Source organism: Lampetra planeri, chromosome 11 (genome assembly GCF_965212315.1).
Source record: "Lampetra planeri chromosome 11, kcLamPlan1.2.h2, whole genome shotgun sequence".
Lineage (NCBI taxonomy): Eukaryota > Metazoa > Chordata > Hyperoartia > Petromyzontiformes > Petromyzontidae > Lampetra > Lampetra planeri.
In genome coordinates this window covers 3,841,365-4,844,872 of record NC_136117.1, presented here as the reverse complement: position 1 = coordinate 4,844,872, position 1,003,508 = coordinate 3,841,365, and the positions used below count along the sequence as shown (strand labels likewise).

General features: G+C 45.9%; 2 protein-coding genes across 4 annotated transcripts; both read right to left on the bottom strand.

Moving 5' to 3' along the window:
• Positions 1 to 128,271: 128,271 nt before the first annotated feature.
• On the bottom strand, positions 128,272 to 135,908 carry LOC144721222 (appetite-regulating hormone-like). Its single transcript, XM_078598661.1, has 5 exons — positions 135,788 to 135,908; positions 134,345 to 134,474; positions 132,184 to 132,270; positions 129,978 to 130,086; positions 128,272 to 128,518 (listed from the first exon to the last, which is right to left on the bottom strand). The coding sequence occupies exons 2-5, from the start codon at positions 134,453 to 134,455 to the stop codon at positions 128,511 to 128,513; spliced, it is 315 nt and encodes a 104-aa protein (XP_078454787.1). The 5' UTR covers positions 134,456 to 134,474; positions 135,788 to 135,908; the 3' UTR covers positions 128,272 to 128,510.
• A 15,705-nt stretch (positions 135,909 to 151,613) lies between these two features.
• LOC144721221 (dynein axonemal heavy chain 3-like) lies at positions 151,614 to 966,421 on the bottom strand. Of its 3 annotated transcripts, XM_078598660.1 has the most exons (81): positions 966,341 to 966,421; positions 922,984 to 923,076; positions 861,554 to 861,645; positions 806,724 to 806,803; positions 805,658 to 805,790; positions 774,634 to 774,787; positions 771,842 to 772,079; positions 759,336 to 759,480; positions 702,877 to 703,015; positions 698,939 to 699,046; positions 695,678 to 695,808; positions 689,960 to 690,158; positions 678,873 to 679,076; positions 648,922 to 649,104; positions 640,652 to 640,770; positions 636,152 to 636,359; positions 615,421 to 615,624; positions 598,842 to 598,972; positions 585,870 to 586,065; positions 561,673 to 561,867; positions 559,019 to 559,207; positions 553,672 to 553,902; positions 523,723 to 523,821; positions 517,732 to 517,871; positions 501,371 to 501,529; positions 496,005 to 496,233; positions 467,139 to 467,291; positions 459,689 to 459,830; positions 451,881 to 452,079; positions 450,754 to 450,862; positions 447,080 to 447,199; positions 437,234 to 437,404; positions 420,811 to 420,948; positions 419,834 to 419,977; positions 415,679 to 415,843; positions 398,709 to 398,931; positions 395,665 to 395,795; positions 385,092 to 385,192; positions 378,460 to 378,574; positions 370,997 to 371,130; positions 359,201 to 359,440; positions 341,162 to 341,363; positions 318,961 to 319,199; positions 317,361 to 317,510; positions 314,757 to 314,976; positions 309,839 to 309,952; positions 306,910 to 307,059; positions 295,653 to 295,835; positions 292,657 to 292,795; positions 283,285 to 283,475; positions 277,618 to 277,713; positions 274,534 to 274,725; positions 266,503 to 266,636; positions 265,061 to 265,223; positions 253,599 to 253,781; positions 235,308 to 235,466; positions 232,046 to 232,153; positions 229,482 to 229,646; positions 225,764 to 225,948; positions 222,596 to 222,767; positions 214,423 to 214,556; positions 213,020 to 213,191; positions 209,751 to 209,954; positions 206,008 to 206,138; positions 200,167 to 200,359; positions 198,420 to 198,598; positions 194,903 to 195,161; positions 188,700 to 188,825; positions 185,902 to 186,079; positions 183,710 to 183,786; positions 178,599 to 178,892; positions 173,749 to 173,886; positions 168,654 to 168,917; positions 166,967 to 167,059; positions 165,359 to 165,457; positions 162,607 to 162,789; positions 160,423 to 160,515; positions 156,814 to 156,987; positions 155,635 to 155,745; positions 155,109 to 155,169; positions 151,614 to 153,736 (listed from the first exon to the last, which is right to left on the bottom strand). In XM_078598660.1, exons 2-81 carry the CDS (start codon positions 923,068 to 923,070, stop codon positions 153,591 to 153,593), a joined length of 12,732 nt encoding a protein of 4,243 aa, XP_078454786.1. In that variant the 5' UTR covers positions 923,071 to 923,076; positions 966,341 to 966,421; the 3' UTR covers positions 151,614 to 153,590. The 3 variants fall into 3 exon arrangements, with proteins under 3 accessions (XP_078454786.1, XP_078454784.1, XP_078454785.1); XM_078598658.1 differs by lacking the exons at positions 615,421 to 615,624; positions 636,152 to 636,359; positions 640,652 to 640,770; ... (12 more) ...; positions 922,984 to 923,076; positions 966,341 to 966,421 and adding an exon at positions 607,525 to 607,723; XM_078598659.1 differs by lacking the exons at positions 615,421 to 615,624; positions 636,152 to 636,359; positions 640,652 to 640,770; ... (12 more) ...; positions 922,984 to 923,076; positions 966,341 to 966,421 and adding an exon at positions 607,577 to 607,723.
• Between the last annotated feature and the right edge of the window lie 37,087 nt (positions 966,422 to 1,003,508).

Here is a 1,003,508-nt window from a genome sequence, read left to right as displayed (position 1 = left end):
AGTACGTTTGTAAAGTGACCCGTGTATTTGTTTATCTTTACAAAACAGCAACCAGCCGGTTGTTGATGTTATGGTTCACATTTGGGAGGTTCCGAGTTCAAATCCTGGCAATGGAACTGATTTCATCATCTCTCAAGGGGTCGATAAGATTAATGTAGAAATGAGGAATTTCCACAACTACCTCCTGGCACAGATGAATGCCACTCTACTGTCCAATTAAGCAAACACATTTTAAACTTGAAAAAAAACATTGTTTGATAATGGCTGACAATTATTGGTGAAAGAGGTGGCTTTCAAACTCCAGTCTCGTTTACCTCTCCACGGTCTATATTTCCATGTTTACCAATAAACATATGTAAAGTGCATATAGATATATTGAGTTTAAATGTGAACTGAGAATATTTTCTGAACTTCAGATGAGCGTTTGGGCTGTATAAATGACAGTATACTGATCCGAATACGGCTGGGATAAGAAATGAAAGCCTGTAGCGTTTAGCAAGTGTGCTCCATAAATCCAATAGAAATTGTCTTTCAAGTGAACAATAGGGGGTGCGTTTTTTGCGTGTGAACAACAAGACAGAGCTCTGCGAGATAGTGCCGGGCGGTAACTATTGATGTGAACACGCACAGATGTGTTTCAATGTGTCGCAGATGTTTCCTTTGTCCATCTCTGAGGACAAAATGTGGGCCGGTTGTAAATAGATCCAGGCATGCGACGAATTGTGGCTCCAGCACCCCGTGATTCCGTGTGTCTGCTCGCCGGTAAATGTTTAAAATGCATAATAACAATCGTCACCACGCCTCCTCATTCGGACACCATCACTTTCGATTGCCCATTGCTCCTCGAGCAGACGCGTTCTGTCCCGCACCGGACATGTACAGCCCGCTTGCCGGTCCGCTGCTGGATGAGGACCTGGTCACACCGTGCGCGCAAGTGAGGGTTGTTAGAATATACTTCACCACGCTGGTCAGTGGGGGTTGTTGAAGATAGGGTGGGGGGTGCAGAAGAGCAATGGATATAATTACACTGTCATCTACTGCCTACAACGCCCATGGCACCTGTTGTATGCGTACGATGGGCACCCAAACATTCATGACTCAGGCTCAACACTGCAATATTTTCCGAGGTCTGATGGGACCCAGCACATTCCACAGGAATTGGTCATAAGCGCGAAGCTATCTTACCATCACATATGATGTTATTTCATCACTGATCCTACACCTTCAATGAATCGGCAAAGGGCTCTAAATGATTACGACAGTTAAATTGCAACAGCATGTTCTAGGAAAGACAGCTCGTTTTTTTTTCTGAATCAAAAGTCAGCTGAAATTAGCATTGTGACATTTTCATCTCCATTGGTATCCCTGAACTGCTAGGGGAATTTACACATTTCTATGGCGGAGACCAGTATTTCTCTTGGATGGCCAATGATTAATTGAGTGCCACCCACCCAATACATTATCTTTATGCGTTTTTATATCGAGTACAGAACCACATTAACCATTGAGAAGTAGTGTATATCTATTTACATATACATCATACATATGCCGGAGGGCTGTCATTGTGAGTTAATCTAAAATATATGCTTTTCATGGTGAAATGCAGTAATCAAAGGATTAATTATGTTACCAATCATGGATACACTGGGCAAAGAGCATGAAGCACATCTGTTCATCTTTAAAGTCTGCCTACATACAGGGAGTAGTGACAATGTGTCTGCCCCCTCACTCCTGACTTTGTAAATTGGCCCTACGTGACTCAACCACCTAATCACATGGTCCTCTACTGTCCATTACTTTTTCGCATTTCCGGTTGATTTATTAGTTCACAGTGGTCAGAACGTAGTTGTTATGTTACACGAATGTGGCCCCACACTCTTGAGTTACCTGCATTGGGGATTGGGGATTCTAAATAAATCAATGATCACTTGATATTTTGTGGTTAGGGAGCTTGGGGATTAACCCATTTCAAAAAAATTGTGATTCAAATCCCACTTAAATAGTGGTATATTAAAAATGTCGATCTTATAACATTTTAAGAGTCTCAAGCAGTGGCGGCTCCTGCAAAATCTCTCAGGGGGGGCAAATGTCTGGATAATTGATAAGGATAAGGTCCACCCATGCAATGGATAAATTAACAGCTTAAGCATGTAAAGGCAACTTCACTTCTTTAATATTAATGAAAAATAAAGTGACTCTTACAATACATCTTGTTTGTTTCTATACTCACTATTATTACAATCCACTCAGTTTCTTTTATTAAAGATTCCACTAGGTGGCGACAAATAATTGTGTTGACTGAAACGTGCTTACGTATGATGACGTAAGCACGTTAGTGCGAGCCCTCCCGGAAGCCATAGAGAATGCATTGCAGCGCCCGCCCTTCGAAAAAAAACTTCTTTGAATGTAAGTCTATGGGACCACACGGGGCGATTGTCAGCCGGAGTGAAATCGCCCAAAAAGAGGCGGCACTCCACAGAACGTGACATGACGCTGATTGGACTATATCCAGAGGCACAGTAACGGCTAGCATAGCTCTGTGGTTGAATGAGATTGTTAATGTGATTGAAAAAGTCCCTTTCACACATTGGTGGTGCGTCGCCCAATCGCCCTAATGAAGAAACCGCCCCTGGTCTCAAGCACAACTCAAAATAATATTTTATTATATGGCAGCAATCTGAATTGATATGAATTGAATCCAAATACAGTATATCTATTTGCTTTCTTGTTAATGAATGTATCCACCTTTCGTCCTTAAAAACACAGTATGTGCTGAGAGATGCAACCTTTGTTTGTGCTTTTTCTTGTGCAGTAACACTCAATGATACAAGTGACACATTTAATATACTCTTTGATTATTTCGGTAAAGTCACGTAAGTAGAAAAAATATATAAATATATATCGCGACGTTTCGATCACAACACAAGCGGTCGTCCTCAGGCAGAAAAAAATAATCCAGGAGTGGAACTGCTGAACCAGCGAGAGAGCTGTTACAACAAGAGGCTATATATGTAGTGAAGGACAAGCAGGCGGGGTCTGAGCTGGAAAGGAATTCCATCCCCGGACGCAAGCACGTCAGTTGTGTTAATGGGGGAGATTAGGGAGAGAGAGATTAGGGATAGAGATTAGCATGAAATGAGCCTCCGTCGCCGCATGAGAGTATCATTCCCGCATATGAGCACAACAGCAGTGTTAATGGGAGATTAGCACTATGTTGATGGGAGAGATTAGGTAGAGACATTAAGGGGATTAGCAAGTTAATGTTATGTCTATGTGTAAAACAAGCTGCGGCGCTGCCAACTGCGCTGTGAGAGGCAAGCGTGTCCACGCAATAGAACCACCGCAACAGTGATCGCGCCAGTGAGACACACAGCCCATCACACAGCCGGAACCATCGATACATCGAGGCTAAGGGAGCAGAGGTGGCCATGTTATTGAGACCCCAGCCCGTTAATTCAGAGGCACCTAACAGGGCAATGCAACTCAGAGAGTCGGAGATAACAGCAAAACGGCAGGGAGGAATGGAAGCACCACAGCAAGTTACGACTTTGCTTGATTAATAACGTTCTTCCAATGATTGCTCAGCTTAGAGCCTTAGACCCATCTTCTCGGTTGAAATTATCTATGTGTTTATATATCTGGATGGATTCCAGGACAAATCTTTTATGGTAGCCCGAAGGTTTGCAGAGTACCTTGGTCTCGGAAAAAACAATATCGTGCGAGCCCACTGCGTTATAACAATGATCAGCCACGGCAGAGGTATTGGTTCTGCCGTGGTTCAAATCTACCTTGTGTTCGCGAACACGGTCCGAGACATGTCGTTTCGTTTCCCCAATGTAACTGCTGCCGCAGACACAACTTAGTTTGTAGATATCAGGGTATTGCATATCAGGGATGACATCCTTCACAGATGGGATCAAATCACGGATTTTATGTACTGTGTTGAATCGACATGTACTTTAAGAAATTTTTATTAACTTTAAAGAAAGAGCCTCAGTAGACTATAAAATTGGCGCATCACTGAGATGGCAGACTGGATAAGTGTCACGGTTTAATTCCAAATCCTACCTGTGTCTTGCAAGTCTGTGGGTGTGATGCAATCACTTCTGCGGAAATGAAAGTTTGAACACCTATTACTGTACATCAACAGCAAGTGTAGGCCATCGTGTCACAGGCCCAACTAAACATACTGAATTGCACAGTAATTATGGCGCAGTAATTATCATACGACGCTATGAACCTGGCAACTGAAATGTTTTTTTCTTACTGGCTATGGCTAACATCAATGGTGAGTGATATCTGAACTAGAACTGAGCCCGCTCCCTTTCCAAACTGCATTGACCATCGTGGTAAAATATGGTCAAACGACTCCATGAATGAAACTGTATGCAACAGTAGAATCACAAACGACTGTAAGGTATTATTATCTTCTTCAATTACAAGAAAAGCTGCAGAATCTCTCTTATTTGTTAAGTGGATTCAAAGGGCCCTGCCCTTGTCTAGAATAAATCCCTTTTGGCACAAATACCAGAAAGAAATAATTTGCATGTGTATTACAAGTTAACAAATTATATTAACTCGCAAGCGTATTTGATAAGCGCACGTGCAGCCATATGAGCGAGATGACCTATCCTCCATCTGCAAACTCCATATGGCACATCCCAAAGCGCAAGGAATGCACCAAATCACCATCGTCATTTTAAATTTGCGGCGAGCCTTTCACACAACCCCGCGTCGAGAGAGCATTGGCCAAGGCTCCAAGGCGCACGCAAGCTGTTGGTGGTGGTGGGTAGGGGAGGGGTGGTGTTTTTCGGCGTTTAATTCGGTGATTGAATCAATGGACAGCTCAAGCTAACGGCCGACAGGGGGAAGGCAGGGTCTCTAACTGGATGCTGTCGCCGATCACGAATTGTTTCGTTCGTTTAGAAACCCCAAAATAATCAAGGACACGAGCTCGTGCTCGGCTACAGGCTGTGTCTACGGGACCCTGGAGGCCCTTGTTAAGTAATGAAAGAGTGCAGACTTCAAAAACACATAGGGATCATCTATAGTAAAATGGATCAGAATACTATATGTCCGTGACATTTTTATCTTATTTTTTCATAGAATATTTTTTTTTATACAGGTAAATTTCCCCATAAACGTGCTGCGTCATAACAACTGTGCAAATTGTCAAAGTCATAGGTACCTAAGTCTGATTGAGTATTATACAAATGCTTGTTTCTATTGACTGTCCTAAAACAGTGGTGGAAATGTTCCACTTTTATGGCAGGGGTCAAGTCTGTTGATAGGAAAGCTGTTGTTGACATTTCACAAAGTCGTAACTCATTTTATGGACTCAAGGGGGATGGATGATGGACTCGGCCGACCCCCACCCAGAATGATCTCACAGTTTCCCGATGTGAGTCGGGAACTCTGATAAAGGGCCGCCAGTGCTTCGTGGAAACGCACACAACACGCAATTCTAGCCTGAGCATAAATTGAGCTTGAAAAAAAAAAGTTGGTTGGTTTTGTGGTCATTCCAAAATTATGGCCAAACGTAATGATGATGATGATGTTGCGATTGAGAATGACTAAAAAAAGACTAAAGTATTAACGAAAAAACATGATTTTGTGATATCCAAAACATTGCAATATGTATGTATGTTTTTTTTTTACAATCACAATTTATTGTTGGCCATAAATGGGGTCAGTGCCTGCCCAGTGCTTGAGAGACCCACGACCCAAGCGACACAACCATCTGGTGGCTCAGCAGTGGGGTGTTCAAATCCTGGTTGGGGGTTGACTCAGCCCATCATTCCTCCAGGGTCGTTAAAACGAAGTGGAGAAATTCATGGATACACTCGCCCCTGCCATAACAATAGAGAATTTCCACCACTGGCCCAGGGCTGTAAACAGATGAACACTACTCTTTGGTTCTTTCGGTAAAGTCACGTAGGTATAAAATAAAATAAATTTAATCACGACGTTTCGGGCGCAACACAAGAATCCGTCATCAGGTGGAACAACCACAGCAAGAAACAATTGCTGAAGTGACTTTACCGAAAGAACCAAAGAGTATGGATCCCTGCAGTCACGAAACCTTCAAATCTAGATGAACACTGCCTCCATGCTGATCGAGCAGGTAATCACTCTGCCCTTAGAACTACACAACAGTTGGCGCGGAGAGCTGCTTGTTGGATACAGCACTTGTTACCACATTAAGTGGACACGCTCGTTGCATGCGCTGTACGTAACGCGAGCCATCCTGCCACAGCAGCGGGTGATGTCACATAAACTTGTGGACGAGATGGCCAGCTTCCCTCCATCATGCTCAGCGGTGACTCACACCTCCGCTTCGCCAGAGATTGATCTGCTGCGGGAATTTACAAAATCCCTATGCCAGATGTGTGCAATAATGGCAATGCGATTGCAACGTGACCCAGTCTGTGTGACGTTAGCTCTATTGGTAACACGTGATGTGTGGAACCCGCGAGCCCCATTGGTGGCTTGTTAAGACCATGGGAGGGTGAATACTGCCTGAAGGAATTGGGCTACGTAAAGTTCTAAGGTTCTGTGCTGGGGGTGCGTTCCATTGTTTTTTTTTATGGATGGTGCAGCTATCTTAGTGTTTGGGGCACTACTTTTCTTTTGTATAGGTTCGTCTCTATTTGACGGGTGTACTGCTTTATTTCAAAGCATCAAGAGTTCATTTGTTGGGAGTCACATTATTTGGGGAAGACACCACTTACTTCACGAATAGCAGTTTGACTTATTTTGTGAAATGTTTCTAGAGCCAAAATGATGAAAAAATAGGAATGTGGTTTCGCCTTTCTGCCAGAAAGGGTCAAATCTATTCTTATTTGCCAGAAAGAGTAAAAACTATTCTTATTTTTCATTATTTTGGATTCTGGTAAAAAGGTCCCATTTCTCGAGCCACTTGAAAAGGAAAGCTAAATCATTAATTTGAGTTGAACCCAGCAAGTTAGTGATCCGAACGAGTAAGGAAAGCTATCTGGGGGACCGACACATTTAACAGGGGACCATAACTCGCCATCCCGAGGTCACACAACAAATTACCCACTGCACATGCACTACCGTTCCTCAGTTCACCGACGCCGTTGCTAATCACACATTCACTTCAAGTGAATTCATTTGTCCGGCGTGATTTGCCTAACACGCCACGGCCATACATACGCAATTTGTCACTTACAGCGCGGGGTCTGGCAACACCACGAGGCGCATGCCTCTGTAGATAGTGCGGACAGAAGAACATGCTCGGCACGTTACATCAAAATGACCTAACTTAGGAAGCAGCTCATGCTGTTGTGCTGTCGGGTCTGCTAGCAGCCTATTCATGTGTGGCGGTCAGGGCTCAGAGATAATTGAAAAGGTTATCCGGGTGGAAACCAAACACTGTGTTGGCCACAGTGCTATATCATGGAAACTGCCTTCCTAAACAATGGCTCATATTCATTACTTTAAACAAATTAATAACCGATGTGCAAAGTTTGATAGTTCAGTCCTTGTTTACACTTTGATTCTAAAACTGCAGAGACGCTGCCACGGAGTAACAGTCGAGCACACTGGACTTGCAATCCCGAGGTGGCCGGTTCGGTCTGCTGGCGCCGCAGTTGTGACAATGGGGGGCGAGTTTCTTCAACACCACCCCTGCTTCGGTCCACACAGCAGTAGACGTGGTTGCACACCGCGGTTAGTCGATCGGCATGTCACCTGTGGTACTGTCCACCTCTCCTGGCTAGCGTAGATGAGTAGGCCCACGTACCATCACGAGGGGCTCTCTGCAGCTTGCTTATTGGAGGTGTTTCTGCTCGCAGTGGCGTGAGCAAGTAATGGCAGGCCTGCACCTTTGTAAATGTACCTCTGGGAGTGGTTGCATGTTTTCACGTTGTGTTTAAATGTGGGCCAATAAACTAACACCATCGTTCAGATGGTTTCTTTTAAAACAGTGATTGCATGATGTTATTCGTGTATATATGATTTTTTACAATGTAATATGAAAGATGACTATATGTGGGTAATGGAGCTCACCACTTACAATAATTGTTGAATTACTATAAATTATACGGTTGGCTACATACCGTGTGAAAGAAGTTCAACATACATATATACGTTAAAAAAAGACTTCATAAATGTATCAAATGAATGTACTTGGTTAAAAATAAATATATGACTTATAGTTGGATTGGCATCTCTAAATCATCTCAAGCGTCCTGTAAATCACGTGACTTCTGTGTGATTACCCCCCTCTCCACTCTGAATCTCTGCCCTGCGAAAACAAAAGCTGCTCCATTCACCTTACTTCTGATCGCTCCTCCCTTCCCTCATCTCCCTTTCTTCTCTCCCCTTTCGTCATCATCACCCTCTCATCCCCGATATCTTGGCCTCGTCATTCCTTCTCCCCCTGCTCCACCTCTTCATGCCCAGCACGTTTTTTCTCTTCTAGCTGCTCGTCTTGAGCCGTGCACTCTTTATCCATCTTGGAGACTTTTATAGCAGCCTCCCTAATCATCTTGCCCATTTGCTCCACTGACGTTACTCCTCTTCCCATGGTGTGCCACAGGTAAAGCGCGCGATATCGAAGTCACACTATGTGGGTGATGCATTCGTTGTCAATCCCATGGCGAAATGTTAACTACCTCGTCTGGTATACAGGAGGTCGTCAGTTTGATCTCGTCCCTGACGACTGCTGTATATTTGGAGTTTGCATGTCCTCTGCTTTTCCCCATCCACATTTAGAATCAACATGCGTTTAGAGTATTTGGCTGCTATAAATTGATAAGCCACTTCGTTCAGCTATTATTGATGGCCAGGTCACCTCTGAAAAATAGCTGTATAGCCCAGTGGGCTTTACCTGGTACAAAAAAATGTAGCTTAAAACTTAACCATTAGCTCAGGATGCATTAGACCAATGCCTCTGAATCATAATAACCCAACAGTTGTAAAGAAAGTACCTAATAAATACCCTACAAACCACATTAAATACTCTTACAAAATGCACTCATTACTGTTTTTTTTACTTTTGAAACTAATATCCTGTATGATTTTTTTTCCATAAACTCACGGCAGAGGTCGCAAAGGGGTTTTGATTCCTTACCCGTACCCGTACCCGGCCGCACCAGGGTCGCAAACGGGTACCCGTACCCGGCCGGGTACGGGTACGGGTACCCGTTTGCGACCCATGGTGTCGGGTAGGGTACGGGTATCGTGTACCCGGTTGCGACCTCTGACTCACGGTCTAAAACACCCAAGTGTAATAGCAGACACTGAGCAAGACCTCATTAAATCGTATCACTGTTCTAATGCTACTACCATGCATACAGTTCCCATCAGGTTCACTCATTGCGTGCTCCACCTATGGTGAGGACTCGGTCGACCAAACTTCCATCTACCACACATTGTTCAATAACTACACAGCTGATAGCAACGCTATCTATTACATCTTTGATTCGTGATGTCTGTTGCTGACCACTTGAAACTAAAAAACAATTATTTTACCAAGTATGGCCCTCTGAGGAATATAGATTTTTTTTTTCAGAAGCGACTTGGCCGCAAATTATATGTCAACAAAGTGGCTTATCCTGTGGAAATGTATACAAGCCAAATACTCTAAACGCACATTTCTAAATGTGGAGGAGAAAACCGGTGGATCTGGAGAAAAATCCACGCGACCACGGGAAGAACATGCAAACTCCAAAATAAACAGGTGCTAGGATCGAACCCACAACCTCCTGTAATCCAGGCGAGGTAGTTAACATCTCGCCACAGTGGCGCCCCAAAATTTAACGTGTTGGGCCTTTGGGTCTGTGCCCAGAAACGGTGTTAAAAAAAATAAACCGTCCTCATTATCACTTTTTACAAACAATGTTATATATATAAAATACACACATGCAGTAGTAGACTACTTTTTGGGCAATTATCCATATACAGAACAAATGGCAGACAGAAGAAGCAAAATTTCACGTTGCTATCTTGGTGCAAACACCATAGATTCGATTGAACTGTGATTCTGAAAGAGAAATTTGTGTAGGCAGCAGTTTCCCTTGAAGAGTAGCGAATTAGTTGCATAAGTAACCATGGACAGTGGCGTATCCAGGGATTATGAGAAAGGGACCTTTGCAATGCCGCCCTAGCAACGCGTAAAACCACTTTCCTGATAATGAGCAGAATAATTCATCTACAAGCGAAAATTATACCATGGGAAATAAAAATGTTGCGAGTTTAAATCCCGATCAGGGATCTACTCAGCCCATTGCCTCATTATGGGATCAATAACACGTTAAAAGACATTGCAAGTTGAATTCTTTTTGTAGAATTTAAGCTGTTAAAATACGATATAAAAGTTGCGTTAAATAAATACAAGCAATAGTCAGTGAAATATATATGCGTATGTGCGCATTAACACATGTGTATAAATGTATTATTATTCACAATTTAACAAAATGGTGTTAGGACAGGGTGGGGTTTGAGGCAGATGAATTTAAGCACGATAATAAACAGAATAGTTTATCTCGCTGCTGTAGAAATCGTAGAGGTCTGTCGTCATTCGTGTGACCAATCTATGTATGCAGCAACAACAATAAACTATTCGGATTTCCATTCTCTTTAACAATTCACGCAAAACAATAGCAGAAATAATAATAGGGTAACTAATTGAGTACAGATAAAAACATTGGTTCAGTGCCCTTCAACTCAAAGAGTTTTATATAAATAAATAACCAACATTTAACAATTGCCAGTTGGAACATTGATTTTTGATAAAGCAGGATGTAGCTGGGGTTCTGTTTTTTTTATTTACATGGATTTAATGGCTCAGGATATTTTTTTATTCCAGAGCTGCGTTGCCAGAAAGCTTCGTTGACTCTCTCTCCATGCCCCACACGCTCCATCAGGTCTCCTCTCAGGGAGCCGACCCACAAAAGGAGGCTTTGTACCGCTTTCCGTGACCAGAATGCACAAGCTAACCGGACAAAGGAAGGTTATGCAAGGCTAGCGTCCCTTTCTCCCACTTTGGCATCCATCAGCTGCCAGGACAACGTGCGAGGTGCTATCAAGACATGCCAGAGCAAGACCCAGAAGAACTCGGCTCGTGATAAACAGCGATCGCTTTTCCCTCCCACATAGACATGAAAATGCATTCGCTCCAGTGTGTGTGTACGACGTATTAAAGTATCGGAGCAAAAACAAAAGTTAAAATGTACATGGGCAATACAATAGAATACAAGTTGGCTTTATGTGGCGTCTAAATGCCACCGCATCTCAACACGCTGAACAAAACAGTAAACGGTCAAGATATAGATGCACCCCAATAAGCATTAGATGACAAACGTTGACAATTGAATGTGCCACAATTTTAGATTACTAGGCATCCCCCTTATTTAATGTTTGTAAACTGTTAACACTATACACTGCCCTGTTCTACTACTTTTTAAAATTAAACTTCCCTCTGTTGAAAGGGTAGTGAAAGTGTACACTTACCCATGAAGCAATAGAATGTTAATAGCATATATCATTCTTCAGAAGTAGGTCAACTCCCTTGCTAGGTTGAACTGCAACAAATATTGCAAATCAAAGTTTACGCGATCATATTTTTGTTCCAGTAACTTAACTTTCTCGTACAGTCAGTTTGAATTACAACGAGTTAAAACACTACCACATAGCAATGATTCAAGTATATGAGTTGTGCAGCAATATATAGGAATGTATTTACAGACAACGGATCTTTTTTTCATATGCCCTGAAAGCATAATTTTAAGCTTGTTACTATAATTCACCACTGTACTTTTTAAATCATAGTAATTGTAAAATAATGTGCAGACCTTTGTCAATCCACGATTGAATTACGGCCTCGTCATGCCGTCAATGTTGTTTGACTATACTTCACCACACTGGTCAGTGTCGGTTGATGAGGGCCAGAAACGATTCGGACGTCACCTGCCACTCACTGATGCAAGCCATATCCATAAATCTAACTCAGGTTGACGGGTACATCGGACTGTGTGCTAACCGCTCCACCATTTAAACATGTATATTAACCAGCTTTAATTGACTCTAATTTAAATTCAGTACCGTACATTTATCTCAGTACAGTGTTTGGAAAAAAACTCAAATTTAAAGTTATGTTGCCATTTGCAATATCTAGGAGTACCTTTTATAATAATAATAATAAGTGTTATATATACATCAGCTTTTCGATGAGCCTGAAATTTGTTCTCAGAGCCCAATTCTCAAAGCCGTTTCACCACCCTTTGCATATTACTGCACATAGTTTCAACTATGCCCGCATTGCAAAATGTTTCACGTGAACACTAGACATTCTATATGCAGTATACAATGATATACAGGGCTTTTGTCGATCTACGGATGGATAAAGGTGTCTCCACGACTCTATGTCAGTGGGGGTTTTTTTGACCATACTTCACCATGCTCGTCAGTGGGGGTCGGTGAAGGGGGGTGCCCAGGACTCGTTCAGTTATCACCGAGGGCTGATGCTAGCCATGGTTGGGAATCAAACTCTGGTCACCGGGTTCAAAATGCAGTTGGTGAACTGCTGCAGCATCATCAATCTTCCTGTATGTATGCGTGTTACACATACATTATCATTCAAGCAGCAGCAACATTCTTGAGAAGATCTTGTAAGTATGGCTTAAGTGTTTGTGTTAGCCAGCCAAACACTTTAATATATGAAATGTGGTTTGTGTCTAAATTATTCCAACTATTTGATTGAATTGTTGATGTTGGTACACCCTTTTAAACAATCATAATGCAGTCGTTATCTACAATATATTTTAACTTCACACACTTAGCGTTGTAAGAAATGCACGGTCTGGGATTTGCCATTGATTGGCCGTACTCCGAGCTTGGCCGTTCAAGCGATGTAAAAAGAAGAAAAAAAATCTTTGGATAGCTGTAAGGATTGTTTTCTTCTGTGCACGTTTTTCCAGATTAATGTCATGTGGAATGCAAGGATTGAAGAAATAAAAAAAACTCGGCAGGAAATAGTTTTTAAAATCCAACATGCCTTTTTGGAGGGGTGGAAAGTGGTAGAAGGATAGGGCGGTGTGGTGGTGGTGGCAGTGGTTGTGGTATAGTGGGGGGAGGGGTAGTGTGATGATGGCAGTGGTTGTGGCATAGTGGGGGAAGTGAGGGTGGAGTGGTTGTGGTATTGTGGGGGGGTAGTGTGGTGGGAATGGTTGTGGCAGTAGTGGCGGTTGTGGTAGCAGGGGTAGTGGCGGTGGGGGTGGGGTTAGGGAAGGTAGTGTGGACGGGTGCAGATATGCACCCAAGGGAGGCCTGGGATCAGCAGATACAGCAGAGGCTTTATGAGCAGGCAGTTTATCCACGGATTCCTTTCTTTTTTACCATTTTCCAACAGAAAATCTGGAAGCCTCACAACAAAGTGTGAAAGCAAACAGAACTGCAAAAACCTGAGGCACATTCGCATCCACGCGCTTGCTATTTTGATAATAAAAAAGCTGATATAAAAAATGCACTCCCCTCTTTGAAAAAATAAATGACTTTGGCTGGCAAATGTTGCTTTAAGAGTTGTAATACAATTGTTTTTACACCAGTAAAAACACCAGTAAAAACAATGCAAAAGTTAAAAAAGACAAAATGGTACAACTTAAGTATAGATGGAATACTGCGATCAGGACACGTACAGAAGTGAGACGGACCATAATCTGCACTATCTCAGGGTTGGGAGCACAAACATTGGTAAATCTTCACCAGCCGCAATACACTGATTTAGGGCTGATGGTGCTGCTGCTGCTGCTGATGATGGACTGCTTAGCAGTCAATCAATTCAATTTGAACCCGAATCGCTCATCCACCACTGATTGCTGGGGGGTTGGGATGGCAGCGCCGTGGTGGTTGGGGGTGGTGGGGAAGATGGGAATAATAAAGCGGCAAGAGATCCATGCTCCTAACCCTTCCCCCAGTGCGCTCTCCACCATCCCCACCGCCACCTCCCCAACAAAGCCACCCCACCCGACAATTGACGCTGCCCCCCCTCCAACTTCTAAACCATCCTTTAAAAACACAACAACAAAAATGCCCCCCCCCCACCCCTTTTGGCAAGAGGGCGCTCAGTGTGAGAAATAATGCTCTGGGCAACAGCTCCCAGATGGTGCGTCCCACCGACTCGTTGAATTTTATGGAGCGTGGGTTTTTTTTTGTTCGTCCGCTGCTGCCCATTCGTTTCGCCGTAACTTGTGCCGCTATCCTTCGAGACCACATTGCACACCCAGTCCGAACTTGCATGCACAGTGGTTTGTTTCCTTATTTGTCTTTTTTGTTTTGAACTTTTTAACATTCCGAGAGACAGCTACTGAAATTGTAATCAGACTCTTTATTCAGACTGGAGGAATCCGATGAGCTATCATGCTCCTTTTCACAGATGCCCAATCAGGGTGGGTCAGAAAGTTCCTGGCTGTCTGGGTTGTGGGAAAAAAAATCTTAATATGACATTCTGTCGCATTTTGGCAATAGCATTCGGCTCACAATAATTGCAGTGGACTCAGCCTTTCATACCGGCATTGATACAATTAGTACAATTTGTGGAATGATAACAGTGGTTGTCTTCTGTATAAACTAATCCCTGCCCTAGAAATATATTCCTCGTGTAAAATGGTCAAATTAAGAAGGTGATTGGGTGACTCGGGAGACTCATGATGGCTGTGTCAGTGCACTGAGCTTCCACCGCTGATATTCTGGGATCGAATGTGAGAAACTACCTGTGTGCTTAAGCCAGCTTTACCTAGTTTAGTAAGTTTGACGGCCTCGGTCCAGTCACCAAGGTCCACACAAATCTGGCAAGCCAATTGATTAAGGGAGCCTCTGCATTTGTTAGGGTATTCGACTGTAAAAAAATAATCAATGTGCACAGCAACACACAACCGCACACACAAACGGATGCACACATAAGGCATGGCAAATTACACCCACACGCTTGCATGCTAATGCCTACGGTCATAGCACTTGCCCTCAGAATCAGGTAAAATTGCTACTGAAATAAATGCATGTTTTATGCTCGTAAACTACTGCATGCATATCTGGGCATTGCTGTTGGTGAGCTGCACGGTTTTGCATGTATTGGTTTGGGGGTTTTTTTTATTGTTGTGTGAAAATATATCAAATGACCTTGGGTGGTCAAATGCAATACATTCAGGGCATAATAATAAGGAGCCTATTGGCTCGTTTGGAAATGAATCTTTCACTTATTTGGCCTATCCCAGCTCTGATGACTCAAATCTATATATAAAAAGAGCGAATTTGATTAACTGCACTTTGCAGTGAATTCAAATGTGCAGACCAGTGTTGACTAAGGGAGGGCCTTGTTGTTTAAGAGAGGCCTATTGAAGTGAATCTAACGTATTTCTGTGCTGTCATCTTCTGGGGCTGTTCTCTGATTGCAGACAAACGGAGTTCCATTCAGGAAATTATTTTCCTCATTACTAGATAGCACAATAGAGATAATATTGTGAATAAAATCCTAAAGTACACGGTGCTTCAATTTGCAACAATACCACAACAAATATGCCTCCGGGCTCTGGAGACCACATGGAGAATATTTCAGGCACGTGTTGACAATAATGGCGAACAAGTGGAGACTTTTTGACTTTTTTAAGCTATTAACATTACATTTGTTATCATTTTAACACGTGTGGGCTTTCGCGACCAATATTATTCATAATAAACGTTTTTGGGTTAGATCGCTCGATGATGCTGGATGTAATTACCAGCGAAACGTCGTACTCAAAAATTGTAAATGTTGTGGATTCACTCTTCAACACACCGGTGGGCTAAAGTAGTATGCTCAATACAGACCGTAGTTTGCTATACTTTTACTTATGTTAATATATCAACGGTATCTTCGTTTAAATTCTGCAGGCGGTGTTAATTTAGTTTAAAACCCTTTGTGACTCCACTGCACAATAATGCACTGCTAGATAAACTACCGCAGTACATGATGCTCCATAAAGGTAATAGGGTGCCACGGTGGCGGGATGTTAACTACTTTGCCTGCAGTGGCGGGTCGTGTATATTACACCTAGGCTCAGTTCAGTTTTCAGTTTTTCAGTTTCATTTATTAGGTATAACCCTGTGAGCCATGCAGCTCTTGACTCGGGTGCAACCACAATAAAACAAAAACATGAACAAGAAACATCTTAAAGTGACTACACGCAACAAAAAAATCCAGGAAAAAACAGCAAAGTATTCCAGAAAAAACACCGCATTTCAACGCTGTGTGCAAAAATCCCAGTGAGATGCAAGTCAAACAATAACAATCATAATACAATTTAGATTAAAGTTATCAGGCTAACTCTGTACTACAACAAACATGGCTAAACCAAAACGTTTTCAAAATCACCAAAATAAAGCTATAAAAACAATGTAACAGTGATCACAGGAACCGTGATTCAAATTTCACAATAAACAACATACATAACATGTACGACCAAACTTTGCAGCCATAGCTGGCTGCATGAGTCACTCCATAACAGCAGGTGCTATCCTCTCGCAATTAAACCACCTTCGAATAACCTCACCATGACACTAGGGCTATAGGCTATTGTCATTCGACGTAACCACCCCATATTTACAGTGATAATAACCTTTATCGAGTGGATTAAAGTGATTTAACACGAGGCTCAACACCTATGAGAGTTACAATACACTAATTGCAGAGGCATGAATACATGGTGACGGAAACCATCAAAGATGTACCACTATTACACAGTATGAAAGGATACTGCCTCACAAATAGACATCGCATAGCCCAAATCAATGTCATTAGCAAAGAAACAAGAACAAACTCAAAACAACCAGTCACATTTACTCATACGACCACTAAGCAAGCACAAATGCCGTAAAACACACCACAGAAAAAAATCACTACATCTAAAAATCTAAACGTCACGAAAGAAATTTTAAATAAATCTTAGATCATGCTACGTTCCGTGCTAGCTAATTTTTTTTACAGTTAGCTAACTGGCCCTCCGATCACGCCACGCGAAAAAATGCTAACGTAGGCGGCTAGGCCAGCTAGAAGGCTCCGGCGTGTCAAAGAATATGCCCAACATGGCAAACTCGAAATCTGATTGGTTAAAGAATATGAAAATCAACAACATCGTCCCCATTTGCTTCAACAGCAGAGGGGATTCACTCGACATTCTGAAGACCTCAGGGTAGATATTTCACCCGGAGAGGCGGAGACAGCACAGGTGGAAACTCTGATTGGATAAAAGCTCTAATTTATGAGCTGCACTGGAAGCAGCGCAACTGAGGGAGAGAGTAGCAAGAAAATTACGTTAATAGACTGATGGGAACGAACTTTGTAAAATACATATAGCATTAATGAAAATGTATACTAAATTATAAAATATAATTTTCTGATTCTGACAATCTCTATGCCAGAAAAGAAGGCCTTGTTGGCCCTGACTTGCCTGGTATACATGAGTCATGGGTTCGATCTCGACCCTGACGCCTGTATATTTGGAGTTTGCATGTTCTCCCTGTGGTCGAGTTAATTTTTCTCTGGGTCCTCTGGATTTTCCCTCCACATTTAGAATCAACGTGCATTTAGAGCATTTGACTGCCATAAATGTCCACACGATAAGCCACTTCGTTGAGTTCTCATTTGTGACCAGGTCCCCCCTGAAAAAGAGCTAAACAGCTCAGTGGGCCTTACCTGGTAAAGTAAAAAAAATAGTTTAGTTTAATCGTTTAATGTCACGTTTCCCTTCAGTGCTCGATGCATGGCACTGATCCATTGCAGTTTTACATTCACTTGAAGAACAAAGAGTTAAGAAAAGTTAAGTGTGCTGATTTACGTAGTACATTGTATCATCTTAAGAACCTGGGTGATTAAGTATTCGCTTCATTGCTCATTATTAGTTTTCATTCATAGCTTCTGTGCCAATTTGCTTTGTAACATAATCCTCAAACACAACAAAAGGCCTATTAACTTCATGTATTGCAGCACCCTCATTTATATGTGGTATATACTGTGTATATATATAGCACATAAAGTAATAATATATGATATACATAATAACATGTTATATGCCTTTGTCAATTCACTGCTGGATGAACACCTTGGCATGATTTTCAGTTATGGTTGTCGTTTGACCATACTTCACTGAACCGGTCCATGTGGGTTAGTGAAGGAAGGTGGTGATTGCAGACCAATTCAGGTCTCGCTATCGTTAGCCACGGCCAGAATTCGAACGAAGGTGGCCAGGTTCATGGTGCACCATTGCTCCACCCGCTATAGAGCGCGTTTGATAGTATTAACGCACGTCTGTGGAATTGTGCGCCTCTGTACTGCGTATGCAAACGTGAACAAACGGTGAACAACTTTGCGCTGGTTAACTTATCGACAGACCGTTCTCTGTAATGGTAATGTTGGAATTTGTATTTGCCGGCTCAAGGCCATATATCGAGATGAGAGCTACCTCAATGCTCGTTTAAAGCAGGAGGCCACGGATGATTTGTTGTATTTATTCGTCAAAATTTTTCGACAAAATAAAATCAGAACGCTGGGGTTAATTTTGACATAGAAAAATCTCTGGAAGATTTGTTTGGTTTTTTATCTACAATTTCATCTCAATTGTGCTATCAATTTGCTATCAGTCAATGAGGCCATTCATAACTTAATGAAACGTAACTGGAAGTGTAATTACTTTGAAATATATGGGGACATTACTCTGGTGAGCTTAGGCAGTGCAGGAGACTGTCTGTGTCGACTTTGTGCATCATTACATCATATGCATAGGTTTTCTTTGTTAACTTTGGTTTCCTCCCACACACAGACGTACCCAATCAGTAAGTGGTTATACATCCCAAGCAAGACTCTCCAGAAAAAAATCCATTGAGACTCACTGAGGCTTTCCAAGAAACATAAAGGGCATTATTATTACCCCGACAAAACTTTTTCAATGTTCTTGGTGAATGAAACGTGTCACATTTAGTATGGTAAAGAACACGTGCATATTCATCGTAACATATACATCATTTTTCAAAATTGCACCTCTGAAAACGACCGTATATATGAAGTGTCAGACAATGGCTGGAATGTAAGCAGACATCTCGAATGCAGCTGTAGAATGGGATGGCAGTGTTGGTGTTGTTAATTAAGCAGAGGAAGGAGAGCAGGAAATGCCTGAATGGTAACGAGACTCTACCACTCCACGAGAACGCAGGGAAATCCTGGTACAAATACCACATGTGATTTCGAAGCTGCAGCGAGGAGATCTACAAGACAACTCTGTGAGATATTCACGCGACGTGAAGGCAGCTCATAAGTCAGCAAGCCACTGATCAGTGCCGGATCCAAAGCAGGAGGGCCATGGGGTAGATGGCCCCCCTTTAAACCACAAAAAAATCGGATTTTAGGGGCGGTGAATTTGGCCATTGGTGCCGCGTTCACCACTTGTCACATAGAGTCTCACTTCAAATCCATTTGGCCACCCTGATTCATACGACAGGCGCATTAACCACAAAAAGTATGCCATCTGGTTCACATTGTACGTTTCAAGATTCCGTGATGTAATTCCAAAAGAGTAGGCCATTGTGTGCCGGCGTCAAAGTCCAAGGTAGATACATGATTCACAAATTTACTCAATTGCAATTACACACAGCGACATTGCCCCCTACTGGGAGGCTGATGCCCGACTGCGAGCCGTGTCCTTGGTCACCTTGTTCCCACAGGGACAGATGCCCAGTCAAAGGTTTTAGATGAGATTTGATGTAAGTTGGTTATCATATTGTAAGCATTCTCAGACACCCTGGAATAGCGGGATATCTATCAAAAGCAAACTCGATGGTGATGCTGCGTTGGCGGTGGTGCACAAGCATCATTAACAACAACAAACTCAATGCATTTTTGAATAAGAATTTGGCCTTAAAGGTAAAAAGTTTTACATTTCGGCTAATGGTCTTTCTTCTTCGCACATGTGTATGATGAATGTGTTCAGCTTTAATATATAAAACAAATCATTATCATCATTAATTCCGGCTCTGCAAGGCACAGTATTACTGTTTATACAGATTGTACAATATTTATCTTCTCGTGTGTGTGAGTATATATATCTGCATACACATGCCATTAGCCCCGTGTGGATAACAATACCACCATGCCAGTTAAGAAGGAAAGTTCGTTTTGTTTGAACAATTAACTCAATTGCATATGCTAATGAGTGTAATTTGATTCGTGTATGTTGGACCAATACCACGAAAAACGTTCTTTGTTATTATGGAATGGTGCCCTTTAAACATGGTACTACTAAGCACTGTCATTTTCAATAATTACCTGCTTTGCACAAAGCTATTATAAACAGTTTACTCATGGGTAGCTAATGCACAGAGAATATAAACACCGGATGTATATTTTTCATGAGGTTCAACATATTTTCAAAATGTCATATCAAATAATATTCAGACCTACACAGATACTTATTTTTATCCTCAGTCAACAAATAACATATGCACTTGCACCAATTAACTTATTCGAGGAATGGATTGGTGTATAGAGAATAGGGTGCAGTGGTGGCACAGTGGTTAGCACAGGGCCCGATGAACCCACATTCTTAAGTCCAATACCCAGCCACCAATCTTCATCTGTGATATTTAAACCGTTCCTGGGCTCTCCCTTTACCAACCTGCAATGACCAGGATGGTGAAGTTTGGTTAAATAACCTCCATGACTGACATCATCCTTCATCCAGTGGTGGATTTATAAAGCTTGTAAATAACTATGACATAGATATTCCATCACAAATGTGTTAGAACAATGCCTCACATAAGGATGTGGTTATTTAAAATATCAGTAAATTGTAACACTTATTGCAGTACACAAGTTATGACCTAGTCACCCAAAATGCACCAAACTTACAAGTTCTCGGAAGCTAAGTTGGTTTGAGCCTGGATAGAACTTGAATGGGCAACCACCATGCATATGTACGTGTAGTGACATCGCAGACACCACTCGGATGTGGGTGCAGTACCGGCCCTAGAGGGGCTCGGTGAGCGCTGATCGACAGCGCTGGAGGGCACCATGCTTGGCATGCAGTGCCGGCCCCTACAGGATAGGGTGTGGGAGTGCCGGCCATGGAAATGGGGTTATTAAGGGCCATGACACTCTGGTTGACCCCAGAGGACATGTGACCGGTTAAGTCTACACAGGGGCCCCAAGTGGGGGCTAGGGGTGGTCACATGTCAGGGTCGAGATCCTGCTCGAGGATTCGAGAAGTTGGTCGTGGCCAAGGGCGGAGCCAGCCACGCCGCAGAGGATATAAGCCGGGTTCCTCAGAGGGACCGGCGCTGTTGTTCATCCTGAAGAAACCTTCGTCTACGTCCTACCTTCTACGAGTCTCCAACACGTGCACCTGGACCCAAGCTGGGGTCAAGTCCGTTGTAGCTAGTTACCATGTAATTAGTGCAGTTAGCCTGGTGGTCACCACCATAGGTTGTTATTCTGTGAAGGGGCAGTTACCCCGTGTGTTGGTGTTAATAAATGTGTTGCCTCCAAAGAGTACGTCTGCGACTCAGTTGAACGGACTACATATGTATGTCTGTTGAACTTTCATTCGCAGCATACATACCCAACCATGCTAATCGGAGGTGCGGGGGAAGAACAAACTAAACACAAACATCGGTTCTGAAGAAATGCGTTTTTATTCTAAATACTTTCAAAGTGCGTAGCTCTAGTGGCTTCCCAATATGAGAAGGAAGAGCGTCAGCAGAAGCACAACTGAAAGCGCGCGATGCAGTCACCATTCTTTGATCGGTGGCCAGCCAAAAGCCGCTGCAAAGACAACCGGAGCTCGCGTGATGATGGTTCATCCTCCTTGACGGAATCAGCATGACAGGTTGTATAGGCTGCAAGCCAATGTTGTGGGCAACAGAAAGGCAGTGCAGCAAAAGCAATTGTTTCACTATACCATGCTCCAATATCTGTGCTTGTGAGTCAATCGCTGGCCAGGAATTAACCTTGCAACCTTCTCACTTAAGATGTTTCTTGTTCATGTTTTTGTTTTGTTGCGGTTGCACCCGAGTCAAGAGCCGCATGGATCACAGGGTTATACCTAATAAATGAGACTGAAAGCCCATGCACAGCTCCAGCCTCGCACCTCCGATTAGGACTGGTTGGCTACGTACGGTGCGAAAGAAGTTCAACATACATATACAGAAGCCAAGTAGATAACTGTGTAATTTAGCCCTCAAGCCATGCCAAGTTTTAAGCCAAGACAGTCCGTCTTGGCTGACAATAGTGGTGGAAAATGCGCCTGATAAATGTTGGCGAATCGCGGGGGGGCTGAGGCTCGTGAGAGATTCCACCGGCCCGGCTGGTGGCTGTCGTGGTCACCCCCTGGTAACAACAAGAGGCAGCAGCACAGCGACTCCCCAAAAACAATTGGGAGCTTCGGAGCAGATCAAACAGCCCACTCCAGCCCGCAAACCTGAAGTGCCGCGGTCCGTTCTGTGACCTCCTGTCAGCACGTTTTCACCACTCTACACAGCCTTTAGCGTGAAACGAATCCTGGCTCGGCACCACTTACTGGGGGAAAGACAGTTGTTGTTGTAGAGCGCGCGGTGCGTGTGACTCGTATGTGTGCGCGCGTATGTCTGTGTGCGTGCGTGTGTGCTGCAACATCCTGGCAGACTTTGTTTTATATGCGTGAGCTCCCACCAGGGAATTCGTTCCTCTAAAAAGTGTCCACATTCCTGCAGCTGTTGTACTTCGCAATTTACCCCTTTAAAACACTGCCCCTTTAAACTACCCCCGTGGCTTAACTCTTTCCTCGCCCCCCCCACCATCCTCTCCACCAGTAATAGCTCCACTGCTTAGGTTTATTCATATGTTTAATTTGCATTTCATGTGCGGAGTGGAATCCACTTGATTACCCACAGGGACCGAGGTCAATTAAAACCACGTGCATCTGTCGCTTAGAGTTTCGGCAACGATATTACGATTGCATTGAACTCAACAACGTTCGTCGCTAACGCTGCCTTAAAATGTAGACATATCAGGGACATTTCAGGCAATGAACCTTCTTAAGAGCACGTCATGTGCTCGGCAGAAGGGCCATTGTCAATTTGCCACCCTGTTTTTTTTCTTCCCATCGCCTCTTGCTCTCATCTTAAATTTTCACGCTTTTAACTTATTAACGTTTGTTTAATTTACGACCGTTGAATACCTCGTTTGTTAGCTGTGCAATATTCCTAAAGGGTTCCGAAGTCATTCTCTGCAATGTTGATGATGATTATGTCTTTGTTTTGCTGTTGCTGTGCTCACACACCACGAATCTCCCTTGCAAGATAGCCTGGCAAATGATCAAATGGGATCATCCGTGTAACAGATAAAACTAAATCAATGTTTTGCCTATCCAATTAGAATAACCATGTATATATCTTGCTTCAAACAACAAACAGCACTCAGCCTCGTGCATTATGGAAAACACATCAACAGTTCCTAAGAAACTGCATTGTGGTTGTCTAGTTTTTGGTCACCACCATGTAAATTTGAAATTTAAGCAGCAGTGAGACAGATACACCTGTTGACTGGTTTCATCCTGAGCAGGACTCATCAGTACAGTATAGTCAACATGTGGTCACTGCTGCACAGTCTACCTCTCCGCTTCTACAATATGCAGCCCATTTTCTGTCATGATGGGGTTTTCTTGTCATTACATTTGAGCTTGTTTGCTACATTTACAATTAAAGTATGCATTCAGTTTCATTTTTCATTTCAGTTTCATTTATTAGTCATGCGGCTCTTGACTCGGGTGCAACCGCAACAAACCAAAACATGAACAAGAAACATCTTAAAGTGACTACACGCAACAGAAAAATCCAGGAAAAAACAGCAAAGTCTTCCAGAAAAACAGCACCGTATATCAACGCTGTGTGCAAAAATTCCAGTGGGATGCAAGTCAAACAATACAACCATAAGACAATTTAGATTAATGTTATCAGGCTAACTCTGCACTACATAAAACAAACATGGCTAAACCAAAACGTTTTCAAAATCACCAAAATAAAGCTATAAAAACAATGTAACAACAGCGATCATAGGAACCGTGATTCAAATTTAACAATAAACGATATAGATAACACCGCGGGCACTGTTCATTCAAAGTGCTGCACTTACTGTATTGTGAAAGCCGAATCTATCATTGCAATTCTACTGGCCTTATCAGATGATTCACGATGCCTAGAGCTGTTTTGACCAACAACAAAAAATTAATTCTCCCGAGGAAAGAGGATTGTGGCAGATTTTCCTGGAGTCAGAGGGTGGTCTGCTATTTCACCCCTGATCTCTGACCCCGGCTGTGTGTGTGTATTGCGACTGGCAGACCGTTACCAATTCACTTTATAATATACTGCAGATCAGAATGTTTAACCACGATTAAAATGAGACCTCAACTCTTGCAATGTGTGACTCTGACGCGCACTTAATGTGCATGTAATGAGGCGGTGGCTTGATCGCCCAGCGATTAGTGTGCTCATCGCTGAGACATTTTACACGTGCTCGTTGCGTCCAATGAGTGGGAAATAGCTCAATGGGTGGAGCAGCAGGCGGATCAATGATGAGATGCGAGTTAATTTCCAGCCGTGGACAACTGAGCCCTGTCATCGTCACAATCATCTTTTCAGTAGTTGGTCAAATGAGCACCACGTGGCGAGACAGCATGACTGAATGGGTAGTCAACAGTGGCATTCTATGGAGAGATTAGTCCCAGTCATAGCTACAGATGAAGTGACATACGACGTCACTACTGTGTCGGGACCGTACGAGCGTAGAGACATATGAAGTCACTACTGTGTTGGCTCCAGGGGGGAGCTTTGGGGTCACGTGGTTGATGGCCCATACCTTCCTGAAGGATCGAGAAGTGGGGCGTGGCCTGGGGCGGAGCCAGCCACGCCACGGGAGTTATAGGCGGGGTATGAACAGAGAGCTGGGCTGTTCAACCCTGGGATGAAGATGCCATCAGCGGTCCTCGAATCTCCGATTGTCGTTCATGACCAGGCAACCCGTCACCTGCCCTGGTCACGCTGTGTCGTACTCCCCAAGTGTTAGTGAGATTAGGAACCGTGGTCACCACTCTGTATATAATATTCACGTGGGCTGTTCTGCGTTAATAAAGTGTTGCCTCAAAAGTTAAGTGTGTGCCTCAATTGAACCCACTATATTTGGTGCCAGAAGTGGTACAAGTTTCTCTAAATGTAGGCATTATTAGTGAGGCGATATGTCCTCAAGGGAGGGCTGCTGATGTTGCGAGCGTGGGAAACCACGGAAATGCGGTTCACGCGTACGGCCGCCATTTTGGGCAAGTGTGGGAAACCGCGGAGATGCGGTTCACGTGTGTGGCCGCCATTTTGTGCGAGCGCGGGAAACTGCGGAGATGCTGTTCGAGCGTGCGGCCGCCATTTTGTTAGAGCCCAAAAAAACGCAGAGATGCGGTTCGCGCGTGCGGCCGCCATTTTGTTAGAGCGCGGGAAACCACGGAGATGCGGTTCACGCATGTGGCCGCCATTTTGTGCGAGCGCGGGAAACCGCGGAGATGCGGTTCGAGCGTGTGGCCGCCATTTTGTTAGAGTGCGGGAAACCGCAGAGATGCGGTTCGCGCGTGCGGCTGCCATTTTGTTAGAGCGCGGGAAACCGCGGAGATGCGGTTCGCGCGTGCGGCTGCCATTTTGTTAGAGTGCGGGAAACCGCGGAGATGTGGTTCACGCATGTGGCCGCCATTTTGTGCGAGCGCGGGAAACGGGCGGAGATGCGGTTCGCGCGTGCGGCCGCCATTTTGTGCAAGCGCAGGAAACCGCGGAGATGCGGTTCGCGTGGGCAGCCGACATTTTTTTTGTGCAAGAGCAGGCGGAATTTCATGCCAAACTCTTTGCTTCACCTAAAATGCAGATACTGGGGCGACCTTGAAGCGTGACTTCTTTGCCCCGGTACATGGGTCGACCCTGAAGCATGACTTCCGACCCGGGATGTCAGAAGACGTCCAAAATGTAAATTGGGATGTGTGAGTAGGTGGGCGCTAGACAGTTCAGTCTTCGCCCTATCACCACCTGGTAGATGGGACGGTAGCAGGGGGGGCGTGGGACCCTGCCATCCATGTTGTGTGGATGGATGTGTGTGGATTCGGTTCGATCGCCGGGGTTAGTTGTGCATCCAATGCGTCGGAATCCATTAAAAAAATATCTCCCGCCGGGCGGAATCCCCTCATCGCCACTATCCAGGGGCCGGGTGGCTGTCGTGTCCAATGAGCTAAGGCGTGTGTTCGCGGAGTTGTGCCTCAGGAGGTTTTGGGTTTTTCTCATCACAGGATCCCAGTACCTGGCACCCTTCGAGTCGCCGATTGTACCGACCGGATGTGGACTTTGGGGGGGAGTGGAGCACCCGTCAGCCACTCCTGCTCCTCCTGTTGTTCGACTCCTGGGGAAGGGCCGTGCCCTTTGGGCCTTTTCAAGTTTCCCCCAAGACCTTCAGGGAGAGCGTGCTCCCCTCTTCTGGGGGCCCGACCACGCGAACTCGTTCAAAGACTGCCCGCTTTGCATGACTCTCACACACCTTGTTGATTGCCTACACCGTCGTTCAAACAGTCACACTCACATGTCTGTGCGTGCATGATTCTCACATGGGTAGGCTGTGCTGGGGGGTAAGCGGGTTAGCCAGTTTCATGTACATTTGTTGTTGTTAATTCCCCTTTTTCCATGCGTTCTCCCCTCCTTTCCCCCCTCTTGGAATGTGTATATATTTGATATGCTGTATTTATTATTGGCCGCTGGTTATTTATTGATGTTGCTTGTTGGGAGGCACACCTTTCAATTTTTCCACAGTTGCGTTACAGCCGGGATGGCTGTGTGTTAAACAGGGGGAGGGGGGTGATGTAGTGGCATACGACGTCACTACTGTGTCGGGACTGTATGAGCGTAGGAACGTATGACGTCACTACTGTGTTGGCTCGGTATGGGTGCCGTAGGCAGGTGTCACGGAGGTCATGTCAGGCCGTGACCCTCTGAGTGAACCCAACAGGGCATGTGACCGGACAAAGGGGGGCTAGGGGCCCCAGGGGGGAGCTTGGGAGTCACGTGGTTGGGGGCCCGGACCTTCCCGAAGGATTGAGAAGAGGGGCGTGGCCTGGGGCGGAGCCGGCCATGCCACGGGAGTTATAAGCGGGGTATGAACAGAGAGCTGGGCTGTTCAACCCTGGGATGAAGATGCCATCAGCGGTCCTCGAGTCTCCGATCGTCATTCGTGACCAGGCAACCCGTCACCTGCCCTGGTCATGCTGTGTAGTACTCCCCGAGTGTTAGTGAGATTAGGAACGGTGGTTACCACCCTGTATATAATATTCATGTTGGTTGTTATGCGTAAAGAAATAGTGTTGCCTCCAAGTTGAGTGTGCGGCTCAATTGAACCCACTACACGTAGAATGTCTGCCACTGGTTCAAATGCTTAATTGAACGTGAGATAATTTTGCTTTGACTACGATGGTTGTGGATGGTGGCAATATGTGAGTCGATTCGCAGATTGAGCAATGTGGCCCGCTTGGTTCACACCAGCAGGGTACTTTTACTCAGAGCCACTTCCTGAATAAGGAAACGTATGTTTACATTCAGAATCTTTAATAGTGTGTACGTGCCTTCTTAGCTGTATACACTAACAATGGCGATAGCAGGCAGTGCGTGTAGAGACTGCGTGCTATATACAGCAACGCCAAACACACAGACCACGCTTTTTTTTTTAAACACAGCTAAAATATTTTAGCAAACCACCGTTTCCAAGCAAATGTTTAGCCTGACAACACTGCACAAGCAGGTCATGAGGTCGGCACAATACTGACCAACGAACTGCCTTTTCCTCCATAGTTTTGACGGCTGACAGCCACGGGTTTCCATTTTTTTTGGTGAGATAACCTATCCAAAATTTACACTGCACTGTGGATTATGGATCGCTTAATGCGACATGAAATGTGTCACGTCAGCTCTGCATTCAAGCTGAAGGCCAGGATTTGAAATGCAAAATTCCAATAATGTGCTATGCTTTCTGAGCCTAAATAGTGTGAATATTTATTTAACCCAAAGAAACCACTTGGTTATTTTTTTTATTGTCCTTTCCCTCTGTGGAATTTCCATCATTAGCTCAGAACTGCCAACGCAGGCGACCATCTAGCTTTAACACCACACAAAAGTGTGTGCAGAAAGGAGCACTTTTTTCCGTGCTTTCCATGAATGTCACTTGATCACCACCATTGCATGTACAAAGCACTCTTGTCTTGTTTAGACCATCAGCTCAGAATAGATGAACGTGTGACAGTATTACTGTTCAGGCCAACATCTCAAAAAACGGTTGAATAATATGGCCGTCCCAACAGGCAGTCGTGAAACGGAAACAACTGTAGACCGGTGTTATCCACATGATGACTCATCAGTACAGTCATCTGTGTCCACTGCTGCCCTTTGGCCTCTGGGAGCCCATAGATTAAGGACTGTAACCTGTACACTATGGAGACTGCATTAGCATCGCCCAAAACTTATTTGAGTGTGCATACTGTTCGTTTATTAACTTCCTTTAACGGTGTTAAAACAAACACTTGAAATGTCTTAAAATTGTACACCTTCATGTTCTCAGGTTGGTTAAGACTTGGGCCTTTCGTGAGTGCGCTGCATCATAACACGCGGCAAACAGATGGACCATTTTATTTCTGCCCCACTCCGCTTTCATAATGAGGTCACTGTCATGGCCTGTAATGCGTGACATCAATAACCCCCAGTCAATACTCAATCTCTGAAGTAAGGAGACGGAGGCAGAGCAGTGCCCGAGGTGTATTTCAGTGTGGGTGGGGGGTGGCTAGGCAGGATTAGATGTGCGCTCACCCAGCGGTTACTTTCTCGAGTGCTCGGCGGTTTGGCTGGATTTATCTGGAATCAAAAATTCACTTTCCCCCTGAAAGTGGATTCAATGACACTTTAACGAAATCCCCGTGAACTGACTGGCTGGTCGGTCCAGGCCTGCGTTTAATGACTTTTGTCACGTGCCACCATCACGCACGGTGCAGATAAATGGATATTTTTTGTCACTTTTAAAATAACTAATTATGCGCTGCTTGTTAAAAATAAAACATCAACAATTATCTTTACAAAGTTAAAGTGTCTTCCAGCTCAATGAGCATGATTTGGTGTTTATTGCACTTGGAAATCGTGAGCCAGTGGGATAAATTCCCCATTCCTATATTGGTGCCAGTTTATCCACAAACTGTAACATTTTATTGACCATTTTTAGAATAATGGGCATTGTCAACATTGACGAGGATTTGAACTGAAAACGTACAGTGCCACCTGGACTATTGCTCGAATGCATATATTACCTGAAACATAATATTGATATTACAGAGCAAAATGCGTTTTTAGTTGCATACGGATGTAGTGACGTAAATGGTGTCACTATGGTGTTCGCTCCAGCTACTGTTACAGTCGTGCAACTGTGCGACTGGAGCCTCTCTCTAGCACCAGAGTAAGTACGGCATGTCAGCCAGCCCTCGGGGGCATAGTCCTGGTGATGGCCTGAGAGAGGGCAAGCGAGGACGTGGTAGCCTGAGTCGGGCACGTGATGCTCGGTCGAGGTCCTTCGGAAAAGGTCTCGAAGGGGGCGTGGCCGAAGGCGGAACGAGGCCACGCCCATGAGCATACAGGGGCAGTCCCAGGAGTGTTCTGGGGTCGTCGGTGGAATCAAGCCTGGGTCCCGCGTCTCGTCGTCTCCGGGTCTTCGTCTAGAGTTAACTCGCTACTCGCATAGTTAGCCACATCACCTACTTAAAACCCGAGTTACGCTCAGTGTTACCCGCTAAGGAAGTTGTTAAATAAAAGTGTTGCCTCCCAGTCCAGAGTGTGTGCCTCCGAGTTGACCACTACACGTACACTAACATCATCAGCTATTTGAATTAGGCGAATTATCAAACAACATCCATGGTCTATTAACTGCTGGATGAATGCCTCCCTAGTCCACCTCTCACGATCCTGCGATGTAACAACAATCCACCCAGCACCTGCACGTGAAGTGGTGTCATCACTCCATCTCCTCGGGAGACAAATTCTCAGAACCGTTCCATTCCTTCGCTGTCACACCATTATTATTCTTTACCATGGGATATTATTTCTTCTCAGGATTTGTCCTGTCCAAGCCCACATACTATTCTTAAAAGTAAAAAATGATGCCATTAACCTACGTGTGTTCTCGAATCCACGTGCTCCTCCTCCGCTCTATCAATACACTTCCAAGCGTGCATCTCTCCATGCTTCTTTTGCAAAACTTTTTATTGTTTTGGCTCGATATATTTTTATGAATGACCATGTCTCTGAAACACTTTTTTAATCTATCTATAAGCTATACATCTATCTTACTCTCATATTTTCCCTGACATCATCATCTCATCTATGCAGTAGCTGCTATGAAGAAGGGCCGTCACTCGAAACGTCACCTATTATATATTATTCCTTTTAAGGCAGTTTTGTTATTTGTGCTTGTGCACCACTGCCAACTCAATATCACCAGTTTGTTTTTATTCATATGAATTGTTGAGTGATATCCCTTCCTAAGTGTGGATTTTCTTGGGTCCCCCCCTAAACAATCCTCACCAAACATTCCGTGTTTACCACTTGGTTATTCAAAGGATCACTTCAACAAAGGGGGTGTCGATTTAAAATTCTGATAAAAAATTATTTTTCTTGTTCTCATATTGGATTCAACGCTGCGTGAGCGCTAGGAGAGGGGACGTGAGGCTAGGGGGGGAAGTGGGCGGGGCTGGAAGTGGGAGGCCGAGAAAGCTGGGGATACGGGGGAAATTAACTCAGAAAAAATTAACCCGTAAAAACAAAGTTTTTCACTATAAATCCTTTATATGCGTGGCGGCTAGAGTCCTCTCGTCCTCTGGCTTGAGATGGCTGCCACCTATGGGTCAGATGATTGCCTGCCACCATTAAGCAATTGGTAATTAAATATAATGAATTTTTTCCTAAAAAGTGTAAAACTTTGGAAAAAAAATGTCACGAAAATAAATTGTCACGCACAACGAGGCTGTGTGCAAAATGTCAGCTCGATTGGATCACGGGAAGTGGGTTAAAAAACGACCGAAAGATTTGCACGGTCGTAAGCGCGCAAGCAAGTGAACTTAATATAAAGGATTTAAAAATAGACTAGTACCCGGCAGATATGATAGACATAACCATAAAGCAGTTACGGTTTTATCTGGTTAATAACATCTTTCCAATGATTGCTCAATTTGTATCCATCTTCTCGGTTGAAGTTATGTCTATGTTTATATATCTGGATGGCTTCATGAAGAAACCTTTGATAGTAGCCTGAAGGTTTGCAGAGTACCTTGGTCTCGGAAAAAAACAATATCACGCAAGCCCACAGCGTTATAACAATGGTCAGCAACGGCAGAGGTATTGGTTCTGCCGTGTTTCAGATCTGCCTTGTGTTCGCGGACACGGTCCGAGACATGTCGCTTCGTTTTCCCAATATAACTGCTACTGCAGGTACAACTCAAGTTTTTTTCTTGCTGTGGTTTTCCCACCTGATGATGATTGCTTGTGTTGCAATCGAAACGTCGTGATTTATTTTATTAAAATGTATTTCTACCTATGTGACTTTACTGAAAGAACCAAAGAGTATGGATTCCTGCAGTCACGAAAGCTTCAAATCAAGATTATTGTTTTTATTCATTATTTTTATTTAATATTTTTTATTTTATTTTTGTTTTTTGTTTTCTATTTACGTGACTTTACCGAAAGAACCAGCAATATACAAAACAGACCCGTTCCCTAGAATGTGGGAGCCAGAAAAACAAACACAGTACTGTATTTGCAAACACATAAGTAATATTTTTAAAAACTTTTTCAAAACACACTTTAATGAAATGTACCGTACTAGTAATGGAAGAACTCCACGACTCCAGGAAGTGGCCCGAAGCTTTCCATAACGTAAGGGACCGTGGTCAATTACAGCCAACGTCAGTTTACCGTGGACAATTAGACCCAAGACGAAACATAACATATAAAAAATAATGTTTAAAAATATATCTTTTTTATGATAGAATATAGTATTGTCATCAGCATGACATAAGTATACCAAGTTTGCAGTCGATACCACATTGTAAAGTGGGTTAAAATTGAGTTACAAGATTGGAGAATACAACGACAACAACAACAGAGTGAGTTAAATAAAAGCGTGTAAAAACACAACCGATTGTACATAGAGCCCACAATTGTTTAGATTGAGAGGTGAGTACAGTCTTGATGTTTGCTAACCAATGTCACCATGTTGCATTTGTACCGATCGCATCTCTCCGGTAGTCTTTGTCACTTCTGTGTTGTTATGTGTGCACGATCACATCTTTCGCGTTTCTCGTACTGCCTCCTCTTTTGTGCAGTCTCTTTCCACTGTCTTGACTTTATTGCATTTTTCTCTTTTTTGGACCGTCACTTATTTTGCACTGTCTACACAACTCTTTATTTGTTGTCCCACTTTGTCCATCTTGTCCTGTCTCCATCACATTGCCCACCTCGCACCGTTGTGTCAGTCTGTGTTATGAGTGTATCATCAACATATATTGATCATATGTCCAGTTTGTGATTGGCGCGACATCTCAGACCGTGCAAAATTCCGTGAATGACTGCCCAATCAGATCATTCAACGGCGATCTGAAACAAATCGACGCAGCTACTCTTGAAGCAGTCGATATGGATTTCAAATCTCGACATCAATCTGTAATGTTGCAATCCCCAAAAATGCCATACGAAAGAAGAAGAGTAAACATATATTTGGAATACAATTTCCGTGTAAATTTTATTGTAAAGAAATAAATTGTTGGCTAAAATATATAATGTATGTGTAGAGGAGTAAAATGGGGACGTGACGTCAGGTGTGCCGTTCAGTGCGATGACGTCACGTCTCCTAGGGTACTTAAGGGATACCCCGTGACGTAAGCGGGGTCACTGTGGGAACGGGTAAATTAACAGGGTGAAGAGGGAACCAGGGGTAGAGAGAGGGATCGAATAGGGAGTCTGGGGAGAAGCCGGTGGTAGTCGTAGAGGTGCTTCTCTCTCCGGTCGGTGGAGTCGGCAGAGTCCACGATTCGACACGAGAGAGAGAGACCGGAGCTAGCCGGCAGGGACCTTGACTCAGAGTAGGACCCCTAGCCCCTGGGAGTTGTGTACCCTGTGTAATATTGATAAGCTTTAATAAACCCTGGCGGAAGCCCTTCACTTACCTCCGTCTACGAGTACATCCGTCGGAACTTCTCTACATATGTGTAGTGATTGTAGCATCACTACTGTGTACACACGCACATGTGTGACGTCACTATGCCGGGAGCGTCATTACCACGTGGGTCTACACACCCACATGACGTCATCCCGGCTGGAGGCGGGAATGACATCAGGGCCGGTTCTGGACTCGGGAGGCCACGGGAGTGGTGTGAGGTCGTGGCATGCTCTGTGATCCCGGCTGGACTCGTGACCGGATCCCAGTGGGGGGCACGTGGACAGCAGGGGGGGGGCTTCGAGAGGGTTCTCGAAGGGAGGCATGTCCGGGGTGGGGCCCGGGCACGCCGAAGCCCGTATAAGCAGCCACCTCACGAGAAGATGCATCGTGAAGACGCCAAGAAGAGTCAAGCCTCCAGTCAGCGGACCTGCCAGTAGTCCACCTGGCTAGGTCACGCTAGAGGAGCTGAGAGTTAGAGAAGTGTGTGTTAGCTAGAGTAGGTCGGTGGTCACCACCCTATGTGTAATGTACAGTGTTATAATACTTACTGTTCTAATAAATGAGTGTTGCCTCCCAAGAAGTGTGTGTGCCTAAATTGAGCCCATTACATATGTATAATTTGTATAAAAAAATCGACTTTAATGAATGCATCGATGCATGCTTAAGGCCCTACAAAACGCCCTGATGCAGGACAGTCCTAAGAACACGATGTTAACACTCAAGCTTTCCTCGATACAGGATTAATATTATTATTGCTATGATATGACCACTATATATGCCAAATTACTAAAATATAAACTATAGAAAATCAGAGGACCCACAGCTACAACCAAACGTTAGATGCAGTCTTCGTTAAAAAAACATCTGGAATAGTTTTTATTAAAATGTATATTGATGTGGTTATATAACCAACGTTAAAGCAAGCTTGCAAGTGAGGTGATGAATCGCAATGAACTGGCAGGCTACAATGCATATATGCCTGTACGTTCAATGGCAATTATAAATCAGGACCATCTACTGCAAAGTATGAGCCACTGACAAGTGTTACTCCTGTAGATAACTGCGTTATTATCATGGCCTTAATTATAAACGTATTTTGTTATTTCAAGCTTTCGTGACTGCAGGGATTCATATTCTTGGTTCTTTGGGTAAAGTCATGTAGAAGGGAAACAAAATAATAAAAATTTAAAACAATTACATTCTCACAACGTTTCGACTGCAACACAAGCAATCATCATCAGGTGTGAAATCCACAGCAAGAAAATTTGGGGGAAAAACACCACTTTTTTCACATTTTCTTGCTGTGGATTTCACACCTGATGATGAATGCTTGTGTTGCAGTCGAAACGTCGTGAGAATGTTTTTCTTTTATTGTTTCCCTTATACGTGACTTTACCGAAAGAACCAATAATATAAACTTATTCACAACTGTTTGAACATTATGAATCGATGATAAGGTTAGCGTTGCCTAGTCGTTGCCTCTTCTATGTCGAGGCTTAATTCTTGGCGTGTCCAATCGCAAAACAACAACTTGCATTTGGATGGAAAATGAATCATGCGGAGCAATCAACACTCTTTCTATTGCCCTCTTCATTCATTAATTCGTTGCATCATGCCTCGTGCATTAATGCGCCTACTTATCGACATGTTCTGGGGCGTGTTTATTCACATGGCACGTTGTTTGTTTCCTTTTTAATAAGGCGGGGGTCGCACTTATTCAATAATTCACGAACGTTTGTTTAATTTGCTCAGAGCACCGCATTCGCAGCTGCGGCATCGATCCTGCTTTGGCTCAGAACGCTGTTTAGTCGCAGGGCCATTGATCGCCACTCTGCGGATCAGTCATCACCGGGTAAGACACATGGTGTTGTTGGCTACAAACAGGGGGGAGAGGAATTCTATTGCCGAAGGAGACACGGCTATCGTGGGCAGCAGTGTTTAGTCTGAACGCAGCACGTCAAAGCTCTCTCTCCCCCCCCCCCCCCTTAACATGTAGGCTACTTTGTGAATGTTGGCAAATCTCAAGTTCATGTGCGCATTTGCGTTCGTTTAACCGGGCTCAGCTGCCGGCAATGACAGGTTGAAGTGAAGCGAGTTAGGCCTGCGCTCGTGTCAAGTCAGTGGCATTTGCAGTTGTTATCAAACGTTTCATGAAGGAAGTCTATCTTCATCTGTCCACAGCTTTCTTTTCAATCATAAGAACTACAACTTAGAGATACTATAGAGGTTAAATAAAAGTTAAAAAGCATCAACATAATATTTTTAAACGCTGGATGGAAATTTATTCCAATGCTGCTATATTGGAATTATCAACAGTGTTAAAGCTTGATTTTCTTAGTCTTGGGAAATTTGATTAAATAATTAGAATCCTAAACACAGTATATGTTAAAGTTTGGTGTTGGGAAGCCCATTGAAATCCATGGCTCAAACACACTGGAAGTGAACGTATTTTCATTTCCCACAATTAATTTAAAAGTATTACTCTTTTTAATCATACACATCCAATATTTTATATCACATAGTATTTGTCAAGGACGTTGGAGTATATAGACAATGTAAAACAATGATTGGACAAATTGTGGTAATTAGATTTTCTCGGAGAAACATGGTTATTATAAACTGCTGCACACTGCTGTCAACAATATCGAGCTAGTTGGCATAGTGGTGAAATTACAAGGCTCCCATTTGGAAGGTTGTGAGTTTGATTTCTGGTCATGGACCATCAGCTCAGCCCTTCATCCCTCCAGGGTTGCCAAAACCAAGACAACAGAGTTTGTCCTATCATTAGGTTCACCCTTCTCATAGCAATGTGGAAAATACACTCTTGGCTCAGGGATATAAACAATGATTGTTCTGCTCCATTCCCGTTTCAATGTGAAACCATTATGATTGAATATGTATCACTCGTTTTTCAACGGTACACAATAAACCTTCAACTATAAAAAGTGGTCATATTCCTTGTATTTGTTAAAGAGCCATCAGCAGTCATGCAAATAAATTAGGTTTGCCTCGACTAGTAATAACAAAACATCTGTGCATAGATAATCAAACTACTTGCTGTACTGTCTCGCTAAAGGTATTATATTTCCCTGAAGGTGAGTGCTGCACACACAATTCACACCATTTCGGCATGGTCTATTAACACCACCTCCTACTCACTTTGTTTCCAGTGTACAACCAACACATTTTAGCTACGAAACTCAAAACCAAGTGAAATCCAAAGTGATCGGTAATTTCATAAGCCGATGTGTTAGTGTTTGGCGAATTGGATAATAAATAAATTGGAAAAAAGTCCAACGTCTGTTCGCTCATATGACACTGCACAAGAGGTCATATTAATCTGGAAAACATTTTCAATTTAGTAGCGCGTACGGATTTCATGAATTGGACTCATTGTTCGATCAATAACTCAAATAACTGATGGGCGGGGCTTGGTGACATTATCGGCATCAGCAGTATCACACTGGGCGTGGGTTGTCGGTGGTTTCACGCCTTCAGAAGGCAGGATGTGGGGGTGGCCACTACTTAAAAAATGTAGACAGAGTATTTGACCGCATAAAAAGCAGTTAATTACATTTGTGTTGTTGTTTCATGGACTTAATTGACCAATCGTCCCAGCCCGACGAGTTAAACATTGCACTGAAAATATAACTCTAAACAAAGTCGATAATTTCATTTGTTCAATTAACTACCCAAAATGTGTTGCATAACAACTAAAACCTGCTGAACTTACTTCAGGAGTACAACAAAATTAATGAATTAATGAATGGTTGGAGTCTTGCACCACTCAGGCTTTCGGAGACAGTTTTGACTGCACAGATGCCCTGTGCATGTCCAATCCTGCCGTCAGCACATTGCTTCCTTTATGCCGTTCGATTTTTTGGCTTCACAACAATAACAATTTGTCTATTTCAGTGCTGGCTAGAGTCCCAGCCGAAGCAAGCAGGCATCCAGGCACAACCAGTAGCGTTCTCTCCCCACCTAACTCTTTTCCTCGCATGGCAGGTTTAGTGCCCCCCTTACAAAAAACGCACGAGCAGCACTGACATTTGGCAGTGGAAAAGTAAAGCGACAACATAATAGGAGTGATATTGGTCAAAACATTCTTTCCACAATATTTGCTGCACGTGGAACACAGCCATATGTATCTACCGGTTTGTTTGTCTGGTTTTTGTGAGCTCAATAAATAAATCAGGTCCATGTAGCCTGCGTGGCGTTTTCTCAAAATGTATCATTCAGCTGGATGTAATGATTTACCACTGACCTTTCAATTGCGGAACGTCGCCTATTATATATGTTTCCTGTTAAGCAAGTCTTATTGATGAATGCGTTGGGGTTTTTGGACGTTATAATGTGTGCTTCCACTTCACGAGAATAATCGAGCTTGTATAAACATAATCTTGGAGCATGTTTTGATACATAAAGAGACCAAAGTTATAGAAATAAAAATAACTAGTTGGCATAAACGTAACGGACTGTTTTCCCACAATCACCCTCGACGAACAAACACTCAACGGCCCACGAGCTTCCTGTGTCAGCAACACAAAGGGATTTGGGTTCATCTTTAAGCCATGACTGCACCACTGCTTTCACAGCCTTGTCATTGTCGCTAGGCCTAACACTTTGAAAGGGCCCGCAAGCGATATTTATTTATCACTGCAAGCATCTTAGATGCACTAATTGGGTACGAGAGGGGAGTAATTTTAACCCTGACAACACTTTTCTAAATCTGTAAATTACGAGAAACCCCCATTAAAACAGAATCATTGTGTGGGCCGGAAAACCATTAGTTTCAAATAACACGAAAATATGTGTAAAAAGCACGAAGCATCTGTGCATATGAAATAACCATCAGCATTTCTGAGGAAGTGCATTGTAGTCCTTTTGTCTTGGATCACCATCATAAAACGATACCGGCTGATGAGTCCTAATGATGAAGAAACCGGTCCACAGCCTGTCACATTTTCTCAAGTGTATCGTGATGGTGGCCTCAGACAAGATGTCCACAATGCACTTCTCTTCGGTAAATGACAATGGTTATTTTCCATATGCACGTAGGCCGTGTGATTTTACACGCTTTTGCATGTTGTTTGAAACATTGTTTCTAATATTAATATGCTCTTACTTTTATTGTTGCAAGAGGCCCCTGCACACCTATCATTATGACTGCTATGTTTTGCTGAATTGCTCTTTGCCGATTGTCCAAAATCAACCTCTCACAATGAATAATGTTGGCTGGAGTTGAATTGTATATTAACATGCCACTTCTGCCATCATCACCATCAGCATGGCTTTCAGTAGTCCAGTTTTTTTCCCCAAACACATAAATACAACGATTATTTGTTCATGCTTTGAGCATTCGTAACAAGTTACGAGTATTGAAGCCAACAGCGAGTCTGCATGTATGTACGTTGAACTTCTTTCGCACCATACGTAGTCAACCGTGCTAATTGGAGGTGCGGGGGAAGGACAAATAGGGTAATTATTGTAAAGTTTTAACTCGGGTCCTCTCATTCATAACCTATCGCTCGATTAAGTGAGAACGAGGGACTTGGCACCTAACATTGAGTAGTGTTTTTGTCAGGGCTGACTGAGCAATGGCCTTACATAAAGTATGTCCTGAGTTAAAATCCCAGTTGGGGTTCAACTCCGTTTATCATCCATCGGGGATCAAGAAAGTCGTTGTTGTTTTTTTTGGAAGTCAGCCGTGGCCGTTCTGCGGAGGGACTGGCCCCCTCCAGTGCCTCAAGGCAATCAACAGAGGCCAACACTGCCCATTGCTCTTGTGAGCAGGGAAAGGCTTACACTTTGGGGCCAACATAACCACACATCAGCCAAGCATAGCACAGAGGGACACGTAGATGGATGGACGGACAATTTATTTATTGTTGCTTGTACGTAGGTTTTCATAATTGAAAGAAGAAAAAAACTAAATACTATTGAGGAGGCTGAGTGGCATTCAAGTTGCGGTGCTGAGGGCCTGGGTTAAAATCTGGGTTTTAGCTGCTTGTGGTTAAACTGGGCTGCCATGTTGATGGTCTCAGCAATGAAATGCATAATGAAAATTACATCACCTTATTTGGCTATATCCCCACAAAAAAACGTAGTTGAATGTCAGACAATAAACAATTAACAAAATAAATGAACACATTCATTCATTCATAACTACTGTGATCTTAAAAAAAAAATATGCGACAATTTCGGTAGTAACCCATAAATAAAGAAGGGCCATTGTCGCGAACGTCGCCTATTTGTAGGTGCATTATTTTTTTAAAGCTACAGTGTTACTGACCAGTGTGTTGAGTTATTTTGGTAATTATTGCATGTGCACTCCTGCCAATGCAGCAGCATCGCCAAAGAATGTGCGCAATAAATAATGTTTAGCTGAGCATTCAAACGTGTGCCACCATCTGTTGACTGTGCCATGTTATTCTGTACTTAACCCTGTGTCGGAGTTTTGCATACCACTGTCACTGGAATAATCTGCAATACAAAATAAAATAAAAATTAATCCATTTACCTGTGGGGTTATCTGCAGGTATGAGACAATCCATACCTTGCATCATAACTCCAATTATCTGGCATTCTTTAGCAGATGAGTGTAGAATGGACAGACCTGTTCTCCACCTGAGGACGGATACTTGCATTGTGGCCAAAACGTCGTGAGAATAATTTTATTATGTTTTATTTATTTATTTTTATTTTATTATTTCCATTCTACGTGACTTTACCGAAAGAACCAAGAAGATGAATCCCTGCAGTCACGAAAGCTTTAAATCGAAATTTACAGATAAGTGTAATTCAGTGGAAAAGTGCATCTAATTATATGCGATTATCTGTGATTTTGCCACAGATAAGTAGAGTACATTCGTGGATAACCCTGCAGATAATATGATCCACAATGTGTCCCACTATTAGGGTGGAAAAGAAAAATTCTGCAACTTCAGAAGTAGTTTTGTAACCTTAATACTTAACAAGGTGATAATCTGAAAGCTTCAACGTTCCAAATTGAGATTCCTTCATCTTATGGTATGATGATGACAACACAATTGTAATATAATTGGTGTCTTGCCTCACGGCAGATGTGGAGCGTACGTTCACAGGAAGTTCCTGTTTTTTATGCTAATTTTGGTCACGTGACCAGGAAGTGACGATTTTAGATTTTCAGTGAACCACGCGGGCTTCTGCCATCTTACTGATAATTCAAGATGGCGGCACGCATCGCATCTCAGTGAGACCACATCCGCACTTGTCCATTGTGGGAGCTTAAGAAGCATTGTCTGTAAGTTGATTATATTCCTATAATATTGGCAATGCTGTTGTAATGTTGGAATGACCGTTATAGTGATGTAAATGCCTTTATGGTGCCGTTAAGTTGTTGTAGTAAATACGAGGCCTAGTTAGTAACGAAGCCTGCGACTTTCCTTATTGTGGATGTTACTTGTGATTTAGTATGTTGCGATCCTGAGAGTAAAGATGACGAAGCATCTCATCCACAGTTTAGTGTTATGTGTAATGCTGTACATTTGGGGTGCAGTGGGATGAATACATGATATGCCTGTATGCAACGCACTGGCTTGTGCTCTTATCTAGCTGTTCAGTGGTAATGTAAGGGCCTGGTCCGTCCAGGATCTATTGTTATCTAAGACAATGTTCTGATGCTGTGGTGTTCATTGTGTTGGTGTTTCCGGATTATAACAGATGCTGTATCTGTGTTTTCTCACCAGTTTTACCTTCTTACAATCAATAAATGACGATTGGAGTTGGACGTTCATCCTGGCTCCGAGGGTTTATTGAACGCAAGGTTATCTACTCGACTAGCGGTGCAACGCAGTGCACAGCGAGGCCGAGATAATTGGGGATTCTTATTTTACTTCATAATTTTGACTGACCTACATACTTTGTAAGTGGTACAACAGTTGACTTGGTATTAACGTGTAAAATCCCGAACAACATTTCATGTGTAGGGGTGTTACGTGGGGGGGGGGGGGGGAAACGGGCAGTTACACTGGGGTGTCTACATCCACGTCCGCAAACGGTTACAGCCCCGCCCCTCGAGGGCATGTTGGTATATAAGGCGGAGAGCCAGGGAGCTCGAGGCAGTCGTTGGGTACAGGTCAAGATGAAGAACCAGTGAAGACTGAAGGCCAGCTAGCTAGATCTGGAACTCCCCTGACTCGCTGTCCTTGTAAGGGCCAGGCAGGGCAAGCCAGTGGTGCGACCTCAGAGCAGCGAGGTCCGATGTCCTTGTAAGGGCCGGACTCGTGTGGCTGAGGGTCGGAACCTGCGCCGAAGCTGGGCCAGGTTAGCTAGCCTACATTTGAGGAAGGTCTAGGATAGAGGGAAGTAAGGAGTTAACGTGGAGCGTTAACTGGGGAACACTTCCCCTGAATAGACCGGGTGAAGAGGCCGATACCTCTTCGAGTGTTAGAGTCGTTACTCTGCTGTATTGAAGTTATCTGTAATAAATGTGTTGCCTCCATCAACTTCTCCTGCGTCACATAAGCCCATTACACATGTAATGATGTTAAAGTGGATGCACATGCATGCACCTGTCGAGCATCGTGAGTGGAAACTAAGGGCATCAATGGGTTTTCTTTCGTTATTTTTGACAAGACCTAAACGTAATTTCAAGTCAACCATCCGGTCTGACTTGAAAATAATGATCGGATTCGAAAAAATATCCCAAATGCTTCTTTAACCATTTAGATTTTTGCTCATTAGCAGTGATTGAAATTAAAATGTGGAAATGTTGATGTGTAACACGCCGTTCCCCCTCTGTGGAAACAATCATTGTACAAGAATAGGAACCATTCCAAAATGTGCCAGTATGACATAACGTCGTATACTGGCAGATTTACACCACTGCTCATTAATATATACCCACCGCCATCCATCCCAGAAGAATTCCCTCATCAAAACTCTACACCATAGAGCTCGTATTTCCAACCATCATCACCTAGCTAGCGAACTGGAGCACGTACATCAAGCCCTCAAGATGAATGGATATTCAGACTACATAATCCGTAAAGCTATCACCCCAACCATTTGGAAAGAACCATCTGAGGATCCAATCAAAACCATCACCTTGCCATACATAGCAGGGGTTACCAAAAATATTTCTAAAATCATGAGCAAACACAAGATCCAGGTTCGATTCAACACAATACATACAATTCATGATCTAATCCCATCTGTGAAGGATGTGATCTCTGACATGCAATACCCCGGTATCTAGAAAATAAGCTGTGTCTGCGGCAGTAGTTATATTGGGGAAACTAAGCGACATGTCTCGGACCGTGTTCGTGACCATAAGGCAGATCTGAAACACCCCCCGAGTGACGCCACTGCTTCCAACTCTTAGCGTCTCCGATTACGTCACTTCACGTGTATGCAAATACGATGGTCAAAATATGTATTTAAAGAGGTAAAACAGGTGAGTACTTATTTTTTTTAAATGTATACCGAATTTATATAACAAAAGTAATGGAGTAGTTTATAAATAGGGGATACGTATATTATAAACAACATTGTATGAACTTTTCAAAATATGTGACCTCCACCATAAGCACTTTCCCTCCTTGCTCTGACGTTTCCTCTGTGACAGAAAACGCCTTATTCCCAGTCGGCGTGCGACGTTGAGCCAACGTTAGCACGTGGTTGGATTCACATGTTCAGGTGTCATATCTTCTCCAAAGTCTGAGCAACTTTCCCCATGCTATCCATATTTCTAGCTCCTGCCGACTGAATTGAACAGAAATTCCATAGTTGGATAGGTTGAGACACTTGGAGGTTTGGACTAGTATCTGTCAGGATAACATTATAGACATAATCAACGAGTGTAGATTGTGATCCAAAAGGGCAAGTTAGTGACACAGGCACTGGAGTGGCAACCAAAATTTAGCAACCAAGTGGAAGATCCTAAAGCACGATGGTTATGAGACGGTAAGATCAGACCTCGGAGGTTTACTGGAATGGCAAAATCTAGCAGAAGGAAGGAAAAAATGGCCAGATCTATTGGCATTTGCGAAGTTGTTCATTGTGACTTATAGATCCTGACATCTTTAATCGAGACTAAACATCCAGGCTTTTCCCAGCACGGCAATATAATTTTACTATGACTTTCTTTGTTTAGTTTGGCTCCAACGTGTATTTATGTCACTATACCCATTCGTCACTTTTTCTACTTTTTAGTCTGTTTGTTCCTTACCTCACTTAATGATGCATTACCAAATCATTACCGCAGCATTTATAATATTTTGCATTTCTACCCGATATGTTATGATAGTTTATTGTATAATAAGGTTTAACACATTTTGACGCTGTGACATATTTTGAGTTAAATCAAATGTTAAGGAAATTGGATGTGAAATTATGGTCAAAGCTTGTAATGTGTGGTCTGTGCATTTTTTTGAAATATCAGTATTTCCTGATATGGTTTCAAAGGAAAGACCTTGCCAGGTTATTTTCTGTCAGTCTAGTGTTCAAGGTTAAATGTATTTCCCTGCTAAATAATAAATTGAGTGATGCTCATCTCTCTTGTTGTCTCCGAGCCAGTGTGGGAATTTAAACTTTTATGGCTAAGGCCGATCTATAATAGGACAACCACTGTCTAAACATTCCTGCATAAAAAAAACATCCTGATGACAGCTGGAAGGAAAATAAAGAAAAACTCCAGCTGGTAAATAATGTGCTTTCTATATAATAGCTGCAGATTGTAAGTTTCACAAAGATATACGCAGGGAAGCAAGATTCACTTTAAAAGTGCAAGTGAAACCAAATGTGCACATTGATAATTTTTTGCCCGAGTGCATTGTGCATAGGAATGAATTTTGGAGCATTTGGTAGGCAGTAATTCCACTTTTCATCCTGTCATTAGAAGCATCATTTATATGGAATATAAACACTGTTAAAAAGTAAAAAATTAGTGAATCAAGGTTTATTGAACAGGAAACATATGGCAGAATCGAAATAAGAAAAGTCATCAACCAGACTAAAAGATGTATACTGGATATATATGCATGTATATATGTGGAAGGGTATTGCTGGAGTGATTAACGCAAAGAACAATAATCCAAACGAGCTGGGCTTAATCCCTGGCCATGCACACCAGGGGAGATGGAGATAGCAATGGTGCTGGATCCAGTACCCTCTTTTTGTGTACTGAGCTGAGACCGATAACACTTTTGTAGACAATCCCATTTCGTGTCGATGAGGAACACAATAGCTAAAAGGAATATTGTCTTCATGTTATACAACAGAGTTCTTATATATTATTTTAGCCACGATCCTCTAAGGTAACACATAATGAGTTTACATACAAATATTGCTTTTGTGCATTGAACCGGGGCCCTATCGTTGAGGTGGAATGCCCGCGTCAAGGACGTGGTAACCCACCGCAATCATCTTAACAAGCCCCATTCTGCTGAGGAGAAAAAGATTTGAAACCGGTCCAGACTTAGCTTGCTCAGTTGATTTCTGCTGCACAATACTGATCTGGAAAGCCAACAGGTCGATGGATTTAAACAATTTGTGTATGAATAGACAACCCGGCGACAGCACTTTATCAGTATTGATAAAGATTCACTTGTGATTTCGGCAATTGTGCATAATTACAGTGACTATATTAATGTATTTTTATTCAACGGCCGTGTACAGGAATGTGTCGGTGCTGCTTACTCGCAGGCATCTTGGCAGAGGCGCCTAAGCTCTGCTTTCTGTTCTACAATGCGCTGTCCAATCATAACATTTTACTCAGCATTAACGCAGGCGACGACTTGCACTGCCACTCATTGTCGGTGGCTATTCGCAATGCGAATCGCACAGGCGATGAGCTCAAGCATAACCCGCACGAAACCACGAAGGCACACGTGCGCACACGTTTACGCTCAGTGTTTAACCTAACAATGGTGAAAGGAAGCAAGCACAATAAAAGAGATTTGGGGCAAAAACTATCATGAATGCAATTCTGAAATTGCTTCAAACATTGTGTGCCCAATTAGTGTTAAAGTAGTTGTTTTGCAATATTAAATGTACATTTTCAGTTGACAAAATATATTGATGGAAAAATAAAGATAATATTTTTTGACCGGAGGCCCTTGGTCAAAATTACTCGTGAATTTGTTTAAAGATCTGAAATACATTATATGTTCTGGCAATTTAAGCATTACAGTAATTGTATATGGCAGCGACCCGTGTATTTTTGTACAGTATGTGTTGCCTATGCCGGCGTAGCCAAAACAGTTATGTTGTAGGGGAGACAAAACCATCTTTTCAATTGAAATCTTTCCCAGAAAAACATTACTTATTCTTCTGGACTCTTTCAGGGGAAGAGTCCTGCTTTCCGCGTTTTGCCAATTCCTTAATAAGCATTTTGCTTGCTGGAGGACACCAAATTACCTTGGAAAAACCCATTCATAATAGGGGTTACAAGGTAAAGGCGCAGCCTTGCAATGTCTTGCTCACTCCACTGGTTGGGGCGAACACTCAAAGTCTGGACAAATATCACAAACCCACTTGCTGTGCTGCCAACTCATGATCAGCTCATAGGCCTGGCAGGTTGGACACCTCAAGCTCATGATAATCTCTTCAGGAACCACCAACCCTATCTCTCAAGTGCTAGATTAGGAGCAGGCACCCCGGGAAATGGGGCTCTTACTTAGCTCGCATCCCTACAAAGGGAATACACGAAGCACCGTTAGGTAAAAGATGAAGTGGTTGTCCTGTGGAAAGTGTGGCAACTGTCATACAAATGTGTAATTTCCACCACTGGGCCGGGTTATGCAACAAAAATTATTACTACCTTCAGGATGAATAATATACTGTTTTTAGTTATCATTGAATTAAGCAGAATGCAAGCTGGTAAGATAATTTTAAGTGTTTTTGTGAAAGTAAAATTTTTTGTAAATTTTGCAATTTTTTAAGTATGATACATTCAAAATCATCATCATATCATATGCCACGATAAATTCACTGCTGGATGATGCTCTCCCCAAGTTCCCACCATCAGAAGATGTCTTACGCCGTAATATATTGCCGTCATTACTGCAGACTCCATGTGTAAGGATAATTTATTGTAGAATAGGATTTAATGCGTTTCGGTGCCGTGACTGATTTTGGGATTAAATCGAGTTTGGTATGAAAGCAACGGGGCTCATGCTCGTAAGGAGCAAGAGCCAGTTTAGCCAAAGTCTGGCACACTTTAAGTGTGCTATGAAAATTAAGCATATGAACAAACCAGCTGCTGCTGCACAGATCGTGGAAACATGACCCCTTATTCCCACTGCCTCATGCTACACATCCACAACCGGAGCTGTGCTTTCACGCCGAAATTGTGCGGAGAACACAAGGAACGTGCTCTTGTCCTCTCCTTCACATTCCTTCTACCCCCCTTCTCTCTGTACTCCCGCTGGTAACCTGTCTACTGTACAACTCCAGCGGGGACACGTTCACTTGTTTCTTGTCATTATGTTTGTTCACCCAAGAAAGCCTCACCGTGTCTCCAGATTATTTCAGGAGTGGCCCGACAAGTTTTCACAGTAGGGAACGATGTTGCATTGTGTAATCCCAACTGAGTAATTTGCTGGTCAATTTGTTCAGCCTTGGAATACTTGCGGCCGTCTGGAATGCTCTTCCTTCCGATATTAGGACGCCACTGGAGCTATACACTTTCATTCTAGATTGAAAACTCACTTCGTTGAAACTGCTTTTTCGTGTTTAGTTTGTTGTCTTTCCCCACACACCTCCAATCAGAGTGGTCTGCTACGTACAAAAGAAGTTCAACATACATACATGGTTGGTCTGTATCAATGACATTGTATGGGTTTTATTTTATGTACTAGAAATTCGAACTCCTTCTCGTCGCTTCGCCCGTCGCCCCCACTGATGTCTTCTTCCCCCGCCTTAATGTATGCAGATACTACTGACTATTGTATTTAGGGTATGTCGGCATTTATGCCTATAAAAAGACATTTCTTTTTTGGGGGGGGAGGGGGAGTCGACAATTGCTGTAAACCTGTTGGCTTTTAAAATAAATGGGAGGAAACTAGAGAGCCCGGGTAAATCAATGAAGAACGGGGGAAGAAAATCTCCACACAGAAAGGTACCCAAGTCGTGATTTAAACTCGAGTGCTTGTTGTGCCGCCCTGCCACGCCACTGAACAGGAGTATAGATGGGGCATGTACGCTTAATAACTGACACCGTTGGCATGTTTAGCCAAATGTTATGGCAGATTTAATCACGCTTTGTTCTATTCTGCTCTGAATACTTGCACCTTTGTGTGACTCGAGCTCTTTCAGTGAGAGCTGCAATGGCTGTGTTGTTTTTTACAGCCCTTTGTTAATCCACTGCTGGATGAAGGTCTTCCCCAGACAGTGCAGTATTGGTCATGTGCATTCTTGAATCATGCTTCAGCAGATTGGTCAGGTGGCTTGGTGCAGGGAGGGGGGCGAGGACCAGGATGAGTTCAGACATCACCCACCATTAAAGTCAGCAGTGGTTGGGACTCAATCCCACCGCGTGGTATTCACTGTGCAGTCACTCTCCAGCCTGTGCTATTTGTAAGGAACACCGAGAGGTGGTCCCCACTTATTCTAAAATAGCAGCCAGAACGGCCGGAGGAGGAGTGGACAGGTGCTTGGAGACAGGAGGCCAGCTCGGGGGAACATCTGTCAAAACTACTTGACATCGGTGAAAAATAGTTTTATTGCTCATCGGTTTCCTCCAGTATTAATACATATTCCGATTTTGAACACGCCGACAGCACGCAAAGCCGGGAGCCCCGATTGGCCGCTCGGACAGCCACTTCATCTACGACCAATTATAATTACAGCTTATATAGGGCCTTTCATAAAATGTCAAGGCGCTTCACACCAATGGCAATGGGGGAGGGGTAGGTTGGGTAAGAAGTGGCTCTGAGTTAAAATAGAAAAATGCCTTCTGAAAGATAAATGTCTTTAAGGTGGCACTTGAAGATCCCAACCGCACTGGACTCGCTTGTGTCTTTGTGCAAGTTTTTAGCCCATAGCTTATGAACGACAGTGGTTTAATGGTCCAGTGAGGTGAGTTCGGTTGCATGTGGTGATATCACAGCCGCTTTCAGGGTCGGTACAAGTGGCCAAGCATCAGCGCTGTTCTACAATAGCTCCAATAAGAATGTCCCCAGCCTATGGCTCGTAAGTCAAATACCTCTTTTCCACTGTAGAACCGAGCCGTGCCGACTTAACCTGGCCAAACCTCCCCCCCCCAAAAAAAAAAACTGACCTGAAAATCAAACTTGAAAATGTACCATTGACTTCCTGAATAAAGCTTTCAAGTTGCTCAACTGGTGGTATCAGTGACCAGTGCCCCTGATGCCGACACACCTCACCATTGCGTACTTCCACCAAACACCACCATTGCTGGAGAGTCGACGTCTGCTCTTTAAGGTTTCCTGTTAAAGTATTGCAGCGTCTGGTTTATGTTTTCTCCTTGGTTACCGACCTCAGTGCCACTCCAATTCCTGTGTGGGTAACCGACCCTCCTCCATCCTGCACACTCTTCCCACTCATTAAAACATCCTCCTCTTTATTACATCTCTGTAGAAGTTCCAGATGCGTGGTTGTACTTTTTGGGTGTTTATTGAACAGATCAAGCAATGCACGGGTGGAGAGTCGCCTTGCAAATGCCTCGATCCCCTGTCACACTTTTATTTAACCACTTTCTGACTTTCCCTTCAACTTTCCCGGTCAATCACCTGCCAACCGGAGTGGAAGATGGCAGCCTTCACACGCCCCACTCTGATAAGTGAGAGATCACGATGTATGCTATCAACACAGCAACCAAACATCTATCATGGATCTCCCGGTCTCTCAAATGATCCCTAATGAAAAAGCAGCAATTCGGTCTAGACGTGGCAGCTGCTGTGACCAAGTTTTGACGCTTGCCAAGCACATCTAGGCTGGAATCGACAAGGAATCCAAAACCGGCGCAGCCTTTGTGGATTTGTCATCGGCCTACGACACCATCTGGATTAAGGGCTTGATGTTGAAGCTCGCAAGGACCATTCCCTGCTTCGACAAATTACGCCTGATATGGATGATGCTGAGCAATAGGCGACTGTGAGACTATATGGACGACAAATTCAGCTCACCCCGGTTCCTCATTAAATCTATTGCCGCAAGGTTCAGTACTCGCGTGAATGCTCTTCAATGTCCACACCAGTGACATGCCACCAACTGGTCACGCAAATTTTCTTATGCAGATGACCTTGTCCTGGCATTGCAAACAGTTATTTTCAACGACATTGAATGCACTGTGAACCAAGACCTAAACACCATGGGGGAATATTTCCTGAAATGAAGGCTTAAGCCAAATCCCCACAAGACAACAGTCACTGCATTTAATATGCATAATCGGAGCGCCAAGCACACTATGACTGTGACTTTCTGCAGCAACACTGTGCTCTGCCCCACGGCAGATATGGGGGTCTGTTTACACAGGAACGGCGTGATATGATGGTGTTCAATTTGGTCACGTGACCAGGAAGTTACAAGCTAAGGGTCTCAAAGCCACGAGGCAAGGCAGGGGTGTCAGCCATTACAAAGACTACAAAATGGAGGCACAATTAGCATCTCAGTGAAGGCGGGTGCATCTGTTCATTGTGGGACTTTAAGAAGCATTGTCTGTAAGTTCGTTTATGTTCTTATAATACTGGGAATGCTGTTATAATGTTAAGATTGCCGTTATAATGCTGTAAATGCCTTTATAATGCTGTTAAATTGTTAAGATAAATATGAGGCCTAGTTAACAACGAAGTCTGCCACTTGCATTATTGTGAATGTTATTTGTAGTTGGATAAGTCAAGCCAGACTTGTGCTCATGTAACTTTAATGCATTCTTGAGAGCAAGGATGAATAAGTATCTCATCCACAGTTCAGTGTTATGTGCAGCACTGTACATTTGGGCTGCAGTATGGTGATCACACAAAGTGGCCTTATTTAACACAGTAGCTTATTATCTTGTTGTATAGCTATTCAGTGCTAATATAAAGTGCCTAGTCCATTCAGGACATATTATTGAGATTCATGTTATCCAAGACAATGTTATGATGCTGCAGTGTTCATTGATTTTATTGATATTGCAAGTATTAACAGATGCTGTATTTTGTGCTGTGTTTTTCCATCAGATTTACCTCGTTCTATTCATTAAATACGTTGGAATCAGATATTCACCCTGGCTCTGAAGGTTTATTGAATGCGAGGTTAACTACTCGGATAGTGGTGCAACGCAGCGCACAGTGAGGCTGAGACACTGTGCTTCACCATCCCACTCCAACCTGAGTGAATCTAGACCATATGCTAGCCTTCCATGACCACGTGAAAAAGGTCGCCGCCAAGACCAAAACAAGGGTCAATCTGGTCCAGAAACCGGCAAGCACAAGCTGGGGAGCATTAGCACCCTCAGTGCTACGGACATCACGATGGCCCCCATGTACTCTGTAGCCGGGTAGTGTGCACCCGTATGGGCCAGAAGTAGTCACTCAACTTGTTTATGCTCAACTAAACACTGCCATGCGGTGTATCACTCGGATCCTCAAGTTGTCCCAAACACCCTGGCTGCCCCTGCTGTCACAGGTACACATGCCCTGATAGCCATGAAATGGTCACCATGCACGTGGCCTGTAATACAGCACTGCGAAGGCAGCAGTGAGGGTTGGTGGATCGCCACAGATTGCGTGAAACTTCATTACCGTAGAAGTCAAGGGGCCTTACCCTGGTTCACTAGGAGAATGCCATAGAGCAATGTGTGGACTATTCTCCATCTGTCTCATTTGTATGGGATAGAGTGTGGCTCCCTTGCATGTGTAGTGTCAGCGGAATGGGAGATAAGGTTTTTCAGGAGCACCTTCTTTATTAACGCCTTCACAGGTTTACAGGTTCGTCCTTGCACTCTTACTTGTCATCTAGCCTAGCCTTAACACAACCCTGACCATAACACCGATGGCGCCGACCGAGATAGCCAACAACTATCTGGCTGTGCAATATCTAGCGAAGACAGCGGCAACGAAGGCGTCGAAGATGACAGCAACGACTAGACGAGTCCACTCCCAGAACCGGCAGCCTCGAGCTCCCGCTCTCAGCTGCTTTTATGCTACCCAGCGCGGCCTAGCTCTGCTCTGGCCGTGCCACCCTTCTCGAACCCACTAGCAGGTTCCAGGGGCATCCAGATGGCGTCTTCCATTACCCTTGCCCCAGTTCCTCCACCCTGCTGACACACCCGTGTATATGCTCACCGGCGTGCGTACTGTTCATCTACCGCAGTTGCCATTGCTGGACAACAGTCAGCGTTATTTCCAGGCAAGGTGCATTTTGAGGCTATACGAAGTGTCAAAGGGTCACTGGCAAGTCACTGGTCGTGTCTGTTACTCACATATGCAGATCAAAACGCTGGTGTGCTCAAAAACATGTCAAAGACAAATGAGTTACACGCGTGGTTCAAGACACGTGGCTAATTTACACTGCCGAGCCCCGATTGGCTTCACAGCTGCCTGATCACATCGAATAAAGTAGGTAGCGTTTATCATGAACAGACCCCCCGGCAATGTCACAACCCCACAGCACAGACCAGCAGCACACAGCCCTGCAGCACAGACCAGCAACACACAGCCCTGTGGCACAGACCAGCAACACACAGCAACACACAGCCCTGCAGCACACAGACCAAAATCACAGCAGCACACAACCCTGCTACCCAACAGCACTCGCATGGTGCAGGCGCAGAAGCTCAAGCAGGAGCGCTCCAGCAGCATCATCGGCTCCAGCAGCTACAGCAGCATCTCCAGGGGAAGCAGCAGCTCCAGAAACACCAATAGCTCCAATAAGAGGCACAGCAACTTCGGGAGAAGGAGCAGCTGCAGCAGGAGCATCTGGAGCAACTGGAGCAGAATGAGCTCAAGGAGCTTGAGGAAAACGGGGTTCTCATCTTTCCCAAGCACCAATCCCAGACCAATTTGTAGTCCACCACGGTCCTAACAGATCGGTGCGGTATCACGTGAGGACGTTAATCACAATCTCATAAGAGTGATAGCTCCACACAGATAGATTTAGGGACTCCATTGTTGTAGCGCCATCTCCTGGACACCTCAAAGACATCTATTGGTTTCCTTCCACCGCACCTCCGATTAGCGCGGATAGCTACATAGGGTGTGAAAGAAGTTCAACAAACCATAACTTATGGCCACCACTCAGTGCTCAACTGGACACAAAGCATGCATTTGCTTTGTTTTGCAGGACAATTATTTGCACGCACCATCCTGCAGGAATCCTGTCCTGCACGCATGTCCACGGTGCTTGTACCAGGCAAGGTGCGTTTTAAGGCTGGCAGGTCACTGGTCGTATCTGTGAGCTCACAAGTGCAGATAAAAACGCAGGTGTGCTCACGAACATGTCGAATACAAATACAAACACGCGTGGTTCAAGACACGTGGCCCATGTAAACATTAAGCTGCCGAGCACCCATTGGCTTCAGTCGCCACTGGTGCCAAGTGGATCGAAGTCTCCAAATTAGTTTTTTTTTCCAGCACTGGTCGGTCAGCATCACCCCACCACCACTGCCACCACTACCGCCACCACTACCATCACCCCCACTGGCACTGCCACCACCACCACTGTGACCTCCACCACTACACCCATTGTAACCCCCATGGCTACCATCCCCGCTGCCGGAAGATCTCCCTCAGTCACCACTCGTTAGAAACGTTTCACTCACAGGCATTGGCCAGAACCCAACGACCCCGTTCAGCGAGGGTGAGGTGCGGCTGCCCATCTACTTGCTGCAATTCAACCCTTTGGACTTTTGCGTGCGCATCTGCTATCTGGACGACACCTGCAGCCTGTGATTGCTGCTGTACACCGACTGCAAAGCTTCTCCACTGTCTTCTTGGTTCTTTCGGTAAAGTCACGTAAAAGGGAAGTAATAAAATAATAAAAATACAACATAACAAAATAATTCTCACGACGTTTCGGCTACAACGCAAGCAGCCGTCTTCAGGTGAAGAATGAAACACTGCCAAGCTTGGAGCGTATATATAAGCTGGGTTGGAGGTGGAAGAAGAGCGCCTTGACAAAATAATTTGCATATCAAGAGGAATTTAGCATATTTATGGGAAATGCGTAGGAGGTGGGCGGGGGGTTTCAAAGTCATATTATGCCCATGCAATATGCAGGATTAGCAGCATCAAAGGGAGGGGGTAGGGGGTTGCATTAACAAAGGGAGGGAATATTAATAGTATGTAGAAGCAACGAAACATGTCAATGGGAAAGCGGTGGCAGGAGACCCACAGCGGAACAAATAATGCATTCCCTGTGGAGAACACAAGATACAAGTTAATGCCAGTGAGTGGACTGCGGTCTGAAAGTCACCGTAAACGTGAACAACAATCAGTTAAGATCCGAAATGGTTTATTACGTCCTTCCAATGATTGCTGAGCCAGAATCCATCTTCTCGGTTGAAATTGTCTCTGTGTTTGTATATGTGGATCGCCTCATGAACGAATCTCTCATGGTAGCCAGATGGCTTGCAAAGAACCTCTGTCTTGGAGAAGTCAATGTCATGTGAGCCCACTGAATTGTAACAGTGATCTGCCACGGCTGAGGTGTTTGTCCTACCGTGTTTGAGGTCTGCTTTATGTTCATGGATGCGGTCCGAGACATGTCGTTTGGTTTCTCCAATGTAACTGCTACCACAGAGGCAACTTAGTTTGTAGACGCCAGGGTACTGTATGTCTGGAACCACGTCTTTTACAGACGGGACCAGATCACGGATTTTATGTACAGTGTTGAATCGGACCTGGATCTTGTGTTTAATCAGGATTTTGGAGATCTTTTTTGTGACCCCAGCAATGTAGGGTAAGGTGATGGTTTTGAAATTCTCCTCAACAGGATCCTTCTTGGTGGTTGGAGTGATGGCTTTGCGGATTGTGTAGTCGGAGTAACCATTAGCCTTAAGAGCTTGGCGTACGTGTTTGAGTTCACTGGCAATGTGTTCCTGATCGGAGATGCATTGGGCTCTATGGTATAGAGTTTTGATGAGGGAGTTCTTCTGGGATGGATGGTGGTGGGAATCCGGTTTTAGGTAAGCATCCGTATTGGAGGCTTTCCTGTAGACAGAATAGCTCATTGAACCATCAGGTCTCCTTTTAATTAGGACTTCTCCACTGCTTTTAACTTTCGGCGCTGCAGCCGGAGTGCACACGGCGGGGTCCCTGGACCATGCGCTACGCCGACGTCACACGCAACGAACGAGACGAAATGCGTGCAGTTCACATAGGCGATGCTGCGTCCTGACGAATGAATGACTGAATGAATATGCACCACCCCTAGGTCCTGCTTGGCCCCGAGCTGGATTCAGATATCTTGTGAGGCAAGCGTATCGCCGTTCGGTAACAGTACAATTCGACAAACAGCCAGCGGAAACCCATAACCGGATGTGCCATTGGGAAAAGAGCAATGAGGACCTTGGAACCACCTCAGCCAGGGCCTGGCTCACATAAAAATGCCAGTTTAACACATAGTAGGCTTTCGCGACCAATATTATACAAAATTAAGTATTATTTTTCTGGTCTGATCACGTAAATATAAATGTCTCGTTAAACCCACCATCACCCAGAACATACAATTAGTAAGGTTTGTCACGTAAATAAAATGTGTCAATTAGTTACTACTTCAGCACACCGGTGTGTTGGAGAGTAAACCCACAACATTTACAATTCGCTGGTGATGTCAACCAACCTCATCAGGCGATTATCCAGAATTGTGAAGAAGGCTTTCTGTTTCGGTCTTAAATGGGGTAAAGGTGATATCATTAAAAGAAACTTTAATACAAATACAAATGCCATGGACATTAGGTGGTGGACAATCCCACTTGAAACTGTCCTTGTGTCCCCTCAGTCACAGCCTCGAGAAGGGTCACAGGAGGTCTGAGTGGGAATCGCAGAGCACATTCCCCTACCCCTTCCCTGAGGGAAAAATGCCCTCCCTCCCCAGTGATTAAGCAGCGGGGAAGTAACAGGAAGCAGCACTGGCCAGAGCCATCCGCTCGGTAATCAGACAGAGCGAGCTCCCTTCGCCCAGGGCACAGTGCCTTGCAACAGGGGTTTGGTGGGGTTGGAGGGACATGTGGTGGTAGCACTTATATAGTGGGGGCAGTTCATCACTCTTTGTCTTTCTCTGCGTCTGTGGCTTTTGATGTCTTTGTCTCATTGTTATTATTGACAATATTTTACGTGCCAGTATATTCATCTATTTGTTTGCCTCTGTCTGGCTGTTCTTTCTCCGCCTGGCTTAGATTTTTGTATTTATTTTTTCTATCTGCCCGTCTATGCTGGCCTATGCTTAAGAATGCGTTTTCCGTCTATGTGCTGCTGCGTGTTTCGTCTACTTCTCCGCGTCTGTCATTGTGTCTATGTTGTTATATTCCTCTGCATTTGTCTCGGTATTCTTTCCCGTCCCCTAACTCGCCAGCACAACACAAGCCTGGGCCATTCCGGAATAGAACTGCAAAAAGCGGCTGCCACCAACGCACGCTGTGCACACCTGCCCCCAAACATTTCGCCGAGCCAACAAAAGTCTCCGAGCACAGCTCCCGAAACCTCCAGCGGGGCCGTGTGCCCAGCGGTGCGAAGTTCAGGGCAGTTGACCCTCGCTGGACACGGCAAAATTGCATGGCCAGAGCTGTCTGTTCTGTATCATGGGACCTTTCTGCCAGTATCAAAGTTTGAAAGAATAAGAATAGGTTTGACCATTTCTGGCAATGAAACAGGTGTTAAGATATTCAAACACCAAACAGATACCTTTAGCAAGGCATCAAGTCTGCATTAACCAGACTTGATGGTAAACATGCAAACCAAACACGCTCTGATAATATATATGCATTGTCTTTGAAACTGTTTGGTCCACACCATGTTCACCACAAGTACTGTGTGTGGTTAGGGGCCGTCCATAAATGACGTCACGCACCTGGGGGGGGGGGCGGGGATCAGACATTTGTGACGATGTGTGACGAGGGGGGAGGGTTTGAGAAATGTGACTTCACATCAAAATGCGCAACTTTAAATAAATATAGACAACACGTTCTACTTAATTAAAGACTTTTTAATAAATATTTTCTCCTACAATATCAGAGTGCAGCGCCACATTAAATACGCACTACAATGACAATAGTTTAAAGCGATTTGAAGCATGTTTTCTTTTTTTGGGGGGGGGGCAGAGCTTTGTGACGTCATATTTGAGGGGGGGTCTGACTTTTTGTGACGCTGTGTGACGACGGGGGGGGGGGGGAGTCAAAAATCGTCCAAAATCGCGTGACGTCATTTATGTACGACCCCTTAATGCAGTACTTGATTCCTTGCAAAAGGTTTCTCTGATATTGCACTGTGTTTGAGTTGTACGCCTTCTGGTGTCATCTGGTCCAACACAAATGGGGACTAGGCTCTAAAGAAAGCCGTCTCGGGTGTAGACCAATCAACTTCAAGGACAGTGCATATTATTATCATTATCAGAGTTGCTTCTTTTTGTTTGCTTTTTTGACTACTTGTGTTGTGGTTAATGCAAACATGATGCCTTGAATAAAGGTGTCAGTTTTGTACCAGTTTAAAAGGGTAAAAACCTCCTATTTATATTTGGTCTTTGAACATCTTAACACCTCCTGTTTTATTGCCAGAAAGGCTAAACTCTACTATTGTTATTTTCAAACTCTCTTTTCTACCCCGAGAGGCCTTTCTCCTTTCTCGTCCTCCTCCACATCTGGCATTCGGGCTATGGGATGAGGAAGGAGGCCCCAAGGCACTGCGGAATGCCGCACATCACGGTGCAACTATGAGGGAAATGTTTTCAACGCCACTGGAGCAGGCAACGCATCGCTACCAAGACGATCAACAAACGCTCGGGTGCTTTGTTTGTTGTTTTACTTGGAGGCGGCCTTCAAAATGTGCAGCGCTGGGGAGAGTGTAAGGCATCGCCGTAATAAGTTTACCAAAGGCCTATACAAGACCAGCAATCATATATTTGTGAAAGTAAAAGGGGCAAAGGGGTTCTTGTTCATGTCACTGCTGGCAGAAGGGCCTCCACCAAAGGCAGATCGAGAGAGACCCTCACCAGAGTTTTTTGGTCTACTCTTCCAAGCTGACCAGACCTATTTTAAAGCATTTGGAGTAACCACACTTCACGCCATTATACGCGACCTGCCGGTCGACTATTGACTGTGGTGTGATCATTTAGACTGCTGGGTGTACAGACGCGGGGGAATTTAAGAAACTTGCCCGATTATTTTAATTAGGATGCTGAGAGATCGAACCGGCAAGTCAAAACGTGCTGCTCATTATACTATCACAGCATTATCAACCCCATATAATTGCCTCGTTTTCTGTGGTGTTGTCAGATCTCTTGTGTGGCATGGGGAAATGTTAATGTTTTATTTTAAAGAATCATGAATTAATGGTAAAAAATTGAAAAGTGTAATTATTCATGTCAACAGTTTGCTTTAATATTCTTTGGTTCTTTCGGTATACCGAAAGAACCAAAGAACATGAATTCATGCAGTCACGAAAGTTTTAAGTTTGCTTTAATACGAGTGTAGTGTCGTCTGTGCGTTCGGGTGGCGTGTGCCGCACACACAGTCAGCTGGAGACGAGCTGATCGCAGGAGGCACCGCTCTGCCCTTTTATTGTTGTTGCCGAGCTCATGCCACCACTCGGGCCCCCTCTCTCTCACGATCACGCTGCCGTACGACCTGGCCAAGACACGACCCTGCCCGCGTTGCACTGACGGCGTCGACCGGGACAGCGAACTACTGTCCGGCCGCGCAATGATCGGGGCGAAGGTGACAGCGATGAGGGCGGCGACGATGACAGCGACGACGAGATGGGTCCAATCCCAGAACCGGCAGCCCGAAGCTCTCGCTCTCCGCTGCTAATATTCCCCTCGGCGTGGCTTGGCTCTGCCCTTGCCGCGCCTCCCTTCTCGTACCATCTAGAGCAGGGGTCCTCAAACTACGGCCCGCGGGCCACATGCGGCCCACCGAGGACATTTATCCGGCCCATGGTCACTAATTGGGCTGCGCTTGTGAGCACTGATTGGGCTGCGCTTGTGAGCACTAATTGGGCTGCGCTGGTGAGCACTAATTGGGCTACGCTGGTGAGCACTGATTGGGCTGCGCTGGTGAGCACTCATTGGGCTGCAGTGGTGGGCACTGATTGAGCTGCGGCGGTGGGCACTCATTGGGCTGCGCTGGTGAATGGTTCAATGGGCCAATTGACTGGATTTGCCCCCCAGGCCTAAGGCTGCCAGCCCTCCCCTGGCTGCGCTTGACTGGCTCTCCTTCCCTCAGCTCCCTCACTTGCCCCTCGGCTCCACTCCCAGTGATATTCCTGTGTGCTGGGGATGTAGATCCCCAGCACACGCACCGCTGAGTAAATGATAGAGGGGTAATAACAGAGTGATCTCTGATCTCTGGAGGGGCTGCCTGCTGTTTTCCCGTGCTGGTCAGTGACAGACAGCCGAGGAGTAGGAACCCCAATTTAAATGACAGTAAGTGCATTTATATTCTGATTGCTATTCAGTTGTATGAGGTTATATGTTGTATGTTGTGTAAGCCCCGGTTCATACTGTTGCGATCTCTGAGCAGTGCGAGTTCAGCCATATGCTTGTATGGCTGATCTTGCATTAGATTCGGAAGAAAAAAGGCACATGTGCCTTCTTTTTTCCTGCAGTGGAATCGGATCGCATGGGTCTTCTCCCCCATGCGATCAGATTCCTATGCGAGTTCGCAGATCGCACTGCGATCTGTGAACAAAACTGCAGGTGTAATTAACTTTTTAATGGCACCCGCACCAGTGTGAGCCTGGGGTAAAAGCGGAGTTCCCCCAATCAGACTGCATTGATGGGCTGTGCAGTCTGTGTCTCTGTGTGGGCAAAGTTATTGCTGGTATATTGTTTTTGTAGCGCTGTATATATATTGGAATTTTACTAATAGCAATTTTGACTTCCTAGGAAACAATGATGTCAAGAAAGAGAAAAATTGACTCGGAGTGTAGGATATTCAAAGAACAGTGGACTTATGATTACTTTTTCATGCAGTACAAAGAAAGAGCTGTGTGTCTGATATGCCAGAATATAGTGTCTGTGTTCAAAGAATACAATTTACGTCGACACTATGAAACTCAACATAAAGATAAATATGATTGTTTGGTCGGAGAAGTGAGAAAAGATAAAATATTAAAACTGAAAAATACATTAACAACTCAGCAAAATACTTTTGTGAAGCAGAAGCAGCTAAATATTTCATCACTCCGAGCAGGTTTTCAAGTTGCCAAGCTAATAGCGTGCACTGGCAGACCATTCGTGGAGGGACAATTTGTTAAAGAATGCCTTCTTTCTGTTGCCAAAGAGATGTGTCCAGAGAAGGCCGATGTATTTAGTACAGTGAGTCTTTCAGGACCTACAATTACACGGAGGATTGAAGAAATGGGAGACAATTTGCATCAGCATTTTCAAAACTCCACAATAAAACTTTCCTATTTTTCCTTGGCACTCGACGAAAGCAATGATGTTCGTGATTCTGCACAACTTCTAATTTTTATTCGTGGGACGAATGACTATTTCGAAGTCACAGAAGAGCTTGCTGCACTGCAAAGCATCAAAGAAACAACTACAGGAGAGGATATCTATGAAAAGGTTTGCCAAACTGTGAATGGTTTGGAGCTGAACTGGGCTAAACTAGCCAGTGTGACAACTGATGGTGATCCTAGCATGGTGGGGTCTAAGAAAGGAGTAATTGCTCGCATTAACCAAGAGATGGACAAACATAACCATTCTCATCCAATAGCCATACACTGCCTCATCCACCAACAAGCGCTGTGTAGTAAATCACTGAAGTGGGACTCTGTTAACTTCATTAGAGCTCATGCACTCAACCACAATTTCAGGAATTTCTGTCTGAGCTAAATGTTGACTATGAAGATGTTCTGTACCACACAGAACTCCGTTGGCTGAGTCGAGGGAGAGTTTTGAAACGTTTCTATGACTTACTTCCACAGATTACAGCTTTTATGCTTTCAAAAAACAAAGAAGTACCAGAGCTCAATGATGCAGAATGGAAATGGCACCTTGCCTTTCTGACAGATGTAACAGAGCTACTCAACAGTTTCAATGTGCAACTTCAAGGAAAGGGGAAGCTCATCTGTGATATGCAATCACATGTCAAAGCATTTGAAGTAAAATTAGGCCTCCTCATCAAACAAGTGAAGGAGGAAAACTTCTGCCATCTCCCCACAACTCAAAATCTGTTAGCAGAAAAACCATTGGTTGCATTCCCAAACAAAACATGTGTGGATTCACTGGAAAAATTGCAAAAGGAGTTCCAATTTAGATTTAAAGAGCTTCAGGACATACAGCTTTTCCGTAACCCATTTTCTATTGACATTGAAAATGTGGATACAATTTACCAAATGGAACTGGCTGAACTGCAGAATTGTGACTCTCTGAAAGACGCATTCAAGTCAAGCAGCCTTCATAATTTCTATGCATATCTCCCCTCTGAGACATATCCTCATCTCAGGAACCATGCACTCAAAATGGCAACCATCTTTGGCCTGCACTTATGTCTGTGAACAGACTTTTTCCAGAATGAAACATTTGAAATCTACAACCAGATCTAGACTAACGGATGCACACTTGCATCACTTGTTACGACTAGCAGTGACAAATATGGAACCGGACATTGACCATCTTATTAGCCAAAAGCAGGCCCATAGTTCCCATTGAAATACTGGCAAGTTTGTTGATTTAACTTTACTTGCTCTTCATTTTAAATATTGTATTTGTTCCCGTTTTGTTTCTTCACTTCAAAATAAGATATATGCAGTGTGCATAGGAATTTGTTCATAGTTTTTTTAACTATAGTCCGGCCCTCCAACGGTCTGAGGGACAGTGAACTGGCCCCCTGCTTAAAAAGTTTGAGGACCCCTGATCTAGAGGGTTCCAGGGGCTTCCACACGAGGTCTACCGTGACCCTTGCCCCAGTTCCTCCGCCCTGCCGGCACACCCGCATATATGCTCAGCAGCATGTGCGCTAAGTGCCCACCTGCAGTTGCTGCTGCTGTTCAACAGTCAGCGCTGTGTCACTACACGAGGACAACCACAGACAATGCATATATATATAACACGTAATATAGCGCTGTATTATTTTTAGGTAATTCAACCTAATATGTTAATGTGTATAATTAATAATGAAATACTGCCAACAACACAGAGTGATAATATAATGTGTGGGGAAGGGGAATCAGAATCGGTTATGTACTTGCACTGGAGGAACAGGATGAGCTACGAACCTCTTTTTCACAGTGGTGCTGTCGTGGTTTGTGCACTCTGCTAAGAACACGGCGGCCTGAATTTAATCTTCGGTCATGGCCAAGGGTGCGACGGCAACCAAAATAATAAGAGCAGACATTTTTGTTAGCAAATTGGTAAGAAAAAAAACCTACAGCTGCATTGCATGCAAATACGAGACTATTCGGAATAAATAACTTCATGAAGCAGTCCTGAAAGAGCTGCATGCGCCTCCAGAGCTGCAGGTTGCCAACTCTTGTCCATGTCTAACATTTACTGACTTATAATTTCTACTATGCTTGTTTACTCAGTAGAGTCTCACCGAGTTTTGGGACTCTTTTTCAGGAGGGTCCTGCCAACTTTTCACAGTAGGGGGGCGATGATTGCTACGGTCAAATCCCTATAGAGTAATTTGCGTGATATTTTTTTCAAATTTAAGACATCTGGACCATGATGCAGGCACATAACGGCCTATCCCATGTGAATGACATCACGGGATCGTTAACGTTCACTGTGAAGTAGAGAGCACATAGTCTTATTAAGGTTAATACACCAACACAATATAACCAGGGCAGCCGCTGGATTCGAACTTATGCAATAAGCAGGCAAATACGCAACCGCTAGCCCATGTCACCACCTCTAATATTAGTATCATGTAGATCACTGTTCTTCACTAATTTTCAGCGGCTGGGCCACTTTCGCCGATAAGACATCATCAGTGTGAGGGCCGCCACACATTTGAAACCATTGGGTTTGACAGCAAAATGATGGGGGGGGGGGTGTTTTCACATGTTGTGTATCATCCGGGGCCGTACTAAAGGCCACTAGGGGCCAGTGGCCTGCAGGCCTTGCAATGAAGAACACTGATGTAGATATATTTCATTTATTTCAGCAGGAAGTGACCAATACGCTTGAAGGCTCTCTTTCATGGGTATCCTGCGATGGTAAAATGTAATAAAGTCCAGGTCTTAGTTATCTCAACCAGTCCTAGACCCCACGTTATTCACTGCACACTCCCTTGAATGATAATGAATGGTAGTTGGGAATGCCTCATGAGTGACATGCCATGGGGAGGCCTTCATCCAGCAGTTAACTGACAAACGGCTTTAAATTGAATTAACTGATCATATTTTTTCTTATCAAGTAATAAGATTACATTCATTTGAACCAACCAAATTTGGTAGCTGTATCACATTCTTACTTCCCAGACCCTGGATAATTTGTAATCATAAAACTGTATAATTTTCACATGACACAGTAGAAATGTGTAGCATGGACTGTGAGTGAGTTGTTATTTGGGCAACAGAAAAGTGGTGCTGTTGCAACATTGATCCCAGAGGAGTTTTAAAAATGTAATTTATCCAAGCTGTACACATTCAAGTATAATTTTATAATTAAAGGACTGTTTTGGCAGTAGTGTGCGTGCAACATGTTTTGAAAGCCTCAACACTGCCATTAATACTGCTTTGTAACAGATCAAATATTCAGTCAGCTAACATTTTAGGCATTGGCCTCTATTTCATATATACAAAATTAGGTAGGGGTTGGTGCCAATGAGTTTGGTCCGATTCACGCAGTGTGCTCTCTGTAGCCCTGAAAGTGGAATTTGGCGTGGGGTGTACAGGTGGCATCGAGCCAGAGAAACATTGCAGTGGCAATGGTAGAATGTGCATTGAGTGGTGTGTAAGTGGAATACAAAAAACAGGGAGTCACTGTCTGCCTTCACAAAGACGTGAAGGCCTGCTCATGTCACTACAGGAAAAACCCCATTCAGCGGGTATTTAGCCTACTATTACATTCTGGCCAGATGTAATAGCAAGAGGTGGGAGTACTCACACTTTACCCCACCTCATGCGAATTGCCAATATGTAATGCGGGCGTAAACGGCCTCGCGGATATGACGTAACAGGGGGGAGGAGTTGGGTCACGTGGGGAGAAGGGAGAGCTCTTAAGGGCAGGAACCGGAAGAGACGGGGGAGAGTGTAAGAATAAAAACGGGAGGAGGCCACGCAGGGCAGGAGGTGGAAAGTGGCGTGATCGCCACAGGACAGGACTCGGCACCGTTGGCCAGCGGTGTCCGGGCACGGGGGAGACGGAGAACAGCGGTGGGGCTGCAGAGAGAGCAGCCGAGGGGCTGCAGATCGAGGGCGGAGAGGCTGAGAGAAAAGCCAGCAGCGGAGCTGCATCGGGATCCAGCAGCAAGGCTACGTGAGCGACGGCAGCAGGAGGGCTGTCGAGCGGGAGGTGGAGGAGATTCTGAGCGAGGCGCCGTGCGGGCAAAGTTGTACAAACTCAAATAAAGGACAACGTAGACAGACACAGTGAAAGAGTCCTTTATTACACTGGTGTCAGAAGTGAAACGGCATGTCAAAACAGCTCAGAAGAAAGAATATCCCCGCACCATCGTCTGCTACATTTTCCGACGACGACGACCTTCCTCAGGCAGTGGACCTGCCTGCAATGGAGGAGGAAATCCGAGCGGGAATGAGTGGTGGTCCGGGAGTGCAAGATGTCGCCGCGTCGGTGGATCCGCCTGCGCCGGAGGACGCTGACCAACGATGGAGACAGATGGCGGCCCAGTTGGAGACCTTGAAGACCGTATTGGCGCAACTGTGTGACCTCGTCACGCCGGCGACGGCGTCGGGGAGGCCCGGGGGTGATCGGCAGGCCGCGGCCTTGCCTGCGCTGCCAGCACCCTCTGCCACGCGGCGCAAAGACGCCATCTTGGGCGTGGCAGGGGAAGAACCACGGGAAGCCGCCATCTTGCGCCCTCCGCGGTGGGAGGCCGCCATCTTTGACACGTTGCGGTGCGACGCCATCTTGAATATGCCACGCGACACGTCGTCTGCCGTGGACGGCGGAGCGAGGAGTCGCAGCCATCACTTGACAACTGTTAAGGAATTCTCGATTGGAGGCGATTTGAGTGCATTCGCCTGCAGATTTTTAGCGGCTGTGCGCTCCGCCAGGTGGACTGACGCAGAGGCCCTGGAAGTTCTGCCAACTCTTCTCAACGACGAGTCGGTCCGATTTTTCCGTTCCATTAAGGCCGAGAAAAAGAAGACACTGAGAGGAGTTTTTGACGAGATGGCGGATGCGTACGAGCCACCGGATGATGCTCACCGGCGATTCGTTCAATGCCAGCGGGCACCCGAAGAGTCGCCGGTGGCATACAGGGGTGCTGTCTTGGAATTAGCCATGGCCGCATACCCTGAGACGGAGCCTGACCTACTGAAACCCCTGATTTTGGGCAAGATGCTTGAGCTGTCGAGAGATTTGGGGATCCCTATGCCGGTGTGTGGCCATGAGAAGCTGACGTCCCGGGCGGCCGCAAAGTGTCTGGATGCCCAGTTTAATCTGCGCCGCTGGAAGCAAGTGACAGCGTGGACGGGGGGGCCCATCGTCGAAGGAGGTGCCGTGAGTTTGGATCCCAAGAAGGCGGTGTACGTTCCTGACGGGGGAGGCCTGCAGGAGCTGACAGCCGCCTCTGCGCAGTGGCCGGGCCGCGGTGGACCGGGGCCGCGATCTGCGCCGCCGATGCGGGAGCGTCGGGATGGGGGGAGTGCGGTGCGTCATAATGACGTCGAGTGCTTCCGCTGCGGTCGCAAGGGCCATTACGCCAGGGACTGCTGGGCCCGTATCCCGGGACCGCCCCAGCAGGAGGCCTCGACAGCAGACGTGCCACGGAAGGACCCTCCTGGACAGGCAAGTTGGTGCGCACCAGACACCCGGCAAGGCTTGGCACCTCATTCATCACCATTGGCACGTGATCCGGGTGTTGTTAACAACAGGAGGTCACCGACTGGGCCATGTCACTCGGTAACGCAGTGGCGTAAATTGGCACGGCGGGTTGTCGCGGCCGCTACTGGTTCGTCCACTGTGCCGGGTTCTATACAGGGGGTTGACGTGCGCATTTTAGTGGATTCCGGTGCGTCCGCGACTATTATATCTGATGTCATTTTCCATCTGTTGGGCATCCCACCGGAGGCTGTGCGCCCGGTTTACGATTCTTGCGTTGCAGCGAACGGGGGAAGTATGGGCATTGTGGGCCAGTTGGACGCCAATATATCTATCGGGGGGGTGTCGGCCTCGGGAATTGTGTTAATTGCGAGGTCCCTTGCGGTTCCGTGTTTGTTGGGAACTGATTTTCTGGCCAAAATGCCCATTCTGATAAGAGTTAATCAAAATTGTATCGAATTACCGGAGGGTCGAAAAATTACATTTTTGCCGTCGCCCTGGGGGCGACCCGCTCCGGTCTGCCAGGTGCAGGCGCTGTCCGAGGTATCTGTTGACATTCCACCTGGCTCACAGATGCTTATCCCTTTGCGATATCGGAAACCGGTGCCTGGTCGGGAGGGAGCAACTGGGGTTTTCTTATCGCCGTCCGCTACCATAACGGGCGGATCGGCGCTGGTCGGGGCGCAAACTATTACCCGGCCGGACCAGCAGCCATTTTTGCAGGTGCTTAATGGGAGTACGGAAAATGTTTGCGTGCCGGCCGGAACGGTCGTGGCCCATGCCACTACGGCGTTTACGGCCCAGGACTATCTGGGCCGCCGGGATATGGTTGCCGGTGTTTCGGGCCCTGTGGCCCCAGATGATCGCTGGATCACCGAATTGTGCGGGGAAAATTCTTCCCTGTCCGGGGAACAGCGTTCCGCGCTTCGCACGCTATTGTTGACTTATTCCGATGTGTTTAGCTCCGACGATTTGGACTTGGGACGCACCTCCCTGCTTTCCCATCATATTGACACAGGGGATGCTGCTCCCATTCGGTTGAACTCGCATCGGATGAGCCCGGCGGAGCGAGACCATGTTCGAGGAGCAGTGGATGATATGTGGGCTGCGGACATAATATCTCTGTCTAACAGCCCATGGGGCGCGCCTGTAGTCTTGGTTAAAAAGAAAGACGGGAAATTGCGATTTTGCGTCGATTTTCGCAAATTGAACAAAGTGTCCGTGGCGGATGCGTACCCCCTGCCGCGTATGGATGATTCCCTCGATGCTTTGTCGGGGGCAAAGTTCTTTTCGACACTGGATCTTTCTTCGGATATTCTGGCAGCTTCCCCTCGATGAGTCCTCGCGGGAAAAGACTGCTTTCCGTACGCCGCAGGGTTTATTTCAATTTAATTGTCTTCTGATGGGGTTGAATGCTGCCCCTGCCACATTTCAGAAGTTGATGGAACTGGTATTAACGGGGTTGCAGTGGGAGACATGTCTGATATATTTAGACGATATTATCGTCTTCAGCCGCACATTTGATGAACATTTACTGAGATTGGAGGCGGTGTTCGCCAGGATGCGCTCCGCCAATCTGAAATTTAAACCTAAGAAATGTCACCTACTGCAACGGTCCGTGCGCTATTTGGGACATATAGTCAGTACTGACGGGGTTGCCACGGATCCGGAAAAGACAGCGTGTGTCCGTGACTGGCCAACCCCGGCCACGGTGGGGGATGTGCGTCGCTTTTTGGGGTTTGCCTTATATTATCGTAGGTTCGTTCCCAATTTCGCAACGATCGCGAGACCTCTGCACCTCCTTACGGGTAAAGGACGGAAATTCGATTGGGGACCGCCGGAGGAGGCGGCGTTTAAAGGCCTGCGCGATCGGTTGGCTACGGCACCGACGTTGGACTATCCCGATTTTTATCACCCCTTCATTCTGGACACGGACGCGAGTGACACGGGCATTGGGGCCGTGCTGTCACAGTCCAATGGCGGTGTGGAACGCGTGGTGGCGTACGGTAGCCGGGTTCTGTCCCCCGCCGAAACCCGCTACTGCGTCACTCGCCGGAACTTTTGGCTATTGTCTATTTTCTCCGCCAATTTCGACCGTATCTCTACGGCCGTTCGTTTATTGTGCGCACGGATCATGTGGCTTTGCAATATGCCCTGAAGGTAGACCAACCATCTGGGCAGCTGGCACGATGGTTGGACACACTGTAGGAGTTTTCCTTCCAAATTCAACATCGGAAGGGGGTGCGTCACACGAATGCGGACGCGCTCTCTAGGTTGCCGCAGCGATCCCCTTGCGCGTGCGCGTCGGGGACGCATAGGTGTACGCCGATCCAGCAGCCCCCTCGGCCTATTGCGTCGGCGGTCGAGGTGCCTGAGGCTCCATTGTGGCCGGGACCGGCCGATGGGATTTTGAACCTTCCACGGGCTGTATGGATTCGTGAACAAATGCTGGACGACTCGTTGGGGACCCTGCGGAGTCGGGCTGCGAAGTGGGGGGGGGGGACTAGTTTCCGGAGGGACGCCGGGGACCGCTCTCCGCGACGGACTGCTGATGTGGAGGGAGGGGTTACAGGAACGCTGGCGTCTTGTTGTACCGGCGTCATTACGGTACGAATTGATTAGGACTCTGCATTGCGACACGCTGTTACACCTGGGGGTGCAGAAGACCTTATTGACGTTGCAGCGAGATTACTTTTGGCACGGCATGACGACGGATGTCGTCGGGCACGTTCGCGCGTGTCCCGAATGTGCTCGGCGGAAGCCGCTTAAACACCCATATGTGCCGCCAATACAGTCTATTCAAGTGTCTCGAGTTAACGAGTTGGTGGCGTTGGATATTTTGGGACCCTTCCCGCCATCCGCTAAGGGCAATAAATACTTGCTAGTTGGGGTGGAGTACCTCTCCCGCTGGCCGATGGCCTGGCCCTTGCCCGACCAGTAGGCGGCGTCCATTACGGACGCCTTTCTATTCGGAGGTGTGCGCGGCTCTGGGAACTAAAAATATCCGGACATCTCCCTACCACCCGCAGACGGATGGCATGGTTGAACGGCTAAATCGGACTCTGTCCGCCATGCTGTGTCACACGGTTAATGAAAAGCAAGCGGACTGGGATTTGCATATCCCTGGGGTACTCTCGGCATACCGGATGACGCCTCATGCGTCCACAGGATATTCTCCGTTTTTTCTCATGTACGGTCGCGAAAACGTGCCGCCGATGGATGTGCAGTTGGGAACAGGAGTGAGGGGACCTACTAAACCTCTCCCTGATTACATTCAGGACGCCGTTCGCCGCGTCGCTGAGGCGCGGGAGGGGGCCCGCATGGCTACGGCGAAAACCCAGGCCCGGAACGAACGGTGCGCTCGACGCTCGAAGGGGAAGTGCCCCTGGAAGGTGGGGGACATGGCCTGGCTGCATTGCCTGCAGGTGTGGGCAGGGACCTCCCCTAAATTACATAAACCATGGCAAGGGCCTGTTAGGCTCATCGAGGTTCCCAACCCGCAGTCCGCACACGTTCGGTTCGGATCTCGGCGCTGGTACGTCCATACATCTCGCTTAAAACCATACGTGGCCCCTCGAACGGATGCGTCATTTCCTGATGTTGCCTTGCCGGTGTCTGTTGCTGCCGACGCACCCTTGCCTGTGCCTGTTGACCCTGCAAGAGCGCCTGTCGTGCCTTTTACAGACAAACCAGCCGTGACACTGCAGGAGACAGGGGACTCTGCTCTGGGTGGGCCTACCACGGCTGCGGGGACACCTGGCCCCGCCGCCCTTCCAACCCCACCACAGACACGATTGCAGGACACCTCGGACTCTGGTCCTTCGGGGAAACGGGACCTTGGCGTTGGCGGGCCTCCAATAGCGACAGGCGGTTTTGATCCTGTCGCTCCTAAAACCCCGTCGCGTTCTCGGTCTGCAGGGGGGCCGCCGCTCGTCCGGGACGGGCCGGCGACCCGCACGCGGTCCAAGTCCCTTACTTTTTGTTGATTAATGTTGTTCTCGTTCTTGTTGTTATTGTTATATTAGTTCCATTCTCCGTTGTCCGTTCATGTCTGATGGTTGGTGGTCGCTCGCATTACTTGTTTGTTTCAGCCGAGGACGGCTGGAATTTTCTCCACGGGGGAGGGTGGTGTAATGCGGGCGTAAACGGCCTCGCGGATATGACGTAACAGGGGGGAGGAGTTGGGTCACGTGGGGAGAAGGGAGAGCTCTTAAGGGCGGGAACCGGAAGAGACGGGGGAAAGTGTAAGAATAAAGACGGGAGGAGGCCACGCAGGGCAGGAGGTGGAAAGTGGCGTGATCGCCACAGGACGGGACTCGGCACCGTTGGCCAGCGGTGTCCGGGCACGGGGGAGACGGAGAGCAGCGGTGGGGCTGCAGAGAGAGCAGCCGAGGGGCTGCAGATCGAGGGCGGAGAGGCTGAGAGAAAAGCCAGCAGCGGAGCTGCATCGGGAGCCAGCAGCAAGGCTATGTGAGCGACGGCAGCAAGAGGGCTGCCGAGCGGGAGGTGGAGGAGACTCTGAGTGAGGCGCCGTGCGGGCAAAGTTGTACGAACCCAAATAAAGGACAACGGAGACAGACACAGTGAAAGAGTCCTTTATTACAAATATACAAATTTTGATGTACTCTTTTATACTGCTGCGTGGACCGATCCTGAGGGGTGGGGAGTGTTAATAAATGTGCCCATTGCTTCACCGTCACGCGAGGAGATCGAAACGAACCAGCCAGTTCAGTGCAGTGCGCTAATCGTGACACCACTCAGAATCCACACTTAATAATTGGACAGTAAAAGGTGAAAACCGGTCAATTTATTTGTGGGCCTTTTGAACTAATGTTTTCCAAAAGCATATGTTCAAGCAGGCAAACTTCAGACCGGTTTTCACCTCTCTCCGAGTCCAGTGCCAGATTAAGCTTGTAACGGGCCTGTAGCATATGTTATACGGGGGCTCTAAATAAACAACCACGTAAATATTAAAACAAAATTTTAACTTGCATCGTAAAGTAATTGTATTTTTTCATTTGCTATACAGCCAGATAATACGATAAATCGCTAACCTTAAACATCCAGTCGTTCATAAAAGTTGAAGGCAGTATAGTACTATAGTAATAGAGCAATTGCAGAATCACGGAACCAGAAATGATAGCTTCCAAGCATTTAGCGTGGGGCCCTTGAAAGTGTGGGGCCCGTAGCATATGTAGCTACTTTTGCTACTAGGATAATCCGGCACTGTCTTTGTCTCATCAGCAGTGTGACCTGTTAAACAAATTCTACTGGGTTGCCTGATGTTACAGGCAAGAGCACATCAATATGTTCGGTATAAAACCATATTTAGCTACTACTGCCATAAAATGTAATGAACGCGATGCATTTTTAGAAGAACAAGTCATTTTGGCGATGGAAATTGGTGGAAACTGCTATTCGTTAATGTACAAATTAAACTCATGACCTTTTGTGTGCTTTACATTCCAAACATTAATATATTTTGCAATCAATATCATTAACTTTGGATTCGATGTAACTAATGGCAGATCAAGTTCTGTGTTTAGGCATATCCAGCATACTTGGCGGTTCAGTTTCAATTTAGGGCCATTTCATTGTTAATTACCTTTGGTTGTACTCAGTGTTTTTCAGTCCAAGATATGTATGGTCAGATCATTGAAATCTCATGTCGCACGGCCAAGCCAAGCAGAGTGTTATGACTGGGGATGGAATAGATGCTGTGGTGGGGCTGGGCTGCCTTGAACCGCAGTGAGGGATATGTGGGAGTGGGATGTTTGGAGGAGATTTTTGCGATTTCCAGCTAATTTAAAATCTGGCATTGTTGCAATAGGGAAGAGTGAAACCAAAAGCCTCTCTGCTGGCTGCTTTCCCAGATAGGAATTTAATCTGGGCCACTATACAACGCCACCAGCGCCACTGTGATTTTGATTAACAAATCGTGCCAGGGAGCCGCTGTCTGCCACCAAAGGAGACAATGGTCTTCAGCAGGCGACATGTTAACTGAAGGCCGTAGCTATGGAGTCAACATTTGGCGGGACCTAATATTCCAGAAAAAATGTTAATTTGAAAACTCATTTTCTGCCTAAAATATTACAAAATTCCCTAACACATGGGATGGACTTTTTATTTATTTTTTACAATAATGTCTAATAGTGTATTGTATTACATTGCTGTGTTTTTTCTTTTTTACCTTTTCTTGTTTCATTGTATGTAATGGTAGAGATTAGGGATGAATAAAGTACAACCATAACCAGAATCATATAAACAGAAATCTATGCATTGTTATATGAAGACAAGTCCAGATATTGTGCCCAATGTTTAGCAAATGATTGTTTTATTTACATATTTACAGGTAAACTTGGGTGGGCAGCAAGGGCGTTTGCTCTGCTCTGCTCTCCTATTCTCTCATCTCCTCTCCAGACAATGACAAGTGTTTTGACTTGCCATTCTTCAAGCAAAGGATCCAAAGGCTTTTTTGCGCTTATCGTTGACACCGATAAAATACTTGAATATTCCTTCAAGGTTCAGTCTGTCCAGTTTCTCCTGGTGCACGTGACACATGGCCACATGATTCAGCCTTGTTTGACTCATCGAAGATCTAAGCCATGTCTTAAGCCTCCTCAGGGCACTAAAACTCCTCTCAGCCTCTAAAGAGGAGGCAGGGACGACCAGCAGAAGCCTTACTAAAGCTTCCACATGACTGAAGAGACCTATCTCTGACACCATTTCCCTAATAATACTAGCAACATCTGAGCTCGTTTGATGTGCAATTAGCCCCAAACATGGCCAGCGGAACCAGCAGTAGTCTTTAATTCAATTCAGGAAACTCGTCTACCACCTTGTCCATGTCTCCGCATAGCAGCACATTCTCAAGCTGCTACAGCTTGTGGAATACAGCTTGATCAAACCTCTCTATGAATTGAGTATTTACTGTGTCCAAGGCGTTGTATAATTGGGCTCTGTACAAAGACTGGGCCATCCGGATGGAAATGGGCTGCAGCCTGACCGGTGTGACGCTTTCTAGGTTTGCGGATATGAGGCATCTGCATAGGTTGGAGGTCCAACTTTGTTGCCATATCAGTTGCTTTTGCATACAAGATATCAAAGTGCTCCTCCATTCACTTGTCCTGCCTTAGTTGAAGTGACAGATGAGCTGCATGATTTTCGATTTAAAGCTTTCGTAACTGCAGGGATTCATATTCTCGGTTCTTTCGGTAAAGTCACGTAGAAGGGAAATAAATCATAATTCTACGTGACTTTACCGAAAGAACCAAGAATATGAGTTGCATGATGCCATTTCTTCAAGGGCTGTCAGCACTGACTTATACTGGATGAGAAGTGAGCAGATGGCAGGGGTGCGAACAGTCCACCTGGTGGGACAGAGAGGTGTCAACGAGGTGAAACCATGCTGTGATTTTGCGATTTCCTGGAAAATCACCTTGAACTTGCCAGTCTGATTAAAGAAACCCCCCATTCATTTACCAGACCCATTGATTATCTTACTAGTGGAGAGGCTACACAGGCAGCCTGCGTAATTAAGTTCATCCAGTGTGGACCACAGTGACAATACATAGCCAGCGGTTGTTCTTTCCTTAAAATGGCTTGCACCCCCTTCAATCGTCCAGCCATATTTGCAGCACCGTTATAGGTTTGTCCTCAAAGTTGGGACGGAGGAAGGCCTAGACGCAACATCACATCACATGCCATCTTGGCTATATTTTGCCCTGTCGCTGATGACACCTCGTAAAGTCCCAGGAATCCTTCCTTTGGTTTTAGATCTGCATCAACAAAGTGCAAACATATTGACTCCTGCTCAACTCCTGATATATCCTGGGTGCCATCAATCACAAGTGCGAACTGGACCACTGGCATTGATGTTATTTCTGACACAATTTATTTGATGATTGTATTGCCCACCAGCTTCAAAATTTCGTTTTGCGAAATTTACATGAACGTTAGTTGAATATGCCCATGAGTGCCATTGTTGGTCGCTGGGTGAATGTGTGGATAATTAAATCTCCAAGTGACTTACTGAGCGATGATAGCTAACGTTAGTGATGGTTGATTGATTATCAATCGCAAATGAGCCCGTTTTTACCAAAAACGTTTGTTTCCACTTGAAAGTGATATAGCCTACGTAACACTCATATTACATTCTAGTTTTCGACTTTTTAATACATTTGAAAGTAATGAAATGGAGAGACAGGACAGTGTTTGACGTTGATTGTACCTAACCACAGCAGTTGAGCAACGGCCTCTGCTGGGGTACGGCAACACCACTTGGACAAACCACCACACGCAGAACTGCAGTACACCGTAATACTAGAACTGGTAGTAATAATAATGGCAATTTGTTACGTTTAGTTATGATTACATTTGCTAATGATGATTTCGGATGGCGGTGCGTGGTTGCTTGTTGTAGCATAGCAATTATTAAAAAAAAATTATATCAATATATTGGGGGGGGGGGGGCATTTTGAGCATATTTGAATATTGGGGGGGACACATCTATGTTTACTAACACATATCCAGACAGCTGCAATGTGGTATTGATCCCCTCATACAATCAGTAGGTCGTGAGTTCAAATCCCCGTTGGACATTGGTATAACTAAAACCACCTTGTAAGTTTTCAGTAGCCTTACTACTGTCTCTCTCTGTTCACTCATATGCTAATTCGAGCGGCAGAGTAGAGGCGCACACTTTGACTTGAATAAAAAATAAACATGTCCAATCAACAACTATGGACCAGAACCCAGTGAATCAACGTCAGCATTCAAATTGTGCATCAGCGCTTGCAGGCCCGATACAACTGCCACAGAACGAGTGTCTATTTAACTACAAGGCCGTAATTATAATATATATTGGGGGGGACACATCCCCCATGTGTCCCCCCCAATATTCAAATATGCTCAAAATGCCCCCCCCCCCCCAATATATTGATATAAAACTTTTTTTTTTTATAATTGCTATGCTATGGGGGATGTGGCTTCCTGGGCAATCACAAGTTCTAAAACTATGTGGAGCTGGTTGAGACTGGTGAAGAACTACGGCACAATGGGCTGTAGGATGTCCCTCAAAGTCTACATCCTTGATGCTCATCTTGATAAATTCACGGAGAACATGGGAGCGTAACTCGGAGCAAGGCGAGCGCTTCCACCAAGATGTACTGGACTATGAACGCCGCTACCAAGGACAGTAAAGCGATACAATGATGGGAGACTACATTTAGGGGCTGATTCGTGAAAGTGATTTACAGTATAATTGTAAACCTCGAAAAATTACTCACTTCTAAAACTTTTGTAGTAATTTTTTTTTCCGTTTAAATACATGTTAATTTTGATTCATGTTTTTTTCTGAATTTATGTGAACGAAAAGACACAAATACGCGCCTTTTGTCATTGAAAAGAAGTACATTTCTAAATATCACTGTCCTGGTCACAAAAGCAAAGTTTGTGGGGAATAATATCCATTTTAATACTTTTTAGGCATAAGCAATTATGAAATAACACTTATTAACCAGGAACAAAAATTGTGTTACATAGTGTAATCAGTACTGCAATTATAAATCAGTAAAGGTGCCCATTTAGTGAAGGGCTGCACCCCCCAAGTGTTTGTACACACAATGTGTGTTCACACACGCCGCATGGTCACATGGTATGCATGCTGATCACTTGTAAATCCTCGCTTGCTCTTCAAACGGCGTAACCTATCGTTAGGGCAGCCTCAAATCTAGACGTCCGCAAGCATCCCAGACATCTCATCAACAAGCACCACCAGGGGGGTAAAGCCACGCTGCTCTCATGGTCATCACACTGGACTTAACAAACCACAGGCCGATCGATGGTTTGATCTCTTGGCACAACAGTTTGAAACAATGGACAAGTGTTTCAATCTCCCTGCTTCTGGGGGGGGGGGGGGCTCTCGAGAGCTTCCTCGAGTGGAGGCTCTTCCACCAGCAGTGGCCGGAAAAAACATTTAATGGCTGTACCTTTAACTTATTTACTGTAACGTTCAAGTCAACATTGGCCATCCTATGCAGAGACCGGCCCCTGCCAAGAGAATGTGTCATCTCCAACAATGACGACTCAAGGCGACCAAAGACGATTGCCATCACCCAACAGTCTCTTGTGCAGCAATAAACCACTGAATGTATGTTTTGTTTTAAATATAATAACTCGCAGCCAGCCAGCAAAACTGTGAATCTTATACGTATCGGTGTATCGCCCCTCTCCGTTCCTCTTTGTCTCTTCCTCCTCTATCTCCACACTCAATCTCCATCATCCTCTAGAGCGCGAATCTATCCCCTTCCTTTAATCTCCCCCCCTCACCTCCCTCCGCTATCTTCCTCCACCTCCCTTCTCTCTCTCCTTTATGCATTTGCTTGGGATCCACGGCTGGGGTGGGTGGGGGGTGACGTCATGGCCCACGCACGAAGCAGGCTCAACGCTGCAGGATGCGGGTGACGTCATCACGCAGATGTGCGCGGTGACGTCACAACCGCGCACATGCACTTGGGGGCGTAACAGCCAGGCAGATAGGAATCCAACCAGGTATCCCGCCAGAAAAGATGGTTTTTTTTTTAATCTGATAAAGCATAACGTATTTATCCAGAAAACTTAATTGAGTCTCAAGACTGAAATCAATAATGGTCCTGCTCGTATTTTATTTAAGTTTGCTTAAAATAATGACGTGTGCTGATGGAAACCCGCGCAGTAAGAGACATCCCAGGCCTGTGCACGTGTCAGTCAAATTATACACTGATAATTTACCAGCCTAAAGAGATGTAAAGATGCAGATTTCTTTAGTCTGAACATGTAAATAAAGAAGAGAACAACAAACGGCCATCATCAATGGACTTTTAACAGACCCGTAAAGTATTAACTATTTTACGCTTTTTATTTTATATATAATAAGACCCACTGAGCTCTCTAGCTCTTTGTCAGAAACGACCTGGCCACACACGATAGCTCAACCAAGTGGCTTATCACGTGGAAAGTTATATCAGCCAAATACTTTTCAAGCATGTTTATAAATGTGGAGGGTAAAAACCGGCCACGGGGATACACGCAAACTCAAAATATACATAATTCATGATAATGGTTTTTGGGTTAGATCACGTTATTTATAAATGTGTCGTAACCCTCCACCACCCGACACGGCCAAACAGTAAAAAATGTGTCTCGTTTATAAAGGACAAATAATTCACTCTTCAACACACCGGTGGGCTAAAGTAGTGAATTATTTGTCCTTTGTAAACGTGACACATGTTTTACTGTTTGGTCGTGTCGGGTGGTGGAGGGTTATGACACATTTATAAATAATGCGATCTAACCCAAAAAACATTATTATGAATAATATTGGTCGCAAAAGCCTACGTGTTAAACTCAAAATATACAGCAGGCGTCAGGATCGGGATCGAACCCACGACCTCCTGTATACCAGGCGAGGTAGTTAACATCTCCTAGCCACCGTGATGGCCACACAAAGAGGTAAATGACAGCATAAAGGAGGCGTGAGAGAACATGGTAAGGTCTACAGGAAGCGATCGCCGTGACCACAGAAAGGAGTGAATGAGGTTTGTCCAGCCTCATCACCCATCGCTTGTGTGACTACTGACCCACTTGCTGTACCACTTCATGCAGCTAATGAGATGCAGATGGTAAATACACTGCGTGCATACTCCACTCAGTGTGACCCAGCACTGCCTCCGTGGCCTTGCATGGCGGGGCGTAAGCCACGACATCTTTGGCTTTCAAATATGAAATCTAATCAGCTGTATTTGCTTACATAAGCGCCCTATTTTATCCTTTTGTTTATAAGGCGTGATATGCACAACAATGCCGATACCACCGAAAATCGTAGGATAGGGAATTAAATCCTGAGGGTTTACGTGGTCAGCAAAGATAGGACAAAATGCTCTTTACGAGTTTATTTATTTCTGCCTTAGATATTTCTGGACGAGGGCCAAAACAATATATTATTTCTGTTTTTATTTACGGCGCAGATATGGATACGCCGCACGTGCACACCGCTCCACGGAGTCACGGGGTGCAAGGGACAGGCATAACTCAGAGGGCGAACAAAACATTCCCCGAGTGTAAACTCATAAAGCATCAGCTTCAACTGCAGCTCTCACGGCCCTTGAACGCCGCATTCACGTGCAGACCGCACCGTGCGCATGTTGTGCTTATTTCTGCTGGTGAACCATTACAATTGAACTACGGTGGTCGCTGTAATTAAGCCTCCCTCCCCCCCGAATCCCCCGCATCAAGTTGTGGGTGAGCATTTAAATAATTAATTTCAAGAGGATCTTCATCTATCGCGCGCTTTCTGCGGCCGTCTGGAACGCTCTTCCGATTAAAGAAAGCCACTGGCGCTATGCACTTTTAATTAATCTATATTGAAAACTCACTTCTTCAGAACTACTTTTTGTTTTTAGTTTGCGGTCCTTTCCCTGCACGTCCGATTGGTACAGTAGGCTACGTATGGTGTGAAAGAAGTTCAACATATATACGTGGTGCAATGGTTTGCACACAAGACTTGTAACTTTTATATTTTGATTGAAAACGCATTTCTTTACAACAGCTTTTTGTGTTTAGTTTGCTGTCCTTCACCCGCACCTACGATGAGCATGGTTGGCTACGTAGAGTACGAAAGAAGTTCAACATGTGTAATAAACCCACTCCGGACGATATCGTATCTCTTGTCTTGTCTTTATTCGTTCTTCATTTACACAGCTCTCTCACACTGCTGGATTCCGTTTTCCCGTTACTCCCGTTACCCCGCAGCAGGCGGCTCCACCAAAATGGCGGCCACAGGCGCCGCAGTGGCGATCGCACCCAAGATGGCGGGTTCGCTCCACGCGGCGGGCGTAATGGCGGCCGTCTCCTCCGAGACCCCCCGAAGGAGGCCCTGGTCGTCCGCACTCGGCATCGCATCCTGAGGCCGTCCCGGGGCTGCAGACGACGCGACCAACGTGACGAGGCTCAGCAGCACCGCACGGAGAGATTCAATCTGCTCCACCACCCGCCGCCAACCTTCGTTCGCAGCCGGAGTCGCATCCGCGCCGGCATCTCCGCGCAGCGCGGCGCCCGGCGCAGCAGCGGTCGCCGCAAGCGGAGCCGTCGCCCCCTGATGCAGCAAGCTCTGGTCGAGGGAGTCGTCGTCATCCGAAGGTGGGTCCGGTGGGTTCTTTTTCTTGAGGTGCCTGGACATCGTTGTTTTTGGCCCAAGCGGTCTCAAATGTCACTTCTGACACCAGTGTAATAAACCCACTCCGAACGATATCGTATCTCTTGTCTTGTCTTTATTCGTTCTTCATTTACACAGCTCTCTCACACTGCTGGGTTCCTTTTTCCCGTTACTCCCGTTACTCGAGCGTGGCGTTCGCTCGCTTTCCTCGCTCCCTCACACCGCTGGCTAACGGCGTTCGGGAGACAGCCTCCGGCCTGCCACGTGGCCGCTGGCGTGCTGGAGGCGCAGACGTGGTCTCTCCTCGAACTTCTCCACAATGACCACGAGCTGTCTCTCTCCACCCCTTATATCACCTGGCTCACGTGATGCCAGGCAGCCAATCATAAGCCTCACCCCTGGAACCTTCTAGATGTTGCTATACAGCCCCAGGGCTACGCCCCTGGCTCGACGTCCCATTGGCTGCGGGCTGAGGCCGGCAGAGCCTATCACCATTGCCCAGTTACCCCCGAGTGCATCCTCATATTACACATGTATACATAGCATACATACAATCCAGAAGTCACTGGTTCGATTCGATCTCCCGGTGTGGCAGTTGAACGTTGCAACAACGGTGGAAGTTTCTTAAAACTCTCCACCTCTATCCACCCACGCTACATTTAGTCGATCGGCAGGTCAAGCGCTCTGTTAAGAATTAAACACAATGGGGAAAACAAATAATCCGGGAAGTGTTGTAACACTCATGCTGGAACATCAAGCTAAGCTCTGCTGAGATCGTTATAGCTCTTTCTTAAGTAGTTTACCTATGATTGACGCAGGTTAACACGTTTGTAGGGGTCTTACGGAGGAGATATGTGTAGAGGTGATATGTATGGGATCGTATGAGAAACTAGCACAGTGGGCGGGGCTTCGTGAGCACACGGGAGGGTGCTCGCAACGACGTCCGCACAGGGCCCACCCCAGCGGGGAGGGGTTCAAGATATAAGGGGATGAGCCGGAGGGCTCGGGGCAGAATGTGTTGGTAACTCTTGAAGATTGAAGACTGCCTAGTGAGAGCCCTGGTCTCCCCTGAGACGCCGCCCTTGTAAGGGCCGCGCAGGACCGAGCCAGTGGCGGGGCCCCGTGAATCAGAGCTAGGACTCTGGGACTCTGGGTGCCGTAGCCCGACTCACCAGTGTCGGGCCAGACAGCCTCCCCTAGCCCAGAGATTGGAGGATTAAGAGGCAGGTCAGGGTAGATAGCCGTGTGTTCCCAGCTATCCGGGTGAGGGGGCCGTTACCCCCTCCAGTATTACGTGTCCCCTGTGCTTATTGCAAATAAACGTCAGTGTGCCTCAACCCCGGGTGTCGATCTGTATTCGACGGTACTACATCTGGCGTCAGAAGTAAAAACAACAACGAACATGGACACGCGCCGAACAGCTCGGGCCGGGGTGCAGGAGGCGGAGGACACCGCGGGAAGTGCGGTACCAGAGACGGCTGATGGGGGCAACGAGCAGCCGGGACCGAATGCACCATTACCGGGGCATCGGGAGGAAGGGGAGTCGCTGTCCGACGGACTTCGGCTGGCGCACGCGAGATTGGCGGAGCTGCTGTACGCTGCTGCCGCCACACTCGAGACCATCACTCGGCTGGGGGCTGCTGGACCACCGCGGGGCGAGGACGGCCGACGGCCGTTGCGCCTTCCCGCCATTTCTACCGACGGCACTTTTGAAAGTCCCGCCATCGCCGCTGCAGCTGCCGAGGGCGTGGCCAACCTCAGCCTGGGGTCCGACATCGGCTCCGCTGGGGCTGCCGCGTCACCACCTTCGGACGGAGCGTCACTACCTGCGCGACAGGCGATTACATCTGTCGTTCGGGCTGACGCTCAGCCGAGTTGCGGCGACAGCAAAGTGCGGGCCTCCACGGCGGTCGCTGCGCTACACCAAAGGCTGCCCCCGCTGAAGGAGTTTGTGGCTGAGGACGGCAACTGGGGGGGATTCCAGCGGCGCTTCCTCGCGCATCAAGAGATGGCGGGGTGGTCAGACGCCGAAGCCCTCTGCGCGCTACCGGCGCTTCTTGACGGCGATGCCCTCGCCGCTCTTACGTCCGCACCGAGGGACAAGCGCTCTACTCTTCAGATGGCGCTGCAATTGCTGGCTGGGGTCTACGGACCTTCGGCGGAGTGTAGGCAGCGATTCTACGATCGCCAGCGGGGTGCGAAGGAGTCGCCCCTCGCCTACCGTACGAGCCTTCTGGCGCTCGCAAAGACGGCCTTCCCTCGTATGGATGACCAAGGCGTCGACGCCATGGTCACCGAGAAGATCCTTCTGCTGGCGGACGACCTGGACGTCGCTATCGTCGCGCAGGAGGACGCAGAGATGGGTTCCCTCCAAGCGGCGCGGCTCCTCCACGCCAACCTCCTGTCGCAGCGAAGGAAGGCCAGCAGGGCAGCGGCCGGGCGTACGGTGGCTGCCATCACCCCACCGACGGAGGAGGTCTACGCCGCTGACTTCCGACAGCAGCAGCGGATGGGAGTACGGGCGGACCGGGATGGGTCGGCCCGCTCCGACCGCACGTCTTCACCACCTGCGCTCCCGCGCTGCTATAACTGCGGCATCCGGGGCCACGTCGCCTCGGGGTGCCGCTCCCCTCGACAGCGCGGGACGACGCCTCGCCGGGACGCCGGCCCTCCTCCTCCTCCCAAGCTCCACCGACATGACCCGGCGAGTCGCGGCACCCCACATGTTTGGCCGAAGCACACACCCGTTACACATGTACACACCGCAACGAACGGGGGGCCAACATTGCACACCGTGGGGCCAACACGAACCACTATGGGGACCCAAATCGAACCCGCCCAGTGGTCCGTGTTGGCCCATCGCGTTCTGGCTGCGCCGTCGGGGTCGTCGGCCGTAGTAGGGTATATTGACGGGGTCGAAGTGCTTATCCTTGTCGATACAGGAGCATCGGCGACCATCATTTCGGAACTAATATACAACATTCTCCCTGTCCAAAGTCGTCCCTTGCTACCGGTTCATGTCCCATTCTACGCTGCTAACGGGGGCTCATTGGGTATCATGGGTCAGATTCGCGCGCAAATTTCCATCGGTGATATTAAATTGTCTGGCCCTATTTTCGTTTCCTCCTCGCTGGCGGTTCCGTGCCTGCTGGGGACGGATTTCTTGGGCAAAATGCCGATTCGGATTATGATTGATCAGGGTTGCATTGAGCTCCCGTCGGGACGGCGGATGGCGTTTTTGCCCTCCCCTACTACGGATCGGTCGGCGTTCGCGACGGTACCCGCGTTTGTAGTTCAAACGGTTCGCGTGCCGCCGGGGGCACAAATGTTGGTGCCCCTAAAGCTTCGTAGACCATTCACTAAGGGTGTTGGGGACCAGGGTATTCTGCTGGGGCCGTCTAGGGCTGGGGTTAGCGGGCCGCATTTGATTCCCGCTCAGACCATCGTAAGGGGGGACGGGGACCCCTTCATCGCGGTCCTCAATGTGGGGTCGCAGGCCGTGGCAATTCCCCAAGGGACCGTGCTTGCTCACGCAACGCCGGTGCCCTGTGAGGAGTCTGTCGCAAATCACGTGCGCGCTGCCACTCTGCCGACTCCACATTCGGACACCGATGAAGGGTGGCTTGAGGCGCTTTGTGCGGGTTCGACGGACCTGTCGGATGCAGAGCGTCAAAAACTTCGGACACTATTGCGCGAATTTGCCGATGTGTTTAGTCAAAACAAATTCGATCTGGGCTGCACCCATTTGCTGCGTCACCATATTGATACTGGTGACAGCGCGCCCATACGCCAAAATCCCTTTCGGCTGAGTCCCGCCGAGAAGGACCATGTCAAATCGGCTGTTGATGACATGTTAGCCGCCGATATCATTTCCCCCTCTACCAGCCCGTGGGGAGCACCGATCGTTCTGGTAAAGAAACAGGATGGATCGTTGCGGTTTTGCGTCGATTTTCGCCGCCTCAACAAAATTTCCGTTGCTGACGCATACCCGCTTCCCCGTATTGATGAATCGCTCGACGCCTTGGCGGGGGCGCGATTCTTCTCCACATTGGATTTGCTTTCGGGATTCTGGCAGCTTCCTCTGGACAATGAATCTAAGCGAAAAACTGCATTCCGTACACCACATGGTCTCTTCCAATTTAACCGGTTGCCGATGGGATTACACTCGGCGCCGGCGACTTTCCAGCGATTGATGGAATTGGTTTTGGCTGGATTGCAGTGGGATTCGTGTTTAATCTATTTGGACGACGTTATCGTCTTTAGCAGAACATTTGACGAGCATCTCCAGAGGTTGCGGGCCGTTTTCCTCAAAATGCGGGCTGCTAATTTGAAATTTAAACCTCAAAAGTGTCATTTGTTGCGCGAATCGGTACGTTATTTGGGGCACATCGTAGGACGCTCGGGTATTGCTACCGATCCCGCCAAAACGCAGTGCGTCAGCTCCTGGCCGACTCCCACCTCGGTGGGAGAGGTCAGGAGCTTTGTTGGTTTCGCGTCATACTACCGACGCTTTGTCGCGGACTTTGCCACCATTGCTAAGCCCTTGCACGCTTTGACGTCAAAGGGGGTCTGCTTCCATTGGGGACAGGAGGAGGAGGCTGCGTTCCGCTCACTTCGGGACGCTCTGGTTAATGCCCCTCCCCTGGTTTATCCCGATTTTTCGAAACCCTTTGTGCTCGATACCGACGCGAGCAACACAGGTATTGGGGGCGTGCTGTCCCAGGTGGTCGAGGGCATGGAACGGGTGGTCGCGTACGGTAGCCGAGTGTTGTCTCCAGCGGAGCAACGATATTGTGTCACGCGTCGGGAACTGCTGGCAATTGTCTACTTCATCCAGCAGTACCGGCCATATCTGTACGGACAGTGTTTCACCGTCCGTACAGACCATGCGGCGCTACAGTACGCCCTGCGAGTCCAACAACCATCGGGACAATTGTCTCGATGGCTGGAGGTTCTCCAGGATTTTGATTTTGAGACCACGTACCGTAAGGGCGTTCGCCACACCAACGCGGACGCCCTGTCACGCATGCCGACCACCCCCGAATGCGCATGCCTCCTGGGGTCGGGTCGGTGCAGGCATCCTGCTGAATTGCCTGTTCCGGTCTTGGCGGCTGCTGACGATGCAGCAGCAGTGACAAATTCCATCGCACACCAGGGTTCTGATTCCCTGTTGGGGTTGCCTGCTACGGAATGGGGTCGGTTGCAAATGGAAGATACTTCCCTCCTTGCGTTGCGCCGCCGCGTCAGGGACCGGGGGCGGGGGAGGGGTGATGCCGACGCATGGGAAATGCTCGGTGGCTTGTTAATGCATTGGGACGGCAAATCCCATCGACACCGGCTGGTGGTCCCTTCGGGGTTACGGGGTAGGGTGGTGTGGGCCGCTCACGAGCGCCTCCTCCACCTGGGCACCCAAAAGACCTTGGCCTTGCTCCAACTTGATTTCTTTTGGCCGGGCATGACAAGGGATGTTGGAGATCTATTAGGATCGTGCCCTAGGTGTGCGCAGCGCAAACCACCAGCGAAGGAGTCGAACCCGCCCCTGCAATCTATCAGGGTTTCCCGGGTGAACGAACTCGTCGCGCTGGACATTCTAGGACCGTTCCCCGCCACCCCCAGGGGAAATAGGTACTTGCTAACCGGTGTTGAATACTTCACGCGCTGGCCTATGGCCTGGCCCCTGGCCAACCAGTCGGCAGCAGCCATCGTGGAGGCCTTTGTCCAGGGATATGTCCTTGACAAAGGTGCTCCCGAGCGGCTGCTGACCGACCAGGGTAGAAATTTTTCAGGCAAATTGCTCAAACAGGTCTGTGAGATCCTTGGCACTAAAAAGATTCGCACCTCTCCATATCACCCACAAACCGACGGGATGGTCGAGCGGTTGCATCGTACCATCACGTCGATGTTGTCGCAGCACGTTTCTGACTCACAGACAGATTGGGATTTGAAAATTCAGGGGGTCCTGTCAGCATACCGGTTGGCCCCCCATGCTGCGACGGGATTTTCCCCCTTTTTCCTTATGTATGGCCGCGAACCGGAGCCACCTGTTCAGGCCCAACTGCAGATCCCGGCGCCGCAGGGAAAAACTCAATTGGCCGAACATGTTAAATTCAACCTGGAAAAATTAACGGAGGCACGGGATGCTGCCATGCAGAATTCTGCCAGGCGGCAGAGGGCTAATGAGCGCCTCAGAATGGGTCGCGCGCATGTGATACAGTGGAAGCCGGGGGACAGGGCATGGTTGCACTGTCCCCAGGTACCGCTCGCGTCGTCCTCTAAACTGCTGCGACCGTGGCGGGGTCCCGTCGAGGTGGTTGAGGTCCTGAGACCTCAGTGCGTGCGCATTCAATGGGGGAGGCGCCGGTGGTTTGTACACCCCTCCAGGCTAAAACCCTTCGTTGCGGTGCGAGATCCCACTACACACGCGCGTGGCCAAACATGTGGGGGGGCGTCCGACTCAGAGGGGTCTTCTCCGTTGCTCTCGCCTAACGTGCTGCCGGCTGTCCCACCCCCAGGTGCACCGGGAGTGACGGGCTCACGCCCGACGACCCCCGCAGGTGATGCTGAGGGTCTTGCGACGTCAGCAACAGACTCGCTCGGTGATGAACACCTGCCGGCCGACGACCTGCCGGCCGACGACCTGCCGGCCGGGCCTGTCCCGTGTGACGGGCCTGCGGCGAGGACGCGCGCAAAAATGCGCAAACTCTTATGAAAAAAAAAGAAGAATAAATTTTTTTTTCATTTTTTTTGCATCTTTTGTGGGTTCTCTTTCCGGTGTACATTCGCATGTTGTGCTCATGGTGTGGGGCGTCCGTGCTGTATTCCCGGCACGTGCCACGTTGCGTTGTACGATTGTTGGGCGTGCTGTGTGTGTGTGTTGTGTGTGTTCTGTGTGTTCTGTGTGTTCTGTGGGTGCTGGGGGGGTTCCAGGAAGAGAAGCACATGTATATACGCTCGTCCTACGGATTTCGTATTTATTCGGGGGGGGTTTGTCGGGTTACTTTTCCTTCCTGTTGTTCGTCTCGTTGCGTTATTGTTAAAGAAAAAAAAAAATAATGAGGCACACGCTGGGGCGGATGGAGATGGTTTAAACTTTTATTGTCAATGTTGCAGCCGGGACGGCTGCGAGCTGTACAGGGGGGGGTGATGTAGGGGTCTTACGGAGGAGATATGTGTAGAGGTGATATGTATGGGATCGTATGAGAAACTAGCACAGTGGGCGGGGCTTCGTGAGCACACGGGAGGGTGCTCGCAACGACGTCCGCACAGGGCCCACCCCAGCGGGGAGGGGTTCAAGATATAAGGGGATGAGCCGGAGGGCTCGGGGCAGAATGTGTTGGTAACTCTTGAAGATTGAAGACTGCCTAGTGAGAGCCCTGGTCTCCCCTGAGACGCCGCCCTTGTAAGGGCCGCGCAGGACCGAGCCAGTGGCGGGGCCCCGTGAATCAGAGCTAGGACTCTGGGACTCCGGGTGCCGTAGCCCGACTCACCAGTGTCGGGCCAGACAGCCTCCCCTAGCCCAGAGATTGGAGGATTAAGAGGCAGGTCAGGGTAGATAGCCGTGTGTTCCCAGCTATCCGGGTGAGGGGGCCGTTACCCCCTCCAGTATTACGTGTCTCCTGTGCTTATTGTAAATAAACGTCAGTGTGCCTCAACCCCGGGTGTCGATCTGTATTCGACGGTACTACACGTGTAAGCGAACGTGGCATATCTCACATCAGAGGGATAGAATGTATGATGATATTGCATTACTCATATGCAGGCAAACCATACTTTGCAAAGCACAATCTTATTTTGGGTGAAGCGAGACCTGTATTGGATTGGTGTCAGCTTTCAGGAGAGATTCCTAGCTTGATGTGAGCATATGTTGCCTAAAGCACTTCCAGAAGCAAGTTTCATCACATCATGCCTCGCTACATCTTGGGATTTAATTGGAGAAATAAATCCAATCTCTTAAACGCTCAGCCGAGCGACTTCTGTATGCCATGTCATGGAAATGTAATCTCTCGCCTCTGTTAGTATCCTCCGCTACCGAAATGCACGCCGTAGACAATTACCCAGTGCTCCTGTCAACTGGGAAATGAGCTGGGTCATTATTTGTTTTATACTAAAAAACTGCGTGCATCATCACAATACACATGGTGCATCGAGTTGCATTCAAGAGCGCCTTCATAATTAGCTGTGTGTTGTGTTGTGCAAATAAGGGAGAGAGAGAGCAGATTGGAAATCGTCACTCAACTCCCGTGAACCCAAAGTCTCGTTAGTGCCGAATCAGATCACGGTGGTGAGATGTTAACTACCTCGCCTGGTATACAGGAGGTCGTGGGCTCGATCGCGACCCTGATTACGCCTGTATACTTGGAGTTCGCATGTTCCCCTCGTGGTCATGTGGATTTTTTCTCCGGGTCCTCGGGCTTTCCCCTCCAGAGTTAGACACGTTCTTAGAGCATTTGGCTTCTATAAATGTACACATGATAAGCCACGTTGTTGAGCGAACATTTGTGGCTAGGACACATCTGAAAATCAGGCTATTGAATATAGCTAAGTGGGCGTTACTTGGTAAATATAAATAGTTTAGTTTTAATCGTTTAAAGTTGAAAACTCTGACATGACATTGAGCCATCCTACACATACCAGCCATCACAGACTTTTTGTCTTGGTTTAAATAAAATAATGTATAAATCAGCTCTTGAAGATGTCTGCAGCAGTGCGAGGCAATGTCTTGGGAGTGGCCAACTCCGAAAACCCACACTTTGACTACAAGCAGCTGCAGAATCTTACACTTGGTTAAAATGTAAAGAATAATTGACTAATTGATCGCCTCTACTCATTGATCGATTGATGAGTAGTAATGTTTCCTGTTTTAGGTCCAGATGGGCGTAGGACAAGTTTAATGATGCGTCTTTCGTGGAAGACCGTAATAATATAGAAACTCGTGGGCCTAATTTAAGAGTAGGTGAAAGCCCTGTACGTTTTAATAAAGCTTTCATCAAAAGAGATTAATAGTGAGAATACAATGGGCCCTTTTTTAAAAGCAAAGAAAAATCCAATTGAGACACAATGTTCCCTTAAAAAAAAGGAACTTGTTTATAGCTGCGGCAACCTTTTTTTATTTAGTCACAGACCACATCCGATTAAGTTAAGTAGTTCTAGTGTATACCGGCTTTTGTAAAGGGGAACGGGAGGGAATAGAACAACGTGGGGAGCACCTGGCCACATCTGATTTAATGAACAGCCACAGACTTGGTAATGAACAGCTGAAAGTCTTTGCGCACACATCGAGGACAAACCCTCTCAGTGCTCTTTGCTGAAAAGGACCATTATGTAATGCCCAATAATTACATAAAATTAAAGGGGGTAGGAAATGTGTAACAAAATTACAAGGCACTGCAACATCGTAAAAATTCACTAACTTGAAATGTTGCTTCAATTGTTATTCGACGTAGACGCAGCAGAATGCACCGTAGTGATTTTGAAACACGCGCCAATAGCCAAACTGGTTTGTTCTGTTTTGTTATAGATGCTTTTCTTTGAACGTTGAGTGAGCGGGAGGCAGAATATAATTACTCTGTGTGCCCACGTCCTTTCTCAAAGACGTCTGCGATCGTGGTTTTTTTATTTAGCTGGCTCTGGTCCATAATATTACTCGAGAACTTTGCATCAGATTCTGCCAATTGCATAATTTTGTTCAAATTCTTTACATAACTTAATGTGCTGCTTTCTCTGGCTTCTTGCATCTCAAATTATCCCAGTCAAAACATAACGTTCAATCTTGATTTGAAGCTTTCATTACTGCAGGAATCCATACTCTTGGGTTCTTTCGGTAAAGTCACGTAGGTAGAAAAATCAAATAAAACAAAAAATAATATATCATGACGTTTCGATCGCAACACAAGCGGTGGTCCTCAGGCGGAAATAAATAATCCAGCAGTGGTCAGCCGCTTGTGTTGCGATCGAAACGTCGTGATATATAATTTTTTGTTTCATTTGATTTTTCTACCTACGTGACTTTACCGAAAGAACCAAAGAGTACATAACGTTCAGTCTCTTGTCTTCTCAGTGCATGCCTCTCCATCATTATCTTTACACATTGCCTTTCTGCGGCTGCTTTCGGTGACACGTTTATGTTACTCATCATGTCCGTCCTTTCGTGTTGCTTCTAGTTGCTTCTGTATGGTCTTTGTCATTGTCAAACTTTCACATCCTCATCGGAGAGCACAGACCTGCTTTGGGAACTGTAGAATTTGTATTCTTGTTGTCGATAATTGTTTTTCAATAAAGGTTCCATTTTCTCAAATTGAATTATGAGAACACATAGATTTGTCCCACATGCACATTGTAACGTTAAATTCAGCGGCTGTTGTGTGCAATATAAATATTTGTAAGCCACGCACAATCATTGCATTAATATATAATCTGTATTTTAGGCAAATTATAGTGAAAGAGTTTAAGTTTCTCTAAGCTTGGGGCATCATCTCTTCGGCAGTCAATAAAATGAGAATTACTCCTACAGAAAAACTTAGCCTCATCTTTAAGAATATGCAATGTTTACTACGCTCCAGGTCTGCCAATGATAATACGCATGCTCCATACTCATTTCAGCGGAGGGGTGGGCACATTTAAGTGTTTGCTTTATTATTCAGCACTTTGCAACTGTATGTATGCTGTACTTCTTTCGCACCGTACATAGCCAACCGTGCTAATCGGATGTGTGTCTTTAACTCCATATATATTTCACTTGTGCCAACTGTATAACGTCATAAGACAACGTAATTTTTCATTCGGAACACTAAAGTGTGCCAACACAACATTACTTATGCAGTTCCTTCAAAAACGTCTTTATTCACAGTCGGCTGTAGGGGCACACATTTTTGAAGCCCAAATATTATTCCAATTGTACTATTGGTGTCATGCCACGAGACTAAGGATCCATTCAGATCTCCCACAGAGCCGTGCCTCACTCCACATCAAAGAACGGTCCAAAGAAAGTAATACCAAAGACCTTTTGAGATTTATTCCGGTGACCGCTTATCCATTGTCGACAGGGCTTAGACCATCAACTCGCTACACTTGTTAACCTGATATAATTACACGCAGCTGCCTGGATTCAAACCCAGAAGTTGACAGGTGCTCTGACTTACGATCCACCCAGCCACCTCTTATTAAACCAAAACATTATATTTTCAAGAGATGAAATAAGCAAACGTAAGTAAATAAGCGAATGTAATGATTTAATGTGTGCACTTGGTATTGGTTACCTGGCAGAGGGCATGGTTTAATCTTGGGTGGCAGAAACCCGGATCTGAAGGCGGGATCTCTGCAGTCTTGGCTCAATACCGTGAAATGGTATTTACCCCTGGAGCCATCTGGGCATCTTTACAAATGTATCTTTAATATTTTATTCTGCGTCTCCCCTCCCATTGTATTCTGGGTTTCCCATGCAACATACTATTTTGTTGTAATGATGGGCTCTCAGTAAATGTCAAAATTTAATTAGCTGAACAGTGTAGTAATAAGGTGGATGCTTTATTTGCTCATTAAGGGTGGGATTAGTTAATTAGTTGACTGCAGATAAGTTTAAAAGACAGGTTTGCTCGGAAGAGGTTAGATGATGCCACAGCGCACTAATACAATGTCAGAACACTGAAATGGGACCCACTGGGTTCCTGGGTTCCAAACTGGATTGAAATAAAATGTTCTCGTGTAGCTAGCTGGTGGTCTTGGCTCAGTCACCAATGACTGCAGCAACAAACCACACTCAATGTAACAGCCCCTGGCTTGTCACATTGCACTGTATTATGGAATGTTGATGCCATTGAACGCATGGGACTCGCCCAAATCACTATTGCCTTTCTGCGGCTGTCCATATTCCACTCTGTTGCACTCTTGTACGAGTGGTCGCGTAAGGGACCAGCCACGTTTCTAAGACATGAGCAGGGAGTAAGTGAGAGCAACAGAATTGGTTTACATATTGCCGATCGGAATCAGGCGGATAGGTGTGAGATTGGACTATATCGCTTCTGTGGTATGTTTTCTATTTATTTTAAGTATTTCCGAACAAGGTTTTGCAGTCAACATTGTTTGCAGGGCATCTGGTGGGAACAAGGCCCATTTAACCCTTTCCCGTTCCGATGCCGTACGTGTGTGTGTGTACATAATCAAATTTCTTCCGATTCCTTTCCAATGATATATCAAGGCTTCCACAAGGCCACGCGGGAGGGTGTGTGGCAGTTTGACGCCAGCTATCATAGAGTGCGGTCGTGTTGCTACAGTTCACTGCGTTGAGCACAATGTCTTTAAAAACAACGGCGCTATGACTCTCTAAATAAAATTTATGCTGAACCGCTTGCGCGTTCCGAGATTCAGCGGGGAATTGGATCCATCCTGCAACTTGCAGTCGTCTTGGAATGGGAAAGGCTTACGTGACTTGAAGTAGTTCTCTGATACTTCCATCACCATTCTCGGACATGAGGCGATGCATTACTTTATGCAGACGTTTCCATTGGAGACTTTTTCATTGCATGACATCGATGGAATGAACATAATACAAAAGGCTTTTTTTTATGCACAGGTTTATCTTTGGGATTTCCTCAGAGTTGTTGAATGGAGAGGATATTAGGTGAAGTATTTGTTTTTATTGCTGCTCAAAACCAGTATGCTGAAAGTTAAACTGCATATAGAGGTTGGAGATTTAGGCTATGGGCTTTGCACAGATTTTCAAAAAAGCTACTTTGAGTGCACGCCTCCTCACTTGTCAGTGTGAATGACACCTACCAGAATTACATTTGTATTCTTTTCATACAGTTGAAACTATTACTAAAGCACGGTGTAGGCTTATCATTTGAGTGCAATAATGCGCTAAGTGCTGCGTAAATGGTACTTGTATGTAGAGATTGGTCGTTTTCATAAGCAAGTGGAATGTTACACCACTGGCAAATGAGATATGCACTGTCAAATGCTCACTTGGTCAGACGGGCCGTTTGACTTCATGACCTCTTGTTATTCAGAATACACACATGCATTGAAACATTCTCATTAAATAAACCTGTTTTCCAAAAGGATCTGTTCCATATATTTTATAATGCTTAATTATCCCACATCGCGTGTGATTCATGGAGGCAACTTAATAGTTGAGAATATATTCAATATTCATCAAGTCCATCATTGTAGCACCCGGCTATATGAGCGATTATAAAATAAAAACACAACCCGCTTCGCCGCATTTTTTGTAAAGTCGTTCACATAATTCATGGCGCCGCGTTTAAAATGTTCGCCGTATATCTCTGGCACGCAGCAGAACCGAAAAAAAAACCAGCAGGGGCTTTAAAAACAATAGTTTGAACATACGTATCACGGTTTCGGGCTGTGTAATTTAATATAGCCTCCCTTTAAAAGCGACGTGCAATGCATTTAGATGAGGGAATACAGAGCACAGAGGCGTCTGACAACAGGGCTTTTGCTCATAATTTGGTTCCTCGTGTCTCTCAGTGGTGGCTGTAAGAGGGCTGTATGGGAAGTAATGCACTTCACTCGCAATGGCCTTGGACCTATGTTGTCCTATGAATGCCACGGAGACTGACAGATTTACGTGTTTCACTCATCGCTTCAGCCTTCGATTGCCCCACCTTCAGAAAACAAAAATGACCCGACAGTTTCACGCCCAAAATGGAAGTAACGACAGTTGTAAAAAATGAATCCACTAAAATAATTACGCTACCAAATTAAACAAAAAAGGCTACCAGGCGAGGTCAATGAACGGAGACGACATTAATGTGTTGAGGTGGGGGTCCATCCGAGAGCAATGGAAATGGGCAGTTAAGGCATGCGCTGATTATCGTTTAAAAGGTTTTCTTCCGGGAGTAGCGGGAGGAGGAAGAAAAATCACCCATTGATTTTTTGGGGGGTTTTGTTCGCTAATGTAGGGAGGGGTCTGTGAGGGGGGGGGGGCACCGGGCCCAATCCCTGCTCAAATACCAATGCCTCTTAACCCTCACGTTTGCGTGTAATGGCTCCCTACATTAACGAGGCCCTCTGGGGTGGGGCGGTGGCGCAGTGGCGAGCACACTGCGACATAAACTAAACTAAGCAATTTTTATGTTACCAGGTAAGGCCCACTGAGCTATGTAGCTCTTTTTCAGAAGCGACCTGGACAAAAATGATAGCTCAACCAAGTGTTCCGCTTATCGCGTGAAAATGTATAGCAGTCGAATACTCTAAACGCATGTTAATTCTAAATGTGGAGAGAAAAACCGGAGGACCCGGTGAAAAATCCACGCGACCACGGGGAGAACACGCAAACTCCAAATATACAACAAGCGTCAGGGTCGGGATCAAACCCACGACCTCTTGCATACCAGGCGAGGGAGTTAACATCTCACCACAGCGGCGCCATATTAATCTGGCGACCTTGGGTTGGCTTTCCAGCCATGTCTAGCATGAGTAGGCGATATGTGAACTGATCCTGACCCCCAGCGCCCCCCCCCCAACCTTCTAAACCATCACAAACCCACAACAACCAGCGTGGTGAAGTTTGGTCACACAACTCCAATGATCGACACACCGTAGGGAGGCCTTAACTTAACTAACAGTGCATCGACAAAGGCTATACATGACTGAATTGTTATCTTTGCTGCACCATTGCCTGCCATGTGGCACTGATAAGTGCTTTACTCTAATGTAGATCTGTGGAAAAGAGCTTCATAGCTCATCGGATTCCTCCAGTCTAAATCAAGATTCTGATCCGATTCTGATTTTATGTCGTGAGTTCAAATCCTGGTCTGGGAAAGTTATGGACATAGTAAATCCCTTCAACTTTTTTTCCCACTGGACTGCATAGGTAAGTATATCATGAAGACTTTGAGTAATTTAAGCTTGTAACGCGTTGCCGCATAGTATTTGCTCGCTCTATTAGAGCGAGCACAACATACCGAGGCAAGAGGAACGAAGGCAGCCGCGGGGTGAGCTGGTGCCAACAATTACCCAAGCTCTGCCGTGCTCGACATATCAAGGTGTCATCGGCCAATGAGCGAGTGTTTACATGCGGAAGCAAACCAGACCACCCGGAGAAAACCCACGCGTGCGAGGGGGAAACTCACTATCCCACACGAACGACACAGGTGGAGTGCACATTTTTTGCTGTACTGCCGTCTCCTGGCAAGTCAGGGTATGGCTCATTGACGTCCACGTGAAGGGAGTTTCATAACGATGTTGTGATCCACCAACCCTTGCCTCCACAGTGATGGATTGCAGGCATTTGCCACCACCGCCTGGCTAAGCAGCATTAAGAGATGGTGGTCAATTGAAACACAACATGCAGGTCAGTATTACAGCAACATGGGTCATGTGCCCCCGTCTCTCTCTCTCTCATCTGCATTCATAAGCCAACCTTAAATCCAGACTAAAGTAGACAGGAACTCAACGTTCCTTTCTGCTTCATATGTAACCTCTGCACATCTATCCAATGCATCAATAACTATCCCTGCATGACAACCATTGTCATTATGACGGGTTATTATAATGTTAGAGAGGGCACTGAAAAAAGGAAAAACCTGGATACAGAGGCATCCCTTTTATTGTGAGCACTGGAATATGTTTAAAATACAAATGTAATTATTATTCTTATCACTGCCCTTTGCCTGCAGTTACTGGGTTTAAAGCACAATGCAGACCATTTATAGCATAGAGGACATCACATGATACAAGCCTCTTCTCAAGGGGGGCATTAAACCCACTGCCCTCTCCCCTTGTGAACATTACAAATCCCAGTGTGCTCTGGTGACACCACTATGTGTCAAAGACACGTCAGATGTACGAGTTTTCTTACAAATGTAGACACGGGTGTGGCCTTTCAGCCCATAATAAACCCAGATATTGATGTTTGTTAACGCCATTCCTGAAAAGCAAGTGCTGTAGCAGCCATGAACATGTCGATATTAAACTCTCCCATGTGTTTTCATGTTGGACCGCGTGTTGTTGGTGAATGGCAACCCATGGCCAGTTTGTATATTACTTGCCACTGATATTAGCCATGTACTGGAATCGAACTCAGGTAGCCAGGTTATAGAGAAGTGTACAACACGTGCTCTTAACCGGTCAGTGTTCTTACCTCTTGGTTTCATTGTTTGCTGTTTTGAGACCCATACTCGGCTCACAATGCTACGTCGTCGTTAAATTGCAGAACTAAGTGAGCCATCTGGTGTACTTTGTATAGACATGAAAGATCCCATTGTGATGTTGTTCAAATGAAACAGTAGGTCATTGTGTGTCAGTGTCCTGAGAAGACGAACTCTGATAATTACCTGTAATTACTGAGAATACCAGGTTCTGCTTCAAAGAAGACTTCTATGGTGACTTTGGAGGTTAGATGACCTTCATGCCGAGCTGGGAAAAAGTTACACAGCCTAAACAGCCTCAACGCAAGATTTAGCATGATGGCGGTGATGGCTGGTAACTGGGTGATGATGGTGATGAACGTGGTGGTGATAACGGCGATGATGGTTGATGATTGTGATGTCACATTTTTTGCCTCAACTATGTGCCATGTTACAAGGACAGCGTTTACAGTCCCGATTTTAAAAATGTCTCCAAATGAGATCGTAAACGTGATAATAACCGTCCCTTTACAAATGATAGTCGTCAGGTCTCCTTAAAATCAAACAAAAATAAATGAATTAGATATTCTTTGCTAATTTTCACCTGGCAGCCCTTTGATTGGTGGAAACCCAACCACCGTCGGGTTGGATGTCCACCACTTACATCATCATTGGCTGCTGACATTTGGGCTACGCCCATTTCAAACCCTTATAAACAGTTTCCCTTGGAAGCTAACCCCCCTTTTCCTGAAGACGACTGCTTGTGTTGCGATTGAAACGTCGTAGTTTTTATTTTTTATTTTCTTTGAACCTATCTATGTGCCTTTACCGAAAGACCCAAATAATATGAATTCCTGCAGTCGCGAAAGCTTTAAGTCAAAATGAATTACTCATACTTGCGAAAACAATATTACATTATATACTTTTTTTAAATATCTAAGAAAAAGTATACAATTGTTGAGTAAATCACTCATACATGTTTATTTCAAATTAAACACTCCTATGATCTCATAGCCATCCCCAGTGATATTCACCAAAATTGCTATTCATAAATCATCAGCCATAATAAATCCACTGCTGGTTGGAGGCCTCCCCAAGCCACCACCATTTATTAAGATCCAGCGATATAAATAATGCACCCAGCACGTGCACACTAACCGATTACATTGATCCATCTCTTCGGTGGATCCCCTCTCAGACGCATTCCATCCCCATGCTCGCCTCTGGCGTGACCAGCCTGAGTTTGATTCCCAGATCCGTCATCTCACAAAAAACTGGCTTTGCCCGATCGTAAATTAGTCTTTTTATATAGATGTATACATAAAAAATCCATACCGCTCAGAGTTTTCAACATCGTGAGCTTAGCCGTTTCATATTAAGGAGCAACAGAAGTCACATTTCATTTCTCACGGTATGGGAATGACATGCTCATTACATTCAAATAAAATACGACCCAGAGTTGGAAAAAACGCCGGGATCCAGAAACTTCGAATCGTATGATGCCACGGCTTTTACGGAAATGAAAATCACTCAAGGACTTGTTTGCGTTTTCAAAATTTAACAGAAATTTTGCCAAATTGCTTTTTGGCCTTTGCTGTGTCTGCTCTCGTTGGACTTGCTCGTAGCTCATAAGGGCACATTTCTATGATTTAATTTAATCAATGGAAGCCTTCCCGTACACTGGCACCATACCACCTATCCATCAAGTTTAATTGCCTCCCTCTATTTTCCACCTGCTGCGAGCCTCGCCATTAAGTGAGCTAAGGCCTCATGACTTATTTTTCTGTTTACTGTCTGCGTATGGGGAGTGAGTGCGCCTCCCCATATTTAGAACCGATTCGAGTTATTTTTCTCGACAGTCGTGTAGCTGTACCGCATGTCTTTCATCCCCACATGGCGAAACATTGCATTGTGACGACGCTATTTTATAAAGTGGCAACGTAAATTGTTACTGTAGTTTTATCACTTCACCCGGTGGGCTTGATATGTAGTTTGTTGTTTTTGTTTGAACCAAACAGGCGCACCTCACAGTGTCAAGAGAATTACCCCACAAATCGACGCCTCAGAACTATTAAGTGACTTTAAGAGTCCTATCTATTCACACCAGGCCATGATATGCTCATGAACGCAAATAGTGACGGTGTTTGTAACATTTTAATCAAATCAAAGTTAAACACCACATTTAATATTATGAGGTTTTCATCTGTGCAGTGTTTCGGTAACAGACTGAGACCATCCAACTCCTTACATATTGAGAACCTAGTTTAATAACGAATGGCTGACCAGATTCCACAGTGACGAGATGTTAACTACCGTACCTGGAATGCAGGAGGTCGTGGGTTCGATCCCGACCCCGACGCCTGTTGTATATTTGGAGTTTGCATGTTCTCTCTCCCCGTTGTCCTGTGGAATTTCTCTGGGTCCTTCAGTTTTTCCCATCCACATTTAGAATTAACATCATGCGTTTAGAGCATTTGGCTGCAAAATATTTCCACACGATAAGCCACTTCGTCGAGCTATCATTTGTGGCCAGGTCGCTTCTGAAAAAGAGCTACGTAGCTCAGTGCCTTACCTCGTGAAATTGAATTTTTTTATAATTTGTAAATCAGATTCGAACCCAGGTCTCAGTGTTGGCTGCTCGGTGTTCTGACCGACGAGCCACCCGGCCACCTCGTACATCCTCTTCTTTAGATAGACGTTTCCCCGTCTGGGTGGTGTTGCGGCAGATCGCTCACTCACAAGCGGAAAGTTGCAAGTTAAAATACCTGCTTGGGATCAAAACCATGCGTTCCTTTTTTCGAGAATTCCATCGATGCTGTCCTATGAATAGAATGCAGCCTGCTATAGTAATTTGGAACACTTACCACGGACTCCGGACTCCCAACAGAGATGTGTGCCACTGCACTCTCACTTTCACATTAATAATATCTCATCTTAAACAGAAATGTATAAATGTATAGTAACAGTATCCACTTGTATTCAGTAATTTCCATGAGAAGTTCAATGTTATCCACTATGTATTTACCATTACTTATTACCTTTTTTGCATAAATGCACAGAAAATGAGTAATGTGTAGGATTGGCACTCACCTGGGAAACTGTTAAGGAGTGATGTTCTTGTGACAATGCATCAGTGTGTTATCAAAGCGTTACATTTGCTGTCAAATGCATATGGAAGACTATGTAACATCAATCATATGGTCATGTATTGCAGTGTATGTCAAGGGCCAATGTTACCGATTTTTTTTCCCTCCAAACTGCTCAAAATTACTGCAATAGATCACATTAAAGGTCTGTGCTGAGCTGAGGATGTCAAATTATCCAAGTGAACAACTGCAACTCATATGGCAAGATTAATTTATAAATCACTGTATAGTACAGTATTTACTATTTAATACATGTTTAAGTGATTTCAATTAATACCTACATTTACAATGTGCAGTATATTTTGTCTAAGTTAATATAGTTTACGTAGTAGTAGTAGTTGTCGCTTAGCCATCAATTTGGCCGTATACAATGTTCCTCCAGGTGTTGTGATCCATCGCTCCGGGACAGACCTTGCAGACCAGGCATGATCTCCACATCATCGCAAACGTGGATATCCCTACCCCGTAGCCCAGAGTGACCTTAACCGAGGCTTATGCACAAGCTTCCATCATTCCCGGAATGCTGTTGATGCAAGATATCCAAAGTGACAACCACCTAGACCAGCGGGCTACTTGAGTTACACAACGCATGGGTGTAGGGCACATGTCACTACCTTCCACCACGTATACTGGTCCAACTTGGGATCCAGCATATACCCTCCACCCAGGCTGCCCTCAACTAAATAAACATCAAGAGGTCACACGATGGTCACTCCCATTGATGCCACCACCCTTCACCGTTGCTTCCTCCTGCCGGATGCCACACAACTGTTGTGGGCAGGTCGACACTCGACCTCTGAATCCTGCCATTCCAGTGACCCACCATGTCGGCTTGAGGTTTGCCCCCTCGGTCGCCGACCTGCAGGAGTGCCAACTCCACTCCCCTCCCATGGGCCCTGCCGGTAGCCTGCGCTCCTCCATCCTCGCTCGCGTCTCCCACCAGCACGCACACGGGAGCCGTATCCGTCACAGGGAGATCTAGGAAAAGAAATGGCTCTTCGACGTCTGCTAAGCGTTCCGCTGTGAGCCTGCAGCAACCCACGCTCGCACACCGTGGCAGTCCCCGCCACCCACCGTCCGATGCTCCGGAGGGCAAGAGCGGATACGACTACGGCAGCACGGGAGAGAGAGAGAGAGCAACTTCGCTCTACGATGAAAACAAAAAGGGGGGGGGGGGGGACATTCATTAAGCGGATCTCTCATCCGTGACAGAGTGACCATCACCCCCCCCTGTGAGCACGTGATCTCGGCTGCCGCACACGTGGCTCCCACTGCCTTGGGGAGTCGCCAAGTTTTGAAGTTGGTGCCCAATGTAAACACAATAAGAAATAAAGGGGGGGGGGGGTGGTTGGGAGGGGGTTAGATCGCGTAAATATAAATGTGTCGTTAAACCACAACCACCCGACACGGACAATTAGTAAGGTTTGTCACGTGAACAAAACGCGCCAGTTAACGACTGCAGCACATTGGTGTGATGGCGAGTGAACCCACAACATTTATAATTGAGCAAGACGTTTTGCTGTTGATTATAACCAGTATCATTAGGCAATTTGTCAGGATTCATTTTACGCGATATAACACAACAATGGTTGGGTGGCCACCACCACGCTCCACCGCCTTCGTCTCCCCAGTGGCGATGTTTACACCGCGCTAGGTACTCATTTGAGGCTGAGTCGACCTAGGGGAGGCTCAAGAGCGGTTCAGATAATCGTCGCTGATGTTGGCCGTGAGCAGAAATCGAACTCGGGTCGCTGGGCTCGGAATCTTGTGCGCTAACCGCTACACTACCGCTCATACACAGATCCTAACGACAAATATCCCTCCTGTGGAGCCTGAACAGGGGCCGTCCCATAAATGACGTCACGCACCTGTGGGGGGGGGGTCAGACATTTGTGACGATGTGTGACAAGGGGGGGGGGGGGGTGAGAAATGTGACGTCAGATCAAAATGCGCAACTTTCAATAAATATAGAATTGTTATAACAACACTCCTACAACATCAAAGTGCAGCGCCACATTAAATACGCACTATAATGACAATAGTTTAAAGCGATTTGAAGTACAGTATTTTTATTTAAAGCTTTCGTGACTGCAGGGATTCATATTCTTGGTTCTTTCGATAAAGTCACGTAGGAGGGAAATAATAAAATAATAAAAATATAACAAATTTTATTATTTCCCTTCTACGTGACTTTACCGAAAGAACCAATAAAACGATTTGAAGCATGTTTTATATTCAAAAATGGAAATATGGTTTGGGGGGAGGGGTGGCAGAGCTTTGGGACGTCATATTTGAGGAGGGGGTCTGACTTTTTGTGACGCCGTGTGACGAGGGGGGGGGGGGGTCAAAAATCGTCCAAAATCGCGTGACGTCATTTATGGACGGCCCCACAGACTGTTGGGGCAAGTGCTGTTCGCGAGCACCTACGTAGGTCGCCACAGTAAATGACGGGGTGGTATGGCCAGGTACATGCATGGCTGCGTTTGTTTCCCCAAATCTGTTGCCTACACACTGCGTGAAGTACTGAATTAAGGCTGAGTTGACCTAAGAGAAGCCAAGAACCGGTTTCAGATATATTTCACTGATGTTAGCCATGGCTGGGAATCGAATTGGGGTCGCCTGGGTTCATAGTGCATTGCACACACACGCAAACAAAAATAGGTAAATCTTGTAAATACAATCGCGACTCTGAATACACACCCCCATGTAACCCTCCACCCACTTGCAAATTCGAATCCACATGCATATCTGCAGACTGGCATCTTGCAGGCTTATGCACATCCTTACAAATGTCCACCCACGTTTCCCACCCCAACGACGAGGTCTGGGTTCTGTACAACTGTACAAGCATACTAGCAGAAGTACCCGGCGTTGCCCGGGTGAAAAATATATTTCTTAATAACCTTACATATATACACAGATGGGCTGCTACCCCTTCCTCCTCGGCCGCTGTGCAGTAATATGTACGGCCTATAGTGTGGTGGGGTGTCGAGGCCTAGTACCGTGCAGAGCCTCCGGCCTCGCCTAAATTGCCCACCCGGCTGAGGCTGGGTACTGGGGCCGTTACCCCCCCCCCCCCCCGCGCTACAATAATACTGTCTAATCGCTATAATTTTATTATCTACCGACCCTATAATAGTAATTGCACACATTGGGGTGGGGGGGGAGTGAAGAGGACGTGAAACTTTGATGAATTTACCTTAGAGTCGCGTGTTAATGCGTGCGCATATTTTTAACGGGAATTAAAAATGGCGTCCACCCCGCAGCGAATGCGTCGCCACCCGTTGCCAGGGGCAACCACCGAGGAAAACCAAACGGACCAATCGTGTCTCGCAAATCCCTCACATTTCGTCCAATGAAACTGCGTATGGTCCGGCGACACACAGACAGACAGACAGACACACACACAGACAGACAGACAGATTTGCGATTTTATATATTACAAGCATATTGTAATGGTGGGGGAATTTCAGAATGATGATTATGACAATCTTCTTGATCTACACCTTGCTTCATAAATAAATACAGGCCTGTTTGCCTTCCCAATTTTTGAATTAAAAAAGTTTTTTTTTCTAAAAGTCAACCCGCACATGATTATATGTATTAGGTTATTGTGACTAATTGGTATGTTTGTCCCTCCTCGGTCGCCGACCTGATCTCCCTGTGACGGATATGGCTCCCATGTGCGTGCTGTGACAGTTTCACCTGAAGACGGAAGCTTGTGTTGCCTCCGAAAAGTTGTAATTTTTTTTAATTAATTAAAAAAAAAATGTACCTACGTGACTTTACCGAAAGAACTAAGAGTATGTTTGTCTGCCTCAAGCAGATGGAGCGTGATCCTCGCACAGTGTGCTTCAGACAAGGGTGGCACAGTCGGGTTTTTTAAAATTCTTTATATTAAGTTCACTTGCTTGCTTGCACGCTTACGACCGTGCTAATCTTTCGGTCGTTTTTTAACCCACTTCCCGTGATCCAATCGAGCTGACATTTTGCACACAGACTCGTTGTGCGTGACAATTTATTTTCGTAAACATTTTTTTTCCATAACTATACACTTTTTAGGATACATTTTTTTATATTTAATTACCAATTGCTTAATGGTGGCAGGCAATCATCTGACCCATAGGTGGCAGCCATCTCAAGCCAGAGGACGAGAGGACTCTAGCCGCCACGCATATAAAGGATTTATAGTGAAAAACTTTGTTTTTACGGGTTAATTTTTTACAATCGGGTTTAATTGTCTTTATATATTAAACCCGATCATCTGAGATTGGGAGAAATCCGGTTTAATTGGTTCTAATTGCAGAACCGCACTTCTCAACGATGGGCTTCATCCATTCCAAGCTAAGGAACTCACTGGCGCCCACGATTGTGGAGAAGCTCGTGTTCATCAAGACCAACCTTGCCCGCATTCTACGACTACCCCGTGCCCGACGGCCCCGAGTACGATAGCAGCACAGATGAAGAAACAGCCTAAGCCTATCAGAGTTTCGTATTCATTAAACCAGGGTTTAATTCCCCGAAATCGGGTTTAATTGTATTAAAGAAAAAACCCGATGCCTGCCGCTGGAAAAATCGGGTTTTTTCCACCCATTGCTTCAGACGCTCGCGTTTGTATTTATTCCGAAGGTTGCTGCTGAGAATAGCTCAGCTCGGGAGAAGGAGTGTGTCCTGGGAATCACTGATGTCTCACTAACACAAACACAACACGTGAGGTGGCAGGCACAAAGCACAAGTCAGAGGACCACCAGCATCTTAAAAATAGGTTGAAGTTATATTCTCTGGGTCTTTCGGTAAAGTCACATAGATACGTTTAAGTTAATACAAATTAAATAAACAAAAACTACGACGTTTCGATCACAATACAAGCGATCGCCATCACTTGTGTTGTGAACGAAACGTCGTAGTTTTTGTTTATTTTATTTGTATTCATTTGAACCTTATCTACGTCACTATACCGAAAACCAAAAGAATATGAATTCCTGCAGACACGAAAGCTTTAAGTCAAGATTTAGGTAGATATTATTTATTAGTGTGTGGGCTTCGTGCAATCTGTGCTTCGGGTTGGCGACACGGCCCGGTTTGCGGTTCAAATGCGGTAGGTCGACCCGGTTATGACCCTGCTGGAAAATTAATCACAAGACACACGCCGTCTGCTTGAGGGTGGACGCTAAATATCTCGCGATCTAATACGAAAAAGTAGGCCATTGTGTGTCAGCCTCATGGTCCAAATTTGTGAATGAAAAGAAAAGACGTAGCAATATCACGCCCTGCTGCGAAACTACTGCTGGCCGTGTCTGTGAAACATTGCGCCCTGGTGATAGCCTTGCGCTATAAAAATGGCGCAAATACCAAAACGTACGAAATAATGTACTAAATATTATCCTTATTAGTATTACACTGGCGCTTAGGCCAGTAAGATGGTTGGGTCTAGGGGTTTGGCGGCTGGGGAGTGAGTAGGTTGCTGAGCTATTCAAAAGTGTGGTGGTTTTCTAATACAGTTTGTTTTGTGAACTTCAAGCCATCATCGCATGGCTTTCATAGACCACAGTCATCTGCTGCGAGAGCAATCAGCCCGATACGTTTTCATCTACAAAATATCTTCAATTGTAGCCCCAATGTATTATCAGTAAAGTAATATCGTGAGACAAAAACATGTTCTCATGGAAATATAACATGCAGAGTAGAGACTCGAGTCACATCACAGCAAGGTACCGCCTCCCAAAGATGATAATACACAGCTGGAGCCAGTTGAACATTCCTCTTTCATTTCACTGGACAGCATGATACCAGGCTCTAAAATGATGTTTTTTTTCCTTACTAAGAAACCGTTATTTTGTATATAATCTTTTTTTACAATAAGAACTGGGGGTTATTCCGAGTAAATGAAACATTTTTCAGCTTCCACGAATGGGCCTTTCTAAGGCACGAGGTTAACAGGTGATGCTCTGCTGATGAGGTATGTAAAGTTGAAATCGGTCCAGACTGTTTATGCTTAAATAAATGCTGCTGGAAAACAATGACCCAGAATGTCAATACTGTTGTTGAATGGGATTAAACGTTATTTTATAAATTTCCATTGTGAAACACACTCCAGCCCATTATGTTTTAAATTTCACCTGAAAACCACTACAACAACATTTGGCACCATTTTGCACAATTTAATATCATTATTTTTTTTGTGTGTGCCGTTATCAGTGACGGAGCGGCCTGAGACTGTAAGCTTGTTCCACTTGGGGAACCTGGTTTATTATCAAGTGGCTGCCCACTTGAATTCAAGATCTCGGCCAGCAGTGTTGGCTTAGTGTTTATGACAAGGACATTGAAAATCCACTGGGCCACAAGGACACCTCTGCATAAGCCACTGTTATGAATGCTATGCAAGATAAGTCCTCATTCACACTACACCTATTTAACTCCATTCCATTTCCCTTTGACATAAACTCAAATTTCATTTAATATGTAGGCTTTTATAACCAATATTATGATTCATAGTTAGATTATTTTGGGCTAGAACGTGTAGGCATCGTATCATTAGCAGAGCCAATAAAATCAAGTTGTCACGTGGGCAAACATGCCAATCGATTTGGTTTTCCAGCAAACCGTAATGTTTGCTGGAAAACGAGACAAAATTTGCACAATTCCACGAGAGCTGAGCTTTGGTTCATACCTGCCGATGCTGAATGTTAAACTCCAGCAAAGCGTAAACTCGTCACGGTAGTCGGCGATGTGACCAACTAAATATCGGAGGTGACCAACAGCATACCCCAATGACAAACACGCTGTCCCATGGGTGCCACAGTGTGCGAGATATTAAATACCTCGCATGGTATGCAAGAGGTTGTGGGTTCGATGCCGACCCCGACGCCTGTTTGCATGTCTCTAGAGTATTTGGCTCCTATAGCCAATTGGTTTGGCTATGATTTGTGGCCAGGTCGCTTCTGATAAAGAGCTATATAGCTCAGTGGGGCTTACCTGGTAAAATATTTACAAAATGTTGCAAGTTCTAAGAGTTTATGTTTCTAAAAATAGTACATGGAATTGATGCATGGATCCTTCATACAGCTCCGCCGCAGTCCGCAATTGGCTTATGATGCATGGGATCTGTTAATGGAAAGGGTGAACAAGCTGCCCCCGAGCTCACTTTCACACCCAACTCTCATTTCCAGCAAGGCTGAGTGGATGCATTTATCACCAACAGCGGGACAGGCTCATCTCTACGAGATCCCACCCACGGTGCTTGAATGGCCGCGCAAAGCTGTGCAAGGGTGCACTGGAAAACATAATCGTTTACCAGGATGGGTCTCTCACCATCAATTGTGTCTGCCTATCTGATAATCCTGCAGAAGCGGGTAAGTGGACCCCTCATGCACGAATGCTGAACAGACCCGGAGCAGCCTGTACTCGCCGATGAAGCTGGTTGAATCTTTGAAACAGCCCTTCAGCCCTCTGTGGTCAGCGACATTAGTGCCACCGCGGGGAAGTCAGTGGTGGTTGTCCAATATTGGTCCTGCCGTAAGAATGTGGAATTTCCAGCAACTGACTCAAGATCAACCAATGAGGATGAGCATTGCCCACAACGTATGCAAACATGGCGACAGCCTTTAGAGCTTGACTATACTGTACTATATTATTCTACTTTTACTTGTAGGGTTTATATACTTATAAATAAGTATAAATAATTATATACTTAGAAATAAGTATAAATAAGTATATACTCTTACTTATCCGCACCTCCGATTAGCATGGTTGGCTACGTACGGTGCGAAAGAAGTTCAACATGCATACATATCGCACCTCTACTCCTGCCGTACACGCTATTCCCAGTGACCCCAACAACTACAGACGCCATCGTATTACGTTCTGCTTCTCTCACCATTTTCTTCTCTCAAGAGCCGAGTGAAACTGAATGCAATTCACACATTACAGTGCGAGACAACCGCAGTGACTTTTATTTTCCCGTTGCAACGTTCATTTTCTGCTCGTATACCCCGGGGGCTTTCAAGCAGAATTCCCGAGTGGTTTGGGTCAACAGCCTTGCACGGCCCCTATATCAACCCACACGGCCCCTATATCAACCCCCCCCCCCCAGCTGTGTTGCACAGGCTCATCTTGAGGTGCATCACACTCGGCTCCCGCCACTATTTTGATCCTGCGATCTGCTTAAGAGCAGTGGCGAGTGGCTTCGGGTGAATACGCGCCGGTGGATTAATTGAACATCTGCAATGAGCTGACAGTGGCTTTGTAATCAGCGCATGAGTCCCGAAAACGCGCACAGAGAAACAGAAACCCACACAGACAACCATTGATTGTACTTACGATTAGTATGGTTGGCTAAGGTACGGTGTGAAAAAAGCTGAACATACATACACATACTCACACAGACCCACAGATTCACACATGCATCCAGAGACTCGCATTGAACCTCACATAGAGACCCACACGTACAAACAAAGATCCAAAGAAATAAGCAGACATGCCTGTCTCCCGCAGATTCACACAGAGATCCAGAGACTCACATAGAGACCCGCAGTCTCACATAGATATCCATAAACTGAACCTACGATTAGCGCGGTAGGATAAAGAAATTCAACATACATACGCACAAAGAGACCCACGGACTCACGCAGTCATCCAGAGCCTCACGTGGAGCCCCACCGAGGAACTGGAATGCGCTTGCAGTGGCTTTATAATCGGCGCTTTCTTCAGCAGGCAGTTGCACAAAGCCCACGCGCCTTCCCAGGATAACCGGTCCGGTGGATCTCAGCTCCGGTGCAGCATCACCACCACACCGCTGCATTTGTGTTTCAGTTAATGATCAATTAGTCCACTCGTATGTATCACCCGAGAAGGAAACCACCTGTGGTGGACATGAGCCAGTCGCCACCACTGGGGTATGCCAGACAAACGCTTATGAAGGGTAAATTACTTCTTCACATACTCTTTGGTTCTTTTGGTAAAGTCACGTAGGTAGAAATAAAATAAAAAAAAACCTACGTGACTTTAGGGAAAGAACCAAAGAGTATGGATTCCTGCCGTCACGAAAGCTTCAAATCAGGATTGACTTCTTCTCGTTACTGCTCTGCCGATGCTTGTCTGTATTTTTCGGCGGCAAATGCCCCTTGGATGAAACCGTTTGTTTAGCATTTATTTTCTCAAGTTTAAATACATAAATAGATTATACTATATCTTTAAATCAAGTGGGCAGTCACTTGATAGCAAACCAGGTTCCCAAATGTAACAAGCTTACAGTCTCAGCCCGGCCTGTTACTGATAACGGCACATGAACAGGGCATACTATTCCAGTGTTATGTATCAACCATTTTCAAATAACAACATTTTCTGCAATTAGGAACACATCAGTGTAACGAATCTGGTATGATTGTGAGTTAACTTAATTCACAATCAAAGTGTTACGAGTTCAAATCAAGGTCGATAAAAATAAGGACTGCTTTGTGCATAATGTCCTTTATAATGAGAATACTGTTATACCTGCCAAGCCACAGTGAGTCTCAAAACTCTTTTTAAATAGGGTCCCACATTGGGATGTTGACCAGGTCTGCCAATATTAGAGTTTGGCACCGCAGTATGTGGGAAGGTAAACACTGCTTGTCATGTGGAGATATTGGTCCATGCCTCCGAAATTAGGAATTTCCACCACTGGCTTGGAGCCTCTTATGGAAATGAGCACCACACAATCACAAAGACAAATATCCCTCTGTATAGCCGCCCTTAACAGACTGTAGGGGCAAGTGCTATTAGCGAGCACCTATGAAGGCCGGTACGGTACAAGAGGGGGTGGGTGGCCAGCACCACGTCCGATGGCGATGTTTACATACCACACCAAGTACCCAGGACCGCTTCAGATAATCGTCCCTGGTGTTGGTGGCCGTGAGCAGGAATCGAACTCGGGTTGTCGGGTTGGAAGCGCGGCGCGATATCTGCTACACAATTAACACACATTCTCACCGACATGGCCATGATGTTTCGTCACAAATAACTGAACATACAGTACAGGGTGGTCCAGATGAATTGTGACCCCAACTTAATTGACCACTTAACTTTTCGATTTAAAGCTTTCGTGACTGCAGGGATTCATCTTCTTGGTTCTTTCGGTAAAGTCACGTAGAAGGGAAGTAATAAAATAATAAAAATAAAACATAATAAAACAATTCTCACGACGTTTCGGCCACAACGCAAGCAGCCGTCCTCAGGCGAAGAATGAGAACATTATCAAGCTAGGAGCTTATGTAGGTGTAGCGAGGAGGAGCGCCTTAACAAAAGAATGTGCATATGAAGAGGAATTTAGCATACCAATGGGCAATGAGTAGGAGGTGGGCGGAGGGGTTTCAAAGTCCCATTATGCCCATGCATTATGCAGGATAAACAGCACCACGGGGGGGCGCAAGGAACAACGTTAATAAAGGAAAGGAATGTTAATGATATGTAGCTGCATTTACCCAACAACCACGTAGAAAACCAAAGTAAAAACTACATAAAAACTAAAATATAAACTGATACTTACTATACTCTACAATAAGCTGAGTTGCTAACAACAAATAATAACTTGCAATAACTTACAATTCTACGTCGTAGGTACCAGATCACGGATTTTATGTACTGTGTTCAAGACCATCACCTTACCCTACATTGCTGGGGTCACAAAAAAGATCTCCAAAATCCTGATTAAACACAAGATCCAGGTCCGATTCAACACAGTACATAAAATCCGTGATCTGGTACCGTCTGTAAAAGATGTGATTCCAGACATACAGTACCCTGGCGTCTACAAACTAAGTTGCCTCTGTGGTAGCAGCTACATTGGGGAAACCAAACGACACGTCTCAGACCGCATTCGTGAACATAAAGCTGATCTAAAACACGGTAGGACAAACACCTCAGCCGTGGCAGACCACTGTTACAACTCAGTGGGCTCACATGACATTGACTTCTCCAAGACGGAGGTTCTCTGCAAGCCATCTGGCTATCATGAGAGATTCGTTCATGAGGCGATCCACATATACAAACACAGAGACAATTTTAACCGAGAAGATGGATTCAGGCTTAGCAATCATTGGAAGGACGTAATAAACCATTTCGATACACATTAGGGTGAGTTGAATAATACATAGTGTTATATTAAAATGTATAAAGTATAGGGTGGTTTACAGCAATACAGTATATAATTTAATGTTGGGTTTATCTATGGCAGTATATAGTACTGTATATGCTAAGAGAATAAAGTTTAGATGGAAGTATATTATATACTTCTTACGACGTAGAATTGTAAGTTATTATTTGTTGTTAGCAACTCAGCTTATTGTAGAGTATAGTAAGTATCAGTTTATATTTTAGTTTTTATGTAGTTTTTACTTTGGTTTTCTACGTGGTTGTTGGGTAAATGCAGCTACATATCATTAACATTCCTTTCCTTTATTAACGTTGTTCCTTGCGCCCCCCCGTGGTGCTGTTTATCCTGCATAATGCATGGGCATAATGGGACTTTGAAACCCCTCCGCCCACCTCCTACTCATTGCCCATTGGTATGCTAAATTCCTCTTCATATGCACATTCTTTTGTTAAGGCGCTCCTCCTCGCTACACCTACATAAGCTCCTAGCTTGATAATGTTCTCATTCTTCGCCTGAGGACGGCTGCTTGCGTTGTGGCCGAAACGTCGTGAGAATTGTTTTATTATGTTTTATTTTTATTATTTTATTACTTCCCTTCTACGTGACTTTACCGAAAGAACCAAGAAGATGACCACTTAACATTTTTTTTATTTTTGCATTAATTTCTGTTTAAAATAAAACTTTCTTTTAAAAACTTAAAGTTTTAGAGAATGCAATAGGGGGGGGGGGGGGAGACATCTGGACCACCCTGTCCAACGTCGTATATAATCAAGATCGCTGGGAACTGAGGTATAGGTGCATATGAAAAAAGATGGGATTTGTGAACATCTGTAGAAAATAACAGTTACAGCACTCTGCACAAATACGTTACTGGATAATAAAAAAGCACATACTGTTTGAAATATGGGAAACATGCTTTACTATACTTTGGAGTAAGGGAATGTGCATGACATTCAGGATAAACTATATATAAAATATATATTACCAGGTAAGGGCCACTGAGCTATATAGCTCTTTTTAAGAAGTGACTTGGCCACAAATGAATGCTCAACAAAGTGGCTTATTGTAATGGAAATTTATAGCAGTGGAGGAAAAACCCGAAGGACCCGGAGAAAAAGCCACACAAACTCCAAATATACAGCAGATTGAACCCACGACCTCCCTGCATACCAGGCGAGGTAGTTAACATATCGCCACCGTGGCACCCCATTCCTGCGTGTGAAAAGGTCAGATTTGTGAACGGCTATATTAAAAATGAAAGCTACACCGTGCGCAAATACTGCACGGTGGATATGCGATGGATAGATACTGTACTGCACTTGTAAAACAGATTAATCTCATATTCTTGGTTCTTTCGGTAAAGTCACGTAGAAGGGACATTTTATTATTTCCCTTGAATCCCTGCAGTCACGAAAGCTTCAAATCGAAAAGATTAATCTCAGTTAATTAATCCAGGAGAAGCGCGTTGCAAATAAAGCAGCTGAAACGCCGATGAACGCTTTCAGCCATCAGACGAATGGCTCGGATAGCACGCAGCCCGCTGCCCCGCTAATCCTAAGGCATTCCTTAATTTGAGAGGGAACGTACAGAATGTTCTGGCACGCAGGGCGGTGGTGGGTGGGTGGAGAGAGCCAAAGACCGATGCTGCTGCTGTAAGCCCCGAAGGGAGACCCACGCTGACATAATGCAATATGTCGCGCGACACGCGATACGGGGCTGTTATTGTGGTCACTATCCACGCAACAACTGTCACGTCTGAAAATGTGCGCTACGTCAAACAATTTATTGGAGGGATTTTTGTCGCCGATGTAATGCAAACGCTTCGATTAGGAGTCATTTCTCGCCAGTCGGTTTTAATAAAGCGAGGTTATTTATTTTTTGTAATTATCGTGATGGAGAAATGTTCCTTATCAGTGTTTAATTTCAAATAACAATGCTGTTTACGACAAACTGGTGCACGCTGTGGTAGATCAGAGCCTACTGCAAGAGAGGGGCATGGCATACTGATGAGCTCCTATAAGGGTGAAATGTCGTTATTGTATCCCATGCTGTGGACCGCTTAATGCCTTTATTTAATACATTTTAAGCTGAGAGACTGCAACAATTGCCAGTGAAGCGTACCATTTAAACACGTGCGTCTATACATTTTACTGAAGCAGTAAAATTATGAAAATTACTTCTCACTCTGCCACATTTGGCTGCTATAAATAACTTCTAACTCGACCAACCATGATAATCGCGCCTGTGGGCGCTGTGTCGTCCTGCTCGTTCACGCTGGCCAGACATCTTGAAGTGGTTTGGAGTACCCACACTCTACCCCACCACATACGACCAACCCACCGACTGTGGTGTAACCATTTATGCTGCTCGGTGGAAAGGGGCGAGCGGATTGGAGAACCTTGCACCATTATTTCGACTGCCGTGCCGAGAGAGCGAACGGTAACCTCTGGATTGTGTGCTGACCATTATACCACAGCAGCATCCCTTCACCTACTACTTTTGGTTTGATGTTTTTATTGGGATATTTTTTAGTATGGATATATCGGGGTTTTTTTCCAATTCATTTATTCCACACTCTTTTCTTTACAAATGTATTTGTATAAACAGTATTTCAGGAAAAAAAAATCACATTTGCATAGAAAGTTTTAGTTATTTATTTACATGTGTAAGTGTTCATATTTTTTAGTTCTTTCGGTAAAGTCATGTAGAATGGAAATAATAAAATAATAACAATATAAAAACAAGAATTTTTTTTTTTACTTAAGCATCCAGTAGTTACATTCAGCCTCTATTTCTAGAAGGTCTTCTTTGAAGTATTTAGCCAATTCTTTGATACATTTTTGTTCCTTCATGTTGTTGTTTGTGTATTTCCATAGTGGTGTATATAGCTCGTAAATAAAATATTGCATTAAATATATACAATAAGTATGATATTCATAAACGCATAAATGCCATGTAATGTAGCAAAAACGAGTCCAAACATTCTAAAAAGCTAACTGAGAGTATTAAACGCCAAAAATGTTTAACTAATAAATGAACGTGTAAGAAATGAACCCTGGACTGGAAAAAAATTACAATACTTTACAGCGGGATGGCATGTTGCTGATGGGGGGATGGGGGAGCAGGGCGGGTAGGTGTGGGTGGCATGAACAGTTCAGATCACAATAGAGATCACCCTGATTAGGAATCAAATTCACGTCGCTGGATCCCTCGCGCCTCCGATTAGCACGGTTGGCTACGTACGGTTCAAAAGAAGTTCAACATAAGCACATACCTTCACGGGGCAGTGTGTGGTAACCACTGCGCCATTGCTCTGCTCAGAAAACTTAAGCGAGGACCGAACAGAATGAATCACTTAATATGCAAATTGCGCAGCACGAGACTCCGAAAAAAATGGTTGTCAATTATGAAATGCACTCCCCATTTAAAGATTTCTGTCGTGAAGGAACAGCTAAGAACAAACACCAGTTTTCTAACCAGCTGCTAATTGACACAGAGCGTGCAGGGAAAAAAAGTCAAGGCACGTAATGCCACCCAAATATGCATGTCATAATTCATAGCAGCGTGTGCTGGGGCCCTGGCGGTATCAAAGAGCACAACAAAGTATCAGATGACGGTTGTGTGGAGTGCTGCATTAACAGCTGATGGGGAAATCTGTGTGCAGGAAGCTTTATTAGGAGGCAATCGGCTGATCATAAGCTGGAGACCATTCCAGGAATGTATTGAGCATTTGTGCATTACAGGGATTTTGGAATGAGCAGTTAGCGATGCTTGGCTGGACAGGAGTCCCAAAGGCATAGGACAGGGATGGCCAAATTCCCTGACCCCACGAGCCACATACCAAACCCGTAATATGACCAAGAGCCACAATACACACATATGTCATTGGGCCGAAAAATAATTAATAAAGCATATATACATTTTCATAGAAGTAACCAAAAGATCTGTTGCATGTTAGAATGACTGGAAAGGTGATGTGGTGGAGGCGTTGCTGTTGCACTGCGGGGACACTGTGACGCTGTCTCGGATGGATGGCGGAGCCTCCAGAGTGCGTCTTGTTTGATGATCTCAGGGCAAGTGCTTCGTGAAATTTCGTTAACGCGGGAAATTCGATTTCGTTCTTCGAAAAGTGTCCGTAATTTGTCAATTGTGTAAACCCGACATTTTTGAAAAAAACCGGACGTTCGTAAATCGAGGAATGCATCTATGTGAAACTTCCTTTGTGCCGTACGTAGCCAACCGTGCTAATCGTAAGTTACAAATCAGCTGCATCTCTATTGAGCCGCACTGGAACTGTTCAGGATCCACAAGGGGCTCGTGGCCGTCTAGCGAGATCCTTTATCCATGGGATGCATGAACATGACAACAGCATCGGGACTGATTTTAAGCATGTCAGAATCAGAAAGTCTTCACTTCTTCGACTTAAGAGTTTCATACAGTGTGTTAAAACTACAGGCTATAAACACACGGCTCACAGTCTTCATATGGAATCTATCAAGAATGTTTTTTTTATCCAAACAGAATTACAAAGCATACTAAGAAGGTATTGGTGGCCAATCATAGTGCGACCCTGGCATTGCGTGACCGCATAGAGCCAACAAGTCAGTTAACTGATTTATTGACAGACCAGTGATGTTTATATGTAAATCCAGTGTCTAGCCTCGGATCCTGTGGAATATTTTTTTATATATATATTTAAAGCATGATGTTTGAAATTCACCTCATGCAAAAGCATTGTAAAGGCTGCATACAAGGAAAATGTATTATTTAATAATCGCTATGATGTATCGTTTTCATCATTATAATAAAGATATAAAATATTGACCCAGTTTTAATCAATGGGCTTGATTCCTGTGATTCTTGTAATTATCTTGACCATCATTTTGCCAAGTTTTGACAGCTATTTGTGCAGACAAATGAACCGATTCCACAATTTGAAATTTACGTTCAACCAATTCCATGCAAAAACACACCCAATCTGTCACTGCTCATGCCACTAACCCGATGATACGAGCATTGATATATGTTATCCTCTTCTAGAGGACATCCCAAATTACAATATTCTGAAACAGTTTGAAATTCAATGCATTATTCATGATCATACCTAAGTTTATAATACTATACGTTACCCGTGATTAAAACATGCACTCGTGCTTTATGACCCATCATCCTGGCATGTTAACCTGTGCCCATGCCATTTAACGAAATACTGGCCTAAAATTCACCGACACAGAACTGAGTTCTATCTAAATGTGCTTTTACCAATAATGTTCTACAGTAGAGGTTTTTGGGGGTTTATAAATCGCGTAAATATAAATATGTCGTTAAACCCACCATCACCCGACACAGCCAATTAGTAAGGTTTGTCACGTAAACAAAACATGCTAATTAGTTACTAGTTCAGCACACCGGTGTGTTCGGGGGGTAAACCCACAACATGTACAATTCGAGTACGACGACACCACATATTTAGTTCGTATTCAACAATGCTTTAAGCATTGACCAGGGCCCCAACGTTGAGATGGAGTGCTCTTGCCAACAACATTTGGTAATCCGGCGGTATGTTTGACAAACATGACTCTGCTGATGAGTTTCAGAACGTTCAAACTGGTCCAAAGTTGCTCGCTTAAATGCTACTGGACAATACGGGTCCGGAAAGGCAATGGGTGGATGGAATAAATGTTTTAATGTGGAGATGCAGAAAAAAGTTCTGCTTATATATTATTTTACCCATATGCTCTACAGCAACGCATAACGTTGTATATTATTGCTCCCCATAGTTTAGAGGGTGTGCTGTTGTCAACAACATTCAGGTAACACAGGAGCATTTGTTTAAGAATTCCTAATTTTGCTGATGACACTCAGAAGGTGAAAGTCCAGACCTTCACTTACTGAAACAAATGTTACTGGATAACATTGGTCTGGAAAAGCCCAAATAGCCCGATGGACCGAAGCATATTTATTTATTTAAATGCAGCCGCACTCTCTACGATATTCCGTCTGCCTTGTTCAACCCTGCCACCCCACTCCCACACCACTCCCCCATCACTCCCCCCTTCCACCTCCACCCCCCACTGTTTGCATTTGATCAATGAGTCGTGACAGTGTGAAGGGGGCTCACACAAAAGCTGCCCCCCAACGCCATCTCAATTTTCAAAAAGGCCTCCCGCTAATGGCAACAATTATGCTTGTATCATGAACAATAAAGCACGCTTTGTCAGACATGTCAAATCGGTAATGGCAACTATTAGTGCATGATTACCATATACCCCTACCGCATGCAATGATTGTTTGCAAAGGTTAAACCAATCATGGATTTGGTAGATCTCAGCCAAACCGTCTGTCATGGATGTATTTGAAAATACTTGTTGCCAATTACTCTTTGGTTCTTTCGGTAAAGTCACGTAGAAAGAAATATAATAAAATGAAAATAGAATACGATGTTTCGATTGTAACACAAGCAACCATCATCATGCACAAATGAATGAAAAAACATAGTAAACTTGGAAATATAATGCAATACAACACAGAGAGTCAGCCAACAAAACAGTCAACGTTGGCTGACTCTGTGTTGTATGGCATTATATTTCCAAGTTTACTATGTTTGTTTTCTCATTCATTTGTACCTGATGATGGTTGCTTGTGTTGCAATCGAAACGTCGTATTCTATTATTATTTCATTAAATTTATTTCTACGTGACTTTACCAAAAGAACCAAAGAGTAATTCCTGCAGTCACGAAAGCTTCGAATCTAGTTTGTTGCCAATTGTTTATATTGAACTCTACTCCCGTCACAGTGTAACTTTGGCTTTTGGCCATAATGGAGGGCTTATTGGTCTATAAATTTTAATATTTTGAATCGCACTCTCATTGGTGTCGACGTGGCAGATCAACTCAAGTGTTGTGTTGTATAATTGGCTATGGTGGTGATGATGGTGATGACATGAGTGTTATAGAGTGACCATTACGGGGTTTATGTTCATGCTATTATGCGTTATGAATCACATTGCATTCTGGCCTATGGGATATATAAGTCCATGTTCTGAAAAATTATGACGAACTGCAGAATTATCAATAATGGCCAAGCACCCAAACACGAATGGCCATTGCACCCTTCTGGGACATGCACAACCATTACGGTTTTAAGAACATCCAAATACTAAACTGTACATGTTACGCAATCATCAAGCACTTGAGCAAACCATAGCTTGGCGAGTTAGACACTATTGGTAAAATACTGATAAATACTGATTTCTCTGCGGCTGGAAACTGGTACCAAATGACTATTAATCTCAGCATACAGCTGCTCTCTTGGGAAGTGTTGAATCGCCAGTTACCCATAAGCCCTGGCTTAATTGCACCATCAAGGCTAATGTCCTTGGTATTCCCCAGGTAGAAAACATTAATCGCATGACTGGGTCATGCCATGAAACCATAGCCATGATGGATCATATTCTGCTAAAAGTAATAAACAGTCGGGAAACATTATAACATTTAGCAGATCAACAAGGGGTGGGGACGTGCACATACGCAATGCAGTAGTGTGTCGGCTCAAAGGCGAGAGTTGCTGGGCTGTTTGCTGACAATGGGCCTTGTGCCTGCATGCGAGGGTAATGTGGAATGGCAGCCCATGCGTTCATTGGACACGTGGCTCAGGAACCTCTCCAAGCAAGCAGTATCGATCATTCCCATGAAGAGGTTTGTTTGATTTGGCTTGTGGGATGTGTAAAAAAATTATGCATTTGTATTATTTTATGTGAAGGGAACGATATGTTAAGTAGGTGTATTTGCCTGGAAAATTATTTTGTTATGTTCTCCACAATGATGATCATGATAATTTGTGTTATGCCTATACACGCACAGACGTAAATATGCAATTCAGTGCAGCAGTTAAGGGGTAGCGATGGATCAATTCCTGGAAGTGGAACCAGTTAACATATCAACTGCCATGGCCAAGAATCAAACTAAGGTTAATGGATTCACATCACCGTTTGTGAACCATCGCTCTGCCCGGAAAACAATGAGGAAAACATAATTGAGATTGAATATACGGTCATTAGGTGCCTGAAATACAATGGACGTCTTACGGATATACTGATCCCGGTCATAGGAACGGGGAATTTCAATCATTGGTGCAGTGTTCCCAATGGAGCTGAGCATTGCCCCATTGCTAGTTTGAGCAAGAGAGACGCTGGCTAGACTTGAAATACAAACCTAATCCAAGCACTTAGCATAACATTAACCCTAACTACAGATAGTTTACACTTAAGCCGAATTACGAATGCATTTGCACAGCATGTTATTTTTTTCAAGTCTTTCAAATGCACTTATTTTAAAACGTAAATGGCTGTAATTGCATGTTTAATTCCACCACGTTACATAAAGTACTGTACTTATTTTACATCATAAGTAATTATGAGAAAATAAAACTACATTTTCAGCTTAAGATAAGAGTGTAAACAGAACACAAGTACATTGGAGTATATCTCATGACGTTCTCTTTAAACTTGAGACTTGTCTTGTTTAGATGTAAAATTATCAGTTTTTTTTATCAGAACTGTATGGCCATTGGTACATTGAATAATATAACTGGCCTTATAATTGACATATATAGTATGACATTGTGTAACTTTGTCCAAGACTTGGCATTGTATTTTCTGACCAAGCTTGACCACAGGCGAGACTCAAAAAGTTGAATCTTGTCTCGACTTTACATATTTTAAGATATACACAGTACTGCTGATAACATATTGCTAGAATGGCCTTTAATTGACTGCGATGAGTGATGTATTCCATTGCATGTTATATGTGTAGTGTTTGTGTAGTGTTTTTATTTCACGTGGACAACTTCTTTTTCTCCTGTTACTTTTTATGGAACAGAACTCCTAGCGTTCAACACCACGTGACTCCGTCGTGATTTTCCACTTACGCTGTTCGCCTGCGTCGCTCTCTCTCACTCTCCTAGCCTCTCCACTGCTAGCCTGTTCTCTCTCACTCTCCTAGCCTCTCCACTGCTAGCCTGTTCTCTCTCTCTCACTCTCCTAGCCTCTCCACTGCTAGCCTGTTCTCTCTCTCTCACTCTCCTAGCCTCTCCACTGCTAGCCTGTTCTCTCTCACTCTCCTAGCCTCTCCACTGCTAGCCTGTTCTCTCTCTCTCACTCTCCTAGCCTCTCCACTGCTAGCCTGCTCTCTCTCTAACTCTCCTAGCCTCTCCACTGCTAGCCTGTTCTCTCTCTCACTCTCCTAGCCTCTCCACTGCTAGCCTGCTCTCTCTCTAACTCTCCTAGCCTCTCCACTGCTAGCCTGCTCTCTCTCTCACTCTACTAGCCTCTCCACTGCTAGCCTGTTCTCTCTCTCACTCTCCTAGCCTCTCCACTGCTAGCCTGTTCTCTCTCTAACTCTCCTAGCCTCTCCACTGCTAGCCTGTTCTCTCTCACTCACTCTCCTAGCCTCTCTACTGCTAGCCTGTTCTCTCACTCACTCTCACTCTCCTAGCCTCTCCACGACGCTCCGCTCGCTCAGCTACTGGCCTACCACTACACACACAGCTAGGTTCCCACCGTACACTCACACATATGATTCCGCTAGCCTCTCTACTGCTAGCCTCTCAACCTCGCCATTGCCTCCAGTTGGGGTTCAGCCATCACCGCTGGAGAGGGCGAGGTGTGACGAGCGGGGCTGGCACTTCTCTCGTCTCTCCTCTTGCCATCACTCCGACCAACTCAACTCTCTCTCTCCCACGCTCCCGTATATATCCCCCTCCTCATTAACTCCTCATTAATTAAGCTGGCGACCTCCCGTCGCCGCACGCCCCGTGGCTTCCGCCGCTATCGCCTCGATCTCCCGCCAACATGGCGCCTGTTCCGCGCCTGCATTTGCAGCCAGCCAATCACCGCTATGCATCTTGATTGGCCGCCTACAGTTGCAGCCAGCCAATCACCGTGATGCATCTTGATTGGCCGCCTACAGTTGCAGCCAGCCAATCACCGCTATGCATCTTGATTGGCCGCCTACAGTTGCAGCCAGCCAATCACCGCTATGCATCTTGATTGGCCGCCTACAGTTGCAGCCAGCCAATCACCGTGATGCATCTTGCACACCGTTTGCAAACCCCCCTGCGCGTTACCCCACTAAATATGGAAGGCTAAACAAAAAAATGTTTTTAGTTTCTTTCTATTAAATACAATTGTCTACATTTAGGTTTCTAACCAATTATAAATTAGCAGAATGAGTATATTCTTTGGTTTTACGGTAAAGTCACGTAGATAGAAAATAAAAAATAAAATAAAGAATAAAATTAAAATAAAAGCAAAAAACCCACGACATTTCGATCGCAACACAAGCGGTCTTCATCAGGTGGAGAGAAAAGAGGGTGCACACCTCAAAATGCAACTGCTTATAAGGGCTTCCAAAGTTGTGAGTGGGTGGAGGACTCGAGTTGCGAGGCAGCAGCAAAGAAAAGCTGCGTGGCGTAAACAGCAGAGGTGGGACAAAGTCATTGTTATGCAAGTCCAAGTCGAGTCGCAAGTCATCAAATTCATGACTCGAGTCTGACTCGAGTCCAAGTCACATGACTCGAGTCCACATCTCATAGGTGGGACAAAGTCATTGTTATGCAAGTCCAAGTCGAGTCGCAAGTCATCAAATTCATGACTCGAGTCTGACTCGAGTCCAAGTCACATGACTCGAGTCCACATCTCATAGGTGGGACAAAGTCATTGTTATGCAAGTCCAAGTCGAGTCGCAAGTCATCAAATTCATGACTCGAGTCTGACTCGAGTCCAAGTCACATGACTCGAGTCCACATCTCATAGGTGGGACAAAGTCATTGTTATGCAAGTCCAAGTCGAGTCGCAAGTCATCAAATTCATGACTCGAGTCTGACTCGAGTCCAAGTCACATGACTCGAGTCCACATCTCATAGGTGGGACAAAGTCATTGTTATGCAAGTCGAGTCGCAAGTCATCAAATTCATGACTCGAGTCTGACTCGAGTCCAAGTCACATGACTCGAGTCCACATCTCATAGGTGGGACAAAGTCATTGTTATGCAAGTCCAAGTCGAGTCGCAAGTCATCAAATTCATGACTCGAGTCTGACTCGAGTCCAAGTCACATGACTCGAGTCCACACCTCTGGTAAACAGCATGGGCAGGGCAGCCAGTGCTAATGTCGGAGTAAAGCGCGATATAGAGGTGGAGCTGAAGGCGAGGGGCGCAGTCCAAGTGTGTGAGACAATGGGGAGAGAGAGGGGGTAGAGATAGGGGGAGAGAGGGAGAGTATCTACGTGACTTTACCGAAAGAACCAAAGAATATGAATTCCTGCGGTCACGAAGGTTTTAAGCCACAATGAGTATATTTCAGCAAAGCTTTGTCGACCTAATTGTCAAGGATATATATTGTCAGGTATGGGATATATTTTTGAAACTCCGCCTATGCTTGGAGGTGTACGGTGTGTCATCGATGCAATTTGGCCAAGATTGATCTTGCCCATTGCATGTAACACTCACATAAATAACTGGGTGTGCAGTTATGTAACTTTATTAGCCACTTTCCAATCTTTCTGAATCAAAACAAATTTGTTTACATTGACCGCTCGGGTGGAATTTTAGACTGCTTTCTCTTCCGTACGACCCAACAACCAAATATAACGTCGTGACATCATTGAAATTATTATAAGGGGCCGTCCATAAATGACGTCACGTTCCTAGGGGGGGACGGGGGTCAGACATTTGTGACAATGTGTGACGAGGGGGGGGGGGGTGAGAAATGTGACGTCAAAATGCGCAACTTTATATAAATATAGACAACACGTTCTACTTAATTAAATAGACTTTTTAATAAATGTTTTCTCCTACAACATCAGAGTGCAGCGGTACATTAAATACACACTACAATGACAATAGTTTAAAGCGATTTGAAGCATGTTTCATTTGGGGGGGGGGGCAGAGCTTTGTGACGTCATATTTGATGGGGGGTCTGACTTTTTGTGACGCCGTGTGACGATGGGGGCGGGGTAAAAAATCGTCCAAAATCGCGTGACGTCATTTATGGACGGCCCCTAACGTCATTACACAACTTGATCTTTTTCTGAATGGCGGCTGATGTCGATGTAGAGCAAAAAAACTACAATTTCACATTCAGGTGGTCAAGCCAGATAACTGCGTCAGGAGGAGTGGAGTGTATCGCCGTGATGTCTCCTTCGTATTTGTGGATCGGGAATTGCGTCGTTATATATTGCACGGTCTGTTCTAGATGGCCACAGTCGCACAGTGCTGGAGAGTTATTAATTGTCCATTTGTGCATCAGGTATCCGCATCTGCCATGGTTTGTGCAGTGGATGCGGTTTTAGGGTGGACCATGAGCTTCGTGGAAGATCAAACAAACCCAGGGATCATCCGATACGTTGGGTTTTTCACAAGGTACTTGTTTGTGACATAAATTGATAACATCACGTTATTATGTACACCTCTAACCAGAGTCCATATAAAAAAGATGAACCGTGGTCCAAAAGAAAGAATATTCTCAGAGTGTGCCAGTAAATACAAATCTTAAGAACCTTGCTTCATGCCAGGGGTGACCAACGCAAAGACCAACTGAGTTTATTCTTGATATTATTATTATAACAGCAGTCAACCAATCTTGCCTCCTGCCTCGAATCGAGAAATGTACAATAATTTTCAAACAAATGTAATACGAGCAAGGACAGGGTCACGTGAGTGTGGGCGGAGTCAGGGTCACGTGCGGAGGAGGAGGAGTCAGGGTCACGTGAGGGGGAGGATATATGGGGAGAACCGGAAGGGGATCGGGAGTGGAGACAGAATAGAGAAGGGAGAGGCCACGCGGAGTGCTGGCGAGGAGTGGCGCGATTGCCACGAGGCAGGAGTCACGGCACCGTCGGCCAGCGGTGTTCGTGGAGCAGCGGGGGTGTCTGCAGAGTGTGCGGGAGCACACGGAGCAGCAAGGGGCTGCGGAGTGTGCGGAGCACACGAGCAGCGGTGTGGCTGCAGAGAGAGAGAGCGGGAGCGGAGGACTCAGACGACGTGCGGAGGCACGAGGCGGAGAAGGTGCGGGTCGGAGCGGAGACATCGCGGGGTGCGAGCAACAACCCAATAAAGGACACGGAGAACAACATCGGCTGAGAGTCCTTTATTACACAAATACTGTTGTTTATAAACAAGCTAAGCATGCCCTTCCTGGCATGCAAGAACAGTATTCAAAATACATCAAAATATTAAGAAGTACATTTTATCGGCTCATAAGTCAACAGACAATTGTGCATTGTTGCGTGATTGGCCATGCAGTGGGCTCCCAAGGCATTTCCTGCTCTGGATCTTCCAGCAATTGTGTGTGTGCGCGTGATATCCACTATCTGTCTGTAAAAATGCGTGGACGGTTATGGGCAGGACAATGAACTTTCATCCCTGGGGTGCACTCAGTTGTAAAGGATGTGTGGTCTTGTGTGTTGGATTTGAGATCCAGTGGAATTATGCTGAACTAATTGTATTATTATAAGTCCCGTCGCCCGAGTTCTACATTTAAATCCTGGTTATGTACATCAGGAGTGACAATCAGCATCTGCAATTGTCACGAGCCATCTGCAACATCAACTTGGGCTGTGCATGTTGCAGACGAGTGGGCATGTTGTTGGCAACATCAATGACTCATGTGCGGGCATTAATAGGTGCTTGCTAATAGCACTTGGCCCACACAACTCATAAACGAGCCGTGGGATATCTGCGCGCGCGTGTGTGGAACGGTGGTGCAGTGGTGTAGCGCGCTGCGCTACGAATTCCAGCTCACGACCAACACCAGTGACAAATATCCGAACCGGTCCTGGGACTCCCCTCAAATGAGTACCTGGTGCGGTGTGTAAATATCGCCACTAAGGAGACAAAAGGCGGTCGGGCGTGGTGCTGGCCACCCACCCCCTCATGTACCCTTCCCGGCCTTTATAGGTGCTCGCTAACACCACTTGCCCCAACAGTCTGTTCAAGGCTATACGGGAGATCTTCGCCTCGTACGTAACACGGTCCTTATGCAATGTACAGCTGCGACAGGACTTGTTGAATTTCCTGCGCGTTGCTGTTAATTTGACAGAACATGATCTTTTATAATGAATAAAAAAAAACTTTGCAGGACACATGTCCCTTCACATGCATGGGAAATTCTAATTCGTGCGTCAGACACATTTATAGTGGTGGTGGGGGTGGGTTCCACATAAATGCATGCAAATTAAATCACATGCAGTGCACACATCTGTTGTGAATTGGTGTCGTTGAGAGGCTGTTAGATGGAAAGTGGAGAGGCTACGTGGGCTGCTGCGTGAGAGCGGTTGTGTTCATGCAGAATTTGGTGGGATGGTCTGGTGCTGCTGCTGCGACAAAATGTGCTTTGTTGTTCTAAAATTCTCCCACATTAAGCACGGCCCGTTTAACTTATTTCGGTGTCCATGTATTTACGTTTCTTCCCGTTGGCTGACGCTTGCAAAAGTTTATAGATTAACAAACTTCCAGCAGAGTAATACTATAAGTCTAGGAGCGGTCTCTCGTGTGCTCTGCTGTACTCAAACCATTTCAGCAATCAATTTAATTTAACGCAAGCCATTTTAGGTGTTTACGTTCAGTTTTATAAACGCACTCCACACCTTCTCTCTCTCTCTCCGCCTTTATATTTAATACATCCCGGGCTTCCTTCAATAATTCCAATAATGCTGAACAACGTGAGGTGTCTGGTGGAGGGACAGAACTGGAAACCCAAAGTAATTTGATGAAATGGGAAGAACATAGATTTTAATATAGACAGTTGGTATTACTGCGATTTATATTTGGTCCCTTAAGCTATGCGATGGATAAATGAAAGATGTTTTTTGGTGATGCTGCATTGCCAGAGGTGCACGCTAGCGTAACAAAAAAACTGAACGCCATTCGTCCATAACAGTTTGGCCTTAACAGGAAACATCTATAATATGTGACGTTTTAGGCAATGGTGCTTCTTCATAGCACAGACAATTGTCCATGAATAAGAGTCATTAGGCGATGTGTTTTTCCTTTTAAGGCAACTGTCTTGTTGACAAATGTGTCGTCGTGTTGATAATTTAAAGAGTCGGTTTGGGTGTGGTGATAGGACCGGTACTTTCACTGCTGACTGCTCCATTGTTTTAGATTTTTTTCTCACGGTTTAAAACATTCCTCATTATTTGTAGCTTGGGAAATCAGCCTTTTCTGATTTGCAGTGTTGTGATTTGAATTCAGACAAAGTGTTTTTCTTGCGAAGTAATTACATTTTAAACGCGTGTAAACTGTTTCGCTGTAAAATGAACGTACAATTACTGTACTTGGGAAATTACAGAATGACTCAAGAGCAGCTTTTTCTTTCGCATGTGAAGCCTTTCCGAAACACATACAGGCTGAAGTTTATTTTAATAGTTATCATAATATGTGGCCTGGTGTGGTGAATTGTGAAATACAATACTCGTCATGGGTGTACATATGATCCTCGTTAACTTTAGGAGAATATTATTGTACGTGTAATTCCCTTTTTTCCCATTCTAAAGTTGGACTATAATTACAATACTCAATTTCTGGGTGTGATTGTGTATGCCTCGGTCCAGCGACTTGGACGTGGGGTTTATGGATCACATAGAGACATGGTCATTATGGCGCTCTGAGATCAGTTATTTAAGTTTACCTTACAAATGTAAATTATTATGTTTGTGCGGGACATCCTCCCGCAGGGCAATTAGCTGTCTCTAAGAGGCAGTGTAGTAAGTAGGATATGGTTAGATCCAGAATCGGAATATTTATACTGGAGGAATCCGATGAGCTATCAAGCTTTAGTTCACAGATGTCCAGTAGGGGTGGGTCACAACGTTACAACATCAACAAAATACAAAACACGATAGGAGTGCAATGTATAGGGAAGGTAAGCAAATCACTAAAATATACAAATAAAACCAAACTTTCTATTTTCTCAGGGAAATCCCACTGCGCTATTATCTTATTTTTCAGAAACAACCTGGCCACAAATAATAGGTCAACGAAGTAGCGTAACATTTGGAAATGTATAGCAGATAAACAATGTAAATAATCGAAAGGCACTTTCTAAATGTGGAGTATTATTTTTTTCACTTCAATTTCCACTTGTGGGCCACTTCGAAGCACTACGGTTGTCTCCCACACTTCCTCAAAAAGGAAACTGACAAATATCCGAGGCAAGACCCTCATGGAGACCTCTGTCAGTCTCTTCTGGGCAAACAACCTCAACATGATGCCTACTGCATTGGCTCATGCTGTACGGCATCAAATGTATCAGACATCCCAGGCACAACTTCAAATTGAGTTCCTTTGTTGAAAAGTAATCACGACACTAGATTACAAGTCCTCTTATCTGCAACCCTAATAACCGTGACAGCTGTAGGGTGCGGGGAAAATTCATATTATCCACCTCTCACTTCTTCTTACAATAGGTGATTATCCAGGGATATTACCGGCACAATGCACTTCAGGTAAATACATAATTTACTCCTGTTTATCCGCACAATTTTCACATGTAAAAGGAGTCGCATTGAAAATTCACCAGATTCACAATTATTTCACCAGATTCACAAGTGGAGTAGATTCGTGGATTATATTGCGGAAAATATGATCTGCAAAGTCTCGCACATATTACTGTGGATGAATTATACTATTATTGTTGCTACAATGATTCTAGAAACAATTCATGTATTTGCCGAGCTATTTCAATGTAAAGCTACAGTACCGTACAGTACTTGTAATTACAAATCATTTAAGTGTTCATAAGGATAACTTTTCTTCCAGTTATTTGGTGATGCTGCATTGGCAGTGGTGAAGAAGCACAATTAATAAAACTCAGTGTATGAATCAATTGCGCTGTGGCCCTGAAAAAAAAACATTGTAGGTGACATTTTCGGCATTGGCCCTATTTCATAGTACATAGGATGGCCCATTGGCTGAAACGTTGCCATATATATTTTCCTTTTTAAGCCAGTGTGATTAACGAATGTGCATCTTTTATTAATGTTCTATCTAGTATATAACGGCGCAGTTGATTAACGCCTATGCTATTTCTACACCTTGCAAGAACAGAAACACTTTTAAAATTGTCCCACAAAATTCCTCCTCCCATTTTGCAAATATCAATGGCAAAATACAACGCAGTCCCAATACAATGCCATTTTATCCAGGATTGTATAGAATTGTTAGCAAATCCTGCCACACAGTGGCGATATTTTGCAATTGCATATCACCCGACGTGGTTAAAACAATGGAGTTCGCCACAACTCATTCTACGGCCCCGCTTGCGATTTGTGGTTGCAAACAAGAACACCTAGAGAAAGAACCACACATACACCAGAGATGATGCTCACACTTCCGCTGTGTTCGCCTGCTGAATCCACTGACTGCCAGAATACAGTGACGTGCGGTGAGGTCAATGGCTGGGGAGGCACTGGCTCGTGTCAGAGCCAGATTCACACACTGAGGGGGGCGTGGCCTCACTGAGGGGGGCGTGTTAGACACGTCCCCCTCGGTGAGGCAGATGTAATAGCTGCCTCCCCTGGTGCTTTTTCATTGCAGTTTCATGACGAAACCAGCGAGCCTAAATATCTTTATACACATACGTGGAATAAGTTACCTGGAGTATGGAAGGCGAGGACATGAAATGAAGGGGTCTACAAACATTACATTGGTGACATACTGAGATAGTAACAGGCACGCGCTTATTGCCCGCACTCCATCCAGTTACTGAGGGGTTGCGCAATCAGAGGGGAGGCTGAGCTCGTCGCTGCCTCACATCTCGTCTCTTCCTGTATTTGCAGCAGAGCTCCCCAATTTGGCGATTTTGACTATAAAAATTATTGGAATCGTACAGAAGTTACTCCAATTTTCATTGGAGTATGACAGGTGAGGCTCTGCCTCCCCTGCCTCTCCTGACTGCACGTCCCTGCCAGAATACCCATGTACATCAAGCTTTAATCCTAACTCACTTGCATTCGTGTATGTTGAATTTATTTCACACCGTACATAGGCAACCGTGCTAATCGTAGGTGCGGGGGAAGGACAACAATCTAAACAAAAAAACTGTTCTAAGGAAATGAGTTTTCAATTTTGTTTTAAAAGTGCGTAGCTCCAGTGGCTTCTTAATATCGGAAGGAAGAGCATTCCAGACGGCCGCAGAAGCGCATCTGAAGGCGCGCCACGCAGTGACTGTCTTTGTTCGATGACTAGCGAGCTCGCTAAAAGTCGTTGCTATGAGGATGACCGGCGATTGGCATGACGGTTTATGCTCCGAAGCACACTGACCTTATACCTAGCCAGGCGTTTTTCTAGTTAAGGCACGTTCTTAATTTGAATAAGATTTAATCTTCCAAGGGTGTGATTTTATAAAAATCCAAACAGTTTAATGGTCTGCAAGCATTGACTTCTCTTTTTTTAAACCAGGTACATAACTCTTGTTCGCGGGAGCTGACACACTTCTATTATCTATGGCCATATTCCTATTATCCACATCTGTTTTTTTTTCTCCAAAATGTTATGTGGAGTATAGTCACGGTTTAATTTCATGGATATAATCCGCAATATTGTACCCTCAGATTACTGTGGCTATGCATTTCCCTGTCAAGTGTGTTTAATCACAGTTCTATCCAAAATTGGGGTCACATCTGTGACATACATTTCCCTGATGTTAATTTAATGAGGGAGAAATGTGAATTAAATTCTCAGATATAGTGGTTTCCATATTAGCGGAGATACCTAACACCAATTTGAAGAAAACTGTGAATTATGTTCTGCCTTTTTAGTAATGCCCGTAGGCTGACATCCATTTGTATCCATTTCGTGTGTGGACGTATGCATATATGTACTGCCTATCTCTACGCTACCCTTTGGTGGGCACTTCAGCAATTGTTTATTGCTGTGGTTGTTTTCACCTGATGACGGGCACTTGTGTTGCGCCCGAAACGTCGTGATTTAATTTATTTTGTACCTACGTGACTTTACCGAAAGAACCAAAGAGTATGGATTCCTGCAGTCACGAAAATTTAAAATCTATCTCAACGCTTTCATAGTACACACTGGTTTGTCGACTTCCATCCACACACCATACAGTGGTCGCAGATAACAGAATGGCAGCCATATGAGAGAACACGCCTGCAAAGAATATTTCTAGGAGATGGAGTGATGAATTCGGCTCATGTGCAGGAGCCGTATGGTTTGGTGCATCGCAAGATCGTGTGATGTGGTGATGACTTGGCAAGATCTTCATCCAGCAGTGACTAGATCATGGCTGATGATGATGGTGATACGTTCAGAGCCACACAGTCTTTATAGGCATGCATTCTTTATTTATACAGAGTTATATTCAAATACGTACATGCTCATTGCTGTGCTCTCAAATAATTACAATGCGATTCTCATGACCTGATTGGTAACACAAATCAACGAATTACATCCTCAAAAAAGGTAACTCCATGACTTATTTAAGTTACTTTGAAGGTTATTTATACCGCTTGCATTCTCAAGCCCGACCTTTCATTCTCCATTCTGTGGTCATCTCTTCGAATCACTTTTCTGTAAAGAAAAAAAAATGGCATTACATATTTTTCGAACTTGGGGTAAAAAAATAAACAAAACTAAACGTTTATGTATTTTTGAGTGAACGAACATCTCCATTGTGTCAACTGGCCAGACAATATCACACACTTCAGTGCCACCGTTACACTGTTTACATCACTAGAAACGTGGGGACTTGTGCCAGGGACACTCAATTCACATTGAGAAGGAACTCGTTCATATTGTGGTCGGAGGTCAACACATCATTATCTCTCCATGTTTAATAAAAAACAAAAGTACCACTTTGTGAGAAGTGGTACTTTTGTTGTGGAGGGAATTGCGCATGTCCTCACCATTCAGGATTTATACAACAGGTTCAGAGATGATTACAGCCACATGCTCATTTTAGAGGAACGCGTTGACTCCGTTATAAATGAGTACTTGAGTCCCAGGAAAGAAACTAAAGATCGATGGATTTACATCATTTTGGTTGAACTATTGAGAGGTACTTCGTACTGCTTCTCAGGAAGAGAGGCAGGACCAGGCCCACTCTAAGCTACCAATAGTGTGCGGCGCACTCAACGTCCGCTGGAAGGAGCACCTCAATCGTGAAGAAATCTATGAAGGCAGCTTGCAGACTGAACGTCTCTATAACAAGAGGCTTATGGAGACACGAGACTACCGGTGATGTCGTGGTAAGCGAGAAAGATGCGACTACAAACTAAACTATTTTTATTTTACCAGGTAAGGCCCACTGAGCTGTATAGCTCTTTTTCAGAAGTGACCTGGACACAAATGATAGCTCAACAAAACATGTGGGAATTTAAACGCATGTTTATAAATCTGGAGCAAAAAACCGAGGGACCCAGAGAAAAATCCACGTGACTACGGGGAAAACATGCAAACTCCAAATATACAGCAGGCGTCAAAATCGGGATCTAACCAACGACCTCCTGTATACCAAGCGAGGTAGTTAACATCTCGCCAGCGTGGTGCCCCAACAGGAGGAGACCACACCACAGCAGAGGAAACAAGGCAATAGCAGCTCATCCTTACACAGATGCTGCAGCATGCCAATTGTGTGACTGATTGGAGTCCATTATTATTTGCGTATGATTTAACGTGGAATTTGTTGTAGCCGATATTATGTTTCATAGTTTATTTGTTGGGTTAGGCCATGTAATGATCTGATCATAGTTGTATTAAGACTCTCCACTACCTGAAAAGGCCACACATATTAGATAGTAATCAGTTGATACTATTCCTATTTAATAACTAAATTTGACTGAGAATTACTTTTCAACTTACTGGCGAGCCGAGACAAAAACGGGCGCGTTGGACGGTCGTGACACGTGACAATGTCATTTGTTTGGCTGTGTCAGGTGGTGGAGGGCCTTAACAACGCAAATTTGGTCAGATCATTTCATGGCCTAACACAAAGTATATCAACTATCAATCGTTGCCATGCAATACTTACCTATCAAGTCCACATTCAGCAGCTCCTTGAACATTTCATTGAGGATGGCCCCATACTTGCGATATTCGTCAAAGCTCATGGCGATGCCCACCTCCAGAGGAGCCATGATCTGCAACAGCACGCGCAGGAAATGTTTACGTGAAGGTGAACCCAACACCATCTGCAACATTCCGTATGTACGTTGAACTTCTTTCGCACCGTAGGTAGCCAAACGTGCTAACAGGTGCGGGGGAAGGACAACAAACTAAACACAAAAAAGCAGTTCTTAAAAAAATAATTATCATGAGGAACTGCCTGTTGTCTATACCAGACGAGACGACTGCGTCAACAAAATTATAGGATTGAGCTTAACACACAAGTTGGACCTAACCATAACATTAACAAAGAACTACAGTATAGGAAATAAAACTGTTTAATTTTTAAAATGCATAATCCGAATTCAACTCCGTAATATAACCTCAGTTACAGTATTTTAATCATATTCAGGAACATGGCATGTAATATTTTAACTAGTTTTCTAATATCACTATGCTATAGTACTAACATTTCAATCATTCACTACCATTATTACGAGCAATCGTAATTCCATGTAGAATTACAACAGCAGTACGATATATAGCTTAACCTTCATGTCTCATGGTATTAGAAGCATTCCTCGTGATGCCAATCTCCAGAATGCAATCAATAATGTTCAATTCTAAGTTAGAGCATGAACACAATATTCTACTGGATTTGTATTACATTTTACGATGGAAGAAAGATATTACTCTAAATAAAATGCAAATTGAGCACCCTTTAAAATACACAGTGTTCCCTAAAGATATCACCTATCACTACATAATTACAATTAGAGCCAGCCAGAAAAAAAAAACTCTACGCACAAATTTGGTGATGTGTACATTCATCATGCGGGCTTAATCCTTTTAAACTGAACAGTGTCATGGCGTTGGTGACAGACATAATATCGATTTGTGAGTGCCAGATGTTTGTCGGCATCTCTGGAGAGATCGTTTCAAATGCTCATGTTATGTGCTGTTGAAGATCGCTCAAGATTAAAAAATATATATTTTAAATATTTTGCAAACACTTTATCTGGCGAATCACATGCAACACACAGTGCTGGAGTGCCAATAACGAATACCACCTGCCATAATTACCGCCGAATGTGTGGAGTTATATTTTTTCTTGCCACGATTAAAAAAAAGGTTTGCGACAAGCGATGGGGCACAGATTGCATTGTGGACAAGTGGGTAGGTTCACTGTTATGAGCCAAAAATAAGAATAGGGTTTACCCTCTCTGGAAATAAAAGGTGTTAAGATGTTCAAACACCAAAATAGAAACATTTTGCAAGGCATCAAGCCTGCATTAACCACACGCTATTGTGGCAAAACATGCAAACGCACATGCTCTGATTATATAATAGAAAAGGCATTGTCTTTGAAACTGATTGACCTACACCAGAGACAGCCTTCTTTATCGCCTTATCTCACCACCAGTGTTAGACCAGAGGACGCCAAAAGGCGAACAGCACAAAGGCAACGCAAGTATCAGTGAACACTTATATCTCGGGTCGAGCAGTTATATCTAAGGGACCTTTTTTGGCAGTATCAAAAATGATGAAGATAAGAATGGGTTTTCATACCTGTCAACCACTTATCAGTGCCTACCTTATTACAGACCAATTCAGACCTTATTGGTCACCCCGTGCCCCTTATAAATCGGAACATTCATCCTACAAAGTCAAATCACAAGGGAGAAACACCAACAAATAGATGCAAAAAAGTATCCGCATTGAAACGGCTGTACGCCGTATGGACCTGAAAGCTCAATTTCCCTGTACAAGAATACGGGTAAACCGCATGGGTTGACAGGTATGGAATTTGCACTATACATCAGTGTTCTTCATTACAAGGCCCGCCGGTCACTGGTGGCCTCTAGTGCGCCTCTCTGACAATAAACAAAATGTGGAAAACACCACCCCATCATCATCATCGTCGTTGTGCTGCTGTCACAAACCCAACAATGGTTTCAATTGTGTGGTGGCCCTCACACTGATGATGTCTTATCGGCGAAAGTGTACCCCCCCCCCCCCCCTCTGAAAATCCGTGAAGAACTCTGCTATTACAGTATGTAGTGAAATAGAAAACGGTGGCGAGAGAGAGACAAGAGGGGGGACCCGGTTGTTATAGAGCGGGACGATTTTACTTTGATTTGCTCCGTGTCGTCGTCAGTGTAGCGCTCCGCTCCCTCCGACCGGCGCTGAACGACTTCTGTGGGCGCCTTCTTGTCTTCCTGGATTTCATTCAAATGGCCAAATTCATGCACAAAAAAAAACAAAGATCTCCCCCCGGTATAGCGTCTGAACAGACTGTTGGGGCAAGCGCTGTTGAAGGCCGGCACGGCACACGAGGGGGTGGGTGGCCACCACATACCTGTCAACCCCTCATCAGTGCCTTACCTTATTACAGACCAATTCAGACCTTATTGGTCACCCCGTGGCCTTATAAATCTCAACGTCCATTCTACAAAGTCCCATCATAAGGGAAAAACACAAACAAATAGAATTTATTTTCGTTTGCGCGTATTGAAACGGTTGTACGCCGTATGGACCTGAAAACTCAATTTGCCTGTACAAGAATACGGGTAAACCATATGGGTTGACAGGTATGCCGCCTTTAGTGTATCATAAACCCTCCACCACCCTTCACAGCCAATTAATAAGACAGTGTCAGGTGAATCAAACGTTCCAAATGTATTACAGCTTCAGCAGCGCTGCGCTACCTCACAATATTTAACGGCATTTCGCTCGAGGTTGCAATCCAGCAACGTCAATTGTTTACAGGAGCTCCGGTCCCGAGGGAAATCGCCTCCTGATCCCGGGTCCTTAAGTAGATGTCGTGATGTCATCGGCACAATCAAGCACGTGGATTTACTTACCATAATCACCCAGGAATATCTGTCCTTAACGCTCGTGACGTCAGTCCACATCGACCAGCCCCCCTCATTAATATTCATGAGCAGGTGACGTCCTCCAAATGGACACCCCCCCCCATTCATAATAATTAGCGGCTGACGTCACTCCACATGGGGGGCTGATGCGCCTCCTCCCCCCTCCTAAGCGTCAACTTACAACCCTCACTACAAAGGCAGAACCCTGACGTCACGCGATCTCCGTAACGCTGTTGAGACATCGAAGTAAAAAGGACGTCATGATGAACAAGGGATTATAACCTTCAAATGAAATAGGTCTGTGTCACCACGCCCTTACAAACTGCACACGCATTAATGCAATGAATATCACGTCGCGGTCTGCTTTTCGCTTGTAAGTTTCAGATTTACTGAAATACACAAGGCCTTGGACGGGCAAAAGGCTTGTGATTTAATAATTACAGTTCAGAATCGGAATCTTTATTTACACTGGAGGAATCCGATAAGCGATAAAGCTCTTTCGCAAATGTCCAGTCGGGGAACGGGTCAGAACGTTACAATGACAAAACAATATTTTTTAAAACACGATAGGAGTGCAAAGTTTAGGAAAGGTAAACAAAGCACAAAAAAATAAAACTCTTTTTTACTGAGCGCTCAGCTTCTTTTTCAGAAGCGACCTGGCTATCACAAATGATAGCTCAACGAAGTGGGCTTATCATGTGGAAATGTATAGCAGGGAACTCGTCTAAATAATCTAAACGCATGTTGATTGTTAGTTGATGTGTAGTGATTGGCAGATAAGGTTAGTGTGATAAGGTGAAACCATTTAGCGATTGGGGACAATAGGCTATCCTTAATTATATTAAGGTGTATTGTGTTCTAATGAAGTTGGACTTAAACGTTTAGTTCATTAACGGTGTGGGGAATTAGCACTTTCAGGAATGGATAAACGTATATTATTGGTGTTTTAATTTGTTACATTATCATAATAAATAACTCACTATGTAACACAAATTTTGTCCCTGGATACTAAGTGTTATTTTTTTTTATTTTGCCTCAAAAGTACAGAAAATGGATATTATTCCCCACAAACTTTGCTTTTTGTGACCAGGACTTTATGTGAACGAATGACACAAATGCACACGTTTTCTCATTGAAAATAGGTACATTTCAAAATATCATTGTCCTGGTCACAAAAGCAAAGTTTGTGGGGAATAATGTCCATTTTCTGTACTTTTGAGGCATAACGAACTAGGAAATAACACTTACTACCCAGGAACAAACATTGCTTTTGTTCAGCAGCCACACGAAAGAAGAAGCTGCTGTCACTTCCACATAGCGATGGAGGGCCCAAAGGAGGGCTGAGAAAACACGAGGCCCTAATGCCTCTCCGTGGGTTCATCCGGCCCTGATCCGAAGGCAACAAAACGCGTTTTACATTCTTAAAGTCGTTGGGCAGGAAGCTGACGCCACCCTGCGCCAGTTGGCACGCACAGAGCAGCACGGCACTCAACAGCAGCACGCTGGCGATGCCTCGAGTCGGGAACATGGCGGTGGACGAACGCGGCCTGCCCAGGGCACACACAGCAACGGGCCCGGGTTATTCACGTGCAGCAGCTGCGACGGTGAAGATACAATTCTAGATTTGAAGCTTTCGTGACTGCAAGGATTCATATTCTTAGGTTTTTTCGGTAAAGTCACGTAGGTAAAAAATTAAAATGAATAAAAGTAAAATAAAATAAAAATCACGACGTTTCGGAGGCAACACAAGCTTCCGTCTTCAGGTGGAACCGTCACAGCATGATAGCTGTATCACAAGCACGATAGTTGTATCACTTGATACAGCTATCGTGCTGTGACGGTTCCACCTGAAGACGGAAGCTTGTGTTGCCTCCGAAACGTCGTGATTTTTATTTTATTTTTATTTTACTTTTATTAATTTTAAATTTTTACCTACGTGACTTTACCGAAAAAACCTAAGAAGGTGAAGATACAGGTCCTCACCACCTTTACCTGTTTAACTTATGTCACTGCTGGGCATAAGGGCACTCGGCTAGAGGATATGCAGTTAGCCTCCTGTACAATGATGGACAGATGCAGAAGTTCAACAAACATACATGTCCTGGCAGAGGTGGGAGTAACCACACATTCGGCCAAACGACTACTAAGTGTCGTGTGACCATTTCAAGACACGAGCCCCATTGTTTCGACTACCTTGCCAGGAAATCGAACCGGCCACCTCTGGATTTATAAGTCCAGTGTGCGACCCATTATACTGCGACAGACATTCCTATATTTAACATGCAGCATTAAATTGTACTAAACTTATTTTCAAAATCAAGACTCGTTGTATGGGAAGGTTACAAGTCTTAATTGAAATAAAATCCACAGATTGAATTTAACTCATGCTATAAACTATGATGGCGCTTTGGCAGGGTTATACATTTGAAATTCGACGCATAGTCGAGTTTATAACTTCAAGGTATCAAACAACTTGTTTTGAGTAATAAGAAACTGGGTGGCCCAAAACTATACGGCTTGAAAATCAAATCGTTTGACACTTAGGGTCAGATCAGCATTCAGTTCTAAACTGATTTATATATCGTGCCAAATACTTGAACATACATTCCCCATCATCAGTTCATCAATTCACATCCCATGGAGTTTGACACAAAAGCCGATAGGAAACAATTGAACCAGTTAGTTACGAGTTTCCCAGTAAACATGAAACTTTGGCCCAATGTTGGTCCAATGATTCCAACTAAATCCCAACGTTGGTTCAACGTTGCATGTTTACTGGGTTTAACATATGAAACATGACTATCCACAAATGATTAGTTTCAAGTGTTTAAAGTTTAGCACATATAGTATTCGTACTCACAGTGGTAATGGCGATGATGCTGTTGAAGCTCAACAAATCTTGCCGTTTCTCTGCGTAGTTCTGTGCATGGGTTATGCCCGGGTATATATAGAGCAACATCAGTGTTTACCTTTAAAAGGACGGCTCATTGAGCAATATTAGTTCAGACTTGAGACGGCATTTAATGGCACCATCATCACTAGCATGCCTGCATTGTATAGCTACACAAGTATTTTGACAGATTACATGCAGTTATTCTGTGCCAATGTGAACAATTGGCATCTGAAAGCCTTCAATGCTCAAGGCTATTTGCTTTTGTATCATGATGGCAATATGGCCCAATGGCGGTACAGTATTACTGTTCTTATAAAGCATATCAAGTATTCAAAATTGCAACCTTTGAAAGCTTTGATCAATTTATTTTTCATTATACATTCCGTTTCATCCTAAGCCAACGTCTTTCTGTCTATCACTATGGTATTCATAATCACTCTGGATTTTCTTCCTCTGGTAGAGAAGAAAATGACATTGGTTGGTATCATTAGTTTATTTTTTTATAAATACCAACATTTTTACATTTCATATAACAGTTATGCTGCTGCGTTGGCGGTGATGCACATTCGCAATTAATACAAACCCAACACAGTCGATAACACTGTGGCCTCAAAATAAACAAAATCAATGTATTTTTAATGTGCAGATTACACAGTTGCTGAGTTCACAGGAAATCATGCAATTAGGAACGTTCCCAAAAACAGTGAAAACGAAATTGAATCGTCAATCTTTTAAGTAGTGTGTCTCATTCATGGCCAAGCCGCCAAGCACCTTGATCCACTGTGGTGGATCTCAACGGGCTTCGTGAGCCGCCAGAAAGCTATAGCCAATAAGTAATATTAAAACATATATTTTTTTAAACACGCTTTAATGAAATGTACCGTACTAGTAATGGCAGAACTCCACGACTCCAGGAAGTGGCCCCGAGGCTTGCCATAACGTAAGGGGCCTTGGTGATTTACAGCCAATGTCAGTTGAGCGTGGACAATTAGACCCAAGCCGAAACATTACTTATACAAAAAATGGTTGAAAAATACTTTTTTTAGTTTTTATGATAGAATATAGTATTGTCATCAGTTCAACATACATGTAAGTATACCAAGTTTGCAGTCGATACCGCATTGGGAAGTGGGTTAAAATTGAGTTACAAGATTTGAGTATACGACAACAACAACAGAGAGAGTTAATAGAAAGCGTGTAAAAAAGATTGTTAAAACATATATATATTTTTTTATGATAGAATATGGTATTGTCATCAGTATGACATAAGTATACCGAGTTTGCAGTCGATACCGCATTGGGAAGTGGGTTAAAATTGAGTTACAAGATTTGAGAATACGACAACAACAACAGAGAGAGTTAATAGAAAGCGTGTCAAAAAAGATCGTTAAAAATTGGTTTTTTTTATGATAGAATGTGGTATTGTCATCAGAATGACATAAGTATACCAAGTTTGCAGTCGATACCGCATTGGGAAGTGGGTTAAAATTGAGTTATAAGATTTGAGGATACGACAACAACAGACAGAGTGAGTTAAATAAAAGCGTGTAATAATAAAAAATGACTCGGCTCATAATCCTGTAATGCACGATGGAGATACAGTACTTGAACAATCTATTGCTACGGCGTGTTTTTTTCCCATGGATGAATTGTTAGTCCGAGACTTTGATTTGCCATCATCCATAACGAAATTTGTCGTCTGCTTGTGTTAAGTGTGGTTTTTTTTCTGATTTGTCTTGAGATCAACGAAAACATTTTCTGATCTACCTGTAGATTGCAATCCACGTATTGGCCACCGGAGATGTAGAATTTGCAGTTGTTTTACCATGTCCACCATTCCAACCAAATTTAGTTTCACACACTCACTAATTGTAAATAATAAATTTGAAAGCTGTATTTTTAATGAATTAATAATGACAGTACTGTAACTACATGTATAGTATTTGCTCTAAATTATGGTATATATATAAATAATTCCTTCCTCTTATTCACAACTCTATAGCCTGCATATTCTGTTATCCACGGAAGCTATAGGCTCTGGCAAAACTCCTATTGTCGATTTGTCTTCGTGGATAAGAGGAGACCATCGGATAAAGTTTTATTAATTCCCCCATAAATAAGTGGCATAAATTCACCGATAACCCCTCCAACAATAGTACCCGTGATATTAGTCCCACACGTTACCCTGGATACGAGGAGTTATCATGTACAGTTTTTTGATAGTTAATATCACATTCATTATATATAAATGCTTGGTTTTTTTGCACATTTCTTTAAATTAGTTTGCTTATTTGCATAGTGCAGACGGTTAACGAGTTAGGCTAAATTGCAAGGAGCGATATAATATTATAAAGTCAGGCATTGGTTAAGGTGATACTTGTAAAGTACATTGAAAACCTTACAGATATCACTGTATTTCTGTTCTGTTTTACCTTGCGTTTTGTCATGTTTAACATCAACATGTTTATAATGCAATCTGAAAATTCTAGCCAATACAAACGAATCAACATGCTTGTTTCTGAGGACAGTGTCTCTGTGTTGGTGTCGTGTGAACACTGAGACCCTGGCACTAAGACACTGGTACTGAACCCCAAGGTAGCTGGCTCAAGTCAACATGGAGGCTAATTTGGGGATACAAAACCACCTCAAGGGTAACATTTAACATCAGGATAGTGACGCTAGTCACGTATGCCATTGTGTAAGCATATTTATTTCACTGTTTGGCCCGACTGTAACATTCCTAAGACATAGGAATGAACCATATGTGTTAAGGAGGGAGTGAAATATAACGTATTTGATTTAAAACAACTCAATTGTGAATGGAACCGTCTGAAAATAAACACAACTTTCTGAAATAAGAGGGATAGGACAAAAAAGAACATAACAATTTTATGCGCACAAATATTGAAGAATATGTGAAAAGTCCATATTGTGTATGTTTCATTGAGTAGTATTTGAAATATCGCCGCCTCTCAAAAGAACAAAAATCATTTACAGCCTAACACTTGGGTCTTAAATCCACAATGCTTTTAAACACTTTACAACAATCAGTGAGCAGGTGTATGAACACAGCGATCGATGCTTAGCAATGGTTCGAGCGTGTTGGGAGACAAACACAAGTGAAGGCACAAAGACAGACACCTGTCAAGCCATCTGCGCCCTGCTCCGTCAGAGTAAATAATAAGGCACGAGATCCTCGTTTTGCCATGGAACCAGACGCAATTACTGAGTTTCTTATCTTTGTTCAACAGAGCAACAGCATCCTGCAGTCCAACGTTGATATTAAGCTAAGTGGAAATCTCCTCCATTCTTTGCCCTTTAAGTGATTTTTCAAAAGCAACTTTAATTACCCTCGTAGCTTTTTGGCACAACGTAATAAAAAAGAGAAGTTCAAAAGCATACATTTTTTTATTGGCATTATATATGTTCACATTTACGGTACTGATCTGGTGCAGCATGAAACAATTGAGCAAATAATATGTCCATCTTTAAACTACAGTGAAACGTAAACATATGACAAACTGCATGCGAACGTTTCACATTATCCTCATTTAATTATAATGCAACTTAAAAAATGTCAAGGTTCACACCAGGCTACCAAGGCTGGCTGAGGCCATTATGTACGTGTGTTGAACTTATTTCGCACCGGACATAGCCAACCGTGCCAATCGGAGGTGCGGGGGAAGGACAATGAACCAAACACAGGAAGCAGTTCAAAAGAAATTAGTATTTAATCTAGATTTAAAAATGCATAGCTCCAGTGGCTTCCTAATATCGGAAGTGTGGCACATTAGGAATGGACCACTCTTTTAATTGTTTCCTCGTGCAGCAAGGGAGTAAAGTGTGGTTTTGTGAAAGTCCTGATGTGCTGTGCAGTAGATCAATGCGCGTGTGTACACCAGCATGTGATGACTGAGTTGGTCCTGTGGGTGGTTGACAGGGTTAGTGATTAACCGGACTTGTACACCAGTCACGTGGTTAATGGCGACTCGGTTGAGGATTGCTGTGTGACACACGTGTGCTTTTGCATTTTACAGATTTACCACAATTAATGAGTATTGTCCTCGATTTCGAGCACCTGCCCACGTCGTTCATTTCGAGGCTGCAACAGAAGGAACAGTTTCCCAGACGGCCACAGAAGCGCATCTGAAAGTGCGCGATGCAGGAAGAACATATTCCTGAATGACGGAGAGGTTGTTTGGAAGTTCATCTTTTTCGTGTGACCCCTTGCATGTTATGGTTGGCAGAGAATTTAGAGTCTGGAACGCTCTGCCAGAAGACCTTTGATCACATCCCATCTCACGAAATGTAAAAACAAAACATTTTAAAACACCGTTGTGTCGTGCAGCCTTCGGGACTCTTAGACTGAAAATTACCGTCGCATCCGGAATCGCCACATGCGTCATGACATCTCCGAAATATGGCGCTGTACAAATGTAATGGTGTTATTGGACGTCTCTGGGGAGTTCCCACATCTGTCCCATAGGGGGCAGTCAACGGGTTGAGCCAGTACCACGGAAGTAGGGCTCAAGGGGCAAACAGTCAACTGGCAGATCGGATCCTGGAGCGAATGGACCAACCCCCAGGTAGGGGGCTGTGGGGGGATGATGTCACCCTTCCAGAACCTGATGGAAGGTTCTGGAAGGGAGCCGTGGCTAGGGCGGAGCAAGCCTGGGAGCAGGATAAAAGGCCGGACCCCAAGAGGGTCCGGGCAGTGCTGCCAGCGAAGACTGAAGAACCAGTGGAAGACAGAAGGCCAGCTAGCCAGGACCCTGGGACTCATCTGACCCGCCGTCCTTATCAGGGCCGGGCAGAGTGAGCCAGTGGTACGACCCTGGAAGCCTTGAAGCCTGACGTCCTTATCAGGGCTGGGTCCGAGTGGCCAGTGGTTGAGACCTGCGCCTTGGCTGAGCCAGGTCAAGCTAGCCTCCCCTAGGGCAGTGTAGCTGGAGGACCCCGAGACCTTAGCCAGGAATAGGGCGAGTACAAGAGGGGCTATACCCTTCCAGGCAGCGGGTACAGGGGCCGTTATCCCTGTGTAGCTAAGGACTGTGTTGTGTGATGTTAAGTCCTTTGTAATAAATATTGCCTCCAATCAACCGTCTACCCCGTCTTAAAGAACTCACTACACAAATACATGTGCTTATTACAATGTGCACATTTAGCCACTATGCACTTTTAAATCTAGATTGAAAAGTAATTTCTTTAGAACTTATTTTTTGTCTTTAGTTTGTTGTCCTGCACCTCCGATTAGTGCGGTTGGTGACGTACGGTGCGAAACACGTTCGACATCCATACAAAATGTTGTATTATCCCCTACATATTCTGCCCATGTATTGCTGGATTACATTTGAGATAGATCTTCTCCACGTGGTCAATGATCTTGTCTTGTCCTGTAAGCGTGTCGAAGGGTTCGTTTGTAACCTTGTGAAGTACCGGTGAAGACGCTGGACACCCAGGTTGAGGCACACGTATATTTATTTCAGCTTGTCGGTACAGGACAACACTAGAGGGGGTAGCGGCCCCCTCACCCGGATAACTGGGGATACCCCCTAGCTAATCTCACCTATCCCCAAGTCCTCCTCTAACGGGCTAGGGGAGGCTAACTGGCCCGACACTGGTGAGTCGGGCTACGGTCTCCGGAGTCCCAGGGTCTAACCCTGGTTCACGGAACCACGCCTCTGGCTCGATCCTCTGCAGCCCTGACAAGGGCGGCGTCGAGGGGAGTCCAGGGCTCTAGCTAGAGGATCTTCACTCTTCCTCCTTCGTTCCCAGACTGAGCCCCGAGCTCTCTCTGTCCTCCCCCTTTATACCCCTCACCAGGATCCCAACCCCCCAGGCTGCCTGACGCGGACGTCGTTGCGGGCACCCCCCCCCCCCGTGTACTCCCGTAACTCCGCCCACTGTGTTTGTTACCCATTGGATCGTATGCACTTACAGCCCTCCCGTAACAGCCCTACATCACCCCCCCCATTACAGCTCGCAGCCGTCCCGGCTGCAACAATTCCAAATAAAGGAACATTTACCCCTCGACCCCGTGTGTGCCTCATTTTTTTTTCAACAAAATGCAAATTGAAGAACAACAACAAGAACAACAACCATACCCCCGAAAGGAATGTCCGACGCACCCCCCCCCCCCGCATAAATACGAAATCCGTAAAAGCACGTATATACAACTAGCCAGGAACTCCCCCCAGCACACACAGCACACCCACGACACACAACGCACCCACAACACACACACCGCGCCCACACAACACAACACACACAGTGTGCAAGGAGCACACCACCGACGCAGCATACAGTAACCATGACACGTGAAGGAAAATAAATAAAAAAAGTTTTTTTTTTTTTTTTCTTCTTTTTCTTCCTGCTGTATATTATAAGAGTCTGCGCATTTTAGCGCGCGTCCTTGCCGCAGGCCCGTCACACGGGGCAACCCCGGACGGCGGACCATCCGGTGGCGGCTGTCCCATTCGAGGTGAGGTCGCGATTGAAGTCGCGCGACTGTCGGCATCACCTGTGTGGGTTCCAGGGCGTGAGCCCGTCATTCCCGGTGCACCTGTGGGTGGGACAGCCGGCAACACATCAGGCGAGAGCAGCGACGGACCCTCCGAGTCGGTCGACCCCCCACATGCTTGGCCTCGCGTGCGTGGCGTGGGCCCCCGCACCGCAACAAACGGCTTCAGCCTAGAGGGGTGTACAAACCACCGGCGCCTCCCCCATTGGATTCGAACGCACTGAGGCCTCAAAACCTCAACAACCTCGACGGGGCCCCGCCACGGGCGTACGAGTTTAGAGGAGGTCGCGAGTGGTACCTGGGGACAGTGCAGCCATGCCCTGTCCCCCGGCTTCCACTGCAGCACGTGCGCGCGAGCCAGTCTGAGGCGCTCGTTCGCCTTCTGACGCCTGTCAGAATTTAGCCTCGCCGCATCCCGCGCCTCAGTCAGTTTGTCAAGGTTAAATTTAACGTGATCGTCCAATTTAGATTTGCCCAGCGGCACGGGGATCTGCAGCTGTGCCCGAACAGGTGGGTCGGGTTCGCGGCCATACATAAGAAAGAAAGGTGAAAACCCCGTCGCAGCATGGGGAGCCAATCTGTATGCCGCTAGAACCCCTTGAATTTGTAAGTCCCAATCAGCCTGTGAGTCCGAAACTTGCTGCGACAACATAGACGTGATGGTGCGATGCAGACGCTCGACCATCCCGTCCGTTTGCGGGTGATAGGGAGAGGTTCGAATTTTTTTCGTTCCTAGGAGATCACAGACTTGTTTTAGGAGTTTCCCCGAAAAATTTCTACCCTGGTCGGTCAACAACCGCTCCGGGGCACCTTTGTCCATGACATAACCTTGGACAAAGGCGTCGACGATGGCTGCTGCCGACTGATTCGCCAGGGGCCAGGCCATAGGCCAGCGCGTAAAATATTCGACCCCAGTAAGCAAATATTTATTTCCCCTGGAGGTGGCGGGGAATGGCCCCAGAATGTCCAGTGCGACCAGTTCATTTATTCTGGAGACCTGGATGGATTGCAAGGGCGGGTTCGACTCCCGTGCCGGTGGTTTGCGCTGCGCACACTGAGGGCATGCCGCCAACAGATCAGCGACATCCCTTGTCATACCCGGCCAAAAAAAATTCAGCTGGAGCAAGGCGAGTGTTTTCTGGGTACCTAGGTGGAGGAGGCGCTCATGAGCAGCCCACACCACCTTACCCCGTAGGCCAGAAGGGACCACCAGCCGGTGACGCTGGGATTTCCCGTCCCAATGCATAAGCAAGCCCGCATGGGTTTCCCATGCGTCGGCATGACCCGTCACACGCCCCCTCTCCCCGGCGCGACGACGCAACGCGAGGAGGGAGGCATCCTCCAACTGGAGGCGCCCCCATTCATCAACGGGCAATCCAAGCAGGGAATCTCTCCCCTGTTCGGCGATATCAATGGGGACTACCGTTTCATCGTCGGCGGCCGCCGCCAGGACCGGAACCATCATGTCCCCTACTGGCTTGCAACGCCCCGACCCCAGGAGGCATGCGCATTCGGAGGCGGTTGGCATCCGCGACAGAGCGTCAGCGTTGGTGTGGCGAACGCCCTTACGATAAGTGGTTTCAAAACTGAAATCCTGGAGGACCTCCAACCATCGGGACAATTGTCCCGATGGCTGTTGAACCTTCAGGGCGTACTGCAGTGCCGCATGATCTGTGCGGACGGTGAAATGCCGACCGTACAGATATGGGCGATACTGTTGGATGAAATAGACGATTGCCAACAGTTCCCTACGGGTGACACAATATCTTTGCTCCGTTGGAGACAACACCCGACTGCCGTACGCGACCACCCGTTCCACGCCGTCAACCACCTGGGAAAGCACGCCTCCAATACCTGTGTTGCTCGCGTCGGTGTCGAGCAAAAACGGCCTCGAAAAATCTGGGTAAATCAAGGGAGGAGCCTTCACCAGCGCGTCCCGAAGGGAGCAGAAAGCGGCTTCCTCATCCTGACCCCAGTGGAACCGGACCCCTTTAGATGTTAACGCGTGTAGGGGTTTTGCAATCGTTGCAAAATTAGCGACGAAGCGTCGGTAATATGATGCGAAGCCAATAAAACTCCTGACCTCTCCCACCGTGGTGGGAGTCGGCCAGGAGCTGACACACTGCGTTTTGGCGGGATCGGTAGCAATACCCGAGCGCCCTACGATGTGCCCCAGATAACGCACCGACTCGCGTAACAAATGGCATTTCTGGGGCTTAAATTTCAAATTAGCAGCCCGCATCTTTAGGAAAACCGCCCGCAACCTCTGGAGATGTTCGTCAAAAGTTTTACCAAAGACAATAACGTCATCCAAATAAATCAGGCACGACTCCCATTGCAATCCAGCCAAAACCAATTCCATCAATCGCTGGAAAGTTGCCGGCGCTGAGTGTAAGCCCATCGGCAACCGGTTGAATTGGAACAGGCCGTGCGGTGTACGGAAAGCAGTTTTAGGCTTAGAATCATCGTCCAGAGGAAGCTGCCAGAATCCCGAAAGTAAATCTAGTGTGGAGAAGAATCGCGCTCCCGCCAAGGCGTCCAGCGATTCGTCCATCCGTGGGAGCGGGTATGCGTCGGCAACCGAAATTTTATTAAGGCGCCGAAAATCCACGCAAAACCGCAACGAGCCGTCCTGTTTTTTAACCAGGACGATCGGCGCTCCCCAAGGGCTGGTGGAGGGAGAAATGATGTCGGCGGCTAACATGTCATCAACAGCCGATTTGACATGGTCCTTTTCGGCGGGACTTAACCGAAACGGATTTTGGCGAATTGGCGGGCTGTCACCCGTGTCAATATGGTGACGCAGCAGGTGAGTGCAACCCAAATCATATTTATCTCGACTGAAAACGTCGGAAAATTCCCTCAGTAGCGTTCTAAGCTGTTGGCGCTCTGAATTTGTCAGGTCCGTCGATCCCGCACAAAGCGCGTCGATCCACCCTTCATCGCTGTCTGAATGTGGGAGCATCCGGGAAGCAGTGCCAACGTGGTTCGCGACAGGTTCCTCGCAGGGCACTGGCGTCGCGTGAGCGAGCACCGTCCCTTGAGGAACCACCACCGTCTGCGATCCCACATTGAGGACCGCGATGAAAGGGTCCCCGTCCCCTCTTACGACGGTCTGGGCCGGAATCAAATGAGGCCCATTAACCCCGGCCCTAGACGGTCCCAGCAAAACACCCTGATCCCCTATGCCCTTAGCGAAGGGCTTACGAAGTTTCAGAGGCACTAGCATTTGAGCTCCCGGCGGCACACGAACAGTTTTAACGACGAACGCCGGTACCGTCGCGAACGCCGACCGAGCCGCCGCAGGGGATGGCAGGAACGCCATGCGCCGCCCCGATGGAAGCTCAATGCATCCTTGGTCGATCAAAATACGAATGGGCATTTTACCTAAGAAATCCGTCCCCAGCAGGCACGGAACCGCCAGCGAGGAGGAAACGAAAATCGGCCCCGACAATTTGATGTCCCCAATAGAAATTTGCGCTCGAATCTGTCCCATGATGCCGAGAGAGCCCCCGTTAGCGGCATAGAATGGGACGTTAACCGGCAGTAAAGGCCGGCTTTGTACGGGCAGAATATTGTAAATTAATTCCGAAATGATTGTCGCCGATGCCCCCGTATCGACCAAGATGCGTACTTCTACCCCGTCAATGTGTCCGACCACGGCCGACGACCCTGACGACGCGGCTACCACGCGATGGGCCAACACGGACCACTGTTTGGGCTCGATTTGAGTCCCCGCAGTGATCCGCGTTGGCCCCTCGCAACGCGACATCGGCCCCCCGTTTGTTGTGGTGCGAGAGCGTGCAACGGGTAGGTGCTTTGGCCAAACATGTGTGGTGCCGCGACTCGCCGGGTCATGTTGCTGGAGCTTGGGAGGAGGAGGCCCGGCGTCCCGTCGAGGCGTCGTCCCGCGCTGTCGAGGAGAGCGGCACCCCGAGGCGACGTGGCCCCGGACGCCGCAGTTGAAACACCGCGGGAGCCCCGGTGGAGACGACGGGCGGTTGAAACGGCTTGACCCGTCCCGGGCCGACCGTACTTCTTGCGCCTGTTGCCGTCGATGGTCGACGGCGAAGAGCTCCTCCGTCGGAAGGGTGGCTGCAGCCACCGCACGCCCTGCCGATGCCCTGCTGGCTTTCCGCCGCAGGGACAGAAGGTTGGCGTGAAGGAGGCGCGCCGCCTGAAGAGAGGTCATCTCGGCGTCCTCCTGTGCGACGACAGCGATGTCCAGGTCGTCTGCCAGGAGGAGTATTTTCTCCGTGACCATCGCGTCCACGCCATCGTCGTCCATACGGGGAAAAGCCGTCTTAGCCAGCGCTAGGAGGCTCGTCCTGTATGCCAGGGGCGACTCCTTCTCACCCCGCTTGCGCTCGTAGAACTGCTCTCTGCATTCCGCTGAAGGTCCATAGACCCCGGCCAGCAGTTGTAGTGCCTTCGGCAGAGTAGACCGCTTCTCTTTCGGCGCCGATGTGAGGGCGGCGAGCGCGTCTGCGTCGAGGAGCGCCGGCAGCGCGCAGAGGGCTTCATCGTCGGACCACCTTGCCATTTCTTGGTGGGCGATGAAGCGTCGCTGGAAGCCGCCCCAGTCGCCCTCTGCACCAACAAATTCTTTCAGCGGAGGCAGCCGTTGTTGCAGCGCAGCGTTCGCCTTGGAAGTCTGTAGGCTGCTATCCCCGGGACTCGGCTGTGCGTCGGCGCGAATGGCAGATGGAATCGCCTGTCGCGGATGTGATGACGCTCCCTCCGCTGGAGATGACGCAGCTGTCCCAGCGAGAGCGGTGTCGGACCCAAGGTTGAGCCCGGCCACGCCCTCCGCAGCTGCCGTAACGATGGCGGGAAATTCAAAGTTGGAGTCTTCAGAAATGGCGGGAAGGCGCTCAGGTCGACGACTCCCCTCGCCCCGTGGTGGACCACCAGCCCCCAGCCGCGTGATGTTTTCCAGCGTGGCGGCAGCGGCGTACAGTAGCTCCGCCAGTCTCTCGTGAGCCAGCCGTAGCGCGTCTGGCTGCGGCCCCTCTTCATGCCGGTGCCCCGGTAGGAACGCGTCGGCCCCCGGCTGCGCCATGTCTTGGTGAGCCGCCTCGGGCTCAACGACTTCAGCAGTGTCCTCCTCCGGTACTCTGGCTCGAGCTGTCTGACGTGTTTCCATGTCCGTAGTACTTCTGACACCAGATGAAGTACCGGTGAAGACGCTGGACACCCAGGTTGAGGCACACGTATATTTATTTCAGCTTGTCGGTACAGGACAACACTAGAGGGGGTAGCGGCCCCCTCACCCGGATAACTGGGGATACCCCCTAGCTAATCTCACCTATCCCCAAGTCCTCCTCTAACGGGCTAGGGGAGGCTAACTGGCCCGACACTGGTGAGTCGGGCTACGGTCTCCGGAGTCCCAGGGTCTAACCCTGGTTCACGGAACCACGCCTCTGGCTCGATCCTCTGCAGCCCTGACAAGGGCGGCGTCGAGGGGAGTCCAGGGCTCTAGCTAGAGGATCTTCACTCTTCCTCCTTCGTTCCCAGACTGAGCCCCGAGCTCTCTCTGTCCTCCCCCTTTATACCCCTCACCAGGATCCCAACCCCCCAGGCTGCCTGACGCGGACGTCGTTGCGGGCACCCCCCCCCCGTGTACTCCCGTAACTCCGCCCACTGTGTTTGTTACCCATTGGATCGTATGCACTTACAGCCCTCCCGTAACAGCCCTACACTTGTAAAGAGTTACACTTACGGTTGCTAGAACACACGCGTAAAAGTCTAACACAAACAGCACAATGAATGTTCTCATGAACTTGAATTGACGTGTCTTGAAATTGAGTCAAGTTACAAGAACTTGGGAAAAGGGACGACTATTGGAGTGACATCGCAGAAAGTGAAGGGTTTCAAGCTGCACCACCACCGGTGGTTGAACACAGTACGGATGAGACCAAACAGTCTGGCAGTCTGGTAGACTGACGCCTCATCACGGATAGAGCAATCAACGAGTGAAATTCACAGGGATAGGTGACTGCTTGACAGGGCAAATACTCATAGGAAGGCTGTTCCATTAGTGGCCGTCCATAAATGACGTCACGCGATTTTGGACGATTTTTGATCCCCCCCCCCCTCGTCACACGGCGTCACAAAAGTCAGACCCCCCCTCAAATATGACGTCACAAAGCTCTGCCCCCCCCAAAAATTAAACATGCTTCAAATCGTTTTAAACTATTGTCATTGTAATGCGTATTTAATGTGGCGCTGCACTCTGATGTTGTAGGAGAAAACATTTATTAAAAAGTCTATTTAATGAAGTAGAACGTGTTGTCTATATTTATTTAAAGTTGCGCATTTTCATGTGACGTCACATTTCTCAACCCCCCCCCCCCCCCACCTCGTTACACATCGTCACAAATGTCTGACCCCCCCAGGTGCGTGACGTCATTTATGGACGGCCCCTTAAGATGCAGAAGCCATGCAGAGCTGTCGTGAACCCTGAATCCACCAGCTGGAGAGGCTGTAGCACCCGAGGCCTAAAAGTATCGTTGGTTGCTACCAGGGAAAGGGCTGATATGGGAACAGAAGTCCCGAGTACGCCGCACAACGACATCCAGCGACGGTGTCACGTGACTGTTGGGGAATATTGGAGAACATCGATGCACCCATAGGCGGAGTTTGACTTCTATATTTGAGGCGGGTGGGGTGGGGGTGTTCGCTTTGTCCCTCACATTATGAATCGCAGGCGCATATAATCAATTAATTAATTTGTAATCTTTATTGTAAACTACTGAAAAAAATCAATAAGCGGCAGCCATGGCGTTACCAACGGGTCCAAGGGGCTCTTTGAGGGGCCTGGGCACCCGCCAACTCCACCCATGGATGCACCGCACCTAATGAACAATTGTAACAAGGTTGGGGGGTTCTCTAAGACCACCACCTGACACTCCGTGCCACATACGCACAGATGCCGAGGGCTCTTTACACGTTTTCGTGCGCGTTTCCTCCTTTTAACTTATGGATGCCTGGCCCGCATAGTGGTGTATGCTATGGGGATTTCTCGTAATTTACAGATGTGATTGATTGTTGGCATTTGCCTAGGTAAAGAGCCCCATAGTGTGGAAGTGGGGACTCCACGTGCACTTCGTCAAGAAATGTCGACGGTATTTGCGTCACGCATGAATGCCAATTGCGTTTTATATGTTTTTGTTTGGCTTGAAACCAATGAGGTTTCTGTTGCCAAATGCAAACATTTCCTGGCCATGCCATTTGTCTCCCTGCCATTTAATTTAAATTTCCTTCCTGACATCATGTTTCTGTCCCTCCCCCCACCACATCGCTTGGCCTAACCCCCACTTTGTCTGTCTTCTCTGCATCGTTCCTTCGCCATCTCTGTCCTGGGGCTTTGTCTGCAACTGGAGCCGTCCTAGAACCCCGTTGTTGCTGCCCTGGCTGCCTCTGAGACTCGTTGATAAAGGCTCTTGGCACTCATTCATTAGCCCTGGAACTCAGGAAGGGCTTTGGCCCACTGAGAATGTCCTGGGGCTCAGTGATAAATGGACTTTGCCCTCCGCGATTCCTCTTGAGACTCGATGAAGGGCCCTGGACCCGTTGGCAATGCCCTGGCTACCGCTGCTGTTGCCAGAGCTGAACCCTGCTTGCTTCATCCTCAGCTGTGTCAGTGTTTGCCCTCTTCCATGACTCCCTACCCGGTCAAAACCCACCACCCAGATTCTACCCTCATGTAGTTTGTGTATTTATTTAGTTTTGTAAAGAATTGTTGCCGGGCAGTTGTAGCGCACGCCTGTGAACCAGCCTCGTGAAGGCAAGGGTTGGTGGATCACACGCGCGTTGTGAAACCACCTTCCCGTGGGCGTTGAGGTGCTTCGCCAGAAGATGGTACAGCAAGCAGACCAATCTCCATCTGTTTCCTTCTGTAAGGGGATACAGTGTTGCTCCCTCGTCGTGCACATGGGTTTTCTCGCATGAGTGGCACAGATGCATAATTTAGGTTAAAAAAACACGACAGCTCTGCTACTATCTTGCGACACAGTAAGCCCAACATTGTTTGGTGCATGAGATTTTTTGGATATTGCATAAATGTGTCGTTAAACCCGCCACCACCTGACACAGGCAATTAGTAAGGTTTGTCACGTAAACAAAACAAGCCAATTCGTTACTAGTTCAGCACACCAGTGTTGGAGAGTGAACCCACAACATTGTTTGGTGGGTGGAGAAAACCCAGTCCAATCTAACACGTTTGAAAGCATAAATCCGACTTTCAGTGCCACAGTTGGAATGCCACATTCAATGGCTCCGAGGCGCTCGGTGTCCAACCCCACTGCGAGTGAGGCTACTCAGCCAGCAGTTGAGCCACAAGAGCACTGCAATGAATCAAAGGCAGCGGTGGACACAGCAGATGCAGTAATACAATTACCAAAGCACGTAGATACATGTTATACTGGTAGGAACGAAGTGGACCAGCCTACAATAGATTATATCGTCCGTCCGTCCGATGTCCGATTACGTGTAGCAACATCGCCCCCTACTGCAAACACTTGGCATGACCCTACAAAAACCTTGAGACTCTGTGAGGCTTTCCTGGCTAAACAAGTGTAACATTCCCTTATAATTCCCTCAGATAGCTTTTAATTAAAACATTTAAATTAATGAGGCTTTCCTGGCTAAACACGTGTAACCTTCCCTTATAATTCCCTGATAGCTTTTAATTAAAACTTTGAAATTAAAAAAAAAACTCACAGCGCCCTAAAGCCTACAGCTAGGCCTAAAGCCTAGAACTAGGCCTCAAAGTCTCCCTTCGTATCGTACCCCCGCGTGTGTGAAAGGGAGTTAATGTTTAACAATGTTACATTCCCTGATGTTTTAAAATATAAACATTTACATTTAAAGCTTTTACATTAATAATTATAACATTTAAATTATACATTAATAATTAAAACATTTAAATTAAAAATTAACTCACAGCACCCTAAAGCCTACAGCTAGGCCTAAAGCCTAGAACTAGGCCTCAAAATCTCCCTTCGGATCGTCCGATTAGGTGTAGCAACATCGCCCCCTACTGCAAACACTTGGCAGGACCCTACAAAAACATTTAGACTCAGTGGGGCTTTCCTGGCTAAACAAGTGTAATAATACATTATGTTTATATTCTTTGGTTATTCGTTCCTACCAGCCCACCCCGCAGGGTCCTGTTCTCAAGTCGGTGACCATTAGTTCTTGGACTGATGCAGTATTTCAGATTCTTTCTCTCTAGCTGGTGCATGGAATTATGGTCTTGACTCGAAAAAATTAGCAACAATTGTTTTTATTTCAAAGTGCTTGCTTTTCTTGATATCCTATTGACATGTAAACAAATGCTTTCATATACAGAACTCCTCTTACCCGCCATCCTGTTATACACAACTCCTGTTATCCGCAGCAGTTGTGGGGTCCTCAAAGAAAATCCCAAATTCTCCCAAGATCCTACATCTTCCTACTATCCAGGGGGTTATCTGAGAATGTTTTACCCCACAGATAAATTCGCAGATAACCCTGTGGATAATAGGGTCCACGATACCGGTCCCCCGTATCACCGCGGATAAGGGGAGTCCTCGCATACTGTACTATTTTGAAAGGGCACACGGTTACACGAGTGAAAACTGATTTAAAAAAATACATAATTTACCTGTACATTATTTGAATTCAAACATATATTGCGTTGGGGGGGGGGGACCCCCTCAGCAATATCTATGTCAACAACTATTTTAAAACACACTTAATCACATAATATACTTAAGAACTGGCATCGATATATTGCATGACTGCAATCACGGATGTTTAATTGTGCTGCAAAACTACGATTATTTTCTTGCCCCACATTAAAAAATGGATATGTAACGTAACTTTCAAAATGGAGAATGCCTTTCAGTCTGTCCAATTGTTGAATACATGGTTGTAATCTATAAAACTACACCTTGGGTAGATTATCAAGGCCAAAATAAAGTTTGGCCATTCCAGTGAGCAGTAACCTTTCTACCAGTGTATAGCTGGAGAATGGTGGCATATGCCTGTAATCCAGCACTGTGGAGGCAAGGATTGGTGGAACACGCAAATGTCAAACTACCTTCTTGTGGGCGTCGATGTGCGGACTCCACCTTGTTCCATTTGCATGGGATAGAGCGTTGTCCCCTCACACGTTTGGGTTTTCTCTGGGTGCTCTTGTTTCCTTCCACTTTGTAAACACATTTACTTGGCTGAAAATATCTTAATATATAGGGAACCGCAGAGCTTGGACAACTATTGGTGCCGGCTCAGCGCCTGGCTGCCTTCCCACTTATCGAGTGAGCAAACACTTTGCGTGTTACAAGTTGAGATTATTATCGTATAATAAAGGTTCCCCATTTAGCCTAATAGGGTGTAGGACCAAGTGAAGTTGGTGAGCACCTAGTAAGGCTGGTGTGACATACATCATCTCCCCAGAACAGATGTTAACATCAGATAATGGACTCATGTCAGGCTAAGTCTGTGTCGAGGAGGCCTAGGCAGTACACCTTCTCACATGTTCTGTATGACCAGGAATCGTAAAATAATGCCACGTACCATTCTCACATGCAAAGTAAACAAAGGGAGCGTAACTGTTTGTGAGATATCATCTGAGCGTTGGGACTCATTCACTTATCCTCACATCGTAGAATCGTATTAACATATGGCTTGTTGTTTAATTCAAATTCCTATTTTGTGAAGCTGGAAAGTTTCATGTCCACTGTTCAACGTGTGTTTACAGCCATGTATAATGATATGTGCATATGGGGAGAGGTAGTGTAGCGGTTAGCGCGCTGCGCATCGAACCCAGCAACCCGAGTTTGATTCCCGCTCATGGCCAACACCAATGATGACTATTTGAAACAGTGCCGGGCCTCCCCTAGGTCGACTCAGCCTCAAATGAGTGCCTGGTGCGGTGTGTAAATATCGCAACTCGGGAGACAAAGGCGGCCGGGCATGGTGCTGGCCACCCACTCCCTTGTGTGCTGTGCCGGCCTTCATAAGTGCTTGCTAACAGCACTTGCCCCCACAATCTGTTTAGGCTATACGTGGTATATTTGTCTATTTCTTTAAAGAGTGCACAAAGGTGTGTTATATCTTCTAAGGATAATGGGAAAATGTTTTATGTTCCAATATTGCTGAATGTTTGTATTGCTGTATTCGTGAAAAGGATGTCACACGTACAGCCGGAGGGCATTTTGTGTGCAGCAACGTCTTCTTTTGCGCGGCACTTGCGGGTGGGACTTAGTAGTCGAGCTGACAAAGGCATGCCACCCCACGGGTCACCCAGTGGTTGCTCGGCTGGTCGGTGGGAAACTTGACGGTGAGCACGTAGTTGGTGGAATGTCCCGTGGTGGAGACGATCCCTCGCCGCGCACTGGTCTTGTACACTGCCACAGGAACGTCACGCAAACGAGCAGCACGAGGCGAGACCCAGAGTTGGCTACCACGGGCATTGTACAGCATCTCCATCAATGCCTACAGCCTCTGAGGACTTTCCACCACCAGAATTATCCGAGATTCTATTATCCCATACTTTGCACTCCTACCGTGTTGTTGTATTGTTTGTTGTTGTGTATGAAACAGACATCTCTGAAAAATAGCTTTATAACTCATCGGATTGCTTCAGTATAAATACATATTCTGATTCTGATTTACCTAATATGTTTGCTTAAGACGTACATGATCCTGGTAATCGATGAAAGTTAGATGGGAATCAACCAGAAAGAGTACGTTATTTTTAGCTTGCAAATTAAGTCAAATATTAATTTTCTTATTCGCGATATTATTGATGGTTTGTCGAGCGTTCTTAAATCCGTGACGTATAATTCAATTGATTGCAGTCAGCAGTGCATCACGTAGCTCACAGATCCTGGTAGATGGGGGTCAACACTACCTCTGAACACGCTGCAATAAGGCTCTCACGTCAAACAAACATGGTTCGACATTTTATACCCCGTAGTTAATTGTGGATCTTGAATCGAGTGCAGCCATTTGTCAGCTGAACCGATATGACCAAATTTGTGACACTTGAGAAGCTAAACGCGGGTAGGCTGCCCTGCATTGCAGCAATGGTTCTCAAAGTGTTGTCAGCTCAGCACTGATGTGGGCATTAGTCCCCTGAGACACCACGCCATATTTCCTTGCAGTTTGTAGCAATCTTTTTGTATTGACTCCTTGCAATCCCTGTGTCGATAATACTTAATACACATTCCTTTATACAACTAAGAATGTGGAGGAGACCTTTGTGAATGTACTGCTGTATGAGGGCGTCCCATGCCATATCAGTCATGGCAATTTGACCGTACTTGACCATTATTAACGACATTTTTTTGTTTTCTAGGTAAGTCCCACTGAGCTATGTAGCTCTTTTTCAGAAGTGACCTGGCCACAAATGATAGCTCAACGAAGTGGCTTACCACGTGGAAATATATCTCAGCCAAATACTCTAAAAGCATGTTTCTATAAATGTGGAGGGTAAAACTGGACTACACCACGAGGACCACGAGGAGAAACATGCCAACTCCAAATATACAGCAGGCATCAGGGTCGGGATCGAACCCACGACCTCCTGTATATCAGGCAAGGTAGTTAATATCCTGCCACCGTGATGTGAGTAGGTGAAGGGGACTTGTTCAGATATTACCCGCGACTGATGTTAGCCATGGCTGGGAACTCACGGTGCCAGGTTCGTAGCCCAGTACGCTAACCACTGCACCACAACTACTCCCTGTGTTACGTGTGAACCACATGATATACAACCTGGGCATGCGTATGTTGACGTTTCTTCAGTTGTGGACTTCTCCACTGGCTTTAACCACATCTGAAATTATTTGTTAGGGAAGCATTCAAAATGCACACCTTGAAAAACACAAGAATTAGATTATAATTCATAACCATCTTGCTGCGAACGATACACCCCCTAACACTGAGGGCGACCCTCTGTCATGGCAACACTATCTCACATGTGATGCCTGTATACGTAAAAAATGTGTTAATTTTTACCACGTAAAAAGAACAATTAACAGTGATATTCCAGCCACTTTTATTTCAAAGACCTCTACGATTATCACGATTGGCTACGCCCGGTGCAAAAGAAGTTCAACACACATACATACACATACGTAAAAACATAAGCAAATGTATGTTAAATTGTAAACCTCCTAAAACCAAAACATATATTCACCTAACGTATAAATGCTCTAGCTACAATTTAAATAAAGGCCTGGTCCACACGTGGAAACACTTATCACAACACTGCTCTGTGCACGGCACAATGAAAGGATACCACTGGAAGGCTTTCGTATAAAATCTTTTGCAGGGACTCTCCAATGACTCTCTTCTCTCGGTCCCATCGCCCGCCTTCCATGAACAGACCTGTGATATAAACGCCAGCGTCCTAGAATGCATTTTTAAAGAGGGACAAAAAATATATATAATTAGTGCAAGAAAATATGTGGATGTTTCTAATCAATCTGTGGCAAGCCATTGTCACACTAACTACTGTGTCTGACGAACCACAGCTTGAAGTGGACAAATCTTTGAAAAAAAGAAGTCCTGAAGAATAAATGGAAAACATTGTCAAAGGGAATCAAAATAATTATGAGAACATATTTTGTTGAAAATGTAGTGCTGCTTTTGTCTTGAAAATGTTTTTATTTGTCGGAGATGTGTCTATTTTCAGAGTCAATGTGTCCAGTTTCATCCACACCCACAACCATGATCTAAGACTGCATGAAGGCCTCTTGAAGCCATCACCATCTCTCAAGGCCTGACAAGGCCAATGCATTTTGTTAAATAATAATTGTGATTACAGCACTTGGGACTGTGATGCTATACTGCTCTTTGTGTTCAGTTTGTCCATCTCCCGCACTCCGATGAGCGTGGTTGGCTACGTACGGTGTGAAAGAAATTCAAACTTACACACATACATAGGTACAAGTAAAGCAAGAATTGTCTCACCAGGCTACACTGTAAATGGCTGGCGGTGGCTACATTGACTAATTATATGCATGTGCCCGAGACCAAGTGGTACCGCGTGTTGTCCCGCACGACGTTCCAAAGGGACCGAGTTCCTGAGGAAGCTCGCAGCGCATGGAGCAGAACGTCGACAGCGGACAACACGCCGTACAGCCCGAAACGCTTACGAGAGCTATACAGTAAAACCTTGGATTGCGAGTAACTTGGTCTGCAAGTGTTTTGCAAGACGAGCAAATTTTTTAAAATAAATATTAATTTGATAAATGAGCGAGATCTTGCAATACGAGTAGTATGTGTATACGCTTTTTCTGCCGAGCGTCACGTGATCACAACTGATATACGAGTGCTTTGATATACAGTGCTTTGGATTACAAACACGTTTCCAGAACGAATTATGCTCGCAATCCAATGTTTTACTGTATGTTTGTCTGTGTGTGATCCAGGCGGATCTGCGATTCAAACGACCATCCACCAACGCATCACGTACAGGCCTCTCCGCCACGTGCTTCTCGTGCTCGGTGATGTGGTACTGGAAGCCCAGTTGGTCGATGGGAACTTTGTGCTTCCGCGCGAAGTTCTGGAGGGCGCCGGTGAGGAAGGACTGCGTAAAGAAGAAGCCGGAGATCCAGAAGACGGAAGGCGCACCCTTCTCTATCCAGTCCTGGGGCGGCAGACACCGAGTGGGTGAGAATGATAGCACGATCGCAGAATATAGCTTACTGTGGCCGAATAATACAGAAATTGCATTACCTCTGACTAACGTGACATCTGCAAATGTAAATGATTGATAATGAATTCTGCAAATCAATATTAATCAAGTAAGAGCTTATTGAGACAGAAAGCTTCTGTTTCAATGTAGATTTTAGAGAAATACCAAGGAAAATACATGAACATTGGTGTAACATACGATAACAGTGGTGCAAAACAATGTAAAAAAAACAAGCGTTAAAATCACAAAATAGTAGAATATCTTAACCAGGAAAGATCTATCTGCTCATGGATTAAGGTATTTTCAAGTCGTTGCCACCCCTCATCTTATCGATAAAAAATATTGCATATATTTACCACAAATTAGCTAATCTATCTCCACGGTGGACTTCTTCTTGGGTGTGTTCCCTCCTTTGGCTGTCATTCCATCATCAGATTAGTCCTGATTATTGGCCATTATCCCTTTGAGCCTTCCGTCCTGCTCATACCAACTTACTTTTTAAACAGTCAAGATGACATCACTAATTTGTATGTGTTCTCTGTTCCACATGTTCCTCTTTCTGCTTCTCAGTATAACGTTTAGCGTGCACATCGTCAAACTTGTAAGTATGTTGACCTTCTTTTGCACCGTACGTAGCCAACCGTGATAATCGGAGGTGCGGGGGAAGGACAACAAACTAAACACAAAAATCAGTTCTAAAGAAATACATTTTCAATCTAGATTTAAAAGTGCATAGCTCCAGTCGGCCGCAGAAGCACATCTGAAAGTGCGCAACGCGGTGACCATCATTGTTCCATAGCTAGCCAAAATCCACTGCTGCGAGGATGACCGGAGTTTGCGTGATGGTTTATGCTCCTTGACGAGATCAGTAAGGTAGTGTGTGAATCACAAATGAGGCTAACTTTTGTCTGGTACCATATTTTTGATGTGTGTTATATCAGGTACTATGCACTGATTGAACACTTTTTTCTTTCGGCACAACATTAATGTTATTTGTTTTATTACTGCATTCCAACTTGCTCTTGCTCACATCTTTATTTCATCCGTTTGATTCGGGTGCTCTTTCAATAACTGCCCTAGGTAGTAATACGCACTCCACTTTATTTTCCAGCGGTGTTCCCCCAGTAATTGTTTCCTTTTGTTCAGCAAACCTATTGCACTGATATTCTTGGTTCTTTCGGTAAAGTCATGTAGAAGGGAAATAATACAATTAAAATAGCTTGTTTTATTTATTTTATTTCCCTTCTACGTGACTTTACCGAAAGAACCAAGAATATGAATTCCTGCAGTCACGAAAGCTTTAAATCAAAATCTATTGCACTGACTTTTGTTTTGCCTTTAATCGTTAGCCCTATTTTCTTGTTATGTTCTGCAATCATTTCCTATAGTAAGTTAGCATTGGATATTGTAATGGCTATATCATCATCCAACATTGGATGGTTAATACTTTATACTTACAGCCTCGATGTTTATGTGTTTATTTCTCCAATCCACCTTGTGTACAAATTTCATCTCGCGCATAACTTTGGTGACGGCGTATTTCCTTGCCTAACTCTGCCCTCCTGATGCACGATTACACAGCGAACGCCAATGTACAACCCAATGTATGGGTTGGTAGGAGATGCAGTTCTTCATACATAGTATACCTTCGAACTCACCAAACCCACAAATATAAATGTAAAAAGTGCTAGGCCTATGACGAGGCTCGGTTACACCGCGTGGGCTGATGTTGGCACAAGATCCGAAACGTCTTCCCAGCTCCGCAGTCTATATCCGATACAAACTAATTACATGGTCGTCCGTCAAATAAAATACTGTTGTTGATACAGCCACAACCAATTTTAATAACAATATAGTGTATTCCTCCAGTAAATTATAACACTGTAGACTGAAGACATTTTAGGAGGCTCATACATTGGCTGTTTGGCCACCTACGAGGAGTGCTTTGCTAGTGGACGAAGAACAAAACAATCGTGAAGAAAATCCACAAATATGAGAGAATGACCCTAGAAAGTCTGGCATATGGGTCATGGTCCCATGCGCTGTGCTGCTGTCCCCTGGCCACCTCGCAGGCCAGCGGGTAAGGGAGTCTCATAACTGGATGTGGTCGACCAAACCCCGCCTCTATGCCTGGCACGTATCGCCATGCGCAGCTATTAACCATGATCCTGGACGATATTTTCAAGCGCAGATTTGTACACTTCCATTGATGCAACAGGCGTTATAATGGTTGTATCGTTCTGTATTTTACCAGGCCTCTAAGTTGGAAAACGAGCATTGTGTGAGTCTGGCCAGCAGGTGGCAGGAGACAAGCAGGAGATGGGAATAACAACATTGAGCGGTGTGGGCAGTGAAGGGTAAGGAACATTGTGGTGGTGGTGATGTGTGAATGTCAGCGTGGATTCTCACGCCCGTGGAATGTGTGTGAGAATGGATACTGCTGGAAGCTTGATTTTGTCTGCTTTAAAACGATTGTTACATTGTTTAATATTATCTCCCTTTTATCAAACATTCATTTGCAACACAGCAATTGTCTGAGAAGGAACCTCCACAACTGAGTGCAGGGCATCTCTGTCTAGCAAAGAAGTGCTTATTACTGTACATGCAAATAAACATTTTGCAGAATTAACTTTAACGAGGTTTCTGTATTCCTGAATGTTGGCAGACAATGTGATTTAAGGGTAGACAGTTTTCACAATCCACACAACACGCATAGCTCCTAACTTCGATAAGTCAACGAAATAATGTGCTAGGCCAAAGCAAGCTCCCATGAGCCTTGATCTTTAAAGGAATGAAAATTGGAGGTGTTCTGAATGGGGTGGAAAATAAAAACATGGACATGATCAACTGAAACTTCCCTATCCCAAATGTGCCTTCGTGTCTGAAGTAACGTTGAACATTACAATTAGCGTGCAATGTCAAATTTACCGCCACCGTTTGAATACAATGCGTGGTAAAGTAAGTTATATGGGACAGTATTCAAGGTTGATAGAACTCGATGACATGGCCATCGAGTGCTTGACTGATTTGTATCTCGACCTGAAACGGCTGACGCAAGAAGGAGAGCATGCATTGTCAAACAGACCACTCGGCAGACAGGCCAACGATAATATACAAGGAAAGCTCTTGCTGTTTCATACATTTGTTTAAACACAATTTACACGTATTGCAGGCTAATATAGAAAGCTGCTCGCTATTTTTTTGGGGGCAATAGTTGAGGAAGGCCACTTTAGAATGGAGTATTTTGAAGACTCTTGCTTTTGTTCTTCAATAAATAAGAATACATTATCTACAATCGCAATGTGTCGGATAATGCATTCCACCTTTTGCACCTGAGCAGTGGACAGCATTGAAAGTTTTAAGATGTGGGAGAGTGCAAGTTCTCACAGTGAAAAATTGCAGTCTTGCCAACAGGTCTGACACGTAGCTTCCCAGGGGTTTCAAAGACGGATAGGACTTGGCAGACCACATCGCAGGCACCTGCAGCAAAAAATAACACGGGAAAACAATGGGAATATTTATTTATGTTCTCACATCTTATACACTCAGGTGCACATGTCTTTCTTGGACTTTTATTGTTTCACAATTGAAAAACTCATCTGAAAAGTCTACACTGAGACTCAATATCGCTTCAGTTGATGAAAAAGATTCACTTTAATCTCTACCACGGCGTCGGATTTCGCCGTTGTGCTACGCAGCTCTCTGACGTGCCTCTGCGTGTTGTTCAGCACGGTGCCCGACGTTTCGCTCTACGTGCTGGGAGCTTCCTCAGGGACTTCAGGGTTGTCGGACATTATGCCGAACGACACACGGTACAACCCGCAATGCACATCAGAGAGCGTTCAATCGGTGATTGTAAATTACATACACAGTGCATGGATGCTCCAAATAGGGTTGCGTGCTTAATTGCACAAGAACCTTACAAATAAACTTTAGTTTGTCATTTACATTATGCGTTTTAGCAATTATAATCCAACTGTGCTGTCAGTAAAGCTGCGAGGAAATTGGTGGAAAACCCACCACCGCCGCAGTCGCTGCCCACCACTGACATTAACATTGGCTGCTGACATTTGGGCTACGCCCGTTTCAAAACTTTATAAGCAGTTGTCTTTAGAAGCTAACCCCCCTTTTCCTGATGACGACCGCTTGTGTCGCGATCGAAACGTTGTAGTTTTTTGATATTTTTGTTATTTATTTGAACCTATCTACGTGACTTTACCGAAAGACCCAAAGAAAATGAGAAAACGCCCTTCCAAATGTCAGAGCCAGCATCACTTCACGCTGCGGCAGAGCCTGGCAAGATAACACCACTTATGGAGGCACTGCTCCTTTGCACGTTGTACAGAGTTGTTTGTTTCGAACTGTTTATCCGGTTTATACGTGGGAGAAAAATCAGACGTAAATACATTGATACATAATATAGGTTTTTTTGGTTGAGATCGCGTAAATGTAAGTGTGTCGTTAAACCCGTCACCACCCGATACAGCCAATTAGTAAGGTTTGTCACGTAAACAGAATATGCCAATTGGTTACTAGTACAGCACACCGGTGTGTTAAAGAGAAAATCCACGACATTTACAATCTGAGCACGACGTTCCGCCAGTAATTACAACTAGCATCATCAGGCGGCAGCCAGATTAAATAAGTAAGATAAATACATTGACTTCCATTTTGTATCTGCAGATCAAAATCAATTATTATTTTTCACATTTGCGATGTGGACTTCCGAGACCTATCTTAACCAGTACCATTATTTTAAGTAAACATTTGGACCAGTTGTACCCTTCATGGTTAACATAAGTGTGGAAGGCCGTAGGCTGATAGAGTCAACCTTTTTTTGTGTAGAAATTATCAGCAGTCATTGTCTATCCACTGCTGGATGAAGGCCACCCCATGCCATTGCCATCCCTCGCAGTCCATCTCACTGGTCTCATCATTCCATGTCTCCAGTGGCTGTCCTCTTGGATGGAAATTGGTTTAATTATTTCATTACCTAGACTGCTGCATGGCAGCATAATGGATTTTTTGTGCTTTCATGAATGACCAATCCAAACACGTGAAAAGCTTGTTTAATCATGGTTTGGTAGCTCGGATACACACCCAGTATCTCAGCAGAGCCAATTCAAGGCTCTGACATGCAGATTATGACCCACTCAAACCTTCTGACACTTGAACACACCGTAGCCATTGGACATGTAAAATCCAATTCACCTCTGATCCAACACTACTTAGAATGGATAACCGGACAATATGTCTCATTCACATATCCATCTCTCCACATAAAAAAATTATTTCTTACATACCACACCTTTGATTAGCGAAGTCGGCTACGTACGGTGCGAAAGAAGTTCAACAAACATACAAAACATCAGCCGCACGACCTTCTGGAAGTGCTCAATATCAAGCAGCATTGTTTCAAGACAAGTAATCCTTTGGACCGCTCTTGCACAGTGTCTCATCAGCAGAGTCAGGGTTGCTTGAATCAATGCCGGCCCGTTGCCGATCTTACAGGCAGCGGCCTGCCATGGGGGTCCCAATACGACTCATAGAGTGGTGCAGATGCCCGCACACCTTTCCGAGGATGATGCTGCTGTAGATGTCCTCCAACTCGGCCGACATGAGGGCCTGGCCGCTGACGGCGCGCGTCACGTTGCGCAGGCTGCTGCGCACAGTGCCCGTGAGCCCGTTGAAGCGCACGAGCTCCTGCACCAGCACCGTGTGCATGGACTCACTGTAGCTGGTCGGGAACTTGCTCTGTGGTCATGTGAAGCGAGCGCGAGGACGGTAAACAAACACACCAGGAGACACCCAGTCATACGCTGAATCACAAAACATCACGTTGTAAAAAGATACACCCCTGCGGCCGCTTGCTTACGCCATGTGCTGGCTGAATGGCCTCCACTAGATGCAGTCCTAGAGAATCACCCCTCTGGAGGGTATTTGGTCTCTTCATCTACACTTGCCAGATGTCTTAGATAGGTCGGAGTACCATAATTTTGGCCCACCACACGTAGCCCGCCGATTGATTAACTGTCGTGCAACTCGTTTATACCGCTGGGTGGACAACGGCGGAGGGTTTTAACAAATTTGTACCAGTTTCAATTTGCCATGCCGGGAGATCGAACCGGTAACCTCTGGTTCGCAAGTCCCTCCAGTGGAGGCTCGTCTGCCATCAGTGGTGTGAGCAAGAAATTGCAGGGCTGCACCTAAACCTTTAAAATCTCACCAACAGCAATATAAATCAATCTGTATTATTTAAACCAGAGACAACTCATTATCAGGTTAAGCCTTAATGTCGTCATACTTAAATGAGCACAGAGCGGTGCGAATATCTTTTGGAAGTGCTGAGCCAGTGGTAGAAATTTCACATTCTCTATAGGGCAGCCATTGTTGACTTCCCACATCTAGCTGAGGCCTACCCACCAAATCGGACCTGAATGATCAACATTCTCATTTTAAAAATGTTTTTCTATATATATGGTGTTTTTATTGAGGTATGCACACAAGTCCGGCACCATATGCCAGGGATTCCTAGGGAGGGAGACAGAAACACCGCGAAGGGAAGAGGGGGGGGGGCTTTCCAGTGCTTGGCACAATCTCGTAATGGTGCCCCCCAACTAGAGGGGGTCCTCCGACCGGGGGTGAGGGGAGGCAGTTGAGGGGTAACAGTAAGGGAGGGGGTGAGAAGGGACACACTGCAAATCAAATAAGGTACGTGTGGCTATTTATGAGATGGGGGTCACAACCTATCCCTCCACATTTTAGACATCTTTATGCAAGAAGGCAACAGCTCATTGTGATCCGCATCACCGTGTCAAGGAAACATCTCAGGAATATTGCAAATAACAATGGGAAATGTCAAAAGGGAAAATACTAACACACATTAAAAACAGATAAAAATACATATACTTTAAAATACAATGGGACGGTGTTTTTGTTTTACACATCAACATTGGAAAACATTTACATAGAACTACGACGTTTCGATCACAATCAGGAGCCCCTCCTTTTTTCCTTCTGATGACGATTGCTTGTGTTGCGATCGAAACGTCGTAGTTTTTTGTAAAAATGTTGTTCTACGTGACTTTACAGAAAGACCCAAAGAAAATGAATTCCTGCAGTTACGAAAGCTTTAAGTCAAGATTTACATCAAGTTTTAAAACGTGTCAATTATAACAGTTCTTACAGAGGAGCAGCTATTCAATTTAACATTGATTTTGTAGGGAATTTAAAAAATGTATTTTGGTGATGACCGGAGTAAAATGCACTACTCTTGTGGATGATGTAATCGCGAGTGTTGCACTCTTTACGGAGGAACACACCATTTGGCAATTCTCTGTAGAAAACACCGGCGGCAACCAAAACATTTGCACCTCCGTCTCGAAGGAAACTGGCTCAGAGGAGAGCATGACAACTACGACAACTTTGTAATATACGACTCTGTAGAATGGAGGTGTGGTCTGTGGATTTTGGACAGAAGCCAAGTCACCATTGTCACAACATAAAACATTTTTTGGAGTATGCTATTGATAAACATGTGGACAAATGTTCCCGCGTAGGTTTTCGTGGTTGTGGTGTATAGCTCTCCGATGAGTTTTTTGGGTTGTACCGAGCGTGTTTTTCACCACGATTGACGACATTTCACTTCACGTGTCAGGAGCTTTGTTGAATTGATGATACATCACACCAAACAATACGGTAGCAAGTTGTTAACTGTCTCGCCTGCTATACAGGAGGTCGTGGGTTCAATCCCGACCCTGACACCTGTATATTTGGAGTTTTCATGTCTCTCTCTGCGTGTTCACTTGGATTTTTCTCTGGGTCCTCTGATTTTTCCCTCCACATAGAAGCATGCCTTTAGAGTATTTGGCTGCGATAAATTTCCACGTGACAAGCCACTTCGTTGAGCTATAATTTGTGGTCAGGTCGCTTCTGAAACAGAGCTATATAGCTCAGTGGGCCTTTCCTGGTAAAATAAAAAATAGTTTATAGTTTTAACACCACGGTACAACCCAGAAACACATCAGAAAGCATGCGGGCAAGTTACTCCACTGGCATGCACCCTCAATTCTTCGTTGGTGGCATTACGTTTGTTTCCCATATACAATATAATGCAACATTGGTTGTATTTCAAAGGCAGGAGTATGTATTAAACTACGCATGCTAACCGTTAAAATGTTTACCAGCTAGCTGTATGACACTATAACACAAGCCAAAAGAATCTACTGGAATGATTTCCAAGTTTTAACTGCACATGAAACGTGTACACATAAAGACAGTCTGTCTCAGTGCTGTTGTGATAATCGAAGTATGTTCAACGTACCTTGATTTCTTCAATGTCAAATTTGGGGGGTATGTTGGAGAGAATGTCTGTAGCAAGCTCCTGCACAAAGTCGGAAGATGACTTGCCACCACCTGATGTCTTCGTTATTGAATACAAATTTTATATAAATTAGTTAAAATAAGCCTTCAAAGTTAAACGTTTGAATTTATAAAATAGCCAAATTGAGACCCAGTTATGCATTGAGTTAAACAAACAAACGAATGACTCAAGGTCAATGTTCCAATTCAAACTCCGTCAGTTTTGGGTCCTCTCCAAAATCTTGGCCCAATATTAATTTGAGAAGTGCAAGAGCAATTTGATTTTACAGGAAATTAAATAAAAACATCAAAAATATTTTTAAATGTTCAGAATGTATTAACCCACAGATAAAACAAAATAGTAATCTCTAAGCAAGTTCATAACTACAGAAATATTTAATGTTAAATAATTGAAGCATTACACATTTTTAGGAATTTCAGAAACAAACATAAAAATATCTGAAGTGTTCAATATAGTACCATAATTTTTGCACAATGTGGAATTTTCTAATTGTCAAATTACTCAAATTTAGTAAACACAAAGCCCAATTCGTATTGCAACCATTCAAGATGCTGTATTTCAGGCTGGGACCTAAGACGTTATTTGTGGCATCATGCCAGTCTCGTACAAGCACTGGATTCCAGTCACTCTTCACAAATCATCAGTCATCATAACGGCCAAGATCAGGAGAACGCCATGTACAATGTCACCCGATGCCACTTCACATCGCCGCTGCTTCCTTCTCCATGCCAGATTCTTCCACATGATAAGCCACTAAATTTCCACGTGATAAGCCACTTCGTTGGGCTATCATTTGTGGCCAGGTCGCTCCTGAAAAAGAGCTGTATAGCTCAGTGGGCCTTACCTGGTAAAATAAAAAAAATAGTTTAGTTTAGTTTTGGTCACCGACCCCTGCGTACCACTCCAATTCCCACCTTTCTCCATCCTGGACACGAACCCTACCTGTTACCGAACCTTCCTGGTTAACTCGACAAAGTTATCCCATTGTGTTACAGTCTGAACTTTATGAGCTGACTACACTATTCAGCGATCGTTTGGGAATTGATGAGTGATATCTGGGACCGGTCCTGGGCCACACACCATGCCTTCCCGCCTTCAAGGTCAAACAACCTTCATGACTCACATTGAACAGGGAGACATTCATCTAGTAGGAGAGTTTAACAAGGGGATGTAAATGGGAATTACATATTTTATCACAATAGAAGCATAGCAACATCCTGCAAGTGCAGTACCAACTCTAAATATGAGTTATCTTAGTATTTCAGAAAGTCAAAAAGCTATGTTCCTGTGGACAGACTACCAAATACCATAGGATGTGGAAATCCAGTAACTGAGCTCACCAAAGATCTGTGGAGCCATAGAGAACTTTGAATTTGTTTTGGCATTGCTAGACCGTATTGCCGCAAAGTTTTCGATTTGACTTCCATGTCAATTTCTATGCCGAACGCTTCACAAAGGTGGACATATATACCCACAGTTGATCAAAAATACAAAATGCATGAAAAGTTCTGAAGATATATGTGTTTAGTTTAAACAAGGAAAGCTCACCTCTCGAGGCAGTGTTTGTAGAATGCCATCAAAGAGCCTCTGGGTCTCATTTTGCTCCTTGGTAATGCTGGCATTCTCGTGCAAACCAAACACCTGTGAAGAGCCACCGCAGGGTCATGAATACGTGGAATTATAAACCCGAGATGGGTGCTGTGATTCTTTGTAAACACAATCCACCCCAACGTGAGAATAACCATATATACAAAAAAAACAGGATGTGGTCGTAGGTGTTTCAAAACATTGGACATCTTTCATTTGCTATGTGTGAAACATTCACTTATGATGCTATAAACAGGAATACAACTGGTTTTTACACAGCACTGTGCTCTATTAGGTGTGATTTATTTCCATTACGTTATTGACGGGAGTCAGTTTACACATCACGTGGCATGGCGAGTACATATCCATAATGACGTCAGTACAAACTGATCCTTACCAACGCATGAATTCAACGTATTACCATGTGCAGCACTTGAAATACTAACAGACACCATGGCGCCTGCTGCAACCCAGTTTCTAACTCAAGTACCACCACACCCAAGGATGTAGTGTTAAGTGCGATTTAGTACAAAGTATTCATATTGTACTGTGCTTAGATACTATTTCTAAATCAAAAATTATTACTATTACTACAGGTGGGAGAGTGGTGGCGCAGTGATGCACTTGGCAAGCTGAGTCTGATTCCTGGCCATAGAGATGCTGTAATAATAAATAATGCATACATGTAGAGGTGACCGGTTCGATCTCCTGGTACGGCAGCTGAAACACTGGGAAAGTTTATTTCACCCCCTGCCTCTCTCCACCAATCAGTATAAATGGGTTCACCGCGGTTATTCGATCCGCCGGTTGCGTGTGGTCGGGTTCAATGTGGGTATTTCCACCACTTTCAAGGCGTTTGACCAAATACCCTCGAGTGGGCCTCTCTAGAGCTTCCTCTAGTTGAGGCCTTCCTGCCAGTAGTGGCGTAAGCACAACATAATTGCAGGGCTGCAAAAAATTGCACCTTTTTATATATTTTTTTATTATGGGCAGTCCCTCGACTTACGAACGGGTTCTGTTCCCGAGACTTGTTCGTAAGTCGGAACACAACAATGTACCGTATTTAAATGCCCTTACGGTCCGTGTTATAAAATGTTTGACGGTTCAACAAAAAAGGGAAGCACTGTCAAACTAACAAATGAGAAGAGACATATCAGAAATTCTGCGCCGGACCAAATCGTTCCGCGGTTCGGTTCACAAGAGCGAGTGCGCAAGTTTTCAAAGGACAAATTAATTGACTTCTTTAGCCCACCGGTGTGCTGAAGAGAGAATCAAGAACATTTTAAAATTTGAGTAGTACGACGTTTCGCTGATAATTATAATCAACTTCATCGGGCAAGAATGGTGAAGCGCTCCTGTTGCTAATTAGATAATTAGAGAATCCATTGAAATTGAGAGAAACAGAAATAATTTCAATCGCTACAGGCTTAGTGCGGCCTGGAAGCGTATTATCAAATACAATTACAATTCCTTATAAGGGAAACAAATACCAATGAATAACAATTGAATGATGGTTAAAAAATAAACATCTCACAGAAGCTCGTTCGTAAGTGCGGGATGTTCGTAAGTAGCTGCAGGTTAAGTATGAATGATTAGGTGCACGGCAGCAACGATTGCGATGCGTTTGGTGGCGAGGGCCCGCACGCACCTCTGGGTGGGCGTGCAGCGGCAGGCCCTTGATGTGCTCCAGGTGGCACTCGTAGGTGGCGCCAGCCGGCGGGGCGCCGTAGCGGCCCGTTGGGGAGAAGCGGTAGGCGTCGTCGCACACCGTGCGCTCGCAGTAGAAGTTGGCGAGCAGCGCCAGCAGCAGTCGCCGGTCGTGCTCGTCGGTGACGCGCCCGCCGTAGTTGCACTCGCCCGTCAAGTAAGCGAGCGCCTCCAGCGGCACCTCCTCGTACTCGTTGAGAAACATCTGATGTGTGACAACGATGCATTCATTTATTTGTTTAGGTTTTCTTTATTCACAATTTCGACGCGTGGTACATTCAGAGTATAAGCACGCGGTCCGACGTGACAGGTCGTGCCCGTCTTTATCTACGGAGGTCACTGGAGACGAGGAGGAATTTTAACAATTGTATGTATGAATGTTGAACTTCTTTCGCACCGTACGTAGCCGACCGTGCTAAGCAGAGGTGCGGGGGAAGGACAAAAAACTAAACACAAAAAGCAGTTCTAATGAGATGAGTTTTCTATCTAGAATTGAAAGTGTATAGCTCCAGTGGCTTCCTAATATTGGAAGGAAGAGCGTTTCAGATGGTCACAGAAGCACATCTAAAAGTGCGGAATACAGTGACCGTCTTTGTTTGATGGCTAGCCAAAAGCTGCTGCGAGGATGACCGGAGTTTGCGTGATGTGTATCCGTTTTAGACACAGGCGGGACAAATAACCTTACTCAAAATGTATTTCAATAAGAATGAGCAAATTACAGTATTCCAAGAAAGGTGGTATGGTGGTATTAATGACATATTTGGTTTACAGTGAAGGTCTGATTATAACTGTGATGGGATGGAATCTTACACAAGTGAGTCATACATGTACAGGCCTTTCTTCGTGTCAATCCATTGCTGGATGAGGGTGTCTCTGTGTTGGTTGTTGATGTGCAAACATCAGCAATGGGGAGAAAAAGACGACCGGGTGTGGTGTTGGCCACCCATCCTCTTGTGTGCCGTGTTGACCTTAATAGGTGCTTGCTAACAGCACTTGCCTAAATAATCTCTTAAAGGCTTTACGTGGCCTCAAAGTGCACCTGGCCTGGCACAGACGCGATGGTGATGCCAAAATCACTTGGTGGCGAATGACAGCTATTGGTTGTTGGGGTTATCGTCCTGGTCAGTGAAGACTGGTGAAGGTGGGGAACATGATGTGTGGAAGCCTGCCAGTGGAGTACTGTACAACAATGTGTTTTACTGCACTGCCCTCTGCTGCTCAACACGGGGTCCTACAGGCGCTTGCCAGACCCGTGTTAGGCATCTGGTGGGTCGCCCATCCAAACACCACAACTCGACTTCAAATCTGATTATATTCCGAGGTGTGATAAGAGAGGGTACATCTTGGTCTATCTGTTCATAGGCATGCATGTGCTATTTCGACTTAAAAGTTGAACTGTTGCCTAAATGCATTTATAAAAAATATATGTAGACAATTTCCATTACAATCCAGTTTTCAAGTAGGATACATACGTTGGAAGCCCATTAACGTAATTACCTTTTTATTACAGTATGATTTTTAAATCTTGATTTGACGCTTTCGTGACTGCAGGAATCCATACTCTTTGGTTCTTTCAGTAAAGTCACGTTGGTAGAAAAAAATATAATAGATCACGACGTTTCGATCGCAACACAAGCAATCGTCATCAGGTGGGACCACAGCAAGAAAAACTGCTGAAGTACAGTTGACTACTTCTACCTACGTGACTTTACCGAAAGAACCAAAGAGTATGCTTTTTTTAATTGAGATACGTCAATTTGTAACGTGGTGAGTTCCTGCGTGCCCTCTAGGTGGCAGCAACACATCGGCGAAGAAGAGCAAGCACAGCACTTGCCAGGTGTGGCGTGCTGCACGTGCCGCGACCGGGGTTAGAGGATCACGCAGATCCCATCGTGTGCTGTGAACACTTCTTATGCGAGGCGGCCGGCCAGCAGATTGCAGTGCAGCAGATGGGTTCGTGACGTGTCTTTGACGATTGTCAATGTCATCCTCGTATTCGTGGGACTATTCAGGATACTTTGATTCATCCCCTCTTTCCCAATGCAAATCAAGAAGACATCACCCTCGTATCCCATTGAGGCTTTCCCAGGTAAATCAAAGTAAACCTTTTTTTTGTATTACTCACATGGCCTTTGGATAGTGATCAACTATATCGGTGACTCTGGGACAGTTGTGGAAATTCCACATGCTCACGGCAATGGGCAGTCTAAGCATTGCACAATTGTTGACTTCCAAAGACATGTCTAATTTTAATTAACCCCCAGAGGGATAAACAGCATCTCCATCGAATTAAAAAAAAATCTAAACAGCCGCTGAGGCCTTCATCCACACCTTCAGTATATCATAATTCGTCAACTGTAATTCTCCACGGAGAGTATTCTTCACTCATTTTCAAAGGGGGGCCCTACTTTCGCCGATACGACATCAGTGCGAGGGCCACCACACATTTTTAACCATTGGGGTTTGACAGCACGATGATGGAGTGTTTTCACATGTTGCGTATTGTCAGGGGCCGCACGTCAGGGGCCGCACTAAAGGTCACCAGGGGCCGCCAGTCGCCCGCGGGCTTGCAATGAAGAACACTGCTCTATGGGTTCCCAAAATATCTGCACTTACAAACTTTACATGAACCGAATTCCAATGGCAGACGGACTCCCAGACCCTTCCTCTGGTGCCCAATACAGGCCCGCATCAAATACAAGACTGCCTTCACCATCATCGAGGTCCTCCACTGACTCGCCTGTCTCCCCCTCTCATCTCACTCTACTCCAGCAACAAAGGCCTTCTGTCAATGCCCCCAGTTAATGCGTGCACTGTGGGACCTTGCTCATTCTCCTCTGCTGCCCCGAAAGACTGGAACTCCCTTCTACTCGTTATTAATGCTGTTTTATTTTCTGTCTATGACTGACTATTCTCTTTCAATTTATATAAAACCCTCTTATATAGCATGCCCCAACTGTTTTGTAGTGTCTCAACACACCATGGCATTTAGCTTCTCAATACATTCCAACTTATATTGCATTGTATGTTGGGGTTGTGTCAACCTCTCACCAGCATTTGAATTCACAACCTCCCCAGTGGAATAAAGGACAAATGAAGAACAATTATAGCCAACCTGCCCACTCCCCTCATCCAACCTGTTTTACATGCGCTGTGAGTTTGTGACTTCACATGCTGTATTTGCTTTGTGTGACACATTTTTATCATAGGTTGACTTTTTCAGGATTGGATATATTTTGCATTTGAATATAAAGAGGTAGTGTCCGTAAAGGGCCATACCAGACTGAAGTGATGTTCACTTTAAAAAAGAAACACAACTTGAGAAATTCAGTTTGCATTTGCAAAGCAAGCACCTCCGCTCAGGCTTTGATATATTCGAATCACCACGTATACCGCGACAGTCCTGCACAATAACTTATCTACGAGCTGTGTGAGTTGATCAATGAGACGTGCATATTTTGATCTAAACGCGAATACACACGGACATTTCAGATCAGATGTTGCCAATTCACTAAGGAAGTGGTTAAATGCTGAGAGATCATAGGCAAGTTTTTTCATCTCATCAATAATTTAAGCATATGAAGATAATTGTTCCTTTAAAATTAGCCCTCAAAATTTCATGGAACGAAGGGAATGCTTATATGACATAAATGTGCTAATATTCTAAAAATGTATTATATTGTTAAAAATTTCTTAACTCCCTTCATGCCTCCACGCACTGTACTTTCTCTCAAACGTTTGCACGCCTTCTTGTACAAGAGACACGTTGTTTCAGAAATCATCTCCACAAGTTACTTACACTTCATAATATAGGTTTTTGGGTCAGATCGCGATATTTATAAATGTGTCGTAACCCTCCACCACCCGACACGGCTAAACAGTAAAAAATGTGTCACGTTTTCAAAGGACAAATTAATTGACTTCTTTAGCCCACCGGTGTGCTGAAGAGAGAATCAAGAACATTTTAAAATTTGAGTAGTACGACGTTTCGCTGATAATTATAATCAACTTCATCGGGCAAGAATGGTGAAGCGCTCCTGTTGCTAATTAGATAATTAGATAATCCATTGAAATTGAGAGAAACAGAAATAATTTCAATCGCTACAGGCTTAGTGCGGCCTGGAAGCGTATTATCAAATACAATTACAATTCCTTATAAGGGAAACATACCAATGAATAACAATTGAATGATTACCAATCTATATAATTACAATACCCTCCCTCCCCCTCCTTGCCTCGAATCACTGCACCAGATTGAATTGAATTAAATGATGACGTCACCATGATGCTGCTCTATTTAAGACCGGAAGCAACAGGAGAGCTTCACCATTCTTGCCCGATGAAGCTGATTGTAATTATCAGCGAAACGTCGGACTACTCAAATTTTAAGATGCTGTTAATTCTCTCTTCAGCACACCGGTGGGCTAAAGAAGTCAATTAATTTGTCCTTTGAAAAAGTGACACATTTTTTACTGTTTGGCCGTGTCGGGTGGTGGAGGGTTACGACACATTTAAAAATAACGCGATCTGACCCAAAAACCTATATTATGAATAATATTGGTCGCGAAAGCCTACGTGTTAAAGTTACTTACACTGCTGCTCAGGTTTTTTGCGGTTGTGCTGAATGGCTGGCGAATGTATTTCCCGATGGTACCGACGTTATGCCCCACAGGTTGTTAGCTTTTCTCAGTAAATTAACCGCCATCATATTAAAGTTCCATTCAGCTAGTGAAGCTCCCAGCACGTGCAGAGAAATGCCAGATATCTTGCCAAGCGTGAAAAAATAATAATAGGCTTTACCCCTTCTGGCAATAAAACAGGTGTTAAGATATTCAAACACCAAATAGAAACCCATTATAAGATTTTTTCATCATTGTGATACCGGCAAAAAGGTCCCATAGATATGTTGCCAAGCAAAATACGGTTCAACCCAAAACCGTTAACGTGACACTCCGTGAACCGTACCTCTGATTAGCACGGTTGGCTACGTATGGTGTGAAAGAAGTTCAACATACGTACGAACCCCTGCACATTACCTGAACCTGCCGTGCGCTGATACGCAAGTCTGACTCGTTGAACTCGTAGGAAACGTTCCAGCCCAGCGATCCGAACGTTCGACGTTCTTGTACCAGTGCGTGGAAGAAGCAGAGGCCGAACAGCAGCTTCTTCCAGGGCTACGAATGAAAACAACAGGGCACATTTACAAAACACATGCCTCTGATTCGCGCGGTTGGCTACGTACGGTGAGAAATAATTTCTACATACATACTGACAAATGCATGTCTCCGCAAAGACAGTCTACTGCGTAGCGCCCCAATTCATCTCCAAATTACTTCAACCAAAGTAAATACAATGACATTCGGTTTGCTGAGACAGTCTCTCACACTAATTATACGTGTGATAAATATCACTTTGCACAAAAAAGCCTTCAGAATTAAAGGCATGAAGCACACACTCTCCCTTAGGGCTTCTTCAAGCAAGGATCAAAACTTGGATGGTGATGACTGTAATAAAACAACCTTGCAAAAGCAAGGGCATGGGATGATATTCTAATTTTACATAATAGTGCAATGGCTGCCCGTTATACAATTCCTGGGCAGTGCTATTTCAACAAGCAAATAAAATGGCGATTATGTAGAAAGCGCTCAATAGTGTGATGCAGAAGCATCCAACAGCAGGATGTCCAGTATCGTTCGTACAGTCGTTATGTTTCATAATAATAATAGTTGCTATGATTCGTACAGTTGCTATCGTTTGTACAGTCTGATTAGCACGGTTGGCGACGTACGGTGTGAAAGAAATTCAAACGTACGTACATGCATGTTTGGAAAATTTTGCCATGAACAAACACCCGCACAAATGATATTCAAGTGAATGTTCTCAAACTGCTAAATCCCGGCCATCTCGCAAGCCAACGGCGTTTGGTTAGTTCTCAGAGCCCTTGAGGAAATATGACCAATCCCACCAATCCTGCCCCTACAACGCTGGCCTGTGGGTCTTCTTACTTGGTAAGATGAAAAATCTATATTTTCTTTCATATGTATATATTTTTTAAGTTATTTATTTACCTTTCCTATACTTTGCGCCCCTATCGTATTTTTGTATTGTTTGTTCTTGTAACGGTTTGACCCGCCTATGCTGGAAATCTGTGTAAAAGAGCTTCATAGCTCATCGCATTCCTCCGGTATAAATAAATACGCTGATTCTGATACGCCGCTGCCATGCCCAAGGCCTCGGGTGTGAGAGCGCAGAGCGTTAAGCAAACAACAGATTGCTCGGGCACATTCACATGGTCACTGTTGAGCACATACATAGCATGCGCCCACAATGGAACATTTGACATTTGATCTTGTTTATGGGATCAGCTGTGAGGCCACATGAATACAATTGAAAATATGTTCACCAATATATATGGCCAAAATATCATAAATTACACAAGATAGCACCAGCACTTTAAAACCTGGGGTGTGAGAATGCTGGAGGACACCGACCAACAATCGATTTTTCAGCTGTGGGAGTGGCGGTCGTAAGGAACCAGCACGCTCACATCGATGAACATGCTGAACATCCCGTGTCTGTCTGAATGCTAACCAACTCCGATTAGCACGGTTTGGCTACGTACGGTGCGAAAGAAGTTCAACCATAAATACATACATGTAACTCTGAGGCACGCATTCTGAACATTGTTTTCTGTTCCGTTCTTCCCCCACTTGAAAATGATAGTTTATAAAATATACAAATTGAATTGCATATAAACGGTTCACACAGAGGCCAATGCACACTGTGTCATCCGGAATAAACACAGCAGGTACATTTTATGGCCACATTTGGAACTTGACGTGACACACATCCCTCTTGAAGAGTTAGAATCAGGCTGCCACCAATCAGTCTCCTCCCGGGAGAGTAAATTGATTTTCTGTAATGTTTTGGTTTTCCGGTAAAATTATCTTATCCTCATTGTGCTTTCAGCATCAAGTCATAAGACGAAGGGTCCACTTGGAAGACACGCAGAACGGTGAAATCACCCTGTTTTAGAGAACGTTCCACAGATTAAGATATCATAAATCTACTTCTGAAATATATCCACACCAGAAAGTAGCATTTTCCCACCAAGAGTTTTAATTCCCAGAGGTGGAATTTAGCCAAATTAAGAACAACATAAAAAAATGTAGTACGTGTGTTTGTGTGCGGCCATTGTGGAGAACGGTAGTGCAGTGGTGTCCCGAGCATGATTCCCATTTACGACCAATAACAGTGGCGATTATTTGAACCGGTCCTGGGCCTCCCCTCGATCGACTCAGCCCTAAATTAGTGTAGAGGAGAGAAATACGCGGTGCGCACGGTTAAACGGGTGTAACTGAGGGCAAACAGGTGTGCGCGTTGCAACATGAGGTTTGCACCGACAAACCGGCAGTAATTAAGGGGAGAAGCGGGTGCAACCGAAGTCGAACAGGAGGGTACGCTGTGACCGTGGGTTGGCGTCTAGGAGACGTGAGATGGGGGGTGATGATAAAGGATTAATGGAGCAACAGGCGCCAAGCTGACGGTGGAAACACGTGAGGACTCGGAATGAGCAGGGGGATATAAGCGGGAGTGTGTGTGAGCGAGGGGTGGTTGTTGCCGGGAACCAAGAGTGAAGACATCTCGCCGCTGCCGCTCCAGCCGTCAACGGGACCTCAACCCTCACGCAGTCGCCGGGCGGGTGTTGGCTGAACCCCATGCCCGGGACAGACGGGTGAGCGGGTATGAGGGAGCGTAGATGAGGGCAGCGGTGAAGTTGCTGTGTGCAGAATTGGTGTGTGCGGATCGCTGAGTGCGGAGCTGCTGTGTGCAGAGTTGCTGAGTGCAGGATAAGTGAGGTGCAGAATAGATAAGAGCGGGGAGAAGTTGAGTGTATGTGACCGTACAGATAGTTATAGGAGTACCTACAACTGGCGCAAGAACAGGTGAAATAAAGTGTAAGCAGGTGACTTGTTACAACGTGTCGGTGTGAGTAATTTTTGAAGACACTACATTAGTACCTGGTGCGGTGTGTGAACATCAGCAATGGGGAGACAAAGTTGGCCGAGTGTGGTGTTGGCCACCCATCCTCTCGTATGCCGTGCTGGCCTTCATAGTCGCACGCTAATGGCACTTGCCCTCATAGTCTCTTGAAGGCTATTTGGTGGATATTTGTCTAAACTAAAAAGAATAAACTATTTTAATATTACCAGCTAAGGACCACTGAGCTATAGCTCTTTGAAAGAAACTACCTGGCCACAAAATGATATCCCAACGAAGTGGCTTATCACGTGGACATTTATCGCAACCAAATACTCTAAAACGCATGATTCTGAATGTGGAGGGACAAACTGGAGGACCCGTAGAAAAATCCACGCAACCACGAGGAGAGAGACATACAAACTCCAAATATACAGGCATCAGGGTCAGGATCGAACTCACGATCTCCTGTATACCAGGTGAGGTTAGTTAACATCTCGCCACCGCAGCATCCCTAATTCTTTGCGCAGCCATTGGTGACCAGGCTGTCTCGAGAACCCAGTTTTTGTTTATCACAGGCAGCTGACAGGACTCAAACTCAGGATCGCAGCGGCACCAGAGCTTAGTGCTCCAACATCGGTACCACTGCATGTTGCCAGCGCACCACCACAACAATTACATTCAGCATCTTCACACCCCTGGTCTGGCAACGTGACGAACCTGAGGGCACTCAACTCGATGCTGATTGTGCAAAGTAATTGCAAAGTGTACCTATGATCAAATGTGTAAGAGGCAGTGCCCATCTCTGTTGGTGGCCCAAAGTCAGTGGTGGGAATTCCCCATGGATATGGTGGAGATGAGGCTCCCCATAAAACAGCCAATCTTCATTGCCCACGAATGTTTACTTTGAACCAGATACGCAAGATTTTCCATGTGCACGTGTGAACAACAATTGTGTTTGTAAATCCAAGGTATGTAAATGTGGCAAACGACGAACACCTAATATGAGCATAGTGACTGCCATGGCAGCCGTGCACAGGCACAAACCAAAATACTCACCAAGATAATACTTTGAGGAAATAGGCCATGTTCTGAAGAAGGGCCCTAGAGGCGTCATGGTTTGTGCCTGTAGTAAAAACCATTTGATGAATCAGTCACTTGACCCTGAGTGTTTACCTATATTGACCCTATTTCGGAAAAGCCACGTAGATAAAAAAAATAATAAAAATAATAACACGACGTTTCGATCGCAACACAAGCAATCGTCTTCAGGTGACCTATTTTGGTACTCGTTGACTATAGGGAACAAATGAAAAGACCAAAACAGCAATTTTCAAAAATGGCAAACGAAAACACGTTGTGCTGCAGCAAAAACGCTGCATGGACCGCACTTTCCAGACTGCGGTTCCATCGCATGGAACGTTCGTTACACCGCACAACAAGAGCTCTACCACTTGAAGCGCGGCCTGACGACGCAATTAACATCCACACCGCAGTGAAAAGACACCGGGCATTGGAAACGCCTTCAGCACAATTTCGTAATTTGTAAACGACTCTTCACATTGCATCGTGTTGTTTTTTTGCTTTAGCCAGGCTTGCTTTGGAACACCACAGTGGCGAGATGTCAACTACCTCGCCTGGTATGCAGGAGGTCGTGGGTTCGATCCCGACCCTGACGCCTGTCAATTTGGAGTTTGCGTATTCTCCCTGTGGTCACGTGGATTTTCCTCTGGGTACTGCAGTTTTTCCCTCCACATTTAGAAACGTACATTTAGAGTATTTGGCTGCTATACATTTCCATGTAATAGGCGACTTTGTTGAGCGGTCATTTGTTTGCCATGTCGCTGCTGAAAAAAAGCTCAAAAGCTCAGTGGGTAAAATAAAAATGGTTTATAGTTAGAATTACCGTGGGCTTGTTGCATCCGTTGAAGAAGGCAGGATCGGAGATGGGGTCATTGAGGAAAGAGCGCAGGAGGTTGGCGCGGAGGCCTATGGGCGACTCGTTGATCATCTTCACGCCGTTCTCCAGCACGGAGACGGGGAAGCGCGTGCTCGGGTAGCTGGTGAGCCACAGCCGGAACTCGCTCTGGGTTCGGTCCGGATCCAGGAGCCGATCCTCGCAGATGCGCTCCAGCTCCGACAGCCAACTTACAGCCAGGTGGCAGTTTTGCAGGACCACCCAGGTGCCCTCGCTTGCTGCCTGCACACCACAAACCACAGCACACAGTGAGCTTCATTCGCAATTGATGAGAGAGTCATTAATTCTGCTCGTGCTTTCGGCAAGGTGTTTACGGTTTCATAACTTAAAAAATAATATTAACAATGCTGGTGGCCATTGAGTCATGCCAAGGAAATCGATAAACATCTGTCCAGAACTTACTCATGGTTCAACCCTGAGATTGCAATTCCTAATACCTTGCATAGAGCTGCCTGTATATATTTTAGTCCCCTCAGCTGGGCCAGACTAAAGGTAAGGTAATACCCTGCAATTACTTGCTCATGTACACCACCATCATAGTCAAAAGCCGTTATCAATCCACCGCACATCGTCATCATCCCTCACGCTTAAGAGTATTTGGCTACTATAAATTCCCACGTGATAAGCTACTTTGTTGTGCTCTCATTTCCGGCCAGGTTGCTTCTGAAAAAGAGTGATTTAGTTCAGTGGGCCTCACCTGATAAAATACCAAAAATAGTTCAGTAGTTTAGTCTTTCACTGTCTTGCGACACAATATTCCATCTCGCTGCTGCACAAGAGCTGAGCTCAGAGCTCCACCTCTGGTAGCCATCCTCTCAGGCATGCTCCCTCATTCGGCTCCACTTGAGGAACGTGAAATTTACAGCCTTGGTTCAGGACTGCCAATCGGGCATCGAACTGCGGCTACTCTCATTTGTTGAGCATGGAGGCACTTCCACTTGACCGGCGCTATGAGGGAAAAGGGTGGGCATTTGACCTGCTGAACAATTGCCTCATCCTTTCGATAGCCATCCCTTTTGGTCAAACCGATTGCGCAATCGTAACGAAGTACATTGACAGAGAAGCGCGGAGAAGTGCATGCTGGCCAGAAATGATATCCCAACGAAGTGGCTTATCACGTGGACATTTATCGCAACCAGATACTCTAAACGCATGTTTCTAAATGTGGAGGGACCAACTGGAGGACCCGGAGAAAAATCCAGGGACAGGAAGAAGAATACATGGATAGGGACAAATGCAAATTAGAGGCATCGTTGACTGTTCCTAAAAGAGAGTGGACTTGGGCAGGATGTGTTGCGAAAAGGGATGAGGGATGGCTGGCGTTCGAGACTAATGATTGAGTGGCAGCCAAACGAGAGAACACGCCTGAGAGGACGGCCACAGCAGAGATGGCACAATGAGATCAGCTATCGAGCAGGAGTTGAATCAATCGTTGCAATCCGGAAACCACGAGGCATGGTGATGACTCGCAAAGGCCTTTATCCAGCAATAGATAGAGCACAGATGATAACCTCTATGTTTAACCGTGGCGGTTCCTCTGCACTGTGAACTGTGCATGACTCCACAGGCAAAGTCTGTACATAATGGGCAAACGTGTGAAAGTCGTATCGCCTCGCGAGAGGCTAGAACTGGATCACAGTCCACAGTGGAGCAATTCCTCAACGGATGGTGTGGTTTCTTTTTCAGGGGGTTGATAATCTCCTGGTGCTTTGCAGGCTGGAGCAGCTAACAACATGGCTGCGTTGGCCAGGACTCACCTGCCAGCGCAATGACAACAACGACGATCATAATGATGTTGGTGAGGGAGATAATGTTGATGACAACATGAGTACCAGATTCGTGGGAAACAACAGAGGCCATTGGATGGCTTAGCAACCTTGATATAGACATTTAACGTTACTTCCTTCACCAACCCGTATTAAAGAATAATGTAAGTACCGATTATGATGATAATGAAGCTTATAAATGTGAACAACGGTTATGTTAATCAGTGATAATGGTCATTATTAATGAGAATAATGATCATGATGACTGATGATGATGGTGGTGATGGTAGCGGAGGCATGCCTCAGACCATAGAAATCCCTCTGTCTCACCCTTCACCCCTTATCCCAATCAAAAGCAGTCAATGATGTGAACAGAAACCTTTGCTTTTGTTGGGAAAAAAACCCCCAAAACTAAAATTGAAAGTGAGAAAGAAGAAGAATGCAGATGCAACAAACGGAATGCTTAAGCAAATACTCAGTAAACATGCTCTTTAAATGCCCTTCTACACGTCATAAGAATACAAATAGAGTTAAATGCGTGGAGGTTCGTGGATAATGTGATGAGGAAACAGGGCGGGCATATTTTTTGCTTTGCAAAGAGCAGCTTATCTGCTAAGAGCTATGCAAACGTATGAGTTTGCAGGTTCCTGCAGATGATTTAAATTTGCTATTTAATGGAATTTCAAATGAGATTCTGTGTCTCGGAAGGATTGTCATGCCAAAGTTGGAAATAAAAAGGCTGTGTCTTGTTGATGCTTTCCCATAGTCCGCTATAGGATCATTGGCTTATTCATTTTAGACAATGCAAGAGTTTGTCGTTGGCAAATGGTTGCCATTGATTGTCAAGCACGGCATCTGATTTTCTTATCGAACTGGCCAGTAATTATATTGTGCAGGCCACTTCAAAATTAGCTGTATCAAAACGTGTATCTATCCTACTAATTAAACAAAAACTGCAATAATTGTTGGTTCATCGATGCCCAAACGGAGGAGTCTTTAGCCACGAGAGATGCCTGGACTACAATCTCAACAACAACAACACTTGAATTGTGCCAATAGACGTACGGCTCAATGCCGGAGGATTCTGCTGCAGAAATGTGAACTCCACGCTTTAATATAGCCCCACATGGCCACTAGCGTTCCCATGGATGTTGCGATGGAAAAATCGGAGTGCCTGTGGTTTGTCATTACTACGACCGCAGATATTGAATTGGTATACACCAGGTGTAGTGTCTCCTTGGGTAAAGGACTCGAAGGATAAAGCTGGGTTGACATGGAAGCATATGGCGAAGTGATTTTTTTGGAATCACTTTGTTTTTAAACGCCAGAACCATTTCATTACGCTCAGACACAAACTACAATTATGGTGCATATCACATCTCATTAAATTTGCATCAAGTCCAGCGTATATATGACTGCAATGACAAAAATGGCAACGATTTAAAGTAACTCTTTACTTTATAATTACACTTTATCTAATTGCATCTCGTTTGCAATGAAAGCAATGTGCACTCGATTAAATAAAGCAGTGCTTGAATACATTCGCTGGCTGGTCGTGTGGATCTGTGGACGTGTAGCACTCATTGCAACGGTGGTGATGTGGCCTAGCGGCAGAGGTTCACAGTTCAACACCAACAATATCTGCTTCACGGTGGACGTGAGAGATCACGTGACGTCATTCATTTGCGACAGGCCATCACGTGCCAGCGTTACGGTCCAATTTTGAAAAGTTATCTGGAAAAATTACTTGGTTGGAATATATACATCGACTCATCGCCGCCTTCTGTGAACACTTGGCAGGACTCTTCTGAAATCACAAGAGTCTGCGAGCCTTTCCCAGATAAACAAGCGTAATAATATCATTAATTAGATAATATACGTAGGCTTCCACAACCAATATTATGATTCATTGTTGGGTTAAGTAGTCGTGTAAACGTGTGTGTTGTAAACCCCCATCATGATTCAAGGGACACTTGTATTAATTGGCTGTGTCGGGTGGAAGAGGGTTTATGACACTCATTTTAATTAACCAACCGAACCAAATAATTAATATGTAAATAAAAAATAACGAATTAATGCCCTCCACAACTCATCAGCTTCACCTGGGCATAGGAGGTGTGTATCAATTATACCCCCCACCTCACCTAACAACTCAATGAATCTTGGCTATTCAGGGCCACAATTTCGTTCAAGAATTGATTATGTTCTCAATAACATGGTGACCAAAGCGGTCACCGAGCTCTGGAGACATCACATTAACCCGTTACATTCAGCAGATATGAAGAGGAAATAACTATTTTTCCACGTGAGATTTGATGCATTGCCATGAGCATAAGAATCACTATTCATTGTGCAATCGATGCGTTTTCAAAGACTTTGATTATACCATAGGAGGATATTTTGTTTTAACAGGTAAGGCCCACTGAGCTATGTAGCTGTTTTTCAGAAGCGACCTGGCCACAAATGATAGCTCAACGAAGTGGCTTATCAAGTGTAAATTTATAGCAGCAAAATACTCTAAACGCGTGTTTCTAAATGTGGAGGGAAAAACCGGAGGACACGCAAAACTCCAAATACGTAGGCGTCAGGGTCAGGATAACACCCACAACCTCCTGAATACCAGGCGAGGGAGTTAACATCTCGCCACCGCGAGATATGGAGTGAAAGCTGAGCTAATGTTAACGCGCTTCAACATTCATCCGGTTAGGCTGAAGAAGCAAATCAATTCGCATATTTTCCCAAGACGTGACAACCTGGTTTGGATTGGCTTTATCTGGTGGTGGAGGGTTACAGTAAAAAAATAAACATTGACATTATACTTCCACGACATAACCCAAAATAAACTAATTATGGATCATATATGGAGCAATACAATAACTTAATGCAATGGATCTTACATCTCCGATTAGCACGGTTGGCTATGTACGATGCGAAAGAAGTTCAACATACAGTACATTCATACATGCAGGGGAGAGAGGGAGGAGCTTTGCATGTATCATTGCAGCGCCAACTGGGCATGCTGCCAACACGTTTGTTTGAATACTAAATCATGGGCAGATAGTGTATTGCACTTTAAAAAAATATTTTTTTTTTAAACTTTAAAATATTGTTTGTAAAGAACACACCAGAATAGAACAACATTATAATATAGCACGCGCATAATTTACCGTGATCACCGCGTTACAATACAAACGTCTGTATTGGTGCCATTGCTAGCAATGGCATTCAAAAACACAAAGGTAAAACAAAGGTTATGTAAGAATGTGTGCGTACCTTTTCAATCATACGAACTGCGATGGGTCCCTGGCCTTGGCCCAGAGATATCGTTTCGATTTTGGAGCCTCCCATACCTGCAAGGGCATGCAACTGGCAAGTGATCGATCATTTTAATAACGTCAAGTGTACAAACTATGGTTTGTTACTCCTTTTAGAATTCACATGCCTATTCGTATGCTCCTTCAATTAAAGATGTAAAATTAAATGTGTTATTTTGAATTATAGCCAAATGTAGGTCGGTGTGTGGGTCGGTCTGGTATGTAGGTGGGTGCGTGGGTTTGGTTAGTGGGCAGCCTATATCTTGAATGTGGAAAAAGCTATTTGAGAAAAAAAAACTGCCCCAAAGGGGAAGCTTTGTGAAAATACAAGTTTCAATATTTCTGCAAGTGTACACATGGCAAAGTCAGTAAAAAAACTGATCAACTAGCAATAAGTACACGTGGTATATGGGCACAAAAAAGCATGAATTAAAATGTCTTTTAATCTTCGTGCAGATTTCGTGCGTGGTTACAAATTAGCGGCATTGTATTCTAAAAAGACGAGTTTCTGACTTAAACATAAAATTATAGATAATAATAATAATCTGGTGGTCTATCAAGACAATACAATTCACCAGCAAGTCCTTATATATATATGTATATACGTGCGGGAAAAAAACTGCTATTATATAAAACCCAGCTGTGTTTAGTTGGTATTTAATATGGCAGGAGAAAACGCCTCTTTGCTTTCTAAAATGGCTTATGGCAAAGACAATTTCAGTATAATGTCCATCCAGCAGTATAAATGGGTTCACCATATTTTTGTTATGTTCGATCAGTAGGTCAAACGTCTGGTCAGTGTGGAAGAGTAGGCCAAATTACCCTCTCGAGAGACTCCTTGGAGCTCCCTCTGTTGGAAGGCCCTTCCGCCAGCAGTGACATGAGCAAGCAATTGCGGGCTGCACCTTTACCTTGCGTTAGTAGTTGCCGGTAAATATATATGAGATATCAAAAGCATTTCTGTAATATATTTTCAGGGTCTCTAACAGTATTGCACTACGTCTAACCCATGCTGTCAATAGCATCCTCAATTGTAGTTTAATGTATTCTCCCTACGCTTTGAAGCTCAGAACCCAGGTGGGAAGCACAGTTTGAGGCAGCAGAACAAAATTGTTTGAGCGAGGCAGGCATCGCGAGGAGGGTGGGGAGGCGGGGTCGTGTTACACCGCACACCGCCTCCCCTTCACACTCTTACATGCTGGCCTCACCACTACAGGTCCCGTCCATCGCACGAACATTACGGCGCACCCATAGTCTCCACAAGGTTGGTCATTATTTGTGCATTGCCCATTAAGGAAATAATAGTTAATTATGTTCAAGCCACACTAAGCTATAGGCTCATCTGTATTCAGGCACTGGTAAGAAAATCACTGCATGTGTGCAAACACCCCCTCAAACTGATGGGAATGGCTATTAACTGACAAAACTTTAGCAGGAAGATATTACCACAAATTCCTTTGCACAATGCTGCCACAGTGTAGTGATCAGCGCAATGGGCCTTTCAACCCACGGGTCGCCAGTTCAATTCCGTCTCCGTGAGGCAGTTGAAATAATGGAGCGAGTTTCTTGAACCCCTCCGCCGCCCCTGTCCACCCAGCGGTGTAACTGGGTATGCCAAAGGCGATCGGCGTGTAGACGGGCACGGTGTGGGAACTGCCACATCTTCCGCCTGACCAGTGTGGAGGGGCAGCCCAAGATGCCTTCTAGAAGGGCTCCATGGAGCTCCTTCTGGTGGTGGCCCTTCCGCCAGCAGTAGCGTTGGAAAGTAATCGCAGGGATGAAACTTGATAATTTTCCTCTATATTGCTTCGTATTTGGCATGTAAGAGGGCTAAAACTGCCCAGCAGCGGCGCTCCCTGGTGCCAAACTCCCACACCGGGGGGTACTGCCACATCTTCCACCAGGCCAGTGTGAAAGAGCAGCCCAAGATGCCTTCTAGAAAGGCTCCATGGAGCTGCATCTAGTGACGGCCATTCTGCCAGCAGTGGGGTTAGCAAGTTTATCGCAGGGCCTGCACCTTTTTCGTTTGCCTCTATATCGCTTTGAGTTTGCATGTAAGAGCGCTAAAACTGCTCAGCAGCGGCACTCCCACGGTCACAACTCCCACACCCCCCCCCCCCTCCATGTGCGTGCTGCGTGAGCGTGCGAGACCTCGCTCGTCGGCAAAGTGCATGAGCAGCGCCATCGGATCGGCGCCGGGTGACAGCACGAAGACGAGCGGGGTGACGTGGCTCGAGTCCCTGTAGCTGTGGGCCAGGTCGAAGGGCGGTGGCTCAATGTACCGCTCGCCCATCTCCTCAGCGATGTACTGCTGCACGGCCGGGATCACCTGCATGACACGCGTTTTTAACTTGACGTGCCGTTTGTTGTTGCTGCTGTTCTCTCTCTCTCTCAATTCTTATTCCAATTCTGCGATGGGTTTCGGGTCGAGAGACAAAGAGGTGCCCATTTGGAAATCTCGCAGCTTAGCAGTGCACCACCCTGTGTCGGAGACGAGAACACAACTCTGGAGGGTTGATGTCAGAAACACAGGGTGGTCCGGTTGTAGATACCTCACTGGATGCACCCGATGCACAAATGGAAACTTAAAAACTCTCCAGCAATGCGCGGCTGTCAGGGTCGTATTATCCAATAGGCCACAGGAGGCACTGTGCCTAGGGTCTACGAAAACTAAAAGGGGCCTACGAAAAAAAAAATGACCATGCATTTTGTTTCGTTTGTATGTATGATAAAAATATGTGACCAAGATATCATCTTGAATAAATATATTCATGTGGCTACTCGTTGCAAATTTCTTTGCAGCGGTAACAAGTCGTTGACTCGTTGCAAGTGAGGCATATTATACTTAAAATAACAGTCAGACAAATCGTTAAGCTTAAACGAAAGTAAAGCAACATGGCACTCTCAATGCAGTCATCCTGTCAGACCACTGAATTTGTTATCAACGAAAATGAACGGCATCCTTTTAAATCTGCGTCATCCGATATAATCATAGCAAGACATAGTTGAAGGAATGTTCGCTAATAGCTATTTTTAGGCTTACCTTGTTTTTTTTCCAATAACTTCGAATTAAATCTGCTTATCTTGCGGCACATGGCGCGCTCCCATCGAATTAGGGCGCAGACTGAATAATGAACGTGTCAGTAACGACATCTGTCCAGTGGCTGGACGAAGTAAGCGTGAAACAAGCGGAGTAACAGCGGCGGTAGTAGTAACACGGGGCAGCAGCAGTACCAACTGTCGAAAGTTATCACTGAAGGCCTACGAAACAGAAGTGCCTAGGGCCTACAAGAACCTTAATCCGGCCTTGGCGACTGTGGTCATCCAGAACAGGCCTTACAACATACACGAAGGTGACATCACAGCAATACAACTCTGCTACTCCTGACGCAGTTATCTAGCTTGACCACCTGAATGTGAAATTGTAGCTGTGGCTCTGCGGCTATATAAGAAAGATACAGGGGAAATTCTAAGAGAAAACTATATTTCATTTCAAAGTCTCCCACCAATCTCAACACAATTATTATATTTTTTCACACTCGATGGCCCCATCTGTAAAAGATGGGGCCATCGCTTGCACAATATTCCATCACTTTTTGGGGGGGAAAAATGAAGAGGGTTAAATGAAATGTGGGGCAGCTGTAAATGCATCACACTCTACGACTGAAGTCACTTCAATAGCTCTCTTTATTCGCACTGGGGGCTCATCTGGGAAGAATGTTCAATGTCAATCAGACCAACATTATGAATTCTCAGAGCTGGAACGATTCAAAAGTAATTTCTGAATCAATTTTAGTGTGAGGTGCTGAGTTATGCAGTAATTGGTGATCAGTCTGAGTTCTTGAATTTTCTGTAATTGAGAAGTTGGTTCAATCAAGGGTAGTGACTTGAATTTTAGTCCAGGCTGTCAGAGGAGTGTCTCCGTGCTCTAACAAAATAATTAGACCCCTGAGCCAGCAGTCCCTGAGGTGGGTGACATCAACATCAGGTGTACTTATCAGTTCGAAATAAATTAGTTTTTGCTCTAGAAGTAAAAGTGCATAGCTCCAGTGGCTTCCTAATATCGGAAAGCAAGAGCATTCCAGACGGCCGCAGACGCGCATCTAAAAGCGAGCAATGCAGCGGCCGTCTTTGTTTCGATGGCCAGCCAAAAGCCGCTGCGATGATGAAAGGGTCATGTCATTAACTCAGTAATATAATGTGCTTTGAAGAAGCGTAGTTGCCAGAAACATTACATATTATATACTTTTCCTCTTAAAGGCAGTGTTATTGACGAGTTTTTTTGTTTTGTGGTTATTTGCGCTTGTGCACCATTGCCAATGCAACATTACCAAGTAATGCTTGCTATATTTAGGCTAATTGAGCAACAATAACAAAAACAACTATGCAAACTAGACTAAAACATGATAAAAAAAATATTAATAAAAGGGTAAAATCGAGACAAATAAATATATTGAGTCTTGAATCACAGCACGACCCTTTAACTTTATCATTGAATGAATCGATGTTGCTGATGCCGGGGAAGGGTGCACGTGGTTACACCTCTGCACTTTGCCGTAAAGCTGTTACAACTAAACTATGAAACTATTTTAATTTTACCAGGTGAAGCCCACTGAGCTATACAGATATTTTTCAGAAGCGACCTGGCCACAAATGATCGTCCAATTAATTAGCCTATCACGTGGAAATTAATAGCAGCCAAATACTCTGAACTCATGTTTCTAAATGTGGAGGGAAAACCCGGAGGGCCTGGAAAAAAATCCACGTTATCCCAGGAAGAACATGCAAACTCCAAATATACAGGTGTCAGGATCGAACCCACAACCTCCTGTATACCAGGTGAGGTAGTTAACATCTAACCACCGTCACACCCCAACATTGCTCAACCACGATGATTGCTGTTGGCTGTGTGACTGCAGACAAATGTCCATTGCGTTTTATCACCATGCCTTGTCTGGTCGGATGCAGCGGAGGATGAGGAGCCGTTGGAAGCGAGTCAGACGCGAGCCCCAGGGCTCCGGTAGGTGGGCCTCATGGGGGGCAGGCGAGTTGGTAATGGCCTTCCACTCATCCAGCTGCACCGACAGAGGACGGGAAAGCACACCACACACACAAAGCAGCAGCAGTTGGAAATAGCCTTCCATTCATCCAGCTGCACCAGTAGAAGAAGCAATGCCTGCCACATGGGAAAATGATGGGCCCTTTGTGCCAGAATGTCATCATTGCTTCATCAGTTTTATATGTATATACTTGTATATAATTCACTGCCATTGGTACCTCATTTGCCAGTAAAAATAATATAATTGTTTTTTTACCCTTTAATCTGGCAACAAAACTGACACCTTTTTTTACGAGGAGTCATGTTTGCATAGACCACAATACCTGCAGTCATAATGCAAACAAAAAACATAACTCTGATAATGTATGCACTGTCCTTGAAGTTGATTGGTCCACACCCGAGACAGCTTTCCTTAGAGCCTAGTCTCACATGGGTTGGACCAGATGATGCCAAAAGGCGCACAACTCAAAGACAATGCACCATCAGAGTATGAGAGCTCGGGGTAAGCATTTACACCATTGGTACCTCATTTGCCAGTAAAAAAATATGATACAGTAATCCCTCACCACTTCGCGGTTCAAGTTTCGCGGCCTCAGTGCATCGCGGATTTTTCAAGAATATTCATCGAAAAATTAAAATTCTAAAATACCGCCATATCGGCAGCCGTATTGCGGAAAGCAGCGTTGTTGTTTCATCGTGATGCGCGAGAGAAACCGTTTCCCAGGATGCCAGACAAAGAGAGAAACTCTCTCAGAGGCTTTGTACATACTGTACCCACGGGCACTCAGACAAGGCACGTGATTGGTTCCCGGCGCGAGATCGACGAATGAGAGCACGAGTGGATGTACAGTATCCCGTGAGCTGATTGGCTGCGCATCATAATACGTATCGTATGAGAGAGAGAGACAGTGAATGTATATTAAGGTATTATAATTAAATAGATTTAAGTAAAATATATGTGAGTGAGTGAATGTATAATATTAAGGTTTTATAATTAAATAGATTTAAGTAAAATATATATATAAAGTATAAATATACATATTTTAAACTTTCTGGTACCCACACACACATATACGGAAATTCCTAGGGGGGCCAATCCTACTTCGCGGATTTTCACCTATCGCGAGGGGTTCCGGTCCCCATTAACCGCGATAAACGAGGGATCACTGTAATTGTTTTTTACCCTTTAATCTGGCAACAAAACTGACACCGTTTTTTACGACCAGATGATGCCAAAAGGCGCACAACTCAAAGACAATGCACCAACCCATGTGAGACTAGGCTCTAAGGCAGGGGTCGGCAACCTACGGCTCCGGAGCCGCATGCGGCTCTTTACGGGCTGCTTCTTGACAATATGTACGTGAGTACAGTATGTACTCAGATGCATTGCGGCTCTTGAAATACTGAATTTTGTACCGAATTGGAAAGAAATGGCTCTTCTTGTTATTTTGGTTTCCGACCCCTGCTCTAAGGAAAGCTGTCTCGGGTGTGGACCAATCAACTTCAAGGATAGTGCATACATTATCAGAGTTATGTTTTTGTTTGCATTATGACTGCAGGTATTGTGGTCTATGCAAACATGACTCCTCGTAAAAAAGATGTCAGTTTTGTTGCCAGATTAAAGGGTAAAAAAACAATTATCATATAATTCACTGGTTCGTAAATGCCAGCCTTGGCTATAGCATGTCTTCTGCCTCTTCAAACAACAAGCCCTCTGTCGAAGAAATAAATGTCAGCATTCAAGGTTGGGCAAAAATGTTCGTTTCAATGTAAAATGAATGTGCATTGGATGTGGTCGTTGATTGAAATGTATGCACATCTGAACAACAGGGTAAAAAGACTCTTGTTTTGGACAACTTTTAATAAATTATTGTATATGTTGAGCAATAGGCCTTAATCATGACCACCCGTATCAGGGACAGCTGATACGGGTGGTGATTAAAGTTTAAACTTTAATGAACAAATGATAGTTAATTAAACTTCAGTTACTTTACACCGTTAATTAAGGTTGAGTTAATGATATGTCCCTTATTGCTGCTCAACATTTGGGACCCACTGTTACATGTCCAATACACGTTTTTTAGTTAAGTAACACAATGTGCTCGCTAAACATTCTCTGAGAGTTGATCAGGCAACCATATACAAATATTGCATCAAGATTTATAGTTCTTATAAATAATTGTATTATTATTGATTGTTCACCCAGGAAAGCCTCGCCAAGTCTTAAGACACCTTGCTCAGGAGGATCCTGCCAAGTGTTCACAGTAGGGGGGCGATGCTACTGTGTGTAACCCGAATTGAGTAATTTTCAGGTGATTATTTAGCCTTGGGATATTAGCCAATTACCAGCAGCTAAACCCATAGGCCAGAAGCTACATAATCAGGTATAATACGTTGTAAAATGTTATTCATTGGCCCTGATAAATTACAAGACATTTTAATCATGAATGCATTACTTTAGAATAAACTGTGAATCTCATTGTTTGTTCCCCGGGATGTCGTGGTACCTACTTAAGGAGGCCTGATCAGCTGGCATGGTTCATCTAAATTCCTCAGTTCTTACTGTGAGGCCTAGATATTTCCCCCTGATGGTGTGCAGTGTATTTCCGAACAAAATGTCATGACTTTTGCTATATGTAGTTGTGAAGATTACTCTTCAACATGCCGGTGAGCTGAAACAATAATAATTGGCCCGTGAAAACGCATGTACGCCCGACAACTTAATTTGTTTTGGCTGTGTGCGATAGTGGAGGATTTCACAACATATATTTGGTCACATCATTACATGGATAAACCCAAAACACAATTATGAATCACCATTTACATTGGGTTTTTTTTAGCTATTGGGAGGAAATCTGAGACCCCAGAGGAAACCCATGCAGAGAACATATACACCCTAGATAGAGCGGCACCCCCAGTTGGAAATCGAACCCAGGCCCTTCTTGTCGTGAGGAACAAATGTTACCAATGTGCCACCCTGTCGCCCCAAATCACCTTCATGGTTACCATGTCCATGAATTACTATACACAGAAGCATGCACATGATACAATTATCTTGACTTTAGTCGGGGAAAGGCATTGTTAATTCAGAGTGGTCTTTGCAGCACATTGAAGCTAATGTATGCATGTTAGACATTATTTGACAGTACGTCGCCAACCTTGTTTCGATTGCTGTATACCACGTACATTTTGTGCATCAAGCAGGAGAACATAACTGCACGACTATTAAAACTAGCATGGAATCAAGTTAGTTCCATCTCAGACACTTTCATTAGTCGCAGCAGGTGAACACCTATACTACCGTAGGTTCCAGAGGCAGTACAAGATTGTCCATATACAGCATACACATCTCACGAGTGTCACACAATGTGTTGTGTAGGCACAGGAAGAAAGCCAGGTTACGCTAAATTATGCGTAGTTTTAACAACTTATATGCATTTCGATTTAAAGCTTTCGTGACTGCAGGGATTCATCTTCTTGGTTCTTTCGGTAAAGTCACGTAGAAGGGAAATAATAAAAAAATATATATATATATGCTATCAAGCCTGGTGGTGTTCATTCAGACGCTGTCTTTCCGACAGACCTGTTCTTTACCTGAGGACGGCTGCTTGCGTTGTGGCCGAAACGTCGTGAGAATTATTTTTATTATGTTTTATTTTTATTATTTTATTTTTATTATTTCCCTTCTATGTGACTTTACCGAAAGAACCAAGAAGATGAACTTATATGCAATGTAAGTAAAATATATATTTGTTGAAGTATATTGATGTTCAAACAAACATTGCAGCAGTGCTCATCTTCATTGGTGGGCCTGAGCCAGTGGTGGAAACTACATTACGATGGCAGGGCTCCCTACAAGTGACCACGACTTTGAACGGGAGTTGTTGGAGGGGGGGGGGGGGCTGTTAGGCATTGGGGGCTTGTGTTTGGACTTGAACACAGAGCAGACATCGGCAGTGCGGATAGCCAGGAAGACAGAACTCCAGATGGTGTGGGCAGCAGAAAAGACAAACGATTTAATATGTCTACGTCTGCCAATATACCCCATTCATATGTAAATTATAAAATATATGAAGCGTGCAATTAAGAGGCTGGGTAGCCTTGGCGTGCTCGTACTGAGGTGGTAAATTGCAATGGTTTAGATGTTTCAACGCCATCTACACCACCTTCAATGCTGCAGCGCAGTCTTTCCCAACTCCGGTCTCCAAGGAGCCCACAGTCCGCCTCTCTATAATTACCAATCTTTTCTATTCAGAGGTGAATTAAGCCACTGCGCACTGCATGCACGTGATGGTTGGTAATCAAGGGAAGCTGCAGAGTGGAGGAGGGTATGAGGATTGGAAGTAGAAATGCTGCTATATGGGGCATTATCTAAGCACTTTGTCTACATCCAGTGGGTGGCTAAGACCCTAAGGATAGATTTCAAGGCAAAAACCATCGTATATCATGTGATGTTTGAATTATTATTTTTTGGAAAGTTTGTGAAATTGCTACTTGGACAAACTTTGTATGGGGGGGGGGGGGGTTAAACATGCAGATGAGTGGATCGAGTAACCCCGCTGTTCAACTGTTTAATTCGAATCGATGTTATATTATGTATCACAATTGTACTTGATAAAATGTCCCAACTATAGCTATCTGGTCTCATTCGAATACAGTCAGTATAAAAGTATAACCTCTATATGCTATGCAGGCACTCCTAGACTTTATTTGGTGTACAATAAGTATTATATTCTAAAATCTAAAACAAACGTCGTGATTTTAAATGGACATAAATTGACTTTGTCATAAAAGTAACAAATATATTTTATGAAGTTCTGCGCTTGATCGGCTATCGTGAATGTTCAAATAAACCTGTGCCTCTGAGGCGAAAACGGAGTTCTAAAATAGAGTGAAAAGTTTTCATCTCATGTACCTTGACATCAATTACATTTAAAATATATTTTGTTTTGTCTTAGTTTAGTCCCCATTGAAAAACCATATTCCGATATATTTTACAAAATATTAACCCAGACATCTCACAGGCCTAAAAAAAATGTGAAACTCTTTTCACCGTGTCATATACTGTAATGTTAATAAGGTGGCCATTTTGATTATGGTTATCAGTTAATCTGTAATATTTCATTCTGTTCATGAACAGAAATGCACTCTGCTTATTAAAATGTGGAAAAGCATATACGAAATGCTCTTCATAGTTTTGCACCACCTGCTGGGAGCTTCTTCAGGAGCTTCTGGAGCGAAACGTTGGACATCACGCCAAACAAACAGCACGCACTACAGCCAAAAACCCATTAGAAGAGCTGTCGAGCATAAACCACGCAAAAAAACCGACCCGGTCAAACACGTATTTGTCTCGTGTGTACGCATGTTGAACTTCCTTCGCAACGTATGTGCTAATTGGAGGTTCGGTTAGGCCTCAGCAAGGTAAGGTAAAAGGCCAAAAGCAACGAGCCTACCTTTACCCTACCTTTTACCCTTACCCCATACAAATTACCTGATTACAGGGTAATTACTGGGGTACTACACATGAAAAAGGTTTATAACGGGTAAATGCTAGGTAGAGCGCTTTATCTATATATATAAAAAAGGGAAATTTGTGAATATGTGTGTCTGTTCGAAATGTTTAGCATACTTCCCGACATGCAACAAACTTGAAATTTGGCAGCGTTACACAGTGTGCCTGCTGACGTCACGCATCCCCCCCCACCCTCTGCGTAGGCCGTGTATTAATCCAAGACAAGAATCCAAATCTTGGGAGAAGCCGGGGTAGTAAAGCTGGTATAGAATACCCTCGATGATTCCAATTTTAAATGGAGGTCACGGACTGCGCCACGGAGCTTTTAGCGAGTGGCAAACAAAGTATTTACCGGGTAATACTTTCGCGCTACCTTTACCCTACCGGGTAATTCTTCTGCGCTACCTTTACCCTAACCTTTACCTAACCCCTTGGCATGTCGACACCTTTACCCTTTTACCCGGTAAAAAGGGTAAATTACCTTACCTTCCCAAGGCCTAGGTGCGGTCAATCATTCGCGATGCGAGGAAAAGTACAAAAGGCAGTGCATCTCCCTGCTGCCGCCATAGGAGCCTCACGTTGTCGCAGAAGTGTCCTGCAAGTCCGGAGAAGCCGGGGAGGTCAGAGCAGCGAGCCAGCTCTGCCCAGGAGCGGTTCTCGAGCCAGGCCGGCGCGGGGTTGGAGGAGGGACTGGGCAGCGCCACGCCGCCCGTCAGCAGGAAGCGCCAGTCGGCGTCGCTCACGCGGCCGCGGCTGCGGGCCAGCCCCACGCACAGCAGGAACGAGAAGAGCAGCTTGTCCTTCTCGAACAGTGAGCGGCACACGTTTGTGTAGATGCTGTCGGGGCCACACGCAGAGGCGCGCCACGCCACTCGGGTCATTTTACGCTTGTCCTGTGCCACGCGAGGTGGCATAACTTTACTGGTTCCAATGTATTTATGAGGCCAATAACAGTGAGTTAAGTGAGATCCATTTGACTTGAGTGGGTTATTGTATTAGCCGCATAGTTGTCGGTGCTAGTAACGTTATCTCCCTTAGCTGGTACCAATTTCTGCTATGGCTCATGGACTAACAGTGACATCTGAGTGTGCTAATGAAAATTGAGAATATGTAAATTTTGATCATTAAAGGCAGAGTGTTTTCAATAAATTTCACGTTAAAGACAACCACTTTTTTCTAATTAGTGAATGTGCAACACAACGGCCAAAAATTCTTTCAACAAAAGTCGTTCTAGTCTAAACTCGAGTTGATTTAAAAATCGAATTTCAATGCTTGACATTTGAAACGGAGGGGTAATGCAGTGGACTGCGACTGCACTACGAAACCAGTCCTGGCTGCCCCATTCACCAACACAAACTGACCAGTGTGGTGAAGTATGGTCAAACAACTGCTGTGATAGTTACGGCATGGGGAGGCCTTCATCTGACAGTGGATTGACAAAGGGCTGTATTTATTGGTATTATTACATACTTAAATATATTATATATGGTTGCTAAATTAAGTTGAATACATTTCAATTGATGTTTACAATTCGCTGCGTAAAAAAAATCATTATTTGTTTATCGCAGCCTCTGTAGCATAAACACCAATGAGTGTTAAAATGTCAATTATTTCTGAGTGTATTTTTGTAAAAAGTGTGAACAATTGCACGTTTGGCATTAATCATGTTGTGTATTATACATAAAATGCATTCATATATAAGCTTGTTCAAATATTGCTTCCAAAAATTAAGTGTTTAGTAACACTAAATTGGCATGCATCATTACAAAGAGCACCAAATGAAGACCAGTTCAACATTATTCATGAATCTCATAACATCAAGGACTAAATCTGCTCGGTAGAGAGCAGGCATACCCTGACCATATTGTGGCAACCGTTAATGAATCTGAAATGGTATATTTTCATTGTTGCATAAAAGATTACACAACTAAAAAAAACGTATTTCTATACTAAAATTTTAACTGACCCAATTAGCAGTGATGCCATTCTCAAGGCAATGTATTGCCAAATTAGGTGTGAAATAAGGGCGCATTACTTTTTAAAAAATCCCAAGAGCTTATTGATGCCGCTAAAATGAATGGTTCAATGCCAGGTGGCACGTTCTTAACTGGCTCGAGTCTTTGTAAACACACATGAGAAGCTCTGCAACGGTTGAGTTCAGGAATTGCTTATCGGGTGAAAGCAGGTGGCACCATCAACTGGTCTGTGGCGTCTCATTGAGCTGCACAGGAAGTGCAATTACCTCATGATTTTGGATTGATCCCACCGCATGAAACACAATCCTCTGCAACGACTTCATGCCAATGTTGCCCATAGAGCCATTATATTCACAAAACATGGCCTAAATAATCAGAGGCTATGGCATGTCGAAGTGCATTATCAGCAACTGCTATATCTCATTACTTTTTGAAGCCATTAGCTGATTCAATGTCTACTTGCGAAGATGTAGTGAGGAATACAAATCACGCATATGCACGAGGTTCTGCCAAGGTTTTTAACATTGGTTTTGTCTTTGGACATATATTAGGGATGCAGAAAGCCAACGGATAACTGCATGCAAAATGCCTTTGTGTTGGATTATGTCCTACAAGTTTGGGCAACCCCTCGGATTAATTTGGCCAGACTTCTTTTGCGCAAGTCCCAAATTTGCAACACGACGTTTTACTAAAAGTTAAATTTCTATTGGATCACCATCAAAAGCGTCATCATGGTCCCATGATTCAGGCAGACAGAGAAGGCCTATGCATTAACGCTTTCACCCTCAGTTGGAAAGAGTTAAACTTGTGGAAGGCACTCGACTCTTGAGCTTCCATTATCATTCATAACACACGCAGGCGATAAGGTTGAGCTCAATTATAATCCTAACATCTCCAGTTAATGAGAATTCCCCTGAACAGCCCCTCCCCACCCGGCTCACATTAAGGCCAAGTGTGGGAAGAGCTCAAACGCTGCAATTAGCTGAGAGAACAAAAATTAGACGTGAAAATCACCATAAAAAATATATATCCAACAAAGACAAATGGCCAATATTACCCAAGTGAGGGGATGGCAAACCAAGGTTGTCATTTGTTTGGTGATTTAAAATCGAAATGTTTCTTCTGAATGTGAAATCATAACCTATATCTACCGTAAGTGTAACACATATCTCCCAGCTCAAGCGGGAACTGGGCACAGTGTACAGTATAGCTATTTGACAGTCCTGAGACGGTGGTAAACATGTCATTTTCCCCCGGTGGAGGCCAGCATCTCCAGAGGATGGCCACTGTTGATCTCCCGCAAAGTGGCACTTATTTTACAGACTCTGGGGGCGGGGGGGACACCAATGAACTGAGTTGACTCCGGGCAGTAATTTAAACTCACAACCTTTCCGAATGCAAGTGGAGCTCAGCCTGAGAAGGACCATCGCAGACCACTGGGACCACACTTTGGGGAACCACTGCTTGGGAGCGATGAGCACGAAGGCAACAATCTGTGAAATCTCCAACGCTTTGGTGGCAATACACTTTCACCATGAATCCGTTAACCTATGTGTGGGGTTACATTAAATAACGTCAACAGCAGCTTAAACAGATTAACATTCTTATTTGTTTTGCCACTTTCTGATATATGTAGATATTTCTTTCTCATCAGGAGGAAATTGCTTTGCGTGAACACACGTTTATAATGTATCTGTAATTGTATTTTGATTTCACCGAATAATTTCACGGCTGGAACAAGATGTAGGTAGTGACAAACATTATATGCTAGACAAACTACATCACTTAATTATATCACAGCTAAATTAATAATTAATTATGCTTACAATTTTTTTTCATAGTTATTATAAGAATGATGCTAACTATTTTTTTAAAAATGAGATCTGCGTTTGAGCTGATATCTGGTGCACCCCTATAATTTTATGAATCTGGGCCCCCCCCCCCCCCCCGAGTTAATTAGAGCTCTCCAACTTTTGCTTAGTTTACTTATACCCAGTGCCACCAGTGCGCATCGTTCATATTCACGTGCAACTGGAAAACCGACACAGCAGAGGGTGCAAGCGCACACAGAGCTACGGGCAGAGCCCCCCGTGCCCTTGGCAACATCCCCGCCGCACACCTGTAAGTGAAGTGACTGTTGAGGGCCTCGGTGCGTTCGTGCAGGACACTGGAGGGCCGGCTGGAAGCGATGGACTGCACATACTGCCCGATGAACCATGCCAGCGAGTACTGGTACATGGGGTCCACATGCGCCAGGTTGGAGATGACGAAGAAAAGGACACTGGAGTGTGACGCCACCTGCCAAGGAGGACGAATTGTGGACAGGAAGACGACTTTTGGCGCTGCGGTGTGCGAGATGTTAACTGTCTCGCCTGGTATACAGGCGGTCGTGGGTTCGATCCCGACCCCGATGTCTGTATATTTGTTTGCATGTTCTCCCCGTGGTCGTATGGATTTTTCTCTGGGTCCTCCGGGTTTTCCCTCCGCATTCAGCAACATGCGTTTAAGAGTATTTGGCTGCTATAAATTACCACGTGATACGCCACTTTATTTGTGACCAAGTCACTTCTGAAAAATAGCTATACAGCTCAGTGGGCCTGATCTGGTAAAATAGTTTAGTTTAGTTTTAGGATGCGAGGCAAGAACATGAGCCACTCTCAAACACCAATACATATTGAAGGGACTGCGTTGCGAAATCAAGAGTGGTGGACAAGCACATTTAAAAATACCTTGATTAACACGACTTTTAAACAAAACGATATATTAGTGACAAATTAGGACAATGGTCTTTCTCACAGCAGATAGACAGACTATTTCGTAGCGACATATATGTAATGAATGGTTTGGTGGTGCTGCATTGGCAGTGGTACGCAATAACAATTAACATAAAAGCTCGATTATACAACAGGCACCCTGAAAAGTAAAAGTCCTCCTCCCCCAGCCTACGTTCAGAAATGAGTGGGCAGTGCTCAAATGCTACAATTAGCCAGGAAGAAAGCCAATACACACACACGAGCAACGTCATGATATTTAGAGGAATGGAAATACAATTAATATCCCCTGACACAACAGGTGCCCTCAAATGAAAAACCTGTTATATAATTACATAGTTTGTTTGCTTTGTAATATAAAAAAAACAATGATCATATCTCAATGATGCGTCTGAAATTCCCCTGTGTCTTCTAGGCACCGCATTGTTCAACGCATCCTCCAAATTTAAAGGGCCACTGCGCCGAACGTCTACTCGCTTTACATTATTTTGCAATATACCAAAAACACGTGCATTACGTTAACTCTTCAAGAGACGGTGGATGGCTCATGAAGGCATTCACCTGGCGGTCGATTAATTAGGGCCGATCGAGAAGGATTTTGTGAAGCAGCTCTCGAATATCAAACCTCTCGAAGAAGTTTTCTCCTAACTTCTCCAGCCCACCTTCTTCCACAGTCCAACCCAAAGTCCCGAAGAAGAACTTACGGTTACATTTTTATTTAAAGCTTTCGTGACTGCAGGGATTCATATTCTTGGTTCTTTCGGTAAAATCATGTAGAAGGGGAAAAAATTTTTTTTACAATAAAATTATCACGACGTTTCGACTGCAACACAATCAATCATCATCAGGTGTGAAATCCACAGGAAGAAACTTTGAAAAAAGTGGCGTTTTTTTCTTAACATAGATGGACTCGTCCATCTGACCAACTGCCAAATCGCTGTCCGTGGTGCTGACGTTAAGATAAAACCTGATGATGATTGCTTGTGTTGCAGTCGAAACGTCGTGAGAATTTAATTGTTTTATATAATTTTTATTTAATTATTTCCATTCTACGTGACTTTATCTAAAAAACCAAAAATATGAATAAGAACTTACAGGTTTGTATCCATTTCGGGTTTCATCGATCTGCTTCTCGGTGCGCACTGTGACCTCCTGCTTGTCAGCAATCTCGCTGGACAGCTGTCGGCTGGATGACAGGATCGCAATGGCCGTCTCGTCCTCCAGAATGTTGCCTTGTGACGTAGACAGCACCTCCAAGATCTGGTCTTCCAGCTCTTTCAGCTGTTTCCTGCAACATCCGTCCAACAGTACCAGGTTATTGATGGATTACTCCAGATACTGAGTCTGCATGAACCACTACACTCTCTCCATCAACGTACTTAGATTTTTGTGTTTAAGTTTGTTGTCTGTCCCCGCACCTCCGATTAACACAGGTGGCTACCTATGGAGCGAAAGAAGTTCAACATACATCAACAATATAATAGTTTCATTAAACTACAGTACCTTTAATACATTCCTTTAGATAAGGATGTAGAAATTGCAGGTGGACGCAGCACCAGCCTGAACATGGGCAAGTATGCCAGTAGGGGGCAATGTTGCTACGTGGTATTCATAGAATCACGGACTGTTGGAACGATCACGGAATAAATTTAAGACAGCGTAAAGAGACATAAAATAAAACACGCAAAGATTGGGCAGCGAGAGAGATCGGACGTTGAGATACTGGGACACTGGAAATAAGTAGCGGGAAAAACATCGAAGAGACTGAACATGAAGGAGAGAACAGAGAAGGAATATGGAGAGAAGTGAAAAGTAGAGAGAGGAAAAAAAAACATAAAAATGCAAGACCTGACAAATCATGAAAAAAGGGAGCGAATGAATGGAAGCTATTCCATGGAACAAAGTGAAACAAGCAAATGTAAAACTACAACATTAATGCTTGGGGATACTAACAGAGAGCCTGAGCACTCATGATAGATGTATAGCCATACCAATTCCTGCGTAAAGCCAACGAAAGTGAATTATGTGCCAACCTTTAAAGTGAGAACATGATCAGTATGTTTTTCTTTTTGTTATTCATTACATATTTTTCCACCGTATGTGGCATCAACAAAGTGAACAACCTAGCGAGGGCGAGATAAGTATTGAGCAAGCACTTCTCAGGGGCCGCCTGCATACCTCAATCACCACACCCATCACAAGCCTCATGCGCCAACCATTGCCACACCAGAAAAAGATGGTTTGATTTCTCATGTTGAAATTCACATTGAAACACACACTACTGCAGATTATGTTTGTGAAACATAGCACCTTTGTGATATTTGTGCTGTTGGAATAGCGTACATTTTTATTTTTTATTTTACCAGGTAAGGTCCACTGACCTATATAGATATTTTTCAGAAGTGACCAGGCCACAAATGATAGCTCAACGAAGCGGCTTATCATGTGGAAATGTATCGCAGCCAAATACTCTAAACGTGTGTTTATGAATGTGCAGGGAAAAACCGAACGACCCGGAGAAAAATCCACGCAACCACGGGGAGAACATGCAAACTCCAAAAATACAGCAGGCGTCAGGGTCAGGATATGAACACCGCAACCTTCTGTATACCAGGCGACGCAGTTATCATCTCCCCACCGTCAATTGTACTCTTATTATTAATTATATATTCATTTTTAGATGCGTTGTGGCTCATTGGCCGTTTTGTAGCGTTCAGATTTGTACAGCACAGCATCGTATGACATCTATTCGCCCTTGACATATAACGCTAAATAAATGCACAATACAGTTCCGCTTAGTAAAGCATCGTTTTTTTAAATAGAAAACGTATGAAAATTGTATTTTTTTACATTAAAGTTAAAATTGATTTAATTACGACATTTCCGATTCAGTTTTTGTCAATACAATAATTATTTTTCATCAGTTTCAATTCCAGTCCGCTGATCTTTTGGATAAAAGTAACAAATGTCGTACTTCAAGTTGTACGCGGAGCCTCTGGCACCACCATGGGCTTGTGGAATGTTTACCACTCGCTTCGGGGCTGGCAAAAGAGACGAGTTTTTGTCCCATCGAGTAGGAGCAGGAAAAGACTTTGAAGTTTCCTTCAAATGCCCAAATTTCAGGAGGTAAGATAAGCAGGAAAGGTGCAGCCCTGCAATTGTTCGCCCGTGCCACTACTGGTGGAAGAGCCGTAGGGAACCCCTCTCTAATGTATTTTCCATACTTTCCCACACTGGCCAGACGTGTTTTGAAGAGGTGGGAGTGCCCACGCTTTACCCAGCAACACGCGATCTGCCGATCGACCAGAGGTCGCAACCGGGTACCCGATACCCGTACCCTACCCGATACCCGGCTACCCGGCCGGGTACGGGTACCCGTTTGCGACCCTGGTGCGGCTGGGTACGGGTACGGGTAGGCCTTGAGTCACTGGTGAGTCACCGTTTGTCACTCATTTCGGGTAGGGTACGGGTCGCCGTTTGCGACCCTGGTGCGGCCGGGTACGGGTACGGGTAAGGAATCAAAACCCGTTTGCGACCTCTGCGATCGACTGGCTGTGGCGTTGCCCATTCACTCTGCTGGGGAGACAGCGGGGGGGGAGATTTAAGAAGCCCTCATCATTGTTTCAACTGCCGCGCCGTGGAGATCGAACAGGCGACCTCCAGATTGCAAGTCCAGTGTGCTCACCGTTACAACGATGTGGCAGCATGCTGAAGTTAAATATAAACACGTTAAAGTTGGAGATAATCAATAAATAAAATGCTCATTTGCGAATGTTATTTGCCTCTCATGGAAATTATATGCGAGCTGTGAATCGTTGGATGTAAGCCTTTTGTTCAACAATTGCCGGCGCATTTATTGAGCTGTTCTGTCAAACACGAAATAAAACTGATAATGGGGAAACACTGGCAAGGCTGCATTGGTGTGAAACAAATAAAGGCAATCCCCCACTCGCTGTCCACATTGATCTGGATTCTTTTGCTCAATTTGCACGTTCTGGTTAGCAATGAAACAGCTCTGTACAAAGTAACAAGGGAGGAAACTACTTAATATTCTAAATGAGAAAGTGGAATTGCTATACCCACAAAAGCCTTAATAAAATGACAAAAACCTGCTGAATTCAAAGAGAGAAGAGTGTCAGCACAGCCAACATTCGCGTAATCACAGAGACAGAGAATGGGGTTAGTGGGAGATGTCCTCTCAAAGGAATAGGAGACTTAACCCCAACCAGCAGAAATCAAATTAAGATCCCCCGTTGAGCCCCTTTCCAGACCCGACACTGTGTATCACAAAGCACGACTGATAATGCATCCAATAAAACATATTCCACCGCGTGTTGCTGTGTTGTCAAGCAACGGCTGGATTTTCCGCATACAAGAGAGGACTCGTGGAAACTGTAAGAGCTGTTTTTACTTTGGCAAAGCCTTAAAATTATAAGACGTGCTTTTAATCCTGTATTTTAAAGGTTAGTTTTATAATCCCGGTATATGTAATTTATTGGTGCTGCACAGGCACTTGCCACCATTATCGTATTCTCCCGGATAGTAAGACACGCAAAGTATCGACAAGGCTCGATTATTGCAACTCACTACTCTACGGGACGTCTGAAAAAAAAACATTACAAAACTGCAGCATGTAGAATAATTATCTGGCACGTGTTGTAACTGGTATTGCAAGATCTGACCATGTCCGCCCAGTGCTTGCTGAGTTGCATTCACTTCCGGTTGCCGAACGAAAATATTATAAGGTCACATTCATTACAAGTACTTGACACAAATGAACCACAATACCATGCTGATCTCGTCGAGGAGAATAAACCATCATGTGAACTCAGGTCATCCTCGCAGCAGCGGCTTTTTGGATAGACATCGAATAAAAATGGTCACCGCATCGTGCGCTTTCAAATGCGTTTCTGCAACAGTCTGGAATGCTCTTCCTTCCGATATTAGGAAGCCACTGGAGCTATGCACTTTTAAATAATCTAGATATAAAATTAATTTCTTTAGAACTTATTTTTGTGTTGAGTTTGTTTTCCTTCCCCCGCACCTCCGATTAGCATGGTTGGCTCCGTACGGTGCGAAAGAAGTTCAACATACATACATCGCTACTTCCCAACACCTGGACTAAATTCGCAACTACAGTACACGCTTCATACCCTTGTATACCACCTTCCCAGAACATCGCATCTTCCATATAAAACTTGTTTTCTTCCCAAAAACACTTATAGTGTGCATCTTATATTCCACATCGTCTCATAACCCGAAGAATATGATGCATAATTAGAAAGTATTTTGAAAATGCAGTTAAATGACAATGGTAAGTTAATGATAGTAATACAATGGCAATTCTAAAAACCAACAATACTTTTTAACAATTTTCACGTCCACACTCTGCCAATAGATAAGCACAAACACGGTAAATGTCCACATCATTGAATATAATCCATTCACATGTAAACCAAATCAAGTTAATTGCCATATTTGTTGAATGGGTAACAACAGAACAATTAAAAACTCATGGCCTGCCATGCATTAGGGAAAGACTTCACTATAATATTAGCCATGTGCTTGTGGGTAGCGTTGCACAATGGAAGCTCACCCAGCACATGAAGGATGGGAGGAGGGGGTGGGTGCTGATTAATTCCACAGAAAGCGATTGATGACACAGGAGCTCGTAGCTTAGAAGTTAACGTTGCTAATGGAAGGAAAATGTGACACAAGTTGTGAAAAATAGCGAACAGAAGCCTTTATCTATGGGAGTGCACGATGCACACCCCACGAGGGTTCTCCTCGGCCTCGATGTGGCTCTAATTCAAGTGCCCCGAGCAGTCACTTCAGGAGGAATAGTTTTCGCTCAAGTCAGCGGGTTTGCATCTGATTTAATTATATTTTGTACTAAGTCATTATGCCCTGTTGTGGCGCATTATGGGTAATAGCTGTAATAATAAAGACCTCTGTTTTGTTGTTGTTCATCTCCATATAACAAATACAATCTTGCGTTAGACGCATGACTGCAAATTACACAAAGTGGAAACCGGTGAAGGGTTTGTTTGATTAAACAAATGCTGCTGGAAAATATCGATCAGGAATGCAAATAGGCCGGTGAATATTTGTTTTTATCTGTACATGGAGATGTGAAAATGCAGAAATGTAGGATGAAGGTCTCCCGAAGCTCCCATCACCACAGCTGTCAACCCACACGGTTCACCACGTATTCTTGTCACAGGGAAATTTAGTTTTCAGGTCCATACGGCGTACAGCCGTTTCAATATGGGCAAACAAAATATATTTGTTTGTGTTTCTCCCTTGTGATGGAACTTTGTAGGATGAACGTTGATGTTTATAAGGGGCACGGGGTGACCAATAAGGTCTGAATTGGTCTGTAATAAAGTAGGCACTGATAAAGGGTTGACATGTATGCATCGCCCTCATGATTCTGCGATGTCAAAATCCACCAAGGACCTCCACACGAATTTATTTTATTACTCCATCTCCTCAATTGCATCCACTCAGAGACATTCCAATTATTGGTTTGTATGCATGTTATTGATTATATATTCTATGTGCAATGGGAACATGGACCCAAAACACAGGATGCTTTTATTGAGATAATTTCACTCGTTTACTCAGGATTTTCGCATGGGGGGGGGGGGGTGATGTTGAAATGCATAATCCCAACTGAGTAACTTGCAAGTAATTGTTCAGCTTTGGGGATGTTTGACCAACATCAGTTACATTGGTTTTTTTTGCTATGGGAAGACACCGTACAACCCGGAGGGAAACCCACGCAGAGACAGAGGGAGAACGCGCACACACAATCGATACAAACTGCACACAGAAAGGTTCCCGAGTCGCGAATCGAACCCACCCAAGGCTCTTCTTGCTGTGAGGTGCACGCGCCGCCCTGTTCACTGGCTGTGTGGCACCGGTGGACCTTACCGATTGTGGGCCCCTTCCAGGTAGAGTTGATTTTTGGCCTCTTCCAGCTCCGGCTTTTCCCTTGCTGCCACAATGCTGAGCAGCTGGTCCTCAAGCCCCCGGGGTGTGATCATGAAGTTCAGCAGGGTCACCTGCAGCACAGTTACAGGCTTTACAACACCGGGGGCATCTTGGGAGTGGCACAGGTCCACGGGTATACTCCACAGAGAATTATTAAGCCCTTCGAAGAATAAAAGCGATTGCGAATGCGTGCCCCAGTTACCGGGGTAATGTTGTGGTCACATAGACTGAAATAAAGAGATAATAGGTGGGTTTTTATACGAAGAAAATAAAAAAGTTCAACAACATTCTGTAAATAAATGGAAGGCTACTCTCCAAAGTTGCATTTGTTTGTAAAAAAATCTTATTAATTTATTTTTGCAGCTGCTTACAAATGGTTTGGCAATTTATTTTATTAAAATGCTCTGTTAAACAATTACGTACCATTTTATTTTGTTGGAATAATTTCAGTTTACTAATAATCTCTACAAACAAATCAAAAGGCAATTATAGTGTTAAATCGATAACTTCCAAGCACGACTTTAAAATCAGAAGATTCAGGGCACTCGTTAACATCAGCCCAGATCTATCCACTGCTGGATGGAGACCCTCCCCATGCTGGCATTATACTTTACCATCTTAATCCACCTCAGGAGATTGATCCTCCACATGAGCTAATTGCATAACTCTATCTCCACCCGTGGTCATCCTTTTTGGGACGTTCTTCATCTTGGCAGCAATTCCGTCACCAGTTTTGTCCATCTGTTGTCTTCCCAACATAGCGACATCCCGCTCATGGCCACCTTGCTTGCCTTAACATTCAATATGAGGCCTCTTAATTTGCATTCATTCTCTCATCCGCGCGTTCCACTTTCAGAGTAAGTCCTAGCGTGCACAGGACCGGTTCGGATATCACTCTCCACTGATGTTGGCTTTGGTGCTATATTGTACTCAGTCGGGTTAAAAATTCAAAGTGCTGTGCCCTGCGCCACTACTCCCTCCTACACGAGCATATCCCATGAACACATAAACACACAATATGAATGTGCTGTTCACACACTGCATATGATATGTATGTATGTTGAACTTCTTTCGCACCGTACGTAGCCAACCGTGCCAATCGGAGGTGCGGGAAACACACACACGCAATGTAAATACTGCACAGGTGAACTGTAAGAGTCTCCAATGTACGGAATGTAAATGTGTCATCCGTATACCACACAGACGCGCCAAATGCAGTTGGCACACTATGGCTTATATTTCAAACACACTCGTGCCACGCTGCTGCTTACACTATATCACACAACGCGGGTGTTATGTACGAAAATCCACATCTCCGATTAGCACGGTTGGCTACGTATGGTGCAAAAGAAGTTCAAAACACGTACACAAAAGCCGATGTGCATACAATTCATAAAATTATCATTCCAAGAATTTTCCACAGCTCAAAATAATTCCCCACAGCAATACAACGCCAGGAACATAAATAGCATGCACCTCGTAATAAAAAACACAGTTCCAGCCACCAATATATTATTTCCCCTGCCGCCCACGTTACGATAAACGGATCGGCAGACAACATTCCTTGTTTTCGTTGTCGGCAAGTAATGATTAATTTATTAAAAACTATTACGACAACATTGCCACGCAGGAGCTGCCTACTGCTGTGAAATGATGCTTGAGAATCTCGCGGGGCATTTTGTGGCGGGGGGCCCAATGCAGGCACGTCCACACATTTCGGGTGACACATTTGCTGGGAGCCACGTTCAGTGATCGTAGCCACTGGAGACGAAACACACCATCAGTGCTGTCTATTAACCGTACATTGGGGTTCAAGGGACAAGCCTCTTGCACACTGCCTCCCAGAGGCAGCCTCCTAATTGCTTGGCAAATTAAACCTTCCCATTTACTTTTCGTCTGCCTCGACTTTTCTTCAAACTCATTTATCAAATGTACGGGCGAGAAATAGGTGCACGGTGCGGCTGGCACGGAATGGCAATTTGGCTGATTAGAGGCGAGGAGTGGTTTGATTGCTTGACGATGGGGCTACGGGTAGACATTCATTTCCAATTACAGTACCGGGCAGTGTATCAAATTAGCCAACTTCAGGGTCCATTTAGGACAGTTGCATTTTAATGGCTTATGTGTGTATTCAAATTTTATTGCCTTTTTGGGCATTAGGGTGTTAACAAGCCATACATTCAGCATGTGCCTAACAACGATGCACTCCATTACTGTATTATTATAAAGGGATGATTAGGTGGCTTGGTAGCTGCCACTCCTTCGCTTTGGATGAAGGCATTTCTGGATTGAGTTGAAACCGGAGTCCCTTGATGGGCGCGATGCTCTTTATATGCAATTAGTTCTTGTTTTTCCATGTACTCACAAGGGGTCGCTCCTGCAAATGAGACTGTCCTTGTCTCTTGAGTTCTCGCCGGGTTCAACAAATAAACTGAACTCGACTTGGTAGTTTGCAAGCTCAATGTACAGCAGATGGTTGATATTGTAAATAAATTGTTTCCCTTATGTACTCTTTAGTGATACGTTGTATAAAAAATGTTTCCCGTCAAGGAGCATAAACCATCATGCAAACTCCGGTCATCATCGCAGCGTTTTTTTGATAATCATCGAACAAAGACCGTCACCGCATCGCGAGCGCTTTCAGGTGCACTTCTACGGGCGTCTGGAACACTCTTCCTTCCAATATTAGGAAGCCACTGGAGCTATGTACTTTTAAATCATCTAGATCGAAAACGAATTTCTTTAGAACTGCCTTTTGTGTTTAGTTTATTTTCCGTCCCCCGCACCTCCAATGGGCTATATACAGTGCGAAAGAAGTTCAACATACATACAGATACATAAGTCGGAGAAACGTTGCTACAAACGTTAAACACGTTGTAACTACTTGGGATGCCAAGTTCCTAGTCGTGCCAGTGGCTTATCTCAGTGTAGAAGCTTTCATGTACCCAATCAAATTACAACTTAACCAATTCCCAAGTCCTCTGCTGTGGAGAGTTGCTCCATGGCCAATCTGGCTGGAACCACTGTGGAGCGACACGAAAGGCCACACCATGCATTACCGCATAGGTTGTCATGGTTGTGCTGTGCAGAAATGAGCCATATATCCAAATCAAGTCTCTCTTTCGTAAAAAAGTAATTTTTAACTCAATGAGTCTTCGAGGGAGAAACAAGGCACAGAAATATTCTTGAGCTCTCCGATGTGTTTTTGGGTTGTACTGAGTGTTTCTTAGCATGATGTCCGACGTTTTGCTCCATGTGTTGGGTGCTTCGTCAGCAAAGCTACCCTGGACAACGTTGCAAATGCGGCGTTCCATCCGATGGATATTCCAGGTGAAATACATTTCTGAATAAATAAACACTCAATGAATACTGCGGTTGCAAGAAATGTTGTTTGTGTGCTGGAAGCTACTTCGGGAATATCCCAGGATGTGCAGCGAAACGTCGGACATCACAGAGAATTACGTGCGGTCATCATCACGATCCATGGGCAGCTGGCCCTGTACGTGTCCACTGCACATTTCGTCATTTGTTTCCACTTTCCTCTGTCTTGTGCCAAATATGCTCAAGCAGCACCACAACTTTCTGGCCCCAATCTCTAATGTCGTCGTCAAGTCATTCTCCGTTAGGTCTTCCGACGCGCGGTAGAATCCCAGAAAGGAGGAGGACGCGAAGAGGAATCCCACCTTGACGGAAACCTGTGGCAAGAAGTGCGGGTTGCGCAGGCGCGTGGTCATGTAGAGGCGGAAGTCGCCGCTGTACTGCACCACGGCGTCGCCCAGCCGCACGCACTCCACGCCGCCCTGCCGGAAGGTCTGCCGCAGCAGGATGGGGTCCAGCAGCGGGTCCAGCTCCTCGGGGACGTTCTCCAGGAGCACGGGGTAACCGAACTGGGGGGAGAAATGAGCCGCAGCGCGATCAGTTTCACGGAATCCGTGGCCACGGGATGACCGTTGTTATGCTGACCTCCAATTATCAATTCATAATAAATAGAACATTTTCAAATGCGCACGAATGTTTGCGGAATGGACACATGATTGTGTGATCGCGGAGCATAAGCTCGCGGTTCCTCGTAACCAGCAGGGAACCTGATAGAGTTGTCACCACTGGCTCAGAACCATCGATGGACATGAGCATCACCCCATTGCTGGAGCGGAGGGACACTTGAGATAGGTATGTTTAATTCCCCTTCACTGAATATTTGAATCGGCCGATATTTACATATGCATTCAATATGATCAGTTTACGATCAGTTTATCGTCAATATGCAAGTGTCCAGGAGGGGGTGATGGTGAGCTGCACGACACCAGTTACTTCAAACGCACAAGAGAACACGTTTCTGCCTAAGGTACCCTTGGCACAGTCAAAGTATTATTTCAGTAAACAAAACTGCAGTATGCTGCTGGGGTTTAATTGAATAGTCGCAGCTGTTATTACAACTTCAATTAATTAGTAAGACCAAACTTCCATTTGAGTAATTGATTGGTAGCGTAGACAATTAAATGATTTGGTGTAGAAAGTCTGAGAATGGAGACACTTTGACTTTGACTTGACTTTTTAAGAAAGTCAGTAATGTGATGTGCACCTTCATTATACGGCAGTTCAGAAATTGTATTGAAGTTAATTATCAGTTACAATGGACAAGTCTTAATTTAACGGTGCCATTCATTATCTCTAATTGGCAATATATTGTACAGAACGACTCACGGAGCCATGCTTTAGAATCAGGGCTTTTACTAATGGGCAAAATTAACACTCAGAAATAATTAAAATCAGAGGCATGTATTATAAAAGTGATTGTGACTACTGGCTGAAATAAACTTATTAAAAAAATTGTTTAAATAAATTATAAATTAAAACGCTTATTTAATACATAATGAATTTTGACATGATGACAATATTCTAATGCCTTTTTAATAACCGTAGAATTTAAATTAGTTTTATGCAAACTGCAGCTTGACAAGCACTGCTCGACATTCAAGATATTGAAGGTTTTTTTTTTGTTTGACTAAAACAGTTGGCAAACCAAACGCAATGTGTCACATATAAGTTCTGCACCACTGTCTAATTATTATAATCATATTGATAAATAAAAATAGACTTTCACATAACCGATACTACAGGGGTCAAGTATCCAGTGTGGGTGAGGAAATCAGAGGTGGTGGCTTACAGTGTTACCGTGGACCAACCCAATGTCAAAGTTAAGAGCCAGAGGTCATCAAGGTTTAAATTCATAGATGGCCTCACATGCTGCCCAGTTTGACCTCTGAGATTTGATCAAACGGTATTTCACCACGGTGCACAAACCACCACAACACAAAAAAGGGATAATTTATTTGTGGCTATTTATGGAATCTGGTCGGTGAAAGAGTCGCACAATAGCAAGTTCTTGGGTGATTAATGTCCCACTTTGTTACAGGTTGCACACTTTGGTCAACGCCCAGAGAAATAACTGTCCAGTTGTGGAAATTTGACCAAATGACTCATATCCTGTCACCTATATAACCGTGAATTGGCAGGCTGTAATTGTTTTCCTCATTGACTAATAAACAAAACCAACACCTCATGGCCGTACGGGAAAACTCAAGGCAACCAAAAAGAGTATGGTAATCATGTCCTTTTTGCAAATCAGATTGCTGAAGTCATCCTCTAGCTATCGCCCTATCAGGCCACTGAGCTTGCCCAGCAATGGGTAGAACAGAAAGCCACTGCTGCTGCAGAGAAGATACCACCTACTTTTGCCGATATTTGAGCTACACCAGCTCGTTTTTTATGGAAGTAATGACGCATTGATTGTCAATTAATATTGATTGTTTTGAAGCTCACAATGCATGCACACATTTGCAAATGCGAGAATCAATGTTTTCCAATTTGTACATGGCAAATGTAATGTTTCATATGACCTCTACAGCCACGAGAGGCTGCTATCTTCATCACAATGCAAAAAACTAAGGTAATTGATTCACAACCCTTAATTGAGACCTTAAATAGCAACGATTCACTCAACTGTGTGGGGAAAATCGCTACAGACCTCATCCTTGCTACTTTTAACTTTGATACACATACGTTTTCCTCTTCTTCTTGGTTCTTTCGGTAAAGTCACGTAGAAGGGAAATAATAAAATAAAAAAAATAAAACAATAAAATACAATTCTCACGACGTTTCGGCCACAACGCAAGCAGCCGCAAATAATGCAATATTCAACTTGTTAAACGACGTTATTTAGTTATGCTTCACGACTGCACCCCAATGGGCTACTTTTCGATTGTAAATGCGGGAATATTTACACAGTAAAGAACTCTTACTCGACAATTCAACAAATGTAAGAACTGTCCCAAAATGAAACAAATGGGGCAATGGGATGTTGTGGCATTGCTACACTAACGGTCCCGCGTGATGGTTAAGACCAGTGACTGTACCACTGCTACTTTGCCATTCAGCAGTGCCCTGATTATATTTAAAAGTCTATCAATAACAATTCAAGGCAATGCCCTCGGTCCCAATACATGTTACATTTTAAGGGAGAATGTGCAGCCCTGGCGAAAGGGACACTAGAGAGGCCCCTGCAGAGGATATTTGGCCAACTCCTTCATGCTGGCCGGAGATTTTAAAAGAGTTGAGAGTATTCACACTTGACCTCACCACGCTGCTGGGTGAAATGAGGCGGTGTGGGTGGGGATTTGAGAAACTTGCGCCGTTGTTTCAAAAGCTGCACCGGGAAATGTAATCCACCACCTCTGGACTTTAACTGCAATGTGCTAAGCATTAGGGACCACGGTCATTCGCGATACCCATCGTGGTTACGGCAACATCCCGGCACCACCAACGTTACCAATCGTGGTTACAGGAACAGCCCGGCACCAACCACGTTACCAACCGTGGTCACGGCAACATCCCGGCACCACCAACGTTACAAATCGTGATTATGGCCACAAATCGCATCGCCACCACGAACCTGCACGCAGTTGCTGAGCGTGCGGGCATAGTCGGAGTCGGCGAGCTTGCACACGTGCAGCTTGCTGGCCCTCTCCATGTTCTTGATCCACTTGTTGGCTTGGACCTGTGGGTCGATCATCAGTGGCCAGCGCTGCGCCGACGTAACGATGATCGCGTTCTCCACTGAAAATCTGGAGAAAAGAATTGTTAAGGCACTTGATCAGACATGGCTTCCTCGCATGCCCGTGAAATGACTTACAAAAAACTAAGAATACAAATGTGGCACGTTGCTCCGTTCATACGGCATACGAAAGAAGATGAAGACTGCACGTATTTTGTTCGTTCGGACAACCACGAAAGCACCAACGGCAATGTTAGCCAACCTTTGATTGTTTTTTGTTTTAAATCCCTATTCAGAAACTAAACCTGGACCATACGTAGAAGGATCTAAAACGTCAACGAATGTTGATAAAAAAAAAAGTAAGTGGATATTTGGTTGCTTTTCTACCTTGGATAGACAGAAACAATCGTTTAAATTAACTTTAATTAACCCCAGAATATACATCCTAATATCAGTATTTCAAAATGTAAATGTAACAGCTGAAGTAATTTTGTGGGCATATGTATAAAACCCTTTAGTCAATTTTAAAGCCTCACCTCTTATCCATTTTCCATTCTCTTGCTCTTCCCTCCCCTCGCCCCTCCACTTCTTCCCGTCCCTTCCTGACCTTTTCGTGACCCCTCAGTCTTGGTCACCCATTCCTCAGGCCTTGCACGCCCCTGCCATCTAAATCATTATTTTACGACACCGGTTTTTTTACTATGTTAAGTGCCTTGAGCAAAGGCCCTCTATAAATATAAAATCATATAAGATAATCCGCTGCTGGATGAGGGCCTTCCCACATCTCGTGTGGATCATGGGGGTTAATGACCACAATTTACCATGCTGTGTATTCTACTGAATTCTAAATGTTATTTTAAGTCTAATGGTACATGCAATAGCATACTCATTGGTTCTTTCACGCATGTAGAAATAAAATAAAAATAAAAGAAATCACGACGTTTCGAACGCAACACAAGCGCTCGTCCTCAGGTGAAAATGGCGTAAACCACACAGCGAGGGAACACACAGAGGGACATCGCACACAGAGCACACCGAGAACGGCAAACTGCACGGAGGCAAATACAGCAAGAATAAATATTGGGATATTTTATAAATGTTCATTTTGAAACGCGCTTGCATTTTAACTGTGTGCAATCCCGAAGGCAGCCATTCCCCTCCAAAACATCCACTTACAGCACTTCGGCAGAGCAAATTTATATCCTGACGCAGCATTGGGCAAACGCGACGTGTGAAGAAGGTTAAGGGTCAACGTATTTTTTTTTTCCGCCGGAGGAAGTTAATTGGTGCCACGAACTCACATGTCCCTGGGCAGGCCGTGCAGCTCCCACTCCATGATGCGCACGGGGTCACCCAGTGTGCCCGCCAGTGAGAAACCGTGGGAGACAGGGATGCTCTTCTCTCTGCACATGGCGTACCACTCACGCAGGATTTCCTGTTGGGATGATACAGGTGTTTTTTGCCGACGGCGTTGTCATCGCAACATCCGCTGGACGACATTTGTGAAACTACTGGCATCTTTGAAACTACTGGGTATCTGTGAAACTACGGGACATCTGTGAAACTACGGAACATCTGTGAAACTACTGGCATCTGTGAAACTACTGACTGTCTGTGAAACTACTGAGTGTCTGTGAAACTACTGGCATCTGTGAAACTACTGGCATTTGTGAAACTACTGGCATCTTTGAAACTACTGGGTATCTGTGAAACTACTGGGCATCCGTGAAAATACTGGGACATCTGTGAAACTACTGGGCATCTGTGAAAATACTGGCATCTGTGAAACTATGGGACATCTGTGAAACTAGAGGGCATCTGTGAAACTAGAGGGCATCAGTGAAACTACTCGGCATCTGTGAAACTACTGAATACCTCACCACGGTGATGAGATGTTCACCACCTTGCCTGCTTTGCAGGAGTTCGTGGGTTCGATCCCGACCCTGACAATCCCTGTATAATTGGAGTTTGCGTGTTTTCCCCGTGGTCCAACTGGGGGCGTGGATTTTTCCACATTTATAAACATGCGTTTAGAGTGTTTGACTGCTATAAATTTCCACGTGATATGCCACTTCGTTGAGCTATCATTTGTGGCTAGGTCGCTGGCAAAAAAGAAGTTTAGTTTATTAAACTACTGGACATTTGTGAAAAATATTTTTTTAGCTCATCCCATTCCTCCAGTGTAAATATTTTGATTCTGATAAATGTTTTTTATTCTGATTCCAATGGCAGTGAACGGCAGGGAATGTTATAACAGCTTACGATGCAGGCTGCAAAGTTAGGGCTCGGGGTAAACGTGGGCAGAACAAAGATCACGCACGACAGGGTCACTGAATACACGGAGGTGTTTGTTGGAGGGAGACAACTGGAAAACACAGCAGAGTGTGTGTGTACCTGGGATGGCTACTGAAGGTGGACCGAGTTCAAGAATATTAAACAAAGAGAAGGAGTGGTTTTGGAAAACTTAATTAAATCATGAAAAGCAACATACCAATGTTCCTACAAATACAGTTTTTAATGAGTGTCCTCCTATGGCATTAGGTTCAGAAGTATAGTCATGAACAAAAACGAAATGGAACAAAGGCACGTATGTTCGAGGGAACGTACGCAGTTTAAAAACACAATTCACACTCGGGCTTGGGCGGGACGCATCACTCGAAGGGAAGACGGCCGACGGTCAAGAAGAGCGGCAGAGTGGCGGCAAAGGAAGGGACGCGTCCGAGAGGACGTCCACCGTGGACATGGCGCGCTGTACACGACTCGTGTGCAGGTGCCGAGCGCACCGTTACATCACGCAAACTGTGAGGGATGGAAACGGCTTGGGGAAAGCATTGATCCAAAAGTGGATTATGGTTGACGATGGCGATGATGATACACCAGATGGACATGAGGTTAAACCAGATCTGCTGATGGGGTCACCTGAAAAGCACTGCTCAGGAAAGCCCGAGGAAGCCATCTCTACTTCCCATCGGTAATGACGGCTCAAGAACCCTAAGCGTGGAGTGTGGTGTTGCGAGGTGAAGGGGGGAGTGGGATTGGATGGGATGCAGAAATCTTGAGCCATACATACATAACACACACACAAAGACAAATATCCCCAATATAACCTTTCACAGAATGTTGGGGCAAGTCCGGCATGGCACAAGAAGGGGTGGGTGGCCAACACCATGCTCGGCCACCTTTGTCTCACCAATGCTGATGTTTACACACCACATTAGGTGCTAATTAAGGTTGAGCAAACTTAGGGGAGGCCCAGAATCAGTTGAGATATACTTAACCGATGTAGGACGTGAGCAGGAATTGGACTTGGGTTGCTGGGTTTGTTGTGCACTGCACTTACCACGACACTCCCGTTCACCATACATAAATAAACAGACAAATAAAAACAGACTTTTATGGCAAGTGTTGTTAGCGAGCACCTATGAAGGTCAAGACGACACACAAGGGGGTGGGTGGCCAGCACCATGCCGGGCCGCCTTTGTCTCCCGAGTGGCGATGTTTACGCATCGCACAAGATACTCAAATGAAGCTGAGTCAACCTAGATGAGGGCCCATGACGGGTTCAAATAATCGTTACTGGTGTTGGCCGTGAGCGGGAATGAAACTCAGGTCGCTGGGCGGGTTCATAGCGCAGCTCACTAACCGCTACACGACCACTCCTCAATAAATAGACATACACACATACAGACACACAGACACACATACACACACACATCTCTGACTCTTCCACCTCTATTTTACATTCGACACCCACATGCATGGACATGGGACACTCAATTATGCCCTCCGTCACCACTCATTGTCACCAGGCTTGCCCTAGAAGTGAAGGGCATGCTCACTAAGATGACGAGATTGAGAGGCGACGGCCGAGTAGTCAACAGTCATGTTCCTGACCCCCTACATCACACTCGGCGAGTCTCCAAACCACTACACACAAACGGCCTGCCGCAGAGAGACGGTGTCCCCGCTCTCCGTTGTTCTACTCCGTGAACCCGCGAACCCACAGTTGATGCGGTTGAATAATGACACCCCCTCTGGATTTGCAATCCAGAGGGGGTGCCGGTTCGATCTCCCGGCACGACGAGAGTTCAATCGATGGCACATGTTTCTTAAAGCCCTCGACCTCTATCCACCCAGCAGCGTAAACGTGTACGCTCGTTGCAGGGTAAAGTGTGGTTACTTCCAACTCTTCCAAGACGTCTGAACAGCGTGGAAGAGTAGACCAAAGACCCCCTAAGAATTCCCTCGAGCGGAGGCTCTTCCACCAGCAGTGGCGTGGTGACCAAGACATTGCAGGGCGTCCCCTTTGCCTGCACCTTACAAGGACTTCAACTTTCCTGACCCGAGACGCCCACAATTCTCCTCCATCTTTACGACCCGCTCCATCATCTCCGCCACCCCAACCCCCATCCTCGCCCCCGCATCTTCCTTTCAGAGCAGCAGCAGCGGCAGCGGCAGGACCGAGCTCCCCCGCACCTCACCCCTCACCCTGCACTCGCCTGATTCTGCCCAATACGACCTCTGCTTCAAGGACTCCCTCGTAGGGGGCTTTAACCGCTTCCCCCCTTGACCTTCCCCTTCCCCAAAGAATCGATAATTCTATGCAGGTGATACACCTCCACCCTACGTCGACGACTGCATCTCACCCGATTCGCACACCCAAACTCTTTCAATGCCTTCTTCTGCCATGCTGCACCCTCCCCCTCGGTCAAAAATGCACCAGGGCTCACCCGTATGACTGCTAACTATCGAAAAAAGGTGGTCACCGCATCACGCGCTTTCAGATGCGCTTCTGCGGCCGTCTGGAATGCTCTCCCTTCCGATATTAGGAAGCCACTGGAGCTACGCACGTTTAAATCTAGATGGAGAAACTAATTTCTTTAGAACTGCTTTTTGTGTTGTGTTTGTCGTCCTTTCACCGCACCTCCGATTATTGCGGTTGGCTACGTAGAGTGCGAAAGAAGTTAAACATTCATACATACACCCTCAATGTCTACCCCTGTACACCATTCCACCAAACACCACTCGTGCCCTGACTGCCGGCACCATAGCCCTCAGTGGACTGTCGCAGTGCCCCCTGATTCCTCTCTCATTTTAGTTGATTGTTGCTACACCTCAGATCCCTCCGTCAGCTTCCAATCTAACCCCAGTAGAGCTGCCGTAGCCGAGTGTTAAACTGATTGATGACTCAACCAACTATTGGTTTGATTCATGGATTAATAAACATAAGGACATTTTCTTCAAATTGTAATGAACAATCAACACATACAAGACTAAAACATGCATTTGTAGGCACAGTTATTTATTGTAAATGTGTGCAGGTAGTAATCAGAATGAATAATCTTCATTTAGACTGGATGAATCCAATGAGCTTTGAAACTCTTTTTTACAGATGTCCAATTGGTACTGTTAAGATAAATCTTCACAACTCACGTATACTTATGTAATTACTTTTTATTATTATTATTAATTATCTTCATCTATACTGTAATACTGCTGGTGACTATGTGTTGGTTCTTACTGGGTCAACTGTCCCGTTTGTCCAAGCTGTTCTTCCTCACTGCAATGTAAGCCTGTAACCCATGACTTACTTTGCATGTGATCAGACCACAAACTTGTTACATTCTGCCCCCGTTAAAGAACACCTTTGCACTTCTACGTGAAACTGGATTCGTGTTAGAAGATTTCATCCCCACCATTCCTATCGGCACCTCCAAATTTACTCCCTGACCAGCAAACACAAGTTTGCACCCATCCATTGCACCTCACCAAGTTACATAATCATAGCCCTCCACCCGTCCCCCATAATGCAATGCATGCCCCACATGCCCCCAAACAAATTCACAATCACACCTTTTTTTCACACACACACACCACTATTCGCCTCACCACACCACCTTGTTTAGTTTTTGGGTTTGTCGATTAAATTATGTAAAAAATGTTATTCATTTACCCCCCTCTATTTAAGACTGAAACAAGAGGATTTCCCCACAACTGTGGCTGTCGCCTGATGATGCTGGTTGTAATTACCGGCGAAATATCACGGTACTCGAATTCTAAATGTTGTGAGTTTACTCTCCATCATACAACCGGTGTGCTGAGCTAGTAATGCATTTGAATGTTTTGTTTAAGTGACAAACCTTACTACTTGGCTATTTCGGGTAATGGCAGGGTTTACGACACATTAAATATACGCGATCTAACCCAAAAACACTCTTATGGATTGTAATATTTTATTAGAAATTACCAGTAATAGTTGCTAATACCCATGTGTAATTTCATGCCACACAAGTGAAGGAAAACAAGGATTTGCAGTTGCATGATGGGGAAGGATAAGCTCACAACTGTGTACTTACATATGTGCCAATTTGCAAACAAGTGGTGAATTCCCAAAGCCACCCAATTACATCACAACACACCACCATGTAACACTATTGTAATGGGGATGTTAATGAATTGTCTGCGAGCATTAGCACCCAATACTTAAAGCTGAAAATAACACACAAACAAGTAAAATTAGGAAACCATGATAACAGTGAATTCTAATTTTTACGGTTACCCATATTCACCATAGTAATAATCTATTATTTTGTGCTTTTGCTCAGGTGTATGAAAATTTTATGAGAATGAAATCAGTGCTTTGCACCATATTTTGGCACATTTTACGTGTAACTGCACCTCGATTTGGTACATTCGTCCACACAATCCTTGGTTCTCGTGATGATTATTGATACTGCCACCCCCATATATGTACCCCCCTTCCATGAAGGAAAGTGCCCTTAATAAAGTCCTGCTCCATCATTGATCCAAACCCCACTAAACGTGTCCCTTCTTGCTAACCCCCTAGGGTCCTCCACATCATTGCCACTGTTAAAAGCCTCCATCTGCTCTGGAGCTGTCCATCTAAACCTCAAAATAGTTGCTGTCAACTTATCCTGAAAAATACATCACTGGTCCTAAAGACCCACGTTTGCAATTGTTCCTGGCAGCTTTGTATTTGGCAGATGAGAGTGACCGGCAGTGACACCATCTCGTAAGTGATCTCTCCTGATATGATCTATATATATATAACCTATCTGCCGTCTCATTCTCCTCAAACTCACTGCGGCCTTTGACACTGTCAGCCACTCAATCCCCCTCGTGTGCCTTCAAGACTGTGGAGGCATCCCCGGCGCCGCCGTAGCATGCTGATGCGCACATACAGGTGGGATGTGGTCTCCTTGGAGGTGCACTTGACAAAGTCACAATTCCAGATTGTGACTTTGTGAAGTGCCGTCAGTATTTTGTTGCTTCGCCACTAAACGTACGCACAGTGCCCACCTGCTCTATCTCAGCCAGTCATTGGGGGGCTATTAATTTATAATGAAGATTCGCTCATTGGAGCCAAGACGTGAAAATTATATATATATAGCACATATTTATCGTACGTGAGTGCGGCCATAAAAGTCTAGGGGGGGGGGGAGTACACCGTATTGGAGGGCATGTGCATAGGTATACAATTAATCCAATTAAAGTGTAGCAGAACCAATTATTCCAATTTAGAGCTCTTGCAAGCCACAACAAAACAAGGAGCAGTCAGCCCTCAAGAGTGCAGATGGCATTCATGCTGTGAAATGTCAGACAAGCCAATATACTGGGTCTGGCAAATTCCACTCTCATATATATGATGTAGTGAACAGTGGTATTCAAGGGCATATCGTTGTTGTTTATCTCATGTAAGAGCCATTGAAATTCATTATCCATCACATATTTTCAAGGGAAATATATAAAACTAAAGTTATAGCACACCATGTCTTATTTTATTTTTTACTATTTGGTGATGGGTGATGCAGTTTAAGTATTTGGCTAAGATAATAAGCGAGGTTTGGCAATAATAAACCTTTAGAGTTGTGCATTAAAGGACCAGGCTTGGTAACTTTTCTGAAATTATATCAAGAGCTCTGGTGCTAAGGTTTTTTAATAATTTTATGCAAAAATTGGCATGGTTTTTCCTCGAATATTGATAAGAAATTGCAGCTGCCATAAAACCTCTCATATCATTTTATGTTGGCTATTTTTCATTTGGGGTGAAGCAGTGGAGGAATGTTTAGCGCACAGCGCTGTAAACCCGACGTTGCTCATGTCAGTCAGGAGTGATATCTGAAATGGTCCTGTGTCTCCCTTTTACCAAACTGCACTAACCAGTGTGGTGAAGTATGGCCAAACAGGGTGACCGCTACGTCATGTCACTGCCCAGGTACCTAACAGGCCACGTTTTGCTATACAGTGGTACCCCAGAGATCAAACTTAATTCATTCCAGAAGGCCATCCGAACACCGATTTGTTCGAACACCGAATTAATTTTCCCCGTAAGAATTACTGTAAATGACATTAATTGGTTCCAGACACAAGAAATCTCTCATTATAAAGCATTTTTACACGAAGTTTACAGTAATTACATGCATTAAAGCATACAAAAAACATGAAACACAATAAATAAATGGAATAAATGAATAAATATATTGAATAAATGAAATAAATTAACATTGAACTTCACTTTACCTGTAGTAAGGAGAGTTGATGGCTTGAGTGGAAGGTGGTGAGGAGGAGGTGGTGGTGGTGTTATTGTTTGGAAGGGGAGTCCCCTTTGTCTGGGCAAGCGTCATGCACGCTGGCGATACGCGTCTCAGCCGTACAGGTTCTTTCAAGTCGCAATTGCCCGTTCGACCTCCGAATTTCGTTCGGTTTCCGGGGCAATTTTATTTCGGAAATATTGTTCGAACACCGATTTGTTCGAGTTCTGGTGTGTTCGATCTCCGAGGTTCTACTGTCATTCTCAGATATAATGGGATCTCTCTACAGCTTTCCACTGCAGGTCAATGGACTTACAATGTACATGGATCATACTGGTGGGAACCACCTGGTTCCACCAGCCCACAGGGGATTATTGTGTCTGTCTGTCGTGCATCCAAAAATGGGAGGGGTGGGGCTGGGTGGAGAGGGGAAAGTGGGGAGGGGCTGGGTGGGGAGGGAGGGGCTGGGTGGGGAGGAGAGGGTGGGGAGAGTGGGGCTGGGTGGGGAGGGGAGGGTGGGGAGGGGCTGGGTGGGGAGGGTGGGGAGGGGCTGGGTGTGTGGGGAGGATGGGGCTGGGTGGGGGGTGGGGCTGGTTGGGGAGGGTGGGGCTGGGTGGGGAGGGGAAGGAGGGGCTGGGTGGGGAAGGTGGGGCTGGGTGGGGGGTGGAAGGGGTGGGGCTGGGTGGGGAGGGGCTGGTCACCCCGTGGTGCCCTTATAAAACTCAACGTTTAACCTACTCACACCGGCTTGTGCCCGCCCTCACATTCGGGCATATTTATGGAATCCACCACGTCACCGTTGACCCTGACCATTGACCGAGCAACCCAACGTCACTACCAGCTCCTTCCGCAGGAATATGTTAAGAGAGGTATGCAGTGATGTCATGATGGCACTGTGCGCACAGTCTGAGATGCACAGTACCTGTCTGAACTCTGGAGTGAACGGCCCCAGATATGCCACGATCCCAGAGCTTAGGAGTACATCGCCGACAATGTTTTGGTAGGTGTTGTGCAGCACGGTTGCCAGCTCTGCCCAGCGTTCTTTCTCCCCACCCAGGCCACTCATCAGCTTCTCCGCACGCACCAGCTTCAACCTAACTCAGATGCACCCACATCACACAGAGCATCACCACACAATGCCACACCACACGATAAGCCATTAAACGTTTCAAGTTACGTAAATTACTGTGCTGAACAATACATATCAGTGTTGTGCAGCCCATGATCCCTGATTGGATTGAGACACTTTGGCAGAAGTTGGAGTGGACCTGCTCAGGCTGCTCTGAATGTCAGATGTGAATATAAGAGAGCAGTATCTATGGAACATCAGCTGATTCATCTCAGTTTTGTTTTTAGTTCCACCAAATAACATAGCCTTATTTGTTGCTACAAGTGTTTGGCATTTAGTTTAATTGTTCAACCATAGTGCTTTTCCTCCAAAAGAATAATAAGCATTATGCATTTTTGTACATAGCAGTGTTTTCATATTTGGGTAGCAAACATGTTATCCTTGTTTTATATGATTTTAACCAAAAAAAATGTAATTTCAAAATACATTTCAATAAAAAGCGAGCGTGAATATTTATGTTGCCCATTTTCCTTTACTATTTACAAAAAAACGAGTTTCTGCACAACAACAAAGAAAACAACCTCATCACTGATGATCTCCTACCCTTGCTTTGGTGAAACGTCTGGCGGACCTGATGGCAATGACATCACCGGGGTCGTACGCCAACCATTTACACTTGCCTCTCGATCTACCAGATGACGATTTATTTTTTATCTAAATATCCTTAAAAATGTAATCAGACCCGGGAAAACCTAACGCTGAGGGGAAATGAAAATCATCAGCATGTTATTAGAGACGAGTTCCATGAAATATGTAAAGAGCGCACAGACTGCCGTTGACAACATTCACGCCACACGATGCGGCTCAGCTGACAACTGCAGAAACATCGCCGTGGCGCCTCAACCCGAGGCGAAAATGGATACCTCGGCGCCCGTTGAAATATTTACGATTGTTTTAATTATGCATGGATTCATTTCCGGAAAGAATGTTGCTCAGTCAAAATAGCATCTGTTCAGCACGGAGAGAAAGCTCACACTTTTAGAAACAGTGGCAACTGGCAGCGCAAACACTGGCACAGCAACACTCAACAACACAAGTTGCAGATCCTTCATGTCTGCGGCCGTCAGACACATTTTTCCGAGAAAAAAATCGCGCGTTATAATTTTCACACAAATGAGCTCGGGGTGTGGTATGTAAGTACATTTTACATTCTTTCTGAGTATTTATATTTATCGCTTTGGTTTAATTTGACTGAGTTCTACTCATAGATGATTTTACCAACATTAGCAATACCTTGCATTTATATTGGGCCAGAATGTAATGAAACGCATAACGCTTTAAAACAACGCATGGATTTGCATACAATTTTGATTTACTGCGTTATAGTTCAGATGGAGTGCTCTCGATTATAACACCAAGTAACCCAGCAGCATTCGTTCGTCTAATGATCCTGACTTATGCTGATAAGACCCAGAAGGTTAAAACCAGTCCAGAGGTCACTTGCTTAAACAAACACTGTTGGATACTTCTAGATTTGAAGCTTTCGTGACTGCAATGATTCATATTCTCAGGTTTTTTCGGTAAAGTCACGTAGGTAAAAACCTACGTGACTTTACCGAAAAAACCTGTTGGATACTATTAGTCTGGAAAGCCAAGAGGCAGATGGACGATTTATATATATACATATATGTTGTATTTATATGTAGAGACATGGAATGGAGTTCTACATGTATATACAAATATAAAGACAAAGATACCATGTATAGCCTTGACACACTTTTTTCCGGTAGGTGCTGTTAAGCGAGCACCTACATAAACACACGTTACTAAATGTACTTTCAAATTGTACTCACAATGCTGCGGTCAGAATGTACGTATGCAACGAGCCATTGAGATCAATTTGTACGGTCCTGATACATGCTTGGAATCGTGTGCGTGTGTGTATTAATGTATACTTTTCAATTTGTATGTCATATGCATTTTCGTTCGTGTGACCGCTGCAACCACCAATGGTTCTGCAATCAAAGAATGAGACCTGCGCATGCTATAACGTAGGTGGACAATTCACAAGGAGAAAGGGCAAGTGTTCACTTGTTAATTTGTTCACCTGTTAATTTGTTCAACTAATAATTTGCAATCTCGGCACTGTTATTCTCTGAAAGAGGCACATTCCTGTCACCACTTCATGGGTTTCAATAATGCAATTCACAAATAAAAAAGTAGTAAAAGCAGGGGTGTGAATTACGTTTAATTTCATTATCGACAGATTTGCAATTAGTGCGTGCCACGTTTGTAGGCCACAACTGCTCAGTAGAATTTGGAATGGGTCAGTTGATTAATGTTGTTTGATTAAATTGTGTACGTTCCAATTCATATGCCTCAACCGCTTCCAAACGGAGACCCAGGTTGGAGCAGCAATGTAAAAGCTAATCAATAATATAAATATTGTGAATGTTGTAATCCAATTCATATTTGTTCTATTTACATTAAGCAAAGTCATTTTAAGTCAGAGAACTTGACTCAACATCCGACAATTGTGAGTTAAATTCCAGTTGGGGCTGACTCAATGAATTGTACTTTTAAGGTTAATAACAAAATGAGCACAATTTTTATTCCATATTTTGGAAAATTAAGAGTTATATAGGCTCATGCCATTGTAATGTGCCTATTTTCACCACTTTCTCGGGGCTGCCAAAAGAGATGAGGATGTTGACTTGAGTTTTGAAGAACGCGAATGTTCAACAGATTATATAAATTAAAAGTAATTTTTTTTTTGGATGTGCTCACAAGTCATAAGCTTTTAAAACCACTATAAAGCATGGCAACACAATTCACAACCATCATCATACTTGCCTGCTAAGGGAAAGTTACCAAAAAGTTACAAAAGCTGACATTGTGCTGAAAAGACCGTTCTTGCCAACGCCGCGAATTGAACTTCTAGGACGTGAAATCCCCCCCCCCCCCACCAATGCCGAAAGGTTCGTATGGGCGCGAGGCGGAGTGTGAAGTGGCACACCATACCGCGTGAGCTGGATGCTGTCCTCCAGCTGTTGTTTGTCGGCGAGGCGAAGTGCCAGGCGGTCCTGCAGGGCACCTAGCTTGGCGCTCACCTCGCGCAGCTCCTCCCGCTTCACCTCAAGCTGCTCCATCTGCAGCGCCAACTCCGCCTCTGCCTCCACCAGGCGCGCCCTCTTGGGTGCCACAATCTGCCGGGCGCAATGACCATCGAGCCAGTGAAGCGGCCTGGCATGGGTTCTCGCGTTGTTTGGCGTGGCCAGTAAGTGGTGCCGTGATGATTATTACGAGGCATTTGCACTCGCCGGACTTGCTCCAGTTTGCAATCGCTGACCCCCAGTCTTGTGTTTGGTGCTCGTATAGATGCCCACGTAGATTCTTTATTACATTAACGATAAGCTGAGCGAACTAAACTGAACTATTTTTCCTTTACCAGGTAAGGCCCACTGAGCTATATAGCTCTTTTTCAGAATGTATGGATGTATGTTGAACTTCTTTCGCACCGTACGTAGTTAACCATGCTAATCGGAGGGGCGTGGGAAGAACAACTAACGAAACACAAAACAAGCAGTTCAGAAGCGACCTGGCAACAAGTGAGAGCTCAACGAAGTGGCTTATATTGAAATGTATTCCAGCCAAATACTTTAAATGCGTGTTCCTAAATGTGGAGGGAAAATCCAGAGGACCCGGAGGAAAATCCACGTGAACACAGGGAGAACATTCAAACTCCAAATATACAGGCGTCAGGGTCGGGATCGACATCCTGTATAGCAGGCGATGTATTAAATATATCGCCACTGTGGCAAATATGTGGAAGCACCGTCCATAGAGAGTTTGGCTCACAATCTACACAGGGGGAGAGGGGGTTGATCATCTCTTTTATGGTCAATAGAATAAGTACTACTTTGTGAGAAGATAAGAGCAGGTTTTTTTTAACATTGTATTCCATTCGTAAGAAAATGCAGATTTTTTTCCTAGCGGATCAAAGGCACAAAAAGAGATCAATACTGCCCAATGCTAATTTAAAAAGGTTAATTAATTTACCCCAATATGACACGTGTTGTAAAACATAAGTATATTACCAATTTACATGGATTTCCTAAATCTGGAAAATCATCACATTTTAATCGCTGGATGCTTATAATGATATTAAACAAGGTTGAAAAAAAACTGCTCATATCTGGTCTTAAATTAATGGGTTAGGATGAACAAAAGTTGTGCAAACTTAGTAAATGGCCTGGTGGTACAATCATTTTACATCAAAATTAGACCACAGTTGATACCATCGGGCTATAAAAAATCCCAGTAACATATGAAGACGAGAGCGGAGGCGTAAATGTGTGCGTGTATGTAAGTGCACGTGCTCATACAAATGCAATGATGATTCTTTCTTGTTAAACTGTTGTGGCAAATTCTGCAAAATGGGTATTTATCTATTGAGGCTGGTAAAAGGCAAGTGACAGAGTGTATAACACGCACACACAGAGACGTCTGAAGGGGCCTCAGAGCCATTTGTTGGCTCAGGGCATCTATTATGCTAAATCAGCCCCAGACGGCACCAAATTCAAATGAGATGCTGTCAACGCTGGCCCCATTGTGGCTGTCCGTGATGGAGATGGCATTGCACGGCGAGGGAAGCCATGCACAGTGTGACCTTAACTCAACTCACAAGACCAAGGAAATATGATTAACCTACTGCACGTTCATGTTTCAAATATTTTCTTTGAAACGACTGATGATTTTACTCATTTGTAAATACATATTTGAAAGTTTAACACGTAGGCTTTCGCGACCAATATTATTCATATAAAAAAAAACATCTGCACAATCCTGGCAAATCACCTGATGAAGCTGGATGTAATTACCAACATACTCAAATTGTACAGGTTGTGGGTTTGCTCTCCAACACACCGGTGTGCTGAGGTAGTAACTAAGTAGCATGGTTGTTTTTTTAACATGACAAACCTTACTAATTGGATGTGTCGGGTGGTGGAGGGTTAATGACACATTCATATTTACGTGATCTCATGAAGAAAAAAAATTCAGAGGTATCTGAGAAAGCTGAGGGGGCTAATACTGCACCATGTCAGACCACTGCTTGGTTTGAATGCTGCCAGTAAACCTGCAATTAAACTAGATTCATAAACGTAGTGAGTTCATGCTCGTTAAGTAATTAAGAGTGGAGTGGTGCTCCTCTCCATTGGCAAACCACAGCCAGAGGTGGGAATTCTACATTCGTATGGCTGGGGCAGTTTCTCCAAAAAGACAACCAAATATTCAATGATGATGGGGAAATTTTGTAAAATATCAGATATAACAGGTAGAGATGCAGCCCTGCAATTGTTTTCTCGTGCCACTGTTAACGGAGGGGCCTCTGCAAGAGGGAGCTCTCGAGAGGATATTTGGCCTACTCTTCTACGCTTCCCAGACCCATACTTTAACCCCACCACATGTTACCTGTATGTTGAACATCTTTCACACTCTTAATTTTGGAGCTTTCGTGACTGCAGGAATTATTCTTTGTTTCTTTCGGTTAAGTCACGTCTAAAGATAAAATAATAAATTATGCTATTATTTTAATTTATTATTTTATCTTTAGACGTGACTTAACCGAAAGAAACAAAGAATGAATCTTTCACACTGTACATAGGCAACCGCGCTAATCGGAGGTGCGCGGGAAGAACAACAAACTATACGCAAAAATATTCTTGGTTCTTTCGGTAATGTCACATAGAAGGGAAATAATAAAATAAATAAAAATACTAAATTCTTCTATTTCTTATTTTATTGTGTTTTAGTTTTATTACTTTATTACTTCCCTTCTATGTGACTTTACGAAAGAACCAAGAAGATGAATCCCTGCAGTCACAAAAAGCTTTACAATAGAAATTTATACACAAAAAGTAGTTCGAAGAAATTTGTTTTCAATCTAGATTTAAAAGTGCACAGCTCCGGTAACTTACTAATATCGGAAGGAGGAGCGTTTCAGACGTCTGCAGAAGCGCATTTTAAAGAGTGTGATCCAGTGATCGTATTTGTTCGATGGCCAGCTTAACTGACGAGGTGTGACGTTACCCATGTACTGTATACTGCTGGACAGCCAGAGGCGAGGAATTCAAGAAACTTACACCATTGTTTCAATTTCTACTGCCGGGAGATCGAACCGGCGACCAATGGATTGCATGTCCAGCGAGCTGTACCTACATATGTGTATGTATTTATGTAGTGTAACGGTTAGCACGTTGCACTATGAACCTGGTGACCCGAGTTCGATTCCCAATCACGGCCTACACCAGTGATGAGATGATAATCTGAACTGGTCATGGGCCTCCCCTAGGTAGACTCAGCCTCAAATGAGTACCTCGTGCAGTGTGTAAACATCACCACTGGGGAAACAAAAGCAGTCGGGCATGGTGCTGGCCACCCAAACCCATCGTGTGCCGTGCCGGCCTTCATAGGTGCTCGCTAACAGCACTCGCCCCAACAGTTTGTTAATGTTATTCGGGGGATCGTTGTCGTCTTTATATTCATGTTGAACCTCTTTCACACCGTACGCAGCCAACCCTGCTAATCGGAGGTGCTTGACCCTTACACCGCTGTGGCAGTGTCCCTCCTACCCCCAGTGGGTGGCGAGGCGGTGGGGAGGGGGGGAGGCTTGCTCAGCCGCAGTCGAGCGACGGCTGCTCCGAGCGAGGGGCGGCTGGCACCCGCTCGGCTCGCTCACCTTGGCCACTTTGTCGTAGACCTCGGTGGCACGAACCCAGCTGCAGAGGCCCTCGCACGCCGAAGACACGTTACGGATCACGTTCGGCTGGAACTCGGGGTTGCCGATGTAGTCGCGGCGGACCTGCGCGATCACTTTCGGTGGGATGTTGTCCTTGTCGAACTCCTGCAAAGTTGGGAGGAAAAAAAATATAACCCAAGGAATATCATCCTGTTTATATTAAAAAAAACGAAGTAGAAAGGAATACTAAGCTTTTGGTTTTGCCGCCCGCTCCAATAATATCCAAATTGTGCTTTCAGAGTCATGGCACGAGACACAGCAGGACGCAGTGAATACCCTGTGGCACAGAATGGCCCCAGGATTTAAAATAACAAAACGAATTTTTGCTTCCATTGACCTCTCTATCCACACTCGGGGTGGGCACTTTTTGTACGTGCCCTGCAAAGACTGTTCATCGTATGTTGATCAAACAAAAAAATGCAATGCTTAGAACTTAAATATATCTAAATTAAGCTAAACAAAAACTAAATTCAATGTGTTTTTTTTGTTGAGTCAGTTATTGGTGATGGGGTGGAGACCATTTCACTTTCGAGCCTAGTTTAATCAAAGTAAAAAAAATTAAACGGTCTCAGGATGGCTTTTCGTGATGAAAAAAAAACTCACATTAATATAAAATGTTTATTCAGTCACTGAGATGAACTAGTTATTCACCTACTGGCCCTCTCTAGCCAATGCATTTATTTAATCATTTTATAATTGCAAAAGTTCCCACTTTACTGAGCCTCATCAGCAAAGTGTGGCTGAATAAGCAAATGCCACTGGGGGCACTGATGTGAGTGGTTTGAGATCTCTACAAAATGTGGAAGCCAGAATATTTCCTCAAAGCTAACGGTCAAGGCGCAGCCCTGCAATCACGTGCTCGCGCCAATGTTGGCAGAAGGGTATCCACAAGAGGGAGCTCTAGGGAACCTCCCTAGTGGCTATTTTGGCCTACTCTTGCATGCTAGCCAGACATCTGGGAAGAGGTGGGAGAACGGACACTTTTTAGAAACATGCATTTAGAGTATATGGCTGCTATGAATTGCCACATGATAAGCCACTTCGTTAAGCTATCATTTTTGGCCAGGTCGCTTCTGAAAAAGAGCTGTATAGCTCAATGGGCCTTAACTGGTAAAATTTAAATAGTTTCGTTTACTCCACCATGCACGAATCTGCCAATCGGCTGTGGTGTTCTCTATTTATACTTTCTGAGTGGATGGAGGTGTCAGGATTTAAGAAACATGCAGCATTGTTTTAATTGCTGTACCGGGAGACTGAAACGGCTGCCTCTAATTATTACGCCAAGGCAGTATCCTCAGCAATGGTAGGGCACAGTAAACGACAATAATGAGAATGAAGAACCATACTCTTTGGTTCTTTCGGTAAAGTCGCGTAGAAAACGAATGATAGATCACGACGTTTCGATCGCCACACAAGCGGTCGTCCTCAGGTGGGAAAAAGAAACAGGCGACTGAAACAAGTCCTTATTATCATATATACGGACCTGTTTCAGCAGCCTGTTTCGATCGAAACGTCGTGATCTATTATTATTTAGCTACGTGACTTTACCGAAAAAACCAAAGAGTATGGATTCCTGCAGTCACGAAAGCTTCAAATCAAGAATGAAGAACCAGTTTAATTCATGGCAAACCCAAAGGCTTCATTCAATTCGGTGAGATCCTTACAGAAAACATTGAGAATAACAAAGGCAGAGCCCGAAAGAAACCGAGAAGGACCCAATAAATCGAGGCACAGCAACATTTTGACAGTTGCACAAGCAAGCACGAGTCTTCTTATGCAGAAGAGGGGGTTTACCAAATGAGTTTGCAAAGCAGCACTAGGCTAATGTAGAGATGTCTTGTGACCTACATTTAATTATATAAAATGATTTTTTGTTGTTTAAGTTTTATTTAAAACAGAAATGAATATGCGAAGGAAAACACACGTGAGGGGTCAATTAATTGGGGGGTCACAAGACATCTGGACGACCCTGTACACCACTTACAGTAATAAAATCTGGGACAGATATTAGTTCCCCGCTATCATGAGTAAATAAAAACATTTTGGAGCTGATCCTTACACAAGACTTGAAGAGACCTGAACCGTAGGCGGCATCTGCCAATGAGGCACCCCAATCAATAGGGCTGAGTGAATTATTTACAACAGGTAAATAACAAACGACATCGCAACGGGCTGAGAGACAACTCAACATTTTTAATAGAAAAGCAACTGTGAGTCTCAAGGGTAATCCTTGAGACTTGACACGTATGGGGTATCATATATGGACACATTTGCATAATGACAGACAGAGAACAGGATTTTGTATCATTTTCCCTTCGCTTTCTTTTTCTTAAAATGCTCAGGATGACCTTGCCGGCTCGCATCACGGAGACTCTTGAGGGGCAGTTATCTACGGAGGACACACGGGTGCAGGTCTACATTGCACACATTTATCTTTGCTGCTGTCAAGCCCTGGGCAAAAACAGTTTCTGACAAATGAAGAGGATTTAATTACTGAGCGCTACCTTCAGGGATTCCAAAAACTTCATATCTCCCAGCATTTTCTTGGACGACGGCCAGTAATCGTCCACCATCTTGCCATTTGCATCAGTCTTCTTCTCCGGTTTTATACCCTGAAATAAATAGGCAAAGCGTAAATTAAACAGGTCAGTTCGATAAATAATATCAACGTCAAAAAGTTTGTGAAAAGCAATCTATTTCCCTCAAGGAAATCACGAAAATTGTTTTTAATTAAGATGGGATGATAAGGCATTGTACGGCAGAATCTTTTTTTTTCTTTCGGAAATGTTCAATTAAAGCGTTCTAATGGATGCCAAAACACGTTCAGGATGCTGCTGAGCAGGACATGGCGTAGGATGCTTCTCCGTGCACTCCAAATGTCACTCCTCAACAAGCACGTGCTTAAACAGAGTCTGTGAGTCGAATGTTGAAAGGAGTACACTTAAAATAGCAATTACTGCACTTTGGAATCTGGTCATGGGCATTAATTTGAACACCAAATCCTGACGTAGAAATACTACGAGGAAATTACAGCTTTAGCGCTGTGATTTGTATTTTAAATTTTCAGTTATTATTCGATAAAAAAAATTGAACTGTCAAAATATGCGGTATATATTAAATGTTACGTGAAAATAAGTAAAGTAATTATACTCAAAAGTACGTATTGATTCACCTGATTTCTGGTCACTAGACACAACCTCGAACAGGTTTTCCTAACCACTGGTCCCCGCAATTCACCACAGCACTGCAGGTCCAGGTTTATCAGTGCTATCTAAATACAAGTTAAGTGGAACACGCCTGCATATGTCTGACGATTGCTAATCACATCTGATGTGGAGAGTGCCGATTCAAAGTGGGGGCACTACCGAGATTAAATTCGACAAAGATAATGATCCCTCATAAAGCCTTAGCAGAGCATTATCGAGCACCAGAAAAGGTCTGCCAAGGCCTGCATGAAAGGGGTTTCTGTCGCTGGGCACACATACACACGATCTCTGTCTTATATGCGAGAACGAACTCTGTCACATGGGACACACACACACTGAAGATCTCTCCTTTGTTGAGGTGCCATGCCCTGGCTTTCCAAAAGAATGTGGTACAGTATATCTGGACTCCCCCTGTTCTGTCTGTGTAGTATGGTGCCAGCCTGAGAGGGCCACGGTACGCGATGCATTGTCATCGCGGCCACCCCGTAGGCGGGTATAGCACCAGCCCTAGCGAGGCTTGGTGTGCGCTGGGATAGCACGGGCACCGCGCACGGCGTGTAGTACAGGCCCCCACGAGGGGGAGCGGGAGAGTGTCAGCCCAGGGACAGGGTTTCCCCGGGCCAAGGCACTCTGGTTGACCCCGCAGACACGTGGTCTAGAGTGTCCACAGAAAAGGCCCCAGGTGGGGGGGCTAGGGGGTGAGCACGTGTCCGGGGGGAGCGCTCGAGAGGGATCGAGAGGGAGCTAGAAGGCTCCAGAAGGCGGAGGGCGGAGCAGCCCCGACCCGTAGGGGGATATAAGGCGTGTGCCTAAGAGGGACCGGGGTCGCTGCATCCTACAAGCTGAAGCTCCACGTCCATAAGCTGAAGCTCTACATCCTGCAAGACATCAACACGTGGCCGAGGCCCCGAGTGAGAGGGCCTAACCCTTCGTAGCTGTAACTCCCTCAGTATAGCGTAGTTAGCTGGGTGGTCACCACCCTAGGCTGTATCTGGTGAAGGGGCAGTTACCCCTTTGTGTTAACGGGTTGATGTTACAATAAAAGTGTTGCCTCTAAAGAACAACGTCTGCGACTCAGTTGGACTCACTACATCTGTATGGGATAGTCCTGCCACCTCGCACGCTTCGGTTTTCTCCAGGTGCTCCGGTTTTCTCCAGGTACTCCGGTTTCCTCCGACGTGCAAACACTCATTAATTGAAACTAGATTCGAATTGGCCATGGACACCTTCATACATAGAAGACTGCAGAGCTCGGGGACAAATTTGGCACCTGCTCACCGCCTGGCTACCTTTCCCACTTGTCCGTGTTTCCTTGCTCCTCTGGGTCGTTCTCTCTCCACGAGAGTGAGCGAATGCTGATCTGTGCATTTAAAGTTGATATTATTATAACTTTAAATCAACACGCTCTGCGCCACACGGGACGCAAACGTACACATATGCACTTAACGTCTCAATCTTAATTTGAATCAGCACTCTCGATGTCATTCAGGTGTGTTTAGCAATCTTCGGGTGCATGCAGCGTGTAACGACTTAATTTAAATTGGAACGGAGGAGATTGGTAAACATGAACAGACAGAGACCGCGGTGGGTCACATGGACTGAAATTTGAGAAACTCTGATGTAGAAAAGTTAAATTGAAGTTATGTTTCTACGTACATTATTCTTTTCTAAAGCGTTCGCAAAAAAGACCCACTTCTACACATAATGCACCAAAAATAACACATTACCTACGTGCGCGAATATATTACGTGCAATACATCAGAGAGACAAAACAACCCCAGTTTGTTTAACGGACAATCTGAGAAAGTGCTGCTAGCTAAGCATCTATTTCAAGCCAGGTGCTTATTAGCGAGGGCATTGCCAGCACCACATCAGACTGCAACCGGTCGGTGCTGACGTTTACATCTCCTACCAAGATACAGTACTCAATGTAAGGTGAGCCAACCAGGATGAGAGCTCGGCCAAGTCCAGACGGCAATTGCGAATGGTGATGTACATTGCTGATGATCATCCACTTGCCGAGGTAGGCTGTCCTGGAAATGTTGTGACTCTTCCCGCAACATCAAAAAATACAAGTGCCGGTTTCCTGTCAGCTGCATAACAATGCACCACTCAACACAATGCACTTACATGTAGTGCCATCCTCCTCTTGCGGCATGAGACATTAATGTCCCCGCGATAAATCCTGGTGTTTTTTTCACCACTTGGGCGCAACAGTGAGAGCAGTTTAACACGTAGGCTTTCACGACCAATATTATCCGTAATAAAGGTTTTTGGCTATAAATCGCACGATGAAGTGGATTGTAAACACCAGCAAAACGTCGTACTCAAATTGTAGATGTTGTGGGTTTACTCTCCAACACACCGGTGTGCTGAAATAGTAACGAATTCGCACGTTTCATTGACGTGCCAAACCTTACTAATTGGCTGTGTAGGGTGGTGGTGGGTTTAACGACACATTTATATTTACACGATCTAACCCCCAAAAAAACGCATTATGGACAGTGAGAACGACCGCGTGTCGTGGGGAGGAGGTGGTGGGTGGGGGTCAAAGGCCGACCTTCAGAACGCAGATTGCGGCGAGGGTGAGACGCACTCCGGATGGCGGGTTCTGCATGGTCTTCACGAGCGTGATGTCGCTCGACTTGAGCGTGTCGAGCGCGGCGATGGCGGCGTTGAGGGCGGGCGTCGCGATGCTCAGCTTCTCCAGGCACTCATCCTGCATCACGTGCCAGCAACGCAGCCAAGGTGTGTCAGCTATCTAGCTATCTAGCAACTCGCTATTTTTTTTTTATTTCACCCAGCTAAGGCCCGCTGAGTTTTAGAGCTCTTTTTCAGAAGCGTCCTGGCTATCGCACATGAAAAGAAACCACGGGATCGCAGGGAGAACATGCAAACTCCAAATATATAGGTGTCAGGGTTCGGTATCGAACCACTGACTTCCTCCTTGGCGCCACGTGAACAAAGTGTGGCCAGTGTGCCGCTAAGCCCATTTGAGCACAAACAATGATCATAAGACTAATGCCATTTAACACGCAGTAAGTAGGCTTGCGCGACCAATATTATTCATAATAAAGGTGTTTGGGTTAGATCGCGTAAGTATAAATGTGCCGTAACCCTCCACCACCCGACACAGCCAGTAAGGTTTGCCACATAAACAACGCGCCAATTACTTTACTACTTCAGCCATACCGTTGTGTTGGAGAGTAAATCCACAACGTTTACAATTTGAGTACGACGTTTCGCTGGTAATTACATCCACCATCATCGCCCTTTATTATGAATAATATTGGTCGCAAAACGTCGTACTCAAATTGTAAACGTTGTGGATTTACTCTCCAACATAACGGTATGGCTGAAGTAGTCACTAATTGGCGCGTTGTTTATGTGGCAAACCTTACTGGCTGTGTCGGGTGGTGGAGGGTTACGGCACATTTATACCTACGCAATCTAACCCAAAAACCTTTATTATGAATAAGACTCGTGAAATTTGCAACGCGCACAAGATTTCATGGATGTAAATGACCGTGACTCCAAAACCAAGTTAAAGATGCCTTTAAATGTGTAATGCGAGCAAGGATTGAGGGGAGGCGGAGTCTGGGTCACGTGGGGAGTGGGTGGAGTTAGGGTCACGTGGGAGAGAGGATTTAGGGAGAGAACCGGAAGGGGAAGGGGGAGTTGAGACGAAGTGAAACAGGAGGAGGCCACGCTGGGCAGGACGGATAGAGTGGCGCGGTCGCCACGCGGTGGGAGACGTCGACATTGTTAGCCATCGGTGTCAGACGCAGAGAGAGCTAGCGGCTGTGGGAGGCTAGCGGTATATGGGGCAGCAGTGAGCTAGAGAGCGGAGCAGCAGTGGGGCTGCCAGGCGGAGCAGCAGGGAGACTGCCTAACGGAGCAGCAGGGAGACTGCATATCGGAGCAGCAGGGAGACTGCATATCGGAGCAGCCGAGGGGCTGTGGAGAGGTCGTCGAGAGGGACGCGAGCCTGAGCGAGGACGCCGTGGTATCGAGATTCTACGAACCCAATAAAGGACAACGGAGATCGACATCTGCGAGAGAGTCCTTTATTACATTGGTGTCAGAAGTGAAACGGCATGTCAAAACAGCTCAGGAGGAAGACCGTCCCTGCACCATCTTCTGCAACATCTTCCGACGACGACCTCCCGCCAGCGGTGGCGCTACCGACGATGGAGGAGGAAAGCAGCGCGGGGACGAGCGGGGTTCCGGGCGTGCAGGACGTGGCCGCCTCGGTGGGCCCATCCGCGCGACTGGACGCTGAGGACGGATGGCGACAGGTGGCGGCGCAACTGGAGGCGCTGAAGACGGTGTTGGCGCAATTGTGCGTCCTGTGACGCCGGCGACGACTTCGGGGAGGCCCGGCGGGGAACAACGGGATGGGGCCTTGCTGTCGCCATCAGCCCTCTCGACCACGCGGCACGAAGACGCCATCTTGGGCGTGGCTGAGGAGGAACGGCGGGAAGCCGCCATCTTGCGCCCTCCGCCACGGGAAGTCGCCATCTTGCACACGTTGCGGAGTGACGCCATCTTGTCGCTGCCGCGCGTGTCACCATCGGAAAAGGACGGAGGAGCAAGAACCCGCAGCCGTCATTTAACAACGGTCAAAGAATTCTCCATCGGCGGCGATTGGAGCGCATTCGCCTGCCGGTTTCAAGTGGCCGTACGCTCCGCCAAATGGACGGACGCGGAGGCCCTGGAAGTCCTACCAACACTTCTCGACGACGAGTCCATCCGGTTCTTCCACTCCATCAAGGCCGACAAGAAGAAGACGCTACACGGTGTCTTCGAGGAAATGGCGGATGCGTACGAGCCTCCGGACGATGCCCATTGTAGATTTGTTCAGCGCCAACGGGCACCTGATGAATCGCCGGTGGCTTTCAGAGGCGCAGTTCTGGAACTGGCGATGGCGGCATACCCCGAGACGGAGCCCGATTTGTTGGAGCCCCTCGTGTTGGGCAAGATGCTCGAATTATCTAGAGACCTGGGGATCCCCATGCCGGTGTGCACCCATGATAAATTGACGTCCCGTGCTGTGGCGAAGTGCTTGGACGCTCAATTTAATCTCTGACGCTGGAAGCAGGTGTCAGCTTGGACGGGGGGCCCCATCGTTGAAGGCGGTGCTACGGGGTGGGATCCTACAAAGGCGGTCTACCTTCCTGACGACAAGGGTCCGCAGGAGTTGACGGCCGCCTCCGCCCAGTGGCCTGCTCGGGGGGGGGACGGGGCCGAGGTCCGGCCCGCCAGCGCGGGAGCGCCGGGACAGAGGGGGTGCCGCGCGCCGGAACGACGTGGAGTGTTTCCGCTGCGGCCGTAAGGGCCACTTCGCCAGGGACTGTTGGGCTCGCATCCCGGGACCGCCCCAGCAGGAGGCCTCGACCATGGACGTCGCGCGGAAAGACACACCAGGACAGGCAAGTCGGTGCGCACCAGACACCCGGCAAGGCCTGTCACCTCATGCATCACCATCGCCGCGCGGTCCGTGTGTCGTTAACAACAAGGTGCCTCCGATTGACCCGTGTCGCTCGCTGACGCAATGGCGCCGATTGGCACGGAGGGTAGTTGCGGCCGCTACGGGGTCGTCCACGGTACCGGGTTCTATTCAGGGGGTCGAGGTGCGGATTTTGGTGGACTCCGGTGCGTCCGCGACCATTATTTCGGATGTCATTTTCCATCTTTTGAGCATTCCGCCAGGGAGAGTGCGACCGGTTTAGGATTCATGCATAGCGGCGAACGGGGGAAGTATGGGCATTGTGGGCCAGGTGGATGCCAACATATCGATTGGGGGGGTGTCGGCTTCAGGGACCGTTTTGATCTCTAGGTCCCTCGCGGTGCCCTGTTTGTTGGGGACTGATTTCCTGGCAAAAATGCCCATTCAAATAAGGGTTGATCAAAACTGCATTGAATTACCAGGGGGGCGGAAAATTTTGTTCCTACCGTCGCCATGGGGCCGGCCTGCCCCTGTTTGCCAGGTGCAGGCGCTCTCCGAGGTATCTGTTGACATTCCACCTGTTTCGCAGATGCTTATCCCGTTGAGATATCGGAAGCCAGTACCTGGCGTTGAGGGAGCGGCGGGGGTTCTGTTATCGCCGTCCACGGCTATAACGGGCGGCTCGGCACTGGTTGGGGCACAAACGATTGTCCGGCCGGGCCAGCCCCCGTTCTTACAGGTGCTAAATGGGAGTGCAGAGAATGTCAGTGTCCCGGCCGGAACGGTTGTGGATCACGCCACGACCGCGTTCACGAGCCATGACAACCGGGTCCGCCGGGACATGGTAGGGGGGGTTTCGGAGCCTACGGGACAGGATGACCGTTGGGTTGCCGAGTTATGTGGGGAGAATTCATCCCTGACCGGAGAGCAACGGTCCGCGCTTCGCACGCTGTTGCTAAGTTATTCCGACGTGTTCAGCTCGGATGATTTTGACTTGGGACGCACCTCCCTGCTTTCCCACCATTGATACGGGGGATGCCGCTCCAATTCGGTTGAACTCGCATCGGTTGAGCCCGACGGAGCGGGATCAGGTTCGCGGTGCAGTGGAGGGCATGCTAGCCGCTGACATTATATCCCCGTCTAACAGTCCATGGGGCGCGCCGGTAGTCCTTGTGAAGAAGAAGGATGGGAAACTGCGATTTTGCGTCGATTTTCGGAAATTTAATAAGGTGTCCGTCGCAGACGCGTACCCCCTGCCGCGTATGGATGATTCCCTCGATGCCTTGTCTGGGGCGAAGTTTTTTTCAACGTTGGATCTCTCTTCGGGATTCTGGCAGCTTCCCCTCGACGAGTCCTCGAGGGAAAAGACGGCTTTCCGTACTCCGCAGGGACTGTTTCAGTTTAATTGCCTTCCGATGGGCTTGAATGCGGCCCCCGCCACTTTTCAGCGGTTGATGGAGCTGGTGTTAACGGGTCTGCAGTGGGAGACATGTTTGATTTATTTAGACGATGTCATTGTCTTTAGCCGCACATTTGACGAACATTTGCAGAGATTGGAGACGGTTTTTGCTAGGATGCGCTCCGCCAAATTAAAATTCAAACCGAAAAAGTGTCACCTACTGCAACGATCCGTGCGTTATTTGGGACACATAGTCAGTGCGGACGGGGTGGCCACGGACCTGGAGAAGACGGCGTGCGTCCGCAACTGGCCAACCCCGGCCTCGGTTGGGGACGTACGTTGCTTCCTGGGGTTCGCCTCATACTATCGCAGGTTCGTTCCGAACTTTGCTATGATCGCTAGGCCCTTGCACCTCCTTACGGGTAAAGGTCGGAGGTTCAGTTGGGGTCCGCCGGAGGAAACGGCGTTTCAGGGCCTACGCGATTGGTTGGCGACGGCGCCGACATTGGACTATCCGGATTTTGATCGACCTTTTATTCTGGATACGGACGCTAGTGACACTGGGATTGGGGCCGTTCTGTCACAGTCCAAGGGCGGCGTAGAACGCGTGGTAGCCTACGGTAGCCGTGTACTGTCCCCGGCAGAAACCCGCTACTGCGTTACTCGCCGCGAGCTATTGGCTATTGTCTATTTTCTCCGCCAATATCGGCCGTATCTTTACGGCTGGTCATTTATTGTGCGCACGGACCATGCGGCTCTGCAATATGCCCTGAGGGTTGACCAACCATCTGGCCAACTGGCACGATGGTTGGAGACCCTGCAGGAATTTTCCTTCGACATACAATATCGGAAGGGGTCGCGTCACGCGAATGCGGACGCACTCTCTAGATTACCACAGGGGTCCCCTTGCGCTTGCGCGTCGGGTACGAATAGGTGTACGCCGGTTCAGCTACCCCCTCGGCCTGTCGTGTCAGCTGTCGAGGTGCCTGGGGCTCCGGTGTGCCCAGGACCGGCCGATGGGGTTCTGAACCTGCCGCGCTCGGTATGGATTCGCGAACAATTGTTTGACGACTCGTTGGGGGCTTTACGGAGTCGGGCTGCGAAGGGAGCGGGGAGATTGCTGTCCGGTGGGACGCCGGGGGCCGCTCTCCGGGATAGTTTGCTCATGTGGAGGGAGGGATTGCATGACCGCTGGCGTCTGGTAGTACCGTCGTCGTTACGGTACGAATTGATTCGGACTCTGCACGGCGACACTTTGTTACATCTCGGGGTGCAGAAGACTTTGTTAACATTGCAGCGAGACTACTTCTGGCACGGCATGACGACTGATGTCGTCGGACACATTCGGGTGTGTCCCGAGTGTGCCCGGCGGAAGCCGCCTAAAAACCCTTACGTGCCGCCGGTGTAGTCTATACAAGTGTCTCGAATCAACGAGTTGGTGGCGCTGGATATTTTGGGACCCTTCCCGCCATCCGCTAGGGGTAATAAATATTTGCTGGTCGGGGTGGAATATCTTTCCCGCTGGCCGATGGCTTGGCCCTTACCCGACCAGTCGGTGGCGTCTATCACGGACGCCTTCCTATTTGGATATGTGATGGACAAAGGGGCGCCGGAGAGGCTACTCACGGATCAGGGGCGCAATTTTTCTTCCAAATTGTTGGCGGAAGTGTGCGCTGCTCTGGGAACCAAGAAGGTTCGTACGTCTCCTTACCACCCGCAGACGGATGGCATGGTGAAACGCCTTAATCGGACGCTGTCGACCATGCTATGTCACACGGTTGACGAGAAACAAGCTGATTGGGACTTGCATATACCTGGGGTACTCTCCGCGTATCGGATGACGCCTCATGCGTCCACTGGGTATTCTCCATTTTTTCTCATGTACGGCCGCGAGAATGTGCCGCCGGTGGAAGTACAGCTGGGTACGGGGGCGAAGGGTCCTGTTAAACCTCTCCCCGAATACATTCAGGACACTATTCGACGCGTCACCGAGGCACGGGAGGGGGCCCGGTTGGCTACTGCCAAGACTCAGGCGCGAAACGAGCGTTGCGCCCGGCGCTCGACCGGTACATGCCCCTGACGAGTGGGGGACATGGCATGGCTACACTGCCCGCAGGTGCGGCCGGGGACCTCCCCTAAGCTTCACAAACCATGGCAGGGGCCGGTTAAGCTTATTGAAGTCCCTAACCCGCAATCCGCACGGGTTCGGTTCGGATCGCGGCGCTGGTACGTTCATACTTCTAGGTTAAAGCCCTACGTGGCCCCGCGGACGGATGCGTCATCCCCTGATATTGCCTTGCCGGTGTCTGTTGCGCCCGACGCACCTCTGCCCTTGCCTGTTGACTCTGCAAGCGCGCCTGTCGTGCCTTCTACAGACGAACCAGCTGTGACGCAGGCGGATGTGGCGAATCCTGCTCTGGGTGGGCCTACCACGGCGACTGGGCCACTTGACCCCGCTGCCCCTCCAACCCCACCACAGACACGGTTGCCAGAGACCCCGGACTTGGGTCTCCCTGGGGAACGGGACCTTGGCGTTGACGGGCCTCCAACAGCGGCGGGCGGTTCTACTCCCGTCGATCTTAAAACCCCGTCGCGTTCTCGGTCTGTGGGGGGACCGCCGCCCGTTCGTGACGGGCCGGCGACCCGCACGCGTTCAAAATCCCTTTCCTTTTGTTGATTGTTATTGTTCTTGTTGTTCTTGTTATCGTTGGTATATTATCCGTTGCCCAGTGATGCCAGACGGTTCCAATATTGCTCGCATTATTTTATTCTATTTATTGCAGCCGGGGACGGCTGGGTTTTCATTAGGGGGGGGAGTCGTGTAATGCGAGCAAGGATTGAGGGGGGGCGGAGTCTGGGTCACCTGGGGAGTGGGTGGAGTTAGGGTCACGTGGGAGAGAGGATTTAGGGAGAGAACTGGAAGGGGGAGTTGAGACGAAGTGAAACAGGAGGAGGCCACGCTGGGCAGGACGGAGAGAGTGGTGCGGTCGCCACGCGGTGGGAGACGTCGACATTGTTAGCCATCGGTGTCAGACGCAGAGAGAGCTAGCGGCTGTGGGAGGCTAGCGGTATATGGGGCAGCAGTGAGCTAGAGAGCGGAGCAGCGGGGTGGCTGCCAGGCGGAGCAGCAGGGAGACTGCCTAACGGAGCAGCAGGGAGACTGCATATCGGAGCAGCCGAGGGGCTGTGGAGAGGTCGTCGAGAGGGACGCGAGCCTGAGCGAGGACGCCGTGGTATCGAGATTCTACGAACCCAATAAAGGACAACGGAGATCGACATCTGAGAGAGAGTCCTTTATTACAAATGCATCATAGATGTCGGTGTAGATTGAATGCTGCTGCTAATGTGCAGCGAGATCGTGGCTCCAAACGGCGGGGGACTGCCATGGAGAAAGGACAGCTGGTCGTGATCATGGTCCTTGGTTGTAGAGAAAAGAAGGTTGTGAGTCACGCTGTTTTTACTGTGAGCTGCAGTGCAGGGTGACGGACGCGAAGAGAAATACAGTGGACGAGCAAAAGTAGAGGTGGCGTATAGTGGCACAGGCAGGCAAGCTTGCGGCTGACCCCGCTGCTGCTGCTGGCAATGATTAGAAGCCAGTGGAGAGAGTGGAGGGAGATGCGAGAAAATATAGAATGTGACTGGGGATAAGGAAAAACGTGGCCGAGATGGTTTTGCAAACCGTTGGGAGTTTCTTGAGGTTACTCGATGAAGTTCAAATAGGGTTGCGGTAGTTGAGTGGAGATCCCACTATGCTGCCAGTGTAGGTGTTGGTGGTGATGAGTGTAAAGAACAGAGGTCCCACCCACAACGTTGAGGAGAGTCTTGTGGAGACAATATCAAATGCAATAGATGGTAGTTTTGTTTTGGTTACATTACATGGGCTTCATATGCTAACTCAAATGTAGCAAATGGACAAATACATATGACCATATTTTTTTATTGTAATACTAAGTGATAGGAAATTTGTATTTATACATTTTGGATTAAAATGTAACCACATCACTATATGCTCGACAGAACAGTGGGCATTTATATTTTTTACAGAGCGAACGAGTCAGCTATAGGCAGATGAAAAAGGGAAGGCCTTCAGCCTGAACATTAACGGGTGGCAGGGCATCGACAACACAGAAGGCAGAGGGAGGGAGTTTGCAGACTACAGGGGCTTAAAAACACATTCCTGCGGAGGGAGCTGGTAAGAACGTTGGGTTGCTCGGTCAATGGGCAGGATCAACGGCGGCGTGGTGTATTCCGCAAATATGCCCGACTGTGAGGGCGGGCACAAGCCGGCGTGAGTAGGTTAAACGTTGAGTTTTATAAAGGCACCACGGGGTGACCAGCCCCTCCCCACCCAGCCCCACCCCTCCCACCCCCCACCCAGCCCCTCCCCACCCTCCCCACCCAGCCCCTCCCCACCCTCCCCACCCAGCCCCACCCTCCCAAAACCAGCCCTTCCCCACTCTCCCCTCCCCACTCAGCCCCTCCCCAACCTCTCCTCTCCACCCAGCCCCACCACTCCCATTTTTGGATGCACGACGGACGGACACAATAATCCGCTGTGGGCTGGTGGAACCAGGTGGTTCCTCCCAGTAAAACAACACTTCGTATACCCAATTCATGCATGTTACATGAGCTTGAAGAATCGATAGCAATGAAATAACTGATATATCGCCACGCTCCGAATGAAAGTCGTGCAATTTAGATTGTGGTAATGTGCTGCATAATGTGCAGTGTTTGGTCACCATCAACCAGTGCAAATAACTGTCATGTTGGCTTTCCCTGGGTTGTCGTTATGGGCCATCCATTTAGTACGTTACGCATGGAGGGAGGAAGGGGGGTTAACCCAAATGCGTAGCTTGCGTATGAGGGCTCTACTGACAATGTGCGTACGCATAGGAAACGGGAGGGGGGGGGTGAAGCCTCGATAATAATTTGTCTACATTGGCCTTCAAATGAGTTAGTCTGGCGGTGGACTATCCGTTTGCTTAAACACGTTAATATTTTTTATCCTTGATCGTTTCTGCGTGGATTAAATATCGGCCGTTCTATAGGATTCGGGAGGGAGGGGGTGCGTCAAACGTACGTATGCAGGTGCGTACCTACTCAATGGATGGCCCCTTACTCTGTTTTCATAATTTCACAATTAAACGTCAACTCAAGTTCAAGTGTCTCCTTGACCAAACACGCAAGGGGATCATGGTCATCTCCAGTGGCAGCCCTAACCCAGTGGTCGAACTTCCACAGCCCTTTGGTGGACATAAGTGTGCCCATAGGGTGACTGCTTTTGACATCATTTGTATATAAACCTCAGATAAAATAATTAAATTTTCATGATGGATTGCACCAATGCGACTACGGGTTGTGTACTCTTACCAACAGCACCGAAAGCACCACTCTATGAGCATGATTGGCCACGTACGGGGCGAAAGAAGTTCAACATAGATACAGACGTGTTTATGGCGCATCTATAGTTTATATAACACTTAACTAATGAGTAGCGCCACTGTGGAGAATGCAAGTAACAAAATAGATCATCAGACGCCGCCTTTATACAGCTGTCTCTTCACGTAATAAATGTTAGTACATTTATAGCAAACCTTCTGGGAGTGCATAATTTGTGCAGCATTTGTTAAAAAAAAAGCACGTTCAGGTCTGGATTCAATGCACATTGCCTCATTAGCCCTGCTTGAATCAGACTTTCTTGAATCAATGCTGGTGAACTGCCAGATGCTACAGTATATTTATGCCGTTATACCTCATAGTACACAGTCATTATGCACTGCCATCGAGTATTATTGGTAAGGACATATAAAGGCAGGATTCCATTCTGTATCTCCCCATACAAATAAAGAAAACATGGGTTTTTTAGAAAACAAGCCTGACGCAGCTAATAAGAACTTAAAGGTCGACACTGCTCTATATATTTCTTGTTTAAACAAATGCTGATTTGAAGCTTTCGTGACTGCAGGATTCACCTGATGACGGACGCTTGTGTTGCGACCGAAACATCGTGTTTTCTTTAATTATTTTTTCTATCTACGTGACTTTACCGAAAGAACCAGAGAGTATAAACAAACGCTGATTAATAATATTGGTCTGGACGAAAACATACTATTTACTTTGAATGGATTCTGCGTATTATTAAATTGACATTTTGATGTTGCTTACAACTGAAATCCCGCACCAAGGGAATCGTCTCAGTGCCATTCACCAAGTTCTCTCACAGCTATTAACCCTCTAAACCACTCCAAAGTATGTCGTTGTATATATCACTGCAGCTTGATAATTTATTCATATCATGAGTATGATTGTTTATACCCAGGGAAGCCTTACTGAGTCTTTTAGACTCTGTTCCAGGAGGCTCCTCTCGAATACGTGTAACAGAGGTGACGTTGCCACGTGTGATCCCAAGTCAGTAATTTTAAGGTCAGCAGCTTTTCGGGCATTGGATGTTTGTAACGCAATATCGGCTGTCGGATGAAACGGGAGAGCCCGTAGGTCACCCATGCAGAACAGGGGGACAGAACCCACGACTCCACGAGAAAGTGGGGGATTAAACCTGGGCCCTTCTTGCTGTGAGGCACAAGTGTTAACCACTGCACCACCCTTGCCATGGCAATCCTAAGAACATTCATTGTTTGCGCGGCACGTCCAGGTCAAGTCTCGTTTACGAATACAACGAGCGAGCGAGCGAGCGATCGTGCATTTTTCAACGACGCCACGGATGATCGCGATCGCTCGACATGGATGCTATGTTGCAGCTCACTGTGTTGTGTGTAAAGTAACCGACACCACGTGAGGGAAAGGCAGAGTGGTCTCCCTGTGAGCTTCTAGAAGCAAGCAGCCAGGCTGTAGTCATGGGATAGACAACGTGGTGGATCAGTTCAGCCAAAGAGCCCGTTGCGTGCCCTTCCTTGTGTCTTTAAGTCAGTTTTTGTTTGAATTATTAATGACAAAGTGTTGAAGCAACTTCTTGGTTCTTTCGGTAAAGTCACGTAGAAGGGAAGTAATAAAATAATAAAAATAAAACATAATAAAACAATTCTCACGACGTTTCGGCCACAACGCAAGTAGCCGTCCTCAGGCGAAGAATGAGAACATTATCAAGCTAGGAGCTTATATAGGTGTTGCGAGGAGGAGCGCCTTAACAAAAGAATGTGCATATGAAGAGGAATTTAGCATACCAATGGACAATGCGTAGGAGGTGGGCGGAGGGGTTTCAAAGTCCCATTATGCCCATGCATTATGCAGGATCAACAGCACCACGGGGGGGCGCAAGGAACAGCGTTAATAAAGGAAAGGAATGTTAGTGATATGTAGCTGCATTTACCAAACAACCACGTAGAAAACCAAAGTAAAAACTACATAAAAAACTAAAATATAAACTGAAACTTACTATACTCTACAATAAGCTGAGTTACTAACAACAAATAATAAATTACAATTCTACGTCGTAAGAAGTATATAATATACTTCCATCTAAACTTTATTCTCTTAGCATATACAGTACTATATACTGCCATAGATAAACCCAACATAAAATTATATACTGTTGACGTTTAAAGTGGTTGCCGTTATCCTTGAATACACGGCCATTATTAAACGTGTTGTTTAATTAGCATGTGTTAATTGCAACGGCTATCATTGTTAATTATCGTTATTACCCATCACTCAATGGGATAAAGAGATAGCGCAGTGGTTCATGCACCGTTTTACGAACCTGGCGACCTGAGTTTTAATTCCGGACTCAATTAACAGCGTTAGCAAATTACATTTAAACCGGACCTTCCCCCCGATCCCCAGTTTCACCAACCTGTACTGATGAGTGCGGTGAAGTGATGTACAAACAAGCCCCAAACGTTCACAGCATGAGGATTTCTTCCAGCAGTGGTTTGAAAAAGGGCTGCGATTATTATATATCATTCCTTTAGAGCATAGCCAGCGTGTGACCCATTGCGATGGCATTCGCGTGAACTACTCTTGGCTGCCATACGCCGGGGTCTCGAGTGATTTTGTTTGATCCACGGATCACGAGGAGGAGCGATCAAAGTGGAGACACAGCGCCATTCACTTTGAGGGTCGCGGTCCCAATTCGAACGCCGACCGACAACTCAAGCGCCCAATTGTTATCATCGTCATTATTAATAATTATCACGGTTATTACGAATTCTTTTTGAAACCATCACCAATGCAGCATTCAATAATGTATCATGATTTCTACGACGCCTGTTCAAGGCTTACCTGCCATTGTTGTTTTTGTGCTGTCTCTAAACAAACAACACGTGGCTGTAGATACTCACGCGGCTCAAATCGCGTCCACTGCAGCAAAGATTGCCTTCTGTGTGCGTGTGTGTGTGGCGACACTCGTTCTCTGGCGATATAGATGCCTTGAGGATGGGTGCGCAAACACTGCCGGACAGCCGATTGCACACCATCATCACTTTTGAATTTAATATCACTGAGGTAATGTCCCTTGAAGGAACATTGCATAATCACAATATGATAAATCGTGGCTCTGGCAAGCATGGCGGAGGTGGAATCACAAGTGTGTAGCATGAAGGGTAGATTTGATATCATATTTCTGCATGTCAACTCGCGTTATTGAGCAATAATGCCAAACATGAAAATGATTCCAGCTGACAGATGCATGATGTAGGGCACACTTCATTCCACAGATCTCGGTAATGTATTAATGTGTATCCCGTGCTGTACATTGTCGTGCCTACCACTGTTCAACTCACTTCTCTTGGATCAATAAATGTGAAGCCAACTGGCAAGGCTGCACTTGATGGGTGGCTAGACAACAGCGACTGCCTTACGAACTTGTCCCCACTATAGGAATGTGGAATTTCCGCTCCTGACTCAGGACCACTAGCGGAGAAAAAAATGTAAATGATTGTCAGGTCATTGCAAAAGAGTCTTTTAAAATAATGTCTCGTATGTACACCAACAAAATCATAGCCCTTACCTTTCAAATGTATAGCACACAATGCGATACAATAACTACCAAGTAGGTTTCACAGTTCTGCTCCACGGCTCTCCGATGTGTTTTTGGGGTCGTGCCGCGCGTCCTTTGGCATGATGTCCAACGTTTCGCTCCAACTTTCTGGGAGCTTCTTCAGGAACTGAGCGGAGTGGCTCATGTTCTCCCCTCGACTGTAAAAAGTTGACTGCTACTCGTGGCGTTCAATGTAGGCAGCCAATGCTACACATTCGCCTTTGTCCACTTGTGCGTAGAAAGCTCATCGCTTGGGCGTATTCGATGGTACCAAGGGTGACAGAACACCCGGTAATACAAGCAGAAAATGCATCAGAGCGTGATACAAGAACCACACAAACAGCTACTCCACACTTTTAATGTGCGCGTGGAAGTCACAGCAGTCGTCTGACGATGGGCACGTGCCTCGAAACTGATCATAACTCTCCGACAGTGCTCGCAGCGTTGAGAGTTCTGCACGACGCGTCCTAAGTCGTCAAGTCGCAGGGCAATCTTTAACAAATTTCAGCAACGTTGATGTTTGTCATTTACAAAAGCATTTGTCACACAAAGCTGTTTCGCGGCGACAGAAAGTGCGTGACCATCTGTGACATACACAGAAAGCCCTCAACTGCGATGATATTATTCCATAGCAATGGGAGGTTGCTCTCTCTGCTCTGCTGTGCTCATTGTTTAGAACTCTCTGCTTCTGGCCATCCACACCCCCTTGTACCTCTCACCAAAGTTAAGTCCAGACTGGAGCCTGATTTCTCTGCATGTCACTGACCATTCAACCCAAAATTGTCTTCTCGCCTTGAATGTGGTTTGGCCTTCATTCCGTTGTGGTCCTACACCAGGGGTCTGCAACTTGCAGCTCTGGAGCAGCATGCTGCTCTTTAAGGAACTGCTCCGTGTCGTTATTTTATTAAGGACCACTGTCCTTAATAAATATTGAGTTTTTTCCCCACCGAATTCGAAAAAAATGTCCCTTCTTATTCTTAGGTTTTTTCGGTAAAGTCACGTAGGTAAAACATCAAAATAATTAAAAATAAAATAAAATAAAAATCACGACGTTTCGGAGGCAACACAAGTCTCCGTCATCAGATGGGACCGTCACAGTCAGATTAGCTGCATCAAGTGAGGCAATGATTCAAGATGTAATCCCTTAAAAGCAAGTTGAGGGGGGGAGGAGAGGGGGGGGGGGAGCTCATCAGAATGTGGTAGCCAATGAATGGAACGTATCGGGAGGGAGGGGGGCGGGGCTCAAAGACGGCACGGAGTGGCACGTACAACGCATCGGGAGGGGGAGGGGGGCGGGGCCAAAAGGATGGGCGACGGCGTGGACGCGGTTGAGCGCAAGCGACTACTGCTGCACACGCCAACGCATTGGACAGAGAGGGGGGAGGGGAGGCCTGATACACATGATAGAAAAGAACGAAAATGTCCATGTTTATACCAATGCTGGCTGAACAATGAAGAGAGTACTGTTAAACACTCGGTAAAGTAAAGAAAAATAGTGCCTGTCAGATAAGATGGTCCAAAAAAGTGTAATTAAGTATTTTTTGCGTGGTTGATAACATCTTTCCAATGATTACTAAGTTTGTACACATCATCACGGTTGAAATTATGTCTGTGTTTGTATATTTGTATGGCTTCGTGTACAAACCTTTGATGGTAGCCAGGAGGTTTGCAGAGAACCTTGGTCTCGGAAAAGACAATTTCATGAGAGCCCACCGAGTTGTAGCAATGAAGCCATACAAATATACAAACACAGACATAATTTTAACCGTGATGATGGGTACAAACTTAGTAATCATTGGAAAGATGTTATCAACCACGCAAAAAAGACTTAATTACACTTTTTTGGACCATCTTATCTGACAGGCACTATTTTACTTTACTTTACCGAGTGTTAACATCCCCAGTGTTTAACAGTACTCTCTTCATTGTTCAACCAGCATTGGTATAAACATGGACATTTTCGTTCTTTTCAATCATGTGTATCAGGCCTCCCCTCCCCCTCTCTGTCCAATGCGTTGGCGTGTGCAGCAGTAGTCGCTTGCGCTCAACTGCGTCCACGCCGTCGCCCATCCTTTTGGCCCCGCCCCCCTCCCCCTCCCGATGCGTTGTACGTGGCACTCCGTGCCGTCTTTGAGCCCCGCCCCCCTCCCTCCCGATACGTTCCATTCATTGGCTACCACATTCTGATGAGCTCCCCCCCCCTCTCCTCCCCCCTCAACTTGCTTTTAAGGGATTACATCTTGAATCATTGCCTCACTTGATGCAGCTAATCTGGCTGTGACGGTCCCACCTGATGACGGAGACTTGTGTTGCCTCCGAAACGTCGTGATTTTTATTTTATTTTAATTAATTTTGATGTTTTACCTACGTGACTTTACCGAAAAAACCTAAGAATATGAATCCTTGCAGTCACGAAAGCTTCAAATCTAGAATGTCCCTTCTTGTTATTTTGGTTGCCTATCCCCTGCCCTCGACCCTCCGCTGTTCACCGAGTCAAAAAACGCCACCCCCTTCCACACCGCGCCCACCTGCACAGCCCTGATAATGCAGCCCCCACCGCATTGCCTCTTCGTCGCACGGAGTGGAAATCAGGTGCAGATCGTTTTACAGTGCCGAGTTGAACTGCCAATCGCATTGTTACGAGCACGTTACTTTTCACGCACTGTTGTTCCAGTTTGAGTCACACCCGGTGCGGCCACCTGGATTCAAACCCGGGTGGTCGGCGGTGCGGGGTCAATGCTTTGACCTCTGAGCCACCAGAGCCGCCGTTCGGTCACCTCGATTGTAATAGAAGAGTTCCATTCACTCGCACGACCACGCTGTCCCAGGAATCCTAGAGCTGTAATATATTTGCAGCGCCTGTCGCATAGGAGCATAATTCACAGGTTAACCTTCAATGACCCTCGTATATTATCAATTTAAAAACGGCTACCATTTAAATTTGACAACGTGGGTTTCACACATCCAAGGGCGACGCTCTACAGACGAGTGCTGGCTAACGTGGTTGCTTAGCGAGTGACATCCCTGACGGCGGCATTCCCCGCAGCAACGAGCGAATTTATTGGCGCGATGCATTGCAGCGCTGGGGTAATTGGGATTACACCAGCAAAGGCGACAGCTACAGAGATGACAAATACAACAAATTGGTTACATATTCAAACCTGTAACAGCCTACGTGGAATTTAGGTAAAATGCATGACACTGCACACGTGTCTCGTGGAAAGGATTTTGTTGTCTCACACACATCCCTATTTATTTTAATGCAGAACATAACGCCTCACTACTCTGAATTGATTGTGTGCTTTGTGATAAAGGGTGTATAACCAGGCAGTTACACTGCATCAAAGAGTAGTGTACGGGGAAACACATGTAGTTTAGTAAAAACTTATTTAATGATCTAGCTGCAGTGAGTAAATAATTTAAGTTGTGGCTAAACACAGTAGATTGACAGTGGGCTGTAATAATGAACAGCACTTTGTCAATAAACTGTTGAGTGATGCAGTGTAACTGCCTGGCCATCAAGGTTGTTTGACCATACTTCACCATGCTAGCCAGTGCAGCTGGCTGAATGGGGAGCCCAGGACCACTTCATAACGTACTCGCCATGGCGATCACTGCTCTTCCACTCCGCCACCCCTTTTTCAAAGCCTCACCTCTTCTACATTTACAATTCCCTTCTCTCTTCCCTCCCCTTGCCCCTCCACTCCTTCCCTGCCCTTTCGTGACCCCCTAAGTGCCCTCTGTTAGCGGTCACTCGTTCCCCAGCCGTTGCACTGCCCCTGCCATCTAAATCGCTCAATTTTGTTTGCGCTTTTAAAACTATGCTAAAACGCCTTGAGCTAAGGCACTCTATGAATATAAAATTAGGTTTCTCACATTATAAAGGTGGTAAACGTACAGCCCTCCGAATTTCTTGCTCATGACACTGCTTGTTAAAGGGTCTCCATCAGAGGGAGCTCTAGAGGACCCCTCCGGAGGGTAATTTGGTCTACTCTTCTACGGTGGCCAGACATCTTGGAAAAATTGAGTTTACCCACGTGCGACTGTCGATCGACTAACTGCGGTTCATATATACTCCTGGGTGGAGAGATGACCCAGAATTCCATTGCCAGACATCTCAATGACATGAATTATTGTTTCCGTTGCCATGCAGGGAGATTGAACCAGCTAACCGTTACACCACAGCAGGATTCCATTTGCATTGTATGGCTTTCTAAAATGCAAATCGGATGCAGTAACAACATTCAGTCACTGTTCAATCCCCCAGTAAACTTTCAAAGATCATTGAAAAGGACTACCTGGCGGTGAGCCCCATTGAAAGGGCCTGTCACTAAAGGTAACATTTAAGATCGATTTGGTATGTGTGCATGGCTGACACTTTGTATGGACAGCTTGGTAAAGTTACGTATTCAGAGCAGAACGAACGATTTAAATATGTATTTCTTAATAACTATATGAAATCTAAATAACTAGCAATACTCGTGTCTCTTTTATCAACGAAATTTTAAAACGTGGAATTTAGGTTAGGTCTACTTCCCACAAGGTCATCTGTCCAAGTAAATTTTGGACTGATTTTTATTTTATTTTTTTCGAAGCTTTCATGACTGCAGGGATTCATATTCTTGGTTTTTTCCGTAAAGTCACGTAGAAGGGAAATAATAAAATAATAAAAATATAAAACAATAAAAAATTCTCACGACGTTTCGACTGCAACACAAGCAATCATCATCAGGTGTGAAATCCACAGCATACACACCTGATTTCACACCTGATGATGATTGCTTGTGTTGCAGTCGAAACGTCGTGAGAATTTTTTATTGTTTTATATTTTTATTATTTTATTATTTCCCTCCTACGTGACTTTACCGAAAGAACCAATAATATGAATCCCTGCAGTCACGAAAGCTTTAAGTAAAAAAATGAATGAAGCCTCAAATGTATGTATGGTGAACTCATTACGAAGCCAACTGTGCTTATCGGAGGTGCAGCCGAGTGTCATCGCCCTCACCTTGATGGCCTTAGCGGCCTGTGCTGCCGCATTGGCCGTGGCCTCCTCGGACTCTACGACCGCCTTGGCAGCTTCCACCTCCAGAGTCTCATCGGCAATGATGTTGACCAGCTCCTCCGTCTCCTTGCTCCTCTCAATCAACTGCGGTTCCAGCTCTGTGAGCTCCTGCTTCATCAGTGCGATCTGCAAATGCCCAGAGAAGTATTGAGTTAATACTAGAGCCGTGCGGTTACTGGAAGAAGAAAGAAGTCTAGGAAAAAAATGTATGACTGGTCCAGGCCTGCAATGAGATGGAGGCCACCGAGAAGAATATAAAATATTTTACTTGTGATAGTGCATTGGCAGTGTTGCATAAAAGCAGATGAGATTGGCCCTTCTTCTTTGGCATGAAGTAGGCTCATTGCCCAAAATGTTACTGATTACAAATATATAGGTTTCCTTTTGTGGCAGTGTTCTTGATGAAGGTGTTGAGGTTTTCAAGAGAACATTAGGTTGCTACATTTTAAAGGGATTAACTGGTTGGTACCCCATCAGTGCTTGTCTTACAATCAAATTCCCCATAAGAGAATGATTGAGCCCATCAAGCGATGGATGATGAATACAAAACAGTCCCTCTTAATGGGAAGTCAATAGCTGTTGTCCTCTGGGTAGACTGGTCACTGCCATAAGAATGTTGAATTGGCGTCACTTGCTCAGAACCACCAATAGAAATGAGCGATATCGAATGCTTGTTTGAGCAGAGACATTTTAGCGGTTTAGAGATCAGAAGATACCCAAGCAGAACCGAAGTGGTATGTATGATGTTGTGGTTGACGTTTCAATAGTCAACAATAAACAAGGTTATGCTTATGCACTAGAACATTAATGGTCCCGGGTTGCTATTTAATAAATAAAATGGACATTTATCCCAGTTACTCTGCATAAATCTCACTGCAGATCACTAAGACCTCTCTGCTGTCAAGAATGAATTCCACAAAGTTAATTTATAATGTAAATTATCCCCATGGGTTGTATATTATGATGAAATATGCGTGCAATGCAGTAGGTATATTTAGAGTATTTTGCAAGCAACTGCCAACAATGTGACTGACGAATGAAAAAAGTATTAAAATTAGATATTGTTTAAAAACAACGACAATGAAAAAAATAGCTTTCAGGCATGCAATGATGCCCTGTCCCTCGTGATATGATGAACTGCCATAATTTGACGTTGCTATTCAATTCAAGGATTGATCTATTTTTTTGTTCTTCGTGGTTAATGTAACACCTCGAATGACTGCGGGGGGCAGTTTCGTTGACCCACCACAGTACAAACAACGTATCATCATGAGCCATTGTCGATGTACTGCTGGATTGAGAGCCTCACTCCGCCATCGCTATCCCCCTCATTCCAGCGCTGCGACGATCCAATAAACCCGGGACTCCCACGGACAGATTTCATCGCTTCACCTTCACGGTGGTCCTCCTCTTGGAAATGTTTTCGAAAAGATAAGTTTATATATATTTTTTACCAGATAAGAACCACTGAGATATATACAGTAAAACCTTCGATTGCGAGCATAATTCGTTCTGGAAACATGCTTGTAATCCAAAGCACTCGTATATCAAAGAACTCGTATATCAGTTGTAATCACGTGACGCTCGGCAGACAAAGCGTATACGTACTACTCATATTGCAAGACCTCGCTCGTTTATCAAATTAATATTTATTTAAAAAATTTGCTCGTCTTGCAAAACACTCGCAGACCAAGTTACTCGCAATCCAAGGTTTTACTATAGCGGGGGATTTAACATCTCGCCACCGTGGCACCCCCATTCTTTTTCTGTCATTATGACACCAGTCTCGTCCCTCGGGTATCATCCCGTGATAGTGATGATTTCCATTGATTCCCTTATGTATGTGTATCTTCTTCTTCTATCTGAGTGTAATTCCAAGCATGCATATTTCCGTGATTTTTTGTGCACTTTTCATCCTCCAATAAACATATACCGATAAAAACGTAACACATTTCCACACGCACGTTAAAATGCATGTATCACGCATGTATGTATGTATGTTGAACTTCTTTCGCACCGCACACAGACAACAGCACTAATCGGAGGTGCGGGTAAGAAGAGATGCAAAGCAATGAATAGATGGATCATCACATGCCAGTAGCTATGTAATTTAGTGGGTTGAACTCCTTATTTAAGTAAAACCCTGAAATATGTAAAAAAAAGTGTCGTCACACACTACATGTCGATATGTATTTGACCCGAAAACTATCTAAATATTCAGCTCTTGGGGATTGGTGACATAGTGATTTGGGTGCCTCGTTCGATTCTGGGCCACAGCTGATATCAGTGACAAGCGATATCGGAATCCTTCCTGCCCTCCCCCATTTCACCGACCCGCATTGACCAGCATGGTGAAGTATGGTCCGAAACCTCTGTGATTGACATCGTGTGGAGTGGCCTTCAACCAATGGTGCAGTGAGAATGGCCGGAATTTGCACGTAGCTTTAGTTGCATATTTGTTTCATACGCAATTTAAAATTTAGTTTAACGGTGATGAAGACGACTGCATCATCCACTCAAACTATATTTTACCCAAATTTAATTTTCACTGCTGCAGCTTTATTTTACAGTTGCTCTGCCCCTTGCCATTGCACGAAGTATATTGTTCCACTCGTTAAGTAATTCATAACATTTCATTTCTACGTCAACAGGTAAGTCCATCATGCACTTTAGTTTTTTTATGTTGAAATTTTAATTTTGCATAAATTCTGCACCCCCATGACCAGCTCAGTGTTTTCCTCTTCAATGCATCGGTCTCAATGGTTATAAATAAGTAAGATGATTGCGATGGTCTTGCAACTCTTTGATGGTGGCAAGATCTGTCTTGAGACTTAAAACCACGTTCAGGGAAGACTAATTGTGCTTCGGTATATGTGAGAGCGGTTGGATTGTTTACACCAAGTTTAATGGTAATTGGCAAAGTCATCAGTGAAAATAAGTTCACTGATCAATAGCTAGAAGCAAGGCATTGATTCCTACTTCCGTGTTATTAACCCTGAAAGGATTATTCAGTTGTAAGCTCCATACAAGCTTGTCTAACACACAGCGGCAGGCCAGTAGAAATAATATTGTCCTAAAGATTTCGTGACTATGTCTAATTTCATAACTTAAGCAATTGTCTTTGTCTTTTCTTCTTCTTCTTCTTTTTTTATATATAAACTAGCATAAGTACCCGGCGTTGCCCGGGTGAAAAATATATTTCTTAATAACCTTACATATACACACACCCTCACCACTCACCCTCACCATTCACCCTGACCACTCTCCCTCACCACTCTCCCTCACCACTCATCCTCACCAATCACACCCTCACCAATCACCACTCACCACTCACCCTCAACACTCACCCTCACCACTCACCACTCACCCTCACCATTCACCCTCACCACTCTCCCTCACCACTCTCCCTCACCAATCACACCCTCACCACTCTCCCTCACCACTCTCCCTCACCACTCATCCTCACCAATCACACCCTCACCAATCACCACTCACCCTCAACACTCACCCTCACCACTCACCCTCACCAATCACACCCTCACCAATCACCACTCACCACTCACCCTCAACACTCACCCTCACCACTCACCCTCACCATTCACCCTCACCACTCTCCCTCACCACTCATCCTCACCAATCACGCCCTCACCACTCTCCCTCACCACTCTCCCTCACCACTCATCCTCACCAATCACACCCTCACCAATCACCACTCACCCTCAACACTCACCCTCACCACTCACCACTCACCCTCACCATTCACCCTGACCACTCTCCCTCACCACTCTCCCTCACCACTCATCCTCACCAATCACACCCTCACCAATCACCACTCACCCTCAACACTCACCCTCACCATTCACCCTCACCACTCTCCCTCACCACTCATCCTCACCAATGACACGCTCACCAATCAGCACTCATCACTCACCCTCAACACTCACCCTCACCACTCACCCTCACCATTCACCCTCACCACTCTCCCTCACAACTCATCCTCACCAATCACATCCTCACCACTCACCACTCACCCTCAACACTCACCCTCACCACTCACCCTCACCACTCACCCTCACCACTCAACCTCCCCTCACCACTCACTAATCACCACTCACAATCGCCACTCACAACCGCCCTCACCATTATATTTTTGCCCCAGTCAACGCCGGATATTTCCCATTCGTAGCAGTTTATATCAACTCTATAAGCAACTTATATTAAACAGGAAGCGCGATCCTAAAGTAATTTACAACCTTCGATTAGTCCTTTGTGCGATTCAAAGAATCGATTCCTGGCATGTTGGGGGTTTACATTTTGAATGATAGAGTTTAATTTTCATTGTTATTTTATTTTTTTATTTTTTCTGGAGTTTTTAATTACATTTTTGCCCCGGTCAACGCCGGATATTTCCCGTTCGTAGCAGTTTATATCGACTTTAAGCAACTTATAGTAAACGGGAATCGTCCGAATCTAAAGGAATCTACAACCTTCGATTCGTTTGCGCGATGCAGAGAATCGATTCTTGGCGCGTCGGCTTTAAAAGTAATTAAACAGTTGTTTTTTCATTGGTATGTAATGTTTGAAAGTTTTCATAAGATTTTAAATGTAATTTCCCCCCGGGCAACGCTGGGTATATCGAGTTTATACCACAAATGCGTGCGCATATTTTTAACGGGAATTAAAAATGGCGTCCACCCGGCAGCGAATGCGTCGCTACCCATTGCCAGGGGCAACCGCCGTCCAATGAAACTGCGTATATGGTCCGGCGACACACAGACACACACACAGACAGACAGACAGATTTGCGATTTTATATATATATCCGCACACTCGAGCTTGCGGGGGATTTGGCTCTCGGACGGTGGGCTATATGTAGAAAAAAAATTGACAGGCGGCACACCCTAAGCCCCGCGGTGGGAATAGGCTATTTCATTTTCCCATCCCTAAACTTTAAAGTAGTTTAATTAACACATTTGTGCCGTTTCTATTATTAATTATTTACTTCCATCGACCGTACCAACTGACGCAAATTGCGTGGGGGGGCGGACCCTGCCAAGGGGGACATTTCCTTTTACGCGTTTAACAGCCAATACATACACACATCACGCTGCGGATATTTCTTCATAGTGTAATGTCCTCTTCGCCCCCCCCCCCAACACGATGTGTCCAGTTTATACTACAGAAGACTCCCTAGCTAATAATATTTCACTTCTTACATACCATTATTCTTGCACGGGCGGGGGATGCTGGGGGGGGGGGGTAGCGGCCCAGCCCCTAGCCTGGCAATGTGCCAACTCCGCCGCCTCGCCAATGTAGGCTAGGAGGGCGGCTACGCATGGCACAAGGCCTCAACACGCCTATGGCAAGTACAAATTTCCAAGCTTCTTACACTAACAAATCAAGTCCAATATTTTCTATTATTAAACACATTAGTTGACAAACATTACAATAATTATGTTTGTGTGCACAAAACTCTCTATTTTTAGGTTGCTAAATTTTCCCTTTTTTTGCTGCGCTTTTATGACGCTGCGACGGTCTGTGATGTGGCCATGTACGCCCATGTGTATGTGTGTGTCAGTCCATATGTGTGATGTTTGTTAGTCCACATGTGTGTGTGTTAGTCCACATGTGTGTGTGTTAGTCCACATGTGTGTGTTAGTCCACATGTGTGTGTTAGTCCACATGTGTGTGTGTTAGTCCACATGTGTGTCAGTCCATATGTGTGTGTGTTAGTCCACATGTGTGTGTTAGTCCACATGTGTGTGTTAGTCCACATGTGTGTGTGTTAGTCCACATGTGTGTGTCAGTCCATATGTGTGTGTGTTAGTCCACATGTGTGTGTGTTAGTCCACATGTGTGTGTGTTAGTCCACATGTGTGTGTGTTAGTCCACATGTGTGTGTCAGTCCATATGTGTGTGTTAGTCCACATGTGTGTGTGTTAGTCCACATGTGTGTGTGTTAGTCCACATGTGTGTGTGTTAGTCCACATGTGTGTGTCAGTCCATATGTGTGTGTGTTAGTCCACATGTGTGTGTGTTAGTCCACATGTGTGTGTGTTAGTCCACATGTGTGTGTCAGTCCATATGTGTGTGTTAGTCCACATGTGTGTGTCAGTCCATGTGTGTGTGTTAGTCCAAATGTGTGTGTTAGTCCACATGTGTGTGTGTTAGTCCACATGTGTGTGTCAGTCCATATGTGTGTGTGTTAGTCCACATGTGTGTGTTAGTCCACATGTGTATGTAAGTCTATACATGTGTGTCACTCGATGTGTGTGTGTAAGCCAATGCGTTTGTGTGTGAGTCCATATGTGTGTGTTCATCCATGTCTGTGTATCTCAAGTAGATGTCTGTGTGTCACATGTGTATGTGTGTAGGGCTGTGTGTGTGTCAGTCTATCTATGTGTGTCTAAGTCCATGTGTGTGTGTGTCTTAGTCCATATGTGTGAGTAAGTACATATGTGTGTTTACGTCAATGTGTGTGTGAGTCCACGTATGTCTGTGTGTGAGTCGCTGTATATGTGTACGTCTATATATGTGTGTGTAACTCCATGTGTGTGTATCTCAAGTGGATGTCCATGTGTGTGTCAGTCCATATGTGTGTGTGTGTCTGAGTCCATGTGCGTGTTGGTTAATTGCTGTGTGTGCATGCCTCCATGTTAGTCAGTGTAAGTCCATTTCTTTGCGTGTCTGTAGGCCCATGTGTGCGTCTTAGTCCATGCGTGTGCTTTATTGACCTGCTCATGGCCTATGATACCATCAGTAGGCCTGGCCTCTGGGTTGTTCTTCGTGCTTTCCGAGTCCCTCACCCACTGCTCACCATCCTTAATGACCTTCATGATGGGGAGCGGCCCCGCGTCAAACTACGTGGCTGTGAGTCAGAGCCATTCCCTGTACACCTTGGGGTGCAACAGGGATGTCCTCTGGCTCCCACATTATTTTACATATATTTGGACCACGTAGTTCCTGAAGCCTTCAATGGCTGTACCCGAACAATTTCCATCTGCTACAGATACAATGGGAGGCTGATCGATGCCCGGGTGCGGTCAAGGGATGGCTCCCTATTGCTCAACCATGCTATGTATGCCGATGATTTGATAATTGCTGCTCACTCGGAGGAGGAGTTTGAGGTGCTGCTGCTGAACCTGGAGCTTCCCACCAAGAGGTGGGGCCTTACCATCAGCCCCACCAAAACTAAGCACCTGCCTGGGTATTTTCTACCATCGGACACTCCACCCCCACAACTCCCAATTGGTGATGGGGCAGTTGTGGAGACAGTGGAGAGTTTCCTATACCTTGCCAGTTTACTAATGACCGGCTCCGGTTTAACAGCAGAGGTCTCACTCCGAATCAGTCGAGCCACATTATCTTTTCATTGGCTGCGTAACGCTGTGTGGAAGCTACCTGGTCTATCACTCCGCACGAAGCTTCAGGTCTTCTCAGCCACGGTCATTCCCTCCCTTCTCTACGCTTGCGAAATTTGGACCCCCCTAATGCAACATCTTTGCCGGTTAGAAACATTTACGATGGCCTGCCTACGATCCATCCTGGATTTAACCAGGCTACATTGTGTGAGGAGCTCACAAATCCTTGAAAGATGTGGACAAAGTCCCATCGGTAACCTACGCCAGGCAAGGCTATGTTGCCTGAGTCATGTAGCCCGCATGGCCAGACACCGCATGCCTAGACATCTTTTGTTCGGCCTGGTCCAGGGGGCTGGAGAAGAGATGGAGTGATGTGGTACATGAGAATGTGGAGCTGAGTGGACTTGCCGATGACTGGCACCAGCCATGTCAAGATCGGCCACTGTGGAGGAGGCTCCTGAAGGACGCTACTGGTCAGTTGGCGGCAATCGCCCTCCAACAACAACGGAGGGCGGAGGAGCGACGCTCACAACAACGAGCGGAGCGCCGGGCGGCTAAAGCACAGCAAGTTGCCACAGTAGGGGCCACAGGTGGTGCATCAGCCAGTCGTCTCAGTCAGTTGACCTGTGCCATCTGGGTTTGCCCCGTGACCTCCTGCCAGCAGGCGTTCGACACTTCACGTGGCCTCAAGGTGCACATAGCCTGGCACAAGCGTTGTGGTGACGTCACCGCCACTTAGTGGCGAATGGCGGTTGTTGTTGTTCAGTCTATGTATGTGTGAGTGCATTTGTGTGTGTAACTCTATGTGTGTGTGTCAGTCCATTTGTGTGTGTAACTACATGTGTGTCTGCCTTTTTCGCCGGGCAACGCCGGGTACTTACCGCTAGTATACTATAAACATTTACAACACAAAAGGCTCATTTTGGCATTGTAAGTATTCTATTGGTAATTCAAAATAACACCGTAAGAATGTATGTAATTGTTACTTGTCATCCATAGTATATTAGGTGCCATAAACTGTTTACCTGTGGCACACCACGGGAAGGGGGGGGAGGGTAGAGTCAAGGATGTCATGAATGGGAAAAGGAAAATGAATGGGAATCTGAAGGGATGCCGGGAAGGAAGTCTCCAAGAGACACAAAGAGGGCACGGCTCAAGATGAGCAGCAGGAAGAAAGAAGGAGCACCGTCGGGCAGAAAGAGGAAGAGAGAGAGAAGGCCTTCAAGGAGCAGTGGGCGCTGGAGGAAGCCGTGTGCTCGGTGGCAGAAGATGGAGAGCTCTGCATGCAGATATGAGCTACCGTCGGAGGCCGTAGGACTGCGAGAAGGGCTGGGTGCAGATGCAGCACTTGTCGTAGTAATTTTGTTTTACAAATATTACATAGAAAACAGGGGGAACATAGACATGGAGTAGTTAGAGAGGGGGTAGAGAGAGAGGGGGGTAGAGAGAAGGGGTAGAGAGAGAGGGAAGGGGTAAGAAGGAGGAGAGCAGAGCGTTAAATATTTTGTGAAATCTTTCATTAAAAAAAGGGGGGGGGGGCACATAAAGTAAAGCATAAAAAAAACGAAATGATGAACAAAGCAAAGTGCAGACTACACCGAGCATCTTCTTGTTTCCTCTGATCGTAAAAAAAAGAGAGAAAAAGAATGACCGGGCCAAGATGTCGGGGACGAGAGGGTGGTGAGTATGAGAGGGGAGGGGAGAGGCAGAGAGAAAGAAGAAAGGAAGGAGCGGGGCAGGAGTGAGCTGCACGCGGGTGTCAGGGAGAGGGGGTGGGCTCAGAGTGAGGGTGGCCGCACAGAGGCCACGTGACTTGTGGAAGGCTTGAGCTGATGTAGATATAGAGATATAGAGATGAGAGATGAGAGGGGAGGGATTCGGAGTGGGGATGGAGACACATAAGTCACATGATTTTCCAGATCCTTCAGCTGATTTGGATATGTAGATCAATCCAGTACTGGCACTTTCTATATAAATGTCTAATTTAAACCCTTGTCTCAGAGCTTCCAACAGAGACGAGTACCACCCAGCCCTCATTTGAGTATATGGCACATGGAGTGATAGTGTGTTAGTGTTGAAACTAAGGCTTGTGGGTCGAGTGCAAATACTGTGGGTTAGTGGTGATGTTGTGGGTCAGTGAATGTTGAAGCTGAGGGTGAGTTTTGAGTCTGAGTGACAATTGAGGCTATGGGTTAGTGTCGAGCTTGTGAATAAGTGTTGAGGCTGTAGAACAGGGGCAAGCTGCCATTGGGCCCTCCCCGAGGCTGAACATCCATGGTTCGAAACATCTGTGGACTGGACATCCGTGAAAAAGAGCTTCACAGCTCATCGGATTGCTCCAGGATGAATAAAGACTCTGATATCTACAATATTCTGATTCTGAGACAGCGCTGAGGCTCGGATTATTGTTGACAGCGTGGATAGTTCTGAGGTCAAATTTCGATTTAAAGCTTTCGTGACTGCAGGGATTCATCTTCTTGGTTCTTTCGGTAAAGTCACGTAGAAGGGAAGTAATAACAAAATAAAAAAATAAAACATAATAAAATAATTCTCACGACGTTTCGGCCAGACTGGTCTTCACCTGAGGACGGCTGCTTGCGTTGTGGCCGAAACGTCGTGAGAATTACTTTATTATGTTTCATTATTTTATTATTTTATTACTTCCCTTCTACGTGACTTTACCGAAAGAACCAACAAGATGAGTTCTGAGGTCGTTGTTAGTGTTCAGGCTGCACAGGTAACTCATTGTGCAGCTGCGACGTGCAGCAATAGGGTACAACGAGCGATGGAGAGCATGGTATTTCCTATTGTCAGTGATAACACCATAGTAATGCAACACATGCAAGGCAATTGTAAACCAGTAATGATGCTGGGAGGCATTATGGCATGCTCATAAAAGTCATCTTTTAACTCCAGTCACTTCATTTGCTCATTAACGCAGCATTAAACTTATGTCCGACAGCCTGGGGCACAGAGCTGAGGTAGGTAGGCAGAAAATAAGAGCAATTTGCTTTCTTAATTGCTTATTTATGTCAACAAATAAAAACTACTCCCCACCTGCCAAACTCGTCTCCCCTCCAACCGCCACTGCCAAATCCACAGCGTGCAGTGAACCCAATGACCAGTGTAGAGACTAACATTACAAAGAAACACGTTGATTTAAAGCTTTCGTGACTGCAGGGATTCATATTCTTGGTTCTTTCGGTAAAGTCACGTAGAAGGGAAATAATAAAATAATAAAAATATAAAACAATAACAATTATCACGACGTTTCGACTGCAACACAAGCAATCATCATCAGGTGTGACATCCACAGCAATAATTTTTATTGTTAATATTATTTTATTATTTCCCTTCTACGTGACTTTACCGAAAGAAGCAAGAATATAAAGAAACACGTTTTACGTTGTTTATTGTGTTAAAGAAAAATGGTAGAGTTTTTAGATCTCAGCAAGTAATTGTTGTTGTTGTAACACCTCAACTGGGGCACTGATGCTCTTCCTTCCAATATGATGGAAGCCACTGGAGATATGCACTTTTAAATCATCCAAATTGAAAACTCATTTCTTGAGAACCGCTTTTTGTGTTCAGTTTGTTGTCCTTGCACCGCACCTCCGATTAGGACGGCTGGCTACGTACGGTGCAAAAGAAGTTCAATGTACACACATACCTACAGGTAACATGTGGTGGGGGTAAAGAATGGGTATTCCCACCTCTCATCCGAGGCGTCTGGCCAACGTGAACGAGTAGGCCAAATACCCTCTCGTGCAGCTCTCGAGAGCTCCCTCTCGCAGAGGCCCATCAATCAACAGTGGCACGAAGAAGCAATTGCAGGGCTGCACTTCTACCTGTTATCTCCGCTATTTTACAAAATTTCACCATCAACAGTCAGCATCTCCGATTCGCACGGTTGGCTACGTACGGTGCAAAGAAGTTCAACACGCATACGTACACCGTGAGCATCATTTGACTACGCAGGAGTACGACACCCAGGACATGGAGTAAAAAGTGGCGAAGGGGCGTGACGTTGGATGGAGCTCTGACCTGAGAGGCAGCAAAGTCGAGTTTCTCCAGCCCCACCACGTAGCGGTTCTTCTGCGTGAGCAGCTCCAGCCGCTTGCGTTCCAGAAGGCTCTTGAAGGTCTTGATGAGCTCCAGGTAGGAGGTCGGGGTGACGTACGTCCTGCGCTGGAGACTCTCGTAAAATCTGCATTCGGCAAAAAAAGTAACCTTGAGTCACCTTTATTATTAACGTCACAAAGTTTCCTGGTTCCGAAAGAGGGTTCTGTTTCGGGAAATTACCGCACGTATTATACACTACGATGCCGTGATATAAATGGTTACATTGGTATAATAATGATGCATCAGGTCTAACAGCAGATTTTCAATAATTATGTTAAATTTTGATTTAAAGCTTTCGTGACTGCAGGGATTCATATTCTTGGTTCTTTCGGTAAAGTTACGTAGAAGGGAAATAAAAATTAAAATATAAAACAATAAAATTCTCACGACGTTTCGACTGCAACACACCTGATGATGAATGCTTGTGTTGCAGTCGAAACGTCGTGAGAATTTGTATTGTTTTATGTTTTTATTATTTATTATTTCCCTTCTACGTGACTTTACCGAAAGAACCAAGAATAATTATTATGTTGTTACATAATGAACCACACCCCCCATACTCCTCCACCCCCCATCCCCCACGCTTGATATAATCCTCTTCCCCTCTGGCTATAAGTGTCTCATTAAAATTTTATAGAGTTTACATGCGCATCCTTTTCACCGTGCTGCATATGTTTCACTGTTGTGTACAGCATCTTGAAGTATGGTTGAATTTAGAAGATGTATACATCCAAATTGTTTGGCATTGTATCACTGGTCAATCAAAGCCTTTTTATCCCCTCTGTGGTTGATAAAATTAGTGCCGCTTTGTGGGTAGTCGTCAGCCATTATCACGTGCAAACCTGATCCGTTCATTGTAATAGGAAATTTCTACCGCTGGTCCAGGCTTTTTGGTGGATATTAGCACTGTCTCACACTGGTTCGAGTTTGCAGACACTGAATTGTTGGACTGTTAGAAAGTACACAGTGGTTTGCACTCAATGATAATATCTGCACTCAAAGATAATATCTACACCATCCCCTTCTGTACACGGTCTTTAGAGTCATCTTTAGAGCAAACAATCTGCCAAGAAATGTATTAAGTTAATGCTGGAATCAGACTTTAAAGGTCGAGCAAAATGTTTTTTTTGGGAATCAACAATGACCACTGGGAATCCCATCTGAGGTTCATTAGCAGTGTGGCTAGTAAACACAGCGTGCGTATTTGTCACTCACCTTCTTCAGATTTGTTCGTGTTCAATTTGCTGTACCTGGTAAAATTAGCGGTGCGCTTTTTTGCTTGGAATGGCTTCTTCCATGGGAAAAAAAATCCGTCCTAATTTTGCGCAGTGCAAGAGGAAAGCGCGGGGAGTAAATAGTCTCACCTCTTTGACAGGGCACGCACGCTTTGGTGAAAGTGCTTGCACATGACCACGGCCTCATCCCGCACCTCCTGGGACATCTCCACATCGTCGAGAAAATGATTGGCCACCTTCTCAAGAGCATCTTCTGGCCATGCCTGCGTGAGCAATGAGCAGAGGAGAGCGCGGCGTTTAAGTTCATTTATTAGGTATAGCCCTGTGAGCCATTCGGCTCTTGAATCAGGTGCAACCGCAACAAACAAAAAACATCTTAAAGTGAATATGTGACTAAGTGCAAACAGAAAATCCAAGAAAAGACAGCAAAATATTGCAGAAAAAAATCACCGTACACCAACGCTGTGTGCACAAATCCCAGTGGGATGCAAGTAAAACAACAACAACCACAAGACAACTTAGATTAAGGCCATCAGTCTAACTCTCTACTACAACAAACAAACATGGCTAAACCAATACACTTTTCGAAATCACCAAAATAAAGCCATGAAAGCAATAAAACAGTGATCATAGGAACTGTGACGGAATTTGAACTGCACACGAGCACCGCCAGACATTCGATCGTCACATTTGTTCACCGTTGTTATGCTAAGATTGAATAATGTCAATAACGCAGATGCTGAGTGGCGTTAATTGCTTTAGATGGCACAGTTTTTACAGATACATATTTAAATGCCGTTTCAGCAATTTGGCGTTTATTTGTCAAATTGTTTACCATGTAAACAGTTACATTTATTCAATCAAATGTTTAACTAATGCAAACAAATTATGATTAAACTGTAACACCTAAATATATGTAGACCTCCATGATTGTATGCACATGCTGATATAGACTTGTAAATTACTTTAATTTAATTGGAAAACTTTAATTTGAAAGTCCTCACAGAACCTAATTTTCAACTTTTAATTAAGGAGTACAGCTTTCACATAACTAGTATATGTGTGTGCGATGTTACGTGTGATAATGTTGTAATACATATATAATTAACGGTGCAGTCATTATTAATACGAATGCTGATTACAGTATCATATTATATTAGAAAAACTAATTCTGTCTCTAGTAGTAGGGTTTACCCTTTCAACTGGTACAAAAAACTGACACCTTTATTCAAGGCATCATGTTTGCAATAACCACAACTCAAGCAGTCAAAATGCAAACAAAAAGAAACAACTCTGATGATAGTAATGATATGCACTGTCCTTGAAGTTGATTGGTCCACACCCGAGACAGCTTTTCTTAGAGCCTAGTCTCCATTGGTGTTTTGGCGTCATCTGGTCCAACACCAATGGAGACTAGGCTCTAAGAAAAGCTGTCTCGGGTGTGGACCAATCAACTTCAAGGATAGTGCATATCATTACCGTCATCAGAGTTGTATATGAGCCAGGGTATTACAATTCATTGTAATGTTTTTTTTCTTCCGTTAATTGTTAAAACCATGATCGTGGAATAAAAGCCAGCAAAGATTTTTTTAAAAATTAATTGAGCATAATTTTTTATAACTGCCTGATTCTTCCAAAAATATGAACGAGTCAAAGGCAGCCAATTCTGTTGAAATTGATACGATTAGATTTTTTTAAAAGTGCTTTAAAAGTGTGATTGTAGAATTCTGCGTAAATTCAAGTGCTTTGTGTTTCAGCTGTTTCACTGTTTACCTTTCAATGCAAGTAAACATCACAATAATTACATTTGTTGTTGTGTTGTTATCAAGGTGATATTCATATCATTCTAACATAGGAAGCATTCACATGCAAGATTTCTAAAGCATCCGAATATGACCATATCTTAAGATACTTTATTCACAATTCGATTTAATTTCCAAAGCATTTAGAATTCATGAGTTTATCTTCCCAACAGTATCGTTGCATTTCAATGCTACATAAGAGTAAAGCAATTCCGAGTCTCTCATTCAAGGTCGTAATTATCCCCCCCAATATTCAAATATGCTCAAAATGTCCACCCCAATATATTGCTATAAAATAGATTTCTGTTTATATGATTGTGGTAATGGTTGTACTTTATTAATCCCTAATCTCTGCCATTACATACAATGAAACAATAAAAGGTAAACCAGAAAAAAACAGAGCAATGTAATACACTATTAGACATTATTGTAAAAACCAAAAAAAAATAGTCCATCCCATGTGTTAGTGAATTTTTAAATATCTTAGGCAGGAAATTCGTTTTCAAATTTAGATTTTTTTTTCTGGGGGTTGGGGGGGGGATCCCCAGACCCTCGGGAACATTTGGTCCCCCCCCAATGTTGACTCCATGGCTACGGCCTTGCTCTGATTAGCCTGAAGATACGTCCATAATAGTTTCTTCTAATGAAACGTCTAACTCCGAGATTTAATTCCTGCAACTGGAGAACAGGGCCCAGAATGTATATTATTGGACATGAATGTACTCTGTGTTGGGAGCAGCTGTGCAGCGTTTAGTGCAACAATGTTCTCAGTAAACAGATCCATGCATAAACCAATTAGACATTTTTTAAAAGATTACCGACACATTACTCAATTGGGATTACACACAGCAATCAACGTCCCTTACTGGCAGACGAATGCCAGTTTGCTGGGCAGGTGCTGAGTCACATTGTGCCCACAGGGATGGCTGCTACTGGGGGTGCCCTTTCAAATGTAACGAGCTGACAAGTACTCCTGAGATGCTCCGCCGTGAACGGCACTCTATCAGAAACAAATTTATATCTTTATTATATTAAAAACTGATTTATGATCAAAACATAGGTTGTTGTTGTTATCGATAACAGATATGAACCAACTTAAGGTGGACTATGTGTACATAGACATGCACATAATAAACAACATTAATAGTTCACAGCCTTATGCCAATCTACAGCTGGGTGAAGGGCTCCCCACGCCTTTATCTCTTGGGTGTTGAGCCATATTGATTGTTGTTCAGCCCAGTGTCAATTCACTGCTGAATGAAGGGCGCCCCACACCAGGAATTAAAACTCATGTCGCAAAATTCAGAGCGCGATGTGCAAACCACTGTGCCACCACTCCTCCCCAGTCCCCTCACTGTTAGTACTGAGCCAGCTCTGAGCTTGGTCCGAACGACGTTCAGCATTCCAATGAGGCTGAGAGTGAACCAAGCCGTGGCTGAGCTGCTTGCGCGTCTTTGGAAGCGAGCGAGCGGCTCACGGCTGAGTGGCGTCAAAGAGGCTGAACCGCGACTCAAAATACGGCCCTCCGAGTAACGCACGGTGTTAGCGTGCTTGGTCCAGACACGAAACTAAACTGTTTTATTTTGCCAGGAAAGGCCCACTGAGCGAAATAGCTCTTTTTCAAAAGCGACCTGGCCACAAATGATAGGTCAGCCAAGTGGCTTATCATGTGGAAATGTATAGCAGCCAAATATTCTAAACGCACGTTGATTCTAAATGTGGAGGGAAAAACGAGAGGACCAGGAGAAAAATCCACGCGACCACGGGGAGAACATGTAAACTCCAAATATACAGCAGGCGTCAGGATCGGGATCGAACCCACGCCCTCCTTCATACCGGGCGAGGCAGTTAACATCTCGCCACTGCGGCACCACTATCCATCCCATCGCATTGTAATTTTTAATCTCCCCACATTCGGTATAGCCCTTATAACAAGTTACATCCAAATGCCACCTCTCCTTACCCAACTCATTTGTAACGGTGGAGCGAGCGTGTATCGGGCAACAATTTCAGGTGTCACGTCTCGCTGCCGACCGAACCACATCCTGAACCCGACAACCAGCATCGTCTAATTTCGCGAGTCAATCAATTAACAGCTGTGCACAAATTGCTTTACCGCCATCTAATTTGCATGTGAATTGGTAGATTGGTATAAATGGACAACTTAGACCATATGAGGATAAGGGGGCCTGGAGTTTTGTAGCTGGAGATATAGACAGAATCCAATTAATTTCATTTGGACTGTTAAATAGCATGGCAGCAGTCAAAATTAAAGCTTCAAATGGTTTTATAATTAATCCTGGCTGCAGAATCAGCTCTAAGTACCTTTAAAATTCCAGGGGGGGGGTCTGAGTTAATTTTTTTTAAATGTAACTGCAATATCAAAATAGGCCATGTATCCAACCGTTTCGCCAGGTGTGACGATTTAATGTAATTGACAAGAGCCGTGCATTATTTTGTCTCTAAATTGATTGTTTAAAAAATACTAATTGCAAAGAAATATGTATATATAAAATCATGCAATTAAGTGAATTCAGCACACCTGGTCTTTCGTCAATGTCCGTATAGTGGGCAATTCCATGGCAGTGTGGGTGCATTCCAAGATTTATTGGAGAAATTTATAACGAACATAAATTAAGAAAAACATTAAACATCCCAGATTTTTAATGCAAATATTCATTGAAACAAGCGATGGGAAAACATGTATTACGGCGATATAACTTGAGAAAGAAAGCTGCACATTTGGACTCACGATACGAGGACAACAGTCAAATAACAGCGAGTTCACAAATAGACTAAAGATGTGTCGCAAAGCACATCAATTATTGAAGGCTGATCAGAAGCAGAATGGTCAAATTAACAGGTGAATGACTGCCGGATTTAACAGAGAGATTTCAAACAGTGCATGGGGACATGCTATGACATATACACCAGAAACTGGCCCAACTATGAAGCAAATTCAAGACTGGAAAATCTGTAAAGAAACATGGACAGATGCATGCTGGGAATTGCAATGAGAAATGAAAATAGAAACACATAGATTAGAAAAGAAATATAAATTTGAAGTATCCACGATTAATTATGAGTTTATTTTTTGTTAAACGTGTAGGTGCAATGCCGGTTTGAGACTATGCCCTCCGCAATCCGACAGAGCCAATGAAATCTGCTAATTTAATTGCTTTTTCAGCAAACCGGATGTTGAAAACCTAGCAGAATTGTTACAAATTGACTGTTGTGGAGATTAAGTGGTCATGGGCAGGTCATATCCAGAGAAGGGAATATGGCAATTGGACAAGACTAGTAATGGAATGGCAGTCAAAGGGGTGAGAGAAAAAAACTCCAAGATGACGATCAACACGGTAATGGAGATATGCGATCAGATTGCATGTATGAACGAGATGAAGCGATACATCGCAGGACAGTAAGGGATACTATATGTGAGGGGAGGCCTTCATCAAGTAGTATACAGATCGTAACTGATGATGTCGACCTTAATAGTTGCTCGCGAGGAATACTTATTTATATAGTCTATAAGGCTATATGGGAAACCTCTGGAAGCGTGTGTGGGTGGAGGTGTAATGAAATCATGAGTTCTGCGTGATTCCAAGCAGCAACACTCTTGTGCTGTGAGCAATGCCATTGCGGGGAAAGGTGAACATTAGTCGGCTAACTACCCTCATAGTACACTCACATCCACCACAGTCCACAGCGGTCTGGTCTGGTACGAGTGGCTGGTAACCCCTCAGGAAAATCAAAGTTAGAATGCGCCAGACGTTCTGAAGGGACAGGCAGTCATCAAATGCCATGGCAAAATCCCATTTGGCACAGCCAAGACACTGATACAGCTGCCTCAGAGAGCTCCCAGAAACGTCAGAATGGTTAGCGGAGAGGAGAGGCCACCATTCCTCTGTCGGGAGCTGAACCATATTGCCTGGATCTCTGTGCAGTTTGTGATGTATACTAGACCGATTCTGGATTCTGTCACCACGAGGGGTGGAGAGTCCCCTGATTGGAAGTGACTTTGCTTATGAATGCAAATTTTAATTGTTCCACCGGTAGAATCTATAGATAATAGAAAAACATATTGTTCATGAATTTGGACAATATTATCTGCATGCTCAAACAAGCATTGGGCAGTATCACCTCCACATTCCAGTGTTGAATTTTCACAAAGTGATACCTATTTTATTTACCCTGAAGAGATGATTGGCTGTGAAATTTGCCCTGCTGAGTTTTGAGATTTGTTTTTATTACCATGTTATCATAATATCACAATTGTTATATCAGTTATTCCATGCACAAAAGAGCATCTTTTGTAAACTAATTGTGGGAATTCCAAAGGCTTCCCTCAAACCACCATAATCATTGTGATGTTTAGTTTAAATATAGCATAACTTATGCAAATTACAACTTGATTTGAAGATTTCGAGACTGCAGGAATCTATACTCTCTGGTTCTTTCGGTAAAGCCACGTAGGTAGAAAAAATAATAAAAAGAACACGACGTTTCGGTCGCAACACAAGCGTCCGTCATCAGGTGAGGATGAAGACGGACACTTGTGTTGCGACCAAAATGTAGTGTTATTTTTATTATTTTTTCTACCTACGTAACTTGTGAAAATTACATCTCACAATCGCTAAGGAACCACAGACAAGCTGGAAGACAGCCAGGTGGTGATCAAGCGCCAAAAACTGCCCAAGCTCTGTGATCCTCTATATATGAAGATGTTATCAGCCAATTACTGCTTGTTCATGTTATCAGCCAAGACAAAACCCACACGTGTAAGGGAGCAACGCCATATCCCATACAGAAGGGACACATGGTATTAGTTGACACTATGCTGCACCGCCTTCTCCTGGCAAGTCAAGGTATGGCTCCTCAATGCCCAAAGGCATGGAGTTTCCCAACATTCGTGCGATTCACCAACCCTCGCTGCCTCCACAGTGCTGGATTACCGGCTATGTTCATAGGCACCGCCAACCGGCTTGATGACAATTCTTCATAAAACTTGCCACACTTAAGAACCTTGTTAAATTGTGGGAGCAAGGTCTACAGTTTATACTTAGCTTCAAATGAACAGCAATCACTCGGGCTGGATATAAAACAAAATATGATTTTCTAAAAATAATTACAGTGATGGTAATGATAATAAAGATGATGGAAGTGCTATGCCCACCATAATAGATGCTTGCAAACAGCACTCACCCACACAGTCTATGTTTAAAATCAAAACAGGTCATCAATATTTAACGTGAGCTGGCTAATATTGAAGCAATTGCTTTTTATAACAAGGGCCTGGCATTTGTTCATGGGCCAACGAATAGAGATGTCTCTACGTGGGTGTTCACAGCTGCCTGTGACCCCCTGGGAAAATTGACAAAGCCACCCGAGTGTGCTGCAGCACCTGGACGTTTCCCTCAGGTCAGCAGCGCTGGTGAAAATATTGGAGCATTTCATCTCACATGGTACAATTGGTCCCTGGGTACAGACCAGATGCCTGATTTGTCATCACTAGTTGAAGTGGGAAACGTTTTTTTAAAGATAAAAAAATAAAAATTAATTGGAAAGGTTATTACATTGCCTGTCTTTATTTGACTATGCATAGTATCACTGTGATGAAGAAGGGTAATTACGATTTAAAGCTTTCGTGACTGCAGGGATTCATCTTCTTGGTTCTTTCGGTAAAGTCACGTAGAAGGGAAATAATAAAATAATTATTTTATTATGCTTTTTAATTTTATTTTATTATTTCCCTTCTACGTGACTTTACCGAAAGAACCAAGAAGAAGGGTAATTACCTCAAACGTCATCAATAATATATTTATTTCCTTCCTATGGAAATGTTATTGACAAATGTGTTGTGTTTTGTTATGTGTACTTGTGCAACAGTGCCAACCCAGTATCACATATTTGTTATTTTGTTTTCTGCTATGAAATATTTCCCTGCTTAAGTGGTTCCAATTCAAAAATCGGACCAAATCCTGACGGGCAGGTGGAGACTGCCCAGAGCCTGATCAGGAGATGAGAAAACTGTTAAACAAAAAAACAATTTTTTATTTTACCAGGTAAGGCCCATTGAGCTATCTATCTTTTTTTCAGAAGCGACCTGGCCACAAATGATAGCCAAACGAAGTGGCTTATTACGTGGAAATTTATAGCAGCCGAATACTCTAAACGCACATTTCTAAATGTGGAGAGAAAAATCGGAGGACCCGGAGAAAAATCCACGCGACCACGGGGGGAGAGAGAGAGAGAACTTGCAAACTCCAAATATACAACAGGCGTCAGGGTAGGGATCGAACCCACGACATCCTGTATACCAGGTGAGGTAGCTAACATCTCGACATGAAGCTGGCACCTGGAACCAGTCGATGGTGCAGCAGCTGATGAGTGACGGGAAGCTGCGCAGACGGTCGCGGAACGCGTCCCCGATGGGGCTGAAGGCGAGCACCACGTGCAGGTTCTGCCGCACGCGTCGCACGAAGCTCGCGTAAGCCAGCAGCGGGGATCGCGCCTCCCGCGCGTTCTCGGCCTGCGCCAGCTGCTGCATCTGTGGGGCGGCGCCGGCGGCGGCGGGGCAAAGGGTTAAAAGCGAAAACCGAAATCAATGAATAAATCATTCCCCCTCATTTCGGTCGTTCTCAGCTCTGCTCGCGCGAGACGACACCACTACCACCATCACCGTCACCGCCTCCACGGTGCTGCTTTCCTATCCATGCTTGGGCCGTCTGACAGGCGCGCGCAACATATATTAGCCATGGTGACCGTAATGTGTGGCACCTGGTGCGGCATGCGAATTGAGATTGTGAACACGTTGAGTCTGATTTATGTACAAGTAGGTGGTGAGAACACGTTGGGAAACAATGCTTTTTTTTTCCAATGAGAAAAAGATACAGATGCTAAAAGAAATGCGGTACAATTAGGATGCATCTCTACAATATCACTTGGATTTATATTAATTTGAATGTAATGCATGTATTGACAATGCACGTAGCAGGGTCACTCTCGGGGAGAGGATCGTTATCTAGAGGAGGATTTAGGTGAAATATTTCACCCCTACAAATTGTAGCAAAAACGTGAGGATTTACAAAAGTAAATTAAAGGGGCAGCCATGAAATGTGTTGCTCACGCCCCTGCTCTAGGCAGGACCTCGATGAGGAGAAGCTCGAGAGAGGCCCTCCACTGGGTGATTTGGCCTCCACTTCCACGCTGCCCGGGATGACTTCAAAGAGATGAGGAGTACGCGAACTTTACCCCATCACGCGCGGCCTGCCGGTCGACTGACTGTGGTGTGCACCCAGTTTCACTACTGGCTACGTATGGTCGCAATGAAGTTCAACATAGATACATGGATTTAAAAGTGCATAGCTCCAGTGGCTTCCTAAAATCGAAGGAAGAGTGTTCCAGACGGCCACAGAAGCACATCTGAAAGCGCACGATGCAGTGACCTTCGTTCGATGGCCAATAGACGGTTGCTACATTTGTAAAAAAAAACTAAGATTTGGTGATGCCTCGTTGGCTGTGGCACACAAGCAAAAAAATGTTTGTCAATAACACGCCTTAAAATAAATAGATGTATATATATATGTACTCGGTGCAGTTTGGAGCAATGGCCCCATATAAAGAAGGGGCCCTTGCCTTGAACATCGCCAATTATATACGTTTCATTTTAAGGCTGTGTTATTGACACGTGTGTTGAAAAGCAAGATACGGATTTCCAGATAAAGTCGAAAACGCTTTTAGCTCCACATTAATACTCTTATGAATTCCTGCTGTCACATAAACTACAGTTGACCACCTAACAGAGTCGTTCGTTTAAACTGCAAAGCAGTCTATCCAGTGAGGATCCACTTCGTATCTTATGCAATGTAACACAAAATTTAATTGCCATTGCATTATGTCCAAGGAGTCTAAAGAAAGAACGTTAAACTGTACAAATCGACAAGAGTATATTTTAATCCCTTTCTTTTAAGGAACGCTGGCATAAATGCCAAAGACTTAGGTTCCTGGGGTTGCCTTATGAAAGGTCTCTTGAGCTTCAGGAATTTTTCACTCCATGCTAAAATCATATATTAAATGTTTTTCTCCCCTAACCAGGGTTTGAATGAATGTTAGGCAATGGCATTTCTATTGACGTGCACTTTGCTCTTTCATTTTGTTCGCGCACCACTCAATATCCTGTCCGACAAACGATCATCAAATTGTTGAATGCAAGGGACGGATGATTTCATTTAATTTAGAATAAAGATTTGAGCTCCTTCATCATGGAGGTTCATATACGATGATCCCATAGCGCTGTAGTTTTAGAGGGGAAAAAACAGGTAACTTTAGCATTTCCATGCCATTTAGGGGGGGTGGGGGGGGGTTACACTCATGGGATTTCAGAGATGAATTCCCAAACATCCATGTCGCTCGACATAAAAGGCCCCGAGATGTCACCGTGACACCAGAGCCAAGAACAATTCAAGCGATGCCAGGTTGTTGGCAGAAGCCCTTTATCTATAGTCTGGGGACTCGCCCATTGTTATTCATAGCGCAGTTCACAATCTTCATTTCCATTTGTATGTGTTGTTGCGAATTTGTACTTGAAATTCAAACTGTCCACTGAAATTACTAGGCTACCAGAAAAAAAAAAATCAGGACCTTTAATGTTTTTACAACCGGAATGTGGAACAAATTTCCGTGCTTTGTGGATCTGCATTTTAAGTACTTTGTTGGCAGACACCCGCCCAGGCGTTGTTGATACTGGCTGCATCCTCCGGAGGTTTTGCTATGATTATTATTACTTGGCTTCTTTGATGCTGCCACTTGTCAGTTTCAACCACGATTTCAATTTACAAATTCCTCGTGGATTCTTCGTGGATTTAGCCACGTAAATATGCACCAAGCACAGCGATTGGCAGGACCAGGTGCGCCACACTCGATATGCATCTCCCAGCTGTATTTCAGTTCAAATTTCAATTCAAATGCGACCGTTATTTTACCATTTTCATACATTTCAGTATCAGTTGTAATTTATATTTATTCTCTACCCCAATTTTAACTATTTATGGTTTCAAATATCGTACACTCTTACAATTTCAGTTCCTGCATGTTTCCGATAAATTAACCTGAAAAAATGGACTACTGTGTACATGTTCAATTGATGATTGGGTAGTGTTCATTGAGATGTGTCAGCAATCTCCTGCCTGCTGTACTGCCTCACACGGTACCATTCTGTCCTTGAAAATTGTGCTCGTACACAATCTCAGCGTGAGCCACCACACCAGCCCGAAAGATTCTTGATTCGTTTTCATTTCGTGTTTTGTCATTTTACATTTAAAGCGGTCAATGTTGTTGGAAAAAAATAAATCTCACTACTGTCTCGGTTCACGTGAGCTAAATTATGTGCAGCGCGGGAATTAAGTAGCGGGCCGGATGGTGACCGCACTCTGACGCTTACCTTTTCGATGATGTGTACCCTTTCATCACTTTCAAAGAGGTTGGGAATGTCGCCAGTGTTCAAGATCATGCCGACATCTTCCAAAAACGATTCATCCTGTTAAACAAACACGGCCTTTGACCTTTAATATAGCCGCATACAAAACACCCGTTCAAGTGTTGGTTCTGTTCAACCGCACGCTTGAAACAAAACTCGATAAGGGCAAATCGATAGTCTATATTCCATCTCGCCATGACACGTCCTCTTAGTCTTAGACGTGCTAAATGAAGGCAATCTGTCACGGCAACACCAGAGCAGCCGTCGCGACTGCAGTAATTAAGCTGGGCCACAGGGGAAAATAACACATTAACGGAGCCACAGGCAATCCCCACAGCCAATCTCATGCCATAATGACGATCATGCACTCTTGCTGCGCGGGTGTATATCACAGTTTACTTCCCAATAGCTTGTACTGCTGCCAACAGCAGCACAAATCACGAATGTCAAATCGAGGCGCGCTAACCGCTATATTTATTAGTTTATTATCTCATTCGCCGAGCATTATGACGGATCTTTATTAAACACTTATGCGTCATTAGAATGAATAAATGTGCACTCACAACAGCCCTTGCGATCTATGCAAACCCATAGCACAGGATGTACCAACTACTTTTTTTTGACCCGTGTTTGCTCTAACATGAATTATGCTGCTATTTTCATACTTTTAAAAAAACGTATAATCTGGCTTCGGTGAAAGCTGCTGGAAAGCCACCATGAATGCCCTCTCTGCTGCAGCTCAGTCAAGGTCAGAAGCAACTCAATGTCCTCTGGAGGAGAGTCTAAGGACGTAAGTCAAATTTACGGGAAATGCAATGTAAAGTAATTGCTGTCTGCACCAACGCGCATTGACCAGCGTAGTGAAGTATGGTCAAATAACCCTCACCACGACCCATGCCAGTTGGAGAGGCTCACGTCCAGTAGCGTATTTATGAAAAGAGGCGTACACGTAAAGTGGAACGGAATGCCAAACGTCAGACCAATAATAATTGGTGACAGAGGACAACTATTTAAAACGGTTTTAACAGTCTACAGTACAATGCCACGATTTTCAAACCCAATCGCGATCTGTGCATGAGCACAAGCATGACATTTAGCAAGACAATACATTTACAGATGCCAAGAAGCAAATGCACCCCTAATGACTTAACTGTGTTAAGCATATTTTAAGTTTGCATTATTAACTTAAAAATAGCAAAATAAAATGGTTACACTCCCATTAACGTAATTTGTTTTGGCCTTGGAGAAACAAACAATACACAAATGCATTATTTGTTTCTTTCGGTTAAGTCACGTCTAAAGATAAAATAAAAAAATAAATTAAATAATAAAATACGACGTTTCGATTGCAACACAAGCAATCATCATCAGGTATAATGAAATAGCGACATAAAATCTAACCAGAAAACTATAGACAGACATATTAGCAGACAGATATCACCAAGATACATAGAGAGAGCAACACAGGTAACAGAGAGAGGTGGTCGTCTCTGTGGGGTGGCCTTAAATAGACAGAGGAGGGCGGACGCAGAGAGAGGGAGGGGGGTTAGAGAAAAAATTAGCATATCAATGAGTGGACAACAAAACGTGGTGCTGCAAGTGCGATGACACGGCAAGCAAGCCTGAAAATCAGGAGAAGTACACACTAAAATTAAATAACCTAGTAAAATATCGAAATGTAATGTAATACAACACAGAGGGTCGGTCAACACACAATTAACGCATAGCCTGGTTGATTACGTATTTCAAAGATTGCTAAGTTAGAATTTAAGTGTGAACATTCCAAAGAGAGGACACAGGCAGAGAGAACAAGTAGTCAGAGAGAGAGAAAAAAGAAGATAAGTTTAAAACTTCCCCGCAGAAGTGGTTCAATCTTAATTTTAGAACTTTCGTGACTGCAGGAATTATGCATGCTATGTTCCAGTGCATCAGAAAAACATTGTCAAAAAATGTACGTGGGAGGAGATGACTGGGGGCGAATTCTGTGCTTGACGATGCACACGAGGCCAATTTAGTTCGGACTCAGAGACTCCACAAAAACCCCACGTCAAAAAAAGATGAGCAGCGTCTGTCCGTTGTTCAGATTATGGCAATTAGGGGTCTGGCAGTCGTTCAGAAGCTGCTACATTCTGAATATAATGATGGCCTTTACAATCGTATAACAATTGTTATATAAGACCAGGAAATAACCCATTCGTACAGAGTCACCTTCATAAGGATGACCAGGCTTGGGTACAAGGGAAAATGAAATATGGGTTGTGGCCAAAAGAGATATATCCATATAAAAATTAGACCTTAAATATCATTCGACAACTCCACAACATGCAATTCAAGATACAGTGAGGGAAAAAAGTATTTGATCCCCTGCTGATTTTGTACGTTTGCCCACTGACAAAGAAATGATCAGTCTATAATTTTAATGGTAGGTTTATTTGAACAGTGAGAGACAGAATAACAACAAAAAAATCCACTAAAACGCATGTCAAAAATGTTATAAATTGATTTGCATTTTAATGAAGGAAATAAGTATTTGACCCCTCTGCAAAACATGACTTAGTACTTGGTGGCAAAACCCTTGTTGGCAATCACAGAGGTCAGACGTTTCTTGTAGTTGGCCACCAGGTTTGCACACATCTCAGGAGGGATTTTGTCCCACTCCTCTTTGCAGATCTTCTCCAAGTCATTAAGGTTTCGAGGCTGACGTTTGGCAACTCGAACCTTCAGCTTCCTCCACAGATTTTCTATGGGATTAAGGGTTGGAGACTGGCTAGGCCACTCCAGGACCTTAATGTGCTTCTTCTTGAGCCACTCCATTGTTGCCTTGGCCGTGTGTTTCAATACCCTGGCTGAGGGAAGGAGGTTCTCACCCAAGATTTGACGGTACATGACCCCGTCCATCGTCCCGTTGATGCGGTGAAGTTGTCCCGTCCCCTTAGCAGAAAAACACCCCTAAAGAATAATGTTTCCACCTCCATGCTTGACGGTGGGGATGGTGTTCTTGGGGTCATAGGCAGCATTCCTCCTCCTCCAAACACGGCGAGTTGAGTTGATGCCAAAGAGCTCCATTTTGGTCTCATCTGACCACAACACTTTCACCAGTTGTCCACTGAATCATTCAGATGTTCATTGGCAAACTTCAGACGGGCATGTATATGTGCTTTCTTGAGCAGGGGGACCTTGCGGGCGCTGCAGGATTTTAGTCCTTCACGGCGTAGTGTGTTACCAACTGTTTTCTTAGTGACTATGGTCCCAGCTGCCTTGAGATCATTGACAAGATCCTCCCATGTAGTTCTGGGCTGATTCCTCACCGTTCTCATGATCATTGCAACTCCACAAGGTGAGATCTTGCATGGAACCCCAGGCCGAGGGAGATTGACAGTTATTTTGTGTTTCTTCCATTTGCAAATAATCGCACCAACTGTTGTCACCTTCTCACCAAGCTGCTTGGCGATGGTCTTGTAGCCCATTCCAGCCTTGTGTAGGTCTACAATCTTGTCCCTGATATCCTTGGAGAGCGTTTTGGTCTTGGCCATGGTGGAGAGTTTGGAATCTGATTGATTGCTTCTGTGAACAGGTGTCTTTTATACAGGTAACAAGCTGAGATTAGGAGCACTCCCTTTAAGAGTGTGCTCCTAATCTCAGCTCGTTACCTGTATAAAAGACACCTGGGAGCCAGAAATCTTTCTGATTGAGAGGGGGTCAAATACTTATTTCCCTCATTAAAATGCAAATCAATTTATAACTTTTTTGACATGCGTTTTTCTGGATTTCTTTGTTGTTATTCTGTCTCTCACTGTTCAAATAACCCTACCATTAAAATTATAGACTGATCGTTTCTTTGTCAGTGGGCAAACGTACAAAATCAGCAGGGGATCAAATACTTTTTTCCCTCACTGTATAAGCACAATACCAAGTATACATCTTAAAAGTAAATTAACAATACTTGGTTCATGTGTAAAAATTTGTGAGTTTTGTTCAAAAAGTACTTGCTTATATGTGTATTCATTTACGTAATTAAAGTCAATATCAAATACAAGATTGTCCAAATCATCTTCAACGCCTCTCTCGTCTTACTCTACTCTCCTGGCTCTCATGTCAAATCTTCCAGTCAATGCTGGCTCCATGGGACATCGCTATTCCTCCTCAGGTGCCCCTGTTGTATGTAACCATCTTCCCCCTGGGGTCATCCACACTGCAGACTCCCTCTCCAAAAGTTCAAATGCCGCCTGTGGTCCGTCCACTCTGTCACCACCTACGGCTACCCCCTAGCTTCGTACCACCTCCCCACTGTCCTGTGCCTCCACCACCGGTAGCTCCCCTACCACCATGCGCCCACAACTCTTGCTTGGCTCCCGAAACGTAGTCACATTTAAACGCTCGATACATCCAACGTGTGTTTTTATTTACATTATAAATTCAGGTGTAAATTATTCATCGACCTGCTTGGCCAGTGGACTTAATGGTTGTTGGATGGTGCAGCAGTCCTCATGAAAACCGCACGATATTTTCGCTTGGCGACCTGGGTGGATTCCTGTCTGTCTGGGGGCCACACTCCCAAGTGAGGCGTGCGTGGTGGTGATGTCACCATGTACATCTGCGCAATGACGTCACCCGCATCCCACAGCGTTGAGCCGGGTTCGTTCGTCGCGGTGACGTCACGTGTCCCCCTCCCACCCACACCCCCCATGTGCATCCTGCACTCATGGGTGGGATGTGCTGTCATGCTATCATACTACCGTACTATATCAGAACAAAGGAGGGAGGTGAGGGAGGGAGATAGAGAAGGCAGTGACAGACTGAGATGAGAGGGGCGGGGAGAAAGTGAAAGGGCATGAAACGCAGAATAGAGAGAGAGGAAAATGGAAAGGACAGAGAGGGAACGTGACGACCGGTAGGAGAGATGATTAGGGAGAGGCAAGGGAGACTGGGATGGAAAAAAAGAGGTGGGAATAAGGAGAGCGAAGGTGAGAAAGACAGGAAGTGCGATTAGGGGGGGGAGTGGGTGAGGTGAGTGAGAAATAGAGGTAAAGTGAGAAATCGAGATACATTGCGATATACAGAACAGAGAAGGTGGAGCAATACAGGGTTGTATATAAGATTTAAAATGTTTCTGTCTGGCGCTGGGAAGGATGGACAGACGTTCATGTCGAAAGATGTGCGTGCGGGTAGCTCGTGAAACATTTGATACGTTTCCTGATTAATGTTGTTTTACTTTCTTACGGCACATGGTATGTTCCAACAATAAACACACTGCCCAGCATTGTAAGCCATAGGCGTCCTTATTGAGTGGGCTTCTTGTTGGGCTTTTACAGGCTTAGCCATTATTTTCATTTCACTGTAAACAGTTTGAAACATTGGCATATGAATAGCCACCTATTGAGTCAATATTGAGCAAGAGACAAACCCTTCAAAACCTGTAGGATGGCAAGCCCGCCGGAGGCACTCATTCATTCCATAATTACGAGGGTGCATTACGCGGGCCTGCTAAACGTTCGCTGCTGTTCATCCTTTTCACATTCCCACTGTCTTCTGGGTCCTTGAAAGACGAAAAAAACGCTCACAAACCCCCCCCCCCCCAAATGGTAGATCTCAGAAACGTCGCTTCGCGGCCAGCCCTCGACACGACATCACCTTGATCTGGTGGTCGGCGAGCAATAAGACGGTGGGCACGCCCTCCTCTCCCGCCCGCCGCAGCAGCCTCTTGAGATCGTCGCGCCACTCGGTCACCGCGTACGACTTCTGGCTGGAGATCTGCGACAGCTCGAGCTCGGCGAGGAACGCCGCCAGCCTGGTGGCCGACTGCCGCCCGCTCCCGCCAATCCCTGCGGCGGTGGTGCATACGATGCGAGGAAAAAGACGGTAAAGCTCTTGCCGTTATACACAAAGTGCTTGCCACAAATGAACCGCAATACCTTGCTGAAACTCAGCAAGGATCATAAACCATCACGCGAAACTCCGGTCATCGTCGCAGCAGCGGCTTTTGGCTCGCCATCGAATAAAGGTGGTCACCGCGTCGCGCACTTTCAGATGCGCTTCTGCGGCCGTCTAGACCGCTCTTACTTTCAATATTAGGAAGCCACTTATGCACTTTTAAATCTAGTTTTCTTTAGAACTGCTTTTTGTGATTAGTTTGTTGTCCTTCCCCCCCACCTCCGATTAGCACGGTTGGCTACGTACATACCTAGAGGTGCAAACCTTGCAATTACTTGCTCTAATCACTGTAATTAGAGAACCCCACTGCGGTTAACATAATCAGTGGATGTGCAATGCAGGGTAAATCCTGTTTAGATTTTTAAAAAGCCAAAGGTGGAGCCGTGCAATCGCTTGCTCAGACTGCTGCTGGCAGAAGGGCCTCCACTCAAGGGAGCTCTTGAGGGGTCCATGGGTATTTTGGTGGAAGAGATGGAAGTGCTCACACTTTGCTCCAGCACACACGGCCTGCCAATCAACGTGCCATTCATCACGCTTGGCGGATGTATAAGAGGCGGGGGGAGTTAAGTAGCTTGCACATTGTTGCAACTGCCATGCAAAGAGATCAAACTGGGCGACCTCTGGAGTGCAATCCCAGTGTGCAATTCACTAGAGAATGGCAGCCTGCCTAAGTAATGCAGCTAAGGCCCCCATTGCAAAGATATAACACAGAAGCAGCCCCAACGCACTGTTTGTAACGGAAGGAGGCAGCATGAACAGAAGCAGATCATGTGCTTTGGACCATCATTTCACAGTCTGCCTTCGTGATTATCTGGAGGGATGGCGCCGCCAAAGTGCTCGAGATCACAAATGACGACGTCTCTCTCTCCACGGTTATTAAAATGAGTGCCACTTTGTCAGTGGCCTACAATGGCCATGCATGGGAAGGATGGTCCCCCGGTAATCAGAGTGCGCGTTTAATAGACCGGCTTGGGGGGGGGCACCGACAGAAATGAGCAATGCCCAAAACTTATACGAACAGAGGCACTTCTTTGTCACGTGCCGAGTTCACGTCTGCGCGACGATGATGGTTGACTGGGGCCTTTTTTGGTGTGCCCCCCTACCCCCCAGGCTGTGGAAATCACTTCCACTGGGATGCTCGCTCCGCCGACTCCCCCCCCCACCCACCGCCTCGCTTATTCAAATTGCACCTTAAGATGCAACTTATTTTTAAAGGCTTTTTTCTATTTCTTAAATGCTCTGTGTTTGCGGGTTGTGTGTCATTGGTGTAAGCCTGCACGTGTGTCTGTTTTGTGCAAGTGTTGCATCGGCCAGTCATCTCAGTCAGTCGACCCATGGCACCTGCTGTGTCTGTCTCATGACCTCCTGCCAGTGGGCATTCAACACTTCGCATGATCTTACCATTCACCTAGCCTGGCACAAGCACCGTGGTGATGTCACCGCCACTCAGTGGCGAATGGCGGTTGTTGTTGTTTTGTACAGTTCATTGTGACCTCTTGGTGAAAGGCACTTTAGAAGTGTAAATTGTGAAATTGTAATTATTATTAATATGGTGAGATGTTAAAGTAAAATTTACTGACAGTTATAAAATTAATCTAACGGTGTCCAAGACATCAACTACAGTATAACATCACATATCAGATGCTCACATATCCGCCCTGACCAACTAACTGATCATGGCCTGTGCAGTATCCCTGCACGGCGTAACTGTTAGTTTTTATACATATGTAGTGTAATAGCGCCGGCTGGTGGACAGCGGCGGCAACTGTGGTGGACAGACAGTACACACGCCGGTGAGCATGAGCACGGCTGTGTGTTGGCAGAGCGGAGGAAATAGGGCAAGGGTCACGGAGGAACCCATCTAGAGGCCCCTGGAACCTGCTAGTGGGTTCGAGAAGGGAGACACGGTCAGGGCAAAGCCAGGCCGCGCTGGTAAGATAAAAGGAGCCGAGATCGGGAGTTCGAGGCTGCCGGTTCGGGGAGTGGACTCGTCTCGTCGTTGTTGTCGTCTCGTCGCCATCGTCGCTGCCGTCTTCACTAGATGTTGCGCTGCTAGAAGTTGTTGACTATCTCAGTCGGCGCCGTCAGTGTTTGATGGTTAGTGTTGTCTACAGGCTAGGCTGAGTAACTGTGGAGAGTGTGAGGACGAGACCGTGGAAGTTGTGGTTAATAAACAAGGTGCCTCCTATAAACCTCCTCTCTGAATCACTGACACTACACATGTTCACATATCAGACCGGTTCACATATCCGCCTACGTACTGCAGCGTTTTTTTTTATTTGGCAGGCATGCACCTAGGCTACCTCTCTCAAGTTGCCCTTGGCACAAATCTAGAGCTCTAACAGAATTAGGGGGGGGGAAACACACACACACACTTTGAAGTTACATTAACGCGGACGTGTGAGTGACAACCACTGGCATGGCAGCAGTCGCAATGCCAACAGATCCTCTTTAACGGCCCGACATATTCATGCCAAACAGGCTGGCACCAAGACAGCCCAGGCGTTAGGGGTGGGATGACCCCCCCCTTCCTCCCCCCGCCCCACCCCAAAAGCCAATTCAATTCCTCGTCGCGATTCAGGCTGGTGATTCGATTCCATGATCGATCATTTATCAACACTGTGATGGACGACGGTGCCCTGTATGGGTAAGGGGCCGTCACGCGATTTTGGACGATTTTTGACCCCCCCCTCCCCCTTCATCACACGACGTCACAAAAGTCAGACCCCCCCCCCCCTAAAATATGACGTCACAAAGCTCTACCCCCCCCCCCAAAAAAAAACATGCTTCAAATCGCTTTAAACTATTGTCATTGTAGTGCGTATTTAATGTGGCGCTGCACTCTGATGTTGCAGGAGAAAACATTTATTAAAAAGTATATTTAATTAAGTAGAACGTGTTGTCTATATTCATTTAAAGTTGCGCATTTTCATATGACATCACATTTCATGGGTGATGCAACGTTTCACTAGGTACATAGCTGCTGTTGTTGGGTTTAATTTTTGTTTTTATCGCCCTGAGTGGTAAAATTACTTGGGAAGTCAATCCATTCATCTTCATTCAATACTGGATGGTTACTAATTTATGCCGTTTACATTTACCTCATAAACGATCGTCATATTTTTGTCTTCAGAATTTGAATATTCTTTATTAAGAAAACAAAACCCCCACAATCGATGATAACTTTCTTTGTATCTTGTATAGTAGTTGGTAACCAGACATCCTCTTTAGAACCTGGTTTAATAATCATCATCATCAGCCATGGTCAATTCACTGCTGGATGAATGTCCCCCCCCCACCCCCTAATATTGGCACCATATCTCATGATATGGTGCCATGATCCCGCGATCCACATAGCGCCTACACGTGAGCCGATTTCACAGCTCCATCTCCAGTTGAGATGGAGCTGTTTGCGCTCCCATGGTCTAACCGTGGGTGTCTTCAGCCCGGAATTAGAATGCTGGAGCTCTCTGTGGTTGTGCAAATGCAATTCCAAATGACATCGCTCAAAGACAAGCATAGTAACAATGTGGCACCTATTAAATTAATATATTTATATGCAAAGTTATTACACACTTTTTTAAAAATAGCAATACTTTAATGCATGAGCTAATTTAAGAACGATGTTATTTTAGAGACCGGAGCACAGGGTTAATGATTCCAGTTTATGGTGAGACTGTCCATGAAAGTGTTCCCTTGCAAGACTATAAATTAGTTTTTTATCAGACTCATGAATGTGAATGTAGGCAAATGCAATGTTATCCATTAACAATGCATTAACTATGCAAAAATAGAACTGCCTTTGGCTAATGGCCCACAATTGTGGGAAGTTTCATGTCAGCCGCAAGGGCCCACATTAATCTGGGCCTTCTCGTTAGCAAAAGTCTGCTTTTGGCAGGTCCTGTCTCGCGCTCAACTCCCCTCAACTTTCTCCCTCCCCCTGGTATTTTGAGTGCATGTATTATTAACATCATGGTCATTAAAACATGAAACAATTAAAACAGACAAATTTTCCAAGCAACTATGGAAAGGAGTACGCTAGCTGAAAGCCGCACAGATAGGTTTAGGATAAATTAACTCAACAATTTTTTTTATTTTACCAGGTAAGGCCCACTGAGCTATTTTGCTATTTTTCAGAAGTGAAAACAGGCGCTCAAGCCTCAGTGTCTACAACATCACCACCATACCGGATGCCAAGCTGCAGCATGTAACAAATTAGTTGGCACGTGTCGTGACAAGTAATGCAATTTCCGAAAATGTCCATCCAGTGCTTGCCGAGCTGTATTGACTTCCGGTTGCACATTAATTCTTATTTAGTATGTTTCCTCCAAATTTTTACCAAAAATGTACCGCCAGAACATATCAATTTACATCATTAAGTTAACGGTAAAATAGGTTTTCGATTTATGCTGTTTCACCTCACGTCCATTTTCCAGGGTCGGACCCGGGGGAAAAATATATTTCAAAACTTTTCTTAAAAACTTTACATATACATACACAAAATACTAAGCTATTGTGAAAGCCCGGCATGCCATTTGCCTGTCCATTTGTCCATCAACGAAATTATAAGAGGCTTGCAGAAGTCCAAAAAGTTATATAAAGTGGGGGGTAAATAGTTGATCTAAAAGATTTCCAAAAATTGTCGACAACCCCCCCCTCAAAAAAGTATTATTACCGCCGTGTAGGCATATATACCTACACACCCTACATACAATAGAGTAGTATATAGTGACTCTATAGTAGTATCTGACTCTACAGTAGTATCTTACTGATTATAGCAGTATCTATTGATTATATAGTAGTATCTGCTGACTCTATAGTAGTAATCTTAATTTTAGAACTTTCGTGACTGCAGGAATTATTATTTGTTTCTTTCGGTTAAGTCACGTCTAAAGATAAAATAATAAATTAAAATTAAATAATAGAATACGACGTTTCGATTGCAACACAAGCAATCATCATCATGTATAATGGAAATAGCGACATAAAATCTAACCAGAAAACTATAGACAGACATATTAGCAGACATATATCACCAAGATACATAGAGAGAGCAACACAGGTAACAGAGAGAGGTGGTCGTCTCTGTGGGGTGGCCTTAAATAGACAGAGGAGGGCGGACGCAGAGAGAGGGAGGGGGTTTAGAGAAAAAATTAGCATATCAATGAGTGGACAACAAAACGTGGTGCTGCTGACTCTATAGTAGTATCTACTGACTCTATAGTAGTATCTACTGACTGTAGTAGTACCTACTGACCCTAAAGTAGTATCTACCGACTCTATAGTAGCATCTACCGACTATATAGTAGCATATACTGACTCTATAGTAGTAACTACTGATAATAGGAGTATCCACTGACTATAGTAGTAACCACTAACTCTAAGTAGTATCTAATGACTATGTAGTAATATCCATTGACCGTAGTAGTATCTACTGACTCTACAGTAGTATCAACCAAATCTATACTAGTAAATACTGACTCTACAGTAGTATATAATGACTCTATAGTAGTATCTACTGAATCTATAGTCGTATCTATTGACTCTAAAGTGGATCAACTGACTATAGTATCTACTAACTCTATAGCAGTATCTGCAGACTCTATAGTAGTATATGCAGCCTCTATATCAGTATTTGCTGCTATAGAGGCTACTGATTATAGCAGTATCTACCAACTATTGTAGTAACTACTGACTCTACAGTAGTATCTACTGCATCTATAGTAGTATATATTTAGTTTATAATAGTATCTACTGACTATATTAGTAACTACAGACTCTACAGTAGTATCTACTGAATCTATAGTCCTATCTATTGACTATATAGTAGTATATACTGACTATAGTCGTAACTACTAACTCTATATCAGTATCTGCTGACTCTATAGTAGTATCTGCTCACTCTATAGCAGTATCTGCTTTCACAATAGCAGTATATACTGACTCTACAGTAGCATCTACCGACTCTGCAGTAGTATCTCCCGATTTTCGGTAAAGTCACATAGATAGAAAAATTAATAGATCACGACGTTTCGATCGCAACACAAGAAATCGTCTTCAGGTTAAAAAGAGGGGGAAATCTGCCGAGGCAGGCTGTTTATAAAGGTTTAGAGATGGGCGGGGCAGCTAATGTTAATGTGGGAGTGAGTAGGAAAGAGCGAGTAGGAGAGAGAAATTTGCTTTTAAATGTAAGCTCGGCGAGGGTCGAGCTCGGCTAGGGCCCGGAAATTTGAGAGTCGGCTAATATCGGCAGGTCGGAAGGGAACATCAAAGCAGTTAAAACTTTAACTGGTCGATCACGTCCTTCCAATGATTGCTTAATTTGTATCCATCCTCTCGGTTGAAGTTATGTCTGTGTTTATAAATCGGGATGGCTTCATGGACACATCTTTTATGGCATCCCGAAGGTTTGCAGAGTACCTTGGTCTCGGAAAAGACAATATCGTGTGAGCCCACCGCGTTCAAACAGTGCTCAGCCATGGCAGAGGTATTGGTTCTGCCGTGTTTCAAATCTGCCTTGTGTTTGCAAACACAGTCCGAGACATATCGTTTCGTTTCCCCAATGTAACTGCTACCACAGACACAACTTAGTTTGTAGACACCAGGGTATTGCATGTCAGGAATCACATCTTTCACAGATAGGATGAAATCACGGATTTAGTGTACTGTGTTGAATCGAACCTGGATCTTGTGTTTGTTCAAAATTTTAGAAATATTTTTGGTAACTCCTGCTATGTATGGCAAGGTGATGGTTTTGATTGGGTCCTCAGATGGTTCTCTCCCTATGGTTGGGGATACAGCTTTGCGGATTGTGCGATCCGAATATCCATTCATCTTGAGGGCTTGGCGTACATGCTCCAGTTCACTGGATAGGTGGTGCTGGTCGGAGATGCAACGTGCCCTATGTTGTCGTGTTTTGATGAGGGAATTCTTCTGGGCTGGATGGCGGTGGGAATCAGGCTTTAGATAGGAATCCATTTGGGTGGCTTTCCTGCAGACAGTGTCCCAACGAGCCATCAGGTCTCGTCTCAATCAAAACATCCAGGAATGGTAGCTTGCAATCATTTTCCATTTCCATTGTGAATTTGATGGATGGGTGTATGGAATTGATGTGGCCAGATGACAAACGTGTCATCTAAGTATCTCTTCCACAAGGAAAGACGTAGGGTGGATGTCTGGATGGCATCTGTCTCAAATTTCTCCAAGAAAACATTTGCTACCACTGGCAATAAGGGAGAACCCATTGGGGTACCCTAATTTTGTTTGTAGAATGTACTATTCCAGGTGAAGTAAGTGTTGGTAAGGCAATGCCTCATCAAGTTGGTACATCAGGATTCAGTCCCTGTTGGGCCAAGTCTTCAATGATTGAAATGGTGTCAGCTACCGGTACCTTGGTGAACAGCGAGACTACATCAAAACTGACAAGCAAATGATCTGGAGACAGTGAGTTGTCCTTGATTAGAGAAACCAAGTGAGCTGAGTTAAGTACAGCTGAGGTGGTCTTGCCCGTGAAAGGAATCAGGGTCTCAGACAGAAATCGGGCCAGTTTGTAGGTGGGTGAGTTAATGGTGGAGACGATAGGACGGAGCGGGATACCTTTTTATGGATTTTTGGAAGGCCATAAAATCTGGGTGGTCTAGCAGCCGAAGGTTTTAGAGAGAGCTGCTTGGTCGGTTCGATTAGAGAAGTCGAATTAGTGATGATATTGTTGGTTTTTGTAGCCAGGCGGTTGGTAGGATCTCTATTGATTTTGGTATAGCTGCCATCATTAAGAAGGTCCTTAATTTTGCTGTTGTAAGCGGTTTTATCCATGATGACAGTGGCATTGACCTTGTCTACCGACTCTACAGTAGTATGTATCGACTCTATAATAGTATCTAGTAAGTATAAAAAGTGCCATGGTGAGGCCTAGTCCCGTGGAAAGCCCCCGGCCTTTCCTAGATTGTCCAGCCGGCCGAGGTGGCACCTTTGCAACCTGGGGCTGGGCTGCTACCCCCCCCCCCCATCATCCCCCTGCCTGCTCTACAGTAGTATCTACCATGCTAGTATTAGCATGGTAGTAACTGCACACATTGGGGTGGGGGGGGGGAGAAGAGGACATCACACTGTGAAGAATTTACCTCAGCGTTGTGTATTTTTTTTTGCATTTTTAACGCAAATGAGAATTCCCCCCCCACTGATCGTGTGTGTACGTTGCTAGGGCAACCACCACCAATAAGCCGGCTTTCTCGCGCATGCGTACTTTAAACTTGACAGATGTGAAATACGAATAGCGTTTTTTCGTCCCAGGGCATATGGCGTGGTACCCGTGTACTTTTTTGATATGTAAACCCCACAGTTTGTTAATTAAAAAACGTCACAAGGTACTCGCGCAGACAGACAGACAGACGGACAGACAGACAAACACGCAGACAGTCCCGCAGACAGACACGCAGACAAAACATTTCTTTATAGGTAAGATTACTATTATTACTTGCAGGAACCCACATAACTTTTCTGGTGAAGGGATGGCGAATATTAACGTTTTATCATAACTCCCTTTCCTAGACCTCACCAATGCCGCGTGACTTCATAACCCGGCCCCTCTCCTCACCACCCCTGCGTCTGGTGACGTCACTTATTTTCGGTGTGTTGCAGGCAGACAAATGCATTACTTAATTCCCTCGTTATTCGCGAGGGATACGTTCCGGAGATGCTCGTGAATCGCAAATTTCGCGGATAATGATATTGTCCTACGAAACCATATCTTTCCAATAAATTACCTTAAATAATACATGAACTATAAAATGTTTGATATTGTCTCATCACTTTATCTCATCACATTCTGTGTCATCACTTCATCTCATCACGTTCTTGCATTAGTTTATCTCTCATCACTTTATCTCCCATCACTTTATCTGTCATCACTTTGTCTCATCACTTTCTCTTTCTCGATGCAGTCGTGTAAAGTTCCAGATGTGATTCGCGGATAGCCAAAATCATGGATATCAAATTCGTGAATAACGAGGGGATACTGTATTATATAGAGATCATTACATTCATGTCTGGATTGTGTAATGAGTGGACACTTGCCGACGAGGAGGGCATGACCGTTGGGCATGTTCAGAATGCGGCTGATGCGTGACACGTGCTCAATGGCGAACTGGAACAGCACCAGGTCCATCGGGGCCTTGCTGGCTGCGTTGTACTCCTGCAGACACTTCTCCACCACCTACAAAACACATTAAACGTGAATCGATAATGCCTCATATCGAGCAGCGAGGCTGCATGACCTTTGCATGACCTTTGCTAACGTGTGTGTGTGTGTGTGAGGGTATGGCGAGTGTTTCTGTATCATGAAGTTAGACTCAATTAAAACATATATAAATATATATCTGGGAATGAAAGATAACATTTCATTTTTTTCTTCTCATAAACTGATACTAAGTCGATTTGTAACGATGAAAAGAGCAACAATGATGTACAAATTATATGTTTGTTTTTACTAAAGGGCAGTACCACAAATTAGTAAACCTGGCAGTCAATATTACAACATTGTTGAAATAATATGGGTGTCAAGGTTTTATTTTTTCACGTGTATCGGATTCCCATTAATTGGAGAAGGCGTTAGCTTGAGGCTGTACCTTTCATAACAGGTCCAATGAAGTCATAACTAGCTCATTTTCGAATACATATCAATGTGCTACATTGATTAAGAACGCCCATAGGCCAGCAGTTATTCATAACCTTTCAATTATAAAAAAAAAAGTTGTTTTAATTATCCGCACACATAAACGAAAATCACAAAACATTTTACAAACACCAAAGAAAAACGACTTCTTCACGTGGATACACGCAGCAAATCGTTTCAGATAAAGTTGGCGTAAGGTGTGCTCATACTTATAATTGTAAACTTTTGTTTTCTTGTCAAGTATAGACACAACAGTGCAGTTAAAAAGTTAACTTAACGTTACATTGATATCATAATTTTCATGATCTAATTTCAAGGGCTTGTACTTTCCATTTCATTTACTTTCTCCCAGTTTTATTCGAATTCTAAATATAAATACAATTCATCGAGACCTTGAAACACAGTGAAAAGGGAAATAATGCAACGACAAAGTGTGTAGTTGCCATGCAGCCACACATTGTGTAGTTTAAAGAACATTTACTGCGAAGGGGAGATTATACAACATAACCACGAGGAAGATGAGACCCGATGTTTTCAGGTTCAAAGTAAATTCAAGGTTGATGACACAGCCTGTACGTGACGATACCTAATTTGCATTTCCGATTGCAGTCTACGATGCAAATAATAATTTACAGCACGGTGAACATGAATTGCTGGATGAATGCCTCCCCATGTAAGTGACGGTCGCGGGGGGTTGGTTGAGCACACTTCACGCTGCTCGTAATTGAGGCTCGATGAAGTGGGATTCTCAATTATCACTCACCACTTATGGGTAGCCGTAGCCAGGAATCAAACTCAGGTCACCAGGTTAATAGCACAGTGCGCTCAACTACTGCCCCTATGCTCACCATATTGACCATGTCCCCTGTGCGATTTTTTAAAATTATAATTAAATGATTATATCTGATGGATTACATCATCATAACATATACATGCTGTTCTGTAGGTAACTTTTATTCGGTGTGTACAGAAAAAACCCATGCCCGCCCAGCTTCAATATGGACCATACCAACTGAGCCTGAGTGCAAAGGGAGCAGCGTATGCAAGCATTGACAAACAACAACAAAAATAACGTGATTGTTTTGGCACGTTCATTTAATATAACGAAGTAATGTTATATTGATGGTTATGTATGCTCGCAGGCCTTTTACACAATATTATGTGTATTTCCTCACACGTACCTTTTAGGGAACCCAGAGCGTGACGGACAGCCACTTGAGAATTATATCGACGAATATGTACAGCCTATCCGTCATTACACTTTGTCCCTGGTTCCTTCCAGAATGCAATCGGGTTTAAAATTTCACTCCCACCACAGCGTTCTGGGTCGTTCAAGCCCATTTCCACCCCTGGCGTGCGCACAAGACATGGCAGGGCTGTACCTTTACATTTATCTTATTTCATTGAATGGCTTTTACCTTGGGACTTCACATCCACTGACCATATTTACCTACGTTGTGGGTGACCCTGCGCTTTTTGGCGGTGATGTGTGAGCCACCGGTGGACTTTATATCTACGCCACTATGCCACTGGTCCCGTTGAAAGCTGGCATTAGACTTTGACTAGAGGCAGGATTGTCTCATAGCTAAGCTAGCATTGTGTCCGGGCTACGAGTAGTGTTGTCCTGTGGCCAATTTGGTGTTGGGTTTGAGCTCATGGTAGTTGCAGTTGCACCACCTGGACACTGTATAACGATGCTACCGGTGCCATGGTTATGCTAGGGTTGGGCTAGGAACAATTGTTCCATGTTTAGTCTAGCATTGGGGATGGGCTAGGTTCAGTGTCATCCTTTGGCTAAGCTATCTTTGGGTTGGGCCAGGTCAAGTGTTGCCCTACGCCTATGCCTGGCGTTGTTGTGAGGGCTACACGCAGCGCCGCTCCATAGCTCAGCTCGTGTTGGGGAGGGGCTAGATTCGGTGTTTTCCTTGGCTAAGCCAGTGTTGTGGCCGAACCAGGGGCAGCATTACACCTCGACTGAGGACTATTATGGTGCCGTGACGGCACTCACTTAGACTAGTGGCGCCACGATGGCGCGATGTTAATTACCTCGCTTGGTATACAGGAGGTTAGAGGTTCCATCCGGCCTATTACACCTGTATATTTGGAGTTTACATGCTTTTCCGTGGTCGTGTGGAATTTCCTCCGGCTTCTCCGGTTTTCCCGTCTACATTTAAAAACATGCGTTGAGAATATTTGGCTGCTATAAATTTCCCCACGATGATAAGCCACGTCGTTGAGCTATCATTTGTGGCCAGGTTGTTTCTGAAAAGAGAGCTACATAGCTCAGCGGGCCTTACCTGGTAGGTAAAAAAGATAAATGGTTTAAAAATTGGTTAAGCAAAGCAGTGGATTTAAATGAAACGGACAAGAGTGGCCACACACGTGCCCGAGTGTGCACCTTCTTGAGTTGCTCCATGTCGGCGATCTCGTCGTAGTCGCGCTTGCGGCCGTCTACCGACTTGGCACCCATGAAGTCTCCGAAGAATAGGCCACGCATGTCGCTGTGTCCCAGCTCTCGGCCTCTCATCAGGTTTGCGAAGAGGCTGCTCATCTTCTCCTTGAACTGAGTCTGCACCACGTTCTGCGGGAACACGACCGACCAAACGCACAAGTTTTTCCAGTTGCGAACGTAGCGCGGTGCAACTCACGCGAGCTTGGGCTCGCGTGAGTTGAGCCCTGCGGCAGAGTTAGCCTGTGGGCAGGTCTCGCGCGGTGGGATAAAGTGTGGGTGCTCCCGCCTCTTCCAGGAAGTCTGGCCAGCGTGGAAGAGTAGGCCAAGCACTCCTACCGAGGGGGGCTGTGTAGAGTGCCCCTCAAGCGGAGGCCCTTCTTCTAGCAGTGGCGTGAGCGAGCAATTTGCAGGTGTGCATCTTTACCTAATTCAGCTTAGCTCGGCCAGTGATGGCTAAAATTTATCAGGGCTGAGAGCCGAGATGCAGGGAGCATGAAGAGCACGTCTTGTGCCGTGAGACAGAAGCCTAATCGAGTGACTGGAGAGGCGCTTCGCAGTGTCTGCTTAAGCAGCCCTCTCCCGATGATCGATTGAGCTCTGGGAGGACATTCTTTACTTTCCACCTTCGTTCTCATGGAGTGATTAGGACATCGGACATCGGGGAACAACTATTTTTTTTCTGCAGCACACACACAACGTAATAAAAACAGGGATGCGTCCGTGAATTAACAATTAACTTCGCAAAAAAATTAACAATCAGCTTCACAAAATATATATATTTTTTACGCTAACTGTAGCACGAGTGTAGTGTGAGACCATTTGGTTTGAACGAAAGCATAATCACGGTTTTACAATAAATTATATTTTCAGTAATGAAAGCATTAATAAAATTCAAGACACCTTCAGTAAAGACCGGATAGTGTCAGTCCGGATTAACGCAGTGCAGATGAATAGCACCTTACGTCGTCATTTAATCCAGACATAACTCGCACGCTGCGTGCTGTAAAATCGTGCAAAAGTTTAATATGCTTGCCGCGACCGCGGACGCAGCTTTCAATTTTTTAGCCGACTCGTGCAAAGCCACCTTCGTTCCCAGCGGTGGCGACAACGGCGCGCATGGCACGGCGCGGCACGACCCGGTGGCGCCCGGTTAGCAGCGCCACGGATTGCTCGGCTCCGTCAAGATCCCCCCCCCCCAGGAGCTGACAAAGTTAAAAAAATTCAACTCCTCTCCTTTCCTCGGCTCGACAGAAAAACGTTCCCCCTCCCCAAACTCGCAGCAAATTTGTGTTGTTGTCGTTCATGGCTTCGTTCCAAAACACCGTTGACTTCTCAAAAAATGTGGTATTTGCAGTTAATTTGTTTCACATACAATTGAGACGAGAGTGGGGGGGGGGTAAAGGTTATTTCTGGTCTGGGGACAGAGAGAGAGAGAAGCACACTTTAGAGATGTGCTGTGCGGAGACATATTGACCATCTGGAGTTGTTTAATGTCAAGAAGCACCTCTTTACCTTCGCGACCGCTAATCCTTAGGAAATCTGAAGTTGGAAAATGTGCCTGCGAGGTATAGAGTGGCGCTGATAACACCATCCTTGCTGTGCGCTCTCTCATAGGAATCTCATGATCGATCAATTACAATCGATTCTCACACTCTGCTGAACATGTAAAAAACAAATCTAGTAACAATAAACCTGTTACTAACTTGCAATCTGGTGGTTTGTGTGTGTGTGGTGGTTTGTGTGTGTGTCCAAGAGGCCGTACACCCGGGACGAGATGGATTGATGAGATCAGCTCTTGTGAGGGTGCTGAGTGGTTACTTTGTTTTTGTTTTGCATCACGGGATATGTGTGTGTGCACGTTGAACTTTTCTCGGACCGTATGTAGCCAACCGTGCCAATGGGAGGTGCGAGGGAAGGACAACAAACTAAACACAAGAAGCAGTGCTAAATAAATGAATTTTCAATCTGGATGATTTAAAAGCCCATAGCTCTAGTGGATTCCTGATATCGGGAGGAAGAGCATTCCAGACGGCCGCAGAAGCGCATATGGAGACGTTTGATGTGTTATTATAATAATAGGGTTTTTCTCCTTTTTTGTGGCAACAAAACTGAAATATTTTTACAATGATTTATGTCTGCTTTAACCACAATACTTGCAGTCAAAATGCAAACAAAAACACACTATGATAATATATGCATTTGTCCTTGAAACTGATTGGTCCACACCAGTTTTGTTGTCAAAAAAGGGGAAAAACCCTATTATTATATTATGGTACTGGCAAAGGAGGTCTAATGATGACACGTTAATAATCTTGACTTAAAGCTTTCATGACTTGCAGGAATTCATATTATTTGGGTCTTTCGGTAAAGTCACGTAGACAGAAAATAAAAAAATAAAAAAAATTATAACAATATCACGACGTTTCGATCGCAACACAAGAAATCGTCATCAGGTGAAAAATAGAGCGAGAGAGCTGCTGAGGCAATAAAAATATATTTTGATGACGATTGCTGTGTTGCGATCGAAACGTCGTAGTTTGTTGTTATGTTTTATTATTTTCTTTGAACCTATCTACGTGAATTCACCTAAAGACCCAAGAAAATGAATTCCTGAAGTCACGAAAGCTTTAAGTCAAGATTCCTGGCTTATTATATTAGTAAAATTCGGGGGTGGTGGGGTGCGTCAAGCATACGTACGCAGGTGGGGGGGGTGGTGTAAAAAGTCCGCGTGCGTACAGGGAGGGGGGAGGGGTCAAGTTTTGACAGATTTTTGCGTACCTACTAAATGGGTGGCCCCTGACTGTCTTTGTTCGTTGGCTCGTCAAATCAAAGTAAACACTAGATTTGAAGCTTTCGTGACTGCAAGGATTCATACTCTTAGTTTTTTCGGTAAAGTCACGTAGGTAAAAAATTTAAATTTAAATTAATAAAAAAATAATTAATAAAAATCTCCGTCATCAGGTGGGACCGTCACAGCCAGATTTGCTGTCTCAAGTGAGGCCCTCACTTTTACCTACGTGACTTTACCGAAAAAACTAAGAGTATAAAGTAAACACTCCTTTCTCAAAGATGGTGGCAGCTAGGGGAGACCTCCTTTCATCAGTGCACTGATCTAAGTTGATTATGATTATGAATACAATTATACATTCAATATAATTATAATAATTCGCTTTATAAGGCTCCCTCAAACAATGGATATCAGAGTGGCATGTGTGTAGAGGAGGAAAACTAGGGAGAATCAACTGGGGAAATAGACTCGTATGTATGTTGAACCTACATCATTAAACCTTTGCCAGTACCAAAATATAATAGGGTTTTCCCCCTTTTTTCTGGCAGAAATGGGGGGGGGGGGGTGGAAACCCTATTATTATATGTTGAACCTCTTTCACACCGAATGTAGCCAACCGTGCTAATCAGAGGTGTGGGCAAGAGACAAGATTCAAGACACAAGATTCAAGAGACAAGATTCAAGACACAAGATTCAAGAGACAAGATTCAAGACACAAGATTCAAGAGACAAGATTCAAGAGAGAAAAAGCAGAGGCTGTGTTAAACACGTGGTGGGGTCTAAACTCAGGACTTAGAAATATCCATAGACTGAGAGCTCCTCACCTCCAAGGAGCAGGGAATTCCAGATCCTGTGGTCTGTGCGGACAAAAGTCCAGTGGGTCGCCACAGGTTAGACACCCGGGGCTCAGTTACTCTGAGTAGGTAACGATCGGTAGATTTCAGAGATCTTATCGGAGTGTGCGGATGAATCAACTGCTGGATATAAGTTGGAACACAAACAATACAGCCACGTGAGCTGCTGCTATTTACCAAATTGACAAGAGATGGCGAACTGCCTGATCGAATCGAGACCCAGAATCGTAGCAATTCAATGAATGGCGAGGAGGGCAAACCGTCCCACTACTTAATTCATCACTACCCTTGTGCAAGTGAACTCTGTGTCCATCAGCCCTGAAAGAGCTCGAACTTCCAGAATTTCCCAATGTTAGCATCGCTGCTACCTCCCCTACCCCCTCACCCGCCCCCACACCCTCTGACAGCTGACAGCTCCCAGTGCAGTTGAAAATTAGCCTCACTGTGCTAGCTCCCATTTATTGTGTGTCATCGCAGTTACTCCAAAGGCCCTTGACCCATTTTCGCTTAACCCGACGCAAATTTGCAGGGGCAGTCCTCGACTTACGAACGGGTTGCGTCCTTTGAAACCTTTTCGTAAGTTGAACGATTCGCAGGTTGGAACGCAACAATGTGCTGTATTTAAATGCTGTTTTTGTAAAATGTGTTACAGTTCAACAAAAAAGGGATGCATTGTTAAACGCCTACTGTAATATATACAGTACATTCATCATAAACGTTTTTGGGTTAGATCGCGTTATTTATAAATGTGTCGCAACTCTCCATCACCCGACACAACCAATCAGTAAAAAAGTGTCACGTTGACAAAATACAAATAGTTCACTACTTTAGCCCACCGGTGTGTTGAAGAATGAATCCACAACATTTACAGCAAGGTGTTGAATGTAATTACCAGCGATGCCGTACTCAAATGGTAAATGTTGTGGGTTTACTCTCCAACACACCGGTGTGCTGAAGCAGTAACGAATTGGCGCATTTTGTTTACGTGACAAACCAAACTGATTGGCTGTGTCCAGTGGTGGTGGGTTAATGACACATTTATATTTATGCGATCTAACCCAAAATAACTTTTATTACGAATAAAATGTAACTGATTGCCAATCCCCAATTAGGTTGTGAACAAGCGTACTTATCGAACCGTCCCGCTGACTCCCACAGAGATGAACCACGTGGGTATCAATTGCACACGAGCTGGTAGTAATGATTTTATTAGTAACCTGAATGAAAAACGTGCATTACTGCTACAGGATTTTTGCACGCAAAAAATAACTACTCAGCATGTTTTGTGAAATGCACTAGAGTCCAACATAAGCAATAAAGCTGGAAAGTCTAATGACAATTTATGCTGAATTTCTATCCTTGACCAGGAAAGCTTTGGAAGTTTTACAACTTATATTTGAAGGTAATTTATCATTTGAATGCTTCACCAATTCCTCTCGCCAATATTGTTGTACAGGCAGAAACTGCAACGACCAGATGAAACCCTCGTGTAAGAGAAGATAGCAATGAACTGTGGCACAGGGAGGTCAGGAACGAATTGTTGTACACTTCTGCACTGCACGTGAGGCTCTCACGGACACGAGCTGAAGGTTTAACAACCCTGCCTAACCAGTGACTGGGACTCATGTTTGTGTTATAACTTGAATTTTACTAGCAATCAAACTTTTGGAAAACGTTGGCCAATGATCGATCCTAATCTATGGTAGAGACTAAACACAAAAACATCAACTGTTGACTTCCCACGAAGGGATGCAGGCTCACCAAGTAGAGCTGATTTAAATAACACCAAGTGATATGCTGAGTGCTCTTTAACGTGAAATTAAACTTATTCTCTTTAATAACTGAAATCATTTAAATATATGCGCACAACTTTATCTGTGATGAACGCTGCACTTTCCGTCGTTTTCATGCAGGGGGCGCTACAAACCTACGCGCCCCCTGCATGAACGACGGAGGCGCAGGAACAGACGTTCGATTACGTTGGAATCGATCTGCAGACGGCGGTCGTCTCACATGGCCAGCAGCTCTACATCGCCTTAGCTCGATCCCGCAATCCCAAACAGGTGAAAGTCCGCATCGAACCGAACCCCCAGCAAGGCCATATACTTAATGACGAGAGAAAATTCACACGAAATGTCCTTTTCAATGAAGTCTTCCAGATGTAAAATGATATAAGCTTTTAATGAAGAAATTAAATTATCTATTTAAAAACAATACAATTCAAGATGTATGATTATAAAACTTCAAAACGGAGCATCGGGTGCTTGCGTGAATGCGTCGTTTGTGTGCAATTTTTTTCGTGACTTTCCTGGCCGAAGGCCGTAAATGGTTGTGAGGGGAGCCATAGGCGCCCCCGAACAACTCCTAGTGTCTAATAGGCTAACAATCATACCGTCAATAGTTTGTATATATAAAATTGTCATTCCAACAAAATAATTGTCCTGTACGCAAAATGGTCTTAGAGGAGATCGCATTGTGCAATTCCTTACAGGGTGCGATTGCTGGCAGATGGCCACTCACGTATGATCGGCGGAGTGCGATGGCATTGTTGTATTACCTCTAAAAGACGGGGGTGGGGGGGGGTGTTGACTAGGGAAAAATAAAGCATCTACCAACATGTATATCGCACTCAGAGAGTTTTCAACAGGCCTCTGTTAATACCAGTGATATATCCGACTTTTGAAAGAGCATGGCAATTATCATGTATACTGACAGACTTCATAAATACTTACAAACAGCTAAGTTTTGTCAGATTTTTTTTGGCAAACTGATCAATCGATGCATGGTGTGATGACGAGCTCACTTGGCTTACGATCCAGAGATCACTGGTTTCAATCTGCCGGCACAGCAGTTCAAACGTAGGGCACATTTCTTAAATCGCATCGTCTCTGTCCACCCAGCAGTGTTCATGGGCACACCACAGTTAGTCGATAGTTCCAGTGTGGTGGGGTAAAGTGTGGGTAGTCCCACCTCTTCCAAACGATCTGGCCAGTATGGAAGAGTAGGCCAAAATACGTTCTAGAAAGGCGTCTTTAGAGCTCACTCCGTTGAAGCCCTTGCCGCCAGCAGTCGCATAAGGAAGGATTCCAAGGCCTCTCTTTTAGCTTGCATCAACACCTGAGCACCGTGTTTAATATCCAGTGGCTGGGACTCGGGATTCAATTTCAGGATGTCAAGTGGTGCTGATTACGTCACCTGACATGGGCATCAGTTGACCATGAGCTACACTTGTATATATCTCCGACATCTCTAATACACCCACATGCAAAGTGTTGATTAACACCTGCTGCAACGTTTTTGACAAATGATCGAAAAACTAGGGTAATTTATACATTTTTTTAAATCAATTCTGGATGAAGATCTCCCCAATAACTTGGTTGAGACTTTCATCCAGCAGTGGAAGGATCATGGTTGATTACTTACTTACTCCTCTCCGCTCCCTGTGGAGCATAAGGCCACAACAAGCCCACACCATGTGGGGCGGTCTTTAGCAGCTTTCTCTGCTTCACCCCAAGACAGGCCCACGGTCTTTAGCTGGTTTTGAATTTTGTTCTTGTTGCAGTTTCCATAACAATTCTGGGTTTTCCGGGGTGGGGTTGTTAGCCCCACGCCCAACCCTCAACCTGGAGGACCAGGGGTTGTCCACTTCGTCTGTCCTCTACCCGTTGACCAGTCCGGCATGGTTGGACCTGCTGGGAGCCGAAGGCTTCCGCTGGCTTTTGTCTCTGGGTCATGGAGGCACAACAAGCTTCCCTACCACGACAAGGCGACAACACACGAGAGATTGTGATGAATTCGTTCAAAAACAAACAAGACTTTTCTCCTGGTTGTGCTGAAACCACTTTACTTATTTTAACTTAGTTTTTAAATAGCACTTGAAGAAGAGAAAATGGGTGCGAATAGACCAATTTTCAAGTCATGATTCAATTGCGTGCTCAACCCAAAGGACTGACTGCAGCTCCAGTAGGGAGTATAGCAACTGACTCCACTACCCGCTCAGACTGGGTGACAAAATACCACCACACCAATTCGACACTCATCAGAATGTACTTACAATAATTGTTTTACTTGCAGTGTCAGTGAAAATAACTCTTTGCTTGAGCAGACATTTTGGGGCAGTTTATCAAAAAGGAATGCCCACTTGACTTCTCCCACGGTGGTAACTCAGGTTCTTTGATTCTGGAGGAACAGTGGGCTGAGTTGAACCATGGCCACGATTTAAATTTGCCATGACAAGCGGCCTCCTGTTTACGACGGTCACATTAACTTTTTGGCGCCGCGGTGGCGAGATGTTAACTACCTCGCCTGGTATACAGGCGGGTGTGCGTTCAATCTCGACCCTGATTCCGGTATATTAGAAACATGCATTTCGAGTATTTGACTGAAATACATTTCCGCGTGATAAGCCGTTTCGTTGAGCTCCCATTTGTAGCCAGGTCGCTTCTGAAAAAGAGCTAAGTAGCTCAGCGGGCCTCACCTGGTAATTTTTTTTAAAATAGTTTAACTTGATTTACAACGCATCTTCTGACATGACTCCGAACACATTTGAACAGAGTCAGCCTGGTCTCCGATGTCACTTGGCTTGGAGCTTTTGTTATTCTAAAGTGTTCTCGTGGATGTTTACCTCTTAAACCCTAGTGACGAATTGGCCACGTTCTGTTTACGTGACAACCCTTACTAGTTGGCTGTGTCGGGTGGTGGCGGGATTTATCGACACATTTATATATTTACGCGATCTAACCCCCAAAAAAACCTCGATTATAGACTCCTAAACCCTGTTAAAACATTGCTGATAAATGTAAAAAAACACATCGGCAAGTGATGTTTCTACTGTCTGTGGGAAACTTCGGGTCGATTTTTAACGAGGTTTCAAGAAACGCATTGTAACGTCGTAAAAAGCGGGGACTGCCTGTAATCCCATTCTTGCATGTGGCAATGTGTTCCGGAGCTGAATGCTACTGAGCAGTTGCGAGGCAAGCAATGGAACTTTAGACCCCCACCCACCCACCTACTGGGCCAGATACCTGTGCAGAGGGAAACACTCAACTAAACTTCAGCTTACAGTGGCCTCTGTTTAAAAAATAGATGTCAAAGTGTTTAAAACTATGAAGGAAGCATTAAAGCAACATAACAATATAAACTTCCCCTTGATAGCTACACTTTTAATACCTTGCTATAAAACTGGAAAAAACACAAACTCGTGCCGACACTATTACAACATATTGCTCTTAAAAAAGTATATTTCAGTAGTAATAATATTTCGACATTACAACATTGCTATGTACTCAAACATGGCCGTAAATAGAAGTTCACCTTGGTATCACAATGCTCGCAAAAAAAGTAAACACTCGACAGGATTTCAGTGTCAGTTATTGCTTTCCCCTGCCCCCCCCCCCAGAGCCCAATTTGCTTCCTTCACATTTTATAGAAACTTCCAGAGCATGAATAACACATTCCGTTGTTATGCTACTGACACAGCAATGTACTTCTGAAGATAATTACTTCTTCATCACCGTCATCAGATTTTGTTGTGTGTTATACTTCCGATAAAATATAGAAAGTCAAACTCCGACATAGATTTGAATGTGGTGACTATTCTTGTGCAAGCCTTTGCAAATGGGTTGAGACGATCAATTGGCTAAACACGAAAACCCTTGCGGACCAAGGAGACAGCATTAATTTTTAGCTTCCTTGCATCACAGCTTGAAACTAAAAAGCACTGCCTCTAAAGCCCTGACATGGTACATTAGCAGTGTTATACATTTACGAAATCCCAGCAGCACAATATGAAGTTGGATCCACTGCATTCTTAATTCATACACTCAATACGCAATCATCGTAGCCATTAACAGATGGATACTCCGCACTGCAAAATATCCCTCAGGGGTTAAAATGATGAGCGGGATTGGGGAAATGGGGAGTTAAGACAGTCAGAGACAAAAAAATGTTATAAACTCAAAACTAAACTATTTTATTTTATCAGCCAAGGCCCACTGAGCTATATAGCTCTTTTTAAAAAGATTCATTGGCTTATTTATCACTCAACAAAGTGGCTTATCACGTAGACATTTATAACAGCCAAATATTCTAAACGCATCCTTCTTAAACGTGGAGGGAAAAACCAAAGGACCTGGAGAAAAATCCATGCGACCACGGTGAGAACATGGAAACTCCAAATAAACAGGTGTCAGGGATGGAACCCACGACCCCCTGCATACCAGGCGAGGGAGATAACATCTCGCCGCCAGGAAACCCCAAAGATAAGTTGAAGAGAATGAGAAGTAGGATATGTGTTGAAGGAGTATGAAGGGGAAGGCTGGACTAAGATTGTTGAGGAAAGCACAGAGAGTACAAGGAAGTGTATGGTTGAACGTGAATTGAAGACTGTAATTAGAGAGTAGTGAATAATTTAAGTGGTTGGCTCCACCAAATGTTAGGTGGTACTCATCTTGATTGGTGGCCTCAAGCCAGGGGTGTAAATTCCCAAATGCCATGGCAAGGTCCATTCTCTTCATAGTGTAGAGGAGTAATGGATGACATGACGGCATGAGCGCCGTGAAGCTGGATGACGTCATGTCACGGGGATTGTAAGGGGGGTACTTAAGGGGGACCCCGTCACATGAGCGGGGTCGTTGTGGGAGCCGGGAGATGCTGAGGGTCTGACAAGGAGGTCTCTCCTGCGCATGACCGGACGGAGTTGGCTGAACCCCCTCGAGTAAGAGAGCCCAAGAGATAGCTGAGGCTAGGGACAGATCGAGCCTGAGGTCCCAGGGAAGAACCAAGTGTAGGGACACCTATCCCTGGTGTAATGTGTTACCCTTGTGTTAATAAAACGGCGTGAGCCCCTACATGAAGTTCTGTCTTCGCGTGCATCTTCACTGCACAACAATAGGACACCCATCGTTGACTTTCCACCAAGCGGTACTCATTTTATAAAGAGCAGACGGATGATGGGCATAATTTTATGGAGTTAGAACCTATGGCCTTCGTGGGACTGATCGACTGTGTAATGAATGGTGAATACATCTTACGCATTATAATTACAGGAGTAAGACTGATTACTACACGTGATTGTACATATCACTGGTTGCAGTGCTAAGATCACGCACTGGATTCATTGGCTTATTTGTCCAAGTACTGATGACTTGTATGAATTATGAGTGGTCTTATGAATTATATATATATATAAAAAACACCATGTTTCTAACTCAGTTTAAATGATACGATAACGTATTTTAGTCACGTGGCTAATGACTGCAACACTCAGGCCAGAGGCGATTTCCATCGCGGTTTACAAAGGCAATGGGCCACTGTCTATAACATACTCTATACGACCCCTTAAGCAAGCTCTGAGTTGCTATATCAAAGTGTTCACAGAAAGATCCACAACAGACCGATCGTGTTAAAGTGCCACCTTAATGTTTTATCAACAAACACATCATACAACTCATCTATAAGTGATATCATTGTATGCTCGTGATAATCTGAGGATTATACAAGGTTGGAATTAGGTGAGTTGTAAGAAGGGGACTCGAAGGAAGCCAAGACGAGAAGGTGGCACCTTAATGATGGAGAAGAAGAGCTGCTGGTCAGAGGCGTCAACCAGACGGTCAGAGAAGACGCGGTACACCTCGTGGACCCACAACCGCATCAATTTCCTGGCACCGTCGTCACCCAGAGGAACGCAAGAGGCTTTCACCAGCATCAGGCCCTGCAGCAACACACACACACAATCAATAACCAGTCACGAGCCAATGTTTTTTCCCAAGAGTCGACAAAGCCGAGGCCGTTCTTACCTCGTACACAGGTCGACATGAAGCTAATGTGTTTGGCAAACGTGTTACAAGTGAGCTGGCCTTTTCTCAAGTTGAGTAAATCCACTGTTTGGAGCATTATTCTTGAAAGTAACCATCTAAGAAACGCTTTAGAACCATAGCAATGTAACATAATTCTATATTTAGTATGTTGAGAACATTTTTTGTGTAATCTAATAGTTCGGTTGCCATTATGATTACATTCACCAAATACTCTTATATTATAATCATTTGTACTCTGGGTAAGAGCAGCAGTGCAGTGGTTCATTGCACTGTGTTCTGAACCGGGAAACCGCACGTTTGATTCCCAGCCACGGCGAACATCAGGGGCAAAGACTGGTTCTGGGTTCGCATCTTTCAGCATCCCACAATGATCGCCACGGTGAAGTATGGTCAAACAGCCTTCAGGACTGACACAGCATGGAGAAGCCTTCGAGCAATCTGAAAATCTGCATTGTGTGTGAGAGTGAATTATTTTTTCAGAAACACCGGCACGACTATAGAATTGTCGGCTCTGTCACGTGATCTGTATGCATCGCCTGTTCCTGTCCTCGTTTTAACCCGAGTTACTGGCGTGACCATCTTCCCAAGCGAATTGTTTATTTATTTTTTACTCCAAAAAGGAAAGAATCCATGAAAATGGAAAGGTGGCCAGATAGCTCAAGAGGTCAAAGCAAATTAGAATATTTATTTATACTGGAGGAATCCGATGAGCTATGAAGCTCTTTTTCACAGTTGTCAAGGATTTTACAGATCAGTTTAACAGGTGTAGGCTTTCGAGACCAATATTATTCATAATAAAGGTTTCTGGGTTAGGTCGCGTTATTTATAAATGTGTCGCAACCCTCCACCACCCAACACGGCCAATCAGTAAAAAATGTGTCACGTTGACAAAAGACAAATTGTTCACTACAACGGTGGGCTAAAGTAGTGTACTATTTGTCTTTTGCGACACATTTATAAATAACGCGATCTAACCCAAAACCTTTATTATGAATATTTTACAGACGTCCAGTACAATCGGGTCAGTGGTGCCAGCTGACTGTATAGCCAATTGATGATAACAGTCCGGTCACCAGACTGTACAAAAAAACACGTCATATTAAATTCGGATGTGCACTAGATACGATGTAATTCAAACGCTAAGAATTTAAAACCTCGGTTTGACTGTCACGACTCTGCAGCCGGGTGGGTGGGAAAGTGTTGTCTCCCCTTAGTACGTGGATTAGAGGTCACTTGATGAAATCTCAGAGGCAGCTCTGCAATGTCTACTTCAGTGAGCCATCTGCTAATATGGGGGGGTGGGGTGGGGGGTTCTATTGCTCTGCCAGTCCCGAATGGATTTATTGCATTACATAAAACACCACAAGCACAATCAGGATTCTATTGGAGAAAAGGACAACACACTAGAAGTAACGACTTGGTAACATGCCACGTCAAAGTAGTCTGATAAAGCAATGAAGCTAAAGTCATGAAATATGATTGGAGGTTGCCTGCCTTTGGTGGTATACTACATGCTGAATACAATATGCATTCTACTTCTGAGCATCGAATATTCAATGAACACCTTTGGTGTTTTTAATTCTTGCATTTACACCGCACTACATTCTTCTGTAGTCTTTATACATGAAACACTCTTTAGCACCGCTTTAGGGAAGGATTCACACTCGGGATTGGGATAAATATAACATTACCTCCTTTCACAAATGTAATGCCACATGCAAAATTAACACAGGACCAGATTTTACAAGTATGGTTATTCTACCGAGTGTAAATACTTCCTCTGGCTAAACTGGGCTTTGTATTGGTGAATTAAACATGCGCGTGTGGATTGCTTTTCTAGTGACACATGAAGCTACTGACGACATGTAAAAGTTAAATAATGACTTACAAAATACATATATAACATTTTAATTTCCAAAAAAATTGTATAGAAATTATGATAGCAGGATGGAGTACATTTGGTTAACTAAATTCTATAATGAAAAGGAGCAGACTGATGCACGGTTGGCTACGTGCGGTGCGAATGAAGCCGGCTTGGAATGGAGATGAGAGACTTGAGAGAGGAACACATGGATTTGGAAACAAGTGAAAATTTGAGTGATTCCTAAGTGGGCTCGAGAAGGACACATCATGATTATCCTTTGCCCATTGCGATGATGTACAGTTTTTTCTTCCGATTCCATTTCGATGACGTCCGTGTACGTCATCGGAACGAAATTGGAAGAAAAAAAAACTACCAAGGCTCCCACAAGGCCATGCAGGAGGGCATGTGGCACAGTTTGGTGCCAGCTATAATAAGAGTTCAGCGGCCGTGTCACTGCGGTTATCTGCGGTGAGTACAATGTATTTAAAAACAATGGTACTATGCCTATCTAAATAAAATGTATGCTAATCGCTTGCGCATTCCGAGATTCATGACGAACGGGACCCAGACGTCTCAGAACGGGAAAGGGTTAAGGATGATGCCCGTTGGAGGAGACTGGTGACTGAATAACAACTCAAGGATGGAGTACACCCAAGAGAATGACCACTGTGTGAGATGGAGTAATGAGATTAGCTAATGTGCAGTTGGATTGTGGTATTTAAGATTTGAGAGATGTTGATGCAGTGGTGGGGCGGGGGTTCTTTGTCCAGAAGTCGATAGATCGTGGCTGAAGGACTCCCTGCTCTCACCTGTACCACTCTGGCAAAGTCTCTGAGGCTGAATATGTAGTGAGACTTGGAGGGCGTAGGCAGGAAGCTTTGCACAGCTGCTGTGTACACTTCAGTGGTAGCCCAGACCAACACCTGCAAAACAAAAGTCTCAGCATCACGGACACGATACACTCAGCGATGCAATGTAGTACAATTTGTATGCATGCATCATTTCAAGCAGTGGTTCTCAAAGTGCGGTCCCTGGACCATCAGTGGTCCGCGATGGTCTTCCAGCTGGTGTCCGGTGGCTGTAATGCAAATTGATCTGTAATTAATGACAATGTTTATTATACCTTATGTTTCGGATATTAATTAATATTTAACTTATATATATATTTTTAAAGTTAGGTGAACTACTCTGATTAAACTACCCTGACCCTAGGATCTAAACGCCCCCCCCCCCCTAAAAAAACCCTTATAGCTGTGTAAAAAAAAATTAAGTGCCGGTAATATTAATCATTTTGTACTGCTGATATTTAGAGAGAACTGAATACGTTTTGTGACCAGGGGTGGGGGCTGGCCGGGTGGTCTGCGGAAATGTTTGAGTCGGCTGAGTGGTTCCGCGGGCCGAAACAGTTGTGATAAACATCGATTTGAAGGATACTGCCGTGCTGAAACAGTTATCACACTGGAAATTACTGTAGCGTATGCTGGAGCGGTCACACCTGATGACAGATGCTTGTGTTGCTTCCGAAACGTCGTGATTGAATTTAGTTGTTTATTTATATATTAATATTTTATTATTTTATTTTGTTTTCACCTAAGTGACTTTACCGAAAAAACCAAAGAGTATGGATCCTTGCAGTCATGAAAATTTAAAATCTAGAATGTCACACTGGACTTGGAATTCTAAGGTTGGTGGTTCAATCTCCCGGCGTGGCAGATAAAACAATGGTCAAGTTTCTCCAATCATCCCGTCTCTGTCCAACTCATCAGTATATATTGGTACATCACAGTTGGTTAATTGGCAGGGCGTGCGCAATGCGGTTAAGTATGGGTCCTCTGATCGCTTCCAAAAAAGCTAGCTAGTTCAGAAGAGTAGGCTAAAATACTGAACTCAACTTTTTACTTCACCAGGTAAGGCCCACTGAGTTATATACTGCAGCTCTTTTTCAGAAGCGACCTTACCACAAACGAGAGAGCTCAACGAAGCGGCTTATCAAGTGCAAATTTATAGCAGTCAAATACTCTAAACGCGTGTTTCTAAATGTGGAGGGAAACACCGGAGGAGCCGGAGACAAATCTACATGCTCACGGGGGAGAACATACTAACTCCAAAAATGCAGGCGAGGTAGGTAACATATCCTCGCCACTAGAAGGGCTCCCGAGAGCTTCCACGCGTACGAGTGGAGACCCTTCTGCCACCAGTGGCGTAACCAAGCAATCGCAAAAGCACCTGCATCTCACAACACTTGTACAGAAAAATAAACTATGCAAAAAATAAGGTCGATTATCTTTTTTTCAAATTTGCAAGCTGTTTTTTTTTGCAAAAAAGTACGATGCACCCTATAAAGGAATATCAAGTGAAAGCCACATCAATATTCCTAATTACTGTTAGTTTAAACACAAGAATTGATATACGTGCACATTCAAATATGTTCTTGCTGTTCATGTATTTTTAATGTTCTGCCATTAGTGTTGTACGGTGTGTGTGTGTTTCGTGTTTTAATCTGCTGCTCTCCACGTGTTTTATGTTAATGTTTTATTTTTATAGATGTATTCAATTTCTTATTTCATTGTCAGGTATACTTTAGATGTAAAACAAGTTCTAGCTTGGATGACATTTTAGTTGTGTTAAATGAAAAAAATATACTCAGAAATGTAGTGCACTGTGCTATTCCAGGCGTAGACAAAAGACGTCCTTTATTTGAATGAATTATTTTTTATCTCATCAGTAATTACCGGCCAAACGCATCACGGGAGTTGCAACACCGTTACAAATCTCTTTCAGTCCAACAATGCCAAATCAGCGCAGAGCACCGAAAGGACCACTCAGTGGCTTCTGGAATCACGCCACTGATCCCTTCCCAGCTGACGATATACGGGGTGCCACGGTGGTGACAAGTTAACCAATTGTAACTTGACTGGGATACAAGAGTTTGTGGACTCGATCCCGACCCTGGCTTGACGCCTGAATATTTGGAGTTTGCATGTTCTCCCCGCGGTCACGCGGATTTTTCTCTGGGTCCTGCGGTTTTTCCTTCCACATGCAGAAAGGTGGGTTTAGAGTATTTGACTGCTATACATTTCCACGCGATAAGCCACTTTGTTGAGATATCATTTGTGGCCAGGTCGCTTCTGAAAAATGGCTATAAAACTCAATGGGCCTTACCTGGTCAAATAAAATAGTTTAGTTTGGTGTTCCTTCATTCTCTGCTCACAGTGGTTTGCTAAGACGACAATCGCACATACAAAGACAACTAAAGACAACAAATAAAGAAATAAAACATTTTCTGCACTCGTATATATACACAAATGAAGAAATATCAGACAGTTAAACCAAATGATCATAATGCTAGGAATAGAAAATATTCGCAGTCAGTAGAAAAAAACTGAAGATAAAGGAAATTTAATGAAAATTCATCACGAAGGGAGGAAAGTGCTACTCTTGATTTTCGACACAGATATCAGAAATAATGACAGCGATAAGAAGTGTGTTCTCGAAGAGCGGTAAAAGGGACCAATGAGTGACCATTATTCCTGTGAAGATGAATCAGAGCTGAAGCATGAAGGCAGTGCTTTACGAAGCGAAGCAAAGAGGAGGGAGACGTTCGTGCAAATGAGGCCACGGAAGAAAGCAGGAGGGATTACGAGCGTGACATATTTTAAAGATGACAAGATTTTGCAGTTGATGGGTACACAGAACGGAAAGTCGGCGCGGAGAATAACAGTTGTAGTGTGATATCTTTAGTACGTTCGAGTGCCCATAACAAGTCTTCCCTATCACATGCAGTTTTCAGATTTTACATTTACAGAGACGAGAATAAAGTTGGCAGCGTCAAAATGAAACGCAATAAAGGCTTAAAAATGTTTTTATTATGCAACAAAGTAAAAGTTTTGAAGGAGCAAGAGATATTACAAAGGAGTGTTTGAAAAGCACGAGATGGGAAGCGGTGGGAAGTGATCTCAGGGTCAAATATTATATCAAGATTCTAGATTGTGGCTACATGAACACGGAGGAGGTTAGCGATCACAGTGATTACATATGAGCTCGAGTACTTGGAGTAAAGAGATCCCTTATCAAGTAGACTAACTTCACATAAGATAAGCGGAGTTAGAGTTCTCACATGGCTAAACAAATAAATGAAGAATCGTCGATAAGAAGAACAAATACAGTCACGACAAACAGACAAAAGAGTGACACAATGTTACGTTTTAAAAAGATAAATAATTTAAATAATTTACACTTAAAATACATCATCATCACGATCCATGGGCAGAGAGTCCGTAGGGTGTCCACTGGACATTTAAACATGTTTCCACTTTCCTCTGTCTTGTGCCAACATGCTCAAATAGTGCCACATCTCTCTTGCACCAATCGCTTATGTCGTCAAGCCAGTTAAAATTTCTATTTTGAAACACAAAGTCCTGTTCTGCAGCTTCACAGCCAAGCAGGCAGTGGCGTACAGCCACCAATTTGTGCCTATTGGGTGTCAACAGAGCAAGTGTGTGGAGCAATGGCTCAGAGGCCTCGCACACCGTGCCACGGAACCCGGTGACCTGAGCTGAAATCCTGAGCACTGAGTAAAGTCTGCGTTGGTTCTGGGCCACTGCAAGCACTCACCAACCCGCACTGACCAGCGGTAAGTGAAGCGCGGTCAAAGAAAAAAAAAAACCCTGGCGATTGATAACGCATGGGGAAGCCTTCAGTCAGCGGTGAATTGACCAAGTGCTGAAACGGATTGCCATCTCATCTGCATATAATTTTTACTGTTTGTCATACATTACTGCAACCACAGTCCAACAAGACACCTTGGTGGACTTCAAAGACTCCGACTATAGCCATGCAATCCACAAATAAGAAAAAATTATGCTAAAGAAAAATCTCAACTGACTGGAAATTAAACTCAGATTTATTATCTCGGGTCAGGCACTCTAAACACGTTGGTCTGAAACTGAAAATTTTAACTAACTCAACACATGCATGTGCCATGAAGAAGGACCATTGCCTGAAACTTCGCCTATTGTATATATTTCCTCTTAAGGCCACGGTGTTGTTATTGACGAATGTTTTGCATTTATGTTGTCCATTGTTGCTTGGGCACAACTGGCAATGCAGCAGCAGCAGTATCGCCAAATCATGAATCTCGTAAGTCCGGTACTAATTCTACTGCCATCGAACTGAAACTATCCAGTGATACATTTGGATAAATAAGGCTAGGTAAAAAACGAATTACTATTGTTATATGCAAATTTCACCTCTAGCCCCGCCCACTTACCCTTGAGCTGAGCCCATCTCAAGCCAATATAACTTCGTGTTTCAGCAGCTCTCCCGCTGTATTTTTTCCTGCCTCGGCAGCTCTCTCGCTATATTTTTTCACCTGATGACGATTGCTTGTGTTGCGATCAAATCGTCGTGATAATGTTATTATTTTTCTATCTATGTGGCTTTACCGAAAGACCCAAATAATATTTATATAAGACATGTCTTTATTAATTATATTTAGTGACTTGCTTACCATGCTTCTCTTTTCCATACTTCTATCGTTTTTGTGTATTGTTTGCTGCTGTTGTAACTTGCTAGACGTCTGTGAGCAAGAGCTTCATAGCTCATCGGATACCTCCAGTCTAATATCAAGATTCTTGAGTCTCAAAACGTTATCACGATGTTCATTTGACAACAGCGCGAGAGGCAGCGTAGGTGGCGTGGGTGGCGTGGGGGGGGGTGAACGCGTACGCGAGCAAAGCGCTTGAGCGACGTCTCGAAGCCCTGGCTGAAATGCCAGTCGGCGATCGGCTGAAAGATGCCCTTCACGGTGTCCTCGGAGAACGCGTCGATGGCGAGCACGTTGAAGTGGCGGAGCAGGCGCGGTGTGACCTCGTGGCGGCCGCCACCCACGGGGGCCATGGCAGCCACCACCGCCGTGTCCTGCAGATGCACCTCTCCACCTGTTTGCCTGCCACGCGATGGAGCAGCGGGTGGTTTGGGGGGGGGGAAGGAAAGCGCTGTTGAAATGTGACAAAGCGACACGCGCCAATTTTTTGAGATGCACGGACAGGCCACTTGCAGGAGCAAACATCTATCTTCCACGTGTTTTTTTGTTTCGTTCATTTGGGAGTGGCTTATTCAGCGAGTATTGTGTGACAATGTAATGCACCATTTTTTTGGGGCTAACCGCCAAACAAAGACGGTCACCGCATCGCGCGATTTCAGATGTGCTTCTGCGGCCATTCAGAACACTTTTTCTTCCGATATTAGGAAGCCATTGGAGCTATGCACTTTAAAATCATCGAGACTGAAAAATCATTTCTTTCTAACTGCTTTTTGCGTTTACCGTAGTTTATTGTCCTCCCCGCAACTCCAATTAGCACGGTTGACTACGTATGGTGCAAAATAAGTTCAACATACATACGAGGCGACGCGCGACACTTTTTAAGGTCCGTGGAAGGCCAATGCTCTTCCACGTGTTTGTCTTATTGTTCGTTTTGGTTGTGGGTTAGTCAGCGAGTAATGTGTGACAATGTAATGCACCGTTACATCCACCACGAGCATACTGAGCAATGCGTTGGCAACATTTGACACGAGAGCAGAGTTGTACACGCAAAGAGACAAAGGAACTTCACCTCGCTGTGCAGACTCTAGAGGTCTATCATTCTCAGGGATAGAGATCATCCACATAAAGTGCGGCACCAAATTCAATGCGATTTTTTAAGCATTCACTGGTGAATTTGGTTGAGACCATCGGCTTGCTACACTTCAGACCCCCCGTTTAATTACAGGCGGCTACCTGGTTTCGAACCCAGGTTCTCAATGGTACTGGCTCTGTACTCTGACATGTTATGGATGCACATTTAGAAACTGGAACACATTTCTTGAAGTATGTATTCATTTACTGTCCAGAAGAATTCTGATATCTCTTGGACTGGTCCTGCTTTATATGCTGTAAAGTGTTTGTGTGTATGCATGCATGTATGTATGATGGATGTCTGAATGGATATATATGAATTTCAGCACAAATGTCTGCGCGTGTTTATGCATGTGTGTGCATGAATGCCAATGCCTTAACATTTATCAAGTTGTTTTCATTACAATGCTGAGTGACAGCTGGACTGACAAGGGATCGGATGGTCAGGCAGATGGGCAGTTACATCGCAAAACAAGAACAGAACACAGTCTTGCTGCCAGGGAAATGAAAACACAATTCAGTTTGCACTGCACGAGTGTGTACACAAATATATCTAAATGTTGGATAGTCAGTCTGATAAGTGAGGCATCCTGTTGCATTAATACATCACTTTGCATTTTCCATGTCAGTCATGTTTGATTAAATGCATTTGCCAGGTCATAAAAAACAACAACCGCTGTACAACATTGAAAATTGTAAGGACAAGATTGCATTTTTTCTCCAGCAACATTCATATTCATGAAAATATACGAACTAAAACGCTTACATTTCTAGTACAAACTGGTGACAGCATTGTTATCTGCAGCCGTGATTTCGAACCTCATAGTTTAACACAAAGACTCAGACCTACCATTGTACGTCACTACCCCAACACAAACACACCCACGTACGTACACCACATGAACATATCCACGTCGAGAATTAACTTGAAGACGTACTTAAAGTATCAACTGATTCGTCAATCAATTGCTTCTTCAAAATGCTAACATATATATTCGAGCGAATGCAGACAAAATATATTTGTGCAAGGGAATGAGCGCACACATCAGTGCCGAGCCATTACAAGCAAAATAAATGGCAATTACCGTAGAATAACGCGCACTTAAGAGCAGAGGTGGCAGTACCATATCAAACCTGACATGCGCGCGTAGGCGTGCCACTCGGTGAACTCCGGCGCAAATGTGCACGATTGCTATGCAGACAACGCAACCGCAGGTCTCCAAGGACGTCAAAGTCAAGACGACAGTCTCCACGTGCAACAACAACAACAAAATATTTCAGCATGTGGAGCTTTCAACAACTCGCACGTTCGACGGCGGCCTGGGACGGAGCTGTCTGCCACTCTCAACTAAAGTAAACTATTTTTTATTCTACCAGGTAAGGTCCACTGAGCTTCAGAAGCGACCTGGCCACAAATGATAGTCCAACGAAGCGGCTTATCGTGTGGAAATTTATATCAGCCTAATACTCTAAACACACGTTGATTATAAATGTGGAGGCAAAGATCGGAAGACCCGGAGAAAAATCCACACGACCAATGGGAGAGACACGTGCAAACTCCAAATATACAACAGGCGTCAGAGTCGGTATCAAACCCACGACCTGTATACCAGGCGAGGTAAATAACATCTCACCACCGTGGGGCCCGTACTCACCTGTCGAACCAGTAGCCGTGGTCAATCCACTGCCTCAGCAGCTCGATGGGTGGCTGCGCTCCATACTGGCCCTTCGCAGGCATGTTCAGGTCGTCCACAAACACGATCATCTTCTTGCCCAGCAGGGGGCCGTAGATGTCTTTCTTGCGTCTTGGAACCGGCAAAGGCACAGTGACGAATGTCAAACATTTTCCAGGAACGTAACCCAGAGGTCGCAACCGGGTACCCGATACCCGGCTACCCGTACCCAGCCAGGTACGGGTACGGGTAGCCGTTTGCGACCCTGGTGCGGCCGGGTACGGGTACGGGTAGGCCGTGAGTCACTGGTGAGTAACCGTTTGTCACTCATTTCGGGTAGGGTACGGTAGGGAACGGGTACCCGTACCCGGCCGGGTACGGCCGGGTACGGGTAGGGGTAAGGAATCAAAACCCGTTTGCGACCTCTGACGTAACCGCCGCGTTCGGCAAAGGTTTGACCGCATACGAAAATTAAAGTATTCCCCGCATGAGCTGGACTATTTTTTCAAGTAAGATGCGGGTATGTCAGGCAAATTTAGCCGCCATAAATATCCTTCAGGAATATAGATAAATTGATCAATCTTGGCAGCCGGGTAGCTCAGGTTGCTAATGTGTGCATCAGAGCACCGAGCCTGCAATGATGAGATATTGGATTGAATTCGGGCAGCCACCTGTGTCGAGTGAGTTGAAGGTTTTGGCCTCAAATTCAGGGTATCTGTACCATCAAAAGAGCAAATGGAGCGGCAACCCTGTACTTTGGCAGAGCAGAGTCATTGGTGGAAATTCCACTTGTCTATGACCGGGGACGTTCGCCTTCCGCAAAAGTGGCCGTCGTTTTATTAATTCCAGAGGGATGATAGGCTGATTTCACCCTGACCAAGATTGAACTGTATCCTAGTTAAGTGCTCAAATCATATTGTCAGATACAACTGATGATAACAACTATCTTAAAAACCCAGTGCCAAACAGTGCTATGAACAAGGTTATATTTTTTTGCTAAATTATTTAACATTTTATAAATCTACTTCTAATTGTCATCTAAAAAAAATAGTGGGAGGGAAAGAGTTTAGATTTTGCTAGAACCGAATAAGATTAGCGGAGTAAATTAAATATGGTCAGTTTTTTGTGACCTCAGTCAAACGTTGTAGTTAAAACATAGCGCACTATCAATAACATTTCCGCTCTCCCATGGTGTACCGCGTGTTGTTCAACATGATGTCTGACGTTGCTTGCCACGTGCTTCTTTAACTTCGTAACTGAAGAAGGTCCCAACTAGTTGAGTACAAACGTCGGGCATCGTGCCGAAACACGTGGTACAACCCAGTAACGTGTCCACGAGAGCTAAACATCACAGGCATGAAAACCTATGCGGTAGTATAACACACAGAATCATGCTTTATTGGACTCTGAGCAATGAAAATTACTCCATTGCTTCAATTCTCCGCCTGTCAGTCAGGGACGGTACTTAAGTTAAGTGCCGTCGCTGACCGAATTTCTTATCGTGTAGACAAACAGGCGTTTGCCCGCGAACTCCGCCGACGGCTGTGGTGGTGGTGGCGGCGGCGCGTGCGTGCGTGCACACCTCTCCAGCTTAGCGAGGATGCTGTCCTGGGTGTGCACGGCGCTCGTGTGCGCCGAGAACGCCAGCTCGCAGGCCACGTGGCTCTCGCTGGGGAGGGCTCGCAGGAAGGCCCGCGTGCCCCACGTCTTGCCCGTGCCGGGCGGCCCCACCAGCAGCAGCGGCCGACCGCGGCGTGGGATCGTCTCGAGGAAGAAGCCCAATCGCGCCGTCTCAGCCGTGCCGACCAGCACCTCGCTTGGCTACAGGCAGCGGTGGAAGAGCAACGCGGGAACATGGACCAGTTAGCCACTTTTTCCGCCACTCAGATGATCAATCAATGGAAACCTGTGAAACTATAAACTATGTTAATTTTAACCATGTAACGCCCGCTGAGCTATGTAGCTCTTTTTCATCAGCGACCTGGCCACAAACGATAGCTCAACGAAGTAGCCTATCACGCGGAAATTTATAGCAGCCAAATACTCAAAACGCATTTTTATGTTATATGGGGAGGGAAAAACCGGAGAACCAGAAGAAAAATCCATGCGACCACAGGGAGAGACACATGCAAACTCCAAATATACAACAGGCGTCAAGGTCGGTATCAAACCCACGACCTGTATACCAAGCGAGGTCGTTAACATCTCGCAACTGCGGCACCCCTTATTTCTTCAAAGGTGCCTTTCTCAAACCAAAATTCCTGTATATACATACATATATTATGCTCCTCCTATAGAACTAAAAAAAAACATGGCATAATAATAATTACGTTAATCTAAAACAATGCTTTTCTTTTCCTAGGTATAGGGTGTTGGAGTAGTTATGATCACACCATCATGATGGTTGTTCCTTGGCGTGGCATTTCTTAGGAGGGTCGGAGAATTGAGTGGCGTTGTAGATTGTCGTCAGGGGTAGGTATGAGGAGAGGTCCATCGTCCATCAAATTATAGGGACAAAAGTAGTTTTGTATTTCACCCAAGAGAGCGGCGATTATTTGTTCACGCTCACCGCGAAAAGGAAGAGGGGATTTTCATTAGTGGCTCAAACCGCCAGTGGGAATGAGCACCCACGGACACTTTTTTGAACGAGGGGCCACATTTTTTGCACTTGGCTATTTTTTATGAACCCATTGGGAATTTAAGTATCGCTGGAAATTACCATCTGGAGCAAATGCAAATGATGCAGAGATTAAGGGTAAACAGATCAAAATTTATTACGTTCCGAACTTTTACATCGTAAAAAAAACCCATAATAGTCTGCCCTGGGTGAAGTTTTTACTCTTGGCACGGAATTATATATTACGTCTAAGGGTGAATTTATACAGAACTTTAATAAACTAACAATGACAACAATTATTACCATAATTGCCATCATCAATGTGCTGGACAAAGTGCAGAATTGCCCTCTGGCACAATGGGACAGAGGTATTCATTATTTCTCAGTACATAGGCTGCTAGCCCTGAAACACTGTTCCCTCGACTCTGCATTCTGTTGATGTAAGAACACATTTAGATGCTGGATAAACTATATGCAGCCACGTAGCAATGTGGATGGAGCCTGCGGCTCACAAATATTGATCAGGAGTTGACTAAGCTCATTATTTTGGGATCAATAAAATACATACAACTGTGTAAAACAATGTGCAATTTCCAAGAATGGCTGTTATAAATACAGAACAATTATAACTTAGGTTATTCCGAGTGCCACAACAGAAATGCATGCCACCACACTGATTTAGCAATCGTTGGCCTTGACACTTTTAATATCAATTATTTACCGACCTTACCAAAAGGAATGTGGGATATATACCACTGGCTCATGGCCCCCAACTGAGATGGGCACCTACCCAGCTCATTTGAGGTTAATTTACACTTCCCCCCCCGACGGAATGATTAGAAGTCAATGTAATATAATCAAGTTCACGTTTATTTGTTTAACCAGACGAGGGCTCAAGAGACCACGTTCCGTCTAATTTTCGAGAGTGACCCGCTTGAATAATTATTTTTTATGCCGTAATTAATGATTCACGCTTCAAAAGAAACTGCTATTTATCAAGAGAATTAAGTTTATTCAGAAGTTTGCTTCCCGAGTAAAGTTCATTGAGATACACAGCTCGTTTTAAAGGGCAAGTAGGCCGTCAGAAATATAACAACAAAGCAGATGTAACATTATACTGGTAGGAACCTCCTGGTTACACCAGCCCACAGGGGATTATTGTGTCCGTCCGTTGTGCATCCAAAAATGGGAGGGGTGGGGCTGGGTGGAGAGGGGAGGGTGGGGAGGGGCTGGGTGGGGAGGTGCTGGGTGGGGAGGGTGGGGAGGGGCTGGGTGGGGAGGGAGGGGCTGGGTGGGGGGTGGGAGGGGTGGGGCTGGGTGGGGAGGGGCTGGTCACCCCGTGGTGCCCTTATAAAACTCAACGTTTAACCTACTCACGCCGGCTTGTGCCCGCCCTCACAGTCGGCCATATTTGCGGAATACACCACGCCGCCGTTGACCCTGGCCATTGACCGAGCAACCCAACGTTCCTACCAGCTCCCTCCGCAGGAATGTGTTTGAATTGGAATTGCCCATCCCACCACACGCCGTGAGCCATTTTGAGGCAACAAATCAGACCACCTTGCCTCGGCAATTGAGGTATCAATGGCTTAAATGATTTCCCCCCTGATAAAAAAAGTGTAATCCTATCACTCTTTGGTTCTTTCGATAAAGTCACGTAGAATTAAAATAAATAAAATAATAATAGAAAACGACGTTTCGATTGCAACACAAGCAACCATCATCGGGTAAGAATGAATGAGAAAACCTAGTAAACTTAGAAATATAATGCAATACAACACAGAGAGTCGGCTAACACAACAGTCAACACCCTACCTGGTTGATTACGTTCTTCCAAAGATTGCTACATTTGAGAGACAAAACACAGACACGGAGACACATAGATATACACACAAACAGATAGAGACACACACAGAGACACACAACTCTCTCATTGTTCTCTATCCCAATCCCCCCCTCTCTCTCTGCCCCCCTCCCCTCTCTCTCTATTTAAGGCCTCGACACAGAGGCGTTGTCTCTCTGTTTGTCTATGCTGTGTCTCTCTCTCTGTGTGATGGTTGCTTGTGTTGCAATCTAAACGTCCTATTCTATTAGTATTTAATTTATTTTCATTCTACGTGACTTTACCGAAAGAACCAAAGAGTAATTCCTGCAGTCACGAAAGCTTCGAATCTAGTTTGTAATCCTATCATTTTGAGATTTAACCCCATTTCCATCACAGGCAGGATATTATTTCGTTGGAGAGGATTACAACATTCGACGTAAAACAATCGCGCTGTGCAGATCAAAGCGTGCGCCGAGTTTATGCGCCGAGATATTCTCGCACTGTCGCTATTTGTACAGGCGGGCAAATCTTCACGTATCATTGAGACCAAAAATGCACCGACTCGATAAAAAATACCTTTGTTTGACCCTCATAAAAAGTCACCATGCCCTCCATTGCCAAGAAAACAAACAAGCGAGGCTGCTGAATACTGCAGGCATAACTTTGCGCCAGCTATCTTTTTTTGTTTGTTTAATGGTCCAACCTCACTCTAGCAGACTTGTGGTATAAGTGACCTTGGTCTAATTGGCTGGCCGCGTGCCAAAAATATATCAGCAACCACATTTTACCACACTGCACTCTCATTTTTTTAAAAACAGCTTTCAGAAGCGTCATAACATAATAACAGTCAGGTAACCTGTAACTACCCTTCAAAATGACGCTGCAAAGATACACCTTCTCGGTGTGATGCCCTTTCAGATTTTAGGTCCCCAGCAGCTAACGACGTACAGTGAGGGAAAAAAGTATTTGATCCCCTGCTGATTTTGTACGTTTGCCCACTGACAAAGAAATTATCAGTCTATAATTTTAATGGTAGATTTATTTGAACAGTGAGAGACAGAATAACAACAACAAAATCCAGAAAAACGCATGTCAAAAAAGTTATAAATTGATTTGCATTTCAATGAGGGAATTAAGTATTTGACCCCTCTGCAAAACATGACTTAGTACTTGGTGGCAAAACCCTTGTTGGCAATCACAGAGGTCAGACGTTTCTTGTCGTTGGCCACCAGGTTTGCACACATCTCAGGAGGGATTTTGTCCCACTCCTCTTTGCAGATCTTCTCCAAGTCATTAAGGTTTCGAGGCTGACGTTTGGCAACTCGAACCTTCAGCTTCCTCCACAGATTTTCTATGGGATTAAGGTCTGGAGACTGGCTAGGCCACTCCAGGACCTTAATGTGCTTCTTCTTGAGCCACTCCATTGTTGCCTTGGCCGTGTGTTTTGGGTCATTGTCATGCTGGAATACCCATCCACGACCCATTTTCAATACCCTGGCTGAGGGAAGGAGGTTCTCACCCAAGATTTGACGGTACATGGTCCCGTCCATCGTCCCTTTGATGTACTAAGTCATGTTTTGCAGAGGGGTCAAATACTTATTTCCCTCATTAAAATGCAAATCAATTTATAACATTTTTGACATGCGTTTTTCTGGATTTTGTTGTTGTTATTCTGTCTCTCACTGTTCAAATAAACCTACCATTAAAATTATCAACTGATCATTTCGTTGTCAGTGGGCAAACGTACAAAATCAGCAGGGGATCAAATACTTTTTTCCCTCACTGTAGATTGGTTGCCTGCAAAAAAAAATTGTATTTCATTTTAAGATGGGTATGACATTTTAAAATTGTATTGAATTTGCAGAAATTCACGTGCACTCGGCTACAATCCTCGCATCCTATATTCCATTTCCAACCATTTGAAACATTATAATGTGTCCAAGACCTCCCCTAGATTGACTCAGCAACAACATGAGCACCTGACATGGTGTGTATACGTAAGTACTGGGGATACAAAGGTGCCAGGCAGGGCAGAGACCACATCAACCCAAAAGTCTCATTATTCCATTGGGTCGTCTGCTCTGAATCTCTTTCTCCGTGTCTTTCTATCCTGTGCCATTCTCTAGCCACATCAACAGTATTCACATCTCGAAACAATTTTTTTTTATAACCAGGTAATTCCCACTGAGCTACACAACTCTTTTTTTAGAAGCAATCTGGCCACAAATGATAGCTCAGCAAAGTGGCGTATCATGATGTGGAGATCAATAGCAGCCAAATACTCTAAACGCACGTTTCTAAATGTTGAGAGAAAAAAAGGAGCACCCGGAGAAAAAGCCACGCAACCAGGGGAAGAGAGAACATGCAAACTCCAACTAAACAGGCATCAGGGTTGGGATTGAATCCACGACCTCCTGCATATCCGGCGAGGTAGTTAACATCTCGTCCCACCATGTCCTTCCCTTTCACCCGTGGTATCCCTCTACTCCTTCTGCCCTGCACTGGATGCATCTCCATCGCCCTTCTACTGATCAGTTCAGTTAATTTATTAGGTATAGCCCTGTGAGCCATTCAGCTCTTGAATCGGGTGCAACCGCAACAAAAAAAAACATGAATAAGAAACATCTTAAAGTGACTACGCGCAACAGACAAATCCAGGAAAAAACTGCAAAGTCTTCCAGAAAAAGCACCGTATATCAATGCTGTGTGCAAATATCCCAGTGGGATGCAAGTCAAACAATAACAACCAAAAGGCAATTTAAAGTTATCAGTCTAACTCTGTACAACAACAAACAAATATGGCTAATCCAAAACGTTTGTACGACCAAACTTTGCAGCCATAGCTGGCAGCATGAGTCTCTCCATAACAGCAGGAGTATCAGTAGGAGTATCAACATTTTTCAATGCACCTTTAAAGATCGCATTTGTCTCTCCAAAACACACGCCCACTCCATCCTGTTCACATTCTCGAGAATATTAATAGGTGCTGGCATAGAGCACCACCTGTGTCTGTATAAGTTACTGGTAATGGAATTACACTTTTGGTGGCAGCCTGATTCATACATCAATGGTTCCCACCGTTCATATTCTAACATCTATAGGTCAGAGGAGCTGCTCTCTCGATATTCCCAACCATCATTAGCACCATTACAGCATTAAGATTCATAGGCTGTGGGAATGCCTTATCCGCTCAGCTAAAAATCAATTCTAATGGGTCGTTCAATGTCAATTTCAAAGTGCATATATTCATGGCATGAATTTCTGCCTTACTTGTTCCTGTAATTAAGTAGTTAAAGCCATATTTGTAATGTGTGAACGCATTTGATAAAGGCACTATTATTAAATGGTAAAAGTTGAGACAATGTTTGCAGATTCTTGCCCGACCCTCTGAAGCTGGTATGAAACGCCATGGAAAGCCCCCAGCAATTCCCCCCCAAAAATAACCAAGTGCACCTGCCCAGACGTTTCTAGAAGCATCAGTATCGAGTGTGAATAACTGAAGAATACAACTGCAACGGCGCAACGCAATGGAGATAATACAGGTAGGAACAACAGGTTCCACACTGCCCACCAGGGATTATTTGTCTGTCTGTCGTGCATAGCCACGCCCTAGATTTGTATTTCATAGAGCTTGCGCCGCGTGACACGGATCGCACGAATGCGCTGTCCAACCAAGTTCCTTCCTGCCCACTCCGAAGGAACGTGTTAATAAACAAAGTATGCAACGCATCCGGCATTATTCATTGAGACACGCCAGATGCTCGCTCTGCGAAAGGCGGGTTTCCGAGTGCAGCAAAACATCGTGCATTAGGACGACTTTAAAAAAGGGGGGGGGGATTGTGAATGTGGATGTTGAACTTCTTTCGCACTGTACGTAGCCAACCGTGGTAATCGGAGGTGCGGGGGTAAGACAACAAACTAAAGATAAAAAGCAGATGTGTGGGCGGTATGATGGGGGGGGGGGGGCAGTTTTGTGGACTGCTTTAGAACTACTGGACATCTGTTAAAAAGAGCTTCCTCCAGTCCAAATAAAGACCGTGACTCTGATTCTGACGACACGCATCATGAAGGGGTCCAAAAGGTCGACGGGATCCGTGCTGTACGCAAACCTGGAGCATGACCCTGTTTAAGGGGAAGGGGGGGGGACACACAAACACTGTGGAGGCGGTGGAGGAGGTACAACACCGTCAATGAATTGACTACTTCAGCAGGGGGAGCTCAGGCCCCTCCAGTCCACCCGATGCTACGAAGCGGGGCTGGATGTGAATGCCAAACCCCCCCCAGTACCCCTCCTCATAACTTCAACCGCTTGCATAACCCTGCTCATCCAAATGGGGGTCTGTAAGGTTATTTTTTTTCATAGCCGTTGTAAATGGGCATGAATATAAATAAGGTGAACAATCACCGCTGTCAAACTTTACAGCTACTCTGTCAAGCTGCTGCTGCTGGATGATGGTTCGTTGGTCACTCACCGCTGCCATTAGCCATGGCCGGAAATCGAACTCAGGTCGCAGTGTTCATAGAGCAGTGCGCTAACCACTGTGCCACCTCTCTACTCCTGCTGTATGGCACATACGATAGTTAAATGATGACGTCACCCTGCTGCTCTATTTAAGACCGGGAGCAAGTGGAGGGCTTCACCATTCTGGCGAATTGCCCGATGATGCTGGATGTAATTACCAGCGAAACGTACTAAAAAATTTGAAAATGTTGTGGATTCACTCTTCAACACACCGGTGGGCTAAAGTAGTGAAATATTTGTTCTTTGTCAACGTGACACTTTTTTACTGATTGGCCGTGTCGGGTGTTGGAGGGTTACGACACATTTATAAATAACGGGATCTAACCCAAAAACGTGTATTATGGACGATAGAGCTATTACCAAACAAACAGTTATGGCATTACATATCAATGACAAAATGCAGAAACGTTTAATTCATCAACTAATACATTAACCTTGAAGGCCCTTTAGTCGAAGGACTGAGTATTATTAAATTTCGTTGATGACACAAATGAGTTGTCTATTTATTTTCCTCATTCTTTGAAGACAGCAGACGATTACCATCAACGCTATTGTTGATGCTGCATTGACAGTGGTTCCACAAACACAGTTAACCAAAAACGCAACACATTCGTCAATAACACAATACCTTATATATTACAAATATATAAAAAATGGGAGGCGTTTTGTACACTGCCATGTACGCGCTATGAAAAAGAGCCATTTCCCGAAACGTCACCTATTATATATTATTTTCTTTTAAGGCCGCCGTGTTATTGACGAACGTGTTAAGTTTTATTCGTCTTCAAATCTTTATTTTTATCGTGATTGCACAGCACATTCTCGATACATGGACGTCGCGTGTGATTGGACGAGCCCACCAACAGTTAGACCCAAGGCCATGGTTTCATTCGTGTCGCGAGCCAAGGACAATCGAGAAGCCTTCCAATGCAGCACAAGCACACGCCAAAGTGAAGACGTCACTTTTACACATACGTATGGTAATTCTTTTTCCGGTGGTAACTTTCATATTATGAATTTGGGTCATGGCAGCACAAAGAGGATTGCTCTTACATATGACATAACAGGTTCTTAATAATCTATTTTTCAGCAGACAGCACATTGTAGTAATCCCACAGTGGTCTGAGTCGACAGGCAGATTCGAGTCCATTGTTGAGGGGAATTAATCAAAATCCTTAAAGGCAGTTTCTTGGCTAGACAGCCGAACAATAATGTTTCCAGCCATGCCAAATATAATATACATTCCAACTCAAAACACACCTCTTATATTAACCTAACATGTCAATTTTAAGAAAGTAATAATAATACCACCACCATATATAATGTGCCAAGAGAGAAACGCAATCAAAATAGAATATGACAAATTACACTGGTCAACAAAAAAATAATTTTTCTGGCCTGGACTTTTGCAGCTGTTTTAGACTAATTTCAGGGTGCTGATTCCAAATCTGATCTCAGATTTGCTCTATCACATCATTTTTATGCTATCGGCATACCCCATTTTCATTGATTTTACCCGAAATTAACTCTGTCACTTATGATTGCAAGTTGTTGCGAGTCAGTGACTGCTTTAGTGTTAAAATATGTTGCTGTATTTTTAGGATAGTGTGTTTATAATATCATTTTATGTAGATATCCACATTTATTTAATATTTTTCTTCTGCAGTTTTGATTGAAAATGCAATATTTGATATCTCAAAAACCTGATGTGATATACAAAAACTGATGCCAGATTTGGAATCAGCACCCCAAAATTACCTTAAAATCGTTGGAATACCTTATGCCAGAAAAAGTGTGTTGACCAGTGTTATTTAGTGACGCTGCCGCATTGGCAGTGATGCACGAGTACAATTAATCAAATACAAAAATGGCACACAATTTCCAAGAACACTGTGGTCACAAAAGAAAAGGCTTATAATGGGGGACGTTTCGAGCAATAGGCCCTCTTCAAAGCGCACAAATTAATCCCTATCATACATTGTTTCTTTTTTTAACGTGGTGTTATTGACGAAGGGGTTGAGGCTTTTTTTTTACATAATTTAATGTGGGTAAAGAGAAAAGTTTTCAATCAGTGCGATTTTAAAGACTGGAAACAGGGAAACTGGCAATGAAAAGAGCTGCAAAGCACACAAGCGACATGGAGAGATGCATGCTGAGTATTCCAATGAGAGACAGAAATAGGATCTCATGGGTCAGCCAACAGATGCGAGATACCGTATTGTATATATGTGTGTAGGCTGAGCTTCTTTTGCACCGTATGTAGCCAACCGTACTAATCGGAGGTGCGGGAGAAGGACCACAAACAAAACACAAAAATAAGTTCTAAAGAAATTACCGTGCAGAAAGTGAACAGGGCTTGGGCAGCACCAATCACAAAAAGGGATGAGAGCCGATGGACGAGACTGGTGATGGAGTGCCAGCCAGAAGAGGGGATTTGCCCGAGAGCACGACCACCAGAGAGATGGAGCGAAGAGAACTGCTCACGTGCAGGAGCGAGATGGATTGTAGCGCCATAGGACCGTGCGGTGTGGTGGTGACGTAGGGAGGTCTTTATCCAGCAGCGGATAAAATGTGGATTTTATTTGTTTGTGATTTGCTTATCCCTCCTACTGGACATCTGTGAAAAAGAGCTTCATAGCTCATCGGATTGCTCCAGCATAAACAAAGATTCAGTATGCTAAAGACGATGAGTCGTAAGATAAAAATGAGGTTCTTAAAAACACTAACAGATGGAATGGTACGTTAATTCTAAACGTCAAGTAATGAGTAATCCAGGATTGATAATTCCATTCCACATCGTACAAATGTCAGAAGTTCATCCAAACTTTGTCCATGTTGTGCCGTTGCCGATGCGTATGATCACTTCTCAGTCAGAGGTCAACTTCGCCCAGTATCCCTCCTGGTTAAAATTAAATGATTGGTAATAAAACAGTATTGAGAGACTGACTGCGAGAGGAATATGGAACTTTGATCACGAGCTAAGGGAGCGCCAGGAGAGATGAGCCCTATGCAAGGGATAGTTTAAAAATGGAGACTCACTATAATATATATAGTTTCTAACTCAATGTAATATTGATGTGTGCATAGCTCTCTCTACCCTATTGCTCTTTTATCAAGGTAATTTATATTTTCCTAGAATTGGAGATTGTTGTAGCTCTAGATGCTATACAGAGTAGTCATATTTTGTCCAATAAATCTAAATTTATAGTTTGTGTGTATTGGGATGTACAGTTTTTATCTGATGAGACCTAATAACATTGGTTCAGATTAGGCCTGAATCCACTTTTAAGGTGATCGGATCAATAAGACATTTCTGGGATTTAATTGCTCTGTGGGAAAACCAATCTCAATCCGCCAACCGTGATTCGATGAAATTATTAGATAACATTAGATGCCATACTCTATAATTTATATAACGACTAAACAGTAGGGCAGTTCCTCACCATTCTTTTGCGATTGTAAGGGTGGAGCAGAGGCGCAGTGTTTGCGGCACTGCGCTATGGTGCCGGTGACCTGAGTCTGATTCGTGAGTGATACCTGCAGCGATCCTGGGGCACCCCCTTCACCAACCTGTACGAAGCAGCGTGGCGAAGTATGGTCAAGCAACCCCCACAACCTCTGATCAGCACGGTTGGCTACGTACGGTGGGAAAAAAGGTCAACATACATACGACCAACACATCCAGAAGAGGAAGAAAAACGGGCTTTGGATTATAAAATATAAACCTTAGTTTCATGGGAAACAAATTGTTTGGCGATGGTGATGCACATCAACAGTGGTGAAACAAGCACATTTAACAACAACAAACTCAAAACACTCAATGAACAACAGTGCCTTAAAAGATAAAATAATAATCGGTGACGATTCGGGCAATAGGCCTTCTCTATTTGCTACGTTAATGAGTGTGTTGAGTTTTTTTAAAAGTTAGTTTGATAATCTAATTCAATATATTTCTTAATCACAAAATTGCATCAGATTTGACCAAAACCAAGAGTGGGAGCTTAGCGCATGAACGCAGTACAGTAAGCGTGTTTAACATTACTACATATTTCACCGAATGAAAAATGTCAGCGAGGAAAAACCGTCCAAGGCCACACACAACAAGTTGGTGGTGATGCTTCGCGCTCCTCACCGCCGGGTCGCGGCACGAAGTGATATGACACCTTGGTAAAGTCGACGATGAATGATTAAAGCCCTTTCACCACAAACCATTGTTGTGCCTAAATAATTCACATTGTTCATTTGCAGCAGCCACTTCCATACGAAGCAACATGCTGCATATTTCAGGAAGCTTTTTGTAGAATACGCTGTTACTGAAAGGATTTGGAGCCTGATTCATGTGTTGGTGAAGATCCACGTTTCCACTGATTTCCTTTCAATATCTGCTCCTCGGTCTGCCCATGAATTGTGCGCTGCTTCGTCTGCTGCGCGGATTCAAACGGTTCCAAATCTAAATGCATCGTGGCAGCATCAGGCCTGCACCGGCTTGAGGGAGCTGGATCCAGATGGCTCCAAGGTTTACAGCCACAGGTCAACGCTCGCTGCTGCTATCAGGCGTTTTAACGAATCACCCCCTGGTGATCTGTTGCATTGTGATCATTTGTGTTTGCACTTCGATTGAAGAATCAGTTCGTTTTTGGAGCAACTTGTTTGCGTCTCGTTCGAAGACTCACCTGCACAGATTTTTTTCAACCGATGTTATGATGAAGAATAATGATTGTACAACCATTTGTCAGTCCACTGCTGGATGAAGGCCTCCCAATAAGCGTATCAGTCATGGGGGATGTTTGACCATACTTCACCACTTCAAGGCATGCAAGTGAAAGGAGTGTGCAAGACTGGTTCAGATATCAAAGTGCAGTGTGCTAACCACTACGCCACTGCTCTACCCTTCGTTTGCATAAATCACAAATAATTGAATATCACATACATTACTCGCAATATGAATCACGAGCATAACGATTCATATTACAGCAGACGTGACGCCTGCTTCAGCAGTTTCCCTGCTGTGATTGTCTCGCCTGATGACGGTCACTTGTGTTGCGATCGAAACGTCGTGATCTATTATTCTCTACCTACGTGACTTTACCGAAAGAACCAAAGAGTATGGATTCCTGCAGTCACGAAAGCTTCAAATCCAGATTGAGTAAAGCATCATCGCAGGGCTATTGGTTACTAGCTGCACCTGATATTCCCATGCGCATGAATGGGTGCTCGAAGCCAGACACAAGTCTAACCAGGCTTCACATCACTGCATAGGCCCCCATGTATGTGGATGTCACGACTTTCCGAACTGTGGGCAGTTTGATGAACGTAAAATAAAATAAATAAAAAAGACACATTGGGAACTATGAGTGCTCGGGGACAATGTTTTCCTGAAAGTATAATTACAATGCTTGACATTTTTGAAAGTCATCTATAATTGTTATCCATAACCACAGAGTAGAGAGTAGTGTAAACAAAAATCAAATGACTACAGTTATGCTAAATGAACGGGGGGGGTCCTTAAAATGAGGTCTCTCTTTGAGATGGTAGAGTGGCTCGGAATGCTCAGGGCAGTGCACGAAGCCAGCTCTGCCTGGATCTAGGGTTCAAATCCTTAGGGGCCATCTATTGAGTACGTACGCAAAAATCTGTCAAAATTTGACCCCTCCCTGTACGCACGCGTAATTTCTACACCACCCCCCCCCCCCCATCTGCGTACGTACGCTTGATGCATCCCCCCCCCGAATCCTATAGAACTGCTGATATTTAATCCACGCAGAAACGATCAAGGAATAATAATATTAACGTGTTTAAGCAAACAGATAGTCCACCGCCGGACTATCTAACTCATTTGAAGGCCAATATGGACAAATTATTATCGAGGCTTCACCCCCCCCCCCCCCCCCAGTTTCCTATGCGTACGCACATTGTCAGTAGAGCCCCCATACACAAGCTACGCATTTGAGTTAACCCCCCTCCCCCCTCCATGTGTAACGTACTAAATGGATGGCCTCTACCGGTCATCCGAGGTGTGAACCACTGGCGTAAGGAACTTCAGCGACACCCACCCCGCTTCAACCCGTTACTGCTTGAAAAGACAAATGATGGAAGATTGCACTCGTGGTGTTTAATGCAACTGGTCAACGATTCTGAATGTACTGCCAGGTGACCGCCTTGGTAATAAAAAATAACGGCAAAGGCGCAGGATTTGCGATTTTTTGTGGGGGCTCAATAGAGCTCCCGCTCAAGGGTGACATTGGCCGACTCTTTCACACTGGCCAGACATCTTTGAAGAAGTGTAGTACCCACAATTTAACCCACCACACACGACCCGCATATCGACTAATAGACTTGTTTTTGCATTGTCGCATTTAAAATAGGGCACATTTTTTTATTCTCCTGAAAAAATAAAACTCAGTTAATTAAATGTTTCGCGATGTCCCAGCTACGAGGACCCTAAAAAAACGATTGATTGCTTGCAACCCCCCTTGACAACGGTGAGAAAGAGCACTCTGGCAACAACAATGCTGTTTTGTTTTTCTGATAGAGCGACCTATATGCTAGGGCATCTCCGAGTGCCTTGCATCGCAAACTCATCTCAACACATTTTAAAGGCAACCCCCAGGGGCAGCTCTCCCCATGTGCAAAACGTGACTTGGCACCTGGCCTGCAAATGGGCCGAGTCTTGAAGTAGGGGGCGTTGATTGCTCCGTGTAATCGCAAAATAAAACAAAACACAAAACTTTTTTTTATTCTACCAGGTAAGGCCTACTGAGCTATGCTCAAAACGCAGGTTGATTCTAAATGTGGAAGAAAAAAAAGGAGGACCAGGAGAAAAAAACATGCCGAAGAGCGAGGCCAATCATTTGTTAATCAGTTTGCATTGCTGTTCTTCATTGCTTATTCATGGTTATGTGCAATGAGAGTGGTTACATAAATAAAAAATGCCTCCAGAAATATTTAATGGCATGACACGATTACAAAAAAAAAATTTCACTGGAAGTCCTATGAATAAAAAATAGTTTCGTGAATTATTTACAATTTTGTACCATGTGCCTTGTTTCTTTTTCTGGCAGACTATATTTTGGAAAAGTACGGTAACTACCAATCTAGATTTGAAGCTTTCGTGACTGCAGGAATCCATACTCTTTGGATCTTTCGGTAAAGTAAAAAAAAATTCTTGCTGTGGTTTTCCCACCTGATGATGATTGCTTGTGTTGCAATCGAAAGGTCGTGAGAATTTCATTTTATACCTACGTTACTTTACCGAAAGAAACAAAGAGTACGGTAACTACTTTAAGCAAAACAGGTTTTTTGTAAATATTTTCTGCAAGACGTCACCCTTTGAATTTTTTCATATCAATCCGTTTTAATGTCGCTGAATTCCATCTTTAAAAGGGTTAATAATATAATTTGTTTATTTTGGATTAGATCATCGTGTAGGTATAATGTGAACAACAAAATTGACGAGAACCCTCCAACCACCGGACAGAGCCAAGCAAATGACGTGATCATGTCGTGGGAAAACATGGCCAATTGACTTGGTTTATTGGTGGTGGGGGGTTATAGTTAAAACATTCACATCATACCCACGCGATCCAACCAAAAAGATACGAATTATCACTATGTAATGCAATTTTTGTTCCTGGGAACTAAGTGTTACTTTTTTATTGCTTACGCCTAAAACGTATAGAACATGGATATTATTCCCCACAAACTTTGCTTTTGTGACCAGGACTTTATGTAAACGAAAGACACAAATGCACACGTTTTTTCATAAAAAATAGGTAAATTTCAAAATATCACTGTCCTGGTCAGAAAAGCAAAGTTTGTGGGGAATAATAGCAATTTTCTGTACTTTTGAGGCATAAGCAATTAGGAAACAACACTTACTACCCAGCAAGAAAACATGTTTTTTGTTACACAGTGTTATGAATCATTTACCAAAACGTTTTTGGTAAATCCTGTTTTTGTTCCCGCTAATCCTCAAGCACAATTTTGATGACGCTTTCACCAAGGCTATTCACGACAACTTTAGAAAAATGCCCTGTGCAATTTGGATTGGTGAAATAAAGGTGTGGACCGCCCTACTCAACAAGCTGCCACCGCGACTCTCACCAGGACAAGCGGATTGAGAAACGAACGAACAATTTGTAATGGAGTTACATTTTCTGACGACACAGTCACTGTAAGATCCAATAGAAATTAACTACACGAAATGATTGGTGAACTTAACAAATGGGGCCACAAAGTTGGGCTCAAGTTAAAAATTAACAAGAGTTCACGAATTGCAAATATCTGTGCGCTCTGGATGACCATACCCCCTCCCTACCCCCCATGTCGACGCAGATTATCCGAGTCCTGCTGTTTACCCTCTGTTCAATAACGTGTGATCTATCGGCTTTCAATTTCTCGACTGTCTTCTATTTGACTAATCTTTGACCGTTCAGTTATTTTATTTCCCTGCTTCTATTATGGGGGAAAAAAACAATCATAATCACTGCCTCCAGGCCACTTACTAAGATGAGCATTGTCCCTAAGCTTGTTTGAGCAGGGAAACTTGTTGACATTGTCTCTCTAAAACGTGGGGCATTTGACCTCTCCAAACGGTGCAATATCAGATGCCAAGGTCTCTGAATGTAACTTAGTGATCTGGCATTAGTCAGGCTGGGCTGTTGCAACATAAGGCTGACAATGTCCCTGTGTAAAGGACTAAGCAATTTACACAATCAGTCCGCATCACTGGTCACTCCACTGAAGACTGGCAGCCACTGTGGCATGAGGCAAAGGTCATTGTCATCCTCAATCCCATCTCACTGGCTACCAGCCAATATGGCTCCTCTACACAGATCACACGCTAATGAAGCATCACTTGCCGGCTCAGATCGCACCGATGGTTATAGAAAGTCAGCTTCAGACGTGGACAAAATTGAGCTGAAGAAATAGCTACGCTGACTGCACACACTTAGGCTGGCTTCCAGCACGCGCTCGGGTTTGGCATGGGGCTTGGAGATCTGTAGCCAGCCTACGATGCAGTCTAGAGACACAGCTTCTTAATGAATGCATCCAAAGTATTCCAATTCCATGTTATGATGCAGCCATTCATATCAATGATGAGTAACTTCAGAGTCAGAGTATTTCTTGGGAACAAGGCTAGAACGATCTTGATTTGAAGCTTTCGTGACTGCAGGAATCCATACTCTTTTATTCTTTCGGTAAAGTCACGTAGGTAGATAAAAAATTATAATAAATTACGACGTTTCGAACGCAACACAAGCGCCCGTCTTCAGGTGAACATCGCGATAGCCGCGATGTCCGCAGCGAGCAGTGATGTCTGCAGCGAGCAGCAACGAAGTCGTCGTTGCTGCTTGCTGCAGACGGGCGCTTGTGTTGTGTTCGAAACCTCGTGATTTATTTTGTTTTATTTTTACCTACGTGACTTTACCGAAAGAACCAAAGAGCAAGACTAGAGTGCCCCAAGAACCATGATGGGCTATTGAAAGGCTCCCGCAAGACCCCACGCTTGCCCCAAAATTATTCAATCTGTGACCAAGATAATAGTCTGTATACCACTCAATTTGTCTACAGAGATAATATTGCTCTCAGGACCGTATACAAGTTTCAAGCCTCAAAGAAAAAGACCACATCCTCATCAAAGGCATAATAGCAATGTAAGAATATTTAATACTTTGGTAACTCCATCCCAATTCAAGAGCGTGGCTACTGCATTCCACTTGAAACATGCGGCTAGCAAATTGCGAATCGAACGTGTCTTTTTGTGGCACCAAATTCCAAAATGGGCCGTACCCAAAATATCACGGAGAAACTCTGGACTGAAGTCCGACCTGTACGTATGCATGTTGAACTTCTTTCACACCGAACGTATCCAACTGTACTAATCGGAGGTGTGGGGAAGGACGACAATCTAAACATGAAAAGCAGTGCTACATGAATGTGTTTGCAATCTAGATTATAAAAAATTGAATAGCTGCAGTGGCTTCCTAATATCCGAAGGAAGAGCATTCCAGACGGCCGAAGAAGTACATCTGAAAGCAAGCGATGCGGTGAGATGCAATGAGAGCGTTTGACGAAAGTTTGCGACGAAACAAAGACCAGGACAAACCACATACGGAAATAAATTGGCTGCCCACCACTACCTTAGCCACAGTGTACCCTACAGCAGCACACTCCACTCCCACGGGGCTTGCAAGTTGTCACTCCAAACTAGACAGCGACTTGAACGCCACAGTGAGGATAGCCACCAGCACACTAACGTCAACCACTCCATCTTGGCCATCTTCACCTGTCAACCGTGCTAACCTGCGATTAGCACAGTTGGCTACGTACGGTGTTAAAGACGTTCAACATACATACATACATAAAAACATTCCTCCTACTAAGATCTGCAGACAGCAAAGAAGTTCCCGTGAGTGCAGCCGCATCCAAGCCAATCCACCGCCCAACATCACGCAAGTTGTTCCCGAGCACACCCACAGCCCTTGCAAATTCGAATATTTACGCTTTAGAGAAATGGTGATAAATTCGCTGCCACAACAATACGAATAGCAATGTTTAGTTTCATTTCGTGGCATCCATGCCAATTGCATCTCAAAATTGCTGATAAATTACATGAAAGCTGGAAGATAGCCAAGCAGTGAGCCAGCACCAACAATTCCCACAAGCTCTGCAGTCCTCTATTTTAACGAGTGTTTTATGTAAGTGGGAGGACATTAGAGCAGCTGGAGCAAACCCACGCACGTGAGGGGACAACCCTCTATTTCCATAGCAAAGAGGCCGGTGATGTTAGTCCGCATTTTGCTCTACTGGCACGCCAGGTGAAGGCACTTCAACGCCCACGGGAATGTTTCACGCCGTTTGTGTGCTCCACCAGCAGTGAACTGTGAAAAGGAATTGGCCAAATGTCGAAGGCAGAACCCTTCTGAAACAGATTCTGGAGACTCAGTGAAGACTTCCTTGGGTCAACGAATCTTGCGTTTGTATAGCATTCGGTCATCGTGAATAGCCTTTCATTATCAGAATGTGTACGCCTACATAAAGAAAACATCAATGTCAAATTAATGTTATGCATGTTTTTTTCCCCCCAACAAAATAACTGACATTGCTGGAGGCCCTTAAAACAAGATTAAAAAGCAATATGAAGACACTCATGATTATTCATTTCGTGCATCCCCCCCCCCTCCGTCTAACTGCAAACCCAGGCAGCAACAAATAACGTCACTTTGGCAAATGTGTTCCCGCTTGTTGATGGCTGCGTGCTCCCTGGGGCTTCTCTCCTGCCCACAGTTACTCACACAATTGCAGTGCACAAGTGAGCACAAGCCACGAGGAGGCCGTATACACAGTGGCAAGCATGAAAAAAGAGATTAGAAATATATGCAATAAATGCAACAACAAAAAAGCAATGCTTCTAAAAAGACAAATGCCCTTCATTAAAATCTTGATTATAAACCTTCGTCAATATAAGGCTACGACAGAAATGGCTTCCTGTAATGCTATTTATACCCCACTTGGACACAGCGGGAATAATTTACAATGGCTTTTTAACATTCCATGTGCCAGGTGCGGCTAATAGAGTTTGGTGTGGATGCACTGCGCACACACAGGGCCACTATGTTCAATTGCCTCTGCAAGCCACACCTGGTGTGCATACTGTGAGTAAGGCATCGCACATCACTCTGCTGGCCTTCATTGCATCGAGGAGATGATCCAACGTATGGGCAAGGCATTAATGGACAGCAAGTCATATTGTTTGCTTTCTCAGGCCACGATGTCCAGAATGGGAAATGTATCAAATTGGTAGATTTGTAAATCCCAAAATTTTGTTCCAGTTTTCATTCCTAATGATTATTCACGTGTCTTGTGGCTAGCGACTGCACTGACACGTGTTACATTCGGCAGTTGGGTGATGAACTCTGATAAATGCATATAAATACATAATATGCATATATATAACACAGCAAATATATGAAGGACATTGGGATATTGATCCAGCCAACATAATGCCTTCATTACTCTGCAACATGACTTCTAGAATTCAATTTCCATTGAAACCTGTGTAAAATATTCCTGCTGGTTCAACAGCTTAGACATTCAGTGCTGCTTGCACTGACTAACACTGGCACAGCGCAGGTGTTGGTGTACCTAGACCCACACATCTGTCTCACCCGTGATGATATGTTCGCACTGCACCCGGGTACTCATTTAAGGCCCAATGACCGATAGGATGTAAGATGGACAACAACAGGAACATTAAAAGTGTGTTGTTTGAAAAAATTGAAGGAACCAGAAAGAGAGGAAGACTTAACAGAGAATGGCTTGACAACGCAAGAAAATGGTGTCAGAAAGATTTGGCACTACTTTAGCATATTAGCACAAGACAGAGGAAAGTGGAAACCACTGACATGTAAAGTGGACACCTATGGGCCATATGCCCATGGATCATGATGATGATGACGTATAGGATGCCCAGTGGCCAATTGCATAAAACACTGCAAGTGCAAAATCTCCCTTAATTGACAGTTATTTAAATAGGAGGAATTTTGGAATTAAGTTGCTTTAATTCTGGACATTGTTTACATAACGCTGGCAAATGATATGTTGCATAGGTAGGGGTTGAACCCAGGTCACCAGGATTTGCAGTGCATGAACCGTACACATAGGCGTGCAGCACCGCATGTACAAAAGCTGTCAGCCTTATCCAGAGCACCAGCTCAGAAGAACTGAATGTGGCTGCCATTTTGTCGTCTCGACCACCAACACAAAGGGTTGAGAAAACGTGGCCTGTTGATGGTTTGGATAAAGCTGAGTGTGCTGCTGAATAAATTTGTTTCATGCCTGAATTCATTTTTCTGCCGTGATGGGTTTTCTCACCATTCACAGATTTGAATGAGCGCACGAACCACCAGACCACTGCTTCATACTACATCACTAGCAGGTGTCACACACACACACACACCCCACACACGCAAATGCACCACATACACACACCACACATGCACTACACACACACCACGCACACACATGCACTACACACACACCACGCACGCAAATGCACTACACACACACCACGCACGCACATGCACTACACACACCACACACGCACTACACACACACCACGCATCTTCACCTGTCAACCGTGCTAACCTGCGATTAGCAAGGTTGACTACGTACGGTGTGAAAGACGTTCAACATACATACATACATAAAAACATTCCTCCTACTAAGATCTGCAGACAGCAAAGAAGTTCCCATGAGTGCAGCCGCGTCCAAGCCAATCCACTTCGACCCGCCCAAGGAAAATCGACAAAATCTTCTGCACCACCGCCTAACATCACGCAAGTTGTTCCCGAGCACACTCAGAGCCCTTGCAAATTCGAACATTTACGCTTGAGATGGTGATCAATTCGCTGCCACAATAATACCAATAGCAATGTTGAGTTTCATTTTGTGGCATCCATGCCAATTGCATTTCAAAATTGCTGATCAATTACATGAAAGCTGGATAAAAGCCAAGCAGTGAGCCAGCACCAACAATTCCCACAAGCTCTGCAGTCCTCTATTTTACTGAGTGTTTTATGTAAGTGGGAGGACATTGGAGCAGCTGGAGCAAACCCACGCACGTGAGGGGACAACCCTCTATTTCCATAGCAAAGAGGCTGGTGATATTAGTCCGCATTTTGCTCTCCTGGCGTGCCAGGATACGGCACTTCAACGCCCACGGGAACGTTTCACCCCGTTTGTGCTCCACCAGCAGTGAACTGGAAAAAGGAATTGGCCAAATGTAGAACGCAGAACCACACACACACCACGCAGGCATGCACCACACACACTATACACGCACATGCTCCACACACACACACCAAACACGCACCACACACACACACCAAACACGCACCACACACACACACCAAACAAACATGCACCACACACGCACCACACACACACACCAGACACACACCACACACACACTCGCACCACACACACCACACACACACACACATGCACCACACACACCACACACACACACCACACACACGCACGCACCACACACACCACACACACACACATGCACCACACACACACACCACACACACACACCACACACACGCACGCACCACACACACCACACACACATGCACCACACACACCACACACCAGACACGCACAGAGACAGACATACCCTGCATAGTTGTATAGACTGCTGGGTTTCAAATGTTGTTCGTGTAAGAAACACATCCTGGCTCCATCTCATTGTGGTCTACCAACCTAACCTCCAAGTCGCTTCATTATAGGTGTACACCACCGCATCTGGTAATTGTTAATAATTGTTAGATTGTATTACGGTAATTTTACCGGTAAAAATGTTGTGGTTACCCGTAGCTGAAGCAGCGGTGGCACTGTTATTCCTCGTCACAGTACCGCCAGTGAAAGTTCAGACACAGACCTTATTGGTTTAAATATTTCATTACAGTCTTTTCTCCATCCACTGCTGGATGAAGGCCTTTGAACATTGTATGCTGGTCCGTGTGGGTTCGTTAAGTGGGTGGAGGGCATGACCGGTTACAGTGTTACTTCCTGCGAATGTTCGCCGTGGCTGGGAATCAAACTCAGGTTGTGGCTTTCAGTGTGAAGCGCCAGCAGCAGCGTGCTAACCACTCTGCTACCACGCTCCCACAAATGCGATATAAGGACTCCAACGCAACCCAATTGCACGCAGTAATCGGTGAAGTGCCTTGAGCTTTGCGACTCGGCTACACCACTCTGCCCCGTCGGCTTCACACCGGGGAGAACAAAGGGCTCGATTCGTGCCTCACCTCGAGCTGATCGTCCACGTGGAAGGGCAGCACCAGATCCTTCCACGGGCTCCACGCCCAGGAGGTGCCCTGCTGCTGCCGGTACACGAAGCCGAAGACGTTTGACGTCTTGGGCATGAGCAGCGCTCGCTGGAGCCTCAGTTGCGCTGGGCAGGGGTACCTCGGGTCCTGCTCGCAGAGCTTTCGGAAGAACTCGCTGAACCTGCAAAACGAACGTGTGGCTTTTTTATTTTGTTTCAAACTTCACGGTTTTATCTTTCGTATGTGTGTGTAAGCAAAGCTAAACGTCAATAAATCGTTCCATCCGTTTGCGGAAAAAAAGTTGCTTTGTCCTTTATTTTTCATAATAGAGGTGTTTGGGTTAGATTACGTAAATATAAACGTGTGCTTAAACCCGCCGCCACCCGACACAGCAAATTAGTAAGGTTTGTCACGTACACAAACACGTCAGCTCATTATTCGTAAAGCACAACGGTGTGTTGGAGAGTAAACCCACAAGATGTACAATTCCAGTACGACGTTATTACAAACAGCATTATCAGGCTCACAGCCAGAGTTGTGGAAAAATCCTCGTGTCTCGTTTCCATCGATACCACACTGCCCGGCGTTACAGGACATGCGTGTCCTTACATAGCTCATTGTTGCGATTTTATGGGTTTGGCTGAACTTTTAAAATTAACCAAGCGAGCGGTGGTGAGGAGGGTCAGTGAGTGGTTAACTTGTGGAACGGGTGTTGTATGCCCAGTATTTTGAACTTCTTTCGCACCGTACGTAGCCAACTATGCAATCGGAGGTGTGAACCATACGTAGCCAACCCTGCTAATCGGACAGTGTTGGCTGTACGTATGTAAGGTGAACTTATTTGCGCACCCTATGTAACCAACCGTGCGGGGAAAGGCCAACAAACTAAACACAAAAAGCTCTTGGCCCAGTGCATTGGTGGATAGGCGTTCGTCTTTGCTGGTGCTCAGTAAGATTTTCCTGGCCGTAATATTAACTCTATTGAGTGTTTTGGCACCTAGAATTACTTGAATGTCTACAGAGGTGGGGCAGGGGGGTGGAATGTGGGGGGTGGGGGAAAGAAGTGGCATTAATTATATTGAAGCGTTAAGTTATCTATATAACTGAACAGGACCGAAACGCGTGTTTGTACGTATTGAGTTGTGCCAGGCGGCAACTGGGGCAGTCTTGGGAGATATTTCTCTAAAACGTCGCCCCCATTTAGTTAGCAACGAACAAGATTGCACTGCTCAATTGAATCTGTACAATCCGTGCCGCGGTGACCACGGCAACTGAAAGTGATTTGTCGACAATAACCCCCCTGGACGAAATTGACCAACAATGCCACAATACATGGCACAAAAACGGACACATGCATTAATGTGCGCCTGTGGGTGAATGGCTGTGTGCATTGAGAGATGGCTGTGTGCATTGAGAGATAGCTGTGGCAGCACATGTATATGCATGATGCCACATATGAACCTTATGGCGGGACCCCGGGGTCCCGAATAAACGTAAGTCAAAATCGTAATTACTTTATTTATTTTGGGCGACTCCGTCCCACCGCACATATAAACGACGCGACCCACCTGGCGCGGATCATTCTGTTGTCATGTCATGTCCAAGCGAAGCAGCGAGGACGAATGTACAGAAGAGCTGAACAAGTGAATGCACTCCATGCTCAGGTATGGGCAGGATCATAAGTCTGATCCAAAGCTGCTCAAAATGCCTACACGACTTAAGCCCTTTATTTTTCATAACGATATGCATAACACAGTGAAACTGCTCTCTTTATTTCATTATTATTTGTGACCTACCAATGTCTGCAGCCAGGATCAATCGATGACATACCGCTCGTATCAATGCGGATAAGAGTAGCGGCGACCCACTACTCTGTAGAGTAACATTGGTATAAACGCTTGTTACAATATGAACAGCGCATTGAAAACGCATACTATTTTATGTACTGTTTATGTACTTTACAAAGTGTGTTCACAAATTCACACTGAGAAACATGATGATTTACAGAGGGGTGTACATTTTTTTTCGATAGTATATTTAAATAGAGATACTGCAGGTAAGTAGTTTTCAGTTTTAAAGGCTTAGTTTAAAAAGACAACACTTGCCACCATCCTTCAAACCCAATGGTGAAAAAAGCTAAGTTTTTGTTTATAATCTTGATTTGAAACTTTCGTGACTGCAGGAATCCATACTCTTTGGTTCTTTCGGTAAAGTCACGTAGGTATAAATAAATAAAACAAATCACGACGTTTCGAAAGCAAAACAAGCAAGATGAATGGGTACTCGGACCGCATTATTCGCAAAGCTGTTTCTCCAACCAAGGAGAAACAATCTCCTGAGAAGCCAATCAAAACCATCACTTTACCATACATAGCAGGTGTTACCAAAAATATTTCCAAAATCTTAAACAAACACAAGATCCAAGTCCGATTCAATACAGTACACAAAATCCGTGATCTAATCCCATCTGTAAAGATCATTCCTGACATGCAATACCCTGGAGTCTACAAACTGAGTTGTACCTGCGGTAGCAGTTGCATTGGGGAAACGAAACGACATGTCTCAGACCGTGTTTGCGAACACAAGGCAGATCTGAAACACGGCAGAACCAATACCTCTGCCGTAGCTGACCATTGTTATAACGCTGTGGGCTCGCGTGATATTGTTTTTCCGAGACCAAGGTACTCTGCAAACCTTCGGGCTACTATCAAAGGTTTGTTCATGAAGCCATACAGATATATAAACATAGACATTACTTCAACCGAGAAGATGGATACAAATTGAACAATCATTGGAAGGATGTTATTAACCAGGTAAAGCCTTAACTGGTTGTGGTTGTTTCCATCGTACCTACCAGTCTACTAGCACTTTTTTCTGTTTCCCCCCCCTCGTGTCCACACTCAGCTTCCCACTTCCAGCACCGCCCACTTCCCCCCCCCCCAGCCTCACGTCCTCTTCCCCTCGCGCTCACGCGGCCCTCCCCCTAACCCACACCCCCCCCTCTCTCTACCCCCTTGCTCCTCCCCCTTTTCTTACCTATATAACCTTTGGCCGCTCTCCACCGGATGAGGATTGATTGTGTTGCGATCCAAACATCGTGATTTGTTATATTTATTTTGTTTACAATGTAATGTTTTATGCGAGAGCCGGGGGCTTATGGGACCCCGGGGTCCCGCCATAAGGTTCATATGATGATGATAGTAATAAGGGTAAAGGTGCAGCCCTGAAATGTCTTGCTCACGCCACTGTTGGTGGAAGGGCTTCCACTCGAGGGAGCTCTAGTGTCCCTACGGAGAGTGCTTGGCCTATTCTTCCACGCTGATGCAAACGTCGTGGAAGAGCTTGGAGGAGCCACACTTTACCGCACCACCTGCGATCTGCTGGCGGTGTTACCAACTCATACTGCTGAGTGGACAGAGGAGGCAGGAGAATTTAACAAAGGTGATCCAACTGCTGCGCCAGGAGATCGAGTTAAACTAGCGACCTCTGGATTGCGAGTTCACTGCACTATTCACGACGGTACGGCAGCATCACCGATACCGGTGCTCAGTGGAAATCCAGAGGTTCTTGGTTCGACCTCCAGGCGTAGCAGTTGCAACAATGATGCAAGTATCTTAATGTCCCCCGCCTCTGTCCACCCAGCGGCATAAATGGGTGCACCATAGTCAGTCAGTCAGCAGGTCCGCGTGCGGTGTGATAAAGTGGGGACTCCCACCTCCAAGTTGGCTGGCCAGCGTGAAAGAAGAACCAAAACACCATTTAGAGTTGCGGCCTAGAGCTCCCCCCAGTGGAGGCCCTTCTGCCAGCAGTGGCGTAAGCAAGCAATTTAATATTTTCCATCAAAACACAATCTCACATAATAATCAAGCTCTGTGCAACAGAAACCTTACCCCCCCCACCCCATGCACTTTAATATAAACTGACGTTTTTTATATTTTCTATTTTTTTCCCCACAGCAGGATAACCTAATGGTGGTTACCGTGCTTGCCAGGGAAAGGCAATTGTTCAGTTCTTACACTTTTGCAACACGGTGCACAATGACTGGACAACAATACCCTCAAGCCTGGGCTCTTTGGAGCTCGCTCAAGTGATGGCCCTGCAGCTGCGTTCTTCATTGCAAGGCCTGCGGGCTACTGGCGGCCCCTGGTGACCTTTAGTGCGGTGCCTGAGATGTGCCCCCGACAACCAGCAGCGGCATGAGCAAAAAGGCGCTGGGCTGCACATCTCCCAGTGTTGGGCAGCAATGTACATTAAAAAGGGACACCATGCCTTGATCACACCTTCCACATGGTGCTCGACCTTGCAAGAGGAAAGCCGCATTTCTGACTGGTGACATTTTTTTACAAATTATTTCATAGATTTTGTTTCTGCCAACTGCCTATACCCAGCCCAGCTCTGCGCTAGCCCTGACCACCCTTCATATACGTTTTGCACAACGCAGACAATGGCCAAGATTAACATTTCTGCCGAGTTGGCCAATTTACGCTCCAAATTGGTAAAGAAAATATGGCAGATCGAGCCAGAGGAGTTAAAATCTTAATTAGCATCAACGTAGCCCATCAACTCATCAGCCCTACCTGGATCATTAAAATGATTTTCCTCTCATGAGGGAGTCGTGCTAATTGGTGTAAAGTCAACAGCAACTGTTATATGGAGAAACTTTGCTTATGAACAAGGGATTTCAATAGCTGGCTCATGTCTAATAATGGAAATGATCACCAACACATGCCAGATAAAATATGCAAAACTTTTGTCCTATCCATTATGAAAATTCTAATTTAAGATTGAAATGTGCTCCATAAATTACCTAATTTGTCCAAATTAGAATAACATAAAAATGAAATGCACAGCTTAAGGAATCATCATATCTTGCTTCTATACATGCATGGTTCTCAGTGTTGACATGTTCATTACTTGGCCTGGCATACAGGAGGTTGTGGGTTCGATCCCGACGCTGATGCATGTATATTTGGAGTTTGCATGTCTCTCTCCCCGTGATCATATGGATGTTCTACAGGTCCCCCGGTTTTTCCTTCCACATTTAGAAACATGCGTTTAGAGTATTTCTTTGCTACAAATTTTCACACGATAAGCCACTTCGTTGAGCTATTATTTGTGGCCAGGTCGCTTTTGAGAAAGAGCTATGGAGCTTAGTGGGCCTTACCTAGTAAAATAAAATAAAAAGTTTGTGAATAGTTGCTCAATATTCCATAGAACAGTCTGGAACGCTGTTCCCAGAATTGTTTTGGCAAGCCACATCCATCTCCCTTTATTTTGTTCTCATGACGCTGCGGTGGTGTGAAGGAGTATAGGGTACAGCAGTATAGCAGGATTATGGATAGGCGTATCTTGTAATCCAGTAGTAGTGCCTTATGCCAATACAATTCCTACTCCAAGCGAGCCTAGCAGTGTTCTTTAAAAATATCGAGTGCGAAACTTAAGCCTTCCGTGGGTTTGTACAACATATCCATTTGTGATAACAGGGAATTTGAAGACGTGCTGTTCCTACATCGGTATTATTATTATTTTGTAGGCTGTGTAACCTCCTACGCTTTAGCATATGGTTGTGCAGAGTGTTTTTATCAAGCCAATGATTAACGTCTTGAATTGAAGTCGCTCTTGCTCATACTCCATACCCTGCTTCCCCAGTATTTTTCCGTTCCACGTAACGTTTTGTTGTTGCTGCTGTAATCTTCATTTATCTCCATTACGTTTCATTACCCAAAGACATTGCTGAGGCCTTGTCGTGCGGACAGCTGATGTTGCCCCTGTGTCTGACAGGATATTAAATAAATCCAAAACAGGTTCAAGATGTCGTCGTTATCGTCGTCCCGCTACAGGGAATAGAAATATTGCAACTTTTATTCAACTCACTCTACGCAAAAATAATATATACGACCCGTGGATGATGAATAATGTATCATGATCTCATGTGACAACACTATTAACCCTGTTATTATCAATTAACGTGTACATAAATATGTACACAACATTAAGAGAGTTGCCTACCAGTGCTTAGGTTCTAATGCTCCCGGCACAATTGACATCTTTTTATGTTCGCTACTTCCTCTTTGTAAATACGTAAATCTCTGCACCACACCACTTCTGATAATTTGTTAAAATTCATGGAATGAGATAAGAATAAGTGGGCATTAACATAAAATATACATATTACATAGTGCATGTTATATATGCAGTATCCAGAGAGTAATGGACATTACGTGCAGTAGGGGCTGAGAGGTAAGTCGGAGTGAAACCGTGAATGCTTTGAGACAAATGCGTGTAGATAACACACGTGAATAGGAAGCCAACAGCGCCGCCGAATGAATCGTGAAGTCGCCAGCTGGCTTTAACCGGATAGAGTCGCCCAGCAGAGACGTTCTATGTAAACCATCGTTAAGGAACGAGGGAGTCTGCGGAAAAATGCGCTGCGCGTGTGATCCGCATGGCATAGCATTAGGCATCTCGGTTATGAACACGGTTGCTTTGTAGCCTCTGATCTAGTGATGTCACACGGGAATGTGGCTTGGATCTTATGACTCACGTGCATCTCGAGAGCTGGGTCAATAAGTTGATTAGAGGAATTCGTCTGCCCTGTGTGGCGGTGCAAGGCGATGCAGCACCAGCCTGCGGGTGATGTCAGTGAGTGGCATTTCCAAATGAAGCAATTCGACATATTTGTATCGCGGCACTCTTTAAAAAAAAACACAACGTGATCTGTTTTTTAAACATCCCCCGTGATGTTTACAAATTAATACACCAGCCACGGTATTTAACTATTTTTTTTACTATTTTATTCTACCAGGTAAGGCCCACCGACATATACAGCTCTTTTTCAGAAGCGACTTGGCCACATATGACAGCTCAACTAAGTGGCTTATCGTGTGCAAAATTTTCGCAGCCAAATAGTCTAAACGAATTATTCTAAATCGGGAGGGAATAACCGGAGGACCCGGAGAAAAATCCACGTCACCACGGGGAAAACATGCAAACTCCGAATACACAGGCATCAGGGTGGGCACTGAACACACGATCTCCTGTATACCAGGCGTGGGGAGTTCACATCTCGCCACCGCGGTGCCCAGAAAATCAGGGGAGGTCAGCGTCTCGCAACGGCACTGCCGCTCAGCCGTGCCATGGCAGATGCAGCGCGGCGGTCATGAGATTGCGCTTGCATCCGTGGACTAATCCCGGTGCAAGCGTCTCCCCTCCTGTTACTAATGCAGTGCACGTGACCATCGCAATGCTGTCCTGGGCCAGTCAAGAAAGGATTTTTACTTGAACACACAAAGCAATCGCCAAAGAGGCAACAGAGAGAGAGAGGGTGCACTGTGGTGTGAGTGAACGACGCGGCTCCGTGGGGCGCGTAGCTTTCACGCTCAAAAGTGAGACGAAAGAAGATCAACAATTACATACACAAGGGCATAGGCAACTGCTTAAAAATGCTTAAACTTAATATTTACCGCATTAACGATCGTTCTTACATCTGTGTGATTACTCACAAGGGTTTCGAAGTATGCGTGTTTATTTTCAACTAAACTGTGCATGCTCATTCAAGGAAAACTTTGCTTTACGCAGAGTATTACTTTGTAAAAAAACACTTCATCCCAACGATGCCTTAAATCGCTATAATTAATCATAATGACTCGCGGAGGCTGGGCTAAAATGGATGGAGTGCAACGCGTAACGCAGACTTTCAGCCGCTATCGACCTCTGGTCATGGCGTTCGTTTTAGGACCTTTAATTCAGCTACAGCCAAAACTGTTGCGACGCACATGGCTGCGACTGCCACGCGTGAATAAGCAGTGGCCAGGTGTGGTGGCGACACTCCCAATCCAGGCTGAAGACGATTGCTTGTGTTGCGATCGAAACGTCGTGATTTTGTTTTTATCTACGTGACTTTACCGAAAGACCCAAAGAGTGTAAGCTACATTGTTTAGCGATTATTTGTGGCCAGGTCGCTTCTGGAAAACACCTCTGTAGCTCAGTGGGCCTTATCTGGTAAAATAAAAATAGCTTAGTTTGAGTTTATTATCACATCACAGTCAACGAAAACTGTGCGGCCTGTTCAGTGCAAACAAGCTAACATGTATAGAACTCAGCGAGTCTCAGTAGGGATTTAATAACCTCTCTGTCCATTACCTCCTCATTTGTGGGACATCTCCAGGCACTCCATTTTTCTCTACATGCAAATAAATCTACTCGGGATGTAACTGGCCAAATATTCGAGGTCAGATGCCTTTGAAAAAGGATCCTCCTGCCGAGAGATTTTTTTGGGAGATCCCTGCTTCACCAAGCCAAGAGGCAGTGCTCGTGTGCATCGGCATCCCTGATTGGTTCATGACCATTGCATATGCCCATGGCAGGGTCTAATCTATAAGACGGTGTTCTTCATTGCAAGGCCCGTGGGCCACTGGCAGGCCCTGGTGACCTTCAGTGCGGCCCCTGATGTGTGGCCACCCAACCATACACAAATATGAAAACATCACCCATCATCGTCGTGCTCTCAAACCCCACTGGTTTCAAATGTGTGCCGGCCGTCAGACTGATGTTTTATCGGATTATTGCTATAGGGCAATTATAGAGCGAGGAAATACGTTATTGAGCTCATTGTATCTCCTGCATATGGTATAATCATGCCTGTCAACACTGGATGTAAAGTACAGTATTTATCTTATGTTGTAGTTAAACACAATCTCTCCAGCCGCAACATCAATATAGTTTAATGTTTCCTTCACAGCACATCGCCTTTATACCTGGACTGTGCCTACTGATGTACAGAAGACGTGAGGTAATGATGGTAGAACCCAATCCCCCCTCCGTGGACGGATGCGCCATTAGAAGCTCGCGCTGCTGGTCTGGCACGTTGGAGCGTAAGGCCGATAACGTCAATGTCCAGCGCTTAATAAAATGCGCTCGCCCATTCGCTCCTGCTAGAAATCACAAATGAAATCGGCGAGCATATATATGGGAGGCTCGCGTGCAGCTTTGGGAAAGTCAATTTACAAAATCAGTCCTTCCGCTGATAAGCAATCACACTGAATCCAATTGGACCGCACCACACTCTACAGTGTGAATATGCACGAGCGAAGGTGTGCAGGGGTATAAGTATGCTCAGTGCATGCTCTGCACATGCACAAGGACGAGCCCACGTATATATGTAGCCTTTAAAAGAGCATTGGGGCAGTTGAAGTTAGCGGGCACGGCACACTTGTCGCTGGGTGACCAGCACCTATGCACTGCACCAACGCTGATGCTTACAGCAAGGCCGTCGCCATGGAGTCTACAATAGGGAGGGTAAATCTTTCAGGGGGTATAGGGGGTGTGTGTGTCCCCCCCCCCCATGAAAAAAAAATCTAACTTTGCAAACTAATTTCCTGCCTAAAAAATAAAAAAAATTCACTAACACATGGGATGGACTTTTTATTATTTTTTCAATAATGTCTAATCGTGTATTGTATTACATTGCTCTGTTTTTTTTCTTTTTTACCTTTTCTTGTTTCATTGTATGTAATGGCTGAGATTAGGGATTAATAAAATACAACCATAACCACAATCATATAAACATAAATCTATGCATTGTTATATGAAGACAAGTCCAGATATTGTGGCCAAGGTTTAACAAATTGTTGTTTTTATTTATATAGCATAGCAAATTTTTTTTTTATATATATATTGTTTGTAGCAATATATTGGGGGAGATATTTTGAGCATATTTGAATATTGGGGGGGATGTGTCCCCCCCAATATATATTATAATTATGGCCTTGGCTTACAGGTACTCATTTGAAGCTGAGTCGACCTAGTGGAGGGCACAGGACTGGTGTAGATATTCGTCACTGATTTTGGCTGTGAGAGGAAATCAAAGTCGGGTCACATGGTTCGTAGCATTGACAGATTGTTGGGGCAAGTGGAGTTTGGCCAATTGCTGGCACAGGTTCGTGTGGCTGCCTTCCCACTTGTCTGTGGTTCCTTGCGCCTCCGTGCAGAAGATGTATTTTCAAGTTGAAATTATTATTACTATAATCATTCATAAACTTTGCCCTCCACCACCCGGTAATTTTGTACATTGCATGCAGTAAGTTTTTTGTCTTGGCCACAGGTCAAAGGTGGTGCATAGCTAATTATCAATTTCATTCATTCTAGATTTGAAGCTTTCGTGACTGCAAGGATTCATATTCTTAGGTTATTTCGGTAAAGTCACGTAGGTAAAACATTAAAATTAATAAAAGTAAAGTAAAAATCACGACGTTTCGGAGGCAAAACAAGCTTCCGTCTTCAAGTGGAACCGTCACAGCCACGACAGCTGTATCAAGTAAATAAGCTCACGACGTTTCGGAGGCAACACAAGCTTCCGTCTTCAGGTGGAACCGTCAAAGCCACGACAGCTGTATCAAGTAAATGAGCTTATTTACTTGATACAGCTGTCGTGGCTGTGACGGTTCCACCTGAAGACGGAAGCTTGTGTTGCCTCCGAAACGTCGTGATTTTTATTTTACTTTTATTAATTTACTTGATACAGCTGTCGTGGCTGTGACGGTTCCACCTGAAGATGGAAGCTTGTGTTGCCTCCGAAACGTCGTGATTTTTATTTTACTTTTATTAATGTTAATGTTTTACCTACGTGACTTTACCGAAAAAAACCTAAGAATATAATTTCATTCATCCTTGGTTATATCCAACCAAACTGAGCCTTTGATAAACTCTGCATGACAGAAATTGCCCAACTAAGCGCTGTGACTGACACATAAGAACTGGGTATTTGGTCGTGGGTGACTGAATATTCAAACCCCAGACCTCAGAAGCATTGGCTCGGTGCAGACCAATCTATGGCATTGATATCATCATGGCAATATCGGGGATATGCCATGGAAGATACCACAACAGCCAAAATAAACATCTCATCTCAATACAGGTGGTACGTCATGCCCTGCAAAGAGTGATTGACGACATGTAACTTAAACACGTTATCATATGTGTGTGTGTATATGTCTGCAGAACAGGGCTAGACAAAATAAGTTCAACACTACATCTTGCATTGTTTATGTTGAGATCTGAAGCTTACCATTCTTGAAAAGCTGATTTCATTTTTTTTAACTCAACACATTCTAAAAGTAGCTCGTTAACTGTGCCTATGAACCAATGCAACAGCAGCAACATCACCAAACAATCTGTTTGGTTCAATCCCAGGTGGGTCCCAGGATTGGACCCAGCAGTTGTGGTTGGTTGCTTCTGATATCAGAATGAGCTCCTTGTTCGTTGCTCCTGTGTTTTCATTTTTCAATTTTAACTCGAATGGATTTTAAAATACATGTATCATTGGATTAATTAATGCAATCTAAACATGCTTATAAATACAACTACAGAAGATCATCGGTTATTCGGGGGGGAGAGAGCACCGGATTTAAAAAAAAACGGCGGAAAATAACTTATCATCGATATTTAAAATAGCTGACTTTTGCAAATTCTTGCATGACATGATGTTTATCGGTGTTATATATTCTTTGTGTTTTAAATGTGTTTACTCTGTGAAATTGGCCAAAATAAACATACAAATAGACAAAAAAAATATCCTACTTTTAAAATGTCACTGTGTTTACTGTACCATATTTATCACTCCAATGTCGAAGACTCTGCATGGGTTGATGTATATAGTCCAGTATTTTCATTGTTTAATTTGTTGTATGTTGTGTATAATGTACCGCTTATAATATTTAATAACACTGAAATCAAGCGTAGCTACTTTTGTTTGTCACCCACACGGTGCTGATTGCCGGACTGATTACAACCTTTGGAGCGATTTTGCCACCAATCTCCTGCACCCATGACAATATACCACGCAACATTTAAATTACAAGTACAATGGATACACAGTTCAGAGTAGCCTGGGGAGAGCCTGACTTATTACGTCTACAGAAAATTAGATTTGAGAATTAAGGCAATGAACATAAATGGAAAAGTACTGTCTGTTTCACATTTTCCTAATGATAATAAAACGACCAATGGTGATGAACTACAGGAAACGGTCGATTTACTTAACAGAGAAGCCTGCAAAGTTGGGCTCAAATATATAAATTGACCAAACAGTGATATATCACATTTTGCTAAATACAAGTAAATTCATTGTTGGAAGGACACGACTGGAAAATATGGGGGAATATGGATTATTCATAATTATTTCCGCTTGGGTTAGATCATGTAGGTGTACTGTCAATAGCTCTGCATCACCAGAAAAGGCAAAACAAATCAAAGTTGTCACGTGGGAAAACGTGCCGATGATTTTGTCTGTAACTTCAAGCAAAAACGCCGTATAAAATTGTCAAATTTCAGCATGCTTTTCAACATTCCTCCGATTTGCTAATCAAAAGAAAATTCAACTAGCACATTAGTTAAGTGACAACTTGATTTGTTCGGCTTTGTCGAGTGGTCGAGGGGTTCTCGTTCCGGAAACTGACGTGGTGCCTGCACGACAAGCTGACTCGACAGAAACTAAATTATGAATCATAGGATGGCATCGGCCGTGAAAACTTACGAATGCCCAGGAAAATTTACTTGTTGTGGATATGGATACATTTTTTTTAACTAAGTGGTGATCACTAATTTGAAAATCTCTGGCTCTATCCTGATGATGTTGGTTGTAATTACTGGTGAAACTTCGTACTCGAATTGTAAATGTTGTGGGGTTACTCTCCAACACATCGGTGTACTGTACTAGTAACGAATTGGCATGTTTTGTTTACGTGATAACCTTACTAATTGGCCGTGTCAGATTGTGGCGGGTTTAACGACACATTTATATTTACGCGATCTAAACCAAAAACCTTCATTACAAATAAGTGGTGACCGAGAAGAGGTTGGAGTGCTCTTAGAAAAAGTACTTCATGATAAACATCAACATGCTCATTGTGTTCTTTGGGTCTTTCTGTAAAGTCACGTAGATAGGTTCAAAGAAAATAACAAAAAATAACAAAAACTACGACGGTTCGATCGCAACACAAGTGTTCATCATCAGGAAGAAAAAAGAGGGGGACAGCTGCTGAGGCAGACTGTTTTAAAAGTTTAAAATGGGTGTAGCCCAAGGGTCATGAAAGAAGTGAGCGGAGCTAGTGATGTTAATGGTAGAAATTAGCATGTTAATGTAGAGATTGGAGAGCAGCCTCCACGACGAGGGCGCGGAAGTGGCTATGTTAATGTGAGAGATTGGCATGTCAATGGGAGATCGCAGAGCAGCAACGTCGAGCTCGGCGAGCGAGGTGGCTGTGTTAGTGTGGGACATATGCTCATTGTGCCGAAAGAGTTTTCGATCGGTACATATTGCCTGCTTTAACATATGGACCAGAACCATTAACAATCACGGAGAAAATGTAACACAAATTTTAAGAATACAGTCACGGATAGATGAGTGCTGTAAATTGCATCGAGACAGAAAGAAGAACGCGTTGATCAGAGAACAAATGCAATACGTAGCCAACTGTGCTAATCAGAGGTGCAGCGGGGGGGAAGGACAAAAAAACTAAACACAAAAAACTTTTCTAAAGAAATTAAGATTTCAATATGGATTTAAAAGTACATAGCTCCAGTGGCTTCTTAATATCGGAAGCAAGAGAGTTCCAGACACCCACAGAAGCACATCTGAAAGTGCGCGATGCGGTGACTTTCTTTGTTCTATGGCTAGACAAAAGCCGCTGCTGCGAGGATGACCAGAGTTCGCGTGATGGTTTATGCTCCTTGACGAGATCAGCAAGGTAATGTGGTTCATTTGTGGTAAGCGCTTTGTGTGATACACGTATGGCTAGATGGGATAATAGCCTATGGACGAGACTGAAGATGGAATGGCAGCCAAAGTAGGAGACACACTGGGAGGACGACGACTGTGGAGGTGGAGAGATGAGATCTGCCCGTGTATAGCGGCGACAAGAACCATGGCACCGCAAGAACACCTCCGATTAGCACGGTTGGCTATGTACGATGGCGAACGAAGTCCCACATACATAAATACAGCATGACGAACGGCACTGGTGTGGGCATACCTTCAACCCTACCGTTAATATTTCATGGCTGATGATGATAATTACACACGCACACTCTATTATATCAGCGATAATGAAAATGTGAATAGGTCAGGTGAGCGCTTCGCTAAGCTGCCCTCGCTTTGAAATTCAATTGCCTCAGTGCGCTAGGTGTGCATTTTAAGTTGCGCTTGCACATGAGAAATGTCTACATTTACAGAAACCAACGATTAGTTACGTGTGAAGCCAAGAATTAAACACGGTGTCTCATAATTACTGCGTTGTAATAAATCACAGGTGGCCGCTAACAACCATATAACCGCTGCACCCAGCACAAGGACATTCATGCCCTCATAGAGAGACAAATATATCCCGTTCACCCACACGGATCGCTGAAGCAATTGCTGTTAACGAGCACACAAGGCGGTGATGTGGATAGGACCGTGCCTGCCTACCTTTGTTTCCATATTTCTGACGCTGACGTAACACACGCACACAAGTGAATTATCATGGGACCTTCTTTGCCAGTACCAAAATATGAGAATAGGTTTTCCACTTTTTTTCTGGCAACAAAACAGGTGTTGAGATGTTAAAACACCAAACTGAAACCTTTTACAAGAAATCATGTCTGCATTAACCACAACACTCGTAGTCAGAATGCAAAAAAACATACTCTGATAATATATGCATTGTCTTTGAAACTGATTGGTCCCATGTCTATTAGAAGAGTATGTGTTTTGTCTATTCTCACAAGATAATTAGTTGAGGGTGAGTTGTCCGCGGGGAGGACCAAGCCAGGTTCAGGCACTATATTGCCATTAAAATTGTTCACGCTAAGGACATGAATCGCAGACGTATGGATAGCAGGGAAGGTGAACCACAACAACACCACGTGACACATATGTCCCCTGGAGCCTTCAACAAACTGCTGGGGCAAGTGCTGTTGGCGAGCACCTATGAAGGCCATCACGGAGCATGATGCGGTGGGTGGCCAGCACCACACCCGGCCGCCTTTGTTCTCCCCCAGTTGCGATGTTTACACATCGCACCAGGTACTCATTTGAGGCTGAGTCGACCTAGGAGAGGCCCATGACAGTTTCAAATAATCATCACTGGTGTAGGCTGTGAGCAGGAATCGAACTCAGGTCGCCGGGTTCGTAGCGCAGCACGCTAACTGCTACACGCACAAACAAAAACACTAATCAACACATACAATACTACATGAATGTTAATACACAGCACCGCACATAAATACACACAAAACAATGCGCCACTGCACGCACAATTATGCACACACATAAGCCAAAACACACACAAAAATGCATACACAGTGCTGTGCTCACACACAACACCACAGACGTAGACGCTAATTGACACAATACCGCATACACCACCACTCGCAAAATCACAGAACACTGAACCCATGTGCACACCACACTGCGCGCACAAATAACACCGCCGCATATATAAAGACAATGATGCCCCATATAGCCTTAGCAGACTGTTGGGGCAAGTGCTGTTAGTGAGCATCTCCACATATATACAACAAAGAGAAAGATCCCACGTATAGCCTAAAGAGACTGTTGGGGCAAGTGCTGTTAGCGAGTAGCACCTATGAAGGCCGGCACGGCACACAAGGATGGGGGTGGCCAGCATCACGCTCGGCCGCCTTTGTCTCCATATGTTTACACACTACACCAGGTACTCATTTGAGGCTGAATTGACATAGGGGAGGCCCAGGACCGATCCAGATAATTGTCACTGGTGTTGGCCATGAGCGGGAATCAAACAAGGATTCCCGGGTTCATAGCGAAGCGTGCTAACCGCGACACCACCGCTCCCCACAGCACCACACATACACACACACATGAACGCCACAACATTAAAATAAACAGGATGGAAATAACTTTTTGGAAATGCAGTATTCCTTGCCTCAACACGATAGCGATCCACAAAATGTTTCTGTAACTTTTTTTTACATACTTGATATGTGTATTACGATGATAAATTCTCATCATGACTTATACAAAAGAGAAAGAGAAGGTTTCAAGCCATTAATAATATCCATTCACTAACTTCTGAAGTGGCTTCCTCTGAGGCCATAGACAACCCCATATTTAATTAAACACAGCAATAGTTTGGACTTTGTCATTGTAAGGGGAAAAAAAAATTCAAGGGCAAAGCAGTTTTCATTCGTTGCTATTCCAGTTAAAGGGTGTCTGATGCATGCACACCAACTATTATATTCCCTTTACAAACATTACAAAGCAATTTGGTTTAATATAGCGTCAAAAGTCTGGGCTATCTCTGGAACCCATACAGTCACGGACAAGCTACTGAATAACGAGACCGAGACAGCTGTAAAAATATAAACTCCTGAAAAAATAAAATAAAAACATGCTAAACTATTTATATGTAAAAACGGTGTAAAGTACTGCCAAGAAAATATCTCAACAGTTTTTGTGTATATGATTATTTCCTGGAATTATGCTTCAATCTGCCAAACCACAAGGTGAATTTTGTCAATTTTATTTATTTAACAAAATTCTATTTTTGTACGCGTGCACATGTGTCTGCGTGTGCGCGTGCATTTGCTGCTTGCAAACAGCACTCGCCCAATAGTCTGCTAAGGCTGTAGGGGGGATCTTTGTCTTTGTATGGTGGCGCAGTGCAGAGTGGGCTGTGCTACAAACCTGGTGACCTGGGTTTGATTCCCAGCGCTACTCGGTGGCAAATGGTGTCTGAACCTGTACTGGATTACCTCTAGGTCAACTTAGCCTTTAAAAAAATGTCTGGGACAGTGTGTAAAGAAACGGGAGGACAAAACACCCACACGTAGTGCTGGCCAATAGGTACTCACGGATAGCATTGCCCTAAAGGTGCATGGTGCATTACTAAACTAAAACGACGAAATATTTTTATTTGAATGTTACCAGGTAAGGCCCACTGAGCTATATAGCTCTTTATCAGAAGCAACCTGGCCACAAATGATAGCCCAATGAAGTGACTTATCACATGGAATTGTATAGCAGCCATATACTCTACGCGCATGTTTCTAAATATGGAGGGAAAAACCAGAGGACCTGTTGCAAAAACCACCGGACCACAGGGGGAGAGAGATCATGCAAACTCCAAATTTACAGGTGTCAGGGTCGGGATCAAACCATGAGGAGGGGGTAGAGCCAGAACCTTCTGTCTCCCCATTGTGGATGTTTACACACTTCACCAGGTACCGATTTAAGGCCACATCGACCCAGGGAAGGCCCAGGACAAGTTAAGATATCACCCACCAGCCAGTGATGTTAGATGATGGCTGGGTAAAACATTCAGGTCGATAGGATCGTAGCATAGTGCACTCACTAACGCGACCTGTTATGGTACCAGGTGGTTGATATTAATAACACTGGCATCCTGCTGTGGTACAACGATTGGCACACCGAACTTGCAATCCAGAGGTCTCACCTGTTTCATCTCTCGTTTCAGCAGTTGAAACAATGGGTACGTTTCTGAAATCCTCCCACTTCGATCCAGTATAAATGGACACGCCGCAGTTCATCGATCAGCAGGCGGTGTGCAGTGCGGTAAAGTGTGGGTATTCCCACCTCTTCCAAGAGGTCTGGCCAGAGTGTAAGTTTAGACCAAATACTCTTTGGTTCCTTCGGTAAAGTCACGTAGGTAGATAAAATAATAGATCACGACGTTTCGATCGCAACACAAGCAATCGTCTTCAGGTGAAAAAAAAGACGATCGCTTGTGTTGCGATCGAAACGTCGTGATCTATTATTATTATTTCTACCTACATGACTTTACCGAAAGAACCAAAGAGTATGGATCCCTGCAGTCACGAAAGCTTCAAATCAAGATTTAGACCAAATGTCCGCCGAGAGGTGATTTCTCAAGCTCCCTCTTAGTGGAGGCTCTTCCGCCAGCAGAGGCGTGAGAGCATGCAAGCGAAGAAGGGGCTGCCACTAATTGCGGAGCCACCGGCGCACCGCAGCCGGCGTCGCACCTCTCCTTGGAGGGCCGGTCCAGGACTCCGCCGACGGCCCACACCACGGCGAAGAGGAAGTGGGCGGTGAGGAGGGCGGTGCGCTGCTCGGCGAGACGAGCTGCCGCCGCCACCGCAGTTCCCCTCCGCCCCACCGGCATCCGGCTTCCCTTCATCGCACCTCCCTGCTCCTCCAATTCATCCTCTTCTTCTTCTTCCTCCTCCTCCTCTTCGCCTGTCCTGGACTCCCCATCCTGGAGCCTGTGTGACCGCCGATACAGGTGTCCGAGCACATCAAAGCGGGACAACGTCCATGCGACTGCCTCTGTATATGCAATTTGTACTTAAATGCTGACTAATTTATTTATTTTATTTTAGTGGTTTGCTTACCTTTCCTATACTTTGTGCTCCTATCGTGTTTTTGTCACTTTCTGACCCACCCCGACTGGACATTTGTGAAAGAGAGCTTCGCAGCTCATCGGATTTCTCCAGGATAAATAAAGATTCTGATTCTCTGTGGTGATTATCTGTAAGTCTAAGGATTCACACCCTCAAAATGGTGTGGTGCGATGCTCGTTGCATCTCGAGGGACTAGGTTGTGTGATGAGAAATTGTTTTGTTGTTATCACAATTGGAACAGCACTGGTCCAATGGCCCAATATGCCACATGGCCCGCACACATTTAGCAGTATTACAGGTAGGAACAGCAGGTTCCACACTGCCCACCAGGGATTGTTTGTCTGTCTGTCGTGCATATTTGTCTGTCGTGCACGAATGCGCTGTCCAAGTTCCTACCTGCCCACTCCGAAGGAACGTGTTGAATATACATCAGCAAAGAGTTTATGCATTTCTCAAATTGGGAAAAATTGTATGAACATGTAAAAATAACTAAGGATAGAAGGGGGAAGGCAGTGGTGGAGAGGGGAGGGGAGGGGGGAATTCCAAAATGGAGCAACACAAGGAAAAAAGCAAAGCTTCTTGTGGCCTGGAGTGTGATGGTTGAACGGGTGAGATGAGACCGTCTGGTTACATGGCTGGAGAAATCAACGAGTGACGCTCACGGCAACAGTAACCATGGAAGTTTCAAGTTCACTTTGTTTAACCAGATGAGAACTCATGAAAAAACCATAATAGTTTCATCTGAAAGAGTGACCTGGGGCATTTGTATACCAGTAGGGGGTGATGGTTGCCATACACTCTGCTGCTCTGATGTGGTGATCTGGCTTGACCACCTGAAAGTGAAATTGTAGTTGTTGCTCTGTATCCACATCATACGTACGAAATAATAATTGGTATGTATAGTCCCAATTGGGAAATATTCAGAAAATTTTCGAACTTGACAAACTTGGACCCTGACGCCAGCATACAATGGCCTAGGTTTGCAAAATGCATCACGGGATCTTTAACGTCCACTGTCAATGAAGCAAAATGGCGCGTAGTTTCATCATGGTTATGACACCCGCAGTGATAATTAGGGCGGCAACAACAAACGGTGAATGTGCTACCCAGTAGCAATAAAGCAGTGACAAGGAGGCGACTGACTGCCGGCGAGTGTTGGCGAGATGTGAACTCCCTCGCCTCGTATGCAGGAGGTCGTGGGTTCGATCCCGACCCTGATGCCTGTATATTTGGAGTTTGCGTGTTCTCCCGGTGGTCACGTGGATTTTTTCACCGGCTCCTCCAGTTTTTCCCTCCACATTTGGAATCAACATGCGTTTAGAGTATTTGGCTGCTATAAATTGTGGCCAGGTCACTTCTGAAAAGTGCTACATAGCTCAGTGAGCCTTACTTGGTAAAAAAAAATAAAAAACAGAGCGAATAACCAGAGTGATTCGGTGAGTGCTGGATCAATAACTTAATATCCACCACTGGCTCAGGACTGCCAATATAGATGAGCATCACTCAACGCTTGAGAGGGCATGGAGTCACGTTGGGATTTATGTTTTGTTTCTTCCTATGGTGTGATGCATATTCACATGTTTAGTCGGTGTGACTGCTCAAATAAGCATTCCATACAAAGGGGACTCGACGAAACTTGCAATCACTGGAGACGTCCTAAAACAGTGGTACCAACGTCAATGACCCCACATAGAAAATAGGCTGCGTTGACACATTTCCAAAAACATGCCACCTGTTCTAATAATAGCCCTGCGTTGGAGAGAGAAATCTCACCAGATTTAGTGAATGAGCAGTGATATATGTTATAAGCTCATGGTCTGGAGATGAGTCATCACCAGCCAAGTTTGGATAAAACCAGAGGAGGACAAAAGCCAAAAGATAAACAAAATAAGCAAGGGCTATTGGAGTTCATCGTGTGTGCCTGGTAGAAGTCAATAATGCTAATTCTTTAAAAACTTCAAATGGTCTGCACACTTTACAGCAATGTAACCAACAACTTCCCCAAACTACATTGTGACAATGAGGCAGGAGTATGGGGTGAGGGCATCGGTGCAAGGAGAGAGAATGTGCAGTTGCTATATCCCCATAGATGTAATGGGTGCGCAGCAAGTAATTACTAATAACATCCACATCAAAGTATTTCACTTATCAGACAAGCAATGGGGTTGTGCTCATCTCCATTAGGAGATCCTGAGCCAGTGGTAAAAAATGTTAGTCCCATAGCAGGGGCCAGTATAGCCATAAGCATCACCACAGTTGAAACTCCATGAAGTGGCACTAATTATTTTGTCTATTTGAACTCTCAACTTTCTTAGTCCTCTCTAGATCAATACGAATATCAATATAACCATCGACCCAAACCTACGCGAACATAACGAGTGACGATTTGGTAGTCCACTGAGGAGATACGAGCGGTAAAAACAGCTGGTGCGTAGACTCCACGTGGATTCAAATATCACGGGAGATTGGCGGTGGATTGGTGAGGTCTTCGTCCAGCAGTCGATTGACTTTGCCCGCGAACATTCATTGCAGCTGCCCAATGGTTCAGTGCCCCTCAACTGACTCTCCCTTTGTCCCCCCCTGCCTGTCTATGCCAAACCAACAAAACGTGACCGTTATCGGCATCGCTCACCCCGGGGCTCGACCACCGCTGTGGCCAGCCTGATGTGGAACCCGGACCGGCCTAAGATTCTATAAAATACCGAAAGAGTGTCTTTTTTTGTTTTGTTTCCTTGATGAAGGTGAATCAGTTTTCATGAATTAATCTCTGCCAAGCGTGTTTGCGGGGATTGCCACAAACTGAATTCAACACTCGGGCATTGCTGTGAGGAAAGGGGTTTAGAGTAGCAGTCGGTGGGTTGATGGTGGTCAATCGCAGAGATGAGGGAAGAATGGATGGACAAATAAACAGGTTAACAAATGAACAACACTCTTAGACTAAAATCTGCCTGTGACATTTCACCATTGAAATTCCCACCATAACAAAACGTTGTTACCACACAACTCATGAGCAGAAGGGCACCAAGGGGTGGATGCAGGATGGCTGCCTGCAACTCAGCATACCTTGAACTGGCACTGGCATTCTTTTTTGAGCTAACCAGCAATATACAATTCAACGTGGATTTTCATTTTTCCATCAAGAACCATTCTGAATATTTTACATAAAAAAATACCTTTACATGCTGTTAGACATTTATATTGGGGGTTTGTTATCACGGGGGGGCAGTTATTTGGGTCACTTACGACAAACATGGTGAAATATCCAACGGATGGATCTCGCATTTACCGTTCAGCTGCCAGACGAGTGCAGTGATGTACAACTCATGGAGGAATAACATGTGTGGAGAGTTTGTCATTCTGTCACCGGCGTATCGATTGCCGCCCTTCTGCCAGTGCCGCTATACCAGCACGTCTCCCAGTAGGAGCATCGTTTCAAAATTCGTAATTAGAAAGCTGTTTTTGGGCCAGCTCTCTTGCTCGGGGGATTAATGCCCATGTCGGGGTTATTGGTCTTGTAATGCCAGTGATATCCGCGGTTCAACCCGAAGGTGGGTGTGGGCAAAATATATATACGGACATTGCCTCGCCATATGGAAATCCTCTCTCATTCTCGATGTTTTATCGACCTCGGTGCAGTAATTCATCCTTGCGTACGCTGCTGCAAAATTTGTATGTTTACATAATTCTGGTCAAGTGAGCTGGAGAGAGTGTACAATAAAGCAACAGGCAAACAAGAGAAGTAGCCAATTCTGTTCAAGCCACGTGGACATTTGACTCAAATGAGCTGATACAAATCTTAGAACAGGGCAGCCAGTAGTTCAGGGAAGGTCTCTCACAACTTAGATAATTCTTAGTAGGCTGTGTTATACTGTGGCTACGTGAGTCATGACCATTCACAATTGACTCTATTTTACGTAAACTTCTGTTTTTTTTGCTTATTACGAAATCACACAGAATGCGCCCAATCTCACCGGATCTCGGAAGCCAAACAGCCTGTGTCGTGCATGGATGGGTGCCCAGTGTGCACAGGTTGTCCTAGGGCAGTGTCCTTTACTAATTTTCAGAGGAGGGGGGAGGGGGCACTTTCACCGACAAGACATCAGTGTGAGGACCGCCCAGAGGTCGCAACCGGGTACCCGTTTGCGACCCTGGTGCGGCCAGGTACGGGTAGGCCGTGAGTCACTGGTGAGTCACCGTTTGTCACTCATTTCCCAACGTCTTGTCTCTTCTCACAATTCAAGTTCCTAGAATCAACCCATCCGCGCCTGCAACATGGCTTCATGGCTTCATCACAGAGGTCGCAATCAGGTACCCGTACCCTACCCGATACCCGGCCGGGTACGGGTAGCCGGGTATCGGGTAGGATACGGGGACGGGTACCCGATTGCGACCCTGGTGCGGCCGGGTACGGGTACGGGTAAGGAGTCAAAACCCGTTTGCGATCTCTGGGACCGCCACAAATTTGAACTCACTGGGTTTGACGGCATGATGGGCTGCGTCAAGCGCCGCACTAAAGACCACAAGAGGCTGCCAGTAGCCCGCAGGCCCTGCAATGACGAACACCTCTCTAGGGGCTTGTGAGGCTACGTTCTGGGTAGTAGATGGCAGTGCAACTAAGGGGCCGTCCATAAATGACGTCACGCACCTAGTGGGGGGGGTGGCCAGACATTTGTGACGATGTGTGACGAGGGGGGGGGGGGTTTGAGACGTGTGACGTCACATCAAAATGCGGCAACTTTAAATAAATATAGACATTTTAATAAATGTTTTCTCCTACAACATCAGAGTGCAGCGCCACATTTAATACGCACTACAATGACAATAGTTTAAAGCGATTTGAAGCATGTTTTTTTTTTGGGGGGGGGGGGGGCAGAGCTTTGTGGCGTCATATTTGAGGGGGGGAGGTCTGACTTTTTGTGACGGTTGTGTGACGAAGGGGGGGGGGGTGTCAAAAATCGTCCAAAATCGCGTGACGTCATTTATGGACGGCCTCTAAGTACATTGTTGTGCTGTTCGTCTAAATTGTACAGTACTCCCACATCTACGCCCCCCACCCCCCACCTTCACAAACCCACCGTGAGCAACATTGGTGAAGTATAGACAAATAGCCCTCATTACCAGCGCGGGTGTGGGGAGGCCCTCATCCTGCAGTGGACTGATGGAAGAGCTAGAGTGGCATCTCATGAGAACCAATCACGTTTAAACATGCAGCCTGTGATGACATTTATAATTGTATTATAATACAGGTATTTACGAAAGGAATGCGTTCTTCAAAAAAAACACGAGTAAAATGAAAGTTCGTAAATAGAAATCGGTTTAGCTATTAATTTAATGAAAAACAAATTCGGGATGTGTTTCGGACAGCCATTCCAACTCTTAATTCCTAACCTAAAAATATACACCGACATCACTTTTCCCCAATACAAAAGTAATAATAAAGAACACGTCTTAAAACAATCGAATGATAATGAAATTAAAACGAAAATAATTCACCTTTCCAGGGAACTCGCCAAAAGATCTGCACATTGGGATGTAAGAAAGGCAATGTGCAGGCGTTACTGTGGGGATACCGTGACGCTGTCGCAGCGTCCCAGATGCTTCTTGTTTGATAATCTCACGGCGCGTGCCGTGTGAAATTTCGGTAACGCGGAAAATCGATTTCGTTAATCGAAAATGTGTGAATGTGTGTTGACGTGAAATTTCGTAAACCGAATGTTTCGTAGATCGAGGGATACCAGTCTAATAGCTGTCATCCATGGGCTCACATCGTGCACGTGACACGTGACTGCGGTGCGGGATCAAATGTTTTCAATCCCAAGGCTGATGACTCCCCCTCTTTGTAAAGGGCAATCTTGAAATGTTAAATTGTGCTTTCCAAACAGCTATTAATGCTCATAATTAGATTTGTAAGAGGTGCAGCCTGACATTTGCTCTTGCCATTTTGGCACTCCCAAGAAGCGTTGTAGTAAAGCACCCCAACAACACAGACAAAGATCCCCCGTGTAGCCTTAACAGACTGTTGGGGTAAGTGTTTTTAGAGAGCAGCTCCTATGAAGGCCGGCACGACACACAAGCAGGATTGGCTAGCACCAAACCCGGCTACGTTTGTCTCCCCAGTAGCGATGTTTACACACCCACCAGGTACTCGTTTAAGGCTGAATCGATGTAGGGAAGGCCCAGGAAGGGTTCAAATAAACGCCACTAATCGGTGGTGAGCAGCAGAGGCGTAGCTAGGATATTTTGCGCCCGGGGACGAACTATAAAATTGGCGCCCCCCCCCCCCCCCGTTTAATCACATTTTCCTATTACATCGAACAAGGAATAACAATTTACATTTTTATGAAACATTGTATTTAAAGAAGCACATTTATAGAAATTATATTACATGGCTCACTCAGTCACTGTCGTAGACTGGTTGACATAGTTTACAAAAAATATTTTTTCTTGATTTCACTGTCGCAAACTGGTCAATCACTTAATCAAAATCTGTTTTTTTCCAATGTTTCTCTTTCAACGCTAAGAAGAGCATGATCGCTGAGACGATCTTGTCCCATTGAAGCCGCAAATACGACAAAATAAGTTTCAATTTGCTGAACGACCGCTCACAGCTTGCAATTGAAACTGCTATTGTTAATAAAATTTGCAGTGAAATTCGCAAATTCGGAAATGTCGTCTCCATAAAACACAATAAAACCAAGAAGATCCAAAGGAGTTTCTGGTAGAACTTCATTCTGGTTACTGAGCAGCATTTTGCAATCTCCAATTTCTGTGAAAAGTTCGTGGCCATTGATGTCGGTGTCATAGAAATTTCCAAAATCTGTGCAATTTCGACGAATTGCATCGACATCTGTGTCGGATAGAAGAGTTTTGACGTCCAGCAGAAATCCAAATTTTGTGTTCAGGTCTTTTAGTCGTAAAAACCGTTAAGACATCACCTGTCGAAGTCGATAAAATACGCTCTTCATAACGCGCACAATTTCTTCTACTGATGAAAGTCCTGCATCTCTTGCCAGTTCTCCTGGCATCTTCTGACGTCGCCTAATTCTTCTGTCCACATCGATCCCCCAGGCTGTGCATCTTGTTTTGACGTTTTCTACAGCAACTTGGCTCAAATCATCACGAAGCTTGACAAATTCATGCTCCAAAGATTCAAGATCAGTTGCTGCTTCCTTGAAATTCATAGTAGGATCCTGTAAGCGCTTCTGAACACGATACATTTTTCCAAGAATCATATTCCAGAAATGTAATAAAACTATGAAGTTAAAATTTAATACGCATGCCTGTAACTGTTCTGCATCACTTCTGGTTTCAGGCGTCATAGTTACGTCCTCCGATAATTTGTCTAGCAGCCCTACTAGTTAATCCAGTCCTTCATAGATAGCTTTAAAAGATTCTGATCGTGCACTCCAGCGTGTTTCAGGCCGTCGTAGTTTCCGCCACCAAAAAACAGGCCAGTGACTAAGGCTGAAAGACTGCGCCTGTCTGTTGTTTGGGACGTTCTTCCATGTAAGTTCTTAATAGGCGCGCATACCAAAATGTAATTACATGACATGTAGGCTGTGTGTGGCGGGATATATAAACTTTTAGGTTGAGGTGTAGATTTGTGCAGTAGTTTCAGGATGCCGTGCCCGCCGCAATAAGTTATAATGTAACGTTGTAAGCCTCATTTTGGCGCCCCTTTACCTTGGCGCCCGGGGACATATGTACCCCCTGCCCCCCCCCCCCTAGCTACGCCTCTGGTGAGCAGGAATTGAACTCGGGTTGGTGGGTCCGTGGTGTAGCACACTAATTGCTACACGACCGCTCCCCATCAAAAAAGACACACACGTTTAGAGGGTTGCCAACGCTCAAGCATTGCATTTTTATTTATTTCTACTGGAGGAGTCCGATGAGCTATGAAGCTCTTTTTGACAGATGTGAGATCCACGCATCTGGGCGAGACTCTCACGCCCACTCAATGTGTCGTTTAGAATGAGCAGCTATCTGTAACACGTTGTGATCGATTGACTGGCTGGATCAATCAAGTTTTCGGGCAATCACATTGCTGCCGCCAAGGCAGCTGTTATCAAGGCAACACGACCTCCAGGCACGGGGCCTGCCCCTTCCCTCCCCTGGACATGCGTGGGCGAACACGTGACTCAGTTTAGAGTAGCTCAGCTCAGGGCCAATGAGATCAGAGCGACGTGAGGTCAGAAGCACGTGGAGCTCTTAAATTTGAAGTTTACATCTCAATCCTTCCATTTGTAAAAAAACACAAACTCGCATATTTCGCTTCCGTAACACATCTGGACTTGTTGAAGCTAAAATTGTAGAATACGACGTATCGATTGCAACACAAACAACCTAGAGAACTTTGAAATACAATGCAATACAACAGAGAGAGTCGGCTAACACAACAGTCAGCACCTTACCTGGTTGATTACGTTGTGTGTCTCTATGTAGTCTCTCTCTGCTTGTGTGTCTGTCTGTGTGTCTCCATGTCTGTGTTTTGTCTCTCTCTCAAATTTAGCAATCTTTGGAAGAACGTAATCAACCAGGTAGGGTGTTGACTTATGTTATCTGACTCTGTGCTGTATTGCATTACTGTACATTTCTAAGTTCACTAGGTGTGTTTTCTACCTGATGACGATTGCTTGTATTGCAATCGAAACGTCGTATTCTATTATTTAATTTATTTTCTTTCTACGTGACTTTGCCAAAAGAACCAAAGGGTGATTCCTGCAGTCACGAAAGCTTCAAATCAAGTCTAAAATGGTAATTATAATATTTTATAGATTGATATAGTGCCTTTAAAACAATTATAAAATTGTACATACGATCACCTTTTCTCCATCGCCCATTCTCTTCCCTCCCCTCGCCCCTCCACCCCTACATTTTCGTGATCGTCAAGTACCCCACTATCACTGTCAATCATTCGCTGTAGGACTGCCCCTGGCAACTACATCGTTCCATTCTGTCATCGTTGTGTAAGCGATGTCAAGCGCCTCGAGTGAAGGCGCTCGAAGATTATAAATCAGATTGCTTACGTACAGTATTATAAAATTGCTTAATCATCTATTTTCAAACGTCTGATTCCTAAAAATTGACAGGCAGATCTGTGTGTATGGGGTACATCTCCAAGTGCATGGCCAACGCAAACTTAACCACGGATCCAATGGGCTGGAACCACACGTTGTCCTCACCATTGCATTTGGTGAACCGCAGAGTAGAAAAATATACAATTTTGAAAATGTCACCTAATCTTCAGGGTCGAACACAGTGTAAACCTTTGCAATTTCCTACATTTCAACATTTAACTACGCACCCAATGGGATAGAAATCGCTGAATGGGGGATCAGCAAAAACAAAGATCCCCTGTGCATGTTAATAACCCACACAAAAACATTACTTGCAGTCTTATCGAAACAAAACCGAAATTGTGACATTGGCTTTCTCAGGCACCAATTCAAGGGGTGTATCCAACATATTCCCTCCGTGCTACAAAGAGAAATAAAGGGGTTTTGTTCCCTGCAGTGTGTCTCATTAGCATGCACACAGGGCTGCCCTGGTGAGCGTCAGAACTGTGAACTCTTGGTTGTTTAAAGGTGCACACTTTCTGAAGCCGAAACCGAGGATTCCAAGTTCAATCATTTCACCTTCGCCCTGCCGAGATGCATTAAAATTACAGCATCAATAAAAAAAACCCCGCTGTCCTCGGAGAGGATATTAAGCCTGTCATTACGGCCCCCTTTCCCTACACATGTGGAAATAACCCATCATTCTCTGTTCAAGATAAGCCATCGTGTTCCCGTGTTTGGCTACAATCTCCGCTGATGAAACAGCTCCTCGCGGGGGAACCGCCTGTATGCAGACCAATGGCATTGCCATGGATAAAATGTTTATTCAACGAATTGAAAAAAAAATATGCGTACACCGTTTAATCAATCATATGATATCTCAATTGTGCTAATGTGGTCTTGCCACGGGGTGAAGACACATCCTCATTTCAACTGCTTTACTCAGCTGAACTTTGCTTAATGTCGGGAAATGGTCCTGGAAGATGCCAGCAAAGAACAAGTTATCATTGAACTGAAGTGATCACGCACCCTGAACCAGATCCACACCGCCCATGCAAGATGCAGCCATCGGCAACTCAAGTTGGCCCGGTGGCTTGTGGGAAAACCGGGCCAGAGCGTAGTGGACCACATTGTGAACGTCGTGATCCTCGGTGATATTCAGCAGAGGTCCGTTCAGCCTCCCCCACCCCTCCACCTCGGCTGTGCTTTGGCCACTAGACCTGGACGTGGACTCATGAGTTGCTTTACATGAACAAGTCCCTTTTGTAAGCTCCCTGTAACCAAAACTGCACAGTGCTCCTTCATCCTCTGCAAATGATGATAGTCCGCACGCCAGTCACCAGGTATACATTGCAACCCTCAAGGGAGTAAAAACCACGTTTTTACTCGGCTTTGCTGTCCTTGAGAGCTCGCCAACTGCTCACATTTGAATCTAAGTTCTCCCAAGCTGCTGGCTTAGTGCTAACGTCGACTGATTGGTGGACTTTAGTTCACCAGGTGAGCACCCACTTGGGGTGTGTCTAGGTCAACAAGGTACACATTCATCAGCCACCCAATCACCTCGACTGAGGCATCGATTAACGTGTTAATTAATTAGCCTATTAAACATCAAGGCACGTTCACGGTAAATAAATTCTCACGTGTATACCAAGAGTGGTTGCAAAAAAAACACGTTTAATTCAATACCACGTATACTTTACAATGCAACAGAAATACAGTTTGCATATATATTTTTTTCAAACATCTAAATGCCACCACATCTAAGACACTGCGCAAAGAGTAAGACACGTGCGTCATCATATTTAAAAAAAACGAGGTAATTTCTAGTGAGGTGCGGCGGCGAGTGGTACGAGTGCACAAGACAGAGAGATAAAAACGTCTAGAGCACATTACATAGGCCAGAATGACGACACAGGGTGCTGAGATGCAGACATTGGCTGTAGGCAAGAGGAGAGTCTTAAGCTTGGGCTCGAAGAGGGTTAAGGCTCCAGCAGTGAAGGCAATCAGGTGAAGGGAGTTCCAGTCGGAAGCAGTAGCAGCAGAGGTTGACTGGGGGTTTTGAACAGGGGTCTCGGTTGCTTGATTGCTGAAGCAGAGGGTACGGGGAAGGGGAGCAGGGCAAGACGAGAGGCGAGAAGGAAGACAAAGAATTATACCACAGAGGATCGTGAATGCAGTGAGGTGGAAACCCCGGGTGCGGTTCCTGGACACCCACCTCCTCGTGTGCCGTGCCGGCCTTCGTAGGTGCTCGCTAAGAGCACTTGCCCCAACGGTCTGTTACAGGCTACACGGGGGATCTTTGTCTTTCGCACGCGAGTGCACATGTCGACTGTGACGATTAACGTGCAGTGTCCAAACTCACTTGAGGTCCTCCAGCAGGCACGAGTAGAGTGAGAGGAGGGAGGCCGTCACGTGCATGCAGGAGGTCTTCACCACGGCCCTGCACTGCTTCTCCCCGTACTCGAGGCATGCAGGCAGCAGCCACTCGAACAGCAGCTGACAAAAACACACCGCAGCCAATTTCTTCTCCAGCAGACACCCAACCACTGCTTCTGACACCCCCACCCCCAACTGGCTTATTGCCTTGCGCACAGAACAAAGGTGTAAATATGAAGCGTTTTAAAACCAGCGGGCTGCCCTACCATGAGCGGGCAAATGCTCTCGCAGGTTGTGAACACAAGACACCAGGATTCGTTTATATCCGACAGAGCGATATTTCACGAAGTAGTTTTTTGTTGTTGTTAACCCCCCCCCACTCCCCATGCCATCGGCTAAATGAGAGCATTCATGGCAGCACCTCAATAAGAAACCTGACAGATTAATTGTTTTTTTGAGAAGCCTGCAGAGAGGTCGTTTTTTCCCCTCTCTCGAAAGGCTCCAGCCCTCCATATCTCGTGCACTGGCTTGTACCAGGTCTTCACATTTACAAGTGCATGGAACAATTGCATCATACACCATTATTTTCTCCGAGTGTGTATATATATACACGAATACAAAGTGTCCCCCATGCCCAAAATAAGTATTCCGATAGTTCTCATTCTACTTCCTTGCCAGTGAAAATTTCTTATTCCTATGCTAGCGGGAGGTCAGTATATCTACAGAACACCGATTTTTTCACGCAGGAATGGATGATGTGCTGAGTCAGCCCCTGACCAGGTTTGAACCACTTTTCCCCAATGTCGTGTGGGCATATACGTGGTTTTGAAGGATGCTAAAAGCACAAACACGGTACTCTGTTTGAGTGTACGGTGATGTTCCCATTTCCCAGTGCACCGACGGTTGTATGAAATGAACCGCGCTTGGAAATTTTTACAGCAACAAAGTGGTCTCTTAGACTCGTCTCCTGCTCACTTGAGACTATCATCACTTTTTACAACATTTCTCAAAAAGTCGTACCCTCCACTAATGTGTGTGTGTAAGCATGAATGTTTAAGTACCCTGTGTAAATCAACTGCTGGATGATGGCCTTCTGAAAACCATGTCAGTGTTGGCAATGTGGATCTTTTGACCATAATTCACCACGCTTGGTCAGTTTGGGTAAGGGGAAGGGTTTGGTGGGGGAGCAGAATGATAGCAGATATCACTCAGCAACGTTAGCCATGGCTGGGAATCAAACTCAGGTCTGCTGGCTACTGACCAGTGCACCACTGGTCGCACTACCCATGTATATACACACACACAGAATGGGCAGGAGTATCATAGCTCATACACTGGGCTACAATTCTGGGATCTGACGAAATTTAGGAACATTGAAGGTGTTTTGTAACAGGCAACCACATTTTTTATTTATATTTCCAGGACAGCCACACTGAGTCGTAGGACTCTCTTTAGGGGGGTGGGGGTTCCTGCATTGGTTTACTTTTTACATTTTGAGACATTTTCAGCCAATTCATGATGAGCGTGTTTATACAAGTGGGATGAAACTGGAGAACCCGAACAAAAAACGCCGTCCGGCTCTCCTGACCGTATTCTTCCTTCTAACTGTGCAATATAATAGTTGCCTCGTGTTTCTGGGCAATAAAATCCCAGAAGTTTGTTTGCATAATATATATCGGACATATCACCAATTGGAAGTGCATTTGAAAACATTCTCAGATTTGCCATATTATTATTTTAGTATTTCTTTGAAAAAATTATATTACGTTGCATTTTTAAGCTACAATTTACTATTTTCATAACACGTGTAAATCTGCTAATTGTGCAATTTGCTTACTTTTAAGGCTACTCGCAAGACTGGTACCCTTTGCCAGTATTTTGATCCATAGGTGGTTTGATATTAAATCCTTCGGTCATCTTGACTGCAAACCTAGCTGGAATACACAATATTGCTGATATTGCTTGAAAAGTCTGCTTGTTCCAGGTCACAAATGTTCACGTTGCTTAATTACAGCGTTCATGTATTTGTTTACATGCATTACCAACGATAACCTTCAGCAATGCAATTTATTTTATTTGAACACTGCATTTTATTTTGCCAATTACATCCCAATTGTACAATCAGCAATTTGGTAGTTATCAGAGCATTTTTCATATCATCCAAAATTCTCACAAATGCACAAAACGCTCGCAAACTACATGTTATGTGGAGAACAATTGAGAAATATTACAATAAGCATTAAAATGTATTCCTTACCGTGACCCACATTTTAAAATAAATAAAATGTATTTAAGCTGGATGCTGGATTCAATGCCACGTTTTGATTAAAGGCCTCTCCCGCAAAATATGAACAGCAATATGGACACACAATGGTCTCCTCCTAAGAGGTCTATCAAGATGTCCTTCACATGCACCACACAGCATGCCTGCAATCTGGCTCACCACTATGGAACTGATGTTGGTGGACCGCAGATTTCACGTGCAGTGAAATTCCCAGCCTTGTTGTGCTGTGAGGTGGGCAGTAGGTTGCTGACACAGACAATGGGGGGGTGTGCAATGTTTGTGCCGATTTTGGCGAGTCTCCACTGCATAGGGTGGTGATGGCGACACGTCCCTGTAATCGAGCACTGCGGAGGTCAGGGTTGGTGGATCGCACACATAACCATAGTACCCCGGCACTCGCATAATGTCCGTGATGCAGTCATTTTTAGTCCGTTGATGGTCGGCGATGCGGCAATCGAGTCATCTCGACGAGCTATACACGATGTACTATTCAAAGTTGTATTTTTCGATAATGGACTTTTTTATGCTGTTTGGCGTTTCGACATCGCGGAGTAGCACTGATTTCAGATCGATTGGTACCCCAGTTGCGGAGTTAAATACACTCCTGGAAAAAATAGTGTCCCAGAAATAAAATATTTAATTGCCTCGGCCATTTTTTTATTATTTGGTACCGCCATAAGTATCAATTGTTGTGAAACTCTCTTCCCGTGGTGTGTATCACGGTATCATACCCTGGCTCGCCAGGAGATGGCAGTACAGCGTGTACCATGCCGGCCTTCATAGGTGCTCGCTAACAGAACTTGCTCCAACAGTGTGTTCATGCTATATGGGGGATCTTTGCTTCTGTCATCTCTCAAGTGAATCGTTCTGCAAAAAGGAGTCGAAAACATCTAGATCCAGGATCCTGCTGAATAGTATTCACTTTCATAGTCTCTACTGAACATTATGATTCATTACCAATGAATTCACATGACGTCCTTCCACCGTTGTTAAAACAAGTGCCATTTTGTGGGAATTCAACAACAGTTGTGCCATGGAGAAGACTGGTCCCTTCCATACGAATATGGAATTTACACCACTGCCAAGCCCCATGCTTGCTTGAGCTTGAATAAACAGATATTTAGAATTTGTATTACAGTGGCTCGCCAGAGTTTATCAGGCGCTGCAGAAAATATCCGACAGCTGTAGAAATTGCACTGCTGACCCCAAGTAAACTCCCTCTGCAAAAGTATGCAAAGCACTGGGATGGACGGCTGTGCTGTTGGACAGAGATTGCCCAACTGTGCGGAGGACTGAATCTCACTCCCCACCTATCCGTCGATTAAGCATGTCGGTGAACTGAGAGCAATTACTATTTATATTGGTGATGTTTATTTTATTCTTCCTTTACCCGAGTGGACCGAGACCGTCGGATGTGCTTACACGTTCTAATCAGATAAACTGTTGAGCCACACAGGACTCAGCCCGAAGTGCTCAGCAGCGCTGGCTCAGTTGCTGACAACACAGGAGAGCTACAATTAGTCTCCAGGGCCATCAGGCAATCTTCCCCCCACCCCTCCCGTAGCTGTTACATTTCTACCTTGCTGCCTTATCAGCGGCAAAGCCGGGATTTTCTAATGGGTAAAGTAGGTCGTGATCATTATTTCACTCCACCTCATTTTATTTTTGTTGCCTTCACTTATCCTTGACAAAAGCGATGCGGTCGAGGGATGTTGCGGTCAGTTCATGGCGGGGTCCTGGCAACAGTCGTGAGGTTTTAAAGCATCAGCACGAATATATGAGAGGGCCGTGAAATGTTTTCAAAAAACAATTAGCAAGTGTCCACGGCGTCACGTTTGTTTACGTTTCATGGCAGCAACGCCCAGACTTCATATACTTCTGGAAATGTAAAATAAACACAACGTAACGCTCAGGCTGTATATCGTAGTCTAATCTCGCATACTGGGGAGTGGCGCCACGGTGGTTGATGTTTGTACAGTTGGTTGACCTTCTTTCGCACCGTACGTAGCCAACCGTGCTAACCGGAGGTGCGGGGGAAAGACAACAAACTAAACACAAAAATCAGTTTCAAAGAAATGAGTTTTCTATCTAGATTATTTAAAAGTGCATAACTCCAGTGGCTTCCTAATATCGAATGGAAGAGCGTTCCAGACGGCCGCAGAAGCGCATCAGAAAGCGTGCAATGCAGCGACCATCGTTGTTTGGTGGTTGGCAGCCAAATGCTGTTGCGAGGATGACCGGAGTTTGTGTGATGGTTTACGCTCCTTGACGAGATCAGCAAGCTGTTGTGGTTCATTTGTGGCAAGCACGCACAACGTGCTGCACTATGAACTCGGCAACCTGAGTTCAGTGCCCAACATGGGTGGCAAGTAAGATCTGCACTGACCAGCGGCACTGACCAATGTGGTGAAGTATGGCCAAACAACGCCTACGACCGACGTGGTGCGGGAAGACCTTCATCTCAGCAATGGATTGAGCAAAGGCTGAAATTTATGGCAATCTAATCTCTAACAACTCCTCATAAATTACAAAAATGAATACAATTTAAGATAGAAAAACAAAAGGAGAAAACATGTAGTAATAAATGAAGCGAAAACGACACATTCCATATACGAACAACACTATCTAAATAACGTGGAATGCCAATGAAACGGTAAAAAAAGGATTGCGGTATTAAAAAAAAACTAATTATTTTCATTCCCAGTGCACGCCGCATTTGCTTGTAAAGCGTTTGAAAATAATTCGTAAATTACAGCCGATTTAAGCCGGGCATTCCTTGTTGCTGCTGCTGCTGCTGAAAGGAGCGGCTTTACAATTGCTCACGAGGGGTGGGCCTGAGCTGCGTGAGAGAACATCAATCCACCGCCGTTGCTGCAGAGTGTTAAGTGTTCGTAGTTTGCCGTTGCAAAGAATTCGCCAGGGCTGCGCAGTTGGCAGAGTTTGCAGGAAACTCCCCTCGTCCATTTAAGATGCCAATTAAAATCCCGGTCAGAGATGTACGCAGCACTCTATGAATCTCGGGGATATGGCAAAATGAGCAACAGCCTGATGAGTCTGTTGCAACTCGGTGGGAGGTCAACTGTCCTGAGAAGAGACGGATCAGTGCTATTCGAACATGTAATGTCCACCATTGGCTGAGTGAGAGTGGCTCAAGATTTCCAATTTAGATGAGAATCTCCCAATGCTTTGTAAATTGAGTGCTATTTAAAAGTCACACTGAGAGTGGTGTCTGGTCAAGCTTGCACAGGGTGCTGGAGGCACTCAGTCAGTGGTGTGTATTCCACGTTTTGATGCCAGGGGCCAAATCTATCATAACACCACCACTGTTTACTTCCCACACCTGGTTCATCATTTCATTAACTTGGAGGGACCATGTGACTGAATCAACCGTTCCCAGGGTTTCCATGCTCAAGCCCTCTGAATGTAATTTGGGCTCTACGTTTAAGTGCCACCTGTTTGTGTTATTGACAGTAATGATGACATTATCAGTCCCTATGTAATAATCCTCCAGGAGACGGCTTCGAAATCAGTCCTTTTATTCCCACTCCACAATACACTTTGCTCACTCACTCTCCGTTGCTGGCAGACAACGGAGAGAGGACAGACTACGCACTAAGTCCCCACCGCGCACGTGGCACCCCGAGCCCCCATCCGCGCGTGACCCTGCTCTTGTCAGTTTCAGTCTGCTCCCGATCGTTCTCCCTCACTCGCTCTTAATACCTTCGTCACGTGGTTCCCCCAGCCAATCGTTCATGGACAGCTTCGACCATTCTCGATGGTTCCCTGTCAATCCCGGGACCACGCCCCTCATCCGGCTCCCCATTAGCTGGGGCCCCGAATGGCTAGGCCAATCACTCCTGATGACCTGTTGTGATGACGCATGGGCCATGGTCCCTATCTCAACCCTTATTGGCTACAAGCAGGACCGGCAAGCCAATCCCCACGTGAACCCTCTATGGCTGTTATTACACCTACAACAGTCAATGTCTTGTTAAATTGAGCCAGCGACTAACATGAGAGTCTACTTCATCACAAAAATAAAATAAAAAAACATATAGGTCACTCAACTAAGAGGCCATCACGGCCAATTGTTTTCTGGTTGCGTTTGTTTAAAGCAGACGAATCGTGGATCGGTTTACATCTTTGAGATTATCATCAGCAAGAGAATTGGCCCGCCAAACGAATGCGTTTGGCTTGCCCGGTGTTGATAGGCAAGATCCATCCACAAACACTCACTCCGGGGACCATTAATGATAGTGCAGTTTGTTTTTAGCTGTTCAGCTAAGGTTGAACAGCTGAGGTTGAACATGTTGGCATCCAATATTGTCCACATTCTACAGGTAGTAAAAGACCTACACTGAGTCAGGTCTGTTGGTAGATTACTTGTGGGATGGTAATGTGCAGAGTAACCCCACCTCGTTTAACACTCATGTTCAGTGTGCAAGCAGAATATATTTGACGATGAAGGTTTACTTCTGAAATAAATACCATAAAAAATAAATTATTAGTTATTTTATCAGGTAAGGCCCCTAATTACAGATTTTTTTTGGGTTAGATCATGTAATATATAAATGTGGCATTAAACCCGCCACCACCCAACACAGCCAATTAGTAAAGTTTGTCATGTAAACAGAACATGCCAATTCGTTATTAGTACAGCACACCGGTGTGTTGGAGAGCAAAGCCACAACATTTACAATCTGAGTATGACGTTCCACCAGTAATTACAACTAGCTTCATTCATCAGGCGACAGCCAAATTTATGTTGGGTGGTGGCGGGTTTAACAACACATTTATATATTTACGCTATCTAACCCAAAACAAGCGGATATTGGTCGTGAAATCCTACGTGTTAATCAGGTCAGGCCCACTTGGGCTATATAGCTTTACCTACCAACAAATGATACCTCAATGAAGTGACTTATCGAGTGGAAATTGATAGCAGCCAAATGCTCTAAATACATGTTTCTAAATGTGGAGGGAAAAACTGGAGGACCCGGAGAATAATTCACGCGACCACGGGGAGAAAGAGAGAGACATGCAAACTCCAGATATACAGGCGGTAGGCTTGGGATCCAACTCACGCCCTCCTGTATACCAGGCGAGGTAGTTAACACCTCCCGTTTGGAGAGTGAGCCTTGGCGGCGTGAGCGACGACGACGTACTTTCACAGTGGCTCTGTGCTGCTGGCCCAGTGCCGCTGGGAGCTCAGTTCTGAGCCACGACTGCACGAGCGGCTGCCAGCCCAGATCTGTCGGCTCCATGTAGATCATTCCACACCTGTGGCAGAGAGACGGACGGACAGGCGGCAAGAGGTAGTGAGACAGCAGAACGCGTGGATAATCAGAGAAGTGTGACGCAGAGAGTGAGTGCGACGGATAACAATGAAGAGATCATGCAGATAGATGATGCATTCCATCCTAAACCACAACTCACAATGCATTCCATCCTAAACCAGATCCCCCAAAAGTAACACTGTAGCCACCTGACCTCCCACAATCTGTCTTAAGGTATTCACCTGAGTCATAAACCTCTCGGTGCCCACTCATTACATGTTCAGTCACATGATCTCCAAATTTGCCAAATTCCAAAAATTACCCGCAAATTACTCAATTGTATTTATAGATCAATCATCGCCGCCTACCAGCCGACTAATGCCTGTTTGCAGGCCAGGTGCTAAGTGACCTTGTATCCACATGGAGAGCTGCTCCTGGGGGTACTAAATTCAAATGCGTTGAGATGAGATGTGATGCTGTCAAGTGTTCTGAAATGCCCCGGAGTATAGGGCACAAAAAAACATTATTATTATTATTATTCATCATCTCCTTTATCATCCGTGCTCAACACATGCTTCAACCATCAGCATGTCCCATTGTGAACTTTTAAATTGCTCCGGGACCAACGCGGCAACAAGTAGAATACGATGACTTGTGATGTTGGCAGGCAAGGCAGAGCATGTAGACAGATGTTTGATCGGTCAGAAATGAACGGGCGGTTAAAACAACAATGTTTAACATCCAAGTGGCAATTGCGAACTAGACTACATTAGACTGCTCAATTCAAATTTAAGTTAAATTATTGGTGAGGAGTCATTTCAGCCCTTCATCCTTCCAGGGTCTATAGAATGAATACCACTTTGTGGGCGGTTGACTGTATTTGTCTTATGGAGAAAAGGGTCTCAGCCATAGGAATATGAAATTTCCATCACCAGCCTCGGACCACCAATGGTAATGAGCACTGCTGCAATGTGTGAGTGTGGAGGCAAACTTTGACTTTTGACATCGTCATTGATGAGATTCAGTGAAGTCACAACTGTTTCTAAGTTGCTTTATAAAGATTTGCTGTGTGGAAAAGTTAATCTGCATCATTAACCAGGGGCAAAAACATAATTTTCTTCAAGCAATTAAACATATAACAGTATTTATTGATATTTTATTATGTAATAAAGAGTGCGAGTGTGTTTTTCTCATTTTCGCAAATATCACCTGCATTATTTAATCCCCCAAATTAATTCCCATATTCTTAGAAGCTCCTCAATGCTGCTGCTCAAAGTGCCCCCCCCCACCCACCTCATGTGATGAACTAAACTCGGTTTAAATCCCTTCCGTGTGGTGGCCTCACAATCTCTGGAATAACCGAATGAAAACTTTTGGGATCAACACCTTACCATCCTTGTCCTACTCTAAATCAATGTTGGACCTCGGATTTCCTTTCAAGTCTGCGTACAATTCTCTGCTTTGCAGACTTTAAGCTATGTTTTTTCCCAATATTACCGACCTTGGTGCTGCTTTGTGTCCAGTAATTGCTCGCGTGAGATGTGTTCTACCAGCCTCGTTGTATTCTTTGTACTGGTTGTACCATGCTGATACACGACCTTGCCAATCGGAACTTGACGATGTGCAGTCGGTTTGGTATTGGTTTGTTCGTGGGGTTTGTTTGCCGTAACCAGGTGTTTATTGTATAACCACGTTCCCCATCGAATTGGTTTTACCCGTGCCAAAATAAACCAACGGTAACTTTATGTCATGTCAGTTTGACACGTAGACTTTCGCGACCAATATTATTCAAATAAAAGTTTTTTTTTTAGGTTAGATCGCGCAAGTATAAATGTGTCGTTAACCCACCACCAACCGACACAGCCAATTAGCAAGGTTTGTCACGTAAACAATGCCAATTAATAATTACCAGTTTAACACTTAGACTTTCGCGACCAATATTATTCATAATCAACGTTTTTGGGTTTAGATCACGTTATTGATAAATGTGTCGTAACCCTCCACCACCCGACACGTTAATGATGACGTCACCCTGCTGCTGCTCTATAAAAGACCGGGGACAGAGCAGAGCCTCACCATTCTGGCGAATTGCCCGATGATGCTGGATGCAATTACCAGCGAAACGTCGTACTCAAAAATTGTAAATGTTGTGGTTTCACGTTTCAACACACCGGTGGGCTAAAGCAGTGAACTATTTGTCTTTTGTCAACATGACACTTTTTTTACTGATTGGCCGTGTCGGGTGGTGGAGGGTTACGACACATTTATAAATAACGCGATCTAACCCAAAAACGTTGATTATAATAATTACCAGCAAAACGTCGTACTCAAATTGCAAATGTTGTTGATTTACTCTCCAACAAACCGTTAGGCTGAAGTAGTAACTAATTGGCACATTTTGTTTACGTGGTGGTGGGTTAACGGCACATTCTAACTATATTTATATGCATGGCTGCAATGATCATAAGAGTAAAGTATGTTCATACAAACTCCGTGACAGATAAATCATTGAGAGGCATCCAATATTAGATTGACACGGGGCTTCACATCACTGTTTTGCAAGTATTGTTAATGAGGAGTATGTACAGCCAGGGTAGCCCACTGTAAGCTGTTCATGAAAGTCTGACACATGTTGTTTTTGGGAATACCGTGTGTTTATTGAGTCTGGTCGTTAATGTCCATGATGAGATTAGGGAGTATGCTTTATACGACGTCCAAGCTGTTACAGCTGTTAAAATAACAAACCTTGACTCCGATATAAGCACACCAACTGAGAAAATCGACACTCCATGACGTTACATATCTACAATGATAACATTTGCACTTAACCTCAATTAAATTCGGTTTTGTCATTTTATTTTATTGTTGCAAGCAATCATGGGCCCGAATGGAAAAAAAACAACAACAAACTTTGTCAACAACTAAACATTATATAAACATATTGAATTGTTTCTTCATCCACCTGTAGCCGCCAGCCTGCACCCACAATGCACTTGGGGTACCACCAACAGCAGCAGGTAGGCAACGTGTGGCAAATCGGCACAGGCAATACTTAACTAAATAATGTATTTCGTTCAGCCTTAAGCAAAGTTAACACTGAACCCAAAACATACAGCGATACGTACTCGCAAAACCACGGATGTGTATGCCTCCATGCAACCACACACACAAAGATAACGATCCTCCCCCTGTCACCTGCACAGGCTGTTGGGGCAAGTTCTGTTAGCGAGCGCCTATGAAGGTTAGGCACGGCACACGAGGGCGTGTGTGACCAACACCACGCCCGGCCGCCTTTGTCTCCCTAGTGGTGATGCTTACACGTCACATCAGGTACTCATTTGAGGCTGAGTCGACCTCGCGGAGGCGCAGAATCGGTTCAGATATCGTCACTGGTGTTGGCCGTGAGCGGGAATCGAACCCGGGTCGCCATGTTCGTAGCGCAGCGCGCTAACCGCTACACACACAGAGATTGGACTCCTCTCCCAAAAGGGTAAATGAATGCTCATGGAAAGACAAGGAATGAGTAATGAGTTGGTGATGTATGAAACAACATAAGGCATGACGAGGAAGAGTAAAAACTATCATTCGGTGATAGCACAATTCATGGGTGATTTGTAAAGATATCAATTTTACGATTAAATGGTAGCGGTTTGACTGCTGTCATAATGGCATGACAAGATCCGGATATTGTAATGGGTCCTTATTGGAACTGAATACAAAGTTATACTCGCCATCAACGTAAGGAGGCTAGTGTTGGCATCATGTGGACAGAATGTTATTCAGCTTGAAATAACATATAGATAATCTAACGATCACTTGTCCTTTTCTGGGTCATAGTAGCCAACGAAGCAAATAAACCTGCACTGGTTTCAACTTATTTGAGTCTTATCATCTTGGTATAGCCTGAAATATCAGTGACAATGGCATACAGTACGTGAACAGAGTGTGTCAGAACATCGTATGGTTCAGCGGTCTTGTGCATGACCCTGGAAGACCTTAAGTATCCACAGCAAACAGTGCGCTTTGGTAATAAGTCTGAGAAATTAGCAGACAGCTATGGGAATAGAATCGTTAACCTTGTGAAAACTGGCTCGGTGGCAAGCGTGCTAATGACTAGGCTACCCAGCCGACTAATGCTGCTGCTTTATTGTTGCATTATCATTAAAATGATGAGCAAAAAAAGGGAGGCGTTGGTTATCAGCACACAGCATTCGTTATGGCAGCTACTATGAACAAAATGTGTAAATAAACCCGCAAAATTAGACAGTCGCGCTCAGCTAGGGCAAGGCGATTTGTCTGCTTAAGGGTACGAAAAAAATCCTAACACTTTGTAAGAAAAGGTTATTATACACCAGCGATTTAACCAAATATAGATAGCTCTAATTGCCTCCTGATCTTGTGTATAAACCAAGTGGAAGGAAGCTACTGTCCTATACATATTCAAGTTATACTTTGAAAAAAAAACATTTCTCACAAAGGAGAGTGGGGATTGCAGAACCCATCAACCAATCAAGTGTCACCACGCAGCCATGAATGTTGGTTAATGTTCCTTTAGATATGATAAACAAAAGCATGCCGATGTTTCCATCGTCAAGCATAGGCAATTTACCCAGGATGTTTATTTCTGCCCCTCTTTGTCAAGAATATGACCATATATTTACGTATCGTCAGCCAGGGTAAGCTCAACAGCTGTTTAGCCAGTTTGAACATGTGAGAATATAATCAGCACAATGAAGCAAATGTGTGTTCTTGATTGCCACGTGGGCTTGCTATCTGCAAACAGAATCGCATTCTGTGATGTGAGCTCTGCTATTACAGACCCCTAACAAGACGCATCATGAAAGCTAATTTTGAAAACAGGCTTTGTACATAGTAAAACAGTTAAATGCCCACTGGCACAACAACATGTAAATAGATAACAGTTGCACGGTCATGGATCAAGGGGTCCCAGGGTCATTAATTAGTTGACCGTTATTACAATCGAGGGTACTGCTGCATTGCCAAATTTCCCAATTCGTAAACCCTATGGCTGGACATTGCTGGGACATTCATTAAATGATTGTTATTTTTCTTCTTGGTTCTTTCGGTAAAGTCACGTAGAAGGAAAATAATAAAATAATAAAAGTAAAACATAATAAAATAATTCTTACGTCGTGAAAATAATTCCTACGTCGTGAGAATTATTTTATTATGTCGTGAGAATGATTTTATAATGTTTTATTTTTATTTTTTTATTATTTTCCTTCTACGTGACTTTACCGAAAGAACCAAGAAGATGAATCCCTGCAGTCACGAAAGCTTTAAATCGAGATTGTTATTTTGTCCTTCACCCACACCTCCGATTAGCACGGTTGGCAACGTACGGTGATAAAGAAGTTCAACGTACATACCTACTTATTTACTCAGAAAAGCCTCAAGTAATTCTCAATTGGGGTTTTTTTTTTCAGGAGGGTCCTGCTTAGGATGTTTGATCAATTCCTCACCGAGTGTTTTTTTTAGGATGTGACGAAAGCAGACGCCCTAGATTAAACGTACGTACGACAAGGAGAGCACAAGTACACGCAAGCAGATGTCAACGGCCTTCTTGCTGTACTGCTTTCCACAGGCTGTCTGTAGCCTTGCAGGTGATTGTCTCCGGCATACTGCATCAGCACGATCCACTAGGCCATGCTGCATGCAGCGTGTCACGAGCGCGCACCGCCACACCCGTGTCCCGAGTAAATGACAACTTGCTCTGTCTTATAATCAACGTTTTTGGGTTAGATCGCGTTACTTATAAATGTGTCGTAACCCTCCACCACCCGATACGGCCAATCAGCAAAAAAAATGTCACGTTGACAAAAGACAAAGTTCACTGCTTTAGCCCACCGGTGTGTTGAACCGTGAAACCACAACATTTACAACAACAAAAATTGAGTACGACGTTTCGCTGGTAATTGCATCCAGCATCATCAGACAATTCGCCAGAATGGTGAGGCTCTGCTCTTGCTCCCGGTCTTAAATAGAGCAGCAGCAGGGTGACGTCATCATTTAACTCATCAGGTGCAACGATTTGAGGCGGAGGGGGGGTTATTGTAATTATATACTAGATTGCTCTGTCTTGCACTCAACGCGTGCACACAAGTTGTGCATGGGTTTTCAACGGCCAAAACACACCACCTTGGCGAGTTTCTTAATGTTGATAATGGATACATTGGCACATTTTAGCAAAATAAATTGGGTGACAACATTTGGGCAACCTGTGAACTGGGTCCTTACGTGTTTTCTTTGAAAATTATTTCTGCCGTAGAGTTTTCGGGTTGTGTCATGCGTATCGTTCAGCACGATGTCCAAACGTTTCGCTCCCCTTGCTGGGAGCTTTTCCAAGGAGCTCCCTGCAAATGGAGGGAAACGCCAGACGTCGTCCCGCGTAATGCGTGACACAACCCGAAAAACGCACGGCAGAGCTGTACAGCACAATGGCCAAAAGCCAACGCAGTTACGTTGTGAAGTCGTGCAGGCTCACAGATGGGTGACCATACCTGCTGACAGTAGCTGGTGAGGCCTGCTCCAAGTCCAGCACCTCAAAGATCATGTTCTGGTGCGGTGTCATCTGTATGATCTCTCCACTCATCAAGCACAGCTAAATGGAAGAAACAAAAGGGGGGGGGGGGGGGTGTTTATTTATCACCATTGAACAAAGACGGTCACCGCATCGCGCGCTTTTAGGTGCATTTCTGCGGCCACTTCGAACGCTCTTCCTTCCGATACTAGGAAGCCACTGGAGTTATGCACTTTTAAATATATAGATTGAAAACGCATTTCTTTAGAACTGCATTTTGTTTTTAGTTTGGTGTCTTTCCACCGCACCGCCGATTAGCATGTTTGGCTACATACGATGCGAAAGAAGTTCAACATACGTCCATACATGTTAATTTTCATCATTCATGATCATGACTGGATAACGACAATTACTTATATACCCACAAAAACCTTTGTGAGCCTCCAGACCCCAACTTGCTGATGGAACAATATTCGTGAAAGTGAAGGGGTGTGCAATTCAACTGATTTTTTTTTTGCTGTCTTTAGAACATAAATTATTTCTTATTTATAACCTCTACATAAAGAAGCCTAAATGACTAATTTTACTTGGAAAATTTTCCTGCCATTTTGAGTAAAAAAATATCAACGAACACCGTTTGGTCTTTAATATCCACCGGCCAAGTCGTCATGCTATTGATATACTGGTCCCTGCCATGAGAACATGGACTTTCCACCTGTATTCAGAAACACCACTAGAGATGAGCGCAAGACCCATAGCTCATTTTAACAGGGAGGCGCTTTGATTCGAAATAACAATTTCATAAAAAAAATAACATGCTTTAATCACTGGCAGGCATGGAGAATCGTGACTGCCATTCTGAATTTCTCGAGGTCTATTTAACTGAAACGTTGAGATATTCCTTTCCTCTCAGTGATTAACTTGTTATTTTATGTATAAGTTCACTGAAGCAGCAATGTGATAATTACTTTGACTGAAAATAACTCAGAGCAGTCTGAGAACAACTGTTTAACAAGCTTCACAGCTTCTCCAATATGTTAAGCTCAGTGAACAGTTTTCCATTATTGTACGATATGCCATTACACGTTACAGATTTAAAAAAAAATCCTCTCCCAGACTTATCCAAATGAGGAAATCGAGTGTATCAATGCCAAGTAAATCATTCTGCTGGTCAAAGCAGACTTACGAAATATAATTAACTTGTAACCTAGCCAAAGCTTACCCATGGAATGCCAAAAGAAGGATTGGGGAATTGCTGATTTCTCTAATTACCACCTCATACTCGTGTGCTTCCTCATTATTGCCGATGGGACGTCAACATCACTGTGGGAATGACAACTTACAAGCACAGTTGGTAGATCTTATATGCAACGCTTCAAAACGCCAGGCAACAACAGGCCTTGCCTGAAGCTGTACAGCAAGTGTGTCTCTATGTGCAGAGGTTGAGTGCCCTTCCCTTGCATCTGTGAGTACATCTCCAGGCCACCTTCTGTTAACATCTCACCATGGTGGCGAGATGTTAACTACCTCGCCTGGTATGCAGGCGGTCACGGGTTCGATCCTGACCCAGATGCCTGTATATTTGGAAGTTGCATGTCTCTCTCTCCCCTTGGTTGCGTGGATTTTTCTCCGGGTTCTCTGTTTTTTTCCTCCACAATTAGAAATATACGTTTACAGTATTTGGCTGCAAAAAATTTCCACGTGAGAAGCCACTTCATTGAACTATCATTTGTGGCCAGGTCGCTTCTGAAAAAGAGCTGTATAGCTCAGCGGGCCTTACCTAGTGAAAAACATTGTTTAGTTTTTATCGTAAGCAAGGAGGAAACAAAAAACTAGCCGACAGCTAATTTGGCTATTTTGTAAAAGAAGCCTTGATATTCAGAAAGGGTTTTATATATAAAAAAAAAATCCATGCTTTTGTTGGAACTCATTGATGAAATTTGACAGTATTAGATTTCTGAATCTATTCTGGGCCCTCTTGGCCCTGCCACCTCTCCGAATCCTCAACAACTACACGAGGTGAGTATTCTTCTCAATTCTCAAGCCAGAATTTCTAAAACTGCTTTATAAGATGCTCATTAAAGTCAGATTATAATTCGTACAAGAGATCGTGAAGAAATCGGCCATCATCAAATCTTTCAAATGGCTTTAAAGTGAGCATCATTCCAAAGATTACCGTTGAAATCACTGAATTGTGCATGACAAAAAAAACACCTTTATGAGTTCACACCCGGTTAAATAAACTTGAGACGTGATATATGAAGGCAGACACAAACACTTTGCACATGAAATAAGTATCATTCACTCTTTGGTTCTTTCGGTAAAGCCACGTAGAAAGAAAATAAATTAAATAATAGAGTACGACATTTTGATTGCAACACAAGCAACCGTCATCAGGTAGAACTAAATTGGAGAGAGAGACAAAACACAGACTCTCCGTGTATTATTGCATATATTTTCTTTCTACGTGACTTTACCGAAAGAACCAAAGAGTAATTCCTGCAGTCACGAAAGCTTCAAATCAAGTATCATTCAGCTTGGTTTGAATGATCCTCATTTAATGCGCACTGCACTACGCACCTGGCGACCCGAGTTTGATTCCTGGCCATGGCTAACGTTGCTGGTGAGTGATATCTGAACCCGTCCAGGGACTCCACTTTACCAATCTGCACTGACTGACATTGTGAAGTATGGTCAAACAACGCCGACGACCAACACGGCACGGCAGGGAGGCCTTCATCCAGTGTTGCATTGACAGACGGCTGAGTTATGGTTTTACTCGCCGGGTTCTCAGCTGGCAATAAACAAACTATATATATTTTTAAAGGTCCAGTTTCCAAAACACCAGCAGATTATATATATATATACATTTGTTTCCCCGTGGCATCACAACACTGTTGACTCACGAGGTGAATTGTCTTGCATTATATTTATGCTAGGAAAACCTTTAGCAAAGGACACAAGAGTCACGTTACATTTACGAATGGCGAACAAATTATTCTGAGGCTTGCAGAAACAAACAGCAATCGCCAACGTGAATGAAACCGTGTTATATCTCTACTCCAGTCGATCCAGATGGAGGTTGTGGTGAAGATACATTTGGAGCTCCGCAATGGCTTGCTCGTGCCACTGCTGGCAGAAGGGCCTCCAACTGCATAGGAACTCTATAGAGGGGTAATTTGGGCTATCCGTCCATGCTGGCGAGATGACTTGGAAGAGCTACGGCTGTGTAGGTGCACAATGCTAAAGTAAGAAGCTTTTCCATTTCATGCAAGGGTTGACACGGGGATTTAAAGTCCCTCTGCTCTAAAGCTTATAATTGACAGTGTTTTACAATGTTTTAAATATGCATGCGTGCTGGGATTTGGCTAACTGGACGTATTGGCATGTTATATTCAATCAGTGGGAAGTGGTGGAGAAATGCCGTATAATCTGGGTTGCCCGGCGGGAATGGAGGGCTTGGTTAGGGGGTGGTGGGTAGTGGGGGCTCTGAGCTAGAGCGAGGCAGCTCTGGTTTATGGCTGTGTTGTTTATACAACATATATCCGATATATATCACTGCAAGAAGACAGAAGTCTGAACAACTTCCCTGCAACGTTAGTTAATTTAAAATGCTCTCTATTGACCGGTGGGGTGGGTGTGTGTGTGTGCGGCAGCAGTGAAGAAAGCAACGTCAGCCAGTGCTTCAGCAGGAGCGGCAACTTGTAGGCCGAGCGGGTCAATGTAAAAAAAAGAAGCAGGCATGTAATCTTGACAAACAGCACTTTGCCTACTCCAGAACCACTAAGTATTAACCAACACAATTGTCTTAAACCGTACCTCTCCAAACAAAGGCTCAGTTTGTTATGCAGTCTATTCTTAGTCTTAAGCCTCACCTTACCATATTAATAAAAAGTATGCGGCCCTTGCCCCACCACCTTCTCCAACCATTATATAAACGGAGTGGTAGCTCCTGCAATCTCTCATTTACTTGATACAGCTTTCGTGGCTGTGACGGTACCACCTGAAGACGGAAGCTTGTGTTGCCTCCGAAACGTCGTGATTTTTTTTATTTCATTTTATTTAACTTTTTAATGTTTTTTACCTACGTGACTTTACCGAAAAAACCTAAGAATATGTCTTAAACCGCACAGTATCATGCATGCATGTGCAAGGGACAGGTTTCGATTAATGGGGCATTGTTCGTATTATTATTTATTTGTATCCTTTATTTACAATGTGATCAAAAGGGGATAGGAAACCTGATGCGATGTCAGTCAGCCAATGGGTCAGTTGTGAGCGGTACATTACTTTAAGCACAATATTCTCCGACACTCTGAAATGTAAAATGCACTCTAAATTTGTGCCGAGTGTCAAAAAAGTTTTACAAATCTGGTCACACACACACACATTGACAAGATCATAATGATTAAAATAAACGAAACTATTTTAATTTTACCAGGTTTAGTCCACTGAACTAACTGTATTATAGCTCTTTGTCAAAAGTGACCTGGTCACAAATAATACTTCAACGAAATGGCTCGTCATGTGGAAAATAGATTGCAGCCAAAATACTCTGAACGCAATGTTGATCCTAAATACTGGGGGAAAGTGAGTAATATAATCAAGATAATGCGCCATTCGGTCGTGATGTTTGCTGTGTAGAGAGAAAATTACTATTTTATGGTACTGAAACTCACACTGGTTGTTTAAGCTGAAAAGTCAAATTTCAACAATTAAACTAAATGGCCACAACATGACTTCCATAAAGTGTGGATTCATCTCAGGCAATTGATCAGATTATAGTCAGTCATTATTCAGACTCCATTAAATTCGCCTCAACGGTTGTCAGCCCATACGCTACTGGCATGTCATTAACATCCACTGGTCAGGCATGCATTGGTGTCTTCAAAGTGGAAATTTGTTTCTCTAAAACTGCACATCGTTTGGAAGCTGCACATAAGCAGAATGAGCATACTCTGATTATGCACGCATGATCTGACTCGGAATTTTAAACGGAGCCAATAGGCTTACGTATTTCTATAACAAGTAAAGGCGCAGCCCTGCAATTGCCTGCTCGCGCCACTGCTGGCAGAAGGGCCTCCACTCAAGACGGCCCATGTGGGCAGTACTCGGTCTACCCGTCCACGCAGGCCAGACACCTCGGAGAGCTCAGAGTGCTCACACTTTACCCCACTGAAAGTGGCCTGCTGATCGATCAACTCTAATGTACCTAATTATATGGGTACACACATACATTAGATGTTAACAACCTCACCTGGTACACAGGAACGCGTGGGTTCGATCCCGACCCTGACGCCAGCTGCTGTATTTGGAGTTTGCGTGTCTCTCTCCCCGTGGTTGCGTGGATTTTTCTCCGGGCCCTCCGGTTTTTCCCTCCACATTCATAAACACGCGTTTAGAGTATTTCACTGATAAAAATTTCCACGTGATCAGCCACTTTGTTGAGCTATTCTTTGTGGCCAAGTCACTTCTGAAAAATAGCTACATAGCTCAGTGGTAAAATGAAAAAAAAAACTGTTTAGTTTAAAATAGTTTTAGTTTATATGGTCGGGTGGACAGAGATGGGTGAGATTTAATAAACGTGCCGATTAAAAATAACCCACCAGGATTTAACTTGTTTTAATTAAAAACGACGCGAATATGGGTTTAATCGTTTCACACAGCTGTGACGATGAACATGAGGACGACAAGCCGTGCTCAAGCACGGCAGTCATATCTCGTGAAGAATTGCCATCATCTTGGTAATATAAAATTGGGGAAATAAATGGCCACAATCATTAAAATAAAAATTCATCCTACTGAAGCAGTGCTTTTGAGGCCTGTTGTACCGAAGGGAGACTACTGTCATAGCGGTGAACCTATCTGGACTACCATCACGTCCATCGTTTACATTGGATGGGGAGGGAAAAAAACAACCTATCAGTAGACTGCCCCTCACAGAGGGTGGCTTGCTTACATTTGTTTGCAGCCCGGCAAGTTTAACCTCTCCCTAAAGTATTGATATTTATAGACCCCAGATGAACAGCGTTTCGGCATGGGTCAAACTGACTGCCACTGTAGAAGCTCTCCACTGTGAAAGCAAATAAATAAACAACTGCGGCTTGATGCATTTATCACAGCAATGCGCAATCAATCTCTTCCCCACATTTTGTACTTTTTTTTCCTTTCCCGCCTCCCCTGTTGCTTCTGTTGTTTAGTGGTTCCCACTGGGCGTGAAAATGTACACTGTTTATACTCCCACCACTCACGCACCTCCCGCGTCCCTCTCTCTGGCCTTATTAATCACAGCCCACAAATAAGAGCGATAAAAGCTCTGCCAGGATTGGGGTCAACCACATTAAAAGCAAATTAAATACGCTTACAATGTGTGCGTGCGTGCGAGTGTGGAAGTCTCATTCTCAATTACAATCGCAGTCACCAACCGCAGATATGTACATAAATAAATAAGCACAAATATGGTTGCAAATTAGCATACATATATATAAGAAAAGGGTATATCAAGCAAACAATTACCGTGAGCGTACAGCTGCAGCCAAAACTCTAATTCGTTATTCTCCAAGCATAGTCACATTAATTTCCCATGAATGCAGAGCCTTGGTTGACCCCACAGCTTACAGGACCCCGGTTTAAAATTTATATTTTTTTGTTATTGACAGCCTTTCCCCTTTGCAATCAAAGAAATAATTCACCATATCACTCACCGTCCGTACAGGCAAGTTATGATTACTAGATTTTACATCTAGTTATTAGTAAATGTTACACTTGGCATTTGCACTTGTTTGGCCAGATTCACAGTGGTGGTGTGATGCTCCCCTGATTTGTAAAACCACGGCGGATATTCCCACGTTCAACAAGGGAACAAATCGATGCGGCGATGTGTTCTGACCACTTCATCAGGACGGGAATGTGGCTTTTCGGGACGTATTCCCGTCCAGTCGCGTGTTGCTGCGGCAGAGTGCTCGGCTCATATTCACATTCACCTCGGGCAAGTCAACTGGTTTTTTTCTTTCTGATTGTCACCACGGGTATGTGAAATTTCCAACAACTAGCTTCCGAAACGACCAATTGAGATGATTATATCCAACGCTTCTTCGAAGAGCGAGGACACATTTATGGCGCAATTCACGTGATGATGAATGTTCCCAAGATGTTCAAACACCAAATAGAAACCTTTTGCAAGGAATCAAATCAGCACGAACCACACGCAGTACTTGTGGTGAACATGTAAACAAACATGGTCTGATAATATATGCATTGTCTTTGAAACTGATTGGCCTACACCAGAGACAGCCTTCTTTAGTTTCACAGACAACGCATCTATAATTATCAGATTATGTTTCTTTCCATGTTCGCCACAAGTATGTGTAGTTAATGCAGACTTGATTTCTCGCAAAAAGTTTCAATTTGGTGTTTGAAACAGTAAAAACCTCTATTATTTTTCGCACTTTGATACTGGCAAAAGAGGTCCCATGATATGAATGTTCCTCGAAATTTACATTTATTGGTGGAAAAAAAACATTTGTCCCCATTGTAAACAGTAAAAGGGCAAACTGGAAAAGCGATCTTTTTTTCAATTGTGAATCTTGTCTTTCTGATTGCTGCTTTAAAAGCCCCCAGCTGGTGTGGCAACCAGTGACTTTAATGGCTGGTGCCTACATCAGGGCTGCCGTTTGTATGGCCGTGAAGATCTTGCAAGCATTGCAGGTTTTTCTTCTTCTTCTAGCGATGACTCGCAACGTTTTATAGCATGTGACATTTTTGCCTCGGTTTTGGCATTAGTAGTATATAGTAGCACGTTACCTTGGACTGATCTTCCCAATTCACTCATAAAATGGACAACAAGCATATTATATCCGTGTGCATTTGTTGACTTGCAACATCGTGAAAAGCCCCCAGCATGAGAGGCCGATATTGGCAATATCCCGGGCGCACTGCTAATTGTTTGTGCAATTAAATGGTCATTTGCAATTACATTACATTGCAAGCCCAGCTACATCGACGCTAAACAATGAGAACTGTAATAGGCAAGTCATAAATGAGAATGTACCTTGATTAAATAGGTAGTGGGTATATAACTGTGAGAGTCAGCATGTAGTATAACACTGAGAATCCGAGTAAAACATAGCACATTCACATGGTGCAATCTTGCAGCTCAATCTAGCTCAATGTATATTTATTATCACTTTGCTTATGGGAGGCAGATGTGTTTACACAAACAGATTTGGTGAAAAGAAGATGCAACCCAAAAAAAAAACGTAACGTTTCGGTACGCAACTTGACTACATGTACTGGGTTGTCCAACGTAAGTTTGAAGCTATGCCACTGAAATAAAATAATTTCTATTCATGGTCAAGGATATGATCATAGCACTACAGTAATGTAACTGTGATATTACTCAAACATTTTGTGCATGTAAATGAACCGACATCACTGGAGCGAGCTGTGGCAATAGACTTGACCAAAGCATTCTTATCCAATTAACAATGATTCAAACTCGTATCAGACAGTCGGCGATATATAGCCTTGGAACGTATCTGTGAGATAAAAGCTACAGTGTTTCTTTGCGAGGCTGTTTCTTCGATTAGGTGCAGCTATTGATGAAAAGGGGGTGTTTAAAATCACAGACGTGAGAAGGTTGAGAAGAGCGACTGTGGGAAATTGCTCGCCAATTTTTGCTGAAATTGGCATGCAGCATTGTTCATTTACTAAACTATGAACTAAGCTATTTTTTATTTACCAGGTAAGGCCCACTGAGCTATGTAGCTCTTTTTCAGAAGCGACCTGGCCATAAATGATATCACGTGGAAATGTATCGCAGCCAAATACTCCAAAACGCACGTTGATTCTAAATGTGGAGGGAAAACCGGAGGACCCGGAGAAAAATCCACGCGACCACAGGAAAAGAGAACATGCAAACCCCAAATATACAGGAGGCGTCAGGGTTGGGATCGAACCAAGAACATCGTGTATACCAGGCGAGGTAGTTAACATCTTGCCAACGTGGTGCCCTTTGCCAGTAGTCGGAACTCCACATCCCTACAGGGTGGATCAGTCTGCCCAAGACAAACAACTGCTGTTGAACTCCCACAATAAGAAATTCAATGTATCACCTCTAGAAAGATAAGCCGAGCAAACGCAAGACTGGATTTGGGTTCAGGACCTTTGAGTTTAGTGTTATACCAGTGTTACCTGACCAGTATTAATATAAATGCAAGCATATGTAATGTACATATTCAACATACTGTATACGTTATTTTCAACACACGGACACGTATCGATAATAGTAATAATATGTTTTGTCTTTTGTAAATTCACTGCTGGAATTAGGACCTCCCTAGGATGAATCAGCCATGGGGTCAACAATTTTGATATTACTCTGAACTGACTTTAGCCACGTTCAGTAATCAAACTCAGGTCTTCGGGCCACAGCTGCCTCGCCGGTCCATCTTCAACAAAGCAGAGCCTAATAAAGCAGAAAATCCGCCAGGCACGGATTCGTAACCGTCAGAAAAAATAACACGATAAAGTCTTCAAAACGACGGCGAGCGTTTCCCCCCCCCTAAAAGCCCAATACAGACAGACCTCGCATATAGCGTGACTCGATAATACGCCGAGTTGCAACAACTCTTTGTCCTGGAGAAAATGATAATTTAAAAAAATGAATAAAATCGCTAACGAGCGAGACCGCACAGCGCCGAAACCGCCGTCATCTTTGTTTACATTCGCTCAGCCAATCACAGCGACGAACGCTCTGAGCCACCCACCCCAAACCCCTGAGATTCGATTATGACGATTCGTGGCCACGATTACGTAACAAAATAAAAAATATCACTTTACGTTTAGCCAGGTGAGAACTCACGAGATAGAGTCTCAGGCTCCACCGAAAAGAAACCTCACCACAGACATTTTGACGAAGGGCATTAGGAGTGCAGCAGCTCCTCTAACCTCATCGAGTACAATATAATGCACTCGTGAGGACAGTTGATAATACTTTGTGATCCATAATAAAGGTTTTTTTGGGTTATATTGCGTAAATATATAAATGTGTCGTTAAAACCCGCCACCGCCCTACACAGCCACCTAGTAAGGGTTGTCACGTAAACAGAACGTGGCCAATTCGTCACTAGTACAGCTAAAATTTGGATGATATTGGTCGCGAAAGCCTACGTGTTAAACATACTTAGTGATGTTAGTTTAATCCATTATTTTGTATTTATAACAATGTTTACAATCCATATTATTATTCGCACTTGCCCCAATTAAGCCCTCATTTATTGTTCATATGAAAATAAATAACACTGTCGGGAACGTATCCACGTATATGCAATGCTATAATGACCCCTTTTAATGCTGATTTGATTAGCACTCACGTCTCCTGGCAGGCATCTTGAGCGTTAAGCGAGGTCTGCCTGTATACGCGAGGGAAATGAAGTTGAAGAGGCACGCCTTGGGGATTTGTATGCACGGATTTGAGGCAGCAGAGCATGCGTGTGGTCAAGTTTAACTTGGCCCTGCTACGGAGTGCCGAATGAGTAAATGCAACAGTGCACCTTTTTGTTGTCGTCGAGGACCGTGTTCATGTTCTCGATCCACTCGGCATCGACGGGGCCGTCGAACACGCACCACTTCCTCTCGCCCGTCACGCTGCTCGCATGGGCCCGGAAAGCCGTGGCCAGAACGCCTGAGACACAGCGCCAACGGAAGGAAGCAGCAGCAGCAGCAGCAGAAGAATCACTTTAACAAGTAGCGATCTCAACAGGCCAACTCAATGTCCCTCAGCTGTCCCGATGCGTTTTCGGGTTGCACTCCACGTTGTTCAGCATGATGTCCGATTTTCTGTGCCGCGGTGGCGAGATGTTATATACCTTGCCTGGTGTGCAGGAGGTCGTGGGTTCGATCCCGACCCTGACGCCTGCATATTTGGAGTATGCATGTCTCTCTCCCCGCGGTCGTGTGGATGTTTTTATCAGGATCCTCCGGTTTTTCCCTCCACAATTAAAAACATGCGTTTAGAGTTTTTGGCTGTGAAATATTTTTCGACATAAGCCACATCGTCGAGCTATCATTTGTGGCCAGGTCGCTTCTCAAAAACAGCTATACATCTCAGTGAGCCTTACCTGGTAAAATATAAAAAGTTGAGTTTAAAGTTTAAACGTGCTACAAACAGTTCCCGATGAAGCATGCGGAGCGAACTGTCGGGCATCATGCCAAACAACACAGAGTATAACCTGAAAATACATTACAGAGCTGTACAGAGCCACAAGCAGCAATGTCCCTCATTACAATCGGGATGATGCCCCACGCAGATGCAATGGCACTTTGGACATCGTCTGGCAGTGGTGCAAATCGAGTCGCTGTCTCCAGTGGTCAGCACAATGCACACCTACCTCTCAACCCATACGGTTCACCCGTATTCTTGTTTCAATATGGGTAATTTTTTAAATATATTTTGGTCGATTTGTTTGTGTTTTTCCGTTGTGATGGGACTTTGCAGGATGAACGTTAAGATTTATCAGGGCACGGGGGTGACCAATAAGGTCTGAATTGGTCTGTAATAAGGTAGGGCACTGATAAGGGGTTAACAGGTATGACAATGGCTGCTGTGATATTCGTTTCCTGACACTGCACCCTATGGTAGGAATTTTGAATTTCCAGCACGAGCACACGACTGTCATTGGGGATAATCCCTTCCCAATGCTTGTTTGAGCAGATCAACACTTTGGCATTTTTTAAATTAAATAAGTGAGATTATAAAGTTATCCCTCAGCAAGCAGTGGAGATTTCACATTCCAATTGCTTGGGCCAATCTCCCCGCAAGATAACCACTGTTGAATTCCCACAGACGCAGTATAAATTTAACTGAACCCAGAGACACGATGGGCTTGGTCAACTTCTGATCAGGATCAAGTTTGATTTGTTGAAGGAAAACAAAAAAAGTTTAATCCATCAGCCTGTGCTTTACATATCAATTGAAATGAAACGTATGAGACTGTGTTGGCATTGGTGCACAAGCACAGACAGAATACAACAGACCAAGAATTGTAAATAACAAAGGCTTTACAAGGTAAAACATGAAGTGTAAATATTTTTTAAAAATCGCATATTCAGCTCTTGCTTTCAGCAATCGTTCTTGCTAAGAGAAGAGTATACGCCTTCATCCAAAACATTAGTTCAAAATTTTCGATATAAAAAGTAAAAAATTAGATTGTCGAGGTGATTTTGATGATTTCATAACGGAACGGATTTTATATTTCTGTTCAAACCATACCACTGGGTACTGCGGATATATTAATTGGCAGGAACTTGCCACATTTGGTCTCACAAATTATACTGGCAGGACTGCATAGCGAGTGGTCAAATTAAGGGATTTTATTTTTGCGGTATTGAACCCAACCCTGAGCCTTGTTGTGTTGCCAGGCTATAGATTAATTGTCATTGACACATAACCGACCAATACAGAGAAACACTTAATTGCTCAGAATTAATGCTGATGTATGTATGATTGCTAAGCCAAGTGAAAATAAAGGTTCAATATCATGGGGAGAAAAAAAAACTTCCCAAATCAATGTTGTTTTGTTTTGTTTATTTTTGTGCTTCTCAGTTCAATACCGCCAGCCTCTCACGAGACGTAATATGGCGACGTGCCAATGCAGCTAACACAACTTGGTTTATGGTAATTAAAAAATACTACTAAAAAAGATGAAAACCCTTACAAGGTATGTAAAAGCAAGATACAATGTACACTTATACACATGTTGAAGCACCTGCCAGTGTAACGATCCACAATTCAGTGTTGTTCTCTACAATGTTTGCACGTGTTTTTAATCATCTGACATATATGATGACATGTGCCTTCATCTACATTGTTCATCACGACAGCCTACCAGTCCTGTAAAAATAAAATATCGATAACCAGTGGTGGAAACGGGCCGACATACAACGGTACGCCACCCACGGCACTTCTCGCGACCACCGAACGTAGACACCGGCGCCGTCCAGAACCAGCCTCCTATTCCTCTTCCACGATGTCTCCGCAGAGGGGAAACGGCCGTTAGCACGGGCTGCAGGATGAATAGGTTTCATATCGGCCCTTCTACATTTCCATTTCCACCGCTGTATATGCCACCTGGCAGGGACGCACTGCTTGGTGGGGAAGTCAACAGAGGGTGGGAAGTCCTGTGGAGACTTCTCTGGTCCTTACCGTGGAAATGTGAATTTTTAACCGCTGGCTCAGGACCAACAACGCTGCGAGCTCTGTCCAGCGCTCAAAAGAGCATGGGAACACTTTGACTTTTAAAACATATATATACACAGGGTATGCATATGTATGTAACCTTATAGTTGCCGAGTATATAGACAGCATATACATTTCTGTTTGGATAAAGACTGTATAAATATGCACGAGCGCACACAGACGGTGTCTGAAAATCCATATGGATAGACTGCTATGGAAAACTGACCTTACCGTGCTAAATTAAATTAACCCGCTATAGGGCGTGGAAACCGGCCCATCATCTTGTAAGACAACTCAATGCCGCGCCTTGCTAATGGCATCTCGTTATTGGAACGATACCTCACTGCTTGGCACGCTCACCGTCCGTCCACTCGTGAGAGATGGGGTCGAAGCTGCCGTACAGCTGAGCCATGCTGAGGGCCTTGGGGTTAATGATGATGAAGTCCACGCGCCGCTCGCCCATGAGGCCTTGCCGCTCCAGTTCCCCAAGAGCTCCGGCCAAGGCCCTCAGGGCACTCGTCTTGCCTCCAAGAGGGCCTCCCACAAGCATGAAGCCATGGCGCACCAGCATCATCTCATAAACCTGTGTGCACAAGCGGCCAAACGCACACGCGCGCATGCATGCACGTGAGTAACAACAACAGCAAGAGCCGCCATTCGCCACTAAGCGGCGGTGACGTCACCATGGCGCCTGTGTCAGGCCAGGTGCACTTTGAGGCCACGTGAAGTGTCGAAGTTCTAGCTGACAGGAAGTCATGGGACAGACCCAGCAGGTGGTGCCATGGGTTGGCTGTGAGATGACTGGCAGATGCACCAGCTGTGCCCCTACTGTGCCAACTTTCTGCATTTTAGCCACCCGGCGCTCTGCTCGTTATGAGCATCGCGACTGCCTCCAACTGCCCAGTAGCTTCCTTCATGAGCCTCCTCCATAGAGGCCGATCTTGACACCGCTGATACTAGTCTTCAGCCAGTCCACTCAGCTACACATGCTCTTGTACCGCATCACTCAATCTCTTTTCCAGCCCATGTATGCCTATGACTCTCTTTTCTAGAACAAATATACATTATTTATCACAGTCTATATGATGTCAATGTCTACATAATGTGGTGTTTCTTTGGGCACTCCGGTTTCCACGGGTACTTCAATTGGCCAAACATCCCAGACATACGACCCTCTTGAAAATGAGTTAAGATTCTCAGTACGGCTTTCCTGAATTGCAATTCTAGGAATGAATTTCAGGCAGCGCTAGCACATGGCTAAATAACAGCTTGGCATAAAAAATACCAAGCCTCTAGCAGAGTGCAAGGTCGCGAATTAATGACGCGTTGAAGCTGTGTGCTAACACAAACCGTATCACCACATTCTTCCTAAATGCAAACACCACCCACCGCTGTACTTGTAGCGTTACAGACTGTTGGGACAAGTAGCGCCTGTGAAGAAGGCTGGCATCACACGCAAGTGGGCTCAGTACAGATCGCCCCACACTTGGATGCTGTTTGTCTTCTCAGTCCTGATTTTAATAACAACCACACTGGAGTTCTGTCGTTTTGGTTGAGCGAGTTTCAAGGAAACCCAGGCTAGGTGAAGGCTTTTTGATACCACTGTATACCGTGGTGATGACGGAGACTTGTGTTGCCTCCGAAACGTCGTGATTTTTGTTTTTATTTTATTTTATTTTCATTAATTTTGATGTTTTACCTACGTGACTTTACCGAAAAAACCTAAGAATATACCGTGGTGTGTTTATGTTTATATTAAATTGCTAATTTTTAAACAATATTTGGTGATAACTGCGTTGACAGTGATGCTCTAGCAAAAATAACAACAAAAACCTCAACATATTCGTTAATAACACTGCCTTATATTAAAAAAATATATAATAGACAACTTTTCAGGCAAATGGCCCTTCTCCATAATAGAGGTTGTTTAGGGTTAGATCGCGTAAATATATAAATATGTCTTGAACACCCGCCACCACCCGACACAGCCAACTAGCAAGGGTTGTCACGTAAACAGAACGTGGCCAATTCGTCACTAGCACAGCACACCGGTGTGTTGGAGAGCCAAGCCACAACATTTACAATCTGAGTACGACGTTTTGCCAGTAATTACAACTAGCTTTATCAGGCGACAGCCACATTTGTGGAGAAGTCCACCTGTTTCGTTCCTTATATAGAGGCGTAGATGTGGTGACCACACTTCTGTGCTCTTCCGTAAAGTGGGGTGGGGATTAATGAGCCAACGTACATTGTGCATGCGCATTATGCGAGCCCTTAGATCTTGTTCTTACTGTCCATTGTGTGTATTAAAATAGCCGTCCCAACGGTAATCCCTATTGAAGTATGGTGCCCTGTATACGCACGCATTTAAACAATGTCTTATTTGATGATTCGCTTCCACGCAGCACTAAGTCGGTAGCTATCCGAAAGGTTAAAATAATTTGTATTTCTTTAAATTTCGATAGATAATCTAACTAATCTTGGCCAGTAGTAGCTGGTTTTGCACAGAACTTCAACATTATCAAAATCAATTGAGTGTCCTTGTTCTGCTACTGCTGACAGTTGTATTTGGGAGTATTTAATATTTATCTGATGTTCTTTTAGTCTCGTGCTGATCATTCGTCCTGTTTGCCCAACATAACATTTTCCACAAGTAAAGTTAATCCTGTACACACCTTCTGTTGATAGCTTCGGTAATACATCTTTTGTACCAGATATTAATTTCTGTATTTTATGTACCGTGCTAATTTATCAGTTACTCCCGCAATGTATGGTATTTTGATAGTTCTAATTACTTGGGCAGTTTCAATGCTCGTGTTATTTGATTTGGTTTTGGCATTCAATGCCCCGTTGATTTGTGCACCATTCAGATAGGCGTCAGTATGCGTTTTCTTTTGGTAAACGCTGTGTTAGTTTACCATTTCGACCCCATCCGAGCAGAATATCCAGAAATGGTAGAGTTCTGTAAACTTCCACTTCCATGATGAACTGGATGGGTGGGTTTTGTGAGTTGAGATGATTTAGAAATTCGTCAAGTGTATCTTTGCCATGTGGCCAGACCACCAATGTGTCATCCACATATCTAAACCAAGCAGCTGGTTTTAGTGTGCTTGAAGCTATTGCTTTTGTTTGAAAATCTTCCATGTACAAATTCGCTATCACAGGCGACAAAGGAGCCCATTGCTGTTCCTTCCTTTTTCTTGTAGAAGCCACCTTTCCACAAGAAATAGGTGTTCTTTAGACAGTGTTCAGCTAGTCTTGGGATACCTTTGGCTAAACCTGTGTTCGTTACCAGTGTCGAGTAATTTAATTGAACAGAGAAGTCACATACAAACTTACGAGAATATCATTAGGATTAATATTTTTTATTATATTTACGAGATGTTGAGAGTGTTTGATGAACGAAGAGGTCCGACTACCGATGTAGGGCTGTATTTGTTTCATTACGTATTGTGCTAATTTGTATTGTACTAACTATGGGTCTTAATGGGACATCAGGTTTGTGAATTTTTGGTAGCCCACAAAGTCTTGGTGATTTTGATGCCCTTGGGAATGACTTGGCAATGATTGCCATTGTTTTACATTCCTTCTGCATAGCACATCACTATTAGGCATGAGCAAACTATTACGCATGCAGCATTACACATTTACAAATCTCACACGCATTATAATTTTCGCATGTAAAAAACAATGTTAATAATGCAACCGGTAAATAATATTCAGCCTTAACCACACACACACACACTGTAGAACCCATAAAAGTGCACGCAAAAAGAAGTTTCAGTGAGCGGTAATACCCAATTTACATAATTGACTGCGGAGGAGACACAATGGGAATGGCCAATTAGCATAATTGGCTTCATCGGAATACAATGGCAGGGGATTATAATGGCACAGAATAATTACGCCGCACATCCGGCGCCGAGGATTTCGCACTGGATATCTCGACGCGTGTGCCAGGTGATTACGCCGGTGCTTTTCACGCCTCAGAAGCGGCAGAGAAAATGAGGGCTGCCTCTGCCTCTGAGTTCCCCATGGAGGGAGGGAGGGAGGGGGCACAAGCACAATAGATGTGTTTCTTACCTCAATAGCAAAATATGAGGCAACGTTTCGGCCAATGGCCCTTCTGCATGGCACAACACTCTTAGGTATGAGTAACACTATTAGGCATGCGCCATTAAACTTTCACAAATCTCACGTGGATTACCATTTTTGCCTCTAACCGCATGGAAGAAACAATGTTAATAATGCAACCTGTAAATCGTCTTCACCAACACCATAGATAACACCGTAGCGTAACACCATAGATGTGTTGTTTTCCTCAATTTTAAGTGATATATTTTGCAAAAAATAATTCTCCCCATATATATGCCAATCGTGCTGTGAGCATTTTATTGTGAAAAAGACTCTTTGCGCAGAACATGATTGCCTCAACAAGACAATTGACTAACACCATGCCAAGCTTCACTCTCATTATAAGTATTTTAAAGTAACGATAATTGCCACTGCTATTTTGATCGGTGACATTTATTAAAACCTCCGCCTGTTAACCCAGCAGTGCAAATACAATTATAAAACTAAAACCATAAAAAAACATTTAAAAATATATAGATCTTTTTCAGAAGCGACCTGGTCACAAATGATAGCTGAAAAAAGTGGCTTATCACGTGGAATCTCATAGCAGCCAAATACTCTAAACGCGTGTAGATTTTAAATGTGGAGGAAAAAACAGGAGGACCCGATGAAAAATCCACACGACCACGGCGAGAGAGAACATGCAAACCCCAAATATACAGGGGTCAGGGTCGGGATCGAACCCACGTACTCCACAACCTGCTATACACCAGGCGTTGTAGTAACCATCTCGCCACCGTGTGCAAGGTACAGTGGACCAGCACGGTGCACATGGCGGGCTAAAGTGGTGGGTACTCCAACTGCATCCAACATATCAGCGTGAAAGAATAGTGGATATCCTTCCACGAGCGGTCGCGTGAGCAAACGATTGCAGCAGGGCGGCACCTCTCTCATTTACAAAAAAAAATTAACGATTTACAAAATCCCACTACAAGCCTCCTTTACTGGCCAGTGAATCTCAGTCATTTACACAGATGCTGAATGCCAAATTAACTCATAATCAAATGTATTGTGGTTTTCGTTTGGCATTTGTAACCAGCACGAGACCACACACTCACTGCACTCCACAAATTAGTTTAATGAAGGTGAACCCAGGACCTCATCAGTGTCTGCTCGGCACTGAACCTAGGATCAGTCTCCAAGATGATATTATTTATTCACCTCCATCTCCCCCCCCCCAGCGATTTGATTAATTGTTATAATTCATGGTTGTGATTCTAGTCAGCTTTCCATTATTTTTGTAATGTTTTAATGCTATGATTTTTATGTTTTTTCATATATATAACTTCTTGTCCAGTTTTGTTTCATATAACCACGGCAAGGGGAGTAGAGTCAAACATATAATGAACAAAGATGGCAGGAATTTGTTATTGGGAAAGCAACTTTCCCAATAATAAATACTGTAGCCGTGACAATAATAGTTCCTTTAATACCCAAGGGGGGCCACACCAAGTGTCAAATACATTTTAACACGAGTTAAGCTGAGCATGGGTTTGGGTCAGTTCTCTTGTTGAACATATTCATGTGAAAAGAAATGAGTGCATGGAGTAAACCAACACACGGGTGAGACTGAAAGCTCCTTCCTGTGACCGTGTAATCCATGCACGACCCATCAGCTTTATTTCAAGTTTAAGGGGTGGACACTTTATTCTGCCTCGATATTATAATGAACTGACTTCGTGCCGAACTAGGGATATATATGTCTGAAACGGTCCACTCATCAGGAAGATGACTATCAAATACAAAGTGGCATAATTGTTTTTATTGATCGGCAGGTACTTGACGCTCATTTGTTTCTCATACTCAAGACGAAGATGCGCTCACGATTATTAGTTGTTCGTATAAGACGGGATAAGCATGGCGGTTTAAATTCTGCTGGTGACCGTGAGGCCACGAACACACACGCTATCGCACAGCATTGTAAAGTCTTAACGAAGCCAATGAGAATCATCGACGGAAGCTATGCAACAACGTTATGTTGCTAAAACACGTCGATGAAAATACGGAATAGTAATTTCTAGCCAATGAAACTGTGTCGTAGCCAGCAGGCGGGTCATCATAGGCACTCGTAAATGCCAAGCGTCGCCACAGCGTGAGATGCAGCGGCGACGGCAGTAGCAGCACACAAGTGCCGTGAGTTAGCGCCAAGGCCTCGGTATTGACATTCGGCACAGATTTGAACACAAAAGGAGATATGGATTTGCGTCACATGGCGTTTGTGCTGTGTGCTACCGTGAGTGCAGTTGACACCCGGGGAAGTGTTTCTGTCCAATCGTCGCCGGTTATCAGCCAACAACAATTCGCAAAGTTTGAATCTGTAAAAACACTTCCCTGAACAAAAACTCACAAAAAACATGAAGCTGATATAAGACGAGGGAGCAGGGTTTGAGGTTTGTGGGTTTTTAATTCGTTCCATGAGACCAAGTTTTACTACATGGTGTGGGCACATTGTGTAAAATATATCAAATTTTAACTGCAACTTTTATTAAAACCTACTCACGTTTTTCTCATCTTCCACACCGCTGCAACTGCCAACAATGAAAATTCACCCAAGCACCACCATTCAACCACTAAATCACATGTACGATTGCTCATCAGTGGGACACTGAACATTCCTTATAAAAGAGGGGCGTTTTGAAGTCTCATTTAAAACTAGAAAGAATTTTATGGAATTTTGTTGTTGTAATGTACAATATCCAACGTATCCGTTTTACTCTGAAGCAGTAGTAATTGCTGTGAGCGTGTCGTGTTATGCAATCCCGATGTCTATTATTTTAAAGCTTAATGGGAACAGGTAAAACGGTGCGTATTTTTTTGTTTTACCACTTGCAGACCAATATTAAGTTGGTGTTTTATGAGACGTACATGAAACTGAATTGCTCACACATAGTACTGCAGTGCAATTTTGTTTTAGTAGCACAGCGGGAAAGGCAAGCTCATGCAATCCTTGCACAACACACAGAGGTAAGCTGAACTGTGAATGCCTCATTGTAATATCGCGAACTTAACTTTCTAAAAATAAACACCAATGTCGTGTATTTACCTAGCAACACGTCACCGAGTCTGATGACTATTGCCAGCAGGATCCTGTACTGCCATTTTTTTTTACTATGTATTTCCGTAGGTAATTCGTGTGTGCGAGGAAACTGGAGTGTCTGGGGAAAACCGTTCATATGTGAGGGGATAACACTTAAAAATCAGACAGGTCAGGAATGCACTTAATGCACTGCCAACTTCAGCAACCTTAATACCCATCAGGTCTCTCAAAGAACGATCAAATAGGCGTGGTTCACAAATGCTGCCGACAAAGTGCCAGCATACAACAGGCGTGCACCATCGCTCCTGGAAATGAAGGTCACGTGATACACACCACGGCAATGCTAGGGAAGACGTCGCTGGTAATAGTTGCCGAAACCTTTCCCGTTGCGAGACATGCATTAGTCCCAAATCTGAACAATTCTCACTGCTGCTTCTGCCACGGCGGGCATCTCGGATTGCAAAGTCTCATCGCATCAAGGGGCAGAGGTTACAAGACTACCAACGATTGAGTGCTTTTTCGACCGGGGTGTTTTTAAAAAATAATATTGCAACAAAACGCGAGCCCGGTACATTACGCCTAAGGACTTGAGTGTAGGGGTACAGAGAATCCGCAAATATTCCAGTTTGAAGCGACGGGACCACACATGGGGGGAATATAGGGCCCGATGCCCCGGTCAATGGGGACCCCGCTTAGGGGGTGGAGATGAAGTTAAATAACTCTGCTCTAGGCGCTGCAGTTAAAAAACTCTGCTCTAGACCAGGAGTCGGCAACCAAAATAACAAGGGCCAATTTTTTTCGATTTCTAAAAAACTCAATATTTCAAGGGCATATGAATACAAGACCGTCCTTAATAAATAATGTCACGAAGCAGTCCTTAAAGAGCCGCAGGTAGCCGTCCCCTGCTCCGGACCAATCGATGTTCATCAATCACACATTTTTAACAAACTTTTTTCTATTTGTTAGACAGAAAATCTGTCCCTATGCCATTGCCATACAAACGTTGCCATAGTCGCTCGTAGTAAGTGCGTTTACAGTGGCAACTACCAGAGGTGTGGACTCGAGTCATGTGACTTGGACTCGAGTCAGACTCGAGTCATGAATTTGATGACTTGCGACTCGACTTGGACTTGCATAACAATGACTTTGTCCCACCTATGAGATGTGGACTCGAGTCATGTGACTTGGACTCGAGTCAGACTCGAGTCATGAATTTGATGACTTGCGACTCGACTTGGACTTGCATAACAATGACTTTGTCCCACCTATGAGATGTGGACTCGAGTCATGTGACTTGGACTCGAGTCAGACTCGAGTCATGAATTTGATGACTTGCGACTCGACTTGGACTTGCATAACAATGACTTTGTCCCACCTATGAGATGTGGACTCGAGTCATGTGACTTGGACTCGAGTCAGACTCGAGTCATGAATTTGATGACTTGCGACTCGACTTGGACTTGCATAACAATGACTTTGTCCCACCTATGAGATGTGGACTCGAGTCATGTGACTTGGACTCGAGTCAGACTCGAGTCATGAATTTGATGACTTGCGACTCGACTTGGACTTGCATAACAATGACTTTGTCCCACCTATGAGATGTGGACTCGAGTCATGTGACTTGGACTCGAGTCAGACTCGAGTCATGAATTTGATGACTTGCGACTCGACTTGGACTTGCATAACAATGACTTTGTCCCACCTATGAGATGTGGACTCGAGTCATGTGACTTGGACTCGAGTCAGACTCGAGTCATGAATTTGATGACTTGCGACTCGACTTGGACTTGCATAACAATGACTTTGTCCCACCTATGAGATGTGGACTCGAGTCATGTGACTTGGACTCGAGTCAGACTCGAGTCATGAATTTGATGACTTGCGACTCGACTTGGACTTGCATAACAATGACTTTGACCAACCTATGAGATGTGGACTCGAATCATGTGACTTGGACTCGAGTCAGACTCGAGTCATGAATTTGATGACTTGCGACTCGACTTGGACTTGCATAACAATGACTTTGTCCCACCTATGAGATGTGGACTCGAGTCATGTGACTTGGACTCGAGTCAGACTCGAGTCATGAATTTGATGACTTGCGACTCGACTTGGACTTGCATAACAATGACTTTGTCCCACCTATGAGATGTGGACTCGAGTCATGTGACTTGGACTCGAGTCAGACTCGAGTCATGAATTTGATGACTTGCGACTCGACTTGGACTTGCATAACAATGACTTTGTCCCACCTATGAGATGTGGACTCGAGTCATGTGACTTGGACTCGAGTCAGACTCGAGTCATGAATTTGATGACTTGCGACTCGACTTGGACTTGCATAACAATGACTTTGTCCCACCTATGAGATGTGGACTCGAGTCATGTGACTTGGACTCGAGTCAGACTCGAGTCATGAATTTGATGACTTGCGACTCGACTTGGACTTGCATAACAATGACTTTGTCCCACCTATGAGATGTGGACTCGAGTCATGTGACTTGGACTCGAGTCAGACTCGAGTCATGAATTTGATGACTTGCGACTCGACTTGGACTTGCATAACAATGACTTTGTCCCACCTATGAGATGTGGACTCGAGTCATGTGACTTGGACTCGAGTCAGACTCGAGTCATGAATTTGATGACTTGCGACTCGACTTGGACTTGCATAACAATGACTTTGTCCCACCTATGAGATGTGGACTCGAGTCATGTGACTTGGACTCGAGTCAGACTCGAGTCATGAATTTGATGACTTGCGACTCGACTTGGACTTGCATAACAATGACTTTGACCAACCTATGAGATGTGGACTCGAATCATGTGACTTGGACTCGAGTCAGACTCGAGTCATGAATTTGATGACTTGCGACTCGACTTGGACTTGCATAACAATGACTTTGTCCCACCTATGAGATGTGGACTCGAGTCATGTGACTTGGACTCGAGTCAGACTCGAGTCATGAATTTGATGACTTGCGACTCGACTTGGACTTGCATAACAATGACTTTGTCCCACCTATGAGATGTGGACTCGAGTCATGTGACTTGGACTCGAGTCAGACTCGAGTCATGAATTTGATGACTTGCGACTCGACTTGGACTTGCATAACAATGACTTTGTCCCACCTATGAGATGTGGACTCGAGTCATGTGACTTGGACTCGAGTCAGACTCGAGTCATGAATTTGATGACTTGCGACTCGACTTGGACTTGCATAACAATGACTTTGACCAACCTATGAGATGTGGACTCGAATCATGTGACTTGGACTCGAGTCAGACTCGAGTCATGAATTTGATGACTTGCGACTCGACTTGGACTTGCATAACAATGACTTTGTCCCACCTATGAGATGTGGACTCGAGTCATGTGACTTGGACTCGAGTCAGACTCGAGTCATGAATTTGATGACTTGCGACTCGACTTGGACTTGCATAACAATGACTTTGTCCCACCTCTGGCAATTACCTACAACAATTATGCAACAATTGCCCACATTTCCATGGCCTTAAGAGGTGATCTTTAAGAAGTAATCATATAAATTAGCCATTTTACTGTATGTGCTGATGCCACATTGGCTTAAAAACAAGTGTCGATGTACAGTGCGCACAATCTAACATTTGTTGTTTTGCACATTGAGCTTCACACCAAGGTGAGAATAGACATTTTCATCACTCAATGGCCTATTATGTGCGCATTCTATAAAACCGTTATGCAATTACCTTGCTCAAGTGGTGCTGCAGATACAGTAACACCCCGGTTTACGTCGGGGATGCGTTCCTGGAATGTGCAACGACGAATATCGAAACAAAGCGATTCGCAGGGTACGTGGTGGAGACGAAGGCTGAGAGGCGACGGCCAGAGGTCGCAACCGGGTACCCGATACCCGTACCCTACCCGGCTGGGTACGGGTAGCCGTTTGCGACCCTGGTGCGGCCGGGTACGGATACGGATATGCCGTGAGTCACTGGTGAGTAACCGTTTGTCACTCATTTCGGGTAAGGTACGGGTAGGGAACGGGTACCCGTACCCGGCCGGGTACAGGTACCTGTTTACGACCCTGGTGCGGCCGGGTACTGGTACGGGTAAGGAATCAAAACCCGTTTGCGACCTCTGACGATGGCTAACAGGAAAGGACGGACGATGCCGTCAGTGACGTGAGCGTGGGCTGAGGCGACGCAAATTGGGTAGCGGTGTTCATAAGGTGACGACGAATCTGTGACATGACGTAAATCGGGGTATTACTGTACAGGGTGGTGCAGCTGTCTTGTGACCCCCATTTCATGCTATTAAACGTAATATTATTTAAAATAGCGGGGGGGGGGGGGGCTCACAAGACATGTGGACCACGTTGTACAATATTTATTTCAGAAGCTCAGCAGGTATTTTGGAGCTGACAAAAAATACTTGTACAGCTAGAATATACATCTCTCATTGCAATATCAACAACAAACTAATATATATTTTAATGTTGTTAATCCAGGATAGCTTCACTAATGGATCTTTTTCAGCATACTCAAAGAGTGGAGGCACGCTCAAGGTGGAATGGCTGTCACACCGGACTTGCAATCCAGAGCTCTCCAGTTTGATCTGCCAGAGCAGTAGTTGAACAACAATAACAGGGCAGATTTCTTAAATCACCTCACCTTTCTTGAGCCAGCAGTACAAATGTGTATGCCAAATTCAAGATGTCTGGCCATCCAAAATACCCTCTAGCGGGTCTCTCTAAGTGCTCCCTCTATGTATGTATACATGATGAACTTCTTTTTTACCATACGTAGCCAACCACGGTTAATCAGAGATGCCTCTAATGGAGGCCCTTCTGCCGGCAGTGGCACGAACAGGTAACTGCAAGTAGTTTAGACAAATTCACAACGAGAAATTTAATGCAGGAGGAAATCAGTGTGCCAAGAAAACATAACTCGAAAATGTAGGCAAATCTCTTGAGACGCATTTTATTGATCATGTCCCCGTGGTTCAAAAGAGCATATTGATAGGGAAGAAGACTATTAAAAAAATATATTTTACCAGGTAAGGCCCACTCAGCTATATAGCTCGTTTTCAGAAGTGACTTGGCCACAAATGATATCTCAACAAAGTGGCTTATCATGTGGACATTCATAGCAGCCAAATAAACGAATGTTTCTAAATGTGGAGGGGAAAACCGGAGGACCACGCGACCACGGGGAGAACATGCAAAATCGAAATGTACATGCGTTAGGGTCGGGATGGAACCCACCACCTCCTGCATACCAGGCAATGCAGTTAACATCTCGCCACCACAGCGTCTGATGTGGTGGCAAGATAGTAAAACACCTGAGCAATCCTTAAATACAGTACACGAGTGTGTTTAGGGACTGCACACATCGAATATGATAATGCTGCATATTGTAAGACAGCTTGCAGTATAGTTTATTGATACATAATTTTATAAATGCTGTCCTATTGCTGTAAGCAAAACTTACCAGCTCACTTGTTCAATTAATTGAATTCTGCATTTATAACGACAGTACGTAACCGCCAATAGACTGCTACAATGTCTCATTTGCAATAGACATGTGGTTGTGTGTGAATCAAATGAGAAGGAAAGTGAACAATCGTGTAAAGCTGAGGATGCAACTGTCCATCAATGTATTGGCTAATTAGGTAGGTAAATGAAATAAATGGGTAGCGACTTGTTGCCACTGGAATAAAAGGGACACGATGATGACACTTGAAAGCGACACTGCCGGTTACGGAACGCTGCACTTACCCAGCGGACAGGGCATTAACACTAGATTGGGCTGAAAACATATTGTTACAGTACCACCATGGCTGGAAGAGTCAGTGTGTAAGTGCTCATCTCCATTAGCTGCCCTGGACCGATCGGGCAATACCCCACTCCTAATGTGGAGACCACAATATATCTAACATTACCTATTACTGCACTCACAGTGCACAATATTTGTTGTAGACATTTGCTACACTGTGCCAATGGGCCCTATGGTGTTTGTGGATGGCTGTTTTCTGTAACAGCGAGGCAACGAATGGGGCGTTAGTATAACATGTAAACCAATGAGACTGATAAAGCCATGACTGGTTCAGGATTTGCCTACTTAAATTAATGCCGTTGAAAGTCACCAGTCCATAGACATTCAGTGTGGTTGTTGGACCTGGATAAAACTGTAATTATGTTTAGGTGAACACAATCATCTGTCTATGCATTTATTTAAATACAAAAATGAAAAATATTCGAGCAATTCTCAAATGGTCATGGTATTTTTCCAGCATACTTCACCAAGTTGGTCAGCGCGGGTTCATGAAAGGGGCAGGACAAGAATATAATTTACCGCTGATTTTAGCCGTGGTTGGGAATCGAACTCGGGTCAGCGAATTCGTAGCAAGCCATGCTAACCACTGTTCCCAATGGCTCCACCTACTAAATTAAAAGACATCTGTACCACTCTCCACAGGCACTCGCATAAGGGTGTATCTTCCATTTGTTTGTTAAGACAGTACTTGAAAATCTGTTTCCACTCTCACAGAATGGCTGCATCAGCTCCGTCTTTATTGACAAACTCACTGAGATAAAGACATGAAGTTCAACTCCAGCTCAAGTGCCCGTAATCCACCCACATCCTCTTCACTCCCATACGGATCTAATCTCAGAACTTAAAGTGGTTAATATAGTACAGCGCGTTGTTAATTCACATGCCAGTCAGTGTGGTTTGAGACGGTGGGGGGGGGGGGCAGCACCGGTTGAGGTATCGCTCCCCCACCGGTGGAATCGAGCTCAGGCGGGCCACATTGATAGTGCAGTGCGCTCACCACTGTGCCACCATGCCACCCCTCATAGCTTAAGCGGTTTTGAAATCATCAGATATCATTAAGCAGATACAGGCTAATTGGAAGAAACGTCGGGGTGGGAGTTTTTGGCACTGTGTTATTTATTTGAATGTGTTCTCTTTTTTTATTATATCATTCGTGACTGCTCCCGAGAACGCAGACTGGTCAGTGTAACCCTGATGTGAAATCACCATCTGTGCTTCCACTGTGTTGTTATGGTTCATGAAAACCAAATAGTGTCGGGAAGGGCAAACATAAAAGCGCGTTTACAATACCAAGAGGCCACGACGACTGCCAACACAGTCCCTTGAATTTGTATCTCCATTTTTGTCGGCATCTTCACTCAACTACTGTAGCTATTGACATAATACACAGCATCTGTTTCTGTAATGTACGAAATTAAGTTAAAACATGTTTCGCCAATCCCGGTCATCGGATGAAGGCCTCAATTCCCACGCCACGTTGTTCACGTTTTTTTTAATTCACCATACTTCACCATGATGATCAGTGCGAGTTGGTGAATGGGGGTGCGGTGGAAGGGCAAGCCCGGTTCTGATATCACTTGGGCACTGCATAGCCGTGGCCAGGAATCAAACTCGGGTTGCCAGGTTCATAGTGCAACACCTACGATTAGCACGTTTGGATACGTACAGTGCGAAAGAAGTTAAAAATAAATATATGCAGCACGCTAACCACTACGTCACCCATATCTTGTATATGCGTGGGAATATAAAGTATATGTCTGTCTTTGGAGAATTTTAACAAAACACAGAATGTGTTAAATGAACTGATCTAAGCTCTGATTCCTTCTTACCTTTATAATGCCATTCGAATAGAAACTAGCATTAGCAATAAGATGCTGTGCCAGAAGAATTTTATCAGCGGTGACATTTTAAAAACGTTATCTTTAGCATAATGGCAATAACAATCTGTCTGTATGTGGCCAGGGGGCTTGGGGTAGAGACAGGGTAAATTGCATTGCAAGCATTTAATATGTCACGGGATGGGCAATTGTGAGATCGCAGTACCTTTCCTGCCTAATAAGATAACGAAATGAGGTGGCTTCCTGTCGGAAAAAAGCGAACACACATCCCAGAGCACTGAGTCAGCACCGCAGAGAACGCAGCTCCAAATGCAAGATCCTACACTCGATTAAACTGGGTTCTCAAGAGCAGTGACTTCATGGCCGAAGCCTAGTCAGCAATGATCAAACATAGCAGCGTTTTAATAGGACTCTGCACTGAATTTGTTCGTTCCCAGCTTTCATAGACTGTTTTTTATCACAAAAAATACGCAGAGAACACATAATCTGTTCGTCTATCCAGTTAAAAGAGACACTTTTAGTGGTTAAGAAAAGATAAGCTTCGGTAGGGTATCTGGCGAAGACCCGTGTGTGATGCGACTTCTGGTAAATGTCCCAATCTGATGTGCATCTCCACAGAACGAAGGTGCGCCAGGAAGGGGGCAATGATTACCCCTGGTGTCGAGATGCACATAGCACAATGTGCTACAGTCGTCAATTAAATGTGACTACAAAAATATGAAAAGTGGAGCATGGTAATCAACACAGCGAGTGCTCATTATGTATGTTAACGTGTGTACAATATACAACATCTGTTTATAAATGTAATGCCTTTGTTGAATATTGTAGAAGAATAATTATCATTCTCTGTAACATCAATCTTACCCAGTGTATAATGGTTGTCTTTAGGACCTCAAACTTGTGGTAGTTGTTGCGTGTTATTTCAGTCTCAACTGAAAAGACTCAAGACACCAACTGCTCTGCAATGAACCCCTGCCACACCGCACCACGAGTCGATGCCAGCATGCAGGAATCAGGCTCACGCATGTGCGATGCGGCTGGCGTCATCACATGCATGTGCGCAGTGACGTCACCACCGCGTACGGCGCACTTGGCCGCTCGCCAAAGCAGGCAGACAGGAATCCAGGCAGGAGTCCAGAAAGAAAACATTTTTTATTTCTACTCTAGCGTGATGTTAACAACGCACCATACGATCGGATGCAGACGGCTGTGTATTTCTGTTATGCACATTGTACGATTTGGATTGACCAATACGCACTGACCAGTGTGGCTCAGCATGGGCTAAACGCGGCTCCAAGACCGACGGACACATTGTGGGGAGGAGACCTTTATCCAGTGATCGATTGAGAATTTCTGAAATGTATTTAATTTGTTTAATAAAATGTTTGGGAAAGATCATATCCGGTATGCAGTCAGTGGTGGACATTCCACATTTCCAAGGCAGAGTCCAAGCTTCTCAAGAGACAGTCACTTTAATTTCACATCCTTGAATTCTAAACTGATGATGCTTCCTTCGAGACAACCACGGCATCCTGCTAAGGAAGCACAGCGTGCTCCTTGCACAGAACCTGGTGACATGGCGGTGGTGACACTTGGAGCAGTGACATGGCCCAGCATCAGCGCATTTGTACGGCTTGTTGTATGGGTGAGCGGTTCGAGTTCGCAAGGCAGCGCTGGTTATTCCTGCGGGTCTATTAACCCTTTCCCATTCCGATGTCTGCAAAGTTGCAGGGTGAGTCCCGTTCACCGCTGAATCTTGGAAAGCGAATAGCCTTAATTTTATTTTGAGAGGCGCAGCGCCGCTGTTTTTAAAGAAATTGTACTGTACTCACCGCGGAGAACTGTAGCGACACGCACTCTATTATAACTGGTGTCAAACTGTGCCACATGCCCTGCCCCATGGCCTATTACTTCCGAATCCATTCAGATTCGATTCGATTCCGATGACGTACACGTTCGCAAAATCGGAACACATTCGGAAGAAAAAACGCTGACGCACACGTACACGTACGTCATCGGAACGAGAAAGGGTTAACTGTAAAAAGAAAGCGTGCCGCCTCTGTCGCGTGAAATATTACACGTAGTCATCTGACTATCAGTGCGCCGGTGTAGATTTTTAAAGATTTCCTGCAAATCACTCAATTGGGATTATAAGTAGCAACACCGACCCCCCCCCCACCATACGCAGACGCTACTGCAGACCGTGTCTATGCAACATAGTGCCTGCGCGACAGCCCTCCGTTGCGCTACGCGACTGGCGCAAATACCAAATGTACGAATGGTCTCATCGGCTACAAACAATCGTTATGCTCATGATATGTGCATTGCATAGTGCCAGGAGAATAACATGTTTGTAGGTACTTTGAACTTATTTCGCACTGTACGTAGCCAACCGTGCTCATCGGAGGCGAGAGCGATAGCGACTATACGAGCGATAGGGACTGTACGAACGATAGCAACAATACCAATTGTAGTAAATTACGATGGATCATTATCATTACTTGTATGATCTTGGTGATGAACCAGGGCGCAGGCTCCAGGCGCTGCTGAGCAATCACATCCCTGATGGCCACCTCCAGGTCCCCGTGGTCGGGGGTCGGGGGCTCCACCCCAGGGAAGAGGTCCGAGATGATGCTGTTGAAGAGCGCGATGTCGTGCGAGAGGAACTGCGAAGACAAGGGGAGGACACGATGGCAACGCTCTTTCCTTCACCTCCCCAGGTCCCCATGTGACTTGCGAGCATGGCTGGCAGCCGGCAATAAAAATGCCCAGGTCATGTATAATTGTCTTTTGAGTTGTGATCATACCTTGAGATAAGAACATAGAGGTCATGCTCTCTCTTAGAGGTCAGTACTAACAGCAGGGTTTTCACATCGATATACATGCACGTGGTGAGGCAATCGCCATCCAGCACTAATAAAGGCAGGAGGAGTTGTGCTCACAACAAGGAGCAGGGCACCGGGCTCAGTGGGGAGTACAGCTGATGCATCTGGCGCTCACGTCAATCAGTTAACGCAGCGTGACCTCCTGCCAGCAGCGAGCCTTCGACACTTCACATGGCCTCAAAGTGCCCCTGGCCCGGCACAAGGACGGCGCTGAAAGTCGTCAATGGAGAATGGCGGATGTCGTTTGTTGTTGTATTCAGACACGTCCGTGCACATTTGCACATGGGAAAGTTTTTTGTTATTGTTGTATAGGGGTTTGCGTGTGCAAACGTGCAAGTGTGTGTAAGTGCTGTTATGAAATTGCTACCTGTAATAACGTATAGTTAGGCGTATTACTTTAATCAAATATGTACGTATTAATAAAGGAGTAAACAGGGACATGTTCGCAGCATCGCAAGCAAAATAAAGAACTTCTAAAAATAACCCAACTTGTTTTAAGCTTCATCGCCAGGCTTCCTTCGTCTCATTACCCTGAGCTCTCACACCCAGCCTCGGCATTCACATTCCATTTACACACAAAACCGTCGCCAATTTGGGGCAATTTTATAGGTCTCTCTGTTTCTCCCGACCTAGGAATTACTCCGCAAAGGAGGTCAGGTCACGGGAAGCAATGCACTCACTGGAAACTGCACCAATCTCATTAGGTACGCGTGCACGTATCGGTAATCTGACCGACTGAAAATAATTTCAGATACCGCCTCAGAAAACCTCTTGGATACGATTTCAACGCTTCAATAACAGAAAATGATGGTTTTCTTTATTTTCTCTATACTTAGTTATAAGTATAGAACAAAACATTTGTCTTTTTAGATTCTAGTATTGTAGTATATAGAGTTATCATGATTTAATTTAACCCTCCACTCTGTGCCTAGTCACAGGATCAACTTCCATCACCAATGAGATGACGATGTCTCAATCCAGGGTGCCGCTGCACGTAAGTTTATCTCATCGCTCCACCTCCAACGGTGGTCATCCTCTCCTGTGTGAGCCCTTTTATTTGGCTGCCATTCCATCGCAAACCTTGCTCAATGAAAGACGGCTTCAGAAATACCCAGAAGTAATCTTCATCATGCACGTGCATGCATTAAAGTGTGAAGTATCAGCGTAGTGGTCAGTGCATCATGCTCCAAGGTCATTTCATGACCACACACACAATGAGCGGGAAGTGTTTTACGAACTTGGCCTGGGCATCTCCTAGGTTGACTTAGCCTGTAATGAGTACTTCGGGCAGTGTGTGGACATCAGCACTAGAGGACACAGGCAGTCAGAGTTATGTTGGTTACACCACCCTCTTAATAGCTGCTCACTAACAACACTGCCAGAGCACCTACCATGTGGTTTGCATCTACATCGTACGATATTCCCTCGTTCTTCGCGAGGAATACATTCCAAAGATGCTCGTGAAACTTTTTGTTATGAATTACCTTAAATAAATGCATAAATAAGCTATTAAATACATGGAAATTATCTCATCACTTTATTTCTCATAACTTTATCTGATCACGTGATCTCATCACTTTCTTTTTCTCCCTCTCCATTGCAGCAGTCGCGTGTAGAGCTCCAGATGGGAATTGCGGATAGCCAAAATCGCAGATAGCAAGTTCGTGAATAACGAGGAAATACTGTGCATGTAAATACTCTACCTGAATATGGTAAACTCACACTGTGTGGCTCCAGCAAGTCTCTCCCCCACCCCTCACTCCATGTAACTCCACTGACAGTTGTAGGATTGGGATTCAGTTCTGGCCACGGGAAGGTGCCAAAATCTTGTCTCTAGGATATTTTATTGGAACTGTTAGCACGTAGCCAGGCTTATCATCTTCCACCGCTATTAATCAGGCTGACAGGAGTGCCCTAACTGATGTCACTGTTCCTATTACTCACATTTCGCCATCCTCCAGGGTCTGCAGCTGAACAAAAGGATATCCTGGAGGAAATCTTAGATTTTTTTCCTTCATTCATATAGAAATACAAGTGTGCATAACTGTGACATTTAAATTGTTACACCGTATCACAAAATCAATTAAATGATTGATGCGCCCAAGCCAGCGCATGCAAATGAGAAATAGATCTCTTGCAGGTGATTATAAATAACTTTTAGTTTTTAATGCCACATTTTAAGCTGCGTTTGAGGACCACAATGCACTAACGAGAACAATGCAAATACGTAGAATCCCGTCAGCAGAGTTAAGTTGAATATTTTTTTAATGAACAAACATCAACCCTTAAATGCAAACAGGCATCTTCCTTTTTTATATTTTATGACACTGTATCCAGGCTCGAGGACACGCAATGGCAAGGGCTACACTTTCAAGGTTGTTGACAACTTTAAAACAGTGGTAGACATTCTACATTGCTATGGCAGGCTTTACATAGAACAAACTACTATTGTCTTCCTATCGTGCTACTGATTTGGTGGTATTCCGAGATATGATGGGTAGAATAAAACCCTGACAGGAATTTGAACTCGCAAGCATCCAATTGTGTGCCAATCACAGTCCCACCAAACCTGAAATTAATTTCCACGACACCCAAAGATGGTCCATTGCACCAGTGAGTGCCAGTTCTGTCAGCAGCAGACTCTCTTGGATTGTCATTTCAGTGCTGCTTGCCGAGGGTTTGTTGAAGGGCTCAGCTGGCTACTGGGTGTAAACGATTCACGGTCTAAGCCTTTCGATGGATTATCTACGGTACCATTTTTTGCCGGTATCAAAATTATGTGTGAAAAAAAATGTGCCATGGATATAACTACTCGACCCCCGAGTTATTATCAATGCCTTTGCGCTTTTTGCCGTTCTCTGATCTAACACCAGTGAGACAAGGCCACAATGGAGACCGTCTCCGATGTCGGCCAATCACTTTCATAGACAATGCAAACATTATCACAGCACGTTTGTTTGCATGTTTTACCACAAACTTGTGCAGCTAATGTATGTACTTGATGCAATAGGTGTCCATTTGGTGTTTGAATATCTTACCACCGGTATTATTGCCGGAAAAGGGTAAGGCCGATTCCTTGGACCATTGATGTGATGGATTGTCACGGTTCAGGTAAAGGATTAGATTAAAGAATTAATCGTTTTTAACATTGCTATGAATGGTGGCTGGAGAGATGATCCGAGTACATTATATGAAACACTTTAATTTATGTATTGCTCCACCCCTACTTGTTACCCACGTGTCGCTTAACAATGAACCCTAAATATGTTTACGTGCCTTTGTCTTCATGCCAGGTTAAGATCCTAAGATGCGAAAACAATGCTAGCATCTTTGTCAGACGTCAACAGTGAACAATTAAAACCTTAATAATGTCTTGTACGATTCTGCTATCCATCAGTAACTGCGAGTCTTACACATAAATGCCAGTGACGACACACGTCCCGATTCAGTTCTCCAAATAGACCCGGCAAGCGATCGTTAAGGCTGTGTTACAAAGCAAACAAGGGGCCGTAATATCGTTTGGTACATGAACAGAACGTGCACGGGGACTCTGAACGTTCTCCTCACGCTTTGTTTTTAGAAACACGATCAATAGTAAAGTGCATAGAGGAAACTCCGCATATAGAGCAACATCCCTGTTGTACTACGAATTTAAACATCGCACTCACAGCTTAATCAGGCGCTTTAAACCCTACAACCTGTCGCCATACATCACTGCGCGCCATACCCATGCGTATACCCATGCGAAACCGCCTCCGCGGGAATGCTCACCTTGGGCAGATTGACGTCTGTGATGGAGCGTAACACCAAGACCTCCTCGCTCTCCTCAGGGAACTTCAGCTTCAGGTTCCCGGCCGCCGTGAGAACGGACTTGACAGCTCGCATCCCGTAATCGTAGTGGTGCTGGGAGGACAGCTACCGCAGGGCAACGGAGGCCGCGGTGAGAGAGGCAGGTTATAGGAATCAACGTTATGTATATTCATAGACAAAGATCCCTCACGTAGCCTTAACAGACTGTTGGGGCAAGTGCTGTTAGCGAGCAGCACCTATGAAGGCCGGTATGGGACATGTCGGGGGGGGGGGTTGGGTGTTTATACACCACGCAAGGTACTCATTTGAGGCTGAGTAGAGCTAGGGGAGGCCCAGGATCGGTATAGATAATCGTCACTGGTGTTGGCCGTGAGCGGGAATCGAACTCGGGTTGCCGGGTTCATAGCGCAGCGCGCTAATCGCTACAATACCGTGTGTGTATATATATTTATATATCTATACATATGAGGGGCATCAACGGTTGAGAGCCATGTATCACATATTTCAGTATGGAGACCTCCATTTTGTGTCTTCACAAACACAAAAAAAAATGTTTTTGTGTATCATCCAATTGGCTTTCCGGACCGAAATGATCCAGTACCATTTGTTTAAGCAAGAAACACCTGTAACCAGTTTTGACCTTCTGGATCTCATGAGCAGTCAGGCTTGTAATACATGCTGCTGGGTTGCCAGATGTTATTGACAGTAGCTACTCCAACAGAACGACAGGGCCTTGTTCAACACAAAAACAATATTGCATACAGGGATAATCAAGCCCGCAGCTACTGATGTTGGGGACTAGTCAACCCTCATTGGATTTTGGATGAACTTCCTGTTACAGCACTGCACGTATGGATGGGTGGGGACAACCGAACTCCCATACAGATGAACAAATAAAGTACGCAACACACGAGCCAAATAGGCTGGTTTAATGTCACCTGTTCTGAGCACAGGCGGTAGGTGGCAACCACCTTGGCTGCAAGACTGCGCGCGTTGACAAAGCCCATGGAGAAGAGGGAGATCTCAGCGATGAGAGTGTAGTCTGGCACCATCATGGCCACCGTCCTAAAGAGAACCTGACAAACACCATGTTTCATTGCAGTGTTAGCGGTAAGACCTGCTTGTGCGCACGTTGGTAGCAATCGGTCATCTGTGGCGTGGTGACGTGCATCCTGTAGGTGAGCACTTGATGCAAGGCTGCCAGAGCCCGTAGATTTAATCATGCTGAGCTCCAAGGTGGCCAGCATTTTCGGCGCTACAGCAAATATAATTTTTTATTAGTTTGTGTCAATGATGGCTCACCCAACGGGGACCAGCATAGCATGGGCTGCTCGGCCAAAAAAGAGTCTGCCTTGTTCATTATAAGAAACATTCTCCGAAGACAAAAAAAAAGTTTTCCCTTTACTCACTGAAGAACTCTTGCACTGTGAAGTAGGAGTTTATTTAAATCTAAAACAAGTTAGGGAAGCGACCCAGTGAGTGATGTTCAGCTCTGCCTCATTAAATCCTTGCCAGTCACATTTAAAAGAAGAATGCACACGAAGGCAGCTGGTGGCCATGTAAATTATCCATCTGGAACTGCACAGCAAGATCGAGCGGCAATTAGATCAAAACAGGGACAAATGCTTGTGTCTTGGGTTCAGCAAATCATAATTTTACTGCATGTCAAAGTAAGTGTGCTCATCCTCAAACAAGCATTTGACTGCATCCATATCTGTTGCTGCGCCTAGCCCTACGACGGAAACTCCACATTCACACGGCAGAAGGCATTCTTTCCGTACGACAACCACTCATGACTACCCATAAAATATTGTTCAATCTCTTTCGGCACCTCCGATTAGCACGGCTGGCTACATGCGGCGCGAAAAGAAGTTCAACAAACATTGACCTCAAACGGACAGCTTGCATTTGAACTTGTAACCTCCCTATTGTGAGCTGAGGTGTCTCCCCACAGCACTGCCCATCTTCCACTATTTCCTCAGCTCAGATCTAACTATTGTGCCACAACTCTCGATACAAAAACAAACTAATGTTCCCATGAACATGACAATGGCAGAGCCCTTAACTAGATATTAATTTCAACCAAATACCCCCAAGACCAAAACTCCTGATTAAGACTCATTCCCACAACATTTTGGGACAAATTGGGTGATGTTGACACATCGCAGGATGAGTGGGAATATGTCAAAGGGCGAATGTTCAGTTAAAATTAAACTTTATAAAACACAGATTACCAAAATGCAAAAGAAGCATTGACAAATTAAATGCACTGCACGTAATGGGGACAATGTAGAGAAATGGTTTCATCAGGGTCAGTCACCGATTCTATTTAAGGTTATGGATCGCTCCTCATACGTCTTATCTGAGAAAATATATTGCATATACTCTGTGCTTAATTTATGGAGTAAATGCTTGCCATTTTGCACTCACATCCAACATCTGCAGTCAAAAGGCATACATTTCCTGCAATACTCTGATAAAACTAAAAACTTAAATTTTTTTATTTTACCAGGTTAGTCCCACTGAGCTATATGGCTATTTTTCAGAAACGACCTGCCCACGAATGACAGTCCAATGAAGTGGCCTATCATGTGGAAATTTATAGCAGGCAAAAAAATTTAATTTTTTTTTAATGTCGAGGGAAAAAGTGGAACACCTGGAGAAAAATCCACGCAACCACGGGGAGAGAGTGACACGCAAATTTCAAATACAGACATCTGGGTCGGGATCGAACCCACGACATCCTGTATACCAGACGAGGTTGTTAATATCTGATTGATGTGTGTACCCATATAATTAGGTACACTAGAGTTGATCGATCAACAGGCCACTTTCAGTGGGGTAAAGTGTGATAACTCTGAGCTCTCCGAGACGTCTGGCAAGTGTGGACGTGTCGACCGAGTACTGCCCACATGGGCCGTCTTGAGCGCCTTCTTGAGTGGAGGCCCTTCTGCCAGCAGTGGCGTCGGGCAAGCAATTGCAGGGCTGCACCTTTACCTGTTATATGTAAGAGTATTGGCTCCATTTAAAATTCCGAGTCAGACAATGCGTGCATAATCAGAGTATGCTCATTCTGCTTATGTGCATCTTCGAAACGATGTGCAGTTTTAGAGAAACACATTTCCACGTTGAAGACACCAATGCATGCCTGACCAGCGGATGTTAATCCTCCTGCATACCAGGCGACGCAGTTAACACCTAGCCACCACAGCGCCCCTGCCGTGGAGGAACGGTTGGCACACCACCGGGCTTGTAACCCAGAAGACGCCAGGTCGTTCTACTCTCTCGGCACGGCAGCTGAAACAATGTGCGAGTCTTTTGAATCCCTCTGTTTCCGTCTGCTCAGTCACATAAATGGGTGCCCCACAGTGAATGGACAGGTCATTTGTGGTCGAGTAAAGTGTGGGCACTCCCACCGATGCAATGTCTGCTTATACGAGTCGACTGAATCCCCTACAAAAGGGACAGCTTGAGCAAGCTCTGATGGAGGCCTTTCTGCCAGTAGTGGCATGTGCAAGAACTCGCACGGCTGCACTTTTACCTTTTTACTCCGTCTAAAGACTATGTTGTTGGGTTTGCCTGTCTAACAAACGGCTGCACACAATCAAATTCACGCGTGGCTCTGCAACTCGCCACGTTGTTTAAAAAGCTAATTGAAACTCGGTTGACTGTGCACACAACATGCGCTCCGATTGGATCGGGCTGCGAGGCCGTCAATGTAACTTGTGCTCTATCGTGCCTGAAATATGTTTATGCATTCGTCCGTTTGTCACGCGCAGTCAGCGAAGGGCCGTTGTGCCAAACGTGACCCCTTACGACGGCATTTGCGTGAACTGCTCTTGGCTGCCATACGCCGGCGTCTCGAGTGACTTTGTTTGATCCACGAATCACGAGGAAGGGCGACCAAAGGGGGATGGCGCCTTTCCCTTTGAGGGTCGCAGTCCAATTCGAACGTCGACCGACAACCCAAGTGCGCAATTCGCTGCAGGAGTTTTGCGCATCAAATGGGGTGACGTGTTCACAAAGTGACACAGCCATCTCCCTCGAACTGAGCTCCCTCGATCGCTCGGAGACCGGTCGCAGATGCAATGGTGACATTTCTGACGAAGTAAAAACCATCGGATGTATATGCATGATGACTAAAAAATGTTTGATAAATAAATACATTGGACTAAATCACGGGACCTCCTTTGCCAGTACCAAAATATGAGAATAGGTTTTCCCCTTTTTTCTGGCAATAAATCAGGTGTTAAGATGTTAAAACACCAAACTGAAACCTTTTACAAGGAATCATGTCTGCATTAACCACAATACTTGTGGTCAGAATGCAAACAAAAACATACTCTGATAATATATGCATTGTCTTTGAAACTGAATGGTCCAAAAAGTGTCCTCAGCTCTAACTCCGTTTGAGACTAGGCTCGAAAGAAAGCTGTCTCTGGTGTGGACCAATCAGTTTCAAAGGCAATGCACATATTATCAGAGTATGTTTTTTGTTTGCATTCTGACCACAAGTATTGCGATGCAAATGTAGGTAAAAAAGCAAAACAAACCGTTTGTAAAGGTCCAGATTCTGCAACTGCTTTCTCACGCCCCTGATAGCAAAAATGACCTCGCTGCCAGACGGAGTTTTAGAGCACCACTCGAAGCGAGTACAGTAAAACCTTGGATTGTGAGCATAATTCGTTCCGGAAACGTATTTGTAATCCAAAGCACTCGTATATCAGTTGTGATCACGTGACGCTCAGCAGACAAAGCGTATACACGTACTACTCGTATTGCAAGACCTCGCTCGTTTATCAAAATAATATTTATTTAAAAAATGTGCTCGTCTTGCAAAACACTCGCAGACCAAGTTACTCGCAATCCAAGGTTTTACTGTATTTAGCCTCCTCTTCCACGTCGGCCTTAAAATATTGGAAGCGGCGATTACCCGGACATTACTCCGACCCACCAAGAGTGACCTGCCCGCTGGCATGCGGTTGCACCCATTTGAGCTGCAGAGGCGTGTGGATTGAATAAACCTGCACACTTGTTTCAACTGCTGCACAAAGGAGATCAAATCAGCGGACCTCAGGCCTGCACGTCCAACGTGCTCACCGTCACGCCACAGCCAGTCAGTAATTTGCAAATATATTGCCATGCAACATTTAAATAATGCAGCAATGGTACATTTGAAGAATGTAGCATACACAGAAAAGTTGGCGCAATTTAAGTAACACAATGCATTGCACAGCATGACCCCGGTTTAACCTGTTGGCACAAAGCTGTTGTGGAAGCAGGTGCCATATCAGCAAGGCACACATAAGCCTTATTGTGCCCATTGGTCACATTATAACAACACAGATGTGGGTACACATGCTGGTCACGGTGCAATTATCTACTAAAACCAAACATGCCCCTTAATTTAATAAAACTTCACCTTGCTTTTTTTTAAAATCCTTTATATTAAGTTTGCTTGCTTGCTTGCGTGCTTGCTTGCTTGCGTGCTTGCTTGCTTGCTTACGACCGTGCAAATCTTTCGGTCGTTTTTTAACCCACTTCCCGTGATCCAATCGAGCTGACATTTTCCACACAGACTCGTTGTGCGAGACAATTAATGTTCGTGAAAAAAAATTCCCAAAATTTTACACTTTTAAGGCAAAAAATATATATTTTACATATATTCAAATAGAACTCATTCATGGCTTTGGATGAACGTCACAGTGTAAGAGCCCAGAGCGTAACCCCTCCACAGGCCGTGGCGGAGTAGCGCAGTTGGTAGCGCCCTCGCTTCCCATGCCAAAGGTCGCGGGATCGATCCCCGCGTCCTCCACAGGCGAATATATTTTTAAATCCTTTATATTAAGTTCGCTGCCACGCATATAAAGGATTTATAGTGAAAAACTTTGTTTTTACGGGTTATACTTATTACAGAATTCAAATGCCACGAAATATTACTTTTTGCGTGAAAGCAGCATTGAGATACACTTAGTGAATGTGATAAGTACACACTCCAGCACTAAAATCAGAATTAGGTTTTTTGGCAAAATAATTTGACATCTGCCCAACAGTTAAAGTTAAAATCAGAAATGCTGTATCTGATGTTTAACAAGGAAGGCACACAGGCAAGCATCAGCCCTTCTCCAGCTAGTCACGGTTCCCTATGTCTTGCCTTCATTTGGCTCCATTAGTCCTGGTCACCGTCACAGAAGACTACAAGAAAATAATTTGACGAGTCATAAATGTCAAGCCAACTGACAGTGGCCTACAGCATAAACATGCTTGCCTTCCACATCACATCCCCCCAGCCCCCCCCTCCCCCACCAGGAGTGCCGCGGTGGCGAGATGTTAACTCCCTCGCCTGGTATGCAGGAGGTCGTGGGTTCGATCCCAACCCTGAAGCCTGTATATTTGGAGTTTGCATGTCTCTCACCTCGTGGTCACATAGATTTTACTCTGGGTACTCCGATTTTCCCCTCCAAAATTGAGAATCAACATGCGTTTAAAATATTTAACTGCAATACATTTCCACATGATAAAGTCACTTTGTTGAGTTTTCATTTGTGGCCAGGTCGCTTCTGAAAAAGAGCTATAAAGCTCAGTGGGCTTTACCTGGTAAAATAAAAAAGCGAGCTTATAGTTTAATTAAGAACAAAGAGATACGAGTCGGATCTGTAACATGGGTTATTAAAAAAGGTAATTAGTTTCATCCAGTCATGTGCACAGATCACAATAACATTTTGAGAAAAAAAAACCATGCTGGCCATTACTGTCAGTTTTCTTAACATTTTTTTAAGATAACAGCATTGCTCTTAATGTGCTTACTTTCCTCTGGCACATTCACTTCATTGTCTTGGTGAATGTGAGGCATCACGTGGTCATAACCCACTGGGATAATTTCCCCTTACGTGTGTGTCAAGTGATTTACATTCTCATCATTTCAGGTATTTTATGAAAGTGTTTGAGCTAACAAGATCAAACTCAACATTCGCACTTCTGGTTGGTACCATATTGTATGATCATAATTGTGGAAAATGCAATCAAAACACAAACAGTTCTTATCTGTATGTATGTTGAACTTCTTTCACACCGTACATAGCCAACCGTGTTTATCGGAGGTACGTTATCGATAACGTATCTATAACGTACCTAAGCAGGCTGCACGTCTTATGCTGCCCAACACAATCTGACACTTCAGTAACGAGCAAATAAAGACTTTAAGTTGGCTTTCAAGTCGAGTGAAGTTTATTTTAGTTTTTACAAGGGGAGACGTCCAGAGACAAGGATAGTCTAAATTGCAGGAAAGACTTGGTGCACACTAAAGTATCAAAGAGAAAGTTATTAATGTCAGAGTGATGTTAACAGCGTACTCATTAAAGTAAAATTCACGTACTTTCGTATTCTTCATGAAACTTTTAAATCATTTGGGAGAGCCCAGGATGGCAGTTTCGGTGGATTGCTTACAAGAGGAAAGATATTTGTTTTGTAGTTCATTCCTTGAAGGTGGTTTTCTCGATACACAAATATCCAAGTGTCCCCATATGAAAATGAACATTTTGTAGTGTTCATCTCCATTGAAGACCCCCTGACCGATGGTGAAAATTCTAAATTCCTATGGCTGAGGACAGTCTCCTCAAAAGGCATTCACTGATGACTTCCAAAAAATGTATATTGGAAGGATGATGGATCTACTCCCATGGGAATTTGAAGTCCCAATCTTTCCTTTGTGCAGTATGCACATTGCCACCGCACTCACATTTCCAGGTGCTCTAAATATAAACAAAGAAGACACATCTTGCATATGCCCGCATTATATAATGCCTTCCAACATACATTCGTGATTTGAAGTATTCAACACATTTACTTAGCAGTATGAAAGCCAATGCTGTAGCTGCCAGGACAAAAGACTTTTTGTAATTTGCAAATATAAATTTTTGCTTTGTTGGATCTATAATTTTAGATCTCCCTTTAATCAATTCCCTAAAAGCAGCACAACTTTAAATGACACCTCAGTTCGCTTTGGATCATCTTTAGGAGAGTTATCGTGCCCCATCGATACAGACAGACAGACCGAGAGAGTTGATGCTCGAGGGCTTTCAATGGTCGTTAGAAAGTGCTAAGAGCCGAGTGAAAGCTTAACAAAGTGTTAATTGCAATCGCCGGCTGGAAGCCAGTCTATCATTTAACTCTCTCTTGACGGTGTAGAGTCTAAATTGCAAGAGCATTAACCTTTTACGGCACATAGTGCTCTGTTATAAGGCTGTGTTCACGATGAATGCGGTATTTGTGTGTTATTTTATTTGTGCTCCACTGCCAAAAAGTCCCAGAATAATTTGACCCAACAGTCCATCTGTGAGAAACTAAACAGCACAATAAATAGTACAGTATGCCAGTCGATCTCTTTTGTTGTTGTTGTTGTTAATATGACCCAGTATACGTCAACTGAGGCAAAGTCTATATGAGCAGAGAGCCCTGAGACGCAAGGAAAGAAAATGCAAGCTAATGAGCTAAATGAGGGCACAATTGTGCAAATAATAACACTAAATACATAAAGCAAAATGGCTTATATGGGGAAAATTCTACTCTTAAAGGATAATTGCGGTACTTCAATATTACATTCAAATAACCAAAAATAACTCGTTATTATTAAAATGCTTTTGTTGATAGGTGGGTTAGAGTCAGCATTACGGAGCCAGCAGGAGCAGGGATACCCTGTTTCTGAAGTTGCTCGTGCCTATACCAGGCTCGTCAGTGTTTCTAGGCTGATTGCCTTAACACCACCATGCAACATTATTTTCATTATAACTTATATTCACAATTATTATTAGGATTGCACAATCGGCCTGTTGCCCATGCGACGAATCAAATTTCCGTTGGGAACTATCATAGTGAGCAAATGCATTGTGTCGTGTCTAATAATAGCCCCCGGAAGATGACATCGTAGAAACCTCTGAATTCACTTTAATTTAGAATCTTAATATTTAGTTGTCCTGGATAAATCCGATATGCTATGAAGCTCTTTTTTACAGATGTCCAGTAGGGGCAGGTCATAAAGTTACAACAAACATTACAAAAAAAATGATGAGCAAAGGAAAAGTAAACAATTAACAAACAATAAAGAAATTAATCTACTAAAAATCGACAATGTTTTATATTTACCAGGCAAAGCCTACTGAGCTATATATTATCCACAATGGGTGGCCCACCTTTTTTTTATTTACACGTGTGTACTGAAACTGTGCAGTTCTCGAAGATGCAATACACCAACTTAAGTGAAAGTATGAAATTCAACAAAAACTCAAGCTTTGGTGGTGACTGTGCCAAGATGACCAGCTCGTGACGGGCGCGAACCCACTTCAATCGCACGTCGCTGCAAACACACAGAGCCAAGCGAGGATCCCAGCGGCGGTGTTGGCACTGTGCTCTTGCGGGCAGAATTAACTCGTGGAAGTCACCTCCAGGTACACTGATTGCCACTGATATTTGGTTGTGAGCAGTGTTATTGTTTTATTGTGTCATAAGAAACCATCCACATGGGTGTGGGTGATGGGGGGGGGTTCATTTAAGGAGATGCTGAGGTCACTAATAAATGACTGGTGGATTCTTTCTTCTTGCAGGGATAGTCTCGTTACATTCCAAGGACACGTGGAAATAAAGCATATCACGTCTACGTATGTTGAACTTCTAATAATGGGGAAGTGGATGTCATCGTTTAACGGTTAGCACACTGGACTTGCAATCCAGAGATCGCCGGGTTCAATGATTCCATCTCCCGGCACGGCAGTGGACCCGCCTCTGTTCACCGAACAGTGTAAATGGGTGCGCCAGAGCGAGTCGATCGGCAGCTCGTGGGGCAAGGTGTGGGTGCCCCCACCTCTGCCAAAAATGTCCATTCGACGTGCAGAAGGAGACCAAACACTCTTGCGTGTTCGCTCAGGCGGAGGGCCTTTTGCCAGCAGCGGTGTGAGCAAGCAAAATGCGGGCCACAAGCGTCCTTCTTCAGGTGGGGACAACTTAGCGAAAGCACACCGCTTAAGTGTGACACCACTTAAGAGTGTCTCTGAGACACTCTTAAGCGGTGTGCTTTCGCTAAGTTGTCGCTAGACACACTTAAGCGGTGTGCTTTCGCTAAGTTGTCCCCACCTGAAGAAGGATGCTTGTGTTGCACCCGAAACGTCGTGATTTAATGTATTAGATTTTTTTACCTACGTGACTTTACCGAAAAAAACAAAGAGTATGAATCCTTGCGGTCACGAAAAATTAGTCTAGAAGAAAAAAAAATGCGGGCCCTTACTTTTTACAATGGAGAAGCAATGAATGAACACAACTTGCTGAGGTAGGTAGATTCGTTTTTTTAGTGTCCCACATATAGTACAAACATGGAATTGCATATGAATCCTCATAGCTGTGAATGTGTTACGGAGAATAACTCTGTGCACTTCGCAGCCAAATGGCAACAACTATTCAATAGTGCAGCAGAGCTTTGCACTTCCCCTCTTGATGATACACCACGTGAAGAAGCTGGTATTTTTCTAAGGCTTCATGAAAAATATATATAATATAAACGCCCAGGGCGTAAGAGAACAAAACTATGTACTCCCCCCCCTACCCCCGCATGACACGTGCAGCAGTTAATGAGAACCAGTGGACCTACAATACACTGGCAAAGTAAACTATAAAAAAAACAATAACACACGCATATACTGTATGCGAGTGTACCACTACCCCGCGTTGCCTTTTTACAGAGAAACACAATCAAAGGTGTGCTTTTTACTCTCTTCCCCCAGGAGGGCTTGTTTCCCCTGGTTTATTTCGGTCCATAAAAATTGACTGAAAGTGGCATATACATCAATGCGAAAACCAATCCTCGACTGTTCTCCTCTGGGGCTGCATGCTGCTTATGATGGCCACCGGCACCACACACTGCTTGATTCAACGCAAGGGCAGCCAGCCCAGTGGCTACATCGCTGTCCAGGAGGCAAAATGAGAAGCGATACGGGGAGCTGCGAAGTGGTTAGATGTAATAAGGGCCAGCGGGTACGGTCGGTGACCAGAGAGACTAAAACCAGGGCTCCGTTGAAAGCCGATGAGCGAAACGAGGGTCGGGGTCATTTGTAGGTTACAAAAAGTGTAGCTATCAGTCAGGGTGAGTGGACACTCGTTATGGAATGGGTAAAGCTAACAATTGAGTTAGGGTTGGGGTGTATGGTTGGAGCTGGGTTGTACGGGAGAGCGAGATGGAGGTTAAGAAAATAAAGTTTAGACAAAGATGATGGGAGGTTCAAAAGGAGACGGAGAAATTCAACAATTTTGGAGGGGGCTGGGCAACGACAAATGTTCAAGGTCAAGAGGTCACGGCAGTTAATGAGACCGCACCTTGCCAACACTTCCTGCTGCCAAGTTCTGCAGCTGTTGCAGAGTCGACACCTGACCTCTGCGGTCTGTTCTTTTTTACAGTAACCAGCCATCGTGGCTTACGAGCTTTCCCTTGAACATCAACTTCTGAGAGCCACTCCCATGGCCTGGCCCCGTAACCTGCCCTCCTCCATCCTGCACACGTGCCCCGCCCATCACATACTCCTCTTCCTGATTACATATACAACGCTTGAAATGATGAAAATGGGGCAAACAGTCGGAGTGAAGGAGCGCAAAGGGAATGCACATGGGAACAAGATGATTATATAGGTTGAAACCACATCCTATTTTAATTTTACCGGGTAAGGTCACAGTGAGCTATGTAGTTTTTTGTCAGAAGCGACCTGGCCACAAATGATAGCTCAATGAAGTGGCTTATCACGTGGAAATTTATAGCAGCCAAATACTCTAAATGCGCATTGATTATAAATGTGGAGGGAAAAACTGGAGGCCCTGGAGAAAAATCCACGTGGCCACGGGGAGAACATGCAAACTTCAAATATGCAGACATCAGGGTCAAGATTGAACACACGACCTCCTGTATACCAGGCGAGGTTGTTAACATCCTGCCACCGTGGTGCCCATCAAACATAGAGCCTTTTATTGGGGATTCTATAATAGTGGTAACCACCCCAAAAGAGTTGGATGCATTGACCATAGACTAATGTATTTGTATGTTTACTAACTGTGATCATTTCTCAACGAGGTCAGTAATGTGAAAGGTAATCAATTCTAAAATATATTTTTTAAATTAAATATGCACACCTCTCTATGTAGAATCAATACGTTTCATTCTAGAAATTAAACATGAAATCTGTGCAGCATATACAGTATCTGAGAAAACCATCCTATATAACTTTTATTAAACTATACGGAGTAGATTATGCAACTGTCGTAGTTTTTGGAGACTCAAATTATGCACACACACGCACGCAAACCAATTCACATTGTTACCTACCGCTTGGACGCACGTGTGTACCTTACACCCCTGGCAGAAAATGACAAGCATGGTGACATGAAGCATTTCTGCCAAAGAAATGCTCGTGATGCATTTTTATCAGCAAGCCGTTTTGACGCGTGACACATCGCTTTGGCCAAAATTTAATTCCGCTTCGAAAAGCATCACAAGCTCACGAAATCACCCCAGCCCTCCCACATACGGCTGATTTTAGTGTGTGCGCGTGTGTGCTTTTCAAGCTTGTGTTTGTGCTGCTCCGCTCCGTAAGGATCCTTAGCAAAGCACATGAATCTGTGGCATTTCGATTTTCTCATCTCGTTTACGACTGAGGTTTCCAGTTTTTGTTGTTGTAGTTTGTTGAGTTGTCCATCCATGACTACCCCATAGGAATAGTACTTTAGTCGAAGGGCGATTACATATGCGTATACAAATCCAGCATGAGAGCCACGGTGGCTATGAGATGTTAACTACCTCGTCTGGTATCCAGGAGGTTGTGGGTTCGATCCCGACCCTGACGCCTGCTATATATTTGGAGTTTGCATGTTATTCCCAGTGGTTGAGGGGATTTTTCTCCAGGGCCTCTGGTTTCTCCCTCCATATGTAGAAGCATGAGTTTAGACTCATGGCTGTAGTAGGGAATCAGGCGACAATTCTGGCAGTCGCCTGATGATGCTAGTTGTAATTACTGGCGAAACATCATACTCGAATTATATATGTTGTGGGTTTACTCTCCAACACAACGGTGTGCTGTACTAGTAACGAATTGGGATGTTTCTTGACTTAAAGCTTTCGTGACTGCAGGAATTTATATTTGTTGGGTCTTTCGGTAAAGCCACATAGATATAACAAATAATAAAATAATAACAATATCACGACGTTTCGATTGCAACACAAGCAATCGTCATAAGGTGAAACATAGCAGCTTTCCCGCTATATATTTCACCTGATGACGATTGCTTGTGTTGCGATCGAAACGTCGTGATATTGTTATTATTTTTATTATTTGTTATGTCTATGTGGCTTCACCGAAAGACCCAACGAATATGAATTGGGATGTTTTTTTTACGTGAACAACCTTACTAATTGGCTGTGTCTGGTGGTGGCGGGTTTAACGACACATTTATATTTATATCATCTAACCCAAAAACTCTATCGTGGACAATATTGGTCGTGAAATACTACGTGTTATAAAGTAACGCGTTTTGTTTATCGTTCAAACGAGCAGGAACAACGAGGCTGACGTGCCCTTTGAGAGTGGAGGAGATGATGCTGGGAGACAGAAATTACTTTTGTGTAGGAAGTGCTCCTGCGCAAAGCCACGAAAATAAATAAAAGACAGAAGATTGCTTGCCCACACATCAAGATTCTCACACTGGCACATGCCTTAAAAATGAAATTCAACCTTCATTCCTTACTTTGACAACAACGGTAACACATCGTGATCTGATATACAGCACCGGATACCTTTGAGAGATGTGTGTTATCGAAAAATATGCTTTTGAACATTTTTACCAGCGACTTACTTGGCAGTGTGTCTGTTACGCAATGGCTACTATGAGGTCACTAAGCATAAGCCCATTAAAAAAGAAACTTGTCATAATAAAACATGTTTGTAAATTAAATTCTCATAAGACCCCACGGTGTTAAGTGCAGTCTCCAAACCTCATTAACGAACCACTATCTCTCTGGCCTTTCTGCGTGCTATGAAGAAATGCCATCAACCACAACATAGGAGCCGGGATGATAGCACTGAGGTAATAACATTGACTTTTATATACACTTCTTTCTGTTAAGGCCACAGTGTTATTGTTTGTTCGGCAAGAGAGAAATCATTCCAGGTGCATATGGCAACACGCGTAGAACACAGTGCGTGTGTGCCTTGTGTGTCTAAACTACGGTTTCCACAACGTGCCGATTCTACGATATTTCGTATAATGTACAATGCATGTCGTTCGTTTTTCAAGATATGATATCCTGATTATCTTTTCTAACTTTACTTTTCCTCCAAATTTTATTTCCTGACAAAACATAAATGCCATAACAAACTCAATAATTAAAGCTTAAAATAATGAGCTATTATCAATTCAATCAGTGCTTCGCGAAATAATTTTAAGAGTATTTTATAGCATGATGCTTAAATTACATAATCACTTGCATAGTTAATTTAATTGTGTAATTATGTTTGATTAACTGGCAGCATGCGTGTTATCGATTATAAAAAAATATTATCATTATTATGGCAGCCTTAACTCCAGAAGAACTCTAAAGTGTTTTTCTTTTAATATTCTTAATCAAAAGTACAAAAAAGCAGACCAACAATGCAATAAATGGGCAACTGATATGGCGGTTAATGGTCAAGTCTTGAAATTCGATTGGTAAACTGTACGAAGTAAAACGATACCGTGTCTACTTTAAACAATCACAGAGCAGTGCTCTTCCACATTGGCAGTCGCACAGCAGTCGTAGACATTCCACATTCCTTTGGTGAGGGCTCGTCCATCCAGAGGACAATCACAGTGTAAAATAAATAAAAAAGTGCAATGAAGTTCAGCATAATCAATGCAATGATGGCATGCCTTCAGACCTTAGATGTAACGAAGATCTGTGCTGTACTCTATATCATCTGTACCGTCGCAGATTGCCTAGGATATAAAGTCCAACAGCCCTCCTGCTGAATTAAATAAAATCTAAAAATCTAACATTCGATACAACAAAAGACAAATATCCCTCCGCATAGCCTTAACAGACTGTTGGGGCAAGCGCTGTTAGCGAGCACCTATGAAGGCCGGGACGGCACACAAGGGAATGGATGGCCATCACCACGCCCGGCCGCCTTTGCCTCCCGAGTGGCAATGTTTACACACTGCACTAGGTACTTATTTGAGGCTGCGTCAACATAGAGGAGGCCCAGAACCGCTTCAGATAATCATCGCCGGTGTTGGCCGTGAGCGGGAATCGAACTCACGTCCCCGGATTCGTAGCGCAGCGTAGCGCTAACCCATTGTACCACCGCTCCCCGTTCCAAAATTCCAGGGGATGCCCCTACAGTATTCCACCATCTGGTTTACGGTCTTCTTCTTGGTCAGTGACCTCTGGGTGTCACTCCGGTGGCTATCTCGGTAACCTGCCCTCCTTCCATCGTATATGCGTGTACCCTATTCATTGAAGTCTCCTATTCCTGAATACCTAAATAACATGTCACGACTACGTTCTCTTTTAAACACATCGAAATTGGTTTACCCTCTCCCACCATGATATTCTTAGCAATCTCCACATGTACATGTACTCAAAGCCAGAGATGCCTATTAACTAATGTCATTGCCTTGTTAAGCCATGGCAGATGCATGACACTGCATGCATTGAAACGCAATGGCTATGGATGTGATGGTTTCATATGATGCTTGTGGTGGATTGCAACTTAAAAAAAAATCTGCCCAGAATTGATTCCTCCCGTCATATCTGCTTGTCAAGCTTCACTCTTGACAGGCCAGTGGGAGTGTAAAAGGTGATTTACTATATATATAAAATGCTATACAGCATCCATATGGAACCAGAATTTTACAACAGTGGTTTTGTCTGTAATTGTTTATGATCTAATTTCCAGCTCATATGATTTTGTACCATGTGTTTATGATATTGCTATGTCCGTATCTTCTTCGTACTTTGTTATGTTTCGCAAGCTCCAAAGTTGCGCTTAACTCTGTCATAAATTGGAATGACTGTGCGTAGATCTCTTAGTTTTCTGTAGTTTAGGTCTGCATAGCATGTGCTAATCCACTTCGTTAACCTTCGTCACCATTGCAAAATGACTATGATGTCCCAATGGGTTTCTCATGCGGTGAAGTACAGTCTACGATGACGACTGCACTGGCCATGTGTGTGGTCTCTTCTTTGTGTGTGTAAAATATGGGTGGTCCAAACATATATTTTAAAGATGTACGTGGGGGACTTATTATGAAGCGCCTGTGTTAACGTATTACTCGTTCGACAAAATGCAACCGTGTTTATGCTAAGTCGTAGAGAACAAGCCATATGGGATCATAATGCGGTAAAAAACTGTTACTGACAAATATCCCCAGTTTAGCCGCACTCATTGTAAGGACGAAGTGCTGGAGGTGATTTCCCACTGGCATTGGCACGTAACTTGATGAGGTGGTAGTTGCCAGCCGCATGCCCAATCACTTTTGTTTTTTGTTCCCACAGTGTTGACAATGGCAAACACTTTTGGCCGAGCCAAGCTAATGAACAACTAAGCGGGGTTCGAATGGCAAATTTACAATGGGAGTTTATGGGATCGAAGCACACACAGTGTGTGCTAACCGTTTACAACACGTTTGCGCTCAAACACATCCACACCCCCGCCCCTATACAACCCGTAATCCCCGGGGGGGGGGGGGGGCGTCAATAAAATAAGGACTCAGTAGTTGCAGAGAGTCAATAATTTGCTATCCAATGGAGACACAACCAATTGTGATACAACCGTATAATTTCAACCAGCCCTAGGAGTCAGCCAATAGGGACGGGGCTTGAACAAGAAGTTGAATAGATTTAATTTGATTTGGAGGGATGCTCTTGTGGTGTAATGGGTTAGCACACTGGACTTGCAATCAAAAGTTGCCAGTTCCATACCATCTCTTGTTGTGGTAATTGAAACAATGGTGCAATTTTCTTGAATTCCGCCCACCGCCACCCGCCAATCTCTGTTGTCCGCCCAGCGGTATAAACGGCTACCATCGTGAAGCCGGTTGGCAGGTCACATTCGGTGGTCTGAGGTGTATACGTACTCCCACTTCGTACCATGACGTCTGGCGAGCGCTGTAGGGCAGCGTCAAAGACCCTCTAGAGGGCTACTCTCTACGGCTCCCCTCGAGTGGAGACCCTTCCGCCAGCAGTGGCGTGCGGCGAGCGATCCCGGGGCAGTGCGCTCACCTTTTACCCAAACGCGCAAAACAAAAAAACGCACAACGCAATCACCCAAAGCGTACTTCCGCGCGGAGCCACGATACCTTCAGGTTGTCCGGGAGCTCGGCGCGGCCGGCATAGCCGGGGTTCATCGTGATGAATATGGAGCAGGACGAGTCGAGCGCGATCTCCGTGCCCTCAAACACGAAGCTGTGCAGCCGCTCGGCCACCGCTCGCTGGATCGTCTGGATTTGCTGGGCGACCACGGACAGCACCTGCGCCGCGGCGCAAGCACAGAATCGGAATCAGAATATCTATTTATGCACAGGAGGAATCCGATGAGCTATGAAGCTCTTTTTTTTTACAGTTGTCAAGTAGGGGCAGGTGAGACCGTTACAACAACAAACAATGCAAACATATGACAGGAGTGCAACGTCTAGGAAAGGTAAACAAATAACTTGAAAATATACAAATACAATTTGAACTATTTTTTTTTATATTACTAGGTAGAGCCCACTGAGGTATTAACTTATTTTTCAAAAGCGACCTGGCGACCAGAAATGATAGCTCTACGAAGTGGCTTATCATCACGTGGAAATTTATCCCGGTAAAATAATGGGGCCGGGCCAAATATTTGACTAATTGGTGACAATGATGCTGCCACTGCTGAGGTGGCAGTAGTGCAAATGAACAAATAACAGGAAAAAAAAACTCAATACATTCGTCTATAACACTGCCTTAAAAATAAAACGATATATAGCAGGTGATGTCTCGGGCAATGGACCTTCCTCATGACCCTCCTCATCTCTGTGCTATGAGGGCCATTGCCAAAGATGTTGCCTATTTTATTTTTTTCGCTTTAATGTGGTGTTATTGATGAATGTGTTTGAGAGGTTTTTTTTCTCTCTGAATATTGTACTTGTCGGTACCATCTGCGATGGCGAATCTTGGGTTGTGCCAGCATCTATAAATTGGCAACGAAAGTTAACTGTTGCAATAAAATTAAATAATAAGCATCTTATCACATAATCCACTTTTATTAGCCATGTACACAAACTGGTATCATGAAATATGTATCACCTCTTAGTGGTATCAAATTCTGGCCTCGCCCATGGACTACAAAGCAGCACATCTGTGCTGCCTTAGGAGTATATACATGTACAGCCCTTTTGTCAATAAGGATTTAAGAATTTTGAATATATATAGGGAACTTAAAATGCCTTAGCAACCCAAAGCCCCTGAGATTACATTTCATCTCAACCATTCCTTTTGTGCCACACAGAGACAGCTGCCCCAGTGGCAGCTGTCTCTGTGTGGCACAAGCTGAACACTGCACCGGCCGGCATATGTTCAGCAGTCTACGAGTACGGGGTGATGCTGTGATGCAGCTATTCCAAGTGAAATAACTTGTGAGTAATTCATCAAATGTGGCAAATTTAGACCATGATGCTCAGCACACGTGGCCTACTATTTTTTCAATGCAGTGTCGGGTCATATAAGAACAGCATTTCTTAACTCTTGGTTCTTTCGGTAAAGTCACGTATAAAGAGAAAATAATAAATTAAATACTAGCATACGACGTTTCGATTGCAACACAAGCAATCATCATCAGGTATAAATGAAATAGAAACACAAATCTAGTATACTTAGAAATGTAATGTAATACAACAGAAAGTCGGATAACATAACAGTCAACACCCTACCTGTTGACTGTTATGTTATCCGACTCTCTGTTGTATTACATTTCTAAGTATACTAGATTTATTCTTTGGTTCTTTTCGGTTAAGTCACGTCTAAAAGTAAAATAAAATAATAAATAACATATTACGACGTTTCGATTGCAACACAAGCAATCATCATCAGGCATAAAAGAAACAGCAACAAAAAATCTAACTAGAAAACTCTAGACAGACATACAAGCAGACAGACATCACGACGGCACACAGAGAGAGGACACAAATCGGAAAACTATAGACAGACATACAAGCAGACAGACATCACAACGGCACACAGAGAGAGGACACAAATCGGCACAAAGAGAGGGGTCGTTTCTGTGACGGTCCTTAAATATAGAGGGGGGGCGGGGACGGAGAGAGGGAGGGGGCAGAGATAATTAGCACATCAATGAGTGTACGGCAACGTAGTGTACGGCAACGTACTGCTGTGGAACGGGCACGCAAGATTGAAAACTAGGAGGCACACGAAAATTAAATAACCTAGCAAAATATCGAAATGTGGTGTAATACAACACAGAGAATTATTTATTATTTTATTTTACTTTTAGACGTGACTTAACCGAAAAGAACCAAAGGATAATTCCTGCAGTCACGAAAGCTCCTAAATTAAGATTATACTAGATTTGTGTTTCTATTTCATTTATACCTGATGATGATTGCTTGTGTTGCAATCGAAACGTCGTATGCTAGTATTTAATTTATTATTTTCTCTTTATACGTGACTTTACCGAAAGAATCAAAGAGTAATTCCTGCAGTCACGAAAGCTCCAAATTAAGTTTATAGCATTTCTTAAATTCAATTCCTGACCTCCAAATGCCCGACGTGTATCCTGCTACCCAGTGACCTGTTCTTACCACCACCACGTGGTGCTGCTGCAAGGGTGTTCAATTCAGAATGCGATGGTCACAAAGCTGAAACCATGGCTGGAAGGAACATCAGTTCAGTATCCCTAAAGGGTTCATAAAATAAACACCAATTTGTGGAGAGGCGATAGTGGTCAACCATGGGAGTACTCGCCCGAAGAATGTGGAATTTCCACTCACTGATTTCTAATGGAGATGAGCGTTGCCTCAAGATTGTCATGCAGGCAAATGCTTTGTATATGCCTTTATTTTAAGAAGATGTAAATTGAACAGTGCTCGATAATGACATCTGCTGATTGGTGGCCTTGGGGGTGGACATGTTCAGCAGACTATCAACTGCACACCAGTCAAGTGCCACTCCCTCAGTCAGGGTGATTACATTGTGTTTCCTTGTATTGTGTGCTGGTGACCACACGCATAAAACACCTGCATATGGCCCCTTTCAAACTCATGCAATTCATCAAGAGCATTCAGCAAAGAAAACATTTAAAAATAAAAAAAAATCAGTCTGAATAAATTGATTTGAAACTGCCTGCAACAGATTGCTCCTATTACATTCCAGTTATTTTTGGATCCACTTTCCATTTTAGGCAGGCTTCCAGCACCACTAAAAATACTGACTTCAGAATTTAAATCATAATAATAATCTATTGCTCGTTGTCAATCAATTGCTGGATGAAGTTCCCTAAAGCCCTGTGAGTCTCGGGGGTTGTTTGACCATACTTGACCATGCTGGCCCATAACACAGCGTGATAACCGTATTCCCTTGACAAAGACGAAGGACAGTGAGTGTAGATTTCCCAAAAAGTGGTACTGAATTGATTTACATTGATGGGCTGATTCAATCCATGACCAGGGTTTTAACTCCCAACCTTATGGGCCACAAGGCAAACATAGATGTTACAATCCTGCTTCTCAGCAGTGAAATACTAAATTCACTTACGAAAATCAGGATATACACGAAATAACTATTTAATACATAGCTATCTAAATTCACACATTTATTCTGTACTAAAAGTGGCACAGCACTTATAATCTTTGTACATCTTTGTGGAAAGATGCAATCGGTATTGTTGATGCTAGAAAGAAGGTGTGTCAGACAGTAATAAGAACTCCCTCAAATACATTTCCTGCACGAAAGACTGTCTCTGACTGTCTGGAACCTTCCGCCCTGCTGCCAATGACACATCTCACCCCCCGCGGGGAAGCAAGTCCCTGTGCTTGAAAGCCACTGTTGTGACAATCGATGTTTAAATATATTGCACGTACGAAAACAGCGATGACAGTAAAACAACATGCATCATGGTGACACAATACACCTCTTTAAAATGTATCAAATGCTGGCTCTCATTGGGTATGGGTTAAGGGAGCATGGCAGAGGCCTTTGAGCCAAATCAATCAAACTCTTTATTTATATCCAGATGACAACCCGACGAGATGCAATATCTCTTTCACAAAGGAGACATGTAGGTCAAAAACAAGGCATTTAACATCATTGCGAAAGGATTTCTGACAGTAATAGATCTGCTACAAGACGAGCTCGTTGTTTTAAAGACCAACGCCCATCCACGCACATCTCCGGCGTCATCTCTCCCCCTTCATCTCCACCTCCAGTACCCACAGTCGCCTCTCTCTCTCTCTCTGCCCTGTGTGAATCACGGCTCAGTGGGAAGTGGCTCCTTTCCCTCTGCCGAAGCCTCCCTCCCTCAGACTGCCGGAATGGAATGTTCCATCCACGAATTTTAATCCGAACCGAAGACCAATCCTTCCGCCGTTGCCTATGGTTAATCCCTCATCAATATAACCCATTCCTATCCTATCACCCCACGCACATTTGGAGCAAACCCCAACGTATGCATCATATTCATGAAAGGTAAAAAAAAATCTATCGATATTTCAATATATTTACTTTCATTTTACTTGATACGATAGCTGTTTTTTTTTGCTGTACATGATGACAACAGTTGTTCGATGGAATGACTTGCATCCAAAATAGGAATGTGAAATTACAACGACTGGCCTAAAGCTATAAATAAGAGATGACCACTTCCCCGTGTATCATTCGAGCAGGAAATCACTTTGAATTTGATCGCAATATCGCACATATATAAATGGCGCTGACAAAATGATCATGAAGTATAAAATGGTTGTCCTATAGATTTATTCAATTCTAACCACGATACATTTTCACTCACCAAAATCCTCCAACAGATATGAATGCCTCACCAACATTTCTTTAAGCAAGGAGACATTTGGTTTGTTTGACGTATACATCTAAATTCTGTTTAATTATAAGTATAAACAGTAGTGCAAGCAAAACAAAAGCACTATAAAAAAAAACCCTACAAATAATACTGATGCAAATATTGCATATTATACCCTACCTTCTCCCAAGGCCAAGATGTCATCATGGCCTGTTCTTTCAGTCTCCCACCATCTCGCTTTTGGTTTCCCCAATGGTTGCCAAGCTCTGGGTGTGATTCCATTACATCTGTTGACAAGGTGCCTCCTGCACCCTACACACACGACCTCCTTATCCCGATCACGTCCATAGCACGTTTTTGCCATGCTCTTACATGAACGTCTTATTCGCTTATCCTATCCTTACACATATTCCCCCGCAAAGTTCGCACGTACCTGCATGCGTGGACCAGAAGTTTTTTTCTCGTTGCTTTGTCCAAGTCAAACTCTATGACACGTGCAGTAACATTGCCATTACTCCCTTCCTCAAATGGCCACATTTAAAACTACATTTCACATCTCTATGAAAATGTAAGATATGCAGAATATCAGACACCAACCCTTGCTAATGCAACCAGGCTTTTGATGTCCTTCTGACCTCTGATATAATGCACATTACTAAATCAAACTATGAAACTATAAACTTTGTATTTTGAGCTATATAGCTCTTTTTCAGAAGCGACCTGCCCACAAATGATAGCTCAACAAAGTGGCTTATCGCGTGGAAATGTAAATCGGCCAAATACCTTAAACGCATGTTTCTAAATGTGGAGGGAAAAACCGGAGGACCCGGAGAAAAATCCACGCGACCACGATGGAGAACATGCAAACTCCAAATATACAGCAGGCGTCAGGGTCGGGATTGAACTCACGACCTCCTGCATACCAGGCGAGGGAGTTAACATCTCACCTCCGTGGCACCCTTTGTGTACAGAAGTACACAACAACCTCTACTACCTCCATATTCTTCACTTCCTCTCGATATCTGTGATAAGGGTACAACGGGGGTGCCATTCCTCACCACTGCCATCAATTTCACTTTCGAGAAGCTCACATTAAGAATTGGCAATCGATAGCTGCCAACAGTTATCATTATCAAATAGGCATCACCCACACACTCCCAAGTTTCTCAGCTGAAGATTACTCACAGTGATGACCGTGTGTGTAGTATTATGTCGCTCTGTCCTATCCACGGTTTTAATGGCAACATAATCAAGCGCGAAACAATTACGTGGAAATATAAAACCATTCCAGACACTGGCTCTCACCTCAACCTATTTTCTTTAAAAAAAAACTGCAGAGTTGACACCTGACTGCCAAGGTCTGCTCTTACAGTCTCTCCCCACCATCTATATTAGATCTTCCCATTACTTGTTGATCCCTTGACTGCCCATTCCGATGCCTGCCTCAGTTAGAAACACCTCTGCCCCCGTACACCAACCTCAACCCATCACAACCACTTTTCTCCGATAGGATCTATACATTCGCACTTATCTCCCACGCTTTGCTCTGTACATCTGAGTGGCTTGCCGCAGCTGTACTACGAAGTGCCTTGTGTGCACTGTGTATAATTACACGTGGAAATCCTGCTCCGTTCCTTGGTTAATTTGTTTGGAGTCCACACACATGCAAGTGTGACTCAAACATTCACATGCACTTCCTTATTCCCCAGACCCCCCTCCGAGTAACACAGTTTCTAAATGTGTTATATAATCCATTAGGGGCCAATATGCCCAAAACATAATGGGCCTCATTCACGTGTTGGCACACACCAGCTATCCTATTAAGAAATTGACCACATCACACGAAACTGCCTTTCATGCATGGGTTCCAAAACTCTGTAGCTTAACATTCTTTTTTTCATAATCTGCCACATTATGCACATTAAGTCCTCGTTCACCTCCTTACTCCTTAACCCAACAAGAATTTCAAGGAATAGATGCAGGGGTCCTACTAATCCTTTTTGCAGAGACGTCAAATTAGTTTTCAGAAAGGTTACCTTGAGGTCAATATGTATGGCCCTCGGCCAAAGCCCTGGGAAAATCTAGCTCAGCTGTAAACTAGCGAGCACTGTACGTGCGAAGGGCCTGTTCTGTAAGCAAGGAGGCAATCGGGATTTTTTTATACTCATAAATCCAAAATCTGTTTATCATTATAAACATTCATGGGTCACTTTGTCATGAGCAGTTAATTCGTCGATTCGCCAGCATGATTGATCAGTGTTCTGTAAAAAAACAATAATAATAATATATATGAGTACTAACTTAGCTTCTGAATCAAACTGTGAATGATTGTATTTGCTGAAAGTAAAGGTATCGTTTTCAGTAGTTATTAATTTGAATCCTCGTATTCAATAGGCTCATCCTTGAATCAGCGTGCTTAATCCAGCTTTGTTCTCCTTTGCCTCGAATCCAATTGCACTCTTGGCACTGAGTTACGAGGCTAAGACTTGTTTCAATCAAAACACTCACAATGAATGGAGCATCACCCTGGGAAAGACCACGGGAAAATAAGAATGTAACTAATTCTGAAGGCACTTCAATAGGCTCCTGATCCACTCATCTCACGCATACATCAGGCGGTACGCGTTGTTTATGTCCTGCAGAGTTCCTAAGATGGAAATGAAACTGAACATTTTAATCCACAGAGGCAAAACTTTGCTGAAATAAGTGACAAAGCAATCACGAAAAAACATAGTTCATCTTAGGACAATCTAAAAAACGATAAATCAAAACTATTTTTTTCTTTAGCAGGTAAGACCCACTGAGCTCCATAACCCTTTCTCAGAAGCGACTTGACCACAAATGATAGCTCAACAAAGTAGTTCATCATGTGGAAATGTATAGCAGCCAAACACTCCAAAACTCATACTCATGTTTCTAAATGTGGAGGGGAAAACCGGAGGACCCAGAGAAAAATCGACGCGACCACAGGGAGAGACACATGCAAACTCCAAATATACAGGTGTCAGGGTTGGGATTGAACCCACGACCTCCTGTATAGCAGGCGAGACAGTTAACAACTTGCTACCGTATTGTTTGGTGTGTTGTATCATCAATTCAGCTCTGAACAAAGCTCCTGACACGTGAAGTGAAATGTCGTCAATCGTGGTGAAAAACACGCTCGGTACAACCCAAAAAACTCATCGGAGAGCTATACACCACAACCACAAAAACCTACGTGGCTGAGACTCGGTGCAACTTGGTGCAACTCGGTGCAACTTGGTACAACGCAGTACAACTTGGTGCAACTCGGTGCAACTTGGTGCAACTCGGTGCAACTTGGTACAACGCAGTACAACTCGGTACAACTGGGGACAACTTGGTACAACTTGGTGCAACACGGTGCAACGCAGTACACCAACGTGGTACAACGTTGTACAAAGTGGTACAACAACGTGGTACACCTGACACCCGGGTTTCATGATGGGCGGCTATCAAAGTGGCAAGGCAGTGCTTTGCGAGCTTCTCGGCAGCCACGTCGCTGCGCTTCACCGCAATTCAGATGAATCGCAACCGGCGCACGACAGCTCTCGCCAAAATTTGACACACACACGCAAAAAAGCAATTTTTCTCACGGAAAAAAAAAATGTATTGTGTTTTGATGACTCCAATATCACATGCGCGAATCAACTACATTGGCGCAAGCCGCAGACTCTGCAGCGACGATGACAGCACCTAAGATACAGAATAGGGGCCAGCGATGGCAGGTGTGGATTTTAAGTGATTTATGAGCAACAAATATATCCCTTAGCCAAGCAGTGTGCTTGCTCGAGTGTGAGCATGAGGGGAACTTCAAAACCATTTATCACAAAAACATTTAGCTATTTAATCAGTTTAGCGCAACACACACACACAAAAAAAACTGCTGACAATGCACGCGCAACTTCTTATTCACGCAAGGTAATGTGTTCGCCGTGAAATTATGGGAGCAAGTTTAAGTTTATTTCACCGCAGCAATTTCTTTTTACTGAAAAACACTAAACCCATTATTGCAGTGACAACATGCTTTACCGCTCGTTGAAACTCATTACACAAGGTGCGCGACCTTTCGAGCCAATTATTTACGTGCATATTTTTTTTTTGCGCTGAAAAATATTCAAAAAGTTTGTTATTTTTTGTTTTGTTAAGTAATTTCTCGGAGATGCGCATACAAACGCATCGTTCGGTAATGCCCAATTGGCAATAGTGCACAAGCACAATTAAAATAACAACACAACAAATTTACTACGATGAGCCAAGAATGTCTGTGTGTCCCGCACGTGACGTCACTCCACGTCGACCAGCCCCCCTCATTAATACTCATGAACAAGTGACGTCCTTCACATGGACCCCCCCCCCCCCTCATTAATAATAATTAGCGGCTGACATCTCTCCAAATGGGGGCCGAAGCGCCTCCTCCCCCCTCCTCGGCGTCAACTCACAACCCTCACGACAAAGGCAGAACCCTCATGTCACGCGATCTCCATAACGCTGTTGAGACATAGAAGTAAAAAGGACGTCATGATGAACAAGGGATTATAACCTTCAAATGAAATAAATCTGTGTCAGTGCGCCCTTACAAATTGCACACGAATGGATGCAATGAATGGAACACGTCGTGGTCTGCTTTCCGCTCACAAGTTTCAGATTTACTGAAGTACACCCGTCCTTGGACGGGCAAAAGGCTAGTGAATCTCTAATGCTGCTAGAAAATAACTAAATAAATAGACATAAAAGGGAATGTATCAGGATATCGCAGATTTATGTGCTATTAAAGAGAAGGGGCATTGTCTGAAACGTTGCCGGTTATATATTTCCGTCTTAAGGCCACAGTGTTATTGATGAATGAGTTGAATTTTTATTTATTTTACCTACTCAACCGCTTTCATCTCTGCCGCATTTATTCTGCAATCGCCGGCCGTTTATCGCCGCGTGCACGCGCGCCACCGATAGCTCGCGAAGCTCACTAATTAATATCACCCCGTCCGTTCATCTCCCCGCCCGTGAATGCATTCGTAGCGCCCTGACAATCGCCTTAGCAGCAAAGGACCTCCTCGCTGGGCGTGGGAGCGAGTAATCGGGGCCGGGTTAATGGGCCCTGCGGGGGGGGAGGGGGGGGTGCACGCACCTCCAGCTCGATGCGGTTGAACTCGTCGAAGCACGCCCACGCTCCGCACTGCGCCAGCCCCTTGAAGAACTTGCCCATGGCCCTGTAGTCCAGCCCGTCGGAGCAGTTGAACACGACGCACTGTGGGCAACGCACAAGAGCAGACCGCACACACGGGCCGCCAAGTCAGCGCGGAAAAACGGCGTGTAAAGGTGCAGCCCTGCAGTTGCTCGGTCTGACACCGCTGCTGGTGGGAAGGCTTCAACTAGACCAGCGCGTGCAGGCCCTTTCATCCACCACATGTGGCGCTATCGAAGGGGCATAACGTAGAACATACTGCTATCGCAGTAGCAAAGAATAATGTACTTCTCCCGCACTCTGCGAAAAACTTGGCCTGTTATAGGTTTGTCCACCCAAAACACTAGACGACGGTCTAAAGACCCTCATAGGAGAGCACTTTCCAACCTGTGATCCGCAGACCAATGGTACCCCGCAAAGACGTGGGAAGTGATCTGTGAAACTGTTGCAGATCACTCGGTTCACTGTCCATCCCTCCCAGTCAGCCAGCAAAACTTTAAATCTTTTGTGGAGCCCTGTCTCCCTCCACCTTTCTCTTGCCTTATCTGTGCTGTATATTGCAATGTATCTCAATGTCTCGCTTTGCAACGTTTTCTATTCATCAATTCTATCATCTGTTCCTGTCCGCTATTCCACCTCTCTCTCTATTCCTCGTCTCCCTTTACTGCATCTCACCCACTTCCCCTATCTCTCTCCATGTTTCTCTCTCTCACCTCTCATTCTCTTTATTCATACCTCTCCCCTTTCCATCTCAGTATATCTCGACGCTCTCTAATCCTCCCTCCCACTGCTGGTCACTTTCCCTCGATCTCCTCTTTCTGTTTTGCTCTCTCTTTCCTCAACATTTCATGGCTGTTCACTCTGTCTCCACCCCTATCCCCTCTATTCCGATTTGTCTCTCTCTACCTAATCTCCCTCCTCTCTCCCCTTGCCTCTCTGCCCTCTCTCCTCCATGACATCAGCGCGATTCATGAACCCGGCTGAACGCCGTGGGATGGCGGATGATTGTCATCGTGCGGTGTGCGCGGCAACGTCACCATGCACACACACACTTGGCCGTTCACCAGGCAGGCAGACAAGAATCCAGGCAGGAATCCAGCCAGAAAATAGCTTTCTTATATAGTATGAAATACCTTCGTTTTTACTGAATGATGGCCGACGATGAATGTTTGAAGATTGGTAACCACTGCTTGAGAGGGTATTTGACCTACTCTTCCATGCTCCCAGACGTCCTCAAAGAGGTGGGAGAACCCACACTTTATTTAACAACCCTCCAAATGACTGCACGTGAACCCCTTCACACTGCTGGGTGGGCCAGAGACGGGGCGAGGAGGTTAAGAAACCTGCAGCATTGTTTCAACTGCCCCACTGGGGGACTGAAATGAACCGACGACCCCTGGATTGTAAGCCCAGTGTGTTGTCAATTATACTACGTATGTTGATCTTCTTTCGCACCATACATAGCCAACCGTGCTAATCGGAGGTGCGGAGGAAGTACGACTAACTAAACACAAAAATCCGCTCTTCAAGAAATTAGTTTTTGATCAATATTTAAAAGTTCCAGTGGCTTAACCATTACACCACTGTGGCAGCATCCAGCATGGCAATTGGCAGGAGGACGCGATCAGAATGAATGTGGTTCAGGAGCACGACAATTAGCGTTGACATTAACGTAGCAGAGCTCATTGTGACTTTATCGAAAGACCCAAGAATATTAATTCCTGCAGTCACGAAAGCTTTAAGTCAAGATTTACGTTATTAAGCTGGGTGAGTGTGTCGCAACCCTCCACCACCCGACACGGCCAATCAGTAAAAAAGGTGTCACGTTGACAAAAGACAAATTGTTCACTACTTTAGCCAACCGGTGTGTTGAAGAGTGAATCCACAACATTAACAATTTTTGACCCCTTGGTTGCAGCGCTGCGATCTACCATGAACATGCTAATCTCTCTTTAACATGCGAATTTTAACCTGGCAGCCCTTTGATTGGTGGAAAACCAACCATTGGCTGCTGACATTTGGGCTACGCCCATTTCAAACCCTTATAAACAGTTTGCCTTGGAAGCTAACCCCCCTTTTCCTGAAGATGACCGCTCGTGTTGCGATCGAAACGTCGGAGTTTTTTATTTAATTTTTGGTTCTTTCTTTGAACCTATCTACGTGACTTTACTGAAAGTCCCAAGAATATGCATTGCTACAGTCTACATTATAGACTGCCAGTACACTCATGAAACTTAATAACCAGGCGACAGTCTACATTATAGACTGCCAGTACACTCCCTCCAATTAAGGACCAGGCTACAGTCCCCATTAGTGTTTTTTTGATGTTTATTATTTTTATTCGCTTTATTTTCATTATTACTTTTCTATTCAGCAGAGCTATGCTCCTGCTTAGAACCATGAAATGTGTATGACCCATGAACAAACAATTCTGAATAAACCCAAATTCACCATTTCTCAAAAGCTCCAAACAGTTGAGCCTGGTTCGTGGTTAGAATGGAGGAGTTTCAGGCTTAGTGCAGAAACGAAACCTCGAATATAACTATCAACTTTTTTTATTTTACCAGGTAAGGCCTACTGAGCAATGTAGCTCTGTTTCAGAAGCGACTTGGCCACAAATGATAGCCCAACGGAGTGGTTTGTCACGTGAAAATTGGCAGCTGAATACTCCAAACGCATGTTGATTCTAAATGTGGAGGGGAAAACTGAAGGACCCGGGGAAAAAAAATCCACACGACCACGGGGAGAGAAACACGCAAACTCGTTAGTTAACGCCTCTACTGTGCATCGCCTAATAAATAATTAGCCAGCATTAATAATGTCCCACACCTAACAAAGGCCAGCATCGATCCCACTTGACCAGGATACTGGAAACGATAATTGACGTAATAAAACTTTAAGTGAGATTCGCACATACACACAGTGTGCACACACGTGCAGTGCTATAATCATCGGCGCTTCATATGTCTCTGCTGTTCCCAAATTGTGGAATGGTCTCACATTCCACCCACGTCTCTTCATAGATCCAGAGCGATGCAAGCCATATCTTTTCCATCGAATCCGAGGTTTTATTTAAAATTTCAATCGCCCTGCCTGTGAATGTCCGAGATATTTGTCGCACATACCTGATTTGCAAAAAAAAAATGATTCACGAGCTCACAAAACCTTTATTATGCAGCACGGCAGTGCAAATACCTGAAGAATAAAGTGACTCTGTATACCCACGAACTCCTCCCGCTGCTGCCGACCCAGCAGCATGAATGGGTGCATCACAGATAGTCGATTTGCAGGTCGAGTGTGGTGGGGTAAAGTATGGGTACTCCCAGCTCTTTCAAGACGTCTTAGCAACGTAGAAGAGTAGATCAAAATGTGCAGCAGAGGGGCTCTTTAGAGCACGGTTGGTTACGTACAATGCGAAATAAGTTCCACATACACATACATATCCTCTTGTCAACAGTGGCTTGGGCTGCGGTCATCCTTGTAAAAGAGCTGTTTTAGCACCATGAGCTTTATTATTCCATTCATGCATTCACTTCTATGCGTTGAGATTCCTCGTCAGAGGGAATGGTCTCTATCGAATCAGGTGGGGCGGTGGCAAGGTGTGCGTAGCATCTTGCCTGCTTAGCCACGGCCTTAGCCAGATCCTTGCAGGTCTCTGTCTTGCCCGTTCCAGCTGGGCCTTCGGGCGCCCCTCCCAGGTTCAGCAGCAAGGCTCCCATGAGTGTCCTGCAAGCGTAGTCAAGCAGGCCACTCAACCCGCGCACGCACAGGCGCGGAGAATCACGATTTACTGAGCGTCGCACAAAGCCCTTCGTCCTTTGCCATCCGCTGTGCACATTCGTTAACCTGCGTCTGAATGAATTACGTACGAGTGGACGTATGTTGCGTGTGCATGTTGAACTTCTTTCACACCGTGCGTAGCACAACCGCGCTAATTGGAGGTGCGGGATGTAAACTGGAGTTGGCATCCGTGGGAAAGTAAAAAAAATTCGAGCTTCATTGGACTAAGATGAAAATTTTATGCAATGATCGCATTGTGAGTGGTATTTAAATTAATTGCTATGTTAGTGGTGGGTTGTGATAAAATGAATGAAGATGCTTGTGCTATTGTTCATGGCAGCATTGTCCATCATGGTCCTCACAGAAAAGTATATCGGCAGGTTTTATGATGGATCTGGCAGTATGGTGCTGTGGTTCGAGCGATTAAGCCACAATTGGACAGAAGCAAGTTGCAATCACAGTCAATGGTTAATTCCACGCATTATCCTTCTGGGATTGACAAAATAAGAACCACTTTGTGGAAAGTCAGCAGTAGAGAGATTAGCCCCCATCAAAGTAATGTGGAATTTCAACTGTTGCATAAAATAGCAATAGCATTACAATGGCAATTGTTGACTAAATGGTTACATAACATTTTTTATTGATGATAATGCTTACATTAGATGACTACAACAGCCGGTGTACCGGAAGCAGCGGTGAGTGTGCAATGTGACGACCGGGGTACTGGAAGCAGTTGTGAGTGTGCGATGTGACGACCGGCGTATCCGTAGCGGCGGTGAATGGACGGTGTGACGACCGGCATACTGGAAGCAGTGGTGCGTGTGCGATGTGACGACCGGCATACTGAAAGCAGTAGTGAGTGTGCGATGTGACGACCGGCGTATTGGTAGCGGCGGTGAATGGACGGTGTGACGACCGGTGTACCGGTATCAGTGGTGCGTGTGCGATGTGACGACCGGCGTACCGGTAGCAGCGGTCCGTGAGTGGGGTGATGACGAGGCGGCCCGTGTTGCCCAGGTACTCGTATCCGTAGGGCACGCCGGTGGTCACCATGCACACGCGCGTGCCCCCCACCTCCCAGTAATAGCGCAGCTGAGCGATCCACGGGAACTCGGCGGTGCTGCGCACACCAGCCTCGGCCAGCCTCGCCACCACGTCCCGGGCTGTTTCCCCGGGGCACAGATGCCGTCGTTGAGCGAGAAAAATACTCAGGCGCTGAACAATTCGATTCGGGATTTATCTACGTGGTATCGGCGTGCAGCTGCATATGACGGTGACGTTCGAAGGGCGGCACATGTGCGTCATGAAGAAGCACCGAAAACAGGGTGCAATGCTTCATACGTGTATATATATAATCATATTGAAGGGATATTGCAGAGATAGGCAACAGTTATAAATAAGCAGAAAAGATTAAGGTCATGAGCATAGACATCAATAGCGACAAGGAGTTGGCTGCACGGAGGGATGGGGGGAAAATATCTCCAGAACAGAACAGAGGCAGAAAAGGAACAAGCCCCCATTGAGTCGCAGATAAAGAGGGGGGGGGGCGATTTATTTATCATCGCTTATATAAAATATGATTCACTGTAATAAAGTGAATCATATTTTATATAATAAAAAATAAATAAAGGTCTCTGGGCCGATGTCACAATTTGTTTAAACAAAGAAAACCCTGGACAAATTGGTCAGTGGCCATGAACGTGGTGTTAATTCAATGGTAAAGGAGATGTATTACCTGGTAGTTTCTTTCATAATGTTGATTGATTGGACAGTATTGTAAATACCCTGGTAAGTCTCACTGATTATTCAAGACTCTGGGTTGAGTGGACGTCCAACTGGGATCGAAACTCGTCACGTTTGCAGTCTGGCACGGCTTTGCCAGATTTGGCCATGCAATGCAAGTCCTCGGCAAGTCTCAATGACCCTTCATTTCGCATTATCAGCACAATCCTCCTTGTGATGTTCTGACACATTTATCTTTTTGAGTCAGTTTGGCTCGAGAAAAACTCCACAAACACCAGAGGAAAATGCTCAAATGATACAAATATTGCGGCGAAGTGGAATTTCTGTACTGTCCGCCATGGGCCCACCTAGTTGCCTGGGCAACCACGTGGGTTTCCTCATGCACATCACGATTCCATGCTCTGCATGTTTCATCGAAGCCCTCTAAAGTCACTCGATAACAATTTGTGGAAAGCTGTCAAGTTTTAGATTTGAGCAACAGCGTAATGGCTAGTGCTTTAAAGAAAAATCTCTTCAAAATCAACTCAACAACAGATTGCACTATTTCGTAATTCGTCACAGAAACACCAGACACTGCCACCATTAGTCTCATATAATGTGGCTTCGTGGTGAGCACAATGAACACTGGAATATTCACCCCCTGCAAGTGAACAGTAATATCAATTTACGTCATATCAATTATTTAACACGGTGAAAGCCTGCTACTAAAATATCTAATTTTCAAGGCAGACCTGCACAACGTGTTACACGGGATAAGGCCCGTTATTAATGTTCACAATTTAGTTGGGGGTGATTTGCAAAACTAGGCGTTGGACTGTCACTTGCACACACATTATCTCATGATATTTCAAGTCCACTCTACAGCAAATTAATCGCTTTGTTAATTTCTCCCAGAAATTGTATCACCGTCATTATCAGTGGCCTATCCACTGTTGGATGAAGGCCACGTGCATCCCTTATAATTCTGTGATCCCTCACAGTCAAGTCGGAGATTTTTTTCGATTTAAAACTTTCGTGACTGCAGAGATTCATCTTATTGTTTTTTTCGGTAAAGTCACGTAGAATGGAAATAATAAAATAATAAAAATAAAACATAAAAAATAATTATCACGACGTTTCGGCCACAACGCAAGCAGCCGTCCTCAGGTGAAGAACAGGTCTGTCAGAAAGACAGCGTCTGAATGAACACCACCAGGCTTGGCAGCTTATATTTAAGCTGGGTTGGAGGGGGAAGAGCGCCTAGACAAAGGAATTTGCATTAGCTGCAGTAACTAGCTAATCGAGTCTCTCACCTTTCTGAAGAGATGCCGCGACTCTAAGGTAATACCAAACGCATTTACACTAACATCTGCTGCTGTAACTTCTTCTAATGCTAAACGAATTATACTTTAGTTGTTTACGTGGTGGTTTTAGTTACTGCAGCTAATGCAAATTCCTTTGTCAAGGCGCTCTTCCCCCTCCAACCCAGCTTAAATATAAGCTGCCAAGCCTGGTGGTCTCGACTTATTAAGGATTTCACTGCTTGGTAATTTCTCACAGAAATAACCAGAAACTGAGCCATTAGTCTGACATAAACCCGGATCAGTGGTGAACCCAATGAATCTCACTGCAAATGACCTGATCACACCGCTCCACCTGCAGTGGTCTTCCACTCTTCCCTCCGGAATGCTGGAAAGAGCCTCATTCATTGGCCATCATCCCTGACCAATCCCACTAACAAGTCAATGTGTGGTCTCTGATTTGCATTGTCCCTAATCCACGTTCTTCTCTGCATCTATCAGTGTAATTCTGAGCATGCATCTCTCCTCATGTCTGTTTGCGCACTATTTATTTTTTTCTATTTGCTTTTCAGTGTCCAGCTGAACTTGATAACAAAAAGCAACATATTCCGATAGAAGAGAGTGACAGAAGAGAGTGATCAGTGTATAGGACCAGCTATGACATATGGATCAGACATGCATCAGGAACGGAATTTCTTTATCAGGTGAAACCAAGCCCTGGGATGATTGAAATAAAAATAATCGACATCAATTCATCTCCCCGCATAAACATGTAAATATTCATGTTATCCATCAGTCAAAACTGTCGACTGATCTTTAAGATATTGTCAGCAGAGTCAGAATGTTAAAAATATGTTGCTTTGTTGCCAGATGCTATTAGTACGAGCACTCCATCTAAAGAATGGGTCCCTAGTCAACAATATGAATGTTACCTGTTTCCTTTTGAAGTGGCCGCAAATATGAAACAAAGACTGCATTGACCAAGTAGGATCCTTTATTTAAAATAAAAATGTCTTCAAACTTAGTTGGAGCAATGACATTTGTTCACAATATAGGAACATAATTACTGCCACTTGCCATAAGAACGAGGAATGTACAACACTGGCTCAAGAACAGGGACTAACACGGACTCACTATCGTTTGAGTGGTGACTTTTGACTTGTACTCTCATCGTTCCATTTAATAAAGGTAATCAATGCGTGTTATTTACAAATGCAACAATGCAAAAGATAGATTAAGCTATTGACAGATAGCAAGAGAGAGGTCATGGTGTCAACATACAATTCCAAACGTGGCTGAAGAAAAATCTCAAAATAATATATGTGAAGGTGACCGGGTGGCTTAGACATTTAGAGTTCCAAGGATGGCATCGCTGCGAACCTGGGTTTGAACCCAGGTGGAAATCCGTGATTAAACCAGGTTCTCAAGGGTTTGCAGTTGATGGTTTCAGCTCAATCACCAAAGAATGCACAAAAACCCACAATACAATTGGGTACTGCGCCTAATTTTTCTGAATTACATCTCCGTGAATACATAAATATTGGTGTGAGTCCATATGTGTGTGTAAGTCTATGTGTGTGTGTTTGAGTCGATGTGTGTGTGTAACTCCATGTGTGTGTGTCTAAAGTCGATGTTTGTCTGTGTGAGTCCATATGTGTGTGTGCGTGTAAGTCGTTGTGTTTCTATGTGTGTGGGTCGATGTCTGTGTGTAAGTCGATGTGTGTGTCTGTTTTTTTCGCCTGGGCAACGCCGGGTACTTACCGCTAGTAAATAAATATTGGTTTGACTACCATGTAATGTGCATTATTCTCTGTTGCTGAGAGAGTGGGAAAGTGCTGTAACCTACTATGTGCAGCGGAGGTCAGTTGAAGGAACCTCAAAGGCAGCTCTGCGATATTTGCTTCAGTGGATCCTTGTCTAACACGAAGGGTTGCCCTGCACCTGACAAGATCCGAACGGATGCTTCATCTCTTGAGCAAGTGCCGATCGCACAATCGGGGTAAAATTTAGGGAAAATAAATATATAACAGTTAACCTGGGCAGTGGAACTAACATGGACCCATTCAACAGAGTAAACACACTGCATATGTTATATGTGTAGTGGTGTAAAATTCGTCACTACGGCACGTAGCGCGAAGTGCTGTAAAACAAGGGAATATGGGTGCAAGAGGCTAGCACACCGTGAAGTACCATACAGTCGGTCACTAGGGGCGTGGTATCGGGTGCTCGCAGAGAGAGGGGCTGATGAGTCCTACCGACAGAGTAGGGAATAGCAGCCACTCCTCCAGCGCAGCGAGTCATTGCCACATCGGGTGAAGCACGTGATGGGTGGTTGGGGAAAGGTGACCGAGGGGACACGGAAAGTGTAGCCGGGAATCTTCTAGAGAGTTCCTAAAGGGGGCGTGGTTAAGGGCGGAGCCGGGCAGGTGGCACGTGCAAGGTCGTCTGGAACCTTCGGGAATGTTCCAGAGGGGGGCGTGGCTGAGGGTGGAGCCAGGCCATGGCGAGAGGGATAAAAGAGAAGCCCCGATTGCATATCGGGGCTGTCTGCAGGTGAAGTGGAACCCAAGTGCTACGCCTTTGTCTCCATCTCCGGCGTCGTGGGTCAGATATCACGTTGGCGGTTCTGACCCGGTTAGAGTTACCCAGTGTGCGCAAGAGATAGGCGTGTTATAGTCCCGCATGTAACGAGTGTAAGAGACAGGTGTATTGTAGTTCCGTGTGTAATGGTATTATGTAGTGTAGAATAAACGTTGTTGCCTCCTAAATAGTGGATCCGAAGTGACTCACTACTTTTGTATAATGCAGTTATTAACCAGAGTGCAGGTAGCTCACCAGCTGTAATCTTCTAAAATCAAGATAAATGCTGAAGCTGATGAATATTCATGTTATTTATACAAGTATATATACACAATTGGTGATAACCCATTGAGAATCATTCAGTGTATTCATGGAGCAGGTTGGCATAACGGATAAAGCACTTGATACACAACTGGAAGGTCACGAGTTCAAATCTGGGTCATGGATCAACAACCAATTATCTGTTTGGGGTTAATAAAACGAGTGCCACTTTGTTATGGAGACTTACTGGTCCCTGTCATAGGAATATGGAATTTCTGCCACAAACGAAGGTGAACACCAACACCACCACATGCATGAGCAGAAACACTTTGAAATGAACTTGACACATTTAGTTACCAATAAAACATATTTTCAGACCCTTGTCAATTAACTGCTGCATGAAGGCCTCCCCATTACATTTTCGTCACGGTGGTTGTTTGATCATACGTCACCATGCTGGTCAATATGAGTTGGTTAAGAAGAGAGCCCAGGACTGGTTAAAATATAACTCACAATGGTGTTAGCCATGCCCTGGTACTCAAACTCGGGCCATCAGATTCACAGTGCAGTGTGCTAACCACTGCTCCACTGCTCTGCCACCAATAACTGTTATTACATTTTAAGCTACACATTTTTGGGTAGTTCACTGATTTAAACATGACTTCTTTAATGACGTTGAATTGTTTTGTACTCAGTTGTGAAGAAAATAACACGCATGAAATAAATTTTTAACACGTGGGCTTTCGGAACTGATATTACGATTGAATAACTGATTTTTGGGTCAGGCCGCGTTAGTAAAATGTGTGTCGTTACACCCTCCTCCACCCGAGACAGCCAATGAATAACGTTGTTATGAGAACAAACGTGGCAATTAATGTCTGCTTTAGCACCACCGGTGTGCCTGCTGGGAGAGCAATCCACATTGAACGTTCCGCTACATTGATGACATCACACCAAAATCTTGACTTAAAGCTTTCGTGACTGCAGGAATTCACATTATTTTTCTTTGAATCTATCTACGTGACTTTACCGAAAGAATAATGCATCACACCGCCTATTCAAGGCCTAAGACTGGAGGACATTTTAAAATTTTCCGCATCTGCCCGATGATGACGCCGCTTGTAACTACCAGCGACAAGTCCGCACCCGATTGTGTGCCGAGGAGAAGTATTACATTGGCACGTGTGTTCACGTAACAGATGTATTCATTGTCTGTGTCGGGTGGAGGGGGGTTTGTGACACACAAATGTGTGTCACAAACCCCCCTCCACCCGACGCAATCCGACCCAAAAATGAATTATGAATGCAATTTCTTGCAGGGTGCATCCAAAATTGAGTGCAGCGGAGCCTTCTGGAAATGCGAGTGACCTCCCTTTACACATACGTCTTCACACATTTATTTATTCATTAATCATAAGCAAACAAACTGCTCCCAAAGAAATACGTGCCATTACTTGCTGAGCTCCGGTATCACACTGCATGAAGAAATGTGAGAGGTTGTTTTATCCACTTGCAATGATTGCAAAAATGTAAAGCAATATAGGCGTGGGGGGGGGGGAGTGGCAGTGTGACAACCACTGCACGATAAAAACTGACCACCTCAGTTCGATTCCCGGCCATGGCTAATGTCGGTTGTGAGTGATGCACTGACCAGTCCCGGGCCACACTTTTTGACCAAGCTGCATTGACCAGCGTGGTAAAGTATGGTCAAATAGCTCTACAAGACAACATGGCACAGGAAGGTATTCATACAGCAGTGGATTTGCAAAGTACTGTAAATACAAGCACTACAGCCTGACGAATCCACTGTTGACATAATTTAGTGACGGGGTCGAATTTATTTAAATTATTATTTTATATTTAATAACTAATTTAATGTTAAGTCAAAGTCATAATTTGTTTGTGACTAAACACGCATTGCTGACTTCCCTGCAATGTGGTACTCACTATATGAACCCTGAAGGGTGATAGGCTCAATAATATCCCCCATTGCAATTTGAACTAAAATCTTCTGACGAAGTGAAGAGCTCTAGCTACCATGCCACCTGGCCAGATTTTTTTTGTGAGACCTATTGAATAACTCCAAAAGCAGTCCCGTGCTGTATATCTACTGGGACCATTCTCAGACATCATGTGAGCTTGTACTGACTTGAGGGAGTTCCAGAACTAAGACCACCTCATTAACGACGCCAACAGCACAATCGAGATCAACATTGCCCTTACAATCCCTCGCAAAAAATAATATCCCTGCATAATATTATGATGGTGAACACAATTTAGAATTTGAGAACCGCTGAGCCAAACAAAAGACTCGGTGTAATGGTAAGCACACCAGAATTGCCATCTAGAGGTCACCGGTTCAGATGAAACGATGGTGCAAGTTTACGAAATTCCCCTGCCTCAGTCCACCCAGCTGTATAAATGGGTGCACCACAGACATGTCACGTGTGGCGGGGTAAAGTGTGGGGACTCCCACCTCTTCCAAGACGTCTGACCAGCGCGGAAGAGTAGGCCAAAATTACCTCCCTTGAGCCCTCTAGTGAAAGCCCTTCTGCTGGCGGTGTCGTTAGCAGGAAATTACTGGGCTGCACCATTACCCTTTTACACGGCCGTGCAGACTCAAACATGTATAGACTCAAGGCTGATTGTAAGTCGAACACACTAACTACGCGCACCATGCAGCGGGTATAACGTAATCTAGACGTGCACCGAATTAATGTAGCATGTATACTTATATCTTCCGCATATGGCACATTCAATACAATCGTCGACGCTAATTAAATCGAGGACCGAAAAAAGAAAACGTTCCCTTGCCGATGCGCGCGGCGTGGAATGGCGCACACTCGCAGCGCCCGGCTGCGCTCGCCGGGCCACCGGCGCAATGCGAGCGCGCGCGGCGAGGGATTACCGTGCACGTCGACGGTAATCAGAGCTCCCAGCGTGATGCGAGCCATCTTCGAGAGCTTCCCACGCACCATCCCCACCACCTCCTCGATTTGCTTGCCGCTCTGCTCCAGATAGGCGAGCAGGCCCCCGGGCCGCTCCATGGCCTGTGGGATGCACAAACGGGGACACCCCCGATGAGGCGCCATGGTGGCGAGATGTTAAATACCTCGCCACGTAGACAGGAGGGCCGCGGGTTCGATTGCGATCCCGACCATGACGCCTGTTGTATATTTGGAGTTTGCGTTTCTCTGGGTCCTCCGGTTTACCCCCTCATTTAAAAATCTAAACCAACGCACGTTTAGAGCATTTGGCTGCTATACATTTCCACACGATAAGCCACTTCGTTGAGCTATCATTTGTGGCCGGGTCGCTTCTGCATAATAACTACACAGCTCAGTGTGTTTTACCTGGTAAAAAAAAATGTTTAATAGTTTAGGCAAAGCTGCCCGGCCCAGCGGTGAGAACGCTTTATGGAATTAACGACGACTATGAGTACGGCGTGACTCACCTGTTACCTCGCAGCTGCACAGCATACCGGGAAACGTTTCGACAAGCGTGTTCTTTAAATGTATAATTATTATCATTATTACAATGTCGTATAAAAATATACGACCATCATATATTCAATGTGACTGTCCGCACCTAGCAAGTTTTATGGCCGTGGTGTAAGAGTCATTCTCTATAGATGTTCACAGTTTTGACCTTTCCACGGACACAGCAATGCATTCTTAATCTCACATTCATTCGCTTACTTCTAAAGTGCAGTGAAGCATCGTCCCATGTTTAAATCTGTTTGCGCTTTATTTCTGTCCTGTAACCGATCTGTGCATAGCTTGACTCCCGTACTCTACAGACGTTCACATATCCGTCCGGTGAGCACATCCACCAATACCGTAGACCCCATGCAAGTCGGATATTCGGCAATAATTCCGCCAGGTGGTGCAAGGTCTGGTGTCAGCGTTAAGCATCAATGACAAACGAGAAAACCCCAAAGGCTACAAGTTATCTATTTGATTCTGGGCCTCAGAGAGGACTCTAGATGACCAGCACGTGGTATTCAAACATGCCGTCACCCTGCGTGATCCACTAACCCTGCCTCAAAGTCACCGAAGTAAAGCGCCACCGCGCCCTTCAAAATATTTTGAATTCAACACACTTCGTCAGACTTTAATGATACAGCACAGTGGTTAATTAAAATTTTATTTCAATCATATGCCACACTGAATATTATATTACCATCATTACGATTGTCAAAACATGATAAAGGCATTTTGGGCTTGTTAAGGGTAATGAGAAAATATATGACGTTTGGGCCTTCGGTTGTTTGGGCGAGATTACATCAGTGCTCTAAGAGAAATGTATTGAATGTTCAATGAAAACCCAGGGCTGTAATTATTATGAGTGGAACATTATCCCAGGATGGAAACCCACAGCCTGCATGCCTCAGCCATGTTCGCACAAAAACCTCAGTACAATTTCATTTTTATTTATTTTTCCTCCCTTCTTATTAAAAAAACGTTCAGAGTGAGAACCATTGAAACCAACGCAGGCAACAGCCTGTGAGAATAAGACATCATACAAGATGCCCGAGGCTTAACTATTAGCATTAAACGTCACCAACATGTTTTCATTACGTTTCATTACAGCAATTTAGCCGATTCCGTGAGGCTGAAATTCATTGAACGTTTTGCACAACAGCGTTTGCAGCGAAGCGGCGTTGTTTTTCAAGAGCATCCGACGGTGTTTTTGTCGGCCTGTGACACAGACGCATACACTGTGGGTGAGCGCTGTGAATAGAGCACCCAGCTGACAATTAAAGAGGTTGTGAGTCAACTCAGCCAAAGTCCTGTGGGTGGAATATTTCCTGCCATAGCAATGTGGAATTTCAACCAATGGCTCTGTGATCTCAACGTTGATTTGCATTTTCCCCTCACAAATCTTGGGGCAAAGAAAAACTCTTTGTTTCTTTCAATGGGCGTTGAACTAAATTCCAAATGACATGACGCACATGAAAAGATTGGGAAAAATAAATATTCATATTCTGCAATCGCAAATTCAAATCCCACCCAGGCGTTAACCGGCTCCTTTCCCCCCCTGGGGTAGAAGCCATTTCTACCGTGTTTTGGACAGTGGCTGTACTGAGGAGAAAACGACTCCTGCCATAAAAAAGTGACATTTCCACCATTGGCTCTGGATGGCCAGCGGAGACGAGCACACGCAACTTGCTGCCAACGACGCATTCAGAGGCTCTGCAACACCCGTGATGACCATCGGGCATTAAGCGGCAGCACCGGGCCCCAAATGCTGAGCTTCTGGTGGCAGCTGGCTTGTTTGGCATCATCGAGGGTCGCCTGATTTGCGCCCAGCCGAAGATGGAGCAGCCACGTCATTCGGATTCTTGTACGAATGTACGTTAAACTGCTTTCGCAACGTACGTAGCCAACCGTGCTAATCGGTGCCGCCTCCCCTAACAAGTCCTATACTGCGAGCTAAGATCCGGTAACATCCAGCCAGGAAGCCAGATGACATGCTTCAAGGACTCCCGGAAACAGAAGCTACACATCTCAGACGAGACGTGCCCGATTCAAACCTCGAATGGCTGGCACCGCGCCATCAAAGCGGGCACGCGAGATGGTGGACAAAAAACTTGCACTGTGCATCTGGAGACGCACTGCTCAAGAACGAAAGCAGCTTTCATCCCAAGCGGTGAAATGGTGCAAGCGGCTACGACGCAGCAGCGTCGTATCTCCCATGCCAATCTGCGGAGCAGCACGGAGACCCAGCAGAGCAGCTGTATGTATGTAGAACTTATTTTACATCGTACGTAGCCAACGGTGCTAATGGGAGGTTTGGGGGAAGGACAACAAACTAAAGAAAAAAAGCAGTTCTAAAGAAATTAATTTCAATCTAGATGATTTAAAAGTGTATAGCTTCAATGGCTTCCTGATATCGGAAAGAAGAGCGTTCCAGATGGCCGTAGAAGCACATCTGACAGCGCGCGATGCGATGACCGTCTTTGTTCAATGGCTAGACAAAAGCCGCTTTGCATGATTACCAGAGTTTGCGTGATGATTTTTGCTCCTTGATGATTGTCAATGTCATCCTGGATTCCTGAGGGACAGCAGAGAGGAGTGCCACTCGATACTTGCTTCAGCTGCTGGACAGGTAGACAAGTTGCCTCTCTTGACAATGACCAGAGTTTATTTGCAAAGTTATCATTTAAAAAAATCACAAAAATTGCTGAATTGGTAAAGATGTGATTTTCTACATTGGGAATAGAAGGCCATTCAACTACACGCCTGCCCAATGTAACCGAGGCGCTCATCAGTGTAGGAATCTATGTTATGTCCTTGCCACGGCCTGGCTTCGCAAGTTCATCTCGCTAGAGGGTGACCTCCGACTCCTTAGGCAAACACGGCTGCAACGGCAATCGCTCAACAAAGGGCGCCCTGTTGTACCTCTCCCATCCACGAGCAATCTATAATCTCCAGCGTTTGTGCTGCTGGATAATCAGCCAGCATCACTTGCCTTGCTTGTGCTCTCACACTTGAATGGATTTGTTTTTCGACGCCGGTTGAAAAATGTACGTTACCGAGCAATACAACCCTTTTCAAATAAATGGCGATGACAGCACCAGTGCCGCCGCTGATTATAATGACAGCAACATCATCAAGCGCCGTAATGCTCAACAGAAATAAAAATGTGCTCCTTCGGGGAATCTCAGCTCACACGAGGAACGTTGCGAGCCGCAAAATCAAATTGCAGCAACGAAGCGGTGTGTGTCGTGAATGGCTACTGCCTTTCACATTTGGTTTACTAAGTCATGCACCGATGAAATGCTTTTATTTAATTACTTACTTATCCACATATGCTACACTGAGTCATAGGACTCTTTTTCAGGAGGGTCCTGCCTCATTGGCCAAATTAATGATGAGCGTATTTGTACAAGTGGGTGGGAAATGGAGCATGCGGAGAAAAACCCACGCATGCGAGGGGGCAACACTCTATCCCTGTACAGATGGAAGCAGATTGGGATCAGTCCACTTGCTGTACCGCCTTCTCCTGGCGAACCAGGGTATGGCACCTGTGTGTGTGTGATCCACCAACACTCGCTGTCTCCACAGTGCTGGACTACAGATCTCTGCCTCAGCATTGATAATTTTTTTTGTTTTGATTTGGAGCTTTCGTGACTGCAGGAATCCATACTCTTTGGTTCTTTCGGTAAAGTCACGTAGGTAGAAATAATTTAAAATTCAATAAAACAAATCACGACGTTTCGATCGCAACACAAGCAATTCTCATCAGGTGGGAACACCACAGCAAGAAAAAATAACCCATTTCAGCATTTTTTCTAGCTACGTGACTTTACCGAAATAACCAAATAGTACACATTTTGTTGTTTGTGGTTTTTGTTTTGGTGCCATTTCTTAATTTGTTTGTTCATTTTTTACTTTGCTTGGTAGCCGGATTTTCATTTGCTCGGTAATGGCTGTAAATGATGGGATTAAGTCCTCATATGTAATTAATGTATGGCGTTATAGGATGCTATTAGCATGAATGATGCTATATAAAATAAAATATAATAGCCACCACCTCTCAACGTGATGAGAATAAGACGCTCCTGGTTGAACATCAATCCCAAAATATCTACCGTTTAATGGCTTGAATGTCAGTTCATGTTGGCTCAGGGCTGAGAGCCAATTTAGCAAATTCGTATATCTATGGCAGTCTTAGCCTACGTGTGGGATCTCATCTGATTTATCTAAAGGTCATCTATCTATACATCTGGGTTGGAGCGCCGCCCTGTGAACAAGGCAATCCGAGTCCAATTCCTGGCCACGGCTGACATCAGTGGAACGTTATGTCTATACTGGTTCTGGGCTTCCCACAGTCACCAACCACCACACTGACCGGCATGGTGAGAGGAGCGGTCACACAACCCTCATACCCAACATGTGGTAAGGCCTTTCATTCAGCAGTGGGTTCAGACACTTGACTCAGACTTCATTAGCTCAGCTGGTAAGGACCCAGTGAGCCCAGCAGCTCTGTTACGAGGACCACAGCCCAAGACCGTTCGCTGTGGTGGCAGCTGAACGAGGGCAGCACCGGGTCCCAAATACGCTGAGGTTGTGGAGGCAGCTATTGCGGCCGGCATCATCGAGTGTCGCCTTGATGAGATGGTGAACAACAAAAAACTTTCACCGTTGCAGCTGGAGACGCGCTGCTCAAGAACAAAAGTGGCGTTCATCCCAAGAGGTGAAACGGGGGCGAGCGGCTACTACGTGGCTGCACGCAGGACAACGCAGAGTGGGAATGTGCAAGCCAACGAGAACAAAAACGACTGATTATGAGGATGAAACCCACGGATAAGCAAGAGTGCTTAAAAACAAATAGAAAAAACGGGTCAAAAATGCTGTCACGAACGTATGAAAATATTTTTTTATCGTGCATACAAAGGGCTGTTTACTGAGACTAAGGGCTTCAAATGATCACTATTTGTATTTATCTATATCTACATACAACGACCACTGGTGAGATCATATACTCTAGGAATTATGGGATAATGGGGGAAAGCTGAACCTCAACCAGGGTACGAACTCTTTCTTTCCAGGTGCGAGTCATTTGAAAAGTATTGTTCATGGAACCTCCCAAGCATTCACATTTAAGTACGGGTTACGATAAATTATCTATCATCAACATAAGCAAACACCAGCACTACGTCTACGCATCTATCTCTATATATTCTGTCCCTTGGCGAAATGCACTATTAATGTACAAAGTTTATAGTGCGTGAATAGATTTTAATAAAACTTCGAACAGGAATTATTTAAAAATATATATATAATAAAAAGCGATACATCGTAAAACGTACAACTAAATAATAAAAAAAATCGATTGGCTACATTTAAAAGAAACATTTTTTCCGCTTTTCAGACCGTGATTCGTTTTTATGGCGAGTCGATGCATTTGAAATAGCTGGCTCTGACTAGAGCAGGCCTCGCAACGTGAGAAGTCACGCAAACGGATGCTCACGAGGGCGGGGTCAATCACAACGAGACCGACGAATGAAATGCGAGAACGTCGCCGCTTGCGCGCTGCAGGTTAGGACGACCGCGATGAGATAATTTTCACGACCGTCTTCCCAAGCTTCACTGCTACTTCTCACGGTGAAGGGAGCCAGCCACCTCTTCTCTCCTCAGAATCAGAATATTTTATTCACACTGGAAAAATCCGATGAGCTATGCAGATCTTTTTCACCGATGTCCAGCAGTTAGGGACGGGTCAAAAAGTTAAAACAAACAAGGCAAAAAAACACAATCCGAGTGCAAAGTATAGGAAAGGAAAGAAAATCATTACAATAAATACGTAAAACAGATGAAGTGTACGAGTTAAAATTTCCTGAGTACACCAAATACCAAGCATGGGCAAGGCAGCAAAACAACGGCAAAAACAGTCCCAGACAAAAACCAAGACAACACCACAGAGTCCCTCAATAAAATTGCATATTAAAAATAAAATTGTATATTCTAGCCATGCGCTCTTCCCCATCCGTTGCCCTCAACCTTGCCCATGTCCTCTGCGATTGATCAGAAGCGTTTTTTTTTATATATATGAAGCTTAATTAGCCACAACAAATGCTCATTGGCAAAAAGTTGTCCACTTGCTGCCAAACATTCCCATTAATGAAGGGCGCACTGTACGTCATGTATCCAAGTAATTCAGTTTCATGCTCTGAGTCAATAATTATGCCTTTTATCAAGTTAATAAACCCAATTTTCACGTGTAACAAATAAATCGACGTTCTCCTCTCGACGTAAAACGATATTATTTTAAAGTCGAGCCGCCTATCCAGATCAATATCACCCGGCTAGATTTGTGTAAATGAGCAAAGGGTAAATAGCCTCGTTCTGATGACGCTACCCTGAAGGTTGGAACCAGTCTAATGTTGTCTGATTAAACAAATGCTGGTCGACCATATTAGACTGATGGACTAGAACATAATTACGTGAGGTGGACTGATAAACCGGTTAATGTATTTAATTACTCACAAAATATCCATGTCATGGGATTTTCGAAAGTGAAAGAAGATCCATCACGACGCAAATTTTTTTTTTTTTTACACAATCGTGAAAAGGGTCGACGCGTCTTTTGGGTTTGTATTGCGCCGTCGTTCACGCACGTCCGAAGTTTCGCCCCACGCACCGCGATGCTTCTTCAGTCACCGAGTTCGCGAAGCTCCCGGCGCGTGGAGCACGCCGTCAAGACGTCAGGCCGAACAGCACGCGGTACGACCCGACGACAATAACACCACCACCAGACAGCACGTGCAGCAAATTGCCACACAGTATTCCCACGCCGACTGCGTCAAACGCACGCACATTCCGCTTCTGCACACGCTGCCTCTGCTGTACCTTGGAGACATCGGAGGTCCAGTGGATGCAGCTTCCCGCCAACACCACCTGGCCGGGCCAGCTCAGCACCCACTGGGCTCGTGGGGACACGGGATACGCGGCCACTGCCTGGGCCATCACCTCCTGCAGCGAGGCCTTCATGGCCCGCTCCACCTGCATGCAGCACGAACCGCGGGGTCAGGAAAGCTCACGCACATTCATCCGTGCGTTATATTGGTCCCTGCATCGTATTAATCCGTGCGTCACATTTTGATCCGTGCATCACATGGTGATCCGTGCATCACTCTGGTCCGTGCGTCACATTGGTCCGTGCGTCGTTCATGCAAATTGCATCACACAATCGCTGAGGAAACAAAGGAAATCTGCAAGACAGCCTGGCGGTAAGCTGGAGCCACCAACAATTAATTGCCCATGCTCTGCAGTCCTCTATATATGAAGATGTTTTCAGACAATTATTGTTTTATGCATTACAAAAACATAATGAATGGGGCCGGATTACTCAAGGTAAAACTGATTACGGTAGCATGTTGGGAGTTGACTACTAGACTGTATTTTATTCATGAGTCTGGTAGTACAATGTAATAATAATTTACAGTGCCTCGCCATTCCACTCCTGGATGAGAGCCCATGCTGTGTCAGTCACGAGGGTCGTTTGACCACAGCTCACCACGTTGGTCAGTGCGGGTTTGGTGAAGTCTCGTGGTATATTTTGACATTTGTTTTCTTTTCATTGCAAAGTATGGAACGACAATAGGTTCATGGTAGTCTGTAAAAAAAATGTTTATCTGACAGCAAAATCTATAACCAAAGCAATCTGCTTCTGAATGCACCGATTGCGGTCTTGTTTTCCAGCAGCATTCATTTAATCAGACAACTCCTGGAGCGACTCTGACTTTGTGCGTCTCATCAGCAGAATGGGGCCCATTACATAAATACTACTGGGATGCCTGCTGCAAGAGGCTCTACAACGTAGATTGCCTCGGTCAATAGTGCTCAATCAAACAAGGCCAGGCGGTCTACACGTGAAGACGTGAGTTCCTGCAAAAGTTTTAAAGGCAACAAAAACATTGGAGGCATTGAAGAAATGTTCAGACATATTTAACATGCGTGAATTGTGTCTGTGAAGTGCATGCAAAACAGTTTTCAATCACAAATATCTCCATATGTTTATGCATACATGAATGCCACCAATGTCAGCCAATATGTTTCCCATGACAAATACTGCCAAGTCCACGTGAACTTATTCTCTTAAATGACAGAGATCTTGCACATACTAGAATGCTTAAATCAGTAAAAAATAGTTTTCATAGTTCCGTAAACATATTGTCAGTGCTATTTTGATCAATATTGCATAAATGGGGCTTGATCTAATCAAGCCTCATGTGCAACATGTTTGAGATTTGCAAAAGAATGCGGGAATGTGATGACAATGGAAGTGTTAAGCCAGTTGATTGTTTAAGGACAACGGGCTATGGGGAATGAATCACATATCAGAACATTTACATGTATGTGTGAGATGAGTTAATTTAATAATCATTGACAAATTTTGTGAAGAAAGAGTGCGGTCCTGTTGAATGTTAAAGTAATTTACAGGTCATAGATGTCCATTTGCCAATCAGCCAGATCAATGTGCAAAGCAATGTATTTTTGTCTCTACCCATGTGCAAATGTTGCCATGGCTGTCAACATATTTCGGTATTCTTAGATTTTTTCGGTAAAGTCACGTAGGTAAAAAATTTAAATTAAGAAAAGTAAAATATTATTATTTTACTTTTATTCATTAAAAAAAAAAATGTACCTACGTGACTTTACGGAAAAAACCTAAGAATATGAATCCTTGCTGTCACCGAAAGCTTCAAATCTAAAAACATATTTCGGTTTTATTCCTTGAATACCTTTACTTGCCTGTAAACCCTTAGAGTTAAAAAGACAGGTAGCTTGTTGTTCTTCTTATATGTAGCTGTGCAAGGGCCTTTCCATATTTGATCATATTATACATCTGCCATCTAGTGGTAATATCTGGAAGTTAAATATTTACTTTGAAAATGAAGCCATGCTCCCGTTGCTCATGCAATGTTCACTAACATTGTTGAGTTTGCAGGTTAACTAATTTAACTTACTGAAATATGTACCTTTCTGTGTGTGTATATACATATGAGCAATGTCCTGGACTCATTGCAATTGTATCCTTGTGTGCATGCAACACAAATGACACTCTTGGCAAGCAAATGCATTGCAGAAAATTTACACTTTATTTTACTTCACCTTAACATATTAAAGAGTGGATTAACTAAACCCAAAGTAATTTCATTCGGTAACTTTATATATATAAAAAAACACTCCCACCACTATACTCATTAATTTGCAGATTCCTTTTCTTCATCACATTCGAAAAGTGAAATAACTTTACGAGCGATTTAAATGAAAAGGGGCAAGTCAGCATTCCGCAATCAGCTACGGCAAGTCACACAGCTAGTTACACACTGCAGATGAGACTGAGCGATGGGAGAATATAAATATGAAAAAACTACGAAAGTACAAGTTTCCCTTCTGCAAATGAGTTCTAAACCTTTGGCAATTGCTATGTGCAGAAATCTTGGAATAAATGGCAATGCAAGTAATGGATAGAGCACAATTACGATGACGTGATAAATGAGATCGGTGCAATGAAGAGGTCTGAGTAGGAAGTTGTTCTTGCTAATGGTGAATTGAGCAAAAAAGGTTATTTTCTTTTCAAAAGTCAGTCACTCCTAAGAAAAAGAGCATTGCATGGTCCTTCTCTCTTTTAAAACTCCGAGCCAGTGTAGAAAAAAATAATTCACATTCCTACGACAGGGCCATCAGGACCAACAGCAAACTTATATATTTTTTTACAAACAAGACAAAAGCACTGAATTCGAACTGGCTTATTTATTGATAGGTATTGAAAACGCACGCGTGTGTGTGTATGCTATACTGGTGCCTTGCGCACATTACATTTTCACAAATCAATGCAGCGAAAAGGATTGTATTTCAAAAGCGCCGCACGTAGACTTTTGGGATGAGTGTGCAACCTCTGAGCACTTTTCACTTATTCATGGAATATCTTTATACGACCCAACCCCATTTAGCTGCAAACAGCTTTTTTTTTTACAAGGAGGCAGAGCGGGATTCAGCGACAATGAATTATGGCCGCTCGTTAATTTTTTTTTGCATCAACACGCAGTGGACTGGATCTTGTACCGAGTGATGCCCGATGTTTGCGAAGCGACTGAAACCGTGGGTCTAATGTTGCCTCCAAAATACAATGCGGCTTGCCGATGTGTGGCCCAGCGCAGGACTGGGGCAGACTGTGTCCTTCATTAGGATTCCATTCATTAGACTGGAATAGGCTGCCAATTTCTGATTTGAACAGGCTTCATTGACTATCCGATAAGTGTAATGGGTCAAGTTTCACATTATGAAGAAATGCACCATTAACACCATTATTACAATTCTAATCGTGAGTAAACACGGCTCCAAGTCCTGGCGGTCTCCCTTTGCATCGTTACCAGAACCTTCATTGCGTCACGATGATCCATGGCTGTGACCTTGCGTCAATTTAGACCACAGGGATGTCCCACCGACAGAAACAGATGAGAATTAGCGACACGAGTGACATTTAGAATTCCAGGTAATGTCTGTCGGCAGTAACACTCCTCAATGCAAGAGAGATAAGTCGAAGCATTAAGGGCGTTTGCCTCGGCCGGCAATGTGCAGCCGCACTGCCATTATTCGCAAAGCCCGAAGTTCCAGCGGTCCGACATCACTCGCAAACATAATAGAAGTTTTTTTGGGTTAGATCGCATAAATATGTAAATGTGTCGCTAAAACCCGCCACCACCCGACACAGCCAACTAGTAAGGGTTGTCACGTAAACCGAACATGCCAATTCGTCACTAGTACAGCACACCGGTGTGTTGGAGAGCCAAGCCACAACATTTACAATCGGAGTACGACGTTTCGCCAGTAATTACAACTGGCTTCATCAGGCGACAGCCAGATTCGTGGAGAAGTCCACGCGTTTCGTTCCTTATATAGAGGCGTAGATGTGGTGACCACACTTAAGCGCTCTTGCACAAAATGGGGGGGGGGGGGGATTACTGAGTTAAAATCACTCACAAAGCTGCCAATGTGGCTCCTTTGTTACAAGCTGGGAGAGGGGGGAACGCTCAAGTTTGGAATTTACTTCTGCGCCACTGTGCGCTCCAGCGTGCAGATGCGATGATTACCACCGTCGGCTACGTACGGCGAGAAAGAAGTTCAACGTACATACGATGCGATGCCCCCCCCACACACACACAACCCCACCCCCCGGGGCTCTGATGTTCTCTCCACAAAGATTACACAATCAGTTTTAACACAGCAGCTACTGATCTTCACCCTCATTATCTGTATCCGGTCATCTGGAAAATCTTCATCAGAGCCCCCCCCCCCCCATTGTCTTCACTTATTGCCCGTAATTCCTCTTGTGCGGGTCTCGGGATAGAGAATTTGCACCGTGTTCCATGGCTTTCACCCCTACGCGAGGTTACAGAAGCAATCACATAGGAATAAAAAGCCATAAAGCACAGATGCAATTGTATACCGCTGCAGGCATCCCGTGTCTGGCAGACGCCCGGAGAGTGGAGACGCTTCTCTCGATCAACTCCCGCGTTTCCCGCCACGATGTCTTTTAAACAATAAAGTACTCGCGGCTGGGACAAACGAGAACTGTCGTCTCACGAATACTGGCGCATCTCATCCCCTCACGCGTAAACTATTCGCAAATTCGATCGTTTGTGTTTTGTCAATGCAATGTAGTAGTTGTGCGTTTCGTCTTGTGAAGGGAAATGAAGTAACACGTAAAAATAACCGGCAAGCTCCCTTGCATTTGCGGCGAATGTAATATTTGTTTAACATCAAAAGTGTCTATAAAATACATTGTTAATGATGCGTTAAGCTTTTATCGGTTACATTCATGACATGTCTGCAGGTATGGATGGGTGCACATGCATATTCCATCATTGCACAATGAATATATGATGAACAAACCAAGAGTCATCTTTCTACAATGGTATCACAAAGCCACCTCTGCTCCTCCTACCGGCAGTAGTGATAATATATGGGGTTTGCCTGCACATAACTTCAATACTCCAAAGAATGCATGCAAGGGATGACGTCTTTCAAGCCATGATATGTTCATGCCTGTGGATGATAACAGTAGCTCATGTGTCAGTATGGGCTCTGGTTCGCCTCAAGGGCCTCTGAGGACAAGGCTGTCTGGTTTTCTACCAGGGCTGAGAGGAGCAGGGTACCGTGGCTACGTGGTGCACGCGCCTTCCGGCATGACAGCGCAACACGCGCTACAAACAGCACCGAGAAAGTTGCACGCGCGTTGTGGCATCTGCTTTGGGGCAGTGTTTAAGTCACTGGGCAACCAACACGGTGACCCGAGTGCGATTGCCAGCAGTGGATGGCTATCTTTGCTGGTGATTGAAATCAGAACCATCCTGGGCCTCCCCGATGCAGTCTGAGCCTCAAATGAGTACCGAGAGCTGTGTGGAATCATCAGAACTCGGGAGACAAATGTGTCCGGGCGTGGTGCCGACTGCACCGCACCTTCGTGCCCTGTGCCTTAATTGGTGCCGGCTAACGACGCTTGCCCCGATAATACAGGGTGTTTAAAAAACATGGACCCCATTTGAAATCGCTATATCTCTGCAACCACGAACCGCCCATGGATGAAACTCTTACCACTTGAAAGGGTGGGGCACAGAGTTTAAAATTATCAGCGCTAGATGCCTCTCCCAGCGCACAAACAGCCCCTAGCCTCAGTCATTCGGAAGATGGTGACCCCGCAACACAAGGCGCTTTGCGTTCTGCAGTTCAGCAAGACTGAATCCGTTATTGCGGTGCAGCGTGCGTTTCAATGGCGTTTTGGCATTGATCCGCCAATGTCAAAGAGAATTCGTCGTTGGTACCGACAATTTGAGGAAACAGGCTGTTTATGTAAGGGGAAGAGCACAGGGCAACCACGCACCTCTGAGGCGTTTGGGACGAATTCAACTATCGTCTCGATGTTGTCCATACAGCAGGTGGCGGGCACATAGAGCATTTATAAAATGGTTAGTAAAACTTGATAACTCATTAAACCGTTTGTAACGTTTTGTGTAATTGTAACATGTTGCCATCGTGAAATATACTGCTTTGAAATTGGGTCCATCTGTTTGAAACACCCTGTATGTCAAAGTGTCCAAAAGGTGGGGAGGGGGGGTGCTTATCTTTGTGTTGGAGCGAACACCACACAGTCTATGTGAGCGTTTCATATCACCACTCCCCAAACGGAGGAATATAACCGTGCCTCAGTAAACAACAAACTGGCATTCTTCATCTTTGTGCAAACCCGCTCGCGCTCGCCTTTTCTATATTATAAAACCAAAAGTCGTGTACAGCACACCAAATTCACTGAAACAAATAAGAAATATATATATTTGTTTGAGACAGACACAATAGGGCAAAAAAACATCAGATTAATGTACCTTTGATGATACTAACAGAAGGCAACTGGGATTTTAAAATATATTTTTGTTAAATTGTTCAATCATATATTTTACATCCAATGAAATGTGAATGTTTATAGTGTAAATACAACACCACAATCTTAGTACACTCTGGACATATATACACACACTCACACATATTTCGCACATATGCATACATATACAAATTATAGGCTGTCTGTCCATTCGTCCATCATTGCCTATAATCAGATCTTCGGAGTCAAACGTGCTCGCTGAAGAATACAGTCACATAAAGATGCAAATGAGAGGTTTGGTGCAGGGAGGTGAGGTCTCGGGTTGGGAAGCCATTACATTTCACGGCCAATGTCGAGTAATGTATAGAGCATATATAGTAAGTAAATACACATGAGCGGACACACACACACAACGTACCTGCATATATACATCAAACGATGCGATAGCATCCTGTTATACAGCACCGTGGCCTCGAAGAGCGTGCGCTGTGTGTGTTCGGAGCGTGAACTCAGGGCAGGTGCAGTCGCTGCGAAGAATAGCGCAAGGTGCATTTAGAATTCTCAGGGCTCAAGTGTCTCTATCAGAGGCTCAGGCGGCCAGGCTAAGGCACATGTGAGATTCTTAAAGGTCTCTATTCATGTCAACAACTCAGAGCCAGAATAAATCACCAGTATGATTCTTAGGGTCGAATGATAATGCCCATCATTCATTTACATTGGTTGGTATAAAGACTGTGGCATCCACCAATTCGAGATTGTTAATATTTTTTCCATTGTCTTTATGCCTTTATTTCTCAAATTCAATCTTTAGATGGGGTAAAAAAAAACATCTTCTATGGTCCCTGTGAATAACGTTGATAAAAGTGGAGCCTTCTCATCTGTCACCTCTTCTGCAGCGTTACTGCCTTCATCCAATATCACTGTACGTGGTTAGTATTGCTTCTGAATAGGATTTTTCAGAGGCCTTTGGATTACGAGAGCTTGAATACCTTCGAATGCGTTTTATTTTCGACAAAAAAGAGTATAAGCATAACGGTACCTGGCACACATTAGTTTGTATATGTTTTTTTCCAAAGCTGATCGTCTGTAGGTGAATGTGATTGATGGTGGAGAGAAACCGTGCTAAAATCTGGCTTGCCCGTGCGGTCGGTTGGCCTACAAATAATCGATAATTATCGTGTTCCCAATAAGATGCGTGGAACAATGCATATACATGCAAGAAGCGTTTTATTTTTTAATCATTTTTCAAGGAACTATTATCACATGTTTGGAATCTGAAAGGTATTGAGGCCGCTATTATACTTCCAAATGATGACATCCCTAGTTAGACCATCTGGTTCAGGGTGTTTCCTTGTTTTTCATTTTGTGAAGGACAGGGTTTAATGTATATCAAGCATGACAAACGAAACTTCCTCCTCTTCATCTAAAAAACGGTTAAATTCTTGGTATAAATATATCTGTATAGAATGACTAACCATCTAGTGCATGATAAAAAGAGGAACTTGGAGTAGATTAGGTAAAATATATGTAATACTGGCCTTCTATGTTGTGAGAGGAACCAGTGGTATTCAAATCTTTTTCCTCTTTTCGAGAACACATTTGTGGTTGTATGATTTTTCTGCATAATTTTTTCCGCAACCATTTGCAGACGTAAAATTGCCTAATCGGCACAGAAAAGCACATCAATTCAGCTCCCAAAGCAGCGATGGGCATCTTTTTGTTGTTGTAGAATATTCACAAACAGAACTATCGGGTAAAACGCCGTCCTACGGCGCTATCGAGATGACAAGACTTTCGCTGTGGCGATTCATCATGCACTGGGGTTTGCCGAAATCTGGCATGCCAAAAGTAACCAAATAAAATAAATAACATAAAACACACGTTGTTGGCTCTAGCCGAAGCATACTCCTATCCTTTATTAAGTGAAGGTTTTAAAAACAAGAAGGCGCGATGATGAAGTGGTAACCAATTACTGTAGTTTACGATGTCAGACATCACCTACAGATTAAATTTGTAAGGCTTATCATCAAACCAGAAAATAAAAGTATTGCACATTTTGTTGTTTCCTTTTAATTATTTTGTCAAAATGTTACATTTAAGTGCTTTCTTCGCAATTCTTCAAAGCTGGCTTATTGCTTCTTTGGGTCAGCTGTTGTACGTGGCCCTCTTGGCAGTAAGATCAATGGTGTTGCTACACCGACATCATCATCAACGCGGGCATCATCTCCGTGTCGTTAAATCCCACTGTAGCCATTTTTCCAAAGTTGGCAAAATATCTTGAAGCAAATTCCTCCACCGAAACAACACTAATTGAATGAATGTGGCGCATTTGGGATAAGAGTGTTACACTGTTGGCAAAACACACACTGCAAACGCAGACGGCACGAAAGAAAAAAAGAATACTGCGGCAAAAAAATTTGCTGCAAAACCTACGACTGTATACGACTCCAAAATTTAGACGTAGAATCATATGTTTTGCTTAAACTGACGCGAGATATAATTGAGGTGATACATTATATATTGCAAGGCGTGATATGAGATACTGCAGCTAATTATTGAATAGTTGATAGTTTGGTTGAAACAAACAAATTATGGAATCTTTGTAATATGCCACAACAGAAGAATACACAAAAGGCTCATATTTTAGAAAGTGCCCCATATTCAGAGCAGTGCTTGTATACGGTTGTCAATACAGTTCCTTTACTTAAACATTTTCTTTTGGTGCATGCGATTAGAACAGTCGGGATTTAGGCACTGGAACAAAGACAATTGTTCAATGTTATTTTCAAATATGGGATTTGAGAGACCTGAACAGAAAAGCTTTCTTTAAAATGTCATATATGATGCAGGCGTGATGAGGAAAGGGCATTGTCTGGAACGTCGCATATTATATAGTTTTCATTTTAAGGCCATATTTTAATGCATTTGTTGAGTTTTTTCATTCTATGTATATTGAAACATAGATTTAAAAAAATATTATCTATCTTTCAATATTAAACAAAAATCGGTTATTTTTATTTCGAAACATCAGAATGTAATATTGTTTTTTTTTTCCCAGGGTCTCATGCATTGTTTGGCAAATTCCCTTTAAAAGGTGCGTTTATCGTGCAGTAGAACACCCATGCAGATGCCAGGATAACCTTCAAAAGTCCACACCGATACCTCATTAAACCACTTTCTGAAGTGCCATCTCTGGACCACCTTTCAGCCGAACAGGTTACGAGAGTCTAACAGGACAAAACCTTGGCCTGTAAAAGCGCTGGATTTACAATCGGGGTGCCTCCAAAACGTGCCGCAGAGTGTCAAAAAAAAAGACTGGAGGAAACGCTGATGAAATATTTGTGGAGCGGCACTTCGTACGTGTCATTATTAAGATTGACTTTGCCCAACTAAATGGTTCACTGCACCACCTTGAGCTGAGATGGTCTTTTTTCTAAATTGCTCGGCGGCAAAAAAAATAAATGAGTGAAAGGTGCTGTCGCTGCTGCTGCTGCTGCACAGTTTGATGGCGTACGCACTGGGAGGTGCAATTACGTCAAAAAAAGCACCGTTGCTTTTATGCAAGAGGTGAACTTAGCAAAAATGTTGCACTCACAAAAACGTACGCGCGTTCGTGCATCTGCACACGTATAAGTAAGTCCAGCAATAATATATCACGCAATGTATATTGTGACTAAATACGTATTTATTCTAGATTTCATTACTATGTTGCGTAAAAATGTCACCAATATACTTACACATATACACCGTATCACATGCACATATTTTAAAAAAACGCAGCCATATACAACAAGACCATCCGTTTCATTTACGTGGGAAATTACATTTGGGAACCGGGCTTATATTCACATAATATGGCTTAACTCTTGCATACTAATTTCCAATCACATAAAAAAATACCATACCTCTCAAAGAATTCTTCAAGTGGCTAGCTTAACAATGTGCACAAACACATACAGCGATGAAAGAGATCAATTTTAGCCGCACGGATCGCCAAGGCTGTTAGCAGGGCGACTCTTAAGGATAGGGGTGTGTGGTTACACCAGTGTGGTGCTGGTGGTGGTGTGGTAGTCACCACGCAACATCTCACTGTTGTGGTTACACGAGTGTGGCGGTGGTGTGGTTGCACAACCACGCCACATCTCACTGCCGCCGACACATTTAAAGACACTTCACCAGGTGCGCATTTGATACTGAGACAATCTAGGTGAGGCCATGTTCAGACTCCTTGCTAATGTCGATGTGCATGCATGACTGGTAAATGCAACCCACGTAACTAGGATATCACAGGTATGATAAATCTATCTATCACAAGTGTGTCAATCGCTGCACCATCGCACACACACACACACAAGGCACGTGTTCACGTGCAGCTAAAAAAAGAAACACGGGTAAAAAGTAAATAACTCTTCTTACCTGGCATCATCAACTCTCCTCGTAGCTTGCGGCACGAGGGAAGAATATTTTTTGTTTCACTTATTATTCACACGTTAGCTTCCAAGTCAGAGTCACCTTGCTTCTTTTCACCTCTCCTGCTCCTCTAACCACCGCCGCCACCACCGCCACAACTGGGCAATTGCCAGCCGAAGTCACCCACGACCGACAAGGGGGGGGGAGAATGGTTGGGTTGGGGTGGCTGAGTGAGAGTGAGCCGCGGTTATTTTCAACCGCAGCCGAAAGCCGCTCGACAAAGAGAAGTGGGTGGCCGGCAGACGAAGGCAATCTTGCAGACGGGCGCTTTATAAGCCCGGCCCCACGCTCAGCAAACGCAGTGGCTGCCCAACTGGCTCGCTCGCAACTGTTATTCTTGCAGGCGCTCAGATCGAGAGAGGAGGGAGGGGAGGATGAGATGGGAGAATGGAGAGGAGAGAAGAGGGGGGGGGAGCAGGCAGTGAGAGAGAGTGAGAGAGAGGGAGCAGGAGAACACCGGCACACGGCGCCTGCCCGCTGAAAACCCAATTACTGTCCTCGAATAATGGGAGTAAACACAGGCAGGGAGCAGGGGGCTGCGAGGGGAGGGTGGGCAGCAGAGGAGGAGGAGGAGGGACAGACGGAGGGAAGGGAGGTTAGCAGAGATGGAGCAAGGGATGGGGAGGGCGGGTGAGAGTCGTGCAAGGGGGGATGTTGCATTGCTGGCAAACACTTGGATGCATTTTTTTCTCTGCGCTACCAACTCCAAGTACGTGTGGGTTGTGTGTGTGCGTGCTGCGCGCGTTTGTGAGAGCGCGCGTGTGTGTGTGTGGATTAGGAGGAGCGGTGGCGCAGCGGTCAGCGCGCTGCGTAACAAACCCTGCGGTAGGTAAATATCGCCACTGGGGAGACAAAGGCGACCGGGAGTGGTGCTCGCCACCCACCCCCTCGTGTGCCGTGCCGGCCTTCATAGGTGCTACTCGCTAACAGCACTTGCCCCAACAGTCTGTTAAGGCTACAACGGGGGGGGGGGGGGGATTGTTGTCTTTGTGTGGTTGTTTAACTTTCTGCGCTGTAAGCCCACTGACTCTGGTTCAATTCCCTGCCATTGACGATAATAATCGAGGGGGGGGGGAGGCAATTGGGCGTCTCGATCTACACACGAGGTTGCCTCAGCCTCGCGGTGGTGTGTAACTCAGCCTTTAGTGACTACACCTGCTGCAGTGCGTAAAAGTCACCAATGTGGAGGAGACAAAGGCTTGCTGGCTACTGCGCTGTCCACCCCACCAACCACCACCACCCCGCTAATGGCACTTCCACCTGCGGTCCTGAAGGCTGAATCGGAGATGCTCCAATGCATTTGCTGCCTGTAACATGCACGACGCGCGAGTGTGGCAACACAGTGATGGAGCTCGCTTACCTTTTCATCTGGGAGACGTGGATAATATTCACGGTAACGCACGGTGCTGGTGATGATTGCTATCTCAAACTGACCGGTTCCCTGCCAGCTTTGCCCAGCATAAACTTAGTACCTGGTGCAGTGCATGAGGTCGACAAATAAATCTTTGATGCGTTGCTGGCTACACCAATGCCTCCCTCCTCCATGCCAGTCTTAATACATTCTCGCTAATAGCAAATTGCCCAGAAGTATATATTGTCCAACGAATGGAGGGATCTTCACCTTTTTTAAATGTATGTTTGGGTAGGGGTTGGAATCGTGGTTCGTTCACAGCCTTACAATTCTGGTGACAGATATTTACATTCTTGAGGTGCAAATGAATTGATGTGTACACCTGGCAAGGGCCTCCCCTGGGTCTGCTCGGCCTAAAACAACGAGTACCCGAAGGACTGCCTGCGTTGCTGGCCATCCCATCCAATCACGTGCTGTGGCCGCCTTAGCCGGTGCAGACGAAGGTGGACTCACCCCAACAGTCTACGAAGTCCCATCAGGGCATCTTTGTCAGTGTGTCTATGTGTGATTGTGTATGTTTTTTTCACCCACAACAGATCCACAGATTCCCGGGTGTATCAAACTGTCGAACAAGTTGAACGCCTCTACAATCCAGGATTCTCTTCCGCCGACTTTTCTCAGCAAAAAAAAAAGCTCAGTCCAAAAAAAAACACATTAAACCCGCTCATTCTCACAATTCACTGCGATTCCATCGCTTACTCCTCAGCCCCACGATCGCGCTGCCCTCACCGCAGACCGGTAAAACACGCGGAACTTCTGCAATCTCGCGTGGAAAAAAAAAAGTTTTAAAATTAAACTGAAGATTGCTCTCTGTAAAAAAAAAACGTGCGTAAGTGACATGTGCCACGATTGTTTATCGACGACCGGCGGCGCGTATTTACTTTTCGTGCTCCAACCGCGAGTGCCGAGAGAGACGTGCGTCTGCGCTTCGCACGGAATTTCATCCAATTCGCAAGGTTCGGCCCGAAGACACGGCAAGAGCATTTGCATCGTGAGGGCACGGAGCTTAGTTTTTGCCGCAGTATGAAAAACCAAACGGAGGAGCGTAGTAATTGCGGAGCGAAAGTAATCCATACAAGCAAACACGATGTTCCAACAACAACAAAAGGAATAAACTATGCATGTCATCCATTGATTATATGCGAACTTTAACACGTATAAATTGTATTTCAGTCCGGTTCAAAGCCAATTATTTCACCAATTGTCGATGCCACTGGGATTCATAATCCATTTTTTGAGGGAATCCTAAAGTCAAAGAATTAACGTAGTTATATCTAGATAGTTTTAGAGATAATTTAAACATTTCACATTAAGACTGTGGCTATTTGTCATATTAACTGACTGCTCCCTGCCTTCCATGCCATGGGAATGTGGAATTTGTACATACGTAGCCAACCGCGCTAATCCGAGGTGCGAATTTCCTACTCGACATAGAAAACAACGCTGCCAATGCTCATTTAAACTTAGCGATATTGATTACATTTTTTTTTTACACAATGGCCTCCCAAATCCGAATGACGCCACAGATTCCTTAACAATCACCTCTCAGCAGATGGCATGCGTCGGCAAATCTCAACATAAATGATAGGCCAGCTGTAGCAATCGAAGCTGTTAACTCTGGCTTGCTGGTGAATGTGCCAACCACCGCGTTATTTGGCATAGGTTCTGCAGCCATGTACAGACATATATAATGGTTCACGTAAATGCATATTCTTCGCATAAATTATAAGGAAATCGCCACCGGCACACGGCCTATTCAAGAGAACAAATTCTGACACAACTCGTAACACAATCGCCTTTTAAAAATGCCATTTTCTTTTCATATTAACGTTCAGCAGAAGATGCCGCCTATTAAACAACAGTCAATAGAGCTTGTTCCCCCAGCCCCAATTGATTAAGCAGAACATGTGATAAATGTGTGGGAATCGCATGGCCGGTGGTATAACAAAGGTAATGCACACAGGCTGCGTGTATGCCTGGGCCTCCAGGGAAAGCTAAATGAGTTAGGCAGGGATGAAATATATATAAAATGGGGCGAAAAAAAATCAAAGCACCCGTAGAATGTCGATAGCTGTGGAGGCAAAGTGTGAGCAGAACCCTGCCTAAAAGAGGATTGTGTTGGCTGGAGAAATTGCTGACAGGATAGAAAAAAACACATCCAATGTCCTGAGTTTTGAGGCACAGGAATGCTAAGCCGGAGCGGCTGACTGGTTACGACACAGTAATTATGATATTATTGATTAAAAGGGAGTTAAGAAATGATTCTGGCACTGGCACTTGATGCAAGAGGAAAATTCCACAGCCTTGTATGTACCGCCCGGCTGCACCAGCATGCAGTGGGCCACATAAAGCGTGGAATCAATGTGTGCAGAAACGAAAGAAGTTTTAAACTTTTTCAGCTGCAATTTTCTGATTGCTGCGGGAAAATTTTCATATTTTATTTTAGCAGCCACTTTTTTTTTGACACGCAGGTTTCCTAACACGTGCGGATGGAAACAAATTGGACACGAGCGCGATCAAAGACAAACATCCCCCGGATAGCCGCTAACAGTCTGTTGGGGCAAAAGTGCTGTTAGGGAGCACCTATAAAAGCCGACATGGCTGGCCAGCTCCACGCGCGAGCGCCTTTGTCTCCCCAGTGGTGACGTTTGCACACCGCACCAGGAACTCATTTGAGGCCGAGTCAACCTAGGGGAGGCCCAGGATGAGTTAAGATAATCGGCACTGGTGTTGACCGCGAGCGGAAATCGAACTCGGGTCACCGGGTTCGTAGCGCAGCGCGCTAACCGCTACACCACCGTTCCCCTATGAGTGTGATCACACAAAAAAGACAAAGATCCCCTGTATAGCCGTAACAGACTGGAGGGGCAAGTGCTGTTCGCGAGCACACCAGGGGATGAGTGGCCAGCACCACACCCGACCGTCTTTGTCTTCCCACATGTGTGCTCCTTCTGCAGAGCGTTCAGACATGGACATAAGAGGGGGTTGATAGCCATTGGATGCCTTTTCCGTTTGCACAAAAAGAGGGCAGCACGTATGGATGTGGGTTCTACATACGAAACCCAACACTGGCTGGGTGTTCACGTGAGTGAGTGTGAACCATGCCAACAAAAGTGAGATCCGTTATTACCTTTTATTTATTTACTTATTTGCCAAGTAAACTTAGCGCTAAGTCAGACCGTGAATGCTGATTCTGTCTCTCTTGCGTAATTTTTTGTCATGTCGCTTAACAAGCGGCAGGCTTAAGGATCTGTGGCCGCGTGCGTAAAGTGCCTAGATTGAAATCCTCCCTTAATTTGCACCGATTTATAGAGGAAACTGAGGCGATGTGTCACTTAAGTTGCTTCATGTGACTGACCACTGAATCGGTTGCTTGTCTGAAAAAATAAACACTGCACATGCACCCAGTAGCAGTGCCTGCATTCTGTACGCGTGCACACAAACGTCCAGTGTGATTGCATGGGGACCGCATTAGCAGAGGTGTGGAAACACGGGCTGACTGCGTACCACCATCGTTACAGAACAATGCTGAGAAATTAATCTCTACAAAAGAAACATATAATGATCTTGGCAACGTTCCTACTTCAGAGCATTGGACGAAGGCGAGGACAGAATATTGCCACTTACAGTTGGGGGAGAGCGTTCGCAACGCGGTGCCTAAAATAGGGAATGTGACATTTAGAAATATTACAGACCAATGTGTGGGTGGGTATTGAGAAGCAAACAGACATGCCCATTCGTATAATCCAGCCTCTTCTCTCCTTTATCACATTTTGTACTCTCGGTTCCATCGACCGCTGCCTCCTCTATGTCACCCACGTCTTCTACGTGCAAACAATGAGCACCCCCCTTCCTCCTCCTCCTCCTCAGCTACGCTTTCTCTCCGAAACTCTCTGGCCACTCACTGTCGATTACGGATACCAGCCTGCCTCATTTACACGCCTCATCTCCGTGATCAGCTTAAAGCGCCGCGGACCATTTCTCGGGACATTTTCGTGCCAAGACACTCGCATCCCCGTGATTTGGAGAGAGTGGCGGGGCATCCGGTGCCGCCCGTTGCGCTGGTGCGGCACTTTCTCTCTCAAGAGAGAGCCGGCGGCAATTTCCAGAGGCGACCTCGGAAACAGCTGCGATGGCCTGAGGTCACCGCTAACGCTGACCATGAGGGATCTGACGTCACCCGCTGTGCTCATCCAATTAACCCATGTTACAGTATTCTAAAAGCAAATGGTAGAGGGCCACCTCTATCATTTATTTGCGAAAGGGCCTCCACAAAGAGGGAGCTCTAGAGAGCCCCCCTAAAGGGTATTTGGCCTACTCTTCCACCTGGTCAGGCATCTTAAGAAAATGTGGGTTTACCCACGCTTTACCCCACCACAAGCGACCTTCCGATGGACTAACTCCAGTCTAAATAAAGATTCTGATTCTGAACTGTGGTGTCCGTAACACTGCCGCATGAACAGAGGCGGTGGGACGGCATTTAACAAACTTGCCCGAGTGTCTCAACTGCCGCGCCGGGAGATCGAACCGGGGGTCTCGTTAACCGTTACACCGCAGCAGAATCCCCGCTCAAATAGATGGACGCTGCTGGAAAATATCGGTCCAGAACACCCATGGGCTCATTGACTAAAACAATGGATTTACTTTTTTTCGGGATAAAAAACCACCCCTTGCCTATGTATCTATTACCAGATGTACATATGACGGTTCAATTGCACGAGTGCGTTGTTGAGGCGCCTGTGTTATTGCTTTTGAAGGAGACCCTCAATGAGGTGGGAGTGTGGCACCGCCGGACTGCTGACAAGGAGGCTTGGGATAAGTATTAATTGATAGAGCACGGCTCGATAAATCAATGTCTATTGAGCGCGCACAGAGCCGATTTAAATTAGGAAAATGAATTCGCATAGCGCCAAAATAGGCAACCACATGGTCACTGCGCGAGGCACCATAAGTGATCTACGGTTTAACACGTAGGGCTTTCGCGACCAATATTATCCATAAGAGAGGTTTTTGGGTTAGAGCGGGTAAATATAAATGTGTGGTCAAACCCGCCACCACCCGACGCAGCCATTAGTAAGCTTTGTCACGTAAACAAAACGTGCCAATCCGTTGCTAGTTCAACACAACGGTGAGTTGGAGAGTAAACCCACAACATTTACAATTCGAGTACCACGTTTCATCAGTAATTACAACCGGCCTCATCAGCCGACAGCTGGGATTGTTGAGAAATCCTCTTGTTTAGGTCTTAAATAAGTGATCTACGTTCGTTATCTTTGTACGGTCACAGCATTTACACTGTTTCTAAACAGTCTGCCTAGCACAAACACTAGGTGTGCCATGATGTATCAATTAATCGATCAGAAGCGATTCGTATGCTCACAAGACACATGTGGGTAGTAGGAATTGAGTATTTCCGAACGGTATATGTTGCATGTAATTGGTTCACATAATCCCCTACAGCTAATAAAGGTGCTAAATTGGATTTAATATATTTTGTAGTCCGTGAGCCGGAGCAGAATTCAATACCGCTAGAGGTGGAAAATATGTAGTCATCCCAGTTTTTTGGTATGCACTGCCAATGAAGGTGAATTATGTGGTAACATTATTTTATATAAAACAAGGTTAGTGCATAATTTAACTTTTATTGGCAATTTAAAGATTATTGTGCAACTCAAGCTTTGCCATCTCAGGTGGTTACCGACAAAATGAATGATTTGGTCTTGGCCCAAGGATGAATTGATTAATGAAGAGATTAATAGCCGTGAATCGGTATATTTAATTCAATCGCGAGAGGCAAATCACTACGCTGGTAAAACAAATATCTTTGGCCTTTTCATGTTCTCCTGAAGCGGTGATTAATGGTGATTATGAGCACCTTAAAGCTGATGAGAGGTATTTTGAATTGAGGACAAGATTTGTCCACGTCTGAGGTTTTTTTTTGCTACTAGCAAACAGCAAATAAGAGACTCCGATGCCTATCGGCCAAACGGGTCTTAATAATAACAAAAAAAGTATACACACATACAAACTAAACATTCGTCACGAAACCTTATGAATCTGTATACATACTTCATATAACTTGTACAAAACTTTAAAACACCAATTACAAGTTGCACAAACCATATTCCTACAGCTGCATGTTCCTTTTTTGTCAATTTTGAACGCACAGATTTGCATTTGTGAGTCGTGTGCACAAAACCATCGGGGCCAAAAACAGAAATTGGAGCTTAAAATTATTCCACATGCAGCACTTTACGAAAACAGGGGAGTAAAGTAACTTGCTTGTAAAAGCGATCAAACTCAAAGTTCCGTTGTACACATTTTTATCCTAACACTCAAAAAAAAATGTATTATCATGACGACAACGTGGATTTGCTGCCTTTGCATAATGGTCGGCACCCTGGACTTGAAAACCAATTCGCATCTCCCGCCATGGGCAGTTGAAACAATGGAGCTGTCCACACAGAGGCACGTCATGGGTGCACCACGGTTCATCCACCGTCAGGTTGGATGTGGTGGGGTAAAAGCGTTGGGTAAATCTCACCACTTCCAAAAAGTGTGGTCATCCCTGAAGGAATAACCTAAAGACGTCACACGTGGGGCTCTCTGGAGCTCCCTCGAGTGGAGGCCCTTCAAACAGCAGTGGCGTGAGCAAAGCAATTGCAGGGCTGCGCCTTGACTATGAATCATTTGTTATGAGAATGAAAATAAATACCCTCCCAAGTTTTACGCTTTAAGAGCCATAGTCCACGAGCAGCAGCCCAAACCAAGGCAAAGTAACTGGTTCTTCGGATCAAGTGAAAGAACCCAGGGCTTGAAGTGTCAACTTAACACACGTGAGAGGACACCTCCTCACGGGGCCTGGGTTGCTGCCTCGTTATTTTTGTTCAAGGTAATCAGCCCGCCTGTGATTCCTCAAGCGGCATTAATTCACTATTGTTTTTGTTCACTCGGGACAAATAGTTTGGGTTTGATCTTGACAATCAGTGATGGGGACTCAATGACACGTGACTTATATTAGGTTTCAAGAGCTTATCCCTTGCACAGTGTGAGCTGCCAATTTAATGTTTTAATTGAAAATATAAAATAATTGTGTGTTTTGATATATATAATGCGCCGTCGGTCGCTTCTGATAGAAAAGCAAAGCTTCAAAGAATGGATTAATGTAATGAAACTGAAAAGCATGTTATTTAAAAAAGTATTATTTATTTTGACATAATTCAAATTAAAAGTATAAAAAACAAATAATACGTTTAATATGTAAACATATGAATGTTACGATATGTATTAGCAGCGAAATTATATATATGGGTCTACAGAATCCATAGCCTCCGTTTTACAAAATGTTCTCACAGATGTCCCTGTACTCAATGGGCAATCTGTGTATTCACCAATGTATTTTTAATTGAAGGACAAATTCCTTTGCTGCCTGAGCAAAGGAAATAAATTCTAAATCGCACTGGAAACCCCAGGCAAGTCGCAAACATTACACATTCCTGTGGAAATGACCAATGAAATGCGGATCATATAAATTCGCAATTTGATATTGATAGGTTGACCACAGTTGACTTCTTAAATGGGTGCACAATCACCTTAACCGGAAGAAAAACTCAAATTAAATAACATCGGTACCAAGGCTCCCACAAGGCCATGCGGGAGGGTGTGTAGCACAGTTTGGCGCCTGCTATCATAGAGTGCGGTCTTGTCGCTACAGTTCTCCGCGGTAAGCACAACATCTTTAAAAACCACAGCGCTATGCCTCTCTAAATAAAATTCACGCTAACCACTTGCGCGTTTTGGAATTCATCGGTGAACGGGACTCAGGCCCTGCAACTTGCTGTCATCTCTGAACGGGATAGGGTTAATTGGCAGCTGTGAACCGGTGGTGGAAATTCCACATTTCTATGGCAGAAGTGAGTTAACCAATAAAACAACCATTTTTGGATTCCCCCAAAGAGTGCTCGTCAACGTATCGACCCCGAAGGAAGACAAGCCGAGTCGACCAGTTCCAGGGAAGTGAACTCACAACTCCACAATTGTAAGTCAAGCACTCTAACCTCAACACATGAATCAATAACACCCCGTGTGGCCTCAAAACGAAATAGTGTATAATTGGTGATGTTTTGGGGAATGACCATTCTTCACGGCACAGAGAGAGAGGCCAGAGAGCTCGAGAGGTTGTGCACCACTGTCAATGCAGTATTTCCAAATAATGTGCTCTATCCTTAGTCTAACCAAGAACAAAAGGCACATTATTCGAATGTGGGTGTAATGATGATGAGGGTGTGGGGGTGAAGGTGTTAGGCTCACAGAATTCACAGACAAAAAGGAGCTCACATGCATCGCGCAGGATGATGCTTGGGTAGCGTTTACCTTGGTGTGGTTTCGGCAGGTGACGTCATCTGGCACTGTGGAAAGCCATTGCTGAACACTTGGAATCAGTAACACTGGAATTGGTCTTTCCACTGAAGAGTTGAGGTAAGCACTATAAACTTTCGAATAAAGTATATGAGGCGTGAGCACTCCATCTATTCCATCACGAGCTATTGATAGGGATGTTTTAATCGTTTACTTAATCTTGGCCGTGCATCTGCAGAGGTAGGCATGAGAAAAGCCCTCTCTCGATTCACACAAATAATGTTTTTTTTTTATTTTGCCTTTGCCGTAAACGCCGTGTCACGTAAAAATGGAACGTTGTCGAATATCACAGTGCACAGGAAGATCTAATTACTTTTGTCTTTTACGTCTCTTGTGAAAATACAGGGGAGAGGCAAGATAAAGAGGACCTCGTGTGTACCCGGGAGGATATTGGCCGAGTTAATTTTCATAAATTTCAGTGTGAGCAGGCCCCCTCGATGTGTCCAAAACCATCATCATATACGCGGATTGCAATCGGGTAACAACAGCGAAAGGGTTTCAGATTCAGTGAAAGGGTTAAAGCCACACAGTGAGTTAAAATGAATAATGCTATGGAAATGTAGCTTGCATTTGCGTTGAGAAATATGATACTACATTTGACATGACTCCCCTCCCACCCATTACTCTTTGGAGGAGTTTTTTTTTCCCCTCCATGAAAATGCAATACCACGCGCCGATGAAATATAAGACACCTCGCACCGCACAATTGACATTTACAAAAGAGTACAGCACGGTAAATCACAAGTCCAGGGAATACGCACATCTCAGTTTAATGCAAATTCTGACTTTAGGCCACCGGCGTACCTTTGGATGGACACTGCCATTGGTGTCTTGCCTGGATCCGATCCATACATTTACCCAGTCAAGTTAGGGCCGCGATCCCTTTTTGTCAATGATGCGCGCATATGAAAGTGCTTGATGGAAGAGACAACCCAAAAAAATTAATGAGGTGTCTTTACTGTAACATCACAGCAATATTGATCCAATAATTGATCAATATTTTCACGTGACGGTGTGCCGCATTACCAGGTGTGAAATTACTCTTTTGGTTCTTTCGGTAAAGTCGCGTAGGTATAAAATAAAATAAATTAAATCACGACGTTTCGGGCGCAACACAAGCGTCCGTCATCAGGTGGGATAATTCCCTTCCGTGCGCTGGGCGAGCTTAGATTGGCTCCCACCATGACACGCATGGAGGTGAGAAGCCTCGTGCATGGCTTAGAGTTCATGTGGAGGCTGCACCGATGCCTCACTGTGCAGCTGCGTGGCCAGTCATCATCACGATCCACGGGCAGATAGCCCTTAGTAGGTGTCCATTGCACCTTTCGTCATTGTTTCCACTCATGCTTGTGCCAATATGCTCAAGTAGTGCCACATCTTTCTGCCACCGATCTCCTGTGATGTCGTCGTAAAACCATTCTCTGTTCGGCCTTTCCTCTCTTTCTGGTTCCTTCCATTTTCCCGAGAAAACAGACTCGGCTCGTAGTAATACTAAAACGAGTCAGGCAGAGTGGTTTTCCCTCAGCTTAATTTGATGCTCCCACGCCGATACATGTGGCATCAGTGGCAATGCACAGGAGTACGCACCTGCAGCAATCATGAACCGAGTCCCATCACCGAGGGCCTCGAGAGCAGTATGCCTTGAAGCTGCATTGTCATGATATAACGTTTCATAAACGTCTCTTTAATAAAGCTCCACACGTGTGTCAGAGTCCCCTTGACACGCAGCCTAGGTAGTTTGCATGTACACAATAAGAGCTATTTGTTTTTGTTTTCCCTTTCAGACTGAGCATGTCTGCATTGAACAGCTCAACGGTGCAGTGGGAGAGGTTATTAACGCAGAGCTGGGCACGCCATTACCAGGACAAACCTCTCGCTGGGCTTTGGCTCACATTAGCACTCAGCACACCTGGCGCGTCAGAGCATTTAGTGCAGCCGAATAGAGAGAGAATAATGCAGTGGCCCAGGGGGGGAGGCGTCACGCGCCACTGCGGGCAGCCGTGCGGGCAGGCGGGAGGGTGTGATGGACCCATCTGCACGACTCCTGTTTACAGCTTCTTGTGGCTTTCGCACGGGTTAAGAGAGTGGGGACCTCAACGCCAGTGCCAACGTGCTTGCCAGGAGAAAGAATTGGGTTTTTCAAATAGGCAGAGATGTGCAGGGCAGACATCCGAGCACGTTGATATATAGCGCTACGTGGTGAGAGGGCCCGATTTCCGCGGTGTGCTCGTTACGGAGCCAATTTGCGCAGCGGTGATGGATTGATTCCCGCAGTCGCCCGGTAATTTTCCGAGGGCATTAGGTAAAGCGCATCTGCCGTGAAGTGGACCTTAAAGACCCAATGACGTCGTTCGTCAAGAGGCGATCACACTTGAAAGGCCAGTGAGATAGGTCAAACCACAAAATGTGACAGTCTGTGGCTAAACAAAATAAAAAAAGTTAGATTGATATTTTCCCAGCGTGCTTGCCTTGAGTTGTATTTGCAATACCATAAGGTGTCTCACGCAGCAGTTAAACAAGTGGTACTGTGTTAATGTACGTTTCATCATCAGATGTACGTGTTTACGTATGAAAGTAATGAGATGCGGTAAAGCGGTGGCGCACGGACTGCACGATTAGCCCAGCGACGGGCGTTAGATTCCCACGCCGGTCGCTGCGACAGCTGAGCTGGTGCTTGGAACCCTCTGCACCGAAGCACACTTAGCAGCGTGTTTGGCCTATCATAAATAATAATCATATACATTTGTAACGTGCCACACAATATCCGCTCGCTCTCGAAGAGAGAGAACGACTCAGAGGCGCGAGGAGGAACCACGGACGAGCACGAAGGCAGCAGCCGGGTGGTGAGCCGATGCCAAATTATCCCTCTCCCCAAGCTCTGTGGTCCTCTATATATTAAGGTGTTATCGGCCAATTAAATGAGTGGGAGGAGATCGGAAACATTCGGAGAAAACCCTGACATGCAAAGGGGACACAACTATCCCATGCAGATGAAACAAAGGGAGATCGGTCCACACTTTCTGTGCTGCCATCTCCTGGCTCGTCAGCATATGGCACCTCGATGCCCCTGAGAAAGGGAGTTCCAAAACACGTGTGACCCACCAACCTTTGCCTCCACAGTGCTAGATTACAGGCACACACGCACCACCACGCATGTTGGCCAGACATCTTATCAGAAATGAGAGTACCCACACTTTACCCCCACCACACGCAATCTCTGAATCGATGTAGCCCATTGAGACTACTGGGTGGACAGAGGCGGATGGCGGGGGGGGAGGTTTAAGAATAAACGTTTCCATTGTTATTGCTGCCACACCGGGAGATGGGGTTGAGCCGGCTACCTCTGGGTTGCAATTCCAGTGTGCTGACCATTAAACCATGGCAGCATCCCCATGTGTATTATACGGATGCATAAACCGGACAAAGGTGTCTTTCCGGAATAAATATGAGCCTTTTATATAGCACAAAGAGGTCCGGAGAGAATAATTTACTTGGATTAGAGTCCAAATAGGAATCTGAGTCATCACAATCACAAGCTTGGGTGATAATGGGAATCTATGTGCAGGGAACGAATGGCAGTTGAGAGAAGGCATACCTAGAGGGGCAATAGCTATGGGCTATGTTGTGCGGTCATGTTGTGGAGTGAGATCTAATTACACGTACGCGGGATCACGGGTGCTAGTGTTTTCGCACAACAGTGGAACTGACAATGGTTGATGTCAAGAACAATTGCATTGGGGCGGTATTCATCTCATCTCACGAAACGCCGTAAATTCTACATTCCTATGGCAGAGGACGAGTCTTTGTTGTCAAATACAAAATGTTGTTACCGTTGGCTCTTAAAAAGGGTAAAGGTGCAGCCCTGCAGTTGCTTGCTCATGCCACTGCTGGCGGAAGGGCCTCCATTAGAGGGAGGTCTAAAGATCCTCCTCGCAGAGGTGACATGGCCTAGTCACCCATGCTGGCCAGACATTATTAAAATAGGTTTATACCAGAAAAAATACTCATGAATTAATTGTTATTGCTTGCCATACTTTTGGACATTGGCAAGTAAAATAACCACCGGTGGAAATTCCACAGTCATATGGCAGATATCAGAATCTTAATTTAGACTGGAGGAATCCGATGAGCTATGAAGCTTTTTTCCATAGATGTCCAGTTTGTCCAGCACTACCCAAAAGACAACCACTATCGACCACCCAGACAATGGTAATCATATTATTATTAAACCTACCTGGGTGATGGGTTGAGTACATCCATGACTCGGATTGAAGTCACGACCTTGCGATCGGGAACAGAGCGGTCTGCCAAAGTACCGAAGTGGCCGGACTATGATACGATGCCATAATCAAACCCAAGATCATGCACACTCTCATTAACGTGTCGGCACCATGGGCTGTCTGTGGCCCCACGCTTGGCTTCCTAAGCGCACCAGGACTGCTGTGAACAAGGTGAACAGATTGTGACCCATTGTGCCTGGGAGCAATGGGTCTGAGTTCACCTGCTGCCCTCGCCAAGTCCCCTCACGCCCCTGACACCCCCAATCCACCCACACCCACCCACCCACCACCACCACAAGACTCACCGCGTCTGAGCGGCCTGATTTATTCCGACAGGAAATCAGAGGACTATAATGAGAGTGTTCACAAGCCATCCGTTAGAGAAGCCCTGCCGGAGGCCATTAAGGTGGCAACGGCAAGAGCCGGGGAAAGGCAATGCGCTGTTCAAAATGAAAAACCAAATGCGCGCATCGCCCATGTGTAGCCGCAGTTCTTATAATCTCACGGTTCGCCCATCAACCACTTTCGTCCGCACACCACGAAACAATGACTTGAGGAAGAAAAGAAAAACGATGGCTTGAAAAAGTTTTGTTTCGTGCAGATCCAATTTAAAACACGCGAAGCGTTTTGCTGTTGTTCCTATGACTGTTACTAACAACAACGTGACTTTGAAGGTTTTAAAGAATTATTCGCGGATCGAGCGTGGAGGAAATCAATGGCGACGCAGGATTTCCAGTGAAACACAAAGAGTTTCACGTACGTGTTTAAAAGTCGAGGAGCATGTTGCCAAACGTGCGAGGCCGCCGATGTTTGAGGACGGGCCGACGTAAAAACGTAGTGGCAGGACCAGATGAGGGTGGCCTGATTCTTTCTGAAGTGACCTCTAGGATGTGCGGAAATTACATTGGATGACATCTCTTTGCTGTTTTGCTCTCCTGGATAGGAAAATAATATAGAGAAACTTAATCAGTGGAGAGTCGAAGACGAACTCCTGCGCATGCTTAATAAACAGTCCCTTCTCCCGAGTGAAATAAGAATGAGGCTTACGCAGTGGAATCTGACATCAACGCACTGCCACTAAGCAGCTGGGAAATGTTCAAAAGGGTAACAATTCACACGTGTTTGCCCACCATTTTAATATATGTAACAATAATAATAGTCAATTCCAGCCAGTCTCAAGCCACCTATCCATAAAAACTATAAAAGAAAAAAACTATGATTTTTATTTTATTTTACCAGGTAAGGCCTCCTGAGTGATATAGTTTTCTTTTTTTAAGCGGCCAGGCCACAAATGGTAGCTCAACGAAGTGGCTAATCACGTGGCAATTTATAACAGCCAAATACTCTAAACGCATGCTTCTAAATGTGAAGGGAAAAAACTGGAGGACTCGGAGGTAAAATCCGCACGACCATGGGGGAGAACATGCGAACTCAAAATATACGCGCGTCAGGGACGGGATCAAACCCACGCGCTTCTGTATACCGAGCGAGGTAGTTGACATCTCGCTACCATGGCACCCCATGGATGGATGATGGCTTCCACACACCATGCCGGTCTTCGGAGTGTTTTTTTTACCATACTTCACCATGCTGGTCAGCGTGGGGTTGGTGAAGTGGAAGGGCACGGCCCGGTAATCAAACTATGAGTGCGCTCACCGCCCCACCTGTCGTCCTAACCCTGCCATCGTTTCAACCCTGCCATTTTAATGACACGATTTTAATAGCCTCCCACTGCTAAACAAGCTTGTTTTCTCTCTCCTGAATGCTTAGCTTGGCTATAAGACCTTTACCAAGCTGGGTCATATCAACAAAGTCACCGAGCTAAGAGGGGGGGGGGGGACACACACACATGCCTGTAAGCTCACGCTTCCATGGCAGAGTTGATGGCTCACACAGAGATCACCGTGTGCATTGTGCCTTGAGCAAGGCTACAATAGAAAAACAGCGAGAATGTTGCTGACCTGTGGGTAAAGATTTTAGAGAATTGACCTTTAGTATGTTTCTTTTCTTTCCTGGCACTCCAGTTTCCTCTTCCCCATTAAAAAAAAATTCAAGTGGAAGTCACAAACATCACTAACAGAACCCCCATTATTTAGGAGTCTTGAATTGAAGTGAGGATTTTCCTAGATTCTATATATATTTTTTACAAAACCTTTTTATTCCTTGACCCAACTGCTTCATGCAAACTGAGGGGTGATGGCTACACATTGAAATTTAGGTGAAATCCCAGTTGTGAGTTGCCTCGGCCAATCGGCTCTTTTGTTGGAACCCATCGTATTGACATTTAAAATGTGGACAACTTGCTTGGAGCCACAAAGGGCATTCATCACCTGCCAGTGCACGTTTTTTTTTTTTTACCAAGAAGCGCTTTCACTTCTTAAACGGCGAAAATGCTCGATGTTTATGATGATGAAGATGAAGATGCTGACGACAATGGCAATCATGATGATGACAAAGATGCCCACAACAGTGGCAATCATGATGATGATGAAAATTCCGACGACATCGGCAATCATGATGATGATGAAGATGTCCACAACAGTGGCAATCATGATGATGATGAAGATGCCCACAACATCGGCAATCATGATGATGATGAAGATGCCAACGGCAGTGGCAATCATGATGATGATGAAGATGCCGATAACGGCGGCAATCATGATGATGATAAAGATGCCGACAACATCGGCAATCATGATGATTATGAAGATGATGATGATGAAGATGCCAACGATAGTGGCAATCATGATGATGATGAAGATGCTGACAACGGCGGCAATCATGATGATGATTATTATAAAATGGCAATGGTGATGATAATGTTGTAGACGTTGAAGACAAAACATTTAATGATAATGCTGCGAATCACAAGTATGATGACGATTAAGTGATCTTAATGAAGTTGTTGATGATGACAATGATCGTGATGATGAGATAATGATTGTGATGATGCTGCTACTAGTTCGGATGATGATGATGAATATGATGATAATATATGAATGATGGTGGTGGCAGTAGTGGTGTTGATGATGTTGCAATAATTATGATTACGATGATAATGACAAATAAGATATGTTAGATGTAATGGTGGTAGCAGTGCTGTTGATGATGTATGTATGTTGAACTTCTTTCACACCGTACGTAGTCAACTGTGCCAATCAGAGGTATGGGGGAAGGACAACAAACTAAACACAAAGAGCAGTTAGAAATAAATTAGTTAAAAGTGCATAGCACCAGTGGCTTCCTAATATCGGAAGGAAGAGCATTCCAATCGGCCGCAGAAGTGCAACTGAAAGTGCGCGATGCGGTGACCGTCTTTGTTCGATGGATAGCCCGAAAGCCACTGCTGTGAGAATGACCGAGGTTTGCGTGATGGTTTATGCTTCTTGACGAGGCCGGCGAGGTATTGTGGTTTATTTGTGGCAAGCACTTTGTGTGTAATGGGCGCGACCGCAGCGGCGCTCATCGCCACGGATGACAGCCGCGCTTCTGCGGCCGTCTGGAACACTTTTCCTTCTGATGTTAGGAAGCCACTGGAGCTATGCACTTTCAATTCTAGATTTATGACTAATTTCTTTAGCACTCCTTTTTGTGTTTAGTTTGTTGTCCTTCCCCCGCGACTACGATAATTATCACTGTTGGCTACGTACGGCGCGAAGGAAGTTCAACGTACGTGCACACACACAAACAGTGGCAACGATAGTGGCGGCGGAGGAGGCCTGACGATGGCTCACCATGTGCCGCAGACATACCTGGAGGAGCCACTTCTCAACCAGACCCCGCGCATCCGCAGGGACGATCCTCTCCACCAGCGCCACCCTCTCGCCCTCGGCCGACTCCATGTGCGTGATCTCCTTGTCGGCGTTGAAGGTGAGACACGCGATGCCCTCGAAGCACTTCTTGAGGTGAGGCTGCACGCGCTGGGGCTCCCTCGTCTCCGAGAGGATCTCCAGCAGCTCGTCGTTGGACAGGAAAAAGAACCTTCGGAAACAAAGGGGCAGGGAGAAAACGATGAAGAGCAAAACCTCGCTCAGCGCAGCGGAGGAGAACAGCAGGGCTCGGTGGCACCTCCGTTTTACACGGCTGTCAACGTACGGTGCGAAAGAAGTTCAACATGCATAAATGCTTACGTACGTACGTACAGCAGAAAACCGGAGCGTAACTTTGTGCAACCGTCATAAACGTAGCCCAATAAACACCGAGTGAAGTGCAAGCAAATACGTTGCACGTGAAGAGCAATATAATGCCACGTACGTGTCTGTCAAACACGCAATGAGCAATTATGTTTATCAAAAGGATCCTGAAACGGCACATTTGCCGAATTAGTTTTTAACCAGCGTTTTACTTGCGGCAGGGAGGCAGAATACGAGGAGAAAATCCTCACAATGCTTGTGGGAATAAAACCCAAAGGTTCGCGTGGACACGTTGATAAACCCATTTGCTGTGCTGTTCTGCAATCTCCTGTCCCCCACTTGCAGCCCAGCAGCATTTGGGAGGATGACAAATAACCAGAAGGCGACCAAACTCTGGCCCCCAATGCGTCGGATCGCGGGCGTGTGGGGCAGGATGCCAGGCCAGCCTATTGCTTGTTGTAACAAAGTCGATAGGCCAAGATCAGAACTTCTCTTGCTGGCAGCAAAACGAAAGTGTGGGGAAAAAAACGTCGCCGTGTCTTTTGTAAAGGTCGATAACCAGGGACGATATGATTGCGGGTGATGTATTGCGTGCGATAACCGTCGCAGAGAAGCGGGTTTTTAATATTAGTTTTAAACTAAGCAGTGCGCCCACCCTCTTGCGTGTTCTGATAATGAACCGCGATGACTCGCGACAGCAAGGAAGGTCACCGTTTTCAGCCAACAAACCGAAAAAAGCGGTTTTGTCAAATCCATTATCACCCGGCAATCACAACAACAACGAGAGTCTGCAATTCAAAGATGTCATGTTGTGTAATGTTAATTTCATACACGGGCTCATAAGAGCAATATATTACGATTCACAATTCATTTTTTAGGGGTTAGATCGGCGTGTGGGTATGCCACGAGCGCTATGCAACCTCAACCGCCTGACACAACCAGACACAGTGACTTGCCACCTCGACGAATGTGCCAATTGGTTTTGTTAATCAGCAGACTGGTTTATTTTTTATTTCACCAGGTAAGGCCCACCGAGCTATGTCGGTATTTTCTGAACTGGCTGAAGGTCATCACCTAGGATGGGGTTAGCTCTTAAGGTAAAGCATAAGCATGTTCAGTTTCACATGACAATACAAAAACCAGCTGAGACTTTTTGATTAAAAAGAAGCTGGGGTGTATATTAGTATAAAGACAAAGATCATCTGTACAGCCTTAATAGACTGTTAGGGCAAGTACTGTTAGCGAGCACCTATGAAAGATGGTACGGCATGCGAGGGGGTGGGTGGCCGGCACCAGTGGCGATGTTTATACATCGCACCAGGTACTCATTTAAGGCTCAGTTGACCTAGGTGAGGCCCCAGGACCGGTTCAGATAATTACCACTAGTGCTCGCTGTGAGCAGGAATCGAACTCAGGTTGTTCGATTTCGTAGCGCAGCTCACTAACCGCTACACGACACCTTCAATCACTTGCATCGTTCAATCACCATCTGCATCTGCTAGCAATGCTGGCACGTGCCTGTAATCCCATAGACTAATCCATAGACCAACATTGGATGGCAGTGTCTCAATATGTTTCACTTTAATCACCAGTCGTGCTCTTTAAAATAAAAGGCACGATGTGAAGAAGAGTAGATTCCAACATCGTGCTCTTAACAGCAGCGATATTTTTCATTTTACAACGACGGGTAGAAGATGCCACCTTAAAATGTTTTAAGGCTCTGAGCATCTACACAATTTTTACTGGGTTCGCAAGGTATTGTGGGGATCTCCCATGATACCGTAGCCCAACTATTTTGACCTTTGTCATGTACAGGGTGATCCTTTTGTCGACACCTCCACTGATTTCTCACGACCTTCATATTTTCTTGTTCTCCTCAACAGCCGATCAAATGCTGTGAAAGCAAACGTTGCAACCCTTACGGAGGAGAAGATTTAATAAGTGCATTCAGATCGGTGGAAGACGTGCAGAGGCTTTGAAATGGAATGTAGTTTTATCTACACTTTGTCCCCATGTCTTAAGTAAGTATTATATTGGCTTGCAATATACACAGTAATCGCTCGGGCTCAGGCAGAGAGAACCCAGAAGCACGAGGCACCATCGACAAGCGGGAAAGGCAGCGAGGCGGTGAGCTGGCGCCAAATTCCACTGCAAGTTCCCGTGGTCCTCTACGTACTAAGGTGTTTTCGAACAAGTAATGAGCATTTACAGGAGGAAGGAGATCCACGCGTGCGAGGGGAGCACGTTAGGGTTTCTTTTTACACGATTTCGCTTTGTGTGCCCATTTTTCGGAACGCATCTACCACGCAACGCGAGGGAAACCTGTATACGTGAAACACATCGGCAAGTGTAAAGCAAAAACGCATCGGGCAGTGGGAAACAAAGGTTTATGGGCATAATACTGAGGCACATATGCCATGCTAGCCTCTGGAGATGCTCACTAACAGCTTCCCCACACTAATATGGGGGTTTATTTTGTTATCTGTGCGCCTGCGTGTGTGAAAATGCTGAACTATGAATTTTCAACTAAGTCAAGAACTGGAAAAAAACCCACAAAAAATCCAATCTACTGTGTAAACACGGAGCGTATGGGAATAGCATGTGCATAGTTAGCATAGTAGCTACCTTGCTATTTAATATATCGCTTTACAACCCTTCATTATGGTCACCAAAAGACTTTCTCAAACTCTGTTTCAGAGGCAAGGTTATATATTGAGCGAGAGAGAGAGCTCACACAGACTCCAGGCTTCAGAGACGAAACATAACGCGATGTTAATTTTCAAATTTCAGATATAATCCAGATATTTAACGACCACAATTATAATTGAATATTAGTTTGGCCAAATGCCCAGTATATTGTAACCAGCATTAAATTATGAAAAGTAAAATTAATTAAACTTTTTTTATTTTACCAGGCAAGGCCCACTGATCTATACAGCTCTTTTTCAGAAGCGACCTGGCCACGAATGATAGCTCAACGAAATGGCTTATCGCGTGGACATTTATAGCAGCCAAATACTCCAAACGTATGTTGCTTCCAAATGTGTACAGGCATCAGGGTCGGGATCGAACCCACAACCTCCGATAAACCAGGCGAGGTAGTTAGAATCTCGCCACCATGGCGCCCATAGGGGTACAATATGCAAATTGATGCGACTGGCCACATAAAGGAGACCCTTTAACATTTAGTTTGCAGGGGGCTTCAAGAACTGCTTTAGACATCCATACTCTTGTTATTAACCTTTAACTAGACCTACTGTTTAACAGCACATGACTTAATTGTACGAACTATATGGCCTGTAGAAACGCCATAGCTCGTGCCATTAGTTTAATTGAGAGGAAATTCTACAGTGTACTTAATCCTGAATGACCTTCACCCAGATGATTTTTATTTCCCTGCTGTAGACTTGAGCTTTTCTTCAATAGGCATTAAAGTGGTGCTAAATAAAATGCAACATTGCCACTGCTCTGTACATACGCAATTGACCACGCATGCGCACTGACTCATGTATTAACGAGTGAACTGTATGTGGCATTTTCAGATATAACTGTTGTGTGCAGCACCCTTGTAATGCCTTGCCATGCTACAGTGCAATACAAGTTGTCATTATTATTCGCATTATTATTATTGTTATTCAAGTCAAGTAATCAAATTGTCCCAATCCTCAAATTAGCATTAGTTGGTGCTATCTCCATATACGGCCGTGAGGTGGAAATAAACATTCTTACAGCAGAGGTGTATCTACCATCGAGACAACTACTGCCTTCCGAAACGAAATGGTACTGATCTTAAAGACCTTTGTGGGATGTATAGGCCAAACTGAACCTTAACTAGGAATTAAACTTGCAACAATCCAATTATAAGTTGATTGTTGTACTACAAGCACAGTCGTCCGAATAAACTGTGCTCTAAAAGCTAGTGACCTGCGTTCAATTCCTGGCCCCACGTTGAACATCAGTGGCTTGTGATATCCGAACCAGATTTGTCCCTCACACCCACTCCCTTCACGAAATCGCACTTGCTAGTGTGGTAAATTATCATGCAATGCCAACGACTGACAATGCGTGGGTAAGCCGTCAACCGCCGGCAGATTATAATAAAGGGCTGGAAAGTATTATTTATTTTGAGAAAAAATCATGACGATGTACACTACGAACAAACATTTATGTCAACAAGACAAAAGTCCTTCTCTGGGACAACGTTCTCCAGCGGCGTTTCTTTGAGGGAGGCAGGCGCTTGGACTGCTGTCAACCTTCAGAGTTTCGTCAAAACAATGCCACCAAGTCACCCTCAATGAATAAACGATTATCTTCATGAATCACGCTGTGCGTCGCCCCCATAGCACCGGGGTGCTGGAGGGGGCCGATCCCCCTTCACACGTCCCTATTCAAGGCCCTCCCTGCAAATTGTTAAAGTAAAATGGAACGTTTAACATCGGACGCCCCCGAAGGTTTTGTATGCCTTAATACAAGGTCATGCTGCAGGGCTGCTGTGTGCGCGTGCAAACATCAACATGCTTGAACACACTTCCACAATGGATAATGATTCACACAGCTTTGATATTGTTGTTGTGGCTACCAACAACAACAACAACAGCTGCAATTCGCCTCCAAGTGGCGGTGATGTCACCACTGCGCTTGTGCCAGACATTGTGGATACCTCAAAGACAAAGATACCCCGTATAGCCTGAACAGATTGTTGGGGCAAGTGCTGTTAGCGAGCACCTATCAAGGCTGGCACGGCACACGAGGGGGTGGGTGGCTAACACTACGCCCGGCCGCCTTTGTCTCCCCAGTGGAGATGTTTACACATCACACCAGTTACTAATTTGACGCTGAGTTGACTTAGAGGAGGCCCAGGACCGGTTCAGATAATCGTGGTGGCCGTGAGCAAGAATCAAACCCGGGTCTCCAGGTTCGTAGAGTAGCGCGCTAACCTCCCACTCAATACTGCGGATACCCACACACACAATATGCACACAAACCTGGGAAAGAAGAGTCGCTTGGTCTCTAGGTAGTGGTTGAGGCCCTTCTGTATGTCCTCCAGCAGAGACTCGGCCTCCCTCAGCTTGTCCAGAACCCCTTCCTGAGCCACCACAGCCATGACCCTCGTATCCGCCTTGGCAAGCCCCATGATGTTCTGCCTGTAGAATCGAGGATGGGAGGTCAGTGCGCCGTAGCCCTGTGGGCAATGTGCAGCACGGGCTGCAGCACAGTAGCTCGAAGGTTGCCAACACCATGCGCGGACGCCTTTGTCTGCCTAGTGGAGATGTTCACACAGGGCACAAGCCACGCCGCCGACGTGTTTATTATGCGTGGCCACAACAACAACCAAAAATCGTTCTTAATTTTGGAGCTTTCGTGACTGCAGGAATTATTCTTTGGTTCTTTCGGTTAAGTCACGTCTAAAGATAAAATAATAAATTAAAATAATAGCGACGTTTCGATTGCAACACAAGCAATCATCATCAGGCATAAAAGAAATAGCAACAAAAATCTAACTAGAAAACTATAGACAGACTGTCTGCTTGTTATTATACGTACCATATATTTCAGCTCTCGCGTAAGATGGGTTAGGTACGTTTACCGCGAGTAAAAAGACTGTTATACAGTGAGTCGTTGGTTACTCGATTAAGGCCGTCAACCCGATGCTCTTAAGAATTTAGTCAATTATTTATCGAAAAGGTCAGTGCACTTCCTTGTAAAATAATGAGTCTTGATCGTATCAACTGGTGATCTTGAGCCAAAGCTGTACACCCCATAGTTCCACAGTGTGGGAGAGGGCCCCCTCGATTGCATGGACACTGTTGACTTCCTATAATGAATGGTACCACATTTCATCATCTACGGACAGGTGACGGGCTTGAGTTGAACCGGTATCGATGAAGTGGTTAGCACTCTAACCATCGTGTGACACTACTCGGATCGTAGGTTAAACATGCTGCATATGAAACAAATTTAGCATAAAATTACGATATAATTATTAAGCCGTGTGTGTGTGTCAGACACACGTGTTCATTATTGCGCAGGTATAAAAATGCTAAAGTTGGAATGAGATGAAGGCTGGAGAGCGGAGTCACCTCGCAGGTTACACTGATAAAAGGCGGCATTATTTGGCCAGTGAAAGTGCTAATTACAGACAGCGCATGATGAATTTGTTTATTTCACTGGAACTTCTCCAAGATGAAGTCAATCCTGCCAAAGAAAATATCAAGGGGGGGAAGAAAAAAAAAGCAAGCACCACAGAGTCACCTTTCATCACTCTCCATTGAGAAAAGCATTGATTTTTTTAGAAAGAGAAAAATGACAACTTTAACAGAGCAGCGAATCAATGGGGGCAAGGGACATGGTCTATCCATCACGTAACCCGTGGGGTCACGAAAAAATAACCCTCGCTGGTAATTAAAAGGATAGTGCCAGCAGTGGTGCTGTGGTGCAGCGGAGGTGCTGTGGGTAGTAATGCAGTGCACGGGTCTGCAGCTGAGCCAGCCACCAGAGGCTGTCTGTACCTTGAACAGAACACAATGGGGCCTGCTTGATTGATGTATAACATTATCATGACTCCATTCTGTGTCTCCGAATATAAGCACACCAAGACGTTGCCCATTGCAGGGGTGGGTGGGGGGGTTATATTCTTTAAAATCGCCGCAATCGGCAAATCCACGACCTGCAAACTCAAAAGGCAAATGGGGAAAACGAGGGGTTTGGTTCGCGGTTCGTCATACGACAACCCTCCCCTCTCCTTTTGTTTTATGTTACCCTGCATTAACCCGAACATGAAACTGGAAGTATTTTTTTTACGTAAAATATAATTGATATTTTCTATCGTCTAAAATACAACTTGTGCAGTGAATGTATAGAATAAAAAAAACAATTATGTAGTGTACAGTTTTGTACTGTATACGTAAAAGCAAACCTGAAAATAGGTTAATTTCATATGAAGTGCAAATATGCAGTTTAAAACAGAACAAACTAAATATACTTTTACTCACAATGAATGATGATGGCGATGATGGTGCGTGTATTCTTCAGCAGCAGCATCATCGCAAGCAGTACAGTTAGAGCACGGTACTTCTTCTACGATGCGTACAGAAAACCTCACGAAATGTGAATAGCCGAGCCACAGGGGTACGATCGGCAAACTATACCTCAATAAATTCGGCGCGAATGGTCAAATCCACGCTGGAAAAACCTGCGATGGACGAAGTTTGAGTGTGCAAATGTTATTCGTCAACCGGCTTATTAGATCTCCAGACTAATATGATTCAGCAGCATTTGTTTAACAAAGCAAAGCATGGAGAGGTTTCAGCCTACCTCGGGCTCTTCAGCAGCGTCAAGTTAAACAAATGCTGCAGGGTTAGCAAATATTATTGGCAAGAGCACTCCATCTAAACGTTGGGGCCTTGTTCAACGAAAAAGCAATGAGTGGTATGATGGATGTAGTGGCTTTTGGCCATCAGTCTGATTGAATGGTGGCAGATTTTGGATAAAATCAGAACCATTCTGTTATTATTAAAGTTGAAATCGCGTGACACCAATTCCACTCAAACACGTGACTAATGTCTGCTGATATTCATTTCGATGCTGTTGGCTGGCCAATAGTGGACATAGTTGTGGCATATCCATCTTGAGGAAGAGCACCCCCCCCCGTGCTTTGAGGGACAGGGCTCTTGAGGAGTGCCGCACCATTTCACCCTGATTCAGGTGTGCAACTCGATGCCTCCAATCTGTGACTTTTTTTTGTGGAAAATCTTCGAAGACGTTTGGAACGAATTTTGGTAATGTAGCACCAATCAGGCAAGGGTTTGTGAATCATCATGCGACAGAGCCCCGTGAATACGTTGGGAGAACATCAGTCCCACCACATTGCAACGGTGGCCCAACGTTGGAATGTTTACTCGGAGGTTGTTCTGAGTTTATGAGCTTCATCATCATCATCAGCGTCAGCAACGGCGTAGAGGCAAGATTATTGTCACTATCATCTCTATTGTCAGTGTGCAATAATTGGTCATCAATGTTATCATTATACACTACATACACGTGCACGGATTAGGGCTCGTATAGTGAGTATTACACATTATGCTGTAATTGCTGCCCCAATCTAAATCTATTGCAAATTATATATGCACCCAAGTGATAGCCAGGGGATAGGCAAACAGAAACTAATGAACAGCAAATCAACGGCTTATCTACTCCTGAGGGATAGCTAATCAACAGGTCGTAAATGACAAAACAGCACAGGTACCACTGATTAAGAGACAGGCATCAAGAGCTGACCAACAGCTGATCAACAGTACAAAGGGAAGTCAAATAAAAGTTAATTAACATCTGAGAGACAACCTATTGAACTGCAGATAAAAAGACTGATCCTCAGCCAAGCAACAGCTAATCAGCCGCCAACCAGCTGCTAATCAACTCAAGTGACGTCCGACCTATGGCTGTACGACAGAATCACAATGTTTGTGCCTTGCACTATTGCTGGGAATACATACATGGGTGGGGGAATTTTTGTGTTGTTGCAATATCCATCACAACCACCAAACAACAGCCATTCGTTACTAAGTGGTGTTGACGTCAACATGGGCGATGTGCCAGGCAGGAGGTCACAGGACAGACCCAGGTGTCATGGGTTGACTGACTGGTGAAAAACAACCCTTACCTCCTCACATCACCACTAGCGTCGTCATCATCGTCATCATTAGCCATGATCCATCCACTGCTCAATCAAAAGCGTCTCAAGTCGTCATTATCCCTCACCTGTCTCCTGATGCAACAATTAATCTAGTTGTTACGCACTAAGCTGCTCGTCTCATTGCTCCATGTCAAAGATGGACGGACCCTTGGACTGTACTTGGGTTGCCACTCAGTCATTAGTCTCGATCGGTAGCCAGCACCCCTGAAAGTCGTGTGTCCTTTCCAAGCCCTATTATTTGTCTTAACAGTCATAATGAATTAGCTTGCTTGCATTTATTCGCTCAGCCGTCCGTTCTTCTTTGCTTGTAATTTGAAGCATGCACAACTCCAAGCTTCTCTGCAGAATGTTCAGATTTTTTCTCTCCAATTTTCTTTGCCAATATCCATGTTTCTCATCCATCTGCCAAGGGGTCGGTTTACACTGATACAAACAAACTGCCCCGATCAGGTGAATTAGTGTGGTGTATCTATGATCAAATTCAGCTTTCTGAAAGCAATCCAACCTGTTCTCACCTGTTCATTTATCTCATCATTATGATACCGATCTACCTTTAATAACTGCCCTAGACGTACATACTCTGATGCGTTTGCCAGTCGTATCCCTAACGATATTCTACAGGACAATCCACAGAAGGCCTTACAACTCGTTACGTAAAATAACGCAACCATTCACAAATACAACTGAATAAAATCCTGAGGGAATAAAACTGAATAAAGCTAAAAAGGATGAAACAAATCTTCATTTGATTAGCCAATTTGTTGTGCATACATTTTTGCTCACATTTATCATGAGCCCAACTTTGCGGCCTTCTTTATTAACCTAAATAAGGTTAGCCAATGCTCTCAAACTTCTCTCTATATATATAAAATTATAGAGAATATTTCTGGATGGCTCCATCATTTAATGGTTATCACGCCTGCCGACACTTCAATTCCACCCATCGCTATAAGCAATTTCTATTGGAAATTGCCAAAGCATGTCACCCAATCCAAGCACTAACCAACCTTGACCTTACCGATATGGTCATAGGCCAATGCGTTGTCACTTACAGCGCATGAGAAGACCACTGTGTGTGAGTGTCAGTGGTCAAGAGAAAAAAAAATCAAATCAAGCTGACAAGCCAGTGCGATAAAGGAGCCTCCCGTTATTTTTAGAGAAATCATGTCAGTGTCTGTTGCCAACCTTCTGCAAAAAAAAAAACTATAGATATGGGTTGTTGGTGATTTGCACGGTCATTTGCGTAGTGAATAGTTTTGGAGTTTTGGAAATGTCTTGAAAGCAAGTGTCTTCAGATAGAACGTACTGCTCAATGCAATAATAGTTCTCAGGCATACGTATTGGTAACTTATCGGCTCTCTTAAAAATTGTCACCTGAGAAATCCTGCCCGAGTCTTCAGGGCTATTTAGGGAGTCTCTACTTTGGAACGTTGGCTAAATCTTACAGGGCATTGCTGCGTGTGGGAGGCAATTGTAGTGCCTGGAGACAACCGCCGCATATATCAAAGAAGCAAAACATTTAAAAGCCTGACTTATTGGTCAGCAACCTACTTGCCACCCTGCCATGCAAAAATATGCTTGCTGTATTGCACCTGCCTGCACGTTGTTTGACGAGCATTCACACAACGCTTGGCACCCAAGTTTCCACAGTTTATAGATGTGCACGTAGGAAATAGAATGCGCTATATGCTCACGGGCATGATTGATCTTGAGGTTAATAGGACAGCAGTGGAGAAGCTTAAATTGTTGTCCCCTTTGAAGATCCCAGTAAGTAGTATGCAACAAGCAAACACTGTCCATCACCCTAATGTTTGGAGATTGCCATGTTATGGTAGGTCATAGAGAGTTGGAGTTTTAAAAATACAAAATAATTTGGAATGAATGCAAAGAAATTGGCTCGTCTGCAGTGTCGGATTAAGCTAGTGCGGGGCCTGTAGCATATGCTATAAAGGGAACCCTAAATAAATTAAAAACACGTAAATATTAAAACACAAATGTTTAACTTGCATTGGCTCTTCAGCCAGATAATATGACAAATCGCTGACCTCAAATACCAAGTCGTTCATAAAAGTTGAAGGCAGTATAGTACTATAGTAATAGAGCAAGTGCAGATTCACTGAACCGGAATTGACAGCTTGAAAGTATTTAGCGCGGGGCCCTTAAAAGTGCGTGGCCTGTATCATATGTGTAGTGGCATAACGCATGCAGTGTTTGCAATCAGCAGTTGCATTTATGTAAGGGGTTGCAGACAGAGGGGTCAGCTAAGGATAAGCAGGTGCAGGCGGGTGGCCTGGGTGACAGCAGACAGAAAGACGCCAGCAGTTAGGGAAAGGCAGTGATTGGCTGGCTGCAAATGCAAACGCGGAGGAGGCGCCACGGAGGCGAGAGATAGTGGCGATGAGGGGGAGAACACGTGCGTGAGGCATGGGGAGGACGCAGGCTTAATGAGGGCCATCTGGGGGCACTTAATGAGGAGGAGGATAAAAGAGGAACGTGAGAGGCAGAGGAGTTGAGTTGGTTGGAGTGAAGACAAGGGAGAATTCAAGAGAAATCCGGGACCCTGCTCTCCACACCTCGTCCTCTCCAGCGGCGTTGGCTGATCCCCCGCTGGAGGCAAGGGCGAGGTTGGAGGAGTGAGGTTAGACAGGCTAGCAGTAGAGAGGATAGCAGAGTGCAACATAGCAGGCTAGCGGAGCGAGAGGGAGCGAGTGGAGCGTAGCAGACGAGCAGGGCAAGCGGGAGAGTTGCGACAGAGTTACGTGGTGTTGAACGTGAGGGGTTCTGTACGAATAAAGTGACATAGGAGAAAAAGAAGTTGTCCGTGTGAAATAGCACCACTACATATGTAGCTACTTTTTCTACTAGGATAATCCGGCACTGCTCATCTGTGGGTGTTGGCTGGACTCCTGTATTGTGGGGATCATTGGTGATGGTATCGGCCTCGGAAGGCTTTCATTCAGCGGTGGATTGACCATGGCTGCTGATGATGACGTTGTCGACGAATCTGCAAGTGTCTGTGTGCTCTAATGAGCTGTAAAGTAGTGCCTAATTCCTTCAGTAATGATCAGACCTTACTGGAGATTTCAATTTTCTAAGACTGAAATGTAATTTAAAAAAAACTGCCTTTAACGATCTACGCATTCCTTGAAAGAAAAAAAAACTTCTAAACAACAGCTTACCGACATTTTAGCGCCATCTGCTCAATAGCCAAATGCACGTGTTCCACTTAGCACTGTCAATACAGGCTGCAGTGCATTCCAAGTATAAACACAAATGTACAGAAAATCAACGTGGCAGACTCAAGCTCAGAAAGTGATTTTCAAAGGGCGCTCACATTTGTTACTGATTTATCGGTCGCTGCAGCACCTGACACAGGTTTGAAAAGATAACACCGCCTAAGGTTTTATAGTCATGGCCAAAATGTGCAATTGTGTTTTTACTATTATTATTTACTATTATTATTTTATCAGGTAAGGCCCCTCTGAGCTGTATAGCTCTTTTTTAGAAGCAACCTGGCCACAAATGATAGCTCAATGGGGAGTGGCTTATCGCGTGGAAATTTATAGCAGCCAAATACTCCAAACGCACGTTGATTCTAAATGTGCAGGGAAAAAACGGAGGACCCAGAGAAAAATCCATGTGACCACTGGGCGAACATGCAAACTCCAAATATACAGGCATCAGGGTTGGGATTGAACCCACGACCGCCTGGATACCAGGCGAGGTTGTTAACACCTCGCCACCATGGCACAACCCACAATCAAGTGTTTCCATGATCAAACAGAGATTAGATGCTAATCTCTGTCAGCAGTTGTAAGCCAATGGGGCTAATTCAACATTCCTATGACAGAGATAACTCTTTGAATCGGTCCTATTATGCGTTGCTGTAGAGTATCATGGGTTAAAGCATATCCGTGCACAACTCCGTTATGTTGCTGCACATACAAACACAATTACATTTTGTAGTCAATCCACCTTTTCGTTTTCCAGACCAAGATTCCCCAGCAGCATTTGTTTAAGCGAGCCACCTCTGGATTGGTTTCCATCTTCTTGGTCTCGTAAGGAGGATCAGTCTTATTAATATCATGCTGCTGGTTTGCTGGATGCTACTGGCAAATGCTGGACTGCCTGGTCTCCAGAGCCAATATACTGATGGGATAACAACATGTTTGTATTGATATGTGGAGTTCTATTTACATATATGTTTTCAAGAATAAAACTACTGCTGAATTCTTGCGAATTGGTAGTCATTGCATTGACCTCATAACCTTCCGATCTGCCACAGCGCAACTTTAATTATGTGTACATTATTCTCTGCCCTATTGGAGAACGTCAACTCTTGGCTCGGCTATAATGAGCAGATGAATAAATGAATGAATCAATACTTTCAACACCGAGCATGCGGCTGGGATTGTTTGGCATTTGGCCGTGCCACCTGCCTGTCAACTTAATGTGACCACCGTGTAAACAAGCTACTGGTAGCTCAAACTGTGATGTTATATTGCAAGCTATAACGCTTTAAGAGCCGACCAACGCATGCAGGTCACACTATGAACCCAGATTATGAGAGGCATGGAGCCAAAGCTTCGCAGAATATGCAACAACAGCATCTGTCTACGCAGCAGATTAACTTGCCAGGAATGTGCATTACCTCCTTCAAATTAAAACAGATCACTACCTATTGCCAAGTGTGAATATGCTGTGGCACGCACATATATATAAGTAACACAACATAAAGGGTAGATCTACCAAGTATGCTATTTTATTTGGGTATTGTGATTACATTTTTTTACATTTAGACAAAAAAACGAATGATCGACATTAAAGGCATGTACTATGTGTGCAATAGCTGATGGAAATACAGAACACCAGAATGCCAGCAAATATTGTTTAGCCAACAAAAAAGCCATCGTAGAAGCCAATTATTTCGTGAGGTATTTGGATGATGGCGCATGCTGACAGTCACAGACCTTTGCAGTCAACACAAAGAATCGGGAGGTGGCATCTCACTTTCAGTATTCATGACACACTTGTTGAGTGACACTGCCTTTCAGGGAAACCACAGTGCGTGTTCTGGCATGGGCTGCTCCTTGTAAGCCGTCTCTGCTCAGACATATGCGAACGAAGCGCGTACATCCATCGCGCTCTCCCATCAGTGACAGGCGCACAATGATGTTACTTTACCGCCTCGCCCACCCAAACGGCACAGCCACCGCACATGCCGTAATAATTCATTGATTTACTATTTATGGTTGTGTGGCTGTCTTGAGCCATTACCAGTACGGATCACCCAGTGTTACATTAGAGAAATAGCCTTTGCAATTTATTAAACTGCACTGTCACCTACCACAGGTATGCCAGCCCAGCCATGATGAGAAATTGAAAAATATATATGTGGCAAGACTGAAATTGCAACAAAAATATCATTTTTAAAAATTACGATAATGTGTTTTCATTGCACATATATATATATATTTTACTTTTAAAAAAATGGGAATAACCTGTTTGCAGGTGATATTGCAGAAAAAATAGATCAAAATGTAAAACACTTTAACTATTTATTGCTTTTAGAGGCTCGTGGGAGATATGGTAGTAGCCAATCTCCTGAGCTGTCAGAGCTGTCAGACGGAGCGATAAGTCACACTTAAAAACATTGCAAATGTAGAGATGTAACCAGCGGCAGAGAAAAGGAATCATAGCCTGAATGCTCTCAGAACTGTACAGCTTTTATCAACAGTGGATTTACTGTAGTTGAAAGTGTGGGACATTTTCTCTGCTGAAAATGAGGCCATTCAAAGAAAGTTCCAACTCTGCAGAAGGGCGGTGTTGTCGATAGGGCACTCGAATCACAATCGGAACTCACAGTTGCAATTCAAATCCCAAATCTTTAAGCATCAATTCAGACCCATCAATGCAAAAGGGTCACGTAAAATGAGAAACGCTTTGCTGGAAGTCAGCGGCGCTTGCTGTATACACATACCGTCTCCCACTCCTGGAATGAAGACATTTCCACCAGTGGACTTGAGGCCACACGTGAGATGAGAACAACCTTAATGAGTGTGAACACTGGGATTTGTGACTGTGTTCACAGGCTGCTTGGTGAATGCAGCATGAATAACAGTGCCCTGAACACTACGCCGCCACTTTATATTGTACAGCACGCGAGCATCAGTGTTTTTTTTTAGCAAAGTCATCCCTTTTAATAAAGTCTACTTTATCAGATATTCTATAATAAGGGAGCTTCAAAATAAGCCTACACTTAGCAATATTTTTTTATCTCACTCTGGACAGTTTCGACCGCCCTTCATAAAGTCAAAGCCACATCAGCCGCCACTATCGGAGTCAATTCATCGTGAGACAAAGGGCCCCCATTGTTCCCGTGTCACAGCTTTTCCAGGCCTGTGCAGCTTCATGACCCTGCTTTGTGGTCCCCGTGCTCACAGTTTCATTTGCCCTGCGCTGTGCTCACGGCGCTCACAAATTCCAGCCGGGGCTCTACTCAACCCTTCATTCCTCTTGGGTCAATAATAATAATGATACTACTACGTGTACCACCTTTTTGTTCTTAATAATTCAATTGTGGTTGTCCTGTGGAGAAGATTGGCCCCCAGTGACTCATGGACACCGATGCCCTCACTCGTTTTGAGTGTGAAGGTGCTTTTATTTTTGATGACTACATGGACACTTCAACGTTATTTATCAGCGGAAGTCTGCTGCTTGGAAAGGATGGACAAACTAAGCGTAATGTGTCTCACAGTACGACAATAGTAGGCCGTAATCTAACGCCACGACTTGCAGTACAAGGTTTCGGGTTGATGCAGCGACAATCATATCAGTGTAAGCATGCATTATACGTTGATTCATTGCATTCGTATACCCAAGATCCACTTCATAGCTGTCCAACTTCAACATCAATTCCCTTACAAGTAATAAGGTTTTGTTTAGTGAACCGACTATGAATGTTTATTTTTGATATTTGTTGGAGCTTTGTTACTTTTGTGGATACGACCTGCATGTGTGTGTTATGTCATCACATACTCCACCCCCTAAATGTCCCATAATTGATGGGGCATATGTGGAGGGAGTAGGGTAGTTCCCCTACCTGGACTTTTGACGAGTTCCAGTTTGGCAGCAGAGGTCTCAACTCCGAATCAGTCAAGCAGCATTATATTTTCATCAGCTGCCTAACGCTCTGTGGAAGCTACCTGGCCCATCACTCAATGAGAGGTGGTGTCACCATTGTCCTCTGAGGAGGAGGCTCGTGAAGGATGGCACTGGAAAGTTGGAGGCTGTCGCCCTCCAACAACAACAGAGGGTGGAGAATCGTAGCTCAAAATGAGCAGAGCACCACGTGGCTACAATGCGGCAAGCTGGCACAGTGGGGAGCACAAGTAGCGCATCTGTCGCTCAACTGAGTTAACTCATACCACCTGCGTATTCTCTGTGATCTCCTACCAGAAACATAATATATATTTACACTGGAGGAATCCGATTAGCTATGAAGATCTTTTTTCACAGGTATCCAGTAGGAGCGTGTCGGTATGTTACAACAACAAATACTACTAAAACCGATAGGAGCGCAAAGTATAGGAAATGTGAGCGAGTCACAAAAAACAAGCATAAATAAAGAAATTGCTTGTGTCGGTACAAATTGCTAAAGTACATCCATTCCTGCGGATTTTTCAATGATAAATGCAAGCTCGGGCAAGGCAGCAAAAATTAAAAAATAATAAGAACAATTCTCAGACCACAGCAAGACAACACACAGCAGTCTCTCAATAAAATTGCACACCAAAATTGAACGGTCGATACGCAGGTAAGGATCAAGTCGAGCCTTCAACACTGCCCGTGGCCTCATGAGTGCATTTAGCCTGGCACAAGCGCTGCGGTGACGTAAAATGGTGACTTATTTTTATGTACGTTAATGTGAATGATGGTGCAGTGGTTAGCTCACCGCACTCTGAACCCGGCTGTGACCCGAGTTCAATTCTCCCTCAGAGGCAAATTTGGCGATAAATATCTGAACCTGTCCTGGGCTCTCCTAAGTCGACTCAGCCTTAAATGAGTAACTGATACGGTGTCTAAACATCAGGCATGGTGCTAGCCACGCCACACCCTCGTGTGCCGGAACTGGCCTTGACAGGTCCTTGCAAAGAGCAGTTTCCCCCAGAAGTCTGTTCGAGGCTACATGGGGGGATTTGTCTTTGTTTTGTGGATATGTTTGCTTAGGGATACCATTTTCATAAAAGATTGCTGTAATGTGAATCGCGAAATTTTCATGATAAATTCGTTATATCAACGGATGCCTCTTCATTTACAAAATGTGCTATTCGGGCTCATTCTAATGATATTACATGAATACATACATTGATGTAAACCCCATAATTTAGCCTAACAGACTGCCTGGGCAAACGCTCTTAAGACGGCACCTATAAAGGACCGCATGCCACATTTGTCTTCCCACTTCAGATAGCAATCTTCACTTGCATGAACAGAAATCCAGCCCAAACCCAAAGCGATTATAGCTCAGTGCACGAACCACAAAGGCACCCTCCATCACGAACACAAAGATCCCCCAAAATAGCCCTGGACATACTTTTGGTGCAAGCTCTGTGAAGCGAGCACCTATTAAGGTCGGCATGACACACGAGGGGGGGTGGGTGGGTGGCCAGCACCGTGCCCTCCAACCTTTGCCTCCCCAGTGCTGATGTTTATACGCCACGCCATATACTCATGCAAGACCAATTCAACCTCGGCTCATCATCAGTTGAGGTATTCATCGTTGGTGGTGGCTATGAGTGAGAACGGTTTTATAGCACAGCGTGCTAAACACTACACGATAACAGACAAAGATCACCCGTACGGCCTTAACACATTATTGGGGCAAGTGCTGTTTGCGAGCACCTGTGAAGGTTGGCATGGCACACGAGTGGGTGGGTGGCCAGCACCGTGTCCGGCCACCTTTGTCTCCTGAGTTGTGATGTTTACACACCGCACCAAATACTCTTTAGAGGCTCAGCCGATTGAGGGGAGTCCCAGGACCGTTTGAGAAAATCGTCACTGTTGTTGGCCATTAGCGGGAATCGAACTCGGGTCACCGAGTTTGTAGAGTAGCACACTAACCGTTCCACTACCACTCCCCGATGAGGAAGTGCACACACTCTCACACACGTATAAATATCCACGCATAAGCCCTGACATATACACACGCGATTATAAATACATATCTTCACAAACGTTTGAAGTATTTTCCCACGTAATGATATTACTCTTTACATTTAAATAATGCTATAAAAAGTTCACCTTTAATATGTAATGACGCATGTATTAATGCATTATTAGTATTTCAATAACTTGTTTAGATTATTATTCAACACTCAGGGCAGACTGTACCGGAACCTTTACGCTCGTCTGGTTCCGCTGGCATATCACTGGAGGTGATACATATTTTAAATGTTCTACAATTGTTATATAAATATATAACTACTTGTATAAATTAAACATGTTCATGGAATATAACTGCCATGAATTTGGTGTTGGGGGGGAGAAGTCAGATATCGCTGATTCATCATTATTCATGGGAATTGCCATGGAGCACCTGTTGAAGTTTTATAGATTTTAGCTTTTCCCCCCTTCCAAATTAGGTGGCCCTGCATTAACCTCCTCATTGGCATTCGAAATATGAACTACAAACAGATGGAGGCATGTGGCAGACGGTGACATGCCCAGCACACAGACAACAGGCAACTGTATAATAAGCAAGAAGCAGATGGATAGAGAGACAAACGTGGACACATTTGGTAAACCAACAGTTGGCTTCCCCAATGTCCAACCCCACAGACTCTGTCCGATAGCAAGAAGGGGGGTGGTGTGGCAGAGCAAGGGAAACATCCTGCGGAGCCCAGCCTCGCAGTTCTAGCTGAGAATGTGGCTCTGAGCAACAAAGTATTACTACTGCGGCTGTATGCAGTGACTTGCATGTCAACTGTCAACTTGTAACATAACTAGTTGGTCACCTTCATTTGTGCCATTCTTGAAAGCATTAGATTTTTTAACTGTAATATTCTGAAAGTTGCTGTAGTCTGCCTGTCTGTGCTCTATTACGTCATTGAGTTTGTAAATATAAAAATATAAATATTGCGGTCATATACTGTTAATGTCCCATTACTTATTTATATAAATCAAACATAAACGTTGCATCGTAATAACATGTGAGCCCGAATGGGTAACATCCAGCATATCTGGTGCCATTCTGGTGACAATGGCAACGTGTTAATACGGACAATACCCTTTATTTATTCAGGAAATCCTCAGGAATTGCTCGACCTGAATCGGCGTTTTCTGAGGTCTCATCCATTAGAGGGGGGTCCTTGCCTATAAACATCAATCAGTTAACCGGCATTGGTTCGAGCAAGTTCAAAATCCAAGTTTCAAGTTTATTTTATTTAACCAGGTGAGAAGAAGCAACTAGGACTTTGTCCTGGTTGGGTGACTTTTGACTAAGTTTGGAATTTGGCAAATTTGGCAAATGTGGACTGTTGACGTTGCATAGTTTTATCATGGCTAATACACCGGCAGTAATCATAGTAATAATGCTCATTTGTAACGCACACAATTTACCCTTGCCCGAAGAGAGCGACCCTCAGGTCGGCCACTGGATTCCAACCGTGAACATCTGCCACAGGTGGTGAACGCGTTACCACTCGGCCATGTCACTGCCCGAGCAAGCCTGACTCTGCTCATGGAACAATGAATGTCAAAACCCCGGTCCAGAGTTCGCTTGTGTTGAACCAATGCTGCACGTAAGATGCACTCCCAGAAAGCCGATGGGTTGCGTAAAAAAAAACACTTTTTGTTCTATGTGGTGAGACAAAATTATGGAGAGGAAGGGGGCATTATTTATTTGGCTAAAAAACATATCCACAATGATGTTTAATCATTACGTCATGGTGTCTGTTGTGTGTGGGAGGATGAGGAGGAAATCAGAGGCTTCTAAGAAAACAGGTCGCAAACCCCCCTGCTGTACTGCCATTTTCTGGCCACCTTAAAACCCAATATGTTGGGAGTTTGACAGCACCAGAATGAAATGTGCATTTCCCACAAAAAACACATCTCCAAAGTGTTGGATTACAGCCATGCATCACGTGGCGGTGGTGTTGGTGTATCACCAAGAGATGGGGTCACAATATCGGTGTGACACCCATCTGCTGGTTGATGAGGTGATACATTGAACGGACAGCGTGTAGAGTTCTGACTTGTCTGCAATTGGAGTGTGAGCTTCTCAGCTGTGCAGGTCGTTACAGGTTCTGTGATTACCAATCATAGGGAAAAAACAAGATTCGTAAGCCTCAGAGACTCATTCATTTGTAAAAAAAAACATACCTACTCGTATGAAGGTAAAAGTGCAGCCTTGCAATTGTACGATTAAGTAATTTCGGCTGACAAAAGGGACTTCACCCGAAGGAGCTCTTTAGAGCCTCACGGTATTCCGAAAAAGATAGATACACAAAGATATTCCTGATGTGATACCGAGAAGCATAGCTCTGCTCATATGATGCTGTAATTACGGTACTTCCTCGTTTTGACGAGGTAGATGCATTCCTGGAAAGTGCCGCGTTTAGCGAAAATGCGTTAAGGCGAGTAATTACTTGTATATACGTATATACATTCCAGGCCATAAATATATGACACATTGCAAATTTGAATTACACTTTGCACAATAACATCAGCCTTCATCGTCATCCCATGGTGGGACGACGATGAAGGCGTTGTGCACAAAGTGCTCCCGAACAGAAGAGCCGTGCTACAGCGAAAGACGCGCAAGCGTGAAGATGCGTTAAGTGAGGACGTTACTGCAAAGCACTCATCTCGGAACCGGAAGGAAGCGTATTCAGATTTTGATTGGTTGACTCGGCCCATAATCACCTCGAGGGCTGAAAAGAAGCATCACGTTGCAGGGAGCCAACAGTCACGTGTGGAAGGTCACGTGCGGTGAGACAGAGTGTGGGTACTCCCACCGCTGGAGGAGATCCGTGGCTCCCTCTAGTGGAGGGCCTTCTGCCAGCAGTAGCACAATCAAGAAATTGTAGGGCTACACCTTTACATTTTTAGATATACAGAGGCTACAAGAATGCTGCCTTGCAGATTTTAAGATGGTTTAAAAAGTTCAAAATAAAACAGACAATGATCTTAACAAGCTCGCACCTGGCTAGATAAATACATTGCTATAATGCATTGCAATTGGGCTGACTGCAGGCTCTAATGTTTATTACTATTATTATTCAAGAGCCCATACAGAACGTGAACATCGGAGAGGGACTGGCCAAAGGTGCCTGGGCACACTGCCGTAGGGGCAACGATAGGAGACAGAATATTTTTTTTAAGGGAGGTGGAGAAGAGGGGAGAAGGGAGGGGTGGGGGAGGGAGTGAGAGAGATTGTAACCAAAGATAACCAAAAATAAAATGAAGAACAGCGCCGAGTGAGTCTGTGGCTCTCATGTTTTAGTGGATTGATTCAGTGTCTCGGTGATACGGTGTGTCTGCATGTGTGTTGGACTTCTTTAGCACCGCATGTAGCCAACCGTGCGAATTGGAGGTGCGGGAGGAAGGACAGCAAGATACAGCGACGCTGTGAAGTTGCCACACGGGCCTTACCAGTTGGCGTCGACCGTCTCGAACATCTTGCCCTCGACGGGGATTTGACTGCGAATGTCGGCCGAGCCGAAGATGGGCTCCAGGTAGAGCCAGGCCGCCTGCACCCTCAGCCAGGACTCCAGGATGTCATTCAGCAGCCGCTGCACACACGGGAAACATTTAAAAAGGGGGCTTAATGCTCAGCTGTTTCACGGCCTACCCCCCATGCCTCCGGTTAACACGGTTGGCAATGTACGGCGCGAAATAAGTTCAACATACATGATTTATTATTGATATTTGGGTTCGGCCAAAAAACGTGGCCGAATTTTTCTCAAGTTAACTTCCATTACCTGACATAGCAAAAAAATATGTAAGTGTCACGTGTACAAGCATTTCATGCACCAATAATTATTGTTTCAGCTCACTGGTAAATTGAAAAGCGATTCTACAACCAAATTTAGAAAATAGATACAAGTGGTTGATAAATATTTGGGTTGTGAGAACTGTTCTTCAACTGACTGGTGAGCTGGAACTAAACAATTATCTGCCCACGACATGGTTATACACGGGGACAATTAAATGTCTTTAGCCGCGTTGGGTTAACATCACAGAATTTGGTCAGGTCACCACGTGGCCAAGAATCAATTATTAATTTCACGAGACTGCGAAGGCGGAGTAATAGGAGCACATTTTCACACACCGCTCATGATCCAATCTGTTCGAGTTAACAAGGTAGGAAATAAATATATAACTTACAGCCCTTTGTAAGTTACAAAGCAACTTGTGGTTAAAGGCATCCCCACACTTTCAGTCATGGGGCTTGTTTGAATATACTTCAATCTTGATTTGAAGCTTTCGTGACTGCAGGAATCCATACCTTTTGGTTTTTTCGGTGAAGTCACGTAGGTAGAAAAAATAATAGATCACGATGTTTCGATCGCAACACAAGCAACCGTCATCAGGCGGAACCGATACAGCAGGACAACTGCTGATTTAAATCACGTGACTTTACCGAAAGAACCAAGGAGTATGAATATACGTCACCATGCTGGTCACTGCAGGCTGGTGAATGTAGGGGCCCGATGAACGGTTTAGATACCACTCACCACCATAGCCAGTACAATGACTCTAATTGCTACCCCAAAAATAAACTGCTTTCACAAATATGTTTTTGACAATCCACAGTTAAGCATTTGCAAACTATCTGCAGTATGGTCTCAATTAATCAACATGGTTTAGTTAACATGCATTGGAAGTAATATCTTTTTACAAAATTCATAACTTCTAATTTCAATCCAACAGTTAATATGATTTAAGAAAAACAATTTTTGTAACTTATCTTTCAAAGAAATTCTACAATTTTATTCCTGATTAAAAATAAAAATGAACATTAATACCTAATTATAATGTTCTTTTAAAGCATTGTACATGACAGAAGCAAGAAGTCATCACTGCCAGTGCTGTTAATGTCTATATCTTTCCATTGCTTCCAAGATTCTGTAATCGTGGCCCAGTTTCACAACGTGACTTTTAAGGCTTGCTCTCACAGTACCACACACAGTATCTGCTGCAGGTCTTTACACCTAGTGGCAAGCCTCTGGGTTGCTATTCTCATGTCTGTCCCATGCACATGTGCCCCGACCATCACAACCTTGTTTTCCTGACGAGGGCTGACCTACATTGCTTTCCTGCAAAAATCTATTCTGAATTTCCAATTTGCTTATCGCATCTTAAAAATAAATTCGCAACACATTCCACAGAAGTCAACCGGTTAAATTTCTTGGTGCGGCATTTGAAAAAAACATGGAAATTTTCTTAAATACCCCCCCCCATCTCTAACCAACCAGAAGTACAAACGGGTACACAATAATTGATCGACAGGTCAGAGGTGGGAGGGAAAAGTGTGGGTATGTTGTGGAAGACCAAACCAAAAATATCCTCAAGAGGGGCTTTCTAGAGCTCTCTCTCTCTCTCAAAGGAGGTTCTTCTTCAGCAGTGATGTCAACAATTAAACGGAGGGCTGTACCTTTACCTTTCACCACGTCTATCTACAATTAAAGGGCAGAAGCTAGTTTACTTGATGCTTTGTTAAAGTTCAGGTCTCTCTCACCTCTTACTTTAACACATTTAAAATCAATGACGCTGTTAGGTAAAGCAATAACATATTAATATATGTATCTTGTTCCCAATGAATTAACGGGACCAATTGGGAAGTATCAGGGGGTGTAATAAGAAACAGCCGATGCACATTTGAGCAGGCCCTTGACGCTGTTGACCTGTCCCTGACCCCTCCACACATTACCGCAAAACACTTTTAATGAGCATTTTGCGAACCAGATGTGGCCATTGCTGGGGGTGGTATTGGTAACGCGGTCACGGTATTGAGCTACATGTTGGGAGCAAGCACTACCCTTCAGTCGAAATAATTCCACCGCGTGTGGCCATATGAACGTATGTACGTGTTTTGTTCGAACCGTGGTTGGCTGACATGAATGCAGAGGCCTACAACACAAAGCGACCACTAAAACGAGAGCATAGCAGACAAGAACTAACACATTTCTTGAATCGAGGAGGGTTAGAGGTACTGGGGAAGAGAGACGATGGGAGAGAATTCTATAATTGAGAAATTGGAATGGAGGTGGAAGACACATGGTATATCCCTGCCCTAGGGTGGATTAACACAGCGCTGATGAGAAGACAACAGCCAGTTGGACAGAACGAATCCCAGATACTGGTTGGCGGGCGTCGAGGCATTGATATACTGAAGAATGAATGGTAGTAGCATTACAGGAACACTGTGAGCGACTGAACGATAGTGACTGGAGGCAATCAGAGTCAGAAAATCAATCAACCAAACTGGTTTATGTTGAATCTTTCACTCAGTGCTCAAGTACAAGGAATTGGTAGGTAAGGGAAGGGAAAATCAAGCTTATTTGATGCCCTTTTCAGTCAGATTTGCAATGTAGCCATTTCTTGACAGGACAAAGATAAAATGGCCATGCCAGAAAAATGAATGGATTCACGATGGGCAGATGTAACATTTGTTAAATGTGATTGGAGGAACCCTTTGTAATGTATTCATGAAGAGTGACGATGTGGTTGGAATGCTCAACTCACAATCATGAGGTTGCAAGTTCAAACACAGGTCCAGCGTCGACTGACCTTACCATCCCTCTGTGGTCAAAACTAAGGAGAAACTCTCTCTAGGAAGTCATCAGTGGTCATCATTTGGAGGTGCTGTGGCCCTTGCCATAGGAATGTTGCATTTCCACAAATGGATCAGGGCTACCAACACAACTGAGCTACCACACAGGGTCTTGCTATGCCTTGGTCTTCAGATACTAGGCACATTTAAATTATTATGACTCTGAAATGCTTGACTTGTCACGTCCTGCTGTTTGTCGTTTCTCATACGTAATCCCCGGGGTCTCCAAAAAACAAAAAAACTAGCCACGCATTTGAAAGGCTCCGACCTGTTCTCGAGTTCAAGTCCTGGCTCCAAACTTAGCGCCTATCCGTCCCCCCCCCGGACATGAGTCATCCTCTCAACCCCACAATCACTTCATTTGCACCTGGACGCGTGTCACAATCCCTTCCATTGCTGTGCACCTCTCGCATCACCCCCCCCACCACTACCCTCGCTTGGAAATAACCTGAAAAGAAAAAAAAATCTCTCACCTTTTCTGCCTCCCAAAATACGATTGTCTCCAAAATTTGTACGCCATTTGTACGCGTTGATCAAGAGGGACTGATTATGGTGTTTAAATGAAGTTCACACCGATGGGTTTGTATTTGAGTAGCTTTTCGAAGATGTTGATCAAAGAAGGGATACGTTCGAAATCGGCCCTGTATGAAGAGTTTTCCATTCCTCATGCACTGGAGATTCCCACATGGAGAAGTTTAAAATGTGGGAGATGGGTTCAGCAATGAAGTTTCTACACAATGAAGGGCAAAGGAAAGGAGATCATCGGTGCTATCCGAGGATGATGTGTTTTGATGTAGTTAGCATGTCAGCGACATCCAAGGCACACATTGGTTTCAAATCAAATACTGTACAGGGGGTCTTGCGAGACTTGTAGTATTGATGTCAGAGGGGGGAGGTTTGGTCTGAAGGTTTTGCTCAAGATATGGCCTACAGAGACAGTGGGAGTTTAAACTATTTATGATGTGGGTCGCATCAGAGGATGTTCGGACACAGATTGGTGATTTGCATTTTAAGTCAGTCCATTTTCTCAGAAAGACCGCAGATATTTCCACATAGTATGCCTAGACCTGATCTATTTGTGAAGTCATCAGCACAGGCCGACCATTTCGCACTACAGTTGTATTCCATGCCTCTCATGAGAAGGATTAGCAGCCTACTGGCACACTTTTGGAGAAAATGGAGAATTACACTTTAGTTTGTTGGTGATTTGGTGTCACAGGCTCGGGCGCGTTGCAAGTGGAGATGCCGGTACAGTAACAGAACACGTATGTGTGTTGAATTTATATTGTATGTGATTGTGTACAACTGGCAATGAGTTCGAGAAATTGTTTTGCTCGAACTCATTGGCTTGTTATGATAATGTCTTCATGCTTTCGCTTGTTATGATAATGTCTTCATGCTTTCCCTTTCCCAGGAGTTCACCGCCCTCCAAGTCCACGTAATTCCCAGGTATGCTGATGAGATCAGAGTTATCATCAGAGTAGGCTCCTGGGAGCAGCTTGGTACGACAGACATCCACATTTTACTGGATATAACGCGATGGGGTGCCATCCATTCTGTGACGGAGTCGATCGGAGGCGGACTTTTCTGTCTGCTCCATCTCTCCCGTGGATGTTCATGGGAGAACCGAAGTATGAAAGCTACACGTGCCCAGGTGACATAGCTCTCAATACGTGTGATCATTATTTTATATGAAACGCTGCATGTTGCGAATATCACAAGGACACCCATCCATGCCCCCACCTCCCCTCTGCAAAGCTGCTGCTCGAGTTAATGTTTAATCTTTCCCTTATATCTCTCGGGTGAATATTGCAGCACCGTTGATACGAACGATCATCTCCCTTGCTCAAGACACCCTGCTCGAGCTTAAGCGATAACACCGGATTATATTTGCATTATCTTTGACGCCGGGATGCTCTGCGTCTTGTACGTGCAGCACAGGGGCCTTCGCTGACAGCTCGCGGGTCAATAGGTTATCTTTCGAAAGCACAGCAAGCGTCAATGACACGGCAGGGGCACAACGTCGTCTTCTTTTCACGGCTCACGGTCATGTGGAGAAGCTCTAATTTCACATTGAGGCGGTTGGTTGAACCCAATAAGTGAGTGGAAGATGGCAGCCTTCGGAAGATGGCGCCGCGGTGGCAGACATGTTAACTCTTCCGTCTGGTGTTCAGGAGGTCGTGGGCTCGATCCCGACCCTGACGTGGGTTTGATCACAACCCACAGAGCGGCACTTATTTTAATCAACCCTTGAGATATAATGGGCTGTAGTTGGAACACGTTCTCCTAGTGGAGTGCTCAGCCAAAACACGACCCGGAAAGTTTATTCTACTTCGGATTTATATAGCGCCATTTCCAGGGCGCTTTAAATAAATATTAAACACGTAAAAGTCCTGCAATTGCTTGCCCATGCCATTGCTGGCAGAAGGGCCTCCTCCATGCTGAGCAGATATCTTGAAAGTGGTGAAAGTACCCACACTTTGTCCCACCACTATCAACCTGCTGAGAAATTAACTGTAGGGGGTTTATGAAATGTGTCCATTATATCAACTGCCGTGTTTGGAGACATAGCATGCACGTGTGTGTGGATATATAATATAATTCACACATTATATATGTAAGCACTCCATTGACTTATAATTTTTTACTGCTGCTACAATTATAGAAAAACAGTGCTTCATAATTGCTACTTTTAAATTGAGCCAAGTCATTATCTCTGCCACACTACAGCTATTAGGCATGAATGGCACATCAAGGTTCCTTTTTTTATTTGAGAGAAGACGCATTTGAAAATGCGATGGCCTCACCAACTTGGCCTCCCAAGCAGCCAGTTCCTTCTCAAATGGAGCGATGAACGGGGATCCTTTGATTGTCGTCGTCTTCACCATGTGATCATCCAGCAACACCTGCAGAGAAGCACATGGAACAGAGCATTGTGAACAGGATCTTAACTCAAATGGCACAAACCCATCTTGATGTTCTTGTGTGTGTGCGATTGTGAGGAGAGCTTTAGCAAAGTGGTTATTGCATTGTGCTACAAACTCGACCACCTCAATTTGAATTCCACCCAGCATTAAATAACTACCCGGTGCAGTGTGTAAACATCAGCATTTGGTAGACAAAGTTGATGGGGAATGGTGATACCCACACCACCGCTTCCGTTTGCTGTGCTGGCCTTAATAGGTACTTGCTAAAATCACATTCTCCAACAATCTTTATCTATACATATCTGAGTGTGAGTATGGTTGTGCATGGTGATTGCCTATAATACACATCCTGTCATCAGGCTTCAATTTCAGTCCGTGTGCATAAGTAGCTATTGGTATCTGAAGCGTAAAGCCTTCTTTACACGAAACCAATTTTGCTGGGAGTCAACAGTTTGATTCTCAAGGCGAGTAAGCAACGCATGAGCATCGTAATCCAGACTTGTTTGTCACGCTCCATCGTTCGGAGCGACGTGCAAAACGACAACTATTAAGAAAATATACACCCGAATATATAACGACCGTCTCAATGACTATAGGAAAGCACAAACACATATAATACAATACTCGGTATGGAAATCGGTGGGCAATGCATTTAAATGCCATTACTCAAGAACAAACAAATTCCTTTTGAGACAGGCACCCCCTAAAAATGAGCCATGACTTCTGAACGGATCTATTCCGCATCAATAATTAAAACAAAAAAATATACTACGGTTGGTGTGCAGTATTCCCTCATTATTCGCGAGGGATACGTTCCGGAGATGCTAGCGAATAGCAAATTTCGCGGATAATGCGATTGGTCTGCAAAAACCTATATTTTTAGTTTTATGAATTACCTTAAACAAATACATCACTTTATTGCTCATCACTTTATCTCATCCCTTCTCTCTCTCGATGGAGTCGTGGAGAGTTCCAGATACGATTCGTGGACGACCAAAAATTGCGTGCAGCAAGTCCGTGAATAACGAGGGAATACCGTATCAGCGACGACGGGGCTGAGGCCGCGTGAAGGCTCGATGCATGGGGGAGCAGCTCTACACAGTGAAGGCAGTGCTCATATTTCATCTGTCAAACGTGTGGCTTGAACCCGGGCTCTCTGAAGTGCTGGCTCAGTGATTTGACGTCGGCCAGCACCCGAAGGCACAGTCCACACACTCGCGTGCGTGTTACTTTCTGCCGCTGTTGTATTTTCACTTTTTTTTTAAGGAACAACGACGAAAGCTCTCGGCCTAAGCGTAAATTAGGGACGGGCTAGCCTTGAACAAACAGTCTCCATTTAACAATTAAACATCCCCACAGTCTTGGATATCTGTCGGCCATAATTTTTGGAGGCTGAGTTGAGCTAATTATACAAATCCTTATGAAATGTGTGGAACTTCCAAGTTATAGAGCAAAACGCTTGCCAGTAGTTGTTCGTAGATAAAGTAAAGAGCTGAATGATTTATTTTGGCCATTACGTACTCATATAAAGATTGTCATGTGCTCATCTCTGTTGGTGAAATTCCACATTCATATGACAGGTCGTTCCCTTGCACAGCCAATATTGACTTTCCATGAAGTAAAACGCTTAGAGAGATCGTGGGCTGACATTTGTATTGACCACTTTCTTTTTGTGAGTCAAGCATTCTGCTATCGTGTCACCCAGTTAGACAATTTTAAACTCGTAGTTATGCACACACACACAAAAAACAAGGAGATAGCGTCGGGGGTGAGGTAAAGCGTGAGTCCTCCCACCTCCTCCGAGGTGTCTGGCCAGTGTGGCAGTGTAGGTCAAAGGCGTCGAGATTGCCTCTCCCTCGAGTTGAAGCACTTTCACCGGCAGTGATGTGGTTACACAGGTGATTGCAGGGCTGCTCCTTAAACCTTTTCATTTAGACAACATCAGATTTGTGTGCGTGCGTGTTATATAACTAGAGTGTTTAACTTAAGGCGTATTCCTCACTGCTCTTATTCTACTGTTCCTGTGTGTGTTATGGGAAAAAATCATGCCTCCCTGGCACCTCTTATTAGACCTGGCTATGACGTAAAAAGATCACCAAAATAAAATTCCGCTCTCTGCGGAGCAGCGTGATTTATCGTGAAGTGAATAATGGATTGTTGAAGCTCTCATGCAGCTAGAGCAGTTCCCAAACTGGTACAGCGTGCTCCAATGATGTTAACAATAGATGTTAAAAGGACAAACATCTTAACACGGTTAAATAATACAGAATATTGTGAGTTGAGTTTTCTAAACACAGTGACACACGGCCAACAAACGTTGGTCTAATGGAACCAGATACGTTAAATATGAGGTGGAATTGCACTTAATGGACAGACATGTCAGTTTGTTATATTTCAGTTTCTACTTTGTATGCTTTTAAACTTGCCCGAGCGGTGATGTTGCAGAACACCCGACTCGCAGTCAGAAGGTTGAGAGTTCAAATGCAGCCTATTGTCCCCAGGCTGGAACACGATAAGTGAACGGTGGTCACTCTGTGGGGTGCTTGCCATCGGAATGCCGAAGACTCAAAATATGAATTTACGTTATTGTGGAAAAATAACAAAATAAAATAAGAGCCGAACGACCTTCTGGGAGTGAATAATTGCAGCAGCAATGATTTAAAGGGAACAACAACTCGAGACCGGTTTTGACACGCAGTGTCTCTCTCACCAGCAGTCAGGCTTGCTTGAATCAACGCTGCTGAACCACCTAACGCACCTCCGATTATCACGGTTGGCTACGCAAAAAAAGTACAACATATATACACACACATATTATAGGCAAGGGCTCTCCTTACGTTGTATATAATCATTCGTACTTTGAATATTCCAATGTATATATTCAATACACTTTTATGCACATATTTATCTCTTGCTATTTTATTACATTGCAGGCTTAATGTATTCCTCTCGCGGTGGATTGGTCATGTCCCATTATGATGAAACATGATTTCTAGAATTTCTATGTTCAGTTACAATTGTATTATGAACGTTGTATATTTGAACATAGAGTGTATAATTATGGAGGTTTCCCTTGGTCACGTCAATAAATTGGGTCATTTAACCATACTTCACCACGCTGGTTCGTGCCGATTGGTGAAGTGGGGGACACCCAAGACCAGTTCAGCTATCACGAACTACTGATCAGTTTAACACGTAGGCTTTCGCGAATGGTGATGCCCTCACTTGGTGAAGTGAGGGCTTCACCATTCTGGCGAATTTCCCGATGATGCTGGATGTAATTACCAGTGAAACCTCGTACTCAAAAACTGTAAAAGTTGTGGATTCACTCTTCAACACACCGGTGTGCTACAGTAGTGAACTATTTGTCTTTTGTCAACGTGACACTTTTTTACTGATTGGCCGTGTCGAGTGGTGGAGGGTTACGACACATTTATAAATAACGCGATCTAACCCAAGAACGTTTATTATGAACGAACTACTGATGTTCACCGGCCACCGGGTTCACAGTGCAGTCTGCTAACCGCTGGACCGCTGCTTTCCCAATGCGAACTGTATTTCAGAGTTGTAGTACTTGCAGTCGCCCTTTGCTTGATAGCTACGAATTCAGGAATATTCAAGCATGAGAAGAGTTGCCTGCTCAAGTGAAGCTCTCTCTGCAGGCTTTGTGAGGCGTCTTCATCTGTGAGTGCATCAGTGAGTGAATGTGTGGAGAGGGTTGGCATAGTGGGTTTGAAACGTACTACGATCCCAGTGAGCTGAATGCAATTACCACCCATGCACATCGCCAGCGGCAAGCGGTACCTGAACCTGTTTTGGTCTTTTCTAGGATGACCCAGCTTGAAATGAGCACATGGTGCAGCATATAATTAGCACCGCCATGAGGACAAAGGCAGAGTGATGTTGAGCTGGCCACACTACTTTTTTTACGTGACATATCAGCCTTAATAGGAGCTCGCCAACAGCACTTGCCCGAGCGGTCCACAGATGGGATGAAGATATTTCGTATAGACGTGCATGCATTTACAATTGCATATTTGTCAGTGTGCACTCCTTGCATGGAACACTCAGCTCCTATATCAAGCCCTGGCCACGAAAATGTCAACTTGATAAACAAAACTGTCACTTCCAGGTCGGATCCAGAGGAGGTCTCGACCATGAAAACAGGGGAAGGAGGAATGACGCCTGAAAGATACCCCTCCCTTAAGAGGAATCGGAACCCTCAACAAGGTACATCTGCAGTCAGCCAGGACGCCAGCCTTTCCTGACAGCCCGTCAAGGAAAGCTGGGGGCAGCGGCTGTCTGAACCACTCTGCGCATGCAAAGCACACAAGGGGTGAAAGGCTTGTCTGTTCTCTGCTGAGAGTGCATCATTTGCACGAGCACTGTCTCTGTTAGGAAATACAAAGAAATATCACCGATGTGTCAAGGGTGCACGTATGTCTTGTGCGTGAAAATGTGTGTGTATGTGTGGAGCGATGGTGCAGTGGTTAGTGCATTTGTGCTACAAATTTGGCAGCCTGAGGTCAATTCTGAGTCACAGATATCACTCAATGATGATATCCTAAATTATCCTTGGGCTTCCTCTAGGTCAACTTAGCCACCGCACATGAGTGTCTGGTGCAGTGTGTAAACACAAGCAGTGTGAAGACAAAAGTGGTCAGGTGTGGTGCTGGCCACACCATCTTATCACGTGCTGTGTCGACTATGATGAGACCTTGTGACTCACAGCGCTTACCCAAGCAGTCTGCAGGGCTATATTGGGAATCGCTGTGTGTAGGTTATTTGTCAGTGTGTTTGTTTGAGATATGATGGAAAGGCTAGGAGACGTGTGTGTGTGTACGTCCGTGTGTTTGATGGGTTATGTGCATGTACATGTGCGTGCACATCGCAGCTGGGAAAAATGTCTCAAACGTCAACATCAAAAACGATCTTGGCTGTCACAATTTAATTTTCTTACCAACGATAGCAATTTATTTGCGGCGGTGCAAATGGACCGAAGTCAAAGTGTCTTCCTGCTCAAACGAGAATGGGAGCAATGATTATCACCAAGCGTGACCCTGAGCTGGTATCATGGATTCTATATTCCTATGGCAGGGGCCAATATTAATACAGGGCAACCACAGTTGTCTTCCCACAAAGCCGTTCTCATTATTCCCGTGAATATGAATGGCGAAGGGAACTTTTGGCTGGATTTAAACTTGTAACCCTCACATTGTGGGCTCAGGTTAAAAGCTTTGCTGACAAAAGCAACATGAACTGTGCGCGCAATTCCAGGTTACGGAACCAGGCAGCAATGGAGTGAACTGCAGAGGTCAGTAACTAAGAGGAAGGCCCAAAGGCAGACAATGGGATACTCGAAGACGGGATGTTGGAGGCCATGGTGTCGCCTGCATAAGTTGCGGAGTTTTTAGCAAGAAGGCAACAATGGCAAGACATCACCCATCAACGACCTGGACGCTGTGAATTAACACTCACGCCCACTTCTCTTGACAGATAAATTATCAAATGTGCTTTGTCAGCTTTTCCTTTCCTCCTATTAGATACATTGACATTAACAGGCGTGATTGGTGTTTAACGTTGCTTCGTTTCCTCATTAAAGAGTTTAAATGCCAGTTGCAGGTCTCTGGGAAATGGCGTTGTTTAGGATACATTAATCCCACTTTAACGTCATTATTTACACATTTAACGCTTGCAACTTGCTATTTGAAGGAATAAAACGACCTCAAAGTAAGAAATTCCATTTGAATTAAGGAGGTTTTTATAAATGCACATATTTCAAAAGTGGTGACTGCTTTTCAACAAAATGTATTGAAATGCTTCATAACATACACGGTCAACACATGAATATTCAAATACTACTTTATAGGTAGGCTTTCACGAACAATAGTATGCTTCATAATGCGTTTCCTTTGTGTTAGATCGCTGTGTAGGCAATACAATCAGGTTGTCACGTCGTGGGTAAAAGTGCTAATTGATTGGGTTTTTTTTTCTTCAGGACAAGCTGGAACGTAGAGAAGGAAAATGTTTATTTGCTTTCGATTGCCGAGGGTTTCTCGGGTGGTGGGAGGGTTACAATCAACAAAACAAAAATTGACATACCTCCACGACGATCTAACCCAAAATAAACTCAAGTTATGAATCAATCTTCAAATACAATATCTCAATAAAAAATGCAATTTCCTGGAATAATAACGACACAATGAGCGATCCGAACACAAGTCTGTGCAGCTATTCTATTTAAAAATTTATATATACTTCATGGATACAGACATACGCACCGCATTAACATTTGCACATACGTGCTTACACACATACATAGCATGGACATGCATACAAAATAAAAACATCGATGTAGTTTCAACTTCACGTAACATTGCCTTCCTCAAACAATTGGGATGATGCTCAAATGTGTTGGTGGCCCTGAGATAGCGGTGGAAATTCTACATTCCAATGGCAGGAGACGAACCATCCATAGGACAACAGCTGACGATATCCCAACATGTGGCACACACGTGCAATGTAAAATGCATTGTTTTCACGTCATCATTTTTTCATTCGAATTCTAAATCTGTTTTTTTGGAGTCAGAGTCAACAGGGTGACGATACGTCCTTCTCCAACTCAGACAGCCAGCAAAGTCCGACATCGTGTCAGGGCATGAAGACCGCAGCACAAGAGTAGTCCCTGGTACTTCTCTCACCCAATACTGGGCCGTGCCCCTTCATGATCTGTAAATGATGCTTCGCTGCAATTGCCAGACATTGCACGTATAACTGCAATTCTAGATTTGAAGCTTTCGTGACTGCAAGGATTCATACTCTTAGGTTTTTTTGGTAAAGTCACGAGGGTCACTTGATGCAGTAATTTTAGCTGTGACGGTCCCACATGATGACGGAGACTTCTGTTGCCTCCGAAACGTCGTGATTTATTATTTTATTTTATTTCTATTATTACTTTTAGTAATTTTGAAAATTGTTTTTTTACCTGCGTGACTTTACCGAAAAAACCTAAGAGTATAACTGCAATATTCACCATCTTTGGGTTGGGGCAGGCTACATTCGGTTTAATTTTTTTTTACTATTCTATTCTATTTAGGTTTTATATAGCTCCCTTTCCAGGGAACTTTACAGCTGTCTTGTACGCATATTTATTACTGACCATACTAACTATACATGCAAGACAATTGAATGTATTACTGATCATACTAAATACACATGCAAGACAATTGCATGTATTACTGATCATACTAAATACACATGCAAGACAATCGAATGTATAGCTGATCATACTAAATACACACGCAGGACAATTAAAATTCAAACACATTCAAGTCATAAGTCACAAACAGCGACAGTTAATGACAATTATGAAGCAAACCTAAAGAGTTGAACTCCCGGAATTACTAACGGGATTTTAAAAAAAGACGTCGACCTGGCATCTTCATCAGAGGATGGGCAACGATCGATGTCCGTATTTATTACGAGAACGCATTTATTACTGACCATACTCCGTGCAACGTGCAACGACACAATGCCCGATCCACAAATACAAAGGAGCCATCGCAGCGATAAACTCCGCTTGCTCCTGACGCGGTTGTCTGGCTTGACCACCTGAATGTGAAATTGCAGCTGTTGCTCTGCATCCACATCAGTCGTACGAAACAAGAAGAAGGCTAACCATATCGAGGCCTTCACATCTGTACGCTTGAGAACGTGGTCGAAGCGTGCGCGTGTGGCCGCCTGCTGAGACCGGGATCTCGGCGGCGTGGGTTTGGTGTGTCGAGACAGTCACCGAAATCCCCTGAGCCGCCCAGCCAACTCCATTGCATTTGTCTAAATATCACTTCATACGTAGTAACATCGAATGTCATTTATATGGTCAACAGGAGACTGTAACCCCCTGCAATAACCACATGCCCAGGGCTGGCAATTGATATTAACACCACTGAATGCTCATTTGAGCATGCAGACAGTGGCTGTTTGAGTGATAACGTCGCTTTTAGCAATTTCTGCGATGAGACGTGTATACATCACACCTTTTCACACAACCTATATGATGAATTTCCTATCCTGACATGAATGGAACTGAAATAAATGGAAGCAGAGCCACAAAAGTACTGTAAATAATAGTGTCCACAAGGCATACGGTTTCGAGCGCGGCAAACTGCAGGACAATTTGACCGTTTTAGGAGAGGGTATGCACGTTGAACTTCTTTCGCACCGTACGTAGCCAACCATGCTAATCGGAATGCCTGATCGATCGTGTCCATATGAAGCAGTCTGTAGATCAAGCCGCTCCAGGCTGGCCTTGATAACCACACAGCTGTGATACAACCTGCCCATGGGTTGTTGCCCTAAGGCGGCATCTGCCATCAAGTCAGGCGTTCTCAACGCCAATTGTACCACACCCTGCATGACTCCACGTGTGGATCAATTTTCTTTCTGGGCACAGAAGTGTCGCTGTTCTGAGCATGCGAACAATGGCCAAAGCACAATTGTGATTCCCAGAATTCGCAATGGCACTGCTCGCAAACATACAATGAATTTAGGCTCGTCGGAAGTTAGCCAAGATATATTACACTGATTGAGCCTTAATTACCTTGGTATACTTACATTGATTAATTGATTAATATCGATTCTTACACCCATGATAGATGCATCACACGTGTAAAGCATTGTTTGGTTTTGATATGGATACTTTGTATGAAACTGGTCTATGTGATCTCTGCAGCCACGACAGATTGTGGAATTCACCACAATGTAAAATAAAACTAAATGTTTCTTGAATAAAATCTTGACGACAAATCACGACAATTCATACAATTTGTGAGGGGTCTACACACCAAGTTAGTCTTAAGTCAAAGTGTTTTGTTCCTGAGCCAGTGTCGACATGTCCATATTCTGATGGCAGGTGGCAGTTTTTAAATAATACAACTACTGTATCTGTCAAAAAGTGGTCCCTGTGTTATCGATCCCAGAGGGATGATGATATGAATCCGAAAAGATATTCAACCTCACAACCCTTGAGAGTTGTCTCCAAGTCAGAACCCAACCTCCACGGGGAGCTATTTTCAGGATCCCACCATCAGGGTTTAGTGCCTCCCCCTTGGTTGCTGAACTCAGGGTGCCACTCTCATGCCTGTCTCGTTTAGCTGCCACCCTCCTCCAGACTCTGCACTTGGCATCACCCGCGGGAAACCTCTCTCTCCTATTTAATAAAGTTGCACCTTCAACACTCATGCACAATCACACTGGTGAGAGCCACGTATGTCCATCACAACCCATGGCTCATCGTAGTTTGAGCCACTGCACCTCGGTCTAAGGAGATCAATGCTTGATGAAGAATTTCAGACAAAAAAAACTGTCGGAATGCCATCATAGGCAGCGATGAAAATACGAGTGGTGAATCGGCAGTTTTTTTTATTCGTTATTTTTAAAACGGGACACATTAAACCTGCTGCGTTGTTATGAATAAATATAAAATAAATAAACATTCCCTTTCTATTGGAAATGTCAACTCGCACCGTGCATTATATAATTATTTTTGCTCGGTTTCATCTTCGTAGTCAACACGGAACGCTGAATTGAACGGCAGAGGAAGGGAAAGGGGGTAAGCCCTGAGTTTTTGAAATGAAGATTGCTCGACAGCCTATTGCAACAATTGCCCGGCGGTGAGCCTATTCCAGACAGCAGGGACATAGATTGAATGAGAGGGAGGAGAGAGAGAGAGAGGGGAGATGGGACGGCTGGAGCGGGGAAGAAGAATAGGGAGAGATGAGGGCGGTAATTGGAGGTGGATGGCATAGAATGTTGCAGAGAGCGAGCGCCACTGGAAAGCTAAAATGGTCTTTTATGACACAATGAGTAGGCATTCGTGCGCTTAATGTAGCCTCCAGACATTTTTCAGACAAGTTCAACAAATTCCGCATCACATCCTGCAGACTTTAAAACGGCGCATTGTGTTTGCACCCTTCGTGAAGCTGACGGGCCTCGAATACCGATGCTGCACCGAGATACCCAAAATTTTATTCCTGCGTTTTCTACACTACGCTAACGTGCATAATGCAACACTCGGAAACGTGTATCAATTCACACACGCATGCAAACGTATTGGATACAAACAGAAATTATCAAAAAGTCAATACTTTAAGTTTTATCGTAATTCATTGATGCTGGTGCTCCTAAATCAGTCATATAAATAATACCCTTTCCATAATAATTTATACCTATTTTACCCACCGCGGAGGGCAAAGGGGCTGTTAAACACTGACCAGGATTTGAACTCGCAACCTCCCAACTGCGAGTGCGGCATTCTCATAATCAGCAATTTGTATTAAGACTGCAGGAGGAATCCGATGAGATATGAAGCTCTTTGTCACGGATGTCCAGTAGGGTCAGGTCAACAAGTTACAATAACAAAAAATACAAAAACATATCTGGCCATTGATAGTGAATATTTGTTTATAATCAGAATAATGATGGGGCATTTTTTAATTATAATTTATCACCAGGATCAGTGTAGAAAATTACAAAGGATTAACTTGAAATTCCAATGTATAGGTTTTTTTAATTCGCATATAAGATGAGAGGCTGCCATGATTTGTTTTCATACGATTAAAGAAAATAACCCAACATGACATTTTCACTGCAACTATAACAGAACGGTTTAAATTTTTTTTACTTCAATTGTACGTCAATGAAAACAGTGCGTCGTCATTTAATGTGGATAATTAAATAAAGTAATTAAAATAAAAAAACAGCGTGTACCAGTTAAGCAAAACGCTCCTGGAAGCAAACACATGGGATTCAGTTGAGCAAATTGACAACTATTAATAACGTATTGGGTTTTTTATGACTTAGAAATCACGTTGTGCATCGTACAGACCCATGCTGCATATTTCTCCCTCCCTGCTCAGACGAGCAATGCTCGTGGAGTTAATCTCCATTGGTGGCCTTGAGCCAATGGTGCAAATGAAACTTTACTCAGGATGGGGGAATCAGTCTTTCCGGCTGACAAGCATTGTTGACGTAAACACAAACTACTACTATTATTGTTATTTGTTATTTATCTTTGTGCGTTTGTTTCCCCCCACCCCACCACCCCTCATCCCACAAAAAACGAGCACGCACACACGAATCGTGAACATCTAACGAAGCCCTCCAACCGCGGCTGAATAGCAGGTGCGTCAGACGTGAATGGGAGGTTCTGAATTGGTAATAAAAGCCAAGTGTCCTTATCAGGTGCAGCTCAATGCGCCGGGATTAATCAGCAATCAGCTGCACGTGAGGCGAAGCACAAAGCGTGTCAACACATCCTGTCAGCCGAACGCGTGGGGTTCAAGGGGCTAAACGCTTCACCCCCAATTCCCCCACCCTCCCCCACTGCAAGGCAGGAACGCAGGCGTGAAATTAAATCGTTGGGGGTACGTTGCTTTGAAACATTGTTTTTTTTCTCTCCCCTTCTCCTGCGAGCAGATTTTTGCTACATTTGACAGCCCATGGCACGCTGCGTTGTGACCTGTGCTTTTCATTACTTCTCTCGAAGCGTCCCAAATAAAATGAAATTCCAAGGTAGGAGGGCTGTTAGTGAGGTTAAACGCTTGGGCTAAGGCGACTCGAGAAAACGCCTCAGCTCCGTCCCTGCTTCTTGAAATCGTCTCGGACCGTATTAACAAACCTGGCTCTCGTTGTTTTCAATGTATAAAATAATGTTTTCCAAAGAGAATTGTCAATCATCCTGGGATTACGGACGATGGGTGCCCTACATCCAGCAGTGAGCATACTATAGCCGACGATGAGAGCGAATCGTTGTAATCACCGGTCCTGTGTGCCCCCCTTCACCAATCCACACTGACCACACTGGGCAGTGTGGATTGGTGAAACGCATGTGAAGGCCTTCATCCAGCAGTGGATTGACAAAGGGCTGTGAATTATTTTGTTTAACGGTAACCAGGTGGCAGGGTGGTTAGAGCCCTTGACTCGCTATTTAATTGTTGCGAGTTAAAATTCCATTTCGAGGGTTGACTCAACCTATCATCCCTCTGGGTTCAATGAAATAAATTTAAACCAAAATCAACGTTTTTTTATGTTACCAGGTAAGGCCCATTGAGCTATATAGCTATTTTTCAGAAGCGACCTGCCTACATGATGGTCTATCATGTGGAAATGTAAACACATGTTTCTAAATGTAGAGGTAAATACCAGAGGACTCAGCGAAAAATACACAGGGCCACGGGAAGAACATGTAAACTCCAAATATGCAAGCGTCAGGGTTGGGAACGAACCCATGACCTCCTGGTAGTTAACATCTCGCCACCATGGCTAAGTGAACCATGGTTGTCCTATGATTAGATCATTCCCTGACATAGGAACGCCTCATTTCCACGACCTGCTCAGGACTGACACAGAAATGAGCACTGCTAGTGAATGCTCAGGTGATGGAGACAATGCAACTTGACTTGAACTGGAGATTACAACGATCCTCTTCTCAATGGTCAAATTATCGGTGGCCATTTAAGTCAAGAATGTATTTCATTTGTCCTTTGTCATTTTGGTAAACCCAGGTCACTCGTGCAACCGATGTTTAGTTTTACGTAGCATCCTTCGTGCAAATTTCACCTCACAATCACTACGAATCACAGGACCAACTTGAAGGCAACCAGGCGGTGAGCCGGCGCCAACAATTACCCAATCTCTGAAGTCCTCGATATATTAAGATGTTGTAAGGCCAATTCACCTGGAGAAAGCCCACCCGTGTAAGGGCCGAATACTATATCCCATACCGAAGCTACAGAAGATATTAGTCCGCACTTTGCTGTACCGCCTTCTCCTGTCGAGCCAGGCTGTGGCTCCTCAACGCCCACAGGAGAGGAGTTTCACAACATGTGTGCGCTCCACAACCTTCACATCCACCGTTTTGGATTGCAGTCGTGCATAGCCACCACCGGCTGGCCAAGGGTTAGACTATCTTGGTCTCTTGAGTTCTCAGCTGATTAAACAAAATAGACGCGATACTTTAAACTTGATTCCTGTTTGAAATGTTGGGAAATGGTTACGCCTCTCGTGGTTGCGCAGGTCACGTGAACCCCATTACACATTGCTACATATATGACATCGATTCTTGCACGTGCAATTGCAATGCCTGTATCATAAGCTTTTCCATCATACCAATATTAATCGACAAATTAATGCAACATTCCACCCCTATTAATCGATATATTTACGCCTGCAAATTTAAGTTCTGTAAATCTATATGCAATCTAATGTTATTCAGAGGGGTGAAAAGCCAAATACAGCCATGTTGGTTGTTGAGCATTTACGTACTCGTAATCCAGCAACTAGAGTTGAGGATTCAGATACAATTTGAATAATAGCTTTCACATGCACGCACAACAATAAACTCCCACATTTTACCAAAAGGCATTCAATGTTTATTAAACACACAAAGCGTCTTGCTTTGATTATTATCTGTGCTATTCAAGCTCAGATATATCGTATGAAGGCATTCAAGTCGGCTCTGTCTTTGTTTTATAATGAAAGGCAGCAACTTAGCAGACAGAGAAACGTACCTGAGGCAGGTGTGATGTGTATATATATGGGTCAGTGGCTTAACATTAAGGAAGCAAGTAAAAATAAAAAATGTGAAATTTTTAGAGGGCAATAGAACGTGAGGAATTTTCAGGACAGGATAGGCTAATGAACCCAGACGCTGTAAAAACGAAGCTATACCAATCAGGAAGAGTTGTTTATAATGTGTGTGGGGGGGGGCAGGTGAGCGAGAGAGGCATCGGAACGGCAGCCAGCAGTCGGGGACCAAGAGGGCGACCTAAAAGCGAGATGGCAGAATGCTGTCCGAGGTTGGGTGTTTACTTTAAAAAGGGCTTTGGGATCTGGCAGAAGAAAGCGATGGCGAGGTGTGGCAGCAATAGAGGCACAATGACTGCGTTCACCTCGTGATCTTTTGAGGATCAAACTGGTGTGTGGAAGCTGGCTTAGTAGTGTGTGCACTCATTGCAATGCTAGACCTGGCTCCGTTGTTCATGCACTCATCCCTATACACGGCCCGTGCTAGGCCACTTGACCAAATACGTGTTTTTTTTCTATCAGGGAGAATAGATTCTAATACTGTTGGAATTGCTTAAAATGTACGTTAGTTTATCGGCGTTGAGAAAGCTTCTTCCCAGATCTACCGCTAAAACATGCTGTTTCACAGCAGCCCGCAATGTCTACTAGCAGCCTCCCTGAAAAACAAATTGTCAGTATAGGTGTTTTAAAAAAAGGAATTTTCAACTATAAACTGAAATTGACCAAATAGATGTAAAACGACCCCACGGTGTGCGATGTTGCCCACAGCACGATGTGCAAACGGGTTTCAGTGCATGCTGCTCGTGATATAACAGGGCGTGGTATAATGAAAAGATGTATTTAATAAGAAAAATATTAAACGACTTGACTAATGGCTGTGTTTAAAATAAACGGGTCGCTATACGTTTTCCGAAGCCAAATTAGAAACACTCACTAAATCAGAATCAGCCAAACATCCCAATGCATAACCCTCTTGAAAGAGTACTGAGAATCATTGACAATTTTCTTAGATAAAGAAAAACAAGACGATTATGAGGCTCGATTTGAGTACTCACGTTAAATCTGTTAAATGCTTTGTTAAAACTGGTTTTCATAAGTCACCGACAATCCCCAAACGTAGACGTTTGAACACGATTCCAGTGCCCCACCACCCCCGTGGCCACCCGTATCCATTTTGTCAGTCCCTGAGTAACCAAGCCTGGGGGATGGTGGGCCGGACCACTGACGATAACCACATTCGTGACGTAGCTACTAAAATCTAGGTTGTCCATGGTGGTCACTTGACACGCTCTGAGCACAGACATTAGAACTCGTACCAGCCCCTAGTTGGAGGCGCCGTGGTGGCGATATGTTTCTACCTCGCCTGGTATACAGGAGGTCGTGGGTTCAATCCCAACCCTGACACCTGTATATTTACAGTTTGCATGTTTTCCCCGTGGTTGCGTGGATTTCTCTTCAACGTCTTCCGATTTTTTCCTCCACATTTATAAACTTGTGTTTAAGAGTATTTAGCTGCTATACATTCTACATGATAAGCCACTTCGGCGAGCTATCCTTTGTGGCAAGGTCGCTTCAAATTCGGTTTGCACCCTCCTGTGTGCTTCTGACCCTTTTATTTATAGGCTTCCAGGATGCGTTCCCACACACCTGTGCAGCTTAGTTTTTTGCCGAAGAGCGTAAGAGGCTCAGAAAGGAGGACAATTTCCTGGTTCACGTGAAAATTTGCATCTTCGGTACGAAACAGGGCGAGCGTGAACAGACAACTCCCCACCCCGGCTTGCAGCCCGCCAACCTGACCCACTGCACCGTCTAGACTAGACCGTTGCAGTCTCATGGCCCGGGAGAACTTGGTATCTCCTTGCTTGGCCTCCTTTTCCTGATGCCAGCGATGCGGCCACGCTTCTGAGGCACCCGTATTTTCTCCTCTCTCAAGAAAACCCGCACCCGAGTTGTGTTGACCATGGCACCGGGGTGTTGAGCCTCCGTGATGGAGTGAGGTCGCATTTCTGGCCGTTCAACACAAATCCGTGGTCCTGGAGTGCTCGCACCACCTCTGTGACCGATTTTTCGAACGCAGTCAATGAGTCTGCCCATAACAATAGGTTGTCAAGGTAAGGATATAACATGGTTGCCTCTGGCCCTTCAGTGGAAAATTTCCCCTGCTCTTGGGCATCTGGCCTCCTATCGGCATCTGCCAATTGCATATTTGCCTGACCTGGGCCATGCTGTGACCCTTGGCACCACCATAACCAGAGTCCCCACTGTCCCTGTCCCACTGTCCCTAAAGGGGCGACGAGACTGCAGCCAGACAGAAGACTCTCTAGGCTATTTTTTATCGTTCTGCTTCATGGCAGGGGAGAAGGGCCACATAGGCCTTCAGGGACTGTTGGGCCCGAAGCCTTTTTTATCCAAGGCAGGTGTTTTTTCATGACTGAGGAAGCCATTGATTTGGTGCTCCAAAAAAACTGTGTTGAAGCCCGTATCAATGGCAAAGGACAAGCAAAGGTGTATATCCCCATAAGCGTTCATCAATTTGAGAGAGATGTCTCCTGGGCTTTCTGGATGTCTTCCTCTGCCTGAGCCCTGCCAGACTCCGAGGCATCCTCTCGAGGTTCCGCCTCAATGGGATCCCACTCACCCTGAACAAAGTCTGCCGAACTGGGTCATTCATTCAGAGCTTTGCGCTCCTCGTGTCTGCGTGTGAGGGCTGCCCTTCTGGCCCTGGCCTTCCTGATGGCCTCTGGCCACTGCAGGCGTCTCTGGCACGTCGTGTAGCGGTATCCGCGTGTGAAATGTTTATCACCCAGGTGAGGCAGAAGAGATTTTCCCACCAGCTCCGGTCCATATTTGTCTCTCCTGCGCTCCGGTGGTATGCCGTCTAGCTGGCGATGGCGTGCGGGGGCCCCGGTGGAGGCCAACGCGGGGCCGTTTCCCGGGTGCCTCACCCATCACCGCGGTGCTCAGGGACACAGACCCTATTACCACTGGGGGGGGAGGGCAACACCCCGGGGGTCTCCATCCAAGGATGCGGGTCCGGTGCTTGTGCCGGGGCCCTCCATCGGCAAGCCCCTCATTTCTCAGACTTGGGGACTGCGTGAAGCGCAAATGGTCCGGTCGGAACCGAGGACAACCTCATTTGCGCCGTCGCAGCCATGGCCTGTGGCCTTTTTCAGCCACCATGATGATGCACTCTTCTCAGTCTTTTAGCAGGCGGGGTACAGCACCCAACGCACCTCTCGACGCTGTGATAGCGACCATGGCAGTGGAATCATAAGGCCTGAAGATCGTGATGCTTAAGCTACGATTCACATTCCACACGCCCGAACCCACATGCCACCATTACCCACACGGTCGGTAATTATTAACGGATTTTCATTCGCGCCGTGCGGCCCGATTATCTGTATATATTTTTTTTAATGTGAGAAACGTGCCTGCTAAACTTAAATTATGCTATCCCTGGCATCCCACCGTCTTTACACACCCCCTTGTCGATTTTAACAGCTGGATTGATAACTACTCGCTGGCTATAGCCGCTATTTCGCTCAGCTCACAAAAAGGTTGCCGTCGCGCAGAGCACGGCAACTTTAGTGCCGAGGAAGATGGCCGCAGGGAGGGGGGGCCCGGGGGGGGGGAGCCCTATGCCTAAAAAGCACAGAAGATATCAAATTTATACAAACGCAAAATGTATGCATGAGCAAAGTTCCCTGAGTATTTGGCACTGGAATGGGATTCTGATGTCTATGTCCGGAGCGTGTCGGTGACCATTGTATGAATAATCACACCCGTGATTTTTTAAGGGTTTGATTGGAAAATTGGACGACACTAAAACACTCAAGCAAATTACTAAAGCAGCCTAAAGCTCTCCGATGCATTTGTTTTACGGGTTGTACCGTGTGTTGTTCGACGTTTTTTTGAATGGAGCTGCCCCCGAAACGTCGGACATCTTGCCGGACGACACGCGGTCCAACCCGAACCACGAAACTCGACGGCGGTGCTGAAACTGAAGCGACCTCTTGAGAATGTCTAGCGGGAGCCGGTGAAAGAGTCCCGCGAGGTGGCCTGCATTGCTGCTTGTTGCACACGGAGCTCTTAGCAGCTATAAATTATGATTTATTTATCACACATTTACGAGACATTTATGCTGAATTTAGCGACCGAGATGCATGTGTCTCATTTGCCGGGGATAAGCATGGCCCGCGGGGGCAGAGCCCACTCAATGAATTAGCCATGCAGAAACAATTTGACCAGGCCAGACATCCTGTTGACCTGCAGTGTGATTTAGCCAGAATGCTAATGTTAATATCCCATTAAATAAACACGCCGATTTGTTTAAGCATGCACTGAGAATCTGCCTAAGATACCAACCTTATTAAGAAATGTTTTCACCCGCCTCCCCCCCCCACCCCCATTATTAAAATAATATTTCTGCATAAACAAAGGAAAATAAGATTTACATTTTAATGTGAGGCTTCTGTGGACCGAGCGGTTATAATAACAAACGCACTGCAACGGGATACTGCCATGTATAATGGTTGGCACACAAAGGTTGCGCATTCGAACTCCCGGCACAGCAGTTGAAACAATGGGAAAGACCGATCAAATTCCACTGCCTCTGTCCACCCAGCAGTGGAAATGGCTACACCACAGTCAACTGGCCGGTCGCATGTGGTGGAATAAAGTGTGGATACCCCCCCTCCACCTCTACCAAGACATCTGATGAGCGTGAAAGAATAGGCGAAATAGGGGGGATATTTAGAGCTCCATCTAGTGGATGAACCTTCTGCAAGCAAGCGATTGAAGGGATATGCCTTAACCACCTTCACCGAACTAGCTTCAGCAGCTCTTGGTTGCCAACTCACCGCCGCGGTCCACAGCTGTGGTGAGATGCCTTGTACATCGGGGTGCGTCTCACTGGTTGAGGAATTAAAATCAACCTCAACACTGAAGCTGGTCATGATCACTATGTTATGGGTAGGCTTTTATCCAGCTGGGGAATGATGAAGGGCTACACATTAATATGTAATGTCCATTTAAAAATATTATAATAAAAAATTATAATGCGCATTCCACCCTAGGATCCCAATGCACAACACGCAGGTGTGCCAACAAGAAAAGACAAAACGTGGCTGAGGTTAGGGCCCAATGGCCTATCCTCACAACCATCACCCATTTCTAGATGACGCAGTTCAAAGACCATGTTAAGACAGGGCCAGGTGCCAGGGAATAGAGGCGGGAGACTGTATCCGATTGAGTTTACTCACTTTGAAACGGTCTCTCTCCCCCGCTCCACAAAACCAAAAGCATAAATATGGCTTCATTTAAAAAAAAGTCACAATAACTAAAATCACATTGAAGAAGAATTTCAGTTTTCATTATTAAATATGTGACCATATTGGTTACAGATAAAAACTGGCTGATATTTTGTCTTCACAGTCTGGATGCTGCATTTAAGAAACAATGTCAAAGCCACATCATCCAGGAGCCCAGACCAGATATTTCACTTGTCGGTGCCAACTACGGTGGCATAACTTTGCCGATTACACTTTCTTTAAGTGGCCAATAAAAATTTTACTTAAAACTTTCGTGACTGCAGGAATTCATATACTTTGGTTCTTTCGTTAAAGTCACGTAGATTTTTTTCCATCTATCTATCTACGTGACTTTACCGAAAGAACCAAAGAATATGCCAATAACAGTGAATTGTGTGATAACCGTTTTACATGGCTGTGTGTTTAAAAAAAAAGATTTCGCTGTACAAATACGTTGGTACTCCTAAAGGTTGTCTACCTTCGGTGAATATCAATGTCTGCTCTGGCCCGTGGACTAACGTCACCTCATTAAAGTCGAGGACGCAAGTCTAGCAGACTGATCGTTTTGTCTCATCAATGCTGCGTTCAAGCACTGCCACGATGCAGATCACGATATACTTTTCCAGGTGATTCTTCCCGTACCCTGCACCACTTTGGAATTCTCTCCCGCGGTGTATTTATTTAATAACCTTGCTCAATCCAAGACATGCATTAGCTCTGATCTAGTTCACCTTCGTGAGCGCTTTATGTTGCTGGTCATTTGGCATGTTGGTCATTTGGGCCTATGCTGATAAACTGTGAGTTTTATATTCTTTGGGTCTTTCGGTAAAGCCACGTAGATAGAAAAAAATATATCACGACGTTTCGATCACAACACAAGCAATCGTCATCAGGTGAAACAATAGCGAGAGAGCTGCCGAGGCAGAATGTTATAAAGGTTTGAGATGGGTGCAGCCCAAGGGTCATAAGCGAAGTGGGCGGGGCTAGTGAAGAAATGTGCATGTCAATGTAAGATCGGAGAGCTGAGCTACCTCCACGACGACGAAGCTGATTTTTTGTTTAAATGTGCTTAACAACATTAGTTCCATCTGCTTCAAAACGATGGGAAACTGATACAGTGACAGTGGTTGCCCCATTAGATGAACTGGACTTTGCCAAAGCAATGTAGAATTTCCACCACTGCATGCTGACAGCATGATTGGCTTGCCGACAGATCTCGTGAACCAGTCTCTCAATCTCACAAAAATAAAAAAAATCCCCATATTGCCTTAACAGACGTTTGGGGCAAATGCTGTTTGAAGGCTGGCACATCACACAAAACAGTGGGTGGCCAGCACAACACCCAACCGCCTTTGTCTCCCCAGTGGCGATGTTTGCACACCGCACCAGGTACTCATTTGAAGCTGAGTCGACCTAGGGAAGGCCCAGAACCAGTTAAGATAATCGTCACTGGTGTTTGCCATCGTGAGCTGGAATGCTACACACGCGCACACACAAAAATGTGTGTGAGAGTTGCTCCATCCCCGACCGAGCTGCCCAATTGTATCTATAAGTCAAAGGGGCTACTCAAAGACAGTGGTCATGATGATGATGATCTTAAAAATTATGTTAAACAAGACGATACAGATGAAAAGGTTATCAATGATTAAGATTATGATGCGCGTGATTATGACTTTCATGATGATGCTGCAGCTGCTGCTGATAATGATTCACCGACCTGCAGTCTGCCAACCCATGCCAATCTGGACCTCTTTGGCGAACCACCAACCCTTGTCTCCAAAACGCCGCAATGTGCGTGCACCAACGAAGCGAGCACACTCACACCAGGTACCCATTTACAGCTGAGTCGCCCTCGGGGAGGCTCAGAACAGGTGCCTTTAATGTTTGCCGTGTCCGGAAATCAAAGTCAGGTCACCAAGTTCGTGGTGCTGTGCTGCCTCCCTGGCCCCCTCACCCCCAACCGCCCTCCCCACCGCTACCCCAACCCCCCTTCCAGGTTCTGCATCTTACCCCCGTAGAGTTAGCCCATGAGGCTACACGGGGTGTGTGTGAATGTGCGGGGAGCGGCGGTGCAGCGGTTAGCGTTACGCTGAGCTCCGAACCCGGCAACCCGAGTTCGATTCCCACTCACGGCCAACACCGGTGACGATTATCTGAACCGGTCCTGGGCCTCCCCTAGGTCGGCTCAGCCTAAAATTAGTGCCTGTTGCGATGCGTAAACATCGCAGCTGGGGAGACAAAATGGATGGGCGTGGTGCTGGCCACTCACCCCCTCGTGTGCCGTACCGGCCTTAATTGGTGCTCGCGAACAGCACTTGCCCCAACAGTCTGTTCAAAGCTATAAAGGGGTATCTTTGTCTTTGGAGTGGTGGCACAGTTGTGAGTACACACAGCTACAAACCTGCTGACCTGGGTTCAAACCCAGGCCACACACAGCATCAGTGACATACATTACACATGGTGCTGGCACTCCCCCAGGTCAACTCGTCATTACCACAGACAAGCAGGAAAAGCAGACGGTGCCAAAGTGTCCCCGAAAGTTCTGCGGTCCTCAAAATATCAAGGTGTTATCGGCCACCCAGAGAAAACCCACGTGGTGCAAGTGGGCAACACGATATCCCATACAGATGGAACAGATGGAGTTCGCACTTTCTTGTTCCGCCTTCTCCTGCCAAGCCAGGGGTAAGGTTGAGCAATAAATGGAAAATGCAGAACCCGTTGTGACTACACCAACCATGTGTCTACCCCACTGTAATTGATGTACAAGCGGCACAGGGGGTTGTGGGTAAAATAAATTGTTTTAGTTGACCACAGAGCAAAACATCACAGCCAGTGCTGGGAAATAACATTGCTTAAGAGAAGCAAGTGAGACTGAGCATTACTCTGCAAATGAAAAAGCCATTTATTTAGTTACAAAAATACTTGCCTTGTTAAATGGTACGTTCTATATAAAGAATAACTGTGCCACGCTGATAATGCTTAGCGGTATTAATGAGCGAAATAAAGAAGCATCCTATGACATGCCGCGGTGGAACTCTAACGCTTGCGTGGAAAGGAGGCTCAAGGGGTTAGTGACAGGAGCAATTTTACAATCAGTGTCAACACGCAAATGGGGGGGGGGGGGGTGGACGTTCAATAGATTCGTCTATAACACCGTGGCCTTAAAATAAAAAAAATATATTTTTAATATTCTTGTTTTTTTCGGTAAAGTCACGTAAATAGAAAACCAAAAATAAAAAAAAATCTAAATAAAGTAAAAATAATAAAATATTTTTGTATTAACAACAAGGTCTTCATCTCTCCGCCTGATGAAGACCACTTGTGTTGCGTCGTGGGTATTTTGCTTCTTTTATTTTAAATCTTTTTTTTTTACGTGACTTTATTTTTTATCTATCTACGTGACTTTAACGAAAGAACCAAGAATATGAATTCCTGCAGTCACGAAATTTTTAAGTAAAAAAAACATTGTAATAGGCAACGTTTTGGCCAATGACCTACGTGAGAGGTGGCGTTTTGGAACATCACCTGCCGTAAAATTGGCGACGTTTCAACCGATTGTTCTCTCTTCACAGCACGTGGAAAAATGCACGTGCTGGGAAAAAAATGAATGTCAAGGGGGAGAGCGTTCTGCGTGGAGGGACGGTTAAACGTAACACACGGACTTAAAGTGCTCCGTAAACCAAAAATCACCCTTTCAATCAATTGCACTCATTCTGCTGGTATATCTCCGTATACGAGTGACCTTAATTAGCTTCAATTGTTCCTGTTGCCAAATTGCAGTCTCTATCCAGATTTTTCCGATGCAAAAGAGGTAGGTGTGTTTTCCCGTTTCTCTGAGAGCTCTTGCGTACATCTACACCGAGGTCATTGAGCTTACAGAAAAAAGTCATGGCCTGAATTGTCGAGTGAGTTTAAGTTGCGCAAAAAAAAAAACTACATTACCAGTATCGTCAATAATAACAACAACGAATACATTTCACTATTTTCCAGTTAAGCACCGCCGACCAAAACAATCACCAGCCCGCAAAGGGGTGTAAGATTTCAACGTGCCAACATAAATGTATACAAGCACTCGGCCTTTTGCGAGTTAAGCAAAAACTCATCAGCGGTCCCTGAGGAAATGTATGGTGGTCCTCTAGCCTGAGGTCACCATCAAAATACGTTTCAGCAAACGTGATCGACTGACAGCAGCAGCAACAGCGGTGATGCAGATAGACAGAGAGAACTGTGAACTGGCTTTGTTCTCAGTAGGACTCATCAGTAGACTTTAGTCACCAAAGGAGGCATTGGTGTGAGTCTGCTGATGCAAGTGCAGCGGGGTAAATGCATCGCAACGATTGAGGGTTGAGCCCAGAATTGATGCCACATATGTGTTCCCTTTCCCCTTTGAAGGTATTTGCAGTGTATCACCAATAGCATGTGATTTAGCCCACGTCCTCATCTTGAAACAGACACACACATACATATGAAACTACGTACATACACGCACACTCAAAATGAAACATACACCCACACAACAAAAGAGACAAACACAATACATTCCCCCATATAGCCTGCATAGTCTTCTGGGCCATGCACTAATAGCAAGCACCTATTAAAACGAACACAATTGCATAAGGAGGTGATGGGGCCACAGCCAAGCCAGGCTGTCATTGTCTCCTCAGCGCTGATGTCTACACAGTGCACCAAGTGTGGGAGCAGCATTCACTCTCCGGCAGCAACCCACAGGCTCCCTCCTGGCAAAGCGCCACCAAGTGACCTTCGGCAAAGCCCCCAAGTGAGCTCACCCTCCTAGGATGTCCCTCCTGGCTCCCTAACCCCCTGAGCAAGTTCCTCCCCATCTCCGAGTCTCGACAGCAGTGGCCAAACCGGTGCAGCCACGAGGCTGTGGCCACCCCCTTGGCCTCCTCCTCCTACACCCACGAGGTAAGAGGCCCTGATGGGCAGGGTCAACCAGGTGGACAGGGTCAACCAGGGAGAAGAGAGGGGCCACATGCCCTGTAACTCTGAACCTCCGTTGCTCGGGAGACCTGGGTGATCCTGATCAAGGCCACGACATTGTCCCCACATGTGCGGACAGACTGCACTACACCATCAAAAGAGGCATGGAAATCCCGGATTTCTGGCTTTATCCCAGGAGACCTACGTCTCCACATGCAGGGTGTCAAGTGCCAATGCAAAGGATGCAAAAGGTGACTCCGTGAAAATCACGGCACTATCAAAGAAGTCAAGGTCAGTGACCTTCACTTCACCAATAGGTGCACTGCGCAGACCACGATTTAATGCCCGACTGAGCACCCAGTCCATACGAGCGATGAAAAGGATAGGGGACATCACGCACCCCTGCCTCACCCCAGAATTCACTGGGACGAAGTCTGAGGTATAACCACCACCTGACAGCACTCTCGAGTCTCATGAATACAGTCCAGCCATCAGATCAATCATCTTTACTGGAATTCCAAAAAGTTGCAGGACCTCCAAAAGTTTGTCGAGATGCCCATAATCGAATGTCCTCTTCAGACCGAAATATAAGCTACAAGAAACTGCTGATGAAACTCCCTTCTGCAACTCAAGGAGTACTGTGTACAAAGGACTACGATTACTGAGAATGGAGTAACAGTGAGGTGGTTGTTGAAGCCCCACCGGTCACCCTTTTGTCTTCCCAGATAGTGGCCACAATGCCCTTTCTCCAAAGCAGGACGATAGCAGACGGCCGGGCAGCACGCACAGGGCGGTAAGAAATCAAATGATCACGTTATTATCCCCCACCTTCAGCAATTTGCCAGTAACGCCACACTTCGGCGGCTTTGCCGCTCTTCCATCTGCCCACCGCCAATTGAGTTTCCGTGATGGAAGGTGGGAACAATGATTGGCGGGTCAGCAGTCAGAAGCGGAACACCACGGGGGCGTCCAAGTGAGAAACAAGGGCAGCTGACATAAATAATTGCTCAAAGTAATCGGCGCAATGGGTGTGTGCCTGCAACTCATCAGGGTCAGAGAACGACTTAGCATCTGCAGCCTCACATGACTCTTTTCAATGGTGTGATGTGTCTCCTGAGAAACAAGAAGGTCTGGGATACCTTCTAAAAAGCAACAGGCAACCTCCAAGATGTCTCGCTTCAAACCTCTCCCGCATTTGATTAGGATTCTTCAGACCACAGGGCTTCTCAGTGAATGCTAGAAACCTCAATGGAGAATTATTTTGTTTTCAGCATCCAGCTTTTCATGACCCAGTCGAAGAGGATCAGAACTTGAAATGCTCTCGGAATTCAAAGTGACCACAAGACTTGGGGCAACAAGCCCGAGTTCTTCCTCCGATGGTCAGACATGTTTTCTGAGTACCGGACTACATAGCCTATCAGCTCCCTTAACAACACGTAAGATTTGCTAAGTACCTTGCCTGGTACAGAGGGGGTCGTGGGTTTGATTCTAACCCTCACACCTGCATATTTGGAGTTTGCACGTTCTCTGCATGGCCGCGTATATTTTTCTCTGGGTTCTCCGGTTTTTCCCTCCACGTCTACAAACAAGCATTGAGAGTATTTGGCTGCGATTAATTTTCCGCATGATAAGCAACTTTGTTAAACTATCATTTGTGGCCAGGTCGCTTCTGAAAAAGAGTGAATAGCTCAGTGGGCCTTACGTGGTAAAAAAAAAACGTAGTTTAGTTTACGTAAGTATTTCACTTGATATTAATAATGCCCATGTGTGTGGATCTATAATGTTCCCGTGTGTCAATCTTGGACACATATCCTAAAGAGAGAGTCCTTGCCGATAAAAGTTTGGCAGTTTACCAGAATTGATTCAAGCAAACCTGACTGTATTGAGGAGAGACTGTGTCGAAACCGGTCCAGAGTCTACTGCTGAAATTATGCACTCCCAGAAGGCCGTGTGGCTCATGGGTTGTGTAAGCAATAATTGTTTTATAATCTTCGTGGAGAGACGGATATCTGAAGGAGATGCATTTTCTTCTACCAATGCACAACATGCAAGATAGACTTGTCAGATGCTCAGGACTGGCTCAAACACAACTTGATACATGTTCCATTGCCAGGAATCAAATGCAAGATCATGGTACAATGTGCCAGTACACACATACAATTGCACAATAAAACAACAAACCCTACGTAGCCTTTAACAGAATGTTGGGGCAATTACTGTTCGCAAGCACCTACGAAGGCCGACCCGGCACACAATGGGGTGGGTGGCCAACACCACGCCCGACTGCTTTTGTCTCCCCCGGTGGTGACGTTTACACATCACACAAGCGATTCATTTGTGGCCGAGTCGACCGAGGGGAGGCCCAGCACTGGTTCAAATAATCTTCACTGGTGTTGGCCGTGAGCGGGATTCAAACTCGTGTCGCCGGGTTAGAAGTGCAGTGCGCTCACCGCTGCTGCACTACCGCTCCCCACCCACAAATGCACACCCACATGTACACATACATGGAATTATACACACACACAGGCAAGGAAAAACACTCCCTCACACACATGCAGGGTGAAAAGCATTAGCATTGTACAGTGCACCAAAGCGGCCTGGATTTATGGCAGAATCCTGTTAGTATGACAACTTACCCCTTTTGGAATTGTTACAGGAATGCCGGTCAAGGTTTCGGCAATTCAACGGGGCCTCAATTAATTCAATCAATCATTCAATCAATCGATCACTCATGTATATTTGGAAGCAGGTGACAACCCACATTACAGTCTCCCGCCTTCAGCGGAGAGCTGGGCGTGAGTTCATTCCCTTGAGCACAATTATTCCGCTGTCATGGGGAAAAACCTCTGCCGTGGCTCGGAAGGCAGACCCCATGTGGCCTCATCACATGCCCCACAACTCCGCCACCGTATATATACTGTACTGTGTCCCGTGGTGTTATTGTTATTGAGAATATTATGGCGATCACTCCTACATTCGTAAAACAATGATAGAAACACGGTTACTGTGGTTTGGTTCCGATTGCAATGGCTTGCCGTATGGATTTTCATGAGCATCGTGCGCGTTGTGCAGTATCCAGGAATTTTGCAACTTAAGTCGACCAAATTGGTTGCTCAAAGTCAACGAGCCCTCAGGGTAACCGTGCACATCCCACACACCCATGGAAGAAGCCTATCTCTCCATGGGGTTGACCACTGCGCTGACTTCCCACAATGTGGTACTCAATTCATTCACCCAGAGCCATGCTGGGGATGAGTCGACGCTGTAACCAGAATTTTAACTCGATTGTGAGCCAAGCACTTGAGCCACCCGGCCCATCTTGTGGAGAATAATTGATTACTAATTTAACTGCTTTACTCGAACACACGAAATGCTTGCCTGTGTGTTGCCTGCGTCGTTTTAAAAAGGATGCAATTTGCGCAGTAAGTGCGAAATTGTTGGTGGTACCTAGATCAGCCTCATTGTGGCAAAGAGTTCAGGAATATGCTGTTGCAGCACTTAAGCTGCAGAAACATTTAGCCGTATCAATTGCAGTAATATCTATAATAACACACGCCATTTCGGAACTATTACTGCGCTGAATAATGCTCAGAGCTTTGGATGTGCACTTTGAGGTTTAGAGTATTCCGCTGTGAAAGCTAAAGGCGTGCATCGTGCAGAGCTAGCATGTGGCATGTGCACAAAGGACACACACGGACTGACTAAGAAACATTCACTTTGTTGTCTGCATGCTTTTTAACATGTGTAAGTCTGTCTGTAAGTCTGTCTGTAAGCATGCATGCCTGTTAGTACAATTATGTACAGAGTCTAATAAAAACGACAAACTCAAAACCGTTAGATAATATGTGCGTACGTATGTTGAACAAAATGGAATAAAGTCTTTAAAATATATAGTCTGTATTTTTTGCGTAAAAATTTTTCTCAAATTTAAATTCACGCTTTGGGAATTTTGTGGAAAAGTCAAGGCATGCCTGTGGCCTGTGGGACCGTCATTGTGTGTATTCGAACAAGACGCAAATGTGTTGTAACAATAAAATCCGGCATTTCTGCGTTATGCAAAAAAGCCAGCGGCATTTCCTGAATAAGTGCATTCTAGTCCTCTTGTCTTAGATCGCCGTCAAAATTAATTTGAGCGAATGTGACGACTGACACAAGCAAGGGGACAGGAGGGCCACACTGCACTTCTGCAGGAAATACTCTGATGGCTTTTCACATATGCTCAACGGTTGTGTGTGTTTTTTAGCACGTGCTTGTGTATTGTTTGAAACTCATGTGTTGGTTTTTTTCCCGGCCTGCGACTATGATTCTGTTATGATGGGGTTTTCTCATAATTTACAGATTTTATTGATGTGTGTTTTGATCTGCACGTATGCATGTCTGTCTGTTTGCATGTATTTAAATGCCCCGGTGTTTGTAAGAACAGCAGCTACGAAATATGAGAAAGAACATGATGGCTCATCGGGTTTTGCAGCCTGAATCTAATGTCGATGTCTATTGTAATAGTGAAAGTTAAACAACTACAGATACAGTTACAGAGAATTCTCACGCACTGCACGTGCAATTCGACTATCCAAATACACACGTAGAATAAGGGTTCATCTAGAATGAGGGTTAACCTGTCGCCACCTCCGTGCATCTCCTCACATAACGTGGTGGACTTGACAGAGCACGAACGATAAACCTGAAATGGAATGATGGGTGTGTGTAGCACCTACGGGCAACCACGTTAGCCCCCCTTGGAAAACAACGAGAGGATTTATTTGCAGGGCGACTCCACTTATCTGTTATTAACCCCCCCCCACCGTGAATGTGTTGCAGTACGTGCACACAGAGGGCTCGTCCAGGTGCACCAATTACCCTCACAAAGAATAGGGCAAATTTTGCCGCACGACTCTGACTATCTGGAAATAAAAAATACTGACAATAGTGTTTTTTGCTGATCGATGAGAGAGGCCGTGGACAATCGGGGCCGTGGATAACAGGAGAGCAGATATACGAGGAGATGCACTGCAAACGCATTGTTGTTGCTCTGCATTGATATTTTTCATCAGTTGCAGCCTCGGAATATGCCCGCTATGTCCTTGTACTTTTCAATGCATCGCCGAAAAAATCTTCGAATGTTCTCAAAATAAGAGTAATCATCCGACTGTAGAGGCAAGGACATTGGCAAGCGGGAGTTGCATTTTGCCGCGTGTTGCAGTTTCAGCCCTTGCGGCCATTTTGGTCGGGTGCTGCGGTGGCAAGATGTTAACTACCCCGCCTGGTATACAGGAGGTGGTGGGTTCGATCCCGACCCTGACACTTGTATATTTTGGAGTTTGCATGCTCTCTCTCTCCGTAGTTATATGTAGTTTTCTCCGGGTCTTCCGGTTTTTCCTTCCACATTTATAATCAACGTGTGTTGAGAGTATTTGGCTGATATACATTTCCACGTGATAAGCCACTTCGTTGCGCCATCATTTGTGTCTAGGTCGCTTCTGAAAAAGAGCTATATAGCTCAGTGGGCCATACGGTGCAACATAGCGGCTTAAACCTGCGCTATAAGAATGTATGTACATTGAACTTCTTTCGCACCGTACGTAGCCAACCGTGCTAATTGTAAGCGTGGGGGAAGGACAACAAACTAAACACAAAAAAGCAGTTCTAAAGAAATTAGTTTTCGATCGAGATTTAAAAGTGCAGAGCTCCAGTGGCTTCCTATTATCAGAAGCAAGAGCATTCCAGACGGCGCAAGAAGTGCATCTGAAAGCGCGCAATTGTGGTGACAATCTTTGTTCAATGGCTAGCAAAAAGCCACTGCGGGGATGCCCGGAGTTTTTGCATGACGCTTTATGCTCCTCGACGAGATACAGCAACGTAAAACGGCGCAAAGAGCAAATGCATTAGTGGCTCAATTAGATTTTGGCAGAGCGGCCCTCCTCGGGAATTAGCGAGGAGATACGATGCTTGCGTGCAGCTTGCACTCCGTGTCACCGATGGCCACACGCTCCCTGACCTGTACGTCGTCGACGGAGGCGAGGATGGTGGTGCCCGTGTCCTTGTAGGGTACCAGGGTGAGGCGCACGGGCTCCCAGTCGCGGCCCATCTTGGCGAGGGCCTCCTCCAGCGTGTGCTCCTTCCTCGCCAGGTTGCTGACGGAGGCCAGGGCCTCCAGCTGCCGCTCCAGGCCCAGGGAGAGCACCTCCTGCAGGCAGGTTTCCTCGCGCGCCGGCAGAGGCACACCCGCCTGCACTCGTACACGTCGTCAGGCAGAGACAAAAAGACACGCGCTCACAATTGCGCCCTCAATGATTGAGGTGCCACGGTAGCGAAACGTTTACTACCTCGACCAGTATGCAGGAGGTCGTCGGTTCGATTTCGACCCTGAAGCCTGCTGTATATTTGGAGTTTGCATGTGTCTCTCCCCTCGGTCGCATGGATTTTTCTCTGGGTCCTCCGGTTTTTCCCTCCACATTTAGAAACAACGTGCGTTTTAGAGTATTTGGCTGCTACTATAAATATCCACATCATCAGCTACTTCGTTGAGCTATCATTTGTGGCCAGGTCGCTTCTGAAAAAGAGCTGTATAGCTTAGCCGGCCTTACCTGGTAAAATAAAATAATAGTTTAGTTTTAGAATCGCTCAGGCCACGCTCTCACTGGCGTTAAGTACGGCGTGAAAGAAGTTCAACATACACAGATACACTCCCGTTATTGATATGAAACAAAACAGATAACAAAAGTTCAACACATTCGTCTTGAATTTTAACACTGCCATCAAGAGGAAGCGTACATAACAGTGGCCCTTGTTCACAGGAGAGAAATCTGCGGTAAGAAGGACGGCTATCGGCTGAAACGTCACCTATTATACATCCTTCCTCTTCAGGGAAATGTAATTAACGAATTATATTGGCGTGGTTATTTTTTACACCTTTACGCCTCTGCTCAAACAAACTGTGCTCCCACACAAAATTGCGCTATCAAACATCTCTCTCTCCTTTTCACGCAACTGCTGAACTCCTTCGCCCTTCTTCATATTCACAAGTCCCCCATAACCTTTCTCAATTCAAGAAAATGTCTTCTTAACTGCCCTACTATCATTAGTGTTCTTAAGTTTGGCCATTTTGCATTTTTAGACTTTGGGGAAATTGTGTGATTAAAAAAAAATTGCAGTCCATTAAATACTACAAATTACAGCAATAAACGTGTGGCAGTACCGTTTGGACGTTCCACAGCCGAAATTAAAGCGATATTTTTTTCCATATTCTAAATGGAAAAAAACAAAGACGTGCAACACTATACAGTATTGTGCACAGTGGATCGCGCATGGTGCTACAAACCCAACCTCCTGAGATTCATTCGCGACCACGGCAAACATCAGTGGTGAGCGATAAATAAACTAGTCCTGGGCCTCCCCTACGTCGACTCCGCCTCAAATGAGTACTGAGTGTAGCGTGTAAAAATTTGGAGGAGACAAAAGGTGGCCAGTTTTGGGTACGAGCCACACTACCTCGTCGTGCGCCGTGCCCACCTTCTTTTGTAGGCGCTCGCTAACAGCAATGCCTCAACAGTCTCTTGAAGGCTACTCGGGAAGCCTCTCGTACGTGCATTTATTTGTGATTGTATTGGCACTGATGAAAACAAATCTCAATGACATGGTTGTCAAATCACTGTTGAGAAGAATTATATTTCATCTACATTGATTTCCTACGATCATTGGTTGTTTCTTAATATGTATATCTGTACCATTACAATGTCTGCAACGCGAAGGCCTACTGATATACATGTGGGCGCAAACAGCCGCTAATAATGAAATCGAATGGGATGCAGAGGAACAAATCACGAGCATTCATGCCTTTTAAGAAATTAAATATTTAAAAGTCTGCACTTAAACACGTGATAAAATGGAGAAAATAATTTGACAATTAAACACATAAGAGCTCACGTTTCCACACATACTATGATATTTGACACAGCTAAAACAAAATACTTTGATGGCAAATGTGTCTATGTGCTGCCTAATCTTTCAGCATATTAATTTTTTGGAAGTACAAAATAATTACCCAAGACTCAATTGATCAATCTAGGGCTACAATCAGTAGATAAAAGAAAGGCAGCATAAAAAGAGTCTGCAGGCAGTATTTATATTTGCCTTGTTATTTAAGCTAACATTAAAAAGGCATTATCTGTGAAATGTATTAGATTAACTGGAATATATTTCTCAAATTGTGAAAAAATGGTGGAGTGGCAGCCAGATAATAGAACGTATCTGAGGGGAACGTCAACCGAGGAGATGGAGTGATGAAATCGGCTCGTGCAGGTGCTGGGTGGATTATTACGTGCCAAAACAAGACGGCTTGGGGAAATCTTCATCCAGCAGTGGACTGATCATGGCCGATGATGATCATGATGATATAAATGCTATAGTCAAATAGCGTCCCAACTGAAATTAACATTGTGTGTTCTTCACGTCAATTGGTTAGCCTTTGCCAGTGGTAGGATTCCACTCTCTGATGACAAGGGGCAAGCCTCCCCGAAGCACAATCGCTGCTGACTTTGCACACACGTGGTGCCCCAATAACAATGTTGGAGTGAAAATGGCCTGAGCCAACCCAGGACCCCGAACTGAACTCACGACTCTCGATCATGAATCGAAAGCCCTGCGATAAACCACCGGCCCGGCTCAATACTTCAGGTGGCATTATCACTGCAAGTCCTTGTCGGCAGCGGGTGGCGTGCGCAATGAAATAATCCCCCGCAAATTACCGCCGGCTGTGGGAAGCGAACCGTGAGCCACATGCAAAAAGAAGCAACGAACGGCGCTGATCACTTGGCTGCCCAGACAAATGTATATTTTTCTATTCCACAGGCCGACACAGGGGCGAGTGCCTCGGTTCCACCGCTAATTTGAGTGCGCCCATCTGAGCCCCTCTGATAACGTACTGCAGTTTCATTACCAATAAACATGCCTGCCTCAGACAGAATTCTAAGCCCTGCATTTCATCCAATTCCCTCGTGGACTCACACGAGAGGAAGAGAAAAAACAGCAGCGTAATTTGCACGCAAACAAAAACCACAGAGGCTATCATGTGCCAACACCATGGGAAAATTTGCCAATGCATTTTTTTTTTACTTGAAGAGCTTGTAAATTGTAAGCAATATGCATACACCTTCATTGACATGACCTGTTTGTTTGTACTAAGTCCTAACACTAAATAAATATGTGGGCAAACAAATAATGAGTTTTACTGCTGTTGTGCGCATGGACACATCCTGTGACTTTCCCATGGGTAGGGAATCCTGCTATGGGATCATGTGAACTCATTACAGCGCAAACTAGGCTGTGCTGTAGTCGTAATAAAAGAAAACAAATTCTGTCCAGCGCTGTCGTAATCCTGTTAACAGGATTAGAAGCCTGCGTCATTATTCACATGAATAGCAACTCCTTGTCTGGGTGGTGCAGTTGGGAGAGTGGAAAGTTTACGAGTGCACATCTCCGGCGGAAGGCAACTCAGCCCATCATAATAACAGGGTTGATAAAATATGTGTTTAAAATCCTCCCGTGAAGAGACATCTCACCAACATGCCGGGCGGTGGTGGCTATGAACGCCTGTAATCCAGCACTGTGGAGGCAGCGAGGGTTCGTGGATCACACACTCGCTGTGATTGCACCTTTCCATGTGGTGGAATATACGGGCCCGCTAGGGCAGCAAAAATGTGGAATCCACCTGTTTCATCTGTGTGGGATTGTGTTTCCTCGCATGTATGGGTTTTTTCTCCAGGCGCTCCGGTTTCCTCCCACGGGTAAACACGCATTCATCCTTTCCCGTTCCGATGAAGTATGTGTACGTCATCAGTATGAACGTCATCGGAAAGGAACTGGAAGAAAAATTGGAAGAAAATAACTTTATCGGTACCGAGGCTTCCACAAGGCCATGTGGGAGGGCGTGTGGCACAGTTTGGCGCCAGCTATCATAGACTGCGGTTCTCTGCGGTGAGTACAATGTATTTAAAAACAACGGCGCTATGCCTCTGAATAAAATTAATGCTGAACTGCTCGCCGTCTTAGAACGGCAAAGAGGGTCGATAACACCTTTATAAATAGAGGAACTCAGAGCTTGGGCAATAGTTGGCACCAGTTCAATGGGTGGCTGCCTTCCCACTTGTCTGTGGTTCTTTGCACCCCTGACCGTTCATCTCTTTTTGAGAGTGAGCGTTATAGCATGCGAGTTACAAGTTATAAATAATAATATTATTAACGTGGGATTGTGAAATTTATACGACTGAGTGCCAGCACAGTGCATGAAAGGGTGGTGTGGCCAGCAACGTTTCTCTCCACGAGGTAATTTAATATCGGGTGAGTGCATATTCTTGGCCCTGAACATCGCCAGTGCCAACTGAAGCCTGCGCCTGGCCCGAGCCGGCTTTTGGTCGAAACAGCCGATTCTCGAGTGGAATCGTGACTCCAAATTGTGATGTTTTTATTTAATTACCAGGAGTGTCATTTATTACGAGTTACTGGCCCCTGTCATAGGAATGAGAAATCTCCATCGGTAGCTCATGGACACTGAAGGAGACGAGCACCGTCTAATGCTCATCTGATAAAACACATTGTCCTGCGGAGGGAGCTGGTAGGAACGTTGGGTTGCTTGGTCAATAGCCAGGGTCAACGGCGGCGTGGTGTATTCCGCAAATATGCCCGACTGTGAGGGCGGGCACAAGCCGGCGTGAGTAGGTTAAACGTTGAGTTTTATAAGGGCACCACGGGGTGACAAGCCCCTCCCCACCCAGCCCCACCCCTCTCTCCCACCCCCCACCCAGCCCCACCCTCCCCACCCAGCCCCTCCCGACCCTCCCCACCCCGCCCCTCCTACACCCTTCCCTACCCACCCAGCCCCACCCTCCCCACCCAGCCCCTCCCCATCCTCCCCTCCCCACCCAGCCCCTCCCTCCCCACCCAGCCCCTCCCTGCACGACGGACGGACGGATACAATAATCCCCTGTGGGCTGGTGTAACCAGGAGGTTCCTACCAGTAAAATGTTTTTATTATTACAGCAAAGTATAATAAAGAAGCATATCAATGTGGGTGATAGATACTGCAGCAATAACAAATTGGAGAAACTCAAAGAAGAAAGGTGACCAAGGCAAAATAGTTCCAAGTTGGGAGTAAAAAATTATCCATGAATAGGCACAAAATCTAGAGGGTGAATCCATTCTGCAAGCTGCTAGACAACGCATTTTTTTGTGATTAGAAAGCTTCACGCTGTTAAACATAATAGGTCCACAATCGCTCAGAACTCCATGCCTTGATTTAACGGTCGCGGCGATTGCGCTGCGTTGGCGCACGGCTCCGGGGCCCTTACCTTGACGCTCATCATCTCCCAGTGGCGCTGCTTGATGCCGGGCGTGCACAGGACGGTGATGAGGGGCATGTTGATCTTGAACTTCTCCAGCCTCGCCTTGATGGCGGTGGCCACTCGCATGGGGCCGTGCATCTCGGGGTGATTGAACACCTTCGTGAGCCTGTAACTCGTCTTCCACAGCGTCTGCACCTGCGACACGTGTGACACACGCGTGACACATGCGTGACGACACGTGTGCGACGACGCAGCACCGGGAGATCGATGTGGCCCGATGCTCGACGGTGAACTTTCGACATCTCCCCGGCTACTTGCTCTGCTCAACTAAGCTCGACAATAAACATGTAAAATGTTTCTGAACAATTTCCCCGCAGCATGAAAGATGCAAGTCAGTCGTTCATTAATTCAATAGATTCAATGTTGCGGGCGACTGTCACCTCGCTTGGCCAGGACAGAAATCAGTGGGTGGATCAGCGGGGCTGGGTCTTATGATAAATTCAAGAGGTGGCTGGGTGACTGGGTGGCTCAGGCTGCTAATACCGTGTCAGGGCGCTGAGCCAGTATCACTGAAATGATGGGTTAACCAAATGGGCAGCCAACGATAATAAAAATTCGTTGTCAAGTATTTTTGGTGAATGGTTTTCAGAGCAATCACCAACGACTGCACTCACAACAACTTACAAATTAGGTTTTTTCACATCAATCAGCCTAACCCCAGGTCTAAGAGTCAATATCCAGCGAAGGAAGGGCAATTGGCATGCAGTGAGTCATTTGTTTAAAAGCAAGGAAGAGCTCCATCTAGCGTCTGCGTGCTCCAAGGGATGCGGTTGAATTGCCCAGCGATTCGATGCATTGTGACGACTCGGGGTCAGAGTTCAAGTTAAGAATATATTACTTTTGTCTCGTGAGTTTTCTATCCCATTTGTGTTGCCTCTCCTTTTTCCCCGTCTTGTTTTCACACACTGCTCACTCCGTTATCCAAAATGTAACATGAGTACATAATTAGCATGTCATTTTCATGAACAGGAAATAATCTGTTCTTACACGCACAGTTCTATGTGTGTTTTGTGAGCGGAGTTATTTGAATCTAAGCGATGGGTCTACATCGGATGCCCCGAGCCAGTATTGGCAATCCGTGGTTTTATATTCACTTCAAACAAAAAGGTAACGGACAGGATTAATCACTGGAGAGATAATAGGCTAAGTCCACCCACGTTTGGCAAAATTAATTCTCGATTCTCCGATCATGTGCCCGCACATTCTGCAAGCGAGCCACAACACAGCCAGATTGCAGTACGAATAGTCAGCGTGAAAATTGCATACGCGTTAGAGCCACGGACAACGCTGATTCATCATTAAGGTTAGCTCATTAGCCTGCTTGCGTAGTTCATCACCAACGAAAGAGACTCCACTTAATGTAACACATTGCATTCGTAAAATATTGCTACGTTTAGATGCTTGTTAACAAGAAACACTTAGTGCAAAATGTTGATTCAGAATTAGAGCTATGAAATTGATGCCAGAACAGGGAAATATATTCACAATGCCACATTTAAATGGCACTTGTGGTTATGGGGAGAATATTACTATAATTGTTATTATAATTATAAATTGGAAATTATGGTGGTTATTTATTATACAATTTTATACAGAAAATCGTCGTGTGTTTATATACGGCTGCATACGGATAATGATATTAATGGGAATTGTCATAGTGAAGATGAATGGGATAACACATGGAAAATACAAACACTGAGCTGAATAATAATGATACTCTTTGCTTGATGATTTAAAACATTATTATACATTTGTAAGAGATTTAGTGGCAATTAGTCACATGTTTAAATAGTGATTGGAACAACTCAAAGAAGGTAAAACATTGGGAGTTGGCACATTATCAGAGGTGAAGACTTTCTGATGGGAGCTCCGGAAGGCCAAACAAGTAGAAACAAGGAAGGCAGTGCTCGACGATTTGAAGAACGGAGAGGATATACGACGATGAGGTGAAGAGGACAGCGCACGGGCGGACAGGCTGGGGCTAGCAGCCACCCTGAGGCAGAGGACTCTTCTGACCCCGTGCCCCCTGCTGGACATCTGTGAATCAAACATTGCTTCATAGCTCATCGGATTTTCTCCAGGATAAGTAAAGATGCTGAACTCAAAAAAGACCCAAAATGCAGGGAGCTATCTCCGGATGTTGATTGTGAGACTACAAAAGGAGGACTTGGCAGTGAGGAGACAGCCTGTCCATCAGATGCTGAATTATGGCAGAAGGCAGCGATGGGACACGGTGCAGTGGCGTTGGCGAGGACGTCGCTCATTAAATATTTTTTTGCAACCTAACTTGGGCCCGGTACAAAATGTCGATCGGAGAACGCGATTCCGTCGCGACAGGGCACCTAAGGGAAGGAAATTGGGCTCACTGCCCCAGCCTGGTGGGGACCACGTGCAGGAGGGCATGAAGATGTATATGGGGGGGGGAGGGAGGGAGAAAGGGGTAAGACAACTAACATACTGGGGGAAGGAATGGGACAGGGGGAGGGAGGAAGGGGAGGGGGGGGAACAGGTGTGGGGGGGGGGCTCCTTAATCGACCATCACGCCGCCCCCACCCCTGCTCCCCCCCCCCCGGCCGCCGTGGCGTGCGGGCCCGACTCACCTCGTCGGCCACCTGCTCGGCGTTGACGAGGTGGATGGGGCCGCCGAGGCAGCTGTCGGCGAGGCTCTGCAGGGCCACGGCGGCGCGCCACAGCCGCTCGTAGGGCTCCTTCGCCTGCTGCAGCTCCAGGATCTGCGGGTAGGAGCTCCCGGTGCCCGTGCCCAGCAGCTCCTCCTCGCGGTTGATCAGCGACTTCTGAACACCGCCCGAATGTAAAGCCACACATTACGTACGACACGCCCCACCACTCCGAATGCGAACGCGAGTAGCGCTCCGTTCTGTCTCCCCGCGTGAGAATAATGAGTGCGTTTAAGGCCACCGGCCTTTTGGCTTTCTAGACCAATGTTACCCAACCAAACTCTGGACCGATTTCGACCATCAGGCTCGTTAAAACAAATGCTGCGAGATGGGAATAAGAGGGTCTTCATCACAGTTGCTGCTGCGGAGCAATGCTTAGCACACTGGACATGCAATCCAGAGGTCGCTGGTTCGACCTTGTGGCACGGAAGTGGCTTATCACGTGGACATTTGTAGCAGCCAAAAACTCAAAATACATGCTTCTAAATGTTGAGGGAAAAACTGGAGGACACTGATAAAAATGCATGCGACCACAGGGAGAACATGCAAACTCCAAATATACAGGTGTCAGGGTCAAGATTGAACCCACGACCTCCTGTATACCAGGCAAGGTAGTTAACATTTCACCACCGTGGCGCCAAACTTGCCACTGGGAGGTTGTGAGCTTAAATTGCGGTCGGGGATAAACTCAGACAATCATCCCTCAAGGGTTGGTAAAATGAAGTACCTCCATTTGTAGGATGACAGAGGTCCAAACACATCGGATGACCTCTGGCATTTATAAACAAATTTATATTTCGCGTGACAAATACGTATATTCACGTCCATATGTAACGTCAGCGGCACGTGATATCTGAACTGGTTCCCGGACAACACCTCCTGACCAACCTGCTCTGACCAGCGTGGTGAAGTGTGGTCAGACAGTTTCCGTTACTAACAGTGTGGGCAGAGGCCTTCACCCACCAGCAGTGGAATGATCAAGGGCTGTACATTTATATTATTAATATCCATGATTAAAGTCAATAATGAATGTAAATTATTGCCTTAGTTTTGTGCTGACTTGTGTGTTTGCTTGCATGCGTTTATGACGTATTTGATATTGTTTATTTCAACACTGTATTGTTATGCTGTGGTGAATTCTGGTCCCCCATATTTGAGGCCCAATCTGCTTTAGCGAGCAATTTGAGTCTAAATGGTTTCTGGACAAATTCTAAACGACGTTCATTGACTCAGTTTTTGTTTGCCCATCAACACTGACCCCTCCCCTTACGGAAGGACAGCACGCAGAAAATACAGATGTGACCCTTTTAGCTCAGATGCGCTGTTGAGCTCAAGTATTGTGAGCAAAAAGCTGTAAACAAGGGCAAGGCAGCTTTGGGGGAGTGGACCTATCAGTACAAATGTAATAAAATACTCGGACGCTTCTCTCTGTCCTGTGTCCTTTATTTGGGTTCGATCTCTTTCCCTCACGGTACTCCCCTATATACTCTCCACCCTGCAGCCCCAGGCTGCTGTCGCTCCCGTAGCCCACACTCTGCAGCCCCAGGCTGCTGTCGCGCCGTGCAGACCCCTGCTGCCGATTCCTCCCTTGCAGACCCGCTGCTCTCTGCAGCCTCCTCGCTGCTCCTCCTGCCCCCGGGCCGGTCACCGTTGGCCGACGGTGCCGATCCTCCTGGCTTGGGTGTGTGGCGACCTCGCCACTCTCTCTCACCCTTCGCCCTGCGTGGCCTCTCACTTCTCCCAGTCCCCGATCACTCCCGACTGCTTCCAGTTACCCCCCTTATAGACCGTTACCCTCTCCCCCACGTGACGTAACTCCTCCCCCCATGACGCCACTTTCGGAAGGTCGTTTACGCCCGCATTACACAAATATGGTTACCTTCGTCTGACGATTGTTAATATTGATAGAGCATCACACATTCATATATGCCTGAATAAACAGTTAGGAGGCACAGACCAGATTTACATATCTGGTTCATTAAAATCCACGCCACTGCCTTGGCTGCCCGCAACTCTCCCACGTCGCCCCTCGGCACCTTTTGCTGTGAAACCTTCGCGTGACGGAGACGTGCTCTCTACCCCAGCAAAGACCTTCCCCTGCACTGAGACCTCATTAAAACCTACCGACAATCCATCTCAAGTCAAGGAAGCCATCCTGGACAAGCGCCAAAGCTCTCAATTCCAACTCGTCAGCCTTAAATGAGTGGTGGAAAACAAAACACGGGTGAGACTGCCACCAACCCGAAACAATAATCTTGAAATTTTGCTGGCTAACAGAACCCAACATTGGTATCTAGCTTCTGAACATAATCCCGCGATCTTGCACACGGATAGAAACGAATATCTTGAAGCCGTCGACCGGATTTGAAACTTGGGTATACGGAAAATCATGCGGATAAGAAGATATCATGTTGGTGACACGGAAATGGAATTGGAGGTTAATTTTCCAAACCACTGCTCCCGAGATAGTGTAAATCGTGAACACTGAAGGCACGAACGTTGACAGCATGCGATACTTTGCACCACCAATCATTTTTTTTGTACATACCCTACACGTACGTCTGGCGCGAGACGTCTCTGTGCAGGATGTTGACAGTCTTTGCTCGTGTTGATATCCAGAGGCATATTAGCACGGTAAGCGGAGCTATCACTGCCAGCGTGGTGACATGACATCACCATGCTGCGGCTAAGCCATGTCGTGTAGACTTTCAGCATCCCCGCGTCTGCGTCACACAGCAGTCCGCGCGTCTGCGTTACACAGAGGCGACGAACGCACTGGAGGTGACGCGGTGATGTGTGGCTAATTTTTTTTTCTCCTCCGACGAAAAAGCCGGGGACAGCACCTGCGTTGATTTCCTTATTGCTGAGACCGGCGCTGCGTGTGGGCGCAGGTTAAAGGAGGAGCTTGCGGGGCCAGCGCATCGCACCGCGCTGAGGCCACCGTATTGATCGGCGCGCGTGCGGGCCAATTCATCTCCACGCACGATCCAATGTAGCGAATGAATGGTCCGGTGAAAATAAGTCGGTAAGGTCTGTATGGGTTCAAATCAAGAAGCAATCAGCCCCTTCGGTCGGCGTGTATGGGAATAGCATACGTGTAATGCTTTCTGAGAGCATTAAAGGGGCTTTGTGTTGTAGAGGTGGCGGGCGGCTTTCAGTGTTGATGGATGTGGAGTGCGCCGAGCCGGTAGAGATACCTGGCTTTGAATGCGGGCAGCTACCTATTCAAAGAGTAAGCCAGGCTCTTAAGCGTAGAGAGCTTGACGATCTCAACCCGGCAGCCAATGTGTCAGATCAATGAGCCGTCACTGCTGTGATCTTGGGTTTCAATCAGGCTCAAGTGGTAAATGGAATCCACGCTCAAGCAACGTGGCGTGGTGCTTATCTCCTTTGGCAGCCCTGGATTAGTGTTAGCAACTCCACATTCCGACTGTGGAGTTGGTAGGATTGCACTCTCGCTATGTGACAAACACTGTTTATTTCTCATAAAATAGTAACGACTTTGTATCGTATGTGAAGGTGCGATGGCCTGCGTCCACCACCAACCCATTGGAGTTGCATTCTTCTAATTGTAGGTGAGTCAGGCAGTGTGCCAACGCACCACCTAGCTACACCCAGTAAAGCCATCCAGGGTTCCCAACTCAGAGGTAGAACCAAACCAGGAACTGTCATGGGAAGGTGAATATCTCACAACACCAGAAGAAGGGAGACCTGCATGCAAACGCATTCTATATTGAGTGGCGCAATGTTACACAACAAACTAAAACTTGGACAAGTGATGTCGCACAGATTTCCCCGGACAGCTGCCTCCAAAAAAAGACAATCCTGGGAAATCCAGGACAGGTGGCAACCCTAGCAACCACCTACAGGTGGTAACAGGTTCTCAAGCATAGCAAGGCGATGGTCTCAGTAGCCACCTGGAGGAGCACGAAATAACTGGTTACTTTCTTCATTTAGCTTCTCCCAGCTATGAAAACACATACATCTGATTCAGATAATTTCCTCAAAACTGTCGTGGGAAAAGTATGACTGCTTGAATAGGAGATCGAAATATTTCACTATTTTTTATTTTACCGGGTAAGGCTCACTGAGCGATGTAGCTCTTTTTCAGAAGCGACCTGGCCACAAATGATGGCCCAATGAAGTGGCTTATCATGTGGTAATTTATAGCAGCCAAATACTCTAATCACATGTTTCTAAATGTGGAGGGAAAAACCTAAGGACCTGGAGAAAAATCCACGCGATCATGGAGAGAACATGCAAACTCAAAATATACAGGGGTCAGGGTCGAGGTCGAACCTACAACCTCCTGTGTACCAGGCGAGGGAGTTAACATCTCGCCACCGCGGCACCCCAACTAATTTGGGAGATATCTGACGAGCAGTAAATCTTGACGTTTTTAGTCCAATCCCCAGTGAATTGCATCAAAAAACCATCGTGTAAATGTGGCGATGCACTAAATTCAGCCAATCTCTGCTCTGGGATCTCAAAAAAATCAGACAAGTGGAATGGGAAAAACGAATCTTTCACAAATCATGAAATCACGTACTGGCGCCGTGGCAGGAAACATGACTCGCAAGCGGAAACGTTGTGAGTTTCAAATGCCAACATTCCTCTGGGATCGATATGATGAGCATTACAGCGCTGGCAATCAACGGTGATTGTCTTGTGGGGAGACCACCCCCCTCGGGAGGAATGTGGACATTTGTAACAATCGGCTCAGGGCCACGGAGTGGAGATGAGCCCCGTCCCCATTTGAGAAAGGGAAACACTGTCCCTTCGAGTGTTGGATAACGGAGGCCTCCTGAAATGGCTCCAACCTCTGGTGAGTTTTTTGATGATGTGCAACTCGATGAAGTTCTGGCAAAACCTTCGTTTTCACGTCACCCCTGAGCAACGTTCAAAGCACAGTGATGATAAAAACAAATCTTCATACCTTGCAAGACAAGAATGGACAACAAAAGAGGAAAGAGATTAATGAAATCAGGGCATTAATTGGGCAAAACTACAACATCTACCCAGGAAAGCAAAACTGAAGCCCAATTCTGTTCTATCAGGAGAATCTCACTTTTGGTTCATGGTCAATTAATGTGTAATTAATTATTTACTTGTGGGAGGAAACTGGAGTGCTAAATTACAGATACAGACAGTTATTATTCGTATCGGCGGCACTGACAGATATTAATCCAGCCGTGGAACGAGCGTGACGATAAGCAAGGTCTCTGTTCAGAAAACGGTGGTCACGTGACGGTGACATCGTCACTGCAGCAGAATGGGGAAGAATTCTGAGTTGCATAGATAGTTTTGGCCAAGGTGTGATGTGTCACCACACCTCACCAACCAACACCTCCTTCCGCTAAATTCTGTGGTTGAAAATTCAGCATCTGACCTCTTTCTGGACCAGGGTGTTTTTCTTGGTTTCCCGAATTCCTAGGTGCTACTCCACACCTGCCCTCCCACGTCTCCAAAAACCCATCAACACCTCCTGTTGCTGACACTAATACAACACTTTCCAAAGTGTTAACTTTTTCCTCTGTCATCACATTCCGAGTTTCATCACATAAACCTGTACCCGAAAGCCCCGACGCTTCGTTGCATTTTTAAAGCCCGGCACTCTCATTCATAGAGACATTATCCCCCTTGCTTCAAACACATGTCTTTTAACGCTCCTGTTACGTAAGACCAAACTTAAAATCACTCCCCACAATTGGTCAGAAACTGAAAGGTGGTGTGATTACAAAACAGGAACGAATGGTTTCCAAGCACACGGTGACCCCGGCCACGTTTTGTTTCCAAATAGAACACGGCTCTCAGGGTAGAGATAGTGCTGTTATACCCCTGGGAATGTCACAAAGACTGGCAAAACACTTCCAGGCAATTCTAAGGTATTAATGAGCAGAGGGAGTCAATCGTGCCCTAACGTGCTGTGCGATCAACTCGACAGCTGACCCCACTCTCAATTATAAATAATCCGGATCACAGAGGAAGAACTAGTCAATCACTTTCCAATTCGCTCAAATCCTAGTTTAGAGAAACAAGGCGAGAGCTGTCGGAAAAGTGATTTGAGTGGTCGCTGATCACTGAATAATTTGATTGAATGATTTCACTGCGAGCCATGCGCTATCTCTCTCTCTCTCTGCGCTGTGTCCCTTCCCCCAAGACGTCAGCGATCGTGGCTTCCATTATTCTTGTCTGTGATATTCACTCTATCACTTTTGAACTGGATGCTCCTCCCAGTTGCATCCAATTGATTTAGTTTTCTCATTAGATGTCCAAGAACTCTCGAATGCCCTTCTCTAATTATTCTCGTTAATTTTACGTTATTGTTCCACGCTATTCATAATACATTTATGCTACTCATCCTGTCTGTCTATGAAGTGTTTAACATCCTTTAAAAAAAACACACATTTCTACGCGTTAATATTAGTTGTCTCTGTAGGGTCTTTGTAATTGTCTCGCCTTCACATCCATTCAGGCGAACAGACCTGCGTACGGAAGCCTGCAGTATTCAAATTTTCATTGTCATTAATCCATTATTCTTTTTCAATATAGATCCCATTTTCTGAAATAGAAATGTTGCCAGTGCCATTCCTCTGTTTAGCTCTGTGATGCACCTTCCATCGACTGGTCTCACGCTACCTAAATGGTTAAAACCCTCCGCCTGCTTAACTTTGGTGTCACTGTCTTCAGTCTCCTTTAATTTAACCATGAAGTCTGCGCATCCAAGAATGCAGTGACGAATCTCGACTGAGCACGACACGAATCTCCAATGGTGGCCCTGAGTCAGGTGAAGAGTCCACATTCCCATAGCAGTGGTTGGGGGTAGTGGTGACACACGACGCTATACATCCATCAACCCCAGAATGATTCCTCTAGCCACAGATAACACCAGAGGTGAGCAATATCTGAACTGGTTGTGGCACCTGTTTCTACATGAACCGATGGTTGAAGGATAGCCAAAAAGACCTCTATGACCCACATGGTGTGCAGAGGCCTCCGCGCATGTACACGTTTTAATACGTGACAAGGTGCATGTGGAACAAACAACCGTAGTTAATTGTGGTGTTTTCTCGTTGGGAATTCGTCATTAAATAAAGCAATGCCTTCTTCTTCATATTGACAAAGGCATACAATCAAAAACTAATTCAACAATGCAGATGACGGGATACAATATGGATATTGTGTATTCCATTGTTGCAAAATGCTTCTGGCCACGTTGGATATGTTCGTATAGTTCCACAAGAGATTCAATTTCAAGCAACCACATAAATCCGCAGACAGCCACGTATGTGCATCATAATATTTGTTTACGCAAAATTACACGCAAGAGCCGATCTGGCCTGGCACGCATTGTAGCAGATTGTCTGACCCGCAATTGCAAGCTTGCAAAGTTCAACTCCTAATTGGTGGGTTAGCTCAGCCCCAACCATCCCTCCTGCAAACTCAACTAAATTAATTTCACAGAGTGTGGGGGGATTCAAGATATGTTAAGATGTGTTAATTGTAACCTGCTGACCGGGCCCCCACCGGACATGTGTGAATTTGTTATTTATTTCATAGCTCTAAATATAAAGATTCTGAGTCTGCCTTGGTTTAACTAGAAGTGGTGCCAGCAGCTTTGTTTTAATCCACTGATGTCACTTAACCATATGCATCCCCATTCATTCATCAAAGGTTTATGTTCAGCAAACGATTCGTTTCATTCGCGAACATTTCTGGCGGTCATTCAGGTGGCGATGAAATTACGTAAATGTTGTGGCTTCACTTTCCAACAAATTGGCATATTCTGTTTACGTGACACACCTTACTAATTTACCGTGTTGGGTGGTGGCGGGTTTAACGACACATTTAAATATTTACGCAATCTAACCCAAAAAAAGCTGTAGTATGAAACGACGTTTTGTCAACATTCATCGATATCCGTTTTTTGTTGGTGTCCGCTGCCTTGCCAAATCGGGCACTTTCAAGAGGCTCTGCGCTATAATGGAGGCACAGCAGCTTTGTTTCGTCGGGAACCCCTCCGCTCCGCACCAAAAATCGCGGGATCGCGTTGTCCCGGCACAAAACGTGGGCTGTCGCACATAAGGCAGTTGGTTCAGTCAGTGCAGCCGAATAACAACAAACAAAACGGTTTCAGACTTTGGCAGAAACGTGCCGACTCTAGTGGAAGAGCAGCAAACAAAAGACGCTCGCAAAAAACTCCATTCGTAGTTCAGATTTTATGTAGACTGGCGCGTGAAGAATTAAGCCGATAAACATTGGCCGCTTGCTCCTGTTTACAGTTGGTTTGAACGTGTTTATTTGCGTACTCATGTAGCTGCCAGCAGCGCCGCCTCAAAATGAAATGTATGCTGTGCACTTTTGAAATATGTCAAAAGGTGCCCGTTATCAAGCACGACCAAATGGATGTAGTTAAATTGAAAAGTACTGTTGCGGTGACTGAACTGAATTAATCTCCGCTCCGTGCATTAAACGTCGGCAACGGCACAATTTTGGCACCGAGTCTCTGCCTTCCCTCGCTCCACGGGCAGAACGCTCCGAAAACAAACCCCGCCGAATGTTCAACTCACTGCTTGAACAACTCGACAATGGCATGCAAAGCTCACGTCCTCGCTCTTAACCCTTTCCCGTTCCGATGACGTGCGTGTACGTCATCAAAAATTTTACTGGAAGAAAAACTCAAATAATCAGGTCAGAAGATGTACCGAGGCTCCCACAAGGCCATGCGGGAGGGCGTGGCACAGTTTGGCGTTAGCTATAGAAGAGTGCAGTAATGTCACTGCAGCTGTCTGTGGTGAGTACAATGTATTTATAAACGACGTTACGCCTCTCTAAATAAAATAACGCTGAGTCGCTTGCATGCTCCGAGATTCAGAGGTGATCAGGACCCACCCTGCAACTTGCAGTCGTCTCGGAATGGGAAAGGGTTAACAAGCTGCCCCTGAAAACAACCAATTATTTACGGCTTTACTTATAGAATTTGTATTAATTTAAAACTGAGAATACCCGACAACAGTTACCGATAAGAAAACATACAATTTAGAAGGACGTCCAGCTGAAAATAAAATGACATTTAAAAGAAAAAATGTAATCACTAATGGCTTGAGATAGGGAACTTAGCCAAGGAAATGTTACGACCTCTATTCAACCAGGTGAATGACAATACATTGAATTATCTCTTTAGCAAGGAGACCAATGCTATAGCTATGTTTTTGTATTGTACAGCTTCGTTTCAGGCACAGTATTTACAAAATGTATACTTTCAAGCGCAGCATTTATAACACTTTGAATTTGTGGAATGACCCTGACCCCTAAATATTGACAGTTGATAACTGAGAAAATGGCAGAAGTGTCGCCTCTATGCAATCCTGGCTCATCAACAAGCGCTCACCGCCGGGCTTACTCAGCCAACTGATCATAATGACAGCCAACCTAGCAGGATTTATTTGATGGGCCACTTCATGCCGATTAGAATCAGAGAAGTTTAAACTGGTCCAGGATGTTGCTGGTGTGGATATAGGCTTGCTGGAAAATGTTTATCGATAACGTTGATTAATTGAGGGAATTAAGGCATGTTGCATTTCAATGATAAGGAAAATATATGCCTTCCCCATATATATATTTTTATACCCAGCACAAAACTGGGACAGCACGTAATGACTGAGGAAGCCTATTCTGTGGTTTTAGGGTGAACTCCCATGCTTAGTCTCAGTGAGATCTTGGTTTAGCATCTCAATGAAAGTGAGAGCTCCTGCAACACATTATCCTCTAGTTTTATACGTAGAATGCTCTCTGCCTAGAATACTTTGGCTCTCCTCATCATTCAACCACACAGACCAGGATCAACTTGGTTTATCCTGGGTAGTCACCTGTCTAAGCATCAACCAGCTAACACGACATCAGGCTTTCCAAAAATGTCCATTTCTGTGTCCCAAAAATTGAGAGGCTAAATTTGTTTTTATTAGGGGTTTAACCAGAGACCTACAATTGTCTATACCTGGAGGCTTTTGTACAGTGCACAATCCAAAACGCTAGAGTTCATGGATATGAACGTACATTGTGCAAGCAGTGTATTTATCATACAAGCCATAGCAATGCACTCATTTCAGTTGGTGTGCAATTCCTACCCTTCACATCAGTGCATGCAGTGGCTGTGTTTCTTTAGACCACAGTTTGTTGATGAGACTCTGTGACCTGGAAACAGGCCAACGCTGATTTGTTTAAACAATGCTTGGCTCTCAAAAGTGTGATTCTTGAAGGTCATTAGCTGATGTTTGAAATGTCGTTGATCCACTTTCACATGTTATGTAATATCCAAAGTGTCGGAGATGAATATGTGGCGGCGGCGACAAGAGGATCAAGCCAGCAACACCGAGATCCTGGGTTAGAATCCGAGTAGCCACCCAAAATGAAACCAGGTTCTCAAGCCTATTGAGTTGACAGTCTCAGCGAGGCCACTACGCAACCGCATTAAAGACAAGGGCATCACAATAGAACGCAGGTGATCTGGGTTAATGTGGGAGATACCTAGCCCAGATCCAGATATTCACGGGAGATTTTCAGGATTTCACTTCGTTATTCGAGATTTGGACCACGGACACACCCGAATAACTGGAGTTCTCACTCGTATAAGTTACCCGGAGATTTCACTTATCACGTGGACGTAATATCAATAGAAATAATCACAAATTATGGAAATTCGAAAAAACACAAATGTGCAGTAAAATAATTTAATGCGTGAACTAGAAATGAAAGAGTTGAAAGATGTATCAGATTAAGAGAGATAAGACAAAATGATAAAACAATTCACTCTCACCCCAGTTGGATTCCATATGGACTTCGTTGTAATAAACTTCTATGCCATTAATATGCAACCTCTACAACACTGCCTTTATCGTTTTTATCAAACATACGTCTATATAACTTATCATAGCCTCTCCCTCAGGATACACACAGATAACTCGAGTTTTCACTCTTATAACCACAGTTATCCAGGGGTTTTACCCCAGATAACTGCATTGGAGAAGTGGACAGATAACTGGAAGAGTGATCCTTGCCACGGTGATCCCAGATAACCCAATCCCTTAATAATCGTACCGGATAATACTGGTCAACACACTTTTTCTGGCATAAGGTATTCCAACGATTTTAAGGTACTGATTCGAAATCTGGCATCAGTTTTTGTCTATCACATCAGGTGTTTGAGATATCAAATATTGCATTTTCATTAAAAACTGCAGAAGAAAAATATTAAATAAATGTGGATATCTACATAAAATGATATTATAAACACACTATCCTAAAAATACAGCACCATATTTTAACACTAAAGCAGTCACTGACTCACCACAACTTGCAATCATAAGTGACAGAGTTAATTTCGGTAAAATCAATGAAAATGGGGTATGCCGATAGCATAAAAATGAGATGTGATAGAGCAAATCTAAGATCAGATTTGGAATCAGCACCCTAAAATTAGTCTGCAAAAGTCCAGGCCAGAAAAAAATGTTTTTTTTGTTGACCAGTGTAATCGGAGTTCAACTGTAGTCTCTTTACTTAATGTGGTTAAGTTGCAGCTCGGAGAATTACAAAAATATATCAGTTTTACTGCTATTCGATTACCATTTTCCCGTAGCAAAGCTCGTGGGAAGGTGCACCCTCTAGCGTGTGGATACAAGCAAGAAGGTCATTTGAAGGGATCTCATAAGTAGCTCTGTATTCATACTCTTTGGTTATTTCGGTAAAGTCACGTAGGTAGAAAAAAAATAGCTCTGTATTATTGTATTTTTTCCTCTGGTTATTGCAAGATATACGACTAAACAATTAGCGTCACGAGGTGACCCCAAGGGCACGATCAGAATGTCAATGAAGCAACAAAACAAAAGTGAGTGGGGCTATGCTCACCTCTGTTGGCAAACCTCAGCCAAGTGGCAACTTTACATTCCTATGTCCAAGGACCAATTGGTTTTCCAGATGGCAACCACTGCCATAAAGCGGTTCTCATTTCAGTGACCGCAAAGGAATGAGTTTGCTTGAATTGACCCTGAAGCCTAGGATTTTAAACTGCAAACCTACTGATGGTGAGCTGTGTGCTCTGACCCTCAGCACCACTCGTCCAGTTATCGGAGTCGATGTCAGAGCATTAACCGATAGTGGTTAATTATTTTAAAGGAAACAACCCTGACCATCAGGGAAAACCAGTGTTGCCTGTTCTACGTATGTTTAAACGGTTTAAGAAAATTCCCTAAACCTTAACTGATGGTTAAGCATTTACCAGCATGCATTCCATCTCCACAATCAGCTTAAAACACCTGTGTCTCACGCATATGGAGAATTTGTATTTAAATGGTGTAACATTGTATCATGCAGTGTGGAAATAACCACGCCATATATATGTAAATTATTCTGTTCTCATTACCTTAATGCCAAATGTTGCCTTAAGGCAGCATTGCGGTGAAAAAAAGAAACTTTGAACATTGCTAAAATTTCCATTTAGTTTTACTAATTTTTTTTTATCACTAGTAAGGTGACATTCACGTTGCGGTTCAATGTGTGTAACATGACTACGAATAAACAGAAAAAAAGTTGCACATTGGAGCCAAAGTCATAATAAAATAACGACTGATTTAGTGTTCACAATGTTTTTTTTTTATTATGCAGGAAGATTTGACGACTGTTGATCTCACACACAGTCGTGTACCAATATCTTGATACAATGTTTGCCTGCAGGGCCTAAAAAGCTATTTAGTTTCATACCATGGTGCTGACGAGTAACTGATGACAAGAAATAACAAGTAATGTGTTTTTCCAATAACATTTTATTTAAAACTACATTTTGTGTTTCGTTTGTTTCCCTTCCCCCGCACCTCCGATTAGCAAGGTTGCCTACGCATGGTGTGCGAAATACGTTAAAGATATATGCATATACAATACCATATCATGATTCACAATTGAGTTTTGGGTCAGGACACAGCCACATAAAGAATGTTATCACGTGAATTAAACGTGCACATTTATTTACGTATTACTGCTCCAGCACACTGGTGTGTTGGAGAGCAATCCACACACTTTTGACAATATTTAGCCTACGTGTTAATCCCACCATTGTCACTCAGTGTGAATGTGAGATTTCCGTGGAATTTCAGTCTGAATGTGGGATTTCAATGTGAATGTGGGATTTCAGTGTGAATGTGGGATTTCAATGTGAATGTGGGATTTCAATGTGAACGTGGGATTTCAATGTGAATGTGGAATTTCAGTGTGAATGTGGGATTTCAATGTGAATGTGGGATTTCAATGTGAATCTGGGATTTCAATGTGAATGTGGGATTTCAGTGTGAATGTGGGATTTCAATGTGAATGTGGGATTTCAATGTGAATGTGGGATTTCAATGTGAATGTGGGATTTCAATGTGAATCTGGGATTTCAGTGTGAATGTGGGATTTCAATGTGAATGTGGGATTTCAATGTGAATGTGGGATTTCAATGTGAATGTGGGATTTCAATGTGAATCTGGGATTTCAATGTGAATGTGGGATTTCAATGTGAATCTGGGATTTCAGTGTGAATGTGGGATTTCAATGTGAATGTGGATTTCAATGTGAATGTGGGATTTCAATGTGAATGTGGGATTTCAGTCTGCATATGGGATTTCAATGTGAATGTGGGATTTCAATGTGAATGTGGGATTTCAATGTGAATGTGGGATTTCAATGTGAATGTGGGATTTCAGTGTGGATGTGGGATTTCTGTGTGAATGTGGGATTTCAATGTGAATGTGGGATTTCAATGCGAATGTGGGATTTCAATGTGAATGTGGGATTTCAATGCGAATGTGGGATTTCAGTGTGAATGTGGGATTTCAATGCGAATGTGGGATTTCAATGTGAATGTGGGATTTCAATGTGAATGTGGGATTTCAATGTGAATGTGGGATTTCAATGTGAATGTGGGATTTCAATGTGAATGTGGGATTTCAATGTGAATGTGGGATTTCAGTGTGAATGTGGGATTTCAATGTGAATGTGGGATTTCAGTGTGAATGTGGGATTTCAATGTGAATGTGGGATTTCAGTGTGAATGTGGGATTTCAATGTGAATGTGGGATTTCAGTGTGAATGTGGGATTTCAATGTGAATGTGGGATTTCAGTGTGAATGTGGGATTTCAATGTGAATGTGGGATTTCAGTGTGAATGTGGGATTTCAATGTGAATGTGGGATTTCAGTGTGAATGTGGGATTTCAATGTGAATGTGGGATTTCAGTGTGAATGTGGGATTTCAGTGTGAATGTGGGATTTCAATGTGAATGTGGGATTTCAGTGTGAATGTGGGATTTCAATGTGAATGTGGGATTTCAGTGTGAATGTGGGATTTCAATGTGAATGTGGGATTTCAGTGTGAATGTGGGATTTCAATGTGAATGTGGGATTTCAATGTGAATGTGGGATTTCAATGTGAATGTGGGATTTCAATGTGAATGTGGGATTTCAGTGTGAATGTGGGATTTCAATGTGAATGTGGGATTTCAGTGTGAATGTGGGATTTCAATGTGAATGTGGGATTTCAGTGTGAATGTGGGATTTCAATGTGAATGTGGGATTTCAGTGTGAATGTGGGATTTCAATGTGAATGTGGGATTTCAATGTGAATGTGGGATTTCAGTGTGAATGTGGGATTTCAATGTGAATGTGGGATTTCAATGTGAATGTGGGATTTCAGTGTGAATGTGGGATTTCAATGTGAATGTGGGATTTCAGTGTGAATGTGGGATTTCAATGTGAATGTGGGATTTCTGTGTGAATGTGGGATTTGTGTGAATGCGGGATTTCAATGTGAATGTGGGATTTCCACCAATGGCTCAGAGCTGTGAACTAGAAATGAAGCTCAGCCCTTTCTTGTTTGAGCATGAAACCAGATTGACTCCCCTAGCCCCCCCCCCCCCTCTCATTGTGTAATCTGATTACTGTTGTGTTAGAATGTGCTGGTTGATTACTTTTTTGATAATCTCCTTACACAAAAAATACTCCGACATCAATCCAAAAGCAATTAACAAAGGGAATGATCGTGTCAGCCGCTTCGGTTAATGTGAGGGGCTGTAGCAGTCCCTGCATACAGATCAAGATACAAAGCCAGGCATTGTATTATGGATTGTGATATTAAAAAGTTAAGTCAACCTAATATTTCGTGTCCTAACTTCAAGAAAGTAGCGCCGTAATAAAAAAAGAAATATCAGATTATATTACTGTGGAAATTCCACATCACGGACTCTGTTCTAATGCACGTAAGAACCAGTGTAATCTGTAATCACAAATTAAATGCTTTTCAAACATTTTCAACAATGGGCATCAAACAGCAGCTAATTTAATACTTTTTTATTCCCACACTCGGGCTTCTCTTGCAGGAGGGTCCTATGAGACATCCTAACGATGTCTCATAGCGTCTACCGTTCAATTAGCAGGCACTGCGAGACATCGGAAGTGAAATTTCTTCGTAGATTTTCAAGGAATATTTTTGCACTAGGGGTTGTTCGGGAACACCTGCGGCACCCCTCACAACCATTCATGGACTTCGGCCAGGAAAGTCACGAACATTTTTTGCACACGAACGACACATTCACGCAAGCACCCGATGCTCCGTTTTGAATTGTATTATGTTTAAAATTAGATAATTTTATTTCCTCATTAAAAGCGTATATCATTTCACATCTGGAAGACTTAATTGAAAACGACATTTCGTGTGAATTTTCTCTCGTCGTTAAGTAGATGGCCTTGCTGGGGGTTCGGTTCGATGCGGACTTTCACCTGTTTGGGATTGCGGGATCGAGCTAAGGCGCCGTAGAGCTGCTGGCCGTGCGAGAAGACCGCCGTCTGCAGATCGATTACAACGTAATCGAACGTCTGTCCCTGCGCCTCCGTCGTTCATGCAGGGGGCGCGTAGGTTTGCAGCGCCCCCTGCATGAAAACGACGGAAAGTGCAGCGTTCATCACAGATAGATAAAGTTGTGCGCTTAAATAAGAGTATTTTTTGTTCATCAAGAAGCAGCCACGTAAAGCACTTTGGAAAAACAGAAAATAACACTTAACGGTTAAGAATACTGTAATATCATCTTTGTTTCTGGTCGAGACCCCTTAATGGTGTGTACTTTAAAGACAAAGACCCCATGTATAGCCTGAACAGACTGTTGGGGCAAGTGCTGTTAGCGAGCACCTATGAAGGCCAGCACAGCACACGAGGGCATGGGTGATCTGCACCACGCCTGGCCACCTTTGTCTCCCTAGTGGCAATGTATACACACTGCACCAGGTAATCATTTGAGGCCGAGTCGACCTAGGGGAGGTTTAGGACTGGTTCAGACAACCGCCACTGGTGTTGGCTGTGAGCGGCAATCGAACTTGGGTCCCTGGGTCCGTAGCGCAGTGCGCTAACTGCGACACCACCACTCCCCACTACTGTACACACCAGAATACAAGTAAAGTAATACAAAGGTAAAGGTACAGCCCTGCAATCGCACGCTCGTTCCTCCCGCTGATGGAAACAACTATACCAGAGGGAGCTCTAGACAGGCTGCACTTCCTTGCCGGCCAGACGTCTCAGAAGAGGTGGGAGTACCCACGCTTAACCCCACCACACGCGATTTGTCGATCGCCTAGATGTGGTGCACCCATTAACACTGCTGGGTGGACGGGGGGGGGGATTTAAGAAACTTGCACCGCGACTTAAACTGCCACACTAGGAGACTGAACCGGCAACCCATGCTTTGTAAGGCCCGTGTGATAATAATTACCCCAATGCAGCATTCAAGGAAATTAACATTAATAATTATAAATAGATACAACTCTTAAATGCTCCGAAATGTAAAGCACGGCCTACAAAGTACATTCTAACACCTGGAAATTGATAAATATTAAATGGGAATGAATGGTTATTTATTCAATGAGATTGACATTAAATTACATTTAGGTAGTGGCTAAGTGGTTTAAAGGTCAGAATGTTGAGCTAGCACCACTGAGAACCCGTGTAATGAGACCGGGTTAAAGAGTGTCGGTGAGCCGATCATGTCGGCTCGATCACCAATGGCTGCGCATTGCGCCCATCGAAGTTACTGTCATTTTTCATTTACAATGGGGAAATTCCAGCCGTGAGAGCTAAAAGTACGCATTTAACTGCCATGTGAAAGTCTCACAGGAAGAGTCTATGGAAAAGTGCGACCCATAGTGTATACATTTTTTTCGAGGATTTTTCCTCCTGTAAAAATCGACTTTCCGTGGCTTTTCTCTGACATACTGGCAGTGCTGCTCTGCGAGATTTCCAAATTGATAATTTGTCGCATGACACAACGGGTAAAAAAAATAAAAATATATATATGTTGAATTTAAAATTCCCATCACTCATATGCATAAAATGTACATACCATTTTAGTTCATCATGTGATTCTCTTGGCTTACCACGATTGGTCAAAAATCCAAAAGAGAGGTCGGTGGAGCAAAGAAGGACATTGTCTCCACCACCTGAAGAAGGAAGCAAGGAGTTGTTACACCCCACTGCCAACACTAGCTGGGATAAGCAAGGCTGAGGCTGCCATTTTCACTTCTAATATAGCTCATTCGTATGCGTCATGAAAAAGGCCCATCACACCGAAACGCCAGCCACAGTGTTCTTAATGAAAGCGTTGACTTGCTTTGTCCATTCGTACATGTGCGTCTTGGTGGGTATGCCACACGGACTCTTATCTAACTGTATTAAACAAAAAATAAGGCGAGGGGCAAAAATCAACGGGCGACCTTAATGACAAAAAGCCCGTATTCCAGATCGAGCATTCCAGATCGAGCATTCCCCCTCGAGCACGCGCTGCCACGCAGGCCGTGAGTGCGGTAAGCGACCCGATTTTTAAAGGCAGCCATGGGCGGCGTAGCGGTCAGCGTGTCTCTGGCGCCCGCGTTGAGCACGGCTTACTGCGGAGACCCTCGGCTCAACACCCAGAGGCGTGCGGAGAACGGCTAGCCCTGGAGGGCCGGCTTCCTGCCATACAAATGGATGCCAAGGGCGCTGCAATGCGATTTGCACGAGTCCGCTTGGTGTGCCTGTACGTTTCATTCGATCCAATTTTGAGAGCCAACTGCTTTTTGCGTTTGGTTGGTTGTCCTTCACCCACACCTCCGATGAGCACAGGAGGCGGTGCGAAAGGAATTCTACATCCATACATATAATCTTTTGCTGTGTAATTTTCCGGTTTTAAGTGCTCAATTGAAAACTAATTAGGTTTTTATTCTAGCTTTGATTAATAAATACAATGCTTTGAAGTTAGTGGAAATATCCAAGATCCAACAACATTTTTAAAAGACCTACAGAAAATTTTAAGAAAATACAGCTGAACATGTTGCTAATGAAATTAATGTCAGCCTTTGTTTATTTGTCAATCAATTATGTACTGATATATTTCATTATTTGGCACACTGTGGCTATTGTAAATTCTATAACTTCAAAATCGCAAGAAGGACGTCCACTGCGAAGAGGGAGTGATGAGATCAGTTGACGTGCAGCAGTGAAAGGGGTTGGAGATTGCAGGACTGTAATGGGATGGCAATTTTGTGGAGGTCTCTGATGAACTTCTTTCGCACCGTACGTAGCCAACCGTGGTCATCGGAGGTACGGTGGAAGGACAGAAAACTAAACACAAAAAGCATTGCTAAAGAAATTCGTTTTCAATCTAGAATCAAAATTGCATAACTCCAGTGGCTTCCTGATATCGGAAGGAAGAGCATTCCAGACGACCGCAGAAACGCAGCTGCAACTGCGCGATGCAGTGGCCATCTTTGTCCGATACCCAGCCAAAAGCCACTGTCAGGATGACCGGAGTTCTCGCGATGGTTTATGCTCCTTGACGTAATCAGCGAGATATTGTGGTTCATTTGTGGTAAGTACTTTCACATGTAATGAGTGTGACCTCACGATGTATTCGCTGCACGACCCTCACCTCCAATAGGAGGAAATTCCACATGCAAACGGTGAGGGTTCTTAAGGCTATGAGGAGAAATATCCTGAGCTGCCTATAGAGATCTTTTAGCGAAAACGCGCCGTTACCAGGCTCAGTGGGAGACTGAATGATTTGTATGCAGGGTTCCTGGTGTCAGCACGACGGCATAGTGTGGTTCTTAATTTGACAAATCAACGCCACAGTTGGGGAACGCACCGGCGTGGGTTGCGCGAGGAATGCTGAATCCTCTCACGGCAGCACAGCTCCGTTTGACATCGCAAGCCCAGTGCGTATCTCAGCGGTGCTTTTATGGGCCAGCACAGGTGTGAGGTATTAACGGCGGAGTCTACTGTTGAGAGTTAATAGGACGAGCGAGCTTACATACATCACCGTCTCCCCCTACACCCCCTCCCTCGCGCTAAAATCCCACTACTGGGCCCTTGCCGTTCCCTTCCCCGACTCCCCCCTCCCACTCCCGGCTCCTATAACTACAACCACCGCTGGAGCTCGCTGGCATTTATGAAAGAGTGAAACCATTTGTAATGCCGTGAATTGGTTTCCAAGCTATTAGCCCAAACCTTTATCTGGTATGAGCAGACCACACACACACACAAAGATCTCCCATTTTAGCCTTTCGACTGTCACGACAAATTCTGTTAGCTGGCATTTATTAAAGCTGGCTCTGTACAACATGAAAAATAGGTGAGTCCAACACCACAACCAGCCACCTTTATTCCTCCCCATGTTCCGAAGTCGACACACCACATCAGGCGCTCTACTAATGCTGATTTGACCTTGGAAGAGGACCAGGACAGATTGCGAGAACTGCTCGCCATTGATGTGTGACCCCAGGAATCAAACCCAATTTGCTGGGATCATAGCAAAGTGTGAGGACTGATACGCCCCCCCCCCTGCATTGTGCCCCCCCCCCTCCCCCGTTCCCTTCCATCCTCGCAACAGCGGCTTTTGGCTCGCCATCGAACAAAGACGGTCACCGCATCGCGCGCGTTCAGAATGCGCTTCTGCGGCCGTCTGGAACGCTCTTTCGTCCTATATTAGGAAGCCACTGGAGCTATGCCCTTTACAATCATCTTGATTGAAAATGTATTTCTTTACAAGTGCGTTTTGTGTTTAGTTTGTTGTCCTTCCCCCCGCACCTCCAATTTGTACGGTTCGTGACTATTTTAGCCAGTCTATTATGAGAACAGATGATGCTTTTTAGTTCGTAAGGATGTATTAACGTTGGCGTAAAGGAGTGGCGTTGCCAGGATCGTGTTTATGTCTGGCAGGCTCTGTTTACTTGTGGTTTATTTTGACCACGTTACTGCTCCATGTTGCTGTGAGTCGACATTGGGGTAGCACAGGATGGGTTCACAGACCAGGGATCCATACCTGCCTGGGTCACGGAGAATCACAGGGGAGTCCACGAATAATCACAGCAACATTTACCCAACGCATACATGCAAACTGATGTGAAAGAGCATGCGTTGATTATTGTTAATGGCTCACGGAGGCACGTTTAGGCGAAACAAAGTCAATAACGAACCGAATATATAATTCAATTTGAGACGACGCACACTTAAATATACACCGTGATAATGTGACTGTCCTCAAACGTTTATATTCAAATTAATTAAACAACCAACGAGCAAGAGGGCTAGGAACAACAAATGCTATTGCAGTATGCGTTTCCTCTCTCTATATATATTTAGAAATATACTGACGCCTGCCATGGGAATGTGGAATTTCAACCTGGGCCGCCGAAAGGAGATGAGCAATGCTCAATTGCTGATGTGTTCACCGAGATACTTTTGACTCATTTTATAAAAACGGTACATACATTGTGTATATACATACATTGCCAGCGTGCAAAAATGCACCAGCAGATATCTGCCGCAGCCATGCGTGTGTACAGTAAACCAAACCATGCGTTGGCATTCAAGTTAATCAGTAAACAGCCTTGAAGTCTGTTCAAAGCAACGCGCTCAGCATGCATGCTCTCTCGCCGCTTTCGTGTGCAAGAAAACAATTACTTATGTAATTGGGAATAACACAAGAAGGTACCTTTGGGATTCTCTGGGCTGAGTGTTAATGTGTCCAAAGGTCACGGGGACAAAGCCACCTTCAGGATTCTTCAGAGTTCAGTGTTCACGCTCAAGGCTCAGAGAACTGCATCGATATTCGTAACATTCTTGGGGTTCACTTAGATATGGTTGCCCATGACCGAAGTCACCTTGAATGCATGCGATATTGTCGGGTCGCAGGAAGATAAGGAGGGCTGAGCCTTGGTGAGCTATTGGGATAGGCGACCAGCAGTGCACACCAGTTGTGCAGACATGGGGCTGCGTGCTGCACGATGGCCAAGGGGTGGCAGTACAGCGATGTGCTCAGTCCGCAAGGAATCTTGAGACTCATTGAGGCTTCCCTTCGTAATTCATTGGGATTATTACGCAATTATTATTGTCAATGTCCGAGGCACACAGAGGCACGTTTAAGGTTCTCTGTGTCCATATCCAAAACTCACAGAGCCACACTGACCTTTGCATGATTCTCAGGCGTCATTATTCATGCCTCGGGACCACAGAGATATCCTGAGACACCTTTAGAATTATCAGCGTCCACAGTTAATGGCGGAGGCTCGGAGAGCCGGGCTTCTAAAAGCAGGAACTGTAGGTGAACGCTCGTAGAAACCAAATGTTAAATAAGGCACCGATCGGCCTTTTGTTTGCTTTCAGCTTTTGCCGTGCAGAAAACTCCCGGAGCGTTCCGCTTTGAACTCGAGCGCTTTTGAGCCCGCTTTGAAATTCACAGAGTGAGCCACCAAGCGAAAAGAACACGTGGGGTCAGTGCAGGCAGCGCTGGTAGAGTGACTTGCCACTGTGTCTACATCACCGTAGGCACAGGTGCTGGTAAATCCTGTGCCGTTACCAAGTTTTCAGAGTGTAATCAGACTATCATTATTCAGAGTGTAATCAGACTATCATTATTCAGAGTGTGCTATTTTTCCAGCCATAGGAATGCAGAATTACCATGAAGAGGGTGGGCTAATGCCCACCCTGGGCTGATGCCCACCCTCTTGTTAAACTTGAGCAGGGAGACACTTTTGTCTTGAAAAATGGATGCGATGAGGTCATCAATTTGTGTTACTTTGAAAATACCAAACACATGGTTATTGGGATTAAAAAAGGGGGGGGGGGAATTATTGTGTTGTTAGCTTCCGTTAATGTGAGAACAGAAGTAGGCAATTAATATACAGCGTCATACAAAGCCCGCAAGCATATTGCAGAGTGCTGTCATTTCCGAGGTAAAAAAAATGAACGCTAATTTAAATGCCGACAACATGAATCTGTCCGGCCAGGTGGCGCTGTGGTTTTGATTGCCCGGCCAAAAAGCCACGAAGCTTGCGAGTTCAAATCCCAGGCGGCGGATAAACTCACCCTCGCATCCCGGTGAGCTCATCGAAGTGAGCACCAAGTTGTGGGGGCGGTGGTCATCCCTTGGCCCCTGCAAACTGCTGGCATTGCTCATTTGGGCCGGACAGACCCCCAGGGGCTGGACAACATCGCCACTCCTCAAACCTAGCACGGCTAGCGATGGGAATACTCTCCCGTCGCATTTTTCTCCGCCGTTATATTTCGGCCACGTGAGCGGCGTCGTGCCAAGAGACGACATCCACTTCGACGGCAGTGCGTGAGAGTATTTTCCCATGGCACGGTAGCACAGCAAACACTCCTCAACGAATTGACGTTTTTTTTTTTAAATCACAATAGGTGGTAAATGTTCAATGTGCGTTCACAAAGGGTGTTCAGTGGAATAAAAGCCAAAGTGTGTGTTGTCCTCAAAGCAGAAATACACGCAGCTGTTTAGTTTTAATGTACGTCCTCCCAATTATAATAATCCCAAACACGCCGCTGGCATAATGTGATTACACAAACACACTCGCGTTTAGAAATTCTTATACTGAGCAGCAACATCAGTCAGAGGCCAGCCCAGGAAAATTACATCACCATTATACTTCTGATATCACTTAACTTCAGTTCATCTCTGTAACCACAATTGGGGCCACACAAAGAGCGATTGTCAATTGAGCCATTGGTAATTGGTTCTTTACCCTTCTATCTGGCAACAAAACTGACACCTTTTTACAAGGAGTCATGTTTGCATAGACCGCAATACCTGCAGTCATAATACAAACAAAAGAACATAACTCTGATAATGTGCACTGTCCTTGAAGTTGATTGGTCCACACCCGAGACAGCTTTCCTTAGAGCCTAGTCTCATATGGGTTGGACCAGATGACGCCAAAAGGCGCACAACTCAAAGACAATGCACCATCAGAGTATGAGAGCTCGGGGCAAGCATCTACACTATGGGAACCTCATTTGCCAGTAAAAATATGATAATTGTTTTTTTACCCTTCTTTTTACTGGCAAATGAGGTTCCCATAGTGAGCCATTGATGTTTGTTGGATTAATCAAACTCGGTGAGAAATACATGTAAATAATTTAATTTGCATTTAGTGGTGAGTGGGCTAATACGAACAGTTCACCGCACTCAATAACCTTGTTTAATCACGGGCAGCTGAGCCTGGATTTGAACCCAAGTCCTCAACAGTGAGAGGTACGACCCAGCAATTGCTTGCTCACGCCACTGCTCATGCCACTCCACTAGAGGGAGCTCTGGAGAACCCCAATAGAGGGTCTCTTCCCCACAGGCCAGATGTCTGCGAAGAGATGGGATGCAAGTACCCACACTTCACACCACCGCAGCTAACCTACCAGGCGAGGGGGGAGATAGAGATGGGCGGGGGGGTCGATTTAAGGAAAAACTTTCCCCGTTGTTTCAGCTGCCGAGGTTGACCCGGCGACCTCTGCATCGCAAGTTGCAGTGCGTTAACCGCCACTACGCCACAGCAGCAGCATCGCCGCAGCGTTGCCACCTTCGTAATTGCCGTGGTGCCCCCATCACACACAAGTCGTCGAAACTTGGTGCCCATTGTTTCGACTGCCGCGCTCTCGCGTACGCCAAGATTACTTTTGATCGCCGAGCGTGGCGTGGAGCGGTGGAGGAAGGGGGGTGGGAGGGGGGGGTTTGGGTTGGAGTGCGGTGCCGGTGGTGAGTGGGGGGGGAAGTGAGGACTCACCTCCTCCAGCAGCTCCCGGACCTGGCGCCCCACGTCGTCGAGCCGGGCGAGGTGCGCGGCGGCTTCGGCGACGCGGTCCCTGCGCGCGAAGTCCCGCACGGCGCTCGCCACGGCGGCGATTCGCCGCTCCAGCTCCGCTCGCCGCTGCGCCAGCCCCGACACCGCCGCATCGTGCTGCTTCTGCAGCCGCAGCTCGCTGAGCGGCACAGGGCGAGAGAAAGAGAGAGCGAGAGAGCGAGGGAGCGAGAGAGTGGGACGGGAGAGAGAGCGCGTGTGAGTTTGAGGGCGGGGGAAGGAGACCTGCCGGCAGCCGTTGCGCGATGGAAGAGGAGGTGGGAGGGATGGAGGGGGTGAGAGAAAAGAGGTGCGGGAGCTTGTGAGGATTTTTTTTTCTTTCTCGGAGACGCCTGTGGGAAGCACTGAATGGGATTCTAAAGCAGATGGGGTCATATACACGCCAGGGAGAAGCTGCAGCCTCAGGGGCTCAGGGATGAAAGTGGCTCCTGAATGATCTCAGGCGTGCGCGAAGAAATGCCATGGCGTTCGAGGCAGAGTGCTCTGCCTCGAACGCAAGCAGAAGGTTCCAAGAACAACTCCCGATTGCGATCAACTTAGTGGTCGATAAAAATTAGGTACCACCTTGTGGTAATTCAACGGTGGTTTCATTCAGCGTATATATTCCTGTGGCGCACGCCGTAGGAACGTGAGATTTCCACCGCCTCGCATCAGCACGGCTGGCTTGAGCAGGGAGCCACTCTTACTTTTGAACAGGTAACCTCGGGCAGGCTTCCTGCGGTCTGTCTTCAGAGAGAGGTGATACTCAGTAGTCTGCATCGCCTCTCGCAGTGGGTGAGGCAAAGGACAGCGAATGAACTATTCACACGGTAACTTAACGGTCACGGGTAAACACGATTGGCGATTGTCAGTCTCGCTCTCGCAGCCCCCCGGTGGCTGCAAGGGTTTGTCTGAGAGCGAAGGAGACAGACAGGGTCACAGAGGAGGGAGGCTGCTTCCGAAACACGGCCACTGGGACCGCGCAGGAAGATGTGGGTTATTTTTTCAACGCACGGCTAAATAATTAATCAGGGGGCACCGCACCAATTAGGGACGCGTATAACGGACCACGAGGATACGGTCTGTGGCGGCGTGAAATAAAAAAAATCACTGGAAGCGAAGGGTATTTATTAATTCCCACGCACGCATGATAACAGCAGATATCCCTTCGAGCCCAGAACTGCTTGTTCGCGAACGTAACGTTAGCTAGAGCCTATGAAGGGTGACACCCTGCAAGAGGCGGGTGCACCTCATTGTGCCACTCCACCATGCGGCACTCATAGCTCGTGAAGTCAACTTGGTCGGACAAGGTCAGAGACGCAAATGTCTAATGGTGTTGGTGGAAAGCAATTAAACGTGAGCCCTTTTATGGTCGTAGGTTAGCGTAACGACTGCCGTGTTAATGATGAACCCCACGCCAGACGTGGGAAATGTGTAAAATTACAATAGCTACGATGGTGTGATCAACAACGTCGAATGGATATTTTTATGATTACAAATACGCGTGTCTACAGATAAATACGTTCACCTCCATCGGAGGCCAGTCTCATAAAAAGACAACCACTCTTAACTTCGCACAAACTGGTACTTGTTGTGTGGACTCAGACACGATGATCGTCAGAGTCGAGTCTTTTAGGTTTGTCTAATAACATATTTGTTTTCGCTTGCAAATCCATCTGTGTAAGGTGTTTCCGCCCCCCCCACCCCCCCTCGCATATATAATGGTCGTTTTTAGTTTTTCTTCGGGTTTTTTTGTTCACGGTTTTATTCGGTTTTATTCGAGAAGGGTTTGTTACGGGTTGGGTCACATTACATGTGAAGCGCTGCGAGGCCTTGGCATGGATGGTGCTGTAGAAAAGCAATTTTTGGCCGCTAATTGTATTTATTATTTCACCTCGCATCTCTGAATGGCAGTGGTTGTCATACACAGAGACCATGGGAATTGATAGATTCCACGATTGGCTCAGGTACCACCTCTGCACCAAGATTTTACAGGAAAAAATGTGGAGAATAAACACCAACATCCCAAGTGACGATGCTCTTCTCTTAACCTCCGATTAGCACGGTTGACTACGTACGGTGCGAAAGAAGTTCGACATACGTACATAACCCGTAAGAATATATTTTGATACTGTCAAGAAAGTTCGCATGTTACACGTACATAACACTGGCCACATATTCGTGTTCGTTCAAATCAAAGCAATGCACTGCATTTTTTGGCATCAAAGTGTATCTCCGTTGTCGCCGCTTTTACTTTAGGATTTGGGGCCCGGCAAAGCGCTCGGCACACACGGCACGCCTACCTCCAAGCAAGCTGTGCTCGGAGTGCGCTAACCTTGTTGCTACACGGCGGCAGTGCAGCTACTGTAAAGCTAGGTAACTCCAGCACTCGCAAGGTCACTTCTTTGTTGCGGAAATTCCCGAACGCAAAGGGCATTGCCCGTAAGCTATCGGCATGCACGCGTGCATAGCTGCCTGGCCACCTCTGTTCCCCGAGTCCAGAGCAGTAGCCATGCGCAGCAGTGGTGAGGTGTCGGCCATGCGCAGGTGGTGCAGTGTAGGCCATGCGCAGTGGTGGTGCGGTGTCGGCCATGCGCAGGTGGTGCGGTGTCGGCCATGCGCAGGTGGTGCGGTGTCGGCCATGCGCAGGTGGTGCGGTGTCGGCCATGCGCAGGTGGTGCGGTGTCGGCCATGCGCAGGTGGTACGGTGTCGGCCATGCGCAGGTGGTGCAGTGTCGGCCATGAGCAGATGGTGCGCACGATCGACTGTTGTGCATCAATGGGGAAGCTGAACGTGATTTCCTGAGAACATATGGATACTTTTCAATGTTTCTGGTTCATCCATAAAAAGAAGAAAAATTCCAGGAGGGTCTTTTGTCGGTACGTATGGCCAATTCCATTTTTTTTTTACGTGGGAGAAAAATCAAGAGTTCCTGAAGAAAACCCATACTTGTGAGGGGATAGCACTCAAAAGTCTGCACGAATGGGTCATGAACCTATTTGCTGTACTGTCATTAGGAAGCCACTGGAGCTGTACGCGTTTAAGTCTATATTGAAAACTCGTTTCTCTAGAGCTGCTGTTCGTGTTTATTTCGTTGTCCATTCCCCGTACCTCTGTCCAGCAAGGTTGGCTACGTACGGTGCAAACGAAGTTCAGCAGACATTTGCAAACATTCCCAGTTTGAATGCCATTGTTACTTTACGTGGTGAGCATGGTCCCGTGGTGTCGATGGAGTGCTCTTGCCAATAGCATCTGGTAACCCAGCAGAATTAATTTAACAAACCTGACTCTGCCGATGAGACGTAAACGGTAAAAACCAGTCCAGAGTTTGCTTGCTTAGACAAAACACTGATGGATAAGGCTGATCTGGAAATCCAAGAGGCCAATGGACTAAAATATATTATTATTATTTATATGCGCAGACAGAATAGAGTTCCGCTTCATTATATATGCATTTTCAACTCCATCGGTTTGTTAATCCTGCAACACACGATGAAATCTGTGCGATCCACAAACCCTGCCGCCAAAGTGTGGGATTACAAATGCCGCGCCACCACGTCTGGCGTACAAGAGGAATGGGAATTGTGAATTCCCAACGACTTAGGGCCAGGATAATGCGGCAACGTGTATGGGAGCCTCCTCCCACCGAACACAGCCACAGGTCACGTGAATACAAACTTGCAGTGGCTGGGTGGCTCAGGGACTAATTCCTTTGTCAGACTCCTGAGCCAACAGCACTAAAATCTCTGGAATTCCAGACGGTTCCATGAGATAAAAAAAAAACACATTGGTGTGTGGCTTTTAATCGCTATGTTCAGTTTTCCAAAAGGCACTCCAACCATCTCCACAGGCGGCCGCTGTGGAGATGGAGCTATGAAGTCACCACGTTTGCAGGAGATTGATGAATTGTTGAAACATTGCGAGACAGTGAGAGATAGCGGTGGCTTGAAGAGACCTTCATTCAGCAGTTGATATATAATGGAAAATCTTGATTTGAAGCTTTCGTGACTGCAGGAATCCATCCTCTTTGGTTCTTTCGGTAAAGTCACGTAGGTATAAAAAAATAAAAAAATAAAAAATATATATCACGACGTTTCGATCGCAGAAAAAATGTGTGTAGCTTGGTGATCACATACTCGTGCCGTGTCTTCAGCTGCTGAACAACTTCGTTGGAAATAAATAACGTTTTGTGCGAAAGCGAGATTCTCAGTTGCCCTGCCGCCGTAGCACCGTTCGTGACTTCACTGAGATGTAACTTCCCGCTTGACTCACAAAAGATGTTTGGGTCAGGCCACAGAATCATCTGGCAAAATTTCTGCCATAGCACCCTCTGCTACCTCCTCCACTCTCCGACTAATTCAATTGGAATGCGTGCAAGCGCTTAATTTGATTATTACTATTGTTTCAGCTCACTGGTAAGCTTATCTTATCTGATACAAATTTATGTAGTGCCTTATTCCAAGGCGCTCTGCAACAATTATACAAATTGTACATACGATGATCGTGGTTGAAATAAAGAGTGGGGTTCTTATTAAAAGTGGTGGTGTAGCTATGGTTACCGTAAGGATGACAGGTCGGGTTGCTGAAGGAGATATTGGGGTTGGTGTCGCAACAGGGGTAGTGATAGGCGTTGTGATAGGGGTAGTGGTAGTGAAAGAGATAGGGGTAGTGAAAGAGGTTGGGGGTTGAGGTAGGGGTAGGGGTTAGGGTAGGGGTTGGGGTAGAGGTTGGGGTAGGCATAGTGATAGGGGTAGGGGTTGAGGTAGGGGTAGGGTAGGCCTGTTCGAATCTAGGGGGCCGGGGCAATGAGTAGCATCAGTAGGACGGGCTAGGGGAGAAGGGATGGGGGTTGTTTTAAGGAAAAAACAGAAGCAGGTCAGTGAGGACGACTGTTTCATGTGCAGTGGGAGTTGCTCCCAGTGAAGGGGAGGAAGAAGAGGACAGGAGAGCGAGAGAGCGAGCCTGGGCGCAGGGTGGGGGAGGCGCAGAGAGGGACGGTCGAGACTGGGAGCGTGGCGGACGGGATGGGGCAGAGCAGCGAGAGATGAGAGAAGCAAGCTGAAGAACAATTCTCACGACCTGAATTTAGCAATTAGGTCCGCAACATTTCCACTTGATATAACGCCAAGCGTCATCAGGAAAATCCAGGCGGTTGTAATAATCAAGTGGCATGGGTTACATTGGCAAGGTGCTCTTCATCGAGTTTGCGTTGTTTGGGTGGTGAAGCGTCTGAGTGGACATCGGGGACACGGTGCCGTCCTTCACTCGCTGCAGAATCAGAATGTTTCATCAGAGTGGAGGAATCCGATGAGCTATGAAGCTCTTTCCCACAGGTGTCCCAGGAGTTTAAATGCGATCACTGCGCCACACGGTGACACACAGCAGTCCGCACGGCCCCGACGCTCAAACCGCGGCCACGCTGGAGATTTTTCACGTCCGTTGTTAAGGCGGGAGCACTCCGCTACATCACGACGCACGGCGCACGACGGAGGTCACCCCTCGTCGCCCTACGCAGCCCAGTGGCGGAGACGGAAAATCTGAAAGCGTTGATTGGCGTCGGAGCGCCGTGAAGCCGGCAGCGAGAAATTGGGACGGTGAAACGAGATGTTTTGTAGAAGAAGAAATTGGCGTGCATCGGAATTGCACTGCGCTCGCTGCGCTCCAGCAGCTTCTTGCATTCACGTCCAATTGTGAATTGTTTCTCTCAAAATTCTTAAAAAAGTATGCTGTTAAAGAACCCTATTAACTCTTCCCCGTTAGATCTCCAAAAGCGCCGTTTGTTGCAGGCTGCTTCGCATTTTGGGCCTTTGGACCCTGTGCTTTGATCAAACGGCATTCATGTGGTGACGCAGTCACTTGAGCAGACTATGCATTGGAGCGCTGTCTGGTGGCCAGATGAGAGAGATTCACTGGACATACATAATAATAATAATGCAATGTATAAAGGTGAGTTTTTAAGTTTCTCTTGAAGGAGGCGATTGAGATGATGCTGCGAATGTGCAGAGGGATAGCGTTCCAGACTGTTGGGGCTGCCACCGAGAAGCAGCGCATAGACATGACCATCCTGGATCTTGGAGGTCGTGAGTCACGCTGCGCAGGCATCTGCCGTGTGCCCAGTCATTCAAGCCTCTCAAGCGCTGGCATTGTTCCCTGACAAGATTTTGCTCAGTTGTCACTAAGGGTATCCAGAGTGAACGCCTCTTTGCCAGGTGACTTGATTGGATTGGGCAAATGCGGTATGATTTGCGACAAAAGGACAAACAAAAAATGCGTGCAGGACTGACTCCGTAAGCGCTGCTTCCACATCGTGATCTTCACAACATCGTGAGGGATCGTGAACCCAAAGCGGGCAGTAATGAGTCACAAGCTGTGACCGCGGTTTCACGAAACAGCGCGACCCATGGATTTTTTTTGCCCGATGCAACGTGGTGGTTAATTGAAGAGAATGGAAGCCGAGCGTGGCTAAGAGTGTTTCTCCTTCTATTCGTAACACGAATGATCACACGCATTGGCTTCGAATGTTTAAGGCAGCTCATAGTGACAAATGCCTCGATTTCATCATGACACTATGTATAAAAATATGTCTAATATTTCCTTTTTTCACCGTAGAGGCATTTAAGTCCAGGGAGCCACTAGTGGAAATTCCACATTTCCATGACAGGGACCTGTTTCGACTATGCTGGAGGAATGACGAGCTGAGTTGAACTCGAACAGAAATACCAACTCGCAATCTGACACCAACCTACGAAATCTAAATACTGTCGTAATTATTGGGATAAATCATTAATTGCATTCAGTCTCTCTATCTTAGCATGAGATCAAGTGATCTCAGCCGCTATACTGTGTGCGTGTCATTGCGTGTTTGCTATGTATGCGTCAATTAACACCCTGGGCACCATTGCAAATGAGATATTCCACCACAAGGGATTTACCAGGTGAAATCGTGGTCGTTTCACACTCTTTCTGCGAGGCATTTTTTGGAAATGTTGAACCAAGACTTACATTGTTTGTCACGCCACCAATGCCGCACATCCCAAATGGCCGATGTGGATGTGAATTGAAGCAGGAAGCTGTGATCACATTCCTGGTGGAAGTGTTTCCAGGAGAGGGCTTGCTGTGTGCAGACACGCCTGCACGTGCGGCGGCATCACGAGGAAGCAGGCCAAGCATCTCGAGGAAGCCAAATGGGGGATTGATGATACGTGGGCTCAATTTGGTCAGGGAAATAATGGGGCTTTGTTAAGAATACTGATAGCGTTCTCAGAATTATCCCACCCCTGGAATGAGCCCAGTCATTCTGGGGTAGATTGTGGAAGACCAAGAATGGCCGTGACCCAAATAATTGTACAGATAACAACAAAAAACTCAACACATTCATCAATAACGCTGCATTAAAAGGGCAATGGCCCTCCTTGATGGCACGTGTGCTATGGAGGGACGAAAGTGGTGAGTTATATGTTTGCTTTGTATACTTATGCACCACTGCCAACGTCACTAAATAATTAGCCTGACAACTGCACGGACTGGAGGAAATCCTTCAGGTGACCAATGTGTTAACGGCGAGACACCATTGACGCACCGGAGACCGCCACCCACGCCGCACGGGCAACGTTATCTCAGCCGGAACACACCGCCGGTCGTGTGTTTGTGTTACGAGGGATTCTCAAGATGACGGCGAAGCGGCCCGACTGCAGGGCGCGATGATGGCGGTTGTAAACGTTCCACTTGGAAGGCATTTCCGCAATGACGTGAATTGCGCCGGGATCGCACGGAGAAGCCGGCAATAACGGTGAACTCGCCAGGCATGCGCCTCCCGTTAACGCGTTTTGAATTAAGAGGCTCTGATGAATCCGAGTTTCTTTTGGGACGTCCCTCAACGCAGGAATCCACAGAGGGCAGAACTCTTGACTCCCCAGATAGAATCTGCAACTTGCCATTATTCTAAATTAAGCATTGCCTCCCCCCCGTGTTTATTTACTCTTGCCTACGGCTCGTAATCTACAAAAAGGAGTACGTGGAAGGAGTTGGGTTAAGGGATGAGCAAAATAGGGAAAAAAAGAACCGGGCTCACCGATGCTGTCGTGAAAGCAAAAAAATGAAGTCGAGTGCAAATTGGCAGCAGACGACACGAAGAATAGCCGGCCATGAGACGAGAGGAGACCGAGAGGGGGGGACGAGACCGCAGCGGGAGACTGCCGCAGGGAGACGGCGTCGCGGAGTTCGGAGAGCGCTGCTGGCAAGGAGCCATGAAGGAAAGGGAGGAATGGGAGAGGCAGTGGGGGCGGGCGGGGGGGCATTTGACCAGCGGTGGGAAGTTGTAGGCTGACAAGAGCAACATAGCAGCAGTGGCGGCGGCAGCTTGCTGGAGAGTGAACCACAAATGAACCACAACGCCTCGCCGCTCTCATCAAGGAGCATAAACCAAACCGTTCGACCTCGCAGCGGCCTTTGGCGAACCGTCGAACAAAGGCGGTGGCCGCATCGCGCGCTCTCAGATGCGTTTCTGAGGCCGTCTGGAACGCTCTTCCTTCCGATGTTTAGGAAGCCACTGGAGCTATGCACTTTTAAATCATCTAGATTGAATACCTCATTTCTTTAGAGCTGCCTTTTGTATTCAGCTTGTTGTCCTTCCCCGCACCTCTAATTAGCATGGTTGACTACATATGGTGTGAAAAAAGTTCAACATACATACATATGATTCGATGTTTCAAATTCAGGGGCTAAACTGTTGTAAGAAATGCAGTCATTAGCATTGTAGTAAATGCTATAGTTTTGCACCTTTTTCAAATTACATCACAGTAACTGGAGCCAATTAGACCGTTATTACATAGCTACCTTCATGACTGCCACGGTTGATGTGTGTTGTGACTCTCACTGTCGCTATTCGCACTACTTCTGTGTATGTTTAGATACAGAGAGAGGAGTGGGGGGGGAGAAAATTTCACATGTTGTTTCTTGTGCATTTATCTGCAGCCTCTTTTACATCTCCTGTTAAAAATCAAAGTCAAGGGCATTTCCAAAGTCGCCGCGCGCGTCCCGATGCTCCGTTGGCGGCCAATGCTCCACTGCTACAAAATGCACATATATATCCTCATCGCGCATTCCCCACGAGGAGAATGCTAAAACAAAATGACGAATATTGCCCGCGCACGGCTAGCGAAGGCATATGAACCATGTAGCAGCAGAAACAACAAGGGCATGACAAAAGCAATCAATGTGGAATTAAGTGCAATAAAATGTACGCCAGATGAGATTTGCTTCACCTGATGTGGCCTCTTTCAACTCGTGCCTCTGTTTTGTTTCTGTGGGTGCACGACGCTGCGATGACATGTGGCTTCGTGTGGCGCAGCCACACTTCTCGAATTCACACAAAAAAACCTATTCATTGGCACTGTGACACTGCCTCGAAGATTAAAACGGACATGTGATATGGTTAGGCTTTGAGTCTGCGACCGATCTTTTAACATTAGACAAATTGTTTGGCGATGCTGCCACCGCTGCTGCAACATTGGTAACGGCGCAACAAGGACAGTTTACAAAAACCCAAATGCATTCGTCAATAACGTTGCCTTGAAAGAAAAAATATGGACCTCGTGAAAAAGAACCATTGCCTGAAACGTCTACTATTATATGTTTCTTATTCTATTATTCATTTGAAGGCGGTGTTTGTGACAGATGTTTAAAAAAAATCACATGATGCTAATTGGCCCACAAAATGAAGTGGATTTCTATTGTTAAGTTGAGTTGTTGAAACTTTTAAACATTAATGTTGCTGGCGAAGATATTTTAAATGAGGGTCGCTTGTCTGAAACTGCGGCAGGAGTTCTGCCGGAGTAAAGTTGCGTTTGTCTTTGCAGAATTGGTCAAAACATTTAATAAAGTACTTGACATTGCACCATGATTATTTGCAATGAAACCCTTTACTCGTGGTGCCACCACCATGAGAAGGGCAGGTATATGCCACGGTGGCAAGATGTTAAACACCTCTCCTGGTATACAGAAGGTTGTGGGTTCAATCCCGACCCTAACGATGCCTGTGTATTTGTAGTTTGCATGTCGGCCCTGTGGTCGCGTGGATTTTTCTCCAGGTCCTCCGGATGTTTCCCTCCACATTTAGAAACATGCAATATTTGACCGCTATAATTTCCGCATGATAAGCCACTTCGTTGAGCTATAATTTGTGGCCAGGTCGCTTCTGAAAAAGAGCTACGTATCTCAGTGGGCCTTACCTGGTAAAATAAAAAGTAAAAAAAAAATTGAGTCAAGGGAAAGGAGAAAGGAGCGGGAAAGAGAAGGGAGGCTGGGACGGAAGTCTCCACGACAGACAAAGAGGGCACGGCTCAAGATTAGCAACAGGAAGAAAGGGAGAGAAGGAATGACCGAGCCAAAATGTCGGGGATGAGAGGGTTGTGAGGGTGAGAGGGGAGAAAGAGAGAGGTGAAGGAGAGAGAAGGAGTGAGCTGCACGGAGCAGCGTCTGCTTTCACAGGGGGCGGCGGGGAGAGGGGAGGGGCTCAGAGTGGGGGTGGCCGCACAGAAGCCACGTGACTTGCGGGAGGCTTGAACTGATGTTGATATGTAGATGCACTTTGTTTATTTTGGACATAATATTTTGGCATTTCTTCTGCTCAAAACCTTGCAACTGCTCTTCCGATAGAATTGAGGCTATGCTCAAACAAGTAATATAGGCTTCGAATGGACACACACGCATATTATCTGCACGAAGGGAGCTTTACAAATTTGAATGACAGTTTAAGTGAAGGTTAGTTACACTTGCGGAAACGGTTTGTTGATACATCTATTATCCTTTGACCGTTAAGGGCACATAACCTCTAGTTAAAAAATGTCTCTCACTTTGTACTGTGCAGTCTAATGTTTAACTACACCGGGAGGTTTGTGCAGTGAGCCGTGGCTGCTGAGTTAAACCTCAAAGAGCAATGCCCCGTTGTTTACTCGCAGATTCTCAAAACTTTCCTGGCACTCCACTTTTAACTTGAAGCAATTGCGTGAACAACGTTAACGTGCAGTGCCATTAGCACTCGACAATGCAGCTAAACGTGACTGCTGAACTCATCAAATCCACAATGAAGCGGGAGGGGGGGTACCCCCATTGCATAATTAGCACATCCGATTAGCACGTACGGTGCGAAATAAGTTCAATGTTCAACAAACACTGCAGTTGAGCAGCGTTTCCATCCTGTGATCTGTGACTTATCATCCTCCGTATCACAGGCAATAGCATTAATGTGGTTTTGCCACTCCTCGTATCCAATGTGCATGCAGCTGAAGTTACAATCCCACACATGGCTTTTAACATAAATCGCAATCTTATTGCTAAAGGCGGGCCTGATTAAACTGACAACCCTGTGTGGTAAGGCTCAAGGTGCAGGGCTGCAGTTGCTTGCTCACCCCACTGCTGGCAGAAGCTCGAGAGAGCCCTCCAAACGGGTGTTTGGCCTCCTCTTCCACACTGGTCAGGCATCTTGAAGGTACCCACATTTTATTCCACCGCACGTGACCAAACCAATTGAGGGGGGTGTACTAATTCACACTGCCCGGTGAACGGAGGCGATGGGAGGGATTTTAGAAATATGCGCCATTGTTTCAACCGTCGCGCCAGTGAATATGGCCAGAAGTGGTGACCTCTGGATTGCAAGTCCGGTGTGCTGACCATCACACCGGCGCAGTGTCTCTTTGTCACTCAGTAATAACCCCACTGACGCAGCTACGCTTACGCGGGTCTCCCTCGTCCTATCAGTGATGCGGCTCAATGAGCCCTTACACATTTTAATGTCGAGGCAAAATAATCCTATTGATATCTTTAAAAAAAAAACAGAGTCGCTGGGATATGTCACGTTTAGAACTAATGGATTTAGCATAAAGATACAAATGACGTATGAAGCTGAGACGCATTAAAATAGATGTTGAAAGATTGACTTATATATGATCAAATGAAGCACATCATGGACACATTATTACATAAATTGAATTGAATATTAAGTGTGTAAAAACAAATGACAGCCAGGCACGTGAACGAGGAGGGGCAGCCGAGCGAGGCACCTGCAGCGGTGGCTGCTCTGGCTTTGTGCGTGGTTGCCGTGCGATCATTCCAGGCCGGCTGGCGCTGCGGAAGTTTGCCCACCTCGATCGGAAGCAACGAGTTGAACTCCCACTTAGGGGTCGCCCCTTATGGGGTGTTTAAATGAGTATCATTTTGTGGGATCTCAGCAGTGATTTTTTTTTTACTCAGGAGACTGGTTCCCAACAGAGGAAAGTGGCATTTTAACCACTATCTCAGGACCAAAAAAGGGTTGCAATTGAGAGAAAGAATGCGGCAGCAGAGAAGTGAAGGAGACAGATTTCAACCTAAGGTGGCTTAGGTTGGGAAAAGGGGATATTTATAAAGTGTTCGTTGCTAAAAGTGACGGGTGAAATAGTGGTGATAAACTTGTTCCCGGAGCCGACAAGGTGGATAGTGTGGCCACGGGAGTGAGTTGGGAGAGATCGACAGATTTCAAGAGTGACTTGGAAGTTGCTCGAGATGGAAATTAGACGCATTGCCAACCTGGATTTTGAAATGACCAGCAATGCTTGGTGGTGAGGATAGACACACGTCCGAGGTGAGATCTGAAAAGTAGGACGCGAAGAGCGGGTTTGGACGTGGTGGATGGCAGACGACAGAGAGTTCGAGGTTCGTGGGGGGCCGTGGGAGGCGAAGAGAGAGGGAATGCTCCACAGACGCGAGGAACACGTTGGGAATTTATGGTGGAGAATTTAAAAGTCAGATTAAGGGATGACAGCATATCCACGGCTTCCCTACAGCCAGGGGGGGGGGACTACTTTAGAGCTCACAGCGTGTGTGCCAAGTGTCATCGCTCGTAACATTCACGGAACACGCCGACAGACAACGCTTCTTACCTGTTGCGAATAATTGGCAGGATTCGCACGGGCCACGAGAAGGTATTCCCATTCAGGATGAGGTCCTCTTTTGACAGGTACGTGTAGTCCATCAAGAAAAGGAGGTTGTCAGCTGCGGTCTCTAACCTCTCCTGCCAAAAACATAAACCGGAGGAGCATTCAAAAGGCGTTGCTGTTCAGTGCGCACACCTCACGAGGAGGATTATATTAATAAATAATAGAGAGTGTAACGTTGCAGCTGCATGGCACGGAAATAATTCCGAGTTTTGTCACCGCACCATAGAGTGGCAAGAACACGTTTCAGCTTGGAGATTGAAACAAGCCCCTCGCTTGCTCATGAATTATTCACAGACGGCGCGGCCTGTCGTTGCGCCGTGCGCATTGCAGCGTCGGCGAAAACGGCAACAACATGACGGCAACGTCAATTTACACCTTTAAAGTTCCGAAGAGGGCAGCGATCACTCGCATTTTCATCGGTCGAGCAAACCGTTTCCATGCGAGCCGGAACCTACGCCGCTGTTGAGAACTTAGCGCAGCAGAACTGGTCCCGCTAAACAAGTTACCAAGGTTAAAGGCACGGATGGCCCAAGGGCCCCAACGGAGAGGCGTGGTGATCATTCGTGAATGCAACACAGGCTCCTGAGTGTCTAATCCCGGCTTCCTATCAAAAGTATTGTGATATTTACCAGCGCCTCATGAGTATTTCTTCATATTTTGTGTGCGCTACTTGGGGTGTTGATGATTGAGGCTCGTGGCGAGGACCTTGGATGAGGCATTGCAGTGCTTTGCAGTTATTGGTAGTGAGACAAGACAATGGGGTTTTTAAAAAATAACTCATCGGGGTGGAGTTTGCAAATGTATTTGCACATGCACATGCAGTGAGTGGAATGATTTGTGGATGTAGGTGGCAATGCACATAGAGCAGGGGTCATGTGAATGCAGTGCATTGGCGTGGAAGGTGTTTGATGAACTACGTGCATCAGTTTGGCAGAGCAGGGAGGTCAAGTCTAGCGTTCAGAGATGGGTGTCTGTGTGTAGGCCATAGAGCTGCACTCTCTAGCAAAGTGACAAAAATAAGTTTCTGACCTCTGAATTGAGGTGTATGCAGAAGATTCCAGGAATTCCACGGCAAGACAGAGTAAGCAAGCTGGACGTGTGGCGTGCAACATGGCAGGAAGAGTGGGTCGCGATCGGTGGGACGTGTGAGCAGTACGGAGGGGGGGCGTCCCCCGGGACCGGCATTGGAGTGGCACTCAGAGGTCGGTAGTCAAGGAGAAGACCTATGATCACGTGGTGGTGGTGGTGATGGTGAGACAGTAAGTGCAGACCCTTCTATCTATGTCAGCAGGTATCGACTTTACAGCAGCTGAGGGGACCTCACCCGAAGGAAGGAAGTGATGGCAAGGTGTCATGGGATCAACAGTATTGATCATGATGATGACGCCTATTTTGTTTATGATAACGGCCTGACATGTTCCCGTCGCGTCTCGCAGCACGGCCAGTTTTATTGGACTGCTCCGTGAAGCTGCGACGCTTCGTGTGCCCCAACCCACACACACTTTGCATTCTGCAGCAGTCGGAAGCTGGGCAGGGTTTGCTGATGGGGCTCTGAGCAAGAGTGAGATGGACCGTGTATCCCGTGTCATGGACTCTTTTTAAAATTCATTCTACGATGGGGGGGGGCATCTTGGCTTAAACAAATTAGCTTGCTTTGTGAGTGAGTAAAACCTATTTGAGTTGGGTATTCATATACTGGATATGTATTTGCTTACTATGTGTGTATGTTGAACTTAATTCTAGATTTGAAGTTTTCGTGACTGCAACTGTCCATACTCTTTGTTTTTTTTGGTAAAGTCACGTAGGTAAAAAATAAAATAAAAATAAATTAATCACGACGTTTCGGAGGCAACACAAGCTTCCGTCTTCAGGTGGCACCGTCACAGCAAAACTACTGTATCAAGTGATACAGTAGTAACAAGTGATACAGTAGTAAAATATAGTCAACAATTCTCAATTACAACATTGCCAATATTCATAGAAAAAAAATCACTTTGTGCCATCGTTTTTGGTAGAATGGTAGCCATTGGTTGTTGCAAGCCAAGGCAAGACATTCATATAAAATCTTGATTCTGACCTTTAAGATCTGGCTTGGATTATCACCACCCACTTGATTTTGTGACTTCCCGACTCACGATGTTCAACGTGCCAAAAGCCTCCATCCGCATTTTAACGTCTCTTCTTCGGACCACATGCAGGAAACTTATTTGGGAAAGACTTATTTTTAGTGCGGCTCCAGCACCGTGACCTTTGTGGAGTGCTCTTTGAGCGACTGACAGTCCTTTATTGTTCCAATCCCAACTTAACGGGTTTTTGTGAGCGGAGCTAAACGAATGATGTTAAGTCACGTGTGTATATGATTTTGACGTCACGTGTGGTTGCACGCGGCAATGTTTTTTACGGGGTTATTTTGTGACATTGGCTCAGGTCTTTCTACCAGTGCGGCTTGGTGCATTATACGTTTTATTGACTCCATCAGCTCTGTATGCATGACTGCGGCAGTAAATGCTTTGAGGCCCTGCGTTAAAAGTGGCGTGCGTGCGTGTTTGTGTGTGGAGAGAAACAATGAAGGCAGGTCTGTTACTGTGAACGGGTCTCTTGATGGTGGAGCCGTGCATTAAATCAAACTTATATCGAAACCAGACACTGGCCAATTTAAATTTCCGCGCATATTTTTTTTCAGGACCTAAAAAGATATATATATCACTTGGCAATTATTCCATTGACATCAGTTACAGATGATCAAAGCGTTGTTTCATCCGTGGAGCACAGCAGCGCCGCAACACCTGGCAGGGAACGCGTTCACGCGAGAGACACCACATGCCGCTGTTGCTTACGTCTAACGGTGTCGATTCAATGAGGATCCTCCTCCACCCGCACGCCGAGGAATTACTAGAGAGCAGTGCGTGACGCAAACACGTGGTCAGTCTCAGTGTCGTTTACACTTTAAGAATCTTGCATAGCCTCAGGACCACGATGACGGTGTGAAGTCCGAAGCAAACTGAGGAAATAACAACGGCTGTTTTATTTTTATTTTAAATGCCCGTCGAGGCCAAGTGTACTGAGAAGTGTGATGGGAGTTTGAAGGTTCAGTCATGAGTGGCAGTGTCAAAAGTGTGGATTTCAGGTGCACCATTATAGTGCCATCTCGTGACATGAGTGGGCTACAATCGCGTTAAGTCCGCAGAATTACGAGCACGATTGGCCACGTAGGATGCGAAGGAAGTTCAAATACATATGGTGATCCTATGAGCATACTTGTAGACGGAGGGATATCCGAGTGCACATCGGATACACCAACAACAACCGCCATTCGCGCTAGTGCCAGGCTATGTGCACGTTGAGGCCATGTGAAGTGTCGAACGCCTGCTGGCAGGAGGTCACGGGACAGACCCAGGTGCCACGGGTCGACTGACTGAGACGAGTAGCCGATGCACCACCTGTGCCCCCTACTGTGCCAACTTGCTGTGCTTTAGCCACCTGGCGCTCCGCTCGTTGTTGTGAGCGTCGCTCCTCTGCCCTCCGTTGTTGTTGGAGAGCGACTGCCTCCAACTGCCCAGTAGCGTCCTTCGCGAGCTTCCTCCAAAGAGGCCGATCTTGACACCGCTGGTACCAGTCATCGGCAAATCCACTCAGCTCCACATCCTCTTGTACCACATCACTCCACCATCCCTGCCACCCGTGTAGTGCTATGACTGCACCACACAGCTGCAGAGTGAGGTATCTAAGCAGCGTCAACATTGTCCGACAGCCCCAACACTAGCATAGAGTCTGAACACTATCCCACAGCCCCAACTCTGACCCACAGCATCAACACTGACCTACAGCCCCAACCAACACTAACCCACAGCATCAACACTGACCCACAGTCCAAACCAACACTAACCCACAGCCTCAACACTGACCCACAGTCCCATTCAACACTAACCCACAGCCTGAACACTGACCCACAGTCCAAACCAACACTAACCCACAGCCTGAACACTGACCTACAGTCCCAACCAACACTAACCCACAGCCTCAACACTGACCCACAGTCCCATCCAACACTAACCCACAGCCTGAACACTGATCCACAGTCCCAACCAACACTAACCCAAAGCCTCAAAACTGACCCACAGTCCCAACCAACACTAACCCACAGCATCAACACTGACCTACCGCCCCAACCAACACTAACCCACAGCATCAACACTGACCTACAACCCAAACCAAGACTAACCCATAGCCTGAACACTGTCCCCACAGTCCAAACCAACACTAACCCACAGCATCAACACTGACCCACAGTTCCAACCAACACTAACCCACAGCATCAACACTGACCTACAGTCCCAACCAACACTAACCCACAGCCTCAACCCTGACCCACAGTCCCAACCAACACTAACCCACAGCCTTAACACTGACCCACAGTCCCAACCAACACTAACCCACAGCATCAACACTGACCTACCGCCCCAACCAACACTAACCCACAGCATCAACACTGACCTACAACCCAAACCAAGACTAACCCATAGCCTGAACACTGTCCCCACAGTCCAAACCAACACTAACCCACAGCATCAACACTGACCCACAGTTCCAACCAACACTAACCCACAGCATCAACACTGACCTACAGTCCCAACCAACACTAACCCACAGCCTCAACCCTGACCCACAGTCCCAACCAACACTAACCCACAGCCTTAACACTGACCCACAGTCCCAACCAACACTAACCCACAGCATTAACACTGACCCACAGCCCCAACCAACCTTGACCTAACAGCCTCAACAATGACCTACAGCCCCAACACTGACCCACAGCCTCAACACTGGGCCACAGCCTCGAGTTTAACCCACAGCACCAGGTGGTGGCCCTTTGACCAATCACAGTGCACAACTCAAGTAATGGTGTCAAACCATGTAATGGGCCAGGTGTTTTGACAGAAGAAAACCGGCGGCTTTTGCAATTTATGGAATCACACAAGATGTATTGCCATGGATCAATATTTCTTTGATAACGTAATAAAAGTAACAACAGTTGACATCCAAGGTGCGTCTTCCTGTAGGAGGATTAACCATAGCTCATGTCCGACAATGTTACATGCTGCCTTGGGCTCACGACATGGTGGCGACAGTACAACAGGAACGCCGGGAATGCAGTAAAAATAAATAGTTCGTTCATTTAGATGACGGTGATAGTTTTCACTTTTTCTCACAGAGCAGACGTGTATGAAGGAAGCAATGAAACAATATGATAAAGGTTCACACGGTTCATATATAATTTGAGACAATCCTGAAACAATTCCCCCTATCTGAAGGTGGGGTTGGAAGAGGGGTCCCTGCACGTATTGAAATTAATATGGCACGCATTAATGTATGCTATGCTCTGTTTACTGTTTACTCAACAGCGATTTAAGCTGCTGTGTAATCATGGCTAAACGATCAGTATCATCGTATATTATTGTGGTGTCGCGGTGTATTTATTACATTACGTTGAGGAGGAGTGGAGGAGCAGTGGTGGCACAAAGGTTAACGCGCTGCGTTTATAGAGCCTAGTGCGCTGAGTTTGATTCGTGACCGTGGCTAACATTGCTGGCATCTTAACTGGTCCTGGACCCCCTCTTTACCAACCTGCACTGACCAGCGAGATGAAGTATGGCCTTCATCCAGCAGTGGATTAACAGGGTACGGTAGATTATCATTAAATTAAGAGGCTTGTTGAGAGCCTAACCATTCAGAGAGCCGCAGGAATTAGCGGATCAACAACTTTGATTGCTAAAACTCCCACAATCCATTGCGTGTGTGTTTACTGTGAAAATGTAAATGCCAGCCCTGAAATTGATTTCATGAGCCAGGTTTTAATTGTAAAACTGGGGACAAGAATGGCAGAGCATTAAAATGCATGAAGATTGAAACCTCGTTAATATATTGCATCAGCTTCCAAACAATATCAAAGGAAGATCAAAGGAAGAGGCCGCCATGACAAGGCGGCTTTATTCAATCTACGGGTTTTTTTTGTTTATGCAGTTTTACATGTATTCATAAAACATGGGTTTAAACCGAGAAAAATGTCACTAATCCTCACATGTAAGAGGTTTACTGCCTGTGCATACATACTTAGTTAGTAATCACAGTCAATACATATTTACCCATGGGGGATTGAGGAAAGTAGAAGGAAAAAAAAATCTGAAATTTAATTAAAAGATAATTCCATCACTTTTCGGTGTCCAGTGGCCCATGGGCTCAGAGCAATGAGCCAGGACCATTTAAATCCAGGATCATTGAAATCCAGAACCATTGAAATCCTGGACCATTGCAATCCAGGTTAATTGAAATCCAGGACCATTGCAATCCAAGACAATTTAAATCCAGGACAATTAAATCTAGGAACATAGAAATCCAGGACCATTGCAATCCAACACCATTGAAACCCAGGACCATTGAAATCCAAGACAATTGAAATCCACGATCATTCAAATATAGGATCATTGAAATCCAGAACCATTGAAATCCAGGACCATTCAAATATAGGACCATTACAATCCAGGTTCATTGAAATCAAGGACCATTGCAATCCAGGATCATTGAAATCCAAGACAATTGAAATCCTTGGTTGAAATCTGGGCAGCCACGCATTATTAAACCAGATTCTCAGCTGTATCAAGCTTACGAAAAACAAAACACATGAATGTTTACTTTTCAGAAATTAAGCAAATTCTATGACTTTGAACTGAATATCCATTTGACAGCAACGCCGTGCTGCTTTCAAGCATTTCATAAAGTGTTCTGAGACGCAGGGGCATTTAACTGCTAAATTAATGAAATTTATATTCTGTGAAGGTTGCACCATCGGGTGTTGTATAACAGGTCTATTGAGGGGGCAATGTGTTCTCGGGCTATTCTCTAACACGAGTGGATGCACTGCTCACTTGAGACAGAGCGAGTTCCAAGTAGAAATAGCTTCATCTCATGGCATGATGGCAAAAACACAACTGTAATAAAATTGAGGTATAAAAGGATCACAAAATTTAATTGACTCAATGATTTCAACTTGGCTTGTGTTAAAAATAATCCAAGTTTCCAGTTGATGCTATAATTAGCCAGAATGGGGAAGTTGGCTGAGCGGTCAACTCACACTTAGGCCTCTAAGTCAGCGGTGGTAATTCCACATTCCAATGGCAAAAGCAACTATTACAATAGGATAACGACTTCTGTCTTCCTACAAAGTGATAATTCGGTTATCAACGAGAGGAATATGATGGGTAGAGTTAACCGCTCCATGGGATTTCCAACTCACAAGTTGAACGTTCAATCGACAGTGCCGTCTGCCTGGATATCATATTTACACGTTAATATGAAATACGTTTCGAGCGTATGGATACAAAGTGTGGACGTTGACAGGCGATTTACCAGATCCACGTTTTGAATTGCACTATGCAACGGAAAGAACACATGGAATAGGGAACACATTCGAGCCAACTTATTGAATGACAGAGTAAGTGGGCTTGAGCAGGACACATCGTGGCAGGAAGGGGTGTTGGCGGATTGATGAGACTCATGACAGAATGGTAGCCAAAACGTGAGGAGATGCAGTGGCAAGATGAACTCAAGTGCAGAGTAGAACTAGATGGATTGTGGCATTGCGAGTCCATTAAGGATGGCCATAGCATGGAGCGGGCATTCATCCAACAGTGGATATATTGTGGCTGGATGATGAAGTTTAAAATATGAAAAGTGGAATAGGACAAATGTGTAGTGGATGTGCATCAATATAAAGGTCAGCACTGTGCCGCTACTGTGCTAGACTGGATCCATTTTGCAATTTCAACAAGGAATCATTTTGCATTTTAAATTGACATTTAATCAAGTGGGAATTATATCAATAATTAAAAAAATGAGATAAGAAATTCAATTTTTCTCGTGCCAACATTTTTGATTAACTGTAAATGTACGAATAATGAAAATCCAAAGTTAGATATATATTTTTTACCGTGGGTCGTACAGTTCTCTTTAACAGTAACCACACAGGGGAGTGTTTAAAAAGAAAGTGGAATTTGTTTCTTAATAGGTAAATGTAATAATGGTATCTTTAGCTACAGCCTCGCTATTCAAGGCGATATGCGGGTCTTTTTTAGTCATCAGAAGAAAAAAAGTCCTGTGAAGCACATAGATTAATTAACAGACAATTCAGTTATCGCATTTTTTATTTATGACAGTCTCTGAAGCGGCAATAAATTACATGTACACATACGCACGCACAGATAAATATGCGCGACATACTGAGTATGAATTCATAAGAAAATATGTTTGACCGAGCAAAGGTCAAACAGTTTTGAGAAAGTGATATTAAAAAGTGCACACAGGCTCGTACTTATTACTGTGCCTTATTTTAAAATAAAGTAATTTTCTACTCATTATCATACCCCAGCATTAAAGCACTTGTTACATTACTGCACAGGCTTAAAAACCCCATAATCAATGGCCTTCAGTGGTGCTTATCTCCATTGGCGAACCTGAGCCGGTGATGAAAATTGTAACGCTTTGATGGCAGAAGTTAGTTTCTCAATGGGACAAAACAATTCCGACTTCCCACCAAAGAAAGAAAAAAAGGTACTCTCCTTACAATAATCACCTTCGAGGAAATGGACTAAATCGACCCTCGTCTGGAATCTTAACTCACGGACCTTCCGAATGCCGGCGCAACGCAACAATGCTTCCACTCGCCATTAGCATTTCAAATAAGATGGACGCCAAGGCTGTTATTCCCTCTTTCCTCCCTTCATTCGACTGCGCAGTAAATCCTAAATGAGTCTCAAGAATCATTCTAAGTTAGAAGAACGTTGCTTGAAATGATTGGATAATTGCTTTCTTTTGTAGAACATTTTAGTTTTTACTCTTTGGTTCTTTCGGTAAAGTCACGTAGAAAGAAAATAAATTAAATAACAAAATACGACGTATTGATTGCAACACGCAATCGTCATCAGGTATAACTAAATTTGAGAGAGAGGTAAAACACAGACACGGATACACACAGACAGACACACAAGCAGAGAGAGACAACACAGAGACACAGAGAGAGAGACACAACATAGACACATAGATGACCCAGATGACACTAAAATGATACACAGATCAACAACCTTCTTGCTGTACTGCCTCTTGCAAGCGTATGTCTCACAAATGCTCCATATTTGTGAGACACGTTCTATTCGTAATTATGTTTTATTGTTTTTATTAATATCCGTAACGTTATCTACGCAATTTATTTCCTTAACTTGCTAGGCAGTACAGTATGTCCCATATCCACCCTAACCAATTAACCGCCAACACCCAGTGCAGTATTTGTGTACAGTGCAAATATAATTTTATATAAATGTTCACAAATCCCATCTTGTCACACAGTAATGTGTTTTAACCTATTTTTATTTTACCAGGTAAGGTCCACTGAGCTATACAGCTATTTCGATTTAAAGCTTTCGTGACTGCAGGGATTCATGTTCTTGGTTCTTTCGGTAAAGTCACGTAGAAGGGAAATAATAAAATAAAACATAATAAATAATTCTCACGACGTTTCGGTCACAACGCAAGCAGCCGTCCTCAGGTGAAGACCAGGTCTGTCGGGGAGACAGCGTCAGACTACGTGACTTTACCGAAAGAACCAAGAAGATATACGGCTATTTTTTAAGAAGCGACCTGGCTATCACAAATGATAGCTCAACGAAGTGGCTTGTCACGTGGAGATGTATAGCAGCCAAATACGCTTAACGCTCCTGCCGTGTCAACGTGGAACTTTCCTCGCGAGCTCAGGATCTCCGGCGGAGATTCAAGCCGCCCCGCACTCACTCGAGCGGGGAGACGCTTTGATGGAAATTTGATCAATCCCAATCATAAACGTTTCATGTATTAAATAGCCCAGATTGAAGCTAGCCACACGCCACAAATAACCGGCGCTGCAGTGATGTGGGAGGAAATATTGCCACATCTAGAGCTGCTGGTATCTAACCTTTAATGTGATCACCCCGGCATAATCTCAACATGCGGGTTTTTTGTTCAATAGTCCATCACAGAGAAAAATTAATTTTTCATGGCGAGAAAGGCCTTTGCACGCGCTATTGATCGACGGCACAATTTTATTGGCGCTGGCTGCCCCTATCCTGCTGCCTCCCCTGTTTCCACAACGAGGAGACACAAATTTGCCGATTCCCTTCTGTGGCCGTGGCAACTGTGGTGAGAAAAAAAAGTCGTGTCTCCAGCAGCGATGCAGGTGTGGAACAGGTGATTAATTGGGATGCTCGCTTGGCTCTGCTCAATAACCGGGAAATTCCCCTCTGGAAAACAAATCACACAAAGCCCCCGGACATTAATGGTATCGTGGATGTATCTCACTTCCTGTTTTATCTTGTCGCATATTTGTACCGCGTTTCATAAGCACCAAAATAAAGCCCGATCTGCAGATGCACAAGGTCACGTTGGCGTTACTCAACGTCATGGGTGTGAACTTCAACAAACCGCAGGTGACCAGTGCCCGAGTTTTGGATGAGGCTGATTAACTGGTTGCTATATACAGTAGTCAAATATATTAAAAGAACTGTGACATTTACCGCATTTTTTTCTGCGATCCCTCTGCTGGAATCGTTAGCTTTATTCGAGATGGTCCAGTTATTCGGCATGTAACAATTGATCTATTTTACCAATTAAAGTAAATTATTTCCCACGTGTTACGTGCATTGAAATGTGTGCGTGACAATGTATTATGTAACCCGAAAACCTTAATTATGAATAATATTGGTCGCGAAAGCATACGTGTTAAACTAGCATACCAATTCCGTAATGAAGTAACATACATGCTAATAGTGGCAATAAAACTGCAGTAAACAAGATCAATTCTATTTAGAAACAATGCAAATTAGGTGATGAAAACGAGACCATAAATAAGTAATCTACCCCCTGAATGTAACTGTCACTCTGTATTGTGGCAATTCATCGACGAGGTGGGGCATGAATCTCTAAATGCCTGCCAGTTTTGGTAACACTTCTAAAAAAAATCTTAGTTTGCTCTTGGCATCATTTCATGAGATGTATGTCCATTTTGGACGGCTTGAAAATTTCGCGATGAGAACAGCCCCAGTTGCGGAGACATAACTACTTTTGAAGGCCCTAAATAAGCACCTTATCGGCACACGCTGTCACACATTTGGAAACGGCTTTCATATAATGTTCTTTACTTGGTAAACATACTAAAATCTGGAAACTTCGAAGTTGCAATACCACAAATTGAGTTATTTATTTTTGTATTTTATCAGGTAAGGCCCACCGAGCTATCTAGCTCCTGTTTCAGAAGCGACCTGGCCACAAATTAGAGCTCAACAAAGCTGCTTATCACGTGGAAATTTAGAGCGGCCAAATACTCTAAATGCACGTTTCTAAATTTTGAGGGAAAAATCCAAGCAACCACGGGGAGAACACACAAACTCCATATAACCCATGACCTCCTGTATACCAGGCGAGGTAGTTACCATCTCGCTACCGTGGTGCCCCATTCAAGTTATTTAGTGTCACACGTCTCTAACCCAGTGCTTTGGAGCCAATGGTTGGTGGCTCACATAGATCTGTGATGCTACCAGCCCGTTGGACTGCAAGGTGGCCAAGAAATGGCATCACAGAATACAGATTTTTGATTCTGTGTGGCTCTTTCGATCGTATTATCTCTTGGATTTATTTGTAGGCATGGATTTTTTATGGGTCCTACAGTTACCTCACACATGTATAACACTCTTTAGAATGGAATTGGCCAAACAGCCTTTGCACAAAATTCTACTGCAGAAATGGGTCCCGTTGCTCAGCAAGGCTTTACTGGATAAATGTGACATGATTATTATTGATTTGTTGTTTTTGTGTGTGTGTAGTCATTGGTGACCAGTTCTAGACCACCAATTCCCTGCATTTGAAGAGCCTTGTTTAATCATGGATAGTTGCCTGGTTTGAACCCAGCATCTTGGTAAAGGTCCCCTTGGCTAACACCTCCCTGCTGAAGCGTTTTCATCCCGTGCTTCCACACCACTCCATCAGTGCGGTGCCTGCAATTCATCTGTTCAAAATCCCAGCGCACTAATCCCAGTCGCAGGTCAACAAAGCCCAACGTCCCCCGTGGGGATGATGAGCTCTACGGATTCACATCATGCGAATGTAAACAGCAGCCGTCCTTGCCACAGCAGTGTGGAATCTCCAACTCTGGAGCAGAGCTTGAACATCGCTTGTTTAAGCACGGCATTGCTGATTTTAAAACGATAGCAATGCAGTGAGAATTATAACGCACTGCAAAATCACAAACATCAAAATAAACATATTTTTCACTGTGTTCAATGATTCATGAGAGAAAAGGGAATGAGGAGAGAATGTAAAGGAGGCCGTCTGGGTCAAGCGATCACTTACATCCGTTTATTTTGAAGCTATTTATGGAGAAGACAATCTTTAACCTTAAAAAGTCCAGCAGGTGTTATTTTAAGACTTGCATTCACCTATTGACCTTACATAGCATTTGAAATATGTGGATTTGGAGGATTTAAATAGAATCGACAGAGACAGTTCAATTTAGATTGTCACGACGATATATTCACGAATGTTTGCTGGGATTCCAACTCATAACCTCCTGCATAAGGAGCCAGTGCTCAGTCATTGAACCATCCCTCCCACACAATCTCTGCACCCGTTCAAGCGCCGCTGAGTGTATAGAATGTGCGGTCAATACGCAAGGCTCGCGGGGTATGCGTTCGCACGTATTAAGCGGCCGCATTGGCATGCTGCCAGCGTGCCTGGATGGAAGAAGTCTCCAACCAATGCATACTGATGGGTGCGATATATATGGATTGGGGAAACAGGGTCACTGACTGAGAACCATGGCAAGATGCACGCGACGCATCTCTGTGATGAGACGCAACGATCAGAAGCGAACGCTAATGAAGGACCCCGTTCCGTTTGGCGAAGAGCAACAACGACAACAGCCAAAGTGAATCGCATTGTGTAGAATTAAGTACGAGAAGAAATCGCAGACGATGAACAAAATGAATGAGAAACACCGAGTTGAGAGCACGGCTGAGGGGCAGGAGGGTCAGGGAAACGTGTAGAAGAGACGACGCATCTCTACAAGTCGTGTCCAGATTATGAAGTAAAAGTACACAAGCACTTATCACAAGTCTGCAAGGTGTCCAGTATGTACGCATTTATGTTGAACTTCTTTTGCACCGCACTTAGGCCAACCGTGCTAATCGGAGTACAAAACGCATGCAGGGTATTGTAATATCGGCACCAGCCTTTTGTTTAGCATTTAATGAGTCTGTCAAAAGTATTGATTGTATGGATTGTACGAGCAGCATGCTCATCTGCACAGTGACTCACTCGGTTAATTAAAATTGGGAACTATCAGGCAGATCAACACGTGGTAATGGCCAGCTTGTGCAATAGTTATAGCAATTGACTGAAATTAAAATACATATCCCTGCCACGGTAAACACCCAACCCAACATCCCACCATGATAATAGATTTTTCCCCTTTTTTCTGGCAACAAAACAGGTGTAAAGATGTTAAAACACTGAACTGAAACATTTAACAAGGAATCATGTCTGCATTAACCACAATGCTCGTGGTCAGAATGCAAACAAAAAACATACTCTGATAATATATATATAAAAAAAGGTAAAACCTATTATCATATGTTGGTACTGGCCAAGGAGGTCCCATGATGTAGATGCTCACCCCGAGCTCTCATTTCTCTGATAGTGCGTTGTCTTTGGGCTGTACGCCCTTTAGCGTCCTCTGGTCTAACACCGTTTGAGACGAAAGAAAGCTGTCTCTGGTGTGGACCAATCAGTTTCAAGGACAATGCATATATTATCAGATTATGTTTTTTGTTTGCATTCTGACCACAAGCATTGTGGTTAATGCAGACATGATCCCTTGTAAAAGGTTTCAGTTTGGTGTGTTAACATCTTAACACCTGTTTGTTGCCAGAAAAAAAGGGAAAAACCTATCATCATATTTTGGTACTGGCAAAGGAGATCCCATGATGTACATCCCACCATGGTTAATAAAATCAGTACGACTTGGAGGGAAAATCAACAGTGGCTTTCTGACGGAAAAACTGGCTCTATCATGGGAGCAATATAAATAATGGTGTTAACATTTGAATGTTGTTACTCGCCAAACAGTGTTCTCCAACTCTCACACGAAGACAACGACCGAGATGAGCGAGGAACTGTCGACAAGCGGGAAGGCAGTCACACGGTGAGTCAGCTACAACAATTGCCCGAGCTCTGGTGGAGTCCACATTTTTTGCTGTACTGCCTTCTCCGGGCGAGCCAGGGCATGGCTCCTCCTCGGACGCCCCATGGGAAGGAAGTTTCGCAACACGTGTGTGCGATCCACCAACCCTCACTGCCTCCACAGTGCTGGATTATGGGCTGCTTGCGTAGCCACCGTTGCCTAAAATGTGGAAATTCTACCACTGTCTCAGGGTTGCCAACAGAGATGAGCACCATCTCGGTTTGGTGATAAAATGTCCACTCATTTTTGCCAATACAACCTTTTTTTTGAAGCCACAATTTATGTGAATAGTGGATTCTCTGGATGCTTGCTTAAGACCTGGAGATTTTGGGTTCAGGTAGTTTGCCCTGTTTATTTTTGTAAAATAATATTTAGGAGATTAAGATTTCACCGAATGTCAAATTTCAACGTTGGAAAGTTTTATACAATCATCATACACTAATTGGAATTTGAAAAATGTCTTCCGACTGAGCCCCGACTCAGGGACCATGAGCATTGCCCTTCAATTCGTGAACATATTTCATAGACACTCCACCGTATGCGGTGGTGATACACAGACACACTTAATAGAATGCAATCTCCGTTCCAAGAAAATACATTAGAAACACACACACACACACGTATGTATTAATATTTATGAAAATACGCCTGAAGTTACTAATGTGAGAGACACAGAGAATAACGGTAACGTACATACGAAATTAAACATGATGAACCATTATGGAATTAAATGTGATGAACCATTATGAATATGTGAAAATCTTTATCACCAATGTCTCACCCTGTACACGCTCTGCTGATACTTTACGCACAAACCACTGGAATCCACAACAATTTATGAGCATGGCTGGATTTACGCGGTAGGGGGGGAGCTTTTGGGACCACAGCCGGGGGGCTCGAATATTGAGGGCCCCCCAGAAATATATCTCCCGCTTCGTAACGGTTGAAACGCAATACTGTGGCACTATGATACATCCTACAGTTGAATTTGGTAATTAGGGCCATGGCATTACTCTTTGTGTTATATCCACGACTACCGGTTATGGGCCACAATTTAAGTCGTTTGTTAATTTTAATGGAGATGTAGCTCTGCAATTTGTACATCACGTTTAAAACTTTAGAGCTGAATAAAGCCAAAAGCCAACAGCAGAAGAGTGTTCGGCATAAACAAAACTCGAATGGCCCGAGGCCTTTAGCAGGCATCACCCAGCCCTGGCTAATACGTGTAATTGCTTGATGCGAATGGATAATATATGGTTTAACGTTTATTGATTACAGCTTAAATGAGCAATGTTGTCCGGTGGCAAACACCAATGTACAAAATATGAACGTATCACATTTAAAGTGGCAAAACTTATCACACGTCCAGATTATTACATTGGCTACCTATCAAACATAGGCATGTTTACAAACTATGCCTACTTGTCTCCGAGAGTCTGCACCAATCCACTCCATCGTCTCTTGCCTAGCAGTGCACAGTTTTCAGCCTCAACGGACCCCAATCGATGCTGTCTACAATCCACAGGCCACGCTGATCCTGCTGCTGCTACCCGCACAGCGCAAACCTTGTGCGGTCATACGGCCAACGTGGTTTCACCGGGGTCTCTGACCCGGACACCTGGAACCAGCTACCGTCGGCAGTTGTTTGGGATCCCATGCTCGAGTGTGAGCTCGTTTTGTGACAGACTTAAAATGGCGTTGTTTCAAAGAGCCTACTCTGTGTGATCAACGCGTGGCATTCGTGATGGACTGGACGAACACGTGTGCGCAATAACAAGCGTTCAGAATTATTCAAAATGTAAAATTAATTAACATGAATGTCGGTTGTAAAATCCTCCATTACCTCACGGGGAGACCTTGTTCCAATCATTGGCTGTTTGATATGCAACCACAAAGACACAGATCCCCCTATAGCATGAACAGACTTTTGGGGCAAATGCTGTTAGCGAGCACCTATGAAGATCGTCACGGAACCCAAGTGGGTGGGTGACCAGCACCACGTCCGGGTGCCTTTTTCTCCCTATTGGCGATGTTTACACATCGTAGCAGGTACTAATTTGAGGCTGAGTCGACCTTGCGGAGGACCAGGACCGGTTCAGATAATCGCCACTAGTGTTGGTCATTCGCAGCGGAGCGCGCTAACCGCTACCCCACCGCTCTCCAGCACCACACACACAGACACACGTGTACGCACACGTGCGCGCGTACCTTGAGATGCTGCAGCTCGCCCGTGTGCAGGCTGTCCACGTACTCCTGCAGCTGCACCAGGCCGTAGGTGCTCTCCGCCAGGCCTGTGGCACGCTCCACCACCGCCTCGTACCGTGCGCACACCTCGCGGTTGAACCTCTCCGAGGCGGAAGCCGCGTGGCCGCCGATGACCGTGGCCAGCTTCCGCGCGCGCTCCGTCAGCCACTGCGGAGGACACCAAGGGGCAGCGCCGGGCGGAGGCTAAGCACGATCGCTCTCCCGTGCCTTCACCTCACAAAACTAAATTTACAGTGATTTCCTACTCGAATGAGCATACAGCCCTGAGCCAGCGGTGACAATTCTACGTTGCTATGACTTCAGTAGGGCTGCAGTGATTCGCACACTGCACTCTCAGCCATTCCCAGTTCCAGCAAACATCAGAGGCGAATCAGCATCTTTACTGATCCTGGGCACTCCCCTCCAACAACTCACACTGATCAGCATGGTGAAGTATGGTCAAACGACCTTCACAAGTGATGCATCTTGTGAGGATCTTCGTCCAGAAGTGAAATGAAAAAAGGGCAGCATATTATTTATATACTTATTGTGTGTAACAGATGAAAATATTTTACCGTGATTGCCACTTTAATGTTGCTGTTTGGGGTGGCTGGGTGGCTCGGGGAGTTAATGTCCGTGTCAGATCACTGAATCCACGGTGATGAGATCTTGCGCTCAAATTTAGGCAGGTGCCTGTGATTAAACCACGTTCTCAAGTGTGGTGAGCTCACCGTCACAGTCTGTTTACCAATGAATCGACAAAACCCCATCAAATACATTTTTATTTTTCACTTAAATGGGACTTGCGCATGGCAAATATGTTCAAGAGCTAAATGCTAATGTCGAGGTCTGCTAGCCAAGAGAGGGCTTCAAACGAAAAGTTTGTGTAGTTTTGCTGTTCCTTCTCCATCGAAGGAATGCAGATTACAGTGGTTTAATATGTGGCCCATTGTTTAGGTTACATGCCCACAGTTGCACTGCTATAGCTTGTCATTAATTTTCCGTTCATAAAGGAGATGTGCGCATCGGCCTGCTGATGTTCTGATGTGATTGACGGTTACACCCGGTGTCTGTTTAAACAAAAACAGTGTATCAATTTTTTTTGTTGCTTGGTAGTAAGTGTTATTTCCTAATTGCTTATGCCTCAAAAGTAGAGAAAATGGCTATTATTTCCCACAAACTTTGCTTATGTGACCAGGAGAGTGATATTTTTCAATTGACCTATTTTCCAGAACATTTCAGATAGATTCAGTGCTGAGTAAAGAACATTCTAGAATATTCTTAGGTTTTTTTGGTAAAGTCACGTAGATAAAACATCAAAATTAATGAAAATAAAATAAAATAAAAACAAAAATCACGACGTTTCGGAGGCAACACAAGTCTCCGTCATCAGGTGGGACCGTCACAGCGAGATTAGCTGCATCAAGTGAGGCAATGATTCAAGATGTAATCCCTTAAAAGCGAGGGGGGAGGAGAGGGAGGGGGGAGCTCATCAGAATATGGTAGCCAATGAATGGAACGTATCGGGAGGGAGGGGGGGCGGGGCCAAAAGGGTGGGCGACGGCGTGGAAGCGATTGTGCGCAAGCGACAAACTACTGCACACGCCAACACAATGGACAGAGAGGGGGAGGGGAGGTCTGATACACATGATAGACAAAAGAACGAAAATGCCCATGTTTATACCAATGCTGGCTGAACAATGAAGAGAGTACTGTTAAAAAATAACTGGGGATGTTAACACTCGGTAAAGTAAAGTAAAATAGTGCCTGTCAGATAAGATGGTCCAAAAAATTGTAATTAAGTCTTTTTTGCGTGGTTGATAACATCTTTCCAATGATTACTAAGTTTGTACCCATCATCACGGTTGAAATTATGTCTGTGTTTGTATATTTGTATGGCTTCGTGTACAAACCTTTGATGGTAGCCGGGAGGTTTGCAGAGAACCTTGGTCTCGGAAAAGACAATTTCATGAGAGCCCACCGAGTTGTAGCAATGATCGGCAACGGCAGAAGAATCAGTTCTGCCGTGTTTCAGATCTGACTTGTGCTCGCGGACACGATCAGAAACATGACGTTTCGTTTCTCCAATGTAGCAATCACCACAAATGCAACTCAATTTGTAGACTCCAGGATACTGTAAGTCAGGAACGACATCCTTCACAGATGGAATCAGATCACGGATTTTATGCACTGTACTGAATCGGACTTGGATCTTATGTTTGTTTAGAATTTTGGAGATCTTTTTGGTCACGCCTGCTATGTATGGTAACGTGATGGTTTTGGTCGGAGTTTCATGTGGCTGTTTCTGTGTGGTGGGAGAGACAGCTTGGCGGATAGTACGGTCAGAGTATCCGTTCATCCTGAGGGCCCGATGTACATGTCTTAATTCACCGGTCAGGTGGTGTTTGTCAGAAATGCCATGGGCTCTGTGGTATAGCGTTTTGATGAGAGAATTCTTTTGAGATGGGTGGTGGTGGGAATCCGGTTTCAAGTAGGAATCTGTGTGGGTGGCTTTCCTGTAGACAGAATGTCCCAAGGATCCGTCAGGCCTCCTCTCAAACAGAATATCCAAGAATGGTAGTTTACCGTCTTTCTCCACTTCCATGGTGAATCTGATGGATGGGTGTCTAGAATTGATGTGGTCCAAGAAGTGGTTCAATGCTGGGAGGCCATGTGGCCAGATGACGAAAGTGTCATACACATACCTCTTCCACAGGGAAGGACGCAGGGTGGATGTCTGGATGGCGTCTGATTCAAACTTTTCCATGAACATGTTGGCTATAACTGGTGACAAAGGGGAGCCCATAGGGGTACCCTCATTCTGTTTGTAGAAGGTGCCATTCCAGGTAAAATAGGTGTTGGTGAGGCAATGCCTAACCAGCGCAGGTGCATCAGAATTCAATCCATGTTGGACTAAGTCCTCAATTATTGTTAGGGTGTCCGGTACTGGGACTTTGGTAAACAAAGATACTACATCAAAGCTGACGAGGATGTCATCAGGAGATAGTACCATGTCCTTAACCATAGAGACTAATTGGGTTGAGTTGAGTACTGCCGAAGAGGTCTTGCCTTTGTTCTGATGATTACGGCTGGGAGGTTATCGGAGACTTCAAAATGGTGGCATTCCTGATGGGTCTCCAAGGCGGTTTTAGAAAGTTTCCCTGCTATCTTTGCCTTTGGGACAGCAGGGACACCAAGGCGCACTACCACAGATGGGACTGGCCACAGCAGACCGAGTTCTCTGTGGGGCGGAACAACGTCAAGTGGGAGCCACTGGTGGACCCCCGGAAGGTGCTGATGCCACCACTGCACATCAAATTGGGCCTTATGAAACAATTTGTCAGAGCTGTAGATAAGGAGTCGGCCGCCTTCAAGTACCTTCAAGACTTCTTCCCTAAGCTGTCTGAGGCAAAGGTCAAAGCCGGTGTCTTCGTCGGACCACAGATAAAGAAGATCCTGGAGTTGAATGAATTCCCCAAGAAGCTCACTAGTAAGGAGAAAGCAGCTTGAACAGCTTTGTCGCAGTGGTTCGTGGCTTCCTGGGCAATCACAAGGTCGAAAACTATGTGGAGCTGGTTGAGACTCTGGTGAAGAACTACGGCACAATGAGCTGTAGGATGTCCCTCAAAGTCTATATCCATGATGCTCATCTTGATAAATTCAAGAAGAACATGGGAGCAAAGTCAAAGGAGCAAGGCGAGTGCTTCCACCAGGATATACTGGACTTTGAACGCCACTACCAAGGACAGTATAACGAGAACATGGGAGAATACATTTGGGAGCTGATTTACAGTATAATCGTAAATATCGAAAAACTACTCACTTCTAAATCTTTTATAGTCATTTTTGTATTACTTTAGTATAAATACATGTGAATTTTGATTCATATGCTTTTTTTTCTGACTTGATGTGAACAAAATGACACAAATTCGCCCGTTTTCTCATCAAAATATCACTGTCCTGGTCACAAAAGCAAAGTTTGTGGGGAATAATAGCCATTTTATATACTTTTTAGGCATAAGCAATTACGAAATAACACGTACGACCCAGGAACATAAATTGTGTTACGTAGTGTAATGAAATGCAAAAATGTACCAAGCTGGAATATTCAGTGAGGTGTTAATCACACATTGCAAGCATAAGCAACCTTCATAATGAGTCTCAAAACTCGGTGATGCTTATTATTTAAAATATTGCATAATGCGAGAGTTAGTTTTTTTCATTGAAGAGTCACCTTTCGGCATTAGCCATCGATCAAAAGTAGCATCCTGGGAATTAGTAAACACCAAATCTCTAGAGCGCTTAATACGCCATCTTACATATGAGTTTTATTCCCCTCAGGTGCATGTGTGGCGATGATTATCTGCTGATCGAGACATAAAGGCGAGGTTCTTACCAAAAACAATCTCGATGATAAGGAACATTTGACAAAAATGAAGCACCGGGCTATTTAACTCCTAAGATTCACATTAAGAGCTCGGATACTGATACAGGCAATTAACTTATAATTGATTTTATCATTTAAATTATTCATGTCAAGTAATAAATATCACAGTTCAGCCACTTAGTTATTTATAAAATAAATCAAAGCTTGATTTCATAGGCTTAATTATTTATGCCTGACTGCAAAGGCAAGAGTGTTAATATGATCGTACTTTCAATGCATTTATGGTTTTTTGTGTGGATGAGGCTTTCTTGCAATATCGGTAAAAGTCAAAGTGTGCTCAGCTGCTTTGGTTGCCCCGTCCATTATTTTCAAATTCCACAGTTCTATGACTGGACAACTGCCGTCTGCCCAAAAAGGTGCCATTCACTTTATTGCCTCTGCAGAGATGATGGACAGAATTGAAACGAGTGTGAGTAGAGCTTCCCAACTGCAGTGCCACGCCCAGTCTCATGGAAACAGATCATTTGGCGATGCTGCGTTTGCACCACAATTCACAACTTGCCATGAAGACAGGCCATTGGCCAAAACGTCGCCGGCTATATATTTTGCATTTGAAGGCCACAGCGTTATTGACGAATGTGTTGAGTTTCTTTTTTTCTTTTATTAATCAGTGTTATAGACGTAATCATAAGAACATCAGGAAGGTTACACAAACGAGATGTACGGGGGCATTTCGTCCATCTGGCTCGTTCGGTTGTGAGTAGTCGCTCGAATATTCTAGGATCTCATCGAGGAGTCTCTTGAAGAGTCCGAGCAGTGAGAAGCTGCCACCGCCACCACCAACGAGTTGCGTGGGCAGCTGGTTTGAGGCTCCGCCACCCTGCGCATGAAACACAACTGCCTTCCTCCTGGCCTCGCTCCACCGTGACCTCTACTTCTCTTCTTGTCCGTGTTGAGCTGGTTAGCAATCGTCATCCGGATCGACTTGGTTACTATTATTTATGATTTCACGGAACTGGATCCAGTCCCCACAGATTTTCTCTCTCGACTAATATATCAGTATTTTGAGCAAATGTATCATTGCCATCGATTGTTTCTCAGTGAATGGACATTTGCAATTCATGGTGCATAACTGACATGCATTTGTTGGTCGATAAGGCTACATATAAATTGGAACCCAGCACTTGTGGGATATTTTGTCTACTTTTTATGAAATTCAATGTAAAGCAGTCAGATTGATTGATGATGCAGAACTCAGTGAATCACTCCAGCCACCCACTCAGCAGTGACCAGTCGCTTGCTTATCACTATTCTATTGTTAAAACAACAGTTACTTAGAGCTTGCATGTTCTCCCCGTGGTCCCGTGGATATTTTTCTCCGGGTCCTCCAGTTTTTCCCTCCACATTTAGACACATGCGTTGAAATTATTTAGAACACATTCCTGCGGAGGGAGCTGGTAGGAACGTTGGGTTGCTCGGTCAATGGCCAGGGTCAACGGCGGCGTGGTGTATTCCGCAAATATGGGCGACTGTGAGGGCGGGCACAAGCCGGCGTGAGTAGTTTAAACGCTGAGTTTTATAAGGGCACCACGGGGTGACCATCCCCTCCCCACCCTCCCCACCCAGCCCCTCCTCACCCTCCCCTCCCCACCCAGCCCCACCCTCCCCACCCAGCCCCTCCCCACCCTCCCCTCCCCACCCAGCCCCTCCCTCCCCACCCAGCCCCTCCCTCCCCACCCAGCCCCTCCCTGCACGACGGACACAATAATCCCCTGTGGGCTGGTGTAACCAGGAGGTTCCTACCAGTATAATTTTGCTGCTATAAATGTTCAAATGACGGGCCCCTTTGTTGAGCTATCATTTGGGGCCAGGTCGCTTCTGAAAAATAAGTTAGTACCTCGTTGGGCTTTGCTTGGTAGCATTGGAATGGTTTAGTTTTATTTGTTTGTGTGATTTGTTTACCATTCTTGTACTTTGCACTGCTATCGTGTTTGTGTACTGTTTGTTGTTGTAATGTTCTTACTCGCCCCTTCTGGACATCTGTAAAAAAAAGCTGTATAGCTTATCAGATTCCTCCAATATAAACAAATATTCTAATTCTGATTCTACTGATTCCTCATGTTGTTCTAACAGGCTGGCTGCGTCGTCTCATCCACACTGCATTCAACCACCACATGATAAAAACTCAACCATGTATATTTGGATTTCTTTTTTTAACTATGTAAGGCCCACTGAGCTGTATGGCTCTTTCTTAATGTGGAGGGAAAAACCGGAGGACCTGGAGAAAAATCTACGTGACCACGGGGAGAGTATACAAAATCCATATATAGAGGCATCGTCAGGGTCGGGATCGAACCTATGATGCCCTGTACACCGGGCGAGGTAGTTAACATCTCGCCACCGTGCCACCAAAGCTGCAGGTCACAACTCTTCTCTTTCTGCTTCTTCCCTCGCACTGCTCCACTTTGTAATTCCCTCCCATCGTCTATTTTCCCAAATTCATATATCCGTGATTAATGCGATAAAGCCATTACATTTGAGCTATTACACCTGCAATAGTGCTGTTTGTTGCTGGCTGATTAGCATTTTGGGCATTTTAGCCTGTGCTCAGCAACCGTGATTTGAACATAATACTTGCTAAGTAATGAAAGTGGTTACCGCATGACGTGGAATCCCTGTTCCCCTCAAATGCTTCTCCATCCCTCCCCTTATCGCTACTCAACCAGGCCACTTGCATTGTGGCCCAATCGCACGGCTCACAAGCTGAAGGTAGCGAATTCAAACCCAGATCAGGAGTCGACTCAGCCCAGCATACCTCCACGGTCAATAAATGGTGAATCACTCTGATGAAACAACAATACCTGCCCTAAATAATGGTAAAATATTTTCAGCCAAAAAGTTGATTAACTCGGCTATGGCTGCGACCACATTGCTTCTGTACTGATCTCGAAATGCACACAAAAGTACGAACTCCACCGTTTAATATTCAGGTCTGTGTAAGTTATAACCTAAAGTATACCTATTTTACATGAACAAAGTAATGTATTCCACCAAAATCAATTACTTACTTGAATAAATCAATTTCAATTATCAAACATTAATATATTAATATCAAACAATGAATGTCCTCGATTATCCTTTCAAATATTTATACCAAGTTGCCCTTATCGAAAATTTAATTAGTTGCATCAAGAAATGAGAACTAATATTACTTACTCTATTATTTTTACAGTAATCCATCCACATGGCATTCTATTTGTAGTATTCAACTCCCAATCAGCAGGTTGTAAGTTCATACGCAAAGTGTGGGTTGATTCATCCCGTGATACCAGCATTATTAATTGAAACACATGCCCCTTTGCAGGAATCCACGCTATCATTCTGCTAAAGAAACCGGCCAATCCCATGCGAATGCTGAATATTTGCGACCGAGACTGTGCCACCATCAGTGGAGATGAGTGCCACTTGACGCTTGTTTGATCATGGAAACCCTTTGCTTTTATAGCCGGGCATTGGTGGCTATGCACGTGGACTGTCGTGCAGCACCGTGGCTAGGCTGCGCATGGCCTGTCGTGCAGCACTGCCGAGGAAGCAAGAGTTGGTGGATCTCACACACTGGTGTTCTCGTTGGGCGCTGAGGTGCCATATCCCGGCTCGCCAGGAGAAGGCAGTACAGCAGGTGGACTAATCACCCACATGTGTAGTGACATCGCAGGATGTCACTGTGTAATGCCGGCTCTAGAGAGGCACGGCACGCAGTGTATTGACATCGCGGACACCACTAGGATGTGGGTGCAGTACTGGCCCTAGAGGGGCTCGGTGAGCGCTGATCGATAGCGCTGGATGGCACCACGCTCGGCATGCCCCTACAGGATAGGGTGTGGGAGTGCCGGCCATGGAAATGGGGTTACTAAGGGCCGTGGCACTCTGATTGACCCCAAAGGACACGTGACCGGTTAAGTCTACACAGGGGCCCCAAGTGGGGGCTAGGGGTGGTCACATGTCAGGGTCGAGATCCTGCTCGAGGATTCTGGAAGGTGGTCGTGGCCAAGGGTGGAGCCGGCCACGCTGCAGAGGATATAAGCCGGGACCCCCAGAGGGACCGGCGCTGTTGTTCATCCTGAAGAAACCTTCGTCTACATTCTAAGTTCTACCGAGTCTCCAACACGTGGACCTGGACCCGAGATGTTGGTCCTGGTCCGTTGTAGCTCGTTACGTTGTGATTAGTGCAGTTAGCCTGGTGGTCACCACCATAGGTTGTTATTCTGTGAAGGGGCAGTTACCCCGTTTGTTGGTGTTAAATAAATGTGTTGCCTCCAAGAGTATGTCTGGGACTCATAAACACTAAAAAAATGGCTGACATCTTAAAATAAAAAGACAACGCCGGACCCATCCTGAAAATACTTTCTTGAATAAATAATTCATGAAAATGATGTTGCGATAATGATGCTGCCGTGATTGAATCGTTAGTACAATGGACTTGGTGTGCAGTGGTCGCTAGTTCAATTGTCTGGCGTGGCAATTTCAGCAATGGGAACGTTTCGTAACTCCCCCACCCTTCTGCACCCTGCAGTATATGGATACACCACGGATTAATCGATCAGTAAGGCTGTGTGTGGTGGGGTAAAGTGCGGGTTGTTCCCACATTGTCCAAGACATCTAGCCACTGTGGAAGAGTAGGCCAAAATGCCATCGAGAAGGGCTCTCTAGCCTTTCTGGCAATAGTTTGACTTTTATTTTGACATGATTTATAGACTGGGTCTTAACACAATAAATCCAATTACCTGCAGTTTTGACACCATATTAATCAGCAATTCGACTGATTTGAATATTGAAATTATTTAGGTCAAGAAAATATTATTTCAGGTTTGACATGGGAATTGGATGCTAGACTGAGGCCTTGTCTTTATAACTCACGTTTAAAATCTTGTGACAGCCTTCAATTACATTATTGGCTGTAACCTCGGAGTGTGGTAAACCATTTCATCACAAGTCAATACACAATCTGTGGCCTGGATGAATTTCCTCCATCCCTGAAATGACTCTCACTTCAGAAAGCTGTCATCTTAACAAATGAGAGCCCTGGATCTCATTGAGTTTATGATAAATTAATAAATACAAACAATATATAAGCACCTCCCTGCTCATATGAGCACAAAGCGGTCCTCACCTCCATCATGTATAATTTAGAGGTGAAAATGCCACATTCTTATGACAGGAGTCCAGTCTTACTGTATGACCTCATGTTGCTTTACAGCTGGTGGTACTCCTTTTCAAGGATCCATCGTTGAGTCTGAGCCAGTTTCGCCTACGTGTTAAACGGACTTAAAAGTAATGTGCGAAATAGCTTACTCTGTGTGATCAGTGCACATTTGTGATGGACCGGACTCATAAGAGTGTATAATAACAAATGTTCAGATTTATTGACTTACGATGTTGTGAACCCTGGGGTAAGTGATGAGTTGACCGCCATTCAGCACTTCAGCTCACCGCTTTAATATTTCAAATCGAACACTACCCAGCCTCATTGTGCGTACCTTTAAATCAAAACAATAATATTGCCAATTGTCCGAGAAAGCTGAACGAAGTTTCAAGACTCATTTTCAGGGAGGATTTTGCGTTGGGATCTTTTGCCAGTTCTTTAAAGAGTGTTTACGTCTTTTAAAGGAAACCGGAATACCCGGAGAGAAAGCCAAGTACATGTAGGAACGCCATTCCAAAAAACCCATACTGATAGGTCAGCAACCTGCATTCACCACCACAGATAACAAAATTATATTTTGTAAGTCATAGAATTAAATAAGTACTTATATCAATAACTCAATTACATTTTGATATGAACGAGGGACAGTTTTCTCCTTCACCTAGAATTGCACAACCTTTCATTGACGATGTTTCCTTCAACACTCTAATTATGAAAACCACAAGGCGATAATGCATGTTACCAATTCATCAGTTGGTAAAATCAATAGAGGATTGCATCCTAAATAACATCTGCTGAAAGATCATCTTCAGTACAATCTACTTACAAAACATATTAAGCCACATTTCACATATCAACATTTCTTCAGATACTATTCCTCACTAAAATAGCTATGAGTTGCTATTATCTATAAATTTATTTAATAAATAACAACATTCAGATCATCAATGAGTTAACTTTACAACCATTACTAAACGTACATGCCATTATTCGAACTTACGAAGAGTAGCAAGTTGGTGGTCTTAGCCATAGCTGGCAATGAATTTACAAAAAAGCCACGATATTTCACTTGCCAGCTTTTCCCTAAATTGAATCGGACGAGCTCTGGGCGACACGCCGAGGTTGCTTTTGCACAGCACGAGCATTGTCTCGACATGCGCCTCAAACTATTCCGTCGGACGAAAAATACCCCAGCACCACCCAATAGCGCGAGACGCGGGGTCCCAGTGGGCCCCTAAAACAGGAAAAGGACTGAAGACCCGACGGGGGAACAGCCCTGGTTTGTCTCTCCTGCCCCGTTGACAGTGACGACCGCTCTCAACCGCGCCCCCAACCACCATACGTGTTAGAAGGTGCGGGGATATTTCATCCATGAATGGAACGATCAGTTACTCCTCCCAAAAAGTGCGAATATGATGAGGTGCAAACCCTCGGGCGCACATCACTGATTACTCCCCAACACAACACGTGTACTCTGGTGGTACACGCAGACCCGACTCAGCTACCCTAGTACAACACGTGTACTCTGGTGGTACACGCAGACCCGACTCAGCTACCCTAGTACAACACGTGTACTCTGGTGGTACACGCAGACTCCACTCAGCTATCCTAGTACAACACGTGTACTCTGGTGGTACACGCAGACCCGACTCAGCTACCCTAGTACAACACGTGTACTCTGGTGGTACACGCAGACGCCGCTAAGCTACCCCAATACAACACGTGTACTCTGGTGGTACATGCAGACTCCACTCAGCTACCCCAACACAACACGCGTACTCTGGTGGTACACGCAGACGCCACTCAGCTACCCTAGTAAAACACACATACTCTGGTGGTACACGCAGACACCACTCAGCTACCCTAGTACAACACGTGTACTCTGGTGGTACACACAGACGCCACTCAGCTACCCTAGTAAAACACACATACTCTGGTGGTACACGCAGACACCACTCAGCTACCCTAGTACAACACGTGTACTCTGGTGGTACACGCAGACCCGACTCAGCTACCCTAGTACAACACGTGAACTCTGGTGGTATACGCAGACCCCACTCAGCTACCCTAGTACAACACGTGTACTCTGGTGGTATACGCAGACCCCACTCAGCTACCCTAGTACAACACGTGTACTCTGGTGGTACACGCAGACTCCACTCAGCTACCCCAATACAACACGCATACTCTGGTGGTACACACAGACCCGACTCAGCTACCCCAATACAACACGCATACTCTGGTGGTACACGCAGACGTCACTCAGCTACCCCAACACAACATGGTGGAACACGCAGACCCGACTCAGCTACACTAGTACAACACGTGTACTCTGGTGGTACACGCAGACGTCACTCAGCTACCCTAGTACAACACGTGTACTCTGGTGGTACACGCAAACGTCACTCAGCTACCCTAGTACAACACGTGTACTCTGGTGGTACACGCAGAGCCGACTCAGCTACCCTAGTACAACACGTGTACTCTGGTGGAACATGCAGACCCGACTCAGCTACCCTAGTACAACACGTGTACTCTGGTGGTACACGCAGACGTCACTCAGCTACCCTAGTAAAACACACATACTCTGGTGGTACACGCAGACACCACTCAGCTACCCTAGTACAACACGTGTACTCTGGTGGTACACGCAGACCCGACTCAGCTACCCTAGTACAACACGTGTACTCTGGTGGTACACGCAGAGCCGACTCAGCTACCCTAGTACAACACGTGTACTCTGGTGGAACATGCAGACCCGACTCAGCTACCCTAGTACAACACGCGTACTCTGGTGGTACACGCAGACGTCACTCAGCTACCCTAGTAAAACACACATACTCTGGTGGTACACGCAGACACCACTCAGCTACCCTAGTACAACACGTGTACTCTGGTGGTACACGCAGACCCGACTCAGCTACCCTAGTACAACACGTGTACTCTGGTGAAACACGCACTCTCCACTCAGCTACCACCCCGGATGCTGTGGAATGGCTGACAAAATTAAATAAGCAATTGTAGCCTCTTGCTTTTTTTTGTATAAATTGCCAAACGAAAGAAGAGGCGTCGTCCAGTGTTTGTAAAGACTGAATAAATAAGAGGGCCCTTGAAGTGACTCCAGCAACAATGTTGTGCCATCAGTGTCTGACACCACGTGGCGATATGATGCTCCGATAGCCGAACACATTTTAGGGACATTTCTGCAAAGTGTGCTTACGAGTCCGTGCAACTGACATACAATAGGCAGTTGAATGGCAATAATAGTTTGCATACAAAATAACAATATGTGTGTACCACTAATTTGCAGCGTAGATGTGAGCCACACACTTCACAAATGTGGTTTAAAAAAAGTCCCATAGCGAGCATCTTGTGGGGAGGCCTTCATCCACTGCTGGAATGAGAATGGTTGGATGTCTTTATATAATGTTAATTACAGTGTCATGAAAATCTAAAACTAAATTAAGACAATCATTCCCCCGGAATGACTTTAAATTGTTGCATTAGATGGTGCAGTAGGCATATAAGTCGGTTAACTATCCTACAATGCACTCTCGTATTTTTATTTATTTCACAAAGGTAATCGAACAATGTTCATTGCTCTATAACCTCGCGATGATCAGTCTGGTTGCAATGAAACCACATTCATCAATATGCAGTCGATTTAAGGTGTGTGGAATAGCTCTCAGAAGAGGTGCTCGCTTAAAGCACCAATCCCAATTGTGTATCTATGTCTCAGAAAGGACAAGGTACTGAGGTGAGCACCGGTCTCGTCTGTGTTGATTGTCAACACACTCTAAAAGGCATTTACTTTAGGCCGAGTCAACCTAAGGGAGTAGAATGGCCATGGTCAGATCCAAATTGCCACCGCTGTGCTTGGCCAGAAATCTGGGCTCTATGGGATTAGAGTGCAATCACTAACGGCCATGCACCACTGCCTGCACACAAACACAATGGCAAAGATCCCCCGCGTAGCCTTCATAGACTGTTGGGGCAAGTGCTGTTAGCGAACGCCTATGAAGGCCGGAACGGCACACAAGGGGGTGGGTGGTCAGCACAATACCCGGCCGCCTATGTCACCCCAGTGGCGATGATTTTAAACGCCGCACCAGGTACTCATTTTGGCTGAGTCGACCGAGGGGAGCCCCAGAACCGGTTCAGATAATCATCCCTGGTGTTGCCCGTAAGCGGGAATGGATCTCGGGTCACCAGGTTTATTGCACATAAAGACAAACACACACGCACGCACTCGTATATACCCGTACGCACACCAATACATTTATCTCCTGGATAAACACGCGACTCGGGATGTGTATTTTTTTTTTAAGTCAAATGAAAGGCAGTAGGCATTGGACACTGGCCCAGCTGGTGTCAGGGATCTGGCAACAGCTCCAACAATAAATAGGGATGAATCAGAAAGCTCCGCTGGCCATCCATGCTCGATGGCTACTCTAAGAAACATCGCTGCAATATTTAAACATAACAATACAACCACACTGGCTGGCCCAGGACAATTCTCCAGCCCGTCTCAGAATGTCTGACAAGCTGCCTTGATTTTCTGCACAAGTAAAACAAGGGAATGGATTGGCAGATGTGGGTTGAGGAGAGATGCAGTCAGGTTCATGGAGAGAGGCAGTCAGTACGCGAAACAGGAAGGACTTGAGTGATGGCTTTGAAGGACGATTCAAGAGCTGGAAGTGTGGATGGACATGGCTACAGAGTTCCAAACAGCAGGGGCGACGAGGGATAATGGGGGACCTCCCAATGCGTGGGGGTGCTAGCCGACCGGGAAACCGGTCAGGGGGTCTTGAATACTGGCGAGGACGGCTCGCGGGGAAGAGTAGAGCGAGATGACAGGGGAAGAGTCAAGTGGGAACAAAGCCACAAGGATCTTGAAGACGTTTCGAATCAATCCTGCAGTCGATCCAGGATTGAATTGAGAGCCAGGAGAGAAACCGAGAAGCAGTGGTGGAATGTTTAGGTAGTGCGGTGATTGGTGTCGAGTCTTTGTGGAGTTTCAACTGAATGGTAAAAAAAAACATTTTCTGAGATCAGTAGAGACAGTTCCTGGTGACCTAGACATTTTAACCAGGCCTGGACAAAAAATGTAATTTTGTTATAGTGTATTTAGAAACACATATATATACATATATATAGCATAATACTTATTATGCACTCACATTTTGCTATGCACAGCACACGTGCTGTGCATAGCAACATTTCTTACCCACCAAGTTGTATTCCCCTTTTTTGTCAAACAAATAACTTTTTTTAACGACGTAGCAAACCTATTTGCAGCTACGATTTGCTTGTGGATACCACAAAACATCATTACCTATGCAGATTGGTGCCACATTAATAGTGGGAAACCAGACAGTTTAGAAATGATTCTGGGAAGAGACATACACATACATTTTTTGAATTATTATGTTTTGGTGATGCTGCTGCTGTATTGGCAGTGGTTCACAAGCACAATTAGCAAAGAAACTTAACCACATTTGTAAATAACACTACGCAGCCTTGCTAGGAAAAAAATGATATATAATAGACGGTATTTTAGGCAATGGCCCATCTTTCCTAGCACATCAAATGTCGACGGTTAGAACAATGTGTGCTATGAGGAAAGGCCCTAGCCCGAACCCTCACCTATTAAAGATTGCTTTCCTGATTAGGCCACTTCAGTGTTATTGACGAACGCGTTGAGTATTTCTTTTTTACAAGTCAAAAATTATCACTTCGGCTTGTATCACATCGCAATTGGGCCCGGTGTGCGCTCGCTTTCGCCAAATCTGTCACGCGTTTTACGGCAATTGCCTCAATCTTTTTGGGAAATTAAACGGACCAAAGGATATACTGAAAATTGGGGTTTACAGCGAGTGCTCATTACCTAGCATCGAACTCCGCGGTGAGGGGATGTGTTTATATATGAAAGGACAATGACACAATATTTCATTATTTTAACAGCCCCCCCTTTAGAGGGCAATAAGTGAGGCCCTCTGTGCGAAGAGTGAACGCAATGGAAGCTGAATTGCCTCCCCTGCAGAGTGCACCCACTGCACTCTGGGAATTGGCACGGAAATAAACAATTGCGATGCACAAGTTAGCTGAGGTCACCCCACACACAAAGTATAAAACATTCAAGGCCTGCATCACACGTCCCCTCGTCTGCTAAGCATACGCCCGCAATGCTGATAAAAGCCACTGCTAACGAAGCAGCATGTCCTGGTTTGCACCGTAATCGCAGCGGCGTTGGACAAATATACCCGGATTTTCCTAGGGTCAAGGGTTACATCAAGATTGCCAGCACAGGGAACTGTATTGTTAACTCTATAGAGACCTTCGCAATATATATAAAGTCTGATCCAGCGAATTAGAAGAGTATCTGTTCGGCTGTCTACGCGATTTCCCAAGACATGCGTCTGTGTGTGTGCAAGCTTCTTTCTCCTCTTTTCCCCCCCCCCTGCTCCCACCAAAAGTGACTGAATATTGACAAACACGGGTGCATTAAAACCAATAATGGCTGTCAATAGGACAGCGGGATTTTCACCGCTGGCTCAGGGCTGCTGCTGCTGCCAACGACATCATCATGCGTGCACTCGCCTCAGCTGCGCGGCCGCCGCCGTCGTTAGCAGGGGAAACGGCGAGCGAGGTTTGGCCCCGGTGATTTTTTTTACTGAAAAACCTGTCGCAGAGACGAGCTGACACAGGGCCACGCGAGCGTTCGCGCTTGAATAAAGACGGAGAACTGGGGGGGGCGGGAGGGCTGGAAGGGCTGCATGCGAGCGAGGATGATTGGAGGAGCGTGAGCCATCTCAGACCTTGTCGCAAAAAAAAAAATCAATAACCACGTCAAGCGTGACCCTGTGGACATTGCAGAAGCCCTAAGGTTTTGTTGTGGTGCTGTGGCTTTCTCTTTTTTGGGGGGGTTGGAAAGAGGACGGCACTTTTTTTTCAAACATCCCATCCATATGGAAAAGTGTCTGTGCATGTGCTTGGTCTTTCTCTACCAGGTGTGTAGCGGTGGGGGGGGGGGCAGTGCAGCGGTTAGCGCGATGGGGTACAAACCCGGCATTGACCCGAGTTTGCGGCCAACGCCAGTGACGATTGTCTGATCCGGTCCTGGGTCTTGCCTAAGTCGACTCAGCCTCAAGTGAGTAGCTGGTGCGATGTGTAAACATCCTCACTGGGGAGACATTGGTTCAAGGCACTCAATAGAGATGATTGCCATCCATTGATCGTTTTGAGCTGGATGACCTTTTGACTTTGACTTAGGAGTCAGAGCCCGATTGCCACCCTCTCGTTTGTAGAGATGAATTCCAACATGTGGCAATTGCTCAAAAAACGTATTTCTTTTCTTAAATTGGACAAAATCCAAATACCAGCAGTAAATGGTATACTCGTAAGAATAACTGCAATCAATAAACTACTCTTACCCAAAAATGACCTTTCCATTTATATTCAAAAATAAGTCTAACCATTCACTGCTCAAAAGAAGCAATTGGGCAGCACTTGGTTCTGTTGGAGATCCTGAAGCAGTGGTGGAAAAAAATCCCTGGACATGAGCCGGTCCATCCATAGGAGAACCCATCCTTGCTCCTCGCAAATTGGTACCCATTTCATTGATTACGGATATACAATGGGGGGTTTGACCACAGCAATGCCCGACTTGAACTTTAAACGGGGTTGTTTGACCTCATTTGTATGTATGTTGAACTTCTTTGGTGCTGTATGTAGCCAACTGTCAGCATGGCCTGGTGAAATATGGAGCCCAGGGTAGCCAAGGCCTGGGATTGAACTCGGGTGGCTGGGTTCACAGCACAGTACACTAACCACTGCGCCACAATCTGTGCCTGTGTTGGGTGACAAAAGTCAACAAATCAATGTGTTTCCATGCTCAGAAACGTATGGGTCAATGCTCATCTCTATTGACTGGCCCAAATCAGTGGTGAAAATTTCCCACAAAGTGGTGCTCATTTGATTAGCCATGGAGGAATTATTGGCCAAGTCAACCCAATACCCCAAAGTTGAACTTGCATCCTTCCGTGCGTCGAATACTCCAATGATAGCACCACTCGATCCCGTCAAGGAGCATAAACCATCACGCAGACGCCTTGACACTGTTGACAGAGGCTAACAAATGCCCTTGGTAAGGGATAGTAATCAAGCATCTGCATATCCATGACACAGTAAAGTTGGGTAAGTGCAACGCAAGATACGTTGGTGATGACCTTGGAAAGATGAAGAAACAAAACCAATGAAGATGTTTTTAACAAAAAATTTAGCAGAAAATAGGCCCATGGTTTTATGACCTGGTCATTCTATTAAATATTACGGCATATAAATGAAACGGCCAATGCATCGCAGTGCGTAACGTCATTAAAAAAGGTTTATGTTCAGAGGTGGTAAGTGACAGAAGCAACACTTATGCTAAAAATAAAAGAAACATCTTGTTTCATGGCGGAGCGAAGGAGCGTTTACGTAAGCGGCTGTGTTCATATATATATGTAACTGTGCGTGTTGCACCGCTGCTATGGGTCACACGAAGTTCACAGCTTCTCGGGCTTTTTATAGACATCTGAGTTCGCTTTCGCCCCCTCCTCCCGCAAACCCCCCTTCAAATCCACCCTCCCGAGCGCAGAAGCGAATTGACTAAAAAGCTGATTCCGGGGAGCCAAGACGGCAAGAAATTCAGCGAGGATGAATGCGGTCGAAGGAGGGCAAGGGATGTGGATTTGGCTCCCTCTCTGGCCGCAACGTCACGTGTCGCGAGAGATTACGCAATGGCGGCCCCGAGCGCAGAGTGGTGGCCATGCAAGCTGGCCGGCGGTGGGTGGATGCATGGGGGAGGTGACGGGGTGGGGCCACGCGCCGTCGGGCTCGCGAGGAGGGGCAACGCGCCGCTGCCGCCACCGCCGCTGCCGCCACCGCCGCTGCTGCTGCACGAGCGCGGGCCGTGCGGACAGTGGGAGCGGGCGGGCGATGTGCTGCCGAAATACGGAGCGCGCGCGCGTATTGTGAATTGTGAATTCAGAGTTTGTAGGTGAATATTTGAGATGTTAGCTGCAATTGTCAAGTAAGGTTTGTTGCATTAATCGGATGACTTCGTCCAGAATCGGAAAGATGCGGATGAACGTTCTGGTCAGATGTTGACTCAGCCAATAATCCCTAGAAGACTGATAAAGTGAATACATTTTTGTGGGTAGTAGTTACCACCATTGGCACCGAGATGTTAACAGCGATGAAAAATAGCTTGAGCAAAGTGTGGGTTACACTGTTGCTGTTCGTCATCCACCACATCCCAACTGCGTTGTATGAGAGTCACGAATCGAGATGAAGAATTGTCCATGTGAAACTCGTACAGTCAATCACAAATTCACACGACGTCGGAGAAGAGGCAAGGGAAAATGAGACTGCGTCGTTTTCTTAGAGTCACTTCAATCAGCCTCTCTTATACAACACTTCATACGCAGTACAGGAGGTTGAAAATGTAAAAGATAATACTCATTTACAAATTGCAGCCTTCATAGCTATGAGTATCCGAATTAAGCAGGGAAAAGCCACAAGCAAAACATTATAAATCATTTGAGAGTGAAAATAAACTCGCAGTGTATCCTTTCAAGCGGTAGAAATTCCCCATTAGCATCGTCAGGAGCAGCCTGCCGACAGAACTGCTGCTGATCTCCGACCCATCAGCGAGCCAGGTGTGACTGCGGTTACCGAGTTTCACTCGCAATGAGGTCACAAATTCAAATCCAAGTCAGGGATTCACAGAACCCATTATCTCTTCTGTGTCGGTAATATATTTACACAATTGGCTTTATGTTTAAAAAATAAAAAAATGTGTGGGTGCATCTTATAAGACGTGTGTGTGTGTGACCAGATCTGCACTGCCCTATGAGCACAGCGACCCGAGTTCGATTCCCGCTCACGGCCAACACCAGTGACGAATATCTGAATCGGTCCTGGGCCTCCCCTAGGTCAACTCAACCTTATATGAGTACCTGGAGCAATGTGCAAGGACTGCCACTGGGCGACAAAGGTGGTCGGGAATGGTGCTGGCCACCTCATGCACCGTGCCAGTCTCCATCGGTCCTCGCTAACAGCACTCTCCCCGAAAGTCTGTGTAACTTTATTGACACCGGGTACATGCCTGGGGTGCGTCTTGATTTTCGGGGGTATTCTTATAAACCTAAGAATAAGTAGATCTTGAGCCAGAGGCCTCATCTATGCTCGAGTGGTTCATCTAAACCATTACTTGTTACTGACTGGCCACAGTAGTGGGAATAGCCTTCGTGACACAACGTGAATGACACCCGGACATCTCCCTGCTTAAACGGGAGTGGGGGAGGTCAGTAGTCGTCAGCGCTAGGCTCGTGGCTTTAAAAGACGCCTTTCCTGTGGTGGGTATTGTGCGAAGCAGAAGCCGCTGGCATACGAACGTATGCACGTGTAAAAAACAAACTATTAAGATTTTAATTTTACCAGATAAGGCCCGCTGAGCTATGCGACCACTGGGAAAGAGACACGCAAACTCCGAATATACAGGCGTCAGGGTCAGGATTGAACCCACGACCTCCTGTATACCAGATGAGGTAGTGAACATCTCGCCACCATGCCCCCTCCACCACGTGCATGCGTGGCGTCACCTCGGCACGTATCTACGAGTGCAGTCCTCGTCGGCGCGAGAGGGTTAGTCATCAGTTTAACATGTGGTAGGCTTTCACGACCAATATCATGCGTAAAAAAGTTTTTTTTTGGGTTAGATCACTTAAATATGAATGTGTCGTTAAATCCACCGTCACCCGGCACTGCCAATTAGTCAGGTTTGTCGCGTAAACAAAATGTGCCAATTCATTACTCCTTCAGCACACCCGTGTGTTGGAAAGTTAACCCGCAATATTTACATGCTGAGTACGACAATTCGCTGGTGATTGCAACCAGCCTCATCATGCGATTATCCAGAACTGTGATGAACCCCTCCTGTCTTCTCCTCAGGTGCGAAGACCAGAGGGGTGGAACTGGGGGGGGAGGGGGCGGTGTTCACGTGGGTCATGTATAACGTCGTCATGTACGGTGGGAGTCACCGCTCTCTACGAGCGTGGCACCTGGTTCAGCGCGGAGCAGTCGAGCAGGAAGAGGCGCAGGGGCACGGCGGTGGGCAGCGACGAGGCGGCACCTGCCAGCGCGCGCAGGCGCTCGATCTCGCGCGCTGACGCGCCCAAGTTGGGCGGCTCGCGGCTCATGAGGGCCTGAGCCCGGGCCTCCGCACCGCCGTTCAGCAGGTACGCGAAGCGGCCGTACACAGAGCGGTACCTGGCATGGGGCACGCCGACATCATCGTCGTTATTGCCGACCTCATCACCGTCGTCATCGTCGTCATCAGCGCCGTCATCATCATCATCATCGCCATTGACGTCACCATCATCGTCATCGTGGTCATCTCCATCGTCATCATCATTGTCGTCGTCATCCCGTCATTGTCATCGCCAATGTCGTCATTGCCATCATCATCTTTGTCGCCATCGTCATCATTGTCATCATCGCCGTCGTCATCGCCATCGTCGTCATAATTTTAAAAGGGGTTCGACTGACACATTGTTGACATCGCCACGATCAACATCATGACATCATCAATGATCAATCCCCTACTGGATGAAGGCCTCCCAAGCTGTCATCATTTCCCACAATCTTGTGATGTGACAATGCACCTGGCACCTGCACATGAGCTCATTTCATTGCTCCATCATCATCATCCTCCTCAAAATAACGGGCTGATTCATGTTGTGGTTGAAACGTGGTTATAATTTATGAACAGCATTAACATGGTACAACGTATATTTGTTTAACCAATGGTTTTGCACCAAACATTTTTTTTTAATTGTCTCTCTTATTATTATCACTACACTTGTTAACCCAGGAAAGCCTCACTGAGTCTCTGAGACTCTTTCTCGTGAGGGTACTGCCAAGTTTTCGCACAAGGGGGCGATGTTGCTGCTGTTTGTAATCCCAATTGAGTAATTTGCAGGTATTTATTTCTTTATCATTGGGCTATTTTGGTCAATAGCAGCGACACTGCTTGCTTATGTATTAACTACGGGAGGAATCCTGAGAATCCAGAGGAAAAAGATGCAGGCAGAAAGGTGCCCGAGTCGGGAATTGAACCCAGGTCCTCCTTGCTGCCGGGCACCCATGTCGTCTTAAGCAACATCCGAATTGTCTCCCCGCTCAAATGAATGTGGGGCAGTACTCTACCTATTTCACTAACTATTTTTATTTTACCAGATGAGGCTCACTGTGCTGCGTAGCTCTTTTTTAGAAGCAACCTGGCCATAAATGGCAGCTCAACGAAGTGGTTTATCACGTGGATATTTTAATATTATGGTGGGACCACGGGGTTCCGAATAAACGGGGTCCCGAATTAGCGGAAGTCAAATAAATTTCTCTATTTTTGGCGACTCCGTACCACCGTGCACATAAACGCCACGACCTACCAGAAATCAATCCTCTCGTTCTTCAACAAGAAAATTTGCTGAAGTCATTAACAAAACTTTTAAACTTTGATTAGCGCATCGTGTAGAGCTCGTCAAGAGGAATAAATTGCCGTATCGTTCGCCTTCAACAGACATAAAATGACGTCGCAACGCAGTTTATGCGAAAGCCGGGGGCTTATGGGACCCCCGGGGTCCCACCATGAGGTTCATTTATTGCAGCAAAATACTCTGAACGCGCGATGTTGATTCTAAATGTGGAGGGAAAAGCCGAAGGACCTGCAGAAAAATGCACGCGATCATGGAGAGAACATGCAAACTCCGAATATACACGTGTCAGCGTCAGGGTTAGGATCGACCCCACGACCTCATGTATACCAGGCGAGGTAGTTAGCATCTCGCCACTGGGGTGCCCCTCAACTGCATTACAAGTAATTGGCTTTAACATCACACTCTTTAAAATATATAAATCTAAAAATGTAGTTATTAAAAATTTCATTTCAATTAAATTCCAACCCAAGTTTGATGATCAACAGCAATAATAATTAAATTGTACAAATTCCAAACGTACCAAATTATGCGGTCCTTTTAAAGCAAACCTCGCAGTTCGACATATTTTGCCTAATTTATTGGAATTCATTTAAGAGTTGAATAATAATAATAATGTTATTAATCATGAGCATCAAACGAAAGCTTGTTACAAAAAATTTAATATTGACTCATGACAACAGTCAGGCACATGCTTTGCTTCCTCATCAGAGTAATGACTGAAGCCTGAGCACAAGGCCAAAGTTTCGTATCACCGAGCATCCAGCAACAGACATCGGCATTAAAGTTGCAATGGATAAGAGGTTACTACAATTGTTGATTTAAGCAAGGGTTATAACGCTTTGGGTTCAAAGAGACCGTGGAAGAGAATTTCAAAGTGGAGCAGTGTGAGGAGAAGACGCAGAAGGAAAAGAGTCGTGACCCGCAGCGCCGTGGTGAAACACGGCGCTGTGGAAGGGACGACGCGGTCAGGCCAGTAGACGGAATCCTCAACACGGGTGGGCAGCTAAATATGAAATAAGCTGCAGGCCAGTGAATGGCCAGGGGCTGCTAAAAGTATCTCTCTGTGGTTATGTACACAATCCGAAGTTTGGCTCGACTGTCAAAGGAAGAATTGCGGTAAAAAAAACATTCGGTTTCCATGCCCTGGATGCTGAGAGCACAGCTAAAGCGTATGGTAATCAGCATGCAAAGACAGAGTCTGATAAATGCTGTGCAAATAAATACACAGCCAAGGCTACGCATTGGCTCAGGGGGGAAATGTCCAAGCCATGATTATGGGATGGCACTTCTGAGACGCCGAGTTTCGAGCAAGAGTTTTGGACAGACATAAATTGGCATTACCTCCCCCCTGGGTAACAAAAATAAAAACAACCTCACAAAAAACTCTCATGTGAAGTGAGTTTGATGAGCACTGCTGAGTCAATATTAACGGCACAAGCCCTCACCCCTCACAAGCATCCCGTACAAAAGCGTGTGCTTCACTCAGTGGCAGCTAGCTTCAAGGATATACAAAGTGGCATCAGAAACTGAGTTAAAAACGCATTTGACTCAGTTTGCCTTACAAAGAACAGATGTTTACTGCATGTGGTGCTGAAGGGAATGTTGTTATGCCATTTTCCAGGATAAGTCATGGTTATTGTGTCGTTGGTATGGGATTCAAATTGCAATATATATGCACTTGCTAATTAATTGGCACTGACATAACAATTACGGGAAAATGGAAAAGTGAAAACGTAATCTCAAATATGTAAATATTTAATTTATTTTAAAATTGGAATTTAAAAAGGGCAGTGTGAGGAGCAGTGTAGAGCCTTGGGGTAAACGAGCAATGAAATTTCAGTCCAGCGTCTGTCCCGCATAATGGGTGACGAGCGTCTGTGTTTGGACCGGGAGGGCTCTCACCACTTTCGGGGACTGACACAGGATGATTTGCATCCGAGAGACTGCGGCTTACGACTTGGACACGTGTCATTACCTGTACACGTCGCTGTCACGATTAGAGAAATAAATAAGCGCATTGAAATTTCTGGGGAAATGCTAGAAGCTGGATTCTTCTTACCTCTGCTAAATGTAAATGAGCGCTCAACTAATGCCCAGTGCCTGTCACCATAGCAACAGGGCCTCTTAAATACTCATGCGGTGTGTTAAGTTTGTTAAGACGATGCACTCAGAGAGTGGTGTGATAATAATAATATACAGCACACAGTACTGTTATTTTAAATAAATACAAGAAGACAAAAAAGCGTATGGCCTTTGTATATCAATGCACGTGGAAGACATTACGCATTTTTAAGACAGGAAAAGGATAGCAATATAAAAAGTTAAGGAAAGATCACGTCAAAAAAGAAATTAATCAGGGAGATGGATGGGACACGTGTGCAAAATAATGGGGGCAGATCACTGGGACAGGCACTGCAGAGGCAACCAAAGTTCAGTGGCAAAGGGTTAGACCTGGTGCCAGACGGTGGTGATGATGAACCAGTAAGGGTGGTGCTTAGATTGTCTGGTGGCAATGAGCACCATCTACAGCATCTGGCTGAAGGAAGGAAGCAATGGGTAGGTATTATGGCGCTTGTTGAACTTCGCGAGATCGATTAACAATTCTACTGTAAAACTGCGAACGGAGGAGTCGGTGAGTAAAATCCCCTTAAATATGGCTCTCAATTGTGTGGTCTATAAACCTTTACACCTTTGGCAAATTCCGACTGCAAAAGCACCCACTACGCTGCCTGCATGTCAATCACACACTTGAGAATGTGTGCAAGAGAGTTGCTTAACTCCGCTCTCTCCAATAAACCAGGCGAAGAAGTTGGCCCTTTTGGAACTTGTGACCCCACCGTACCGGAGGCACGCGGTGCAACCCTAACGCTCTGGCGTGCCACCCAAACACCTCCTTCGAGATCGAGGAGCTTAAAGGCGGCAAAAATTAAAACCGGCGCCGTCAGCTCGCGATATTAAATTCCTGCTCGATCCATCTTGCAAACGTTGTTGCAACAAAGAGTGGCAACTGTGAATATTGATGAAAGCCCAGGAGGGGCGCTTTCATTCCGGGTTGCGGATTCTCACCGTGAGGGCCCGGGGCTGTTGTTTTCCAGAACAACTCGGATTCGTGCTTTGGCCCTGACGACAATTTCATCGTGAATCTGAACGGCGCCGATGAATTTCACCTCCTGCGCGTCCGTGGCCTGCGGGAGGAAACGAAGAAAGCGCATCCGTCTGGAAGTCTGCGAGCAATGACGGGAAGCAGATTTTACAGGACAGCAAATAACATCAAGTAGAGGTCGTCACCAAGAACGCATTTTATGCACATCGTGATAGGGTCCTGAAGGCAGCACAGAGACATTGAATGAACTTCCTGCATGGCTAGGAACATTGAAGCGTACATTGTAGCATACAACAACAGACAAACATCTAAATGTTTTCATGGGCCAGCGTGTTTACGGCCATGAGCTAGCAGTACAACATTCCTCATTCCCATGGTAGAAGTCAGTCGCCCGTCAGGACAACAGATGTCGCCTTCACAGAAAGTAGTTATGTATCAATTTCATCAATCCAGAATGGATGGTAGCTTGAGCTGTCAGCTGGCAGTGATTTGAACCCACAACCCTCTGAAAATGAGTCAAATGCTTTGGTAGATTCCCTGCTGTTGGGACTTTGAAGGTAGTGGTCATACAAAATAGCCAAATCCATGTACATGAACATAATTAGAGATTTCCTGCTCAAGAAAATAATAGCTAAGTTGTAAAATCAAATATCGATAAACACTAAATATGTAAGCATTTAAACTGTGTTCAGTGAATTCCCATCAATGGACATAGCGGGCCTCCCATCAACAACACAGCTGATCAGACCTTATCACTCTGTCTCCTCGAAACATAATTTGGGGAAAGTTGGGAAGCTCAGTCGCCAATCACAGTAGATGGCTCAAGTTCATCAAACTGCACACAGGAACTTTAACAACTCAGAACATGTTACTCGCCATTTTACTCAACTGCCACAGAATAGTAACAATGCTGGCTCCTTGCCCTACTGGACTGCATTAGTCAAAATATGTATGCATACTGGAGGAATCCGATGAGCTATGAAGCTATTTTCACAGATGTCCAGTAGTCCACCCAATCACCTATACCCTGCAATGATATTTAATATTTAACCAGGAAGGAAATATCTCTATGTTCAGACGGGCAACACTGTTAGTTAAACTGTCCATTTCACAACTGAACGGTTTTAAGTTTAACTCTTGGTCAGGAGACAACTCAGTCCATGATTTATCGAAGTGATTGTCAAAATTATTTCCTTTTTGTGGGGAAACCGACAGCGCATGTTCCCCGAATACACTCGCACCGCTGTAGGAATGTGGAATTTCTAGCATTGGTTCATGGGCAGGAGGAGAAAATGGTACCCATCCCACCCCCCTTGAAGAAATCGAAAGTTGAGTGATACCGTTTTTTTATACGGCCAATAAAAGTGAATTACATGGCCTGTAAAAGTGAATTAAAGTATTAAACCTTTGCAGTGGTTATCACATCAAAATATTACCAATGGTTATAGACCTTGTCAGAAATCACAACAGGTAGTACTGGCAAAATGAAACATAGTCTGGGGCCTAAATTGAGCCATCAATACAGATGAACACTACCCCACTGTCAATTCAGCAGGGCGACACTTTCGCTTGAAGTCTATTAAAAGAACAAAAGTGAATTGTGGATGGGCCCCAAATTATGGGTAAGTGTTATTTTTTACCACTTGCTCCAGTGCTGGCAATGGGGATGAGCATTGTACCGTGCTCACTGGACTATTGGGACACCTGTGTTTTCACATTTACTTTTTATAATCGCTTAAAGCTTCTTACATACTCCGCAATCTCCACAATCTCCATCCATCACTGGCGAAAATAAAAAATCAATACATTTATATTTACTATAAACTACTATTTTAATTTTATTTCACCAGGTATAAGGCCCACTGCGCTATATAGCTCTTTTTCAGAAGCGACCTGGTCACAAATGATCGCACAAAGAAGTGGCTCATCATGCGAAAATTTACGGCAGCCAAATAACCTAAACACTTGTTTCTAAATGTGAAGGGTAAAACCGGAAGGAAAATCCGCGCGACCACGAGAAGAAGATGCAAATTATAAATATACAGCAGGTATCAGGGTTGAGATCGAACCCACGAATTATTGCATACCAGGCGAGGTAGTTAACATCTCGCCATTCCTATTAATTTATGGATTTTGTGGGAACCCGTGGTGAGATGGACAGCCTTCACAACATAAACACAAGGGCAAAGCTAACATTTGCTGTACTGTTACAGCATTGCAATTAGCTTAATTAATCAATTACTGCCAGGAGGCCAATGATTGTGGACAGCTGTTCAAATTTGTGCTAATGGAGCACTAAACTAAACTCCGTAAATAACAAAAATAAATATTTATTTTATTCACGGAACACTTATCATGTTTGTCAGCTCTGCCTGAGCGGGGTTTATAAGCCACTCAGATAGAAACACGGAAAGACAAATAAACACGTAGATAGACAGACTAAGGTTTGTATTTTAACAGGCAAAAGCTTATCTCATCCTCAAGGAAGGCCTGATAGTATGTGAGACATTTCAACAAGAAGCACAAATTTTGTTTTCATCACACGAGTTGATGTTTTTTTTAAAAGACAAAACTAAAAATCAGTACAAACAGCAAATACGAGTGCTTAGCAATAACCGAATAACACAAACTTAGTCACATCAGCTCCTTTTGTCAACCCAAAATGTTGACCATCTTTTTAGCCGCGACAAACTGTGTTGATCTCCTTTGACAAGTTTGTAAATATCCATATTATCTGCACCATTCCTTTTGCTCAACAGAAAATTATAAAGTTTAGAGTTGGAGATTAAAAAAAACTATCTAATTCCATGTAACCAGAACACCTTACGGAAGGTTATATGAAAACGAGATTGGTTTGTTAACCTTAGACCTCCGTGTTATATAAGCGTGTATTGAAATGAACAACAAACTCAACACATTTGTCAATCACACTGTAGCCTTAAAATGAATAATTTAATACAGGCGAAGTTTTGGGCAATGGGCCTTCTTGTTCTGATGAATATGTTTAGGAATGTTGTCAATTCTGCTTGTGCACCACTGCCAAACGCAGCATCACCACAGATTGTTTAAGTGTGTATTCATGTTATGCACGTATGTCAAGCTTCCTAACGTCAGTGAGTACAACGCAAACTCTTCTGTCCAGTGCCTCAAAGCTTCAGGTCAATCAACAGATTTTGAATTCATATTGCTTAACTTCCATTATAGCTTACTTAACCATCCTGAAATTGGCTTCTCATCAGCATTGTATATTTTGTGTATGATTCTCAAATTAAATGTTTGTGGTGTTTCAGAAAAAAATTGCAATGAATTGTAAAAAAAAATTGCTTTGTGACTGCAAGATAATGAAGGAAGATGGCATTCATCTATGGCGTACGTGTCCATCGGATTAATCATTCGCAGCCACCACAGCCAGGTCGTGCTGGGGTTAAGGCGCTCGTATAAAATTTGCGTAGCCCGAGTAATAAAGAAAATCCCCACCAGCCCAGCTTCCCTCTGGCAGCAGATATAATATTAGTACCGCGTTTTGGGAAGTCAACAAATGACGGGAGCTGATGTCCTCTGCATGAGACTGACCTCTGCGAGAGGCTGACCTCTGGGAGGAAGGAATTCCCACCACCAACTGCGGCAAAGCTGCCGATAGAGATTAGCGCCACCGGATTGCTCATTTGAGCAAGCAGACACTTTGAAATGTTATCTTGATTTAAAGGAAAGCCGAGACATTTTTTTCCATCCCGATTCCAACGAGTCATATCGCCTCAGTGTTGCCGATTACACAAATGCTGCTGAGCATCTCTATGTCAGAGGCGGAAGCAGCCTAACCCCCCCCCCCCCGTTCCCCCCACCAAAATAATATATGACATGCAGCAATGCATAGCAAATGCCCAACTAAGCATGTGTGCGGCTGCTGCTGCTTCAGCAAATATTGCAATAAAAAACAAAAAGGAGACAAGGAGTTTGATAAACGTATGACAAGGAGATAACATTCATCAGCCTATAGGCCTTGCACGCTGCATTTGCGGTAATTGCGTGTGTAATATTTTGTTTTGTGCGTCACTGAGGAGAATTAAAGTCAACAGGTCCAAGTGTCCCGCACGCTGTTATCCTGCGGCCGTAGCGGACTTTCCACATTCCAGTGGGCAAGGCTGTTGAGGCTGCATGAAACGCCGCTCGTTTTGGCAAGCCTCATGTCATAGGCCAAGTCAACCTCAGAAAATGTGCCCATTTCTAGTAATTAAGATTGCTGTTATTTTAATTGTTAATAGTTGATTTATGCAAACAGTACATTCAAGTAGAAACAATACAATTATGTAACAAATTAACGTAAACAAATCACAGAATAGTAATGCCCTTTGAAATGCATCATGCCTCTTTGGCAGGATAGTCCTCCATTCAAATGTTTAGACACCCATGACAAAAGTAATTTCTCAAGCGAAATTAGTTATCGTCTCAGCCCAGTTCACAAATGACTGCATAAACAAAATAAAACAATTCATTTGTTTTTTAACTTCATTTATGCAGTCATTTGTCTTCAAAGAGGTGGTACTACCCACACTTTAGCTAAGTTCCACCTCTTGAGAATTAAACGAAATATCGATGTGATTACCAAGTGATGAACTTTTCTCTATAGCAGGGCATGTGGAAATGTGCATTCGCTAGGGTGTGGAAAGGTCACTAAAAGGAATATTTAAGTAGTTCTGTGAAATCTGCATCCACAGGCAATTCCTCGAACACGAAGAATACAATATTCGTTGAGAGTTCAGGATGAACGCCTCTTCCTGTAACATGCCACCGATATAGCACGTAGGCTTTCACGACCAATATAATTAATGACATAGTATTCTTAGGTTTTTTCCGGTAAAGTCACGTAGGTAAAACATTAAAATTAATGAAAGTAAAATAAAATACAAATCACGACGTTTCGGAGGCAACACAAGTCTCCGTCATCAGGTGGGACCGTCACAGCCAGATTTGCTGCATCAAGTGAGTAATTTTAATGTTTTACCTACGTGACTTTACCGAAAAAACCTAAGAATATGAATCCTTGCAGTCACGAAAGCTTCAAATCTAGAATTAATGACATAGTGTTTTTTGGTTAGAATGCATAAACTTAAATGTGTTGTAATTCCACCTCCGCCTGACACAGCCAATTAGTACGGTTTGTCATGTAAACAAAACCTGCCAATTTGTTACTATTTCAGCACATCGGTGTGTCAAAGATTAAACCCACAACATTTATAATATGAAAATCACCTGATGAAGCTGGTTGTAATCACCAGAGGAATGTCCTATTCAAATTGTAAATGTTGTGGGTTTGCTCTCAGGAGGCAGTGCTTTCCCATCGCCACCCCGAACCTACTGCAGAAATAAATGTTGTTCGCATAACGGTCGAAGCAATCATTTTTACTCTCATACCTGGAAATTTCCAACATTGTGTGCAAACAAATTATACTTTGGTTTGTGTTTTTTATTGCTGGGCATTAGTGACCAGGCTGGGACCTTTATCTCACGAACACATGATAACCTCGTAAAGTGAAGGGCCTCTGTCTGGACACAAAGCATACACACAGATAAACCATTATTTTTTTTGTACTAAATTTGGCCTCGCCCAGCTGGGAGGACCCTAATTGGAAAGCCCTGGGTGTGAACGCGAGGCTGGGCTGTGAAACTCCACGTGTGGTGTCCGGCGTTATTTGAACTCGCCAATCTCACGAAAAAACACCAAGTGGCTGCTGCATTCGCTGGCAATTTAATTTCAAGGTTGTAACAAATTTGATTATATTTAAGCTACATCTGAAGGGACATTTGAAGTGGAGCGCTCTGTGACTGCTGAAAACGAAAGCGCTGCGTGAACATTGGTGTGGCAAGTCCCATGCATAGCGGCCCACTCCTATACCCCGGCAACTTGCCGGTGGGAATGGTGGTCCGCAAAGAGATGAAGACTGCATAAAACACTCACCTGCTGTGCAAGAAAGTGCCTGTAAGATCTGTGTATGTATGTTGAACTTTTTAGCACCGTATGTATCCAACCATGCTAATCGGAGGTGCGGTAGGTATTTTGCTAACGAACTGCATTTTGCGTGCGGGAGTTTGAGTGTTATTATTTTTTTACACGTGAGTAAGTAAAACTTTATTTTGATGGTGTTTTAAACAATTTGGTTATCCAGCTGAGTGTAATGTGAGTAAAAACTGCATCGTACATTGCACTCCAGGGCATCAAGCACCTTTGGCGAAGGAGTGAAGACCAAGAGAAAGCAAAAGAAGCAGAGGAAGGCAGCAAAAGAGACAGCAACAGCGAGACAAATTCAGAGAGTTCAGAGGTCATGGCTGGATGAGAGCAGCTGGGCAAAGGCAGGGATGGAAGCAAACAGTGGAGTCCTTTGTTCAGTACAGGAAAGGTACTAAACTGCTATTCAACGTTTTTTTTTATTTTACCAGGCAAGGCCCACTGAGCTGTATAGTTCTTTTTTAAAAGCGACCTGGCCACAAATGAAAGCTCAAGAAAGTGGCCTAGCATGTGGAAATGTATTGCAGCCAAATACTCTAAACGCAAGTTTCTAAATGTGGAGGGAAAAACCGCGTGTTCGCGTGACCACGGGGAGAACATGCAAACTCCAAATATATAGCATGCGTCAGAATCGGGATCGAACTCACGACTTCCTGTATACCAGGCGAGGTAGTTAACATCTCGCCACAGGCTGACGACAACCATAAGAACAACGTTTTATTGGGAATGACCCTCGTGGAATATTTTTTTCCAGATTATTCCACTAGATGGCAGACGTATTATGTAATCAAAAATGATGGCAATACCCTTGCACAACTGCACATGAGAAGATTCATCTTATAATTATGATGATAATGGTGACAACAGCAGTATGATATTGCCGATGTACATAATGACAATAATGACGAATCTGATGATGCGCACGATGAATGTGATGGTGATGATGGCAATGATCACAGTGAGAATGCTCCTACAATTCTACTGCCACCGTGCAATGCTTAACACACTAGATTTGCAATCCAGAAGTTTCAAGTTAAAAGAATGGGAACATGCAATCAATTCACCTGTCTCTGTGCGCCCAGCAGTAACCCCACAGTTAGTCAATCGGCAGGTCACATGCGGTGGGCTAAAGTGTGGGTAGTACCACCTCTTTGAAGACACCTGGACAGCGTAGAGGAGTAGGCCAAAACATCCGCCAGAGGAGCTTACTAGAGCTCCCGCCAATCTGGGCTGTTCTTCCAACAGTAGCAATAAACAAGCAGTTACAGGGCTGCACCTTTGCATCTGCCGAATCTCTCGCTGAAGCAAGTGAAGGTGTGGGTGGCAGCACCTGAAGTGGGTGAAGGTGTGGGTGGCAGCACCTGATGCGGGTGAAGGTGTGGGTGGCAGCACCTGAAGTGGGTTAAGGTGTGGGTGGCAGCACCTGAAGTGGGTGAAGGTGTGGGTGGCAGCACCTGACGCGGGTGAAGGTGTGGGTGGCAGCACCTGAAGTGGGTGAAGGTGTGGGTGGCAGCACCTGAAGCGGGTGAAGGTGTGGGTGGCAGCACCTGAAGTGGGTGAAGGTGTGGGTGGCAGCACCTGAAGCGGGTGAAGGGGTGGGTGGCAGCACCTGAAGTGGGTGAAGGTGTGGGTGGCAGCACCTGAAGCGGGTGAAGGTGTGGGTGGCAGCACCTGAAGTGGGTGAAGGTGTGGGTGGCAGCACCTGAAGTGGGTGAAGGTGTGGGTGGCAGCACCTGAAGTGGGTGAAGGTGTGGGTGGCAGCACCTGAAGCGGGTGAAGGGGTGGGTGGCAGCACCTGAAGTGGGTGAAGGTGTGGGTGGCAGCACCTGAAGTGGGTGAAGGTGTGGGTGGCAGCACCTGAAGTGGGTGAAGGTGTGGGTGGCAGCACCTGAAGTGGGTGAAGGTGTGGGTGGCAGCAACTGAAGTGGGTGAAGGTGTGGGTGGCAGCACCTGAAGTGGGTGAAGGTGTGGGTGGCAGCACCTGAAGCGGGTGAAGGTGTGGGTGGCAGCACCTGAAGCGGGTGAAGGTGTGGGTGGCAGCACCTGAAGTGGGTGAAGGTGTGGTTGGCAGCACCTGAAGCGGGTGAAGGTGTGGGTGGCAGCACCTGAAGCGGGTGAAGGTGTGGGTGGCAGCACCTGAAGTGGGTGAAGGTGTGGGTGGCAGCACCTGAAGTGGGTGAAGGTGTGGGTGGCAGCACCTGAAGCGGGTGAAGGTGTGGGTGGCCTCACCTGGAAGAGCTGGTGCTCGAGACGCGGCATGGCCTGCACGCTCGTCACGACGTGCTCCACCAATCGCTCCAGGGTGGCCGCCACCTCGGCCAGCGACGGGCCGAACGTCACCCCCGGCATGGGGGGCCCCTCGCCAGCTGCAGAGCCCCCCAATGCCAACGGGCCCTCCGCTTCCACCGGCTCCTGCAGATTACGAAGGAGAGTAGGGGGGGGCGAACCGTGAGTTTTAACCCTTTCACTGCAAAATTTTCGTCTCTTTTGGAGATTCAACACAGAGTCCGGCTTGTGCGTCTTTCATCCGGCGAGCCACAGCGTCAATTGATGAAATCGACGGTCGGGTGAGAAGACAGATTCTCGGATTTTCGCGCGAGAGATGACGGCATGTGCAGCAGCCTGCGACGTGTTCCGGCCAGGTGGCGTGGCAGGCAGAACGCTCGGCTCACTGCCAAGGTTCACTTTAGGCCATCCTCCCTCCTCAACGGAAAAAACGAGTACCACTTTGAGAGAAGTCAACATTGGTCATCCTATGGAGAGACTGGCCCCTGCAGTAAGAATGCACAAGTCACTGCAGGCTCGGGATTGAGATGAGGAGATCAACAACATACCAAGATACTTTGAGCAGGCAAACACTTTTATTTTTTCTAATTAATATAACCCGAGAGCACACACATAGCCTAAACATGTATTATTATAAATTTATCTTATATACATACCAACTGACTTTGGCTGACCATTCTTAATATAAGTACCAAACAATTCTAAGTCTATATAAGGTTTTTTTTTCAAAAAAAGAAATTCACCTTTGAACCCAGAATTCATAGCCACTCCGACATCACAGGCCACATAGCAGTATATTGGGATTCATGAATTTGCACATGTTTTTGGGATTAGCGCGAAAATACCAGAAGTGTGCGTTTTCACAGGAAAAGGCAATTCTCATGGATCGCATATTAAGACTGCCGCTCGCTGCCAAAACACATCATGTACGATCTATTCCAGCGTGAGGTCATCCCTAAAGCGGCCAGGTGTAAACACGGCAGTAGTGGAAAACACATTTCCCAATGTCCTTGGCCTAATGGTTTCGAGATTTGGTGTTGGTTTCTCACCAACGCAATTACGATTTCGAATATTTTCATAGGGCGGCAAAACAAAATTGGAAGGCGCTGATTTGAAATTTTGAGCACAAAGAAACTTGGGAATAGAAAAGCATTTAAAATTAATGAAAATGATTATTGATTGGCACGTTTATTACTCGAGCAATTTATCTGTTTTTCACACTGGTGGATGCGGAGAAATGAGGCAGTGAGGAGGAGTGCGACTCTAATTCCTCATTTCATTAACCGCCAGTGTCCTTGTAAATAGCGGGAAAGGTCACGTCATAGAGCAGCTTAATGGAAAAATGATTCGGCGCATTCCCAAGCGCGTAGCGGGCGCCTCGCCTGCAGCGCGGCGAGTAAATCACTATTAATTGCGATATTACACGGGCCCTGGAACCTCCCAGCACACCGAGACACGCGGTCACGTGTGGAACCACTCACACACGCAGCCACACGAACACACACACACAAAGAACCCCCGTATAGCCTTATCAGACTATAGGGGGCAAGTGCCGTTCATGAGCACCTATGAAGGCCGGCACGGCACGCGAAGGGGTGGGTGGCCAGCACCACGCCCGGCCGCCTTTGTCTCCCCACTGGCGATGTTTACACATCGCACTAGGTACTCATTTGAGGCTGAGTCGATCTAGGGGAGGCCCAGGACCGGTTCAAATAATCATTACCGGTGTAGGCCGTGGGCAGGAATCGAACCCGTGTTGCCATGTTTGTAGCGCAGCGCGCGAACCGCTACACTACCGCTCCCAATACACACACACATACACACACACAAACGTGCAATATATGAGGCAGATGCCGTAGCCCATAGCTCTCTAGCCAGTCCATGAGCACAAACGAGGGCAATTTATTACTGTGTATAGGAATCGCAGATGTCTTCATTGCCCAGATGGTGAACTCTGCCCCAGTGTAATAAATAGTGAGCCGGACGTGATAGGCTCTGACAGATATGTGGTATTAACCCTTCATTGACTTCACACCCACAGGTCTCTTTAACGTGAAGAGATATGCCATGCACACGCCACTCACTGCCTGCTTTCTCAGCGAAGAGACTGCTGTGCCAAAACCGGGAATGCGGGAGTACTCCAAACGCAGGACTTGCACACCAGCTAATTACAGTTCAGCACAAGCCAGCCACACTCGCCGAGACATGAAACGCCACCGATGCGTTGTCTGTGTTCATTTGACAGTTGGCTGGCACAAGTTCAAATCCCAGTCAGGGGGGGATGAATTTGCTCCATCGTATCTCTTGGGTCAAAAAACAACAACAAAGTACGACCTTGGAGTAAATAGTAGTCGTTTGCAAATGGGTATACTGGCCCCTGCTGTAAAGCAAATTTCCAGGTCTGGGAAAAAAGTTACCCCCTTTTCCGTTGGGACATCTGAGCCAGGCCAGCATGATGGGGACCCTCATAAGTGCAGGAGTGGTTTTCTGCACCAAGCCCAAAACAAAGCATGATACGCAAAGACGCGTAATAATGACATATGTCGCTGATGTATCCAAGAGAGCCACACTGAGCCGTAGGTCTCTTTTTCATGAGGGTCCTGCATTCTCTTTTTTAATTTTAAGATGCTCAGACAATTAATGATAAGTGTGTATTATTCTCGTGGGAGGAGACCAGAGCACCCGAGGGAGCAAAGACTCTACTCCCATACAGATGGAAACTGATGTTGATTAGTCCACTTGCTGTCCTGCCTTCTCGTGGCGAGCCAGGGTATGACACCTCGACGCCCATGGGAAGGGAGTTTCAGAACATTTGTGTGATCCACCAACCCTCACCTCCACAGTGCTGGACTAAATACAAGCACAACCACCACCCAGGGGGGTCATAAAACATATGAATCTGGCGTGGGGCCAAGCAGGGCCAGGAAAGGGGCTAATCACGTGTTAATTTTGTGTTGATGTGAGTCAGTACACTGTGAGGACACAATGTCACCACATCATTTACGTACAATGTTGAACTAATCGGAGGTGTGGCAAAGCTTGGCTTCTGCAGTGGTTAAATTCAGCTGGCCACTCTTGAGCCGTGCCCGGCCGGCTTGGCACAACCCTGGCATGGCTTTGGTTGTGCAGTGGAAAAGAAGAGATTCAAGGTACATAAGCGTATCTCGGGATAGTTGAGTCACCTGCCGGCCAGGGGCCAGCGACGATGATGATGGCCTCCCTACAAGGGGCGTAACATTTTCCGCGCCTTTGTATTTCCATTCATCGTTGCCCTTCAGAGTTGTGATTCCAATCAAGAATGATTGTTGATCACTGTGGTGAATGCTGTGGCCACATATAATGTAAATATAGATGTAAAAACACTGATATTTTCTCACGTGATTCGATGCATGTCGTGTGAGCAATAATAATACATAGTTGATGAATTAATGCATCATAACACCCATACTTCCTACCATAATATTGTATTCAAAATGAGCTAATCAGGAACCTTCTAGCAGCGGCGAGCCGGTGAGTGAACGGCTTATGGGGCCTTGCCAACGATGTCCTGCTACATCAGTGGCACACAATTAAGCGCCAGGTACTAGCCCGGGTGAGCGTAGAGCCAATTATCATCACTTGCCTGCATAGTAGGACCCTCCAATTTGGACCGGAAAAGTGCGACGGTGCCAAACTCCCACGTGAACGATGCAACGGCGTTTCCCAATTCATCGTTGTGACATTAAAGCCTAATTACATTTGTCTACAACTGCCCATGCAAACTGGGTCGGGCCGGATATTTTTGAATTGCGTTTCTCAGAGCCGCAAGAACGCGGGGAGAGCGGCGAAGGCTGGGACAGGAGAAGTGGAGATGATGTCAATGTGTCGGAGCACTGAACTTTAACTCGGAAGGTTGTGAGTTCAAATCGCGGTCAGGGCTTCAGCCAGCATTTGGCTTCTAGCATTGATAACAATCCCTGGAGTCAACAGTCATTGTACCGTGGAGGCAATGGGCTCCCATCATAGGAACGTTGAATTTCCACGAATGACTCGGGGGTCATCGTCCGAGAAAATCGGTGCAAAATGTTCACTTGTGCGTGGAGCCGTTATGACCAAAATCTGAACAAAAAATTAATTTAGAAGAGTTTTCATTTCTTCATAATTCCTTTGTGAGATTTCCTAGCACGTGTAATGAATCTATGGTGTGTCATGAAGCCGAAAATCACGCGTAGATCAGAAATATAGGACAAGAAAAAGAAAAGTAACTTCACGAATGTATGCACTATGTTGGACTTCTTTCGCAATGACCACACTTCTAACGACTTTCCTGCCAAAAATGGTGTCACGTGGTGTCGAGTGACGTCATTTTTGTGAGTCATCAACAAATTTGAAAAGAAACATACACTCATTACTTTTGTTCCTTGTTGGCAAGGCACGGCACCTTGCAACTTTTTTGTGAAAGGCGCCTTATTAGTGCCCATTATTATTATTGTCTACCCTTAAAAACAAAAACAAAATTCCGAAAAATTATATAATTTTATAAATCTGAAACTCGATCTCGAGGGTGAATGGAGAAAACCCATGTCATGATCCTACTTCCTCTACTGCCTCCCCCACACAGCTCATCGCCCCTCCACGTGAGTGTCTCCCGACGATGCTGGATTACAAGCGACCACACGGCCACCACACACGGCCGCACGATGGGCAAGCGATGCCTGGTCGGGGAGAGGGCCGAGAAAACGGCTGATCGCACGGCACGGTCATCTCGGGGCGCTACGGTGGCGAGAAGTCATCTCCGTCGCCTGGTATGCAGGAGGTCGTGGGTTCGATCCCGACAATTACCCCTATATATTTGGAGTTTAGATGTCTCCCTCCCCGTGCTCGGTACGGATTTTTCTCTAGGTCCTTCGGGTTTTCCCTCTCCGCGTTTAGAAACATGCGTTTAGAGCATTTAGCCACAATAAATATTCCACGTGATAAGCGACGTCGCTGAGGTATCATTTGTGGTCAGGTCGCTTCTGAAAAAGAGGTTATCGCTCAGTGGGTTTTACCTGGTAAAATTAAAAAATAAAGGCAAAACGTGCCTCAGCACACAAAGCCCCAGCACCTATTGCGGATAACAGACAAGAAATACAATGGGGACATGAGGACTTTTGGTTGATGCGGCCATTGTCGGTGCAATGCAGTGGGCCAATGGAAGCCCCCACGTTGTGATTTCAGGGGGCAGCTTCTCCAGTGTGCCCCCCCTCCTTCACCTCCCAACCCCCACCCCCCACTATCCCCATCCCCCCTCCCCTACCAGCAGCCACCTGGTCCTATCACCAGAAGCAATTTACATACAAATTTCACGTCCCTCTCCGGATTCACACACTCATTTATTTATTTATCTTGTCCAATTTCATTATTTATTTGCCTCCCTGCTTATGCGCTTATTTATTTATTTCTTCACGCATCTAAGCATTTTATGTCAACTCGTCTCGTCGCGCCTACAAAATCCATAATCCATTTTGGAGCCACCCAGGGGTTGAGGAGATGGCTTAACCCGGGCCAGGATTGCTTACGAGCACGGGAAGAGATTGCAGCCTGTGAAAACTTGTGCCTGGCCGGGGGCCAACGGTTTTGACAAGTCACGAATTCTAATGCGCAATGGGGGGGGGGGGGTTTGCGGCGGAGATGGTAATGGTGGGTGGGTGGTGGGTGGGTTGGAGCGGCGGAGACCCACATTGGCCCGTTAATTGACTTCTTGAGAAACGATGCACATTTACAATGCAATCTGTCACGAGGCGCTAAACAAATTACCGCCGGCGGCCGGAGGAATTAGTCTGATAAAAATAATGGCTCATCATACTACAGGTAGACAAGCATCATTTTTGTTCCGGAGTTTTCAAGTTATGTCCTTGGGCCCAAGGGTGGTGAGTTTCATCTTCTGGTGTGTGTGTGTGAACGTGTGTGCGTTTGTGTGCGAGCGAGCATGCATGTGTGCGTGCGTGCGGGGTTGCACTGCAATCGTGGTGACTTGGGTGAGATTTTGAGCTTGTGTCTGTCGCCTGGGCATCATCTAGGTCAACTCAACCTCAATTGAGTAGCATGGTGAGGAACACACCACCTCCATCTTGTGTCTCTTGCCAGCCTTAATAGGTGCTCGCTGACAGCCCTTGCAGCCTTTTAGCATAAAAGGCCAAATGGGAGGTCTCTGCGGGCAAGGGCATGTTTACAGTACTTAAAGGTGTGCACGTCTGTGTGTGTGTACTTGTTATCTGTATCTGCTAAATAACGCGCAATTAAATATTATTGCGGCTTCATTGATGTCGCTTGCAAACAGACAGATAGAGGAGAGAAAACAAAAGCGGAGTTATTTTGTGTCCGTTACTCGGAGGAAAAGACGATCCGGTTTTGTGGACTGGAAATTTGAGGGATTGTTGTTGTTAGAGTGTGGACATGTTTTACTCTGTGACTCTTGAGGCCTGCCTCTCTTCATAGTTGACACTGTTTGATGTGACATCGACTACAACCGAAGGAAAGGACACTAACAAAAAATGTAGTGGTAATTTCTCCCCCTGCTCTTATCTTCACTTAATCTGCACAAGTATGAAAAATGTATATTTTTCAGTATGCATCTATTTTTTGTATTAACTGTGTAACATTGTAGATGGCTATTGATGAGGTAACTATTCATACACTTATTTAAACACTAGTAACCTAAAACATAAAAAATAGGGCCCCAGGGTGTGAAGTACGATCTTCAACTCTAACTATGTCTCTCTGCTATGAAGAAGGGGCATTCCCCGAAACATCACCTATTTTATTTTATTGACTTTAAAGCGACAGCATTATTGACAAATGTGTTGCGTGCTTTTGTGAATTGGGCTTATGAACCACTGCCAAGGTAGCAACATCTCTGAAATCATCTGTGGTTACAGAATTAGCTTCTCAAATGGAACTCACAATTTACAATCCTGGCTGGGAGACAATTTATCCAATGCCCATAGAGTGGATAAACTGAGTACCACATTGCAAGAACTCACCAGAAGTTGTCCTGTCCTATGGCAGGAGACAGAATCACCTGGCTCCTGGCATAGGATTGTGGAATGTCTGCTACTAATTCACCAGCGGTTAAGGTAGACACAATGTAGCAGTTACTCATTTTAAGTTAAGTTGACCTAGGGGAGGCTCAACCCAAGTTCACAGCCGACCAGTTCTCTGATATGTTTTCGTGCGGACTGCACAACAGTGTACACTCCCGTCTATTTTCCCAATGGTGTTGTGCACCGCCAGGAATCGAGCCCAGTCCATGATAATTTGAGTATAGCGCGCTCACTCACTCACTAATGTGCACAGACACCGGCACATGCACACACACAGACAAAGATCCCCCCTATAGCCTTAACAGACTGTTGTGGCAAGTGTTGTTAGTGAGAACCTATGAAGGCCAGAGCAGCACATGAGGGGGTGGGTGGCCAGCACCACACCTGGCCCCCTTCGTCTCCCCATTGCCGATGTTTTCACATCGCACCAGATACTCATTTGAGGCTGAGTCGACCTAGGGGAAGCCCAGGAATGGTTTAGATAATTGTCACTGGTGTTGGCTATGAGCGGGAATCGAATTTGGGCCGCCGGGTTCGTAGCGCAGCGCGCTTACCGCTACGCTTCTCCTCCCCATTAACACACAGACACGCGCACTCACACACACACACTCACACACTCACACTCACACACACGCACACACACACACACTCACACACACACACTCACACACACACACACGCACTCACACACACGCACTCACACACACACACACACGCACACACGCACACACGCACACGCACACACACACACGCACACACACACACTCACACACACACTCACACACACACTCACACACACTCACACACACACACACGCGCACTCACACACACACACACCTGCATCGTCTTTACTTCCTATGCTCATGTAATTAGATTGAAAGTCCCAGGGAAATGTATCATGATCATAATCTGGCACATCCGTAGAGTCTCCAATTATAATGTACGCATATAACTCAAATGGCAGTTCACTCCCCAATACTCTGAGGGTGAATTGCATTCATGCTGTGGTCAAAGCCACAGTACAATACATTAACCCATGTTATCATGGTTTTATTACCTCCCTCACACACACACATATATAGACAAAGATTCCCTGTTTAACCCTAGAGACCATAAGGGCAAGTGCTGTTGGTGAGTACCGACTAGGGAAGGCACGACGTTTGACGGGGGTGGAGTGATCAGCAGAATGACCTTTGTCTCACACACACACACCAAGCACTCAATTAAGGCTGAGTCAACCTCGTGTGAGCCAAAGCCAGGTTCAGAAACCTACTCTCAAAGTACACGGCAGATCGCAATAACTACTCCACCACAAACAAGGACAAAGATCCCCTGTGTAGGCCACACAGGCGGGGCAAGTGCTGCTAGTGAGCACCTACGGAGGCACGTCACACAATGGGAGCGGTGTGACCGGTTCCACGCCTGCCCGCCTTTGTCTTCCCAGTGCTGATGTTTAAGGCTGAGTTGACCTCGGCGGAGGCCCATGATCAGTTTAGCTAATCACCAGCGATGTTAGTCGTCGCCGGGAATCAAACTTGGCACACCGAGTTGATAGCGGAATGCCCTCACGACTAAATCCCCCTCCAATGCGGTTGGCTACGTACGGTGCGAAAGAAGTTCAACATACATACAAATAAAGACAAGGATCCCCAATATAGCCTTCGAAGACTGCTGAGACAAGTGCTGTTCTGGCCGAAACGGCACGGGAAGGGGTGGGTGGCCAGCACCACACCTGGCCACCTTTGTCTTCCCAGTGCTCTTGTTTACACAATGAGCTGGCTTTTCTCAGGCTGATTCGACCCAGGGGAGGTCCAGGACCAGTTTAGAAAATCGCGACTGATGTTGGCTGTGAGCGGCAATCGATCTCGGGTGGCCGGGTTCGTCGCACGGTGCGCTAACCACTGTGCCACGACACACACAAACGCAAGCAAAAACACACACACACGTTATACGTGCAAATAACATTTTTTGCTTGTCAAACCCAGGTGCAGTTTAATCAAATAAAGTAAACAACTCTGCTTTAAATGAGCGCTTCCCAAAAAATGTATTTAACGGCCTGTCTGGACAACAGTCAGGTTGCCACTCACACTTTGGCATTTCAATTACAAATACGCCGGCTTTTCAGCGCTGTCCCAGCGTATGCCACAACTTGCATTCGTCCCGAGCCCAAGTTCACGGTGACATTGCCATTCTGGCTCACAGAGAGTCCCATTTTCGCGCCGACGTGTGTCAGCGCGAATGCACATGCTTCGTGGCTATATTTTTTGTACGTGACATTATTGTCCGTGGTGGATGGATAACTCCGAATAACCAGACGACTGCTAAAACGTAGACAAAAACTATTTGGTAGAGGGAACATGACAGATGTGTGTTAATTACTTAAACATGAAACATTAAATCACAAACTAATTACAGTTAGATGCGACTTGAATGACATGCAATATATGATAATCTAATTATTCCTTGCTACGTACAAAGTGGATTACAACTCAATGAGCATGGGATGGCACGAATATCAAAATCTGAATAGTTATATATTCTGGAGGAATCCAATGAGCTGTAAAGTTTTCACAGATGTCCAGTAGGGGCAGGTCAGAACGTTACGACAACAAATAATACAAAAACACGATAGGAGTGTCAAAGTAGATGAAAAGTAAACAAATCACACAAAAATACGAATGAAACTAAACTCTTTTTAATTTTATCAGGTCAAGCTCACTGAGCTATGAGCTTATTTTAAGATGTGACCTGGCCACAAATGATAGCTCAACGAAGTGGCTTAACACGTGGAAACTTATGGCAGCCAAATAATCTAAATAAATGTTCCTAAATATGGAGGCAAAAACTAGAGGATGCTGAGAAAAATCTGCGCGACAACGGGTAGAACATGGTTTTCATCTCTAAACCACTGGCCTAAAGTCCACATTCCTACAGACGAGTCATATCTAGATGCTGTACAGCATGGCGACTGTCAAATGATGTGGTTCCTTCATTGACCCAGCCTGCTTGCCAGTCGAGCGCTCTAACCACTGCCGACCCCAGCTGGAGTGGATGGTGAACCACGGAGACGCATTGCTGGCTCGCCTACTTCCTTGAGAATGTTATCCCCCCTCATAGAGTTGGTGTGGGTTTTCTCCGTACATTCTAGTGTTCTCCTAACATGAAAACATATCCAAAAATAAGGCAAATGCAAACAATGTTTAGTGCTTTGAGTCTCCTAACCGAGTCTGTTTTCCTCGGTGAATGGTGATTGCTTCTCGCTTGGAATATACTTTGCGTGCTGTAACATCAACACTGAGTGCTTTGCTCATTGATTAAATCATCATCGTCATCACCGTTTATTATTTATATCGCACCGTTATGCAGTATAACTCAAGGTGCCAATTAATGAGGGATCGATGTCTGGTGAAGGTTGCACCAGTTGGTTTGAAGAGCGGCTGCCATGGAATTTTTTTGTCGCAAAATGATCATTATTATGATATCGTTTTCCCATGACTTTGTAATAATTTAATGCATCCTTTTTTGTATCGCACTTGTGCTGCTCTGCAGTACTTCTAATGTGGATATATGTTACGTATAAAGGTTCTTCAGTTGAAGTTTACTCAATGTAAGCCTGCAGTAACATGTTTGACTACAAAACTACAATCCGTGACGCTTATAAGGCACATGCTGCCTGTGGCACTCAAATACATTAAATTAATTATTTGCAGATCTTCCGACGGCTGCTGCTGCGTTGGTAGTGGTGCACCCGTACAATTAACAAAAAGCAAACTAAACACATTCGTCAATAACACTTTGGCCTTAAAAGAAAAATATACGCAATCGGCAACGTTCTGGGCAATCGCCCTTCTTCATGAAACATTAACATTTTAAGGCCACAGATTTTTTTGACGAGTGTGTGACAAAAAATGTACAAACTATATAATTAAATAAACTATTTGAATTTTGACATGATATAAATCACTGTGCCGCCAATTAGTCGAGAATACATTTTTACAAAGTGTTATTTTTCACAGGTAATAGATATTACCTGGAGATTTTTTAAGGAAATAAAATATTTCCGAAAAATGTCACAAGCAATGAAAATCGTAATGTGATGATATTTTGCGGAACGGACGATGCAATGATTGTGGCTATCGTGTAGTTTTGATAAACGTTGGTGTCACCAAATTGCGGTAATCCTCGCTGATGTCAACAATATCTGCCCCTTGGCAGTCTCGTTCCAGCCATCGTGATGCGGAATGTCCAACCTAAGCCTTAAGACTACCGGCAAAGATGAGTACTGCCCATTGCTCAACAGAGCATAGACACTGACACACACACAGACATGTTGTACAAAGGCATGCGTTGCCTTATGATATTGACCTATTGCTCTGCAGCCAGGGAATGCCTATACCTTAAAACGGTCAATAAAATAGACACATGTTTGGCTATGGGGGTACATATCTGAGGTTAAACGATCAAGTTTGGATGGATATAAATACTGATGCCCGCGATGTTGTTTAATGTCCCAATCGTTTGGGATGTCTGTGAAAAATATATACGGCCGTTTAACGCGCATTACACGAACAACCTCTGTGCGCACGGAGAAGCGCTGCTCTTGTGAGAGTAAATAATTTACGTCCCAACACAAAATGTCAAGCCCCCGTTCAAACGAGCAATGCAGTGGCACTCCTCTCCATTAGCAGCCCCGACGAAACAACTGTGGAAATTCCACATTCCCAAAGGCAGCGGCCATTCTACCCACCCCCCCCCCCCCATATGATGATGACAAGGTGAAGGTTAAATAGGTAAAGGTGCAGCCTTGCAATTGCTGGCTCGCGCCACCACTGGCAGAATGGCTCCCAAAAGAGGAAGTTTCAGAGGGCCCCGAGAGTCGGCGTTTGGCCTACTTTTCTCCACTGGCCAGTGGCATTTCATCCTCGCAGCAGCGGCTTTTGGTTCAACATCGAACAAAGACGGCCACTGCATCACGCACTTTCAGATGCACTTCTGCGGCCGTTTGGAAAGATCTTCTAAATATTAGGAAGACACTGGGGATATGCACTTTTTAGATTGAAAACTTTTTCAGAAGTTACCTGCCCACAAATGATAACCCAGTGAAGTAGCTTATCATGTGGACATTCATAGCAGCCAAACACTCTTAATGCATTTTCGATATAGCTATATAGCTCAGTGGGCCTTACTTGGTAAAAAAAAATAGTCATCGTAATTGGGATGCCTGGCCAGATTTTATTTTATATTAAGTAAATAAATAACAGAATTGCCACTTACTTTTAAGTTTGTGGCAAATAAGACCTCAGCCCCATTCCATCCACACTCCCAATTGCCTACGCGTGTGGCATCACGATGGTTATTGCAGTGCCTACAAGTATACGCATCAATTATGCAGCATTCCATTATCGCAAGAATTGCTTGGGGATGAACTGCAGCTCTTTCCTACACCTACAAATATGCTCTCCACAGTCGAGGTTACTGGAGCAAGCAAAGGCAAGCAGAGGCATGCCAAGGCCTTGAGAGACGGAACAAGACTTCTTGGGTCCCGTTGAGTTACACAGTGCCTCAGAAGACATGTTAGGACCAAAGCTACAGGAGCACATCACTTTGCAGTTCGAAACTAGCTTCAAGAGGCTCCGTTTCGAGCCATGGCAAGGGCACAGCAGGAGAAAGTCAAGGCCCTATCCTCTCCAATCAGAAAATAAGCGTTTTATGTGTTGATGTCTCCATGGCTCACAGTGAGTGAGGTGCAGTAACAACTCACAGCATATGAAGTGTCCATCTAAAATGTGTTGTTTTCACACATTTCAGCGTAACGGAAGGGAAAAAAATGCCATATATTTTCCCCACCTGCCAGCTCGAGTTATTTCATCAGTTTATAAACCTATGCTGGGCTGCAGTGTTCACATCACTCTTGCAGATGCGATTTTTTTTTCTCGCAGCAGCCTGACAGGACAGGCACGTAATTAAATCCTGAAACATCATTTGCCGACTCTACGGGGCTCCTGGCAGCGTCACTAAAAATCATTCTCATTTTAATCCACAAAATAAACCTGACACCCAATATCCTCGTCTCCTGAAACTGATTTTCGAGCCACTAAACATGTAAAGTGTGGCTGAGTGGCACTTGTGGCTGTGCGCTCAACTCACAAACAGAAAGGCTGCCAACTTCAGATCCTGGCTGGGAACGAACACTCGGCCAATCGTTCTTCTAAAGTCGACAAGATAAGTACCACCTTGTGGGATGTGGACGGTGGTCGTATTAAACTAAATTAAAACAATTTTTTGTATTATACCAGGTAAAGGCCCACCGAGCTATGTAGCTGTTTTTCAGAAGCGACCTGGCCACAAATGAATGCTCAACGAAGTGGCTTATCACGTGGACTGTTATAGCAACCAAGTACTCTAAACACATGTTTCTAAATGTGGAGGGAAAACGCGGAGGCCCCGGGGAGATAACATGCTAACTCCAAAGGTACAACAGCAATCACGGTCGGAATCGAGCCCACAACCTCCTGTATACCAGGCGAGGTAGTTAACATCTCGCCACGGTGGTATGCAGCCTGCCCCCCACCTCGACCCCCCACCCCCATCCAGTGCTGGATTAAGCTAGTGCGGGGCCTGTAGCATATGTTATAACGGGGTCCCAAATGATAAAAAACATAAATATTAAAACACGTAAATGTTTAACTTGCATAATATAGTAATTGTATTTTTTCATTTGCTATACAGCCAGTTAATACGACAAATCGCTAACCTTAAACACCCAGTCGTTCATAAAAGTTGAAGGCGGTATAGTACTATAATAATAGAATCACTGAACCGGAATTGATTGCTTGAAAGCATTTAGCGCGGGGCCCTTGAAAGTGCGGGGCCCGTAGCATGTGCAGCAACTTTTGCTACTAGGATAATCCGGCACTGCCCCCACCCACACTCCACCCACCCCCCTCTCGTGTAATGAGAATGTACCAGTGCAGGGCTGCCAAGAGAGATGAGCATTGCCCCCACTGCTCATTTGAGCAGCAAGAAACTTTGACTTTTGAAAGATGGAAAAGTTGCGACACGTTCCAATAGTTTAACGTCTCATTTTCACGCGAGAAATTTGGAAAGTTATATCTGCGCAAACCGCAATGGGTAATCGCTAGTTTGGCTGCTTTGAATTCCCATGTGAGCCAGTCACGACACCTTTGGACCTCATCCAGTGGCTTGGGAGAGGTGTTTTGCAAATTGCTTCGAGTGTTCTGCGTAAGGGAAGTACTCATGTGGGAAATTGTTGGAAACCGCTCCTACCCCTCCCACCCTCTCTCTCTCTCTGTAGAGCCAGGGCTTGTTTGACTTCACGCAAAAAATCCAACTTGTTTCCATTTGCTTATTATTGATTTATCTAAACCTGCTCGTCTCTGCCTGTTTACTTCTGCGGGTTGGTCTGCTTATTCCTGGCGGGTGAGCAGATGACTAATGGGGTCAGATCATTGACCCAAAAATGCAAAGATCCGTGGTGCAAAAACATTAGACTGTTAGAATGTGCACGACACTGCTTGGGCACGTGGAACACATATACTCCGGTGGGTGAGACACGACTTCCCTATGGAGGTAAGGAAATGTCAAAGTGAAGGCAGGCCTACTCTGGTTGTCATAAGTGAGGTAGGAAGAGGATGCACTTAAGCACTTTGCATTACAAAAGGGAACCAGTTACTAAATTGGCCCACATGGAAACGATAACAAGAGGCCTGTTGAGATCTGTTGAGGCAGTGACCTAATTAAGGAGGCCTCTGTATATGTAGAGGCCCTCTGAGGAATTAAGGCCTGCTGAGGCCTGCTGAGACACAGAAGCCTGTGGAGACCTGCAGAATGGTTCTGAGGCACAATTTATGACTCCGTCAAGCTGTGTGTTAGTCACACATGCCCACGTAAGGCATTCACCATTTTATTGCGCTGCGTACGGGCGGGCGCATAAAAAAGAAAGTGTAGGTTTTTAAAGCGTAAAGTTCAACAAAACAAGAGGAAATTGCTTAGAGGCTTTTTTACCGCACAGTTTATGGATGCTGTGGCTTCACATTTTATGTTTCTGACATTGCTAACCAAACTCTTGCGTGACCATGAGACTGGGGGGGGGGGGACAGAAGAAGGAAAGGCGAGGCAGTGAAAAAGTGCTTCAGATAAAATTCTCCTTTGCTCTCTGTGGATGTTTTGCCAGAAAATATCCCAATGACCCCCGTGGTTGACAGAATGACGGTCCGTATCTTTTTGGTAAATGCCCCCTGGATTCTGTGACTTCCAATGAATCATACCACAGCATAGCCAATGAACCATATGCAGAGACCCAGAGATAATTACACATGGGAAGAGCCAATTTGACACAAACATCAAATGTTCGTAAAGATCATCGGATAAATGTCGGACCGATAATACATGAGTCTTAACATTTGCATGTAGGATCTACAAAGAAAAGAAACCGATCATTAAGTCAGGGGGATGGTACCGCATTTGCCAGTATTTACGGCGCTGCCTGGAAAAATTATTGGATTGTGCCACCGATCTGTGCGATCTGTGAGGTGGCCAGGAAAGATTACAACAAATGTATAGAAACACTTTTTTTTTCTCCCCGCCCACACGAAACGCAATGGAAAAACCGCTTCTTTCGAAATTAATTCCCCCCAAAAAATCACAATTCAGGACTTATTTGAAAAATAATAAAATATATATGGAGAGATACAGTGGAAAACCACAAGTGCAGTCAATGTCATCTGTGCAGGCCCTGACAGGCCCATGTCCATATCTGTGTTGAGCCCAACTTTGCAGCCTTCTTTGTTAAGTTCTTGAATCATTTCCTAGAGCACAATGGGTACTGGGAGCTGCCGTAGTACAAGGGTCAGTGCACTGAACATGCATTCCAAATATATCGCTTTCGATTTCGTCTTAAGGAGGGGCAGTTTCAACAATGGTGCAGGTTTCTCAAATCCCTCTGCTTCCTGTCCATCCAGCAGTAATAAGTAATAGTGCTGTGGTAATGTGTGGGCATACCTATGCCTTTCAACGCATCTGTTCAACATGGAAGAGTAGACCAAATACCCTCGAGCGTTAGCTCCAGCGGAGGGTCCTTCTATCAGCAGTGGTGTATGTCAGCACCTTTGTTCGTTGGTTTGCTGCAATGATTGTCATCAGTAAACCGCATCCAAAGCTAAACGCTTTTACAAGCGAAACGCTTAAAAAAAAAAGCGAATGTATCTATTTACCTTCATTGCTGCAACCGAATTAATATCAACTCTTGAACACAGTAAGCGGGCCTTGGCAAGGACTCATCGCACGCAGAGATGACCGAGTGGCAGCCGCAAGGGGGAAAACGCAACGAGAGGATGCCCAGTGCACAGATGCAGCCAGGAGGCCAGCTCTCGTGTGCGGTAGAGCGCGATGGACTGTTGCATTGCAGCGAATGTGAGAGATGGCAATGCCTTCATCTATAGTTGATATTGATGATGATGATGATACACCCAAGTATAATCAGTGTTGTTGCAATGGAGGCCCTTTAACATTTTATCTCACCTGGTATACAGGAGGTTGTGGGTCCGATCCCGACCCTGACGCCTGTATATTTGGAGTCTGTATGTCGCTCTCCCCGTGGTAGCGTGGATTTTTCTCCGGGTCCTCCGGTTTCCCCCTCCACATTTAGAATCACACATTTAAAGTATTTGGCTGTTTACATTTCTAGGTGATACGCCACTTGGTTGAGCTATTATTTGTGGCCAGGTCACTTCTGAAAGAGAGCTATATGGCTCAGTGGGCCTCACCTGGTAAAATAAAAAAATTGTTTAGTTTTGAAATTTTTTTAATATTCTGGTTTCCTGTCAGCCTGGGTGACTGGTTCTCAGAGGTGAGTTGCATAACACCCCACACCTTCCAGCTCAAGCCAAATCCTATATATCAGCTTAACTTGATGACAGTAAAACGAGATGGATTATATGTTTAAAAAGGGAGATAAGTGTGGATGCAGTTATGTAAGTCCAGCCGGGTGGCACAGTAACAGCAGTGCTTGGCTCAGCCAGAAGAAGTACATGAGTTCAAATCCCGGTCAAGAGTCAACAAAACGAGTGTCACTTAGTGGGCAGCCTAGCGTGGTTTTCCCGTTGATCACCTTCCTCGGCCACAGCAATGAGGAATTTCTACCACTGCCTGAATCACACGTGAGCACCAACCAGTGCTCATTTGCATATCGAGGCCAAATGTTCACTATTTCTCATTATGTTGGGTCATCAGCCGTTGCATTTTTTGTTTCAATTTAGTGACGTGGAAATTTCCTGGCAGAAGTTAATTTCCGCAAGAAAGTCTCTGTGGTGGGCAGTGGGGTGTAGTTTCAGAGTTTTCGGATGTGGATGATGTTAAATGTGTCGGTGGCCTCCAACAAATTACATCAACCTTCCAATTAAACTCAAGTATTCTCAATGATGCCGATTTCATCACGAAAATCATCAGTATTGTCATCAACAAAGATTTAGTTTAAAAAATATATCAATTACATTTATTTAACCAGGAAAGCCTCACTTGAGGCTTGAGACTTTGTCTTCAGAAGGTAAAGTCCACTGAGCTATACAGCTCTTTTTCAGAAGTGACTTGGCCACAAATGATAGCTGAACGAAGTGGCTTATCACGTGGATATTTATAGCAGCCAAATACTCTAAACACACGTTTATAAATGTGGATGGAAAAACCGGAGGACCGAGAGAAAAATCCACGCGACCACGGGGAGAGAGAGACATGCAAACTCCAAATATACAGCAGGTATCAGGGTCGGGATTGAACCCACGCCTCCTGCATATCAGGCGAGGTCGTGAACACCTGTTTGGGGTGTGTGCAAATGCAGAGAAACTCCACAGGAAACCCACGCCGTCTCCCGGCCGTTATTCGCAGTACCTCTCTGGCCTCTCCATCGCTCCGCTATATAAAAGGGCCATTGCACAACATGTCACCAGTTACCCTTTACTTCCGTTGTAGGGCAATGTTATGGCCAAATACGTTGAGCTTTTGTCATATGACGCGATGGAACAGTGGCGTAGTGGTCAGCGCACTGCACTATGAACTTGGTGAACTAAGCTAGATTGCCATCCACGACTAACACGAGCGGAGAGTGCTATTTGAACCGGTTATGGGCACTCTCCAAACTACCAACCCACACTGACCAGCAGAGCCAAGTAAAATAAACACCCTAAAAAAATAACCGACAAGGAATGGAGATCCCTTCATCCAGCAATTAACTTAGAAACGGCTGTACGTAATTAAATATTGATACGAGGGGGGATAACGCTCCAACGTCTCGCACCTCCGATTAGCACGGTTGGCTACACATGATGAAAAATAAGTTCAACATACGTACGTACAGAAGTGGAATATGAACCAACTTTCTGTACTGCCAACTTTTGACAACCCTCCAGGGTTAAATATATGTGATCCTCAAACCCCGACCTCCGCCTCGACAGCCATGGACTTGAGGTGCACCCCCCCCCCCCACGCCGTGAGAGAGATCTAAAAGGAGACCTCTATTACGGACACAGACTATAAAATTACAAGGTCACTGTGCAGCTCTCTCACGCCTACTTTCCACGCCGCATTGGGACGCCGTGAAGCCAGGAAGGGTAATGTCACATTAAGAAGGGCAACGGCTGGAAGATGGCCCATTACACAGAGCCTGCTTCGGTTGCGCGCCAGAAAGCAGGCCGGATGGCATTGGGGATTTCACGCAGAGAGGAGGGGAGCGGCGTTGAGACAGCCGGCGCATTCGAAGGAGACGAGCGGCTGAGCGGCTGAGGGCTTTTGAAAGTCGATAGGCCTTTCGCAGACGTTTCTAAAGCCACCGAATCTGTGGCACGAGTGAGAATAATCATTGGTGCAGAAGTTCACATACTGGCCCAGATTCACGGTTACCTGGGTTCGGTTTCAGGTCGTGGACAACACTGGTGGCAAATGGCATCTGAGCTTTTGGCTGAGTATCCACTAGGGTCAATAAAAAAAAAACACAATGAGATCTTTGTGAGGTGTGTTAACATCATCGTGCAAAAGCCATGGGTGGTTCATCATGTTCTGTGCCAGCTTTAAAAGGTGCTTACTAATGGAACTGGCCAGATATTGTATGAAGACCAATGGGGTATATGGTTTTACGACGACATGCACATTGATACTAATCGATATGCGATATCAATTAAATGTGTCTCCATGCTCACGCAATCATGCGGTGCCTCTCACCTCAAATGGTGATCTTGAACAAGTGGTGGAAATTCCACATTCCCATGGCAGCAGGCAGTCTCCCTATGTGACAACCACTGACTTCTCAGCAGCAAGCGATGCAGCCTCATCCGGAAGTGCTCATTTCGTGAACCCAGAAGGGACATTGATGAGAATCTTATGATAATGAGCCCTGCTGTTTTAATATCCGAGCTGTGTACCCGGTTTTCTCAAGTAACACTGGATGCGTAATGAACACCAACATATCCAATGAGACTTGAAAAACATAAAATCCCAAGCAACAACAACCATGGCAATTCTACTAATTAATTATTTTCCTCAACCAGTGTCTCAAGCGTCCCGCCCACACCTTGTCACTAAGACCCGCTCCTGTGGGATTGTGGGATTTGTAGGAGCCCTTGAATGAGGTCCGATGAGGGAGCATGCAGGCTGGCACATGTGTCAGCATCTCGGCTAACACGTGTTAGTGGCTCAGCTGGTGAGCGTGCACGAGAGAGCGAGTGCTCAGTCAAGCTCACACCGTGAAGGAAGCCAGCGTCGGCATGGGAGGGCACGTGGAGCTACAGAGGAATTATATTGGATCGACTGCAGTGCTGGAGAAATGTTCCTATTTTAGATTGCCATGTTTATGAATCCATATTTTTTTTATTTGTTTTCTTCACCAATTTTACCACGATTGTGTTATCGGTGTCGTGTGACGAGATGAAGAAACCATTCGGAAGCTCGCAGGGTATTATAACATTGCATGTGAGAAGAGTGGATATCACAAAGCTACTCCTGAGATCCCTGTAATAAAACTCTGAGCTGCACATAAAGGGGCAGCATTTTTTTTCAACCCGCCCTGCTAAAAAGAGGAACGTATTTGTTGAATAATTCTCAAGAGCTGAAATTTGGCCAAATTAAATACAGAATTAACGTTATCATGATTGCGTATATGTGCGTTCATCGGTGACCGGCCTGGGACCATCAGCTTACTACGCTTGAGACTCTGGCTTTAACCACAAGCTGCAGCCTGGCTTTGAACCCAGAATCTCAGCAGCACCAGCCCAGTAGCCTGAGCTCTGAGCCAGAGGCAAACCTCAAGACGGAATCTTGAATCAAGTGCTTGGCCACAGCATCGGCCAGGACTGTTTGGGGCAAACTCAATCCAAATTCCATTCGGGGGGGTCGACAAAATGATTGCCACTTTGTGCAAAGTTAACATTAGGTGTCCAATGGAGAAACCTGCCTTGACCATAAGGCTGTGTAATTTCCTCCACTTGCAAATAAATCACCATTGGCGATGAACACTACGATGCTCTTCTGTGCGTGGAGTCACCTCGACCTAACTCCTTTGCATTACCCTGAATTGACAATAATATAATAAAGCTTTGGTTTGTAGCTTAGAGGGATAATGCTCACATGAGAGAACTGAGTCTCGTAACACTAAGAGACAGTGTTTTTAGTTGACTTACGTTTGAACTGACCTCATTTCTAGAATGTATTGTCGGACTTCTGTTGGGTTTACAGTGCAGGCACTGGTGACAGAACACAGAAAAAACCCGCACACACTCGACATTTGGCTTTGCATATGCGTTTGTTTTCATCCTAATGCTGGAGTTTTACCAGACACCAATAAATACATGCAAAGCGAACCACTCATCTGCAAGGGAAATGCAACTCACAGTGTCCCCCTGCTCAAATGAGCTGTGGGGTGGCACTCATCTCTGTGGGCAGCTCTGAGCCAATGGTGGAAATTAAAATGCACAGGCCTTGCGGTTGCGATAATGGTAACAATGCCAATTACTTACGCATCAAAGCCCCGCTGAGTCTCGGGACTCTACTTTATGAAGGTCTTGCAATGGGAGGTTTTCCCAGTTCCACTAATGAGTGTTTTTTGCTTCATATGGGAGGAACATGATGGTGACCAGGAGAACGCTCGCGCATACGAGGGGACGTCGCTCGCGGCTGCTATCTCTCAGTCACCTCACGTTCCCATGCCCACAACAACAGCCGAGCCCTCGCGGTCATCCCATATAACTAACCAGACTCGTGCCTGCTACATCTTCTGAGATCCAATGAAGTGGGGACCATTTAGGGTGATTTCAAAGCAGCGTCGTAATTTGGTCGTGAGTCCTGTTGACATGCCCACGGATATACCCCGGTGGCGTCTCTTCGAGGGTCAATCCGAAAGTTGGCGTGAAGCTCTGCTGAGGAAGGATGCCTTCGTATATAACTTCAAATCATGATTAAGCCTCCCTCAGTCTGCAAGGCTCTTATAGAATTAGGGGCCTGCTTGGGAGATCTGGCCATTCCCGTTGACAAAACGTGCAGAGAAACCTTGCTACGTACGAAGAAATCACAACGACATCTACAGGGGGGAGGTTTGAGATCTACTTGCTGTACTGCACTCTACAGCCACTTTCATTGCGCTTACATTGGGTCAATGGATCACATTCGATAGCCCCGTTCCTGTGCTATTCACGAATTGTCTCTCGCATGCTCTGCTTTGTTGTTGACAATAGGAACGGAGGGAGGGCCCTGTTGCGACGTGCATTGAAGAAGGTGATACATTCATAGATACTAAAGAACGTGTGTAAAGTTGCCGAGAAACAACATTTCAACATGTCTCGGACCAATCTCAATGCACTCGTTAAATATCTAACCACTCTCCTCTGATATATGGCACTCTCGCTTTCACTGTTAAGAAGAGGGTCATTAGACATGAGTGGGGTACATATAAATGGATCACATTGTTTTATAATAGGTGAGTCAAGTGAGATTAACACGTAGACTTTTATGAACAATATTATCCATCTTGATGTGAAGCTTTCGTGGCTGCAGGAATCCATACTCTTTGGTTCTTTCGGTAAAGTCACGTAGGTAGAAAAATAATAATAGATCACGACGTTTCCATCGCCACACAAGCGATCGTCTTCAGGTGGGAGAGAGAAACAGGCTGCTGAAACAAGTCCATTAATATTTTTTCTACCTACGTGACTTTACTGAAATAATATTATCAATAATAAAGGTGTTTTTCGGTGAGACCTCTTTCGGTCTTAAATAGAGTAAAGGTGAAGTCATCGCTGCGAGCCTATCAGGTGCGAAGACCGAAACTTCTTCAGAATTCTGGCTAATTGCCTGATGAAGCTGGTTGTTGTAATCACCAGCAGAACGTCACGGTACTCGAATTGTAAATGTCGTCGGTTTACTCGCCAACACACCGGTGCGCTGAAGTAGTAACTAAATGACACATTTTGTTTACGTGACAAACCTCACAGATTGGCTGTGTCGGGTGGTGGCGGGTTTAACGACAATTTTATATTCATGCGATCTTACCCCAAAACAAACATTACTATGGAAGTCAAGTAAGAGCGTCTCCACGCTCATATAAGCACATCAGACGTGTTCATCCCTATTCTGCAGCCCCAGCGCCATTTGTGAATTGTTTGTTTTCTCCATAGGATGATCACCGTTGACGTCCCACACAAAGCCGTACTGAATTCACCAACTCCCAAAGATAACAATAAACCCTATCCAGGATTTCGACTGACAACCGCGAGTCGTGCAGTCTGGCCAAACGTACATCCGGGCCAGATTTTAATAAGATAACAAAAAGTTGAAAGGAACAACTTTTGACGGCGAAGATGGCAGAGAGTAAATTTCAATTTCATTATCAAACAACACGAGAAAATCCATTCTATTGTTTATCACGAAACTTTTCTTCCAAAGAGATGCATGGCTGTGTGCCACTGTTAACAAAGCATTTCTTCACCTGCCTCTGACCAGACACCCGGACTCGGAGCCAGAAAGAAAAAAAGAATGACAGCGCCAGTTCTGGCTCATCCATTGCCTCCCAGTATTGGCCTCGACAGACCGACTGACTTGACGACAACGTCCCATTGTGGGCAAATGGGGGAACGGTCACGCGACTGACACTCTCAAACTCCCCGGACGCACGAGGCTGCTCTAGCGATGGAGTTGAGTGGCGGGAGACTGCATTTTAACCGCGGTAAAATTACGCCGCACAGCTCGGCGCACGACCGTCACACTCGGGGCACGGGCCGAGAGGAGCACCTTGCTTGGGACTCTCGCTCAGCACCACAGCCCAGTCAACTCCTTTTTTTGGACTGTACAGTCCTGTTCTCCTATCACGCAATTCCCTGAAGAACACCGCGTTATGGAAAAATCGCGTTATAATAAATAATGTGACATAGGGCAAAGCACGGCCGCGGATAACACGAGAGATGCGTTCGCAGGCTGAACAAAGACTGTGGCGCGTGGGTAACATCTAGAAGCATCCAGCAGCATCCCGCGTTGTACGCCGAGGCAGCCGTATGGCCGCTAATTCCTACTCGTGCGACGTAGCACCGTTCACTCAATCGAGTTATATCCAATTCGCGTCCGCGTTATAAAAAAATGCGTTTCCTGACACATCCATCGCGTTGAATCCGATTCGCGTCATGAAAACAACACGTGTGCTAGGAGAACTCACTGTGATTTGAATGCCTCTTACCGCACTTTGCCTTTTTCATGGCGAAGTCCGAGTGTTTGTTCCAGGAAGGAACTGTCAACGCGATTGACAATATGCAGTCACAGCTGCTGTCCCGAGACGTAACTGATCCAGATTCATAGGAATGTGGAATTTCCAACATTGGCTCAGCGCCACCAGTAGAGTTTCACACTACCCATTGCCACCCAACAACTTCTCTCTCTTCAGGTCAACAATTATAATTTAATTGAAAATGTATAATAAGCCTTATCAATTTAATTAAATTTGTATTTTGTAGCTCCCATATATTTGTATGAAAAAATGCGTGAGAGCTGGTTTGAAATACACTATGTAACACAATTTTTGTTCCTGGGTAGTAAGTGTTATTTCGTAATTGCTTATGCCTAAAAAGTATAGACAATGGGTATTATTCCCCACAAACTTTGCTTTTGTGACCAGCACAGTGATATTTAGAAATGTACCTATTTTCAATGAGAAAACAGGCTAATTTGTATCTTTTTGTTTACGTAAAGTCAGAAAAAACAACATATGAATAAAAATTAGCATGTATGTATACTAAAGTAATACAAAAATTACTACAAAAGATTTAGAAGTGAGTAGTTTTTCGAGATTTACAATTATACTGTAAATCACTTTCACGAATCAGCCCCCAAACGTAATCTCACATCAAGTTCTCGTTATTTTGTCCTTGGTAGCGGCGTTCAAAGTCCAGTATATCCTGGTGGAAGCGCTCACCTTGTTACTCCGAGTATGCTCCCATGTTCTCCTTGAATTTATCAAGATGAGCATCAAGGATATGGACTTTGAGGGACATCCTACAGCCCATTGTGCCGTAGTTGTTCACCAGAGTCTCAACCAGCTCCACATAGTTTTCGACCTTGTGATTGCCCAGGAAGCCACGAACCACTGCGACAAAGCTGTTCCAAGCCGCATCCTCCTTAATAGTGAGCTCCTTGGGTAATTCATTGCACTCCAGGATCTTCTTTATCTGTGGTCCGACGAAGACACCGGCTTTGACCTTTGCTTCAGACAGCTTAGGGAAAAAGTCTTGAAGGTACTTGAAGGCTGCCGACTCTTTATCTATAGCTCTGACAAATTGTTTCATAAGGCCCAATTTGATGTGCAGTGGTGGCATCAGCACCTTCCGGGGGTCCACCAGTGGCTCCCACTTGACGTTGTTCCTCCCCACAGAGAACTCGGTCCGCTGTGGCCAGTCTCGCATGTGGTAGTGTGCCTTGGTGTCCCTGCTGTCCCAAAGGTAAAGATAGCAGTGAAACTTGCTAAAACCGCCTTGGAAACCCATCAGGAATGCCACCATTTTGAAGTCTCCGATGACCTTCCAGCTGTACTCATCATACTTCAAGGCATCCAGCAAGGTCTTGATGCTGTTGTAATCATCTTTGAGGTACACCGAGCGAGCCACGGGAAGAGACGGGTACTTGTTACCATTATGGAGCAGCTCGGCTTTGAGGCTCCTGGATGAGTTGTCAATGAAGAGGCGCCACTCATTCTGATTAAAAGAGATTGCCTCGAACAGACTGGTCACATTGTGTCAGAAGCAGAGCCGATCTTGATGGGTGAAGAAACTGCAAAAAGGTTGGTGACGCTTCCTCTGATCTGCGACTTGCACACCTTCATCCAACAAATTCCACTGCTTGAGCCTTGACGTCAAAAGATCGGAATTGGACTTGATGAGACCAAGATCTCTGATCAAGTCGTTGAGGTGTTTTTAGTTGGGGTAGTATGGGTTTCCCTCCTCAGCTCCACCTCTGAAATTATCTTCTGGATCTACAACGTCTTCCTCGCTCTCTGACTTGCTGCAATCTTTTAAAGACGGCTGCTCTCTCTCCGGGGGAGTGGGTACGGGGAGCTTATGGCAGTGTGGCACCGGGGCGATGGATGAAGGAAGGTCCGGATACGTGATAGCAGGTGCATTCTTGCCAGTCCGACGTTTGGAAGGGTCCACCATACAGAAGTAGCAGTTGCTTGTATGGTCAGTGGGTTCCCGCCAAATTCTTTGGATAGCAAACTTCACGGCTCTCTTTTCCCCTCTGTACCATCCTACAAAAATGCATTTATTTCACCCATGACTAATGTTTCATCTTACCTATGAAAGTAATTTTTTGTCTGTCTGTCTGTCTGTCTCTCTGTCCTTCTGTGTACGCAACTTGCGACGGATTTAACTCACAAATTGTGGGGTTTACGTTTAAAAAAAAGTATCCTGATACCACGCGATAAGCCCTGTGGTGAGCCAGCGCTATTCGTATTTCACATCCGTCAACTTTAAAGTAGTTAAATTAACAATTTAGTCCTAATAATTATTATATTACTACGCTAAGAGCCCGCCAAAGCACGCATTTGCGCATGCGCGAAACATTGACCTGTGGTTGCAATGCACACACGCGATCAGTGGGGGGAGGGGGGAATTCTCATTCGCATTAAAAATGCAGAAAAAATACGTAACGCTGAGGTAAATTCTTCAAAGTGTGATGTCCTCTTCTCCCCCCCCCACACCAATGTGTGCAGGAACTACTATAGAGTCGGTAGATGCTACTACTATAGTCCTAGGTACTAATGTAGAGCGGGCGGTGGGATGGTGGGGGGTGTAGCAGCCCAGCCCCAGCCTGCCAAGGTGCCACCTCGGCCGCCTGGGCAATCTAGGCGAGGCCGGGGGCTCTGCACGGGGCTAGGCCTCACCACGGTACTCTGTTAAGTTAGTAGTTATCTGCTATAGAGTCGATAGAAACTATTATGGAGTCGCTATATACGACTATAGAGTAGATAGATACTATGGTAGAGTCGGGAGATACTACTGCAGAGTCGGTAGATGCTACTGTAGAGCCAGAAGACACTGCTATAGAATCTGCAGATACTACTATAGTCAGTAGACACTGCTATAGAGTTAGTAGTTACTACTATAGTCAGTGGATACTGCTATAGAGTTAATAGATACGACTATAGATTCAGTAGATACTACTATAGATGCAGTAGATACTACTGTAGAGTCAGTAGTTACTACGATAGTAGGTAGTTACTACTATAGAGTCGGTATATAATACTACAGTCTGTCGATACCACTATAGTCAGTATATACTGCTGCAAAGTCAGTAGATACTACTATAGAGACAGTAGATACTGCAATAGAGTCTGCAGATACTACTATAGAGTCAGCAGATACTACTATAGAGTTAGTAGTCACTACTATCGTCAGTGGATAATACTATAGAGTCAATAGAGACGACTATAGATTCAGGAGATACTACTATAGTCATTAGATACTACTGTAGAGTCAGTATTTCTACTATAGATTTGGTTGATACTACTATAGAGTTTGGCAGATACTACTATTGAGTCAGAAGATACGACTACAGTCAGCAGAAACCACTATGGTCAGTAAATGCTGCTACATTCAGGAGATAGTACTATTGAGTCAGTAGATACTAATTTTTAGTTAATAGATTCTACTACTGTCAGTAGATACTACTACGGTTAGTAAATACTACTACAGTCAGTAGACACTACTATAACGTCAGTAGATACTACTGAAGAGTTAGTAGTTACTACTATAGTCAGTGGATACTACTATCATCAGTAGTTACCACTATAGAGCCGGTAGATACTACTATAGAGTCAGTAGATACTACTACAGAGTCAGTAGATACTACTGTAGAGCCAGATTCTACTGTAGAATCAGACGCTACTATAGAGTCACGAGATACTACTCACTCTGTTGTATGTAGGGTGTGTAGGTACATTTGCCTACGTGGGGGTAAACATTTTCAGAAATCTTTTAGATCAACTATTTACCCCCCGCTTTTTATTACTTTTTGGACCTCTGCAAGCCTCTTATAATTTTGTTGATGGACAAATGGACAGACAAACGACATGCCAGGCTTTCACAATAGCTTAGTATTTGTGTATGTATATGTTATGTTTTTAAGACAAATTTTGAAATATATTTTTCCCCCGGTTACTTACCGCTGGTATATGATATATTTTTTCAATAACATTGAAAATTGTAAAATATTTTATAGTGAAAAAACGTTTACAATTACATTTTTAAATCACATTTTATAACATAAAATTCCGAGCAACAATTGTCCATCTTACCTTCCAGATTTTTTTAGCATTGCTCGCAGGTGAAATGAAGTGCCCAGGGTTTGTCTTGATCCCCGACAGGCATGCCGAAATATGCCTTGTAGGCCTCACACATCTTAGTAGATGCTTCTACAGAGTACTTTTTTCGCTCTTGTCTTGATGATTTGGCCACAGACATAGCAAAATGCATCTACCGGATGCTTGCAGCCTCTTGATTCCATCTCAGAAAAATGCAGATATATATCCACTTAGGCAGCTGGAACTAAACTGAACTGGTGGGCTTAAGGCCCCTGTATTTATATTACTATTTATATGACTGGAAAGTTCTAGAATGTTACTCCAAGTTTACTCAGCACTTAATCTATCTGGAATGTTCTGTAAAATAGGTACATTTCTAAATATCCTTTTCACAAAAGCAAAGTTTGTGGTGAATAACAGCCATTTTCTGTACTTTTGAGGCATAAGCAATTAGGAAATAACACTTACTACCCAGAAAAAAGAAATAAAGAAATAATTGTTACACAGTGATATTATTTTAATTAATCTTAACAGCTGTGTCAGTGTTAATAAAACAATGAACCTTAATTGTTATTTTTAACTGGTTTAGAAACATCAAATTCTAATGACATATTATAGATCATCATCAGACAAAAAAAATGTCCATCAGTTTTGCAAGAGGCACAAGAGTACTATAAAGTGGATGTTTACAAAACCTGTGGGCAACGTCGTCATTTGCCAGGCAGAGGACATTGTGTGACTTTTTGTGGCCCGACTTTTTCCTGCATGCCTCGGTGCACACCCACCAGTAACGTGGTGCTTTTGAGATGGGGTTGGTGGATCATTGTGAGATCACTGTCTCGTGAATCCCCCTCCCACCACTACCACCCCCCCCCCCCCAATAACTCCCACCCCCCATCATGCTCGGCTGAGAGGTGGCCAGGAGGTGACAATACACAGAGAGGCTCCGTGAGCACATGGTGTATCTGTGGAATGGTGAATGCCAAGCCCTCGTATGCGGGGGGTTTCTCTAAGGAATCGCTTGCTTTCTTTTACTTGCAAAACTGTTCATCATCAAATTGGCCAAACATCTCAATGTAGGGCCCTCCTGCAAAAAATAAAAGCTTTGAAACTCTATCGTTTTTTTTTCCTTCATCAATATAAAACGAGATTCATCTGGCATTAACAGGTCTAGAGTTAAATGACTGAAATGTACGTCATATAACTCATGTGATTGTAAAAGCACATCTCGACATATTCGGTTGCAAATTAAAATGTTTAACACCTCAATAAGTGCAAATGCAACTTTTTTCCGCAAACACTGCAAATCATTTTACTTATCTCCATTTATAGAGCGGAGAATGCTTTTTAATGTTCAATTTAAAAAGGTCACACGTTAAAAATGTTTTTACCATGATTTCATGCGGGCACAATTTCGTGATTTGGCATTTTCAAGCTCCTACATTTACAAGATGAAGTCTATTTGTTTAATCGAGTGTTTTGCAATGTAAAAATAAAAATAAATACCTTCCGTTCCGTTTTATGCGACTCATGGTCTGCACGGAGCCGAACACCATTTTTTAAAGTTCGATCATCAGCCCTGATGGTGACGATGTGGCCAAGCAGTAGAGCGCTTGCAGTTGAAGCTCAGAAGCCACCCTAATTATCACTAGGGGGTGCATTACATTTTAAAAAATCCTGGACCGTTGACTTCACGGTGGACATTAAAGATCCTGTGACGTTATTTGAAAGGAGTAGGCCAAGCGTGGCAGCATTACGCTTAAAATTTTACCAAAAAAAATACAATTATCTGCAAATGATTTAATGTGGTAAGGCTACATAGCAACATACAGCAACGAATACCATATATACTAAATTATCATTAAAAAAACATTATTATTTTTAGTCACGGTATTAACCTCACCTTACTCTGCAGGAAACGAGCGCGACAAATCGTTACTATAAGCTTGAGCAACGGCAGCAGTGGCCGTGACCGTGCGAGCGTTCCTCACCATGAACAGAATGATGGGCAGCGGCTTGGTGGGCAGGCCCAGATCGCCGCGCGGGTACTCCTCACCGTAGTCGTTGCCGGCCGACAGCTCCTCGAACACGGCCACGAGATCGCGGAGCGACTCGGTGACGATGGAGCGCAGCAGGTTGGACATGAGCGTCGCGACGCTGCCAAAGAGGTGGTCCATCCTCCTTGTCCTCAGCACCTGCGACGGCAAGACCGGCGGGGTCACCTCACCCGCATCGCGCTCGAGAAGGGTTTTGGACCCACGCGTCATTCGCCACGACGTCTGACGTTTCGCTCCGTGTTCCCCGGGAGCTTCGTCGGTAACGCCCGTCTGGAAGCAAGTTCGGTTCCCCGAGGAAGGAGAACGTTGGACATCACGTGGTGCAAGCCGCGCATTGCATCGGGGAGCCGTACGGCACGACGTCGAAACCTATGCAGCAGCAGCATCACTGCTGGACACTCGCCAGAAAGGACAGACTAAAAATACAAAACTGGCGACGAATAAAATAAAGTAGACACAACTCCTGTGCCCCCTAATTAAACAGTGCTGGCAGAGGCATTCAGATACATTTTAGACAGCCTTCAGAGATTACATCCCCCGACCTACCCCCCTTACCAAATAGCAAGTTACTAGGTCGAATACATCTTATGTGGGCTATGACACTGGAACAGGGCCTGCTTTGCAAATGGTGTCACAAGGGTTTTGGTGTCCTCATTACAGAAGGAATTGGTAAATCACCGGGGACATTATGCAGCAGAGAACTATAGATCTCCACGGACTGTGTTTGTATACGTGTATAGTTACGAGTGTATCTGGACAGAACGACCTGCAGCAGAGCACTCAACGCGCATGTAGAAGGTTTCGGAGTTACAAATCATGACCTAGATTCCAACGTAGCCCATCACCAACAAGGGTCAATAAAATAATCTCGTCTCTGCCACCTCCTGAACATTACAAGTAGGGTAAGAGTTCTAAGCCTTTCATGGCTGGATTCCATACAGAGCCCAAGGTTTTACAGCTGATGGGGCCATAATGTCAGTTGATAAAATCAATAACCAGGTGGGATGCCAAATTTCTTGCAGCTCTCGCATCGCGCGCGCGACCTACAATTATATGCGGCCAGGTAGCGCGAAGGCCAAATGCTCCAATTGACGAAAACAAGGTTGAAAATTCACTTAGCCCAGCCTACCCTCCCGTCTACATTAATAAAACGAGAGCCACTTTTGTGGGAAGTCAACAGTGGTCGTCCGACGAAGAAGAGACTTGGCCCCCGTGAAAAGGAAGATGAAATTTCCACCAGTGGCTCAGGGTCGCTAATGGAGATGAGTGCTGGCATCATTGCTCATGTGAGCAGGAGGACACTTTGACCCTTTGAGATGTCCTTGTAGCTTGTGCTGCAGACTCGTTCCGTGTGCCCTCAGCACTTCTATACTAATTGTCTTGCTGTGGATTTCACACCTGATGATGATTGCTTGTGTTGCAGTCGAAACGTCGTGAGAATTTTATTGTTTTATATTTATTATTATTTTATTATTTCCCTTCTACGTGACTTTACCGAAAGAACCAAGAATATGAATCCCTGCAGTCACGAAAGCTTTAAATCAAAATTTCACTTCTATACTATTACACATCATCATCATGACCACTGCTTGACGAAGCCAGCAACCCCAACTAATCGGGACTTTTCCTATTTGTGCCAAAATGTGCCAAGCATGCTTACCTCTCGGAGTGTCATGCAAACAGTCTACCGGTTTGAATAAACAAACACATATATAGCAATAATAATAATAAAACCCCACATGCATATTCATTAGCCCAGATAAATGATTTATTGTTCACAAAACAGATGGTAAAAAAAAAACCGATAGCAAATCCCGTCAGCTCCCACTGGCCACCGTGGGGGCTAAATTAAAACGGATGATAAGATATGTTTGTACATATTTCTCCATGCCGTAACCTTTGGCTATGGCATGACAAGCTATTTATCTTAGAAAATAATAATGGAAATAATGATTTTTCTTTAAGTGCAGTGCCGCCTGCGTTTATAGTCTGTGTAGATACCTGAGAGCATCGACGCAAGCCCACATCACCTGACTCAAATAAAGCCCCGCTTTTATACGTATTTTTATATTCATACAAAAATATATTGGTGCGTGCACAGCGCAATATCTACAAATCAAAACCGTAATTAGTTTCTGATGAAAGAAGCCTCACCGGGTCTTCAAATTATTTTTCAGGATGGTTCTGTATGGCTCTTTGGGTCGATGAATGTTTTTTGCATGCCCAAGGCAGCTGGCGTGCCAGGAGAAGGCTCATATATATATGAACGAAGAATTGCGTACCGACAAGTCAGCAAACCTCCTCGTGTTACTGTCTCCTATAGCCACGTTGCTGCCTCTGCAGGTGAGTGTATCACACACAATCACAGGTGAGTGTATCACACAATCGCTCGCTGCGTGAGCCACAAACACCACCTTCGAGTGGCAGCAACATGGACATTCACCTCATACATTGTAGGTTGCCCTCCCATTTGTATTCATGCTTCTGTCTACAAACCTGTCAACCCATACGGATCACCCCGTATTCTTGTACAGGGAAATTGAGTTCAGGTCAATACGGCATACAGCCGTTTCGATACGGGCAATTTGTAGTTTTTGTCTGTGTGTTTGTGTTTCTTCCTTTGTGATTGGACTTTGTAGGATGAACGTTGAGATGTATAAGGGTCTGAATTGGTCTGTAATAAGGTAGGCACTGATAACTGGTGAACAGGTATGTGTCTATTTCATCAGTACATCTGTCTCTCTACATATCCACGTGTCTGTCCATAGCGAGCAAGACCATGTGACTAGACACTCCCTTCATGTCACACACATGACCGACTCAAACGTACTCGGCTGTTGGGTGTCCAGAGCCAGTGAAAATTGTACATTCCTGTGGTATGGACCAGCTACTCCGTAAGACAACGACTGATGATTTCCCACAAAGGGGGTACTCATTTTTCCGACCGCAGAGACATTGTAATTATGAAGGGTGCAATCAACCGCACGATTGGGGATTCAAATTCATGATCTTACCAATTGTGAGACGAAAGCTATTGCACACTCAGCCATATGTATGCGAAGTGAACATGCTATAGATACACAGTAGTGATACACAACCTAGATCCTTGTCGTCAAATCCCTGCTGGGTCTAATCCGCCATGAGGGTTGTATCGCCATGAGGGTTGTATCGCCATGAGGGTTGTATCGCCATGAGGGTTGTATCGCCATGAGGGTTGTATCGCCATGAGGGTTGTATCGCCATGAGGGTTGTATCGCCATGAGGGTTGTATTGCCATGAGGGTTGTATCGCCATGAGGGTTGTATCACCATTAGGGTTGTATTGCCATGAGGGTTGTATCGCCATGAGGGTTGTATCACCATGAGGGTTGTATCGCCATGAGGGTTGTATCGCCATGAGGGTTGTATCACCATGAGGGTTGTATCGCCGTGCTTTAACACGCTGGTCAAGGGGAGCTCTAGGACTGCCTCAGATACCACTCGCCACTGATGTTAACCGTGGTCAGGGATTGAACTCGGGCTGCCACCACACTTCCGTAGATATATAGTGAAACCTCGAAGTATGTATGTTGAACTTCTTTCTCACTGTACAAGGCCAACCGTGCGAATCGGAGGTGTGGTGAAGAACAACTAAACACAATCTGGATGATTTAAAAGTGCATGGCTCCAGTGGCTTCCTAATATTGGAAGAGCATTCCAGACGGCCGCAGAAGCGCATCTGAAAGCACGCGATGTGGTAACCATCTTTGTTCGATGGTCAGCCAAAAGCCGCTGCTGCGAGGATGACCGCAGTTCGCGTGATGATGGTTGATGCTCCTTGACGCGATCAGCAAGGTATTGTGGTTCATAATAACGAGTAAGCTATGAATATTGGCTGATGCAAACCCCAGTAATTGGATCTCTTAATTGTTTGGCAATATCAAATACCATTTATAATGTACAAATCAATACTGCCAGTTATCACAAGTTATTTGTTTACATTTTCTTAAATTTTTGCAATATTTGTGAATTCCCCATGCTACTGATGGAACTACAATCAGCCTTCACTTCACTGTAATTGCAACAACTTGCAACAACAGAAATACGCTTCTCTCCAATACACACATTGCAATTTAAATACCTTTTTTAGATTCGCCTTGCTTGTAAAGTTTCTTATCTGTAATTCTAAGACATTAGGCAGTTTTGAGAAATGTGTGTTTTATTTAAACGGTTATTTGAATAACACAAACGCCCGTGAATACGAACTCAATTTCATTCCCCTCGGCAAGCAATGTAATGAGGTGTCGTTAAATGTACTACCCTTCGTGTATGCGTACCCGTTCATACGCGCATAGGTGTTGTGTGCGTGTGTGCGCGCGTGTGGCAGGGAGTGGTGGTGCAGTGCGGAGCGGGAGTGCAGCGGTTAGCACACTGCGCTGCGAAACCGGCAACCCGAGTTCGATTCCCGCTCATGGCCGACACCAGTGACAATTAATTATCTGAAACGGTCCTGGGCCTCCCCTAGGTCGGCTCGGCCTCAAATGGGTAGCTGGTGCGGTGTACACATCGCCACTGGGGAGACGAAGACGGCCGGGCGTGGTGATGGCCATGGGGCAATAATCATCTCCATAGATAGCAATGAGTCCGTGGTTTCAATTCCACATTGCTATGGCAGCAGCCAGCAGCCCGAGTGGCCATAGTAGGCCTGCTGCTTTGTTTCCACAAAAGTGGCATTTACTTGATTGATAAAGTGCTGAGTTGAAGCCTGACCCATGGCACCCAATTAGATATCATGTACAAATATATGCTTAAAAGAGCATATACATTTCCACAAGTCCATATATATTTACAAATTCATTAAACTGCCACTATTTTTTAACACACATCATTACACAAAACGCATATACAATCCGTGCAACTCATTACCAGCTTGTTTTATTTGCGCATTCGCTTTCCTCAAACGTTAATGGCTCCATCTCGACTCGATTCTAAAAACCAGCCAAGCAGACGTGTCAGTGATTTTCATTTCCGCACTGCCCGACGCAACTTGCTGCCCGCTGCAAAGTGGCCGAAACGTTTACCAGACTCCTCACGGCAATTAAACGAAGTACAAACAACAAAACTACTCTTCCCCACTGAGCGAACAGTTCCACAAGGCAAGGCATGGCTTCTCACCCAAGCTGTATGGGGCCACAAAACCACCATTTGACGTAAAGCAAAATACAAAACTAGACAGCACGGTTCTTGCCGAGCACCGCCGCGGTAGAATTCTCTCGGCGAGAGACGTAATGGAGATGGGGGGGAGAGCCCAAGGTGACTCGGCCACCGTGGCTATCGCGCGGTTGTGGAATATCACCACCGGTGGAATGTCTATAACGCGAGCCGAGCGGGCAGAGATCGAAATGTTTCCACGCAGAGCCCTCGCCACAGCACGCTGAGAGAGCCAACACTCGGATGGACGAGGAGCGACGCACAGGCGGCGGGGAGTCTTCACAAGTCAAAGCTGGGACGCGTGTGAACCCCAATTAAATGAGAAAACAAAAGTTGAAAGTCGCGTTGACTCTTGGGCGCGCCCCTATAGCGCCCTCTATTGACACCACAGCCACGCAAGGGGCTCTTTAACGTTCAGTGACATCAATAACGAGAGCGTAATACGGCTCATTTGGTGTTAGTGCCATCGTTGTAGCGCAAGGCTTAGACAAAAGTGCGATGTCTCACAGACGAGTACAGTCTGCCATTAGGCGGCGATGCTTTTTTTGCGGTTTCACCCGGGATATATTTGGAAAATGTGGACCATGACACCAGCATACGTGGCCTACTCTTACTCGAATAACGTCACGGGATCTTTAACATTCACTGATACACCCGCGGTGTTAACCGGGGTGGCAGCTGGGCTTTAACTGCCCCCACCCCCCCCAAATTCTCCGACGTGCACCGGCTACGTTACGATGCACGGTAGGAGAACGCTTCAAGTGAGTCAAGGAAGCCCAGTGCGCAGACGACAATTGGAACCTTGGAACTCCCTTTTTGAAGCTGCTATTGTTTTGAGAATATAATGAGCAGCACCCACTTGTTAGCTTTCGTTGAGCCTTGCTGTACTCCGTCGAGGCTTTTGCATGGCCATGCTGTCTGTGCATTGTATGTGCTGCTGGATTTTTGAGTGTAATTTGAACTTGTGATGACCTAAGATGCAAATAAACATCTGGCTTTTGAATGTAGGTAGGTACACGTGGAAGACGCTCAGAATATCGTCGTAGTTTGGGTAAGCCACTTGAATGTTCATAAAAATGACGGCAGAAAATAGTTGGGCTAATTGCTACATTAAAATGCAACACACAGGAAAACACTGCAAAACAAAAGCAATAACTATATAAGTATAAACTGTAGTAGCTAATATATCACGGTGATTTGTTTTAGAAAACACGTTTATTTTACGTGACATTTAGTTATTAAATGCTAAATTACAAGATGTGTATGAATCCATTCTACGTGCTAAAATATTCCATCTAATGAAAAGATAAAAAATGCAATGGTCACATCAATAATTGCCGATAAATTATTCAATCAGCAAAGTGAAACCTGAAGGAGACGGTGGGGAGGATAATTGCACCGAGAATGCAATTCGATTCCACGTGGCCGTGGCATCGTATGTAAAGTACTCACGCTTGAATTTCGTCTCCGCTTTAGGGGATGCGGCTGCGAAAAAACTCCTGATTGAAGTCTCCAATCTCATCGGTTCTCCTGTGGCCTGAGTAACTGATAACCGTGCTTTAAAAAAACGTGCACGCCATGGATGCATACAAATAAGCACGTCGCTTCCGCTGAAGGCGCCCTCTTTGCCGCCAACAAAAACAAACCTGGTGGGGTTTTTTTGTTCTAAAGGCAAAAGGTTGCAGATACTTCAAATGCTTGGCTCGCGACACCGCGGGTAAAGGGGCGTCCCTCCGCTCGAGAAGGAGATTGAGACAGAGTCCCTCTGGGGGCTGCATCGCACTTCTCTTCCACGCTGGCCAAACATTATGATAGAGGAAAGAATAGCCACACTTTACCCCACCACACGCAACCAGACCATCGACTGTGGTGCACCCATTTATAACTGCCGGGAGGGGTTTAAGCAAGTGTGCACCATTGTTTCAACCTGCTGTGCGAGGGGGCGGGGGGGGTGAATCGGTTGACCTCTGATTTGCAAGTCAAATAAAAGATTGTTGTTTTTTTTCACGGCAAAAAATGCACAGCGCGTTGTCTGCAAGCCAGTGTCTCCTTAGCTCAAATGAGTTTGGAGCAGTGCTTATCGGCTTTCAGCCAGGGGTTCCAATTTCATATTCACGTGGTAGAGGTTATTCGCTCCCGAGAACAACCAACGGTGGCTTCCCACAAGGTGGTACTTTTTTATCGATCCTGGAGGGATGATGTGAGTGGACCCTTCGGGGGGGGAGCGAGATCTGGACTCACAATCATCTGATTGTTAAGCCGAGTGCTCTTGGCAAAGCGCCAGATAACCCCTAAATACAGAACGCTCACAATGCCCGCGTGTATCCAAAACACACACAAAAAAGAAGGCGGGCATCAGTTTTCCGTTTTAATTAAAACGAGGCTTAATTGAGAATTCACATCCGTGATATCACATTTGGTCCGTCACGTTGTCTTCGGTGAGCGTGCAGAACTGATCTTGTAATAATGTCAGCGAATACTCCGCGCGATGTACACGCGCCGGGTACGCGCGCCGTCCTCCTTCCAGCCCCATGCCGGCAGGAGAGGCATCGCGTGCGGCAAATTGACGTTAAACGTCGCTCACCCTCACTCTGGTGAGGAGACTCTGGCGTCTCGACTGTGGTGCCGTAAGTGAGGACGCATCACGTGGCTCACGTGATGTGCTGCCCCTGCCGCTGCAATGGGCAGCATGGGGGCAGGCAGCCCTCAGACGCAAACCTCCAAGCGCTGCCATTCACAAGTCGGGGAAAGAGACCGTCCCAACTCTCCATGTTCCCTCCATAAGTTTAAGTCTTCAAAGGATATATTTTCCGTTCATTACTCAAATTGTCTCCTTGCTCTCGCGAGATACCGGTGGCCGGTATCCTATAAACGAGTGGCCCCGACGCAATGATGGGAATTCTATATTAGTACGGCGGGGGTCGGTTTATTTCTGATACATCCACTGTTGATTTCCCACAAAAGAGGCACAATTTCTATTGACCTTGGATTCATGATGGCTTAAGTGCCTCCTGATTAGCATAATCATCATCACTATCATCATGATCATCATCACCATCATCATCACCATCATCACTATCATCATCACTATCACCACTATCATCAGCATCAGAGTCACTGTCATCATCGTCATCATCACCATTTCGTGGTGGACAACACAAGCACCACCTGGTGAGGCTGCACCACTTCGTGCACGGGAAGTCAACGGTTCTTTACCTATGGGTGTACTGGTCCCCACCAAAATAAAGAAATTATTTAAAGGACTCGCTCTGGACTGCCAACTGATGGAATATTACCCCGATGCACAATTGGGCACTGCAAAAGGACCAATACCCGAAACGTCACCTGCTGTATTTTTTTACTGATGAAAGTGTTGAGTTTTTTTCGGGATAATTTGCCACTGTAAACGTTGACATTTTCACTTTCTGCAATTTAAATTGTCGAGAAGACATTGGCTAAAAGAGAGCAAAAATTCCACATCCACAATGAACAACATCTGCTCTCAGGGTGAACGGCTAAAGGCCAGCTGTTCTATATGTGTAACGTGAACAAGCAGTACTAAATACAGGAGACACTAAATCCTGCCCACCCACACTGGAAAAATAATTTAAAAATAAATATAAAAAAAACACTGGCTAGTTGTTTCGTCGATCTTTATTTAGAAAGTTATCAAACTTAAGAGCTCCATTCGCCGCACGGATTTGAGAGCATCGGAATAAATTCCAATTGATGTTAAATTTAAACGTTAGGTAGTAATCCATGTGTTTTTTTTTACCAAACGTGATTGATCGAGAGGCGCAGCTTATCTGTGCCCCTGTTCTCATCACCGCGCGCAAGCAGCGTCAGTCCTACATGTGGGCGACAGAGATTATTCAGCCCGCTTAATGATCAACATTCAAGGTCACGGCCAAAAAAGAGAATTGCGCCAATACCGTTCATGTCCGCCGAACCTTGCCAGTGTTTCCTTCCTTCTGCTAGATTCTGCAACTGTTGCACAGTCGATAACCAAACTCCAGGGTCTGCTCTTACAAAATCTTAACATCTTGGCCTTGTCCTCGAACACAGACCTTCAATGCCTGGCACGGTCACCTGCCCTCCTCCACCCTGCACGTGTCCCCACCCATCGAAACCTCTCTCTTCTTGATTACAATTAACACAATCAACACGTTTGTCAATAACACTGTGGCTTTAAAGTAAACGGTCTATAATGGGTGATTATTTTTGAAAAGCAGTTGATTGAATGCGTATGTATGTTGAACTGATTTCGCACCGTACGTAGCCGATCGTGCGAACCGAAGGTGTGGGGGAAAGACAATGAATAAGTAAACAAACACAAAAAGCAGTTCGAAAGAAATGAGTTTTAACTGAACTGTCCTTTTGTAAAAAATGCGAAGATTTTTAACGAGGCAAAAATAGCTCACAAGCAAGAAGCGTCTACCTTGAAATAAAACTGAAACTCCAAAGATGAGACCTATAAACGTAATACTTTTCTCATCTTTAAATTGCTGTGCCTCTCCACAATGTCATAAATATAGTTAAATCATTAATGCGCAAATCACAACTGGAATCGGTTTCAGAGGCTTTTACGCTAAAGCTTGGACTATTTTATCATCTCTAAGTGTAGCTTTACGTTTTACGTAGAGTTAAGGATTCATACATGCCGTAATTAAAATAAATATTTCAATATGTAAATGTGTTTGAGTCTAAGCGCCCTCAAATGTACATGAGCGTGGGTGGGCACTCATATTTGCTGGCAACCCTTGGTGAAACGTTGAAAAGATAAATTCATATGGCGAGTGTCAGTTTATACTTAAACATTATACATTTTAAAAATTCCATAATAAAAAAATATATTGAACTGTTTAATAATGATTAAAGGCAACTATATTAGCCTAACAGTCTATACATAATAATACATCACGATAATTACAACATTTCCATTTTTAATGATAGGCTAAATACTGTTAGTAGCCTCTGCCTGCATATTACAATTATATATTTGAATGCTATTTTATCATAGTCCTGTATTGATTTTGCACCCACAACACATTTTCTCCTCTATCTTCCTAATTGTTAATCCGGATTTTTTTTCATGAATGTGCTGAATCTCATCTGGTGTGCACACACACACATACACACACAAACACACAAAGGTCCCCCGTATAGCCTCAATATACTCTTCGGGCAAGTGCTGTTCGCGAGCATTTACGAAGGCCGGCAACGCACACGAGGGGGTAGTGTGGTCAGCATCATGCCTGGCCGCCTTTGTCTCCCCAGTCCTCGTACTTATATGCCACACCAGATACTCACTTAAGGCTGAGTCAACCTAGGGGAGGTCCAGGACCTGTTCAGATATTCCCTGCCATTGTTATCCATGAGTGGGAATCGAACTCGGGACGCCAGTTTCGCAGTGCAGTACACTCACCACCACGACGCCACATAGCATGTGAAGTGTGTTATATACACATGCGTACACATGCATACAAAAATAAAGATCACCCATATAGCCTTTAACAGACTGTTAGGGCAAGTGCTGTTAGCCACCTATTCATTTGAGGCGGAATAGTCCGAGGGGAGGCTCAGGATTGGCTCAGATAATCGTCAATGGTGTTGGCCGTGAGAGCGAATCGAACCCAGGTCGCCGGACTTCGCAGCGCAACGTTATCACTGCTACACCGCCGCGCCCCATGCACACACGTACAACGACAACCGCCATTCGCCACTAAGTGGCGGTGACGTCACCACGGCACTTGTGCCAGGCTACGTGCACTTTAAGAGCACGTACACACGCGTACGTACACACAGAGAGAGAGAGAGTGTGAGCGCGTTTACCTCGTCGTCCTGCGGCATCCAGGCCTCGACGGCATCGCGGGTGCGGCTCACGCTGTCGCGGCTCTCCACAAGCCACGAGCAGCGCAGGGCGTCCGCTCGGTCCCGGCTGCAGCGGCGCACGTGCTCCTCCAGCGCAGGCAACGTCAGCGGCATCGAGTTCCGCAGCGCGGGCACGTCCACCAGCCGGAACTCGGCGTACCTGGCAGAGGCAGCAACTTATCCATCAGCATTAGCAGCAACAGTAGCAGCAATACAATCACTAGCAGCAGCATCACCAGTAGCAGCAGCAACAGCAATGCAATCTTCTTCATCATCATCAGCAGCAATAATGCCATAAGAATCCTCATAATCAGAAGCAGCATCTATAGCAACATATTCATCACCAGCAACACAAATATCATCATAAATAGCAGCAACGTAATTTTCATCAGCAACATCATATGCAGCAGCAGATCAACAACATTATGATTATCAACAGTATCAGTATTTTTTTTATAATAATCAACAGCACCAGCGTAGTCCTTAACAGAAACAGCAGCAGCAGGAAACAACAAATCTCATGATGCCCTTCTTTTATTTCCTAGTTCAAGGTCAAGAGGTCATCATTACTAATGGCATTGATGCCACCACACCCGGCCTTTCGCCTCTTTCATTCTGCGCCGGGTCTCTTGGGCTGCTGCACAGGAGACACACAGACGCTCACGGCCACTCTTACAGCATCCCAACATCTGTTATTGGATCTTCCCCTTGATCGCCAACCCCTGGGTGTCACATCATTGACTGCCTCGGTAACCGACCCTCCTGCATCCTGCCCAGGGGCTCCACTCATCACAAACCTCCTCCGCCTCCTCCTGATGACGCCTTCACAATACTTTTTTCCACGCATTAATTTAAACATTTCGAGTTGCTCACTCCTTTTATACTTGTGCAGAAAACCTCGCAAATCTCTGCGGACACCTAAGCTGCTTCATTTACGTGCTCTGTTTAAATTCAGCTCTTGTAATGTACCTATGGAAAAAAATAACTGGCAAGAGGAACGAGCCATTTCAACCAATGCCTTAAGGGACTGACTGCAATGAGAAATTGCGCAATACTCTACCCAGCATAGGGTGATTTTTGATATTTGGAACAATGTGATTTTTTTATGGATTACGTTTAAAACTGCTGGAGTCATAAAACAGAACTAATAAGAGTCACTGTATCAAATAAATGTACAAATTTATTTATTAAACAAAAATTATTGTAATAATAACTCTACTTGGATCTGAGACCGAGTCAGACATGCGTATGCCATCATGGATTGGCCATAGACCTACAAAAAACAAATTCTACTCCCATCTTTGTTTAAAAACGGCCAAGGAAGCCAAATAATTCTTATTCTAAGGGGAGAGAATTCCACACATGTGGAGCCACACGAACGGAAGCAATGTGCAACATTGCTGGACAAGGCCATAGCCAAGGAGTCAACATTGGGGGGACCAAATCTTCCAGGGGGTCTGGGGGTCCCCCCTCAGAAAAAAAAAATCTAAATTTAAAAACGAATTCCCTGCCATTTCCTGCCTAAAATATAAAAAAAAAATTCACTAACACATGGGATGGACTTTTTATTTATTTTTGACAATAATGTCTAATAGTGTATTGTATTACATTGCTCTGTTTTTTTCTTTTTTACATTTTCTTGTTTCATTGTATGTAATGGCAGAGATTAGAGATTAATAAAGTACAACCATAACCACGATCATATAAACAGAAATCTATTTTATAGCAATATTTTGGGGGGGAAGGACATTTTGAGCATATTTAAATATTGGGGGGGATGTGTGTCCCCCCCCCCAATATGTGTCCCCCCCAATATATATTATAATTACGGCCTTGTTGCTGGATATCTGTTTGACGTTAGGAAGATATCAGTCTGTTGTCAGATATCTTAACAGACAACAGTAGTCGAAATGTAATTTTTTTTCAAAAGCATTCATTTACACAAATGAGAAATACGTGTTGTTCACCTTCATTGTGGCTCTGAACCAATGGTGAGAATTCCACATTCCTATGGCGGGGTCCGGTTTTTCAACAGGAAAACGATAGAGCACTCCTCGTTTTATTAACTTGGACGCCACTGTTGCGAGATGTTAACTACCTCGCCTGGTATACAGGAGGTCGTGGGATCGATCCCGACCCTGACACTTGCTGTATATTTGGAATTTGCATGTTCTCTCTCTCTCCCTGTGGTTGCATGGATTTCTCTCCGGGTCCTCTGGTTTTTCCCTCCACATTTCAAAATACGCGTTTACAGTATTTGGCTGCGATACATTTCCACACAATGAGCCACTTCGTTGATCATTTGGGGCCAGGTCACTTCTGAAAAAGAGCTATACAGCTCAGTGGGTATTACCTGGTAAAATAAAAATAAAAACCTCACAGGTACGACTGACCGTGTCGGCTCCACCTGGAGTCTGACCCAGTGGCTGCTCGTTGGTTTATCTTTCGCAAGGCCACCGGGCCAGATATACGGCAAGACTAGGGTTACCGTGATATCGGAAAACTACAATGCATCGTGCGATATTGTGTCATCTGTTTTTTGCTAAATATCATAGCAACGTGGTTATTGAATTTGATTTAACGTTCGTTAATTATTTTATTTCCTGGACAAAAATATTTACGCGACAAGAAATTAACTCAATAAATATATAGGTAAATAGATATTAATCAATTAAACCGATGCTTAAAAAAAACTGTTCTGAGTAAAATGCATTCGCCATCAATATTTCTTCAGCATTTTCTTGCTGTGGTTGTCCCACCTGATGAAGATCGCTTGTGTTGTGATCGAAACGTCGTGATTTGTTCTATTTTATTTTATTTCTACCTACGTGACTTCACCGAAAGAACCAAAGAGAATGGATTACTGCAGTCACGAAAGCTACAAATCATAATTGTTCTGAGTAACTATAAATGATAAGTAGTAATTTTTGTGTTCATGTAAGAATTGTCTGGTGTAGTCGATGGCATGGGCATTAAAAGCATCATGATTTGTAAAGCAATAATTGTAGAGATATGTGGCAGGCGTCGTATGTTGAGTGAACTACAGCGGAAGAACGTACAAGTGCTGTACGTCGTTTCTTGTACCGTAAGGGCGTCAATGCACAAAAACTACGCAAAGAGAAACGTGAAATACAACTGCGTGTCACGAGGAAAAAATATATTGTGATAACCGTCAAATCTTGTCATTTTAGATCGCATTGCATCGTAAAAAAAAACCATCGCAACAGCCTCACGAAAACCTACCAGCGGATTGCACAAGAGAGGGCGGCTGCATACGCCATCAATATTTCTGTTTTCTCCTTTAGTTTGATGGTTTTGCAACTGTCTGTTTTTTTTAACTCTTCCAGTAAAAAAACAATTATTGTTTATTTTACCAGGTAAGGCCCCACTGAGCAATGTAGCTTTTTTCCAGAAGCGACCTAGTCATGAATGATAGCTCAACGAAGTGGCTTATCACGTGTAAATTTATGGAAACAAAAAACTCTAAGAGTATGTTGATTCTAAACGTGGAGGGGAAAACCGGAGGACGCGCGTAAAAATCCACACGACCACGGAGAAAACATGCAAACTACAAATATACAAGCGTGTGGGTCGAGATCGAATCCACGACTTCCTGTATACCAGGCGAAGCAGATAACATCTCGTTTTTATGCAATGAACAGCAAAATATAAATTGTCCTCTTATGAAGTTGTACATGAAGTTTAAACATTTCTTTTCGAGTATTCTTCTTTGCCTGGTGACGTTCAACAGTTTTCAATATCTTTGCTCATTATTTAATGACATTTTTGTGAAAACGATATATGTTGCATTATTAATGTTATTTTAATACCACAATTTGCCATTTATGCTAAAGATATCGTGTTCATTTATTTGGAAGATTTTTTTCTAATATTATTTAATATTTAGTCCAATTGTTAAAACGCAAAAATGCAAGTATCTCCCTGCTCAAACAATGCGATGGGAGAGATATAATTTGGTGTAAATTCCACATTCCTATGGCAAAGGTCATTCTATCTATATGATGACCACCATTGACTTTCTCACAAAGTGGTACACACTTTATTGACTCATGAGGAATGTGCATTTGACACGAGCACAACATTTTTTTTTATTGCATTTCTAAAATAGATTTTCTCTGTCGCAAACAAAACAATCTGCGTTCACATTTAGCAAATGGGACACATCTCGCCAACCACCTCTCTCCTCGCCAAATGCAGACAGAATAATTGAAGTGCCTATTTATTCTGTCAAACATCCCAATGATTTCCTCCCACGCATCAAAGTAGACAGACAACTGCAAATAATAAGTGATCATCTCACTTTGCAGGCAGTAACTAAATAAAATGCGCCGCTTAATTTCTCTCGAATTATCACTGCTACCAGTGCTTATCTCTTATTTTACTTTAATCGCACCGAGTCGTTTTAAGTGCTATGATTTCGTTATTTTGAATGATGTTGCGTATTTTATTCAATTCTGATGTCTCGCACTGAAAATTAATTTCGCTTCTCGGATTAAGTCATTGATTGGCAAATGGGGTTGAGTAATTGATTTGTAAAGGGGCTTTGCATTCGACGTGCAACAGAAAAAAACACCGCCGACTAACTGCTTATTTGTGGCAATATATCTGTCGTTTTCTCTGATTTTTAAATGTCTTATTACTGTCCTGTCTTTCCATGTTTTGTATGAACCCCCCCCTCAGAAACAAGATGCATATCTCAGTGAGCCGTGCAGAATGTTGAATGAAGAAGTATTTCTGTCTATCATAGTCCATCTCTCTTTCGCTCCGTTCGGACTGGGTGACTGTGTTGAGGTCTGCGAGTTCAAAGTCCGCCGGGTGCTCAGCTCTGCCCATCGCCACACTTAATTCCACCTTGTGGGAAATCAAGAGCAATTGCCCCTTTGGATAGACTTGTTCCTTGCCATGAGAATACTGAAATTCCATAGCCGCCAACGGAAATCGCTGCCTCTATATTGCGTTTATAAACAGGGACACACTTGCAAGTTTGAATGTGAATAATATACACAATCTTCACGTCGTTATAAAAGCGAATTCATCTTCATCGTGTAACTTGTGTGCGGGGGGGGGGGGGGGCGGCGGCGGTGACGACTTGCCTGAGCACGAGTGTGTTCGGCTCTTGCAGCCGAGGTTCATGGTTCGAGCCCCGCGGCCGCCCTGGTTAATACCGCGGCCAAATTAATCACGATGCGCCGCCTTCTTTGCGGTGAACATTAAAGATCCCGTGACGTTACTCTAAAAAAAAAGACCACCATGTATGTGTGTGTGCCGGCACTGCGGTCCAAATTTAAAAAGTTAACCGCAAGTTATTTCATTTCGTAAAAAACACAAATCAACATTGGCCGCTACTACTTATCAGTGAAACGTATCGCCCTTGTAATATACCTGCACTATGAGAATGGGGCAAATAGCAAATGTACTCAAATAATATCATGCTCATTGTTGTTTTAGGCTGTAATTTTTCTTTTTACAGATATCTCCCTTGAAAGAGAACATTTCCATCCAAATGGCCTCTCACCTGCTTGAAATCGCGCATCGCCGATCCGCTTATCCGGCCGCACTCTGCGTCTAGGAGGCAGGCCCCAAAGTGTGGGGGGGGGGGGGGCACTCGGGCGAGACAGCTGGGGACGGTGGGGGGTGCAGGGCGTCGCGGGGACTCACCTGCGCTGGAAGTTGTCGAGGACGGCCGTCATGACGGGGTGCGTGGCGTAGAGGCGGCCGCTCAGCGTGTCGCGTGCCCGGCCCACGGCGTCGTGCCACGGGAAGCGCTCTCTGCCAGCCGAGTTGGACGGCTGGGAGCCCGGGAACAGCAACACAACGCGTGAAACTCTTCACGTGCGGTGCGTGAAACTCCTCACGTGCGTGCGTGCGCTTACGCATGCACAGACGCTAAGTCAGCCCCATAGCCTCGCCGGAGATGGAGGGGGATCACCCTCCATCCATCCCCCTCCCACGTCCCCCCACCCCACCACCCACCGAAGGGTCACTCAGTCTGCTCGGCGCAGAGGGTGACCACCGCGGAGAGGGCGAGTGTGGATCAGCCTCGTGCGCCGAAATCATTTTGTTACGATTGTTTGTGCTCCGCCCGCTGCTGCTGGGCGACATTGCTCGCATGCCCGTGAAGTGTATTTGAGAAATAAATTGCGATGAATGTTAATTGCCCGCATGGGCAGTTGTACAGGTGTGAATTGCATGTGTCTGTGTCATTCTGCACCCGTAAGTGTACACGTACATGTCGAATATTCAGATATAGAAGTCGCTGTTGAACAGTTTTGAGAACAATATATCAAAATTCTATATATATACAAAACATACTATCTTACGTTATCAAAATTGTCACCCTACCAATCACTCCGTCTATTTTGCCACAACTGGCCTTCGTATTCAGACAATGGGCGGGTGCAATTGTTGTTTTCTCATGATTTCGCGATCAGAACATATTCAACATCTCTCAAATAATATACCCGGTCAGCAATGCAACACACACACACGCATATGTATGTCAACACATATGAAATAATTTGTATGCATGCATCTGTGTTTTCATTCAATCGCCAGAAAAAAGCACTCAACAATGGCTTAATGGCCACTTTGAAATGTGTAAACAGAAAAAAAAAACACCACTCAGATTTGCCTGGGAATATTAAAAGACTCATTAACCACCTCCATCCCCCCTGTCGTATGAATATCTATTTGTTTATTCAATTGTGCATAGCGTCGAGCCGTGCTAAAATAAAAAAACATCCACTTCTACAGCGTAATTTAATTTGACACTGACGAGAAGTTTCATTTGTTTAGTTCTGTGGCGCAACAGTCGGAGCGCAGCAGCTGCAGCAAGGGAGCTTCAACTCAAAAGTCTGTTTCTTTTTTTGTTACCATCTCGGCGAACGTCAATCAAAAGCCCGCTTTTGGCAAATTAGTTTGAAAGTGCCGGCTGCAGCGAGCGGGGCGATCCGAGCCGGCAAAACTTGTCGTCGAGCTCTGTACAGCAAAGCAGCCGGCAGATTACGGCGCCCGCAAGGAAATGTTTTCCACGTACCGTAGGGGGAACGACTGCCTGTGAAGGAATGGGTGCATGGCTCGCGAATTAAATGAGAGAATGCAACCGACACGCTGTTAAATGCGGTTTTTTGCAATCTGCGGAACAACCGGCGATCGCCTTTCGTCGCTACAAACTTGCCGAGAGGAAAACACCGTTGCCGATTCGCGCTTTGCAAACCACTCGGTGTGTTTGTGTGGCTGTCGGTGGGCTTTATTCTGAAGGTGCCATTCAACTGCTAGCGAATGTTCGCCCAGGTTTTTATTTTATTTAAATACACAATCCAAATAAACGGCGGGTTATTGAAACGTACGACCTGGATTGTCACGACTAACGAAGTCCGTCCGCTACGAGCCGCGCATTTCATGATACCGTTACGGAGTGAACTCTCTCAAGGCGACGGACTGCCGCGCGGGGGGAGATGACCCCGCTCTCACGATGAACGCCACCGTTGTGCGCAGAGTGCGGAGGTGCTCACCAATAAAGCGTTTTGCCGTCACGTTTAATGAATGTGCCACCTCCCGGCATTGTGGAGGACGACGTTTCAATTTTCGTTGTGCGGCAAATTAAGTCGATGTTTTTTATTTTTCATCGGGTTGCGTTTGTATTTATTTTGTATAATAAATTATCCATGTAGATATATTTAGGTTTGTTTTTCCTTTTGGTAAATTTATGTTCTTGAGTGCCCATTGGGATGCATGACTGCTCTTGAAGGGTGTAGACACGAGTTATTTTCTGTAAACAGCAACGATAATTATTTTAATCTTGATTTAATTATTTTCATGAGGAATTGCCTAAACATCCCAAATAACATCACCTTGCCTCTTGTTAAAATAAAAAACAACTTTTCGAACATATCAACATCAAATTAATTTTGTGAAATAAATTTTGTTAAATTAATTTGCAAAATGTTGTTACGAGCAGATTTTAAATTGATTCGTTTTGCAACTGCAATCTAAACAAAATATTAACAACCTATACAATATAAATAATTATTGACGAAAATAAATTTCGGTTTTTTATTTTCATTACACAGCAGAAGGGAATTCATTGCAAATTCCCCCGCATAATTTACCGAATCACTACGGGTCGCATCTTTTTAGCCGAGAGGGGCCACTTAATACCGGCGCATGCGGGGCGATTGAGAACGCCATGGCCTGATATGGAAATGAAGGTGTTTTTTTTTCTTTCTGTATTGGACAATTTTATACAATAGTTTTTACAAAAACATATAATCTGCGCATGGAAGAACTCTCCATACTGGTTCTCAAACGAATCGTTCCGCGGCACGCATAAGTTCACTGCCACTCGGAGAATGTTTCAAACGCCGAGCGATTCTTGAACTGTTGAAACACGTGGAAGCCACCGAGAGCCGAGTGTGGTGAGAATGGTTTCTCTCTACATATCCCTTTTTGTAAGGAATTTCTTCATTTACCCTACAAATGTTTCCGTTTGTCCGAATTCGAAATAAACAAGCAACGTGATTTCAAAAACCATTTAAAATCTGAGAGTAAATCAATCTGCCTACCGCTCATACATTTGGTAACTACTCTTATTTGACGAAAAACAACGCACTGTGAACTGAGCATTTACACATTTGTTGCCTGCTGACGGTCAGGCCGTGGATATTGAGACCAGCCCTCTTTGTGACAAATTCGATCATTTTTCCACGTCACGCCACGGGCGCTTTGCGACCACCCCGTTCGCGCGCCGAGGGAGCCGGTAATTTGTAATGTGTCGTTAAAGCAATCAACGACGGACCGAGCGTTTAAATGTTTCGTACGTGGCTGCCGTCAAAGGTCAGGCCGTGGGTTTGTGTGGCCACCCCTCTTTGCGAGACACGTGCGCGGTAAGGGGGGGGGGTTAAGGAGAGCCGTGGTTACCTTTGGGGGCAGCGCCGCGAGTCCGAGGCGAGCCTGCTCGCGCCGGTCCAGCAGGACGTAGTCGAGGACGGCCTTCTTCATGGCGCGCTCGTACTCGTCGCACACCTCCTGCGCCGGCGCGCAAGAACGGGCGAGATGCAGTCACCCCGCCGCCGCCACAGCCACAGCCACTCCCGGGTGCGTGCCACGCAGCCAACACGATCAGATAATACAAAGATCCCCCGTGTAGCCTGAACAGACTGTTGGGGCAATTGCTGTTAGCGAGCAGTAACTATGAAGGGCGGCATGGCACACGAGGGGGTGGGTGGCCAGCACTGCACCCGGCCACCTTTGTCCCCCAAGTGACGATGTTCACTGAGTCGACATAGAGGAGGCGCAGGACCGGTTCAGATAAACGTCACCGGTGTTGGCTGTGAACGAGAATCGAACTGGGGTCGCCGGGTTCGTCGCGCAGTGCGCTAACCGCTACGCTCCCGCTCCCAGTTATATGTGCTGTAAGTTCGTGCGTGCATACATACACACCAATATATGTCACTAAACGTCAGCCTGTTCTGGAGTAATCTCAAGATGGAAAGGTTCTGGAAAGTTGACAAGGAATAAACGAAGCCCCCTCGTCGTGCCTCATGCACAACGAGGATGGCGCTAACACCAAACGTGCTTGTCCCATGGCTAGACTGACACCAACCAGAGGGATGTGGAATGTTCAACACAAGCCTAGGGCTTGAGGAGGCAGACACACTCCGTATAGACTTTCAAGACAAATCTCAACCATTCTATCCTGGTCGCGAGCACCCGTTGAACCTGGCAAGGCATTCAAGGGGGTGGTGCGTGCCTACCAGCGTGTGCCTCTTGAGGACTGCTATTAACCAATCCCATTTAACCCCTAGATGCCCTACGAGAGAGAGCTAAGGCAGTGTCAGATAACCACTTCCCAGCTATGCGTGTGGCTGAGAATTGCCCTGAGGTCGGCAGGATAAGACGGCAGTGCGCCCGCCACTGCGTGACCACTCGCCGCGCGCATGCGCACTCGCAAAAGTGTGCACGCGCACAGACATGCGCACATCCTAAGGCAAAGATCCCCTGTATAGCCTGCACAGGCTGTGGGGGCAAGTGCTGTTCGCGAGCACATATGAAGGCTGGCACAGAACACAAGAGGGTTAGGTGGCCGGTGCCATGCCTGGTTGCCTTTGTTTTCCTAGGTACTCATTTCAGGCTGAGTCGACCTAGATGAGGCCAAGAACTGTTTCAAATATTTGCTGATGATTTTTGCGGTAAAAAGGTATCAAACGCAGGTGGCCAAGTCATTAGCGCGCTGCGCTAACCGCTGCATAAGTTCCTGCACACTCGTACACAAGACTAAGACAAATATCCCCCTGAAAGCCTCAACTGACTTTTGGGGCAAGTGTTGTTAGCGAGCACCTATGAAGGCCAGCACGGTACACGAGGCGGTGGGTGCCCAGCACCACGCCCGGCCGCCTTTGTCTCCCTAGTGGCGGTGCTTACACAAGCACCAGGTACTTATTTGAGGCTGAGTTAATCTAGGAGAGTCCCAGGACCAGTTCAGATAATCGTCACTGGTGTTGGCCATGAGCGGGAATCGAACTCGGGTCGCCGGGTTCATAGCGCAGCTCGCTAACCGCTGCACTATCACCCCCACACTCGTTCATACACATGTGTGCACAAAGACACACGCACAATCACATGCACATGTGCACGCGAGCACAACCACATGCGTACACACACGCGCGCACACGTGTACACAAATATTAGCGTGCACGCACACACACCGCACATACACACGTGTGCACATATTCAAAGATCCCCCGTATAGCCTCAAACAGACTGTGGAGGCAAGTGCTGTTCGTGAGCACCTATTAAGGCGAGCACGGCACATGGAGCAGTGGGTGGCCAACATGCATACATACACGCACGCACATACACACACGAACGTGTATGTAGACACGTGCACACACACGAGACTGGCTGACTCTGAACACCAAATAGATGCCCTTTACAAGGAATCAAGAACTGCATTAATCAAACACAGTACTTGTGGTGAACATGCAAACGAACATGCTCTGATAATATTTGGCATTGTCTTTGAATCTGATTGGTCTACGCCAGGTCCTATGATATAGGACATGATTTGTGCAAAATGTCAGAAGAAATGCACGACAAAAGATTTTTTTAGTTTTTCAAAACTGCCGAGCCCAGCCTCAACAATTGCCTTCATTCAAGTCGGAGCGTCATTATTCTCGACAGTGAGATGGCACTGATCTGCGTTGGTGGATAAGAGCCAGGGGTGGAAATTCTACATTCCCATGGCAGGGGCGAGTCTGTGCGCTGAACCACCATTGTCAGAGTATCACACAAATGTTACTCGTCGTATCATCGCTCAAGGCTTGATGAGTTTGCATCGACTTCTGCTCCTGATACGGACTTGCAACCTTCCCAATTGTCACCGCAAAGCACCCGAGTTTCACTGGCATCGTTACGCTGCGTCGTGGATTTAATTTCCCTTTCACAAAATTCCACGTGGCTATTTTGATCCGAAAAATAATTAATAATTAAATAACTAATATTTTTTTTATAAATACTAACTAAATAAATAATACGACAATCGCGACGGAAGCACGTGCAACTCAGATAATGTGTTTGGGATTCAATAGACAGAAGACTCTTTGTGTAATTTGGAACCAAGGATTTGCTGAGCGAATGGGAATCAATTAGTATTCATGCCACTAATTAAATGGGCACGGGTTTAGAAATACATATATATAAAACGATTGCGAATATTTTTTGTCTCATTTTACTATATACATTCGTTCGCTTTATGTTTTAATGGAGACGGAACCTAATGATGTCTAATGAGAGAATTAAAGTGATATTAAGTGCATGCTATGCACACACGGTATAATAATAGTCTCATGTTGTACCAGGAGCATGCAAGACCACGTTGACTTTCATTTGTAACTCGCGCCAAATGCGTGCTCCGCTACATTTCATTCCGAATATCGCATGCCAACTATAACATGTAAAAAAAAATTGTTGATTAGAATTTTAATGATTATGTATATCATAAAACGTATACATGATGAATACTCTCTTTTTAATATACACACAAACATATGCACATATACACACAAACATTATGTCCTGTGTGCATATATATGTTACATTCACAAGAATAATATTGGTTTTACTTTATATAGTGTTGGGGGAATTTTTGTCAGCAAGCATCTAGATATGTTTAACTCTTGATTCTTGCACCTCACCTTTCATTTTAGGCCGAGTCCACCTAAGAGAGGTTCTGTCAGGTTCTTATATAATTTAACAAAACCTAGACACCGATGAATTTACATTGTCAGCACATATTCGTAGATGCGCAGGCACTTTCACAAATACTCAAATAATTAAAACTGCAGTTTTGTATTATCTTGGAGTGGAAAATCAACAATTTGTAATTTTAACCTAGCGTATGAATGTATGTCACACCTTGTGTGTGTTTTTTTGCGTGTTTTGAAGTTACAGCAATAACGTATTTTAAGAATACAGAGACATAACTGTGCTTTATGTACGTATGTTGAACTTCGTTCGCGCCGTACGTAGCCAACCGTGCGAGTCAAAGGTGCGGGAGAAAGACAACAAACAAAAGGCAGCTTCTGAAGGACTGGATATTTAGTCCCAGTTCACGGTACGACTTTCATTTCATGTCTCACGCGCACAACAAATCGACGGATGTCACACTCGCGATTTCATGGAAGGGGGGGGGGGTGAAACCCCAACAACTTTAAACAAATATCAACAGCACGCTTACACACACACATACACACTCTCACCGCAAGCACACCCACGTGCAAGCCAACACATCACCTGATAGCCGAGTGACAATTCCATCAGAGCTAACAATGGATTCAAACGGCCGCCACCTGCCTTACCTTTGTGAGGTCGTGCAGATTGTCCTTCCAGCAGAGCCTCAGTGGAACGGGAAGGAGGGACAGCGTGCCTTTCATCCACTCCGGGCACAGCGGGGACAGCATTTGCTGATCTATGGCCGTCTCGATCAAGCCATGATATCTGCAGGGACAGACACACGGCACCAGACATTGATCCTTCCCTTTCTGCCAAGTCGACGCTCTGTCTCCTATCTGTATCCCATCTCTCTCCCCGCCCTCTCTGTCTCTTTACTTCTTCCCCTCTCTCTCTCGCTCTCTCTCTCTCGCTCCGTGTCGTTGTTTTCATTTCGCGAGGCGCGTCTCGATCCAAGGACGCTCAATTATCTTTACGCTTTCGCTGCGCCCCCCTTCTTCCGTCGGTCCAGCGCCACGGGCGGAGCACGCCGCCTCTACGTCTCGCCGCGCGGGCTTAAGAAAGCCTCGCCGCTCCGTCGTGATACCGAAGGCTTTCATCTTTGGCCCAGGGGAGGGTGGCGGTGGGGGGCAGGGGAGGAGGAGCGATGGAGTGGGGGGGGCGGTAGGGGGAGGGAGGGCGAGAGAGAGGGGGGGCCAGGCAAGGGGCTAACAGCTCTTGGCACATCGCGGCTACTCGTTCCATCCACATCATGCCCACCGCTCAGGTGGTCGTCTGGGCCAACCCAAGTCATTAATACGTGTCAAAGCAATCCCAAATCTATATATATATAAAAATGGGAGGGGGGGTGAAAACCCAACAAAGTTCTCAGACTACTGCTATTGAAATGAAACTTAGGCGAGCAATGGTGTGGCAGTGGTATGCAAGCGCTGACTGAAACACATCCTCGCCAGCAATAGCTCACACTTCATTAACACTGCCTTACAACAGAAATACAGCAGGTTGCGAGTTCCTATTCCAGTCGGAGGACAACTTGAGCTCATTATCCCTCTCTGCGCTCACTGGAATAGGTTCCACTCCGTGAGAAATATTCACAGCTTGTCCTATGGAGAGAGAACAAAGAAAAACCTGTCCCTTGTCATGGAAATATGGAAATGCCACCACTGGTTTAGGGTAGGTAATGGAACGTGAGAGCTGTCGCATCGCTCGTCTGAGCAGAAAAAAAACACTTGGATTTGATCAAATATAATTCAGCAAGCCAAACATTTCAGACAATGCCACTCGCTCTTCTTCGTAATAAATAATCTTTTGTTTTGTAAGGCGGTGTGAGTGATGACAGAGGTGAGATTTTCCAGTCTACGCTTTCGTAGCTACGCCTGCATATAAATACTCGTGTATATTCCCTCACTTTATCGTATCTGCTTATTAATTCTGCACCCTCAGAGTATTATCGCTGCACGCATGCACGCCCAAATCGGCAACGCAAAATGAGGAGCTTTTGTTTCCGTATAAATTGCGACAGATAAGTGCGCACGCACGCACAAACACATAAAAGCTAAGATAAAGATCCCCCATTTATCTGAATAGACGCTTGGGGAAAGTGCTCTTAGTGAGCACCTATTAAGGCCGAGCTAAAGGCATTCTGGAGAGCAACTTGCTCAGCCGCCTTTGTCTCCGGCAACACATTTCTTCCCCGACGAGCTTGCCCCACGTGTTGGAAATATGCTGCAAAGCAATGACCACGACTTGCCCGCCTCGCAATGCCTCCGCACAAACGCAAATAAATTCGAACGCGAACGCTCGCACCCACGGCAGGGACTCCACGCGACCACTCGACGTAGAAAACAAGGACGCGTGTCCCACTCGAACTACGGTTACGCTGTTGGGGATTGCGTTGACCGTGAGCACCTACGAAGCCTCGAGAAAGCGAGCTGAGTGGGTGGGGGTTGGCGGGTCGCCGATGCGTCTGGCCAACGTTGGCAACGTGTCGCAGGTGCTCGTTAGTTTTGGGCTGCGTCGACGTAGGGTGCTAAAAACCGAGGAGGTGTTTCTCGTGCCCTTCATCGCTGTTGCGCATCACGAGGAATCGAAGCTGCGTCACAAAACCCGTCGCGTAAACTTAAGGACCTTGAACATTGCTGGCGAGCGCCTATTGAGGTCAACGCCTCCGATTAGTGCGGTTGGCTATGTACGATGCGAAAGAAGTTAGACATACAACATAAAGCATGGCAAGTACACTAGTAGTAGTAGGTCGTGTGGTAACACCACCTCCTCATGCGTTAGTCACTCCAGTACTGGCGGAATGTTTCCATCCAGTGCCAATGTTGACACGCACATGCACACACTTTTGCCAAGTACTTTTTGAAGGCTGAGTCGACCTAGCAGCATCCCAGGACATGTTTCAGACATCGCTTTGCCGCTTATGCGCACGGGGTACGATGGAAATGCGATGAAAGCAGACGCGCGCGTGATGTGCTCATAAACGCACAGGCACACAACGGGCACACATGGACACACCAAGGGCACACATGGACACACAACAAACAGGCACACACGGGCACACAGGGGCTCGCGTGGCGGAAGCAACGATAGTGAGCACTGTGTATAGGAGAGGGCAGCATACCAAACGGCAAGTGCTTGCGTTGCATTTCACGCGAGTTTACCGAGGGAGGGCCCAGGACAAGTTCACATACCAAGTAATGACCACCATATCCAATAGGGGAGTTTTTTTGCCAGTATCAAAATGATGCGGAAAAACGAAGAATAGCCTTTATCCTTACTGGCAATGAAGCCTATTCTCATGTTTTCATCACTTTGATACTGGCAAAACGGTCCCATAGATATAACTGCTCAACCCGAACTAGTAACGCTTTGATACTTGCATCGCCTTTGTACCATTCGCCTGTTGGCGTTCTCTGGCCTAACCCTGGTAGTGAGGCAAGGCCATAAAGAGGATGCCCTCTGGTGTAGGCCAATCAGTTTCAAAGGCAATGCCTATATATTATCAGACCATGTTTGTTCGCATGTTTAGCCGCATGCATGTGCAGTTAATGCAGGCTTGATGCCTTGCAATAGGTATATATTTGGCGTTTGAACGGTTTATTGCCAGAAAGGGTAAGACCTATTCCTCTCATCACCACCGGATGAGAATGGGGCGATCGCGCACTTTCTTACACACTTGTGCACCAGCAAGCACACGGAAGATTTGATTGACGAAAAAAGACGAAGGTGCCCCACATTAGCCAGTGCTGTTCGCGAGCACCGATGAAGGTTGGGACGACGGCACATTGGAGGGGATGGGTGGCCAACACCACGCCCGGCTGCCTTTGTCTCCGCAGCCCGGGGATGCTTACACATCAGTGAAAATCCAACTCGGGTCACCAGTTCAAAAGCCACCTCATGCGCAGGCATTCCCGAGAAAGAGCCCGAGATTGGGTGTATATGAAGTATAGTAAACTACGGCGGGAAACCACTTGACGGGTAGCACACTTTATTAACACTTGTCTTGCCACAATAACACGTGTGGTCACTATTTCTCACGCTACACGTTCCACTCGACACGTGTGGTCACTACAGCTCACGCTACACGTTCCACTCGACACGTGTGGTCACTACAGCTCACGCTACACGTTCCACTCGACACGTGTGGTCACTACAGCTCACGCTACACGTTCCCGCTACACGCTCACGGGCACTCCAGCCCCGTAGCATCCGTGGAACCTACAGACCCACCCCAGCTTGGGCGTGGGTCACGACCTCTGGGTCCCGCGGCCCGGCCCTCACACGGACGTCCGGCACCGGGTCCCAAGGTCCCGCCTCTGAGCCACACAGGGCCCCGGTCCCCACAAGGACAGCGGGACTAGGGGTCTCAGGGCCCTATCTCTTCCTCCTCCGTCTTCTTTCTTCACTGGTCACCAACTCCCCGCGCGCCTGCGCGTACCGCCTTATATAGCCTCCGCTCCCAGGAGACGGAGCCTATGCGGACCGCGACGTGAGCACCCACCTTAGTTGACCAATCACCACGCGCTGCCACACGATCCCTTCGCTGTCAGCGCGCGTCACCCACACACAGCCAATCACCACTTCATAACCCATGACCCCGCGCTGACCTATGATCCCTCACTGTCAGTGCGCGTGACCAACACACACAGCCAATCACCACGCGCTGCCACACGATCCTTACCGCCAGCGCGTATCACCACTACATATACATAATGAGGTTTCAAGTGCCATTCTCGATATGCAGACAAGTGTGCGACTGCAAGAGAATTAAAACTTTGCTGTCATGATCCAAAGGCACAGCAGACAGTCTGCATTAGGCTGAGAATGTCTTCTTCATACGGAACCGTGTTACGTTCAATATAGAGACAGGATTGGTATTCGAACAAAAGCCACTAATGCCACCACAACTTTCCATCCCACCCTTCCTCCTGTTAGATCGTGCAGATGTTAAAAAATTGCCATGCCAACTTACAAGGTCTGCTACTGCAGAACATCTCCATCTGGCGTTTGGTCTCCCCTTTGTCGCAATCTTCTGGATGGCACTCTCATCACCTGCCAGGGCACGCTACCCTCCTTGAAAACATTCTGAGTGCTTTCTGGCCACATACAAAATCTTAAGTCCAAGTGGCCCACCCTATCCTGACATCACATTACCAGAATGCTCCACGTACCTCGATATGAAGGACGCAGGCTTCTCCTCTAGGAGGTTTGTTAAACGTTCGCTCTGTACATATCTCATCCAAACGGATAGTGCAGCGGTTAGCATACGTTGAGGGTGCGAGTTCAAATCCGTGTTGACAAAATGAGTACGACTTTTTCGAATAGCAATTGGCCTACACACTCTGCCCTGACATTGCAATGTGGGCGTCACGGTGGCAAAAAGTTAATTCCCTTGCCTGGTATGCAGGAGGTCGTGGGTTTCATCCTGACCCTGACGCCTGCTGTATATTTGGAATTTGCGTGTCTCTCTCCCCGTAGTCACTTGGATTTTTCTCTGGGTCCCCCGGTTTTTCCCTCCACAATTAGCAGCATGCATTTAGTGTATTTGGTTGCTATATATTTCCACGTGATAATCCACTTCCTTTGAGCTATCATTTGTGGAGAGGTCGCTTCTGAAAAATAGCTACATAGCTCAGCACGGCGCGTCCAGAGCCCAGACGTAAAGCGCTGGTGTGGAATTCCTCATTCCTGCGCCGTGTTTGTGAAACATCACGAGCAGCTCCCCCCGGGGTAGAGTTTGCACTTCCAATTGGCCGCTGCAAGAGCGCTCGTGCTAAGGGTTAGGATTGGCGACGGACGCTGGGCTTATTGCCCCCATAGGAGGCCGATGGTGCGCGGGCGACGCTCATAATCCGAGCGCATCTCGTCCATTAATCCTGCGAGGATCCTTATCTCTGCCCGGCGCTCGCTCCGATACTTTTGAAGGTCAGGACGTAGGCAGCGCTCACGCCGTCAGATAAAGCGACGACAAGGGTTGCCAAGTCTCGAGCAAGGTCTGCGTTAACGCTTTCACGGACAGCGTTGTGCATGCGCGCGCGCGTGCGCGTTCGTCTTTGCGCGCGTGCGTCTGTGCATCGGGCGCGGGGAGCGATAGTGTGGCGATCGGTGCACTGCCCAAAAACCCCGGCAACCTGGGTTCGATTCGCGGCCGTGCGAAACATCGACAAGTGCCGTTTAAGCCCCTCCGACGTACGGCCCCCGAAAACACGCACCGCGGAGCTTTGCAGCGCAGCCGCGTAAACCGACGCTCCCTACTGTGTGCTCCTCCGAGGTGGACTCGGCCTTAAACCAGATTGTGTGTGGAGCATTCAAGAGGCGAATTGGCGGTGGGCCGCGGTGTAGGTGACACCCCACCTTAATAGGTGCTCACTAACGGCACTTTGTCCGGAACTGTATGGCTACACAGGGGACCGCTGTCTTTGTATACGTTCCAGCTGGGACGGTGCTGCCAATTAAAGCCATAATCACGATAGGAATGTTTGGAGCTCAATCCCTGGGAGAAGGTAAATGCGCCTAAGTCAGTAAAACAAGTCAAGCATTGTGGGCGGGCAGCAGGAGTTACCCCATAGAGATAGGGCCTGCCACATTCACGTGACATTTTCACGTACAGCTCAGGGTATTAAAGCAGAGATAACTGATTACCTAGTTCGTTTGAGAAAATATTACGAATTTGATCTTTTGACAAATATGTATAACCAGTATGTAATACCAAGTATTCCTTGACAACGTAAATGTGTCAGCATTAAACACCAATACATGTACAAATGTGCATACTCACCAGAAGGCTAACAATGTGTTAACGCGTCGCCTGTCAGGTCCACGTTGTTCTTTATCAAAGAATAAATACTGAGGTAGAGTCGGCCGTGAGAGAAAAAGAACATAGCTTTGCAGAGCCGTCCCTTTCGCCATGAAAGTTGTTTCTCAGTGAAATTGCGGATGAAAGGCTTTTGCCCTCCAGTGCTTTGTGCCAGATCACACATCGGCACCAGGTCAAGGCTGTTTGTGTCAATAGATTGCTCAAGAAAATAATAATATTTTCAGTGTGCGGAAATACATATGCGTGCATACAATAACTAAAGACTTGGCAAGCTTAGCGTAGTCGACTCCGAGGCAAGGGCAGGGAAAGTCACGTTGTAATAGCGATGGAGAGAAAAATAGCGGCTGTAAATTCCCACGTGATAAGCCACTTCGTAGAGCTATAGTTTGCGATGGCCAGGTAGCTCAGTGGGCCTTCTTGCCTGGTAAAATGAAATAAAAGAGTTTAAATAGTTACCGACGGTCACTGGCAAAGGGGCGCAACTTCAAATAAACGTGCACAACCGTGTAGATTTACAGCAGTGCATTTAACAACGACGACAAAACCAAGAGCTAATACAATCGCGCAGGTTAACCGTGGAGAAAAAAAGTGAAGTGAAAATACCGCGCGCGGAGCGATTTTCTCAGCCGCCGGCGGGAACACGACACAACGGGGTTGAGTTTTTTCGGGGCGCAGCACGGACGACCTTTGTTAAGAAGATGTATTTCAGCGTCGGCAATCGGTACGGTCTCTCACGCAAGCCGCTCTCGTGACTTATTCATCACGAGGAAGCCGGTGGCGGCGGCGGCTTGACGGAGGGATGGCCGGGAGCTGCGCCGCCTCTCTCGCCCGCGCCGCTCCGCTCGTGACATTTCTATAGCGGAGCCGGGCGACGTTTCCAGTCTTGACTGGCGTTTCTCATTAACCCCTTCGCATCGCGAGAACAGCCACTGGATGAGGAGGAGGATGGAGTCTCTCGCCAGACAGAGGCAGCAGCGGCCGTGGTTGAGGATGAGGAGGAGGATGCTGCTGAATGTGACCCCCATGGCCACGCGAGGCATTCTGCTGGAGACGCCAAAAGCCCAGGGTTTATTATCGGAGATTAAAATGTGACATTTACTTTGTGTCAGTAAAGGTGACCTTAATTATACACTTTTTTTGTTGCCTTTATAATGCAAATTTAATTAAGCAACAAAAACAATCCGCTCAGATGTTAAAGGGCCATATATGATTTGTGTGTGTGCGTGCGTGCACGCGCGAGCGCGTACATATACTGTCAAGAGTGTTGTCTCAGTGATTAGCACACTGCGCTGTGAACCCAGCGACCTACATTAGATTGTCGCCCATCGCTAACATCTGTGGCAAGGGATATCTGAAATGGTCCTGGGCCTCGCCTAGGTCGTCATTGCATCCTCATACGAGTACCTGGCGTGGTGTTTCAAAACATTAGCATTGGGGAGACAAAGGCAGCTGTGGTGCTGGCCACATCACCCCCAACATGCATGTGCTCTGCAGGCCTTGGTGATTACTCGCTAACTGCACTTGCCTCAACAGTCTATAAAGGCTGTACGGGAGATCTCTGAGTCTGTGTGTGTACAATATAAGTGATATCTGTGCGCGCTGCAGCAGGGTGCTCAACACACAATTACAAGATAGACGTCCTTCCATCATCCGTCTAAAGCCAATAAAATGGATAGCCGGTTTAATGGAAAGTAGGCAATGGTTGTTCAATGAAGAGAATTGGGGTCTGATTCGTGCAGAATTTGTTTTCACACTGTTGCAGAATTCCAGTCGCCGCTGGAAATTCTACAAGAGCGATTACGCCGAATTCACGTTGCAGTTTTGGCCCAATCAGTAGCTGGCGAGCGTCGCTCGGTGTCGGGGCGTGTTGTGCTGACATCAGCTCACTCGCCCCATCGACGGACCGAGCCGACCAATCAGGCTCCGTCTATCTCACACACAAACACGTGCTAATGTGTGTAAGGGTTGCTCCATCCTCCCCGATTATTATTCTGAATGTTTGTTAGTTTACCCAGGACAGCCTCACTAAGTCTCAAATCACTCTTTTTCAGGAGGGTCCTGCAACGTTTGAGGCTGCGTCGACGTAGGGGAGGCCCAGGTCCGGTTCAGATAACCATCACTGCTGTTGACCATGAGCGGGAACTGAACTGCTGTCTATATGTACACATTAATAATGTAAATTCATGATTATATTCCTAGACAGCAAAGGAAAAAATGAAGGAAGTGCTAAAGGATGTAAAAACTGCAAGTTTGGATAACAGCAATGCCTAGATCATTAGTCAACGTGCTTGCAGCCAACGGCTAAATGCCATGTTGCTAAAAAGAAGAATAGTAATTTACAGACTTTTATCAATCCACTGGGTATGAAGACCCCCCCCCCCATTCCGTGTCGGGTTGTTTGACCATACTTCATCAAGCTGGTCGGTACGGGTTGTGGAGGAGGTGCTCACGGCTGGTTCATATATCCCTGGCAACTCGACGCCTGACTTATATTAATAGCCTACAAAGCTGCATGAGGAATGGTTGCCTTCGCATGTGCGTACATGTGCATCTGTGACTAAATATGTGCACGTCCGAGGGGTATCGTGGCACAATGGATAGCGCTTTGCGTTAAGAACCCAGCGAATCGGGTTTTGATTCCTGCTCACGGACAACAAACAGTGGCGAGTGATATTGGCCTCGTAAGCCATGCCTCAAGCCCACCGTAACCCCGCCATTTTCTGGCCCCTCCGCAGTTACGCACTCAGAAGCGACGGAATGGGTGCACGTTCTTTGCACAATCGGCTGCACGCGAGTTTCATGAAGTGGATTGTATGCAGAGCTTCTTTCGCACCGTACGCAGCCAAACGAGCTAATCCGAGGTGTGGAGGAACGACAACAAACCACACAACTAATAGTAGTTCTAAGGATATTAGTTTTCAATCTATGAGTCCTTGTACGCTTTGGAAGCCAGCCGTCGCTATGCTAAAAATGTGAGGAATTGTGGAGAAATCAGCTACATGAGCTAGGTTCTCTCACCAGAGACAACTCACGTTGGATGACCAATGAAGATCAGTATTGGGAGGAACTTGTCCTTTTCTGATTAGAATTATGTTCACTCCTGTCAATCTACTGCTGGATGAGGGCCTCCCCACCCTGTGTCAGTCATGGGAGTTGTTTGACCAACACGACCTGCGATATCATTTGTAGCTGATGATGGCCGTGCCCCGAAATAAAAACTCAGGTTCATAGCGGAGTGTGATTATCACATCATGAAGTGATTATGACGGGCAGCTTAGATTTGAATCCTGGTAATGCACATCTCCAGAACCATTTTTTTAACCCACAGATATCACGGTCCTTGAATGGTCAACTCCCATTCTAATACCTCCATTTTCACAGAATTTGGATTCTAATAGTGTGAGCGTGCCATCTGGCGGTGATCCCTGGAATTACGGCGAGAATCTCACCTATTTGAAATGGAGAGATGCGGATCGCTATTAAAATGAATGGGGATTCTACGGATGCCTGCTGGATCGTTGAAGATATCCCCATTCACTTGAATGGAGTTTCAGGAATCGCCATTGAACTGCACGTGGCACTTATTTTACAGCCACAGGATCCCCCACGTAATTAAATGTCGATTCCTGAATTCCCATCACAATTCAGAGGATCGCCACCAGCTGGCAAAAGTATGACAATTCCCCACGTAAAATGCTGCCGATTCTATTCCTACAATGACCCTGTTAGTAAATAATATTTGATTTCAAGGAGCACATTGTTAGGAATTGTGCGAATCACTCAGCACTATTAATCACCGTATAGCACAACCATTACTGACTGCACAAAATTCCACTAATACTGTAGCTTCATCGACCAAAGAGCAATGGGTTTGTTTGTTTAGTTCACGCGTGAAACATCACTGCGAGTGCTACGCGTCGACAAAATTGAGCAGAGAAAATTACGATGGTTGCCCTCAACAAATGTTATCTACAAATGGTCCCCACCCTCTGTCCACCCAGGAGCGGCCGTTTATAGTTAGTCGGTGGGCAGGCCGCCGTAGCGGTGGGGCAAAGTGTGGGGTACGCCCACCTCGTCTTCGAAGATTGGTGGCCAGAGTGGAATAGCGGCGCAAACGATCCTCTGGCAGGGACTCTCTCTCTCTCGAGCTCGCTCTCGTGTGAGGCGCCTTCCACCAGCAGTGGCGTGAGCCAAGCAATTGTAGGGCTTCACCTTTACCACGTATGCTTAATATTGCAAATGGAATGGCCGGGATTGGGGGTGCACGCCAGTAGTCTTGCGCTGTCGAGTGGGGCTGGTGGAACATGCAATAGGTCTTTACATTTAGGTCTTTACATTTAGGTTGACTCTACACATCCACTTTGGATGCTCTGTGCTTCTCGTGTTGTTGCCGATTGTTACATTGCTGCGCATGCAGGCCTTCCTCTTGGACTTTGCCATTTTATTTATTTTTACAATGTGTGTCAGTTGTATTTTATTTTTCAACATTGCATCTAACGTATCCTCCCTTGTAACCCCTTGTCACGTGTCACCGTTGCTGCTTTTATGGGCAGCTTGCCCTTGAAAAAAAGGAGCTGTTTAGCTCAACGGACCTTGCCTGTCTCAACAGAGTCTGAGTCTGAGACTCACAACCTGCCAGACTATGAGGTTCCCAGTGAATGAATGGCATCACAGCAGGTGAGACACTGACCTATCACTGTGGATTTCCGAGTGGAATCTTTTGCCATGGGTTAGGGTTTTCTCGACTCGTGCTTTCTCACACATGCAGACAATAACCAAGCATCCAAAGCAGGACGCCACTGATTGAGACCAATTTAGTTTCCCTGGAACAAATAAATATCAATTGATGAATGCCAATACATTCAAAGTATGCATTTCTCTATTCTTCTTCATGAATTATTTTAGACTGAGACAGAAAAAGGAATGCATAGATTTTAGACAACATATGCAGGTTAAATACATTTAACAACATGTGTGGCATTGGGTGCACAAAAGCTCTCAGCCTTGTCCAGACCACCAGCTCAAAAGAGCTGAATGTGTGGCCGGGTTGACGTTGGCACCAACAACTCAAAGAGTTGAGAAAAATGCGGCCAACACCACACATTTCATAGTAATTCATAATAAAGGTTTTTGCGTTCGATCGCATAAATATAAATACGTCATAACCCTCCACCACCCGACACAGCCAGTAAGGTTTGTCACGTAAACAACACGCCAATTAGTGACTACTTCAGCCCACCGGTTTGTTGGAGAGTGCATCCACAACATTTACAATTTGACTACGACGACGTTTCGCTGGTGATTACATCCAGCATCGAGTGTAAATAATAATGGTCGCGAAAGCCTACGCGTTAAACAAACGCACGTTTGTCGTGTGGGTTCAAGGTGAAATTGAAACCGTTGTTAGCCAATGTAAGCAGGCTTGCACGGGAGACGCGGTGGTGAGAAGCGAAGCTGGCCGACGGTCAAGGAGAGTGACAGAGCGGCGGGCAAAGAATGGAACGCGTCCCGGAGAGTGTCCACCAAGGAGGTGGAGCGATAAAATGAGGCCTTGTGCAGGCGCTCGACAGATTGTCACATTGCAGAACAGCGAAGAGAAAACAACAGCTTCGCTAGGACTGCATCCAGCAGTGGGTTGGTCACGGCTGAAAATGACGATTAATAGGTCCGGCGAAGTGGCATAGTGCCTCGAGTAAATAGCTCACAACGAGCAGGACATTAGATGAATCACAATTGAGAGTCGATTTAACCATTTGTTTCTCTGTGACCGATAAAACATGTACCGTATGTGAGGTTTGAAAGCGATCATCTTATGTAAAGAGACTGGCCCCACCCATGAATGGACAAATTAATTCCCACCACTGGATCCAGGGTGGTTAGTGTTAAATTCGATTTTGCACATGCATCATCATCACCACCATTTCTATTCACACGACAGCATCGCTATTGCTCACACCTGACGATGTCAGTTGTAATCTCCAGCAAAACGTCGTACAAACATTGTCATATTTTTCTTGCATTTCAACGTTCCGGTTTTTTTTTGGCCGAGAAACTAAATGAATTGAGACATTTCCCCACGTGACAACTTGCTTTAAGTGGCTCTGTCGGGTGGTGGAGGGTCATACAAAAATAAACACACCGGCATCATACCCCCACGACGATCTAACCCAACAGAAACTAATCACGAATCGTGATATTGGCCGCGAAATCCTCGGATGTAAAATCCGGTTATCGTTCCGTCCGCCACGCAGGACGCCGCTTGCCGATGCGCGTCTGGGTTTGGTGATGGGACGCGCCGAGACGTTTGGGGGAGAAGGGTTAACCACGCCGCCGCCCCGTCAACAGCGCGAGGGGGCGGTGATGATGGATCCTCTTTTTCGCGCCGCAGGGTAAGGTGGAGGGGGGTGTAGCGGTGGAGACACAGCGGCACGCCGCTACCGATCGCCCTGCTCCTCCTCCTCTCCATCGCCCCGTCCGTCCACGATACCCCACGCCCACTGGCACGCCCGCGCGCACACCACCCAGCGCACACCATGCAACACCACCACCACCACTCTCACCGTAACCCCTCCCACTCAGCCTCACCACTCAAGACAGCAGCCCAAACGTCAGCCAACCTCCCCAACCTGCCCCCCCGCCGCCGCCGCCCGTGGTCCAGCCGCTCTCTCTCCCCTGCAGCTCGCCCTGGAGCCACAGCTGCCGATGGGCCTCGTTTTTCAAGCCCCCGCGCTCTGACCGTGATTTACAACCCAACTTCACGCAACCTTGAGCTGTTCTATAGCGCGCGCGCACACACACAACGTGCGCGCACGTGCGCGCGTGCACATAAACACCCCCCCCCACACACACGCACACCTTTTAGCCTCAAAGGCCGTTGTTAGCGTGTATACAGATATTCATTTGCACCTCGATATTCTCCGGATCCCTGCTATAAAGATGGCTTTGGTTTAGAAATTATCCGCATAAGGCACCACCGCTAGATTTGAAGGAACGACTAATCCATAATCGTATTTTACCCCGTATTCCTATGATCCTATTGTGCGGGTCTTCTTTGTGTGACGAACAAAAAAATCCGGCGATAAGAACGCCGAGTGACAAATTTAATTCGCGTTTCGGGACTGTTCCGACTGCAATTAAAGTGGCGTGGCAGAGCGAGGGGGGCGGTTGCACCGGCTGATGTTCGTTGCAATGCACTGGGATGGTCACTTGAGGCTGACTTGACCGAGAGGAAGCCCCAGGCCACGCTCAGACACCGGTGAAACGTTGTCCGCGATTAGGCAATAAAAATGCAGGTCGTTGGGAAACGCAGCGGCACACAGCAAGCCTCGGACGGGCACACAAGCAACCCCCCCCCACCACCCACCAACGAAAAGCCCACCGCAATGAATACACAAATGATTATTACATGCAAAATACAGGGAGATAGAGATGCCCCCGTCGAGTGCCAATCTCACACAACGGTAGTTTGGCCGTGGCTTTGAAAGAGGCGATGGGTGATGTCTGCTGCAGTGGTGGCTCTGATGGGATTACCGCCCCTGCTGCTCCCGGAGACATTGAAGAAGTTTTTTTTTATATATATACGGATTCAGCACAAAAGTGTGGCTTGGTAAAAGATATAGGTGTAGTACTAACCAAGCGGGTAAGCAGCAATGCGTAGTGGGTTGTGTACGTACGTACACAAAAACACACACACGCAGATTGCATAGTGGTTAGCACGCTGCGCTATGAATCCATTCCCGCTCACGGCCAACACCAGTGACGATTATCTAAATCGGTCCAAGGGCTCCCTTGGGTCGCCTGAGCCTCAAGTCAGTACCCGGTGCGGTGTGTAAACATCGCCATTGGGGAGACAAAGGTGGCCGGGCGTGGTGCTGGCCACCCCACCCCTTCGTGTGCCATGCCAGCCTTCATAGGTGCTTGCTAACGCCACTTGCCCCTACAGTATGTTAAGGCTGTAAGGGGGATCTTTGTCTTTGTTTTTGTAAGACGAGTAAGGTGGAGGTGAATCGTACAAGGCACCTTCAGGATTGTTTGTGCTCCAAACATCCAGGCTGACATCCAAATATTATTTGACGAGACCGTGCTAATGTCCAACGTGCAAACAGCCAGAATGACATCCACCAAATGATTCAAGTCCCTTGCTATTTCCCAGGGATTAGCCCGCCAGACTGGCTTCAGTTATATTCGTTTAAAAATGTTTCCCAATTATATTGCAATTATGCTAATTACATCATGTCAGGAGACGAAGTAGTCACTCAACACTCTTGCAGAGCAGCACACACCACCTGCAAGAGAATGGCCCGCAAAAGGTGGTATCACAGAACTTCTTCTGAGATCCCTTCCAGTATTTTTTTTGATCCACAAACTAGTGGGTGCACTTTTCCACGTGACCTGCGAAAAAAATTAAATTGTATCAGATGGTTCAGGGGTCAGATGACGAAACTGAAATGTGGCAATTCTGGATTTGAATTTGGGCAGCCGCGCATTATTAAATTGGGTTCTAGCGTGTAGCCGAGCTGATGGTCTAAGCTCAGTTAATAATGGCTACATACATGTTTGTTACATTTTTTCATAAAATCTTGAATTTCACTTAATTTTATGAAAAATTCCAGGTTTGAAAATAAAAAACAAGATTTCGGTTCCAATGTGCCTGAAGAACATCTCTTCAGTTGGACACATGGGAAAGTGTCACTGTCAATAGCGTGGATAAAACGTTTATTGAGATGTCTCCTGCCATGGGTCGGGAGATGTTAACTACCTCGCCTGGTATACAGGAGGTCGTGGGTTCGATCCAAACCCTGACGCCTGCTGCTGTATATTTGCAGTTTGCGTGTCTCTCTCCCCGTGGTCACGTGGATTTTTCTCCGGGTCCTGAGGTTTTTTCCTCCTCCACATTTCGAAACACACGTTTACAGTATTTGGCTGCTGTACATTTCCACACGATAAGCCACTTCGGTGAGCAATCATTTGTGGCCAGGTCGCTTCTGAAAAAGAGCTATATAGCTCAGTGGGGCTTACCTGGTAAAATAAACAACAGTCTAGTTTTAATTCTCCGAATGGATTATTCGTCTCATTACACGATGCTGAGAGCGCAATTAAAATAAGCAATAACGTCCGTATGGTATCAATATTAATGCCCAAGGCTCACGGTCAAGTTCAAGTTTATTTTTGTTTAACCAGGTGAGAATTCAAGAGACCAGGATGTCTCATTTGCAAGAGTGGCCTGGGGCATTCGCCTGCCAGTTGGGAGGCAATTATTGCTACGTACAATCCCAATTGAGTAATCTGTGGGGTAATTTGCTAATTTATACCCTGACGCCCGTACGTGATGCTGAATGACAACAGATCATCTTTAATGTCCGCTGTGAGTGAAGCAGATGGCACCGCAGTATTATTTCAGCTATGGCACCCGCAGTAATAGCCAGGGCAGCCGTTGGATTTGAACCGTGAACCTCTGTAACAACAAACCTCCAAACGTGCTACCGCTGGGCTTTGTCGCAGACAAAGGGACCTTTGAGGTGCTTATGGTTTGATGTTCTAAAGAGGGCCAGGTTTTTTTTTTGGAGAGCAGCGCAGGTGTGGGTAAGCAGCCAGTGTATACACATTAACTCAACAGGGGAAGTTGGGAAGAGGAGCCTTTCATAATGGGAAGAGAGTCTATTATTATTATTATCAGCCGTGCCGCGTGCATGCGAGTTGTGGCATGAAAAATGCACGCGTGGGTACGGAAAGCGCTTGGCGCTGTGAGATTCAAACTCGAGGCAGGAGTCTCAGGGGCCAGCAGCTTTCTACTTTTGACCCCTCCAGGGAGAAGAGCCCTACTATCACTCGCATACACACCGCACTGCTGTGCAAAGACAAAGATCCCTCGTATAGCCTCCAATAGGCTGTTGGGGCAAGTGCTGTTAGCGAACACTTATGAAGGCCGACACGGCACACGAGGGGGTTGGTGGACAGAACCACGCCCGGCCGCCTTTGTCTCTCTCGTGCCCATTTTTACTACACACCACGCGAGATATTTATTTGAGGCTGAGTCGGCAAAGGGGAGCTCGAAGACCGGTTTAGATGGTGTTGGCTGTGAGTGGGGAATCGAATTCGGGCCGCCGGGTTCGCATTGCAGCTCGCTAACCGCTGCGCCACCGCTCTCCACACACTGTTGTGCGCGCGCACACACACACGCAATGCATGCATGCATGCAGCATATTCACACACGTACAAATAAATTCATAAATACCGCATATTTACATACACACCCATAACGTGAAATTATGCATACAGAATATACACACATACGGCACTTTTAGACACAAACGAAACAGAATTATACATTCAACATGCGCTGAAGCGCGCGCACACACATGAATAAAGAAAATCCAAACACACGCACAAATACTTACAGCACATTTACACACATGCGAATACATTCAGCACATTTACACACCCAATTAATTTATACACAACAACAACAACCGCCATTCGCCACTAAGTGGCGGTGACGTCATCACGACGCTTGTGCCAGGCCATGTGCACCTTGAGGCCACGTGAAGTGTCGAACACTCGCTGGCAGGAGGTCACGGGGCAGACCCAGGTGCCACGGGTCGACTGACTGAGATGACCGAGATGACTGGCTGATGCACCACCTGTGCCCCCTACTGTGCCAACTTGCTGTGCTTTATCCACCTGGCGCTCCGCTCGTTTTTGTGAGCGTCGCTCCTCTGCCCTGTTATTGTTGGAGGGCGACTGCCTCCAACTGCCCAGTAGCAGCGTCCTTCACGAGCCTCCTCCACAGAGGCCGATCTTGACACTGCTGGTACCAGTCTTCTGCAAGTCCACTCAGCTCCACATCCTCCTGTACCACATCACTCCATCTCTTCTCTAGCCCATGCCGCGCCTATTGAGCCCCTTTGATCCGGCCGAACAAAAGCTGTTTGGGCATGCGGTGATTGGGCATGTGGGCTACATGGTCCAGCCAATGCAGCCTTGCCTGCCGGAGGAGCTCACCGATGGGACTTTGTCACACAGAAGCACACAAGTAAATCATACATAAAGCATATACACATTAAACACAATTATACACACAGCACACTTACACACACACACACACCACATTCACAACAACTGAGTGTTTTTGTACCAGGCCGGGTGCACTTTGAGGCCACGTGAAGTAACAGGAGGTCACGGGACAGGCCCAGGTGCCACGGGCTGACTAACTGGCAAATGCACCAACCGTGCCCCATACCACATTCAAACACAAAGATCCCCCGTATAGCCGTAACATACTTTTGGGGCAAGTGCTGTTAGCTAGCACCAATAAAATGCCGGCACGGCACACGAGGGGGCAGGTGGCCAGCACCACGCCTGACTGCCTTTGTCTCCCCAGTGACGATGTTTACACATCGCACCAGAGTCGACCTATGGGAGGCCCAAGACCGGATCGGATATTCGTCACCGGTGTTGGCCGTGAGCAGGAATCGAACTCGGGTGGGCTGGTTCGTAGCGCAGCGTAGCGCTAACCACTACACTACCGCTCCACACCACATTCACACACACAACATATAATCAGACGCCACATTTACACAAATTCTAAAGTGAATTTTCCCACACACGCGTACAATCACACGTCGTACAATCAATGGCACATACACTTTGATTGTGTGTATGATTGAGGGTATTTTGGCCTACTCTTCGACGCTGACCGCGGTTAAAGGTGCAGCCCTGCAATTGCTTGCTCGCACCACCGCTGGTAAAAGGGCCTCCACGGGAGGGGGTCTAACACCTTTTGAGACGAGGCTCCAAAGAAAGCTCTCTGGTGTGGGCCAATCAGTTTCAAGAACAATGCATATATTATCAGAGTATATTTTTGTTTGCATTCTGACCACAAGTATCGTGGTTAATGCAGACATGATTCCTTGTAAAAGGTTTTATAGTTTGGTGTTTTAACATCTTAACACCTGTTTTGTTGCCAGAAAAAAGGGGAAAACCTCTTCTCATGCTTTCACTCGTTCATCTGTTGATTCGGGGCCCTCTTTTTGTCCGTCCAGGGCCCCCTTCGCGTCGCACGACGCTGCCACGTAACCCCCGAGATGCGCCCCTTATCCCACCCCAAGCTTCTGCACTCTCAGGTGACGCGCGTGCCGACGATTGACGGCCAACGCATCACTGCGCGACCTTCAGACATGCCCCTGCGGCCGTCTGGAACGCTCTCCCTTCCGACATTTAGGAAAGCCGCTGGGAGCTACGCACTTTTAAAATCATCCGGATTGAAAACTCATTCCTTTCGAACGGCTTTGTGTGTTTGGTTTTGTTGTCCTTACACCCCCGATTAGCACAGGTGGCTACGTACGGTGTGAAAAGAAGTGCAACGTGCACAGATACAGCCCTGCGGAATGTCAAGGGCCCGGTGGCTTTGTCGGTGCTCTTTCTGCAACAGATGTGCACGAGTGTTGGGAGGCAGTCCGCAGAGGGCCCCCACCCACCACCACCCACCACCACCCATCCACAACCCACCCACCACCACCACCACCCACCCACGACCACCCACCAGCACTGGCTCATGTATCTATTGTATGCATGTTGAACTTCTTTCGCACCGTACGTAGCCAACCGTGCCAATAATACATCACGAGTCGCCTTGGCTTTCCAATCATCAATGAACCCACCTGCACGTATTCACCGGCTTGTACTTTGGTAGTTTTTTGCCCCCAAACTAAAGTGGGCCGACTCGCCGCCGACTCACAGCAATACCACATTTCTGCCGAGTATGAACGTTGAACGATGTCTTCAGGCACTGCCGTGCGACACAGGTGGACGCAACCCCCAGCCCGAGGGCAACCTCTCTTGCCCTCGCCTTCTCATATCCACCACCGTGACCCCGTCACCCCACTCCATTTCAGATGAGAAGACTTGCGCCATGTATCTCTCCACATGCATTTGCTCGGATAATGAGCTTTGCCCGCAAGTGGGACTGCGCGAGTGCATGCGTCTGATTGTGCGTGGGTGCGTCTGTTTATGCATTGTGGGTATGTGTGGATGTGATTGTGTGTATGTGATTGTGTGGATGTGTGTATGTGATTTGTGCGTGAATGAGTGTGTCTGTGTATGCATGTAAGTATGTGTGGATGTGATTGTGTGTAGCGGTTAGCGTGGTAGTGAAGCAGTTAGCGCACTACGCAACGAACCCAGTTACCTGAGTTCGATTCCCGCTCACGGCCAACACCAGTGACGATTATCTGAACGGGACCTGGGTCTCCTCTAGCTCGAATCAGCCTCAAATGAGTATCTGCTGCGGTGTGTAAATATCGCCACTAGGGAGACAAAGGCGGCCGAGCGTGGTGCTGGCCACCCACCCCCGCGTGTGCCGTGCCAGCCTTCACAGACGCTACTCGCTAACAGCACTTGCCCCAACAGTCTGTTGAGGCTATACGGCGGGATCTTTATTTTCATTCTATAAGAATGCGAGGTGTGGGTGTACACACGTGAGCGCATGCAAAGTCTGTGCACGCGAGTCAAGGGCGTGCAATGTCATCAGCTTTCCGGGAAGTCGCCAGCCGTTGTGGATGAACGTCTCCCATCAGGGTAACGTGGAATGTCCACCGCGAGGCGAAGGCGAGTGAATGGACGGCGACCGCCAAAACCAGGCTGAGTTGAGCGGTGAGGCCGAACGAAGGATGAACGCTCGCCATTCACGGCGCTTCGAATGCACCACTTGGGCAGAGCGCGACGTTGTCCGCGCGCGTGTGAGAACGCGGCCAACGTGAGCTCTGCCGACTCACGAGGTGTCCACACAGCGCAAGGCGTAGTTAAGCACTTTGCGCATCTTGCACGTGATTTGTGCATCGCGCAGACGTTCGATAAACTCTACAATAATTGCACACGCACACATAATTGTATCAAATGTCAAGTTGCATTTTTTTCTTTCAATAACAATTGTTTTTTTTTTTGTTAAACGCTGATATTTTAAAATTGCATTACCTCCCGAAATGTCACCACGTCGTCAAGAAATAACAACGAGTAATATTTTTTCTCCTTTCTTCCGGAAAACCCCCAATGGAATCTCAAACAGTAATGTTTTGAAGAGTCACGAATTCGAATGTTCGTTCATTCACGAACTTAGTATCTTTGACGCGTGCGCAGAGGATGTTCGGGACATCCTCATACACAAACACGACACAACCACGGGTTAAGGGTCAGGGGTTACGAGAGCACTGCCGTGCACGACGCGCAATCCGATTGAGTGGAGGACACTGATAGGTTTGGTGCGAGAAGGATTAACAAAGTGCGGGAAGCCTCGAGAAGGGGATTGGCGGAGAAGGAGGGAGAGGGGCTCGTAAAGGGAACGGAGCCTGGGGGCTTCAGACGGGTTGGTTTTTATGGCGAGTGGAAGTGTGGTGTGAGTTTGCCTTCAAAATAAAGATCCTTCTCAACCAGCCCAAGTCTCCTCTTCACATGCGAGAAAACCACAGCGCTTGGCGCAAACCGACAAACACGACGGCTTGGCACTCCGAAAAAATATTAAAATAGGCCAACTACCATCCTACTTGCTGTACAGCCATCTATTGACGTTCCTCTTCGTTTGAGAGTGTCTCACTCGGACGATAATTTATGCACAGTTCATCAACCCCAACGCATGCGGCACAATTACTTTACACGGCACACAGAGGATAAATTATTATTATTAAAAACCATTCAGTATTACTGTGTGGGTAGTGGCGTCTGTGCAGCTGCTCACCCCGAGCTCTCAATGTCCTGATTGTGGCATTGTCTTTGTGCTGTTCGCCTTTTGGCGTCCTCTGGTCTGACACTTTGAGGCGAGGCTCTGAAGAAAGCTGTCTCTGGTGCGGACCAATCAGTTTCAAAAACAATGCATCGTATACTACCAGAGCATGTGTTTTTGCACGTCCACCACAAGCATATGTGGTTAATGCAGGCAAGATTCCTTGCAAAAGGTTTCTGTGTGGTGTTTTAACATATTAATACCTGTTTTATTGCCAGAAATGGTAAAACCTATTCTTATATTGTACTGCGTGTTGGTCGTCATGATGTCCGATGTTTCACCGCACGTGCTGTGAGCTTATTCAGAAAGCAGCACGTGGGAGTGAAACGTCGGACATAGTGACAATCAACACGCGGTGTAAAATACATCAGAGAGCTGCAAACCCTGACTCCACAGGTGATCATCACTGGGTGGTGTTAATCTCCAATGATGGTCCTGAAGAACTGGTGGTAATTCAGCAGTCCTACGACTGGGACCAGTTTATCAAGAAGACAATCACCTCTGACTTGGCATAACATGGTGCTTCACATTAATTGCAGTACGAACACAATTCGTCCCTGAGACCCGTTCGTTAGCGCGGGTGTTCGTAAGTCAGATATTCGTAAGTCGGATATTCGTAAATCGGGTGTTCGTATGTATCTGGCCAGATGGTCGAGATTCTGGACAGGGGTCGGCTCAGCCCACCATGACTCTGGAGTCAATTAAATGAGCTTCACTTTATGGGAATTTAGCAGTGGTTGTCCTATGTAGAGAGTTACCTTTGTCATAACCATGTGGAATTTACTTCTATGTATGAAGGCTGCCACTGGAGATGAGCACTACCCAATATTAATTTGAACATGAACACACTTAAACTTATACATATACTCAATACTACACAAATAAAGCTGCATGGTCCTTTCTCAAGAAAATATACGTATTAAAAACATGTAACAGAGGTCATAATTCATACCAGTGGACCAAAAAATCTACATAGCATGAGTTGAAATCCCAGAACAGATGGGTTTGGAACCTACTTTTTCTACTGCTCCTCAAGGCGCCTTGTAACGTATCTGTTTATTGTCTCACGTTCTCACACAAAGACAAAGATCCCCCGTAGCGCCTGAACAGACTGTTGGGGCAAGCGCTGTTAGTGAGCACCTATAAAGGCCGGCACGGCACATGAGGGGGTTGGATGGCCAACACCACGCCCGGTGGCGATGTTTATACACCGCACCGGGTACTCATTTTGAGGCTGAGGCGACTATCTCTCACACACACACAGCCATCACGGCTCACCTGATGGCAACAACCACCAACTCCAAGTCAGTGGACTGCAAGCACACACCGCGTGTTGCCCAACGTTCACCCTGAGTGCATCACGCGAGTGATCGGGTGGTCGACGCTACACCCAGGCATGGGCAGCACGCGGATTGTTGATTTCATCTTCTCCCCACTGTAACCGTCCACCAGAGAGACCGAGCCCGACATTAGGAATGCAACACGGGCTGCAACCGCCGAGCTGTAAAACCATTAATGGGATTAACAGCTAAAAACCTCTGACATTTCGGCAGCCTATGCTTGGAAAATGTCTCGCATTCCTTCCCACACTGTCATGGGAAAGATCAAATAAACGGGCTCATAGGATGTGTTGGTAAGGCCGACAGTAGAATTGCACGGATGTGAAGAACTAATCGATGGAAAGGGTTAGCTCACCTCCCACCCACCCATCCACCCGCCAACCCCTCCCCCCATCCAGAGGTCCAGTGATGGTTTTCATCCTAAAGTTTGAATACAAAACGTCTGTTTGTGCTGCAGAAATGCCGGCCCTAAGTAGGGAAGTCGAAGAAAACGAGAAGTGGAGATTCGCGACTCACGGTCAGAAGGTCGCTAGTTTCAAATGGCAATTTTCGATCGACTCTGCCCATCATCCCTCTTCGATTATTAAAATGAGAACCAATTTGCGTGCAGTCAACAGTGATCATGGCATGGAGGGAATGAACCAGACCATGGGAATGTGGAATTTTCCACCACTGGCCCACGATTGTCAAAAGGGTCGTGTGCTGCCCCATCAGGGAGACTTTGGACTTTTTGGAATTAAACTTTATGAAGAGATCGAAGTTATGCACGGGGGGCTACGAGTGTGGTTCGGAGGACGAGACGAGGCGATGGTTATGGCGTGGCATACGGGAGAAACGTCGAGGGGTACAGATGCTGATCTGCACGTAGGACTGTGCGTGTGCGCGCGGTGGCGATCACACGCCAGCGACTAACGGTGGAGCTCTCACACTTCTCAGAGCTCACCCTTGAACGTGGCTGGCGGTTTTTGCACAATAATGAACATTCGTTGCACAATTGGATTTTTTTTTTAAAACGTATATATTTATTTTGTCTTTTCATGATTGCTCGCATGAGTTACTCTGAGCAAAGTTTCTCGTTTGTTGTGCAGGAACTCTCTCGAGCGTTCGGTCAGTGTCACTCAATACGTGTCAATATGCAAGCCGGTCGGTAGTTGCGAGTGCACCGAGTAGTTTACGCAATACAGAGCCATCAAATAAGCTATTTATGGCTTCACGGCATTGTGGGTAAGACCCACAATGACTCGTTAGCCCAATAACTCGTTAGCGAGATGTTAACTCCATCGCCTGTTATGCAGGAAATCGTGGGGTCGATACCGACCCTAATGCCTGCTGTATATTTAGAATCTGCGTGTCTCTCTCCCCGTGGTCGCGTGGATTATTTTTCCGGGTCCTTCACATTTAGAATCAACGTGCGTTTTTAGTAATTGGCTGCGATAAATTTCCACTTGATAAGCCAGCTCGTTGAGCTATCATTTGTGGCCAGGTCGCTTCTGAAAAAAAGCTATGTAACTCAATGGGCCTGAGCTGATAAAATAAAAATAAAATGCTCAGTTTAGTTTTAAATGACAATACCCTCTTCAACCACCACACCTCAGTTGAAAACATTTTCTCTTCCTGCATCTTCCCTCACACTGTTCCGCTTTTAAATACCCTCCCACGTTTTATTTTTCAAAGTTATTCTAACAACCCAACTCAATTCAAGTGACATTAACTCTTATCTAGGAGATCCCCTCAATAGAGATGCTCATTGTTGGAAGCTAGGCCTTTTGGTCCTGTGCCGAGCCACCAAGATTGACAAAAAAACATGCTGAGACTAAAGACATGCAAATTAAAATGCATAACTTGGCGGTGTGTTGAGAAAGGTTGACTCGCAATCAGAAGGTCGCTCGCTCAAATCACAGCTGGGCGACAACTTAGTCAGCATATCATCCTTCTGGGGTTCATAAAATAAATACCACTTTGCTGAGGTGGGCAATGGTAATGTAATGGGAATAGTGTACCTTTACGTGGAAATGCGCATTTCACCACCGTTTCGGGAGCCATCAATCAAAATCAGCACCGACCCATTGCGTGTTGGAGCAGAGAAACGCGTTGACATTTGATTTCTTTCCGCCATAGTTATTAAACACCCGACGACCTCGTGTGAATACCCAAATAAGCATGCAGATATGCTCATCTTCACCCTGTGGTGGAAAGTCCACATTATTATGGTGGGAACTGGCCTCTGTAAAGGTCCGCCACTATACTCTTTGATTTTTTTCGGTAAAGTCACGTAGGTAAAAAATTAAATTAATGAAAAAACAACTAAATTAAATCACGACGTTTCGGGCGCAACACAAGCGTCCTTCTTCAGGTGGGGACAACGTAGCGAAAGCACAACCGCTTCAGTGTGTCTCAGAGATGGCTGTGACGAGGAGTTATATAGTTGCGGGGGATGGAGGGAGGGGCCATGGTGAGTGTGGGGGCGGGGTGTGGGCTGGGAGGTAACGTTTTGAGCACCGGGGGTGCGCTGGGAGGCAACGACTGGAGCTGAAACTGAAGCTTTGTGATGTAGATGGCGGAAGTAGATGAGCAAGCTAGGATTAAGCCGCCTTTTGTTATGCTGCCGGGGGGGTAAATTAGAAATGCGCAGGCTAACAACGTATGGAGTTCAAAATGAAATGTTAAAAGCTAAAATACAACGTGTGGTAATAGTGACGGTAGTGTGTGAAGCTGGGGGTAACAGACTGGGAATATAGATATGTTTATGAAAATAAATCTAAACTGGCTGTCTATCAGTAAACTGCACGGTATTAATAGAATCAACTAGAGTTTCTGGGAAACGCGATGCAGATACTGTATAAGTAGGGGTCTTGTCAGTACGGGTCTTGTTGATACATCTCAAGCACATAAGAGGTCATCACAGCCAATGCCATCGATGCCACCACATGTTGCCCTATTTCCTTCTGTCAGATGCAGCAGCTGTTCCACAGTTGACAATCAGCATCCAAGGCATGCTCTTCCAGTATCCCACCATCTGGCTGCAGGCCTTCCCCCTGGTCTCTGACCTCTGAGTGCCACACCAATGTCTGACTCGAGTAACCTCGCTGACTCCTTTCTGCGCACATACCCCTACTCCTCAGCCACCGCAACCCACTCGATTTTGACTTTCAACATTGAACACACGATGAAGCCATGAAACGTCTTTCGATCTCAGCGTGCATCGTAATCAGCCATGACCTATACACTGCTGGATGAAGGGATGTCCAAACCAATAAATGTATCTCCTGCTCACAACTTGAGTGCATTGCTCCATCTGCTGGGTGAGCATAGACCTCTCCATGCTTCTTTGCACACTTTCCACCTTTTGATACATATTCTGTCTGTGATTCTGATACATGTATCATAGCAGGGTCGCTGGGAGGGGTACCTTATTTATTATTTAAAAAGTGCACACAGAGTTTAACGTCTCTGCACTTTGAATGCAGAGCGCTCGATTTCCATTGGCTAGCTGTCACACGCCGAGGTTGAGACGAGCTGAGCGTGCGCCCTGATTAGTGGAACACGAGGCGATTCCGTCTGATTGGCCGAGGGCATTCGAAAGGTCGAAAGCCCGCCAAAATTTGAAAGCGTAAATCCGGGTCGGTTGAAGGCCTGTTGAAGGGGAAACCAAAGGGGATTGACCGGAGAGGCGTAGCCGGTTACGAAAGGTCAAGAGCCACCCAAGAGAAGAAACAACGGAGCTGAGAAGCCGCGGCATGAGAAGCCGGGGCACCTTTTGAGACTAAGCTCCTACAAGTTTGCTTGCTCGCTGTGGACTGACAAAGCAGAAGCCCTTCTACTGCTTCACTCGTGTGGACTCCTTAAATAAAATCTTGATTAGAAGCTTTCGTGACTGCAGGAATCCATACTCTTTGGTTCTTTCTGTAAAGTTACGTAGGTAGAAATTTTTTATAGTAGATCACAACGTTTCGATCGCAACACAAGCGATCTAAACGTCGTGATCTGTTATTATTTTCCTTAAATATACATATATACTGATTTAAAACATAGTTTCTTTAGACACCCAGGTAACGTTGCTTTTTTATCATCATCATTCAGTTTTACCCAAAGCACTCTAACCTGCTCTCGTCCACAGTTTTATTTCATAATTTTATTCCCAGTCTGCATTCATTCGCTGCCCCTAGACATACTTGCTCTGATGTGTGTTTCAGCCGTCCCTCTTCAGCCATGATGGGGCTTTCCACCATTGACTAGATGCACACTATTAATCCAATCTGAAAGAGACTAATGTGTACCAAATGCCATTAGGCTTGACATTTGTTGACTACGTAAGGGCGTTTGACAGAGGGCAAACTGACGCAGTCATCCGAATGCTCAAAGGTGTTTGGCACACATCGCAATATGAATCAATCATTCTTATTATTCAAGCTCTCACACACACCACATATGGAACAGCTACACTGAGACTGCATGAAGGAAAGTAACAACGTAAATATCAGGCGTCAGGCAGGGACGCGCGCTGTCATCAAAGTTGGTCACGGCGATAAGATGACATTTGCAATAAAAATTGATTGGCGAAATAAAGGCAAAAACCTCCAATATACATCTGAACTCAAAGGCAGGAAGTTTACTTTGGAGAAACTTTGTTAAAATGCAGCTCTCACCGACCCACGAAGTGATAGAGGCAGTAACTTCAGCTCCACGCGTTTGTCAGCGTACGCCGTGGTTTTGTAACGGTTCGCGCAGTGGACTTGCGATCCAAACGTCCGCCGGTTTAATTCAAATTTTAAATTCCCTCCACCTCTGTCTACCCGACAGAATAATAACTGGGTGCCCCAGAGTTCGTCGTTCAGCAGGCCGCGTGTGGTGGTGGTGTAAAGAATGGGAACTCCCACATCTTCCAATGCGTCAGTTCAGCGTGGAAGAGTAGGCCATACATAATAGAGGTTTTTTTGGGGGCTAGATTGCGTAAATATATAAATGTGTCGTTAAAACCCGCCACCACCCGACACAGCCAACTAGTAAGGGTTGTCACGTAAACAGAACGTGCCAATTCGTCACTAGTACAGCACACCGGTGTGTTCGAGAGCCAAGCCACAACATTTACAATCTGAGTACGACGCTTCGCCAGTAATTACAACCAGCTTCATCAGACGACAGCCAGAAATCCAATTTTACGTATGATATTGGTCGCGAAAGCCTCCTACGTGTTAAAGAGTAGGCCAAATACCCACTTTAAAGGGGCTTCCTCTAGCGGAAGCCCTTACACCAGCAGTGGTGCGAGCAAGCACTTGCCGAGCTGCACGTTTTACCGCGGCAGCGAGATGTTAACTACCTCGCCTGGTGTACAGGAGGTCGTGGGTTCAATTCCCGACTGACGCGTGTAAATTTGGAGTTTGTATGTCTCTCCCTGTGGTCGCGTGGATTTTTCTCCGGGTCATCCGGGTTTTCTCTCTGCATGTAGAAACGTGCGCTTAGAGTTTTGGCTGCCATAAATTTCCACACGCTAAGCCACTTAGTTGGGCTATCATGTGTGGCCAGGTCGTTTTTGAAAAAGAACTATAGAGCTAAGTGGGCCTTACCTGCTAAAAAAAAACGTTTCATACAGTAGTTAGTTAACTTTTCATAGCATATATACATATATAGTCCACCATTGGAACCTAAATGCTTACCCCGAGCTCTCATACTCTGATGGTGCATTGTCTTTGAGTTGTGCGCCTTTTGGCGTCATCTGGTCCAACACCATGTGAGACTAGGCTCTAAGGAAAGCTGTCTCGGGTGTGGACCAATCAACTTCAAGGACAGTGCATACATTATCAGAGTTATGTTTTTTGTTTGCATTCCGACTGCAGGTATTGTGGTCAATGCAACCATGACTCCTTGTAAAAAAAGGTGTCAGTTTTGTTGCCAGATAAAAGGGTAAAAACTTATTATACATATATATAGTGTATACCAAACACACCCACTATATGTATGTGACTAATGGTAGTTGCATGTCCATGCTGGAATAAACTAAAAAAAGGTCAACACTTTGAGGCGTCCAGAGGCCAGAGGATAAGAACAGGATGTTGTGCACATGCTCAGAGAGCGAGATCGCGTACGGTTCTGCAGGCTTTCCCGGGTTGTCTTGCAGCCTAAATATTTCACATTAGCGCGCATTATTTGATGAAGGTGCCTCCGTCCAGCTGTTTTGTAGTCATGACAGAACAATACACGGTGTCACAGGGATGAGGGATGAGGACACACAAACAGAATAATACGCACGCGTGCACGCTGCATTAATCCATATTTGATCTGGTAGCACTCAATCAGGGCAGGGCGCTCGATTTGCAATCACAAGGCTGCAATCTTGGGCAGGGTTCAACTCAACCAATCATCCCTTCTTTGCGGTTGATAAAAGTCTGGACCACTTTGAGGCAAGTCAATTGTGATTGCGAGGCTATTCTTGCCATAGGCATGTGGAGTTTTTGCCATTTGCTTGGTGCCATCAGAAGTGGTGAGAACACACTGACTCTTTGAGGCGGTAAACATCACGGCTCCCCTCCGAGGCGTGTCTTCAGGGTTGTGCCACGTGTTGTGCTGCCAGCTTCTTCCGGTCCGGAGACGCGGTACAAACCAGAAAAAACACATCTGGCAGCTACACAGCACCACCACAACAACCTACGCAGGAAGGCAGAAGCGATATATATTGTTGCCATCTAAGAAGAAGAAGGAGTACAGAGAGAGAGAGGAAAGACTGCAGGTTGCTACTTGTATGGGAGGGACCGTGTATCTCTCCGTGTGCAGGATAGAGGAAGGTGGGTGACCAGAGACAGGTCAGGGGTCAGCAACCAACCTGAAGACCCAATTCTCTTTGACTCTCAATTATGCACGTGTGTGTACCGTGTGTGTGTGTACCATGTGTGTGTGCCATGTGTGTGTGTGTGTATGTACTGTACACACTAATACATCTGCATGGATGCGTGCATTCATGCATAAATGACTGCAAACTTTTTTTTCTCTCTCCCCCCAACTTTCAACCAAGAGGCAGCGGCCGTCTGCTGCCTTTGAGCAAAAAAAAAATCTGTCCACGACAAAAAAAAGAAAGGGGTTTTAACCATCTGCCGGGCAAAACGGCACACTGCTTTCAGGGCGCCGTCGGTTTAATATTTTTTTTTAAACCCATGCATTTCGCCATAGGCTGGAGACATCCATCTAGATCTGGGAGGTCACGCCATTTCATCTCGCCGCAGTTATATTTCAGCACAACAGCCTCCCCCACACCCTGCAGCCCGGCCCCTGCCCAGCCCCGCGCCCATCACCACCCTCCCTTCCCACCTGTCTCTCAGATGGAGTGCCCTCCACTCCTAATGGGACTCGTGCCCTTCTCAGTCCATTACAGAGTGGAATGCGCACCCACAGCACACACACACAGCACACAGAGGCCTGCTGCAAGCAGCCAACTACAGTATCAGCAAAAACATAGTTGCCTTGTAATCACACGGCACCAGCACGGGGCTTAGCTGTTATTGGGGAAGGGGATCGCAGTGGTGATTTTGTGAAATCATAGAGATATATTTTATTTTGGCTTCTTGCACGTGCCTAAGCGAAGTAAAAAAACGCCACACGCCAGAGCGTGATTACTTTCCAATTTTGATTCATGAACGCTTGCATGGGGCCAGCACGATGCCCATCAGTTCTGATACAAAGCACATCATCGCGCAGAAAGAAAAATGAAGACCGAGTGGCAGACACCGTTAATGAAATGTAGGGGTATTCAGGAGGAGGAGGAAAGAAGGAGAGCTAAAAAGAAAAGTAAATTATATATATAATCAAAAGTTGAGAAATAAAGATGACAGATGGGAATAAAACTGGAGAAGGTGTGATTTGAAAGTTGGGCAAAGAGAGGAATGCTGTGCGAGGAGGAAAGAGAAAGATGTGTATGTGCAGGAGCAATGAATCAGCTTGTGCGACAGCGCTGGCTGGTGGGGGGGGTGTGGTGGGGGGCGAGCGGAGAAGAGCGGCGGACACTGATGATGACAAATTGCCTGTAAACAGCAGCCGCTGTAGCTGCGCCGAATCATTAAGGTAATCAACATGGGCGGCACTCCGAGGTCTCGGCACCTCCATCACCGCTCAGGGCTGCGACAGCCAGTCACAGACCATTTACTCATCACCTGCCCATGCAGAACGGCGGCGGAGCGCGCGTGTACGCGCGCGCGCTGCGGCCACGGCAAAAAACTTTTTGGGAGAAGGGAAAGACCGGGGCCAGTGGGGTGGGGGAGGTGGGCCGGGTGAACGCGCGCGTCAACTTCGTGAAGTTAAAGTTCGGCGCCTCGTTGCCACGAGTCGCCGATTAATGTCACGTCGTGCATGTTTTTTTTTGCGCATTTGACGCTGGCCGAGGAACATTGATTTGACTGTAATTTGAGTTCCAAATTACCTTGCTGTGGTTTTTTTTGCGGTTTTCGGGAGAGTTTCAGCTTTTCAAAGTTTTGCTCGCAAATTTTGGTGGAATAGTATTTTGTTGGGTTTTTTTTCTTTAAGTTAGGAGCAGTTTTGATTTGGTGTCTTTAATAATACAACAACGATGATGAATTAAAGGCAATCGACTGCTGGATGAATGTTGGGGAAGGTGGGGAGAAGTCCGAGGCCCGGTCCAAATATCGCTTGCTACTGTGGTTCGCCGTGGACAGGAATTGAACTCAGGTCACCGGCTATAAGAGTATATTGCACTAACCGCTGCACCACCGCTCCATAACCGTGCTCTATTTATACTCTTTGGTTATTTGGGTAAAGTCACGCAGTATGGATTCCTGCAGTCACGAAAGTTTCAAATCAAGAGTGCTCTATTCGTGTTGGTGTACATTTTTATATTCGTCAGTTTCGGCGTAAAATTGTCAACTTTTTGCTTTCACAAATGACACAGACTGCTGGATCACATGGTATGTATATTGAACTTCTTTCGCGCCGTACCTAACCAACTGTGCCCATCGGAGGTGACGTATATTGGACGGTAATGTAGCCTCTCTGCCTCTCGTAAAGTTATGCTCTGGCTGCTAACACCACAGCAGGTCACTGAGCCCACACTCGTGATTACATGAGTTTGAATTCAAGTTTCAGCCGGCTGTCACTAATCTAGGTCCCTGAGCGTATAAAGTTTTTATGGTCTCAGTCCAATCAGCAATGCATTCACACAAACTAAAATAGCTCTTCACAATACACCATTTTTGTTTGACTTAATTTCCAGTACAGCTTCTCTGAGAAATGCAATTTTTATTTGATTCGTGTATTTTGTTTTATAACCCTCGGGTAATCTGCTTCTGGATGAATGCCTCCCCTATACCATGCCGGTCATGGGAATTGTTTGGCCATAGCTCAGCATGCTGGTTGGTGTGGGTGGGTGATGTGGCTTCGATTGTCAAGTGATAAATACCATTTCTGAGTATATACGGACGCTCCATCTAGGACTTCTGAGGAGGTTTTGTGATGTCATCTTCCTGAGCCTTTCTCTCTTGTGAAAGTTGCAAATGGGATTATTGGTCTCACCACTTGGGACTACGGGACAATGGACCCACCATTGAGAATTTTTTTAAAAGGCAGTTAAAGTTAAACAAAATTTCCAACTGTGGAATTATTATTCAGTTATAGACTCTGTTTTCGACAACACGAACCCCAATGTAGAAAAAAAAATAATGCCTCCTTCCCATAATTTGTCTCTCTACAACACATCGGCAGCACGGCCTTCCAGCAGAGCTTCTTATCGGCAGCACTGGTTCAATACAAGTAAACTCTGGACCGGTTTCGACATCCAGTGTCTCATCAGCAAAATTAGGCCCAATTGAACCAGGCCCAATGCTGGCTAACCCCCCCCCCCCCCCCCCCAATATCTATGGGCAAAGATCCTTTCTGTAAGAAATAAATCATAGTTCTAATGTACAAAAAACACTCGGTAATCTACTTACTCAATGGCGTTTAAAATAACACCGCGTTTCTTCCTTTGCTGCTTTGCAATGTAATGTCTCAGCTCATCGCGATTTTAATTCCTAGAGGCTCCACCTGGTCCTAGAACTCATCGTTAACAAAACAACATCAAACCCTTCCCTGGGAAACCACAGTCCTTGTATTAGTTTAGTATAAATACATGTTAATTTTGATTCATATGTTGTTTTTTTCTGACTTTATATGAACGAAAAAACACAAATTCGCCCATTTTCTTATTGAAAATAGGTACATTTCAAAATATCACTGTCCTGGTCACAAAAGCAAAGTTTGTGGGGAATAATAGCCATTTTCTATCATTTTTAGGCATAAGCAATTACGAAATAACACTTACTACCCAAGAACAAAAATTGTGTTACATAGTGTAATATGCGAGCCAAATATGAACCCTTTAATATTTATACTTAATTTTTTCCCAATGGGCAGTTAACATATACACTGGCTACCTGCCGCATATGTCTGAACACGTCCGATGATATTCATGCACTGATAAATTACATGTCTGGTGCCACCGGCGGAGTAAAAAAAAGCCCATGAAACATCTTACACTTTTACATTTTGACTGACAATTTTTCAGTTTTGTGTCATTCTGTTTTTTTCAAATGTTTCAGGCCGAGTTAAGGGAATAGTTATTTTTCAGCGCGCAGTCATTTCAATTTCGTTTTCCAGCGAACTTACACAACAGTGATCGATATTTCACGAAATAAGATGAGCCAAAACTGCAGCATTTTTTTGGTTTATATAGATTTGCAAACAAATAATTAAAAATATCACCTCCAGCAATCCAGACGAAAATATATTCTTTAATATTCACATTTCCATGTCGACAAATGTTATTTTTTATAAAAAAAATGTTTTTGATATGCACGCCTGTTAACAAAAAAAGACGGATAGCTCTGTGGCACAGAGAACAATCGGGAAACTGTGAACTCTCACGGGCTGCACTGGCGTTACTTGGTCGGCAAGTTGTCCGACGTTTTGCACCACAAGTGGGGAACTTTTTCAGCAACTGAATTCAGAACTGACGAAATCGTCCGGCAAGACCCTCAAGCGCCTCGAAGAGCTGTGAGCACAACCGCGAAAGCCTACGCAGTGCAATGTTGTGGGTTGAATGCCTGGATCTGAAGTTGATAAAGCCGACCCAGTCAGTGGCCTCGGGGTCAATGAAAAGAAATACCACTTCGTGGGAAGTCAGCAGTGGCATTGATCTGTGGTGAGAGCCGATCTTGGCAAGGAGAATGTGGAATTGCCTCCAATTGGCTCAGGGCCAACAATGGAAATGAGTACAAGCAAGAAAAATATCTGATTTGTTATTTGTATTCGGTTGATTGTTTTTATCTTCGCATACAAAAGCACAATGCTTATATTTTAACCAGGAAACAATAATTGAGTTCAAGGTAATTAAATTGAGAACTTTCGACGTGAATGCCTAATAGTTTATTAAGTGGCAACAACACAAATAAATCATCTCTGTAATTTTCAGTAAATAACATGCATCAACTTGAAAGTAAAGCAGAGCTGCATGTAAATAATGTCCCCGTGTGGTGCATCTTGGTTTATTTATATGTTGAATATTTCGTATTAGAAATTAAAGAAATTAAAAAAATTAACGGTTGTGTCTGCGCGGTATATGATATACGATCGCGTGCGTTCCATGCGGGGCGCGGTGGCGCAGTGGTTCACAAATTGCTCGCTCAAAGCAGTTTGGGGCACTGCTCATGGAAATTCATTTACAGGTACATTCATTCACAGGACCTTGGGCCCCCATGGTGGACATTCGATGTGCCTCTCCGATGCGTTTTAAGGTCGTACCGCATCTTGTTCGACATGATGTCCGACGTTTCGCTCCGCGTGCCGGGAACTTCTTGACAGTGAAAAGTCAAACGTTGTGTCGAATGCTATGCAGTATTTAACTCGAAACGCATCGAAGAAAGATGGTCACCACATCACACGCTTTCAGATACGCTTCTGCGGCCATCTGGAATGCTCTTCCTTCCGATATTGGGACACCCCTGGAGCTATGCACTGTTACATTTAGATTGAAAAGTAATTTCTTTAGAACCGATTTTTGTGTTCAGTTTGTTGTCCTTCCCCGCACCTCCGATTAGCACGGTTGTTTATGTATGGTGCGAAAGAAGTTCAATAGACATAACTACATACAGCAGAACTGAGAAACCCTACGCAGTAGTATTACTCAACATTCCTATCACGGGTAGGAGAATATCCATTGTTGACTTCAGACGGATGACAGGCTGAGTCAACCCCTGACTGGGATTCCAACTCAGATTGCTCAAATGTGAGATGTGCGCACTAACCACTGTCCACTCGGCTGGATCTGTATCGACAGTGATGCGTTATTTACCAGAAAAACACAATGTGTCTGTAACGGACATTATAATTGCATTACCCGCGACTCTCAGCCGGCAGAAGAATGTTCACCAGATTTCTCGGAACACAAGCAATCTCAATTTTCGCCCGTATTTTTCCAGCGAAGTGAAAACCGCTCTCTCATTTCTTATCATTTTTAGCAGAGAAGGAAAACTGTCTAAACAAGACCCTGGAACATAAATGAACTAAAATGAGCACCATCTCATGCTACATTATCCACACACAGAAAACGACGGGAAAAAAAACCTCAATACAAACCAAACATTAGCCTCCCTCTCATTTCACCAACATTGATTTACAGCTGAATGGAGAATTCTCTTAAATTCGGACGGTCTTGGTTTACAGAAGCACCGGTGTTGTATTACCTGCAAATTGTTGGCCTTCACACAAGCTGAGCCACAAACATCCATTATCTGTGCCCTCTCGGTCATTACGAATTCTGTTGGCACTCCTGGACAATGGAGTCCGACGGCCATGATAACTTCTACTAATTACGGAGACTGCCCAAAAACCATTTGAAAGTTTTAGGTTCAGCATTGCATGAGAGGCCCCCCCTAATGAAACCGTGTGCAGATATTCATTTCGGGTGAAGATTACTCGTCGGTGCTGCACACTTTTTCGTCGCAGGCCTGAGGACTTCCACTTTGTTCCCTGATGCAAGTCAAGTGTCTTCTCTGCTCAAAACAAGCAATTGGGCAAGTACCCACATCTCCACTGATGGCACTTCACATCGAAGTAATGGGCATTCCACGTTTTCAAACATTGGGCAAGTCTTCCCAGAGAATTATTACAACTGATTTCCCACAAAGCGGTTGTCATTATCTTTCTTCCAATTAGCAGAGTTTGACCACTGACTGTTATTTGATTGCGAGTCAAGTGCTCTCACCTCAGCGTCGTCTAGCCAGGTTCATCACTAAATACGTTTCAATGGCCAAATGATTGTATAATTATCGGTTGACCTGGTGGCGCTGTTGGGTAACCTTTGGTGAAACCATGCGATTTTTTTTCTCACATCGGGCCCCTTCAATTGCAACGCACTCGGGGCCATAATTGTCACGGGCTTTAACCAGCGCTCAGAAGCACTATTTGCCTTGCTCATCGAAAGACTAGTTCACGGAACAAGTCACTTCAGAATCAGAATCGGGATCTTTATTTAGACTGGAGGAGGAATCCGATGAGCTATGAAGCTCTTTATCACAGGGGGTGGGTCAGCAGCTGTCACGAGGAAGATATATTTTCTCACAGGTGATTAGTTAACCCTAGCATCGTCTGCAAGTCACTGTCAGCCAGGTTTGGCAAGCGTGAGTTTTCTCTACATTTATCCTCGATCTTCCATTCTTTTTGGCAAGTCTCCGGATTTTTACACTACGTCTAATTTTTCAAAATAACACGTGCAAAAAAACAGGTGTTTTATCCGTGTTTTACCAGTTAAAACACTGGTAAAACACCGATAAAATCACCGGTAAAACACCGATAAAAACACCAATAAAAACACTGGTAAAACACCAATAAAACACCGATAAAATCATCGGTAAAACACCGATAAAACACTGGTTTTAAACCTATAAAAACACCAGTAAAAACACTGGTAAACACCGATAATATTACTGGTAAAACACCAATAAAAGCACCGATACAAACACTGGTAAAATACCGATAAGACACCGATAAAACACCGATAAAAACACCGATAAAAACACTGGACAAAACACCGATAGATACACCGATAAAAACTCTGGTAAAACACCGATAGAAACACCGATAAAAACACTGATAAAACATCGATAAAAACATCGATAAAAACACTGGTAAAACACCAATAGAAACACCGATAAAAACACTGCTAAAATACCAATAAAAACACTGCTAAATACCAATAGAAACACCGATAAATACACTGCTAAAAATACCGATAAAAACACTGGTAAAATACCAATAAAACACCAGTAAAAACGCCGATAAACACAGGTAAAAACACAGGTAAAACACAGGTAAAACACCGATAAAACACAGGTAAAACACACAGGTAAAACACCAGTTAAACACTGGTAAAGCGAGTATAGCTGGGCAGTGGCGGCTATGCAAGTGGCCTCTGTCATCCAGCACTGTGGAGGCAGCGAGGGTTGGTGGGTCACACACATGCTGTTGAAATCCATTCCCATGGCCGTCGAGGTTGCCAAGAGAACGCGGTGCAGCAAAGTTGGACTCCACCCGCATGGGATCGAGTGTTTGACCCTTGTATGCGTGGCCAAACATCCCAAGAGAATGCCTCAGAGCTCGGGCAATTGTTGGTGCGGGTTCTGGCTACCTTCCTGCTTATCTGTAAGTTTCCTGTGCCTCTGAATCCATGGACACTGTGCGCATTACCAACCTGCAACTGTAATGCAGCTATATTAAATATGGTAACCCGAGTTTTTTTTTCATCATCTACTTTGACTCAACATCTCCTTTTTGCGTTAGCAATATCCCTTGTTGTATCACCAACCCTTGCCAGGTAAGCTTGACGTCAGGCCACAGACTTTTCAATCAGCCTCGTGAAATCACTTCCAACGCAGTCCCTTTGATTTTTCTCTTTTGCTTCGTGCCCTACGGGGTCGCCTGTACTAAAACGTGCTGACCGAACAGCTGCTGGGCCGAGATTGAGACGCATTGCTGTGAACATCGGACCGAGACAAGAGGGCGTCTCTTTGTGCCAACTCTGCCTCCGCGTCCATTTCTTTAGTGGGACATGAAAAAAAGCAATTTCTGTGGGGACGCGCAGAAATCTGTCATCGTCGTGTGAAGGGCGGCTGGATACCCCGGTGGTCAGCACGCCAGTGACTGAGCCTCTTGCTCCGGTTCAGCTCTCCTCGTAATTCCAGCGGGGGGCATTGTCAAAGTGCCGTGTCTGCTCGATGGGAGGTCATCCCTTCTTCACTGCTGCTCGCTCTCTTTGGGATTCCCTCCTCATCGGTGTCTCGGCTGCAAGTTCCCTCTCCTTTGTGCAGCCGTAGGGATTCCCTCTTCTCATTTCAGCCGCGACTGACTGCCCCTCTCCATGATGCGTCGTAGTCATAGCCCATGCTGCCATCTATTTTACCCTATGTATGTACGTACGTACGTTGAACTTCTTTCGCACCGTACGCAGCCAACCGTGTCAATCGGAGGTAATGTGTATTATAGCCGCCTACTCCTCACGCCCATCCTCTCCGCAACAATAACCGCAACCCCCTGCCACCCCCCCCCCGACCCCCTCAAAAATAAATCCCAGCTCTTAGCCTTGCTCCCGAGATGGACATGTCGGGCCCCATTTGCACGGCATCTTGAGATGCAGTTGCGCTCATCGGCTCTACGAGCCCAAATTGTTTTCGTAATAAAAAGGCGCAAACACTCGCCGCGACCGTCAATAACAACCGCTGTGAAAGTGTTGCGGAATAAATACGTGTGCCTCAACCCCGGCGTCCAAGAGTCCTCAACGTTATTACATCTGGTGTCAGAAGTAAAAATCTATGAACATGGACACGCGCCGGTCAGCTCGGGTCAGGATACCGGGGGCGGAGGACACCGCTGCAGTCGGAGAGCCCGGGACGGGTGAAGAGAGCACGGAGCAGTCGGGGCCAGATACGGCTACGCCGCAGCAACAGGAGGGTGGAGAGGTGTCGGCAGAGGGGCTGAGGCAGGCGCACGCCAAGCTGATGGAGCTGCTGCACGCCGCTGCCAGCATGCTGGACCACATCACTCAGCTGGGGGCTGCTGGACCGCCACGGGGCGACGAAAGCCGACGACCACAGCGCCTTCCCGCCATTTCGGCGGAACACCAATTTGAAAATCCCGCCATCACCGCAGCTGCAGTTGAGGGCGTGGCCGGCCTGAGCATCGCGTCCAACGGCGGGCATACAGTACCTGCCGCGTCATCGCCAACGGACGGGACGTCACCACGGGTGCGACCGGCGATGCCATCGGTCGTGCGCGCCGAAGCAGAGCCGGGTGAGGGGGACGAGGAAGGGCGACCTTCTGCGGCAGCCGCTGCGCTACATCAGCGACTGCCCCCACTCAAAAAATGTGTGGGCGAGGAAGGCGACTGGGGCGGCTTCCAGCGGCGCTTCCTCGCTCACCAGGAGATGGCGAAGTGGACGGACGCCGAGGCTCTCCGCGCGCTGCCAGCACTCCTCGACAGCGACGCCCTCGCCACTTTAACATCGGCACCGAAGGAGAGGCGCTCTACGCTGCAGACGGCGATACAGGTGCTGGCTGCAGTTTACGGTCCGCCGTCAGACTGTCGCCAACTCTTCTACGATCGCCAGCGGGGGGCAAAGGAGTCGCCTCTGGCGTACTGCACAAGCCTCCTGGCACTGGCAAAGGCGGCCTTTCCACGGATGGACAACGAAGGTGTCGACGCATGGTTACAGAGAAGATACTCCTGCTGGCGGACGACTTGGAGATCGTCATCGTCGCACAGGATGACGCGGAGATGTGCTCCCTCCAAGCAGCACGACTCCTCCACGCAAACCTGCTCGCGCAACGACGCAAGGCCAGCAAGGTGGCGAGCGGGCGTACCGTGGCCGCAGCCACCCTCCCGGCGGAGGAGATCTGCGCCATCGACCATCAACGGCGGCAGGGAGCGGGAGTACGGGCGGACCGGGGCGGCTCGAGCCATCCCGATCATCCGTCGTCGTCACCAGCGCTCCCGCGCTGCTACAACTGCGGCATCCGGGGCCATGTCGCCTCGGGGTGCCGCTCTCCTCGGCAGCGCGGGACGACACCTCGACGGGACGCCGGCCCTCTTCCCAAGCTCCATCATCATAACCCGGCGAGTCTCGGCACCTCACATGTTTGGCCCACGCACACACCCGCCACACACTTATACACCGCACCGATTGGGGGGCCAATATCGCGCACCATCGCACCAACACGCACCACTCTGGGTACTCAGATTGAACCCAGCCAGTGGTCCGTGTTGGCCCATCGTGTTGTAGCCGCGTCGTCGGGGTCGTCGGCCGTTGTGGGGCACATCGACGGGGTCGAGGTGCGCATCCTGGTCGATACGGGAGCATCGGCGACCATTATTTCGGAGTTAATTTACAATATTCTCCCTGCCCAGAGCCGTCCTTTGATGCCTGTTAACGTGCCATTCTTTGCTGCTAACGGGGGCTCACTTGGCATCATCGGACAGATTCGAGCCCTAATTTGTATCGGGGATATTAAATTGTCTGGGCCGATTTTTGTTTCCTCCTCGCTGGCGGTTCCGTGCCTGCTGGGGACGGACTTCCTGGCCAAAATGCCGATTAGGATATTAATCGACCAGGGATGCATTGAGCTCCCGTCGGGCCGACGCATGGCGTTTCTGCCATCCCCCGGTACGAGTCGGACGGCGTTCGCAACGGTGCCGGCGTTTGGAGATAGAACGGTGCGCGTTCCTCCGGGGGCACAAATGTTGGTTCCTTTGAAACTTCGGCGGCCCTTCGCTAAGGGCATTGGGGCCCAAGGGGTTCTGCTGGGGCCATCTAGGGCCGGGGTTAGTGGACCTCATTTACTTCCGGCCCAGACCATAGTAAGAGGGGACGGAGACCCCTTCATCGCGGTCCTCAATGTGGGCTCGCAGACGGTGGTGGTCCCGCAGGGGACCGTGCTTGCTCACGCGACGCCGGTACCCTGTGAGGAACCCGTCGCGAATCACGTGAGTGCTGTCCCTGCGCCGCGACCACATTCGGACTGCGATGAAGGGTGGCTCGAGGCGCTTTGTGCGGGATCGACGGACCTGTCAAATTCAGAGCGTCAACAGCTTAAAACGCTACTGCGGGAATTTTCCGACGTTTTCAGTCGGGACAAATACGATTTGGGTTGCACTCATCTGCTGCGTCACCATATTGATACGGGTGACAGCGCGCCAATACGCCAGAATCCGTTTCGGTTAAGTCCCGCCGAAAAGGACCATGTCAAATCGGCTATTGATGACATGTTAGCCGCCGACATCATTTCTCCTTCCACCAGCCCTTGGAGAGCGCCGATCGTCCTGGTTAAAAAGCAGGACGGCTCGTTGCGGTTTTGCGTTGATTTTCGGCGCCTTAACAAAATTTCGGTTGCCGACGCATACCCGCTCCCACGGATGGACGAATCGCTGGACGCCTTGGTGGGAGCGCGATTCTTCTCCACATTGGATTTACTTTCGGGATTCTGGCAGCTTCCTCTGGACGATGATTCAAAGCCTAAAACTGCTTTCCGTACACCGCACGGCCTGTTCCAATTCAACCGGTTGCCGATGGGACTCCACTCAGCGCCGGCAACTTTCCAGCGTTTGATGGAATTGGTTTTGGCTGGATTGCAATGGGATTCGTGCCTGATTTATTTGGATGACGTTATCGTCTTTAGTAAAACTTTTGACGAACATCTCCAGAGGTTGCGGGCGGTTTTCCTAAAGATGCGGGCTGCTAATTTGAAATTCAAACCCCAAAAATGTCATCTGTTACGCGATTCGGTGCGTTATTTGGGACACATTGTGGGGCGCTCAGGTATTGCTACCGATCCCGCCAAAACGCAGTGCGTCAGCTCCTGGCCGACTCCCACCTCGGTGGGAGAGGTCAGGAGTTTTATTGGCTTCGCGTCGTATTACCGACGTTTCGTCGCAGATTTTGCGACGATTGCGAAACCCCTACACGCTTTAACATCAAAAGGGGTTCGGTTCCACTGGGATCAGGAAGAGGAGGCTGCTTTCTGCTCCCTTCGGGACGCCCTGGTAAAAGCTCCTCCCTTGAGTTACCCCGATTTTTCTAAGCCTTTTTTGCTCGACACCGATGCGAGCAACACAGGTATTGGGGGCGTGCTTTCCCAGGTGGTTGACGGCGTGGAACGGGTGGTTGCATACGGCAGTCGGGTGTTGTCTCCGGCGGAGCAAAGATATTGTGTCACCCGTCGGGAACTGTTGGCAATTGTCTATTTCATCCAACAGTATCGCCCATATCTGTACGGTCGGCATTTCACCGTCCGCACAGATCATGCGGCACTGCAGTACGCCCTGCGAGTTCAACAGCCATCGGGACAATTGTCCCGATGGTTGGAGATCCTCCAGGATTTTGATTTTGAAACCACCTACCGTAAGGGCGTTCGCCACACAAATGCTGACGCTCTGTCGCGCATGCCAACCACCTCCGAATGTGCATGCCTCCTGGGGTCGGGACGTTGCAGGCCAGCAGGGGACATACCGGTTCCGGTCCTGGCGGCCGCCGGCCACGACGAAACATTGGTTCCAAATTCAATCGCACAACAGGGAAAAGATTCCCTGTTGGGGATGCCCGTAAATGAATGGGGGCGCCTCAAGATGGAGGATACCTCTCTCCTCGGGTTGCGTCGTCGCGTCGGCTGTGCTGGGCAGGGCAGGGGTGATGCCGACGCATGGGAATTGGTGCATGGTCTGCTGATGCACTGGGACGGAAAATCCCATCGACATCGGCTGGTGGTCCCTTCGGGGTTGCGGGGCAAGGCGGTGTGGGCCGCACATGAGCGCCTCCTACACCTGGGGACCCAAAAGACCCTCGCCTTACTCCAACTCGATTATTTTTGGCCAGGCATGATGAAGGATGTCGGGGATTTACTGGGGTCATGCCCTCGGTGCGCACAACGTAAACCGCCAGCACGTGTGTCTAACCCACCCTTGCAGTCAATCAAAGTGTCCAGAGTTAACGAACTCGTCGCGCTGGATATTTTGGGCCCATTCCCCGCCACACCCAGGGGCAATAGATATTTGTTAACTGGTGTGGAGTATTTTACACGCTGGCCTATGGCCTGGCCCCTTGCCAACCAGTCGGCAGCAGCCATCGTGGAGGCCTTTGTTCAGGGTTATGTCCTGGACAAAGGTGCTCCGGAGCGGCTGCTGACCGACCAGGGCAAAAATTTTTCCGGTAAATTGCTCAAAGAAGTCTGTGAGCTCCTGGGCACGAAGAAAATTCGTACTTCCCCGTATCACCCGCAGACTGACGGGATGGTCGAGCGTCTGCATCGGACCATCGCGTCAATGTTGTCACAGCAGGTGTCGGACTCACAGACCGATTGGGACTTGTAAATTCAAGGGGTATTGGCGGCGTACCGGATGGCCCCCCACGCAGCTACGGGATTTTCACCCTTCTACCTCATGTACGGCCGCGAACCTGACCCGCCTGTTCGTGCCCAGCTGCAGATCCCCGCGCCTCAGGGAAAAACTAAATTGGCTGACCATGTAAAATTTAATTTGGCCAAATTGACAGAGGCACGGGATGCTGCCATGCAAAACTCTGACCTCCGTCAGAAAGCGAATGAGCGGGTCAGACTGGGTCGGGCGCACATGCTGCAGTGGAAGCCGGGGGACAAGGCATGGCTGCACTGTCCCCAGGTGCCACTCACAACCTCCTCTAAGCTGGTGCGGCCGTGGCGGGGCCCTGTGGAGGTGGTCGAGGTTTTGCGACCGCAGTGCGTGCGCATCAAATGGGGGGAGCGGCGGTGGTTCGTCCACCCCTCTAGATTAAAACCCTTCGTTGCGGTACACATCCCCACTTCACACACGCGTGGCCAAACATGTGGGGGGTCGACCGACTCACTGGGTCCGTCTCCGTCGCGCTCACCTAATGCCTTGCCGGCTGTGCCACCTCCAGGTGCATCAGGAATGACGGGCTCACGCCCGATCACCCCTCCTGGGGATGCCAAGGGTCACGCGGCGTCGGATGAGGACTCACTCCGAGACGGACAGTTGCCACCTGACGGTCCACCACCCAGGGTTACCCCGTGTGAGGGGCCCGCTGCACGGACACACGCTAAAATGCGCAGACTGTTGTGAGGCCGGAAGATGTGTACATAGGTTGTGTTCATTGCGTGTTGTGTGTGTGGTGGGTTCCCTGCAAATTGTGAATAGACTGTTTTTACGGAATTCGTATTTAATCGGGGGGGTGCGTCGGGTTGTTTTCTCTTCTTGCTGTTGCGTTCTTGTTGTGTTGTTCTTGTTATTGTTGAAAAATAGTGAGGCACACGCGCGGTCAGGGGGTAAATGCGCTTTTATTGTCGTTTTTTTTGTATGTTGGCAGCCGGGACGGCTGCAAGCTATGCGAGGGGGGGTGATGTAGGGGTGTTAGAGAGAGAGCCGTTATGCATGGCAGCTTATGGGAAACAAACACAGTGGGCGGGGCTACGTGAGTGCACGGGGGGGGGTGCTCTCAACGACGTCCGCACCAGGCAGCCCGGGGCCCCACCCCTCAGCGGGGGTGGAGTATAAAGGGGGATGTGTCAGAGGGCTCGGGGCAGAATGTTAAAGCTAAACCAGTGAAGACCGAAGATCGTCTAGCTAGAGCCCTGGACTCCCCTGGGACGCCGCCCTTGTCAGGGCCGCGCAGGACCGAGCCAGCGGCGTGGTCCCGAGAACCAGAGCTAGTGCTCTGGGACTCCGGGTACCGTAGCCCGACTTACCAGTGTCGGGCCAGACAGTCTCCCCTAGCCCGTTAGTGGAGGACTAGGAGGTAGGTCAGAGATAGCTAGCAGTGTATTCCCAGCTAGCCGGGTGAGGGGGCCGATACCCCCTCCAGTGTTGTATGTCCGCGGTTGTGACAACTGTTGCGGAATAAATACGTGTGCCTCAACCCCGGCGTCCAAGAGTCCTCAACGTTATTACAAAAGCAAAGAATATATAAATATATAATATAGGTGACGTGTCGGGCAGTGGAGGGAGATCATGGCTCTGCTGTGAAGCCGAAGGGCCCATTGCCACAAACGTCACCGATCAGGCGCACTGTGTTTTACTTTTAGGGTTCACGTCCTTGACGAATGTGGTGTTTTGTTGTTGTTATTTATTCACCACCCGCCGACGCAGTGTCAGGAAACATGGTATAGTTACAAAGTGAACACCAAAGAGGTGTGACATCGTTCGTACATAGTGAGCCATTGTGTATCAATGTAATGGCACATTAATTGTAACAGTCTGTATTTAATTACAGTCCGTCAAATTCTGCAATCTCAGTGAGCTCTCGACTGATTAAATACAAGGCATCAGAATGCATTGTTTTGAGCGTCGATTGTATTAAGTGTCACAGCTCCTTAAGCTAAACCGTTTCCACCATAATGCCCGCTGTCGTGTTGATTGTTCGCATCGCTTCGACTCGACAAAAAAAATTCCGCGGGAAATATTTCTCAAACAACACCGGATTTGTTGCTTGATGAAATCAGGTCAGAGTGTTCCTTTTACTCAAAAGAGCGGGGCAGCACTGACATCTCGATCGGCTTCTGTGGACCTATCCGGCCTCTCTCTCTCTCTGTGCCGTGACCAAGGGAAGAAGCATAGCACGTCACCCCACTGTATACTTTTTATGATTATCGATAAATGCGTTGAGTATTTTTTTATCGCATTAATCTCCAACCCCGCAGCTCTCATCCAGTGTTGGAAACGCCACATGCCTATGCCGAGTGCCAGTCTACAAATACAAAGATCCCCCACATAGCCTGTGACAGACAGTTGGGGGAAGTGCTGTTAGCGAGCAGCACCTATGAAGGCCGGCACGGCACATGAGAGGGTGGGTGGCCAGCACCACGCTCATCCGCCTTTGTCTCCCCAGTGGTGATGTTTACACACTGCTCCCGGGTACTCATTTGAGGCTGGGTCCACCTAGGGGAGCCCTAAGACCAGTTCAGATAATCCTTACTGGTGTTGACGGTGAGCGGGAATCGAACTCGGCTCACCAGTTTTGTATCGCAGTGCGATAACCGCTACACCACCGCTCCCCACCAGTCTCCTCCCACCACCATTAACTTCCCACCGAAGCGAAGTGCGTTTTAGCGATCGCCGATGGGGACAGATTCTGTCCTTAATCCTAAACCAGGTTTAAAAAACACAATGTTCCAATTTTGAGTAAACAGCGGTGCCAGCTGGCCAGGCACGCAATACAAAGAGCGGTTTGATTTGTGTTGTCACTATACACGCACTAACGCCAAATTGCGAGTAAGGATAAGGTATATGGGAGCACTATATAACGTGATTGATCTCGCGCAGGCCACTGCATACTAGGCTGAGATAATACGTACGTGTATGTACGTTGAACTTCTTTTGCACCGTACGTAGCCAACTGCTGGTGTATGTATGTTGAACTTCTGCCGTACCGTACCTCGGGGAAGGACAACAAACTAAGCACAAACAGCAGTTCAAAAGAAATGCGTTTTCAATCTAGATTATTTAAAAGTGCATAGCTCCAGTGGCTTCATTATATCATAAGGAAGGCCATTCCAGACTTCCGCAGAAGCGCATCTGGAAGCGCGATGCAGTGACCGTTTTTATTCGATGCCCAGCCAAAAGCCACTGCCAGGATGACCGGAGTGCGCGTGATAGTTTATGTTCATTGACGAGATCAGCAAGGTGTTGTGGCAAGCACTTTGTGTGTAATGAGTGCGACCTTAATAACATCCTCGCGAAGGTGCACACGAGAACACGGTGCGATCGCAGGTCGTGACCCAAAACTCAGAAGCGAAATCTCAGCTGCGCTGGCTCAGTGCTCTTCACCGCAGCGCACGAGCCACGATCAGAGCTCCGAGCCGCCCGGCCAACTCCGATTGCGCCAACAACACGGCGGAGAGAAAGGTGAGACAAAGAGAATGCTGAATTGTGAAAGTTTGGGGAACACTTTGCCACGGATTCACTGTTCTTCAGAAAGTGTCGACGCAATGGGCAGCTTCGGCTCAGTGAAAGGCTGGAACAAAAGGGCACACGAGTGGGAGTTGGGGTGAAATTAGACATTGGATGCTCTGGACGTGACGACGGCGGCTGAGCGCGGCACAGACCCCTGCTGCTGCTGCTGCTGCCGCGAGTGCGAGTGCGAGCGCGGCGCTCAGCTCTACTCGTCTCTGTTAGACCAGGACGACGACAGACAAATAAAAGTGCCAAATACAGGAAGCGTGGCAGCGTCGACGTTTCAAGTCAACGGTGATGGTTGTCTCCCTGCTTAACGTCGCCTGCCTGTCTCTATCGGTAGCTTTTGAGACAGTGTGGGAAATTCCACGTACCTATGGACGGGACTCAATTTCCCCCAAAGACACAACCACTGATCTTCCACACAAACAGTATTAATTGTATTAGATCCAAAAGAATTATGGACTGAAGTGACACCTGGATGAGACTTGAACAAATAACATTCCAACTGTGCTCAAAATCAGTGTTAAATTCATCGTGTATTTATTTTAGTCTTCATGGCACATAAATGGGAAGGGACATTGCCTAAAACACCGCCTATTTTTCTTTTATTTTAAGGCCGCATCATCAAGCCCACGTGCGCAAATCTGCACACTTTTCCTGCCAGTCATTTCTTATTGTTGCATAGACGTGTCCTTCACAGACAGGCACACAAATACAAAGATCCCTAATTTCGCCTTTTACAGACTGTTGGGGCAAGTGCTGTTAGCAAGCACCTATGAAGGCTGGAATGGTACACGAGGGGGTGGGTGTTTGTACACCACTACCAACGCAGCAGCGGCAGCGGCATCACCGAATAGCTTTCAACAGATACGCGTATGGCCAATTGCCAATGTTGGTCCTTCTCAGCGCACTGCGGTCTCTAAAAGCGTCACTAAATAATGATGACAGCCTGCGTCTTCACGCAACTCGTTAATTCCGTCGCGCCGCGGCGGGTTGCGCTTCGGTTCGTCTCTGGGCGGCAGTCGTAGTCATCGTCACGCTCGACGATTTTTTGTTTAGTCCACACGGAGTTATCGTTGACTCACACTACAAAATAAAAAAAATTAAACGATTCACCGACGAAAATATTCATCACTAACAAACAAAAAAAAAGACTCAACTCTGCTCTCAATACAGTGCCACCCTATGGCATATGAGAAAGTTGACAGCTTAACGTGATGACAGATCTCACAAAGGGGCCATGCAAAATGGTAAACAAAATATTTTATACCTGCTTCACCGGAAAAGTTTGGTTTGGCACAAACACATTTGATGAAGCAGTTTAAAAGTCAGTTGCCTGTGCACAGCAGCAAAGACAGAGTCTGTTCAGGTCAGCTCTCTTTAAAACTCGTTCCGTCGGAGAGATTGAGTTGTGAGAGAACTGCATTAGGGTAAAGCTTGTTTATAAACTTCCTGACTCCCTGTGCCCCAAAGGTGCGTGTTTGGGATTGGCGTGTTTTGGAGTGCAGCTGGTGAATCTGCCAGTCACCGAGAAGTCTCTGGACTCCAAAACACCCGAGTCTGTGTGACCTGCTGCCAAAGGCCCCATGCCAATCCACATAACCTTAAAGTTCACCTAGCCTGGCACGAGTGCCTTGTTGAATTGTAAATGCTATTTTCTTTTGTTGCGTCTGAGTGTACGTGTATATTTCAAACGGTTTCCTCCAGATCCCACAGACACAGGTTCATCCACACGATAGATGGAAATCTATACCCAGCTATACGCTGAGTGAATATTAATCCCCCATTTATATTTACGCCTTAAAAAATTTCCAAGCGCACATTTTCTCAAAGCATCGCCGACCGATCAGTGTGAATCACGTTGGCGAGAGTGTATCCCCTTGCCCAGCTCCCCGACTAATATTTATTCTCTTCTCATTTTTCGTGCAATCTCAGTGCAAGCTGCTCCAAGTACCCGTTGCTCCAAGGGGAAACCAAGAAGGATAAACCTGGATATTGCGCTTACGTTAATTCCTGTTTTTGTTTGGTTACATTAAGCCCCTTCCTAACCCCCTCTTCCCTCTACTGGGGCTGGGCAGTGGGCCCAAGTGGCTCCAGACCGCACCAAGTTCGAGGGTAGATTGCGTTCGCACATTTGAACATTATGGCGGTACCCCGGAGTACCATAATACCCCGGCTCTCGCATAATGTACGTGATGCAGTCATTTCTAGTATGCTGATGGTCGGCGATGTGGCAATCGACTCGTCTCGACGAGCTGTATACGATGCACTCTTCAAAGTTGAATTTTTCGATAACGGATTTTTATGATGATGTTTGGCGTTTCGACATCGCGGAGTGGCACTGATTTCGGAATTGATTGGTACCCCAGTCGTGGAGTTAAGTACACCCCTGGAAAAAAATAGTGTCCCAGAAATATAATATTGAATTGCCTCAGTCATTTTGTATTATTTGGTACACCGGGGTACCGCCATAAGGATCATTTCTATCTCCCTCGATGATGTCCGTGTTTTTGGGTTCTTGAATAGATTTTTTTAAATCTAGATATTATTTTAATTTAGGAAATCATAAAATAACTTTGTAAGGCAGCCTGCATCGTTTAGGCACATGACTAATGAGGAAAGCGAGTCGTGTACGATGAGATTGCGAACAAAAAACTGAAGTTATTTCTCACAAACAACAACAATCCCAGCACGCATACGACGTTGGCGCAACAATCCATGTTTTCTGGGATGGTTATTGAGCTAGACTGGGATCAAAGCACATCGGATGGCCTTTGGGATCATGAAAAGAAACAAACGAATACGCCTTAAAGAGGAAGTTTTGCAATCCGTGTGTGCGCTGTCTGCTGTGACAAATGCATCAGAAATATGGGCACTGACAAAGAAAATAAAAAAGCAAGTCTGAAGAGTGCACAAAGAAGCATGGGAGAGGAACTGCTCGGAATTACAATGAGAAACAGCAACGCGAACGCACAGATCACAGAACAAACTCAAGTTGGGGCGCATCACGTTGACTTGAGAAAAGTAAGTGGGCTTGGGCAGGAGGGATACCACCACCACCATGATGGGTGATGGTCAGCGGTCGAGTGGAAGCCAAGGGAGTGAACACAACCGAGAGGGTTGCGGCGTTGCGGAGACGGAGCGGAGGAAGCAGCTCGTACGCATGAACCAGACGGCTCGTTGTCGACTCGGCATCGAATGAGTACCCGGTGCGGTGTGTAAACGTCGCCACGAGGGAGACAAAGGCGGCCGGGCGTGGTGCTGACCACCCACCCCCTCACGAGCTCGCTAACAGCACTTGTCCCTACAGTCTGTTCAGGCTTTGTTATATTTCAAAATCATGAAGCTACATGTCCCTGCAGCCCGCTAAGTCCTTGCTTTATTTTAAAAATCATTCAGATACGGTGACCACTTGGGGAGAGCCCTTTATTCAGCAGTAGATTGCTCGGCCAGTGGTGACGATGGTGGCGATGGCGATACTCCCCCTTGGTGGACAGCTCGTGAGTGAGCCGCTGTTGCCGTGTGGCCAGATGCGCGCGGTGGACGTCACGCCACGCTGGTGCATGCGGTGCTCACTTAACAGCGACTTGATGACAGCACCGGGTCCTTGACAGTCCATGGGTATGCACAAAAGACCTTTGTCGCATGCGTGTGTGTGTGTGCTTGTCTTTGTGAGCGGTAGTGTAGCGGGTTAGCGCGCTGCGTTACAAACCTAGAAAAGCCGGGTTCGCTTCCCGCTCGCTGCCAACATCAGTGACTCAGTCTCAAATGAGTACCTGGTGCGGTGTGTACACATCGCCACTAGGTAGACAAAGGTGATCGGGCGTGGTGCTGGCCACCCACCCCCTCGTGTACCATTCCAGCCTTCATAGGTGCTCGCTAACAGCACTTGCCCCAACAGTATGTTAAAGGCGAAATGGGGGATCTTTGTATTTGTGTGCCTATCTGTGAAGGACACGTCTATGCAACAACAAGAAATGACTGGCAGGAAAAGTGTGCAGATTTACGCACGTGGGCTTGAATCGTGGAATCGTAACTGCATGAATCGGCTTCAGGGCTAGGGTTAGGGCTCTAATAATTATTACAGACGGCTGCACAGCCACTGCTTTGCACCTTCAATGTCGCGGGGCACCCATGCAGACTCCGTGCCCTCCCTGTGAACACGTGGTGAGTCATTTGCTCGCTGCACAGCCCCGAGCAGCGGCAGAGCGTGGTTGGCACGAATCCTGGTGAAAGGAATTAAATGCTCCCCCGCGCTCCCGTACAATTTGTCACCAACTCTTCGCAGCACGGCACCTGGGCCTTCTTGCCCCGTGGGCATTCGTGCAGAGCACTGCCTGCACACTCGATGGTGCAGGTGGTGCAGTTGCACGGGTGTCTATGTACCGTGCGAACTTAAATACGCACATACATGCGGTCGCAACGACTGGCCCTGAACACAAAGGCTCCAAGGAATTACTGAGCCGATGAAATATGCACACTGTTGAAAATGAAGACTAAGCTCGATATTACTTGACAGATTTGTCACACTGTGACTTGTGGCATATTCCTCGTGTCCAAGCAACTCAGCGAAGATTGGTTGTGTCGGTAGGTTGTGTTGGTAGGGTGTGTTGGTAGGTTGTGTTGGTAGGTTGTGTTGGTAGGTTGTGTTGGTAGGTTGTGTTGGTAGGGTGTGTGCATAGGTCATGTACCAAGGTTCTGCACTCAAGTTGTGTACGTAGGAAGGTAGTAAATTGGATGAGGTCATTTTGTGAAACATCGGGAAATCAATGAGCATTGGCTCAAGCAAGCCCGATTGCTGATAAGACACTGCATGTCAAAACCAGCCAATAATTCGCTTGCATCGAACCAATGCTGATAGGAGGCACTCCCAGACGGCAGTGCAGGCCAATTGCTTCATTTATTTGGAGGTTATTTATTTGGTTATTAACATTCTCCACAACGACACATTTAACGATCGTATTTTTTATCGTGTAGAATTCCATAGTATCTCACTTGAACAAGCAGCAATGCTTAATTCCTTTACAGGTTCTGAATGTCAGTGATTGCAATTCCACGTCTCTATGGCAAGAGGCCAGTGTCTTCACGCCAAACAATCCCAGAGGGATCGTGGGCTGTGTTGATCCCCAAGCGGAATTTAAACTGACAACCTTTCCACTGTGAGTCAAGCACTCTGACCACGGGTCTACTTCTCTATGAATAAATATTTGATTCCCCAGCAAGGCTCACTGAATTGCAGTGCAAGATACTTGTGCACATTATTTCATGATTTTATTTTGATTATTTTACTTTGAGGAAGCCCCTGAGTGGCGGATATGAATGTCGGACCTGTTCCTTTATTCATAACTAGCCTGTTGCCCGTCCTAGGACGGAAGCTGTAATATTAAAGATGTACATTTACGTGTTCTTATGTGACTGTAAATCTTCGCAGGAATTGTTGCACGTAAATAAAATTTTCTCAACTTTTAAAATGAAATTAAGGACTTTGTAAGATTTCTCGGTATACGATATTTTGAAGACTTCACTGGATTTCACTGTAGCACTGTATTAATGGCAGTTATTCTTTCACAAAACTATATCATAAAACACGTCACTTCATGTCACTGTAGCACTGTATTTAACTGACCTTCAATTAGTTAAAAATCACTGCTCTGATACTTTATTTTCTTCTGCTTTCACTCGCTGGGGTTGAAATTAATTTGAATTTGATACAATATTTAGAAAATCACGGAGAAATGTATATATTATCATTTAAAAGCAAAAATTAGACTTACCTTTCGTTTCAAGTGCTGAATAAATACATAAAGACAGCAAAAGCACTTTATTGCTGCGTATAATTACTTATTTTATAATATTTCAATAAAGAAACGTCAAATTTAAAGCGAATTTGCATTAAAAAATGTTTCTCCGCTCGACCTGGGGGAGTGTAAAATTCCACCCGCTCATGATTATTTTATAATTAACAAGCAGGAAGTACCCGGCGTTGCCCGGGTCTTAAAATATTTCAAAACTACTCTTAAAAATGTAACAGCAGTGCGTAATGACTGTGGTGGTACCTGTTATGATGGCCGCAGTGCATATTGTGGTGGTACCTGCTTTCACTGCAGCAGTGCATACTGACTGTGATGGTACCTGCTATGATTACAGCAGTTCATACTGACTGTGGTGGCACCTGCTATCACTACAGTAGTACATGCTGACTATCAGGGGCGGTTTCTTCATTAGGGCGATTGGGCGACGCACCACCAATGTCATTCAACCACAGAGTCACGCTAGCCGTCACTGTCAGCCTCTGGATATAGTCCAATCAGCGTCATGTCACGTTCTGTGGAGTACCGCCTCTTTTTGGGCGATTTCACTGCGGCTGAGAATCGCCCCGAGTGGCCCCATAGACTTACATTCAAAGATGTTTTTTTTCGAACGGGGGCGCTGCAATGCATTCTCTATGGCTTCCGGGAGGGCATGCACTAACGTGCTTACGTCATCATACGTGCTAACGTCATCATACGTAAGCACGTTTCATCCAACAATATAATTTATCGCCACCTAGTGGAATCTTTAATAAAAAAAACTTGAGTGGTTTGTTTTAATAGTGAGTATATAAACAAACAAGATGTATTGTAAGAGTCACTTTATTTTTCATTAATATTAAAGAAGTGAAGTTGCCTTTACATGCTTAAGCTGTTAATTTATTCATTGCATGGGTGGACCTTATCCTTATCAATCATCCAGACATTTGCCCCCCCTGAGAGATTTTGCAGGAGCCGCCACTGCTGACTATATAGCAGTATTTATCGACTCTATAGCACAAAGTACTCACCTGACAGAGTGGCGTGGTGAGGTCTAGTCCCGTGCAGAGCCTTCGGCCTCGCCTAGATTTTCCAACCGGCCAAGGTGGCACCTTGGCAGGCTGGGGTGCTACCCGTGCCCCACCCCCCCCGTACGATGTCCCCGGCCGCTCTGCAGTAATATCTACGGCCTATAGTGGTCACATTGACCGACGGTATAGTAGTAATAACTGCACGCATCGTGGTGGGGGGGACATGAGACAGTGAAGAATTTACCTGAGCATTTAGTGTATTTTTATAGGATTTTTAACGCGACCCTCACTCCCACCGCCGAAGGCGTGCGACTTGGCATAGGCCATCCTCCCCACCAAAGGCACGTGAGTTGGTATGGTCGTGCACGCGTCATAAATAATTGAAAACGAAGGGCAAAAAAACGCTGTAAATCGCTAATTAAACTAATTTAAAGTTGACGGATGTGAAAAAGGAATAGCGCTTGCTCACGGCGGGGCTTACGACGTGGTACCTGGCTATTTTAATCCCCCTCACTCCCACCGGAGGTGTGCGACTTGGCATGGGCGCACCCCCCCCCCCCCACCAAAGGCGCGTAAGTTGGTATGGTCGTGCACGCGTCTAAAATAAATAACTAAGTAAATAGATACAAGCAAAGTACACAAAAATCGCAGTAAATCGCTAATTTAACTAATTAAAAGTTGACGAATGTGAAAAAGGATTAGCGCTTGATGACCGTGGGGCTTACGGCGTGGTGCCTGGCTATTTTTTTTTCGTAAACCCCACCATTGGAGAGCCAAGCGCGCGACCACACACAAACCCAGAAACCCACAATTTTTGACTTTTATATATATAGAAGAGAAGATAGATGACGGGGGGCAGGGGGGGGGTGCGGCATGTGGAGTGACGTCACGCGCGTTACACACATTTCTGGGCTATTATAGTAGTAATGATCAGTCGCTATTGCCAGTGATCAGTCTGATTTCCTAAGCAGCAACAACTTCCCATGATAACAACATGCACTTTAGTCACATGACGTACCTTTGAATGCCTGAAACAAAAAATACATTCTAGACACTGGACTTGTTTAATCCCCTGGCGTGACAGCTGAAGCAACGGTGCAAGCGTCTACAAATCACCACGCCTCTGTCCACGCAGCATGTTGCATGTGGCTATTCCCACCTCTTCTAAAACGTTTGACCCGTGTGGAAGAGCAGAACAAATTACTGCCTGGAGGGGCTCTAGAACGCTCTCTCTAATGAGGGCCCTTCCACCGACAGTCACGTGAGCAGGCAATTGCAACGCTTGCGTCTTCGCCTTTCCAAGTGCGCAAGGTGAGCGTGAAATGCGCAGTTGGGGCTGCCGCGTGCACGAGCAGCCGATGGCACCTCGTTGAGACGAGCATCAACGGTGGGTTCATTGAGCAAGGTGACTGAACTGATATAATTGCTATGCCGAGACAATGTGGGCATTGACCCAGCGGAGCGGAAGCGCGTTTTCCGCCTGTCGCAGAACTTTGTGGTTCGAGACCAGTGGCCGCACCTGGTTAATACTGCGTAAGTTATACTGGATCATAAACAAAAAAAGTTTTTCCTGGCTGCCGCTTGAGCAGGTGCACGTGTGCAGCGGTGATCTTATCTGCGCGATCTCAGGTCACCCGCATCCCACTGCGTTAAGCCGTGTTCGTGAATCGTGCTAACATCACGCCTGGCCCCTGGCCCCACTCACCCTCCACCCCGGATGTGTATCCCGAGTAAATGCGCGGGCAGTGCTCGTATTCACCAAGAAAACACGTAGTGTCTGTTTCACAGTGGACATTTCGTGATGTTGTGAAAAAATAGACAGTAACATAGCCCCCCCCCCCCGCCCCCCATATTGTGAAACTACCGCAGACGATACTCGTCTGTGAAACGTACCACCTTCGTGATTGCCCTGCGCTGTACAAATTCCGCGAATACCAAGTGTACTGATGACTTGAAGATTTGATTTGAATGTTTAATGCAGCAGTGTTACACTCTCATTAGACCGGTCCTTCTGGAACGCTACATTAATTTCAAAGTGGCTTCATCACGTGATGATAAAGCCACTGCCATCACATTCCAATTATTCAGTTAAACCTCTTACGATGCCATTCAGCCGGCGGTTCTGTTTGCAGAGCGCGTGACTCAAAATGATTAGTTCGAAAGTCAAATTCTGGTCATGGGGCCAATTCAACCCATCGTGCCTCACGGGTCCATGCAATGCATGCCGCTTTATAGGAGGTCAACAGTGGTTATTGTGGAGAAATTGGCTCAATGGGGAAGTGGGATTCCCGTCTCTGATCTCTAAGCCATGAGTGAGTACCACCTCATTCAATTAAAGGATTAAACTATTTTTTATTTTAGCAGGTAAGGCCCACTGATATATATATATATAGCTCTTTTCAGAAGCGACCTGGCCACAAATGACAGCTCAACGAAGTGGCTCATCACGTGGAAATGTATAGCAGCCAAATACTCAGATCACATATTTATTCTGAATGTGGAGGGAAAAAACAGGAGGACCTGGGGGAAAATACACGCGACCACGGAGAGAGAGAACACGCAAACGCCAAATATACACGCATGAGAGTCGGCATCGAACCCACAACCTGTATAACAGGCGTTGCCTGCCACGACGAGCAAAGGCCAATGCCGAATCTCCACTGCCACGCGCCAGGTTGCGTGTTTCCGCTGCAGAAGTCGCGCCGCGCCGACTGACGTCACACGCAATGACCAATACGATTAACCCCGCCTCTCTGGCCCTGCTCGGCCCCCACGAGCCATATTCAGATGTTCTGTGAGGGCGAGGGTTTGGTTCTGGCTCAGCTTGGAAAATCATCATCATCAACATCACAATCCATGGGGAGATAGCCCGTAGGTATCCACCTCACATTTCGTTATTTGTTGCACCTCTTTCTAGCAACAATCGCTTCAATCGTCAAGCCATTCTCTGTTAGGTCTTCCTCTCTTTTCGGTTCCTCCCATTTTTCCAAAACACATTTAATTTCCCTGTTGTCCACCCGACATACGTGTCCAAATAGTACCAGTTTCCTTGGCATCACTGCTTGCATCAGCTCTTCGTCTACGTGCAACCTCTTCCTTAGTTCTACAAATAGCCAGTGGAAACCCACCTGTACCGTGAAGGGATCTGCGCCAGCCTGACTCTTACACGTCACGCACCACGATCTGAAGATGAAGTTTGTGGCCATGGAAAGCCACTTGCTTCAGTTCTCATCATCGCCACGGGCGGGATGCATGCGTGCGGGGGGGGTGCGCTACCTGAAGGTGCACGTAGCCTGGCACAAGCACAGTGGCGGTGACGTCACCGCCACCCAGTGGTAAACGGCAGTCGTTGTTGTGGTTGTTGCCGTTGTACCTGCACAGGAGTGGGGAGGGCGGGGTGCTGGGCCGCGAGAGACCACGTGTGGAGAACGTCGACGGCGGGAAGGCAATGGAGAGGGCTGCCACCGTGGCCTGGTCGTGACGAGGGCCTCCGTGGTCCTCCTCTGCCTCCGCGCTGCCTGCACACGCAGATCGACGCGGTCTATCCGACGCGTCCCAGTTTTTGTCGTCCGCTCGCCCTTCCTCGACCCCGCTCAGAATTGCACCACGCAGGAGGTTACCCCCGAGAGCGCAGGGTTTCATCAGTCGCGGAACTCTGGTTGAGCTCCCGTGACAAACACTGATGCCATTCCAAGAAAACAGAGGGAATAAAAGGTAAATGTATAACAATAACCGTTGTTTTGTTTCAGTCGCTGGGATATACGACTATCAGTGACAATATACACACATCCCTATGTCTCAATAGGTTCCTGAACGCTCAACCTCACTGCTATACATGCAGTTCCAAATGGTAGGAAACTGAGCTTAGCTGTGCTTTTAGTAAAAAAAAGTGCACTTATAGCGTTGTAAGGAATAGTCATATAAAAACTCTAAACAAAACACCTTACAAAAGGAAAAAAAATTCTGGTGGAGAAGAACATTGCATCTAGTAATTCACTTACCATTGCATAACCAGTGCTATTATATGTCCTAGATTTAAAGGAATGTACGTGCATGAATAATACGTGTTTTAATAAAAAAAAAATGCTTTCAAAACTCAGGTGATGATGAGCATCCTCAGCCAAATTGACATAGTTCGGATTATTAGAATGTACGTGGAAATGCCCTCGACTCTAAGGGCCAAACTAAGGTAATGACATCGAGATGACGAAGATAAATGTCACAAACCATCGCTCTGACAACTGCCTATTCTGTCATTAGAATTACCGTTTCCTCTGGATTACAACGTACACCATCCCACCCCCTCTCTTGTATTTTAAGCAAAAGTTGTGGGCGCATATTAAAATATGGTAGACGTGTGTGTGTGACCAGATCTGCATTACATTATTCACACGGAGCAGAAATGTGGGATTTATATTAATATTATTCCTGTACACGCACTGACAAAAGGTGACACAAAAAGGTAACACTTACCAGAAGGTAACATTTACCAAAAGTTACATTTCCTATTAAATGTTTAACTAAATCACTTTTATATTTATTTTACCCGGTAAGGCCTACTGAGCTATATAGCTCATTTTCAGAAGCGATCTGGCATAAATGATAGCCCAACGAAGTGGCTTATCACGTGTAAATATATAGCAGCCAAATACTCTAAACGCATTTTTCTAAACGAAGCGGGAAAAACGGGAGGACCTGGAGAAAATTCCACGTATAATGGGGAGGGAGACATTCAAACTCCCAATATACAGTCGAGATGGAACCCACGACCTCCTCGATACCAGGTGAGGTAGTTCACATCTCGCCACCGTGGCCAGCCTACCTCGAATCTACCTCAAGTCTATTTTTCGTAAAGCTTACCCACACACACACACATCCGTGCCCGCTCTGTGCCACGACACTGCACACTTTGTTTTAACATGACCCCTCCCTCTCCCGTTCCCTTTTTTGGTTTTGTTACAATGCTGCTATTTCCGATGAATGTGGGATTGAATGGTGAAACAGAGAGGGGACAAAAAAAGATAAAGTACGCTTCGATAGACGAGGCAGTCCAAATCAGATTTGAATGCAGTCTCAGTGGTGGGAACAGGGCTGGGAAGAATGGCAGAAATTCTGGAAAAAAAACTAGCCCGCTTTTTTTTTGTTCTCTCTCTCTCTCTCAGCCCTTTATTAACGCACAACGATTGCCGCGGAAGCAAGTCAATGAAAGAGGCTGTTTTGTTGCAGACATGCGTTTGACGTGAGGTTATTAAATTACAATGGCTTTTCGGTAAACTATTTGCCTGCCCAACCGCCCTCCCCCCCTGGCAGGTTTTGTAGGCTTTTTGGAAAACATTAAACGTTATCTTATCGAATTTTCAAACGGAAGTGCCACCGGCAGCCGTGAAAGCAATCTTTTCAAATGTATTCATGTGCCATCATTTTTTATGCCACCCGATCTCGAAACAAATGTTTGATTTAGAAATTAATAACACATTTACTTTCTTTGTATGAACGGAAAAGTAAAAGTTACGTAATAATTTGCCAACAATATATATTTTTACTTTTTATTTTAAAAAAGCCAGGAATTTATTATTTTGGGCGCAGTCCAAATATGTTAATAATGTGTTCTCACTGGATTTAAATTTGAAGGTGGACGCAAAAAAAGTAATGGTCTGACATTGCTGACCTTTTAAGAGTAATAATCAAATTCATTGTGGGGAAAAAAAATTATCCTGGCATTTCTAACTGGTGTGTGAGATCATCTCGCTATTTTCACAGTTGCGAGAAAAGCGAACTTCCTAGCGACAATGAAGATATTCCTGCGATCTCACCATTCACAGGCAATTGTGTAACACGTGCGCTGCACGTGCCAGATCGCTATTTAACGAAGTGGTTTGAAAATGAAAAGTTCTTCCTCGGAAGACTGATGGCTCAAGTGCAGTGATCTCCAAGGGAACGCTGCATAAAAGTAGGAATGTTTTATCCAACTACGTCATTGCTTTCTACATCAGGTCCGGGTGACCTTTGATCACCCCGTGTACCGAACATATTTTTATTCCATAAATCCACAGAAAATCCAATGCATGACTCATAATTGGATGAAATTCCGACAGAGAGCATGTGTCCAAGGAGAATCACAGGCATTGCACGCAGAGGTTACGTTAATGTCAGAGACACATTGGTGCAACTTTAATAAAGGCAGATTATGTTGTCTGTCTGTGTTAAAACCAAATTAATGAAAAAATTACGTGCCACCTCTTTAGTTGAGAATGTATCATAATGTTGCTGAACTTTATGCGTACCCTTAGACGGTGGTGCTGCAGCGTAAGCATTTGACTCACATGTTGTGAGCCTAAGCCCCCGTGAGGGGTCCAACTCAGCCCATCATCCTCCTGGGATCAATGAGTTCTACTTTGTGGAAATCAATCATGGCTAGCCTGTAGAGAAACTGGCCCCACCATAGGGATGTGGAATTTCCATTCCCGAATCAAGGCCACCAATGGAGTTAGGGAAGACCTCACCCATATTTGTACTTCCACGTTTTATGTTTATTTATTTATTTTAGTGACTTACTTCACTTTTCTCTATCTCACTCTATCTCATTATTTGAAGGCCAATGTCGACAAATTATTATCGAGGCTTCACCCCGTCCCCACCCCCGTTTCCTATGCGTACGTACTTTGTCAGTAGACCCCCCATACGCAAGCGAACGCTTTTGGGTTAACCCCCCATCCATGTGTACGTACTAAATGGATAGCCCCTAATGTGATTGTGGGATCATCAGGATCACGGAATCAGGCGGGGAGATGGGGGAGCAGAGCCTTGATAGGCATTCAGGCTGGAAGCCAGGCCTTGTTCGACCTTAGCCAGCCCAGTGAAATCGCCATTGAAATGTATGGCCGAAGCCTAGGTAGTTATAATATTAATATTTCAAAGGTGTTTGGGGTCAATACCGGTCGGCTGGTATTTGGGTAGATTACAGCCAATCGGGATCAACCACATTTGCTATTGATACATATGGCTGAAGCCTAGTGCATGGAACTGAGCCAACTCCACACCGATTCCAGCGTGGTGTCCAGGTGAAGAAGGAGGTCTAAGCCGCCTGGCCAGGACAATGGATATGCCATTGAATTGAAATAAGGATTCTCTTCTGGGCGAATCCTAGGCTCTCAAAGTATCCCCATTGTCGTCAAAAGTAAATTCAGTGGTGGTGCATGCTTGTAATCTAGTACTGGGGAGGCGAGGGTTGGTGGATAATGCCAATTATTATGAAAATTCCTTCCTGTGGGCGTCAAGGGGCTATAGCTCGCCAAGAGAAGACGGTGCGGCAAATGTGGACTCCGCCTGTTCCATCTGCGTGTGATAAAGTTGTTGTCCCCTCGCAAGCGTGGGTTCTTTTTTAAATCCTTTATATTAAGTTCACTTGCTTGCTTGCTTTCGCGCTTACGACCGTGCAAATCTTTCGGTCGTTTTTTAACCCACTTACCGTGATCCAATCGAGCTGACATTTTGCACACAGACTCGTTGTGCGTGACAATTTATTTTCGTGAAATTTGTTTTCCAAAATTTTACACTTTTTAGGAATTTTTAAAAAATATTTAATTACCAATTGCTTAATGGTGGCAGGCAATCATCTGACCCATAGGTGGCAGCCATCTCAAGCCAGAGGACGAGAGGACTCTAGCCGCCACGCATATCAAGGATTTATAGTGAAAAACTTTGTTTTTACGGGTTAATTTTTTCTGGGTGCTCTGGTTTCCTGACCGAAAACACCTGAATGCAAAGAGGACTGCAGACATTGGGGGGCACTGGCTCACTGCCTGGCTGCCTTTCCCACTTGTCTGTGGCTCCTCCTCGCACCTCTGATTTGTTCTCTCTTCGACAGTTAGCGAATACAGTGGGCATTTCAAGCTAAAATTATTATGATACCTGGGGTCTCCATTGAAATGAATGGGATTCTATTGGATGGCTTTTTGCGTGGCATAATCAGTGGCGTCATGAGGTTGCCAGGGGCCCCGGTGGAGCCATAGGTAAATGGAAGCCCCTGTCCACCTCGTCCGGAGCCTGAGCCACTGCGGCTTCTAGACCCCGGTTCAGTGGCATAGCCTGCAGGACTACTCAATCGCTACGCCACGGGGGAGAATTCCTGTTCGAATTCCATTGAAGTGAACAGAGATTTTAACACGAAATTCGCAATTCCTGGAGGAATTGTTCAGGGTGGGATCGTGGTATTTAGATACAATCGCCTGCAGAAATTGTTGAAAAAGTGCTTTTTGCAGGAAAAACAAACCTTCACTCAGTCTTAAGATTATTTTGCAGGGAGGGCCTGCATTGGGGTACTTGGCCACATCCTTTTTAAAGGGGTTATTTCCTATGTGTGAAGAATCAGGAGAACCCAGAGAACATGCATGCCATACTAAGGGGATAACATTGAAAGGTCCACACAGACCAATCTCAAATCCGTTTGCTTTACTGCCATCTCCCGGCCACCTCACAGACCAGTGGAAGGGACTGCACACAATGCGACGATACAGCAACTATGTGTTCCAAAGTGCTAGATTATCGGCATGTGCCACCAAAGCTCAGTGGTGTGGATTAATGTAATCATATTACCAAAGGGAAGTACCCTGTAATTCCATACTATTAATCAATATTTATTGCGTTATCCTGCAATAACGATGTCATCAGGAAATCTGAGATGGTTATTCATTTCTCCGCTTATATTTATACCCAGTGGTCGAAATCGTCTGGTGTATGACGTTGGACTAGACTGACGCTCCGCAGAATACCAAAACTGCATTTGACGTGGGCTGCGAGATGAATAGGTTTCATTCAGGGAATTCTACATTTCAATTTCGACCACTGTTTATATATTTATTTCTCGGAGCTAATATTTGGCAAATATCTTCTGCAGTCGCTACTGAATAGTCCCGATGAGATCATATCTTCCGTTTTTTAACTCCTTTTTTCCAATATTGATGTCATTATTTTCTTCATGCAATCTCATCGTGGCCGTGCCATTTTTTATATGCGGAGTACAAAAACCTGCAGGAAATTATTGAAATATTTTAACATTGCCAACCACACTTGGCCTCCCCACAAGCCCCAAGGTCAAAATATCTCTGCCATTGTCAGCAACCTCGTTACCTCAAGGCCTTCTCTCCAGCTGACGCACCAGCCACCTGCTGTTCACTCCACCCTCCTGAAACGTCCGCTCAATAAAAATCAAAGTTGCTTACACAATCTGCGAACTTCTGCAGGAGGGCGCCATCGACATCCTCTGTCTTGCTCACACTTGGTGGCATATGCCCTCTGAGCTCTACCCACTATCTGCAAGCTCTCCACCTTGGCTATGACCTCTATGGAATTGTTGCCACCTCTAAAACACCTGACTTTAAATCGTCCACCGTAAGCACTCAAAATGTTGGCTCGTTTCAGTACCTTTACCCCTCACCTCCTACCGCCTCGGTGGCGAGATGTTAACTACCTCGCCTGGTATGCAGGAGGTCGTGAGTTAGATCCAAACCCTGATGCTTGCTATATATTTGGAGGGTGCATGCCTCTCTCCCCGTGGTCGTGTGGATTTTAATCCGATTCCTCTGCATTTTCCCCTCCTCATTTAGAAACAAGCGTTTAGATTGTTTGGTGCGTAGCAGCCCATCTACAATTTCCATCGTTCTTCTGGCCCAGTGCATTGCGGGTTGCCTCGATTGCAGGCTCACCAACACAATCATCCTACAGCCAAAACACCTCCCAAAAAGGGGGCGCAATGAATGAAGCAGCGTGCCCGGGCGGCGACGATAAAAGCCCGGGTAGTTTATCATGTACCGTGCACCAGAGTAAAAAACGTTACTTTTTTTAAAATCTTACTTCAGCCATAGCTTATATCTCCTCCTTGCCACTCACTAATGCTGGTGATTTCAACAGCCGCTTTGACGGTCCATCTACTACCATCTCAACTCGGCTTGTTAATCGATCATTGGTTAAACGGAGGAATCGATTCCAGTAGAATGTGAGTGGGAAGAGGGGGGCGAACCCACACTTTACCCAACCATACGCGACTTTGATGACACTGTGTAACGAAAAATGTTTTTTGGTCCTGGGTAGTAATTGTTATTTCCTAATTGCAAATGCCTTAAAAGTACAGAAAATAGCAATTGTTCCCCACAAACTTTGCTTTTGTGATCAGGATATTGATATTTTGAAATTGACCTATTTTCCAGAACATTGCAAATTATTCAGTGCTGAGTAAACTTGGAGTAACTTCTAGAACATTCTAGAACTTTCCAGTAATAAAAATAGTAGTATAAACACAGGGGCCTTAAGTCCATCAGTTCAGTTTAGTTCCAGCTGCCTAAGTGGATACATATCTGCATTTATCTGATATGGCATCAAGAGGCTGCAAGCATCCGGCAGACACATGCTGCTATGTCTGCGGCCAATTTATCAAGACAAGAGCGATAAAGTACTCTGTGGAAACATCTGCCAAGATGTGTGAGGCCTACAAGGCATATTTCGGCATGCCTGTCGGGGATCAAGACAAACAATAGGCACCTCATTTCACCTGCGACCAATGCAGAAAAAACTCTGGAAGATAAGATGGACAATTGTTTGCTCAGAATTTTATGATATGAAACGTGTTAACATTTTAACAATTGTAAAAGTGTTTTTTTATTTTAAAATGTTTTACCTTTTTCAATATTATTGAAAAAATATATCATATATGAAAAATGTTGCGAGAATCTCTTACACGTTAATCATTGGTGAAATAAATGTATTTTTGTAGGATGGTACAGAGGGGAAAATAGAGCCATGAAGTTCACTATCCCAAGAATTTAGCAGGAACCCACTGACCACTCAAGCAACTAACTTCTGAATGGTGGACCCTTCCAAACGTAAGACTGTCAAGAATGCACCTGCTATCACGTATCCGGACCTTCCTTCATCCATCGCCCCGGTGCCACACTGCCATGAGCTCCCCGTACCCACTCCTCCGGAGAGAGAGCAGCCATCTTTAGACGTGAGCAGCAAGTCAGAGAGCGAAGAAGATGTTGTAGATCCAGATGACAATTTCAGAGGTGGAGCTGAGGAGAGAAACCCATACTACCCCAACCATAAAGACCTCAACGACTTGATCAAAGATCTTTGTCTCACCAAGTCCATTGCCAAGCTTTTGACATCTAGGCTCAAGCAGTGGAACTTGTTGGATGAAAGTGTGCAAGTCGCAGATCAGAAGAAGTGTCACCAACCTTTTTGCAGCTTCTTCACCCGTCAAGATGGGCTCTGCTTCTGCCACAATGTGACCAATCTGTTCGAGGCAATCAGAATCGCCTGTAACCAGAATGAGTGGCGCCTCTTCATTGACAACTCATCCAGGAGCCTCAAAGCAGTGCTGCTCCATAATGGTAACCAGTACCCGTCTCTTTCCCTGGCTCACTCGGTGCACCTCAAAGAGGATTACCACAGCATCAAGACCTTGCTGGACACCTTGAAGTACGATGAGTACGGCTGGGAGGTCATCGGAGACTTCAAAATGGTGGCATTCCTGATGGGTCTCCAAGGCGGTTTTACCAAGTTTCCCTGCTATTTTTGCCTTTGGGACAGCAGGGACACCAATCCGCACTACCACAGGTGGGACTGGCCACAGCGGACCGAGTTCTCTGTGGGGAGGAACAACGTCAAGTGAGAGCCACTGGTGGATCCCCGGAAGGTGCTGATGCCACGATTGCACATCAAATTGGACCTTATGAAACAATTTGTTAGAGCTGTAGATAAGGAGTCGGCAGCCTTACAGTTCCTTCAAGACTTCTTCCCGAAGCTGTCTGAGGCTAGGTCAAAGCCACAAATAAAGAAGATCCTGGAGGGCAATGAATTCCCCAAGAAGCTCACTAGTAAGAAGAAAGCGGCTTGGAACAGCTTTGTCGCAGTGGTTTGTGGCTTCCTGGGCAATCACAAGGTCGAAAACTATGTGGAGCTGGTTGAGACTCTGGTGAAGAACTACGGCACAATGGGCTGTAGGATGTCCCTCAAAGTCCATATCCTTGATGCTCATCTTGATATATTCAAGGAGAACATAAGAGCGTACTCGGAGGAGCAAGGTGAGCACTTCCACCAGGATATACTGGACTTTGAACTCCGCGACCAAGGACAGTATAACGAGAACATGATGGGAGGCTATATTTGGGGTTGATTCGTGAAAGTTATTTACAGTATAATCGTAAATTTGGAAAAACTACTCACTTCTAAATCTTTTGTAGTTATTTTTGTATTACTTCAGTATACATACATGTTAATTTTGATTCATATGTTGTTTTTTCTGACTTTATGTGAATAGCAAGACACACATTTGCCCGTTTTCTCATTGAGAATAGGTCCATTTCAAAATATTACTGTCCTGGTGTACAAAATCAAAGTGTGTGGGGAATAATACCCATTTTCTATACGTTTTAGGCATAAGCAATTACGAAATAACACTTACTACCCAGGAACAAAAATTGTGTTACATAGAGTGATCAACCTAACTACGGTGTTACCCATTTATACTTCTGGACGAACAGAGGCATGCAGAATTTAAGAAACTTGCCCCCATCATTTTTCACTGCTGCACTGGGAGATCGTTTTGAGCCAGGGACCTCTGGATTGCAATTCCAATTTTCCTACCACGACACCATTGCGGCAGCTTCCTCCATTTCTCAATGAGAGAGGTAAACATTCGATGTTTATTCCCAGATATTGCTCCACGTGCATCAAACCGCAAACCTATTTCTTACCAGTCTTTTTTCGCGGTCACTATCCGTGTCCGCGGATCTCTCCCAGATAATCTCGTCTCCCACACTCGCTCCCATGGCCACACGGTCCCCCTCACCATCTCAACAGCGAGTCCATCACTCTCACCACCATTGCACCAGTCACTTAGCAATCACACAATTTCCTTCCCCCGGCCACCTCCTTCCAGGTCCCAAATATCCTCTTGTCCCACCAGACATCTGTCTCCTTCACTTCTCTGCAACTGCACTCTGTCGATCCCTGTTACGCGGTCACATTACACCCTTTCGTTGAGGACCAGAGTGCCACTGTGCCTACTGCTATGAATGATCTCGGCCTTCCAAAATACTCTCTTCAATTGGTCAATTTAAGGCCGAGTCAGCCTAGGAAACACTCAAAATGTGTTCAGATACAATGTGCCAATTCACGACTGGGAATCAATCCCAAGTTGTCAGGACCAAAGTTGTGAACCACTGTGCCACCAATCTCCGCACATACAACACGAATATCCTTAGGTTTTTCGGTAAAGTCACGTAGGTAAAAAATAAAAATTAATAAAAGTCAAATAAAAATAAAATAAAAAATCACGACGTTTCGGAGGCAACACAAGCCTCCGTCTTCAGGTGGAACCGTCACAGAACGATAGCTGTATCACTTGATATCACTTGATACAGCTATCGTGCTGTGACGGTTCCACCTGAAGACGGAGGCTTGTGTTGCCTCTGAAACGTCGTGATTTTTATTTTATTTTTTATTTTTTACTTTTATTAATTTTAGTTTTTTACCTACGTGACTTTACCGAAAAAACCTAAGAATATGAATCCTTGCAGTCACGAAAGCTTCAAATCTAAAAAAATACAACACAAAGTTAAAGACAAAGATCCCCCACAGTAGCCTTTAACAGGCTGTCGGGGTAAGTGCTGTTCGTGAGCACCTATTAAGACCCCCACTACACATGTATATCCACCTTTGTGTTTCCACTGCTGATGTTTACACACTGTACTAGGGACTTATTTAAGGCTGAGTCGACATAAGCTACCAATTCAGATATTCGTCACCGATGACGGCCGCGAGTGGGAATTCAACTTGGGTTCGTCGCACAGTGCCTAACTGCTACACTACCAAATATTCCTGCTGTAGCCTTAACAGACTCTTGAAGTAAAATATTATCAACGAACACCTATGAAAGCCAACACAGCACACAAGGGGGTGGGTGGCCAGCATCATGCCCGACCACCTTTCTCATCCCAGTGCTAATGATTACACACCACACCAGGTACTCATTGAGGGTGAGTTGACCTCAGGGATGCCCAGGACCGGTTCCGATATTCTTCACTGGTTTTGGCAGTGATCGCCAATCGAACTCGGATCGCCGGGTTCATAGCGGAGTCCACTAACCACGACACTACCACTCCCCACATATACAATGCACACACACAATCACACATGCATTGTGTAGGACAGGTCATAATGTTTTAGCAATCTTTTTTAGAATGAGACATTTTTCATTCTCAACCACCTAACAGTTGGCTCATTTTTCACGACAAAAAGTACATTACTATTAATGCTATAGGTCACTATTCTGAAGGTGAAAGTAATTAATGTGAGCATATATTTTATATATATACGATCCTCCCAGGGCCCAAATGGGCATAGTGTCGTGGTGTCCCCCGTTGGGAACCCAGAAACAGGAAAATATATTCCACATTCCTATGGTGGGATCGATTCTTGCCTTGGACATCCACCGTGGTGTCCAACAGTGGCTGTCCATAGCAGGAATCGATCCTGTCATAGCAATGTGGAATTTCCTTTTATTGCCCATAATACAGGTATTTTTTTGGTCAAATCGCGTAAATATAAATGCGTCGTTAAACCCGCCACCACCCGACACAGCCAATTAGTAAGGTTTGTCACGTAAACAGAACGTGCCAATTGGTTACCAGTGCAGCACACCCGTGCGTTGGAGAGCAAATCCACAACATTTACAATCTTCAGTACGACGTTTCCCCAGTAATTACAACTAGCAGCATCAGGCGGCAGCCAGATTTGTCGAGACATCCTCCTGTTTCGTTCCTGAGAGGGATAGATGTGATGACGTCACTTGTGCACCTCTCTTGGACGAAGTGGGGGGGGGGATTAATGAATGGATATGGGCTGCCCACAACATGACACCACGCTCGTTTGTGCCCGCTGTTGGGCGCCGTAGTGGTGAGATGTTAACTACCTCGCCTGATATCCAGGAGGTCGTGGGTTGCATCCCGACCCTGATGCCTGCTGTATATTTGGAGTTTGCATGTCTCACTCCCCGTGGTCGTGTAGATTTTTCTCCGGTCCCTCTTGTTTTCTCTCTTCAAATTTTGAAACATTAGTATTTAGCTGCTAGAAATTTCCACGTGATAAGCCACTTTGTTGAGCTGTCATTTGTGGCCAGGTTGCTTCTGAAAAAGAGCTACATAGCTCAGTGGGTCATACCTGGTAAAATTAAAAATACCTTAGTTTTAATTTAGTTTGTTGACTGCTGGCCAAGTCGCCCTTGAAAAAGAGCTGCAAATTTCAATTGGCTTTACTCTGGAAAACTTCAGATTTCCTGTAAAGTGATACTCGATGTGCTAATCTCAAAGTGATATTTAGCAGAAAGAACCGTTGACTGGGATTTAAACCTGCGAACTTCCGTGTGGAAGTTCAGCATCTTTAACAACAGTACCACCTGCCTCATCATAATGATATTATAATGACAGGCTATTAATTAGCATGCAGTCAAACAATTAAGAGTAAAAATAATAATTAAAAACAGGAGGTCTGCACTTCCTTGCTGCTGATGATGGAAGGTCCTCCACTGGAGGAGCCTCTAGAGAACCCCAGTTCGGGGATATTTTGGTCTACTCTTTCACGCTCATATTACCCCAGCACAATCAACGAACTGTCGTGCATGTCCACTGCAGCGTGCACAGAGGGATTTCAGAAACACACCCCCGTTGTTTCAACTGCCGCGCCACGAGATCGAATCGGCATGTCCACCCCGCTAACCAATTCCACCACGGCACCAATCCTCCAACGAAGGAATCTCGCTACACGCCGCGGAAAGCATCGGGGGAGTGCCGAGTCGCGGCTCTGCAGTCGCTCGCTCATCACCTTGCCGGGGGCGAGCACCATCGCTCGACGCAGCCAGCGGGAGTCCCGCGCGTCCCTGGGAGCGGCCGACGCTGTCGAGACGCGGGCTCTCCGGGGACGAGAGCGAGTGTCCGCGAGCGATAACCACGCCGCCGTCGCCGCCGCCGTCGCTGCCCCAAGCTCCCAAGAGAGAGCGCTTATCCAGCGCCGGCAGGCCAGGATGGTGAGCCTGCATCTGCCACGTGCCTCCGTCAAGCTGCTGGGAAAGAAGGCGGTGGCGTTTCAAAGTGAGCGGCGCCCTTGTTCGTGGGCTTGCGGAGCTCGTGCTACAACCCAATTGTGGATTCAACCAAAGTTCCTAAACGTGGTCGCACCTCAACGGTATGGTTTTCGCTCGCGAATGAGGTCATAATGTTCAGCGAGAGGAAGTTGGTCCAGCGAAGCCCATTTGATACGATGAAAATAAATTGAAGTTGTCGTGTTATAGAGGCTATGTACAATTTGGGTAGAATTATACCTCATGGTTGCTCCCATTTAATTTTATTTTTCTAGTGCGCAGAATATGGAATGGGCCGTAAGTGTTCTTCGCGGGAGTGTAATCTACATGCATATTTCTTACTCATTATCCACTCCAGGCAACCATCACAAATGAAAGAAGAGGAATTGGATGGATATCATAACCCTGCAAATGCCACATATTTTAGAGAGAAAAATTTCTGAATTCACTTTTTTTTCTATTTTTTTTCCCGCTTGCCCAAGAAAAAAAAATCAATATAACATTTTAAAAGGGATCAAATTATACTTTGTGAAACGGGTCAGCGCAGAACCCATTTAAGACAAAAAATCTCTGCTTGATGGTGCGGCTGGCTGATATAAAGCTTCATTAAACCTCAGTGGGTTTAGAGGCGTGGACCATACAGATGGAAAGGCGCTTTTAGCTGCCTCAACCCGTGCTGTGCGGCTATCCCTAACGTTATTCTTCGCATGATTTTGCAGCCTTTTTACAAGCGGCACACTGGCATTTCGAGGAGGAGTCCCACAGGAATGGGCCGCATGAACACAAAAAAAATATGAGGCTTCGCAAAGAAAGCAGATGATAGAAAGAGGCTGGGAAAACCCAGGGGGCTGTCTGTGCCACAGCACTGAGCCAGCGTCACTGAGATGCCGGGTTTGAATGTGGGCAGCGGCGATCTGTTCATTGAAACGGGTTCTCGGGTGCGTGAGCTGGGGGTTTCAGACCGGTCAACCCAAAGCGCCACGCACACAACAGTGTCCAAGTGTGTTACAATGCTCATACAGCCATGGGTGCAAGTAATCATCTCCGAAGCTGGTAGGGTCGAATTCCACATTCATATGGCAAAGCACCGTCGATCCATAGGACAATCCCTGTGTTAATTAACACAAAGTGGCACTTGAATTGAAAGCCTCAAATGGATGATAGACTGAGTTTATTTATGACTGAGATCTGAATATGATTAGCTGGTTTGAATGATCAGCAGTTTATCAAATGGGTGAAGGGTTAAAGATTGTACATAGTGTATTGTAAACCGCCTTAAAGTGGTCATTTTAATACCGTGTGCCATGTGCACGTCATCTGTAATCACGTGTTTTTACTGGGGAGTAATGACACAGCAATTAGCACACCCGTGCAATAAACCTGGCCACCTGAGTTCAGTTCCTGACAATGGCTATCATCGGTGGCTATCAATATCTTGAATTGGTCATGAGCTTTGCTTCTGCCACAACCACACTGACCAGACTGGTGAAGTATGGTCAAACGACGCCTATGAATGACACGGCGAAAGGAGGTAGTGGATTACACTGATCAACACACTTTTTCTGGCATAAGGCATTCCAACGGTTTTATAGTAATTTTGGGGTGCAAATTTTTGTCTATCACATCAGGTTTTTGAGATATCAAATATTGCATTTTCAATAAAAACTGCGGAAGAAAAATATTAAATAAATGTGGATATCTACATAAAATGATATTATAAACACACTATCCTAAAAAATACAGCACTATATTTTAACACTAAAGCAGTCACTGACTCGCAACAACTTGCAATCATAAGTGACAGAGTTAATTTCGGGTAAAATCAATGAAAATGGGGTATGCCGATAGCATAAATGAGATGTGATAGAGCAAATCTGAGATCAGATTTGGAATTAGCACCCTGAAATTAGTCTAAAACAGCTGCAAAAGTCCAGGCCAGAAAAAAATGTTTTTTTTTTATTGACCAGTGTTATAAGATAGGGCTGTAAGTTATCAATTATTGCTGTATCCCATGTGCTTGTTGCAGAGAAACATTTCCAATGAACGATTGCTGCCTGCTATGACACCTGGATCGGAAGCACGGACACTGGAAACAACAGTGGAGCAGAGACTCAAGTGCAAAGACTCGCAGAGAGATCCATGCTGAGAATGAGACTGAGAAGCAGAATGAGAAACGCATCAGTCAGAGTTCAAACACGCATCGATGTTGCACGAGGTTGCATTGCCAGAAGAGATGAAAGGTGGGACTGGTGGTAAAAAGGCGATTCTATTTTATACTCAAGATGGCAACATATTCACGAAATTTCAATGTTGTAGTCTGCCAGCCACGACGAAAGGGCGTCAGGAGAGAATGTGTAGTTTGTCTACTGCTCTGTTGAAGGCGCACAGGCCACAGTGGGTCCACCATACGGCCTAAGGTTTGGGTTGCATGGCCACAGTCTCACTAGGGCGTGCCGTCTATTTTCCATTCGTGAAGACATGCGCAAAGCGGCCTGCTGATGTCCCGATGCTGTTGACAGCGTGAAGCGGGACTTGCCTGCGGTCCGTGCCGCTGACCGCTCGCCGCTTGTGCCGCGTCCGCGTGGGGTCGCCCGACCCCGCGACCCCAGGCCCCACCCTCTCCGTCGGAGCGGAGGTCCGGCTCCCCCGAGGAGCCCTGCGTGGCCGCGTCGCTGGACCCCAGGGAGAGGCTGCCGAGGAAAAATTTGAAGGGGGAAATAACAATCCATGGGCAAAGAGATCGGTGTTGGGGTTAAATTAGGAAGACCGCCACCAACTGCTTCTTAATGTCCAATGCGTTTGAAGGACTTGTCATATTATTACGGGACATAAAAAAACATACCATGCATTCAATTAATTGAGTGAGATGAATATTACATGCATCGTACAGCAATGCATTGGTGTAATAAGTCTCCTTATTAATAGGCAACAGGGGGGGGGGGGGGAGCTCTGTTTGCTCATTTATGTTTTCCCATACTAAGCCGCTTTAGCATTTAAATCTAAATTAAAAAGAAAATCATGGCAAGGCAAGTCAAATGTCATGCACAAATGAGTGTGCATCAAAGCACGCCTCTCTAAATGGCCCTGATGCAGTGGGGGGGGGGGGGGGGGGGAAATCCACATTCCTATGGACTGGGACCAGCCTTTCCGTGGCAAAAACAACCGCTGCCTACGAAAGAGTGTTCCTCTCGTGTTGTGAACCACGAGGGATGGTGTAGCTTGGTCGACTCCCGGCGGGGATTTGAACTCGAGTCGGGTTGCTCTAATCACTCTGCCACCCATCAGGACAGCACAGAGCCTCACGGTGCGTACCTACAACGAGAACTCATCTGGCTGCCCACGTGTCCATCCATCTGTCGACGCAGCCGCACGCGACGGGGTATTATGACTGAGGCGCGCGAGTTGTGGCGACTCGCTTTTCCAAACCAGATCATTTCACCTTGGGATATGATGTCGTCGTACGCAGTCACCGGACCGTGTGGACGAGTATGGGGGATATAAAAATGTGTCGTTAAAACCCGCCACCACTCGACACAGCCAACTAGTAAGGGTTGTCACGTAAACAGAACGTGCCAATTCGTCATTAGTACAGCACACCGGTGTGTTAGAGAGCCAAGCAACAACATTTACAATTTGAGTACGATGTTTCGCCAGTAATTACAACTATATAAGGAACGAAACAGGTAGATTTCTCCACAAATCTGGCTGTCGCCTGACGAAGCTGGTTATAATTCCTGGCGAAACATCGTACTCAGATTGCAAATGTTGTGCCTTGGCTCTCCAACACACCGATGTGCTGTACTAGTGACGAATTGTCCACGTTCTGTTTACGTGACAACCCTTACTAGTTGGCTGTGTCGGGTGGTGGCGGGTTTTAACGACACATTTATATATTTACGCGATCTAACCCAAAATAACCTCCATTATGGATGATATTGGTCTGCGAAAGCCTGCTACGTGGTAAACTGAGTGTGGGGGAGTTTGCATTCACAGGAGGAAGTGCAAACGTGGACGTGGCCTCTGAGTGGCACAGTGAGGTCCTCGGGGTCGTGGGGCTGGACTGACCGTGAAATTTCAAGAGCATAATCTCGTCTCTATAATGAGGAAGAGTACAATCTTCACAGGACCAGCTGCCTCTAAATTTCAACTCTTTCTTTTCTGTGAGAAAAAAAAGACATTACACACACTGGGTGGCCCAAAAGTTAGGACACATAGGGTTCTTTCATTTATTTTAACAAATGTTAAAAACTGGCTTCCGTTAATATTAATGCATGTGTAATGCGGGCGTAAGCGACCTACCGGATGTGACGTCACGGGGGGTGGAGTCATGTGACGTGGGTGGAAGGTTCGGGTCCTTAAGCGGGTAAACCGGAAGGGGAAGTCAGTCGGGGTGTGAGCGGAAAAGAGTGAGGCCACGCGGGCGAGTGTGGAGAGGGGGGGGCGCCGACGGCCATCGGGGGCCAACCCCGAAGATAAGAGGAAGCTGCGGAGTGGTGTGCAGCTGCAGAGGAGACAGCCAGAAGGGCTGCGTGTTAGAGGCAGCGGTGTGGCTGCCAGGAGGAGCTGCGGAGAGAGAGAGAGAGAGGGCTGCATGTTAGAGGCAGCGGTGTGGCTGCCAGGAGGAGCTGCGGAGAGAGAGAGAGACAGCAAGAGGCTGTCAGAGCTGCGGAGGGAGAGGAGTTGCAGCGAGTACAGCCAAGGGGGGCTGTGTGAGAGAAACAGCAGCGGAGCTGCTGTTGTGGATCGGGCCGACATTGGAGTCAGCACCGTGGAGAAGCTACAGAGTAAAGACAGCCGTGTGGGTGTACAGCAAGACCCGAATAAAGGACACTGAGCCAGACATCGTGGTCCAGTCGTTTATTACACTGGTGTCGGAAGTGCAACGGCATGTCGAAACAAGTGAGGAAGAAAGTTAATCCGGCGCCTGCATCGGCTTCTTCGTCCGACGACGACGAACTCCCTCCAACCACGGATCCTGTTGGGGTGGTGGAGGAGAGCCCGGCTGAGGCGACCACGGGAACGGGAGTGGAGGATGTTGGCGCGGTGGCGGGTCCGTCGACATCATCAGACGCGGATCAACGATGGCAAGCGATGGCGGTACAACTGGAGGCACTTAAGGACGTCCTGGCGCATCTATGCCATCTCGTCGCGCCAGGGACGATGGATGATGCAAGTGGTGCTCCGCGGGCCGCCACGTTGCCTGTCCTGCCGCCGCCATTGCCCACGCGGCAAGAGGCCGCCATTTTGCGCGCTCCGTGGCGCCAAACCGCCATCTTGGCCACGCCGCGGGCCGACGCCATTTTGAATTTGCCATCACAACCACCACCATTGGAAGACGGCGGGAAGAGGAGTCGGAGTCGCCACCTTACAACGGTTAAAGAATTTTCCGTCGGTGGGGACTGGAGCGCGTTCGCCTGCCGCTTCTTGGCGGCGGTACGCACAGCAAGATGGACCGATGCGGAGGCTTTGGAGGTGTTGCCGACTCTCCTGGACGACGAATCTGTCCGATTCTTCCGTTCCATAACGACCGATAAGAAGGCAACTTTATGTGGTGTTTTTCAAGAAATGGCCGATGCTTATGAGCCACCAGATGATGCGCATCGGCGATTCGCTCAACGACAACGAGCACCAGAGGAGTCGCCCGTGGCGTTCAGGGGTGCGGTGCTGGAGCTGGCCATGGCAGCTTATCCTGAGACGCCACAGGACCTGCTCGAGCCTCTCATATTAGGGAAAATGTTGGAGCTGTCTCGGGATCTAGGGATCCCCATGCCTGTGTGTGGGCATGAGAAGCTAACTTCCCGGACGGCTGCTAAGTGTCTCGATGCGCAATTCAACCTCCGTCGCTGGAAACAAGTGACGGCGTGGACGGGGGGGCCCGTCAAAGAAGGGGATGCGCTGGGGTGGAACCCTGCGCAGGCTGTCTATGTTCCGGATGACCGGGGCCCTCAACAACTGACGGCCGCCTCCGCTCCATGGACGGGACGCGGCGGGCCGAGACCGCGCGCGGCGCTACCAGAACGGGGCCGTCAGGAGGCGAGGCCTGCGCTTCGGCGCAACGAGGCCGAATGTTTCCGCTGCGGGCGTAGGGGCCACTACGCCAGAGACTGCTGGGCCCGCTTCCCGGCTCCGCCGCAGCAGGAGGCCTCGGCACCGGTCAAGTCGGCTAAAGATCCTCCGAAACAGGCATGTCGGCACGCACCAGACACTCGGCAAGGCTTTACACCTCACCCATCACCGTCGTTGCGCCATCCTAACGTTGTGGTTAAAGCATGCCCTTCGACGGGGCCTTGTCGCTCGGTCACGCAATGGCGCAAGTTGGCACGGAGAGTCGTCGCGGCCGCTACGGGCTCGTCCACTGTACCGGGGTCTATACAAGGGGTAGACGTACGCATTTTGGTCGACTCCGGCGCGTCTGCGACTATTATTTCGGATGTCATTTTTCATCTGTTGGGCATCCCGCCGGGGGCTGTGCGTCCGGTTTATGGGTCGTGCGTCGCTGCCAACGGGGGTAGCATGGGTATCGTGGGTCAGGTGGATGCTAAGATATCTATTGGGGATGTGTCGGCCTCGGGTGTTGTGTTGATATCGAGATCTTTGGCGGTTCCTTGTTTGTTAGGCACCGATTTTTTGGCTAAGATGCCCATTTTGATCAAAATCAATGAGAATTGTATTGAACTGCCGGGGGGCCGTCAAATCTCGTTTCTGCCGTCGCCCTGGGGGCGACCTGCTTCGGCCGTACAAGTGCAGGCGCTGTCCGTCGCATCTGTGGACATCCCACCTGGTACACAGATGCTTATACCCTTGCGGTATCGGAAGCCCCTGCCTGATCGGCTAGGAGCAGTAGGGGTCTTGTTGTCACCGTCCGCCGCGATAACAACCGGGTTGGCGTTAGTGGGGGCACAGACCATCGTCCGGCCGGATCAATTACCGTTTTTACAGGTGCTTAATGCGGGGGGAGAAAACGTCCGTGTCCCGGCCGGTACGGTTGTGGCACATGCCACTACGGCGTTTGCGACCCATGATTGTCCACATAGCCGGGGAGTTGTTGCTGGGGTTTCCGAGCCAAGGAGTTCGGATGATCGTTGGGTTGCTCATTTATGTGACGAAAATTCTTCCCTGTCCATGGAGCAACGTGGTGCGCTGCGTAAATTGTTGTTGACATATTCCGATGTGTTCAGCTCCGATGATTTGGATTTGGGCCGCACTTCGTTGCTTTACCATCACATTGAGACGGGCGATGCTGCCCCTATTCGATTAAATTCGCATCGGATGAGTCCTGCGGAGCGAGAACACGTACGGGGGGCAGTGGAAGACATGTTGGCTGCGGACATTATATCGCCATCTAACAGCCCATGGGGCGCTCCAGTCGTCTTGGTTAAGAAGAAGGATGGCAAATTGCGATTTTGTGTTGATTTCCGCAAATTGAATAAGATATCGGTGGCAGATGCGTACCCCCTGCCGCGTATGGATGACTCCCTCGACGCATTGTCGGGGGCTAAGTTCTTTTCCACACTGGACCTCTCTTCGGGATTTTGGCAGCTTCCCCTTGACGAGTCCTCACGGGAGAAAACCCCATTCCGTACGCCGCAGGGGTTATTTCAATTCAACTGTCTCCCGATGGGATTGAATGCGGCTCCTGCTACATTTCAAAGATTGATGGAGCTCGTTTTGACGGGGTTGCAGTGGGAGACGTGTCTTATATATTTGGACGATATTATTGTCTTCAGCCGCACATTTGATGAACATTTGACGCGGCTGGAGACAGTGTTCACGAGGATGCGTTCTGCCAAATTGAAATTCAAACCAAAGAAATGTCACCTACTGCAACGGTCCGTCCGCTATTTGGGGCACATTGTGAGTGCCGAGGGAGTGTCCACGGATCCGGAAAAGACGGCGTGCGTCCGGGATTGGCCGACTCCGGCCACCGTGGGGGATGTTCGGCGGTTTTTGGGATTTGCCTCGTATTACCGAAGATTTGTGCCGGGTTTTGCGACGATTGCGAGGCCCTTGCATCTCCTTACGGGTAAAGGACGGAAGTTTGTTTGGGGACAGCCGGAGGAGGCGGCCTTTCGGAGTCTGCGTGATCTATTGGCCACGGCCCCAACATTGGATTATCCCGATTTCGATCACCCATTCATTCTTGATACGGACGCGAGTGACACAGGTATTGGGGCGGTGTTATCACAGTCTAAAGGGGGTGTAGAGCGTGTCGTGGCGTATGGTAGCCGAGTCTTGTCTCCTGCGGAAACCCGCTACTGTGTCACTCGCAGAGAACTATTGGCGGTTGTATTTTTCCTACGGCAATTTCGACCATACCTCTACGGTCGTTCTTTTATTGTGCATACGGATCATGCGGCCTTGCAATATGCCCTTAAAATTGACCAGCCATCCGGACAGTTGGCACGTTGGTTGGACATGCTACAGGAATTTTCCTTCCAAATTCAACATCGGAAGGGAGTGCGCCATGCGAACGCTGACGCACTTTCCAGATTACCGCGGCGCGCCCCTTGCAAATGTGAGTCGGGGACGCATAGGTGTTCGCCGATTCCAAACCCCCCTCAGCCGCTTACGTTGGCCGTCGAGAAGTCGGACACTCCGATGGAACCGGGACCGGCTGACGGGGTTTTGAATCTGCCGCGGTCTGTCTGGATCCGGGAACAGATGATGGATGAGTCATTGGTGTCCTTGCGGAAGCGGTCTGCTAGGGACAATGGGAGTCCGAGTACGGCTATGGGGCCGCAAACCGCTCTCCGAGATGGTCTGCTTATGTGGCGGGAGGGGTTCCAGGAACGTTGGCGCCTGGTGGTACCAACGTCCTTGCGATTCGAGTTGATTAGAACCCTCCATTGTGACACTCTCTTACATTTAGGGGTGCAGAAGACCTTGTTGACGTTGCAACGTCATTATTTTTGGCACGGCATGGCGACAGATATCGTAGGGCACGTGCGCGCGTGCCCTGCGTGTGCACGACGTAAGCCGCCGAAACATCCTTACGTGCCGCCTCTCCAGTCGATTCAGGTGTCTCGAGTCAATGAATTGGTGGCACTGGACATATTGGGACCTTTTCCACCATCGGCGAGGGGTAATAAATATTTGCTGGTAGGGGTTGAGTACCTCTCCCGTTGGCCGATGGCCTGGCCGTTGCCCGATCAGTCGGCCGCGGCCATTACCGACGCCTTTTTGTTTGGGTATATTATGGATAAGGGGGCGCCTGAGAGACTCCTCACGGACCAGGGCAGGAATTTCTCTTCTAAATTATTGGCGGAAGTGTGCGCGGGCCTTGGGACTAAGAAAGTACGGACATCCCCATACCATCCGCAGACGGATGGTATGGTTGAACGGCTGAACAGGACATTGTCTGCCATGCTTTGCCATACCGTGAGTGAACAACAATCAGATTGGGATCTGCACATCCCCGGGGTGCTTTCGGCGTACAGGATGACGCCTCATGCGGCTACAGGATATTCGCCGTTTTACCTTATGTATGGTCGGGAAAACGTGCCGCCGGTGGATGTGCAATTGGGAACTGGGGTGAAGGGACCTCGTAAACCACTTCCTGAATACATTCAGGACACGGTTCGCCGAGTCACGGAGGCGCGGGAGAATGCCCGCGTGGCTACGGCCAAAGCCCAGGCCCGGAACGAGCGATATGCGCGACGGTCTGAGGGGGAGTGCCCTTGGAAGGTTGGGGACCTAGCCTGGCTTCATTGTCCACAGGTACGTCCGGGGACCTCGCCGAAATTGCACAAACCCTGGCATGGTCCCGTACGCCTCATTGCGGTTCCCAACCCACAGTCAGCATGCGTCCAGATTGGGTCTCGTCGCTGGGTTGTGCATACGTCGCGCTTGAAACCATATGTTGCTCCCTTACATGATGCGTCATCCCCCAATGTTGCCTTGCCGGGGTCTGTTGCTGCTGACTCTTCCCTGCCTGCGTCCATTGATCTTGCTAGAGCGCCTGTCGTACCTGTTCCAGACAGGCCGGCCGTGACATTGCGGGGGACGAGGGGCCCTGCTCGGAGGACGCCTGCCAGGTCTGCGGGACCTTCGAGCCCTGCAGCCCTTCCGACCCAGCTGCGGGCACGGTCACAGGACAAGCCCAAGACTAACTCTTTAGGGACACGGGACGTCGGTGGACTTCCAGCTGCGACAGGGGGATTACCCCCTGTCATTCCTCGACTTTCATCGCGTTCCCGTTCTGCGAGTGGGCCGCCGACCGTCCGGGACGGGCCGGCGACCCGCACACGTTCCAAATCGCTTACGTTTCGTTGATTGTTGCTGTCTTGTTATTTTTTTTCTTACAGTTGTATTTATTGCATGCTTTTGTACGTTCGTTGATGTTAATTGCGTTGTTGTTGTTGTTCTTGCTGTTACATTGTATGCTTAGTGTCCTTTAGGGGGGGAAGCTCGGTTCGCCGCATTACGATTTGCTAGTGGTCAGCCGAGGTCGGCTGGGATTTTTCTACGGGGGAGGGTGGTGTAATGCGGGCGTAAGCGACCTTCCGGATGTGACGTCACGGGGGGTGGAGTCATGTGACGTGGGTGGAAGGTTCGGGTCCTTAAGCGGGTAAACCGGAAGGGGAAGTCAGTCGGGGTGTGAGCGGAAAAGAGTGAGGCCACGCGGGCGAGTGTGGAGAGGGGGGGGCGCCGACGGCCATCGGGGGCCAACCCCGAAGATAAGAGGAAGCTGCGGAGTGGTGTGCAGCTGCAGAGGAGACAGCCAGAAGGGCTGCGTGTTAGAGGCAGCGGTGTGGCTGCCAGGAGGAGCTGCGGAGAGAGAGAGAGAGAGGGCTGCATGTTAGAGGCAGCGGTGTGGCTGCCAGGAGGAGCTGCGGAGAGAGAGAGAGACAGCAAGAGGCTGTCAGAGCTGCGGAGGGAGAGGAGTTGCAGCGAGTACAGCCAAGGGGGGCTGTGTGAGAGAAACAGCAGCGGAGCTGCTGTTGTGGATCGGGCCGACATTGGAGTCAGCACCGTGGAGAAGCTACAGAGTAAAGACAGCCGTGTGGGTGTACAGCACGAACCGAATAAAGGACACTGAGCCAGACATCGTGGTCCAGTCGTTTATTACACATGCATGAAGTTTCCTTTTGAAAATACTAAGACTTTTTTTAAGTTTACAGCTGCAATATTTGAACATTTATGAATTCTGTTTTGTTCAAATTCACTCGGGATTCTTGGTCGAGTTTTTGTAAACGACGGATTTGGGGTGACCTCCACAAGAAGAAAACTGGAGATTAATATAGACGCAACATTCCCTTAATAAACAATACAAATTTGTGAATTCCAGTGTTAAAATAAATGAAATAACCCAATGTAACCTGACCTTTGGGCCACCATGTATATTTATTTTATCAAACTAATTATGATTTCTGAGGGCAATAGTAATCTTATTAAGTGGGGTATTGTTTGCAAATTAAGTTGTAACAACAGGCGTCGCCCCTGCTAATACACAGAGCGAAGAGCCAACCACTGGCATACTAAGCATTGCTGTTCAGTGTCATTTGTTGCAATTATCGTGATCTTCATTCGCTGCTATGTTCATGATTTATGAAGCTCCACTTATTTTCTATTTGCCTATGGCCAAATATCACTAAATACACCCACCGACCTTCAAATCTGATTGGGAATGCAAGGAATTGCAGGCTTGGGCTGCAAAGTGTTCAGGAGGTGGCAGTACAGCGATTTATTCTTGACTCTATCTGTGCGGAGCTTTGAGCGCAACACCACCTTCATGCGTAGGTTTTCTACAGGCCATACAGTTTTCTTCCCACGTGGATCCAATCTGGATTTCTGTGAAAAAAAGCTTCAAAGCTCATCGGATTTTTTCAGGATAAATATACACTTTGATTCTGATTCTCAATCCCTCACTAATAACAGGACTGGCAATACATGCCCATGCAGGAGCCTCCTGAGAAGAAACTTGCCACCCTCGCCGAGGTGAATAATTGCCACTGTGTATTTATTGTTACTGTAGTGACATCGGGGATGTCACTGCATGGTGCCGGCCCGGAAGGGCCGTGGCACGCGATGTTCCATCATCGCGTACACCCCGTGGTGGGAGTAGTACCAGCCCTAGCGGGGCTTGGTGAGCGCTGGGATAGCGCGGGCACCATGCGTGGCATGCATTAAGGTCTCTCACGAGGGGGAGCGGGAGAGTGTCAGCCCAGGTTGCCCCGGGCCAAGGCACTCTGGTTGACCCTGCAGATATGTGATCTCGAGTGTCCACAGAGAGGCCCCTAGGTGGGAGGACTAGGGGGTGATCACGTGTCCGGGGAGAGCTCTCGAGAGGGATCGAGGGGGAGCTAGAAGGCTCCAGAAGGTGGGCGGGGCCAGGGGCGGAGCAGCCCCGACCCGTAGGGGGATCTAAGGTGGGTCCCTGAGAGGAACCGGGGTTGCTACATTCTACAAGCTGAAGCTCCACGTCCACCAGCTGAAGCTCTATATCTCAAGCTGGAAGCTCTACATCCGAGGAGGCAAACACGTGGTCGTGGACCCGAGTGAGGGCCCGACCCTTCATAGCAGTAACTCCTCTGTATAGTGTAGTTAGCTGGGTGGTCACCACCCTAGGCTGTATCTGGTGAAGGGGCAGTTACCCCTTTGTGTTACGTGTTCCAAATAAATGTGTTGCCTCTAAAAGGAACAACGTCTGCGACTCAGTTGGACTCACTACTGATGTCGGAAATGGCCAACACGCTAGTAATTCAGCTAGCTGTAGACTATCCCTACGCGTCGCAAACCACGTACCTGGGCGTCGGACGGCGAGGACGAGGACCTCGTGCAGCATACAGCTCTAGTGGGTATGGGGGAGACGCTGCCAGTGGAGCAGGGCGCCATCCGGGAGGCGCACAATCGACTCGCGGAGCTCCTCCACATGGCGACTTCGCTCCTCGCGGAGTTTAGCCTCACGGTCTCGCCGGCGAACGAGGGAGCGGCGATGCCGCTCATGGATGGCGACTCCGCTGCCATTTCACAATGGGCAGGAAACTCGCGCATTTGGCCGCTATTTTATCAACGGCGCGGAGCGCTCAGCCCGCCAAAATTGAAGACGCACCGTCGGCGCCGAGGGACAGCCCGGCTCTCCAATGTTAGCCTCCCTTTGTTAAAAGACTACACGGTTACTAGTGGCGACTGGGTGGCCTTCAAGCGGCAGTTCCTCACGAACGCCGGCTTGGTGGGGTGGTTGGAGATGAAGGCGCTGCGGGCGCTACCTGTCACCCTTGATGACGACGCCCTTGCAGCGTTTCTCGCCATCCCGCCACCGGAGAGATCCACCCTCACACATGCCGTCGACCGGTTGGCGTCCATTTACGAGCCTCCGGCGGACATGCCACCACAAAGTCGCCAAGTGCGTCCGAGCCCAGCAACTTCTACATCGGGACAGGGCGCTGGTGACTTGTGCAGTGTCCCGCACGGAGCCGGGGTCACCGGATGGAGCGGAGCCCCTTGTGGCATACACGTCGACTCGGGGTGGTGGCGACTGGGGTAACTATAATTTCGGAACTGATTTTCAACATTTTGCCCCCTAGACCCTGTCGATGCGTCGTGTGTCGCAGCCTATGGCGGCTCATTGGGTATCGTCAGTCGGATAACGGCCGAGGTGCGCATTGCTGACGTTAGCTTGTCAGGACACATTTTTGTCTCCACGTCCCTGACTGTTCCGTGTTTACTTGGAACTGATTTCCTTGGTAGGATGCCATTGGAAATCTGCATTTACCGCGGCTGTTTGGAATTGCCATCCGGACGTCGTGTGGCATTTTTGCCTTCCCCTACCCGGTTGTGTGCAGCCAATGCTACGGTGCAGGTGTTTGTTCCCCTCCACTTGCAAAAGCTGCACAAATTGGGTGCTACAGGGAACAGAGTTGTAGCTCAGAAATTGGTGTCCGACGACCAGGAACCTTTTATTCAGGTTCTTAATTCTGGGTTGGACACCATGGTCATCCGGGAGGGTACGGTGTTGGCTCATGCGTCGCTGGCACGTCCGGAAGGGGGCGTTATCAGGGATGCGGGTGCTGAACCTTGCACACGACGATCCCGGGATGTGGATGAATCTTGTTTTATCCATCCCTCTCGCCTGGAACCGGTTATCGCGCCGCGCAAATTCATCTCATCTCCATATCGCTGGGGCCGAATGTCGAGTGCATCCGGTGACCCGGGGTGTGTGCCCACTGCAGTTGGTCCCGGGTGAAGCGATTCACACCTAACATCCCCTGAACGGCCGCGCATGCCGACTTCGCGGGCTTCGAGAGCGGTGGATCCGTCGACCTGGCCTACTGCTGTTCATGATGAGCCGGGTTCAGCGGAACAATTACGCATTCCCACCGGGTCCTCCAGGGTGAGCGAGCCCACCTCCCCTGGGGGCCCAGCATCACGCACTCGCTCAAAGACTCGTTTTTCGTGATTCCCTTGCACACACGCTCCCATGCCGTCAGTTGCTTGTCGCACCCGTTGTGTCGTGGCAGTCATTGGCTGATTATTGAGCTCACGTGCGTTGTTACACGGTGAAGGTGGGAGGTGTGGTGGTGGAGGGGATCCCGAGGTGTTACGCGTTATTTATTGTTGTTGGTTGTTGTTGTTATGGGTTTGTTGGTTCTCACCCTTCTCCCTGCGGGTTTTTTACATTTGTGGATAGTATAATTTTTGTACAGGTGGGTTGGGGTATTTATTGTTGTTCCTGTTAATTGTTGAGGCACACTGTTTTTTTCCTTGCATTTCACTTAAATTGTTCGTTGCAGGGGGAGTTGACAGCTGGGACAGCTGGATGTTACGAAGGGGGGGGTGATGTAGTGACATCAGGGATGTCACTGTATGGTGCCGGCCCAGAAGGGCCGTGGCGTGCGATGCATTGTCATCGAGTACACCCCGTGGAGGGTGTAGTACCAACAGCGGGGCTTGGTGACCGCTGGGATAGCGTGGGCACCACGCATAGCGTGCAGTGCGGTCTCCCACGAGGGGGAGTGGAAGAGTGTCAGCCCAAGGACAGGATTGCCCCGGGCCATGGCACTCTGGTTGACTCTGCAGACACGTGGTCTAGAGTGTCCACAGAGAGGCCCCCAAGTGGAGGGACTAGGGGTGATCACGTGTCCAAGGAGAGCTCTCGAGAGGGATCGAGGGGGAGCTAGAAGGCTCCAGAAGGCGGGCAGGGCTAGGGGCGGAGCGGCCCCGACCCGTGGGGGCATATAAGGCGGGTCCCTGAGAGGAACCGAGGTCGCTGCATTCCACAAGCTGAAGCTCCACTTCCACCAGCTGAAGCTCTACATCTCAAACTAGAAGCTCTATGTCCGAGGAGGCAAACACGTGGTCGCGGACCCGATTGAGGGACCGACCCTTCGTAGCTCCTCTGTATAGCGTAGTTATCTGGGTGGTCACCACCCTAGGCTGTATCTGGTGAAGGGGCAGTTACTCCTTTGTGTTACCCGTTACAAAAAATGTGTTGCCTCTAAAAGGAACAACGTCTGCGACTCAGTTGGACTCACTACATTACCATTCTACGTGTGAAGTGAATTTAAATTGTCCTACAATTTAGTGCTGAACAATATTCGTCTCCATTTGGTGGTCTTGAGGCAGAAGAAGTGGAAATGCCACATTATCCTGGTAAGCATCGGCCTTTGCACAGGACGAGCACTGGTTGACTTTCCCGCAATATGGTTCTCCATTGTGTTTTCTCCGGAAGGATGATGGGAGGATTGGACGCCTGACTTAGATTTGAAAACGCAACTTGCTCGCCCGATTAGCCCGGCAGTCTTGCCACTGCGCCATCCAGTTGGATTGCATATACATATATATCTCACGCGTCTATTTCATGTTATACATGTAATTTGGGTCGATAAAATTTGTATCGCTTTGTGGGACGTCTACAGTGGTCATCTTATGCAGCGATTCGCTTCAATACATGGGAATGTGAAATTATTGACAACATTACTGGACTCACATTTGAGATGTTACAAGTTCAGATCACGGAGTTTGTCATTGCCTCAGGCCATCATCCTTACGGGGTCAATAAAATAAGCAAACACTTTTGTCCAGTACCCACTGATGTGTCCTGCGGCGAGTCTGGACCCCACCGCACAAAAAAAGAATGTGCAATATCCGCCGCCAATACTCATTTGCGCGGAGATATATTTTGACTTCAATGCCTCTCACAACATTTCAAATAGCTGTCTGCAGGCAAAGCGAACGTTCATTGACTTTGGCAGAAACTCCTGGTGTGTTGATTGCTGCGGGATACCCAGTTGTGAGCGTGCATGGAATCTCTTTGGAAAATGGGGGGGAGGCGGGGGGATAGGCGGGACTGCAACAGCAATTAAGAGCGCCTCACGTAAACCGCAATTTATATAAACATGCAATTACGTTTAAAGCGCGAAGGAATCATCGGCACACTGCACACAGAGCGCACAATCGCCGCCACGTTCGCAAAAAAGCGCTCTCGGTCGCGCAAATCGACAATAACGCTTTATCGGGGCGCATTGTGAATAATTCCTTCAGCTGACACAGCTACCCCCGAGACACGAAGACGGCTGTAAATGCACAAAGCCCGCACTGCTGTGAAGTGTAAAAAAACGAATACAAATGCTTGGAACGGGAAAACTAAATCTATGAATATAGCAATGCTCAAAAACTTGCTCTTAATCAATACTGACTCTGGCCTGATTGTTCAATCAATGTTTCACGGTGTCATTTTTCGCAAACTGCAGTAAATGTGTGGATGTTTTCAATTTACCACCCACTAACACACACACATGCACGCAAGGGCGAAAGGGGCGTCTCAGCAGGCATTCTGTCGCGTGCCTGATTGTGACTTTTCCTAAATGAACGCACAACGCACAATCCTCACAGTCCTTGTTCCAGCAGCCTGAGGGTCCGAACACAGCCACGTTCCTCCATCAACCACTCTGTCGTAAAAAAAAACGTTTAGGAACTCGGCCTTTTTCGGTTCTTTGGCCCTCAGATTCGGAACGCTCTGCCTGAAGAACTACACATGACCGCTGCGATTCTCACAATTTAGAAATAAACTAATACCTCCGTATGTTCTACGGTATGCGAGGCAAACTGGAGAAGCAGTTTTTATTGGTATACATTTTACGGTACGGCGCCACTGAATCCCTTTGTTGGGTGTGCTGCGCCTTAAAAAAAAGCCTCAATAATAATAACAAAGAGGAATCTCGTTTCTCGCTATGCCCGGCGTCTAAGCTCGCACCCTGCTAGCGCACAACGAAAAAAAATTCTACTCTCCTGGATTCCTGTTAGAATGTGCTAATTATGAAAGCCAGTCACACAAAAGGTCGCAGGCAATTTCCCAGTGCTGATAAGACTAAGCAAGACTGACTTTCTATTACCGCAGTTGGCCAAGTGACTTCATCAATTATTCATTAAAGACGGCTTTTCATTTACCGACGTGAACTGCACAAAGCGGTCCGTCCCTGTTAATCGCTGTCATTATTTATTAGCGACTGGATCCATTAAACGAGGGACACTTAACAAAGTGAGAAGCCGCCTGTGATATATTGGGAGGCTTTTCATGGCTGCGCAACAGAGCTCAGCGCCTTTGATTCCCGCTTATTTTTTTTATATTTCCCCCCCTCTCTCCTCCTTCTGATTCGTTGTCTTCATTTACATTTTTTGTGCTGCGAGGGATTTATTTTTTTTGGCGTTGAAAGCAGACGTCCCGTTTGGCATGACGTGAAAAAAAAGAAAGGTAAAGTGCTACGTTACGGCAGAGCGGTGCCTTTATCATTCGCACATTATTCTGTGTGCGGCGTATTTATACGTGGTTTAATACGACGGAGCAGTCAAAAGAGCTTTTAAGAGTAGCATCTATCAAAGGAATGCGGAGGCGGACGCTATTACGTAATTTATTTTTCATCATTGTAACCCCTAACATCAAAGCACTTATTTTAATGTACGATTGTTACTTAGATATGACGGTGCAATGTGCATCTAGAATGAGGAGGCTGGGTGCTTCTGGGCGGTCATGGCAGAGTGCTGTAGCTGGTGACGCTGAGAGCGTTGGGTTCACCCCCTGGTCAAACAACGAGACAAATCGAGGTGCTCATGTGCAGAAAGTTGGATGGCGTGAGCTTGCATCATCGATGGCTGCCGCAAAACTCAATTGCACACAACAACAAAAATGAACCCGTCCATTAATGACACTCTGGCCTTAATCGACATAGCACAGCATTATTGACGGATGTGTTGAGTTTAGTTTGTTTAGTTATTTGTGCCTTGTGATCCATTTGGCAACTCAGCAAAATCAACCAATTCAGAAAAAAACTAAATGTCGTTTATTTCACATGACATGGCCAAGCCGAGCTCTCAGGGCTACAAAAAATGATTATCGATGTGAGCCTTGGAGTGCAGTTTGACAAAGTGTGGTTTCCATAATATTGTCCAACTAAAACAACAGTTTCCATCCAGAGCAAATCAAATAAATAAACATATTCACATACCTATCAACCTCTTATCAGTACCTACCTTAATACAGACCAATTGAGACCTTATTGGTCACCTCATTCCCTTATAAATCTCAACGCCTATCCTACAAAGTACCATCACAAGGGAGAAACACAAACAGACAGAATTTGTTTTGACCATATTGAAAACGCTGTACACCGTATGGACCTGAAAACTCAATTTCCCTGTATAAGAATATGGGTAAACCGTATGGGTTGACAGGTATCTATTCAAAATACATTCCACTAAAACTGTAATTAAACCACACCTCACCATTGCAGACAGATTCAGATGTATGTTGAGGCCATCGCTTCACGGTTTGTTGCCTGCTCAGCTTGGCAATTAGCCAGTGGAAAATCACCTGTACCGTGAGGGAACTGGGCCGGCTTGGCTCGGATGTGCCGGTGGAAAAGGGATATCAGTCACCTGCCCGGTTTCATTCTGTGCACAAGTCCCACCAACACCTTCCTACTCTCGTCAAGGAGCATAAATCACCAAGCGACCTCCGTTCATTCTCACAGCAGCGGCTTTTGGCTAGCCATCGAACAAAGATGGTCACCGCATCGCGCGCGTTCAGATGCGCTTCTGCGGACGTCTGGAACGCTCTTCCTTCCGATGTTAGGAAGCCACTGGAGCTATGCACTTTTAAATCATCTAGATTGAAAATAATTTCTTTATAACTGCTTTTTGTGTTTAGTTTGCTGCCCTTCCCCCATACCTCCAATTTCCATGGTTGGCTACATACGGTGCGAAAGAAGTTCTACATACATCGCAACCTCCTGTTCCTGACTACTTATTGTTGCACTTTGTTGCCACATTCAATTCTGAAATTCCAAACTGTTTAATTTTATACGTAGGCTCCCAGGAGCTTCATCACGATTAATAATACAATTTATTTTGGGTAATATCGTCATTTTACTTAACTAGAACCTTCTACCACACCGACATAGCCAATCAATTCATATTGTCACGTCGTTGGCAAATGTGCCAATTGATTTTGCTTTTTCAGAGAACCGGACTGTTGATGAGCAAGACACATTTTGGGTGGTGAAGGATAACTGTAGTTAAGTAATTGGCATTGAACCTACAAGTTTTAACCCTAAAATAAACCAATTATGCTCCTTACTATTTACCGTGATGTTGCCACAACTCTGACTTTACTTGGGGAGGTCAATCCCTGTCTCTCATCATCTGAATTATTGCAGACGAATTGCACAAAGTCCTTCCTGGACCAGTTCTACTCCACGCACCCTTTGTATTATGAGTGTAATTCATGCACGCCGATGGCACAATAGGGAAGCACAGGTGATGCATCTGCCAGTCATCTTGGTCTGAAACCCGTATCGACCTAAAGCAGGTGGTCGGCAAACCAAAATCACAAGCAGAGCCATTCTTTTCCAAATCGATCAACAAAAACTCTATATTTCAAGAGCAGCCATGCAATGTGAATACAATACGACAGAGATCCTTCATAAATAACGTCACTAAGCCAGTCCTGAAAGAGCCGCATGCGGCTCCGAAGTTGCAGGCTTCCCACCCCTGACCTAGAGTCTCCCGTGAGCTGCCGACGAACCTTTTGCAATCTACCTAGCTTGGCGCAGGGTGCCACATCTGCTGTGGCTTCTCTCAAAAGTGGTACTTAGTCTATCGACTTCAGAGGAATAACAGCCGACACATGTTCCACTGCCAATATTCTAACCGCCGTGCCATACACATTGTGTACACTGTGCCTGTAGGATTTGGACCCATAAATGCCTCGTGCCGTTTCTCAGACGAATTTCAAACAAGCCACACTAACGTGGTGAAGATAAAGGTGCAGCCCTGCAAGTGCTTGCTCATGCCACTGCTGACAGAAGGGGTCTCCACCAGTCGAGCGAACTCGAGAGAGCCCCTCCAGAGGGTGGTTTGGCATCCACTCTGGCCAGACAATCCCGTAGAGGCGCGAGTAACCACACTCTACCCCGCCATGTGGGACTTGCCGATCATCTAACTGTGCCCATGGGAATGGACTCGTGTGTGCGTATATATGTGTGCTGTTTCTTATATGTGTAGGGTAATAGCGCCGGCTGGTGGACAACGGCGGCAACTGTGGTGGACAGATAGTACACACGCCGGTGAGCGTGTGCATGGCTGTGTGTTGGCAGGGAAGAGGAACTACGGTAAGGGTCACGGAGGACCCCATCTGGAGGCCCCTGGAGCCTGATAGCGGGTTCAAGAAGGGAGGCGCGGTCAGGGCGGAGCCAGGCCGCGCTGGGAGCATAAAAGGAGCTGAGAGCGGGCGCTCGAGGCTGCCGGTCTTGGGAGTGGACTCGTCTCGTCGCCTTCGTCGCTAAACGTCTCTGCTAGATATTGTGCTGCAGGATAGTAGTTGGCTATCTCGGTCAGCGCTGTCAGTGTTAGACGGCTGGTGTTGTGTACAGGCTATGCTAAGCTACTGTGGAGAGTATGCGGATGAGACCGTGAAGTTGTTAATAAAGAAAGTGCCTCCTAGAAACTCTGTCTCTGAATCGTTGACACTACATATGCATAAAAGACAGGGCCAAATACAATAGTAGATTTGTGCCATTAACATGGTTAGAGATTAACCACTGCTAGAAATTATCTAATATCTCATGGTGGGAAGATGTTAACTACCTCGCCTAATATACAGGAGGTCGTGAGTTTGATCCCGACCCCTGATGCCTGCTGTATATTTGGAGTTTGTATGTCCCCACCGTGGTCGCGTGCATTTTTCTCCGGGCCCTCTGGTTTTCCCCTCCACATTTAGAAACATGTGCTTAGAACATTTGGCTGCTATAAATGTCCACGTGATTAGCCACTTCATTGAGCAATAATTTGTGGCCAGGTCAGTTCTGAAAAAAAATAGACCTCAGTGGACCTTACCAGGTAAAATAAAAATAATAAAACCCAAAAAAATGTTCCATAGCGAAAGTAGAGAGTTCTGCTCAGAGATAAAGAGCAGCGCAGGAAGACCCAGAGGAGGGTCGCTTGATCTTTTCCAAAACGACCGAGAGAAAGTGGGAATTCGCCGAGAGAACATCCCTCGTTTAGCCGGGGGTAGGGCGTTTAATCTTCGTTCAGTAAAATAATGAAGCCCTGCTCATTACGGTTAACGACAAGATTACAATATGGGAGGAAGGGTGAAGCTTGCCATGCAATGACTGTATTGCCCTCCTACAAACACTTATCATAATCCATCCTACAACGACTATGTAACACAATTTTGTTCCAGGGTAGTAAGTGTTATTTCGTAATTGCTTATGACTAAAAAGTATTTTAAAAATGGCTATTATTCCCCACAAACTTTGCTTTTGTGACCAGGACAGTGATATTTTGAAATTTACCTATTTTCAATGAGACAACAGGCAAATTTGTGTCTTTTTGTTTTCATAAAGTTAGAAAGAAAAAAAACATGAATCAAAATTCACATGTATTTATACTAAATTAATACAAAAATGACTACAAAATATTTAGAAGTGAGTAGTTTTTCGAGATTTACGATTATACTGTAAATCAGCCCCCAAATGTATTCTCCCATGTTCTAGTTATACTGTCCTTGGTAGTGGCGTTCAAAGTCCAGTATATATTGGTGGAAGCACTCGCCTTGCTCCTTTGACTTTGCTCCCATGTTCTTCTTGAATTTATCAAGATGAGCATCAGGGATATGGACTTTGAGGGAAATCCTACAGCCCATTGTGCCGTAGTTCTTCATCAGTCTCAACCAGCTCCACATAGTTTTCGACCTTGTGATTGCCCAGGAAGCCACGAACCACTGCGACAAAGCTGTTCCAAGCTGCTTTCTCCTTACTAGTGAGCTTCTTGGGGAATTCATTCAACTCCAGGATCTTCTTTATCTGTGGTCCGACGAAGACACCGGCTTTGAGCTTTGCCTTAGACAGCTTCGAGAATAAGTCTTGAAGGAACTTGAAGGCTGCCGACTCCTTATCTGCAGCTCTGACAAATTGTTTAATAAGGTCCAATTTGATGTGCAGTGGTGGCATCAGCACCTTCCAGGGGTCGACCAGTGGCTCCCACTTGACGTTGTTCCATCCTCACAGAGAACTCGGTCCGCTGTGGCCAGTCCCACCTGTGGTAGTGCGCCTTGGTGTCCCTGCTGTCCCAAAGGCAAAGATAGCAGGGAAACTTGGTGAAACCGCCTTGGAGACCCATCAGGAATGCCACCATTTTGAAGTATCTGACGACCTCCCAGCCGTACTCATCATACTTCAAGGCGTCCAGCAAGGTCTTGATTCTGTTGTAATCCTCTTTGAGGTGCACCGAGTGAGCCACGGGAAGAGACGGCTACTTCTTACCATTATGGAGCAGCACTGCTTTAAGGCTCCTCGATGAGCTGTCAATGAAGAGGCACTACTCATTCTGGTTACAGGCGATTCCGATTGCTTCGAACAGACTGATCACATTGTGGCAGAAGCAGAGCTCATCTTGATGGGTGAAGAAGCTGCCAAAAGGTTGGTGACGCTTCCTCTGATCTGCGACTTGCACACTTTTATCCAACAAGTTCCACTGCTTGAGTCTAGACGTCAAAAGCTTGGCATTGGACTTGGTGAGACTAAGATCTTTGATCAAGTCTTTGAAGTCTTTTTGGTTGGGATAATATGGGTTTCTTTTCTCAGCTCCACCGATGAAATTGTCACCTGGATCTACAACGTCTTCCTCGCTCTCTGACTTGCTGCTCTCTTCTAAAGATGGCTGCTCTCTCTCCGGAGGAGTGGGTACGGAGAACTCATGTCAGTGTGGCACCGGGGTGATGGATGAAGGAACGTCCGGATATGTGATAGCAGGTGCATTCTTGCCAGTCCGACGTTTGGAAGGGTCCACCATGCAGAAGTAGCAGTTGCTTAAGTGGTCAGTCGGTTCCTGCCAAATTCTTGGGATAGTGAACTTCATGGCTCTCTTTTCCCCTCTGTAACATCCTCCAAATATACATTTATTTCACCCATGACTAATGTGTAAGAGATTCTAGCAACATTTTTCATATATTATATATTTTTTCAATAATATTGAAAATGGAAAAACATTTAGAAATATAAAACTTTTACAATTGAATTTTTTTCAAACAAATTTTATGACGTAACATTCCGAGCAAAGAATTGTCCATTTTACCTTCCAGAGTTTTTTTTGCACTGCTCGCAGGTGAAATGAGGTGCCCAGGGTTTGTCTTGATCCCTGACAGGCATGCCGAAATATGCCTTGTAGGCCTCACACATCTTAGCAGATGCTTCCACAGACACAGACATAGCAAAATGCGTCTGCCAGATGCTTGCAGCCTCTTGATGCCATCTCAGAAAAATGCAGATATGTATCCACTTAGGCAGCTGGAACTAAACTGAACTAGTGGGCTTAATGCCCCTATATTTATACTACTATTTATATTACTGAAAAGTTCTAGAATGTTCTAGATGTTACTGTAATTTTACTCAGCAATGAATCTATCTGGGATTTTCTGTAAAAAAGATACATTTCTAAATATCAATGTCCTGGTTACAAAAGCAAAGTTTGTGGGGAATAATAGCCATTTCCTCTACTTTTGAGGCATAAGCAATTAGGAAATAACACTTACTACCCAGGATCAAAAAAAAAAATTTACACAGTGATAATAAAACAAAAAATAGTAAAAAGAATAATTATATAATGAAAGTAGAGAGTTCTGTTCAGAGATAAAGAGTGGCGCAGGCAGACCCAGAGGAGGGTCGCTTGATCTTTTCCAAAACGACCGAGAGAAAGTGGGAATTCGCCGCGAGAACATCCCTCGTTTAGCCGGGGGTGAGACGTTTAATCTTCGTTCAGTAAAATAATGAAGCCCTGCTCATTACGGTTAACGATAAGATTACAGCATGGGAAGAAGGGTGAAGCTTGCCATGCAATTACTGTATTGCCATTATACGAAGATATGTTACAAATATATTAATGGGGACACTCTCTTGCCAGTATCCAAGATGATGCAAAAATAATAGGTTTTACCCTTCTTGGCAATAAAACAGGGGGTGTTAAGATGTTCAAACTCCAAAAAGGAACATTTTTCAAGGCATCAAGTCTGCATGAACCACACGTACTTGTGGCAAAACATGCACACGCACATGCTCTCATGATATATAGGCATTGCCTTTGAAACTGATTGGCCTACACCAGAGACATCCTTCTTTATGGCCTTGTCTCATCACCAGTGTTCGACCAGAGAACACCAAAAGGCGAACAGTCCAAATACAATTCAAGTATTAGAACTTGACAATATAGAAATGTTTTCAGAGCGTGTTTGTTTCATGTTTTGCCACACGTACGTGTGGTTCATGCAGACCTGATGCCTTGAAAAAGGTTTCTGCTTGGTGTTTGGGCATCTTAACACCTTCTGTTATATTGCCAGAAAGGGTAAAACCTATTTGAATTTTTGCATGAAAAAATATATTCGTTTGTGTGTGTATTTGTATACTGTTTTGAATTTGTGTGGAGCGGCAGTGCAACAGTTAGCGCTACACTTCAACCCAGCGGCCCGAGTTCGATTCCCACTCACAGCCAACACCGGTGACAATAATCTGAACCGGTCCTGGGCCTCCCCTAGGTCAACTCGGCCTCAAATGAGTACCTGATCTGTAAATATCGCCACTGTGGAGACAAAGGCGACCGGGCATGGTGCTGGCCACCCACCCCCTCGTGTGCCATGCCGACCTTCATAGATGCTTGCTAACAGCACTTGCCCCAGCAGTCTGTTAAGGCTATATGGGGGAGCTTTGTCTTTATTGTATTGCCTTTGTAAATAGAACTGTATATATATACACCAAAGCATATATATATATTCTATTCTTGGGTAAGGTAATATGTTCAGGAGATAAATACCAAGGTCTGCCACTAAAGAGCGGTCTTATATAACACCGTCTAATCGAGTGTCGATATGTCATAATGATGCCCGGCCCTCTTTTAAAGTCCACTGCTGGATGACGGCCACCCCACACAATCCAGGTCGTGGGGGTTGTTTGACCCTTACCTCGCTTGTCAGCGCGGGTTGGTGAAGGCATAGACGTGGGAGCATAGAAGCACAGTACAACAACCAATGTTGGTTGATACACTGCCGTCTGCTGCGCTCAAGGTAGCACAGACCCACAGCCTCCCATGACAACCTGGCGTGCATGCTGGTCGCACATCCAATTTATGTCCAGGCTCAAACCTGCGTAGCTTCGAAGATCTGAATACGGTAGTCATCAGGGTAGGTGTGTACAATACCGACTCAAACACCCAGGTTCAAAAATACACTTAAATATATACACATGCACAAAGATATATGGATACCAAGATCCACAACAAAGGCTCCCAGTGTAGTCTCTCATCGACCATTGTGGCCAGTATGCATATCACAAGCACAAAGATTCCCTATATAGCCTTTACATACGTCTGGCGCAAGTGCTGTTAGCGAGCATCTATGAAGGCGGGCACAACACACGAAGGGGTTGGGTGGCCAGCACCACGCCTGACCGCCTTTGTCTTCCCAGGGGAGGCCTAGGACCAGTTAACATAATCGTCACTGACGTTGACTGTGTGCTTGAATCGAACTTGGGTGGGCCGGGTTCGTAGCGCAGTGCGCTAACCGCCACACCACCGGTCCCCAACCCACAATCACACGTGGATATATCATTACCGTAGTTCTGAGTCAGCAGTGGTGATGCCACAAGTTAATTTGATTTAAACATTGCATAGAGTAATTATTTTTGTTCTTGCTGAGATGGGGGAAAAATGCTCAACATTTTTGCCAGCTCGCCGTTCTCACAAACTTTAGTCTTTAAATTATTAGTTTTTTTGTTAATGCAATTAACATACAGTGCCTACTAGGGACACCAAATCAAAGTAATTTACCTGTGAATGTGTCAGATGAAATCAAACCTCGTATTCATCCAAGGTTTCAATATAATGTAGAACAAAGTATAATCCGCCGGTATAGCAACGCACATCTCCCAGTTGAAACGTAACGAAACCGCACGTTTCAATGTAAGAATTCCCCCTCAGTTCTGGTGTCAGTCACGACCAGCAAGCTTAGCCTCCGATGCCCCCCATCCAATATCTCCTGAAGGCTCCAAAACAAACACAATAATAGCCAGCACGGGAACACTCACGTCTCGAGTGGGGCTTTTCCATTGGCTACATTCAAATCGACCTGAGCGCGTCACATCTCCCCAGTAACAATGAGCACCTCCGATTAGCACGGTAGGCTATGTACCAGAGGTGTGGACTCGAGTCATGTGACTTGGACTCGAGTCAGACTCGAGTCATGAATTTGATGACTTGCGACTCGACTTGGACTTGCATAACAATGACTTTGTCCCACCTCTGCTATGTACGGTGCAGAAGAAGTTCAACATGCCTACGTACAATAATGGAGCGTTGGGCCAACGTTGGTCTAACAGTTCCAACCGCGTGCCAACGTTGATCCAACGTTGCGCGCTCACTGGGTTCGTCAGGTCTCAGAATCTAAGTAGGGATTGAGCCTGGATAGTTGTGTGGTGGGAGATTCGCTGCGAATACTCGATAGGCTAGGGCTATGAGGCGGCCGGCAGGTGGAGGTTCAGCAACGGAGTCTTGAATCGATCTGTGCAAAGCATTGAGCATTATCCTCCACGTGCGCGTGGGTTTCTCATCCAGGTATTCCAGCCTCCTCCCGCATGCCACTCAATAACGTTGCTTGCGTTGTGGCCGAAACGTCGTGAGAATTATTTTATTGTTTCATTTTTATTATTTTATTATTTCCATTCAACGTGACTTTACCGAAAGAACCAAGAAGATGACCACTTGGCACTGTTGTGCACGGCTGGGATTTGAAACCAGTTTGCTGAGATGGTAGCACAGCATGCAAACCAATGTGCCAATGCTCTCGGCACTGTCCGCCATAAACGATCCTCCATATAACCTTAACGGACTCGTGGGGCAAGTGCTGTTTGCGAGCAGCACCTATGAAGGCTGTCAAGGCACACGACGGGGTGGGTGGCCAGCACCACGCCCGGTCGCCTTTGTCTCCCCGGTGGCGATGCTTTTACACACTGCACGAGGTACTCATTTGAGGCTGAATCGACCTAGGGGAGGCCCAGGACCGGTACAGATAATTATCACTGGTGTCGGCCGTGAGCGGGAATCGAACTCGGGCGCGCTCACCGCTGCACCACCGCTCCCCACTCCATCACACGCACGCGCCGCACACACACACACACACACGTAAATATATATTGTCTCTTAGCATTGTACAGATAAATGTAATCCCAGAACAATGTGCACAAAATCGCGCGCAGCACACTTGGCTGGCAGGGCCATGATTAATGACACTGTTTACACTGGCTGCCTCCGTGGATTGATGCCGGTGTACCAATTCAATTCACCGAATTTAAACACCGGAGTACATTAAATGGACTCGGTCAGCGCTAGAAAAAACAGTTTTTTTGGTTAATTTCTTGGCTCACAATGAAACCGTTCTTTAAGTCGTAGAGGATGTCACTCACGGCGGAGTTATTTGGAGCAGCTTTTCTCCCTTTTAAATTATACACATCACGTGTGTAGTTGCTTTACCACGAAATATATCACGAGATATTTATTTTACACGCTTTATTTGTACGCCGCATGTATACCCATACAGGGTGATTTAAACATTTGGAGAAGGACATGCAACTTAACATGTTTTATATGTGTATATATAGTGACATTAGGTTTGTATCATTAGTCAAAGTGACTCCGTGCTCAAACTATTACGTAGGGCAGTGCTCACATCTCCATAAGCCCGGTTGAAATTCAGAAATAGAAGCAGGATATTTATTCGTACCGTAGGAATCTGATGAGCTATTAAACTCTTTTTCGCAGATGTTCAGTAGGGGCGGGTCAGAACGTTACAAAAACCAACAATACAAAAACACGATAGGAGTGCAAAGTATCGGGAAGGTACACAAATAACTAAAACATTTATGTAAATGATAGCTCAGTGCCAAGAAATAAAAACATTTGGTGATGCTGCTGTGTTGGCAGTGGTGCGGAGGCACAAACAACACCCACAGCTCACTTCCTTAAATAAAGTACAAACAATAATGGGAGTCATGTGAAGCAAAGTGAGAAAGACCATTGCCTGAGATGTCACCGATTATGTACATTGTCCCTAAAAGGATGATGGGCTGGCGAGATGTGAACTACCTCGCCCGGTATGCAGGGGCTCGTGGGTTCGATCCTGACACTCACGCCTGTATATTTGGAGTTTGCATGTCTCTCTCCCCGTGGTCGCTTGGATTCATCTCCGGATCCTCGGGTTTTCCCTCCACATTTAGAAACAGGCATTTAGATTATTTGGCTGATATACATTTCCACATGATGAGTCACTTCGTTGAGCTATCATTTGTGGCCAGGTCGCCTTACCTGGTAAAATAAAAAGAGTTTATAGTTTAACTGCAATTCCCAGTGTGAAAATTGAGAGTTAAGTGTCAGCTTGTGAGTAAAATTATACCCTGGCATGGGGTGTAATGTAAACAGTCCAAAGCAATTATTGCAAATAGCAGAATATCAGAACTAAAACGTGGACAATTTAGGGCTTTCTATATGCTATTTTTGCTGATAGCACAGCATGTAATTTCGATAACATTTGTAAAGTGTGTGTGTGTGTGGCCCTAAACCAATACAACAAACCCAAACTGAAGTGACACCATTTCAAAAAAGGTCATTTCCCAACATGGGACAGGCAAATATACGAAGCAAAATAGTTATAACTCTCGCCAAATTCTTTCCGCTTCAAGGAAAAATAATAATAATACCTTAATGAATACGAATGGCATCTAGGAACCCTACGGTTTGTCTGAACGAGCCGTATGGTTTCCTATAGTTTTTGTTTTTAAATTCATAGCCTCGCATTAGCGTGCCATTACATAGAGCGCTGCATGTGTAATTATACATGTGTAATTATATACGCCGCACAAAGTAAAATAATTAAATGCTACTTTCGTTTTCAATGAACAATAATGAATGAGAGAAACAGGCTTTTATTGAGATGGCTCGAGCATGAAATAATAAAAGCCACGTGAGTGAAACAAAGCACTGCAATGAAGAAAGAACCTCGGATTTATTTCACGTTCGTAATTGCCTCGGCAAATGGTGACACCCATCAACTTCCATAACAGAGGTTTTTTGGGTTAGATCGCGTAAATATATAATTGTGTCGTTAAAACCCGCCACCACCCGACACAGCCAACTCGTAAGGGTTGTCACGTAAGCAGAACGTGCAGGAAAAAAACGAACGTGTGAACCAATTCAGCAGTTTAAATGGATTACTACAACTCAAGGCGCATGCATGACATGGTGTGTGTGTGTGTGAGAGAGAATTTGCGACTTACAGATTGGGATAATCTTACTCGAATTTTTATGCAAATGATGCAAAACAAGACAGAATAATGAATAACACACAATTGGAAGAATAATTTCAAACAAAAATAATTTACAGTCCCTTGTCAACACACCACTGGATGAAGGCCTGTCCACACCGTACGGTCACGAGATTCATTCTAGATTTGAAGTTTTCGTGACTGCAAGGATCCATACTCTTTGGTTTTTTCGGTAAAGTCAAGTAGGTGAAAACTAAATTGAATTTTTTTTTAATGTAGTTGTTTTATTTTAATTTTGCTTTCACCTACGTGACTTTACCGAAAACAACCAAAGAGTATGGTCATGAGATTTGTTTGAACACACGTCACCATGCTGGTTAGATGCATGTTGGTGAATTCAAGGGAGACCAGGACTGGTCCAAGTATCACTCGCCACCAACGTGAGCCCGGGCCGGGGATCAAACCCAGGCGTTCTGGTTCACAACCAGCTCAAGTAAAAATCACGCTTGATGATTGTCGACAATTGATTGATTCGCAGGAGAAGGGTAAATCATTACCTGGCTACTAAACACGCTACTGTGTGTGTGTACACGTGTGTGTCCCGCACACAGCGAGTCGTGGAGTGTGCGTGTGTGTGTGCGCGGGGCACAGCTGAGAAAACAGACGGCCAGGTACCACAAGCCACCTCCATTTAGCTCAGCTCTGACAGGAGTTCTCCTTTGGTTAATCAAACTTAATAAAAAAAAAAGTGAGTTCACAGCAACTTGTGTTTCTTGGACCATCTGGGGAATGTGACACTGTGCGCGAATTTCCAAAAATACTCCACCGCCTTGGCATTTCCACGTGACAGCGTGTGTGCTCTGCATTGCAAGCTACGTGCCACCTGCTCCCAGCTTGTTTTAAAAACGAAAAAACTAGCAAAAGCGTCAAAGCGTCTTCCACCTCAAAGTGACATTGGGTGGCGTTCATTCCCACTGGTGTCAGGTTTGCCAGTGGTTAAAATTCCACATTCCTATGACGGAGGCCAGTCTCTCAAAAGCAGAATAACTGTTATTTGCCCACAAGGTGCTTATGTAAGCATGCTGCGTTGAACCAGCAGTCATTATTTAAAAAAAAAAGCGAGGGAGAAAAAAACGTGTATATGTACAGATTGTGTAATGCTATCAAACAATTAACTTGTAGTACAGACGCCGATAAGTAGCTGTTAAGGCGACATGATTTCAGATTTGGAAATTGTCCTTTTTGGCTCCGGTTTGGGTGTCCAATTTTGGGGGCAACGCTGATCAATTAAACCAGATTTTCAATCGGGCTAGAGCCTATTAGTAGCAGCACAACTGTACGCTAAAGTTCTCTTCATCTCGGATCGCTTTTAATCATGTGATCTTGACCCCATGTTACAGACAAGGCATAGCCAATGCATAAAGAAATCAGCCTTGGTAGTTATACAGCAAAAAAACAAAACAAAAAACAGGCAGTTTCCATTTGTGAGAATAAAAGAAATCACAGGGGGTGCCATTTCTCACGGAATTATCTCTCGCTGTGCAGTACATCAACATTCACTGCAGATTGTGCCATTTTAGTTGGAGATGACCGATCAGGCACCGGTTATCAAACGGTGGCAAGAAGGTCTTGCACACTCTGCATGGCCAATTTCAAACAGAGGCCAATGTCTGGAGCAAAATCATTTCGTGGCTTGAGTGATGATAGCCCCTTGTCGGAACACTTAGCCATGCTTTGAGTGCTTGACTCATGATCAGAAGGTTGTGAATTCAAATCCCGGTCGAGGGTTGACTCATCCTATAATAAAACGAATACCACTTTGCAGGAATTCCACAGCGGTTGTCCGACAGAGAGACTGGCCACTTCTGTCCGAATGGGAAATATTCACTCGTGGCACAGGGTCACTGATGGAGGTCAGCATCACGCATTTCCCATTTGACCATACAGTCCCTCTGACTCTGAGTTGTCCGTGCTCTCGACGCGCCTGCAGTTGAAGTGTACTCGGCGGGCTAGTGATCAGCTTGCTCACCAACGAATTACCAATTGTGCCATCTTCCGCAAAAAGAGACCGTCAGAGACTTGGCACATCATCATTTGCAAATATATAGGCCACGGTGTTCTGGTATCGTAGCCCCAATCCCAAATCCCCCCAAAACTCCCAACAAAACAACTCAAGTTTAACACGTAGGCTTTCGCGACCAATATCATCCGTAATGTAGGTGTTCTGTGTTAGATGGCGTAAATATAAATGTGCCGTTAAACCGGCCACCACCCGACAGAGCCAATTAATAAGGTTCGTCACGTAAATAGAACATGCCAATTAGTTACTAGTACAGCACACCGGTGTTTTGGAGAATAAATCCACAACATTTACAATCCGAGTACGACGTTTCGGCAGATGAAGCTAGTTGTAATTACTGGCGAAACGTCGTACTCAGATTGTAAAAGTTGTGGATTTGGTCTCCAACCCACGTGTGCTGTACTAGTAACTAATTGGCATATTCTATTTACGTGACAAACCTTACCAATTGGCTGCGTCGGGTGGTGGCAGGTTTAACAACACATTTATATTCACGCCATCTAACACAAACAACCTACATAATGGAAAATTACCCAAACCAAACCGAATTAACAACGACAATTAAGCAACCACACTACACATCCTAATGTATTATTACGAGAATAATTTCAACTCGTAATATGCACAGCATTCGCTCACTCTCACAGACAGAGAACAACTAAGAGGCGAGAGGAGGAACCGCAGACGAGTGGGAAGGCAGCCACGCAGTGAGCCGGCGCCAGCAATTTCCCAAGCTCTGGAGGTCCTCTGTTACATTTAGATGTTTTCAGACAATTTGAATGAGTGTCCATGCACGTGGGAGGAAACTGGGGCACTGAGAGGCAACCGCACAGACAGAACAGGTGGAGTCAACATTTTCTGCACCGCATTCTCCTGGCCAAGCCAGGGCATGGCTCCACTTCGATGCCCAAGGGAAGGGAGTTTGACAACATCTGCGTGTGATCCACCAACCCTCGCTACCTCCACAGTGCTGGACTACGGGCCACGTGCATAGCCACCAAGGTGACCAATGGCCTGTTTAATATCAGGAACAAAACAAATGCTAAAGATATTTGGCATAAATGTACCACTATTCAATGCCAATATGGCAACTTTCCACAGGTTTATAAAAATTCAGGGAACAGGAGCAATTAATGCAAATTACCTCTCACCGGGTAAAAGCAATGGCATCAATCACTCAAAAGTTATAATCACAGTGATGAAGCCATCATAGCCAATGCTGATGACAACACCATCGCCAGACATCACCGTCACTCTTCGTGTTGCTAGATCCTGCCGCTGTTGAAGTCAACACGCAACCGTCAGAGTCTTTCTCTCGCGGTATCCAATCACCTTTGCTGGAGGTCGTCCTTCTTGGTGTCCAACCTCTTGATGGCACTCCAATGCCTCACTGCACGAGCTGCCCCCCTCGAACATGCAAACAAGCCTCACTCACTGCAAACTCCTATTCCCGATTGCGTCGTACGCTTTACGCTACCCCATTTAATTCCGAACCGCATCTCACCGTGACATTTTCAGCATCCTCCGCGTGCACCTATAGAGCTTCTGGGGCCCAAAAAAACGCCTCCTATGTTTGTTCGTCAAGGTCGAGCTCTCTGACCCCACGAAGGAACATTCACACGAACGACCACCGCCTCGCCACGAAGAGCCGCCGTGGCGTGCGGCCGTGAGAAAGGAGATTGTACCTCGGGAGGGCCCCGGATCGCCGGCCGGTTCCGCGTGCTCGCTCGGACAGACCCGCGCCGCCCGGCGCCCTGCCACGGAGCGGCGGGCGCGAGCGCTCACCCGGCTCCCCGCTCCTCCTCAGCGCCGCCGGCTCTACGCGGTCGCACGCCGCGCAAACACGGCGCAGGGTCACCGGCCGAACCGAACGCAAAATTGAGAACGCGCCAACGGCTCGCTCCGCCGACGCCGCCGCCGAGCTGCCAGATGAGCCTGAAATGGTGCGGCTTCACACCTCGCTCGCTTCGGCAATGCGAGCGGAGCGGCAGTGCCGCGCGGGCGGGCGAGGGAGTGAGCGAGCGAACGAGCGAGCTCGGAAGCTCTCTCGCATCGCGGCCGGCCCGCCGTAAATATAAGCGGCCGCTCGATGGCTCGAGATCTCGGTCGTCAATCACCGCGTGGGCGCTCTGGCGAAGGAGCCGCTCTCTGCCGAAGCCCTCGTCGTCCATTTGCGGCCCAGCCTCGGCCAGGTCACTTGCCGATTAATTAATAGTGAGGTGCGCGGCGCGATGCCGCGCGCACTAAATCCACATGCAATTAGGGGCATGGCGGGGCCGCGCGGAGGCGCGTGCGTGCTAGTGTGTCCAAGTCTCCCTGGCGCAGCCACATTCTCTGTGTATTTAACCGATCTTCGCTCGCTTGCATAAAGGTCGATAAACAGTGACCTGTGTAGCAAGCTGTTGAATTACTGCATTTAATTTGCTGCAAACCTTGGGCTTGGGCTCAGAGTTATCATCATATAAATAGCAAAACGCAATGCATAATATTATGGAATGTAAGGTGCCGAAGTAACCCTTTATAGAGCACTATGAGTGGCATTAGGCTTCAGTAGACCGTTTTAAAAGCGACTGTCAGTTGCTTTAACAGACGTCAGATCTCGATTTAAAAAAAAATCCCTTGGGGTGGTTTTAACAGATCTCCATGACAGTGATCGGTGGTCATGTGAACGGAACTACTGAGAGCGAATGGTAACAGCCAGTTTAGAAAAGCATCGACTTTGGCGGTGCTAGCAGATGCTCTCTCACTCACCTGGTGTACTGAGCAGCTTGTAGATGCCATGCGTGGAGAGGTCGCGGGCAGTCGGGCTGTAGTTGTTGCCGATGGAGTCGCTGGAAGGATAAAAAAAAATACGCAAACTGAAAGAACGAAATTGTCTCCAAAAAGATTAAAAGTGATTTTTTTTGTCTCTATTGAATGCGATGCTTTATTTGCGCGCGACACTTTTTTTTTAGGCTTTCTTTTAAAGCCCTCCGTTTCAGACACCCTCTTGTGTTTGTTGATGGCCCTTGCCAATAACACGCGGCCAACAAGTGGCAATGGGCTGAGAGGCCGCACACAAACTGATGAGCATCAGTGAAGTCAAGTCCGGTGCAGGCTGTTGAGAGGAAAACGCTACTGGTGGGACAAAAAAACAACACAGCTCTCCAAATCCCCACGGTCAAAGGATTAAATGTGGTCTTTTACGGTGTCAAAAGCAGATGGCTTTTCTGTTTCATTTGTTTGATTTCATTGTCGTTAATTTATTTATTACTCACAACCCACTGAGGCAGAGCAACACTGTTTTGCACTTGTTTCTCTGAAGTGGCTGAGAGCGAGGAGCTGCTGCTGATAAAACAATGATCTTTAAAAGCCCGACAGCCATCAAATTGCGCGCGTTCTCTGGGAATGATTAGAAACCACGATTCGTTTGCTTTCCAATTGCTTCAGGAAAGGAGGTTCAGACGAGGCCCAAGGTTAATAACAACCCTGCGAGAAACGCACAATGAAAGAAACACGGCGTTTAAGTCCAACATACAAAACACGAGATGCACTCAAGAATATCTAAATGTATTGTTTCGGTCTTTCGGTAAAGTCACGTAGATAGAACGATAAAACAAAATATTGTTCTATCTACGTGAGTTTACCGAAAGACCCAAAGAATATGAATTCCTGCAGTCACGAAAGCTTAAAGTCAAGATCTAAATGTGTTTAGTTTGTTGTCCTTCCCCCCGAAACCTCCGATTAGCACGGTTGGCTACGCGCGGTGTGAAAGACGTTCAACATACAGACATACAAACCATGCCGCTTTAAACGAAGCACAAGTTAAGTAACATTTTTGTTTTACAATGAACATTAACGATAGATGTGAACGATGAAATCGATGTTCATGCTCCGTATTGAGGTACAACTCAACGTTGTCAACAGTTGTATGCAATTGACCTCTTACAGCTGCCCGTGTGAATCTCCAACCAAAACATCAAAACCGGGAGATGTCACGTTCAACGTTCGTCTCTATCGGTGACTTCGAGCGCAGTGAATGAAATTCCACATTCCTTATAACAGGGGTAGTCTATTCTTCAAGACAACAATATTCCCACAGAGATGATGTGGTGAGTTGACCAACCAAACCAGGGTTTGAACTCGTAACCTTCCACCTGCAAGTCGAGCGTTCTCACCACGGTGTCACGTGACCAAATAGACGATATATTATCGTTAAAAAATAACTAAAACTTGTTTTTCTTGCTTGGAAAACAAATTTATAAACAACAAATTGTCAAAAAAACTAATTCCCAGTGCAGTTGAGATTTTAAACTTAGAATTATTAATGCGCCGTTTGTTTGCTTGTCAATACAGTATTCCCAATTGCAGAATTGTTTATTTGTCTTTACGCTAAGTATTGTTGATGCGTGGTTTCTTTCCCCCTTTCAGCTTTCCAATTATTGTTGTTTTATTTATTTTGTTTATTTGATTCCCCGGTGCCAAATTGTATTTTTTTCCCCGTTTCAGAAAGCCCGTTGTTTTTGCCACCAAGCAGCGCAGATTTTTTTCCCCAGTTTCCTTTGCAAAAGAGAGGCTCCTCTGCCTAAATCCGCTCCAAACCAAGATCATAATTTAAAAAAAACAACGCACTTTGTATTTATTCATTAATTTAAGCGATTCAAGCAATTCTCATCGGGGCAGGATCGTACCGCGAGGAAAATCTGACGCATTTAAAGCACTTGCCTCGAATGATTGTGGCTGCCTCCTAGCTCTACCTGACCACAGCAAAAAGCTTTAGGGTCACTTTTGATGCAGGTCCTAACCGTTCTACCATTCGTCAACCTGCTGTTATAGTATGGACAGCTGTGCCATTAGGACTAATGCTGGCCTCAAAATCCGTCACCACTTCTTAAGTGTTTCCCTCTTTATCCACACGTGTCGGTCGGGCCCAGGGTACAGACTGTTACAGCCAGGGCTGAATTTTTTCATGGGATATTTTTCAGAGCTCAACCCTGGATAACTCTGGCTGGCTTGCAGCTCTGCTTGGAATTTCGACCGTCAACTGAGATGGACACGGCAACGTCCTTCGCTTTCATATTCATCCCACTTCAGTGAGTGGTTGCGGTGCCACCAGGAATGGATCTCTCACGGCAGGAGTTTGGTACGCGGGCGATCGTCTGACTAGGGTGGCCACGGTAACAATTTGGGCTCCTCCTCACGGCCCACTTGTGGAGCAATTGCTCAAGTTAAATCTGGCAGGTTGAACCCTGGCACTCCACTGCTCGGGAGTCAGTTACCAGGTTGCAAAATCGGTGACGTTTGCAGTCAACCAGGAGGTGCGCCATCAAGAGGCAGGGCTGTCATCGGTTTGTAGGGTTTGGAGTGTATGCCAGTAGGGGAAGCGGGATTTAATGTGTGCATCTGGGGGTTTTGAGGTCCTTTGTCAGCGGGAGTGCTTCGTTGGCTGACAGCCGGTGGTGCTCTTGGAGGAGAATGTGTTCCCTGCGGACGTGTGGAGGTTCAATGTGGGCTCGTACCATGAAGCCACTCAAGCTGTGTCGGTCCCACGCTCGTGACACACCACGTGCGTGATTGCACTACACGCCGTGGCCGGCGGTGGTGACTACGTGCACCTGTGGTCCAGTACAGTGGAGAAGAGCGTTGATGGGCCGTACTAAATGTTGCAAATCTCCCTTACTGTGCGTGGGTGTCGAGGAGAAGGCGGCACAGCAAGTGCGGACTAATCTCCATCTATCCCATATGCATGGGGTGGATGGTTGCTCCCTCGCTCGAGTGGTTATTCCACAGGTACTCCGGTTTCCTCCCACACGTATTAATTTGCTGAAAATAGTTTAATCTATGCGTGCGTGCTTGTTTAAAAGGCAACGTAGAAATTAAATAATTTCCACACTCAAAGGAACTTTGTGCAGAACTCATCGCCATTGGCGACCTTGAGCCAGCAGTGTTAACTCCACGTAACCATGCCGAGGACGTGTCTATCGTCAAGGAGCACAAAGTATCTACACGCAAACTCCGGTCATCCTCACAGCGGCTTCTGGCTAGCCATCGAACAAAGATGGTCACTGAATCGCGTGCTTACAGATGCGCCTTTGCGGCCGTCTGGAACACTCTTCCTTCCGATATTCAGAAGCAAATGGAGCTATGTACTGTTAAAATCTAGATTTAAAACTAATTTCTTTGGAACTGATTTTTGTGTTTAGTTTACTCTCCTTCCCCCCGTACCTCCAATTAGCACGGTTGGTGACAACTTAGCGCTCACGTAAAAATTATATTTTGCAGTGTACAGGTAGTCCCCGACTTACGATGGAGATGCGTTACGACGACCCCATCGTAAGTCGAAAATATCGTAAGTCGAAAATGGCCTAGCCTAACCAGGAGTCTTAAAGAATGGTGATAATTTAGCAAAACAAAGCAATTTACAGTACCGTACTGTATAAACTATATGCGTACAGTACATCCCGGCAGCGTCCCAACATACAGTATTGTACCTCGTACGCTGCTGCGTTTGCCTGCCGCGCAAAATTTAAAATATTTTACAATTTTTTCATATTTTCTATCGCCATCGTAAGATCGAAATATCGTAAGTCGGACCGTCGGGGACTACCTGGACAGTATTATGGGAATATTGACATCGGTGTGAACAAACAACCAACAGAAGATGTCTAAACGCAGGGAAATGTGACATCACGGTAACGTATTCATGGCTCTTTCGGTAAAGTCACGTATTGCAACACAAGCAATCATCATCACCTGATGATGATTGCTGCTTGTGTTGCAATCGAAACGTTGTGAGAATTGTATTGTTCAATTTTTATTATTTCATTACTTCCCTTCTACTTGACTTTACCGAAAGAACCAAGAATATGAATCCCTGCAGTTACGAAAGCTTTAAATCGAAATTTAATCACTGCAACAATTGCAACACCCTCAATGTCAGAGAATGGCTCGGAGGAGGCAGGAGGAGTCGCAGGCAAGCAGCGAGTGAGCCGGTTCCAAATACCCTCAAATTCTGCTGCCCTCGGTGTGTTAAGGCAGCGGAGGCCAACCGGCGTCTGCCAAGCCACGTGCGGCTCTTTAATCCACCCACACGCGGATCTATCGAAGGGGCATAATGTAGAACGTACTCCTATCACAGGAGCAAAGAATAATGAAGGTCTCCAGTGCTGTGCTGCAAACTCTCAATATATACACGCTTACGTAACGCTTGGCTCTTTGCAGAAATCACCGGAACTCTTTGGCTCTCGGGGTGATAGAGTTTGGACACACCTGATTTAAGGTGTTTTTTGGCAATTACTAAGCGATTCGTAATTTGTTTCTGCGGGGTTAGATCGTCGTGAAGGTATAATTAGATTTTTTTACTCGAACCCTCCACCACCCGACAGAGCCGATCGAATCAAGGTGTCACGTCTCGGGCAAACACTTGACCTGGTTTATTGTCGAGAAGCAGCACCACACCACGGCGCCGTCAGACGTTGTGCTGGAGATTCACGCCCACCACCGTCGTCGTCAGGTGTTATCAAGAGTACGGAGCGTGCGAGCTTGTAGCGATTTCGATGGAATCGCTGTAATTTGTGAGGAGGAAAAAAAAGCGGACTTGGGCAGGACGATCCGCTCGAAGGGAAGATGATTATCGATTGCCTAAGAAATCAATGACGGCAGTGTGGCGGAGCCAAGGAAAGGAACGTGTCCCTCCGAGGAGACGGAGCGGTGAAATTAGCTCGCGTGCCCGTGCTGGGTGCATTGCTGCACCGCGGGATGCCGACAGACGTTGGCGACTCAGGAAGGCCTTCGTCCAAGCGGGTGATTGAGCGCGGTTGATAATCACGACGATGATGATGATGACGAATTAGGATTTGAGAATGCTGCCACGTTCTGGAGATGGCGACGGCTGACTCAACATCAGACTCAGTACTGCGGACCAGCGATAACATGTTGTTTGCAAGCAGCTAACTTAAAACGACTGTCACTGGAAGGTTGATGTGTTTTGATTGCTCTGCGGTGATAGCGAGAATGCCCTTCCAACAAACTTGAAAATGATTGATACCGCTGTGACATGAAGAGAAGGCTTAAAGGCTCCCGTGTTTATACAGAAAGAAACTGCCACATGGTAAATTGCCAATTATCTGAATTTGACATCCCAGAGTAAATTGTGGTTTATAATACACGCGATGGACAATGATTATGATAATGACCTTTCTAATACTGAGAAAACAAAGACATAGAAGCGGTGGAGGTTTTCAGACATGAGGCTTTCACGACCCCCCTCGAGGAATACTCTCAAAGGCACCGAACGATCGTGCAAATCCACAGCTTCGCTTACACGAGCCTTTGACCTCGCGAATCCACTTCTTGTGATTTAAAAGCAAAAAAACATCATCTGGAATTTGAAACTGCCAGCTGAGCCGCTGAGAGGATTTCTCCTCGTGACAATCGAAAACTTGAGCGAGACAACGGTAAAGGCGCAGCCCTGCAGGTGTTTTATTTTTTGTGTCATGGCACTGCTGGCGGAAGGTCCTTTGCTATAATTAGCATGATGTCCGTGTGTACGCTGAGCTTCTTTCGCGCCGCGCGTGGTCAACCACGCTAATCGGAGGTGCGAGGTGGGAAAACAAACCGAACATGAAATCATTCCACCGTATGTTGATGAACTATTAATTACCGAACCAACAGTCGGTGCTGCATATTCTCAGAGTAACATGATCCATCATAACCTACATGAAGCTCCCTCTGGTCTTCGCTCCAAGTGATGAAATCACCTTTACTCCGTTTAAGACCGAAACAGGAGGACTTCTACACAATTCTGGCTATCGCCTGATGAAGCTGGTCGCTGTAATCACCAGCGGAACGTCATACTCGAATTGTAAATGGTGCGGGTTTAGTCTCCAACACGCAGCCGGTGTGCTGAAGTCGTAACTAATCGGTGCGTTTTGTTTCTCGTGACAAACCTCACTAATTGGCTGTATCTGGTGGTGGCAGGTTAAACGAAGTATTTATATTTTCTCTCGCGCCATCTTCAGCATTTTTTCTTGCTTTGGTTGTTCCACTTGATGAAGATTGCTTGTGTTCTGATCAAAACATCGTGATTTGTTTTATATAATTTCTACCTACTTGACTTTACCGAAAGAACCAAAGAGTATATTTACGTGATCTAAACAAAACAAAAAAACCTTTATCGCAAGAGAGAACCCCATTGTATTCGTCCACAATGGACGGGCTATTCTGTAAGAGGTGGGGGTACCCACACTTTACCCCACCGCACGTGACCTGCCGATCGACTACCCTGTGCTTCCCATTTTACGCCGACGAATGGACAAGAGGTGGTGGTGGTGGTGGAGGAGGGATTTAAGAAGCTCGCTCTGTTGCTTCGACTGCAGCGCCGGGAGATCGAATTGGCGGCCTCTGGATTTCGCTTCAAAATTCACGTTACACCATGGCGGCAGGGGAACAAGAGTGGAGCGTGAAGTAAAATCGATGGACACAGCTAAAGGGGTAGTAGCATGGTGGGCAGTCGTGTAGTCACGACCGTTGGACACAGGGCCAGCGGAATCGTTAGCACTTCATCAGGCGCTGCGACACTCCGAACCTGCAGGCTTGTGAGGTAGCCAGTAAACTTCTCGCCGCACAACTCGAAGGCTACTGGCCTACGGATACAAATGTTGAAAATTGCGTGGCTCTAAAATAAAAATAAAAAAGCCACGTAGAAAATGCTCAGTATGAGGACCTGGCCAAAAAATATTTTTCTCGTGAAAAAGTATCGAGATTCGAATAATCTTTCTCGGAGAAAGTAAAAAAGAGTCCAGGCGTGTTGATGCGTAAAGTAGCGTGAGATGGTGCACGCCCGGTGGCGGAGGCCAGGAGCGAGCTTTTAAGTCCGTATGGCGAGGTAGGTTCTCTCACTTTTTCCATATCTATCATGTCTTTACTCAAAGGCATTGGCGATCGTGGCCTTGTTCAAATTGCTGATGTACTTAATTCGCTGTCTTCCCCTGCTTCTTGTGGTGCCCAGAGTTGTCTTAGTCAAAACATTATCCTCAGTCTCTTGTTTTCTCATTTCATGTCAAAGAAATCTGACTAGCCTTTCTCTAATTATTCTTATGTATTTTATTTGTGGTACCTGCTGTCCGTGATGCATGTATATCACTCATCCTGGATGCCCATGAAACGTTTAATAACCTACAGTGCTCTCCAGAGCTCCCAATAGTGGAGGCCATTCCAACAGCAGTGCTGTGAACAAGCAATTGCAGCGCTGCGCCTTCACCACGTTTAATGGTGGGGTCCAGTCTCCACTTCGGGCTGATGATGTTAATTTCCCGCGCAGCGCGAGACATTTCATTGACCCACCTATAATTATGACGAGGGGCTGAGTTAACTCTCAACGTGAGAGTTTACATTTGCTGATTATAAACTGAGCACTTTTCCCAGGGTCATGTGGAGAGTTCATGGACGTGAAGGCAGCGTTGAGCACAGCTCTGAACAGTGCTGAGCCCTCTCTTGTTTCTGACATCAGCTCTGAGTAATATCTGCACTGGCCCTCACAACCACACTGACCAGCAGAGTCGCGTGCGGTCAAACAGGCCCCGTGAGAACATGGCAGCGGATCAATAAAGGGTTGTAAATTATTTCCATTGTCAACATCGTGCCTATTAAAGGAGGGAAACGGCGATGAATCGGGGGGCCAGCGCAACGGATCGCGCCTCCGCGTTTCAGCAGCGGGCGCAGCATCATCAGCACGAGCAGCGAAGTCGAGGAACCTCTTCTCCCCCGCTGCGGATTGACAATGACTGGCCCGGGCTGATGGATGTTTACGAAGAATGCAATTAGCGCCGACAAAGGACGCTTCGACCGGCGAACACACAACAAGGACTCCGCGTCCTTTTTGTGTGAGTGTGTGTATATCTGTAGGCGGTGGCCGTGGTGGTGGAGAAGAAGGAGGAGGTGGTGGTTGTGGGTGGGTGGGGGGAGAGAGGCGCTGTCACCCGCGTGGGAGACGGGAGGAGCTGCCGGCCACCACCGGGGCAGCGTTGTGAGCGCGGCGTGGACGACACAAAGAGGACGACACAAAGAGGACGACACAAAAAGGACGACACAAAAAAAAGAGCCACGGCGGTGGCGGTGGGGGGTGGGGGGAAAGGGCACCAGCTGCCCTCGCGCGAGGCGGCGGCTCTTCGTGCGGCTCGAGAGCGTGGCGACACGCGCCGCATCCCGCGTCCTCCGCCCGCCCGCCCGCCCGCCCGCGTTAACGCGCCCAAGCCGCCCCACGCCATCTGTATTCATGAGTGGAAGGTGCTGCCGAGCGAGGCGGAGCGCTAAAACCCGTGGGCATCGCAGACTCGGCGCCCCGTGGCGCTCTCCATCACCGGCGCGGCGCTCGCATTTCCCCGCCGCGCGCTTCGCTTTTCACTCACGGGCACGGGGCGCGGTCGGAAAGTATTGAGAATTTGGGTTTTTTATTTTTGGGGATCTCTTTTGTCGTCGTCGGGGGCTGGGTTTTGGCGTGCCGTTTTAGAGATCCGCGCCGAGTCGATGCGGTTCCACGCATTGGACGGCGCGTCCCGTGTCCAGGTGGCAAGTGGGGAAGACCCCCCACGTCCTAATAGCGGAAGGTGGCAACCCCCAGAGGTTGACCGCATGTGGATGTCTCACAAGTGACGAGTGCTGGGTTTAGTCCAAAGGGCTCCGTGTGTCGCTGAGTTGACCCCCGGCTGGGATTTTGAGCTCGCGACCTTGAGAACGTGAGCCGAGTGCCCTGCTAATGGCAGCATAGCCATGGTGTTGTACGTCAGCTTACTAAAAATGTCATGATGTTAAAATGAACACGTATAAGAATAGGTGTTACCCTTTCTGGCAATGACACATTATTGGCAAGGGAGGTCCCAAAAACACACGTGTAAAGGAAGTACGTCTTTAACCAATTATGCTGATTTTACATTTTTCCAGAGAAGGTTTTTAATTTAAGCCTCGCTGACAGTAACAGTTTGCAGAGTTACATTTTTTTTGGTTTACAGGTCTTCACGAAATGCATTGGCCAGGTCGCAATTGGGATACACTGACTCATCAATTAAAATTCGATCTCATGCTCACGATAAGTTGCCCTATGTCCTTATTTTAGGAATAGATCACTCTACCAAATTTCGGTTCCATTATTCAACTCAGTAGTTAGAAAGAAGAGGCCCACGTCTTGTCCCATGCGTGCTGCCGGACATTAATAAGCAGTCGATTGCAATTTTTAGTTGATTAATCCACTTAGGTGACTAATAATCTGCTCATTTATATTTAGTTTGTTGTCCTTTCCGCGCACCTCAGATTATTAGCACGGTTGGCTACGTACGGTGCGCGAAAGAAGTTCAACATACACATACATAATCGCAGCGCTACATAATGATGAAAACATTAGGCATCGACGGCTGTGTCAAAAGAATAATAATCTCGCAAATAAAATTGTGAGCACGGATCGTGGTGACAATTTACTGAATTGTGGATCGACAATCTCCTGTCCCGCATCTCATGGGATACGAGGAGCGTTTCGCCCTCACAAGGGTTTCACCAGCAGGCCATGCTCAGGTGTGGCCTGCTGTGAGTGTACATACATCGCACAATATTTATCAACGTAGGCGAAGATGCAGTGAGATTCATTTTGCAAGTGTAACATCTGAACGTAAATATTTCGGGGACAGTTTTCATCTCACGCAACTCACAGTTGTATATGTGACGTGAACTTTTTTTTAGAATAATTAATAAAAGTGTCTTTCTACTCTGAAGAAGCATTGTCACCCACTGGCCACGAGCCAGCAATAGAAATTCCACATTCCCAACGGCTTTGGCCATTCTCTGCACAGGATGACCACGACTTCTCACAACGTGGCATCACGGGGTGCATTGCGTGTCGAGCGCTCTGCCAACGGTCACATGACATCAATGTCACGGGCGAGTTAATCAACAGAAAATTATTGCTTTCTCAACATGTTCTAATTTGAAAAGAGAGGCAAATTAAAAACTGAGCGATTTTTGTGCGAGTTGCAACGGCCAGACTTCACGATCATTTTTCATTAAAATATAAATAAATATGTGTTTTTTTAAGCCGACTTTATAAACGCTGATTTAAAAAAAAACGAGATGAAGGCGGTAATGCAGTAAATCTCGGCATTAATGAATGTGCAGTCCCCCCCCCCCTGCTGTGGTGGGAGGATTGCATTCAATTACCCCGATGCAATTATCACGCACGCAGGTGAAGAAGACATCAACAAACCGAGGCCGCGCGAATAACACATCGCGTCTCGGCCGACGCTTAGCTTTGTGTACATCGCTGCCCCAATTACCTTGATGCTGGAAATTACGCACGTGCGCCAGGCTACGGATGAGCCGGGGCGAGGCGTTTACGCGGCGGCTACGTGGGTAGACGTTTCATCAGGAAGTCTGCGCGCATAATTTGCCATTCACGTGCTATTCTTTCCCTCCCCACCCATCCGCAAAGCGAACGGGGGGACTCAATAACGCGAGGCCAGCGCTCAACCCGTTCGCGCTGCCGCACGTGCACCTCCGCAGAACCCTTGGCTCATCCACCGCTCGATGCGGACGATGCTCACGCTGGCTATTCGAGCACACGACATACGCCGATTCGGTACGAACCGCTGACTTTGCCGCCACTGGCCCCACGCAGCGCTGCCCCCCGCGGTGCGCGACACTTGCTTTTCACTCTGGTGGTCACCAATCGAAGCACCGTGCAAGCTCCAACCTGCTTGGATTCTGGGGATCTAATGGGATCAGGCGCATTCGACGTCACTCGGTCTCAAGCCGGTCAAATCCGCCGCTGCGTCCCGCAGCCAAGGATATGATGTTTCTTTTCAACATATGTACCTATATCGGCTGTGTGTTACGGGCTAGCGAATTACAAAGTGAAACTTTCTTAATAATACGTTTAAAAAAGAGAAGACCAGATGCTCTCAGAAACGTCACTTTCAGGCGCACCACCATAGCGCCTTCAATTACTTTTGGGCCGTCACTGAGAGCGATGAGGCTGTGGGCTTTAGGCCCCGTGGACCTGCGTCCCATAGCATAGCGCCCTTATGGGGGGGGGGGGGGGCGAGCGGATATCACAGCCAGCCAACAGATGGAGTCATTTCACCCCAGTTCACATGGGGCAGCCACCCCCATCACCCCAGCAGCTACATCGAGATGCTGCTGCGTGGTGGCGGGGCCATCCCACGGTCGACCGTTAAGTCCGGAGCATGCGCGTGCGTGCGGGGGATTTCGAATCCGTTTAATGGTGGCACGACGGCGTTATCTCGCTGGTGGGGCCAGGAGCCGCGTGAATTCACGGGCGAATTGGCGAGTTTCGATTCACGTCGTTCATTAACCGCGTAGGGGGCGGGGGGGGGTTTGGGCGCTGTTGTGCTGGGCGGCTCTCCGGTATGTTCGGCACGGCGTCCAACGTTTTGCGTTCTTTGTGCCGGGAGCTTTTCAGGAACTTTCTTCAGGAAGAAGTTCCCAACCAGCACGTGGAGTGAGCGATTGAAAAAAAAAGAAACGCTCTCTTGTGAGGTGTTTCGATGATAAATCATCGCCTGTGACCATGACGAGGTTTTTAGACACTAGCCTGACAGATCAGACTCTGATGGGAGACTTTAGGTGATTGACAGGGTGACTATATGATGGGAATGCTTATTTGGTTGACAGGTCTCTGATGGAGTTTTGTTTTTTCGTACAACAGGCTGACAAAATGCTTTCTGCGGAATTTCAAATGGAATCAACCAATGTCATGCATTTCTTCCTTTAAATAACGCTTTTATGTTTAACACAATGCTTTAAAAATGCTAATACCAGTTGTGTTTATTGCTTTTAAACATTATTACCCTTGATAAGCGGCAGCGAGTGCCATGTGTGCAGCGTGTGAGTGGGGTGTGAATCGTGTGTGTGTGAATAGTGTGAATGATGTGAATTATGTGAACAGTGTGTGTGTGTGAATAGTGTGTGTGTGAATAGTGTGTGTGTGTGTGTGAATTATGTGAATGATGTGAATAGTGTGTGTGTGAATGATGTGAATGATGTGAATAGTGTGATTAGTCTGTGTGTGTGTGAGCACTTCATTAAGCTCAATAATGGGCTTCAAGTCAGCTCGAAGCGCAGCCTGTTTAAGTTTGCGAAAGCCTTACAATTGCATCTTTAATTTGCTGAAACTTTGTGTTTCTACCTTGCGGTGGGACTTGGCAGTAACGGGATGTCAACTGTGAAGGCCTGTCAGCCAAAAGGTTAAACGTTCATGTTCTTTTCGTCAAGGCAAGCATGTTTTTATATTTTTTTTTTATTTTACATACACACTGCAATTTATTTGATGTGTCGAAACGGCAGTTTGCTTTGATTACGCACTCACAAGTTCCGCAACACATCTTGTACGGCCCTGTCAAATACCTCTGATGTAGTTCTTGTCCATAGCATCCTCAAGTCCCACAACTGCGTAACTAACGAAATCATAAGGAATCAAGTACATATCTCACTGCAAGTGCCATAGCATTCCCTACGGCCTTTTGGACCAATGTGTTCCAAGATAATTTCATTAAATGGGAAACTATCTGGACTGGTTTTGACGCTCCGAGTCTTAAACTTGATTTGAAGCTTTCGTGACTGCAGGAATTACTCGTCGCTTATTTCGGTAAAGTCACGTAGAAAGAAAATAAATTATATAATAGAATACGACGTTTCGATTGCAACAAAAGCAACCTTCATCAGGTAGAACTAAATTTGAGAGAGAGACAAAACACAGACACGGAGACACACAGAGAGAGAGAGAGACACACAACATAGACACACAAACACAAGCAGAGAGAGACAACACAGAGACACAGAGAGAGACACACAACAGACACACAGACAGACACACAAGCAGAGAGAGACAACACAGAGACACACAGAGAGAGACACAAGCAGAGAGAGACAACACAGAGACACACAGAGAGAGACACACAAGATAGACACACAGAGACGCAATTTTCTTCTTACGTGACTTTACCGAAAGAACCAAAGAGTAATTTCTGCAATCACGAAAGCCTAAAATCAAGTTTGAACCACCTCTACGGGGAGGATGTAAGTTGTTTTATCTCTCTCTGTGTGTCTGAGGATGTAAGTCTGTGTGTCTCTGTGTGTCAAATTTCACACTTAACTTCTAATTTTAGCAATCTTTGGAGATCGTAATCAACCAGGCTATGCGTTAACTGTGTGTTAGCCGACTCTCTGTGTTGCATTACATTACATTTCCAAAAGATTTGCTAAATTTTGTTTTCTCAAACTATTTCTCTCTCTAAAATTTACCAGGCTCTCATAGGGCCATTCGGTCTTCTTTCCCTCGGTCGCTTCGGGGTGGATTCATTGACATGCTAATTTATCTGCTCCAGCAGCTGCCCCAGCAGACCAACCTCTCCCTCTCTCTGCCCCCCCCCCTCTCTCTATTTAAGGCCTCGACACAGAGGCATTGGGTCTCTGTGTGTGTATGTTGTGTGTCTCTCTCTGTGTGTTTGTGTTGTCTCTCTCTCTGCTTGTGTGTCTGTCTGTGTGTCTCTGTGTCTGTGTTTTGTCTCTCTCTCAAACGTAGTTCTACCTGATGACGGTTGCTTGTGTTGCAATCGAAACGTCGTATTCTATTATTTTATTTATTTTATTCTTACAAGAACCAAAGAGTAAGCTCTGAGTCTCATCAGCAGAAATAGGCCTGCTACACAACCGTTGCTGAATTTAACACGCGGAGGCTGATATAATGAGGTAGTTAACATCTCGCCACGGTGGCGAGATGTTAACTATGTCAACCTGTATACAGGAGGTCGTGGGTTCGATCCTGACCCTGATGCCTGTATATTTGGAGTTTGCATGTTCTCCCCGTGGTCACAAGGAGTTTTCTTCAGGTCCTCTGTTTATTCCCTCCACATTTAAAATCCACACGCGTTTAGAGTATTTAGCTGCTATACATTTGCACATGGTAAGCTACTTCGTTGAGCTATCGTTTAACTTCATCAATTGGTCGTGTTGGGTGGAGGAGGGTATACGACACACATCTTTACTCACGTGGTCTAACCCAGCAATCACTTGTGAATCGTAACTGTTGCGGAATTGCCAGTTGAATTAACACAAGGAATGACGGCACGTTGATTTCACGATGGGAGCCTATCAGCCAAACACTGTGACTTTGTGGAGGGTCACAAGTGACACAAAAATAATAAACACACAGGAATCCCCACGGGTTAAGACGTTTTACACAGATGACAACCACTGTGACGGGTAACACGTAGAGGTTTTCTATCGTCTTGTGGTCGTATTTTCTGACCATATTTCTTGTCACGTCGGATTAAGGTATTCTCGTTTATAAAGTTGGGAAGTACAGGGTCTCCCACACGTACGCCATGTCACCGGACTGCACGAAGAAAAACAAAAGTATTCAATTTGGTGTTTAACTTCGTTTGGTTTCATTCTGGCCCAGGAAATTAAACACTTCAGATTAAAATCCGGACGACAAACATTCTTTGCAGAGCATATGAAATGAAACCCTTGTGGTGCAGATATGAAATTCCTTTCGTATGTTTGTATGGTAAACTTCTTTCGCACCGTACGTAACCAACCATGCTCATCGTAGCTGCGGGGGAAGGACAACAAACCAAACACGAAAAGAAGTTCTCAAGAAATTAGTTTTAGTAGCGGCTTAGGGAATATTGTCTGCCACAAAGGTGGTGGCGCGCCTTTGCTCCCAGAGTTTCGAATGGACATGTGTTCATCTCGTGGCATGCCACTGATAGCACAACTCAAATATAATTAGAAAGGAAAGAACAAAACAATACCTTGGACGGCTTATGCCTTTTGTGTTTCTCAATGTTCTCATAAAAATAATATATTGACCACTGTTGACGTCCCACCAAGCGCCCTTCTGTGTATCAGCCCTGGAAGGATGAGAGGATGATTGGACCCTCTTCCTCAATGGAACCACCTCGTGCTGGCTTTAAATAGGCAAAAAAAATGTATTTGGTTTGCATGAAATCGATCAAATTCAACTGGGTAGGAATGTTCGTTTAAATTCATGGGCTCGATAAAATATGTGAACATTAGAAGTCAACAGGGGTCATCATGTGGAGCTACCCCCTGACATGGGAATGTGAAATTTCCAAAACTACTTTGATTGGTGCCATTACTCCATGCTCATTGGAGCCTGGAGCCATCGTCTTTGTCCATATACAATATACAAATGCGTATTTCTTTCCCTCTCAGCGTAATAAAAAAAAATCTCCGAATATATTTATTAAATCAATCTAAATTAATCTGCACACGTTTATGCATTCACGGGGCATGCACACGGCACAATTTTTCATTTTTCAAGCACCAATTACCGCGAATATCCGAGGCGCGATCACAATTCATCCTTGGCAAGGGCTTAAAAATTCAAGCCGGTCCGGCGGGCCGTGGGGGGAGCGGGGTGACAACGTAGCGAGCGCGAGACGGCCCGTTTACTCCGTCGCCAACCGAAGGGCAGCATTAGCCGGGCACCCGCGTCTTAAGCGCGTCGCACGAATCTTGGCATTTTAACCATTTAAAATACCTCTCAACTGTCACCGCCCAAAAGTGGTCGAGTTAATGGGGTTTTTTTGTCCCAGCGCTGAAACTTTTTTTTTTACAAAGTCGTCTGCCACGAAGAAATGAAATAAAAAGTTTGCAGTCATGCTCATTGAACCAGGGTTTTATATATATATTAAATCACGATTTTACCAACTGCTTTAGCATTGTGGCTCCTTGAAAACTTTTAACAATTGTGAAGTTCGTTTTTTGTGTAAAGACCACACAGCAGCCAGCATAGCTCCTCCAGCATCAATGTGCCCATTCTGTCAGGTATGCACGGTCTCAATCTCGATATTTCACTCGTGAACAACGCCAGCTGAACTGGTCACGTTAAAGTGCCTTCCTCAATTGAACAATGGAGCAATTCTCATCTCAAAATCAAACACTGCAAAGCCAGGAGCCAGTCCCTCCGTAGGACAATGACTGGTGACTTCCCACAAAATATTACTTATTTTACGAACCAACCCTGATCGGATTACGGACCGAACTAACCTCTGATCAGAATGTTGACTCACATGAAGCACTGTAAACACAGTGCCATCCGTCCAATAGGAGGTACGTGAGGGCAGATGTAAATTCCAGGAATGCTCGAGCATGTCGTTCATTTGAAGCCACAAGAGTCAGTACAATGCTCCTTTGCTCACACAGGAACACTTCACTATTTATAAATTCGAGTGCCTGGAGAAAACCCGGTATTAAAAAGATATGAAACACTGCACGTTTATAGACCACCTGTATCCCTATGGGGAAGTGTCTCGTGCACATCACAATCTTTGCGTGATCCACCAATGCCACTCGACAGCACTGCATTATGCGGCACGAAGCACATGGGGGTAAATGTCTCTTTTATTTTTGTTCGTAATTTCTTCTTGCATTTCACACAGAATATATCCCCTACCGACGCATTGCTACCCAGACATAAAGCAATACAATATTCCACTCAGGCATCCCTCCCGCTCCGATCCCCCCCTTCCCCCCCCATCTTCTGCACGGATTGCTTTGCACCATGAGACGACCTGCAGGTGACATCGGTAGCCTCCAGCAGAAATCCCTTGAAGAGTCTTCTCTAACACAAACCGCAGCACCGCACTCACTTCCGGTGTGCACATGAGCGAGTGCTTCAATCTGTGCCTAATGCGCCGAATAAAGCCCCACACGGCCTTGCCCGGTTGAACAAAATGCAAAACCAACTGTTTTATTGCATTCTGTGTGCAAGTCGGCGATGATCGAGCTGAGACAACAATGAGAATATCGGTTCTTTATTCGTCTTGATATCTGCCCCCCCCCCCAGTAAGCGCTGCGGTTGGAAGGCTCATAGGCTGAAGGTTACGAGTTCAAATTCTGGTCGGAAGATCCATCATCTCTTCATGGATGATGAAAATACCGCCGCTCTGTGGGTGATTGGGTGCTGGGAAGCATAATATAAAACATAAATATGGGATCAATGTATTCGCAAGAGAGGTAAAACTGAACTATTTTTTTTATTTGTCCAAGGAAGGCACACTGAGCTATATAGCTCTTTTTGAGAAGCGACCTGGCTACAAATGATAGCTCAACGACGTGGCTTATCGCATGGACATTTACGGCAGCCAAAAACTCTAAACGTGCGATGTTGATTCTAAAAAAATCCACGGAGAGAGAGAGACACACAAACTCACAAATAAACAGTTATTCTTTGAGCCATGTGAGATAGTATCCTCGATGGCCATGCGTAGTTGTCATAGAGCTCCTCTGAACTTGGTCAGTGGACAGTCATCAAGGACACGTGACATCGTTTGCACTGTGCCACAGACGTAGTGTGGGTTGTCACGACGACCCACCCCAACGGTGGAGGTTTGGCTGCACAGGCAGCTTGCCCTGTGGTGTCCAGAACCCGTTCAGCAAGGCCCGCTGACGGTGTGGCTATAATGTATTCATAAGACAGCTCGCAAAAGAACGAGAGGATAAGGATGGAATCGGAAGAGATATGCGCGACAGATATGGCTCAGGGTCGCCAGCGGTGATGAATATCGTGTCCGTGCTCATTTGAGAAAAGTCACGAAGAATGATTTTTGTTTGCCCAGAAACGCCTGAATAAGTCGCACTTTTACAGAATGGGTTTTTTTTTGGGGGGGGGGGGGTACGTGGAAATGTTTTGCCTTTAGGAGGAAAATTTATTGGCCAGAGAAAAATAATATTAACAAATAAGTCGACAATAATCACAGACAGGGCCAGGCAGCAATGTTCTGTACTGTCATCCAGTTCATTCCTCACGGCCCAATGGAAGTCACACAGTGCAAAATGAAATCTGCACGATCCACCAACCCTGCATCCAAAGCTTTGTTTAACAGGCATGTGTCACCATACCCAGCACAATGGGAAAGCTGCAACTCTGATTAGCATATGAGAACCTTGTAATATCTAACGTGGAAAACGCAGGATACAAATCCAGGATCCCAGTAGGACACGTGTAGCCCTCTGAGCCTCTGCCAGGCAAGTTTCCACAACCACTCGTAGTGGCACTCCAACGGTGCGATGGTCAGCACGGTGAGCTTGGAGCCCAGAGGTCACCAGTTTAATCTCATGGTGCGGCAGTTGGAACAACGGTGCAAATTGCTCAAATTCCCCCGCATATGTCCACTTAGCAGTATAAATAGGCACGTGGCAGTTAGTCGCATGCGGTGCGACAGAGTGTGGGTAGTTCCACGCCCTCCGACAAGTCTGGCCAGCATGGACGAGTCGGCTAGAACACTCTCGATGAAGGCTCTCTGGAGCTCTATCTAGAGGAAACCCATTCACCAGCAGCAGCATGAGTAAGTAATTGCAGGGCTGCACCTTTGCCATGGCAATGAATGTCACTCTTTTCACATTGATCAACCTGGAGTGCTGTGCTCACACGGCAGTAATCTGCAGACCCCTCCCTCTTTAGTCCATGCGGCAGGGTAGAAATCGGTACCACTTCCAAGTAGAAACTCTTTAGCAGTACCAATTTATTTATACGGCTGATAAGAATGAATTATTACTTGATAACCCCAACGCATTTAAAATGCTTATCACACAACGCACTATTATTGACCACGCTGAGACATTGCAGCCGCAAAGGCGATGCCACCACGTAAGGCGGTCCCGACAGGAGGCGCCAGGGTGACTAGGAGTTCGTATCTCCCTTGTCTGCTGTGGAGGAGGTCGTGGGTTAGATCCCGACCCTGACGCCTGCTGTATATTTGGAGTTTGTATGTTCTCCTCGTGGCCATGTGGAAGACAAATGCGTTCAGAGCATTTGGCTGCTAGAAATTTCCACGCGATAAGCCACTTCGGTAATACGGTGTGGTTTTTTTTGGAAGATTTGCTGGTTTATCCAGGATGTTTCTGTTGCGCGTCGTCGCTTTAAGATGTTCTCTGTTGCACCCGACTAAAGAGCCGCATGGCTCACAGAGCTATACCTAATAAATGAAACTTGAAACTTCGGTGAGCTATCATTTGTGACCAGCTCACTTCTGAAAAAGAACTATGTAGGTCAGCTGGCCAAACCTGGTAAAATAAAACGTATTTAAAAAAAATGTACATGTGAGATGGTCTGAGCTCCTGGACTACCTTTGTGGGGCACGAAGCCCGCTCTTGCACACCAGCCAGGATTACTGGAGGTGGCAGTAGCAACGCTGACCGTGTGCAGCACAGTAAATGGTCCACCGAACAGGTCAACACAATGGTTGTACCTTGCCTGTGGAATTTCGCGGTTCGGTCCGCATGAAGGCCCTCTTCACACGTGGCCCTTACAGCAAGAGCAATGTACGTTTCATTTACAAACACAGTCTATAGACTGTGTGTGTGTGCAGGCATTTATAGTGTGCTGCGCTACGGACCTGGCGACCCGAGATTGATTCGCTCTCAGGGCCAACACAGGTGACGATTACCAGAACCGGTCCTGTGCCTCCCTTAGGTCGACTCAGCATTAAATTAGGACGTGGTGCAGTGTGTAAACATCAGAACTGGTGATATAAATGCAGCTTGTCACGGTGCTGGCCATATAACCCATGACAACCTTAATTGGTGCTTGCTAACAGAACTATGTGAAAATCTATAGGTGGGAATTTTGTCTTTTTGGTACCCACATATAAACCGGGATCGGTGGTTTAGAAGTCAGAACATTTCACTGTACCCCGAGTAAACCAAGGTGCGATTCCCGGCCATGTGCAATACCAGTGGCAATTGCTATCTTAACCAAAACCGGACCTCCCCTCTGTCAACGGCAACTTAAAATTAATTACAATCCCATGTGCAATGTGATGCTCTTATGCCTAAAGTACTTTCAGTTGATAAATAGACATAATCGCCAATCACGTTCCGAAGATAATTGTTATTTTAACACCGATCACCCGCGCCAAACAAAACAACATATCCACGTGATGACCCCGTTAATTTGTTTGCATGCCATTATAGATGGCCATTTCATTAAACAGCACACAGCTTGTTTGTTAGGGAGGCCCCACTCGTGTTTATTGAATAACTTCATGCAGGGCAGAATCATTAATATGCGCACAGCTTGTGCGCAAAGTATTTGCCGCTCTTTGTTTTTGGGTAAATATTAATTATCCATAGCGGGTGGTTAATTTTGCAATTAATTCCAGCACCGGATGGCCTGGCCTTGCGCAGAGGGCTGTGGGGTATCTCTTTGTCCACAATTAAGTGATATGACCGCACCGGCAATTCATCACCGAGCAGAGCTACAGCAATCACTGTTCTCCAGCCGCACGGTCGCTGGTCACATTAGCTGCTCTGGCCCGGCTAGTCGGCCCCCCGTGGCCAAAGCATTTTGGGGGGGACGGGACGATCAGAAGGTCGTGAGTTCAAATCCCAGTTGGGGTCAACTCAGCTCATCATTCTTCTGGGGTTGATAAAATGAAGCAATACTTTGTGGGGAGTCACCGAGTGGTTGGTGTGGGTACTCACTCCCCCCTGGCTTAGGAATGCTCGTTTTGACAAGAAACAAACCGTGATTGGACCTGATTGCAATGCGCTTTTAATTTTGACAACGTACATCTTGATCAACTGCTTAATCACATGCGTAATATTTATTTTCAATAAAGGAGATTAGAAACAAAGATTCACCATCTAAATCCTCAAATGATGTTGATGCTAATAATGCTACGTCTTCCCCAGGGAAAGTCACAATGAGTCTCATCGCCCTTTCAAGAGGGTCCTAGTCTGGATTGTTTGTCCAATACATGTCTTGACAGTGGTGGGAATCTGAACTTGCCCAGAGAAAATCCATGCTCATGAGGGGACACTGCTCTGAAATGCTGCCTGTGTAGATTACCGTTGAGCCTTGCGGACAGCTGTCACACGATGAACAGTCTGCACCCAGTTCACCGACTACTCAAGTCAACTCTTAGGTATGGCAATATGTTCAGCAGCTGGAGGCCAATGTTGAGGTCTGCTAGCCTATTATGGAGTTCGTGTCGTGTTGCTGTTTCTCCTCCATTGAAGGAGCGCACGCTACAGTGGTTTACCAAGTTATTACATACATAGGATGACCCAAAAGTCAGGACACACGGGTTATTATGTTTACCTTAGCACTGAAATTCACGTATTTTAGATATTTATTATTTAAGTGAATATGTTATCTATTTTAATTATTAATATCCATGTTTATTATTCATTTTCAGATGACAATTAAAAATACCAAATGATATTGACCGAATTGGGACGAAATATAGTTAACAAACATTCAAATATTACACCATGAATATTTTTTTAAAGTCCTAAATTCATTTCTAAAGATAATTCATGAATGCGTCCATGATAATGGAAGTCAGTTTGAACATTTGTTAAAATCAATTAAATAACCCTATGTGATTTGTTAAAATAAATATAATTATATATGTACAGGCGGTCTCCTGTTTACAACGCTCTGGTTTAAGAAGATCCACATTTACGACATTTATATAATGCCACCAGAAACTTGATTGACGAAGCATCATGACTCCGAAAAACTTTGAACAGAGTCAATTTGGTTCCCGATGTGGATTGGCATCGAGCTTTGTTATTCTCAAGTCTTATTTTTGTGGGATTTGTTGTTGTTACATATTAAACCCTGTTAAGCGTGGCTGGTAAAAGGAGAAACATCACTTAGGGTTTGATTTACGATGATACAATTTACGGCGGGGCTTCCAGGAACGCATTGCCTCGCACAAGTGGGGACTGCCTGTAATTCGCAAACTAAGACTCCAAACCACAGGGTCACCGGCTTATAACGTCTCGCCAAACACCTCGGTGGCGAGGTGTTAACTCCCTCGCACGGAATGCACGAGGTCGTGGTTTTGATTCCGACCCCGCGTGTTCTCTCTCCCCGTGATCGTGTGAATTTTTCTCCCGGTCCTCCAGTTTTATCCTTCTACATTTAGAATCAAGGTGCGTTTAAGAGTTTTTGGCTGCTATGTATGTCCGCATGATAAGCTACTTCGTTGAGACCAGGTCGCTTCTGAAAAAGAGCTAGAGAGCTCAGTGTGCCTTACCTGGTAAAATATAAATAGTTTTTAGTTGTAATTCTTCTTCACAATGATCTTTTTTTTTTCAAGGTAATCTCTTGATATAACAGGACAAGATGTTGGCCTTTTTCCAAATGGAGGTTGCTGCCATGGGTGTAATGGTTCGCACACTGGAGTTGCATATACAAAAGCTCGCTGGTTCGATTCGAGCTCCCCAGCGTGGCCGTTAAAACAACAGTGAAAATTCCTTAAATCCACCGCCACTCCCCGCACCATCTCTGTCCACAGTTAGTTGACCAGCATATGATGTGTGGTGTGGTAATTTGTGGGTAGTCCAATTTCTTCCAAGACATTGGGCAAATGTAGAAGAGTAGGCCAAATACCCTGTCGAGCGGCTCTCTTGAGCTTCCTCTAATAGAGGTCCTCCTGCAAGCAGTGGCGTGAGAAAGCAATTAATTCAGTGCGTTTAAAAAAAAAATCAGAAAAAGCGAACATGCACTTCAAAAACGTGTCCCTATGGAACTGTCACAGAGAAGACAATGTACTATTCTGTTTAAAAGTACAGCGGACTCTGGGCTGCTTGTGGAAGATGAGGCAGAGCGTGTAATATATGGATTCTGTTTGGTGCGACGCTAAGCCTGGCCTGTCGGCGCGCCTTCACGTGAATACAAAAAAGAGAACACGACTGTGGGTCAATTGCTTTCCATTTCAGGCGGCGCGGCTCTGGGAGGCAAGCAGGTATGAACAGCACAAAGCCCATTTCCCCATCAATGTGACCTTGCCACCCTCCAGCCCACAGCACGTTAACTCTTGTAAAGGCACTCTCTCTCCCTGGCCTGCATCTGAAATGGAAAATTAATGGATGGGAATGTAAAATGCATTTTTGTTTTTACCCTTTTTTATTTTTTACAAAACCATAACAACATGTGCCTTAATTCTAGATTTGAAGCTTTCGTGACTGCAATGATTCATATTCTCAGGTTTTTTCGGTAAAGTCACGTAGGTAAAAACATTAAAATTAATGAAAGTAAAATAAAACAAAACAAAATCAAATTCACGACGTTTCGGAGGCAACACAAGTCTCCGTCATCAGGTGGGACCGTCACAGCCGAATTAGCTGCATCAAGATGTGACGGTCCCACCTGATGACGGAGACTTGTGTTGCCTCCGAAACGTCGTGAATTTTATTTTGTTTTGTTTTATTTTACTTTCATTAATTTTAATGTTTTTACCTACGTGACTTTACCGAAAAAACCTGAGAACATGTGCCTTATATGTTTAAGGAGTACCGCGTTGTGCCCGTCACATAGGCTGCGCTGTCATTGTCCTGTGCGCGTCTGCATCTCGATTTTGTTTTGCCAGCCGTGGCGGTGAATGCCGATAATGCAATGCCCTGGAGGCAGAGTTGGTGGATCGTGCAGATTGCATCTCCCTGCTGTGCGACTCCAAAATCCGTTGGCCTGCTGCGTGGGCAACAGACGACAATACACCAAGTGGATCTGTGACCCATCTATACGGACATTTTGAGTGTTTGCACTCATGTGTGGAAATATTACTCTGCATGGATATTCTCTTTTTCTCCTGCATGCATAACATATATCATATGAAGAAAATATTTTTTTCTGAATCGCTACATAAACCCAATGTCCTGAGTTCGATTCTCAGCCATGGCGAAGAACATCAGTGGTGAGCGATATCTAAACTAGCCCAAGGCCACCCACTTCACCAACCAGCAGAACAGGGTGAAGTATGGAAATGTGCCGTGTATTATAATAATATTAAATTTGTAAAGTGTTTAGATTTCTTTTAGATGGAGAAATGGGCTTTGCGATGTCCATTCCCGCTCGTTTAATCCTTTGAACCCCAATTATTGTTTCCCGTATTTATCCAATTTTTTTACCCGATAACAACAAACTACTTCGAGCCAGAGTGACGCCTTGACGTTTTTGTTAATCATATTACAGCAGTCGGAGTTGTCTCCGTGGTCAACATGCGGTGGGTGAGTGGTGCTCATTCAACTTTCTAGGCAGCTCCAAGCCAGTGGTCACAATTCCACATTCCCAGGATGAGGGCCTGTCTCTCCAATGGAGCATGCACTGCCGACTCCCGACAAAGCGGTACTATTTTTTTTACTGATTCCAGAGGGACGATGTTGAGCTGAGCTAACCCTACAAATTGGATAGAACTCATGGCCTTCTGATTGTGAGTCAAGCGCTCTACGCAATGTTTTTTTTTACATCTAAGAGATACAATCAGAGCAACCACCCCACATTTAGGAATGCTGATTTGGGTGGCTGGAGTGGCTGGTGTGAAGTCACAGCACTGATCCTTCACTACGTATTTGATAATCATATACGTGCAAGGCTTTTTATAGTGATTGTTTTGCCAGTGTTAATATTTAGCACTATTTTTACTTTAGTTTTGGTCATGGTGATGGATATGGGGGGGGGGGGTCTTTATCCGGCAGTGGATTGACCATGGCTGAAAATAATACATCTTGGTAATAAGAATGTCTTCCCACCTTTGTTGAATGTTTCTTTCAGATCGTGTTGTTTATTTTTCAGCAGCTGAGATATTTCTCCTCGGCAGGCTTTTCTACTCTACGGTATTTGCAGATCTCCCCTTCAACAGAGACTTCGCAAGTTCTCACGAGGTAACACATTCCGTGACTGTATGTATGCAGAGCCTTAATGAAGCCAGGTGATAGCGCATTGAACCGATACAAACAATCCACAGGGGGAGACGATATTTCGAAACGATCAGAGTGGCCTCGCAATAAGCGGTGAGCCCTGAGAGGCGCCGTCACAAAGTCACGTCCAAAAAAACTTTTATTGCATTGCCGTGTCCTCCTGTAATCACAATAACTTTGAGCAGTTGTTTGTGTCAAAGGCATTAGCCTAATTACAAGCATCACAAAGGCCGCCCTTTGGATCTTTCGCTAGATTGGGGAGTCAAATGACGCAAATCAATCAGGGGCATCGCAATCGCACTCATGCAGCGCCGGCGATGACTTTGAGCGGCCAGGTGGCCCTGGTGCTAACGGAGCCGCGCGACGTCCCCACACAGCACCAGTGCACTGCCCGGAGGACACTGCTGATGAGTGGCAACAGCGCAGTGACAGAGCGCACTGCTGATGAGTGGCAACAGTGCAGTGACAGAGGGCACTGCTGATGAGTAGCAACAGTGCAGTGACAGAGGGCACTGCTGATGAGTGGCAACAGCGCAGTGACAGAGGGCACTGCTGATGAGTGGCAACAGTGCAGTGACAGAGCGCACTGCTGATGAGTGGCAACAGCGCAGTGGCAGAGCGCACTGCTGATGAGTGGCAACAGCGCAGTGACAGAGGGCACTGCTGATGAGTAGCAACAGCGCAGTGACAGAGCGCACTGCTGATGAGTGGCAACAGTGCAGTGACAGAGGGCACTGCTGATGAGTAGCAACAGTGCAGTGACAGAGCGCACTGCTGATGAGTGGCAACAGCGCAGTGACAGAGGGCACTGCTGATGAGTAGCAACAGCACAGTGACAGAGGGCACTGCTGATGAGTGGCAACAGCGCAGTGACAGAGCGCACTGCTGATGAGTGGCAACAGTGCAGTGACAGAGGGCACTGCTGATGAGTGGCAACAGCGCAGTGACAGAGCACACTGCTGATGAGTGGCAACAGCGCAGTGACAGAGCACACTGCTGATGAGTGGCAACAGCGCAGTGACAGAGGGCACTGCTGATGAGTAGCAACAGCGCAGTGACAGAGCGCACTGCTGATGAGTGGCAACAGCGCAGTGATAGAGCACACTGCTGATGAGTGGCAACAGCGCAGTGACAGAGGGCACTGCTGATGAGTAGCAACAGCGCAGTGACAGAGCACACTGCTGATGAGTGGCAACAGCGCAGTGACAGAGGGCACTGCTGATGAGTGGCAACAGCGCAGTGACAGAGGGCACTGCTGATGAGTAGCAACAGCGCAGTGACAGAGCGCACTGCTGATGAGTGGCAACAGCGCAGTGACAGAGGGCACTGCTGATGAGTGGAAACAGCGCAGTGACAGAGGGCACTGCTGATGGGTGGCAACAGCGCAGTGACAGAGGGCACTGCTGATGGGGGGCAACAGTGCAGTGACAGAGGGCACTGCTGATGGGTGGCAACAGTGCAGTGACAGAGGGCACTGCTGATGGGTGGCAACAGGGCAGTGACAGAGGGCACTGCTGATGAGTCACAACAGCGCAGTGACAGAGGGCACTGCTGATGAGTGGCAACAGCGCAGTGACAGAGGGCACTGCTGATGGGTGGCAACAGCGCAGTGACAGAGGGCACTGCTGATGGGTGGCAACAGTGCAGTGACAGAGGGCACTGCTGATGGGGGGCAACAGTGCAGTGACAGAGGGCACTGCTGATGAGTCACAACAGCGCAGTGACAGAGGGCACTGCTGATGAGTGGCAACAGCGCAGTGACAGAGGGCACTGCTGATGGGTGGCAACAGCGCAGTGACAGAGGGCACTGCTGATGGGTGGCAACAGTGCAGTGACAGAGGGCACTGCTGATGAGTCACAACAGCGCAGTGACAGAGGGCACTGCTGATGAGTGGCAACAGCGCAGTGACAGAGGGCACTGCTGATGAGTCACAACAGCGCAGTGACAGAGCGCACTGCTGATGAGTGGCAACAGCGCAGTGACAGAGGGCACTGCTGATGAGTGACAACAGTGCAGTGACAGAGCGCACTGCTGATGAGTGGCAACAGCGCAGTGCAGAGCGCACTGCTGATGAGTGGCAACAGTGCAGTGACAGAGGGCACTGCTGATGAGTAGCAACAGCGCAGTGACAGAGCACACTGCTGATGAGTGGCAACAGCGCAGTGACAGAGGGCACTGCTGATGAGTGGCAACAGCGCAGTGACAGAGCGCACTGCTGATGAGTAGCAACAGCGCAGTGACAGAGCACACTGCTGATGAGTGGCAACAGCGCAGTGACAAGAGGGCACTGCTGATGAGTGGAAACAGCGCAGTGGCAGAGGGCACTGCTGATGAGTGGCAACAGCGCAGTGACAGAGGGCACTGCTGATAAGTCACAACAGCGCAGTGACAGAGCGCACTGCTGATGAGTGGCAACAGCGCAGTGACAGAGGGCACTGCTGATGAGTGACAACAGTGCAGTGACAGAGCGCACTGCTGATGAGTGGCAACAACGCAGTGACAGAGCGCACTGCTGATGAGTGGCAACAGTGCAGTGACAGAGGGCACTGCTGATGAGTAGCAACAGCGCAGTGACAGAGCACACTGCTGATGAGTGGCAACAGCGCAGTGACAGAGGGCACTGCTGATGAGTGGCAACAGCGCAGTGACAGAGCGCACTGCTGATGAGTAGCAACAGCGCAGTGACAGAGCGCACTGCTGATGAGTGGCAACAGCGCAGTGACAGAGGGCACTGCTGATGAGTGGAAACAGCGCAGTGGCAGAGGGCACTGCTGATGAGTGGCAACAGCGCAGTGACAGAGTGCACTGCTGATGAGTGGCAACAGCGCAGTGGCAGAGGGCACTGCTGATGAGTGGCAACAGCACAGTGACAGAGTGCACTGCTGATGAGTGGCAACAGCGCAGTGGCAGAGGGCACTGCTGATGAGTGGCAACAGCGCAGTGGCAGAGGGCACTGCTGATGAGTGGCAACAGCGCAGTGACAGAGCGCACTGCTGATGAGTGGCAACAGCGCAGTGACAGAGTGCACTGCTGATGAGTGGCAACAGCGCAGTGACAGAGTGCATTGCTGATGAGTGGCAACAGCGCAGTGACAGAGGGCACTGCTAATGAGTGGCAACAGCGCAGTGACAGAGGGCACTGCTGATGGGTGGCAACAGCGCAGTGACAGAGGGCACTGCTGATGGGTGGCAACAGTGCAGTGACAGAGGGCACTGCTGATGGGTGGCAACAGCGCAGTGACAGAGGGCACTGCTGATGAGTGGCAACAGTGCAGTGACAGAGGGCACTGCTGATGAGTCACAACAGCGCAGTGACAGAGGGCACTGCTGATGAGTGGCAACAGCGCAGTGACAGAGGGCACTGCTGATGAGTCACAACAGCGCAGTGACAAGAGCGCACTGCTGATGAGTGGCAACAGCGCAGTGACAGAGGGCACTGCTGATGAGTGGCAACAGCGCAGTGGCAGAGGGCACTGCTGATGAGTCACAACAGCGCAGTGACAGAGGGCACTGCTGATGAGTGGCAACAGCGCAGTGGCAGAGGGCCCTGCTGATGAGTGGCAACAGCGCAGTGACAGAGCGCACTGCTGATGAGTGGCAACAGCGCAGTGACAGAGGGCACTGCTGATGAGTCACAACAGCGCAGTGACAAAGCGCACTGCTGATGAGTGGCAACAGCGCAGTGACAGAGGGCACTGCTGATGAGTGGCAACAGCGCAGTGGCAGAGCGCACTGCTGATGAGTCACAACAGCGCAGTGACAGAGCGCACTGCTGATGAGTGCGCCACCATCCCTCCGAGGGGACGCTCAGCTGGATTTTCTCATCAGTGGTGAGATTTTGACAAAGCCAAGAGTCCCACCATGTCCGTCCACGTTGCCCCTTAGAGGTGAAGGACGTGAACCTCTTTGCAACAAATCTAACTGAATACAAAAAGGGAGTCTATGAGCCGAAGAATGGCTATCATGAACAGACAGGAAGTTGTTATTTAACGTATAACGAAGGGATGATTAAAATAAAGTCTGGATTGTACCTGGCATTCAAATACAAGAGCTCCTCCACGTGACGTTTTGTCCATCGTCCTGTGGGCCCTCCGAACCAACGTATTTCTGGGCAGCATTTGTTTAAGCATGCAAACTCTGGCCTGGTTTTGACCTTTGGGGTCTCATCAGCGGTCACATATATGCATCGTGTTTCTGTCGCATTGAAAATGCATAACAAATCTGATTCAACGAATCTATAATCTTCAAACAGATGTTGGTTGGTTAGTTAAAATATGCGCAGTGGCCCCATTCTCAACAGTGGCAGTAGCACAGGTTTAATGGCCTGAGAAGTGCCGGTGTCGTTTACTGTCACGCACCAGCATATTTCCCCTTTAATAGAGGTTTTTTGAGTTAGATCGCATAAATATATAAATGTGTCGTGAAAACCCACCACCACCCGACACGGCCAACTAGTAAGGGTTGTCACGTGAACAGAACGTGGCCGATTCGTCACTAAATGTGGCATGGCTCTCCAACACACCGATGTGCTGTACTAGTGTAGAGGTGTTACGTAACGGGGAGAAACGGGCAGTTACACTGGGGTGTCTACATCCACGTCCGCAAACGGTTACCACCCTGGGGGGCTGTGTGGGGGAGAGGCTGGGATCCCACATAGCCCCGCCCCCCTCGAGGGCATGTTGGTATATAAGGCGGAGAGCGAGAGAGCTCGAGGCAGTTGTCGGGTACAGGTCAAGATGAAGAACCAGTGAAGACTGAAGGCCAGCTAGCTAGACCTGGAACTTCGCTGACTCGCTGTCCTTGTAAGGGCCGAGCAGGGAAAGCCAGGGGTGCGACCTCAGACGAGCAAGGTCTGATGTCCTTGTGAGGGCCAGACTCGTGTGGCTGAGGGTCGGAAGCTGCGCCGAGCATTAGCTGGGGAACACTTCCTCTAATAGCCCGGGTGAATAGGCCGATACCTCTTCGAGTGTTAGAGTCGTTACTCTGCTGTATTTAATTTAATTGTAATAAATACGTGTTGCCTCCATCAACTTCTCCTGCGTCACATACGCCCGTTACACTAGTGACGAAATGGCCACGTTCTGTTTACGTGACAACCCTTACTAGTTGGCCGTGTCGGATGGTGGCGGGTTTTAACGACACATTTATATATTTACGCGATTTAACCCAAAACAACCTCTATATTGGTCGCGAAAGCCTACTACGTGTTCAACGTATTTCCCCCTGCTCAACGTGTCGCTAGAGGGGCGGTATCGGCCTGCGGCGAGTTGTGTACCCGAAAACGATCACACAACACGCACAACTTACAAGGAAGCACGTGTGTAAGCGGTGTGGATTCCTCACGCTCAGCGGTAGCCGTGTGTAGGAAATCCAGTCAAGAGCCAAGGCGTCTCGCCGCTCAAACAAAGCAAGGGGGGGGATGGGGGTCAGTGGCCGCTTCTGTTCGACGCACGGCGTCACGCTTACAACGCTCGACTCGCCACCAGAATTGCTGCAACGTTCTAATCGCAACTGTGAGGTCCACTCTAACCCTTCGAATCCTACGCGGGTCAATAAAACGGGTACCGCTGTGGGTCAGCGGGCCCGTTCCCCACCTTTCCATCCCCTGCTTTTCATCGCCGGTTTGGCTTACGTCGACGGTGTGTGTACGGACATTGCCCTTTGTGGGAAGTCAACGGTGGATGTTCTATGGAGAGGCCAGTTCCCACCATCAGCACCGCGAAATTCCCACCGAGGGCTCTATCCCACCATTGGCTATGAGCTCCGCTGCATTGCTCGCTTGAGCAGGGGTACGCCCTGACTTTTGAGAGATGCAACCCGCAAACGCAGACTTCTGGGGATATTTATGGCGTCTTAGCAGTCGCATGTGTAATGCGCTAGACACCCCGCGAACACAAATCATAAACCTGCGCCGGCTTAGGGACTCAGGCTGCCACGGGCACTGTTTTTGCCGTCCTACTTAAAAAACGAGACGGTATTGCTTCGCTCGCCTGACGGCAGCGGTATTGGCTTGAACTCTCGCCGAGATAAGTAACGGATAACTGCGCGGCAGCGGTGCACGCGACTCCTCTAAGCCAAACAAAGAACTCAATCGGAGAGAGCGGACGGGAGAGGGCACGGCCGGGAGAGAGAAACCGGCGGGATTATTTGCAAGGGCGCTGTACGGCGCAACCCAAGCCATTCATCCACGTCGGCGCAGGCTTCAAGGCATTAAGCGCAGGCAGCCAGCAGAATAACAACAGCAAGAAGGGGCGCCGCGGTGGCGAGATGTTAACTACCTCGCCTGGTATACAGGAAGTCGTGGTATCGATCCCGACCCTGACGGTGCCTGTATATTTGTAGTTTGTATGTCTCTCTCCCCGTGGTCGCATTGATTTTTCTCCGGGTCCTTCGGTATTTCCCTCCACATTTAGAATCAACGTGCTTTTAGAGTATATTGCTGCGATAAATTCCCAAGTGATAAGCCACTTTCGTTGAGCTATCATTTGTAGTCAGGTCGCTTCTGAAAAAGAGCTATGTAGCTCAGTGGGTCTTCGTTTAACACGTAGGCTTCCGCGACCAATATAATCCATAATAAGAGTTTTTTTGGGTTAGATCACGTAAATATAATTCGGGCTTTTGCCTGATGAGGCTGGTTGTAATTAGCAGCGAAACGTCGTACTGTTGTGTATTTACACCGGTGTGCTGAACAAGTAACTAATTGCCATGTTTTGTCTACGTGACAAACCTGATGAATTGGCTGTGTTCGGGTGGTGGCGAGTTTAACGACACATTTATATTTAGTCGATCGAACCAAAAAAAAACTCTATCAGTGGGCCTTACCTGGTAAAATAAAAAATCATATGTAGTGTAAAAAAAACAGGCAACGCCGTGCCAACGACGGCCACCTTCACACAACCAGGCCCCCGTCTATTTACCATTCGTGGGCCGTGATCCCGAAAATCACTCCGTGTAACCAATGCCCGCGCGCTTTATTTGAAATGTTGCGGTGGCTTTCACAAGCAAGTGGACAAGTCGACAAGCAGCCCGGACTGCCCGACCCCCGCCAGCCCTACTGGACTGTATGTGAAAAAAACGCTTCGTAGCTCATCGGATTTCTCCAGGATAAAATAAATATTCTGATTCTGCTTCGCTCAAAAGCAAAGGCTGGAACACCGCGGCGAATCTGTAAGCAAGGCGTGTCGCACAATGACAGGAATCATTTGTGTATCCAGGAACGCCACGCTGGGAGTCTCGGAACTCGGTTTTAATTGAAGGTTTCTGAACTGCAATGTTTGGTCAAATCGTTTTCATAATAAGTGTTTTGCAAGTGAGATCAAATTTAAGTTCCTGGGAAAAGGCCACACATTTGAGGATACCATACTCAAAGTCTGCACAGATGGGTCAAGAAACCGATTTCCTGAGCTGACCTCTCCTGAGAGACTCACGCTCAAGGTGATATTTGTGTGGTTCACCGTTTCATCTCTGCGATCTCCACTCGTTTTCCAACATGTGTTCATTTATCTGTGGCCAAAGTCGACTGATTGTCAGAGATCACATTTTGCGTGAGAAGTGACGAGACTTTACAATTCTGCCTCGTGACCTTGCCGCATTTAAAACTACATTTCTAAAACGTCCCCTCCTTTAGGGTAAACAACAAATGATTTCTCATTTGACTGAAATTATTCCTCATTTATCACTGAAATTATTTATAATTTCATTCTGTTGTGGGTTTAATCTCCGTTCTGGAGATCCGGAGCCAGTTCAATAAATTCCACTTTCCTTTTAACTTTTAACAACCTTAATTTAACAAACTGCATTCAAATAAATTGCACTTAAAGAGGGCATTAATTTCAACCAAAAGGGTAAACTGGAAATTGATCTCATGTCTGCATATTTTAACATTTAAAAGTGTATTGCTTATTATGGGTTTAAGATAGTTAATTATTGTAATCATCCCATGCCACGTGACTTTGTTGTTAAGGTAGCTTAGGCTTGTGTGTGGTGACGTGGACACGTTGTTTCGTGAGTAATATTTCATGACATCCACGTGAATACTTGTCAACGGGCCATCATTGGCTTTCGGGTTGAATACAAAGAATGAGCGGGTTGAGGGTTGGGGTTGAGGCGACATTAAGTAGGATAAAAATCTAAATAATAAGCTGGGGGGCATATGACACGAGCCAGCTTAACTTAATTGTTTGGAGGTGTCGTCGCTGAGGCGATAGGACGTGAGGCCAGATGCCTCAAGACATGCCTATAAACGAGGCCACATCACCCCAATACTCTGATCCCTCCACTGACTCCCAAGCCGGTCACGGATCAACTTCTAGATCGCCCCTGCCTCCATCTCACCCCACCCTCCGCCACTTAAATTCTTGCTCTACTCCCCTCCATGCACTCTCTGCTCCAGCAAACAGCGCCTTCTCTCAAGGTCCACAGTCAATCTCCGTTCAGTGTGAGGTCACTCCCCCTCTGCTGCCGGCTACATTCTGGAACTTTCTCCTCCCAGCCAACCGTCCGTACTACTGGCCTCCTGCCCCCGTTTAAGTCATCGCTCATTCTCATCTGCCGAAGGTCTTCTCCTCTGCCTATTCTGGACCAGAATGCATCTTTCGATTCGTGAGACGAACCAAAAACCAGAATCTTTACTGAACCCTGGAGAAATCCGATGAGCTACGCGGCTCTTTTTCACAGATGTCCAGGAGGGGCGGGTCAGAAAACGTACGACAACAAGCAAAACTAAATCAGTTTGCTTCCATTCTCCACGATGCCCCAGAGATGATACAGAAATCCCAATGAATGACTGGAATTACATCGCGAGACAGGCACACGCTTCACAGTACATACACAGGTTCAACACCTGATTTTGGCTTTCAGTGAAAGGCAAGTGGGCTTAGGTAGCACACGTCACCCAGAGGGATGGCCGCTGGTGGATGAACCCAATGAAAGAGTGAGAGCAAAACGAGGCAATGCAGAAATGGAGCTGTGAAACCCCTCATTTACGGTGCTCCGTGCATTATTACTATCGCAGGATCAGGAGAAGTGGGTTGCCCGCTTGAGGAGACCTTCATCCAGCAGTGGATTTATCATGGCTGCTGATGATAGCTGCAAATTGTCATTGTGATACCTATGACAGAGACGAGTTCATCAACTCCTGTTGAAGTTCTACCAAGCAGTGCACAGCCTCACTGGACGATGCTGGAATCCAGTGACTCCAGAGAGATGGCGACGACGATGATGAAGACCTAATGACGACCGTACGATGTGGAATCTGCTGCTTTAACTCATTGTATAAAACCACTGCCATGGCTGTCTGCCCTTGAATTCTCAACAACTCAGTGGACTTTGATCAACATAATGTCTTTCTTAGACGAATAACAACACCATCACATGGCTGTATGTCATCGCAGCTGTTTGTCTGAGTCGTTGGATGAACCAGTGTATGTTTTTTTTCTATAAACCATGAGTTTTAATTACAGTTTGGGGTTGATGAGAGCCATATTTGACACGTAGGCTCAAAGGTTTTTTAAAATTTAGATCACGTAAATATAAATGTGTTGTTAACCCACCATCACCCGACACAGCTAACCAGTAAGGTTTGCCAATTCTGCAAAATTGCCCAATATTGTGGATTTACTTTCCAACACACCGGTGGGCTAAATTAGTAACTAATTGGCGCGTTTTGTTTACGTAACAAACCTTACTGGTTGGCTGTGTCGGTGGTGAGAGGTTAACACATGAATACTTATGCGATCTAACCCCCAAAAAAACCTTTATTATGGAGAGCCATATTGTGAGAATAAACTGGTCTCTGCCATTGGCATGTGGAATTTCCACCACAGCTTTCAGGGCCACCAATGGAGATGGGTGTCTTTGAAGCATGAAGGAACTTAATTTTTGTTTATAACGTAGAGCATTGCTAGATATGCCCTGACCTTTGTGTGAGAGGCAGGCACAGTCAACGACAAAGTGATGATGATCATGACGATGACAAAAATAATTTCACAGATATAGCACTTGCATGGGCGTTCATCATATCAAAAGCGTCTGAACGTCTCCGTGGCGGGGTAGGCAATGCTGCAGGCTGATTAATGATCTCGCCGAGGGAGCTTAAGCCGCGCTGCTTCTCGAGGGGCGTCAAAAGAAGAAATCACCGCTACAATCCCATTGCATCTATCACCCGGCACAACCTATATGGGTAACAGAAACCCACCGCTGGTCTAAAAACCATTTCGCAATACATGCAGGAAATTTACAAGAGCTTCCCAGGGAGAGCATGAGATTCCAGCTTTTGTGATGAACACGTTTTTTGTGTGTGTGTGTCAGAAGCCAGGATGTTTTTTCTTCCACGCCGCTCTCTCTCTCTCTTTGTGTTGCCCGTGAGCCACTCAAGAGCTGTAGACTTTGATCCCTCCCAGCAGCAGTGCTGATGGATGTGTCCGTGCATGGGCCCTTAACCCAATCCTGCACACTGGAGCCAATATATGGCCACCTGAACGTAGGGCTCCATGCTTGGCATGTGGTTTCGTGAAGAGTGTTCTCATAAAAGGCAGTCACATTATGGATCTCAAAAAGAAATCGTACGCCGTGGACCACAAAATTACCATGACTCCCTGTGGGATTCAGTGGCCTCATAATGACACTTTCAGAACGATATGAAATCAATAGCGAGCGCAGGTGTATGCTTATCCATTACAGTTTCGTCCACGATCACGAAAGTGTTAATAGAATTTTGGCTTTTCATTCGCTGCGCATTATGACAGGGACATCTGGCTGAGGGGGCAGCCGCATAGCCCCACCACCTACACTCCCTCCCCACCCCCGCTTCCCACCAGCCCCCCCCACTTACATCGGCTGTTGTTCTCCTGGAACGACGTATCGACAAACTCCGTGAAAATGAATGGCATTGTTGTAAAGTTAAATCCTGCGAATCTGCAACGTAGATCATAAATGTGTTTGTTTGTTCAAAAGAGGGTCCACACTGCCTACTGTAATGGGGTCCCCTTGAGTTGTTAATAGGGAAATAAGGGTTGCCGAGTTTAACATCGTTGAGAGCCACTGGCTTTGGGCCCTCAAACAGTAAGAAGGCCCTCTGTCACATAGACACTTAATTCAATTGATAAATGTCTCACGAGCAGCCGAACTGGAAGCCTGCATTAAAGATACAATCGTTGCACTCAAACCCGTTTAAAACCCCGATTATAGTCCAACTGTACTCACGGGGTCGTGTCATGAGGTGAAGGTACGGCCGTGTAATGACTTGCTCGCGTCGTCAACATCAGCAGAAGGGCCTCCACGAGAGGGAGCTCTAGAAAGACAACCTTTTCGAGGGTAAAGTGGGTCTACTCTTCCTCGCTGGCCAGGACACCTTCGAAGGGGGGCAAGTGCCGAGCGACCAGAGGGCAGGGAAAGACACTCCGACGATTATTTCAACTTCCGCCGCCGGGATATGGAATTGAGGCTGCGACCACCGGATTGCAGGTCCAGCGCACTGACCTTTGCCTGACCGTTACCGGTGCAAAAGAAGTTCAACACAAATACATACATACACACATATTTTAACACCAGGGCAACATCCCTGATCAGATGAGCAGGGACATTTCTGTGACCTTCCTCCTCCTGCATTGCACCACCAAATATTTGAGGTACGAGCTGCCACGACTCGCTTCGTTCCCACCAAAAGGGCCCCACCAGCCCTGCCCTTGCCACGGCGCTGAATGTTAAGTCAAAAAATATTACCGTCACATGCAGAGCAGGTGAGAAAGTGCTGCACACTACTGTGTGGACCAGAGGTCGCTGGAAAGGATCTCAGGGGTAGCTCTGTGATATCTGCTTCCATGGGCCAATCTCAAACACGAAGGGTTGACCTGCTCTGCAAGAGATGCTGAATTGATACTTGGTCTCGTGGCACGATGCCAATATAACCATTGTGATACAATCGTGGGATGAATAGATTAATACACGTATGTATGTACGTTGAACGTCTTTCGCACCGTACGTAGCCAACCGTGCTAATCAGAGGTGCAGGGAAGGACAGCAAACTAAACACAAAAAGCATTTCTAAATAAATAGTTTTCAATCTATATATAGTATCAAATAAACATATCTAAAGGTAGCAACATGGCAATCACTGTCAAATGTGATATGAAATGTTAACGTACATCTATTTCAAGTGAAGTCAAACTGTCTCCCTGCTCAATTGAGCAGCATCTCTCGGGCTAGTCTCCACATGGGGCAACCACCACCACCACCACCGTGGCGTTCCAACAAAGCGATGCTCATTTTTTTTTATCAACCCATCAAAAAACGACAGGCTGAGTCAACCACGAACCAGATTTTTTATTTTTACTTTTCAGGCCGCAACGTTTGAAGAGAGTGAGTTGAGTGCCCACACCAGCAGCACCAAGCCAAGCCGGCCAGACAGATCGGTATGAGGTGGCTTTCAGCGCGCGGGCGATTTCGCGAAAATTCCACCTGTCCAGCGTCCCCCCCCCTTCGCCGCCGGTGTCTCCCGCGATACGCGCGCCTGCTACGACGTGACGGCAGTCACCGTGAAACCGAATGTGACCGGGCGGTTACCGCGACGCCCGGGTACATTTTCCCGAATGATATTCAAGGCGCTCGTTTTGTTGGGGCGGCGAAATTAAAACGCCAGGGCCAATTTGGGAGAACGCCGATGAAAAGTGTCCGCGGAAAAATTAAGGGGCGGTTTCAAGAGTGGAACTATTTAACACAAATCGACTGAGGGTGGCAAATTGGCGCGACACTTTTGGAACGTTTTATTGGGGAAGTGGGTGTTGGGGGGGGGGGGCTTTCCTTCTTGTCTCAGCGAAGAATATCACGGCCTGCTGACTGAGACGATGGTAAGAGGTCCAGGGATGTGTTGCGATACCTTGAAGGGTCCGCTTTTGGTGAAAGCCTCGGCAAGAAACTGTCTGCCGGTAGCAGGTGTGCCTCTGTGCGAGGGAACGAGCATTGCGACGCCTGTGAGGTCATCTTCCATTGGTGGCTCAGAGCCAGTGGTGGGAATTCACATTCCTATGGTCAGAGCTGGTCTGCGGGGATGACCACTATTGACTTATCTTCAGTTTAGTGCTTAGCAGATACCTATACTTACACACGGTAACCGTAAATAACGTCATGGTTGTAAGACTGTTGCTAGGTGAGCATTAAATACTTAGAGTGAGTCATTATTCCATGAGCTGTGGTCCGACTCCAAACCACGAGGTCCAAACCCTGAAAACGCCATCGGAGAGCCAAGCGACATTAGTAATGCTCTTCCCTATCGGCAAGGTGCTGTATCATCGTACGCGAGGGGGGGGGGCAGGCAGGCGACTCGCATTAAGGTGAGCTGTAGCAGCCAGGTGTGCTGTAGTAGTGCAGCAATTCGTCGGTGTTGTGGCAGCGTGTGTTGTGGCAGCTATGACAGCCGGTTGTGCTCTATCAAAGCATTGCCGTGGAAGACAGGTGTACATTAAACTAAAACTAAACGCGTTTCACTTGGTCAGGCTCAGAAGCGACCTCGCCACAAATGATCGCTCAACGAAGTGGCTCATCAATTTATATCAGTCAAATGCCACAAATACCATGAACACATGTCGATTCTCAATGTGGAGGGGAAAAACGGAGGACCCAGAGAAAAATCCACGTGACCACGGGGCGAACATGCAAACTCCAAATATAGGAGTACCCACACTTTACCCCACCACACATGACCTTGAACTGTTGTGTATACATCAACACTGAGGTGGCGGATGGAGGGGGGTGCTTAGGAAATATTCCGACTGTTCACCTTCTGGCGTTCTCCGGTCTATAGCACCGGTGAGACAAGGCCACAGAGGAGGCTGCCTCTGGTGTAGGCCAAGGACAATGTGGACATTATTCAAGGATATTTGTTTCCATGTTTTTGCCACGAGTGCGGGTGGTTAATGCAGACGTGATGCCTTGCAATAGAACGTATAATTGGTGTTGTAGCAACTTAACACCTCCTGTATTATTGCCAGAAAGGATAAAGCCCTCGATTTTCTTTGTCATCTTAAAGTACTGGCAAAAAAAATTTGTCTCGTAGATAATATTCCTATTGTCTCAACTACAGGAGCTCAAACTGGCGACGTCTGGTATGCAATGCCAGTTGGGCAATCAAGCTGATTATGCCATCCACATGACCATCAAGCTGATTGTGCCATCCACGTGACCATCAAGCTGATTGTGCCATCCACGTGACCATCAGGCTGATTGTGCCATCCACGTGACCATCAGGCTGATTGTGCCATCCACGTGACCATCAGGCTGATTGTGCCATCCACGTGACCATCAGGCTGATTGTGCCATCCACGTGACCATCAGACTGATTGTGCCATCCACGTGACCATCAGGCTGATTGTGCCATCCACGTGACCATCAGGCTGATTGTGCCATCCACGTGACCATCAGGCTGATTGTGCCATCCACGTGACCATCAGGCTGATTGTGCCATCCACGTGACCATCAGGCTGATTGTGCCATCCACGTGACCAGCAGGCTGATTGTGCCATTCACGTGACCATCAAGCTGATTGTGCCATTCACGTGACCATCAGGCTAATTATGCCATCCACGTGACCATCAGACAGCGGGTGACTCCCCACCCCCCACTGTTGCAGTACAAACAGCAGAGCGACATCTTCTCCACTGCCTGTCAATACCCCCAGTGATTCCATTTACCCTTCTTACACTCATATGATGAAAGTCTAACGTCAATTTAGGTTCTGCCCCTTGTACACATTAACTCACGAAAACCAACACGGCCTACAGCAGCAGTATATGCAGCACATAATGCGCTCCTTTATCCCCCCTTTACATCTTCCACTCTCATACTCTCCTGCCGTCGCTGTTTAACTCGACACCACTGCACGTATGAATAGGCCTCGGCAAGGAAAGGTAAAAGTTAAAAGGTAAAAACAACGAACCTACCTTTTACCCTACCTTTTACCCTTACCCCATACAAACTACCGGATTACAGGGTAATAACTAGGGAACTACACATCAACAAGGTTTATAACGGTAAATGCTAGGTAGAGCGCTCTATTAATATAGAATACTCTCGATGATTCCAATTTTACACGCTTTCTTTTAACTCACTCAGTCTGTTGTTGTCGTTGTCGTCGTCGTCGTATCCTCAAATCTTGCAACTAAATTTTTACCAGCTTCCTAATGTGGTATCGACTGCAAACTTCATATACTTATACCATACTGATGACAATACTATATTATATCATTAAACAAATATATATTTCTTAACATTATTTTTTATATGTTATGTTTCGGCTTGGGTCTAATTGTCCACGCTCAACTGACGTTGGCTGCAAATCACCACGGTCCCTTACGTTATGGCAAGCCTCGGGGCCATTTCCTGGAGTCGTGGAGTTCTGCCATTACTAGTACATTTAATAAAAGCGTGCTTTTAATAAAGTTTGTTTAAATATTACGTATTAAATGGAGGCCACGGACTGCGCCACGGAGCTTTTAGCGGTAAACAAGGCACCGTATTTACCAGGTAATACTTTGCGCTACCTTTACCCTACCGGGTAATTCTTCCGAGCTACCTTTACCCTACCCATTACCTTACCCCTTGGCATGTCGACACCTTTACCCTTTACCCTTTTACCCGGTAAGAAGGGTAAATTACCTTACCTTGCCGAGGCCTACGTATGAATATCACACTGCATATCATTGGACCTGCTAGGCGCTATATCCTAACACTTTGGAGGTGGTCGACTCAGCCCCATCATCCATCCGGGCTGGGGGTGTCAAAATGAAAATCACTTCACGTGCCGTTCGTGGCTGTTGTCGAAGCGATGTGGCTGTGACACCATTGACCCAAGGCCGACGGTGGAGTTGAGCCCTGCTCGTACAGCGTTACGCACAGTTAGTGCATCGTGAAAGCGCAGCCCTCGAATTCATTAAGCGCTGCTCACGGAAGGGTGCCTCTGCTAGAGGGAGCTCAAGAGAGGCCGTCTACAGGGTATTTGGTCTACTCTTCCACGCTGCCCATCGGCTGTGGTTTTACCCACTCCTGCTGCAGGGTGGACGGACGGGGGAGGGAATCGAGGAATGTGCTCGTCGCGACAAATCTGCTGCGCCGGGAGCATGAATCGAACGTGCGGCTCTGGACCGCAAGCCCAGTGTGCTGGCCGTTGGGGGCCATCCATTTAGTACGTTACGCATGGAGGGGGGAGGGGGGGTTAACCCAAATGCGTTCGCTTGTGTATGGGGGGCTCTACTGACAATGTGCGTACGCATAGGAAACGGGGGTGGGGGGGGGGGGGTGAAGCCTTGATAATAATTTGTCTACATTGGATAGTCCGGCGGAGGACTATCTCTTTGCTTAAACACGTTAATATTATAAATCATCGATCGTTTCTGCGTGGATTAAATATCGGCCGTTCTATAGGATTCGGGGGGGGGGGGGGGGTGCGTGAGGCGTACGTACGCAGGTGGGGTAGGGGGGGGTGTAAAAAGTCCGCGTGCGTACAGGGAGGGGGGGAGAGGTCAAGTTGACAGATTTTTGCGTCCCTACTCAATGGATGGCCCCTACGCCGCTGCACCTTCCCACTGCATAGGCACATCGATTCATACTCCCGGCGCGGTAGTTTTGTCGCAACGAGCACATTCCTCAAAGCGCTCCACCTTGCCGATCTCAAGGAGCATAAACCATCACCACGCGATGAACTCCGCTCATCCTCGCAGCAGCAGCAGCAGCGGCTTTTGTCTGGGCTGGCCATCGAACAAAGGCGGCGGTCACATCATCGCGAGCTTTCAGATGTGCTTCTGCGGCCGTCTGGAACGCTCTTCCGATATTAGGAAACCACTGGAGCTATGCACTTTTAAATCATCTAGATTGAAAACTAATTTCTTCAGAACTGCTTTTTTGTGTTTAGTTTCGTGGTCCTTCTGCCGCACCTCCGATGAGCATGGTTGCCTATGTGCGGTGTTTTTGCACTTTCAATATACAGACGCGAGTGGTCAGCGACAAACAGAACTGGCTCAGTTTGTAACAGATGAGCCGTTACGTGGTTTCTTGAATTCAGCACAGGTAATAACGGCTTGGGGGGGGTAAATATTCGATGAGGAGGGCAACGTTTGAAAGTGGAGCCACGCTAGGGGGTGGAGGAGGGGGGGGGGGGTGGAAGCGTCGTATGGCACCCGCGTACCACTGGGATTGTAGAGCGAGCGGCCGCAGAAAGGAACCGGGCCCTGAGCAGCAGGTACCGCTCTACCGAGGCGGAGGTCTCCATTCATGAGAGGGGGGCCCACGAGGAGAATGGTCCATTGTGAGCCGTGTGCGCACAAAGACAAATATCCCCCGTGTAGCCTTAGACAGTTGGGGCAAGTTCTGTTATCGAGCACCTATGAATGCCCGCACAGCACACGAGGGGGTGGGTGACCAACACCACCCCCGGCCGCCTTTCTCTCCCCAGTGGCGACGTTCACACATCGCACCAGGTACTCGGTTGAGGCTGAGTAGACCTAGGGGAGGCCCAGGACCTGTTCAGATAATCGTCGCCGGTGTTGGCCGTGAGCGGGAATCGAACCTGGATGGCCGGGTTTGTAGCGCAGCGTAGCGCTAACCGCTACACTACCGCTCCCCACGTGCATGCACGTGCGTGTGTGTATGTGCGTGCGTGCGTGTATGCGTCTCTCCCTCGTGCATCGTTGGCATTTGAAAATGGATCGAAATGAAACCCAAAGAGGCGGGGGGGGGGCAACCGGCGGTGGAGGCCAACGCCATTTAATAATGTTTCACTTATGAGCTTAAGGTCGCGAAACGGCCCACGGTCAAATAGCCCGTAATGCGTTTTTATCGCCGAATACAGAAACCGGTGGGAGGACGGGGGGGGGGGGGGGCTGCGCCTGCACAACAGCCCCGCTTGGAGGTAAGGCGCTGGGGTCACGGATGAACCTGAATTATTAAACCACGGCTTTGAGGAGATATTGATAATTTAATATGATATCGAGTTTTGTTAGATTGAAGGCGATCCTCCCCGAAGGGAAATGCTTCTCAGAGAAATAAATCGCCGTGGTTTTGTGGACACAAGGGTGTGTGTGTAACCCCAGGGTGGTCCCCAACACAAGCTGGATGCTCTGTTAATGAGATAAAATAATTGAGAAAACTAGTTTGGAAGAAAGCATGCATATTCATGAGCCATGCAGCCACTCTGTAACGAGTTTGTCCTCAGAAGTATTTAATTAGCAGTGTGGAAGATGATCGAGAGCCATTAGGGCACATTGAGATTGGACATTTTCAAATAGTCACTTATTTTATTGCTGTGGTTTGTGCCTCTTTTTAGGCAACTGTTGGATCAATGCATCCAGTTTCCCATTGGGTCGAGTCACCAATAGCAAACACAACGTTAACACGAAATCTTCATTCAATATTGGATCATCCTTCCAAGAGTTATCAAGACCCAGTGTTATAGACAGGCCGCCCGACACAGCGAATGCATTTAAGCTTTCGACCTCGGCTGGAAAGGGTCAACAATAATCTAAAGCCACACCCACGTGGCTTACAGGCACATTGCTACAGCGCCCTCTGGCGGTAGGGCCTATGCACGTACTTCTTTCGCGCCGTACCTAGCCAACCGTGCTGCTGTTGGGAAAATACTTCACGTCACCAGATCTTGGAAGCAAGGTAGGGTTGATCCTGGACGGCGCTCAAATGAGTGACCACCAACCACGGAATACTGGTGCAGGAGGAGGCGTTGTGGGCAGTCGCCCCCCCCCCAGTTTCATCCACTCGCACTGACCAGCGTGGTGAAGTATGGCCAAATATTTGTTCACGGCTAGTGAAGGCGGCGGAGAGACCCTCATTCAGCAGTGGATTGACGAAGCGGGTTGTACATGTACATTGGAGCCCCGTAACCATGGTTTACGCATCACGTGTGGTGCGTCGTGGGAGCTGCCTCGATGTCAGCCTGTGAACAACGAGAGGAGCTGAAAACCCTCATCACAGTATGGTCCTGCAGCCAGGAGTCGGCATTTCAGGGACTATGGTGTCTTTGGAGGCAAGGGTTGGTGGGATGCATCAATTGATAAAACTCCAACTCCCGCTCGGCTGCGGGTTGGCCAGGCAGTACGTCAAGGAGGTTACTGAACCCATCTGTGATGCCTCTTGAGTGTTGAGGGTTATCCCCCTCGTGTCGGTGGGCGTTCTCCAGGTACTCCAGTTTCCTCCCACATGCAAAGCACTCACCAACAAGCAATTGGCCATCGGGGCGCCACTGTGGTGAGATGTGAACTCCCTCGCCTGGTATGCAGGAGGTCGTGGGTTTGATCCCACCTGCTGTATATTTGGAGTTTGCATGTTCTCCCCGTTGTAGGGTGGATTTTTTCTCCGGGTCCATCCAGTTTTTCCCTCCACATTTAGAATCGACGTGCATTCAGAGAATTTGGCTGCTATAAATGTCCACGTGATAAGCCCACTTCGACTGTGGCCTCTGAAAAAGAGCTATATAGCTCAGTGGGTCCTGACTGGTGAAATAAAATAATAAACTCCAATGCAGGACTCTCGTCACAGAATTCTGTTGAGGTTTTTTTCTTATCCCCCGGGTAGGTATAGGACATCATTAACTGCCATTTGAGGTGAACTCCTCCTCGTTCTCTGTGGAGCATAAACCCGCGCCAAGCCCAGGCCACGCCGGATGGTCTTTAGTAGCGTTCTCTGCTTCACCCAAAGACAGGCCCATTTAACGTGATGACACGTGAATTAAAACGACGTGCAATCGCCGTTGTGTTGCACCTTCCTCCAAATCAAGCCCTTCTCTAGTTTGGCTTGGATGAGCCTCAGGTGTAAGCAGTGTCTTTCGCGGTGTATGGGGGTAAACGCCGCCTATGATGGGCACAATAGTGTGTGTATGGGGGGGGGCTTGCGCTTTAAACGCATTATTAAACGGTGTCCTTATTGGTTTGCGCGTTCGCTTACTTATTTATGCACCCGTTTAGTTATTTATTTCCAGTGGTGGGGTCTGTGCGAGTAGTTTGATGTATTACGGTTGTGATGAAAGAGGGCTTGTGAGTAAAATGGGGAGAGAAAAAAAATCAAAAGCCATTGCTTCGCGAAGATATTCTTTGTCTGACGTGAACCTGATTTCATTTGTGAGCAGAAGGACTTGTGTGTGCGCGCCCGTGTGTTCGTGGTGCTCGTTAACAGCACTTGCCCCAACAGTCTGTTAAGGCTAGACGGGGGATCTTTGTTGCGTGTGTGTGCGTGTTTACCGGGGAGGTAACGGTAGTGTGGTGGTTAGCGCTTCGCTGCGCTACGAACCCGGCGTCCCGAGTTCAATTCCCGCTCACTGCCAACAACGGTGACGATCATCTGAACCGGTCCTGGGCCTCCCTTAGGTCGACTCAGCCTCATAATGAGTACATGGTGCAGTGTGTAAACATCGCCATTGGGGAGACAAAGGCGGCCGGGCGTGGTGCTGATCACCCACCCCCCTCGTATGCCGTTCCAGCCGTCATAGGAGATAGCTAACAGCACTTGCCCCAAAAAATTCGTCAAGGCTATACGGGGGGGGGGGGGGGGGGATCTTTGTTTAGTGTGTCTGCGAAAAGTGTGAATAGTGTGAATAGTGTGGGCGCTAACCTGAAATTGGAACAGTCAAGTGAATCAGCCAAAATAAACTCTCTTTTATTATTAAAAAAATTTCACTCCAAGAACAAAAGTGGTGCAGTGAACGGGAGAGCTCTCGCAGAGACCGCGCCGAGACCCTGCGCCACTCTTAGTGACGCCTTGCGATACGCAGCGGGCCACACGGGCTGTCCAAAGGCCCAACGTGTTTGCCTGCGCCGTTACAAACCTGTCGAGATGTCTCCTGCTCACATGCACATGGGGCGGTGCTCATCTCCGTGCCGTGACCCTGAGCCGTTGGGTGGAAATTCCCCATTCTTATGGCAGGAGGTATTACCGTAGACCACGTCATTTGCTGAATTTCACAATGTGGTCATTATGTTATCATCTTCCGAGGAATGGTTGGTTTCGGTGATCCCAAACTCACATTTAAACTCAAAATCTTGCGATTTATGCCAAATCCCAGATATACCCAAATGATCGCATTTCTGCAGAATCTTGCATTCAGGGTGAGCTAGAACACCCAACTCTCTTTCACTGATCGCGAGTAGAGTCAGGAGGGTAACTTTTTAACGGTAAACTGTCTCTGATTATTGAATACACAAGTTTTAAAAAGTAACGTCAAAACATAGTCTCATACTTTGAAAAAGACGTAATGTAATACATCACGAGATATATTGTGTTCGCTTAACCTTGACAATAACAACACGATGTAATAATGATTTTGTAGCGTGGTCCATAAGAAATGGCTTCGTTTCTCTCCTCGAATTAACCCAATCCACTGACACAATCATTGATGTTAAATTCATTTGTTAAATAAACTGATCGTAAAATGTAATCAACCAGGGCATGCAAAGCAACAGTAATCTGAGTACACACTAAACACATCGTAAAAATACTGCAATCCTGGTTACCTGCCGTTGGTAAGCTGATTCCAGTAACGAGTTACTTGTAACACGTTAAATGCACACAGTCCTCTTAGCTTTGGTATTGTGTAACTCCTGGAGGCCACGGGAAGTCAAACAATGTTTGTCGGCTCCTAATATAGAATAATGCATCTGCCAAGAATTCCGCATATTTTTGGCTGCTGGTCATCTCGGAAGCCTGGATGTCCATTTGTTTTCATTCCGAAGCCCCTTTTGCCGCCACGCGCTTTGGCACCGGCACAGCGAGCACACTCGCAGACCGTCTGGCACCTCAAGCGTTAAGAGTCGTTACGTTTTTAGTTAAAGTGCAATTACAATTACAAATGACCTAAGTTAGAGGGAAAAGAAATTACAATGATGGTTTTCCAAAAAAAAAAAATGTAATTAAGCGGAACAGTCTCATGGCGAATTAAATTGTGAAAAGGCAACAATTATTCTGGATTCTCGAGTACGGCGACTGCACTCTTGCGCCGAAAACGATTCTGTTGTGTAAATGGATCTATTAGTATCGGCTAAAATCTTGCTACTTTGTTTTCCCATTTTGACAAGAGCCCGATACGTAGTGCGAGCAACACAACGAGAAAGGGGGGCGCATAAATTCCGTGGGCAGGAGCCCCCACCCCCAAAAACGCGGTGCTCACGGGCTGAAGGTGAGGCGGGGAAATGGGCTCGCTTAGCCCGCTATAGTGTAGGGACTACGAGCGGGAGCACGGACCTTTTTTGTTTTTAAAGGAGAAGGGAAGGCAAGGGAAGAGTGGAACAAAAGTACGTTATGTATGTACGGTTGAACTTCTTTCGCGCCGTACGTAGCCAACCGTGCTAATCGGGGTATGGACGGCAAAACAGCAAAAGCAGTATTAAAGAAACTAGTTTCTCAATCTAGATGATGATTTAAAAGTGCATAGCTCCAATGGCCTCCTAATATCGGAAGGAAGAGCGTTCCAGACGGCCACAGAAGCGCATCTGAAAGCGTGCGATGCGGTGACCGCCTTTGTTCGATGGCGAGCCGAACGCCACTGCTGCGAGGATGACCGGAATTCGTGTGTTGGTGGTTTATGGTCCTTGATGACAAAAGTGTGAGCAAGTGAAGCCAAAAAATAGGTGGGAGGCAGGGGGGAGACGGGCGCTTGTGTTTCGTTCGAAACGTCGTGATTTTTTTTTTTCTACCAACGTGACTTTACCGAGAGCACCAAAGAGTATGGACTCCTGCAGTCACGAAAGCTTCAAATCAAAATCAAGTTAACGTATTATGGACATGAATCCCAACACCTTTGCCTCGTGCTGCCATAATCTAACATGCAAGTGTCCTTCCATGTGATTGCTCATTCTCCGCTGCACTGTGCGCATTGTGGCGCTGTGGTTAGAGCGCTGGCCTCACAATCAGAAGATTACAAGTTAAATTCCTGATCAGCGGTTAATCACGTGCTCCATTCAACTATGCTAATCGGAGCCTGCTGGCTCAATGCAATGAGCACCACTTTGACTAGTTATCAACAGTTATTGCCCGATGGGATGAACTGCCTGTGGCATAGGAATGTGGAATTTCCACAGATGGCATAGGACCATCAATGCTGATGAGAACGGCCAGAAGCGTATTTGAGATGGAAGACACTTTCAAGTTTTCACTGATTCACAATTGTCATTTATTTAACCAGGAAGCCTCACTGAGTCAGAATCAGAATATTTAATTATACTGGAGCAATCCGATCAGCTATAAAGCTCTTTTTCGAAGATGTCCAGTGTCTCAAGACCTTGGCAGGAGAGTCCCCGACAATAGGACGTTTGGCCAAGTATTTTTACAATGAGTGATGTCAATGTTGAGTGGAATTTCAATTATCGTACCCAGAGAACGCCCACCACACATGAGGAGTAATAACAAAATCCACACACATGGCCTCATGAACCTCCTTGCTTCACTGCCCCTTGCGTGCCACGTCACAGGCTAAGCGTGCCGGAAGAGTCAGCAGCACACTATGAATTTTGTGTGTGTGTCCCTGTGTCCCCAGGCACAACAGTTCGTGTGCTGCGCAATAAACCCTGCAACCCGGCCAACACCGGTGACGATGATCTGAATCAGTTCTGGGCCTCCCCTAGGTCGACTCAGCCTCAAATGAGTACCTGGTACGATCTGTAAATATCGCCACTGTGGAGACAAAGGCGGCCGGGCGTGGTGCTGGCCACCCACCCCCTCGTGTGCCGTGCCGGCCTTCACAGGTGCTGCTTGCTAACAGCACTTGCCCCAACAGTCTGTTGAGGCTATATCGGGAACCCTTGTCTTTGTCCACAAGGCCGACGCGAATGCGCTGAATTACTGGCCCGTGCTGACATATGATGAGCTATTCATTTTTATTTTTCGCTAATTAATTTAATTGAGGGTGAAATATTATCATGCGCATCGCTCCCTCATAATTCCATTACCTTCACAAATGTGCCTATTTTTCAGTTTCTCGTGCAAGGAGACACTTTCTAATTGTGGTCATGGTTTACATAGAAACCTCTCTGTATCAAAACCTAATAACTACACGACCTACCACTACACACATCTGATATCAAACAATGGCATATAATGTTAATACAAAAGCAAATCACTCGCCCAGATTACAATTATAGCAAATTGAGCATACGTCTACAAACAAAGGATATTTTGCTGCCCTCATAATTGTAAGACAAGGGCACAGATGTGGTTTGAAAGTTGGAGTTATTCCACTCGAGAATGGTTCCTGGTGGTTCTAAACAACACTTTTTTTTATTTTACCAGGTAAAGCCCACGAAGCGAAACATATATTTTTCAGAAGCGACGTCGCCACCGATGACAGCTCAACGAAATGGCTTATCACATGGAAATTTATAGCAGCCAAATACTCTAAACGCGTGTTGATTCTAAATGTGGAGGTGGAAAACCCAGAGGACCCAGCGAAAATTCCACGTGACCACCAGGAGAAACTGAAAATACACAGCAGGCGTCAAGGTTGGGATCGAACCCACGACCTCCTCTATACCAGGCCAGGTAGTTAACATCTCCTAGCCACTGTGGTCCAAGGGTAGGTTATGGACAGTATCCCTAAATGTAAAAAAAAATAGGCTTTACCATTTCTAGCAATAAAACAGGAGGTGTTAAGATGTTCAAACACCAAATAGACACGCCAATTATAAGGCATCAAGCCTGCATTAACCACACGTACTTGTGGCAAAACATACAAACGCACGTGCTCTGATGATATATATGCATTGTCTTTGAAACTGTTTGGCCTACACCAGAGGCAGCCTTCTTCATGGCCCTGTCTCACTACCAGTTTCAGACCAGAGAACGCCAAAAGGCGGACAGCACATAGGCAAAGCAAGTATCAAAGTATGAATAGCTCGAGTCAAGCAGTTATATCTAAGGGACCTTTTTGCCAGGATACGTAAAGTTTGCTCCCCAATTCATCCCTGATAAGAGGGGTTCTACGGCACTAAAATGACATCACATCTACGCAACTGCTGGCTACTGACTTAGTACGGAGCCTATTTTCATACAGTACTGCGTATTTAAAGGTCCAATGTCACCTTGTTAAATGTATAAAAACACGCGGACTACACAAAATACAGTTTAACACGTAGGCTTTCGCGACCAATATCATCCATAATATAGGTTTTTTTGGGGGGGTTAGATCGCATAAATCCGCTGCCACCCAACACAGCCAACTAGTAAGGGTTGTCACATCATGATAGGAACATGCCAATTCGTTACGAGTACAGCACACCGGTGTGCTGGAGAGCCAAGCCACAACATTTACAACCTTACTAATTGGCTGTGTCGGGTGGTGGCGGGTTTAACGACACATTTATATATTTACGCGATCTAACCCTAAAAAACATGTATTATGGATAAGAAAAATACAACCACTTACATCCAAAAAATTTTTTTAGTTCATACAATTTAGCGTAAAAAAAAAAATCTCGTTTATATAACGTTTGTGTGTGTGCAGTCATTGGTGTCCTAGCTGCTGAGACCATAAACTCACTTCGTTTATGCGCGGTTAACCGCCCAGATTCGGGAACCCCAAATTCTCAGCGGAGGAGTTGGCTAAGAGCGAGCGATCACTTTGAGGCATCAACACCGCAAGCCACCCATCCATCTCACGGACCGCCACCACCACAGCCGCCACGTGATTTCATTCTCACCTGCTCACTTTGCAACCAGTGACTTGACTGATGAACGCCACAGTGAGCAGTACTCATTAATAAAATAAACGTTTGCGCCTGGAGTTTCGCGTTCATTGTTCCAGGTGTAAAACAAGTTAATGGATTGCCATATTCCACAAACTCACACGCTAACAAATTCAGCGGAGTCCAAAAACGATATTTTGTTTGCGTGCAAACGTTTTTTTTACTTACAACTGTAAGACCCACCCGTTCCAGATGCATAAATTTGGATAGGATGTATTGAAAAGTGTTCAGTAAAAACAACTATTCATTACCAGCAAAACAATGAAAAGATGAATTCTAGATTTGAAGCTTTCGTGACTGCAAGGAATCATATTCTTAGGTTTTTTCGGTAAAGTCACGTAGGTAAAACATCAAAATTAATGAAAATAAAAATAAAATAAAATTTTGATGTTTTACCTACGTGACTTTACCGAAAAAACCTAAGAAAAAGATGAATTATGGCACGGTCAAAATTATTTTTAGTAATTATTTTTTTGTTAGAAATTTGTTAATGTGGATAGTATTGGTTTTGTTAACTACATTATCGGGCGACTGCTGTGTTATCGTGTCGATTATATTCCAATAATCTGTAGAGACATTGTTCAGAAACAGGCTGATCTACTGTAAGTGAGAAGTGTTTATACAGCATTTACTTGCATCAGCTGTCGCTCATATGCAAACATCATACGTGTTACATAATAACAATTCTCATAATACATTGAATTTGTAGAGCATCGAAATACAATTGCATCCCAAGAAGCTTTACACAAGTAGAGACAAAACTGGGCTAGGATACGCAGGAAGGTGACACAGGAAGTGGACAGAGCTGGACATAAACACATTCCTGCGGAGGGAGCTGGTAGGAACGTTGGGTTGCTCGGTCAATGGCCAGGGTCAACGGCGGCGTGGTGTATTCCGCAAATATGCCCGACTGTGAGGGCGGGCACAAGCCGGCGTGTGTAGGTTAAACGTTGAGTTTTATAAGGGCACCACGGGGTGACCAGCCCCTCCCCACCCAGCACCACCCCTCCCACCCCCCACCCAGCCCCACCCTCCCCACCCAGCCCCTCCTCACCCAGCCCTGCCCCACCCACCCTCCCCACCCAGCCCCACCCTCCCCTCCCTACCCAGCCCCTCCCTCCCCACCCAGCCCCTCCCTGCACGACGGACGGACGGACACAATAATCCCCTGTGGGCTGGTGTAACCAGGAGGTTCCTACCAGTATGAGTAGACACGTGGACATAAGAAGGTGGCACAAGAATGTGACGTACGAAGTAGACACGACCAGCAGACGCAGGGGAGCAGGTGCGTCAACGTGGGCGGAGGGCGAGAGACGGAGAGAGCTCAACCCAGGGCCGATGAGGCCATGTCCAGCGTTGATGAGCCCACCACTGGAGCAGGCACGGGCCGTGGCTTCAGCTCATGCAGGCAGCGAGGCTCTAGCACGAGTTTTGTAATTGCAGGTGGCATGACCAGGCGATCAATAAATACAACTTAAAAGTAAACTAGTAAACTAAAGATATTTTTTTAACTAGTTGAAGCCCACTGAGTTATATTGCTCTTTTACACGCTTTTATTTAACTCACTCTGTCTGTTGTTGTCGTTGTTGTATCCTCAAATCTTGTAACTCAGGTTTTACCCACTTCCCAATGTGGTATCGACTGCAAACTTGGTACACTTATGTCATACTGATGACAATACCATATTCTATATAAAAAAAGTCGTTTTAAACATTCGTTGTATGTGTTATGTTTCAGCTTGGGTCTAATTGTCCACGCTCAACTAACGTTGGCTGTAAATCACCACGGCCCCTGACGTTATGGCAAGCCTCGGGGCCACTTTCTGGAGTCGTGGAGTTCTGCCATTACTCGTGTTGTTAAAAAAGTATTTTTAAATATTACTTATTTTAGAAGAGAATGATATGTCACGACTTCAGGGCCAACCCAGGGGTCATTTGAGCAGGGCGACACTTTGATGTTGCTGCTGTAAAGGGGCATAAAATGGCACCTTGCATTCTCAAGAGTAAACGAAACTAAAACTCAACTTGTTATTGTACCAGGTAAGACCCACTGAGCTATATAGCTCTATTTTATAAGCGACTTGGCCATAAATGATAGCTCAATGAAGTGGCTTATCAGAAATTGATAGCAGCCAAATACTCTAAACGCAAGTTTGTAAATATGGAGGGAAAACCCAGAGGACCCAGACAAAAATCCCCACGACCAGGGGGAGAACACTCAAACTCCAAATATACAGCAGTCGTCAGGGTCGGGATGGAACCCACGACCTCCTGTATACCAGGCCAGGTTAGTTCACATCTCATAGCCACCGTGATGTTGATGAGAGAGAAAGACGCAAACTCCAAATATACAGCAGTCGTCAGGGTCGGGATGGAACCCACGACCTCATGTATACCAGGCCAGGTTAGTTCACATCTCATAGCCACCGTGATGTTGATGAGAGAGAAAGACGCAAACTCCAAATATCCAGCAGTCGTCAGGGTCGGGATGGAACCCACGACCTCCTGTATACCAGGCCAGGTTAGTTCACATCTCATAGCCACCGTGATGTTGATGAGAGAGAAAGACGCAAACTCCAAATATACAGCAGTCGTCAGGGTCGGGATGGAACCCATGACCTGTATACCAGGCGAGGTTAGTTCACATCTCATAGCCACCGTGATGTTGATGAGAGAGAAAGACGCAAACTCCAAATATGATGAGTCCCATGGTCACCACAGAAACAGGAGTCACAGGCAAGTGCAGCCAAGTGCCAGAGGCACCGAGGCAACCAGGACAGTCAGGGGCAGCAGCGCGCAGGGAGCGGTGGTACAGCGGTTCACGCACTGCTGTACATCTCCGTAGCCTACGTGCATTTACTGGCCAAACTACATCGCTCATTGATATTCGTATCTGAAGCTGAAGCGGGCCTTCCCTAAGTCAACTCAGCAATAGATGTTGTGCTGTATAGTCAACATCAGCAAAAAGCAAAGAAAAGCCGTTCCCTTGCTAATAGCATTTCCCAGGCAAGCTCACTGTGAATGTTCCTCTTACATAAATGTGTGCTGAGGAGGAAATGTCGGTTAGTTCAATGGACAATGATCCGGTCGTACGGGCTTCAATCCCTGACCGTCCACAACACGCGTGGCAATCGACATCAAAAGTTGGCCTGAGCCTCTGTTAAGTCAACTAGGCGGCTTAATACAATATTAATGACCAATGACCTTTTATCCAAGGAAGCTTTGAGTCTCAAGAATGGCATTTCATTTTGCGCACAGAAGCAATTTTACTTTGCTCAGGCTGTGTTCGCCGCTGCGAGGTCGCGGTGGGTTTCTTTTTTAAATTCTGTTGCTCCCTGACCCCCTGTACCGTTCCCCTTCTGCTGTAATGTGCACCGATGCCTACTTCATCTGGAGGCGATATCGGGCACTTGAAATGAAGATTGATTTGAAACTATCCTTAAAAGGGTTCCGTGCATGGGGTAGTTTGGCCAATTATATTTATGTTAATTTGCACTTTAAAAATAACACCTCCTGCAGTGGCGGTCTACTTCAGTAACGGGGAGACAAAACGCCGCCTTGCGTGCACGGATTCTGGCCACACCATCCCTAAACAGCGAATCTGTTGTCTTGTATGTATGCTGAACTTCTTTCGCACCATACGTAGCCAACGACGCTAATCGTAGGTGCGTGAAATATGCCATGTTTGTGAGCGCACTGTGGCACAAATCTGGTCACGCACAACTCCATTTGCAACTTATATTTCACCCTGGCCTGCATCTCTCATAGGATGACTCGGTGGCTAGGAGATGTTAAATACCACGCCTGGTATGCAGGAGGTTGTGGTGTCGATGCCAACCCCGACGATGCCTGCTGCTGTATATTTGAAGTTTGCACGTTCTCCCCACGGTCGTGTGGATTTTTCTCCGGGTCACTCTGGTTTTTGCGCTCCACATTTACAAGCACGCATTTAGAGTGTTTCACGCGATAAGCCACTGTCGCAATGTCATTCGTCGTCAGGTCAGATATGAAAAAAAGCTATACAGCTCAGTTGGCCTTACCTGGTAAAATAAAAAAAGTTTTAGTTGAGTTTAAAAACACACACGCGGAGAGTGCGAGAGATGTAGAGTGAATGGGCACAGGTGACCTCGCTTACCTGACGCTGCGGAAGAACTGCTCCTCCTTGGAAGGAACGGCCAGGGTCCAGGACCCACGCTGCAGGATCCGGGGCCTCTCATGCCACTCGATCTGCGGCACAGCATCACACCTCTTTCTGACAGCACACCACCACACCCCTACTGTCATCACACCACCTCACCTCTTACTGACAGCACACCACCACACCCCTACTGTCATCACACCACCACACCCCCTACTGTCATCACACCACCACACCCCTACTGTCATCATACCACCACACCCCTACTGTCATCACACCACCACACCCCTACTGTCATCACACCACACCTCTTACTGTCATCACACCACCACACCCCTACTGTCATCACACCACCTCACCTCTTACTGACATCACACCACCACACCCCTACTGTCATCACACCACCTCACCCCCTACTGTCATTACACCACCAAACCCCCTACTGTCATCACACCACACCTCTTACTGACATCACACCACCACACCCCTACTGTCATCACACCACCACACCCTACTGTCATCACACCACCACACCCTACTGTCATCACACCACCACACCCCTACTGTCATCACACCACCTCACCCCCTACTGTCATCACACCACCAAACCCCCTACTGTCATCACACCACCCCTCTTACTGACATCACACCACCACACCCCTACTGTCATCACACCACCACACCCTACTGTCATCACACCACCACACCCTACTGTCATCACACCACCACACCCCTACTGACATCACACCACCACACCCCTACTGACATCACACCACCACACCCCTACTGTCATCACACCACCACACCCCTACTGTCATCACACCACCACACCCCTACTGACATCACACCACCACGCCCCTACTGACATCACACCATCACACCCTACTGACATCACACCACCACACCCCTACTGACATCACACCACCACACCCCTACTGTCATCACACCACTACACCCCTACTGTCATCACACCACCACACCCCTACTGTCATCACACCACCACACCCCTACTGTTATCACACCACCACACCCCAACTGACATCACACCATCACACCCCTACTGTCATCACACCACCACACCCCTACTGTCATCACACCACCACACCCCTACTGTCATCACACCACCACACCTCTTACTGACATCACACCACCACACCCCTACTGTCATCACACCACCTCACCCCCTACTGTCATCACACCACCAAACCCCCTACTGTCATCACACCACACCTCTTACTGACATCACACCACCACATCCCTACTGTCATCACACCACCACACCCTACTGTCATCACACCACCACACCCCTACTGACATCACACCACCACACCCCACTGACATCACACCACCACACCCCTACTGTCATCACACCACCACGCCCTACTGACAACACACCACCACACCCCTACTGACATCACACCACCACACCCCTACTGACATCACCCCACCACACCCCTACTGACATCACCCCACCACACCCCTACTGACATCACACCATCACACCCCTACTGACATCACACCACCACACCCCTACTGTCATCACACCACTACACCCCTACTGTCATCACACCACCACACCCCTACTGTCATCACACCACCACGCCCTACTGACAACACACCACCACACCCCTACTGACATCACACCACCACACCCCTACTGACATCACCCCACCACACCCCTACTGACATCACACCATCACACCCCTACTGACATCACACCACCACACCCCTACTGTCATCACACCACTACACCCCTACTGTCATCACACCACCACACCCCTACTGTCATCACACCACCACACCCCTACTGACATCACACCACCACACCCCTACTGTTATCACACCACCACACCCTACTGTCATCACACCACCACACCCCTACTGTCATCACACCACCACACCCCTACTGTCATCACACCACCACACCCCTACTGTCATCACACCACCACACCCCTACTGTCATCACACCACCACACCCCTACTGACATCACACCACCACACCCCTACTGTCATCACACCACCACACCCCTACTGTCATCACACCACCACACCCCTACTGTCATCACACCACCACACCCCTACTGTCATCACACCACTACACCCCTACTGTCATCACACCACCACACCCCTACTGACATCACACCATCACACCCCTACTGACATCACACCACCACACCCCTACTGTCATCACACCACTACACCCCTACTGTCATCACACCACCACACCCCTACTGTTATCACACCACCACACCCCTACTGTCATCACACCACCACACCCCTACTGTCATCACACCACCACACCCCTACTGACATCACACCACCACACCCCTACTGTCATCACACCACCACACCCCTACTGTCATCACACCACCACACCCCTACTGTCATCACACCACCACACCTCTTACTGTCATCACCCACCACACCCCTACATTCATCACACCACCACACCCCTACTGACATCACACCACCACACCCCTACTGTCATCACCCACCACACCCCTACTGACATCACACCACCACACCCCCTACTGACATCACACCACCACACCACTACTGTCATCACACCACCACACCCCCTACTGACAGTACAATACCCTGCCCGTCACTAACAGTACAACACGTCTGTTACTGACAACAGCACGATACACCTGTGGCTGGCAGCACAACACACCACGCGTAACCAACAGCAAATCACAGCAGCCGTTATCAACAGTTAAAGGTCAAAGGGCTTTCCTGCTCAAATGAGCATTGAGGCGGTTGGTCACACCTCCTGTTTACAGCCCTGAGCCAGTCGTGGAATGTCCACATTGCCATGGCGGGAGTGAGTCTCTTCATAGGACAACCGCTCTCGACTTCCCCACGGAGTGGTATGTCACTTTATTGACCCCGGAGGAATGATGGAATCAATCCCCCCCCCCAAAGCAGGATTTTTCAACGTACAACCATCCGATTGCCAGCCGCTTCGAGCACATCCCTCCCACTCTCCGCGATCTGCACTGGCTTCCAGTAAGCTTTCGCATCCAGCACAAATTAACCATTCCGGTCTCTAAAGCTCTGCATGGCCTTGGACCAATGCACCGGTGGGCCCGACTTATCTGCCATACGACTGGGCTTCATAATCTACCACGCTCTTCGGAGCGGGACCTACTGCCTCAGCCTCGGCTCCTTGAACTCGACGCTGGGTGGGAGTCGGGAGCGATCAAATCCGTTGCCCCAAGGATCTGGAACGCCTCGCCGGCGGTGATCCGGCACGCTGCGAACCTCGGCGTTGTTTGAGAGAGGGGGTTGCGAGACTCACTATTTTCTCACGGCCTTTACTTGAACGTTGTTTGTGCAATGTTTTGATACCCCCCCCCCCCCCTGAGTGGAGGTGATATGAAATTTAAAATAAATGTGGTTTACGGTTTTACGTAAACCACATTCGACCGCTGACCCCAACCCGGGGCCGAGTAACTACCAAGGGGCAACAACAACCAGAGGCCTACAGGGCACGGTGGGTGCCGAGGGGACAGCGCTGTCCAGTTTACAGACCTGCTGAACAGGGCTCCACGCCCTCAGTGCAAGGTACAAAGACGGCATTGAGCCTGCTTGATGGAACCTTGTTTGGGACGAATAAAGAAAAAAAAGACCAGCCGGACTGATGTATTTATTCGTGGGTTTCTTTTTTCTTCGACGTCGAACGATGGGACGTGTTTGGATCAGAGCAGCATGGGGATGAGCGATGTTTCACTCGTCAGGTTTTCTCCCAGTATCAAGCGAGCACAACAAGGCCAGACTTTAAGCACCCAAAGTAATAGTGAAAGCGGGAAATTTAATTTCGGTTTGGTAAACTCAACTGTAATAAAGTTATTATTATAAATATTACATTTTATTTGAATTACTGACATTTGCTATTTTTTGTTTTGTGTTATCTTAAAAATGCATGCATGTGTATTGAATTAATTTCACAGTCGATTTGTAGAGTAATACATTATCTCAGTATCCTGTAGCATTAATTATATTTAAAGTTACACATCAGTGTTTAGATTTTTATTTTTTTTTAAAGAATTTCCTAACTGCGTAGTCCAGTATTATTATTTTTTATTTATACGTTTTGCCTAGAGCTCTCCCCCCCCCTTCTAAAGGGTATTTGGCATGCTCTTGCACGTTGGCCAGATGCCTTGAATGACGTAGGAATACCCACACTTTACCCCACCACACAATGACTTGCCGATCAACGAACTACGGTTAGTCTAACCTATAACTTTGCATCTAATATTATTCAACAAGAATATGTTTTCCTGCTCTTCTGGACAGGCGTAAATGTGTAATCACGCTGGACTTGCCATATGCAGTGGTCACAGAATCGGTTTGTTCTCCCGGCGCGGCAGCTGCAGCAATGGAACGAGTTCATTAACTTCCCTCACCTTCCGTACACCCAGGAGTATAAATGGCTACACCAGAGTCCTCTGGCGGGCCAGCGTGCGGTAGGGTAAAGTGTTGGTATCCCCACTTCATCCGAGAAGTCTGGCCGACATGCCAGAGCAGGCCAAACACCCTTTAGAAGGGGCCCTCTAGAGCTCCCTTGAGGCCCTTCTGTCGGCAGTGGTGCGAGCGGGCAATTGCAGGGCTGCGCCTTTGCCGATACCATCGGATCAATAGCAATGGGGTAGTGCTTATCTCTTCAGATGGGGAAAGGCCATTGTCTCCGTGGGACAATTGTTGGGGACTTGACACGAAGCGGTGCTCGTGTCATCCACCCTGGAGGGACGAAGGTCTACTCCTTCTTCTTCCGTACGGCTCATGTGAATGCAGAGCAACAACTACAATTACACATTCAGATAACCGTGTCAGGAGCAGCGGAGTGTATCATTCGCTGCAATGTCCCCTTCGTATTTGTGGTTCGGGCATTGCGTCGCTATATGTCACACGGTCCGTTCTGGATGACGAGAGTCGCACACTGGAACGATGATCTGAGTCGACATTCAACCGGGATTTGAATTTGGAGCCTTCCGAATTGTCAGAAGAATGCTCTGTCACAGCAGCACCTGTCAAGATATCTCAACATTATGACATGTAAAGGTCAATACATGATTACACTGCCCTCATGTTGAGAAGTAGCCGGGCGGTAATGATATTAGAGCTCAAATCTCAGTCAATCGAGCCGAGTCAGCCCATCGTCTCTCTGGAGTTCATCAACATTCGTACCACTCTCTTAAAAGATAAAACGTGGTCGTGCTGTAGGATGGCCCCAGCCATAGAAATGTGGAAATTCCACCACTGGCTCAAGGGCCGTGGATGTGAGAACAACCCCCATGCTCACTTGAGTGGAGACACATCATTGACTGTTATGTTTGTTTGAGGCACAAAGGGGTTTTGGTGCTGTCCATGGCTCAACGTCTCGGGATGTCCTACCCACACAGAATTCCAGCAAAAGCAATTGGTAACATACTTCACTGGCGCCTCAAGGCTTCCGACCATCTGTGTCTCGGCAATGATCATTGTTGCACTGAAACTAATGACTAGATGTGTCATCCTGGCAAAGCAGACAGCTCACAAACTTCGGCCCTCGAAAAAAAGCACCAATTGGTATAATTAACAGGAAAAAAGTGGCCGAATTTTTGTAATGGGATAAAAACCCAATGACCATTAAACTCGCATGTGCGCACACACGTACATTTAGACGGAATAGCGTTCGTTTTTTTTCCATTCCATGAAAGGATTCTCTGTTTCGTTGTTAAAAAAAAAAACTGTGTATTTCCTTTGTTTCAAAGAATATACTTTCTGCCCTTTAAAAAGAGAAAAAACAAATGTTTCATGCAGCAGGCATTACCGGTCATATCGCTGACAGACACGAGGGAGGCGGTATCGAGGTCTTTTTTGTGCTTTGGCAACATTTTCTTTCACCGCTTGCAATGATCTTCATTTTGCCCCCCCCCCCCCGCTGCACCCCCCGACAAAAGCGGGGGGGGGGGGATTACGAACGGAGCAAACAAAGGAGCCCTTTGACCGTGAGCACAAAGGAAAATGCAAGACTCATTCCAAGCCTCGCATTAATCCGTCCGTACCGCCGAGACAAAAGGCTGCTTTACTCCAGCTCCGATCGCCGCTCTCGTGAAAAGGCCCGGGTCTCGGTAGCGATTTCGCCAGCGAAATATAAATACGACGGAGGCTCCTCGCTAAAACAAAAAGGGCGAGCGCTGAGACGTGAAAGCACCGAGGTTCATTTTTAACAGGGAAACCGCATTTAACATGCATCGATTATCTCCGTATATTTTCTAGGCGTTTAAAATGTATCTGGAAACATCGTGAAATGTGAAAGAGAAAAATCCATATTAAATCTGGAGCAAAAAAAAATCTGAAGCAACAAAAAATCAAAGGAAATATGGAGAACATCCATACTCACCAGACCTGGTACCCAGTGACTTCTGCATGCTTCCACAGCGCAAGAATCACTTGCAGGGGAAAGCAACTTTCTCGTGACAACCAATACGACTTGTGCTTTCAATCAGTGGCTGGAGCAGCGAGACGAAGACTTCCTCTGGGCGGGGATTACGTTGCTGGGACGTCGATGACAGACCACCACTCGCATCGCGCACCATGCGTAAAAAAATAACAACAGCTACCACCAAGGTCACTCGTTGCTTTCCAAGTATGGCCACTAACATTTTCATCATCTCTCGTAAATGAATACGGGTGGTGGGGGAGTGCATAGCATGCAAGAGCCGACCGTGCTAACGCCGCACCGGGCCCAGCCACGCGCTGAACGCCTCGGTTGGGTCAAAGGGTCACGAGGGAGGTCTTAAGTCGCAATTTGTTTTGCGAGTCCGCGTTATTAGACGCGCGACAACCACGGGCTTGGCAGAGGCGAACCCCCCCCGCCCCTCGCCCCCCGTGGGCTGTCAATGCTGCCCGCTGTGTGGTGACATTCACTTTAATGGAACGCAGTTTAATTACTATCATCAACTCGACCTAATCTGGGAATGATACGGTAAAGGTAATACAAAATTATCCGAACGCAAAATGTGAGGCGTCTTTGTGGCACGGGATCGCCGCACGGCTTCGTCTGTTGAATGGCAAAGCGAGCGCTGCGACGCACGGAGGCAGACTGGCGGGTTGGTGGGTCGCGCACAGATGGAGGAGCTGTTCCGCTCACGAGACGCTCGCAGCTGCAGGGCATCGAGGTGCTGCCTATGGGCGTTGTACATAAAGTTGGAGCGCTGTTTCTATATCAGTGATATTCCATAGGCCAAAAGCGACCAAAAGAGAATTTACTAGTGGTATTCCACGGGGGAATTGGCAAAAAGGCCTAAAAAAGGCCTTGAGACGAGGCGAGGCGTTTGCTGCACAAAGCTTCATCGTTTCGTCAAATCTGCGCCCTCCGATTAGCACGGTTGGCTACGTACGGTGCGATAGAAGTTCAACATACATACACACATACACATGCAAACCAACGTGACTCCCGTCTCAAACGAGCAAACAGTGTGGCGCTCCTCTCCACCGGAGAACTGCAGCCACTGGTAGAAACTCCACGTTCCCATGGCGAGGGTTAGTTTTCTCCATGTGATCTCCCCCACATAGTGGTGCTCATTTTGCGAACGGCCGAGTAGACCTTCTCGCGGGCTGAGGCAAACCTTCCGATTGTGCGCGATGCAAGTGCTGTCACCACAGTTCCACCCAGTCGAGTATGCCGTATATATTTAAACAGGCACCTGCATTTCTGAATCGACTAAACATCCCCAGAGTAGAAGCCTGCACTCTATAGAATAGTCACGATGCTCGAGGAGGTTTAATTTAATTACATTTCAAATGCAAAAGGGCAATACGCTCACAATAGCCACGCGCAGCAAACGGCAATCGAAGACAAAACGAAGAAAATCTAGAGAAAGGAAAACACAGGAGGATTTCGACTGCTGAGTAGAAACAGTTCCTCTGACATGTGCCACGGTTGTGCACATGCAGCCGCTGGCGCGTGTTGCCACAGCGCTGGGTAAGAGGCAGGTGGGAGGGGAGGACGACGACTTCGAGGCGAGGAATCACGCTGTTGAAATGCAGCGAGTGAGCTGGTGAGTGAGCGGGTGGGTGCACAGATGGGTGTGTGAGTGTACGGGTGGATGAGTGTATAGGTGTGAGCATGGGTGTGAGCATGGGTGTGAGTATGGGTCGACTCAGCCACAAATGAGTACCTGGTGCGGTGTATAAACATCGCTACTGGGGAGACAAAGGCGGTCGGGCGTGGTGCTGGCCTCCCACCCCCTCCTCGCGTACCGTTTCGGCCTTCATAGGCTCGCTAACAGCACTTGCCCCAACGGTATGTCCAGGCTATAGGGGTATCTTTATCTTTGTCTGTTTTTGAGTATGGGTGTGGGGGAGCGGTGGTTTTGTGGTTAGCGCACTGCACAACGAAAACGGCGACCCGAGTTCGATTCTCGCTTGCGGCAAACACAATTGTCTAAACCGGTCCTGGGCCTCCCCCACGTTGAGCACCGGTGCGGTGTGAAGGCATTAATGTATGTGAAACTTATTTCGCACCATACGTAATCGGAGGTGTGGGAGACAAAGGCGGTCGGGCGTGGTGCTGGTCACCCAGCCCCTCGTGTGCCGTGCCAGCCTTCATAGGAGGTCGCGAACAGCACTTGCTCCAACAGTCTGTTCAGGCGACACTGAGGTCTGCGTGTGTGTGCGAGCATGGGCTTCTGAGAGGAGATAGACTGATGCTCTACGGAAGGATGTGGAGCTGAGTGGACTTGCCGATGACCGGTGCCAGCGGTGTCTAGATCAGCCTCGGTGGAGGAGGCTCGTGAAGGACTCCGTGACTGGGCATTTGGAGGCCGTCGCCCTCCAGCAACAACGGAGGGCAGAGGAGCGACGCTCACAACAACGAGGGGAGCGCCGGGCAGCTAAAATCAGTGGGGGGCACAGGTGCTGCATTTACCTGTCATCTCAGTCAGCCAACACATGGCACCTGCTGGGTCTGTCCCGTGACCTCCTGCCACCAGCGAGCCTTCACGTGGCCTCAGGGTGCACCTGGCCTGGCACAGGCGCCGTGGCGGGTATTGGTGTACTCTATCGGTATGGGCTGCCGTGCTTACCAGACAGCACCTACGACTGCAGTATGTTAAAGGGCTACACTGGGGATCTTAGTCTTTGTGCGGGTGGGGCTGTACAGATGGGGGCCGCGTGTACACGTGAGCGAAGAGCTGTTGATAGCCCCCCCCCTTCTCCTCCCTCCACCCCGTGTGGGACCGCGAGAGTTGCCGCTGGACACACGCGGGCGCCGCTGTAGCGGCGCTGCCCCCTGAATCTCAATCAGGCGAGAGGGCCACCACGCAATTTACAACCAAACACACGGCTACCACGAGGCGTGGCTGGGGTGGGTCGTGGTGGTGGTGGTGGGGACGTCACCCTCGCTCGTGGCTGTGTGGTGGCGATGGTGGACCGTCGATTTCACGCGCTGGAAAACGGCGATCTGGAGAGATCGAACCGGGGGCCCCCGGTGGGTCCCGGTTCGATCCGATCTCCACGCGGCGGCGGTGGCTGTTGAAACGGCGGGTGGCGAGTTTCTTAGATCCACCACCTCCCGGTTCACGCCGCTCTCTGTCCACCCAGCGGTTCAAAGTTGGTTCGTCGTAGTCAGTCGATTGGGGCAGGTCGCGGTGTAGTGGGGTCAAGGTTTGAGTACCCAAGGCGTCTTGGCTGGCATGGGAGAGTCGGCCAAAAACAACCCTCTGGAGTGGAGCCTCCATTCACCAGCAGTGGCGCAAGCAAGCAATTGCAGGCCTGCACCTTTACCTTTTGAGTGTTTACCACATTTCGTACCTAACGATACAATCTCATCGATACTGGAATTGCTGGGTGGATTCCCTTAGAAAAGTTATAATTATCTAGTTACTGCTTACTTAAGGGTTTAAAAGCAAAATAGCATCCTCCTCATATATGTAGCCGGAACTTGGTATTTTTATACATCAGCCTCAATGATTGCCTTTGCAATTGCTATCCTATATTCATATTATCATATACTGGGTTACAAAAAATATTCATATTAACATACGCCAGGTTGAATTCACAACCTTTGTGTTATGGCTGTCACATCTTTAGCATGACCTGGGATGCTTCTCATCTCCACGCACGATCATTTCCCCTTCCGTTGTTTTTTGTTTGGAATCCTTTGAGTGTGTATTTTAATAAAAGCAGTCGTTAAAAGTAATCGACTGGTAGACGCTATGTAACAGTAATCTGATTACACACCCAGTGTAACCACATTACTGTTCCATGCCTTTGGTAATCTTATTGGAGTAATGTGCTACTTGGAACACAATACACCGGATATTAATCACAAAGCCAATTTCACGCCGGTTGTTAGTCACGCGCTCATTTCTTTTTGCTGGATCCAGCATTCTGATGAGCCCTAAAGAATGGAAAACACGTCAGTGTCTTTCATTCTGCGGCCTGAATACTGATGCCTCTCTCGAAGACCTGTCGGCCAAATACATTTTCAGGCAGGAAACATTCCCAGCTCATCGGTAAATATAGTACGTATAAGAAATCGAACTCCTCTATGGCGACAACAGACAATGCTATAAATGTATATCGTGATGGTTGATGCCTTTCAAAAGATAATTAAAAGCAAGCACTTATAGAAATATAACACAACATCGTCATTGGCGTCACTGTGCAGAATTTAAGGGACAATGTATATAGGCAGACCCATGTCTCCTTCACATATCTGTCGACTTAAAAAAACAGTAGTTTTTTCTTTTTTACACAACCCACTGGCCCCACACCCTTCTGGGAGTGCACAATTTCAGCAGCATTGCTGCAATGCCAGCAAAGAATCTGGACTTGTTGTTGAAAACAGTTCCCGAAGAAGCTCGCAGCACAATGAGCGAAACGTCGGCCATCGTGCCGAAACAACACGAGGCGCGATCTGAAAACGCATCGGAGCGCGACGGAGCCTTGAGAGAGGCCTGGAAGAATCCGGCGCGATTCGAATGGCACAAAGGCCACTGACAAGGCCAGCCCGTTTGTGTTTGGCCCACACGCGCCGCATTGTGAGTGAGTTGCCTGCGACGGGTCGGCCGGGCGGGACGCACTCCGTGCGTCGTCTCCGCGGTATTCTGCGTCCGTTCCCAAAGACACGCACGGCAGGATTCCAGGCCGCGTTCACAGGCGTCGCGTTACACGCGCGTTAAGCTTTGCCCGTCTGCAATCAATAGCGGCGCTCTCGCTATCGCGTTCCCTCATTATGCCCCCCCCCCCCCGCGCCCCCCACCCCCCCACCGTCTGCGCCGCGCGCGATACACGACCTCTCAGCGCTATCGTGATGCCAAAGAGGGCCCGGTGGTTGTCCACAAGAGCCCCACGTGTACCTGGCCCTGCCGATGTCACCAGCCTCATCATCTTGCATCCGCAACCTGCAGTGGCGGCACACGGCGCACGCAGGCCGAGGGCAACGCTTCGAGCCACAAGCGGTTCTCTCGGGGGCACGCCCAGATCATGAGAATCTACGGGTGAATCAAACGTCAGCTTATATTCAAATCGTGATAAAAGAAGACAAGCAAATTCACGTGGAATTTTTTTATTCATTTCGCTCACCTTAACGCTGACTCTTTCCTCTCATCTCACTAAATCTCTTTCTCTTATCTTACCACATATCTACGTCTCGTCCATAACTGTTCTGTCACATAACTGCGATTTTGTAAGTTGAAACGGGCCACGCAAATAAATTATTTCCATTTACAGCCCCCCGTGGGCTCGCACTACCACTCTGGCAGTCACTGCCGGCTCCCCAACACCTGCACGTGCCCCCCTCCTCGACCCCCCCCCCCGCTCCTTCTCTGTAAAGAACACTCTCTTCCATTTTGCAACAACAAAAAAGGCTTTAATTGTGTTACGAAAGACCTCTGGCAGACCTTTGAAAAAGTCAGTGCTGAAAGCCTGCACGCTCTGTGCAAAGAAGAAGAAGAGAAATGCCTCATTGTGTATATTAAAAAAATGCAGACTGGGCCTGAGCCAGAGCAAAATGCCCTCCATCCCCCAAGGTGGCACGTGCTGCTGTGCCAGTGCCGCTGAAGTGCCAAAGGGTAGCCGAGTGGGCCCACACTCTGTGGCTGTCAAGAGTCACGGTGGGAAACGCTCCCTCCTCGACCAACGGTCAGGCTCCCGCGCGCTGTTTGGCGTGACGTTAGACGTTCCGTCCCGCGTGCTGGGGAGATTCGCCTTCAGTTTCCCTCCGTGGGTTGAAACGTCGGACACCGTGTCGAAAAACTGCGTCGTACGACCCGGGTACGCGTCGGGAGAGCCATACACCACAACCGCGAAAGGCTACGCAGTAGAACCACCAGACTCCTTTGGTTTAAAAATGAAAATTATTAAAAGGCGATGTATGAAATGTTGAATGTCATATACACAAATACTCCTCTCCCTTCCCTCATCTTCTCCTCCCATAAAAATACCACGTTCACGATCGTTGCCCCTACGACGTGAGTGGGGCAGTGAGCCCAACCACCTTTCTTCTCCGCTGTCCCGTGGTCACCTGGCCTCGGGGTTGTTGTCCACGGAATATCTGTACCCCCCCACCCCCACCCACTTCTCCCCATCGCTTGTGCTTTGTACCGGGCACTTATATAACCGAACCTATGACTACTTCACATGTTGTGTACAATTACTTTTGCATCACTTCTCTCAAACTCGCCTGGATTTCTGCCCATTGATGGTGTGACCCCCATAGGGTTTGACACCAGGCCGTGGGCCCGGGGGTGGTGGTGATAGCAGAGAGAGGTTGGTTTAGTGCCGAGACCAGGAAGACTTTGGCAGTGGAAGAGACAGTGTGGTAAGGGCTGAGACCATGGTGGCAAGATATTAACTACCTCACCGGGTATACAGGAGGCCATGGGTTCGATCCTGACCCTGACGCCTGATGTATATTTAGAGTTTACATGTCTCTCCCTTTAAATGTCTCTCCCCGTGGTGGCGTGGATTTGTCTCCGGTACCTCCGGATTGTCCTCTACATTTAGAATAAACATGCGTTTAGAGTGTTCGGCTGCTATAAATATCCACACGATAAGCCACTTCGCTAAGCTATCATTAGCGGCCAGGTCGCTTTCAGAAAAAGAGCTCCTTAGCTCGGTTAGCCTTATCCGGTGACATTTTTTTGTTAACTAGTATATATTTTTTAATCTGAGCTCGTAGACTACCTTTGTGGGGCATGAAGCCCGCTCTTTCACACTGGCCAGGAGGACTGGAGGTAGCAGGGGGAACGCTGAACATCTGCAGCACAGGAAATGGTCCACCGATCAGGTCGACACAACAGTTTTACCTTGCCTATATATTAAAATATATATAGTTTAGATTTATTTTGCTGAACGGATGTGATAACCGAGGTGCCGAGGTGTGGGGTTGGAACTGTGCAATGTCTGGGCCAAACCCAGACTAGATCCAGTCCGGCACGGAGTAGTCACGGATAAAAGGCATGAAGACTTCATCTTGGGCCTGAGTCGATAGAGAAGAGACGGCTGCAGAGTCAGAGAGCTGCAAAGATGGGGTTGGACACACCCGGGTAGAGACTGAGATGGCATTTGGTCCTGACAAGAGCTTAGCACCGAAAAATTGTTCAACATTGTCAGGTGTTCATAAAATATAGTTACATCTCGTTGCAGTGTCGAGGCTTGGCATGCCAACACAACAAAGAACTGCCATTGAACTTCACGATCAAAGGTTCGGTTTGTGAATGTTGTGTTTGTTTGTTTGGGTAGCTGAAATATGCATTTAGCCACAGCCAAGTGCTGAAATAGACATGTTTATAGTTCTATCGAGACATCTGTGCACCCAGACGAATATGGAATTTTGACCGATGTGTTGAAACCACCCACACCACTATCAAACAGGCACTCTGGCATGCAGACGCCCACGTGCCTTTTTACAAACGACACTATAGATCATGTATAATACATATTGCACCTTTAAAAAAAATCACCTCCCTGCAATATTCACTTCAAATCATTCACTTGTCTCAATGTCGCCACACAAAAGGCATAAAGCACACAAAGGCTCATGGGGATCTAAAGCTAATTAAGCATTGGAGTCAGATCACAACCCCGTGAGGTCAAATAGCTGTTTACAAGCAGGATCGAGACCATAAGAGGCTTTGTGACCTTCGTGGCCTGCCCAAGATTTATGGGACAATGACGCAGGGAAAATACTAATTATCAAACGGGAACACAGCAACACGTTTAGAACGAGGGTTTCTATAACAAATAGACAAAAACCCGACCGAATTATCCACAATAATACCCAGCCACGTCGCACCACAGTTTGAGCACCTGGCTCTCCATTGCAAGGTTGTGATTTCAATTCGCGGTTGGGGGTTAACTCTGCCGTTCATTCCCCAAGGACAAATAAAACGATTACCACTTAGTAGGAAGTCAACTTGGTCACCATCGTCAGGGGAATGTGGAATTTCCACCACTGAGCTCAGGACTGCGAATAGAGGTAATCTCTGTTGCCGTTTCATTTTAAGTAGTGGGAGAGCGAGTTACTTTAACCAACAATGTATATTTGTTTGTATCATATCCATATGATGAGTGGATAAAGAAGATGATTCAAACTATGCCGAGATTTACTTTTTTTCATTTTTTCCTCATTGTAGGTACAACATTAATTCCTCTCCACTACACTCTATCTCTCAACACCCCTGGCTGCACTTTGCCCTGACCTGCCTTAATCACCAGACATTTTGCTGGCTGGACAGGTTACTTATTTGCCTGCCAAAACCAGCGTGGCAGGGCAGGCACGCACACAAAGCTTCATTTCAAAAGGCCGAAGGGGTCACCCGCAATTTCAGCCAACAAAACGGCGACAATTTGCAATGGCTCGGATCTGACCTGAGTCCGAGACAGGGCAGTGGCTGTGTGTTTTCACGAAAGGAGCTCTGATGATGTCAAAACCGCAATTAAACTCCTGCCACGTGCAGACGTACAGGACCCAGCCCGTCAATTTGGAGACTGTTGCGAGGACTTGACGGCGTTGGAAACCGAGAGCCGCTGGGCACATTCTGGCTCAGCGCGAGCACGCGCACGCCAGCGGGGTCCCCTGCGGATGACGACCGCGAGGCCATCGTAGCCAACGCGGTTGTTGCCCCCTTTTGTGGCAGAGGTTTCGTGGTTGGAATCCGGCAGGCCGCCCCCGGTTTTCGCCACGGACGTGTTTAACGGTGACGTGCGTGCCGGCTGCTTCACAGTGGGCGTCAGAGACTCCCATGATTTCTTTCGTCGCGGTCCAAATTCGCCGAACTTCAAAATATCCCTGCGAATTACTCAATTGGGATCGCACAACGCGACGTGACCTCTTACTGTGAATCTACTGCAGACTGTGCCTGGGAAAAACATAGCACCTTCGTGGTAGCCTCGTACTATCAATAGCGCAGCAGTGGCGAGATGTTATCCCCTCGCCTGGTATGCAAGAGGTCGTGGGTTCGATCCCGACCCTGACGCCTGTGTATTTGGGGTGTGCATGTCTCTCTCCCTGTGGTCATGTGGATTTTCCTCAAGGTCCTCCGGTTTTTCCCTCCACATTTGTAAACATGTGTTGAGAGTGTTTGGCTGCTATACATTTCCAAATGATAAGCCACTTGATTAAGCTATCATTTGTGGCCAGGTCGCTTCTGAAAAAGACCTATATAGCTCAGTGGGCCTTACCTGATCAAATTAAAATAATTTAATTGTTGCGTTTTTATCAAAAATGCTCAAATACCAAATCTACTAAACTATTATTATCATCATCATCATCGCTTTCTTCAGACAGACACCACGAATGGAACACAGTCGATACACAACATTCAAGATGTGACCTTGCAGCATCTGGCTTTGGTTTTGCCCGAGGTTACATAATATCAACTGACCTCCGTCATCCTGTACGTGTCAAAGCCAAAGCAATGTCCTCTCCTTGAGTACACCTGCAATGTTCTCCTGACACCTTACATTTCAAACTTCAAAATTGCTCACCCAATTATCTAAGCAACTTCTAACACCCTCTACAACTCAGAGGCCAGCATCTGATGTCGCATGACCCACCAGCACACGCTCACGTTACTATGTGCCCGGATGGTAAATGCAGTATAATCAAATATTTTGCTGATGTAAATTTCTCCATGATAAGCCACTTCGTTGAGCTATCATTTGTGGCCAGGACGCTTCTGAAAAGGAGCTACATAGCAAAATATCGAAAAAAAATAGTTCAGTTTGTAGTTTAGTAAACGAGCACTGCATCTATTTTTAGCACACGGCCAACTGCATACATTCCACATTCTCATGACAAGATCTCGTCTCTCACAAAAAACAATCATTGAATTCCAACACATGGTGCAGACTCTAACAGGCAGTGCATACATTGAGCATTGGCCATTATTATCACTGTCCAAAGTGGGACTTTGAATCCATCCTTATGTGTCAGCTTGTCAAACAAGTGAGAACGTGTCTAAAAATGTAACCCCCATGTCGGATGAGTACGGCCACAGCGAGCTGTTAAATCAGTTTACACGTGATTGGTTAATGCACACGAATAAATCAATCAATTTATCGACTTAAATTGATGTTTACCCTCGCGATATAAGCATTGACTAATGTGGTAAGAATCAATGTTTTACCATTCATGCAAATCGTAGGCAAATTCTAACTGAGGAAACACATTCGTGCAGATGTTGGTTTGTTGAGTTTGTGAGCCAGCTGAGTTTTACAACCGGGATTGAGCAAGGGGAAAGCACCACCACTTTTCAAATAATAGAAAACAGAATCAAAACATTTATTTACACTGGATGAATCTGATTAGCTATAAAGCTCTTTTTTCACACACGTCCAGTCGGGGCTCTTCAGAACGTTGGAACAACAAATAATACAAAAACACGACAGGAGTGCAAAGTTTAGTAAAGGTAAAATATATACAAATAAAACTAAACTATCATTATTTTACCAGGTAAAGCCCATTGAGCTGTTAGCTTCTTTTTCAGAAGCGACCTGGCCACACAAGATAGCTCAACGAAGTGGCTGATCACGTGTAAATTTATAGCAGCCAAATAATCTAAATTAAATATGGGAGCGCAAAAATGTGACCAAAAATAACTCTTGACTCGAACGAACCTATGAGCACGGTTGGCTACGTACGGTGTGAACGAACCGTGACAATTCGTCGAATCGCAGGGGTAAGGATGGAGAGGGGGGGGGACTTAGGTATGGGGGGGGGGTACAGTGAAACGTAGCTGCTATACGTCAAGTGTAACGAGTGAAACGATGTTTCTGAGGAGTCCCGTGTGATACACAAACCAATGTCAGTGTTCCCCGCAGCGATGATAAACACATTAAGGATTTCCTTAAAGTGCCGCTACTTTTAACTTTTTTTTTAATATGTTGGGACAGCTGAGTGCAAGCCAGGCTCCACAATAATTGTAAAATGCCACGATAATTCATCACGCGGCAACGTATCATCACCATCGATCGATAAATCATTCAGCGTTCCCTTATTCAACTAGTTGAGAGGCCATTTAGATTCATTATCTCTTCCGCAATGAGACTATCGCAGTCACCTTCATTAAATTGGAATGGTTATAAACTTTTTTGTCGTAATTTATTTAGCAGGCAGGCTTTTTTTCCGGCGGGCCTGCCGGCACTTGCCGTACGCAGACGAGGCAGAGAAATATGGAATTTCTACCATTGGCGCATGGTCACCAACGGAGGTGTTCGAGCGTGAAGACACTTTTCCTCGTGGTTTAAAAAGTATCCAGGTGACATTGAGGTTGAGTGATCGACTCTGAATGCCGTGCGTGCACATCCCGTTCGGCGTCAACTCCACTCACCATCACTCTTGGATCTATAAAATGGCCACCGCTTTGTGAGTAATCAATCGTCGTTGACGTCGGGAAAAAAACTAGTCCAATCAATGGGAATGTGGAATTTCAACCACTGTCTCGGGACCATCAATGTAAATAAACACTGGCAACACTCTGACTTGAGAGTTTAACCCTTTCCCATTCCGATGACCTACGTGTCCGTTTATCGGCACCGAGGCTCCCACAAGGCAATGCGGGAGGGGCATGTGGCACAGTTTGGTGGCAGCTATCATAGGGTGCGCTCGTGTAGATACAATGTCTTTAAAAACAACAGCGGTACGTCTCTCTAAATAACGTTAATGCTGAGTTGCTTGCGCGTCCGAGATTCAGCGGTGAACAGGACCCACACCCTGCAACTTGCAGCAAATGTCTCGCAACGGGAAAGGGTTAAAGTTGTGGGACTTGGGCTCAGACATCAGAATGCATTGGTCTACCGTACATCTTGTGGCACCCTGCGGTAATTCTCTGTAAAATGTTACTCTCGACACAATACACAGCAGCAGCAGCTCATTGGCAAGAGAAGCGTCCGCTTCGCTGCACACGTCCATTGTATGAGGGCTGACGAAAAGTCTGGATTTTCTTTTTATTGTTTAAACAGTTAAAAAATATCGTGATTGTGTGTTACCTGAAAAATATATGCAAACGATCTTCAGAGAGTCCAAAAAGAAAGCCGTGGAAAATGTTGCGAAATTCTCGAGAAACACTCGACAAAAACCCACTCACAAGACCCGGGGCTCCTGGTGCCTTCCACAATGTTTTCCACGTTAGATAACCACGTACAGAGAAAGCAATTTGCGAGTGACAATGGAGTGATGTGTGCCGTGCACGAGTGGCTTGAGTAGCAAAACAAAGGGGTTTTCCAGCAGGGGATTAAACCCTGGGAACATTTGATGGACCGAGTGCATTGAATTCTAAAGAGACCTTGTGTGTGTGTATGTGTATATAAATAAAAACTGTTTAAACGTTGGGAGGACATTGTATACTTTCAATGTCAGCCCATGGACGGATTCTATCATCTCTTGTAACAATGACAATTAAATCACCGTCAAATGCTCTCTTAACGTAATAATAATCATCATCATCATTACCAGCAGTGGACTTTATGGTTATTTTAAGCCTCATAATTTGCTGTCAAAATAACCAGTTAGCGCACTAATCATTGTGACGGTCATCGTAACAATCGTCGCAATAATTCACGGCGCTGTGATACCATCGTTATATTATATTACACCAAAGAATACGTTTGAGAATTATAACAGCCAGCAGTGTAAAAAATATATATTGTAATTCAGGAGCTCGTGTCATATTTGTGTGACCCATCACATTACAAGACCATAAGAGAGACAGATTATTATTAAATCTATAACAAAGCAATGGCTTTGGCTGTGGGAAGGGATTAAGTGGCTGCATTATTAAATCAATGCACACAAAAAGAACCCTGAAACTTAAATACAAGTCTCTTAATGCACCCTCCAATCCGCCAAGCAGGAACTTGAAAGAAAAGCGCCCCAGCCTATGAGAAACTCATTCCTCTGCCTCGTATCTCTCTTCCCATCAGCCCCGGCAATAACCCTCAAGGCTCCCACAGTTCTTCACAGCAGCCACTTTGGGTTTTTTTTTCAGCCAAGGAAATGTCAATGGCCTCTGTGTAATCAGCGGATAGCCCGTTGAGGTGCGCTATCGCTTTGGCATGGGAGACCTGGGTGCCCTTGCTGGCGGGAGGACGTCTTCTGCTAATCGGAGGCGCGGGTGGGGACAACAAACGAAACAGAAAAGCATTCCACTGTGTATGTTGATTAACTGTGAATAACCCAACCAATAACAGGTGCTGCACGTGAACAAGATCAACATTATCCATTTCAATGTATATGACCCCCCCCCCTGCCGCCGCCGACCTTCCCACCTGATTGGCTCGTAGTGATGACATCACCTTTACTCTATTCCAGACAAAAACAGGAAGGCTTCGTCATTATTCTGGCTAGTCGCCTGATGAAGTTGTTGTTGTAATCGCCAGCAAAACCTCGTTCTCAAATTTGAAAAATGTTGTGGGCTTACTCTTCAACACACTGGTGTGCTGAGAGGTGGTAACTAACTGGCGACAAAACCTATTAAATGGCTATGTCAGGTGGTGGTGCGTTTAACGACATTTATATTTACACGATTTAACCTGAAAAAACCTTTAAGAACGTTTGTATATCTGTCTGTATACTGCGGGCCGTGACACCGACACACAATAGCCAACTCTGTAAAATATGTCGTAGGGTTTTTAGCATTCATTTGACACCAGGTGAACGGGTTTCTTTTTTTTCCGGTGAATTCGCAGCAAAAATGCCCACAGCTGTCTGCAGTGCTGCGGCACAACGGTCAACCCACGATCGTGAGACTGAAAGTTCAAAATCTCGGGTGCCAGTTGAGCCGATTGTAATAGACCATCATAGCCCACGGCCACCACGTGTGATGTTCATCAAAGTCATACCATAACGTAGCACACGTAACATGTGATGAGCATGACCCGCGATGGGTCAATACAATTTTGCACCAACACCAATGAGTGAGAAGTCAACGGTTGTTGTCGTCTCCTGAGGCGAAATATTTGCCGAGGTGGGAAACGTGGAACTCGCACCGCTGTCTCGGAGGCCGCGAGTGGAGTTGAGCGGCTGCCCAGAACACTCGGTTGAGCTGGGAGAGACATTGTGGCTCGAGTACGCCTCTAAGAATTACGCATATTTACGTGCGCTTTGTTATATCACCGTGCAAACTGGCATCTGCTCAACGGCGAAAGACTCGGTTTCATCGCTGGAAAACCCCCCTGCCGGCAGATAAGCGACACATCCTGGTAGACGACAAATCCGGAATGAAACACCACTGGGGCCTGCCTCCCACGGCAGCTCATTCAATGTTTTTTTTTCTTCCAGCCAGCCTTGGCAATCTCTCCCGTGTCTCCGCATGAGCCTGAAAGCCCTCAGCTCTCCGCTGCCAGTGTCTACATCAGAGCCGACTCAATAACGAGTATCGCCTCAGACAGGCTGTCCTTTTTGTTTCTTTTGTACAGATAACTTTATGAGCGCGCTAAGAGCCATTGTCAAAGTCTTTGCACGTTAAGAGGCCAATTTCAGCGTTAATCTAATACCAGGATTTCAAAAATGTTAAACTCGGTTCCCCAATGGAATTAGGATGCACATTCGAATCCCTTTAAGCGTAGATTTAAACCTATGGTGTTAGGAGTACTGGCCCAGTAGCCTGACTCAGGTATTACCCCCATAATATCATCTCCGCCAGTTGTGACAAAGCTGGCGTCATGTCTCTCTCGATGCAAAATAAGCCTGTAGTGAGTCCAACTGAGTTGCAGACGTTATTCTTTAGAGGCAACACATTTATTTAACATCAACACGTTAACACAAAGGGGTAACTGCCCCTTTACCAGATACAGCCTAGGATGGTGTCCATCCAGCTAACTACACTATAATGAGGAGTTACTGCTACGAAGGGTCGGACCCTCACTCGGGTCCCCGACCACGTGTTGATGCTCGTAGGACGTGGAGCTTCCAGCTTGTCGAATACAGCGACCCCGGTCCCTCTCAGAGACCCACCTTGTATCCTCCCGAGTCGGGGCTGGCTCCACCCAGGCCCAGTCCGCCTTCTAGAGCATTCTAGCTCCCTCTAGATCCCTCTCGAGACCTCTCACCGGACACGTGATCACCCCCTAGCCCCCCCCCCCACCTGGGGGCCTCTCTGTGGACACTCTAGACCACGTGTCTGCAGGGTCAACCAGAGTGCCATGGCCCAGGGCAACCCTGTCCCTGAGCTGACACTCTCCCACTCCCCCTTGTGGGAGCCCGCACTACACGCTATGCGTGGTACCCGCGGAAACCCAGCGCTCGCCAAGCCCCGCTAGGACTGGTGCTACACCCGCCTACGGGGTGTACGCGATGGCGGTGCATCACGTGCTATAGTAAAGCCGGCATCACACAGCAACTCACCCAGTGCTGTCTGCGACGTAGGAACATCGCACGCCACGACCCTCCTGGGCCGGCACCATACAGTGACATCCCCGATGTCTCTACAAGTCTACCGAGATGGAATGGGTTGTTGTTGTTTGTTGTATTTTCCATAGGAGATCAATATTTCCAGTGAAATTTCAAACTTCAACAGCTTTGGCTCAGAGGTCTGAGATCCTGATTTTGAATGTGGGTGGCCACCCTTGATTAACCTCGGTTCTGGCAGATCCTCATTTGAAGGTCTCGGTCCAACCCTCAATGATTGTATACAAAAGAAATCCCAATATTATTACATTTAGATGTATACTTAATTTAGCTAAATCCAGCTCTGAGAATTATGAATATCAGTTTGACTGTCATGCGAAAACAACCTCATTGCGGAGCGTACGAGAAAGTGCTTTCACTACTGTGTGAAGAATAAAGACACGGGTGCACTGCTCTGAGAATCCATTACAGCATTCCCTCGTTATTCACGAAATTGCTATTTGCGATTTTGGCAATCCACGAATCGCATCTGGAACTCTACATGACTGCATAGAGAGAGAGAGAGAAAGAAAGCGATTAGATGAAATGATGAAAGAGAAAGTGATGGGATAAAGTAATGACACAAAGTGATGAGTTAAGATAAGCTCATTTTTAAACTATAATTTAATATTTTTATTTAAAGCTTTCGTGACTGCAGGGATTCATATTCTTGGTTCTTTCGGTAAAGTCACGTAGAATGGAAATAATAAAATTATATAAATAGAAAACAATAAAAATTCTCACGACGTTTCGACTGCAACACAAGCAATCACACCTGATGATGATTGCTTGTGTTGCAGTCGAAACGTCCTGAGAATTTTGAAATCCACCTGATGATGATTGCTTGTGTTGCAGTCGAAACGTCGTGAGAATTTTTATTGTTTTATATTAATATTATTTTATTATTTCCCTTCTACGTGACTTTACCAAAAGAACCAAGAATATTTCGATGTATTCTTTGCAGGGAATGGATTCTTTGCTCCGCTGCAAGTTTCCTAATTCTACTCTCCCATTGACATATTTCGTTGCTTCCTCTTAGTATCTTTCACACGACGGTCAATGGTACAGTGTATAATAACAAATAGTATAAAATGTATATGCTTAATACAATGTACAAAGTAATATATAGTATCGTAATTGTATAGTGAATATACAGCAGTGTGTTATACATTAGGGTGGGTAGAATAATACATAGTGTAATATTACAATGTATAAGGTTTAGGGTGGTTTATAGCAATACAGTATATAATTTAATGTTGGGTTTGTCTATGGCAGTATAAAGTACGGTGTAGACTCGTGTGATGTAAGATAATAAAGTTTAGATGGAAGCATATTATATTTTTTACGACGTAGAATTGTAATGTATTACTTACTGTTAGTAACTCAGCTTATTGTAGAGTGTATTTAGTATACTATTTAGTATACTGCAACTACATACTATTAACACTCCTTCCCTTTATTAATGCTACCCCTATCCCCTCCCTTTGATGCTGCTAATCCTGCATAATGCACGGGCATAAGTAGTACTAATCACATACCTGCATTTCTCATATCCCCTCCCTTTGATGCTGCTAATCCTGCATAATGCACGGGCATAAGTAGTACTAATCACATACCTGCATTTCCCATAAATATGCTAAATTCATCTTGATATGCAAATTCCTTTGTCAAGGCGCTCTTCCCCCTCCAACCCAGCTTAAATATACGCTGCCAAGCCTGGTGGTGTTCATTCAGATGCTGTCTTTCTGCCAGACCTGTTCTTCACCTGAGGACGGCTGCTTACGTTGTGGCCGAAACGTCGTGAGAATTTTTTTATTATGTTTTATTTTTAATATTTTATTATTTCCATTCTACGTGACTTTACCGAAAGAACCAAGAAGAAAAAAAACCAAGAATATAATTTAATACTTAAATATTTAATAATTTTACTTTATTATAACCTGTTTTGTTTGTTTGTGTTATCATGCCAATGCCCGTGTATTCAATGGCTTATTTATGTATTTACTTAGGGTAATTCGTTACAAATATAGATTTTCGTAGGCCAATATCACGCGCGAAATTTGCTTTTCACGAGCATCACCGGAACGTGAGGGATATATCGATCTCGTGACGCGTTACGAATAGAGGACTACACAACGGCCTACTGCGGCCTGCGTCCACCACGGAGATGGGACGGTGAGCTCAGCCCGTGTGCAGTTGCTGGGCAGGTTGTCGCAGTGTGCGCTCGTGCGAGAGGGGCCTTCATCCAGCAGTGGATTGATCATGGCTAATGATAATGATGACATTCGACAGTGACCTCTGTGGTAATGCACCGATTACACGCGTCTGCGTCCCGTGGGCACGCGTACACATCAAATCGGAGGCAGTGTTTCTCTTTCATAGCCCCATAGTTGTGCGATGCTCTTCCCACAGCGCTCAGAAGTGATGCCTCCCGGCTTATTCTATAAATAAGGCAAAATCATATTTATGAAGTTTTATGAAGTGTTATATCCAATGCTTGAGGCATTATCTATTTTTTTTTAGTTTGAAATCTAAGAGAATTGTCATTTTTATTTGACTCCCTTATTTTACTGTGTTCACACCATTTCGTTCATGATCTTTTACAAAACTGTAACGTTTAATTTAGTGTGCATCCTCCTCATCTGCAGCCCTATTATCTGCTCCTGCAAATCGATCCACGGAAAGTAAAATAATCCTCGCATAGCTCCATTCTCCTTTCAGCATTAGAACACAGGTCAGAGGTGTCATCCAGAAGTCCACGCTAAAATGCAGATGAAAGGATTTAAGCGGCAAACTCGTCGTATTCGCCACATTTAAATTCGTACAAGAGGAAGATCTTGAATCAAGCTGCTGCTGATCATGATGATGATGATGAGGATCATCGCCATGGAGCTACGGTCACAGCGATCGCTAAAGTCGTCATCTTCATCAGCGTGTCGCAGCGCAGATAAAGGAGTCATCCAGAAGGGGCAGTAGATTCATCATCGCACTTGTGTTCATGGATAATAGGAGTAAATCATACAAATACACACAGATAATACTGGTCTACTATTTTTTTAGATGTCGTCTGCTTCAGAGATTAAATGTGCTGTCTATTATGGATTTCGATGTGCTGAATTCCAATATGGCAATTAAAACAACTGATTGGCTACTGTTCCCAAGATATTTTAAGTTTTTACATTTTACATCTATGTATATTGTGTAGATAGTAGAGTTTTACTCATACAATGTAAACCTCGGTCTTTTCACGTGTTTCTGGTTGCTTTACATGATAACATGTCACCTGTCCTGTTCATGTAACACTTTAAAAATCAGTAAAAGGATTATATAAATAAAATGTATTATGAAACAAAAGGCAAAAAACTATTATGTATATACATAAGTAAATAGTTTAGTCCTTATTCAGTGTCTACTCGTAGCTTCTTGGCTTGTCTCTTGTATTCATTAAATGGAGCGTCTCTTGTCACTGTCCAGCAATAGTCTGCAATCATTGATTGGCTCCATTTGCCCTGAGAGCGTTTCTCCATTGTTGCAATGTCCTGGTGACATCGCTCGCCATGCTCGTTGCTCACTGCTCCGCAGTTTGGTGGGAAAATATCTAGATGAGAAAGTGCATTTTTTTTATCTTTAGTGACATGTTGCAACCAAGGCTTTTGTATGCCTTGAGGAGGTTTTCCACCAACTCCCTGTAGTTGTCTGCCTTGTTGTTTCCGAGAAAATGTGTTGCCACTAACTGGAAGGCTTTCCATGCCGTCTCTTCCTTGCCACGCAGTGCGCTGTCAAATTCATCATCTCGAAGAAGTTCACGAATCTGAGGACCAACAAAGACAACTTTCTTTATCTTAGCTTCACTTAACCATGGACATTTACCATGGACGTACTTGAAAGATGCTTGTGTTTTGTCCATGGCTTTGACAAAGTTCTTAATCAGACCCAGCTTGATGTGTAAGGGTGGTAACAAAATCTTCCTTGATTCAACAATTGGTGGATGCTGAACACTTTTCTTCCTAGGCTCCAATGACTGTCGGAGTGGCCAATCTATCTTGATGTAGTGGGGATCTCTCGCACGACTATCCCATTACGCAGAGAAAACAGCGGTACTTTGTGCATCCAGTCTGCAGACCAAGCAAGAGAGTAACAACCTTCAAATCGCCACAAAGCTGCCACTGATGTTGGTCATAGTTTGGGCACCTGAAAAGTTGTTTCATGTTGTCATAGGTTTCCTTCATATGAACTGCATGGCTAACTGGAATTGATGGCAAAACATTTCCATTATGCAGCAAAACAGCTTTAAGACTCATCTTCGATCAATCAATGAACAGTCTCCACTCATCTGGAGCATGAACGATGTTGAGGGCTGCCATCACACAATCGATGTTGTTGCAGGCTACAAGATCATCTTCCATGAAGAAGAATGGGACAAGATCCTTTTGACGGTCACGGAACATGGAAGCCCTAACATCACCTGCCAGGAGATGCCACTGCTGCAGTCTGGAGCCCAACAGCTCTGCCTTCCTCTTGGGTAGTTCCAAATCCCTGACAAGGTCTTTCAGTTCACCTTGTGTTATGAGGTGTGGTTCAGAGGAGGAGGATGGGAGATAATCTTGGTCATGTGACCATAATGATTCCGGACCAGAAGTTTCATCCTCTTCTTCGTCTGACTCAAGTGAGAATTATTCTAGTGCATCAGGAACGGGCAGTCCTTCTCCGTGGGGTGCTGGGCGTATATAGCTGATGGAACGTTTGGATAATGCAGTCCAATTTTTCTTCTTTGACACACCTTTCCCAACTGGAGGCACCATGCAGAAGTAACAATTTCTGATATGATTTGTTGGTTCTCTCCAAATCATTGGCACTGAAAAATGCATAGATTTCCTTTTCCTGTTCAACCACTGGTGAAGATTTGTTGCACAAGTGTTGCAGCATATTTGTGGGGCCCACATCTTTTCCTGGTCTCCAATTTTGCAGCCAAAATGAAGGTGATAGGCTTTCTTAACCATAGTGGTTATGTGGTGCAAAAGTCACTTTACCACAAACATAGTAGAAGTTTTGACTTAAAGCTTTCGTGGCTGCAGGAATTCATTTTATTTTTTCCTCCTGATGACGATCGCTTGTGTTGTGATTGAAACTTCGCAGTTTTTTGTTTATTTTATTTTGATCAATTTGAACCTATCTACGTGACTTTACCGAAAGACCCAAAGAATAGTAAAAGTTATCTGCTTTGTTCACACAAGTACAAGGCATCTCTGCTCACTTTGGCTGAACAGAAATGTGTCCGTTTGCAAAAGCAAACACTGACCTATAAGAGAGCACGATACTGTGTTATTTCTAGAGCTGATATAGGGCAATTTGTTCAGCAGAAGGATGTAAGCCTAGTTATGATTGCATCATCCATGACTTCTAGGAATAACATGATGAAATTCACATCATACATATGACGCAATACCAGTTTCAGATTGCATCATTCATTGTTTTGTTCAAAAAGCAAGTATTTTCCAAACCCAGTCATAGATTTATTCATAGATCCAGTCAAAATGTATTTTAGTCATTGTTTAAATTGAGATCCCTTCCCTTTATAACTCACTTATCCTCCGCCGTTCCCAAGTCAAGGGTCGTATATACTGACCCAGTAGCATAGCTTGAAAACTCGAGCCAATCAACAAATTGAAGCATTATTTTCATTCTCAGTGACCCAGAATTAGTTAAGTTGGACTACATTTATTTCGGAAGCATTTTGGCTGTAATCGGATCGGCCTCGACTGCCTTTCTCTTCATCACAGATAAGAGAGCATTTTAAATGTGATTACTCCTCATAATTATAAACACAAAGCATTTTTGCCCTTGTATTATCATGATGTCACTGGGTCTTAACACAGATCTGCAAAACCTGTTTTTTTTTAGGTGAGCACTGAGACCCATGTTGTTAATTTTTCATTGTTAAGATTATGATGGCGATGATAATGATGATGATGAATAATTAGGATATTTGTTTTGCACTTCGACCTTTCTCATTTGCGAGGACAAACTCTGCCGTTATGAAGAGAGCAAGTCGTATACCGAGACTGTGTGGTCTAGAGGTTATAGTTAGACATACCATCTAAAGGTTGTCACGCAAATGGCCTAGGGAGCCGCGCATGCTCCAATACGCAAGCGCCTCTGCAATCATCGACATATCCGTATAGAATCAGAACACTGGATTTATACTGGGGGGGGGGGGGGGGATCCGATGAGCGAAAAAGCTCTTTGCCACGTATGTCCAGTCGGGCCGGGTAAGAACGTTACATCAACAAACGGTACGCAAACACGATAGGAGTGTACATTATAGGAAAGGTAAAGAAATCACTTAAAAATATACAGATAACACTAAACTATTTGTTATCTTACCAGGTAAAGCCCACTGAAATGTTCGCTTCTTTTTCAGAAGTGACCTGGCCAAGAATGATTGCTTAACAAAGTGGCTTATCACGTCGAAATTTAAAGCCGCAAAAAATAATCTTAACAATATAAATGCATGTGCTGGGAAAAACTAGAGGACCTCGGAGAGAGAAAAAAAATCCATGTATAGAAATAGAGCTTTTAATAACCGTGCATAGATGCTCATGACAAAGTTGCCACGCGATGGTTGAAAAATGCAAAAACGGCACTTTTATCCCCACGGAAATCGACCGAGTGACCGGCTGCTGCTGCTGCTGACCCCTATAACCAACGGATGGACAGAAGTGATGATGAATATAGAAATCTGATGTGGCTGGGTGCCCTCGAGGGCTAATGCCCATGTCAAGGATGCTGATCCAATGCTGATGAGATTCCAGGGGGCCGGAATTTAGGACAGTCGCCCACAATTAAACCGCGTCCTTAGGAGCGGCGAGTTGATGGTGCCAGCCCGGTCACCAATTATAGCACGCAAAAAAACACAATTGCCTTGAATATGGTTTTCACTCCGCTTCGTATGTACCTGCTGTAACTGTGATGTGACAAAACAACCCTATACTTTGCACTCCTATCATGTTTTTGTATTGTTTGTTGTCGTGACGTTCTCACCCACCCCGACTGGACATGTGAAAAAAATTGCTTTATAGCTCATCGGATTCCTTCAAGATAAATAAATATTATGATTATGGCAATACACCAACTAGCGCTGGCCGAGAGGCGTGATCGATGTGATTTTGAGCGTCCTTCCGAGACGCCATCGTCCGGGAGCTGTACTACGAAATGATAAGATGCGCCGCTCACCACAGTGACAGCTCGAGAAAGATAATGTCTGAACGCCCAAAGGTAACGCAAGAGCGCAGTTGCAGTCAAAGTCAAAGTGATTTCCTGCTCAAATAAGCATAACCGAAGTGGTTCTCATTTCCCGTTTCCAGGCCCGCACCAGCGGTGGAAGTTCCATATTCCTACAACGGGGGCAAGGCTATCCACAGGAAACCGCCGATGACTTCCCCGCAATAGTGGTTACTTATTTGATTTACCCCCAGAGAGACGAAGGGTTGATTTGCAGTACAACTGTGGATAGTTTTTAACTAGTATATTATATACAGCATGCATAGCAATCTGTACGTCTTATAGTTGAAAAGCAACCTGCAAGTAAATCTGGTTGTCCCCCAGCGGGAGTTGAGCGTGCTGCTTGTACGCCATCGTGGTGAGAATTCCATCAGACAGCAGCTGGCCAGCACAGCACGCGCCGTCCACCTGGCCCGCATGGCTACTTATTTCATTTTATGCTTTTTTCTTTCTCCACGCTCATTAATTAAGGAAGAAATTACTTTTTGAGACAGGGTGAATTTGGCCACGACACTGACACACTGCAGCCCAGCACCCTTGAGTGAATATGTCGAGATGTATTAAAGGCGGTCCCGCAAAAGTAAGCTCGGGTGATTAGTGTGAAAATAACAATTGATTATTTTGGGCTGAAATAATCAATTATGCCCATTAATCGGTTATAGGGAGCGCTGAGAATTTTTCCATTAATTTTTATCAAGGTGAATTTTTTTTTTCAAAATCGAGCTCTAAGCGCTCTGAAAAGTTCAGAACGAGATGTCCTTTAGTTAAGCGAGAGAGGGTGAAATGAGATTCATGGACGTGGGAACATAAGGGACAGGGAGTGCTGCTTACCCGCCAGCAGCTCCTGGTTGGGGAGGGAACGAGCTGTGCGGACGATGTGCCATCCTAATTAATGGCCTTCACGAGACTACTTTTAGCCGCTCAACGTGGGCCCTGCTATCCCTACTTGCCCCTCCTCCCCCCCCACCCCCACAAATATTATTTTCACATGCGAGTCTAAATTTGAAAAAAAAGTCCAGCTCTGCAATTGCTTGCGTTTAGAGTATTTGCTGCTGTAAATTTCCATGTTATATAAGCCACTTCGTGGAGATATCATTGTTGGCCAGGTCACTTCTGAAAAAGAGCTACATAGTCCATGATAGAGTTTTTTTTTGGGTTAGATCGCGTAAATATATAAATGTGTTTTCTTGGTTCTTTCGGTAAAGTCACGTAGAAGGGAAGTAATAAAATAATAAAAATAAAACCTAATAAAATTATTCTCATGACGTTTCGGCCACAACGCAAGTATCCGTCCTCAGGTGAAAACCAGGTCTGTCGAGGCGACAGCGTCCCATTCAGACGCTAGCGTCCCATTCAGACGCTGTCGCCCCGAAAGAACCAAGAAGATGAATCCCTGCAGTCACGAAAGCTTTAAATCGAAATATAAATGTGTTGTTAAAACCCGCCACCACCCCACACAGCCAACTAGTAAGGGTTGTCACGTGAACAACACGTGGCCAATTCGTCACTAGTACAGCACACCGGTGTGTTGGAGAGTACGACGTTTCGCCAGTAATTAAAACTGGCTTCATCAGGCAACAGCCAGATTTGTGGAGAAGTCCGTCTGTTTCGTTCCTTTATATAGAGGCGTAGATGTGGTGACCACGTTTCTGCGCTCTTACGCAAAGTCGGGGGGGGGGATTAATGAGTCGATGTACATTATGTATTTGTATTATGCGAGCCCTTTGTGTGTATTAAAATAGCGTGGTCACCACATCTACACCTCCACAGCACGTGATCTGCCGATCGACTACGATGGTTGAACCAATTTTATAGCCATTACAACACCACGGCCACAAGGCTAAATAATGGGTCCTTATGAAATATTGACTGTACATTCCTGAGATACAAAGTAAACACATCAGACTCACAAAGCCAACCGATCAATCCATGTGAGCTAACAAACGGTTGCATATAAGTGCTCTACGAATCCAAACGGCATGTATATAAGGAGCCCCCCGTCACCTGCGATATCATCACCTCTTTCGGCGATAAGACCTTGCTACCTTATAAATACACATGCGGTGAAATTCCGCAGTAAACATCACATTTACGTACATATTAAGCGCAATTCAATTGTTTAAAAAAATACTGACAAAAAAATAAATGTCTATGTCTCAGATGCCTGCACTGCCAGCACCCTTGCTTACGTGCTGCCTGACAAAGGTTAAGTTTCCCTTGCCCGCTTACTAGGCCACAGTGGGAAGGAGCATGACAGGTGGTTTTGTAAATAAGAAATATCTCTACCCTCGCGCACGAAGTTCATTGCACGAGGACATCGCGCTGACCAACAACGCGGCACGACCAGGAAACCCGCCGGCGAGCTGTGCAAGCACAATCGCAGAAAACCCTGCGCAGTGGAGGTGGATTGCGACTGCCACCTGGGCCCCCCCACCCCAGATCGATGTCGCGCCGATGATGTTGCAACGTTCTCCGAGTGATCGTTTTCCCCGGGTCGCACCACAATTTCAGGCACGTGGGAGCATCTCAAGACGCAAACGTCCCTGCGTTTGTGGCAGGAGTTGTGGTTTTGGCGCTTTACAGCTGGGTGAGCTTTTTGCATCGACGTGCAACGTCCATGCGGGCTGTAGCAACTCGGATATAGCGTGCTGAGGTTAGGAACAAATGACGGGGCGCAATCATGTAAATGAGAAAGTTCGGTATTAAATTACAATCGCCGTGGTTGTCGACTCGCTCCGTAAAGCTGTTTGTTGTAATGAATTATTGCAGGAGTGCACAAGCAATTACCGAGAGAAAACTTAACAGCAATTTGTTTGCTCTGAAAAAGGGCCATTACCCGAAACGTCGCCGATTATATATATTTTTCTTTTAAGGTCACGTTGTAGACAAATGTGTTGAGTTTTTGCTGTTGCGTTGTACACGTGTGTGTGTGTGTGATTGGAATGGTGTCACATGGCAATGAGCATCCCATAAATAATCCCCGGATTCCAGCAAAAACAATGCCCAAATTGGCCCTATCAGGGTGTAGTTGGCATGAGGGAAACATTGTTGAAAATGTGTGTGTGTATGTGCGTGCATTGTAAGGTGTTAATAATCCCATGTAGAAAGCACCGTCCAGGTGGCTGGGTAATTGAGGGTTCAGCGTGCCTTCCGCTGGGCCAGTTTGATTGGAGTCAACAATTCGTTGCAGCCAAGAAATGTTCTGCCTGGGAATTATGCCGAAGAAGAAAAACCCAAACTTTTACAGTCCGCGATGAAATTAATGTTAGGAACAACCGCGCTACAATTTGCAGGAGTAAAAGGTTTGCACGAGTCCTCTAACACAAATTACAACCGATTAACATAGCCCACCACAAATATTGTTGAGAAACATGACTTGAATAAATAGATTTAAACGAACCAAAATTTTTTGATATTGCATCGACAGTGGTGTACCAGAACAAGTAAACAATATTAACACATTCGTCAATAACAAATATGCTTTGAAAAAGGGCTATTGCATGAAACATCTACTGCTATATATTTTGTCCACTTTAGGGCAGTATTATTGACGAATGTGAGAGTTGTTGTTAATGTATTGCCAACATAGCCAGGGGTACACAAATCTTCCTTTTAAAAATATATATCAATGGCTCTCCTCACCTGGTTAAATAAAATATTGATGACTGTTGCAGCTCAAACTAGACTTTCAGCAATATATATACTCATGGGAACAACATTTTGTCGACACAAGGGCAGAGAAATAGCCAAGAGGCTGGGCTGTGAATCTGATCACCAGTGAACCCGGAGGCGATTTAGTTTTTAAAGAAAAATTTGCTTCCTGGCTCAATGAACATTGGTTCGTACTTCCACTCCATGGGTGCCCTCTAAGCCTGTGGTGGAAATTCCACATTTTCCATAATGGAAGCCCACTCTCTTCTCAACAGGACAACAAATTGTCACTCCCACCACCACCATCACCGGTGGTGGTGGTGTGATCATGAGCTAAAGGCGACCCACGGACAGAGGATGTGAACCCACAAACTTTGCGAGCGTGAGCTGGGCACTCAGCTCTCACCACGATGTGGCCACCCGGTCAGATTGAGAGTAATTCGGTGACCTCTTAACCCAAAGCCGAGCACAAACAAACGGACGGACGGGATGGGACGAGGGTAAACAAACTGAGCCAAGGGCAGAAAAGGACTATCAAAAGTCTCGAGACGGCTGCTACAAGTGAAATAAGTAAATAAAAAAACTGAAGTGTATTTGACAAAACGGGGGGGGGGGGGGGGACAGAGAAAAAAGGTAAAAGTCATTTATCCCTGGAAGTGACAGTTTGAGTTATTTGTTATTGATCTTGCGGCTTTAGAGAAGCGGGCGCATGATGAGGGGGCCAGTGTGCGATGCTGATAGGGCATGCCCGTCACTAGGCTCTTGACGGCAACACAACTGGCCCAAAACAACCCCCCCACACACCCACCCCCCTCTAACTCCAGCCCCCCGCCCCGTACCACCTCCCGTTTGTATTTTAATCACGATGCTGCCGCCTCCTGACAGCGCCCGTCATTTGTGTTTCAAACCCCCGGCTTTTTATCTGCGGGCGGGCGGTTCGGTGGCGGCGATGGGGTGGAGGGGCGGCCTCCTTAATTATTCCATCCCACCGAAGGCTTCGGCTCCACCGTAATTATCCTTGATGCCGGTTCCGTCGCCTTAAATGTCAGCCCGCAAATGCGCATGCCACCCCCCCACTTCACCCCCCCCCCCCCCCAAAAAAATATTTCATTTAGTCGCGTAGTTGCCACACAAAATCATTACAATCAGCGGTGATGATAATTATCATCGGTACGGCGCTGTTTTTGTCTTCTTCTCTGTTTACCTGGGAAACCTCCTCGCCCAGACCTCTCTCGTTTGTCGAAGAGGACTCCCTGCTGTGGGATGTTCCCTGCGTGAGCTGTGGGCTTGCGAAGAGGGCTCGCCCGGAGACGAGCCCCTGTGCGGGAAGAGCACTTCACTACCGACGGGCAGATAACGCCGCTAGCCCCGCTGCCGCTCAGAAGGCGCGCATGCAGGTCCTGAACGCCGCCTAATATTCCACATTCCTGCGGCGGGGAACAATCGATCAACGTGACAACCACTGGCGATTGCTCCAACAACGTGGCACTGCCCAGATAATCTCGTCTGCCCCTTGTTACTCATACGCGTACATCATGCTGGTGTTTAACCCACGGAATGTGAGCACTGCACGCTGGTCGTAGACTTGCAACTTCGACGGTATAGGTGATGCACATGCATTAGCCGCCTCGGCTATCCTCACATTAACCCAGATTACGGACACACTCGTTGATCCAATTACATGCAGCAACCAGAGTATTAATTTTAGATTACAAACACCTATATTTGGTAATCTCATTCCAGTACTGCTTTACAACTTATATAATAAGAATAATCACCGTGCGTTACTCTGCAATAACGATGACATCGCGAGCCCCTCTGTATGCGGTACCAACAAGCAAGAGAGAGCCCCAGTCCCCTGTATAATGCGTTTCATTATCAGCACAATGATAATGGTGATCAGTGTACATATTTCGCCGGCGTTTATTCATGCCACCTCGCTGCAACCCCTGTGCGGTGTGTTCCACATAATCAGCTAATTATTGCCGGATTAAAGCCACGCGTCGGCACATTCTGCTCATTTACTCGAATCCATATCGGTGGCACAAGAGCGCACAGCACCGATGCACAGACACCACGGGGGGGGGGGGGGGGGGGTGTAAAGAAAGAAACGCAGGAGCGCATACACTCACTCTGTCACTCACAGAACGCAAACGAACAGACAAAGATCTCCCGTCTAGCCTTCGACTGACTGTTGGGGGCAAGTGCTGCTGTTAGCGAGCAGCACCTGTGAAGGCCGCCATCGGTGCGCACGGGGGTGGGTGGCCGGCACCACGTCCGACCGCCTTTGTCTCTCCCCCGTGGAAATGTTTAACACACCGCACCAGGTACTCATTTTGGGCCTAGTCGACCCAGGGGAGGCGCGCAGGAGCGGTTCTGATGTTCGTCACTGACGTGGGCCGTGAGCGGGAATCAAACTCGGGGACACCGGGTTCGTAGCGTAGCGTAGCGCTAACCGCTGCACCACCGCTCCCCGGGAGAGACAAAATAAATGCAGGAGCGCGCACACTCACTCTGTCGCTCACAGAACACAAGCAGACAAAGATCTCCCATGTGGCCTTTGACTGACTGTTGGGGCAAATGCCGTTAGCGAGCAGCACCTATGAAGGCCGTGCCGGCACTCGAGGGGGTGGTGTGGTCAACACCACGCACAGCCGTCTTTGCTTCCCCAGTGCTGATGTGGACACACCACGCCAGGAACCCGTTTAAGGCCGAGTCTACCAAGGGGAGGCCCAGGAACATTTCAGATATTCGTCACTTAATGTTGACCATAAGCGGGATTCGAATCCCGGTTCGCAAGGTTCGTAATGCATATCGCGCTAACCACAGTGCCACCGCTCCAAAGACAAAGACGCCGCTCCCCACACACAAACACACGGTGCGTAAGGGCACTGGAGGCAGAACTAAAGATCCCGTCTTGGACTTCAGATAACAAAATAAATAAGAATATTTAATATGTCCCTCCGCATAAAACATACATGAGTATTCTTTACACATCCCAACGGCCATACGACCTTCTGTAAATTATGTTTTTTATGAGCTTCAGTTTAATACTGTAAAAAGAAAACTCTGGACCGGATTCGATATTCAATGGCTCATCAGCAGAGTACGTCTTGTTCTAAACCAATGTGGCAAACGCCATAAGGGGCCGTCAATAAATGACGTCACGCGATTTTGGACGATTTTTGAACCCCCCCCCTAGTCACACGGCGTCACAAAAAGTCACCCCCCCCCCCTCAAATATGACGTCACAAAGCTCGTCGTGATTTAATTGATTTATTTTCGTTTATTATTATTATTTTATTTTTATGATTTTTTACCTACGTGACTTTACCGAAACAACCTAAGAGGATGAATCCTTGCAGTCACGAAAGCTTCAAATATAGAATGCTTCAAATCGCTTTAAACTATTGTCATTGTAGTGCGTATTTCTAGCAATAGTGGCAATGAACCAAATAAATAACTATTTTATTTTACCAGGTAAAGCCCACTGAGCTATATAGCCCTCTTTCAAAAGCGATCTGGCCACAAATGATAGCTCAACAAAGCGGCTTATCGTGTGCAAATGTCGAGCAGACAAATACTCTAAACGCGTGTTTCTTAATGTGGAGGGAAAAACCAGAGGACCTGGAGAAAAATCCAGCAGGCCACGGGGCGAACATGCAAACTCCAAATATACAGACGTCGGGGTTGGAATCGAACCCACGACCTCCTGTATTCCAGTAGTTAGCATCTCGCCACCATGGTCATGACGTTGATCACATCGCTGTATCAAGGTCAAAAAGCAAGCACGTCCGAGGTCAATTCAAAATGGGGATGGACACTCATTTAAATTTGCATTCCTAAGCAAGTGGTGGAAATTTCGAATTCCTATGGCAGGGATCAGTCCGCCCATAGGGCAATCGCTGGATCAGTTCCCACGAAGTTTTGCTCATTTTGTCGAGTCGGGAGGGACCGCGATTTAAACCCATGATCTTCCCAGGATCGTGAGAGACGTCCACCTCTTGGGGAGCCCTTCATCCAGCAGTGGATTGCCCATGGCTGATGATGATGATATGCGCATGGCTAGAAACTTAATTTGGAGCTCGAAACACATCACCACCAGTGATGGATTGCCCATGCTCATCTGCATAGAAACCCAAACATGAGCAATCAGCATCGGTGACGGATTCCCATGAGCCATTGTGCTTCTGCCACGATAGGTGCCCTGTGGATGAAGAACGACTTGCTTGTGAGATGTTATATTAAAGGAAAAATACGGGACTGTTGGCAGTGATGTACAAATGCAAAGATCCCCCGTATAGCCTTAACAGACTGTTGGGGCAAGTGCTGTTAGCGAGCACCTATGAAGGCCGGCACGGCAAACGAGGGGGTTGGGTGGGCAGCACCACGCCCGACCGCCCTTATCTCCCCAGAGGCGATGTTTACACACCGCACCAGGTACTCAATTGAGGCTGACCTAGAGGAGGCCCAGCATCGGTTCAGATAATCGTCACTGGTGTTAGCCGTGAGCGGGAATCGAACCCGGGTCGCAAGGTTCGTAGCGCAGCGCGCTAACCGCTACACTACCGCAGTGATGAACACACACACACATCTTTAAAAACAAACACCTCCACACTTAATTGCGACCTCTGCCAGAAATGTCTCAGACAACAGGACAATGCTAAAGCCAATAAACAAGCGCCAATTCAGTCTATTACATGGCATCGGTTTATAGGACATGCATACATACACAAAGATCCCCGTACAGCCTGTAACAGACTGTTGGGGCAAGTGTGCTTGCGTGTGCACACACACACAAATATTATCGCACACAAGGCGCGTGAGCTTCACTTCACCAATAACGACCGCATAATTGCGACCGCCCTAAACGCACTCGCATAATAGAGTTATCCGTGGCCAAACATTAGCTATGCACACGAGCGAAGAGCTCTTTCATTACCTTACTTCGCACACCTTCAGAAATGCTTCACACTGCACGCCTTCAATAACCAAATTGATTGCCTATTCCGTGGCTCACGGCAACTTGAGCATGCTCGCGCCGACGTGGGAAACGACGCATTGGGTGAAGCTGCTGCAAGTGAAACCCTTCAGTGGTAGCTGTGGGGGCGTAAACTGAGTTTTACCTCGCAAGGAAACCGCAGGCCAATACAACGAGACGGCTCTTAACAGCGCGGCGGCGTGTAAACGACGCATTGATTCATTGATTCAATTCATTCTCACGCTCGCAATACTCTGTGCGTTCCAATCGTGTCTGTAAAGTAATTGATTATTGTCGATTCGTGCACGCGCCGGCTCTGTGTGGTGTGTAATTGGTTCGCATGGCCCTTGGTGGGACACGAAAATTAGAAAAATTCTCAAGTCGAATTGCAACCTCCCCGAATTGTGATGATTATGGAGGTGTGAGAGTCAACAGAGGCACATCACTGTAGCGGGTCTACTTGTCCGACTCCTCTTGCGATTTGTGCCCTCCTTCGTGTGAGCTTAGCGTAAGATGTTCCTCATTTATAATTGTTTTGAGACTTTCAAATACAGTACGTTTCATTGAGGCCTTTGCTTGCGATAACTTTGGTGACTGCGTCGGTTCCTGAGTCAAATAACAGGCATAGAGATTCAACACGTGTAGGCTTTCGCGACCAATATTACTCATAATAAAGGTTTCTGGGTTAGATCGCGTTATTTATAAATGTGTCGCAACCCTCCACCACCCGACACGGCCAATCAGTAAAAAAGTGTCACGTTCACAAAAAACAAATAGTTAACTACTTTAGCCCACCCGTGTGTTGAAGAGTGAAACCACAACATTTACAGCATGATGTAATTACCAGCGAAACGTCGTACTCAAAAATTGTAAATGTTGTGGATTCACTCTTCAACACACCGGTGGGCTAAAGTAGTGAACTATTTGTCTTTTGTCAACGTGACACTTTTTTACTGATTGGCCGTGTCGGGTGGTGGAGGGTTGCGACACATTTATAAACAACGCGATCTAACCCAGAAACCTTTATTATGAAACGCATCATGGACTAATGGTATCTGATAATCGTATGTCTTTTCCAACATGTAATTGGCAGTACGACTGATGTGGTAAATGGTATAAAATACGATTATATCCAGCGAAAAGTTAGGCTTGCACACGTGATCCGTCGTCCGTTATTCAGTCCCCGATGATCTCGGCGAGAAATTAATTAATGTGCATTAAGAGGCTAATGGGTTTTCAACTCTTCCAATCACTCATGCCTACCTTTTTTGAATCGAAGAATGATTGAGGCACCTATGATCAAGGCATTTCATTGCCGCGTAAACATTTAGCATTCGATTCATAATCACTGCCACAACAGTGCTCGAGGTGATGCCGCTGCATTTATATTTTAAGGAAAACGCGCCGGAGAGACGGTCACGGGCACGGGACAATGAATTGCCACCATCGCACGGCAGGCTTGCAACTTACAAAACAAAGTTCTCATCAACGAAGCTTCACACTGCAGATTGTCGGCACAGTATGGGTACATAACCACGAGAACGGTGTGTTTATTTTGTGGTTGCGTCTTCTTTTAAGGCAACTGCTGTCGAACGCGGAGTGCCGTGATGCCTGCTGGGAACGATGCATCGGTTAAGGCCAAGGGGACTCCGTAGTTTTTATTTTAATGACAGCAGCCGATCCAAACTTCCCGCGTTTGCTGTGGGTCGATGTTTCTTTGAGAACAAGCAACCAGCGTGCAGATGTGTTCTTTGGGTTGTTTTCCTTTTTTAATAGAAAAAGCCACAAGGAACACAGCCCGCGTCTAGCCGGTGCCCACGTGTAAACGTGTTACTGCTGCAACCACATGCGGAGCAACATCGCATTTAAAAATCCAGTTTACTTTTCCAATCTGCGTGGGTGGTCCCTCGCTGGTCGGGGATCTGGCAAAAACGTGAACATCTCACAGTACGATCTCGGTGTGCCACCTGACCCGGCCGATCGATCTCAATGTGTAAAAAAAAAACGCGCACACATCAGAGGATTCTGAGCTGGTTCGGCATGGAAACGGAACACCTGTGCCACGAACAATTCCACAGGAGCGCCTTTGCACCCTTGCCAACCCTACTGGTTTAAGTGGGAGGCTGCCGATTTATAAACCTTTTTCCTCTTTAGAAGGTAGTCTCTACCCGCTTTGTTACTTTTTCTGGAGGGGGTGGGGGGAAATACGTTTTGAAAAAAATAAGTATCCGGTAAAATGGTTTGAAATTCGGCAGCTTATCGCACAAATAGGCATAGTTGGACAGTTGGTATTTTCTCATCCCTCCAGTACCGCTTTGCAGGAGGTCAATGGCGATTAGCCTGTGGAATGACTGGCCTGGCCATGGGAAGGTGGAATCCCTACCTCTGGCTCTGGGCCTTAACAGGGTGTACGAGAGTCACCACAGGACTGCCTTTTGCGGCAAAGTTCACCGACTGGCTGCATACGCGGACCGCACGCACCGAGAGCTCGACGCACACGCGCGCGAGCGTAATTCATTTATGCAAACAAATGAATACAACGTTAATGTGTTGTGTTGCTGTTGCCTGCAGCACTGGGATGTAGTGCATGTGTATCGCTTAGGATTGTCCCTCTTGGGCCCCTATTTTATCCGATTCTAATTTAATTTTACAGTTAAACTCGGTTTAATAATTTGCATGCGCCGCAGTGAACGTAATTGGACCTGAAAATGATATATTTCAGCGAGTGAGTAAACCGATGGCTCCGTATGTAGGCGATTTAATTTTTTCGCCCGCTCAGAAACTGGGGAAAACTCAATAAAGTATTTTAATGAATCCTGCAGCGATGGCGGCACAGATTGTCCAGGCAACGATGTGCATTGTACGAAAGCTCGCTCACACACACCCCCCTCCCCCTTTAATTAAATTCTGCTCCTTCTTTGATAACATTCGGCAGAACTGGAGGCAAAAGCCTTGGGTAATAAAACAAAGTGCGCAAAAAAGTTATTTACCGGCTTTGCTTTATGGTTCGTTAAGAATAATCACATTTCGGAATTCAATTTAACAATTCATGCAACTGAGCACCAAAGGTAGGTTGAAGCATAATGGAGCAAATCACCTCTCGGGGGACGGCGCATAACCTGCAGATGCAATGAATCTGGCTGAAATTAATCCAGCTGTGCTTGGCAAGTAATCACTTTGAAATTAGCCAAGGAATTATAAAGATGGGGTTCAAATGTACAATCAGCCTCCCATCCCACTTGGGTGGATTTAAATACACAGTTTACAGAAGAGACACTTTTGCCACTTGCTCAACATTCAGCTCTCTCCATGATCTAACCATTAACAGTCGCGCGCGGTGTTCCTTAAAAGGCAATTGTACATCCCGCAGATACTGAAGTTGTTCGATTATATCCTAATTGTACTTATCAAACCTGCGACCAAATCAGCCGGAAGGCGCCCGGTCCCGTTCGATCTCGGAAGCTCAGCAGGAGGTTTTGAGCCTGGATAGTGACGCGCAAACAGGAGCCACGTGGCAGGCAGCAGAGGATCAAAATGCGTGAACAGCCCCCACTGACAGAGCGTGGAGAAGTACGGCCAATTAACCGCCACACCGGCGTTGCCAAGCCCTCGTCCAGCGGTGTAGTGACAAACGGGCTCTAAACGTATAGTGCACGCCACGACTATTGAGTCACGAGGCGACGGAAACACGTTCATGGAACTCCTTCGGTCAGCGGGAGCGTCGCGCGATGTCAACAAGTGTCCCCAGAAGATGATACCACTGAGAATTGGTGCGGACTCACTTTCAGCAGGCCCATGTCACGCAACGATTTAACGGGTGGGTCACCGCGTGTGAGACATCAATGTATCTTAGATATGTTAGCCATCAGAGGTAAGCCGGGCAAGGATGAAAGAAAAGACCAAATCCAAGTGATGGTTTTGGAAATAGGCCATCGGTGACTGTGCTGAGACGAGCAATTCACAATTAAGAGCCTTGATTGATTAATCGCGGGTGACTGTCCAGATTTCAACCCAGGATGTCGGACGTGCTGCCAGAGGCATGCTTCCTTGCGAAACAACAAGCGCGTGGGTGCACGGGCGTTACACTCCTCGTGCGCACAGCCAGATCTGTGATGTTTATCGCTGCATCTTCGAGTCTCCTGAATAACATTCGTGTTACTGCATCATTAGTGCTGGCCGTAAATAAAGTAGCTGCAAAACAAGCTCGCAGCTGGGCTTTGAACATCAGTGCACATGGAGGAGGTTAGACATTTCACAGAAAGATAAGGATTTCGTGATGCGCGTGTATAATGGCGCTTGCTTAAATGCTTTAGTGATTCAAAGTGCCTGATATCATCACATTTAATGTCAACCATTCCAATGCCCCGGTACAACCCATTGAAGGAAGGGGAACCCCAATGGCAGCTGTCCTTGTGGTGGCGTAAGGGCAATAGTCTGCCGGTAGAGGGCGATGTTCCCATTCATCTCCGAGTAATTGATCAAAATTTGGCACAATTTACACCATAATTACAGCACACATGGCCAGCATGGCATCTTTAAAATCCACTATGTAGCAGATGGCGTGTATTCAAGGTAAATGAACATGCAGTATTAACCAGGGCAGCCAGTGACCTCGAACCACGAAACTCTGCAAACGTGCTAAAACACGGTCATTTCATCAGCCAGACGGTATGAAATAACGTGGACGGTCATTAAAGAACGTGGCAAAAAAGTGGAGTAGATGTAAGTCGGGAAGAGGAGTATGTGGTGGGCAGGACACATGCGCAGGAAGGCGGAGGGAAAGTTACTGACACATTTCAGTGGCACCCAGAGGTCAGTAACTAATGGGAAGACCTAAATCAAGATCGTCGGATATTATAAACCTTTGAGGTCTGGTGTTGGATGTGCAAATGCTGAAGGAATCAGCAAAGAGAAAGCAGTGAGGTACAAGTGCAGTGACTTCAGTGGTATTGGCCATGATGATATATTGATCTCTTTGATATTGATGTTGACCTCTATTCTAGAACTTAATAAGGCTTTGCAAACAACTCTCTTTGGTAGCTTTGAGTGATGCTATGATGTGCCAGTGTCAGACATACTCGGCTCGTTAAGGGAAATGTGTCACAGAGGCAGTCTCCTCTGGTTTATCCTGATGTACGTCAAGCCTTGGACAAAGGCTTCGAATAACTCTTCATGATGATTGATAAGACTGGAAAAAACTGTCACTTGCTTTGGACATTTTACAAGGGCTAATGCCGTATATTGCTATTGAAGATATTCATGGAAAGGGTGATTTTTTTTTGTAAAGTAATATTTTCGAGTATATTTGCATTGCAATTTATTTGATTCTCCGAGGCATTGATTTATGTTAATTTACAGTAGATAAAAGTCAAAGTGTCTACCTGTTCATACAAGCACGGAGCAGAGTTCCTCTCCATTCGCAGTCCGGAGCTGGCGGTGGATATTTCACATTCTTGTGGAATTGGTTGGTCTCTCCCTCAACACAATCACACCTGACTTCCCACAAAGTGGTATCAATCTTTATCAACCCCCAGTAAGACAATAAGAGTCGGAGACTGCACTTTACACCATGGGGCTTGATGAGATTGACATTTAATTGACATGATTTGGTCACCTTCAGTGGGTTTGGCTCAGCATAAATAAGAGACATTATGATGCATCGTGATGTCACAATGCCCTCGCTGAATGCCCCTTGCTTCTCCCGGAGTGTGCCACTGGCTGCTGGGTTGAGTGTGGAATGGCGCCCCAACTGTTTCTGCTGGCAGAATTGACGCCGACATTCGCTGCAAAAATGTAGCTCGTCGATAGGACGCGACGATTTTTTTAGACTTAAAACTTTCGTGACCGCAAGAATTCATATTCTTGATTCTCTCGGTGAAGTCACGTAGATAGAATTTTTTTTTTATTAATATTGTTTTTTTTTTGCTTTTATCATTTTCAACTTATTATTGATTTATTTCCTTTATTATTATTATTTTAGTTTGTAATTTAAGATTTATTTTATTATTTTATTTTAGATTGTTAATTTTTAGTTTTCTATCTACGTGACTTTACCGAAAGAACCAAGAATATGACGATTTTTTTCTCCGTGAAAATTTCGGCGGCAAGAGTTTCCATAAACATTGAAAAGCAAACCATTTGTGAATTTTGACCGAAATATTTATCATATCGCGGAAGCCAATTTACACAAATGCCACCAATTTTTAAACCAAGAGCAGGCAATGATTTTGAGATTGTGAAACAAATCTTATTCCACAATGCACAACCAGGTTATTCTATCTTTCACGAAACAAAAATTTAATTTCTAAAACATGAATATATAATGCTGTCAGCAGCCAACACATAATCAGTGCTTTCAGCTCCACACAGATGAAGGTTTGGACCTTCACATGTGAACAACAAAGAACAAGCACTTCTAAAGGCTCATGCCAATTTCTGAATAGTGAGCATCTCCCAAGAAAAGCCATGCAAATTGGATTAACAAAGAGAAATTAGGCTGTGGCAGTAACAGCGACCTCATTGAAGTCAACGTCCTTTGTTTAACGAGGTGAGAATCCACTGAGATACGTTGCCACTTTTTTTCCGAGAAACATTCGGGTCGCCATGGTTACAGCTTAAAATTAACATGTTTTTATAATCAAAGATAAACAGTCTCCCTGCTTAAAAGAGCGTGGCTGGTGCTCATCTCGTATTAACCAGGGGTGGATATTCCACATTTTTATTATGAGGCCCAGTTCCCTACATAGGACAAACCACAGTGATTTCCTACGGAGCGCGACACACTGCATTGACGGCAGGGAGGGGGGTATCCAAATGTGCAATACGAAGCAATGGCACTGGTACAGAATGGATTACTCCTGTGAGTGAAGTCCCAGGATCAGTCAAGTATTGATGTCCGCTTCACAGAAGACACTGGCGTATTGGTAATAACTCTACATGGGAATTACTGGATTACAGGGTGCCTACAAGAATTGAACCACTACCACTTTACAAATTGGCGGAGCGTGCCGACTGCTGGACTCAACATAAAAGCCGAAGCGGTTTCCGCTTCAAATGAGAGTGGGGCGGTGGTCATCTCCATCAATAGCCTGGAGCTAGTGGTGAAAAATCCACATTCGTATGGCCTAAGCGAGTCTGTGCCGAGACACATCCTCTGCTGAATGAGATGTGAACCCTTAACTGTCAGCTTGCGAGCTGTGCACGATAAACATCGCACCACTCGGCCAGATAATTCCTGTGCTGTTTCAGTTAACAATGTTCAGTTGTATTCATTTGGTAGGATGGACTTACAATTACAGAAGTTTCTGGCCAAATTCGATCTCCTGGCACGGCAGTTGAAATCTTTGGGGCAAGTTTCTTAACGTCCCCTGCCTCTATCCAACCAGCAGTACAAATGGGTGAAGCGCAGTCATATCGGCGCGTGTGTCAGGGTTTACGTGTGTGCGTGTACTCCCACCGCTTGAGGAGACGTCTGGACAGCTTGGTAGAGGAGGTGAGGACATTCCCTCTAGAGCCCCCTGTATCCCAGTCCCCTGTGTTGGCAGTGGCGTAAGCAAGCAGTTGAAAGGCCTCTCACATTACTTTTACCTTATTCCTTTTTAAAATATGTATATGATGTGAACTGGAAATGCGATTATCCGAATTTCAGAATGGATTAATTGCCACACGTCATATCTTCATAATAGACGCATGTCAGTTGTAAAAGTCACAGCTGCGCTCCTCCAAAGCCCATCCTGTGGTCCCCTCCGGGATTCAAAATTAATTTCTGACAGGTGGCCTCGCGAGGCTCAAGGGACCAATGCTGTGCCTCTATCGGAGCACTCGGCCGGCACCGCTGCTACCAATGTTGGGTCCACACGTGAATTATAATATAACAAGTTGGTGATATCAGTGGCCTCCCAAGTCTTATAGAAAATAAAAAAAGAACTGTTCCAAGAGTTTAGTTTTGCCCTTAACGATGCTAACATCGCCGGTCTCTCAATCCAGAAGTCACCGGATGGGTCTCCCTGGGTGGCACATGACACAACAACGATAATAGGCTTTACCCTTTCTGGAAATAACACAGGAGTTAAGATGTTGAAACAATAAACTTTTGTTTTCTTTACCAGGTAAGGCTGACTGAGCTAAAGAGCTCTTATTCAGAAGCGACCTGGCCGCAAACAATAGCTCAACAAAGTGGCTTATGTGAATATGTATAGCAGCCAAATACTCTAAACGCATGTTGATTCGAAATGTGTAGGGAAAAAAAAAGGAAGACCCGGAGAAAAATCCGCGCGACCACGGGGAGAACACGCAAACTCCAAATATACAGGCGTCAGGTTCAGTATCAAACCCACGACCTCCTGTATACCAGGCCAGGTAGTTAACATCTCGTCACCGAATAGATACCTTTTGCAAGGCATCAAGTTTGCATGTATTGTCTTTGAAACTTATTGACCAACACCAGAGACAGCCTTCTTAGTATTTCTGACACAAGCTTCTTAAATCGCACGCCCTGCCCCCTTCCACCAACCAGTACGAATGGATGCACCAAAGTTAAGTCAACCACTACTTTGCACGTGGTAAGGTAAAGTGGTGGGTAACTCCCACAACTTCCAAACATGTCTCACCGGTGTGGAAGAGTAGGCAAAAAAATATCTCCAATGCAGGACTCTAGGGCTCCCTCTAGTGCAGGCCCTTCCACCAGCAGTGAGAGGATACAGAAATTACAGGGCTGCACCCTCATCCTCTATAACCCGTATGTCTCTACACGCATTTCACTTTCTGTTGCAAGCAATTCAAAGATGTGCACATGAAGCAAACCCGCTCCCTCCTCTGCAGAGCTCATGAGAGAGAGAGAGAGTAGTTTTAATAATGCAGCAAGGCAGAACCTGCAGGGATATCGGGGCAAATATTTTTGTAGCGTCACTTCTGGCAATTGTAGAATGACGTTGCTCTCCTCCTTGATGGTGAGAGAACAACTTCTGTGTAAATAGCTTGTAATTATGGAATCATAAATTATATGATAAGTATGGGGCAATAATTACATGATAATTGTATGCCAATTGCAAAAACAATATGAAACATAATTATCTGTCATGCCTTGTGAAAGTTGCTACTTTGGTTAAAAACTGGGAAACGATTATGACAACTCTTGATTTGAAGCTTTCGTGAGTGCAGGAATTCATACTCTTTGGTTCTTTCAGTAAAGTCACGTGGGTATAAAATTAAATAAATCACGACGTTTCGGGCGCAACACAAGCGTCCATTGTCAGGTGGGAAAGCATGGTCTGCTGCTGAGGCAGACTTTTTCTATCTACGTGACTTTACCGAAAGAACCAAAAAGTATGATGATGACAAAGTTGTTGCTGCGGAAGACAAAGATGATGATGATGATGACGATGTCACGTATTTTCCAGGAAAGCCTCGCTGAGTCTCAAGACTCGTATTTCATTCATGAGAGCTCTGTGCGTGGGAAGAAACCAGATTTTCAGCATAAGGAAAGACACAGGCACATGACAGGACAACATCTAATGGTCTATCCTGACAGGTTCACAGACTGACCTCCTCCTGTGCCGTAATCTCCTTTAGAGCTCGCAGCCAGCTGGAGTATCACAAAATCTGCCTGCGCAAGCCACCAACACTCCGTAACACTTGCCTGCATAGCACAAGCAAACACAAAACAAATATCCCCCGCAACAATATTTAACAGACTGTTGGGGCAAGTGCCGTTAGCGAGCACCTCTGAAGGCCGGCAAGGCACACGAGGGTGTGGGTGGCCAACACCACGCCCGGCCACCTTTGTCTTCCCAATGCCGATGTTTACACACCACACCAGGTTTTAAGGATGGGATGACCTAGAGGAGGCCCAGGACCGATTCAGTGATCTGTCACCGATGTTGGCTGGGAGCGGGAATCGAACTAGAGTGCTAGGTTCGTAGAGCAGCTCGCCACTAAATAACAACTCCCGCGTGTAAACACACATAACCACTCCCCTGTATATAAATTAAACTATAAACTATTTTTTATTTGACCAGGTAAGGCCCACTGAGCTATAGAGCAATTTTTCAGTAGCGACCGGGCCACAAATGATAGCTTAACAAAGTGGCTTATCACGTGGAAATGCATAGTCGTCGAATACTCTAAGCGCGCGTTGTTTCTAAATGTAGAGGGGAAAAGCCGGAGGACCCGGAGAAAAATCCAGGTGGTCACGGGGAGAACATGAAGACTCCAAACATACAAGACGTCAGGGTTGGGATCGAACCCATGACCTCCTGTATACCAGGCGAGGCCGTTAACAATTTGCCACTGTGTCAAGATGTTTATAGACTACTATTTAAGTTGAGACTTTTCTCCCCTTCGATTCCTCCACCATCGGCTCTGTTTGAGACTCCCGAAGCTCCCCAGACACGACTCCCCTGTGACCAGACACACTCCCACCACACCAATTACCCCTTATGAACCTGGCCCTCACCAGACACACCGAACCACAGCACCACTGCATTCCATGACCACACCACACCGCCACACCGCATCACACCACTAAAGCACACCACGCACTACCCCCGTACACCACTGCACCACACCACTACCACTTGTGTACACTATCACGCCATTCCATTACACCACTGAACACGATACCACACAACTGCGTCACACCACTACGCTTCACTCTCACTTGCTCACTTATTTCTCACTCATTCCTTGCTCATTCACCCGCGCATCTCTCATTAAGTCACTCATAGCGCTCGTTCATTCCTTCAATCCATTCTTCTCATTCATTCTCACCCATTCCCTCATTGCTCCCTCACTCAATCCTCTCATTTCGCTCACTCGTTTACTTACTCATTCCGCTCGTTCTTTCACTCACTAAAACCTCTCGTGCTTTTTATTCACTCATTTATCCCCCATTTACTTACCGGTCTTTTCATGTCCACAAGTTTTGTTCTGGCTGACGACCAGCAAAACATTCGATTTTACAATGCACATAAGCACTTTAAGGTCTCGTTGTTGATTTTCACAGAATGTATAAGGACATTTTTATTATTTGAAAATATCTATTTTTGAGGTAAATCTCATCTCTAATTAAACGAAGTCATCTACTCATCCATGCTCATTCTTACCTCAATCACTCACATCTCTCTTTCTCAATCTCATCTCATGTACTAAATCCTTTCATTCTCATTCCTGTATTATGCTGAACTTCTTTTGCACCGTACGTAGCCAACCGTGCTAATCGGAGGTGTGGGGGTAGGACAACAAACTAAAGACAAAATGCAGTTGTTGCCTCATCAACTTTTACCTCTTATTCTTACCTCATTAAATCACTCAAATCCTCTCATTCATACCTGATACCCTCATTTATCTCATTCACTCTCATTCTTACCTCATTCATTGAATCAATCATTCCATCCAGCAACTCCCACCAAGCTTGCTGGTGCTCTCCTATGACTTCCTGGCCCAGTCGTTGCTAGGAGAGCCTGTCACTAGGCTGACAATTGGCCCCAGCAGTCAGCAGAGAAACATTTGATTTTGTAATGTGCATCAACATGTTAGTGTCGGAGAAATTTACAATTTTGTAGTAAGCATAAACTGCGTTGTTTTGTTTCACGCCCGCAACTCGGCAAGGAGAAGTCGTCCAAAAAGCACATCTGCAAACGACGGGGCTTTCGATCGATACTAAATTTGTAGACGTAGTTTGAAGAATATGGATTCCTATGAGGTGTGTTAAAAGTGGCACATACTCAGATACACAGAGACAACGGAAGAATGATATATATGCAGTTCTATAGATTGGGTCAAGTGCAGTTCGTAAGCACCGATGAAGGCCGGCACTGCACACCAGTGAGTGGTGCGGCCGGTACCACACGTGGCCATCTTTGTTCCGCACAGTGCTGCTATTCACACACACTGCATCAGCTGCTAATTTTAAGGCTGACACCACCTAGGAGATGCCCACCCAGGACTGCCGATCGACCAGTTGTTTTGATAAAATGCAGTGTGCTAGCCAATAATTCACGGCGGCATTCCAACTCGTATGATAGATCATGGGCTAAATAAACCGCACCTCCGATTAGCATGGTTGTAAACGTATGGTGCGAAAGAAGTTCAACATGCATACAAATATTGGACTGAGTTGGAATTTGCACTCGCAACCTTCTAATTATGAGTTGGGCCCTCTTAATCGAATGGCATGGTACGTCGGCCCAAAAACATTACAGATTGATGCAATGTCTTCACCTCATTTCGTATTCATCTATTTGTGGGCTCTGTGAATGATCTCCCTTGAAGTCCGATAGAAGGTGAAAACAATTGTAGCGTGCTCGCCAATTCCTCACAGCTGCATTCCAACTCGTATTACAGATCATGGGCTACGTGAACAATGGGCTGAGTTGACAATCGACTGGAGTTTGAACTCACAACCTTCTAATTTGTGAGTTCGGGGGCCCTCTTGCCACAGAGTCAATGGAAAAATCCAGGCGCATCTGCACAGGTGTGATAAGGCTCTCCGTTATCCGCCACCTGCTCTGCCGCATGCTATCCTTCTCCGCCGCCTTCGAACATCTGTTGGGAGATTTTAAGATACGGGGTTTAATACTGGGTACAAAAGAGGTTGTACCCTCAATAACATTAGGCTACCCTCCGACTCCCAAATGGAATTATTTAGGGACAAGTCGTTGTACAAGAGCGGAAATTGTAGATTGGCACACAAAGAAACGTTGTCTAATCTACATGTTCAGGCCCTCTGTTGCTATCGCGAGTGGAGAAATAAGGAGCTTTTGGCGCGGCGTTTTCAAGCGAGGAAAGTTCGAGCACAATGTGATTTGTAACATTTCACAAACGCTGCATTACAATGCGTCAAGCGACAGCGCAAAAGCGCATAAAATAAACCTGAGTGAAGCACAGGTCACGTGCTTAACATGCCTGGAGCTGAGCTTAAGCACACACCGTGCAAGGAGATGTGAGAAACTCATTCTCTCGCAAATGTGGATAAATGTATGCTCTACAGGCAATACCGTCTTTAGCCGCAATCCCGCCATATCTGATACAATTTGGCTTTGTGTTGTGTGAATATACAAGGCCAGCTATTACATATGCTGCATAATCGTGACACTGGTGTACCATCAACCACGTCGGAACATCGATGTGCGCATCTCCTTCGTGAATGTAAAGTTAGAGACACCGGCCACAGTGGTGCGACTGTGAACATGCAACCAAAACTGTGGATCATTTGGTAAAGCACTGGTAGTCTGCGCTCATTCAACGGAGGAATAGCAAAACTACACAAACTCTCTCCTGAAGCCCTCTCGTGATGAATAGCAGACCTCGACATTGACATATAGCTCCTGAACACATTGCCATGTGCAAGAACAGAATCGTGATAGGGTGGAACAAAAAGTGAGGAAATAACTAATTAGATATTGACCATATTATCTGGATTATAAGAAGCTCTGGAAAACGAAATATGCACCTACGAACATATGCCCTGTGCATATGGTGTCATACAAATCACACACACACACCGATCGGATTATGGGACACATCCACAACTCTCCAGATAATAAGACACGAAGAAGTGTGTCTCATGATCTGAAGAATAAGGTAATATAATAATCAATAACGTACTCCCCTTTGTGGATCCACTGCTGGAGAATGGACTCACAATGCCGTGTCAATCAGGGGGTTGTTTGACCATACTTTACCACACTGGCCATTGTGGGTTGATTAAACTAAATCGTTTTTTTTACCAGGTAAGGCCCACTGAGCTACATAGCTCTTTTTCAGAAGCGACCTGGCTATCACAAATGATAACTGAACGAAGTTGGTTTGTCGTGTGTAAATTGATAGCAGCCAAATGCTCTAAGGGCATGTTTCTAAATGTGGAGAGAAAAACTGGAGGACCCGGAGAAAAATCCACACGACCATGGGGAGAGACATGCAGACTCCAAACACACAGGTGTCAGGATCGAACCCACGACCTCCTGTATACAAGGCGAGGTAATTAACATATCCTAGCCACCACTGTAGGGTGGAAGTCCCAGGACCGTTTCATATTTAACTCGCGACTGATGTGAACCGCGGCTGGGAACGGAGCTCAGCTTACCAGATTCAAAGCATGGTTCACTCACCGCTGCACCACTGCCCGACCCAAGCAAATATTAGCCCACTAATAGATACACCATATGCTGCTGGGGCAAAGCACGTGCCTCCTCACAATCAGAAGGTTGCAAGTTCAAATGTAGGCTGAGGGTGAACTCGGCCCATCATCTGCCTGTGTTCCATAAATTGCTAATATGTTCAAAATGCTGTGTCAATGAGGAAGTGGCCGAACAGACAAAGCGAGGATCTTCTGCAAAAATGTGTTTATTTATGGCAGGCAGGTAAAAAGTACTTTTTGAAACGAAAATGTTATCAAGTGAAAAAAAAAAAACACGCGATGAAATTGTGATATGCCCAACAGTAAAGAAAGTGTGTTAAGTTTTTCTCTGACAACAAAAATGTTGGAATGGAATGACATGGTAAGTTGGACCAAAAAACATCACAGATTGATGACATTTCTTCACCGCATTTCTTATTTATGTTTTTGTGGGCTCTGCGAATGATCTCCCTTGTAGCCAGATAGAAGATGAAAACATTGCTTGCAAATCAGACAGGTCTAGTGTGAACGGATAAAACTTTCACTTTTTTAATATCCGCTTTTTGTAAAGTTTTCTGGATGGCTCCATCACACAGGAGTCACCTGACAACTCTCTCAAAGTGACACAAATCAAGACGTCTCCGTGCTTACGCAACCATAGGACTGGTGTTGGTGCTGGTATCCTCTGTCTGTCAATGATAATAATAATGATGATGCAAATTTGTAACGTGCACAGTTTTCACTTGCACGCGAAGACAGCGACCCTGAGGCGCTGGACTAACGGTAGAAATGACACATTCCTACGACGGGATCAAATCTCCGACGGGATGATCACTTGACATCCGAGACTTTCTGAAAGCGATGAGAAAACCCATCGCAACCGGGAGAATGCGTGTGGGCTGGACACAAACAGATTTGACTACAAGCCACGTAGGTGTGCTGCGCACACGCAGCAGGAAGATACGACTCCCATCCTGCCCTCAATCAATCGATGTTTGTTTGTTACGTGGAGAGTCCCACTTAGCCCGTCGCCCAGCATCGTTTGCAAGGGGGATCTGTGGTGCGTCAGCAGTTGAGCACAAGCTCAGCAACGTTGGAGTGATCCGTGCGGAGGAAGAGGCAACGTCGGAACAGAATGTGTGGCAGATTGCATGTAAAAAATTGTGCTTACAGAACCAAAAATAAACAATATTAACAAAATAAACGAGGACATATTGCACCGAAAACAGGCATATTGCGGCAAAACCTAGGACGAGGTAATGAATGGTCAGAGAGGAGACGTGCATGAGGTGAAGTGAAGTGTGTCACGTGACCACCACATTGCACGTGCAATGCCCTCAGCTGTGCCTAAGGCAGCAGCTCGACGGAGCTGGACCTGCGGCCGTTTCAGGCAATCGCTGTGGACTTACCGCAATGTGGTACTCATTGTATAGGCCATGAAGGGATGATGAGCTGAGCTGACATTGATCAGGGATACGAGCCCACAAATGTGCAAGCTTCAGGGTGCGTTTTCCTTTTCCAAAGCATCTTACAAAATATTGGCGTGCAACATGTTCCCGTAAAAACCTTGCTTCGTGTGAAGACTTCTCTCCAGAAGATCCTGCTAGGAACGCGAGATCACTTCATTTTTACATTTCCACATGCACGGTTTAGTAATGTACTACGTAGTACAATTTCAATTTACGAGGCATCTAAAATTACTGCATCCCTCGAGGCTGTACTCAAATGAAGACGTGCACGTTATGAGAGAAGTTCGGGAGAGCAGGTATTTGAGGGAAGAAGACGTCAACGATAACCAGCCATAGTTGCAACTCCTCACATAGCAAAAAAAGCCCTCAATCTCTGCATAGACAGGTCAGAAACGACTTGATGTACTATCCCCCTTCACACGGGCCCTGCCCAGCCAGGGCCTGTCTTCAACATTATTCTCCCCATCCCAGTGTGATTTGGGTTTCCACATCTGACGTAACAAAAAACTATGAAGAGGAATATCTCACAACACCGCAAGAGAACTACATGTAAATTGAAGTTCTTGTGAGGTATAGTGTTACCCAAATTGAAAACAATAAAAGTGGACTTTTAATATCCCCTCAGGGTTTGCGGATTTCCCAGGACAGGTACCTCAACAAGGGGACAATCTGGAAAAATCTTGTTAGGTGGCAAGCCCAAGTGTGGTCCATCAACCCGACCTGCAAGTCGCTGGACTACAGGGACAGCTTCACCACCACACACAGCCGAACTGCAGTGGCAAATAAAGTATTGTAATATTAAAAAAAAAATGTATTGACTGCTTTTGGCCAATCTTGCCAAAGGGACTGGAAACAGATTACAGGGCCTATCCAAATTGGAGTCTAGATCTGACTGCGGGCACACAGGAGCTTACAGGCTTAAAATAAGCCTCAGTTATTCACGTGAATGACAACTCTGAACGGCTTCCCAAAGCCCTTCAAAATGTCAATGAATCTGCCCTTGGGTTCTCAAGGAATCCCGCACCCGTTATGTTGAGAAAATGTACACCACTGCACTGTGAAACGTTCTTAAAGTGCCCATCCATCCAAGGAACTTTATCCAATGTAATTTAAAAAATGTAAAACCCATGAATGTATTTCAACCAAATTGCATTACCCTTTGACAAAGAATTTGTGATTTCCCCACATTTGAAGTTACATGCATTAGAATGTTATACACTGAAATAAATTTGCAGTTTTTTTACGACTACACTGAATTATGAAAATAAATTACAACGAAGCATACCAAATAAATGTTTTAAATCTCATATGGAAATATTGCATGACAATATATATTCCCAACTCTTTCAAATACAAATATCGATGTTGCACTGAAAGAATGCATGCACTGTGCTCTGCGCACCTCGTGTGTACAGTGCCAACGGCGAGATGTCAACTCCCTTGTCTGATATACAGGAGGTCGTGGGTTCGATTCCGATTCCGACTCTGACACCTGTATATTTGGAGTTTGCATGTTCTCCCCGTGGTCGTGTGGATTTTTTTCCGGGTGCCCCGGTTTTTCCCCTCCACATTTAGAATCAACATCACGCGTTTAGAGGATTTGGCTGCTATACATTTCCACGCGATAAACCACTTCGTTGAGCTATCATTTGTGGCCAGGTCGCTTCTGAATAAGAACTACATATCTCAGTGGGCCTTACCTGTTAAAATGAAAATTGTTTAATAGTTTGGTTTAGTGTGCTGTAGTTTTTATATAGCAGCTGTCACGTTCAAAAATTGTCGGATTATAAGCGTTGAGAAAATCTTATTTACTTTGTTTTATCAGCGGATAACACACTTGTCACAAACATATTTTATATTTTTATTATATCCACTACATTCAATTCCCAACCACAGATCAATGAGCTCCACTTAATCTACAAAGAGCAGAACCAGGTTTTAATTATTATCGAATGCTGGCTACGTACAATGTATTGGTTTCTACTAATACATTGTGAAATCCCAATCTGCATTGATCTGCAGCAGCTTCACTCCAAATTAAGTGGGATTGAAAGAAAAAATCTCTGCAGTTCATCTGTGCCTATATACAGGGTGGCCCAAAAGGTAAGGACACATTGGGTTATTTAATTTATTTCAACAATTACATTACATTTGATTGTTTATTGTTTTATTTATTATATGTTCATACCTGTCAACCCCTTACCAGTGCCTACCTTATTACAGACCAATTCAGACATTGTTGGTCACCCCGTGCCCCTTACAAACATCAACGTTCATCCTACAAAATCCCATCACAAGGGAGAAACACAAACAAATATTTTTAAAAAATTGCCCGTATTGAAACGGCTGTTATGCCGTATGGACCTAAAAACTCAATTTCCATGTTCAACAATACGGGTAAACCGTTTGGGTTGACAGATATGTATTTTATCTACACTCATTATTAATATCTCGCCTCAAATCTGTGGTTTACAAAGCACGACCTAGAACGCTGAGAGAATTGACACAACAACATGTAATTGAGGAATAATTCACAGACTTTACCGGTAATCTTAAACAAGTCAAGTCCTGACTTAACGCTTTCGTGACTGCAGGAATTCATATTCTTTGGGTCTTTGGGTAAAGTCACGTAGATAGGTTAAAAGAAAAGAACAAAAAACGACGTTTCGATCACAACACAAGCGGTCGTCATCGATCGAAACGTCGTAGTTTCTTGTTATTTTCTTCGAACCATCGACGTGACTTTACCGAAAGACCCAAAGAAAATAAAGTCCTAAATTAATTTCAATAGATAATTCAGGCGTGCATTCAATGTGTATGGAAGTCAGTTTGAACATTTATTAAAATATATGAAGTAACCCTTAAGTGATTTGTAAAAAAAATAAAAACCCCATTGCGTCCTGACGTTTGGGCCACCCTGTATATACATGTACAGCAAGGCCTCAGAGTGTGCGGCGGGGGTTAGGTTCCGTGTACCACCACCGTAAACGCGAATTCGCATAAGTTGGGGTTCGCCTATACGAGTGTAGATACAATGTAGATATACACTACTATATACTACTACTGTGTACGTTACTATATAGTACTACATTACTATATACTATTACATTACTATATATACTCAATACGACTACATTACTACATACATTACTATATACTACTATATTACGATACGAATGTATATAAAATGTGAGTCAATATGAAATAGAAATAAATGTACATACATGTTTAATAACTGCACAGTAAATGATTCACTAATCACCTGTATATCATAAATACGAAAGATTCCTGCTGGGTGGACTCATCAATAGAGTTACATAGCCCTCAAATCCATGTCCGCGTGATGGCGAAAGTACCGAGTCACACAAAGTGTGAGTGTAAATTGGGGTCGGTGGCGTATGAGCAGGTCCGCGTACTCTGAGCCCGTATACACACGTGCACACGTGTACAGAAAGACTCTTGACAATGCGGCACCGCGGCAGAATGCCAACCAGCGATCTAAAGGCGGTGACTTCAAATCCCATCAGGGGTTGACTCATCCCATTATCATTTCAGCGTTTGAGAATAAAAGTACGACTGCGTAGAAAGTAAATCGTGCCTGTCCAATTGTGAGAACGCGCCTTCACCATATAGGAATGTGGAAGTTTCCTTCACTCGTTCGGCACCAACACCAGAAAAGAGCACTCTGCACTGCACTCTTTAGAGCGGAAAGGCAATTTGACTTCGAAAGGAATATTTAAAAATAAATTCACCACTTAAAGATGTAAGCGTGTTGGTCTACGCTTTGTTGACATTACTATTATGCGTGTTATTATGGGGCTTGCAATGTACTGTGGTTGTTTCCGCATGATGTCGTGTGCGTATTATTTCTAATATATCTCGGAACGCGTAATTTGTCTAAAAAAATATTTAAGGCATCAAATACATTTGTTGCAGTAAGCCACTACAAATAATTAAAATGTGCAGGTTCATGTTCACACACAGTTCCAATATATGCTAGTCCTCATTAAAGAAAGGCCATCTCAATGACCAGCTTAGAATAACTTGTTTAAATATCATTACCGTAGCCATTCAACCACAGCATATTTTAAATATTTTCCCCCATATATTCAATTACTAAGTCTTCAACATTTTTCAATGTCGACATGCTGTTGCTAAAGCATGTTTACTTTTCATTAGAAATGTTGTTGGTTACCACAGGATAGTTTTCTGCACTTTTTAAAATTGGGTTATAACCATTATTAAGCGTAACATCTTAAGAGTTTTTTTTTTTTTGCGCTGACATTTGTTTTGTACTTTGCCTCTTTTCATTATCCAACGTCAAAGATACTTAAGCCTTTCTAGATTTGAAGCTTTCGTGACTGCAAGGATTCATACTCTTAGGTTTTTCGGTAAAGTCACGTAGGTAAAAAATAAATAATTAAAAATGATAGAACTAATAATATAAATACAATTATTTACCTTTACTTATTATTTTACTTCTATTATTATTTATATTATTTTATTATTATTTATTTTTTACCTACGTGACTTTACCGAAAAACCTAAGAGTATAATACTTAAGCCTCGTTTCGAGCACCACAGAGAACTGGGTCCTGCTCGCACAAGAGCATCCCAGTTCTGGCCCAGAGACGAACGCCATCCTCCCAGCGGCTTTTGGACTAGGTCATCGAACAAAGATGGCCACCGCATCGCGCACTTTCAGACGCGCTTCCGCGGCCGTCTGGAACGCTCTCCCTTCCGATATTAGAAGGCCACTGGAGCTATACGCTCGGTTAAATCTATATTGAAAACTCAATTCTTTAGAACTGCTTCTTGTGTTTAGTTTGTTGTCCTTCCTCCGCACCTCCGATTAGCACGGTTGGTTATATATGGTGCGAAAAAAGTTAAACATACATACAACATACATACACAGCAAGGCTCGGATTCTGTTATGCTCAATGAGCTCTACCACTCCCACTCTGTCCCCTATGCACCTCTTCATCCAACCCTCCACAGCCTTGGTCAGCTATTATAAGCATATTTCTTTACAAAATGTAATTTAGGCATGGATTAGGTGAGGATATTTTAAGCTAACATTTATATTTTTCATGAAATTTTCACCTCAGTTTTTTTTCTTACAGCTGGGAAGTTGAACTTAGGCGAGTGACGTGGCAGCACGAACATCCGGCTTCCACACTGAACCCGTGACATCACGATTGGTTCCGCAATTGTCCCAGGGCATGGTTAGTTTAGAGTATTTGGCTGCTGTAAATTTCCACACAATAAGCCACTTCGTTGGGCTATTATTTGTGGCCATGTTGCTTCTGAAAAATACCTGTTTAGCTCAGAATCGTAATCTTCATTTATACTGGAGGAATCCGATGGGCTATAAAGCTCTTATTCGCAAATGTCCAGTCGGGGTGGGTCAGAATGTTACAACAACAGACAATACAAAAACACGATAGGAGTGCAAAGTATAGGAATGGTAAACAAATCACCAGGCCTTGCCCGGTAAAATAAAAATAATTGCTTAGTTTAATAGTTTTGTGGTTGGTTGACCTCGGCAGAGCTACTATTGAAACCTAGACTCTTGGGTAATAATTATAATGATTTGCGTCCGTTAAGTCGGGGCACGTTACACGCGATAAGCGCCTTGCATCCCCTCTCATCCCTACCACTAGAAAGGGCACCCCCGGTGGCAGCTATCCCTGTGGGCGCAAGGTGATTTAGCACCGTGGCTGCTTTCAGGCAATAGTCTGGCAATAGAGGGTGCTGATCACTATGCCATACACACTTGCAGTGGAATTTTCTACTTTTAGCAAATGGCGATAGAACACAATGGCCTACTTGTTTCGAATGACATCACAGGATCTTTGATTTCTACTGCGAAGCAGGGGCCACCACGGTAGCGAGATGCTAACTACCTCGCCTGGTGCGCAGGAGGTCGTGGGTTCGATCCTCAACCCTGACGCCTGTATATTTGGAGTCTGCATGTTCTCCCCGTGGTTGCGTGAATTTTTCTCTGGGTCCTCCGGTTTTTCCCTTATTTAGAATCAACACGCATTTAGAGGTATTTGGTTGCTATACATTTCCATTTGATTGACACTTCGTTGAGCTATCATTTGTGACCAGGTCACTTCTGAAAACGAGCTGAGTGGGCCTGACCTGGTAAAATAAAAAAAAAATGTTCAGTTTTCATAGTTTTAGATCGTGAGTATTTTACTTTTAATAAACCCGCAGTAATAACCTGGGCGGTCTTCCGGATTTGAATCGTGGATCTTTGCAAACAGGCGGTGAACGCGCTACTGCTATTGGCCGATTCAAACACCGTGCCAACCCGGTTCCCAAGGGTTTTGTGGAAACGCGGCATGACAAGTGTGCCAATGGGATTCTAACTGGGAATATGAAAGCGAACAGACAACTCGTACCACTGTGCTCATTCGTGAGACGCGATGATGACAATTATGTTTTACCTCTTAAGATCCAGGCTCGCAGCTCTCAATCATCCCTGGAAACGCGCAACATTGAGCCATTGTTGGCTTGTGGTTGCAATGTGAGTCACCAGAACACTTTTTGAGCCTTCACATACCGTGCAAGATTCCACAATACAATACACATCGTGACTACCCACGCTGCAGTACAATTGCTCTTTCCCTCTTGAAGTTGCCAGGGATATGAGCAGCTTCTTGAATGTCCTTGTGGGTAAAATTATTACGGTTTCTATGATTATTTGGCTGTGCGGCTATGAGGAGAAGGCATCCGTAATAGAAATCCCACACGGATGTCTCCCACTTTACATACAGTAGTTGAAAATGCAGTCCCCCCAGAATATTCATCAAATTCCTCCTTTTTTTAAAGTGCACATTTGCATGTCAACTTCACACGTGTCGGATGGCCCAAGACGCAGCGCAAGTGCCCATCAAAGGCATCTTGTTGAATGCACGTGCACAAAGGTGGCTGGCAAGAAAGCCACGCAGTGCTCTCTAGGCCTCGTGTTGCCACGTTGAGCAGGATCACACAAAGTCAATACACACAATAGGTTAAACAGGATCATTGCGACCTAGCATTTAAAGTTAAATATAGAGCTGCTGCAAGAATCGATTACTGAAATAATTAATTAATGATTAAACTATTGCGTCGTTGCACTGATTAAATAGCAAACTATTTGCATATCGTTTTCAAATTAAGCGATTTCCACCAACAAAAGACAAAAACGTGTATTCTTAAAGAGGACTTATGACGTCGCCATCACTCGTCATCGCTACTTCACACTATGATGCACGCACCGCGTTTGTCAGGGTTTCAGAGGCCAGGCCCCGGACATCCATAATTTTTAAATACCTGCTGATTAACAGAATGTTTATAAGCAAAAAAAATTAAGTGAATATTTTTTTCTTACAATCAACGAATCGTATGTGGACTTGGGCAGGACCCGTTCCCCGAGAAGGGACGATGGCCCATGGTCTCAAGAATAATGGAGTGGCAGCCAAGCAGCGGAACGCGTCCGAGATGACAATCGCCAGTCGGCAGAGCAACGAAAGGAGCTCACGTCCAGGTGCTGGGTTGGATTATGACATCGCAGGGTCATAATGATAACAATAATAACAAAACTGGGTTTTCTACAGCGCAATTCACGCAAGGCCTCAAAGCGCTTTATGTGAACCTTAGGTTATGCGGACAGTCTGAGCCTTAAGACGCTTTTTAAAACGTGTAACAGACTCAGGTTCCGTGATGGAGCGAGTAAGGGAATTCCACAGTCGCGGAGCCTGGCTGCAAAGAGCTCCATCTCCCATATGACAAAGTGTGGTCTTTGGAAAAATCATGAGAGCAATATCAGAACATTTACGTTATCACAGTGGAATTTAAAAAAAATGTAAGCGAATCGGTGAGATGTTTAGGAGAGAGCTGGCACAGCCTGGGGAGGTGTTCATCCAGCAGTGGATTGACTACGATTGTTGTTGATGATGATGATTTGTTCCAGCACGAAATTAAATGGTTGGCTCACGTTGCCCAACTGCTCAAGTGAAGTAGCGACCGTGGACACAGCCGCCTCTCCGCCTTTACCTGCGGCAGGCCGAGAGGTGGAAGCTGCGTGGCCGCCTGTGGCCGAGACCCGTGTCTGTTTGGGCTGCACTTCTCCAGGCTCGACATCGGAGGCTGTGGGGGAGACACGGACACACAGCACACACGGACACACAGCACACACACCGCACACACACACACACGCCGGTGTCACTCAAATGCACACCACCAATTGGGAGCGGAGATTGGGGTTCGGAGCAATTGTCTTCCACGTCTAAAGCGTTTACAATTACCGAACTGAAACGGCTGTGGTTTTTCTCTGAAAGGCATTGCACAAGCTAACAATCGAAAGTCAAAAAGGCTGCAATGGATAATGGGCAAGTCTTTCCTCTTTTTTGGTGGTCCAGAGTCAGAGTTGGAAGGCTATAGGTGAAAGAAAATGTTAGTTGGCTCTTACATTAAAACAAAACATGTTTTTAGGAACGTCCACGGAGTTTTCCTCCTTCAAAAATGACAAGAAATCCCGAATCCTAATTCCGAGCATTGTTATTATTATTAGACCAGCAACAACATTTCAGAGGAAATGTTTAACAACTGTGCAGTTGTGGGGGGGGGGGGGAACAACGATGTCATTGCACAGCGCCCTCTACTCGACGATCCATGTCATTGCACGAGAGTGGAACAACGCGAGACCCAAACAACCCCCAGCTGCCTTCAACATTCCTCCTCGAAGACAACGGCGCAACCATCAACCGCATTGCGAACATCGACAGGCCAATGCGCACATCTGGCTCGTGAATATAACATTTAACGCGAGCCACGGTAGTCGTGCGACTGAAATTAAAACGAGAACGACTTTTTTTTTTATTTTACCAGATAAGGCCCACTGAGCAAAAAAAGTCTCTCTTTCAGAAGAGACCTGGCAACAAATGATAGCTCAACGAAGTGGCTTAATGTATAGCAGTATTATACTCTAAACGCGTGTTGATTATAATTGTGGAGGGAAAAACCGGAGGATGCAGGGAAAAATCTACGTAACCACGGGGGGGGGGGGGGGGTGGGGGGAGACATGCAAATACACAGCAGGCGTCAGGGTCGAACCCACGAACTCCTGCAGACCAGGCGAGGTAGCTAGCATCTCACCACTGTGGCGACTGCGGCCATGTAACCAAAACCTCTGCACTCCTTCAAAGGAGGAGGAATAGCAAAACTACACGAACTCTCAGCTGAAGCCCTCCCGCCATGACCAACAGACCTCAGCATTGCCATTTAGCTCCCGGACACTTTGTCATTTGCAAGGAGGGAACAGAATGTTGAAGTTTGCACTAAAGGTTCCCAGTAAATCACGGAGTCGCCCCCATGTTACGACTGTCGCTAAGACCCAATGAACCGCACCCACCCCACGCTCCTCCCAGAGGATGCTCTGCGTGTGTCCCCTGCGAAAGGGGCCCCTTTCTGACCTCATTCGCAACCTGCATTTGACGTTTTCTTGCCACGAATGAACCGCAACGTGTAAACCATCATCACGCGAACTCCGCTCATACTCGCAGCGGGGGCTTTTGGACAGCCATCGAACAAAGACGGTGGTCACCGCATCGCGCGCGCGTTCAGATGCGCTTCTGCGGCCGTCTGGAACGCTCTCCCTTCTGATATTAGGCAGGACCTTTAAATCATCTAGATTGAAAACTCATTTTTTTACTGCTTTTGTGTTTAGTTTGTTGTCCTTCCCACCGCACCTCCGATTAGCACGGTTGGCTACGCACGGTGCGAAAGAAGTTCAACATACAGTCCATACATTTACGCTTGTTAAAGAGTTGTGTGGTCGGAGCCCAGCGGCCACCCTGGTTAACACTGCGGGAGTAGGAACCAAACAAAGTGCACCCATCAGCTTCACAGGCCACGTGTGATGTCCATGTTTTCCAAGTTGGCAAATGTATTACAAATTTAATACATATTTAATAATGTAATTTTTTACAGCGAATTTTCAAAACAAAATGAATAAGCGGGCAACATTCATGTTTCCGTCTCTCCACGTAAACAAAAACGTTTTGTATTTTTACAAAACCTGACTGTACTGATGAGGCACTGAATGTCGAAACCCATCCAGTGTTTTCTTGTACTGCTGCTGATATGATGAACTACAAGAAGGCCTTTGAGCTGATGGGTTGTGTTAAACATTTTAAACTTGTGTATTCTGTGTGGAGAGAGGGATATAAATACTGTATATGAACGCGACAATGTCTGCTTGTCTATTTTGTTAATTGGGTAAAGTGGCATCGCAACATCGCCGCCTACTGAGCAAATCCTGCTATAACAATGTGAAACGTACGTGTACCGTAATTAACATCTTTCGCGCAGCGCGCGTGAGAATCACGTGTTTGTAGGTGCGTTGAACTTCTGTCGCGCCGTACGTAGCCACCCGTCCTAAATCGGAGGTGCGGGTAAGTTAGGCAAATGCGACGCTATTGAGACGCCCCCGTCTTTCTGGAGCACCCGCCAGCAGCCCATTGCAATACCTGGGTCCCAGGCGGTTATTTGTTCACGGTGCCATCCATTCGTCGTGTGCTACAGGCGAATGATTGGCTATCGTCCATAGACTTCAAGGACGCCTGCCTGAAGCTAATGCAGTGACCCAAATGGTACAAATAACACAACGAGTTAAGAAACAATACAGAAGCCACTGTGCAGATGTTTGGGGTTGCGCTGTACACAGCTCTCCGATGTGTTCTCAGGTTGTACCACGTGATGTCTGGCGGGAAGACTGACGTTTCGCTCCACGTGCTTTCAGTTCAGCTCCTAAAAAAGCTCTCCCAGCATGCGGAGCGAAACGTTGGACATTGTGCCAAACTACACGCGGCAAGACCCAAAAATACATCGGGCAGCCGAACAATACAAATGAGATGGTGATAGTGAGAATGCATTTAAAAAACAAAACAAATCACACCTCAACAGCGTGACAATTTATCACATTGTAAATTGTCACAGGCCTCCATAATACAGGTGTTTTGGGTTAGATCGCGTAAATATATAAATGTGTCGTGAAACCCGCCACCACCCGACACAGCCAATAAGTAAGGTTTGCCACGTAAACAGGACATGCCAATTCGTTTCTAGTACAGCACACCGGTGTGTTGGAGAGTACATCCACAACATTTACAATCTTGAATACGACGTTTCGCCAGATATAGCAACTAGCTTCCAACACACCGGTGTGCTGTACCAGTAACGAATTGGCATGTTCTGTTTACAAACCTTACTAATTGGCTGTGTCGGGTGGCGGCGGGTTTCACGACGCATTTATATTTACGCGATCTCACCCAAAAAAAACAACCTACATTTATGGATGATATTGGTCGCGAAAGCCTCCGACGTGTTAGACTGTCACATACCTCTTGACAACACATTGTTACGTTCCTTGATATTTAAGCAGCGAGCAAAGAGCGGCCGCGGCCCCGCCAAATTCGCGCGGACCACAGAACCCCGAGATCACATGGGGGGGGGGGACAGCCCGCGCGGATGGCACCGCAGAAACTATTTCCAGAGTCTTTTCAAAGACATCATCTGCTGGGATGCCCCCCCCCAACGCGAGGCGCAGCGCTCCGCTGTCTGTCGGCGTTCCAGAAGGGACGTGCCTCGACTCCCGACAGAAAAGTTGGGTGGGCAGAGGGGGCATAATTTTCGATGGAAACAAAATAAATAAACTGAGCCTGAGGAATTTTGTTGTTGTTGTTGTTGGCAGCAATGAGACCCAAGCTGAAGCATCATAACACCTTGGGAGTGCTGAAACTGCGTGACCCAAGGCGGAACAGAAATGCAGGGAAGACAGCGGAGACGAAATTAAGGGCTGCAATGCACGCGCCTCGAGTCTCGCCTCGATTTTGCCTTTTTGGGCTCGGGTCCTGTTTGGGTGAGAGGCGAGAGGCTCGCGTGAACAACCAGCTACTAAAATTATGACACAAATAAGAATGAGGTTTTAGCCTTTCTGGCAATAAAACAGAAGATGTTAAGATGTTCAAACACCAATAAGATACATTTTGCAGGGCATCAAATCTGCATTAACCATACATACTTGTGGTAAAACATGCAAACAAACACGGTCTGATAAAATATTACTTGATACAGCTATCGTGCTGTGACGGTTCCACCTGAAGACGGAAGTTTGTGTTGCCTCCGAAACGTCGTGATTTTTATTTTACTTTTATTAATTTTAGTTTAAAATTTTTACCTACGTGACTTTACCGAAAAAACCCAAGAATATGAATCCTTGCAGTCACGAAAGCTTCAAATCTAGAAATGATAAAATATGCATTGTCTTTGAAACTGATTGGCCTGCACGAGACAGCCTCTTTATGGCCTTCTCTCACCAGTGTTGGACCAGAGAATGCCAAAAGGCGTCCTGTGGTCTAACCCCTGTTTTATACTCTTAGGGTCTTTCCAGAAAGGCTAAAACTTATTCTTATTTTTCTGAATGTTTGATACGAGCAAAAAGGTACCATAGATATAACCAGCGACTAATGCTCGTACCAGGCCGATCGCTAACGCTCTCCAGGTTCTGCTCTTGCCAAACTGCAGATTCCTCTTCACGATGTAAAATGTCGTTTTGCTCTCAGCGCTTGCATTGGTTTGGGACTTAATTAGGGTAAGCGCGTACACGAGGGTGAGAGAGCCGAGTGTTGTACTCGGGCACAGGAAGCTCGCAAATCCTTTGCGTAATAATAACAAATAGACACGAATTGGGCTTTGTGTTCTCGCAGAGGAGAACTCAGGCAACCGCCATTCCAATTATTCCAGTTTAACTGCTCAGAGTCAATCACACGCGTAGCTCTGTATGATACACCGGTTTTCACAGCAATAGCGCATTTCCCAAATACGATGCATCAGTAGTGATTGAAGCCTTTCGTGAAACTAGGCGATAGTCCTATCAGACGTAATGTCAAGCAATCTGCGCGAACTAATGTATTGGGTGCAAGATGAACTGACAAGAATGTATAACATCCAACAAACAAGAAAGCGTGACATTAAATAAATAAAATGCCCCAATGCATATTGTAACTTTCGTCAGAAACTTATTTGTTTGACACCCGCTTAAAATAAACAAATAACGCACAGCTAGCCCACGCGACACATCAAAATCAATCTCGCCAGCCATTCTTGCCCATGTGCCTGCATTCAATCCAATCATACACGACTTGTTTCACACGCAGTAGGAGGCTTTGGCAAACCCACATCATCCATGATGCAGGTTTTTGGGGTTAGATCGTGTAAACAAATGTGTCGTTAAACCCGCCACCACCCGACACAGCCAATTAGTACTAGTAACGAATTAGCATGTTCTGTTTACGTGACAAATCTTACTAATTGGCTGTGTCGGGTGGTGGCATATTTAACGACACATTTATATATCCACGCGATCTAATCCAAAAAACCTGTTTCATGGACGACACACTACCTCCAACGATCCAGACAGATTAATATATGATATTGCATTTGTATGAAAACCCTCCAAAAATATTTATAGGGGATATTAAGAATCGCGACAGTGGTGGCCAAGTCCGAGGGAACGTCCACCCTAGGGAGATGGAGCCGTGAAATCATCTCGCGTGCAGACTCCATGCGGGGCAGCGACATCGCAGAGGCAGCAGCGGCTTGGGGAGGCCTTCATCCAGCAGTGCATTGAGCATGGCTGATGATGACGGCGAAGATGGAGAAATATCCCAACAAACCCCCATCATGGAAACTTCTCCGATGGGAAATCCGAACAAGGCATCAGTGAGAGACGCTTAGAGGTTTTGAAATTAAATATTGTTTTCCCTATAATTCCTTCATATTATTTTTCGTGGGTTGTCAATAAATGGACTATCCTAGAGATTACTATATAACACATTCCCATCAACATGAAAATGGTAATATAAATACCATGCGAATAAATTGCAAGGCAAGACGAACGGAATAAAGGTAATAGAGTATTCCACATATTGCTGTGTAAATAAACATTTAACCTGATTGGGGAAAAAAACATAACTACAGTAGTTATAGGGGTACAGAAACGCATTTAATGAAATGTCGGCGTTAACACATCAAGCCTTGACAGATGCTGGCTACACAGCCTCCGTGCTCCCCGTCGCTGAGCTTTGTCACATCTCTCTCCGTTTCTCATTCCTCGTGCCGCGCGCAGTCCACACCGCGATCAACTCGCGCTGCCGTGGCTACGTATGGGTACAAGACCCCCCCCTCCCCGAGAATCGTACCGTCCTTTAAAAAAAAAACATTATCGTGTGATTGATCGATTTTTTTTTATACATCGCATTTTTTCTTTAGAACTGCTTTTTGGCGTTGTTTGTTTACCCGCGCGCACCTCAAATTTAGCACGGTCGGCTACGTACGGTGCGAAATAAGTTCGACACACGTACGTACGTTTTTGCTGAGGAAATATTTTTGAAAGTAACAATAACTAAAGTTCACAATACTGATTGAAGTTCAAAAAAAAAAATTCCCGCAGTTTTACACGATTCAACTTGTGCTTTGTAAAAACAAAAAGTTTCCCGGAGTAATTGATGACAAGTCGGTTATTTGATGTCGTGGTGATGTGAGAGCGTGGCGCGTCTTAACCGTCACTTGTTTAAGATGTTGACGGCTCAAAGACTTGCGGCAGGCTTGCTGTCGAGTGAACTGCAGTTGAATATCTCGTAAGCGGTATTCATCCGTACATAAAGCACGGTGTATCGAAACACAAAACAAAAACAATAAAAGTGTGAAATGCTATTACAAAGTCAAGGGGTACTGTGATCGTGAACATCACAGATTGACTATCGTATCAAATCGTACCGTGGCACAAACCCCAACGACAGACAGCACACATCGTCGGCAAGTCTTTTAATAACCTGTGCACGTCGCGGACGGAGTCCCAGTCATTCAAATCATGTCTCTCCACAACAACAACAAGAAAACATTCGCCTGCATTCACAGTGAAAAGTCACGCAAAAAAAACAACAGGCGGTGTTTGTCTCGGCGCGCAGAAGCGACTTATGAGGCGAGGCGGCGTCTCCTCCATGAGGACTGGCCCCAGCGTACAGATCGGTGGCCCCCTGAAAGTGGCGATGAGCAAATGGGTGAGGCAGGTGAAGGGAGAAGGGGGATCTTTGTGGTACAGACACTGCCTGTGCTCCTGGGTGAGCCCAACTTTTAAACAGCAGGTGACCCTTCCCCACCCACAACCAAGATCAAATCTCAGATTAACATATCTGACATGCAATCCCGCATCCCTGGCACATCGGTGGAATACTCACAGGAGCGATGGTGACACACAAACATATTTTCTATTTCCGATTTTTATTTCACCACAGGTAAGGCACACTGAGCTGTATGTATCTCTTGTTCAAAAGCGACCTGGCCACAAATGATTGCTCAACGAAGTGGCTTATCGTGTGGAAATGTACAGCAGCCAAATACTCTAAATGCGTGTTTCTAAATGTGGAGGGGAAAAAACCCGAGGACCCGAAGAAAAATCCACGCGACTACGGGTGAGGGGGACATGCAAACTCCAAATATACAGCAGGCGTCAGGGTCGGGATCGAACCCACGACCTCCTGTATACCAGGCGAGGTAATTAACATCGCGACATGTTAACTAGAAAGGAAACCCACGCCTTCGACGGTGGGTGCATGTGGGAAAGTTGGGAGTTCAAACACAGCATATCAAGAAAGCATCGATGTAATCAGTAAAGGGAACAACAAAAATCTATTGCAATGGTCGTGCACGTGTTCGGGATAGAGGTTATTGAGACAGGCATGAGAGAGGCCACTCAAACGTCTGTTATCAAAGGCAAACCATCAGAGCCGGATGGTGGCGGTGATGAGACCGTGGGCGAGAGACCTTTCGAGGTGAGGTGTCGACTGCGCAACAGCTGCTGGGATCCTGGCAGGGGGAAGGGAGCGATGGCAAAGAGGCGTGGTCGCGTCAACAGCGTTTGGCCACGATGTCCCCCATGGTGCTAACGGGTGTATGTTTAGTCGCACAGCAAATCGTAACAAGAGCGCGGTAATTCCTGTAATGTCACCCATTTGACTCGTGCGTATCGTGCAAAACGGTCGGCATTTAAAAAAAATAACTTGGTGCAAGGCGCTGAATATTGCCGGAATATAATATGCCAGCAACATACGATAATCATGAATAATTATTCACAGCACTGTACTCATAATCCAAATACTGAAGCGTTCAGAATTCTATTTGCATGCTAATGCACTAAATGAAAGCTCTATCTATAAATATACAGTACCTGTGATTGCTGCAGCGGCCTTTGCAGATCAGCACCTTCGCGAGAGATTAATTGTAAAGCCGGTATATATTTTTTGTAATATCACATTAACTTCACGAGTTTCCGCTCCAACACACGCTGACTGGCCACCCAACATTAACCGGTGTTGTACCTTTGGACGAATGCTGTGTCCGATACACAAGAGCAACAAAAAAAAACACATTGCGCTGCGAACGCAAAGTGCAGTTGCTCCCACATCCCCTAAAAATGACCTCCATAAAAAAGGGGGAGACTTAAGAATACATTGGTGATAGATGTCGTGACAACATTGATCTCAGATCTCCACATCGATGAGAGATTCCCGTCAAGTGTGGTCAGATCTCAAGTCTGGTGACCGAGGGAAAGGCATCGAAGCAGATGGTGGAGCACCCTTGAGACGGACCTTGGAGGTCCTGTGCCTCCTGCACAGTGGCTGTGGAATCTAGCGGAGGGTCCAGAGCATTGGTGGCCTTAACGACCACGGCCACGGTGCCCATGTCGAGCTGGAGCGCTTAATGTGCAGCTGTGAGCAAAGAGTCTCCCCGGGTGGCATTTGCGGCAAAGCGAGTTGGCTCACGATTGGAAGTTGGCGAGTTCAAAGTTCATTTGGAGTTTCACTGAGCCCATCACCGTCATCATCATCGACGTCGTCGTCTTTGTCGGGGTCAACAAAATCAGTACCAGCCTCTGATCGGTTTATGTTATCAGACTGGGTGCTTCACAAACATGTTGACACTTCTGAGAATTTGCAACAATACCACGAGAAATGTGCCTCCGGGCTCTGGAGACCACCTGGGGAAGATTCCAGCCACGCGTTGACAATGAATGGCGAACAAGTGGAGACTCTTTGACTTTTTTAAGCTATTGACATACATTCGTTATCTCGCTACGTTCTTTTTTACATTAAAAACGGTAGTTGCATATAAGTGTTAACATTTTTTTGAAGCCCGCTCTATAACAAACTGACAATACGGGGATCATACCGTGTCGGAGCGCTGAGCCAACACCGGCGAGATACTGGCTTCGAATTCAGGCAGCCACCCGTGATTAGACTCGGTTCTCGAGTGGAGCAATTTGATGGTGTCAGCCTGAACACCAATGATTTAACTTTTTTTTTTTAAATGCACCGTTTTTTTTAACTCACATTGACCTATTTCATCTCGGGGAATCAAAGATGTTCAGTTTGATTGGTACAATAATCTTTGAGGAGAGTGCGAGAAGGTCTTGACCCTCGTGTGGTGAAAGAGGCGCATTGAAGAAAGACTCTGAAGTCGTTTATGCGACATCGTGTTCCCGGGCCGCTCCTCCCAACACAGGGAGGTGCACTGGCAGCGGTGGCAGTTCACATTTGGAAATTCCTTCATCTCACGACAAGACAGCGAAAGCACACATGGAATAGCATTCATGGAGAAGTTTGAACAAAAAAATATCGAAAAATTGTGTACCGTTTGTGAAATATCAATGATGGTTGCCCAATGGCTGAGGACTTTAAACAGTAATGAGTGCTTATTCTTGGTTCTTTTGGTAAAGTCACGTAGATAGAAAACAAAATCCAAATTAAAAGCAAAAAACCCACGACGTTTCGATCGCAACACAAGCGATCTTCTTCAAGAATATGAATTTCTGCAGTCACGAAAGTCTAAAAGTAATGAGTGCTGTTATACCACCACTCATTTGAGCGGGGAGAAAACGCTGTAACGTTTGACGTTTCCTTTTCACGAGTGACTGAGCAAATGATGTTTGAGTAACATTTGCTGCTTATAAGCGAGTGAACATCGTGAACGATTTAATCATTTCTTGATGTGATACTTTTCGTACAATATAATACATCAAAGTTTAATTTCTGAAAAAACCGTCACTCTTAAACTCTGACCCTAATGAAAGGAGTCTATAACTGTCAGGACCAAATGTCCTACTTTTAGCACTTAGTGAACTCTTTAACATAATTGCTTCAAAGCCTGGTAGTAAGGTATACGTTTATCTAGAACTCGGATAATTATCCAATGTGCTTCCATTAGTGTAGCGTGAATACCTCAAGTTTGTTGTTCCAATAAATACAAATATTCTTTGTATATTAAGCTTCTTGTGGTCAAAGTAAATATTTTAATTAAAAATTAAAATTTTAATGGAATGATATAAATGGTTAAGTAAAGCGGTTATTTTTGAATAGCTCAAAGTAAATTAACATTCCAAATGGCTCTTTGTGCATTTGGTCTTTAATATGTCTCATTAGTAGTGCATTAAATGAGACGAACCTGCCTGCATTGGTTTTTAATATCGGCGAGTCTCATCAGCAGGCTGTAGCCGTCTGAATCAATGCCAGGTGTCTCTGTGGTCAGAGCGCGCAGGGCTGGCCCCTTCCTCTGTTGAGCTCCGCGGATGATGATGGTGGTGGTGCTCTTATCTGTTGACGACTCAAAATGCCATTTGCTGGCAATTCCACATTCCCATGTAGAGGGCCAGTGTCCCCATGGGACAACCACTGTAAGCGAGTGAAAAATTTGTAATATATATACAAATTCACTAGTCTCTTACATATGTTTAAAATAAGTACTGTATAATCAGTGAGTGCTAATGTGGAGTTAATTCTTACCTCATTAAACGCGCGTGCAATTATCTACAGAAGACAGTGCTTGGGCGTGGGGGTGGAGAGCGAATGAATCAGTAAATAAGAACCGAATGGATCTCAAGCTATGGCCAATAGTGAGGAGGGGGTCATGCATGCCAGCTGATCCATAGGCCTCTGTGGGGGGCACCTTATCAGCATTCAAATTCGGTGCCCTCTCATTGAATAGACGAGGCTCGAAACAGGACTGCTGCTACTCTTGAGAGCGGCCACTCTAGACCCACAAGCGCAGGTGGCTGCGGCTCCGGCTCCGGCGCCAGAACCGCGGCGCAAGAATTCCGGAAAACTTCTTCGGGCCTCTTGAGCTTCGGCACAGCTCCACCACAGCCTCACCCACCTCGAACACAATCTGCCGCTCGGACTGACTGCAGCACGGCGCCATGGGGGCCCTGGCACTTACAGGAAACAGGGCCTCAAACATCACTGGGAGTGAAATGGGGGCTGACTTTACACGCAAACGGCCGTAGTTCAGCACAACGCGGTGGGATGAATGCCAGAATGCCGCACAAATTGGGCCCCGTGTTTTGATACCGATCGGGCTGCGTCCTCCTTTCATGGAGAAGTTTACAAAGACAATTTGTGAAACGTTATTGCTGCGAGTGAATTTATTTCTGTTACATCCCGGGAGCTGCCACGGTTTAATGGTCAGCACACTTCCGGCTTGCAATCCAGAGGTCGCTGGTTTCATTTATATCTTCCAGCATGGCAGTTGAAACAGTGGTGCCACGTATCTTAAATCCACCCCTGCCTCTGTCCACTCAGCAGAGTATAGAGGGGCGCCACGGTGGCGAGATGTTAACTACCTCGCCTGGTATACATGTAATGCGTTCAATCCTGACCCTGACGTCTGTTTTTCTGGAGTTTACACGTTCTCCCTCCGGTTTTTTCCTCCACATTTATAAACATGCATTTAGAGTATTTGGCTACTATAAATTTCCACGCGATAAGCCACTTCGTTGAGCTATCATTTGTGGCCAGGTCGCTTCTGAAAAAAAGATCTATACAGTTCAGTGGGCCTTACCTGGTAAAATAAAGTCGGTGTTAGTTGAAGTTTACCACAATTAGTCGATTATGGTGAGGTAAAATGTGGGTGCGCTACTTCTACCAAGACATCTGGTAAATATGGAAGAGTAGGCAAAATACCCTCTAGATGGCCTCTCCATAGCTCCCTATATTCAAGGCTCTTCTGCCAGCATTGGCGTGGGCAATAGGCACCCTACATCTGTTTAATGTATCTGCACCTTAATTTGTAATTGTACTTTTATCAGTCTATTAATGATCTGCACGAGCCAACTTGTGCTATGGGGAGTCTATTATTTTTTTGATTTATGCTCATGCAATATTTTCCATATTTCATGTGGACACGGTTTTTGCTCCAGTTTCTGCTTACTTCATTGCTGCACTTAATCATTATTCGTTTTGCTTTTGTCAGATTGGTGACCCAGGTCGCTCTTGCAAACGACCCTCTATCCTGGCCTCTTGAGTTCTCATCCGATTACACAGAATCAACTTGAACAACCTCGATGCGAGTCGCTATCTCATTGTACCGCAGTTATAGATTTGGCCTCATAGCTAGGGGTCATATCAACGTACAGTTGCGTGTAGCATAAATGCAACCAGCAGTATTATCACGTTTCTGCAGCAGAGACTAAAAAAAGAGCGAAGTGAAAGAGAGAAAAAAAAGATAGATTTAAGTGGGGTCAATATTTGCACAATTTCAAGAGCCATCTACATCAGCATTGCCTGCGATGTACACTGAGCGCTGTCGACCGCTTGCAGAATGCAGAAGGAGGGCGTCTTCAGAAGGTGCCGCGACCTGGGATAGAAGCCACGCCAACATCGCGCCACTCGTGGCCTCAGGGGGGGTTGGGGGGGATCAGGTTCCGAGCCGCAGGAAGGTGCACAAACAGAACGATGCGTCACCGTTGCGATGGATTCTGAAGCATTTCATTGGGAACCTCGCGAGACATCAAGAGCCGCAATGTGAAAGATTTTTTTTTCCGGGCTAAGACAAAACCGCCGAGTGGTTGCTCATCTCCGTTGGTGGCAGTGAGCCAGCAGTGGAAATTCCACGTTCCCATGGTGAGGGGGCGAGACTGACGTAAAAAAGAATCGACTGTTGAAATAACCAAAGTGGTATTGATTTTGTTGGCCCAGAAAGGCTGATGGGCTGGCCCTAATTTGTTGCACTCATTCATCTTGTACACAATTTAAGTGATTGACTATTAAATCGTGGCAGATTTGATTTAGCCACTTGTATCGAGGATTCTTACTGCTCAGTTCTCCTCATTTCCTCCCCAAGTCTCCCCGGCAAAAAGGGTAACTTTGGCTTCATGGGATTTTTCCCGGTTTAGAGATGAACAATTCATTCCTGGAGGTGGTGCCGTTGCGTGATGGGCTGCGCGCTCGGCTCGCGTTACGGAGTTTCACCTCCCAGAGCAGCGGTTGAAACAATGGGCAAGTTTCTTTAAGTCACCATCCTCGGGCACGCCCCACAGGTTCGTCGATCTGCAGGTCACGTGCTGCGGGGTAAAGTGTGGGTGTTCCCACTTCTTTCAAGATGCCCGTGACGAGCGTGAGGGATTTTTAGGGTCGCACTCAATACACAAATTGACCACAATGCCTCGCTCATCTCGTCAAGGAGCGTAAACCACCATCACGCGAACTCTGGTCATCCTCGTAGCAGCGGCCTTTTGGCTAATCATCGAACAAAGACGGTCACCGCATCACGCGCTCTCAGATGCGCTTATCTGGCCATCTGGAACGCTCTTTTCTCCGATATTAGGAAGCCACTGAATCGATGCACTTTTAAATCTAATTTGAAAACGAATTTCTTTCGAACAAATTTTCATGTTTAGTTTATTGTCCTTCCCCCGCACCTATGATTCATATGGTTGGCTACGTACGGTGCGAAAAGAGTTAAACATACATCTATCAATTAGGCCAGAAACCTTCTAGAGATGGCGTGATGAGCTCCCTCTCACGGAAGGCCTTCCTACAGCAGTGGTGTCGTTGAGTAATTGCATGGCTGCACCTTTATATTTGACGAGATAGTAGCAGTGTCTGCTATGGCCTCCACATATGAGCGTGTATTCGGAATCGTGGCCAACATCACGAGGTCATCAGGGCTACATTCTGTGGGACCACCACACCTCGACATCACTTCCTACTCTGTTACCAGACCCCTCGGCTGTTGCACATTCAACACCAGACCTAAATTCAACCCACCAGTATGCTGTAGGAGGTAAAGGGAATTCTAAATGGGAGACATCTAAAAGCCCAAGATTGTGAGATCCTTATTCGACTGGACATCTGTGAGAAGAGATTTATAGCTCTTCGGATTCCTCCAGTATGAATAAATATTCTGATTCTGTACGGGGTCCCCGAGTGCAGTACATTTATCAAAGGCGGATGAGTCCTCCAGGAGCCACTGGAATCCACAAACACTGGACGACAAGTGGCCACCGCTCAGGTTTCTACCAGCCACCAACCACCAAACCTCGAAATACACAACAACAATAACAACGAAAACACCTGCCATTCGCCACTAAGTGGCAGTGATGTCACCACAGGGCCTGTGCCAGGCCAGGTGCACTTTGAGGTCACGTGAAGTGTCGAAGACTCACTGACAGTCGATCACGGGACAGATCCAGCTGCCATGGGTTGGCTGACTGAGATGACTGGCAGATGCACCAGCTGTGCCCCCAAATGTTTCAATTTGCTGCATTTTTATCTGCCCAGTGCTCCGCTCATTGTTGTGAGCGTCGCTCCTCTGCCTTTCGTTGTTGTTGGAGGGCGACTGCCTCCATCTGCCCAGTCGCGTCCTTCACGAGCCTCTTACATACATAATACACAGCAAGCACCCACCCGCATGGACACGCAAACAAGACAAATATCCTACGAATAGCCTTGAATGGGCACCTGTCAAGGCAGGCACGGCACTTGGGGAGGAGGTGTGGTCAGAATCATGCCTAGCAGTCTTTGTCTCCCCAGTGCTGATGAAGGAGATCAAATTGAGGTCACCAGGCACAAACTCATCATTTAAGGATGAGTTTATCTAAAGGAGACAGACCGAAGGCCAGTTCAAGCATCGCTCGCCAGCGATGTGAGGCTTGGATTCAACTTGCCAGGTTCGTAGCGCCGCTCGATCACGGCCCTCTATTAACACAAACACAGAGTCTTGTTCCAGGGGCATAAAGATACAAACACGGGGTTTGTCTTATAACATGGAAACGAACAATCTCACGTCAGTGTGGTTGGAAAGGCTTGCGTGATTCACGTGACACTTTTTTTTGTTCACAACAGTTCCTTGCAAAAATCGCAAACTTGTGCTACTTCACGCTGGTTGCTTAACGCGTTTAATACAAAAATTATAATAAAAAATAAAGAAATAAGCACGCTTTATTGGAACTCCCTTCGGCTACTTCAAGAAGGCGGCACTGGCGGCAGAGCCCGCTCTCGATTAATATCGCCGCTCGCCGCTTCACATCCGTCTCCACAAGTTAGCAGCGCCATGCTCCAGGCACCGTTGTCATTAGCAAGCCCCACAAACCCCTCTCCCCACTCCTCGCTTCACAAACTCCCCCACAACCCCCACCACCCCTTGGGCACCCCCCCCCGCGCCTGCCTCCTGTCCCTCTCTATCCTGTCGTGAATCCGAACGAGGGGGACAGGTCGGCTTCATGGATAACAACGATACAAAAATATATAATATTAACGTTCGGAGAAGACGAGCAGAGAACTCCGCCTTGTCTTCGGTCCCCCTGGAGGACAGCTGAGCGCCAGGGGTTTGTGGAACGGCGAAACTTTGCTTCAAAGTCTTCTTCTGAAGGGGCAATTGCGTATCTGCAATAGCGACCAGACACCCTCCAATCTCTCAGCACGCAGTCCCGCCCAAATCGTAATTGTGACAACAGCTGCCTATCGTACCTAAGAACATTTCACATTTATATTATTTAACAGAACTTTGAACAAGAAACATCTGCCCAGAGCATCTGTAATGCCCCCGAAACTTCCCAGCTCTTCACATGTTGAACGTAGCTCATCACAAGCTGCGCATGCGGTCCGCATCGCAAAGTAGCAGTGTCCAGGGCAGACGTGGGGAGGGCCTGTGGTTCCCTGCAGTCGGGAGGCCACGCGAGATCACTCGTGTTGCCGAGAGAGCGAGAGTTCTCATTCGGCCACGCACATCGTAGGGTGTCGTGTCGGAGAGAGATTACGAGGGTGGGGGGGGGGGTGCAAGAGTCCGAGGCGTCGGTGACGGGTGGATGAGAATCTGGGATGAGACGATCCACCCCCAGCACTCGCCGGCCCTGTGGCAGTGGCCTGCGTCCTGTAGCCCGCACTCACGACACGACGTTCGAGTCAAAGCATCTCTGCTCCGCCGATGAGCATTGCCACAGGGCTTGTCGACGTTGGAGGCTCTAAACCACCGCGAGACATTCCACATTTCTATGCCAGGGATCGATACACCCACTGTTTTTACTACGTATAAAGTGGTACTTATTTTATCGAATCCCACCGCCCAAGTTCGAATGAACAGAATGCATCCGAGAGAACGTCCTCCGTGGAGATGGAACGATGAAATCAGCCCTGGTGGGTTGTTACATTGTAGGTACCGTGGACGATGGTGATGGCCCGTAGAGGCCTTCATCCAGCAGTGGATCCATCGTGGGTGATGATGATGCAGTTTAGAAAGGGCGAGTTGGTTATCCGACCAAGATTTAAACTCAGGGTATTCTCGTGTTGCTTCAACCGCTCCAGCCACAGATGCCAAGGACGTGGCTGGCATCAGCGATTATCAGATGGTGACTAACGCTGATAATTATTGTGTGCTTGTGATAGCAGCGGTGAAAGGTAAAGGTACAGCCCTAAAATGTCTTGCTCATCCCACTACTGGTGGGGGAAGAGCCTCCACTGGAGTGAGCACACGAGGATCCCTCTAGGCGGCATTTGGCCTACTCTTCCATGCTGGCGAGACGTCTCAGAATAAGTGGGAGCACCAGTACGTTACCCCACCACTGGACAATTATCCACGATAAAGAAGTTGAGAGCCAATGGCGTTGAGAAAATACCAATTGAATGTCATATTTCACAAATGTTTATAGATATTGGGCCATCTTTTATACAGTGACTGTCCCCTATTACGCATACAGTCCTTTGTCAAGCCACTCCTAGAAGAAAAACATCCCCCTACACCATATCTGTCATGGGGGCTGGTTGGCCATACTTCACCACGCTGGTTATTGTGGATTGCTGAGGTTGGTCGAAGACCAGTTTCAAATATCGCATGCTACTGCCGTTAGCCATGGTCAGTTATCAAACTCAAGTTGCCAGCTTGGGAGCAGACGAAGTTAACCACTGCCCCACGGCTGTACCTCATGTATAATCATGATGAATGTTTAATCAATGGTTCGGTGCCTAACATCGAGATGAACAATGCTAACTTTGACGTTTCGACCGAAATTCGTGGGTTAAAGGAGATTCATGGCCAAAAAACCAGAGCATTGCATTCCATTTTTTTCTCCACAAATATATGAAAACTGTGCTATTGCCACCGTATCACACAATGAAGAACATTCCATTCAGAACCCTCGCGGATCGCGGTGTATCACATCCTGTCTGGGAGCGGCACCTGGAAGATTATGTAGCAGAACGTATTTCCTGAAGTCACTTTCAAGGCCTCCTTGCACTTTAAAAGGCCCCCTATCAAACACTGATTTTAAAAGACACCTATATTCCTGTAAGGAGTGATATGTAAGACCTCACAGCTGGAACAGTCCAAAATAAGTGTACAAAAATTCCGTTTCATACTTTTTTGTGCAACGATTAGAGACCAGATTGAGAGTGTCAACTCACCATACTTCAGAACTTCGTCTAAATTCCACGCGGCTAAAGCTCGGATCCACACCCAGAATCTCAACATGACGGGCTCAGTGCACAGACATAAGCTATTAGCCATCTGAGCCACCGCACATTCCACAGTCTCCTATCTCTTGACGAGATGGCTTTACGAGGGTCAGACTCCCACCAGCGAAGCGTCGCGCATTCAACTTCCAAGTGCGGTGCCTCTATTCAATAAGCAGCCAGGGCAGACGGGGATAACACACACAAGGGATACGCATCACCCGGTACACGCCGCTCCCAGACTTTCCCACAAAAAACCAAAGACGGCCTCAAGATCCATTAAGTCGGCACTGGTGATCGCTCTCTCCAAACCATGCCGTACAAGGAGGTCTAGTGTTTGGCCTAACCCATGCGTCACCCAAACCCATCCATCCCCTTCAAGTGACAACCTCACAAGAAGACCAATTACCAAAGCCCTCCAGCGAGGTTTGCTTTGCTCGGAAACCTTCAAGGGTTGATTAAAAATAAGATACTGCATTCGCAGGACCACTTGCACACATTTTTGGCCCGTCTTGTTTATCGTTTTCATGTTGTTGTTTTTTTGTGCCGACAACACAATAAATTGTGGGATCGTTACAGCGCGGGTGTCATGTTTTGCACGATTGCTATGAATGTTTTGCCTCGTAGCACTTGCACAGGATGATATATGGGGGTTAAGAGCAGCGCGCATTTTAATTTAGACTTGGACGCATTAGTGAAGCATTTAATGCCATAAATATGCCACGTGTACATCACGTACAACAGAGGCATATTGTATTTTAATAGCCATGCCATATTTCACCGGCAGAAATATCAGCATGAGCGAACGGCGTTGTCAGCAACCTAACGGAATAAAAATACAGTTTTTTTTACATATGCACATTTATATATTCACTGTTTTAGCATCAATGTTGTCATCGGCTTTTGATGTGTAATCATACGCGACCGTCAGAAAGTTGGAAGTGAAATGTTCTCAGTTCATCATTCCTCTAGGTTTGAAGGTCATTGTGCTATTCAGAAATTTGCCTCAGACAGAGGAATGTGCAATTCATACAACTGGCTCAAGGCTACCAATAAAGGTGAAGACAACCCCATGCAAGTTATGTAATTATACACATCATCATACTATAATAGACGAGTGTGTGTGTTTGTCGTTACTCTGTCTGTCCGGACTTTTTTTTTAAAGCCTTTTTTCCCGGCGCATTAAATTTGTGAATTATTCACATTCAATCAAATATTGATGTTATGTAGTTCTAAATGTCAGTAAAAAATATATGTAAAAATTCGAGAAACACTACATGCGGTCTCCGGTTTACCATGATCAGATTTACGACCAACATTTTACGACGTTCATATAACTCCACCATGGATCGATTTATGAGGCATCTTCCGACATGACTCTGAACACATCTGAACAGTGATGTTTTTACCGCAAAACGTCGTAGAAAGTCAGCGAGTTTTTTTTTCTTCAAAAGGTCAAGTCACTTCAGCAGAAGCAGGAAGAGGACAAGCTAAGAAAACGTTACTTTTAACATTTGTAAAAATAGCTTTGTGTCAATTTTGGTAAAAATGTGATGTTCAGAGCTAGGAAATGAGAACCCACGGGGCCGGAAATCTTATATTATTTATAACCGTGTACATATTTTACATTCTACACACCAGAAACAGCTCAATGCAAATCCATAAATAATCAATAAAGATATATAAGGACAGAGCAGCTTAGATCGAACATGAAAGCAAATTCAGAATAGTGGACTGGATTAAGGATCAACATTCAAAAGCCAACTCAAAGGGCCTCCAAGCTCAAAGAATTGGGAGGCGCACAAATTAGTACTCGTTTTACTGACTTCTACCACCGCAGCCACCTGCTCTCAGAAAAGCACCCATCACACCTGATGGTAATATTGTGTCTGAGCCATACATTTATACGATTGACAAATGATGGGTAGCAGTCAAACTGTGGTTAGCACACTGCGGCATAAACCCGGAGACCCCGAGTTTAATTCCCAGACACGGCTAAATATCAGTGGCCAATGGGTACCTGAACCATTTCTGGACTGACCCCTTCAACAACCCACAGTGACCAGTGTGGTGAAGTATGGTAAAAACAATCCCCATGGGAAGGCCTTTATCCCACAGTGGATCGCCAAAGCCTGTAAATAATTATTATCATCAAGAAGAAAAGCTATGTACAGATTATGGGAAGACAATAATATTAAAAGAAAACCCAAGTCATCTTTTGATTTAAAGCTTTCGTGACTGCAGGGATTCATATTCTTGGTTCTTTCGGTAAAGTCACGTAGAAGGAAATAATAAAATACTAAAAATATAAAACAATAAAAAAAATTCTCACGACGTTTCGACTGCAACACAAATTTTTCAAAATCTCTTGCTGTGGATTTCACACCTGATGATGATTGCTTGTGTTGCAGTCGAAACGTCGTGAGAATTTTTTTTAAATTATTTTATTATTTCCCTTCTACGTGACTTTACCGAAAGAACCAATAATACAAAGTCATCTTATTAAATGTCATTGTGCCTGAACATTATTCAAATGGTACTTACTGCCACCACTTGGATGGATCAGAGACATGGAAACTCACAAGGAAATTGGTGGAAATTCATATAACTAGGCAAAGCAACTTGCAGAAATGCACACTGAGAGCAGGGCCGTTTGAACTGGAGAATACGCATTAACCCAAGATATCAGAGCCGCTCATAAGAAGAAAAAACAAGTGCACTTGTGCAAAAAGCATCACAAACCAATTAATAATAGCGACTAGTTCAAAACTATCGTTGTATCCTGTTCAATTACAAATGTAATTAGGGTATTCTGGAGTATAGCGACAAGCAATCATGGTATCTAATAGCAGAGCCGTGCTTTCGAAATGTGTTTGCTGTAGTGTGGACATTTGCATAATGCTTTATTATGTTTCATACATTGATGGTTGGAACACAAAAGCAGCGTGCATTTTTCTCAGCGTCTCATTGCACATTTACTGCAAGCCCTTTCTACGATCTGTACTTTCCCAAGGTCTTCGTTGTAAAATCTTTTTTTCCCCAGCAATTACAACCTATACCAGCTTATACCCAATTTTCCACTCCGCATTGTTTCTTGCGAGGCCACAATCGCTCTGTCCATCACTGAAATCTTTGTAATCACTCGAATCGTTTTTTGCCTTTGACATTGAAGAGAAAATTACATGGGCCCAAATGTTTGTTTACACGGCATTTGCCAACATTTCGCCATTTCGATTAAATCGGTCGTCAAGTCCGTGGGAAAAGCCACTGTGATATTATTAAATGTGACTCGAAAATTTGTTTCACGCATCCCAAAAAGGCAAAATGAACACGTGGCATGTCACTGGATGGTACCGGCCAGAGAGGGCCATGGCACGCGATGCACCGTCATCGCATACACCCTGTGAGCGGCAGGGACGTGCGGTCAGGAGAGGCAGAGCCTCACCTGTCATACTCAAATGAAAATAGCTGTTGCGAAAAGTAAAACAAATCTACATTAAGATTTTCCCACAGATCTGTGTTATAAATGTCATTTCTGTAGGATACCAATAATTTTTATAGTCAAAATCGCCAAATTTGCGGAGCTCCGCTGCAAATACAGGAAGAGACGAAAGGTGAGGCAGCGACGAACTCAGCCTCCCCTCTGATTGCGCAACCCCTCAGTAACTGGATGGAGCTCGGGCAATAAGCGCGTGCCTGTTACTATCTCAGTATGTCACCAACGTAATGTTTGTAGACCCCTTCATTTAATGTCCTCGCCTTCCATACTCCAGGTAACTTATTTCACGTATGTGTATAAATATATTTAGGCTCGCTGGTCTCGTCATGAAACTGCAATGAAAAAGCACCAGGGGAGGCAACTATCACATCTGCCTCACTGAGGGGGACGTGTCTAACACGCCCCCCTCAGTGAGGCCACGCCCCTCCGTATGGCCACGCCCCCTCCGTGTGGCCACGCCCCCCTCGGTGTGTGAATCTGGCTCTGACACAAGCCAGTGCCTCCCCAGCCATTGACCTCACCGCACGTCACTGGTGAGCGGGTGTTGTACCAACCCTAGCCGGGCTTGGTGAGCGCTGGGTAGTGCAGGCACCACACATAGCGTGTGGTGGGGGCTCCCACGAGGGGGAGCGGGCGAGTGTCAGCCCAAGGGCATGGTTGCCCCAGTCCATGGCACTCTGGTTGACCCCGCAGACACGTGATCTGGAGTGTCCATAGAGAGGCCCGCAGGTGGGGGGACTAGGGGGTGATCACGTGTCTGGGGGGAGCTCTCGAGAGGGATTGAGAGGGAGCTAGAATGCTCCAGAAGGCGGGCGGGGCCAAGGGCGCAACAACCCAGACCGTAGGGGGATATAAGGCGGGTCCTGGAGAGGGACCGGGGTCGCTGCAACCTACAAGCTGGAAGCTCAGCAAGACAGCCACGTGGTTGCAGACCCGAGTGAGGGCCCGACCCTTCATAGCAGTAACTCCTCTGTATAGGGTAGTTAGCTGGGTGATCACCATCCTAGGCTGTATCTGGTGAAGGGGCAGTTACCCCTTTGTGTTACGGTGTTGATGTTATAATAAAAGTGTTGCCTCTAAAAGGAACAACGTCTGCGACTCAGTTGGACTCACTACACATGGGCGGAACTGCTGTGTGCGGTGCAATAGGAGAGCGCTGCACGAGGAACCCATCGAGCCGGAGTTTGACTCCCGGTCAATGCTAACATAATAATACATAACAATAATGTAGTGTTTTATATAATGTCGTCATAATTCCTGCAAATTGCATCTCACAATCACTGAGGTACCACAGACAAACAGGAAGGCAACAGCCAGGCGGGTGAGGAGCCAGCGCTAAAAACAATTGCACAAGCTCAAACAATCCTGCATGAAAATGTGCTTTCAGCTAATTAATGAATCCGGAGCACCCGGAGGAATATCAAGCATGTGAGGGGGCAACACTCTATCCCATACATATGGAACAAATTATATTAGTCCGCATGTTGCTGCATCAGCTTATCCTAGCAGGCAAGGGTATCGCACCTCAACGCCCACAGAGAGTTTCATAACATTCGTGTGATCCACCAACCGCCACTTCCACGGGGCTGGATTACAGCCGAGCGGTGGTGGCAACGCACGTGGCCTGTCGTCCAGCACTGTGGAGGCAGCGAGGGTTTGGTGGGTCACCGCGCACATGTTGCGAAACTCCCTTCCCGTGGGCGTCGAGGCGCCACGCTCTAGCTCGCCAGAAGGCAGTACAGCAAGTGAACTAATCACCATCTGTTTCCATCTGTATGGGGAAAGAGGTGCTGGCACCTCAGGAGTGTGGTTTGTTTCCCCCCTGGGAAATCTGGTTCTCTCCCATACGTATAGAGAGAGACTCATCGTTAATTTACTGAAAAGATATAAAAATAAAAACTCAATGAGGACCATCTTGACAAAGAGTCCTACGATCTCGTGTGACTCTCCTGTATAAGTCAATTATACAGGCGTGTGCCACCAACCGCCCAACATCAGTGGTGAGTCATGTCTGATTCAATTCTCTCGACAAACCCTTCACCAACTCACAGAGACTAGCGTGGTGAAATATGCTCAACCAAAGCCAAAGATCCCCCATGTAGCCTTAACAGACTGTTGGGGCAAGTGCTGGCCACCCACCCCCTCGTGTGCCTTGCCGGCATTCATAGGCGCTCGCTAACAGCACTTGCCCCAACAGTCTATTAAGGCTATTCGGGGGGGATATTTATTTACGTGCATTTGTGAAAGTGTGGTGGAAATCCATCGTGGGTTATTTCATTTCGTATCGCGTGTGTGTCTAGGTCGTGCCAGCGAATCCAAATAGGTCTAATTTAATTTATTCCAATGTAAGCTAATGGTGTTTAGTTTCTGTAAACACGCAAAGTAAATTAAGCAAGTAATTAACATAAAGTTTGCCTCTTCTATTACAGTTGGCACCGGGTAATGAGGGAATATTATTTTTCCAATTGCCCTGGGACCTAACGTAAGTAGTGCATGCTATCAAACGCATCGAGACTCGTGCTCCCAACAATAAATTGCATTTCGAGCACATCATCATTTTTCTCCGGCTCGGGCTGGCTGAAGGGGCCCTTTTCCTTCACGACTATCACCAATGGGCCTGTGGCAACTACAGTCTGCGGCGCTGCTCACATAAATTGATGGAATGAGTCCGTGAAATATGCATGGGTAATCTACTCCAGTTTAACACGTAAGTTTTCGTGACCAATATTATCCATAGTAGAGGTTTTTGGATTACTATTCTTGGTTCTTTCAGTAAAGTCACGTAGATAGAAAACAAAAAAACAAAATACTGTAATACTATTAAAATTTAAAATCAATGTAATAAAAAAATACAAATAAAAATAAGTAATGAATATTTTTATTTTTATTTTCTTGATTTTTTTTTATTTTAATTGTATAATTTTGTTTTCTATCTACGTGACTTTGCCGAAAGAACCAAGAATACGAATTCCTGCAGTCACGAAATTTTTCAAGTAAACAAAAAATGCCAATTCGTTACCATTTCAGCACACCGGTGTGTTGGAGAGTAAACCCACAACATTTACAATCTAAATTTGTTTCACGCCACATTTATATTATACACACGATCTAACCCAAAAAAAACCCTCCACATGTCACAGACTGGTTCTATCACGCCACAGCGCCCTGCCTGCCCAGGCCCTGAGTCCGATGGCCCCGATGTACAAACCTTTAGGGGAGTGGGGGGGGCCTCTCCTGGATACGCCACACACAAGAGAACAGAATGTCTCACTCCGTCTCTCCTTCGTTCGTCCCCACGTCAACAAAACTACGTGACTCAGATGTTACGGATGCTGCCGTAGGTGCAATGGTTCCTCGACCGGATTTGCGGTCCAGAGGTCGGTCGCCTGTTAGATTCCCCTGCGTGGGCCGTTTGGCACATTGGACGCGTTTATTGATCTCCCTACCCCTTGTCGACTCAACAATATGAACGGGCACACCACGGTTAGTCGATCGGCAGGTCGTGAGTGGTGTGGTAAAGTGTGGGTAACTCCCACCTCTTCCAAAGGCGTCTGGGCAAAATGACGCTCTGGCTGGGTTCTCTAGATCTCCCTCAATTAGAGACCCTTCCACCAGCAGTGACTTGAGAAAGAAATTGCAGGGATGCACCTTTACTTTTGACCGACTATAGCCCGTATGTCTGTAGATGTACGTGTATTTAACTTTTTTGTTGAGTTTAGTTTGTTGTCCTTCCCCCGCACATTCGAATAGCACAGTTGGCTGCGTACGATGCGAAAAAAGTTCAACGTACATACATGTATCAGTATTTACTCATTAGCTTCATGAAAACTACAATGGATGTGACAATCGCCGTATTACTTGTATGGTCAGTGTCTTTCACAAATGTCACAATGGTCTGCACGATAGCGATGCACACGACGCGATTCTGTTACGGGGTAAAAGAAAAAAAAAACCTGCGGCATTATTTTCTCTCAATGTCGTTTGGTTAAATGCCGCGCAACATACCAGTGCATCTCTGTTCGAACAATCACTGGGCAGTGCTCCTCCACTAATGACAGCCCTGAGCCAGCGGCGGAAATTCGCTGCTCCTGTAGCCCAGATCGGCCCCGTTATTTGACGATCGACGCTCACTTGCGGGAGGTAATGACGGTGGCCGAGTTGACCCCTGACCCGGGATTTTGAACTCGCAACCGTTCAGTTGTGGGGTCACGCACTCTCTCAACCCCAGCGGCAGCCAACCACAGCCAAGTCCACATCAACGACCATGTCACAGCGGGAAATTAAATCAATCCGAATAATACAGTTAAATGAAAGTTAAAACATTAAATTAAACGACATAATAACAAAAAGAAATACAACTAAATAACAATGCAATTCAATAAAACTAAACAATAATTAAAAAAATCGTTTCAAAAACATCGCATGTGCAACCCACTTTGAGACAGCCTCGCGCTGACTCCGTGGTGCTGGCTACACCAGTGCACTTTATTTATGTAAATAAGCAATTCGTGCGGAGTTCTTGGTTTTCATTTTGTCCGAGCTGAAAAAAAATACCACTCATGAGCACAGCAAAGTGGATTTTGTTTTACAATCTCTTCATGCTACATTCGCAATGCTGTATTCTGTGAAGAAAGCAAAACCCTCTGACTCTATTCTTAAAGCACACACGGGTACACGCACGCACACACACATATATACGCATGCACACGCATACACACATACATACACGCATTCACACAAGAAATAGTCAAAATGTTAATAACATGTCAAAATAAGTGAACATACAGGCTGACACCAATCTACACTTCATTGTGGCCCCCCTCTAGCATCGCTGCACTTAATCTGTTTCTCTATTTGATTAGTTTAGAATGTAGGGAGCTCAGCGGAGGTGGTGACGCTAAACCAGCAGAAGGGCACTTGCCACCTGATGCAGGGGGGTGACAGTTCAAATCCAGAGGCCGCCCTGGTTAATACCACGGATGTATTAACCGGAGTAGTAGTAACAATAATAATAATAATACGTGCCTTCTGCTAATATCACACAGGACATCAAGAGACGGCGACTCAGATGGCTCAGATATGTACTCAGGATGGACCAGGGACCGTATACCAACATCTGCCGTAAGATGGACACCACCGGGCAAAGAGAAACCTGGCAGACCCAAGACCACCTGGGTGCAAGGCCGTGAAGTAGAAGCTGGCAGCAGCGATCGGCCACTCTTGACGCGAGGCTCCACAATGTTGCCAAGGACAGGAAGAGGTGTAGGGAACTTATTGCGGCCTAGTGCCCCATCGGGGATGAAGAGGATTAACTAATCACAATAATAATAAGTCAAAATTCCCTGACATCATTCACAAGAGTAGGCCAATTGCGTGCCAGTGTCAGGGTCTACATTTGCCAAATATGAAAATTGCACTGGAAATAACTCAATTGGGATTATACATAGCAATCATGACCCCCATACTGGCAGACTAATACTGCTTTGCAGGCCAGGTGGTGAGTCACTCTGAGGCTAGGGGTGTGCTTCTACAAATGTGCAACATGCGATGCGATGATGTAAAATACTCTGAAATGCCACGGTGTAGAGGGCCTGATATTAAAACAATATATAGGTCTGAGACCTGTTCTTCGCCTGAGGACGGATGCTTGCGTTGTGGCCGAAACGTCGTGAGAATTGTATTTTATTATGTTTAATTTTTATTATTTTATTATTTCCCTTCTACGTGACTTTACCGAAAGAACCAAGAAGATGAATCCCTGCAGTCACGAAAGCTTTAAATCGAAATATATTGTCGTGAACATAACTTGCACATTCAGTTCCAAAGGACTGTAGGATCATCGTTTCAATTAGAAAACAAAATGCATCACGTGTCTAAAAGACCTGCCCGCAGAATTACGATGTGGCCCTGTAGAAGGGAGTAGAGCAAGCACATTGCTGACCTGTCAATGCAGCAAGCAGATCATGGTGACCTGTCATCGTGACCTGTCACTTGACAAAGGTGGTAAAACAAATATGAACAGGCAACACACGTTCGGTAGACGTTGGCAACACGTCGTGCAAAGCGTATAAACCCGAGCTGGCACAAGTTTCTATGGTAGCCGACAAACGAGTTTCCAAAACACACGTACATCTGCATGAGTTTTTCACTCGCAAAACATGCAAGGGTGGGTGGAGGGGGACATCAAGCACAAAGAGATCTTTGCAAACCAGCCTTTGAAGCATCCATGGGGATTGAAGTCAAATCAAATGTTCGGGCCTGCTTTGGCGGAGTTGTGGAGGTGGCGGGGGGGGGGGTTCGAGGCACGGACCGCAAACACATCTCCACCTTCATTACAAAGGATTAGAGCTCAAGGAGCAGCCCTGCAATAGCTCATTCACGCCAATGCTGACGAAACGGTTCTCTACTCTCGGGGGCAGCGGGGGGTTGCTGCTACTGACTAGGGGACATTTTCTCCTCCTCTACAGTCCTCGTTTGACATCTTGGAAGAGGTGGGAGTCCCCACGCTTTACCTCTTTTGTGACCTAACCCGTGGCGTACCGACTCATATCGCTGGATGGACAGGAAGGTGGGGGGGGGGGAGTTGGTTTCAAAACTTGCGACGTGTGGACTGCAGGTCCAGTGTGCTCACCGCTACACTACGTCAACATCCCATCTGCTTCACTGACACGAGAATAATTATATTTTTGTACTCATAATAATTTAGCTTATTTATCCAGGAAGGCCACTCCGATCGTTTTGTTTGTATTGTTTGCTGTCGTAACGTTCTGACCCGCCCCTACTAGGACATCTGTGAAAAAGAGCTTCATAGTTCATCGGATTTCTCCAGGATAAGTCAAGATTCTGATTCTTATTCAGCTTGCCAAATGCATGGAAGTCCCTTTCCTTCGTAGGGTGTGGCTCGTTTAACAAATGTTTCCTGGGTCGCTGTTGCTGTAGGCAGAGTAACAACCATGGACTCCCAAGTCACATTCAGCAGAGTAACAAATGAGCCTTAAATATAATTGACAATGTGATTACATTGATTGCTTTAGCTTTGATTCTCCTATGATCCACAAACCACCAAACAGAACGTAGATTAGACTGCACGGTATTTTTTCTATATAAAAAAACAAACCCCCAGTTTCGATGCCAGCGGATGTTCGGGTATTTTCGGCGTGGGGCTTAGACGTCAAATGCGGTGGTGAGAAAGCGGTCTGACTAGTACTGTGGATCTCTATTTTTAGAGACTGCCAAACAAAGCGAGGGCTATTTTTTTGTGCGCTTTCAAAACGGCACCCCCACGCTCTCCCACACGAGGGGTGGATGCCGTGCTCCCCGTAAATACAACGGCTCGTCCCCGCCACTAAATCCCTGCAGCAATATCCACACGCGCGGGCGGGCGAGCGGGCGGGCGCGGATGCCGCTAGGTGCTGCCAATGGACAGCAACAACAACAAAAGGGCTCATCGCGAACGGAACTTTCGCGACCCGTTTTAGCCAGATCCTTCGTGAGCTGTAATTTTCCATGTTCTTGTGCGTTTATGAGCCGTCTCTGTTAAGCGGTGAGCAGTGGCATGAGGGAGGGGGGAGGAGGCGAGGGGGGGGTTGAATTGATTACATCCGTACTGAAATGTGGCCATTTATTTGCACTGCGGGTTTTTGGGTGAGGCACCTACACGTTTGTAAATATCAACAGACTATTAAGGAAATGCTGTCATGGTTTCCCACAGAGAAACTCCGTAATTTACACCAATGGCTCAGAGCCATCAATGAGAGATAAGCACTCTCCCCCACATCTGCTCAAGCATTGAGACATTTCAACATTTTATACATTTCTTGGTCTTCCACTCCCAACCTCCCCTCCCCCCATCTGTTGAAACTTAGTCTTTTGCGACCAATATTATCCACAAAAGGGGTTGTTTTGGGGGGTTATATCGCGTATATATAAATGTGACGTTAAACCCAATTCTGGCCGTCGCCTGTTGAGGCTGGTTGTAATTACCGGTGAAACGTCATACTCGAATTGTAAATGTTGTGGGTTTGCTCTCCAACACACTGGTGTGCTGAACTAGTAACAATTGTCATGTTTTGTTTACGTGGCAAACCTTACTAATTGGCTGTGTCGGGTGGTGGCGGGTATAACGACACATTTATATTTATGCGATCTTACCCAAAACTCCCCCCCCCCCCATCTATTTATGCAAATTTCGCTTTCGACATCACGTGATGAGACGACGAATCAATTCAGAGACCTGTCAGCGCCGCCGGAGAATGGCTGCGAAACCGTCGTGAGTGACGTTGCCGTGGGCTCGCGTTTCGATCAGCCGGGAGACCGCTTGACCCCCTGACATCTGCCAAAAAAATGTAAAGTGCCGGCCCAATTAAAGACATCTTTGCCATCGAGCAGCAGCTTGCTGTGACGTTGCTATACAACGCTGCCCACGAGTGGCCCATAATGTCAAATCTGCGATGGCAGCCACCGAAGAAACTGATCTGCAATTTGCTACCGTTTATATTCCATGGACCGGCACTGTCGAGATGATGAAGAAAACACATTACGGGGAAATTATTTACGCCTGCTAACGCTGTAAATTATTAAGTTGTTCACACTTCTGCTGTTGTGATTATTGCACCGAATAACAAATGTCACTTGCTGTTAGTTACCTTCCAGCAATTACCCCATATTTTAAGGCGGGAAGTCAATACAGTTGCCACAGTTGATTTTAAGGTTTTTTTTTCCCCCCTGGGAAAAGTAATTCGAGTGTAATTTTTTCAAGAGACTTATTTTCCCCAGGCGAACCGCGTTCCACGCCAAGGAGTAATCTGTTCCAACAGCAGGCTAATGTGGCATTACCATTCCGCGCAGCGGCTCCAGAAATGAGAATTGGGGCCGCTAATTTCGCTACAAAATCTTTGCCCCCCGCCACCGCTCGCAGCGCAAATCTCGAAGCACCCGCCAGGTGCCAACGCCTCCTGAATTGGAATCGCCTAGCGCACAAACCCGCAAACGCAACCCGCTGATTTAGAGGCCACGTGATTTGGGGAACGCTCCGCGATTGTGCGAGGGACATCTACGCCACCCTGCAGTGTCGCCTTGCGCCCGTGATCCAGCTCTCTGCGGGGGTAGCGAGGGTTGGTGGGTCACGCGCGCAAGTCGTGAGACCACCTTCCAGTGGACATCAATGTGCCATAATGTGACTGGCCAGGAGAAGGCCGGACAGCAAATGTGGATGATTCTTGTTCCGTCTGTGTGGAATGTAGTGTTGCCCTCTCAGACGCGTGGGTTACTTTGTCTCTGAGTGCTCTGATTTCCTCCGACATGTAAACACTCATTCATTGGTTTGACACGTAGGTTTTCGCGACCAATATTATTCATAATGAAGGTTTTTGGGTGAGCCAACCAGTAAGGTTTGTCACGTAAACAAAACGTGGCAATTCGTTACATCAGCCCCCCGTTTCGTTGGTAATTACATCCAGCATCATCGGGCGATTTTTCCAGAATTGATGCTGGATGTGATTACCAGCGGAACGTCGTACGACTCAAATCGCTTATGTTGTGGATTTGCTCTCCAACACACCGGTGGGCTGAAGTAGTAACTAACTGGCATGTTTTGTTTCACATTCATACTAACGCGATCTAACTAAAAAAACCCTTTAATTAGGAACTCATCAATTGATTGATAACACCGTCATATAATCCTCATTGCGGGACCCCGGGGTCTCATAAGCCCCCAGCTCTCGCATCAACTGCGTTGCGACGTCATTTGATGTCTGTTGAAGGCGAACAACACGGCAATCTATTCCTCTCGACGAGCTCTACACGATGCGCTAATCAAAGTTTAAAAGTTTTGTTTACGACTACGGCATTCGTCCTCGCTGATGCGCTTGGACACGACACGACAACAGAACGATCCGCGCCAGGCGGGTCGCGGCGTTTATGTGCGCGTCGGGACGGAGTCGCCAAACAAAATGTAATTACGATTTTGACTTCCGTTTATTCGGGACCCCGGGGTCCCATCATAAGGTTCGTATTTTAAGAGCACTACAAAGCTTGGATGTCGAGTGTGGCACCAGCTCACCGAGTAGCTATCTGCCTCCCCCACTTGTCTGTGGTTCCTCACCCCTTCGAGTAGTTGGCTCTCATTTGGAGCGAGCGAATACTGTGCGACACGTGACCGTTTGAAATAATGACGACGATCGTTCTGAGCCTTGCAGGTCAACAAGGTCGCCTGTCGACGGCTGCAACATATTTCATGAAGTAGACCTGTTTTGATTCAAAATTTCAGTCCGAATACTTCTCGTTTAGATGATTGTGGCTGCTATAAATCTCCACGCGTTAAGCCACTTTGTTGAGCTTTCATTTGTGGCCAGGTCGCTTCTGAAAAAGAGCTATGCAGCTCGGTGGGCTTTACCTGGTAAAATACCAAAAACATTTTTTCATTGTATTTGTGTTTTTTTAAAGTGATTTGTTTACCTTTCCTATACTTTGCACTTGTATCATGTTTTTATATTGTTTGTTGCTGTAACGTTCTGACCCGCCCCGACTGAACATCTGTGAAAAAAAGCTTTATAGCTCATCGGATTCCTCCAGTATCAATCAATATGCTGAATTCTGAGTTTAGATATGAACTCATTCTTGAGATTCTGTTTTCTTTTCAGGGCTCTGCTTGATATGTTTTGTTGACCAGTTCCTTCTGCAGTATTTTTTTGTTTCTTTACCGGAACATTGCTTTGTTACTTTTCATCATCAAGTCCAGCCTCCCAAAAGCACTCCAACCTGCTCTGGTCTACCTCTTCACGTCATTATATTTAATATTGGCCACTCTCGATCGCTGTTCTAGGCACAACACGTGTTCTCGTGTGGTGGCTTACGGTCATGGCCCTCTTGACAGATATCTCCTATTGTTCTTCAGTGAGCTTGTGATGCATGATCTCGACTCTGCTCATATTTATCTTTGTTATCCTTCCTTTGAGATTATTTTTCTTCTTCTTCATGCTTCTGCTTTAGATGTTTGATCAATCCTTTCTCGTGTACTTTTGGAAAGACATTAGCAGGATTGGCCAGAGAAAACCCAGGTTCAAAACCTACAAAGACAGATCAAAAAACCTACTCGCTGTACTTCCTTCTAAAGGCATCATATTACTCTGCAGGTAGATATCACACACAAAAGCTCCATTGCTGCCTAATAGCATCTATGTGGGGGGGGGGGGGGGAACTCAGTTCTATGCCTCCAACATATAAAGAACCATTTTTATTTCAGTCCACCGGGCTGTTGGTATTCTAAACCAATATTATTCATCTATTCAGCAGCATTTGTTTAAAGAAGCAAACTTTGGACAGCTTTCGACCTTCCTGTGGCACGTCAGCAGAGTTAGGCTCGTCAAACAAATTCTGCAGGTTTTTATTTATCGATTTAAAGCTTTCGTGACTGCAGGGATTCATATTCTTGGTTCTTTCGGTAAAGTCACGTAGAAGGGAAATAATAAAATAATAAAAATAAAACATGATAAGATAAAATTCTCACGACGTAGGACGCTGTCTTTCCGACAGCTCTGTTTCTTCACCTGAGGACGGCTGCTTGCGTTGTGGCCGAAACGTCGTGATAATTTAATTTTATTACGTTTTATTTTTATTATTTCCCTTCTACGTGACTTTACCGAAAGAACCAAGAAAATAAATTCTGCAGGGTTATCAGATGCACGCCTTCGAAACTACGGGGCTCTGCTGAATGCAAAAAAACTCTATATTTATATGAACTCAATCTCCTTTGTTGTAGCGCGTTATGCTTAGGGCACCGTAGTGGCGAAATGTGAATTCCCTTGCCTGGTATGCAGGAGGTCGTGGGTTCGATCCTGACCCTGACGCCTGCTGTATATTTGGAGTTTGCATGTTCCCCCAAATTGTGTGTAGATTTTTCTTAGGGTCCCCTGGTTGCTCCCCTCCCCACATTTAGAATCAACATCATGCGTTTCGAGAATTTGGCTGTTGTGCATTTCCACTTCGTTGAGCCATCATTTGTGAGAGCCAGGTCGCTTCTGAAAAAAGCCACATAGCTCAGTGGGCCTTACCTAGCAGAAATAACAATTGTTTAGTTTATAGTTTAGTTGTAATTAAAAGCAAATATAAGCAAAATATTGTTGTGTGTCAACACATCATTTCGTGTGATCCATTAACCCCACCTGCGGCTCACCCGGGGCCGCCTAACGGGCCGCATTACGCTCGAGCCCTTTAGCACTCCGCCTGGCTGCTTTACCGACGACGTTCACAGTGAGAGGATTTCAAGTTGCGGAAACTCAACCCTGACGCGGGCGCGCGGCGCTGAGCAGGAGAGGCACGACATTTACACGCAGAGCAGCGTGACAAAAGTTCCGGCCGGTTTATCAAACCTAAAGGCCTTTTTTTTTCTTTCAACCACCGATACTGCCGTAACCTTCTGCCATCCAATTCTGTCCCCGTCAACGTTCGCAGCCTTATCGCACACGTTTGTGTCCCCAGCAGGAGCTGCGCTTGGCAGTGGCGGTGGGGAGAGGCCGGAGGTGGTGTGTGGGGAGCCGTAGTGGGGCGGTTAGCGCTACGAACCCGGCCACCCGAGTTCGATTCCCTCACACGGCCACCACTAATGATGATTATCTGAATAGGTTCTGGGCCTCCCCTCTAGCTCGACTCAGCCTAAAATGAGTACCTTGTGCGTTGTGTAAAATATCGCCATCGGGGAGACAAAGGCGGTCGGGCGTAGTGCTGGCCACCCACCCCCTCGTGTGCCGTGCCGGCCTTCGTAGGTGCTCGCTAACAGCACTTGCCCCAAGAGTCTATTAAGGCTATCCGGGGGAATTTTTGTAGTTGGGGTAGGAGGTGGTGCGGGAGGCTTTGAGAAAAATAAAATCTGATCGGAGAGAGCGAACGACTTTGGAGACCGCACTTCTAACGTCGTTGCCATTAACGTTCTGTCACGGTCGCGTGTGCAATGCAACAGTCGCCGTGCCTCTTTATCGCGGGAGTGTCACTCTGTCGTGTGGCAGGGCGGTCAACACTGGCCAGACTCTCTCGTCTCACGCCAGCGGCTCACGGCGTTTCGCTCCTCGCGTCGCCTGCTCCAAGATGTGGAACGACGTCACCCCCCTTCGGAATTGCCAATGTCGGTGCGCTGCGCCGGTGCCGAAGTGACCGTGTGTTCGATTCCAGGTTTTTATGGCCAACCCACGATTTAAACTGGGGTTTTTTTTGTAATTGTAGTTGAGTTGCTGTTCTCATCAAGGTCCCCAATCGTGGCACATGGATCTGGGTTTTCACTTCATTAGCCACAGTCCAACTGTGGTGACGAAGATGTTTTGCTTTTCTTTAATGCGACAAATCTAGCCAACGGAAGACCAAGCGGTTGGCAATCGGAAGGTTGCGAGCACAAATCCCAGGTTGGGGGTTGACTCAGCCCATCATCCCTCCGGGGTCGATACAATTAGAACAATTTTGATGGGGCAGTGGGGGTGGGGGGAAACAGTGATTGTCCAATGGATGGACTTACCCCCTGCCAAAATGAATGTGGAATTCCATCACTGGCTCGGGTGCTGTAAACAGGAGGTGAGCACCAATGGCCCAGTTCATTTCTTTGGAGCAGGGAATTCACTCTTTAGACTTGCGGTGTGTGCCGTGGAATATTTGTTGTTCGCGTGTTTATTTTTTGCCTGTTGTTAGCATCAGCTTGTTTCCTCGCCTCGTTCTAGTTATGCGTGTCGGTCACGACTGGCAACGTCTGGACAGACGCTCTTCAGATGACACGGAGCAGCGGCACGCGCTGTCGCGCGAGACAGCCTTTGAGCTGGCTTCAGAAGCAGCGGCATGTAATCATCTTCCAAGGGCCATTTCTCCGATGTGATGTGAAATCCAGCTCACAATGATGGGGGGGGGGGGGGTCTCTTGTGACATGACATCAATGAGGAAATTACACAACACTGTTGGTGATGGACATATATAATAATACAAATTACTACGTATTGCTATCGTGCTTCCATTAACGCGTTAACGCGTTTCACCTATTCACGGTAACATCACAAGCACACTTACGTAAAAATTACAATTATAATAATTTAACGGGCCTTTGTCAACCCGCTTCCGGATGAAGGCCTCCCCCATGCCGTGTGTCAGCCATTTGGGTTGTTTGACCATACTTCACCACGCTGATCGGTGCAGACTGGTGAAGGACGTACCCAGAAACCGCTCAGATACAGTGAGGGAAAAAAGTATTTGATCCCCTGCTGATTTTGTACGTTTGCCCACTGACAAAGAATGATCAGTCTATAATTTTAATGGTAGGTTTATTTGAACAGTGGGAGACAGAATAACAACAACAAAATCCAGAAAAACGCATGTCAACATTTTTATAAATTGATTTGCATTTTAATTAGGGATATACGTATTTGACCCCCTCTCAATCAGAAAGATTTCTGGCTCCCAGGTGTCTTTTATACAGGTAACAAGCTGAGATTAAGAGCACTCCCTTTAAGAGTGTGATCCTAATCTCAGCTCGTTACCTGTATAAAAGACACCTGTTCACAGAAGAAATTAATCAATCAGATTCCAAATTCTCCACCATGGCCAAGACCAAAGAGCTCTCCAAGGATGTCAGGGACAAGATTGTAGACCTACACAAGGCTGGAATGGGCTACAAGACCATCGCCAAGCAGCTTGGTGAGAAGGTGACAACAGTTGGTGTGATTATTCGCAAATGGAAGAAACACAAAAGAACTGTCAATCTCCCTCGGCCTGGGACTCCATGCAAGATCTCACCTCGTGGAGTTGCAATGATCATGAGAACGGTGAGGAATCAGCCCAGAACTACACGGGAGGATCTTGTCAATGATCTCAAGGCAGCTGGGACCATAGTCACCAAGAAAACAGTTGGTAACACACTATGCCGTGAAGGACTGAAATCCTGCAGCGCCCGCAAGGTCCCCCTGCTCAAGAAAGCACATATACATGCCCGTCTGAAGTTTTCCAATAAACATCTGAATGATTCAGAGGACAACTGGGTGAAAGTGTTGTGGTCAGATGAGACCAAAATGGGACTCTTTGGCATCAACTCAACTCGTGTTTGGAGGAGGAGGAATGCTGCCTATGACCCCAAGAACACCATCCCCACCATCAAACATGGAGGTGGAAACATTATGCTTTGGGGGTGTTTTTTCTGTTAAGGGGACAGGACAACTTCACCGCATCAAAGGGACGATGGACGGGGCCATGTACCATCAAATCTTGGGTGAGAACCTCCTTCCCTCAGCCAGGGCATTGAAAATGGGTCGTGGATGGGTATTCCAGCATGACAATGACCCAAAACACATGGCCAAGGCAACAAAGGATAGGCTCAAAAAGAAGCACATTAAGGTCCTGGAGTGGCCTAGCTAGTCTCCAGACCTTAATCCCATAGAAAATCTGTGGAGGGAGCTGAAGGTTCGAGTTGCCAAACGTCAGCCTCGAAACCTTAATGACTTGGAGAAGATCTGCAAAGAGGAGTGGGACAAAATCCCTCCTGAGATGTGTGCAACCCTGGTGGCCAACAGCAAGAAACGTCTGACCTCTGTGATTGCCAACAAGGGTTTTGCCACCAAGTACTAAGTCATGTTTTGCAGAGGGGTCAAATACATATTTCCCTCATTAAAATGCAAATCAATTTATAACATTTTTGACATGCGTTTTTCTGGATTTTGTTGTTGTTATTCTGTCTCTCACTGTTCAAATAAACCTCCCATTAAAATTATAGACTGATCATTTATTTGTCAGTGGGCAAACGTACAAAATCAGCAGGGGATCAAATACTTTTTTTCCCTCACTGTATCACTTGGCATTCACGTCAGCCGTGACTAAAAAAAAAACAGGTCGCTGGGTTCACCGAATAGCGCTAACCACTTCACCGCGACAGTCACCGTTTGGATGTTCTACCAGATGAGCAGATGCTGTATATGCAATAAGCATACACTTCACAAGTATAAAGCGTCAAGCAAATACAAAAGTTAAGCATGTGAAGTAAAAAACAGGAGGAATAAAAATAGAATTGTCATGGCATTCATACACGCTGGCGGCTTCAAGCCAGTGGCAGCATGCTCCAAGGTCATTTCAAATCCCTCCCTCCCCCCCATGACGTTACGCAAAGTGGTTAAATTTTATCAGCCCCGGAAGAATGATGGGTATAAGTTGCCTGGAAATGTAAACTCGAAACCTTTCGATTGCGAGCCATGTGCTCTCACCACAGCTCCTGCCATTGCGCAGTAATTTCTGCAAGTAAATTGCAGTGCTTTGCCGTCGGTGCAGTGAATATATAATTCCCCAATTGTGGCATTGTGATTTACAATAGTAAGCCATTGCACGCCTGCCAAAAGGGCCAAATTACAAAAAGCAAAATAGAAAAAGCGTGAAGGAAAAAACCCCAATAACCGCTCGTTTTGTAACGGCAGTCACCCCTGGTTAGCAGTGGTTACCGTGCCCAGACCGCAGGAGAGGGGTCTGTGTGGCATTAAAGAGCCGAGCACACAAATAGCCTGTCATAGCATTTGCCTTATACAAATTTGCACAAATAATGTATTGGGGAGGTAAATATGTATTCTTCTGCAAAATGCTCCCAATCTGTAGCCACTGTTGCTTCAGCGCAGCTGATCAAACAGCCGTTGCTCAGGCACTATCTCGGGCTATAAACAGAAGAATGTCTCACTTTGAAAAGGCAGGTTAATTTTTTGTTCGCACGCTACAAAATGTGGACGAAACGCGAAAGCGAATCATCACGAACGCCTTTCATAGTAATTACCAATGTGCATGTCGTGGTAGATTTTAACACGTTACGCTCCATGTTGTTAGTTAGCTCGTACACCGCACTGTGAACCCGGCGAGTTGAGTTTAATTCCCTACCATGGGTCATTTCAGTCGCAAGTGATATCCGAACCAACAAACACTGACCCACCATGGTGTGGTCAAACAAACCCCATGACCGACACACAGTGGAGAGGCCTTCATCCAACAGTGGATATATGTTATTACTCTATTATGAGTATAAATTACTCATTCAAAGATTGTAATTCTTTCGCGTGCCATCTAAAAGGCAACTGACAAAACATTCTAACCGTGCGTTGAGTTTTGTAAGCGATTCCATTGCAGAAAGACAGCGTTTGCGAGATAAGCTCTGACGACCACCTTATCGAGGTGATGTGGATTTGGAGTAACCTCACTCTAAGGCTTGGGCTAAACACTGTGTATTTAATGTGTAGCAGTGGTGTTTACATAACCCAGGTGTTCATGTGCATACACAGGTAAAGAGTGATTTTTTTACTTTATTGCTGCTGTATCTCACCCGTTGCCCAACATGTATAGCTGCTCCAGCCAATCAGAGTGTGTCTTTTCACGTTAACGCAGGGGGCGGGGGCATCTCCCTGCCTGCCTGTCCCACACCTCATATTAAAAGAACTCACACCTGTCCTAATATATGACCATTTGTCAATCCAATGGATGTGTAATGACAGGGTGACAGCTGCTGGCAATGACAGGGTGACACCTGCTGGCCTGGAAGGGGAATCACGGGTACGGGCACGGTTAAGCAATAACCAATCAGAGAAGGAGGTGTATATGGGGCAAAGGTAAAAGGTGGGGTTAGCCGAGAACTTCAGGAATCTGCTGGAAGGTTCCATGAGAGGGCGTTGCCGGAGGCGGGGCTTAGTCACGCCTGGGGGCATATAAGGGGGAGCAGACACGGGGCTCGGGGCTGGTGTGTGGAGTCCTTGGGTCCTGGCTGCGTCGCTGATCGGCAACACTTCTCTCCATCGTCTGACCACGTGGAACATCTCCTGCGTCGCTTCCATTGCCGTCATCGTCACGCCCGCCAGCCAGCGGTGTAGTCGAGTGAGGGCGATGGGACCACGCCGAGTAATTGGCTGTGTGTGTAGCCAGAAGAAACATTAACAACTAGTGTTGTACTCAGTGAGAGAAAACATAAGTATCGGCCTGTGTTGTGCCCGGTGTGAAAATAAAGAAGAATTACCCTCTAGATGACGTGTCGCGGAAGTCGCTCATTACAGATGGATGAAGGTCCAATGGTTGTTTGACCATGCTGGTTCGTGCATCCATTTATAAATTCCACGACTGAGATTCCATTTCTATACGTACATGTATTCTGATCTACAATAGAGGTTTGTTGAGTTAGGTTGCGTAAATATAAATGTGTAATTAATCCCGGATGTCATCTGATGAGCCTGGTTGTAATTTCCGACGAAACGTCGTAGTCAAATTGTAAATGTTGTGGATTCCATCTCAGACACACTGGTGTGCTGAACTAGTAACTTATTGTATGTTTAGTTTACGTGACAAACCTTACTAAATGGCTGTGTCGGTGGTAATGGGTTTAATGACACATATTTACGCGATCTAACCCAAAAAAACCTCGAATATGGATAATATTGGCCGCGAAAGCCTACATTCTGTTAAACTCATTCTGATCCATTAACTGGTCCCCTTCTTTGATAATGATGCTCCTGCACAGGAACAAAATTGATCGATGCATCACAAGACCGTGAGCGATGTATGTATGTTGAACTTATTTTGCATCGTATGTAGCTAACAGTGCGTAGCCAACCGGTCACGGTGGTAATGGTGCCGCCATAGTGGAGAGGCCCTCGTCTAGCGGTGCATGGAACATGGATGATGATTGATGACAACGACAATCAGTGTTGCTTTCGCGAAAGAGGTGTATCCAGAACTCGTCACTAAAGTCAGCCATGGCCGAGAAATCGAACTCGGTAGAGTAAGCTATACACTGCGCCACCGCTCCCCTATTACCATACGGGCAATGGGTCACAATCATGCAAACCAGTTTTCGTCATTAACTTTGGAGACGTCTGTTGCCCTCATTCAAATCAATCAGAGAGCTGTTGCCCAGGCAACATTTCTCATATTCAAATGGCTTTAATCAACGTTGTGCACTATGTATAGAATACCAAAATTAAACTGATCCCGTTAAGCCACAATTTATACAGAAAAGCTGCACCGTATAACTTAAACAGAGAAACTTAACTGGCTCATGCGGTACTATATTCTGCCGTGTAGTATTGCTACATACACGGCGCACAGGGTTTATGTTCTTCAAAAATGCCGTGTTGGGGAAAACAACATTTGACAAATAATAAACCTCACGGGAAAACTAAGGTTGCGTTCCTGGATGCAAAAGTATCACCCGTGATTTTTGTGTGATTTTTGCCCTGGTTATTGTCTTAAATTGTAAAACTGTGAACAGACTTAATATTGGTGCAGTGGAGTAACGCGCGCAGGGGTTTGCAATTGGTGTGCACGCATGTGTGAGTTACGGACAGTGAGATCGCATCGGGACGAACAGGTGCGGCGAGAGAGAGCGACGAAAAGGCGACGGCCAATTAAGATGCATCACGGTGATTGGCTGGCTGCAAATGCAGGCGGCCAATCAAGATGCATAGCGGTGATTGGCTGGCTGCAAATGGAGGCGGCCAATCAAGATGCATAGCGGTGATTGGCTGGCTGCAAATGCAGGCGGCCAATCAAGATGCATAGCGGTGATTGGCTGGCTGCAACTGCAGGCGAGGAACAGGCGCCAGGTTGACGGGAGATCGAGGCGATAGCGGCGGAAGCCACGGGGCGTGCGGCGACGGGAGGTCGCCTGCTTAATTAATGAGGAGTTAATGAGGAGGGGGATATATACGGGAGCGTGGGAGAGAGAGAGAGAGTGTTGAGTTGGTCGGAGTGAAGGCAAGAGGAGAGACGAGAGAAGTGCCAGGCCCCACTCGCCATGCCTCGCCCTCTCCAGCGGTGATGGCTGAACCCCCACTGGAGGCAAGGGCGAGGTTGAGAGGCGAGGGTAGAGAGGCTAGCAGTAGAGAAGCTAGCAGTAGAGAAGCTAGCAGTAGAGAAGCTAGCAGTAGAGAGGCTGGCGGAATCCTAAGTGTGAGCGTGCGACGCTAGCAGTAGAGAAGCTAGCAGAGTGTATAGCGGAAGGCTAGCAGTGGAAAAGCTAGCAGAGTATGTGGCAGTAGGTTGGTAGTAGAGAAGCTAGCAGAAGAGATAGGTAGAGGCTAGCAGTAGAGAAGCTAGCAGAGTGTATAGTAATAGGCTAGCAGTGGAGAGGCTAGCAGCATGTACGGTGGGGATCTATCGGAGTGTGTAGTGGTAGGCTAGCAGCGGAGCGAGCGTGGCAGGCAGGCTAGCAGTAGAAAGGCTAGGAGAGTGAGAGAGAGAGAACAGGCTAGCAGTGGAGAGGCTAGGAGAGTGAGAGAGAGCAGGCTAGCAGTGGAGAGGCTAGGAGAGTGAGAGAGAGAGAACAGGCTAGCAGTGGAGAGGCTAGGAGAGTGAGAGAGAGAGAACAGGCTAGCAGTGGAGAGGCTAGGAGAGTGAGAGAGAGAGAACAGGCTAGCAGTGGAGAGGCTAGGAGAGTGAGAGAGAGAGAACAGGCTAGCAGTGGAGAGGCTAGGAGAGTGAGAGAGTGAAGCAGGGTGAGCACGTGGTGTCAAACGCGAGGAGTTCTGTTCAATAAAAAAGTGACACAGGAGAAAAAGAAGTTGTCCGCATGAAATGAAAACACGACACCGGTACACAGTACCGCAGTAAAATTCACTTTCTTTTTTAAGTCTGTCTTCTCTGCTGAAATAGAGCCACTTCTTCGAAGCATGTTAAGCTCATTCTTGATATTCTTGTTGTTTTTTCAGGAGGGTCCTGCCAAGCTTTGACCAGATGTGTTTCGATTTAAAACTTTCGTGACTGCAGGGATTTATATTCTTGGTTATTTCGGTAAAGTCACGTAGAAGGGAAGTAATAAAATAATAAATTGCAGCAACAAAATTTGACAAAACCGCCACTTTTTTCAGATTTTCTTGCTGTGGTTTTTCACACCTGATGATGTTTGCTTGTGTTGCAATCGAAACGTGAGAATTGTATTGTTTTTATCTTATTATTTCCCTTCTACGCGACTTTACCGAAAGAACCAAGAATATGGAGGTGTTTCGACAAACGCCAAGTGCCTCCCGAGTGATTAATTTAGCAGGTTAAAACAAAAAACATTGGAAATCCGATCAGTTTGAACCTCGACGCCGATACACACGTGGCCTCCGTACTCTCTCCGCCGAGAGAGACGTCGCCGAAATCGATAACGTCCACCGCAAAACAGCAGGCAATGATGGCCCAATCAGCCTGCAACAGACCGAGATCAACTTACTGCTTGCAAACACCAACTGGTGCCAGGAACAGCGTACGAATCAAACAAAAAGGCCCGCGCGACACAAAGACAAAGATCCCCCGCATAGCCTGAACAGACTATTGGGGCAAGTGCTGTTAGCGAGTAGCACCTATGAAGGCCGACACGGTTTTCATGCAGAGGTGGGTGGCCAGCACAACACCCGACCGCCTTTGTCTCCCCTAGTGGCGACGCTTACTACAACGTCGCACCAGATATCTCATTTGAGGCTGAGTCGACCTAGGGGAGGCCCTGGACCGGTTCAGATAATCGTCGCCGGTGTTGGCTACACCACCGCTCCCAACCACAGAACGCGCGCACACAGAGCCACCTTTGTTACCAAAATTGCTGATGTTGCCACGCTGTTTTGGGCTGTTATTTTAGGCTGAGCAAACCTCGAGGAGGACCAAGTCAAGTGCATACGTCACTGCCACCGGTTCATGTCCATAGACAGGAATCAAACCGAGGCCACTGGCTCTGTGTATGTGCCGAGCGACTTATTCCGCACCGTACGTAGCCAACCGTGATATCGTGGCATCGTTTACCAAGCGCTTTCCCCATTTAGCGTGTTAACAGTCTAAACAGACGGAAATTCAGACGCTTGAACCCAGCAATCATTCACCAGGTTAGTTAAACTGCTCTTCACCAAGTCATAAAGTGTTGCGGCACTGCACAGCAATACATCAGTTTGCTAAATTCATAGAATACGGCGTAACAGCGAACGTTTTCAATACACAATGAGTCCTATAGACATGAATTGTAACAACTCCAGCACGTCAGTTCACGATTCGCACGCGTGTACTGACACTCATCACGATATGTTACGCAATGAAAACATGATGACCATCCCAAGTGAATCGCGTGACATACTCGCCTGCTTTGGCTGGGACTTCTCGAGAAGACTTGTCACGTCAAGGTACCGGGACTCAGGATCGGTGTCCCAGTCTCCAGCTCTCTTCCCCCACCCACCCCACTCCCCGAGCCGACTTGCACGTTTCGCCACGCTCCAACGCGGTGTACAAATCGTTAAACGGCGACAACAAAGTCAAGTCAAAGCCCTGCCTGGCCCCGACGCAGGCGTGGCGGTTGGGGTTCAGACGGCGGCGGCGGCGGCAGCAGCCCACTGTTTGCGGTGCTCCACCGGGCCCCCCGTTTGTTTGCTTAGGCCGGGCCGCAGGGGTCCCCCGCAAGAGAAGACTCACATGGCAACGGGAACGTCACTCGGACGCCGCCGCGGCGGGAGCAGCGGCCACGAGCCGAGCCATAAAAAGCCAGCGGCGCACGCGTGTTTGTGTTTCCGTTTGGCAATTTTTAGAAAGAGGGGAGATTTTAATTTAAAAATCAAATATCCCGTCGACAGTTAACTTTGCACGTGGCCACATTTGTACTTTTGTTGTTTCTTTGTTCGTTCGTGTGTGCGTCGCGTGCTTAATGCTTCGTTTGTCGGGTGAATTACTTCTATCGTAATTATATTTAGGGGGTGATAGGTTGCAGCCCTGACAAGCCCCCCCTCCTCCCCCACTAAGAGGGAGCTGAAGAGGGCACCTCTAAGATAGGGTATTTTTGGCCTACTCTTTTACGCTGTACCAGACGTCTTGGAAGATGTGGGTGAACCCATCCCGACAGGCGTGACCTGACGATTTTGTAGAGTACAAATGAACCTGATAGCGGGACCCCAGGGTCCCGAATAAACGGAAATGAAAATCGTAATTATTTTAGTTTTGGCGACTCCATCCCATCGCGCACATAAACGCCGCGACCCACCTGGTGCGGATCGTTCTGTTGTGATGTCATGTCCAAGCGCAGCAGCGAGGACGAATGCGCAGAAGAAACAAAACTTTGATTAGCGCATCGTGTAGAGCTCGTCGAGAGGAATAGATTGCCGTATCGTTCGCCTTCAACGGACATAAAATGACGTCGCAACGCAGTTTACGCCATAAGGTTTTAAATGTGCCCATGTCATTATAAATGTACCCATAATAGAGGTTGTGGGTTATATCTCGTAAATATAAATGTGTCGTTTAACCCGGATCACCAACCGACACACCGGTGGGCGAGTATGGTGTGTTGGAGAGAAACCCCACAACTGGAATTGTAAATGTCGTGGGTTTACTCTCCAACAAACCATACTCACACAAACCATATTCACACAACACACCGGTGTGCTGAACTAGTCACGAATTGGCACGTTTTGTTAATGCGGAAAACCTTACTAATTAACCGTGTCGGGTCATGGCGGGTTTAACGACACATTTATATTAACGCAATCTAACCCAAAACCCATCTGTTATGGATAATATTGGTCGCGACAGCCTACTGCTACGCGTTACACTAAATGTACCAATGTCAGTATGAATGTACCAATGTCAATGTGAATGTGCCCACTTATACTGCTAGTACGATTCGAACTTTGGTGACCTCTGAACTGCAAGTCCTGTAGTGCCAACAATTATAACACGAAAGGGTCCTCACGACACGGATTAATTGCCCTCGGTTTATGCGGCAGAGCTCCCCCGGCGAGTTTGGAGGCTGCTTTCAAGAAGGGTTATGCAGGGCGGTGCTTTTGGTTGTCGGTGCTGAAGCACGCGATTCTGAAGATCGCACATCAAAGCCTACTATCCACAATGGTCAATAAAATGTGGGTGCCACTTTGTGGGAGTTCAACAATCAAATGGGCAGACGTTGAATTGTGTAATATCCGCCGGATGTCGCTTGTTTAAACGGGAAGAAACGTTGACTTTTAAAAAACAAAATAGTTTTAAAAAATGTAGTACTCTACCGCAGACAGAATGCTTTTTTAAGTAACACTCAAAAATGCCGGGGTAGCTGCAGGAAAAGACCCATTGACTGAAACTGGCTCATTCAAGAGTGTGCGCTGACAAGTAAGCTATCCAACGATGCTAACATGAATCATCTTCTCTTTCAGGTTAATACGCTTTTGTGCAGACTAAATGTCAAGCTCCCTTGGATGTTTTTTTATACCCCCCCCACCCCCATTTTAAGAGAGAGCGCTTGATATAATAATGCCACATTAGCACTGCGGACATATAGCTTCTCATTTATTATTGAGGCTGTAGATGCGCTGGAATAGATACAGGACAAGCGCACTCGTAAAGCTGTCTTTAGGACAGCCATAAAACACTTTAAATGCGCACGAAATGTTTGATGAGCCCAGGCTACAAACAAGCGTTGATGAGGCAGAGTCGGACAGGGCGTTATACAGAGGGATGATATAATGGTGGTGACACATATTAAGCAAGTATTTTTCCCTTCAAGGCCGTAACACTGGAGCCCCATTAATACTTGTCAGTGTGTGTCGTTCATTAGTTTGCACCTGCTTAATTGACAATGGTTGATATTACCCAACACGCTGATGCTTGTGCTTAGACTGTGCACAGTTCTGCATAGAGTTCAGTGACTCGGCAGCGTGCTTACTTTGACATCAAAGTGAGAATATTTTTCAAAATCCTTTTTAGAGTCGATTATGAGCCAGAATCATGATAATCCAATAATTAATTATTTGGGGCTGACGTTATACATCACGGCAGATGGTGCCGTTGCTGAAGCGCACGGCTAGCAATAATAAGTTTGCAAGTCCAAACATCCAGGAGGGGGTTTGAATCGGTACCTTTGTAGTGTAATAGCGCCGGCTGGTGGACAGCAGTGGCAACTGTGGTGGACAGACAGCACACGCGTCGCTGAGGGCGTGCACTGGGTGTAGGCAGAGAGGAGGAACTAGCGTAAGGGTCACGGAGGACCCTGTATGGAGGCCCCTGAAACCTGCTAGCGGTTTCGAGAAGGGAGGCGTGATCAGGGCAGAGCCAGGCCACGCTGGGAGCATAAAAGGAGCCGAGAACGGGAGCTCGAGGCTGCCGGTCCTGGGAGTGGACTCGTCTCGTCGCCATTGTCGCTAAACCTCTCCGCTAGACATTGCACTACAAAGGATAGGAGTTGGCTATCTCAGTCAGCGTCGTCACTGGTAGACGGCTCGTGTTGTGTACAGGCTGGGCTGAGCTACTGTGGGGAGTGTGCAGAGGTGACCGTGGAATTTGTTAATAAAGAAGGTACCTCCTAGAAACTCTGTCTCTGAATCGTTAACACTACACCTTCATAGTTCCAGAGTTGTTCAAAAGGAGTTACAGTACCACTTAGTGGGAAATCAAAGCTCTGCAAAGAAGAGATTTAGCCCTGCCGTAAATTGTGTGTAAACCCACCCCCAGTGGCTCAGATCACCAATGTCATTCAAGTTCCAGGGTTGCACTCTGTGTTTTTCTAAGGGCCCCTCCCAAATACAAAAAAAATCCCTCGTATCGCCTTAACAGACTGTTGGGGCAAGTGTTGATAGCGAGCACCTATGAAGGCCGGTACAGCATACGAGGGGGTAGGTGGCCAGCACCACGCCCGACCGCCTGTTTCCCCAGTGGCGATGTTTGCACACCGCACTAGGTACTCATTTGAGGCTAGGTCGACCTAAGGGAGGCCCAGGGCCGTTCAGATAATTAATCGTCACCGGTGTTGGCCGTGAGTGGGAATCGAACTCGGTCACCGGGTTCGTAGCGCACTACCGCTCCCACCACACACAGCTACACACACACACGTGTCGTGTGTCTAGTGTGTGTGTGGCTGTATTTTGATGCATATCAAGACACAACTTGATGACCATCTGGACATTGGCATGGATTTCTCCATGATGTCACGACACTGTGGCGGATTCCCACAGCCCCGCCCGTGAATGCTGATCGGGTAGCGGCCTCGGAGTGGACTTGCACTCCGACCATTCCATAGGCTGGGATAGCAGACCAGACCGCATGTGAATATCAAAATAACGTGGCAGATTTTTTTGTACGGTGATTATATTTTCCTCTACGGGAATATCTGTTTATTATGAGATTAGATTCAACATTAGGCACGGTTTCTTCACACTATGTAAACAGCTGTTTGCAGGAAGGCAATCATCCAATATTTAAGTGGTGCCCTTAGAAAGAGTCTCGTCCTCATTAAATACATTTCTTTTTTACAGTATATGATGCATTTGTTGTGCATTCATTAGTGACAGCTGATACTATTAACTCAGTGCTCTTAAGAACACGGTTTCATCTTCAATGACCACCTGTGATTTGAACTCAGGATCTCAGCAGAGCTGTGCCGAATTGGGCATTAGCCCCAATGAACCATCCATCCATCCATTTAAGAAAGTATTTCAAGCTCAAGTCAAATGGAAACTCAATTCACAGTCTCGCAAGGAGGGCCTTTCAAAACGATGGCAATTGGGCATCATAACTAATAATGAAATTATCGTCTCTCCTTAGCCATTAAATATTGTAAAAACATAATCAAAACGTGCTACATCCAATTTTACTGCCAATTCCCATGTGATTTTCCAGATAGTGGGATCAATAAACATTTACCGAATGCACGCCTATTAAATAACCATTTTGCTATTGATTCATTGCACGAAAAAAATCTGCACACCCATACTAATACCAACCTTCTCCAAACTACAGCGCAGGGATTGTTGACACCATTTGGGCATAATTACAGACCGTCTGTAATAATGTGAAAATGGGTTTTGATAACGGCAAAGCAACAACTTTGTTTTAATGTGCTATTTGGAAAACATGAAACATTATTCTATTAGTGCACAGTCCGCCAATTGTTGTTTGTGTTTGCGAGATGCACCGCATGCAAGAGCAGGTCATTTAATTGCACGGTTAAAGGAGGCCAGATTTGCGAAGCAACCTGAGACTACCAAATTGCCTCACCTAACAAATGCTTGCCAGTAGGAAAATGCCATTGCGCAGAGATCTGTGATGAATCTCTCCCGGGCCAAACCGCTGTGATTCAACACCTGGCATATGTGGCTGGCCAGAGCATGAGTCGGTGCGTTTCCGCGGGGGTGGCAGATTGCAAGGGTTCAGAGGTTTGCACACCACCTTTTCCCCCCCCCCCCATTAATGTCGCGGCACATTGTGTCCCGTAATGAGGGTGGTAAATGACAATTTGCACCGCCAGATGGGAAGCCAACAGCTGCCTTTCGGCTCGACCGTTCCTCATCACGCCAATTTTGGAAATTGTCACTATTATACCGCCAGTGGAGATGAGCAACCACTTGCCTGCGCAAGGGAACACATTTTGCAAGGGTAGACCATTGCATAACAGTTCTACAGCCAAGGTTTATCGAATATGGTCATCACCTTCGATTGCTACATTTATTACGCTTTCTCAATTGTCCTTATGAGAATACATTTTTGGGGTGGTTCGTGAACAAGCTGTAGGAATGTGAAGGCCGTAGATATGGCAGAATTAGCTCTCTTAAGCCAGTCGCGAAAACAGAATCAAGATCCAAACTGGGGAAACTTGATGAGATATATTCTGTGCGATGCAGCTCTGGATAAACAAGGTTAACATGAGCGGTGCCTGCCAGCTCATCTCACGGTGAGCCGTCAGCACTCGCCCACTGCAACGACGAGTGTATGGACGAATTAGTTCCTGCCATTCCGCATCGTAGCCGCGGAGGCTGTTGCTAAAGCCGTAAAAAAAAATCACAGTTATGTTGGAATGAGAAAGATACATTTTACATACTCAGAAAACAAAAAACAGTGTGACGTCACGCCCGAGGCCATCTTCAGGAAGGTGACTTCATAAAACTATTTAAGTCTCCTAAATCCACATCAGGCAATTTGACCTTCTCACGTGTCCTGCTTTGGAGTTGATCGTTTAATGTCAATCAAACCAACATTTTCATTCTTTGAGCTAGAAGAACGCTCAATTATTTGATGGACCGTAAATACCATGCCTTACCTATTGGTAAGAAGTCTATACACAGCAGCATATCCAAAACAGGCTTCATGCACTGTGACGTTTTTCCGGTAAACTAAACTATGTTTAGGCCCACTGAGCTATATAGCTCCGTTTCAGAAGCGACCTGGCCACAAATGATAGTTGAACGAAGTGGCTTATCATGTGGAAATGTATAGCAGCCAAATGCTATAAACGCACATTGCTTCTAAATATGGAGGGAAACCCCAGAGGACCCGAAGAAAACCCACAAGGCAATGGGGAGAACGTGCAGAATATACAGCAGGCGTCAGGGTCGGGATCGAACCCACGACCTCCTGCACACCAGGTGAGGTAGTTAACATCTCACCACCGTGGCGCCCCAACCACGTAGCTGCTTTTAACTCCCAGCATTCATTCTCTTCCCACATCTCTCAACTTTGCACAACTTTCCGTCCCCATCTGTGCCCCATCGCCAACATCCACCATTTTCTTACTCCAGCTGCTGCCGAGATCCTCACCCACATGCCTCCATATGAACTCGACTATTGCAACCCTCTCCTCTTTGGTTACACCCCCCCCCCCTCCCAAAATCCCTCACCTACAAATATGAGATGATTCCAAACGCCACTGCCTGAATTCTCACCCGCACCCTTTAGCCCTTTCATGAGTTTATCTTCCGGTTCCGTGCATGTACGTCGTCGGAACGGTGAATAACAAAGATAAATAACTTTATCGGTACCGAGGCCCCCACAAGGCCATGTGGGAGGGCATGTGACCCAGTTTGGCGCCAGCTATCGTTGAGTGCGGTCGTGTCGCTACGCTTCTCTGCGGTGAGCACAACGTCTTGAAAAACAATGGCCCTACTACGCCTCTGTAAATAAAACGATCACTGCTTGCGCGTTCCGAGATTCAGCAGCGAATGGGACCCACGTCTCGGAACGAGAAAAGGCTAATGAGCCCACATCGCCACCATCCTCACATCACTCTACTGGCTCCGAACCCAATACCGGATCAACCACGACGTTACCCTAATTGTCTTCAAGAGCTTCCACGGATTTGGCCCCTGCTTACCTCTTCCCTCTCATCTCACTCTGCTTCACTTCATGTGCTCACAGATCCAGCAATGAGCCCTTTCAGTCTCTGTGGGAGGTCACTCCATCTGCTCTGCTGCCTCTATGGTCTGAAGCTCCCTGCCACTCGTAATCCCTGCTGTTGGCTCCTCACCTTGATTTAAGTCTAGGCTGAACGCCTTCCTCTTCTACTATGCCTAAAGATCTGTCTCGTCTCTTTAAAAACATAAAGATAAAAACATCGTTCACAAAGTGCACCTCCTTTTTGCTCCACGATGCACATTTCACATTGTTTTGTGTAGATGATGTATGAAAACAAATTGCCTTGCATGCTACAAACACATGTGAACGTACCATATACTCCAGATTATAAGACACTGCGGAGAGTAAGATACACCACAAACCTGTGCCCAGTGTCAATACATTTATACAAACCTAAGTCGCACACTCACACACACAAGTAGTGGATTACACACATACAAGTAGTGGATTACACACACACGCAAGTAGTGGATTACACACACACACATACTGGATTACAGACACACACAAGTACTGAATTACACACACATAAGTACAGTACTGAATTACACACACGCACACAAGTACTGGATTACACACGTACTGAATTGCAAGACGCACCGCCGACCTTTCAATTTGAAACACAGGGGGGCGAGGGGGGGGGGTTGTGCGTCGTACAATCCCAAGAAAACGGCGCGGCGGAAACGTTCGTTTCGCCCGTCACGTGGCGAGGAGGCCGTGAGCGTCCGCGCGCTCGAGGCGCTTGGGAAGCCCCGTGGGTCATCTGACCGTGGGGCCAGGGAGAGGATCGTGCCGTCCGTGGCTCCGCCGTCAACTTCACGTTCCAGTCGTCCGCCTTCAGTTGGCAGGGGCAGGTTTTTTTTTTTTGCCGGAGCGAGCCGTGGTAAGCTGCACAACCAGGATTTTCTTCAGTTAATTTTCACTGCGGTGAATCATCAATAAACTCCGGGGCATATATCAGGGGCACTGTGCCCGCTGCATAATGACATTATTGGTAATAGATTTTCTTTCTTTTTTACTGGGAAAGCCTTATTCAGGCTGGGTCTCTTTGTTAAGGATGCGAAGCTTATTCAATATGGCCAGTTCACTTTACAGTGACAAAATGCCTCGCTCAACATCAGAAGACTCCCGTCTAAATCCCAGTGGGGGAGTTAACTAAATCCATCACCCAGCTGGGGCTGATACAAAAAAAGCACTTTGCAGGAAGCCAAGAGTGCCTTCATATGCAAAATATTGGTCCACAACGTAGGAATGAGGAATATTCACCAATAGTGGAGTTACCATCATCGGTTTTACTACCACGTGCATTTAGAGAATCGTTAAACTTCCTGTCAAAGAGACTCCAATCAAAGCTCACAGTGCCGCCACGATCAGGTGAAGACGGTGCCGTGCCCACCTGTGCCGTCTCGGGCGAGCCAGTGGTGTGAAGTTCCTCCAAAGTCTTCCCAAACGGAGCGCTGTAGCCTCACAGGATACCGCTGAACATCTCAAGGCGTGGTGGGAGGTGTGGGGGAAGAGGGGGGGGTGATTTGTTTCTCCTTTGCCCCCCCCCCTCCCGCTGTCGCCCCGAGCTCAACCTCAACCGATTTTGTGACACGCACACATTCATTGGACGTGCCCGCCCACAAATTATATTTCATCAGACGGGAGCCAAAATCAGCCGCAGCACGCAAGAAAAAAATACATTATGCTGAGGCAAACACAAAAAAGCGCATTAATCAGAACACCCAGGCAGCCAACTAATGCCTTTGCTACAAAAAAAAACCACAGCATTCCGTGTCTTCTGCCAAAAACAACAACAACAACAACGGAATCAAAATTAATCAGGCCCAGACAGACCACTCCATTGGCCACATTTGTCAGCGCCGTTCCACCTACCTACCGCCCTCGTATCCCTTCCAACGAGACCGGCGGGCACCTCGTCCCGCACAGCCGTAGTCTGCGGCAGAGAAAGGGGGGCGATTAGCCGCCGCGCTCGCTGCTGGCTGGAGCCCCGCGCAGCGAGATTCCCAACGGGGAGCGTCGCGCCGGCCTCTGACGCCGTCCGCACGGGCGGAGCGGAAATGTCTGCTCCCCTGTTGACGGACACGCGCATTCATTAGCATTATGGACCGGCAAAAAAAGGTGGGGGGGGGGGGGCCGTTATGTATGTGGGTGCCGTGGTGGCGAGGAGATGTTAACTGGCTCGCCTGGTATACGGGAGGTCGTGGGTTCGACCCCGACCCGGACGCCTGCTGCTGTATATTTGGAGTTTGCGTCTCTCTCTCATCATCATCACGGTGCTTAGGAGATGTTAACTAACCTGGCCTGGTATACAGGAGGTCGTGGGTTCGATTCCGAACCGGACGCCTGCTGTATATTTGGAGTTTGCGTCTGTCTCTCTCTCCCCCGTGGTCGTGTGGATTTTTCCCCGGGCCCGCCGGTTTTCCCTCTCCATTTAGAATCAACACGCGTTTAGAGTTTTTGGCTGCTGTCAATTTCCACGTGATCAGCCATTTCATTGTGCTATCATTTTGTCCAGGTCGCTTTTGAAAAAAAAGCTGTATATATCAGTCGGTCTTACCTGGTACAATAAGAAAACAAATCTATTTTAATGATGGGTTCGGAAAATAAATAACTGATATCTTGATTTGAAGCTTTCGTGACTGCATGAATCCATACTCTTTGGTTCTTTCGGTAAAATCACGTAGGTATTTTTATTCTATACCTACGTGACTTTACCGAAAGAACCAAAGAATAACGGATATATGTTTTTCTTTGTTATTGGCTTCTTTCTTCGGGAACCTTTTTCAGTTTCCGATCATGAAGAAGGCCCTAGCAAGTGCAGAAAAACGTCGGGCATCGTGCAGAACAATACGGGGGCTGCGACCCGCAAATGCATCGGAGAGCTGAACCGCACAACCAAAGTGTCTCCCGCTCCAACGAGCACGGGGCGGCGTTCATCTTTCTTAGCGGTCCCAGGCCAGTGGTGGAAAGTCTAACAATGATGTCTAAACTAAGAAACGAAACTATTTTTATTTTGTTTCTACGAGGTAAGGCCCACTGAGCTATCCACCTCTTTTTCAGAAGCGACCTGGTCACAATTGATAACTAAACGAAGTGGCTTAACACGTGGAAATGTATAGCAGCCAAATACTCCAAACGCGTGTTGATTCTAAATGTGGAGGGAAAAACCGGAGGACCCGGAGAAAAATCTAAACGACCACGGGAAGAACATGCAATATCCAAATATACAGGCATCAACACGACCTCCTGCATACCAGGCGAGGTAGTTAACATCTCACCACCGCTAGGAGGCCAATCTCTCAAGAAGACAACCCACTCTTGACATCCCACAAAGCGGTACTCATTTTACTTCTCCCCCAGAAGGCAGAAAAATGGGCCTGGTTGTAAATTGGCTTTGAAATTCACAACCTTTTTGACAAGTGAGCCGAGTGCTATAACCGCAAGTGGGAAACCGAGACCGGCTATTTATGAATACATTTATGCTAATAAACGAGAATATAATAGCCGCGGTTAAACAGTCGGTTTAATACGGTGGAAAATCATGAAATGTGACCCGTGATCAAATTGTTTTTGAACAAAAACGGGGCGGTATTTTTCACTTCACGATGCTGCTGCAGAGGCGCGGCTTGTATAAACGGCGGAGGGCGAGTCTGCTGCCAACCGATATCCTCAGGAAACAGCGGTGAATTCTAAACATTTCACGTGAAGCACAATGACACGCATTTTTGGTATTTTCGACTTCAAAAGGAGCGAGGGGATATGAAAGAACCCCGCAACACACACACACGAGCACACGTGCACTTACTATATACACATGGCACATGTCATATGTATAAAAGAGTAAATATAACTAAATAAGACTGGATCGACAGCGGAAGCTGTGCATGAGCACCTATTAAAACCATCTCGGCGCAGAAGATGGTGGCGTGGCCAGAACCTTTATCTTAATGACAAAGTTACCCTGTATACTTGCAGGGGTGGGGAACGTCCGGCCCGCGGGCCATATAAAGCCCGTGAAATCATTTGGTCTGGCCCTACCAAGGCAACCGCAGGCAGGACTCGAAATTCAATAAATCGAGGAGCAAACCTGGAAAAGCAGTTGCGAGTAGCAACATCATGAATACCAGCGAACATCACACGCCTCACCAAAGAGAAGCAGTTCCAGCCATCACATTAGGTGTGAGTTAATTAAATGTTTGACCAAATATAACAGACTAATTTTTAAGTTCATAATTTTGTATGGCCGCGAATGATGTTATAAATATCCAAATGGTCCTTGGCAGAAAAAGGTTCCCCACCCCGGCTGTATAGCCTTAACAGATTGTTGGGGCAAGTGCTGTTAGCGAGCACCTATGAAGGCCGGCACGGAACACGAGGGCAACACCACGCCCGACCGCCTTTGTCTCCCCAGTGGCGATGCTTCCACATCCCACCAGCGATGCCGAGGACTGGGCATCGCTGGTGCCTATTATCGGTTCAGATAATCGTCACTGGTGTTGGCCCTGTGTGGGAATCGAACTTGGGTCGCCAGGTTCGTAGGGGAGCACGCTAACCACAATCACAAAGATCCCCCTATAGCCTTTACAGACTGTTGGGGCAAGTGCTGTTAGCGAGCACCTATTAAGGACGGAACGGCGCACGAGGTGGGTGGCCAGCACCACGCCCGGCCGCATTTGTCTCTACAGCGGCGACATTTACGCACCGCACCAGATACTCATTTGAGGCTGGGTCGACCTAGGGGAGGCCCAGGATCGGTTCAGATAATTCGTCACCAGTGTTGACCGTAAGCGGGAATCAAACTCGGGTCGCCGGGTTCGTAGCGCAGCGTAGCGCCAACCGCGACACTACCGCTCCCCCCACAATGAGCACACACACTCACACACACATGCACACACACACGTGCCATTCCAGGCATTCATTCCCGCTGTGCATAACTAAGTTTATCACCTTCCTCTGTTGGCACTGACAGAGTGTGTGTGAGAGTGAGAGAGTGAATAGAGAGCGTGGGGTTTTCCCCCCTCTCTTTTTCAGGCTATTTGGGAGCCGGGGTCCGCCCAGTTAAGGGACCCCCCCCCCATGCAACCGACCCATTCGCGTCAGGGCATTAAGGGAAAATAAAAAGAGACGCAAAGTGTGGGCGCTTTTTAATGCGGTTATTTATGAGCTGCGAAATTGTTCCGCTATTGTCCCGTGACTGGCCATCCTGGTTCAAGGGAACAATTCACGGCCATGCGGAGGACCCTTTTAAGTAATGCCCAATGTGGGGGTGGGTGAGTTACGAAAAAAAAATATATATAAATCTTAACCGGCCCGTCGGTTTGCTTATTTATTTATTTCCTCACTTTATCTTCAGCTCGGTGTTATATAGCCGCCCGCGTCCCGCCGAGATTACCGCTTGTGAAATGTCACTGGGAACAAAAAAAAGAAGAGGCCTCCGGAGGGAAGCGGAGCGATTGGCAAGGCCCGGGGTTTTCCGCCCACCGATACCGCTCTTCCAGCCGTCGCCGTCGCCGCTATGCAGATTTCAAGAGGCCTCAACAAAGGCTGCTGCGTGGCGCTGAGGTTCGAGCGCTCGCAATCGCAAGGTGAAGGGGCTCAAATCGCGGTTCAGGGATGACCCGCCTGGCCCAGGAGGTCGGCAACCAAAAACTAACAAGAAGGGCCAGTTTTTCTTCTTCTTCTTCTTCATATTTCTGTAAAAAAAATAAAACCCTCAATATTTCACGAGCCGCGATGCACCGTGAATACGAGACGGTGGAGTCCTTGATAAATAACCTCACGAAGCGGCCCTGAAAAGAACCGCAAGTGGCCTGCGGAGCCGCGGGTTTGGCGACCCCCTGACCCAGCCCGGTCGGAGAAACGAGCATCGCTTTCTGGGAATCAAAACTGGACCCTGCAACACGGAAATGTGGAAGTTACACCACGTGTTCAGGGCTACCAATGGAGATGAGCACCAACTCACAAAGACAAAGATCCCCCGTATAGCCTCAACAGATGTGTTGGGACGAGTGCCATTAGCGAGCAGCACCTATGAAGGCCGGCATGGCACATGAGCGCCACACCCGACCGCCTTTGTCTCCCGAGTGACGATGTTTACACACCGCACCATTTGAGGCTGAGTCGACCGAGGGGAGGCCCAGGACCGGTTCAGATAATCCTTCAATGGTGTTAGCCATGAACGGGAATCGAACTCCAGACACAGACTTTTTTTTTTACTTGAATCAACTTCATACTCAACGCTTGAATTTCAATACAGTAATTGCAATCAACATTGTCACATTTTATGTTAAGTACATCATTAGAAAGGTTACACAAACGAGGTGGGAGCTGTTTGGTCCATCTGGCTCGTTCGGTTGTGAGTAGGGGGCTCGATGATTCTAGGATCTCATCGAGGCGTCTCTAGAAGGGGGCGCCACGGTGGCTAGGAGATGTTAACAACCTCGCCTGGTATACAGGAGGTCGTGGCGTTCGATCCCAACCCTGATGCCTGCTGTATGTTTGGAGTGGTTGCGTGAGTTGTTCTCTGGGTCCTCCGGCTTTTCCTTCCACTTATAGAATCAACATGCGTTGAGATAATTTCGCTGCTATGAATGCCCACGTGATAAGCCACTTCGTTGAGCTATCATTTGTGGCCAGGTCGCTTCTGAAAAACAGCTACAGAGCTCAGTGGGCCTTACCTGGTAATATAAAAAATATATTGTTGTCGTAGTTTAGTGAGAAGCAGCCGACGTTACCACCACCACCACCGAGTTGCGTGTGCAGCCCGTTCCAGGCTCTGCCACACTTCGCATGCAACACAACCTCCTCCCTCCGGAACTCGCTCCTCAACTCTCCCCCACGCAGCCTCCACGTCGGTGTCCTGAAGCTGGCACCTGTCCTTTTTCTTTTCGAGTTTTAAATGCATTGTACTAACTTTTTTACGCACGTAAATTGTATTTACCACTCATAGGTTACCATGGCACCCTTTTAAAAACACAATAATTCTCTCTGGTTAACGTTGTGGTTGAAGGACATGGGATTGCTTTACAATGTTTACAACAACAAACACATTTAACGTGAAATTGCAACGCGAAAATGCCACTCACCAAGGCCCATCACGCCTACAGCAAGCCCCTTGAGTTTCCCACGTGGGATATACTTACTAGGAACACGTGATGATGGCCGCTTCAGCTTCTACACTCGAAGACATTCAATCCTCTGTAGAAAGAGAGCCAATCAAAAGTATGGGCTCTTTCGTTTGATAAAAAAAAGCTCATCACAGTTGGTCGATCGGCAGGTTGTGTGATGGTGGTGCTCGCATGGGGAGTGGTGGTGTAGCGGTTAGCGAGCTGCGCTACGAACCCGACGACCCGAGTTCGATTTCAACTCACGGCCAACACCAGTGACGATTATCTGAACCGGTCCTAGGCTTCCCCTAGGTCGACTTAGCCTCAAATTAGTACCTAATGCGATGTGTAAAACCATTTCCACTAGGGAGACAAAAGCGGCCGGGCGTGGTGCTGGCCACCCACCATCTAGTGTGCCGTCCCGGCCTTCATAGGTACTCGCTAACAGCACTTGCCCCAACAGTCTGTCAAGGCTATGGGAGCGGGATCTTGGGTGTGCGGTGGGGTAAAGTGCTCGTACCCCCCACTTCTTCCACGACAACTGGCCATGAGGAAGAGTAGGCCAAATTGCCCTCTCGATAGAGGGGCTCACCAGAGCTCCCTCTGGAGTGGCGTGAGCGAGCAATTGCAGGGCTGCGCCTTCACCTTGACAACACTTGGCCAACGAGAACGGAATTGTTTCGAGCGATCCAAGCGGAAACAGTCTTGAGACACTTGCTGATGCTTTCTCTGCGTAAAGATTTAAAAATAAGGCACGTGTGTGTGTTTTTTAGGGGCATTGCATTGTCTAGTTTTTTTTTGCCCCCTTCTCCATACCTATGGAAGGCAAACACACGGAGTTACAGCAATCTTCAGAGCAACGATCGTGGGCTATAAGGTGCACCGGCACGCGTGACTTTGATGTGCCCCGGGACTTGGAGGGGCGAGCGAGCTTGTTGACTCTGTGTCAGAGGCCGGCAGGCAACGCACTCAAAGCGAGCGAGGGGGGCGAAGCTGTTTACCCGGGCGATGACTTCACTCAACCGTTGGGCGGACCAGTGGCATTCCTCAACTTCAGTGGCCAAGCAAGAGCACGGAGGGGGGGGGGCAAAGTGTCCCAACGCTTCTTGTCGAAAGCGACGCGCGCTCCTACCCGACCCTTTGGCCGACCGCCGTCGCCCGACTGTTACCGTTGGCAAGTGGCATCGTCACGAGACGTTGAATCAAAGGCCCCCCCCCCGTCCATCTGCTCGTTTACAACAGCGGCTCTGGGGCTGCAGACTCGTTCACCTTGCTTGAATGGGGGGGGGGGGCACCCTCAACTTTCAAGAATGAAGTCGCTGCTTTCGGTGAACCGATACAGACACGAGAGGTGATTACAGGTATTGTTGTTGTTGTTAGAGACACTTAGCCAAATGGTACGTTCAGATGTGTCGATCGACTCGCGGTATTGCAGGAAATACCGAGGCTTACATAGAGAGAGTCTGAACGAGATTTAGAAGATAGGTGGGATTGAGTCCAGGTCGCGTTTATTACTTACAGAGTGATGGCCGCAAATGAGCCACAGTACCTTGCTGATCTCACCAATGAACATAAATCATCACACGCAGCGGCTTTTGGCTCGCCATTGAACAAAAGATGGTCACAGCATCGCGCACTTTTGGATGCGCTTCCGCGACCGTCTGGAACAATCTTCCTTCCGACAGAAAGCCACTGGGAGCTATGCATTTTTAAATTTAGACCGAAAACTAATTTCCTTAAAACTGCTTTTTGCGTTTAAGTTTGTTGTCCTCCTGCACCTCCGATTAGCACGGTTGGCCGTGTACGGTGCGAAATAAGTTCAAAATACATATGTTGTTTCGTTTGTTGTCCTTCACCCGCACCTCCGATTAGCACGGTTGCCTTCTTACGGTCCCAAAGAAGTTCAACAAACGCACAGCAGGCTATGAGGACAGAACAGTCGTGTATAATATCAGCAAGAACCAAACCTCGTGCAAAGTTTGGTGCTTATCGATTAGAAAACAGTCCAAGCAAACACTGGCCAAGTGTCTTCCTGCTCAAACGAGCCTTGGGTTCTGCTTAGCCCAAGCGGCAGCGGCCATCATTCAACCGTGGCAGAAGCTGTCGTGGTTTTTGGCACGAGACAGTTTCACCACCACAAAGTGGTACTCAATTTAGAGACCCCCACAACAGTCTGATCGACCCAGGATTTAAACTCGTGCCACAATGCTACTCGGCAAAGATGAAACGCTGTCGTGGATATCTCATTATTATGTCATTAATGCCACAAAGTTGATGTTTTCACGAGTCACCTACACGCTCGTTTGAGTGCGGGCACACGCCACATTTTCATCACGCTCTCATGCTGAAAAGCGAAGAGTGCGCAGGGAGGCATTGGAGACACATGCTTGGAATTACTCTCAATGAGAGAGACATTAAGAGGGGCGCATTGATATCAGTGCGACCGTTCGTAGAGGTAAGCAGCGTAAGGTGGGACAACGTGACCAGGAGGGGCGGATGGCTGATGGACGAGACTGGTGATAGAATGGGAGCCAAAGGGCGGAACGCAATGGAGAAGACGACCACCGTGGAAACGGAGCAACGAGAACGGCTTGCGCGCAGGGGAGAGTGGTGGACTGCGGCGATTACAGAGCCGTGAAGGGCGACAACGGTGATGGGGAAGCCTTCACCCAGCACGAGGAGAGAATGGCTGCTGCTGCTGATATTTCTGCGCGTGGCCGAGGCTGACGGAGAGCGACAGCTGTAATGCTACAGCGAGGTGGTTTGAGTCAGATAATTTTTTGGGGAATGGCGGAGTGTATCGGCTGTCATAACCGCCTGCTGAGCCGTTAAATGTTCCACATTCCGTTCTGGGTGAACCACAGTCGCACACCACCGGAGAATTTTTTTTTTCATTTTGCATTTGTGCATCATCATTAAGTATCCGCATCTGCCATGGTTTGTGCGGATGCAGTTTAGGGTTGTGCCCATCAGCTTTGGTTCGCTGCAACTGCTGATGACGATCTCCTGCGTAGCAACGTAAGATTTATTTATTGTTTTAAAGGCTGCAAATGTAAAAAAATAATCTGACGTAGATCTATATAAAATCGCATGCGTCAACAAGCCAAGTTTAAAAGGCACCAAAGAGTTGTGAAATTAAGGATATTTGAATTATGACTATAAACACAATAGCCCTACTAGACCCAGGTGGCATTTAAATATTTTACAAACCCATGCCAGAGACTTTTATGAGAGCATCCTTGAAGTCTTTACAAAGCATCAACAAACAAGCTTGTTTTTTAACGTTGTGCATACCCACACATGACGGGTTTAAAGGTTGTTAAGGTGGATTCATGAATGTGTAAATATGACCTCAACATTATGCAAATGTAAAGAAGCCAGGTGGCTTAGGGTTTAGAGCAACATGGCCAGGACTTCCGAGATCCCTGGAATTGCCAAGTGGGTGCCACGGTGGCTCGGAGATGTTAACTGCCTCGCCTGGTATACAGGAGGTCGTGGGTTCGATCCCGACCCTGACGCCTGCTGTATATTTGGAGTTTGCGTGTCTCTCTCATCATCATCACGGTGGCTTGGAGATGTTAACTGCCTCGCCTGGTATACAGGAGGTCGTGGGTTCGATCCCGACCCGAACACCTGCTGTATATTTGGAGTGTGCATGGTCTCCCCGTGGTCGCATGGATTTTCTCCTGGGACCTCCGGTTTTTCCCTCAACATTTAGAAACGTTCATTGAAAGTATTTGGCCGCTTTTCATTTCCACATGATAAGCCACTTTCGTTGAGCAATCATTTGTGACCAGGTTGCTTCTGCAAAAGAGTGTTTATCGCTCAGTGAGCATTAGCGGGTGAAAAAAAATGTTTATAGATTAAATAGTTTTAGTCTAACATGCTTTCCAGGCACACAGCCACAGCGCCCTCTAGTGACGCAAAATAAACGATGGGCCCCTCTCACCTCCGCTCACGAGGTGAGAGGGCCCTCTTTGCCCAGGTGGCTATGTCACGATGCGTAGTGCATTCTGGGGGTAGCTCCATGTTCAGTCTATGTAGCCCAGTGCATGGAGGGAAATGTGAAATCGGCAATTTGTGGCAAGTGTCCTGTAGCTGCGATTTGGGAGGTACATCGGCAGTTTTTTTGGTCACAAATTGCATTTGTTTTGCTGATAGTTTATTCTTTTAAAAACATCCACTTATTTTTGGTAAACGGTATTTTATTGTAACTAATCAATTTTGTGTTTTTTTCGTTTATGAAAGGCTCTAGTCCAAGATTCAAGTGCGTCTTGCAATATACAACATTACATATATATAACTTCCGGTCCTATGCCAATCCACTGAATAGATGAAGAAATGTTCACACCGTGTGTGTTTCAGGGGTTGTGTGACTATACTTCATCGTGTGTGTTTCATGGGTTGTGTGACCATACTTCACCGTCTTGGTCAGTGTGGGATTAAAAAATGCGGCTGGGGAGAGAGGCGGAGCTGGATACGAGACCGGTTCAGACATCACTCGCCAATTATGTGAGCCGGGGCAGGAATCCAACTCAGGCTGCCGTATTCACAGTGCAGTGCGCTCACCACTGCGCCACCACTCCCCCACGATGTATATGCAAAAGGCATCTACGGTGTAATCAGAATCAGCACGTTAAGATGCCTCTCTCTCTGGTACCTCTATGCAGACACCCTCAACACCCCCCTCCCAAAAAAACATTCCACTTGGAAGATTCCAATTGTGAGGCGTTGGCTGCGATTATCAGGCCTATCAATTTGTGGAATGCGCCACCCTTTTTTTACACAGAGTTTTGTTGTATGTCATCCGCGAGCCGTTGGGAAAAAAGCCGGACCGCTGTAAATAAATATTACGGCTATTGGGAGGCAGAGCCATGGAGAGGCAATAAAAAAAGAAACGGGGAGGGCTGTCAGGCGATACAATTTTACAAGCCCCCGTCTGATCGGCCGCCTTTCTAACGAAGCCCTCGCCACGTGTTTGACCTCTGAGTGAATGCGATCTCTCCGTCATGGCCCGTCCTTTAGTGTCGCATCAAGCCCCACACAGAGAGAGGTGGCACACGGAGCTGCTTCCCCCAGGACGCTGCTTGCGTGCATCGCCAGCACGCAGAGAGAGAGAGACCACGACGGTCCATCAGTGAATCTCCTCCACCACGACAAATCCTCACGCAACGTCTCTCTCCGCCGCAGTGACACAGTCGCTGTGCGCGGAACAACACAGCGGTTAGCCCGGCGCACCCGAGTTCGATTCCCACTCACGGCATGACACCGGGGATGATTAATTGAACCGGTCCTGGGCCTCACCTGGGTAGACTCGGCCTAAAAATGAGTACCTGGTGCGGTGTGTAAGCATCGCCACTGGGGAGACAAAGGCGGCCGGGTGTGGTTGCTGGCCACCCACCCACCACCTCGCGTGCCGTTCCAGCCTTCATAGGTGCTCGCTAACAGCACTTGCCCCAGGCAATCGTCGTCTTTGTAACAGCGCACGACTCATCAATGCCAGCCGTATGCAAGCGTGAGGTGCGTGCACTCTTGAATCCGCATGATCCTACTACGAGTGTGCGCCACCCACCCCAACCCAATATTATTCACGCGCTGCTGGGGAGGAGATGCGAAGGCGTCGCGAAAGCCGTGACGAGTCGGCCTCCGTCGGTGCAAAATGCGTACGAACATCTCTGCCAATTAAAAAGAGAACGATGGAAATGAATTTGAACACTGTGGCAATACCCCCCCCCCCGCCCCGCTCGATGTAAGACTGCTCATGCCGTGCCGGTTGTTGGGGCCGTTTGACCATACCTCACCAGGCTGGTTGGATGGACAGGGGGGTGCGGACCGATTCAGATATCATTCGCCACTGCTGTGAACTGTGCCTGGGAAATGAACTCGGGTCACCGGGTACATTGCGCGGTGCGATAACCAGAAGGCTCACTACTCCACGCACGGTCCTCTCCGTCCGACGTGAAAATAATGTCATTGTTATTTAAGTGAAGGAGCAATGAAAACATTGGTTGTCCTCAGATTCTTGATTGAGACTGGAGGAATCCGATGAGCTATGCAGCTCTTTGTTCACAGATGTCCAGTCGTCCCTATGGAGAAGTGGCCATAACATGGTGAATGTGGAATTTCCACCGCTGGCTCCAGTGCTGCGCGTTGAAAAGGATGGCCACTCCGATGCTCGATGAAGCAGGGAGACACTTTGGGCACGATCCACATCCTGCCAGGACATCTCTGGGCAGAAGCGAGACCATGCCCCGCCTGTGTTACCCGGCCACTGAAGGTCGCCACAAACCACCCCAACGTAAGTAGCAGAAGCCAATCGAGTGCCACACAATCTCGCGTGCCGGGGGTGGAGTCGGCTGACAAGCCCAGCGGCGAGACGACATCAGAGCCAAGTCCACACGTGGACCGCTCACGGTGAGTGCAGAAAAACATCGGCGGAGCGACGCTCGCGATGGCTTGCGCAGGCGGCTGGGTTTGTGCAGCCAACCCAGTCCCTGGTGGCCCACGCTGGTGGCACCAATGAAGGTGCAGTGGTGCTGGGGGCAAGAACACTTCGTGCGGGAGGGGGGGGGGTGGAGGAGAACCCCAGCTGTGAGCTACAGGGACTTGGCACAGGCACCGGTGTAGAGTCCCCAGCTGTGAGCTACAGGGACTTGGCACAGGCACCGGTGTAGAGTCCCCAGCTGTGAGCTACAGGGACTTGGCACAGGCACCGGTGTAGAGTCCCCAGCTGTGAGCTACAGGGACTTGGCACAGGCACCGGTGTAGAGTCCCCAGCTGTGAGCTACAGGGACTTGGCACAGGCACCGGTGTAGAGTCCCCAGCTGTGAGCTACAGGGACTTGGCACAGGCACCGGTGTAGAGTCCCCAGCTGTGAGCTACAGGGACTTGGCACCATCACGAACTTCCACCGTCAGACTGGAAGTTCGTTGGCGGTAGAAATCGTCGGCTATACAGAGCCGTTAGACACTGGTTCCCACCGAACACAGCCACAAATGATGACCTCATCAGCAGGATGTGTAACCAAGATCCCTTTGATGTTCTTTAAATAAGAAAACAATATCAGCGTAGCGGTCTGTGTGTGTTTATAATCCAGTGGGGATCGGTAGAGCGCGCTCCGCTACGAACCCGGCGGCCCGAGTTCGATTCCCGCTCACGGCCAACACCAGTGACGATTATCTGAACCGGTCCTGGGCCTCCCCTAAGTCGACTCAGCCTCAAATTAGTACCTGGTGCGGTGTGTAAACATCGCCACTGGGGAGACAAAGGCGGTCGGGCGTGGTGCTGGCTACTCACCCCCTCGTGTACCTTTCTGGCCTTCATAGGTGCTCGCTAACAGCACTTGCCTATTAGTCTGTTACATCTATACGGGGAATCTTTGTTCTTGTTGTTTTTTTCACAATCCAGCAGGCTGGATGTCGGATTAGTGGATCTTGCGCAGATAAAACTTCCGTGAGCCACCCCACCCACTCGTGTGGCAGTGAGACGACTGTGGGAGACCGTTCAGGTTTCTGCAACAATAAAAGTTGTCTTTTCCTCTTCAACGCATGAGCTAACTCCAGGCACAGCCGTGTCCTTCCGAGTGTAAGAATTCTTCTTCAGAAATTGGTCAACTATCACAAAGTAGACCCCTACTTTGGGATAGATTGAGACCTGCTTAGGCTCTCCTAGTTTTGTAAATAATGTATTGTATTTTATTGGCGACTTTGACGCACTCGCACTGTCTCTAACAGACGGAGTGTGGAATCACAATTGGAATAGGGAACGGATGCAGGTCAGACGCCTCTCATTGACTCGTAAAAAAAAATAGTCGGTGGCGCTGGGGCAGGATACATTTGGTGAAGGGATGCCGAGGAAAAAGCAGCGAAAGGAGAAAGCGACTGAATGCCCGAAAACCGTGGAGACGGAGCAATGTATGTTGAACTTCTTTCGCTCCGTACGCAACCGTCCGTGCTAATCGGCGGTGCAGGGGGGGGGGACAACAAACTGAAACACAAAAGGCAGTTCTAAAGAGATGTGTTTTAGAATCTGGAATGAAGTGCATATCTCCAGTGGCTTCCTAATGTCGGAAGGAAGAGCGTTCCAGACGGCCGCAGATGCGCGTCTGAAAGCGCGCGATGCGGTACCCGCCTTTGTTCGATGCCCAGCCCAAGCCTAAAGCCGCTGCTGCTGCGAGTTCATCGCGTGATGATGGTTGATGCTCCTTGACGACAAAGAAGCAATGACATCGGTGCAGGTGCAAGAACGAGGCAGGTTGAGACATTGGCAGGACCGTTCGGGATGACGCCAGCAGGCAGAGAGAGTGGCCTTCATCCAGCAGTGGCTAGATAATGGCTGATGTTGTCAACGGTGACAATTCAATTGAAGGAGGGTTTTGTGTGTTATTAGGTTGCATCAAATTGTTTTACATGTGACACATATACTTGCAAAAATAAAGGTACAAAAAATACATAAATATTGATCTCCCATGCAAATTTACATCATAATACGATATTTGCTTTGTGGTAGCGGTGATATGCCCACAGAGTAAGAAATTAAAGGCATATAATTACGAGCTGAAGTCACAGCATTTTAATTTGGATAATTGAAGCTGCCGGTCCCCCTCTGCGAAGGTTTACATTCGTGTTAATTCACTTACCTTCTGCTCTCTCTCCCTCTCTCTCGTTTCCTCCCAATTGCATTCCAATTCCTCGTCTTTCTGTTGCTGTTGTTGCTTTTTCGTGACACGGGAGACAATTCAACTCAGGGCTTTCTGCGGAGAGCAGTGCACCACGTTGTGTCAGAGGCACGGAAGCCGAGAGCAGATCGACGCATAACTTTAGAATCTCTTACCCGCACGCGGATCACGACCTCCCATCCGCTCTGCAGAGACTGTTCGGCCACTCGGCACATGTGAAGCAAACTGGATTCATTTGAGGCTAAATATCATCATGGGCGGGGGTGGGGGGGTGGGGGCCCACGATGGGTGTGGTAGTGGAATTCAGGGGCTGTGGCAACGATGCCGTGGGAAGGTTACGGCGCAGCCCTGCAAATGTCTTGCTCACGCGACTACCGGCAAGAGGGCCTCCGTTAGAGGGAGTTCCAGAGAGAGCCCCTTTAGAGTGTATTTAGCCTACTCTTCCACGCCGATTGGGTGTGGTGTATGTTTAACTTCTTTCGCACCGTACGTAGCCAACCATGCTAATCGGAGGCAGGACAACAAACTAAACCCAAAAAGGCAGCTCTCAAGAAATGGGTTTTCAATCGAGATTTGAAAGTGCATAGCTCCAGTGGCTTCCTAATGTCGGAAGGAAGAGCGTTCGAGACGGCCGCAAAAAGCGCATCTGAATGCGTGCGATGCAGTAGGCTTCCTTGTTCGCATGGCTATCCAGATGCCGCTTTGAGGATGACCGGAGTTCGTGTGATGGTTTATGCTCCTTGACAGGATCAGCAAGGTATTGTGGTTTATTTGTGGAAAGCACTTCGTGTGTAATGAGCGTGATCTTACAACGTATTCGTTCGGCAACTGGAAGCCAATGCAGCTCGGCGAGCACCGGACGGACACGGTCGGATCTTGCAGTACCCGCCACGACCACGTGCCAGACAATTCGATACACGCTGTAGCTTGACAATGTGTTTTTTTTGCCAGACGTCCTGTAAAGTAATGACTTGCAATAATCGAGCCTTGTCGAGAAACTACGCTGCACGCCACCGTGCTGGCTATGTCACGATTCAATAGCGGTCGAGTGTGTCGTAGAGCCACGAGATGTGTGAAAATTGCGGGACGTGACGATAGTTTGCACGTGGAGCTCAAACGAGATCTTTCGGTGGAGCGGGTATAGTGCCGAGGCTGTTAGGACGAGGAGAAGACTGGCATCCAGGAGTCTGCGACCGCAACGCCTGGGTCCTCCCACGCTGCCTGTAGCGAAGGCCCCCTCCGCCTACAGCGGCGTGAACAGCCAAATAAAAGCATTCGCCGGATTGCACCCCCCTCGCTTTTTGGGTGGCAGAGAGGAGGGACGGCGAATCGAACCGCGTGGTGACATCGACCGCCGCGCGGTTTGCACATTCGCATGTGCCAATCGGTGCATTCGTTCGTGAAAAGCCCCCCCCCACCCCCCCGAGTTGCAGCCGGCAATCGACGACGCTTCGGCGGGTTTTATCGGTTTACCCGGTCGTCGTTTAAACAACCCGAGGTTGAACCCAGGGGGTGCAGCGGTGCAGGCTGAGTGTTCTGATGCTGCCCTAGGCGCCCTGAACCACCAAGCCACCTACTTTTAATATTTAATATTTTTTCCCACGGTGATTTTTTGACACCGGGGGAATGTGAGCTGACACTTTGCCTTGCGTGTGTTGTGCTGTTAGTGCCCCCCCCCCACGCTGTCGTGTTACCACCGCGCCCGGCGCATCACACGTGTGGGTAGTTTTAATTGAATTTAGACCGTAATGTGTATAAACACATGCATTAGTAATGAGTACAATCGATGAATAAATAATTGTCGGGATCATAAAAAAGACTGATGCATTAATATATAATACCCTGGATGAATAAATAACTAATAGGAATAGTAAACGTGTAAACATTGGCATGTGAGCTGTATGTGTCGACGATATACTTGCAGTACATATGTAATAATCTTTCCAGAGACGGCTTCGGAATCGGTCCTTTTATTTCCACTCCACAATACACTTTGCTCACTCACTCTCCGTTGCTGGCAGACAACGGAGAGAGGACAGACCACGCACTAAGTCCCCACCGCGCACGTGGCAACCCCAGCCCCCGTCCGCGCGTGACCCTGCTCTCGTTAGTTCCAGTCTGCTCACGATCGTTCCCCTCCACTCGCTCTTAATCCCTTCGTCACGTGGTTCCCCCAGCCAATCGTACATGGACAGCTTCGACCATTCTCGATGGTTCCCTGTCAATCCCGGGACCACGCCCCTCATCCGGCTCCCCATTGGCTGGGGCCCCGAATGGCTAGGCCAATCACTCCTGATGACCTGTCGTGATGACGCATGGGCCATGGTCCCTATCTCAACCCTTATTGGCTACAAGCAGGACCGGCAAGCCAATCCCCACGTGAACCCTCTATGGCTGTTATTACATCACCCCCCCCCCGGTGAAAAAATTTAGCCGTCTCGGCTGGGAAAAGGGTGAAGAACCAATTCCGCAACATCTTATTAGGGCACCAAGGTGCGTTTAACAATTTGAGGGTGAACCGGCGTTCCCGCGCCTAACAACATTTAAAACAGTCACCCATAATAATACAAGAAATAAAAAAACCACAACATACATTAGGGCGCCCCTGCAGCGCGGTAACGACAGGGAATGAGCGAAACGATCAAACGTTAACGAAACGGAAGAGATTTCGACCGCGTACGCGACGCGGGACCCTCTCCGCTCCCAGCGCAAGGTCGCTTTGCTTCCGGATGGACAGGAGGTGGCAGGCTCGAAGAAGAAGTCGGTTGTTGGTGCTTGGTCACGTCCAGGGCGGGCCCCGTTGGAGGGGGGGCAGCGGGGGCTTCCCCAGCCCTCAGAACCTGTTCATCTGCAGGAGGCACAACACAATCCCCCCTGGGATCAACGGGCGTGTCCAGCAGCGTAGTCGGCCCAGCAGAACCCGGCAGGTCAGCTATTGGGGATGAAGGACCGACACGCGCGTCAACATAGGGTTTAAGTCGCGAGGAATGAACATACCACCGACGTTTGTCGTATTGAACGCGGATACTTTGCGAGTTCCGAACGTCTACGAGCGTCACAGGCCCCCGCCATGGCCTGTGCAGTTTAGGGGATGTGCCCGCTGGTACCTGGGGGCAGTGGAGCCACGCCAGGTCTCCCACTGACCAAGGCATGCGAGTATGCGATCGACGTGCGTACCGTTCGTTCCTTGCCTGAACACGGGCCGTCGCACACCGGGCAGCCTCTTGCGCTTCCGTTACTCGTTCAAGCGAGTCACGCACGTGGTCAGGCAGGGAGCGGGACGGTTGTTTACTCGGCGTACCCAGTTGCACATCGATGGGTGGAACATTTTCACGGCCATACATAAAAAAAAAACGGTGAGTATCCCGTGGATGTGTGCGGAACCATGCGGTATGCCGCCAAAACGCCTGGTATGTGCAAGTCCCAATCGGTTTGCTTTTCACTGACCGTGTGACAAAACATAGCGGAAAGGGTACGATTGAATCGTTCCACCATACCAACTGTTTGTGGATGGTATGGGGAGGTGCGAACTTTCTTTGTACCTAGCGCGTCACAAACTTCCCTAAGCAATTTAGAGGAGAAATTCCGGCCTTGATCTGTGAGCAGCCTTTCAGGTGCCCCCTTGTCCATGACATACCCGTTCAAGAAAGCGTCGGTGATGGACGCTGCCGTTTGGTCGGGCAGAGGCCAGGCCATCGGCCATCGAGAAAAATATTCCACCCCGACCAGAAGGTATTTATTGCCCCTAGCCGACGGGGGAAACGGCCCCAGAATGTCGAGAGCCACTAATTCGTTAATACGGGACACTTCAATGGAACGCAACGGTGGTACATAGCGGCTCCGAGGCGGCTTCCTTTTCGCACAGTCATGGCACGAGCGGACAAAATCATTGATGTCCGCCGTCATACCGGCCCAGAAAAAATCCTTTTGCATCGCGGCCACAGTCTTTTGGACGCCAAGGTGCATCAACTTATCAGCGTGCAGAGCACGGAGCAGGTCGTAGCGCAGCGAAGTAGGCACCACCAAGCGTGGTCGGTCAGACACCCCGTTGGTACACATTAGCAATCCCGACTTACCCCGGAACATCTGCCACTTCCAGCCCGCCAATTGCGATTTCTGTTTCCCAACCAATTCACGTAGTGGAGACAGCGAGGCATCGGCCTCCTGCTCGCGCAACCAGACCGCGTGCGGCAGCCGTAAGGTGTCATCGGTGTCCACCGACACCTGCTGGTCCTCCTCTTTCGCTTTCGCCCCTGCGTCGTCCTCATTCGCTATCGCCCCCATAACCGGGCAGGGCGACGTGGGCGGTGCGGCGCAGCGGTGCGTGCCCGTCAGGCAAGTGCACGGAGGAACGGGCGGCAGCCTCGAGAGCGCATCAGCGTTCGCATGACGGGCTCCCTTTCGGTACGTTATATCGAAGGAAAATTCCTGTAACGATTCCAACCACCGGGCCAATTGGCCTGACGGCTGATCCAATTTGAGGGAATATTGCAAAGCCGCATGATCAGTGCGGACCAGGAATTTCCGTCCATACAGGTACGGTCGGTACAATCGAACAAAATGGACAATTGCCAAAAGTTCCCACCTTGTCACGCAATATCGCGTTTCCGCAGGGGACAGAACCCTGCTGCCATACGCCACCACTCTCTCAACCCCATCCTTACGTTGCGACAAAACGGCCCCAATGCCGATATCACTAGCATCCGTATCAAGGATGAACGGCTGTGAAAAATCTGGGTAATCTAACGTAGGCGCCGTGGCGAGGTGGTCCCGAAGTGCCATAAAGGAACTTTCTTCCTCCGCCCCCCATTTAAACCTTTGATTTTTGCCAGTCAGAACGTGTAATGGTTTTGCCAACGTCGCAAAGTTCTTAACGAAGCGGCGATAATAGGAAGCGAATCCAATAAACCGCCGAACATCACCCACTGAGGTGGGTGTGGGCCACTCACGTACACACTTGGTTTTCAGAGGGTCAGTGGATACGCCGTCCGAACTGACAATATGACCCAGATAACGGACGGAGTGTTGCAGGAGGTGGCATTTCTTCGGTTTAAACTTAAGGTCAGCGGCCCGCATTCTTTGAAAAACTGTCTCAAGGCGTTGGAGGTGTTCCTCGAACGTGCGGCTAAAGACAATTATATCGTCTAGATATATGAGGCACGTTTCCCACTGCAGTCCCGCCAACACCAACTCCATGAGCCGCTGAAACGTGGCCGGAGCCGCGTTCAGGCCCATCGGCAACCGATTAAATTCAAAGAGGCCTTGCGGCGTGCGGAATGCCGTTTTGGGTTTTGACTCGTCATCGAGGGGAAGCTGCCAGAAGCCCGAGGACAGGTCAAGGGTGGAAAAGAATTTAGCACCCGATAAAGCATCCAATGAGTCATCCATCCTCGGTAAGGGGTACGCGTCTGCTACCGAGATTTTGTTCAACCGGCGGAAATCAACGCAAAACCTCGTACCACCATCCTTTTTCTTAACCAAAACGACGGGCGCGCCGCAAGGACTGTTGGATGGCGAGATAATATCCGCCGCCAGCAATTCATCTACCGCCCCACGCACGTGTTCCCTTTCCGCCGGGCTCATGCGGTGAGGGTGCATACAGACAGGTGGCGATGCACCGGTTTCAATATGGTGCGACAAAAGCGATGTGCGTCCGAGGTCCAAATCATTCCTGCTGAACACATCAGCGTACTGCAGCAACAGCGAACGCAAGGCGTTCCTATGTTCATTTGACAAGGAAGAATTCTCTCCGCATAAATCCGCGATCCAGCGTTCTTGTGAACGATCATGCGGAGACCCATCAGCAGGCATCCGAGCGCGCGGCGGTTTTTCACAAGAGGCGAAATCGGTAGTGGCGTGAGCCAGCACCGATCCCTCCGGAACAACAACGCGATCAGGTCCCCCATTCAAGACCTGTATGAAAGGTGCCTGACCTGGGCGCACAATCGTTTGTGCCGCCGCCAAAGAAAAGGATTTCGATACGGAATTCGATGGGGATAACAGCACGCCTTTCGCACCCCTTCCCATTTGAAGCGGTTTTCGGTAACGTAGCGGAATGAGCATTTGCGCTCCCGATGGAACTTCCACCGTGGCCGCAACTACAGCAGTAACTGCGTTACCTGTAGGCGCCTTGGCCAGCAGGGAAGGCAGGAACGCCATCCTACGACCCCCCGGCATTTCCAAACAGTCCTGGTCGACCCGTATTCGCAACGGCATCCGGCGCAAGAAATCCGTCCCCAACAAGCATGGAACAGCTAGCGAGCGAGAAATTAACACAGGTCCTGCGGCGGTAATATTTCCGATAGTGATGCGCACATCCACCTGTCCGCAGATACCCATGCTCCCCCCATTGGCGGCAACACACGCATCATTAACCTTGCGTATTCTCGACGCAGGAATGGACAACAAATGAAAAATTACATCCGAAATGATGGTAGCCGATGCGCCAGTGTCCACCAAGATACGGACGTCAACGCCGTCGATGGTACCACGTACCGTCGACGAGCCCGACGCCGCAGCCACAATCCTGCGAGCCAATTTCTTCCACTGTGTAGCAGAGCGTGTCAATGGAGCAGGAGAAGTAAAATCGGCCTTAGGAGTGTAAGAATGAGTGCGAGTGGTTGAGTGATGTGACATGACCTGCCGGGTGTCCGATTTGTGCCGACTCGCCCGAGGTTGTTGCTGTTCCGCGGCAGGTAGAGGAGATGGATGTCCCCTTGGCGGAGGAGGCGACAGCAGAGGTCGGCAGCGGCAGTCACGGGCGAAGTGGCCCCGTCTGCCGCACTTAAAACACGCGGCCGACGTCGGCCGGTGGTCGGACGACCCGGCCCTCGCACGCGGTCGGGCCGTGTAGTCGTCCCGCTGGTCACGCAGCCGCCGGCCCGGAATCCTACGCGGGACAGCAGCAGCCAGCATGTCGTCGTCGCCCGAGTCGTCGGAGCAGTGGACAACCAGTCGCGGAGACCACCCCAGAGGCGGCCCGTCGATCTCGGGTTTCCCCGTCCACGCCGCCATCTGGTCCCACCGCTTGAGATTAAACTTAGCGTCCGGCGGCCGCGTGGTAGCAGGCGCGCCCAAAATGGCGGCCGACGACTCCGGCGCAGCCGCCCCACCCAAGACGACGGCGTCCTCCCGCGTGGCAGGAGCAATGGCGGGTCCCGCTTCTATAGCAGGACCCCTTCCCGCGGCGTCCAGCTGATCGGCGATCTGGCGACCCACGGCTGGTGAGGACGCCACCGCGGTCACCAGGCTTAGCACGACTCAGTCTGCTCCGCCATCAGCCGCCATTCGTCTCTCGGTCCTGCGGTGGTCGCATCTTCCCGCGGTCGACGCTGAGAGGCGTCGAGGCGAGCGTCGTCAGTCGGCGGCACCAGGGCTGTAGCTCCCAACAGCTCATCTTCCTCCGTCTCGGCCTCTTCCTTCGACAGAGGCACGGGCAGGTTCTTTTTTCTGAGGTGTTTAGACATCTTGACGATCGTCCAAACAGTCGCAGAATTACTTCTGACACCAGTGTAATAATCTTTCCAGAGACGGCTTCGGAATCGGTCCTTTTATTTCCACTCCACAATACACTTTGCTCACTCACTCTCCGTTGCTGGCAGACAACGGAGAGAGGACAGACCACGCACTAAGTCCCCACCGCGCACGTGGTAACCCCAGCCCCCGTCCGCGCGTGACCCTGCTCTCGTTAGTTTCAGTCTGCTCACGATCGTTCCCCTCCACTCGCTCTTAATCCCTTCGTCACGTGGTTCCCCCAGCCAATCGTACATGGACAGCTTCGACCATTCTCGATGGTTCCCTGTCAATCCCGGGACCACGCCCCTCATCCGGCTCCCCATTGGCTGGGGCCCCGAATGGCTAGGCCAATCACTCCTGATGACCTGTCGTGATGACGCATGGGCCATGGTCCCTATCTCAACCCTTATTGGCTACAAGCAGGACCGGCAAGCCAATCCCCACGTGACCCCTCTATGGCTGTTATTACACATACACCCAGTGCTATGATAGCCACGTGGGGCAGTCAAAACGACTTGAGCATTGCATGTAATCGATAAGTCCTCGAGGAGTCCGATCCAAGTGAAAGCATTTCCCCTGCAGAATTCGCCACGACAGCTGACCAGTCCCTCCATAGGACGAGACCGAGGCTGAGTGTCCCGCAAAGTTATCCCCATTTTATCTCACACTCATGTGCATGATGTTACTGTCGACCCTTGACCAAGATGTGAATCCCCAAGTTCCTGTTTTACCCAATGCATGTTTTATACATTCTGGCCAGGTGCAATTTTACTCCGGAAAGCCTCACCGAGTCTCAAGACTCTCTTTCAGGAGGGTCCTGCCACGTGTCGTCCAAAGTGAGTAATTTGCAGGTGCTGCGCTGTTGTGGGTTTTTTTTCAGCAGTGGCATTGGTGGCCAACACCTGTTAACATTGCATCGTATTAGTAGCGAGGGGAGGAAGGTAAAAAACCCGGAGGAAATCCATCGAGTACCGGGGAAATATATATAAATGCAACGCTGAAAAGGCACCCAAGATGAGAATCGAGCTCAGGGGACTTCTCGTGTTACCACCGTGCCACCCCATACAGTGAGGGAAAAAAGTATTTGATCCCCTGCTGATTTTGTACGTTTTCCCACTGACAAAGAAATAATCAGTCTATAATTTTAATGGTAGGTTTATTTGAACAGTGAGAGACAGAATAACAACAAACAAATCCAGAAAAACGCATGTCAAAAATTTTATAAATTGATTTGCATTTTAATGAGGGAAATAAGTATTTGACCCCTCTGCAAAACATGACTTAGTACTTGGTGGCAAAACCCTTGTTGGCAATCACAGAGGTCAGACGATTCTTGTAGTTGGCCACCAGTTTTGCACACATCTCAGGAGGGATTTTGTCCCACTCCTCTTTGCAGATCTTCTCCAAGTCATTAAGGTTTCGAGGCTGATGTTTGGCAACTCGAACCTTTAGCTCCCTCCACAGATTTTCTATAGGATTAAGGTCTGGAGACTGGCTAGGCCACTCCAGGACCTTAATGTGCTTCTTCTTGAGCCACTCCTTTGTTGCCTTGGCCGTGTGTTTTGGGTCATTGTCATGCTGGAATACCCATCCACGACCCATTTTCAATGCCCTGGCTGAGGGAAGGAGGTTCTCACCCAAGATTTGACGGTACATGGCCCCCGTCCATCGTCCCTTTGATGCGGTGAAGTTGTCCTGTCCCCTTAGCAGCAAAACACCCCCAAAGCATAATGTTTCCACCTCCATGTTTGACAGTGGGGATGGTGTTCTTGGGGTCATAGGCAGCATTCCTCCTCCACCAAACACGGCGAGTTGAGTTGATGCCAAAGAGCTCCATTTTGGTCTCATCTGACCACAACACTTTCACCCAGTTGTCCTCTGAATCATTCAGATGTTCATTGGCAAACTTCAGACGGGCATGTATATGTGCTTTCTTGAGCAGGGGGACCTTGCGGGCGCTGCAGGATTTCAGTCCTTCACGGCGTAGTGTGTTACCAACTGTTTTCTTGGTGACTATGGTCCCAGCTGCCTTGAGATCATTGACAAGATCCTCCCGTGTAGTTCTGGGCTGATTCCTCACTATTCTCATGATCATTGCAACTCCACCAGGTGAGATCTTGAATGGAGCCCCAGGCCGAGGGAGATTGACAGTTCTTTTGTGTTTCTTCCATTTGCGAATAATCGCACCAACTGTTGTCACCTTCTCACCAAGCTGCTTGGCGATGGTCTTGTAGCCCATTCCAGCCTTGTGTAGGTCTACAATCTTGTACCTGACATCCTTGGAGAGCTCTTTGGTCTTGGCCATGGTGGAGAGTTTGGAATCTGATTGATTGATTGCTTCTGTGAACAGGTGTCTTTTATACAGGTAACAAGCTGAGATTAGGAGCACACTCTTAAAGGGAGTGCTCCTAATCTCAGCTCGTTACCTGTATAAAAGACCCCTGGGAGCCAGAAATCTTTCTGATTGAGAGGGGGTCAAATACTTATTTCCCTCATTAAAATGCAAATCAATTTATAACATTTTTGACATGCGTTTTTCTGTCTCTCACTGTTCAAATAAACCTACCATTAAAATTATAGACTGATCATTTCTTTGTCAGTGGGCAAACGTACAAAATCAGCAGGGGATCAAAAACTTTTTTCCCTCACTGTAACATGACGATAATTGGGGGGGGGGGGGGAGGATGGGTTTATTGGCCTGTTATTGCAATTGATGAATCTTACATTATGCTCCGTATAAGTGTTGTACGCTCGTGATAAAATGTTGATATCGGCGAACAATTCCCAAAAAAACGCTTCTCGCTCACCTTTGGCCGTCCATGCTTCAATGTGGGAGACATTTCCCTACGCGAGTGTGTGGCTGTGTAGAAGAAGCGTGCACTTGATGCGTCTTCGTGCTTTCTCACAAGGCTGTGTGGCACTTTGTTTGGGGAGGGGGGTGGAATTGACAACCATCCTGTTTAGGGAGGAAGGCAACAAGATGTCTATTGATGACGAGCGCTAAACAAATAACGTGATCACGAGGGGCGAGTCGTTTCCTTTGCATCGCTTTCCCAGCAGAGCGCCGGGGAGGGCTCCCAGGATCTCGGGCGCTCAGAACCTTCCCCTCCTCTCCCTCGGCCCGCGAGAAAAACACTTGAACGTGACGTCTCCTCCTCGCTGGGAACATTTCGGGGAGGAGAAAAAAAACCTCACGCACAAGGTGGTGCAAGGAGAAGAACGAGGAGGAGGAGTGGTCACGAGTGGCCCAGCTGTGTCAACACGGCCAGGGATCGCCCACCACGCGCGCGCTGCCGATACGCATAAAATCGGACGCAACCGAAAATGTAAAGCGACCCCAAATTCCCCCCTCCACCACTCTCTCTTTTGCATTCACTTTGAAGCAACGGCGCATGCTAATTTAATCGGGATCAAAGCCCTCGCTCTTTGTAATCCTTTGGGGGGGGCGGGGACGGGGGGAGGAACGCAGTTGGGAATCTTGTCTCGGTCACGATCAAAGGTTAGAAACCTTCTGTTTTAAATCGCGACAAATAATGCAAATCCTTTGATTCGTTTCTCCCTTTGTTTCAGAGCCCCCACCCCTCCCGGAAAGGTGGCGATTATTTCCGCACGCTCCCAATGTGCACGCCGACAAAAGGCCGGAGTGGGGCGTGGGGGGTTAGCGGCGCACACAGACACACACACAAACACACACACAGACACAACAACAACCGCCATTCGCCACTAAGTGGCGGTGACGTCACCACGACGCTTGTGCCAGGCTATGTGCACGTTGAGGCCGCGTAAAGTGTCGAACGCCCGCTAGCAGGAGGTCACGGGGCAGACCAAAGTGCCACGGGTCGACTGACTGAGATGACTGAGATGACTACTGACTGATGCACCACCTGTGCCCCCTACTGTGCAAACCTGACGTGTTGTGAGCGTCGCTCCTCCCCCCTCCGCTGTTGCTGGAGGGCGACTGCCTCCAACTGCTCAGTAGCAGCGTGCCGGCGTACTTCACGAGCCTTCTCCAAAGAGGCCGATCTTGACACCGCTGGTACCAGTCATCGGCAAGTCCACTCAGCTCCACATCCTCCTGTACCACATCACTCCATCTCTTCTCTAGCCCGTACTGCGCCTGTTTAGCCCCCTCGATCCGGCTGAACAAAAGCTGTTTAGGCATGCGGTGGCTGGGCATGCGGGCTACATGACCCAGCCAACGCAGCCTTGCCTGCCGAAGGAGCTCACCTATGGGACTTTGTCCACATCTTTCAAAGATATGTGAGCTCCTCACACAATCCAGCCTGGTTAAACCCAGGATGGATCGTAGGCAGACCAGCCTAAATGTTTCTAACCGGCGAAAATGTTCCATTAGGGGGGTCCACGTTTCGTAAGCGTAGAGAAGGGAGGGAATAACCGTGGCCGAGATGACCTGAAGCTTCGTGCTGAGCAACAGACCAGGTAGCTTCCACACAGCGTTATGCAACTGATGAAAAGATAATGCTGCTCGACTGATTCGGAGTGAGACCTCTGCTGTCAAACCGGAGCCGGTAATGAGCACACTGCCCAGGTATGAGAAACTCTCCACTCTCTCAACAATTGCCCTATCACCAATTGGGAGTTGAGGGAGTGGAGTGTCCGATGGTACAAATACCCAGGCAGGTGCTTAGTTTTGGTGGGGCTGATGGTAAGTCCCCACCTCTTGGTGGCAAGCTCCAGGTTCAGCAGCAGCACCTCCAACTCCTCCTCTGAGTGAGCAGCAATTACCAGATCAACGGTAAACATAACATGGTTGAGCAATAGGGAGCCATCCCTTGACCGCACCCGGGCATCGATCAGCCTCCCATTGTATCTGTGAAGTATTGGAAATGACGGCAGGAAACTCCTTGACGGGTAACACACTTTTTTATAAAATCTTGACTTGTCACGATACAACGTGTGATCTCTATTCTTCGGACTACTGTCACGATACAACGTGTGACCTCTATTCCTCTGACTGCACACTTCACTTAGCTCGTGTAGACTCTATGCCTCTGGCTACACTCTTCACTTAGCTCGTGTAGACTCTATGCCTCTGGCTACACTCTTCACTTAGCTCGTGTAGACTCTATGCCTCTGGCTACACTCTTCACTTAGCTCGTGTAGACTCTATGCCTCTGGCTACACACGCATCACTCGTCTCGTGTAGACCCTATGCCTCTGGCTACACACGCATCACTCGTCTCGTGTAGACCCTATGCCTCTGGCTACACACACTGCATGCTCACACTGCATGCTCACCCTACACTCCGCCTCTGGGTTACACAGAGTCCCGGTCCCCACAGGACAGCGGGACTGGGTACCACAGGGCCCTATCTCTTCCTCTCCGTCTTCAGTCTTCGCTGGTTACACTCTCCCTGTACGCCTGTGTGCATCACCTTATATAGTCCCTCCTCACGGGAGACGGAGCGGATGCGGACCTCGACGTGAGCATCGCTCCTTAGCTAACCAATCACGACGCGCTATCTCTACGATCCGTTTTCCCCCAGCGCGTGTTTCCACTCGTCAACCAATCACGCCGCGCTGCCACCCGATCACTCCCTCTCAAGCGCGTCACCGGCACACAGCCAATCACTACGCGCTGGCACCCGATCCCTACCCCAGCGCGTATCACCACTACATCTCCCCCTCCCACATAGCTCGCAGCCGGCCCGGCTGCTAACCACCAACACAACACAACGTTAACACAACAAAAACCCCACCCCCCAGTGTGCCCCGTAACGCAACAACAACAACACAACAGCAACCTATGTACAAATTGACAACTAACACCAGAAAAGTCAACAACAACACACACAACACCTCGATAAGAAGCTATGTACAGCCCGACGAACAACACAATAAAAGCGATTTCCAGAAAATGAACGCGCCCAGCGTCTCCGTGACTAAACGCAGTGACGAGGCACTCCAGCTTCCTCGACTCCTCACATGGTAGGTCATAAAAAGTAGCGCGACCTGGCGCGAGTCCGTCTGGCCGGTCCGTCATATGGGACGGGACGCTGACGACCGTCCGGTGGCTCCGGCTGCTCTAGACGGCGCGGATCGGCCCTGAAAGGACCGGCCCCGCCGCGAAGATCCGGCCGCCGGTGGTCGGCAGCTGTCAGTTCCGAGACACCTGGGAGGAGATCAGGCGGAAACATGTGAGGATCAGGCAGAGACATTTCCCCCTTTGGGTCGTCGGTCACGTCACATGCTCGGCCCTCACGACACAAGGGGAGGCCATATGGAGGCGAGAACGGTTTCAGTCGGGAGGGGTGGACGTACCATCGTCGCTTTCCCCATTTTATCTGAACGCACTGGGGGCGTGCAACACGCACGACCTCCACGGGTCCCCGCCATGGCTTCAACAATTTAGGCGACGTAGCCAACGGTGCCTGAGGGCAATGCAGCCAGGCCCTGTCACCTGGTTTCCAGTCGTGCACGGACACCTTCCGTGCACGCAACCGCTCGTTTGCAATTTGGCGAGCCCGCGAATTAAGCCGTGCGGCCTCCCTTGCCTCTGTCAGCTTATGAATATTAAATTTAATATGTTCTGCCAATTTTGAATTAGTTCGTGGTGCGGACAGGCCAAGCTGCGTTTCCATGGGCGGGTCGGCTTCCCGACCATACATCAGATAGAACGGGGAAAATCCCGTCGCTGCATGGGGGGCCATTCTATACGCGGCGAGGACCCCCGGGACCTGCAGGTCCCAATCAACATGTGCCTCACACACCTGCTGGCACAGCATAGAAGTCAAAGTCTTGTAGAGTCTCTCCACCATCCCGTCCGTCTGCGGGTGGTACGGGGAGGTACGCACCTTCTTAGTACCCAACAGATCGCACAC

Coding starts and splice junctions, on each gene's coding strand:
- LOC144721222 (XM_078598661.1), bottom strand. CDS start 134,455: ATGTTCCCGACTCGAGGCATCGCCAGCGTGCTGCTGTTGAGTGCCGTG. Junction 132,271..134,344: donor TGCCCAACGACTTTAAGAAT/GTAAAACGCGTT, acceptor AATGAAATCCAG/GAAGACAAGAAGGCGCCCAC. Junction 130,087..132,183: donor ACGACACGGAGCAAATCAAA/GTAAAATCGTCC, acceptor GTGCTGTTGCAG/ATCATGGCTCCTCTGGAGGT.
- LOC144721221 (XM_078598660.1), bottom strand. CDS start 923,070: ATGTCGAGCCTGGAGAAGTGCAGCCCAAACAGACACGGGTCTCGGCCA. Junction 467,292..496,004: donor TTGAGAAGTGGCTCCTCCAG/GTATGTCTGCGG, acceptor TGCTGCATGCAG/GTGGAGCGGGCCATGAAGGC. Junction 283,476..292,656: donor CGGTCATGCCCTCCTCGTCG/GCAAGTGTCCAC, acceptor CCACCGCCGCAG/GGATTGGCGGGAGCGGGCGG.